At 41.8% G+C, this 1,125,861-nt stretch overlaps 5 protein-coding genes and 4 long non-coding RNA genes across 20 annotated transcripts; 3 read left to right on the top strand and 6 right to left on the bottom strand.

Moving 5' to 3' along the window:
• Positions 1-47,649: 47,649 nt before the first annotated feature.
• LOC102940507 (cyclin-dependent kinase inhibitor 1) lies at positions 47,650-64,790 on the bottom strand. The gene is made up of 3 exons (XM_007056951.4): positions 64,420-64,790; positions 58,164-58,606; positions 47,650-52,938 (listed from the first exon to the last, which is right to left on the bottom strand). Coding segments are annotated over exons 1-3 (513 nt in total). The 5' UTR covers positions 64,422-64,790; the 3' UTR covers positions 47,650-52,870.
• Positions 61,748-79,822, top strand: LOC114018776. The gene is made up of 5 exons (XR_003564016.3): positions 61,748-61,842; positions 62,442-63,135; positions 69,277-69,386; positions 75,136-75,220; positions 75,626-79,822. It is a non-coding gene; the product is annotated as an uncharacterized LOC114018776 (long non-coding RNA).
• A 61,289-nt stretch (positions 79,823-141,111) lies between these two features.
• Positions 141,112-157,202, bottom strand: LOC122463391. The gene is made up of 3 exons (XR_006286727.1): positions 156,791-157,202; positions 142,066-155,985; positions 141,112-141,240 (listed from the first exon to the last, which is right to left on the bottom strand). It is a non-coding gene; the product is annotated as an uncharacterized LOC122463391 (long non-coding RNA).
• A 96,338-nt stretch (positions 157,203-253,540) lies between these two features.
• On the bottom strand, positions 253,541-995,977 carry LOC102940290 (potassium voltage-gated channel subfamily KQT member 1-like). Its single transcript, XM_043532723.1, has 17 exons — positions 995,476-995,977; positions 950,488-950,578; positions 921,753-921,879; positions 909,056-909,134; positions 907,005-907,101; positions 901,764-901,904; positions 894,833-894,943; positions 890,398-890,493; positions 889,397-889,525; positions 886,184-886,346; positions 838,434-838,548; positions 720,592-720,642; positions 541,160-541,235; positions 537,380-537,474; positions 536,297-536,337; positions 526,977-527,038; positions 253,541-254,911 (listed from the first exon to the last, which is right to left on the bottom strand). Exons 1-17 carry the CDS (start codon positions 995,877-995,879, stop codon positions 254,756-254,758), a joined length of 2,034 nt encoding a protein of 677 aa, XP_043388658.1. The 5' UTR covers positions 995,880-995,977; the 3' UTR covers positions 253,541-254,755.
• Positions 464,089-482,545, bottom strand: LOC122463386. The gene is made up of 3 exons (XR_006286716.1): positions 482,311-482,545; positions 465,176-465,185; positions 464,089-464,099 (listed from the first exon to the last, which is right to left on the bottom strand). It is a non-coding gene; the product is annotated as an uncharacterized LOC122463386 (long non-coding RNA).
• On the bottom strand, positions 962,766-982,523 carry LOC122463384. Its single transcript, XR_006286693.1, has 3 exons — positions 982,377-982,523; positions 980,887-981,072; positions 962,766-962,776 (listed from the first exon to the last, which is right to left on the bottom strand). It is a non-coding gene; the product is annotated as an uncharacterized LOC122463384 (long non-coding RNA).
• A 20,879-nt stretch (positions 995,978-1,016,856) lies between the features above and the next one.
• On the top strand, positions 1,016,857-1,072,359 carry MRPS35 (mitochondrial ribosomal protein S35). 2 transcript variants are annotated; one of them, XM_007056929.4, is made up of 8 exons: positions 1,016,857-1,017,213; positions 1,019,746-1,019,798; positions 1,023,806-1,023,973; positions 1,024,509-1,024,569; positions 1,026,757-1,026,896; positions 1,042,212-1,042,321; positions 1,054,423-1,054,492; positions 1,071,772-1,072,359. In XM_007056929.4, exons 1-8 carry the CDS (start codon positions 1,017,060-1,017,062, stop codon positions 1,072,039-1,072,041), a joined length of 1,026 nt encoding a protein of 341 aa, XP_007056991.4. In that variant the 5' UTR covers positions 1,016,857-1,017,059; the 3' UTR covers positions 1,072,042-1,072,359. The 2 variants fall into 2 exon arrangements, with proteins under 2 accessions (XP_007056991.4, XP_043388591.1); XM_043532656.1 differs by lacking the exon at positions 1,016,857-1,017,213 and adding an exon at positions 1,017,611-1,018,538.
• A 10,299-nt stretch (positions 1,072,360-1,082,658) lies between these two features.
• MANSC4 (MANSC domain containing 4) lies at positions 1,082,659-1,105,870 on the bottom strand. 7 transcript variants are annotated; one of them, XM_037914031.2, is made up of 6 exons: positions 1,105,671-1,105,870; positions 1,104,979-1,105,093; positions 1,095,675-1,095,730; positions 1,092,576-1,093,244; positions 1,086,888-1,087,022; positions 1,082,659-1,086,552 (listed from the first exon to the last, which is right to left on the bottom strand). In XM_037914031.2, the coding sequence occupies exons 4-6, from the start codon at positions 1,092,802-1,092,804 to the stop codon at positions 1,085,873-1,085,875; spliced, it is 1,044 nt and encodes a 347-aa protein (XP_037769959.1). In that variant the 5' UTR covers positions 1,092,805-1,093,244; positions 1,095,675-1,095,730; positions 1,104,979-1,105,093; positions 1,105,671-1,105,870; the 3' UTR covers positions 1,082,659-1,085,872. The 7 variants fall into 7 exon arrangements, with proteins under 7 accessions (XP_037769959.1, XP_037769962.1, XP_027675130.1 ...); XM_037914034.2 differs by having other exon boundaries at positions 1,105,732-1,105,870; XM_027819329.3 differs by having other exon boundaries at positions 1,092,576-1,093,172; positions 1,105,732-1,105,861.
• A 138-nt stretch (positions 1,105,871-1,106,008) lies between these two features.
• Positions 1,106,009-1,125,648, top strand: KLHL42 (kelch like family member 42). Of its 5 annotated transcripts, XM_043532290.1 has the most exons (5): positions 1,106,009-1,106,889; positions 1,118,404-1,118,597; positions 1,120,378-1,120,626; positions 1,123,202-1,123,262; positions 1,123,588-1,125,648. In XM_043532290.1, the coding sequence occupies exons 1-4, from the start codon at positions 1,106,009-1,106,011 to the stop codon at positions 1,123,222-1,123,224; spliced, it is 1,347 nt and encodes a 448-aa protein (XP_043388225.1). In that variant the 3' UTR covers positions 1,123,225-1,123,262; positions 1,123,588-1,125,648. The 5 variants fall into 5 exon arrangements, 4 of the variants coding, with proteins under 4 accessions (XP_043388225.1, XP_043388158.1, XP_043388193.1 ...); XR_005227603.2 differs by having other exon boundaries at positions 1,120,378-1,123,262; XM_043532223.1 differs by lacking the exon at positions 1,123,202-1,123,262.
• The last annotated feature ends 213 nt before the right edge of the window (positions 1,125,649-1,125,861 follow it).

The following is a 1,125,861-nucleotide window of genomic DNA, read 5'->3' as shown; positions in this document are numbered from 1 at the left end:
AGAAGCCGCTGACAAGCCCGGCTCTCCCGGGATGGAGCAATCCGGCCCCCGCCCCCTCGTCCATGCGCCCGGATTTTCATTGCGCGAGGCGCTTGCCCTGCCCGCCCCAGCACCGCCAGGCCGAGGGCAGGGCGGGACGGAAACCTGCCCTGGCCCCTGCTGGGGCTAAGGAGCCGCGCTGACGTGCCGGGTGCTATGGTCCGGCTGGGACTGTTGAAGAGGATGGTTTTCTTCAGTGATGGTCACCATGGGATCCTGGCAGTCGAAAGGACAAAGACACAGGGCGGGGGGGAAGGATGTTCAATTAGGTTCCTCCCAGCACAGTTTCCCCAGCTGAGCCTTTTCTTGCCTTATTGTTACTTACAGCCCTAGTAAAAGATGGGAGAAATCGTGATGCAGCCCACAGCCTGGTCCCCGCACTGTAGGATACCTTTCCTTTCCTGTCCTAGGGGTAGCTGCGCCCACCCCTTTGCCTTCTGCCCACTCCCTAGAAAGACAAAGGCATGATGCCCCCTATCCTAAGTCCTCGTGTGGGAATGGCCACAAAGAGTTGCCATAAGCAGTTGTGTCAAGTGTGCGACCTGTAACTTCAAGGAATGAAAACATAGTTTTGGACCGGCTTGGAACTTTTCCTCCCTAAAGGAAAGTGCAGTGTGGGGATCTTTGTTCCTTTTAACATTGGCTAATGGTCTGATTGTCATAATTAGCCATAGGGTTGTCCCAGTGGTACAAAATACCTTTAAATAGCTACAAGTCAGTGACCTGGCTCTGCCCATTCAGCCTCACTCCTTCATTTATTATTACTCATCAGTCTTTTTACTTGGTGTTTGTACAGAGCCTAGCACATTGGGATCCTGGTCCTTGACTGGAGCTCCTTAGCACTAAATAATCATCAATTGGCTCAGTTGTCATTTCCTGTTGCTCTGCTAATACTACATAGCTGTAAATTCTGTTTGGAAGTTTCCTTCACCCAAGTTAGAGGTTCCTACAGCCCTTCCTCATGTGGTGTAATTCCTGTAGTCCCAGCGTAAAGGTATATGTACCACTTTAGTCCCACTTAAAATACCAAAAATAGGATTTAAGCGGTGTGTTGGCCATATGCTGAATTTCACTCATGAATAGTCCCAATTACTTCTTTTGAATAAAGACTAACAGCATCAATTAGGGTCCTAGGATTCAGTCTCTTCTCATTCCCAATAGACTAAGTGTTTTGACTACTCAACACCTCCAGTCCTTGGACCTGATCAATCCATCTAACTTGCCTCTTCAGCATTGCCTGTATTAATGAATGCAATCGTTTGTGGTTTAAATTGTGAGTGATTTGTAGAAATAATATAATTTGTTGGAGTCTGTGGCTGTTTCCTTCCACCATCCTTTTTAGATAATTGGCTAATGGAATATTTTCAAGAATAAAGGCCTTATAACCAATGTGGGTAGAGTAGTCACAAAACAGTGGTCTAGTACATGTCTGAAATCTTCTAATGCCTACAGGCAAATACAGCAAGGGTGTGCATGCTGCCCAGTATGCCTTGTTGATGGTTCTACAAATTATTCCCTGCTAGCTGAACTAAACATTTTCACTCTCTACTTTAAGCAGACTACCATAGTAAATATAAAGAAAAAGACACACAAACCTTCATACTTTGTTTGTGAATCATTACAAAAAAGTCTTCATTACTAACTTTCCCAGTGTTGCATTTTGAGGGGTGTCTATTTCAGGGCCTTAATAATCAATTGTTCCCCAACATTAGATTGTAAACGCTTTGGGGCAGCTCTTGCCGTTATATGTGTTGCTCCAAGAACTACCACAATAAATAAATATATACATACAGACTAATTTTCTTACGCTGCCCTCATTTCTGATACCGTATCTTATACTTTAACTAATCACTTAAGGATCAGTTCATCCAGTGGTAGTCCTAACTTCATTGATTTCAATGGAGTTGGAGCAGTTTCAAACTGGGATAGGGCAGGGGTAAATCAAGCCCTGAATATTTTCATTCTCCCTATTTTTTTGTGAAGCAACCCAGTTATAACTTAATTATTTAAATGAAATATTTTGGAAAAAGTGCATTTGCTTTTTGTCACTAATAGAATGAAAGGTTTTTTTATTACTGTAAATAATTTTCTCTCTTCTGTTACTCTACATGGAATAAACAAAGGAGGAGTCCTTGTGGCACCTTAGAGACTAACAAATTTATTTGGGCATAAGCTTTCGTGGGCTAGAACCCACTTCATCAGATGTATGAAGTAAAAGATACAGGAGCAGGTATAAATACATGAAAGGATGTGGGTTGCTTTACCAAGTGTTAGGTCAGTCTAACAAGATAAATCAATTAACAGCAGGATACCAAGGGAGGAGAAATAACTTCTGAAGTGGTAAGAGAGTGGCCCATTACAGACAGTAACCCACATCCTTTCATGTATTTATACCTGCTCCTGTATCTTTTACTTAATACATCTGATGAAGTGGGTTCTACCCCACGAAAGCTTATGCCCAAATAAATTTGTTAGTCTCTAAGGTGCCACAAGGACGCCTCATTTTTTTTGCTCATACAGACTAACATGGGTACCACTGAAACCTGTCTACATGGAATGTGGCTTCTGAATATAATGTAGTAGCTTGGAGAATCAATTCAGAAGTGTTTTCTTTTGGTTTTACTAAATAAGTGGGACTTTAATATAAAATTTTAATTGTTGACATTTTTTAATTTAAACAACCCCAAACTGCTGCATTGTCTATTGTTTAATTATCTACATGTGACTTGTAATTGTTTTTTATGTTGAACAGAAATATAATCATTAAGTGTAATGACATCCCTGGGGTATGTTCACAATACAAAATTCCCACACAATGTAACTCAGTTTGTTGCAATTAGCAGTTTTTCCCCCAAGAGAATTCCACAGCTAGAACTCCTTGCAAGCTGAGAGCACTTCTCATTAGCTTGTCTGTGCATGCAAGCTAGTACAAACTATACATGGCTCTGCCAAGTACTGCTAGTTCTTCCGTTGATCACCAACATATTCCTAATTATATCCTTTGCACTTTTTGTCTGATGATTGCAAAGCACTTTACAACCAGTAATTCTCAGGTACCCCGCCTAGGTGTTTGTGTTATTGGTGTGTCTTTTCCTCTTTACATAATAATAATAGGTAGAAACCACACAGGAATGGTAGCATCCCAAATAGATAGCATCATCTTCCTCACCACTTCCCTATTCAGGGTCAGTGACTGTCAAAGTCTTCTTCCAAAACTCATGATTGTATGACTGGTTGTCATGCAAATTGGTCTCTCTACAGTCTGCTGGCATCAAGTTCATGTGCCAAATCTCTGGCCTCCCCCATGGTCTTCTTCCATCCACAATCATTGGAAGAGCCTTCTTACCAATATAACTCTTGGGTCTTTGCTGGAGATGTCCATACTAACACGGCCTAGCCTCCCCCAACTTGTCTTCAATTGGTGTAACCTACATTAGACCCACCGTAACCTCATTTTGTTTCCTGTCACTAGCTAACTGGTAAATAACGATTTACTAAATATACACAAGCATGCTAGGCCAAACTGCATACAGACTGCTGCTCTGACTGGTTTCAGGCATCTTCTGTAACTCAGAACACAGTGAGAATCCTAGAGGGTTAACAAATATTTAAAGGGGTACTATTTTATTCCTACACAGTACAGTTAATATCTGTATTATTTACTCAGATGAGACAAAGATGAAGGAATCCAGTTCTGATCCCATTGAAGTCAATGGCAAAACTTCCATTGACTTCAAAGGTGCAAGATCAGCTGCTAAAGTGGGCAGTGACTTCAGTGGAGATACATGCTGTAAATCTAGAGTATCACATCAATAGCAATGCAGCTGGCTGATCAGGCACAAGATACAAAGGCAGAGTCAACCACTTGCTTACTTGGTCACGCTCACATCTGTCTCCATTAAGTGTCTAGACTCTCAAAGCCAGTCACTGCACAGCTGCTGCCCTGAGAAATGTGGACATAATGGAAAGAATTTAACCTGTGAGTTTAAGTCAGCATTTAAATTTAGTTGTGGTCCAATGACTCCAGTCGGATGAACACAAGTAGGTTTGACAATGGCTAATGAACACTCAGGCATGAACACTACAGACTCCTGCCCTGTGTGCAATGAATTGCAACTAGCTCAAGTCATGTCAGACTTTGCTACAAATTATTCTCTTGCAATCAGCCAGAACCAGTATAAATTAGTGTGTGAATGAAAGGGTCTTTTGGTCTGGCTACTGGGGAATATGTTTATGGAGGACATCAGTGGCTGATATTAAAAGAGACCTTTATTCACACAGCCAATTTGTGGGTGCAAATAGAGGTAGGTGTAATTTTGCACTTGTGAGTGCGTTCGGGTAGTTAGGTGTACGTGACATCAGTGACACCTGCAATAATTTGTGCCTTCAAAAATATGTCTGTATGTATTTGCTCTTTCAAAATCACAGGCACAAACTGGGAGGACACTTTTCAAAAAGAGCCCCAATGTATCCTTGCACAGTTTATAGAACAGGAATGTCGATGGTAGCTTGACCATGTGCCAGCTTCATTCCAGAATATTTTTCCTCTACAAACATAATTTGGGGACCTATTTTACTGCTGTTTTTCCTCTTCAGTTTTATTCCATTATTTTCTGGTGATTGTCAGAGAATGAGAATGATAAAAAGATAATAATTTTCTGCACCTGTCTTGTCAAGCTTGTTTTCCATAGTGGAGGGTAAGGGAAAGGTAGCAGAAGGAATGTCATTGTACGCTCATTTTGGTGGACTATTGTATCAGAGCATGGCAACTGCCATAATGGATCACCCCACTGGTCCATCAGCTCAGGAATCCAGCCTGTGGCAATGGCTAATGCTTTAGAAGAAGGCAACAGTCCTACCCTTTTATAACACACCTACAGAACTGTATACTTTAGAGGTGGAGATTCCCTTCCTGACCCCCTGTATTTATAGGTTTATGCCCTTTATAAAATCCAGCTACACTATTTTAACTCTGTTAATAGTGGAAGATGGCTGAGGCCAAAAGCCTCATTGATATTTCCAATGAGCCTGAAACATTAAATGTTTTTATTATTCTGACACCATCCACCCTCAGACAAGACCTTCTCATATCCTTGAACCAGTTTGTCCCAAATGACTTTGGCTATTCCATTTCAGAAGTTGCACAGTTTGTTCCTGGAGCTACGTCTGCTGTTTAGTATTTTATAACTCTCTCTACAGGGGAAAGAAATTCTTGCTCAGACTGGATCTGTTTTGATTTGTGCATTTGTCTGACTAGGGCTTGAAGTCAACATCATGTTCATTTTTTTGGCACCTGTCACAATCTCAGGATTATAAAATCCTTCACCCTGCCAATGAGTTCAGTGACAAACCAGACAAATGGCACCTGACTGTAGACAAAAAAAAATAAAAAGATGTTCACAAAATACTAGTGGGTTTATTTTAGCTAGGGTGAGGTGAGGAAATAAATCACATGATTAAATATTATATGTTGTTTGGCAGCTAGCATCTCACATGGCACATAGCGCCTCCTAAGTGTGGGGACCATTATGATAAAGGTACTTTTAATGGCCTATAACTGACTTGTCACTCAGTATGCACTGTGTGCATCTGTAAGGCCATACAGTGGGACTAGGATTTGGCCCTTACTGCACATGTGACATCATGGTTCAGGGGTTAGAGAACGGGACTGAGAATGTGCAGTCCTCAGTCTCTTCCTAGCTCTGCCTCTGACTTGATGTGTTACTTTGGACAAGCCATTTAGCCTCTCTGGGCCAAATTCTGATCTCTTACACCAGTGTAAATCCAGACTAACTTCACTGACATCAGCCAGATCTATCACTAGTTTAACTCCACAGAGTTGTAAGCTACACAAGAGATGAATTTGGCCAACATGCTTCAAAAATAGGTCCAACATGTAAATTACTCCTTACTCTACGTCAGCACTGAATTTCACTCTGCCTACATGTGATGGGGTGGACAGGTCATTTGACGCACCTTGGAGAGGCTCCCACAGGCCTATCAGACCCCACTCAAGTAGTACCTTGGGAAGAGACCACACCAAAGTTTTTTTTTTTGGTGGTGAAATCCCAGCTGGGGTTTCATAGTCCCAACTGGGAGTGCCCTGTGAGTCGAGCCAAGCAGGTACTGTAGGCCTTGAGTACACTGTAAAGTGTTGCAGACGTAGCTACGTCAGTCAGGAATGTGAAGACCCTCCCCTTCCCCCAGGCAACATAGCTATGCCACAAAACCCCCAGGGAAGGCACAGCTCTGTCAACATAACAATGTTAACATAGCTACCCTTGTTCTTGGAGGTTGTGTTACTATGCCAGCACAAAAACTCCTTACAGCTATACTGGACAGGGTCTGGTCTACTCTAATAAGGGAGAGAGAAGCCAGGATAATGAGCTCTGGAGACAGAACCTCCAAAGCAAACAACACTGATAAAATGGTTGTTAGTTGGCATGAAGAGAATATGGCCCGAGAAGACTTATTATTTTGCATTCTTTTGTCTGAACAAAAACCCTGTAAATCAGAAACCTCAGAGAAGGTCCTTGGTTTGCTTAACCTGGACTCTGTGGATCGTCTTTCCACCTGCTCATATCCCAGCCCTGGCACTGATTGTAACACAAAATTCAGCAGGCCTCAGAGCCAATGGACTCTATTCTTATGCATTTTTAATGCATGAAACCTGGACAAGGGACTTGAGCCTTTGGAGATTGCATTTGGGACAAGCTGTCCTGCTGTGTTTTTGGCAATCATCTTGGCCTTATTTTTTAAAAGAATAGAGAATGACTTTCAAAGGGAGGGAAAGTTGACGATAAAGGTTAATGCAGAATGAAGCGTCAGTCCAATATCTGCTTTATAGAAAAACAGATTTCCCTGATAATATAGGGCCCAGTACTGTAGTCCTTATTAAGGCATGCCTTCTATTGGCTTCCCTCAGAGTTATGATGGAGTACAGACTGCAAGACTGGAGCCAAACAAAGAGAGGAAGGACTCCTTTTGATGCTTGTACATCCTCCATTAGCAAAAGAAAAGTGTTACAAAGAGTGCCACTGCAAGCATTAGAGCGGTGAATAATCCAGGACAAAGTAAAAGGTTGAGGAATTTCTTTTAAAAACCTGACACAAGTGCCTGAGTTTGAGCATGGAATATTTTTTAAAAGAATAAGTGGGAGACAGGCTTTGTTCCTCCTATTAGAAAAGCAAAGGTGTCACCTGGCTGCTCTTTTTCTTCTGACTCACAGAAGGTTGGCTACTGAAGTTAGTCCTGATTTTATAAATAACTAATGGGTTAGAGAATGAAAGCTGAATCTTGGTGCATGTAAATACACCCCCCCCACCCCCATGATGCCAGCCTTCTAGAATATAGTGCAACCTTAGAAGTTGTTGCATTGATTAAAGACTGACCTTTAGGGAAGGTGCTGGGTTTACCATTGGGATTTTATAATGTTTCTTTGGGAAATATATCCACAGCATAAACTAAAAATTTTATTGATACTCTTGGGGCCTGGTTCTCCACAGTATTAATCATGTTTTATGCAAGTGTAGCTCCATTGGGCTGCACTGTCACAGAACCAGAGCAACAGTTGTAAATCCACCCCATGAAGCTTAATTCTCTCCCAAAGAGAATGAGTCAGGTCCTCAGCTAGCATAAATTGGCATTGCTCCCCTGAAATCAATGGAGCTACCCCAGTTTACATTAGCTGAGTTAACATGAGGCTAACTCAACAGTACTTTCAAAGTCTTTAGACAAATGATCTTATTACAGACAAATTTCTCTTGTCAGTGCTGATATACCGACAATTGCAACATGACACATCATTGTAATGAACAAATCAGTGTGCCTAGACTGGCAAGTAGAGGTCATCTTTGCACACATGGACAGATACTGTAAGGAGAGTAGCCCACCTCTTGGACTCCAGTGAGAGGCCCAGCATTATTTAATTGGTTCTTTGAATACTGCCAAGGCATTTGACTGGCTAGAATGGCACGGCTTGGTTCATCCCATCAAGGGAATACTTTCATTACAAGTTTGTTTAACCTCCTCCCCACCATCTGTACAATTATTTCTACAGCAATAAAGTAGTCTGTGATCTCAAATACTTTCTCATGTAAAAGAAGCCCAATTAGAAAAATAACATTTTAGCCATCTCACACTTCATCCTGTAACAGCCACAAAAGCAGAGTGCTCTAGCAGTGTCCTAATGAGCAATAATACTTAGATTTTACATAGCATTTTCACAGGGCTTCCACTTCCTGGGCAGTCCGTCATGGCCAGAGTTCCCTTTTCAGCAGCCTCGCTCTGGTCTTCTTCTTCCGAGCTCCTTACAGGCTCCCCACAGCCTTTTTTATCAGTCCAACCCCCCACTTGGGGGTGCTTTAATTCCTGCAAGCCGGGCTGGCCCTAGACCAAATGGTGCCTCGGAGAGGAGCATCTTTGGCACCCCTCTCCATTTGTTAAACTTTTGAATACCTTATTTTTATTGCATTTGTAGCCCTTTCACGACTTTGATGCATGATTTGCATGCATGATTTATCCCTGTCATACAAGACGATAAATTTGCAGGCTAGGGTTTGTAAATCTGTATTTATTCATGCCATATATAAGCAAATAAAAACTAGTTTCTTCTAAGCATATAAAAATGTTTTAATTTTAAGAATAACTGAAATGTACCAACGTCAAGAAATTGAACTGTGCACCAGCATTGGGTGGACCAGTATTAAACAGTGTTACCATAGGTGACAGCCTTAGAGTGTTCACCCTCAACCTTTACTTCAAAAGATCACTTTTCTCACCTTTGCCCTCTGGAACTGAAACGTAGTCTCAGAAAGATCCAAAGGTCCAGAACATTCTAGGAGGCTAGTGAAAATTAATCCACATACAGAATACCTGAAACATTTTACTTCAAACATTCTACTTTTCCTTTTGTTGCTAACACCAAAAACAGCACCCTGAGCCCGGTGCCCCCCAAGCCCGGCACCCAGGCAGTCGCTTGCCCCTAAATCCAGCCCTGCCTGCAAGCAGTTCCAAAGAGTCCCACCAATAAAGTCCATCACTGCAGTCCAAAGGTTCATACTTATCTCTGGCTCTTCTGCCATCCACAGAGCTCTTCCTCTGCCATAGCCTGCTCGTCACAGGATTGCTTCTCATATCTGTCTCTCTCTGGGGTTTAGCTGTCTGGTTTTAGCTTCTTTCTCCTGCCAGTGACTCCTCCATTCTGCAGGAGAAGGAAGTCTATGTATTGTCTTCCTCCAGAGAGCTCCTGATTGGCTGGAAGAGAGGGGAGCCCTACCCCGTCCAACGCTACAAGGCTCCTGATTCCCTGGCATTTAAAGGAACAGTTTCCTGGGGTTTTATCCACATCCAATTCCTAATTCCCTAGACAACTTCCTCTTTTGGTACCAGGCCATTTTATGGGCCTTTGTTGATTCCAGCTCTCTGGGATGGGGTCTTCTGGCCCCCTCTATTCTTAAAGGGCCAGTATACCCCATTACAACATCTTTCATCCATAGCGCATTAAGCATTTTACTAAGGAGAAGTAGTATTATTACTCCCATTTTACCGGTGGGAAAACTGAGGTGCAAAGAAATGAAATTATTTGCCCCAGGTCATATGCAGATCAGTGACAGAGTTAGGAATAGAACCTAAATCTCCACACTCCTGGTCCAGTGCCTTATCAATTGGACTATGCAAATGAAACGATTAAATAGGCCATTATAATTATTTTATAATCTTAGGTATTAAGCACAGACAATTAGAGCTAACTTGGGATCTCCCTACAGGTTCATAAATCCATTGAAAGGAAATCTGAATAGGGAAGAAGCAATCAATTTATTCTTGCTTGTGGATTGTTTAAATGTAACCCTTTAAATATCCAACCCTTTTCAGAGATTCATAGGGCAAAATCTAGGCCTCATTGAAGTCAATGGCAAATTTGACTTCAATGGGACCTGGATTTCACCCATAGACTTTAAGTCTAGATGGGACCATTGTCTGGCATTAACATAATACAGGCCAGAGAATTTCATTTTTAATGCTGCCATTTTGGAAGATATATTAACTTGACTGTCATGTGATGGTGTTTGTTCAATAAATCCTGTGCCAGTTTTAGACATCCTGCAAACTCAGATTGTCACGGAGTTGATGTGCCCTTTTTTGTGCCTTTACACTTCCTCGGTACCTATCCAAACTTTGTTCCTCTTAGCTGATAGTATTGCAGGAAAATCAGATTCCATCTGTTTCCTCCAGAAGACGCAATCAAATGACCTAAGCAGGGGAAAGTGCACCTGATACATGCCATTTACATGCTTTCTTGGAACCTGACCCCATTAAAGTCATTGGCAAAGCTTCCATTGATGTGACAGGATCAAGCCCTTAATAATTTGCTAAGGAATCTCAGGCTTGAGTGAGTTATGCAAAGGAAACATAGTCACACTTTATCTTAAGGTTATATTTATAAATAACTTATATAGGGCGAATACTAAATGGCTATTCGATTGCTATAGATTGTTATAGAATCCAAAGGGTCAATAGGTTGCTTACCACTATCATGACACCTTTGACTGATGTGCTTATAATACATGCTTCTCTTGTCTGTAACATCTATTAATCATTTATTAATGCTTTATAAACTATAAATGTAACTTTAAGATACAGCCTTAACTAGGAAACCAAGTAGCTTTTGTGAGCCTCAGCGCCCTTGTATTCATACCCTATACGATACTGCAGTGGTTCTCAAACTTTTGTCCTGGTGACCCCTTTCACACAGCAAGACGATGAGTGCGACCCCTCCTTATAAAGTAAAACCACATTTTTTTATATTTAACACTATTATAAATGCTGGAGGCAAAGCGTGGTTTGGGGGTGGAGGCTGACAGCTCGCAACCCCCCACATAATAACCTCATGACCCCCTGAAGGGTCATGACCCCCAGTAGGAGAACCCCTACTCTACTGCAATGATATTTGTACAAAATATGCCTTGTGAGGTACCATTTGAAAGCTAATAACATGCTGGTTATTAATATTATTATAAAATGCATGTATTAACCGAATATCTGAAGCTATGAATTCCCTCTCTTGCTAGAACTTGTTTAAGACCAGACAGCCTAGCCTAGCCTAAGTAATAAACAGGTCTGTCCTAGAGGAAGGAATGTGGGTTGACCTCAATTTACATATTAACAGTAAACAAATCCATTAAGTTAAACAGACGGGGGTTATCCTGTTCCTGAACTCGAGAGACAGAGAATTAACATGGCTCCTGTACCTTAGAGACACAGGAGACTGAATCCCCAGGAGGCCTTCCTAACTTGTAAAACAAAGGCAATCCCTTTGGGGAATATAAGGAACAGAGAGAAACTCCAGTTTTATCCTTCATCTTAGGAAACAAAGAAACCAAGTGATTTGATCGCTGTGATGAGTCCAGGCCAGGATGGCCAGTTAAAGCTCGAAAGGAGACTGGTGGTGAGAGAAACAGTCTTGAACAAAGACTGTATCTTTCTAGATTGTTTTAGACTTTAAGATTCTTGTTTTCACTTTTATTTACTTGTGACCCTCTCTACCTTTATCTCTTTTACTTGGTATCACTTAAATCATACTTTTTTGTTAATAAACTTATTTTACTTTTACTGTTAAACTAATTCAGTGCTGTGTTAAAAGGGAAGGGTGCATTTGCCCAAGTTAAATTAATAAGCCGTGATGTAGACTCTTTAACAGAGCAGTGAAGTTAATATATTTGGTGAATGCACAGTGGTAGGTGCTGTGCATTGCAGAGAAACATTTTTGAGAAATCCAGGGCTGGAGTTCACTGATTGTCACCTGCCAGGTGAGGTTGGGGTGGGAAGAGCCTTGAGGAGTTTTCTGGTGAGGCAGTCTGACTGGTGTGGCAGGGAGCTGACATACAGCCTAAACGCTAACAAAACTCAATCTTGCTGAAGCAGAGAGGTAACACAGTGGCTCACTGTTCTGAATCTCCTCAACAGTGCAGTACAACTTCCTAATGAGAAATCTGCATGGCCAATTTGAAAACCCAAGTCACTGTTGCCCTCTATCAAGCATGATCTTTCAATTGGTGGATGGCATGTCCTCTTCAGTGGTTAGCAAAAAATATTTAGAGTGAGCAATGAGATGGATAAGAGCTTTTAGGATTAGTATGTAGCCCACTTTTATAAGGTTAAATGTAGGGCAGTTGATTAATTGCAGTTAACCCACGCAATTAACCCCAAAAAATTAATCGCGATTAATCATGGTTTTAATCACACTGTTAAACTATAGACTACCAATTGAAATTTATTAAATATTTTGGATGTTTTTCTACATTTTCATATATATTGTATTTTGTGTTGTAATTGAAATCAAAGTGTATATTATTTTTGATTACAAATATTTGCACTGTAAAAATGATAAAAAAAATAGTATTTTTCAATTCACTTCATACAAGTACTGTAGTGCAATCTCTTTGTCACGAAAGTGCAACTTACAAATGTGGATTTTTTTTTTTGTTACTGAACTGCACTCAAAAACGAAATGTAAAACTTCAGAGCCTACAAGTCCACTCAGTCTTAGTTCTTGTTCAGCCAATTGCTCAGACAAACAAGTTTGTATACATTTACAGGAGATAATGCTGCCCTCTTCTTATTTACACTATCACCAGAAAGTGAGAATAGGCATTTGCACTTTTGTAGCTGGTATTTACATGACAGATATGCCAAACATTCATATGCCCTTTCATGCTTCTGGCACAATTCCAGAGGACATGCTTCCATGCTGATCACGCTCATTAAAAAAAAAAATGTTAATTAAATTTGTGACTGAACTCCTTGGGGGAGAATTGTATGTCCTCTGCTCTGTTTTACCCACATTCTGCCATATATTTTATGTTATGGCAGTGTTGGGTGATGACCCAGCACATGTTGTTAATTTTAAGAACGCTTTCAACTGCAGATTTCACAAAACACAAAGAAGGTACCAATGTGAAATTTCTAAAAATAGCTACAGCACTCGACCCAAGGTTTAAGAATCTGAAGTGCCTTCCAAAATCTGAGAGGGAAGAAGTGTGGAGCATGCTTTCAGATGTCTAAAAGAGCAACACTCCGATGAGGAAACTATAGAACCTGAACCACCAAAAAAAGAAAATTAACCTTCTACTAGTGGCATCTGACTCAGATAATGAATATGAACATGTGTCAGTCCGCACTGCTTTGGACTGTTATCAAGCAGAACCCATCATCAGCATGGGTCCCCTGGAATGGTGGTTGAAGCATGAAGGGACATATGAATCTTTAGCGCATCTGGCACATAAATATCTTGCAACACCAGCTACAACAGTGCCATGACAACAACTGTTCTCACTTTCAGGCGGGCAGCATTATCTCCTGCAAATGTAAACAAACTTGTTTGTCTGAGCAATTGGCTGAACAAGAAGTAAGATTGAGTGGACTTGCAGGCTCTAAAATTTTACATTGTTTTATTTTTGAATGCAGTTTTTTGGTACATAATTCTACATTTGTAAGTTCAACTTTCATGATGAAGAGATTGCACTACAGTACTTGTATGAGATGAATTGAAAAATACTATTTCTTTTGTTTTTTTTACAGTGCAAATATTTCTAATAAAAATAAATATAAAGTGAGCACTGTACAGTTTGTATTCTGTGTTGTAATTGAAATCAATATATTTGAAAATGTAGAAAACATCCAAAAATATTTCAGTAAATGGTATTCTATTATTGTTTAATTGTGCGATTAATCGTGATTCATTTTTTTAATCACTTGACAACCCTAGTTAAATGTTTTTTCTAACTTGGCTTTTTCTGTGTGTGAAATCTTTAAGCTCAGTTGTGACCATTCCACTCAGGAATGGGACTGAGAAAGCTGAAGATGACTGAGAATGGAGAATTTCCATTTATCTACTGGGAAATTAAAATTGAGATTATTGGTGAAGTACTGTGAAAAGCCTTTAGTGTGATGCTCCTCTCCCTCATACCAGTGTAAATCAAGAGCAGCTCCTTTCAAGTCACTGGGGTGGCACTGCTGTAAGTGAGACTGGAATTTAGGTAATCATATTTTGCATACCTAAACTTTGCCCTGCAGTTACTATAGTCTTCTTCACTTCCTGTCCTAAACTCTTGGTTGGTGTTGTTGTAAGCTATTTAACAGCTGTTGCATCCATCACAAAGAGGTCTGCATTTCAGAGATAGAGGAATTGATTCTTGTATATAGATTGTAAAGCATTTGGTGATCCTTTGGGATGAAAGGACCTATAGGGCCTGAGGCTCACCTGGTGTAAATTGGCATAGCTCCTATAACTTCAATGGAATTATGTTCATTTACACTAGCTGAAGACTCAGCCATCTAGAATCTTCATTATAAATCAACAACAGCCATGGTTGAGGCTTCCCAATATGTAGGTCGACGTTACTTTCTAAAGACTCTTCTTTCCTAGCATATGAAATATGTTCATCATGTGCACATTTGCTGCCAAATACTGCTTGCTTTACTTGTTTGAGTAACCCATGATTGGACTACTCAGGTGAGGAATTCAGTCAAGACTTGTCCCTTAATGGAGAATGCTGATGCCTCCTGAGGTTCAATGGGATGATATCCTTAATCTCATTTACTGTGAAGTAGAACTGGCTGACATTTTTTCAGCGAATAGTAAATTTGCCAAAAGATACATTTTTCAGGGCACCAAAACTAGTCACAAACTCTCTTTGGGTCTGGCAAATAGTTTTGGCGAAGGGAAAAAGAAAAACTTCTGGAAGAAAATTTGGAAATATCAAAACGTTTGTTTCGACATTTCATTTTGAAACTGGCATTTCAAATTGACATTCATAACATTTTGCTCCACCTGACCAAAATGTTTTCAGTTTTTCATTTTGGTGAGAAACCGAAAATATACAGTTTTGTTTAAAATTAAACATTTTTTTTTAAATTTGGCCACTGAACCAAACAATCAGGTATTTTCCCAGCTCTAGTTTGAAGGATTACAAAGCTAATTTCAAGACATAGGCTGCTGAAACATACAGATTGTGGCCATGACCAAAACAATTACTTTAAACCATTGTGTCTCACACTCCCTTTTCCCACTAAGCAACAATGAAGTGGTGCAGGCGAAGCATGCTGGGCCCATAATCTAGAGGTCAGTGAATCAAAACCATCATTTGCTCTCTGTGGCATCCGTTTTTCCACATCAGACTAGATGATCGTAACAGTCCCTTCTAGTCTTAAAATCTATGAGACCAATATAGTTATCAAGTGCTTGTGACAAAATGTAAATACATTTTCAGGGATAAGTCCTCTGTGTTCCCATGAAAGAGTCACATTTCATTCCTCAAATCCACTCTTGGATTCCTCTGGTCATTAGGAACTTTAAGTGCTATGGATGTTCAGAACCTAGGAACACCTGATACTATTCTGCAGGGGTTCCTATGGCTGATATAGTTGCAGCTTTGCTAGGCCCATCTGCTCCCATTGGGGGTTTTAACAAAGTGTGTGTATGCACGTGTGTGTGTGTACGTGCACGTGTGTATGGTAAACTGGAGGGGAATAAACCAATCAGTTCTCATCTAGGCCTTTCATCGCTACCACAGATAGAGCCTTTGTATTCAGTAAAATTGTGTGCGAGATAAATGTATTTCGTAAAACGAATGGTAGTCATAGCAGCATTAGTGTTGTTATTTATTGGTAATGGTCTGTGCGCTTCTAAGGGAGATGTGGTCCCATCCCCAAGTATTTTAATTTAGAGTGCTACACCAGGAATTAATTTGGCCCAAGGACTCTAAACTAGGCAAATGATACACCAGATGACAGACCAGTCCCAGTGAGATGTGCTGATTTTCTCAGGGACTCTCCACCATGATGTCTTACACTCTTTCACAAAGACAAAAATCTATGAAAATCCATGACATTATCCCCTCAGATTGTTTTTCAAATGTACTCCTTTTAAAACCATGCTCTTCCAGTGTTCAAGGAACATACACAAGTAGTATAAAAGCTACAATAGCATTATGAACCAATGTTTTCCAAAAAGAAATGAGAATTAAATAAACTCTCTAAATCCCACCACATCCCCTCCCCTCCCCCCAAATTCTTCAAACATCTCCACCCAGCCAGCAATCCCTCCCCAGTCAGAAAAATAAGCCACTGACAGATGCGACTTGAAGGTCAATGGATTCATGCTCTCATGGAGTAAGGTGGGAAGGAAATGCCACAGACCAGACCCATTCACTGAGAATATTCTGCCTTCAACCTCCCTTCACACACACACACCTCGTTGTGATCAAATCAGAGCTATGTTAACCTGAGCACCTCAGATGAACTCAACTCGCATAGTATCACCTGGAGGAAAGAGATGATTTCTGAAGATCCAATCCATTTCAGGCTTTATTGGTTTAAATTACCTGGAAATGAATTGAAAGATACCTAACATGGCGGTGCAATTAAAAAGCATACTCAGCCTTGTCCATTAAATAGCTGGATTGACATGTACATTTCAGTGATGTGTGGGGATAGCTGGGTTAGTGGCCTTTTTGAGAAAAAAAAAATCTAGTTTATCCTCCAGCAAATCTATTCCCTACACACGGTGCCTTCATTCACATGTACGTATGCTCCGCATGCATGCTTGTGTGCACACACAGGCATGTGCACATTATGGCTGAATGCCTCCCTGTGTGCACAAAATCTGTGAGTTTAATAAGAAAAGCAATGGTGCCCTCCCGTGGCCTTGTGTTATATTAGTGTAATAATCAAGGTAATCACTGTAATTTTGAAAATATTACGCTCATCTGTTTTTGTGTGAGGGGGGAGAGGAGGGCCCGAAGACAGTGAGATGTGTATGATTTGTACATAGCATGTCCACAGCCTTTGTGAATTGACATGACGGACTGCAAAGCTTTCAGGTTCTGTTTTAATCCTGAGTGCTTACTTGGGATGCGTCCGTGACAGGATGTAGACAGTACTGGCTTCTCCAGAGGCCTTGCTTGCTTCTCATTATCAACGCCATTTCACACAAGAACAGCCATTCCTTGTATTAAAAATTCCCAGGCCATTTCTGATGACAAGTATCTGCTGTGCCTTGGAGCCAAGGATGTCTTATAGTTTTTAGGTTTCAGAGTAGCAGCCGTGTTAGTCTGTATTCGCAAAAAGAAAAGGAGTACTTGTGGCACCTTAGAGACTAACAAATTTATCTGAGCATAAGCTTCCAATGAAGTGAGCTGTTGCTCACGAAAGCTTATGCTCAAATAAATTTGTTAGTCTCTAAGGTGCCTCAAGTACTCCTGTTCTTTTTATAGTTTTTAATTGCTATAAGTGAACCTTACGAATGAGAGAGGACTGCTACAGAAGGAATGTTCAAGGCAAAACGGATGCTTCATGCAGTTTAAATGAACAGGGAGGAAAACTGACAAGCTGTGGTGATGATAATTAGTTAAACAATTCATGAAACTCTGCAGTAACCCCAGTGAAGTCAGTGGAGTGACTTTGGATTTATACCAGTATATTGGAGAGCAGAACCCAGCCCTATGATTGAATGAAAGAATATAGTGGACCACAACATAGCGGACCAGGAACAGCTTGACCAAATTAGACATGAATCACACACTCTTTGTACAGACTGAATATGATGGGGGAATCTGTGGTACCACTAAAACAAAACCAACCTTCCTCTTCTTTTGTAGTGGGACCTTTTTGGTCAGACTCCTAAAAGTGTCTTTTTAAACATTTTAAAATATGTTTTATGGGATTTGTTTGCTTTCAAACAGATTAATGATGATATGTTATGGGCTAGGGCTCTGATTCTCCTTTCATTTACGCCATTGTAAGCCTACTAACTTCAGTGCAGTTTCTCCTGATTTACACTGATGTAAATGAGAGGAGAATCCTAAGAACTGCGTCTGGAATTATTGCACTTGAGCTACATGTGAATCCATATTCATGAACATCTCAGCAAACATAAGTGCAGCGCAATGTACAAAGGAATTCTCACTGGATAAAAAGTGTCCCTTTCTTTCTCTAGGAAGGGGAGATGGTTGCTGCTGAGAAGCTGTTCTCACAGACACACATACCTGCTGGGGATGTTTGAAGAAGTTAAGCCTTCCTATGCTAACATAAGGTGGTGATAGTAGGCCATGATGTTTTAAAATCCTTTTCTTATGTTATGTTTCTTATGTTTGTTCCTACTGTTAGGAGTTGTTGGGTTATAAGAAGGCTGTCTGGTCACTCTCGTCACAAACTCCCAAAGCAAAGAACTGCTAATGCTGAACCCCGTCAGAATATGGGGGGTAACCAAGGTTGATACATTGTCCTGTAGCCAAGGCCCAGTTTAAGAGTAGGAAAATTGCATGATTCCACCCCAGGAGAAGTAAAGGCATATGGCCTGACCCAAGAGAAGGAGCACTCAGAGAGCTCTGTTACTGTAACATCCTTGATAAGACCTTCTAGACCGGATATACAGTATTAATATTCTTGAGGGTACACAACTGAGAATTTTTTTGTCTCTGGTGTTATTAGCTTGAGAAAAGCTGTGCCAGTTGTTAGGACACAAGACTGGGACTTCAGAGAACTAGCTTCAATCCCCTGCTCTGCCACTGATGCCCTCTATGACCTTGGGAAAGTCACTAAGGGTACGTCTATGATGCAATAAAAGACTCGCGGCCTGGCCTTGGCTGGCCTGGTTCAGCTGATTTGGGCTCACGGGGCGCAGGTTGTGTGGCTGAACATTGAGGTGTAGGTGTTTGGGCTTGGATTGGAGTCCAGGCTGTGAAACCTAGCAGGGAGGGAGGATCTCAGAGTCTGGGATCCATTCTGAGCCCAAACATCTGCCCTGCAATTTGTAGACCCACAGTCTGAGCCCTGAGAGCCTGAGTCAATTGGCCCAGGCTCTGACACTCAGAGCGGCGAGTTTTTTATTGCTTTGTGGACGTACCTTCTGTCTCCCTGTGCCTCAGCTTTCTGTCTTTAAAATGGGGCATCGTCCCTACCTCACAGGTAGGTGGGGAGGGTAAATGATTGTGAGGTGCTCAGACAGCATGGTGTGGGGAGCCAGACAAGCACCTTAGACAGAGAGATACCAGCACCCAGGTCCAATGGGTTTACTTGTTTACAACTTCTGTGTTTTCAGGAAGATTGGGGTTTTCAAAATCTCCTGGTGTTGGGAGCAGAGTGAGGCCAGTGAAGTCAATGGGAGTGCTACCAGTAACTACACTGTGAGCAGAGTTAGAGCAGTGAGCACTTTTGAAAATCCTACCCTAAATGATTAGCATGCCTCTAAATGTGTGCAATCTGGCTCAGCTGGCTTGAGCTGTTCTGAACGTAAGCTATTACCCCAAGTCTTCCAATTCCAATGCTTCAGAGCGCAGTGGTCAGTGGGGCATGTTCTATCCCCTGTTAAGGCCCTTTCATGCTGCTCTGAAGGCAAGAGTCCCTGGAGAAACCATCTGCTAGAGAGGTGGTGTGAAGATCAACTGGGAGGCTGGTGTGGGGCAGGAGGGAGCGTGGCTGAAATGCAGCCCATGTAGGCAACTGTAGTGAAGCTGCTAGAAATAAGAGCAGCCTCTGAGACTGCTCTAAATTGTGCTGGAGACTGTGTCCTGAAGCAGCCCAGGATCTGCAAGGCACAAAGGGAGCTTAAAGTCACCTTCTCTCCTCTTTCCTACACCTTGCTCTGTGTGGTACCTCCTGATATTTGCTTGCCCAGTATCTTCTGATTCCAGCCTTCATACTCCAGTGCTGAGTCCACACACTGAGCCTTCAGACTTGCTGGCCCCTTCCTTTCCCTTACCCACACTCCCTTGATCCCTTCTTCCCTTGCTGTCTTATGTACATCTCCATTTTAGTCACTAGGTGTCAGCAGTGCTCAAACCAATAATACAAATACATGAATATGTGCCTGTCTGTCAGCTGTCCTCCTCAGCAGAGACAATACAACTGAAATCCAAAAGAAATTTCTGGCAAACAAAATAGTGGAGGATGCAGGTCAAGTACTATAATGTGACAGAGAGAGGTGGTGTTTGGGAGTTTTTCCTCAGCGAGTTAGAGTAACCCTGCTAACGCTGACTGTGCACTGTGCAAAGCTGAAATTTCTGGAGGGAATTTTATGACTGGCCATTCTAAATATCAACTATGGAAAAGCTTTTTTTGAGCAGGGATTGCTGACACTCTGGAAAAAAGACCTGAGTCCTGTCTACACTACAGGCTTCACTTGTGGAGCTCTAATGATATTGGAGCAAGGATCCTAATTTTCCTAGTACTGTACAAGTCCTCAGTGTAGTGTGGAGAAACGAGTTCTGGCAATACCTTGGGATGTGACCTTGGGCATCTCACTTCATCTCTGTTTCAGTTTGCCCATCTGTAAAATGAGGATAATAATACTTATCCATCCACTCCACGGTTGTAGAATAGGTTACTTATTTCATTCCTGTACTGTGCTTGGAACAAATGAAGCGCAACAGAAATGGGATGTATGAGACAGGCACATTTGTTCAGCATCTGTGCTCCTACTCTCTTTGATTTGAACTACAAAAATTATAACTATCTGAAAAATATGCCTGCTTATTAGGACAGCTGATAAGAATGGCTGGGGAGACAATGACACTTCTTATAAACAGGCTGTGAAACATTTGTAACTCCCCTGGTGATTGCCTGTTTGGATCAAGACAAAGTAATTGTACCAAGTTTCATGTTTTACAGAGTGTGCATTTGTAACTAAATTGACTTACACTGCTGCTGTGTTCCACCCCAGAGGCAGCTGCATTTGACAGGTTGAATAACATGATTCTGGTAAGCACAGTATCTAGTTTTTGAAGTCTTATGGAGTGCTTCAGAATGAATACAGTATTGAGAATAAGGATAGATTGGGAGTCCTGAATCTGGGTTCAGTTCCTGCCACAGACTTTCTGTGTGACCGTGGTCACTTTAGTTTCTCTGTCCCAGATCCTCAGAAGTATTTAGGCACCTATCTTCCATTCATTTCAATGGACATTAAGAGCCTAAATAGCTTTGAGGATTTGGGATACTGTGCCTCCATTCCCAACCTGTAAAATGCAGATAGTAGCACATCCCTGTGTCAGGGAGGTGTTGTGAGGATAAATACACCAAAGATTGTGAGACTGATATTTGGATTCTAGGCGAATAGGGGCAATATAAGTACCTAGGGAGACTATTGCTATTTATTGTAGGTTTCCAATGCTTGCTATTTAGAAGAGAGGGAGTATGTTAGAGAGAGAGAGAGGCTGGGGGTATGCAATAAAAAACCCGTGGCTGCCCCAAGTCAGCGGACGCAGGCTTGCTGGGATTAGCCTGAAGAGCGATCAAAGTGCAATGTAGATGTTAGGGCTGGAGTACAGGATCTGAGAGCCTGGACTCCAGCCCGAGCCGGAATGTCTACTACGGGGCAGAGATGCAGCCTACGGGGATGGAAGGGGATTTTCTGTCAGTGTGGGAACTCTGCCTCCCTGCACCACAGGAGCTAGGTTGACAGAAGCACCTAGCTGTGTCTACTTCAGGGGTTAGGTTGGCATAGCTACCGCACTCAGCGGGGTAGATTTTTCACATCCCTGAGTGACATAGCTGTGTCGACCTAAATTTAAGTGTAGACCAGGACTCAGTCAGCCCTGGCTGGGGGTGGGGCGGGTAGGGGTAGGGGTTGTGGGGGAGGTAAAAAGGGCGCTTGCCTTCTACACTTCTGACTAATGCAGCGTTGATGGATGTCAGCGGGAACCATATCCAGTTTCCTTCTGAGAGACTGTTAGTACAACACTGGCCTTTCAAGGTGCTTGGGAGCAGGAAATGGATGATCCCAGAAGGCCCTCTTAAAATAACAGGAAACCCTTACCCAGTTGAACAGCCTTTAAGAAAAAATCATACTACGGTATTCTGTGTACATGGTTCAAGCTACCACAGAAGCACCATTCTATTGCAGGGACACTATTACAATCTACTGTGGTTTGGCGTGTTACCGTAGAGCAGGCATGTGATTGATCCACCTTAAAAAAAGTGAGGCACCAACAATTTGACCTCAGGAAAGGAAGGAAGGATACCACATACCAATGTAAGTCTCAACTCTACAATCACATATCGGAGTAACTTTATGCACATAATTAGTCCGGCTGAGGTCATGAGAAAATCAAATACACCACACCATTTTTACAGAGGCAAAGCTTTTTACTTGATTGGTAGCCCAGGTACTCTTCATTAAAATCCTGCTTTATTAATAACAGCAAAAGCTCAAACAGCACAAAGTTGTATTACCATATTAAGTTGATCAAACAAGTGTTGTGTTTTTTAATCTTTCTGTGACACGAGTGGCAAAAGGCCAAATCCTGCTGTCAGTGACATTAGATCTGTAGTTAAGAGAGAGAGGGCCAAAATCTCTTCTAGGTTGCATGATTGCAGCTCTCATTGATTTCAATGAGGCTTTCACACATATGACTAAAAGAAAAGGAGTACTTGTGGCACCTTAGAGACTAACCAATTTATTTGAGCATAAGCTTTTGTGAGCTACAGCTCACTTCATCGGATGCATACTGTGGAAAATACAGAAGATGTTCTTATACATACAAACCATGAAAAAATGGGTGTTTACCACTACAAAAGGTTTTCTCTCCCCCCACCCCACTCTCCTGCTGGTAATAGCTTATCCAAAGTGATCACTCTCCTTACAATGTGTATGATAATCAAGTTGGGCCATTTCCAGCACAAATCCAGGTTTTCTCCCCCCCCCCGCCTCCACACACACAAACCCACTCTCCTGTTGGTAATAGCTTATCTAAAGTGATCACTCTTCTTACAATTTATTTGAGCATTAGCTTTCTTGAGCTACAGCTCACTTCAGTATGCATCCGATGAAGTGAGCTGTAGCTCACGAAAGCTTATGCTCAAATAAATTGGTTAGTCTCTAAGGTGCCACAAGTACTCCTTTTCTCCTTACACTCTTGTGTGTGAAAAAGGGGGGGGGGAGAAAACCTGGATTTGTGCTGGAAATGGCCCATCTTGATTATCATACACATTGTAAGGAGAGTGATCACTTTAGATAAGCTATTACCAACAGGAGAGTGGGGTGGGGGGAGAGAAAACATTTTGTAGTGGTAAACACCCATTTTTTTCATGGTTTGTATGTATAAGAACATCTTCTGTATTTTCCACAGTATGCATCCGATGAAGTGAGCTGTAGCTCACGAAAGCTTATGCTCAAATAAATTGGTTAGTCTCTAAGGTGCCACAAGTACTCCTTTTCTTTTTGTGAATACAGACTAACACAGCTGTTACTCTGAAACACATATGACTGAGAGCTGAGTTTGGCCTGCTGTCTGATTTTGAGCAGGTTTTCACCCATCAGAAACGATTCTCTTTTTTCTTTTATGTTTAATTTATGGCAATAGAGTAGAGCCTTAGGTGCATTGCTTAATGCTCTCTTCATATCTCACGGTTATGGTGTCAGTAAATTAATCACTGACACTTTTCACCTTGATTTATTTCTTTAAAACATTTTGGTGCCAAATTGCACTGCAGATGCATCATGTAATTTTCATTTAGCGGCAGGGATGGGTGGAGAAAGATACAGAGCAGTGTGATGTATCATAAAAAGCAATGTCTGTTAGTTTACAAGCATAGCTAAAGTATGTCCAGAATGTATGTGTATGTGTATTAACTCTTGTTAGAAAGCTCTTAGATGCCTATGAAACATAGAATCCTAGAAATATAGGGCTGGTCATCTGGTCCAGTTCCCTGCACTGAGGCAGGACCAATGAAACCTAAGCTATCCCTGACAGGTGTTTAACCTGTCCTTAAAAACCGCCAATGATGGGGATTCCACAACTTCCCTTGGAAGCCTATTCCAGAGCTTAAAAGTTTTTCCTAATATCTAACCTAAATCTCTCTTGCTACAGATTAAGCCCATTACTTCTTGTCCTCTCTTCAGTGGGCAAGTAGAACAATTTATCACAATCCTCTTTGTAACCAACCTTAACATATTTGAAGACTGTTATCCTGTCCCCCCACCCTACTCCCTCGTCTTCTTTTTTCAAGGGCTGATCTACACTACCGCGCAGGGTCGATCTAAGATACGCAACTTCAGCTACGTGAATAGCATAGCTGAAGTCGAGGTACTTGGATCTACTTACCACAGTATCTGCACTGTGGTAAGTTGACAGCTGACGCTCTCCCGTCAACTCCTCTTGCTCTTCTCATTCTGGTGGAGTACCAAAGTCGATGGGAGAGCACTCTACTATCTAGTATCTATACTAGACACGATAAATCGATCCCCGCTGGATCGATCGCTGCCCACCAATCCGGCAGGTAGTGTAGACAAGCCCCAAGACTAAACATGTCCAGTCTTTGTAACCTTTCCTCAAAGGTTGGGTTTTCTATATCTTGTATCATTTTTGTTGCTCTCCTCTGGACTCTCTTTAATTTGTCCACACCCTTATTAAAATGTGGCAGCCAGATCTGGACACTGTACACCAGCTGAGGCCTCACCTGTGCCTGGTAGAGCAGGACAATTACCTCCAATGCCTTACCTACAACTCTACTGTTAATACTCCCCAATATGATGTTAGATTTTTTTCCAACTGCATCACATTGTTAACTCATATTCAATTTGTGATCCACTATAACCCCCACATACTTTTCAGCAGTAATCCCGCTTAGCTAGTTATTCCCCATTTTGTAGTTGTGCATTTGATTTTTCCTTCCTAAGTGTAATACTTTGCGCTTGTCTCTACTGGATTTCATCTTGTTGATGTCAGACCAATTCTTCAATTTATCAAGGCCTTTTTGAATTCTAATCCTGTCCTCCAAAGTACTTGCAACCCTTCCCAGTTTGGTGTCATCTGCAAATTTTATAAGCATACTCTCCACTCGATTATCCAAGTCATTAATGAAAATATTGCATAGTACTGGACCCAGGGCAGACCCCTGTGGGACCCCATGAGATACATCCTTCCAGTTTGACAATGAACCATTCATAAGTACTATTCAACCAGTTGGGCACTCACCTTATAATAATTTAATTTAGACCAGATTTCCCTAGTTTGCCTATGGGAATGTCACATGTGATTGTATCAAAAGCCTTACTAAAAGCTGAATATATCATGTCTACAGCTTCCTCTCATACACTAGGCCAGGGTTCTCAATTGCCTCATCTAGTTCCTTAAGTACCCTACGATGAATTTTATCAGACTCTACTATATATAATATGTCTAACTTATCTAACTATTCTTTAACTTGTTCTTTCCCTATTTGGCTTGTGTTCTTTCCCCTGTGTTGTTAATGGTAAGTGTGTTAAGTATCTGGTCAGCATTAACCTTTTTACTGAAGACTGGTCCTATTTTCCAAAAGACTCAATCAACCTTATTGTGGTTTCTCACCTCAAATAGAAATTAAACACAGAAAGAATACAGAATAATTTCTAACTCTTTGGTCTTTTAATGGATATTATAGGAGGAAAGGCCAGATGTGCTGAGGGCTAAAGCAAGTAGGACTATGTGAAAGGAAGGAGAGTCAGATGAAAGAAAAAGAGGGAAGATGAATTGGGAATGAACTAAGTAAGAGGAAGATAGGATTGTGTAATAGGAATGGAAGGATGTCATAGAAAAGAGAGGGAGGGAGGACTTCTGATGCAGGGATAGATAAAGAAAAATCTGTGGTGTGAGTAGGGCATGATCAGGGTGGACCTATGAAGGAAAGGGCTATGGAGATGGAAGGGCTATGGAAATGGAAGGACTATGGAGATGGAAGGATTCTGAACCATGTGATGGAGGGGGATGGAAATAGGTAGGACCTATGAAGGGGGGGATGGAAAAGGAATGCACTATGTGATAGGGATGGAAGAATGTCACATTGTGTGGCAGAGATATAGGTAAGAAGGATACCCACAGGAGGGAGGAAGAGTAATGCTCTGAGATGGGGTATGTGTGATGTGGATTTGAAGCACAAAAGGACTGTGATATAGAGATGGAGAATCATACACTGGTGAGATGGTGAGAGATGAACTTTGTGGTAGGGAGACAGAGGAAAACCGTGCTATGGGGTGGGGTTCATTCAGTGTTGACTCAAGAAGAGTGGACTTGTAAAGGGAGCATGAGGGAAATAAAAGGGCATGGAGATATGTCTAGACTGCACAAGGGGAAGGAGGAAGGCAAGACCTCCTGTTGGGGGTTGGAAGGAAGTAGTACTTGTAATTATGAGAAGAGGGCTGTGTTTTGGATGGGGCAATGTGGCAGGGATAGAGAGGGAAGACCTGAGAGGGAGGAGGAGTGGAGGAGAGACTGCTGTGGGCATGAAGGACTGTAAGGCAGGCTCTGAAGGAGGCATGGCAGCAGGGGATAGAGAACAAGATCTCTCAGTTCACAACAAAATGTACTGGATATTTCTTAAATATTATTTCTCTTTAAAATGTACGAATGACAGGGCCTGTCAGAAATGCAATGTCCACTTCAGGCTGAATGTCTCTTGTGCCAGCTTTCCACCGAGAGGCCATTTTTTGCAGTTGAGCTAAAAGCCCTGAAAAGGAGATTTCAAATGCTGACAGACCCTTTAAGTTCAGCCTTGGTAGTGGCACTTCTGTAATTAGCCCCAAAGTGAATGTTTTTGACATTGCTAATGAGTCCTTTGGTCCAGATACTGAGGATGACTCAGCCAGGCTTATGTGGTGGAAGAGACTTAATTATTTTTAATATGCATTTAAATGTGTCCATATACACACACCTTTCTTTGGAAAGCTTTCCACTGAGCTTTACAGTTGTCATATTCTGTGCTTTTAACCTCACCTTCTCCCTACAGTAGACCACTATGGGAGTGGGGCTCTGTTGTGGATCTCTTCATAGCCTCATTTGTATATGTGCCCATACAGTTCAAGGTAGAGTAATGACTTGTGAGGGGGAAGGATTTACTGGATTGATGTTTGCTGGGTCCTGTTTAAAACAGTGACATGGCAGACACAGCAGAGGGCACCTTGGTTTCAGGCAAGGAGGTGAGCAAGGGAGCAGCCTTTATTGCACCTCATAAATAAAGGATGTCTTTCCATCTCCTCTGACTGACTGTGCTTCTTTCTCTGACTTTCAATGTTTAGCCAATATGTCACTGCTGCTGTCTGGTGTGTTTATGTGATACACCTCCCACTCCCCATGTGGTTTGTGGAGCCCATATTGCCTCACCACATGATCCCCTGCTCCTATCTTTAACTCTCCCATCACATCCGTGGACACTTGTCATTCTTCCAGCCAACAGAGGGGTTGGAGGAGGATTCTATACTTACCCAGTCAATATTATCTAAACTAGCTACATATTCATAGCTCTTCACTGTTGTACTTCTTCTTAACTGGCCAGAAAGCCCACTGTTGGGTATTATCTTCTCCTCCAAAGACTGGGTGTGTTATGCAAGTATGCATCCAATGAAGTGAGCTGTAGCTCACGAAAGCTCATGCTCAAATAAATTGGTTAGTCTCTAAGGTGCCACAAGTACTCCTTTTCTTTTTGCGAATACAGACTAACACGGCTGTTACTCTGAAACCTGGGTGTGTTGTGGCATACTGCCAGCCTGGGAAGTAAAAGATTGGGTTTTCTTGTATGGCAGTGGAATCAAACTGGGTCTTTTGTGTGGCACTGGAAAACACTACCAATATACTGGTCCTGTCTATAGATATCCATTAACCTATTGTTACAGGTATCACAAGTCATTTTTTTGCATCACCAATTTTCCTGACCCAAGGAGAATATTTGCTCTCATGTGAGCATTCTCATAGATATCATAATGGTGCCTACACGTGGATGAGCTATGTGAGCAAAGAAATCAATATTTGCAAGAGCAGGTTGGAAATTTTCTATTGACCTTTTTTTTTTTTTTTTAGGAAATTGGGTTTTTCACTAAATTTTTGCTGAAACATGAGAAAATAACTCCCCACACACAACTATTTTCATTTCAATACCATGTTCTGTTCATTGCTGTTCATTTTAGAGAGAAGTGTTTCCACTTTCAAGAAGGAGGAGCCATGCTTTGGTACCCCAATGTGTATGTGGATATGTCTTCACACACAGAGTTAGCTCTTACTTGGGTGTTGCCTCTAGCCCCCTCCTGTCCACACACAAAAACCTCTAATCCAAGTTTGGTGGTGCTTTAAATTTGGACTAGTTGGCCTTGCAGGGGCTACAGGCTAAAACCCAAGTGAGGCTTCCACTTGGGCTGGTAACCCACCCACTTTGCAGTGAGGATGCAGGCTAAACCACTCATGTGCTGATAGTCCTCCAATGGCTTCCCACAATTCCCCCCAGGCACCCAGAAAGACAAACAATTTCTCCCACAATTCATTGGGAAAGAATCCTAGAGCAGTTCAGCTTGCAGCAGTGCTAAGAACGCTGGGGTGAGCCCCAAGAAGTCATCATGGCACATACAAGGGAGCACTGCACCAGTGAGGACGCAGTAACTCAGGGGTAGTTTTGCAGTGTGGCTGCTCATACTTGGGCTAGGCTAACTCGGGGGTTCAGACCTAGGTGCTGATCATCTGGGCTAATTTTGCAGTGAAGATACATCTTTTGCCCCCTCTAGAAGGGGACTACCCATCAGTAGTAGTATCTCTGGGCAAAAAAATCCTTCTTTATTGTGCATCCCAGTAGATAAAGTGAAGGGCAGAGGGATTTTGAACAGTGCTTCTCCCCCGTCCCCACCACACTTGACAATGTGTTAAGCTGCATTATAGAGTCAGAGGTTTTAAGGTCAGCATGGACCATTATGATCATCTAGTTTGGCTTCCCTGTATCAAGCCTGATTGCGTACATGCTCAGACAGAGCTCCCATGTGTGCCACAGATGTATGAAACACTGTTAGAGCCCTAGTTGGCAGCATGCAGTATCTGTTTAAAAGTACCACATGCAAGACGTCTTGGTTTACTTTTCCTAGTAACAGTGCTAAATCATTTTAATGAAAGTATATGATCAAATTAATTCATGCACTTTTTTGCATTTAATTAAGGCATAATATAAAACATACTCAAATGAACAAAGCTGCTGTGGAGTTGGGATTGTCACACCCTCTCCCCTGCTCCCCATGGGGAAACTGAGCTCAAGTCACTCTAGGGCAAGCCCCTCTGGCTAACTGAAGGAGCATTATAAATGAACTAAGAGGAAAGATGTATCCGGTGGAAAGGTGGGAAAGTTTTGGATTGGAACCTAATGGATAACCCCCCCCGACCAAATCCCTTCACCACCACCAATAATCATCATTCTCATCATCATCAATGTGTAGAGGATTGCAATAAAGTGGCTAAATGTGTAAGTGCCCCACGCCTTCTACTGGTTGGAATCAGAACAGTCGAGCTGTGTGTCATCGACCACCATACTGGTAACAGAGAGTCTCCTTAATTTCTACAGCTAGGAAGAGACCTGTGCTTTTGGAGCTGGATGATGGCCATGGTGTTCATCATAGCAATAACCGTGAAGTCTAGAAGCTAGTTTCTTCAAATAGCTGAATTGTTGATGGGTTCATTTATCATGTAGGGTGTAACCACTCGCTGGCTGGGAGCATTTTTTTTTTTACAGCTTCCAAAAACAGTAGCTGCAAACAATGGTTATTGCTGTTATGTGAGAAACAAACAAATATTTACAGGATGAAAAATGGGTTTTGGAGGTTTGTGTTTTTATTCTAAGCTTGACAGTTCTTGCTGATCACGCTGCAAACAATGCAATGCAAATATCTGCAAACCACTGAATTGAACTAGCAACAAACCAAACCTAAAAAAATCAAAAACCCTATGAAAGAACTCCTAACCTTTCACTGCTGTTTTGCAGAGCAGCCATACGAAATGTTTTCAATACAATGGGTGAGAGGATTTAAGTTGCATGGGCTTGCTTGGTGATGGAAGAGGGAAGCCTTCAGGTTGGCAGAGTCTGAAAATCATTACTAGAGCTGGGTAAATAATTCACAACAAATAACTTGATGGATGAATTTAGTCCCTTTTTCTGTTTGCAAATGATCTGTGATCAGATCCTGATGTTCTTAAATGTTTTGTTTGAAATCATTCTCCCAGGAATGTCTGAATAATCCTGGTTTTATAAATTGTCTGTGAACAGCTTATTAGGAATAATCAATATTCAAAATGTGAGCTGTTTTGATTGGACAAATAGCTGAATAATTTCTCTTCCATGATTGGGTGAGTGTAACTCTTAGGCTTCTTGAGAATACTCACAATTACCAGTTGTATATTTGCCTTCTGAGAATACTCTGTGAAATGAATACTAGCTTCTTTGGCAAACATTCCTAAGAGTACATTTAACTTGTTTACTAGAACATTCATGGAGAGTGAACCCCACAAAGGTGGAAAACACACCTGAAGCAAATTTGTTTCAAAAGTGTTTCCAGAGAAGCATTTAGTGTATCATTTTTATGGATAAACTGACAACTTCAGTTGTCATGGCTATCATTCTGGAACTTATAGTAAGAAGTAAGTTCCCTATGGGCTGTAATAGAATTCTCAGGTGATGTTTTAATTTTTGTTCAATCAATTACATTTTATTGCCTATATTTGTTATAGCTAATGTTCTCAGTTACTGTAAAAGCTAAAGGCTGAAAGCTCTAGTCAAAGTCATGTCTACTGTAGGCTTCACTATACACTCAGCACAAATTTGGTCAGCTTCTTTTAATCCTGACCTGCAACACTCTGCTCGTTGAGTTCTAAGTATCTCTGCTAAACACAAATTATCAACTGTGCCCAGTTATGTGGTATGGTTTCTTTGCTTGTTAAAACTTTTCCAAAAGTGAATTTAGTGCCTGTAAATGGTGCCAGGTAAACAGTAGTAGAGAGTGAAGTGCACTGTTTCCCCACAGAACTGGTAGGGCATGAGAAATGACAGACCAGTCTTCTCCCTGGTGTACCTCAGCCCAGCTCTTGAGAATTCTAGGGGAGTGTTATGAAGCAGTGACTGGGAGGTGAGATGCTTTATATCCTATCCCTTTATCACCCTGAGCCATTCATTCTCCAGCAACTGTTGGGTGATTTTGCGATGTGGATGTGTCTAATTGGGACTAAATGGCATGACAGATTAACTAGAAATACTGAATATTGGAGATTGCTTACAAAATCAATTTTTTAACCAAAGTATTCATTGAAATTTTGATGGGGGAAAGAAGAACTATTTTGCAAAAAGCCCATTTTTACTGTTTATAGAGCTGTTTGAAGTTTTTGTGAAATTCAATATTTTTAATAACATTTTTAATTGAAATTTCAAATGTTGACAAAAATTGGGGAAAATTTGTTTAGCAACAATTTTATGAATTCCCTACTCCCATTATTTTTAAACCAGCTCTTATCAAAGCCCTTGCATATGTACATATCTATCTGTAGCAGGGCAATCACCCCGCTCCGGTTAGGAAGGGGTTAAAAGCAGCCAGGGGAGACTGATTGGGTAGTCAGCCACAGGTGTGGTTGCACCCAATTAGGGCACAGCTGGCCCTGATAAAAGGGCAGGCTGAGGGTGTGAGAAGGGACTCTTGCTGAGGAGTAGAGATGACTAGGTTGCCTGGGAGAGCAAACAGGGTACCTCAGGCTAGAGCTGGGGAGCTCTGGCCAGGTGAGTCCCCAGGCTGAGGCCTTGCTAAAGACCAGGGGAAGAGCTGGGGCTAGAAAGGCAGTAGGTCCTTTGCTGAGGATGAGTGGCCACTTCAGATGGCAGTTTGCCCCTGAGGGAAGGGGCTAGATGAGGACTAGCAGTGGGCCAATGAGATAGGCTTTGGGGATTGGTGTTCCCTGGGGTGGGGAGACCAAGAGTGTGGGGTACTGCTGTGGGCAGCACGCCAAGATCAGGGGCACTGGGGACTGGGAGCCACACAGGGCTGGCAGTACATTCGTGGTGACCAGGCAGCAGTTCCTGATAGGAAGATCCTGGCCAGTAGGAGGTGCTCTGAGGCTGGATTAGCTAATTCATGGACTCACCAGCAAGAGGTGCTGTGGTGGTGAGTGCCCGCTGTGCTACACTATCCATTGATATAGATAGCTATAGATGATGTACTTTCAAAATACTAGACTTATCTGTGGTCACCCCACATCCATGTAGGCTGCCATTCTATTTTGCCATTCTCAGAACTGCTAACTCCTTAGGGCAGTATTTGCTGAAAAGGATTTTCAGTGTCCGCTTCCTGAATACCATTCACAGAGATGCCCCAGTGGTTTCAAATTGTGGGTCAGGACCCCAAAATTGGGTTGTGACCCATTTTAATGGGGTTGCTAGGGCTGGTGTTAGACTTGTTGGGCCCCGGGGCCAAAGCCTGAGGCCTTCAGCCATGGGTGGTAGGGCTCAAGTTACAGGCCCCCTGCCTGGGGCTGAAGTGCGTTGGCTTTGGTCCCCTGCCAGCCCGCTGGAGGTGGGGCTCAGGCTTTGGCTTCAGCTCCCGCCCCCGCCCCTCGGGGTGGTGGAGCTCAGGTGGGTTCAGGCTTTGGTCCCCCCTCTTGGGGTTGTGTGGTAATTTTGTTGTCAGAAGGAGGTCATGGTGCAATGAAATTTGAGAACCCCTGTCCTAGAACAGCCAGCCAACATGACAACACCTCCTGAGTTGAAGAAGGTTCAGGGTAGACAAAACACTTCCCATATTTGTGGGAACCACTGATAACCTTTGTGTTCTGAAGATCCTTTTTTGGGCCTAATTGGTTCCCCCCCACGCCTTCTCTAATGCTTTTCTGGCACACAGTGTACTTCAATCTCTCTGAAACAAGGATGCATGGGTTTTTTGTATTATGCAGCCTTCTAGAAAAAAATTGGCAGCCTTAGAACTGAACAGTCTGGCGATGCTGATCATCACATGATGGAGTACAGCAATGCATAACAGAAGTGGGTCATTTTCATGGCATAAAACACCATATATTTTAGATCTGTGTCATGGAAGCACTAGACAAATCAGTGATCAAAGGTTCACATTATGGTAGCATCAAGAGGACCCAAATGAGAATGGGTCCCTATCGTGCTAGACATAGTCTGAATGCACAATAAGAGTGTCAGGATTACATTGTGTCATGGATGCCACAGGAGTAATGGATTCCATGTTATCTTTGTTTTAATAAGTGGCTTTTCAGATTCTGTAAAATTTTTTGGGTGCGTGGTTGTGATGTTGAACCAACTTCACTCGAGTGCTGCCAAGTTAGATTGGGAAGCTAATAGGAAGCAAGAGGTTAGAAATAACATCTTAGGGACACAAAGGTAAAAACCAGTGGATCTTCACTGAGAATTAGTTCCTCTAGGAGTGATGACCTCTATACCTCCCAAAAGGCAAAAGCAAGGGAACGACTAGTCTAATAGCTAAAGTGGTGGATTCTAGTTCTGAATCTTCCCCATGTGTATTTTGTGACCTTTGACACATCTATTTCCCCTCCTACCCTTTTCTGGTTTTGTCTGTTTAGATTATAGGCAGGTATTGTACCATAGCACAATGGGGGCCTGATCTCCTTTGGATCCTAAAGGTGTTACCATAATATAAATGACAAATAAAAAAACTTTTAAAAAAGCTCACTTCAGCTAATGCTGTGCAAAGATTTGTCCACTCTGTCCTCAGCGCAAGGGCACTTAACAGATAGAAACTTTACATAACCTTAATTTTCTTATTTAATGTGGGGAACAAAAAAGCGCTGGCCCTGTTTTTTCTCACTCGCCTAAAAATTTCTCCAATATGTCACAAGAAAACAGCCCTACCCATAGTTTATTAGGAAAATAGGAAGTACCATCCTAGAACAAAACAAAGGTCTTTCTAGTGTGGTAGTCTACAGTGGATGCTTCAGAGAAAGACAGGGACCTTGCAAATTCATTGAGCCAATACAATATTATGGTCTCTGGGAATGGAGTTGGGGAGTGAACATTTCCTGGCTTTAGATGGTGCTCATCTTATACCCTAAACCATAAGTATTGACACCCATTGTAATGTTGATTTTGTGTCCCTTCTCTTACACTGTTACAATAGCCTTAACTACCAGTGTTATGGCTCTAGCTATCAGGAAGCAGGATGCAAATGCTGCCAATCAACTCTAGTAATTAATCCATGAGGTCCAGGGAGAGACAGAGGAGGACTTCTTCTCCCACCCATTGTCCCTGTATTCTTTTTATCCATTTTCTTCTTTCCCCTGACCTTCCTGTCTTTTTCTCCTCCCCTTCTTTCTCCTCTGACTCTTTAATTCTAACTTCTGTCTCCTTACTGTAATGAAATAAGAAGGGTTAAAGGGGCAGGATTCCAGCATGCAGAAGGCAAACTATTGAACTGAGAATTGGGTTATGAAACTCCTTCCCATGTACATTGTGACAGGGGGATATTGAAATTAGAGCTGGTCAGAATATTACAATATTTTTCTTTTCTTTTTTTAAGTGGGAATTTTCAACTTTTCTTTGAAAAACCAAAAACTGTACATTTTTGTGGGTTGGCAATGGAAAATTGTTGGCCAATAATGCAACCCTCCCTCCACCCAAAACAAAAAAACCCAGCCAAAACCAAATAACATTGAATTTTGTCTGGAATTTTTCAATTTTCCTATGAAATAGTTGATGTATGTAGAAAGCAAATGGTTTCCAGAAAAAAAATTGTTTAATTGATGACCCAATCTTCCACTGGGAAAGAAATTCAGGGGAAAATTTCCCACACGCTTTACCTGCAATGCCACCTCTTTTTCATAAAACATATTGCAAAACTGAAAGAAATCTGGGAATGGGCTGATAGAAGTCTAACAGTTGGGGATGAAGTATCCATTCTCATTGTTTTTCCTTCACATTTTTGGGCTGCATTTGGTAGAAGGTGTTTAATATGCTAGCATAGACTAGATTTTACTATGTTTATGCTGTGTAGAAACACAAAGTTGTAGTTTGCCCAGAATAAATCATGTGGTCACTTCATTTTACAATGAACTAATAACTGATGATTGAAGTTTGTGTATACAGCTCCTGTATAATCTGGCCTCTCTGGGGGGGAAAAAACTTTTAATAGGAATTGTTCACAGCCAGTTAGTCTGAATGACCATCTGTCATTGTTGCCTCTATATGATGTGTCTGTAGAGGATAATGGATGGTCTGGACTGATATATACGAAAAAATACCATTTAAAGGGTGCTGGTGACATCACAGACCACAAGAATGGAGCTCAAGTAGTTTAATGTCACCAGAATGCTCCATCTCTCCTGGAGAGGAAATTAATTCCATATCATTTACTTAGAGCCCTTATTTTTTTTTTAAGGTAATAAAATGATTCAAGGCCAATTTAAAGTTTCAAAGCATTTAAAGTAAATAAACACTTCCGTGCAACAGGGATATTGGGGTTGGGGACAGGGAACATTTGAAAGTAGTGAAATAGGCACTGAGTGGGGTCCCTGGGCAATGGAGTACAGAGGTGGGTGGAAATTTGGGGCAGTTTATTTGTAAAAAAGTAACTATTAAAACTTGCACTGCACATTTTGCTTTTATGTTGTCTCTGCCTTTGTCTGTTTTGCCTCATTAGATTGCAAGCTTTTCTGGGTAGACCCATCTTTTAAACTGTGTACCTACAGTGTCTAGAACAATGGAGTTCCCCGAATAGGGCCCCAGGGCCCTATCACAATATAAATAAATGGACAGCGACAAATTTCTCAAGAAGCTTAAAAACACTTAGGGCCTCATTTCCCCCAGATTTGTCAAATGGCACTTCACTGATTTGAATGGAGTTGCACTAGTGTGTGAATCAGATCCTATAGTTTTAGGTCAGCAGTGTGTTTCAATAACAAACTGGTCATTCCATAAAATGTATCCCAAGTTAGTCATGCATTTCACTAGCTTTAATTCACACTCAAATGCGACTTGCTGGTCCTTAAACTAGGAGCAAAGTCCTCTCTGCCTGTTCAAGCTGTTAGGACTGGAGAAATACAGAAGCACTTCTCTGTTCCCTCCCCACCCATCTTAAGCATCACTTCCATGCTGCAACAATTCCTTTGCCTGTGATGGGATTATGAAGAATACAGAACATTACCCAGTATTTTAAGGCATTCAGACACCTCTGTTTCAAACAAGGAAAATTATACCAGTCTCCTTCTTTTTAGCAACATATGTGCAGAAAGGATGAGCTAGTTGGTTAGCATCAGTGTCCCTAAAGACTAAATTATTAGATCCAGTTTGTCATGGTGTCATTGATTAGGTCAGCAGGAAGGTTAAATTTCCCTTCTTGGGAATGAAATAGAACTGGTTTTCTGGCTTGAAATTCATGCAGGATCTAGTATTGTCCATGCATAAAAGTGTATAATGCAACTGGCAGTGGAATCCTATATCTGGATCCTTTTTCATTGGTGAAGGGCATCTGGTCACAATGGGTCATTCCACTAAGAAAATCAGCCATGCTGCAAGATCTGTTTATAACATGGTAGTGCCCAACGCAATTAAAACATTTCATTCATGCAGTGTAGACAAGACCCAACTATGTTCTGGGCAACATGTTCCCCAAATCTTCTCCAGCCTTCTAATTTGCAGTTTTGTAGCATGATCTGGGAAGATAATTAAACACAAAAAGAAAAGGAGTACTTGTGGCACCTTAGAAACTAACCAATTTATTTGAGCATAAGCTTTCATGAGCTACAGCTCACTTCATCGGATGCATTCAGTGGAAAATACAGTGAGGAGATTTACATACACACAAACATGAAAAAATGGGTGTTCTCATACACACTGTAAGGAGAGTGAATTAAACGCAGTTTGGCCTCATCAACAATGCAAGGACAAGATATGTTTTAAGCTCATCCTACCTGTGCAGTACCTGAGTTCTGCAATATAGTAGATTTTCATAGTGTAGGTTTGATCTAACACTGTATCACAGTATGGGATTGCATTGTTGTTGAGTATGACACTGTTTTGGGAATGCAGGTTGACTAGCTGGAGAAGACAGCCAGATCTATGTCAGTGAAAGGGCCCATGTGGTTTGTGTTGGTATGTATATGAGAAGAATTGAAGGAGAGAGAAATGGATCACCAAATGGTATATAGAAGTCTAGGGTCCAAAATTCTCTTCATAGTAGCTAGGGGGATAGAAGTTCAACAAAGTAGATGGATATGATGTGTCTTGCCCTGAAAGAGCTCTGTTTCTCCATTCGAATTGTGACCTCACACATATTGACAGTTGCATCTAGTGTTGTAGAATGAATTTTGCTACCCTCCCCAACAAAATGAAGATCTAAGCTGATGCCTGAAAGAGGAAAAGTAAGGAGTTCACTCAGGAGGAAAAAATGCCTTGGTCCCAACTGGGAGAGCCCCAAAGTAGAAATTCTCTGTCTAGGCCGGGGTGGGCAAACTTTTTGGCCTGAGGGCCACATCAGGTTTCGGAATTGTATGGAGGGCCGGTTAAGGGAGGCTGTGCCTCCCCAAACAGCCAGGTGTGGCCCAGCCCCTGCCCCCACCCCCTATCCCCCTCCTACTTCTTGTCCCTGATGGGACCCCACCCCCAGGACTCCTGCCCCATCCAACCCCCCTGTTCCCTGTTGAGGGGGGGGCCCCCATCCACCTGCCCTGTCCCCTGACCACCCCTGGAACCCCCACCCCTGACTGCCACCCACTGCCCCATCCAACCCCTCCTCTCATTCTTGACTGCCCCCCCAGGACCCCTGCCCCATCCAACCACCCTTTCTCCCTGTCCCCTGACTGCCCCCAGAACCCCTGATGGCCCCCCACGCCCCATCCAACCCCCCTCTCCTTCCTGACTGTCACGCCAGGACTCCTGCCCCCATTCAACCCCCCCTGTTCCCGCCCTCTGACTGCCCCAACCCCTATCCACAATCCTGACCACCACCCTGAACTCCCCTGTCCTCTATTCAACCCCTCCTGCCCCCTTACCATGCAGCCTGGCCATACAGGCTGCGCCCCCCCCCGGGCTGGAGCCAGCCATGCCACTGCACAGCACAGCACACCAGGTCAGGCCGGGCTCTGCAGCTGCACTGCCCCTGGTGCTCGCAGCCCCACCCCCCAGAGCATTGCGCCCACGGTGCAGTGAGCTGAGGCTGCGGGGGAGGGGGGAACAGCAGGGGAGGGGCCAGGGGCTCGCCTCCTGGGCCAGGAGCTCAGGGGCCAGGCAGAAGGGTCCCATGGGCCGAAGTTTACCCACCTTTGGTCTGGGCTGGTGTGAGAGAGCTATTGGTACATGGTGCGAGTGAAGGGTTGAATAAAAAAGGGAGGATACACCTTTTATGTGTGCCCCAACCCTCACCAAAATAGAAGCAGGGTAAATTTCTGATTAAATCTGTGCGCCTGGAGTTTTGTGACAGGCAGGGCCAGGAGGGGGACAAAGGTGCAACACTTAGCATTCAACTGTGGAAACCTATTTAAATCCTAGCTTAGCTAAGAAGCTGAAATGATCTTGGTGAGTCTCCTCTCTCTCTGCTGAATACACGTCCACCTCTTAAAACCACAGCTTACTCCGGCAGGACTGCCAATCTTTATCAAATTAAAACAGTGGTGCTCTGAGTCAGCACTGGGGTTTATTGGCTCAGCTGCATGGAGGAAACGTAGACCGTGCCAGCGTTATCAGTAGAGCTGGTTGAATAAACCCCACTGAATAATGAATCTGAAGCATTCCCCATCTTTTTTCTGTTTACAAGTTCTTTGTGATTTTTCTCAAATGTATTTGCTACCTAAAATTTTTCTGAATAGTTATGTTGTAAGTATTTGACACTTGAGGTATTCTGAACAGAAACATAAATCTTATCTTTCTCTGCCTGGAATCAGATTTTCCATGCTAACGTTCATGATTACAAATCTCAAGTGTGCTTTCCTTGAACACTCTACAATATTCATTTAAAAGTGGCTCTTCTGCCAGTAAGTTTGTTTGCTGGCATATTCATGGAAAGTGAACACAGCAGGGATGTGAGCTCACTAAAATCAAATTCATTAATATCGTAAAAAGACGCCATGAATATTCATTGGAAGTTTTAATTTACAATTTGTCTCTCTCAGCCTGTAACTTGTCTGAGCACTAAGTTAACTTGCAACAGAAACCTCATCCATGTGTTGTGTACTGATGAGGCTTTTTTGTGTGGTGTGAAGAGGTGCCACCCTTCTATGAGTTCACTGTCATCAGCACCTTTACTAATATTTTGCACTTTAATAGCCCTTGTCAATCTGGGGTCTCAAGGAATGCATTATTACTGTTGTTTATTTGTATTACTGTAATGCCTACAGGCCCAGCCCTCCATCATACAAATACACAATAAGAGACAGTTCTTGCCCTGAAGGATTTCCAGTCTAATAGAAAAGGCAAGGAGTGGGAGAAAGAAACGATTAATTATGACCCTAATCCTGCAAACAGGATGCACACACACTCCAGTCCCCAAAGAGGTGGTGTTTGGATCTACTTAAGGCCAGGGTTTGGGGTTCAGTTTTGAGGCTGAATCTGCAGTAATGTTTGGTGTTAGGTTCGTCTTTGATAACACGAAAGTCTCACTTGCTGTTCTCATGAGATTTTTGTCTCAAAAATGGCAAATATTCATCTTGAATGGAGGGGGTCATATGGCATTAGCAGTTCTCCAGAGATATCAGACCTACCTCACCTAGAATAAAAAAAAAACCAAAAACTGAAGGAGGGGACTGATGATAAATCTCCCATCAATGCCAAAAAATACAGAAGGTGTTCCTTTTGGGTCTCTAGGGACTGCCATAAAGCCAGAGGCTAGGAGCTATTTTACACAAATGATGCCATCATGCTGCTGACCTATGAGAGGAAAGGACTTGGTCTCTTGGACAGTATTAGGTCATAGATGGCATTTCTGGCCACGCCTTCTATCTGGGATCCCAGAAGTAGAGAGGAGTCTAGTGAGACCCTGAGACTTTGAACAACTTTACCAGTAGGCTCTCCTTCAGCTGTGGGAGTTCTAGGCCAGGGTTGTGTGCATTGGGGCAAACTGGATCTAGAGTCTAGGGTGAGGCCCAAAGGTGCAACTACTGTGGGGGAGGAACATTCTTCTCCCCCAACCCAAAATTTAAGCTGGGGGGAAGGGGCCTTCAACAACTTCTAGCCTTTGGTGAAGAGGAGGGTAGGGTAGGGGAGGCCACTTGCAGCTCCCAAAGGGCTCCTCTGTGCAGTACCATGCTTCTTCCTCCCCGGTAGGGCTGCCTAGCCGCTGGCGAGTCGAGATGAGAGCTCCATTCACCATGTGACAGGCAGAAGCAGTGCCAGACTTAAGTCAGCACAGGGAGACGGAAGAGTCCAGCTCCCCGCCCGCTGGTTGCACATGGGGATGGGGAAACAAGAGTCCCCCTTTTTGTTGGCTTGGAGAGCATGGAGGAAGGTAGTATTGGGAGAGGGACTAACACCCCCTATTGGGAAAGCCTGAGATAGAGGGCTTGAGAAGGGGACAGAAGATAGTGGGGGGTGGGGAGGGACACAGCTTGTAGATGCACGCAGACAAACATGTTCTAGTTTGGTGTATATGTAGGACATGGTGCTACTGGGGGGCTTTTGGGAAAGCACTGAGCTTATCAGTGGACAGCCAGTTCCTTGCCCTCTCCAAGGCCTCCAACATTTGTATAGTAAAGTGATTAGGACAGGGTTAATAGGTTACCCAGAGGATTACCACATAGAGCCATGTTCTACTCCCGCCCCCCTCTTTACTTCCTTTTTAGTTAGTGGGGGCTTTTTGCTCCACTGTTGTGATGCGGTTAAATAGGGGAGCATGTTCCCAGCCTGCAGCCCTGTCCATAGACATATTTTTGTTACCCTTTACAGTGGTCCCTTTATAAAAATTTGAGCAAAGAAAAACAACCTACTTGGTCCCCATCAATTTTTTGGGGTGGTAGCAGTTCTGGTTTGTACAGCAGACTGGGAGTTCTGTGGCAGCTGCAGGTAAATTGGAAAATAGAATTTTTAAAGGAATTAAACATGAAAGTGCATAATAAAATTTGTCTTCTGAGCCTGATTCTCATTTACACCAAGGTGCCTGTACACCACTCTGGTCACATAAAGGATGTAGTGGATATACATTATACTTATAGCCACTTTCAGGCCCTTTTGCACAGCTAAATATGTATAAAGCAGCCATGGTATAAGTAAACACCAAGCTCCCAGTGTTATGTATTTTGATACTAAATTTATTTTACATTGCTCCACCCCTTTTTCATTTTGAATGTGCTGCCGCCTATTTAAATCCTGGGGTGGTGGGTGAAGCCCCTTAGAATGAAAAAAGGTGACACGATCATTTGTCTCCAAGACTTACAGGCCCTGAGAGGCTGTAGGTTGGACTGACAACTCTAGGCCAACAAGCCACTGTAGTTTGACATTACACAGCTGCATTGTAGAAGCTGGGGGAAGCTGAATGTTTTGGCAGCTTGGGGCATAGGAGAGGGTTAGGCACTTTGGAATAGGCAGATTAGATGAATGTTTCTGCTTTCACTCTCTTCGCTTTGGTGATTGTCATGGATAGGGGGCTAGCTGTACCCTGTCCCTTTTCTGGTCTCTGAATCATCCTCCTCAGGTATCAGGCCTCAGCTGTTATTTCTCCTGCGGTGGAATCCCAGAATTCTTCCGCTGTTAGACCAGGAACTTGCAGCTCTTTCCATCGCGAGTCTGAGACTAGTGTTGAACAGAGCACCCAGACAGCCTTCCTAAACCAAAGTAGTGTTTAATCTTAACCATAGGGATAAAGCATAACATAAGAGAAAAGGGATTTTTATACAACAGCAAAAAGCCTACGTATAGGTCTCTTACCTCGAGGCTTATTACCCCCTTCTGGTTGCCTAGGCATGCATAATTCCTTCAGATTTCCCAGTGCCTGTGCCAGTCTGAATAGCTCCCCCACAACTAAAACCCCTCTGGAGAGACAGAGTCCTCTTAACTGCGTTTGAGCTTCTGTTTCCTAGCCTTGGCCCTGTGTGGCAAAACAAGTTTTGTAACTTGGCAGGAGCCAGCCGGTAGAATATTCACAGCTCATAACTTGGGCATTGTTTCATAACAACCTCGAAGTGTTTATTGGAGGGGGGTTGGGGTCTATTCTGGAGCCATTGTGCCCTTACTACTTCCTTTTTTTCATACAACCTGCTATTAAGCTGAGCTGTCCCACTAACCTGGTCAACACACAGTACTCGTAAATTATTACCGAGCAGCTCCCTGTCTGTCCCCACCATTGCACTAGTTCTCCTGTCACCACAGTCTCCTAGCATAGGCTGGCCCTGAAATTCTAATGTTAAAGACAACAGAGAACCTCAGCTCTTTTGTTTGACAAAATCCTTTCAGGCCTCCTTTATACCTCCTAAGAAGCAAGGAAGGGGAAAGCCCAATGGTTTTCTCCTCTGTTTGCAATTCACCTTTAATTGCAAACCTAATGAGTACTACAATCCACAACTTCAATGAGAAATAAAATTAACTTAAAAAAAACTTTCTTTCGGAGCATAGATAAAGACAGAAGAGGGGTTGGGCTGGATTGGGTGATGAGCCTAAGGACTATTTCCTTTATCTTTCCTGAACATCATGCAGAGATCTTATCTGAAAGCCAGACTGCCTTCTTTTACTGTATTTCTGATATTCTGCCCATCATAATTTGTATTTCTGAACACCGGACAGAACTGTTTCCTGTCTCCAATGGAAAAAGACGGGGGGAGGAGGGGAAGCTTTTAAATTGAAGCAAAATTTCCTTTTAAGGCTTACTACAGGAAAACAAAAGCTATTTCCATTATGGCCACAGTTCAGGCGTCCCTTTAAAAATGATTACATAGGGGAAGTGCTAACGAGCCATGTGCAGGGGTTACATTCTCTTTTCCATTCAAGTGTCAGTTTTGTTAGCTTGCAATCGGAGGCAAATCAGTGATCCATGACTGAGCACATCAGAAAGGTATGATGTAATGTCCCCTGCACTAAATCCACCCTTCACATGGCTGCAAAGCCCAATAGCATCAAGTTAATCATTGACATGAAAGAGTCGGTTTCAGCATCGACACTGGGAGGGGGTGGGGAGAAGAGAAACTTATATCCAATAACCTGAAGTGGTGGAAACTTTTTCTTTGTGTTGTGTAGCTACTCATTCCTGATGTGACACTTGGGGTCATTGGGAAAGGCATGGAGGAATTCTATGCCAGTTTCATGTTTGAAGGGGATGTTTTATGGCTCCTCACCACCACTATTCTAATCTCTATTACATATCTACAGACAAAACAGCTACTTGGCATTGTGTGGCGGATGTCTGCAACTTTTGCCAAGATGCTGAAAAGAGGCCAAGAACTTGGGTGGAGCCAGGAGCCAGAAGGTCATCTGGGGTTACTGCTATTCGTTAGAGACAAATAATGTCATGAATATACTAAGCCCCTTTCCGTGCATGGATTTTTTTTCAATTCATTTAATAGGCATGTTTTTTTCAGTGGGCTGATGCGGGGTGTGTGTGTGTGTGTGTGTATGTATATATATATATATATATATATATATATATATGCAAAACAAATCACTCCACTCATTTGCACCTAGCATGAAACTCTTAAGTCAATTGTGTTGAAGAAACAAAAGTAAAGTCCTCATTGCAAAGGTTTGATTTCTGAGAACAAGAATTTGGTTCTTGGTAGTTTGTTTTCTTTTAGGTACTGATCAAGTATTCACCTGCATGAAACTACCAGTAGATTTCATTATTGTTCCCTTAAGGGAGAAGTTAAAAAATATGAAAGTGAACTGAAGTAAATAGAACCACTGAAGAATTCCATCTGGAACAACAAACTTATAGCTGGATCCTATGACTTTTACACGCAGGTAGTCCTTACTCATACGAGTAAAGGTGATGGAATCAGTGGGACTGTTCATATGAGTAATGAGTGGTTGCATGACTCAAGTAAAGGTTACAGGACTGGGTGGCTAAGATGCAGAAGCTACCCAATGCCACTATATCTTTTTAAAAATATTTCATTTGGGGATTGTAACATTATTGAATGGGCAGGATAACACAGGATAGATTTAGTCACATTTTTAGACATCTAAAAGCCCAGGCTAATATTACGGATTCAATAATTTTAAAAACCCCCAATAAAATGTATTTTATATATAATCAGTTTATTTTCTGAGCCGTCTAGGCCATAGCCCCCTCCTTTCCCATGTAAAAATGTTTCATCAAATTATATGGAGATATCTAATAATTTGGTATCGCAGGAAATCCACTGCATTCTTTGCTTACAGTGGTGGTAAAGAAGTGTCAAGGAGCGTGGCCTACTGAACATGTGGAGCCCAAGGATCTATGGGACGATCTCCCCTGCATTAGCAGCATGGCTCAGTCATGTGTCAGGTTGCCCCTAGTTCCCCCACCGTGGCTGTAGACACGGGCCCCCTCCAGTAGTATTCAGAAGCTCGTCTACTCTAGCAAACTTTGCAGCCGCAGTCTGGAGCAGCAAGAGTGGAAGCTGTGCTGTTGGTGGCTGCCTGGTGGTAGGGGAAGCCAACCTGGTAGCAACCTTCCCTGGCTATTTGACCCTGAGCCCAACATTTTGTGATTAATACATTTTTGGCGCTGTTGTGTGAAGTGTCCTGAAAAGACTAGAGGAAAATTATCTGTAATAAAAGCAATCGCACTGGAAAGATTTGTGGCAAGGTAAAAGGGGTAATCCTGATTTGCGGCAGACGAGTTAAAAATCTCCTGCAGTCTATCACGTTAGCCCTCCTGTGTAACAGCACAATTTTGCCTCTTCATTGTTTAGCATGGCTAAAAGAAAAGAGAAAGAGACAGGACAAATTGTACAACCACAAGTATTCAAACAATGCTCTTAATCTAAGTGAAGAAATGTGCTCTGTTGGCTTGGTAAAAGATTTATAGCCCTTTAAAGTACAACATTGCCATATCCCAGCAAAAGATGTGCTCGTGGAGGAAAGAGCTGGACACAACTAGCATGTGGCTTAATTCGGGTTGCCAACTTTCTAATAGCAGAAAAGCAAATACTGTTGCCCTGCCCCTGCTCTGCCCATTCTCCAAGGCTCCACCCTTGCTCACTTCATCCCCCCTCCCTCTCTCCCTCTCCCCCACCCTCGCTCACTAGCTCATTTTCACCAGGTTGGGACAGGGGGTTGGGGTGCAGGAGGGGTGGGGCCAAGGATGGGGCGCAGGAGGAGGCTCCAGGCTGGGGCCAAGGGGTTTGGAGTGTGGGAAGGGGCTCAGGGCTGAGGCAGGGGGTTGGTGTGTGGGAGGGGGTGTGGGCTCTGCGAGGGAGTTTGGGTGTGGGAGGGGACTCCAGGCTGGGACAGGGGGTTGGGGTGCAGTGTGTGGGCTCCGGGAGAGAGTTTGGGTGCAGGAGGGGGCTCAGGGCTGGGGCAGGGGGTTGGGGTGCAGTCTCCAGGTGATGCTTACCTTGGGTGGCTCCCCAGAAGCAGTGACATGTCCCTCTAACTCCTAGGCAGAGGCACATCGAGGCACCTCTGTGTGCTGTCCCCCACCCGCAGGCGCTGCCCCCGCAGCTCCCATTGGCTGCGGTTCCTGGCCAATAGGAGCTGTGGAGCCAGTGCTCGGGGCGGGGGCAGCGCACAGAGCCCCTGTGCCTAGGAGCCAAACATGCCAGTAGCTTCCTGGGAGCCACGCAGAGCCAGGTAGGGAGCCTGCCTGCGCTGCCAACCAGACTTTTAATTGCCTGGTCAGTGCTGCTGACTGGAGCCACCAGGTGTTCCGGTCGAAAACCAGACACCTAGGCTTAATGTAGCTGTGTTGTAGTGTTTATTAATATCCACTGCAATTGGTTTATAGAAACATCTGCTCAGGCGCAAGAGAATCCCAAAGTATATGTTATCGTTCATTCGTTTGTGAAATCTTTACGTAGTGACTGTCATGGTATCTGGCACACATTTTAAAATGATTTTCCTGCATATTTTTAAAAGGCCATTGTGATTATTTTGAGAGGGCAGGGGAAGCACACAGAACTGGGTTTTTGCAGATCATAGATACAGATGTACATGTTATGAACATTAAAATGGCAGGTACCCATTTTCCTGAATAGTGCCCTTAGTTGGGACACTGTAGCTAACATAAGGGAAACCATTTTCCTACATTCTTTAATCCTCAAAGTACTACAAAGATGGCCTAGATCCTCAAAGGTATTTAGGTGCCTAACTTCCAATGATTTCAATAGGAGTTAGGTAGCAAAATACCTTTGAGGATCTGGGCCTATTCCTCCTTAGTAGGGCATCAGAGTCAAGGAAAATAATTTTTCACTCCTTTACCCACTTCTAGCCCTTCTTTCCCCCTTCCTCAAAAACAAGACCCTTCCATCTCTCCTAGCCCCCTGCCGAAAGATTGTCTATTATGCTGGGTTCCAGTAGTGCCAGTGTCAAAAATGGCCACTTTTCAACAAGTTGGATAAAGTTCATGTATACTAATTTGACCATTTGGGATTCATCTGGATGAGAGGCTCCATCTAAATCCCAAAGTACCTTGGTGTGTCTACACTGCAAAAAAAGACTAGTGGTAGTGAGTCTTGGAGACCAGGTCCAACAGGGACAATGAGCTATGGGACAAAAACTAGCAGTATAGACAATGGGGCTCAGGGTGGATCCTGGGGCCTGAAACCCACATTTTCAGAGTCAGTTGACCTGGGCTCTGAGACTCACTGCTGCAGGTCTTTTTTTGCAGTGACGACGTCTCCTTAGAAACATGACTCGATTTAATAACAACACTTTTAAACCTCTAAAAATTACCAAAAAGTTATTCTGTATAAAATAATGTAGTGATTTGAGGGTCTGGTATTCCTGGATTTTCCAGGACTAGAAGCAAGTACTATGTATCCCAGCAGGAACTTGGAAGTTTTCTTTTTCCAGTGATATAGGTCACTCCTTTCTAACCCTGAAGTTACCTCAATCTACCATTGATCCAGGACTACATACTATCGTCGGCTTCAGGCCAACGTTATTTTGGGGGAGAACTGTCAGGTTTGTGCAGGGTGGGGAGATGAAGAAAGATATATTTACCTAGCAGGTGTACATGTGTGCATGTCTTCTTTTTTTCACATTGGCAGCTGTTTGAAACTGCTCGGAGGAGATGTTTTAATGGGCAGAGTGCAGGTGCCTGCCATCAAAGGTAATATACTTGGCTCTGCTATTTACCCACACTACTTTGTGAGAGGAAGAATGGCTTAGGCCACGATTTTCAAAAGCAGAGGCCTAAAGTTAGGCTCCTAAACCATATTTAGGTACCTGCCTGATTTTCAAAAGTGCTGCCTGCCCAGTAGCTCCCACTGACCTATAGGCGATATAATAATAATTAATAAGCATGTGTGTGCATGTCATATAACATGTGAACCACTTCATTTGTTACTGAAGTGCAGCCACTTCTGGGGTGAAACATGGCAGATGCTTAATATGTCACGACAGCTCTCCGCAGCAGTTTATGGCAGGAAGTGAAAAATGTCATAGCCAAATGAAACCGCAGAGGGGATTTAGTCAGGTGCGATATAAGTACCAGTGTTGGAATATGTGCAGGACCAGGGGTCTTTCCACATTTTCCCTCTTCAGTGGGAAAATATGGAAAGACCCGCTAGAGAAACAAAGTCCATTTTCCTGGATTCTAGATTAGCCGAGTTTAAATTAACCCAAATGCCATGCCGATATTTTGTTTGTGTCAGTCAATGCATTGTGAAAGCAGAATGGTATCGGGGGGGGGAGTGGATGGAATCCAAATCAGAGTCGTGAAGATACAAAAATAGTGTGTGAAAAAAGGACAACTCAGTCTTGTTTGCTGTAAAAAAACACAAGTAATGAACCAGTTTTTATTTATGATATTGCAAATATCCACAGTCGACAACCAAAAACTTCACACATCAACACTTACACTGAAATTCACTGAACCTACAGTATTACAACATTCCAAGCTAAGCAAAATTAATACCTGAAAGAAAGTACCTTGTATAACATAAACCCTCTGAATTTCAGAATGAACTTTGTTGACCCATTAGATTTGCTATTTGAATGGAGAAAATCCACTTTTCTCACAGCAGTTCACAAGCTTTGGAATAAATAAGTCCCTCCACCCACCCATTTATAAAGATCCAAAAGCTAATGGTAGAGTATAGGTGTCTACTGTAACTCATCCATAGGTTCTCCAGAAAAACAATACTGACCTCCAGAAGGGTCCATACGATTAGTTTGCAGAGAAGTTGTAGTAAAAAGCTCTATTTGTACTATCCTGAAAATAACGGAAAGCATCTAGTGTCTCTTTTCCTGGCTATCTTGCTGAAGTGGCCCCATTTCCTCAATCGCTGCCAAAGGACTTGAATGAAATGATCTATACCTGAGAGAGGGAGCTCAGAGGGATTAGCTGTCTATTTATTAACAGGTGGAGGTTAAACCAGTTAAATATTATGGATTCCTGATGCAGTTCCCCCTCTGCTGTGTAATCAGAAGTACATTTAAGATAGCTCGAAACAGTGCTGCTACCACTTCTTTAATGCCCAATTTATGTCAGTTCCAGAACACAGCACCTTGCTTCTCCTTATGAAAAAGTGCTACTTGGGGATTTGATTGTTGGCCTGTGTCATACACCCAGGCAGCCAATCAAAGTCAATGATCAGCAAATATGCCTCAAACAGCTTCATTACTGTATTATATTCACTCAGAGCACTGTATACTTAAATGGAACTAAACATATACTAAAGCTACAGTACACTGATTAACTTCAAGTGGGTCTGCCTCCTTTTCCATACATTTAAAGACTGGGAATATTTTGGGCCCATTTAATTTTATTCTTTGCCACCTATTAGGTGTTACTACTGAAATGTCTCGATAAAGAAAATTCTAAATTGTGTTTGACCGGAAAATGCAATTTACAGGATAAAAGAAAAAAAAAAAAAGATGTTTACTCCATGTTTTCTTGTTTAAAATACTTCTCCATCAGAATGTTAACTACTGAATAAAAGAAGATTTCTAATGGTCTGTTCTCTATCCCATACACGACAAACCTCAGCAACCAATCAGAGGCCTGTTGTCATTCTCAGCAGTAGGGCTAATAGCTGTAGGGCTGCTATTGCAGTACCCACACTGTAAAATTTGTGTATGGAGAGAGGAGGCAGTTTATGTATGCAGTTGGTTAACTGCTTGTCATCAACATTTGATCTGTAGTAACACAAAGCACTAGTGCAAAATACCTCTGGCCAGATCCTCAGCTGGTGTAAATTGGGACAGCTCCATCGCAGTTCAGTGACCTACAAGAATTCACACTAGCTGAGCATCTGGTCCTATATTACTTAGTATCAGGACATCCTAACTGCGCACACCATGGAGTGGAGCAGTAAGAAAAGAAAAGTTTTTCTTTCTGTACACTGTACCCTCATTTACAATATTTTGTATTTAAGAAACTTTAAAAATATATAGATATCAAGCCACAAAATATCACTGCATCTTGCCAGCCAATTTTTTTAATTATCTATAGCATTCTGAGCTAATATTCACAATCATAACTGGCAGAGATGTTAGAAATTTGGATGGGCTAAATTCTAACCTGCAGTCTCACACCTTGACAAGCTCAATCCCTGACAAGCTATCATCATTGTCCTCTGTAAAAAGAGGTGTCCCTTTTCCCCTATAAGAAAACAAGGCAACATCATGGTAACCTTGTGCATGACAGATGGATAGGCTTTTTTTGTGTGCAGCTCCTGTCATACTGACCAGAAAATAAGGCTGCTTAGCACATCACTACAAAACAAGAAGGTACACAGTGTCGTCGGTCTGATTTTAAAAACACACAAACACACAGAAAACATACGGTTGTGCAATTTTTTTCAAATCAGAGAAAATCACACACTTAAAAAAATAGATTTGTCTTAGTCATCACCAAAAGTAAGAAAACATACTATTTCCCAGCATGCCATCGCTATTGTAACAGGAGCACACAAACACACAGACTGAGTTCACTCACAATATTCTCCATGTGGAGTCTCATCCTGGTTCCATTGTGCAAAACTCCCATTGATTTCAGTAGGAGCAGGATTGGGCCCTTTGTTTCCAAATCAAAGATTAAAAAGAGAAAAAATTTCTCCTGACTCTCTCACTTGCCTGGAGTTGAAAATATAGACCCTGCAACCAGGGGAGCTGGAACAATTTGTATAATAGGGGTGCTGAGAGCCATTGAACCAAACTGTAAACCCTTATCTGCTGGAAACCACTTCAAGCCAGGGTGCAGCAACATCCCCTGTACTCCTAGTTCCAGCACCTATGCCTGCAACATGCTGAGCTCCCGTAGCTCAGCACATAAAGGAACAGGCTTGATTCACTGCCTTTTCTCATTAAAAATGGATATATTTTGATAGCCTTAATGAACTGTTTACATCTAAACATCACTGCTCCTATGGAAAAATAATTATCATGTCTTGGTGTTGCATGTAATATCTGTGTGAACATGTATAAGCTAAAAGAAAAGGAGTACTTGTAGCACCTTAGAGACTAACAAATTTATTTGAGATTAAGCTTTCGTGAGCTACAGCTCACTTCATCGGATGCTCACGAAAGCTTATGCTCAAATAAATTTGTTAGTCTCTAAGGTGCCACAAGTACTCCTTCTCTTTTTGTGAATACAGACTAACACGGCTGCTACTCTGAAACATGTATAAGCTGCATCCCATGTGTACAGCAAACACAAATATGTACATACCCAGAGAAAATCTACTGTACAAGACTTTGTAGATGTAGATTTTAGGCAAAAAGCAGTTCTCAATCATTGTGTAATTTCTAAACTGCTCAAATCACAGCGGTCTTTCCAAACTCGTTTGTGAAACACAGCAGCTTACTCAAGTCCATATGCACAAGAATAATTTAGCATGTATATTTTGTAGGTTTCTCTTTACATTTTACACACTGGGTGCCAAGAGCCATAAAACCCAATTATCCAAATTGGTGGGTGGAGTGGAGAAGGGAAATAGAAAGGAAGTGTGTATGGTATAAAAATGCCTAGAAATAATAATCCATGCAATGCCAAGAGAGATGGATGAGCTAGTGTTATTAAACCTTTTCTCTTCTTGTAGGAAATTCCTAAATAGTGATGGAAACACCGTATGTGGGCTTAACAAATAATAAAAATAAATTTTTTTAAAAAAATTGGCTAGATTCACAAAAAGATTTAGGTCCCTAACTGCCACTTTAGGTGCCTAAATCCCAGAATCAGGCCACAATAGGATTCACAAATCCCACCTCAGCCCCAGCTGTCACCAAATCCTGTAGGTGCCTAAACTCACTCAGCACCTAAATTTTAGCAGTAAATATTCCCTAGGCACCTCTGGCTCTTCCTCTGAGCATGAACACTGCAGCCCCATGCCAGGTGTCTGGATACTTAACCCCAAAGTGCTGCATGAACTGAGGAAAGACAGGAGTTCCTCTGCCTAACTTTCCTGCAGGGCCACAATCTGGTAAGCATCCTCAGAGCTTGCCTACTGGACTGGACCCCTATACATGAGCATACACAAAATGGCTGGAGATGGGCAAAGAGGAGGCCTCCCTCCAATGTTTTAGCCCAGTGGTTAGGGTGCTTATACCTGGGATGTGGGAGACCCCAGTTCTAGTCCAACCTCCACTTATGGGAGGGGTTTTGAACTGGGACCTACCACCTCTGAGTGCCCAAACCAGTGGGCTCAAAATTATGTGGGTGGTCTTCCCCCTGACCCCCCAAACATCTTGCTAAAGCAGTGTAGATAACCCCAAGAGAGGGTTTGAACCTGAGAATCGCAAGCCAAACAAGGTACCTCCCTGCAGCCCAGACTTCAACACCCATTTCACTGCGTGGGGCGGGGCTTAGCATCCCTCCCCCCTATAATTTTGGCATCTCCCAATGGCTAGCATGTGCGAGGAGCTGCCTAGCCTGCCAGCTTTTGTGAATCCAGTTCTGAGGCACCTACCTCCCTCTATTCACTGTACAGGGAGCCTAGGCACCGGACTCAAGACTTTTTGAATCCTCGGGAGTTTCTAGGAACCTAAAAGTTAGGCATGATGATGCTGAGCATCACCATGCCTAAGTTTCTTTGTGAATCTAGCCCAATGTCTCCACAGTAACCTGCATTACAAAACACTGTGCCCAACAGGGCAAATATTGCTCTCATTTTCACACATGCACTGGCCTCAATGGAACTGCACAGGTGAAAATGAAGGCTATATTTGTCCCAGCAGATATCGGGAATGATTTTAACATAAGGTGCCTGATTTCACGGGTGCAAATTTGCAGACATCCATTTACAACAGTCACATGTTTAACACCCTGATTTTTGAACAGACTCAAGTAGACAGACACAGGGCCAAATGCTCTGCCGAAGTAAATAGGCAAAACTCTGCTGAAGTAACTACAGCAATGTCCATTTACAGCCGCAGAGAATTTGCCACATAAATACCACTATTTATGTGCACAAATAGTAATGGGTAGTCACAATTTTGCACCTGAAAAATCATAGTCTGGGTTGGGAACTTTTTAAATAAATCAGATCTGTAGAGTTTAGCAGGTGAAGCTTATTGATTGGATAAGCCATCACTCTTAGAAATAGGGAACAACCTGTACATTAAAGATGTAAAAAATACAAAATCAGAAACATAATATGGTCCTGATCATATTCTGACTTGTTCAAATGCAGCAGTATATTTGTACAGCTGTTTAACCTTATGTTCACTGCTTTCTCGTATGCAGTATTCTTTGAAACGCACATGATTAAGTTGCTGCTATTAGCCAATTCCTGAAACATTTCCAAACTTGCTTACCAACACTTTTAAGGCTAGTGATCCTTAGCAAAGGGGCTTCCAGTTTAACCTCATTCTAATGCGAGTTTTGTTGTGTTTATAAGACTTTCCATCATTCCTTTCATGAATATATCAATCCATGTGATGCCCTTAAGCATTTGTAGCTTGCACACACAATTTCTGAATGTCAGATAAACCTGCCAGCTCTTTATAACATCTCTGGTGCAGATCAATCCTGTGTTTCATTTCAGAAAGCCAAATTCTTTGCAGCAGCTTGACTGTTAGTTTTGACTTGCTTCTTAGCTGAGTAGTAATCTGTAGAATAGCAAACAAACAGAATTAGAAACTGCTGACGTGGTGAATGATGTTTTAAAGAAATGTCAGGTAGGCTTCTCTAAGGCCCACGAGGGAACAAAACTAATACCTTTAGTATGTTCCATATAAAGCTGTGTAATACCAAACAAACAAAGGAAATGTGCTGGCTTTTATTCAGCATAGATCAAACGATTCTGGACTCTCTTATATAAGCTGAGCAATGTGACATTTTACTCTCTGACTTTTAGATCCAGTACAATAGTGTTTTCTGGTCAGAAATAGTTATTTTTCAATGCTCTTTTACCACCTTAAAAAAGATCTGCAGTTTAGTATAACATCAGAAGAATTATAATTATGCTGAACCTTACTCATAACGTTCTACTTATTACATCAAATAAGAACTCTAGGAACACTGGATGTAACCTTGCAATAACACTGAATTATTACTCTCTGAGTACAGAATGAATAAGGGCTGTAATTATGGGGAAAATACTCTGTATTCTTCATCCATAGCAAAGTGATTTAATTCCTGCTTCAAGTGCAAAACTCAATCTAACAACAGAACCATGACCTGCTTTCCATAATTTGTGGAAACACTAAGCAGTGATTTTTTTTCTAGCACAGAAACAAATACATTTTTCATGTAGTTAACAGGACAAATTTAGCTGAAATTAAATCAGAAGTGTACCCACATTTACAGGCACAGATCTACATCCTCAGCTGGTGTAAACTGGCTCCATTGGCTTTAACAGAGCTATTCCAATTTAAACGAGCTGAGGATTTGGTCCTCATGATGTTTTAACTTCACTTTCCCACATAACCAAAATGGCAATGTATATAGCAAATATTCATGGTGTCCTAGCAGTTTACGGCTTGTATTCATTTCTACAGAGAATACTACTGGCAGAGGATACTCCCTGGAATTCTACAGGTTTTCACAGCCAAGTTCTGCAAAGAAAATCCTGCATCCAATTTCATTAACTTCTGTTGGTTGATTTATGATGAGGATAATATGTATAGTGGTGACCCAAATTAATACCACATATTGTTGGGAGTCTGAGCAGCTAATTTATCAGGAAAAAAGGCCTGCAAATGTCACAAGAACTTCTTGGTGGGGAGGAAGAGGAGAGGAGTAACAATAATAAGTGGGATGTCTGAGCTCTCACAAAGTATAATCCTCACAACTGTTAATTCTTCTATACTCTGTCCTCTACACTCTCATGGTGACGACACCGGGGCTTAGGTCGGCTTAATTACATCTTTCAGGGGAGTGAATTTTCACACCACTGAGTGATGTAGCTAGCTCAACCTAACTTTGTAGTGTAAACCAGTCACTTTTGAAAATTTTACCCAGTATCTTGAAACCACTAGTCCAGAAGATGGACCTAACCTCACTCCCTGTGCAGAAACAGCTGAGTCAACAGAAAAGTTTTTCCATCGACCTACCTACTGCCACTCAAGGGAGGTGGCTTACCCCTTTCCATCACTGTAGAAAGCATAACTGTAGTGCTGTGGTTGTGCTGCCGTAGCACCCGTAGTGTAGACATGCCCAAAGTCAAGTCCACAGTGCTCTGAGCTGAGAATAAAAGGATGAGACCTGGCATGTGAAAGTGAGAGGCTGGTGCTTCATGGAAAATGTCTTTCGATCCCTTGGCTCTTTCTCTAGCTCTGGCCACTGATGCATCTTGAAATCCGGCTTACAAAAAAGACAGTTCACTTCTGTTCCTGGAAAAGGCCAGAATAAAGCCTAGCTGTACTGTAAATCTGCAGCTGTGAAGCACTCTCATGGAATCAGAACAGAGGCTGGAACTGATGGTATGCATGTGTCAAATGAGCTGGGAATATGGCAAAACTCCTGCATTTTTACTGGTTAATTAACTCTGCCTGCCCAAGGAGTCAGATAAAGTAAGAAAGCTTCAGTTCCTCCCACTTTTGTGGCTCCAGTGTCCCCAGAACCCATGTTGGTTTTTAAGACATTGATATTTATTTAACCAGACCACTACTGTCTTTTACAGTGTAAATTAAATGCACCATTGCAGGACCTTAATGCAAAGCATTACTGAGTTCTGCTTGACTAAATGAGATAGCAGATACCTGTGTTCAGAACCAGTCTAAAGTTTAGCCCACACTCTCCACACTTTCTGGGATGACAGAGGTTGGGCGTGAGGCACAGAGTGGGTTCGGCCTCTGAGGGTAGGCATCACTCTGGATGACTAATCCAGCTGTCACATGGATTAGTCACGTCTTGTTCCAGAGGGAGCAGAGTACAGATCTTCTGAGTTGATGGGAGATTTTGATGTTCTGTTTTTGAGGTGGTGATAGGGAGGATAAATGGGTGCATGTGAGAGAGACAGAGAAATGGAATGAGCTCAAAGCCCCACCAAAATAGGCAGAACATACATGATTGCTCTGATAGATCAGTTTCATTGCATCCAGAATTCTTGGGGGACCAATTTCTACCAACAAGTTTTCACTTGTAAAAACAAATATGGGAAAGTGTTAAGCTGTGCAACTTGGTGTTTTGGTTTCCACATCCCCTGTGGAAATGTTTGTTTACCAGGGCAAACAGAATGGAAGAAAATATCCCTTGGAAATATTTGCATAATTTGCTCCTACACTGCTAGACAGAGATTTACAACTGAATAGTGATACCCTCCAACTGTCACAACACTGAAGCCTGAATAAAGCTCCTGTACTTCTACAGTTATATTATAGAGTTAATTAGTTAATGCCTGCAAAGTGCTTTGGAGATGAAAAGTGCATTCATTAAGTATTACTGCCCTGTGCTCTACTGTAAGATTGTCCTCTCATCACTAAGCTCTAGTTCATTCTTGAACCTGTCTAATGACGGTTTCAGAGTAGCAGCCGTGTTAGTCTGTATCCGTAAAAAGAAAAGGAGTACTTGTGGCACCTTAGAGACTAAAATTTATTAGAGCATAAGCTTTCGTGAGCTACAGCTCACTTCATCAGATGCGATTCATAGATTCCAAGGCCAAAAGGGACCACTGTAATCACCTAGTCTGACCATGGAACTTCCCCAAAATAATTCATAGAGCATATTTTTTTTAGAAAAAACTTCCAATCTTGATTTTAAAATTGCAAATGATGGAAAATCCACCACGGCCCTTGGTAAGTAGTTCCAATGGTTAACTAAGCTCACTGTCAAAAATTTACACCTTATTTCCAATCCGAATTTGTCTAGCTTCAACTTCCAGCCATTGGATCATGTTAGACCTGTCTGTGCAAGATTGAAGATCCCATTATCACAATTTATTCCCCAAGAAGGTACTTACAGACTGTAATCAAATCACCCCTTGACCTTCTCTTTGTTAAACTAAATAGGTTTTGTTCCTCGAGTCTATCACTACAAGACATGTTTTCTAATACTTTAATCAACCTTGTGGCTGTTCTCTGAACCCTCTTCAATTTATCAACATCCTTTTTGAATTGTGGACACAACTGGACACAGTATTCCAGCAATGGTCACACCAGTGCCAAACAGAGAGGTAAAACAACCTCTCTATTCCTACTCGAAATTCCCCTGTTTATGGATCCAAGCATCACATTAGCCCTGGTGTCACAGTCAGCTGAATATCTACCATGACCCCTAAATCTTTTTCAGAGTCGCTGTTTCCCAGGATACAGTTCCCCACCCTGTAAATATGGCCTATGTTCTTTGTTTCTAGACATATACATTTACATTTGACTGTATTAAAACACATATTGTTTGCTTGCACCCAGCTTATGACATAGCCTCTCCTGGCAAATTAGTCTATTGTCTGATCTGCATCACTATTCAAAAGAAGTTTCCTAATGTCTTAGTTTAATTATCCTTTTTGACAATTTAAGGCTGGTACTTCTCATTAGACCCCCCCAATATAGGCTAGAAAGAATCCTGTTGTTCAGGAGTCCAGGACAACCCAAATCCCTGTGTGGATAAATGAAATACAATCAGGATTGTGGCTGGGTGCTGAGTACTTTTGAAAATGTTGCCCTGGCGTCGATGCCAAAGGGTATGTCTATAGTGCAGCTGGGAGCTGTGATTCTCAATGCAGGCAGAGAAATTTGTGCTAGATCTGCTCAAGCTAACGTGCTGAAAATAGTAGTGTCGACATTGTGGCACGGCTGGTGGCTTGGGTTAGCTGCCCAAGCTCAGACATAGAGAGTTGGGTGGTCCTGGACTTGGGTGAGTAACCCAAGCCACTGCCTATGCAAAAATGTCCATATTACTATTTAGCAGTCTAGCTCGAACCCAGAGTAAATGGGATCTGAGCTCCTTTGAAAATCTGTCTCTAGTTATGGGTGCTGAGCACTTCAAAAGCTGGCCCTTTCTGCCTTCCTGCCAAGTTTAAGACTGGTCTGCTCTTACACTTCTTGGATGCATTCACTCAGTATTCTATCCAAGCTGAAGTTAGCATGAAAATTGGCAACCTTCTCTGGTTCCTGTTCTTCCTCCCCTCGCTCTGCTTGGCCCACTGTGTCTCCGACAACACTTTGGGAAGAGTACACATGGCTAACTACGCAGATCTATGACAAGAATTGGTGAAAGTCATACTGTCTTGCTGGACAACCCAGCTTGAGATCCAGGCTGCCCTTGGACAAGTCATCTTAACTATTCTTCATCACCCCCTTCCCTTTAGTTGCCTAGTCTCTCCCACCTACACTAAGGCCACATCTGCTGTGCCATTCTAGCACTGTAATGTAGATGCTTCCTTCACAGATAGAAGAGGGGTTTTCCATCATTGTAGTTAATCCACCTTTCTGAGAGATGGTAGCTTGGTTGATGGAATGATTGACCTGACCATGTTTACACCGGGGCTTAGCTCGACCTAACTATGGTGCTCAGGACGCAAAAATTTTCACAGCCCTGAACACTGTAGCTAGGTCAATCTAATTTTTTAATGTAGACCAGGCCTAAGTTTGACAGAGCAATCATACCCTTCTTTGGCCACCTTTTCAGACATTCTGAGCATTCACAAATCCCATGGACACCCGTGGGAGCTGCAGGTGCACAGCCCTTGTGAAAATCAGCCTAATTGTCTCTTATGTAAACTGCACGTGATAAGCTCCCTTAACCTGTCTGCATCAGGCATGTCATCTGATTTAGTTGAAGTGTTGCTTGTTTAAGACCAGGCTAGTTACAGGCCTCTCAGGATTAAATTCCTGTGAAGCTCTCAGAGCTAGTTCTGACCCACTGAGCAGCATAAAGTACAAGTCTCACACACCTGTCAAGGATGTCTGTCTTCGTTTCTTCCCTGCTTGGCTCTTCTTGCCCGACATTTTCTTGGCAACTTTGGGGTTCTCAGTCAGTGTCACCGTGGCAAAGTGGTGAGCCTTGACCTCCTTGACTATACCCTGGTTCAAGGGCTTTAAAGGCTTGCGAGCCTCACCCACCACACAACTGTGGTAAAAGGCCGGGACATCGTGGCTCTGTAATTCTTCCCACTGCAGGAGCCCCTCAGCTGGCATGTCCCGTAAGAAGTCAAAGTTCCACTTCTGCTGGGCTCCCTCCATGCTGCTGCGCAGCATGTGCTGGAAGTCCTGCTGCAGCTGTTCATGGTCCACGGGGCCAAAGAGGTTCCTTCGTACACGGTTTGCCTTCACTGACCTCCACTCCATTTGCTCTCCAATCCGCCGCTCTCCAACGAGCGTACAGAGCAACGATTCCCTGCCAGAGACAGAAAGATCATCAGACACCTTTTGTGGGGTCACTTCAACAGGCATCACATGGTGTATGGGGGACGTAGCAAGTGTTAGGGTATTTCTGATCCTCTTACAGGAACTGTTGGGAAACTGGGAAAACTTCTGCCAATCTCCCATCTTCATGGAAAACTCTCATTGACTTCAGTGGATTGTGTTGACTGGAGCCTCAGCCAATGTTGTGTTTGCTGTGGAGGGGATGGAGGGATTCTCCCTCTCTTTTTTGGGGGGTGCTTCATGTAGAGCTAGTGAGGGGGTTGGCTTGTTCATCATGGAAAGGAATTTGGTTCTTCAAGGGCTGCCTATGTGATGTGCTGGGGGGGCGGTTGGGGACAGAGCAAAACTGAGGGGAGATGTTGGTAGAGGTTCATAGATTTTAAGGCCAGAAGGGAGCATTATGGTCATCTACTCTGACCTCTTGCATAACACAGGCCATAGAACCTCACCCAGTAATTCCTGTATCAAATCCATAACTTCTGGTTGAGCCTAGAGCATACCTTTTAGAAAGATATCCAATTTCTTTCTCTACATGGATCCGCTCACCATTGTTCTCCCAACCCCAGAATGTGGAGATGGAGGCAGAGACAGCACAGAGGCTAATGTGGGCTTAGGGATGCATTAGCGACCAGCCAAGGCGTGGATCTAGCTGCCGCCGCTCTGAAGTCGGGAGGATATACAGAGCAGGACACTGAGAGAGGGTCAGTGATTTGTCCAAAGCCGGGCACACAATCAGTGCAGAGCCAGAGGACATAATAGTTCCAGACTCCCACCTTCTTTGTCCACTACTAGCCCATGGCGCTTCTGTATGTGAAAATATCTAGTATATAAACAAGATATTATTGTCTCTAAAAATAATGGTTTTCATTTATTTTTTCTTTGGTGAGCCATCACTGAGCCCTCAGTGCCTGTAAAGGAGAAGTAAATACAGCAACAAAAATAAACCTCTGGGTGATGTCCGAAATCTCAGAAGGCAACTCCATTTTTCCTATATTAATGTATCATCTGGCTCTTAGTTGTCAGGATACTCAGCAGTGCTGGTTGTCACTATAGCTAATAACAGTCACACTGCTGCTTTGTCCCTTTTCTGTCTGGTGCCAAACTTCCAACCGTTTAAACTAAGTTTACTCAAAGGTGATCCATCAACATTAGGAAAGGACAGGTAGTGAGTGCACTACAGGAAATAATCTTTTGCATTAGAAACTTTTCTCATATGAACTGTAAGTTGGCTTTTTGCTATACTTCGCAAGGACAAAATATGGTATTTCTCAAACATTTTTGACCTTTGGTAATAGCATTTTTGAATCTCTTAAATAACATTAATTAGAGAAGAATCTGTCTCGCCCATGTCTATGATCAGAGGAACTCAGGAGTAGCTATACCACATGGGAGTAGCAGTCTAGTCAGCCCAGTATCCTATCTCTGAGGTGTAATTTCAGGTTGGGTAGATGTACGTCTGCTAGCTTTGATGGAGCTGGCATGCAAAAAATAACAGTGCAGCCATGGTGGTATGGGCGACAAGAGGGGCTAGCTGCCTGAATGCATACTTAGGGTCTCAGACTAGATTGTAATTGGAGCGGCTGCGGTGTAGACATCCCTTGGGAGTGCCATAGCATGAGCTTCAGGAGCCTGTGCCTGCAGACCCAGGCTCTGAGATTTGCTGCTGCGGGCTGTGTAGACTTACCCAGAGCAGCCGACACCAGCTGCTTCAGAAGATGCGAGCACCTTGAAGTGGGTAATTCTAGAATAACCTTTCCCTACAGAAAGTTTCTTCCTATTGCCTTCATTCATACCTTGAATCATGAGGGTTCATACCTTTGCCAAACTTGCGGCATATTTGATTGCTGTAGATGTTTTCATTGTTCATATAAATATCTAGCGTGGAATCCTGGCCCTACTGAAGTCAATGGGAACTTTATCATTGACTTGAATAGAACTAGGATTTCACCCCTAACCTTTCTTTAGAAACCTGCTAAGCCTTCGATGTCAGAGGTCCACTGTGGCAATGAGTTCCACATGTTAATTCTGCGTGTAAAACTCTGTGTTACAAACCTGCAAAAACAAAATAATCTGAAATACTTTCTACATATAACGTATTTAGAACCTTGATCTTTGTGGTCAGTATGGTTCAGTCTCTCCTGACCACTGATTTTTGTGAGTTGTAGTAACAACTGGAGGGCCTGTCCTCTCATCACTGGAAATTTTTCAATCAAGAGTGGATGTCTGTTTAAAAGATATGTTCAAATTCAGACAGGAATTAATTCAGGGAGGTCCAATTGCCAATGCCCATGTTATACTGAACATCGGACTAGATGATCACAGCGGTCCCTTCTGGCTTAAAGATCTATGAATCAACCCTCATTCATGCATTGTCTTTACTCACACAAGTAGCTCCATTGATGTGAACCTGAATAAGTAAGCGTTGAAGAACAGGCCTCTGCATTAGTGGTGGCCATTTCTAATTTCCCTCTGGTTATATGTCAGCTAGAATGGGTCAAAAATTAATTCATATTTCCATAAACATTTTTATTTTTGCCTCAAAAATTTGATGGAACATTTTGTCAAAATTTTGAATTTCAAAAAAGTTCAACCAGCTCTTATCAATGGTCAAAACACTTAAATGAATTCTTTTGGGGAAAAAAGTTTGGATGGAATATTAAATTCTCATCCTTACGGAGAACTGTTCCCTCAGTATAATAATGGTGTGTGTGTGTGGTCATTTAAAATTCTAGTTGGAAAGTCCTATTTTTTCAGATACGCAATATGCCTATTAGGTAGTGTGTCTACTGCACAGAACACTGGATTGGACGTCAGAAGTCCTGGTTCTATTTGTGACGTTGCTCCATGCCTCAGTTTTCCCATCTGTAAAATGGGATAAATATACTAACCTCCTTTGTAAAGGGCTTTGACAACTGCTGGTGAAAAGTGCTCTATAAGAGCTAAGTATCATTATTATTACAGCAGGTGGTTGCATCTTTTTACCTTTTCCAGAGACATACAAAGGCATAACCACCTTCACTGATTTCAGATTACTCTGACCTCTTCTCCTTTCTCCCCAGTTTTTGCCTAGTACCTGCCACCTTATCTGCCTCCTCAGCAAAGGCATGTGCACCACAGTCCGTCCTTGGATGGCTCACCCCTTGCACAGATTCAGGACAGCAGGGAGGGGGCTGGGTGTGAGTTATTTTCCATACCCACAGACACTAGGTAAGAAAACGGCTGATTTCTCCAAGAACAACTGAACAGATCTCCCACAGCCACCCGTGCTGGGGAACAAACAAGTCACGTATTCCGGGCAAGCGTTTTCAGTTGCATTCGTTCTGCTGTTCACATGGTTCCCATCAACAGGGGCATCAGGTTCCCACAGCACCCCTTGAGCTGCGGGGACCCTTTACTTCTGTGTCAAAGGAATGAGAGACAGTCCCCTTTCCTTGCCTACTCTTTCTCAGGGAGGAGCACTTGACATGACTCTGCCTTGTTGCAGAATGTAGGGGATTTCTAGGGGAAATGTAACCTACATCCTTGCTACTAGTCAGTCCCCTTAGAAGGAAGAGAATCACAGGGATGGATCTGGATTTTTGTAGCACCCCTTCCAGCTCACCTGCCCAACCAGGGGAAAGTCTGTAGCTAGAGGGAACCAAATGTAACATCCTGTTGGACTTTTGGCTCCTTGCACATAGACAAGTACAAATATGCACCTGATTGCACACACATATATGCTATATTTGCTCTGGGAAGTCAAAAAGGCAATTAACTTTCCTGCCTTTGTTAAGCTAACAAGCCATATCTTTCACTCCCACCTACAGACTTTACATGGGGCGGTTAAGGAGAAGACAAATGATAAGGACAAAATAAACGATAAAGGAGTCTGGTCAGCAGCAACTTTGCAAAGACTTCCCCCTACGAGTCAGCACTGGAGAACAGGAGCGCACTGGGTGTACTGGTATTTCGCCAGAGCCTTCGATACACTTGCGAAAAGTTAAGCAACTGCGCGTCGGAGTGAAAAATAAAACCAATTCCCCATCCCCACCAAATGCTATCGGGGACGATGCAATGGGATTGTAATTAGTTACTCTCGCTACCACTGCCACGGTTACATTTCGTCAAAGAACAACAACAACGCAGCAAAACAAACAAACAATTAACCCCCAAACAAATAAAACACCCATTAAATTATAAGTACAAGGGGAACAGTAAACCCCGAGGTTGCTCCCCCCCCCCCCACTAAAAAGCAAACCAACCGTTCCCGCTTTGCTACATGCCCGCTCGCAATGCCCCGCACACCTGACTGGCAGCCCTGTGGCGGGCTTTTCAAACAGGATGGGAGCTGGGTCGAAACGCGCCACTTTTGCCCGGGAGGCTGCAGTGGGGGGAGGATATTCCCAGGACATCAAGCCTAGAGCATCATCGGGTGCGCCTGATTTGTAAACAAATCGCAAATGTGCTTTGATTCTTTCCGTTAGACTTCAGTTACCCCACGCGGACTGGACACATTAAGAGGTAAGGCATGTTTACACGGGAAAGAAACTCATAGTAGCAAAGGGGGCTGGGGGGGGGGGGGGGAGACCTGTCAGCATGGGCGGTGGCAGGAGGGAATAATAATCAATTCATTAGTGGGACAGCTCCTGGTCTCAGTTACTCCAGGCTCATCCCGTGGGGGAATTCCGCTCGAGTCAGAGGCGAGCCTCCGGAGTGACACCTCACAGGAGCGATCAGCAGGTGGCCCCGTACTGAGTCTGGCTGCAGAGCAATCCAGCCAGTCTCGCCCGGGGCAGCGCTGTAACAGACTTGTCCGGACCACTGCAGGGCTCACAAAGCGGGGTGGAAGGGTCAGACCCCGGAGAGGACTGCCTGCTGAGGGAGGAGGGTTGGTAGGGGGAGGGATAGCTCAGTGGTTTGAGCAGTGGCCTGCTAAATCTAGGGTTGTGAGTTCAATCCTTGATGGGGCAAAAATTGGTGATCGGTCCTGCTTTGAGCAGGGGGTTGGGCTAGATGACCTCCTGAGGTCCTTCCAACCCTGATAGTCTATGATTCTAAAAAAGAAAAGGAGGACTTGTGGCAGCTTCATCGGATGAAGTGAGCTGTAGCTCACGAAAGCTCATGCTCAAATAAATTTGTTAGTCTCCAAGGTGCCACAAGTCCTCCTGTTCTTTTTGCGAATACAGACTAACACGGCTGTTATTCTGAAATCTATGATTCTAATATCACAGGATTCAGGTGTGTTTGCGTTTTCCTTAAGGGACAAAAACTGAAAAGGGGGTCGGATTTTTCCCCCGGGGGAAGATTCAAATTTTCCACCTGAGGCCAGATTTGAGCGCCCATTTCCCTCCGCCTCCTCCTCCACCCAGACCCTATGGTTGCCTTAGACTGCACTCGGTAACTGCCCGCCCATCCCTCCAGAGTCACAGCCACCAGCACCCCGGAAAGGCTTGACACAGCGTAAGGCGGTGGGGTGGGGAGAGAGAGCCAGGTCGGTCATGAACAGAAACCAGATGCCCCGAGTGTCATTACACGAGCGAACCTGGGGTCTGTGTGTGCGTCCCCGAGTTTAGTTAAGCGGGGTCTTTTCCCCAGCCCCGGGATGCCGCCGCCTTGTGGGAAGTGGAATTTGGAGGCAGGCTGAGACTGAAATAATCACAGGATGCCGTCAGTGCTGTGTGGGGAACCATTTGCAGCAGAAGTTACTATGCTAGCCAACAAGCGAGCCCTGGGGCTATAAGCCTGGTCACAGCCGTTCTCTGGTTATTAGCGCCTAGAAACCTTTTGCGTTAGTCAGTCACTTACATTTAGGGCCTCTCGCTGCTTGGGGCTTTTGCCTCTTTCACCAGGGATTGCTTGCTTTCCCTGCACGGACCTGGGGCGCAGCTGCCCAGATGTGGAGACTGGTGGCACTTGTCACTTCCACACTGCCCAGAAGAGTCTTGCTGACATCCAGATGTTTGGTTTCCCCTCGCGCCCCACCTCTCAAAAGGCTCCCCGGCAGCCGCGAATGGCTGAGAGGGGCTTTATCCTGCCGCGGTGTGCTGATGGCTGCAGAATGGACAGATGCCGTCGTGGCCCGCCGCTCTCTTCTTCATAGTGTTTCCTCCCTCCACCTCCCCCCGCCCTTGCCTGCCTCATGTGCAGTGTGTAAAGCTGTTGCTCCTCGGCTGATTAACTTTCACATTCCGGGCTGCTTTCCAGTCGCTCGCTGCACTGGCACGTGGCTCTGCAACGTGACTGCTCCCCCCCCTTCCCCCCCAGCCCAGAGCTGGTCGTTGCCAAATAGGCCAAACCTAAACCAAACACTTGCAGTCAGTGACACCGCTGCGGAGGGAAAAGAGGAGGAGGAGGCGGAACATCAGCCCAGGAGGTGGAGAAAAAATTAATCCCAGAGGGTGACTCAGGAGGGGACAGTTTTTCGCTGGGACGTTCTTGATGCCAATTACCTTTAGCGAAAGGGAACACCATCAAGTTGAAATCGAGTCAATTAAAAACCAATACGTTGTTACAGCCACTAACCCTGCCGCTCACCCTGTTTGCTTAGGTGGAAGAAGGGCGGGGGATGGAGGGGGAGGCGGCGCATCACAATCACATTTTCCTGGTTTTTTAAAATGGTTTTTTTCCTCCCTGATTGCTTGTGAAAGATTCATGCAAACAACAGAGTCTGCAGAGGAGCAAGAGAAAGCTTCAAAGAGCTTTCAAATTCACAGAGAAACCCTAACAAAGATACATTCTTTTTTCTCTCTAAATTTTCAGGTATAATAATCTTAGGAATTATTTGTCACAACAGGAGGTAAAGAATTTCAGATAAAAATGTGATTTTTTAAAAACAGTTGCCATTCTCATTTTCAAAGGGATAATCCTAGTGTTTTTCCACTGAGATTTTCCCATATTTTCATGTTTCCCCATTTTAAAAAAAAATCTGTCTACCCCAATTCATTTAAATACATATAACTCTATTTAATATTAACAACACCGTGGCCCTACTGGATTGTCCAAAGTGTGCAAGGTGCTTTACTGACAAATATGAAAATAATATCCATGCCCCAAAGAGCTATTTTGCCCTCTAAATGTCCATTTTGGTGCCTGTGTTTATTGATGGCAGTTTTGGTGCCTAAGTTTTAGAGTCTATGTTTGTTGATGGCACTTATCAAGGAGAGATTGGAAAACCTGCATTTATTTAAAAAAAAAAAAAGGAGAAAAATCTGGGTTTGGGAAAACTGATAATGAATAGATCTTTGATCATCACAACAAAATGTAACTATATATTTATATATAATCATAATCAGCAATATAGTACCCTGTGTTTTAATAACAGCACTCAGATAGAACTATTTCTCTTCAAAGTGCTTTACAAATATTGACCTCCCAATGTCCCTGAGAAGTAGGAAGGTAGGTAAATATTATCCTCATTTTACAGATCAGTCTATTTATTGGGGTCAAAGTGTTAAGTGGCTTGCCTCACATCAACAAGGAACTTGGTGTTAACCGAAGAATTACAGCTCTGGAGTTCCTGGCACTCACTGGTCAGACAAAAATCTGCTACTTTTTGTTTTTTACTTCTCATGAATGTTAAGCTTGGTGTTCAAGAGCTGGGAAAGTGGGAAGAATCTCAGAGCACCAGAAGCTTCCTTCTGTTTATTTTCAGGCAAGCAGGCAAAAGGGACATAGGAGGTCCCATGCAAGTATCCTCCTTATTAGTGGATAAAAGAGGTTTTGAATGGAGAGAGAAAGAAGAATGAAATGATATGCGACACAAAGGCCACCCCTGTAAATCGCTGCTGTAGATTTGGTGTAATCATAAATGGCCTTGTTCTTGCCAAAGCTCTAAAAGTTTTTGCCATACTTTTCTAACCCCCTAAGGATTCACACACTGGAATGGATAGCAAAACAATAGTTTAAATGTCCCACTTCAAACCCATCTGGGGAAAGCCTGATAAAACATTTTGCATTGAAAAGTAAACCTGGAGTGACTCAGGGTTGGATTGTTCCCTCTTGCAGTAAAACCCATGGGAAGGAATGGAGGCAGAGGAAAAGTCAGTGATATTCTCCCACATTGTTCTTTAGTAGATGGGAGTTACCCTATTGTAGAACAGGCTATGGGATTGTCCCACCATCTTAGAATCATAGCACATCAGAGTTGGAAGGGACCTCAGGAGCTCAGCTAGTCCAACCCCCTGCTCAAAGCAGGACCAATCCCCAATTTTTTGGCCCAGATCCCCTCAAGGATTGAACTCACAGCCCTGGGTTTAGCAGGCCAATGTGCAAACCACTGAGCTATCCCTCCCCCTTCTATCCCTCTTCATAGAATCCAGGCTGGAGCATTTTTCTGAGAATCTTCAAAGGGTTGCAGGTGGTATGACGTGTGTCTCTTGCCCCCCTCAGTCTCTGATTCTTATTTCCACCTGGATCCTAGCTCTGTGGAGCATCCCATGGAGGTCCTAGGAAGGGGTAGAGATGATGACATGGAGGAAAAGTGGCTGACTGCAAAGGAGGGTTCAGACTAGATCTGGGACCCCACCACACACAGATCTTGGGTGTATGATCTGGCTCTCAGTTTTTACCCAATTTCACTTTCAGGTTCTCATATACCAGCACAATGTTGCAATGTCTGAGGTGCAAACATTGCAAAGGAGTGAATGCTTTATGTTGTAATTGCAATTGAGAAAATCATGGAAACATGATATTAGGTTTTGAGAAAGCTTGTGGGTTTTTGTTTGTTTGTTTTTGTTTTGCTTCTTGTATATTTTTTTGAAAAGAAAAAACTAAAAGTTGGACTAAATTTGAACTGAGATTGTCCTCTTGACAAGTCACAAACTATAAAGTCATATATTTAATGAGCAGAGTTTGTTTGTATTGCCATCTAGGTACAGTAATTATCCATTGAAATAACAATGTCCTTTATGTAAGATCTTTGTTTGCTTTGCAAGAATTTGAACTGTTCGGAAACTTGGAATGCCTGTTCTAACTTATTGGGTTTTTATGGAAGCTCAAATTAGCAATTTAGTTTCCCACATAATTGCATGTCATCATGTGCCTTGTCTTAGACACGCAGTAAGTGCCAAACATTATGAGTCATATTGTATCTATTTCAAATCATCATCTTATGCTTAACAAAATTACAAAGGTAATTCACATTTAAATACCAAGGAATTCTCAAAGTTCCGCTTTGGTTTCACAACTTTCTTGTTCCCCAGTTGTGCATTGTCTAGGTTCAGTTTGCCATCTCTTCTGAATTTTTTGGGGACTGTCATAATTTTGAGGGGTCTATCCCTCACCCTGCAATACTAAAGCCCTATCTACATACAGATTTTTTACTGTATAACTATGTTGATTAGGGGTGTGATTTTTTTTTAACCTATACCATATGGAAGAAAGGCGAAATTGATAGTAATGAATATAAATCAGAAGTTAGGAAATATAGAACATTGATAAAGGAAGCAAAAGGACTCAAGGAGAAATCTATGGCCAGCAGAGTTAAGGACAAATAAGAAGACATTCTTTAAGTACATTAGAAACAAAAAGAATCCTGGCAATTGTATTGGTCCATTACTGGATGGAAATGGTAGATTTATCCATAGAAAGGCAGAAGTGTTCAATAAATATTTCTATTCTATACTTGGGGAAAACAGATGATGCAGTCATATCATACAGTAACACTCTTTCCATTCCACTAATATCTCTGGAGGAGGTTAAACAGCTGCTACTAAAATTAGATCTTTTAAAATCAGCAGGTCAAAGTACCTTACACACAAAAATTTAAAAGAGCTGGCTGAGGTGCTTGCTGGATTGTCAGTGTTGATTTCCAGTAAGTCTTGGAGCACTCGGAAGTTCCAGAAACCTGGAAGAAAGCTAATGTTGTGCCAATATTTAAAAAGGGTAAATAAGATGACCTGGGAAATTATAGGCCTGTCAGTCTGTCATCAATCTCAGGCAAGATAATGGAGCAGCTGGTATGGGACTTGATTAATAAAGAATTAATAGAGGGTAATATAATTAATACCAATCAACGTGACTTTATGAAAAACAGATTCTGTCAGACTAACTTGATGAGATTACAAATTTGAGACTAATTTTTTATGAGATTACAAGTTTGGCTGATAAAGGTAATAGTGTTGATGTAATATACTTAGACTTCTGTAAGGCCTTTGACTTGGTACCACATGATATTTTGAATTAAAAAAACCTAAAAAGATATAAAATTAACATGCCACATATTAAATGGATTAAAAGCTGTCTACATGATAGGTCTTAACATGTAACTGTAAAGGGGGAATCATCATGAATGGGTGTGTTTCTAGTGGGGTTCTGCAGGCATCAATCCTTGGCCTTATGCAAAACAATATCAGTCACATGGTGCTATGTTCTTTGGTCATTCAGACCAGCACTTAAAGGTAGCATATTCATTTCAGGATATGGTAGAGTTCTAGCACAGAAAAAAATCTGGTATGGATGCCTGCAGCCTTAAGTCTAGTAGAACATTGCCAGAATATTTTTCTCACCTGTGGTTATACAGAGTAAGTTTTAATCTCAGCTTCATATTTTGCCATGCACCTAAACAAGACTGCAGTTATTGTTCTGGACTTCTCTCTGTTTTATATTACACAGGAAAGCTTGGAAAGGAATAGCTGTGCTTTTGTAAAATTTTGTTTTTCACAGAAGTGAATCCTTAGGGCGGCTTCACTGGTTCCTCTTTCTGAGAAGCAAGACTTCTTCTAGGGGAGAACAGGGCTCAATCTGATCCCTGTTGATCACAGCAGTAATTGAAGGTAAGGCCTCCTAGGTGCCAGGTCAAAGGATCAGAATCTTTTCCTTTTGAGGTACTAAAATACATACCACTGCAACCATACAGAATGGTGGCATGTTGCCAGCGTGGCCAGAATGCAGTGTACTATGGGTATTCTCTGCTTCCCAGGGCCCACGAGGGGTAGTGAGAGGTGTGGAATGGGACCCAGAACGTATGTAAATTAGAAAACCCTAGAAGCAGCCTCTAATTTACACCAGAGGTTAGGCAGACCTCTGCATATGGGGAGCACAAGGGTGGTTCAAGGCTTGTTTACATGGGGAAAATTGACCTTCATAGCTACTGTGGAATAACTATTCTGCTACTGCTATTCCAGAATAGCTCCCTATGTGGACTCTATTCTGAAATAAAAGGGACTTTATTCTGGAACAATTACTCCGCTTTGGAAGCAAAGTAATTATTCCAGAATAAAATCACTTTTATTATGGACTAGAGTGTCCACCTGGGGGAGTTATTTCAGAATAGCTAAATTACACCAGAATAGGTATAGAGGAATAGTTATTCCAGAATAGCTATGATGGTCAATTTTCCCCATGTAGACAAGATCCTAAAGTCACTTTTCCCTCCTCTTCTCTGGCCTGCTCCAAGCACAAGGATGGCATATTTAATTAGAATCCAGTCCCTTTCATGAGCAAGGGCATAACTAGTGCTTGCTAGAGGGAAACTAGAACTCTGCCATCTCACAAGGAGGCACTGGGAAACCCAGTCAACAGCTAAAAGTGGTCATATGTCCCAATTTCACTAGGACAGTCCCAATTTTTTTATTTAACCAATCAGAACATTTGGAGGGTTGTTTTTTTTTAATAACTTTACAATGTTGGTTTAAGATGATTTGCTGCACCATCTCGTATTTAAACTGTGTTTTCTAGGGACACACTGTCCCGTGTCCAAGAACTATGAACAGCGTTTGGAGCAAAGAGAAAAGTCAAATGATCATAGAGACTACCTAAGCTGCCCATTGGCTCAAACTGAATGTTAGTGACACTTGGTCAGTGTTTCATAATAAACTTCTTCAGAACGGGGGAAAGCGGAAAGATGCCGATCTCACTATTGAGAAGCTAGTTAGTGGTAGGGACAGCAGGATGCCATTTGGGAAAAGAAGGGTACTTTGTCTTTTCTATGATTATTTCATGTTGCTAAAATTGTCACCAGAAAAGTATTCTGCTTTTTTTACTTTTTAAAATATGGCCACCTATGCTGGACCCAGTATCTTTCCAGTTATTTTATTAGCCATCTGGGGCAAAGAGCCACCTTATTTAGGTAACCTTGGCACATCCCAAACCTTTACCCAAAGGTTAGACTGTAATTGCCTCTCTTTAAGGCCAACGTGCACCCCATGGAGCAGTTAGTTATAGGAGCACTAAAGAGCATATTAAAACACTAACCATAATGTTTTTTGGCAGCCTTTCAACGGCTTTTATTTTCCAGCTAAACAATACTTAAGATCCTGTATGCTGCAAGTCAGCCCAGAGTTAATTGTTTAAACCTGTTTTAAAACCCTTTAGGATAGGGGGATACAGTGCAAACACTGCCAACCCCCTGCGGGTTGATGACTCAGCGAGAGAAAGATGTATTGGGTGAAAAGTCACATATAAAAACAGGGCTTGAGACGTAGCCATTGTATCGTCCTTCTCTTTGGGCTCTGGGATCCTCCTGGGTTTGAAGTAACAGAACCAAGACTGTGCTATGGTCTGCCACTGGTGAGCTGTCCTCATCTGCAGAAAACCACTGCAAATAATTTTATTCTGTAAGTGCTATGATTCTCCCCGAGTGTGGAATGGGCCTCAGGTGGACCATTGGACCTGACCACCCCACCTTGGGGAACTTTATTCATTGTTATTATTATTTAGCTCTTATATGGTATTTTATTTATTAATTGTTGTGTCTAAGGTCCCCACTGGGCACTGTACTTATTAAACAGATAGTTCCTGCACCAAAGATTAGTATAGGAGCTTAACCCAAATTTGGCAGTTAAGATCAAGCTCTGAAGGTCAAGGTCAATCTCTTTGACAGACAGTTCTATGAAGAACTGGGGTTTGTCATTGTGCTACCCGACTAAGAGCCAATGTGTTGTTAATATATAGATCTGATATCTCTTGGCTATGTTGTTTCTAATCAAAAAGCTGTTTTCTGTGGGTGTGGGGAGCAAATACACATTCACAATGTAATATCAATGTGAGAGAAACCTCACAATTTACAGTTTGACAAAAGCCTGTGTCCATGATGTGAAAGGATATTGATGCTGGGGTAGGAGGGAATACTTTAGAGAAAAAAAATGGCCTAACATTTTATGCAGGTCAGAGATAACGAGAGGCACGAGTCATCCAAAAGTCTAATCAAATGGGTTTCCACCATGTTAGTCTAAATGAGGACATAAGACCAATGCAGTCTTAACCTATTAGGGCAGGCTATAAGAAGGGAGGAACTCTGGTGACACACACAAACCACTGGAACATGTGACACCTGTCTGAGAAACTGCCCCTTTGAACAGTGGACCAGACAATAGAGTTTTCCTGCTAAGTCACTGGCAATATTTTGCTATTCTGTAACTTAAACTTAGGAGCTGGTGTGATGGGATGTCCACCCCATACAAGGCTTGAAGGGGTAAATGAGGCCAATTAACCTTACGCTGCACCTGAAAGAAACCCAGGGAGAAACCTAGGTCCTAATTGCAGATGAAGTCCAGCTGGGCAGAGGAGCGGGGAAGAATCTATAAAGAGAGAAAGTTGTCATGCTCAGGGAGGAGACCTGCAGCTGCATTCCCTGAAACAAGGGGGGAGAGCAGGAAGGAGTCCAGCAAAGGAGCAGTAAAGGCTGGGAGAGTAAAAGCCCAGAGCTGCTGGGTTGAGGGTCCCTGGGCTGGAACCTGGTGTAGAGGGCAGGCCTGGGTTCCCCTACCAGCTACAGACCATGCAGTTGAGAGTGGAACACCTAGGACAGTTTGCCTCAAAGGACTTGTGATACCGTGGAGGCTGGCTAACCGCAGGAAGGAGCATCAAACCAGGTGGAAGAGCTAATTCCCCAGATGAGCCACAAGAAGGTACCACTGAGTGGTGTGTAGAGCAGATGCCATGACACCTGCCAAGACATAGTCTCTCTAGTATACAGCTAGATGTATGTATTCTTACTGTAGATTATTTGCTTAGTGGGTCCAGCAGAAGTCCAATTGTGCCAGGCACTGTACAGACAGAGTCCCCGCCCTGAAGAGTTCACAATCTAGATAGGCAAGGCAGAGGAAAGGTGGGAGAAAGGAACTAGTATTGCCTCAGTTTCTCAGATAGGGAACTGAGAGGCACAGAGGTTCAACAATGTGGCCAACTTCACCCATGGTGTTGATGGCAGAGCCGGGCAATGAGCCCAACTCTCCTGAGTCCCAGTTCAGTGCCTGAACTACAAGGAGCATTGCCAGCAGATCGAGGGAAGTGATCGTTCCCCTCTATTCAGCACTGGTGGGGCCTTACCTGGAGTATTGCATCCAGTTTTGGGCCCCCCACTTCAGAAAGGATGTGGACAAATTTGAGAGAGCCCAGTGGAGGGCAACAAAAATGATCAGGGGGCTGGGGCACATGACTTACGAGGAGAGGTTGAGGCAACTGGGCTTGTTTAGTCTGCAGAAGAGAAGAGTGAGGGGGAATTTGATAGCAGCTTTCAACTACCTGAAAGGGGGGTTCCAAAGAGGATGGAGCTCGGCTGTTCTCAGTGGTGGCAGATGACAGAACAAGGAGCAATGGTCTCAAGTTGCAGTGGGGGAGGTCTAGGTTGGATATTACGAAAAACTATTTCACTAGGAGGGTGGTGAAGCACTCGAATGGGTTACCTAGGGAGGTGTTGGAATCTCCATCCTTAGAGGTTTTTAAGGCCTGGCTTGACAAAGCCCTGGCTGGGATGATTTAGCTGGGGATTGATCCTGCTTTGAGCAGGAGGTTGGACTAGATGACATCCTGAGGTCTCTTCCAACCCTAATCTTCTATGGGTCTGTGACTCTTTCCAGTTCTCTTTTATTTTGTGATTTTTTTCTTTCCACTTGTGTAATAATTTGCCAATCAAATCTGCTCCTGTTTAAGGCGATTTGGCTGCTGTCTCAGATGTTATAATTGGGACTGTCATTGACCGTCACCAAAGAGATAAAAGTTAATTAGTTGGTGGTAGTAAAGGCTTTTGAAATTGCTAAATGGGGGGTTGTTAATTATAATTATTGAACTAAAATATGACCTTGGAAGTGGCAGAGTCAGGGTGACTCATAACTCAGGTATGGGGGAGGTTGTGATCTCCCTCCCTAAGGGATTTGCCCTAGTCATTTAAGATGGGTTACAGCTTGAGTGTTCCCTTAACTCAACCAGTGTCCAGACACAAAACCCCATCACTCTTGTTGTTGTGGTAAGTGCACAAGTTAGCAAGTCTGGGGGCACGAGGCAGGCCTCAAGCAGGCTTCCCTCAGAGTTGCTTATTTAACCTGTCTCTAGCACTGTGGCACAACAGTCTAGGGCTGAGTCCTTCAATGCCTTCCCACAATCCTCTGGGACCTCCCTGACCCATGTCTTTTTCTTGCCATCTGTCTATTCCTTGTGTACTGACCAGAAGTCACTACCACCGCAAATAGGCCTGCACAGTGATTTGTACCCCCAGCTGTCCATGGCTCTCAGTAGCAGCAACTGTACTCATCTCTGGTCCAGAGCTCCAATGTTCAAGAATGCACACTGCCAAGTCACTGTCTCAGTCTGCTGTCGGCCATCCAGAGGCCAGTACAGGAGGATTCACCTGCCATTAGAAACTGCAGCCACTGTCTCCACTTCTCCAGCTTTGCATGCAGCTCACACACTCTACTTGAGAAGTGTCAAGTGGTGGCCACTGCCAAAATACCCACCACAGCCTTTTGTGCCCTGCTTTGTCTTCCTCTCCCCAAAATGAGTTGCACTAATGCCAACATCAGGTACAAGTCATTGCTCTGAGTAGGCTCCATGCCTCACTGCCAGTTGCAACATAGACTGCAGGCAGAAACCAGGAGTGTGACTACCTGGAGCAGGTTTAATTGTGTGACTTGCCTGCTTTGCACCATTTCCACCCACAAGCCCCCAAAGGGACAAACAAGTTCTCCTGCAGTACCCATTGAGAGCTGTCATACAGTGATGCAGCTGTCCCTATGCACCATGGGATGTGCCACCAGAAGTCTTGGCACCACCCATGACTGAGTAGGCCACCATGTGGATACAGGTCATTACAGAAAACCCCTCCCACTACTTGACTCTTCCCCTAAGGGAGTGTGACCACCCTACTGAGTAAGTTATCCCAGGGTAGTAATGTGAGGTTGAAACATTTTAGTGCATTCTATAGTGTGGAACAGCCTAACAGTGACTGAGAGATGCTAGTAAGCACTATTTGGGGTACAGGGAGAATTAAACAATTTGAAAGGTACTAGGAAGAGTTACAGGCCCCAAATGGAACAACATACTCACACGCCACTGGATTCTGGTAACATTTAAAACATAGTCTATAACATATTTGAACTTTTTGGATTGGGTCTCCCTTGCATTTTAATTGATCTATAGTTTAAGGCGGTGATTCATTTTTAAAATATATTTTTTCAGTGGTTGTATGGTGTCTTCTGAGCCACTTGGAAAAAGATGGGGGTCACCTAATGAGCAAACATAGTTTTATTTTGCATGGTGGAGCTCTGAGAAAGTCCTTATTTTTACTTTGATTTTTTTTTTTCACAGTGAAGGCCCAGAGTGTTGTGAGAGATTGCCAGAATAGTAAGGACAAAGGTCATCATCACCTTCAGATAACTGAAACAACTCTATGGTAAGCATCAGACCTCATAAACCTAAGTCTGAAGATAATAAATATGGGTTGGCTTAAGTGTTTAGTGTTGGCCTAATTTTGCTCCCATTTAAGTCAACTGTAAAACTCCCATTGACTTCAATAGGAGCAGAACCGGGCAACTTTGTGTGGTGTGGAAAATCCCACCCTAACTCTTAACAAAAACCCTCTTCTGGACATGTTGCTCACACTCAGGTCCTGCCAGGCCTGTTTGCAGTTGACAAGCAGCATCTGCAGTCAGACTTGCGAAACTAAACTTATAAGGCATGTAAGCCCTCATGCTTCAAGGCAGAATCTGATCACCAGCAGGTGACAGTAAGAAACTTTCCCTGTTGTGTAATGCACAATTAGGTGCCTTATGGGTGTTTTATGCCTTCCTTTCCACAGCATCTGGCATTGGTCACTGTTGGAGACAGGATACTGGACTAGATGAAATATTGGTCTGTTCCAGTGTTGCAATTCCTATGTTCCTGTCTCCCTGGTGGGCTAGCATCCTGTGATATCCTTCCAGCTGGTAATATGCCCAGGACAAAGTTTTAGCACCATCAACCTCCTGAGCTGCCTGCGACCTCAACACAGTATTACCAAAATTAAGCTGTTTGAATGCAACAAGTGTTTGGGAATGTGCTGTGTGCCTCTGTGAGGGTGCCAGAGTGTACGAGAAATGGGGAGGGGATTTTTCAGAACTTTGCAAGTGACACATGGAAGATCCCACCCCCATGGTTCTCAGGGAAACACAAATGAACATTGAAACCGTGTAGGACATGTTTACATTGACCATCCACATTTATGTTAACTTCAGAAAAACTCTAGGGATTCGGTTCCTTTGGTGCAAATGCAGCTATTGTTATCCCTTAACCCACCACCCAGTACACTTAGTGCAAGAGAAAGCTAGAGGCAGAAGCTAAACACAATAGGAATCAGAGTAAAACTTGTCTCTGGAGTTGTTTGATTTCATTTTTAATCGGATGGCTTCAATTTCTCAGGTTAGTTTCAGAGACTGCCCTTGTTCTATCTGCTCACACCAGACGCACAAAGAGTTTCAGGCCATTCATTCATGGTGCAGGTTCCTTTCAGTCTGCAGCAAGAATGTTTACTCCTAGTTCCGGTTAGTTGCCAATCAGAGCATTAGCCAATTGCTAGCTATGTCCTTATAGGGAGGTTATGTGTTTTGTGGGCTAAAATGAGCATATAAATTCAGTCAGGCAAGTCAGCAAACTCCTGATCTTATTTACACCTGACAGAATTTGAAAATGTTCTGGTATGACAAATTAAGTCTTGGGGCTCTGTTCCTTACCCCAAAGAGCTGTGTGTTTGTGGAGGAGTGGGAAGGGGGAAAGCAGAGTTTCTTGAATATTTAGCATTTGTTAAGCACAAGCATGTTAGTGTGGTGGGTGTGTTAATAAGAAAAATGACGATGGCAGTTTTATTAGTGCATATATGCCCTGAAAATAGCTTATAGATTGTTCTTTCACTGGCTTCTTTGAGAGTCTCTCCTGATTTATGAGGGTAGGATAAAATGTGTATCATTTGGCTATGAGATGACTGTGTGGGGGGCTGTGATAACAGTTTAAAATATTTCAAGGGTGTAAGCACTGAGATGAAGGGGAATTGTTTAGTGAAGCACAAGGGTGAATAACAAAGAGACAAAGGAGGAGATATAGGAAAAGAAAATGTAGCCTATCAGGAAAAATGTCACATTGGTAGACCTATTAGGCTGTTGACTGGTCCCCTAAGGGAAATAATGGGAGTGAGATATTTAAAAATAGATGGGGCAAAGAACTAAAAAATGTGCAATCAGAAACAATCCTGCACAATCAGAAACAATCAGCTGTAGTCTGTATTTCTTTTCTTCCCTTTCTAACCTCTGTGATTTTCTTCCCCCAATTATTTCTCTTCTCTAATCCCTGATATTTGTAGGAATTGCCATACTTGATCAGACATACGGTCTATCTAGCCCAGTATCTCTCTCCCCCTTTGCCCTGTCTGTCTTCTCCTTGTTCTCTGTCCTCCCTCTAGCCTTTTCTCTCCCTGCTGTTCCATGGTTATCTACACTTTCCCATTTCCTTGGTTCACTCTTCCCCTCCAATTCTTTTGGCCTTTACCAGTTTCCTGTTGTGTAGCATTGTTGGGTTCCTGTGTGATAGCACCATTAACAGTAGTACTTTGCTTTAGGATGTGTGGGTGAAAAATGCTCTTTGCAAAAGAGGGTAAGTGTCATTATCCCTATTTTGAAACATGGGGAAACTGAGGCACAGAGCAGCAAAGGGATTTGCTCAAAATCACACAAGGAGGTCAATGGCAGAGCGGGGGATGGAATTACTCAGGTCACCTGAGTCCCAGGCCAGTGCCTCCTCCACTGGACTATGCTGCTTGTACTACTGTGACCCATTTGAGTTGCACCTTAGTCCTGAAGCACAAGGGCAGAGTGAGGAGGGCGTTATCATGAGAGAACTCCCCATGTATTGGGCAGAGCAAGGGAAGGGTGTTGTCCTGTTTCAGGCCATTTAAAGTTAGTAGTTAGGGACTTGGGGAAATGACAGGTGGGGGGAACCTAGAGAGCTTTCCTCCCATACCCCTCTTAATAAATACATATGTTATTGCTACCATTTCTTTTAACAAATAAACAAGGCAGCTGTAGCCTTATTTACCAAGTAAGGAAATCTGTATAAAACATTCCCCAGATTTGAAGTAATCGTGTTTTTCAAGAGAATATATTAAAAAAAAAATTGGCACATAGTGTCTTCTCCTAAGTCCAGGAAGGCACACACATTTATTTCCCAGTAGCAGCACACTGCGTACTGACTGTAACTAGGTGAGAATACTAAACAGACCCAGTTTCCCCACTGGCTTCTAAAAAACAGGGATAAATTCCTCTGCAGAGAGAAGACAGATGGGGTGGGCATTGCTAAAAACCTGGCTTCCCTGTATCAGAAAACTATGCAAATCCAAAGGCTCAGAGCACGGACGATTGTTAATGAATTATTAGTATTATTGAGATGTTGTCATTCTTTGCCAGTAGTACAGAGGGCTGGCAGAAATCGTATCCATATTGGGAGGTACAGTATTTCTACGAAGGTAGCAACCTATCCTTCCTCTGATGAATAATGCACATTTTCTCCTGCCAGGTGGGGGAGTCAGGACATTGTTGGTGGTGGTAGGGAGACAGAGGAATGAGCTGAGAGTGGTGGATGGTGATTGAGAGCTAGCCTATTGCGCAGGGGTAATTCATAAAGAGAGTTACACATTCTGTGCAAGGTCAGAATAGACTGTGTTGTCTACAGAGAAATCAAAAGCTTCCATTCGGGGTTTGGAAATCAAATCATTGCAAGGAAGCATCTAACAACAATGAAGAATTGCAGCGGTTCTCATTTTATTTCACTAACAGTACATCTGGATGGCACCTTGCATGGCACAGGGTGCCAATGAGCCTTATAGACAGATGGGGCTTGATTAGCCATGTTTGTGTCCCCAGATCCAGTGGCCATTCGATCCAAGGCCTGTCTCCTTGCCCAAATTAGAACAGCTGGAGATTGCTGTAACTTGTGCAATCAATGGCAGCTAGGGATCAGAGGAGTACAGGGATGCCCTGACCATGACCCCTTTCCCCAGCTATGACCTCTGAGCCACAGGAAGGACAGTAGATAGGACCTATCATGGTGGCTCCATATCCAATATGGTTTCCCCTACCCTCCTAAGCTGGGAGTAGAGAGTGGAATCTGGCCCACAAAGTTTCACACCGACTTTGTAGTGGTGTGACCAAGTTACACACAAGGTGCAGGGCAACGGAGAATCAAGCCCAGCGCACAGAGTGAAACGTGTCTTTGATGATTCAGAGGAATAGCAAAAATTGGCTGCCCAGTGGAACTGGATCTTTAATTAAAAGGATGAATGAAAGGCTTTAAAGTGGATGGGCTGCTTTAAAATGATTGGTGTGTCCCTATAATAGTTGCCCCTTATTGCAGGTTTCATGTATATTATAGGCTGGGTTGGTAGCACCACCTATTATTAAAGTTGCCTGACACTTCCTATTATAAGAGCCTGTTTTCAGTTGCTTATAACTTTGCCTGCATACCACCATTTGGGCTGATTTTTTTCTGTGCCATGTGTCTGCCTCAGATTGAATTACTCTGGAAAATTTCAGCTGAAATGATTGTCATTTCCAACAATGAAGCTGGGAAAAATACATAGTTGTGTCCCTGTTAAAAAATTCCTGGTGACATTTTTCTTTGAAAAGCTCTAATGCCCTCATGCTTTGGATCCAGGACTTGAAATTTGGTAGGGAAGTGGCATTCTTTCAGGGAGGTGCCTTTTGCCATCACTATGAAAACCTGCCCAAATTTGGCCAAGTTATAAGCCTTTGGAAAATTGCAGTTCACACGTGCTCAGTAGAGACTTGCTACTGCCTAGCAGCAAAAATCATCAAAGGTTCCAACCACACTGGGCATGCTCCAGCCCAGGACAGGCAGAACTTTCCCTGTGATTGTAGCCCTGGGCTTCTGCAGGCCATGCTAGGTCCAGGCCCCTGAACTGAGAGTGGGGAGCCTGTCTCTCCTGTGCTCTCAATAAGCTCCCTGCTGCATAGGCGCCGACTCTGTGGGTGCTCCGGGGCTGGAGCACCCTCGGGGAAAAATTAGTGGGTGCTCTGCACCCACTGGCAGCCAAGCTCCCCACCCCGTCCCCCGCCTCACCACCTCCTCCTCCTCCTTTGCCTCCTCCCAGCATGCTGAGTCTCCGCTCCTCCCTCCCTCCCAGTGCTTGCCTCCGCCAAACAGCTCTAGCAAGCTCTGGGAGGGAGGGGGGAGGAGCGGGAACATGGCACGCTCAGGGGAAGAGGGAGGGAAGAGACAGGGCCGGGACGGGGATTTGGGGAACGAGTTGGAATAGGGGCAGGGAGGGGGCGGAATTGGGGCGGGGACTTTGGGGAAGGGGTTGGAATGGGGGCGGGAGGGGGCAGGGCAGAGGTGGAGTTCGGGCGAGGCCGGGGGCAGAGGGGGGTCGAGCACCCACCGGGGCCAGGAGAAGTTGGTGCCTATGCCCTGATGGGCTCAGCCAGTCTGGAGGAGAAGGGAGCTGTCTGATTCAATTGCAAAGGGAACAATAGCTGGACCCACTGGGGACAGGGGAGAGTAGATTGGGATGAGGAGCCTGGGAATTAGAGGGGAGCAGAAACTGAGACTGGAGGTAAGGTCAGCCTTAAATACGTTTGTGACAAAGTGCTGAGAGATGGAACCTGAGCCAGCACTCTGGTCACTATTAGCACCAGTTAGGTTCACCTGGAGAAGGCCTAATTGGTCAAGGGTGGGCTTGATTACTAGGCCAGACTGGGGTTAGGAAATGAATGAGCTCATTAGCCTATTAACAGGCGAGTGGTTTAAAAAGAGCATGGGAAGGAAGTGCTTGTGGAGAGCGTGTGCAAAGGAGTGATCATACGTGTGTGTGTGTGTGTGAGAGAGAGCAAGAGAAGGCTAGGAGAGGTGACAAGGGGAGTTCTCCGAACACAGACATCCCCACACAACACCCCCCTCCTACACACACACACACACACACACAAACACACACAGAGGAGGGGCTGGAAAGCTAGACGACAGTGCAAAGGTATGGATGCATTGATATGTATTGGTGGAGGGACTGAGGCACTGTAAATAAAGTATGTGCTGGTGTTTATAAGCAAGAAGGTCTCAGAGTGGTCTGCGTTTGTGGAAGAGGCAGGCGTATGGTAGCCATGCCCCGTCACAACATTTGTCTCAAAAGAAATGACCCCTACTCTCTGTAAATCATCTCTGTTTTCTGAGGTCTTCATTTCAGAAGTCTTACACAGCGGTTGTTCTGTAGGGTGAGTCTAGGGGCTTGTCTACATTAGGGATTTTTGCATTGGAGCAATGGAAGTTTGCAATTTGCAATGCAGCACCATTATTGCACCCCTCTCCCCCAGACCCAGTGTAGATGTGCTGCGCTAGTGCAAGCCCCACTTAACACCAGTGTAGCACGGCTATGGTGGAGGTCTGCCGCAGTGTAACTAGATTAGCGTGGATACTGGGGCAGCCATGTATTTGTATCCACTGTAATGTAGAGAAGGCCTAGGGCTTTGTATGACCAATAGAAAAGCAATTTCCAAAGCCTAGGGCCTTCCTGAGAGCATTCTGCCTCCAGGCCTCTGCAAATCTTCTTCTTAGCATATATGCAACGTGCCTCAGGTGCCATGTGACCAGGATTCATCACCAAATCTGATCTGCTGGTTGGATCATTAGCTTCCCCGGTCTGGGCCAGGTACGGATGAGGAGCATGACATGGACTCTGATCCCTGCCCCTCTCTGCCAATCAAATCTATGGACTGCTGTCAAAAGAACTCCAGCTGATTCCAGCTGTCACTATGTATGTTAAAAGACACCAACAGGGAACATGTGCAGACATATGTTTGCAATTGCAATGCAATGCAATTGCAATGATTGTACATACAAATGGATGTTTGCAAAGGCTTGTTTTACTCATGTGCCCAATTGTTTAAACTGTAGCCTTTCCAGTCAATGGGACATACTGGGAGGGAGACTGACTGAGCAGTGATAGTGCCAGATAAATTATTTAAGGGGCTTTCCCTGATGTTTACTAACTAAACACTCTTTATTATCATAAGTGTGAACCAAATATTCCTTTGATCGTTCTGGAAATTGTATTGTGATTTCTTCCCTTAACTGGTTTTTTACAGACTTGTGTGTGTTAGTCCTGAGATGATATTTTGTAATGTAAAGCAAACGCTGAAGGTTATCTGCAGCTCCCAGAATTCATACAGATTAAAGGGGGAGGGGAAGATGCAAGATACATTTTTTTCACAAGTTCAGATTCTAATGTTGGAGGCTTCTTTCCAGTCAAAACAAGGCTATGTTAGGGTTACTTATCTCAGGGATCTTAAACACAGCGTGCTTCAATAGCCTACGGGTGAGAGACCTCACCCACTCTGTGCTGTACTTAACTCAGGGCTGGATCTGCTGACATTCTTGGAGACTGTTGTACCATTCCTATCCTTCACAGCATCAAAACACTGGCACCTTGGCCACTTGCTCCCTCCCTGCCTATAAACCAGCCTTTGTGTAGGCATTTTCAGTTACTGTTATGCCTCAATTTTGTACAATGTGACGACTTCATCATGTGGCGTTGCTGTTTTCTTAATTCTTCCTGTTGGTGCCCTGGAAACGTTTTCTTAGTCACCTGGGGAAACCCCTCTGTATTCACATTCTCGTGGTGAATTTTCTGGGATGAATTTTCAGAAGTGGGCTCTGATTTCACGCTTGGAGTATTGCAGAGATAAGCAACTGGTCCTGGAAGCCCTGATGTTCCAAGGGTCTCATTTGGGCTTCTGATTTTGTGTCTGCACATAATTTCATAAGAATGGCCATACTGGGTCAGATCAAAGGTCCATCTAGCCTAGTATCCTGTCTTTCAACAGTGGCAAATGCCAGGTGCCCCAGAGGGAATGAACAGAACAGGTAATCATGAAGTGATCCATCCCCGTTGCACATTCCCAGCTTATTCCAAGCAGACTGTGTATGTAACGCTTCAAAATGCAGATTCCATCCTTTGCAAATACAGGATTGTTTATGATCTCAGTCAGTATAAACATACAGCACACACCTGTAACACAGTCCATGTGTTACAGGTAAGGCTTACTTTGTTGTAACACTTTTATTTGGTTCCAACATGAAAAAATCCTTTACTACCTAGGGACCAAGACTTCTGGTGTCACCAGTTTGATTTTTAGAACATAAACTTATTGTGTAATGACTGAGATATGCCTATACTTCAAATTAACAATTTAAATATGACAGGATCTCTTATGTAATTAATCCTGGTATATATATCGTTGGACCTAAATTCATTGGCACTTAATATTGTAGTAACTGTTACTCTGGACACACAGAGGGATTATCCAAATTGGGTGGGTTCCTATACTAGAAACTTGAGGTCCCAAGCTGATCATATGTGAATATCCCCCATTCTTTTCTGATCCTGGTAGGTCAATGACTATTAGTGTTTGCCTGTCCCCATACTGGTATTGATTCCTTTGACCCCGCTCCAGGTGACATCTCAGCACTTCCATCAGAATCAGCAGCATTGTGGGAGTCATTTGTAATAGTGAGACAATAAGCCACAGCTTCTGGGTTTAGTGAGCTGGTTATTATAAGTTGGTTGCTCTTCAGATGTTGTTCCCCAGTGTTAACAGGCACAGTTTTTATTCTGACCTTGAAGATTAAGGAACTGAATCTGTATGTCACCATCTGAACTGTCAGAACAATTCTGTTCCTGGAAAAACTGGGAGTGATGCTGACAGACCAAGTTCCAGATCTGGCCAAGGCATAGGCATCAGCTGGGAACTGATAAACTCACAGCTGGAAGCCAGGTGAATTGACCTGTGCATTAGCAGAGATCAAAATGATTATTAAATGCATAAGACTATACAGTAGAATCTCAATTATGAACACCAGAGTTACAAACTGACCAGTCAACCACAAACCTCATTTGGAACGAGAAGTACACAATCAGGCAGCAGCAGAGACAAAAACAAAGCAAAAGAAGTACAGTACAGAACTGTGTTAAACATAAATTACTAAAAAAAAGTTTTAATTTTTTTTAACAAGGTAAGGAAACTTTCTGTGCTTGTTTCATTTAAATTAAGGTGGTTAAAAGTAGCATTTTTCTTCTGCACAGTGAAGTTTCAAAGCTGTATTAAGTCAATGTTCAGTTGTAAATGTTTGAAAGAACAACCATAATGTTTTGTTCAGAGTTACAAACATTTCAGAGTTACGAACAACTCCATTCCTGAGGCATATGTAACACTGAGGTTCTACTGTATCTGGTGTTTAAACTTCATGAAAACGAATGGGACGCTGCATGTATTGTTTTCACTTATCTGTGTCCTGTTAGAATGTAATAGCAAACATTTACGTTGTATAACCCCCCTGTAACTAAATAACACATCAAACAAGAAAGAAACCTTGTGTAATGCAAGTGAAGAACTTTAACAGGAAAATGCTAATTCTTGTGCCTTTTAAAGGAAGTGGTCGTTGTATGTGGTGATAGCAGATCAAAGACTCTACCTGCATTCCTCTCTCTGTTATCAAAGAAAGAGCCCATGTGGGTAGCTGAGCAGTCAGCTTGTTTTCTGTGAGAAGAAGCTATAAATATGGACGCAAGGAAAAGTTCATTATCTCTGGACTGTCTGGATTCTAGGAGGGCGGAATAACTGAACGAGAAGAGGGAGATCCCCAGAGTTATTCTGGGTAGCCCTAAAAGACTTTTGGAAACTGGCAGATGACTACATCTCTGCTATCTTTTGAAATTATAGACTGTGACTCACCTGCACATATATTTGTACTTGCTTTAACCTCTCAATATCTCTCATTCATTTTTCTTAGCTAATAAACCTTTAGTTAGTTCACCACAGAATTGGCTAACAACATTGTCTTTGCTGTGAGCTGCAGGATGCAAATTGATCTGTGTGAGTGACTGGTCTTGTGGGACTGGGAGCAATCTGAATATTTAGTGATTTTTTTGGTGACCATTTATCACATAGTGACCATTTATCACATAGTCCAGCTTGCCTGAGTGGCAAGATAGCCAGGAGTGTCTAAGGGGACTGTTTGTGACTCCATTATAAGACTATTGTAGTACTTTGGCAGTTCATATTTGGTACTAGGTTAGTGAAATCTAATTATAGAACATACCACCAGTTTGGGGTGCTTTGGACAGTCTGCCCTGAGGTGGGCACTCTTCCCTGCTGATGTATTGGAACCACTTTGGATGCTGGATGATCTCTTATCTTTTTGGTAACAATGTGGATTTGCTTTTCTGAGTAGGCTTTTCATTTTGCAGGTTCCCCATGCTCTGATAAATTTGGGACAAGTACCTGATCTCCTGGGGAGAGAGTGGCACTGTAATCTGTGTAACCCTTCTTCTGGGGAGCTGACTTTCTGGAGTTTTCATTGACTAAATTAAAAGCTTCTCTTACTCAGGCTTTCCACTTCTGCACATAATTACTATAGTCCCCCACTAATTCCTGATTCCCTGTTAAACCAAATACGAGGTCAATTGGCAAGCGAAGGGCTCTCCTATTCGAAAGGTAAAATGGAGAAGATGCTGTTGTTTCATTACATTATAAGTATACATGAGCTTGTTTAAGAACTCTTTCCAATTAGATTTCTGATCTTCAGGGAGAGTTCTCAACATTCCTAGTAATGTTCTATTACATCGTTCAACTTGGGTTTGTTCTTGACCCTGCAATCTGATTTTCAAATTTGCCATGTTGGTCATGATGAATTTGTTTAAGGAATCTGAACTTTAAAACAAAATAACTTAAATTTGTCAGCTGTGGTTTCCCCAGATTTTTTCCTTGTCAGATAAGCTTGTGCAAACCTGCTAAACTGGTCCATAACAACCAGAATATAGTCTTACCCCCACTGCTTTTCTCAAGATGAAGAAAATCAGTTGAGACTAGTTCAAAAGGCTCTGTGGTACTGATAGGATGTAATGAGGCTTTGATATGTTGACTTGGTCTTCTCCATTTCAGGCATTGACAGATCTGAGTTACAGAGCACTCAAAATCCTCCTTTATATTGGCCAATAGAAACAGTTTCTAGTAAGGTGAAGAACTTGATCAGCACCTAGGTGATCCAAGATTTTATGTAACTCAGCACAGACCAGTCTGTGATACCTTTCAGATACTAGCAACTGATTGCGAGTAGTGTTTTTGCAACCATCCTTATCAAGCTACAGTGTTCCCCTCACACCATTAAACAGAAACCTGGTTTGGCCTGCAGCTTTTCCTTACTGGTGGCGTGGATCTGCTAGCTTTTGCTTCGAGAATTGCTTTCCTTCGTGGGTCAGCTTCCTGTGCTTGACATAGTTCTTCCTGAGAGATGGGTATGACAGGATCCCCCCGAGGTGCAGCCGGGGACTGGGATGCAGCCTGGGACTGTGCCCCCTGAACTCTCCCCAGCCTGGGCTCTCTCTCACAATGCCTTGCTAGTGACCAGCAGCAAACCCCTCCAGGCGTGGTGATCACTCAGCACAACTGCATGTGGAGCCCGACACCCAGCTAGATTGCATGAATGCTCCCAGAGCCACTCATAAATCACACAGAAAGGCACCAGCCAAATCCCCCCAGCTCCCAGCACAGTACCCCAGGAATATACCATCTTGCACTGCTCAAGATGGGCAGTGCAAATGTATTAATTGGTTCACCACTCTATCAATGGAAAGTGGACATACACCAGCCTTTGCAAACCTGAGCGGATTTGCCCCACACTTCATACAAACTCACTGGTAAAGATAAACAATTAAACAAATTTATTGGCTATAAAAGGTAGATTTTAAGTGATATTAAGGGATAGGCAAAAAGTCAGAGTGGTTACCAAAAGAAAAGAAAATATAAGCATCCAGTCTAAACTCTCAACCCTATTAGACTGGGCAGCAACTAGATTAAGCAGTTTTTCTCACCCCACTGGATATTGCAGTCCTTAATACACAGGTTTGTTCCTTAAACCTGGGCCAGCCTCCTGTGTTGGCGTCTTGTCTTCTTCTCAGTGTCTTGGTCGCTTGCAGCATAGGTGAGGGCAGGAGAAGGGCCCAGTATGTGTCCACTCTGTCTGTTTTATACCCTCAGTCCATGTGCTTGGGGAGCACAACTCCAGGCATGTCTGGGGGCATTGCTCAGTCTCTCCAAGCAAGGTTGAGCAATTCCCCTGGTGTGGCCTCATGCAGGTGAGTCATTGCATTGTAGCTCCCTTGCTGGGCAATGGTTGTTGATGGGCTAATTGACACCCTGCCCGGGCGTTGGTTACTTTCCTTGCTTTTGCCTCTGGGGAGCTAATGTCTGGCTGATTCCCCAATTTACAGCATGTTTTAGTGACCTCCATACAGCACAATTCTCATAACTTCATATGCATTAATGATACACATATATGGTTAGAGAACTGACTTTCAGCAGATTATGACCTTTCCCCTGATACCTTACAAGGCATGCTTTATATGTAAGATCACGACTACATGAAAATGAGGGTTACAGTACACTCCTCCAAGGCACAGAATGTCACAATGGGTCTAGATGCTGAAGATACACTTGTTAGCTCATCTCCTCCCAATACAGCAGCATCCGTAGTGACGTGGTTATCCAGGATATGAGCCCCTCCTCTTGATCCAGTACTGATTTTAATACAGTATTTACAGCATCCATAGACGTTTCCTCCGTACACCATTCCATGAATTTACTCATATCAAGTGACATACAGGACAAAATATCAGCATCAACATTAGATTTTCCAGTTGGTATTGGATATTAAAATTAAAGTTGGCAATTCAGCTCCCCACTGCAGTCCAGGGGCATTCGCTCTGGCTGATGCAAGTATGGATCATGATCTGTATAAACAGTGAAGGATATCACGTAATATAAATAATACTGAAATAGCTCTGTAATTGCCCATTTCATAGCCAGAAACTCCAGTTTCCCAGAATGAAAATTATGTTTTTTTCTGCAGGAGAAAGGGTCCTAGAACTGTAGCCCATCACAAGTAACTTGACCTTCTGTCACTGATACAACCCAGCTCCCAATCCATCAGAAGTTGCATGTGTATGTAAAAGGAATGTCAGGGAGAAATCTGGATAGGTTATTACTAGGGGTTGCACTGGAATATCAAGCATCTTTTCTAATATTTTCTGATGTTCCTTGGTTCAGATGATTGGCTGGCTAGGAGGCACTTGACCCATCCCATTCTTTCTCTGCTTTCTGCAAGGCCCCTTCTCCTCATAGGTGCCTTATTGTTGCGAGGTAGAAAAGACAACAGTATACAAAGGCCTTGCTGCTTTTGAGAAGTCCTTATTGTATTGGCGATAATCATTTAGCAAGCCCAATACTTTCAGCAACTCGCTCACATTGCAGAGCTTTTTCTCTTTCTATGCCTGTACTGCAAGGGTGTCAGCTGGATCCATTTTATAACCTTCAGCTGTTATAATCATACCCAGATATCAGACCTTGCTTTTAAATAAATCACATTTTTCAGCCTTTCAGTTTGATGCTATATTTTTGTAATTGCTGAAGGACTTCCCTAACATGCTTAGTGTTTTCCTCAAAAGTTCTTCTATAACCAGGGTATTCTCCAAATACAGGATACAACTCTTATCTCTCAGACCCTCAAACCATTCTTCCATACACCTCTGGAAGGTGGTAGGAGCATTCATAAGCCCAAGTGGAATACAAATCCATTCATACAAACCCCATGTGTAATAAAGGTGGCGAGGAGTCAACTCTCAATGTTCATGAACCCTGGATGGTAGGCCTTGCCTTGGTCTAGAACCAAGAAGCATGACTTCACAGCAAAGCCATCTAACACATCCTGTATATGGGAAAGGGGTTGATAATCTGGCACCATCTTTTGATTCAACACTCGATAGTCAATTTGGAGCCTTCTTCTGCATGCAGACAACAAGTGAAGTGAAGGGAGAGCTGGACCTAGTGACCAATCTATGGTTGAGTAGGCTTGCCAATACCTCTTCACCTCCTGGTAGAGGGGGCAGGTTGGGCATCATGGAGCTCTATGTACATTTCTAAACTTTCAACCTGGCCTTTGTTCTGAGCATCCTTTGCAAAAACCCCTGACTTCTTTTGTAGCATGTGTTGGATGGCCTCCTGCTGCTCCTTACTAAGGGGAAGAAGGTTAACTGGTGGTATTCATCTGAAGGTGTTACAAGGGAGTGAATTCCCAGCCGGATGTTTTGACCTGGTATCATTACCACTAGGAAAAGTGTCACATTCAACTCTCTTCACTTTGACGCTGTCCTGGTTCAGGGCTAGGCCTAGTACTGGCAATGGAATTACTGCCCGGATCATTTTGAGACATCCCAATGCTGTGTGCTGGCAGAGTGTAATATCATGTTGGATTGAATTGCTGATGGGAATGCTAACCCCTGTGGAATTCTGACTGGGGTCTCCCTAACCTATAACTCTTCCAGCCACTGACCCTGAACTCCTGGCTCAAAAATGGCCGGTACTCCAGCAGAAAGCCAATTTATATGTGTTCAACACTTCAAGTGTGTCATGTCCCCTTTTTCAGTTGTGACTCCACATTTGCCTTCTTGTACCATACCAAGGTCTCCACACTTTGAGGCCTTTAGAAAGTGTACCAACACATTCATTTTTTGCCTGTTGAACATGGGGAAAGGCAGCTGACAAATGACTATGCAGGGCACGGGTTACCATGACTTCCGATCATTCCTGCCAATACTGTTTAACAACCTCTTCAGTAACATTATATCCAATAATAGGACTCTCCATCTCAGGAGTTGTGACCAGCATGGGGACTGTTAGTACTTTCCTGCCATTTAGCAGCTGAAGCTGTATTTCAACCCACACATCATATGGAATGGGGGTGCCATTAGCAGTTGTGAGCCTCAGGCTTTCATCTCTCTCAAGCAACACCATGAGTTCCCTTAATGGTACATTAGGAAGGTTCTCCTTCACTGGCAAGGCACTATGTGTGGTACCATGTCCCACAAAATTGTTACTTAATTCCTTTCAAAGCACACCAAACCATACATTTTCCCCCACTATGTTAATTAGCTTATCATACTGCTTTGGTGTCAATGAACAATTACCTACTATTCCTTCAATATTACAATTATACTCATGGTCACAAGTACATCTATACAAGAGTTTAACATTTCTAGTTCTGTTAGCCCCATGGGTTTCTCAATTTCTTGTTTATTGTTGGCAACTGTCTGTCTTTGGGACTTCTGGAGTTGGTTGGTCATTCGAGGTCTCTTTGGAGTGACTGGGTGTAATTTCCCTTCCTGTCCACTCTTAGAGGCCTCCTCTTGAAACAACATCCAGTCTGGTAGTGCTCTTCACTTCCACGCCAAAACCAAGTGTTGCAAGTGTCACAGCTCAAGGCATTGCACCTGTATTTCCCCTCCAAGGTCCAGCAAGGGCACCCACTCTAGACTCAAGGCTCCTCAGCTATCACCCCTCTTGGGTGGAGACCTGCATCTCTCTCCCTCCTTCCTGACTTGGGTATGTCCAGGCTGCACGATTCCCTGCCTATACTGTGATATCCCCAGCAAAAAGCAAACTTCATTCAATAAGGTTTTCCAGGATTTTGCAGGAAATTGTATTATTGCAATATGTATCGTATTTCTTTTGTCCTGCTTCTGGTAATTGGGTCACAGCTTTACCTCTAAGGAGCTCTCTGTGGGATGGATGGGAGAGGTCTCCTTCTATCATGATGGGGGACCCTCAGAACCTCTTTGATAGCAGCGATCTCTATTTTTAGTTCTTTAATTGCCACTAAACTTGTCTGCTGATCTCCAGTCTCATCCAGCAGGTTGGTTCCAAGTAAGGATATTTTTTCTTATGCTTCCTCATCAATCTCTGGCTCGCCAACAACAGAGGCCTATTACACAACATTAAGTTCTTCAGCTTTTCTTCATGCCCCTCTTGCTGCTTTGTGCTGTTTTTCTCTTTCCCCAGCCATTTACAATGGTCAGTCTCTCCAATAAAGCCTCCTCTGTAACTGAACTATCTTGGAGAGAGGGCAACATCACAGACCGAATGTCATCACTCTGTAGCCCAGTGGAGACCGAATGGAGGAACATATCTTGCATCAAGAGTGGATCAGGACAACAATATATTTGAACCAGAGAAGTCTGGGGAATTGATAAACAGGCTTTTCCCCAGACAAAGGAAAAGCCGACGCCTCCAGCCAGCTGCAATCACAGACAATTGGCAATCAGAGTCAAGTTGCCATTCTTTGGCATATTGGAGGCTGCAGGGACAGCTCAAAAATTTGCATTGTAGAAAGCACCTGCAGGGAAGAAACCAGCACGGAATCTTCTCCACCAGACTCCATGGTGCCTTTGTTCACAGCAGGGGCAATAAACTTTAAGAAAGGTACATTTCAAAAGTTCACTGGACTATAAAAGAACCCCAAATTCTTTCACCTAAGAAGACTTGTAGCACTTTGTGGGAGATCCTGACCAAGGGGGTGGGCCGCCATCTTGCTGAAAGGTGTGGTAAAAATCTTGCCTTGAACCAAGACTATACTTTTGTTAAGTCTTAGTCACTAGAAAACATTATTCACTTTTATTTGCTTGCAACCATTTATCCCTTACACGTGAACTCACTTAAAACCTCTCTGTTGTTAATAAACGTATTTTACTTCTATTCTAAATCAACTCACTGCTGTGTTTGATTTGAAGTGATTATTAACTCCAGTTAAAGCAACCAGCTGCTGTGATTTTGTCTCTTTAAAGGAGCAACAGACCTTAGTATGCTTCTGAATGTTCCAGGAGAGGGCTGGACATTTCAGGGCAGATGGTTTTTGGGAAATTTGGGACTGGGGTGTTTCTTGGGGTCACATGGCTAGAAGTAACCAAGACTGATGAAGACTGTGGTGTCACAAGCAGGCTGCTGGAGTTAGAATTGCTGAACCAGGGGTGCTTGCGCACAAATTCTCAGTGCTTGCTTGTATGCTGCCGGTGAACATCAAGACAGAGAACTACAGCAGCAGGGCATTTTAAGGCACTCAGGGTTACAGGACAAGTGGTGATGCAGCCTCTCACTGCTCTGAACTGCACCCCAGAACGTGACAGTGTTATTAAAGAGCCACTGACACTTTTCATGAGTCTAAAGGCTTGGGCTGGGGTCTTTGGCCAAATATTCCTTTCCTTCCAATGTTGTGCAGCAATCAGTGCTGTTCTCACCCCCAAAGCTGGTTGCATTCCAGTGGTGCTTGTACATGGGACCAGATTTAACTAAGGGCATTAGGCACCAAATGTTAATTACATTTCAGTGGAATTTGTCTGCCTTGTACACTTATGCATCTTTGATAATCTCAGCCACAGTGCAGTTTGAGATTTTTAAGGATCAAAGGTACTACTTACATCTGATATATTATCATGTTATTATTTGTACTGTGACCCCCTTTTCTGCACATTTGTGAAGTTACATCTGGGATTCCTCCTTCAGAATCTTATGTGGCAGTTGTGAGTGTACTCAAAGGAGGGGTCTATTTCCCACAGCATTTCCAAGGAGCTCCATGAGATTCAACACAATGGTTTACGGGGGCAGAAGTCTGGGGTTAGGAAGTAAGAACAGTTTCACAATCCCCTTCTTTTGGCAACTGCCACTGACCCCCTCCTACCACTTGGGAGTCACAACTCACAGGTTGAGATCTGTGCCCCAAGCGAAATAAAATGAAAAATAAAAATCCTGCTTTTTCAGCTGCAGCTGGGTGTCTTGTTGCCCTTTCATTAATTATAAATTGCAGTCCAGCCCCTTTTATAATCCCCATGCCTGACTGGCTGAGATCCCATTGGACTTCTTGCTGGCATCAGAAATACCACACTCAGGGCTGCCAAGTTTCCTGAATAGACAGTAAGTGGCGGGAGATTCATCTTTCCTGGGCAGGGCACCTTGAAAACATCTGCCTCAAGAAGGTGTGGGGTGGCGGGGGAGAGGGAAGACTGTTTATCACTTCTAGGGATGGGGCATGATGTGTGAGGGTAGGGGAGAAAGAGAGACCCTGGTACTCCTTTCTGTACCCCACTACCGCATGCTAGGCACTAGCTTCAAGGAACACTCGCTGGGGAACTCCCTGTTAAACACTGGTGATGGGGCAGGGATCTGTGCAGTTTGCGTGGGAAATGAATGACGGATGGTCATGTCTCAGCAAGGAAACCTGGCAGGCTGGTGCGGTATAAGGACACAGTGCAAGGATGAGTCCCAGCCCTCAATGTTTTCTCTCTACAGGGCTGCACTGCAAATAGAAAGCACCGTCCCTATGGCGCTGCGCTTGAGAGGTGAGGAATTTGTTTTTGCTACTGTGAGGTGCATTCTGGAGGCTGGACCCCCCCCCCCCCATTTTACGGCAATAAGTCCTGCACAATGAGACATGATCTGTAGTCAGGGTATTTTTATATAAGATGGACAAAATTTTCAAACGTGGATGCCATCAATTAGGCTTCTAAGTCCACATTTAGGCACCTAAGCAAAAAACCTGCTGATTTTTAAAAAGGCAGACAGTGCCAGTGAGATGTACTGGTAGAGAACAAGGAGGAGGAGAAGGCATGACCAGAAGAACTGGGGAGCAGCAGGTTCGGATTGGCAAGCAATCAGTAGGGATGTGTGTGAGCCCAGATTGGGAACAGAAGGGATGTTACAGGTAGGGAATGCTGTACCTGGGGAGTTACAGCACCCCGTGAGAGGCTCAAGCTTACAAAAGTAACAGTAGGGTCACGTCAGGTCTGAAGGGTGTTGGCAGAGTGGTGGTGCAGGGAAGTAGCCTGTAACTCCCATCTGCACTACGCCTGTGTCCAGTTAGGGCTGGTGGTCCTTTGCTTTTATGAGCAACACATTCATTCAGAAGTTAGCTAAGAAAAGCACTCCAGTGTGGTGTTATGCGGGAGGAGTGAGGGAACAGAGAGGAGCAGTGATTTCAGACAAAAAAACGAGAAGGAAGAAAATAGGGGTAGGTCTACGCTGCAGCTAGGTGTGATTCCCAGCTCAGGCAGGCAGATTTGCACTAACACAGCTCGCGCGAGAGCTCCAGACAAAGCAGTGTAGACACTGAGGCATGGGTGGTGGCTCGCGGTAGCCACATGAGTGCAAGCACCCCAGATCCAAGCTTGGAGGGCTAGACTGAGCTGCTGCCTGTGCCACAATGTTCACATTGCTATTTTTAGCTCGCTATCTTGATGTGAACTAGCATGAGTCTGTCTACCTGCGCTGGGAATCACACCTGGCCCTTGCAGAGTAGACATACCCCAAAGGCTTGATTTTTAAAGACGGATCCACAAAACGTCACATACAGATTTGCACGTACCCAGCATCTGCACATAAATACCCAGTGGGCACAAATTAAATAACTGGGGACACAGCTAGTCAGTTAAGAACCTATGTGATTTTTTTGCACGCACAAACAGCTGATTTGCACACATACATCAGATATTTCCATACAGACCAGGACACACATAATTTATTGCATGTCACTCATTTTGAAAAATCTGACCCTACATTCTCTCAGACATTTAATATTCCTTCTATGTCTCTATAAAAAGTACACTGGTAAATGTGCGGTGCAGACACTGTGAGGAATAAAGCAGGTCAAAAAAGGCTGAGTATGTGTCATAAATGTAAAGGGAAGGGTAAACCCCTTTAAAATCCCTCCTGGCCAGAGGAAAAATCCTCTCACCTGTAAAGGGTTAAGAAGCTAAAGGTAACCTCGCTGGCACCTGACCAAAATGACCAATGAGGAGACAAGATACTTTCAAAAGCTGGGAGGAGGGAGAGAAACAAAGGGTCTGTGTCTGTTGGTATGCTGCTTTTGCTGGGGATAGACCAGGAATGGAGTCTTAGCCCTGGTCTACACTAGGACTTTAGGTCGAATTTAGCAGCATTAAATCGATGTAAACCTGCACCCGTCCACACGATGAAGCCCTTTATTTCGACTTAAAGGGCTCTTAAAATCAATTTCCTTACTCCACCCCTGACAAGTGGATTAGCGCTTAAATCGGCCTTGCCGGCTCGAATTTGGGGTACTGTGGACACAATTCGACAGTATTGGCCTCCGGGAGCTATCCCAGAGTGCTCCATTTTGACCGCTCTGGACAGCACTCTCAACTCAGATGCACGATTGTTTGCCATTGCTCTGACGCAGCGAGGGGTGACTGAGGACACGGCTTACAGGGTTGGCTTCAGGGAGCTAAAATCAACAAAGGGGGTGGCTTTACATCAAGGAGTATTTCAGGCAGGACTTCACGGAGGGTTCCAATAAGAAATGGTGCACCTAAGTTATTGTTCTTATTGGAACAAGGAGGTTAGCCTGGCCTCTGATTGATACATGGCTAGATTTACCTCGCTGCACCTTCTCTGTGAGTGACTGCAGTGTGACCTAGAGGAATGAGTCCCCTAGACAGGGGAGGGGGGGAAGCAAATGAGTACAAAACAAATCTGGTCTATTTCTTGTTTTGATCCACTCCATCTATCTTTTACATCTTTGGCTGGCAGCAGATGGTGTAGAAGGACTGCATGCCATCCACATCTCATGGCTGCTCGGCAGAAGATGGTACAGTACGACTGCTAGCCATTGTCATCTCTTGCCTGCCCGGCAGAAAGATGGTACAGTACAACTGCTAGCAATCCGTATTGCCTGCCTGCTCACCATAAGACGGTTCAATAGGACTGACTGCAGGACTAAAGAGAATGACCTGGTCAAGTCACTCCAAATTTAGTCCCTGCGCCCATGTCTGCCCAGGCGCTCCCAGCCGACGTGGCCAGGAGCACCTCGGACATGACGAGGACGGCTACCAGTCGTATTGTACCGTCTGCTGCCAGAAGGCAATGGGTTGCTGCTACTGTGTAGCAATGCCGTACCGCGTCTGTCAGCACCCAGGAGACATACGGTGACGGTTACCTGAGCGGGCTCCATGCTTGCCGTGGTATGGCGTCTGCACAGGTAACTCAGGAAAAAAGGCGCGAAACAATTGTCTGCCCTTGCTTTCACGGAGGGAGGGAGGGAAGGGGGGCCTGACGATATGTACCCAGAACCACCTGCGACAATGTTTTAGCCCCATCAGGCATTGGGATCTCAACACAGAATTCCAATGGGCAGCGGAGACTGCGGGAACTGTGGGATAGCTATCCACAGTGCAACGCTCCGGAAGTCGACTCTAGCCTCGGTACTGTTGAAGCACTCCGCCGAGTTAATGCACTTAATGCACTTAGAGCATTTTCTGTGGGGAGACACACACTGGAATATATAAAACCGATTTCTAAAAAACCGACTTCTATAAATTCGACCTTATTCCGTAGTGTAGACATACCCTTAGAACTTTAATAAGTAATCTAGCTAGGTATGTGTTAGATTATGATTTCTTTAAATGGCTGAGAAAAGCATTGTGCTGAATAGAATGACTATTTCTGTCTGTGTGTCTTTTTTGTAACTTAAGGTTTTGCCTAGAGGGATTCTCTATGTTTTGAATCTAATTACCCTGTAAGGTATCTACCATCCTGATTTTACAGGGGTGATTCCTTTACTTCTATTTCTATTAAAAGTCTTCTTGTAAGAAAACTGAATGCTTTTTCATTGTTCTCAGATCCAAGGGTTTGGGTCTGTGGTCACCTATGCAAATTGGTGAGGATTTTTACCAAACCTTTCCCAGGAAGTGGGGTGCAAGGGTTGGGAGGATTCTGGGGAAAGACGTGTCCAAACTGCGTTTCCCAGTAAACCCAGGTAGAGTTTGGTGGTGGCAGTGGATATTCCAAGGATAAAATTAATTTGTACCTTCGGGAAGTTTTAACCTAAGGTGGTAAAAGTAAGCTTAGGAGGTTTTCATGCAGGTCCCCACATCTGTACCCTAGAGTTCAGAGTAGGGGAGGAACCTTGAAGTATGTAAATAATTTTAGTTGCTTTAAAAAAAAATCATTTTCCAGTTTTTCCATGTAAAACAACCTGCCCTCATGAAAAAATATTTGTTTTGTTTTTTGTTCTTTTCCCCAGTCCTTTTCCTTCCTCTCACATTTTCAATGAAAAAAGGAACAAAAAAACAGGCAGGAGGGGAGGATCATAGAATCATAGAAATGTAGAGCAGGAAGGGACCTCAGGAAGTCATTACATCTAGCCCCATGTATTGAGGCAAGACCAAGTAAACCAGGAGTCTCAAACTCAAATGACCATGAGGCCCACATGAGGACTAGTGCATTGGCCCAAGGGCCGCATCACTGACACCCCGCCCTCGCTGGCCCCGGCCCACCGCCAATCCACCCCTTTATTTGAGGTCCTTCCCTGCCCCCATTCCAACCCCTTCCCCAAAGTCCCCACCCCAACTCTGCCCCCTCACTGCCCCTAGGGGGTGCAGGAGGAGTGCAGGGTGTGGTGGGGGCTCAGGGCAGGGAGTTGAGGTGTGGGGTACAGGAGCGGTGAGGCGTGCAGTAAGGGGTCAGGGTGCAGGGTGCAGCAGGGGGCTCAGGGCAGGAGGGGTTTGGGGTGCGGGCTCTGGCCCGGCGCCGCTTACCTAGAGCGGCTCCGGGGTGGCAGCGGCGCGCACCGGGGCCAGGGCAGGCTCTCTGCCGCTGTGCTCTGCTCTGCTCAGCTCCAGGAAGCAGCCGGAACCAGGTCCCTGCGGGGGAGAGAGAGCTCCGCATTGCTCTTGCTTCCAGATACCTCCCCCGAAGCACCCACTGGCCGCGGTTACCCCTTCCTGGCCAATGGAAGCTGCGGGGGGCGGTGCCTGGAAGTGAGAGCAACGCAGAGTCCTCTGCCCCCCCACCCGGGGCCTCAAGGACATGGTTCTGCACGCCACGGGGGGAGGCAATCCCGCAGCTGCATTCGGCCTGCGGCCTGTAGTTTGCCCACCCCTGGCCTGGAGGTAGGAAAAGGGGCGGGGGGGTCACACTGGAGGGGAAGGGTGCACAAAAGAACCCCGTGGGCCGCGTGTTTGAGACCCCTGACCTAGACCATCCCTGACAGTTCTTTGGCCAACCTGTTCTTAAAAACCTCCAATAATGGGGATTCCACAACCTCCCTTGGTAACCTGTTCCAGCGCTTAACTACCTTTATAGTTAGAAAGTTTCTCCTAATATCTAACCTAGATCTCTCTTGCTGTAGATTAAGCCAATTACTTCTTGTGCTACCATCAGTGGACATGGAGAACAACTGATCCCTATCCTCTTGATAACAGCCATTAACATATTTTGACAATTATCTGGTCCCTTGTCACTCTTCTTTTCTCAAGATTAAACCTGTACTCATAGGTCAGGTTTAACTTTTTTAATGAGTACAGGTGTCCTCCATGTCCACTGATGGTAGCACAAGAAGATTTTAAGTGGTTAAACAGATAGCAAACAGAACAAAGCAGATTACTAAGCAAATAAAACAAACCACACAAACTAAGCTTGATTCATTAAAGAAATAGGTTACAAAATGTAATTTCTCACCCTAAATGTTGAATCAGGCAGGATGCGGAGTGTCTGTAATTCAGAGTTCCAGCTATTTCTTCTTGCACACTGGATCCCTGTCTCAGTCTGGACTCTCCCCTTTACTGTTTTCCCTTCAGGTTAGTTCCGTTGTCCCTTCAGGTTCTTTCAGCAGTCCTTCTTCTTGGGTAGACAATGGAGGAGAATCCTCTTTGCCTTCCTCCCCACCCTTAAATAAGATTTACATAAGGCGGAAATCCTTTGTTTCCCAAACTTGACCCCCCTTCTCTTTTAATGGAAAGTTACAAGAAGTCCAAGATAATGTTTAGTATCAGGTGACAAGACCACCTGACCTAGTGGTGTCAAAATTATGTCCCAGGACGCCTCCCAGAAGGGAGATAGATTAGTATCTTCAGTCTTGTTGTTCCCTTCCTAATAGCCCATCAAATCTGATGGCCTGTCATCTGGTAGGTGTCTTCCAAATACACACCCAATTGTAATTGTTACATAGTCCATATTCCTAACTTTAGATACAGAAATGATACGTGCACACAAATTAGATAATCACATTCAGTAAATCATAACCTTTCTAACTATATCTTACATGAGCCATCTTGCATAAAGTATATCTCAGTTATGTCATATCCATATCATAAGCATATGTTCATAAAGATTATGGAATGGAATGTTACAGGCTCCATCCTGCAGGATGCTAAACAGAATTGTCTTCCACTGAAGGCAGTGGAATCTGAGGGAACTTAGCTCCTAGAAGGACCAGGCCTATTGTTTTGTGAAAATTCTAAAGCCTGAGTCACTGGTGCACTGCTCTAGTGTAACTCCATTGAAATCAATTCCACTCTGTTGAAATCAGTGGAGTTACACCGGCATACATCTGGAATAATGCAGGGGGAATTGCAGCCTAGGGTGTATAAAGTGATGGAAAGTCATTTTGTACGCTGGTTCTAACATTGTCCGGTAAAGATATATTATACTAAACTAAACATCGTGTATTAACTGTGGTAAAATGTTTGTGCTCTGAGGATATGAAAAAAGACGATATTTCAAAGTTTAAAAACAAACATAACTTTTTATAAACAGTCTTTTCTGTCTAGAATCATATTTATCATATTTAAATAATAGATCTGGGTGCAGGTTTTTTTTTCAAAAATAGTAAATTTGCTGGAAAATCCATTTTTTGGGTCACCAAACTATTTGGGAATTTAGATCAAACTTGGAAAATAGTTTTTATCCAAAACAAATAGGATTTTTTTTTTAAAAGTTGAAATGGTTCATTTCAGCCTTTCATTTGGAAATGGTGTTTTGTTTTGAAGATTACTTTTACTGTTTTTAAAAACTAAAAGTGGGGGGAACACACCAGAAAAGCAGTGATTACTGGTAAAAAAAGAAGTAGGTAAACTAAACTCCATACTTCCCAAGTGAGAAGTGGGTAAACTCAGTTTATCTGTGTTTAACCTGGACTACACTACTGCCAAAAATGATCCAAAATGAAACATAAAAAAAATTGTTTTGGGTCAAACAAAACATTTCATTCAAACCAAAATGTTTTTTTTTCTTTTTCGTTTGTTTTAGTTTTGGTGAGGATACAGCCTAGATATTGAGGAAGAATGAGAGGCAAGAATCCAAGATGGCTCCCAGGTTGTGAGCCTAGGTGACAGGGAAGAATGTAGTGCTGTCAGCTGAAATGGAGAACGATCTGCGAGATGTCATTGTAGAGGGGAACAGCTAAAACCATGAGTGCTTAATCTCACCCAGGGCTAAGGTGTGGAGGAAAGAGGGCCCAAGGGTGGAGAACTGGTATGTTGCGTATGGAAGCCTACACTGCTACTGCCCATCCTGTACTTGGTCTGTGAATAAACAGAGACGATCACACTGCCCAGCTGTCAAGTGTCCCCTCCGGTTTACCTTGTTTTGACCCTATGGCCTGCACACCGTTTCTGTTTATTCACTTTTTGTCCCCCTCTATCAACTGATAACTGGGTTCTGGGACTCCTTCCTCCCTCTCCTGGGCCTTCCATATCTTTGGTGAACTACACACACCAATACCAGTCACCAAATAAGCCAGTGGTTCTCAAACTTTTGTACTGGTGACCCCTTTCACATAGCAAGCCTCTAAGTGCGACCCCCCCTAATAAATTAAAAACACTTTTTTATATATTTAAAACCATTATAAATTCTGGAGGCAAAGCAGGGTTTGGGCTGGAGGCTAACAGCTCGTGACCCCCCCATGTAATAACCTCGCGACCCCCAGAGGGGTCCTGACCCCCAGTTTGAGAACCCTTGAAATAAGCTAACACCTTGTTGCTGGAGGGGAGGCCATGCTGCCCTTTAGTGGGCGCTGTGTCCTTACAGAAATTACTTGTACTTCATTAAAAATATATCCCAATTTGAAACCAAATTTGCAGGCAAACTGTTTTGGTTTTTAAGCAGAAACAGCTGGGGGCGGGGGGAGGGAAAAAAAAACAGGAGAAGCTGCATAATCTGCTTCTCTTTCAGGCAACTGCTTGGAGATCTTTCCCAGGGGGCAGGGTTCCTGCTTCTCATACATCTCTATTGGCCTTCTTTCCCGGGCTTTTTATTTTTCAAAATGGAAATGTAGGTCAGTGAAATAATGTAGGTCACACCATGTTAGAAAATGTAGGTCAGACAAGCCATACCAAAAAAAAAAAAGACATTTTATGACTGATACCAGCAGGAAAAAATCATGCTGGGAATTGGGCTTTCGACTGGGATATCCTGTCCCAATCCAGCCATCCCTACTGGGATCTTCAAAAGTTTGCAGCCAAGAATAACAGAGGATCAGAGAAGGGGAAGGGAGAAGGGAAGGCAGGAGAAATGACCAGCTCATATGACCCTCCATTAGAGACTTATATAACGAGCTGGTACGAGCTCATTTTTTCATACGTTTTAATCCCTCCTCCTCTTATGATGCTGAGCCAGGAGTTTTCTGGAGAATCTGAGTCACACGGATTGCAGCCGGAAAGAAAGGATTGATAGCAGCTCAGCAGGCACAACCAGCCATGTCTGGGTAGCTGGGAGGGGAGCAGCCAAGCCACCAGTTTTCAACAACAAATCATTTGTCTTCGAAGGAATGGGGAGAGACATGCCAAAAATGTCAAAGTGGGAACATGGTGCTTGTCATTATGTCAGCCTTACTGCTTCTGCTACTAGGTAAGGGATTACCCCTGTGCTTGTTTGAGAGCACGGGGGTCTCTTACAAGGTTTGGTTTTTCCCTCTTGCTTTGGATGCCCAGCTTGGTTTGTTCTGCTATGAAGAAGTTGAAGGGGAGGGAGCTTTACATGTGAAACAAAATATGTTCTTCTCTTTAAACAGTTTTATTTTGAAGGGTGGTGTAGGGAAGTGGGGAGCAGAGCTTGCTGACCACAAAACCAGACACACTCTTCTCTCCATCCCGAGGACACTCATAGTGACAGGAGTAGTGCTGTGCTTCCTTGGATTCCTTCCCCCCTCCTCGCCCGCTCCAACATCTGAGCAGGGGAAGCCAGACAGACACTTTTGTTCTGGCTTGGCCTCGGTGCCTTTCTTAACAACATGGGCTAGGTTCCATTTGGCCTGGAGAATATTAAAGTCATTTGGTGTATAAAAACTCACCCCTTTCCGGTTCAGTTTTATGTCTATCCACTGATACCTTATTAACCCTACTTGTAACACATCCTTAGCACACTTCAGGGCAACTGGATCTGTATTCCCCCTCGAAGGCCCGCACTCTAGGCTCCTGGCTCCTCAGCCGTCACCTCTCTTGGGTAGAGGCCTGTGTCTCTCTCGCTCCCCTGACCAGGGTTTTTCCAGGCTGCACTATTCCCTGCCTATACTGTGATATTCTCGGCCAGCCAGACTGTCTAAACAGATCAATGTCTGTGCTTTGCTTACTCTTTGAAGGCTGTAATTGCCAGCAGTCACAAGTTACCACATAGCTCCTTCTAAGCAAGCACATTTATTCTTAAAGTGGAAGCATTACAGAGAAAACATATTCAAAAACAACAAAAGTTCCTATATGTATGTTAAAAGCTTATGAGAGGGCACCCACCTGTCCTATGGACCTCAGTAGGCAAAAGGCCTTCCAACTCTTCCCAGAAAGAATTGGGGCTCCTCTTGGACACAAGGTCCTCATCCTTTGCTGGCTCCGAAAGAAGGCCCTGAGTCAGACTATTTATCCAAAGATACTTTCTTCATCTGTTGGACTATGGAGAATGCAGTCTGAACCTGTATATGTGAGTCTTCCCCGGTGGGGGTAGCTCTCTGAAGGTGTTACAACCTGAGTGAATTTGCCTAATCATCCCCTCACCCACACTGTTCTTAGTTCCTGGAGGGTTGTGGTCTGTCTCCCCCATGGAATTACATGCAATTCCTGGCCCACAATGATACATAAATTTAAAACAGTAAGAGCTCCCAAAATATTACAGGAAATTGCCATATCTGTCGCAACCCTGATTAAGGACAAGTAATGGTGTCTCCATCTCTCTGTTAGAGCAAACAAAACCATCCCTTGAATCTGGAGTCCTGTTTCTTCTGTTTCCCAGTCCTTGGGCCTATTCTTCCATTAGGTGTTCCCAGACGGGTGCAAGGCAGAGGATACGTAAGTCCTATTCACATCAATAGGAGTCACTTGTATATCTCCACCACATGGGTTGTGGGAAGAACAGCTCCTCATGTGTTAATCAGAGAACTTTTCCCCTGAGTCCTCATTGTGTGTCTGATAAGCAAACTAATGTGCACATCTTGATTCCTTCTGCACCGATATTACTCATGAAACTGCTCAAGGAACCTGATCATTGTTGCCTTGCACTGTGCTGGAAAATGGCAATTACAGTAACACAGAGACCTTCCTAAAGCCCTGTCTCTCAAGTGAGTGTTACTTGCAGCTCATGTGTCGGCGATGGAGATGGTGTTTTTGTTACTTTGCAGTGTTTAGTTTATTTTCACCCATATAGAGGGGAACATGCCCAGTTCAGACAGACTCAGGGAGGCACTGGAAGTCTGCAGCTCCACTTGGGGTTGTAGTTTGTTCATTTGTTGTCTACCCTGAGGGAATTTTAATCCACATGAGAGTGAGAGTGTGACAGTGACTGGAACCAGACATGACTCATGGAGCGTACAATGTGCATGCTTTCCTCCATCCCTCAGTTTGGCTAATGCACCCCAGACCTGCCCTGCAGCAACCTCCCGCTTGGCTCTACTTAGGAGCCTTAGTTCCATTTTCAAAAGTGGCTCAAGCATTAATACCTTTAAAGATCTGGATCGAAGTGTCTAATTAACTTTTGGAAATGGAAATTAGGAGCCTAAGTCACAGCTTTTGAAAATTTTACCCGTAGTCTTTGTTATGGGTTTGTAGAAAAGGAGTCATAGCTCAAGATAAAATGGGCCTGATTCACTTCTTTTTGTTTTCCCTGGTTTAAGTCAGGAGTAAGTGACCAGAAGATGATGGAATTACACTAGGGCAAAACTGAGGTAACAGAGTTAAGAATCAGGCCTGGTGTATTTGCTTAATGTATCCTCAAGAAAAAAAGATAATAAAAGAGCATAAATATCATGGAAGGAATATATGCAGACCCAGAGAACTTCTGGGAGAACTTCTGGGAACTAACGGCATTGCTGAAAAGGAAAAAAGGAAGAAGTATTATCTGAACCTATTAAAAAAAAGTTCTAAGAATTAAGCCACAACCTCCAAGCTCATTTTCACTAGCCCTCTTCATTAAGATTCATCTGCCAGAAGTAGTAACCCTAATGTTGAGTATTAAATTATATTACTGCATAGAGTTTTGAATATTCTGCTTGTCCAACAGCGAATCAGCTCTCAGGCCTGGATCCTGCAAACATTCACACACGCTTAACTTTGCATATGCGAGTAGTCCCAAAGCTTGACTTTACATGTGTGAATAGTCCCATTAAAGTTAATGTGTATTAAGTTAATAACATATGTTTTAAGTGTTGGCAAGACTGGGGCCTATATACTTATTATAAGTGACGGTATTCTGCAGAGGAATCATATTCAGATCAGTATGGTAATATTTTACATCCATTTTGCATTCACTGTATGCAAGTATAAATGCAGTGCACAGCAGTGGAGAATCAGCTTCTCCTCACACATCATTTTCCCACCATGGACTTCAGTGTCCCTCCTGATTTATGCTAGTGTAAGTGAGAGGAGAATCTGTTCCCTAGTCTAGGGACTGGACTGGAAATAACTAATGAAAACAGGCTCTCTCATACTCCCTAGTTCCAGTCAGCCTGGAAATACCACAAGTACAGCCTTTCTTATAGTATTCTGCCATCTCTAAATCAAATTTCCAGCTCATCAGTTGGTGTACATTGGTGTAAACTCATTGAGGGGAGTTTGAAGCAAAACTATGCTAATTTACATCAATTGATGACCTGGCCTAGCAATTCTTAAAATGTGAACTATTTCACATTTCCAAAAAGCTTCAGGTTTGGTCTGAGTTTTGAGCAAAGCTTTGGGTCAACTCTTATTTTATCCAGCTGGGTCACCTGTTCCTAATTCTTGCTCAGAAATCAGTGTTGGAAAAAAGCCTCAGTGCCATGGATTAAACCAAGAGACCACACCTGGAAACAATCAATTTTAAATACCTTGTTGCCTAAATCCTAAGAAAGCAGATTTTTAAAGCTCTTTAGGCATCTAAAGATGTAGATAGGTGCCTACTGGGAGCTCCTAGGACCCAGAGCCGCAAATATATTTAGGTGCCTAAACCCCATGGGATCTAGGGGCTTAAATATCTTTGTGGGATTTCAGTGGGAGTTAGGTACCTAGATGCTTCTGAAAGTCCCAGTAGGCACCTATCTGCATCTTTAGATGCCCATGCAGCTTTAAAAATCTGGCCCTGAATCCCTTACAATGGACCCAGTATAAGTTACATTGACCCTGAAAGGCAGAGAGTTCTACTTGTTTGGAGAGGTCCATGGGAAGGGAAAAAAATCAGTAAAGAGAATTCATGCCTTTAGAGCTTGGTTTGCAGCTTCATGGGCTGCAGCTTTCAGATCCCAGGGTCAGCAGGGAAGTCAGAGTATAATAATTGGCTATCCCACAGTGGGTTTGACTCTTTGCCCTGCTCCCTGGCAGCATGACACAGGAGTCATGCGATCATTGCCTTCCCTGTCATCCTTCACTCTCCCCTCCCTTCTGAGTGGTAAAAGATTCATACTGCCGCGGCTTGAAAACCCCCACTGAGTTTGGAGGGGAGCATGCTGCTTAGTGTGACTGCCCCTTCCCTCTGTCCCCTTTCAGGTCCAACATGGATCCCAAATCTGCAAAGATCCAGCAACGCTGTACTCATGTGAAAGGAGATCTGTGAACTTCTGGGGAGAAGGGTACCCTGGCATAGAACACATGCACTCCCTGCGTCTTCCTCTTTCCTCCCCTGCTCACTTCGCAATGGAAGCTGGTTCATGTGAGGATAATACCAGCACTGTATCAGATGTGCTAGAGCAGTGGCTGTCCGGCTTCGACAAATGTCCCAACAATTAAAGTAAAAAGCCACAACAATAGGCCATATTCTAGCATTGCTCCATGCACAGCTCAGCCACTGACCTCACTGGGATTCTGATGCATACAGCAAGCATACAATATTGCTCCAAATGCTTTTGTAGGTCTAAATGGCAATTTAAAATTAATCCCAGTGGATTCTCTTAGCCCAGGAGACAAACAGATAATTCCACTTCAAGATTCTCTTTTGCAAGGTTTCTCATGGTCCAAGCCGCCAATGAAACAAGAAATAAAACACCTACTAAATATCTCCCACACTCACCTTCAAATCACTCAAGACAGGCCTTTTAAAGAATGGCTTCTTAGACAGCAACAGACACAAGAACAAAGAGTGAGGCATAGCTGTGTCGATCCCAGGGAATTAGAGAGACAAGGTGGGTGGGGTAATATCTTTTATTGGACCGACTTCTGTTGCTGAGAGCGAGACAACCTCTGTGTAAGTTCAAAAGCTTGTCTCTTTCTCATCAACAGAATTTGGTCCAATAAAATATATTACCTCACCCACCTTGTCATAAGAACATAGAATCAAACTCAGTTGATACCAGTTCTTAGCCGAGACTGTTTTTTTCTCCCCTAATTAATAAGCAAACGTGTCCAGAGAAAGAAACACAGATGACTGCAATATAGTGTTCTATAATGCAGATGAAAATGACCTCGGGGAGTTTGTATAACTTCAGCTTGTGTTTATACCTGGGGAGGTGGGCTAAAGCAATGAGCTCAGGCAGGCAAGCTGTACATTAACTGTATTAACAAGTTTGACATTTTCCCCTTATAAAGTGTTGTGAGTAAATTAAAGCTATTGGCAGTTTGGTTTGGGATTTGGGTTGAGCTTTGTTTATTGGTTACACGGTATCTAATATTTTCCAAATTGTTATCTACCTTTTTTTTTTTACAGTCACTGTACACAGCTGGGTGCATACTGTATATTGAAAAAAGAAAAGGAGTCCTAGTGGCACCTTAGAGACTAACCAATTTATTTGAGCATAAGCTTTTGTGAGCTACAGCTCACTTCATCGGACCTGTAGCTGTAGCTCACAGAAGCTTATGCTCAAATAAATTGGTTAGTCTCTAAGGTGCCACAAGTACTCCTTTTCTTTTTGCAAATACAGACTAGCATGGCTGCTACTCTGAAAACTGCATATTGAATTGTTTACAGGGCACGACTCAAGAAAACAACGCAGGGAACAATCCTACACTGGCCTCTGGGGATGTACTGGATGACTAAGCATCTCTTTATCCATAATTTCTAAGGGACCAGACCTTACTTGAGGTAAAATTCCCATGGAAGCCAATGTGAGTTTCACCCCAATAAGCCCTGCAGAGCTGGGACCTTCGATTCTATGTAAATATACATATCAAAGAGCTTCCTGAATAAGCAGTAGGAGCGGGAGGTGTTCAATGGGAGTTGGGCAATTTTTTCTTTGAGGAAGATAATATCTAAGTGCTCTAATTATAGCTCCAGTTCAGAATCCAAGGAAAATCCCCACCATTACTCTCCAGTAGTTGCTGCTGCAGATTCTCAGGGCCTGACCCTGTGATCTGTGCATTAATTTATATTTTCTACAAACCGGTCAAACTTCAAACCTGTCTAGTCATAAAAAATAAAGTTCCCCTCTACCCACCCCCATTCTCTTCTCTGTCTCTTGAATTGAGAAAATCTTTGGAGTAGAAATTACAGCTCAGACTGAAGCTAGTTATTTCAGTGAAGACACCAAAGGTCTTAGGGAACCTAAACTTCACAGGAGTAGCAGTGGTTTCTTTCATTCATTTAAAATATAGAAGGGGATAAAGTCTTGAGGATTCCCCTCCTGCACCCCAACTTTCTTGGGTGTATAGACTTGCAGACGACAAATATAGTAGCCAGCTCCCATCCACTTTCCCCAATCTACTCCCCTCCCTCATTCCTGCCCTTACTCTCTGCTCACTTCAAGGAACCTACATGGGGTCACACCACGGCTAATGGCCAAGATTTTCACAAGTGACTAATCATTTTGGGTGCTCAACCTGTGAGGTACCTTAAAGGGGCCTGATTTTCAGAGACCGTTGAACACCCACCCTCTGAAAATCAGACCCCTTTAAAGTGTCTTAAGTCAGACAATCAAAAAGTTGAGGAAACCCAAAACATTAAGGGCTAGATCCACAAAGGGGTTTAGGCCTAACTGCCACTTTAGGCAACTGAAGTCCAAAATTCAGAACCTGACAAACCTCTGCTCAGCTGCCACCTAATTCTGTAGGCATTGAGCTACTTGGTGCCTAGCTCACACTTAAGCCCTGGTGGGATTTTCAAACTAGGCCTTCTCCCACATGCCTCACTTGCTGGGACAGGCCAGTAGGTGAGCTCTGAGCAAGCCCAACCTTCCAAAAGACAGTAGCACTGCCCCCCTTGTAGTCTATAGCCCAGTGATTAGGGCACTTACCTAGGAGAAGAGAGACCTGGGTTCAAATCCCTGCTTTGACTCTGTGCTCTCCCCTCTCAGTACTCCAACCACGAGACTTGTGAGATGGCAACATCCCCCCACCTCTGTTTATGATGAGAAAGGGCTGACCAGGCCTAGGTGCCTTACTCCCTTGAAGGAAAGGCCTCACCTGTGAATCTTAAGTGGAGATAGTTAGGCACCTACCTCCAGGGGCGGCTCTACCAATTTTGCCACCCCAAGCAGTTGCCGCCAAATTGCCGCCGCACCCGGAAGAGCGGCAGAGCTGCCGCCGAATTGCCACCACGGGACACGGACTGCCGCACCATTCTGAATGCCTCCCCAAGCACCTGCTTGCAAAGCTGGTGCCTGGAGCTGGCCCTGCCTACCTGCCAGTGAGGGTTGGTGCTTAAACCCTGCCCCTCTCCTCAGGATGCCCTACTGGCTAGTTTAGGTGGCTCCCTGCTTGTCATGCTGGCTTCTGTGAATCCCATTCATAAGTGCTTAACTCTCCCCATATGTTGGGTAGGGAGCCTGGGCACCTAACTCAGGGCTGTGAGTTCCACTGTGGTGCAAGGCACCAAAAGTTAGGCATTGCAATGCTCAGCTTATGTCCCCTTTCTGTACCTAGCCTAAATTTGCTTCTGAAACTCTCAGTCCTCCTCCCTGCCCCTCCAACCCTTGTACGTGAGTTAGAATATAAGCTCTTTAGGACAGGGACATTGCCTTCACAGATGGCCTGTGAAATGTAGAGTGATCTACAAATAATTAATCAAAGCAGATTCTGCTGCTGTCCCATAATTACATGGGACAGAATCTTAATTATCCGGATTCTTTTCTGCTTCTTAGCGCTAGTGTAACTGATATAAGCCATGCTATCCATTTAAAAAGCCATGTTAGCCATATACAGAGATGATATTGCTTAGACAAGCCGCATTCAAAATGTGTTAGCCATTTAAATGACCTGGTTAAACAAAACTTAAGTAGCGATACCTTGGTCTCCTTGTATGGTTCATAAACCTGTAGTGGGGAGCTCTGAACTAGCTGAATCAGTTCTCTCCCCCAGAGCAAAGTTCCTATGTGTGGGATTTACAAAACCTACCAAAAGACCAAGTTATGGCCCGAGGCTGAATTAACTCCTGAGTGGATTCCCTGTGTGGTTGGGTGTTGGGGGCAGGTGATGATGCACGGGCTCTCTAGTCGTCCCCTTTCACACCCATAGATCTCTGGTCCCATGGAAGTTCCTCTATAAAATCAGAGGGAAAGGAGTACAGTGTGCTGTAAAGGTTGCTAGTCTCTCTTGCTATGTGGACAAGGCAATTCTATGCGTACGGTGTGCCCTCCATGCACAAACCCACGGTGCACAATCTCTTACTGTAGTCCTGGTGTTTTCTTTTTCTACCAGCTGTGGGCTTCAAGTCTCTGTCATGACTCTCAGTAGGCAAAATTATCTGTACTTCCAAAGCACCCATCCCTGTAATATCTGGGTGCCAGATGGCCATGCCAGTCAAGGAATATGATCCAGGAGTTACCTTGCTTATGTTTGAATATTTTATTATTCATCAGCAGCTCACTTCAGGCTGATTGCTATCCACCTCCTCAGACAGAGTAATCCAAGAGTTCAGCCTGACATTGTCTGCCGTCTGCCAAACAAGGTTATCCTGCAAACAGTCCTACACTTTTCACCCTCAGTGATCAATAACCTATTCACTGCTCTCATAGGACAGGTTACCACATCAGGGTTTTGGACCATCAATTACATCTGTATCTACACTAGATTTAAAGATTGCAGGAACATGTGTAATATACAAACACTTGGGCAGATCCAATATTCAATACATATGTGGATAATGGTATTATTGTGTCAGGGAGAGTTTACATTGGAAATTCAGAGTAGCTCCAGGTGGTTTGGAATCAAACAAATAAAAGTCCATTTACTCAGTGAGCTAACTAAAACATTTTGCAATTCAAATACTTGCTGATCATCAGTTCTTTTAGACGAGCAGCCGTCTACCGCAGGCCATGTGGCATAATTAAGTAAGAATACTCTGTGTGCAGTCCAAATTCCCTAGGATTCTTCCCTTGAAGTACGGCTGGTAGGCAAGCTGGCCTTCATGGCAAAGAGCCCACCTAGAAAGTAGTTACTGCTCCCAAACAATCAGTAAAATTTGGACATGAGAAGCATGTTATGTCTTTGTTGGGACTGGGAGAGAAATGAGTTGATACAGATACAGGATATTGTATCCTAGTCTAATTTGTTTATAAACATACCTGCTCCTGACTGGTAAAAGCAAAGTGTAGTTTGTAACACAGAGATGTATGGGGAGCACACCTGAATTCCAGAGAGGCAGCTCTTTGTTCAGGCTTTTTTCTCTGCTTCTCTCTTAAACATACTGTTCCAATTGTCCTCTGGTTATGAAATCTAAAGATACAGTTCCACTATTGCCTGTCCTTGGCTGCTCTCCAATAGAAAAAGAAACCCACCTGAGTATAGTGATCAATGACCCTCCCTCTTAATACAACCACTCAAGCATTGGTTGTTAATGGCCCTTCAAGTCGAAAGGCCTGTATTGTCCTCACCAGTTAAATGAATTCATTACTGAGTTGGATATGTTTGCAGTGTCTGTCAACTGGTTCTGCAGAGAGAGAAGCTCCAAAATAACTAATTTCAATTGATTTATTATATTGAGACCTTTTAGCAATGTGCTAAGGAGCTTTATACAAATAAACCAGGACAATACTGTGCATCTTCTAAATGCTTCCTCTGTGTAGCCTGTAGGTGGCTCCCAAACTGAGTTGTCAGCAAGGTCAACCTAGTACACAAGCGTGCTGTTTTCAGTGCAGTTGCAAAGCTGTGCATAACTGTACTCGGGGGTTGTATGGCAGCACACAGGGAGATAGATGCACCATTGTCTCACAAGTGAAGGCACCTAAACCTTCACCATTCTGATCCTGGCCTAGTACGTATGGGTGAGTAAACAATGAATGACTGAATTCCAATATTGTGCTGTGGGATGACATCCCAACCCAAACATCCTCGCCTAGGGCAGGGTCTGACTAGGCGCTGCCCCATGTGGAAACAAGACCCGAGCAGTCCTGGACCAAAGAACTTGTCAGACACAGCTCCAATCTTGTGCCCCTGACAACTTGAGCCAGGGATGTCATTGCACTACTGACACTAAAGGGAATAGCAGCAGAAGCTTTTAGCCCCAACCCTGCAAGGTGCAAATTCTGAGACAAGTGTTCTCTGTTAAGGAGGGTTATTTTTACATTGACGCATACATCTGCCAACACACAAACCATTATGCTACACTTTGTCCCAAAAACCACTTATATGGTTTGGGTTAGAAACCTAAAACCTGAATCAAATACATACCATAACTACAGAGCCAGAAGGAGGTGCTGAATTAACCTGTTCATACAAATTAAGGCCATGTCTACACAGCAGACTTGCCATGATTACAGCCTTCACTATCCAGCTCCTGATATAGTTGTACTAACACAAAAGTAAGCTCTGCCAGTACAAAGAATAGCTTTGTCTGTCTACATGAGGGTTTTGCTCCAGTACAGCTATACCTGTGGCTGGCCACCGGTGGATGAAAACAGGACAAATCTGCAGTGTAAGGATGGTCCAGCAATAAGGACACTAGCCTAGGGGAGAGCTAGGGTCAAGTCCCCACTCTGCCACAGATTTCCTGTGTGATCTTAGGTAAATCACTTAGCTTCTCTCTGCCTCAGTTTCCCATCAGTAAACAGGGAGAACAGGATTTCCCTACTTCACAGGGATAGTGTGAGGATAAATAAAGCACTTTACAAACATTACTTAATGTATCCTTGTATTATCTCTGTGAGCTAGGTATTCATCCCATTTTACAGATGAGGCAACAGAGGCACAGACGATGACTTTGCAAGAAAGTCTGTGGTAGACCCCAGAATAGAACCCAGGTGTTCTGACTCCAAGATCTGTCTCTTAACCACAAGACCATTCTTCTTTGGAAGTTTAAAAATCTTTGGTTAACTTTTTGTTTGCTTGCTTTTCTTGTGTGGGGGTAGGAGGGTAGGGTCAGAGGTTTTGCTATGTAACCTTGCACCTTTAGGGCATGTCTTCACTGCAGTTAGCTTGGTCTTCAGCGTGGGTGTTGCCCCTCAGCCCCCTTCCTTCTAATCACAAAACCCTCTCATTTGAGTGCGGCAGTGCTTTCAGTTCAGGCTAGCTGGCCTTTTCTGGGGTATGGGCTAAACCCCAAGTGCTGCTTTCACTCGGGCTGGTAAACCATTTTCTTTGAAGTGTGGATGTAGGCTAAATCGTTTAAGTGCTGACAGTCCTCCAGTGCCTTCCCACAATCCCTCCTGTGGGCCCACAAGGACAAACTAGTTCTCCCACAATGCACTGGGGGTGGATTCATAGACCAGCTAAGCTTACTGCAGCATTAAGAACCATGGGCTGTACCCCCAGAAGTCCTAGTGACACACACGTGTGTATGCAGCGCTAGTAAGTCAGGTAGGGCTTTGCAGTGTGACTGCTCAGATCCGGGCTCGGCTATAAGTATTCAGACCTGGGAGCTTGTCACCCAGGCTGACTTGGCAGTGACGACATACCCTTACTTCAAAACCAGCCCAGCCTGGTAGTGAGCAAAAAGTTTCACTCTCTGACAGTTAGCTGGTGGCCTGTTAAAATGAGTTTATTTGCCTCAGTCTGGTCTGCACTGAGCTGGTGTCATTGCCACAAAAAAAATCACAATAATAGTCTCCCTTGCAGGCTGGCTCAGTGCAGGACCCACAGACTATGGGCATGGGGGCTGAATTATAATTTCATCTCTAGAGGTGGCCCCACCAGAACAGGATTTCCACATAATGTTGAGAGGGGTAGTGTGCTCTTCTACTGCCTATCCTGAACCCTCTCGGTGCTATAGACGGAATTTCAAGCTCCAGGATCATCAGGCTGGCATCTTTCTCCAGTGCTACATTCACATACAATTTTGCTAGAAGGAGAAGAAAAAAAACCCCCCAACTCTTTTTTTACATTTTCTCACATTTCTGATGAACTTTCTCTCTTTTGACTACTCCTGGAGGTTAGAATTCTCTCAGCTCCATGCCTTGTGTCACTGGCCAGGCGTGACTATTTAATACACAGTGTCTGACGAAGGCAGGATGGGGGCAGTCACAGGGGAATACGGGAAAAAATAGAGTGTGTTTGTGAATGAGGAATGTTCTCAAAGGTTTCAGAATTTGCCAAAAATAGACGCACATTCCTGAGGAAAATGTGCAGTGAATGTAAGAGTGGCGTGATACTTCTGCTACTGTTTAGGGGAAGTTGGGGAGAGAGGTGGAAAATGTACTGGAAAATATCTTCATTCAGTTCTCTCACTCGCTCGCTCTCTTGGCTTAAACACGAGAACAATTATTGACTTTCATCCCACAGTGCAAGCACATTGCTGCCAACATCTGTGTTCAAAGAACCCTTTGCACTTCACCATTAACTGAGGGCTTCACCTTCGCAATACTTAATGCAAAAGCTCATCTGTCCCATTACTGATTCTCTGGGGATTCAAAAATACAGAATGTTTAGGACCCTGTAGCTTTTCGCTCTGTCTTTTGGTGTTGTTTCTTTGTTCAGTTTTTCATTTGGGATTGCCGTGTCATGTACTGTGTCCCCACGGTATACACACCCCCCTCCCCGCCCCCAAAGTGCTGTGTATTTGTCCCACCCTGTATAATCTGAAGGGGGAGGGGAGATTCTAACCTGTCCCAACCTCTTAGGATGAGCAAATGTGTCTTATTATCATATTCTTCATAGTTTCTTACTTCCTATCCCCCAAAGTTCAGAGTGACACCTAGTGTCGGTGACCTTGAGTAACAACAGAAAAACACACTCTTACATTGTTCTAGCTGTTAAAGCCAAGTATTGCCAGACAAGGTTATTTTTGCAGCAATGTGCATGGTTCCATTTTTTCGGAGGTGGTTAGAATAACCCCTCTAGGGTTTTTTCCCTTCTCTTCTCTCGCACTCCATGGGCAGCTGCTTTAAATAATAAAACACTGGTATGTTATGACCTAGAAATTTGTTACCAGGACTGGACATATCCCCCGGGTGGAGAAATTTATCAACATAGCTTTATAAAGGGAGACTTTATTCTGTAGTTCATAATGGCACATTATTACACATAAAAGATCTACATTCCTTAGCTCCTTAGGGACCCAGTCCCACTCCCACTGAAGTCAATGAAAGTCTTTCCATTGATTTGAAGGGGGGATCAGTGCTTAATTGCATATGATTTACCTCTCCCTTTAGTCACATTCTGAGTAGTATATTTACCTGAATTTTACCAGGAGCAAAGTCTGTCTGCGTTGTTTGTTAGAGTTACTGCGAAGTAACTATGTTTGTGTTCAGCTCTCTCTTCATAGTTTCTTGTTTTGCTGCATTATTTCTGATCCCTTGTTTACACAGAGCTTTTAAATAAAAGCAAAGCTAAGCTGAAGACTGTAGCCATATACTTTTTGGCATGTTCAAAATCCTGCTTTTAACTAATTGCTCCTAACACCTTGCTGGGTCGCAGCAAACCAGATGTTCTTCAACAAATAGGTCTCGCCACCTCCTTCATGAAGTGCATGTCTTGCCTAAGGATGCAAAAACAGCTTTGTGCTGAGACGAAGTTCAGGATCTATCAAACCAGTGTACTGCCCATATTGCTGTACAGATCAGAAACCTGGGCTCTCTTACAGGTAGACTTGGAATGGCTAGAGCCATTCCCTATGCCCCGTCAGTGCCAAATCCTGAGCATAAAGTGGTATGCCTTTGTGCAAAATGTAGCACTCTTGCAAAGGTCTGGCCTTCCTTCAGTCACTCACTCTATTCGAAAGTGGTCTTGCATGCTCTATGGCCAAAATCATCCCAGCACCCTGTGCTCTCAAACTCTCCATCACCGTATGAAAGGGTGAGGGCCTTGAGCCTACCTGGCACCGCCTGCAATGCTGCCCCAAAGATTTGTGGATTCACAGGATTGAGCCAGATCTAGGAATTTCACTACATGATGTCTGTTGTGATGCCATCAACTGCGGTCACTCTGGCTGGTGCAACGGTCCGTAGTAGGCTATGCATGTTTGATGACAATGTTTGGTTACCAGGCTGCCCAAAACTGCTCCTTTCTCAGGGCTCGGGTTCACAGACTATGTCCAGCCCAATTGCTATTTATAGTTCACTCAGTGTCCTTAAGATAGGGGCAGGTTCCCAGGCTGATTGATGTTTAATCGTCCCGAAAAAATGTAGGGAAGAGATGTCTCCCTGCTGAAAGCACCATTCCACTGACTCAGCAAGAGGGTGAAGATCCCCACTCTATTTGTCTTGCAAACAGGCAGGAAATGGAGTCTGCCAGTTACGTGGATGGTGATGGCTGGATGGATACATGGATGGTGTCCCCTCATCCAGTTGGACAATCTACTGAACAGCCGTGATCCTAGTATTATACCTAGACAAAATTTCTGAGTTAACGCATTGTTGTCGCTTTCTTCTGAAGGACTGGTCGCTGCTGGAGACCAGGTATAGATTAGATGGATCGATTGTGTGCTGTAGTAGGATAATGCTTGTTCCCACGAAAGTTACCTTGACACTGTCTCTGAAGTTTTTAGAACAGAGGGTGGAATACTAGTCCTATTAAAGTCAATGGGAGTTTACCCACTGACTTCAGTGTGGCCAGGAAGTCACCCTGAGTTTCAGATTTAGCGTTCATTTCCCAAGCTTAATAGTTTCCCACGCAGAGTAACTTAAAGGATCGTGGGGGATGGGGGTGGGGGAGAATGTTTTAATTTATTACAGTTATGGGTTCTGTTAGTTTTGATCAGATTCACTTTGAAATGCTACAGGAAAAACATCTTATAATATCTGGGCTTTCTTCCGTGAATCAAACTTTAACATTCACTTAAAAATGACCTATACCAAGTCATTCAAATGTATGTGCACTACAAAATGAACTAGGCATTTGCCCTATACATAAATATGGTATGCCCCAATGACACAAATTACAAACAAATCTTAAATATCTTTTTTGGCACCCCTGGCATTTAGAGTCGGTGTAAAACTGTTAGCTTTGTCCCATGTCTAAGTACACTTCCTATTTCTCGAAATAAGCCTAGATGTCTAATTAAGATTTTTTTTTTAAAGTGGTCAATGGTGATAATTTAGCATGCTTAATTAGCCCTGAAAATGTCAGTACATTTTTTGCAAGTGTGCATGTGTGAGACACACAGAGAGAAGCCTGAAGCATTAAAATCTAGTGCATGCATTATACACTTGGCCCAAGGAGGCAACATTAAGTGCAATTTGCACCTTAGTATAATCTTTTAATAAGAATAGTTTAAACTAATAGATGACCTAAATATGTACTCATGCAGAGATGTCAGGCACAGTTAAGTCACTAGGGCAAGGGTTAAAATGACTTCAAAGTGCTAGCATTTGTTTCTTAGAGGATGGGTCAGGCAGGAACAGAAAACTCCATAAACCTCCAATTGACTTTAAAATTAAAAACATATGCTGAAGCCAGAAGCAATTTGGTTGGCTTTGTTCTCACCAGTAGGTGTCACTACAGTCAACACTGGTATGTCACAAGGGGCTTGTGAGAGACAAGGACTTTACATTAAAGAAACAAAAGTAAATCCAACTTTCACAAGCCTGATGTGCCTGCTAGACTGATATATTGCCTTTGCCAGCCCTCATCATTCAGTTTAAGATGGGTACAGTATAAACTCTTGTGTCACTTGAGCAGGACCATATTAGACAGTGAACTGAAGAGTTCAGTGCATGTGTTGAAGATGAAAACCCAGCATGCAAGTATGTCTGTTCATTTAGCTGCATTTTAGGCTCTCTTTCTCATTGAACCAGATCCCGTTCTCAGTTATAGCTGTGTAAATCCAACATACACAAACTTCATTAATTTCAGTGGAGTTACTTCAGATCTACACCAGTTTGTCTATGATTGCCATCTGGCCCATTTTATTCTGTATTTGAAAAAAAGAAATTGACAACCACACAAAAAACATTTTCTAGAGAATTTCTTCTTCAAGGGGTAAATTAATGACGTCTTTCATCCTGGAAGGTTTTTTCCAGTATTAAAGCTATTGTTACCATCATAGCCATCATCATCATGGTATTTTCCAAGTGGTCACCTTTCCGGGGATGTCTATATTGCAATCAGAGGTGTGATTGTAGCTCCTGCAGCTTTCATTTAGCTAGTGCAGCTAAAAATAGCAGTGAAGCCACAGTAGGCCAGGCTACAGTGCAAGCTGTACAAACCTGCCGGCATCCTGGTACATTCTTGCATTCCTAGTGCTGGGGTCCGTGCTGCTGCAATGCCCCTGCTAGTTTTAGCCAGAGTAAAGCTAGCCTGGGTAAGACTATGTGAGCTGCCTGCACTCACACTGCTGACTGCATACCCTTCCTCTGTACTGCCATTCATTATCCAGCTGGAAAGCAGGGTAATTGCTGGGCTTTGTAGTGATCCACCTGACCTTCATTTCTCCTGTTTGCTTCTTGAATCGCTCTATAGTTTTAGCTCAGGATTCTAAGCAGAAGTCTAAAAGTAGGGATGGGAAAGGCCTACTGGGTCAGTTGGTCCATCCCAAGGGAGGGTTGTTCTTTACCATATATTCTATGTTTCAGAGCAGCAGCCGTGTTAGTCTGTATCTGCAAAAAGAACAGGAGGACTTGTGGCACCTTAGAGACTAACAAATTTATTAGAGCATAAGCTTTCGTGGGCTACAGCCCACTTCATCGGATGCATAGAATGGAACATAGAGTAAGAAGATCTATCTATCTATCTATCTATCTATATGGATATATATATATCTTCTTACTCTATGTTCCATTCTATGTATCCGATGAAGTGGGCTGTATGTATATACATACAGAGAAGGTGGAAGTTGCCATACAAACTGTGAGAGGCTAATTAGTTAAGATGAGCTATTATCAGCAGGAGAAAAAAACTTTTGTAGTGATAATCAAGATGGCCCATTTAGACAGTTGACAAGAAGGTGTGAGGATACTTAACGTGGGGAAATAGATTCAATATGTGTAATGACCCAGCCACTCCTATTCTGTGGCCAAGATTTTCAAAAATCAATGGGAGCTGCTGCGTGCTCAGAACGTTTGAAAATCAGACAGGTGCTCGGTTATGGATTTAGAAGCCTAACTTGAGGCAGGCATTTTTGAAGATCTTGACCAAATAGTCTGGTTTTAAATGACCTAAAGTGATGGAGCTTCGATCACTTCCCTCTGGAAGCTATTCAAGACTCTCATTGACTTTAAAGGACTTTGGATCAGGCCTTCAGTGATCACTCCTATGAGTTCTCATGGAAAGTCCTTATGAACTCCAGGCCTTTTGCACAGGAGGCTGTTTTGTTTGGTAATAACAATACCCATCTGTTACCAGCTTTCCATCAGTAGATTTCCAAGTGCTTAACAAAGATGGTCAGAATCATTATCCCTATGTTACAGACTGAGACACAGCGTGAGAAAGTGACTTGCCCAAGGACACCCAGTGGGCCAGTAGCAGAGCTAGGAATAGAAACCATGTCTCCTGAGGCCTAGTCCAGGGCTCTGTCCACTAAGCCACACTGCTTTAGCAATGAAAATTAAATCAAAGGAGCCTTGCTACTTATCTGGTCTTTGCATTTAGGCTGGTTCTGGGCATACCATGGCTACATTTGTTTAGTCTGGATGACACAGTGGGTCTAAAGAATTATCCTAACTTTCTCCAAGCCATCATGTCTTCTGTCAGTTTGCTCAGTGGTCAGAGAGCTTAATCTGACAGCATCACCTTTTTATTTAGCTCTAGTACAAGGCTGCATGTGTGGTGAACCAGATGACACGTTTTATTGGCACCCCATGGGAATTGCTGTTATCACAAACACGTAACAGATGGCTGAGAAACTCATGAAAATAAGGTGGACTATTCGAGTTTTCCACCATGGCCTAATTTGCATGTAAGATGTTCCAGGAAATATGCTCCTCGGTTCAGTGGAATCTCCCAGTTTCTGAATGGTGATAACCATGCAAATTGCATCCAGCAGATGGTGTGATCTCATTTCTGGGCACAATAAAAGGATTTGGAGGGAAATAAAAAGCTACCTAACAAACAAGTCCTGTTATTTCCCTTTAGGTAGTATTTGTTGGTGAACTTTGGATCAAGTGGCTGTGTATGGAGTTCTCCCCTGTGCATTGCTGTGAGCTCTCCCCACCCCTTCCACTGGAGAGCTGCTGACCGGCCAGGACCTCTCTCTCTCTCTCCCTCTCCCCCCCACCACTGGAGAAACCAGGACAGGCTGGGACATCTCCCTCCCCTGGAGAGATGCTGACCAGCCAGCCCTCTCCCCCACTTCCCTGTCTATGGACTCGGGACTCCCTCCACCCCCTTACTGCACTCCCGGAAGTGAATCAAGTCAGGGCCCAACCAGTGTTTCTGGGACTGAGCTGGACTTGGCCAGCAGTAGGATCAGCCTGGCACTGCATGCTGCCAGAGTGTTGGGGAAGAGAGGTGTCCAGGCTCCCAGAGCAGGACAAAGCTGCCCCATCCTGGGGATGCTGTACTTGCAGGCTGGCCCTGGCTTTGCCCGTGGCCTCCTGAAGAAAGAGATACAGGCAACGAAGAATGCCGCAGATTCCATCTTTTCTAGGCTGCTGTAGCCACTGCTCATGCTGCTGCTCCAGGTCGTTGGTGCCAGTCACAACTGGGTTTGGGGTGCTGAATTTACTGCCCAGGCCACAAGGTGCCGTGACTCTACAGTGCTCTAACTGCTCTGTGTGGACCCTGCTGGCTCACTCTGCAGGCTTGGGCTGTGAATTCAGTGCAACAAACCCCCTCAAAATTGCCACCCCTTGCCTCATATCAGATCTTCACTGTGCAGTCTGTGCATGTGCCATCAGGGCAGTGGCAAAGCATGCCTGAGGTACACGACAGATTTGCTGTGTTTGCGATTTGTATTTAGTGACACACATTGTATAGATGTATAGATATCTGTGTGTGCTTTGACATACTTCAACCAGGAAGATGGGGAGAAGAGAATTCAGCACTCCCCCTAACCTCAAGAAAATGTACAGAGAAGGCCAGGAGGAGGGGGAACAGGCTGGGGTGTGACTCCGGGTGGTAGGAAAAGTAAGTTTGTACTCAGTAATGGGAAATGAAGCGACAGTTGGTAAGTGAGCCATGTCAACGTCCTGACCTACAGACACAGCTAAATGCTGAGACTTATATTAAGAGGTGACCTAAATGGTGTTGAAAGTGACATACTGTGGTGTGGGCCAAATTTCGCCCTGTCTTCTGCTTGTGCAACCCCATTTGCTGCAAGACACTGTTTGGCCCTAAGGTTGTGTGAGACGGAATAACTTACATGTAGAGATTCATTCTGGCAAAGGTGCAGAGCCTAGCACAAGGATGTAATATTGTTTGTTATCTGTAATGTGGTAGCTCCTGGGAGCCACAGTGATGGACCAGGACCCCATTGCGCTAGGTGCTGCAGAAACACAGAACAAAAAGATGGTCCCTGCTCCCGATCATGGAACGATGGTTAGAACAACTAGGGAAAAGTCAGGGCACAGGACTATGCTAGCCACACTCCATCCTATACTCGATAGCCCCACTTGCCTTCAACATGCCCTGGAGATGTCCACTGCCAGGTGGGTGCTTGCAGGGTCACGGGGTGTATACCTAGTTCTCAAAAGTCCCTCACTTCCAGTGACATCACCCATTTTAGTCCCACAACTACCAGCGTTGTTTACAGATTTGGTGCCCTACTCTGTTATTGCTGACAACTATTCAATTATTGAGGGTCCCTTCCAGTTCATGTCTTATATTCCTGAAACCTCATGCTTCAGGGCTTCAGCTGGTCACCTGTAAGTGGAGTTTTTTGTCTCCTTCCTCTGAAGCATCAGGGATGGCCACAGCTGGAGATGGGACACTGGACAGGGTAGCCTAGTGCTCAGTGGTGGTACAGAGAATTCACTCTCTTAGGTACTTGAATGCCTGGCTTTTGCTCACATGCTCATGGTCTAACCAATCATCTATGGGGTCAGGAAAGAATTTTCCCCCAGGTCAGATTGACAGTGACCCTGGGGGTTTTTCACTTTCCACCTGAGATGTGGGATAATTTGGGTATATCTCACTTGACATTGGTGACCAGTGGCCAGTGCCTGGTGCCCCAGAGGAAATGAACAGAACAGGTAATCATCATGTGATCCATCCCTTGTCACCCATTCACAGATTTTGGCAAACAGAGGCTAGGGGCACCATCCCTGCCCATCCTGGCTAATAGCCATTGATGGACCTATCCTCCATGAGTTCGTTTTTTTTTTTAACCCTGTTATAGTTTTGGCCTTCACAACATCCTCTGGCAAGGAGTTCCACAGGTTGACTGTGCATTGTGTGCCATAGACAGAGAATAAGGGGGGTGGGGTTGGCTTTCTGTGCCAGGAGGCAAGCAACAGGAAGGTATAAAAGGGAGTAGGATAAAGAAGCAAGGGCAGTTTTATCTAATGTTCTGTCAGTTGCTTTCCCCTGCATCTTGGCAAGGGTTTAGACTAAATGTCCCTTGCGGTCCCTTTAACCGTATGGTTCTATGATGAGTGTAACAACCACTATTTACAGCACCTCTGTATCCCTCACTGAAGGTTCACACGAAAATGACCTCAGTGTCCCTGTCTTCCCTGCCAACCCCCAACGCCGAGCACTCCCCGCTCATCAGCACTGCTCAGATTCAGCAGGCTACTCACACACCTGCCTAACTTTAAGCATGTGAATGTCCTATTGAAGCCAGTGGAACAACGATAACAAAACGTTCCGGCGAGTGAAGTGTGGCGATTTTCTCAGATCCCAGACAGTCAGAGGGTGAATGGGACATTATGTATCATTATATAGTTATGTATCTGAAATTTGTCCAGCACACCAAGTCTAACATCACTGCTCTTCCAAAAAACGTCATGGTATCTTTAGGGCCCATTCTGGCAAGGTACTGAACACCTACAGCAAGATACTCAGTCCCCTTTCCTTCCATTGCGATTTAAGGGCCCCCACAACTCGTCAGTATATGGGAATGATGGATGCCAAGCACCTGTCGAAGTCAAGGCCCAAGCTGATAGAAGTTTAAGTCAGTAGGAATTGAGGGGACGCAGAACCTGGCAAGACTGAGCCCTCAATAGCTACAAGTGGTCGGGGCCTCTATTTTACCGCTCATCCAAAAGGAGGCATCTCCAACAGCAGAGTGCCTGCTGACACCATACTGGGGCACTAGTTCAACACGGAGAGAGGAATGTTCCTGTCCGAAGCAGACCCCAACACCATACTACCTGGAACACTCTGTTTTCCTTTAAGATCTCCCAAAGCAGGCTCTGATTCAAGAAAGCACGTCAGTCCATTCCTATTCAGGATAGCACTTAAACACATACGTTGGACTCAAACACTTGTTTCAAGTTATTGACTTCAGTGGGAAGCTGAGCATGAGTGTAAGTGCAATCCAGAATAGGGATGCTTTCCTGAATCAAGGCCTAAATAGTGACCACGATCCAAGATTGTAGTGCTGCAATTTCACTTCAAATCACAGGGAGAAATTGACTTGCCTTCCTTCCTTTTCCAATGGAGAAATTAAACTGCAATTTTTTAAAAAGTGATCAAATATATGTCAATATATGAACCTCTGAGCTCATTCCAACACACTATCCCCTGGTGCTCAGTCATTTCATAATAGCCTTGACTCCCATTGGGGTGGTGTGAGACTTCTGGAGCAGGAAGCAAGAAGATAAATTAAAATCCAGGGTCAAGTTCAGAATAAGTGTAAATGGGTGTGACTCCTTCAAAGTCAATAGAGCTATGCCTGATTACATCAGGTCTGAATTTGTCCCCCTCCCACCCGCAGCTTACAGAACAACAGGTGCACCAGTCAGCTAAGGCTGAGAACATGGGTGCGGTGTTCTGACCTGTCATTCCTCCCCTTACCACTTCATTTTATCAAAACAAAAACAAGCCTCAAGGAACTTAAACCTGCTGTTTTTGTTCTGTTAATAAATACCAATTGCAGACTTGTTTTTCTTGATCGCTTTCTGGGGAGGGGAAGAAAATATTAGGAGCACAAAGGTGTGAGGTCTGACTAGTTTACACTTATGAAGACCGAGGGGGCTGGAGTTGATACAAAGGGTTAAGCTGACCTCTTCTGAAAAGCACCAACCTCCGTGGAGAAAGGGAACGTGACAATGAGAGAACAAGAGCTTTAAAAAAATAGCTGTAAAGAAAGCTTTGTGCAAGAGCATTTCATGTGCAGAATGATGCGCACAAGTGGACTAAATGACCAAGAGTGGCATTGAAGCAGAACATTAAAAGCTAGGGACTAAAAAAAATGAAGAGGAAAGAGGTTGCTAAAGAAAAAAAGGATGAGAGGTGAAAGAGGGAGTGAGCAGGACACAGTAACAAAGTGGATGAAGTGGAAGGGCTGAATGGCATTGGCGGCTGTCTCCTGTTCCTGCTCTCTCTTGTTTATCAAACACCTTTGGAGTTCCTGCCTAAGGGCCACATCCTGCCTTTGAATGGATGCACCGGGCTCCCTCATGCACATCCGAGGACAAAGGAGAGCAAGAGCATGTGGAGAGGAGGTAGGGACCATGGAAGGAGGAAAGCACTTCCCCCAGGAGATCAGTAAAGCCCCTCTGTCCCAGCATTGTGGCTTGGAGGGCACAAGGGAAGGAAACAGGAGCTATGGAGCAGCTGCTGTCTTTAATGTATTCCCCTCAAGACCTACCACATATCTAGATGGGACCAAAGGGCGCATTAGTTCCCATTCGGTGTCTTCATCCTCCTTTGGGAGGGTGTTACTGTTTGGGCACAAGCCAATGACTTCATGGCTCTTAAGGGCATGTCTACACTACAACTGGAAGCAAGCCTCCAGCCTGGGTAGACAGACTTTGCTAGCAGGCATGGGCGGAGCATAAATGCCCCTTCCTGGCTAGCTCCCCGGCCCCACCCCTTCCTCCTGAGGCCCTATCCTTATCCTGCCCCTTCTACCCCCCTCACCTGCCAGAGCCCTGAGCCCACCTCCCATGGCCGGAGGAGCCCCTGCCAAACCACCCTGACTCCTGGCCGCCTTCTGGCCCTGAGCGCTGGCCCCTGAGTGCCGTCCCAACAGCCGCCGGCCAGCCCCTGAGTGCCAGCCCAACCCCCAGGCCGCTGGCCAGCCCCCAAATGCTGTCCCGATCCCTGGGCCAGCAGCTGGCCGGCCCGACCCCTGGACCGCCGGCCCAACCCCTGGAGAAGGCTGGACAGCACAGAGAAGCACTCCCTCCAAGAGGTTAGTACTTCTCCTCATACGTGCCCAAGAATGATTCAGTTTGGATGGCTGTTCTCGTGCATGCTCTTTACCTATCAGGGTGCATTCACGGGAAATTCATGGGCTATTTATTCCCCTCCTATGGGTTTAGCCATGGGAAGGTATACCGTGGCCCACAATAAATATAAAGCTGAATACTTACAATTCACAAACTGATACAAGGAAGCAGGCAAATGTTTCTGGCACTGTCTGCATTGGCCAAGGAAACTGCAGTATAAGATTCTTCCTAGAAAGGTTACAACCACTAAGGCCTGTCTATCCCTGAGATTTGGAACTGTGTACCACCACATCTGCTGCTAACTCAAGCCTGGTTTATGCTTCAAAAATGGTGGCTTCCCAAGGTTTACCTGCAAGCATAGGCAAAGAATTGCCATGTTCAGCATTGTTCCTGTAACCACAGCTGAAACCGGTTCTGGCCCCGCTCCCCCCATGCACCTCTCACAGAAAAAGCACTGAACCTTCTCCTTGTCTACACTTGCAGCTAAAACCCCGTTCAGAGGATCTTGTTGCTGACACCTGTTATCAGCAGTGGACAGTTTTTTTTAGTGCAGAGAAGCCCACAATACCCTGGAGCTTGGCCGCCATAGACAGGGCCTTAAATTAGACTAGTTCTGTTCAGATGTATTTAGCAGTATTTAATTAGCAAGGCCCTGAAGTAAAAGTCAGTATATTGCCTGGATCACTGGAGTCACAGAAATGTTTGGGCTGGAAGAAAAACTCAGGAGGTATCAAGTCCAGTCTCCATACTGAGGCAGGACCAAGTAAACCTTGACCATCCCTGACACGTGTTTATCCAAAACCTTCCAATGACAGGGATTCTACAGTCTCCCTTGCTATCCTGTTCCAGTATTTAACTATCCTTATAGTTAGAAAGATTTTCCTAATATCTAACCTAGATCTTTCTTGGTGCAGATTAACCTGATTACTACTTGTCCTACCTTCAGTGGACATGGAGAACAATTGATCACTGTCCTCTTTATTACAGCCCTCAACACATTTGAAGACTTATCAGGTCCCCCGTCTGTCTTCTTTTCTCAAGACTAAACATTTCCATTTAAAAAAAAGCAACTTTTCTCGAAGGTCAGGTTTTCTAAACCTTACATCATTTTTCTTGCTCTCCTCTGTTTGTCCACATCTTCACTAAAGTGTTTCACCCAAATACTCACACGCTACTCCAGCTCCCGCCTCATCAGTGCTGTGTAGAGAAGAACAATTACCTCTTGTGTCTTAAATACAACACTCCTGTTAATACACCCCAGAAGTATATTAGCCTTTTTCACAACTGCATCATATTTTTGGCTCATGTTCAACTTCTGATCCACTATAACTCCCAGATCCTTTCCTGCAGTTATACTGCCTAGCTAGTTATTCCCCATTTTGTAGTTGTGCATTTGATTTTTCCTTCCTAATTGTAGAACTTTGCACTTGTTTTTATTGAACTTCTTCTTGTTGATTTCAGATCAATTCTCAAATCTGTCAAGGTCCTTTTGAATTCTAATCCTGTCCTCCAAAGTGCTTGCAGTCCCTCCCAGCTTAGTGTCATCTGAAAATTTTATAAGCATACTCTCCACTCTATTATCAAAGTCATTAATGAAAATATTGATGAGCCCTGGACCCTGGACAGACATCTGCAGAACGCTACTAGTTATGTCCTCCCAGTTTGATAGCAAACAATTGAATTTGGTCTTTCAATCAGTTGTGCACCTACCTCATAGTAATTTTATCTAGATCATATTTCCCTAGTTTGTTTATGAGACTGTCATGTGGGACTGTTTCTAAAGCCTTACTAAAATCAAGGTATATCATGTGTACAGCTTCCTCCCATCAAATAAGCCAGTGACCCTGTCAAAGAAGGAAATTAGGTTGGTTTGGCATGATTTGTTGTTGATAAATCCCTGTTGGCTATTACTTATAACCCTATTATCCTCTAGGTGCTTATAAATTGATTGCTTAATAATTTGTTCCAGTATCTTTCCAGGATCCAAATTAGGCCAACTGGTTTATAATTCCACGCGTCCTCTTTCTTCCTTTTGTTAAAGATAGGCACTAGGTTTGCCCTTCTCCAGTCCTCTGGGATCTCACCTGACCTCCAGGAATTCTCAAAGATTATTGTCAACGGTTCTGTGATTGCTTCAGCTAGTTCCTTGAGTACTGTATGGTGAATTTCATCAGGCCCTGCTGACTTGAATACATCTAACTTATCTAAATATTACTTAATCTGTATCAGAGACCTGAGTGTTTTGGAGTATTTCTGCACTGCTGTAGTAAACTGTCCTAGCCCCATATGTTTAACTTGTAAAAGCCCAGGAGGGGAATCAGGGATTCTTAGACATTTTCATGGCACAGGCTGCATCTTAATAGAGAGATTTCCCAGTGGCACCTCCTCACCCATTGGCAATTGCAAGACATCCCTGTGGCAGCTACAATGATTGCTGATATGGAAAAGGGACATGAGGAAAGTATTTTATTTTTAGCCTCTTTTCTTGTGCTTCAGCAGCTAGGAACAAAGAGGAGCCAGCACCATGTGACCAGCCAGCCCTCCACAGACCAGTTGAGGACCTCCAAGGTTTATCGCTCATTATAGATGCAAACCTACCTCTGTCTCACACATACCTGGTGTCATCCTGCTATTGATTGTTGCACGCCAGACGTCTTGACAAGTGCCAACTGAGAGTAGTCTATGCAGCATTCTTTCCCAAAGAATGAGGGAGACTGACAGGAAAAGACTATGCAGGAAAAAGCAGCAGCTGCTGGAACAGGAACAAGAACAAACGCCTGTCCTTCTACAGCCCCTTGTATTAAAAATCCCTAAGCCCTAAACATGAAGTAGAAAAACATGTACCTAGGTACTTGGCTTTAGCAGTTCTTTTCTGCTTTTCTTCTGTAGTGCCTCTCTTGCTCCAACACTTTTTCGTCCAGTCCCATACCCACTTTTGTTCCTGTCGCCATGGAACCATCTATTCTGCACCATAGTACAAACATGCCCCTAGCCCCATTTTTAAACACTGGTGAAGCCCAACACCAATTGCCTGCTTGGCCTGAAGCATGATTATACCTTTTTGGTAAACAGGTTTCAGATGGCAATGGTCTCAAGACTGGGTTTCTAACGTGGGATTTACACATTTTTGCCTGGGTCATCACTGAGCGGGCAAGGCAGCTTAAAGCCATGTGAGATTGAACCAATTTTTAAAAACAGGTGTAGCTGAAACTTAAATTTTCATGTTGAATAGGTCTTTGTTGTGGCTTATTCCTTCTTTCTCCCATTCATTCTCCTATTTCCTCTTTGGTTTCTGTCCTTTTCCTCTTTCTCTCATTCTTGTTCTCTTTATTCCTTTATTTTTCTTTCATTCCTTCTCGGTGCTTTTTCAATATTCTGCCTCTCTCTCTTATCTCTGTGTCTAGTTACCACTTCCTGTTCTGCACCAAATTCAGCTGAATACATGGGGTAAAATTCTGGTGTGAATAGGTGTAACGTCATTGAAGTTAATGGGGTTGTGCCCATTTATACTAGAGCCAAATTTGGCTCTTGGGCCTGGAGATTAAGGCCTTGTCTGTCTACAAAAATTGCACCAGCATAATGTTCCTTATATCAGTGGGAAATGCCATGTATCCACACACATGCTGTCTCTCATTGGTGGCTCTCTGGATTTGAATTGATAGAGGTTACTTTAGTTCACAAGTGACGCAACTTTTCTCAGATGGTGTTAAATCAGTTTAGTGGAAGTGTGAATGCATCCCACTTCTGATTTAAGTGTACAAGTTGTCCGTCCACTGCTGTCCCACACTGCACAGTCACTGCAAAATTGAGTCCTTGAGCAACTCCAGAAAGACCCACTGCCTCCGGGATGCCACCATCTCTCTTCGGCTGTGTCTTCACTGCAGAGGTAATTCTGGTTATCTACAAACTATGGCCCACGGGCAGATCCGGCTTGTGTCCAGCCCATGGGATTGCCACCCCCGTGGTGCCGTGGGCCCCGCGCTACTCCTGGAAGTGGCCGGCACCACGTCCCTGTGGCCCCGGGGAGTGGAGTGGGGGCAGAGGGCTCCACATGCTGCCCTCGCCTGTGGGTACCTCCCGCCGCAGCTCCCATCTGACAGGAACGGGGAACCGTGGCCAATGGGAGCTTTGGGGGAGGCACCCACAGGTGAGGGCAGCGCTCTGCTCTCTCCCAGGGGCTGCAGAGACGTGGTGCCAACCTTCTGGGAGCAACACAGGGCCAGGGCAGGCAGGCAGGGAGCGGCACCGGGCCGGAGCCTGCACCCCGCACCCCTCCTGCACCCCGCACCCCAACCCCCTGCCATACCCCGCACCCCTCCTGCACCCCAACCCCTGCCCTGAGCCCCCTCCCACACCCCACACTCCTCCTGCACCCCAAACCCCTGCCCTGAACCCCCTGCCACACCCCTCCTGCTCCCCTGCCCTGAGCCCCTTCCACACTCCGCACCCCCTCCTACACCCCAACCCCCTTCCTTGAGCCCCCTCGTACATCCTGCTCCCCTCCTCTTCCCCAACCCCTTGCCCTGAGCCCCTTCCTGCACACCGCACCCCCTCCCACACCCTGCACCCTAACCCCCTGCCCCAGCCCTACATTCATGGCCCTGCATGCAATTTCCCCACCCCGATGTGGCCCTCGGGCCAAAAAGTTTGCCCACCCATGATCTACACTCAAGTTATCTCTTCTTACGTTATCCTAGCATGAGTGAGAGTGGCCACACAGCACAAATAACTCTTGAGCTCCAGAGGTGGGATTAGCAGCACACAATGGTTGTGTCAGTAGCTGAGGAGTTGGGGTAATTCTAGCTGTCTATCCCCGGATGGGCCAGTCAGCTCAAGTTAAAAGCACCACCACACCAGGGTTAGGGTTTTGTGTGTGGACAGGACTTGAATTAGGCGCAACACTTCGGTTATAACTTGAGTTAACTCTGCCGTGAAGCCAAGCAATAGGAGCTCCTTTTCAATCTCTGCAAGGGACAGGTGTGCAGTGTTCCTCTGAGCCTTCTCCATGCCAACAGCAAAGTTTGGAAGTTGCCCTGGCAACAGATGAATATTGGGATAGAGCAGGCGGGATCAATGGAGTCTGACCCTTCCACCCACAATTCCTCTGGCCTCCAGGAAGTATCCCGCACTCTGACAGGAAAGTTGCCCAACGTGCTGTGGGCCTGGTGGAAGTACAAAGCGCCCTGGGATACCTACCCACATTGCAATGCACTACACCGATTCCACACCATGCTGTGCAGGTATGTGGCTTCAAACGCACTGTGGCGTGTGCCAATGCCAAGCACAATGTGAACACGTGCAGTCGGTGCATTTAGTTACATCAGTTTAACTACATCAGTGTCACTTATCCTCATGCAATTTGTGTGTACAGACAAGGGGATAACATTTTCAAAAGTGCCTAAGTGACTTAGGAACCCAAGTCTTGTTTTCAATAGCAATTTAGGCACTTATGAGCCTACAGTATACTATCTTTCAGTGTGACTTAAGCACCTAAGTCTCTTTGGAAAAGGGGAATTAGTCTGGTATGTTATTTAGGCCCAGCTCCACAAAATTATTTACCACTTAACTCCCATAGATCTGGGCCTGAGGCACTTCTGAAAATTTTACCCAAGGCCAAGGCCTTAGACTTGGAAAAGCTGTTTAGTTCTTGCTCCTTTCCATGATCCCACCAGTAAGGATCATCTTTTTGTTCTGTAGCTGTACAGCGCCAAGCACAATGGGGCCCTGGGCTGTGACCAGGGCTCCCAAGTGCTATGATAATATAAATAATAAATAAGGCTAAGATTTAGTCACGGGTATTTTGGGTAAAAGTCATGGACAGTTTATGGACAATAAATAAAAATTCACAGCCCGTAACCTGTCCATGACTTTTACCAAAAATACCCCTGATTAAATCTCAACTTCTGCTCTGCGGGGGCCCCATGCTCTCCCCCAGCAGCTGCTCCAGGGGGACCACTCTCTGGAAGGCCTCTGGGTGCAGCTGGGGCCACTGCTCCTGCCACCCCGGGACCACTACTGCTTGGATGGTCCCCAGGGCACCCCCAGGACTGCTGCTCAGGAGCTCCCTGAAACCAGCCACACTGGCCGCTGCTCGGGCAGTCCCCGGAACCAGCTGGTCCTGGGACTGCTCTTGCAGCAGCTGGTGTGGCTGACCCCAGGGCAGCCCCCCATCACTCAGGCACTCCCCGGGGCTGCCCCGAGGACCCCTGCTTGGGCAGTCTGTGGGATCAGCCGCATCGGCCACTGCTCAGGAGGCCCCGGACATCTGGTCCCAGGAACTTCCCGAGCAACTGCCCTGGGTTGCTCCAGCAGTGGCCAGTGCCGCTGGCTGTGGGGCCAACTGCTCGAGCGGCCCTGGAGTCAGTCGCACAAGCCACTGTGGAAGTCATGGAAGTCACAGAATCCGTGACTTCTGCAATCTCCAGGAAAGAATCAAATCCTTAATAAATAACAATATTACTGGCACCTGACAGGAGGACGGGGATCAGAAAAATTTTACTCCAGCATGTAGGCTATATTTTAACAAGGCTCCAGGCCAAATTTGTTCTGTGGGCTGTAAATTGGCCAACGCTACTGTAAATGATTGACATCAGAAAGGCTGAATCATGAATGTGAAGTGATAGAGAACCGAATAAACATAAGCAAAGCAGCCAACTATACCCACAATAGTTACATTTAGTGCATCGACCCCAGCAACAGCCGTCCCACCTCTGCCCTACCTGCAGCAAATCCTGTCTGTTTAAAAAAACAAAGCCTTTACAGCCAGGAACTGACTCACAAGCTATAAAATCCACTTGCTTTGGTTATGAAACAACAATTGTCATATAACCATCAAATTAAATGAGCCCATACATACAAATATAATTATTCTTAACATATCAAAAATAAAAATGAGTTTATTATAGCACAGTTATTAAAGTAAAGAGCACCTGCAGCAGCTATGATGATTATTCAAAAGGCTCCTCTGCAAAATGCTTGGGGCAACTGCACTGACAGAAGTATTGTTCATTATGGACTGTGCTTTGCTTGAAAATTATATTAAAATGGGTATTACATTCCAGGGTGCAATCTAGATCAGTGAGGGGCTGTGTCCCCACCTGCCTGCAACCTGGACTTTGCTGCTGTAGTTCCCAACCTGGGTTGCTCACAAACAGCCTGTCAGCATGCAGGCTACACCCAGAGTGTCTGTGAATAACCACAGCCCTGGTCCAACTCGGACCCAACAGCCTGTCAGCAAATGCCAGCCACACAGAAGCAGTGGTTACCATATGCAGGGAGACCCAACATGCTCCCAGTCCTGGATTTCCCCCCAAAACGCGTGTGTTCTGCACCGTCCAGCCCCCTCCTGGACAGTCCAGATATATTAGGTCCATCACTCCTCTAAGGGGATCAATATACAATAGTTTGCCAGCCACACAGTTCACAACACTGGATTAGTTTTGATTAAAGAATAAAACAAGTTTATTTAACTACAGAGAGAGAGGTTTTAAGTGAGTTCAAGAATCAGGTATTAGAGTCAGAAACAATTATAAGAGAAAGAACGATAAAACACTTTCTACTACTAGACTTAACAAACTAGACTTGGTTCAAGGTGAAGTCCCTTACCATGTTTCCAGTAACATTGCTGACCAAACTCTTAGGCCAGGGTCTGCTCCCAAAGTCCAACGGCTGTTTCTTTGGTTTCTTAGGTGAAAAAGAGAGAGATAAATAGGGAGAAACAACTTAGAGTGTTTTGCCCCTCACTTTTATAGTTCAGTTACCCTTTGAGATGCATTTTCCCGACAGTTACCCCTAGTTAAAATTCAAACAGTAAAGAAGGCAGCATGGTGCCTGGTGGCGAAAGAGGATGCACGCTGCTTCTTCTCACCTGTTTGCAGGAAGGAGATTCTCCTTGTCTCCTCCCTCTTCCTCCTCTTGCTGTCTGAGGACCCTGTTTACAAATTACATGGAAACTGAGGTAGGCACACATTCCTTTGTTTAGGACCTACTTGAGGACCCGCCCAACAGGGGCTATGTGCCGCCAATATCATTCAGGGGGAATTCATAGCTTTATATATGATGTTGCTACACACATTTTACCATATTACTGACCAGCAAGTTATTAGTTTTCAAATGATACCTTACAAGGCATATTTTGTACAAAGATTATTACAATGATATATAGGGTGTGAATACAGGGGTGCATTCAATCACAATATGATTCAGACATGGTACCACCATAAAACGGTTTTTAACATGGTGGGGTGGCCAGTTTGAAAGGACCCTCACAGTGTTCCAGGCTCTGGTCAAGGACTATGTAATCTTTAGCATGAATCTGAAAGTGGTTTAGCACCATCCACAGCAGCTGACCAAACAGGTTCAAAGCCAGATTATTATTATTAGATTAGGGCCCCCATTGTGCTAGGCACAATACAAGCAGAGACTAAGAAACAGCTCTGCCCTTGAGAGTTTACAGTCTCAATAGACAAGAGAGACAAACTGTGGGAGAGGAAACAGAGCCAGAGAGGTGAAGTGGTAAAAAAAAAAAAAAAAAAAGGGATACGAATCTGTGGTGTGGAAGCCAAATCCCCCCAAAAGAGCTGTTTCCAAGGGTGCAGTGGAAACATCTGTGACTGGCAGCTCAGTGCAGGATTGGTGCCCAAGCACTTGTCTACCCATGGAGTTTTTCAGGAACAGCAATTAAGGTTGTGTCTATACTATAGACTTCTGCTGCCAGGGCTGTGTCAGTCAGGGTGTGAAGAAGTGTGATCCCTGACCATGGAACTGTGTCAGCAGACGCCCCTAGCATAGCTGCCGTTACATCAGCAAAACTGCGCTCTTCCAGTGTAGCTTGTTTCATTCTGGGTTGGTGGAATAAGCTATACCAGTAAAAAGCCCAACTTTGCCAGTATAAACCGCAGTCACACTAGGAGCATGTGACATGAGTGCTTCTGGGTTCACAGCCAACTACTGTTAGGCTCCCAGTTGAGAGCCTCACACACAAGGTCTTTATTTAGTTGTCACCCCCCTTCAGGCAGGACACCACCTGCAGCAGTCTTACCCAGCAGCAACAAGCAAGGCATTGGCAGCAAATCACAACAGTAGTGCCACATCAGGCCTACCTTCCCCCAGGGAGACTGTGGCAGGCAGCAGCCTCTCAAGCAGTTCCTGGCTCCAGGCAAACTTCTCTTACACAATGCAAGTGAAAGTCTATTCTACCTCCCAGTCTCCCATCAACTGAGTGAGTTGGGCTCCCTCCTTTTGACCCCTCCCTCCAAGGCTGACACCTATGGCAGGTGTAGCGAGGAGGGGCAAACAAAGCCCACAGCAGCCCATTAACCCTTTCCTGGCCAGCGTGGGGTTTGCATATCCCACCACAGAGCGCTTCGCCGGAATAGCGTAGGGTGGTAAAGCACTCCTAGTGTAGGAATTCCTGAAAAATTCCAAGTGTAGACAAGCCCTAAGCCTGCCTTTCTCCCTGTGCCATACTGACAGTTGTAGTCAGTGAAGGTGCAGGAGCTGGAACTCCATTGTTACAAGAGAGGGGGGTAGCCAGCAGCATGTTCCCCATTAGGGGTCCCCCCCACTTTGGAACTCACTGCTCCCCTTGCTCCAAAACAAGCCCAAATTTACTGACCTTTGGAAGAGCACTTTGCCAGGTCTGTTTCTTCTCCCTGGCTTTTAGGGAGCAGGGGAATTTGTCAGGTTGGATGGCTTGTGTGAGCACTGACTTTTGGATCTTAAACTTCGTTTATATGTTTGCTGCTACTCGTTTTTTGTAATTATCTGGGAGTAATTAAAAGTATCTGCTGATTTAATTGAATTATTCTGTATTTTCAAAGGATTGTCAAGGGCACCCCAGGCCAATAGTTTCAAAAGCAACTGACGATTTGTGTGCCTCAGTTCTAGGGTGCCCTACTTAGGACACTTTTAATGGCATTGATTTTGTGAGGTGTCTTAATTGTGGTACTCAAAATCACGAGTCACTTTTTTTTTTAAATGTAGCACTAGAGCCTTGGGACATGAGATCTTTCTTAGCAGTTTGCTATAAATGTATACAAATAATGCAGAGGTTATAGCCTATAACATGCTTACCAGAAATTGTCAACACAAACTTTGGTGCGTGTGTTTGTGACAGAAAGAATGCATAAGTGGGAGGATGTATGTGTTTTGGGGGATGGAGGAAGGGAAAGAAATGTTACTTCAAGTGAGGGTTTTGTTGTTGTTGTTTTAAAAATAAGGTACAAAATGTTACTGCTGGAACAGTGTTGCTCTGTGCTCTGGCCCCTTTCCAAGACAAGATTTAAGTACTTACTGAGGAAAGGAAAACCATCGCATTTGACTTTCTACAGTATACGCTGTATCATTTGTTATAAACTATACAGGAAAAGAATCAAATGACTTAATAATTAAATACCAGCTCTGTAAAGCTGTGCAGAAATAACTAGGCTCCAGGGCCTAAGCTACAACTCTCCATTATAAAAGTATAGGTACAAAAGAAATACGGTTGATTTGAAATATTTTCAAGTTCTGCCAGTGATTAAATTGGGTCTTAACATCATCCCTTTTCCCCAGCAACACAGAGGAAGAGAAGAAAGCTGTTGAAGATGTTGTAGCTATCCTACTGAAGGAAAAAATGCACACATACTCTGGTGGTGGAAAAATATAAATAAATAAATAAAAAATCCAAGAAAAAAACCAAAACCAATTAGCATAAACTAAACTGATATAGGGCACTTTAAAGTCTATTTAGGTGCACACACAAGGAAGTTGTACCGATCAAACTAAATCGGTTTCCAAACGGATTCAGTGAAATCAATTCAATTTTCACATATAGAGAAGAGGTAAAAAAAAAATTTAAACCACCTAAGGCCCAGATCCTCAAAGGCATTTAGGTGCCTAATCCCCACTGACATCCCATGGGGAGTTACATGGCAATATAATTGCAGCTTTTGGCCTAAGTGATTTAGGAGCCTATGTTCCATCTTAAATAAATTACTTAGGCACCCTAGAGCCTAAATCCCATTGACTTTTAAATTGAATTTTGAAAATAGAATTTAGGCTCCAAAGTCAGTTAGGCTCTCTTGAAAATTTTAGCCAAGTCTTTCTACACAGCACATATTCAATTTGTCATGTTAGGACCCAGTTCTGCAAACACCAATGGATGTAGAATTTACTATGATCTACCCACTGTAGTAAACACCATGTCCAGAGTAAATGTTTGCAAGTTTGGGCCTTACTATGTCTTTCTAAAAAAAAGATACTCTAACTCAAAGTTATGGGCCCGATGCTGGGATTATTGGGTGAAATTCTCTGGTCTGCACTATGCAGGAGGTCAGACTAAATTCGCAGAATGGTTCCTTTGGTTTTAAAATATATGAATCTATCACAAACTTTAATGGAACTATTCACAATCGTAAATACTACATCCAGAAGTCAGTGTTTGTGGGATTGGGCCTTTAATTTACAGTAACTCCTCACTTAAAGTCATCCCGGTTAACATTGTTTCGTTGTTACGTTGCTGATCAATTAGGGAACATGCTCCTTTAAAGTTGTGCAATGCTCCCTTATAATGTCGTTTGGCAGCCGCCTGCTTTGTCCACTGCTTGCAGGAAGAGCAGCCCCTTGCAGCTAGCTGTGGGGGCTTGGAACCAGGGTGGACCGGCAGTCCCCCTATCAGCTCCCTGCTCCCCTAAGTTCCCTATGCAGCAGCCATCCAGCAGGCTACCAATTGCCCGCAGTTCAGCTGTCCCTCCCCCCACTGCCATGTGCTGCTCCTCTCCTCTGCCTTAGAGCTGTTCCCGGGGGCCTCCTGCTTGCTGTGCAGGGGAGGGGGGAAGAAGGAGGCTAATGTCAGGGTGTCCCCCTTCCCTCCTACTCCTGTCCCCCGCTTACCCCTTCTCCATATAAAGCAGGGTGGGGACAGGACAGGGCTCAGCACGAGAGAGCTTGCTGGCCGCAGCTGCTTTCTCAACTTCCTGATCTTTTTAAAGGCAATGTACTTAAGAGTGGGGTCAGCGTACTAAAAGAGGCAGTGCGCATCTCTCTCTCTCTCCCACACACAGGGTGTGTCTCTCTGTCTATGTCTGCCATGCTGTCTCCCCTCCCTCCATTCGTGCTGCCTTGTAGAGTGTGAGGCTACATTAACAACGTGTTAACCCTTGAGGGCTCAGCCGAATGCTAGTTCATCATTTAGCAGTAAGACATTCCCTGGGAAATATCCCACCCTCTAAGAGTATGGCTACACTACGAAATTAGGTCGAATTTATAGAAGTCGTTTTTTTAGAAATCGTTTTTATATAGTCGATTGTGTGTGTCCCCACACAAAATGCTCTAAGTGCATTAAGTGCAGTAACTCGGCGGAGTGTTTCCACAGTACCGAGGCTAGCGTCGACTTCCAGAGTGTTTCACTGTGGGTGGCTATCCCACAGTTCCGCTGCCCATTGGAATTCTGGGTTGAGATCCCAATGCCTGATGGGGCAAAAAACATTGTCGCGGGTGGTTCTAGGTACATGTCATCAGGCCCTCCCTCCCTCCCTCTGTTAAAGCAATGGCAGACAATCGTTTCGCGCCTTTTTTCCTGAGTTACCTGTGCAGACGCCATACCACGGCCAGCATGGAGCCCGTTCAGCTCACTGTCACCGTATGTCTCCTGGGTGCTGGCAGACGCGGTACTGCATTGCTACACAGCAGCAGCAACCCATTGCCTTGTGGCAGCAGACAGTATAATAGGCCTGAAAACCATCCTCATCATGTCCGAGGTGCTCCTGGCTGCCTCGGTAAGGTCGGTCAGGAGCACCTGGGCAGATATGGGTGCAGTGACTAAATTAGGAGTGATTCGACCAGGTCATTCTCTTTAGTCCTGCAGGCAGTCCTATTGTACCATCTTATGGTGAGCAGCCATGAGATGTGGATGGCATGCAGTCCTTCTGCACCGTCTGCTGCCAGCCAAAGATGTAAAAGATAGATGGAGTGGATCAAAACAAGAAATAGACCAGATTTATTTTGTATTCATTTGCTTCCCCCCTCCCTCCCTCCCTCCCTCTGTGAAGTCCTGCCTGAAATACGAGAGGGAGAGATAGCTTAGTGGGTTGAGCATTGGCCTGCTAAACCCAGGGTTTTGAGTTCAATCCTTGAGGGGGCCATTCTGTGTGACAGTTGTTTTTGTTTCTCCTTGATGTAAAGCCACTCCCTTTGTTGATTTTAATTCCCTGTAAGCCAACCCTGTAAGCCAGGTCGTCAGTCGCCCCTCCCTCCGTCAGAGCAACGGCAGACAATCGTTCCGCACCTTTCTTCTGTGCAGACGCCATACCACGGCAAGCATGGAGCCCGCTCAGATCACTTTGGCAATTAGGAGCACATTAAACACCACATGCATTATCCAGCAGTATATGCAGCACCAGAACCTGGCAAAGCGAAACCGGGTGAGTAGGCGATGTCAGCGCGGTGACGAGAGTGATGAGGACATGGACACAGACTTCTCTCAAAGCATGGGCCCTGGCAATGCGGGCATCATGGTGCTAATGGGGCAGGTTCATGCCGTGGAACGCTGATTCTGGGCCCGGAAAACAAGCACAGACTGGAGGGACCGCATAGTGTTGCAGGTCTGGGACGATTCCCAGTGGCTGCGAAACTTTTGCATGCGTAACGGCACTTTCATGGAACTTTGTGACTTGCTTTTCCCTGCCCTGAAGGGCATGAATACCAAGATAAGAGCAGCCCTCACAGTTGAGAAGCGAGTGGCAATAGCCCTGTGGAAGCTTGCAACGCCAGACAGCTACCAGTCAGTTGGGAATCAATTTGGAGTGGGCAAATCTACTGTGGGGGCTGCTGTGATGCAAGTAGCCAACGCAATCAAAGATCTGCTGATATCAAGGGTAGTGATCCTGGGAAATGTGCAGGTCATAGTGGATGGCTTTGCTGCAATGGGATTCCCTAACTGCGGTGGGGCGATAGATGGAACCCATATCCCTATCTTGGCACCGGAGCACCAAGCTGGCGAGTACATAAACCGCAAGGGGTACTTTTCAGTGGTGCTGCAAGCACTAGTGGATCACAACGGACGTTTCACCAACATCAATGTGGGATGGCCGGGAAAGGTACATGACGCTCGCATCTTCAGGAACTCTGGTCTGTTTCAAAAGCTGCAGGAAGGGACTTTATTCCCAGACCAGAAAATAACCATTGGGGATGTTGAAATGCCTATAGTTATCCTTGGGGTCCCAGCCTATCCCTTAATGCCATGGCTCATGAAGCCATACACAGGCAGCCTGGACAGTGGTCAGGAGCTGTTCAACTACAGGCTGAGCAAGTGCAGAATGGTGGTAGAATGTGCATTTGGACGTTTAAAAGTGCGCTGGCGCAGTTTACTGACTCGGTTAGACCTCAGCGAAACCAATATTCCCACTGTTATTACTGCTTGCTGTGTGCTCCACAATATCTGTGAGAGTAAGGGGGAGACGTTTATGGTGGGGTGGGAGGTTGAGGCAAATCACCTGGCCGCTGGTTATGCGCAGGCAGACACCAGGGCGGTTAGAAGAGCACAGGAGGGTGCGGTGCGCATCAGAGAAGCTTTGAAAACCAGTTTCATGACTGGCCAGGCTACGGTGTGAAAGTTCTGTTTGTTTCTCCTTGATGAAACCCCCCGCCCCTTGGTTCACTCTACTTCCCTGTAGAATCATAGAATATCAAGGTTGGAAGGGACCTCAGGAGGTCATCTAGTCCAACCCTTGCTCAAAGCAGGACCAATCCCCCAATCTTTGCCTCAGATCCCTAAATGGCCCCCTCAAGGATTGAACTCACAACCCTGGGTTTAGCAGGCCAATGCTCAAACCACTGAGCTATCCCTCCCCCCAAGCTAACCACCCTCCCCTCCTCCCTTCAATCACCGCTTGCAGAGGCAATAAAGTCATTGTTACTTCACATTCATGCATTCTTTATTAATTCATCACACAAATAGGGGGATAACTGCCAAGGTCACAAGGGAGGGGTGGTGGAGGAGGGAAGCACTGGGAGGGGTGGTAGAGGAGAGAAGGACAAGGCCACACAGCACTTTAAAAGTTTAAAACTTTAAAACTTATTGAATGCCAGCCTTCTGTTGCTTGGGCAATTCTCTGGGGTGGAGTGGCTGGGTCGCCGGAAGCCCCCCCACCGCGTTCTTGGGCGTCTGGATGAGGAGGCTATGGAACTTGGGGAAGAGGGCGGTTGGTTACACAGGTGCTGTAGAGGCGGTCTGTGCTCCAGCTGCCTTTCCTGCAGCTAAACCATACGCTGTAGCATATTAGTTTGATCCTCCAGCAGCCTCAGCATTGAATCCTGCCTCCTCTCATCACGCTGCCACCACCTTTCAGCTTCAGCCCGCCACTTACTCTCCTCAGCCCACCACCTCTCCTCCTGGTCATTTTGTGCTTTCCTGCACTCTGACATTGTCTGCCTCCACGCGTTCGTCTGTGCTCTGTCAGTGTGGGAGGACAGCATGAACTCAGAGAACATTTCATCACGAGTGCATTTTTTTCACCTTCTAATCTTCACTAGCCTCTGGGAAGGAGAAGATCCTGTGATCCTTGAAACACATGCAGCTGGTGGAGAAAAAAAAAAGAGGCAGTGGTATTTAAAAAGACACATTTTCTAGAACAATGGGTACACTCTTTCACGGTAAACCTTGCTGTTAACATTACATACATAGCACATGTGCTTTCGTTCCAAGGTTGCATTTTGCCTCCCCCCAACACGTGGCTAGCCCTTTCCCCTTCCCCCCTCCCCGTAGCTAACAGCGGGGAACATTTCTGTTCAGCCACAGGCAAACAGCCCAGCAGGAACGGGCTCCTCTGAATGTCCCCTTAAGAAAAGCACCCTATTTCAACCAGGTGACCATGAATGATATCACTCTCCTGAGGATAACACAGAGAGATAAAGAATGGATGTTGTTTGAATGCCAGCAAACATACACTGCAATGCTTTGTTCTACAATGATTCCTGAGTACGTGCTACTGGCCTGGTGTGGTAAAGTGTCCTACCATGGTGGACGAAATAAGGCTTCCCTCCCCAGAAACCTTTTGCAAAGGCTTTGGGAGTACATCCAGGAGAGCCGCAAATGCAAGGGCAAATTAATCATTAAACATGCTTGCTTTTAAACCATGTATACTATTTTCAAAGGTACACTCACAAGAAGTCCTTTCTCCGCCTGGCGGGTCCGGGAGGCAGCCTTGGGTGGGTTTGGGGGGTACTGGCTCCAAGTCCAGGGTGAGAAACCGTTCCTGGCAGTCGGGAAAACTGGTTTCTCCGCTTGCTTGCTGTGAGCTATCTACAACTTCATCATCATCATCTTCCTTGTCCCCAAAACCTGATTCCGTGTTGCCTCCATCTCCATTGAAGGAGTCAAACAACACGGCTGGGGTAGTGGTGGCTGAACCCCCTAAAATGGCATGCAGTTCATCATAGAAGTGGCATGTTTGGGGCTCTGACCCGGAGCGGCCGTTTGCCTCTCTGGTTTTCTGGTAGGCTTGCCTCAGCTCCTTAAGTTTCACGCGGCACTGCTTCGGGTCCCTGTTATGGCCTCTGTCCTTCATGCCCTGGGAGATTTTGACAAATGTTTTGGCATTTCGAAAACTGGAACAGAGTTCTGATAGCACGGATTCCTCTCGCCATACAGCGATCAGATCCCGTACCTCCCATTCAATGCATGCTGGAGCTCTTTTGCGATTCTGGGACTCCATCATGGTCACTTCTGCTGATGAGCTCTGCACTCTCCTGCAGCTTGCCGTGCTGGTCAAACAGGAAATTGAAATTCAAAAGTTCACGGGCCTTTTCCTGTCTACCTGGCCAGTGCATCTGAGTTGAGAGTGCTGTCCAGAGTGGTCACAATGGAGCACTCTGGGATAGCTCCCGGAGGCCAATACCGTCTAATTGTGTCCATGGCACCCCAAATTCGACCCAGCAAGGCCGATTTCAGTGATAATCCCCTTCTCAGGGGTGGAGTAAGGAAATCGATTTTAAGAGCCCTTTAAGTCGAAAAAAAGGGCTTTGTCGTATGGACGGGTGCAGGTTTAAATCGATTTAATGCTGCTAAATTCTACCTCAACTCGTAGTGTAGACCAGGGCTAACTTCACCACCTCAACCAAGCTTCACAATCGTTGTTGTGTACAGTATTAAATTGTTTGTTTAAAACTTATACTGTGTGTGTATATATATATAATATTCTTTGTCTGGTGAAAAAAATTTCCCTGGAACGTAACCCCCACTCCCCCATTTACATTAATTCTTATGGGGAAATTGGATTCGCTTAACATCGTTTTGCTTAAAGTTGCATTTTTCAGGAACATAACTACAACGTTAAGCGAGGAATTACTGTATTTACATTGGCAAATCTATCTTTAAGATTTTTTTTCCTGATACAGAACCCTGGAATAATTAATCTGAGGAAAACATGCAGGATTTATAAAGAACAGTTAAAATTCAGACTACCCATCAAACAAATGCTTAGGGGGGCATATGTATATATATGCTCACAAACCCCAAACAGAGGGTCCCAACGGAGTTGGATTCCAAATGTGTTCACACGTGACGCAGTATTAATAGCCTTCATCTACCTTGTCTCTCCAATATCCTGGGACCAACAAAGCTACAACAGCACGGTGAGCATTGATAATGTCAGTCAGGGAAGTGGTGTAGCTATGGCAACAAAAGACCTCCTTCTGTCGGAATACACTGCATCTATAGCTAAACCAGCATAGAATTAGTAGTCTAGCAAGGCCTTAGTAAAATTCAAGTGATCTGTCTCTATATTTTTACAGTAGCACAGGTAATAGACCTTGGTGACATTTTTCAAATTAAATGTTTTTTTCACTAAAAAAAAGATGCATATTCAGGTCAACTGAAACATTTTGTAACAAATGCACCAAATTATTTGAGACATGAAAAAAAGTTCTGAAAAAGCAGAAATGTTTCATTTTTGACATTTTTTAAATGAAACATTTTGATTTTTTTAAATTCAAAACGACTTTAGAATTTTAGAAATATACTTCCACTTTATTTTCCAAAAGGTTATAAAAAACTACAAACAAAAATAAATGTTTCATTTTGGGTTGAACAAAAAATTTTGTTTGACCAAACAAATGTTCTGACTTTTTTTTTTTTTTTTTTGGTTTGCTGAAAAATTTAAAAAGAAATATTTTGGATCAATCCCAAATTTTTTTTTAGGCTTGGCCACCAAACCAAAAAATAAGTTGTTTGCACAGCTGTAATAGCTAACATCCATTAGTTATCCCTCAGTGAAATATGACTTTTTATCAATGAAGACATAACCTTAGGCTCATTCCCTACCACTGTGTTGATGTTTAGGACCACATTTTCAAAGCTATTTTCAAAGCACCTAACTCCTGATGGGAATCTAAACACCTTTGAGGATATGGACCTCAGGGTATATCTACACTTAAAATGCTACAAAAGTGCAGCTGCAGTGCTGCATCTGCATCAGTGTTGCACTTCAGTGTAGGCGGGGGTTTTCCCACTGGTGTAGGTAATCCACCTCCCCAGGAGGAGGTAGCTAGGTGGACAAAAGAATTCTTCTGTCAGCGTAACGCTGCTGACACTGGGAGTTAGGTCGGTACAGCTATATCTCTCAGGAGTATTGCTTTTTCACACCCCCTGAAAGAAGTAGCTATGCCAATGTACGTTCCCAGTGCAGACCAGCCCTTAGTCCCAACAAGCCTATCTTGGCTTGTGGCAAAGCTGACAAGCTTCTTTTAGCTATTTTTTGCTTCACTGGGGATAAAGAGGTCAACTAAAACTGAGGAGGAGGGGGCCCTCAGGAAATTTATGAGTGAAAGCTGCTGCTTAGTTACTCCTAAAGCCCACAGGGGGTGAATCTGAAAGCACCCTCCGCCCCAACAGCCTAATAAGGCTCAAAGAGGGGATGCCACGACCCATACTCTAGGCCTCCACAGGCCTCCTAAGGCCCATGATGGAGAGTTTGGGGACAGGTTAACCTAAGGTTTGCAGGAGGTGCATTCTGGGGGAAGGGCCAAGGACAAGACTCATTATGGATTGCAGGTTGAACTTGTCATAGGGCTGAAGAGCTTACATGGGCTCAGGGAAAGGGGAATCATGGTGCATGGGGGAGGGACTCCCAGGGAAGTAGCCATGCAATGCAACAGCAACTTTTCTGTTCCCATAGCTCTTGCCCTCCCGTGCTGGCCAGCGAACAGCAGGCCAAGGGGGAAGGGAGATTCAGCCCCCAACTTTCCTGCCAACCACATTTCCCCCGTTGCTATATATCTTAGGAAGGGACCCTCAATCCTGCAGACCTCATGGCTTAATTTTCAAAACTGCTGAGCACCTATAGCTCCCATTGATTTCAACAGGAATTGTGTGTGTTCAGTATCTTTGAAAATCAGGCCTAAAGAAGTAAGACATTCTTAGTTTTCATGGTAACTGATAAATAAACTCTTTGCTATGGACGAGTAACATTGTTGCCAACTATTGTGATTTTAACACGAGTCTTGTGATATTTGGTATTTTTGTGAAAGCCCAAGCTCCTGGACTCACTTGATCACAGGAGAATCTCAGCTTACATTAATAAAAAGTAAGTTTCTGTCCCTCCTGGTTACAGAGAGAAGATGGAAAACATGACCCCTAAAGGCTCAAAACAGCTCAGAAGCTAAATCAAAACACCCCAATTTTTTATTTAAAACAAACAAACAAACAAAAAAATCCCTCATGATTTTTAAGCAATATTGGGCTAAAGTAGTCTGAGTTTCTCAGGGCATCACATGTGGGAAGAGTTAAGGTGGTCCGGCCACCTAACTGAATTTCCATGCTTTCAGAGGTTTGAGTTTCTTTTGAGTTTAACCTTCACTCTGGATTTCCAAGGTTTCCAACAGTTTGTTTATTGATTTCCTTTTGTTTTGTGTCTACCTTTCAAGAACGTTTGTACACATAAACTACTGATACAGTCTAGCAACCCTAACTTTGGCTGAAAATGACATTTAAAATTGTTTTCAAACCAATAATCAATATGATGACAAATTTTTTTAATTGAGGTTTTCAGGTAAACAGCTTTGAACAGAAGCTTCAGTTTACATGGATACAACTAGGACAGAGGAAGTAAGAACACTCTAAAAACAATCAAAAAGCTGTACACACACACACAACTTTCTGCCCCCACTGAGAGCCCTCAGGTAAAATTTTGGGATGTAAATAAGCAGGAAAAAAAAAATCTTTTCAGCACTTTTTTAAACCATCAGGAAGAGAACACAAATCCAGTTGTTTTTCTTTTGCAGATTACCTTTAATAGAGACACCTTCTTATTAAAAACAAGCAAACAAAAGGACATTTTCTGCCCAACCCAGAGTTCCTGGAAGCATTATACTTGGTTCCAATGGGAAGCAGCTGGTTATGCAGAAACTCTCTTCCCTTCTTTTAAAATACCTTTCATACGGGTCATAGGGGTCTGCTTCTTTTAGATTTCCTCTAACTTCCCAGAAACTTGCAGTGAAATAAAAAAATTTACCATGTGGGGATATCATGTTATAATATGTTAGTGCACTAATGATGTCGTATCATGAAGCTGTGCAATTCTGTAACATGGTTTAGTATTATTAACACAGGCAAGATATAATAAGTTTGAGGCACTGCTCTACATTAATTATTAATATTATTACGCTAGTACCTAGGGTCCCATTGTGCTAGGTACTGCACAAACACAGTTCCCCAAACAGCTAAACAGTCAAGTTAGACAAAATATGGGAGGGGACTTGGGCAACAAGAGTTGAAAGCACCTGCTCAAGGTGACACAGCAAAGCCAGGAATACAATGCAGTCTAGTCCAGTGTCCTATTCATTGCATTTAGCACAGAGACATGACACAGTAATTTTTGATGTCTGAGATGGGCTGTAATTTTAAATCAAAGTTCTTTAGAAAATAAAATCATCTCCTAAAAAGAGTTTAGGAAGCAGCCAAACCAATTCACTTATTTATATAAGGAAAATGTTTCTAGCCCTCTTGATCCTCAAGCAATTATTACCCCTAAAGAAAAAACTTTGGGGCAGGTCCTTGGTGGGTGTAATAGCTATTGGAACTAAGACAATTACACCAGCTGAACTGTCCCTGTCTTTTTGGGCAGGGTAGTAATGTGTGTGCCTTTTGGACAGATTCAGTAATAACGATCACATATATGAAGTACTGATTTTATGAAAAAGCCTAATACATAAAGATGTAGCATTTACTGAAAGAAAACAAAACACAAAACTGACATTAAAAAACTCCCCACCAAACCCTTCCAGCAATGTCCAGTTACTGATTTAGAGGTTAGTGCTGTGTTCTGGAAAAAATCCAGGCACCATATGATTTCATGCACTAAAAACTTTAAACATTTCAGAGAAACATAACATATGACATAGGGTGTTTTTATTTAATGAATGGCTTTAAAAAATGGAGCCAGTGTCCCTTTCACAGATGTACATCTTGGGCCAAAAGCATTGCTTTAGAATGTGTCATCACTTGGGAACCTAAAGAATTGTGCTTGAGAAAACATTGCTAGAAAATAATATCCCCTTCCCAGAAAGGTTCACTTCAGGCTTTGTAGAAAAACAGAACAACTCATTTCCACTGGATATAATTTATCTATTGAGAAACTTACTTAAAGGCACCAGGTTGCTGGGCACATAGTTAGAAAACTGTTTACCCTCATAGTAATAATAATAATGAATCATTATTATTAGCACTTAGCTCTTATATAGCACTTTACATCCTCCAGCCATTTTACAATCATGAAGTAGTTAGTTCTCACAATACTGCTGTGCGATAGTAAAATATTATTAGCTCCTTCAGGGGATGTGTGTGGAGATGCACTGGAATTTCTGGAAGCACATTGCACTTGACTTAGTGCTTGTCTTCACTGCTAAAAACCCCGTGTTTTTACCTCAGAGTAACTAAATTGCATGAGCTGTTCTGACGCACAAACACAGGGAAGACCAGGCACTTCAGTTTTACCGAGAGGTAAACTCACCAAGGTAAACATCTTATATCCCCAGCTGGGATTGACTTTGGTGAGTTTACTTCACTGTAGAATGAAAGTGTTTGGTCTTCACTGTGTTTTTACTTTAGGATAGCTCATGTGCATTAGTTTTTCCATAGAAAAATACCTGTTCATCAAAACAAACATTTCATGGGAGACGGCTCCTTTTGACAAATTTCTTGACTAAAACTAAAATTTGGGGAAAAAAGTTTTAAAATTGTTGAGACATGCCATTTTGACATTTTTAAATGAAAATTTCGGTTTTCTGGTTGAAAACACCCTTTTCCCTCCAAAATTGAAGCTAATTATAGTACATTTTTAAATGGTCATTACTAAAACAAAACCTTTCAAAATTATCAAAATGAAATGTGTCAACTGACTTGAACCAAACACTTTTTGGTTCAGGATGGTTTTCAAAATTTTGACTTTTCATCCCAACATGGGACGGGAAAAATTTCCAAAACTTTGAAAATGTTTGTGGGATGGGAAAAACATTTCCTGCCCAGCTCTAACTGGGACTTTAACATGTTAGTTAAAAGTGTTAGAAATACACCATTTTAATGAACATATGAGTCGCGCCTTTTCCCCCTCAACCACTGATGCGATGGAAGAGAAGGTTTCTTGCATTCTCTGGCTGACCTTGCTCATCGATGGGACTAGCCCTAATGGACATATATAACGGCTCCTTTAATAAACCTAGATATGGCAGGCCAATTCAACCCACCATTCAGCATATATGCACTCTCTGTGGCCCCAATCCTGCATACAATTAAGTATATGAGTAGCTTTATGCACGGTGAATAGTCCCATTGAACTCAGGTGCAGTATTGGGGCCTGTGTCTGGAATTATATTTACCCCCTAACCATAAATTCCTTTGGCAAGGAAATGCATGCAAATGGCTTTTTAATGGGTTTTGAATTATAATGAGCTCTCACAGCCTTGGATAGGTCAAAACCAAGCTTAGTCAAACCATTGGAATAGATCACCCCCTTACCATTTTCTTCATCCTGACTGCAACAGTGTCCAGTAGAGTGGCTGTTTGATTATTCCCGCCTGACCCACACTTCCTAGATGAATTTAAAAACACAAAACAAAACAAAACACCAACCAAAAGATATTAAGTGGCTAGCTTAAGTATGCTTTGTCATTTTTGCAAGTGCCCTCTTAAATGTTAGGGGGATGGGGCAAAATGAAGATGGGAAGCTTGCATAACCAGATCCCAGAGTAAGAATACAATTGAGGGGCTCGGCTAACGTTGCAGCCCGAGTAAGAGCTGAGAAGCAAAGTACAAGGTGGGAGATACATGAAAATCATAGCACTGCTCTGATCAGACCTCTAGATAAACTGTTCTCATTCCTTTCCTTTCTGTTTTTCTTCTCAAAGTTTTTCTTCATTTAATCCTCTCTTCCAGCTTTTGACTCATTTCTTCTACAACTGAAACACACACACACACACACACACACACACACTCAATCTTCAGGCGAAGTACTGGAAAATAATGGCTCAACAGCTCAGTTATGATCATTTCCAGCACGAGGCATAACTGAACGTCGAACGGGATTAAAAAGTACATCATGTCTCCTTCAAACTATTTATCTGAAAACCTCGCTGTTTTGCCTGTCGTGCCCTCTTTCTGCGGGAGGATGGCGCTCTGATATTTGAAGATCTTTTCTTCAGGGCTCTATAGTAGTTTTTCACGCTTTGCTGCTACTACAGCAGACGCCTGCCTCTCTCACTATTTGCTGCAGCAATCAGGGGGTGCCTGACTGTAAACAAAACACTTTAGATCATAGCAAGGTCGCTCCAGACACGGCCTTTCTACTTACAGCCTAAACTATTTAAGGTGGAATGGTTGTGGTTTATTTCTTCTAAGGGGAGAAAAATAAGAAAAAAACCCCTCTCCTGTTGTGAATTAGCTAATGAGCCTGACTCCAGCAGCAAACACTGGTCATAAAATGCTAAGCAGGATGTAAGCTAAGAATTGAGTTGCTCCTTGAAGAAAGACCATGATAACTACAGGTCATTTGCAGATTTTCTCCAAAGAATTGCTGAACGCTCCAAATCATGTTTATCCCATACCTCTTGGAATGTCTTCTCATGTGAAAACGATTGCATTGCTGAGGCTACAGTCTTGAGTCTGCCCTGCTTTTGCACATCGCACAGTCCTTTATACCAGTACAAAGCAGGTGTAAAATACTTCCAATCAGAAGGGTGGCATTTTATCCCTACTTTGCACCGATATAAATGACTGCAGCATTACAGCCTCCTATGTTGCAAGGGCAACACAGTCTTTTAGGATGGTTTACTTCTAGGGTCTCTCGTAAACGCCCAAGCTCCCACCTGCTTTCTTGGCAGTCCATTGGGTCTCTGGCTGAGAGAGGTGTGTGGCTCATTTAGGCCTTCTCTGTACTAGAAAAGTGAACCAGTTTAGCTAAATAGTTAATCTGATGCAAGCCCCTGATGTAGTCAAACTAGTGCTCTTTTCTAGCATAGACCAGGTTCTAGATCTGATGCTGTTTGGATGCTGAGTTCCTAGCTGGACATATACATGAATGGTTATCAGTTGTAACTTATCCAGGAAAGCGCCTGGAGTCATAAGAATGTCAGCTTTACTTATTTTAATTTTTAAAAGTAAGTTTTTAGACGTGTGGTAGCAGAGAGAAGTTGGAAAATGAAAACTAAGGGCTAAAACCAAACCAAAACCAAACCAGAAGGCAAATAAAAAGGTACACAATTTTATTATTTCATTGAAATCTCATAATTTTTAACATAATCTCATGGTGTATGTTTTTTGTTTGTGTTTTATTATCTTTTGGGTTTTTTTGGCCTGATTTATGATTTGTTGAATGATTGGGGCTGGCAATATTAAGACCCATCAAGCATAATGGTCCAAGCATTAGATAGAAAACTAAGGCCAATACAATCCAAAATTATGCCCACTTAACTGATGTCAGCATACAGCCACCATAGTTATTAAATCACTTGTGTGTATGTGTGCACACTTGGCTCCTTGTGTCAGCAGTGCATGTCTTCATCAGGAGTACCTGTATGAATTGTAGTGTTAGTGTTGGCACTGTGGGACAGCTCCTGAAGGCCAGTAACAGTCAATGCAAGTGCTGCATTGATCTAATTACGTCAACTGACTCTACAGTGCTTGGAGAGGTGGTGTTATTTAGGCCATGTCTACACTAGCACTTATGTTAGCAAACTTTTCTTGCTCAGGGGGTGGAAAAAAACCACCCCCGAGTGACATACATTTTGCCATAATAAGCACGTGTGTGCACAGCACTATGTCGGTGGGAGATGCTCTCCCGCCAACATAGCTACTGCTGCTCGTTGGGCAGGTTTTATTATGGCAACAGGAGAGCTCTCTCATTGCCATAACATGGCCACATGAGCGATCTTACAGCAGCACAGGTGTATTGGTACAGCTGTGCCACTGTAATTTCGTAAGGGTAGACATGGCCTAAGTCAGTGTAGAGAGGTACTTTTGTGGGCAGGAGCCAAATTTAAGAGAAGATACTTCCACAGCTAGGTCAATGCAAGGCAGCTTACGTCGACCTAACTGTGTAGTGTAGACCAGGCCTAAAATTAAGAACTCCCTGCTCCGAAACTAATTTCTTCTAAGGCCTTGGGTAAGTCACACGAACCTCTCTCTGCCCAGGAAATCGGAATGATCATTGAGACTGAATGGGGCAAAAGAGGAAAACAGGGTTTTCCATCTTTAGTTTTCCTCTTCCTTCCTCCAGCCTTACTCCTGGTGTTGTGAAATGACTATTATTTTTATTACATCATTGCCTTAAGGAATGTTCACTGTGAAAGCTTAAGCAGCCCATTAAAAACTTTGGCCCCAGAGAGAGAGAGAGAGAGAGAAAGTAAAACAAACCCAGTTGCTTCAAGGTCAGTTGAATCCTCTCTCTCTCCTCCAGTTAAACTCTGGGGGTTCTCTGCTTAAAATAGTTTGTCCAAAGCAGCAAATCTGGTGGTGCATAGGCACATAGAAACAAAATCGAATTACAGTGAAACGATATCATGTTGTGCAGGATAGAGGGGAACACAAGCCCCGAAGACTGGGATCTTTCTGTTCCCATTACAAAGGCGAAGGAGTACGTAAACCCTTCAGCCAGGGCTGGTGGCAGCGTCCCCGGGGGCGCTCTTAACCTCGGAGGATCCGATGTGGTCTGGAGCCCTAGCAGAACCCTCCACCCCTGACCACGGGACCTCCCCTTCACAGGCAGGAGACGGCACGGGCTGTGACCGGGGCCGGGCAGGGAGCAGACGGTGTTAAAGGTACGCAGTACCAGTGCTTGGCTGCTCCGAGCCTGCTGGAGCTGAGTGAGGAGGTGGGCGGGATTGCCGGAGCAGCGAGCCCGTCAGCCCCAACACACTGCAGAACTAGGCTCGCTCACGCACGGCGATCTCAGCCTCCGCCAAGGATGCGGGAGCCCCCGCTTCGGCTACTTCTTTTAGCAGGAGGTGTCCCTGCTGGCTCCCGCCTTACTTACACCTCCCTAGCTCGCTCCTTCGCTGGCGGGCCCGGGGGTGCCGTTGTACCGAGGGGTCCCGCTTCCCTCTCCCGGCCCCGCGTGTGTGCCAGCCTCGAGATCCCCGCCCAGCCCCAGCGCCTCGCCGTGAACTCCTGACCTTCCCGTCTCCAGGGCGAAACCCTTGGCGCGGGGGGCTGCGAAGCGCCGGCTGCAAGGACGAAGTCAGGCTGTAACCAGCCGCCCCCCCCGCGCCTCGCTGCCGGCCCCGCGGCCACGCCGCTCCGCGCCGAGCCTCCGCCGGCCCCGCTTGCGGCAGGGCAGCTGGGAGCTTTGCAGGGCCGCCGGCAGCAACGGACGAACGGCAAAAAGCGGTTTGCCTCCATCTCCTCCCCCACCCCCCTTTTCACAAACGAGTCCGGTGAAAGCGGACTGAGCCCGAGAGGTGGCAACTGAGGCCGGGCCACCTTTAGAGCGGGCTGCTTGGGAGAGGTGAGGCGCACAGATGGGGCGGCGCCCTGCGCATTAACCAATGGATCGCCTCCGCTGTTTAAATAGACTTGTAATGTCAATCATTTTCTTCTTCGTCAGCCTCCCTTCAATCGCCATATTGGGCAACTGAGAAAAGGGCTCGTCTTTTCTTGTTTTTTCCGTCGTCTTTTTTTTTTTTTTTTTTTTTTTTTTTTTTTTTTTTACTACACGGCAGCTTTGACATCGGCAAGGTTTGCGAGCGCAGTTTGGATCGGGGGAGCCGCAGGCTTCGCATCAGCCTGGAAGTGGGCTTGCAAAAGGGGGCTTGGCTTTTCCCCCATCCTCCGCTCTCCCCAGCGTCCGCTGGATCTGCCCCGGGCTTTCTGGTGAATATCAGGGGTTCTCTCCCCCCGGCCCGTGTCTTATGCAAGTGTTTGTTGTCGTCTCTTCTCGTGGAGCGGAGATCGAGTTTAAAAAGAAGAAGAAGAGGCGAGGAAGGACATATTTTCACGTAGCGAAAGAGACAAACACCCACCGCCGCCAGAAGAAAGAGGGTGGGGGGAAATGTCAAACGTTCGTATTTCGAATGGGAGCCCGACCCTGGAGCGGATGGAAGCCCGGCAGTCGGAGTATCCCAAGCCTTCCGCTTGCAGGAACCTCTTTGGGCCCGTGAATCACGAAGAGTTAAACAGGGACTTAAAGAAGCACCACAAGGACATGGAAGAGGCATGTCAAAGGAAGTGGAATTTTGATTTCGAGAATCACAAGCCCCTGGCTGGCAGGTTCGAGTGGCAAGCGGTGGAGAAAGGGAGCTCGCCCGACTTCTACTTCAGACCTCCGAGGCCCCCCAAAGTGGTTTGCAAAGCTGCCACCCATGAGAGTTTGGATGTAAATGGAAACTGCCCAACAACGGTGATTGTAGTCGGTTCTCAGGGAATCTCAGAGGACACTCACTTTGTAGATCAAAAAACTGATGTATCTGAAAATCAAACGGACTTAGCAGACCAGTGCACTGGGCAAAGAAAACGACCAGCCACGGATGGTAACGTACTCTTAGAAAACAAAAGCTTTTTACTTTCTGTGCTGTATCCTTGTCAGTGTTAGTTAGCGCTGTATACCTCCTTCGCATATACATCGCGCTCATGTCCTGCATACGGTAAACTGTTCGACTGGTTTACTGGCAGACAGCGTTTCAAGATTTACCCCTCCTCTTAGCTTAAAAACCCAGGACGGTCTGTACTCTCGGGAATCTTAAGTTAAATTGGCTTCTGGAGTCCATGGATCATTTGCAGTCAAATGCCCTTAAACTAACACCTCCTTCCTCTCCCCCCCGACCGTAGTAATCGCTATGTGAATTCTGCATCCTTTTGACTTGATTAAATAGGTACAAGTTTCATAACACATGTGAAGCAAAGTGTAGAAGGATATTTTGGACAAAACAAGAAACTTGTATCTTTATTTATGCAAAGAAACAACTCTTCTCCCCATCTCTTTCATGCAATCGATAGTTGACCCTGAGGGTCATAAATATTCAGGGTCCTCCAGTCCCCCGTTCCCCCATGCAGAGCAAACATCTGGCAGCAAATGTAGAAAATATCAAGTTTTCACTTTTCTTTTTGTTTCTTTCAATGTACCCCTCCTAGATTCTTCTCCTCAACCTAAAAGAGCCAACACAACAGAAGAAGAGGTTTCAGAAGAATCCCCCAGTGCCAGTTCAGTGGAGCAAACACCCAAGAAATCCAGCCCAAGAAGACGTCAAACGTAAACTGTTTAGGTGGGTTCCCATTACAACGGTGGGGTGTTTTTTTTCAAACCAGTGTAACTGAGTAAAGCATTGAAGGACTATGGAAAGGTCCACTCTGAGGCCATTCCAGTATCTAGGATAGTAGTTTCTCTGAAAAACTTTGTGGGACTTGGTCTTTTTTTTTTTAATACGCCTGAAAAACAGAATTTCAAAAGGGCTTTAAAATAGAAGTCTACAGATTAAATACATCTTGTTACTATGCTTTAGGAAGACTATGCTACACTTTGGGGGGTAGGGGAGAGGGAGTGTAAATGAGCGAGTTTTTATTATGTGCCATTAATAAACAATACCTTCGCTCTGGTTTAAGATTTGGGTCACTTAAGTAAGGAGGATCCTCTTACCAATTGTATCGGTCCCATGCTGGTAGAACGAATGAGTTTCAAATACGTTCTTTCTAAACTGTATTGAACTTTCAGATGAGTATTAATGGCTTTGCCTATTGTCTTTGCACATACCAGCAAACTTTAATCGTGAGACATATAAGTAAATAAGGACTGTAAATCAAGAAGCTGAGCATTTTCTTTGTATCAGAACTGTTCTTTTTTGTTATATTTATTTATTTTTCTACGATCACACACATCGGGATTTACAGTCAGCACACTGCGTTAAGGAGAGGGTTTTTTTCAATGTAAGGGCCTGGGGGGTCGTACATTTACCGATGGTTTCAAAGTAGTAGGGGTTAAAGGAAAGAGCTTCCAAACATGATTTGCGATTGTGCAGAAGAGATTAAGCTGCAAAGCAGAAATTAAAACAAATTACCTCTGCTGCGGTAAACAATCCAGGAACACGTCAGCATGCATGTGTATGCAAATTGTACTACTACTGTCTGTTTATTTGGGTGTTTGAAGGGGAAACTAATGGTGTCGGCAGACAAAAAAGAAAAGGAGTGGAGTAGAGGAGGGTTCCCTGGGCTGTTTATTTTTGTTATTGCAACCCAAAATACGTTTGAGTTTAGAAAGATAGAAGATCAGTTGCAAACGAATATTGCATTAATCTTAAATATGTGGCTCTGGGTCAGCCATCAGACTTGTTGCAAAACTGCTTAATAACACAGCATTTATACTACTTTTAAAAAGTGAAATATGGGGCGCTCTGGAAACATGTTCACTTGGTCTCAACTCTGTGTGGGCCTGCTGGATTTAAAAAAGTTATGTGTGGATCAGCAGCCCTCCATAAGGGTGGGGTGGGGGTGAGTTTCCCTTGTTTTTAAAGGAATATGGCCCTCTTCTGCTCATATACTACTGATTACTGGTCAAAAGTTTTGTTGGCACCACACCCAATTTTAAATCGCTCCATCCCCAACAATTAGGGCAAAGAATGCCAGTGATTGATTTAGTTTTTAAATAGTGCCTTCTGTGTCATGATCTCTCCTAGAGCAAAGCAATCACATTTCTTTTGGCACTTCTAATACCTTCCCTTTTTATTTTCATTACAGATTTAAGAATATGCATTTCCTTGTTCATCGGATGCCTTGGTGGTTGATGAAGGGAGGAAGATGTAAAGTTATATATATATATAAAAATTAAAATACATATCGTTGATTCTCCATGGGATGGAGATCCTGTACAAGCACTGAAAAAAAAAACAAAAAAATAAACAATAACACTAAAATTTTAGGCACTCTTAAAAAACCTGCCTCTAAAAGCATTGGATGTAGCATTGTGCAATTAGGTTTTTCCTTATTTGCTTCATTGTACTACCTGTGTATATAGTTTTTACCTTATGTAGCACATAAACCTTTTTTGGGGGGGAGAGGGAGGGGATGGCAAAGGGTGACCAATTGAAACTTGCATTCACAATCTAGCAAGCAGGGAAATTTATGAAGAGAGGCAGTGTAGAGGTTTTCTTAAAAAAAAATATTTAAAGATGTATTGTCTCTTTAAGTGGGGTCTACAATGCCTTTTTTTTTCTTTCTTTTTTTTTAAATACACCATAATGCTAACACTGGCTACAGCAGACTGTTACAGGCTGCTTGTGAATTTCTACTTATTACATTAAGCTTAAGAGGTGGGAGCTCTGTTTCCGTTATGTAGTAGCAAAAGGATTTTTATGTCCTGCAACTTCTTAAATCTCTTAGGATAAACCTAAAGAATTTTAGAGTAGTTCCATTGACTCTAACTATTACCCATAACATTGGCTGGATATTTTCAAATGCATCTGGAGAGTTCATATTCCAAAACAGAATATTGTTGATTGCTGATCTCTTTTCCCTGATGTTCATGAGTGAATGAAAAGGGACACTACATCTTTAAACAGTATTTCTACACTGCCTGTGTATCTGTATGTAAAAATAAAAACATAAAAGTTTGAAGTGTACCTGTGTACATAACTCTGTAAAGACACTGAGAAATTATACTAACTTATTTATGTTAAAAGATTTTTTTAATCTAGAAGAAGCTATTTTTTCCCCATAAAGCCAAAGTGGCATGTTTTGTGCATTTGTAAATGCTCTATTTGGTAGACTTGTAGGGTTTTTTTGTTTGTTTCTGTTTTTTTTTTCTTTTTCTGTTAATTAATATGGCTGTGCTGAAAGGATTGCAGACTGAGCCAAGTTTAATATTTTTTTGTAATGCGTGAGAAAAAATTGCCAATTGTTTCACATCAAGCAATCAATAAAGAAAACTGCCATATATATGAAATGAGTTCTCTGCTGTGTGTTTCAATTTCATTCTTTACCTGGCCCAAGAGGAAGTAGATTACTTCAAGTAGTACAGCAGGTTTCCCTCTGTGTGTCTAAAGTACAGGGAAAAGTAAGGAATAAAGATACAGCATTATAAATATATACATTCCTCAGGCCCTGTGTCATAATTTACTGTTACTTCTACCAGTAATAGGCATTATCTCAGATTAACCGGGAGCAAAGGCCCTCAACCTCTTGATTCAATGGGGGAACTTAGCTTCTTGAGTCACACCATTTTGTTTAAAAACTATACTTTTGAAATCTTAATCCAAATAACATCTGGTCATAACATACTCAAATACTGGACCATAGCTTGCCATTAGATGGCACAGGATTTGGCCAACTGTATGTCAGACCTAAGCTGTTGTTAAGGCCCAAATCCTTAACGGTATTTAGGGTCCTAACTTCCACTGAAATCAATAGAGGTTAGGAGCCTAAATACCTTTGAGGATCTGGGCCTTAAATCCCTCAACAATCTATGCCTGGAATCTCAGCTTTATTCCCCTCCCCGCATTTTAAAGAATTTTCAAGTTCTGATAGGACTGTGTCTGAAAAAACACTTAAATTAACAGCATCTTACCAAATATGTCCATTTCCCTTGTCCACACAAAATAAGTGAATCAACAAAATCACAGGATTCTGCACATATAAAAACCCCCCAATAATTACACTGACTGTAGTAAGTACACAATTGGGTTTGCTTTTAGTATGTTTGTGCTTCTAAATTATCTCCATGTTTGTAGAGCAAACACATCGGTTTTTGTTCCATACAGAGAGTTAACCTTAGGAAATATTCTATGATCTATGGCTATGGCCCTGATCTTGCACACACTTATAAAAGTGCTCAACATTACTCACCTGAGTAGTCCCACTGAAACCACTGGGCCTACTTTCCTGCCTAAAGTTGAGCATGTGCATAATGGCAGGGGTTGTTGGTGGCATCAGGGTCTCAAGTAGGAATGCCACCTGTCCAGAGCACCCTCACTATGTCACACTATTAAGGCTATTCTCTCTGTTCTAATATAGAATGATGCGCAGTATAGGGTGAATTAGGACCTAAACAGAAGTGGTTTCAGATAGGGATAATGTTTTTCATCTGATTTTAAGCTGCTTCATTACAAAATCCTATGGAGAGCCAGTTTCCTGTGGAAAGGAACACAAACCTATGCCAACAGGTAAGGCTGCTATCTCTTATTAATCTTTTTGACACAAAACCAAAGGGGTTGCATCACCACAGGAAAAGAGCATTAAACAAAACAACTTGCATGCGAATCATCTACTGTAAAGAGGAAGGTAAACTGAGGTTTTTATGAGTAGATCTAAGCCCATTTAAAACTAAAGGTAATTAGAAATATTTCATTAGTTGTTCTTTCACAATTGCTCTTTCAAACTTTTACATTGCCAGGGATGGAATCAGCACTGGTTAGCAAAACCTCCCATCTCTTCAGGGGGTTGTTTTTTGGGGGCTTTCCCAGATACCTTGAGCAAGTCTGTGCCTCAGTTCCTCCTTACTTTCCTCTCAGCGCTGCGGGGGATGCACTATGTAGGCATTGCCAGCTCCTTACAGGGCAAGCCCTATAGCACTGTAAAGTTGTATTGTTCACACTATATTTGCCACAGCTGCATGCCTGGGCCTGTTCACGTTGATCAGCTGTTGACAGCGTTGGCACAACCACTTTTTCCGAACATCTAGCTGACCAGACATCCGTGCCCCCTGAAAATATGTGCAACAAAAAAGCCTCAAATCTCAGCGAGTGAAATTTCTAGCCGGGCAGACGCACCTACTGAAAGAGTCTAATTCACTTGCTGAAATCCCCTATTAAGCAAGGTCCTGTTATTTATTTCCACCCTGCCTGGGTTTTCCCTCTCTTGCTGCCTTAGCTTCGCTTAAAATACACTCGAGGAGCACAGGGTGTGCACTAGCCCTGTAATTAAAGGCAGGAGAGGAAAACCGAACCGTTTCTCCCCAAGGACAGCAACTCGGACCAGCCTGAGAGAAACCCCGACTTCTGAATCCCCGAGGCACGCGCTCCCCGGCTCTGCATGTACTTGATGCAAGGCAGATGCCACCCGAGGACTGCGACTGTCCCAGGTCTGGGGACAGGGAGTGGCCAGTGTTTGTTTCTCCCGTGCTTTTCCTCGTCTGACGGCTAGGGATCGGTTTCAAATCCCCCCTCCCCGCAAGCCTGTGGATGGCATCCAGCCGCCTGGATGGCCTAACCTGCTTTCGCCTCCAAAATCTTAGGGTTTCAAAAGGTCTCTGCACGCGGGGTTGATAAGAAAAGCCCTAAGGTGAAGCGCACCGAGAGGGCGTTTGCCAGGAACAAAAGTGGCCATGGATGGGAAATAAACAGGCAGCGGCTCCTCCCTGCCTCAGCCTGACCCAAGGGACAGCGCGAGCGAAACCTCGGCCCGCCTAAAAAGAGCTTGAAACGAGTGGGAAGGGAGGGAAGCAGGGGTGGGTGAGGCTCACGTGGGGATCCGTGTGGGGGTAAATAGGGTGGGATCCGTAGCCCGGGTACCCCGACCCAGTCGAGTAATTGTCCGGTTCTGAGCAAGGCGAGGGGAGCGGGGTGCAGCGGGACGAAGGATTACTTTGCGGGATGGGCGTGCAGGATTTTTTTATTTTTTTACTATAGCAATACGGAGCGGCAGGCGATGTTTAGAGCTGTGCGTTGCAGGAGGGGCCCTCGACAAGGAATCCTGAGCGAGCGATCATTTTCACCTGGGGCCCGTCAGCACACCCTAGCTTCAAAAATCAAAGAAGAAAAAGAGCCCCCAAATCTTGGAGTGGAGACCGGTCTCCCAGACCTCTCGAAAAAGAAACCCACCGTCTTCCAGAAAACAACCCAGCACCGATCTGCAGTGCTTCGGGCCGTCCCCGGGTTAGCGGCACCCTCTCTCCTTGCTCACATGTTCCCCCCCCCCCAGGGGGTGTGGGTAGGGGGAACGAATAAAACACACTCAAAAGTGATCTCACAATTCATCTCCCCCTCTCAGTAACCTTCCTCCCTTTGGAAAAACAAAGCAAAACAAAAAACCCCTTCCCTCCATGCACCGGCAGGGAAATGCAAATCACAAGCACACAGAGAAAAGACGAAGGCAGGATTGCATCATTGTAATATGTCCCCCCTCACCCCCCTCCTGCCCCCCAGCTTGAAAAGTGTTGTTGCAACAATCATGGCGTTGTTTCAAGTTGCCCCCCTCACTCCTCCACTCCCCCCCCCCCTAAAATCAGCGGGTTGATGTGGGGAGGCGACTCAAGGGAGGCACCTTTGGAAAGTTGTGTGTGTGTTTTTCTTTTGAAATCCAGATCGCGCTGCAGTTGCGCTAGGAGGGAACGCTTGGCGGCAGGGGGAGGGAGAGGTGGCTCATTCTCTCTCGCTCGCTTTTTTCCCCCTGCTGGCCGTGCTTGTTGTTGTAAACTGGATTGGCGTCGGCTGAGCCCAATGAGCCTGTGCTGGGGGAAACAGCCCATCGGCGGAGCGGCCATTGGGGAGATTTAAGGTGGACCTGTGGGATCAGCCGGGCTGCAGCCGCGAGCGGCTCCAGAGCCCGCCCGAGGGACGGTGGCTTTGCACCAGCTAGAGCGGGGCTCATTTACATACACTCCCTGATTGGCCTGCCGGGGCAGTTCGAATTCTTCTGCTGCTTGCTTGTTAGCTCGGCGGCGTTTTCCCCTTTAGCTGGCTGGAGGCAACCTTGCCTCGCTGTCTTTCCCGGGATGCCATGATGACCAGCAGCTCCCTGCTCTAACCCTTGTGGGGTAGTGGGAGGGAGCAGCCATGCTGTCACTTATACACACATACACAAACACACACACACACACAGAGTGTTTGTGCGTGTGTGCGTGTGCGTGTTGTAAAGCGGCTGGCTTGGTTTGAATCTCAATCTCAAACTCCGGAGATCACTCCCCATTCAGCCTGATGCAATATCACCCTCCCCTTCCCCCACTCCCATTTCCACTGCTGCGGCAGAGTGAGGACGAGGGGGTGCTAAACAAACAGCCAAGAATTCGGCGAATGCGATGTTGCACAATGTGTCAGGGAAGCAGTTTAGCAACCTCTGGCAAAATCAATATACATAGGACAGGAGGGAGTCTTATGGCGATAACATTTCACCAGCAGGGTCCTTCTGAGGATGGCTGGGAGCCTTCCCCCCCCGCCCCCGGTCCTCCTTGTGGGGAGGGGGGGATAAGCACGACTTCTCTACACTGATCAATTAAATGAAGGGGTAGTTTTAAAAAAATGAACGAGTGAGATTTTACAATGTCACATTGGAACGCAGAGCAAAACCCCTAACTAGGAGGCAAAGATTTGTCTCCCTCTGGTTTTGTTTAAATTGCCTTAAAATTAATCGAGAGAAGGGAGTCTCCAGAGGAGGGAGAGGGGGTGGCGGGAAGAAGCAGTTTTCTCTGTAGCAAAGTTTCTTTGTGTGTGTGTGTACTTTTCTGCCTTCAGGATTTCTTTTTTAATCTTGGCAAAACCTGTTTTAGAGGGAAGAAGCATGGTCTAGTGGTTTAAGCACAGGACTAGAAGCCAGGACATCTGGGTTCTTCAATTTCACATTTACTGTTTAACCTTGGACAAGTCACTTCAACACTCTGTGCCTCAGTTTCTGGAAAATGGCTAAAATACCCTCCCTCAGAAAGGCACTGTGAAGTTTACATTGTTTGTAAAATGCTTTCAGATCCTTGAATAGAGACTGCAAAGTCTTGCATACTGAAGGATCACACAGGATGGATACCACAAGAACCAGTCAAGCAAATCCACAAAGGTTCACTTTGCAGGTCCCTATTTGCATCTTTACTAATTTTAAATTCCCCCTTTATTTCCTTTACTTCATGTCAGGAAGTTGTTTTCCCCTCTCTGTATGAGAGTATACCCACTTCTGTAATGCACTCCAACTCTGCTCTACCTCTTGCAGCAGTGTTTTGCCATATTCTGAAGGATGCTATGTAAAAATGAAACATGTCTTATCCCAGAGTTTGGGGTAAAGGTTCTGCAGGGGGAAGGAAGATTTTATTATCTAAATCAGTTTCCTCACCCCAGCCAGAAAAGTAGGCATATGACGGGTTCCTTAACCAGAATTGACTTTAGGATGACCAGGTGTCCGGTATTTAACTGGAACACCCACTCGAAAAGGGACCCTGGTGGCACCAGTCAGCACCGCCAACTGAGCTGTTAAAAGTCCGGTCAGTAGTGTTGCGGGGCTAAGGCAGGCTAGTCCCTACCTGCCTGGCACTGTGCTGCGCCCTCCGGAAGTGGCCAGCAGGTCCGACTCCTAGGTGAGGAGGGGGGCCATGGGGCTCCATGTGCTGCCCCCGCCCTGAGCACCAGTTCCGCAATCCCTTTGGCCAGGGGCGCAGCACGGGGACGGGCAGGGAGCCTGCCTTAGCCTCGCTGTGCTGCTGACTGAGAGCTGCCCAAGGTAAGCCTGCGCCCCACCCCCCTTTCCCAGCCCTGTGAAACTTGGAGATCCCTCCTGCACCCCAACCCCCTGCCTCAACCCACAGCCCCCTCCTGCACCCCAGAGCCCGCACTCCCAGCCCAGAGCCCTCACACCCCCCACCCCGCACCCCAACCTCTGCCCCAGCCCAGTAAAAGTGAGTGAGGGTTGGGGAGAGCGAGCTATCGAGAGAGGGGGAATGTAGTGATCTGGGGGCTCGGGGAAGGGGCAGGGCTAGGGTGTTCGATTTTGTGCGATTAGAATGTTGGCAACCCTAATTGACTTGTACATCAATCTGATAATTTCACTAGATCATATTTGCACAAATTTGACTGGGAGGAAAAAGTGCGTCTTATCAACACACATACTGGCAGCCATTTAACCATGGACTTGTTCACCACATTTCTCCCACTGCCATATCTGCCTCCTTGGTTTTCTCCCCATTGCCCAGCTTGCATCCTGCCCCCCATCATTCAGTTTAAAATTTTCCTTATTTTTTGCCTAACTGATTTAAGTCTCTTCAACCCCAGATTATTTTAAAATCTAAAACAGAAATAAATGAAAGTGGAATAAACGTGAAAAAATGTTGCTACTTTATTCTGCTCTGGTGGGAGGGAGGGAATATACTCTCCACTAAAATTACTAAGCTAATTTATATAAACACCTCTGAATAAAGAAGTACACACTCTTCAGATTGCTGTTCCAGTACGATTTCCTCTGCCTCTATCTGAAAGAAAAAATAAAGTTGGGTTACCACTATAAAAGTTACTAAAGGAAACACTAAAAGTTACTAAAGTTACACAAAGAAATAAATTACAGGTAAAAAATACATCTGTTTATATACTATGAAGAGCTATCTCACCCAGTCCTCCCTCATTACCATCTAACTGTTCCTTGGCTACAGCTGCACATAAGTAGAGAGATGTCTGGATATCCCTGCCTCTCACAGTGAGACCCAGCACTCTCATCCTTAAAATTCTGGCCTCCTGGGGAGACAAAAGGAAGAGGGAAAATTAATTGTCCAGCAAAGATGACATTAAAATTGCGAACAAGTGAAAAGTAAGCAGATGAGAACTAGCGAGAGGTTTCCTAAATCACATTAGTCCAGATCTGACATTTAGGCACTAACTCCCAATGATTTCAGTGGGAGTCAGGTGCTTAATTTCTTTGAGGATCTGGATTGTAGAGTCTTCCAGGGTAGATAAGAAGCCTATTATTTATTACAGTAGTGCCTAAAGGCTCCAAACAGTGACTGTACATACATAAAAGAGTTTATAGTCTAAGTGTATAAAGAGAGGCAACATGTGGATACAACAGACTGTGGGGAGCGTAAGCTGACAATGAGACAAAAGACCTGGACAAAATATCTGTCAGGGTTTCTTCACCATACTCATAGACTCATAGAGTCATAGATTCATAGATATTAAGGTCAGAAGGGACCACTATGATCATCTAGTCTGACCTCCTGCACAATGCAGGCCACAAAATCTCACCCACCCACTCCTGCAATAAACCCCTCACCTGTGTCTGAGCTATTGAAGTCCTCAAATCATGGTTTAAAGATTATAAGGTGCAGAGAATCCTCCAGCAAGTGACCCATGCCCCATGCTAGAGCTAAAGGCGAAAACCCCCCAAGGCCTCTTCCAACCTACCCTGGAGGAAAATTCCTTCCCAACCCCAAATATGGCAATCAGCTAAACCCTGAGCATGTGGGCAAGATTCACCAGCCAGATACCCAGGAAAGAATTCTCTGTAGTAACTCAGATCCCAACCCATCTAACATCCCATCACAGGCCATTGGGCCTATTTACCATGAATAGTTAAAGATCAATTAATTGCCAAAATCATGTTATCCCATCATACCGTCTCCTCCATAAACTTGTTGAGTTTAATCTTGAAGCCAGATAGGTCTTTTGCTCCCACTGCTTCCCTTGGAAGGCTGTTCCAGAACTTCACTCCTCTGATGGTTAGAAACCTTCGTCTAATTTCAAGTCTAAACTTCCTGATGGCCAGTTTATATCCATTTGTTCTTGTGTCCACATTGGTACTGAGCTTAAATAATTCCTCTCCCTCTCCAGTATTTATCTCTCTGATATATTTATAGAGAGCAATCATATCTCCCCTCAGCCTTCTTTTGATTAGGCTAAACAAGCCAAGCTCCTCGAGTCTCCTTTCATAAGACAGGTTTTCCATTTCTCGGATCATCCTAGTAGCCCTTCTCTGTACCTGTTACAGTTTGAATTCATCCTTCTTAAACATGGGAGACCAGAACTGCACACAGTATTCCAGGTGAGGTCTCACCAGTGCCTTGTATGATGGTACTAACACCTCCTTATCTCTACTGGAAATACCTCCCCTGATGCATCCCAAGACTGCATTAGCTTTTTTCAAGGCCATATCACACTGGCAGCTCATAGTCATCCTGTGATCAACCAATACTCCAAGGTCCTTCTCCTCCTCCATTACTTCTAATTGATGCATCCCCAGCTTATAACTAAAATTCTTGTTATTAATCCCTAAACGCATGACCTTACACTTCTCACTATTAAATTTCATCCTATTACTATTACTCCAGTTTACAAGGTCATCCAGATCCTCCTGTATGATATCCCGGTCCTTCTCTAAATTGGCAATACCTCCCAGCCTTGTATCATCCACAAATTTTATTAGCACACTCCCACTTTTTGCGCTGAGGTCAGTAATAAAAAGATTAAATAAGATTAATAAATACATCATGAAGCAAAAGACTAGGCCACCAAGCCAGGCTCTCAGGCCCTGATCCTCAGTGGTATTTAGACACCCAATTCCCATTTAAATCAATGGGAGTTAGGCACCTAAATACCTTTGAGGATCTTGGCCTTTTCTCCTTTGCAGGATACCTTTAACTCTTTTAGTCCTGGTCTATACACAAGGGTTGCACTAGTACAAATTTCCTTTTGGCGGAAGTAGGTTTTCACACACATCTTTCTCCAGTTGATGCATCTTTTAGTTAAGTCAATACAACTGTAACCTCCTTTTTTTAAGGGTGCAGCTGTTGACTGGTGGCGTTAAAATGCTGCTACATCAATGTGGATGACTACTTACATCAGTGTAGGTGCATTGGTGCAAGAAGTCCTCTCACTGCTGCACCACAACCTGGAGAATTGACCTGTCTGGTAACCTTTCTAACCTCTACTGCCCAGGGCTCAGGCTGACCAGAAGTTCCCCTTGGCTTTAAAAGGCCTTGCTAAATCACCCAGGCTACATAAGCAAACTATAAGAGCATTTTGCTTCTTACCAAACAGATATACTACCTTGCACATCTGCTTGGACCTAAAAAGGAGATCATGGACTCTGCTGGATTCTGGGATGAGGAAACTCATGTTGGAATATGAAAGTCTACAGCACCTCTCAGAGTAGAAGGTCTTTGGGTCTGATCCAATGCCCATTGAAGTCAATGGAAAAATTCCTATTGGATCAAGCATTGCATGTTGACATTGGATCAGGTTCAGCGACCGGCTTCAGTCTACAGCAGGGTTCCATGGTGAGTGTGTTGTCACCTGGAGCATGAGTTGCAGATCGATAATGATTGTGTAATCTCAGATGTGGAGATTACCAGTTATGTGTTACATTGATCATGTGCTGAATGTCCCTCCTCTCCTAGTTACCTGAGGCATTTAGCACCTAACTGTTGGATTTTTTTGAAAACATATTTACTGATCACCTTTAATGTACATTTAATGTTGATGGGAAATGCTGATTGACTCTCCTTTTTATTTGAAGTCCTCTGTCCACAGGGTAGATGCCGCACGGGCAGTGCCAGTACAGGCTTCCATATGCTGCCCTCCCAATATGCTGGCAGTAGTAGACTAGTAGGCGAGGAGAGTTACCTTCATACCCTTCCGACCTGGGCCTCTCTTCTGAGACTGCCAGCAAGGGTTCCAGCTGCTTTGAGTTTGCATATTTTTTTGTGATGTAGACCCCATTAAGAGATGGATCAAGACCAACAATTCATTTCACGTAGGCCAACAGAATAGCCATTAAGTTGTAAAGGCTTTCAGGCACTGCTGATTATCCAGATTTAAACCAGTGACTTATACAGGAAAGGCTCCATATCACATTACCAATCCCCTGAACTACCCTTGCATGGACTAAAGAGTTCTTCAAGCAAATCGACCATATCCCTGCTGGGAGCAGTTTCAGCAATACCCCTTATTCTCCTTTTTCACTGGCGGGAGACACACGCATTGTTTTGGGGTCTGGGTTGGCCTTTTCTGCTGGATGAAAAGCCTGGGGTTAGTGTTGTAACATTTTTATCCAGTAGTTTGCACTTTGTGGACTAAAGTGCTGAACAGTTCCCAGCAGAGCTGACAGGCTCACTCACTTATTTATTTTATTCTGTTTTGGGAATGCTTTCAAAAGGGAAAACTTTTTATATTTTATTTTTTATTAGTGGATTAGTAGAAGAGAGACCTCTACTGGCTAAACTAGTGGAGCTGCTATAATTTTATTCTCTTGCACACTTCTGCCTTGTGACTCTGGTTTTAGACATAGGCTTTCTTTCCATTCAGCTACTTTCTGAATTCACTGCTGGTCCACACAAGTAACCTGAGGAAATGTAAGAAGCTACGTCTGACATTTTGTTTGAATGTTAAGGGAATATCTAGATCTATGGCATCTGCTAGCTACCAGATTAGTAACAATGCTTAGTGTAGTGGGAATAATTAGCTTTTTTAAACAGGATTTTTTCTAGGAGATGAGTTGAGGGGGACTTGAGCACTGAAGCATGGGAGAGAATTGGAGGCTTATCAGTGATGGGAGGATAAGGCAGCAATTGTTTTCAGCTGCCTTTTATTCTCTTCTGTTCTTTTTCCCACTGTCCAGCTGTTACCCACTATCATTCTACATGCAGGAAGGTTTAACCAACTAGCCTTCTTGGTTTGGTGAGGTTTAGTTCCCTCTCTCTGCTATTACACAAGAATTACGATGGCAGACCGTTTCCATCTCTCTCAGCAATCACCGCGGTAGGTGATCAACTGTTTATATTTGTATGTTAGAAAAATGCTAAATATAAAGTGTGCTAGTAAAAATGTCCCTATTTACACATATGTAAAGGAAAAATAGCTTTGGTGTTTATAAAAGGGTGGAACTGGGTGACTCACAGGATTGTCACTGGAGTGTGGGGCCTTTAATCCCTAGGTTGCCTGTCCAGGTTGAAAGCTGTTGCCATCTGTGTTGTTCTTTGCACTAAAACAAATAAAGCCTGTGTTTAGCAATTTATTTTTAATTCCAACATTACATAACACAGCAATCAAATCCTGTTGTAAGCTGCAGCTTGCAGGTCACTCTCTGACCCAGCAGTCCAGGGCTCCATCTTCCAATGTATGGTGTGACTCCTCTGACCTTTGCAGCCTCACTCACCCCATGTCCTTGCACAACAGCTGCACCTACACCATCTGACAGCTGTTTAGTGGCCTGTGAGAAATGAGTTGGTGGCCTCTGTCAGCTCTGAAGACTTGACTGGACCAGAATCAGACGATCCTACTGCCACTTGGAATCTGAAATCTCTGACTCTAACATTTGCAAATAGTTTGGCCAAAACAGACATGAAACAGGCATCTCCTGATCTAAATTGCTTTTACTTCCTCTTTCTTTGCAGGAGGATTATCCTGGCATGGGTCTAAGTATGTGGAAAAACCCTGGATTCTGACTTCCTCCATTCCTGCACTTGGTACAGAAAATGACTGGTGCAAAAGTGGCTTTGAGCAGCACACTTGGGCCTTTCCCTCCAGCTGCTGGCATACCCGTATATAATGGTGGTGGTGGTGGTGTGAGTGTTTCCTAAAACTATTCTGGCAGCTCTCAAATGAGTAGAGAACCTCTTTACAACAGAGGTTTCCCTCAGAGGCTATTTCTGCCTTGCTTTTTTTGCTGCCAGAGTGACATATAGGAGCATTAGGGCAAGAGAGACTCAGGCCCAAGATCTCTAGGGGAAAAAATTAAAAATATCTGCTAATGATTTTATTTTTGATGGAACAGCTAGTTGAAGGTTGGATCTACATTTTCTGCCCCATAAAGACTAAAAAAAAAAAAAGTTATCTAAGATAGTGCTTCATTAGTTTTGCCTGCATAATTAACTGCAGAAGACATGTAGAGTATTCCTAGATCTTATGGCTACCTACGGCATGACCTGGCTTACAGGCCTACTTTAGAAACTGGCATTGGTCCTGTTGCAATGGGTTACCATGGCTGTGGAGCTGCTGCTGAGAGGCTGCCAGTTCCAAGTTTCGCTTGGACGAAAAACAAGCTTCTGGAGTTCCCAATACAAAGGTCTCTATCTTAGGGCTCATTCTAGGACTGACACTTTTCAACCTCTACACAAATGACCTTCCCTGCACTAATGCCAGGTGTTTAATCTATGCAGATGACATCTGTCGGGCAGTATAGGACCAGGATTTTAGTCACCTAGAAGGAGTCACGAATGAAGATATGAGAGAGATGACTCACCAGTGTAAAAGATGGAGACTTTAACCAAGTGGAAAAAAGTCACTTTCCAGCTATTTCCATCCAAACCACACAAAGGCCAACAGATACACCGTCCTTAATGGACACAGGCTGGACCATGACCCAAAACCTGTGTGTTCAGGTGTGACATTGGACCGCACAATGACATTCAAGGAACACCTTACCAAGACCTCACCAAAAATAAAGATTAGAGATCACCTGATCAGTAAACTGGTTCAACCTAGGAAGCCAGGTGCTTAATTTGTGCCAGAGCTTGCTGGGCCCGAGCCTGGCACCTTTAGGCTTGGCAGTTCATAGTCCCAGCATCTCTGGGCTTGCAGCATGAGTTATGAATCTAAAAAAATTGCTTGAGCCCCGGCACTTCTTTACAAATTGCAAATTAAGCTCTGTGGGGAGCCTATGTGCGGACACCAAGAAGCTCTGGGTTTGCCTTTTACTACCACAGGATTGCTCTTCATTAGTCCTGTGGGAGAGGAGTTGAGCCACGTTGGACAGTCAGCTGAATGAAACTGTGTGCACAACAACTGGTACCATGAGACCAACCAACTAGGCCTGGCTGCTGGTCCTGTCCAGCGTTACCCCTTCTGACATCAGGTGACAGGTTGCCTTGCAGAATCTGTTACCTGTTTAAAAGATGTGCCTAATCCACTGATCTACCACGGTAGCTCAAGACACCCTGTTTGGATAGTTCCTTTAAAGAACCTTGACGTTACCTCCAGATGGTATACGTGGCAAGACAAAGCTTCACATGTAGCCAATGACTATCTCATGGCAGATCTAACAGACCAGCCCCCTATTTTTACCTTCCTTGCCATCTGTGGGCAAAGCGCACTTGCTTCAGATGTATAATGATCAGATGTGCTGCAACAGTGGGGCCTTTGTGACTCACCCCTTTGCCACTGTAGTCAATTAGAAGAGGTAGATCATAGACTTGCAGACTGCATCCATCAGCAAGGGCTTCCTGGTTCCCTCGTGCGCTTGCACAATGCCCTTCCCTCAGCTATTGAACGGTTAAGACATTTAGACTAACACCCTTGACTGGAATGTCTATGTAAATGCAATCACAATAAAAAAAAAACCAAGCTAAAATATATTTTAGCCAACAGTAAAAAAAGGATCACTGTTAACAGATTGATTGGAGCCAGGACTAATACTGGAATGGCTGACGCTGATAGGAAAGCTCAAGTTAGCATTTTGCATCATGCTAAGATTTAGATTTATAAAACAGACATTGCATTGGGATGATTGGATGTTCACATTTCAACATGACCCCATGCTGCCTGATCCTTTCTGGTCTCTGCTTGTCCCTTCCCAGAGCCTATTAGCTGTGCTGCCTTCCCAACGACGTACACTACTTACTGATCAGCTGAGATGAGAGAACAGAGACAAGAGATTCTCAAGCCTGCAGCAGCAGCTGCTTTAGGCTTCAGCAGGAGAAAGAGCTTCACAGCCCTAGCAACGTGTGGATTCTTGAGCTTGTCAGTGCCCAGTCTCGGATGCGAGGACTTGCTTTGGTTCGGTCATTATCTAGGCTGTGTCAGGAAGATCTTTGGTTAAGCTGTAGTTCAGAGAGGGAGAAGAGACAGCGCTTCTACATTCCTATCACTTTCACGCTGGCCAGGCCTTAGCAGGAGTAGAATACAATATTCAGGCCTTCCTGGTTCTAGTAGGAGGAGGAACTTGAAAGGCTTGCTCAGTTCAGGTTGCAAAAAGAGGAAAAATTTAGGCCTAGCTAAAGAAAACCAAGACAGCAAAAGAGAAATGCCTCCGTCATCTGTCACATTCATTCTAACTGCAATTCAAAATTGTTCTCCTAGTTTGCACACCTCCCCATGTACTCTATCCATTCTACCCCTCTGCCATCATTTACTGCCCTGCCTAATCATTCTGCTACACTTCATTTCTGCACCTCTGCCCTATGCAGGCTGCTTTTTCACAGATACAGCCCCATTTAAGTAAGACATGTCTACGCTTTGCGCTGGGGATGGGATTCTTACCTCAAGGAGACATACTAGTGCTAGATCTAATTGAATTAGTGTGCTAAAAATAGTGTAGCCATGGTGGTGCAAGAGGTGAGCAGGGTCTTGCTGGCCTGAGTACATGCCTAGTATCTCACATGGGTATGTATTCGGGGCAGCTAGCCCTCCCACTGCTTGCACGGCTGCAGCTAAACTCTATTTTCAGAGCACTAGCTCAGTCAGCGCTGTGTATCTCCTCAAGGTGGGACTCACACCTCTAGCCTGAAATGTAGACATAGCCATAGAAATCTCCCTCACTCTGTGCCACAGCTTCACGTTTTATTAGTTCTCACTTTAAAGTGTAGCTCTGCTCTAAGAAGTGACTGTAAAACTGACACAGTGCCTAACTGATCTGCTCACTGTGAGTTTTCAGAGTTTTATCTGTTGACTTTAGTGATTAAAATAAGTTTCCCTGGAAGTTCTGGGAAGTCAATTCAGCCAAGAGAGAGTGGAGCTGGGTTTCATTCCTTCTTTGGCATCATCAGCAGAACTGTTTACTAAACCCCAAACAGTTACACCTATGCAAACCCATTGATGGCATTGAGTTTACACAGCTGTCACAGAGGACATAATTGAAAGACAAAAGGTTGCACAGTTGTCACTGGAGGTATAATTTGGCCTGCAGAGTCTCTCTATTACTGGTGATGGGTAGGAAAGAACCCAGCTTGTGTTTCAGACCTCAGTGTGTGTTTGCTGGTCTGGAATTAGGAGAATTGAGTCAAATAAGTTCAAAGTCTTGGCTCATATCTTCAAGGCACTCAGTGGCTTGGGCCCAGCATCTCTAAAAGCTTTCCTAAAACATGATGAAGACCATGGTCAACAGCTCTGCTCTTAAGGCCCAGTGGACAAAGGTGCTGGAACTATGAGTGCTGGGGGTGTGGCAGCACCCCCTGGCTCGAAGTGGTTTCCATCCCTTACAGGGTTTACAGTTTGGGTCAATGGTTCTCAGCACCCCCACTATCCAAATTGTTCCAGCACCCCTGGCCAGTGGAATGTTCTACAATAAGGGTAAATCTCCTCTGTGCAGTAGACAAAGCTTTCTTGGGGGCAGGTTTGAGAATGTGGAATGAACTCCCACATGAGTTTTCATAAACCTTAGCACCTTCTGCTCCAAGTGCAAGGTCCACATCTTCCACCTGGCTTTCTCTAATATAAACGCATACAGTGTGTAAAGTAAAAGAAAACCCAAAACAAAACTCTCCCAAAACAAAAACACTCAACAGTTCTCCCCTGGGGGAGAGGATGAGAGAGAACAAACCACATGTGGCAAATATTAGTCTCATCGCTTAATGCACTACTGGAAGACACTCAGATTCTACAGTGATAAAGGCAGTATAAGAACCTTTATAGAATAAAAAATAAGTACACATTTTTCCAGTGAATGAGACACATTTGATATGGAAATCATTGAGAGGCAATAAACACGGAGCACAAAAATGTCATTCTCTTTATAGAGTCACTTTTCAGAGTATAACTGTATTTTCCCAGTAGCTTACGATTCTGGTGACCATATCTTCAAAATTGAAAAACAGGACACGTTTAAGATCATTTTGGGCCACACCAATAGGCGTACAAAAGACAAAAGTACTCTTTTTTTTAAAGTGCGTGCTGGTGTCTTTACTGCCAGCTTGTGACTCAACAGCCACACATATATTTTTCAGAGCAGAGCATTTTTTTCCCAATTACTTAGTGTCCTGAATGTGCATAGCATGAAGCACTGAGCAAGTGTCATTAATAGTCTCATGAGTAAAAGAACACTCTACACTCATTTGATTTTTCTCTTGACTCCATGGAGTGCTCATCACACTGAATCCCCATTCCATTGTCATTCCTCATTCTTTGTTCCTTTGTACCACAGAGCACATTTTATTTGGTGTAGCAATATACCTTGAACAAACTCATTGTTTTGTTTAATTACATGGAAAACTGGGATATTTCAGATGTCTCAAAAGAAGTTCCTGGGACACTGGCCAAGGCTTCCCAAGTTCAACAGAGATGTACACTCTCTTTGCTTATGATTGATTCTTTGAAGAGTTCTGTGATGTTGTCCAGGAAGACATTATGTAAAATATAAAATGCATTTGTTTCCTTTGGCTCCAGTAAGGGCCTGACCCAACTCACATTTAAGTCAATGGTACCTGAAGCAGTCTCAGACTCCATATGGGTTTAAGGATCTGCTTTAGCACATTTATTTGCAAGATTGGGCCCTAAATCAGTGATGAAATAAAACCAGCCTTTTTAATTCACCACATGGCAAGGTAAGAGGGTACAAAGGAGAGGATGGGGCCAAATGGGTTCAAAGCACTTGTTTAAATGCAAATATTTGTTGACAGAGAATCAAAGCAGACAAGGGAAGCTATGAAAACCACATGAAATGTACACAGATATTTTTGTGTTTCTTTTTTAAAGTCTGCTAAATGTAAATTTTTGTGAAATGTGACAAACCTTCTTTTGCCCATGTAAAGAACACACAGGATGGTGGAGTTCTTTCCAAATTGTCAGAAAGTCTCAATGTCAAGAATTCTGGCTGAAGATAAATTATCTGTTTTATTGTTGCATGTGACCTTTAAGCAATTGATTTATGGTAAGCCAGGGTGGCAACCTTAAAAGACCAGAAGAAACTAAGGACACCTGGATTATGTTTGAAAGTCTGAACATAATTTTCCGCTTCTTTAGGGCAGTCACAAAGAATTACAAGATTTCTTGGGCCAGACTCTGGGCAAAGAAGGCGATTTTCACTTTTTAACTTGCAATGACCAGAGGTTTAGGTTTGTCCATAATTCTTATTCAACATGGGAGATGCTCCCTACTGACAGGTGGCCATCAGTTTTCTCTGTGGGAACAGAGCAGAGACAGGCTATACTCCAGCTTCAATATACACTTACATGGCTAAGAAATGATGTACAGGCTTTTTTAAAGAAGGGGCATGCCTGCTTTGAAAAGACCTACAAAGCTAGCACCCCAAATTTCAAACCTCCGGGAATGGAGCCAAGGCACTTCCAAAGTCAGCAAGTCTGGCTGGAAGACCTAGTGGCTTCTACAGGAGTCAAAAGGTGCATGCTGTAGGCCTGGCTTGCCATGAGCCACTGATTCACCACCTGACCTTTGTTGCAATTTGTTGCCACTTTGAAAAGGAGCTGTCGCATTTGAACTGAACTTTCCTGTGTAAATGAACATCGCCGGGTAGGGCAGGATTTTGGCTGCAAATGGGCAGCACAGAATTCTGGAGAGGGGAGCTTTCTGCTGGCGTGAAGATGGCAGATTCAGCTCCTGTGCCAGCTTCTCCTCAGCAAATGAAGGGGGCAGATGGCGTAAGGAAGAGGAACAGCAGAACTAAACTAGACTGATTTCCTACTGGTGTAGGCTCTCTTTGGAATCCTAGGCCTGTGCATGGCGGCTTTCACTTACACAATGCCAGGATCAAGGAGATGTATCTCACTAACTCTTTGTGGCACTCCCTTGTGGTGAGAGGAGTTCAGATGCAGAAGAGCATCTAACCCAGGAAGCCCATCTCCAGATAAAGTGGGATGGTGGGTTATAAATGTTTTATCAATATAGTTTTAGAATGGGCATATTAGCTATGAGTGAGTCCTCCCAGACAAGTGGTGAGTAAGACTCTGAAAACACACAGAGTTGTGTGTGTGTAACTTTACTTGTGTGAGGTAGGCCTGGAGCCATAAAGGGACCTAGACATTGTGACACTGTGTGTTTCAATGCCTACCTTTCTAAGTGCCTAGAAAATCACAGGAAAACACGGGGATCCACAAATCCTGAGTTAGGTACCCTCGTCTCCCTATAACATGAATGGGGAGAGATAGGAGTGTGATTCACAAAGCCAGCATGCTGGTCAGCGAGCTGCCTAAGCTAGCCAATGGAAGATGGCAAGGAGAGGAGTGTGGCCTATGCCTAAGCACCACCCCTCTCACAGAGCGGCATTTAAGTTTGGGCTTCAGGGAGGTGCCTATCTCTGCTCACAATCCATGAACCAGAGGGAAGATAGGTGCTGTTTGCATGTGGAGCATGCTCTGGTGGGCATGCTCGGAGGCTACCTAGGTCTACACAAAACAGCTAGGGGGAGGACTTCCCTCAGAACTTTAGCCCAACGGTTCTCAAACTTTTTGTATTGGTGACACACAGGAAGCCTCTGAGTGCGACTCTGAGTGCGACTCCCCCTTCAATTAAAAAAACTGTTTTAATATTTAACACTATTTTAAATCTAAATTTATAACCCTATTGTTTAAAATGAATTTACCTTTTCTCACCACTTTTAAAATAAGATTAAAACATTTTTATCTAATTATAATGATAAGCAGAAAAGTTATTTTAAAAAAAGATTTACCGTTTAATGATGTGGGGGTGCAATTTTCTTTGTCAATATCACTTTTCACAGCAGACTTAGGGCCCAGTTACCACCCTTACTTCTGTGCTGCTGCTGGCGGCGGCGCTGCCTTCAGAACTGGGCAGCTGGAGAGTGGTGGCTGCTGGCCAGGCATTCAGTTCTGAATGCAGCACCACCACCATCATCATCAGCAGCAGCAGCAGCAGCCCGGAATTGTAAAGTAAGAAGCAATGCCATGCCATGCATGTAATGTTTGCCCTTTGTGATAGGAGGGGTGTTACAGGGTCTTAAGGCAAATTTTGAGGTGGCTATAGCCCCTGCAGGCACCCCCATAGTGCCACTCCTACCTGTGTGTCTGACTGTTAAATTATAAATTACTTTTTTATTTGCTGATCTCAGTGTTCTGATTGGTCTGCAGTTTAACGCAGCTCTTCAACTGCTGAACAATCAAGTCCTTGAATGTTGTCTCAGTTCCACCTTTCTAGTCTCAAGACAACAAACCTGCACACACGATACTACAATCCTCCGAGTCCAATTTCCTTAAAGTGGTGATAATACAAATATATAGTTTGTTTAGGAATAACAATCGCTGCATTATACGTTTACAATACTTTTTGAAGTAAATACACTATATTGTGACAGAAAGGTGTGTATAATTTTCTAAAACACTAGATTTAAACTATACATTTTATGGCAGTTGCTCTCTGTTTTATGTATGTACTCGCAACCCACATGTTATACCACCCCAGGTGGTCACAACCCCCAGTTTGAAAACCCCTGCTTTAGCCCAGTGGTTAGGGTGCTCACCTAGGATGTGGGAGACCTCCTGTTCCAGTTGCCTCTCTGTCTGATGAGGAGAAGGGATCTGAAAAGAAGCTTATCACCTCTCTTCTGCATGTTCTAACCATTGGGCTATGGGATATTCTGATGTGGGGCCCCTTTAATCTAGCCTGTTGAAGTTGTTCCACTTCAATTAAATAATTGAATAACTAAATATTAATTGGGCTAGAAAAAGAGTAAGAATGTCTCTGTAGCCCAGTGTTTAGAGCACTCACCTGAGAGATGGCAGCTCCCTCTTCTTCTCTGCTCCTGCTCAAGCAGAAGTGGGACTTGAACCAGGGGCTTCCCACATCTTGGGAGCGTACCCTAACCACTGGGCTAAAAGTTACAAGGGATGTTCTCTGCCTCGCTTTTTTTTTTTTTTTTTGTAGATCTCGGCAGCCGAAGAGCATGCTTACCAGATCAGGCCCTGCACATGATTTAGGCAGCGGAATGCCTATCTTCCCCCATTTGTGAATCACTCTGAGGATTGGAGCTTAGGCAGGAGACAGGTGTTTGGGTGCCTAGAGGGAGGCTGCAGTGCACATGCTCAGAGACTGAAACGTAGGCGCTGAGGGAACTTTTGCAGCAAAAGCTTAGGCGCTCAGGGAATTTAGGCACTTACAGGGTATGGTAGCAGCCAAGCGGGAGTTTTGTGGATCACAGTGCTGCCTAAAAATGGGATGTAGGCATTTAAGTCTGGGGATTAGGCATGTAAGTACTTTTGTGGATCTGGGCCTAAGTGCATGGAGCCTGTATCTTTATATCATGCTACTCCACCACGAAGTCAGGCTACACCACCATGCTTGTTTGTATTCTGTATAGGACACATTTTACAAGAAAATTATTTTTGAAATGTTTGAGAGAGTTAAAAAAATTATGGGGACTATTTTTTGTAGTTGGCTGTCTGTGCAACTTTGATTTGGCCTCCTTGATCATATGATTATGACCTGGTCTTTAATTACATGATTACATACTATTTTTTCCAGAGGCCCCCTGCCTCATTCAATATTTCTTTTTATCCTCTTCATTCAAATCCATCTTAGAGACTCTGCACTGAATACAAAATTATTAGTTTCCTCGTGGGCTTTTCTGTGGTGCTTTTACCATAGTACCTGAGTGCTTCACAAACATTAGTGAATGTGTCGTCACTAACATCCTGAGATTAGCTGGTATTATCCCCTTTTTACAGCTGGGTAGCTGAGGTACAGAGAGAATAAGAGCAACATTTTCAAGTGTCAACTAATTTTGGATGCCCAACTTGAGACACACTCATTTTCCAGAGTACTTAGCATTTTTTCATAGCACATTAAAGGACAATTCCAACTGACTTCAGTTGCAGCTATGAGTGCTCAGCACCTCTGCAAATCAGTCCCCATTGTATCAAGTCAGGCACTCAGAAAATGAGGAACACAAAATTAGTGACAAGAGAAAAGATTGGTTTAAGCGACTTGCTTAAGTATCATGTAGGAACTCTGTGGCAGCGGTAGGGGTAGAATCCATTTCTCCGGGGCAGAATTCAACTGTCTTAACAATGAGACCAACCTTTCTCTTCCTGCACTTGTTTACTCCAGAGAACTCTGTCCATCCTGTGCACTGAAGGAGGCAGGAATCATGTGGAAAGAAGAGTATGTGATCATGTTATTAAAGATTGTATTATAATGCATATGGACAAGTGGGCAAATTAAGGTTGCATAGGCAGCCTTAAATCTAACATTGCCTAACTTTGGAGAGCGTGACCTTGCAACCTTAATAATCTTCTTCTAATGTAGGAAATTATACACACAAACTATTTTTTTAACCACAGACTGAAAAAAAAAAACCATCAGAAATTCAACCATCTGGAGCCATATTGACCCCCATCTCGGGTCATTAGCAGAGTTCAGATCTTTAGGTCCACAGCACCGGCCTCTACCACTTAAGCTAGTAGAGTAACAGATAGCAGTAATAGGCTGTTATCCTCTGTGTGGACCAGCCACTAGAAAGGATGAAACACATACTTTGCCAGCGGGTTCCATAGCTTTTCTGACAACAGAGGAATTTTGAGACTCAGGACTCCTGGTCCAATTTTAGGTTCCGGAGGGGAATGTGCTCTAGTGTTTATAAACCATACTGCCCTGTCCCCTCCCAACTTTGTACCTAAACACCCTTTCAGCCCCCTCCTCTCTCTTCCTTTCCACCCACCACCAGCTCCCGTTACCCAACCTCTCTGTTCCTCACCTTCTGGCTCATGAAACTACATTCCCTTCTTCCCTTATGTATCCTTGTCAGACAGTTTCCTCCTTTTCCTCCATGCTGCCTGGGCACAAGCAGTGGGACCGTTTCACGCACAGGAGAGACAGTCTCTCTGCTCTCCGTTCCTGCACCTGACACCACAGTCCTGCAGTAGCCAGAGGTAACAACTATAGAGAAAGTCCCTGCAGTCCTGTGATGGGATGGCACGTCCACAGGCTGTATATAGAATATCTATCTTTCTGTTTATCTGTATATAGAAGCTGTGAGGGGATAGAGCATGCCAGTTGTGACGAGTCTTTACTGAGTCTTTTTCAGAGGCTTAAAACTGGGCCATATTTGTGCGAATTTTTACAGGGACAGCAACAGGCACATCTCGAAAGCAGGGAGATCACTTCCTCATCCAAATTCAAGTCCCTGCTCCAAAACATGAAGGCACTAGAAAGAGTTTTTCAGTGAAATGGTTGTAGCAATTTTTAAAATAGGGGCAAAATAACATATTTTCTCCTAATCTTGTTCTTGGAAATAGCTGAACCATTTTAGATGAAACTTAAAACATCAACTGGAGGCAGACACTCAGCGTAGAAACATTTCAGCCCGAATAGTCTAAATTTGGTAAAGTTATAAGCAACTGAAAACAAAGTTTGATGGTGGGAGGTGTCAGCAACCTTAAGTACAGGCATTGCTACCAGATCTACCTATAATTTCGGTGAATAGATATGAGTGTGGGTATGTGAAACTGCTACTTGTTTTCTTTACCTTCATGCTTCCTCTATATTTTCTTCCAATGGCTCGCTGACCGAGAGAAAACCTACCACTTGGGCAGTGCCTCAGCCACTGTGTCATTCTTTCACTTGCAGGAAACATTATAGAACATAATTACACCTGGTGCAAACGGGTTCAATTCCACTGAAGTCAACTGTACTTCAATTACTTACACCCATGGTCCGAATTTGGGCCTACAAATCTGGGAAGTGCCTGACCCTCAGAGAGAGAGAGAGAGAGAGAGAGAGAGAGTGGGAGGAGGGCTCATGGAGGAGCTGCAGAGACAGCTAGGCTTGGGGAATAATCAGAATCCATTTCATATAGGCAAGCAGCCCACTGTGGTTGAGTTTTGTATAGATTCCCCAGGTGAACAAGTGTATATTAATGAAGTCAGAACCAGTATCAGGCATGGAGAGGGAGTCTCATTCATTAACTAGCATTGGAACAGTCAAAGCATAGGTACATTCTAAACTTTGATTTGTGATTTGACAAGAACACCCAAAAGTTGTCCCTCTAACAGGGACAGTTTGCACAAGGGCCTCACCTGGGTGCCTTAAATGGAGTTGGTCAAAATTTTTCCATCCAAATTATTTTTGACAGAAAATTATATTTTTGACTAAGTTAAATTATTTGAAAACTTGTCTACTGTCTGCAGAAAATTTCAATATTTTCACTGAAAAACAGAATGCCTGGGATTCTCCATGACAACACCGAGAGGGGAGAAAGTGGTGCATGCGGGAGATGTTCTCCGGCCACCGAGTCTGGACCAGAGATAAAAATGAGAGCAAAATATTTTGGTTTACGATATTTCATCAAAAATTTTCTGTAGAAAATTTAGACAAATATATAAAAAAAAATGCTTTGTCTTGAAATTTTCCACAGGTTCCCCAAGCCCCATTTTCCAACCATCTCTAGGCATGAAAATGGGCTGATTGCAGCCCCATGCATCATAGAGTAGAACCAGAGGTCCCAGCATGCAATTTTCTATATTGAGCCAAGCAGCATGATAGCACTGCATAATGGAATTTTTATTTTCCACAGGCAGTAACTCTGTACTAAAGATGAAGTGTCTTAGGTCTTGTGCTACTGAGGTGTCACTGCTGCTGAATGCTTTCTACTAGCTTTGTCTCCACACAATGCCAATTTTTTTCATGAGCTCTAGGGGATAATTTTCAAGTGCTCTGTACATGTTACAGTAGGGACATCTTCCCTCTTCTCTATCATTTGTTGCAGGACATCTCCCTGTAGGAGTTGGGGCACATTTTCTTATCTATAATTTTTGCAAATTAAAGTTTAAAAAATAAGCATCCGGGCATGGGGATGTGGCATATTTTGCCCTAAGTCTCAGCAGGCCCACTGTAGTCCTATTATTAAAAACCAGGCCTAGGCCAAGGACTGTCATGAGGAGCCACAACTGCTTACAGCCTCAAATGTTACCGTATGTTCTCATCTCGCTGAGCAGAGGTGGAAAGGTGTAGTTGTGCAACCCAGTTGCAAATAGCTACAGCTTGGTAATCAGTCTCTGATGCATGCTATGACTTGTCTCCTTATATTTACTGATCTGATACCTGTCTGTTTCAGGTGCTGCTGATGAAACAATTTATTTCAGGTGGTTTTGGGTTTTTAAATGAATGCTTTTAACAGGTTTTTACAGCTGCAGCCTTTTCCTGAGTTTTATTCTTTTGCCTTCCACAAAAGGTCCTTAATTTCTCCACAGGAACTCGCTTTGGCGTGGAGAAGGCAATGTTGTGAGTTTCATTGCCTGTCACTACTAAGGCTAGATTTTTTTTTCCTGTCGAAGGGGTGATGTGTTTCAAAAATCATTTTCTGTCTATCTTAGGTATTTATACGGCCCACGTTACTGTAGTATTCGAGCAGCTCACAACATTGCTGTGAGGCAGGGTAGCATCTCTATTTTACAGATAGGAAAATGAGGCACAAAGATTAGGGGTATATCTTCACTGCACAGTAACCTAGATGATTGGCTAGCCTGTGTGCAAGCATCCCCATGGCACAGCCCTACCCGCACTATTGTGTCCTCACTGTTTCTGCCCTCATCCATGTGGCAGGGGTCATGGCCCATGGGTTAGCGCTGAGACGCTGTAGGATTCTTTCCCAGTCAATTTGTATCAATTGTGGGAGAACGTGCCTGTGCTTTGGAGCGAACTGTAGGAAAGGCACTGGAGGACTATCAGCACTTTAGTGATTCTGGCCTGTGTCATCTCTAGAGGGGCGGGTTCCAGTCCAAATTCAAAAGAAGCCCAGGTTCTAACCTGTACCCCCAGTCATGTAAAATAACTCAGGCTTAAAGCATGTTCAAATTCACGGTAGAGGTTTTTGTGTGTGAAAGGTATGGGGTTGGGCTAAAACCTGCTCAGGAGCCTGGGTTAACTGTGCAGTGAAGACATGACCTGTCCAAACAAGGTCTCAAAGGAATTCTGTGGCAGAGCAGAGAATTTAATTTTGGTATCCAGAGTCCCAGGCTACGGCCCTAACCACCATCCTTTCTTGACAATCATCCTTTACTGTAAACATGAATTATCCTTTACTCGTTTCTGTAAATAGGAATGATCACACTGGAATAGACGAATAATCCATGTAGGCTGGTATCATGTATCTGACAGTGGCCTATGTTAGGTGCGCCAGACAAAGCCTCATCATAGACTTTCTTGTGTAATATTGTATCATGGAGAAAATTACTTCCTGATCCCATACGGTAATCTGCCACTATCTTTTACATTACATTTTCTTATCTATATAATTTTTGCAAATTAAAGTTTAAAAGATTAATTTCCTAGAGTGGGGAAGGGGCATATGAGAAATGACAGGCTTTGTCATTTTATCTGAACAAGTGTAAATGCAAATTCTATTCTCATTCATATAAATATTGACTACTTTTGGAGACTATGTTATTTACCTTAATAGTATCCAGCAGCAGTGAGTTCCGGAGGTTAATTTTTGTTAAAGTATTTCTTTGGACCTGTTTTAAATTCGTGACACTGTAAGTTTCATTGAATGCCCTCTTGCTTATGATGGAAGAGGGTAAATAGAAGCACTCAACTAATATGTATTTTGTATAAATTCTGTTGTTGTGTCTCCTCTTGCTCTTTCCTTTTCCAAATTAATTAACTCTGGTCTTTTATAACTCTTTGTATGAAAACTGTTCTTTGCTTCTATTATGTCACATAACTTTCTTTTTCCCCTACGGACCTTTTTTATTTCAGTTATGTCTCATTTGAGATAAGATGATCCAGATGGAATGTTGTGGCCAGAGAAGGAGATATTGTACCATCCTTTAATGAACGACATACTATGATTTTTTCCCCCATATGATTATCTATCCCCTCTTCATTACAGTCTAACATCTTATTCAGTTTCCTCCTATTGTTTATAATTACATTTTTTTAAAAATCCTATGTTAAAACAACTTTATTAAGCTTGCAAAGTCAAGCACTCAGAAGTTAGAAAATGCCAGAATTAGAGTTACCTGTGCAACCTTAATTTGGCCCCCTTGTGTGTATGCATTACGATACAGTCTTTAATTACATGATTACATACTAGTTTTTCCACAGGATCACCACCTCATTCAGTGCACAGGCTGCTGGCGCTCACTTAAGGAGCGTCTATTCAATATATTGTTTTCTCCTCATTGTTCATTGTGTGGCCTCAGGCCTTATTTTCTGCACACTATTCAAAACCTGCTCTGAAGACAGAATTATTAAGTTTCTCATGGGCTTTTCTATGGTGCTCATCACTGTAGTATCCGAGTGCTTCATAAACACTAATCAATTTGTCTTCACAACACCCCTGTGAGGGGAGGAGGCGATATTGTCCCTATTTTACAGATGGGCAACTGAAGCACAGAGAGATGAAGGTCAAACATGTTTTCTAATTTTGGGTGCCCAATTTGAGGTGCCTAGGGCACTTATGCTGCCCTGCATCGCACAAGAATTTGAGTCGTGATGCTTCTTCCTCCAAGCTGACTAGTCATGGTAAGGGAAGCACTGAGAGCACAGGAGAGATAGTTTTCCTGCTCGCAGTTCCTGTGCCTGGTGTGTCAGCAGCCCACATCACCCAGAAGGAGCAATTGCTGGGAAAGTCCTACTCAGGCCCTGCCACCCTGGGATGAAGCATACTCCCTTGCTTTGTGGGGATGGCACATATACTGTCCAGTTGTCCCATAGGAGCTGTGTGAAGATATAGCATGCTCAGCACACCTGGAATCTTCAGAGAGTTTACCTGCCAAACTCTACAAGTCTCTACGGAGCATGTGCAAACTGAGATTTTTCAGATGCCTATAACTTGGCAAGATTTGGGCAGATTTTTATGGGGATGACAAAGAGACAGGATCCTGATAACTGGATGACATCCCTGCCAAATTTGAAATCCTTGCTCCACGTAGGAATATGTGGCCATCCCTCACTATTAATCTTGGAGGGAGGCCACACCCCGTCGCTGTCCCATTCCTAGAAAGGCAATCTGAAAAGGGGAAAGATTAACTGTCTCTGCAGTCCGGGCCCTCTGAACTGGGCTGAACAGTGATCAGTCTCTGGGGCTCAAGCCCTCAGGCAGGGTAGAGCAGTAAGCAGTCTAGGACCATAGGTCCTCAGGCAGGGCGGGGGACCAAACAGGCTAGGGGCCTAGGCCCTCAGGCAGGGCAGAGCAACAAATGGTCGGGTGTCCTGGCTCTGGCAGACAGCCAACAAACGCAAGCCTCTTGGCCTACAGCAAGAAGGCCGCCACCCCGGGGTGGGGGTTGACAGTAAGGGGTAGGAGGACCAGGACCCACCCTACTCCACCGGGTCCCAGCCCAGGGCCCTAACAGTGGCGGGTCGTTCTACCACTGAGTCAGCGGGGAATCCAGCTGCAACACGCTGACCTGGATTCAGGGAGCAATGCAGCTGGACAATAGTCTGCTGTCTCTGGGCTACTTCCTTCCCTTCCCTCAGGATCTCAGGTTCCTGGATCTCAGGGTCATCCTCTGTTTCCTCAGGGTTCACCACCAGTGGCAGTCCCAGCAGCTCCTCAGTGTCTGGCGAGTCCTTGGCACAGCAGGGGTCCTCTTTGGATTCCTGCTCCAGCAGCAGGTGGGGAGCGTCTGTCTCCCTCGGCGGCTCCAGCCCAACTGTGCTGCAGGGCCTGCTTTTTGTACTTGTCCAGCCGGCGCATCCGGCGTGGTGGGCATGGCCTTCCTGGCTATGCCCATCACAGGGTGGGGTGGTGGTTCCTCCCTGCCAATCTCAGAGGGAGGCCACACCTACTCACTACACTCCAAAGCATGGAACTGCTAGAGATTGACAATGAAACAACTGTAAAAAAAATGTTACCATGGGAAAAAACAAATGCATTTTTTTGGAAATGGTAAAAAACATTTTTGTTGAAATTTAATCTTTTTTTCTAAATTCAGCCAGAGGCAGACAATTTGCATGGAAAATTTCAGCCAAATGATCTAAGTTTGGCAAAGTTATGAGCAATTGAAAACAGGGTCTTATAATGGAAAGTATAAGGCAACTTTAACTACAGATGTTGCTATCTGTGTTGCCTGTAATAACCTTTCGGAAAGTGGAAACTGAACCCTAATCAGTAATTTCCTATGCAGTGGTTTGTTATAATAGTTTTTTCATGAGTATCGGTCAGCTCATACTGCTTTGCTATTGTAAGGTTTTTCACAAGTGCTGGACTAATTACAGAAACAAAGCAGTTTTCATGACCACTTAAATTTGTTTCGACTAAAGAGAGTGAACATAACATTTTTGAATAAAGCATATAAATGCTGTTTTCCATGTACTAATTGAAATCTCTCTGCAGACTCTTGCCGTGATTGGGAGGTACAACCTAGATGGAGCTACTATAAGGTGGGTGCATAACTGTTTGGAAAACTGTTCCCAGAGAGTAGTCATCAATGGTTCACTGTCAAGCTGGAAGAGCATAGCAAGTGAGGGTCCCGCAGGGATCAGTTCTGGGTCCAGTTCCATTCAATATCTTCAGCAATGATTTAGATAATGGTATAGAGAGTACACTTACAAAGTTTGTGGACAATATTAAGTTCAGAGGGATTGCAAGCGCTTTGGAGGATAGGCTAAAAATTCAAAATGATCTGGACAAATTGGAGAAATCGTGTGAAGTAAATAGGATGAAATTCAATAAGGACAAGGCAAAGTACTTCACTGAGGAAGGAATAATCAGTTGCACACATACAAAGTAGGAAATGACTGCCTAGGAAGGAGTACTGCAGAAAGGGATCTGGGGGTCATAGTGGATCACAAGCTAAACATGAGTCAACACTGTTTTAAAAAAAGCAAACATCATTCTAGGATGTATTAGCAGGAGTGTTGTAAGCAACACACAAGAAGTAATTCTTCCCCTGTACTCCACACTGATTAGGCCTCAACTGGAGTATTGTGTCCAGTTCTGGGTGCTACATTTCAGGAAAGATGTCTACAAATTGGAGAAAGTCCAGAGAAGAGCAACAAAACAAATGAAAGGTCTAGAAAACATGACCTATGAGGAAAGGCTGAAAAAACTGGGTTTGTTTAGTCTGGAGAAGAGAAGACTGAGGGGGAAGATGATAATTTTCAAGTATTTAAAAGGTTGTTACAAGAAGGAGGGAGAAAAATTGTTCTCCTTAACCTTTGAGGATATGACAAGAAGCAATGGGCTTAAATTGCAGCAATGGAGGTTTAGGTTGGACATTAGGAAAAGCTTCCTAACTGTCAGGGTGGTTAAGCACTGGAATAAATTGCCTAGGGAGATTGTGGAATATCCATCATTGAAGATTTTTAAGAGCAGGTTAGACAAACACCTGTCAGGGATGGTCTAACTTAGTCCTGCCTTGAGTGCAGGGGTCTGGACTAGAAGACCTCTCGAGGTTCCTTCCTATCCTACAAGTCTATGATTCTATGACTGCGCAACTCTTTTTATTTTTAGACATTCATTTTGAGAATAAAAGGCCCATTTAATTTGAAAACATTTTAGCAAGTTTTCCTGCTTTCACAAGTCTGACCCAGGTACCATGGGAACTAAATGAAAGTCATTCATATATGATTGATGTTCAGTGGTCTATAGGAAGTAGTTTCATATCTGTTCCTAGTGCATAGATATCACAAAACCCACCACTACACCCACGTCAACAGTTGCTCAGCAGAAAGACTGAGTGATCATAAAAATTGTACTATGACTGTAATTTTTGCAATGCAGTACAAATTCTTTGTCTACACTAAGGGTTTGCTTTGGTGCAGCTATATGAATAGCTGATTATTAATTGCCGAAATCCGGGAAAATTCCTACTAGAGACAAGGCCTTCCATGGTTTTCCTTTTAGCATGCTAAGATTTCCTAATCATTGTCTCAAACAAGCTTTGTGAAGCCTGCTGAGAAAGAGGATGATATTTGAACCTCTGCAGGCACTACAGGCTTAACGTTAGCAGGAACATAATGTTACAAATGACACCCCTCAAATGATACCCCTCTCAGTTGTTTCACTCAGGTTAACAATGGGAGAAAGCTGTGGAAGGGAAAGAAATGACAGAGCTGAATCTTAAAGTAAACTAAAGTGTTTTATTGGATAGGTTGTTACAGCTAACAATCCATTGTTGTTTGTTTGTTGAAAAGCCTTGTTAACTGTGCTCGCTTTGAACAGCACAAGCCATTGGGTCAGTCATTGGGGAGTGTGAGTCATGTTCCTCCTGACTATAAAAATCATGGTTTCATGGACTTTGTATCGTGCTCACTGTTGAGTCACATTACATAGGGTTTCTGGCCCTTGTCTATGACTTTGGAAGGAGGTAGCATGACACAGGCAAGGAAGCAGGTTCCTTTCTCTGGTGGCTTTTTTCCTCTTTAAAGATTACAAGCTACCTCTGAAGTGGAGTTTGCTTTTGAAGTGTCCATCCTCTGTTCTAAAGGTAAGATTTGTTTGAATCCCAAGAATCCAACATACTGGAATTCTATGGTAGTACTGTAGAAAAATGGGTCTATATTTGTGTGTCTTGCTTACATATAAGTATCTTGCCTAGGTTTACACTGCGTAATGGAAGGCATTTTTCGTATTGGGGGACGTAGATGGCTAAAAGCATTAAAACAGTGCTTTTCAGCTCTATGTTATCAGTTCAAATCTGACCTAGGCTGGTAGTGACCAAAGCTGAGCGAAAAATGTGTTTAAATACGATCATGCATTAACCTCTGTACTATTTACTTTTTGACCTACTTTCTGCTACTGGGAAGGAATAACCGATTTAAAATGAAAGGAATAAAATAAAAAGGCTGTGGTACTGCAATAAAAAATGGAATGCTTCAGTGTTTTAAAATAATATTTTATTAGATTAATAGAATTAATACTTATATTAAAGTTATGGCGAATGTTTTGGCACAGAAGCATCTTCCTCAGAGCCAAGAAATTCTATTGCCTTAAGGAGGAAAAACCTCATTTATACAGAAGGTTTCCAGGGCATGAATAGGAAATGAGCTACCATAAAGCCATTATTACCAACTGATATCAGTCACTTATCTCATACAAATAATCTCTCTCAACACAGCAATGACAAAATAAGAAACAAATTAGAAGATATGGAGTTTTTATCAGACCATGTAGAGCTTGTGAATAAAAGTTTCATCATCTGTTTCATCAAGGTTGATGGATAATCCGTGCGAAGGGGAAAATACTACTTGAGGAGTTATAACTGAGGGACAAAATTAACCAAAGGGGAAGAGGCGCTAAACAGTGAAAAAAGATTGTTGCTCACATACCTATGCGGTGTTTCTTTTTATGCACCAGCACCAGCAAATGGAAGGGGTTCCCAAGTCACAGAAGATAGCAGACAACAACATGCCTAAATTAAACAATGACTTTGAAGGAAGAGTTGATGTTGCTCTTGGGGAAGAGGGAGGAATTCTCTTTAAGAAATACAAACTGCACAGTCTTCACCTTCACTAGTTAAATGTACCCTTGGCAGGGCCAACTTGTTCCTTTTATATCAACAAATATATTAATCTTTTCCTCAACTCAAATTACCATCTTTGTTGGATCCAGCTGGAGACCAATAGCCAAATTCTCTACTAATGGAACTTCATCCTCTTCAGCATTGCTGTGTCAGCAGAGGGTTTGGTCTGTTGTTTTAAATAAAAAATTCCAGATAGCCGCTCATTTGTTCATCTTCTCCATGAACCTGAAAGTATGTTCTGTAACCATACATTATAGTACATTATCAGAATTATTTTAATTTAGAAAGTATCTAGCAACACGTGAGACAATATCAGATATACGTTCTGTAATTCATCGGCTAATTATAAATTTACGGTCAGTAATTCATCATTTCGAAGGCCTAGGGCCACTCTCAGATATGACAATCCTCAAGGACATTAAAGCATATAATTTACATAATCAGGATCACATATAAATCTCGCACAAATGAGGATTTCTCTACCAATTAAGGATGATTAAAGTAAGTAGCTTTAATCATATTGTTCCAATCATCACTACACGATTGACAGGGGAAACTCCTAGTCATCGGATTAGGGAAAATAGTTAGGTTTTTATATCATCAATAGAATGAGAATGTAACAGAAGTTCATAAATTCTTATTTCTCTTACAAGAAGTTTCTAGCAGTTACTTAAAAGTACTTGGCTATACTTTTAGTTTAACCTTAATAAACTCAATAATTGTAATAATCTGTTAGAAAAATGGAACTATATAGTTTCCATGACTGGGGCTCCTAAGTGCTATATTAATACTGTACAAACAATAAATAATAAATAATAATAATAATTAATAAAAGATATTACAGCATTCTTAATTTAGTCTTAATTTGTAATAAATTCACTCTAAATCCAGCACACTTTTCTCTAATAACCATCTTCTCATAACCCCTGTGTATAAACCCTTCACCACCTACCTCCTCCATCTTTGCTATGTATTCTGTCTGATTAGAATATGCATCAGGATTGAGGCTAGAATGATTATCTGTATGAAATAATAAGTGAGTGACATCAGTTGGCGCAGTAGCTTGTTTCCTGCTCACACCCTGAAGTTTTGTATGAATGAGGGATTTCCTTCTTAAGGTAATGGATGTTTTGGGCTGTGAGGAAAATTCTTTTGTATAGTATTTTTTCTATTGATCTAAAAATAATATTTACAATGGGCCAGATTGTGCAACCAAGCACTTACTCACATGAATAGTCCCATTGAAGTTAGTGGGAACACTTGAGTAAGTGATGAGCAATCTAGCCCTGTGTGTTTTAAAGCAATATTTGATGTACTCTTCATGTACAGGCGTTCCACTGCCTTCTTTTTTATACTCTGGGGATTTAGGCTAAGCAGCAATTGGTTGTTTGGAGATGTTTGTCTGTCACCCATCTTTGTGCTATATTTTTCTACACATATTTTTTATTTTGTATTAGGTATATTTCACTTTTAGGAGTAACTGAGACAGCAATACTTTCATTACTCTTTAATTGGCATGCATCTCTCTCTCTATATAGACCACAATAAATAATGTATTATTATGACAGCCTGTATCCCCATGCTCACTCTTTTTACAAAACTATAATGGATTCTGTATAAAGTATACCTTGTGAGGTATCATTTGAAAACTCATAATTTGCTGATCATTATTGTCCTAGTAAAATATGTGTGGCAACATTGTATGCAAAGTTATAAGATTTTATTGTATAACATTAATGAGAGACAGTCCAAGTTTAGAAAAGCAGGCACAAACCAACTAGTTCCTTGAAGACAAAAGGCAAACTGTTACCTCAGCCAGGTGTCAACAAAATCAAATGGACTATCACCTAGTTAAGTGGGCATTCTTTGGCAGGAAAAAGGGTGTGTGAGCAAGAAATTTACATCTTATCATAGAAGCAGCTGGAAGATCCCATCTCCACAAACTTTCTGTCTCCTGAACCCCCGCTGGAGATGATTCTCAAAGAAGAGGAAAAGGATAAAAATGAGGACCAGAGTCCCCAAATGACCTCTCCCTTCATCTGTACTTACGGTATCACAACACCTGAAGGACAAGGAAATTAACACTGAACTGGGGGAGAGATCCTGGGTGAAAGGTATCCAGCCAGTAAGACTGCTAGACCATGTGGTGAGAGAGACTTTTTGCTCTGAATTCACTTAGTTTGTTAAGTTAGATATTAGTTTATGTTCTACCTTTTATTTCTTTATGTCCAATTCTGATTTGTATGCCTCATTACTTGTAATCACTTCAAAGCTATCTTTCTGTAGTTAATAAACTTGTTTTATTGTTTTATCTAAACCAGTGTGCTTGGATTGAAGTGTTTGGGAAACTTCATTTGTGATAACAAGATTTGTGCATATCATTTCTATTAATGAAATAACGGTGGTTACATGAGCTTGTGTTGTCCAGGAGAGGGCTGGGCAGTACAAGACACACCTTTCTGGAGGAAAGTCTGGGACTGGGAGTCTGCTGGTGTTACCCTGCAATGTAATGCATGAGTGACTGGCTATAGTACTCATATAATATAGCTGGGAGTGATTTATATGCTGGACGCTGTGTGTGAACAGACCAGGAGAGGTTGCTTTCACAGCAAAGCAGTGTAAGAGGCACCCCAGGTTGGTGAACTGAGGGAACACAGCTGTCCATCAGTCCAGATTGTACCTTGGGGAATGTCACAATTCTATTTATAATTATTTATATTATATTAAATAAGAGAAGTTAAAATAACATGAAGGTGGCAAAATCAAACAACCTTAGTTCTGGAATTCCATAATTTTTGAGTGCTTGACATTGCAAACTTAATGTTCTTTTAATGTTTTTTAGGGAAAATATCCTAATTAAAATAAACAAACAATAAAGTAACAGATATCAGCAGTAGGCTATTATCCTCTGGGTGGATGACCAGTCACTAGAAGATGAGGTATGCACATTTTGTCAGTGGGTTTCATAGCTAATTGCCCATCACACATGAATGTTCAGACTGAGGACTCCTGGGTTCAGTTCCAGGTTCCAGAGGGGAGTGTGCTCGAATGCTTATAGATCATTCTGCCTTTGTGCCCCTCTGCTCCTCTCCTGCTGCCCATCTCTCCTGCTATTCCGACCAACACCCTGGCTCCAGTCTTCCCCTGCTCTCCAGCTCCTACAATCTCCTCTCTTCCCGCCCCTTGCCATTTCTCATCCTGCTGCATTCAAACCAGGTGGCTTCCTCCTTGTCTGCCTCACTGCCTGCTCAGTGCAACCAGAATCTTCAGAGAATTTAGCTCCCATCGTCTAGCAAGTCTCTACTGAGCATATGCAAACTGAGATTTTTTGGAAGCCAGATTTGAGCAAAGTTCACATGGACATCAAAAGGCACATCCCAGACATGAGTCCTGTCAGCCAAATTTTAAGTCCCTGCTCCAAAGCATGGAGGTGCTAGAGTTTCTCAACAAAATGGATGTAAGAATTTTTTAACATGGGAAAAGCATATTTTTTCCCTTTTCTCCTTCTGAGAAATAGCTGAATTGCTTTTACTTAAACTTAAAAAGAAAGAAAGAAACAAACACACACACACAAAAACCCATGAAGAAGAAAAGAAAAAGTCTCAGGCAGATACCGGCATGGAAAACTTCAGCCCAAATGGTTAAAATTTGGCAAAGTTATAAGCACAGGAAACATGGTCTTACAATTTTAAGTTTCTGGTGACCTTAACTATAGGTGTTGCTACCAGCTCCACCTATTTTACGTGTACATGTGTATATATATGCGTGCAAGGGGCATAATTTACAATCAATATATTGTGACAGGGTTGGGCCAGATGGCTACAGGAGAGTAATAGAAGGCAGATATATCAGCCCCAGGTTAAATAAGTCCCTTTTCCCTGGGTAAGGTAACAGGGAAGGTTCTAGAACAATCAGGAACTTTCTGGAAACAATTAAGGCAGACAGGCTGATTAGAACACCTGCAGCCAATCAAGAAGCTGCTAGAATCAATTAAGGCAGGCTAATCAGGGCACCTGGGTTTAAAAAGGAGCTCACTTCAGGTTTGTGGTGCGTGTGAAGAGCTGGGAGCAAGAGGCACTAGGAGCTGAGGGTGAGAAGGTGTACTACTGGAGGACTGAGAAGTACAAGCATTATCAGACACCAGGAGGAACGTCCTATGATGAGGATAAAGGAGGTGTTGGAAGGAGGCCATGGGGAAGTAGCCCAGGGAGTTGTAGCTGTCGCATAGCTGTTCCAGGAGGCACTCTAGACAGCTGCATTCCACAGGGCCCTGGGTTGGAACCCGGAGTAGAGGGTGGGCCTGGGTTCCACCCAAACCTCCCAACTCCTGATCAGACACAGGAGGAGTTGACCTGGACTGTGGGTTCATGAAAACGGCCAAACTGAGGGCTGCCGTGAATCTCCAAGGAGAGCAAATCCACCAATAAGTGCAAGACCCACCAAGGTAGAGGAGGAACTTTGTCACAATATGTATTTTAAAAGTGTGTATATAAATTGCACGTTACGTACTGATACTTACGTATAAACCTAATATGCAATTCTCCACACCTGTAGTGTGCAAAATCAAGCTCTTTTTCTGACCTCAGATCAATTATATAAATCCCCTTGGACAGTTTTGACATGCGCTCCCTTAATATTCTCTTTTTCCTTTTCCTTATAGTATCTTCCAATATTTTTTGTAAATTGCTGCCACTGGAGAAAATCAAATACAGCTGAGCACATTTGTCTCTGTTTTTCATTTTGTTTAGCTACAGAAGGTAAAATGAAAAGCCTTGGAAGGACTTTCTATAACACAACTGAGGAAGCAGCTGTTTACCATGAAAATAGTCCATACATTTTAGTTTCCTGAGCTGGGAAATAGCTCCCGTTGCCACTGGTATATTTCTTTGTACTTTACGCCTCACCTGGGACATGACTTGTACTGACAGACTATGGCACACAAGGAGAGGGGTGGGGGTGGGGGTGGGAGGTAGAATCATGTGGCTGCGACTCACTGACATCTAACCTAAGACATTAGTAGTGTGCCTTCTGTCCATTAGCTGCTGCAAACCCTATGCAAATATATTCACACAGTATCATCATGTCCCTGAAATGAAAAGAGCTATGAACCGCCCAGAGACCCAAATGCTGTAGGTTACTTGATCTGTAAAGCACATGAAGCCAGTGACTATGACACTGCGATGGGAAGAGTTTTGCCATTTATAAAAGAGGAGCTAAACCAGTGATTCATTATCTTCACAGGCGCATAAATTGGCTCAGACCACTTTTTAAAAATGTACACGTTCAAATCAATGGACCTGTATTCAGCAAATGCTCCAAAGATAACCTAATCCACAGCCAGTGCATGAATTGAACAAGCACTTCCATCAAGGGACCGAGACAGCGAGATTCTGCAGGAGCTCCTGCATTCAGAAGACAGTCATTCTGAGAAATCAGTGTTGCAAACATTTCCTTCTCTTTGCACAAGCAGAAACATAACAACACAGGAAGAGTTACTCAGGTTTCCTAATTTATGTTCGCTGGCTTCCTCATCTGGGCATCGGAGCTGGCAGGCTCCCACGCTCCCCTCTGCCCTCTGTCCCTTAGCTCAGTGCCATGAGTGGGCTGTGGCTTTACGTACATAATGCCGTGTTAAACCAAATCATCACCCATCAATGTACAGTATAGTGAAGGATGTGGATTTTTGTCAGCTGATGGCCAGAGGAGTGTGCATCTTCGAATGCTGTTGCCCATAAGTAATAGAAAATCAGACATCTCTCTCTCTCTCTCTCAGTTACTTGTATGTGTCTCATTACTGTAGTATCTGGCACCTCACTAATATTGATGTATTTATCCTCACAACCCCCCCTGTGAGCTAGGGCAGAATGCTCGTTTTACAGATGGGGAAGTGAGGTCTGGAGAAATTGAGTGACTTGCCCAGGATCACGTAGGACATATGTAGTAGAGCAGGGATTTTCAGCTCAGTCTCCTGAACCCCAGGCTCATGTCCTAATGACTGGTCCATCCTATCTCATGACCTAGGAGTGACATCCCTCTCCAATGCTCCTGTTTGGGCATGACAGAACAGCAGACCTAACCGCCCACACTGATTCCCCTGTTCACAGATAAAGGCTTGCTGTAAACTAGTTGAATGCACCCAACAGTGTGGTATCTGTGCAACAGAGATGAAGAATTAAACCCTTGCTGAATCATGGCCATCGACCCCTAGGCTGGTTACCCCTCACCATGCCATGTGCACCCAGGCTATTACTTTATTAAAGCCAACCTATTTTTCTTGCTGCATGGTTTGAAGGGCCCTTTGAATGATGAGCAACAAGGGGACAGGAGGAGGAGAGCCGCACATTAACAACCCCGTGGATGAAAAACCTCCGAAACATCTGCTCTCTGTTTCTTCTGAGCAGGCTGTAGAGCAGTGTTGTGGTCCATTCTGACCCATCCTGTTTCAACCAGTATGGGTAAGGACTCAGGTGCACTGGCACAGGGGTTTCTAACAGCAGAAGGGCAGTGGGTGCAGTTCAGGACTGAGGTGCCGTGATAGGGCTGTTGGAGACAAGCTAGAACCAAACTGCTGGCACTATTCCTGGCTCAAGCCAGCACGCTCAGTCCCTCACTTTCAGGATAATTAAATGTACTATCAGCCTTGGGGTAATGCCTAGGTGCCCCGGCCCTCTTGCACTAGATGTCACAAAGGACAACCCTGCAGCTATTGTACAGCTGCACAGTGCTGCTGATTTAGGATGTGCCTCCATTACAAACAGGAGGTGTGGCTGCAGGACGTGCAGACGTACCCGAGCTAGCTGTGATCTAACAAGCTCAGATAGCAATAGCAGTTAAATGGCAGCAGCATGGGTGGCAGCACAGGATGTACCAACCCACCTGGGACCTGGGTATGCACTCAAATGGCTAGCCTGAGCTGCCGCGCTATCACTGCCGTGGTGATCTGAGCTAGGTAGCTCAAAGCTGCCTTGGGTATGTCTACACATGCTGCAGTCACACCTCCGACCGCAGTGTAGACATACCCTTAAGTGGAGTGATACCCATTTACACCAGCTCATGACCTGGCCATAGGTGCTGGAACTAGGGGTGCTGCAGCACCCTGTGACTTGAAGTGGGTTCCATTATATACAGGGTTTACAGTTTGGTTCAATGGCCCACATCACCCCCACTATACTAATTGTTCCAGCCCCCCTGGCCCTGGCCCATTAAAGCATCGTTTCTCTCTCTCGTGTTCACTGGCAATATCTTTTTAATGACCGCTCACATGAGCTAGAAAGAGATACATTATAAGGTCTGTAAACACCTGTTAGTACCACAGTAAACACGATACTCTATTTCAGCTTCCTAGTCACCGCTTTCTTAGTCTGAAATAATTCTCTTAAAAGTGAAGTTTCACTATGAATGTACATTTACCGAGATGACGCTTGTACATTTTGTTCAACTGTTCCTAGCATGTGGGTAGCTCAGCACACTTCAAAGCCATCCTTTCCCTTGGTATAATAAACTAGGGTAATTTAGCTTCTTTGCCCAGAAGACCTCCCAGCTGCAACTGCCTTTAATGAGACTGAGGAGGTAGGAAATGAGTAGCTGCATGGGGCAGTAACAGGCCCAAAGGAAGCCTCACTCTGGGATCCTGTACCTGAGGCGTGGGCATTAGGAGTGGGGTGGCTAGCGGTGTCAGGAGAGGCATGGCTATTTGGGAAGTAACACATTAGCAGGACCAGAAGAGTGTCTGGAGGGGGGAGAGTGTTTGGGGAACACATAAGTGGCATGAATTCTAACTTTACAATCTACTTTGAATGGGGGGATGGATGGGCTGGGAGGGGTGCAGAGCTGCACTGTGCAGAGAACAGACTGTGATTCCGAGTCACGCTTCCTCCTTTGCTCTCCCCTAACTCTGAGGGTGTGTAGATGGAAGGGGAATAAACTACTTCACCCCTTTGCAAGAGACGTTTACTCTGCCCCTCTCCTCATGGGGGTAGCCAGCTACTCTGGTGAGTGGGGAGCTGTGGAGCCCTGGTAGGGTGACCAGATGTCCCGATTTTATAGGGACAGTCCCGATATTTGGGGCTTTTTCTTATATAGGCTTCTATTACCCCCCTTGTCCCGATTTTTCACAGTTGGTATCTGGCCAGCCAAAGCTCTGGCTCCTCCCACTCCTTGCTCCTTTGCCCCCTAGCTCACAGGACAGGAGTAGCTGTTTTCCCTGCCATGGCCCAACTCACTCTCTGAACTGTCCTGAGTTAGTGGAGTACTGAAGAGGCTTTACTTGTCTGTGTGGCCATGTAAGGAGGGGTAGTGACATTCCAGCCCTGCGAGCCTATTGCTGGAGTATGGATCACAAGAGGGAAGGTTGTACAGGAAAGTGGTTGGTCAAGAAAAGCCCTGTGCTTTAGGAGTCTCTCCCAGAGCATGGGAAGAAGAGGAGGGCGGGTTTGTTCCCAGTGTAGATGGCTATCTCCTATCACTAATGCAGCCAGGAGGGGCTGCTAGCATGTAGGACCTTTCTTCTGGGCTGGTGTCATGGCAGGATGTTTTCACTGCAATGCAAGTATTTGCAGACTGTTTGCGTCAGATTCAGATTCACCCAGCTTTGTGGCTAGAACTGAAACCAGGACATCTTTACTTTTGCTCCTGGCTATGAACGCTCGTTCTCTTTCTCCCAAGCACATGCCCTTAGTCCTGAGGCATGGTTAGGCATTACCACCTGAATAATCAGATTCAAGAGAATTCTTGTATATTTCTCATGTTATGTGTACTACTGTTATGACAGGCACTCATGAGGTGCTGCTCCCCGCAGCATCTGAATCCACTTTATGAGGTTTAAATTTCACAACAGATAGATCTCAAAAAAGGCACCAACACAACACTCTGTGACCCTCCTTGCCACTCCTGCTCAAGATCATGAGGTGCTTTTCATGCATTACATTTAAGTGTGATCTAAAGCTGAAAACATAGGACCTAATCAACATACCTGATGCGGTCAGACCCCATAGTATCATACCTTTGAAGCGTGGGAGAGACATTGTGCTATGCCCTGAAAACAATTAATGTTCCTTTAAAAGTATTCAGCCTTCGGGGAAATATGTTCTCCTAGCTCCATAAATGCCAGTGGTTATACTACCACCAAGTAGTTGTGGCTCCATTTTTGATGCATCTGGGGGACAATGACATCTGGGATCAATCCTTGGTTGCACGGGAGCAGAGCAAAGTCGGGAGTAAAGGTGACACCTTTCTGTTTCCTGAAGTCCTGGGGCAGGTCAGAAACTGAGCCAACCCCCAGTGCAAGTGGGAGCCGCAAACTGCTTGTGATAGGCCCCCATGGGCCAGTAGGATGGCCAGAGCTCAGTGCAAAGTTTGGGTTACGAGATGGGGGGAGTCATCGCTCTTAATCTGGTGCATTTATTTGCTTTTAAGGATTTGGATGGGTGGGTAGGTTGTGCCCTGGATTAAATTTAAGCAGCTTTGAAAGAGGCTTTTGCTTGTTGGGATTAATTAATACTAGAAATAAGATGAAAACAGCTACCACACAAGGAATTTTTTTTAAAAAAAAATACAAAGCACCAAATTCTAACTTCCTGGACATTGTCATATATATCAGTCCAAATGGTGTTGAAAATAGTGACAGCTGCTTCTGGGAAATGTGACATGCAGTTTTGAACAGGAAATTTACTGCCTTGGTTGACTGGAGTTTCTTTTTTATTACCTGCTTGCAGAGTTAGGGCATAAACATTGAAGTCATCCTGATGTTACCTCTGTGTGAATTTGTGGGGTCTTTGTTCAGATAATGGACAATATGGCCTCCAGGTGGTGCTGAACAGCCCCATAACTCAGAAGCCTGAGCGATGAGCTGATTAAATATTACGGGGTTTAAAATAATTTGAAAAAAAAATCTATTTCCTTTGCTCTTCCTGCCTACCAGCTGTAGATCCCACCCCAACCTCATTTTGAAATACGATTAAGTATGTTTAGAATTATAATACTCCCCTGTGTCTCCCCCTCCAGCCACCAATTTTACAGATGCTGGTCCCAACCCCCATCTCTCTCCTCTTTTCCCAGTGCTTCCCGATGACAGCCCTCTTTGGAACCAATTTGAAATCCAGAACAGGATGAGACCAGTTTTCAGGGATACTCTGATCCCAGATTCTACAGGGATCAACCATCTCTCTGTGTGACAAAGCTTTGAACCAATCCAGTGCAAAAGAAGCAACGCATGAAGTGTGGCAATCTACTAATAGTATAATAATGTCTTGGATTTTTATAGTGTCTTTCACCCTGAAGTTTCTCAATTTGCTTTACCCACGCTCATGTAAGATGAATCACTTTATCTGCCATTTAAATGCAGCTCTCGCTGGTGTAAAATATAGCAGCGATTTAACATTGCACTGCTACACTACAGAACAGTGTGGCAAAGATGAATAATGTCTGTATTCAGCTGAACCTGCAAGGGGGAATTTAGGTAGGCAGAATGTAATTACCCATATTGGAATCTGGCCAGAATGCTGGAGGCTAACACCTGTACTCTTGCAAAATATGCCATGGGATAATAATAAGCAGCAAATGAAGGGAGAGCCCATGTTCTTCATAATAAAGCAGCGAGCTAGGCATTGTGCGAGATCTGCAGCATTAGGCTGAATATTCCAAACCCTCTAATTTTGAATGGGGGCGGGTCATGCTTCATATGTGATAATAATACAAACCAATTTTCTAGCCCACCAGAAAGAGGCAGTGGACAATTCTATTGTGTCAGAGTTGAGGAGTGGGTGTGGAAGTCGTTAATTTAGAATGAAACAACTTTGGTTGTCTGGGTTTTGGTTTCAGATATAATTAGAGACAGGCGAAAACTGGAACCGTAGTTCTGTACCAGTTTAAATGTCATGGGGGTGGGGGGTGGGGGAGGGTAGGAAGTGACTCTGTGGTTCTGAATTCACCCCTAAGGTTTTGGTTCCAGGTCAAAGCCAAATCTATAAGGGCCCCAGTTTTGATTTTGGATTGGAGGTAGCTGAGAGCTCATGAGATTTTGTTGCAAAGTGGTGGAACTCTTGTGAGAACGGCTGACCTCATGACTATCCTGGGGTGAAATCACATGAGAGCAGCTTGTGGGATTTCACTGTTGTTTTATCCAACCCCTAGCTCTAAACCATAGCCTAGCTCTGAATAGTGCATTCTTGCGTTTATGTTATATGCATTTAATGTTAATTTTTAAACCTTTTATGGAATAGATTGTAAACTGCTTTAGGCAAATACCTTCTCTTTGGTCTGTGTTTGTATTAATACCTAACACAATTGGGACCTGGTCCACTTATCGCCTTATAAATAATAAATCATAAGAAATTAACTTATCCGAAATTCAGGCCCAGTTGGGCATCGTTCTGATTTTGGGATCAGCTGTGCCTTGCAGTCTTCCCTCCTGAAGTGGGAGCATGAAGCCATGTTGTTGAATCTCTCCACGAGTAAAACCAGTAAGAAAAAAATCCCATGCTTGTGGGTTTAAAAGCAAAAGTGTTTTGAGTTGACCTCAGATGTGTTGTGAGAATGAATGGCTGACAGTTTTTACAGATCAGGAAGTGTTACATTGTAAGGGAGGATATGGGGATGATATGAAAAACAGCAACATTTCTTGGCAAAGGCAACAAATTTTTCATGCCACGCAAATTGATGAAAATTCAGGGGGCTGTCCAGAGAGAATTTTGCAGTCATTTTCACTGCAAGGAACTGTGTTTGTCCAAATAAAGAAATCTATCAGTCTTCACTTGCAAATACCCTCAAAGGAAATATTGGTAGTTTCTCCCAGCACTAGAGACACTGGCTAAGTCTACCAGAGGGAACTGTAGAATGTGGATCATTGGAAATTTGCAAACTGGTCTGAATAAAATAAGAAATCCCTATGAACCTTCACCCCAAATATCAAACAAAGGGCTACATTTAGCCCTACCCTTTATCCCACTGCCAGAGAGGTGCGAAGACACTAACTATGAGCAGCTGGGGAGTCCCTTGGCATGGAGACATATTGGGCCCTAGGCAGCTCTTACAAGCTGGTGTAAATTACAGTTGTCCTAAAGACTGCTCTAATTTTCACTGACGGCCAAACCAACTCCTGGGAGGGTGTGTGTGTGGGGGGGTTTCCAGTGCAAAGATGGCTTAAAATCACCCTTTGCTCTTAACCCAGATGCCCTATAGCATAACTCTCGGGTGCACCCAAATATGGGAGTTACTTAGTTTTCATACTTTTTGAGCAATCCTATATCCTTACATGGTGTCTTTTATGTTGAAACACCCAACACGTGACACAAACGATTACTGTTTAATGATATACAAACTGACCATCCACCACAGAAATGCAGCCACCTCTGGAGGAAAAGGGGAAGGGAAGCAGGTGCCATTTTGCACTCATTGACCTAGAAAGCTCTCAGCAGTGGCAGCTGGGACTGTCAAAATTTCTAGGAAGTAGCTTTCAGTTTCCTGGATTGCCTGTTCTCGGCTACTTATGGTACATCTCAGAAACGCTCTCTGTTATATGTAAATCTGTAGTAATACATCCTAGATTCCTGTAAGGCAATATCCCCCATTCGATTAATAGAAACCTCGGGTTCCTCTTTTTTGCTTCCTCTATTGACCACAACGCACGTCATGAGTAAAGTCCTGTCTGCGATGGCTGCTGTCAGCTTGGGTGCATATGGTGTGCAGCATGTGTATGCAGCAAACCACTTCATAGATTTTTTTTTTCCAGTGGAAACTATTAAAAGCTGAAAGTCTTTTCTAATAAAATTCACACAGCTGCTGCAGATGAAGTTGCAGCACCACAGTAGGTCTCTCCAGAGTGGGACAGCCTATGCTCAGTGTGTCAGAATCAGTCAAAGACTTACCAAGACAAGAAGCCACGGCAAATAACTTTAGCTTGAGCCTCTGACTGTTTGCCTGTAAACAAACTGGCATTTAAGGTTGTTCTCTGGTACTAAAATGCCTTAATTTCCCCTTCTATTTCCTCGACTTCATCTCAGCGCCCTAGAGATGCAGGGAGCATAGAGACTGAAGCCAGCTTATCTTGACCCTTTCCTGCCTCCCCGCCCCAGACAGCTGCCCTTCTGCAGATTGGAGTCAGATGCCACTGCTTCCCTTAAGGTGGGAAAATACAGTTCATAGGAGGCTTAGGTTTGGCCTATGAAGGTTTGGCCATTTTTTCCTGGGGACCATAGACTGTCAGGTGCGTGTACAGCAATATGATAATGCTGTGTCACAATGACAATGCTGACATCTTGATGTGATTCTGCTGCTGTGGAGCCTGATAATGCAAAACAGGAGCCCCTCCCCCCTTTATGTCATTTAAAATGTAACTATTAAAAACATAAACTGATAAATCTTCCTGCAAAGTGGCCTACAGGACATGGGATGGGTCCATCCAAACAGGGAATTTTCCAGGACACTTGGGAGGAGTGGTTCACCACGCTCATGTGAATATACCTTATATTGTAAAGGGCCCAATTGTGTTACCCCACTGGCTGAACATTCTCTGACTCCTAGGGCTGCAAACCATCCTGAAATATATTGTTGAAGACAGGACCATGTCCATTTCCAAAGCGGGCCTACACTGCTGGGATTTCCTTTCCTCTCAATATAGGCCAGAGTTTATTTGTAGCTCCTTGGAGGGAAAGTCTTTTTGAACCTTTACTTTTTGGTGTGAATTTAGCATCAGCACAACCTTCCCCACTCTACTACACCAACGTGCGTAAGCCAATATACATGAAGGCCGCCCACAAGGATCAAAACTCTAGGTCCTGTCAGTTCTTGGTTCCTCTGTTGAGCATGTCAATTTATGCCTAGTAGCAGCTTTGTTTACACTGCCACTTGCCCTGCTTTCAAAGGTCTGAGGCAGGGTCCTCCATGGAGGAGTCAATGAGGAAAAGCTGGTTGTAGGATTAACATATATTAGCAGGTCAAGGTAAACCCTAGGCTTGCCCTAGTCTTTACCTCAACCTGCTGACACATGTGAAAGCTACAAGCTGCCTTGTGTTCACTAGCGTTTTTACCTGGTGTTGGCTAACTCAAATTAAGACCACACCCTTTTTCCTAGGGAAGATGCAGCCTTTGAGTAGACTAAAATCACCAGTCCACTGAGTCATGCAAAACCATTTCAGAACTCAGCCCTTTTTGTTCCTACTTTAGTAGTAGTGCATGTGGGTTGTGTGTGTCATGTCGTTTAATTTATTGTATTTTTAGGGGAGTTTTCATTCCCACCCCTGGGATTTGTGGTACTTGAGGATGGTTGTTTCGTAATGCATAGTGTGTAGAGGCTCTCAGCTGGGGTACAAGTCACCTAAAACAATGATTATGTTAAAATGTATTTTTAACTTTTGTGTATGACACCTCTTTTTAGAGCACAAAATGACTAATGACACATACTGTTGTCATTATGATGGGGACAGGCAGTATTTAAAGCATGTTTCTCATCCTGGATATTCCTCTTAAACAATAGTAATAATCTGGAAAAAATTAAAAACGAATAAAACCCCTCAGTGATGCATCATGAATATTTAAAAGCTGATCACTCCCAGTGTCACTCTGATGGTTAGAAACTGCTGCCTCAACGAGACCCTATTACAAGTGCTACGGCTACTGCTTCTGAATCCCTGAAACAGAGCGTGGCTTGGGGAGCTGGTGGGTCAGATCTTATAGTCCCTATCCACAGAAGGATTCAGGCCCCAATCCTGTAAATGACCACATGCTGCAAAAAAGGCCGACTGATGCCCCACTTGTTGGATTGGGGCCTTATTCAGTATCTGGCCTTTAGGTTTGTTTTGTTTATTTGGGGGAAGGGGACCTTAGTGAAAGAAAGTCGTCATTGACGTCAAAGGGGTTACTTGCTGGAGTGAGGGCTACTTGTGCACGTAAGGATTACAGGAACAGGTCCAAGTTGTGAAATGCACTGCATGTACCAAAGCTGGCCCAGACTTGTCTTTCCGTCATGTTCCAGGCCTGGCATTAAAAATTCACGTTTAACTTAGGTGCAGTTATTTATTTCATCACAAGGGAAAAGGAGGGCACAAGGGTTTCTCCCCATGAATTTATCTGGGGGGGATGTCAGATGATCCCAACAATGCAAGACAGAACCAGCAGGCAAGAAAGTTAGAATGAGGTGAAGATGGGGGCAGGAGTGGTGTGTATGTGTGGGAGTTGGGGGAGGGGGACTAGCTCAGAGGGAAGGGAATGCTTGGGGCAAAAATGGGATGGTTGCCAAAGTTTAGGTCCTTCCCTTATAATAAAAGGTTACAGGATTCTAGAGTTACTGGCCACAACTTTGCAGTCTGCAATGTGTTTATTCTTTGATTTATGAAATGTGCCCTATTACACAGGTCTTCAATATACATATTCACAGGGTAAAGGCTTTGCCATGAGCCCTGGGTGCAGGGGCAGTGTCTTGTTGTCCCGCACCAAAAGCAGCCCAGGAAGCAGCTTGTGACTCAGAGGCTACATCTACACTTGGAATGTGATTCCCAGCTCGTGTAAGTCACATCTTTAGGTTATATTTAAAAATTCTAATCAGGCTAACCAAGCAAATCTGGATTTACTATCCAGTGCACTTCCATTCATAGAAATGGGCATACTGAACAAGACACAGGGTCCATCTAGTCCAGTGTCCTGTTTCCAGTAGGGACCAGCACAAGATGCCTCAGAGGAAGGTACAGTTTTGGCCCTCTGATGTGTTATTTGAAAGGTTCACATTAGCACGTTACTCTGCTTGGAGAATACCTTAATCTATTTGATTTTCCCAGGCTTGGGTTATTTTCTGCATCCAGTGGGATTCTCTCTGGTTTTTAATCCATGGTTTTTAATCCATACTGGCTAAATCTGACAGTCCTCACACAACTTTTACTCAGATAAAACTCTGGGTGACTTTAACCAAGTTTTTCCTGAGCACGTATGGATTTTTTTCAAGGCCTCATTGGAAGTTCCGTTGTTTCCAGTGTCAATGTATCAAGAAGGTTCCCATCCTATCAAAATACAATTAGCAATCAGCACTTTCCCAGAAGCTGGAAGACTGCAGCGAAAGTTCATCAAAAGAAGAAGATGATCTCTTCTTTAATAGGGGAGTGCACCCCACAGAGACTACAGGTCCCAGCATTACTCTGGTACTTCTTGATCGGAGCAGCCTTCTGTTCATGTCGAGTGGCAGCACTGAACGCTGAGATCTGTAATATCTCCAAGTGCACCTCTCTCCAGTGGTGCATGTAGAGTCAAGCTCCATTAAAGTCAATGGGGGTTTGCCATTGACTTCAAAGGGAGCAGGATCAAGTCCATAAAGAAGGTCTAGACCCACTTAGCTCACGAACCACCTCTGCCACAGAGGGTTAAAACACTCTTTCTGGTTGGTTTATAAAATGACACTGTTGCTCCTTGCAGCTCTACAAAATGCTGCCTAAACTTCCCTGGGACATGACTTCTTTTGACACAAGCCTTTTCCAAAACACAAGCAAAGCAACTGCCTTTTGACTTCTCCAAATCATGGGAGTGAGTCATGCTGATGGAGGAGCTCAAGGTCAGAGTGGAGGTAGAGCCCCACTCAATCTCAAAGGGAGCGCTAAACACCGGCGCTCCTTTTCCCTGGGAAGAGGCCTTGAGTGAAGAGGGCCCCCCTGCAGATGAGCCAGAAAACCCCCCCGCATTAAATAACATTCAGTATAACTACTTAAAAATCTGCTATCCGTACGTATTAAGTTTCCTCTGTTTATGTTAAATGCGGGGTCTGTCTTTTCATTTAAGGTGTGTACAGTGCCTAGCTCAATGGGGCCTCAATTCCTGATTGGAGCCTCTAGGCACTACTGGGATACAAATAATACAGGAAGACTAGATAGCTCAAGAGATGCAGAGAGATACTAATGGAAATACAGAGCCTTTCACTTTAAGGGTTCTAGGGCAAATCCAGCCCAGCTGGGCAGTGATCAACATTTATTTATACCTGATGGTGTAACATTTATTTACACCTGTGTGAAATGACTTGATTGTTTCACACCCCATTTCCTAGTGGTCAGTTTTCCACATCACAGAAACCACCACCATGGCTAGCAATATTGGCATACTTCCAGCAGCCTCATCAACAGCTGAGGACTGGGTGGGCATGGACAACAAACCATACTCCCCTGCCTAGAGAAGGTAACTGTAGATCAGATTGAAGCATGCCGGTGGGGCGATTTCACAGAAGCCTCTCCTTGTTCAGAAGATAAAGTTCCCTACTCATGTAGGAACAGAGGCAGACCATATACCCTTCATATCTGCAATGGTCTGATGACAACTCTGCCATCTCTATGTCGTGTAAGAGGACTTCAGGCCCTGGCAATGTCAAGCCAGGACCTTCAATGCATGGAACTTATTAAAAAAAACTAAACACACAATCCCTACCTCAGCAAAGTTGGCTATTTAAACACCGGGGTAGTAAACCTGGAGAGGTGCAGAGCATCTGCAAATACTACTGAAGGCAATGGAAAGTTGCAAGTACTCAGCACTTCTCAGGCTCAGGCCTTGAAGGACTTTGTTTGCTTTGTGGGAGAGCAGCCTGGTGAAAGAAATTAAAAAAACACGAAGAAGAAAATAATAAAGAAGAATGAAGTGGAGGGGAAAACAACCAACCACCAATGACTAAATAAGCTAAAAACAGCAAAAGGCCCCAGAAAATTGACTTTGCAAAAAAGGAGAAAAAGCAAAGGCAGCAAGAGAATCTCCTTCTTCTACTTTCACAGCTATGTCCCCTTCTCAACAGCAGCAGTGACCCCTGCCTTAGTCACTCAGGCCCACATCTTCCAAGATATTTAGGCTTCTAACTTCCGTTGATTTCAATAAAGCTGTGGTGGTAGAGGGCAATGTAATACCTTAGGAAGAGAGAGAGGCGGTAATGTGTCTATATTTTACAATTTTGACAGGACCAAAGCAGAGCCAGCTCCCACACAATCTATCTCAGGATTTACTTAAGACCCAGGCCATATCAGACCAGGACACTCTGCAGGGAGTTTCAGTGCCCTAGAGATTTCCATCCCAACTGGCTCTATTCAATAAAGCTGCTTGTTATTTATTTGCTGTGACTGAGTCACAGTGTCAGCTTCTGTGAACTGGGTGACAAATGCTTGGTATAAGGTTGGGGGGCGGGGGCACAAGATGGGGCCAGCTGGGTGCCTAAAGGCTGCTCTGATCTCTGCTGCCTGCTAGTATGGCCCCTCAGTCAGGAATCAGCCAGAGGCAGGGGTGACCCAACCTGTCCCCCCTTTCCCTGGCTAGAGCCCCTGCAGTGGAAGCTGGGACACAGAGTGGGGCATTATTTGTAAATATCCCGAATGTAGACAAAACTATGGAGAGCTAGCATAAAAGGAAAGCAAACCCTGGGTACTTCACCAGAGGCAGGGAGAAAGTGTCTACTTGTGCAAATGAGAAAGTGAAAGAGACTGCAGGCACCATACCCAGTGTGACGGGGCAAGGCCAGATGGCTACAGAAAAGTAGTGGGAGATAGATATATTAGCTCCAGGCTAAACAAATCCCTAGTACCAGGATAAGTGAAATGGGCAGCTGCTCCAGGTCAGTTAAGACACCTGGGGCCAATTAAGAACTTTCCAGAAGGCAGGGAGAAGGCTAGGTTGATTGGGACACCTGAAGCCAATCAGGGGCTGGCTGAAACTAATTAAAAGCCTTCCAGTCAGTCAGGTGGGTGTGGATGTCAGGAGTTGTGGGAGGAAGTTGTGCTGTTGGAGAGACTGAGGAGTACATACCATATCAGGCACAAGGAAGGAGGCCCTGAGGTAAGGGTGAAGTGGAGCTTGAGGAAGTGAGGGCTGCTGTGGGGGAAGTACCCCAGGGAATTGTACATGTTATGTTTCTAAAAGTTCAGCTACCATAGCTGATATTATTAGGTCCCTGGGCTGGAGCCCGGAGTAGAGGGTGGGCGCGGGTTCCCGCACCCCCCCTTTGCCCCCTGATTAATCACTGAGACTGGGAGACAACAGAGACTGTGCAAGGAAGGATAACTTCTCCTCACCTCCCTCGCTGGCTTATGATGAAAATGGCTCAGTAGACTGTGACCCTTGTCTCTAGAGAGAGAAGGGTTACGTGGAGGGTCACAGTGAGCCTCTGAGGCTAGCAAAATCTGCCAGGAAACATGGGACCCACGGAGGCAAGGACAGAGCTTTGTCACACCAGTCATGGAGAAAACATCCACTCACACCAACAGGGATTTTTCTTGCATGTCAGGGGTTTCCCCTCCCCCTCTGAAAAGCAGCAGCAGCTGGGAAGGGTGAGATTCTCCATTTCTTGGTCCCAAGTAAGATGTTAGTAGTAAAGGCTCATCAAGTGAGACAGTGATAATATAATCATGGGTAAGGAGGCTCAGAGGGAAGCAAAGTTTTTAGGGCTGTGAAGTGATTAAAAATTAATTGTGATTAATCGTGCGATTAATTGCACTGTTAAACAATAATAGAATACCATTTATTTAAATATTTTTGGATGTTTTCTACATTTTCAGATATATTGATTTCAATTACAACGCAGAATATAAAGTGTACAATGCTCACTTTATATTTATTTTTGATTAATATTTGCATTGTAAAAAACAAAAGAAATAGTATTTTTCAATTCACCTAATACAAGTACTGTAGTGCAATCTCTTTATCATGGAAGGCGAACTTACAAATGTAGAATCAGGTACAAAAAAACCCTGCATTCAAAAATAAAACAATGTAAAACTTTAGACCCTGCAAGTCCACTCAGTCCTACTTTTTGTTCGGCCAATCGCTCAGACAAACAAGTTTGTTTACATTTATAGGAGACAATGCTGTCTGCTTCTTATTTACAACGTCACCTGAAAGTGAGAACAGGCGTTCGCATGGCACTGTTGTAGACTGCATTGCAAGATATTTACATGCCAGATGCACAACAGATTCATATGTCCCTTCATGCTTCAACCACCATTCCAGAGGACATGCGTCCATGCTGATGACGGGTTCTGTCCAATAACAATCCAAAGCAGTGCAGACCAACGCATGCTCATTTTCATCACCTGAGTCAGATGTCACCAAAAGGTTGATTTTCTTTTTTGGTGGTTCGGGTTCTGTAGTTTCCACATTGGAGTGTTGCTTTTTTAAGACGTCTGAAAGCATGCTCCATGCCTCGTCCTTCTCAGATTTGGGAAGGCACTTCAGATTCTTAAACCTTGGGTCGAGTGCTGTAGCTATCTTTAGAAATCTCACATTGGTACCTTCTTTGCGTTTTGTCAAATCTGCAGCAAAAGTGTTCTTAAAATGAACAACATGTGCTGAGTCATCACCAGAGACTGCTATAACATGAAATACACGGCAGAATGAGGGTAAAACAGAGCTGGAGACATACTATTCTCCCCCAAGGAGTTCTGTCAAAATTTAATTAACACCTTATTTTTTTAACGAGCATCAAATCAGCATGGAAACATGTCCTCTGGAATGGTGGCCAAAGCATGAAGGGACATATGAATGTTTAGCATATCTGGCACGTAAATACCTTGGTAATGCTGGCTACAAAAGTTCCATGTGATCGCCTGTTCTCACTTTATGGTGACATTGTAAATAAGAAGTGGGCAACATTATCTCCCATAAATAAGACAAACAAATGTGTTTGACTGAGTGGACTTGTAGGCGCTAAAGTTTTACAATGTTTTATTTTTGAGTACAGTTATGTAACCAAAAAAAAAAATCTATATTTGTAAGTTGCACTTTCATGATAAAGAGATTGCACTACAGTACTTGTATGAGGTGAATTGAAAAATACTATTTATTTTGTTTATCTTTTTTACAGTGTAAATATTTGTAATACAAATAATATAAAGTGAGCACTGTACACTTTGTCTTCTGTGTTATAATTGAAATAAATATATTTGAAAATGCAGAAAAACATCCAAAATAAATTTCAATTGGTATTCTATTGTTTAACAGTGTGATTAAAACTGCGATTAATCACGATTAATTTTTTAAATCGCGATTAATTTTTTTGAGTTAATCGTGTGAGTTAACTGCAATTAATTGACTGCCCTAAAAGTTTTTAAAAAACTAACCAGGAAAGGCACAGAGCGAAACTGGGATTTTCCTCCAAACTCTCACTTTAGCTTTGAGTGAGCACATTTATTTCACATAATGTACCTTACAGTATTGCAGAAAAAATATGCCCATCTGTGTTTTGTTCACAACACACAAACACACACACACACAGAGAAAAAATTTAGATAAAAACATAAATATTATTGCTGGAGGGTTGCAATGGAACACTACTTTATTTTGTAAAATTCACAACGATAACACACAAGAGCCCAAACACAGAGAGAGACAGAGCAGGCTACTCCCTAAAACAGAGGGGTACAACTGACTGCACCTCACTCTAGGCTGACTGCAGATTGACTACTGCTGGGCCCCGATCGCCTGCATGCAGACCAGGACAAACCTCTGAGAATTTAAAATGACAGCTTACAATTTCAATACATTTTCAAGACACCACATTCTGTAAACTGGCAGAGCTGCCAACCCTGCCCACTAATCGCAATTGCCAACTTTCATGTGGTAAATAAGCACTCCGACTTTCACAATAAGCCCAAAATCAAGCTAATCCTGTTTCAAAACAAGGCCAAAACAAGCCAATCCCTAAGAACTCCAACACTCTATGTGACTAGATCCCCCCGGCATGCAGTCTGGGACTGCGGTGTGCCCACTGTACACCCCTGACTCTCTCCCCCGCCTTGCCCCTTCTTGCCGGGATCCGATCAAAAAAAAGAAGCTACAAGCCAAACAAGCAATAAGCAACAAGCCAAAAACTAGCCAACAAGCAGTTCACAAAGCAATTAAGCAAAAAAACAAGCCCAATTTCTGTGTTTTTTTCACGGGTTCGGCATGTCTGCCACTAATCCTCAACAAGTGCTCTGATCTCTCCATCCACCTGCTGAGCACACAGCAGCACCCCAATACAACTTCCACCTGCCAGGATTTCTGCTACCCTGAGGAGTATCTTGACCCGCTTTCCAACTGCTCATCATTTCTGCTACTCCTCCTGCCCAGCTATCCTCCACTCTGCTGTAAAATCCTTCCTTGACACCTGAACTGATCCTCCACTCGAATTATTTGTAGTACGGTAGGACCCAAATGCTGCAATCTGAACCTGGGGCCTGACTGCGCTGGGTGCTTTACAGACTCTGAGTGAGAGACCTCTCCTGCCCCAAGAGCTCGCAGTCTCCCACTCCCACACAAATGATTCTAGCCGCCAGCTGCCAAGGCCTCTCTCCAATGACCACATCCCATCCCATTCCCCATCAGTTAGTGTTCTGGGGATTTGAACAGGAAAAGGGGGGCCCATTGTGAAATCTGAGTCAGACCATCAGCAGTAAGTGCTATTACTGCTCCAGCTGCTACCCTTCGCTGCCCCAATCCTTCGTCTTTTATTCCTTCTTCCTGGCATGAGTTTAGGTGGGCATACACAGTACAGTATTCTATGACTTACGAGGTTTAATTTCCTGTGTGCAACATTTCTCATGGCTTACAGGCAGGTGCTTTTTTCCCCTTCTCCTTTCATCAGGCGTTTCTTCAACACACTACTTCTGGAATGCTTCCTTGTATCTAACTACTTCTGGAAATTTAGCAATCATGGGCCCCATTCTGACCTCACACCGGTTTTATACTGATACAACTTTCTTGTCTTCAGTGGAGTTAATTGTGATTTACCCCCGGGTGACTGAGAGCAGAATCAGATGCATATCTGCTGTGTTTTCCATGCACAGTTTTTACTGTGCAGAACAATTTCTCCTTGTCTACACTTGCAGTTAAACCATATTCAACACCAGCACATTGTAGAGAAGGTTTCTAAGGTGCAATAAACAGAAAACATAGCTACATACCTCACAACAATGTGTTTCACAGCCTATCTGCTTTGGGAGGGTATGGACAGACCTCGGCAGGGGCAACAAAGTGGTCAGTGAATCCTCCCAAACTGCTAGCCCTGCTTCACTATATAATTAACTATAACATGTGCGCCTCTCTCTCTCTCTCTCTCACACAAACACACACACCCACACCCCCTCCCTATCTCTCTGGTACAGTTGTACTCCCCTAGCACCCTGAGGGAAGGCAGGGGGAGAGAGAGAACCAAGACTGTATTTTTGGACCCATAGTTTCTGTGCCTTGATAGAGGCCTAAGTGAGAGAAAACTGGCACAAATCGGAAGAGGAAGTTAAGGGTAAAAATATCTATTTTTCTTTTTCACAATCTGTTTTCACTTCCATGCTTCATTTCTTCCATGTTTTCTTTTTCTTTTAATTGGTTTTGACAGTAGATTCCCCCAAGAGACTAAGCCTTGAGATTCCAGAGGGGTCAGTAGCAAGAAGCTGTGTGTAATGTAACGAGTCATGGGGTTACTTTTACCAAAGGGGCAATGAGTGAGCAGATGTAGTTCAGGGATTGAAATCGTCCTCCTCACCCACCAGAATTCTTCCATTCTGGAGCCCAGCAGATCCTCCATTTCCATTTTATTCCCACCCTACAAACTCCCCAGGACCTTTCTGTAGAGACTGTTCTCTAGGCTAAGGAAGAGGCAATCAAGTGGCTCAGTGCAGCACTCTGCAGGTTCACAAGGTTTAGCGGGTCTAGCAGATGGAGATTATACTGAAAATAAGGGGTGTTTTTTAGTTATCTTTTGTTTATTTACTAGTAGGAGCCACGCAGGATCCCTTCTCATGCTTCCCTTTACTTCCCTCAAAGGCCATGTGATGCAGTGACCCTCCTAGTGGGCCAAGGCAGTTCAGATAACGCTCTGTACTGGACTCCCTCCACACTGCTCCAGTTGCCTGGAGGCTGTCATTTGACTAGGGGCTATAGAGTACAACATGAAAACAGCATGAGGCTTTCATCACAAGACTGATGTTGCAGCACTGATACTTCCATGCAGAGAGGAAAGGACCCTAAAGTCCACAGCTAGCTACAGAAGGAACTGTGTTGGTTGGGTTCCTGCAGGCCTCTTTTCAAATACTGGGGCCTGTGAGGAGGCACTTGCATGGCCCCATGGATACTGCTTTCTAGAAGGTTCCTGAAGCTCAGTGCTCCCAGAACAGAACTACCATAGGGATGAATATGCAGTGCAGTACTCTGGAAGAAGAACTAAATAACAGACATATCTGTAAAAACAACGAGGATTACTTGTGGCACCTTAGAGACTAACAAATTTATTCGGGCATAAGCTTTCATGGGCTAAAACCCACTTCATCAGATGCATGGAGTGGAAAATACAGTAGGCAGGTATATATACACAGTACATGAAAAGATGGGAGTTGCCTTACCAAGTGGGGGGTCTGTGCTAACGAGCCAATTCAATTAAAGTGGAAGTGGTCTATTTTCAACAGTAGAATACCAAGGGAGGAAAAATCACTTTTGAAGTGGTAATGAGGCCAATGTAATCAGGGTGGCCCATTTCAAACAGTTGACAAGAAGGTGTGAGTAACAGTAGGGGAAAATTAGTATGGGGAAATTAGTTTTTGTAGTGACCCATCCACTCCCGGTTTTCATTCAGGCCTAATTTGATGGTGTCCAGTTTGCAAATTAATTCCAGTTCTGCAGTTTCTCTTTGGAGTCTGTTTTTGAAATTTTTTTGTTGAAGAATGGCCACTTTTAAGTCTGTTATTGAGTGTCCAGGGAGATTGAAGTGCTCTCCTACTGGTTTTTGAATGTTATAATTCTTGATGTCTGATTTGTGTCCATTTATTCTTTTACATAGAGATCGTCCGGTCTGGCCACAATATGCAGGGGCCACTGTGGTTGGAAAATATCTTTGTTTTTCACCCAGCCTTGCCTTCACTGAACTCTGTTCTGCCCTTCTTCATCTGCGGTGCTGCCTGGTGCCTCTCAGAACCCCCACGCCCACTGATTTGCAAGCTCTGTGCTCTGCCTCTCATTCTCCACTCTTCCTATGCTGCCTCTGGCTGCTGCTTTTCTGCCACGCCCTCAGCCAAGCCCTCTTTGAATTACAGTTTGCCATGTGGCTGCACATTTCTGGGTCAGTTTTGTGAGATGTATACACATGCTGTGAACGTAAAGAGGATTTGGCTAAAACACATGGAATGGCAAAAGCACTGGAGTCAGTAAGGGAAAAGCGTACCCAACTCCAGTGCTGACAAATACGTGCACGGATCATGTAATTTGTGACTTGTGAGTTTCACAAAACGGAATAGAGCAGTTTTGCACCTCGCTGGGTGCTCACTGGCTGAGACATCTTTGCTGAAGGGTGACCGGAGCTGGGACACTAGTTGCATGAGAATTGAACGGCAGTGTCTGCAAACCTGTTTCCACTCAGCCATCAGCTGCACTTTAGCATTCAGTAGCTCCACGAAGGCTAGGAGTTTAAAAAATGGAAGCCTAAAGTTAGACTCCTAAATCCATATACAGGGACCTAAATAACTGCCCTGGTTTTCAAAAATGCTGAGCTCCCATTGGCTTCACCTTATTTGCATGCAGAACCAATTGAAGCCTGTGGGCTGGAGTCATTGACTTCAAAGGAGCTGCACTGGCTAGCACCAGCTGAGGATGTGACCCTTCTCTCTTCAGACACCCATTCTCTGTTCACCCCGTGCTGCACTTTCATCTGGCCTATTTGTGAGACTGGCCCACAGGGTGCCAGGAGCTTGAAACTGGCTACTGCCTATTGCAGTGGACCATGCCCAGCCTAGGGCTTACCATTTTTTGGTGTCACTGTGTAGTTTCCATGCACATTTGCACCGGAGAGCGCTCTACGAGGAGCCTGGAGACTGAAATACAATCTCTGACTTACATGTGGTCATTTCACATGAAGGGTTGGGGCGCACTGGCCGAGCATTGTAGGTCTGCCTTGCTCCTGCCGGGGTTACACCTATTCTGTGGCAAAGGGAGAATTTCTGGTGTTGTGCTTCAAATGCCTTTCACCAGCTCAAAACTCAAGGAAAAAAGCAAATAATCGAGGACGCGGTTGCTTCGACACAGAGTGTTTTTAAAACTGCCTTCAACTGGCTTTAATATAAAATGAAATAAAATGTCTACATATCACTTCAAGAATAACCCTGTTGTCAGCAGAATGGAGCTGAGAGGAGCAAAGCAGCGTCCGTGTGTGGTGTAACAAACTGCCTACAGGCTATAAAGGTAATAGTTTGCACCGCTTATCTTATATGAATTGCAAATATGCAAATGCCAGCAAACGGCAGCCATCTAAGAGAGTCTAATAGGTTTGAAGTGTCTCAGAACAAAGCGACTTTTATGATTTATGCACTTGCCAGACAACCATCAAATTCTTTGCTGAAACTGGAGCTTCACTGGTAGCGCCATAGGGGCTGGCCAGCTAGCAAAGAATTCTTGGCATCAGAACAGCTGTCCCAGAGTGGTACAGAAGGCCCTGCCAATGTGAGGCGGAGCCATCAATAGAATGTCTATCAGTGCAGGGAACAAATGGGACCCTGGTTTTGGCTTCCTCCATCTAACTAACCCCAGTGTATGTGATGCACTGATAACACCCCAATCGACAACTGTAATAATATTTACGTGGAAGGTGTGGTGGCCATGAAATGACCCTGCTGCTTTACACTGAGCTGTCAATAATTCACTGCAGAGAGCCAAACGGCTAGAGCAAAATGAGGAAGGATTCAAATGATTACGTTATGGGAAAGTCTGATAACCTGGGACAAATGCTGTTGTCCCTGGTGCAATTACAAAGGAAAAAAGGAACTAGAGTGGAACATTGACTTGCCCATCTATAACATGAAGGCAATCTGGTTTACTACAGGCAAAATCTAAATATAGAGGCTTTCAGGTGTCTGCAGCCACTGGTTGGTAGGGAAAACTGAGACACAGAGAGATTAGGTGATTTGCCTGGGATGCATTATGCTGTAGGGCATTAAGCATAGTTCTGGGAGTCAGGAGAAAACTATGGCACTACTCACGTATGTAACAGTTTCCAGGATCAGACCTTTAGATTTGTTCTGCCACTGACTTGTTGCGTGTCCTTAGAAAACTCACATTACCTTTCTGAGCCTCAGTTTCCCCATCTGTAACATGAAGACTGTGGTATTTAGCCACTTGATAGCTAAGCAATATTAATAATACGCTAGGTAAGTATAAGGCATTGATAAGAGCAGTCATAGGCAGAGGCAGGTTTAGAACTCAGGAGTTGCTAATTCCTAGCCCTGTACTTAATTCCCACGAAAATGTGATTTCCTCCCACTTTATCGGAGCTCATGAGTGTGAATTTTTGCTTGAACAATGGCTTTTTGCCTGACTCACTGCAAAAGAGATCCAGACTCCTGAAATTTTTGCTTTTTTTGTCGTTGCCAATTTCACCCAACTATGCAGAAGTTCTGTGAAATGTCACCAGTGCACGATTTAGTGAAACCAAGTCATATTTCAGCATTTTGCAGGGGATGGGGCAGGGATAATAAATTAAAACACCCTGCCAGACGCTCAAAGATTTCTTGCTAGTACTAACCTCAATTTTCATTGCTGCTTTTTTGTCAGTAGGCACCTGCTTGTTTCTTCTGGTCTCCTAAGCCTGAGCACTAGAGATTAATTTTCACATTTCTTTGTGTGTGTGTTGTCCACTTGAACTCTTCAGACTCAAGTCTGTGTGGCCATTAAAAGAGGACACTGTGGACAGCAAGCAGGGAGGCAAGCACACAGATTCCAGCAGAGACACTAGCACATGAAATACCCTCCAGGACAGAAAGATATAGCTATCGTCAGGGGAAAGCCTCGGGGCAATAGTACGCAGACGTCACTGAGGACACACATCCATGCATATTAGAAGGGGACCTCTGGAGTACAACCACACAGCAAGAAACAGTGAAACTCTTTTATTCTAGCTAATGAAAAGCATGAAACAAAGCCTGTGCAGTTGTGGAAAGGGTTTGTTCCTGGAAAATATTTCAATGAACCCCAAGTGATTTGCTTTCCACTTTTAACTTCCTTGAATTCTCCAAGTGTTAGTGGCCAACTCCTGTTCCTAAGGCAGCCGTTGCTGTAGCTGAGAGGAGAATTTGGCCCTTTATATTAGGGCCTGATCCTGAAAATGCACACGTAACTTGACTCATGACTAGTCCCATTGATGTTTGCCTGTGTGTGTTTGCAGGATTAGACCCTTTGTAAAATCTTTGGGGTGGGAAATGTGTGTTACCTGATGAAGTTGATTCTCAGTCACCTTCTGCTTCCTTTGTGCCTCCCTTGCGGACATGGAGCTGGGGGAGCCAATTCCTACACCTCCGTCCTTGCTGCACACAGTGGGGGCTGGAAAGAAAGAGGGGCTGTAGCAGAAAGCACTCTGGTGATTCCCTGCTGGCAGATCATCCCTTGGGACCCTTGCCAGCTGGTGCATGTTAGAGCAGTACCAAGCTGCTCCAACCTGTGCTAGGGCATGGCAGAGTATCAGGGTGCTGTAACCAGCTCCCTGATAGCATCTGCATCTGTGCTGAACCCATGAATGCATTGCTTTATTTGCAAAGCAGCTTGTAAGTTTACAGGGTTATATGAATGACTAATAACAATCTGGCCACTGGCCTCAGGGAGGTTGGATCGGATGACTAATACCTCTCTTCCATCCCTAACGTCTACGATGCCCATATAAATCTATGAGCCATTTAAATTGTTTAAATGATTTTTTATGGAGGAGTGAGATGTCAAAAATACTATCTGGGGAACTTAAGGAAAAACTTGAGGATATCAGGCTATTGTGTTGCATGCCTCCTGATCTCTGTTATTTGACAGACACAGTTTTTCTCATAAAGAAAATGTCCAGGGCCTGCGCCAAAACCTACTGAAGTCAATGAGCTTTGGAGCAGGCTCCTAATGCATTGGTTTCCCAGTTACAGGCAGGGAGAGGTAGAACAATCCATCGTATTCAAGAGGAACTCATTCTGCCCCAGTGGGAGTGCTGGGGTTTGCCCTGCTCACCCTGTTTGTTCATACACTGCCCTCTCGTCCTCTCCCTGGCTTTTCAACGTTGCTTGCTAAACACACACTGGCCATCTCTTCCATTTAAACAGAATCCAGCAGTATTTGAATGCCAGGGAAAATAAATCAAAATGTTGCTCTCAAGCCACAAAGGGTCCAATTCTTTCATGGAGATGATATGAAACCTATTGAATTGCAGGAGATGGTTATCAGCTCGTACTTGGGGAGCAAAAGGCTGGGAGTGAGTGGAGCAGAAATCATTGCTCAGGAAGCTTTTGCTTATGAAAGTCACCCGTCTCATTTCATCTTCATAAAACTAGGTTGATCAGGGAGCGAAGGGACAAAAAAATTGGTCTAAAATTCTCAGCACTTTCTAACTAACAATGCTAAATCTCCTCCTACTCCGCCCCACAGCCTGTTTGCCAGTGGTCAGTAACGCTTCACAGTGCTGCTTCAGTGCGACTTGGAAACGCTCGGAGTCAATGGCAGGAGGGGGGGAGGCAGAGGACAGAGTGGAAAGGAGCAGCCTGCTGCTTTTCAGGAAGAGCAGTGAAGAGAGTAACAGCAGAGGAGCTAGGGGAGGGGCAGGATTTTATTTATTGGGGGGTCCCAAACTAATTAGCCGGTTGGTTGGTTTTATTTGGGAGATGAGAAGTGTGTGTGTGTGTGTGTGTGTGTCTGTGTGTTGGGAGAAGGAGTGGGGGCCAATAATTAATTCTGGGGACAGAGGAGGCATCTAATTGCCAGCTTAAGCCCAACTACTTATTTTAGGTATCAGCTGCTCCTGCCTGATGTCAAACAAGAGCCATGTTACAGGCATAACTGGGGAGCATGTGTACTTAATGCCTATTATTCTGGTGTGTCTTTTGGGGATGGCTCAGACTATAAAAAAGATCTAATTGTAACAAAAAGGCTATAGTGCTGGGTATTGGAAGAGCTGAAAGGAAGCATGACTTGCTGGTTTGAGATGGCTTCCTTACCAACTAATGGAGGGTTGGCGGGGGAGGGGGGGCACGGGGGAGTTACTTTTTCTCCATGTAAAGCACCTGCACCTTGAATATTCAGTAACAAAATACTTTGCCTTCTAGAGATTCAAGTTTTATGTATGGCATTTGAATTGCCAGCCAAAAATAGCATTCATTAGGTAGCTCAGTAGTACACCCTGATTACAAAGGGTTCATAGATCTGCTGAAGAGAAGTAGATAAGAAACAGCTAATCCCAGCTGCAGTGCCCATGATATGGCTCCTAATCTTGTGAACCTGGCAGCGGGCTCTGCAGGTCTCCCCCCAGTTTGCTCGTTACTTAAAAAAAAGAGAGAGAATTTCCAAATTAAATTACTTGCAAAAGATATTCCTTTTATAAAAAGTTCCTTTCATAATAAACATAGTCATGAGACTTTAACTGTAGCTAGTACCTTCATGGAAGCAATTCTGATACCCTTGTGGCAGCGGATGGGGTAAGGGAAAGGAAGGTTCATGCTCCCACAGGTGGCCTTAGCAACACTCCTGGAACTGGAGGACATTTTTCAAATCCAGAAGCAACTATGGAGGAAAAGAAATACCCTTATAAAGATTGCAATGAGGAGGAAGAGTCCAAGAGCAAGAGATGCTGGCTTCGCTCAATTCCAAGTGCTCACTATCAGAGAAGAATGCATGCAGGGTCCAAAAATACAGCAGTCCTTAATTCACAGCATGTCTCCAATAAGAGTGGAGCGGTCTAGGAAAGTCAGGGATGGAGGACGAGGTCTTCTAGCCCCAGAACTATGAAATACTGATGGTGGAACACAAAAGTTTCACAGATTCAGTCAAATGAGCCACCAAAAGTTTGAATAATTGTCCAAGGATAGATTTTGCAAGTCCTACATGAGTAGTACCTTGGGCCCCAACCAGGTGTGCACTACAACATTTTGCTGATGTAAGTTATGTCAGCATACAGCCACTGCAGTGAGTATACCATTTGTATGTGTGAATACTTGGCTCCCTGGGTCGGCAGTATGCGTATTCACCAGGAGAGCTTGCGCTGATGCACAGTGCAGTGCACCGTGGGTAGGTGAGCAACCCACCACCATTCAGCACACTGTCTTTTGGGTAGTTTTGGCAATGCATGGTGGTGCAGAGATGAATTGCTCAGGGGTGACTGGGAGCCAGGGGTCAACTTCCCATAATGCAATGTTCCCCATCCCATAATATCATCTCTAGCCCATATTTTTCATGCCTATTTTCAATTTCCCACAAACCCACATGGGACTTGTTGCTGTCTGCTATCTCTGACAGAAGCATGTAGACAGACGCATGCACAGTTCTACACTATTGTTATGAGCATTTCAAGCACAGGACACATGATCCTCTGGTATTTGTTGAGCCACAAAAAAACCCATGATGATTTCTTGGAGGACAGATTGCTGTGGGATATAGCATGAACCTATTCATGGTTGTTGGTGGTGTTGACGGAGCAGCTGCAGACAGTGGAGCACTGCTTCTGGGCCCAGAAAACATGCACTGACTGGTGGGATTGTGTTATAATGCAGGTTTGGGGTGGGGAGCAGTGGCTGCAAAACTTCTGGATGCACAAGGCCACACCGCTGGATCTGTGTGCCGAGCTGGTCCCAGCCATCCAATACAGGAACACCAAACAGAGCAGCACTGGCAGAGAAAAAGCAAGTGTTGATCACACTGGAAACTGGCAAAACCGGATTGCTACCGGTCAGTGGGATGTCATTTTGAAGTGGGAAAATCCACTGTGGCGGCCACAGTCATGCAACCATGCAGGGTCATTAAATGTCTCTTGCTACACAGAATGGTGACTCTGGGCAATGCACAAGACATAGTGGATGGCTTTGCAGCTGTGGGGTTCCCGAACTGCGGTGGAGCAATAGACAGCAAGCACATCCTGATTTTGTCCCTAGAACACCTCGCCACACAATACATCTACAGAAAGGGTTACTTTTCCATGGTTATGCGAAATCTGGTGGTTCACCAGGGACACTTCACTGATATCAGTTTTGGCTGGTCAGGGAAGGTGCATGACACTCGCATCTTTAAGAACACAAGACTGTTTAGAAAGCTACAAGCAGGGAATATCTTTCCTGAACAGCGGCTTACCATTGGTGATGTTGAAATGCCAATTGTGATCCTGGCTCATGAAGCCGTACACCAGCCACCTCGACAGCATTCAGGAAAGTTTCAGCTACACGCTCAGCAGGTGCAGAATGACAGTTGAATGTGTGTTTGGTAGATTGAAAAGGTGCTGGTGTTGTTTACTCACCAGATTGGATTTCAGAGCAAAAAATATCCCAACGGCTATAGCTGTCTGTTGTGTCCTGCATAATATTTGCGAGCAAAGGAGGAAAACTTGCCACAGGGGTAGGGAGGGAGGTGGAGTGGCTGTCTACCGGGTTTGAACAGCCCGATACAAGGGCCATCAGACGAGCTCAATGAGGAACTGTGTGATGCTTGCTGTAAATCTGTGCATATATCACTGCCAGTGCAGCTAATAATGTTGTGGTGCTTGCTGTATTTTTGTGACAACTACACTGTTTGGCACTGAGCCAATGGGTTGAGCATGTACAAGATTACTATTTTCACTGCCAGCAGGCACTGTACACCAGGTGTTGTAAACTAATAAAGATGAAATCACTTTCAAAATAAAAGAGTTTTATTCAGTCATGAAAACAGCTCCAAGCAAAAAATATGAAGAACTTAATAGTAAATACATTTTTAACTTCAAAAAATAATTAGGCACCCTAATAAATAAACAAGGGAGAGGAGCATTGATGTCCATTGTAGCTACACATACATCAACCATGGCTCTCACAAGTCAGTGTATGTGAAGCTGTCATTGTCCAGGCTTTCCCCTGGTGTGGAGTGGTAGGGATAGGCATGCTGGCCCTGAGGCCATGTGGAATGCTAGGGTGGGTGGGGTGTAGGGAGGTGCTATGTTGCAGTCCTCCACTGACTTCAATGGGAGTGTGCCCCAGATTCTTGAACCTGGAGGTCCACAAGACTCGTTTGCTGATGAAGAAGCTCCATTATGTCCTGGTGCGTCTCCCTCTCCAGTTCTTGTGCCTTTCTCCTGTTAGCTCTTTCCTTCTCCATACAGTCTGCAGTATTCACTTGCAGGCCCTCTGTTCAAGGTCTGATGCAGCACTGGCTTGCAGGACCTTGCAGAACATGTCCTCCTGAGGCCTCTTTTTTCTCCTTCTTATTTGGGTCAGTTCCACTGCTGTGGATGGGGGACCCCTGAAGTCTGCAATGGTCCCAGCTATAGATAAAACACCCAGAGGTGTTTACAGAAAGCAAAACTTAAGATTTAGAAATTCTCCCCTTCCCTTGTTCTCCTAAAGTGTTAAACAAGACATGCTTATTGGCTGTTCTGCTTTGGAGTGCTTGCTCATGGCTCCACTAACAGCACCAGCCATGGTATTACCTACCAGTGGTCTGGGAAACGAAGAGGGAATTGCTTGGTTGCATGAGACTATGATTATAGATAACTGGCACTGAATACTAGCAATATTTGCCACAGGTGATGGTGGTATTAGCTGATATCTCACTCCTGAGGGTAACAAAGTCAGAGAGAGCCCAGCTGCTGCTGGTGTCCTGAAGTTGCCTGAGCCCGTATGCCACTAGTCTTTTTAAGGCAATGGTGTCTGCCAAAGTTATCACTGAATGCCGTGGGAAAGTGATGTACTGTGGAGGAAGAAAAAAAGCTGTCATCCCTAGAAGCCTCTGGGAGTCGATTGCAGAGTATCTCCATGGAAGTTTCCTTGAAATCTCTCAGGATGCTTCAAGGGACATCCCTATGTACACAAAAAACTGCTTGCAGAGCCCCCTCTGCCTAATGCTTGAGTGGAATGGAAAGCAGACAGGAACTCTACCTTGCTTTGTCGTACCACTACCTCTTTGAGTACGAGTAAATTAATGAAAATTCAGTAGCTGTGTCCTGATAAGTTGGGGGCACCATCGCTGTCATGGGAAATTTATTTACACACTCTCCCTAGTCTCCTTCCCCTGCCTGGGGCTCACCGGTGCTTAACTGCAGGGACTGGCTGGACTAGAGTGGAGTCAAAAACAGGTCCTGGCTGATGGCACAGCTAGACACCTCACCCCACCCCACTGTCTGTCTCCCATACTCCTTCTCCTTGTCCTCATCCACCTCTTCCTCCTCACTACTCATGGCAGGGACCTGTGACTTGGGCTCCTTGGAGGTATCCATGGTAGTGTGGGGGGTTGTGATGGGGTCTCTGCCAAACACGGCATGCAGTTCTTTGTAAAAGTGGTAGGTCTGCGGCTCAGCTCCTGATCAATTGTTGGGCTCCCTGGCCTTCTGGTACGCCTGCCACAGCTCCTTAGCTTTCATGTGGCGCTGCTGCTGGTCCGTTGTACCCCTTCTCCCGCATCTCCCAAGCAATTGGCTTGTAGATGTCAACGTTTCTATGGCAGGTTCATAGTTGTGCCTGCATAGCCTCTTCTCCCCACGGACCCAGAGCTCCGATATCTCCTGTCTACTCCAGGCAGGAGCACGTCTGGCATATGTAGCTGGTGTGGTCAGCGGGGCAGTTGCATACGACAACGGAGAGCTGCTGGGTGTGCTTGCTCAGCTGGACAACCAAGAAAAGGCATTTCAAAAATTCTCAGGGGTTTTAAAGGCAGGGGGCGGGGCTTCTGATGTGACGCCTGGGCAGCGGTGTTAACAATTGTGACCAGAGCGTCAGGATCAGGCATTGTGGGACAGCAGCTGGAGGACTGTTAGAGTTGACATTGGTAACACAATGTCTACACTTGTGGTGCATTGACCTATGTACATCGACCACAGCTCAACGCTGCTGGAGCAGCTGGTGTTACTATGTCAGCATAACATGGCACTTACATCGGTGGGAGAAAACTTTAAGGGGAGACCCATTGTGACAACAGCTGAAGATTCAGGAACATCTGAAGATTTATCAGTGGTCATCCACTCTTCCTTCCCCCCTCTTTCTCTAGTTCTTTGCTTTGAGTTATTTGCTTAAGATTTGTTTTCCCTCTGCCTTTACAAGTTTGCCATGCACAGCAAAACCTGCTATTTGTTCCCTGTGGTATCTGGCAGCCAAACAAAGGAATACAAAGAAGAAAAGGATCATCATTGTTTTCTTCCTGATGATTTAATACACAAGCACTCCTTTTTATTGCTACTGCTGTTGCTGTGTTTAAGCATCTCCCTCTCTCTGACATGCCAAGAGCTACTCCAGTGGAGAGAAAACAAGATCCACATGAACAGTGATCTCAACAATTATTGCTAGGTTCCATCTATATCTATCGAGACCCCCTTCACAGTTTATTTTGGTACAGACACTGGCATTGTGGCACTCATCACGGGCCACAATGATTTTGTGCTGAGCCTCCTGAATCTGTAATATACCACCTTAGTTTGAGTTAAATGCATTGGAGCCTCTATGTTCAAGGTGCTTTTTGTCTTTTATGATGGGTAATATAAATCAAAATTGTGTTGCATTTTGTGATGTCTCATTTATTCATCTTGTTCAAACTTAAGCTGACAAGGCCGGGACAGCATTGTGTTTTCTGTACAGCACCAATCCCATTTTTGGTGGTAGATAGATAAGAACAATGAATTTCACTTAAATCAAACAATTTAATCTCTCTGAAGCTCAGTTTTCCCAGCTGTAAACCATAAATGTCATGATGTGAAATTAATTGGTTATCAAGTCCAGTTCCAAGTGGGCATACACCCATATCACAAACAAAACAACCAAGTGGCCAAGTCGAGGGGCCATTATGGAAAAAGGCATGGATGACTCTGGTTCAGAAGGAATTGGAAATAAACCCCAAATTTCTTTGTTTTCTGTAAAAACAGTGATGAAGTTTAAAGGGACCTTCCTTTCTTCAGGAGATGGCGAAATAAGACTGAAAAAAGATTCATAGTGATTTATTTTACATGGCGGGGAAAAAATTCTTAGTAGACCCCCTCCTCTTGAAAAAATGAGGCTTAAAAGAGCAGAAAATAAGGAGCTTAGTTACAATTTATGCAGCACTTCAGGAAAGAGTCCCATGTGATTAGCAATTGGTTTGGGAGCATGGCTAATATTTGGTTCAGAAGCTTAGTAACATCTTTGGCCTATAGTTTGAGCTGCATGCTTTCTGGTTTCATCCACCAGAATAGCCTCTCTCATGATATTTTGGTTTTTTTCTTCCATTACCAGTCTAGAACAGGAAGCGCACAGGACACAAAATGTGAAAACAAACAAGCAAACAGAGTTAGATGAACTCTGCGAACCTCTACACAGGCTTGCGGGGGAGGGCGGGGGGTAGGAGTTTTTGGCAGAGCACAGGGTGTGTGAATGGCCTCAGCTCCTTCTCTGAATCTCTGAAGCTGCACGCCTTGAATTATTTACCCCTCTTGCTTGTGTGAGTAAAACGGAGAGTCCCTTGCCTTCATACTACCGCACAGCAAGATGAATGAGAATAACACGCAGAATGAAAGAAAAGCCAGGAAGGGGAATATAAACAGCTGACTCATTACTGCAAAAGAGGTTGGGGTGGGAAGGAAGGTGGGGGGGTTGTTGTATAATTTCAAGAGAAACCACAGATGTGGAGGTGGAAATTTACAAAGGCAGCCATCCCTCTCCATCTGCACTGGGAGGGATAAAGCGGCTCCCAGAGAGCAAACTGAGGGTACCAGTCAGTCCTCAGCCAGGGACAGTGGCAGCATTCAGCGGGCTCCAGCTGCCAAGAAATATGTGGAAATTACAAGTTGTAAGTCAGCTAAATAAACAAGAAGGAAAATGGCTGAGTCAGAGAAAGTGGAGTATTCAGGTTCCAATGTATTATTAATTGAAAAACTGCTTAGCACAGTTGGAAATTCTTTGGGCAGGGGTAAAAAAAAGTATGAATAAGAAAGAACCTTTTAAAGTACTAATTAGTACTGGTGTGGTGATGATATCTGGGTCTATTTTTGCCAATACTATCCTACCTACTTGTTATGCTGTGTGTTTAGCTTGTTTGTATTGCTGCTGTGATTTTCAGTTTGGTGTGCAGGCATTTCTTTTCTAACCATGTACACAAATCAACATGAGAAACTGCAGATTTACCAGCAACAAGTGCAGGTTAATGCAGAAATTAGGGGCTTGATGTTCCAACAGTCCTTGGTTAGCTCACCAAGGAATTATCCCCTGGGCAACAGTTTATGCAGGTCCAATTTCTGAAAGCAGTAGCTGCCAATTCTTTCCCAGATTCCTTCAGCAGCAAAAATAATACAGCAGCACGGAAGGTGAAACTAAATTTAAGAACAAAGGTTATTTCAAAAAACAAATTAAATCACAAGACAGTGTATTCTGAAGATAATACAATATAGAGATGGAAAAGATCCTGTTAAGATCATCCAGGTCATCTTCCTGCCAGTTCAGAGTACATAGAGGACAGGTGAGATATTAAACTGAGAGTACACTTGATCTTAGACAAACAGCTACAGTCATTACACCTGTGACTTAAGTACTAAAAGCCATTGTGGATTAAGCATGGCAGGGCAGAGTAAATTTGTATTAGTATGCAAAGAAGAATGCCATCTCCTGGATTTTTGTGTAGAATTGTTTTTTTTTGCCAGAGGGTTCAGAAACAATTTCCAAATGTTCATGTCTTGGACAACAATTGCCTACTTGAACATATATATTTTTTCACATTATTATAAGTCCCACATGCATGCAATGGATACCTTTTACCTCCATTTGGAGGCAATAACACAGCTGTCTGCAACCAACATAGACGTTATCAAGACACACCCTATTGTAAGGTAAATTCCACTTATTTTTGTATGCTGAGCGGACATATCTCAGATCGGGATGTCTGCCTTTTATATTTTTCTTAATCTCAATTTTCTGAGTTTTCACCGCATCCATCAAACCCCACTCTCCAGGTACAAATGTACTTTGGGTTTTTATTCAAATGACTGGGACAGATTTTCACAAGGGTATGCACAAAATTGCATGCGTGCCTTTGTGTGCTCCAAAATTGTGTGCAACTCCAATGCATACAAAGCAAACCCTGATTTGCCCATCCCAAAACCATCTTTGAGCAGGGCTTGTGTGCACACAAGCTGAGCACTTGCAGAAGTGCACGTGCCGTTTAGTGCACACCATTTTGGAAATTTGGCACAAAATTTGTCTTTATTTGTTGCCCTCGTAACTTTTTCTGTAGTTGCATTACCCATGAGCTGCTAACTCTTCTAGTCTGCTCATTTTTAGCATGGGTCTCCTAGGATTTTTTTAATCTGTTTGATGAGGTGATAAATGTAGCTCTATCAGATCCATTGTTCACCCTTTAATACTTTTGAAAACCTCAAGTAGCTCACCACAAACTGTGCTCTTTTCCAAGAAGAATAAGTACAACCTCACTATAGAATTTCCTCATAACTTGAATTTTATTTTTAGAACTGCTGTCTTCTTTGTTGCTCAACGTTACACCCTCTGACACCGGCCAAAATGTCTTTCTCACATCAGGGTGACCATTACTGAGCACAATAATCCAGATTGGGTCTAACGAGTGCCCTACACTGTAACAATATCATCTCTTTTTGCTTTGTTTTGTTTCCTTCTGCTTAGGTGCTAGGACTCCATTAGGCTTGTCATATAAATCTTTACAAAGATCAGGTAACAATAGTACACACAGCAAACTGACACACAGTGACAAGGAGCCCCTATATTTGGATCTCATACAGAAATATACCACTTTTTAAGAATATTGGAAAAGCAAGCACACAGGAAGTAGTCATACATTATAACAGCAAAAACAACCTTTCAAGCCACCAGTTCATTGAACAATCCATCCTCTTACAGATGCGGTGCTGTGGAGATCTCGCTGTTTGCTTTCCTTTTGAGGTGCAGCTGCAATAGCAAGGCATACATGATTTTAATAAGACACAATAATCTGTCAACTCTAAGGACTATGGAGTGAACCCATAAAAGATAACTGGCACAATGATAAACACACTGAGATATAAAAATCCATTATTCTCTTACAAGTTAAATAAAGATGCAATTGGACATGTCATGCTATGCGGCTAACAGCAACATTATCATAAATAATCACCCAAAATACGTTATGTAGTAGCTGCTTGAAGACAAAGGAGATGAAAATGTGTGTTTAAACGTGCCAAACGTCTTTAGAATACTTACGACACATGTTGATTGCTATTCTGTATTCAAGGTTATTTAAAGTACGTCAATACACGGAGCACTAACTGTAAAGCCCTGCAGAGTGGGAGCTCAGAGATGAGCCAATGGCTTCGATATAAGAAGTGTACAGCTGGAACTGCCAAATGAATCCCTTGGAAGGTTCTTGAGAAACCAGATACCTGATTCTGAACCACTGAAGTCAATGGGGATGTTGCCATTAACTTCAGTTGGCACAGGACTGGGACCGAAGTGAAAGGAGATGTCTGGCTACTAATATAACTGTTTGGTAAACTTGCCTGGCATTATAAGTTCCTAACAACACCTCCAAACTAGAGCTTTGTGAATACATTGCAAAAACTTCCACAAATATTTGCTGGAATAAAAACTGAATTAGCTTCAAACTGTGTTTGTGACTCATACCTGACTTTTTAGTGTACTATTCACTAATATTTATTCATTCTGACTTTCAACTGCCTGTTCTTCACTTTAGGCACTTTAAAGTGAATGAATTGGCTGGCAGGAATGTTCATGGAAACAAGTGAATTTTAAGTAAATAACAGAGAATAGTCATGATAAATGAAATATGACTTTGTAAATATCAGTATCTGCATTGGAAACCTGATTCTAAGAGTGACACTTATCCAATCAGGGAACAGAAGTGATATCCTGTGACCCGGCTGTCCAATCAAAACTATCCAACACTGCATGAATTTTGACTGTCAAACATTCTGAACAAACTGCTCACAAACAATCCAGGGACTGGGAATCAGTCCCAAAAATTATTCAGAGAATGACTTCAAATAATTGATACACTGGAAAAAATCATAACTTTTTTTGTGAACTGTTAGCTAACTGTAACAGAGGCTAAATTAAATGAATAAATTATTCACTCAGCTCTCCCCAAAACTAAGACATTTGTGATCGTTTTCATTTTTGCCTTATGAATATTTTACTATAGCTTCTGCTACCATTTGAAATCAATGGCAAAACTCCCATTGTCATCAGTAGTGGAGGACTACACCAATAATGAGGGCTATTTCTATGAGCATTGTATTGCCCTAACAGTCCCTCAGCTTCTCCCGACCTGTACTGATCTCTTTGAGGCCTGGTCTTTATTTAATAAATTGCTTTATTCCAGAATAATTGCTCTATTCACAAAGTGGAGTGAATTAAAAGTGAACTTGGTTCCATAATACAGTGTCTACATGGAAAGCTATTCCAGAATAGTTAAAGCAGAATAGTTTATTTTGCAGTACCTATGCTGGTCAATTTTCCTGTATAGGCAAGCCCAGAAAGATGACCAAAAGTCCTTCTTCCACACCTCCAGTAGGAAAAATGAGAAGAATTACTGGATTTTTTTTTTTTACAATTTTTTAGTACAATGAAAAAAATCCTGCTGTCATAATCATCATTAAAACACAGAAAAGTTGTCAGTTTCCCCATAAAGCTGCAATAAAATTTGCATGAGGGCCTAATCTGTGCCTGTTTCTCCAGTCTTCCTTCTACCCCCATCTCAGTGCTAGCACATCTGACAGCAGCAATGGGTTATATATATGGGAATCACAAAGTCTTGGTATCTGCTCTGATTGATGGTACTTGTGCGCTAATTTATTTTTACTGCATGACATCTATGGTACATAAACTTAGGCCACTTTTAAAAAAACAACAGCTGCCTGAGGTTAGTCTTCCAAGTCCATATTTAGGCATCAAACTCCAAGGCTTGATTTTCAAAAGTGCTTTGGCTGGAATTTTCAAAGGACGCTAAGGCCTGGTCTACACTGCGGGGGGCGGGTGGGATCGGTCTAAGATATGCAACTTCAGCTACAAGAATTGCGTAGCTGAAGTCGACGTATCTTAGATTGACTTAGAATCACTTCGCGTCCTCACGGCGCAGGATCGATGGCCGCCGCTCCCCCGTCAACTCCGCTTCCGCCTCTCGCCATGGTGGAGTTCCGGAGTTGATGGCAGAGCGATCGGGGATCGATTTATCGCATCTACACTAGACACGATAAATCGATCCCCGATAGATTGATCACTACCCACTGATCCGGTGGGTAGTGTAGACGTGGCCTAAGTGATCTAGATGGCCAACTCCCAAGCCCCTTTAAAAATCCCACAGCCTTTATCTTCAAGAGGAGCTGTTGGGTGCTTGGAGGACTTCTGAATGAAGCTACTTATTAGGTCCCTCAGTGTGGATGTAGGGGTACAATTTTCCAAAGCATCTAAGGGCTAGATTCACAAAAGGACTTGACCATTACAATGTTGCCTCCTTTCTCCTCTCCCCCCCCCACCCCGAGCCATTTTGTGTGGAGGTAGGTGTGCTCAAATCATGCCTACAGGATTGGGTCCTGCAGTCATGATAGGTAGGGCAACTTCTAGTTTTAGAATCCCACTGGAGCTCAGGTGTCCAGGTGCTTGCCTGAGGTAGCAGTCCACATACCCAGTGGCAGAAAAACTTAGGCATGTAGGGGGCTTTTACAGCAAAAATTTAGGCACTTAGGGAATGTAGGTACCTCCAGGGTAAGGCGAGCCCAAATGTCGACACAGCAATTTTTAGCCCTGTAGACCAAACCCCGTAAGCCTGAGTCAGCTGACCTGGGCCTGCCATTGCTGTGTTGAGGGTCTTTTATTCCAGGGTAGATGTACCCTTCGGCGCTTTTGAAAATGTTGCCCGTAGGAGCTGAATTTTAGGTACTCACTTTTGAAAATCTTGGCCCAACAAACAATATAAAAAAATTAAATAAACCACAGAATAAAGATTAGCAGTATACTGTGTGTGTGAATCTTGCCACAATGATTTATATAGCTATACATTATCTTGCATTGTTCATTGGTTTTCTCACAACGTGCCCACCACATATCTCAGTTCAGATACAGAACTCAGACAACTGGCCAGTCACCTAGCACATTTAAACCATATCTAGCTTGCCCCTTTTACAGAGAAAAATCCTGTACAAATTAAAACAATAGTTTCTTGGCCTGCCTGTCCAAGACACATAATAAATTAATTACAAAAATACCTTGCTCAATTCCTAGTACACGAAATGTTCACAGCAGATATCCCAATACTGGAGCAGATGCACTGAGATATAAATAGTGTCTAATAACAGAGATCCTATAACACACATGAATAGTAATTAAAGTCACTATTGTAGAGGAACCTGACCCTAACCTTTCATTATAACCAGCCATTTCTTTTTTCCTTGCATGTTTTTAAGAGTTATGAGGCCCTGGAGATTCAAAGGAAATTTCACACAAACCCAGACCTTTTTTTTTTAACTGGTCTGTGGTTTTCAGACAGCTAGTGAGTAATAAACAAACATTCTAGCATGGCAATGATTAGTAGAATACGAGAGGTCATTCTATGTAGATCATGTAAAAACAATAGGCAATGACTAACATCACCAGAGCTATGAAACTGAGTAAGAAAATATAAGCCACTGACCCACAAGGCCAGTTTCAGAGACTAAACTGCAGTTCCTCCTATAGGTCTGGAGATTGGATGGTTACAGAGCCTCACTTCTTAATAAACAAAATGAAAGCTTTAGGACTTGCAGTGCCAGGAAAAAAACGCCAACACAAACACATCACTTTGTGTCACATCAGCAGATTGAGATGATATTAAAACTATGGAGGCGAAAGCATGAGCTAGACGAGTCTCAAAACGCCGTCCATTCACATGTGTTAAATAATAATGATGCTTATTTTTATAGAGAGCTTTTCATCGTTAGATCTCAAAGCACTTCAGAATCTTTAATGTATGTAATGCACAATGCCCTAGTGAGGCAGGGCAGTGCTGTTATTCCCACTTTACAGATGGGGAACCAAGGCACAACAAGGCTAAGCGACTTGCCCAAGGAAGCCCAGGGCTGAGCAGGGAATTGAGCGTAGCTACTGGACCATCCTCTTCCCTAGGGCCAATTCTGCAGTCTCAACTCAGGAAAAATGCCTTTCTCCATGTCCTGACTCTGCCAAAAGTCAACATTGTTATTTATGTAGCAGTAGCACGTTGGGGCCCCGACTGAGATTGGAACTCCATTGCACTTGATGCTTACAAACACATAGAGTCAGCCTTCCCCAAAGAGCTTACAGTCTGTATAACCAAGACAAAGGATGGGAGATAGGAATTCACAGTATCCCTGGTTTATGGGTAGAGAGCTGAGGTACAGAGATTAAGGTGGAATTTTTAAAGCCATCTAGGGCATTTGGATGCTTATTTCCTATTAATTTGAGTGGGAATTTAGGTTGCTTTGAAAACGCTCATTTATCCGAGATCACACAGGAGGGCTGTGACAATGCTGGGAACTGGGCTTAGAGCTCATACATGCCAGATCAGTGCTCGAAACACAAGACCATGCTTTGGCTTTCAGTCAGGACTACAGGATCAGGACCAATGGGCCACTGCTGTTTTAAATGGACGTATATGAATTGTATATATTATGAGTACTGCCAGTTCTGGGGGAGGAAGCCAAGAACCCACAGAGTATTTACACCTGTGAGGCCCTTTTCTCTTTTGTGCGCACAGTTGCTGCTAGACCCTTGTGAAACTTTTGTTATGAAATCCAAACCCACATGAAGCACAGCTGGACTGGGGTTTCATTACAAATTCATAACCCAGTCCAGAGTTCTCTTTTAAGAAAACTCTTTTAAGCAAAACTTGGCAGCTTCACTTTGAGCTTAGGCTAAGCAACATTCAGGGGCAGTGACATGATATGCTGACCCTTGCAAGCTGCAACCACCGGCTTTTGCACAGCTCTCTTAACAACACTACAAACTTTGCTGAATTATCTGGAAAACTGGAAATGACTCAGACTAATTCAAGGTCCAGAAAACATGCCTTATAGCGAGAGACTTAAGACAGTCCATCTATTTGTTTTTTTCCAAGATAAGGTTAAGAGGTGCTTTAATGCAAGTACATACCTGGGGAAGAGATTTCTAATAATAACTGGCTTTTTAATCTAGCAGCAAAAGGCATAATGCGATCTAATGTTTGAAGCCGGGGCTAGATAAATTCAGACTAGAAACAAGGCACAAGTTTTTAACAATGAGGGTAATTAACCATTGGACGAACTTACCTAGGGATGTGGTGGATGCTCTATCACTTGAAGGCTTTGACTCAAGACCGGATGCCTGGCTAAAAGGTGTACTATCTGTCAAACAGAAGTTGTGGGCTTGGTGCAGAAATTATTGGGTGAGGTGCTAGGGCCTGGGTTATGCAGGAGGTCAGACTATGTGATCATAACAATCCCTTTTAGCCTTAATAACTATGAGGCTCTGACAATCCAGTAGAAAACTTTTTTTTTTAACAAGGTGTTTTATAAAATTCTTACAGTATCCTTGTTTAGGTTGCATGTCACCCCAAAGGATTCCTGAATGTGATAGCTCTCAATGACGATCACATTTATTAATCAGTCCTTCCAGGCTCTCTATACAATCAACATACTAGTTATTTCATATCCCTAATTATAGTGACATTTAACACCTCAGACTCTGCTAATTTAGGACCAAGTCCTGAGAGACACCGAGTAACTGCAACTCTCATTGAAGTCAACAGGGTCAGCTTTTAAAGAGAGTTCTGGGTCACATTTTCAAGCACTCAGCCCCCACTGCTGGGGATCATTTTTCAAGCAAGCTCAGCTTCTATTTACACCCTAAAATAAAGGTTAGATTTTCAAAAATGCTCAGCACGTAACAACTCCCACTGTGTTATCTAAGGCCAGAGTTTCCGAGATCAACATCCAATGGTGGAGATCTTTTGAAAATCTGGCTACTTAGCTGGTCGCTCATTAAGAGGGAACTGAGCTTCTTACAAGACACTCTGCTGTATGCACGTTTCTTCCTGGAGGAGAGAATGGGAGAAGATATTAGTCACTGAGGGTGACAGGGCAAGGAAGAAGAGAAGAGAGGTTAGTCCTATAGGAAAAGGGGAAGAGTTAATGGAGATTACACCAAATATGAGCCCCAGGAGGATACAGGATGGGTTAAAAAGGATTACAAGGGAGAATGGGAATGGAAAGAACTTGCAGCCAGAGGGAACAGGGGATAGACTGGAGAATAGCACCGTCACTAGGAAAAGGCAGGTCTATGTGATTGGGGACTCTTTACTGAGAAGAATAGATAGGCCTGTAACCAGAGCTGATCCAGAAAATAGGAGGGTGTGCTGTCTTCCGGGTGCTAAGATACGGGATGTAGACCTGAGGTTGAAAAGGATTCTAAAGGGAGCGGGAAAGAATCCCCTAATTATCCTTCATGTGGGAACAAATGATACGGCTAGATTCTCGCTGGAAAGTATTAAGGGAGACTATGCTAGGCTGGGGAGGACGCTTAAGGAAATTGAGGCTCAGGTGATCTTTAGTGGGATTCTGCCTGTTCCTAGAGAAGGGCAACAAAGGTGTGACAAGATTATGACTATCAATAGATGGCTTAGGCAGTGGTGCTATAAGGAGGGCTTTGGGATGTATGGCCATTGGGAGGCATTCATGGATAGAGGACAGTTCTCTCGGGATGGACTTCATCTGAGTAGGGAAGGAAATAGACTTCTAGGATGGAGGCTGGCACAACTGATTAAGAGAGCTTTAAACTAGGAATTTGGGGGAGATGGTTGGGAGATGTCCAGGTAATCTCCACGCCAGAATTCAGCATAGAGTGGAAAGAAAATGAAGTAAGAGTGGATACAGCTGTAGGTAGGAGGAAGGGCAGTGTAGATACAAGTCTAATAGGTTATACTGGTAGTAAAATAACCGTGCCTAATAGGGTACAGAATGTGAGTGAGGCTAAACAGCAAAAATTAAGATGTTTGTACACTAATGCAAGGAGCCTAGGTAACAAAATGGAGGAACTAGAGTTACTGGTGCAGGAAGTGAAACCAGATATCATAGGTATAACAGAGACCTGGTGGAATAGTAGTCATGACTGGGCTACAGGTATTGAAGGGTATGTGCTGTTTAGGAAAGACCGAAATAAAGGTAAAGGTGGTGGAGTAGCACTGTATATCAATGATAAGATAGAATGTAAAGAAATAAGAAGCGATGAAATGGGTATGACTGAGTCTGTCTGGGCAAAAATTAAATTGGGGAAGAAAACTATTAGAGCCTCCCCTGGGATAGTGCTTGGGGTGTGCTATAGACCGCCGGGATCTAATTTGGATATGGATAGAGCCCTTTTTAATGTTTTTAATAAAGTAAATACTAATGGAAACTGTGTGATCATGGGAGACTTTAACTTCCCAGATATAGACTGGAGGACGAGTGCTAGTAATAATAATAGGGCTCAGATTTTCCTAGATGCGATAGCTGATGGATTCCTTCAGCAAGTAGTTGCTGAACCGACTAGAGGGGATGCCATTTTAGATTTGGTCTTGGTGAGTAATGAGGACCTCATAGAGGAAATGGTTGTAGGGGATAATCTTGGCTCAAGTGATCATGAGCTAATTCAGTTCAAACTGAATGGAAGGATTAACAAAAATAAATCTGCGACTAGGGTTTTTGATTTCAAAAGGGCTGACTTTCAAAAATTAAGGAAATTAGTTAGGGAAGTGGATTGGACTGAAGAATTTATGGGTTTAAAGGTAGAGCAGGCCTGGGATTATTTTAAATTAAAGCTGCAGAAGCTATCGGAAGCCTGCATCCCAAGAAAGGGGAAAAAATTCATAGGTAGGAGTTGTAGACCAAGCTGGATGAGCAAGCATCTTAGAGAGGTAATTAAGAAAAAGCAGAAAGCATATAGGGAGTGGAAGAAGGGAGGGATCAGTAAGGCAAGCTACCTTATTGAGGTCAGAATATGTAGGGATAAAGTGAGACAGGCTAAAAGTCAAGTAGAGTTGGACCTTGCAAAGGGAATTAAAACCAATAGTAAAAGGTTCTATAGTCATATAAATAGGAAGAAAACAAAGAAAGAGGAAGTGGGACCGCTAAAAACTGAGGATGGAGTGGAGGTCAAGGATAATCTAGGCATGGCCCAATATCTAAACAAATACTTTGCCTCAGTCTTTAATAAGACTAAAGAGGATCTTAGGGATAATGGTAGCATGATAAATGGGAATGAGGATATGGAGGTAGATATTACCATATCTGAGGTAGAAGCAAAACTCAATCAGCTTAATGGGACTAAATCGGGGGGCCCAGATAATCTTCATCCAAGAATATTAAAGGAATTGGCACAAGAAATTGCAAGCCCATTAGCAAGAATTTTTAATGAATCTGTAAACTCAGGGGTTGTACCGTATGATTGGAGAATTGCTAACATAGTTCCTATTTTTAAGAAAGGGAAAAAAAGTGATCCAAGTAATTATAGGCCTGTTAGTTTGACATCTGTAGTATGCAAGGTCTTGGAAAAAATTTTGAAGGAGAAGGTAGTTAAGAACATTGAAGTCAATGGTAAATGGGACAAAATACAACATGGTTTTACAAAAGGTAGATCGTGCCAAACCAACCTGATCTCCTTCTTTGAGAAAGTAACAGATTTTTTAGATAAAGGAAACGCAGTGGATCTAATTTACTTAGATTTTAGTAAGGCGTTTGATACGGTGCCACATGGGGAATTATTAGTTAAATTGGATAAGATGGGCATCAATAGGAAAATTGAAAGGTGGATAGGGAATTGGTTAAAGGGGAGACTACAACGGGTCCTACTGAAAGGTGAACTGTCAAGTTGGAGGGAGGTTACCAGTGGAGTTCCTCAGGGATCGGTTTTGGGACCAATCTTATTTAATCTTTTTATTACTGACCTGGGCACAAAAAGTGGGAGTGTGCTAATAAAGTTTGCAGATGATACAAAGCTGGGAGGTATTGCTAATTTAGAGAAGGATAGGGATACCCTACAGGAGGATCTGGATGACCTTGTAAACTGGAGTAATAGGAATAGGATGAAATTTAATAGTGAGAAGTGTAAGGTCATGCATTTAGGGATTAATAACAAGAATTTTAGTTATAAGCTAGGGACGCATCAACTAGAAGTAACGGAGGAGGAAAAGGACCTTGGAGTATTGGTTGATCATAGGATGACTATGAGCTGCCAATGTGATATGGCTGTGAAAAAAGCTAATGTCGTCTTGGGATGCATCAGGAGAGGTATTTCCAGTAGGGATAAGGAGGTCTTAGTACCGTTATATAAGGCACTGGTGAGACCTCACCTGGAGTACTGTGTGCAGTTCTGGTCTCCCATGTTTAAGAAGGATGAATTCAAACTGGAACAGGTACAGAGAAGGGCTACTAGGATGATCCGAGGAATGGAAAACTTGTCTTATGAAAGGAGACTCAGGGAGCTTGGCTTGTTTAGCCTAACTAAAAGAAGGTTGAGGGGAGATATGATTGCTCTCTATAAATATATCAGAGGGATAAATACCAGAGAGGGAGAGGAATTATTTAAACTCAGTACCAATGTGGACACAAGAACAAATGGATATAAACTGGCCACTAGGAAATTTAGATTAGAAATTAGACGAAGGTTTCTAACCATCAGAGGAGTGAAGTTTTGGAATAGCCTTCCGAGGGAAGTAGTGGGGGCAAAAGATCTATCTTGCTTTAAGATTAAACTCGATAAGTTTATGGAGGAGATGGTATGATGGGATAACATGGCTTTGGTAATTAAATATTCATGGTAAATAGGCCCAATGGCCTGTGATGGGTTTTAGATGGGGTAAGATCCAAGTTACCCGGGAAAGAATTTTCTGTAGTATCTGGCTGATGAATCTTGCCCATATGCTCAGGGTTTAGCTGATCGCCATATTTGGGGTCGGGAAGGAATTTTCCTCCAGGGCAGATTGGAAGGCCCTGGAGGTTTTTCGCCTTCCTCTGTAGCATGGGGCACGGATCACTTGCTGGAGGATTCTCTCTGCTCCTTGAGGTCTTTAAACTACAATTTGAGGACTTCAATAGCACAGATATAGGTGTGAGGTTTTTTTGTGGGAGTGGTGGGTGAAATTCTGTGGCCTGCGTTGTGCAGGAGGTCAGACTAGATGATCATAATGGTCCCTTCTGACCTAAATATCTATGAATCTATGAATCTATGATGTTTGATGCATTGCTGATAGGCACTTACATACTATGGTGTTGAGCATGGTACAAGAACCTATATAGACAGGCTTGGCAGAATTCAGTTTATTTAAATATAACTTTGATAGATAATACTGATGTTTATTTTTAAACATGTTTTCTGTTTTTAGTGATTTAACTTTGCACGGTTATGCAAACTGATATTTTTAGTTTTATCAATTTAAATTTTCACAGTTGCAGGAAATTATGGGATGACCGGGAGGGCAGACAACAGAGTAGGTCAGGCAATAAGTAAGGACAGTAGATGCTGAGATTCAAGACATTAAAGCTTTATAATTAGTAAAACACAAAGTGTCAAAATCACATGTCAAAATACACACAATGAATATCCTTAAATCAAACTCCAATAAGTTCTCAAGTAGCATTTTTCTTCCTTTGCCTAGCTGTACATTTCGATTATTGTCAACGGAAGTATTTTTTCATTAGTTTGTGTGTTGTATGATAAAATCGACATTTCCCAATAAAAACCTAACCCGCCATGCTTATATATTGAGTAGAATTTGAAAAATCTGGCCCCATTTGTGAGTTCTGTGCCCTTGAAAACCTAGCCCTGAGACTTGCAGCTGACCAGTACCTTTCAGAAGTTGGCCCTTAAAACAAATTTCCTTGCAATACAATGGATTCTATTCAGATGGTTCTTATTTGAGTTTCTACACATGCAGCACCAAATCTTTTGAAACTGACCTTATTAGTATTATTGTAGTGCCTAGGAGTCCTAAATAATGGACCAGGTGCCTTGGCAACACAAAATTAATCCACTGGATATGAATAAGTGATGGACAAGGCTAGATTTAATAATGACAGCACTGATATGGGCCAAGACAACAATGGTTTGAAAAATATTAGCACGGATTTTGGTAGAGCCAAATAGCCCAGTGAATTTAATTGACACAGTCTGCTGGTTACATCTGGCAGCAGACAGTGCTCCACCCCTACTCCCAATGCACCCACCATAGTAATGAAAACCCGATATGCTGACTTGGCAACGAGTGTTGAGGAATCACCCCCAAAGGTGGAGGAGAAGAATCCATGTACCCCTCAAGACGGGGAGGTTCATAGCCACCACTCCCAGGAGGAAGTGTAGGGTAGTGGTGGTTGGTGACTCTCTTACGAGGGGGACGGAGGCACCCATCTGTCAGCCTAACATGGCATTCTGGGAGGTATGCTACCTGCCAAGGGTCTGTATCTGAGATGTTATGGAGGGATTGTCAAAGATCATCCAACCCTCTGACTACTACCCCAGGTTACTTGTCCAGGTAGGCACTAATGATACTGCAAAATATGACCCTGAGCAGATCAGAAGTGACTACAGGGCTCTTGGAGTAAGGGTGAAGGAGTTGGGTGAAGGATAGGTGCCTCCTGGAGGTGAATGCCTGGCTGCGAGGACGGTGTTACCAGGAAAGCTTCAGCTTTCTTGACCATGGGACACTGTTCTGAGAAGAAGGACTGCTAAGCAGAGATGGGGTCCACCTATCGAGGAAGGGGAAGAGAATATTTGGATAAAGACTGGCTAACCGAGTGAGGAGGGCTTTAAGCTAAGTTCGATGAGGGCAGGTGACAAAATCCCACAGGTAAATCAAAAACATGGAGACCTGGGAGAAGGGTCAGAATCTGCGGGGAGCATGGGCTATTATAGCAGGGATAAGGGAGAGACAAGAGAGAACATAGGAGGGAAATCAAATCAGTATCTTAGATGTCTGTATAATAATGTGAGAAGTATGGGAATAAGCAGAAAGAACCAGAAATGCTAGTTAATAGACACAGCTATGACATAGTTGGTGTCACAGAGACTTGGTGGGATAATACACACAACTGGAATATTGGTATAGAAGGATACAGCTTGCTCAGGAAGGACAGGCAGGGAAAAAGGGAGATGTTGCCTTATATATTAAAAATGTATACTCATGTTCTGAGGTTGAGCTGGAAATAGGAGACAGACTTTTTGAAAGTTTCTGGGCAAGGATAGAAGGGGTAAAAAACAAGGGTGATGTTATGGTAGGGGTCCACTGCAGACCACCTAACCAGGAAGAATAGGTGGATGAGACTTTTTTTAAACAACTAACAAAATCATCCAAAGCACTTGGTGGTGATGGGGGACTTCAACTACCCAGTCATCTGTTGGGAAAACAACACAACAGGGCACGGATTATCCAACAAGTTCTTGGAATGTATTGGAGACAGTTTTTTATTTCAGAAGGTGGAGAAAGCTACTAACAAAACTAGGCTGTTTTAGATTTGATTAGGGAGGAACTGGTTGAGAATGTGAAAGTGAAAAGCAGGTTGGTTGAAAGTGATCATGAAATGATAGAGTTCACGATTCTAAGGAATGGCAGGAGGGAAAACAGCAAAATAAAGACAATGGATTTCAAGAAGGCAGACTTTAGCAAATTTAGGGAGTCGGTGGGTAAAATTCCATGTGAAGCAAGTTCAAGGGAAAAAGAGTTCAAGAGAGTTGGCAGTTTTTCAAAGAGACATTTTTAAGGGCACAAGAGCAAACTATCCCACTGCCTAGGAAAGATAGGAAGTATGGCAAGAGACCACCCTGGCTTAACCAGGAGATCTTCAATGAATGAAACTCAAAAAAGAGTCCTACAGATAGTGGAAACTAGGTCAAATTACAAGGGATGAATATAAACAAATAACACAAGTATGTAAGGACAAAATTAGAAAGGTCAAGGCACAAAACGAGGTTAAACTAGCTAGAGACAAAGGGTAACAAGAAAACATTCTACAAATATATTAGAAGCAAGAAGACGACCAAGGACAGGGTAAACCTGTTACTCAATGCAGAGGGATGGGGAGGAACAATAACAGAAAGTGTGGAAATGGTAGAAGTACTAAATGACTTTTCTGTTTCAGTTTTCATCAAAAAGGTTAGTAGCGATTGGCCATCTAACATAGTGAATGCCAGTGAAAATGAGGTAGGATCAAAGGCTAAAATAGGGAAAGAACAAGTTAAAAATTACTTAGACAAGTTAAATGTCTTCAAGTCACCAAGGTCTGATGAAATACATCCCAGCATACTCAAGGAGCTGGCTGTGGAGATATCTCAGCCATTAGTGATTATCATTGAAAAGCCATGGAAGATGGGCAAGATACCACAGGACTGGATAAGGGCAAATATAGTGCCAATCTATAAAAAGGGAAATAAAGACAACTTGGGGAATTATAGACTAGTCATCTTAACTTCGCTACTGGAAAGATAATTGAGCAAATAATTAAGCAATCAATTTGCAAACCCCTAGAAGATAATAAGGTGATGAGTAACAGTCAGCATGGATTTGTCAGGAACAAATAATGTCAAACCAAACTAGTAGTTTTCCTTGACAGGGTAAAAAAACCTTCTGGGTAGGGAGGAAGCAGTAGATGTGGTATAGCTTGACTTTAGTAAGGCTTTTGATACTGTCTTGCATGACCTTCTCATAAATAAGATAGGGAAATACAACCTAGATGGAGCTACTGTAAGATGGGTGTATAATTGATTGGAAAACCGTTCCCAGAGAGTAATCATCAGTGGTTCACAGTCATGCTGGAAGGGCATATCGAGTGGGGTCGTGCTGGGTCTGGTTCTGTTCAATATTTTCATCAATGATTTAGAATGATAATGGCATAGAGGCACACCTATAAAGTTTGTGGATGATACTAAGTTGGGAGGGGTTGCAAGTGCTTTGGAGGATAGGATTAAAATTCAAAATGATCTGGACAAACTGGAGAAATGGGCTGAAGTAAATAGGATGAAATTCAATAAGGACAAATGCAAAGTACTCCACTTCGGATGGAACAATCAGTTTCACACATACAAAATGGGAAATGACTGCCTAGGAAAGAGTACTGCGGAAGAGGGTCTGGGGGGTCACAGTGGATCACAAGCTCAACATGAGTGAACAGTATTGCAAAAAAAGGGAACATCATTCTGGGATGTATTAGCAGGAGTGTTGTAAGAAGACACGAGAAATAAGTCTTCCTCGCAACTCTGCACTGCTTAGGCTTCAACTGGCTTACTGTGTCCAGTTCTGGGCGCCACATTTCAGGAAAGATGTGGCCAAATTAGAAAAAGTCCAGCAAAGAGCAACAAAAATGATTAAAGGTCTAGAAAACATGACATATGCGGGAAGATTGAAAAAACTGGGTTTGTTTAGTCTGGAGAAGAGAAGACTGAGGGGGGACAGGATAACAGTTTTCAAGTACATAAAAGGTTGTTATGAGGAGGAGGGATAATTTTTTTCCCCGTTAACCTCTGAGGATAGGAGAAGAAGCAATGAGCTTAAACTGCAGCAAGGAGGTTTAGGTTGGACATTAGGAAAAACTTCCTAACTGTCAGGTTGGTTAAGCACTGGAATAAATTGCTTAGGAAGGTTGTGGAATCTCCAGCATTGGAGGTTTTTAAGAGCAGGTTAGACAAACACCTGTCAGGGATGGTCTAGATAATACTTAGCCCTGCCATGAGTGCAGGGGACTGGACTAGATGATTTCCAGACCTACGATTCTATAACTATCATCCTCTGACTTTCATTAGCCAGCCTTAGTGACATGTACTAAGGACCTGATCCAGCTGCCACTGATGTCAATGGAAAAACTCCCACTGATTTTAATGGGAGTTGGATCAGAAACCAAATGTATGTAAAGAAAAAGAGCTGAGATGTGTTTTTCGTGCTTCTGTTAAATGGATTCCCTGAAAGATACTGAGAAGCAACAAGTTAGCAGAGGGCAAAAAGCTGTCACACAGGGAGAAACAACCTTGCAAGCACCTAATGAATATTGAGGGACACAAGGGTTTGCTGTGTGCTGTCAGCTGCTGCGCTCCTCTGTTTATTGACTAGTCCCCACCTGTTCACATGCCTCTTTGCAAGTGTGAGGTTTCAGTGAACATTGTCCTGAGGGATGTGTGAGGTAGGGGTAGGGGTAGAGGTGGGGGGCTCCGTGAGGGCTAGCCGACACATCCAGGATGAAATGTCCAGGTGCCAGGAGCAGAAACAAAACAAGACACACGCACACACAAAAATCAATAAAAAGTGTAATGCAGTTTTATTTAATTAAATCCCACTCTTGACTTCACTGGCCAGCTCCATCCTGTGGTGACCTCTGACCTCCTTCATTTTGTTGACTGGCACAGCTGTTAGTAAATCACCTGCTGGAGAGGCTCTCTAGAGCTTTAAAGGTCAGCTGTCAGCAACTGCTGGAGAAAGATAAAGAAGAAAAACAGAACCTAAAGTTTGAAAAAAGGCAGTTTGAGCTCTGTGCATCCAACCTTCTGGTTCGGCCAACTGTTTACCTTTCCAAGCACCTGGCTTTTTTAGTCTCAAGGTTTGAGCCATCACATTCCTCCTCAGCCTTGGTATTATTATTTTTTAAAATCTTCCAATGACTTTCATAGATTCTTCTTTCCTACATCATAACCATTAGCATTGTTTTAATGACACAGGATGGGCCAGATCTCATCCCTGAGGTCCACATGGAGAGTCATGAAGAATGGAGGCTTGATTGTAACCAGTTCTCTATTCCCTTCCCCCAAGACCTTGCACAGGGATCTACATGCAGCTCTGAGCTGGGCAGGAGATGGAGTTCATGTGTGATCGATGGGGAGGAACACACCTTGACCCCTAGTCCAGGCTTAAAATGTAATACAACTTCAGACTGCATTCGCAACTCCACTGAGCTGCAGGAGCCAACACAACTAGAGGGGAGATCCTGTTAGCATGGCTCCAATGGATCCACACTGCCCTGAAGCAGCGATGAGGCTGGGTGTCCAGAGCTGCTGCAGATATTTTTGGGTCTCCCCCTCCTCGGTCCCCAGGTGTAGAGACATCTTTTTACCCCATGGGACAGACCGCCTCGAGAGAGGTGAATGAGGTAGTTTCTGGGAGGGATTCCTCACTGAGATTTTCTCACAAGTCCCCTTGCTTGTGGCTTTTCATACCAGAGGGGATAATTTGGTTCTATAGCCACCTGTCCATCCAATCTACCTAACACTTTAGCTTTAGAGCTGTGCAAAATATTCATATGAAATCCAGGTTTTCAATGCCCACCTGAAACTTGGGCCAGGGTAAGCGTTTTTGGGGAACCTTGGCATATTTGGCGCAATTTATGGGTTTAGGAGTGTCAAACTTGGCTGACTTGCCAGATTTTGTTATGAAGCTGGGCAAGATGTGCAGGTTCTCATTTTCCTTTGAGTCCACTCAAACATTAAACTCAAATGGAAGCTCATAGGTGTGTGAACCCATCTGAAGTAAAGAGAGAATGTTTGCCCAAAGCTATGCAAACCTCAACTACAGAGCTACTCCCTTTATCCCCTCTCACCCTCATCTCTCTGTCTATTTTACGGCACATATAGTTTCCATAAAATTAATAAAACCATGGGACACTCTAGTATTTACTTATAACTTGTCATCGTAAAATTCTGGGTCCCAGTCAGAGCTGTTGTAAGCAACCATTGAAGTCAGTGACGTTGATTCCACTTAAAACCAGATCTGACTTTGACCCAGAATGGCTGTTTACCAAAGGAAGGTAAAAGAACAAGCCAAATTCATCCCTCATGTAATTCCGCTGAAGCCATTAGAATTACACCGGAGATGAATTTAGCCCAGGTACCTAGTGTCTTGGATGGGGTTGTACTTGGAGTGGCTGGTTCTTCCCACCGTTCCTGCTGCCACAGCTATGTGTCTATTTTTAGTGTGCTCACTCAATCAGAGCTAGCATGGATATGTCTTTCCCCACTGGAAATTACATGTCCAACTCAAAGTGTAGACATGTGACCATGGTTCCTTCAACAAACTAACCTCTGAACCCACCAATGAAAATTTAATTGTGCACCAAGGACCAGTGGGCTGTTTATCTGAGTAGATTTCCACTCTGCCAGTGATTCTCCTTAAATGCTCTTCTTGGATACAGATGTGGGATTACTGACTGGGACAGGCTTTACAGTCCATGGGCCAGCTCTTGGTGCCTGATACAGCCCCTTTTTAATTCTCTGAAAGGAGCTGTAAAGCTGGCCTAACTGGGCAGTTGTTGAGGATTAAGTCAGTGTGGGGAAATACCTTGGTAATGCAGCCCCCAGTAGAGAGGGCCTGCCAGGACAGTGGCTAGGAGTTTAGCTAGAAGGCAGAGTTGGAGTGGCTTATGCAATAGATCCTTGAGAGCTGCTATCAGCTGGTGTAATTTAGAGCAGCTCTGAGGCTGCTCTAAGTTGTGGGTGGGCCAAATGACCCTCAACAGTCCCTGTCCCTCCAGGTTTGGGAGCGTACAAAAGTGACATGCAGTTCGCAGCTTGGCTAGACCTAAGAATTAGGGGAAAATTATCTGTGTCACAGGAGCTATAACTAGCCCTCCTTGACCATCCAGACCAGATCCCAAACAAAGCAAGAAAGTGAAAATAGTATTTACTGTACCTGCCATCATTGGCCAAGGAATGAACAGTACTGCTGCCTGTAATTCATACCAGTGTTTGATAGACTCATGTTTCACTCAGCAATATTTTGTTGTGTAGAGTTTCAAAGAAATTCTCTCCCTCCCCTCCCCATTCACAATATGAAATAGATTGAAAATACAAAATAGAACCAGGCAGGGAAATAAAGAGGCAGGACCTATGTTTCACTTAAAAATAATAAGTGATGGGCAGATTTTTAAAAAATAATTTTCTCCGAAGTTAAGGAAATGGTTTAGACAAATGTCTAGCATACTTCACTTTAAAAGAAACATGATTGTTTTGTTAAACAAAAAGAAATCCTTGTGAGTCTGTCTGAAGAGGCTATATACAGCATTTACATTAACCACAGAGTTCAAAATCCTCTTTTCTTTAACGCTTACATCGAGTCACTCCCTTCCCAGCAAGCCTTATTCTTCCCAAGAGATCAAATAACATCAAGACGACGAGTTAACATTCAGTTCACAAGCCTCACAGGTCAAATCCAAACCCTGAGATACGCTGGTGTAGAGCCATAATCTAAGCAGGGACATTGTACTTTTGCAGAGTCACCCGGGAGCCACTGTAAACTGTAATAAGGACTAATGAGTATTTTGGCAAAAAAGCTAATTTCAGAGAAGGTGTTCTTTGCAATTTTGCTCTTTTATGTCTGTTTAATGTCTGACAGAGAGCAAGAGAACACCCCCAGCACCAATAACACAAACACAGCCCAGAGCTTGATTATCTCAGGAGGTTGGAAAAGCTTGCTCTGTTCAGTGGGAAACAGGGAACAGTGAAGTACGGCAAATCATCAAGAGCAGGATGCTGCAAGCAGATCACATCTCCTGGGACAGCATCTAATGTGGTCCATTGGTACGCTTCTTTTCATTTACTCAGTGGTTTAAGCTGGGATTTTCAAAGGAGACGACAGCTTTGTCAATGGGAGCTGGGTGCTAACTCCCTTTGGCTTTATCTTGACTAGGGAAAGTAGTCGAGTTGAGGCTGGGCTTCATTAACATTTGCTAGCTAATCCTGGCCTCCTTAGTGTAGACGCAGGGTAACACATGGTGGGTTGAATTAGCTGGTTAAGTTTTGCCTAAGCTAGAAAATGTGATTTAATGATTTACATATCACAGCTTTCCACAAAACTTAGCTGCAGTCTTTTACTCGAATCTGAAAAGCACAATTCCCTTCCAGCAGATGGGATGCTATCCCCCAAATATAAAATATGCTTTTAGATATTATCATTTAGGAAGTCTACGAACTACTGGTTAGAAGCATGCAGATGACTCCTGTCCTGATATTCTAGTGGTAGGGTTCTGGTTTGCTGTGCAAAATACATGGGTGTGATTTTTATATGTCCTGCCTCCTACTCGCTATACCAGTTGGGAGTGGCAATTATTACCAAAGCAGAGCACTCAGCCCTGGGGGTAAGAGGAAGTAGTTAGGAAGAGCAGAAAGCACCATGATTAAAAAATAAATAAATAAAAATAGGAATGGTGTTGTCTGATACTGAAAGGAATACTGTTCATTCTTCCTTAGCAAGAAGGCTGGAGGCTGTGACTCATGAAATGAAAGAGTCAAAGTTGGGGAAGACAGGAACTCCATACAGGATGCAGAGCATCCTCTGGTGAAAAATGAAGAGTGTAGGTGGGTGGAAAATCTACAGCGGTAGCCAAATCAAATGGTTTATCTAAAGAACACCCACCGTGGATGGCAATTCTTTCTCCAGTATGAATTAGCTCACTTGCTATTCCTTTGTACTTGTCAAGAGATGGATAGAGTGTTTTGACTAGACAGAAGATCTCTGACCTATGATCCATGCCATTTATTCCAGAGGGCATAGTAGCATCCTCTTTAAGAATAAGAAGCTGTGATAATGAGAATGGGAAGAACTGACCTTTCACCCAAGATGTAGTTTTATCATATGCGGAACTTTAATTCCATGCAGCTCACTGAAAATATAGGAGTTAAAGATGTTTGTTTACATTCCCAGATAGAATTGGCTTATGAAAATATGACTGTGTATTATGGAAATAGGAACGCAATCCCCCAAGGCTTCTGAACATCTTGCATCATCATAACCTGACAACAGATTGAAAGGTGCCCTAAATTCCCACCTTTCCTCCCTTTGTCCTGCAGGTTGCCATACATGAATGAAAGGAAAGTAGAAAAATCTTCTTTTGATTGGTGTAGACTTTTGTAATGCAGGAGGACAGCACGAAGCTTCATGTTGCAATTTGAGAGGGGAAGATCCTTGTTACCTTTTTGGAAAGAAACACATAATGTTGTTTGATTTCTTGTATTCTGATATTCTTTTGACACAGTGGTTTAACAATTTCATTACATCCATTCCTGGTGTATTCTCTGATACTGTGGTCTCAAGGGATCTTAGCTGGTTAGTTCTCATGCTGCCAGCTGGACACTGTAGAGGACACTGAATGTGCTATGCCATTTCCATGATGGAAGATTTGTCTTGAGTCAAATCTGGCATGTTATAGGTTGGAATGCCTGTGATGGCCTGTTATCTCTTGATGTCATCCAACCCTTGTGTTTTAGGTTTTCTGAGGGATCTTTTCCATCCTGCTTGCACTGGGTCAAAGTCACAGATGATTTCCACAGGGAAGTAGGCAGGCATTCAGAGCAGATGACTATACCACCTTAGAGAGCACTGGGCAATGGTTCAGGAGAGTGGGACCTCTTTAGTCATGAAAATGGACTCATCGTTTGACTTGAATTCATACCATTGGATGTTTTCACTCATTTGGATATGTTTCATCTCAATGATGTCCAACTTCTTTTCTATCTTGGCTGTGAGAGGCCGTATTTCAGTCCCATAGGTCAGAACACTGACCACCAAAGTATTATGTATCCTCAGCTTCATTGGTCTACTTATCAGGGTGTTCTTAATTGCAAAGTCTAATCCTTTGTTCACGACTGACAAGACAAGATGAGGCCATATTAGGCCTGGGTACAGAGTGCAAGGAGTTTAAGTGAATCACATTTACCACTGGTGTATAATTCCTCTGAAGTCAGACGAGTTACAAAGGGGATGAACTTAGCCAAATGCATCCTTTTGGCTACAATAGGCTTTGTAATGTGAGTGCTGAACTCCCTGTGTGGAGCTGTTAATATGAACAACATGAGATCAGTGCTTAAGGGTTGCAATTTCCCTGTTCCCCGGATGGCTGGATGAAGAACACTTTCCTATGAATGTGTTGACAGGAAGAATCCTGGCCAGGCAGAATTCCTCCTAGGAACCACAGCCATGCCTTCATCCACTTCACCTTAAAGACATATTATTGGTGTCATTAGAGAACTTGAAGATTTGGTCAAGACCTCATGATCTTTCAGTTCGGGTATCAAACAACTCATCAAGAGTTAACAACAGCTGTTAGGGGAGACTCTTGGCTTCCCCATGATCACTCTATGTTGTCTTGTTCCTTGGAGGCTCCACAGATTAGTATTGATCTCAGGCAGCTTAAACAGTCAGAACCGAAAGAAGATGGCTGGTGAGCCATACAGAGTCTTACCTTCTTCTGCGCAAGCATTCATGCAGGTGCACACAAGTAGTAAGTGATGTTACTTGTTCTGTCATAGACATTGAAAAGAACCATCCAGCTCTTTTGGGTAATGTGTAGGCTGATCAATTCAGGCTGCCTTTTCCTGTTAGCTGTATCTTCAGTGGTTCACCTAACACACATGCGACATTCCTCACTGATAGGCTAGATCAGCTTGTGGCTGGTTTGTGACAGCAAGAGTTCTCCAGAGACTTCTGAGTTTCCTGAGGCTCATCACCCATACTTCTTATGCTTTTTTTCATTTTAGTTTGTTTAAAATGATGTAGCTGTGATGCCATAAATGACGGGTTTGATGATATCTTGCTCAGTGAAAGGAATGGGGACTGACCATCCTAAAGCGGGGAGGGTTGGTTCAGACCTCAGGGAAGCATATCTTGATGCTAGAATGTTTGATGATGTTCCAGGTTGCTCAGTGAATAGATGAGACCACTTGGCAAGATCATTTCCTAGACACAAGGTAGAATCAATATGGTGATGATATGCCACCACATAACTTTTCCCCATGGTCTCTGCATGTTCATTCTCTGCTTTGAGGAGTTCTCGGGTAATATTGCCAACTAGAAGCACTGAAGCTGCATTTTTCCTCAATTCTCAGCTCAATTTTTCTGCTGGATAGAGGCTGTCCTCCTCCAGGTCTCCAGCTGGGTAATCACTGCCTTTCCACATGAATTGTGAAAGTGTTTTTTTGCAAAAAGAATAGTAGTACTTGTGGCACCTTAGAGACTAGCAAATTTATTTGAGCATAAGCTTTCGTGAGCTACAGCTCACTTCATTGGATGCATTCAGTGGAAAATACAGTGGGGAGATTTATATACACAGAGAACATGAAACAATGGGTGTTACCATACACACTGTAACGAGAGTGATCAGGTAAGGTGAGCTATTACCAGCAGGAGAGCGGGGGGAAAAAACCTTTTGTAGTGATAATCAAGGTGGGCCATTTCCAGCAGTTGACAAGAACGTCTGAGGAACAGTGGGGGGGCAGGGGAATAAACATGGGGAAATAGTTTTACTTTGGGTAATGACCCATCCACTCCCAGTCTTTATTCAAGCCTAAATTAATTGTATCCAGTTTGCAAATTAATTCCAATTCAGCAGTCTCTCGTTGGAGTCTGTTTTTGAAGTTTTTTTGTTGAAGAATTGCCACTTTTAGGTCTGTAATCGAGTGACCAAAGAGATTGAAGTGTTCTCCGACTGGTTTTTGAATGTTATAATTCTTGACATCTGATTTGTGTCCATTTATTCTTTTACATAGAGAGAGTGATGGGTCGTCCTTCAGGATAGGTTGTAGGTCCTTGATGATGCGTTGGAGAGGTTTTAGTTGGGGGCTAAAGGTGATGGCTAGTGGTGTTCTGTTATTTTCTTTGTTGGGCCTGTCCTGTAGTAGGTAACTTCTGGGTACTCTTCTGGCTCTGTCAATCTGTTTCTTCACTTCAGCAAGTGGGTAATGTAGTTGTAAGAACGCTTGATTGAGATCTTGTAGGTATTTGTCTCTGTCTGAGGGGTGGGAGCAAATGCGGTTGTATCGTAGAGCTTGGCTGTAGACAATGGATCACGTGGTGTGGTCTGGATGAAAGCTGGAGGCATGTAGGTAGGCATAGTGGTCAGTAGGTTTCCGGTATAAGGTGGTGTTTATGTGACCATCACTTATTAGCACCATAGTGTCCAGGAAGTGGATCTCTTGTGTGGACTGGTCCAGGCTGAGGTTGATGGTGGGATGGGTGCAAATTGCATAGGCTATGCTACCTGCCCTGGTGTCCTCAAGACTCAGTCAGTTCAGTACATTCTGCAGCAGTCCAAATGGCAGGATTTCTCTGTCACTTGTAGCTTGTTCAGAAAGCAAGAATAAGCACATTTGCTCACTAGTTTGAACATTCTTGAGCACATTATACCCACCCTGCATCCTCCAGAGGGGCTGCTGCCAAAGTGGTGGGATGAGTGATGGCTGGTTTTTAACTCCCTTAGTGGCGAAGATGCTGGCTACATTTAAGACTTCCTCTTTGAGACTTGTCGTGATGAGAGGTGTCTGGGGCCATACCTCCTCCTCCTTTTAGGTATCCTACCACTGCACCTTATATTAGTAAGTGATTGTGCTTTTGCGGTGCTGGGTTTAGGTTGTGGAACATATTACACCTTGAAAACAATAGCAAAAGATTTTGCTTTTAAAAAAAGACACACACACACACACATCTTTAATGACAATACAATAAATCTCATTACTATGATATACTGGAACATCATTAAGGAGTTGGATAAGAGTGGAGAGTACGCTTATAAAAATTGCATACGACACCAGGCTGGGAGGGGTTTCAAGCACTTCGGAGGACAGGATTAGAATTCAAAAGGACCGTGATCAGTTGGAGAATTGGTCTGTAATCAACACGATGCAATTAAATAAAGAGCAAAGTACTACACGTAGGAAGGAAAAATCAAATGCACAAATACAAAATGGGAATAACTGGCTAGGTACTAGTACTGCTGAACAGGAGCTGGGACTTATAGTGGATCACAAGTTGAATATGAGTCAACAGTGTGATTCAGTTGCAAAAAAGACTCATCATTCTGGGGTGTACTAACAGGACTGTCATATGTAAGACACAGGAGATAACTGTTCCACTTTTTTGGGTGTCACACTTTAAGAAAGATGTAGACAAGTTGGAGAGTCCAGAGGAGAGCCACAATATGATCGAAGTTTTAGACAATCTGCCCTGTGACGAAAGGTTAAAATAATTGATATGTTTAGTCTTGAGAAAAGTGGTGAACCTGATAACAGTCTTCACATATGAGAAGGGCTGTCACCAAGAGGACAGTGATCAGTTGTTCTCCATGCCAACTAAAGGAAGGACAAGAAGTAATGAGTTTAATCTGCAGTGAGGGAGATTTAGGATAGCTAAAAGGGTAGTTAAGTACTGGAATCGGTTACCAAAAGAGGTGGGGGAATACCCATCATTGGAGGTTTTTAAGAACAGGTTGGACAAACACCTGTCAGAGGAAGTTTAGGTATACTGGGTCCTACATCTGTGCTGGGGAATGGGCTAGATGACCTCCCAAGGTCCCTCCCAGCCCTACATTTCTATAATTCTGTGTTTTCAATTTCTTTTCATCCAATGTTTTTTCAAATCATCACTCTTGGCCTCACATCAATGACTCTTTTCTTTCTCCCTCCCTCCTTTTTTACCCCCTGCATATTGGACCAATCACATTTATTTTAAGTTTCATAGGGTAAAAATGTTATTATAATGAGTATATTTCAGTAAAGAGCTTTATTGTGTTGTGCTTTGCCCTGACCCCCTTTTCAGGTGTCACAATAAGTAAAAGAGGGTTGTTATTAATTACTAGTAATGGAAATGATAAGGGATGCCAATGACAAACATTTGGTATTTCCCAGGAAGGAAATTTCATCTTGCCCACCTTTAGATTTGCTGGAGTGGTTGGGTTCCAAAGCAAAATCCATGAGTCCCTCTAGCGATGTCTGCTCTCTTTTCCTTTCCTTTCTGACTACTGGGGACAATGGAGCGTGAAGGAGACAGTCTCCTTGTTGGTGGCACAATGGAGCACATTGGAAAGTAGATGCCAGGTCCAAGAGAATTAGGTAGAAAGCACTAACGGGTATCACTGATACATCTCTGAAATTCACAATTCTGCCTGATAGCCAGCGGCAGCTCAGCATTCCTCTGACAGTGATTAATTACCATTTTCCCATGTTGCATGCTGTATTTGGTAATGCTCAGTAATTCTCCACAGTAATCAGCCAAAACAGAATGGGGGCTCATCAGCTGATCTAATTAAAAGCACATTTCTTCTCTCATTGCCTCTCGCATGTCATTAGCGCTGTGTGTTAGAAGTGCCTCCAGTCTGCAGACTGGAATCAGCCTGAGAGTGCTCTTTCCAAGCCTGAATTCCCAGACACACAAATCTGGAAAAGAGTTTCAAAGGGATAAGTGATTAGTGGCCGATTTGACTGCATTAAAATGGTCATTTGTTTATTGATGGCCTAACTTTGCAAGGTGCAGAATGCCTCCTGGGAAGTGCTGAGCATCCTCAATGCCCGTGGACATCAGTGGGAGTGGAAGGCGCTTAGCACCTCATAGGATCAAACCCTAACTCTGCAGATCTCTGACCTCAGCAACCCCCATTCATTCAGACCTTTGATTATGCCAATGAACTTCATGTTCCCAGCTACATGTTGATACCCAAGGCTGTACTTTACCTCCGTAGCAATTTACATAGTCAAAGTACTGTACGTTCATTTGATCCTCCACACCTCCTGAGGCACCTAAATGGATTTGTAACATCAACACTCCATACTGTGAGCCACGTAAGCATGATTGTAAGTGCTTCAGGGCAGGCACTGTATCTTCTGTCTGTTCTGTCAAGAGTCCACCACACTTTGGGGGCCTGCCAAACCAATAATAAACAAAGCGAATCCCTTTTTTACAGACAAATCACAGAGGGGAAGGCCTAGATCCTCATTGAAAACAATTGTTGTTCAGTGCCTCAATTCCTGTGAAGACCTGGGCCTAAACAACTAGCTCAAGATCACAGAGTGAATCAGTAGCAGAGTGAGTGGGATGCTTTGGGGTTCAGCCCAGATCAGTAAGGCGTGTCGCCGCCTGCCCTGTAACCCTGATGCCTCTGTGCTGTGGAGCAGCGTGCTCATGGCACCGTAGTCTCACCCCAGCTGGGTCATTCCTTACAGGGTGACACCAACCGCGTGTCCAGCCCCAAGTTTCCCCTGTAGTGTCCAGTCCCTCCCACTGAAACACTCCCAAAGCCTTATGTGTTTGCTGCTCCTTTAAAGAGGCAGTCAACAGCCCCAGCTTATTAGCATGACTGAGGATTTCACTGTTCAGTCTGAAAGACCACACTGGGATGGCTATGTAATAAAACAAGTGCACGTTTATTAACAAAGAACAGCTATTGAAGTGATACCAAGAAAGGTACCAAGGAGTTGGGATAGAAATGGTTTCAAACAAACAAAAGTAAGACTAAAACCTAACTTAACAACCAAGTGTCTTTTGTTCAAAGTCATTTTCTCACCACAGTTGTTTTTCCAGCATGACTGGCCAGTTCTTAGTCAGAATCCAACACAGAGCTCAAAGCGCTTTGTTTCTTTGGGTCTGCCTGCATTGCAATAAAACATCTTTGGCTGGCCCAGACTGGCTGACTCAGGCTCGTGGGGCTCAGTTCTGCAGTGCAGATATTCAAGCTCAGGCTGGAGCCCGGACGCCAGGATCCCGTGAGAGGGGAGGGTCCCAAACTGGAGTGGTGGAAGTGCCCTAAAGGTAGGGGGCCACAGGCAGCTGAACCATGGCCCCGCCCCCTGTGCTGCATCATTTCCACCCCCAGAGTTCTCACCCGCATACTGCCCCTTCTCCACACGGCCCCACCCTCATGCCACCCCTTCTCCATAAGCCCCTGCCCTCACGCCACCCCTTGCCCCGATGCACCACTCCAGCACCACCTCTCCTCCCCAAGACCCCGCCCCGTGTTTGCTCCTCTTCGCCCTTCCCCTGTCGCTCACACTTATGGCCAGTAAAAAGTGGAAGGGCGTAGCCTTTCCACTTTTAAAAGTGATGGGGCCATGGCCCTCTGGCCCCCCCTGTTCCGGTGCTCCTGGTTCCAGAGCCTGGGCTCCAGCCAGAACATTTAAAATGCAATTTTATAGCCCCACAGAACCAAGCCCCATGAACCTGCGTCAGCTGACGCGGGTCAGCCATGGGTTTTGTATTGCAGTATAGACATACCCTTTGACTTTTCAGGTGAAGGATGCCAAAATGGCGCGTGCTCTCTCTCTCTGCTTATATCTTCCAAATGTCCATGACTTTGTTTCAGGAGGCAGGAAGGTTTCCCGGAGCTGCAGCTCCCATCCCCTGTTAAGTGACCATCCCCCACACTTGCTTGCCTGATGGCTTTGTCTACCTGGCATGTAAATGTAATTTCATTGTCTCTCCTTGCTCAATTTACACTGGAGACACATTCAAGCAGGTGGAACCACATTCCTTTGCCTGCCTGCCAAACACACTTGAAGAACATATTTCCAGCACACATTCATAAGTTTTCATATACCACCTCTACGTATACCACACAATAATGTTGACCAGCTTGTTGCCAGTTTGCATATGATACCTTACATGTCATCCTTTAGATACAGATGATGACAAAAGTAAGTTGGGGTACACTGAGCCGGTCAGGCCAGCTGATACTCACTGCTACATACTGGGAAGCCCCTGGCCCTCTGGACGCTCTTACGGTCACAGCCAGGATTAGAGCTCAGGAGTTCCTAGGGTAGTCCATCCTACCCCTCACTGCAAGCTGTTACAGGGTTCAAAGACCTCGGTTTGATTTTAGTTTCTTCTGAATTAGGTTGACAGTACTTACCACGAAACATCAAGGCAAATATAAAAAAGGCCTGAGTAAATAACAATATACCTTTTTATTTACCGTTATTACTTACATATTCAGCAATATTATTGCTTGGCTGATGTGCAAGAGAAGATACATTTTCTTACACAGGTAATTGTACGCATCATTAGCATTTCACAGAAACAATACTTCAGCCAGCATATGTACTCAATTTACAATCAAATTACATGAAAACACAGCATTTTTATATACAGCACTTTATTTAGATAAAGACTAGCTTTCATCTACAGTGTGTGTGCATTTGTTTTTTCAAAACATTGTCATTCAACATCACGCCGGCAGCACTGCGGCTGTACAGGGTTAGTTCAGTCATTCAAACTGGGCTTTGCATGTTTTTACGCATCTCGTTATTATACCAGTTTCATTTATTAAAAATAAGGCAACTGGAGTCAATAATCCTCACTGACTGAAAGTAAAACAGTGAGAACATTCTGGATAACAGTCATCAGTGCAGCTGATAGCTATTAAAATGTTCTTGTGCTGTTACCCGAAGCAGATTTTATCTCTCATTTCTGTCTGTTCCAACGTGCATCTCGTCACATTGGCAAACGCTTTGCTTTAATTAGCTGAGGTCTTGCTTCAGTCTTTCGCATGTCAACCAGCCTCTGTACACTTTCATATTTTTAATCAGTAGCCTGTTGTCTTTACTTTGTCATTCAAACTAGCAGATAAATCTGCCCCTTTCATGATCTTCGCTGCTTGGTTGAAGTCTTTACTTCAAAACATGCTGTTTAATTTTCCTGTTCACTGATTTCCATTTGTTTCCTGTTCAAATGCTGGCCCCCTCCCCTGCTCGAGCATGCTGCATGCATTAAGCTAGTGCGAACAGAAGAGTGAGTGCCAAAAAGGCAATCCTCTTTCGTTTCACCTACGAATGAGAGTTGTCCTACCCTGTTATGGGATTCTCACTTTAACAGTGTGCTCTGTGTGTGTGTATATATGGGTACAGTCCGCCTAAATACTACCACACTATCAGCATCCCACAAGCTGACATGGATTCTCCCATAATTGCTAAGATATTGGGTGCAAAAGTTTGTGGGTTTGTACACATCGGGGCGTGATGAGCTTTTTTGCTTTTTTTAATTTAACAGACTGCCGCAGAATATTTAACTTCAGCCAATGACGAATGCAGAAGTTCCAGACATCAATAATAAAAGTAACCATACTTGAAAGAAGGAGAAGGTGACCGGGTGGTATCCTGCTGCTTTTACATTTTCCGGTTCATAGGAGGGGAATCCAAGGATGACCGAAAACGTCTACCAGTTGGGGTGGCTGGGGTTGATGTCTGCGCTTGTGGCTGAGCGCCAAATTGAGTTTGGAGACTGCTCAGGATGTCATCAAGCTTTTGGTCCATCTGCGTGACCTGTTAGGAAATCACAAAGTGGATGGTCTATCAGATGGTCACACACCCTCTGCCTGTTCACTCTTGTGCTTACCTACACGTATTTTAAAAGAGAATGGCAGTGCTGCTGCAAAGGGGCAGCCTGATAATATTGGAAATAGAACTATTTTGTACAGGACTGGCATCTTCACAAACCCATGTAAACCAAATACAAAAACAAGAGGCTTCTACAACTCCCCAAACCACTGTGTTGTGCACAGTTCTGTGCTTAGGCTAATGTGAAGATCAAACCGTATGCTATAATAAAGTCACTGGCAAAGCCACAGAAATAGCAGATTAGTGGTCCTAGAAAGCAGGCCCAGCAAAGGCTAGCTGAGTCATCTCCTCTGACCCTCTGCATTTTGCAGGGATGATCACTACAGCATTCCCAGAAGTGTCTTATCTAACCTATCTTAGATCATCTGTAGTGAGGGTGCCTCCTTTGAAGATCTGCTTTGATAATGTATTGCACTGCTCAGATTATCTTAATTCCTCCCTCTTCCCCCAAGTCTATTTTACACTTCTGCCTTCCTCAGATTTAGGCCATTACTCCATATATAACTATCTTGGGACACTGAATGATCCCCTTCCTGCACTTATGATAGACAACTCTGTGATATGTATTATGATTGGAGATTTAGCTAGTACAATGTGCATTTATGTACATCATTCGAAGGTTGGCCTATAAAGAATATCGGAGCTCTAGTTTGCTGGTAAATTATGGATCTATGGTATAAAGACTAACTTTCTATTAGAAGCTTGATTTTGATTGCTCCTTTCACTTCATTAAATCACTGGCTTTCCAGCCGAAATTTCTCATGCTTGTTCTCTAGACAGAGAAGAACTTCTTACGTTTTCTGTTGACGGCTGGGTTCTATCCAACAAGATGCCTTGGAGATGCAAGTTTGAAAAACGAGAGGGTTATTTTGCTTTTGGAAAAGTCTTCTCGTATGTATGAAATATCATTTCAAACATGATTTGGGCCAAGATTTTCAAAAATGAGTCGTGGTTTTGGGTGCCCAACTGAAGGCTCCTTGAAGGAGCCTGGTTTTCAGAGGGTGGACACGCACTTTCTGAAAATCAGGCCCCTTCAAGGTGCGTCAAGCTGGACACTAAAGAAAACGGAGGCACCCCAAAATCACTAATCATGTTGAAAAATCTTGGCTTCGGCCCAGAAACCCCACATTGGCATTATTCAGTTGTTGCTGAGGGATTGATCCACACTACAAAATGTTGCCACCTTCAGCATCTAGTGAGCTAATCATGATTAAACCTGCAGGATTCCATCACGATTATCCGACACTATGCTGAACATGAATTGTTCTGGGCTCCTGTGACTGCAAGTCCTGGTCAGTATCATGTCAGCTGCCTCTATTGTTCACAACAGGGCTCCAATGCAGCACAGCTTTGTAGTGCAGGCGAGCCCAAGGAGAACTAGTATTTTAAGGAATGTTGGATGGTTCATTTTGGAGTTATCTGATGTGAAACTCTGAACCTTTGAAAACTCTGATCCGTCCCCACTGGGTCTAATGATGGTTGAACCTTTAAAGTGATACTGGACCTAAACAAATCTTTCATTTAAAGAGATATATCTAGCCTTTTTTGTTTTTTTAAAAAGGATAGCTTAGGAAATTTACAATAGCTGCCAGAATTGAACGTCTATCAGGTTGAGAGTTCTTTAAAAAACAACAGCAGCACATTATTCACTCTCCTACCCCGACTCGCTCTCATTATACACACCCACTGGCCACCAGAATTGTCTATGTAAGTTACATCACCATGGCTGCCAGTATCTTTACATATAGACAACCTGCCACTTGGCGGGAAAGGCAGTGGTGGAGATCTGCCCCTCCCAACAGAGAGACAGACACACATACCGTGTCCCCGCTGAAATGCCTGCCCTTTAATTCAGCGATTCTCTCAACAGGGCAACCAGGAGAAACTGGCCATGCTCCTGCCAGTCCCTAAGCACTGGTGCTTCCTGTCCAACCATGGGGGAGATAGAATGGGACTGAACCTCTCTTTTAGCAGCAGAATCTGCACTCCTTCCTTCACCATTCTAAATCCCTGGAGGGGCAATTAGGTAGGAGCAGAATTTCATTTCCACACATCTCCCTGCCTGAAGGCATGAACAGGGTGGTATCTCCCACTACAACAGCATCATTTCTACCACAGTAGGGGTCAAAAGGGGAAAAACAAAAATCACAAGGCTCCAGGACAATTTGCTATTAATTTATTTCCTGTATATGTTACAGAAACAGCACTGTCCACCTCTACCATTCCACTGCTACCCAGAAAAACCTTATTACTTAATCAACACTCTGCATACCAACTAGGGACCCACTGTATCTGAGATCTCCATTCCTACACACATCCCTAAATGGATCTGAAGGCGACACCCTTCAGAAACAGGTCTGCTGTGCGCCTGTATCCCAGCCACTCTGCATAAATTGACGAGTGAAGTAAGAGTACCATCATTAGCAAAAGACACTGAGGCATATGGGTGGAATGCATTTCCTCTTCTTGTGTAATCAAATCTTACAAAAGCTTCTAAAATTACTGTAATACTTATAATAGACCCATCTCCCCATAAAGTGGGTTGGACTGAGGGTTGAAGGTCAGAGTTAAGGTGATTGCGGAACCTTAACTCCACATGGCTTAGCTTTCAAACTTTTATTTTTCAGCAACTATTATGTTCTAGTAATGCTAGCTTAAAATAACTGATTTACAACCTTATTGAAATTAACGCCAACAGTTGCCATAGACCATTAATATCTGGCTATATAGCATTGTCACAACAACCAGGGACACGGGTATGGCATGAACCTTTTGCTTTGGATTCTAAACTGCTAAAGACAGTCTGGGGTTGGAATTGGTTTGCGTGGAGGTGAGTTTTCAGAGACTCATGTTTCAGTGGTTAGAGGGTTTCAACACCATGCTAATGATCTTAGAGGTTACTCAAGGACATAACCCTTACCCCTGAGTCTGTTATGAAAAAAAAGCAGGGGGAGGGGTGGTATTTGGTGGTAGTGTCTCTAGTTTTTATTAAAATCTCTAAAAGAAAATCCACCCAATTCCCTTGTGGTTGGCTGACAGGCCTTTATTGGAAGCCAATAAAACCTTGGTTCCATCTTATCTCAGATTTTTATCTGAAAGTTATAGAATACTATGAATACAATGGGGAAGATTTCCCCCCTGTCTGAGCACCACTTGGGGCAGGAAGGGGAGTGGGATGTTACATTGCTTATTACAGCTCCCTGATTCTCTGGGCCAGCCTGTGCTGGTCCTGGCCTAAGGTGAGTGAGAGCAGCCTCAGAGTTGCTCTAACTTATACTAGCAACATGTCCTTAAAGGACCAAACAGTAACTGAAGATGGTTATAAGGGAGTTCCATCCTCCTCCTGGTCCAACATGCCCCCTATATGATCTGCGGTACTCTGACCATTAACTTGTCTTATAACTCAGAAATCAGCCTGAAAGGGGTTAATGCTGTTACAGCAGCTCTCTCTCGAATTTAGTCAATGGTAGAAACAGACCTGTTCTCATTTCTTAACCCTTTGGAGCAATACATCAATGAAATGACATGGGGGTGAATTTAGTCCAAGCTGTCTGACGCTCTGAACATTTCTTATGGTTGGAGTAAGAGAATCCTGCCTTTCCTCTCCTCTTTGCCCTCTTTTTCCTCCTCTTCTTTCCTGCCTTCTGCACTCCCATCTTCATCATAGCTGTTACTGAGTGGTGGGACTGTGGGTCAGAGGTGAACGGATGACAGGGTCTGACAATTGAGTCAAGTCACTCATTGAACAGCTCATTGTTGAGGTATTATGATGTCACAGTGGTGGGTGTGTACGGATACATCTACATTGTAGCCGGGGGATGAAAATAGCAGTGTGTGTAGACGTACCAGCATTAGCTATACTCTGGCTTCCTCCTAAAAATAGAAGAGAGGATGGTGTGGGCTTCACGCGTCTCAAACTGGGGGCCGTGACTCCTCAGGGGGTCACAAAGTTATTACATGGGGGTTGTGAGCTGTTAGCCTCCACCTCCCAAACCCCGCTTTGCCTCCAGCATTTATAATGGTAGTTAAATATAAAAAAATGTGTTTTTAATTTATAAGGGGGTCACACTCAGAGGCTTGCTGTGTGAAAGAGGTCACCAATACAAAAGTCTGAGAACCACTGGCCTACACGAAACTATAAACCACAACCCCAGCTGGAGTGTAGATGTACCCCGTGTGTGTAGAGTGTTGCATACACAGACAGAGAAAAACGTATGGAGACAGAAAATCGGCATGTTCTGTTAAGCACGTATTCGGCTGGAAATCTGGAAAACACTCGAGCTGTAAGGGTTAAGCAGCCTGGAATTAATTTAGAAACCACAGCCTTGATTTTCTTGCTCCCCAGTTCTTGAAAAGCCTGTTTGGCTGACGCCAGTCGTGACTCAACAGAATCTTTCTTAAGCAGAAATAATGTACAGAGCAGAAATTAAACCAGAGTTACTACACACGAAGAAGATGGGGGTATAAGAGCTTTAAGCAGGAAAATACGACCAGATGGATAAAAGACATTTTAAGGACTTCTGTAGTGAGATTTTGTCAATTTTGCTCTAAAGTATATGCTTGGATCTTAAATCTATTATGCCAACATGTTTTATAATCATTCAAAAATACCGTGCTTCTCAATGTACCAATTCAGTGAAAGCATGTAACTGATAATAGTTTTGTTACAGGATTTATGTATTTTCTCCAGTAGGAAGAAGCACCAAAGTTTTTGTTTAAAAGGAAAAAAAAAATCCACCATATAAAAAGAATTGCATGGCACTTTACCAACAGAGATAACATTTTGCATTTCCATAGCGTCTTCTATACAAGGGCCTGAAAAAGCTTCCCAGTCATTAATAAACTGAGCCTCACAACATTCCTGTGCATGTTAGATACACGCTGTATTTTAATGCCCATTTTACAGATGAGGAACTCAGGCACAGAGAGATTAAGTGACTTGGCCAAACTCAGAGAGGAAATCTGTAGCAGAACTGTCCTGATTCTCAATCCTGTGCTTTAAGCACAAGTCCTCCAGTCCCCTGCTTTATGGCCCCAGTTCAGCTACATACATAAGCATGTACCAGCTAAGCATGGGCATAATCCCACTGAAGTCAATGGAACCACTCATTTAAAGAAAGATGCATGCTTCAATACTTTGCTGGATTGGGGCTGAGAAACTATTTTAAATTGATACAAAATGTTAGGCTAGCCAACCTCGCTTAATAGATGCAAAATGAGATGTTTGGCAACTCAGGGCCTGTCTGAGGTATGTGGCGTTACTCTCAGGAGTCAAGGCTGCCACATGAGTAAAACTTTCAGAATCAGGCCCTAATTTTCCCTAGACACTCAGGCATAATGTAGCTAACCCTGCTAAGTCTCCTAACAACTGCCACTTTCCCTCAGCCTAGCTGCAAACAGGACAAGTTGTCAGTTTGGAATAACATATCCAGGCAAATGCAAGGGCAAAGGGTTAAATTTGGAACACATTTCTCAGCTGAGTAAAGTGAGAAGCCAGCAGGCCTAACCACAGAATTTTCAGAGACGTGATATGCTCCTCGTAGGCTCCTTGGAGACAGGTGAGTTTGGCAGCTGTCCACTGGCAAATGGCAACAAAACTTCTGCTCCTCCACATTACAAAAGAGCTCCAGAGACAATCTACAAACTTTAATGCTTTAAAATACCCTCAACTACCCTTTAGAAAGGAGACTGGAAATGCAGTTTGAAAGATGAAGTTGCTATTGGGGCTTTAGGGTGAGTTGTTGAGATTTATATTTGTGTTAGCATTCCTTCTGAGAAGGAACTATGATTCTATAATGGCATGTGGTAGAGTTAAAAAAAGAGTCTTGAAACCAGCTCCAATGAGTCATAGCAGGGAGCAAAGGGGAATCGGGTCATGTTAGCCACTGGGCCTCAGCAAGTCAGAGCTCTTAACCTTGAACATAGTGTTTGCATTCTGTATCTGACTGTTTGTCATCTGCGGTTGCTTATAAGTCTGCCTTTGTGAAAACCAGGGCCTTTGGCCCCTTTTTAAATACTTCATTTTAGCCCAGTGAGTTCACACTGATTATCTGTAAAGGATTTCTGCAGTGTGAAAATGGGGACCCTAAGAATGACAGCAATGTGGAAGACTGAATTGTGCTGTCAAATTTACCACAGGCTGGATAGATTCCTAATCATTATGAGTGAGCTTAATTTTTTCTCCGTCTGTCTGCCTCTCCTCACACACACACAAAAAGCAAACTATACAATAAACAAAAGAGGGAAAAAGTGAATTGAAGTAGCCACATAATCTTCAGAAAGTTCACTCAATTTAAAACAAAAATGTTCCCCTTCATGGGTGTGTCTGTCTTTTAAATATTATTTCTGGAGGCTTGGAAGGCAGAAATCAAATATGTGAACAACTCACTGACTTGCACTGCTTCCAGATGAGGAGTATAAGGGGAAGATATGCTGCTGGAACACTAAATTGTGAACCCACAAACATGCTTATGTTCTGCTAAGTGGATGTTGGCCTGTATTACATTTTTTAAAAAAAGTTTTCACCTTCTGAAAGTTCCTTTTTCCTTGGGCATATAGCAATCCAGACTTCCACAATCCCAGCGAAGCTGATCAAAATAGCTGAGCTGAAAAGCAGAGTCTTTATGAAAATATCCAGAATGTTAGTGCTATAGTGCAGAACACAACACTGGTATGGGGGATAGAAGACAGGATTTTTAAAAGACCTTATTCCAAAACTTCACAATGTGCTTGGTTTACAGCTTAGCCGGATTCTCTTTGATCTCCTGTTTGCCTAATAATTAGAAATGGGCAAACTAGTAGTTGCATCAATGGATTTGATCACTCTAACCCTGTTTTCTTTGCTTGTGAATTACCAGACTCATTTTTACCTATTTATTTGCTATCAGTAGAAGACTTTATGCAAACATCTGTCAGTTTAGTGGTGCTGCTGAAACTCTTCATTTTAACTGTGGCCTTGTCTACACTGGCAAGTTTCTGAGCAGTAAAGCAGCTTTCTGCGCTGTAACTCCCGTACACACACACACACGCTCGCACTCACACACACTCCCGTACAAACTGTACACACTGCCAAGCCACTTCCTGCACAGAAACAGCGCAGTTGCAGCGCTGTAAAAAACCCACCTCGACGAGAGGCGTACAGCTTTCTGCGCCGGGGGTTCAGCACTGTGGTGCCAGTGTAGACACCGTGGCTGATTACAGCGTTGCGATTGGCCACCGGGAGGTGTCCCACAGTGCCTGTTCTCCCTCTCTAGTCATCAGTTTGAACTCTACTGCCCTGCCCTCAGGTGACCAACCGTCAGCCCCACCCCGTACATTCCTTGGGAATTTTGAAAGTCCCCTTCCTGTTTGCTCACTGATGCGTGCAGTGGTCTCAGCACATCTCTCCAGGTGGCCTTGCCTGCTCCACGCACCAGCGATCCCCAGCTTGGAGCAATGCCGAGCTGCTGGACCTCATCAGCATTTGGGGAGAGGAGGCTGTCCAGTCCCAGCTGCGCTCCAGCCATAGGAATCATGATACCTACAGACAGATTTCACAATGCATGACAGAAAGGGGCCATGACCAGGACACACTGCAGTGCAGGGCCAAAGTGAAGGAGCTGCAGAACACCTACCACAAGGCACGGGAGGCAAACCACAGCTCCGGTGCTGCCGGTTCTACAAAGAGCGGGACATGATACTCGGCAGCGACCCCACCTCCAGTGCGAAGGCCACTGTGGATACTTCGTTGGCTCGCGTGCCAGTCGAGAGTGGACCGAGCCAGGAGGAGGAAATCTTGGAGAAGGATGTGGAGGGGGAGGGGGACCCAGAGGCAGAGGGCGACTCAGAGGTCAGAGATGCATGCAGCCAGGAGCTCTTTTCTACCCCGGAGGAGGCTAGCCAGTCACAGTGGTCAGAGCTTGGTGAAGCGCAAACAGGAGAGGAGGCCCCTGATAAGTGTCTTTGATTTTGGGAATCACTGAAGCTAGTTGTTGGTGGCAGGAGGGTTGCAGAAAGCAGGCTTGTGTCTGTAGGATGTGCGTACCCCCACATGCCTAGTCTGAGCAGCAGAAACAGGTGTTCACTGACTCCCTCACTTCCCGGGAATCTGCCTCAGAGTTCTCCAGGAAACTCTCATGGAGATACTGGGCAATCCACTGCCGCAGGTTCTTTGGCAGAGCTGCTGTGTTTCATGCCCCATTAAGGGTAACTTTCCCATGCCACTGTGCTGTCACTGGTGGTGGGGACAACTGCTGCACACAGGTGAGCTGCATAAGGGCCAGGGCAGAAGCCGCAGTCTTGGAGAAGACCCTCCCTTGATTCCCTGCTCATCCTCAGCAGCGAAATATCTTCCATAATGAACACAGCCTGTGGAAAACATGGGGACAGTAATGGTTATAAGCCCCTGCCCCCACAGTGCTGGCTCTCCCCAAGAGTCACATGCCAAGTGTACAGTAGGGTACACTGATTTCCCCTGCCCCTGCAGATACTCACCATTTTGGGGGTCTTGTGGCTCATGTGTGCCTGCCTGGGGTCGGCCAGTTAGTTACAGGTGTTTGTGAATAGTGGCAGTGTTTTAAATCACTGAATCAGTGGTCTGTGTGTTGCAAACAATACTGCTTCTGTAAAATGTCGCATTTTGGCTTCACAGATATGACCTTGGGAGCTCAGCCTCCCTCTTTATTATCGCCGGCTGAACGGCTGTGCAGAATTAGAAAGTGGCCACAGAAAACTAAGGAGGACTTTCTGCATGATGTTATGATGCACTCTGCCACCGAGAAACAGGAATTGAAGGAGTGGCAGGACAGCGAGAAGAGGGACCGAAAGGAGAAGGCGGCACACCAGAACGAAGCCACAGCGTGGCTCTTAAACATTATGAAGTGCCAAGCAGACATGCTCCAGGTGCTACTAGCACCGCAAACCTAGCAATTCGGTGCCCTCCCTCCCCTGCAGCTGCTGTCACAAAACTCTTTCCCATGAGCCCCCCAGACACCGCCAACACACTCTTATCAACCTCCTGGGTCCAGTCTGTACCCGCAACATTCCACTCCTGCCCTGTCACAGTCTAGCCCTGCAGATTCCCAGTACCCACTGCACTCAACACCCATCCCTCTGCAGTTTCGCTCTGCTGAAGAACAGTACCCGCTGCACTGTACTCCAAAGGACAAGGTTGCATATAATACCTGGACATACACAAACCTTTAACCATCCCAGGACCCCACCTCCTCCTGGGACCCTACCTTCCCCCATCCCCCACAGTGCTGATGTGTTTTTTTGTTTGTCTCTCTCCTCCGGTTGTTGTTTTTTAATAAAAGAATTGTTTTGGTTTGAAAGCAATCTTTATTCCATTAATTGAAAGCAAACAGAGCCCTTTTAAGCAACAGGCAATTTTCTTAAACCTTCACAGTGCATCGTCTGCACCAATCACAATCACCTCCTAGCATTACAAGCACTGCACTCCTGAGCACAGCAACAAATATTAGTGGCTTTCAGCTTCAAATTGCTGCCTCAAGGCATCCCTGATCCTTATGGCCCCGTGCTGGGCCCCTCTAATAGTCCTGGTCTCTGGCTGTTCAAATTCAGCGTCCAGGCGCTGAGCCTCTGTGGTCCAGCCCTGAGTGAAGCTTTCACCCTTTCCTTCACAAATATTATGGAGTGTACAGCACGCGGCTATAAGCATAAGAATATTGTCATCGGCCAGCTCCAGCCTCCCATTTAGGCAGCACCAGTGGGCCTTTAAACGGCCAAAAACACACTCAACAGCCATTCTGCACTTGCTCAGCTTGTTGTTGAACCGCTCCTTGCTGCTATCAAGGTGCCCCGTGCATGGCTTCATAAACCATGGAATTAAGGGTTAGGCGGGGTCTCCCAGGATTACAGTGGGCATTTTGACTTCCCCTATGGTGATCTTCTGGTTCAGGAAGAAAGTCCCTGCTTGCAGCTTCTTGAACAGGCCAATGTTCTGAAAGATGTGTGTGTCATGCACCTTTCCGGACCAGCCTGTGTTAATGTCCATGAAACACCCACAGTGATCAACAAGCGCCTGGAGAACCATAGAAAAATACCCCTTTCAATTAAGGTACTCAGTGGCTATGCGGTCTGGTGCCAGAATTAGAATATGCATGCCATCTATCACCCCTCTGCAGTTAGGGAAGCCCATTTGTGCAAAGCCATCCACAATGTCACGCATGTTGCCCAGAGTCACAGTCTTTTGGAGCAGGATGCGATTAATGGCCCTGCACACTTCCATCAACACGACTCCAGTGGTTGACTTTCCCACTCTGAACTGGTTAGCGACCGATGGGTAGCAGTCTGGAGTAGCCAGCTTCCACAGTGCGATCGCCATGCGCTTCTCCGACGACAGGGCAGCTCTCATCCGCGTGTCCTTGTGCCGCAGGGCTGGGGCGAGCTCCTCACACAGTCCCATGAATGTGGCTTTCCTCATCCCAAAGTTCTGCAGCCACTGTCCTCATCCCAGACGTGCATCATGACGTGATCCCACCACTCAGTGCTTGTTTTCCAAACCCAAAAGCAGCGTGCCACTGTGGTCAGCACCTCAGTGAATGCCACAAGCAATCTCGTGTCGTAGCTACTACGTGTGGTGAGATCAATGTCACACTCCTCTTGCTTTGTAGTTAAAGGAATAACTCCACTGCCTCTCATGACATGTTAGTGAGAGCGAGCGGCATACTGGTCAATGGTGCGGGATCCATTCCTGAAGACCAAAGTGGCAGAGTGCGCAGTACACAAACCGTTGAAAGATGCTGCCAAACGTGGACGGAACCACAGGGTTTGCTGGGATGAGAAGCAATGCATCACGGGGCATTGGGACAGGACCCAGGATGCCCCTTGACCCCCTCTGTCTTCCCACAACTCTTAGCAGCAGAAGGGGAAGAGGTGCTCTGTGGGATAGCTGCCCAGAGTCCACCGCTCTGAACACCACTGCAAGTGCCGCAAGTGTGAACATGCTATTGCGCAGGCAGCTGACTGTGTGACCACGTGACAGCGGTTTCCCTTCAGTGCTGTCTGGATAGCAATGTAACTTCCGGCAGTGTAACTCTGCCAGTGTAGACATACCCTGTGTCTCAGTAGTCACCACTCATTATTTGTGGAAGATGACTGGTCACCTAAGGCCTTTTCTATATGGGAAAATTTGTATCTATTTTAACTAAATTAGTTAATAAACTAAACTAATTTAGTTCAGTTGGTGAAACTCCCTTGTACGGACACTTGATTTAGCTCAAGACAATTCTTTAATGATTTAGTTCAGGGGTGGCCAACCTGTGGCTCCAGATCCACATGCGGCTCTTCAGAAGTTAATATACGGCTCCTTGTACAGGCATCAACTCCGGGGCTGGAGCTACAGGCGCCAACTTTCCAATGTGCCGCGGGGGCTCACTGCTCAACCTCTGGCTCTGCCACAGGCCCTGCCCCCTCTCCACCCCTTCTCATCCGCTCCCCTGAGCCTGCCGTGCCCTCACTCCTCCCCCCACTCCCCCAGAGCCTCCTGCACGCCACAAAACAGCTGATCGGGAGGTGCAGCGAGGGAGAGGGAAGGCGCTGATCGGTGGGCCTGCCGGGGGGTGGGAGGCGCTGGGAGCAGGGGGGAGCTGATGGGGGGCAGCTGATGTATTACTGTGGCTCTTTGGCAATGTACATTGGTAAATTCTGGCTCCTTGTCAGACTCAGGTTGGCCACCCCTGATTTAGTTGAACTGGTACAATTTTCTCAAGTAGACAAGCTCTAAGTCACATGGTACTGTTTCTTGTGTTAAATAGTTCAGTGGTTTGATAAGGTACAGCAAAGCCTATATTTAGATTTATGGGCTCTTCTATGTCTACAACTACATCCGATTATTCAAACACAATTTTGCCTATTGGATAGTTTGAAACCTTGTTAATTTTTTAAGAGTTAAAAAAATGGTGTGCTCGTAGTGCTGCCCAAAGATTGACAGCTAGGAAGACTAAAGTCCTTTATCCATAAAATGGATTAAGTGCAGGCAACCTCCCTGCAACTTTCCTCTCCTTACCTATCCAATTAGTCTCAACCATGAACTAGAAGACCCACCCCGGGATGAAATATTATGGCCCATTTAAATCTTGTACTTTTTGCTTAAACTGTCAACAGGTGTGAATTATGGTGAGCGCTTTTATTATATTGATACCTGTCTACTAGCAACTGGATCACCACTTAAGAGAGGCCACCAGCGGCTTATTTTTCTAGGACCTGGTCCTGCAGGGTGCTGAGCACCCTGGGTCCAAACCAGTCAAGCAGGCGCTAGCTCAAAGCAGATGAATAGTTGCGCTGACTTCAAGTTACGCATATGATTAAATGTTTTGCTGGACTGGGATCAGGATACTAAAAACCTGGAAGGATTGTACTTTCAGAAGAAGCTTTCTCTGTTTCCTAAAATATACATACCATACACGCACACACTTTTATTTATATACACCATTATTTTATATTCCAATTTAGTGGTAGAATCTCTTATATGCTCTTTTACATTCCTGGCATTGTAGTTGGAATCAAGCCTGATGTCCTTCATGATATGGGTTTGGTGGTATTACTGGTAGATAAATGGCTGCTTCTGTTTTAATACAACATAGTTTTACAAAAGCTAGATCATGCCAGACTAATGTGATCTCTTTCTTTGAGAAGATAACCAATTTTTTTAATAGCTGAAATGGAGAAGATGGGGATTAATATGAGAATTGAAAGGTGGATAAGGAGCTGGTTAAAGGGGAGACTACAATGGCTCATACTGAAAGGTGAATTGACAGGCTGGAGGGAGGCTTCTAGTGGAGTTCCTCGGGGACTGGTCTTGGGACCAATCTAATTTAACATTTTCATTCATAACCTTGGCACAAAAAGTGGGAGTGTGGGAGGTATTGCCAATATGGAGGAGGACCTCCATACATACATATATACAATATCATAGAGAAGATCCAGAGGACCTTGAAAACTGGAGTAACAGAAATGGGATGAAACTGAATAGTGCAAAGTCATGCACTGAGGGACTAACAACAAGAATTTTCACTATAAGCTGTGGGCTTTTCAGTTGAAAGCGACAGAGGAGAAGAAAGTCCTGAGTGTATTGATTGCCACAAGATGACTACAAGCTGCCAAGGTGTTGCGGCCATGAAAAAAACTAACACAATCCTAGGATGCATCAGGTAGGTATTTCCAGTCGAGAGAAGGAAGTGTAATTGCCATCATACAAGGCATTGGTGAGACCTCATTTGGAATAATGTGTGCAGTTCTGGTCTCCTATGTTTAAGAAAGATGAATTCAAACTGGAACAGAGAAGGGCTACTAGGATGCTCAGAGGAATGGAGAACCAACCTTACAAGAGAACACTCAAGGAGTTTGGCTTGTTTAATGTAACCAAACGAAGGCTGAGGGGAGATATGATTGGTCTCTATAAATAAATCACAGGGACAAACACCAGGGAGGAAGAGGAGTTATTTAAGTTGAGCGCGAATGCTGGCACAAGAACAAATGGCTATAACTATCCATTACCAAGATTAGGCTTGAAATGAAATGAAGGTTTCTACTCATCAGAGAAGTGAAGTTCTGGAACAGCCTTCCAAGGGGAGCAGTGAGGGCAAAAAACCTGACTTGTTTTAAGATTGAGCTTAATAAATTTATGGAGACGATGGTATGATGAGATCACTTACAATGGCATATAGCCCATCTGTGATTGCTAATAGCAAGTATCTCCAACTTTCCCTCTCCTGGTATTGACACCTCCTCATCAATTATTGTGAGTGGACTACATCCACCCTGATTGAATTGGCCCTGTAAGCACTGGTTCTCCACTTGTAAGGTAACTCCTTTCTCTTCATGTGTCAGTATAATAATGCCTACATCTGTAATTTTCACTCAATGCATCTGAAGAAGTGGGGTTTTTTACCCATGACAGCTTATGCCCAAATAAATCTGTTAGTCTTTAAGGTGCCACCAGACTCCTCATTGTTTTTATTATAGAGAGTTCTTTCTCAGGTGTCTGGCTGCTGGTAGTGCAGGGTCCATCTGATCGCCATATTTGGGGTCAGGAAGGAATTTTGCCCCAGGTCAGATTGGCAGAGACCCTGGGGTTTTTCACCTTCCCCAGCAGCATGGGGTTTGGGTCACTTGAGTAAATAGTGGGTTCCCTGTAAATCATGAGTTGAGGACTTCAGTAATTCAGCCACAAGTTATGGGTCTATTACAGGAGTGGGTGGGTCAGGTTCTGTGGCCTGTGATGTGCAAGAGGTCAGACTAGATGATCACAGTGGTCCCTTCTGGCCTTATAGTCTATAAGTCTAAAAATACTTTGTTTAACTTGACCCCATTATCAGGAGGTTTTTGCAAATGGATATGGACTGACTTAGAATTTGAGACTTAATCACTGCGCACCACAGACACCAGCTTCCTCCTTTCCCTGGGGGTGCTCAACCCCTGCTCTGTCCCAGGTCCCGCCCCCACTCTACCCCTTCCCCCAAGGCCCCACCCATGCCCCGCCTCTTCCTGCCCAGTTCCTCCCCCTCCCCCTCCCCCCAGCGCCTCCTGCATGCCACGGAACTGCTGATTGTGGTGGGTGGGAGGCACTGGGAGGGAAGGGTAGGTGTTGATCGGTGGGGCTGCTGGCGGGTGGGAGGCATTGGAGGAGGGGGAGGAGCTGGCTGCTGGTGGGTGCTAAGCACCCACTAATTTTTTTCTGTGGGTACACCCACAAAGTCAGCACCTATGCTACTCATCCCTTGCAGAAGATGAGGCTGCCAGATTGGGTAATTGAGGTGTCTAGCGAAACACCCATATTAATGCCACCTTCATAGAGATTTCACGGTGTGAATATTTTGACAGATCTGCAAAACAGGGAACTACAACTCCCATCAGCCCCCTGCCCACTGTGCATCCCCTTCCTCCTGGGACTACATTTCTGTGATGCTCTGTACCTCGGGGGAACACCCAACACCCCCATGTTAATCTTTATAAAATGATTGTATCGTATCCAATGTAAAGTTTGTCATGTCGGGTGTCTTCAGAAGGCTCATGATGCACTGAGCATGGTTGTTATAGTGATGTTATAGTAAGGTTATAGGTTATAATTTCATGTACATAGTTATGAGGCTGAAAATGTATCCTCATGGCTTAAAGTAAGCCCAGGCAAAACCTCTCCAAGAACAGAGAGGCAGTTCACACCTCGTCAGGGCACGTATGGGACAAACTCAGCCCAGCCTCAGAGGAACAAAGGACGCTGCCTAGGCAGCAACAAAAGAATCTGTTGGACTTTGAGTGAGTCACCCCCCTTCCTTTGGCCAGTTTGGGACTGGGATGAAGTAATGCTCACCTGACTCTGAAGTGGGGAGCAAAGCCAAGAGGGAAGAAAGGACATGATAAAAGGGAGAGACATTTGCCATCCTCTCTCTCTTCCACCTACACCTACAGACACCACACCAAGCGACTGAAGCGCTAATCAAAAAAAAAAAAAAAAAAGGCCTGGCTGAAGAGCAACCAGCCAGCCTGTGGTGAGAAGCATCTAAGTTTGTAAGGGCACTGAAAGTGTTATGATTAGTTTAGAATGCATTTTGCTTTTATTTCATTTGACCAAATCTGAGTTGTTGTGCTTTGACTTATAATCACTTAAAATCTATCTTTATAGTTAATAAATTTGTTTGTTTATTCTACCTGAAGCAGGGCGTTTCGTTTGAAGCGTGTCAGAGACTCCCCTTGGGATAACAAGCCTGGTACATATCAATTTCTTTGTTAAATTGACGAACTCATATAAGCTTGCAGCATCCAGCAGGCATAACTGGACACTGCAAGGCGGAGGTTCCTAGGGTTGTGTCTGGGACTGGAGGTATTGATTAGTGTCATTTGGTTGCACATTTGGTTGGAGCAGCTTACTTGCCAGAGGCTGTGCATAAACAGCCCAGGAGTGGGGGTTCTCACAGCAGAGCAGGGTAAGGCTGGCCCCCAGAGTCAAGGATTGGAGTGACCTAGCAGATCACCAGTCTGGATAACACCAGAGGGGAACGTCAGTTTCCCATCAGCCCACTCCCTATTGCACTTCCCCTGGCCATTTAAGAGGAAAGCTACTGACCGGAAAGTGGCAGGACTCCACTTTGGGGTGGAAGCCGCATGGTGGCAGGGAGCTGCAGAGAAGCCCCAGGACCTGTATGCCGAGTTGCATGTGGAAAAGGTTGTGGGTGCCAGACATCACAGCTGGGAGCAGCAGTGGCTGGGCAGGGAACCAGGGCAATAGCAGCCCCAAAGAGAGATGCTAACTGAGCCTGGCTTGGAAATGCACGGATGCTTATTAGCTTGAATAGAGACTGGACTGGAGAAGGCATAAGCCTGAAGAGCCCAGACTCTCGATTGGACTACTCCAGGGACCCAAACAGGAGCCGCTATTGCTCACTTTGAACTGTAACTGTTTAAGCCTCTGTACCTAGGGCTTTGCAACCTTTTCTTCTAGCCCTCGTAAAAACCTTCCCTTAGCCATGTGTCTGAGTGGTTATTGGGCTACAAGGCCTAGCTGCCAAAGCACCTACAGTACTGCCCTCTGAGAAATGGAACACCAGGCATGCTAATGGCACCCTATATGTTTGGGGTACAGAGTAACTCCAATAATTACACAAATACACAGATAATCAGTTGCCAACTCTGCAAGCCATTAATATGCATCAGCACAATTCGTGATCCTACTCCCTTAAGAGTAAAATATGGAGGATCAGTTCCTGTTCTCAGTGAAGACAATGGGAGTTTTATCACTGATTTCAATGATCAGGTTCTAAAAAAGAAAAAAAGAAAAACAGAACTAATTTCAGTGAAATCTGTTGTTCTGAAAGATACTGTCCCCAGAAACATTAAAAATAAATATATAATCCATCTGAAAATCTTGTTTGACTTAGTCCCCCTACCTCTTACCAGATATCTCTTGTTTATTTTCATTTCATTAAACTTATCTATATAATTCCTCCATTTTCCAGTCCTCCCTTCCTTTATCCCAAACATACCCACCCATTCTTAGGTCAGGTGTTATGGCCTTTAGTGGCCTAGAATATATTAACCTTTATTTTAAGTATAGTTTCATTTGTTTTGGCTTCCAGCTCCCTTTCCTGTTTAAATGAAAACACAAATGTCTATTCCTCTGCAGTTTGTTCCTGGGGTGTTTCCTGTTGCTACTCTTTCAGTGAGCTCTATAGTCTTAAATTTCCTACACCACAGTCATAACGGTTAACCTTCATGCTAAGAAGTCTGCTTGCAGTTGCAGCTTCTGATGTGATACACGGTCCACACTTCATCACTAGGCTGCTCTCAAGACTCACAGCTGTCTGATTATTTCTAAGTTAGGCTTGGTCGACACACAGATTTTGTATCAGCACAACTATATTGGTTGAGGGTGGGATTTTTTTTTTTAAACCAGAACAGTTCTAGTGGGATGATCCCTAGTGTGGATTCAGTTGTACCGATGTAAAAGTGCCTTCTACCAGTAGAACTTATTCCCCTTCCTGTATGGGAACAGCTATCCTGGCACCTTTCTAACTGCGTCCACACTAGGGGGGTTGTGCAGCTTTAACCATACTGGAAAAATTTAAAGTGACACAACTTTTTGTGTGTAAACAAGGTATTATAGAGGATCCCCTGAAATTGCTTTTTTTCCCCACCCCACCCCCACAACAGGTACGTCGGCAATTGTTTAACAATTTCTCTACTGATGGAAATATGGGTTGGGTTTTTTTGCTGTAAGGTTTTTCATTCTTTTCCCTCTCAGGTCCTGCTCAGATTCTCCTTGTAATCTTGCCATCCGTATTTGCGACATCACAATGTAACCACGCCCTGGATGATGCACGTCCATTTCTTAGCCAGTCACACGGTTGTGGCTACAAGTTCTGATGCAAAACCAGGGTGAAAAAAATCAAAGCTGGCCCAGACTAAAGGGCACATATGCAGTTTTTATGAGTCACACCTTTATTTCACAACATATGCTTCATTATAAGATGCCAATTTTTTTTCAGCCCCAAACAACATTAGACAGCGAGATGCACTGGAAAAAATACTAAGTACTTTTAATTGTGCCAAGGAAGAACTGACTAAGGAGGTTAGACAGACTCTCCAGTTAGCTGGATGTGATGTCTTGTTATTTGTTTGCAGTGTAAGTAGCATGGTATCACACCCTCCATTATCTGAATTTTTTTGCTTTTACTTCCTCATCTTAAAGCTGTGTTAAATCTCTACTACCATAAAATATATCTATCCACTTATTGGTCTGGCTAGACATTTTTAGTGGCTGTGAGAATGTTATTTATGGCACACTCAGTGCTTTCATTAATTTTGCATAGCGCTTATGTACCATGGAAAAAAATGCCTTACAAACATGACAAGTGGACAGATAGGCAGCACCTATTGGTCCACTCATGCTGATCAGTGCAAGCTCTGTGGTAAATAATTGGTTCATTATCCAGGATCTTATTGCCAGCAAGTTGCTTGACCTGTCCTACAGGACTGGCACGGTAGGACTGGGGTTAGCTCAGCTCATCCCTTCCGGATACTCAGTTTGCTACAGATCTTGCATCAGGGAGGATAATTCTAGAGGGGGAGAAACCACTCTATATCCTTCTCAACTCAAATGCAGCAAAAGCTCACCCAGCGTTAAGTCATTTGACTGTCTCTGGTGAAACGGAGTCCAGTGATAAGACTAACTTGCCCATCCAAGTAAACAATAAACCTCTAGGCACCAAAGGTTTCCAAGAGCAGTTGTTAGGTGGTGTGTCTAATAAGGCAATGACATTTTCAGGACTCATTATTATTATTGCAACTCATATCTAACAATAAGCTCTACCATTCCTTCACACACAGACAGAAACAGAAAAAACCCCACTGCAAATAATCAGTCTGTTTTTGCTATAGGGATAGCAGGAGAGTCTGTTATTTATAACACCACTACAGCAATGCTCAGACATTCTAGTTGGGGGCGGGGCTAGATAAACAGAGCTGTAAGTACTACAGAGGAAAGATGGTCCAGTGATGGGGGCTAGGTTTGGACTCTGGAAACCCAGGTTCTATTTACAACTGTGGTATAAACTTTCCCTCTAACATTCTGCAAGCCACTTAGGCTGAGATCCACACAGGTATTTAGGCTTGCAAGTTCCACTGATCTGGGCCTTAGTCTCTCTGTACTTCAGTTCTTCATCTGGAAAATGGGAATAACAGTATTTCCCTACTTTGCAGGGCAGTTGCTAGGATAAATACATTAAAGAATGCAAGGTGCTCAGATACTCTTGTAATGGGGGAGCCATAGAAATTCCTAAGATAGTCTAATACATATTAATAGATAGTCTAATGAATTTCAGTTGACTGCTAATAAATCAATTTTAATAGCTAATTATGAATTATTATTTTTATGAGGAAAACTACGGAGAGGAGTGCTGTCATTCCCCTCTTTCCACTTGTATCAATTTTTGTCTTGCTTTCCTTTAATTCCGCAGCTACTTTTCACCCAAACACTGATTGTACTTATGCTCAGGGATGCTGGAACAATTTGTATAGTGGGGGTGCTGAGAGCCATTGGACAAAACTGTAATCCCTGTATATAATGGAAACCACTTCAAGCCAGGGGGTGCACCAGCACCCCCGCACCCATAGTTCCAGCACCTATGCTTATGCTCTGGGACAGCTGGGAAGACAAGCCTCGAGTCTCCCAGTTCACCCATTTGCCAGATGGATATAACAACACTTATGCTAGTCTCAAAAGAGTATTACGAGGCTTCATTAAAAATTGCAAGGCAATTTGAGATCCCTGGATAACAGAAGTGCAATATGTTGTTGTTATTAATAAAAATATTTTTATTTTTTTCCCCAACACTCAGGTATTTTAATTGCTTGGATTACAAAACATCATTGTTTGCTTATTAAAACAGAAGTAAAATATCACTTACACCACCCTAGGGTAGGGCTGCCTTGAATCATTATTTAGAGAGTCAGACTTGCCTTGCTGCACCTGTTTGTTTTGCCAAAGCCTCACTTATCATGAAAATGACTTTTTTCTATTCCAGCAGAAGGCTCATTTATACCAGGCCTGCAGCCAACGTATTTTAAAGCAAGTTTGGAAAGATCCAAAAGGTACTGGGTGGGATTCCAGTCTGTATGATTTTATTTTGTAAACACCATTATCCTCAGCCGTTACATAACATTAAATATGTCCATATATCAATGCAAAGTAAGGGCTCGATCCTACAAGGCCTTATGCCTTCCAGGTCCAATCCAGCAAAACATTTAAGGCCATGCTTAATATTAAGCACCTCCGGAGTCCCACTGACATCAAGTACATTGCTGGATTGGGGCCAAAGGGCTCAGCACCTTGCAGCAGTGAGCCCTGAACGGGTTGTTATGCTCACACAGCTGCTTGGTAAATGTTTGAAAAAGGCATGAGAGATACTTCCACCAAAGACTTGATCATTCATTGCGTGGAGGTTAAGAATACATTAAAATGTAGAAATTTGGGGTTTAATACATCTGGGGGTCAGCAGGGAGAGAACTGGACATGTATTTTCCCCCATCAAGCTGAAAAATTGCATGTATAGCATATTATATATTTATATGCGTGTGTGTGTGTGCGCATAGATATATTACACACACACACACACACGCACTCTATTAAAGTACCTTATGCAAAATGCAAGTTTAAAGTAGGAGATACAGTAGGGTAGATTTTTCCAAATCCAGAATCTAAATTGTGGACAGTTTACTTTCTGTTCTGGCTTGGAAATAGATGAGAATTTCCAAAATCAGCATGGCTAGAACCCCAGGGGAGAGGCTAATAAAGCATCAATTTAAATACAAAAAGGGAGGAGTCCTGTTTGAACTCTGCTGAGCCAGATGGATTACCTGCAAAAGCTGGCATTGATAGGGTGGCACTATGAAGATGTGTGTTGCAGAGGCACTGCCCTGTACCTGTCAAACAATGGGAAACAGGGTGGAGGATGCAGGGCTGTAATTGCCAGATAGCTTTCCTTCTGGTGAGACACTTGTCAAGCCAACAAAAGCCTGGCTGAGCTTTTTGTTGCATACCATTGCACTGTTAAATAAAAAAGTTTGCTATAGTTACTATCCTTCTCGCAGTTCTCTAGAATTACATATCCTGGTGCTTGTGAGGGAGTAAGTCTGGGGTGCAGTATAATACAGATCTTGCTTTGAGAGTAGGTAATATTTTGTGTCACTTTCTTTTTTGTTCTTCCATATTATTTTATTGCAGAGAAAACGTACAGCAATAAGAAAACAGTGCAAGTACTAACATGAACGTCAAGGTGCAAAGCTATGGGAATGACCTGCTGAGAGTTCACAGTGCTATCCTTTGGGGAGCTGCTGCAAGTTCCGTTAAAGCCTTGGTTTATCAGCCTTTCTGAGGTTCTGAGGCAGAGCTCAGATCCACAGAGGTCTTCCCTCGATGTTTCTGCAGTAAGGGGAAAATACTGTAGTTCAGGCCCAGGTGTTTCCCCAATTGAAAATTCATTAATAAAATAACGTGCTTCTCTAAGCTTTTTCATGTAGAATCCCTCAGATTTAACTGCTTACTTAGCCTCCCTCCCATGACCTTTGAACCGGGATGCTATCTTAAAGTAATCTAGAAGACGCAATGTATGTTCAAAGATGTATTCACAAAAAGTAACATTTGGGCTATTTATTGTGAAAGAAAATGTCCACCTGTTTACAGTAGGAATCATCTATTATATTAAGCTTTTTATATGTTTGTCAGAATGAAAAAAAAAATCTTTGTATCTTTTATCTAAGAAATACATTTTACAAAAATGATGGGCAACATTTTTAATGTTCTGTATTTCAAATCCCAGAAGCATCTCATAGGCTTGTGTGTCTGCACCAAGTATTAAATGCATAATGAAAATATTACAAAAATAACAATGCCTATGAATTCATGTCCTGGAAGTTTGACCTATAGTTTAGCTTTACTCAACATTGTGCTCACTTCCTCCAGGCATTCAAACAAGGGATGTCACACAGCCTGATAATCTGTGTGAAAGAGTCCTCTGAGACGTTTGCTCACAACAGCAACATTTCAGAAAGGAGGAAACCATTCCTGCTGAGAAGGCAGCTTGGGGTATTTCCATTTTCATGCGATCACACGCGTCGCGCTCATCAGCAAATAGGAATACCGCTCCTGTGTCGTCTAACTTCTGTACATGGAAGCAGGCTCTGACTGCAACACAACCACTTTGTCTCTGCTTTGCGGGGGCTGCGGGGATTCCACTACCAGGTTTGCAGCTCCTGCATGCTGCACAGCAAAGCTCTGTGCGGCCCTCCATTGGCCCCGGAAGATGATGGGTGTGAGACAGGGGCAGGGCCAAGGGATCCATGTGTACACGGACGGGCATGTGGTTTTGTAGCTGTAAGGGCTACTGCAGCCCTGAGGATCCATGGAACAGATCCACGGCCACTCTGCGGCATGGAGAAGAGGCTTCTATCTCCTACTGCGAGTGAGCTATATATAGGGACGAGCATAAAGCAGAGATGGACTGTCTCCAAGAGACAGATTGTGCTCCCATGCTTAGGCCTTGTCTACATTAAGAAAAAACACTAGACTCCCCTCTTAGATTTGCCCTGACCAGCTAACATGTTAAAATTACACCTGCCTTGTTTACACTAGGATTTTAATGTATGTTAGTTTATACATGTTATTTAACACATGTTCAAAACACACCTTTTCCCCTAGAGTGGCCATGGTCTTGCATGTCTACGCAGTGTGGGAGTGAGGAAGGCACAAGAAGCCTGCCTCATGTGCACAGCCCTTATGATGGCCCAACACAATGGCAAATCCTGTGCTTGGGAAATGCAGGGACTGCCAGCTCCATACTCCCCAGAAGTACATTAGCAAGGGGTACGGTAGCAAGCAAGGAGATTTTCTGCCTCCTTGAAGCACAATGGTCCCCATTGCTTCCCATGGGGTGGGCAGATCTTCAGCCTGACAAGTGCAGGGCCATCCTTAGTTGTTTGTGTTACGGTAGTTACAATTACTAGAGGCCCCAGCTGCGATGGAGGCACTGTACCAGCACAGTGACATGCAGCCTCAAAGAATTTACATTCTAAATAGACAGGACAGACACAGGTTGGGGGAAAGGAAGGAGTATTATCCCCATTTTACTGAGGTATTGATTACTGATTTGATCTTGCAAGGTGATGAGCAACCTGGCCCAGATTCAGCAAAGTACTTACACGCGTGCACACACCCATACGGGGTTCTGCCTGATTGGTTGATTTAGCATTTTAAAAACGTCTCTCTAGGAATAAAGGTCAGACTTTCAGAACTCAGATTGGCAGGCACAGCTTATTCTGACATAACAAGAAAGAGTTCAGTAACAATGGTTACAACAGAATGATCCACAGGCAATTAAGGCAGCCACATGAACACACGTCCTAAGTGCAGTGCCATATACCAAGGACTACCTCCTACTATGCTTAAACAACTGGATAGTCCTTAGCAGGCTTGGGCAAGTGAGGCAATGAATTACTCAGGTGAAGTCAGTTCTACTTCTATGAGTGAAGCAAGCTGGATTTGATCTCAACATTAAGAGTATCCTAATTACTCCCTTCTGACTGAATAATTGGGCACTCTAGATAAATGAAGTGATTTAAATATAATTTTAAAATGAACGTAGCACTGAGTGCACAGCTGAGGAAGATGAAGCCCTCTCATTAGCCACTTTGTAATGAAACTCCAAATCTGGCTCAAATTTCATCTGTCCTGCCCCCCTTCCATCAAATTTGCAGAGGTTAAAGAATTTATCAGCAAACCTAGGCTTGAGTGAGTCTTGGTACATTTATAATTTCCAGTGGGAGCCATTTAAAAAGGCAGTGGTTTTGCATGGTTTCAACGCCAAACCAGACAACACTTAGTAGTTTGGGATGAGTTTTGCATATAAATCCAAAACACAGTGCAGACTCAGAGGGGAGGAACCCATGCAAACCAAAACTGCTGAGTTTTGCACAGCTCTAATTGTAATCCCTCCACAATTCTGTTATGATTTATTATTGTTTGTATTGCGGTAGCAGTGAAGGGCTCCAATCGGCATTGGGGCTTCCCTAGCACAATGAAGACAGGATCCCTGGCCAGAAGAGCTTACAATCTAAACAGACAAGACAAATAAACAATGGAGGAAAGGAATACAACATACAGGCAAAGTTCTTAGGTTGTTGGCTGGCAAGACAACTGTCATTAGTTTCACAGACACCTCCTCTTGTCTATTTAGATTGTTCACTCTTTGGGGCAGGGATCACATTTTCCTAAATGTAGACTGAGGTGGGGTGAGAGGCATGGGAGGCTAGCCACACAGCCCCACCCCTACCCCTCCATCCACCGGAACCCCAAGCCGCCCCTCCTCCCGCCCCATGGTTGGAGGAGCCACCAGCCAGTACTAGTGCCAGGTCATCCACCAGCCCCAGCTGGCTGCTGGCTTCTGGCCAGAGCTGAGCTCCCACCTGCTTGGCGGAGCGTGGGCAGAGCCAGGGCTTGGCTTAGGGGAGGCTTAGCCTCCCCAGCCTATTATACCCGCTGCCCATGGTGAGAGGAAGAGTTCATGGAAGCAGGGAAGGGACAGGGGACACTGAGCAGGGTGGAGAGAAGGGGAGATAGGGCGGGGACAACCTGGAGTGGAACTCTGAAGGCAGGAGAGCAAGGTGGGCAGTGGAGAGTCACTACGACAGCAAGGCAGGAGCAAAGTCCAGAGATCAAACTGAACCTCCACCTGGTTGCCCCCTCCCACAATCTCTACATCATCATCTTCTAGGAAAAGACTTTCTTGCGATACATCCAATACTTCCTGGCTTGGGTCAAGTCAGAAATCCAGTAGCATGAGAGAGGCTGACCTTGGACCAAGTGACTTAACCTCCCTGTGCTACAGCTTCCCTTTATGTTGCGCAGGGATAAAAATACATCCTCTACATGACTTAATTCATGGAAGATGGAAAGTGCTTTGAGATGCTCATGTGAAAAGGGAGTGCAAAGGCCTGTGATTAGTAACCTCCTCTTATATTATTTCCACTGCCAAGTTGAGGCCTGAAGCCAAAAATTGTAGAGGTGCACATAGTTACAAAAAAGTAGGCCATGATATTTTAAAAAAAATCCAGTCCTAAAGTTACGCTTCTAAATTCAGAGTTAGGCATGTAAGTAAGGGCCTGATTTAAAATCGGACCATTTATTTCTACGTTTAAATATGGATTTCGGAGTGTAGCGGTGAGCTCCTCTTTTGAAAAATGTGGCCACTAGTTAACTGAAACATTTCAGATCTCAAAAGAGGTCTGCAGTCTTTGTTTTATCATGTCCTGTGTACAGTGCCACTGTGATTTGGGTGAAAGTTTGTGTCAGTCATTTTAGATCACCCTTCTGCAGCTGTTAAACTAAACAATCCTCCTGGGTATTACTCAGAATGTGAAGATATGTATCTTGAAACCAAAATCCATTTCCTCACTGTATCTTTTCCTGCACTGTGGAAACATATGAGTTTGTTGTTGTAGGGTTCAGCGTTGCCAACTTTCATGATTTTAATCGCCAGTCTTGTGATATTTATTTCTCTTTAAGCCCGAGCTCCTGGAGTAAAGTGATTACACGACAATCTCAGCTTTCACTTCAGTTTCTAGCCCTCCTGGCTGCAGAGGAAATCTTGAAATTAGGACCAGAAGGTCCCCTAAAGGCTCAAAATTCAGAAGGCAAACAAAAAAGAACCCCAACTTTATTATTTTTTTAAAATCTCATGGTTTTAAGCCTATCTAATAATTTTGGGGGGCCTAACTTGTGATTTTTGATGTTTGGGATTGGCAGTACTGAGGGTTAGTCATGCTTGTGACTGCATGCTGATTTGTTATGGTAGAACCGCTCATGAGTACTGGGCTGTTGCCACTTTTTTCTTTTAAAGCAACCCTACCAAGGCATTTGTTTATGAAAATAATCCTACATAAGGAATTACATTGACTGGACAAATAGAGACACTGGGTCAATTTCTAGTCCTCCCAGATCCGACAGACTCTTGTTGGCTTTCACAAAAGAAGTAAAACAGAGCTATTAAAACGTTGTAGCTGCCAACTATCCAGTAAGCGTATAGCATAATATAAAGCAAATGTAAATATAATATGATGAAACATATATTTTTTTTAAAAGCAGTTAGCTGGGCCTTATATACAATAGGAAGTTTCATTCCTACAGGTAGTTAAAATATATTAAATCCCAACATGACACAGCTTAAAATAGATATTTTCAATAAGAAACTAACTGATGCATCTGCCTTTAACGTGGGAAAAGCTCATTTTGCCTGTTGATTTATTATGGTTGCACTTTTCAACACTCCGTTTCCTATTTCCCCATGCCCACAAGCCCCCACGGGGAAGAAAAAAATATGCAGTGAATGTACTTAATTATTACCAGTGTAACTAAAGGGCCACTAAGGAAAGGAGCAGAGCAGGAAAAGCGATGTGAGGAGCATAACAAAAAATAACCCAGAGGAGAAACTGGGGAATTTGCACAAATGGGGGAGAGACTATAAAAAGGTGGTAGGTTAAAACTATAAGAGTCTGCTGCCGAACCTTGGGGCACTCCGCTTGATACCGGCTGCCAACTAGACATGAAGCCATTGATCACTACCTGTTGAGCCCGATGATCTAGCCAGATTTCTATCTACCTTATAGTCCATTCATCCTGTCCGTACTTCTTTAACTTGCTGACAAGAATACTGTGGGAGACTTATCAAAAGCTTTGCTAAAGTCAAGGAACAACACGTCCACTGCTTTCCCCTCATCCACAGAGCCAGTTATCTCATCATAGAAGGCAATTAGATTAGTCAGGCATGACTTGCCCTTGGTGAATCCATGCTGACTGTTCCTGATCACTTTCCTCTCCCCTAAGTGCTTCAGAATTGATTCTTTGAGGACCTGCTCCAGGATTTTTCCACGGACTGAGGTGAGGCTGACTGGCCTGCAGTTCCCTGGATCCTCCTCCTTCCCTTTTTTAAAGATGGGCACTACATTAGTCTTTTTCCAGTCATCTGGGACCTCCCCCGATCGCCATGAGTTTTCAAAGATAATGGCCAATGGCTCTGCAATCACATCCGCCAATTCCTTTAGCACTCTCGGATGCAGCGCATCCGGCCCCAGGGACTTGTGCTCGTCCAGCTTTTCTAAATAGTCCCGAACCACTTCTTTCTTCACAGAGGGCTGGTCACCTCTTCCCCATGCTTTGCTGCCCAGTACAGTAGTCTGGGAGCTGACCTTGTTCATGAAGACAGAGGCAAAAAAAGCAATGAGTACATTAGCTTTTTCCACATCCTCTGTCACTAGGTTGCCTCCCTCATTCAGTAAGGGGCCCACACTTTCCTTGACTTTCTTCTTGTTGCTAAAATACCTGAAGAAACCCTTCTTGTTACTCTTAACATCTCTTGCTAGCTGCAAATCCAAGTGTGATTTGGCCTTCCTGATTTCACTCCTGCATGCCTGAGCAATATTTTTATACTCCTCCCTGATCATTTGTCCAATCTTCCACTTCTTGTGAGCTTCTCTTTTGTGTTGAAGATCAACAAGGATTTCACTGTTAAGCCAAGCTGGTCACCTGCCATATTTACTATTCTTTCTACACATCAGGATAGGTGGGGTCCCCTAAATAAAAGTGGGCACAGATACCTCATTGATACCCATATTACTGAGAGGGGAATACAGCCCCTCCTTGTCCAAATAGATTAATACCAGATCTCCTGAGCACCCAGGCACCAGGAACCATGCCAGCAAATCTCATATTGGTGTTCATGAACCTCCCTCTGTAGTTGACCAAGGCCTGCAGTGTCCCTTCCAGTTGGCATATCCATTGGTACCTTTTGGGTGCCACTGACAGTCCTGATAACACATTTCAGGAACCTCATTCTCTCAAAGCCAGCAATTATTCAGGGACATTAGCCATCTTCACCCCCTCTAGGCAAACCACAGAAATAGTTCCCTCACAATCCTCTATCACCACCACACCAACAGTTGACTTACCACCACCACATTGGTCAGCCATTGACCTGTAGCCGTCTGGGGTAGCCAACTTCCAAATGGCAATAATGACCCACTTCTGGACTTGTAGGGGCTTTCTAATCTGCATGTCCTGGTGCTGAAGGGTGGTGGGCAAGTCCCTCAAAACATCCATGAAGGTGTCCTTCCTCAGGCAGAAGTTCTGGAGCTACTGCTCGTCATCCCAAGTCTGCATGACAATGCGATCATACCACCACTCTGTGGTCCTGCTCCAGAACTGCTGGTGGGCAGAGTGAGATTCCACAGCCTCAGCTGTCTCCACTCTGCAATCATCTGCACAGAGCCTGCGTGATCTTACTAGGGCCTGACGCTGCTTTCTAAGGGCAACAAGCCACTGCCAAAATGCTATCCACCAAGTCTCATACCTGGCATTCACCTCCTGTTGCCAAAATGAGAGTTGCATTAAATATCAAAAGCCGGACCCTGGTCATGGTCCTGAGCCAGATCAAAGCCTTGCTACCAACGGGAAAGGAAGCTCTGGACAGAAGTGTGGGGACTGCTGAGCTGGAAGTGCTTTAGGTTACTAAGCTGGCAGGCTAAGAACATGTCTGCACAGGGGCCTGGGAAGGACAGACAAGTTCTCCCACAATACACTGCAAAACAATGTTTAGAGTGGTTCATTTTAGTGCATCACTAAGAACCATGGGATATGCCTCCAGAAATCCTAGTGCTTAACCAGGGTTAGTGAAGAACCAATGTAGATGTGGCTATATGGGTATGACCTAAGTGTCGCTTAACATCACACCTGGGCTTGGCTAACCCAGATTCCCAGACCAAGCGCCCAAACACAAGTAAATTCTGCAATACAGACCTACTCTAAGTGACTTAGGCACTTTTGAACATTTCACTCTGTCTATCCTGTTATGTTTGTTCACTGCCATTGTGTTCTTTCCTTGATTTTCAAAGAAAACTGGTCTTTTATGATCAAACAATGTTCCTATATTCCTCTTGACAGTCCTGACTCTAATGCCTAAGCTGTGCTCTACTCATTTGCTAAGCAAAGCTGCCTGTAAGTCATAGGGTCAATTTGTTTTCCTCACCAGTGGCAAGGGTTGGGTTTGTCAGGTTAAGTTCAGTAGCCGTTGAGAAGTCTTGGCATCATATGGCTTCTGCCGTCTTGCAAGGCAGACGTAACCATGGACTAATCAAAACATAATGAAAAAACAACAACTTCCTTTTGCAAATTCATCATGGTATTCATGCATTTGCATTTCTGGCCCTTAAAAGTAAAAGGAACTCGTGCCAGATGTGAGCAGCCATTTAAAGATGTTGGCAGTTAAGGCTCCCATCATCTGAAATTGATTCCACTCATTCACAGACATATGGAAAATAAAGTTGTGATGGTAACTCCTTTGGTACGGAAAGCAATGTGGGGCAGAATCTGGGAGATTTCTTTTCTTTTGCAGGTGCTTTCGACTAATGAAATATGAGGTTGCTGGATGGATTTGGGGTGAATTGCCCTCTGGTTCACTTGCAGCTTATTCGAATTATTCCAGCAAACTTGATCTCATTAATAATGTTGATGATTCATCTAATGGTTTTAGAGAACATCTGTTTTCCTTTCAAGTAGTTAGATTGTCAGATCTAAAGATGGGATTTGATGTCTGTTGCAATCAGACGACTTGCTTTCAATTCCTGTTCATTTTTGTTTTGAATGGATATTGTGGACTTCATGAAAAATTTTCTAGTGGGAAAATACTCTGAAGTCATGACTCAGATTCTTTTAAACGTCTACAATAAAAAACAAGTCACTTCCCTGAAACAATCATTCATGGGATAATTCTTTAACCATTTGCTACTAACAATGGCCATTGTGAATCAACTGACTGGCCTCACAGTGGCGACAGGAGAAAAGGGCAGTGTTTTCTGGCAGATCCTGCAAGCTCCTTCAATGCAGGAAGTAATAGATTATAAAGTAATTTTATTTTAGTCCCGACGGGGCAGATTCCAAAAGTTAAAGCACCAGACCTATTTTTCTCGAAGCCCTCCAAAGAAAGTTCTTGAGATCCCAACACAATATCAAAGAGGTCAGCTAGAAAAGAAAAACTGTCTGTTCCTGGCAACACATCAAAACATTTCCCACAAGTTTATAGTTGTCTGTGTTCAACGGATCATCAAAGAAAAGAGCATGGGAGAGGTTTTTTTTTCTTCTTAGTGGCAAGAGGTGTTATTAACTCTGAGAACATTGGTATTTTCCAGCGTGCCAGCCAACATTAATGTTTAGGACACATAAGGCACTCATTTCATAAAGTGAAATTATGGACCATTTAATTTGCTAATCTGTGTACAAACAGGTATTTGCGGGTGCAAAACATTCAATTGCATGAACAGCACAGGCGGTTGATTGGGCATAGAGAAGCACCTATTCTGCACACACCTTGCATAGTTTGCACACAAAAATGGCTGCGGGTGTGCCCCAATGTGCATATGTTGTGTGCAAAACCCAGGTACCTGTTTTTAATAATTCATTTCTCTATCCAGTATATTACCCTCATCATAGGTGTATCTGAGTCCCTCAAAATCACCAATGGATTTCATTTTCACAATAACCCTGTAGGTAGAGAGAAATATTATCCCTGTTTTACAGACGGGGAATTGAGGGAGAGCGATTGAGTGACTTACCTAACGTCACACAATTAGTTTGTGGCTGAGCTGAGAACTGAACCTTGATCTCATCATTACAGTAAAAGCTGTATTACCTGGCACTTTACCAACCGGAAAGCTCTAGAAACCAGTAATTTCTGATATCTCCCAGTACAAATCTTAAATAGGGTTGCCAGGTGACCAGTTTTCGAACAGTGCCCCCAGTCGAAAAGGGACCCTCGTGGCTGGGCCTTGATATGGGGCTGGCAGGCTCCCTACCTGGCTCCACGTGGCTCCCCGGAAGCAGCAACATGTCCCTGCTGCTCCTAGGCAGAGGAATGATCCTGGGGGCTCCGTGTGCTGCCCTTACCCCATCCCAAGTGCTGGCTCCGCAGCTCCCATTGGCCAGGAACTGAGGTCAGTGGGAGCTGCGGGGGCAACACCTACGGGGAGAGGCAGCTTGAAGAGCTGCCTGGCCGCGTCTCTGCCTAGGAGCAGCAGCGACATGTTGCTGCTTCTGGGGAGCCACCTGAGGAGAGCGCTGCCTGGATCTGGCACCCCAAAACCCCTCCGGCGCCCCAACCCCCTGCCCTGAGTCCCCTCCTGTACCCAAACTCCCTCCCTCCATTGGTAAGTATAACTCTTAGTTAACCGGAATTTTTGACTTACCAGCACCCCACATTTCCCCAACATACCAGATAACAAAGCTTTTACTGTATTATTATTAATTTGTACTATGGTAGTGCCTAAGACCAGGACTCCATTGTGCTAGGTGCTGTACAAACACAGAACAAAAAGACAGGCCCTGCCACAGACAGCTTGCTGAGTACCAATGCTCCTTCCATGAGATCATCCTCCCTACCCTCTATAGGTATGTCTACACAGCAAGAGGCAGCCCACGGCAGCAAGTCTCAGAGCCCAGGTCGACAGATTGGGCTTGCGGGGCCCAGGCTACTGTACTAAAAATGTCTGTGTAGACACTGCCGCTTGGGCTGGAGTGTCGGCTTTGAACCCCACCCCGGGCTTCAGAGCCTGAGCTCCAGCCTGAGGCACAATGTCTACACAGCTATTTTTAGTGCAATCGCCCTAGCCCTGTGAGCCCATAGGTCTAATAAGGGCTGCTCAGTATGTGCATGTACCTGCAGTGTCTCTGCATGGTGGCAGTATCCACAGCTTTAACAATGACTAGGGCCAGGTCTGCACTAGACAAGGTTTATTGGGATAACTATATCAGCCAACCCTCCTAGTGCAGATGTAGCTTTTGCCTGTATAGCTTATACCAGCTTGCCAAGTGTAATAAGCTACAGTGGCAAAAACCCCCCAAAACCAACACACAAAAAAAAACAACATCCACATTGGTGTAACTGCATCAACACTAGGGTTTTTGGCAGTATAGAAATGTTGCTAAAAATCACCCTGCTAACACCCACTGCCGTACTGGCCTATACAAAGAAGTGTCAAGAAGCAGTAGCTGTAATCAGGACAAAGTAGAGAAGTAAAAATGTTATATGTTGTTACCACCCTTCTCCCTGTTGGTGGGCCAATGACAAAGAACAGATTGACAAGAAGTACCCACCCGACAGCTGCATAGGAGTTTCTAGAAGGAAACCTCTTTTGCTCCCAGTTCTGGCTGGGGAATCAGCAGGTGGTGACAAATGTAACATCTCTACAAACCCTACAAGTGGCTGCACAGCTCCTGCACCCAGAAATGTGTGACACACTCATACATGAGGCTGGGCTAAGAGCGCAGAGTATGTGGAGCACATTGAAATACACTAGCACAGAAGAATAAACCACTGAAGATAAGAAACCAAAAGGAAGGTGCTCCTTCTGCTGAAATTGAAACCTCTGTAGTGTGAAGGCAAACTGCACCTGGTTGTGATACCTTAGAGATAGCTAAAGAGTGTGGCTGTGAAGCCACTAGCCAGGTCTGGGGCAATGCAGAAAAGCACCATGCCAGCAAGGATCCTAGCCTAGAGGCCTTGTCCCTGAGGCAAGCACTATGCTCTGGGAGCAAAACCATAGCCACATGCTTGGGGTATGTCCTCCCTGCAGAATTAGCCTGGACTCTCCCCTGGGTGTGCTCCTAACCCTCTCTCCTCTCCTCTCCAAACCCACTCACACAATTAACTGGTGGTGCTTTCAGTCTGGGCTACCTGGCCTGGCTGAGGGTGTGGGTTAGATCCACTTTCACTCAGGCTGGTAACCTATCAACTTTTCAGTGAGGATGCAGGCTAAACCACTCGAGAGCTGATAGTCCTCCAGAGCCTTCCATAATTCCCCTGTGCGCCAGAAAGACAGCCATATTCTCCCACAATTCACTGGGAAAAATCATAGAGCAGCTCAGCTCAGAACTGCTCTCTGGGATGTGCCCTCTGAAGTCCTAGTGACACACATTGGGGAGAGCAGCAGCACCAGTGAGGACACAGTAACTTGGGTCTGGCTTTGAAGTGCGGCTGCTCACACCTGGGCTTGGCTAATCCAGGCTCTCAGACCCGGGTGCCCATCACCTGGGCTAGCTCTGTTAAGCTATTTGAAAGGGTACATGCCATTTGAAAGGGTACAGCATGCACTCCCCCACACCATTGACACTAGTCCTTGTCCTTCCAGAATTAAAAAAAGGGACTAGACTGCATTCCAGGTATCTGCACTGATGTTGCTATGCAAGAACAAACCCCCAGTATAGGCGCATGGCACTGGGGTAAAGCAAAGATTGCACCAGAGGTAATTATCCCAGTTTGATAGTGCCTGGCCCTTGGACAGGAATACAAGAGGAAAGGGCTCTTTATGCCTTCTCCTTGCCTTGTACTTCTACATGTGGCCAGATGCAATCTGTCCCCAATACTGATTAAATAAAACAAGGATCAATGCCCTGTTTTGCCAACCCCAAGGATTCCAAAATCATGAATCAGGCCTCAAAAATCATGAGATAACTTTAAAAGATGACATTTAAGGCTTCTTTTATTCATCTTCTGGTCTGAGCCTTTAGGCACTTGGATCACATTGTTAAGCTTTTCTTAACAACCACGAGGGCTGAAAAAAAAAAAAAAAAAGAAAAAGTAAGCTGAGATTCTCACCTCATCACCTGGCTCCGGGAGCACAGGCATATGACTCCTCTGGTACAATGGAAGGCTCCACAATAACGGTAACGCTTATCTGTACAGGAGGCAGAACTTCCTCTGGGGAGGAGAGGGGCGGTCTGAGACTATGGAACAAACACCCCCTCAAGAACTGAGGGCCATCATGAACCTCACCACTTTCTGCTCCAAGTGCAAAGTGCATTTTTGACCTTCCCTACTCTAATATAAATACATGGCAACAGGTATATTTATATAACAACAAAACACGCTGTCAAAACAAAACGCTCCAGTGCACGTGCTTCTCTCTCTGGGGAGAGGATGAGAGAACAAACAATATGTGACAGATATTGGTCAAGTTGCTTAACACACTGCTGGAAGATACTCAGAACTAAAGTAATGAGCATGGTTCCACGGCCAATATAGGACGGAACCTAGAATAGAACAGAATAAAGCTGGGGCTTTAAGAAAAACAGCAAATATCATGAAACTCATGATAAAAATTGTGAGACTGGGCAACACTGAATATCTTCACTGAATTTTCAAATTTACGTTTTAGAACTGATGCCGTAGCCCCTGCATTATCTCCCCACGTGCAAGTCATTCTTTTGTCTCTCACAATCTGATTGCTGCTGTTTTACTGCAGCAGGAGAAAGTCCAGGCTGCTGAGACAGGAGGCACGGTTTGGTAGGAGATCTGCATGGAGTATGGGGTCAAAATAGGTGGAAGTGTGCCAGCAGACACAATGTGCTGCAAAGTTGGAATGCACTGACTAAGTAGTGTTCCAAAATTCTGAAAGTGGGAGAATAGCCCATCTTGAAGCATCTGCCCATGAAGAAGTATGACAAAGGGGTATGATTTGCTGAAATGCTGGCATGCTCCATACGAAATTCAGTACACCATGATCCTTGCTGTCAGTCGGACACTGCATAGAGCTTTGTGCACAGCCTGCAGCATACTCCCACCTCAGGGATGGAATACGTAAGGCACGTGGGTACTAAAAATATAGAAGCTCCAGACCCATTTTAGCTTTAATCCACCACTGAATGTGATGTGTCAAATAATCCCCAGTAGTAAAACTCCTCTGAAATCAGAGTTACAACATCAGGGATGAATGTATCCCAATGGCTTTCTGTAGAACTGCCTCCTATGTAATTTATTATGTTCATCAGAGGGGATTATGGCTTCAGGTGGGGAATATGCAGCTGGGGTAGCTGAACTATGCAAATACTAAGGATCTGCTTTCGTGTAAATGTCTCTTGTATAATAAAAACTATGAAGGAAGGGGAAAAATTCTCTAAAAGTGTAGAACATATGAAACTAACGGATTTCTCAATATAATGGGGTTGCAAAGCTTTCTGTAAGACAGAGATGAACAGGGATGGGGCTGAAGTATAGTCCAACACGCTCAGACCACAGGGTAGTGGCAATGCTGATCTGAACTCTTCATTTTGAATCCAGCTGCTCTGTAATGTTTGCCTAAGAATTGTTCACTTCGGCTATGTGTATAATATCAGCACTACAGAGGCACTGCTACACCGCTGTAGTGTAGATACATACCTGCTACAGCAACAAAAGGGTTTTTTTTCCCATCGCTGTAGTTAATCCACCTCCCTGAGTGGCAATAATTAGGTCAACGGAAGAATTTTGCCATCGATTTGGCATTGTCTACACCAAGGTGAGGCCGGCTTAACTACAGTGCTCAGAGGTGTGAATTTTTTCCACCCCCTGTGCAACATAGTTAGTTTGATCTAAATTTAAGTGTAGACCAGGTCTAGGGGTCTGATCTAAAGTCCACTGAAGTCTTTCAGGCTACAGTTGCTCAGCACCACTGGCACTTAAAGAAAATAATCACCTTATTTTTTGGTTCTGCTGTTGGTTTCTTTTCTTACATACCGAATTCCAGATACTATGCAATGACCAGTTCACTTGTCAATTTATGTTTTTAGATCTTTATGTACAAGAAAGCAAATGATTTTACTGAAAACCACATACAGATTTACCAAAAATAGTGGTGTAAACCCAAATATTCTTCTGAAAAACATAATTCAAAAATTTTCATAAAAAATTTCCAAGAGAATGTTAAAAACATTTCCATGAAAAACAATTGCCATTTTTGAACAGCTATACTACATAGACAAATAAAGAATAAATGACAGGCAGTTAGGCAATAAATCACACCACAACATTGCAAGGTGTGCATTTATCCTCTCTGACACTTCCCAAGGGTTAGAAAAGATTTGGACTTTTTTTCACCTGCCTCACAATGCCTCAGAACTGTGTGGTATGGGCATCCAGTGTAACTGTACTCCCTGACCTTGCTCCCATTGAAGTGAATGCCAAACCTTGCACTGACTCCAGTTGCAGCAGGATCAGTGGCAGCAGGATCAGGACATTTGCCTTGTGTTTCTGCTGATGCTTTTAATGCTTGTGGCATGTATATCATTTGTTCCTTTTCACGGTTTAACAAGTCAATCAATTAATGAATACTTCTGTTCACCATTCAAGCCACTTTCTGTTTGCATGACAAAATTTTGATGACAACTTAGGCCATGACTACACTTTCACTGATGGTGGCAACACTTATGTCGCTCTGGGGTGTGAAAAAAAAAAACACACTCCTGAGCGACATAAGTTTCGCCGGCATAAGTGGTAGTTTCCACAACCCTATGTCGGTGGGAGAGCTTCTCTCACTGACAGAGCTATGGTTGCTCGTTGAGCTGGTTTAATTATATCAACAGGAGAGCCCTCTCCCATCGGCATAGAGAGGCTACACGAGCGATCTTGCAGCTGTAAGCTTGCTGATGTATACAGGGTCTTAATCCCTTCCCCTGCCTTACATTCCCCATAACATGGATAATGTTTAGAGTTCAATTCATGCTCCATCAGGTGAATATGACTAAGGTCACTTCAGCCTCTGATGCCATGAGAGAAAAAAATAAAAAAAAACATTTATTGGGGCAGGGCAGAGCATTCAGCATTTCATTCACTCTCTGTTTAGCTTCCCTGCTTGATGGAGTGTCATGTTCAGGTACAGTGGCCTGTTACAGCTGCAAAGAAATCACTGAAGCTTCTGCTTGTCTTAAAGAAAACTTCCATGTGGAATGAGTTAATGACACACCACCCTCACTCTAATCCACAGAGATGTTTTCTCCTTGCTTACGAATGTTCTGTGGTGGCATGTTTATATATACAATGTATAAACTATTTTACTATGGAACAATTGAAAAAAATTTTCAGTGACAGCACAGAAAGTGATGCAAAAGTTGCTAGAGCATAAATGCATGCTGGACAGGAATCTCTTTCAGATGCTCTTTTTCTTCAGCCTTGTTTAAAAAGGGTTCGAAGGCTGGTTTAGGTCTGAAAACCAGCTCTCCAGACACCAAACAAAACGGCAGCCTGGCCTAAAACTGGCACAAAGACAGATGCATATTTTGCTCACTTCTCGGTGCCAATCTGCTGTAGCATTGTGTCAGTCCAAGTTGGCTGTCTGAAAACCAAGTTTAGTGGCCTGAAAATATCCTAGCCCTACTTTTGTTTCAGGTGGTAAACAGCTCGGTCAATGTGTTTCTTGAACACTGAAAAAATTAAAAACAAAAAAACACACTTGGGAGTCATTGTACCCATCCTCCCACTTTACAAACTAGCAATGTTTCAGTATTATCCCTGAAGACACTCAAGGTGAAAAAACTGGCCAAACTTTTTTCTTATTCAGGCCACAATAAGTCAGATCCTGTCAAGCACTGAGCAGTCCTGAAAGGCTGAGCCCTGTAGGTTAAGCCAAAAATGAATGAATCCTGGAACAAATGTTTGTGGAGCGTCTGCATTTAGTCTAGCATTTACAACTCTGTTAAGTTAACTGGCAATCAGTTAACTTAAGATAAAACAGGACCACAAACTTTAGTCTACAAAAACCGCACTGGGTGCTGAAGGAACTTAGCAGGATTGGGTCCACTAGTTTTTAACCAGAGCTCACTGGTTTTTAACCAGAGCTCACAAAGGCTGTTTTTTTTGTAGTTTTTTAAAGGTTTTTTTCAGGATAGTGCATATCAAAGGAAGAAAAGCAAGCAGTATTAGCAAGAGTTTATCACGATTTACCATTTATGTAAACTAAATTCCCTCTCTGCTATTGAAATAAAAATAAAGGGCCCACAATACCCTTTCTGCAGACAAATAATTAGGAGTGCAGGATCAGGCCTCCCAAATGGAAAAAACAAACTAAATACACATAGACTCCAAATGAAGCCCAAGCCAATCAATATAAAAATACCACAAAAATACCAACGATGGAACACTGTTTCTCAAATAATTAAATCCAAGCGAGGACTCATCTCTCCCAGTTTTCTACCAGTCTTCAAAGGAAATTGAACTATGAAAAACTGAAATCTGTTCTCCCCCGACCAGCTTTCTAGGCGAAGCAAAAGAACTCTGCGTTCTGCAGGGTACAGAGAAACCCCACCGATTTACAGTAATTAACAAGTTCGCAAGCTGTTTTCTTCCCTTTCCAACTGACTGCACTGCTCTGAAATGGACTGGATGCTTACAGACATCTAATGAATGAAAACAAGTACAGACTTTGAGATGAAACACATATTTAAGTCCTAAGGCACAGATAAAAATGTGTAACAAGAAAAGGAGGACTTGTGGCACCTTAGAGACTAACCAATTTATTTGAGCATATGCTCAAATAAATTGGTTAGTCTCTAAGGTGCCACAAGTCCTCCTTTTCTTTTTGCGAATACAGACTAACATGGCTGCTACTCTGAAACCTATAAAAATATATATATGTGTGTTTGTGTGTGTGTGTGTGCAGATCCCTCTGTGTTAACAAGAAGCTGCCCCCGCCGCGCACCTTCCTAGGGAAAAGCTACATATTAGCAATACAAGCAATACTCCATGAAGCTGTATATTAATAATAATGCTTAGCACTTTACATCTTTGAAGTACTGTACAATATTAACTAACTGGATTAAAACAACTCGTGATGTAATGGGAGGTGACAGTTATGGAGGAAGAGGGGAAAATGCTTGTGCAGGAGACAAGACTTGGGTTGAAATATTTGCCGCATCAAGAGTCTTATCTAATAAAAAGAGAAAGCCAGTTGTACAGTTGAATTCAACTGAGATCCTTTGTTTCCTGGTTTTGTTCCAAGTTCATATGTTCTATATTGTCATGGATTTTTCCTCCCTTCGCTCTCTGTATTTTCTCTTAAATCATGTAGGAGAAAGTAGATAGTCACCCCCTACTGCCCCCCTCTAGCTGTGTTTTTATGAGACTGTCTCTTCTCCCCTCCACACCATAAGGAAGGAAAGCCACGCGGTCATTATAGATCAGGGCAATTTCTGTATACCTGGCAGTTGTGGTAGTGGTTGTTTTATATACAAGAGAGCCCTGAAGGGAACTGGTTTCAGAGTAGCAGCCGTGTTAGTCTGTATTCACAAAAAGAAAAGGAGTACTAGTGGCACCTTAGGGACTGTACACACTACTCTGAAGAGTATCAAGATGGGTTCTGGCTGCGTTTATCTCCCCTGCTCGTTTCTTTCCGGCTGCTTTCCAGAATCTCAGGTTACACATCCTAGGACCCCCCCTGCAGACCCCAGCACTGCAGCTTGAGGGGGGGGGAAGGGAAAAGTGTGGGGGGAAATAAGAAGGGGAAGTTTAATTTAACTGGCTCTGGTGGCCTCTTCCTATGCACAGCTGAGGGGGCCTGTCGGTCCCCCCATTTATCACAGCCCAAACTGGAGCAGGCAGGGTTAATCCTCCGCACTGCAGGAGTGAGAACTCTCTCTCCCCGCCCCCATCTTGTTCTGCGCTTCTCCCCTCCCCCAACAAGCAAAGAAAACCCTCCCGGGGAATGACTTTTCCGAGCTTGGAGCACGCTTGCAAGAGGCAAGGGGATTTATAGGCTAGGGTGATCGGGCGCGTACTTTACACATGGTTTTCTTTTGTTAATTCGCATGTTTATGAGCGAAACGGCACATGCCCTTGCGATTGTTCCAACGATGACTTGGGCAAACAATATGATTGATTAGGCTTGTGTATCCAAGCAGAGCAACAATACTGAAGGTTTGCAGAAAGAAAAGGAGGACTTGTGGCACCTTAGAGACTAACCAATTTATTTGAGCACAAGCTTTCGTGAGCTGCAGCTCACTTCATCGGATGCATACTAAAGGTTAGCCTCCGGACAGGCATTTTGCAGGCTGGGAGATGCATGGTCTAGATTTACAGCTGGTAACAGGAAACATATAACCACTGCACATATAAGAGGGAAATCAGAAAATGCGTAATTGTGGGATGAAACAACTGAAGCTTTTATCTCCCAGGACCGATGATTCATGATGTATTACGCTGCAAGCAGAAACTCACGTGCATTTCGTGCTTTTTCTGCTTTCCAGTAAAGAGAGCAGCAGGGGCGGGGGAGGAGCAGTGGGGGAAGAAAAGAGAAATGGAAGTAATTTTGCTCGCACAATATTGCAAGGGGAATTGGAACAATTTAATAAATGTGCGCTGAGACTATTTCAAAGTCACTAAAAAAAAAACCTTTCCATTCCCACTTTCTGGGCTGGCAGGAGCTCCAGAGAGGAGTAAGCAGCCGGATCAGGCTTGGGTGAAGAGTGCTTTGTGTCACTCACCAGCAGCTCCTACAATTGATTAAGGAGGAGCCCTGATGGATTCCAAAAGGAGCAGGGTTTAGGCGTCTTCAGGCAAGGGGGTGGTGGCTGGGTCATGCCTTGCTGAGATGTGTAGAGAGAAGGAAATTGTAGTAAGGCAGAACCCTTCGGGGCTTTAGAGATGGAGGCCAAGGAGCCCTTGCCCCAAACAGAGAGAGAACCGTCAAAAATGAAAACAAAGTTATAGCAGTCTGCTGTCCTCTGCATGTGACACTAAGCACCCCTCTATTCACAACCCAGACATTATTGGCATAATCTTGCTACAAAATGTGTCTTGTGAGGTGCTTTTGAAAATTCATAACTCACTGAGCATTAGTGTTCTTGCATGATGTACCTAGCTGATGTATATTACAAGTTCTCAATATATGCTGGAATTATGATTAAAGTGTGTTTAAACCAGGCATGCCAGAAGGAAACAGGTCTGCCCAGGTCATGAATACAAATGAAGCAGGGTTGACCAGAGAATATGGGATTGGATTGCAATTCACATATGCGGTAAACAGAACCATCGAAACTCACTGAGTGGTTGGGGGTCAGCATGTCTGGACCAGATGAAGAAAGCTATCAAGCAACCAAGTGGGGAAAGACCCAGCAGGAGAGAGAAGCTTGCTCTGGGTTTTACTTTTCAAAAGCATCCATTTCAAAGGTTTACTCGCTGGTTTATAAAGGGACAGGGGGACCTCAAGTGATAAGCAATTGAATCAACTGATTGCATATAATATGACTATATTATAAAAGTAAATAGAGCAAGGTCTTTTTCTGAAAGCTGATGACACACTGGTGATTGATATCATTGTAAAATATATGTCTTAACACAGTAGGAGGAATTATGAATACTCATTGATATGTTATAAAGTGTGTGGCCGAACAAAGGAACAATTCCTGCCCAGACAGGAGGTGCTGGGGATAGCTAGTTACTCATTGGACTTTGGAAGATATAAGCAAGGACAGAAGCCACTAGATGGACACAAAGGACCAGAACTCTTGCAAGCTCATAAAGAGGAGTCCTTCAACCAAGGTGGGGTTGAAGGCTCTGGAATGGAATGGGTGAGAAATAGGTGAGAAACCTGCAGAGGCAATGATCTTTTTCCTAAAACAACAAGGGAAGCCAGCACTTTGTACTTTTGTGGAAGGTCCTGACTGAGGGAAAGTCAGCCATGGTTGGAAAGAAGAATGACTGGTGAGAAACGATCCTGAACAAAGCCTGGTTCTTGCTAGATTACGTTTTAGACTTTTAGAAGTGTATTTTGTTTTGTTTTACTTGTAACTCTATCTTCATTCCTTATATCTGAACTCACTTAATCCTATGTATGTTTTGTTAATACATTTATTTAATTTTTACCAAAAATAAATTTGATGTTGTGTACAAAAAGATGGATATATTTATCTTATTAAGTTAATAAGCTGGGTTGTGTTTTTGTGCTTTATGAGGAACAAAAAAATCTTACTATGTCTCTGAGCTGTCCTAGAGAGGGCTGAACACAGTTCTGTGGTAATTCAGGACTCGTACTGCATTGGGGTCACCCTGCAAGTAGTAACCAAGGCTAATGGGAGCCCGAGTGGGGCTGTCGACAGGCTGCTGGGGTCTGAGTTGCTGGACCAGGGCTGTCTAGGGTGTGACCTTCATGCTGGTAGGCTGGTTGCGAGTGACCCAGCTTGGGAGCTACAGCAGCAAAGCACTGTGAGGCACACAAGGTTACAGGGCAAGTGGTGACACAGCCCCTCAGTGCTCTGGATTTGCACCCCCAATCCATGACACCCTGTGGCCATGCAGGAATCTAACTCTCACTTAAATTAACAGGCATGTGTCAAGGGGACTTTCTAATCTACAGGGAGGTCTGTTGTGAAGCTCAGAGGTATCATTTCTCAGGGATTCCTGTAAATGTTGCTTTTGGTTTTCTTTGCCCTCGAGTTTCACTTTGAGGTTCCAACTCAAAACCTCAGAGGGTGAGTCAGTCACATTCCTCAAGGGGAGGAGCTCACACCACAAGTGGCATCTTTGCTGGCAGACTCAGCAGAGAGGGGAGACAGTGAGTGGGCATGGAGAGCCAACACCTAACGGTTGTCTTTTGAGGTCAAATTTGAAAGACACTGGTGGGACGACACCAGTATTGCCAACCTCAAGCATTCAAAAAAAATCGTGAGTTAGGGCCCTAAAACCATGAGATTGTCTTAAAGAATCATGAGTTTTTTTACAACAATAAGAATACATGCTGGGTTCTTTTTATTTGCCTTCTGGTTTCTGAGCCTGTAGGATGCACTTGGTCACATTTTCAGATTTTTCTCTGCAATCATGGAGGCTAAAAACATACTTGTTACTTAAAATGAAAGCTGATATTCTTATGTAATCACTTCCCTCCAGGAGCTGGTGCTTTAAAAAAATCCCCACCAACACTGCCTGGAGATTCTTCCATTAGCCCTGAGAGTCCTGTGCGTAAAGGAAGGAGTGCATCCTCTAAGGCTATCTTTTACCAGCCTGGCTTTCGAAAGCTGTGTGTTCCATCTTGATGTATTTATGTCCTGTTTGTATGGTCATTTCAGTTGTATATGGTTTATTTCACCTGCCCCAAGCTGTGAGCAGTTAAATGCCCTATGAACTGTGGAGCTACAGAAGAATTCTGAAAATACCAGGGACAGACTGTGTAACCAATGAAAAAAGATCTCATTGCTGATTGGAACTCAGCAACTGCTAGTCAGGGATCTTATGACAAGAAAGACTCGATTTGCTGAGCACATTTTAAAGGATTCAGAAGGAAAGGCATGTTTATGGGCACTGGCAAGAAAGTTGATGGCAGAAGCACACGAGGCAGAAAAGATCTTGGATGGACAATATGGTACCCTGCGTAGATTCGAAAAGACTATTCGTCAACAGAGATTAACAGAGGATCATACAGAATAAGCTACCGTGGTTGTAAACCTCTGCCAGATTCCACCCCAAAAGCAGCTGCAATTCAATGATGGGTGAATTGATTCTCCTACTGTTTCTAGTACTGATCCTGCAGACCAAACTTATGCCAATTTCTCATTAAAGACAATGGGAATTTAGCCTTATTTAGGGCTGTAGGATGCACCCACAGTTTGTAAAACATTTTAAGAACCATTGAGATGAAGGTGCTTTATGAATGCATCATTTTATTATGGTTTTTGTTTTGTCTTAGATTTGTGTGATTATCTATTGGGATCACACATAGCTGTCCAACTGTCACTCTCACTTGCACCATATATTGATGCATATTGTTTCCTGTTTAGTAATAATGGCCTAATTTTCAAAATTAGCCACACAACTGTACTTAATTTACATGCACAATTACAGTAATAAAGTGTACCCATTATATATCTGCACATGCAAATCAGTGATGGTTTGCATTTTCAATCAACAGTAATTTTGCATGCCAGCTAGGTGTACAATTGGTTGCCACTCATTTTAAACATCAGGCCCCAATTACTATTGTAGACTTTAGAGTCTTGCATTTTTCTGAGTTACTTATGTGACTTTTTTTTTTAACATGTGTCTGATGGAGTTTTTCATAGTGTCTTTTTCAGAGAAAAAAATCTGATTAAAAAGTACATTAATTTATATTTTAAAAGCAAGTACTAAACCAGCTAGACACGTCTGAGGATTGCAACACACACAGTATGTAGGATCACACTTTGTTGTGAGACCCTTCATGTCCTTTGGCACAACAGAGGAAGATAAAGAAACAGTGGCAGCCGTTTTACTCTGACTCTTGATTGTATAAGTTAGACCATCAACGTTATTAAGAACAGGTGTTCTTACAGCGGTGGCAAACAGTAATTTCACAGTTGCTGTGTGAGATTTACTGCACGATCTTGCAAGGTCTCATGGGAAAACCATTTAATTTCATTGAGCTGTTACAGTTTATCTTGTCCCTCTTGTTACACAATACCAATGAGAAGCTGGGTTTTCTCTGGTTTAATAATACTAAAAAAATAAACCCAACGGAAATTAAACCACAAACAACTATATCCAAAAAACAAAGGGTCTGGCTGAAACCCAGGAAAGCAAGGAAATTTAAAGATAAAGGAAACTGTCCTTATTTCACCCTCTGGTGCCTGAGGATTGCTGGGATTTCCCAACGGTGCATGTTGCTAAATGCCAAACAGCATTTGGGTGTGGCCAGCCCCTCGGAAAGGGCAGAGTCCTTACAGCAAACAATCTAGACTTTCTCTCCTGCCCTTTAATGGTAATGTCATGTGGCAGACTGGAATCACAGACCTTTCGAAATTTAGAAACCCTCACAGCCATGTGTGCAGGGGCGGAGTAGGACTAAGAAGGGCCTGGACTAACCAACAAGGCAAGGACCCTTCTTGCAGTATCTCCAATGAGGAGGAAAAGACTCTCAAATGCTGTGTTTTCCTTGAACTCATGAATTTATGCTCAGTTCCCCGGCCTGTTATCTGGAAGAGGAAGACAAGCAATGACTACCTGACTCAGTACTGAGAGGTGCAGATCCACAGAACGAGCTGCTGTTCACACGCTCCGGGTGGCAGAGACTTGGAGCCTTGCTCTATGGTCCCAAATTCAGAGGTCCTTGGGCCCTGATTCTTGTGTGCTATGGATTCGGTCAAACTGCCACTGCGCACTACCACATTAAAAAACAAGTCAAGTAAACTTCTCTTACTTTTGTGGGCTGAAATGGAGGCGCTTAAAGCTCTGTGCCACTGTAATATACATAGTAGCTGTCCAATAGTACAGTTTAATTTAAAGATGATTTGGAGCTTACACATTTCTTTACAGTAAAAGTTACTAAATTAAAAAGGGCCAATTTTTAAATATAGACACCTAAATTGTGCTCACATGTGCAAAGATGCAAATTGCATGTGCAAGATTGATATTTTGCAGGTGCAACTTATATGGTTATGTTTGCAAATTTGGTCTGTAAGGTATGTACAGAAAAAATCAAATGCCTAACTATAAGGGAACTAGATGGCCCATGTGTTTGGAAATGGGATCTGAATCCTTTCACCTCTAGATTACTGATTCTAATTCAGCTCAGGCTGACTGTGATTGAAAGTTATCTGATTGCAGATCAGTTTCTCATGTGGAAAGCTCACTGGTGCCCACATGACAAAAGCCTACACAACTGGTACTGACAACCGCTTCTTGATTGTTTTTTTATTTTTCAGAATTACCACAAAAACAAAAAGAACTGTTTTGTTGCCCAGATCTAAAATGGAATTACATCTGTTTACACCAAGATTGAATTTGGTTCTTGGTGCAAAGAATGGACAAGAGAGCCAGCTAGTAAGTGTTTAAGAAGGGACAAACTCCAAAATAAAGAAACCAACTTTGCATACTCGGTTGTTAAGCAAATACTTTTCCTGATAAAAGTATTTGCTAGTTTCATTATGACAGCTCTTGGCTGCACGGTCTTTGCTCCCAATCCAGGTTAAATGACAATGCTCCACCTGGTAATATCTTGGTGGAGCAGGTTTGCCCACACAAACATTTTGTTTTTTACCATCATAGTTTTGCCATCAGCTTCCCAAAGTATATTGAAAAAGCTGGTCTCTGTCAGCCGTCCCTTCCTTACCAGTTCAAAATGTTTATCACAGAGTGATATTTGATTATCCATCTCTTTAATACTTTGGACACTGGAGGATTTCCTGTTCCCTCCTTCTGATTCTGTGCTGCCTCACAAAGGTTTGGCCTTGGCGTATACAGTCACTGAGAAGGGAAATGAAAAAAGTAGGCAGTGGCACTGAAATTGCAGATGTGCCAAACTACTGAGAAATAACGTACTACGCACCTTCCACAACTTCTGCATTCCTGATGACCATTCTTGCAGGTGCATACCTTAGCACAGAATATAATAAACACATCTGGTTGGGATGTTCACTCTCCTAACTGAAGTCCCATTAAGTAAATAAGCCCCACATTCATTCTAAAAGTCTGGTAAATTCAATGTTTGTTGATTCTATTGCATCGTATCAGCATCTTCTACAATACACAGATTAAAAAAAATGTGATTAAGGAACAGAATTACAAGATTATTAAAAAAATCCCACATTTTAAAAGCAGAAATCATGTCCAAATGGTCAGACATGCTATGTGCCAAAAATATTTTACTGTTTTTTAATATGTGATACACTGTGCCTCTGTTGGATGCCTGTACCCCACACTTGCATGGAGATGGACTCACTGATCTAATAAGTCTTTTTTCCCTCTTCTAGCGGCTGTGATTCAAATCGCTTTCTTTAATGAAACATTGACGACCTCTTTCCTGGCCTGATGTCCCAGGGATATAAACCTGAGTCTGCCTCAGATTCTCCTAAATCAAGTGTTGTTCCCTTATTCAGGAAGGGGATTTAAGCAGAGGGAAAATATATCAGAAAAAAACAAACAAAAAGGGCTGGGATCACCATAATCACTGCGTTCTTATTTTCGGTTTTCTAAAATTTTCCATTACCAAGGTCTGTAGGTCCCCGTTATCTCTGCCACACACACACACACAGTTAAGAGGTACAGTATATGTGCTGTGCTGCTGGCTATGGTGGCATTACTGGGAGTAAAAAGCCATATGACCACACCCCACCTTCCGCACAGGAGGTGTCTGTGTTACTGAGTATTTACTCAGTAACTTAGTTTTCAATATAATGATATTTCCTCTTCCGCCCCCTCGCTCACCACTTCCTCTCCGCAGTAGCCAGTGATATCTCATCTCCCCGTCAGTAGCTGCTTTGGTGCCCGGAGGGGAACACGAATCATTTCTGGATCTTTTTGTACCTGAGGCCATGACTACACTAGAGAATTTTGCCATCACCGCCTCCTACTATGCTTGTAACATAACACGTGTCCACAACCAGAATTGTCACTAATGGTTCACACCACCACGGGGATGGGACTTTATCTGGTTAACCATCATGTCACAGCTGTACTGTTGCAATGGCAGAGTAGACTGTAAGTCCTGGTGCAATTAGCCCTTCCACTGGAATCCCACTATGCTCCAGCCCACCCTTCAGTCTCTGCTTTGACAGCTCGAGGCCCCGGTTCTATCACCAAAGTGCAAACACATGCAAATGGATACTATGGATATTGTAGGCCAGGGAACTGACTTCCAGGTGTGTGAAAATTTGAGGTTTTTGAAAGTTTTTCATCCCAAATGAAGATGAACCTCCAAAATTCACCATTTTTCATGCACCTAGAACTCTGCAGCATTTCATTTCTGAAACACTCTGGCAGTGGAACTGTTCAGTGGTTCTGAAACGAAATACAGACCTCAGGCTCCCAGCTCCTCATGACTCCAGTAGTGGCTCCCTAGTAACTCACCAGGCAAGGAGACAGAGTAGCCCTGGCTCCCAAGGTCCCTGCCAGGTGGGCTGCCGAGGAGGCAGGGAAGGGAGCAGACAGGCAGGAAACCTGCCTGGCATCTGTTGGAAATTCTGTCCAAAATTCATCCCTTGGAACTTTTCGATTTTGATGAATTGGCATTTTCTGATGGAAAATTTCCAAATAGCTTGATGGCTCACACCAAATTTATTTGGCTGATAAACCATTAAGAGGTCACAAAACCTCCCTATTGCCATTAGTTTAGAGGGGAGCTGAGTAAGAGGAGACATGATATATGTATCTAAAATAATTGAATCCTCCTGTAATATAAAAATCAGTGGACACTCAATGAAAATAAAAGTCAACCCATTTGAAACTGATAAAACACTGTATTATACAACATGTAATTAATCTCTCACACTCACTGCCACAATATATCATCATCGAGATAAAAGCTTAGAAGGGTTCATAGGAAGATTAGAGGTTTATGTGACTAGCTTCATCTGTAGTTATAATTCTTAAAATAGACCTTTTATCAGGGGTGTCAACTCATTCTTTAAGATATAAACCGACTACTGATTATTTGGGGTTAAAAGGAAACTTCACACATAGGCATCTTATTGCATAAGTGTCTATAATAAAATAATGATAACACCATCTCTTATATAGTGGGTTTCCATCTTCCTCTGAAGTATCCAGTATTGATGGCTGTCACAGACAGATTAGATGGGCCACCATTCTGATGTGGTATGGAGTGATTCCTATGTTCCACTCTGCCCACAGGGACTATATCCCCATGCCCCCCAAATGGAGAGATAAACACACAAATGCCAGTTATTAAAATAAAAAGCAATGGTGACTTGTTATGGCCTTGATGACCCCATGCCCATTTCTGTACCAGGAGGGTGTATGATGCTGCTACTAGCACTAGGTTAACTTGATCATTTGAAACCCCAGCATCCAAACTTTCCTGCTTCATCTAAGGAACCTGTCTCCCCCCTGCTTACTCCTTCTCCACCGAGTCCCAATATACGCTGATCATCTGAACAAATTTAGCGCCACCAAAGCTCTGGCAGCAATTAGGGTCTTCCTGCCTGTTTTCACTATTTAGGTCATAACGCAGGACAATTGTATAAGGTAAATTTTAGCTGGGTGAGCACACAGACCATGCTGTTAAAAAATGGGCTTCTCCTCCAAATATCCATCCTTAAGCGTTTCCAGCATGTTGGTGCCACTATCTGCTAGAATGTTTGCATTGTGAGCTCTCTCTAATAAAGCCTCCTTCCAAACCTAATCTATGTATGCGAGCCGGCATGTGGCCTTTCCTGAAGATGACTCAGCAGGCGCACATATGGCTGTGTGTATTCCCTCCCTACACAAACAAGCTTCAGATACTTGCTAGCTACCCAGACAGCCAGCAGGCATCTCAGACGTATTGCCTTAGGAGAGAAGGATAAAAGGCTGAGGCCTTCACAGTTGTTTTACTCTGTCATTAATAAAAATGTCAGCGTACCACAACTCCATAATAAATTCTGTGCTTGAGCCAGTGCTCCAGCTCTCTCCCCCTGTGGCTCTAAATCACCAGCATTATTTCTGCCCTCCTTCACACTTAGATGGTGGCTGTCTGCTTGGACCAGAATTAGACAAGCACAGGTGGCAGCACCTGCTGCCAAGTTTGCCAGTCCGTGTTAATTCTGCGAATGCTTCCCAGTCTTTCCAGAGTCTGTTCTGTGAGAGAAAAGGAAGCGACCGGCAGGACAATGGGCTCCTTGTTATGGTTCAACAGTATCTCTGGACTTTCTCTCCGTAGCATTCAGCAGCACATTGGTGCGGGCCGTGTGTTGTGCCACTGGGTAAAGGTGAAAAGAGAGGTTCCAGGTCTTTGGGGTGGTTCTTTTAGAAGCATATTGCAAATAGTGCGGCCTTCTCTCTGTCACCAGATCCACACATCAGATGGGGACAGGAACTTCCATGGCTTTTGCTACCACCACTAGTCACCAGAGGCCGACGGTGTGTCAGGGGCAGCTCTTCTCTGTTTTCCTTTTAGCATTTGTTTCCCCTTTTAGAGGATGAAACCACGTATTTCTGTTTCAACATCTCCCCTAGAGTGACCAGATGTCCCGATTTTATAGGGACCGTCCTGATATTTGGGGCTTTTTCTCATATAGGCTCCTACTACCCCACAGCCCCTGTCCTGATTTTTCACACTTGCTGTCTGGTCACCCTAATCTCCCCTCGATGAAGAGTCTGGAAACTAGAGCAATGAGAACCAGGAGGAGCCACCCCTCTCGCTGCTACTGAAGCCCAGAGGCTGTGCTGGAAGCTGTTGTGATCCCTTTTGCCCCAACATGGGATTTTGGCCAGTGGATTCACATACTCAGAGACTCACAGGCCATGTCACACCCTTCCCTTCACCCATCCCAACCTTATTACATGTTACTCCGGAAAGAATCACCACGGAGCACTGCTCAGCAGTGCACATGGTGGGCTGAGTTCCTTTGTGGTCCCTGCAGAGTGTGCAGCTCTGATGTGTTTAGCTTCTTCTGCACCTGTCAGTGGAGGGTTTGCAGATTGAGATTTGCTTCTTGAGTGGTGTGAAACATTTATAATAGTTTAGTGTCCCCAGGGCTGTAACACTTTGCTCTAATGCTGGTTTGGTGGCTGGGTGTGGTTGGGGACCTGTGATACACAGGAAGTCAGATTAGGGGCTGTCCATAAATTACATAATGCATTAGGGGATTGGTGGGTCCTTAATTCTGAGTGTGTGTGTTTCAGTATTATAAAGTGTTACAAGGGCATGGGGAGGGGGGTCTTCAAAATCACCACAAATGTGATACGTAATTTATGGGCAGTCCCTTAGATGATCAGGTGGTCCCTTCTGCCTTTAAATTTCATAGCAAGGAGACACATATTCCATGCAAAACTTAGCTAGCTCCAGGTTCCATTACAAAGTTCATATACATTGCAAAAATCCCATAGAGACTGGGAGTGAAACTAGAGGCAGAGTGACATGGCTAAGGTCACACAGAAGGTTAGTGGGAGCATTGGCATTAGAACCCAAGTACCCTGACTCCTAGTTCCAGTGTCCTAGACCCCACTGCAGCAGATGCACCACAGCCTCTGTGCTGAATGATTTGGCAAGATGAGCCCTCCCGTTTTCATTTTCAATGCTACTTCTTCGTTCTTTTAACATAAAGCTCAACTGCCTCAGGCAAATTCTACTGAGTGCTTTCTTGCTGGCGTGGTTTGATAGGAGGTGTGCTTTGTGTACGGGCAGTTTGGTTTTTAACACCAAATGAAAAGTGATTTTTTTAAAAAAATGTAATTTTTAAAAACTAAAATCAAATGTTTGAAGGGCTTGAGTGGTTTGTGTGGGAGAAGTTGATTTAATCAGTGCAACCAGGTGTAACTGATGTTCAAGGGAGTTGGAGGTATTCAGCACCTCTCAGGGTCTGTCCCAAACTGCTAGCCATGCCAGAGAGCAAGGATGTCTCAGAAAGATCACATCGCCCTCGGAGCAGCTTTGGAGGCACAGGGAACTACCTAGTTATACCTACTCTATGTACTTGTATTGTGCCCATCACCAGAGTGCCTTGACTGAATCCTCCAGGGCTAGTCTCCTCTTTCTTGCTGGGATGGGTCATCTCAACATCCAGGTCAGGCAGAGTACAGGTGAAGCACAGACGACAAGTGCTGCAGAGTCTGATCTAATTCCTATTGATGGTTTTTGTTTTTAACTTTTTATGAAGGCAAAGTTACAATAAAATGTTAACGTACTATATGATATATTCAGGATCAGGTTAATAATCAAGGAACGTGGATAAAGATTCTGGCTTCCTGACTGGGAAGTCCTCCTCTTCTATATACACTGGACAGAGTAACCAAATTTCTAAATACCTATCTGGTTTTCAGCACTTCACTTGTGTCAGTACTTGATGTGAAAGCTTTTCCATTACAAGAACAGCCCATATTTTACTGGACCACAATTCCAGAGACAAAGTTACATTTTCCCCACAATGTGCAATACAGAGTCTAGCTGCTAACAATCAAATGGAATTAATTTGTCACTCTGTTTAAAATGCTGGAGCATTAAGAAAGCAAGGGATCTCTAGAAAGCTGGCATTTTGTCATATGATGAATCTCTTTAATAATTACCTCCCCAAGCCACTAATTCCTATACAGAACCTGATGGCCTTAATCTATCCAGTTTTGAAACATTAAGCTTTGCCTTAATTTTTTCAAAATTCTAGCAACTCTCTTACCTTATCCACCAAGTGAGAAGATGCCATCATCATCAAGTTATACGAAGCAGGGAGTACTGAAGACGACTTTTGCTTTTAGTCCAAGGTAAGCAATGGTTTGAAGTTTTTGAAAGGGACTGTCTATTCATTTACAAACTCCCAAGGGTTTTTTAAATGCTGAATATTAAGAACTCACTATGACTCAAAGAATTTGTCAGCATGAATAATCTGGCATCATTCTTCAAAGAGTCTTCTACCTTAGATGCTTTAATTTGAACCACTTTAATTTCAATTAAACCAGTTGAGGCCAATTTAAATTTAAATAAAAATACATCTTATTGCTTTTAGAGGAGTATGTATCATTTGCAATAAAACTTGCAACTGCTGTGTCTCCCATAAGAACCCATTCCTAAACAGGACTTTTTTTGATTTAGTGGCACATTTATTTATGTGATTCTAGTGATGTCTTCTTCTTGTGGAACTATTTTACAGTCCCCCACCATTCGATGAAAACACCTCCTGCAGCTGAAGTTAAATAGCTAAAGTTCCTCTAACATTAAGAGCCTCCAGATTTATTTGCTAATCTGAATGTCACATGGGGGAAAGATGAGGGAGGAGATTTTCTTGCATTTGGGAGTGTTCACTTGCCCCCTTCCCTGGATTTGTAGGCACTCCTAAAGCATCTTGGCTCGATACGGTTTCTTTCTAGCTTACAAAGATACTATTATACAGAGCAAAATTGTTTTGATTAAATGGCAGCAAGTTAAAAAAAAATCCTGGTGGAGCAGACTCCTGGACCTACTGCTCCTCCCTAAAGAAACAGTGAACAAACTCAGTGCTGACCTACAGCCTCCAGCTCACTAGTCAGTAGATCAGGGGTAGGCAACCTATGGCATGTGTGCCAAAGGCGGCACGCAAGCGGATTTTCAGTGGCACTCACACTGCCCGGGTCCTGGCCACCAGTCCGGGGGGCTCTGCATTTTAATTTAATTTTAAATGAAGCTTCTTAAACATTTTTAAAACCTTATTTACTTTATATACAACAATAATTTAGTTCTATATTATAGACTTACAGAAAGAGACCTTCTAAAAACGTTAAAATGTATTACTGGCACGCGAAACCTTAAATTAGAGTGAATAAATGAAGACTCGGCACACCACTTCTGAAAGGTTGCCGACCCCAGCGGTAGATCTTTATCCCAAGGTGGAGGACAACCTTCCCCCTTTTGAAGCCACCTGTCCTACGTGGAAATGCATTAGTTCATTTGTATGCACAGTAATATGAAATGCTCACCATACTAGTCTCTCCCCCACAAGGCCTTTATTCTCCCATCCTCCACTTCCCTGCAAATTATTCAGCTCTAATGCTGGACAATACACAAGATCATGGAAAGTGAGACATTACTTTTAGTACCTGGCTGATCATTCACCTATTGAGTTACTTCTGCTCATGAATAAGTGCAAGGTGCTGCCTACACAATAGGCATATAAAAGGATGTTACTAAGTGGAAGGACAAGTAATCTCAGTCAATGAGGCCAGAGGAATTAAAAATGGATTTATGCTAAAGAGTAGAATATGTATATTGAATAGAGGAACAAATATTTACTGACTTTAGAGTGCTGTCAACCTTAATGCTGCAATGACACGTTAAACATTATCCTTTCTTTAATACAGAAAAGCACATACACACACCAGAACAGATCTGAACCCACCAAAAACCCCGTGCAGTTCAAATCACAAAACGTCTGGAAAAGTAAAAGTTGAGCTTCCAATGGCAATGTTAACTTGGTAACCTGACCCGTCCTGTATTTTTAATGAGAAACAAAAATTAAAATGGCAGTTAACAAGAAACACAGGCATAAAAATACTACATGCATTCAACCAAGTCAAGCTAACACTGCTTTTGGAACTTTTACATTTCTTGATTTCTTGTGATTTTAATTCTGCAGTGTTAAAACTGGTTTAACAAAAATGTTTGCACTCAATCTCTACGTTTTTTTTTTATCAGTTCCTTTTGAAAGTGCATAATATGACACCTATGGGTTTGCTGCTATTACTCATGTGAGTATAGTAGTCCCATTCATGTTAGTGGGGCTATTCCTGTTAATGAGGACAGGAGCAGGCCCCAAGTGTTACAGTCTAGAGAGTTAAGATACATAGAACACTGTGCGCCGATCAAAGAATGCATACCTGACAGCATGCATTACTGTGTATGCGGAACTCTCAAGATACTCTTTAGAACTGTCAATGCCCTGTACACAACATTCAAATTTCATAACTTTGATAAGTACAACCGGTTGTTTTCAGGCTTTGTCCTGATGTACTCTTCAGCGAACATTATTTACATGAAAATTTTCAAGTTCAGTCCTTTTTCTATTATCTACTGAAAAAAAAGTAGGGCCATTTTTAATTTTTTTTTCCTCACTGAGAAACGGTTTTGGTTTTGTGTGTTTTGAAAATGTACACACTGGCATACAGCTCAGATAGGGTTGAAGGGATTTGATCAAATTGACCTGTATCCAAAATCTCCTTTGGGTGAACACTAAGCAAGGGAAGTTCAATCTGAAATGGTTTTTTTAAAGTTGTGATCATAGGAAAACAGGACATAATAGATAACATTTTGTGTATTGAACTATCCAGTTGCTATCTAATGTTTTATACCTAGTCATAGTTTTCCATTTTTATAGATATATAGATCTGCATGCACACAAAAATAGTGTGTATATTAGTGTGTGTGTGTACATATATATATATATACACACACACACACACAGACAGAGAAACAAATATAAACATTTTGAATAAAATTTTCCTAAGTACTTGAGTCCCACTGAAAGTCAGTGGGAAGGTATATGGACTTAGGCTCCTAAATCACGTAAGCCCTTTAAAAATGTGTGCCCTTTGTCCATTATATTAACGTATTGACTCCTGGGATCAAAAAGTATCAGCTCTCCAACAGTGTACAGCAACACTAAATGTCACATTTGTATCATCGTACCCTACAGCCCCAGTCATGGACAACACTGTGCTAGGAACTGTACAAATAACAGTTCAAGGCAGGAAGGAAAGAGTACCATAACCAAATGAAAGGGGTATATATATCACCTTGATGTCTCAAGCCAGCTGTACAGGAAAACTGCAGTTTAACTAATGTAAAAGCTCTGGTGACTGCTTCTGGATGCTCACATGTTGTGTCTAGCTACTGCGCTTGGGGGAAGTAAGAGGCTAGTAATTAACATCAAATTAGTCCAGAGCCCGTTGAGATTCTACTTTCATTCACTCTGATCAAGCATCATGTTGTAAAGCAAACAAAAATGAAGAACGTTGCTATTTTTAGGAATGTTTCTCATCATTTTAATATATTAAACAAACAAGCCAAGCCTGATTTTAATTATTTTTTTTTAAACTCATGGAAAATCTGCACTTATGGCACTGCATAATATCACTGTCAAAAGCCCCAACTCTTTTAATGGCTGCATGTGAATTAAAAAAAAAATCTTTAGCTTAGTGACCACAGCAAATCATATTTTTACAGCTGTCAAGGTTCTCATTTAAGATATAAACCAGAATCCAAAAGGGATTTTGTCTTTGTGTTGCATGAAGATAGTCTACTTATAATAGCACTGACATTTTTTATGCTGGGGGCAGGGCAAGAAAGAATAGCTGAATGGGAGAAGAGGAAGGCCAGGGCTTGACAGCAATTTTGTGCTGGCCAGCAATGTATTAATATATCCAAAGACAATAACTTGGAGATTCAGGTTTCACATCACAAGTTACTGTTCTGTTTATATTTTGAGTGCAAGCAGTTAAAGTCAAAAGGCCAGATTCTCTGTCAAAATCTGCTTCCTTTGCTGTACACTCAGGTGGTACAAAGGAGCTGGAAATGGGCTTCAAATGGCCAGCAGAGAATTCCCCTGCTGTAGAGGAATTCCCTGCTGGCATAGATGGATCTGGATCCTGCACCAGTTGTACATCCCCCTTCACAGTGTAAGGGGCATGTCAGATGAGGGAGCACATGTGGTGTAGTGGTACAATCATCTACTGGCATAAGGTCTGTTAAGGACCCTATCCCAGAAGTGTACCTTAAAACAGCCTAGTGACTGCACCATATACCTCTGGGATCAGGGCCAACCAGAGCTCAGGCACAAAACAGAATTGGCTCTATACTGAAATTCCACCAAACTAGTTATAATTTCAGGTTTCAGAGTAGCAGCCGTGTTAGTCTGTATCCGCAAAAAGAACAGGAGGACTTGTGGCACCTTAGAGACTAACAAATTTATTTGAGCATAAGCTTTTGTGAGCTACAGGGAAAACTTATAACTAAATTTACTGCAAACAATGTTCTGCTGCTTTTAATGTACTTTGAAACCAAGCACTGAATACACTGTTCAAAGTGCTTTGATTTTTAAGTGAATTTAGTGCTGGTGAAAGGTTCCAGTGTGGTAACACCAGAAATGGACACCTCTTGCACAGATTCTGCAAACACTTATGCTTGTGAGTAATTTTATGCATATGGGTGGGCCCACCAAGTTCAGTGGCTGTACTCATGTGTGCAAACATTTGCAGGATCAGAGCTTTAGTGCACAAAACAAGAAGAGTACTGTCTTACATCCCCACCAACAGTGTCTTGAACTCTGCCCTGATGAGTTGTTCTTTTAATTGCAAGAACCAGAGTTTGTATTTAACAATTACATTTGTTTTGCACAAGCACTGCCTATCACAGAAACCAGAGCCTGCTGTAGAATACTGCCTGGTCTGTCCCTTGCATTCCAGCACTCTGCCTTCCAAAATGGAGAATGGCTTTTGGTCTCTGAAACCACATCCACATCCGTACGCAGCTATGATACAGCTGCTTCATACACCAAAGGAGCATCTTTCTGCTATGACTAACAAAGCTGCCAGTTGTGATGTCTGCCATACAAGCATCACAGATGGTCATTATATTTCCTGAACAGATGTACAATTTACCTGGCAAAAAAAAATGCACCTGAAATTTAAAAAAAAAAAAAAAAAAAAAAAAAGTTTTGCACTGACTAAAAGGGCTTTTTGACTAGGCTAATGCACAGAAAATAAAACTGAGTCCAACTGGTTCTGATTACAGATGGGCCCAAACCCTGAGCACCTCCAAGTTTTTGGACAGTTCAGATCCACCTCTGAATTTAGGGCTTTGGGCCCATTTCTTGTTCTGACCACCTTAGATCCTCAAATGGATGGTTTTATTTAGAAGAGGAGCTAAAAAGCCTAAACAGACTTTTAAGACCCTAATACCTCTAATATTAGCCAATGCAATAAATGTATGGGCAGCAATAGGCACCCAGTGAATAATCTGGTCTCCTTTTTAGGGCTTGTCTTCACTGCAAAGTTAATTCAAGTTGTATCTTGAGTGCTGCCCCTAATCCAAGTCACACAGAATCCCTTGATCTGAGTCCAGTGGTGTTTTTAACTCAACTTGGCTGGTCATCAGGAGGTATAGGCTAAAGCTCAAGTAAGCACAAGTCATCAGCTGCTCACCCACCCACTTTGCAGGCTAATGCCAGTCAAGCATTGCTAGTCATCCAATGCCTTCCCACAGTTCCCCCCACGTGCCCAGAAATCACAGTCAAGTTCTCCCACAATTCATTGGGAAAGAAGACATCAAGCAGCTCAGTGTACTGCAGTGCTAAGAACCACGGGAAGTGCCCCAAGAACTGTCAGGGCCACGCGCAAGTGACTACTGCACCCCAGTGGCTACAACAACTGGAGTTAGCCTAGCCCTAGTGAGAGTGGCCCCACTCCAATATAACACTCAAGTGTAGATAGCTCTAGTTAACTCTGCAGCTGCACTAGATGGTAGCTCTGCAGGATGTGAATTCAGTCCTTCCATCACCCTGTGAAAAATAGCACATCACGTATCTTAAGTTACTTGTTCTGGGAAAGGCACGTACACATACAAAAGCAAAAAACTATAAAAACCTTTTTGCTGCACAAAGATTTAATGAATACACTACTTTTTAAAGTGTGGATTTATTCATTTAAAGTACATTCATGCTCTGGTCATAGAATATGAGGGTTGGAAGGAACCTCAGGAGGTCATCTAGTCCAACCCCCTGCTCAAAGCAGGGCCAATCCCCAATTTTTGCCCCAGATCCCTAAATGGCCCCCTCAAGGATTGAACTCACAACCCTGGGTTGAGCAGGCCAAAGCTCCAACCACTGAGCTATCTCTCCCCCCTCCTTTGTTTCCATTTTATGACTTTTTTTTTTTTTTAAGTTGGCTGTTGACTTCAGGATTTGTTTTAAACTTTTTTTTTTTATGAACAGCTGGGGCATATTAAGCATGTTTTTTTCACAGTAGTGTTTTATACCAATACTTGATAATGACACACCTGTAAACACTCTGTATAACGAGCACCGTCAGGCCCTCATGGAATGCGTCTGCCACAGTCTGCATGGCAGAAATGCTGGCTAATTCCACTCCCAGCGCTTAATCCAAAACTTTCTTCCACACGTCTTTCCCCTTCTTAATTTCTCATGACACAATGTTGAAAGTTATTACTTAACTGCGTAAAGAAAACCATCTGCCAGTTATTTACCTGCTCACATGTGGACCAAGTACCCAAACATCCCTACCACAAGCCCAGGCAAATGCACAGCTTTGGAAAAAGCAGAAAATTGGGTGCAGTCATTTGACTCTGCTGCTCCACCAGGTGAGTCTGTAAAATCCCTTGCCTGCCAATGAACAACCAGGGCTCCAAATACCATTTCTGACAATCTAGGCCTGTCTGAATAGACATAAAACCTCCTGTGAGAGCATATGGCAAATGACATTTTAAGAATTGCACAATGTATATTTAAATGTTCACATGGCCAAATATTAGCATGCAGACAGTCTTCATGCTAGACTATTAACCCTGTTTCTGATGTCATATATCACACAAGTTCACATCAGAGTCCAAATTCAGGGGTGCCATTTAGGGAAGGTGGGGGCAGGACTGGTCTCCACGTGGGTGGAGATTGGTGGTGAATGGGGGGGGTGTTACCCCCACCAAACTGGACCTGTTGCAGAGGCAACACATGGGGGTAGAAACCCAGATTTCTGCTTTCCATTTGGCTCTGCTCCCTCCCCAAGCCCTGCACACAGCACCTAGCTACCCCTCCCTGCACCCTGAGCTACCCCCGTGCCTGCACACAGCCCCTAGCCACCCCTCCCTGCACCCTGAGCTACCCCCGTGCCTGCACACAGCCCCTAGCCACCCCCTCCCTGCACCCTGAGCTTACCCCCGTGCCTGCACACAGCCCCTAGCCACCCCCTCCCTGCACCCTGAGCTTACCCCCCTGCCTGCACACAGCCCCTAGCTACCCCCTCCCTGCACACAGCCCCTAGCCACCCCCTCCCTGCACCCTGAGCTTACCCCCCTCCCTGCACCCTGAGCTTACCCCCCTCCCTGCACACAGCCCCTAGCCACCCCCTGCCTGCACACAGCCCCTAGCCACCCCCTGCCTGCATCCTGAGCTACCCCCCTCCCTGCACACAGCCCCTATCCACCCCCTCCCTGCATCCTGAGCTACCCCCCTCCCTGCACACAGCCCCTAGCCACCCCCTCCCTGCACCCTGAGCTTACCCCCCTGCCTGCACACAGCGCCTAGCCACCCCCCTCCCTGCACACAGCCCCTAGCCACCCCCTGCCTGCACACAGCCCCTACCCCCCTGCCTGCACACAGCCCCTAGCCACCCCCTGCCTGCATCCTGAGCTACCCCCCTCCCTGCACACAGCCCCTATCCACCCCCTCCCTGCATCCTGAGCTACCCCCCTCCCTGCACACAGCCCCTAGCCACCCCCTCCCTGCACCCTGAGCTTACCCCCCTGCCTGCACACAGCGCCTAGCCACCCCCCTGCCTGCACACAGCGCCTAGCCACCCCCCTCCCTGCACACAGCGCCTAGCTACGCCGCCTCCACCTTGAGCAGTTTTCAAACTTTTTGAGATGAGCCCCCTCTTTGAGTTATAATTTTTGGTTGTGTTTCCCCTCCCCCTCCCACCCCACCCTCCAATCCAGACAGACTCGGTGGCCTGCTGAGGTGATGCTCCATCTCCAGGCCCTGCTGTGCGGAGCTTGCCTGAGCCCCACTGGGCCCTGCCCCTGCCCCCCCCCCCCCCCCAATATAGAAGTCAAATTATGCCTATGAAAAGAACTAGAGTTTTCAGGTTCCTTAAGTAGCCCCTGGAATAACAGTAAAATTCCCCTCCCCCACCCACAATCTGAAATGGCACCCCTGCCCAAATTACCATCCAAAAACGCCGCTGTCATAAGGCCACATATGTTGCAAAGTTTATTATACCCCTAGTTTTCCTTCCAGGAAGGATAGCATCTTCAAAAATGCTCAGTGTTGGCCTAACTCTGCTCCTGTTGAGGTCACTGCACGTTTACTATTGACTTCAATGGGAACAGAGCTAAACCAACATCGAGGGCTTTGAAAATCCCACCCAAATTTTCCAAAATAGCATTCATCTGAGGATGGAAAAATGGTAAGGAAAAGGTGACCACAGAAGTGTAGGACAGGAAGGGACTTTGAGAGGTCATTTAGTCCAGTCCCCGGCACTCCAGGCAGGACTACGTAATACAGACCATTCCTGAGAGGTGTGTCTCGTCCAGGTTTTATTACTAGTGATTACAACTTGATGATAATATGAAAAGCAGCCACATAAATCTGAGACAAATTCTATACGCAGGGTAGTGCAATCCCACAGTCAACCTGGAGGCAGAATTTTGCCAACATTCTTTAAACCACCTTTATCAATTTTTAACGAATAATACGAATGCTACATATCCAACTCTGAAACGGTCTTTGAAAAATCTGATCCAGACTTCTGTCTGCCTCACCATTAATTTTTGTATATTTGGGGCATGAAGACCTTTGTAAAAGGAGAGGCAGGCATCTCTTCAGAGATGCTCTGTACAGAGTTGTGTGGCTGGCTCTATAATGGAACTTTGACTCCAAGCTCTCTGAACCTGGTGAATTTCATGGGGCCATTCTTTGTGGGTCTTCTAAAATATCTTACTCCCAAGGAGCGTGTGCTTTCTATTAGCATCACCACTGTCATATGCTCTGATGGGATTAACACTTGCTACTATTGGCTAATTCCAGACATACATTGCTTCAATTTCCTTCCCAGTATGAGGCTTGAAAACATTATATATGTATTCCTTCTTATTCTAACCAAATTGGCCAACTGATAGTGATTTTAAAACAATAGCTCTCTCTCACGACATGTGGCAGTGATAGCCTTAGCCTTCCAAAGGTAACGTGCTCAAGATTTTGTAGAAAATAACTAAAAAAGTATCAGAAGAAATAGATTGCAATAGATTAACGCTCAGTGAATGCCGACTGCTAACAGTCAAATTGCCTGCAGGCGTAAGTAAAACTGTGCTTAATTGCTCACATTTTCTTTGTGAGGATGCTCTCTCTCTTTAGGAATAAAAAGAGGAAAACAAAATGGATGAGATTTTCAAAAGCACTCAGTATTGCCTTAACTTGGGAGCCAAGTGACTTCAGATCCACCTCTAATATGAGCCAGTAGTCCATTTATATTTTCCCTCTTATAGTATCACAGGGCACTTTTTACCTGCAAAGAATAACAACTTGCTAGAACAGAGGGCAACTGTCAAGAGCACACATGCTGCAAATGCCATCAAATGCAACTCAGTCATTTCAAAGACATTTTTACAATATCATCTCTGCAGCTTGCTTAGACATTTGTTAAAAGCAAATGGCATCTGGGGAGCCTGGAAACCCAGAGCAGCCATTAGGTATGTCTAAAATATGCATCATCTGTTTAGTGCCATATCCCCTTACCACACTGCCTCTTCTCGGAGGCCAGTCCCTTGAGATTTACAAGAAGACAGATCAGAGAGAAATAGGAGATCCATCTGCAACCTGCTGATTAGCAAGTCATCAACAGATTAATCTGTACAAAGGGATCAGGGCATGAGGCTCAGACTGGCTAAGTACATATATGGTAATGAAAGCACAAGTGACACAAACATGAGAAAAGCCAGATGATGTGACTTCTGGGGAAAGCACCTTTAAAAAAAACGGGTGGGCGGGATCATGGAGTGATTCACTCCAGAAGATTTGGCACTGATCTGAAATCAATGGGCTCAGCCTAATCACAGTTTCCTTTCTCTCTGGGCACGAATCTCTGCAAGCCAGAGGAGCTGGTGGGCGTATGGTATTTGAAGCGGTCTTATTTTCTCTGAGCTAAAAATACTTTGAAAACGTTGGTTTTATTTTCCATTCCTAACAGCTGAGCCTTGGTCCTGAGGGAATGTATGTTATCCCACTGTGAAAATATCTAAACAGGTGGAAAAGGACAAGGGAGGGGGAAGAGGGCTAGACAGACATTAAACAATTCCTGTTTCCTTTGTAAAAAAAAAAAGCAAAGCAAAGCAAAAGCAAAACACAAACAAACAAAACCACACAAAACAAAGCTATGGCTCTGCAGGTTTTAAAACTAAATGGAAAAAAATCCAAATCTCCTTGTTTGAACTGAACAATTCTGTATCATTTTTGGAAGCAAGAGAGAAAAGTAGAGGTGAAAGTATTATAGGAGGATATTTTGGGCAAACTCTACTGCTGTTCCAGTCCTGGGCCCCTGCACAATTCTGCCAGTGCACTTTATTCTTTACCTGTCACTTTTCTGTTATGCCAGTTTTAAGTCCCTATCCAGCCCTAGCAATGCATCCACCTCAGTCCTTAACTCTACATCCTCCCTTGTTCCAGTTCTAGGCTTTTATAAAGCTTTGCCAAGCATCTCAGTCCTGACCAGTCCCTCTTGTTTGACTGCTCCTGTGCCTCTCCAGACACAGACTGTCCATCCTGCTGAATTCTGCCACATGTTATGTTGTTTTGCAATATGGCCAACTTTCCATTTATAATCAGGATTTTGACAAGTGAAGCTTTTTTACTTGAAACCCAGGGTGGGTTTGAACCAAGCTCCCCAAGCGAAAGGCTAATGCAGTAACTCTATTCTGCTGCTGATCCCCAGCTTATTTTTTGGTAATGGCTTTTTACAGGGAAAAAAATTCCAAAAGATTTATTCTGTACAAAGTGAAGTCAATAAAGTAATTCAAAGTTTCACTCAAACTCTCATAGAGATGATTAGCTCAGAAACTTTAATCCAAAGCGATTTTCAAAACTGAGGAATTTCCTAAGCACCACCTGAGATTTTTCTATTGCTTACAAGGTTTTTGAAGATTGCAAATCCTGCTAAAAGACTTCTTCAAATTAAATCTGAAAAATGTAGAGGCAAGTCCAAATCGGATAAGCAGCCCAATGAATTCAAACACTTCAGGGATCAATAACCTGTGTGTGAGCTTCTCACTGAGGGGATGCAAGTTAGGGAACAATCATGAAAAACAGAACAACAAAAAAAGGAAGTCTGGGAACAAGACTGAAAGAATGCAGCTTCCACATCAGCAACTTACAGACTCAAACTTTAGGGCCAGAAGGGACCATCATAATCATCTAGTCTGACTTCCTACACATTACAGGCTACAGAACCTCACCCACCCACTCCAGCAGTGGGCCCACAACTTCTGCATTACTGAAGGCCTCAAATGTGGATTTAAAGACTTTAAAGAGAATCCATCATTTACTCTAGTTCAAACCAGCAAGTGACCCATGTCCCATGCTGCAGAGGAAGATGAAAACCCCCAGAGTCTCTGTCAATCTGTCCTGGGGAAAAATTCCTTCCTGACCCCAAATATGGTGATCAGTAAGTTAGACCCTGAACATGTGGACAAGACCTACCAGCCAGATACCTTGAAAAGAATTCTCTGCAGCAACATAGAGCCCTCCCTAACTAGTGTCCCATCTCCAACAACTGGAGATATTTGTTGCTAGCAGATGTGGATGGCATTGTAGGTAACTTCATCATACCATCCTCTCCATAAACTTATTAAGCTCAGTCTGGAAACAAATTAGGTTTTTTACCACCAGTGCTCCCCTTGGAAGATTATTCCAGAACTTCAGTCCTCTGATAGTTAGAAACCTTTGTCTAATTTCAAGCCTAAACTTATTGATGGCCAGTTTATATCCATTTGTTCTTGTGCCAACATTGGCACTTAACTGAAATAACTCCTGTTCCTCCATGGTGTTTATCCCACTGATGTATTTATAGCGAGCAATCGTATCTTCCCTCAGCCTTTGTTTGGTTAGGCTAAACAAGCCAAGTTTCCTAAGTCTCTTCTCATAAAACAGATTCTCCATTTCTCTGATTGTCCTGGTACCCTTCTCTGCACCTGTTCTAGTTTGAATTCATCTTTCTTAAACATGAGAGACTAGAATTGCACACAGTATTCCAGATGTAGTCTCACCAGTGCCTTATATAATGGCAATAACACTTCCCTAGCTCTCCTGGAAATACTTTGCCTATTGCATCCTAGGGTTACACTCGTCTTTTTCATGGCTGCATCCCATTGGTGGCGCATAGTCATTCTGTGGTCGACCAACACACCCAGGTCTTTCTCCTCCTCTGTCACTTCCAACTGGTAAGTCCGCACTTTATAATAAAAACTCTAGTTGTTAGTCCCTAAATGCATCGTCTTGTACTTTGCACTATAAAATTTCATCCCATTTCTATTACTCCAGTTTTCATAGTCGTACAAATCTTTTTGCATGATATTCTGATCCTCCTCTGTATTGGCAATACCTCCCAATTTGGTCTCAATTCTCTGTTGCTCCTGTCCTGCACTTGGCACTAGAACAGGGTAGAGGAGAGAACCACAAAGGTGGCTTGAAGGCTGGGCTAACTTACTCTCAAGTAGCAATAGCCAATTACTGGTGTCCACCTGACATGAATACCTGGAGTGCAGCAGTGTAGGAGGAGGAGCCAGTGTAGACCCATTCTGGCAGCTCTCTGGCCAAGGTGCCCCCTTGTATCCAGGTATTCCTGTGGGGCTATTTCTGCTCTCCTTAAACAAAGAGTGAATCGGCCCCAAATGCTGTGTGAGCAAAAAGAATATTCAGCTTTACTGTCTACAGTAAGTTGAGGGACTTGTATGGCTCATTCAGATTCCATTATGCAACAGTTTAAGTCAAACATCCACTGAAATGGATTCAGAGTAAGGCTGAATAAAATAATCCCAGAATAATGAATCTGCTATCACCAACTATAGAGGTGCTCCAGACTTAGAGTATGTCTACACTATACTGATGTATGACTATATATATTGATATAGCTGTACTGGCATAGCCCCCTCGTGTAGACGCAGCCTATACTGACAGAAGGCGTTTTTCTGTATGTGTAGGATGTAACATAACCTCTTATGTTAGCGACATCAATGGATCCCTCCATTGGCACAGCTGCATTTACACCGTGGGTTTCATTGGCATAGCTCTGTCAGTTAAAGGTGTGGTTTTTTCAGTGTACGCCATGCCTGGTAACTTTTCAGTGTAGACCAACCCTTATTCTGTCACAGCTAAATTTTGAACCAATTGCAACACAGGGTAAGGATTCCTATGGGTAGACACAGGCAATGAAGGCCTAGGGGAGGCCAGTGAATAAGAAGTCAGAGTCAATGAAATGTAAAATGGCCAAATCATGAATCACAGTGCCCATTCATTCGAACCATTTATTTTAACGTAGACTGTTAAGGTTGCAAAACCTGTGGTTCAGTTTTGACGAAAAGGCTAAAACTGAGGAAGTATGATTCAGAGCCTGTTGGAAGAACACAATCTAATGCTGACATAGCTTGCAAGGCAAGGGTACAAAAAAGCAATTATGAGGGTGCGTCTTCATGAAAATGGACCCTAATTTATCATTAGCTTGAGTTTTCAGTGCCACTCAGGGCATTATACTGTGGCCCAGGAACTTCTTTGTGCCCACTGGCAGTAGGTGCACGGGGGCCTGGGATTTTACAGGAATCCCCCGGGGTCAGATATATGCACAATAATTCACCAAAGGGTGGCATGTAAGGTCTCTACTGAGAGCCAGTAGCCCACTGGTCATCATAATCACTGGGAAATATATGTACAGATAGTATTTAAGAAGTTATGTAGTAGAAATTGTAGTAGAAATCATGTTCTTAAAGCCTTGAAGTTGAAGGTAGCTCACCAGGAGATGACGTGCCTCAGACAGGTTCTGTTCAGGCAGAGGGTAGAAGGTGCTTATCTCTATGTCTGGACAATGAGTGCCTCACAACATAAGTGTATTTGAATACTGAGCCACCATCTAATCAAGACTGTGAAATCGACAAGGGATTTGTCTGGCATATCAGAAGAATGCAAGGAGACACATGGCATGCTTCACCTCTGGGACAAAGTGACAGCATGGCTTGTCTCAGGATCAAGGGATCACAGGCTGCCTGGATGAAAAGTGCTGGTGAGCAATACCTGATTAGAGATGAGAATATCTTGTTAATTAAGTCTAGACTCTAGAATGCATGTTAGAATTTTATTTTATACGTTACCATTTGTTTCTAACATTTCTACTTGCTCTCCCTTGAATTTTTATACTTTGTTAAATAAACTTTTTCTTGATATCACTACAAATGTATCTACGTGCTGTGTGTTAAGCAGAGCAGTGATATGGAGTGGAACTGGTAAGCCCGAGTGTACAGTTCCTAGGGGAGCAACTCCGTGAATACTGGGAATGTCCTGCGGAATAGGGGCTGGACATTACAGGCAGGTGCAGAGAGGGGCTGAGGGTTGGAGTGTGCCTGTCACTAACATGTAGAGAGACAGAGAAGCTTGTGTTGGTTGAGAGGGGAGGGCTTGTGTTGCCTGTGGTCAGTGGAGTTGTGTAGTTGACCCCCAGCAGGCACAGACAAGGCCTCCTCACACTAAGGGTAGGTGATAGGGAGGTGCCTCACAACCAGTGTTGAGCTGGAGCCGATTCGCACCGGTTCACGCAAACCGGTTGTTAAATTTTGAAGCAGTTTTAGAACCAGTTGTTAACCCGCTTCACTTGCGGGGGGCGCTGAGGCTTTGATGGGCTCCGGCCGGGAAGTGATGTAATTCCTCCTCTGGCCACCGGGGGGCGCTGCACTGTGGGAGCCATGTGGGCTGCCGCCTGGCCCTGGGCACGAGCCCCGTTGCTGCTGCTGCTCCCCTGGCCCTGGGGCTCCCGCTGCTGCCTGGTGGGTCCCCGGCTGCTCTGCTGGGCCTGGGCTGCATCCTGCTGCTCTCCCCGTGAGTACCCACCACCCTGCCCGCAGCCAGCCCCCGTCTCCAGCCACCCACGCACCCCCTGCCCGCAGCCAGCCTGTGCCGCACGCCCTGCCCTGCCTCCAGCCACCCCCGCACCCTCTGCCCGCAGCCAGCCCCTGCCGCACCCCCTGCCCTGCCTCAGCCACCCCCGCACCCTCTGCCCGCAGTCAGCCCCTGCCGCACCCCCTGCCCTGCCCGCAGCCAGCCCGTCTCCAGCCACCCCCGCACCCCCTGCCTGCAGCCAGCCCCTGCTGCACCCCCAGCACCCCCTGCCCGCACCAGCCCGTCTCCAGCCACCCCTGCAGCCCCTGCCCGCAGCCAGCCCCTGCCGCACGCACCCCCTGCCCTGCCCGCAGCTAGCCCGTCTCCAGCCCCCCCTGCCCTGCCCGCACCAGCCCCTACTGCACCCCCTGCCCTGCCCGCAGCCAGCCTGTCTCCAGCCACCCCCACACCCTCTGCCCGCAGCAGCCAGCCCCGCACCCCCTGCCTGGAGCCAGCCCCGTCTCCAGCCACCCCCGCACCCCCTGCCCGCAGCAGCCAGCCCCGCACCCCCTGCCTGGAGCCAGCCCCGTCTCCAGCCACCTCCACACCCCCTGCCCGCAGCCAGCCCCTGTCTCCACCCACCCCCGCACCCCGTGCCCTGCCCACAGCCAGCCCCTGCCTCACCCCCTGCCCTGCCCACAGCCAGTCCCTGCTGCACGCACCCCCTGTCCTGCCTGCAGCCAGCCCTTGCCTCACCCCCTGCCCTGTATCCAGCCAACCCCTGCCGCACGTACCCCCTGCCCTGCCCGCAGCCAGCCCCTGCAGCATGCACCCCCTGCCCTGCCTGCAGCCAGCCCTGGACCCCCCTGCCCTGCCTGCAGCCAGCCCCTACCTCCAGTTATCCCCTGCCCTGTCTCCAGCCAGCCCCGCACCCTCCTGTCTCCAGCCAGCCCTGCCCCACGCCCCTGTCTGCAGCTGGCCCCACATCCACTGGTGCCCTGCAGTTCCCAGCGCAGTAACCCTGCACACCTGCTTCAATGAGGGGGGCAGGAAGCAGCTGGGACCCACACATGTGCACACCCTAGGGTGACCAGACAGCAAGTGTGAAAAATCAGGACAGGGGGTGGGGGGTAATAGGAGCCTATATAAGAAAAAGACCCCAAAATCAGGACTGTCCCTATAAAATTGGGACATCTGGTCACCCTAGCCCACCCCCAGGGAGTGGCGGGGACCGACACATGTGAAACGGAGCTCATTTCTAGTTCAGGCCCATCTTTTTTAAAAAAAAAACTTTAGGCAGGGTTAACATACATCCGTATTTTCCTGGACAGGTCAGGCTTTTTGGTTCTTAAATTGCCGTCCAGAAAATACGGACGTATGGTAACCCTGTTGGTACAAAAAATACATACTGGGGCACATCCCTTAAATCAGAACTTTTTATAGGGAACCGGTTGTTAAGATTTTGGCAGCTCATCACTGCTCACAACCCTAGGTATCCCTGGGGAATGTCACACATACTTAAGCCATCTGTTTGTTAAAGCTTTCAGACAGAGCTGAGAATAAGGCCTGGCCTACACTAGACAATTAGGTCGTTATAACTACATTGCTTAAGGGTGTGAAAAATCTACACCCCGAGCAATGCAGCTAAACTGGCTCAACCCTTGTGTAACTGAATTGAAATGAATGGATTTACACCAATAATCTGAAGATTATACTTTTGTAAAAAAAAACAAAAAATATAGCAAAATATATTTACCAGTAAACTATGAAGCACAGCATACAACATTATATAACTGTTACCTCTTTTTTTACTCAAATGGTTAGCCAAAATGTAGAGTCTAGCAGGTCCTGTTGGTTAGGAGAAGAAACCAATGATGGCATCATTACATTACAAATAATGTACAAAATTCTGTTTCTCTGAGAACAGCAGGAACAAAACAGCAAGAGATAATTTCTTTGCTTACAGTTCCAAGCCACTTTCCAGCCAGCACTTAGCCAAAAAGCTCTCTAGGCTTTTGTAGGGCCAAGTTCCAGCTGCATTTTTGGCTTTCTGCTGCTTCTTTCTCAGCTACCCTGTTATTTCTGCTGCTTCGCTCATACAGACATCATACATGTCCTCCAAACAATACCCAAACCCCTCCATATGTGCCTTGCATGGGCTTTTGTTTTGGGCAGTGAAGTTCTTGTGTATTGGGTGGAGGCTGCTATTGTTTCAGCTGTCTGGTTCCATAAAGGGACTTAATTGTTTCTTATATTTATAAATAAAGGCAGCTGTTACACCCACTAGTTTTAATTAAGTTTAGCCCAACCCATAACATTATATTACATGACAGAGCAAATCAACAAACCACATTTTGGGTTACAGTGTTCTTACTATATTTATCATGCTTGACTGCTTAGGGCCTCCGTCGACTTGAGTGGGTTTTTGATCAAATCCTTATTAATTCATCTTCAAATCATATTGCAAATTAGGGAGGTTGAAGTGACTAATCCCATAGTAAAATATTACAGTTTACACTGTACACAAAAGACCCTGCATTGAACCCTGAGGCACCTTATATACTCTGTCACTGTTCAGGCGTCATCTTTTGTCTACCATTATCAAATATCTGAAACGATGCTTTTTTCTGTACTGCAAGTAGGAAGAAAAACTGTGGCATCTCTGACAATATGCGGTAGCTATTGGCAAACTAAGATTTTTAATGTAATAGTAACTATCTATCTCAGTCAAGGACTAAATTCTGACTGAAAACACCTAAAAGGAAATTGAGAAAGATAGACGAAGGGATTATTAAATCATTCAGTAACATTCCACTGTTACTCATATCAAAGGTGCTGTTAATATCTAATATGTAGGAAAGTTCCCTTTACCTAAGCTAGTTAAGACAGCATTGTTATTCACTGTGGATGGGTTCGGAGAGCATGAAGTCATGGAAAACTGTCTGAATTTCTCCAGCAAAAGGCATTAGTAAAGAGGATTCTGTGAGGAGTCTCACCACAAAACAGCTTAGTCAACATAAAAATGGGCTGAAGATGTGTGTGTTCAGATCTGAATCCAGATCAGGTTTAAACACAGAAGGTACATTAGGACAGTCATTCTGGTGAGGCTTTGATGGTGAAGATTTTGTTCCCCCAAATGGTGGAAATCTCACACAATCAGTTGTTCTCACCATATTTGCCCCATCTTGAACTGAAATCTCATATATCTCTGCATATGTGGTCAAGTATTGCTCTCCCGTTGGTTCATTACCATGCAATAAAGCAGAAACCTTCTAAACTCACAGTCTCAGCTTGAATGCAGATTCTCACTGGCCACCTTGGGTAAACCACTAAGACTTCACATGCCAGCCACTGGCAACCTGTCTGAAAAGACACACACAGAAGAACAACATGTGCCAACAGCTGGATTCCATGCCAGGACCTGGATTTGAAAGCTAGCTCAAAAGCCTGCACCAGGGTAAATGGTGGGTGGCATCATTCACAATAGGCCTAAAGAACTACCAAACCACAACTGTTATTTTACAGTGCTAAAATCACTTAAATCTTCAAGGAGTAACACAAATAACAGGGCTGAGAGCCTAATCCTTGATTGAAATCCAGACACTGACTGTATTATAGTTTCAGTCCAGACATGTGTCAGACATAAGAAACAAGGACAAAATAAAATAGGAGCCATCAATGTGAGCCTGCAAAACTGTGACTTAACCCTTTCCTAACCCAACCAACTTCTGCTGAAATGAACATATCTTGGGAGGGAGGTTTTTTGAAACTAGCATTCATATTATTGGAGTGTGAGCCAATAGGGAAAATGGAGTTGCCAAATTTATCACTGGCCAGAAGATTTGTATAGGGCCCCAGAGACATTAGTATAGAGAGGTTAGAAACAGGTCAGTAGCAGAGCTTTTAACTTTCTCTGTTTTTTAGAGCCAAATAATCAATCTCACCAAACTTAGTTTTAGGTAAATCTGAAAATTTATAATGATTGATACGAGAAATGCTGCCTGATAAGAGACGTTATAGGAGCTATTATTTCTGCTACCGAAATTAATTCCCAGAGGGGTTGCTTTGAATTAGGCTGGCTTCTCTAGCTGTGCTACATTTTTGCAATGAAACCCAATTTACAGAAACTCACTTACCTAGCTGTTTCAGACTTACATTGTAACAGGATTTCAAAGACAGCTGTGATACAACATGGCCAGAAGGCAGCAGGAGAGTGATATATGAGAAATATGTAAGTCCCAGGATGAGGAGAAGCCTTATTCCCTGTAGAGGGAAAAAAGGTTTCTATAGATTAATTAAAAGCACCTGAAGCCAGTTAGAGCACCTGAAGCCAGTCACCTGGTCAAACCCAGCTGCTTCAATCAGCCAGGGGAAGGAGCTGGAGCAGAGTGCTGTTTGAAGGAGTTGAAGTAGAGGAGAGTTTGGAGACGTGCCTTGGCTGGCTAGAAGACCAAGACCCTAGGTAAAGAGACACCTGGCTTGTGCAGAGAGAGGGTAGGAAGCCCCACAAGCTGAAAAGCAGGAGAGGGAAGTAGCCCAGGGAAAGGAAGCACTAGTTCAAGTGATTTACCACTATTCCTAGGGCCCCTGGGCTGGGACCCTGAGTAGCGGGCGGGCCAGGGTCCCTCCCTCTCCACTACCCTTCTGTGGGTTACTAGTGGGACAGTAGATACCCTAGTTCAGGGGCAGGAAACTGCACCCTGAATCCCCTGACAAGAAGAGGAAGCGCGGGACCCATCATAATTGTGCCAGCAATTTGCCACATGTGGTGTCAGAGTGGGATTTCCGTGTTGGGGACTTAAACCAGGGTTAGCCAAAACCATCCCGTCCCCAAGATGGATGATGTGGTCAAGGCTCTAATACAAGCCACTGCGGCCCAGCAGGAGGCTACCTGAATCCAAGCAACCGCCCAACAGGAGGCAACTCGGGTGCAGTAGGAGATTAATCGGCTGTTGATGAATCAGGCTGCCCAGGACCGAGCTCTGCTACAGGAGCTGGCAAACCAGATGAAGGCCCTTATGGAGCGGAACCACAATTGTGACGGAACCCGGAGTATACGGGCCAGCCACTGCCTACAGAAAATGACACGGGAGGATGATGTGGAGGCATACCTCCTGGCATTTGAGGCCTGTGGGAGGCCTGGTCCCGAGATCAGGGGTCTGGTATCCTCGCCCCGTTCCTGTGTGGAGAGGCCCAGAAAGTCTACTACTATATGGCTGCAGAGATTGCGGAGGATTACCCCCCAGCTGAAGGCAGAGATCCTGGCCAGATCCGGAGTAATAACAGCGTTGTGAGCCCAGAGGTTTCATGAATGGCAGTATATGGAGGACAAGACACCCGGATCGCAATTGTTTGACCTGATCCACCTGACCCAGAAATGGCTGCACTCTGAGGCCCTCAGCTCTGAGAAAATGATGGAGCTCCTGATACTGGACCAGTATATGAGGGGGCTACCACCAGGCCTTTGGGCCTGGGTTGGCCAAAATGACCCACTACCTACGATGAGTTGGTCTCCCTCGTGGAAAGACAGCTGGCAGCCCGTGAACCGTTCCAGACCCCAGGGGGTGAGACATGGCAAACCAGGAAGCCAGCCCCAAACCCAAAGCCCCGGATTGTCGAGAACTACAGAAGAACCATAACTGGGAGGAAAGACACTGAGGAATGGCCCAAGGCCAAGAAGGGACCTGGGGGTTTGGGAAGAGAGGGCTGGTGGGGCTGACCAAATAGGCCCAGTCAGAGGGCTGCAACCGGGATAAGGGGTTGGTGTTACGAGTGTGGGGAATTGGGGCATACAACAGCCCTATGCCCCAACAGGGAAGAGCCTATGCAGTGCAATCTGGGAGATCCTGGGGAACAATGTGGCCTAATCGGCCTGCTAGGGGTCGCAATGACCTCACATAGGTATACAAGGTCAGCCAAAACCACTGGGGTAACATGCTTTCATGACACCACAAATTTCTACCCCACAGTCCCAGTATGGATTGAGATCCAGGGACACACTACCAGGGTAACTGCAGTGGTGGTCCTTAGGCTTCCCTACCCGGTTTTAATTGGTAGGGACTTCCCCGGGTTTGAGAACTTAATCCCCACAGTAGAGCCAGGGGAGGGTAGCAAGCCCTGGGCTGAGATGGAGGCACCTACAGATAGCCTCACCCCAATTTTTGCCAAATTTGCCCCAGAGCTATTTTCATCCCCCAGCAAACCCCAAAAGTCTATGCTGGAAAAGAGGGCAGATAAAAGGCTAGGGACCAGGATTCTATCAGAGAACCAGAAAGCCTCCCTTGTTGGTAAGCAAACCCGTTCAGGAGGCCAGGAGACAATTCAGGCCAGTGAGGACTCAGAGGTGGTTCCTATCCCAAGTAGGGGCCACCCAAGGGACGGAGAAGAAATAGGTCCCGTGGCGTTAGGTCAGATTGGTACTGCACATGAAAATTTCGGGCAGGACCAAGCTAATGACCTGCTATATGCAAATGTGAGGGAGGAGGTAGTGGAAGTAAATGGCGTACCTGTGGAAGGAAAGACCAAAGGCCCAAGGCCATATTATGTGATCAAACATGATCTGTTGTACCAAATAGTGAAAATACAAGGGGAAGAAGTAGAGCAGCTCTTAGTCCCAGAGAAACACACAAGGGCAGTACTAGAGTTAGCTCACAGTCATTTATTTGGGGGACATCTAGGAGTAGAAAAGACACTTGATAGAGTCCTAAGAAGATTTTATTGGCCAGGAATATGCACGGAGGTCCAACGCTATTGAACCTCCTGCCCGGAATGCCAGTTGCATAGCCCCAATCTCACTTGCGGGCCCTATTAATACCTTTGCCTATTATTGAAGTCCCTTTTGAAAGGATAGTCATGGATCTAGTGGGCCCGCTGGAAATATCAGCATGGGGCCACCGAAACATATTAGTAATCCTTGACTACATCACACGGTATCCAGAAGCCATTCCTCTAAGAAACCCCACATCCAAGGCAATAGCAAAAGAACTACTTCAGGTTTTTGCCAGAGTGGGCATCCCTAAGGAGATCCTGACTGACCAAGAAACCCCTTTCATGTTGAAATTAATGAAGGACTTATGTACCCTGCTCCGCATCCATGCCATATGGACCTCAGTCTACCATCCTCAAACAGACGGCCTGGTTGAGCGGTTTAACCGCACCCTTAAAGGTATGATCCGGAAGGTGATAGCACAGGATGGAAAAGACTTGAATACCCTTCTACCACACCTAATGTTTGCAATACGGGTCCCCCAGGCATCCACCGGTTTCTCTCCCTTTGAGCTACTATACAGATGCCACCCACGCGGAATATTAGATATCGCCAAGGAGGACTGGGAAGAATGTCACTGAGCATGTGACACAGATGAGAGAGCGAATAGCTCGAGTAACCCCTATAGTATGAGAACATTTGGAAAAAAGCACAAGAGACCCAGCGGACATATTACAACCGCCGGATGAAAGTACGGAAATTTCAGCTGGGAGAATGGGTGATGGTGCTAGTGCCGACAACGGAAAGCAAACTCCTGGCCAGCTGGCATGGGCCGTATGAGATAGTGGAAGCCATTGGGGAAGGGGACTATAAGTTCAGACAACCAGACTGCTGAAGACCAGAGCAGATCTACCACGTAAACTTACTGAAGCCCTGGTGTGTCCGAGAGACGTGCCTGGTCATTTGGAGAGCTCTACCTCAGACGGACGACCCACAGGGGCAGGTGAGGATATCCCCCGAGTTAGCCCCAGAACAACGAACAGAGGTCATTGCTATGATCCAACGAAACCAGGATGTGTTCTGTACACAGCTGGGCTGTACGACACTGGTCCAACATCATATCATCACCAGGCCCAGAATAAGGGTGAGGATAAGACCGTACCGGATAACGGAAGCTAAAAGAGAGGAAATTAGGACAGAAGTGAAGAAGATGTTGGATCTTGGGTTTATTGAAGAATCCCACAACCAGTGGTCCAGTCCTATCATCCTAGTACCCAAGCCTGATGGCACCCTGAAGTTTTGCAACAACTTTCGGAAATTGAATGAAGTATCCCAATTCGATGCCTATCCTATACCATGTTTCAGAGTAGCAGCTGTGTTAGTCTGTATTCACAAAAAGAAAAGGAGTACTAGTGGCACCTTAGAGACTAACCAATTTATTTGAGCATAAGCTTTCGTGAGCTACAGCTCATACTATGTGTCGATGAGCTAGTTGATCAGTTAGGCAAGGCCCGATACCTAACCACTCTGGACCTGACCAAAGGATATTGGCAAATTCCCCTGGTGAAGAACGCCAAGGAGAAGACTGCTTTCTCTACACCAGATGGCCTGCTCCAATACACTGTCCTCCCTTTCGGACTCCATGGGGCCCCTGCAACATTCCAACGACTTATGGATAAATTGATACGACCCCATGTCAGGTATGCCACCGCCTATTTAGATGATATAGTCATCCATAGCCCTGACTGGGAAATGCACCTAGGGAAAGTAGAAGCGGTATTAGATGCCCTGCGGAAGGCCAGCCTAACTGCCAACCCTCCCAAGTGTGTGATAGGACTAGCTGAGGCTAGATATCTTGGGTATGTAGTAGGGAGAGGCTTGGTAAAACCCCAAAGAAACAAAGTGGAGGCAATACAAGACTGGCCTCGGCCAGTCTGAAAAAAGCAGATCAGAGCATTTCTCAGGTTAGTAGGGTACTATCAGAGATTCATCCCTCATTTCGCCACAGGAGCAGGGCCATTGACGGACCTGATAAAGGCTCGAGGCCCCAAGATAGTAAAGTGGTCAGATGCAGCAGAAGGAGCATTCGCAGGTTTAAGGACAGCCCTTTGCTGTCATCCAGTACTCATAGCCCCAGACTTCAAGAAAGAATTCGTCCTACAAACAGATGCCTCTGAGGTAGGGCTAGAAGCCGTCCTTTTGCAGATCGTAGGGGAGGAGGAACACCTGATTCTGTACGTCAGCCGGAAGCTCCTCCCCAGGGAACAAAAGTACGCAGTTGTTGAAAAGGAATGTCTGGCGATAAAATGGGCCATGGAAACTCTCTGCTATTACCTACTGGGACGGCGATTTACCCTGGTGACAGACCACGCCCCGCTCCAGTGGATGCACAGAAACAAGGAGAAGAACATGAGTGACTAGATGGTTCCTATCTCTGCAACCCTTTCACTTCCGAGTACAGCATAGGGCCAGAAGCCAACATGGCAACACAGATGGCTTGTCACGAAAGCATTGTCTCTCGTCCCAAGTAGCCCAACCCTGTGGTGTTGAGCAGGGGGGAAGGATATGTGATACAGCATGGCCAGAAGGCAGCAGGAGAGTGATACAGGAGAGATATGTAAGTCCCAGGATGAGGAGAAGCCTTATTCCCTGTAGAGGGAAAAAGGGTTTCTAGAGATTAATTAAAAGCACTTGAAGCCAATTAGAGCACCTGAAGCCAGTCACCTGATCAAACCCACCTGCTTCAATCAGCCAGGGGAAGGAGCTGGAGCAGAGTGCAGTTTGGAGGAGTTGAAGTAGAGGAGAGTTTGGAGACATGACTTGGCTGGCTAGAAGACCAAGACCCTAGGTAAAGAGACACCTGGCTTGTGCAGAGAGAGGGCAGGAAGCCCCACAAGCTGAAAAGCAGGAGAGGGAAGTAGCCCAGGGAAAGGAAGCACTAGTTCAAGTGATTTACCACTATCCCTAGGGCCCCTGGGCTGGGACCCTGAGTAGAGGGCGGGCCAGGGTCCCTCCCTCTCCACTACCCTTCTGTGGGTTACTAGTGGGACAGTAGATACCCTAGTTCAGGGGCAGGAAACTGCACCCTGAACCCTCTGACAAGAAGAGGAAGCGTGGGACCCATCATAATCATACCAACAATTTGCCACACAGCAAAAAGAAACAGCTTTGACACAATGTTCCTCTGAAACTGAGGCCTTGTCAACATGAATGTTGTAAGTCTATCTAAGTTACGCTAGTCTCATTAAGGTGGAGTACTGACACTGACAGGCGCGCACTCTTGCATTAACTTAGTGCGTCTTCACCAGACCCACTAAATCGATGCCGCTGCATATATGGCAGCGGAGCGAATTTAGCACAGTAGTGAAGACAAGTCCTGACACATTTAGTTTCCGGATTTTTGTGATGAAAGTGACAAAATCTCTGGTTTCATAAGGAAGTGGACAGACCCCTGGAGCTTCTTAACCAGATTAACAAAAGGTGTTGATTTCATCCTGACTGCAAAAAGCCTCTTAACCAAATCCACCAGACTGTGGTGAATGGGTCTCACCAAAACTAATGCAAACTCAAACTGATGGATTTAAGACAGCTTTACTGGAAACCCAGAACTGCTAAGATAACTGACATGTAAGTGGGGCTTTATCTCTGGCCAGATCCTTAGCGGGTGGAAATCTGTATAGTTCCACTGATGTCAATGCAGTTACATCGATCTACCACCAGCTGAGGATGTGGCCCTAAATGTAGGTCAGTGCTGACAGCAGTAAAATGAGGAGAACAGCTTTGTTTTGTTTAGTTTGATTCAGAAACATGCAGGTTCCATTCAGAATGTCCTTGTAGAATACAGATTGCTGCCTGTTTCACTCAAACAGCCATATATAAAATAACATAGTATTCTACAACAATGGAGCAGCCATTTCGTGAAAAAGCAAAGGTTTGTTCTTTTTCCCAGTGTATGGGGGATGTTGGCACCTTACTGACACTAAGTGGGTTTTTTGGTTGGCCCTCTCCCAATACCAGGAGAAAGGAGAAGGCTGAAGAGAAGGTCTGCAGGGCCAATGGGGAGAGGCCACTTCTCCAAGTCAGCCAGATTGGCCTGTCTGCCACATCAATCAGTGCCTATCCTCTGTGTGAGCTGGGGCTGCCAGGCCCAGGGGAGAGAAGGTAGAGGCAGGGAGAGTGCAGCAGCCCAGAGCTGGAGCAGCGGAGACCAACCATGACCAACCATGGAACCAAGCTACAGTGGAGAGGCACAGGACCAGTGCCACAATAGTGGAAGGCCTGCCGTGCCACAAGTAAACTGCAGCCAAGAGAGGGGAGTGGCTGGGGAGAATGAGGTGGGGATCCTGGGCAGAGAGGGCCCAGTAGAGGGAGAAGCCAGACAAGAGGGCCTTGAAGGTTGGACGTGGAGGGGGGGGTCATGACCCTGACAGGAGGGCCAACACTGGGGAGAAGAGTCCTTCCTGCCACCCACAACCTGAGGGCTTGTAGCCACTGCCAGATGTCTTACCTGTGATATCATCATGATGCATCCAGGTCCTGGGAAGAAGGCCTGGATGTGTAAGGGATAGGTTGTACATTTTCTTGAGTTCCAGAGATTACTGTGTACAGCGTCCCTGTGCCCAGAGTGCAGGATTCCTTCATCCTTTAACATTTTCCCCTTATTTGTTTATAGTTGCTGTTTAGTATATTGCATGTGGTTTAAACCCAATGTAGTGATCACTGGGACAGGGGAGTGGCCAGTGAGGAGAGAGTACCCAGAGTGGGGACACCCTATCTCCTGTGTTGAGTGACTCACAACGGGATTGGCGGCAAGCCCCTTGGGCCCAACTTTATTGGGGTTACGAGGACTCCACCACCGAGGAAAGAGAAAGAGGAGTCTTTGTGGTCAGGCAGGCATCTGGATAAAGGGAGTTGGGCCAGGGACTCAGATCCTTTTGCTAGTTGATTCCACCGGAGTAGAGTAGAATCCAGGAAACTTCCCCATGATAGTGGGATCATTCCCCCACTTACACCAAATTAGACAAAGTAACAAAACTAAAACAGAAATGACAGTTTCCCTATCTGGGTGCAGATACAGCAGATGCTCCCTATAAAGCTAAGCTTTACATTTGTGATGCTCTTGCAATGAAGGCTATGATGACAAGAAGTGCCTTTTGGCATTTTTATGGGACTTTTTGCCAAACCTCAAAACTCTTGTGTGTGCCGAGCCAAACAGACTAATCGCCTCTTCCCCTCATGGGAATTATTCCACATCATATTAAGATTCCAACACTAACAATTTTCTTGTGACTCACCATTGTCTCTCTCTTTACAGGGTGAGATTTAATAAACAGTCAAACAAACCATTAAGAGAGAATGCAAGTGAAATATAGTACTATGTTCCCTTAACAGCTTTAATACTAGTGGTTTATTGGTTAGGTCACAGGCCAATGTGTTAAAACTACAGGCCACAGCAGACATACCCAATGCCTTGTACTAGTGCATATTCCTCCTACTCCTCCTCCCAGTAAGGCAGACCATCACCTTAAATGCTGCTCCTGAATGCAGGTGGTGTGCTCGTAGGTGTGGATGTAAGTTGCTGATGCCACTGGGACTCAGGGACTACTAATATTTTCTTTCTAATAATTGATCTAGGACCTGTACTTTGTAACCTATGCTAACACAGGCTGGCTCTTTGTCTCCCTCTTTAGTTGCTAGGCCACATACTGAGGTTTATGAGCTGCTACTGTCTCTGATTTAACATACTTTGTCTTTTAGGCTAACCAGTAAAGGCTCACACTGTTAGATCCAGTCCTGGGTTCAACTACAAAACCCTGTTCAGTGGTGTCATTACACTTAGAAAAAATTTCTGGTTATGAAGCATTTAGAAAGATCTGCCAATGTGTTTCTCTGCTCTGGCAAGTCACAGTACACTGGACCTTAAAATGTGGGCATCACCTAATTTAACCGATGTTTTCACTATTGTATCTGTTATTGTAGTGCCCTCTCTGCAAAGTCTGGGGGGCCATTTGAAGCCATGCTGTTGCAGATACACGTAAGTCCTAGTTCCATCTTAAAGAGAAGCTACAACTACTCACCTACCTCACGGGAGCATTATGAGGATTAGTTGAAGTCTGTACAGTGCTTTGAACACAACTTTAGTGGGTCCTTGCCTACAACCCAAAGCATAGCTCAGCAGAGAGGTGTAATGTATAGTTTGGATGTCCTTCCTCTCAATACAAGGGGTACCAATCTCCTTGGGGACAGGCTGGCTAGAGTAATCAGGAGGGAGTTAAACTAATAGCAAAAGGAGAGGGAAAAAAGAGGGAAGATATGAGCACTCAGGTAGCATAAAACTGAGAAGTTGAGAACAAAATTAATAAAAAAATCACAGGACAAGAAGAGAAGAAATTCTTGAATTGCCTACAAAATAATGCTAGGAGCATGAGTAACAGGCAAGAGGAATCGGAACTGCTCATTTATTAGAATAAATTTGATATAGTTGGTATTACTGAAACCCAATGGGTGACCAGATGTCCTGATTTTATAGGGACAGTCCCAATTTTGGGGGCTTTTTCTTATGTAGGCACCTATTTACCCCCCCCCCCCACCTGTCCTGATTTTTCACACTTGTTATCTGGTTGTGCTTTGTACGATTGGCATGTTGAAATCAATGGTGATAACCAGTGATGAGCTGCCAAAATCTTAACAACCGGTTCCCTATAAAAAGTTCTGATTTAAGGGATGTGCCAAGAGGTTGAGGGAGCAGGGGTGTAGTGGCAGGGAAGAGATTGCACAGAGGCAAAAGGGGCTTGTTGCAGGGGGTGCAGTGGCAGGGAGGGAGTGGCACAAGGGAGAAGTGGGCAGGAGGGGGTTGTTGCAAGGGGCTGGCAGGCGGGGGGGTGTATGTGCCCGGGGTTGTTGCAGGGGGGCGAAGGTGGCAGGGAGGGGTTTGCACGAGGAGTGGGCAGGAGGGAGATGGCAGGCGGGGGGGGGAGGTCCCGAGGTTGATGCAGGGGTGAAGGTGACCGTGGCTGGCTTCGGGGGGGGTGGGGGGGGTTTGCCGGGTGGAGGTTGCCCAGAGGCAAAAGAGGCAGGACAGGGTCGGTTGTTGGGGCAGGGGGTGCACAGGGGGTGCTGGTCGGTGGGTGTTGGAGGGGGTGGCACTGGCTGGGGGAGGGGTGCCTGGGTTGCTCCCATATACACAATTTCCCAGGCCAGGGACTGGACCTGCCCACCCCCCAGCGCTTCGCGGGCCTGTGCGGCTCCCCGCAGCCTGGCTAGGTACCTCGAAGGCGGAGTAGACACCCAGCTTCTCCGCCCGAAGAGCAGAGCGAGCTGCGCCTTCTTCCCCCTGCTACAGGCCTAGCCGGGCTCCCCCTGGGGCTCTCAGCAGCGGCGCAGGCAGCCACCCCCCCACACCCAAGCTGGGCTCCCTGCCACCCCTGGGGTTCTCAGCGGCAGCTGCCGGTGAGAGCCCCGGGGGCGGCGGGGAGCCCGGCTCGGCCCATGGCACAGGGAAGAAGGCGCAGGTGCTAGCACTAGACCCTCCCCTTCCCCACTCCGCCGCCGACTGCTCCTCTGGGGGGAGAGACTTGCTGCGCCGCGGTCGGCCCCTCTGGAGAAAGGAGGCAGGGAGCAGCGGCAGCCTTGTGCTCCGCTGTTTAAAAATTTTTCGGGAGGCACCACTTTTTGGCATCCCCAACCACTTGGCCCCCTAGGCAGCCGCCTAGTCTGCCTATTGCTTGCACTGGCCCTGCCCGACAGACCCCCCCCCTAGAACTCCCATGCCTACCCAACCCCCCCTCCCCCCACTCCCCGTCCCCTGACTGCCCCCCCAGAACCTCCAACCGCTCCCTGCCCCTCATCCAACCCCTCCTCCCAGCCCTGGCCCGGCCCCCTTACCATGCCACTCAGGGCAGCGTGTATGGATGCCGCACGGCCCGCTGGAGCTCGCAGCCCCACCCCCTTACCATGCTGCTCAAAGCGGCAGGAGCTGCAGAGCTGCTCAGGAGCGGTCCAGAGCGCTGGTGCCAGCGGCACGGCATGCTGAGGCTCTGCGAGAGGAGGGAGGGGCTGGGGTAGCCTCCCCGGCCGGGAGCTCAGAAAGCCGTAACAATTTTTAACCACCGGTTCTAAAACTGGTTCAAAATTTAACAACCGGTTCACACGAACCGGCTCCAGCTCACCACGGGTGATAACCTATTTAGGCAGGAACGAGTGGGCAGAAGGGGAGGGGGAATACCACTCTGTGTCCTAACTGGCATTACCTGTTTCTGAGTCACTGTTAACTTGGGGGAAAAATAATCTTGAATGCTTATCGATCAATCTCCTAACAGATAAAGCACAAGATTGGCTACTAGTTGGTGTCTGCTACAGACCAACAAATCATACCAGCGAATGGGATAACTGCCTCCTTACACACTTATCTATAATGTGTAGGGAAAACAAGAAAACTGAGTGATCATGGGGGATTTCAATTTGACTGACATATGCTGGAGGTCTCATGCTGCTAGTACTAAAACATCCTTGGAATTTCTGAACATTATAGATGACAATTTCCTAAACTGTTTCAGCGAACAAGGGGGAATTCTATATTAGACTTTGTCCTAACAGAAAAAGAACTGATCACAGAATTAAAAGTTCATAGTAGCTTAGGTACAAGCAGGATAAAGTCCAGACTAGTAATATATACTTGGTGCTTTAATAGGACTAATTTCACAGAGCAGAAAACAATTATGAGCTAAAACAGCTGTCAGGAAGAATTTAATTAGAAATATGTGATTGATTATTGGGAATAATTTAAAAACACCTTACTAGATGTCCAAAAAGAAAGAAACCCACAATTAAGGAAGAAGGCTGTGCTGGTTAAAAAACCAACCTGTGAAAAATGAAGGAAGGTAACTGTGAAAAATGAGAAAATAATATACAACAAATGGAAGAAAGGGGAAGTTGGTAATAATGTATATAAATCAGAAGTTAGGAATTGTAGAAAATTGATAAGGGAAGCCAAGTGAGACAAGGCAACATCTATGGACAGCAGAGTTAAGGACAATAAGAAGGAACTTTTAAAATATATTAGAAACAAAAAGAATCATTACAATGGTATTAGTCTATTATGATATGGAATGGCAGGATTATAAATAATAATGAAGAGAAGGCAGAAGTGTTCAGTAAATATTTTTCTGTATTTGGAGAAAAACAGATGATATCATCTCATCATATTGTTAGGATAACATTCTTTCCATTCCATTAATATCTCTGGAGAATGTTAAACAAAAGTTATTAAAGTCAGGCATTTTAAAATCAGCATGTCCAGATAACTTGCATCCTAGATCTGGACCATTAATGTTGATTTTGAATAAAGTCTCAGAGCACTTGAGACATTCCAGAAGACTGGAAGAAAGTTAATGTTGTGCTGATTTTTAAAAAGGTTAAATGGGATGACCCAGGTAATTATAGGCCTGTCAGCTTAACATCGATCCCAGGCATGATAATGGAGTGACTGATATGGGACTTGATTAATAAAGAACTAAAGAAGGGTAATGTAATTAATACAAATTAACATATATTTATGGAAGGTAGATCCTATCCACTAACTTGATATCTTTTTTTATGATGAGATCACAAATTTGTTTGATAAAGGTAATAGTGTTGACATAATATATTTAGACTTCCATAAGGCTTTTGACTTGGTACCACATGACATTTTCATGAAAAAACTGGAATGATATAAAATTAACATAGCACACGTTAAATGGATTAAAAGCTGGCTAACTGATAGGTCTCACAGTGTAACTAAATGGGGAAATATCATCAAGTGGATCTGTTTCCAGTGGGGTCCTGGAGGGACTGGTTGTTGGCCCTCCGCTAATTAACATTTTTATCAATGACTTGGAAGAAAACTGAAAATCATTACTGATAAAGTTTGTAGATTACACAAAAATCGGGGTAATGGTAAATAATGAAGAGGACTGGTCACTGATTCAGTGTGATCTAGATCACTTGTTAAACTGGGTGGAAGCAAACAAGATGCATTTTAATACAGCTTACAGTGAATGTATACATCTCTAAACAAGCATGTAGGCCATACTTACAGGATGGCAGACTCTATCCTGCAAGGCAGTGACTCTGAGACAAGATTTGGGGGGTCATAGTGGATAATCAGCTGAACACGAGCTCCCAGTGTGATGCTAAGGCCAAAAGAGCTACTGCGATCCTGGGATGCATAAACAGGGGCATCTTGAGGATGGGGAGAGAGGTTATTTTACCTTTGGCACTGCTGCAACCACTGCTGGAACACCAGTTCTGGTGCCCACGATTCAAGAAGGATGTTGATAAACTGAAGAGGGTTCAGAAAAGAGGCAAGAGAATGATTAAAGGATAAGAAATATGTCTTATAGTGATAGACTCAAGGAGCTCAATCCATGTAGCTTAACAAAGAGAAGGTGAAGGGGTGATTTGATAGTAGATAAGTACCTATATGGGGAATAAATATTTATAACAGTCTCTTCAATCTAGCAGAGAAAGGTATAACATAATCCAATGTCTAGAAGTTGAAACTAGACAAATTCAGACTAGAAACAAGGAATAAATTTTTAACGGTGAGAATAATTAACTATTGGAACAATTTACCAACTTTTGTGGTAGATTCTCCATCCCTGACAATATTTATATTAAGACTGGCTGTTTTTCTAAAAGATATGATGTAGCCTTTACTATACAGCAGGTCAGACTAGATGATCACAATGGTCCCTTCTGGCCTTAGAATCTATGAATGGTGGACTTTGTATTCTCTCTGTCCTCGGCCAACAGCGTCCCAGGCCCTATGGAGAAGGGCTGCTATAAGTTCTGCCATCTACCAAGGGCCCCAAAGGGCAGATAGTACAGCTGGAGATCAGCAGATAGGTGGCCATGTCTCCTCCCCTGACTATGCCCCCTTTGAAATCAGGGAGAAAGATGGGCAGCGGGGCCTCTAGACCGGCTGTACTCCACCAGAAGGTCACACTATACTGGAGTGATCCTCCCATGACTAGTTAGTGATTTGAGGACCAAAATCTGCTGGTGGCAGGCTGCAGAGGCTGCACCACACTCTAGACACAAAACACTATATAAATAGTGAGAATTATTATTATTACTAGAGTTAGTTGGAAGATGATTCCCCACCGTCCTTGTGAAAAATTTCAGAATTTTCAGAAGAAAAAAAAAATTTAAAATATTGTGATTCTGAAATGGTGCTGCCAGGCAGTTGTAGTTCAGGTTCCTCATGCCCTCATTCTTCTCCATAGGTTGGCCTCCCTGGTCTCACTACATCTCACAGGACACACCACGATCTCATGTCTTGGTGAGGGGAGGCAGTGCATCATGGGAGATGAAGTCCAGCGGAGGAGCCCAGCCCATAATGGAGAATGGGTGCATAAGGCATAACTACAACTACCATGAAGCATTGTGGCAGTATTTCAGAACCAAAATCTTTCCGTTTTTGGTCATTCAGTTTCTTGATGAAAAATCAAATTTCCCATGGAAAGCACACACTCTTCATGAAAAATAGAGTAGCTGAAAGCCCAATTTTTCGTGAAAAACCAGTTTTTGTGGAAAATTTTCTCCCAGGTCTAATTACTACCCAATGAAGTTTAGAAACTGCTTTTTTAAAAACAAGTTTTTTATTCTCCACTTAATTTCATTTTGACTCAAGGAAAACAGTGGAGTTACACAGTTGGGAAGGTGAAATAATACAGCGGCAAATTAGACCAATGTGTTCATATAATGCATACATCAGTGGTTCCTTGAGTAACAGAATGATTATGTTGCGAGACCCCCCAGTTATTCCCAGCCTGTCAAGGCAATGACTTCTAAGAATACACAGTGCCTGTCCGGATGGATGGAATAACTTTCCTCTGTTACAGCATCACAAGGAGTTTAATGGGTGTCAGTTGCAAAGACATTAAAAGCTGCTTCACTGTGTAAAAAAAAATAATAAAAATAAAATTGCACCTCTGAGTTATGGTAAAAAAGCATTTACAGTCTGTATCCAGGTAAAAAAGTGACATGAATGACACTAAACATATGAGCTGTTTTAAAAGATTAATGCATCATTGGCTGATTATCCATCAATGCTTCATCACACTGAATTTATGATGGGCATTAGAACTGGAGAAAAAAAAGATGTCATGTTTACATGAAACACTGGAGGACACTCCCTCCACCCTTTGATTCCGTCAGAAAGCTGGAAGGAGGTTCGTAAGCACACGAGAGAGTGTTTCACACAATGCCAGCCTTTATTCTCCTTGAATTACTCATACTGAGCAGCATGAAGCAAAAAATAACATGGGAGGTTATTTTGCTCTTAAGAAATAGCGCAGCAAAACACTGGTGCAAACTAGAATGCTAGCCAATGCAGCGGTTGGTTCTTTATTTTTCTTGAGTTTCTGGGATCTCTTTTGGAAACTGTACAGAACGTACTTTATGCTTAAGTTGTTACTTTCTTACGTATGCAGGAAAGGCCAAATTCCCATCCCCCCCACTCTCTCCCCGCTGCTGCTGTCCCACTACAACAAGGTTTTTCAGGATATAAGGCAGTTTAGGTAGAAAGCATAGGCTAAAAAGCAGCTGGCCCTTACCAGGGAACTGGTAATCTGGGCCCTTAGGAGTGTAGAGAATCAGAGTGGGGTAGCTAGCTCTCTGAGCACTGCAGTAGAGACCCAGACAACATGGCTGAGTCCATGAAGTGATCTACTCTGTGTAGACTTCCTTAGTAGACTTAGCTGCTCACCCAGTACCTAGACTGATATATACCTTTCCTGAGATCACCATCTTCCCCCCAAATCAGGTGCAACCCACTGAGTAATCCACAAAACCACCCTTCCCTTAGCTATCGTCACTCCCATTACCATCAGATGGGGGTGTGGTCAGTGCCTCTCTCACGCTTCAGGTGGGCGCAGTTGTATGTTGCAGCACCCAGCTGGTGAGGACACCATCTCTGCTAGCCTCAGAGCTATGCTTTGGAAAGCAGAGGCTAAAAAAGAATGCTCTTTTGCCCCTCCCTCTCATCACTGTGATCTTTCCCATTCCATTTTTTTAAAACTTCTCATCTGTACCACAGTTGTTTGTCTAGTGTTCCTTTAACTACCGCATATTTATACCCACCAGTAGAACACTTCAGATGTTCTCCAAAGGCAGCCCCTCTAGCACTTGACCTGGGAACAAGAGCCAAACGTGGACCAGAAACTAACAATTTAGCCGTGTCCTCAGCCCATTTAACATTCAGGTGCCTAAATATGCTAAGGCCACCACTACCACCCCTGAAGAAGAACTGAGGAAGAACTCGGTGTGGCTGGAAAGCTTGTCTCTCTCACCAACAGAAGTTGGTCCAATAAAAGATATTACCTCACCCACTTTGTCTCTCTAATATCCTGGGACCGACACGGCAACTGGCCACATGTGATAGAAGTGGAGTAGTTCTGGAATAATTTATGAATACTGTATGTTCACCTAGTTATTGGAATATTTGATGTATGAATATGTTGGTTTAGCTTAGAGGAGGGTTGTCAGGAAGGTGCTGATGGCCTCCAACCCTCACTGAAGTCAGTAAGAGTTGAATGCACTCACCACATCACAGTAGTGCTCAGCATCTTGCCTTTAGTCACAACTCCCATGAGGTGAACTGTGCTTATTTTATATCTCCCCTCTTTTAAAAACATTTCAAACAGAGTTTTCTAGGTGAGGACTGACAGACTTGTCTTTTGACCCATCTATACTTCTTTCTCACCTGGTCCCTGAATCATGTTTTTTCTCCATCAGGTTCCCACCCACAAAAAAGGAAAAAGTCTTAAAATCCTAACCAGCAAACTGGTAGCAACACAAATGGGAATGCAGGAGCCTGAGCTCACTGGGCTTGTAACATGAGTATGGTCATGACACTGCACCAGTACCAAATTCACCAAGCAAGGGATTGACCTCAGCAAGAGGCACAAGCCCCTTTGGACTCACCAGAATGAGAAGAAAAATACTGGGATATGTATTTACATTGCCCCCTTGCTCAGATCTACAGACCAAGAATCCAGGCGGGTTTGTTTTGTCTGATAACCCAGCCATTAGCTAAGATTTTTAAATAATTGTCTCCCTCACTTTGGAGGCTGATATAAATTTTTTAAAACTCATTCCCTAACATAGACAAAACTGCATCCTTTTTTAAAGAGGGCAGTGGCAACTTTTACGACCGATTGCATTATCCGTCTGAGCTTCCTAAAAGTCCATGTTGAGTCTGACATAACACAATAGAGTGGAATAGCTCCAAAGGAGTTTGTTTAGTCCAGTTTATAGTTATTACCTCGTAAACAGGATGCACCTTTAAGTTATAATTTAAATATGATAAATGGGCCAAACCCCAAAGAGTTTTATTATCCCAGGATACAGTTATTACTGAGTTAACAGGAAACACCTGCAAGTTATTGTTTATAATTAGAGCTGGTCAAAAATGGGAAAGTGATTTTGTGAAAATTTTTGAAATGTTGAAGTTGTTTCCATTTTCAATATTCAAAATGGAACAACTGTTGGCAACATTTTCTGTCTTTTTATATCAATATTGTTTGAGGGTTTTTGTTTTGAGAAATCCTTGATTTCTCAGTGAAAGCCATATTTGATTATTATTTATTATTATAATTATTATTAAAATTAAATATTTGATAACATTTTAAAAAACAATGTCCATAAGAATTAGAATAGTGATTAAAAGTGTTGTGGAAAAACTAATGAGAAAATATGGAAAATGTTGATACTTTGACAATTTTTTTGTGTACAATTTTATTTTCTGTGACAGACCATGTTTCAATTTAAAAAAAAGAAAAAAAAATCAACCAGCTCTATTATACTGAAATGTCGAGGGGCAGGGATCAGCATTCACGTCACACTCCCCATCAGTACCTGGTCTGGGACGGGGAAGCTAATGATCCAACCAGTGGACCAAATTTGGTGATAAATCCTGGTCACCTGTGGCACGTTGCGTAGACGCTAAGAAGAAGACTGAAACATCTTTTCCGTTCTCCTCCTAGGCTCCATAAATCTCTCCAATCTGATTGACTGCTGTATATTTCTGTTGACTTCAGGCCCCCATTCATATTCTTACATGTCTTCCTCAACTTCTTACCCATGCCACATCCTTTGATCATTCCCACTCCTGATATTATATATTACTTAATTAGAATAGGAATTACTCCTACTGGTAGGAGAGAAGACTAAATCTTTGTCAGGAGGAAGGGGTACCAAAGATACATTAAAAATATACCAAGGAGCTAGATGGTTTGACAGCCTGGGGGAAGAGGGCTTAGAAATTGGTCAGACATGAAGTTGAGGGTAGTAGCCAATCAGGACAGAGGGTTTTTAGAATAGCCAAGATGAGTGCAGAGGTGAAAGGTCAGAGAGCACACTTCAGTATATAAGAATGATTTTGAGGGTGCTTTCCTATTAACTCAGTAATAACTGCATCCGGCACTAAAATTTCTTGGTTTTTAGTCTGAATTTATTTGGCCTAGAATAGGGTTACCACCTTGTAAATAGGAAGTACCCTCAAATTATCATTTCAATATAATTACGCACATCAGACATGTTTTTAAAACTGTTTGAATACTAATTTACACTTCTGGCTATAATTTCTCTGGATGGAAAAAATCTTATAGTCTATAACAAGTCATTCTCCCTTTTAAAAAAATGATCTAAGCATGTATTCACATAATCCACCTGTGGAAATACCTCAAAATGCTGCTATGGTGTAATATTTCAGCTCTTTTATTTATTTATTTTTAAACTTTAAACAAAAAATAAAAACCCCAGCAAACCCCACAAAAATGCTGTTTTAAACTAACATCAGCATTCTGATTTAAACTCTTAGCACAAAAATCTCCTCTCGTTTACACCTGTGTAACCTCACTGACCCTAGACAATGCAGGAGGACATGATATGCATTCACACAGTATTCTAACTAAATTTTGCCATAGTTTTGTACAGTCTCACTGTCATAGGCTTATGTCAGGTGTACTGACACAGGATATATATTTAAAGGGATACCATCAGTTAGTTTAGTCTAAGAATTTAGGTCTTGAAATAAACAGAATAGAAATATTTTTCAGTTTTTTTAAATAACGTAAAAACTTTATTTTAAGGGTACTTTTATAAATAGTTAATAAAGGGTTAATACATAATTAATAGTTGTTTTAATAAATGGCTAATCAAATAAATTGTTAGATTGTCCAACAGATTGCTTACAACCATCAATAACACTTTCTACTGCTATGCTTATAACTAGAGCTGGTTGAAAAAATTTGAATTTAGAAATTTTTCGATGGAAAAGAGGTACACTTCTTTGTGAACATTTATAACATCTATACTGCATACTACTCACATCTGCAGTGTACTTATTCCACTGAAAGTCAATAGGACATAGGCGCCTAAGAGCCTACATCACTTTTGAAAATGAGACATGAGCTCCTAAGCCATTAAGGGGCTTTTGAAAATTTCACTCAACATATTTATAGACTAACTGTCACCATAATATAAATTGCAACAAAATTAATTTAAAACAGTTTTTGGTTGGATTTAAACATTCCTCCTGCCTCCCAGTCTGCAATCTTAAAATAAGAACATTGTGTGAATACATAACAGCCAGAAAGCAAAACTGACTAGACACTGGAGTTAAACAAAAATAAAATAGACAAATCTATTCCTATCACACAATATTGTCCCTGTAAATTCAAATTCTACCTGGAAATAATTGCACCAGGGTGAAACTTATCGTTTCCTCTTGTATTACATTTATCGACATTTTGGTTTCACTACAACTAAACGGTGAAGTGAGGGAAATTACATGATCACATGCTGCTTCTTTTTCCTCTGCTACTATCAGACTTTCCCATTGTGTGTGGATAAGTAGGAAAGGACATGACTGAGTAATCAAAATGAGTCATTTTCTATCTTTAGTGAAATAACCCTCTGTTCAGAATTTCCCTCTGCCAAGAAACAGGCAGCAATTGCAAGTAGGTAATTGCATTGCTAACACACGCCAAGGTTAAGATTAAGAACCAATATGGGTACATGCAGTGTATTAACAAATTCTCCAAGCATTGACTCTACAGAATAAGATTCAGCATTTTCATCCAAGATAATATGCTCTAATTAACCTAAGCAGGGTACTTTACTTTAAATACAGGGCTTGAATAGAACTTTAGGAATGGGATAATGGAGGCTTATTAGGCTAATAAAGAACCATGTGTTCCAAGGCTGGCTCAAAAACATGATTAGACTTCCCTTAAAAGGGGCCATACTATTTCAGATTTTATCAGTTCTCAAAGGGTTATCGAAATAACAAAATAGACATGGCAACTGATCAGCGACATAATTTGACTGGACAATAAAATGAAAATGCTCTAAATAATGTCAAGAATTTTGGAGATCAATACCATTAAAAAATATCCTCAGCGACTGGATTTCTCTGCACAGTGATTGGGCAGAAAAAAAAATCTAATTACAGCATGGAGTCAACCTGATAAACACAAAATACAGAAAAATGGTTGAGAAATGTGGTTTTACTAAGATTACTTGTTTATATAATGTCCTGGGAAGATTTCTCTGAACATCTCCGGCTAGGACCTTGAAATCACCCAAGTTGAGTTCATGCCTGTAAACCCTATTCTAAATGTGACACAAGACCCAGGACATGCTGGAACAGGGCTTTGATAGTTCAGGTTAGCATTGTGTAGATGTCCGGGCAGAGGGGATGTTCTCAATAAAGTGCTGATCCTGCAATGAGGTCTGCGCAGGCCTATCCTTGAACCCGTATGGTCGAGCCCTATTGACATCAGTGGGGCACTATAAGAACACAAGGGTCCGCCCACACAGAGCTCATTGAAGGATCCAGGGCTAAGTCAATAGAACTATCTGCGCAAATTAGCAGGAGAAAGGCCTTATAGGCTCAAACTCTTATACCAGTGATAGTCAGACCATCAGCGGTTCAGGAGCCAAATTAGTGATCAACATTATCCCAAAGAGCCAGAGCAGTGTGAGTGACAGGGGAAATATTTAATATATATAATTATTCTCACAGCAAATAAGTTGATAACTTAGAGCAAATTGATAACTTAATTGGTTAATGACATAGTAAAAGCATCCTGATTGGTTAATATTAAATCAGTGTTTTAATATCATGTGCTGCAAAGGCCATAGGAGAAACATTAAAGAGCCATTTGCAGGTTGAGAGCCACAGTCTGAGGATCACTGCCTTAAACTGATAGTAGTTTACCGTCTCACCTCTATTAGTAGTTAAGACCTTGAAACAACAACATTACCAATAATGCGTTGTATATCAAATCTCATTCTATTGCCTAAATTCCATATTGGTCTGCCACCCTGATTAGATGGTAGAAAGGTTACAGTGGTAGAATCCACAGTATTCACCTATTTGTTTTTCAAGTAGACAGTTCTTTTTACACACACCTGAAATTAACTATATCAATAATCTGTGTTATTACTTAATTCCCTGCTTCTTATCAATTCAAATTGTCTTACCCTATTATATTGCAATGAAGAGATGAGCCAAATACCTCTGAGGCCTGATCATTAGGCAAAAATCCCACTGAAGTTGAAAGGAGTTTTAGACTGGAGGATGGTATCTTGTGTGATTAACAATCTTTTGTGATACATTATTAATTATTATTATTATTGAAAAATGTTATCAAATTACAGCACTATGCTTAATAATATGGTGATTTAAAAGCACAATGCATTTGCTACCCTAATCATTTTTAGTGAAAATAAACTTTAAAAAGAAAAACAACGTGAGATTTGGGACGTATCAAAAACAGTCTCAAGGCAAAATTCAGTTCACCATACTCATGCAAGTGATCCAGTTCATTCAAATGGGAGTCTTCATAAGAATGAAGCTAGCAGAATTTGGTCCTTTCTTTGTAGATCTTCTCAAAAGGATGCAAAAATCCTCCCGTTTCTGTCTACAAAATCTTTTCCCAGCTTTTTTTTCTTCCATTTTCCCCCATTTCTTGTAACTTGCTATCCCAGCTGCAATTAAAATCTAGTTCACTCACATCCACTACATGAAACAGTGGAACTCCCGTTGAGCACCTTCAGTCATCATTGGCTTCAACACCATGCAAGATTAAGCCCTTCGATAGGAGACTGCATTGGTAACAATGTATATTGTTGTTTCATAGCCCGCTCATCTGTTCAATGCTGATGCTTCTGTGCCCCAGGGGATTGACCCAAAGTTTGTTTAAGCCAATGGAAGGACTCCCTTGGGCTTTGGATGGGCCCCAATTGCACTGTAGGATTCTAGAGCAATTCTAAGCTTCTCGGGTAATACATGTGCATTAATGATATACAGAACAGACATACATGTTACCTAGAGCAGTTGATGACAATTTGTCTGTATGCTCCGTTTTTTCCACCATTGGACATTAGTTTGAACAAAGCTGCCCTAGTCAGCTTCAGGTGGAAAAACACCACAGGCTAGAATCCTTATGCCAGTATACATATCCGGGGAGGGAATATAATCCCTAAAGAATATATGCAACCATTTTCTTGTCACAGGAATTATGCAAATTATTTTCAACTCAATAAAAAAAAATCCCTTATTATGTGGTGCCATCTTGCTTTACATAAAGTCTTTCAGAAGAAAGAAAGTATTAAATGACAGAATCCACATTTGTGGTATATTTACCAAAATACATCAAAAGGTGAGGAGATAAACAAATAAAACTTACTTTCACATTCTTCAAGATGCCTGGTTTTTGGGTTAATTTATATTTTTGGGAGGAAAATTTAATTGACGAAAGTTTAAAGGGTTAGTTTCGATGAATGTATTTTTAGCGCCAGTTTTGACTGAAAGTGAGTACCAGCTTGCTTTTAGCGTTTTTCACAGCACTGTAATAACCACCTTCAGAAAATGACAAAAAAACAGAGTTAAAGCTGATCTCTCCCTTCTTAGTTTTAGGTGACAAATTAAGTCTCTATTAGTGAGATAAATAAAGTGGTGGGGTGGCTCCCTTTTACGGACACCCAGCCAGACAGTTAGCTGAAAAATCCCTCTTGGTGTGTTCTCTGCCTTCATTACCTGTAAAGGGTTAATAAGCCCACAGGTAAAAGAAAAGGAGTGGGCACCTGACCAAAAGAGTCAATGGGAGGGCTAGAACTTTTTAAGATGGGGAAAAATCTTCCCTTTGTCTGTGTTGTTGTTGTTCTCTGGAGAAGGAGAGACGGAGCAGCAATGCTATAAGCAGAAATGCTGTGTAAGGCTTGAACCAGGTATAAACATTCATCTTCCATACCTAGAAGAAATTATTAGACAGGGCATGTTTAAATAGATGCGATTAGGTTTTTTTTTTTATTTTGGCTTGTGAACTCCTCTGTGCTAACCCCAGATGCTTTTGTTTTGCTTGTAACCGTTAAGCTGAACCTCAAGAGAGCTATCTTGATGCTTAATTTTTGTAATTGTTTCTTTTAAGATCTAGCAAAAAGCCTAAGTTCCAAATGTTTTTCCTTTCTTTTTGTTTTTAATAAATGTTACCTTTTTAAAGAACAGGCTTGGATTTTTGTGTCCCTAAGAGGTTTGTGCACATGTTGTTTAATTAGCTGGTGGCAACAGCTAATTTCCTTTGTTTTTTTTCTCAACTCTTCCCCGGAGGGGGGTGAAAGGGCTTGAGGGTACCCCGCAGGGAGGAATTCCCAAGTGCTCCTTCCTGGGTTCAAGGGATATTTTTTGCATTTGGGTGGTGGCAGCGCTTACCAAGCCAAGGTCAGAGAAAAGCTTGGGAGTGTAATACAAGCCTGGAGTGGCAAGTATTAATTTTTAAAATCCGTGCGGGCTCCCACCTTCTGCACTTGAGGTGCCAGAGTGGGGATTCAGCCTTGACAATCAGTAAAGTCACAGGTATTCATACTGGCAGCAAACCTCCTGCGGGCAGAGAATGAATAGTAAAATTCCTTTCCCTGTTTTACAATTGTGAATGAACATACCTACAAGGTTCCGATGTCCACCTGCAAGGTTACAAGCACCCCCACACCTCCTCACACTTTGCAAGAGGTGCTCAACACCTTGAAGGATTAGGCCCTCCCCATGCTCAGAAAAGTAAAAAGACAATGGTACTGGCCAGTCAGGCATGGCATGGCAAGCCCAAGGCATCTCACTCCTGATCTACAGGACAACTACTTCAGCTTTGACTGATGTGTACTAGCCCTGATCTACAGCTATATACTGCATCCACTGCTACAACTGCCCTGCACCAAATTCAGCTCTACTGAAATTTAGCAACCTCAGTCACCCCTGGAGTCTCCTCTGGACAGAGTATGACAGTTATGGTAAGTTTGTTGCTCATTTTATGATGTGCACAAAGACACAGATGAGATGAAGAAACTCATCTTCTGTGAGCTCAGCAAAATGTAGTTCCCCGGAACTCCAACCATCCAGTTCAAGCTTCTTGTCTTCACCCTTCGAGGCCCTGTATAAAACTATGCCCGTCCTTGCTTATCTGTCTTTGTATCCTTTTGCCCTGCTCCCCGCCCCCTTCTCTGGCAACATGCCGCTATTTCTGAAACCTATATCACACTGCCCATACACATGACAGAGCAATTGCCAGCTGGCATGAAAGGTCACCACCTGCTCCACATTCAAATCCCTCCTGAAGAAACATTTCTACCATGACACTTACAAGAAGCTAATCAGCTGATTAAAGCAAGGTTGCGGGTACCTGGCAATAATTTATTTATCTTGCCTCAGAATAATGTTATTAAAACATTAGCTTGCCACAGTGTTAATGGTTATCACCTTGAGCACTTCCCTCATATGTTGTGGCCCTGACCTCTACCCCTTTGGCTGTTTGCTTGTCTTATAGATAAGAAGCTCTTCAGGACAGAGACCTAGCCCCCTTATGTAATTTCATCTCTCTGAGTGGTAACTCCATTGTACGGAGGAAGATCAGTGAACTATCCCAATGTACCCCAAGAAGCATGCCACTCTCCTCCCATCATCTCCACACATACACATTCTGTGCTCTTGATTCTGCACCACTGAAGTCTATGGGAGTTTTACCATTGACTTACATGGGATTAGGCCGCAAAAAAGTTCCTGACATAAAAGACAATATAGTATTGTTCTACCAACTTCATAGCATAAAACCAACGTTCATAGCATAAAAGCAACAGGACTGGATATGAATCGTGGCAGTTTCAGCTCAGAGAGTCCGATCTTAGTAGGTGTAAGGAGAAATGTACTCAAACTTAATCAAGACTTTTCAAGAGGCAAGATTTTACCCTTTTCCTGTCTGTAATTCTTCATCCTGACTCTTTTCAGCCTCAGCCAAGTCAAACATCCCTAAGATCCGAGACGGCTGCATTCAGCAAAGTCACACACAGCAACTTTTTAAGGATGCAACAAGCTTTCTTGCCCTCTCTGTTGTGTGTCTACATTTGGGGCCCCTTTTGTTTTTGAAATGTTTCAGCTCTACACATCTGGAATTCCGCAGTTCCCCGGAGGGAAAGGAATACATTTACAGCAAGTATAAGAATAAATATTTACGAGAATTCATCTGTAACAACAGAACAGGAAAACTATTTCAAAAAACAACAACAACAAACAACAACTGTAAAACACTGGCCAAGAAAAAGAGGTGAATAATCCCAATGGGTTGGAGTGATCTATTTTTATGCTAGAAATAACAAACAGATTTAAAATGGACTTTACTTATTATTACTTGTTGCTTGTATTACAGTAGCATCTAGGGATCACATTTAGGAACTGAGGCCCCATAGAAACTGCTTGACACTGTGTTTAAAATTGAAATATCTAGCTTTTAATAATTTAATTTCAACACCGTTCACAAAATAACCTCATTATGGGCCCAGTGTAGCTCCCATTAAAGTTAATGGAAAGGCTCCCATTGGATTTAGTAGGAGTTGGATCAAGCCCCACAAAAACCATTTCTAGTTCTCAGGATTGTGGGAAATAAGCTAATATATGTGAAACCTAAAGGCTCAAAAATCAGAAGGCAAATAAGGAACCCCTATATATATATATATTTAAATCTCCTGATTTTTAATCCAGTGTCAGGATTTTTGAACGTTTGGGGTTGGGTATTAATTCAGTAAAAGGAGAGTTAGAATTAAAGTAATTGGAACAGTATTCCTCCCTGTCATGGGACCAGGTCATAGGAGGTCAGACCTCACGGTCAGAGCAGGAGTCAGACCTAGTGGATGGAGTCTGAATACCAGAGTCCAAGTGCAAAGCAGAGTCAGACCTGGGGATTGAAGCCAAAGGTCGGAATCAAAGTCAAAGTCTGAATGTGAGAGCCAAGAATCGAGATGGAGTCCGAACAAGGACCAAGGCCGAAGGTCAGAACTGTAGTCAGAGTCCGAATGCCAGAGTCCGGGGTCAAGAGAAAAAACAACGAGGAGTCCTTGTGGCACCTTAGAGACTAACAAATTTATTTGGGCATAAGCTTTTGTGGGCTAAAACCCACTTCATCAGATGCATGGACTGAAAAAAAGTAGGCAGGTATAAATATAGAGCACACGAAAAGATGGGAGTTGCCTTACCAAGTCAGGGGTCAGTGCTAACGAGGCCAATTCAATTAGGGTAGATGTGGCCCATTCCCAACAGTTGAAAAGAAGGGGTGAATATCAGAGGGAAAATTATTTTTTGTAGTGACCCAGCCACTTCCAATCTTTATTCAGGCCTAATTTGATGGTGTCAAGTTTGCAAATTAATTCCAGTTCTGCAGTTTCTCATTGAAGTCTGTTTCTGAAGTTTTTTTGGTGAAGAATGGCCACTTTTAAGTCTGTTATTGAATGTCCAGGGAGATTGAAATGCTCTCCTACTGGTTTTTGACTGTTACAATTCTTGATGTCTGATTTGTGTTCATTTATTCTTTTATCCTTGATGATGCAAAGAAAGTAACAGAAGGCCACTAGCCATCACCTACAGCCCCCAACTAAAACCTCTCCAGCACATCATCAAGGATCTACAACCTATCCTGAAGGAAGATACCTCACTCTCACAGACCTTGGGAGACAGGCCAGTCCTTGCTTACAGCAGCCCCCCAACCTGAAGCAAATGCTCATCAGCAACTACACATGACACAACAGACACACTAACCCAGGAACCAAACCCTGCAACAAACCCTGTTGCCAACTCTGTCCACATATCTATTCAAGAGACACCATCATAGGACCTAACCGTATCAGCTACACCATCAGGGGCTCGTTCACCTGCACATCTACCAATGTGATATATGCCATCATGTGCCAGCAATGCCCCTCTGCCATGTACATTGGCCAAACCGGACAGTCTCTACGCAAAAGAATAAATGGACTCAAATCAGACATCAAGAATTGTAACATTCAAAAACCAGTAGGAGAGCACTTCAATCTCCCTGGACACTCAATAACAGACTTAAAAGTGGTCATTCTTCAACAAAAAAACTTCAAAAACAGACTTCAATGAGAAACTGCAGAACTGGAATTAATTTGCAAACTGGACACCATCAAATTAGGCCTGAATAAAGACTGATAGAGACTAACACGGCTATCCCTCTGAAAGGGGTCGAGAGAGTTGGAGCCAGGAATCAGAGCCAAGGGTCAGAACTGGATTACCTGGAGTCAGAGAAGAAACAAGCAGGGCTGGTTCCAAGGCAGGAGCGAAGCTGGGGCAGGACTGGAACAAGGCTGGGTGCAGGTCAGACTCTAGGCTGGAGCAGTGGAGAAGCAAAGCAGGCGCAGGCTTGGAGCGAGGCACGCACAGGGAGGCAGAGAATCCACAGGTGTGTGTGTTGAGCAGGCAGCAAGTTACTGCTGCTGCTGGGTTTAACGAATGGCCTGTTAGCTTCCTCAGGCAGAACCTTGTTCGGTCCACCAGGCAGCCTAATTCACTTGTTAGGCTGGCAGGAGATTGAACAGTTGCAGCTGTAGGACCTTACTCCTGACACTCCCCCACCCCAAAATATTTGATTCACAGTCTCAGCCATGTTTTCATTCAACTCTTTAAACTCTAATCTAAACCTTTGACTGGAAATCTGTTAATATATTTTATGAATATATATGATTTTATTTCCAAATGGGGTGTGTGTGTGTTCTGGAAATAAAATAATTCCTCTTATAAACAAAAGATAAAAAGACAAAAGAAAAACCAACCCAACGTTACATCAATGGTTTGAGAGTAGTGGATGGATGTCGTCAGAAATTTGTTCAAGGATTTGATAAACTTTGGAGATTAATGTGCAAAAGCAAAGCATAGAAACCTGACACCATCCTATCTGATGGTGGCCTAAGAACATAGGGTACACTGAGAATAAATCAAAGCTTATTTACCCCAGTGAAGATAATATCTTTTTCTTACCATATTGACATATTAATTTCTGCCATTCTCCTTTCCTCTCCACTTCCCAATGTTATCCACATCTCAATGAGTTTATCTGTCCTCAGTGGCTAAGATGATATATAATACTTTCTCTGTTTTAACTAGTTTTAATTACATATTTTAATTGAGCATACAGCTGATCTGATGAAGGACACGGCCATATTGCAAACTGGTGAATAGTAGATCACTGTGGCTTGGTATTTGTGGTATTCACTTGCAGCACAAGCAAACCACCCAAATTACATTTACATGGACAAACTCGTCCACCTTAATTTTTTGTAACAACATATTTTAGGCTTCCATAAAAGAAAAAAAGAAACAAGAACAATGGAAACAAATCCTAGTAGTTCCTGGTCTGAAGCCAGTACACAAAATTTACTGATAAGATCGTTACCTAATAAGACTCAAAATTGATATTCTTGGTATTATATAAATAATTTAGGGGTAAATTTTGCCCTCCATGATATCTATACTATGGAAACAAAGTCAGTAGGAATAGACAAGTGTAATTAAGGACAAAATTTGGCACTTGGAATTTAAAGATATTGCTGGTCTTTTTAAAAAATAATGGACCAGATTCTGTCCTCAGACACAGACATGTAACACCCACTGACTTCTATGAGAGTTGCATGAGTGCATCTGCACACAGAAATTAGCCAAATGTTAACAGCAGAGAATGTTGTCCCAGAATTTTATGGGTATGGAATTCTGTTTCAGTGCAGATTGCCAGAAACATGGAGCCAAAGAGACAAATTCCTAGGATAATATTCTATTCCATTGACACAGGGTTTTTTTTTTTTAAATTAAATGGTTTAACATTAATTAAAGTGTGCTCAAGAGGGGTAACTCTACAGAAGTCAGAGTAATACCTGTGTAAAAGTGAGATCAAAATCAGGTTCTTAATGCTGAGGCAAAGCCAAGATATTTGCTTTCAAACAGAAGCCAATAATACTATGATAATGTTCTTTGACAATTGCTGGTATTCTCTGTTACACTAAATGAGTGATGGGCATTTCATCATTTGAGTTGGCAGATCCTGGTGTACTGTCTGCTGCTTCACTGTGCCATCATCAACTCTGCTGCGTTGAAAGCAGAAACCAGATTTTCCATCTGGGGTGTACTGAAAGCTGAGTGAATGTAAAAGCCATCATATTTCTGAATATCAGAAATATAAAAGAGCCAAACAGACAAAATACTGAGAGAACATCTGCGGTAATGTGAACACGACAATGGTGAACAGTGAGCTCTGGTTAACGCAGATAAAAAATAAAATAAATATAGTTTAGAATTCAACTATTCCAGGACCAAGTTCTCAAGTCTTCTCAAAAATAGCTCAGCTAGAACTAGTTTTAGGCTCATCGTTAATAATGGTAGTGGCTTAAAATAAAAGATGATTGGAAATAAATTAGAGGAAGGGTCATCATTGTTGTTATTATTTTAAACAACTGCATTCCTGGAGTTCTCAGGATTTTAACTATGTAAGACCTGAAAACCATAAAGTTATCTAATTTATATAAAGCTTAAATCATCCTCAAATTATTTTTCTTAGGAGATGAAGCAGTAGCCAAAACAATCATTCTAAGGCATTGTAAATCATTTGTACTTTGCAGACTGGTACATGAGTGAAATGGTAAACAACAACATACTGCCTTGAAGGAACGCTTGCGGATTTCAAGGAGAGACATGCTCATGCAGGATATGAGTAACTCCCATTGACTATGCGTGGCTTCCCATTGACGTTACTGGTATCCTGTGGTTGGAGAAAAGGGCCCATATTTTTAGATCTCCGTGTGATAGATATGATGTGGAATAGACACCACAGTTGTATATTTTTAGCGGTCCCTTTTACTGCATAGCATTCCCCATGTTCAGACGTGTCACAATGATGAAGGTTAACTTTTCAAGGTTGTCCCCTGCGGCTGACAGCGGGCACCTCCCTTACCTCCTATGTCATTCTCTAGATGGTTGCAACCCTATGGTCTGGTTTTGGGCTATGGTGCACATCCCCCTATCTGTGCCTTTTAGTGAATCCACCCCCTTTCAGGGGCTATAAAGCAGTCCAAACAAAAGGAAAACACTTCCCCAACCCCCTTCCTTGTGTAAGGGGGAGGGAAGCAGTCTCTCACGCCCCACAGGCAGTCTCAGTTCCCATTCCTCAGTGTGAGTAAAGGTGAGGGCTTAATCCTGGGGGATTTCAACCATCTTCTTCCTCAGAGAGCTTGGCAGGTAGAGTTTGTTAGCTGCGGGTCAGTTAGTGCCCCAGGGCCCGAGTCTGGAAGCTCTGAGCCATGGCTGTGCTTGCTTCTGAGTGGCATCCCAACTGCACTGAGTTCCTCCCTTTTAAGGGCCTGCCTTCCAGCCTGACAAACCTCACAAATGTGGCAGGTTGGGGCTGATTGCGATACTTGCCTGGCTGGCATGGGGGGGTCATCTGCCCCACCATACATACTCAATGGTTAATCTGTGAACTTTACAATTTACACATTCCCTCCCAATATTTTGTCTTCTTTTTCCCTGCACTGTAACCAAAATAAAAACAGGAAGAACCCCTACCTACCCATCCATTTTTGGGCACAAACGTTTGTAATTTTTGTCCAGAAACAGAAAGAGTCTCACCCCAGAGTTCCTGTGTCCTGCCAGCTGTAGTCCTACTTCAGTCTTCCTCCCATCCTTCCTCTCCTACCTCCCACATGCCCCTAAGCAGCGCTGGGACTTCCAGGCTGCCTGATGAGCAGCTGTCCCTTTGATCCTACCAGTCACAGAGGAAGCGGTGCTGACTCATAAGTCTCCTTTTTTCAATTACAGGAGCTCCCTAAGTACAGGGAGGTTCCCAACCAGCAGAGGGTAACAGATGTATCAGCTCTGCGCCCCACACCAAGGAAGAGCCCAAATGCCACATGAGGTAGAGTCTGAGTGAGTTCAAGGTTGGATGCAAATATTTCATACATCTTCAGGGAAGGCTATTACCTTGCTGATGCACATGCTTAATTCTCAGCACTGCTAATGCACACTATGTGTATTGTGGGTTAAAAGAAGAGCTATACATCTATAGTACTAAAATAAACACCTCCTCACCCTATGAAATCCAAATGCCTGAAAATAGTGTGAAAGAGTATTCATGATTTGAAAGGAGCTGGCAGCTTTTTCTGGTAACATCATTTGAGTCTTCCTATCACTTGCACTGGTAGAATGGTAATCATCATTACGTCTGTGTGTAGGATGCATAACATTATACATAAGTTTTGTGCATTGTGGTACTCTGTCTCTAGTAATTTTACTGCCTAAATTCCATGCTGATTATAGTTATTTCTGTTTATTATATAGACTATAGGATTTATTCAGTGTCCTGATCCATGCACCTAACTCTTAACTGAATATACCTCAATGAAGAACTAAAAACAATACACAGGGTTAATTTCTAGGTTCATTATGATTTATTTTTATATTAGAGTTTCATGGTCAGCTTCCCTGTGGTAAGTTTCCCTTAATCTCCCAGTAGATACCTGGCTAGGCTTGTTATATCACAACAATGAAGCTATGGTTTCTTCCTCAGTTTACTTTTTTTAGGCTGCCTTTCTTTCCCGCAGTGAACTCTAGGCTTGCGTTCTCTACAGAGCATGCACACGAGCCATAAAAAAATCCATATAACATTACACAAGGCTTCAGGGTTTAGAAAGATACTGTTTTTCCCTGCACTGCCACACACACAATCCTTGCTGACAGCTGTTTGAAATATATTGTATTGTTTTTACCTACAGTGACTACAGTCCTATGAGAATCATACAGAAAAATAACCGATATTATTTTAAACATTGAAAACATAACTCTAACTGATTTTCTAGCGTGCTATAGTCTGTCAGAAAGAAATATGAGTTTCCTACAGATGTATTCATCTCTCTCTCTCTCTCTCTCTCTCTCTCTCTCTGTATATAACTGAGCTTGCAAAATGCATTGTGTTCAATGAAATTAAAGATGAAGACAACCATGGAGCATATTTTAAAAATATCTACAGCTGTCCTTTGGCCGCCATTTTTCTGTTCTGGTTTTTAGAGCATGCCCATCATCATGGTGTATCTGAGCATCTCCCAGTAGTGCATGAAGTCACATTACTATCATCTGTCACCAGTGGTTCTTTCCCTCTTTCTTCCTTACCCGAGGAGGAAGACTGCACGTGGACTTTTTAAAAAAAAATGTGTGTTGTGCTGTGCATTTATGCCAGTGCAGGCAAGGTTGAAGGCAAGGCCTTGCACTCTATGTATTTTGTAAGGAGTATTAGCGTCTTATGGGATGAAAGGAAAATATTATTTTTGACCTTGTTTCCATGTGAGCAACATCCATTGTGAATAAAGGGTATGTCCATACTGGAGCTGGAAGATGTAATTTCCTGCCCACGCAGACATACCCATGCTAGCTTTGATCAAGCTACCATGCTACTGATAGCAACATGAGTGATGGGAGGGACTAGCCACCGGAGTATGTAACTAGTGTCTTGGACAGGATCACACTCGGGGTGGCTAGCCCCTCCCACTGTTTGCTCCACGGCAGCTACACTTTGAGCTTGCATGCTAAAAACAAATCAGAGCTAGTGCAGATATGTCGCTTCAAGCTGAAAATTACACTTTCCCCCTCCAGCATAGACTTTCCCAAAGAGGTCGCTGATTAAATCTCATGACGAGGCTCCTGGAGAGACAAGAAGCCACCTAGTTCTATTGTGACACATTGATGGTGCTCTGGGTACTTCGGTGGCCACCTAGATTCTCTTAAATTTTAGGGTTTCAAATGCTATAAAATACAATACGAATGACCTGTTGGCTTTGAATTCATGGAGGATAGGTATATCAATGGCTACTAGCCAAGATGGGCAGGGATGCAACCTCATGCTCTGGGTTGCAGTGGAACCTCTGACTGCCAGAAGCTGACTGGACAACAGGGGATGAATCACTTGAAAAATTGTCCTGTTCTGTTCACTCCCTCTGAAGCATTTGGCATCAGCCACTGTTGGAAGACAGGATACTGGGCTAGACAATATGGCCATTTTTATGTCATTAAACTGTAGTTATTTGGCTGGCAGGGCCAGAGGTGAGCAGCAATCCATCAAATATCTTGACTAAATCAGGGGCTGCTTTTGGGTGCATAGGAAAGCCAAATAATTGAGCCATGATAGTGTCCATGAAGTTATTGCCTTGCCCAGATTTTCCCTTGCTGTAGGAACTCCACCTCCCCAAACAACAGTAGCATTCTTCCATTGACCTAGCTGTACCTCCATCAGGGGTTAGATCGGCATAAATATGGCACTCAAAGGTATGATTTTTTCACGCACTTGTGGCTATGTCAACCTAACTTTTAATTGTAGATCAGGCCTAGAAATGAACACAGGCACTAGGGTTGCCAACTTTCGAATTGCAGAAAACTGAACACCCTTGCTGCGCCCCTTCCATGCCCCTTCTCTGAGGCCCCACCCCCCCACTCATTCTGTCTCCCCTCTGTCTGTTGCTCGTTCTCCCCCACCCTCACTCATTCACTCATTTTCAGCAGGCTGGGGCAGGGGGTTGAGGTGCGGGAGGGGGTGACGGCTCTGGTTGGGGCCATAAATGAGAGGATCAGGGTGTTGGAGGGGGCTCTGGGCTGGGGCAGGCAGTTGGGGTGCAGGAAGGGGTTCAGGGTGTGGGCTCCACGCAGTGCTTATCTCAGGCGGCTCCCGGGAAGTGGATGACGCGTCCCTCTGGCTCCTAGGTGGAGGCACAGCCACAGGGGCTCTGTGTGCTGCCCCCGCTGGCAGGTGCCACCAATAGGAGCTGCGGAGCCAGCACTCCAGGAGGGGCAGCGTGTGGAGCCCCTGTGGCTGTGCCTCCACCTAGGAGCCGGAGGGACATGCCGGCCACTTCCTGGGAACTGCACAAAGCTGGGCAGAGAGCCTGCCTTAACCCCGCTGCGGTAACAACCGGACTTTTAATGGTCTGGTCAACAGTGCTGACCAGAGCTGCCAGGGTCCCTTTTTGACTGGGTGTTCCGCTCAAAAACTGGACACCTGGCAACCCTAATAGGCACAGGAGACAATTCTGTCATTGTGTGAAATTCAGAACTTAAGTGGTCTGTTCTGAATCTCTCTCTTTTCTCTGCTTTGATAGATGGTAATTTCCACAAAAAGAAGAAGAAAAAAAGAGTTCTGCACCAGCCAGGCATGGAAATGGAAATGTCTCTCTGTTCCTTCCAAATGCAGTCTCCAGGACAGTCTCCCTTCATGCTGCTCTTTTAGGCAGCGATACGTTGGAAAGCAGTTCACAGCTTCAACTGTTTTTTCTGAGCACAGGACAGATTCCTGGTCTCAGCTGTGTAAATGTTTTAACTGAGATTCATGCTTGGCTATTCAGGTCATTGGTTTCCCTTCCGGCCCACACAGGCCAAAAAGCATCTATATAAGCATGAAGTGTCCAAAACTAATACAGCATTTTTCACTCAAATACACCCATCACACGTGGCTCACTCAAAGTACGGGGTACAATGCCAGGCAGTAAATTCATATATTTGCCTGATATGAACTTGCCGTGATTTATAAAAGAGATGCAATATCCCTGTTGTGTGGCTTAATGTATCCGATTTGGCAGGAGCCTTTTCCAAACAAGGAGCCCAGGGAAATCAAACTTGCAATTATGTCTTAGGAAAAACACAACCTAACACACCATGTGAAAGGTATTTTTATTCTTATTGTTGTGTAATTGGTAATAAGAAAATTATTTTGAAATTTCACAACTGGATTCGGAATTGATTTTTTAAAAAATTAAATAATTTGTTGACCTCTAACTGCAATCAAACAGAATTTAAAAAAATCTCATTTTGGTCTTATCAAGGTACATTTTTAAAACTATATGGAGGGTTTCAGCCATACGATTTCCACCTGAAAGAGCCCACAAGCTGAGAGGTTGATCGCTCTCTCTGATGTCACAGCTGGCATTTCGCTACCTTTCTTTCACTTGCACCTTTTTTTTCTTGAAACCTCCTCTCCTGTTCGAGAGCTTCTGTGGCTGGTGGCAGATACAGCATGACCAGCGGCACTGAAAGCCTCCTCACACCGCCCCATCAATGTGCCTCACTTCTGAGTTAGCATCTCCGTGCCTAGTCATCTCTCTGCAGTCCACTAGTTAGTGCCATTTGCAACAGAGGCTTTTAGTGATGCTAACCTCACTAGGAACTAGACTGAAACAACTGAACTCATTTCACGTAGGACAACAAAGAGCCATCAAATGGCAACAGTTTTCATTCACTACAGAGCTAGGTCAGATTTGAACTGGCAACTAAGGCCTTGTCTACACTACAAAATTAGGTCGAATTTATAGAAGTCGGTTTTGTAGAAAGCGTTTTTGTACAGTTGATTGTGTGTGTCCCCACACAAATGCTCTAAGTGCATGTAGTCAGCGGAGTGTGTCCACAGTACCAAGGCAACCGTCAACTTCCGGAGTGTTGCACTGTGGGTAGCTATCCCGCAGTCTCCGCCGCCCATTTGAATTCTGGGTAGAAATCCCAATGCCTGATGGGGCTAAAATATTGTCGCGGGTGGTTCTGGGTACATATCGTCAGGCCCCCCTTCCCTTCCTTCCTCCGTGAAAGCAAGGGCAGACAATTGTTTTGCGCCTTTTTTCTTGAGTTACCTGTGCAGACGCCATACCACGGCAAGCATGGAGCCCGCTCAGCTAACCATCACCGTATGTCTCCTGGGTGCTGGCAGACGCAGTACTGCATTGCTACACAGCAGCAGTTAATTGCCTTTTGGCAGCAGACAGTGCAGTATGACTGGTAGCTGTCGTCGATGTAGTCCAGGGTGCTCTTTTAACTGACCTCAATGAGGTCAGGGGCGCCTGGGCAAACATGGGAGTGATTCAGCTAGGTCATTTCCCTTTTAAGTTTCATCTCATGGCGATTCAGTCCTACCGGCAGTGCACTGTCTTTTAATCAGCAGCCAGGAGAAGACGATGGCCAGCAGTCATACTGCACCATCTTCTGCCGAGCACCCAGGAGATGATGATGGCTAGCGGTCGTACTCCACAGTCTGCTGCCAGCAAGATGTATAAAGATAGATGAAGTGGATCAAAACAAGAAATAGACCAGATTTGTTTTGTATTCATTTTCTCCTCCCTCCCTCCGTGAAATCAACGGCCTGCTAAACCCAGTTTTGAGTTCTATCCTTGAGGGGGCCATTCTGTTTCTCGCAAAGCCACCCCCTTTGTTGATTTTAATTCCCTGTAAGCCAACCCTGTAAGCCATGTTGTCAGTTGCCTCTCCCTCCGTCAGAGCAACGGCAAACAACCGTTAATGGGGCAGGCTCATGACATGGAACGCCGATTCTGGGCCCGGGAAACAAGCACAGAGTGGTGGGACTGCATAGTGTTGCAGGTCTGGGATGATTCCCAGTGGCTGCAAACCTTTCGCATGCATAAGGGCACTTCCATGGAACTTTGTGACTTGCTTTCCCCTGCCCTGAAACGCAAGAATACCAAGATGAGAGCAGCCCTCACAGTTCACAGGCGAGTGGCAATAGCCTTGTGGAAGCTTGCAATGCCAGACAGCTACCGGTCAGTCGGTAATCAATTTGGAGTGGGCAAATCTACTGTGGGGGTTGCTGTGATGCAAGTAGCCAACGCAATCACTGAGCTGCTGCTATCAAGGGTAGTGACTCTGGGAAATGTGCAGGTCATACTAGATGGCTTTGCTGTAATGGGATTCCCTAACTGTGGTGGGGCGATAGGCGGAACTCATATCCCTATCTTGGGACCGGACCACCAGGGCAGGCAGTACATAAACCGCAAGGGGTACTTTTCAATAGTGCTGCAAGCACTGGTGGATCACAAGGGACGTTTCACCAACGTCAACGTGGGATGGCTGGGAAAGGTTCATGACGCTCGTGTCTTCAGGAACTCTGGTCCGTTTAAACTGCTGCAGGAAGGGACCTACTCCCCAGACCAGAAAATAACTGTTGGGGATGTTGAAATGCCGATAGTTATCCTTGGGGACCCAGCCTACCCCTTAATGCCATGGCTCATGAAGCCGTACACAGGCACCCTGGACAGTAGCCAGGAGCTGTTCAACTATAGGCTGAGCAAGTGCAGAATGGTGGTAGAGTGTGCATTTAGACGTTTAAAGGGTCACTGGCGCAGTTTACTGACTCGCTCAGACCTCAGTGAAACCAAGATTCCCATTGTTATTGCTGCTTGCTTTGTGTGCTCCACAATCTCGGCGAGATAAAGGAGATGTTTATGGCAGGGTGGGAGGTTGAGCCAAATCGTCTGGACGCTGATTACGCGCAGCCAGACACCAGGGTGGTTAGAAGAGCACAGCAGGGCGCGCTGCACATCAGAGAAGCTTTGAAAACCAGTTTCATGACTGGCCAGGCTACGGTGTGACATTTCTGTTTGTTTCAACTTGATGAAAACCCGCCCCCTTGGTTCACTGTACTTCCCTGTAAGCCAACTGCCCTCCCCCCTTCGATCACCGATTGCAGAGGCAATAAAGTCATTGTTGTTTCAAAATCATGCATTCTTTATTAATTCATCACACAAATGGGGGATAACTGCCAAGGTAGCCTGGGAGGGTGGGGGAGGAGGGAAGGACAAGGCCACACTGCACTTCAAAACTTATTAAATGCCAGCCTTCTGTTGCATGGGCAGTCCTCTGGGGTGGAGTGGTTGGGTGCCCGGAGGGGGGGGCCCCCCGTGTTCTTGGGCATCTGGGTGAGGAGACTATGGAACTTGGGGGGAGGGCGGGTGGTTACATAGGGGTGCAGCAGCAGTCTGTTCTCCTGCTGTCTTTCCTGCAGCTCAACGGAGCATATCAGTTTGATCCTCCAGTAGCCTCAGCATTGCATCCTGCTTCCTCTCATCACGCTGCCGCCACCTCTCCTCTTGCTCCAGCTTCCTGTCCTCACGTTCATTTTGTGCTTTCCTGGACTCTGAGATTGCTTGCCTCCACGCATTTTGCTGAGCTCTTTCAGTGCGGGAGGACTGCATGAGCTCAGAGAACATTTCATTGCGAATGCGTTTTTTTCGCCTTCTTATCTGTGCTAGCCTCTGGGATGGAGATGATGGGGGAGTGTTGAAACATTTGCAGCTGCGGGAGAAAAAAAAGGGAGAGTATTATGTAAAAAGACACATTTTAGAGAACAATAGGTAGACTCTTTCACGGTGAACCAAGCTGTTAACTTTACATAGCACATGTGGTTTCGGTACAAGGTCACATTTTGCCTCTTATATTGAGGGCCTGCCGGTTTGATGTGAGAGATCATAACATGTGGGAATGGTTTCAAACAGCAGCACCCTCATTTCCCATACGAAGCACCAGTTGGGTTGGCCATTTAAAAGGAGGGGCTGCAGTTTTCGGGTTAACCTGCAGCACAAACCCAACTAAGTTCCACTCACCCAATTCTCTGGGATGATCGCTTCACCCCTCGCCCCACCGCGTGGCTAACAGCGGGGATGATTTCTTTTCAGCCAGAGGCAAACAGCCCAGCAGGAACGGCCACCTCTGAATGTCCCCTTAATAAAATTCCCCTATTTCAACCAGGTGACCATGAATGATATCACTCTCCTGAGGATAACACAGAGAGATAAAGAATGGATGTTGCTTGAATTCCAGCAAACACCGGGACCATACGGCTGCCATGCTTTGTTATGCAATGATTCCAGACTACGTGCTACTGCCCTGGCGTGGTAAAGTGTCCTACCATTGAGGACAGAATAAGGCTGCCCTTCCCAGAAACCATTTGCAAAGGCTTTGGGAGTATCTCCAGGAGAGCTTCATGGAGATGTCCCTGGAGGATTTCCGCTCCATCCCCAGACACTTTAACAGACTTTTCCAGTAGCTGTACTGGCTGCGAATGCATCCCAAGTCTTCAGGGTAAATTAATCATTAAACACACTTGCTTTTAAACCGTGTATTATATTTACAAAGGTACACTCACCAGAGATGCCTTCTCCGCCTTCATGGTCCGGGACCCTGCCTTGGGAGGGTTGGGAGGGTATTGGCTCCAGGGTGATAAACAGTTCCTGGCTGTCGGGGAGAACAGTTTCATCCTCCCCTTCATCATCATCTTCCTCGTCCCCCAAATCCTCATGCCTGTTGCATGAGACTCCCCCTTGCAGGAGTCCACGAACAGGGGTGGGGTAGTGGTAGGGGCACCCCCTAGAATTGCATGCAGGTCATCATAGAAGCGGCATGTCTGTGGGTCTGAACCAGAGCGGCCATTTGCCTCTTTGGTTTTTTGGTAGGCTTGTCTGAGCTCCTTAATTTTCATGCGGTACCGCTGCAGGTCCCTGTTGTAGCCTCTGTCCATCATGCCCTTGGAGTTTTTTTTCAAATATTTTGGCATTTCATCTTTTGGAACGGAGTTCTGATAGCACGGATTCATCTCCCCATACAGCGATCAGATCTAGTACCTTCCGTTTGGTCCATACTGGAGCTCTTTTGCAATTCTGGGACTGCATGGTCACCTGTGCTGATCAGCGTGCCATGCTGGCCAAACAGGAAATGAAATTCAAAAGTTCCCTGGCGGGGCTTTTCCTGTCTACCTGGCCAGTGCATCTGAGTTGAAAGTGCTGTTTAGAGTGGTCACAATGGAGCACTCTGGGATAATTCCCTGAGGCCAATGCCGTCGAATTGTGTTCACACTACCCCAAATTTGACCCAGCAATGTCGATTTCAGTGCTAAACCCCTCATCGGGGAGGAGTACAGAAATCGATTTTAAGAGCCCTTTAAGTCGACAAAACAGGCTTGGTCGTGTGGATGGTGCAGGGTTAAATCGATCTAACGCTGCTAAATTTGACCTAAACTCATAGTGTAGACCAGGGCTAAGATACAACCGCATTTGCTCCAATCCCTCAGAGAGAGACAAACACCTACAAGATCTTTATCAAGCGTTCTTAAAACTACAATATCCACCTGAGGAAGTGAGGAAACAGATTGACAGAGCGAGATGGGTACCCAGAAGTCACCTACTACAGGACTGGCTCAACAAGGCAAATAACAGGACAACAGTGGCCATCACGTACAGCCCCCAGCTAAAAACTCTCCAGCACATCATCAACAATCTACAACCTATCCTGGAAAATGATCCCTCACTCTTACAGACCTTGGAAGGCAGGCCAGTCCTCGCTTACAGACAGCCCCCCAACCTGAAGCAAATACTCACCAGCAACTACACACCACACCACAGAAACACTAACCCAGGAACCAATCCCTGTGACAAACCCCGTTGCCTACTCTGTCCCCATATCTACTCTAGAGACACCATCAGAGGACCCAACCACATCAGCCACACCATCAGAGGCTTATTCGCCTGCACATCTACTAATGTGATATATGCCATCATGTGCCAGCAATGGCTCTCTGCCATGTACATTGGCCAAACCGGACAGTCTCTATGTAAAATAATAAATGGACACAAATCAGACATCAGGAATGGTAACATACAAAAGCCAGTAGGAGAACACTTCAATCTCCCGGGACATTCAATAACAGATTTAAAAGAGAAACTGCAGAGCTACAATTCATTTGCAAACTTAACACCATTAATTTGGGCTTGAATAAGGACTGGAAGTGGCTGGCTCACTACAAAAGCAATTTTCCCTCTCTTGGTATTGACATCTCCTCAACAATTGGGAGTGGACCACATCCACTCTGACTGAATTGGCCTTGTCAACACTGGTTCTCCAATTGTAAGGTAACTCCCTTTTCTTCATGTGCCAGTATATTTATGCCTGTATCTGTAATTTTCACTCTATGCATCTGAAGAAGTGCATTTTTTACCCACAAAAGCTTATGCCCAAATAAATCTGTTAGTCTTTAAGGTGCCACCGGACTCCTCATTGTTTTTGTAGATACAGACTAACATGGCTACACCTCATAAACTTAATAGTAATAAATCATCAGGACCAGCTGGCATTCACCCAAGAGTTCTGAAGGAACTCAAATGTGAAATTGCAGAACTACTAACTGTAGTTTGTAACCTATCATTTAAATCAGCTTTTGTACCAAATGACTGGAGGATAGCTAATATGACGCCAATTTTTAAAAAGGGCTCCAGAGATGATCCCGGCAATTATAGGCTGGTAAGCTTGACTTCAGTACTGAGCAAACTGGTTGAAACTATAGTAAAGAAAAAAATTGTCAGACACATAGATGAACATAATTTGTTGGGGAAAAGTCCACCATGATTTTTCTAAAGGGAAATCATGCCTCACCAATCTATTAGAATTCTTTGAGGGGGTCAACAACCATGTGGACAAGGGGGATCCAGTGGATATAGTGTACTTAGATTTTCAGATAGCCTTTGACAAGGTCCCTCACCAAAAGCTCTTAAGCAAAGTAAGCTCTCACGGGAGAAGAGGGAAGGTCCTCTCATGGACTGGTAACTGGTTAAAAGATAGGAAACAAAGGGTAGGAATAAATGGTTAGTTTTCAGAATGGAGAGAGGTAAATAGTGGTGTCCCCCAGGGGTCTGTACTGGGACCAGTACTATTCAACATATTCACAAATAACCTGGGAAAAGGGGTAAACAGCGAGGCGGCAAAATTTGCAGATGATACAAAACTACTTAAGATAGTTAAGTCCCAAGCAGACTGCAAAGAGCTACAAAAGGATCTCACAAAACTGGGTGACTGGGCAACAAAATGGCAGATGAAATTCAATGTTGATAAATGCAAAGTAATGTACATTGGAAAACATAATCCCAACTATACATATAAAATGATGGGGTCTAAATTAGTTGTTCCCACTCAAGAAAGAGATCTTGGAGTCATTGTGGATAGTTCTCTGAAAACATCCACTCAGAATGGTGGGAATCATTAAGAAAGGGATAGCTAATAAGACAGAAAATATCATATTGCCTCTATATAAATCCATGGTATGCCCACATCTGAATACGTACAGATGTGGTCGTCCTATCTCAAAAGATATATTGGAATTGGAAAAGGTTCAGAAAAGGGCAACAAAAATGATTAGGGGCATGGAATGGCTGCCATATGAGGAGAGATTAATAGGACTGGGACTTTTCAGCTTGGAAAAGAGATGACTAAGGGGGATATGATAGAAGTCTATAAAATCATGACTGGTGTGGAGAAAGTGAATAAGGAAGTGTTATTTACTCCTGCTCATAACACAAGAACTAGGGGTCACCAAATGAAATTAATAGGCAGCAGGTTTAAAACAAACAAAAGAAAGTATTTTTTCACACAGTGTGCAGTCAACCTGTGGAACTCCTTGCCAGAGGATGTTGTGAAGGCCAAGACTTAACAGCATTCAAAAAGAACTAGATAAATTCATGGAGGATAGGTCCATCAATGGCTATTAGCCAGGATGGGCAGGGATGGTATCCTTAGCCTCTGTTTGCCAGAAGCTGGGAATGGGCGACAGAGGATGGAACACTTTATGATTACCTGTTCTGTTAATTCCCTCTGGGGCATCTGGCATTGGCCATTGTCAGAAGACAGGATACTGGGCTAGATGCATCTTTGGTCTGATGCAGTATGGCTGTTCTTATGGCTTGTCATCAATCATTCTTTGGACCTGCTTCTTTCCTTTTCTTGTACCTTCCTCTTTCCTCATCCTTTGACATTAATTGGTAAGCATCCTTTGTTGTTGTTGGTGGTGGGGTGGTTTTCGTTGAGGATCACTGGATTTTTCTTGATTCACTCTGACATGAATTTAAACTGTATTGTTCTTTTTTTAATATTTATGGGCTTTGCAATAGGTCTCCTATTCGTGCCTCATCAATTCATGTGATGCTGTCTTATAACAATGAATTTCACATAGTAGATCAAACTATTATCAGTTTTTATTTTTATCAGGGTAGCACCTAATGGCCCTAGCTGAAATCAGGAATGGTTTATGCTACAGAAAACTCTTCAGCGCAGGGTGAGTTAACAACTTAATTAGACAAGGCAGATGAAGGGTGGGAGAAAGACAATATTATCACCATCTTTTTACAGATGGTGAAGTGACACTCAAAGAGTTTAAGTGGAAGATCACAAAGGAAGTCTGTGGCAGAGGCAGAAACTGAGCCCAAATCTCTTCAGTACCTGTCCAGTGCCTTAACCATATGAACCATTCTTCCTTTCAGTGATTCATCAAGTTTGGTATACCCTTCTCCAGCACTGATAATTCAGAGCAGAAAGAATCCCTCCAGTCTCAACAATGTACCTAAGCCAACGTGATCATGCTGTATATCGGGAAGGTATTCAGAACCCTCTCTGACAACCGTGCTTATCATTTTACACCTTTGAAGCACAAGACTTGACTACCTTCATCTGACACACCTATAACAAATATTTGACGGCCGAAGAAAAAGGGAAGTGGCAGAAAAATCTCTTCAAATGACTGTATAACATCCTGAATAAGGCTCCACACCAGGAGCAGGGCAGTGTCTCACTAAGGCTTCAGTCTCACCTGTATTTTAAAAAATAATCAAGAGATGAAATCTAGTCACTTAATGAACCACACAAGCTAAATGGCCCTCAGCCTTCAAGGGGTTTAATCTTAACTTGATGTACATAAATCCTCATGCAACAAAGCAGCTATAAAAGTTCATGGCTTACCTCTTATCCCAGGGTAAAGTGCAAGATCCACTTAATTTGAAGGATGGCAGACAGGTAGAACATATAGCAGAACATGTTCAAAGGTAGGCCAACCAACAACTTTTGTAGGGTGCACCAAGGGGATAGAACAACCACCCTACATCGTGCCAAAGGATATCATCTAGGCCATGGGTTGCATTTAAGTAAAATGTTCTTGTTCAGTGAACAGAAGTAAAGATATGACTGAGGTGAGGGAAGGAGGAAAGCACGGTCTGGAAAGTAATGCAGTCAATCAGCAAATAACCACAGAGAGCTCAAGAGACAGCTCCAAAAGTTGCCAACACAAATGCCTATGAAGCGTGCCAGGGATCTAAGTGCAGAACCAGAACAATACATTACACACACTGGCGTCGGATGATGGAGGCAGTCAACTAGAAAGTGAAAGGAAGAATGGTATGACAAAAGGCAAAAGAAAACACATCCCACCACCTTCATTAAAATGTGCTTAGAGTTTAGGCAAAATATTGTCTTGAAAAACTCTGCCACAGAAATACAGCTAGTGATAGACTTGAGAAAGAAAACAGATTGGCTTTCTCTCTGCTGAACTCGTTCCTTTCATATTACTCATTAGATAGAAACTAGTCTATTTTGTTCATGTTTTGATAGAGATTATTCTCAATCACCTTGATTATAGATAAAGAAGTTTGTTCTCCTATCTATACATCCGTCCTCTATTTATATAATGCAGTGGAGGGAGTGAGGAAGGGAGTGAGAGAGAGAGAGAAAAAACTTCTTTATCCATAATACAGTTGTTTAAGAATAACGTCTGAATCCTTGATCCTGTAAAGACTAACAGATGTGCTTAACTTTCTCTCTGTGTGTAGAACCAATGACTTCAGTGGGACTACTCATGTGAATAAAGTTAAACACATTCATAACTCTTTGCAGGATCAGGGCCTGATGTTTATGGCAGTTATCCTATCACAATTAATATTATTTTGCAATATCATGGATTAGTTATGGCCAGTTACCAGTTATTTTTTGGCAAAAACAAAGACAAGAGTGGTCACAGGATCTTCACTATGCTCCCCAGCATGGCCTTTCTGAAGCCACGTGATCAGCAAAGACAGACAGCCTGCTGAGAAACATGTGCCATTTCGGGAGTGCAGTTATGAGACGTCAGGCAGCTTCAGATTGGTCAGGTCCATGGAGGATACAACAAATTCATGTTCCTACCACAGAATGCAGTGCAGAAATGTTGCCTTGCCTTTACACTGGCGTGTCCATCAGGAAGCTAATTTCTAAAGTAGTGTTTCTTAACTTTTTTTTTTGATCTGCGCCCCACAGAATGGCAGAAAAATCATCTTTCAACCCACAGTCTTTTGGAGCCATAAAGGTATATGGGCTTTGGGTCATGAGATGATGTTTAGCCATTTGGGGGCTGGAGGCCTGGTGCTGCTGGATGAACAGCTTTCATGGAAGGAGGAGCTGATGCTGTTAGGTGGGTTCATTTGTGGATGGTTAGCCCTCCCCTCTCTTAGCCCTATTCACCTGGCACTTAGTCCCTGAGTCAGTTCTGCTCCAAGAAGCTGTGATGCAAGACAGAAGAGTCACTTACTTCTAGACCATAGTAGGAGAACACACAGAACATTCAGAATCCAGAAGAGCCTGAAGTATATATTCTTGGCCTCTCTTTGTGTCTCTTTGGACAGTGCAGACAAAACTGATGCCCAGACTCAAGCTATTGATAACTAGTAACTACCAAAATATTGATTCTCTGAATTTGTGAGCCCAGCATGGTAGACTGTTCATAGGTATTATACAATGTGTCAGAAGATAAATTTCTTAACAAATTGCCTTATGGCAATCTTTCTGTGATTCCATTCAAAAAATATGTGAGTGAAGATTTGTAATGTGGCTGCGTGTGATGTTTTTATGTAGTTAAAATACTATTGTTTCTATGAGAGATTTAGTCTCATTTGTTTCACTAACTCCCCGCTCCTTATGTGCCTGATGATTACTTCTGTTATCTGTCAGCATTCATTTAAGAAGGTAGTAAAAAAACCCAAAGGATGGTAAGACAGTCTTTCAGAGAAATGTACTTTATTAATAGAACACTGCTGGGCTTGCTTTATAAAAAAACATGTTTAATGATAATAAGATGAAAAAAACACTTGACTTTTTTCCCCCAGTACATGCTGGAAAAAAGCTTGACTCAGCTGAATACCCTTATTGCTTTAAATAGCATTACAGAATGTTGTAATAACTCATTTTAATGTCAGTAAGACAATAAGCTAGTCTGCCCAAATGAGACAAGGTGTTTTTCCCAGTAACTTTGTAGTAAGTCTGTTCCTCAAATTTCAGCAACTGATCTAATTTTCAGGGAGGAAACAATGGCTGGATCCACAGCTCACTGAAGTCAAACAAAAGACTTGCACTCACCAAAATGGGCATTGGACCAGGTCTCAGTAGGGAAAGCAAAGGTGGCGGAAGTTTTACCATGTGGGATCTAAGCCCCTCCGTCTTCTGCAGAGGACCCTATATGCTTGTTGATAACTGAAAATGTCTGTATTTTCATATGGTGTTTTTTGAATATCTGTAAGGTTGTTTTGAAGGCTATTTTTGAAGATTATTTATTTACTATTAAGAAAACAATTAAAGGGGAATTTGTTTCACCATTAAAGTAAAAAAAAATCCAATACACAGTGGGGATTTTTAAGTTATTATTTTCTTGGTGATTAATTCACTAAAGTTAGTGTCATACAGTAAAAACTTGTATGTAACCCTCATATATCAATTCTAGGGCCCCAGTCCTGCAAACACTTATGCAGGTGAGTAGTCTGGAACCCCCATTGACTGGTCTGGAACTATTCACGTACATTAAGTTATTCACATGCATAAGTGTTTTCAGGATTGAGCTCTGGGGTGTATGAATTCAGAGATGATGGATTTTCCTAATATATTTAGTCGCTGATTCAAAGCCCATTGAAGTCCAATTGACGTCAATCAGCTTTGAATGAGGATCTTAAAAAGCAGAACTGAGATATGTGGTGTTCTGTTTTGATGGTCACTCATGGAACCCCATAAAGCAGTAAAGGCTGCAAAGGCTTTCTTAAGGGAATTACAGTCTCTCTCTTTTTCCTCCATAAAGATCAGGACTTCATCTTCTCAGATAGACACATGTTCATATCTACTAACCTAGGGTGCTTTCCTTTTTTCAAAGTGAGCAGTTTTTTAATGCCAAACCCACGCTAAGGAAAACCATAATAACTTCAGGATGGCACAGAAAGATTATACCAACAGAATACACACCCTGTCAAACTGAATGGGAGAAACTGCTAAGAATTACCATTGTTCATTGGGTGTAAAATAATTCTGACCTAAAATCATGAAGAATTAAGGAGCAGCACAAAAACCGTAGTGTAGTCCGGCATGAAAATGTTATTAGTTAAATTCAAAACCCCTAGATATTAAATCACTTTACTTGCCAAAACTTTTTATTTTAATTGATTGTCATGGAGATTTGTTGAACATATACCTGGTTACGCTGGCGCCCGGCTCACACCTGAAGTGTAGATGGCAGTAAAAGGGTTGGTTTTTTTTTTGCTTGTACATGTGTGAGTGAATTTAATTTTCATGAAAGTGACAGACTAATAGCAACAGCAATGGCTTAAGCCTGGATGTGGTGGCAGGCGATATGCAACCTTCTCATACACAGCTCTGCCAATCCTTCTCTATCCTGACCTCCAGCGCCCCGTGCGACATTAACGGTAGGCCTGCTAGTGAGGAGGCTTTGTGCTGGATGATCACAAATGGGAACAGACTTTCCAACCCTGTTTCATTTCCGCTCTGCATATGAACCAAGGTTTCCTGAGTTGAATGAGTGATTCGGCTCCTTGGCCATAGATGACGATCTGGCTCCAACATGACTAAATCTAAAAACTGAACGGAAATTCTGAATGCTAACAATGCTAGAATAAAATATAAGAACAAATAGCCTGCATGTGTGCGCGTGCATGTGACTATATACCGATACCAAATCCAAACACACACCTCAGTAGTTCATTCTGGCTGATGTTTATACCTGGCTCTTGAAGTTTCCTTTGAAGAACAAATATTTTGCCCCTGGAACACACCTGACTGCACAAAATGACAAATATTTTACAAGAATATTTCCTGAGGCAGGAGACCATTGGGAATCAATATAAGGACTCCTCCCTCCACTATCACCCAGGTAATTAGATAGTAGGCCAGTAGAGATCGCTGAGGACACTTGCTAGTCTGAACCATAAACTCTGTGGGGCAGAGACCATTTCTTCCTACATTTTTACATAACATCTAGTGCCTATCTTGAATGGGGCTGTTGAGTCTACCACAATGCAAATAAAACTAATAAAAATGGCCATAGTTCTAGGTTAACACCCATTTCCCCTGTCAGTGCTTTCTTTCTTTAACCCTCTAGGCCTTTTCACTTGTCCAGGACTCAATACTTTTATTACAGCCTTCCAATTTCATTTATTGAGGAGATGTGAAAAGTACAGAGTCTGTGGAAATTACCTAGAAACGGTTACACTGGAGAATCTGAATTTGGCCAGTGACCCTGTGACAACTAACACACACATCACATCAGTTGTGCAAAGCTTTCCTGGTGTAGCATGAAGAACCTACTGACTGGATGGAAAATTCAAAGCCTGAGCTAGTATCTGTTCTTTGCCCCTGTCCCGGGAAGAGGAAAATGTAGCTTTCCCCAACAAAGGCAAAGAGGACAACAGAATGGATGATTCAAGGCTGGGAATGGATGATTCAAATTCTCCCAAGCTGGTGAGACATAAATGTTACTAGTCACGGTTTTAGTACTATATTTCTATAGCTCAATGAAAGGTAGTTTCTCTCCTCACAGCACAGTTCAGCTGCTTGAGAGTGAGCAAGCCTACTCATAGGAGTAGGAGGAATCCAGAAAGCTTCACAGTCAAATATTGGCAAGTGGAAATTACAGTACAGCAAGGCAATCCTAGGGTACCAGGAGGAAAAGACTAGGAAGTATGGACATAGTTTGGGGAGGAGTGGGGGCATTGCCCCCCTCCCCCAAATTGTAAGCCTGGGGCAGGCACAGAATTGGCTCCCCCACACGTGGCCCCATTGGTCTGACTGGAGCTGCCCCCCCAAATACAGAAGTCAAACTACACCTATGCTGGGAAGGAATGGATTAAGGTAATTCTGGGTTATGGTACCTACTGAGGCCCAGCCGCCATTAAAAGATATAATAATGGGTTATCTTGGGGCTATGACTAGATAGCAATTAAAATCTAGCTACGGTCAAAATATCACTTTGACAAGGCCAACCAAGTTCCAGGAGCCTTAAAATTCCTAGTCAATGAATAGGTAATTGATTGAGGGATTGGAGCAATTGTGACTCTGAGGCACCTTATATGGTGCTGACAGATTAAAATAAAAATATTTCGTATGTAGGTAGCGCATTATAGGTATTCATTCATTCTAAGGACAGAAGCTGGCCTTTTATCACCATTACTTATGTTGAATAGTACTTTATTCTGTGAATAGCCCCATTTTTTTCAGTTGGGAGCAAGGTTCTACTCACCTTGAGCAAGTGTGGCAGAATCTAGCCCTAAAATTGTGCCCTCTTCAGGGGAGAGAGCTGTGTCTTCTAAGCACAGCTAGCACTTAACAAAAAAACAGCCACCCTCGCATGACTCCTCTTGAGTGTTTTCCTGTTTTACAGATGGGGAAACTGAAGTGGAAGGCTTACATGAATTTCCAAAGACCACAGCAGAAAGTCAGTGTCACAGCCAAGATTAAAATTTAGAAGTTCCTAGCTCCTGGTCCTGTTCTATAGACCATGGAGAGTTACACTGGAAAGTATGGGTCTGCTTCTTCTCTGACTTACATCAGTTTTATATTGGTGTAAGTCCATTTACTTCAAGGGAGCTATTCCTGATTTAACCCCAGTGTCAGAGAGAAAAGAATCAGGACTCAAAGTATGAACATCAAGAACAAACAACTCTCCCATTTATTTGAGCATAAGCTTTCGTGAGCTACAGCTCACTTCATCGGATGTAGCTCACGAAAGCTTATGCTCAAATAAATTGGTTAGTCTCTAAGGTGCCACAAGTACTCCTTTTCTTTTTGCGAATACAGACTAACACGGCTGCTACTCTGAAATCTCCCATTTAGTTTCAACAAAGGGCTCCCAAGCCCCTAACAATTGTCCACTTGGCTTGTTACAAGTCCCTTCTCCTTTAGCTTGCACAATGCTGCAGAAAGTTCATCATATTAGAAGGCTACAGGGGTGATGGTAACCAGGCTCTGAGAATCCTCTGAGACCTTGCAGCAAAACATCCTCACTAGGGACTGCCTATAACCACTTGGATCCTTATAAAATGCAAAATTATCAAACCATTTCAGGGTAACTTCATGAGTCTTTGCCAAAGACAAGTATGATTTAGTGAGGAAGCTGAAGGGAACGTATATTTAAGCTTTATGCAAAGCTATGAACAAGAACATTAAAGCCACCCTAACAAATTTTTGTTTTTAAGAAGAGAGTAACCTAAGGCTAGACTGAAAAGCAGACCAGCTTCAGAAAATGGGCTAGATGCTGAATCTCAAGAAGAGTTTAATCCAACCCTGATCAACTGCCAAATCCCTGTATTGCTCATCTGTGTCTGAAGCTTTTGATGTATGCATAAACAAAGCTGCCATGTAAAGAGAATTGGTGGGTGCAGATGTTGGCACATCAGCCAGGATATTAAATAATGATGACGCACATAAGCAGCAAAGGAACCGTTTCTCTATAGTGACTTCACTCAACAGCTAGAGAAGGAAACCTGGAAAAGAGGAACTTTATGACTTCAAACTGTCCAGAAACAATCGTACCCCACTTCCTCCTCTCCATGCCCTTCATTGCCCCCGCCCTACCCCCAGACACCATAACAATATTTGGAAACCAACCGTGAAACCTAAACAAGAACTGGCTTTTTTTTCTGTTTTTTTGCCAAGAAGGATCCTTCAGATTTGGACACCTGGTTGAAAACCATACCCAGAAAAAAAGGAAAAATAACCCCCAACGCAGGCAGCAAACACCATAGAAATAATACTTTGTCTCTAGCTATAATTAACTCTGAGTCCCAGAACAAATAAAAATACCTCACTATTATCCAGCCAGTCCAACAACCCAAATACAACACCCCGAGTCTGATTTCCAGCCTGTTATTTCTATCACTTCTCAAAATGTTAAATCTCTTTTGCCTTGATATTAATATTTTTAAACAAAAAATTGAGAAAAAAACCTTCACGTGACTGCAAGCTTTAATGCGTCCTACAGGCCACCCAGTAGGAGTAGAATGGAGGATGCAAAACTTCTGCCAAAGGCTCCGAGAATGGATAAAGCATTACTCTGTGTCTGTGTGTGTGTTTTTAGAAGATGTCAGATAGCATTATTTAAAAATTTAGGACCGGACTCCCCCTCCCCTTCTTTTCAGCCTGAACGCCAAACCTTAATACACAACCAAAAGACTGCAGTGGACAGATTGCAGCTGTAAAGTTCTAATTCCTAAAGTTCTCTTAATTTGCTTAGATTGTAAACTCTTTGGGGCAGGGACTATCTTTCTTTTCTGCGTTTGGACAATGGGATCCTGCTCCACGACTGGAAGTCTGATGCACTACGACAATACAAATAAACAGATACATAAATAATGTAACTGGGAAGGAAGGGAGAAATAGTCAGCTTAGTCTTTTTGAGATTATATCAGAAAGCCATGATGACTATCTTTGTTGTTTATATATACTACTCCTTTATGGATGATAAAACAACAATTGAATCTGCATAACAAGACTATGCTTTCTGCTTTATATTGCATCCTGTAGTACCCTCAGACATCTTGCTTACAACAAAAAGGTTCTAAACACCAGTATTTAATCATGAGTAAATCCAGTGAAGTCAGTGGTGTTACACCCATTTAAAAACTAATATGAGAGAAGAATCAGATGCAAGAAACAGAAATGGGCTTAAATCAAAACCCAGGATCTGAATACTGGAAGTTTGGAGTGGGAAGGCTCAAAACCAAAATCTGGATGTCAATTTTACAAACAGCTCCTATTTTGATGATGGGCCAAACACATCTGAACTTTGGGGTAGTCAAAATCCAGATCCAGATATGATTGCTGTGGCTTGAGCATCTCTCTGAAGTGGGTTGAAAGGAGATACAACTGTAAGTTGATAGAGTCAATCTGTGACCTTACTTCCCATCATTTAAGTGAATTAGTTTTTATGTCCATTAATTCTCCTCCATCTTGATTCCCAGTTTCACTCAGCACATTTGCAGCTGGCTTCTTCCCAAGACCCTTCCTCTTGGCCTATTGCACTTGCAATTTCAAGGCTAGCCAGCAGGGAATGCTGCTATAAGGAAACACCATTTCTCTCACTGTGAGAATGAATATGCTACATATACAGAAATACTCTTCCCTAGTTAGGAAAGCATTGAAAAATCCATGCTTGACCTGCAGGGCCATCCTTAGGCATACGCAGAATATGCAGCTGCATAGGGCACCATGAAATTTGGGACACCAAATTCCCCCAAATTTCATGGTGCCCTAGGCAGCTGCGTGCTGCATATGTGGCAGCACCAGCCCCGGTGAGCAGCCCTATCCTCCAGCCCGGCCCCCCCGCGGGCTGCGCCCACTGCAAGGGGCGCTTAGGGCGGGGGGTGTTGGGGAAAGGCCCCCCCACCACGCACTCACCGGCGGCGGGAAGCGGAGCGCCTCGGCTGGGAGCTGGCGGAGTGGAGTGGGCTGGGGCCTGGCTGCTCCGCTTCCCGCCGCTGCTGGTGAGTGCAGGGTGGGGATCCCTTCCCCCAAGGCCCCTCGCCCGAGCGACACGTCTGGGGCTGGGGCGAGGGAAGCGGAGCGGGCTGCTCCTGGACCCCTGCTAATCCCCCAGGACACTCGGGGCCTGTGGGGTCCCCAAAAGTGGCCCCTCACAGCTCCTTCCTCCCAGTCCCTGCGGCGAGGAGGCCTGGGGCTGCGTAGGGCACCCAAATGGCTAGGGACAGCCCTGTTGACCTGGGACTTACTGGTATTTGGCACAGCAGTGTCCCGCAGGAACAGCAAAACTGGCTATCGTGTGCTGATTTTAACCAGTGCAAAGCATACCTATTTTATTCCACTTGGGCTTTGGCAAGGTTACTAACAGCCTTAGAGGAAGGCTTCCTAGTTTTCAATGTCCGTCATATGTCAGCTCAGGAGGCCAAGAGTGCTAAGGCTGTCCCAGGGTTTGATGATACATCGGCCATTTATTTACTGAAGTTTACTGAAGTTTACTGAAGTTTCGAGCATCTGTTCCCATATACACATGGGATGTGTTCAAAAGGTCTCTTAGAATGACAAGTCCCACCACCCTTGTCATGCAAGAGCAAGGGTATTTTTGTTTCATTCTTAATTTCCCCTATCAGGCCCAGCGAGGAGAACAAAGAGATGTACTTTCAAACAGTGGCAGATTTAGAGTTAGTGGGGCCCTGTGCGCAGCTTCGTTTTTGGCCCCCACCACTCAGGACCCAGCCAAGAAAAAGAACATTCTCTCTTATCTCCACCCCCCCCCGGTGCATTTTTCATTCTTTTTTTCTTCATCCTCCTCTTATATTATAAGTAATAGGAAGTAAATGAAAATAAAGTGAGGTACCTTGATTGTTTTTGTAGTCAAACTTTTTTTTCACAGACCACTTGAAAATTGCTGAGGGTCTTGGTGGACCACTTAATGATCTTTCCAAATGTTGTTTGTACCGTTAGCCATGCCCCCCCTCACCTTGAAGTGGGTGTTCAGCCCACGCGGGTCTCTGCCTGCTTCTCCGGGCCAGCCAGCAGAGGGCACCAGAGCCCGCAGGGCTCCGGGTGCGGGGTGGCAGCTGGGACCCCTGGTGCCCTGGAGGCAGTGCATGAGCAGAGCCACCATGGGGCTGGAGAAGGAGACACCAACATCTTCCTGGCCCGAGGACAGCTTCGGGCGCCCTGGCAGCCCTGCGCTGGCTGGCCTGGAGAAGCAGAGATCCACGTGGGCTGAACACCCACTTGTCCTGAAGGTGAGGGGGCAGGCACGGCTCCAGCAACTGCCGCCTGAGCGCCCTGCTGCCTCCACAGGCTGATCTCTGCTCGCTTCCCCAGCCACTGGGTCTTTACAAAGCAGGCGGTTGCGATCCCCCTTAGCCACCGTGGCCGGGCTGCAGCCCCCGTGGCCGGGTTGGACACCTCCCTGTCTCCCCAGGAACCCAGGCGGTTCTGTGCTCCTAACAATATGTTTTAACATAAGTGGCGTGGGGCAGCAGCCGGGATCCCGGGCGTGGGGTGGCAGCGGAGCCTGCAGGAGCCCCGCATAAAAAATGGGGGTGCTGCAGCACCCCCCGCACCCGTAGTTCCCATTCCTATGTTTTGGGGGCCCCGTCATTGGGGACCCCGTGCTATGGCACTGTATGTTTTGGGGTAAATCCGCTCCTGCTTTCAAATCTTTGCTGTTCTCAAGAGAGGAGGCCTTTTTTGGCAGCCGTCCTTACTTTTTCAATAAACATAAGGTTTTTCTTGGGTTTAATTTATAGCCCTGAAAGTTAGTAGCTTTTCCATTCTGCAGTTAATGATGCTGAAAGCTGGAAGTTAATGGTAACATAAAACAATTAGGGCCCTATTTCTAAAACTTTTATGCATTCTTTATCCTTCATAAAACTGGGAATTCGCTCTTCCTTCTCTAAGGCTACCAAGGTCCAAGTGTCATTTTCACGGGTGTGTTTTTAACTTTACACTCAAAAACCGCAAAACCCATAGGGAAAAGCGCAAGTTCCTCCACACTTACTGTGCACCTCAGGGGTACGCAGTGGGAAATATCTGCCAGAAATGAAGCTTTGGAGGCTTGTCATGCATTTGGGTTGCAGTCCCAAAGCTGTTTAGAAAGAAAGGAGCAGGGCCGCTCACTATGGGTAACCACAACAGCAGCAAAAAGGGGAAGAGGTTATCTGACTCACACTCTCAGATCATAAATCTGATGAGCATGAGAGGGATCCTTGTTCTGTCATAGCCAGAGCTGGGCAGGGAAGAGTTTTCTAATCCTGAGCAAATGTTCAAGATTTCAATTTTTTTCTTGTTCTGTATCATGACAAACCCAAGATCTTTCAACGTATTTTTGTGAAAAAACAAGAGAGAGCAACCCCCCCCCCCCCAATTTAATAGTTTGGTGGTTAGGAGACTAACTCGGGAGGTGGGAAACCAAGATGCAAGTCCCTACTCTGCCTGATTCAGACCAGGGACTTGAATATGGTTCTTCCACATCTGCCCTAACCACTGCCCTACTGGCTATTTTGTGGTAGATTTCTCATGTTGGAGATATTCCACTTTGCATAACTAATTTAATATCAATTGGGTCAGAGAGACACTGACTCTATAGCTGATACGTGACTTCCAGACTTGATTGTTACAATTCATTTTCTCTAGGAATGAAGCCACAGGCCCCAGAGAAGATCCTGGAATGTGGAAGACCCACATTCAAATCCCTGACTCTGAATCCATACAACAGAGACTTGAATCTGGATCTCTCACATCTCAGGTGGATGCCCCTATTGGTGATGAGGGGCTGGAATTCTCCCTGTCTCTTCAACCAGAAATTCTATCTAGGACCCAAGAAACTTTGCCCAATAAAAGTGGTGTTGAAAGCAGTACATTCCTGCAAAAAGTTTTGGTTTGGAAAAATTGATATTTTCCAATGAAAAACCATTTAATTGGAAAATTCCCAACCGAATCTAGTAATACCCATTCAAGGACCCTTCACAAACACTGACAAAGGGATCACTGATCAGACTGACCACATTAAGGGCTACTTTTGACCGTTAAGTCACAGACCCCGTTGGTAGGGTGTTGAGTGGGATGTGAACCCTGGGAGCATCCCATCTGTCTCAGCCAGAATTACTCTGTGAGTGTGAGGGGAGAATGCACACCACAGCAGCTGTGTGCACTCCACCCAGAATCTGCTTAGATCTGCTGGGAGGTAAAGAAGTGGGGGGCAGGAAGAAATTTCCCTCACATAGCGCAACATTACATTGCGTATTTTGCAAGGTGCATTTTTGGCCTTTGCCTGAAGCATCAAATACTGACTATTAAAGATGGGAAGATACTATTTCAAATGTATCCTTGCTAAGTGACACACCAGAAGAAAATACCCTCCATTGACACCCATGATCTGCTAATATATTGGATCCCTTTCAGTTAAGCTTTAGGCCAGGGAATGAAATAGAGACAGCAGAGATTGCTGTGGTGGATGACGTCCTCATAGAGATGGGAAATACATCCATGCTCATCCTGCTGGACGTCTCTGTGGCATTCAATACTGTTGATCGCCAGTTATTCCCGATCTGTCTCCACGAACTGCCACGATGTTACTCCATGTCAAAATAGCAACGGCAGCAAAAAGCACCTAGTTCCATCTGCAACTAACTAGAAGGCTATGTGCACCTTACTAGTGGACTCAGACTTGGCTACAGTAATCCACACATTTGCCACCTACAGGCTTGATTGTTACAACTCATTTTATCTAGGGCTGAAGCCAATTGCCCTGAAGAAGGTTCAGTAGCTCATCTGCCTAGCAACACGAGTCACCACGAACACATCATCTTAGGGATCCTCTCTCTGCTCTGGCTCTCCACTGAATACTGAGTCCTGTTCAAGGCCCCACTTCTGCTTTGCAGGGTCCTCCATGCAACTGGCCCTGCCTGAGTGATTGTCTCTCTCCCAGCAGCCACGACCTCCCAAAATGGCTATGTTCCACAAGCACCAAAAAATTGTCACCCCAATAAGAGAAGAGTCAGAGTGCAGGAGTCAGAACTTTCACAAGAGCTGAAACTACATGATGGAACTCACGCCTGCAAGAGTGACGAATGGAGAAGGAACCTTCATCAGCTTCAGAAAATGCAAAATGCACTTCTTTGAGAGTTGACTTTTCTTCAGTAAGTGACACATGCACACACAAGCAGAAAAAATTTAAAAAAAACTCCAGTCAAACTATTTCTCAGTTTGAGGAATTATTTTGACTGCTAATGGAAAATACAAAAAAAAGCAGCATTGTTTTAAGGGACTGTTTTTTTCTGGAAATTTGTGCTGGAGTCTGAGGCTGAAATATTACTTTTATGAGCATGAACCAGAATTTTTAAAAAATGATCCTTCAGGGATATTTTTGGCTTCCAAGTCAGCATTTAGTGACTTTTAACAGTGCTATGATGAACAATGTGGTCCAAGAAAGATTATGAGCCACAGTCATATACAGCAGATGGCTTTCATGGTTAGCTCTTCCAGGTAATCTACCAGCCAGATTTAAAAGGGGTTAGGGTTAATGAATTAGGATAACCCGTCAGCTAGAAAAGTTTCATTACTACCACATGCTGGACTGGTGCAGTTCTTCTATATCATGTAATGTTTAAATGTTATTTGGCATCTAATCTGATGAAGGCAAAAAAGTACAGGAAAATGCATAAAATATATCACCTGGCACTAAATATATTTCCCAAACTTTCTCTTACAGTATTATTTTGAGCACATAGTTGCATTATCAATTGTATTTATAAGCTTTTTTGGTCAAAAATAAACTATATTTCTACTAGTTATAGCCCTTTTCGTGATTTTATGATTTTTTTTTCCAGATTGGATGCCCGATAACGTTTAAACATTGCATGATATAGAAAACTCCACCACTTCCAACATCTGCTTTCACCCTGGAGATGACCACTACATTCACGTGGAAGCAATGAAAATGTTCTAGCTGATGGATTAGTGCCCTTAGTGCCCAAAATGCATCTAGGCTGGTAGAGTAGGAGTAGGTGCAGCTTCTTCTCAAGCTTCAGAAATGAAGGCATCTCATTTACAAAGGTGTGTGACAGCAAAGCCACCACATTTACCAGGATGCAAGGCTGCTCATCTGCTGTTTCACAAATCCACTGAGCAACAATGCACTAATTTCACATCTCTGCTGTGAGAGTCGTTATGTTACATGCCTACTTGCTATAGCGGAAACTTTGCAGCTGCCTGTTTAGAATCCACAGCAGACACTTCAATGTATTCAAAAGCACAAATTTTACCTGACAGTTGAGTGCTGTTGGCCAGGAGTGGCTGTCTCTCAATGGGAAATACCTGAAAAGTTTAGTATTTTTATGCCAGGTGATCAGCCTACAGTGTGATCTGCACACATCCATCAAGGACCATGGCCCAGTGCTGTGTGCTCAGTTTCCAACAGTGAGTCTCTCCCTAAAACTTTTTTCTCCTTCCTTCTTTTCTCTGTTTACTTTCTATGAATTGTCTGAAGTGTTTCCAGTCTGAGTTTGCCCAGCTTCACTTCTGATTTGACTTTCCATTTCCCCCCACGTTTGAACCTCACTGCACCCTAAGGAGTGAATGCAGGCAGGCTACATCTGTGGCTCTCCTCAGAGAACAACTTGGGGGCTGAAGCAAAAAGACAGATTGCGCCGCTTAAAAAAATAAATTGAACGTACCCAAAGAAAAGCTTATAGGATAGAACAGGGAACCTAGTGGGTGTTAAAGGACAGCTAAGACTTGGATACCTGGGGAGGAGGGTGGGCATTTGAATCAAACAAAATATATACATCTATAATGGAAGCCACATGGTTAGGATAAAGAACTGAGAGCAAGCTGCTCCTGACAAGAAAGATGGGGCTGCAGGTAAGGCACTGCACTGGACCTCAGGAGACCTGTGTTCAGACCACAAGCACCTGGCTTTTTACTTTGCCATGGGGTGCTCAACCCTGGCTCAGCCCCAGGCCCTGCCCCCACTCCACTCCTTCCTCCAAGCTCCCACCCCCGTCCTGCCTCTTCCTGCCTCGCTTCAGGCCCTGCCCCCCCTCCACCACTTCCACCAAGGCCCTATTCCTGCCCTGCCTCTTCCTGCCCCCGCTCCACCTCTTCCCACCCAGTTCCACCCCCTCCCTCAAGCGCACCCCATCCCCACTCCTCCCCTTCCTCCAGTGCCTCTTGCATGCTGCAGAACAGCTGATCGCAGCAGGTGGGAGGCACTGGGAGGGAGGAGTTGATTAGCTGGGCCACTGGCAGACAGAAGGAACGGGGAGGGGGGAGGGGGAGGGAGAGCTGCCTGCCAGTGGGTGCTAAGCACCCATAAATTTTTTTTCCGTGGGTGCTCCAACCCTGGAACACCCACAGAGTCAGAGCCTATGGTTCAGACTCTGGCTCTGCCACTGATTTTGTGTGACCTTGGACAAGTCCCTTAGGGTCAGATTTTCCAAGGTATTTAGGTGTATAAAGATAGGTATCTAGTGGGATTTCTTAAAAGCACCTAAGAAGGTTGGGCACCTAATTCCCATTGAAATCAAATCCCTGTTGGTGCCTATCTGCAGGGCCAGCCCGAGACCCAGTGGTGCCCCAGGAGAGGAGCATCTTTGGTGCCCCCTATATCCATTTGTTAAATGGTTGGCTGACAACATTTTACGAGGTTTGAGGAAAAAGTCTGGAAGAGTCCATGAGATTCTACAAAGGTCCAGAACATTCTAGGAGGTTGGTGAAAAATGAATCCACATACAGAATACCTGAAACATTTTACTTTCCCTTTTGTCGTGAACAACAAAAACAGCAGCCCAAGCCCAGTGCTCCCCAAGGCTGGCACCCCAGATAGTCACCTGGGTTGCCTGCCCCTAAATCTGGCTCTGCCTATCTGTGCCTTTAGGTGCCTACATACCTTGAAAGTCTGGTCGATAATCTCTCTGTGCCTCAGTTCCCCATCTGTCATAAATCCCTCCTGGCCAGAGGAAAAACCCTTTCACCTGTAAAGGGTTAAGAAGCTAAGACAACCTCGCTGGCACCTGACCACAATGATCAATGAGAAGACAAGATACTTTCAAAGCTGGAGGGGGAGGGGGAACAAAGGGTTCTCCCTGTCTGTGTGATGCTTTTGCCAGGATCAGAGCAGGAATGCAGGTCAGAACTCTGTAAAAAGTCTGTAAGCAATCTAGTCAGATATGCGTTAGATTCTGTTTTGTTTAAATGGCTGATAAAATAAGTTGTGCTGAATGGAATGTATATTCCTGTTTTTGTATCTTTTTGTAACTTAAGGTTTTGCCTAGAGGGATTCTCTATGTTTTGAATCTGATTACCCTGTAAGGTATTTACCATCCTGATTTTACAGAGGTGATTCTTTTACTTTTTCTTTCATTAAAATTCTTCTTTTAATAACCTGATTGCTTTTTAATTGTTCTTAAGATCCAAGGGTTTGGGTCTGTGTTCACCTATGCAAATTGGTGAGGATTTTTATCAAGCCTTCCCCAGGAAAGGGGGTGTAGTGCTTGGGGGGATATTTTTGGGGGGAGATGTTTCCAAGTGGGCACTTCCCCTGTTCTTTGTGTAACACTTTGGTGGTGGCAGTGTTTAACCTAAGCTGCTAAGAATAAGCTTAGGGGGTCTTTCATGCAGGTCCCCACATCTGTACCCTCGAGTTCAGAGTGGGGAAGGAACCTTGACAGCATCTGTATGATGGAAATAATAGCACTGCCCTATCTCATGGGAGGTGTTGTGAGGGTAAATACATTATAGTTTGTGTGGTGCTCAGACACTGCAACAATGAGTATAAATTCCTAGATGGATAAATCAAAGACGAACCTTTAATCTGCTATATGGCTTCATGCAAGGCACTTGTCTATCTTGGGCCTTTGTCAACACAACTGTTTTTTGGCGTGGTTGGGAGGGGTTGGCACATTCAGGAAATAGTTAATCAGTAGCTTTCAGTAGTGGCCAGGTAGCTGCCTTCTGCTCTTGGGTTATGTTAAGCTATTGAAAGCGTTGTGATGATGTAATGCTTCTCTCTGCACTTTGTTGTCTGCCTCTGTTATTCAATATCCTACCGGGGAGTTGTGTGGCTGGAGATCCTAAACTAGCCAGTGAACTCTAGATCTCATACTCATGATGTTGAATACAGCTATCAATAAAGAGCAGTTATTGTTCTAATCTGCTTCTTGGCTGTTAATTAGTATTACTTGATATACAGCAAATTGTCAGCATAGCATTTTAAATACGGAGGATACAACAGACGGAACAGTACACGGTACAATGCATACTCTATCTTATAATGGACCTTAAACCAGAGATGGGTCAGAACCAAAAAAATGGACCTGAACTTCCATGAAATTTGGGTACGACAATATCCAAATGTGAATTTTGAGGCTCAGGCAGATCTCTGCTCTAAATTTTTCCCACCATCCCCTTTCTTAATTGCTGCATTCTTGTGTTACACCATGACTATAATTAATTAGCCTGCAAGAATACTTGCATTTTTCTTTTTCTACCCTCCATCTGTACACAATATTTTCTACTTTCTGTCAGTATGACAGTAACTATTCCTAACATTATAACAACACATTGCACTTACATGGCACTTTTCATCCCCATATTTTTAAAATAGAGGACATAATTACTTCCATTTTACAGATAAGAAAACTGAGGCACTAAAATTAGAACCATGGCAGTCCAGGCAGTGGGATGGATTAGCTGCCCCAAATAAGATCCTGTCCAAGACCCTAGGTGCATACATACTCAGAACAGTTAGCCCATTCCACACTTGCACCACCATGGCTACAATTCTATTTTTAGTATGCTAGTTTGATCAGAGCTGGTGCCAGAAATTACCACTATCTCCAGTATACAGTATATCTACCCTGAGGCCCCTTTACACTGCCTGGGAGTGTGAAGGGGCCTTAACGTGAGTGTAAACATTACATTTATGCTCACTTTAAGGACCTTTGACATACAGATTGATGTAAAAGGGCCTTGGTGTCAATAAGAATCGGGCGCTAGAGTTTAAGGACATAATGAAGTTGCATGTAATTAACATACCAAACCTCTGAATCTGAATTACTCTACTTTTGGCAGAATGATAACAGTTCACAAACTTGCCTCATGCAAAAGTCTCTGGAGGAATCAGTTCTACTGTTCTGTGACTTGTCTTCATTTGCTAATTGCAAGTTAAATTCTCTCAGTGACTTCTTGTCACATGGTAAAAACTGAAGTGCTGAAAATTCTTAGTAAATGTATTTTCTGGGACTGGGTGACTTATTTTTACACAGTGAGATGTTTTATGAAGACTTGCTTTAACTTTGAAAATCATCTTCCTAGGGAAATGTGTCTTTCAGGCATGCCAAACATTTGCCTTGAGTATGAAACTTTTTGTGCAAACAAATACTGTTTTTCTGCCTATCCAAGACCCTTATTTATTTTCATTACATCTAGTCTTGAAATTACTGTGATAGTTTTTTATCAAATGTCTCTTGCTTTTCATTTGAGTTTTGATTTGCTGATTATTCATTGGGTATATTACAGAAGCCTCTAGAGTCCCCAGCCGAGACAGGGCTCAGTAGTGTTATGAGCTGTATAGACAACGTAAGAGAAAGTCCCTGCCCAGTCTCCTATAATCACTCAGGCCAATTGCTGCACCTGCTTAAAGCCTCACTGGAATCTACCACAGGTCACTGGTTCAAACCTGGCCTACAGTGGTAGTTATTGAAAGTTGGTGCCATTTTATGATGGGTTCTCAGATATGAAAATGCTTAGCATGGTATAAAAAGCCTGGATGGATAGACTGTCACGTGTCCCAATTGACGTGAGGTCAACCAAGTGTATCCACATCACATAAAACCAATATGAAAATTGCCACTAATTGGTATTCTTATTGGCAATCTGGCTCTAGGATCTCTTGAGACTCCTCCCCTCCCCCGGCCCAGAAATCTCTTGGTTCCCGTGAGATGGGTAGAAGATGTGTGTCGTGAACCCAGCCCTCTGGCCCCGCTGCCCTCCCGACACAGGAGTTGAATACTACAGAGGCAGCTCTCACACAGGCATCCTAGGAAGGAGTACTGCGGAAAGGGATCTGGGCGTCATAATGCACCACAAGCAAAACATGAGTCAACAGTGTAACGCTGTTGCTAAAAAAGCAAACATCATTCGGGGATGTATTAGCAGGAGTGTTGTAAGGAAGACACGAGAAGTAATTCTTCCGCTCTACTCCATTCTGATTAGGCCTCAACTGGAGTATTGTGTCTGGTCATGGGTGCCACATTTCAGGAAAGATGTGGACAAATTGGAGAAAGTTCAGAGAAGAGGGACAAAAATGACTAAAGGTCAAGAAAACGTGACCTACGAGGGAAGATTGAAAAAATTGGGTTTGTTCAGTCTGGAGAAGAGAAGACCGAGAGGGGACATGATAACAGTTTTCAAGTACATAAAAGGTTGTTATAAGGAGGAGGGAGAAAAACTGTCCTTCTTAACCTATGAGGATAGGACAAGAAGCAAGAGGCTTAAATTGCAGCAAGGGCGGTTTAAGTTGGACATTAGGAAAAACCTCCTAACTGTCAGAGTAGTTAAGCACTGGAATAAATTGCCTAGGGAGGTTGTAGAATCTCCATCATTGGGGATTTTTAAGAGCAGGTTGGACAAACACCTGTCAGGGATGGTCTAGATAATACTTAGTCCTGACTTGAGTGCAGGGGACTGGACTAGATGACCTCTCAAGGTCCCCTGCAGTTCTATGATTCTATGATCCTTTTTCTGCACAAGAGTGGGAGATCCATGTGCTGGGAGAGTTGTGGGGGAGCAACTCACCCTTATAATAGTTACGTCTTCCATAGCACTTTTTATCTTCAATATGCTTTACAAACATTAACTACTCCATAGAACCTTCTTACTGTTCACCTAAGGAACTTCTAATCTTCCTTTGATGGCTAAAACAAAATTAGGTTATAAATGAAAAGATGAAATTTATTATATAACATCTAAAGGAGGACAATTCTCTCTTCCCCATATACACCAAGCATGTGTACACACAGGGGTGCTAGGGAGTTTGAGGAAAGAGCTGATTTATGCAGTACCCTTGTGAATAGTCACAGCGAAGAGGTCATTGGGTGAGTAGTGATGTTGTACCAGCTCTGTGAATAAACAGGGGAGCCTAATCTTCAGGTCTATCAACTTCTTATAAGTCATAAATTCTCAGCAAAACACTTCTATACCATCCTATAATATAGAGAACACAATAAAGAAAAGTTTTTCTACCTTAACAGAGAAGCGGCCCATACTTTGTTACACATTGCAAAGGAGTTCAAGTCCAAAAAGAATGCACAGCCAAGTTTTTTCGTTTAAATCCCTCTTCATTCTAAAGCATCAAATGCATAGGTACAGTCAAATAAAAAACCACTGCCCTCTTTGCAAAAGAGAGGTGCAAGCCCCAGGGCGATTCGTGCATCAGCTTGTCACAGTGGGTTTGCAAGTGTGTGCCTCCCTGTTTGCGCATGGATTTGGTAAGAAACATGTACTTTCCATGGAAGCTTCTATACTGCAGGCAAGAAACATAACTCCAAGATAAGAAGTCCTACACTGAGAGAAAACATCCATCAGTACACCACAGGAACTTCTGTGTTTTTATAAAACATATATTCAGTGGAGAAAAAAACTATAGAGCAATAAATCATTGTAATGACCTCACCTTCTATGGTACAGTGTTTAACTTTTTTCCTAATTCCATTAACATTGCTATTTTTATAGAAGAAAAGCCTGGCAGAATTAATTTTGTTTTAATTAGAGGGATGAAGCAATGGATTTGTAGGGCTTACAGGTCCCTCAAGCTGTGTTGCGAGGATTCATAAAACTAGTTTGAGTTTACAAAAGTTTCTTCTTACAATTTACACTGTTTTTTAAAGAGGAAAGAATTAAAAACAGGCTTTTTAGCTAAAGGGAGGCTTGTGCTAAGTATTTGGGACAAAAGAGGAACGTTGGGAGTTATATAAACAACAATAAATTGTTAAACTAGGCCATAGCAATTCTGCGTTCAGGATATGTTTGCTCTTTCCCACAAATTTCTCCAAGGTCCCTGGTGCTCAGTGCAGAACTGTGTTCGAAATCTGGAAGCTCACTACCCTTCTTCCATTGGGTTTGCTAATGAGAAACTGAGAATGAGGCCAACTGTCTGCTACACCATGCAAAGTGGAAAAAAATAATCCCAACCATACATACAAAATGATGGAATCTTAATTTGCTGTTACCACTCTAGAAAGTGATCTTAGAGTCACAGTGGATAGTTCTCTGAAAACATCTGTTCAATGTGCAGCAGCAGTCAAAAAATCTAACAATGTTAGGAACCATTAGGAATGGGACAGATAATGAGACAGAAACTATCATAATGCCACTATATAAATCTATTGTATGCCCACATCTTGAATATTGTATGCAGTTCTGATTGCCCCATTTCAAAAAACGGTGTGTTAGAACTGGTAGTAGTACAGAGGAGGACACCAAAAATGATTAGGGATATGGAACAGTTTCCTTAGGAAGATAGATTAAAAAGGCTAGGACTGTTCATCTTTGGGAAAAAAAAGACTAAGTGAAGACATGATAGAGGTCTATAAAATCATGATTGGTGTGGAGAAAATCAATAAGGAAGTATTATTTATTCCTTCACGTAGAACACAAGAACTAGGGGTCACCCAATGAAATCAATAGGCAGCAGCTTTAAAACAAACATAAGGAAGTACTTCCTCACACAACACAGTCAGCCTTTGGAACTCATTGCTAAGGCTGTGAGTCTGTCACGGAGGTCATGGAAGTCACCCCTCTCCCCCGAGCACCAGTGGGCACCCCGGAGCCCCCCTCCGCCGGCACCAGAGGGTGCCCCAGAGACCCCCCCTCCAGACCAGCAGCTGTGCCCCCGGAGCCCCCCAAACGCCAAAGATTTAGTCAGGGGTATTTATAGTACAAGTCATGGACAGGTCACAGGCCGTGAATTTTTGTTTACTGTCCATGACTTTTACTAAAAATGCCCATGACTAAATCTTAGCCTTACTCATTGCCAAGGGATGTTGTGAAGGCAAAAGTATAACTGAGTTCAAAAAGGAAGTAGGTAAGTTCATGGAGGATAGGTCCATCAATGGCTATTAGCCAAGATGGTCAGGAACACAACCCCATGCTCTTTGTGTCCCTAAACCTCTGATTGCTAGAATTTGGGACTAGATGAAGAGGTTGAACACTTGATAAAGTGTCCTGTTCTGGTCATTCCCTCTGAAGCATCTGGCACTGGCCACCGGGCTAGACAGACCATTGGTCTGACCTAGTATGGTTCTTACCATTATTTTCTTGAAAGTGATTTTTTTATAATTTGTGAACCGAGATTTCAGCTTCAGAAAGATAGAGATAGACAAGATTTTGTTTCGTTGTTTAAGATCTACAGTCTGGGTAAAAATGATGGACACTCTTTGATTCTCAGCAAAGGTCCCCAAAAGGGCTATAAAGTAATTTTATTAGAGATCAGCTCTTGGCCATTTAGATTCACATTTGTAAATATGTCATTAAGCAGTCAGGGGCTTGCAGTGAGTGTTGTGTGTGGAAATATTAAGTGTAACAATGGCACCCAGGCTAGTAAAGCAATCACCTACCCAAACGAGATGTGCCGAGAAACACCAAGAGTTTCCGGGCTGCAGAATCAGGAGAACAGCGTGTCTTGTTCAAGCACTGCTCATCAGTTGCATGTTCGGAGAAAAGAATCTGCTGAAGAGGATTTATGGCAGAACCACTCTCCCTCCTTCTTCTCTGTACACCATCTGCAACTGATATGCTTCTATTACCACCCCCACATTCCTATCTCAGAAACAACAGACAGATTTGGCTGCAGCTGACTAGCTAGCTGATACAAAATCAAACACCTGTGTACCACATATGCACAGCTGCAGCGTGCCATGGCTGAGCTATCTTTTACAAGCCATATATTCTCCAGTTGCTTTACGTAGGGTGTGTCAGTGAGTGAGTGCATGTCAGAATGTGCAGAAAGATGGGGAAACCAGGCAGAGAATAATTTTCTGAAACAGTTTTTCTTTTTATTGCTCTGCTTTTAATCATTGACCCCAAAGGCCCCACTGCAGGGAGTTATTGAGGGGGACATATCTCAGTGTTGTTCAATGCGTATATATGAAGCCAACTGCGGAATTGATTCAATGCAATAATCTGAGGTATCGGCTGTCTATGGATGATACCATACCACACATGCTGCATTTGATCCTGATTCTATCTCTGTGTTATCTCCTTGATTCATAAAGATCGAGAATTGGATGCAAGACAGCTAGTTAAGGTTCCACCCATGTAAAGGGGTACTGTATTATTGGACAGACCTGGAAAATACATAGAGAATTGTATTTGCTCTCTAGCAGCATTGTTTAATTGTCTGTATTGTACCTTGGTGCAAAATGCTATAAGCTATTATTATGAATGAGAGGGTTTGACTTAGACGTTTAGACAAGGTATGCACTTTGGGGAGTCACTTTTGACCATGAGCAATCTATCTAGTCCATCCTTCCTACCCCTGGGAACATAGATGTCAGCAGGAGGCAGAAGTAGCATTCTGCATATCAGAAAACCTGAGAAGCTGTGATCCCTTCTTGTGGACACAGGCCTGCCCATAGCGATCTGCAACTTTGTGACCACTGGGTTGGGTGACTTTAATGAAATTACATGGTTTAATAGAACCACTCAGATTTCAGCCACTGCAGAACATGGGAGCACATGAGTTCAAATGGTGAGAATCACTGACACTCACACTCTGCAAACTTGAGTGGCTGCATGTCAGTGCTATAATTTTAGCAAAGTCCTAAATAATAGGGACCAATTCACCAGAGGAACCATCTGCTTCTCTGTGTCCCATATGGCACCTGAAATCAGTGGGAATGGTCCAGCTGCCTGTTCTGAGACAGAACACAGAGTGGGCAGTAGGCAGTGCCTTTTCCAGGGACGGCATTTACTTCTGGGAAAAAAATTACCTGGTTTAGCAGAATATGTTGGAGGATTCCAAAATATATAACGTATTTAGTGTTCCATTTATACGCTGCCTAATGCGGGTTAATTGGTTATAAAGGACATCCAAGAAATGTATCTCATCCATTTTATATATCATACCTTGTTGACCAATAACAGCTTATAAGTGTATAGAATATGCACATTTTTTGTATGAAAAATATGGTACAATTAAAGTTGAAAGTCTTATCTGGTACTTCGTGCTATGATGCTACAAGAGATTTGAAACTACTGGAAAAACTCACTTTTTGCCTCTGTGGGCTTGGCTACTGAAAAGAGACCCTGATTACTTACCTCACTCATTACTCACAAAAGATGTGGTTTGTGCCTGCAGCCATCACCAGAGAAAGACGCACCCTGGCCGCTAAAAGGAAAGTGTGAAAACCTGTGCTTCTGGAATAAAACTTTAAAGCTAAAAATAAAACATCAGCTCTTTTCAGTGTCTGGCTGAATATTCTCCCTGTTATTCTTATTATTCTAATGATTCTCCCTGTTATTTATACCACTGAGCCAAGGTTTCCAGGCACATGAGAAGGTTATTTGGAAAGCTGAAGTGAGAGGTACACTTGGACCTGGTTCCTATTTATGCTCACTTAATAAGGCCTCTTTACCCTGCTAATATAGCGTAAAGGGGCTTTCATGTAATTTAGCCCTGGACAGCATCGCTTATTATAAACTTTCAAAGATGAATACGTCACTTACTAACTATGAGTCACTATTTGAATTTCATCAACTCTTTGACGTAAACATTGATTAAGAGATCAAGATGACTTTTCCTTAAAATTAAGCAATGTTGATTGTAATCGGAAATACACACTTTTTAGTCAGGTATACTTCCTTCCTTCATTCTTTCATATCAAAATCTACTACATTTTATTCTACCTTTAGAATATCCAATTATTGTTATTAATAAAATTTATAAAATTAGATTGGCGGATACTCCGTCATACAATAACTGACAATATCAAGATGACAAATTTCAACAACCTACACATGCATATTCGCACATGATAAACATATACACTCAAATACTGAACATACATACACAATTGACACAAGTATTAGCGAAATGATGCAGCAGCAATTGCCAGAGTCTTAAATCTGAAACAACTCAACAAAAATAGTTAGCCTCAGTCGACAACCTCTGAAAACTAGTAAACGTAGCATGATAAACAGCTCGTCCGAACGGTACTGGCTGCGCCCAATGAGAAAATGACATCATTGCCACTTTGTACCGTAGTAAAGCAGTACGCTTGTGCCCGCAATGCAGAGCTGACGTAGGCTATAGCTGTAACGTACGAGAGAACGACAAGTTAAAATGCAAGTTCAACGACGTTTCTCTTTTCTTTATTCATTCGTTTTCCAGCAATAGTGTAAAAAAAAATTTGGGGGCACCGCTTTTTGGTGCCCCCAAATCTTGGCACCCTAGGTGGCCGCCTAGTTCGCCTAGGCCCTGCTCCAGGGGAAGGGAGGAGGGGGGGTGCAAGGTGGAAATTTTGTCTAGGGCGCAAAATATCCTCGTACCAGCCCTGGCCCGCACTGTGGGAGGTGGGGGGGGGATCGATCTAAGTTACGCAACTTCAGCTACATGAAAAACATAGCTGAAGTCGACGTACTTAGATCGACTTACCGTGGTGTCTCCACCGCGGTGAGTCGACTGCTGCCGCTCCCACGTGGACTCTGCCTGCGCCTCTCATGGCGCTGGAGTACAGGAGTCGACGGGAGAGCGCTCGGGGGGTCGATTTATCACGTCTAGACTAGACGCGATAAATAGATCCCTGCTAGATCAATTGCTGCCCAATCCGGGGTTAGTGAAGACATACCCTGAGAATCAGACCCTTCCTTTAAATCCTGTAGAGCCTTATGTGATTTTACTTTTTTTTTTAAAATATAAACTTTCATATTGAAGTTTTGGGGTGCTCCAGAGAGCAATTTAATTTCTGGTGTAAATTCACTGAAATCAGTGGGAATTAAACCAAAGATGAATTTGGACCATTCCGTTTTCAAACTAGTTTAAATATTTCGATAGTATAAAAAAGAACACTGAAAGAGCAAATGATGTCATAACATGAATTAGAATATTTAAAGAAGATTCTTTTCAAAATTTATATGCAGGAATGTTATAGATTCTACCAAGTTTCATGGATTTACACCTAATGATTCTCAATGACGGCATGTGGCACATTGGAGTTTGTGAGTTGCAGTCTGCATCCTCATTTTTACTAGTTAATCCCCTTTCTCTCAGTTAAAGATAACATTAACATAAGCATTTTCTGCATAAAGGCAAGATATTTTCCCCTTAATAGTTACAGGACTTTAAAACAAGTCTTTAAATTGATTTTTCAAGTAAACACTAATTCATCAAACGTAAACCAAACAAATATTCATGGTCCAAACAAATGCAAACACAACTCAACTTAACATGTTGCAACAGTCATACAAATGTGTCTAAAGCTAGAATAAGGGCCTGTTTCTGCTCCCATTTAAATCAGTAGGTGTTTTGCCATTGACTTCAATGGGTAGAGGTCTAGGGGCATATTTAACAGTTATATTAATGAAGAAATGTAACAAATTATGTTAATACTTAATATCAATAAGGAAAATAGACACTTCAAACTGATCATTTCTGAGGATTTAAAATATTCCTTTCAAAACTGTTGAGTTCAAGGATGTTCCAGTGCAGAGGTTTTGCTAGCATCTGCAGCTAAGCTTATAGTGGACTAGGAAATACTAGAAAATGAAACAATCCATCACTGAGCATGCCTCTACAGTTTATTTACCTTGAGCTAATTAAGAGCCAATTAACCTTTCTAAAGGTTAGTCTGGACACTCCCCTGCCATTTGAAGTTCACCCTAGAGATCAGCCTAGAGTAAACTACAAACTTTCGTAGCCTGAATCCAGTGTCTGGGGAGTGTCCAAATTAGCCTTTATAAAGGTATTAAGTACCTGTAGTTAGGAAACAAAAGCCCAGAGACAGGGATGGAACAGATGGCCTAGAACATTTTCCACCTGTAAGGCCTGATCTATACACAGCATTTGTACCGTACCACTTTATCAATATTAGTTTAGAAACCGGTATAGCTAAACCAGTGACATCCCCTGGTGCGGACACAGTTATACTGGTACGAAGGTGTTTTACACCAGTATAGCTTATTCCCCTACTTCCAGTATAAGCAGCTTTATATTAGTATAGCTGCACAATGTCATCAATTTAACTTTATCTGTTTCCAGACAGATCTAGTTAAAGCAATACAAAAACTGCGTTTAGACAAGCCCTTACTTCAGTGGTAAAGTAAATGGTAAAAACAGTTATATTCAGGGTTCAACTCAATTTATCTAAAATGTTTGAAGGATATCAAGAACATTTAGTTAAATGGGGTTCTGATAATGGGCTAGGGGAGGGAAATTACCAGGGAAATGATTTGGTGAGAGCAGACTCAGGATAAGAGGACTTTAAAATAAATGGAGTCATATAAGGAAAAGACGCAATCTCTCTTCCACTCCCATTCCTAGCCCCCTTTGTACATTAAAACAAAAAAATTGCAAATTTGATCCTGAAATCCTCCATCTACCTACAAGCCTCCCACAGCTGGTTTCAATCTGACAGTACACCAGAACTTTTCTTTCCTATTTCCAAATCAAAAGGGAAAAATACTTGAAACAAATTTATAACATGACGATGTCTGTTCATAATTAAAATCATTTCTTGCAGTTGAAGCTATTTTTTACTCGAATACTGCACTGACATTTTATTTTAAGACTTAATTATAGGTGAAAAGGAAGAGCATACATTTAAACAGGGCACTGCTTCTTTTCTGTTCTATTTTCATAAATGCCCCCCTTCTGTCCCCCTACTGTTTAGCTTTTGCCAATGTACATTCTCTTAATATGAGAGTCTCTCTTAATGAAAACTCGTGCAGGTTTTCTAAATTATTATTTTCATAGGGATATACAAACACAGATCCAGGAAACATGACTGCACATATGAAAGCATTTTTTTAAAAGGCTCTCTGGAGGAGATGGCTTATATTTGTAGATATTCATAGGCTGAGTCAAACTCACACCATATTCTTCATTCACATGTTTTGCTCTGTAGGATGGTATAATTTCACGTGAGGTTTTTGTTTTAAATTGTGTGTCAAAATGTAGTGTTAAGGAAATATTTCATGCATCTATTATCTTTACTCAAGTCCATTAAAGTCAATAGGAGTCTTTCTATGAACTTCAATGGACTTTGGATCAAGCCCTTTGTACTCATCGTTCAAGAGAAAATGGCAAGACATTCTTATTGTCTTATACATTAAGAAATCCACTGGCATGCTGGATGATTTTTAATAAGCTTGCATAGATTTGGCAGGCATTTAAGGGGCTTATCGATCTGGGGCTGTCTCTCCCAGCTGGAGAAGAAACGCTGGCTGGCTCTGATCACTAAAAGTCAAGCGTAGCTGTGGCAGTGAGAGTGGCTTGCCACCCTGGCCCTAACATGTGCTTACTGTCGCAGATGGGTATGTACTCAGGTAGTCAGCTCCTCCCGCTGCTTGCGCCACTGTGGCTACAATCTGGTTTTAATGCACACTAGCTCAATGAGAGGTAACACGAGTATGTTTCCCGGAGCTGGGAATCACTCCGCCAGCTTGAAGTGTAGACACATTGTATATTTAATGGGCTAGAGCAAGTGCAGGTATGTCTCCACGGGCTGGAAATTACAGCCCCCCAGCTGGAAGTGAAGACAATGCTCTTAGTTTACCTGTTCTGTGCATGTTCTAAGGCACTGTAAATTGTGGGAAGTGTTTATTTGTTTCAGAAGTATCAGAATGCTCATTGTACCATTGTGACAGCTGAACTTATAAACCCTATAAAGCATTGCTGATGTGCCAAGGGTTGATGGACTGAAAAAGCCTTTGCTTCAGTTTGACTTTTTATTCCTACCAATCCCCATTCACATTTCAGCAAAATTAAATACCCTTCTGTTTAGGTGCCAGCATCTGATGGGAGCAGTAAAAGAAGTTAATTGAAAGCTATTGGCTGTAATACCAAGTCAAGATAAAAAAAAACGGTCATGGTTTCCTAAACGTTCTGTAGCCGTGATATATGGTAATTTAAGACTATAAAACACAGAAACCTTGCAGTCTATTCTTAGGGGTTTCCATTAGAGCTACTCTTTTTTCCATTAAAGTTACTCCTTTGACTTTTAGAGCAATCTGTCTGAATCATGGTTCTACATGAAGTGTTTCCCATCCCCGCAAAACTTGCTGATCTTACGTCTCTATTTCTTTTACAGCAGTTAGTGTGGGGGCAAATACTGACTGTGGCGTGACACTCCATATTCTTTATGGAAATATGCTTATCCTATGGATATGGCATAACTGAGATATATTTTATGCAAGATGGGTCTTGTAAGGTATCATTGGAAAAGTTATAAGTTACTCACTGTGATTATCCAATTTGTATGCATGTATCATTTCTGTATCTAAATGTAACAATTTCAACTGTGTGTATATTCGGGAGACACCCACCAGACAACAGGCCTCATCAGCCTTGATGGGCCATTAGGAAGAAACAACAAGACTGTGAAGATACTAACCTCTCTCCTTCCTGAGAAGCATCCTGGGACGTAGCTGTGACACTACTAAGTCAGGTGGTCCTGTCACCTGGTATTAAACACTATGCTGGAACTTCTAGTAATTTTCCACTATCAGGAGGGAGAGGTCAAGTTTGGGAAACAAAAGATTCCCGCCTTATGTAAATCGTATTTAAGGCTGGGGAGTAAGGCAAACAGGACTCTCCCTCCATTGCCTACCCAAGAACAAAGACTGCTGAAAATACCTGAAGAGACAAAGGAACTAACCTGAGGGGAAAGGCAAGGGTGAGTCCAGACTGAGGCAGGGGTTCAGTCTGTAAGAAGAGATAACTGGAAGCTACTGAAACTCTGCAACTTGCCTAAAGAACATTTAGGGTGAGAAATTACTTCTTGAAATCAGTCTCTTTAAGATCTTAAGCTTAGTATGCGTGTTTTGTTTTATTTGCTTAGTAAGCTGCTTTGTTCTGTTTGCTGTCCCTTACATTCACTTAAAATCTGCCCTTTATAGTTAATAAACTTGTTTTTGTTTATTATTAAACCCAGTTTGTGCAATTTCTAACTGGAGGCAAGAAGCTGTGCATATCTCTCTTCACATTGAGGTAGAGGGATAATTCTTATGAGCTTGCGTTGTGCAGATATTTCTATACAGCCCAAGACGTACAATATACCTTTGGATCTACGCTCCAAGGGAGGTGGGTACCTAAGTTCTGGGACTTGTCCCTTAAGCTGAGTCTTCCCAGAGCTGATCTCAGTGTCTGTGTCTTTCTGCGGCTCGGTGTGGCCCTGCCTGTGTGTGTGCTAGAGGAGGCCTAAGAGCCTGGCTCATCAAGACAGGGTAAAGGGAGCCCAGGCTGGCGGAATAGGCGGGCTCAGTGGTATCCCAATACATCAGATGGCACCTTAAAGGAGGGCAACCCATCACACTGACCACCCTTACAGTGAATAATACCTAACTCCACTGAAATCAATGGGACTACTTGTGGAGTAAGGGACTGCTCCAGTTGAGTAAGGAGACAGAATCAGGTCCTTAAGAACTAAGACCCCAATTCTGCAGTTGGCAGACTGCAGACAGACTGCTGCACCCTTGTGAAGCCCCACTGAACTTGATTGTGTACTGTCAAGTTCGGGATTGGGATCTGAGGTCCCAATTCTGCAAACACTTCAGTCAATGAGACTAAGTACAGAAGTAAGCACGAAGCCCAGTAGTAAGTGTTTGTAGGGTCAGGTCCTAAGGAAGCAACTGTACAAGAAACAATTTTACACCAGGAGAGAATTGCCTTGTTTGGGAGGTGGAGGGGGCAGAGTCTAGTTTGGTGGGTTTTGTGGGGGATGATGGAGAAGATTGGCATGAGTGGGAAAAGCTGGTGGAATCTACGTCCTTACCCTAAGCTGTAAATGTACTTGCACATCTGTGAGTATAGCAGCAGGTGACTCCTTGAAAGTCGCCTGCCTTCCCACCCTCCTGGTATGGCCCTGACTGAGAGCAGCGCACAGGTGCAGAGGTGCAGGTGTATGCCAAGCTTCTCTGCCCTGCTCTTGGGGCACTCAGCTCAGCCTTGGATGCCCTCCTACCCCCAGCAGCACATGGCCTCTGGTGGGAGGGAGAATGAGGAATGTGACTGAAGCTCCAAGGAAGAATGGCAGAGTCAGCAAAGAAAAGAATAAAAGAGGAAAAAATACACAAGAAGAAAAAAAAAACATACAGAGAAGAAATGAGAGAGAAAATGAGCAGAAAAGAGGAGTAATGATGGCTACTGTGTTAAAACATAGTGCAAAGGGATACGAGGTATGTGGAGGGGTGCCCATCTGCCAATCCATTCCAAGGCGTGGGAATGGGGACCAAAACTGAACCAAAACTGAACTGAGCTGTTGAGTTTTCCTTTTAAAGTGACAGTAACATGCTAAAAGTGTCTTTCAATAAAATAATTAGTTGTGTTGCTAACACAACAGGTTATCAAAACCAGAGAATTTAAAAATCAAATGTACTTTTAATGATTTGTGCTATTTCTTTTCTAGTTGCACTTCACTCAACAGAGACACTGAAAGTAGGTTGGTCATTTTCACTTCCTGCTTAAAATCAGATTTGCGTTCTGCTTCTACTGCGCTAGCAGAATGCAGATTTGTTTAGATTTTCAACGTAGGAATTGCCACCAGTTGCTCCAGAGGAAAGTGCAAAAAACCCTACAGATGTGGGATGAGCTGTTCCCCATCCTATTAATTTTCTAAGCAGCTTACTATGGTGTATCATCAGATGTTTGTGCGTGCGGTGTTGCTTGTCACTTCCTTAGGCCTGGTCTACACTACATGGTTAGGTCAATGTAAGATGCTTTACGTCGACCTAGATGTGGAAGTGTCTTCATTTAAATTTGGCTCCCATCAACGTAAGCGCCTGTCTGTGCCGATTTAGTAACACCACCTCCCTGACTGGCGTAGTAGAGTCATGGTCAATGTAATTAGGTCGATGCAGTGTCAGTAGAGACACTGCAATGCTTACATCAACTGTTACAGGCTTTCAGAAGCTGTCCCACAATGCCCCACTCTAACAATACAATTGATGCAAGCACGCCTGGTGAGGACGTGCACCACCAACACAAGGAACCGAGCGTGCACACAGACAAGCGATTTAATAACTGCGGTGGCTGTATGCTGACGTAAGTTAGGTCGACTTAATTATGTAGTGTAGACATGGCCTTACAGAGGCAAAATACCTATGCATGTCTAGGTTACACAAGTAATATGTATTCTCTTTTTCCTTCCAGACCATAGTTATTAGGCCAAAAAGGAGAGCAGCTATGTAGAAAATACCATATCACCTGGCTGGTGCTGACATATTAATTCCTGCTCTGACTATGGTTTCACTCAAAATTGCCATGCAATTCTGTGTCCTACAAGGTAAAGGGGTTATGAATACAGTGCAGGAAGAGGACTCTTGAAAATCTCCAGAAAGGGCCACTGCAAGATCTTAAGGCTTGGGGAGAATGTAGGGTTGGTTAGAATAGCTTTCATCAGCTTGTCCTCCCACATGAAAAGAACTGCTGAAAGATCTATAGTCACAAATGAATCCCACAGCACACACAGATGTGGCTCATGTTCCAGGAAGCAGGGCATGCTTGAGGGGTGGGACAATGAGAGAGTTTTCCAAGCCTACAATAGATACAGGTGTCCCCATTTTATTATTATTTGTGTTCCAATAGCTCCTAGGAATATGAACCAGGATCCCATTATGCTATGTGCTGTATAAACACAGAACAAAAACAGAGATATAATTTGCTATAACGAAGTCTTAAAGCACTTAGCACCAGGTTTCAATGAAAAATTAATACAAATTAGATGCCTACATGCTTTTGAAAATCCCAATAGGTGCCTAACTGCATCTTTAGACACTTAAAAATCAGGTCTTTAGATACTACCATGATGGGCACTATAGAAATGCATCTGTTGTAATAGTAAATTATTGAAGATCAGTCAAATTCTTCTAATTCACTAAAGAAACTCAACACAGACAAAGACACATTGTATAATGCTGCATAAAGAATGAACAGGCACTGCAGGAAATGTAATGCAATATGGGCATTCGATTTACAAACAAACAGTTTATGTCTTAATTCATCTTAACTGCTTTCAAAGGCCTTGTCCAAATGATGAATAACACTTCCTAAAGTGCTCTGCTACCCAGGGCCAGATTATGACATTCTGAGGCCCTAAACTATGTCAAGTGTAAAAGGCCCCATACCATAAAAAAATGAATTTATTATTTTCACAGAAAAGACATTGACTATATAAATACGAAAGCTTTATATTTGTATATATATATAAAGGCAAAGTTGTAAAAATAGAATAATCTAACTAAAACACGTGTTACAATATACCTGTTTGCATTATAAAATAGTTTCAAATAAGCATTTTCATCTATGATTTCTTAATTAGTAGATATGAAAACTTTATATCTACAGCAACACAAAAGCAGTTACAGTTACATAGACCAGCTTACTTAATGGAAGCAGTACAACCTGCAGTATGTCTGTTTGCACATCACATAAATTTTAACACTGAAATTTAAAACATTTTCTTTCGTGATTTTTGGAGACGAAAGTTATTGATGATGTCCTCAACTGATAAGCTATGGAGTTTGTCACTTTTGATGCACAGAATGGTTAGGGCAGATGGGTTTTCTTGCAGCATTATTGTCTGCAGTTCATTCTTGATATATTTCAGTTGCGAAAATGACCTTTCTCATGAGCAGTTTGTTACCAGTAGACTCAAAAAAAGCTCCAAGATCGCTTTAAAAAAACAGTAAACATTTTATATTATAAATATTGAGATTTATATATCTATACAACAAAAAATAATATTTTACTAATATATATATGCCGAAAACCTGTGTTATTTTACCAAGATCTTTCTGTGAAAGTTAGTGCTATTTTGTCTTTGTTCTCACAGGAAAAGACATATAATTTTTTTTTACACCATCAATAAGGAAAACTATCCTTCTTTTCATATGATTAATTTTGTTAGGGAAATAGAAAGTTTACCCAGACTATATATAAAATATATTTACAAATATTTATTCGGATTTAATTTTTGCTATGAAACAAGGAATAGTTGGGATTTTTCTTCTGCCATACTATAAAATTACAATGTATTATGGATATGATATGTGATTTATAAGTCTATATAAGAATTTTTTCATAGAATACTACCTAGAATAAAATATTATCTTGCGCGCTCCAAACCTGCCAAGCAGAAAATCCCAGTCTTTTTTTTAGGCAGACATCTCTCGTTTGCTTCTCCATCCTCTGTCCCCCCAGGGCCATGAATTAATCTCGAGTAAACACCTTGGACACACAGAGTGACAACAAGCTATATGCGTGAAAGAGAAAGAAAGAATTTACCAGAGAAAAGACTGGTAATCTCTAGACAGGCACTGAGAAAGTGAGAAAAACTAGCCTATATTCAAGCAAATATAATGAATATTAGAGGCTTTAATAGCCTATAAATCATATATGCACATAGTTTGAAATAACTCGCTCACCAAGTACTCAAAATATTTTGATATATATGTATATCTTCCTTCACTTCTCTCAAAACCCTCTATTTATCCTTTTGTCAGCACTCTCTGATATTTACTGTGAAGGTTCCCGAAACTGACGGAGGGAAGCCAACACAAATATATCCTCCTCAAGATCCACTTGACCCAAGTCCATAAGACGATCACCTGCAAACTCAGTCATGTGATGCATGGATAGTGCATGAAGCAGAAAGCGGCATGTGCACTAAAATACACAACTGTACGTATGTACAGATCAAAAGAAGAAAGACCACCACTAACACTTAAGAAAACGAAGAAAAACAGGAGCGAAGGCACTGTACAACCGAGCGTGCTGGACTGCAAACAAAAGATGGTGGCCTTCCGGCTATTACCAGCCACTCCTAGGACAAGTCCCATACGAGTGTGAGCTTGGCCGGATTGCTTTATGACACTGCCGTCTCTGACCTCCCATTTTTCCCGATTTTATCGGCAGTGAGATTATTTATTTATTTAAATAAGTTATGAAGGCACAGTCAGAATTTTACCAGTAGCAGCTGGCCAACAAAATGCTGCCTTAGGAGATGGATAGCAGAATTACTCATAGAAATACTAATTTTACAAGTGCAAGTATCATGTTTTTCTCAGCCCTGGTCTCCCGCCTGTCAATAATGAACAATTAGTGAAGGGTAAGGGTAGGGTAAGGGTATTTGTGTAGCCAGATGTATATTTTTGTGCATATTTGAACAAAAAATGTCTATATTTAGAGAGAATCTTCTTTTTCCCATATCTCCTTTATTTATCAACTGATTTTGATAAAATTTGAAATGGAGTCAGTTTTTTCTTTTTTAGAGGCCCCTTATATTGTGAGGCCCTAAACTGTAGCTTAGTTAGCTTATTATTATTAAGCAGCAGTGCTTAATTCGGCACTGCTGCTACCCATGTCCCTCACTGACCCACACACAGGTGGGCTCACTTCTGAAGCTCTGCCTGCAATACTTTTGGAAGGTGGTCCTAGATATGAAATCCCCTTGTGATTTTCAATGACAGAGTTGTTCCCAGTGGGAAAAATAATACAGTGCTGATTTGTTCTTAAAGAATCCGCCGCCGCCTCCATTTTCACTTCATTCCAAATCTACCAATAATTCATTAATAATAGTAATGGCCAACTTTTTCAAGCTGGGACATCCAAAACCATATTTAGGCATCTAAATAAGACATGTTGAGCTCCCAGCTCACATGGATTTCTGCAAGAGCCAGAAGTGCTCAGCTGAAAATCAGGCTCCTTATTTAGATGCCTAACTTCAGACACCCAGGGCTAGGTTTCCAAAGGGTGCCAGCAATGACAATTGTGGTCAGATTTTCAAAAGCACTCAGCTCCCATTTAGGAATGTAGATTTAAAAAACAACAGCAACAAAAAACATTCAGCACCCAGCAATTCCCATTTGTTCTGTGTGGCAGCTGCTGCGTGCTAAGAACTTGTGAAGACCTGGCCATTTCACTGAGGGCTAGTCAACACTTGCAATGTTAAAGCGCAGCCAGGGCTCCCAGCACTGGTGCACTGTCTACACAGGCGCTTTACAGCACTGAAACTTGCTGCACTCGGGGGAAGGGGGTGTTTTTTCACACCCCTGTGCGAGAAAGTTGCAGCACTATAAAGTGCCAGTGTAGACAAGCCCTTAGTTGCCTAAATGGAAGATGAGCTCTTTGGAAAAAAGTGGCCACTTATTTTGGCACCTAAATTGGAACTACTGGATGCTGAGCTCTCTGGGAAATCTGGCCCTCCAGCTTGAAAATTTTGACTAACAATAATAATCATACAGTACTTGGCACTTTCATAGTGCCACTTCTCCAAGAATTTCAAAATACGTCACAAGCATCAATTAATTAAACATTGTAACCCCCAGGTGAGAGCAACTGCATGAAATCCTGGCTCCGCTGACGTCAATAGCAAAACTCCCAGTGAATTCAACTGGATCAAGAGTCCACCCATGATATTTATTTTACAGATGAGTAAAATGAGGCACAAAGTGTTTAAGTGACTTGTCCAAGGGCACACAAAAAGTCAGTGGCCGTGTTGTGGCTCCTAGGGCCCGATTCTGATTTCAGTAATAGGGTAACTCAGGAGAAACTCCTTTCACAACATTGGAGTTACATCGATGTATAACTGGGGACATAAGATCATTGCCCCTTCTCTTGATCTAAGCACTAGACTTGCTTTCTCCAGCCCAAGGCAAAGCAAGAATATGGTGTAATAACTGCTTCAAACTCTAAACATTACATTGACTTATACATAATTAACACCAGCAGGAACTGGTCCCCCTCCTATCCACACAAAGATACACATCTTTTCCTTCCTAAAGCAAAGCAAACAATATGGAGCCAAACAGCTTCGAACAACAATCATCATTAACATTAATGAGGAACTGGCAATAACAATTAGCATGAGGCAAGAACTGGTTTATATGGTAAAACTGTGAAATCTTCAAAGAGACAAATGTAAAAATTAGTGCCAAGATTTTCAAAAGTAGGTGCCTCGTTAGGCCCCTAAATCCACATTTAGGGCACTTGTCTGATTTTCAAAAGGGGCGAGCACCTAAACAGCTCCCATTCTCTCCAGTGGTGCTGTTGAGTAACTGGTCAGATGCGATCTGCACTAGTGGAAGCTTCAGCATGGTTTTTCAAGGCTACCCCACAGGTAATGCAGTGAATTAGTGCATTGTCAAAACTGCAGGATAGAGGGGCATAGCTAGAAAGTGTAGTAAGGGCTCCAAACCTGCAGACGGACATAGACAAGGGGGGAAATGATGGATACTACATAGTTAAATTTAAAAAATTGTGATTTTTTTCAAACTTTCTCATGGCACATCAGTGATTTCCCCCAAAATATAATGGATAAAAGCCACAGCCTTAACACTGATTATATAAAAAATATGGGCAAATAGTCATATACTGTACGGTTTGATCCTATGTTAATTTACCTAACCACATGGCATGTATGACTGAAAAAATTCTCATAAATGAAATATTAGTTTGTAGGGCTGATGTTATCTCATGCTTTGCTATTCTTCATAAATGGAGATTGTTGTACCACGCCAACAAGCTCTGACAAGATGAAACGTGTCCATAATAGATACTTGGCTTGGGAAAATTCTGTTTTTTAAATTAAAAGCTACTTATTGTGACAGCATTAGACACTGAATTTTTGAAGCAGTGCAGGCTAGATTTTCAAGACCACTCAGCACCAACTTAAGCACCAAAATAAATGCTGAGCACTTTTGAAAACCTGACCGTAAGTGTAATAACGTGAACTGTTGCAGAATGGGCACTTTCGAAAATCTGGCCCTTGTTCAGGTGCCCAAAATGGGAGCTGAGCTCATCTGAAAATCTGGCCTCAATTGTGGGTTCTGAGCCCGTGGAAATCTGGTTGGCCCTGAGCAATTTTAGAAATCTAGCCCTCGGTGTGATCATTTACATGTTATTACCCAGAATGCCCTTCCAGCTGAGAGAGACATTTCATAGAGATGGTGGGATATAGAGTTCTGAGAACAAACAAAAAACATATGACCTGTCTGTGGGTGCACTGCAATTCTTTTCTGCTTCCTAACTGTAGCTTTCTAATGTTAGACAGCCCTGAAATGTATATGCTAACACTCAGTAAATTCCACCACGCTTTCATTGACCCATGCCATTTCTTTACCTTAAGTCATTTATTGTAATACTCAACTGAGACTTGTACCTATCAGCTGCAATCCAAGCTGGCAAAAGCTTCAGGTGCTACAGTATATTGTGACATGAGGGGTTGTCTCTCCAGTGATGTAGCTTAGAGCAGTGTTTTTTGATACCACAGAGAGAACTTTGTTTGAGAGAGCTCTAACAGTCACACCAATAGATGTAGGCATGGCGGTATAAGCCTGAGACTGAGGACTACTGTATAAACAATAGTAACAGTCATGCTATATGTTGCGTATAACACCTGGTACTCTAACAGGCCTATTTCCATTTTGTACATGCAAACCAAGCACGCTGTTGTAATCTGAGAAGAAACATCTGGCTTACTTGCTGCTTCTTTTTTTTTTAAATATGAAAAAACCTTGAAATGGCTACGGAAATGTCTAATAATTAGCTGCCTTTTAAAAATTAGCAGAGTATCACTTGGTTATGATTAAACTCATTTCAGACCTGTTCCTCAGGAAATGCCAGTATTAAATTCCAAGCAATTCTTAAGGCAAACCCACTTAGCATACAATAATAGAAAAATACATTCGTTCCAGGTGCTGACTCGGCAGAACCTGACATTCGAGTCTGTTTATCCTTTCCACCGTCTCCCTAACCCCTTTGGATTTTGTTATTCTTTAAGCCTCCAGTGTTGTCCTGTCTCTTTCCCTTGCGAGGGATGGTTGGGGAAGGGAGGAGCACTAATGAAAGGAGCATGGAGGAGAGCCACAAGACTAATCCAAATATGGCCTTTGTTTTTTTTCTATTATGCAGCTGGCCCCATGTATCATAAAACAGGTTCTTCCATTACCACCGCCCCATTCAATGGGAATGCACAGGCTCAGACATAATTTGTACACTTTTTATTACATTTATTCACTTTTTGTTAAGAACTAACATTGTGTAAGGAGTTGTACAAAATGCAAAGGAAGATGGAGTCTTTGGCACAAAGATCTTACAGTCTAAATAGACAGGCAAAGTGCGTGTGCGCACGCACACACACACACACACACACACACAGATGCTACTGTAAATTGGCCAACATTTTCAAAAGTGATTCAGTCTTTTGGGTGCCCAACCTAAAAGGAGACTATTTTTTCCAGAATGTGGGTACTTGGAACTTTTTGAAAATCATGCACATTTGAAGAGTCTGAAGCAGAGCATCCCAAAAATGATGCATTCAAAATCACTGGTCACTTATGAAAAACTTGGCCCTAGAGCATCTTTCTTACTTTTAAAATTTTATTTTGAATTTCCATAATAGGTGTTAACAGCACTTTACTGACATAGGTTAACGCTACGGACATGACAGAAGAAAAAGGTTTGGAGTAGAGGTGTTTTTTTTAAAGAAAAAGGACAAAAACATTCAATGACATTTTCTGGCTATAAATATTAACTGTTTTTTGACCGATTCTGGTTTTGAGAAGGACTTTGAAGGAAGGGAGACAGGCATTTGGGACTAGAGCTGGTTGAATAACTGATTTTTTGGTTTGCTGGCAGTTCCAAAATAACAAAACAAAAAAACAATCAAAACAATTCGGTTCAACCCGAACTGATACTAAAAATTGTGAAAAATTTCAGTGAATTGAAAAAAATTCAACAACCTGTTTTGGGTCAAATGAATGGACCAAAAGTGGATTTTTAAAGGCAGCAGTGTCAGAGGCCTCCCTTATAACTCAGTAGTTAGAGCACTAACTTGGGAGGTGGGAAACCCAAGTCCAATTCCCCACTCTGCCTGATGTGGAGAAGGGATTTAAACTGAGGTATTCCACACTGCAGGAAATCACCCTACCCGTCATGCAATGAGATATTCTAGAGCATGACTCTCCGAATCTTTCCCGTTGAAGCAGTTCCATTTTGTTTAAATAATTAAATAGTCACTGGAAAAGGAACTTGGGTCTTCAACATCCTAGCTATGTGACTACAAATTACCATTATGGATGACAATGGGCCAAAGAAAGAGAGTGAGAATAGCCTGGTAGTTAGGGTACTGAATCTCCCCACATACAATCTCCCTTTCAATTCAAGGGTTTATAATTGTATCAGATTAGAACACCTGCTTTTGATTCATGGTAGATTTTTATTAATAATAAATTTCACACAACTTAAGTCAAATTAGCAAATGTAATTGTATCTTGAAAAAATACTGCACTGCTATCTTGTTAGTTTCATTTAATTTACCTGAATTATGGGCCAAATCCTGCTTACTTCACACATGCAAAAAATTCTTTTTGGTTTCAGTCAGAGTTTTGTGTTGAGCGGTGGTGGCGGCGGGGCAGAATCTGTCTGAAACTGGACAGCAACAATACAAAGCATTTATAGTGCTTTAAACCTTCAAAGTGATGTCCAAATATTTCATACTCACTTTCCAACATTAGAAATTTTGGTCTTGTCTATCCTGGAAAACTTTATGGTAACTGGAAACTACTGAAATTATCACAAGTGAAGGAAAGGGGGAGGGATTTTTAGTCAGACTGGCACTCTTTATTTTTTCACATCTTTTAAATTCCAGCGCCAAATGAACATCTGGGAGAAGAGATGTCTTGGGTAAAGACTCAGCACATCTGTCATTTCAGTTAAGAGAACTCTGAGCTCACATCTCTGACACAGGCTAGTCAGTCCTCCAACAAAACCAAGACTCTTCAGAATTGACATCCCAGATATTTCTAAGGTTGCAAAAATATAGAAGGAGAAATAATACATAAAAGAAAACAAACAAGAAGTCCCAAACCTTTCAATCTTTTTTTCTGTGTAATAACATAAAGAAGGGCACATGGATAATTTTAAAGGAATCTTTTGCAGATTATCTATAAGTGTTTCACGTTGTGAAAAAATCTTTGAGACCACTGAGCTTGGTGATTTATTGACGCTTTTCTCCAGAGAGTTCTCCCCCTAATCCTTTTCTTAGGCTATGTCTTCACTAGAAAAGCAGCTGCAGCACAGCTGCGGCGTACACCACTACAGCAGCATGAGGGGTACTCCGGTCACTGTAATTAATCCACCACCATAAGGGGCAGTAGTGAGGTCAATGGAAGAATTCTTTCATTGACATAATGCCGTCTACACCATGGTTAGGTCAGCTTTTATTGCAGTGTAGATGTACCCTAGGAGACCAAGTACAAAATACCTTCTTCACATCTGGCAGAGGGGGAACTGGAGCTGGGTCTCCCACATCTCAGGTGAGTGCTCTAGCCACTGGGTTAAAAGACCACCGCCTGAATTTTTCATACCCCTGAGCAACATAGCAGGGTTGGCCTAACTTTTTAGTGTAGACCTGGCCACAGCTTACACACAGAGATGTAGTTACCATAATAATACGAATGTGCATTAACAGATCCTTTGTCTGGGAGCCATGTCAAATGCACCTATTACTTCTCAAGGTGGACAACAGCAAGATTTTCAAACCTGGGTGCCTAACTTAGGCTCCTCAATTCATATTTAGCTCCCTAAATAAACAGCTTGATTTTCAAAGCTGAGCAACCAGCAGCTCCCATTGACTTCAGAAACTCAGGCCCTGTTTATTTAAATGCCTGAATAGGAAATTGGAAGGCTAACTTCAGGTACCTAGTTCTGAAAATCTTGGTGGCCAGTGAACCACATTCACTAACATGCGAGACACAATGTAATAAAAATCCCAAATAAATTTAAAAAAAAATACCAGAGTTATGTTCCCACCTGCCATCACCAGAAAATTAATACCTGGCCCATGATATACATTTGACTTCGCTTATATTTTGGCCTATTCTTTCTGAATTAATTTAGCTACTTAAGCCTAGTTCTTGCCTATCTAGAAGCCATGTGAATGGAAAATAACTGATCTGTGATGCTATTTTGCCCATCCCTGATTACCTCATCAAGATGCTCCACACCCAAAATGCATTGAGACAGGAAGCACAAATTCATGACCACATAGGGTATAGAGGGTGCCCCAATAAAGCCACAATGCTAGCAAGGACTCTAAATTTAAGCTTGCCATAAAAGCTTTGAAAATGATGACACACACAGATGGAGAAACTATGGGGAATGAAACACCTTAATTTTCAAAAACCACAATGATCCACCCAGCACTTTTAGAGCTTTGAGCTCTGAGGCATGAATTAACCACAGGCAATGTTTTTAACCTACCAAACACAAGCATTCATTCTTTCATATTTGGCAACTGCCTAAAATGGGATGTGTCTCTCTCAAAAAAACAAACTGGACCCTGGATGTTTCTATTTCTGTTTTAAAAAAAATATTCACAGTCAACTGAGTCATACACCTGCTTTAAATGTAAGTCCAAGATTCTCAGAAGTGGTTTCAATGCCTCCATTTTGGGGTACACAACCTGGGACACCTTAACAGGGGCCTGATTTTCAGAAAGTCCTGAGCACCAACCCTTTGAAAATCAGTCTCTTTTAACAAGTCTCTGTTTGGGCATCCAAAATTACTATTGTGCATCAACAATCTTGGCCTAGGTCAGCAATTTTCAAAATTCTAGCATGTTGGTCAAGTTCCACAGAAAGGTGCTGACATTGTCTCGAACTGCAATCATAATTAAATTACATTACTATGTCATTCATTATTATTTGCATGTTAATTAGTCAATTGTTGTTAATTAAGCGTTCTTAAAGCATGCCTTTTGTTTTAGTAATTCAGCTTGGAGGATACAGAATGCAGTATTAAATAGTTTCTGAACTGTAATGTTACACAAATAGCCAAAACCAATGCCAGTGGAAAATTGTTAAATACATCAAATTTAGATCTTTCTTGCATTGCTGAAGCTTTGACTAGTATTTCTTCTGCAGGTCTTATGTTAACTGCACATGTGTTGGTGAACTTCATGTTTTTAGTTAAAGTGAAGCATAAAGGTTTGTTGAAAATAAAATACTAAGCCTGTTCCTGCTCTCACTGAAATCAGTTTAATCCTTGCCTTTATTAGTATCAGCATTGCATTCTTTGTTTACATTCTTCTCAAAAAGGGGAAGCAGTATATGGAAATTAATACTGGAGAGACGGAAATCAAAACAAATGCGAATAAAGTTCTTTGCATGGCCAAAATATAATTTTCAATCACTTATAAGTTATTTGTACTGCATATTATGGCTGGATGTATACACCCACCACCCACTAAAAATCACAGGGAGGGTGTGAAAATTGAGGCTTGAAAGAGAATGTTTTATTTTTTAGCAACATGGGGTCCCTCCATCTGTCATTTGGACAGTGTAACCAAGAACTCCGCATTTCCAATCCATTCCAATCTGAAGATGGTAACAATTGGTTCAAACTGTGTTAAAATAGAAAGCTAAAATCCTTTCTACCTCTCTGTTCATCCCATGAATGACCCTTTAGGTTTGGTCTGGGAGAATGGAGCTGAGGGCTTGTCTACACTTACAGTGGTACTGCTGTAGCACCTATTGAAGATGCTACCTACGCTGAGAGGGGAGTTTCTCCCATCAGCGTAGGTATTCCACCTCCCTAAGAGGTGGTAGCTAATCAATGGGAGAAGCCCTCCAGTCAACCTCGCGCTGTCTACACTGGGGGCTAGATCAGTATAACGATGTTGGTCAGGTATGAGCGACATAGTTGTACCGACATAAGTTCCTCATGTAGACCAGGCCTGACCCATTTCGAGACATTTCTGTTGCCCCCGGTAGCATTTTAGAGGGGAGGCAAAAGCATCTGGTGGTAAATGATATTGAATACCACAGAGACGACGAGCAGGATGAACATGCCTATATCGGTTAGAGGCAGGTGGAACTGGATGCTTTTTGCTACCATGGCTGTTTGGCCATATAGTAACATTGAGGCATTTCTGTTCAATCGTGCATCATCATGGAGACAGGTCAGGAATATCTGGTGATCAACAGCATCAAATTCTGCAGAGAGGTCCAGAGGGATGAGTGTGGATGTACTTCCCTTGTCTATGGACGGGGGAGGTCATCCACTAGAGCAATCTCTGCTGCTTCAGCACCATGCCCTGTCCTGAAGCCTGACAGAGAATCTAAGACACTGGCAGGTGGCGGTGGGGAGGCAGTCTAGATATAGGAAGAGATTTCTCGTCCAGAGAAGTTCTATGGAGACTGACTTTCATTACCTTTTTAAACAAAAGGGAGATATACAAATATACATACAAACCCATACAAATGTTCTCAGTGGAATCTTATACACAAGTTTTCTTTTTCTAAAAACATCTTTTATTATTCACCTTTAATTATGGGAAGTTCTCATTTCTATGACCTCAGTAAAAACGACTATTCCAGGAGCAAAGCACTGGCTCCTCTATAGTGGTAATGGATGGGTGAACCTTATATGTTATCCTCACAATGCACTGTTCTTTCCATGTGCAGTTTGTGAGGGCGGGAGCCCCAGTGTAGTTATTAAGAGGCTTGTCTGCAGACGTAAGGGCAATAATCTGACTGGAGCCAGTCAGTCCGTGACCTTAAGTGCACCATTTAAAAACCAAACCTTGCCCTCATTCTTACTCCACCCTCTGCAAAACAAATCACACCACTCTAGTTTCATAACTATTTTAGGCTATACTACACATTTTTGTAAGAATGCTGTCATCAGCTGTGCAGATACTATTGCCCAGGATGGAATTAGATACTGTATGGCAGCTTTAAGAGAGATAAAATCTCTCTTCTGGGTTTTCTTTTAGTCTTACCTTGAGTCACCTCTCATTCCTTTTTAAACTACCACATTCATAGTTTGATGGCACCTCTGAATGATTTTGCACAAAACATCTGATGTATGTGCAGTCAACTCAAACAATTAGCTCTTTTACGTCATGTCTTTTTTTGCAATTATACACAAGTTTACTATCGTACTGTATGTATTGGAATATGTAACATGCAGATACACCATAAAGAGAGAGATGTTAAAAAAAGCAAGCAAACAAGCAAAATACCCCAACACTGATAATTGTTTTCTTTAAAAAGATTCCAAACTACTTTCTCCTATCCCTGATTGTGTTAAAAAATATCATCTTGGAATAGATTAGACAAGATATATCCAGAATCCAACAGATAGGGGGTTTAAAGAGAAAGAGTGAGAGACAGAAAAATACCACAGAAAAGACAGCTAGAAAGATACAAAGAGAAAGAAAAACTCTGCCCAAAATTTGGCATATATGGTTTGAGAATTTTCACTGTTAGATTTTATGTCATGTTTTGGCTTGGGGTGGGGGCAGGGGAAGGAAGGGAGGGAGTTAATTCTGGGCAGTACAGAGAGGCCATAAACCAGCTTAACTGGCCATATAATGTTTCTTTCAAAGTGGAGAAAACCTAGATGAGGCACAGCCAGCATCAACCCGGCCCAGGAGATGCAACTGGACACAAGGGGGAATAAAATGGAGCACTGTCTCTCTCTGTCTATTCCTGGCTGATGGAACAGACCCTTGGGGTTCTTGGCAGCGGGACGCAAATTCAGACACCACATGTACCCATCAGAAGCCTAGGGCTGAAGAGGAGAGTTGAGTGCATCATTGATTTTTTTGGTTTTGTGGCTGAAACAAAAAACCAGAAAAAAAAAAAGTTGTTTCTTTTCAAACCAAAACTGATTTTTTTTAGGGACGGTTTCTGCCAAAACAAAAAATTGAATAAAAATGTCATTTGTGTTGAGCAAAACATTAGAAAATGTCAATTTGAAATTGAAATGCCAAAACTCTTGTTTTGAAAATGTCAAAGAGTTGGGGTTTTTTTTACCCAAAACTATTCACCAAATTTGACCTGAATTCACAAATAGTTTTGTTGTCCCCAAAAGTACATTTTTCAGTGAATTTGGTATTTTCCAAAAATTTTTTTCCCAGCTCTACTAAGGAGTCACAAAAATGACTCAAAGCCACCTTTGCTGCTTCCACTCCCTCTGGATGCTGTGCCAAGCAGAGCTCAGCCAGACCAGAAAATCAGGGCCATTACATCACAGTACATTGCACAACAAATGTGAGAAGTGACATATGAAACTAAAGCAGTTTCCACCTTTGTTGTTTTTGGATTGAATACAAGTGATTGAAATGCTGCCCTCCGAAGGTATATCCCTACCCTGTGCCAGCTGACTCAGGCTCGTGGGGCTCAGGCTGTGGGGCTATTTAATTGCAGAGTAGACTTCTAGGTTCAAGCTGCAGCCTGACTCTGGGACCCTCCCAGGCTGCAGGACCCTAGAGCCTGGGCACCAGCCCAAGCCTGGAAGTCTACACAGCAATTAAACAGCCTGCAGCCCGAGCTCAGCGAGCCTGAGTCACTTGGCACGGGCCAGCCGCAGGCATCTAATTGCAGTGTAGATATACCCAGAGAGAAGATACCTATGTGCCTCTCCTGCTGCCATTGGCAGGCATGGTATGTGAGTATCTCAGAGCTGAATTTGGCCCAAGAAATTTATGCACATTTTCTCTGTTTATACATCTGTTGATCAGACATATGGGGCAGCCCAAGCAACTGTGGAACAAGGAAACTGGATGCAAAACTTCCGTGTGTTTGGCACTGCAGGACAGGAAACAGATTCTTTCATCTGTCACTCTCTAGATTTAAAATGGGTATTTTTGTTTATAAATTTAAAAATATTTTAAAAGAATTTTCTTAATCTGGAATATTGAAAACCTACTCTAAATACAATTTCTTTTACAGGCCCAATCTTGTAGTCTTACACAGGCAGACTTCTACTAACGTCAACTAACTTGCCTGAGTAAGAACCAAAGCACTGGCCCTGTATCCGGAATCTGCAAATAGAAACTTACTATTTTATTCAGCAACCAGCCTTCAGTTTATCTCAATGGAATTCCCACATGCTTCTCCCAGGTGCTGCTATTGTGAATCCATGCAAGTTCTATTAACTTTTAAAGTGCCAATTAATGTAATCCTAAAAAGCCATTTGTTTTCATCTCTCTGCCATCAGGGAAAAAAGCAGCACTCCTCCTTTCAGCAGCTCATTAAATCTTATGAAAATATGTGCCTGCAAAATAGGTAAATTAACCCCAGAAATCCATTTTGACAGTGTCTACCCCTGCCAGATTCGCTCTCATTTTCCCATGAAAATAGTAAGCCACTGAAATAGAGAGTGTAGTCAGGAAAAACCCTCACAATTGACTTCATTAGTTTGTATAAAAGGAGCCCGATTCTCATTTCACTTACACCAGTGTCACTCCATGGACTTTATTGGACTTACTCCTGATTTACACTGATATAAAAGTGAGAGCAGAATAAGGCCCAAGATCTGCCTGACATTCAGGCAATATGTTTCTGTTTGGTCTGCATAAAATGTGACAAACGTTTCCCATGATCCCACTCTTTCTTATATCTCTATATATAAATACTAGAAAGGTTCATCATAAAAACAACTTGTGCTTCTCAACTGTACAAAAATTGAGTAAGAACAGAAGAAACATTGGCCTCCAAAGCAGCAGTTCTGATCAAAGTTCATTAAAATTCAGATAGAATAGATGAATAGAATAGATGGAATCTCCATCCTTAGAAGTTTTTAAGGCCCGGCTTGACAAAGCCCTGGCTGAGATGATTTAGTTGGTGTTGGTCCTGCTTTGAGCAGGGGGTTGGACTAGATGACCTCCTGAGGTCTCTTCCAACCCTAATCTTCCATGATTCTATGACTGCCATATTCCTTCCTGTGTGATGTTTGCAGCCTGTATCTTCTACTATGAGTGCACACATATACACATGCACAAAGAGGGTAAGTTATATCTGTAAGGAAATGGGGATGTGTGGGCATTGTTAATATGATAAACAAAAAGAAAATAAAAGAAATTGCAATGTGACTTTTCTTAAAAAGTCCCCATCCCCATCCTTTGTTCAGACTTAAAGCAGAGCTAGTTTTGAGGTAGCCGACCTCATTTTATCGTTACAGGTACTAATGTCAAGGCTTTTCAAAGCAACCACAACCTACCTTCCTACAAGATCTCTGCCACAATCAACAGAACCTTTTGCTTTATTTATTTCCATTTGTGAATACCCTTCATAACCAGTTATTTGTTTTAATGGCTTTTCCCCTCCTTCTCCTCCCCACTTCCCTCATCCTCATTTTCTTAAGATAAATTTTATTGCTGCAGATTGTTGATGTTACAAATGGCATCTCCTTTAACAACAACAAAATAGGTGTCAGAAACTTTAGTCAGTTGAGCTATTGGATAGGAGTTTGAAGCCAGCTCAGATCAGTTATGATCAAAATTATGCTACTGCTATCTGATGCTTGTTCAGTGTTGTGTGTAAAATGGATTGGTGGCCTCCATCCAGGAACCATTCCAATTCGTTGAGGACAGCTGTCCACATCATGGAAGCCGCCATCCACACTGGACCTGTTACAATGCCAACCTGTCCAATTTTATTCCTTTCACTCCGTGTGTGCATGCATTTAAACTGAATTTTCTCCATTAATCTATAATACCACTAATCAGCAAATGCCATTAATGCCCAGACAGTTTCTCATTGTGAACCTTTGCACTTGCATGGTAAAGAAACTCTGCCTAGGAAGGTGTTACCCCATAAAAAAAAATTCTAGTGAAGGATACATTTTTCAGAGAACACGTGTCTTAGGAGCCCAATTTCTCTTGGCTTTCAGTGGGACTTAGGAGACTAAGTCACTGAGGTGCATCTAAAAATGTTACCCAGAACCAATAGTCAATATGGAGTTGAAAACAGAAAGAAAAAGAAATAGTAAATTGCATATATTATAAAAAAATGAGATAAAATAAAAAGCATCCATAAAGCATACATGTCACCCTATGGGAAGGTTCAGAGAGCAGTCAGAGGGAACAATTTATCCGTTCTGAGAGCTGTACAGTCCCATTACTGCTTTTTCCTCAGTTCCCCCAAATATATCTAGGGTTATAGCCCAAATCACACCATCTTTTCTTAAGCAGTTCATATTTCAAGCTGTTCTATCTGCTGGGTTTAATTCATAAAGCTCTTTCCTTGTGGCTGCTGCTCAAGGGCGTAGCATGGTGAGTAGAAACTAGAGAAAGCGGCTCGGGCTTACCATGCTGGTTAAACCTCAAGTTTAACTGCATCTGGTTGCTGAGACGCACTCAGCTTTTTTACTTGTAAATAGATATTGGCTGCTCAAACAGAAGTTGCAGGGAAGTTCCAGCAGCCCAATGACAATTTCATTTGATGAGAGACAGGAGCTAGCTGCAAAGGAGATTAGCAAGTTACCACCGTTGAGAATTCACTGACCAGCTCTTTCTGGGTGAAGATTACAAAGCTTTACTGACAGTCCCAGTAACTTAAACAAACTTAACCATCCAGTTGTAGCTTTCCCAAAGCCTTCTGGAGCCAATTTACAACCAGATTCTTTTAGCTGTAACAAGCTGCGGGGAGGGATAAAAACTCATTTAGGACTGATTTCAGCCAGGAAAACTAAGCTTAGGAGCAGCTATGTAATATATCAAATAGGATCTCCACTCAGTTCTAATTAGGCTGAAAGAAAAAAAAAAGTAGTCGACAAACTTGTTTTATTTAAATACAGTGAGATACTACTGCTCTTGTTAGTGAGCCTCCTGTAATTTTTGCTTTCAGAATGTATACGTTAAGTTTATGCATTTGGGTGATGTGCTTGGTACTTCAAATGTTTTATGAATCCAATCTCAGCTAGTGATTTCTACTTCGTAAGTACAGTATTTGCACATGAATGCTGATATATATTGGTAATGTGATCCAAGGTGAAGTGTCCTGTTTCTGCCATAAACATAGTTCTTTTTTCTCCTAAAATGGCAGAATTGCAACTCCAGACTAAATGGTTAATTTTGATACACTTTTCCCAAGCGAAAATCTGAATTTTTTTCATGTCCAAATTACTTTTTAAAATTTATTTGAATGGACATTTTATTTTTGTAAAAAAATCAAATCAAGGCAAGGTGTTTCATAAACTTCCACTTCTTTCCGTTTGTCTGTTTATTCACCTATCATGTTTTGTCCAAATCTTAGCTTGGATAAAACACGCTGCAAGGGCTGTTGTGTTAATTGCTAGTACATTGCTAGTACAGTGTGTCATGGAGTGCACAATTGAAATAACCGGTAGGAAACAAAATGGCACAAAAGGTATTAACAGTAAAGATAACCAGTTTATAAAAAGTGAGATAAAATAAAAGGTATCCATAAGGTTACTTAAAACTTGCCGGGTGTAAACTCACAAGAGAGGCAAGAGAAGACAGAAAACCAGTACATATTATTCACAAGGGGAAAAAATCTGTTGTTCAAAAAGGTAAGTACTTAAATATCATCTCTTCCCTCCAAACAATGAGGAAAAGATTAGTTTAAATAAAATTACTAATAATTTGCCAGTTACTATTGAACTACAATAGCTAGAAAGTAAACATAAAAGAAAAAATCTAGAAAGCAAGGAAATATTAATTTATAGCCCACATCATCAATACTGTGATCTTGGTTTCAGAAATGGCACAAAAGATTGCCTGCACAAATCTGATTGCACAATTGGGCCCCCAGAATGATGTTACAGTCAGAAAAGTGGGTATGTGACAGAAACCCTTGTGTTTCTTTTGATGGTATGAGAGGGGGCCATATTAATTCTAAACTCCTGGATTTCAGCACCTGTTAAGCCCCTCCAATTGTAAACATAAACTTCAGAATGTGTTCACCCCCTCCCCCCCGTTTTTTTTAACACTGTTGTGCTGATAAATGAGATGGGGCATTTCAGCCCTCATCTTACCCCAATCTTTCCCTACCCTGTAATTAAATAAATTAATAATTTTAAACAGGTACATTTCTGAGACAACATCTGAAGAAAAGAAATCCCCATGACCAGATTGACATTTATATAATAAATTACCAACCCTTGCAGAATTCTGGTCTGGGCTTGTCTGGGGATAGCTAGCAGGCAGAAGGGCCAGTCTGTCCAAAAGTTAATGTACAGCACTAGACAATTTACATTACAATGTGAACGGCCTTTTCTAAGGAATGTATATTCTTTTTCCTCTCTGAGGGTGAGGGAGAAGGGGCTAAACCAGATTTCTTGATGACCTTGATAGAGTCCTGGAAATTCACCAGGATTTTGGGTTTGTGGATTTTTTTTTTTTTAATCTTTCTCTTCTCGGTGCTTTGTGCCAGGGTTACCATCCTACAGGCTAAGGAGACCTTTCTTCTGGCTCTCTTCAGAGCCCAGCAGCACTTCCATTAATCAACAGAAGAGATGTGAGGCAAACTTTCTCCACCCCTCACTGACTCAGCATACTTCTTCCTGCCAGTCTTTGTCTGACTAGTAGCAGGGATGAGCCAGCTAGGTCTGCCTCATGTCACTGTCATGTACAAATGTTGTAATAAATCAGACAATACAAATTGAAATTCATGAATCAGAGAATCACAGAAGATTAGGGTTGGAAGAGACCTCAGGAGGTCATCTCGTCCAACCCCCTGCTCAAAGGAGGACCAACCCCAACTAAATTATCCCAGCCAGGGCTTTGTCAAGTCGGGCCTTAAAAACCTCAAAGGATGGAGATTCCAACACCTCCCTAGATAATCCATTCCAGTGCTTCACTACCCTCCTAGTGAAATAGTGTTCCCTAATATCCAATCGAGACATCCCCCACTGCAACTTGAGACCACTGCTCCTTGTTCTGTAATCTACCACCTTGAGAACAGCCTAGTTCCATCCTCTTTGGAACCCCCTTTCAGGTAGTTGATTGGTTGCCATAATCATCAAAGGAAGACATTTCTCTCAGTCATTTCTTCTTGCCTGGAAAAACACATACAATAATCCTCTCCTATAATTCAATTGCACTAAAGCACTTAAGCATTTAATAGGAAAGCACTGAAAGACCCTTTTCATCCTTGGCCCACCTAAAACAAATAGCAAAGGATATAATAGTTACCATGACCTAGGTGACAGACAGGTAAGTATTTAAATATCATCTTGTTACAAACCATGAAACCACACTAAATGTTGGCAGTATTTTTGCTCAATACACATCTTTGGTTCACTGAAAAGATTGGCTTGATTTATGGTTTCACACCAGATCAGGAAACACTCAGTTCCTCTTAAATTTGAGGGGAAAAAAGATAAACTTCATTGGTTTTGACCAGAGCCTGTCAACATTTTTCCAGTGGAATAGTTTTCCCTTAGTTTCCAATAGTTGGTGGAATTAGATAGACTGCATCTAAATTTTTTATGGAAAACAGGCAGCTGCCTGCCTGATTTCTGGCTGGTAGGCAGGATGAGTTTCCATCCTCCCCAGCTGCTCCTGGGCAGCTTGCTGGCTGGCTCTGTGCCTGGAATTTTTTGAAAATTTCCATTCTGCTTCTCCGAAAATAGGATTTTTTGAAAATTTCCATGCCATTTCTAACTTTTTGTTCTGATTTGGAACACACACACATACACACGCACACAGACCGAGAAAAACAAAATTGTCCATCGAACAGAAATTAGTGTTGCAGCTCAGCTCTAGTTTTGAGGTCAACCAAAGTTCCAAAACTAAAAGTGAAACTCAGGGTGTTGGAACCCCATACAGATCAAAGCAGAAGCAAAGGAACACTCAGATCTGTTCCAGTTCCACCTAACTCTGATTATCGAGGGAATGTGTGGATTTTTTGTTGGACACGAGTATTAAGGACACTACCCTAATCTTTAAGGATCAGAACTTAAATCAGGTTAAAAATGTTAAATAAATACTTTAAAAACTCTGGACCAAATTTATCCCTGTAGCTCCATTGAAGTCAATAGAGTCAAGACCCAAGACTATATTTACCAAAACCCATATCTTACACAGTTCCAGGCTTTGAATTTTGAATGAGAGACTTAAATGAAATGAATAACTGGAGCTTGTCTCTGAATTCCCAGCACTGTGCGACATAGAACTGCAGCTTGCTCCAACACTGAATAGGCTGAGGAAACCGATGACATAATTTCACCATCAATGTGGGAGTTCATGAACCTTGACAGAAATAAAATATTTTCTTTGGGTGCCAATTTTGTTGACTGGGTTTCATTATTGGGGCAGTATCTCAGTTTCAAACTGGAGATACAGTTAAAAGTTGGAAGGTTCCCAATAGCTACCTCTGTTCAGTGGAGCTATAAGCTTCCAGTTATATGAACACATCTTGATTGTCACCAGGAGGATCCCAACCCATGGCAAACTTGTCTCACCACAGATGCCAAGACTGAGTGGGCCATTGGAAACTGCACTACCCTCTCACCCACGGAGGCAGTCTCTGCTGAAGAGGATTTAGAGACATTGATACTATAGTATAATCGGAAACTTGTATTTGCTTTCCTGAATTATACCAAAGGATTTCAAATGTTAGGGTTTGTATCATGTCATAAAATTTCCCACATACACAGTGAACGTGTGAGTATAAACATATAAACAGAGCTCTGCAAATAACTGATTTTTTTGGTTCGGTGGCCAAACCGAAAAAAAAAGAAAAAGTTGTTTCAAGTCAACCAGAAATATTTTGGCAAACCGAAAAAGTGAAAAAAGTTTGTATAGGATTGAAATAAAATGTTTTGCTTAGTTTTTATGTTGAAGGAAATGTTTCATTTGACCGTAAGCAAACATATTTTTTTTTAAAATGTCATTTTGTTTTTGAGGTTATTTTACCTTTTAAAAAAATTAAATGAACTAAATTTCAAAATGAAAAGTCATTTCAAATTGAAATGTTTCATTTAGAAAATGTCAAAACAAAGTATGTTTTTCCTCCCTCCCACCCCTGAAACAATTCAGCAAATTTGACACAAATTCACAAAGTGTTTTGGCCAACTTGCCTCTGCATTTTTTGGTGACAAAAATTTTGCCCAGCTGTCTATATAAAGAAGTGCATCAGACATTTGAAACCTGAAGACAAGCTTTCACACATACACACTTTTTTCAGGTTCTAAATGTCACACTTTGTTGCTGGTTTCTATCACACCCATATCTTGGTCTCAGAATATACTGCAAAAACAAAATGAAAATGCATTTAAAAATAAAAGTCCTTCAGATATTGTGTTTTTAAAATTATTATCTTACTGTCACCTTCTGGATCAACTCCCCTCCATATGAATTGCAAAAATAAAAAGTTAGTAAAGGCTCTCTCATGTGACTGAGTTAATTTAAAACTTGCTGACATTCAGTGTTTAATATCCAGAAATAGTCCTATACAAAGCAGACCAGCAGAGAAATTGTCTACAATTGATCTTCAGGCCTTTGAAAGCATCATCAAATGTCACTTCTTACAAGAAGCACAGTAACTACAGTGAGATAAGCAATATTTTCCATTAGCTGCAGATAACTGTTGCACCCTCATGTCTCTTATAAACTCCTTCTGCAGTGAAATAAATAAATAATATCACTCCTGGAATACTTCATTTTTAATAATAAGGTTTCACTGCTGAGTAAAGCTTTTTTCTTTTCATTTCTTTCTTTCTTTCTCCCCTCTCCCCACCCCCAACGAAAGGATAAAACATCACAGCTTTGATTAGTTCCTTTGCCAGCAAGCGAGCCTGACTCTTTAATGTAGCTGCTCTGCTCCTTAGCTTTGTTTTCATTATTATTTGCATTCTGCTGCAGATGACTAAGAGATAGTCAAAAGATCAAAGGTTTCCTTTGATGGTTTATATCAAGGATCCCTGCTGTATTAAAAAGGATCTCAGGTCAGGACATTCTTGTTCACATGCAGATCTGAACAAGGGGCTGAACGCAGTGATCAAACTGGATGAAGGCTGAACACATCCATCAAAGGGCTGACCACACTGAACCAAACAGAAGAGGAGGTTCTACTTCCATAGCCATGACATTAACTAGCGACAGATGTCTCACTGTGGCTTCTTCTTTGATGTGCCAGGACTAGGAAGAACGAGAGAACCTGGAAATGTTACACATTCTGAATTACTCTAGAACTTTAAAATATATATCTATATATGGGAAAAGCAACTTCTAAAATTAAAGGATTTTATTGTTTTCATGGGATCACAGCATAGGCAAGTCTTGTGTTACCAAACCACACATCTGTGTTCATAAATAATATATAGTACTTACCATGTGCATTGCACCTTGAAAACATTTACAACCATCAATAAACTAATCAGCACAGCATCGCTATGAAATAAAGCACCGTCAGTCGCAGCTTGGAAGCAGGGAAACTGTCACAGAGTGAAGGAGTACTTGTGGCACCTTAGAGACTAACCAATTTATTTGAGTATAAGCTTTTGTGAGCTACAGCTCACTTCATCGGATGCATACTGTGGAAACTGCAGAAGACATTATATACACAGAGACCATGAAACAATACCTCCTCCCATCCCACTCTCCTGCTGGTAATAGCTTATCTAAAGTGATCACTCTCCTTACAATGTGTATGATATGTGGGATGGGAGGAGGTATTGTTTCATGGTCTCTGTGTATATAATGTCTTCTGCAGTTTCCACAGTATGCATCCGATGAAGTGAGCTGTAGCTCACGAAAGCTTATGCTCAAATAAATTGGTTAGTCTCTAAGGTGCCACAAGTACTCCTTTTCTTTTTGCGAATACAGACTAACACGGCTGTTACTCTGAAACCTGTCACAGAGTGCAAGGCCTAGTCTATGCTAGGAAAGTTTGCCAGCATAGCTATACTTTTAGTTTACACATAGGCTAGGTCTACACTTAAACTTTTGCTGGCATATGGTTAGAAGTACGATTTTTCATCGCATTTTTGTACCAGCAAAAGCCCCAGTGTAGATGGCAGCTTACAGCAGCAAGAGAGTGCTTTTGCTGGTATAGCCTATATCAGTTTCCTCTGAGCAAAATAAATTATACCGGCAAAAGGACTCTTATGCTGGTATAACTGCATCTACATAGGGCTTTTTGCTGTCATTAAAATGCAATAAATAAATAAATAAATAAATAAATCACACCCCTCACTGACTTTAATGTACCTGCATAAGTTTTAAGTGGATTCCTGGTCTAAGTATAATTTGTTAAACGTATAGATCACTCACAACTCCCATTACCTTCCTCACCTCAAAGAATCAGGCTCTCAGTAACTTGCTCAAGGCCAGCGTCAGAGCCAGGATTAGAACTCAAGCCTGGATTTCCTGAACACAAGCCTGGATTCCCGGCCCCTGGGCCTGTGCTCAAACTACACTATTGTCTCTTAGGTCATCCTACATAGAACATTAGCTACACCACATGCTGTCTGCCTTTTGTCCATGTTGCAGCTGGCATTCAACTAGAAACAATATCTCTGAAATGGTTCGTTTGATTGTTATGTTCTGTTCTCACACTAAAACTCAGTTATGGTGGTTATATTTTTTTTTCAGATTCATGCACTGAGCAGGCCAGTAACTGGAAGAAAGGACAGGCACTATGATTAAAATAAAGAGGAAGTTCAAAGAAATTGTTGAGGAAACAGCTTTACATGAATAACAAACGGAGGTGTATTTTTTATATGTTTTCCATGAACTCTGAGTTATCAGCATGCTATAGAAGAGAATCTGAGCCTACCAAACCAGATAGCCTTGGAACCCCAGATATTATGCATCATTACCTACATTCACCTGTGAAATCATACCCTGGTTCTTCAACTTGGGCCTGATCTAAAGCCCACTGAAGTAAATGCTGCTTTTCCACTGACTTCAAAGGAACTTGGATCAGCCACATAGTTACTTGATTCAATTCCAGAAGCTCTGAAAGGCCTCCACTTAAAGTGTTGGCTCTTTTCCTTCCCCTACCTAATTTTAAACCCATCTCCATCACATAGCCCACCTAACATTGTTTTGTAATATCACCATCTGGAATACATCATTGCTCTTTGGGCCTAACCTATCCTGAAACAGCATCAAGTGGCTAGCTCTAGCGACAAAATTATCCTCCCCTCCCGCTCCCCCAGCTTTCCCTGTTAATTCCATTGATCGGCAATGGAACAAAGCAGAACAAATGCTGTTCTGCTACACATGCAGTTTTGCAAATAGAAACACCCAAACTGATCATTTTTCAGTGTGGCTAAGAAGCTGGATTTTGAAAACCTTATTTAAAACAGAAAGCACTTTTTAAACAGTCACAGTGAGGATAAAGGGGTTACTTGTGTTATTAAGAGCTCACCAATATGGATAAAGGCTGCTCAATCTAGCTTTGGACATTTGCTATTTTTAAAGAATCTCTGAAGGATAGTTTTCTGTGTACATGTTAATCACTTACTCATCTAAAATGTAAGCAAATACTCAATACGTGAGTTGATTTGAAGTCTTTAATGTGAATTGTCTTTATTTCCCAACAACATATCATGCAATGTGATGAGGTTGCGTATTATGAGCCGCACTCTTTGTTACATAACCGTCTACTGAGATGCATTTTCATTGATCTGAGGTGTAAGTACTACTCTGGCAAAATAAAATAGCTCTCTAACAATTTGAGGGCAAAACACTCTTGTTTATGCACCAGGCTATAACCCATATATTCAACAACTTGAAATAACTTGCAAATAGACTAGTATGTCTATCATTCTGTTTGCTGTCTAATCACTTCCAGTTTGACTTTTCATACAGTCGGAGCTCTAACCAGCTGATAAACACCACAAGGTCTACTGAATCTTGTTTCCCACCGAGACTGCATCTTTATCTCTAGGAAAGATTGATGAAATACAGTGTAAGTAAAACTTTACTAGCAAGGGCCTCTGTGCTTTGCTACACCAAGACCAATGTACTGTGGTCGCTTTGTATCTGCCTCATGGAGTTTGCATGAGTGACAGGCTGATAAATGGTCTTTTTAGCACTGAAACTTAAACAAGGAGTGGATTGACCGAAATCACAACCTGGTCTGGCTCAAAATGACATATCGAGACTATTTCTCAGTGATCAGTTTCCTGATGGCTGAATTAACTGCAGTTTTATCTTGCTCTGTATTAGCTGTTTTACCTCACTTTCACCAAGTTGCTTTCTTATCACCGTAAACACTGCTGAGTTACTGTAAATTGCCAAAGGGGCAGAACTTTGCTATCCAGCACACAGGTACAAAAATTGGATTTTCTACTTCAGTTGTCCATTGTATTTGAAACCATCCCAAGAGAAACAGATTTGTAAAACCGCATTTTATCTTGATCTGTGGAAAATGTTATACTTAATAATGAATTATTCTTTTCATATGATTTGTCATGAATTTCAGTGACACAAGGCCACAGGGCAAGTACATGTAAAAACCCCTCTGTTTAGGCTGGTTTTATGTGGTTCCTTCAGCTGCCAGGATATAAACCCAAAAGAATTTATGGGAGACCCTTACCCACCATTAATTTTGGAGTTGCCAAGGTCACAGAATCTGGGGACAAGCCTTTGAGATTTTGACATTGATAGGAGGGAGGGATGGAGTGGAAGCCTATTAACTGTGCTCCTTCCATCTTCTTAGCCATTCTCCTAGGGTGAGAAGCTCCTTTAATGAAAGATTGGAGCAGGCCAGTAAATACTGGGGAGGGAGGTGTGACATTATCTAAATAGAGTCTAATCATGCAAATCATTGTTGCTACCACTGTTATATAATTGCAAAGAATCTTATACAAAGTGTAGTGCATAGCCAGAAAGGGTTAAGCAGCTTACAGGCTAATTGAGTCAGATTCAACCTTTAGAAACATATTGGTAGATAATGTTTGTGTTTTTGTGTGTTTACATATATATTTTAGAGGTTAACGATGTAATCAAACAGTCTCTGTCTATGCTGTATTCTGTGAATTCAGAGACCAAAAGGACATCTTAACATTTAAATAAACTATAAATATAGTAATATCACTGTATTCATCTCTCTTTGAAATATATAGCAAAACACCTGTGAATGGTGAAAAAACAAGCAATTGCTTTATGTTAATCCGTGTAGCTAATTACCAGAGATGCTTAGGACATAGGTCTACTTCAGAGTCTCCATGATTGCCTGTTGTTTGCCTAAGGACTCCGACCAATCAAGAAAAGGCCTGGAACTGTATAAAAACCCCTTGGGTCCTGATCCTTTTTATCTCAGATCGACTTGATGCTTCATGCAGGGGAAGCTTAAGTCATAAGGCTGAGATCTCCAGTCCTAACTGGATCCCCTGAATATGGACATTGGACTATAAACTATGGACTTATTCTGAAAGAAATCTTTGCAACCAGGAAGCTCACCCTCTCTACTATGAATCTGATCTCAGAACTGTATTCATGTCTCTATAAATACTGAACTTTTAACAAATACTCTCTCTCTTTTCTTTATTAATAAATTTTAGTAGAGTTAATAAGAATTGGCTGTAAGCGTATAGTTGGGTAAGATCTGGAATATTCATTAATCTGGGAGGTAATGTGTCCAATCCTTTGGGATTGGTAGAACTTTCTTATATGATGATGAGGATTTTCAGAAATCCTCATCATATTTGACTTGGGTATCTGGGTGGAGGCCTGAGACTGGTTGCTTTAAGGGAACTGTGTTGTTGGCTTCTGGGTGATCAGTAAGGTATTATAGAAGCTGTTTTGTGCTGGTTTGGTCAATCTGAGTATTGAAATATCCACCAGCTCTGGGGATTGTCTGCCCTATTCTTTGCAGTTCACCCTAACTGAATGACCTCAGCATGGCTCCCCTGGGATTCCGGTCACAGGGTGTCTGTCTTAAAGCATCATCAAGGACTCTCAATTTTACAGGTGAAGTCTTTTTCTACCATGGACAAATGTTCATATCTTCTGTTCCAAGGAAGATTCCAGAGGCTTAGCTAAGACTTCATCAAACCTCTTCAAAGGATTTTGTGGTCAGTAAGAGCCTAATCAAAAGCCTTCTGGATTTAAGATTAGGATGAGGTGCACAGGGTCATCCTCACTGCCAGTTAGGAACTGCAAGGATAGTTCTGATTTTCATAAAGCTTATGATAGTCAGCCCTCATTAGGACTTTATTTTTATTTAGACAACACTGATGCCTTTCTGTTGGGATACAAAATGTCAGTGGCCACGGCACTGCTGAAGCTTCTTGAAACTATTCTTCCATATAGGTACATAGGATTCACAATTGTAAGGAATGCAAATCCTTTTTTATCCACTGCTTGTCTGAATAATCACAGAATTCAAGACCTGGATCCATCTTGCACTCACACTATTCCATATGTAGATGAGTGAAAGTTGTTTAAGATACATATTGTGACCTGTTTCAATTATGTATTCCAGAACATATCAATAATCCTCCTAGACTACTCTTTTTAAAGTTCTGAATTCTTGAGAACCCTTTCTTAAGATCCACAAAATTAGCTTTAAGACACTTCTATTCCTGGTGTATAAAACTTGCTTTCCCAACTTCAAATTATTCTACCCTGGTTTCAGTTAGGAGGCCTACTAGTTGTAACCTGACAGGCCAAACATGGGGTAGGAAGACAGTTATATGTACATGGGAAAAGATCAGCTTCCTGTTGTGAAATATGCCACTGAGATATGGCAAAAATAGCTAGCAAAGTACAGTACAAGTCTGGTAAATTTGGCTTATAAACTACTTACAAGTCATCCTGAAGTTAGTAAAAATAGCAAAGCAGTTACACAATGAGACGTCAAGGTCAGCAAAGGATTTATATACTAATTCTTTATATTCTAGAACCATGCTATCTAGATTGGCAGATTCCTAAATCTTATGTTTTGCAGTATTGGCAAATCTGCCATATGGTACTTACATTTTATGAGGATCGAAAAAGTAATCGTCACCACAAACTCTGAAACCTTCACTGGGGTATGCATGGGACAGAATGTACAACACACACTATTTCATATTTATCAGTCATCACTGGGACCACAAGGAAGAGGATATTGTGAACTGAGCCTGCCTGCACTGCAGATCTCAATTTGGATTAGGACATTGGAAAAAGGCAAGGTCTGTTTCAACAGGTTTCCAAGGTTTCAACAAACAAAAGCTTAAGAATAATATACACAATTCTTCAAAGGGCTTATTAACTCCAGAGATAGTAGGCCTATGAGACTACGGATGTTCCACAGATTGCATTTATTGCAAAACCTCAAGAATGGACCCTTCTTGCATATCCTCTAGCAGTGCCCAGCTCTGATAAATGAGAATTGTAAGTGGGGTTGGGGGCAGGGGAAGATTGGTGGTACTTCAGAGGTTAGCAAAGCTGTGCTCTCACTAGATACCAAATGTGTATTGGGCAGAATATTTTGGTTCAGTCCTGGGTATTTCCTTGCTCTGCAATTAGCAAAAAGCTGCAACACTGTTTCAAAAATCAGTTAAAGAAACCACATATCAACACTGGATAAATATGATGTCGTTGCAATGGAAAACACTTAATATAATTTCCACAACAAAGTTTCATATCTGTAGATTTCATCTTTTCTCATGTAGGTTTTGAACCAGATATCAAGAGGGCCTAGACTGGTCTCTATTTATTACTTCTGATTTTGGCAAGGACACACACTTCACTCAACTTCTTGGAGTTATTGTATCATCTTAAAAAAAAATAAAGGAGGACTTGTGGCACCTTAGAGACTAACAAATTTATTTGAGCATAAGCTTTCGTGAGCTACAGCTCACTTCATCGGATGCATTCAGTGGAAAATACAGTGGGGAGATTTTATATACACTGAGAACATGAAACAATGGGTGTTACCATACACACTGTAACGAGAGTGATCAGGAAAGGTGAGCTATTACCAGCGGGAGAGCAGCGGCGGGGGGCGGGGGGGGGGAGCGAGGGCGACCTTTTGTAGTGATCATCAAGGTGGGCCATTTCCAGCAGTTTACAAGGACAGTAGGAGGGAAATAAACAAGGGGAAATAGTTTTACTTTGTGTAATGACACATCCACTCCCAGTCTTTATTCAGTCTCTGTGTAAAGGAATAAATGGACACAAATCAGACTTCAAGAATTATAACATTCAAAAACCAGTCGGAGAACACTTCAACCTCCTTGGTCACTCGATTACAGACCTAAAAGTGGCAATTCTTCAACAAAAAAACTTCAAAAACAGACTCCAATGAGAGATTGCTGAATTGGAACTAATTTGCAAACTGGATACAATTAACTTAGGCTTGAATAAAGACTAATGCTCTAATAAATTTGTTAGTCTCTAAAGTGCCACAAGTACTCCTTTTCTTTTTACGGATACAAACTAACACGGCTGCTACTCTGAAATGTATCATCTTTATTTTCCCTTTGGTTTTAATTTTCCAATTCTAGCTTTTTGGGTAATATGGTGCGAGAACCACACTTCAATTGTGGTGCAGAAGGCAGCCCCTACTATGTGAAATGTTATTTCTACTGGTGTTGTTCTTATGAACAGTTCAATCAACAATCTCTGAAATACAGCTCTCTCTTTCATAGGACATAGTAACCCTTCTTCTCTAGCAGCACTATAAAACATTTTTCTAAGGTATGGAACTGAAAAATAACTTCAAATTTAAACTACAGGGGGATTATTATTATTTTTAAAAGCACAAACTAATCACTCGAGTAAGAATTTGGCCAGAATTCTACAGATAACAATCTTATCCTTGAACAAAGTTCCATAAAATATTTAGGACCTATTGATTTCAATGGAAGTTAGATCAGGCCCTGAATGATCCTAAGTAGTCAGGTGTAATTTTACATCTAATCTGAAATTACTGACACGCCACATGCCCCACACATGGAGTAATGCATAACTGAATGGCAGGGGGAAAAAAGAGATAACTGCCGTTTAAAGGAAGTGTTTCATTCTTGGCCTGCGGTGACGTCAACATGCAAAACACAAATTAAACAGATGAATGCCATCCCTACACAGATTGGAGGTGTTGGCTACAGTGACCCAAGAACCTCTTACTGCCAACAGCCTAGAGAGGAGGAACAGTAATCTCCTGAATCTGGTAGGTGCATTCTAGTCCACCAAAGAATTTCATATAGGTTTTAAATGAAAGCCGGTGTCACAGTGATCATCAATATCATTACAAAACACATTGACAGATGTTGCACATTGAGTTGTGTATTTCGATTGAAAATATGTTCTTAAAGTCTGTATCAAGGTACCGGTCACCAGCAAAGATGAAAAACAGGTTTTCTGTCAGACAAGAGACAATTGTTCATCTATCTGTTTACATGCAAACTGAGTATTGTCTTGTTCACAATGGATCTCCTATCACCAGTCTGAACTGAATGCAACTGAATAATTGTAACAACTTCAGAAAGAAACTAACAGGAAGATAAAAACAGCAGGGGAAGAGAACCTTATCTTGAGGTGCATCTCAAAGGTTTGTTGGACACCTGCGCATCCCTCACCTAGGAAATAAATGGACAGCAAATATGTTTTATGAAAGTGGGCTCTCAACTAGGATTGGTTAAAAACACAAGAGAGAACTTTGGGTGATATAAGCTTCTCTAGACAAGAAAGCAACTTAGTAGTTAAAGTTTAGTCTCTAGAAAGCGTGTTATCATTTTGTTTTATATGTAACCATTTGTTTCCAATATCTTTACTCACTATTACATGATTCGCTATTCTTTGATCATAAACTTATTCTTGTTTTCATTATAAATATATCTAAGTACCATAAAGTTAAGCAAAGTGATGGTTCTGAATTGACTCTTACAAGCTGGTGTGTAATGTTTCATAGAGAACAGCGGGTCTGGTAATTCTGGGAACATTCAGCGGATAAGCGACTGGACATTGCAGGGAATGCCCCAAGTATGCGGGGGTTGGTGTGTGCCTGTCCCTTATCTGCACAGAGAGAGCGAGGCCTGTCGGGGCCTGGAAGGCCATGCTTGTGCTACCAGAGGCTGGTGGTTTCAAGGAGCTAATCCACAGCAGGCACAGACAAGACTGTTTCACGCTAAGGGCAGGGGGTGGTGAGGTGCCTCAGAACCCTGGATTAAAACTTCTAATTAACATAACTGCACGGGGCGGTTACTGAAGAGGCAGATATCTGATAGTGCATGATAAGCTAGGGGGAAAACAACCAAAGAACATTGAATGCTGGGTGACTCACTGCTGCTTTGAGTGTGGCGGCCCCAAAATAAGGAGTCTTCTCTAATGTAAGGTCACTCAAGTGTTTGCAGTACATGCAAACAGACTCTCTAAAACTTGACAGACTCTCTAAAACTTGCCATTCCCTTCAAAAACTTGTTGAGATTAAGGAGGAAGGAGGGGAAGGGAATCATACAGGAGCAGCACTGAAAGTTATACATTTGGTAGAATGGGAGTTTCAAGTATCAGAACTGTCCATTCTCACATTCATGCACCTGCTTGGGGCTTCCACCCTAAAGCTACCTAGCCTGTGAAGACTTACCTCTCTTTCATATAAGGAAGCTGGACCCTGCAGATCTCTTTGGTGTATGAATATTAAATGTGAATAATTTTCAGTGGGTCGAAACTTACTATATTTATGTTGCTCTCACATAATTAGTACTTGTCCATCCAAAAACAAAACTTGTCCATCTCACAAACCCATCTCTATTATATCATTCTTTTAAGCAGATTTTTTTTCCATACTGCGAAGAGTACTGCTAGACTGTCTTTTTACTATAAAAGTAATGTGGCCATTTCCATGAAAGTGTCTAATAGCTGGTTTTCTGTGCTAAAGCATCTAAAATTGGAAGCACAACCCAGCCCAAACCTTAAGTATATAAGAAGGCCTGCTGAGAAGCATGCGAATTTGACATAAACCTGAAATAATTAAATGGAATCTGTTGGAGCTATCTGGATACTCTGAACACAGTGAAACCTATATTAAACATGACTACCTCCTCTAGACAACCTTCTGTCTGCGGCAAAAGCTTTAAAATATCCCCTAGGTTTCTGGTACAATTTTATTTGACCCATTGTTAAACTACCTCTGCTAGGCAACAAGCTTTTGCTGATGCCTGGGTTGGTCTTGTAAGACAAGTTTCATTTGTATTTGTATATACATCTCCCAAAGGATTTATTTGGCTGACAGTGTGGAAAATAACATAAGTGTAAGGGTCAACTTTTGCCTTCAGTTATGTATATGCAGTTCTTATTGACTGCAATGGATGTTGCATGCATACACCCGAGGACAAAATTTGTTCTTATGCTTCTCATCTACATGGGAGCTAGTTCTTCTTCTTTTATGTCACAAAACACAATATTCTCCAAGTCAGCTGGGATGGGGGAAGAAGAAATTTTGCAGATGTGAATTGTAGAATGATATACCAATATCCCTCCTCCTCCTCCTAATAAATTCATTCACTTAGCACTTCCCAAGAGATAGGCATAGTGCCTTCAAAATCCCTTTAATTTAAATTCCTGCTGCACCTACTTCTTCTCTCAATGAAAACCCACCAATATTTAAAGCAGACCAAGACAGGATGATGAGCTAATCAATTCTGGTAACTGCCTTCAAACACCTCATTGTTTTGTGGTGACGCAACACGGGGTCCGCTTTCAGGAAGGAAATGGGAAACAAGAAGTGCATCTGAAAAGAGTCTGTGTTCTTAAGCAGCAGCCCATTAGCATGCCATATATAAATATGTGTGCATGCGTGCGCACGTGTGTATGTGTGCTGAGCTAAATAGGGGCACGTTCCTGGGCTCTCCACCCTTGCTGGAGAACTAACACTGATGTCAACACAAATAAAAATGAGGAAATCAAGGGGTTCTTCCATAACACATTTTAAAATATTCTAGGCAATTCCCTGCATTTTTAAAGATTTAAACATTCTTCAAAAAAGATTGTATGCGAAATGTATGTATTATTATTCTGCCTCTTTCTCCCAGGGAAGAGGGAGCTAACAGGGGTTTTGGATCACTTTCTCTTCCTAAGTCATTCAAAGGCAAGGGAGGGGGAGCCCTCTCTCTGTTTTTAGCAGGGGAGGGGGAGCAGTATTCCCCAATGCTCTCCCTCTACCTTGAACTGAGCACTTTCTTTTCTCCTTGCAGCTGAAGTATACAGTCATTCACAAAGAGGAAAAAAATGAAATGAGACACACAAAAAACACCTCATCTGGATCATATGGAATTGGGCCAGTCCAGTCAGGTTTAAAACATTGTGAATTTGAGGGCTGTGAAGGTGGCAATTTACTAATGACTACAAGTTCTTAAAAGGTGTGCAAAACTATCTAACAACAACTTTGGATGCTTAGTGGTTTATCTTTTATTTATAGATAGCGTGACTTTGTTTTCCAGCCTTGTCCCAGAGCTCAGACTAGAAGACAGTAGGCTTTGAGCTTGAGAAAAAGAAGACATTTTTCTTTGTGTGTTTCTGTCATAAAGAGTCAGACATTATGGGATCAAAGGACTAAAATACTGAAAATTATTTAACCCAACCCTTCCTGCATGCCTCAGGCTACTCTCTGTTTTAACTCTCATCTGAAGGTCAAGAAACTTTTGTTCATCTGACATAAATGGCATATATATGTTGGATGATGTCCTGTAAAATGACACTATAAAGACATCTGAACAGCTTCAAAAGGATAACTTGCTGTATGAACAGAATTAGAAATACCTCCAAAATAAAAGTTGTACTGCTCCTAAAATCCCCAAACAAAACAGATCGCCACATGCCCAACTAGGCTTCTCTATGTTAAATGGGTAAGATGGTCAAGAACACTAACTATGCAGTTATCAAAATGCATTAAAAGAACGTTATGAGGAAAATAATAGCTGCCCTCCCTTTTTCACGTAAAAGGATTCTGCACAGAGTAGTACTTAAGAAAAATGATCAGATCATGACTTTATAACCCTGGTTTGAACTCAGTGACTAGTCATGTCAAATTAGGAAGCATTAATTCAAAATATAGGGAAGTATCAAAGTACTCTATTTGGTCTCAGCTGTACAAAAATCTGTATTTCCTTTTCTTTAACCTGTTCTCTTATTTTTTCCTTTCCTTTGGTACCGAGGTCACTGGCCATTCTGGTGGGCTGGCCTGCTTATGGTTACTGACTTTCCATACGCATAGGCAAGGAAAACTAAGCAGTTTATCAATGCTAAACTGATACTGATAGTAACTGAACCAAAAAGGAAAGACATTACTCATTATTCCCCCCTTCTCCTCCCCTGCCAGGGGTTTTCTGTGCCTCTCCATTCCTCCCTTCTCCAGCTCTCTGTGTGGGCTTCATCCCCCCCCTCAACCCATAGGGGGGTCCCCTACTCACCCCCATGCCAAGGTTCTGTGTGCGCCCCTATTCTCCCCACCATTATCATTTCTTTTCTCTCTGTCTGGGAGATAAATCAGTGGGGTGTCAACATTTTAAACTAAGATGGGGGTGTTATGCTGGAATGTGTTAATGGTTGCCATCCACCAATTCTTTGATCTCTAGACAATTACAGAGCTGGTTGATGTTGCTGGGTCTGCTAACCAGATGTAAAGGGGTCTGTGTTTCACTCATTTCTCCCTTCTAGTTTTCCAAATTTAACCCAAATCAATGAGATTCTGCTTACTGGTGTCTAGAACATTCCCTGAAATTTTGGAATTGATCGAATACAGTGTTCAAAAGTTATCACATTACAGATGAAGAAACAGAGTGCTGTCAAACTGAGTAAGGCCTTGCAAGCTAGGCCAGTAATGCAGCCATGAACGGACTTAGTTGTTATATGCAGTATAATTGCATCTTATTAACACTATGAAAACATATATGGTGTCACACACATATTCATCTATATTTTCTGGTATTTTATGACTACATAGTTATAGATGACATGTCATATTTTTAAATTGCTTTATAGCTGGCTATTGTTTTGAATTAAAAAGGTTACAAAGACATGGCACGAAATTCAGACCTGGTGCTAGTAAGTGGAATGCCACTGAAGCCAACAGAATTCTATCCACTTACACCACAAATGAATTGGTCTCATAGGCTCAGTCTTTTACTTGTCATTTGGAAATCACTGTTAAAAGTTCTGAAACTCCAGTTCAATATCTTTACCAATGGTTAATTCATTTACCAACCTAGCACAGTTTCATATGTCCACATGCTGGTCAGAATGAAATGTTTACAGAGATAACTATCTATCTTGATATTACGGATTGTAGCCACACTCGCAGTATAAAACTTGTGTTGTGCAAATAACTGATTTTTCAGTTCACTGGCAGTTTTGAAAAATTAAAAAAAATTACTTTGGGTCTCAATGAAAATTAAATTTTTGGTTAACTGAAAAAGTCAGAAAAATTTCATTTCTGACTGAATGCAACATTTCATTCAATCAGAAAAGGAAATGTTTTATTTGGGGCATTTTTAACGTTTGTAATAAAAGCAAAGGAAAAACATGTGGGGACAAAATCAGAAAGTCTAAGGCACAAAATGAGTTACACCTAGCAAGGGACATAAAACACAGTAAGGAGAGGCTCTATAAAATATCAGAAGCAAGACAAAGGAAAGTGTAGGTCCACTACTTAGAGGGGAAAGAGAGCTAAGAATGGATGACATCAAGAAGGCTGAGGTGTTTAATGCCTGTTTTGCTTCAGTATTGACTCAAAGGGTTAATTGTGACCAGATGCTCAACACAATTAATATTAACAACAAGTGGGATGGAACACAAGTCAGAACAGGGAAAGAACAGGTTAAAAACTATGTAGATAAGTTAGATGCATTCAAGTTGGCAGGGGCTGATGAAATTCCCCCTAGGGTACTTGAGGAACTAGTTGATACAATCCCAGAACCACTATTTTTTAGAATTTATGGAGGATGGTGAGGGGAGACTTGATAATAGTCTTCAAATATAATAAGGGTGTTAGAAAGAGGATGATGATCAATTGCTCTCCATGTCCACTGACAGTAGGACAAATAGTAATTGACTTAATCTGCAGCAAGGGAGATTTAGGTTAGATATTAGGAAAAACATTCTAATTATAAAAATAGTTAAGTACTTGAATAGGCTACAAAGGAAGGTTGTGAAATCCCCATCTTTGAGATTTGAAAGAACAGATTATCCAAACACCTGTCAGGGAAGATTTAGTCCTGCCTCAGCAAGGGAGGATGGATTAGCTGACCTCCAGAGGTCCCTTCTAGCCCTACATTTCTATGATTCTTTGACAATGGAGGAGTAGGTGTCCCTCTCCCTTACCACAGAATTATAGAACTGGAAGGGACCTTGAAAGGTCATCTAGTAAAGTCCCCTGCACTTGTGACAGGACTAAGTATTATCTAGACCTTTCCTGACAGGTGTTTGTCTAACCTGCTCTTAAAAATCTCCAATGATGGAGATTCCACAACCAACCCTAGGCAATTTATTCCAGTCCTTAAACACCCTAACAGTTAGGAAGTTTTTCCTAATGTCCAACCTAAACCACCCTTGCTGCAATTTAAGCCCATTGCTTCTTCTCCTATTCTCAGAGGTTAAGAAAAACAATTTTTCTTTCTCCTCCTTTTAACAACCTTTTATATACTTGAAACTGTTATGTCCCCTCTCAGTCTTCTCTTTTCCAGACTAAACAAACCCAATTTTTTCAATCTTCCCTTATAGGTCATGTTTTCTAGACCTTTAATCATTTTTGTTGCTCTTCTCTGGACTTTCTCCAATTTGTCCACATTGTGGAAGCAGAAAAAGAGAAAAAGGAGGATCTGGGGATAGATGTCTTAGTCAATTTAAGAACAGTGTGAAAGGAAACCCTAACCCTAACCATTACCCTAATAACGTGAGAGTTGTAAGAGATGCTGTTTTCACCTTGCTTTTAGTTTTTAAAGATGGAATGCTGACTTAAACAGAAACCTTGAGATAAGGTAGCATCTGGAGGGAATTTGCATAAACAAAGGATAACTGTTAACCATTGATGTAGGTATTGGGAAAGTATAAATACTTGTCTTACACTGCTTGTAGGGGGAAGATGTGCCTAACTTCGGGGACCCTCTGTCTGACTGCAGTCTTCCCTTGCAATTGCTTGTAATAAACTGTCTCTGACTTGTTGCTAACAAACGCAGAGTGAGGACTTGTTTTCTTCCACAACATCTTTCCTGAAATGTGGCTCCCAGAACTGGACCCAATATTCCAGTTGAGCTCTAATCAGCATGGAGTAAAGCGGAAGCATTACTTATCGTGTCTTGCTTACAACACTCCTGATAATACATCCCAGAATGATGTTAGTTTTTTCTGAAACAGTGTTACACTGTTGACTCATATTTAGCTTGTGGTCCACTATGACACCCCAGATACCTTTCCGCAGTAATCCTTCCTAGGCGGTCATTTCCCATTTTGTATGTGTGCAACTGATTGCTCCTTCCTAAATGGTGTGCTTTGTATTTGTCCTTATTGAATTTCATCCTATTTACTTCAGACCATTTCTCCAGTTTGTCCAGATCATTTTAAATTTTAATCCTATCCTCCAAAGCCCTTCAACCCTCCCAACTTAACATTGTCTGCAAACTTAATAGGTGTACCCTCTATGCTATTATTTAAATAATTGATGAAGATATTGAATAGAGCCAGACCCAGAACTGATCCCTGCAGGACCCCACTCATTATGCCCTTTCTGCATGACTGTGAACCACTGATGATTATGCTCGGGAATGGTTTCCAACCAGTTTACACCCATTTTATAGTAGCTCCATCTAGGTTGCATTTCTCTAGTTTGTTTATGAGAAAGTCATGTGAGACAGTATCAAAAGCTTTATTAAAGTCAAGATATACCACGTCTACCACTTCCCCTCTATCCACAAGGCTTGTTACCCTGTCAAAGAAAACTATCAGGTTGGTTTGACATGATTTGTTCTTGACAAATCTGTGCTGACTGTTACTTATCACCTTATTATCTTCTAGATGTTTGCAAATTGATTGCTTAATTATTTGCTCCATTATCTTTCCGGGTACAGAAGTTAAGATGAGTAGTCTATAATTCCCCAGGTTGTCATTATTTCCCTTTTTATAGATGGGCACTATATTTGCCCTTTTCCAGTCTTCTGGAATCTCTTCTGTCTTCCATGACTTTTGAAAGATAATCGGTAATGGCTCAGATATCTCCTCAGTCAGCTTCTTGAGTATTCTAGGATCCATTTCATCAGGCCTTGATGACTTGAAGATATCTAACTTATCTAAGTAATTTTTAACTTGTTCTTTTCCTATTTTAGCCTCTGATCCTACCTCATTTTCACTGACATTCACTATGTTAGATGTCCAATCACCACCAACCTTCTTGGTGAAACCCCAAACAAAGAAGTCATTAAGCACCTTTGCCATTTCCACATTTTCTGTTATTATTCCCCACCACCCCTCATTGAGTAACAGGCCTACCCTGTCCTTGGTCTTCCTCTTGCTTCTAATGTATTTGTAGAATGATTTCTTGTTACCTTTTATGTCTCTAGCTAGTTTGATCTCATTTTGTGCCTTGGCCTTTCTAATTTTGTCCCTACATACTTGTGTTATTTGTTTATATTCATCCCTTGTAATTTGACCTAGTTTCCATGTTTTGTAGGACTCTTTTTTGATTTTTAGATCATTGAAGATCTCCTGGGTAAGCTAGGGTGGTCTCTTGCCATACTTCCTATCTTTCCTAGGCAGTGGGATAGTTTGCTCTTGTGCCCTTAATAATGTCTGTTTGAAAAACTGCCAACTGTCTTCAGTTGTTTTTCCCCTTAGACTTGTTTCCCATGGGATCTTACCTACCAACTCCCTGAGTTTGCTAAAGTCTGCCTTCTTGAAATCCATTATCTTTATTGTGCTGTTCTCCCTCCTACCATTCCTTAGAATTATTAACTCTACCATTTCATGATCACTTTCACCCAAGCTGCCTTCCACTTTCAAATTCGCAACCAGTTGCTCCCTATTTGTCAAAATCAAATCTAGAACACCATCTCCCTAGTAGCTTTCTCCACCTTCTGATATAAAAAAAATGTCTCCAATACATTCCAAGAACTTGTTGGATAATCTGTGCCTTGCTGTTATTTTCCCAACAGATGTCTGAGTAGTCGAAGTCCCCCATTGCCACCAAGTCCTGTGCTTTGGATGATTTTGTTAGTTGTTTTAAAAAAAACTCCTCCACCTCTTCTTCCTGGTTAAGTGTAGTAGACCCCTACCATGGCATCATCCTTGGTTTTTTACCCCTTTTATCTTTACCCAGAGACTTTCAACAAGTCTCTCTCCTATTTCCATCTCAACCTCAGTCCAAGTGTATACATTTTTAATATATAAGGCAACACCTCCTCCCTTTTTCCCCCTGCCTGTCCTTCCTGAGCAAGCTGTACCCGTCTATACCAATATTCCTGGCATGTGTATTATCCCAGCAAGTCTCTGTGATGCCAACTATGTCATAGTTGTGTTTATTTACTAGCATTTCAAGTTCTTCCTGCTTGTTCCCCAAACTTCTCATATTAGTATACAGACATCTAAGATACTGATTTGATTTCCTCCCCCAGAGTTCTGTCTTGTCTCTCCTTTATCCCTGCTATAACAGCCCATGCTCCCCCCAAATTCTGACCCTTCCCCCAGGTCCCCATTTTTTGACTTACCTGTGGGCTTTGGTCACCTGACCCCTTCGAACCTAGTTTAAAGCCCTCCTCACGAGGGTAGCCAGTCTGTATCCAAATATGCTCTTCTTCTTCCTTGATATGTGAACCTCATCTCTGCTTAGGAGTCCTTCTTCCTGGAACAGCACTGACCACGGGGTCAAGGAAGCCAAAGCCCTCCTGGCGACACCGTCTTCGCAGCCAGGCATCTGTCTCTGCCTGGGCCCATACCCTTGACCGGAAGGATTGAAGAGAACACCACCTGCGCTCCCAACTCCTTCACCCTTACTGTCAGAGCCCTATAGTCACTTCTGATCTGCTGAGGGTCATACCTCGCAGTATCATTAGTGCCCACATGGATGAGTAGCATAGGGTACTAGTCAGAGGGCCGGATGATCCCCGACAATCCCTCCGTAACGTCTCATATACGGGGCCCTGGCAGGCAGCATACTTCCTGGGATGCCATGTCAGGGCAACAGATGCGTGCCTCCGTCCCCCTCAGAAGAGGGTCACCAACTACCACTACCTTACATTTCATCCTGGGAGTGGTGGCTGCGATCCTCCCGGCTTTGGGGGTACATGACTTCTCCTCCTTCACCTTTGGGGGTAATTCCTCATTGCTCATTGCCAGGGCAGCACATCGGTTTTCCATCACCATGGTGGGTGGGTTGGGAGTAGGGGTGGAGCACTTCCTGCTGCCAGAAGTAACCAGCAGCCAGTGTCCTCCCTGTGACAGAGTCATACCCTACTCCCCCAGAGGGTGTGACAGCAATCCTCTGTAGCTGGATAGCCTCCTCAGCCTTGGAAGTCTCCATATGAATACTCTCAAGTAATTCCTCATGGGAACAGATGCTCTTCAGCCTAGCCACCTCCTCCTGTAGCTCTCTCACCTGTTTCCTGAGAGATTCCACCAGCAGGCACCTTTCACACTGGATGGGCCCCCCAGCCTGGCTTTCTGTGAGTGGGAAATGCAGGCCACAGTCTCTGCAAGTCCACCCCAGGATCTGGGTGGAGGTATCCACGGTTAGGTTGTCTGTCTGGATACAGGCGCAAGTGGAGGAGACAGGAGCAGCATTGGCACTGGCGATGCGGCCCTTCCCAACCATAGCGATTATATTATGACTCCCTCTTACAAACTCCTTTTCAAACTCCCCTGTTTGCGGTCCCCTGTTCACTAGCCTATTATATTCAATTATGTATCTAATATATTATATTACATATATATAATATATTATATTCAATAGCCTACTAGTTGTGGCATTCATGTGGGAGACCCAAGTTCAAATATCTGCTCTGGAGACTTAAACCCAGGTGTCTGACTTGAGTTCCCTAACCACCAAGCTACAGGACATTTAACTTTCTTCAACTGAAGCTGTTCTACACTGTATACATTATTAAATATTTATTGGAGCAAGTAGGGACTGGAACCCAGGTGTGTCTCCCCCTTCTGGTGAGTTCTCTAACTACCAGGATATTGCAGGGTAGGTCACCCTCACTCTCAATCTCTCCTGTTGAAGCTAGTCCACTTTGTATAAAATACTTATAGTCACTGGGCCAGCGAGAGTGAGAATGACTCTACTGCTCAGTGGTTAGGGCACTTAGCTAGGAGTGGGTAGACCAAGATTCCAGTCCCTGCTCCAGTGACTATATTGTTATGAGCTGGGTTAAGCCTTGTTAGGGATTGGGTTAAAACCCTGGTGAGGTTGATAGATGTGAACTCACCCTTCAGTTGACATAACTGTAAACATAAGCCCCGCCTAAGACAAAAGGTGTGAGAGAACCTGCCCTGGAGCTTTTGGGCTAAGTATTGTTTTGGGTAGGTGTGTCTGAGAGACACACTGTACACACAGATACTGAGTGCCCAGACAAGAACTGAGAGAGAGGCAGAGGAAAAGAGGCAAGAAAAGCCAAGCAGGAGCCAATATGCACAGTGTGACCTTGGAAAAAGCTAAAAAGCGTGCTTTGGGGTCTGATGTTGGCTAAATGGGCTTGGTGGGCTGGTAAGCTAAGCAACTGCTCCTTTTTGTTCTTGGTTCCTTCTGTGTTTACAGACACAAGACTTTGTACATTCCTTCTAAAGAAACAAGGTTGCGTCAAATAAATACTTGGCTACCACTAATTTCTACTCCCAACTGGAACACCCAGAGAGCCCCGAACATTGTCAAGCTTCTCAAGCCAAAAATATAATCGCTTGTATAATTATGTATACAAACTGAAACAGCATCTACAGGAGAGATTGAGAAACCTCCACATTCAGAATATCTCATAGCCTGGTGATTAGCATGTTCACCTGGCAAAAGGGAGCCCTGAGTTCAACAAATTGCTTCCACATTTAATTTTTTTTTCATTTAAGACCAAAATAATTTGCCAAAATCAATACTAATTTGCAAAATGTTTCTGTCATCCCGAATCTGCATCTTTCACGGAAAAAAAAATGGGTCAGAAATTTTCATCCACCTTTCTGTAAAACCTGTTCAGATCTGGCCAGTAGCCTGGTCTGTATACTTTTTGGAGCTGCTACAAAGCAAATCTTGATTCAGGAATGAAACTACGTCCTTGTTCTCTGGGCAGGCATTTTATTGAGGTAATATGCTTGTTTAGTCCCAGAATGAGGGAGGGGCTGTCCATTGCACAAGCATCTTTGGTCAGTCAACTGTAGGAGCAGCAATGGTATCTACCTTGGGAATCAGAGTAACAGCCGTGTTAGTCTGTATTCGCAAAAAGAACAGGAGTACTTGTGGCACCTTAGAGACTAACCAATTTATTTGAGCATAAGCTTTCATGAGCTTTCATGAAAGCTTATGCTCAAATAAATTGGTTAGTCTCTAAGGTGCCACAAGTACTCCTTTTCTTTTTACCTTGGGAATGAGTCCCTCACCTGCCCTCCAGGCAGGAAGTGGTATAATGTGATCACAGCCATCTGGAGAGAATTGCACACGTACAAAATGGTGTTTGTTAGAGCGCTGACTGAGTTGGCTTCAGTTGAATGACATGTTGATCTAGAACCCCTACTTAGAGAGCAGAGGGTAAGACCATGACTTACCATAAAAACACACACACTCTCCACTGTACTCTGCACACTAAAGTTCTCTGGAGCAAATTTTTAGGAATAGAGGCCCTGGTTCAGTGGGGTATTTAAGCTTGTGACCAGCTTTAAGCACGAGAGAAAGAAGTTAATATGCTTAAATAATGTGCTAGTCACATGCTTAAATAACTTGCTGAGTTCAGGCCATAGTTACTACTACCTGTCAGAAGCCAAAATCTTTTGTTTTTAAAGTGACACGAGACCTGACTTTTAATATAAAAGAAAAACTGATCCACCTTTCCGAACAACGTACGCCATAAAATTGGCAAGTATAACACCCTCTCTCCCTGCCCCATCACTTCCTCTCCCAAAAAAAAAAAAAAAAAAAGAAAAGGGGGGGGGGGAACATGGATGAGGGGAGGGAGAAAGGAATATAAGGTATAATGTTACCTTGCATTAGGACATTGTAAAATTATCTAGTGGGGAATCAAGGGCAAATACAGTAAGTCTGAACACTCATACAAGGATGCCTAAAGTCAAAATTTGGTCCCCACATTAACTCTTATTAGGGAATAGGCTTTTTGTATTCAACCTGCACCATACCTCTGCATACTATCATCATCCCTTCATTCCTATTGCATTTTGCTATAGCAAGTTGCATTTCACTATTACGTGTTATGTTTATAACAAGTAGTTCCACTCTAAAAGTAAACTCCCACCTCCACCCTTCTTTTCAGCTTTTCTTTTATTATTACTACCACCAGCGGAAATTGAAAATCATTCCGTAACTGAGAAATTACCGGAGTCATCTGTTTGAGCAGTGGTGTATTTCTCTTGAAGATATTTTACTTTCATGCTTCTGATTTTTACTGTGGAATTTATTGCGCAGCCGGCACCATACGGTACACTTAATGCATTTGATCTGCTCAGAGTGAAGTCACATCCTACAAGCAGCAGAAGGCAGTGCAATTTCAATGACTGAGACTTACCATTTGAGCTGGAGAGGTAGAGACTTACTGGCTGATCCAAGAGCAGGTCTTACACACAATCTCTCCTCCCTCCCCCCACCCTGTTTGTACTTTTCAATGCTTTTCTTGGCATAGCTGAACATTCCAACACACTGACAGCTGAGCAGCACCTCACTAATGTATTACCTGATTACATTAAGTACTTTCACATGTGGCATTCTGCACATCTAGTGTTCAGCCTGTGACAGTAACAAATAGGGTATTAATTAACAACACAGTGATTAAAGACTTGGAATCCCGACATCTGTAATAAATGTTCCGACGATAGCATCCTGGGTCAGGAATCTGTAAATCAGGGTGATTGCAAAATGAGCTCTGCTCTTTCTCACCTCATTTCCCATTCTTCGATTTCTAATAAGGTTAACAAGGCAGTGCTGAAGTATTTGAATCTAAATCTTACTTTTCTAAGGAGCTACTGAATTGCGATCAGACAATTCATATTGTGTTTTTCAGCAGTAAAAGGCATTCGATTAAGATGCTTGCCTATTGTGTATTGTATGAAAGTCACGGTACATAAGAAGCAATCCTAGCCATTATCATAGAATCAGAGAACTGGAAGGGACCTCGAGAGGTCATCTAGTCCAGTCCCCTGCACTTGTGGCAGGACTAATTATCTAGACCAGTCCTGACAGGTGTTTGTCTAAGCTGCTCTTAAAAATCTCCAATGATGGAGATTCCACAACTCCCTAAGCAATTTATTTCCGTGCTGAACCACCCTGACAGTTAGGAAGTTTTTCCTAATGTCCAACCTAAACCTCCCTTGCTGCAATTTAAACCCATTGCTTCTTCTCCTATCTTCAGAGGTTAAGAAAAACAATTTTTCTTCCTCCTCCTTGTAACAATCTTTTACATACTTGAAAACTGTTATCATGTCCCCTCTCAGTCTTCTCTTTTCCAGACTAAACAAACCCAATTTTTTCAATCTTCCCATGTTTTTTAAAGTGACATGAGAAAGTCGAATCTTTAATCATTTTTGTTGCTCTTCTCTGAACTCTCTCCAATTTGTCCACATCCTTCCTGAAATGTGGCACCCAGAACTGGACACAATACTCCCAGTTTATGCCTAATCAGAGTAGAGTAGAGCGGAAGAATTACTTCTCATGTCTTGCTTAATACATCCCAGAAGATGTTCACTTTTTTTGCAACAGAGTTACACTGTTGATTCATATTTAGCTTGTGGTCCACTATGACACCCCAGATCTTTTTCCACAGTACTCCTTCCTAGGCAGTCATTTCCCATTTTGTATGTGTGCAACTGATTGTGCCTTTCTAAATGGAGTATTTTGCATATGTCCTTACTGAATTTCATCCTATTTACTTCAGACCATTTCTCCAGTTTGTCCAGAGCATTTTAAATTTTAATCCTATCCTCCAAAGCACTTGCAACCCCTCCCAGCTTCATATTGTCTGCAAACTTTATGAGTTTACTCTCTTTGCCATTATCTAAATCATTGATGAAGATATTGAACAGAACCGGACCCAGAACTGATCCCCGCGGGACCCACTCATTATGCCCTTCCAGCATGACTGTGTTTGTGATTATGTTTAAAATGTTTTTATTTCATTCTTCAACATCAAATTTGATTATCCAATAAATTTCAATGCACTTTCTCTAACCTAGAGATTTGTTTCTCTGTTATTTAATTACTGCTTTTTTGTCCCCCATTAAAAAGCTGTGACGGGTCAAATGGAAGCTCCCTTTCCGTAGAGCTTCGGTTCAAAGATGAAGTTGATTGAAACATAGTATATAACTAAACTATTGGCATTCAATCAAAATCTGACAAATTAGTTATGACTTGTCTAATCCAGGTTCAACTATAAAACACAATTTACCAGATATGTTCACATAACAAAGGATATTAGATTTCTTACTGAATTCCGTCCATCTGACATTCTCATAATACACAAACATATATGGATTTCATTTTTTCATTTCCTAAGTGATAGAATATTTCAATTTATTAATGAACACACAAATCCTGGTAAATCCTGAAAGCCAATAGGGTTTTATTTTTCTTTCAAATTATATTTTTGCTGATTTTTCTAGTTTTCTTCATGTTACATACATTTTCTGTGCACAGGATTTACAATAGCAGGCACACAATGAAAATGGTATATTGTCTCAAAGAAAATAGTGAAAATAGGCAAAACAGCAAGAAATGTCAAAAGATATTTTTAAAATCAAAGTTATTACCATCCTAGTGTTTCTCAAAGTTCCCAGGAGAAAGGGCTAAAATGCTATAAAGGTAAAACTTGGCAGCCTTTAGTGACACTTAGTAGGGATGTATTTCTGAAAAAAACAAAAACAAACCCAAAACAAAACAATTTTCCAGTTCTTTTGCCATGGGAAGTTTGCCTGTGCATTGGAATTGTATCCCTGTAGAAACAGAAGTACCTTTCGAAGCCAAAACTTAAGCTAGACTGGATATGCGCCTGGTGGGAGTACTTTCAAATTTGTGTCCTATGCATGAGGGAGCAATGAAACTCGATCTGTGACATTAATGGGATTGGATGAGGAGGTTTAATCCTATGGAACAGGCAGAGACTGTATTCGCCCACTCTTAAATCTGCACTGTTCTTGTTAAGGTCTTGAACTTCATCTTGTTACAGTAAAGTCCGCTAACCAGAGGCATCTTGTTTCTCTCAGTACATATTGTGTAACACTAAATACATATTAATTTCCCTGTCAAACTGAATCAGAGCCAAGCAAAACACAACTAGCAAGAAAAGCTCTATTTTCCAAATTTCTGATTGTATTTTTTTCTGTTACTAATTTTCAAAGGAAAAAGAATCACAGGGTCAATTTATTTTTCAGTAGTACGCACGGCTGAGTACAGTTTTCCCTCCTCAGCCTTGTGTCTGAGCTTAACACCCCTTATATGCGAGAACAGAAGGGCTCTGTGCAAAAAATACACACACATCTGATTACACACCGTACTTCAACAAACTTGCTACTAAATAAAGACAAATTAGCTTGCATTAAGAAAAGGAGTACTTGTGGCACCTTAGAGACTAACAAATTTATTAGAGCATGAGCTTTCGTGAGCTACAGCTCACTTCATCAGATATACTCTAATAAATTTGTTAGTCTCTAAGGTGCCACCAGTACTCCTTTTCTTTTTACGGATACAGACTAACATGGCTGCTACTCTGAAACTTAGCTTGCATTGTCTCACTTGTTTTTGTCCAGCGCACTCTGCCTATGGGCTCTTTTTATGTCCCTCTGTCTCTTTTCCCTCAGGCTGTCAGTGTTAGTGTTGCCTTCAATTTGCTTCTCCCCCACGCTTTTACCTCTAAATCTCTCCCTTCTGTCCTTTTGCACCATCCAGCTATCCATTCTCCAACCTCCTTGTTCACACCAGCCCTAACAGTTCATGTCCTCCTGGGTCAGCTCAGCTCTGCCCATGCCTTTCCCACAGCTCTCATCATGGAAACTACTCCCCACCACCATTCTTAAATGTTATGTTCTCTCTTTCCCTCTGGATCTCTGTCTTGCTTCCTGAAACCCCTCCTATTGCTCTATTCTCTTTCCTTTGGGCTTCCCACATCTCCTTCTTGACCTCTTTCTCACGGAGACTTTTCTATTCTTCTCCCACCTCCAAAATTACATCCCCATTTCCACCCTGCATCATTTCATCCTTGTCTCCAGAGAGGAACATTTTCCCTCTCCAACCTACCTTTAGAGTGGCTCATCTTTTGCAGGATGTCCTCTGTCTGTTCCATGTCGATGAGATTTTATCGCTCGTGTGTGTGTGTGTGTGTGTGTGTAAGGAGATAGGGAGCCCCAGTAGTTTTCTCACTGTTGTCAACTCATTATATTTGGCATTTTACTTAAAGCCCCAGCTCCTGGAGGCACATGGCTGGATAAGAATCTTAGCTTTCTTTCTTTTTTTTTAAAATAGTAAGGTTTTAGCCCTCATGATTATGGAGAAAAGTTTGAAAATGTGACCCAGGTGAACCCTAATGGCTCAAAAGCCAGAAGGCAAATAAAAAGAACCCAAATTTATTATTTTAAAAAAAAACCCTCAGTTTTTCCACAGCCTGAGTCACGACTTTTGCATTTTGGGGATTGGCAATATTGTTCTCTCCTTTGCCCTGTTCCACGCAGAGAGACCATCATATTGTTTCAGAAGGGCTAGTGAGCAGACAGAGGCATTCTCCTCTGCTGCCTGAAGTACAAAGTGACAGGTGACCATGGGAGGATGGGGGGAAGGGGGAGAAATGTGGCAGCCTGCAGGGGAGAGCCATACTTCCACAGTCTGCAGTTACAGAATAGCACACTAGAGGTTGCTTCTGCTGGTGGGAGTGATGTCCCGACAGGACCCTTCAGACTTACAGCCTCCCCCACCCAGCACTGTGGTGGGAAGGAATTATGCCCTCTGATCAATGCAAAGCCATTTTCACTTACAAAAAAATTCACTTCAAAAAGTCTCATATATTAGCACATTCCCCTCTGCCCCCCTCAGCCATGAGCCTATTTCATGATAAAAAGGATATAAGGAAAAAACATATGCAGTGTTGATCTGAAAATGAGCTCTACGTAAGCGCGAAAGCTTGTCTCTCTCACCAACAGAAGCTGGTCCAATAAAACATATCACCTCACCCACCTTGGCTCTCTAATAAGGAATAAATGATTTTCCAATAGTTTTGGGGTCCAAGCATCTTAGCAGTACAGTAAACTCATAGTCATTGCACTGGGAGCCTCTCTGCTTCCTGCAATGGCCACAGAGCTCTTTCCTCCTTCTCCCTGAACTCCGCAATGCAAACTTCCCCATACATAGAGTATAAGGCATCATAGCTGGCAATCCAAGGCAGTCCTTCCAATCTGAGAGGCCATTGCAACCACAGGTTTGGGATCCTCTCTGAATCAGCTCAGGAAAATGGCCCAATCTCCATCTCAGGCTAGTGGGAATGCCACATTTTGGGGAAAGAAACAGTTTTTATGGCTGGTGTGTGTGCACGCGCACGCATGAACACAAACATGTTAATGGTGTTTGTTTGAAACTGATCAGAAATGTGGAATATTGAAAGTAGTCCCAGGTGAGACAGATTAGCAGATGAGTTGAGAAGAGTCGGTACATGAAAAATGCACTTGATAGAGCATGGGTATCACCAGCATACATGTGGTATCTATCTTCTTATAATTATGGAATTAAGGGGAGATTAAGCTCATCTTTGGGCTCATGAAAGGTGTCAGACTAACAGCTCTAGAAATTGAAATCCTTTATCACAAACATGTAAAGCACATGCCCTGCCAGTGGGTCTCAACCCTGATCTGAAGGGACTACCTATAAGGTTTTGCCTACACCAGAGAGTGAAAAACAGATTTTATGACTAGTCAGTGCATGGTCCCTTCTATGACAGGGATGCCAGTTAATAAAAGCAGTACAGTAATTTCTGTCATTGTGGACACCTGTCCGCTACCAGCTAGATGGAAGTCACCCAACCTTCTTCACGTACACCACCCAAGAGCTGCTAGATGGCCACTTTTGGTCTTCAAGATGGATTCAAAGCCAGCAGCAATCTTGGATTAAGATACTCTACACATTACTAATCAGTTAGGACTTTATGGCCTAGATTTTTAAGAGCAGGAGCCTAAAGATGAGCTCCTGAATCCATAATCAACCACTTCCCTGATTTTCAGAAGTACTGAGCATCCAACGGTGTCCTCTTCATAGTTACTGCTTTGACTTTCTTCTTATTCACAATTCCTCAAGTCCTAACCCTTTCAGAAACATGGACCTTGTCTACACAAGGGAACAGATCTATTTTAGTAATTGGTTTAGCTAAATTTGTACTGAATGTGGATTAGCTGTAAATGTATAAGTGGCTGTGAACAGTAGTTCAGCTAATTGTGGTTATAATTCCTGTTTGGAATAGGGTTTAATTGTGGTCAGCCGAAACAGTGTTGATTGTAATTTGCCCTTGACTATCCTTTTGGCTAACCCTTATAGGCAAGACCCTGGCCTCACCCACAACAGACTGATTTGTTATCTAGGAAAAAAATCATTGAATTAATTCACATCAGCGCTCCTACCTCCCGCTCCATGCAGAGAGTATAGGCAAAGGAGTGGCTCCCATGAAAATGTTCCAGAGCTTTTAATATTTTCACAAACAAATACTTACCATTCCCTACTCAAAAAGCTAGTGATAACAGAAGCCTGCAATTATCTGTGCATGAGTATAAACCACACATAAATGAGAGTGGAAGGATTCTCCCTTGACTTCTCCCCAATCTGGAGTTTATGTTTCTGATCTTTTATTCCTCTGTTTCTGGGAGGGAAGGTGTGTGAACCTGAAGAGTTCCGAACAAGATTATGTATATGTTAAGAGGGGTGGGGTGCGAGTGTCTGAAGAGTGGGAACATTCTGATTCTCTAGCGATCAGAAATCTTTTCAATGGGAGGATGAAAGCTTGGATACATCGATGTGTTATAGTCTATTGGGCTATTTGGCAAGGTTCCTTTGTGTATGGAAATTACGAAGTATTTCCAAAATGCATCTAAAAGTTTCATCTGTTAGGAGCAAAGACACTTCTCTTTGTGCTGTTTAAATCAACTGCTATGCTAATATGTTTTGTTTATTGTTAAGATACAATGGCCAATGTTTACGGCATAGGTGCTGGAACTAGCGGTGCCGGGGGTGCTGCTGCGCCCCCTGGCTTGAAGTGGTTTCCATTATATACAGGGTTTACAGCTTAGTTCAATGGCTCTCAGCACCCCAACTATAAAAATTGTTCCAGCACCCCTGGTTTATGGTGTTTATTGTTGTATAAGAAAACCCCAATACCAGATTATTATGCAGTTACAGTGTACAAGGAAGGTGATAGCAAGAGATGAAGGATTAAATGGCAGTGGGGAAGTGGCTGCACCCTCTAACTGTTCATTTCCAGATGGCTGCACTTTTTTTTAAAGTGTACCAGTTTGTCTGGAGTGTATAACATTGAGTTTTAGGTGTTTAGCTGGACCCACCTGAAACAGACTTTCAACTAAGTCATGTTTAATAAAGATTTTTTGTTTGAATATATATTACTGTATGTTCTTTATCCATATTCAAAATATCTATTACATAGATATTGTGACTGTGAAAAATAAAGAAAGTCTTAAGGGGGATAAAAGGATGCTGCCTTTGCAGTAGTATATAATTCATCTATAACCATGTGGGATTTCTCTGTTGTTACTTAGCTGTACATCACAATGGATCAGAAATTCACAGCCACAGCCAAGATAGAACTAGGATCTTTGCGCTCCAAAAGAACAGGCTACTCGCTACCGCTTGAACTAAAGAAGACTCTTTGTTGTCATGCAAAAGTTCTGAGTGATCACAGCGTGCAGCACAGTAACAACCGTATAGTCCTAGGTGACCATGAATTTGTTACAATATACAATCCCTCAGAATTTTGAGGTGGATCAGCAAGGTTATTTTATTTAGGCCACTAAACAAAAATGACACTTGGGGAGAAACTTTGGGCCAGCAGAAGCCCCCCTCTACTACAGGAGAACTGGTGCTCAGCTGCTTAGTTGCCACGATTTTTTTTTTTTGAAGGATAAGTATCCAGATAAACCTAAGGTTTGGTAGGCCTTCATCTACATGAGGCTCTCAGCAGCAACAAGGGCTTGAAACAGTCTTTGGGTGAAATTCTGGCCCCACTGAAGCCACTGGCAAACAGGGCCAGGATTTCACCCTCGGTTTAGTAAAAGCTGATATTTGCAAGGACATTTAGGGGGTCCCAAAACTCAGGAAGATCACGAAATCTGACTCTGTATATCTGTAGAGGGAAATAATAGGGTCTAGATTTATCTACTGTCCTGAACATGAGGGACATTTAGAAAACCCTGCCAACTTCAACTCCGTGGAGCCAGTGGGCATGCAAATTTAGAGGAGGAAAAAGGCCCCACAAATGTGATACCCAAAGCCATGTGTTTAAGATGTTTTACAACTTGTGACAAATCCAACTAAATAATTATCTCTGAAGTCAGGCTGCACCATATTAATAAATGTATAATAGTAATATCTTTAATTAAACATCTTTATTCTGTAGTAGAACTCAAGGAAGGAAAAAAAGAGAAATTACGTCTGGCCTTCCAGAGGAGAGGTAATTAATGCTCGAAAGGTTAACAAGCAAAAGATAAACAGAATGACCTAATTGGGAACTAGTATGAGGATCTAAACTACAATACAGTCCCTAGCAGAGTGAACAACAATGAGATAACTATGAAGAAGTTTTGAGAACTTCTTGAGAAGCACGATCATTTGGAATACAGACAAAGTAATGCACATTGAACAAACATTCTCACTATATAACTACAAAAAGATTGTTGCCAGGTATGGTGATTTGTTTTAAGAGTTTTCAGTTTCTTCATACCAGATGAATCCCTTCAAAGACAGATATGTATAATGTTGATAGTATGATCTTACCCACTACACTGAATATTCTTCCGCTCCAGTTCTGTAAACAGAGTTATAAAAATGGCACATTCAAATGTAGTGGTTCATCTGAAGCAGCTGGCAGCCATGCACTTACATACATACTAGCCCAGAGCATAGCTCATCTATCAATAACTTGCAGCCTTTTCAAATATAAAACTATTTTCATTTTAGTGCACACTATTATTTTAAACCTGAAACCCTATTTGCTAGTATTAGTCTTCTCAGTAAGTAGTGGTGATATTTCGTTGACTACATTTAAAGAAGGGCATATGTAAAGTGGTAATCACACTAGCTCAGTAATCAAACAACATTAACTCACCCAAGCAGTAGTTTTGGGCAATACTGTTTCCCTACCTCGATAATGCATTTATTCCTGGTGAAAAGTGTTCTGCTGACAGACCCAGAGACCAACACATTTACATAAGCACAGAGCAGATATAGAACAGATACAGGCAATATTCTTCCACACTCTAATCTGTAGGCATCACCTCCAGAGGTGATATTAGTCTCCATGGTTTGGCCCAATGGTCACTGAAGTCAATGGCAAAGGTCCCATTGATTTCAATGAATGCTGGATCAGTCCTCATGTCACTCAATCTTTGGTCCCTTCTGGTGAGACTGCAAACAAAAATATCAGTTGTGATACTGTTTTTGTTACAATATGTGGACACTTGTCCAATATGAACTGGAACTGAGCTGAGACTACTAAGACTAGGTCTACACTACATCTTACATCGGCATAACTTATGTTGCTCCGGCATGAATAAATCACCCCCTGAGTGATATAAAGCCATGTCTACACTACCACTTTTGTTGGTATAACTTATGTCAATCAGGACTGTGGAAAAAACACCCCCCTGAGCAACATAAGTTATACAAACACAAGCACCAGTGTGGACAGTGTTATGCTGATGTGGAGAGCTTCTCCCACCAACATTGCTACCACCGCTTTTGGAGGTGATTTTATTATGCCAACAGGAGAGCTCTCTACCATTGACATAGAACGGCAATGCGAGCGATCTTACAGTGGCACAGCTGCGTCGGCACAACTGTGCCACTGTAAGATCTCTAGTGTAGACATGGCCTAAGTTACACCGACATAAGTGCCAGTGTGGACAGAACTATGTCGGCGGGAGAGCTTCTCCACCAACATAGCTGCTGCTGCTGCTCAAGGGGGCTGGAGTAGTCAAGCCGACAGGACAGCTCTCTCCAGGTGGCTTAGACAGCAGCAGAGCTGCATCAGTGCAGCTACACTGCTGTACATCTCTACTGTAGCTGCGCCCAGTCATTTCACAAGGGCTACCCAGGGCAGTATCTTTTTACTGCTCTAATCTGAAAATAAAGACTACAGATTCTTAAAGATTTGCCCATTCTATTTTCAAATAGTCCAAATAATGCCCTGATGCCTTCCTCAACCTCCGTTTTCTTATTACAAAACCCATCTTTATGGAGATCATTAAGTTCTTGACTTAGACATGACAAGCCCAAATATTACATAGTCATGTAACATTAAAATTGGCTCCATGGTGAATGCTAGAAATTGCTAATATAAAAATCCAAGCCAAGTAATAAAAAGTTATTTCATCTGAGTAACACAAAACTAAGTTTAAAACATGGAAAAGGGAGAGCATTCTCTTTCCTTTATGAAACTGTCCTACAGCTGCACTGTCAAGACAAATAAAGGAAACATATTTCATTCCCTATGCACCTACTCCAATAGGCATTTTTTTTCTGCCATGAGCAGATACAGAAATTAGTCCTTAATACCACACCAGCAGTCAGTTCCAGTCATGTTGCCCTCCGGGAGACATTTTTGGTGAATAATGCTTCCTCAAAAAGATTTTACTTTATTTCTTCACTCGTCTGTTTAAAAACAAAACCAAAACACCCTCTGAAGTAGAGCTGGTCAGGAAATTATTTTTCCTATGAAAATTTTTGACAAAAATAGTATTTTTTGTTTTTCTTCTATTTTTTTCAGATTTTCTTAAAAAAAAAACAAACCTTAATATTTTAAAGCAACCTAGCCACTAAATGTTTCAATTTTTGGTCACCAAAAATGGGGAAAAGATGTTTTTCATAATATCCTGAAATGTTTCAACAATTTTTTTTTGTGAAAAGTACCATTTTGTCCAAAATAGGCATTTTCCATTAAAAAAAAATTTACACAAAAATTTCAACCAGCTCTACCCTAAAGCTTGTTTTAAATATTCCTCCACATAAACTTTAAATAAAAATGAATAGATGTTTTGTGGGGTGGGAAAGCATCAATATTTTAGAGAATGCATCTTCGTGATATGATCACTACTAAGGCTGTGTGGTGTATTTGCAATTAATGGACAGTCTCAGGTCTGCTCTACACTTAAAACTTAGATGGATATAGCTATGTTGGTTTGGGGTGTCAAAAATCCACATCCCTGAGCATTGTAGCTATGCTGACCTAACCCCAGTGTAGGCTGACTGAAGAATGATTTCATTGACCTAGCTACTGTCGCTTGGGGATTGGAGTTCCTACAGAGATGGAAAAACCCCTTCTGTCACTGCAGGCTTTACCTCCACTATGGAGTTACAGTATATACAATAGCTATGCTGCTGTAGTGCCCATAGTGGAGGCAAAGCTTCCATGGCTTAACATGTTTCATTGGGGCTAGAACCAAGGTATCATTAAATGGGAAGCACCTAGCTGTAGTGGACCATGAGAAATTCATAAATTTGCCAAAATTTCACAAATTTGTCTGTATCAAGGGCAAGCCTAAAGTTGGAGTAAAGCAGCTTCTTGGGGAAGGATGTCTCAGGCCACCTCAGACTGTATCTACACTATGGAGACTAGACTGCCATAGCTATGCCATTGTAACCCTGTAGTATAGATACAGACTACAGTGATGGAAGTGGTGTTTTCATCAGTGTAGAAACACCACCATCCTGAGCACCAGTAGCTATGTTGATGGAAGCATTCTTCCACTGACATAGCTCCATCTACACTGGGGATGAGGTTGGAATAGTTATGGGAGTCACGAGTGTGTTTTTTTCACAACCCAAACCGACGTAGCTACATTGTCCTCACTTTTAAGTGTAGACCAAGCCTCAGCCTCACAAGAGAGGTCCTCACATAAGAGCAGAAAGAACAATGTCTTGTGGTTAAGGCTATGGAGATCTCTACCAGACTTCGTGTTGGACAAATCACTTTCCTGTGCATCAGTTTACCATTTGAAAAATGGTGATAACAGCTCTTTTCCCTACATCACAGGATGCTTTTAAGGATAAATATATTAAAGTTGATGAGATGCTATGGAGACGAGGACATAACAAGACACTATAAAATAATAAATAGAAGCTCTTACGAGAGCTAGCTTTAGTATGAAGAAAACGATGCTATTTTCCCTACCATAGAATTTTAATATGCCATAGTACAGGCCTGACCCTTGCCACTCCTGTTGGAGGTCTCACAAAACTGAGCCAATGTTTCTCAGGGCAGGTCTTCACTACCCGCTGGATTGGCGGGTAGTGATCGATCCCTGAACACGCTCCCCGTCGACTCCGGAAGTCCAGCTCGTGAGAAGTGGAAGCGCAGTTGACGGGGGAGCGTCAGCAGTCAACTCGCCGCCGTCCTCACAGCCAGGTAAGTCGACCTAAGATACGCCAACTTCAGCTACGTTATTTGCGTAGCTGAAGTTGTGTATCTTAGGTCGACCCCCGCCCCCAGTGTAGACCAGGGCTCAGACTTGGCCTCTCGCAACTCCAATCCTGGCCCTCTCCTCTAGTAGGAATTGTTGATAATGCATATTTTGTCAAAACGTGTGGCAGTTTACTGTCCACTAGAGACCAGGGCAGGCAAGAGTGAAAGGCGGGAGGTGAAGATCTTGGAACTGTATTAGTGTGCACACGAACACTGGGAGAAGGGAAAAGGGGCCTTCAGAGACTCTCAGCTTTTCAGAGTAACTCCTGGAAAGATTTTCAGGACTTGGAACCTTTTCTGATTAAAAACAGTTCCTTCCTTAATCTTCTGTCAAATTTGAAGAGTATAATGACAGATTTTAAAGAACACACTCTCAAAAGATCGGAAATTCTCAGAGTGGCTGTGACACAGTGCTGGGCAAAGGGTTGCTGATTTAGCCCTCTATCATGCCAGCTCCCATTTATGGGAATAAATTAGAGCTGGCTGGAAATAACCTGGCCCTAATTGGGGAAGCATAGACAGCTGTCACCTAATTAGCCTGGGGCTGTATAAAAGCCTCAGGGGAAGGAAGCCAAGGGGGAGAGCAGAAAGAAAGGGAAACGGCAAGGAGTGGAAGTAAGGAGGTAGCTCTTCCCTCCCTCCTGCCTGCAGACAGTGAAGGGCCAACTGTACATGGTGAAATGGTGGTGGGAATAAGCCCGTGAAAAAACTGCACTAGTGGTCGCTAACCCCAGGGTCTCAGAGTGACTTTGTGGACTTAGCAGAGGCACCCCTGCCATGCCCTGCTACAATTAGGGGCTTGTCCAGGATCCCATGCCAGAGCAAATGTTTGGTAGTCCGGGGACGGAGGAGACCCTCAAATGGCTGGTCAAGCAGCAGGAGGAGTTGGAGAAGGCAGAGAATCCAGAGGTTTCTGAGGGGAGGGATAGCTCAGTGGTTTGAGCATTGGCCTGCTAAACCCAGGGTTGTGACTTCAATCCTTGAGGGGGCCATTTAGGGATCTGGGGCAAAAATTGGGGATTGGTCCTGCTTCAAGCAGGGGATTGGACTAGACGACCTCCTGAGGTCCCTTCCAATCCTAACCTTCTATGATTCTATGATCTTCTAGGTTATACAGAACCATCAACATGCTCTCCCTGGGGGTAGAGAGACAGATGTGGAGGGGAGAGCAGAGAATCCAGATGTTGAATGGAAGAGCCATCAGGCTGCCGTTGAGGTGGGCAGCAATACAGATATGGAAGAAGAGAAGGCAAAGAATCCAGACCAGAGCCTGTTCCTATGCGGCATTCTCCTCCCCATCCACAACCATGTGGAAAGCAATGAAGAAGGTGGCAAGACCCCTGACACCCCCTGACCCTTCCTGTGCCTTTGCTACAGCAGCGAGAGAACCTCTGGCCTGCCGGAGAACAGAGTCACTGCGAGGGATCCTGAGCAGTCTGGGGCCACTGGGGTGGCTGGGAGGGACCCGGAGCCTGCACTGGACATTTGCTGCTTGGCCAGGCAGCCCAGCCACACAGGCATTACCTCGGCCAAGGGACGAGGACCTGCCAGCCCCCAAGAGGGACCAGCTGTCAGGGGCTGCATAATGGTTGCCCTGTAGAAGTGGGCAGCAATACAGATGTGGATGAGACAGTACAACATCCAGATGTTGTGCAGAAAAACCATGGACCTGCTCTCCTGGAGGACAGCGATACAGGTGTGGAGGCGGCTGTGGAGAAACAGAAAACCCCTAGACAACAGAGTCTGAGAAAGGAGAGTGAAGTTAGAAGTTATGGGTGAGACATCTACCCCAGGGTCCTCCACCAGAGAGCAAGGCCTGGAGGAGGCCCTTATTAGCAGAGCCCCAGAGGAAGAGACCCAGGTCCTGGTGGACAAACTTTGGGGATAGGAAGCCCTGAGTGTCCAGGAGAGGGCTGGAACCAACCCCGAACCCCTGACAGAAAGGAAGGGGGGGAAACAGGGGAACACACAGGGGGCTGTGAATTGCGGTGCAGCTGTGGGGTCATCGACCCCCACACAATTTCGTTTCTGTGGGTGAGGGATGAAGGAATTACACATGGAAACCCTGGGACTGCCAAGAAAGAGGGGAAAAGATTCCCCGGGGAGCCCCCTCTGGTAAAGGAAGGAGTGGACGCAGAGGGGTGAACCTGGTGGTTGGAGAAGGTGGGGAGGTGTGTGACAGGGTCCTGGGCAAAGGGTTGCTGATTCAGCCCTCTCTCACGCCAGCTCCCATTTAGGGGTATAAATTAGAGCTGGCTGGAGATAACCTGACCCTAGTTGGGGAAGCAGAGACAGCTGTCACCTAATTAGCCTGAGGCTGCATAAAAGCCCAAGGGGAAGGAAGCCAAGTGGGGAGGTGAAAGAAAGGGAAAAGGCAGGGAGTGGAAGCAGGAAGGTAGCTCTTCCCTCCCTCCCTCCTTCCCACCTGCAGATGGTGAAGGGCCAACTGTACATGGTGAAACGGTGGTGGGAACAAGCCTGTGACTAAACTGCACCAGTGGTTGCTGCCCCAGGGTCTCAGAGTGACTTTGTGAACCTAGCAGAGGCAGGAGTCAGGGGGGCCCTGCTGCGCTGTGCTACAGTGGCATATGAGCAGAATAAAGGCAGGAGCATAAAAATTCTTAGGGGAGAGTCTTACAGACACTTTGGAATTGCGTGCATGCTTTGTTGCAGTTTCTCAAACATTAATCTAAAAATGCATCACCTTTTAATCTATTTGCCATTAAAGAGAGAGCATGAAAAAGGTCAATTAACTTCACTATCCCAGAATTCATGTACTGTGCTATAAATGGAGATTTTTTTTGCTCGTGAAATATATGGGTGAAATATATGGGCCTTAGATTGTTTTATGTGTATATACATAACACAAAAACAAATCTATTTAGTTGCAGCCTCAACACAAGGTCTTCGCAAAGGTTAGTGCCTATGCTGTACATATGACTTTGATTTATAGTTATATTTTTCACAGCATGACACCCATTGTTGGTGAACTGAGATTGTGATAAAATCACGGAGGTGTAAAGTTTCACTGGCTGGATGGTAAAGAGCTGAGTGAGAGAGAGTGTAATGTGAGTTGAGAGCTGCACTCCAAATGAATGAACTTGTATTGTGGATCTGGTTACAGCAGGCACACTGCCTTAATCCATCAACAGCAAGTTCACTTACAAACCAGCCTTTGTTTTTAATCCACAAGCCTTCGGGGATTCACTATAATCAAATGACCAATCAGAAGAACCCGTCAGAGGAAAAAAATTGCTGCAATAAAGTTTACTCTCAATCACACGCTATTCCTTTAAAAAAAAAAAGTAATGCAGATAACACTATAATGTGCTGTATTAATCTTCCAGGCATTAAAAACTCCATGGCTTGAAAGTTAAGGGACACAACTGCAGATCTCTTTACTTTCTTCTGGTGGCCCTGTCAATTCTATTCAGAAGGCTTTGATTTCATATCACTTGTGCTCACGGCATGGACTCAGATTAGTGATGGAAGACAGTGACAGGGATTAGTACACTGAGTTGTTTTTGCTTTTGGACAAATAAAAGGAACCACCTGGATTTTGCAATCAAAATAGGTCAAGCTGAAATAACATATGTACTTAGGCAAATGTGATATCTAGAACGAGTGTGTATGTGTATGTATATATACACATACATACACATACACTTGTAAACATCTTAAAAATAAGGCACATTTATTGACTATCAGTAAAGGTTACTTTGCTTTGTTAGAAGAATGGACCAGGCATCCATCACTCACAACCACCAACAGTCTATGCTAAGATGACTCTTACATCCCTAAAGAAGGGACTCAGGAAATGTTGCAGTATCTGTCCGAGTACAATCTTCAGTTTTCTCCCTGAATCCTTAATTCTGGGCTATTTGATCCACCCTCTGGAGCCCACTGTCCCTTTCTTGTACCACAAAAAAAGGGGACAGAAGAAGCTGTGAAAGGAAAACTGCCAGAAATGTGGAGCACAACTTATCTGCTGCCATAGGGATGAACTACATTTCAACTGGCCTATGCACAGCCAGTGGAAGAAGGTGACAACTAGTGTGCATTGTGACCATAAAAAGGAGTGACAGATTGTGATGAAGGTGCTATAAAACCAGAAGCACTGACAGCTCACGGCAGGAATTAAAACAGCTGCTGAGGTATCCCTGGTAAACAGCCTGCTTTTGGGTCATCCAATGTACCATACATATCACAGTAACTGTCATCTCTCTCAAACACAGTGCCTATACTATCATAAATCAAGATGAATGTGTCTTCCCCCTTAGGCAGAAGCTGTGATGAGGTTTTGTATTGAAAGACAAGCAAAGGAGAGGGAGTACTGGACGAGTGTTAGGGGAGGGGAATAGAAAGAGACTATTATGTAACCTAGACAGCCTATTAAAGGCATACTCAAGCAAGAAGATGCCAGTAGATGGCTATGAAGTAACGAACAATCCACCAAGCAAGTCTGACTAACATTCTTGTGAACCACTGTCCAGCCTCTAAATTCCACTTTCAGGGGAAGTTCATTAAGAAAGTGGTGATGGGTTGATTCCAACAGCATGTAATATCCTCAAAATCTTTGGGCTCCCTGTCAGCCATGCTTTAGACTTGGGGACAGCACAGGAATAGCACTGATTACAGTGGCTGACAGTCTACTGTGGGGAATGGATACAGGCCAGATCATTTGTTACTCAAGATAGTGTGATGGTATTTCAGGATACCCAGGACTTGTAAGAGACCTTGTCACTCTCTGCCACCAGCACAAGGGATTCTTGCTTGTGCTTAGTTGGGTGTCAGCTCCCTGATACCACCAGCCTGTGAACCACTTAAGCACCCATCTCAGGGCTCTGCCAGCCCTTACCTTACCTTGCAGGTTAACAATAGGTGCACCCCAAATCCTTTTGAAGTGTTCCCCTGAGATATCCAGCCTAACATTGACTACTTTCAGAAATACCGGGTCTGCTGTCCCCAAAGGAACAGTGTGCAAGAGATTCAGCTCAGGACCGGCACTTGTTTCATATCACAGCACTGAGATAGATTTATAGTGAAAACAAGAATAAGTTTATCATCAAAGATTCAAGTGATAGTGAGTAAGGATATGGGAAACAAATGGTTGGATATAATACAAAATCACAACACGCTTTCTAGAGACTAAACTTAACTACCAGGTTAACCTTCTGCCCAATGAAGTTTATCTCACCCAAAGCCTTTTGCAGCTTTTCAGCCAATGTTGGCTGAGATCCTGTTTTCATGAATGTAATTGCACAATTTACCGTTTTAGATGCAGGACGAAGGAGTGTCTTCTTCGTCTTTTACATACACATCCAAAATTAATTGTCTATACTCAGAGACAGGATAACCATCCATGGCTTGTTTTTCTGGTGTATTGCTTCCCTGTTGATTTAACGCCTCTTCTTTAACATTGGACTTTATATGCAAATGGATATCCAATTGTGTTAGATTACCAGGCTTAATTTACATCCCAACACACAGATCTACATTCCTTACCTCCTATCTGAGGAAAACCTGTTTTTCAGGCTTTGAAATTATATTTGCAGTATATATACATAACTCCTCACACAGCATGCGTGCATACATTCCACAATTATACTAATGGCCAGCGTGATCCTGGCTTTCATTTAAGACATCACATGACATTCTTTGGTGAACCATAATGTACATATTCCAATCAGGATAGACTTGACACCCTCTTGCCAGTTGGCATTGAGGGATTCTGGGTTATAGCTAGATCTCAGCATAATCATACCAGAATGGCAAGGAGTCTATGCATTCCACTCATTCCTTTTATAGCATTCTAGAGGGCAATGTTCGGAGAGACAGCATGACCTACCAGATAAAGCACTGGACAGGGATTCAGCATATCTGCGTTCTATTTTCGGCTCCGCCACTGACCTGCTCGGTGATCTTACAAGTCACCTCAACTGCCCATGCTTCACTTTCCCCTTCTGTAACACGGAGAGAGTGATACTGACCTCCTTTGTAAAGGACTTTGAGATACATGGATCCCCCTTTACCAACCTCCTTTCTATGGTCCCTCTCCCTTCCTTTGTTTTTCCATTAAGTTAATCATCTCCCAACAAATCCCACCCAAATATTTTTTTTAACAGTAACTGACCAGCCTCTTCTCCTCCTTTCCCTGAGGATAAAACCCGTGGAACTAAAATAACAATTGCAAACTATTTTTTGTATGTTATATCCCTTCCCCACCCATTGTCTGTCTTGTCTGTTCAGAAGGTAAGCTCTCTGGGGCAGGGACTCTCTATTATCCACTGTTTATACAGTGCCCGAACACAGTGGGACCCTGTTCCCAGTTAGCCTTAGGCCAGGGGTGGGCAAACTTTTTGGTCCTAGGGCCACACCGGGTACAGAAATTGTATGGAGGGCCGGGTAGGGAAGGCTGGGGGAGGCTATGTCTCCCCAAACAGCGAGGCTTGGCCTGGACCCCACCCCCATCCAGCACCCCAGAATCCCCACCCTCATCCAACCCCCCCGACTACCCTCCGGGACTCCCGCATCCTATCCAAACACCCCTGCTCTCTGCCCCTGACCATCCTCCCAGGACGTCCATCCCCTATCCAATCTCCCTTGCTCCCCACCCCCTGACCACCCTCCATCCACCTCTCCCTGCTCTCCGAGCCCCATGTTAACTGTGGGGTAGGGGAAAGGGGGGCTCAGTCCTTTCCCTGTGTGTTTCCCCTGCTCGTTTGGCTGCTTTCTCTGGCAGTCGGGCAGGGCTCGCTCCCTGTCTGGGCTTGGCTGCTGGGGACAGGGGCCAAGCATGCTGGAGGCTGAGGGGGGCCCTGGCTTGTTCTGCCCCTGTCTCCGGCAGCAGGACCCAAGCCCCTTGACCACCCTACTACTCCTCACCTCCCCTCCCAACTCCCCCTGCTCCGCGCCCCCTGACTGCACCGCCCTGGAGCACCAGGTCTGGCGGTGCTATAGCCATGCTGCCCAGCCAGAGCTGCAGCCATAGGAGAAGAAGGGGAGGGGCCAGGGGCTAGCCTCTGCCCCGCTCACCGCACTGCCGAGGAATTGGGCTGGCTCCTCCACAAGCCTGTCCTGACCCTGCTCTCTGGCAGGAGCATGGGGGCCAGAGGGAAGGGTCCTGTGGGCCAGATGCGGCCCGCGGGCCGTAGTTTGCTCCCTTCTGCCTTAGGCACTACCATAATGCAAATAAGAATAAGAAGAACACAGATTTTCTGATTTCCAATCTCTTGCGCTAAGCAACAGTCCATGGAGCTTCCCTCCAGAACCTGTCCCTCCCCATTTTGAGATCACCCTCAAAGCGCTCCTCACTCACAGCTAGAGAGAAAGAAAGGGAGATGAGATCATCTGCAAACCGGCGTCTTCCACATGCTAGTGCACTGTGCTATCAGTCACTATCAGATCCCTTCACCCACTCTGAAATGTACATTCAGTGAACTCTGAATTATGTGGGGGTTAGAGATTAGCTATATTCTTCCGATAACACAAAATAAGTATATCCCCCTTTAAAATCAAAGTACTTAATGCATAATCACTTTTCTGGGAATTCACTGAAATGAATTAATCTTTTAGAGTGTTCAGATCACAGATGTAGATGTGCAATGTAAGAACCTAGACTAAATATTGTAGATACACAGGTAGTCACACAGTGTTGCCAACTCTCATGGTTTTTGAAGTTTTTCTTAAAATCCCAGCTGCTGGGATCAGATTATTACATGTGAATATCATCTTTCATAGGGGGGGGGAGTGGGGAGGGGGAGTTTCTAAGCTTCGTGGTTACAGGGAAAAGCTTTAACAGGCAAACCCTAAATGCTCCAGCACCAGAAGGCAAATAAAAATAACTGAAAATGTAATCTCATGGAGATTTTAAAATCATCTCATTATTTTGTGTGGCCTGAGTCATGATTTTGGAATACTTGGGGCTGGCAATACAGGGACAGAGATGGTAGACAATTTCAGTACTATCATGAGTGTGTTGCAACTGATCTGTCATGTACTCAATATCTTGAAAAAGAAGGGGGAAGAATACACTGTGGAAAATGAATGTAATGGTAATGGTGGGGGAGATCATATATTTTATTGGACCAACTTTTGCTGCGGAACAGACAAGCTTTTAAGCTTGTAATGGTGATAGTTCACAAAAAATATATATATATTCAAATGCTTTAGACCCCAATCCAGTCTCACCCTGCAGGAGAATAGTACAAACTGATCCAGTAACTTGAAAGACATGCTCAATGTATTACAGGAAGCAGAGAGAGTTACCTTACAGTTTCAAATGTGTTACTAAGTTCCATTTACAGGTTTCTTTGATATTGGCTGAATTTATTTCTTATTTTATTATGTTCTTTGGTTATACCACACTGCATTATTTTGTACATGTTCATTCATCATCTGAACACCGATAAACTATATCATTCCAATACACATTCCATGTACTTATGGTCAAATATCACTGAGGCTAATAAAGAGATAGTGATTACATATACCTCTGCTTGTTTATGTCCAGGGAGTGAGAATCAATCTGATTCAGAACAGGTATGTTAAACGTGGAAAGATGTTATCAGATAATGCTGTTTTGTGATTAGTGCATTATTATTGCACAAATAAAGGACCACTAAAAAAATCTTTCAAGGGTCTGCTCAGTAATGCTTGCTCATACAAAACTGTGCGTATGGCTGGGCCCTAAAATGCTTGTATTATTCTTGTCTATATGTGGGGGACTCCCAGGAATGTTAATGGGATTTGTGCAGAATATTAAGGGTAAAAGTGCCCTTCAGTGTATTTTGCATAAGAATATTGGATTTATGGAAGATTACTTTGATGCTATTGACTCCTAACTACTGCCTTCCAATGAAGTGATCTTGCTCTACAGCCTCATTGCTAAAAGCTAGCACTGAGCTTTTGTAACCTACCAGAGGAATGATGGAGACTTAAAAGCAAAAAGTCTGAGTTAAAACCTATGGATCACATTCATTTCTGTCACCTGGCCACTTGCCATCACTTCGGTGTCACAAAAAGGGGTCAAGAAAGCTGGTGGATCTCTCTAACCACGGACTCCACAAGTGTGGATATCTCCATGGCTGGCTCCTATTCTATATCCTCTGCAACCGCCATTGTAGGAGGCATATCAGGGCCAGGCCAGGCCAGAGTGCTACTGAGCTCCAGCTATTCTTAGCTGGCATAAAGGTTCCTGGGGGCCCCAATGTGGGTCTAAACTACACCAGGGCTGGGGCCAGCAGTACATAGGCCCCAGCATCAGAAATCCTCCTTTTCTCTCAGTGGCTTCCTCTAAGAACCTGGCCTTACGTTTTATTATAATTTCAAGAGTTCAGTTTTCAACTGGCAGAAAGGTGGGGGAGGGGAGGAAAAATAACCCCTTGTAGAGGATCTTTGAAAAATTAGCTGGTGTCATTCACCGTCTGAAGTGAAGCCACATGGGACTGATAAAGTGGTGCTAATGTATGCTCATTTTTATTGCTACGAGTTAGTACTGCTACGAGTACAGGTAAGTATTCCGGTAGTGAACACAGCACATTCTCTTTAGAATGAATGTAGATAGTTGTGGCTACCATGCTGTACATTCCTATGCCTGTTCTGAACTTGCTTTGAATCAACATAAGGATGATAATTATTATGGGGTTGGTTTATGCCAGACCTTTCGCAATCTGCAGACACTTAGAGAATTATATACTCTATTTTGCCACCATTCTGCAGCGGAAGACAGCAGCTATCATAATGGCAGTACACAGCTATGCAACAATTTAGGGCAGTGGTTCTCAACCTATTTACCATTGGGGGCTGCATATGTGGCCCACAATGTATTATGTGGGCCGCATCCAATATACCTCTATGGCCCTGAGGATGTCACATGGGCTGCAGCTCTGTGCTGATTGGGCCCACAGGCCGCAGGTTGAGAACCACTGATCTAGGGGCATGATGTGAAAAAGAATTCCTTATCCACTAAAAGCAAAGGGGGAATTTAGGAAGGGAGAATGTAATCACCCATACTGGAATGTGGCTCAAGCACAGGAGCAAACACGCTTATTCCTGCACAATGTGCTATAGGGTATTACATAATCACAACTGATAAGATTCTGTATTTACAGCTCATCTGAAAGGCAGCACACCCAACATTACAGTAACCCCATAACAGGGCACTGGTTTGTATGGACATACAGGGAATAGTGCCACCTACCTAATCCAATATTTTTAGCACCTAGGTTCTCTCCTACAGATGATAACCCAACCAAACCTGCTTAGATAAAGATCTAATCACATCACAGCAAGCTGTACTATGGCCTTCATCATATTTAAGACCTCCTACCTTTCCCTGATTTCTTTAATACCTAACAGATTGTTGCAAAAGTTGGATACAACCTGCACCATGTGAAACCTGCCCTCCCCCCTCCCCCCTTATTAAAATGTTATGATTACTGGAGATGGAACACCCTGAACTTCAGGAAAGTTTGGATCCTGATCCTGTTTATGTCAATGACAAAACACACACTGAATTCAGCAGGAGCAGGATTAAATCCTCTGTGACTTTCTTTTCACAATAAACTATTTAGATTTGTTTCACCAGCCTTGAAGTATGAATTGTGAATTCTTCAATAAATGAATTGGATTAGGCAGCTGAACGGTAACTTCTTAAAGCGCCTCTTGTATCTTCTACCAAAAAGCTATTCTGTAATTTTTTACATCAGTACTCAGAACCGCCAACCTTAAGTATTCAAAGAATCATAAGTCAGGCCCCCAAAATCATGGAATTTAAAACATATATAACAAATGTTAGGTTCTTTTTAATTTACTTTCTGGTTTTTGAACCTTTAGAGTATACTCAGGTTATGTTTTCAAGCTTTTCACAAGAACCATGAGGGTGAAAACCCTTTTTTTTTTTTTTTTTAAATCAAATCTGAAATTCTCACATATTCACATGACTTCAGAAGCTGGAGCTTTAAGACAAACAAAAAATATCCCAAGACTTGTGATAAAGTCACAAGGGCTGGCAACACAGCATACACAGTGAACAAAACCTATCTACAAGCTGTTTACAACATCGTCGCTTTAGAAGAGGGCACTTTCCTTCCTTTGCAAGTGGCAGAAATGCATAACTGTCAGTATTCCTTACTTCCTGTCCTAAGATATTGAGTAGTGTTGGTATGCAGCAGGGTTAAACAGCTGTGCAGTTTCACTCTGGAGGTAGCCGTTTGTCAGCAATGAGTGACGTGATCCTTATGGTATCCCTTAACTACCTCAGAGGCTTAATTAGTTAATGTCTGCAAAACATCTTGCGATGGCTGGATTAAGGGTGCTATACAAGTACACAACAGTAATCTTATTAAATCATATGCTGTATACCAGATTCACCAGTAGGATTATTAATAGCAATAACAATAACCATAAATAGGAATTATAAAAATAACAATTCAAAAGTCATCTGAAGTGTCTTTTGTAGGCACCTCTGGATAAAATATTTGCTGACCCATCAGTAATTTTATTACTGTGAAGGCAGTGCTGTGTGTCATATCAAGTTACGTTTGAGTTCTTCTAACATCCAGCTGTTATTTTACTGTTATTGTTGGCTATTGCTTAGGTACTGGAGATACTGCAGGTGTTCTGTGCCCTTAAGGTTCAACATGCAAAGGGCAATGCTGGGATAAGAGCGGGACTGGGCTGTGTGTACGTGTGAGGGAGTGAGAGCAGATGTTCAATCAGTAACAGTAAAGACAGAGAGAGCAAACAGTCTCCCTTTTGGTCCACTTGAGGACTATGAGGGTCCTGGTTCCAGTCTCAGCTGTCATAACATGTAGAATACCCATAGACAGAGTACTCGCCAGATAGGGGTCTCTGTTCATTGGTTAAATCTTTAATTATTTTTGGCACTTAATATGATCACAAAAGTACTAATTCTTAGCATATAGAAGGAGCTTTTTGATTTGCAAAACACAATAGCTGGGTCAGGTCAGTAAATAAGAACACCCTCCATTTCCAAATAGGGAAACTGAGGCACTAAGAAGTTAAACAACTTGTCCATGGCCATGTAGTAAGTCAGGGTAAGAGCCCTGGTTAGGACTCAGGAGTTCCTGGACCTCAGGTGTGTGCAGATAATCAGTTAGAGCAGGTTGTATAGTATGTACCAAATTAAAATTTGGTGAATTTTGTCTTTTTTCTGGTTTCATAAAGCCACTGAAAGTTAAACTCTTTGGGGCGCCCGCTCTCTCTCTCTCTCTCTCTCTTTAAGAAAATATTTGACAAATATCATGAATGAGCAAAGGGCTGCCTTTGGATTATTTACAATATTGTAAACTGGTGTTCAGGCTGGGAAATTGATCACCGAAGTCACGAGTGAGTTGAACAAACATATTCAGTGTTGTGTATTTGTATTTGAGATTAAATATACCTTTTTGACAGTAAACAAATGAATTCCGCCAAACCATTCAAGCCAGGTGTGAAGCCACATAAGTCTGTTAATACTAAAAGTCACAAATATGAGCACAAATCAAACTGAAGCAGTAGAATTCATGAAATATTTTCATTTTTCCTAATTAGCTCAAATTAGTCCATCCCTTTCATCAAATCTTGACTATCAGTACTTTGCTTGACAAAGTTATTTTTTGAAATGAATTACTGCTGATCTCTATGTTTCAAACTTTCCCCCTACAACGGTGATTTTTTATCTGAAACGTCATATCTTTAGAAGGGATATTTTAATGCCAACATTAAAAAAAAAACCAAGAAGCAAACACACAGTGTTTGTCCCTGGTGTAACTCAGCTGACCCCAGTTGAGTAGCACCAGAAATACTTTTGGCTCTGTATCTGTACTGAGAGTGAGGCCCTTTTTTTGTTTTTTTGTTTCAGACCTAATTTTTCAGATTTTAAATAAATTAACAACACAAGCACTCAGTAAGCGTGTGGGTGCATGTACTCAAGTGTTCAGATACTTCAGCTTTTCGGTAGGGACTTGAATAAATAGTGATGTCAGAAATAGCCCAGTGGCAAACACAAATAAAGGCAAAAAAGTCTGGCATTTGCATTTGTTTTTACATTTTAACTGCATTTTTATAAATTCTCCAGGGAGCCATTACAGCATGAGAGCTGGTCTTTTCACAGTACGTCTCACTATCCAGGAACTGAAATACCAAGAGATCTCATATTCTGGTCTCAAATAATATGAGACCAGATCTCATATTATTTGAGCCCTACAAATGGCTCCCATAAGGCTTTAAAAAAAGACAGAGAAAATACCTAAATCCAAATTCTAGTTCTTTTTGCACCTTTTGGAGTATGAAAATTTGTCAGAACACAGCAGGATCTAGTTTGAAAAAAAGAGACGATTTTAATAGTATTGGGGAATATTGTTCTGTGATTGCTGGGAATAATTTTTATTCCTTTAAATTTCTCTATACTTGGAGAGTTGGATGACTAGGATGGTTGGCAGTGGGCTAAGAAGCCCTTCACCTTGGTGCAAGTTGGATTTATCAGTGTGGATTCCTACACCCGGGTTAGGCTAATCTGGGTTCCTAGACCTGATGCCTGGGTTAACTCTGTCGTGAAAACATGCCTTCTGATACCACTTCCAATCCAATCCAGGTCAGTAGTGACCAAAAGTTGTTACCTTCTGACGGTACTTTGGTGGCCTATGTGAAATGAGTTTGCTGGTCTCCCACCATTTGGTTGTGGCTCCACTGGAGTCAAACCTCTCATTCTAATTCTTTATATTACTATAAGTCCTAACTAGTTGTGAGTGAAATTCTTCACTTGAATAGCTTATTTGCTGGAAAGTGCATTTTTGCTCGACATGAAACTATTCATGAAATCATGTTGAATAGTTTTGACTAAACCGAAAAAGTCAAAACGTTTCAACGTTCTGGCATTTTGACAAAAGCAAAGGAGAGGATTCGCAAAACAGCAGGATAGGGAAGAAGTGGTGGTGGCTGTAAATTATTCACACTATCTATCTGGCCCAATGACTATTCATTGTCATTCATAGTGGCAGTTCATAGTCATTCATGATAACAATGGACAGTCATTTGGCCAAGGAAAGAGAGCGAGAAAGACTTTACAACCTGGTGGTTAGGGCACTGGGGGGGAGAGGACACCCAGTTTAAAGTCCTTGCTCTGATTACTATTTAATTAGTTATAAAAAGTGGAACAGTTCCAAGAGGGGAGGTTGAGCAAAACCCACACCAGACTATCCCATAGTCTAGTGGTTGGGGCACTCTCCTGCAATGTGGGAGACCCATCTCTTCCCCTTAGCAGGCACAGGAGGAACTGAATCTGGGTTTCCCTCCCACAGCCCCACTGAGTACTCAAATGATGGGGCTAAACTTTATAAGGGAGGCAACTCCTGCTCTTCCTGCCATTTTTTGATCCTTTGCATTGCTTTTGTCAAAATGCCTGAAAGTCAAAACATAGTATGTTGGGTTGGAATGAAACGTTCTGTTTCTACTTGATTTTTTTTTTTTTGACTTCAATTCACCAAAAAATTTCAGAAAAATGTCATCTTTGCTTCAACCCAAAATGAAACTTTTTATTTTTTCAAAATTGCCAGGGAACCAAAACCCCCATTATTTGCCCATCCCTTGTCTTAATTCGAGATGGAGGGAGGAAAAAAAGGAATCCTTCTCCTTTTCTCCGAGGTAGGGGGGAGGCTGGGAGACAAGTGTGTGAGCATTCTGCCTCAGCAGACCTCTGGGAAAGCTACTGTCAATTTCAACAGATGAAACTGAAATTGCCAATCACCTTCCAGGCAGGCAGCCAAGGAGCCTTCCTTTTGATTTTCCAAATGGAAAACTGAATTTTTTCAGCAAAACTTTTTTTTTTTTAAAAGAACATTTTTCCTCAGAAAATCATTCCAACCAACTCTAGCCCTAACTGAGATCCAGTCCCCACTGTGCTAGGAACTGTACATTGTAACAGACAGTCCCTGCCCTGAAGAGTTTTCAAATTAAACAGACAAAGCAGACAAAGTGTATAAAGGAAAACAGAGGCACAGAGATGAAGTGGCTTGTCGAAGATCAGTGGCTGAAACCCAAATTTCCTGCATCTCCATCCACTGGCCCACACTGCCTCTTTGATTGCAATGGTACAGGATCAGGTTCTCATTGCAGTTCCTAGTGGGCAGCTGTCACCATCACTGCTGGTACTAAATGGCATCCTTCTTGGTTGTCTCACCCCCAAAGCTAAGTACTGTGTTGTCCTTTCACCTATGACTAGCCATAGAGGAGAAAGGGTGAGGAAGTTTACATTCTGACACTGCTCAAGCCAAATAAAGACTCATTCTCCAGGGCTGTCAGTCCGCTACCTTTTGCCAGTACTAAACTTCACATGGTGAAAACAGAGATTAAAAATAAAATAAAATAAATTCTTCTATTAGTCTGAGTAAGAGATTTCAGGTGTAGGGGTTTGTGTCATATATAACAAGCTACTTGACTACAGGCTGGATTTAACAATGGCTTTTTCTTATATCCAAAAAATCCCAAGCTGTGTGCACTGTAGCCGTACAGCCTGCCTCGCTACTGGTCTGCTATAACAATGTTTTAAAGCTATTTCACCTGAGTGCTTGCTGATTAGCCTGCTGAGTTTTTTAACCAACCCATTGAATTCACTTCCGTTCTGTGTCCCCAGTGATCATTCACCTATAGAAATGCATAGACAAACAAGGCCACAGGTGCAGAAAATTGGGTCCTTCCTGCTGCTTATTACAATGTTGACCTTGGGGATTTGTCAGGGGAAAAGAAAGAAAAGAAAGAAAGAAAGAAAGAAAGAAAACATGCTATGCAATAGAATTTTACTAAAATCCTGCCTTCCTTTTCTTGTTAGGCTTAAAAGAAAAAAAGCTTCATGCCTGCCAACAAACACAGACAGTGAATTATGTTTTTGTTTGTTTTTGTTTGTTTCAGTTCCCTTCTGCATCCTGGAGGGGGTTTCGGACCGATTTCTGTCCCGTATATATTTCTCCCCCACCCCACCCTCCTGCATTTTGGTTTCTGGTTACTTTTTTCAGCAAAAGAATGTGCTCTGCCTTGTGGTCATTGAGCCTGCAGTCTTGCTGGTTTCAGCCCCACGTGCATAGGAAGACATGACCACCTGCTCGCCATATCAGCAAAGTGTGTTACATTTAAAACCAAATCTGGAGATTTCTCATCTTGAAACCCATGGCTCTGACCCAAAACAAAACTGCCCCGTTAGCCACAATGCTCTGTGTAACTCTCCTGTCTAAGAACAGCCCCAGCTCCCTCCAGACTGCAGTGGTGGTATTCAAAAGAGGCAGCACAGTGCCTTCCAGAAGAGTTCAAAGCTTTGTTGACATCATGAAGTGGGGCACCTCTTGAAGATTTCATCATTTCTGTCCTAGCCCCCTTACTACAGATTTTATAATTCACTCTGCTTATCAGGGAGCTATAGGGCAATGCTATATTTAACGGTGCTATTTTATACTTCATTGTAATTTTTATTATTATTTGCATCACAGTAGCAATCAGAGAACTCTAGACACTGTTCTAGGCACTGTTCATGCACGTAATAAGAGACAGTCCCTGTCACAAAGAGCTTACAATCCAAATGGACAAAAGACACCCTGGATGGATGAAAAGATGCATTATTCTCAATTTACAAGTAAGGAATGGAGGAACAGGAAGTCTGTGGCACAGCCAGGAACTGATCTCAGATCTCCTAAATCCCAGCCCTTTGTCTGAATTATAAGACCATCCTTCCTAATTGTAACATGATTTCTTTTTTGACTTCTATAAATATAAAGTCCTGAGGATGAAGGACCTGTCACTGGCTCATATCTCATGTACGGGGCCAGTGCAAGGATATGTTGCGCCCTAGGTGAAACTTCCACCTTGCGGCGCCCCCCCCGCTGACAACCTCCGAAAACTAGTAAACTTAGCATTATAAACAGCCTGTCAGAACGGGTAACGGCAGTTGTAATGTTTCTTTTTTACCTTTAAGGTGTTTCAATTGTTTGCCACTGCCTCTGATGGTGTCCCATTCAAAATCTTACTATTGTGCAAAGCTAACCAATTGAGCCTTGCATTGCATCACCAGCCAGGTTAAGCAGGGTGACAAATCCCCTTTGCCCCAAAGGGCCATTATCCCCTGGTGACTAATTTCTACTCCAAGTCTGTAAAGCAGACTTTTAAGGTAAATACATTATTCCTTCAATATTACCCATGCACACATCTCACAAAGATTCTCACTCTTGACAAGTTACCAGCCTTGTGTAGATCCTTTCCACGTTCCTCTTTGTGGGTAAGTGCCCTGTAAGACATGTGTGGGGTGCAGTGAGTTTGTCAGGCCTGCGGTGACAGCTGTTTGTAAAGATCAGGGGGTCCTTTGCCAAGGGGTGCTGGTGTCACAGTGAGCTTGGGGTGGCTGACAGTATGGGGCAGGGCACTGAGGCTGGTGGGGCAGGTAACACTCACTGGGCTGGGGGGTAGGCGGTGCTGGGATGGGGCAGGGGCAGGTACCTGTCAGTCTCCAGCGCTTGGGCCACATCAGGGCCAGCAGCCTCTTCACCTTGGAGTGGCCCCCAGGCAAGCGGGGGAGACTCCGAGGTGAAGAGGCTGCTGGCCCGAGCGCTGGAGACTGACAGGTACCTGCCCCTAAGCAATACTGTAAAAAACCCTGCCCCTAAGCAATACTGTAAAAAAACAAACAAACAAAAAAAAAACTTTGGGGCACCGCTTTTTGGCGCCCCCAAATCTTGGCGCCCTAGGCAGCCGCACAGTTCGCCTAGCAGTTAGACCGGCCCTGCTCATGTTCAGAAGAGCGGTCATCTGCAACCCTCCCAATAAAAACATCTCTGCAACATACCTGAGTTCCAACCTGCAATTCCAGTCCTGGCTCCACATGAGGCCCTAACAAGGCATTTCAGTCTCGATCTGAAATAAACACCCTGTGCCACTCCAGTCCTTTATTTCTCTTCAGCAGAGAGAAAATCTGTGTCAAGGTTTCACAGTGGTTTTTAGGATGTGACCCAACATCTACTGGGTGAGACTACTTTTTAAAATATATGACCTGAATTAGGCTGCTGCTCTATCTATTTCCTTGTCTTCCACCTTAGGAAGACGCTACTGAATAACTTTTATGGCTATTATTATTATTAGCTATTGTCCATGTTAGAGATCACCCTTTGAGAAACTGAAGAGTACTTGTTCTCTGTCTTCCCGGGTGCATTCATTCTTTACAGGAACTTTACTATATTTTGAACGGTGCAGATATGGACTATTTTAAAGTTAATAGGAACTCCAATCTCTATAACATCACGTATCAGAACATACCCAAAGCTGCCAGTGAAGCTAAAAGGATTTACAGGTGCTCATATCACTTTAGGATTAGGACTCAGAAGGCCCTGCATTAAAACCTCTGGGCACCAGCATCTTGAACTGAGGCTGGCACAGCCCTGGGAATAATGCTTTCTTCTCTTAGCTAACTGTTATTGAGAGTGAAAGCAAAACATTTGTTTCTGTGTCACCCAAAGATGATCATTGTAAGATGTCCTAAATGGAAAGTGGCCATTTCAGTATAAAGGACATAGGCCCTGATTCAGAAAAACACTTATACACCCACTTAACCTTAAACCAATGGAACTTAAGCTAAAATTTAGCTGAATTTGGGCAGTAAATGTGTGATTCAAAACTATGACCAAAGAAAGTAAGGGAAATATTTCAATCCCTAATACTATTAAGTATAAACATACAAGTCATCAATGAACATTCAGTGTGTGTGTTCCTTGGGAGAGCCTTGGGTGAGCGCCGCAAGAACCTGGGCTTTAACATGTTTACCGTTTTAATTAAATGGCTTTACCACGAGAGACACAAGTGGAGCGGTATGACTGGCTGCCAGTCATGTCATACTCTAGCTGTATCAATTAATAAATGCCATGGGGATGGGCCTTCATTTTCTATTATTTCTATTTCATAGTAAACAATAATGGGGCAGATGTAGTCACTTGACCTTTGGACTTACGTTGCACAATAGCGCCCAAGGCCTGCAATAAAGTAATTCCTGAGAAATGTACAGCTGGGCCTTATGGCTTCAGTAGTTTCGACTAAAAACTCTGAGTAGTAAACACTCTTAATGTAATATTAACCAAGGATAGCGAATACAGTGATGGATGCTTACCAAACAACAGTTCCCTCAGGGTAATGTAAAGGCAATGCCACCTACCTGAAGGACACTTATGTTGAACTGACCTGAAAACTAATGTGTTTAAATTCACAGGTGCCAAGAAATTACAGTCTGCTGTTATACTTCCTGTGGACACTATTTTCAAGGTGCTGTGTCCAATCATGATAAATGATTGACCACTTGCCTGGGACATGTTTTCACTTCTTACAGGAGTGAAAACAGAAAAAAAAAACCCAACAACCCAATATCACAGAACAAAGCATCTGAATTATGGAGACAAATGATTCCTTTTAAATGATTCACTAATGAACGTATTCTCTTAAGCCTTCTGTTCATGAGGAAAAAAGGTGTGTTGCTAACACATTAGCTAACATATTTAAATAGCAGGAAAGACAATCCAAGTTATGAAGTTGTAGGGCTCCCCTTACCACAGGGGAGGGCAAACTGGCCCATCAGGACTTTCAATCCAGCCCGCGGGATTGTCAGCCCCATAGCACAGTGGGGCTAAGGCAGGCTCCCTGCCTGCCCTGGCCCCGCGCCGCTTCTGGAAGTGGCTGGCACCATGTCCCTGCAGCCCCTGGGGGAGAGGGGGGGCAGAGGGCTCCGTGTGCTGCCCTAGCCTGCAGGCACCGCCCCACGCAGCTCCCATTGGCCGGGAATGGGGAACCGCAGCCAATGGGAGCTTCAGGGGTGGTACCCGCAGGTGAGGGCAGTGCACGACGGAGCCCCCTGCCCCACCCCACCCCCAGAAGCCACTGCCAGACATGCTGGCCTCTTCCAGGAGCGGCATGGGGCCAGGACAGGCAGGGAGCCTGCCTTAGCCCCAATGGGCACCGCTGCCACCCCAGAGCCACTCAAGGTAAGCAGCGCCGGGCCGGAGCCCGTACCCCGAACCCCTCCTGCACCCCAACCCCCTGCCTTGAGCCCCCTGCCGCACCCTGCACCCCTCCTACACCCAAACCCCCGCCCTGAGACCCCTAAGCTCCTGCCTTGAGCCCCCTACCATACCCTTCCTGCACCCCAACGCTCTGCCCCAAGCCCGCTGCTGCACCCCAACCCCCTGCCCTGAGCCCCCTCCTGCACTCTGCACCCCCTGCCCTGAGTCCCCTGCTGCACCCTGCTGTATAGAGCTAGGTAGGGAGCCTGCCAGCCCTGCCAACACCCCTCCCACTCCCATCAGCAGTGGGGGTCCCGGACCACGTGCCACACCCACACCCAACTGCGGGAGCCCCGGGATGTGCACTGCCTCCCGTGTCCTCCCACCACCAGCAGGGGTCCTGGGCCACCCCTTCACCAGAGCACCCATGATATTCCCCGGACGGCCCCCCCAGAGCACCCAAGATTTAGTCCGGGGTATATAGTACAAGTCATGGACAGGTCAGGGACCGTGAATTTTTGTTTACTGCCCATGACCTGTCCATGACTTTTGCTAAAAATACCAGCAACTAAAACGTAGCCTTACATATCAGCTGCTCCATTATCTTGCTTGATATCAATGTCAGGCCGGTAGGCTTATAATTACCCAGATCTTCCCGTTTGCACTTTTAAAAAGTCAGCACAACATTAGCCTTCTTCCAGTCTTTTGGAAATTTCCCAGTGCTCCAAAGTCTTATGGAAAAGCAACATTAATGCTTCAGCAAGCTCCTCAGCCAGCTCTTCTAAAACCCTTGAATGCAAGTGTTACACAGGGCCAGAAAGGGTTAAACATCCTGCAGGATGAATGACTCAAATTCAACCCTTAAAAGCATATGGGGAGATAATGTTTGTGTTTTTGTGTATTTATATATACAATATACATATGTGTAGTGGTCAACAACGTAATCAACAGTCCCTGTCTATGCTGTATTCTGATCATTCAGAGATCAAAAGAACATCCTAGCATTTAAATTAATTGTAAACATGGGATATCTCTGTATTCATCTCTCTTTGAAATATATAGCAAATCATCTGTGAACAGTGGAAGAACAGGCAATTGTTTTATGTTAATTCATGTAGCTAAGTACCAGTGATAGACTGCCTAATGGATAAATTGCCTTATGTTAATCTGTGTGAATAATTAATGACAATGCTTAGGAAGTGAGGGCCTATGTTCCCCAAGGGACTCTGATTTGTCAACGAAGGCCAGAATTGTAAGTTTGGGTCCCAATCCTTCTTATCTCAAGCTTATTTTATTTTATCTTAAGCTTCATCTGGGAAAGGTTGAGTTGCCAGATTGAGATCCCAGTTATGCTGGTACTCCCTGAAGGTGATATTGGACATTGGACTATAACCTATGGACTAAATTCTAAAAGAACTCTTTGCAACTACAAAGCTCACCATCTCTGCTATGTATCAGAACCTTAAGAATTGAACTCATGTCTGCATGTATATTGATCTTTTAACCATACTCTCTCTTTTCTTTTTTAATAAATTTTAGTTCAGTTTATAAGAATTTGGCTGTGAGCCTGTATTCGGGTAAGATCTGGAATATTCAATAACCTGGGAGGCAATGTGTCCGATCCTTTGAGATTGGTAGAACTTTTTTTTTTATATGATGAAATAAGACTTTCAGAAATTTTCATCATATTTGACTTGGGTACCTGGATGGAGGCCTGAGGCTTGGTTACTTCAAGGGAACTGTGGTGTTGGCTTCTGGGCAACCAGTGAGATAATAAAAAAGCTGTTTTATGCTGGTTTGTTATATCTAAATATTGAAAATATCCACCAGCTTTGGGGATTATCTGTCCCATTCTTTGCAATTCACTCTGATTGAGTGACCTCAGCTGGCCCCTCTGGGACCCCGGTCACAGCAAGTTATCTGGAACCGCTGATTTAAAAATGTCTAACTTCAGTAGCTTCTGTTTAACATCCTCTATAGATACTAGTGGAATGGAAAGAGTGTTATCACCATATGAAGAGAGTATATCATCTGTTTTTCCCCAAATACAGAACAGAAATATTTATTGTGCAATTCTGCCCTTTCTGCATTATCGTAGATAATTCTACCATTTTCATCTAGCAATGGACCAAAAGCTCCTTATTGTTCTTAGCTCTGCTAGCCATAGAATTCTCCTTGTGCCCCTTCTCTTCCCTTCTAAATTTTCTACAATTCTTAACTTCTGATTTATATTGAAATATACATTGATTAGAACTACAGTATCCACAGAGAGGGATTATAGCTAGAAAAAGAGCACCCTTAATTTATTATATGGTCCAATCTGTTCATTATATGGTTAAAAGCCACGTCTGAACCCTCCCCACTCCATGGGTTACACAGCACACTGTATTTAATTGGCCATTAGAATTTTTCTCTTTTCTTTTTTCTGCTCCCCCCCGTCTCTCTGTTTTTTAATTCTATCCTTGTTCTTCTCCACTTTTCACCCTCTTAATTGTGTTTTTTCTCTCTGCCCCTTCTTCCCAGAATGTAAACTTAAACACGAGTCAAACCTTTAAATCCATGGTGTTTAAAGTGAGTTCAGAATTAAGCAAAACAAGTTCATATATCCCAACTAAGAAGTCCCATCCCCCTTCTATTAAATGAACAGAAATGTCTATTTAAGCGGTTTGTTTCTCTATCAATCTGTGAAAAGTTAATGCAATCTTGTGCCATTTTTGTCATGGAATCAGCTTTATAAAAATACCATATGGTCCACTAAGGCCTGCCCTTATAACCCCAATAAATACAAATCACCCTAGAATGCATCATTCTAACCTCAAATATGCAGCTAGTGCTGTAATCTCAAAAATCCTTCAAAAACAAAACAAACTAGTTCCTTTTTAAACTGATGGCTTGGTGCTCTTGACTTCAGCTATTTGTTCTATATTTCAACAACACTAAATAAATATGCTGGAATTGCTTATCGGCTCTGACTCATCCCCTTGCCATCCTCGATCCCAGACTTTTTGAGTTAGTGACTGTCTCAGAAAGATGAATTGAATTCACTCACTTGGTTCCTTTCATTTCAGGATTGTCTTCAGTGTATCTCTGGGGAGTCTCTTTTATTTTCTAAGCTGCCTAAATCTGGCTAATCTTTTCTGATAATTCACGTTCCAGCTCTCTATTAGAGTTCTTTTAGATACTCTCTGTTCTATCTTTTCTTGCTCTGAAACATTATCCTTCTAATGACACACAGTATTATATATATATAATATCTTTCTTATGTCTAATTCCAGAATAACCTCCTATAATTTCTATTTCATGTGTATATACCTATAGACAAGACTCAAATGGTATACATTATGCAAGGAGAATTATCCTTTCATTCCCCAGTAACGTATAGAAATTCTTCCAATTATTTCATCTTTCATTGTTCCTGAATTTCTTTTCCCTAACATTTAGGTAACAAAAATCTTCTCTCTTTCTTTGTGATTTACATTAGTATCCACTAATAAGGTCTGAGTAATAACCATATCATGCAGGAAAGGGGAATCTATGAGAGTTGTAGATAGCTCCAGAAGTTGGTTCAGACATATTGTATCATTTCATTGCTGACCAATTGTGTCCCACTGAACTTCAATTAGCTGTTGTAGGTGGGTGGACTCTTGAATAGAGCTGCATGACTAGCCAATTTTTCAGTTTAATATTGTTCACTTTTCGGGATAGGTTTCAGAGTAGCAGCCGTGTTAGTCTGTATTCGCAAAAACAAAAGGAGTACTTGTGGCACTTTAGAGACTAACCAATTTATTTGAGTATAAGCTTTCGTGAGCTACAGCATCCGATGAAGTGAACTGTAGCTCACGAAAGCTTATGCTCAAATAAATTGGTTAGTCCCTAAGGTGCCACAAGTACTCCTTTTCTTTCTTCGGGATAGGTGATTCAGTACAGTAAAGCTTAATTCTGGATGTCATATTAAACTCTGGTTAGAGACATGCTTCTCTTTCAGACACCTGAACATAGCCATTATATGAACAACATACACCCATATCTCAATGTCTGTACTTTGACTCATTAACCTTCTACCCACAATCGGGGAGATCGCAGATTATGTATTGCTTACGCCACCCGTTCTTAAACCGAATTTCACACCCCTTGATAATCGGTACCTTATTCCCTGATAACCAGAAACTTCTATGCTTAAACTCTGTACCGTTTTCTTTTTACTTCAACGTCACCTTAATAAAATCATTATAGGCCAACGTTTTCAAAAATGATTCGTGAGTTTTGGTGCCACAGTTTTTGCATTCTTCACTTGGCATGCCTTTAAAGAAGTTTAACTTTCAGAAAGCATGGAGCACCCACTCTCTGAATAAAAGGTCCTTTTTAAGATGACAATTTGGGCATCCAAAAATTGAGGCACCCAAAATCAATAGTAATAAAATCTTACCTTAATACCTAACTAGCCCTGCGGGAGGAAGCAAAGAGGAGCGAGAGAAGAAAGAGAACGACTCTTTATTCAGCAGTTGCAGGTGGATGAACTCAGTCTTCTAGTAGGCCTGTTCTGTTTTTAACTCTATGATCAGGGTGGACTGGTTGCATTGCAAGCCAGAATACTATGCCACAAGCCAAGCCTCCCAATCATAGATTCCTTCCTTCTTTCACATCTTCTGCCAATCTCCCCCCCGCCCAATGCAAATCTCACAGTAGATTCTTCGCCTGTCAGGTAAATGTTACAGCTAGGCAAATATCTACCAAAAACCTGTCAAAATGTTACATGAATTTGCTCTGGTCCTGTTTGTGCCTCTTTTGTACTCACTTCCAAGGAACATTTTATGGGCACAACTTTTCACAGAAAACCAATGAATTTCAGTATTTGTGCTGGAAGTACTTACATGTCATACTCTCAGGGAACAGAAACAATACCATGTTACTTATATGACAATTCCCAACCAACAAAAACTCAAAACACTGCTCAAATTTAGAGTATTCAGGATTTTAGGATCACAGAACAAACAGTTCTAAGAAATGTTTGTAGAGTAAATCTGAATAGTGAATATATATATCTATGGAAACCACAATTTTCTCACAGATAGTGAGTCAGTAAAGAAAGATCCAGAACCCCACTACAATAGCAGAAAAACACAGTATCCAGCCTCCTGAGGGTTCTCACTCTGTGTGGGAGTCCACAAGTATGGTAGACCCACTGTAGCAGTTCCTGTGCCACACCTCCTCGGATCTTTGGCATGTCCAGGAGAAAGAAAATAGATGTATAATAGAGCAGGCCCCAAAGCCTCTGGATTGATGGGGGAAGAACTGGGAAGGTTGCTTAATACCAGTTTTGCCATGACTCCTGAAGCTGCCCTGAGCACAACTCTGATTCCATGATGTAGCTCAGACTCCTGGTCTGAATCATCACGAGGGCCACATGAGGACTAGTACATTGGCCTGAGGGCCGCGTCACTGAAACCTTTTCATACAACGATACAAAAGTATAGTAAAAAATGAAGAGTAATAGAGTATGCTATTAAAAGTCCATGTATTAACTTTTTTAAAACTATAATGCGAAGAGGGGTTTTAATAAAATATAAACACCTGTAACTATCCCTTATGTATTCAGTAACACTGATGATGATCTACAGTAGCATTAGGAAAGAAGATCAATCAACCAACCCATCAATCAAATCTTATTTTCATCCTAAAATAATACACTGTCTCTATCCAGTGCCTCTTTGCATCTTCACAGGAAAGTGTAAAGACAGCTTTACTATACAGATGAAATAGATTGTCAGAGTTACAATTTCACCATAATTCATCAAGAGAACCTGGGATAGAGGGAGCACAAATAGCAATGGGTTAAATACAGTAAGTGGATGACAGAGATAATCTATAATCTCTCTCTCTCTCTCTCTATATATATATCTATCTACTCAGGAACTGGAAAGAAGTTGTTCCTCATGCCATCCCTATGCCTCTAGGGTCAAGCTCTAATGCCTTTTACAGGTGGCACCTTGAAACATATGCAGGAATGCTATTAAAAACAAACAACCTTTTTGTGACCTGAGTGCAAACTTCTCTGATTATTGAGAATTTGAGATAAAGATGATTATGTTCCAGGAAATGTCTTGGCCAGCCACTTAAAAACAGCAGCCTCTCTGCAGCCACTCCATCCATGGGTCCAAGTATAACAGCTGAGTGTAAACAAACCCTGGGCATAAAAAAAAAGGGAACAAAAGAAACTGATCTGTACAGTGGCCAGAACAGCAACGTGCTGGCTAAGGATGACAGTTCTGTGAGCACTTAGAGGATTATATTATCCCCTTGAGGTATAGACACAACTCCCCTTAGAACTAGTTAATAATGTATGCTTAAGTTTGTGACCTAGTAGAAATATACTTTAAATACACTGCATGCACATACACAAATATATCTCATCATAAGAAATAGAAGGGAAGGAAGCAAGCACTTTACATTTTACTAATTAAATCTTGATAGCAAAGTGGAGACTATCTAACACTGAGAGCTCCAGATAACACTTTTGAACAGGTGTGATATGAATGTATGTCGACTTTTTAATTTGTCACATGTAATTTGTGTATTCACCATTCTTCCTAACAACACCCACACACACGCTGTGAAACATGACAAATTATAAAGCATGCTGTGGATTCTTCTCAATGTTTATAAAGCTGTACTCTAGTTTTTAGGCAGAAATTGGAAGGATGCCTCTTTTACTTGCAAAGTTTGAGTAAGAATACACCTTGGTGAAAAACTGCCATAAGTCTTCTTCAAAGATCAGTTGAAATGCAAAGTCATAATATGAAACTTTGTCTGATACATTTCTCACTTTACTTTTCCATCTGTCAGTATTCCCTTTATTTATTTACTTACAATATTTTAAACATGTATTGTCAGCACTTTAGGAGAGAAACTAAATCTTCTTCTATTTCCATAAAGCACTGCATGCATATGACAACATATAAATTACTGACACACATGTTGGCAGAAAATGGGTTACAAAATAATAATAAATAAGTTAATAATACGTATTATTGCTATTATTATTAATAATAATAGCAGCAGCAGTCAATGACAGGACAGAAATAGCCATGAATTGTTATTGTATATCTTCTGCAAAGTCCATCAAAAGAATGAATTCAACTGACAATCTGGAAAAAAAAAAGATTATCATGGGAATATCACTGTGTTGGATTTCATTCTGACTAGTGAATGGCATTTGTCAACTCTGTATGACTTTATAAATACTAGACTTGGGCCAGTTCTGCAATATATTTTCTATAGATATTAATTAGAAATTTTAATGAATTCATTTTGGTTATGCTCATGCTCCTTTTCATGTTTTCTTTCTGCAATCTCCATGCAGTTCATTGTGCTGCTACGAACTTCAACACTGAATGCACAAATATTTTTGGAAACTGAATTTTACAGTTGGGTGCGCAAATATCTGGAGCTGGAAGTGCTTGCACACTCATCCAATCTAGGGACAGATACAATACCATTTAACCTACCTGACCAAGCATAACTAATCAATACAGCTCAGATACCTAGCACTTAAGAGAGAATTGTTCACAGTGAATCCACAGATTTTAAAGCATTCATCAAGTAATAAATGCATCTCAGGAAATCGCAAACTGCTGAGGGCTATTCTGTGACCACAAATAAAAGCTAAAATCACTGGATAATTTTTTTGCTCTGAATCATTGGTTCATCTGTACTAAATGATGACTGATAATTCTTTGCTGGTGATTAAAAGGATTTGATCCCTTCTGAGAAAGATCTTTATATTGCACATTTCCAACAGAAATTTAGAAGCGCTGACCCAGCAAGCCCTCCATATGTGTAACAGCCCTTGGAATCCATGGGAACCATGTGTGTGGACAGTTTGAGGGTTTGGGTCTTTAGAGGGCAGCTTACGGCATTCATGTTATTACATCTCAGCCACCAGCATGCAGTATGAGTGTTAAAGAGCTGTCATCCTGAGACACTTGGGTTAAAACATCTTCAACATTTATACATTCTTGGTTGCCCTTAAAGGAGACAGACACTTAACAACCCATTTATATTTCCTGTGTGCTTCCTCATTTCTCTCACTATTGTTAATGAACAGATATTTTTATGATTTATTCATTAGCTGTATTGAGGGAGCACCGGGGAGCCCAGGCATGGACATGTAGCGTTGCTCAGGAGCTATAGGCTGTGCTAGATGCTGGACCAACTGAGAACAAAATATAACCCCTGCCACACACAGCTCACAGTCTAAGAAAGATATTAATGCTTGTCTTTCTCATCCTACTTGATCCCACAGCAAAGTCAAGGCTGAATTTTATGACATCACAATGGTTTACAGATCAACAGACAGTGAAGTTGTAAAACAGGATTATGACTTCATTGCAGGATCAAGCAGAAGGGGTAAGGTTCCTATGGGGGGAAAAGATCTAGACCAGTGCTAAGCTTTTGTTACAAAATCCCAAACCTCACTGAAGCTTTGCTATAAACCCAGAATTTGGTCCAGGCTCTTCCAAAGCTAGGTCGGTGAACATGGCTCGAGTTTCCGGTAAACACCCTCTCCTGCTACTCGCTGCATGGAGGGGTTTTTTTTAGAGCTGGCTTAAGGACGTAGGGATCTGCAGCTGCACAACCTATGTGTCGTGTTTGAAACAACTGCTATCTTTAACAAAGAAAAACCCTCCTGTGATTGCACTCTTTCTGCCTAGCCAGACCATATACTGTAACTATTTGTTTGCTTTTTTTTTTTTATAAAACAACTCCCTTTTCTGCTTCTCGCACCATGCAATAAATGCCACCACTAATGAGATAATATCAGTGTGTTTGAGAGCAGACTGACCCTGCTGTTTTCAAGCAGTTTCAACTTCTCGACAGTCAGGAGCCTGCCTAATGTTCTGTGGCTGCCTCTGGTCAATGACATGGTACAAACTGCCTTATCTCCCTGTGGGAGGGAGGTCATTGCCAAAACCACGGCTACTTGACTGGGGAGGAAGGCAGTCTATAATGATACAAGCAAACAGCCTGAGCCAAGTAAAGGGCTTACAACAAATAGCCCTAAATAACTCCAATCTGAAAGCATTTCAATTTTCTCTGCATGTCAACAGTCGGCACTGTCTCTGCTCTAAGTATGATTCAGGAGACTTTGTTAAACATTTTGCACTAAAAAGCCATCATTTGGGATTTTTGACGGGGGCACGTTCTCAAATATGCGCCTTCACTTTTTACACAGCCCTTTTAATTGAGCCCTGGCAATGGAGAGCGCTGTTAAAAAAAAAATCAGTTGTATGTTATGGTTAAATTGTTTTATTTTTATTTCCAATGTCATCCTTTCCTCCAGAACACTCGTGGGAACATGCTGTGTTGTTTTACCATCTCCCCATGTCATGTCCTTCATAACTGTGCTGGCTGGATGAGTGGGAGCACCTTGGCACACCCTATTCGTGTGGCTCCTCCCAGATGGGAAGAAAAATCTGTCTCAGTAGGTAACGCTGAGAGGAAGTTTCTGCCTTGGAGAGAAAGTGAAACTGTTTTCAGGGAACTGCCTCTGGTCCCCCTTCCAGTAATAAGTAGATGATCTGCTATTTACTGAGCTCATGCCTGTATCATCATTCTACAGACTCTGCCCGGCTGTGTTAACCCACTAATATGTAGACTGTGAGGTCCCTTAAAATAGTTAGTCAGACAGACTGAAATAAAAATTCTGCTCTCAGTTACACCAGGAAGATCCCTCTGTAAAACTGAGCAGCAATGGGTCCAGGCCCAGTATAACATCAAAGAAAAATAAAGAGATTCCAATGTGGGCCTACTAACCTCGACTATGTTCCTGCAGCAACCTATGCTAGTTAAGGAAGAATCTCAATTCATTCCCTTGAAGGTCTATCATTGTTGTGGAGAGGGTGCTAAGCTTGGGCAGGGTGTAGCCTCCATACACTTTGTTATATTTTTACCTCATTCTCTGCCAAGCATGAGTTGTTGTTTTGGTGAGCGATGCTGGATCTGTTCCTGAATCTGATCATTTAGGTGTAGATTCAGAAACGGCTCTACGCTGCTGCAACAGTGCGGAAATCCAGTACAAGCCCTGAAAAATTAAGTGTGGGGTGTGGGACTTGTGTGGTATGAGCGAAGATTTTATTGAGTCTCTCTCTTACTCTGCAGCCAAAAAGCAGTCATCAAAGGAAGAGAAAAACACACAAAACTGGAATAGTAAAATTCATGCTTGTCAGGGAAACAGCTAAACCACACATCAACACAATCTGTGGGAGGAAGTGAGGCCCTATGGCCCCAAGAAGTATTTCTCCTCCCTGAGTCATCCCCTGTTAGAGATAGGTTAGTAGTTCACCTGTGTGCCACATAGCTAGCTGGCTCACTGCATGATGCCCTTCCAATTGTGTGGCTCAGATCCCAAGGATTCTGCCATAGGGCCTGATCTAAAAGCCACTTAAGCTGGTGGGAGTTTTATCATTGATATCAATGAACTTTGGATCGGGTCCTTAATCCTTTCCTGGAGACACAAATATCTCCAATAAACAATTGGAGTACAGCAAATTAAAAGTGAAATAAACTCCTTTTTGTTCAAAATGTTTTCTTTTTCATGTGTCCCCCAGTGTGGAAATCTTACTATAAGAGAGATTGTTTGATTTTTAAAAAATCTATCATTTATTTTTAAAGGTCTGTTTTTCACATCTTTGTACTGGGAACAGCCTTCTTCTCTGCTTAAATTAAGTCCAAAATGCCAACCAATTTAAAGAAAATATTCTATTTTCCAGAACCCTGTTGCTTACAAAAATAAGTTCTTTTGCTTCACAGCTTCCCTATGTGATAGAGTTGGACAGGCAAAAAGCAGTCTTTCTGATCTGACAGTGTACAATAATGCCAGCTGATGAAATGATCTTTAGCTATCAGAAAAATCACACTCTAGTCAGAAATGTTTTCCCTTGTTTAGAAAACTAGAGCAAACCATTCTGATAAAAGCTCTTAAATCTTGTTTATGTTCCACAAAATGATAAGTTTATTTCAAATTGAAAGTTGAGTTTATCACAAACACAAAGAATTTAAAAAAATCATACAAGCAGAATCCTCACTCAAAACTGAATTAAAAACAGTCTAGTCTGAAATAAAGGTATATATTAGCCCTTTATAGCATTCTTCTTTTAAAAAGAGAGAGACAGAACAAACTATGCATTTAATATGTGCTTAAGCAACTGTAACAGCATAGTAAGAGCTTGTATTTTTTCTGGCACACTCCTGTGTCATAATCCCATTGCATACTTTCAAATGTATTTATAAATTGCTCAGCTTCTATCAACAAACTCATTCAAGGCTGTGTTATTTAAAAGGTGAATGCAAAATTCACAGAGCTCACAATGTCCACTCTGACTGATATGTCTGTTACCAAGCAGCACTAAATCATCCCTTTCCAACTGAAAATAAAATGAGGACTAAAGGATACCAAAAAAGGAAGACAGTGCCCATATTTAGCTCCAGCAAGCTGAGCTGATGCCAAATAATATACTTCAAAACTCATTTCCATTAAAAAGAAACTTACCAAAAAAAAAAAAAAGCATTTACCTTGCCTGACTTTGCATGGGTAAACATTCCTGCATAAAACGTGAGATGCTGTGTTTAGAAATGTATCCTGAGCAGGAAATGAACTGGGTTTCAGGGAAAACAAAACCATCCTGGGCCAAATTCGGCCATCAGTGAGATGGCTGAAGTGAGTGGGAGCTGCACCCACCTCACTAAGGGCAAAACTGGACCCCATATCTTGCTCCTCCCTCACCCCCCAGTGTGGACGTAAATCCTGCTTTATAAATTGCAGAGATATACGAGGGATTCTAAAACCATGTGAAACCATGCAGATTATTTTAAAAGGAATAACATTATTGAAAAAAATGTTATACAAGCAGTGGTAAACCTCAGTGGTCTGGGTCTCAGACAACAGAAAATCCCTTTGACAAGTAGTAAACATACTAAAAATAGGAACTGTTTCTTTTTTTAAACTCAGCTTAAAATAATTGCCTTTGCTCTTCTATCCTGATTTGCAGCTCCATTTTTAGGTGTTCAGCAACCTTCCACTGTATATTAACATGACCAGGGTTTAATTCTGCAACCCATCTTGGGGTTTAACCCCCATTTACTGTCAAGAGAGCAACATCATTATCAACTGAAGGAAGCTCCCCAGGGCAAAATTCTGGCCTCAGATGTATGCATGCAACTTTCAATTTAATTTAACATCTAATATCTAAGGGAAGAATTAGACCTTTACGCTAGCTAAAAAAAATGCTAGCCTCAGTCTGTGTGCATGTTAATATATACTTTTAAAATCCTCACTGCAGTGGGATATATATTAGTATGTTTAATAAAATGCCCTATATGTTTCAGAGGTTTGGCATAAGTTCTTCTAATTTTCCTTTCACTTTGAAGTGTTCCCCCCTCCCCCTTCTGTAATTCTGACAAGAGTTTCCTTTTCATTTTGACTTAACAGGCATTCCACCACAACAAGGGATTCTGTGATCCTAATCTTCTAATTTAGTTACTGTGTATCTGTAAAGTAGACTTGTATTTCATTGCTGTATCGCCAATACTGCTACAGCTCTAGTTTGTTATTTCATATCTAAAATCTGATTGTGTTCTTTAGTTTTCAGTTCATTAAAGTTCACGTTAGCTTTTCTACTGAAACAAAAGGAACGTTTCCGTGGTCATAAAAGTAGTAACTGGGGGTGGGAGGGGTAGGGGAACAGCCTTTGAACATTTGGCACAGTAGTTTGTATTTTAATATTCTCCTTGTGCATGAATTTAAAATAAAAATATATTGTTTATAGGAGCCTTCAGCTAAGAAAGTAAACAAAGGTTCTTTTAAATATAGCCCCACAAGTAATTATAATGCAGAGTAGGAAAGAAGGATGGGAACACTAACATTATGCTGTGCAATGTGTAATCAAACATTTTGAGTAAACAACAGAATTACCATAAAAGCCAAGTTCAGTGCCTTATAGGTCACTGGGTGTCAGGGGCTATCACTCAGAGATTCCCTGCACAGTGAAAATGCACTGAAAATAATTTTGACTTCAACTCTTTCCATGTTGCGTCAGTAAAACTTGAAACCTAGAGTGGCCCTTTTATCTGAACATTTCTCTCAGCTACAGAAAAGCTGCAGACACCAGCGTAGGAACAAGCCAGTTCCATTTGAGGGCAAAACGTTATTGTCAATGCAGCTTGGTCTTCAACTATGGAAGATGTGTTTTCCTGCCTCTGTACTTCATTCAAATTTAATTTCCATGTTGTGCCAGCAGAAAAGAGCTTTTTGTTAACCAAAACAGACCAGGCAGCAAGTGATAAAAATGCAAAGGGAGAGGGAAAATAAAAATGACTACAATGGGTTTTATAAAATAAATAATAATAATAAAAATGCGTAGTAACTTCCACCCGAGGCTCTCAAAAATGCTTATAAATTAATGAATTCTCTATTAATTAACCACATCTCACAACACTCTCTAAGGCAGATAATACTATTTCCATTTTACAGACAACTGTAAACAGAGGCCTCTAGTGGTTATGTGACTTGCCCCAAGTCAAAGTCAGGAAGAACCTCAGAGGTGAAAATCCTAACCCCTATTGAATCCATGCCAAAACGTACAATGCAAGCAGGATTTTGCCCCAAGATCCTGACTCCGAGTATATTACTCTTACCACTTACTACACTGCTTTTTTTTTTTAACTGCCATAGTTCCTGTTTATTTAATGTAGTTGATGCATAGACAGCAGTGGGTCTAATAACTGTGGAGCCATCAGGGGTATTGTCTTTAGCTATAACTGAACTGCAGCACTCCTGCATGGCTGAAATTATGTTTTGTTGTAGATTTTGTTTTAGTCCCCAGTATAGTATTTGTTCACAATACCGTATAGCTTTTGCCATCTCTAAAGCACTCTGCAGATACTAATTTATTCTCCCCATGTGAGGTAGTTAAGTATTATTAGATTCATTTCTTCAGTCACAGGGAGGTATGAAATATACAAACTACTGCTGCCACCAAATGGTTCCAAATTAAGAGGACAGCTTTAAGTTCTGGCCAGTCTCCATAAAAGTCCTGCTTGCAATGGTTACCTGGGAGACATGGCAAATCAGCTCCACACCTCTTAAAAGTGCCCCGCCATTTGGTAGACTGTGCCAAATGGCTCCATCCCAGCCCCTCACCCAGTGTAATAGTGGTTCCATTCAGCTTGAATCATTATGCCACTTGCTCCTGCAGGACTTTCCCCCTCCAGAAGCCCAAAGCCCGGGCCAGCAGAAGCCAATGCTGAATCCAGCCCATTATCCTTTTTGTGCAGATGGGGAAGTTGAGGAATAGATGTTAAGTGACTTGTCCAAGGCCAGAGTGGTAAGCAAGCATCAGAAGTAGTTGTAGAACTCATGAGTTTTAGCTGCCAGTTCTGTGGTCTAACTACTAAAGCATGGCTCTTTCTCATATAGTCTCCTTTCTCAGAAGGGTCCAGCCTGCAAAACTGGATTCAGTACCTTTGCTAGAGCAAGTTACTACACCAAGAGTACTTCTAACTTTCTCCTCATCTAACAGTTACCGAAGCACAAACATATAATAATGTGCAATGCTATAATTAACCATAAATCTCTGCTTTGAACCAAAAGAGCTCTGACATAGTATACTGTGTAACTGAAAGGCTGGAACAAGAGCACAACTATCACCGAATCCACCTTTGAATAAGTTTCTGTCTGTATGATGTGCTTGCTTTTTTGGTCTAACCCACAAGTTTGCATTTGTATGGTTAGCTACGGAGCATATATTATTTACCAACACCACCATTAAAACGCCAGGATCTGGCAATGCTCCAACTGAGAACTGAACGGTAGACACTGTATGTTTAATTTAAGAAACAGTACAGCTAAGCCTTAAAATACTGATCCTTGAATGCTATACATTTAAATCATTCAGTTAAAAGAGTTATTTCCAAAGCCTTTTCTTTTCTATTCACAAAATTATTTGGGGCTCATGAGGAATCAGGAGCCGAATGATACCCAACAAAGGGCCTTATTCTGCAAAGTGCTGAGCACCCTCTATTCCCAGTCCTATATCAATCCAGGTACTTTTACAGCCCGCATTCACTGCAGTGTCTGAGCAACCTCTGAGTATTTCAAAGTAGAGATAACAATAGTATCTCTGGTTTTAGAGTGGTAGCCGTGTTAGTCTGTATCAGCAAAAAGAACGAGGAGTACTTGTGGCACCTTAGAGATGAACAAATTTATTTGAGCATAAGCTTTCATGGGCTAAAGCCCACTTCATCAGATGCATGCAGTGGAAAATACAGTAGGAAGATATATACATACAGAGAACATGAAAAAATGGGTGTTGCCATACCAACTCTAATGAGACTCATCAACTAAGGTGGGCTATTATCAGCAGGAGAAAAAAGACTTTTGTAGTGATAATCAGGCTGGCCCATTTCAAACAATTGACAAGAAGGTGTGAGTAACAGTAGGGGGAAAATTAGCATGGGGAAATAGTTTTTAGTTTGTGTAATGACTCATCCACTCCCAGTCTTTATTCAAGCCTAATTTAATGGTGTCCAGTTTGCAAATTAATTCCAGTTCTGCAGTTTCTTGTTGGAGTCTGTTTTTGAAGTTTTTTTGTTGAAGAATTGCCACTTTTAGGTCTGTAATCGAGTGTCCAGGGAGGTTGAAGTGTTCTCCAACTGGTTTTTGAATGTTATAATTCTTGACATCTGATTTGTGTCCATTTATTCTTTTGCATAGAGACTGTCCGGTTTGGCCAATATACATGGCAGAGGGGCATTGCTGGCACATGATGGCATATATCACATTGGTAGATGTGCAGGTGAACGAGCCTCTGATAGTGTGGCTGATGTGATTAGTCCTTTGATGGTGTCCCCTGAATAGATATGTCGACACAGTTGGCAACGGGCTTTGTTGAAAGGATAGGTTACTGGGTTAGTTTTTTTGTTGTGTGGTTGCTGGTGAGTATTTACTTCAGGTTGGGGGGCTGTCTGTAAGCGAGGACTGGCCTGTCTCCCAAGATCTGTGAGAGTGATGGGTCATCCTTCAGGATAGGTTGTAGACCCTTGATGATGCGCTGGAGAGGTTTTAGTTGGGGGCTGAAGGTGACGGCTAGTGGCGTTCTGTTACTTTCTTTGTTGGGCCTGTCCTGTAGGTGTTTGTCTCTGTTTGAGGGGTTGGAGCAAATGCGGTTGTATGTTAGAGCTTGGCTGTAGACAATGGATCGTGTGGTGTGGTCTGGATGAAAGCCGGAGGCATGTAGGTAAGTATAGTGGTCAGTAGGTTTCTGGTATAGGGTGGTGTTTATGTGACCATTGCTTATTAGCAGTGTAGTGTCCAGGAAGTGGATCTCCTGTGTGGACTGGTCCAGGCTGAGGTTGATGGTGGGATTGAAATTGTTGAAATCATGGTAGAATTCCTCCAGGGCTTCTTTTCCATGGGTCCAGATGATGAAGATGTCATCAATGTAGCGCAAGTAGAGTAGGGGCATTAGGGGACGAGTGCTGAGGAAGCGTTGTTCTAAGTCAGCCATAAAAATGTTGGCATACTGTGGGGCCATGAGGGTACCCATAGCAGTGCCGCTGACTTGAGGGTATATATTGTCCCCAAATGTGAAATAGTTGTGGGTGAGGACAAAGTCACAAAGTTCAGCCACCAGGTTTGCCGTGACATTATTGGGGATACTGTTCCTGACGGCTTGTAGTACATCTTTGTGTGGAATGTTGGTGTAGAGGGCTTCTACATCCATAGTGGCCAGGGATGGTGTTTTCTGGAAGATCACCAATGGATTGTAGTTTCCTCACTCTCCCTGGTTTTTGTTTGCTTGTTTGTTTTTGTCTTCCAACAGCTTGTAGGGAAAATGTTGAAGTTTATAGGGGGTTGCTTTGTTTATGTTCCAGTGTGTGTCAGGGAGAACTTACCGACTGGAAGCTAAGTTGAAGAAATGGGTATTACATTTCGGATTTTAGGTGGTGACATCAGTGGCCATTCTTGTCTCTTGTGCGGGTTAATTCTGTAGTCTAGCTCCATCTCCTGTGAAGGTTTGGCTCCTGCACTCAGGGACCTCTCCCAGCTGGTCAGCAACTTCATTGTTTCTGTGGAACATTGTTGTCAGGGAGGTAATGGTTGCAGAAGAAGAGGTGATCTCTTGGATAGTTAGGGCCAATCTCATGAAGAGCTCTGAATATCAGGAAGAAACCTTGAATTGGATTCTGTTTCATGTCAATCTGCATTGCCAGAAGCCCGGCTTAATCCAGGCCTGTTACCCCAGGGAGGGGGAAGGAGGCACTTGCCGGTACAGGTGGGCCGGGGCTGGCTCTGACCTCCCCCAGCCCCGCCCCTTCTGCCCGAGGCCCCACCCCTTCCGGGGGCAGAGCTGGCCCCAGCCCAGCCCCGTACTGGGAAGTCCCTAGACTTACTTTCACCCCGATCCTAGGACTGTATTAGCCCTTTCACGGCCATATCGCATTGGTAACTCATAGTCATCCTGTGATCAACCAATTCACTCAGATCTTTCTCTTCTTCTGTTGCTTTCAACTGACAAGTCCCCAGCTTATAATAAAAATTCTTGTCATCAGTCCCTAAGTGCATGACCTTGCACTTTGCACTATTAAATTTCATCCCATTTCTATAACTCCAGTTTTCAAAGTCATACAGCTCTTCTTGTATAATATTCTGGTCCTCTTCTATATTGGTAATACCTCCCAACTTTGTGTCATCTACAAATTTTATTAATAAACTCCCACTTTTTGTTTCAAGGTCATTAATAAAAATGTTAAATAACTCTGGTCCCTGAGGAACTCCACTAGTAGCCTCCCTCCAGCCTGGCAGTTCACCTTTCAGTATGACCCATTGTAGTCTTCCCTTTAGCCAGTTCCTTATCCACCTTTCAATTCTCATATTAATCCCCATCTTCTCCAATGTAACTAATAATTTTTCCATGTGGAACTGTATCAAATGCCTTACTGAAACCCAGGTAGATTAAATCTACTGTATTTCCTTTGACAAAAAAAATTAGTTATCTTCTCAAAGAAGGACATCAGGTTGGTCTGGCATGAGCTACCTTTTGTAAAACCATGTTGTATTTTAGCTCAATTGCAGCTTACTTCTATGTCCTTAACTATTTTCGCTTTCAAAATTTGTCTTTTGAATTATGAAAAATACTAAGGGCTGTTTTGATTATACTGATTTGTTTCTATTTTACTGAATTACTTAAACTGCTGAGCTACATTCTAAGTCCTCTGCAGCCCCTTTTCTCTTCATCAAATTTTTAAAACTCATGGTTCCATGGGTCAGATTCTGCTCTTAGTTACATGGTGTAAATGGTAGGTACATTGACTTTAAGTGTGATTATTCAGAGTTGAGCCAGTTGGAGGGCAGAATTTAGTGGTATAGTTTCACAGATTTTTTTTTTTTTTTTAAAGAAATACAGGAATTGCCATTCTGAATCACAGCTAGCGGTTCATGTAATGTAGTATCCTGTCTCTGACAGAGGCCAATAGAAGATGCTTCAGAGAAAGATGAAATTCACCTGTACTGAATTATTTTAAGGCATAAGCTGCCCAGAGGAGATGTTTCTTCCTAACTTCATCATTTAGTGATTGGCTTATGTCCTGAAGCATCCCTCTTATTGTCAGGAAAATCCTAACTAATGTAACTGTGGATGTTCTGATTACCTATATTATTGTCTAAGCCTACTAAGCCAGTGGTGGGCAACCTGCGGCCCATCAGGATAATCTGCAGGCGGGCCGCAAGACAGTTTGTTTACATTGACCGTCCACAAGCATGGTCACCCGCAGCTCCCAGTCATCACAGTTTGCCGTTCCCGGCCAATGAGAGCGGCCCACCACTGTACTAAGCTTTCATATTCAGTGATCTGTAGTCACAATGAGTTCCAGTTTGTTCTGTGTGCACGTAAAAAAAAAAAAAAGGATTTATCTTTGTCACTTTTATATTTGTTGCATTTCACTGAATATCCCATTGGTCTTCATAATTAGTAAACAGAAACACCCAATTAACTGTTTTTTAAAAGCTAGTTAAATCATGCTCTTGAAAACGGTATACATTTCCCATAATATATATAATCTAATCCTGCTCCTATTGCAGTTATCAGGCCCATGGAACATGTTTAGTTTGTCCTAAACCAATAAATCAGAGCATTCAGAGCTATAGCAATAAATTATTTGGCTATACATATATAAATCTCGATAAAGTATTTAAGGTCTCCCCCGGTTCCAAAATTTCTCACAGCCGAATAAATGTTAATGAAAAATAAATCAATAACTATAGTATAAAATAAATCAGAAGTAGCCACAAAAAAACATATACACTGTCTGCCTTATTTATATCCATCTATATTTATACATGCACAGAGTATATATTTAGCAGAATTGTGTCTTTTCACAAGAAAGTGCTGACAGTCATCTCAAGATGGCCTATTAAAAGAGCAGAGAGAGAAAAAGACCGCACTGTTTTGATGAAATAGGTGAACACACGGTATCTAAATTGCTTTACCTATGCTGCCCCTCACATTGAATACTGACGTTATATATATTTATAGGCTGTGGGTTTAGTATTACGAAAAATGTTTTTTTATCTATGTGAAGCAGAGCTGTTTTTTGGTCCACTTACACCAATCATAAATATCAATATTTTTAAAAAAATTGATGTGGGAGCATTTCCTTCACCCAGTTCCCATCAGAATGCAACGAGTCACAGAAGACTGTCTGATTTTGTTTTAAAAAATAATATGTGGGTTGTTTAGGGCTGCTGGAGAGAGGAGTGCATTCTCCTTTCAATTCTTGTATATAACTTCCATTAACATAAGTTCCAATTTGCTTCAGTTGTACTCCTTGTCTACACTGGGAAAAATCCATCAATATTTTTTGCACTAGTACAGCTCCAGTGGTTGTAGCAATGACGGAACAGGACTATTTCACGTAGGCCACCACCTACCACTTTGGGCCACCATTTGGGCCCTGATTAAGGAAAGCATTGCTATTTATGACGGCACTTAAGTTTGAGGCTTAAGCACATGCTTAACCGCTGTTCTGTGCAGTAGTGTGGCTATTGGTTACTCCGAGTAAGTAAGAGCTTGATCACTAATTGACCGGATTTGTACCCATGAGGTGACCGAGAGATGAAAGACTCCAAATTCAATTGACCCAGCTGGGAGTTAAGCTCAGAAGCGTCAATTAAAGATACACTTGAACTGAAGTCTCAAATCTGAAGCCCTTTAAAATTTGTTCTGCAGAAGCAGAAATTTGTGTGTTTGGGTTAAAATTTCCACATCCAAATCTATCCCTAGTGTCTTGGGTGAGGAATAGATCCTAACCAGACCTGCTGTCTGGATATGGTTTAGGTGTGGCAAAAATTTAGTGAGAAAACTGACCACATGAGACTTACTCCGGTTTGGCCTGAAACATTATAACAGCAACTCATGAGAATTCACTTTCATCATCCTTGATCAGAGCCTTCACTCTGGTCTGGCCCTGAATCAGACTAGCCTAAAACTAATCAGATCCAGGCTCAGACACCTCCTCCTTGGATGTAAATTGGATGTAAATTGTTCTATATTATTGTTTTACTGAAACATTTTTTTTAAATAACAGCAGTGTTTTATATCTGTAGGGAGTACTATAAAATGTTTGAAAACATGTAGTTTATTAGGCTGGAAATACTGACCACACACACCGTTTTACATCTCCTTGTAAAGAGATTTAATGTTTTTCAGTTGTAGCACTGGAATAGAAAGAGTTACATGAATGTATAAGAAAAGGCTAAACATTTATTTTGGAAAGATGCCTCATTACCCACTACTGTTTTAGGTTTGCAAAGTCTGTTTTCAGAGGCCATCGAAAAGGGCAAAAATTTGCGCTGGATTGAATGAATACTTGTGAAAATCTGGGGTTACGCAAAAAGGAAAAGAGGACTTGTGGCACCTTAGAGACTAACAAATTTATTTGAGCATAAACTTTCGTGAGCTACAGCTCACTTCATCGGATGCATTCAGTGGAAAATACAGTGGGGAGATTTATATAACAGAGAACATGAAACAATGGGTGTTACCATACACATTGTAACCAGAGTGTTCAGGTAAGGTTATTACCAGCAGGACAGTGGGGGGCGGGGGGGACACCTTTTGTAGCGATAATCAAGGTGGGCCATTTCCAGTAGTGGCAAAGAACATCTGAGGAACAGTGGGGGGGGGGCGAGGGGGATAAACATGGGGAAATAGTTTTACTTTGTGTAATGACACATCCACTCCCAGTCTTTATTCAAGCCTAAGTTAATTGTATCCAGTTTGCAAATTAATTCCAATTCAACAGTCTCTCCTTGGAGTCTGTTTTTGAAGTTTTTTTGTTGAAGAATTGCCACTTTTAGGTCTGTAATCAAATGACCAAAGAGATTGAAGTGTTCTCCGACTGGTTTTTGAATGTTATAATTCCTGATGTCTGATTTGTGTCCATTTATTCTTTTACGCAGAGACTGTCCAGTTTGGCCAATGTACATGGCAGAGGGGCATTGCTGGCACATGATGGCATATATCACATTGGTAGCTGTGCAGGTGAACGAGCCTCTGATAGTGTGGCTGATGTGATTAGGCCCTATGATGGGGTTATGCAGATTTTCACACCATGATCAAAGGTAAAACTGGTAGTTTTGACAGCTTTAGTGAGCAACATGTAGGCTGCTTTTCACAAAGAGATTTGTGAGTGAGTTTAAAATCTCATAGAACGTTCCCTTAGTTTATAAAGAAAAGAATCCATATTAGATGACTCCACTGATATTAAAACACACCAGGCCTCATGCTGCTCACTGCACGTCACTGAAAGTAGAAATAAGATAGAAATCAGCAGCTGCAAGGCACCCTTCCTTCCTGCAAGTCCCTCTTTGCTAAACATAGGAACAGAAATCTGCAGAATTTGGGGACAAAAGAGTCAGGGAACAGCTGTTCTGTAGAGCAAACCTGCTAGACAACATGGCAGATACCTGGATGGAAGCTATTGTTTCTCTTTACAGCATGCCATTATGCTCCATGTCTTCACCCTCCTTAGAGAGGGAAATAGGATGCATGTGCCACAGGAGGAGTGCTGTCAGGGTTCATTCCCCACTCTGAACTCTGGGGTACAGATGTGGGGATACGCATGAAAGACCCCCTAAGCTTATTTTTACCAGCTTAGGTTAAAAACTTTCCCAAGACCCCACAAATTCTGCCTTGTCTTTGATCAGTATGCTGCTACCACCAAGTGATTTAGACAAAGAACCAGGGAAAGGACCACTTGGAGTCCTATTCCCCCAAAATATTCCCCCAAATCCTGCACCCCTTTTCCTGGGGAAGGCTTGAGAATAATATCCTCACCAATTGGTACAGGTGAACACAGACCCAAACCCTTGGATCTTAAGAACAATGAAAAATCAATCAGGTTCTTAAGAGGAGAATTTTATTTAAAGAAAAGGTAAAAGAATCAGAATAAAAAGAAAGGGTAATCAGATTCAAAACACACAGGATTCCCCTCTAGGCAAAACTTTAAAGTTACAAAAAACCGGGATAAACCTCCCTCTAGCAAAGGGAAAATTCAGAAGTTGAAAACAAAAAGTAATCTAAAGCGCCTTGCTTTATTTACTTACTCTTTTTGTAATATCAGAGACTTGTACAGGATGGTTTATAGGAGAAGGAGTTTTTGATCTGATGCTTCTCTGCTTTCCCCAGAGAACACACCAACAAAGCCTTCCCCGCCCCCAACCCAAGATTTGAAAGTATCTTCTTTCCCCATTGGTCCTTTTGGTCAGGTGCCAACTAGGTTATTGAGCTTCTTAACCCCTTACAGATAAGGAGGAATTCTAGGCTACCCTTAGCTGTATGGTTATGACAAGTGCCAATAGCATTATGGTACCTTAGGAATCATTCAAGAATAAGGGAGGAAGAATAGGGCCCTTAGTGAGCTGTATTGCTGGACGTGACGGAATGCACCACTGTATTCACACTCTACACGCTCTTGTTATAATCTTTGTGCAAGGCACGCCCTGTGAGGTGTCATTTGAAAACTCATAACTTGGTGATCAGTAATATCAGGGTAAAGTATATGTAGCAACATTATGTGTAAAGTTATGAACATAAGCTGAAATCATGACTAAAGTGTGTTTCCCAGGTAAATGTGGGGAGTGGCTAAACCAGTTTCTCAAAGACAAACAGCAAAGTGATGCCCCAGCCAGATGTCAACAAAACAGACGTGCCATCACCTACTAAATGGACATTCTTTGGCGAGAAAGGGGGGCAGGGAGAAAGAGACCTGCATCTTAGCAAAGGAACAGCATGAGGTCACCTTCTTTCCCCACCCCCGTATCTTCATTCTCAGCTGGAAATGTTTTTCAAAAAGGGACTGAAACTATAGAAAGGCGGGCAAACATCCCAAGACACCCCTTTTTCTCTCCTTCTCCATCTCACTCTTTGCACCTGAGAAGACAAAAAAGGCAGCCGTTGGACTCTGGGTGAGGGATTCTGACCTGAAAGTTTGCTCAGTAATGCTGTTGGAAGCATGTGGTGAGAAACTCTGCCTTAAATATAATATAGTTGGTTAAGCTAGGCACTAGAAAGCGTTTTTATCTTTATTTTCTTGTAACCATTTCTGACTTTTTTATCTCATTGCTTGTACTCACTGACAATCTCTCTCTTTGTAGTTAACGAATTTGTTTTATTGTTTCGTCTAATCCAGAGTGTTTAAGTTAAAGTATCTAGGTAACTTCATTTAGGGTGGTAATTTGTGAATATATTATTCCCTTAAAGGAATAACAAATTTAATATATTTGAAATGTCCAGAAGAGGCCTGGATGTATATTTCTGGAGGAAAATCTGGGACTGGGAGGTTATTTGGGTCACCCTGCAGAAGTAACCAAGGCTGGTGAGAGCCAGAGTGTAACCCAAGTGTGACTGGCTGGCTGCAGTTACACACAGACATTCAGGGTGTGACTTGCATGCCAGAAGGATATTTGTGAGAGGGCCGCGTGGCAGCTACTTCAGCAAGCCATTGTAAGGCAATCCAAGGTTGCAGTGCAGGGGTGACACAACCCCTCACTGGTCTGGATTGCACCGTGGTATGTCACACTGGAAAGTCCAGGGAGCAGCACAGAGGGACTGGTTCTCTGTATAGATCCTGAGATTCATGAAAAGAAAAGGAGTACTTGTGGCACCTTAGAGACTAACCAATTTATTTGAGCATAAGCTTTCGTGAGCAACCGACAAAGTGAGCTGTAGTTCACGAAAGCTTATGCTCAAATAAATGTGTTAGTCTCTAAGGTGCCACAACTACTCCTTTTCTTTTTGCAAATACAGACTAACACGGCTGCTACTCTGAAACCTGAGATCCATGAGAGTCAGATCACTGGGATTCATGCTGTATGAAGCCTACATCCATATATAGCAGCAAAATCCTCCCCGAGGGTTGAATGAAGCACAAAACAAACTGTTGACCTAATAAAGCTAATTGAAACCATTGAAGTTTTGGAGACATTTTCCCCATGTCTGTGGATTTTTCCATGACTGTGAAGAATATAGCCCATACATAGCTCTCCATTGATGATTTCAACCAGGACAGGTACCTATTTTCATCGGATATTATTCCAGATAAATTTTACTTCCATAGCACAGGCAAATACAGATCATGAAGACTGTGTTCTTTGCAAGATACTCATGCAAATCTATCGGAAATTAAATTGGTTTCTTTCATGTTAGTGAACCTTCCTTTATTGTCTTTTAATTCACACTTACTTGTACCCAGACAAAACAATGAAACTTCCTCCTTCTCAGAGGATGTCATCTCTGCTTGTTAGAAATCAAGATTAGGGTGGTAAAGGGCCCAAAAGGCAGATACCACAATTTAAGCCTGGGTTGTGGAACCCTACCCACAAGCCCGTATGTCTACACCACAGTTAAACAGCCCTATCACCCAAGCCCTGCAAGCCTGAGTCAGCTGATATGGCTAGCCGCAGGTGTTTAACTGCAGTGTAGACATACTGTACGTGACTCTCCAGCCTCATTCCAGGAATCCCTCCTATGTCCCATACAAAGAGTGTGTATGTACGGGGGAGGAGGGCTCTCAGGTCTGATGTAGGTATTTCTGGGGGTGGAGGCTGGGCCTTCCTGGCCTCTCCTGTCCCTGAGCCAGGAGTCTCTGAGCAGCTTCAACTGCTTCCCCTACAGTAGGGATATGTCTGCCTACAAGCACTACAGCAGCACCGCTGTAGCACTGTAATGTAGCCACTTACTTCAGCAACAGAAGGGGCTTGTCCATCGCGACAGTAAATCCACCTCTCGGAGAGGCCGTACGTAGGTCGACGGAAGAATGGGCCTTGTTGCTGATTCCATACAAAGAAAGTTGAATGCTGACACCTTTATTGAACTGACCAGGCAAAAAATTGTACAAGAAATCATTGTTTCATGTCCAGAGCATGATGCTGGCAGTTACATACTCCCTGCAGTACTTTACTGGGTTTTTTTCCCCCCTTTCTTTTCAAGTGACATGAACTTTGTGTCTTTTTATTTAGAAATCTTCTTAGGAGTCTCCAATTTTTCAAAAGATGCTAAAAAATCATCACTCTTTTCTTAAAAAAAAAAAAAAAAGATTGTGCTTATTCCCTAACCCATGACCACCCCCCCCAAATCCCAAACAAAAATAGGAAATTAGTAAAATCTAACCCGCCCTCCCCTATCAAAATCTCCTACCCCAAGCAGAGATTTGATCCCCTCAAAACAGAGACGTGCTTGAGACTTCATGAAGTCTGCTAGGGACTACAATATTGCTATTGTTTTTAAGTGGAACATGCTCAGATACCACAGTGATGGGTGCCACTAAAACCCTAAGATAGATAGAAGACAGGCACCTTAACACATTCTTTAATCAATCTTCCTCCCACCCCCCACTCCCATTTAAGTCTCATCATGCCCATTAAAACTTTTGATTTTTCTTAGATTTTATGACAATTTCCCTAATTTTTTTCCTTTGCAGAAGACATTCATTTAAGACCCAAGACAGGCAAAGAAAAATTTCATTCAAGAGGACACAGCAACATTCTTGCAAGCTTACATAAACCTGTTTACTTGAGGCAGACGAAGCACTCCAGAGAGAAGTATTTGTCCTGGCAAGAATATTTATAAATGAGCGATTAAATATTATGACGTACCAGCAGCATTGCAGTTTGCCTGTTGTTTTCCTTCCTGGATTCTGCTGCGATGAGCAAGTACACTTGGGGCAGGGGAGGGGATGAATTATCTGCAGGGCCAAATGAGGGGCGGCGGTGGTGGGGGGGTCGGTCGGTACATTTTATTTCACTTTGGTACGAAATAAATATGGATGTAATGAATAAATAAACCCTTCAGCTCCAAAATAAAATAAAATAAAAATGAAAAAAATGTCCCCCACCAGTTGAGTCTCTGCTGCTTACATGGGAGAGGCTTAAACAGTGGTGGCTGAAAAAGGGTCTTGAGGTCTTCAGCCACAGGCCCTGAAGGTTGCAAAGCTACCAGTGAGAAAACACAGATCACTATTGAACAGGCAAACATAAACCACTCTTCAGTTTTCTTTTTCTGACTGATGTACCAAAGCAGCAGCAGCAGCAACAAAAACCCAGCAATTAGATGCTGCAAACAGAATTGCTATTTCTAGAGCAACAAACTTCAGCAACTTCTTTTAAGAAGTAAAACACACACACACACACACACCCCACAGCTTATTTAAATGTCAATAAGGCATTTACTATATTTGAATGTTTCCTGCAAACTACACAGACTTAAAACTGATTTGCTGTAACCTATAAAACTGCTCTAAAAGCTGTAACTCTGTGGGGGGCTGGTATTTTCCCCCATCACAAGGCTACATACCAATACAGGAAAGAAATCAACTTCATTCAAAAATCTGATGCCACATCTTCACATTTTTAATATGATTACTACTAATGAGCTCATGTTCCATGGGAGTTTTGCCTGAGTATGGACTGAATCAAAAGTAAGGACTTCAGAATTAGGTCCCTGGAATATTTTTAGTCCAACCGTCAGCTGAAATTGCTGTTTATAAATGAATTTGATACAAACACAGCTCAAGACCACAACTTTCTACAACTTCAACTCTGTACAAGTAGAACACGGAAATCATCTTAAAATAGCTTTAAAAACCCCAAAGTTTAAAAATATAAGGAAGTAAACTGTTTTACAGACATAAATATCTCTCAAAGACATGGTAGGAGACACCACCCCTCGATAAATCTATAGATGCCTTGGGGGACATGTACTTAACACATTAATTTATTTGAAATTACAAAGTTTTTACAAGCTCATTCAAAATCCTGTGCTTCATTTGATTATCCCTAAATGTAGTGGTCTACTTGTATATTGCACTACACTATAATCTGTCTCATGTAATTTGTGTTACTTTGTGTGTGTGTGTGTGTATGTTCCAGCAGCAACACTATTGTTATGACAAACAGGGCACTTTCATTCTAAACTTCTATTTTCAGGTATCTACAAATTCTATAATAATCATCAAAGTTTTGGATGAAATTCTTTGTTTTCAGTTCAAGGTGGGTTTTTTTTTCAGGGGGGAAGAGGTGGTAAAATTCTATTAATCCATTTTTGAGATATCAAAGCATAAAAGAAAGTGAAAGAAAGTTCATAAAAGAGTGAAAGAAAGTTCTTCTCATGCTTTTAATTTTTTTTAAAAGGGCTCTTGGACAAGTTAGAAATATTTTTTATAACATTTTAAATTTTGTATTTATAAAGTCCTCAGTGAGGCATGCGTGCTCTGCTATGTTTGAAAAGAGCTGGACACGAAATAAGTTACACAATATCTAGAGAGTACGCACAAAAATACACACACAGAGGTCTGTTTCTCTACTTTTTTACACCAGTTTTACTTTGGTCTAACTGCACTGAAATTAATCGAGTTACAATAGCATAAAACTGGTATTAATGGAGTGGAGTGGAGTACCAGAGTGAGATTATAAGCTCCACTCTGTGAAATAAACACACGAGTCTGATACTCCACTCCATTAATACCAGTACTCCTCTCCCACTGAGATCAGGGTCCCATTGTGCCAGGCACTGATACACACTGGAGTGGGCAGTGTCTCTTACTAAGAGTTGACAATCTCACTAGACAAGACAGATAAAGGGTGAGAGAGAGTCACAGAGAGTGGAAGTGACTTACCCAAGGTCACACAGTGGCTGATCTGGGAACAGAACCCAGGTTTCCTGAGTCTCAAAGCAACGCTCCATCTGGACATGCTCCATTGAGCACTGAAGCCACTGGACACACATAAAATGGTACCGGCCACCCCTCCCATGGTACACTCTCAGACCAATCAACTGCAATCTTCCAGGCTTGCCTATGTGGAGCCAATATGGAGACGCTTTCTGAAGTACAAAGGGATATGCAGATACCTCTGCACAGCTACTCAGCCAGTGGTCCTCCAGAGAGTTGTTATCTAGGCTTAAGTGGTACAAGGACCCTAACGCTGAACTTTTCCACCATAGGTAGATTTCACTCATAGGGTCTACATAGCATTTCCATGTACAATCTCCCTCCCACCATCACTCCGCCTCCCCACCCCAAAGAGGGGGGGAAAGACCCCCCCCCAAGAAAATTAAATACAAAACAACTTCAGTGCAAATGGATGGCTGAGCTTTACCACACAAAAAAGGGGAAAGTATCAGTGACACTTTCTACATTGCACATAAAGGGCTAGACTCTTGCAGCTCTTAAATGGGATCAGAACGAGTATGCTGTGTGGGGGAAGGCTTTCCCTTTCCTTCCCCCCATTTTGGGAAGTGAGAACACTGGTTCTTGGACTCCCTTGAGGTGTAAGTTGAGGTGAAAGTTAACACACACTGTGGCAGTATTGCCAACCCCAAGCATTCAAAAATCATTAGTCAAGCCCCCTCAAATTAGAGATTCTTTTTATTTGCCTTCAGCCTTAAAATTATAGTACCACAGGGTTAGAAGGGACCACAAGGGTGATCTAGTCTAACCCCCTGCCAAGATGCAGGAACTGTTGTGCCTAACTAGGGGCAGCGGATTCTTCCTAAAAGTGGAGGGGCCACATCCCTTCCCCTCCTCTTCCCCTGAGGCCCTACCCTGGAAGTTGGAGCCAGGCCAGAGATCCCAGGCAGCTCTGGGGAGCTTCAGACCCTCCACCTGCCTGGGGCAGGGGACCAATAGCAGCCCGCGGCTCGTGTTCCCACCTCCTGGGTCCTCTGCCCAGGGCAAGTGGAGGGTCCGCGGTTCCCCATGTGGCTCTTACCCTGACCCGGCTCCAGCTTCTGGTTGGGGCCTCAGGGGCCGACGAGCTGCAGCCAGGCCATGGTAAGAGTCACCTGGGCAGCTGTGGGCATCTGCCCTGGGCAGGGGGCCAGGGACATGGGCCGGGGGGACTGCTCTCGAGCCCCTCCATTCCAGGCAGGTGGAAGGTCCGTGACTTCCCACAGCTGCCTGGGCAGTCCGGGTTGCTCTTACCTGGGCCAGGCACCAGCTGGGCCCGTGACAAAAAGTGGAAGGGCCATGGCCCCTGCCCCTGTTCCAGTACCCCTGGTCTAAACCATCCAAGATGGATGGCTACCCAGCCTCTTTTTGAAAACCTCCAGTGAAGAAGCTTCCATAACCTCCTGAGACAGCCTTCTGAGACTCTAGGCTACACTCGCTTCACATTTTCAGTTTTCAAACTTTTCTCTGCCTCGGGGCCAGAAACTAACTTTTTTTTAAAAATGAAAGCTAAGATTTTTTCTGGAGCTGGGGCCTGAAGAAAGGCACCAATTCCGTGAACTGTTTGACAAAATGGCAAAAGTTTGCAGTAGTTCCAGCGGGAGCATACATTGCAATATGGGGCATGTCCACAGACACAACCCACTTCCATACCCACTGCCACCTGGAAGCTGGCTTTGGGAAAAGCACACAGGGCAGTCATCATTACTCCTGAGCTCACTTTCCCAAAGCCTTGGAAGCATTCTGTCTGACTGCACAGGCAGATTGCCTCAGGCCTCTGTCACTCAAGTGCTGCTCCTCTGCACCCATCATGCACCACCTAGCTCACAGCGTGTATGATGGAAGAGAAAAGATCACTGTGCACAGAAGCTGTTCTACAGGGGAGCTGAGACACCTTTGCTGTTGGTAACTTCACTTTAGATTTTCTTGTTTGTGATGTTCTGATAGTTGTGTTGGTAGCAGGATATAAAAGGTGGGTGAGAGAATATCTGGTAATGGACCAACTTCTATTGGTGACAGATACAAGCTTTCAAGCTCCACACAGCTCTTTGTCAGGTCTGACTTTATATTTTCAATATATAAAATCTCAAATATATATCAAGAATCCAGATTTTTTTAAAATGTATTATCATTTATGGTCTAATGTCTTCCTGTGAGACTGTGCTGTATATCTCTCATAGGTGGCTTCACAGACTTTCTAAAATTAAAAATGAACAAATAATCATAAATGTAGTCAGATGTATCAAAAGGTGTAATACAAGATATATTTTGTTAGTCGCTGGATCCAACTTAGTCCACTCTGCTTGCTTATTCTAGTTAAATGCACATGTCAACATATAAAAAGTTATTTCAGACTGTAGCATTTCATTTCCTGAGCCAAGCCAAATGAACACAGAAATAGCAACAGTGCACAAGCCAAGGAAAATGAACTTTTTCCCCTCCTACTGTGACATTTTTGGAGGCAGCCAATTATACATTCACAAATAAATAAATAAATAAATAAATAAAAATCATGAATGAGTAGTGACATTTTTGGAGCTATAACTTAAAGTGAACTTTCCCTTTTAATACAAAATTAGTATAACCGTGACATTTTTAACAGCTTTTCATGGTTCAGCATTCTTGTAAGTGGACTCATTATAAGTGAATTTATATGCTGTATAAAAGGCCTACAACAATCTTTTCTCACTAGTAAAATTGCAACTCTTAAGTACGTTAGATATATAGAACTTTGTACATACATAAACAGAATATGGTCTTTTTTGGGCTCTGTAGATTACACTGGAGGCATATTAAGGGAGTAATGAATCCACCAAATTTGTTGGAGTATTTTACAGAGTCTCGATTTTCCTGTCCCATGTTATTTTGTACATTTCCTGCTCTGACATAAATGACCTCATTACAGAGAAATTCTAATAAGTATATCCAGTTTTCGTTTCTCAAAATATGAAGTTTGCTGGCTTTACTTCTGTTTTGTGACATTCGTGTGTATTTATGGCTTTATGGAAAAAAGAAGAAGAAAAACCCTCTCCACACAAGGGAGTTTTCTGCTGAATGACATAATCAGAACTCCAGTCGGTCTGAGCTATGGTCAGGCTACAAAACCACCTAGTAAAATTAAGTAAACATAGGGACTATATATTGGGATAGAAAATTACCTTCTAAATACAAGAAGTTTATTTTTGCCATCCAAGCCAGGGAAGGAAATCAGACAGCAGTATTTGGAATACTATAGTCTGTATATGCTATGACTGTATTAGATTAGCAGTGATTCCTGTCACCTTACAGTACGTCTCCCACCAGCTGCTAGATATTGCTGCATGTAAGGGGAACACAGGATTGTTACTGCAATCCAAACTCAGATAAAACTTCAGTGGGATGCCAGGAACGATCCCACATTCTATATACCTTGTGCGTCATCCTGTTACAGGGCTTGGAATAAATGCTGCTCTCAACATCTAAACAATTATTGTTACTGATATTTTACAGTATATAACTATGTCAAAATCAGCATGTGTTTACATGAGAGTGCTCGGGGTCCCAGAGGGTGCTTAACAACAAATAATAAATAATAAGAACAACAACTACTACTACTTGGCATTTCTATAGTGTCTTCTATCTCAGGATCTGAGCACTTTATAGACATTAATGAATATACTCTCACAATACCCTGTGTGGTAGGTATAATCTCCAAATTACATGTGAGTAAAGAGGAACAGACACATAGAAAGCAGACAATAGAATCCAGAACCACATGAAAAAATATACACATGCCTAATTCATGTACACAATTACTAAAAATGCATGTGCAAATCAGTAATTAGAGAGACAAGGCAGGAGAAGTAATTACAGAGACAAGGTAGGTGAAGTAATATCCTATATTGGACCAACTTCTGTTGGAGAGAGACAAGCTTTCAAGCTTACACAGAAGAGCTCTGTGCAATACTGCTTACAAATCAAGTAATGTCATGCACAAATGGACTGTTAGTCATGCATTTTTAAATACAGATATCCAATTTGCACATGTAACCAAGGTAATTATGATCACAAATTAGGTATGCAATTGAGTATACCTTTTGGATAGAGTCCTGGACTTCTGCCCATTCAAAATTAGGGCATTAGTGACTTGCCCAAATTCATACAGAAGGTGAGTGACCGTGCTGGCAACAGAATCAAGGTCTTCTGTATTCCATTTCTGGGCATTAACCAAAACACTATCCTACTTGTACATTATTACAATTTTAAAAGCAATCAAAAGCAACAGAAAATAAATATTTTTTTCTGTTTAATTTGAAATGCTGAGGCAGACTGGGGACTGCAAAAAGAACAAGGAAGTTAGTCCTACACTCATGCTGCCTACTTAATTCAATAGGCCTTCCTTTTCAAAGACTTTAGTTTTAGTCTTGGACAGACAAAACTGGCTGCCATCTGTGGTACTTACGGTGACAAGTTTTGTACAGCATCTATAGGCTGCAGCCACTAGGTACCTTGACATTAGTAATACAATGAACATTAATATGCAGCTTTATGCTAAGGGATTTTAAAACAAGGTTGAGTAAGAATATGGGCTGCTGCTTCATTCTACATTGAATATAATCAGGGTGGCCTATGAGCAAGGGATTACACTAGCCCAACCTTGAAAAGAAAAGTATTTAAATGTACATCTTTTTAGTTAAGCAAAAAGTACTAGCCTGAAAATACTCTGGTGATGATAAAATGTGTTTCAGTTTAAAAAAATACGACTCCATTCACTAATCTAAAGACATTATAATGCCCGAGCTTTTTACTGGAGAGTTTTTATACATATACTCATATACTACATATGCAGTATCACCAATCAAAAGTCAGGCCCCAAAATATCATGAGATTTGCTTAAAAAAATCAAGAGTGTTTTTTTAACAGTATCATTCTGGGTTCATTTTATTTACCTTCTGGTTTTTGAGCCTTTAGTGGTCAAGTTTTCTTACTTGTCTGCACAACCAGAAGGATTAGAAACTTACTCTTCATTTAAAACAAACAAAACAAAAAGAAAGAAAGAGTCCCAAGAATTTACTTGATTCCAGGAGCTGGGGCTTTAAGGAAACAGTCAAATGTTGCAAGACTTGTGATAAAATCATGAGAGTTGGCAACACTTTTATGACAGGTTTCAGAGTTGCAGCCGTGTTAGTCTGTATCCGTAAAAAGAAAAGGAGTACTTGTGGCACCTTAGAGACTAACAAATTTATTAGAGGATAAGCTCTCGTGAGCTATAGCTCATCTCACGAAAGCTTATCCTCTAATAAATATGTCAGTCTCTAAGGTGCCACAAGTACTCCTTTTCTTTCAACACTTTTATATGTGCAGTCATTCTTTGTGTGAAATGTTCAGCACCTCAAATCAATAGTTCATTACAGGGGCAACTACAGAAGAGATGTAGACAAGAACGTAGTCACCCCACACTGGATGTTGCCAGGGCCAACAGCCCTTCTCTTGAAAAAGGGGACATGGGATCTTTAATTACCATCCCTGTTGAAGAACTGTGTTCTTTCTCTCTTCAGAAAGATGACACCTCACCCATCAGACCATCTGCTATCTCTGTGCTGGAGGAGCTACAAGAAAAATTATCTCCGCCTTCAAGACTTCTCTATGGTATAGAATTATAATATACCTCTGCAATTTATTCTGTTATTTATATGACAACATACAGGAGAGACATAGAAAAAGATCAGGTCCACGCCCATATCATTTGTATTTCAGAGTAGGAGGACAGAAATTTTGCTTGATCCTTATCAAAGACCAGAGCATTGTTATTCCAACTTCTATATATTTACACGCCCCTCCACCCTCACACCATCTCACTAATCAGGCTGTGAGCTACAGCTTACTGGTATAGAAGAGGACATGGCATGACTTGCTATAGACCCCATCAATGTCACTTATTAAGTAGCCCAGAAGCATGACCAATCTATAGAAATGATATAGTGCTCTCCCCCTGCCCCAACACTGGAGATGTATGAAACAGACATTACAAATGCTAAACTACTATACTTTTATTGCAAACACAAAAATGAGCCCAATTTTGTAGAATGTTTTTTGGCAAGATACACAATTTTTTTTTCAATCAAAACCAGGCCAATGACCGAGTTAAAATGGAAGAAAGCGGGCCCAGTTTTTGAACAGAGATAGCTATGACAATAAACAGAAGTGAACATTTATGAATGAAGGAAAATGTAGGGCATATGAAACTGCACAACTCACAGTGACAACATTTTTCACATCAAATTCCACAGCACAAAAATTGTGGGTTTCTCCTCACAGTTCTACTACCAGCACTGACAACCCCATCTGCTAAAAATCACGTCAGAGACAAAAAAAAAAAAAATCATTAGATTTGTTTTTAAAAATAACGAGACTAAAAAAAATAATACATTTGGGGTTCTTTTTATTTGCTTGCTGTTTTTTGAGACTTTAGGGTTCAAGCATTTTTCCTGTAAGGAGGGATGGAAACCTACTATTTTATGGATTCTCATACAATTACATGTCCCCAGGAGCCAGATCTTTAAGAAAAACACAGACTCTTGTGAGATTTGTGAAAAAGTTCTGAGAATTGACACACCATACTTTCTACCCCTAAAGAGATGAGCAGATTATCAGCCAGATTCTGACCCAGGGAGGCACTGGGAATGAGAGATCTGACCAGATATTTAACCTTATCTTAAAAAGAGGTAGTAGAGAGCACTGCCCCTGAACCAGCCCATATTTTTCATGGGATCTTTTAGGAAACCTACTTTTTTTGCTTTATGCACTCACAGACAAAGGTTTTACAATGCTATCCTCTTCACTTCCAGAGAAACCAGACCATTTTAATGTCATTTCCAATGTCTTATTTTTGTCAATGCATTGTCACAAGAGAAAATGGTACAGGACTTGCAGCATTCGCAATTGTAGGTTTTGGAAATGCCAGAACTCTAACCACTGGTTTGTTCCATAGGGTGTATTTTAATGATGGGCTACAGGTCTGTTAAGCAAACAAAAGGATGCCAGTTCAGTACTTCGTACTGTATCTTAAACACTAACCCATCCAGTCAGCACATTTTTAGAGGGGATTACTTCATCTACATGATACAAGGCCATTGTTTGTGAAGTATGCTAGACCCACAGGACAAACAGCAGGACACGGCAGTTTCCTATTGAACCGTCAGAGTACAGTTACCATTTTGTGACAAGGCAGCATGTTAAAACTTTACAAATTCAAATCCAGCTGCAGAGACTCTGCTCCTCAGGCCTTGGCTACACTTGTGCATTAAAGTGCAATAAAGCCACCAAGAGCGCTTTACCTTACTACCCCTCCACACTGGCAAAGCACGTAGAGCGCTCTGACTCCACGGCTGGAGCACTCCTGGTACTCCACCTCCCCGAGAGGAATAACATTTGTTGCGCTCTCACTGGAGCGCAACGGCACCAGTGTGGACACCTAATGCGCTCTGACTGGCCTCCGGAAGTGTCCCACAATGCCTGTTCTCGTCACTGTGGTCATCACTTTTGAACTCTGCTGCCCTGTCCTCAGGTGACCAACCGTTAGACCCGCCCTTTAAATCCCCTGGGAATTTTGAAAATCCCCTTCCTGTTTGCTCAGCCAGGGGTGGAGTGCTCCCAGCGCATCTTTCCACGTGACCATGCCTCCACGTGCCAGGTGATCCCCAGTATGGAGCAATGGTGAGGTGCTGGACCTCATCAGTGTTTGGGGGGAGGAAGCTGTGCAGTCCCAGCTGTGTTCCAACCGCAGGAATTATGATACCTTCAGGCACATATCAAGGGCCATGATGGAAAGGGGCCATGACCGGGACGCCGTGCAGTGCAGGGTTAAAGTAAAGGAGCTGCGGAATGCCTACCACAAAGCCCGCGAGGCAAACAGCTGCTCCGTTGCTGGCCCCGCGACCTGCCGTTTCTACAAAGAGCTGGATGCAATACTTGGGGGCGACCCCACCTCCACTCCAACGACCACCATGGACACTTCCGAGCCCAGCACAGCAACGGGGGAGGAGGAGGAGAAAAACGCGAGCGAGGGTGCTGAGGCGGGGGGAGACACCACGGAATCCCTAGATGCATGCAGCCAGGAGCTCTTCTCGAGCCAGGAGGAAGGCAGCCAGTCATGGCATCTGGTGCTTGGGGAAGGACAAACACCAGAGGAGGTTCCCGGTAAGCGGCTTTTTTTTTCAGGAAGGAAGTTCTTTGGTGCGAGCTCTTTGGGCGAGGAGGGTTAGGGCTGCATGCACACCTAGATGCAGAATAGCGCATTGATGTGGTCTACCACTTCACGGTAATCGGCATCAGTGATCTCTTCAAAAGTCTCAGACAGAACGTGGGCAATGCGCCTGCGCAGGTTTATTGGGAGAGCCAACGTGGTTCTTGTGCCAGTCAGGCTAACGTGTCCCTGCCACTGTGCCACGAGGGGCGGGGAGTCCATTGCTGCACACAGGCAAGCTGTGTATGGGCCAGAGCGGAAGCCACAATGTAGTAGAAGACCCTCTCTTGCTTCCCTGGTCACCCTCAGCAGCGAGATATCTTCCAGGACGATTTCCGGTGGAGAATGTTGTGACAGTGTTCAGTGTAGGTTTCCCCTGCAGCTGTTGGCTCTCCCCAAGGCACAGAAACCCAGTGGATAGTACATCCAGGAAACAATTAGTCCCCCTGGACCCTGTGCTTACTCACCATTTCTGGGGCTCCCATGCGTTATGTGCGCTCACTTTGGGACAGGCAAAGTATGATTTTGTATGGACTGTGATTGCCCTCCTTAAGTGCGGGGGAATCATTGCTCTGTCTGGTGTGTACAATGCTGCCTCTGTTAAGCGTTGCATTTTGCCTGTGTAGGTGCAACCTTGAGATCTCAGCCGCCAGTGTTATCACCGGCCGACAGACTGAGAGCACTCAGGAAGAGGTCCCGTAAAAGCAAAGAAGACACGCTGCAGGAAGTGATGCAGCAGTCTGTGGAAGAGAATCAAAAGGCACAGAAGTGGAGGGAGAGTGAAAGGAGGATCCGCCAGAAGAATGAAGAAGCGCTGGCACAAAAGGGCGGTGCTCCGGCAGCAAAGGACGGATTGGCTGATTAGCATAATGGAGCGCCAAGCGGACTCTCTCCAGGCGCTCGTCACCATGCAGGCGAAGCACTACCGCTCTCTCCCCCCCGCAGCCCTTGTCCCAAAACTCTTTCCCTTGTGCCCCCATGTCCCGTCCAACACACTTTCCCCATCATCCGGGTTCTTACCGCCCCCAGCTGCCTCCTACACCCCTAGCTTCACCATCCACCCACGAAAACTACGACCCTTATGCACTGCACTCAACATGCTTTATAGCCATCCTGAAGTGCAGCACTCAATGCACAGCACTCCAGACGGGATTCCAGAGTATGAAATCAGGACATACTCAAGTCTGTGAGTGAACTGGTCCCCACCCCACCCATTTGCCATTGTGGTATTGCTGTGTTACTTTGTTTTTGTTTCAGTAAATGAATTTTCTCTCTTTGAAAACATACTTTATTAGTGCATAAAGCAAAATATACTTTAGCCCAGGAAACCAACGAGCACTTCAATTCAGTGTACCAAACACAGCCACTGCACTTAATTCCCATGCAGAGCAACAGACATTACTAGTGGCTTTCAGCCTCAAATTGCTCCCTCAAGGCATCCCTAATCCTTGCAGCCCCGCGCTGGGCCCCTCTAATAGCCCTGCTCTCTGGCTGTGCAAATTCAGCCTCCAGGTGTTGAACCTCTGAGGCCCATGCCTGAGTGAAGCTTTCACCCTTCCCTTCACAAATATTATGGAGGGTACAGCACGCGGATATAACCGCGGGGATGCTGGCTTTGGCCAAGTCCAGCTTCCCTTAAAGAGAGTCCAGCGGCGCTTCAAATGGCCAAAAGCACACTCCAGTCATGCGGCACCGGCTCAGCCTGTAGTTGAACCACTCCTGGCTGCTGTCCAGGCTCCATGTGTAGGGTTTCATGAGCCACAGCATTAAAGGGTAAGCGAGGTCTCCAAGGATCACAATGGGCATTTCGACTTCCCCTCCGGTGATCCTCTGGTCTGGGAAAAAAGGTCCCGGCTTGCAGCTTCCTGAACAGGCCTGTATTCCGAAAGATGCGTGAGTGATGAACCTTTCCGAGCCAGCCTGTGTTAATGTCAATGAAACGCCCACGGTGATCCACAAGCGCCTGGAGAACCATGGACAAATACCCCTTTCTGTTAATATACTCGGACGCTAGGTGGTCTGGTGCCAGAATAGGAATGTGTGTCCTATCTATCGCCCCTCCACAGTTAGGGAAACCCATTTGTGCAAAGCCAGCCACAATGTCATGCACGTTACCCGGAGTCACGGTTCTTCTGAGCAGGATGCGATTAATGGCCCTGCAAACTTGCATCAACACGATTCCAACGTTTGACTTTCCCATTCCAAACTGGTTAGTGACCGATCGGTAGCTGTCTGGAGTTGCCAGCTTCCAGATGTGTCTATCCTCAGCACCCTTGTCCGGGTGAGAAGTGTTATTATCCCTGTTTTACACATGGGGATCTGAGGCACAGATAGACTATGTGACTTATGACTAGGAAGGCTGTGGCAAAGCAAGGAATTTGAATCCAGGTTTCTCAAGTCTGAGGTCAGTGGCCTAACCATTGGGCCAGCCTTCCTCACTTTCAGTCCTTACAACAGCATCATTATTCCATGTAAGTGCAATTTAATGTGTGGTAAGATATTAACTGAGAATGACAAAAACCAGCTGAGTATGGGTTAAATCACTATGTGCAGGATAATACTTACTGAATATGATTTATTAGGTATTGTGGTATTGCCAAGGGGTCCAATCAAGGATCAGGGCCCTATTGTACTAGGCGCTAGACAACAAATGAAAAGATGCATAATGTATCCTATGCTACCTCATCCCTTAGTCCTCAGGCTGCTGAATGTTTAACAGACATGTTGAATAACACAGGGAAGACTAGTACCTCCCAGCCCACAGTACCTTAAAAATGACTTCTAACAGAAAAAAAAACCACCATGATTATGTTATTTGCCAGTAGAAACAAAATTATATTATTGAGAATATACTGTAATGATTTACTCTCTTTCTGTGTCACCATTTTTTCCCACTTGCGTGACTCAAAATAATGTGTCTCAAACAGTATTACAGTGGAGAATACTGGGGACTGTGTTTGTAGGCTTCTTCACAACATTTTACCTTTTTGCCTCCCTCACCCCAGATGCCATAACATGAACATATAAGAACATGAGTTCTTAAACTAGGTGACCATTTCCCACCCAAGGTACCATATACACTTTGGAGTGGACCATCACAGAACTCCTGTTCAAAACTCTTTTTATAAGGTTAAGTAATTTTCTAACATGTACTGCAAAGAACCATATTTCCTGTACTGTTTGTTACAATGTATCTATGCAGTTATAATTAATAATAATAAAATCCATTACAGACATTCAGGGACTAATTCCAAAAACATACACCCTAAAATGTACTTGCAAAAAAGCATGAATTCAACCGCAAGTACAAATAACTATTAGTTTGATTAAAATGTGGATTTTGCAATTATATTTCTTGCAGATGGTGCAACGAGAGGCCAATGCTTTAAAAATCTGGCCTTCAAATAAATAAGCAAGCACTGTCATTTTAATTACTGATCCTGAAAGTGCTCTGTGCAGAGAGGCCACATAATTTTGAAAGGAGTTCTATGGGTGGAGCTAGAGCTGTGCAGGAACCAGACTTTTTTGTTCAGGAAAGAGTTCTGTGATTTCAAAATGTCTTCTATTCCACAACAAGGGGTGGAATCAAAATTTCCTGCAAACCAAAATAAATAAAATAAATAAACAAACAAATAAATTCATTTTGGTTCAATCAAAACATTTCTCCTGGACAAAATCAAACCATTTCATTCTGATGTCAGCTTTCAAAAAGGGTTTCAAGATGGAAAATTGAAACGTATATTCAATTTTTGTTTCAGAATGATTTGTTTCATTTGTGACATGTTTCCGCTAATCATTTAACTTTTGATGAACTGGCACTTTCTTATGGAAAAACATTCTTTTGGAACAATTTCAACCAGTTTTAGGAGGAGCACTTGCAGGATGCAAGCCTAAATAATTACAAATTACTTAAAATTAATATTTTTGGAAATAATTTTATGAGTTAAATTACTTAATAATAATACATAATAATTAGAGACGGTGAAGAATTTTGGGGATTTTTTTTTTAAAATGCCAGTTTATCAAAATTGAAACTGCTCGTGGGACGGGATTAGTTTCAACAAATTTCCAATTTTAAATAAATTTTGAAAGTAAGTTTCAAAATTGTCAAAAGGGAACACTTTAAACATTTTCTGAACCAAAAAAGTGCCATTTTTTAGGCTGAAACAACTTTTCCTTTTGAAATAAGTAAATTTATAGTAAAAATGAAAAAAAAAAATTGAAATCTAAATGAGACATTAAAAAATTATTTAAACAAAATATTTCAGTTGACCTCCTCTGAATTTTCTTGTCTCTTGGGAGATTTTTGTTTTGCAAAAATGTTCAAGATCTTGACTTTTTCCCTGATTGGAGATGGGAATTTTTTTTGAAACCTCAAAAATTCTCATGGGATGGGAAAATGATTTTCCGCCCGGCTCTAGTAACAATAATAGTATTAAATAAGTAGCAGCAATGGTGGTGTAGAGCTGCACTGCCCCATTGGAAACCCTGTGTCTCAAGGTATGTCTGCACTGGACCTGGAGGTGCAATTTCCCAGTCAAGTAGATACACCTGCGCTAGCCTTGATTGAGCTAGTGTGCTAAAAATAGAGTCAGAGCTTATGGCTGGAAGAGACCACCAGATCATCTAGTCTGACCTCCTGTATATCACAGGCCACCAACACCACCCAGCACCCGCTCACTAAACCTATGGCAGCATAGCTGTAGTGGCATAGGTGGTAGGAGGGACTAGTCAACCTGATTGCATGCCTTGGGTTTCAGATGGAAGCACTGGGGTAGCCAGCCAACCCCTCCCACTGCTTCTGCTGCCATGTCTACATAGCTATTTTATCCATGCTATCAGCAAAGTACACCTCTCCAGTTCACAGAGTAGACTTGCCCTCTGCTTCTTGGAGCTCTCCAGTTGTGATGGGGGAGAGCATTCTGCTACAGCTGGAAGCAGTGCAGCATGCCCCCCCCGAGAACTAAGTCAGCAGAACTGTCAGACAACAGTAGGGAGCTAGTGTCAGAATTGTGGTTCCAACTACTCCTAATGCACCTTGTACTTGTACATAGGGTTGAAATTCTGGCTGGCTCGTATGTGGGCTTCATAAGGGCAGAGTAGGGTCCTTAGTCCATGTTAGGGCTAGTTACAATCTGACCCTTAGCATTTGATTAAAAGTACTTGATTGCTATCACAATCAATTACTACAGACAGTGTGTAGAATGCTGAACGATTATCACTACCACCAGTAGCTTTCATCAGTAATTTTATGTTAGCTGTAAGAAATTTGGGCTTTATTTGGGTGTACAGTTGAGCACATTCAGCATAACTGGTAACATACATAGAAGACCATGGCTGGAATGGCAGAGAGTGCTACAAACCAGGATTGGGACAGAGACAGAGTTGTTGGGGAGGTGGGGGTTCGCTAAGCCTGCATTGTATTTTGCATGATTATATATTTAAAATATCACTTTCAGAAGCATCAAATTTGCTCAACAACTATACTGAAATATGAAGAAATCAAACTTTGTAAAATTTTCCAAGGTTAGGCTGTAGGACAGTAGGCTCTCCAATAGGTTAATCAGTTCAGACCCTTTGATATGGATTAGAATTAGATATCCTAAAAAAACATTGCACAGGAAAGATTCCATTCCCCCAGGGCTCCATTATTTATAAACAGATCTAAAACCATTTAATTATTTCTATCTTTCACAATGTTTATTGTAATTTTGTGCAATTTTGTCAATGACAGTTAATATGGAACATATCTTCTTCAGGTATCTCTCACTGATTTCCACTAAATGAAAGGTACATTTATCTTACTTAGTAAGCACAGCGTTTTCAGCTATCAGTTTGATGACGTAAGCAAGTGCATACTGTGTAAGTCCCCATTTTATGCCGCAGGACATCATGAATAAGATTAATAGGTTTTTTGAAGAAAAAAAGGTTCCACTGAAACAGTTTCAGCCAAGATAGCAGAAAAGCAATTAAATTATACTGTCTGTCTAATCACAGCAATCTTTGAGACTGCTGTAAATGGGATCAAACTAATTATGCCTGGACCTTAATCAACAGACAATACAGCCACAGGGGAACAGACACAATGATTTGCATGCTCATTTATAGGACTCCTAAATTATTTAACATTTGATTTATAGTGCTCTAATGTTGTTCTGATAAACATTCACAATGTCAAACCCTTCCCTTCACCCTCCTTTAAAAAAAAAAAGGGGGGCCTGATCCAAATCCGAAGGACAGACTTCCACTGACTTCACTATGCTTTGGATTAGACCCATGATTCTCAAAACTAGCAGTGAAGATTCCATTCCTGTCCAATTTTCATGATAGAACTCAAAAAGAGCTCATGTGCTTCCCTGTTGATGTTTATTTTGGGGGAAATCTTCATGGAGGTGCATATTACTGTGATGTAGAAAGGATACCTCACACTGATCCATAAACAAGGCTCAATAACAGGAACCTCAAGGGAAGGATTTAAGTTTGATTAGTTCAACTGTACACTCTAAAATATTATGTATGTATATTCCTTCCTTTTGCTTGAAAATACTTATCAGAGTAAACTCTTACCTTTGTCCCTACTTTCAAACATTTGTTGTCAGGGTCTGAAATGTTTTACACGCAGCTTGACATTGTTCTCTCTCTAAACTTGTTTATTGGCTAATCTGGGCCAAATTTTTGTTTGTTACCCTATTATAAATATGAAATATGTCCTCTGAAGTCAATACAAAGTTATCTTGGATTTACACTAGTTTAATAAAGTGATATTTATTCCCATAAATCTTTTGAGGGTATAAAAACAGCAAAACCTCCTTAATCAAAAAGTTTCAAACTAACAAAATTCTCTTAAAGGAACTATAGTTAGACTTCATGTCCTACATGGTGTTCAGCAATCTCAGAAATCAAATGCATTAAAACACTCAGGTGTTTTAATCCTATGCACAGAATTAATTTTGTCGTGGGTTATATTTTTGCCATGGCCTACTATAGGGGATGGGCAAACAAAGTTTATCAGTGAATGTTTCTGAAATGTTTTTGAGCTATCAGAAATAAGGTTAGGGTGCCACAATGATCTCTGCACTAAGTCAATTAGAAAAGCTGGACATTTAAATATTGCTGAGGATCCAGTTTATCAAATAAGCATGAGTTAGAGCTCAGGTTAAAGTTCTGTCCTTAACCTGTCCCGTGGGGTTTAAGTACTACAGCAGTGGAAAACCAATTCACACATACCACCAGGATGCCTGCAATACTTTTGTAGAGTGGAGTGAAAACAGAATTCTGTTCAGCCTTAATACGGAACGTTTGGAGTATCATTCTGTTTTTGCTTATATCCTATGCAAACCCAATTAATTGAGTGGGGTTCGATAGGGAATGAGGGCAGAACTGGGAACCTTGTCTTCTTTACATTTACATCAGTGTAAATCCAGAATAACTCCACTGAAGTAAACAAGAGCAAAATTTGGCTGATTTCTGTTGATTTCTTTTTCAAATTAGGTACTAGTTTAAAACAATAGTCAAATTACTTCATGCTATGAGGACAGTCAATGGATCTACTCTGGATTTACCTTGGTGTAAATAAAAGTAGAATTTGGCCCACTTTAGTGGTATTCTCTTAATACACAGTCACAAAATCTCTCACACTGTCTCCTTGGACCAAATCTGGCATATGCTGAGACTATGTATAGACAATATTACTCATTCTCCATTCGAGATCTAACAGCACAATGTGGGTATGTTTAACTGCATTAATTGTGGACACACACACATCATCATCAGCCTGACTGTTTAAGTTATTTTGGTTTCTTTGAAACACCAAAACCAAACAACACATATTACAAATCCGTTGTCTAAAAAGTTTCATCACAAAATGTGAATCAATGTTTAAGCAACAAGGGTGGAAAAAAACAAAACAAAACAAACAAAAACAACCAGCCAAACCACAACCCCAAAAACAACAAACAAAAAACCCCACCCCGACTTAACTCCACAATTGTCCTTCCCCTCCAAAATCTTAACTTGACAAACTTATTTGGTGGGTTTATTTTTAATATATTCTTGAACCCTCATAAACAGATTTTTTAATTGACTCATTGTACACTAATTTTCAGCCTCAATTTTTTTTAAACAGCTGAATTATGCCCTTCCTCCCCACCCCACAAATTAAGGGTTTATAATGGAAATGCTGACAGACCTTTAACTATGGTGGTGCTTGCAGACGCCACCATGATAAACAATGTGATGATGACTATTTAATGACTCTTGATGTAATTACAGCAGGAGTCAGATTCACTGAACATCAATCTCGCTATTGTTATCCAAAAGAAGGATGCCCAGAAACCACTCTTCTCAGAGCCCATCGTTTTACTCCCAAGTTTAGAATTATTGTTTAAATTGGTAAAGAGAGAGTTTACCATCACAATCCAACCCCCTCATTTGTTTATTTTGGACCATGCTTTTGTTCTGGCTCACATTACTCAGATGAATAAAGCTCAGATGGGTTCAGCTTTACTGCCCTGCTTTCTCGGAGCATTTCTGCATTTTTTAAATGCTACCAAATGGTTGTTTTTGGCTCCTACCATTGTCACATGTTGTCTGTAAGCATGGAAATAGTTATGGTAATATGGATGTAAATCACAACTGTAAATACCACATAAAGAAGACTGCCATATAATTATAAAAATACCTAATCGATTTCTTTTTCAAAGACAACACAGCTGTCCCTTTTAACCTTCCATTTGCAGATTCTTTTCTCTCCTGTTTTTATTTATAGGTTGCTGGGCAGTTTGACACAGTATATCAAGATTTTTGCTTCTAATTTTTTGGGGGAAAAGATATAGTACTCATTTCATCATAAAGAGGCATTAGTTTACAATTTTAAAGAGAATCTAATGCCAACTCTAGAACATCATCTTGGAAATGATCTCCCTTCTAATGCATTTCAAAAGAATCTGTCAATGGTTACATGCTGCAATTTAAAATTAAACCCTGCCATTGAACTAAAGGAAGGGTCGGCCAAATGGCACATATCATTGGGAAAGCAGCCCCATTCTCGTTCTTGTTCACATCTCTGTGTTATGAAAAAGTACCACAACAGGTTATTATGCTGACCACAACAAAATAAACCTTTTATAACCTACTCTGAGAAGAGCAGGTTGAAAAGTGTTCTGGGTAAACTTATACTACACAATATGCCATGTTAATGAAGGAGTAAAGCCTTACATAGCACTAATGTTGCCAGAAGGGTTTTTACATATTGGCTGGAAACTGCCACCATGTGTTTTATCCCTCTCCCACCAGGCTTTGAGTGTTTAAAACTAAGTTATGCAAGTGTACGTTAACTCTCCTTCACTGTAAACTCGCTATTCCATCCTGCACAAACCTGTTCTTATCACACGTTTATTACTGTAAGATTATTTCAGAAGCACTGACAGTGATTAAACCTGAGGTTACAATGTTGTTCACGTTAAAGAAAAAGAACCCTTTTTTTTTTTGGCTCTTTGGAAGCTTCTTGCACTGCTGTTACTTATTCACCTTTTGGGGGGGCCTTTGTTCTAAATTATGTCCTGTACTTGGCAGGTTGAGAAGCTTAAACCAAAATGGTACGAAACCTTTAAACAAAAGAGACTGAAGTCCATCCTCAGCATCAAAAAATACCTCGTTTCTCTCTGAAACATTGGAAACAGACAATTACTACGGCTCTATGTAGAACAACGTACACCCCTCTGAATGGATGAATTATGTGCAATCCCCTTTTGCACATAAAGGTAAAAGCAATCTACTAGAAAATGCTGGTGGGAAAGACCAGTCTGGAGCAGAAACACGTTAACTGCTCACTGAGACAAAATTTTAATTGGATAAAAAATAAAAATCCATAGCTGCATTTTTATCAGTCTAAACCAATTAGCCTTTGTCCAAAAGTGTGCCGTTTTATCAGATGTGTCACTGGATTGGGAGGCTGCCATGTCTGCCACGGGTGACTGCATGTTAAAACAATTTCTCTAGGGGGATGGGGTTTATCCCAAAGGTTTCCAAGTTCCAAGGGGCAGGTCATTTTTCATGACCAGCTGGAGCCTCATGTCAGACATGCCCCCACTCCGTTTATTCTGCTTAGAGACTGAAGACTGCTTTGCCCTTCCTGACTCCCAATTGTTTCAAATGTGGGTACACAGTACTTACCATAGGGAAAACCATTTAAAACAAGAATTGGTGTGATATGGGAAAACGGTTGAGGGGAAGTAGTTTGACAGCAGGATGTGGTAGTTTCTATTGTCCCATTAAAACAGGGATATCTGGGAAGCCTAACTTTGTTCCTACTATGTAAACATACATATTTTAGCCTTGTGTGCAAAAAAGATGCAAACATACTCACTCATTTAAAAAAAAAGCAAACAAGAAAGGTTTGTCTTTTTTTGCATACCATAGTTACCTTCTTGATATAGGACTGATGGTCATGAACAATGAATGAAAGTTAAGTTGTACCGAAAAAGCAAACAATTTAGCTTTCATTGTGGGGCAGACCTCACTGCTTGCCTTTATTTTGTATTTGTAGTTTGTTCTGACCACATAAAGGAAGCTGGAAACACTGCATGCATTTTGCAGGTTCACCTAATAAATTATCTTCATACGTTTTTATTCCCTTCATTGTTCTGGAGAAAATAAATATAGAGATAGAAATCAGCAGTTCCAATACAACACGTGGAAAGTTAAAATGCTATGCTAGAATCAATCAATCAATCTATCAGAAAAGCAGTTAGGCCTTGCCAAAACCCCAGTTGAAACTGAGCTCGCAACAACAATATTTAAATCATATTTATATATGATCAATGTTAATATGGCTTTATCATGGATTTTTGAGCTAGTTTAGATGCTGTTCCAAGAACCCTGCAAAATAGGTTCCAAAATAAACCCATGCAATAGATGGGCAATACATGCTTATAGTGGACATTTAAAATGATAATGTAAATCCCTCATTATTTTACCGCCTTGAAACTTTTATGTTGATGCAAAGTGGATGAAAATAAAAGCCTTTGGGAAACTGCTAGAATTTGCTTGCATATGTTTAAGCTACAAGAACAAGATCTGTAAAGCTGATTATTCAATATAGCAAGTTATTGACTGGGAGAACTTCTCACGGTATTCCATCTGTTACACCATTCTACCTCTACCAGCCAGCTACCGCTGAGAATCTCAAATTAAAATGTCTGAAGCCATTACCAATAAAGCCTTGAGGCTGGACTAGCGGCAGAAGCAGTAATGATACACTGATTTCTCTCCTTCATAACATGGAGGAGTCTGAAGCCTACATATTACTAATTTAGTAAAACAATAGCTCTTTCAATTTTTGGAATTATTTCTCACACAAATTGATGGAAGCATTGTCACAGATATCCTTCATATACTATATTTCCAGACCTACTATATATTGTTTCTTTTGACCCTGAAGTAGACTATCATTGGGACACAACCCACTCGGGTCCAAGAAACTAAAAGTCTAGGTAAATCAGTTATCCAAGATCACAGCATTGCATATTTTCATGTTATGATAAAGTTCCTTCAACATTAGGTGGCTGGTGGAATTTCACCTTTGTATCATTTCGACATAATTTTTGTAAGGTGCACTGTGGTTTCTTAAGAAGAGCCAAAGCTTTCCCCCCCTCCCCCTTCACATAATTAAAAAAAGAAACAACTAAATGAACAACTTGATGGAGATATCCTTGATCACAGACAGGCTTTGTCTCAAATGCTAAAACAAGCTGTAGTGGAGAATGTCTGCTATGATAAAACTGAGATATCAACTGTTGCTATTTACAAATAGTGCTGATAATGGCCTCTCTAGTATCTTTAATATACTAATTCTGGTATGACAGACACCTTGTCACTATGCAGTATTTGTCTACCAGACTTATGCGACCTACCTTTAACATGGAAGTATTACTACTTGAAATCGAGAATCAAGTTTTCCCGGCAGTTAAATGGTTAAAAGTGCTAACAACATAAGCATGTAACTTCATCAAATCCCTTACAAAAATTAGGATATTTTTCTTGATTATGGTGCCCCATAGTTCTAAAGTAAATCATGCAAAGATATTATCTTGCAGTCCTGTAGATCAGATATCATTAGCCAGGGGAAAAAAAAAAAAGCTTTCATACACTTACCTTATCCTCTAACCGGATCAGTCTGGCTCCTACAGTATAGTATCCTTTGTCTACCCCTTTTTCTAAAAGAAAAAAATTGTGACAGTCATCAGACAAAGAATAAGCTGAAACTAAGAAGTATATTTAATTGGATTTAAAGCAAAATAGAAGCTAATAAAAAGTTAGGGTGATATTGATGACATGAGTGCAACAAGTCATTTTTATTTCATAGACTGTATGAGTGAAAGAGGGATTGGGTACACATGTAATATGTGTGTGTACATATATCTATATGTACCACTTACACAATGTGTGTATATTAACTATACAGTCATGCATACTTTTATATAAGAACGCATACTATGTTTTCACATTTATAAATGTGACAGGCAGTACTGTCTAGTGGACAAGACACTCACCTGGGCTCTATTCCCAGCTGACCCACTTGTATGACACTGGGCAAGTCATTATATCTCTCTTTGTCCCCATTTCTCTTCCTACCCTTTTTCCGTCTGGCCTGTGTAGGCCCTGATCTTGAATTGAAGGATTGGTACCTAAAAGTGGAAACTGTTCAAAGCAGGGTCTTTCTCTTATGTTTGTATAGTGTCTAACACAGTGGGGCCACAATTCTTGTTTGGGACCTCTAAGCACTACAGTAACAAATCAGAAATAATAATTGTATTATGAGCTGCAAAAAATATTCATAATGGGTAAAAATTTCAAAAGCAGCTAACATGGATCGGCTAGGTATACAGTGGCCACTGGCGCATCCCCAGAATACAAGATATCCATGCCCCTGCCTGTGTGAGCTCGTCTCCACCCGCTTCACTTCACATGAAGGCGTCTCCCCTGTCTCTATTCCCATCCACACCCCCACCACTGCCCCCGCCCTCCTGCATCCAGTCGATTCCTCTTCCCTCTCCTTTTCAGCGGCCAAAGGCACGTCAGTGCTAAATCGATACTGGACAGGGACAGTACTCCATGAACTAGGACTGTCTGGCTTAAAACCAGACAAATGTCTTCCCTAGCTAGGTATACTTGGTTTTACTTCAGCTCAGTGAGCTGGACTAGATGGTCTCTTGTGGTCCTTTCCAGCCCTAAAATTCCATACTTCAATGAGGTGACTTAGGACCTTAAGTCTGACATTTTCACCCAATGAACTAAAATGCTTGCTTTCAAATTTATGATTTTTTTTTTCACAAAACAAAAGCAAAATTTTGCAAATTTCTGATGGAAAACATGCACACAAACAGTTTGCTATTAGAAACGTGACCTTTGCACACTCATGTTTACATTCCCTTTTCACATGTTGAGCTGGATTGGTTGCTTGAGGTTTGGCCCAGGAGCCACAATCTATTTGGTTGTAATTGCCTGACTGGCTGCACCAAACGGTTACCCAGAAGCTATGTAGCCCCTTTTTTCTTAGTGTGGGTGGCCACAGCAGGGAGCAGCTCTTGTGCATTGTTCTACTATTGTGTGTTTGGGAGGAGGGATACTTATTGGCCGCCCCTCTCCCCCCGAAGACACGCTGAGATTTTAGGAGGGCAGTGGCCCTGCCTGGCAGCCTTCTAGAGATATTGGAAAGGAGAGAAGTTTTATCAAAGAAACTGGGGAGGCAGCTAGCAGGTCACCAGTCTTTCCACACAAGTAGACAACACAAATACGGTTGGAGGCATTTTGTGGGCAGAGTGGCCTGGCTGGATCCAGAGATGTGTGCTATTTGGACAATTAATTAGTTTAAGAACTCATAAACCTCTGAAACTTGAATTCAAGGTTCCTGGTTTGGTTCATCTCCACCAAAAGTGAAATAATTTGCGGATTTGTTAGGTACACAGGAGCATATACATTAAATTGCAAGTATGTAGAATCCTAACATCCCCTAACATGTGTATTAGGACAAATACGCATGTTTTCTAAATCTGTGCTTCTCAGATCATTGGGTTGTGGTTGAATAGAAGTGGGGAGATCAGAGCTCTCTATCCCAAATCTTAACTTCCTACCCATTTCAAGTAGGCAAGACCCTATTTACATTTTAAACATCTTTACATAGTAAATACTTTTTGGTAGAACTGCACATGACCATCTTCAAAGGCACAAGTCAACAGACTATAGGAAACTTTACACAGTTTTCAGATGAGATGAAATCCAGAGGCAGAGATGCTATGTGCATTTCTAACATTCAGTAGGGAACTCTAGGTTCACAACTTAATCAATAGGTTATACGTAGGACTTGTAAAATGTTTTCCCTCAAAACCTGTTTTTGTATGGAAGAGTCTTTTGCTGAAACAGAAAGTTTATGTCAACACCATATTTTGGGTTTTAATTGAAAAAGTGCAATTTTTGGCAGACAAAATACTGACATTTTTGTGGGTTTTGAGCCCATATTTCCCAGTTTTCACTTGCTGAACCCCCCACAACAATCATTTTTGAAGAAAATCTGAAGAAAACGTTTGATCAAAATTAATTTAAAAAATTGTTGAAAATTTTCCTGGGAAAAATAATTTCCTAACCAGCTCTAATTACACAATTCATATATGTACAAGCTATCTAAACAAAAACTAAACAACTTAATAATATTTCTCATTTTAACTACTCCAGTACCCTATATAGGAGAGAAAACAAGAAAACAGGAATTGCTTAGACAAACGGTTGGAAAGGAGTGCAGCTATTTTGTGGCATGTGGCATTCCTCTCAAGTGAAGTGAAAGACATGTCATGCAATGCTCAGTCAGCTGTGGCATGGCTTTCACTTTTCTGACATGCATGCTCTGTATCTCACAGAAGGCTGTAATCTTTCCTCCTTCTGGTTAGCCTCCATTTAGTTAGGTATTTCAGCTGTAATTTATAAGTATTGCCCTCTAATAAACGCTGCAGTCTTTTCATAAAAGTAAACTGGGTGTGTAGTCAATCTGGAAAGCCTTGTGGCAGAAGGATGGGCACTAGCTCGAATAACACTGTTCTAATGTATTTAATTTCTATCTTGTTTTTATAGTATTCCTCTACAGTCTTTTCAAAATATAGTATTTCATCCCCCCATTCCTTCTTCTGCATACTAGATTATTTGCCTTTGTAAAGAGTAGGAAAAGGTTGGACAGACAACTGTAAATCGGAAACTTCCTAACTTTTGTGTTTTTTTACTTTGTAACTTAAGTAACATTCTTTTAATTTAGGGTTGGTTGCTGGGTGTGCGTGTGTGGGTTTTTTTTTTGTTTGTTTGTTTTTTTGTAATATATTGGCTAACCCAGATATTAACACTTTACAAACACACAAAAAAGGGAGAGGATGTTGAGATCATTATGAAGAAGGGAGTATAATTAAATATAATGGGATGAAATTACATAAGGAAAATTTAAGCTAAATATCAGGAAAGACTTCCTGATGCTAGTCAATATCAGACAGTGGAGTAATCTTCCTAAGAACATGACAGATGCCTATCACTTATTCTATTTAAATTTAGACTAGGTAAAATAATTGTAGATGTAAAATAGGAAGCACCTTTACTATCAGATTGATAGAGAATATCTTTTGAGTCATCCAGTTCATCTCTAGACTTTATCATTATTATATAAATTGCTGCTCCTTGATGTGTTCTTCCTCGAGGGTTGCCAGGCATCTGGCTTTTGACTGGAATGCCCAGTCAAAAAGGGACCCTGGCGACTCCAGTCAGCACCGCTGACTGGGCCATTAAAAGTCTGGTTGGTGGCACAGCAGGGCTAAGGCTCCCTGCCTGCCCTGGCTCCATGTGGCTCCTGGAAGCAGCAGCATGACTGGCTCCTAGGTGCAGGGGCATGCCCCAAATGCTGGCTCCGCAGCTCCCATTGGCAGGGAACCTTGGCCAATGGGAGCTGCAAGGGCAGCACCTGCAGGCGGCGTGTAGAGACCCTTGGCTGCCCGCCCCTAAGCCTAGAATCCGGACATACTGACCACTTCCAGGAGCCACTTGTAACCAGGGTAGGCAGGGAGGCTACGCTGCTGACTGGGAGCCACCTGAGGTAAGTGCCGCCTGGCCGAAGCCTGCATCCCGAACCTCCTCCCACAACCTAGCCTCCTGCCCCAGATGAGAACCCCCTCCCACACTCCTAAATCTCTCCCAGAGCCCACACCCCAACCCTCTGTCCAAGCCCAGAGCCTCCTCCTGCACCCCAAACACCTCACCCCCAGCCCCACCCCAGAGCCTACACCCCAGCCGGAGCCCTCACCCCCTACCCAAGCTCTAAGCCCCCTCCCACACTCTGAACCCTTCAGCCCCAGTCTGGAGCCTGCTTCTGCACCCCAAACCCCTCATCTCCAGCCCCACCCCAGAGCCCGCACCTCCAGCTAAAGCACCCCCTCCTGCACCCCAAACCCTCTCACACCCCAGCCCCCTATACTCCCTACCCCAGTCCAAAGCCCACTCCTGCACCCTGAACCCCTCATTTCTGGCCCCACCACAGAGCCTGTACCCCCAGCCAGAGCCCTCACCCCCCTCCCGCACCCCAACCCCCTGCCCTAGCCCAGTGAAAGTGAGTGAGGTTGGGGGAGAGTGAGTGACGGAGGAAGGGGGGATGGAGTGAGCGGGGGACGGGGCCTCAGAGAAGGGGCAGGGCAGGAGTAGGACCTGGGAAGGGGGCAGGGCAGGGCAAGCGTGTTCGGTTTTGTGCGATTAGAAAGTTGGCAACCCTAAATTCATCCCCCCCCACACATACAATACTTGTTTAAAAAACAATGTAAGCTAACATTTCCAGAAGTGTTTGCTAACTTGGGGTATCACCTGTTTTTCGTGCACAATTTGAGACACCTTGTTCTTTATTTTCAGAGGTGCAGACCAGTCACAACTCCTACTGATGAAAACCAGGAACAAGAAATCTCAAGTTGGTCACCCAAAAATGGAACAGATAAAATCATTGAAACACTTATGAAACATTTTCTGCAAGGGAATAGTGAATGTCACATCTAAAATGAGGAAGAGAAAAAGAACAAGTGAAATGGGAGAAGATTACTTTTTTTAGTTTACTATTTACTAAAGTACTATGCCATATCACATCAGAACATAATGTACAAGAACGTTAAAATATGTTTGTTTCTTTTATTAGTGAGAAAAAATACTTACGGGTAGTAACTCAGTACGTGACTTCCTCCAAACTGCCTGAAAATGATTTGAGCTGGAAGTGATCTGCTGCATTTTCACAGGATAAGCAATTGGCCTCAATTTTTAACCCCACAAACTATTGCTTTATAAATTATGAAGTTGTTAGAGATTTTTTCAAATCTATTTTGAAGTATTTTTCTAAAGGTAGAAAAGGGAGAATTTGAGCTGTGTGACCTGTGGAGTAGCCCAGACTGCAAAAGGTACCTCAAAATCTCGGGAAAATATATCAAGCCCAGCACACTACTGTGGGTCACTAGGAGCAAAATGGACTAATAGAAGACACCACACTGTTCTGTCTTCTTTAAAGCAATTAAAAGTCCATGCAGGTAGACTGCTGTACCCATAAAAAATTATTCTTTTACATCTGGGATCTCTAAAATAATAGATAAGAAAATTATCTAGGGCTTAGTGATTAGATCATTTTGGTCATAATTTAAATAATCTTGACCCCTTCTTCAACTGAGATGCAGAACAGAAGTACACTGGATTTTGTTACATAGCTATGTTGTATTTCTGCACCTTCTCCAGAATGTGCGGGTGCCAGTATTTGGCCACGAAGTCATAACAATGTTTATAAAATAACTATGGGAGTAATTTAATATGAAATACTGTAAGTATCCTTAGTAATTATTTAAAGGTGGTGAAATTTGACCGTGTGTGGAGGCCAAGCTAAGTGGTGAATAGGCTCCCATCTAGCTTTGGAAATGGGACTTACGTGGTGCAAGGGAACTAATTTCACCCAGAAGTGAAAAACAGATTCAGAGGCAAGAAGGAGAACAGCCTGCATCTATATAAAATGATGTCTGCTTAGAGGGCATTTTTTCTCTGCTGGCAGATTTCTTTTTGATCCCACCTTCCTCATCTTTATCAGGGATGGGGTAAAACAGTACTTAAAGAAATATTGACTCCCATATCCCACATATTAACCCATTTTAAAAGCCAAATTGATCTGAACACATTTATTAAGCTTCTGAAAGATTCTTCTTCCCCACTTCCAGTTACTGACTGGAAACAGAATGACACAGAATAAGAAACTCCTGCTAAGTCCACCCAAAAGCAGGAAGAAGTGCTAAAAATTTCACAAGAAAGCCTGTTTCTGGTGAGATTTCCAGTCGTGTTGCACATACATAAGCGGTTCTGATAAGGCACCAACCTTTGGATATTCATTTGAATCCGAACACTGAATCTTTTGTGGCATTATTCTTCCCCTGTGCTCCTGAATGGCCATGGGGATTCTCTGAAGTTGCATTCAAAACCACTGAACTTCATTAGGTGCAGAAGGTGGCTTGTTACTATTTTACATTTTACTATTTGTACCATCTCATAGGTGTTTGTTTTGTTTAGTAAATATTATTGAATCTCCAATTTCACTTTGAAAATGGGACTTAGGCACTTTTCAAAATTTGACCATTAATTATCCAGGTGACTAAGCATTATCTTTGACAAAGTATATTCTTTGGCTTTTTAAAATTTCCAGTCTTTAAGGAATTTTGAGTGAAAACAGCCAATAATTACTTCTAATTAACACAAACTATTGCTATTATGTATCTGTAATATCTTGTCCATGTTTATGTCATTCACTTGTGAAAGCTGATCTAAAACTAGATCTATAGTAAGTATCACACTATGTGTAGTGTTGTCAGTATTGACAACAGAGATTCAAAAGATGTCTGATCTGAAGCTCACTGAGGTCAGTCGAAACATTTCCATTGACTTCAATGGGCTTTAGATCAGACCTTAAGATTCTTTGAATAAAGCTGGCAATAAACCACAAAGAAGTCATTGGGAAGGCAACATTCTTTTTGTATTTTTCTTTTCAATACCTTGATTTTCCCTGCATTTTTATTTCTCTTTTCTTTGCCAGCTATGAATGCAAAAATTCAACAGACTCCATATTGCTGACGAGAGAGATTCTCAGCAATGTCTTTGCTTGAGAAGAATGCACTGTTTAAAAATTCCTTTTTAATGCAAGACTGGCCAGCCATGCCTACGAAAATTCAGGGATCTCAGGTATCCAGAGGGGATGGGAAAGTGCGAGTGTCTGTCACTGTCAGAAAGGGGTGAAGCTACAACCATTTAGCTGAATTCACCTGAACGTTGTTGAATAAAATAGGGTTGAAATCAAAACCACTCCTGGTTTTAGTTTTGCAAACTAAAACAGCACCCAAAATGAGGTGGGTGAAATCTGGAACTATTTATCTGGACCTACCCATCATTCTTGAACTTAGGGAGGGGGTCAGATAAAAGAAGATATAGATCAGGTCATTTCTGCTCTTTGTCTTGCAAACCCATAACTGAGACACTTAGGTTTTGCAACCTTAAGAACCATCTCCAGTTTCCCTCCTTTCCAGTCGATATTTATGATGCTGTCAGTTCCCCTGCGGGTGCTGCCATATCTGCCTGCAAGTGGCATAACTTTGTAGAGCTGGCAGGCTATGGCGAGTGGCATCATTCTTGGCAGCATCACCTTTGAAAGATGGTACTTCTGGAAAAGTTGTCGCAGAGCAGCTGTTCAGCACTAAGGCTGTTCCAAGAACCGATTAGCAGAGGAAGTTGTTTAAGTGATGGGCCTGCAATGTTCTTGTCTGGAACAGCAAGCATCACTTCCATAAAATGTCGCCAGGAGCCCTGGTGATCCTAAGTCCGCTCTCAAATAAAGCTGTGCATCATAATCAGGTCTGAAGATGGACTAACAAGAATTTTTCTTTCTATTACTGAATATTTGTGTAAACTAAGAAGTTCTCCAAAGACAAATAAAATATGAATGCAAAATGAAGGGCAAGATTTTTCATGACAAAAAATTGTAGCAGACCCTAGTTTGAACTGGAATTCCCTCACCGCTCCTCACCCTCCAGGATGGGGTTTTCAGACCATGTCACTAGTGTAGGGACTCACTGCCAAACCTGAGGGCTCCTGGTAGTCCAGTGATACCTTATAGACCCCACTCTTCCCCTGAAAAATCTTTGCTTCTAATGTAGTATCGGCGTGTGAGCTGCCTTGAATGGAGCTGATTACAGCTCCCAGACAGCCACTGGGGCAGGTTTGGCCCCAAACGGCTTTATTTCAACACTTGTTTAAATCGCTAAAGCTATTTGAGATCATCCAAATAGGCAAAATAGGTTGAAGGAGCTAGGATTTATGGACTAAACTTTAGTAGCCTTGTCTGTGGGATCTGACGCTTAATGAAGCATGGATGGAGAGTACCCAGCTTCACAAATTCTTTGGAATGTTACCTCACAGTTATGCTCTTTACATTCAAATCTCTCTCTTGCTCTCTGCCTTAGATACAAAAAGCTGTCTCATAAAACATATTTCAGTCACCTCCAATGCTATGTTCAAGTAATAGCAGATTAGAGCTATAATTTGTAATATTAAACCCAAAGTAAAAAAACGAAACAAAAAAAAAACCAACCCCAAAACCCTGAAGTCTCACAACATTTTTGAAAACTCACTTGCACAATGCACTTTAAAAAAAATAACTCAGGGTGCAAACACACCTAAATGTGTGCAAGCTAGCCAATTTTTTCTCTACAGCTAAACCACAATTTAGCTATGAGGAAGAAGAGCATACCGTATATTCCACTTTGCTGCAGGTCCCCTGCAGTGGTCAGACTTTAAAAGTTTCTTCCATTTTGCAAGATACTACTGTTTCTTGTGTTATTTTTCATTTTAATACAGGGTATATGGGTAAAAATTTTCAAAAACACCTATGCGATTTAGGAGCTTAAATCACATTTTCAATAGTAACTCAGACATTCAGAATCCTAAATCCCATTGACTTTCAGTGAGACTGATGCTTCTAAGTGCCTGAAGTCACTTTGCAAAAATAGGACTTAGGTGCTTTTGAAAATGTTGATCCTAAATCCAAACCCATAGAATCTTTCAAAAAGGAAGAGACCTTTTTAAGTGTAAACGACGTATATCCAAGCCCAGCCAAAATGGTTTAGAAAGCAGTTTGATATGGCAAATCTTATAGTAAGAGAAGTTTTCAGGCCTCTTTGTCCTGGTACACATTTTTAACAGCTGTACTCAATTTCTGTTTAATCCCAGCAGCCCTACATGAATGCCAGGTAGCAATCCTTCTGCAGCTGTACTGGGCCTATTAACTGCGTCCAGCAATTGACTGTATGATTGGTCTACATTAGTCTACCAACAGTTATTTCCACTGAATGATGGAGCCACTCATGTTATAAAAATATATATAGTCATCATACCTGGAAGAAAAAGGCCAGGCTTCCCTAAGGAATGATCCAATCTGAAAAGAAAACAGACAATCATTTTAGTTTGCTAGCAGCAGAATTATCAAACAACTTATTGTTTTCTGCTTGGAATAGTACACATGCATATTTTACATGCAAAAGAACAGTAGTTTTAAATCAACAGCAAGGCAAGTGAAAATGCTGGTCTTGCATGACTGGATTTACATACAGTCAGCAGTCTCGCCCTTTATACATTGCTATTTGTTGGAATAAAGCTGCATTGATACTGTGGTTTTCCAGAACACTGATATTTTACTTATTTCTTCTGTTTTCGTTTTATAGCTAAAGCAATTTAGACCTGTATTGCACAAAATCCAGTAACTATGAATATCCAGATAAGATGGCTTCTTAATAATATTCATAACTGTTCCCTGAATCACACAGAGACAGGGTGTTGGTTTTTTTAAATCATTTTATTTTGAAAAAAGTAGACCCTATCCTGCTCAATAGGAATTTTGCCACAGGCCTCAGTGGGTGAAAGATCTGGTACTGGTGTCCTCAGTAACTCATCAATGCGCTAAAAAGAAAAAAACCAAACCTATGTTGAAAGCCAGAAGTACATTTTTAAGGCAAAATTTCACATGATTGATTCAATAGTTGAGAAAGTATGTGACAGAAAAGTAAGCAAGCAAGAGGAGTAATTGTGGGAGAGGAAAGGGGAAGAAGAGGAGATTCAGATAGACAGGCAAGCACAGGTGAAATAATGATTTCTCCCAACCATGGAGAGTCATAGAGAGGAGATAGAAAGGGAAGTCACTATTGGAAGAGTTTTTCTTTTGTGAGACCTGATCAGAAATGCTCACAACCTGCAATAAATTTCACACTATTGACCTCAATTTCTTTTCTTCCCTTTTGATTTTTTGGGGAGGATGTTGACTGTGTACAAAAAAAGGGTTAAAAACTGACTAAGTCAAACCTTGCAGATATCATGATCCCAGCTTGCAATTTTTGACAATTACTGTTCATTAAGTACACGTCTCTTCTAAAGCCAGCCGGCACCAGAGAAATCAAATATTTGATTAGACAGACAGGGCATACCTTCTTTGAAGTTCTTTTATGCGAACCATCATATTAAGGTGTCCTTGAGAGTATTGTTCAATTACATCGCGTACATCATATGGTTTTCGAGCTTGCTGTGAAAGGAGTAATATGAGAGACTGTGTTATACCCCTTGTTTTACATCACTCATTTATATCAGTTGGACCATCAGTTTTCATCCTCTAGAGCTTTTTTTTGTTTTGCAAAGTTCTCTGTAGTTACTGAAAAATACGTTATTCTTGGAAATTACAGAAGTGCATATTCAGCACAGGAACATGGCTGAGCGATACCCATTACTGTCAATAAGAGTCACACCTTTACACTGTCACATGTTGACAAAGATACTGGAGCGTCGTAGTCCATTTAAAGCACAGAACGCCATGGTATGTAATTTAATGAAGGTTACATGTGTGACTTTCCTCAGCTTATTACAGAACCATATAGACGTCATTCTATCATTATTCCCAACAGTAAAGAGAAGCCCAATTCATAAAGCTTGGATCCAGATTCAAACTCTTCCAAACTTTGGGGATGATTAGTGACAGGGTTTTGGTCTAGATCATTGGTACGACAGGAGCTTCCTCAAAGCTTGACTGTATTTAGATTTGGAGTTGGTTTGGGCCCATATCTACCCACACTTCTAGATGCAAAAAGGAACAACTAAGATTAAAAATAGAAGTGAAGCTACAAAGGCAAAAAGGCTAAAACTACGGGGTTTCTCTGACTTTTCCTTTTTCTAAGCCTGAGTCCAGCTGCTGCTGCTAACTGCCAGTTGCTGGATATGGCTCGTGAGACAGAATTTAAAAATAAGCTTGGGTAATTTGCATAAAAGGATGCGATTATAAAAGGTGCAATATGGACAAATTAGGGGAGGAAAAAGCTGATCTGCTTTTGAAAATAGAAGCATTTTTGGAGTCATCAGCCCAGTGGGAAATATGGGGCAAGATGTCTGCCTTTTGGCTTTGGATCAAGAACAAAAAGGTACACGGCAAATCTAGTAATTGAAAATAACTGAAAACAGCTCATTAGTCATCTTGTTGTCTGTTTCCACTCTGCCACAGCTTCAGCCAGAGCCATTAGCATGCACCATTGCACACATGCACAGAACACCTACAGTATGTGTTGGAGTCATGCTTGGAAGGCAGCCATATCGAAATTTCAAATAAAAAGCATGCAACTGGAGTGGAAACAAAGCCTGTAAAATGAAGAAGCAAAAACTCTTAATGACAAAATATGCTTCTCGTGCTCTTCAGTCAGTAGTTACCTGTAGCATTGCTTTCAACAGTGCTTAGAGTTTTGTTGTTATAGGTAGGGGTATATGTGTGTGTGTGTGTTTAAAGCTTTCAATTTATTGCCATACCACCCCCTCTCCCCCCCGGCTTTCTCAGCTACATTTGTAGTAGACGCTGACACATCACTATTTCTGGCCAGAAAAGCAGGCTATTGTCTTCCCCCAGAGAAACAGTGCCAATATCACTCTTTGGATTGACTGGCAGGGGTGCTTTGAGTGCATTTTGGCTAACTCTCTCTCTCTTCTTTTGGACACTCTCTATTTACAGATGATGCACGGCCCAGAGCCTAAATGTACTAAGTTTTTTATTTTTAAATATGTGTTACCATGTGCATAATTAATTCTCCTCATTCCCAATAAAATTTCACTTCCCCTCCCTAAAACTCTCTTTATTCCTGCTACCAAATCATCAGCACTAAAGCCTTGTGTTGTAAAGTACTCTATATTGAATGCTGCCTGAGCCCAGTCTAAAGTTTGGAAAGAATCAAGATTAAAAAAAAATCCCTCTCCTTCTATTCTTTTTCTTCCATTTTTCCAATAGCCCTCCTTAGACCTGAACATCTTATGCCCTTGCCAATTTCTGGAACAGCGTCCACAGACGTGCCTCAACTAAACACAATCCCTTCTCAAGTTCTGACTGAAAAATACTACAATATACCGTACAACTAGGGGAAGGGTATAATGGAGACCCCCAGGAAAATTTGGCAAATTTGGCAAAACTCCCTGAGCCCAAGTAATCAGGGCCAGCCTTACGGATGGGCGATGTGGTCAGGGTGGTGCTGTGCCCAAGAGGCAAGGAGTAGGGCAGGCCTGGGGTGCAAGGCTGCAGAAGGGAGTTCAGGGCAATGTGGGGAGGTAGTGTAGCCCGGGAGTGATGGGGTGGATGGATGGGGAGGCAGTGGGGCCAGGGCTGATGGGGGATGGGTGGAAGGCCGGGGGAGGCAGCGTGGCCCAGGGGCAATGCGGGGTAGGTAGGGAGGCGGCAGGGGAGCCAAAATACAAGTTTACCCAGGGCACCATTTTCCCTAAGGCTGGCCCTGCAAGTAATTCTCAGACTCCCCAATACTGGGCTCCTTTCCTCCTCAATTTATCCTTGGTCCAGACCATTTGGACTCAACATTCTAAATCCATCTCAAATTCAGTGTCTTTTGAGTAAAGACATTCAAGCACTTCTGAAACTCAAGTCATCTGTATCTGAATTCCCCAAATCTATCTCCAACTCTGGTCTACCTTAGCCTATGTTTTGTATCCATAAGTCATCTGAATTTTGATTTCCCAAACTCATCTAATACACAAAGACTTCTAGGCTAGGATATCTTTAAAAAAAGTTACAAACTCAGGTCCTTTGGTTCTGAACATGGCAATCTCATCTCACACTTCTGACCCTTGTGATTACATTTGATCTTAGCTCAAAAAGCCGAGAAGCTTAGGGCTTAAGTCAAACCTGCTTGAAACCTAGTCTCTCCATACTCCATATTCTCTCTTTTTTATTTTTTATATCACCTCAAAAATCATATGAAAACTATTAATTAATGGACTGTGTGGGAAACTTGTAGCCAGATTTTTAGAAGTAATTATCCTCCACATATTTTATTGAACTTCGTGGGTGCTGGAAGTACTCAGCGCCTTTGAAAATCAGGTCACTAGTTACTACAAGAAGAATATCATAATTAAATTAATACTAAAAGTGCTATTGTAATGGGAAATTAGGGAATTAGACCTTAGGCAGGTGAATGAAAAAGAGTTCCCAAAGCGACAAGTGATTTTGGGTGCTTCAAATTTTGGATGAATAACTTGAGAGTCCTTAAAGAAAGTGAATGTTCAGAGAGTGGACGCTCAGTACTTTCTGAAAATCAGGCCCCTTTAAGATGTCTTAAGTTGGGCATTCAAAACCATTAGTCATTTTGGAAAATCTTGATCGTGATTTTGAAAGCAACATTGTATTATATACTACTAAAACAATTAAATCTATTTTGTTGCACTCAAACTATTCTCTAGTCTTTTTTCAGACGTTTACTAGATGATCATCACATAAAATACATATACAACTGCATTGTAGCAGGACCCTCTATGTAGTCTTTTCTGTTTGTTAAACAATACTCATGAGTATATTGATAGTTTTATAAGGAAAAGTTTTATAAGGATAGTTTCAAAAGGAAAAACCTGATAATTTTTAAACTACTCTAGAAAGTACAGGTGCAACAAAAAAAAGATGAGTGAAAAAGAATGATGGGGCTGATTCTAGAAATGCTGAATGCTTGAGTGTTCTGGAGCACTACACTGATGTTAACTAGGAGTTCTGTACACATTGTGAAATTTGCCCCTATGTAGAAGGCAAGCATGAGGCCTAGTGTTTAAGTACATAGGCCTTTTCCCAGCCTTGTGCTCAAGGGCCAGTTGCACCCACTGAGCATTTTCAACGTCCAACCCACTGCTCCCCCCCTTGCTTATCTTTCTCATTTGTCCCTCTTGTTAATATTGCTACTTACCTGAAATTTTCTTCTGGCTACAAAATATTGCATTCTCCTTATGACTTTGACAGCTATTCGGTGTGCTTCAGTTAACCTGCCGAATAAAACACACAAAAAGAAAAAAAAAAGAAAGAAAAATAACAGAAGATGACTGTAAGCAATGAACTACAACATGTCCTAATACTTTTCTACAATGCAAATTTATAACACAATATATTTAGCACATATGCCTCTTTTGTTCCATTGCCTTGCCTTCTTCTATAGTTCTGGCTCTAAGTAAAATAAATTGATAAGAGAGACAGTAGAAGCAGGTGTACAAAGATAAAATGTGTGGGGGATTAGACAGGATTACTGTCATTGCATATAACTGGCATCAGTTCGAAGAATGTGAAATGTTTTTAGAACCATGACCACATTCCTTATTTTGCTTTTATTGAATGGTTGCCCATGAGCTCCAGAGCATGGAAATTAAGTCCTTTGAAAAGTGCTTTGATTCTTCGGAGGAGGGGGGAAGGGGGAGAGAATAACAAACCACAAGATTTGAAACAAGCCTAACACAACACACATACATATATTACATACTATGTGTGTGTGTACCTGTATGAACAGACACACAGACACCCCCCCACACTCATATATAACAGTTACACACATATATCAATATCATATCGCACACAATATATTTAGCAAATATCATCCTCCCAATCATTCAAAATTGGTGAGATGAGCAAAGTTATATTTATCCTCCCAAGCTGGCGACACTGCTCAGAGGGCAATACTCTATGTTGACATCATCATTGACATCTGATGACAGCCTTGAAAAGGCCAGCCAGCATGGTGACTGGATCCGCCAAGTATCCTGAAAGCAGAGCCAACTGCCTCTCCCCTACCGTCACTCACTGGGGAAAGGAGCCGGCAGGCGGCCCTGGTTTCTCCTGCTCTGAGGTGCCCCTTTCAGAGTGAAGGCCTTAAAGACGTAATGATTTCAGTGCATTAAAAACGAAATAGTGCCCATACCAAAGCAGCACTTTAAAATTGTTCTTTGATTAAATCATTCCTGTTGATTTGGCAATCTACCACAATCTGAGGAATATATTTTTTTAAACCTCATGGAAATATTTTACTGTTATTTCTATCTAAGCAAGTCACTATTTGCAGTTTAAAAATATATATTTATACACAGAGTGTCTGTATGAAATGTGTGTATATACACAATATAACCCCCTCCCCAGCAAATTGTATAGACATAAACACACAGAGAGAGCATTGCAGAGTCAAAAAATTAAGCAAGTGAGCTGGATTCCAAAACTTCTTGTGTGTCATCAACAGAATTGTTATGTTCCAACCATTACACTTCCAATCATTAAACAAGTGCCACTGACAGCTTACTAGTAGTTTGGCCTATAGGACCTTTATTATGACAAAAGGAAAGCACCGAGCTCGGCTCACAGAGCTCCACCTAAGATTGTATGGCTTGTGATTAAGAGGGAAATGTCTTTTTGTCTGTAAACTAAGTACATTTGATACAGAAATCGTCGACAGTTACTAAACACAATGCAATTTTAAAAAGAGTAGAACCCCAGAACCCTAAACATTACCTACAGGTAATGAGAGCCTGAAACAAACATCTAGATCTGGATATCCTGATATCTGTATGCACCTATAGGCAGGGCCGTCCCTAGCCATTTGGGTGCCCTACGCAGCTCCCCCCCCCATGGGGGGGCTGTGTGGGGCCCCAGGCCTCCGGGGAGGGGGGAGACTGGTCCCAAGCCTCTGCGGGGGGGGGGGGGGGGCGGGAGGGCAGGGGGGAAACCTCCCCCCCCGGCCCCAGCCCGCTCCGCTCCCCTGGCTCCCAGCCTTGGGGGGCTGGGGGGAACTGCCCCCCAGCACTTGCTGGTGGCGCAGCTGAGAGCCTGGGGAGAGGAGCAGGCTGGGGCCAGGTTGCTCCACTTACCACATGGTGAGTGCAGGCCTGACCCCTGCAGAAGTCCTCAGTGGAGTGGGGGCGGGGCTGGAGCAGCACGCAGCTGCGCAGGGCACCAGGAAATGTGGTGCCCCAAATTTCCTGGTACCCTATGCAGCTGCGTACTTTGCATATGGGTAGGGACAGCCCTGTCTAGAGGGTTCATTTAGTGCAATACAAGGAAATGGGTTCTGCAAGGCAAAACCAGCTCCAAACAGATACAGCCAATAGAAAATAGACATGGGTGAAGTCCTTTAAGTCCAATCCTCCCCTGTCGGCAAAGATCTGTTCCCTACAATACATTCTCTAGTGCACTGTCAAGTTTTAAATGTCTCAGGTGATCAAGTTGCCCTTTGGAGGCTATTACACAATTTAACAGGCCCCACTACTAGAAAAGGGTATTTATTTATGAAATAAAGTAAGAGAAACACCAGATTATAATACAAAGACATTCAGCGTGGGATTTTCAAAAGGACTCAGTATTGACCAGACTCTGCTCCTAATGGTAAAACTCCTACGGACTTCACTGGGAGCATGATGGGGCTGAGTGCTTTTGAAAATCCCATCCATATCTGGAAAGCAAATTATTGTTCATATTTAATGATCCCTAGCTGTGAAACAGAAGCACAAACCTATGAAATTCTATTTTAGTGGGAAAAAAACTACAGCATGAAGAGGTGCACATCCAGAGCTGAGATATGTATGTTATCTGAATTACCCCAATAAATCCATAGACACATACTGTCTCCTGAAGATACACATTTAACTGCTACACCCTAGTGGTGAGTGATATTCTGTTCTTAAAAATCATGTTACCCTTGAATGCTGGGTAACCACACTCAACATTGATTTTGAATAGAAAAACATCAATTGTGGGGTTAGATGATGCAGATGGATCTAAATTGCAGTGCAAGTCATATACCTCACAGTTTTGTAAGGAAACAGGCCCAATGGTGCCAGAACCAGAGGGAGGGGAGCAGGGGAGCATGCCCTCCCCCACTTTTTAACATGGACATAGTTTGGGGGACAGGAGGTGGTGTTGCCCCCCAAACTGCAAGCCTTGTGCAAGTGCGGAGTAGCACCAGTAGGGGCTGCACCCTTGCCCACTGGCCCCCAAATTATGCCCAAGTTAAAAAGTGGGGAGCCATGGTCCCATGGCCTTCCCAGTTCCGGCACCAGTGGCCCCCCTCTTCTACAAAGGTTCCTGTGCCCTTGAACAGGCCTGTCTACAAAGTTATGAATTCCCAAGCTTTGATCACTTTGAGTCACAGCCTAAAATGCTTTTTGCAGTTAGGACTAAGTTGTGGCACTGCAAAGGGGATGATGCAGAGCCTGGCATACAGGTCTTCTTAACTGTTTCTTCTCTGTCCCCCAGTGGTGCACCTGAACTGCTTCTTGTACTGTCCCCACCCTGCACTTGCATATGCACACACCTGCACATGCATACACACACAGGCAAAGGACAATCTGGTCTTTCACTTAATATTTTGATATGTAAATTACTTGGCCTTAATATAGCCTTCTGCACAAATCTGTAACGACAGACTCATTTCTGTAAACATTATGCGTGTGTAAAGTACCTTTCACCCAAGGATCTCAGAGGCACTCTACAATACAAAACATTAATTAACCTCTTAACCCCTTTCTCTAAGCATTGTTATTATTATCCCTATTTAGATTGAGACACAGAGTTTATGTCTGTTATCCAAATGTACTGTGAGTCAGTGGCAGATCTAAGAACAGAACGCCGGAGTCCTGATTCCCAGTCCTCCGCTTTAAGCTCTAATTCAGGAAAGCATTTAAGCAGGTGCTCGAGTCCCATTGACTTGTTAAGCACATGCTTAAATATTCTCCTGAATAAGGATGCTTTCCTGTAACAAGGCTTTAAATGATCATATGACACACCTTTCATAATCGAGATTTACTTTTAATTAAATTCCTTTATATTTCTTTGTGTTATTTATTCTTGTAATTGTAGCCTTTTTCAGTCAAGGTTTTTTATTTAATATTGTGAATAGTTCTGAAAAAAGCAGCTGTGGGTTACTGTCTAAGAAGAGAACTTTACGATTTTTTAAAAAGGAATTTTATGTCAGGGATCACTGATGAAACTGGGTCCCAAATGTGTCACGTGTAGTCAATTCATACACTAAAAATAATTATTTGGGGCAATCAAAACTAGATCTGTATTGATTTTTTTCAGTATTCGTTTTCAATTGTTCTATAAAAAACACTCAGACCAGAGTAAATACCTTTATGTATATATTCCTATATATATATATATATATATGGTATGAATAGGTATAGGAATGTATACCTAAAGGTATGAAGGAATGTATACCTAAAGGTATGAATATATATATATATATTCATACCTTTAGGTATACATTCCTATACCTATTCATATATCCTGGGTGAACCCCATAGTGATAATGCTTCAGGGATGACAAGGAAGCCGTGATCACGCCCAGAAACTCATTCATCCAGCTTCTTAACATTAAATGTAAAAAAGAAACACTCAATAGCCCCATCATTAATGCAAACTTAAGCATCAACAGCAAAATGAATATTTACACATTGTACATCCTGTAAACTTTATAGTATGCAATTTATGATAAAAATCTGAGCCAGTTGAAGAGCTTCATGGTTGTCACTGTGCTGGACACCTTAGAAACTCAGAGGGGCCAAGTGACAGCAGGGAAAAAATCAATCCAAGTCACAGGACATGAGCACTTGAGCTAAATAAGAATAAAAATCTGTGTTAACTCTCAGCATTATAGTGCCTATGAAACTGTTGAGAAGTTCTGATTCTATCCAGCAGAGGGCAATGACATACATGCAGAAGCTACTGAGCATACTGTGAAGTTGTTTTGTAATTTGCTCAGACATTTTTATGTGCAAAACCAAGCAAAAGCAACAGTCCTCATTAAGTACCATGTCCAGGCTGAGTCAAGTTTTGAAGTCGTTATTTTTGCAAGAGTCCCATTCAAAAGAGTGTGGTTAGCATTTTATCATCAGGCAAAAGTGTATTTTTTCACTCTCTCAAACTCAGAAACAGCTGAAGGATTTTGTTGAAGCCTTCCCCAAAACATTTGCATTTTGGCATAGAACAACAAAGGAAAATTTCAGTCCAAGTGGTGACAGTACTGGAAAGTTATGAGCACATAAAAACAAGAGCCAATAATGGAAACTTTTTTCATCTTTTAACTATAATGGGTACTACCTCTGCTGCAGTAATATAGACTTGGATCTATAAATAGACCCTGACATCATCTTAAGGTATGTCCTTGAGACAGGCCCAAAGCCTCGGGCTAATTTGCACAATAGTGAGCGTCCCTTACCTCTTTGCAAATTGGCTCCTTCACAAGCCAACCAGTTTGAAGGACAGTCATACCTATTGTGCGGGGGTGGCGAGGGGGGGACTCTCATAGATCCAAGAGCCTCTCTCCCCCTAGGCCTTGCCTGTGGAGCTGCTGGCACACAGTGCCCGGGTTGGGGAAAGAGAGAAGGGGGATGGGGGCGAAACAGGTCTTTACTTTATGAGCAAACCGTTCTGCAAAACGTTGATGTTGAGTGGCTGTGCCCTCTTGCCAACAACTAATCTGGTGGATAAGGGGCAAAGGGCCCCCTCTTTACTGGCTGACATAGTTTTCCCCTCCTTAGGATTTGAATACATCTGTGTGGCTACAGAGCCTGGCTGGACCACACAGCTGTTGGAGGCACCATGGCCCCATGTTTGGGTCCTTAACATGTGGCACGGAGCGTATTATGAAAAGTTGCTACTTTTAAGTTAGAAAACTTGGACACATTAAAAAATTTTAAATAAAGAAAAGAAGTAGCCCAAGTCAAAGAAGCTGAACATTTATAATGGGGAAAGAGGTAGATAATCCAATCCAAAACTCCTCTGGAAACTATTCATGAACTTTTTTTTTTTTTTTTTTTAAATACCACTCGGTTAAAAATATAGCTTAGCCAGCTCAAGCTTCCTTCTTTCACAGTTTACATCCAGTCTGATAACTTTCAGCCTGATGTGCATTGAAACAGCCAAGTAATATTTTTAGGTGGAAAAGAGGGTTTATAGTAGGCCTGGGAAGGACCCTAAACGAGAGAAGTACGAGAGAAGTATTCCTTTCTAACGCGGAAGCACAACAGGAGTCTCAAAAGCACCACTGGCCATTGATTTCCCTGTGTATGCACCTTTCAATCCGGAAGGTTTTTATCCTTAGCAGTCACTTAAAATGTAGAAATAAAGGAAGGGTTTTATCCAGGATGTCCTGTTTTTATGGCTGCAGATAGCGAAATAGACATTCCACAGTGATTTTCCTGCAGTTTATTCAGGTGTCGTGAATTAAAGGAGCTATTTAGTGTAACCTACTACTTTGATCAAGTACTGTGGCAAATAAAGGCCACTTCATCTAGGTTAATTACAGCTCTCTGACCCAATTTGCAAAACTAGTTTGAGGATACACACTTACAGTACCATATTTACTCAGATTACTGCAGAGATTAATTCATTTCTTACATCTGGCTGCCTAACAGCAAATATGAAAAAAAAATCATGCTAGCTCTGTCTTTATACTGGGTCTTTGAATAACGCCATAATTCCTGCTTGTAGCGACATATATCTTTTCTGGGGTGTTTCACCTGACTTCATTTTTTAAAATCAGCACAAACATAGACTAGGTCAGGGATTGCAACTGAAAAATAAAGGAGTATTTTGAACTGCTCATTCCTATATTTGCCTTTTTGTTCTCCCACCATGTTTTACCAAAAGTATCTACTTTCACTTGCTGTAGGTGTGAAAGGGCTTTGAATCTCAATCATTGCTGTAATTTCCCCTCACATATACAATTGCCAAATACAGATGAATATTTTAGCAGCTAAAACAGAAGGGAGGCCTTGGACGAGAGTAATGTCAAAAGTATGATCAGAAACAAAACAAAGCAAAAGGAAAACTTCAGACTCATAGGGCTCAACTCTGCCTTCAGCTGTGAGAAGCATGGGGCTCTTGTTAACTTCAGAGTGAAGATCTTCCATTAAGCTTCAGTTGACTCCCATTAACTGAGCCTAGAATTTAGCACAGCTAAACCAATGCCCCATACAGACATGAAATTTATAACAGGAGTTCCCACTCTTTGGATAATACTCACAATATTTGAATTAAAAATAATGTAAATAATGTGGGATGATGCAAACTATAGCCTCAAAGTTGCAAGTTTGGCAACTTTGCAAACTTGCTGTAGAGGCACTGCGGGGTCCAATCACATGGAGTCACTTTCAGGATCAGGATCTTTAACAGGCAGCTGGGGGTGGGCAGCAATATCATTACAAGCTTAGGAATAGAAAAGAAGAAAACTGTTTCTTTATTGGTGGGGAGAGATGTTTAAATAACTGGAAAAATAAAAATGTCAAAAAAAGAAAATGGGTCTCATCCTAAAAATAAATAATAAAAAAAAAATGTTGGTTTCAGGTCGGCTGAGCCAGACATTTCACGCTTTGTTTACAGCTCAGACAGAACACAAGGTCTGTGTTGATCCTGGATCTTTTTATCTACTAAGATCAGAGAAAGCCAAAACTAGAACCTTACAGGTGAACCCCTTCAAATGTCAGTCTGTGGTTCTGGTCCCAGAGCTCATTCAACGCTAGAAGTAGCCTATCTTTCAATGTGACTGCAACTTCTTGAAAAAAAAAAGTCAGTCTTGTAGCATTTCATTTAAACCTCATGAAAACATCATGACCACCTGATTAGAGGGCCTATAAAGGCAGCAAAGGAGCCAGCCAGTGGAACAGGAGCCAGCAAACAGAGCTGAAATCAGGAGCATTCGAGTGGAAGTTTATAAGGGGAGCTTGGGAGAGGAAGTGTGTGGTGTTCTACTTCTGTTTTGGTGTTTGGTTGGTTGGTTGGTTTTTGTTTTTTTTCTTTTCCTTGACAGGAGCTTAGGCAGGAAGGCTATGACAGACACAGAGACAGCAGTGGTAGTGACCCAGTGAATGGAAGAGACAATGAAGATGACCAGATGTGAAAGCTGTGGGATGTACATGATCCTGGAGCAGGTACCCAAAAAGAGCTTTGTTTGTATGGACTGCCTCCTGATAGAGCTGATGGAAGAGAAGATCCAAGGTTTGGAGATGCAGGTGGAAACTATCATTGTGTTTTGAAAGGGATTTAAGCAGATGATGGAGGGAAAACAAGAGGAGGCGGAAGGAAAAACTCAAGACTCTCAGATGCAAGCTGGACTGGGGACTGTGAGGGGAGACTGCCAGGTGAGGAAAGTGGCCAGTGGAAGCATGTGACTATGAGAACCAAGCAGATGAAAAGACCGGCTAGCAAAGGAGAAATAGAGTTCAGGTTTTCTGAGTTGGAAAATGAAGAAGGGGCACAGCAGGCAGTAACAGAAGATGGGAGGGCAAAGGAGAAGAGAAAAGTAGCTAGTCCCCTAAGAAGAGGGGAAGAGTCAATGTAGATACCCACAGTGCAGAGGCCCAGGAGGATACAGGTTGACTCACAGAAGATTGCAAGGGAGAACAAAAGACAAGACAGAAAGAACAGGCCAGAGAATTGCACGAACACCAGGAACAGGCCAGTCTCAGTGACTGGTGACTCCCTACTGAGAACAGACTTGCCTGTCACCAGAGCTGATCAGGAGAACAGAAGGGTGTGCTGTCTGCCAGGAGCTAAGACACAGGATGTGGACCTGAGGCTGAAGAGGATCCTAATGGGAGCAGAAAAAAATCCATTGATTGTTCTTCACATGAGAAAAAATGATACTGCCAAATTCTTCCTAGAATACATCAAGGGAGACTATGCCAGGTTAGGGAGGTTGCTTAAAGAAATTGAGGCTCAGGTGATCGTCAGTGGGATTCTACCCTTCCCTAGAGAAGGAGAATGAAGGTGAGACAAGATCATGATGATCAACAGATGGCTCGGGCAGTGGTGCTATAAGGAGAGCTTTGGGATGTTCAACCACAGGGACAGAGGACTGTTCTCATGGGATGGACTCAACCCGAGTAGGAGGGAAATAGACTTCTGGGATGGAGGTTGGCAGAACTGACTAAAAGAGCTTTAAACTAGGAATTTGGGGAAGACAATTGGGAGATGCTCATGTAATCTCCGTGCCTGATTCTAATATTGACTGTGAGGAAAATCAAATAAGAGAGATAGCAATGGAGAAAAAAAGTACAAGGGGTAGAGAATGGACATTAAGAGGAAAGATAATGCCAGTACCAAAGAAGCTAACAGTCAGGTAGGCGATAATGGCAGTAGAGTGACTATACCCAATCAGGTGAGGAATCTTGGCAAAGCCAAGCAAAAACAACTAATATCTCTATGTCAATGCAAGGAGACTGAGTAACAAACTGGAGGAACTAGAACTACTGGTGAAGGAAGTTAAACTAGGTATTACCGAGATAACATAAACATGGTGGATAAAAGTCATGACTGGAGTACAGGTATTGAAAGGTATGTGCTGTACAGGAAAGAGAGAAATAAAGGAAATGTGTGGAGTAGCATTGTATATTAATGATGAGGTAGACTATGAAGAAATTAAAATTGATGGAACAGATAATATAGACTGAGTAAAACCATTTTGGGGGAAGAAAGTTACTGGAGGGTCCCCTGGGATAGTGTTTGGGGTATGATACAGACCCCCAGGACCTGTTGTGGATATGGATAGAGACCTTTTTAATGAAATAAATACTCCTGGGAATTGTGTGATTATGGGAGACTTTAACTTCCCAGATGTAGATTGGAGGACAAGTGCTAGCAATAATAGTAGGGCCCAGATTTTCCTACATGTAATAGCTGACAGATTTATCCACCAAATAGTCTCAACCAACAAAAGGTGACGCCATTTTAGATTTGGTATTGGAGACTAGTGAGCACTGATTGTTAGGAGACATCCTGGATTCTAGTGATCATGAGCTAATTCAGTTTAAACTAAATGGAGGGATAAACAAAAACAGATCTGCAACTAGGGTCCCTGATTTCAAAAGGGAAATCTTTAAAAAAAATTAAAGGGATGGAGTTGGGGAGGTGGACTGGACTGAAGACCTCAAGGATGTTAATGCGGAGGAGGCTTGGAATTATTTTAAATCAAAATTGCAGAACCTATTTGAAGCCTGCATCCAAGCAAAGGGGAAAAAAATCATAGGGAAGGGATGTAGACCAAGCTGGATGACCAGGCATCTCAAACAGGTGATTAAGAGAAAGCAGAAAGCCTACAAGGAATGGAAGATGAGACAGATCTGCAAGAAAAGCTAGCTCTTGGAGGTCAGAAAGTGTATCGATAAAGTAAAAACTGCCAAAAGCCAAGCAGAGCTGGACTTTGCAAAGGGAATGAAAACCAATAGTAAAAGGTTCTATAGCCATATAAATAAATAAATACATAAAAAAAACATGGAAAGAAGAAGTGGGACCGCTAAGAAGCACTGAGGATGGGGTAGAGATTAGGGATAATCTAGGCATGGCCCAACACCTAAACAAATATTTTACCTCAGTTTTTAATAAGGCTAATGAGGATCTTAGGACAGCGGCAGGCTGACTTATGGGAATGAAGATATGAAAGTAGAAATTACCACATCCGAGGTGGAAGTCAAATTCAAACAGTTTAATGGGACTAAATTGGGACTCCTGGATAATCTTGATCCAAGAATATTAAAGGACCTGGCACATGAAAGTGCAAGCTCAATAGCAAGGATTTGTAATGAATCTGTAAACTCAGGAGTGGACTGGAGAATTGCTAATATAGTACTTGTTTTTAAGAGAAGAAAAAAAGTGATCCAGGAAACTACAGGCCTCTTAGTTTGACCTCACTTGTATGAAAGGTCTTGGAAGAACTTTCGAAAGAAAAAGTAGTTAAGGACGTAGAGGTAAATGGTAATTGGAATAAAATACAACATGGTTTTACAAAAGGTAGATCGCGCCAGACCAACTTGATCTCCTCCTTTGAGAAGATAACTGATTTTTTAGACAAAGGAAATGCAGTAGATCTAATCTACCTGGATTTCAGTAAGGCATTTGATACAGTTCCACATGGGAAATTATTAGTTAAATTGGAAAAGATGGGGATTAATATGAGAACTGAAAGATGGATAAGGAACTGATTAATGGGGAGACTACAAAGGATCGCACTGAACAGTGAACTGTCAGGCTGGAGGGAGGTTACTAGTGGAGTTCCTCTGGGACTGGTCTTGGGACCAGTATTATTTAAAATTTTTATTAATGACCTTGACATAAAAAGTGGGAGTGTGTTTAATAAAATCTGCAGATGACACAAAGTTTGCAGGTATTGCCAATACGGAGGGAGGACTGGAATACCTTAGAAGAAGATCTGGATGACCTTGAAAACTGGAGTAATAGAAATGGCATGAAATTCAATAGTTCAAAATGTAAGTTCATGCACTTAGATACTAACAAGAATTCTTGCTATAAATTGGGGATTTATCAGTTGGAAGCAACAGAAGAAGAGAAAGACCTGGGTGTATTGGTTGATCACAGAATGAGTATGAGCTGCCAATGTGATTCAGCTGTTAAAAAAGCGAATGCGGTCGTTGGAAGCATCAGGCAAGGTATTTCCAGTATAGACAGGGAAGTATTTGTACCATTGTACAATACAGTGGTGAGACCTCGTTTGGATATTGCATGCAATTCTGGTCTCCCATGTTTAAGAAAGATGAATTCAAACTGGAACAGGTGCAGAGATGGGTTACTAGGATGAGCCACAGAATAGAAAACCTACCTTATAAGAGGAGACTCAAAGAGCTTGGCTTGTTTAGCTTAACCAAATGAAAGATGAAGGGAGATATGATTGCTGTCCATAAATACATCACAGGGATAAATAGCAGGGAGGGGGAAGAATTATTTAAGTTAAGCACCAATGTTAACACAAGCACAAATGAATTTAACCTGGCCATCAATATGTTTAGACTTGAAATTAGATGAAGGTTTCTAACCATCAGAAGAGTGAAGTCCTGGAACAACCTTCCAAGGGGAATATTGGCAGTAAAAACCCTAACTGGCTTCAAGACTGAGCTTGATAAGTTTATGGAGGGAATGGTATGAAGAGACTGCCTACAATAGTAGGTAGCCAATTTGTGACTGCTAGTAGCAAATATCTTCAAAGGCCGCTAACAGAATGCCAGCTGGGGAGGGCTCTGAGTTACTACAGAGAATTCTTTCCCATGTGTCTGGCTGGTGGGTGTCACCCACATGCTCAGGGTCTAACTGATCACCATACCTGTGGTCAGGAAGGAATCCCCTCCCCAACCCCGAGTCAGATTAATGGAGACCTTGTGGGGTTTTCACCTTCCTCTACAGCATAGGGCACAGGTCTTTTGCAGGTTTAAACTAATGTAAATGGTGGGTTCTCTGTAACTTAAATCATGATGTGAGAACTTCAGTAACTCAGTCAGAGGTTATGGGTCTATTACAGGTGTGGGTGGGTCAGGTTCTGTGGCCTGTAACATGCAAGAGGTCAGACTAAATGATAATGATGGTCTCTTCTGGCCTTAAAGTCTATGAGCAGAAACCTCAAGAGGACAGCTTGAAAATTCTGGTGCAGTCCAAATGAAATGCAATCCCTAGTCATGACTCAGACACCAACATAGCTGATCCCTAGTCTAAACCAATTCTGATGAGAATACCTCTTCTTCAGGTCATGCATAAATCAAAATGTGATGAAATATCATGGCAATCTCTCAGAATGTAGTGCTGGATGCAACCTGTACGCTTTCCTACCCAGTGCTTCACCTATATGTGCTGACAGTCTTGATTTAGGCAGGATTGTCCCAGGTTTTTTTCCCAACGGCATCCTGAGATACAGTCCCAGCCAAAGTCTCAAGAAGTGTGGCAGCTACGGTGCTTGTTGAAGGCTTCACTGATGGCCCTCCATTACTAGGGTCCTCTATGTAGAGACTGGTGGCTAGCTGGGGGTTGTTACTCCCACCCAATGCCCCAGATGTTACTTTGTTGTGAGTTCTTTCCAGTGAATACATGGAATATAATGGATGACGCTCAGCTCATTAGAGCTACCTACCTCCTCTCTACACAGAGCAGCACCTGGGTGAGCGATGGAGAGTGAGAAAGGAAGCAGATTCCCTGCCCCAGTAGTTCCAGGAACATGGACAGAGAACAAACCGGGGACAGAGGCAGGGAATTAATTGTGAAGAGAAAATCTTTTGGAGGAGGAAGGATGGAGACAATCATTTATGGGGGAAATTGGGCAGATAGTCCATTGGCAGAGGGAAACAATGATAGGGGACAGAAAGTGAGGGAGATGACCCTGAAGTTGCCCATGAGCACAGTGGAAGGGGCAGCAAACTACGGAGCCTCTCCCAAGAAAATAACTGAAGGCAGATGGAGTTTATTGGTTGAGGAGGATTGTGTGGGGAAGATGGCATCTGAACTTTTGGATGTTTATGTGAGCCCCAAATCTTTAAAAAGAACAGGAGTACTTGTGGCACCTTAGAGACTAACACATTTTTTTGAGCATAAGCTACTGATTTAAGTCATTAGTTTATTAGTATTTCAGCAATATCACAAAAGTGTGTTTATTGGGGAAGGAGAAGGGATGTTCAGATTTGGTCCCCTAGTAATTAAGAAGCATATGTAAAGAGGTAATCTAAATTCACCACCAAACATGCATACAATTCACCTGCAGCTGGGCATCAACCAGCCACAGAACAACAATTTATCTGAGGAATTGTCCCTGGAAACAAAAATAAAAGTTGGCTATTTTGGCTGTGTCTTGTCCCGTGGTTTTGTTTTCTTTCATTCTGTTTCTTTCATCCCTTCCTATACTATCAGAGCAAACAAGATGATTTCATAGGGGTATCTTTTCCCTGGGAAACTAGAATTAAAGTGAGATTTTTTTTCCCCCTCTGAAGTGAGCAAACTGCTTCTGGACACTGCTGAGAGAGGAATGACTGCTACCATAACTGGCTGAATTACAGAAGTCACATAAATTATTCTAAATCTGACCACTAGTTGGGTTAGTGGAATCCTCTGACGTCATTGGCTTCAATAATTTCCCCTAACCTTATCCTCTGAATTCATTTGATGCTCACTTCCTTGAATCTCTGGCAGCCAAACAGATTCTAATCAATATTCACAAATTTTTGCCCCATCAGCTAAGACTGACATTGATCCTATCTGGGCAAATTTATTATTCGATTCACTTATCCTTGGGATTTTGTCCCAAATATTTAAACAACTTGTTATAACTTATACAAAATGAAATAAATACATTATTGGTTAGTAAAAGGTGCCAGAGACACAGTCCTTGAGACCAATGTGCTCTATTTTTCCAGACTCCAGGTGCAATAAATGTATCATCATACCCATCAATCTGCTGACCTGACAGAATCACTCCTAGTAATAGAAAGATTGTTCCATATCCAGGCTTATTCAGTTCTTGACCTTTCTGGTGAGACTAGCAGGAAGGATGACAAGCAATTGTGCCTCTTACAATAGAAGATAAGATGTTGACAACTATCCACTGGGAATTGGATTGAGGCCACCTTCTTCATTTTGCTCTGGTTTATTCCTTTTTTAAAAAAACAACAACCTGTTATTGAGTTCCTATTGTGTGTCCAGTAAGAGTTCATTTCCCTCTTCTCTGTATTCAACATTTATGGGAACAATGCTGAGTTCTTAATATACATCAGTGATTGAGCATTATATTGACACTTCACTGATTTCTGTCATGAAAATATAATGCCTGGCAAAGACAGAGTCTCTGAAACACCAGTTTGTTTGGGTTCATTAATTTTAATTCCTACCTCGCCTGCACAGAAACTGGATCACAGTCAAGTCAGGGAACAGTTCTAAGAATTGAAACTTTAATGGCTTTCAAGCAGCTCAGGGCTTTATATTTCTTTTAAAAAATAAATAATTGCTCTGCATTATATACCATTAGGGACTTAAACTGCAGGTACTGAGGAAAAAGTTTTGTATGATGTGTTTAAAAATGCAAAATACTATCTATAAATTATATATATCAAGTATAAAATACAGCTATCTAAGGCTTAGGTGGTCCCCATTATTATAGAATCAGAGCAGCTCAGAAACAATAATGGATTTACAGTAGAACACCAGAGTTATAGACTGACTGGTCAACCACACACCTCATATGTAACCGCAAGTACACGATCAGGAATCAGCAAAGGCAAAAAAAGAAAAAGCAAATACAGTAGAGTACTGTGTTAAACGTAAACTACCACAATAATAAAGGGAAAGCACCATTTTTCTTCTGCACAGTAAAGTTTCAAAGCTGTATTAAGTCAATGTTCCATTGCAAACTTTTGAAAGAACAATAACAATGTTTTATTCAGAGTTACAAACAACTCCATTACCGAGGTGTTCGTAACTCTGAGGTTCTACTGTATTCTCATAGCATGAATGTGAGGTAGGAAAGTATTATCCCCATCATCTTAATGAGAAACTGAGTCAGAGAGAGCAACTGACAATAGCACATTGGGTACCGAGTTCTTTCAGAAATCTAGCCCTAAGTGTCACAATGGGAGTTGCTACCTGTAGAGCACTTTGAAAATCTGGCCCTCATTTAGGTGCTTACATGGAAGCATCTAAATAAGCGCTGACAGAAAAAGTCTCTTGCCCCCTTTGGCTTCCTTTTAAAAAAAGTAACATCCACCCCTCTTTGGGATCTAGAAGGAAATTTGTTCGACTCAATATGTAAACATTGGGATTCATTTCCACATTTTCAATCCTTTCAGAAATTAGGATGTGTAAATAGAACCATTGCCTGGATTTTGTTTAACCCGATTAAGGCCATGATTCAGCAAAACACTTAACTTTAAGACATGCTTAGGTATTCTGCTGAATCAGAGCCATTGTAGTCTATTATGAGCTGTGGTTTATACTCAGTAAAGGTAAGATCCTGCAACTGGATCTGAATGGGCACAGGTATCCACCCAGGTGGTTATCTTAGATATCAGCTGAGTAGTTACTATAACTGGTTTAGTAGTTAGAGCAGAGGATACAGATGCGGGACACCTGGGTTCTATCTCAGTTTGGCCTGTGACTCGCTGTGTGATCCTGGGCATGTCCCTTACCCTCTCTGTGCTTTAGTTGATACATTTGTAAAATAGGTACAAAACATACCTGCCTCAGAAGAGTCATGAGGCTTAATTCATTAATATTTCTAAAGCACTTTGACATCCCAGATGAAGAGCTTTAAACTGGTGAAATGGCTCAACAGGAAAAAAAAAACCCCACTGATCACCAATCCCTCAAGGATTAATGGTATATCAAAAAAGTAAGATAAATCAGCAGCCAGAAAATAAACAGAAAAACATCCCAACTCCCAATAAAATGATGGGGTCTAAATTAGCTGTTACCACTCAAGAAAGAGATCTTGGAGTCATTGTGGATAGTTCTCTGAAAACATCCGTTCCATGTGCAGCGGCAGTCAAAAAAGCGAACAGAATGTTGGAAATCATTAAGAAAGGGATAGCTAATAAGACAGAAAATATCATATTGCCTCGATATAAATCCACGGTACGCCTACATCTTGAATACTGCATGCACATGTGGTCACCCCATTGCAAAAAAAGGTATACTGGAATTGGAAAAGGTTCAGAAAAGGGCAACAAAAATGATTATGGGTATGGAACGGCTGCCATATGAGGAGAGATTAATAAGACTGGGCCTTTTCACCTTGGAAAAGAGACGACTAAGGGGGGATATGATAGAGGTCTGTACAATCATGACTGGTGTGGTGAAAGTAAATAAGGAAGTGTTATTTACTCCTTCTCATAACACAAGAACTAGGGGTCATCAAATGAAATTCATAGGCAGCAGATTTAAAACAAAAGGAAGTATTTTTACACACAACGCACAGTCAACCCGTGGAACTTCTTGCCAGAGGATGTTGTGAAGGCCAAGACTATAAAAGGGTTAAAAAAAGAACTAGATAAGTTCAAGGAGGATAGGTCCATCAATGGCTATTAGCCAGGATGGGCAGGGATGGAGCCCCTAGACTCTGTTTGCTGGGAATGGGTGACAGGGAATGGATCACCTGATGATTATCTGTTCTGTTCATTCCCTCTGGGGCATCTGGCATGTGCCGCTGTTGGAAGACAGGATACTGAGCTAGATGGACCTTTGGTCTGACCCAGTATGGCCTTTCTTATGTTCAGTTTTTCGGATGAAACCCCACTCTCATGATCCTTGGGTGTGGAGGCTAACCTTTCTGCAGGCTGACAGCCCTTCTCCTGAGCACCTGGGTCAAGGGAGAGAAAATCTGATCTGAATTAAATCCTTATTCATCAGGTACCTGGCAGTGTCACAGACACTGTAGAGCTGCAAAAAAAAAAAATAATAATAATAATGTTGTGCTTGTCTACTCTGAAAGCCTGCTTCAATATTGCTTTCTGATTATTTTGATTAACTTGAACACTACCCTTCTAAAGTCTTGTGCTTTCCAGCAACACTGGTGTTCCTCTCAGTGGTCTGCAATCTCATCTTCCTATACATGGTGCAGCTGCACTGACATAATCCTGCATTCCCTACTAAAACCTTTGAAGTCACTCTCTAATGTAAGATTAGTGTCATTTTTAAACATTTGCTGATTGATTCATGTATTCAATACCATGATTCATTCGAGTACCAAAAACTGAGAAATACTACTTTGCAAACAGATATAAAATATTTAAACAAGTGAATGTATGTTTTCCCCCTAAATGTTGGTGCCCTTTTAAACATGTTGCAGACTATACTGATCATATACATAACAATGGGCTATCACAGAAACCTGGGAGTAAGATGGAGACACTATCAACTTCAAGGTTTCTACACCATGTTTGGCATAAGAGCCTGCACAAAATTCTCAGACAGCAGCCACTCTCTTATTTTACTAATACCAAATATATAGAATATTTGTCACTGTCATTCTGTGGTTTCCAAACTGTTCATTATTGCAGCTCCTTTACAGATATTTGAAAATTTAGTGGCTCCCCACAACCAAATACCACTTTTTTTTTATCAACTCAGGACATAAGATGCAAGAGAGACACTGTAGTTCAGATGGTTTTGCAATTTTATTCAGCTACATACAGTTTGTTTAATTAGGGCTTGTCCTCACTACTGCGCTAAATCCGTGCCATTGTGATTGATGCAGCGGCGTCGATTTAGCAGGTCTGGTGAAGATGTGATAAATCAATGGGAGAGCGTAACTAATCCACCTCAACGAGAGGCGGACGCTATGTCACCAGGAGAGTGTCTCGTGCCAACATAGCGTGATGCAGACAATGTAAATTACATTGCTCAGGGTGGTGGGTTTTTACACCCTTGAGCGACGTAATTTACATCGATCTAAGTGGTAGTGTAGACAAGGCCTTATATAATCCAGTTCTAATCCCTGTAATCCATATTTTAAAAACTAATTTGAAAATATGGATTTTTTGGAATGTTTGGACACAAACTAAAATTCCAGTGAGAAGAATGGGTCTATTAAATACAAGTTTTTCAACCATTGTGCCTACTTTGACAAATCTTACATAACACAGAAGCTGAGCCATGTTGGCTAATACTGGTGGATACATCAAGCTGCAGTGCAAAATACCGACTCTTCGTAATTTGTTCTATCAACTGGTCTTGGACACAAGACACAAAAAATCCAAACATTACAGAACTATCATCAAATTGTCTACTTTTCTTCCTTTTCTGTTTAGCTTTATTAAAATAATCATCCTCTTCAGCCAAACGTTTGTTACATGTAGGTTTAGCAATAGGTCAAAATAAGCACATTATAAAGACAAGATGCATTTCTCTCCCCCTTTTCCCCTTCCCCTATCAACCAATGCTGGTGCTGCTGCCGCTGCCAGGGGTGGCACTGGGAGTCTCTCTTTGCCCTATCCTCCACCAGGGGGCTTTCAGCAGAGAGATTTCCTGCTCAGTGCTTCCCACAGCAGGGAGGTCTCTCTGGTGAAGGCTCCCTACAGGAGCACAGGGCACAGAGGGGCTCCTAGTGCCAGCAGCTGCAGCATCATAAAACACAGACCCACAATTAAGATGCAGGTGATTTTTAAGCCTAATTTAATAATCTGTTAATTAGGAAAAATGGGCATATTGATTAAATTTCCCGCCAAACACTCCTGGCTCCCCCACGAACTTTCCATGGTTCCCAAAAGGAGCCATTGTTCACAGTATGGAAAGAACAGCTATAATTTATCATTAAAAAAAAATCCTTTCATCAAATTTTGCATAGAAAGCAACTAGGTTGGTCTGACCTCACTTGGGCCATTTCCTATTTGGGAGTTTTGCCCAAATTAGGTCTGCAGGATTTAACCTGTTATTGCAATTTTGGGAATTTTCCATTTGCTCATTGAGGAAAAACAAATTATTCTCAAACTGTGCATTTTTCTTTTGTCTTTGGTGAATGATAAAATCGACTTCAATTATATTGGTTTTGTCTTGCACACCATTAGCACTGGCATGGGATGAGTAGAAGAAAAGGAATCATGTACCTGTAACTCATTTTTCTAAAATTACACTATAAGGTGGGAAAAGATTTTTATTACAGCCGATTTAAAATTAGAATTTCTATCCCACAGGGTTTGTGATATTTCTGCATTTGTTTTCAATCTCAATTTGCGGTGGGGGGAAATCAAAAATTTAACATTCAACTGCCCAATGCCCTCAATCATCCCTGTGGATTGGGATTCCTGGCCAGACTAATTCTCCCATGATGCATCACAGCCACGTGATTCCCATGTTGCATCATGGGAGATGTAATCTGGCCAAAGAGCACAGCTCATTTCAGTAATGTTGGAGGCCACTTTTGAAAGCCTTGGTACAAAGGTATATTTAAATATTGGGGCACCATTTTATGCTGACATATTTTTACAGTCTGTTATCTGACAATGGAGTTCTTGTAACTTCCATTCTCAGTCTTTCTAATAAAAAAATTATGAAGGGTGGCACACTTGGAAACAGAAGTTCTCTGTTTATCCACAGAATGCGCATAGACCAGTGATGGGCAACCTGCGGACCATCAGGGTAATCCACTGGCAGGCAGCCAAACCATTTGTTTACATTTGCACGGCCACCCGAAGCTCCCAGTGGCTGCAGTTTGCCATTCCCGGCCAAAGGGAGCTGCGGGAAAAGGTGGCTACTCTCGCACCACTTCCCGCAGCTCCCATTGTCTGGGAACGGTGAACTGAGGCCACTGGGTGCTGCAGGCGGTCGTGCAAATGTAAAAAAACAGTCTGGCGGCCTGCCAGCAGATTACCCTGACAGGCCACATGTAGCCCGTGAGCTGCAGTTTGCCCACCACTGGTATAGACCATTCCCAATAATACCTCAAGTCCTCACAACAGTGACATGGTTTGGGATTGCATTACAAACGCAAAACTCTGACCATGTTCATAAACCCGTAAGCCTGGGCCCAGTTTCCAACAAGTCTGAGCTGATGCATCTTCTTGCTTAGAAATTATGCAAAATCTGAGGTTTGGCATAGTCTTGATGCAAAACCACTTGAAATGCAGCAATTTCAAATGAGTTTACTTTGGAAATTTGGGTGTGCTCAAACCTGAAACTCAAAGTAAAGCTTGGGGCAGAAGATGTAAACTAAGGTAGAAATAACAGAAAACATTAACATAACACCCTGTTAATCAAAGTTAATTAGCTTCATTTGAACAAGCAGCCAACAAAATGGGAAATAGATAGTATCTTCTGAGCAATACCTACATGGCCTGGATTTAAGACACTGACAGAACTGAAAATTTCTCTCTTCCATTACCAGCCCTCTCAACCATGAAGGCCCATATTTAAAAACTGTAAGACCCTTACATCCTAAACTGATGTTATCCTAGCTTTAATATTTCTCTGTTTCTATCAGTCACAACATAAAGAATTTCTCAAGCTTCATAGAGCAACTATAAAGGAGGTCAAGAACATTTTCCTCAGTGCCCAACCATCTTTGAAGATGGGATCAGCAGAACTGATACAAGTGATTAACAATCTGATTAATCCAGCCTGTCTTTGTGTGGAAATGGAGTTGATAACATCATTGATTTGATCCAGATTAGTTTTCTTCATGGGAACAGATCCAGGACAGCAGCTGACAAATGCAAAGTTTTCTCTGGTTCAAATTCAACCAGTCTTGGTCAACGAGGTTTAGAGGTGCAAGGAGAACTTTGTGCTGTGTATTGACCTATATTCCCTACAGCTAGTGAAATCTAAACAAGGAGGTGTTGGTTCATTATCAGGGGAGATGGTCATACAATCATAGAAGATTAGGGTTGGAAGAGACCTCAGGAGGTCATCTAGTCCAACCCCCTGCTCAAAGCAGGACCAATCCCATCTAAATCATCCCAGCCAGGGCATTGTCAAGCTGGGCCTTAAAAACCTCTAAGGATGGAGATTCCAACACCTCCCTAGGCAACCCTTTGAGTGCTTCACCACCCTCCTGGTGAAACAGTTTTTCCTAATATCCAACCTAGTCCTCCCACACTGCAACTTGAGACCATTGCTCCTTGTTCTGTAATCTGCACCACTGAGAAAAGCCTAGCTTCATCTTCTTTGGAACCCCCCTTCAGGTAGTTGAAGGCTGCTATCAAATCCCCCCTCACTCTTCTCTTCTGCAAACTAAATAAGCCCAGTTGCCTCAGCCTCTCCTCATAAGTCATGTGCCCCATCCCCCTAATCATTTTAATTGCCCTCCGCTGGACTCTCTCCAATTTTTCCACATCTTTCTTGTAGAGTGGGGCCCAAAACTGGACACAATACTCCAGATGTGGCCTCACCAGTGTCAAATAGAGGGGAATAATCACTTCCCTCGATCTGCTGGCAATGCTCCTACTAATGCAGCCCAATATGCCATTAGCATTCTTGGCAACAAGGGCACACAGTTGACTCATATCCAGTGTCTCATCCACTGTAATCCCCAGGTTCTTTTCTGCAGAACTGCCGCTTAGCCAGTCAGTTCCCAGCCTGTAGCAGTGCATGGGATTCTTCTCTTCTAAGTGCAGGACTCTGCACTTGTCCTTGTTGAACCTCATCAGATTTCTTTTAGCCCAATCCTCCAAGTTGTCTCGATCATTCTGGACGCTATCCCTACCCACCTTCCTCTCCTCCAAGTGCTTCAAAATGGATTCCTTGAGGACATGCTCCATGATTTTTCCAGGGACAGAGGTGAGACTGAGTGGTCTGTTTCCCCAGATTCTCCTTCTTCCCTTTTTAAAAGATGGGCTCTATATTTGCCTTTTTCCAATTGTCCAGGACCTCCCCCAATCGCCACGAGTTTTCACAGATAATGGCCAATGGCTCTGCAATCACATCAGCCAATTCCTTCAGCACCCTCAAATGCATTAGATCCTGACCCATGGACTTGTGCATATCCAGCTTTTTTAAATAGTCCTGAACCTGTTCTTTCATCACTGAGGGATGCTCACCTCCTCCCCATACTGTGCTGCCCAGTGCAGCAGTCTGGGAGCTGACCTTGTCTGTCAAGACCAAGGCAAAAAAAGCATTGAGTACTTTAGCTTTTTTCACATCATCTGTCACTAGGTTGCCTCCCCCATTCAGTAAGGGGCCCACACTTTCCCTGACCTTCTTCTTGTTGCTAACATATCTGTAGAAACCCTTCTTGTTACCCTTCACATCCCTTGCTAGCTGCAACTCCAATTGTGCTTTGGCTTTCCTGATTACACCCCTGCATGCCCTAGCAATATTTTTATACTCCTCCCTAATTATCTGTTCAAGTTTCCACTTCTTGTAAGCTTCCTTTTTGTGTTTAAGTTCTCCAAAGATTTCTCTGTTAAGCCAAGCTGGTCGCCTGCCATATTTGCTATTCTTTCTGCACATCAGGATGGTTTGTTCCTGCGCCCTCAGTAAGGCTTCTGTAAAATAGAGCCAGCTCTCCCAGACTTCTTTCCCCCTCATATTAGCCTCCTAGGGGATCCTGCCCATCAGTTCCCTGAGGGAGTCAAAGTCTGCTTCTCTGAAGTCCAGGGTCCGTATTCTGCTGCTCAACTTTCTTCCTTTTGTCAGGATCCTAAATTTGACCATCTCATGGTCACTGCTGCCCAGATTTCCACCCACTTCTACTTCCCCTACCAATTCTTCCCTGTTTGTGAGCAGCCGGTCAAGAGAAGCATAGCCCCTAGTTGGTTCCTCCAGCACTTGCACCAGGAAGTTTTCCCCAATACTCTCCAAAAACTTCCTGTATTGTCTGTGCACTGCTGTATTGCTCTCCCAGCAGATGTCAGGGTGACTGAAGTCCCCCTTGAGAATCAGGGCCTGCGATCTGGAAACTTCTGTTAGTTGTCTGAAGAAAGCCTCATCTACCTCAGCCTCCTGGTCTTGTGGTCTCTGTAGCAGATGCCCACCACAACATCACCCTTGTTGCTCTCACCTCTAAATTTAACCCAAAGACTCTACAGGCTTTTCTCCAGTTTCATACTGGAGCTCTGAGCAATCATATTGCTCTCTTATATACAGTGCAACTCCTCCATCTTTTCTCCCCCACCTGTCCTTCCTGAACAGTTTATACCCGTCCAAGAGAGTGCTCTAGTCATGTGAGTTACCCCACCAAGTCTCTGTTATTCCAGTCACATCGTAGTTCCTTGACTGTGCCAGGACTTCCAATTCTTCCTGCTTGTTTCCCAGGCATCTTGCATTTGTGTATAAGCACCTAAGATAACTAGCTGATTGCCCTACTTTCTCAGTATGAATCGGGAGTGAGTTGCCAGTATCTCTCAAACAAGAAACTGTTTAGTTTGACCCACAGTAAAGTACACTGACCCCATCCTTAATTCTCACAATTGTCCATATGCACTCCAGTACATACAAAGTACTGTAGTTAATAACATTCACACACTCTTCAAAGACCTTCCCAACTTCTATATACTAGGAAGTGAGCTAAGAACAGAGTGGGGAACTAACTTCAAATATACAATTTAGGGGCTACATTCTGGAAATGTGCAAAGTGGTCTTTCAAAGCAGGTGCTCATATATACTTTTAAGGCAGCATTAGCGTGTGACCATTTTATGGCTGGCACTACCCTCCTATACCTTTCTCCTGCAAGATCATTCTTGGCAGAAGCAATAATAATCTGCATAGTATGTGTGTATGTATAGGGGCTACTGACACCAATGGGAAATGGAAATTTTTAACACTGAGGATAATTAAACATTGGAACAGATTGCTCAAGAAATGTGATAAATCCTCCATCATTTGCGGCATTAAAATCAGGATTGGATGCCTCTTTGAAAGATAGATTCAGTTTAACCCTAAGTTGCTGGGCTACATGCAGGAATCACTGTGTGGAATTTCATGGCCTGCGTTATATAAGAGGCAAGCGATCAGACTAGATCCCGTAACAGTCCCTTCTGGCCTTAAAAATCTATCAAACCACAAAGGGTATATCTAAACTGGAGTTGGGAAATAGAATTTCCCGCCCAAGGAGACATACGTGCACTACTTCTGATTAAGCGAGAATGCTAACAATAGAAGTGTAAATGTGGCAACGTAAGAGGTGATAGGGGCTAGCCTCGAGTAGCGCCTCATGTCTTGGATGAGATCGTACTTCAGGCAGCAAGTACCTCCCACCACTTGTGCCAGTGCTGCTACTTTTCTGTTTTTATTGTGCTAGAGCGATCACAGGAGTATTGTCTCCCTGAGCTGGACACTGCACCCAAAGAGTATGCAAAGAAACATAAGGGGAACATACCTGACTTATAGGCCCTACTCTGGAACATCACTCCAAGGCACCTACTATGAAAGGCTTCAGGAAAAAATGCAGAGAATAGGATGTCGAGTTCTGTCCTGTACTGTTCGGGCCAGATTTTGGCCCTAGATTGCACGTTTAATGTGATTATGATATAGTGCAACATTAAGGGACTAGATTAAAACTCCTGTTGCATTGTTGAGATATTGAGAATGAAGAGTGCAAGTTTTTTTTAAAAAGAGCGTCGTGTTGTTTTTAAAACACCTTAGGACACAGCTCAGTTTGGAACTGAAGTCAGTTGTCTGAGTCAAATTGTCAAAGCATTAAAAATCAAATCTGAAGCCACATTCTCCCACCCACATCCCGAAAGTTGGCTTTTGAATGTTAATGCTTATAAAGCTTTCCTGTAGCACTACTTTCAGGAACAAACATTTTCTGAATGAGACATGAGAGAGACTTGTACAACCTAAGACCTAGTTATAATTAATGAAGGCCCCAGTCCTGAAAACACATACGTGTGTAACTTTAGGCCCATGAGTAGTCTCACTGAATTCATGTGGGGCTACTCATGTGTAAAGTTATGCATGCCAATAAGAGCTTGCCTACACTACAGATGCTTTGTCAGCTAGGAAGAGTGATTTTTTTCACACTCAGCCGACATCATTATGTTAGCAAAACTTTGTAGTGTAGACTAAGCCATAGTATTTACAGGATGTGGTCTCAAACTTGTAATTAAATGATGTATCAGGGAAAGTCCTTCAATCACTCATCTTCAGTATGGATTGAGAAATGACTGAAGATAGGACCAATATTGTCAACATGATGCATAAAGTTACTCTGTCGTGTCTTAGCTTTTTTCCATGGGCCTGATCTTGTAGTAGCCCTTACTCAGGCAAATCTTCCATTTAGAATGAGTAATGATGGCAAAACAGGGCCCTCATGTGACAACAAGCAGCTATCATTAACCAACAAAATTAACAGTATCAAACTGACTTTACTAGGTTCCAGTTAATAGTCACAACTAATTGGTCTGTACTGTATAACATTCTAGTTATGAGAACGCTGGAAAGATTGAAGCTATATTATACATACATGGTTGTATACATGTTTTTGTTTCTGTTTATCAACACCACAAAACAAAATTTCCCTTTGCTAAGATTCATTAGCTCAATTTTGAGTGAAAGATATTTTCGACAAGACATTGTAAAAACATCACCGTGGCCATTTTAAACTATAGTTACTATATATATGTGTGTGTAAATATACAAATCTATATATGAGGGTTTCATGTATCTATGAATCAAGATTAATTGGATTTTCTGACTAGGATACAAATTAACCACTTTTAGTAAACAACCGTATATAAATTCTGTATATACTGTATGTTAATTGTGGGTATCAGTACAGAAAAATACAAACCTGCTTTATACAGCCCAAATTATTTCAACAGCCGTTTAGCTACAGTTTGAATACCATGAAAAAGACTAATTTAAGGTCAAGAGTAATTTAGTTTTGACTGACTTGGCAATCCTTTGTTCTCCAGGTCATGTAAGTGTTGAGTAAATTATAAACCTGTAATTCTATCCTGAGGTTAAGGGACTTCAGGATTTATTTGATATATTGGTCTCCTGGAAAGTTCTTCCAAGGCTAATACTCTCTAAACTGTGTTTATGAGTTGACTGCATTAATAACTAATAGAGTTATATGGTATTAGCAACTGTGAGGTTAACCCTTTCAAAGAACAACATACTGAAGAACCGTATTTTTCACTGAAAGAAAAGTATCTTGCCAAAAGAAAAATACTTTACATTTCTACAGGCAGCCAAGTTTCTAGAGACTAAGCTAAATAAAAATAACATGAATGAACAAACATCCAGAGAGTTGATTTCAGGAATAAAATCAGAACTGAACAAGAAAAATCTCAAAAAGACTGGGGTCATTTCAACAAACACGTTATTTTGATTCTGAAAAGAATAAAAGCATGATCTGACAAAGTGCCTCATCCTGAAAATATGTAGGTTATTTATTGCATTTTGATTCACACCAGGAGATGTTTGCCCTGGACAATGCATTTCTTGGGTATTACTTGGACTGTCACAGAATTCATACAAAAATGCTAACTTTGCTGTATGCTTTATGTTTACTCCTCCATGGCTGAAAATTCAGCAGCTGGTTCAATTACTGAATGATCAATAAACACTCTGAGGTTGACAAAATGTCAGTATCAGAATCAAACAAGAACAGCTTTTACTGCCATGTACTAAAGAGTTTGATCTACACACAGAGTGGGACCCAAGCTGCAAAATAATACCATACTATCTTGGTAAATAACTGACATAGGAGTAGGTCCAAAGTTAATGGGAGTCTTTCCACTGACTTCAGTGGGCTTTCAATCAGGTCCATAATAATTTTTTTAAAAATAAAAAAGGCCAAAACTAAGACAGGCTCCTATGAGCTCGAGCCCATTGCTATAAAAGGCAACAGAGTGAGATGGATTTGCAGAAGAGATGGTATGCCAAGCTGCAGACTCTACTGCGTAATGCACAGAAAACCAAATAAATGCAATCATTTTTGATATGCTATAACCTCCATCTGCAGGCCATTTGTTAACTGTCTCCATGGTTGTATACATGTTTTTGTTTCTGTTTATCAACACCACAAAACAAAATTTCCTTTTGCTAAGATTCATTAGCTCAATTTTGAGTGAAAGATATTTTCGACAAGACATTGTAAAAACATCACCCTGGCCATTTTAAACTATAGTTACTATACAGCGAATGTACATGGCATTGTATATTTTCTATAAAAACACTACATTTTTAACTTCCCTGGGACCATGTATATAAATATTTGTACATGAAATTATGAGATAGGCTTTGAAATTTATGCCATACATTTCTGTTAATGTTTTAAAAATATTTTCCCAAGCAAATAAAATTGCAGTAAAATATTTTACTACAGATCAGTCAAAGGTTCTTACAACTTTATCTTCCTAAAAATAATATTCAAGCTATAAAACAGAGTTTCATTTCAGATTTATAAAAGGTAAATTTACCCAGCTTGATTTGATTAATACCAAGTAGCTGAACATTTTTTAAACACTGAGGTTTAAGGTGAAATAAAGTCAAGATGTAGGCATTTTTCTTTTCTTACATGTAAGATTTAGCTTTGTTTTGGAGTAACTTACACTGTTAGGGGTAAATTGTTTAAGCAGTACATGGGGAGTTATGTGCGCTGATCCTATTGGCATTAGCAATAATGAGACCAGGGTGTGTTGCCTCACACACAAAGCTTTGAATATACAAATTGTTAATAAATTTGACTCCTCGTGAAACAGTCTGAAAATTAATACTTCAGTAAGAAGCGACGTGTGGGCCAAGATATATTTTCAAATGTGCTCCTTTGGGTATCCCACCCCTTTAATCACCATAAGCATTACTCAACCAGCTCAACAGCCATCTGGCTACTCCCTATGACTTACCACCCACAGTGGAATCCTCCTGGGCGGCTAATTTAAGAGCACTATTCAGCGCTACCATTCCTAGTCACACAAAAGTCCCTTTGACATCAGTAGTTTTGCCTACGTAAGGAAAGCGTATGAAGTACTGAATAGCCCCCAGTCACATACACAATATAAAGGGGTTTTCCTAGACAGTGAGCCTGGGGCAAACCTTCATGAAAGATTGGTTTTTCTCCCTTTGCACTTTTCTATGTCCCCACTACGTCTTGTGATTGAATGCATCTGAATCACACCTTTCTCCTACCCAGCTCATAGCCAGCAGTAACTCACACCCAACTTACCCAGTCACAACCGCTCAATGTATCCTACACCTGACTTCACATCCTTTCATTCCCCCTCCACAAAGCCCAGCCCCAATTCACACTAAGGTATGCTCCCCACTCTACTTGTCCTATACATGACTCCCACTTCCCATGCTCCACACCTGCTTACAGCTGTTTCACATCACCCAATGTGCCCCCACACAAAATGCACACGAAGGGAAGAAAGTGAGCCAGAGAGCATCCACTCTTCATGGCATATCTCACTCTTTGCAGCTCTGCTTTTAGCAAAACTGGTCACAATTGTCATCTGTGCCTGTACCCCCCGCCTCGCCCTTGGAAGGTGCAAGGTGCAGAGGCCAACAGGAGACCCAATGCTGAGACAATGCTCTATTTTCAGTTGCTTCTAACTTTTCCATACTTTAACCATTTGCACTGAAATTATCCATACTGAGTATCTGCCTCATGCTGGACTTTTTGAAAAATTTCAGCCGGACTGGTTCAATCATTGCCAAGAATGAGCTGACCTTTTCTTAGAGAAGATTTAGTACCCCCATGTTTTGGAGCAGGGACTTGCAATATGGCCAGGGAGTGGCCCTTGTGATCGGGTGTGCCTTGTGCCATCCCAGTGAACACCCACCCAAACTGGGTGTAGGGTTGCCAGCTTTCTACTTGCACAAAACCAAACAACCTTGCCCTACCCCCGCCCTCCCCTGCCCCTCCTCTGAGGCCACGCCTCTGCTCTGCCCCTTCTCCAAGGCCCTGTCCCCCGTTCACTCCATCCCCCCTCCTTCTGTTGCTCGCTCTCCCCACCCTCACTCACTTGATCATTATCACCAGGCTAGCTCAGGACGTGGGGTGTGGGAGTGGGTGAGGACTCCAGCTGGGGGTGTGGACTCCAGGGTGGGGCCAGAAATGAGTTCAGGGTGCGGGAGGGGACTCCGGGCTGAGGCAATGGGTTTGGATATGGGAGGGGGTAAGGGCTCTGGCTGGGGGTGTGGTCTCTGGGATAGGGCCAGTGATGAGTGGTTTGGCGTGCAGGAGGGGGATCTGGGATGGGGGGGAGCCAAGGGGTTTGGAGTATGGGAGGGGGCTCCAGGCTGAGGCAGGGTGTTGGGGTCTGGGGGGCAGGTTAAGGGTGCCGGCTGGGTGTGCGGCTGGGGATGAGGGATTTGGGATGCAGGAGGGGGCTCCAGGCTGAGGGGTTCGGAGTACGGGAGGGGGCTCCCATCTGGGGAAGGTATGTGGGGGGTGAGGGCTCCGGCTGGGACCGGGACCGAGGGGTTTGGGGTGCAGGAGGGGGCTCTGGTCTGGGACCGAAGGGTTTGGGGTGCAGGAGGGGGATCAGGGGTGCAGGCTCCAGGCAGTGCTTACCTCAAGCAGCTCCCGGAAGCACCGGCATGTCTGCTCTCCAGCTCCTACGTGGAGGCACGGCCAGGCGGCTCTGCACGCTGACTGGAGCTGCCAGGGTCCCTTTTTGACCAGGCATTCCAGGCAAAAACCAGACATCTGGCAATCCTAAATGGGTGGGGTTATGGAACTTTGAAAGAATGTGGTTTGCACATGCCCAGTAAAGACTTGCTAGAATGTAACAGATAAAGACTCCAAACTCACTGAACATGCTCCAGCCCCTCACAGCTCCTATGTATGATCAGACTGTGCTTGCGCCATGCCCAATAGGGTGACTGAGCGTGCTCTAGCAGAGGGCTGCAAGGGTGACATTGGACTCTCCCTGTAATTACTATTCCCAGCTGCTCCAGGATAGAACCAGAACTGAAAGCAGGGAGCCTGCCTCTTCTGTGCTCTCAGTGATATCCTCCCCACACACTGCTGGCACCCAGGCAGCTTGGAGGAGGAAGCTGCCAGACTGCAATGCAGAGGGGACAAAAGCCAGATCAGGGAGAGGGAAAGAAGAAGACTGGGACGAGGAGTCTGGTGATACTGGGATTGGAAGAGACAGGGACTGGGAGCCATGGGGAGGGAAGTGACTATGGTTAGACAAGGAGAGTGAGACTAGGAGTCAGCAGGGATGAGGGGAGGCTGGGATTTGTTGGGCAAGAAGATTCGGACTGGGGTCTGGGGAAAGTGTGAAGACTGGGACTGGGAGCCAGTGAGAGAAATGGAGTGGAATTGGGAGTCAGTCAGTGGAAGGCTAAACACTGAGATTGGACGAGGAGCTGGAGGGAGGGGGGAATCTGCAATGGGGAACCAGTAGGGGGAGCAAAGGGGGAAGAGTTGGGGAGACAGATCTGACAAGGAGCCGGTGTGCCAGGGGAGAAATTGACTGGCTGGGCAAAGAATCTGGGACAAGGAGCCAGGGTGGTGGAGATTAGGACAAAGTGTCGGGAAGGGAGTGGGGCAGGGGTGGGGAGACGGATTGGATGAAGAGCCTGGGGAGGCAGACTGAGGCTGGGAGCTGGCAAGGGAAATGGAAGGAGGGGAGACTGGGAGTCAATGCAGGTGAAAAATGGGGGTGGGAGGGAGTGGAGACAGATCAGCTGAGGAGCCAGGAGGGGAAAACTAGGACTAGTTGCACAAAGAGGCTAGGACTTGGATGAGAAGCCTTGGGGTAGAGACTTGGACTGCGCAGCTGATGAGAAAGTGATGGGGGTGAGGAAGAGACGTGGCAGAAGGGGTCAATCTTGGGAGTAGACAGGCAGAAGGGCTTCTAGAGCACACTCCCCCTCCAAAGCCTGGAATGAAACCCAATATTCCAGAATCTCACCATTCCTCTGCGGTCAGCAAATATCTGTAAAACCCATGGGGCAAAGTGTGTGTCTCATCATTCTCCAGTACTGGTCCACGTAACCAAATAATAATATTAATAACAACTGCAGTGCAGGCAAACAGGCCAGGCATAGTTTTTTCAGAAAAGAAGGCAAATCAGACCAAGTTAATGGATATTGTCATACCAGCAGCCAGACACATTAAAAAAAACCCCAAAAACCAAAAAAAGAAATTGGCAAAGGATGAAGAACTCTGCCACAAAGTGGAACAATTATGGAAAACTAGAACAAAGATGATCCCAATGATTACTGGAGCACTTGGAGTGATCTCCAAGGCTATGAATGAGCAGCTCAAGAACACGTTAGGAGTGGAAGACATCATCCATCAATAGGGTTGCCAATGGATGTCCCAATTTTTTTTTCATCCTCTGTACAACAAGATCAGGAGTTGCTGAGTGCTGCAAAAAGCAGCAAGAAATACCCCAGGCAAACGTAAGTGACGGCTACTTATTAATTATTATTAATGCTAAGGATGATAATGGTAATAAAATAAATACATAAAATAAAATAATAATAATAATAATAATAATAAATATTGGGACGAGGGGTGAGATGGAGGTGCTAAGACAATCTACTATTGCTATTACTCTGTCAGCTCAAGTTGCAGATGTCTGTGTGGTGGATCTAAAGGTTCTAACCCTGCTGATGACTGATGGGAGTGTCAATGTGATGCCACTTCATGGAATTTCTGTTTTTTCAATTTGCTTTTTTTATATATTTAGGAAATTCTGCGCAAGAACGCTAAGTGAAAAGAACATTACTGGAGTTGCAAAGTCAAGCACTGAGAGTCAGGAAATGTCAGCATGAAGATTGTGTCTGCAACCTTAATTTGGCCATATTGTGAGTCTGCATTATGCTTGAGTCTTTAATTACATAATCACATTTCTATTTTTTTCCAAAGGAACTCAGGCTCGTTTGATGCACAGGATGAACCATCCCAACCTTGATTCATCATGAAGGAATCCGTTGTCTGTAGGACCCCTGCCTCATTTGTTGTAAAAGTTGGAAGGTGTGTAGTGAATGAGACAGGGGATCGATTACAGAAAGAAAAAGGAGGGTCTCATGGTGATGGCAGCTGAATGCTGCCCTGGAGAATTGGATTGTACCCCTTCCTCTGCCACAGAGTTTCTGTGTGATGCTGGGCAAGTCACATAAACCTATATTTTCATTGGCTGTCACTAACTGTGTTCCTTCATTTTCTGGGTGCCTGACTTTAGACTCTTGGTTTGCTGTGCAAACGTGCTGAGCACTCACAGCTGCAGCTAAAGTGAATAGAAGCTGTGCTTTGAACATAGAAAGTATTTTGAAATGCTAAGCACTTGGAAAAATCAGGGCCACACATCTCAAATTGGGCACCCAAATCAGTGGAAATTTTTGACCTTAATGTCTGTCATCTCCCCTTCTGTAAAATGGGAACAACTCCTCCTCCCTCATAGGAGTGTTCTGAAGATAAATTAATGTCTGTGACACACTCAGATACTATGCTGATGAGCATCCTAAGGAAATTTCCAATTCTGTCTTCAGAGCAGAGTTTGAACAGTGTGCAAGAAATAAGGCCTAGGCCACACATTGAACAATGAGGAAAAAATAAAATACTGAATAGGTGCCCATTTAGCAAGCAATATCCATCTTATGCACTGAATGAGGCAGGGCAGCCTGTGGAAAAAGTAACATGTTTCAATTGTATTGAATTCAATTCATTTCAGATTGTTTCAATGTATACACACAAAGAGGACAAATTAAAGCTTGCAAAGGCATTTCTTATCTTAAGAGTGCTTGATTTTGCAACCTTAATAATGTTCTTTCTTTTAATGTATTTTTGGGGGAGGGGAGGGTAAAGGAGTAGTGCAAATACTTAGGTAAAATTGACTGTCCATCTAAGGACAAAACTCTGTTCTCTGACGTGATGCCACTGAGTACGCAGCCTGAAATCACATTAACTATTTTGCTACTATACCTTATTGCAAGCTCATATCTAATTTGCTTTCACATCGAATTTGCCCACTCCTATATCAATGTGGTCTTTGCCAGCATTACTGCTTTCCAAGTACTTCCATCATGGAGAGTTAGATGCATCTTCCTTTGGAGCTCATTTATTATGCTCTTCCCTAGACTGACCCATCTGAGATCACTAATGAAATGACACATAGGCTCACCCATTGGGAAACACACTCACAACCCTCACTGTCCTAGGGATAAAGGATTATGTAATAATATGTATTTTTCAAAGCAATCGATACTTGTGGTTTTTAAACCACCTCATTTTCTTTTTAGAGGGGATGGGAAGGGAATGAGCTTCATTCACGTTCAGATTTCAAGCTAAAATATGTTTAAGCACTATCTACTGAACCATATTCAGTATCGAACCAACTGGTGCAATAGCAGCTCCACAAACTATAATTATTCGTTGCTACAAAATCCTTTTCATGAATTAACCTCTCATTCCCAATCCACGTCCAGGAGGCCACAACCATTATAGCTTTCATGTAAAGAAAATATAGGTCAGTAATATAGCATCACAGTAGGGAAGCTATAGTTACTTCATTGACTTAGAATCTGGGTCACTGCACATAATTATACAACCATCAAAATAATTCTAACCCAATGGCCAAAGAGACTAACTATTCTTACAATCCACAAAAAAGACTGGGGGGAAGGGGAAGAAATTAACTCCCTGGGGAAGAGCAAATGCAGATGGGAAACTGAAATGCCTAAAGATGGACGAGTTTAGAATCCTATGTATTAGGTCTAAACCATTGATATGCTCAGCACCTTCAATTTTTACATAAGTCATTGGATGCTGAGGATGCTGGGTAAGGCCAAATTACATTTAGAGCTACATATATTTTAATGTGGTGAACTTACATTCATGAGGGAAAGTTCATATATTATAAATGCAATCTATGTGCTTATTTGAATCTCAAACTGACGAACTGACGATTCAGTCAAACACTGGTATAGTGTTCTGGTGACCTTACTCTTCTGGTCCTATTTGGCACGAAGGAACAAACCCAAACCAAACCCACTCAGCCAAGGAGGCAAAATAAAAATAAAGCAATTACAAAAGAAGCCACGCAGAATTGCAGTTAGGGTACTTGTCCCACTTAATGAAAAGAAAAGAAAAGAAAAAGAAAAAAGAAAATTCAATAAAACAGGCCATCCATTAATGCAACATTATGGTAGAGATTTTAAACCCAAAATATTTGGATAATTCAATATTGGTGTTCCCAGAACAACTGCATTTTAGGCATATTGCACATAGATGACTCACAGCTTCCAGGATCAGATCCCAATAGTAAGTGGAGAGGGGTCTGCATCCTAGTTTGGAATCCAGATCTAAATTTAAACTATCTTAAACAGTAGGGGCCAGATCCAGAGTTCTAGTTCAAGACTGGAGTAAGACATAAAAGCTAACAGTGTCATGAAAAATGCAAAGAGTTATAGTTGCTGTAGAAACCCTACCCCTGAATCTCCTGACTTTTGTGCATTTGGCTTCTTGATAATAATGTTTCACTAAAGTAGTGTTTGCATTGAATATATTTTCTTTTCTCTCTCTCTTTTTTTTTTTTTTGGAGACATTTGCATGAAAACGGAATCTTTGTCTCTGAAGATTCCATCTGCTCCTGCTGCCCATTCCCCACCTGAAGCCATAATCCTCTGTTTGTGACAGCACAAATAGCTATTGTGGATACGATTAAGGGCTTCAGGTGGGGAACGGACACTGGGGTAAGATGAACTCTTTAGAAACAAAGATCCTGTTTTCATACAAAATTCCTTAGTAATATAGAATGAAGGAAAAAAACAGCAAATATGTGACAGAGGCAGAAGTGATTCTAAATAGCATGCTTTTCAAAGATCTCCATGAGGATATCAGCTGTTTATAAATGAGACTGCCTGGCCAATAACATCCCATGAATCAACTAGCAGGGGTGACTGCTATTATTAGGTGATGTTTCCAACATCCACTATGTCTATGTCAGTCTTATTGAGTTAATACATTGATATAGCACCTGTTGCAAGCCCATTCAAGAAAAAAGACACAAAATATTTTTCAAAACCCTAAAGAACAAAAACAAAAAACCAAAACCAACAACAGGCAAATGCAGTATAGATACCAGAAGAAAGAAGTGCAGTAGCTCCTTTAAACTACCAGAGAGTTAAGGATACAATTAAGAAGGATCACAACACTGCAGAGAACCTAAATTACTTATTTGCATCAGTCTGCACCACAGGGGAGGAGATATCTACTCATTGCAGGTAATAAGGATGCGGCCCTGTCAAAGATAGACGTGTTAGAAGATTTGGTGTTGAAAGCAATAGATAATGTGAACTGTACCAGGCTCGGCCAAATGTTCATAAGGAACTTAAGAATGAAATGGCTGAGCTGCTAACAGAAATACAGAACCTCTCAATATCAGCTAATGCACCAGAGGACTGGAGGGTAACAAATGTTGTTCCTAGCATTAAAAAGGTGCTAGAAGTGGGAGGTGCAGAGCAGTGAGCGTTACTACACTAATGGGTAAATTAGCTGAAAAAACATTAAATATAGAACAACCTAGATGCATATGATATGAAAGGAACAAACCAGCATGACCTCAGTAGAGAAAATCAATTCCTCACCAACCTATTAGGATTCCTTTGGGGGGAGGGTCAACCAAATAGTTGATAAGGGAGAATTTTATCAGACGCACACACACTTTTTAACAGCTCTTGATAAAGTCCCTCCCAAAGAGTTACAGTAGTCATGGGAAGAGAGACAAAGTTTTGTCAAGAATTAGAAGATGGCTGAGGGAGAAGACAAAGGCTAGGAAGAAATGGACCATTTTCAGCACACAAAGTGGCTAACTGATAACTCCAGTGATACCTGCTAGGGATGATATTATTTAGTACATTCATTAATGGTCTGGACGAGCAAAGTGAACAGTGAGATAGAAGAATTTCTGGGTGACCTAAAATAATTGAGGCTAGTCAAATCTGGAGAGGATTATAAGGCACTTCAGAAGGACATAAAGTCAGGTAATATACAGCAACATGCATGGCTCTAGTTAGTGCTGTAAGTCACAGGCTTTCCGGTGCATTACAATTAGAGGATTCCTCAAAAATAAGATTATTAAAGGTAAAGAGAAAAAATAATCTACCAACAGCTTTCTAAGCGATCAAAAATAATGAATAGTCATGTCTAAACTCTCAGTTAATGCAAGGATTTAAGGAAAAAGAGAATGCAGCAGCACAGCTGTAATACTGACTGGAAATCGTGTGACTGATATTGTTAGCATAAAACTATTATTAGTATAAAAACATGGTAACAAAAGCAAAACCTCCATGTGGATGAAGCCTGGAATTTTCCATCTGATTCGCAGTCTAATCACTCCTTTTACCATTTGTAAACATAAATATACAAGAGCAGGAACTGGCTTTATTGCAAGCCACCAGCAATCTAGTGAAAGATTTGAGTTAAACTCAACATTAAGGATTACAAATTAAACATTTAAGGCAGGAACATTCATGAGGGCCACAACAGTGCTGCAGTTAGCAAATAAAGCACTGAACTGGGACTCAGAAGACCTGGTTCTATTCCCAGTTTAGCCGCTGGCCTGCTGGGTGACATCAGGCAAATAACTTTGCTGCCCAGTGCTTCTGCTTCCCATCTGATCCTTTGTCTTGTCTTTGTAGACAGTAAACTCATGGGGCAAGGACTGTCTCATACTATATGTTTGTAGAGTGCTTAGCACAATGGGTCCATGATCTTGGTTGAGATCTCTAGGTACTATGGTATTGCAAATATTAATATATCCAGATTAGGCAAATACCACCAGGATTAGTTTTATTCATCAAGACCTTTGATGGGCAGTTTATATTCATTAGAGCAGCTAATTTTAATGCATATTTAAAATACTAATACACAAGCAACATGGATGAGACTATACAAGTTTTTCATACTTGCCAACCTCTGAATCCTTTAACCAGTGACAACTTGCCTTTTAACTCCATGAAATCAGACTAGACTACAAGAGATTTTTGTAGGGGCAGAACAGGAAAAGAAAAGGTAAATATGTTTCTGCAAAACAAGGATGGTAGGCATGTATGTGTAACAGCACCCACATCCCCTGCATGAGTCATCAGTGGAGTTTGAACGCTGGACCTTCACAGACATAGAACAGACCTCTACCACTTGAGTTATAGAAATAACTCTATTTGTTGGCTATTAGTGGACCGACCACTACAGGAGGATGCAGCGCACACTGCTAGGGGGTTTCTTCTTGACAGTGATGACCTGGGGCACGAGGGTGATGGGAGAATGTGCTGACTGCTCCTATAAAGAAGTGATTTTCCTTAGACTATTAGATGTGTGGCGCTGTCCTCCCAGCCAAAGAAAGAGGACTTCATTGACAATCATAAAATAAAAAGAGGCTATAAATTATTGGGATTCCCAAAGTGAAAGATAGAGGTCACTTCTGGGCTCATTATGAGAGTCAATAGCTGGCTGATTAAAGCAGATTTGTGTCAGAAAGAAGAGATATGTAATGGATTCATAGATTTTAAGGCGAGAAAGAACAATTAGATCATCAAGTCTGATCTCTACATTACAAATCATAGAATTTCATCGTTACACCGGCCCATAACTTGTGTTTGACTAAATCATACCTTCTAGTAAGGCATCCAGCTTTGCTTTCCAAGAACTGTAGTAATATTTGCTGCTATACTATCATGTGCTGGCAATATTGTAAGGAGGGGTTCCCATTTAAACCTGGAATGAAATCCTGACCTGTTGAAATCAATGGGAGTTTTGCCATTCACTTCAGTAGGGACAGAATTTTATCACTTGCCTTTAGCCTGTCTCAGGAGTACATGTGATTGCAAAGAGAGGAGAGGAGGTGGGGGGCCTAGAGAATCTATTCATTTGTTTTTTCCATTTAAAGAAAAAGTGCTCTCTGGAGGAGGCAATATTTTGCAAGCAAACAAATTAAGTGCTTTGTTGGAAATATTTACACTTTCTTCCTAAAAATGTATGTAGTATACTGATGGCATAGCACACTGTCTGACACATGTTATTTGAAATGAGAGGTAGGGGAGAATTACCTTGTCTGGGGTTTCTTCCCTAGGGAACATTTTCAAAATACCTGATACTTGGGACAACGTGGTCCATTTCAAAGGCAAATATTTGCTCTTCAGAATTAACTTTTGGTAGAGGAGCGAAGTCCAGCACAGGCAGAAAAATCATACCAATCTTGCTTTCAAAATGGTTGTGGAATTTAACTCGGTTTTTAGGTGACAAATGTGAGGAACTGTCCCACACTGAGGGGGTCAATAGAGGAGGTTTTGGAACAAATTGATAAATTAAACAGTAATAAGTCACCAGGATAAGATGATATTCATCCAAGAGTTCTGAAGGAACTCAAATATGAAATTGCGGATCTGCTAACTGTGGTATATAATCCATTGCTTAAATCAGTCTCTGTACCAGATAACTGAAGGATAGCTAACGTAATGCCAATTTTCAATAAAGGCACCAGAGGTAATCCTGGCAATTACAGGCTGGTAAGCCTAACTTCAGTACCAGGCAAATTGGTGGAAACTATAGTAAAGAACAGAATTATCAGATACATATATTAACATGATTTGCAGGAGAAGAGTCAACACAGCTTTGTAAAGGGAAATCATGCCTCACCAATCTATTAGAATTCTTTGAGGAGGTAAACAAACTCGTGAACAAGGGTGATCCAGTGGATATAGTGTACTTGGACTTTCAGAAAGCCTCACCCAAGGCTCTTAAGCAAATTAAGCAGTCATGGATCAGAAGGAAGGTTCTCTTATGGATCAGTAATTGGTTAAGAGACAGAAAAGAAAGGGTAGGAATGGTCAGTTTTCACAGTGGAGAGTGGTAATTAGCGGGAGTCCCCTAGGTATCTCTACTGGGATCAGGGCTGGTCAGCATATTCATAAATGATCTGGAAAAGGTGTAAACAGTGAGGTGACAAAGTTTGCAGATGAGACACAATTAATCAAGATAGTTAAGTCCAAAAGCAGACTGAGAAAAGTCACAAAGGGATCTTGCAAAACTGGGTGACTGGGCAACAAAATAGCAGATGAAATTCAATGTTGATAAATGCAAAGTAATGCACTCTGGAAACCATAATCCTAATTATACATACAAAAAGATGGGGTCTAAATTAGCTGTTACCTCTCAAGGAAGAGATCTCAGAGTCATTGTGGATAGTTCTCTGAAAACATCAGCTCAACGTGAAGTGCCAATCAAAAAAGCTAACAGAATGTCAGGAACTGCTAAGAAAGGGATATATAACAAAACAGAAAATATAAGGCCACTACATAAAGCCATGGTATGCCCTGTGTGCAGTTCTGGTTGCCCCATCTCAAAAAAGATTTATTAGAATTGGAAAAGATACAGAAAAGGGCAACAAAAATTATTAGGGATATGGAACAACTTACATATGAGGAGAGATTAAAGAGACAAACAGTTCAGGTTGGAAAAGAGATGACTAAGTTGGGGGGAGAGGAGATATGACAGAGGTTTATAAAATCATGAATGATGTGGAGACAGTGAATAAGGAAGTGTTATTTACCCCGTCACATAAAAAGAAACAGGAGTCAGCTATTAATGGCTGCCCAGGAGCCTTTCCAGCAGCCAAGGATTGCTGGAGGGCAAGCGCATTCTGATCAAGTCCCCTTTTCCCCTGGAATACCCCTACAGTGGATGCCAGATTAAGGGTAGCACAAAGATGGATGTATGCTACCTAATAATGCCCTTCTCCTAGAGAAACTTGACCCACTGGATTTTTGCCTGCTTTGTGCCAGAGATTGGTGCAAAGCATATTTTACAGAGCCAGGATCTGGTCCAAAGACTATAGAAAGACAGAGACAGAATTTGTTTTATTAACCACAACATTATTTTCCCTTTCTAAAAGGTTTATGGCACTTTGCAGTTATGTTAAAAATTACATATTAATATTTTTTAGACAATAGAAAGGAATGTGAGTAGACGCATGGGATGTAACATATCTCTGGTTTCTAAGACTATTAGGTTCTTTATCTATTTACAGAGTTCTGCAAAACTTCAGATTAAAATAACTACAATGCAGAGGAAGTCTAGTTTGGAATTCCTTAGAGACTTCTACAACTACATAGGAAGTTTACGTCCTTTCCTACGTTGAAGTCTAAAATCTTTGGGGGGAAAAATGAAAAAAAAAAAAGAATTTGTTTGCTTTGTATTTTATTTCCCTATACCTAGTTATTTGTTTTATGCTGCTATTTTGTCTGTATTTATACAAGCCAGCACCACAGGCCTACATTCAATGCATGTTTTACCACTGAACGATCCCTTAATATAAATATTTTTTTCCATAGGCTTGATCTATTATTAATTTCTGCTATTTAGGTCTGATTTTTTTTAGATCAGATTTGAAAACAATCAAGAATAGCACACAACAAAATATAGTAGATGAATATAGACCTCTTGTTTTCTGTTGAATAACACTGAATACCTGCTTGACACTGACAGTTCAAGATGCAAAGTTAAAGTCAGTCTCTGCTCCAAGAATTTGCAATCTAAGGCCCCGATCCTGCGTTGAGTACCATATGGACAGTCCCCTGCGTCTCTGGATACAGTGGAATCCACCCACACTAGGATAGCCAGCTTTCTAATCCCTCAAAACAGAACACCCTAGCCACACCCCTTCCCCAAAGCCCTGCCCCCAGCTCACTACATTCCCCGTCCCTTGGTGGCTCACTCTCCCCCACCTTCACTCACTTTCACTGTGGGCAGGGGTGCAGGAGGGGGTGAGGGCTCTAACTGGGGGTTCAGGCTCCAGGGTGGGGCCAAAAATGAGGGATTCAGAGTGCAGGAGGGGGCTCTGGGCTGGGGCAGGGAGTTGGAGTGCGGGAGGAGGTGAGGGCTCCAGCTGGGGGGGGTGTGTGCTCTGGTGTGGGGCTAGGGATGAGGCATTCAGGGTGTGGGAGGGAGCTGCGGGTTGAGGCGGGGGTTGGCTGCAGGGAGGGTGAGGGCTCTGTCTGGGGGTGCGGGCTCTAGGGTGGGGCTGGGGATGAGTGGTTTGGGGTGCAGGAAGGGACTCCCAACTGGTGGGTGGGGCAGAGGGGTTCAGGGTGTGGGAGGGGACTCTGGGCTGGGGCAGGAGGTTCAGGGGCAGGGGGGTGAAGGCTCTGTCTGGGGGGGCAGGCTCTGGCGAGGGGCCAGGTATGAAGGGTTTGGGATGCAGAAGGGGGCTCCCGGTTTGAGCGGACTCAGGGATGGAGCAGGGGGTTGGGGCAGCTCTCAGTCAGTGGTGCAGCGGGGGGGCTAAGGCAGGCTTCCTGCCTGTCCTGACACTGTGGACCACGCTGTGTCCCGGAAGTGGCCAGCAACAAGTCCATCTCCTAGGCAGAGGTGCAGCAGGTGGCTCTGCGCGCTGCTCTCACCTGCAGGCTCCGCACCCCACAGCTCCCATTGGCCGTGGTTCCCAGCCAATGGGAGTGTAGAGCCGGTGCTTGGGAGTCCCAAGCTCTCCCTCGGCCCCCCCCCCCCCCCGCCTAGTAGCTGGACCTGCTGCTGGCTGCTTCCACGGTGCAGTGCAGAGCCAAGACAGCTAGCCTGCCTTACCTTCACAGCACCGCTGACTGGGTGTTCTGGTCGAAAACTAGATGCCTGCTCACCCTAACCCACACAGATCTGATTACAAGACCGAGGCCTAAAAGGCAGTCATAGAAAAGTCAGCATTGCATTGGGATGCTAAGAGGTGGGAATTAACTTACCGGTACTTTTGATTTTGTTATTGTTATAATTATTGTTACAGACTAACAACTTGTTGGCATCCTGGATGCTCATCCACTAGAGCAGAATGCACCACAATAATTTGATTCATCCAATAAACCAGAGGTTTTCAACCTCTCTCTTTCTGAGGCCCCCACAACATGCTATAAAAAACTCACATCCCACTTGTGCCATAGTAACAGGTTTTCTGCATATAAAAGCCAGCCATTAAGGAGTAGCAAGCAGGGCAATTGCCTGGGGCCCCATGCCACAGGGGCCCCCACGAAGCTACATTGCTCAGGCTTCAGCTCCAGCCCCGTGTGATGGGGATCAGGGACCTGGGCTTCAGCCCCATGCAGCGGGGCTTTGGCTTTCTGCCCTGGGCCCCAGCAAGTCTAATGCTGGCCCTGCTTGGAGGCTCCCCTGAAACCTGCTCGAGGCCTCCTAGAGGCCTCGGACCCCTGGTAGAGAACTACTGCAATAAACTATAGTTATTCAACAGAGCGGAATATAATACATTTGAAAAGAAATGGGAATATCTAAATAATATTTTGTATATTTTAAACTAGTAAATATAGGCCCAAGCCACACAATTTGAATCCAGATGTAGATCTGAACTTTACCCATTTTGGATCTAAGGCGTTGGCTTTTGCATTACACAGCTACAAAGTTTGTATCTAGAACTGACTTTCACCAAAGTGTGTGGATGTTCAGGTTTGTGGTTCTGATCCAGGCACATCTCTAAACTTTACATAAGCTAAACTCCTCAGAATTTCCTATGCTAGCCTCAATGCGTGCATATTTTGATGCATTTAAAAATGCGCTTATACTTCACACTCATCAGGTACAAAATTTAAGCTACAACATCACTTCTATCTTATCTGGACTGAAAAGAGGTCAGCTATACTTGCTCTCATCCATTCATGCTACCCAAACACTGAGCCAGTTCACCAAGACCAACTGGATGAAGTGAAATGGACAATGGCCTGGTTATTAACTGTCAAAACTCTCATTAAAGCCAAACACAGGACCTAGACTAGGGCCAGTTGTGTTTCTTGAACCAGTAACGGATGCTAATATATGACCATAATTTTGATACTAAACACTTAGAACTGCCCATATAAAAATGTGGTTATTATCAATCTTGAAAAAGGCTTTTGCCAGGAAAAAACAACCACCATTGTCTGTCCTCATTAATTCCAACACAGTAAAAACAGAACCTAGATGCAGCACGATTTTTTGGGGGGGATGGGAGGGGTAAGAAAGGTGGAACTGGAATAGTTTAATGGTGTGAAGCTGATATTCTTTTAGCAGGTGGAGTAAGACTTTTCAAAGTAAAGCTGACTACCTCATTCAACACCATTCAGATCAGAAAAAGGAAGAAATCAAGAAACCCCTCAGTTTCTGCTAACGTTACACCAGGGGCTCAAACATGCGGCCTGTGGAGTTATTTCCTGCGGCCTGCCATAGGCGCCGACTCCACCGGCAGCCAAGCTCCTCTCCCCCCACCCCCCGAGCATGCCGCGTCCTCGCTCCTCCGGGGCCTCATGGACTAGACGAGCAGTCTGAGGTATGAAGTTCAGCATGTATGATTCTTTGCTATGAGTAGTTGTGAAGAATGTTTGTTAAAAGTGGCAATGTATTTTCTATGAATGGTTACTTTTAGAAGTTTCTGCCATTACAGCTTTGTTGATAGACTGTTAGTGTAGATCAGGGGTGGGCAAACGTTTTGGCCTGAGGGCCACATCGGGGATGCAAAACTGTATGGAGGGCCAGGTAGGGAAGGCTGTGACTCCCCAAAGAGCCTGGCCCCTGCCCCCATCCGCCCCCTCCCATTTCCCGCCCCCCTCAGAACCCCCAACCCATCCAACCCCCGCTGCTCCTTGTCCCCTGACCGCCCTGTCCCGAGACCCCACACCCTATCCAACCCCCCCTGCTTCCTGTCCCCTGAGTGCCCTGACCCCATCCACCCTCCCGCCTCCTGACAGCCCCCCGGGACTCCCACGCCTATCCACCCCCCAGTTCCCTGTCCCCTGACCGCTCCCCCTCCGAACTTCCGCCCCATCCAACGGCTCCCTGTCCCCAGAACCCTCTGCCCCTTATCCAACTCCCCCCCTTCCCGCCCTCTTACATGCTGCTCAGAGCAGCAGGAGCTTGCAGCCTCGTCGCCTGGCCTGGCAGGAGCAGCGGGCCAGAGTGCTGGCAGTGAGGTGAGCTGAGGCTGTGGGGGAGGAGGGACAGCAGGGGAGGGGCCAAGGGCCTAGCCTCCCCAGCCGGGAGCTCAAGGGCCGGGCAGGATGGTCCTGCGGGCCGGATGTGGCCCACAGGCTGTAGTTTGCCCACCTCTGGTGTAGATTATCATCAGTGTTACTGACCACATAAGGAATAGTTACAGGTGTTTATATTTTATTAAAACCCCTCTTCGCATTACACTTTTTAAAAAGTTAATACATTGACTTTTAATAGCATACCATATTATTCTTCATTTTTTTCATTTTTGACGATACTTTTGTATCGTTGTCTGAAAAGGTGCCAGTGATGCAGCCCTCGGGCCAATGTACTAGTCCTCATGTGGCCCTAGTGGTGATTTGAGTTTGAGATCCCTGTGTTACACAAAAGCCATTGCTACCAAAGCCTCGCATATCTCAAATGGCCTGAAAGCTGTTCTGGAATTAGACTGAAAGATACTGAATTTACCATTGCATATGCTGTGTTCTGCAGCATTTTTCAATATGTATGTGAGAGAAGCATGTTTTAATTAAAGACAGAAGCACCAACGCCGTACATGTTCTCTCAGCACTGACACATGTTGACTTCTACTATAGAATGCCCTCTATGACACTGTAGAGACACTTGACTTCCTATTGAGGAAGTGCAGCTTTCTTTCTTAACAATGGGCCAACTGGTTTTCATAATGGAGATAAATGCTCCCTGCTGTGAATTGTAATAGAAAAACATGTCAAACAACCAACAATAAAAAGTAGCAGCACAGCCAAAAGACTGGTTTTTCCTGTTTTTGTGTGTAGCATAGTGGAAATGAAGCTCGTGAACTGTACTTGGATCCTTATAAGTCAAAATATCACTTCTTTCAAATGAGACAAAGCAAGAATGCACTCCCCACTTATTTCTGGACCCTTTGTTTCCCTCTGAAATGCAGATATGGAAATGTGACCTTTTGTTAATATTGATTTGCTAGTAGTTACTGTGGGAACTCTGAATGTGAAAGGCAGATGTTCTATTTGTAAAATGATATTGTTAGGATGTTGTCAGCTTTTTAAAGCTATTATTGTTATTGTGAGTACTAGGACACCTAGCTGCACAAACTAGCATTTGAGAAGCCATTTGTTTCCTTAATCCACTGATGATACTCCGAGTGCTTTCTACAGTTTGTACAATCTCTTTCCTTTACCGTGGGCTCTTTGTTCCCACCTTATCCTGATCCCACCCACACAGTCTCTTCACTTAAGCCTCAATCCACCTGTCCTGCCTGTTCCCCTCATTCCACTTCACCCATCCTATCCCCCTCATTTCCCACTCTTCTTTCTATGGCCCCTCTCCCCTCCTTTATCTTTCCTTTTAGTTAATCCTCACTATCCCTCTCCCTCCAAGAACTAATAAAATAATAAATAATAAATAATAATAATAATAATAATCCTGGATCTAACATGTTTACAAACCATCACTCTGTTCACTCTACTTATAGGGGGTTATAGCCCTTCCTCGTGTGTCTTGTCTATTTAGATTGTAAGCTCTTTGTGGTAAGTACTGTCTATCATTCTGTGTTTGACCAGTGCTGGTACGATAGAACTCTGTTCTCAGTTGACTACAAGTGCTACTGTAATACGAATTAATTATCGCAGTACAAGTAAATATTACAGCCATATGAGGAAAAATTACTCAGGCTCATTTCTGAAACCCACATTCTATTTTGCCACCTTTGCACCCCTTGCATTAGCTTTTCACAAACCTCGGTGTCCTTTTACATGTAGAGATTGCCAATGCCTCTTTTAGAGAGGGCAGACTGCCTATTGCTAGTTACGAAGCAATAGCGTGGCCTTGCTCAAGAAGTGTTTCTGGACACTGTCAATCTTGCTAATTATTGACCAGTATCACATCTTCTGTTTCTGGGAAAGATTACTAACACAGCTGTTTTGAGACAACTCTCATGATATCTAGATGCCTTTTATCTTCTTGACCCATGTCAATCTGGGTACAGACCAGGCTATGGCACAGAGACTGTACCAACTGTATTGTCCGATGATCTCCACCTGATGACAGATAGTGACCAAGATGGTATTATTAGATCTATCAGCTGGGTTTTATACAGCTGATCCTGAGGAGCTGATGACTCAACTGCCGGCATGGAACAGGCTGCTCTTCAGTTGCTTCATTCTTTTCTCTGAGAGATTTTAATGGGGAATGGTGGGCAACTGCTCCTGAAGAGCTCTCACCTGTGAGGTGCCATTCTGTGACGCTTCCTGTTCAACATGCAGATGGGTCTGTGGGGGGGACATGGCGGTCAATGTTTTCCATATGCTAACAACCAACTGCCTGTCTTTATCAGATCTGATTCAGATGATGAAGTTCAGTGCCAAAGCCCAGTGTCTACTCAAGGCTGAGGTTTGGATGAGAGTGAGATGACTGAGCCTCAGCCCAGGTAAGATTGAGGCGATAATGGGTGGATTGGGTGGAAGAAGACTGAGGAGATGGCAGAGGTAATATCAGTACCTTTGATTGATACAGTATGGCACCCAATAGTTAATAGTGTTAACTTGGGAGCGATTTTAGACCCCCAGCTGCTCTTTGGCAATATATTATCTCATTGACCTAGTCAGTTTTTTACTACAGTTTAGTCTGCATCTGGCTAGAAGGTTGCAACCTTTCCTTGAGGATGCAGACCTTGCCACTGCTGTCTGTGCTTTTGTCACCTCAAGAGTAGACTATTGCAATGCACTCTAAATGGGATTACTCCTTAAAACCATTCAGAGACTGGCTTACTGAGTGGAGCTACTTGTAGGTGTATCCTAAATGATGCCTGTGTTTTTGGAGCCCAGTTGCCTAATGACTCATGCATGCAGTTTAATTGGTAATCATAGCACCCTTTCTCAGCTGTGGATTTGTTACAACTGGCACATGATTGTTTGATTTTAAACTCATGCGTCACTCCAGATATGTGATAAGAAGATTTGCCTAAACTTGGGGGAGTAATTTATTGATTAGATTTTGAATTTACTATGGTCTTTCTCTGTATACAATGTCAGCGCTACCCAAGTGTGTGCCACAACTATAAGCCCTAAGTCTGTTACAGCTAAAGAAGATTCCTCTCTTGCCAAAATTACAGGGGCCTGTGCTTTGGGAACAGAAGGCTGTGGGCCCTGTGTTTACAACTGACACCCCGGACACTGTTAGATAAGAAACAAATATAGCTAATAGATCAGAGAATTTTCAATGTTTGTTACCATAGTAAGAACGATTACAATAACCCATGCTGTAAGTGCAACGGGAGAGGTCAAGAAAGTAGCAAGGGAGAAGAGTCAGAGTGAGAGGTCTAGAATGTGTGGTTATCAAGAAGGCTGCTTCAGCCCTATTCTGGTTACTGTTAATAAGACTATACTTCGGAACCCAGCTAAAGTCTCTCAAGTATAAATGCATTAAGGTACATTAGCTACTATGCCTAAAAAGCATCTTACAGTAGTGACATTATCAGATATATGGGACAAAGACCAGATTTGCAAAGCTGCCAAAGAAAAGCAAACAATTAATTACAAGAACAGCCTGCCCATGTGTTGATCTTCCCAGACCTGGTCTGATAATTGAAAACCAAAGAAAGAAATTAAATGTTAAGTACTCTGTAATCGAGAAATATGTTGAAATCTCACTTCTATTTGCTGCAAAGTAAAGTCATCTACCATATGCTTTGGGACTAGGTACCCACAAACAATTTACTTCAAAACATAAAATTGGCCAAGGTCATCTGAGACATGAGAGATGATCTCTGATAGAGAGTGAGAGTTGGATACCTGAATGGATATACAAACAAAGGAAGGGAAATTCATAGTTTTTTCCTAATTCAGCACTTGACAAATACTGGACCAAGAATCTAATAATTAATGCTAGTGCAGTTTTAAGATTTGGGGATTATTAGATCAAATTACTACGCACTTAATATTAATGATTGATCCATCTGTGTTCACAAGAATAATTTTATACCTCGATGTGGTAGTGTTAACTACCTGTCTGTTAATATGTCTGATGTCTGACCTTCAGGAAGGAAGAGGAACTGGGTAATTTCATACTTAGAACTTCACTTCATATCACCGTGGCAGAATTAATGGTTACATAGTTTGATTTCTAAAAATGAGCATAATTAATAGGTTTGTCTTCTCTTGTATTGAGCTGATAGTAAAATTACTGGACTCACTAAATACATGGGGGAGAAGGGAACTTCTTTTCCATTAGTGAATTAGCAATATGGGCCCCAATTCAGTAAAGTACACAGGCCTGTGCTCAGCATGCTTTGTTGAATCAGGGCCCAAAATTGTGGTTACAAGACACATATTAGCTGAAGACAAACTGTCAGCTAACTATAGGCCTAAAACTAAGTTAAATGTTATGAAGACTAAACTTTGGAACTCAGCTAAAGATTTTTTTTAATTAAGTGAACAAAATATTTTCAAGCATAAATAATCTCCTGCGAAGGAATGGAAACAAACAGAGAAAACCCCAAACAAATAAAAAAAAAGAAAACAGCTTCACTGTGCTACTGCTTGAGAGAGTGAAAGAGAAACTCAGGGGGAAGAAAAGCTAAACTGGCCAGGTCTCAGCAGTGAGAATCAAGCTAAAGTAAATAAAGAGTAAAAACTGTTTAAAGTAATTTAGAATTTTATAATAATTCCATATTCCAGAAATCTAATTCAATAATCTATTTTGAGAACTAATGCCTTTCATAAATTAGAGGCAGGGCTGATATCGTCACCTGTTATTAATATTGTGCAATACTTTGCATTATACCTTTTTCAGTTGCTTATAACTTTGTCAAACTGAACATCTGGGGTGAAATTTTCCACGCTGGGTGCCTGCCTCAGATTGAATGTTTTTGGAATTTTTTTTTGGACAAAACTAGGGCTGTCAAGCGATTAAAAAATTAATCGCAATTAATCACACTATTAATCGCACTGTTAATCAATAATAGAATACCATTTATTGAAATAATTTTGGATATTTTCTACATTTTCAAATATATTGAGTTCAATTACAACACAGAATACAAAGTGCACAGTGTTCACTTTACATTATTTTTTTATTACAAATATTTGCACTGTAAAAAACAAAAGAATGGTATTTTTCAATTCACTTAATACAAGTACTGCAGTGCAATCTCTTTATCATGAAAGTAGAATTTACAAATGTAGAATTACGTCAAAAAAAAACTGCACTCAAATATAAAACATTTCAAAACATTAGAGTCTACAAGTCCACTCAGTCCTACTTCTTGTTCAGCCAATCGCTCAAACAAGTTACATTTGCAGGAGATAATGCTGTCCACTTCTTGTTTACAATGCCTCCTGAAAGTAAGAACAGGCATTTGTATGGCACTGTTGTAGCCGGCGTCACAAGATATTTATGTGCCAGATGCACTAAAGATTCATATGTCCCTTCATGCTTCAACTACCATTCCAGAGTACATGCGTCCATGCTAATGATGGGTTCTGCTCGATAATGATCCAAGGCAGTGGGGACCAATGTACATTCATTTACATTATCTGAGTCAGATGCCATTAGAAGAAGGTTGATTTTCTTTTTTGGTGGTTCAGGTTCCGTAGTTTCCGCATCGGAGTGTTGCTCTTTTAACTCTTCTAAAAGCTTGCTCCACACCTCGTCCCTCTCAGATTTGGGAAGTCACTTCAGATTCTTAAACCTTGGGTCAAATGCTGTAGCTATCTTTAGAAATCTCACATTGGTACCTTCTTTGTGTTTTGTCAGATTTGCAGTGAAAGCGTTCTTAAAATGAACCTCACATGCTGGGTCATCATCCGAGACTGCTATAACATGAAATATATGGCAGAATGTGGGTAAAACAGAGCAGGAGACATACAATTCTCCTCCAAGGAGTTCAGTCACAAATTTAATGAACGCATTTTTTTTTTAACGAGCATCATCTGCATGGAAGTATGTCCTCTGGAATGGTGGTCGAAGCATGAAGCAGCATACGAATGTTTAGCATATCTGGAACGTAAATACCTTACAATTCCGGCCACAAAAGTGTCATGCAAATGCCTGTTCCCACTTTCAGGTGACATTGTAAATAATAAGTGGGCAGCACTATCTCCTGTAAATGTAAACAAACTTGTTTGTCTTAGCGATCGGCTGAACAAGTAGGACTGAGTGAACTTGTAGGCGCTAAAGTTTTTATATTGTTTTGTTTTGAGTGCAGTTATGTAACAAACAAAAAAACCCTACATTTGTAAGTTGCACTTTCATGACAAAGAGATTGCACTACAGTACTTGTATAAGGTGAATTGAAAAATACCATTTCATTTGTTTATCATTTTTACAGTGCAAATATTTGTAATAAAAATTATAATATAAAGTGAGCACTGCACACTTTGTATTGTGTTGTAATTGAAATCAATGTATTTGAAAATGTAGAAAAACATCCACAAATATTTAATAAATTTCAATTGGTATTCTATTGTTTAACAGTGTGATGAATCATGATTATTTTAATCGCGATTAATTTTTTTGAGTTAATTGCATGAGTTAACTGTGATTAATCGACAGCCCTAGACAAAACAGCTGAAGAACAAAGTCAGGGGAAAATACATTGTTTTGCTCATGTTAAAAAATTCAGATGATCTTTCCTTTGAAAAGCTCCCGCACCTCCATGCTTTCGAGGAGGAACTTGAAATCGGGCAAGGAGTTGGTCTTTGCATCAGGGCTGTACCTTTTGTCATCCCTGTGAAAATCCTCCCAATTTTGGAGATCACAATTTCCACATGCTCAGTAAAGACTTGCTAGAGCTTTGAAGTTAAATTCTTTGAAGATTACATCTGCACTGGGAATGCTCCAGCCTGGGGATGAGCAGGACTTTCCCTGCACAGCTCCGAGACGCTGCTAGCCATGCGGGGCCAGGCACTGAAGCTGTCTTTCATGTGCACTAAATGATGCCTCTGCTGGACTCAGGTAATACAGAGGAAAAACCTGCCTGAATGCGAGGAGACAAGAGGCAGACTGGTAAGGGTGATGAGTAGATTGGGTCAAGGAGCCAGGGGAGGGTGAGATGACAATGGGACTGGAGGCTAGCGGTGAGTGGAAATGAGAGTTGGGGGGACAGGGTGGGGACTGGAAACCAGTGGTGGGGGGAGGTACTGAGACAGATCTGATGAAGAGCCAGGGTACAAGAGGAGGATTGGGACTGGCTGGGCCAAGAGATTGGGACAAGGAGCCTGAGGAGGACACAGATTCAATGAGGGTTACAGAGAGGAAGATTGGGACTGGGAGCCAGTGGGCTGGGGGAGGAATGTGACTGGGATGTTGGAAGGAGATGGAAAAAGTGGATAAACAGCCAGGAGGCAAGGAGAATGGAACAGGGATGAGAAGCCTGAGGAATACAAAGTAGGATTAGCTAGATGAAGAGAATGGGACTGGGATGAGGAGCTGAAGGTGGGGAAGAGACAAGCCTGGGATAGGTTAAAATGTATGGGGCAGACAGGGTCAAGCTTTGTGGGAATGGGCAGAAGAGTCTGTTCTCACTGGAAGGCATCCTCTCCAGAGCCTGGAATGGAAACCAGGATTCCTGAGTCTCACCATTCCTCTGCTATCAGAAATACCCATGAAACCTACTGCCAGACTGTGTGCCTCGTTCCTCCTCTAGTACTGATCCACATGGAGGCTGACAACCTACAAGTGCTATCAGTTACTCCATTAGCTTAAGTAGCAGAAGTCTGTGAGGTAGATCTAAAGTTTCCAATTCTACAGATGACGCATGTTGCTATCAATATGATGCCAAACGATGAAATTTCTGTTTTTTAAGTTTTTTTTTTTTAAACACCTAGGAAATTTCTAATAAAGAGACCTATGTTAAAAGAACATTCTTAAGGTTGCCAAGTCAAATGCTCAAAAGTTAGGAAATGCCAGAATTAAGGCTGCCTGTGCAACCTTCGTTTGCCCCCCCACCCCACTTTTGCATATGCATTATGATGCAGCTTTAATTACGTGATCATATACTATGTTTTTCCCCACAGGAAACCTTAATTCTAGCATTTCATACTTTTGAGCATTTGACCTTGCAATCTTAATTCTATTCTGTTAACATAGTATGTTTGGTGTAATACATATATACACATACATAAGCAGTATGTGATACACATACTGATCATTAGATGTATTCCTTACTTATGCCAGTCACATGGGAAAGGATATGTTATATATGCAGAGGTGAAAGTAAGCCGGTACGCCCCGGTACAGTGTACCGGCAACATACTGGGGCAGCCCGTCTTGACAACATACTGGGGCAGCCCGTCTTCCCCAGGGGGCAATTTAAAGGGCCTGGGGCTCCCAGCAGTGGCTGGAGCCCCAGGCCCTTTAAATTGCCTCCAGAGCCCCGCTGCTGGAGCCCTGGGGTAGCAGCTGCAGGGCTCCAGCAGCTATTTAAAGGGCCTGGGGCTCCCCTGCTTCTACCGCCTGGGCCCTTTAAATAGCCACTGGAGCCCTGCCGCCGCTACTCCAGGGCTCCGGCGGCTATTTAAAGGACCGAGGCGGTAGAAGCAGGGGAGCCGCGGGCCCTTTAAATAGCCCCTGGACCCCTGGGGTAGCGGGGGCTCCAGGGGCTATTTAAAGGGCTGGGGCTCCAGCTGCCTCTGCCGCCCCGGTCCTTTAAATAGCCGCTGGAGCCCCGCCGCTTCCCCAGGGCTCCGGCGGCTATTTAAAGGGCCAGGGTGGTAGAAGAGGGGAGTCCCGGGCCCTTTAAATAGCCCCCAGAGCCCCGGGCTGCTGCTGCTACCCTGGTGGGGGGGCACTTACCTTACAGGGTGGGCTGGGGCTGGCTCTGACCCCCTCAACCCCGCCTCTTCCGCCCAGGCCCAGCCCCTTCCGAGGGCCAGAGCTGGTCCCAGAGTACCGGTAAGTCACTCGACTTACTTTCACCCCTGTATATATGAATAGACCTTATGTTGAAAGCAAACATTTAGGAGAATTATAATGCACATTGACATGGAGTGTATCACTGCATGAGCACAAAGTGTAATCGGTTCTTCTGCTTATTATTAGCTTGTTGAAAAATGATCTTAAAATAAGTTTTAAAAATAAATAAGTTAAATGGGAAACAGCACCAAAAGCCTGAGGTTTGTTGAGGTTACTCAGTGATAAAAACTTTAGCAGTGGTAAATGTTTTGATTAATATGTTAGATGATTTTTTTCTTCCTGAACCCCTAAGTCTGAAACAGTTTATTGGATTTTTACAGAGCACAAGTAAAAAGAAAAAGGAGAAAAAGAGACCCCCGAGACCAATATACCATATGTAACAGCAGATAACAGGTTAAGGCCCAGTCCAGCAAACACCCACATTCCTAACTTTAAGCATGTGAGTCATGCCATTGGGTTCAGTGGCTTGAATTACAATACAGACTCAGTTCTGATATGTATATGGTCGTAATACGTTTTAGATCAAAAATCCATTAAAAGGACTCCATATATTCATGAATGTTTTCAATCTATTACTCCTTAAAGCATATCCTTTCCAAATTGGATGTCATACATATGGAATGCATCTAATGATCAATATTTAGTTGTGAAGCATCCTTCCAATACGACTGTTGTAGGTGGTTTATTAAAAAGCATGTGTGATATATGTAGGCAGAGATATTAAATTTTGGCAAAATGTTAGTAATGTCAGCAAAAATATTTTAATAAATGAAACTATGTACAGTATGTGGGCCTCTTGGTGCTGCCCATCAACTTAAAAAATAATTATTAACCTGATAGAGCCTGGGATCTATACAAGTCTTGACAACAATGCACTGAACACTCTCTGCATTCGGGATTTATCCATCTCTGCAGAACCACAGAGAGAATGTTTACAGTAGATAGGGCAGTGACACACAGTTGCCATGTCTTTGTTTTAATGTGTATGAACTATCTACACTACATACTATTTCCTGTTATCTGTATATTTACATTCTACTGTTTTCAACTTAGGACTGCAATGTAAGTGCAGAATCTATCAGTATCAATGCAAAATGGACCATGCTGTGATCCAGCTCCACTTGTAGTCATGTGGGCACTGATTCAACAAAGCACTTAGCATGTGAGTTACTTCCTCCCTACTCAGCAAAGCACTTAGGCATGTAATTAAGCATTTTTCTGAACAGAGATGAAACTACTCACATGCTTAAAGTTAAGTATGTACTTAAGTGGGGGGGGGGGGACATATTCTCTGCTTACACACTGAGGGGACCAGAAGAAGGTCAAGTATGTGGTTAACTAATTTGTTGTGGCTACAAAAATATAAAATCTTAAAGAAATTAAAATAATTTTTCCAATGCCTTTTGTGGCAAGGTGTAATACAGCCAGCATATTGTATCTTTAAAAGCTTGAGCACTGCCCTGATAAAGAATGACCCAATGAGGTGTGAATTCTTCAGGATTAGCACGATAAATCAATGTGGGACAGCAGGCACAAAGAGTTGATGGAAAACGTGTACATAACTATAATGTGGCTCCTGGAGTGTTAACTTGCAATGAAAAACACTGTTATCTTTGTCTATTAATTAATATTTTAAATCATTTATAGTCATCTTACTAAATATTTTAAAAGTTTAGTACAATTATTTAAATAAATCCTTTGCTAAAACAAATACTGAAAAATGGTGTCTCCATTTTATATAATTTTTATGTTTAATTGCCCATTTTCATTAAAAATTATATTATAAAGTTATGTATAATCATTTGTTCCATTTTCTTAAATCTTAGATTGCTCCACTCTTAGACCTCATGCTCCCCAATACAGGTCATTCCCATGGGGGGGTGGGGGTTAGAAATTTTGTGGTTTTCAATTTATAGAATTTCCCTGGAGTCCTTCTATTATGAGCCAGGTTTTGCCCTCCTAGGCGATTGCCCAGGGGTTCAGATCCCTAAACTCACAGAACTCTGGAGACCTGCTAGAGGTAAGGGCCAGGCATACAGAGGCCCTGATTCTCAGTTAATCCACAAACATTTACACCTCTCCTGTTCTCTACAGGTAGACCAGATAAATACTAAAGATGGTCCTGGGGAATATCCCAAGCACAGAAAGTCTTCCAAGTTCTACACTGATCCCCCACATTCCTGTACTTAAAATGGGGAATATTGCTAGACTGTCGAACATGTCTAGAAGTGGAAGGAACTTTTAAAATCCCCCCAACTGTACCAACCAAATGAACTGTTTGGCTTCTTTAGCTGATATTTTAATTATTTCTATTAACATAGCACCTTAGATGCCCTAGTCATGGACCAGGACCCCATTGTGCTAGGTGCAATACAAGCCCTGAACAAAAACATAGTCTCTGCTCCAGAGCTTACAAGCTATAAAAAAAGAGGGAACAGATGGAGACAGACAGACAAACAGATGGGGGGATAGATTAAAACAATATTGATCAGTAGGCGAGCCAATGGTTTCAGCAGGAGAAATCATGAAGATGCTTGTTTGAGGGTGACGGAGGCTGGCATCGTGGGCCGATCAGAGTCGGAGTCAGCTTTTTGATACTGAATGAGAGATGATGGGTAGGGCTGGGATAGGTCTTGAAGATGAATGCAAGCAGCTTATGTTTGATGCCATAGAGAAGTGGGATCCCTTGGAGGGATGCAAAGAGAGGGGTAAAATGGTCAAAATGAAGGGCTAGGAAAATGATCTTTGTAGCAGCATTATGAGTGGCTATGAGTGGAGCAAGACTGCATTTGTCAAGGCAAGATAGAGAGAGGAGGTTATTGCAGTAATCAAGATGTCAGATGATGAGATCCTGAACATGAGTTTCAGCTGTGTGGCTGGATAGGAAGCTGCATCTCAGAGGTTGTCCACACACCAATTTAGTGAGCGGTGGACTGGTGAGTAAACATACAGCTCACTCTATCTTGCTGAACGCTAACTGGCTGTTCGGTCAAAGTGCCCTACAGAATGCACTACAGAACTTTTAGTGCACAGTAGCCAGGTTCACATGGCGACTTAATGTGTGGCAGGCTAGAGTGCTGTAGATTTATACCTCAGCTTGTCGTGCACTAACTGGCTTTGTGGAAAAGTCCTTAGAGCTATTATACAGAAAGAATCAGCGGGATTTAGGCATAGCCTGGATTGTGAGGACCTAGAGAGAGGCCCCAAGTCGAAAATGACACCCAGGTTATGGGCCTGAGTGATAGGTAGGTTGACTGTGGTGTCCAAAGCGATTGAGAAAGGAGGTAGGGAGGGAGGGGAGCTTCCATTAATCTAGTATTTTACAGAATCTATTCATGGTAGCAACATGCTAAGGATTATCATTGCTAAGAAAGAGCAACTGAATATTTTCCATGAAATCTGGTTGACAAGTATCAAGATTTAAAGACTGCTAAAAGAAAAGAAACTATCAGGATAAAGATGAATACAATGTAGAAGAAACACTGCTGGAAATGTCTTCCTTGCACTAGCAAACTATTAAATGAGCACAGGGTGAATGATATGCAATGAATAATTTATTTATTGAATATAGGTGTTTTATTTCTATATGTAAATAATTTCCAAGCACCAACATTTCTAATATGTTCATTGCTCAAAATAATTTGATGAATATATTTCAGCCTATAGATTGAAGGAACCCATAGTCTGAAGTAAATCACACACACACACACACGAAATACAGGAAGGATGGTCTTATGGATAAAGTCTCTTGACTGGAAAGGGAGACCGGTTCAATTACTCTCTCTTCCATAGATTACTTTTGTGACCTTGGGCAAATCACTTAATATCTCTGTACCATGCCTGCTGATCCATCAAAATAAAACCATGGTACTTTGTCCCACTCTTTTGTTTGTCTATTTAGATTTGCTCTTTGGGATGCAGACCGTGTCCTCCTATGTTTCTACTGTGCCTAGAACAATGTAGCTGATCTCAGTTCTGGTCCCCAGCTGCTACAATACTACAAAAATAATAAAAGAATTATACTAGATTACTTGTCAGAACAAACATTTTGTGATCATTGCTTCAAGAATTGGCTATTCACAAGTTTATATAGGGTTGGCCATATAGGTCATGGTATGCTTACAGCCCAATTGGATGAGCATACCTCTCTGGAATTAGGTTTCCTGTACAATTAAATCCTATCAATTTCCAATTCCCTTTCCTCAAATAGTTCACAATATTCACTTGACTTCAACAACTTGGTTCAACAAACATTCCTGCAGATAAACAGGTTTGCTAAAATACTAGCAAAAAACTAACACAAATGCTACAATGACAAAATCAATGTGAATTTTAAAAATTTAAAGATTCCCAAATAATTTGTTTTGGGGGGGGCGGTAGTATTCACACAGTTCTAGATCAGAATGTACAACTTCTTAAATTCCTCTTTTATGAACTCTTTCTTTCTGCCCTGCAGCATCTTTTTGCTGGTACTTCAATGGTGAGCTCAGACAAATATTCATAAGCTCCTCATTGGAATTCCTGGCAAAAATCTGTGTACAGGAACCATTGAACTTTGTGCTTTCTCTTACATGTATTACTGGAAAGTATAATTAAACCATTTTAACACTCATGGGTCATCTCATAAATACTGTATGTGCATTATTGTAAGAATTAGCAGAGTTTAGTAGGTTACCCAAGACTTCAGTCTCTTTATTAGCTATTGCTTCAAGCCCCAAGGGAAGCTAAGTTCAGAGTGCTTCTTCTGTTGTGTGTTTGTGGAGTCTAGTCGCCATGGAGTTTAAGGGTAACCCCAACCCTCCAAAAAGCTTCCAAAAAGTAGGGTTACACTTGCTTTTCAAACCAATAGTCCCATGACAGCATAAAAGCTAAAAATGACAGAATTTGTGGTATCACCTCTCTCCCATATTGCAAACAACTTTACCAGATCGTAGGTTTAGGCTTTTTGAAAAATAATGTTTTCCCATATTTGAGAGTAAAGTTATTGCTCATTAAAGTGCAGGACTAAAATCATGGGCAGAAGCAAGGCAGTCTCTTCTGTGCCAACACCAGTGATCTCCATCCCCGCCCCTGCAAAATCTTGGGCCTCCACACAGCTCTGCCAAAACAGCTCAGTCCTGACCTGTGACAGCCTTTGCAGTTCCACTCCTGGGGCTCCCAAACAGTTCTGCCAATATCTTATTTCTGACCTACAGTGCTCCCTACTAGTTCATTCCTTGGGCTTTCTCACTGCTTTGTCAGTGCATCACTCTGTTGCCTTACAGCATTGCCTATTATCATTACAGTCCTGGGCCCCTACATAGCTCTGTAAATGAACCTAAGTCCTGACCTGCAAAAACTCTTGGTATTAGTTTTAGGGCCTCTTTTGAGCAGAGGCTGCCAATCACTCCAAATTATTGCATGTTGGGATTATGAGAAGCTTTTTAAGGAAGAATTTAAAGAATACAATTTAACATGTTATGAAAACAAAGGCTTTTTTCTGGTTCACTGCTGCAGTGGCACTGAAATGACACTTTTCTACCGACTGGAACACAGTGCACAGACTAAATTAAAAGAAAAAAGAAAATTTATCACAATGAATCCACAAACATTGTGACGGGGAAAGGAGAAACAGAGAGTTCTTTTAGTAAAGAATTTCATCTCTATCCTCATTTCAAGGCCTGTGCACCTCGGCCCTGCCTAGATCTTGTCCCTAATTGTGTTCTCTATTCCCCCTCCTATATCCCACTATGTCAATTCTTTATGCTTTGCTGCTCATCCAGGCCCCAATCCCACAAACACCCATACCCATGCATACCTTTATAATGTGAGTACTCCCACTGAGTTCTAGGGGACTGCTTCACATGTGTAAAGTTTCTCATGATTAGAGACGAGTGAAATTTTTCAGCTTATAGATATATTTATATATTTGGCAAAAAAATGCAGATTTGGGTTGACTGAAACATTTCATGAATTCAGGTTTGTTTCCATGAATTGTTTCAGTCAAAACAAAAAAAGAAAACTTCCAGAAATGTCTCAACTAACTGTTTTGACAATTCCAAAACAAACCATTTCCATTTTTGAGGTGAGATAAACCTTTTATTTATAGATTTAGGAGCCATTCACAAAATCTAGGAGGAGCTGGTGCCATACCCCTATAACTCAATGGTTAGAGCACTCATCTGGGAGGTGGCAGACTCAGGTTTGAATCCCTGGTGTGCAGCAGGGACTTGAATCCAAGTCCCCCAGATATACCAAAGGAATGCTCTAAGCACTGTGCTATAGGCTATTCTGGGATAGGTTTTTCTCAAACTCTCCCAATGAAGCTATTCCACTTTGCATAAATAATTAACTACTAATTGGAGCAGGGACTGAAATCCAGATCTCCCCCCTCTCTTAAGTGAGTGCCCTAAGCACTGGGCTAGAGTCTCTCTCTCTCTCTCTCACGACTGTTCAAGTATTTTATACTAACATTTTGTCAACCTGAAATGAAATTCTCCAATTTTTTTAACTCACTGAAAATTTTTAAAAAAACAGTGGTTTGGGTTAAGATTGAATCAAACAATTTTTTCATTTTTCTGACCTTCCAGTGAACCCAAAATATCAGTTATTTGCCCAGCTTTATTCATGAGTGGAAGTACTTGCAGGTATCAAGATCTTACACCGTAAATTCTTCTGAATAGGAATCTGTAATTTTTGCCTGTAAAGCACCATGCACAATATAAATAATAAGTATTATATACATAATAAAGTAACAACTAAAGAAAATTGCATTCTTGTGCGAGATGGCAAACGTTAAATCAATACATTTACATTTATTTCCTTGAGATCCCTGTTGTGACTCCATAGTTAAGTTTGTAACAAAGTTCTGTTAGAAGGCTTATGTAGATACCTATCCTCTACTCTTAATTTTTTAGCAGAAAGATGTATCAGCCTGAATTTTTTTTATTAACTTGTATAGCAGATTTTTTGTGTGTGTGATGACTTTTCAGAAACTCAGGATCAGAATTGTTTATATGGCAAAGATTTTTTTTAAAAGAGACATTGGTTTTCTCTCTCTCTCTCTCTCTCACACACACATTTTAATGATTTTTTTGGCCACATATACACAAACACTGCTTTTTCGTGACAGTCTGAAATCCATAATTATGGGCATCCATGCACAATTCTGAAAGCTGTTATTTACTTTCTCTTTATTTCAGAATAGTAAATGTTTACATTTTCCAGAACTATGCCAAGATTGTATGTTGAGGTTACTATATTTGTTGATCAATCTACTGCTCATCAAACAGATGTGTTATCTAAATATTTTGATGACAAAACTTCTGACCTACAAAGCTTTAGAGGACAAAATTTTGATCTCTAAAATTTCCAATGACAGAGAACTTGCAAGGTGTCTCAGGTATATAAGAGTTTCCACAAGGTCAAAGAGATACACAGTGTCCAAAGGTGTTACAGCTGAATTTTCCACAAGACTTTGCCTTGAAACCAGACAAGTGCTACCTTCATCTCTGGTTCCTTTTGAGTCAGATTTATTTGAACTTGAAACTTTGGGTTCCCATGTGAATCAAAACTGAAGCAATGGCCATTATATGTGGGTCACTAATACTGCTCCATATCCAAACTCTGCTCGACAGTGGCTCGGAGTCTCCACAGGTGCCCCATATCATCTCCCACTCTTCCCAATCTGAGCAAAACTGCAACAATTCTACTGCATCTCGGAACTCCCCACACCAGAGGGCAAGGTAAAGGATTTACCCCAAAGATTGTTTAAATGATCCATTTTAGTGTGGTTTCTAAGTAACATTAACATGACGGCTAGTGGCAGTACACATTGTCCCCAAATGTGAAAGAGTTATGGGTGAGGACCAAGTCACAAAGTTCAGCCACCAGGTTTGCTGTGACATTATCGGGGACAATGTATACCTTCAAATCAGCGGCACTGCTATGGGTACTGGCATGGCCCCACAGTATGCCAACATTTTTATGGCTGACTTAGAACAACGCTTCCTCAGCTCTCGTCCCCTAATGCCCCTACTCTACTCGCGCTACACTGATGACATCTTCATCATCTGGACCCATGGAAAAGAAGCCCTTGAGGAATTCCACCATGATTTCAACAATTTCCATCCCACCATCAACCTCAGCCTGGACCAGTCCACACAAGAGATCCACTTCCTGGACACTACAGTGCTAATAAGTGATGGTCACATAAACGCCACCCTATACCGGAAACCTACTGACCGCTATACTTACCTACATGCCTCCAGCTTTCATCCAGACCACACCACATGATCCATTGTCTACAGCCAAGCTCTACGATACAACCTCATTTGCTCCCACCCCTCAGACAGAGACAAATACCTACAAGATCTCTATCAAGTGTTCTTACAACTACAGTACCCACCTGCTGAAGTGAAGAAACAGATTGACAGAGCCAGAAGAGTACCCAGAAATTATCTACTACAGGACAGGCCCAACAAAGAAAATAACAGAACGCCACTAGCCGTCACCTTCAGCCCTCAACTAAAACCTCTCCAGCGCATCATCAAGGATCTACAACCTATCCTGAAGGACGACCCCTCACTCTCACAGATCTTGGGAGACAGGCCAGTCCTTGCTTACAGACAGCCCCCAAACCTGAAACAAATACTCACCAGCAACCACACACCAAACCACTGTCATAAATATAAAGAGAAGGGTAAACACCTTCAAAATCCCTCCTGGTCAGAGGAAAAACCCTTTCACCTGTAAAGGGTTAAGAAGCTAGGATAACCTCGCTGGCACCTGACCACAATGACCAATGAGGAGACAAGATACTTTCAAAGCTGGACTGGGGGGAGAAACAAAGGGTCTGGGTCTGTCTGCGTGATGCTTTTGCTGGGGACAGAACAGGAATGGAGTCTTAGAATCTTAGTAAGTAATCTAGCTAGATATGCGTTAGATTCTGTTTGTTTAAATGGCTGAGAAAATAAGCTGTGCTGAATGGAATGGATATTCCTGTCTTTGTGTCTTTTTGTAACTTAAGGTTTTGCCTAGAGGGATTCTCTATGTTTTGAATTTAATTACCCTGTAAGATATTTACCATCCTGATTTTACAGAGGTGATTCTTTTTTACTTTTTCTTCTATTAAAATTCTTCTTTTAAGAAACTGAATGCTTTTTTTCATTGTTCTTAAGATCCAAGGGTTTGGGTCTGTGGTCACCTATGCAAACTGGTGAGGATTTTTATCAAACCTTCCCCAGGAAGGGGGGTGCAAGGTTTTGGTGAGGATTTTGGGGGGAAAGACATTTCCAAACAGGCTCTTTCCTAATAAAATAAAACCGGTTAGATGTTTGGTGGTGGCAGCGAAAGTCCAAGGGCAAAAGGTAAAATAGTTTGTACCTTGGGGAAGTTTTAACCTAAGCTGGTAAAAGTAAGCTTAGGAGGTTTTCATGCAGGTCCCCACATCTATACCCTAGAGTTCAGAGTGGGGAAGGAACCTTGACAACCACTAACCCAGGAACCTATTCTTGCAACAAAGCCCGTTGCCAACTGTGTCCACATATCTATTCAGGGACACCATCATAGGGCCTAATCACATCAGCCACACTATCAGAGGTTCGTTCACCTGCACATCTACAAATGTGATATATGCCATCATGTGCAAGCAATGCCACTCTGCCATGTACATTGGCCAAACCGGACAGTCTCTACGTAACACAATAAATGGACACAAATCAGATTTCAAGAATTATAACATTCAAAAACCAATCGGAGAACGCTTCAATCTCTCTGGTCACTTGATTACAGACCTAAAAGTGGCAATACTTCAACAAAAAACCTTCAAAAACAGACTCTAACGAGAGACTGCTGAATTGGAATTAATTTGCAAACTGGACACCATTAAATTAGGCTTGAATAAAGACTGGGAGTGGATGTCATTACACAAAGTAAAACTACTACCCCATGTTTATTTCCCCCTTCCCCCCCCCCCCACTGTTCCTCACACGTTCTTGTCAACTGCTGGAAATGGCCCACCTTGATTATCACTACAAAAGGTTTTTTCTCTCTCCTGCTGGTAATAACTCACCTTACCTGATCACTCTCGTTACAGTGCGTATGGTAACACCCATTGTTTCATGTTCTCTGTGTATATAAAATCCCCCGACTGTATTTTCCACTGCATGCATCCGATGAAGTGAGCTGTAGTTCACGAAAGCTTATGCTCTAATAAATTTGTTAGTCTCTAAGGTGCCACAAGTACTCCTTTTCTTTTTGCGGATACAGACTAACACGGCTGCTGCTCTGAAACCTGTCATTTGCGGGAAAATGTTTCAATTAAAAGTAATAGAATGCTTTGCTGAATAAGCCTTAAAAAAACAAATATAGAGCCTGAAACACCAGAAACACTGAGATGCACCATAAAAAATGCAGTTGATAAAGCATGGTTACATTTACATCGACTTTATTCGGCTACTAAGTCTTAAATACTGGCAATGGCAAGAAAACAAAACTGATTTCAGACTGGATGGGAAGAGGTTTTAAAATATTTACTGTATACAATCTGAAACACAATCTTTCAAAAACAGGGGTTAGATTATGGCTTTGACAGCCAGAGGCATGACTGAGGGTTGGGGAGGAGAAAGTGGGGTAAGAGGGGAGAGCAGGAACCAAGCTGCAGCAGCAGAGCCCAGAAGGAATTCTGGCTGATTCAGCTAGAATTTCTCCCGGTGCTTCTGCGAATGCTTTAGCCCTATTGACCTGCCAATGGGTGCTGTGCTTACACTCCCTCTTCCTATTCGGTGTCCGGCCAGCCCTGCCCCATTTGATCAGCCTGCTAGCACACTAGTAGGGAGCAGTGCCTGGGATTGCGCCAAGGCCCAGTGCAGGAATGCAAGAAAGGGAGGCTTCTCGTCCTTTCTCTCCACATTTGCATTCTCCCACAAGGTCAGACCCTAATCTTTGTAAACCCAAGAGAGTGAGTCAAATTTATTCCTGGTATAACTCCACTGGCTTTCATAAGGGTTCTGTTCAGTTTTTTAAAAAATATCTCTTTTGGAACCACACCAATCCTCGCCTCTTCCATTATGTTCTTATAAACATTACACCGGAAATAGCTGAATTACTGTCCCCTTATGGCCTGCAGAAGCTGAATTCATTACAAAGGTGCTGCCTGCATCGACTATTTATGGGTCAATATTGGGATCAGGATGGAGCATTGCATGGCGGAAGCTGTAGTCTCTGCAGGCTGCACTTCCATGTTATTAATTATAAGGGTTGATATGTAGTTGCCCATAATTTATGCAAATTTGATGCAGCTCTCAAGATCTTGGCCAGCTGCCCAAGCAGGCCTTTAATGGAGCAAAATTTGGGCATCTCACGTGGGACTTCTGTTTTACAACAAAACAAACAGAAATATAACAACTATTATCCTTGAGAGCTGTGTTTGGCACCCTTGTATCTCAAAGCAGCAATGGTCATGTATCTAGCTCATCTGTGTGAGTACAAAGCTAACTTTTTAAGAAATGATCAGAACCTCTTCATTCCCTGGTGTGGGAAAACAGTAAAACACTAAACTGTATTAAGTGTTCCCCTGAAGAATAAATACAACCCAATATACATCCATCATAAAATTAAGTTACCAAGGGCTTAAATCTGTGTTGCATTAACTTCCAATTCACCACAGTGAGAAAGTAAGTAAAAGAACCAGGAGGCTGGTTCTTAAACAGGCTAATGCTGTCTTATTTTCCTCACAAGAATTCAGAATAGTAGTAGAGTAAACCTTATAGAGAACCACCAACATTAAAGGAGGGTGGTGGTGGGGGGAAATCAGTCATGCTGGGGATTGTGTGAATAAAATGAGGTATTGAATTTCTGTTTTTCACAATGAAACACTCCAGGACAAATGAGGTGCTGAAGCAGGATTTATAATTCATTGAGTAATAGGATTTTGTACTGTTTAGCAGGATTAGGCATGTTAAAGAAAGACCTATTTATTTCAGTCCGACAATGGATGAAAAATGTGCATAGTGCTCTTTGTTGTTATTTTAAGCAATTTACAGGATTACTTGGTAGTAGAGGCCCTGTGCTCCCCCTATCTGTAATGTGTCACAGTAATGGCGATATTTGTATAATTGCAGTTTTCTCCGTACAGCTTCATAATCCCAGCACATGACCTAGCAAAGACCCAAGGCTTGCAAGGGGGTGATGAGGGAGAAGAACAGAAACCAATTAAAACACTCCCTTATTAGGGGCCTGACCTTGGTGACCTCAACCCTCCAGTCTTTGGGACAGCATACTATGTGGCTTACTGTTTTGTTTCAGTGGTTTTATGCTGAAGTGCTGACTGTGCTTTCTGCAACGACGTTGGCAATTGACATGGCAATAGGATTGAAACCCCTCTTGCGAAGTGGCAAAGAAAGGTTTTCACCACCTAAGAACTCACGCCGAGACTCCTGATTATAGATATTACTTTTTTTCTTCTTCTTTTTAAAATACTGCTCGACTTTCTTGCCTTTCACTCACGCAAACTGCCTCGGGGTTTCATCCTGAAACTGGCTGTCATGTAGCTATTTATTTTTATTGGCAAACACAAAAATAAAACTATCAGCATATAGAAGCTGAGATCTCAGACCAAGAAGTACCCACTGAAGAAAAGCTCCCTCCCTAGCATAACATTCAGACAAATGTTTCTCTCAGATGCATTCATGGGGCTGCAGCTCGTTTTAATGGGTGATATGAATGTGCATCGCAGAGCACAATTAGTCTTTGGGGAATTTTAAATGCAGTTTTGTTGAACTGATGTAAGTTTTCATTCTCAGCAATGTTGTTAATCATCAGCAGGGTTTTTTCTTCTCCCCCCCCCCCCCCCATGCATACAGGTTTATTTTAAATAAACTTCTTCACTCTACCTAAATCAAAAGGCCAAATTATGCCACTAGTATACTCAAGCAATTCCTATTGAAGTCTATAGGAGCTATATAATGTATAACCAACAGCAAAATTTGACCCACAGAACATGTCAGAAGCTGGGGATGGATCACTTGATGATTACCTGTTCTATGCATTCCCTCTGAAGCACCTGGCATTGGCCACTGTCCGAAGACAGGACTGCGCTAGATGGACCTTTGGTCTGACCCAGTATGGCTGTCCTCATGTTCTTATGCCAGAGTGGTGTAACCACTTCTCCTCTCAGATCCCCAGTACTCAATTATGAGCATTCTCATCATGGTTGTGGATACCACCTTTGGACAGTTTGTAAGGTGACAGCTTTTGACAGAAAAATAGATGCCTGATCTTCCATTATTTGTTTATATGACTTTGAAAAATATTTTTAAAACATGTAATGCAGGAGCTGCACAAACCTCGGGTCAGCTTTCTACACATTTCTATTGTAGAGCCAACACAAGCTCCTTTGCAGGAGGAGGAAAATTATGCTGTAAAATAAAATGACAATCTACCTCCTGAAGGGTTTTGCACCTCAGAGAATTAAGGAGAGAAAATGTAGGAAAGGAGGACGAAAAATGGTAGAAGAAAGCCGAAGTGGAAGAACATTAAAAATCAATCTTTAAACTGAATCTTTTATCTAGTGGTTTCAAGTTAACACATCTTCCTACTGTACCTGGCCAGTAAGATTTACTTTTTGCAGAATAAGATAGCAGCTGAGGAGTACAAAAGCTAATCTCTCTCTTTCTTCCCGGTGCAATTTTGGGAGCAAGTAGTACTATAGTGAATGAGAGAATGTAATTTTAGTTGTATGTATATATAGAAATGATTCTTGCAAGTGTGGGATTATACACATGTTCCTCATAGGGACAACTGAATTACCTCCAGGCTGACAGCTTACTGAGCTAAAGGCAATAACAAAAAAAAAAATCTGTGGCTTTTATAACGTTCACAGTCTGAATACAGATATTAAATAGCTGACCATGCAAATCATTGTATGGCAGAATTAAACAAACAATAATCCCTTGGAAATTGGTCAGTAATACAGTCTGAGCCAGAACAGAGGGGGTCAGTAATTAACAAAATGGTCATTAGCCGCAAATTAATACTTGAATTTGTGTGTATTGCTGTTAATCTACAAAACATGAGGTTACCCAGCAATAAGTAATAAACACAGGAAAAGGTCAGAAAAATATAACTACCTGGTGATTCGTACCCAATCCAAAAGGTAAGACACGTGCCTTTATGCCACTACTAGGATGACCCTCACAATACTTCACACTTAGAGCATCTTCTACCCAGAGATTCAAGACTTTTTTCAAATATTATGCCTCAGAGAATCCCTATAGTTTCCAAAACATTCAAAAAAGATTTTTGCATCATACACATACCAGAGAGATGTATCCAAATATCAGAAACCAACTTAGGCCCTGATCCTGCGAACACTTATGCACTTGAGTAATTTTATGCATGCGAGCAGTCCCACTGAGTTTAAGGGGACTGCTCAGTGTTGCCAACTCTTGTGATTTTATTGCGAGTCTCATGATATTTAATGTTTTTTTTAAAGCCTCAGGGCTCCTGGAGTCATGCGATACAGCTTTCATTAACAAAAGTCTTGCCCTCATGGCTGCAGAGAAAGCCTTGAAAATCTGAACCTTAAAGGCTCAAAAAACAAACAGCAAATGAAAAGAACTCAACATTTCCTATTTTTAATGATTATGACGGGTTGTGGGTATTTTTGCCAATCTCATGATTTTTTGGGGAGGGGAGCAGGGCAGGGAGGAAGTGGAGTGCTGGCTCACGATTTTGGAATGTTGGGACTTGGCAATAATGGGCATCCAAATCTGAGCTTTTTGACCAGAGTGTCCATAAACCACCGGACAGCATATAACATCTGTAGGTAGATTGTAAGAAACATGACCTAAGGGTCTGTTTACTTACAGGAGATATGCTTTACCCTCTTAATACTTCTTGTACCTTTACTTCCAACTCTATGCAATAGGCACCATTTTACATCTAAGTTCCCCATTTCCCTGTTGCTGTTCTGAAGGTAGTTATTTATTTTATGTAACAAATGTTAATACAATTATCTCTGTTTGCTGCAAGAGAAAAGCAGAGCTTGACAATAATTTCCACTGGCATAGAAAATACTCTAACTATAATACCAACTACATATGTTATGTTACCTTTTCTACAGCTGGAACTGTATGTGAAACCCATGCTGAAAAGTGGCCCCACTAAGTCAATTCTCAGTACAAATAATTGGCTACTGCGAAGGGGATCAAACTTTGGTCAAGTACGGTTTTTTAAACCATTTCGACCCCACCTACACTGCTTGCCCTCTGTGCTCAAAACCAGATGGAGGAACGATGTTGGACATGTATTTTAACCCAGTTTTCAGACATTGCACCATTAGTAATGTACATGCATTCTATCACATGAAATATGCTGCAAAGCTGTTAGTAAGTGTATTATAAGGAGAGCATAATGGATTTTCACACAACAGATTACCACAGAGGGCTTTGTAAAATAGCTCTTAGTGCAAAAATGCATACTGCTAGCCCGACCCTGTTAATGATCCTCCCACAGGTTCACCTGCAGAAACCTTGTTATGACTTTTACTTCCTCTAGATAGACAACTTTAACTGTCTTCTTGGCACTCTACTAGAACCCTGACTGATACCAGTGTGGCTGATCTAAGAACCTCTCTAAACCATCCAATCGGTGGTAGCAATGGGCGGCATGTACAAAGGGAAGAGATTTAATCAGTGCTAGCTTATGACCCGCACTTACTGGGAAGTTCTCATACAATGGGAATAATTGCAGTCCCCAATTTCTGTCACGAATAGGGTTCAATGTGTTACCCACACTTATCGGTTTAGGACAGACACATGTTGAGCCAGTCTGTGTAACGTGCGTGCAGTCCCGGACATGTATGTTCCTAGTGTTTGAAATCTATTTATTCATGATTCTTTTATCTTCCATGTTTAATTATAGTAATCAGAGTTCGCTTTAAAATACTGTTTGTTTCTTTACCTGAACATCATATTAAAACAATTTGTATAATTGTTATTTTTAAAAGTAGGAAACTTCAGAGTGAACATCCCTGAACCTTGGTCCCTGATTTTTATGCACATAGTATTGCCAAACTAAAGCATCCAATACTCATGATTCAGGCCCCACAAAATCATGATGCTGGCTTAAAAATCATGAGATTTTTATAAAAGAGTAAATTTGGGGTTCTTTTTGAGCTTCCTGGTTTTTGAATCATTAGGGTTCACTGGGGTGACATTTTCCAGTTACGTTCTGCAACCATGGGGGCTCAGAACATACTTTTTAAAGAAAAAAACGGAAAGCTGAGATTCTCACCTAAATCATTAGTTTTCAGGAGCAAGGCTTTAAATAAAACGTCAGATATTGCATGACTCATGAGTAAGCTCTGAATAAACTGCAATAAAGGCTTGTGTGGTGGAGCCTCCTGCATTATAATGCCACCATATCCAATACCAAACAAGAGACAAAATATGGCTTTAGTCCTGAGAGCTGAATCTTCACCTTCAAATGGGGATCGTACTATTACAATTTTACACCAAACTGCTTTTCAAAAATTAAGGAAACTAGGGATTTTATAAACAATGTATTTACTTTTAGAAGTTATATAGCCTGAGCCTTCAAACTTTAATTACACGAGTAGTCCCAATTAGCTTTAACAGACTAGTAATGTGAATAATGTTTGTGAGACTAGTCCTATAATCAATAACTCATTTAGAGGGGAAGATAGATGTTTTCTAGCTTTATCACTCAGTGTGAGTTGCAAAGATTTTTCTGACATCTTGCTACTTTAGAGAGACATAAAGTGGGTGAGGTAATCTCTTTTACTGGACCAACTTCTGTTGGTTAGAGAGTGTCACAGTGCCTTTCCCAGACCTGAAGAAGAGCTCTGTGTAGCTTGAAAGCTTAGCACTTCCACTAATAAGTTGGTCCAATAAAAGAGAATACTTCATGCATCTTGTCTCTCTTATATCCTGGGACCAGCCTGGCTACAACAACAATCCTGCCACTTTGACATTTCTAAGTATTTCTTGAAGCAAATAAACCTAGAACAATTTTTTTATGCTAACCCAGTCAAGAAGAAGGGGTGGGAAACAGCTGAAGGATGAATGCAAATATTTCATTTAGTTCTTGTACTGAGGCAAAGTGGCCTCCCCCGAACTGTAGAGTGAGGGACTGCTACACCCGCCTTGTGGGTGAAGCTAAATCCACCTTGCCCCCCGCCCCCACCAGAAATCTTGGGGCAGGACAGGCAGTATAGAAGGAGAGCTCTGGAGCTCAGCTGGGGCTGCACCACGGGAGGGAGCAGATGTCTCTTCCAGGGAGCTGAGACCTCTACAGGATTCCGGACTAGTCCCTGAGCAGAGCTGTGCCCTGCTGTCAGAGGAGACAGAAGACCCCGAGGAGCGAATGAAGTGGCTGTAACAGAGCCCCTGCTCAACGGAGCACCAATGACTGGGTAGGAAGTAGCTCAGAGGAACCAAACCATGACCCTGGTGGGCTGCTGGGAAGCGAGACAGCCTGGTTCGCTGACAACAGTGACAGGACCACCTAGGTCCCTGGTCTGGGACCTGGTGAAGTAGGATGGGCCCGGGTCTCCCTACTCCCTTCCCCTATCCCCCACTGCCATCCCATACCTGGGGTGGCTGCAAACTCATTCTAGGTCAAGAGACCTGCATCAAAGGCTGTTTGTGCTCTGCCTGCCCAGAGGGCCACAGATCCCCTATAGCAGTGGTTCTCAAACTTTTTTTTTGCAGACCACTTGAAAATTGCTGAGGGTCTCAATGGACCACTTAATGATCTTTCCAAATGTTGCTTGTACTGGTAGTTAACTATTGTAAAGCGCTTTGGATAAAAGTGCTATATATAGAAAACAATAATAATTAATGGTTTTTTGTTCTACAAATAAAAGCACACAACTCATATTTGAATATCAGTGTCTTACCTTTCTAATGCAATGGATGTGCCCTCTCTCCCATGCTGTGGCAGCTCCCGAGTTGGGGCTGGGAAGGAGGGGGGTCTCTCCCTGGCAGCTGCAACCCTGAAGCTGGGGAAAGTCACCTCTTTCTCTGACCGCCGCAGCCCTGCACTCCTCAATTTCTCCCCCCCTTCTCACCCCACTGCCCCCTCCCACCTACCTCCTATTCCCCCCAAGGCCACCACTTCACCTTACATAGGCGTCTTCTCCAGAGTCCAGGAGAAGACTCCTATGTAAGGTGTCTTCTCCAGGGTCCACCTGCGTGGCTCCACTAATTAGGTGGGTGGCCCTTCATTCTCTCACGTGTGGCCACCCACCGTGCATGTTAGAGGGAACTATCTGCGAACCACCTGAATGGAGCTTGCGGACCACAGTTTGAGAACCTCTTCGCTATAGACTGTTAATCACTCTGCCCCAGCCAGGAGGCAGTGGGCTAAAGACTGTTTGTGCTCTGCTCTGTCCAGAGAGCCAGAACTTCCCCCATAGACTATTGATTACAGGCTGCCTGTAGTGAGGCGGAGTGGTCTCCTCACCACTCAGGAGAAAGGGACTGCTACAGTTCTGATTAGATAATGTAACATTCATTTTTATTGGAGCCACTCATCTCCAAGGATCAGCTCTGATAGGTACAAGTTGAAATACTTGTTCAAAATATTTGCTGAAAACAGCGTTTCGATTCCACAAACTCAAAACACTTGCCTATACAGTCAAAATGAATTCATTTCAAGCTAATCTCCACTGCAGAGAGACACTGGTTAAAAGTGCTGACACAAAACAGTCCTTTTTAATTCTAGGATGGAAAAATGAAGAAAAATCTTAGGGGGAAAAAAGCATGGAGCTTAGGTAAGAAAAACACAAAGTACAATTTAAACATAAAAGCATTAGTAAATAGTTGAGATTGAATAGCTGTTTTCTTTCTAATTGTATAAAATGTTGAGCTTTCTACCATGATTTTAAGTAACTAAAAGCATAACTTTTTATGGCTGTGACAGCAGGCCATCAAAATAATTAATCCCACAGCTAACAAAAGCAATTAAACCAATCACAAAACCATGATAAAAGTGGCATGATCAAGTGAGCTGATGATGTTGCAACAAAGGACCCAATTCTGAGATGTTCTGAGCACCTTCTCCCTCCCTTGGAGAACGGCTCAGCACTCACAGGATTAGGCTCTATACGCACGGCACCCTGGAAGAATAGGCATCTCAGTGATGGCAATAACTGAATTATAAATCAGTTCCACATCTGTAAAATGGCGATAATATTTGTTTTCTCCTACCATTTGTCAGACTTGTCCATTCTGATTGTAAACTCTTAGGGAAAGGACCGTCTCTTACTATGTGTCTGTAACCAAGCCTAGTACAGTGGGGCCCTGATCTCCTGGAACACAAATAAATAAATAACCAAACATCATTTCCATTAAAAACACTCAATTTTGTTCATTTGCCGCTGAAACTACCATACAATTTATTTACAACTAAACTTGAAAAAAGCCCACGTTCAAAGGAAAAACAATTCAAAAAAAGGCAAGCTTGTCCCCATTACAGTGTCCTATTTCCCATGCAACCTTTCTCTTGTATTTATTATGGACAAATTAGGTGTATATCCTTTTCTATTGCATACCTGCTTATTGATAATTTGAAATTTTAGATTAAAATAACTGTGCCACTGTTATGCCTGAAGGTGCAAGTGCTATCTTCATTGGGCAAAAGTAGCAGTGCAAGGGAAGGGATTAACTCTCAAAGAGGCGAGATTCACTATGCGATTAGGGCTCCACAGAAGCCTCACAGGAAGAGGTATTGAATCATAATATATTCTGGCCAGACTGTATCCACTTCTTTCTCTAGCTCATCCACATTTTGGGCTTTCTGAATGTGAGTTCAGCTGCTGCATCCCCACTTCAAGCAGACCTACGCAGAGATTTTCAAGTGACTTTTAAGTTTGGGTGCCCAACGTGGGACAACTGAACGAGGTCTGATTTTCAGGGGGCAGGCACTTCCAACTTTCTGAAAATTGGGGCTCTTTAAGATATCAAATTAGGTACCCAACTTAACTGGTCAGTTCAAAAAATCTTGATCATATCACTGTGGTGTTAGCTCCCGGTTGTGCTATCCAGAGAATGAATCTGATTCCTTGCTTATATTAACTGCTCTGTGGTTTTGCAGCAATTTTCACTAAAGCAAGATTTTCCTTTTTCAAATGAGCTCTTGCGTCATAAAATATTTATCAGTTCAGTAAATTGTACCACATTAATTGTACTTCTTTTTCCCTCCAGAGCTGATATGGCTACATAATATGTTATTCACTGATGTACAGAAATTTCTGTCACATGTGACTGAAAATAAATAGGATAAAGTTGTTGTTATTATGGTATTTTTAATGTATATTATGGCATCATCCATAGAGTACAAGGTATCACATAGAATCATAGAAATGTAGGACTGGAAGGAAACTTGAGAGGTCAGCTAGTTCAGTCCTCTGCACTGAGACAGGACCTAGTAAACCTACACCATCCTTGACAGGTGTTCATCCAATCTGTTCTTAAAAACTTCAGTTGATGGGGATTCCAAAACCTCCCTTGGAAGCCTATATCAGAACTTAATTACTTCAATATTTGGAAAGTTTTTCCGGATACTGACACTCTTCCTTGCTGCAGACTAGGCTGATTACTTCTTGACCTACCTTCAGTAGAGATGGAGAACAACTTATCATCATCCTCTTTATAACAGCCTTTAATATATTTTACTCCTGCTGGAATTCTGCGCCACTGCGCAATGCAGAATTTTGCAGAAATTAATTGTGCGCACAGAATTTCCTTTCCCCCGCTGAAATAGGCTGCAGTGCTGCTGGCTGCCACTAGAGACCACTGGATCCGGCAGAGCCCAGCTCACACATAGAAGAAACTGTCAGGAGAAGGGGAGGGAGCTAGAGGGTTCCCAGCAGCTGCAGTTCCCCGCATGCCCTGAGGGAAGGAGATGGCAGCATGCAGGATACTCCATGCAAGCCTGGAACCAAGCATCGGGCTGTTTCTCCCTCTGGATCCCTGGGCTCTGAGGAGGAGGGGGTGGGAGTCTGGGCTGGGGGTGCCACGGATGGGCTCTAGGGGGATGAGGGGGTGGGTGTCTGGGCTCTAAGGGGGAGGAGGTATGGGTATCTGGGCAAGTGGAAGCCCTGCGGCTGGGCTCTGGGGGCAGGAGGAGCAGGTATCTGGGCAAGGGGGAGTGTCGCAGTTGGGATCTTGGGGGGTAGGGGGGTATCCGGGCGGGGGGGTGCACCGCAGCTGTGCTCGGGGGGGGGGGGAGGGTATCTGAGCCAGGGCGGCCGCAGCTGTGCTCTGGGGGGGGGGATAGGGTTTGGGTGTATTGGCTGGGGGGGGCACTGTGGTTGGGCTCTGGGGTGAGGGGTTGTGGGTGTCTGGCCCCACGGCTGGCCTCTGGGGGGGGTGGTAAGGGGGCAGAGAAACAGGACCTGGAGTTGTCATAGGGTTGGGTTTTTTTAACTCTCTACTCCTGGGGAAATTTCTGTGCGTGTCTGTATTGTTACAGACATTCTTGCTGACAAGTATTTTGAAATAAATTAGCAAAGTAACGGAAATTCGGGTGATTATGTAGTGTTTCTGACAAATAAAATGTGCTGAATTTTGCAGAATTTTAAAATATTGTGAACATAATTTTAATTTTTTTGGCACAGAATGCCCCCAGGAGTAATATTTGAAGACTGTTATCAGGTCCGTCCTCTGTCTTTTCTCAAGAACAAACATGCCCAGTTATTCTTAACTTTTCATCTTTTTCATTGCTCCCCTCTGGACTCTCTCCAATTTGTATCTTTCTTAAAGTGTGGCACCCAGAACTTGACCCAGTTCTCCAGATGAGGCTTCACCAGTGTTGACTAGAGAAGAACAATTACCTCCTGTGTCGTACATACAACACTCCTGTTAATACATCCCAGAATATTAACCTTTTCTGCAACAGCATCACATTTGGGGTTCATATTCAATATGTGATCCACTATAACCTCCAGATCTTTTTATGTAATATTATTGCCTAGTCTGTTATTCTTTATTATGTATTTGTGCATTTGATTTTTCATTCCTGAATGTAGTCCGTTGCACTTGTCTTTACTGAATTTTCTCTTGTTGATTTCAGACCAATTCTCCAATTTGTTGAAGTTGTTTTAAATTCTAATCCTGTTCTCCAAAGTGTTCGCAAACCCTTCAAGCTTGGTTTCTTCTGCAAAATTTATAAGCACACTCTCCATTCCATTATCCGAGTCATTAATGAAAACATTGTATAGTAACAGACCCAAGACAGACCCCTGTGGGACCTCACTCGATACTTCACATCCCAGTTTGACAGAGAACCATTGATAACTACTCTTTGAGCATGATTGTTGGAATAGTTTTGCACCCTCCTTATAGTAATTTCATCTAGACCACATTTCCCTAGTTTGCTTATGAGAATGTCACATGGGACTGTGTCAAAAGCCTTACTAAAACCAATCATGTCTCCAGTCTACCCCTCCCAGTCATTAAGCCAGTAACCCTGCCAAAGACAGAAATTACGTTGGTTTGGCGTGATTTGTTCTTCACAAATCCATGTATGCTGTTATTTATTACCCTAGTATTCTCAAGAGCTTACAAATTGATTGTTAAATAATTTGTACTATTATCTTTCCGGGTATTGAAGGTAGGTGGACTGGTCTGTAGTTCCCCAGGTCCTCTTTGTTCCTCTTGTTAAAGATAGGCACTAGGTTTGCCCTTTTCCAGTCCTCTGGGACCTCATTCATCCTCCATCAGTTCTTGAAATATCTAATCAACATTCCAAGATTGCTTCAGCTTGTTCCTTAAGTACCCTTGGGTGAATTTCAGCAGGTTCTACCCATTTGAACACATCTAGCTTATCTAAATCTTCTTTAACCCATTCTTTCCCTAGTTTGCCTTGTGTTCCTTTCCCTTTGATGCTAATATTATTATATATATACCAGAAAACACAGTCACTCCTTCAAGCAGTACACAGGGCTAACATAAAAACAACCTACTTGAATACAATTGAAATGTTCAAAGTTCCTGTTTCAACCCCCACAAACTATTGATATTGCTTTTTTCTCTATGACAGAACCTATTTGTTGTGACAGAACTGTTGGATGACAAACACCACGATTAATTATAGGAAGACAGAAAGATGTTGCCATGGTATTTTTGCAGATGTAATCTCTGCTGGGCTTAGGAGGATATAAAAATTCATATAAAAATAAAAATATTAAAAAAGAGGGTCTAATTAATAAATATTTTCTTTCTTGTTTAATAATTTTGACTGGATTTTTTGAGAGGATGAAAGAAGTTGTATGCTTTATGGCTGCTACTTATTTCTATTTGAGGGAAGGTATTACTTAAACTTGGTCTATGCTTAAAAGTTTTACCGATATAACTAGGTTGATTGGGACTGTGATTTTATTTAATTTTTTTTACTGAAAGTTATACTACTGCAAACCCTGCTATGGACACATTTAAATCAGTATAAAGGTGCATTTTCCAGTGTAGTTATTTTCTTTCTCTACCAGCATAAAGCATCTTTATACCGTTAACTGTATCACATTCTGTGTTGGTTGGGTGTGTGAGAGAGATACCTAACTATAGCAGTGTAGACAATCCCTTAGTGTCAAAATGCAAAGGCTTGGGTGTTTTATTTTCTTATTTCATATGAAATTGCCTACCGGGTTTTGCTTTTGCTCAATCTACAGAGCCCTCTGGCTGTGCAAATTTGCAAGTCTTCTGCATGAAACACATTTCCACTAATATTTAAAGTAGCAGACAGATGTTATATAGCAGCACAAGACAAGCTACCATGAATTGGGACCATTGTTTCCTCAGATTTCAAGGTATTGAATAAAATAATCACAAGATTGACAGAATGAATTCACAAATAGCCTTTTAATGGCCACTTTTTTGTGCAACTTTTTAATAAGCACTTTTTGGGGGGGGGCAGAGAATATCTTCAGAGATGGTACATTGTGGAGGGTACCAATCCGCCCTCCTGACAGTGGGCTGCTTTTCACTTTAGACATGAAGTGCTAATGTTATAGTCCTAAAATCAGTGTATAGAGCTATGAATGTTAACATAGCCCTGGCTTCAACTTCCTAGCTATCAATTTTCCAATTTGCAGCCACAGCAAAATTCTTTTCAAGTGAAAGCTACTAGCAGAACAAACTTAGGATGTGAAATACTTGGTTTTATTTCTTCACAGGCAACTCTGGAGCATTTTACTGAACTCGTGGTCCAATAATTTTTTTAATGTAACATTTATTACAGAAGAAAATTAGGGTATTTTTTCTATGTTGTTCACACACAGTTACTAGCCAAGAGAGTACTTGCTTTCCTAAAATGCAGTAACTGATCATTCCCTGAATACCTGTTACTGACTTTATTTTTCCATGTGAAAATACAGCAGTTTATTATTTATACAATCAGAGGCAAATCCTTCTTCTGCCATGATTGTGGCATTAGACAGTCCCAAACACAGTAGAACAGGTGTGGTTGTGGTGGACTGAGGGAGACAGGGAGCAGTTAGGAGCCAGATTTCAGAAGCCTGAATAAGTGAGGAAAATTCCTTATACAGCACAGAGCCCTGGCTCCATGGAGGTACATGGTATGCTCCTTTTTTTTTTTTGGTGGTGGTGGTGTGGGGGAGTTATGGTGATAAGGGACCAGCGGATCTGCTGCTGTTCAGTTACACCAGCTATTGCCTGCAGGATGTGGCCTTTAATGAAGTATGAATGTCTACAGAGGCATCAATTCTACACCTGTACTGGTGCCTTAGTTGGTTCTGCAGTACTAAAAACTTTTCAGCATTCTGCAATGCACTTTAAATAGCACAGTTCTCTGCATAATCTTGTCTCAGTCTGTGAGCTTAGGTGCTGACAGGCTTAACAAGTTACAGTTTGCCCAGCTTGCTGATGCTGCAGGGAACTGCTTTCACACACTTAGCTGTGCTATTCGGGAGATATGGTAACATTTAGTGTTACTCTGTGTGAATGTATGAAAATAATTTGTCCTCATCTAGTACCATTTAAAGCACTGAAGTGACATTGTCTGCAAATTTCCTTGCAGTCTCTTGGGTTTAAATCATTCCCACACCGTCACGTATATTTACAAAATAAAGCCAGATGACCTATCCCCTCCATACCTGTGTGCATATATAAAAGATGTTTTTTCTGACAAATGATAAAATAAAGGGAAGTATACCATTTCACCCCCCAATAAAATTACCCATGGCTGGAGAAAATTAATTTTTGAATTAAGACGGTCTGCATTCACAAAAATTTATCCTTCCTTATCTGGCTACATTTCCCCCCCCCCCAAGAAAGGTTAGTAATTATCTTCTGAGTCGTCTTGCAGTTGTCAATAGAGCATCTGAGTGCAAAGCTGTTTCTGCAGTGTTTATAACTGGCTGTTTGTGACACAATGTAGCATAGCCAGGAAGCTGACTAAGCGATGGAAAAAATCAGAATGCTCTAGCACAGCTGTGGGGGCTGATATTATAGCGTAATTACAGACGTCATATGGCCTGATAAAATCTTTGGAATAAAGGACCTCCTAATGAGCATGATAAAATTTAAAGCAAATGTCAAAGTAAATAGTCTGAATGTTGCATAACTATAACAATACTCTGGCCTAACCAAACCCCAACCAAAGTGCATAGATTTCACAAACCATAGGAGTCTGTACTTCCTTACCACCCAAGTTGCATCATCGTAACAGCAGCCATAAAGCAGATCTGTAAATAACGGTTTGTGACAGAGCTACAATGAATATTTCATGTGTCTCTGGGAGTTCGAATTTAGCACTAGTAAAAGGTACTGGATTGACAGCCCTGGAGAGTGGAGTTTCTTCCATCTACCTGAAGAGGCCACATTTAGAAGGTAAAAGGATAAATCAGTCTTCGTGCACATTCAATCCTTCGCCTCTCTGTTGAGATTCCTGTGTGGTGGAAGGTTTGGCTATAGGGAAACACTTGAAAATGAAGACCAGGACTGTGACCAAAATATTGATTCATTTAAGCTATTAAACAAGTATAAGGTGGTAACACAGGCTACATCTGAACCAGAGGACTTAGAGGTGAAAGGCTCTATAACTCATTAACAACATCTTGGCCATCCAGTCCCCTTCCATTGTTTTTATCCCAGAAGCCCTCTGATACACTCCGAATCATATATTTAAAAATGTGTCAAATTAACTATTAAATTAAATTATTTTGGAAGCAAGACAAATAGAAAATTATCTATCATCAATAAACTTGTGTTGGGAACTGCAGCAGCACTACTCCTATAATAGTAATGCTCCTCATCTGGAAACAGAGCCAGTGATTTTTGTAAACTCCAACAGCCTAGGAAAGTCTATTTCTGAAATCAGGGCTCCTGTCTGGCAGGGCATGCTCTCTTACCCAACTGCAAAGTCAGAATATAGTTCCTTAGTTCCAGCCAATGGCATGGTGGTCTAGTGCTATTCACTCGCTTGGCTATAATAAAAAGTATGTAGAAATACCAGATCACTCAATAACGGCTAGTGGTTTTATCTTGCATTCTTCATGCTTCTTTGTTTTTACATTTATAACTGCATCATATAAAGGAGAAAAACAGATTGAAGTTTTACCCTTCTTCAACCTACGCGTTTCCTACATTTGATCTTAGTCCACTGGAGCACACCATAAGGGCAGGTTTAAAATAAGTGATTGAGAGAAAGATTATAATGGTTCTGTGTGTATGATCTAGCCATCAGGAAGTGCTCCATAATCAATCTTTTGTGGTATTTGCATGTGGTTTTTGAGATATTTAATGGGATGATCATTTCCTCTCCCAAAGGCCATGAAAGGAATGGGGATCAGTGAATCTGATGGAGTTTAAGGTTTTTTTAAACCCTTTAAACTATTTTTGGGGATTGAAAAACTACTAATAGATTAGGAAGCCATTTCCCACTGTAATTTTAGCACACATTCCCCTGCCCCAGGGGTGAAATAATGAAAAAAATGTTTTGCCAGGTACAGAGAAGGCTATGGTATATACTGTATAATAGACAGACTCACCCTGCCCCCCTTCACAGATCGGAAGGTACAAGTGATTGCTTTGTGTGTAATATCTATACTGTATTTATTTTTATATTGCAAACTTTTTATATTGCAAGGTGAAAGAGGGGAGGATAGTAAGGAATAAGGAATCATAGAACAACAAGAATGGAAGAGCTACAGTACAATTTGTGAGATATCTAAAAGGCATTAGGGAAACTGGGAAGTGTCCTTGTCGTACGTTCAACATGTCATTGTATAAATCCAATGACGCTTAGGAAATACCATAATTTTACATTCATATGCCACTTGCCATTTTGATAGAACCCCAAGTGCTTTGTAGATGACATGTAGTACATAAAAATCACTTTCCCCACAACCAAAATGCCTACACCTCTGGAGTGGAACATGGATTAAAGAGAATAGGCAAGAAGAACTGTAGTGGCATTTCATAGAGCATTTAGGTAGGCAGAATGTAACTATTCAAATGGGAATTTGGTTAGGACACTCAGACACGATTCCTCCAATTTGTGAGGCATGGCATAGACTCTGTAATTACTAAATGGGGTCAAGAACTCTGTTTACATCTTATCCAATAGATGCCCCTCAAGCAGGGCCCTCAGCACTATACTGGGATATTGGTTAACTACTGACTTAGAGGAAAGCGTACTACTTACTACATCCCAATACAGCTTCCTGAAGCACTTTTTTCCTTCTGAACCAAATATGACCAGGAGCAACCTTGTTTAACATTATAAAAAATAATTAAATTACAGCCTGCTGAGCTGGGACACTAGCTGGGGAGGGCTCTGAGTCGCTGAAGAGAATTCTTTCCCAGGTGTCTGGCTGCTGGGTCTTGCCAGCAGGCTCAGGATCTAACTGATCACCATATTTGGATTCAAAGAGGAATTTTCCCCCAGGTCAGATTGGCAGAGACCATGGAAATTTTTTGCCTTCCTCTGCAGCATGGGGCACGGGTCACTTGCTGGTTTAAACTAGAGTAAATGGTGGATTCTCTGTAACTTGAAGTCTTCAAATCATGATTTGAGGACTTTAGTAACTCAGCCAGAGGATACTGGTCTATTACAGGAGCGGGTGGATGAGGTTCTGTGGCCTGCAATGGGCAGGAAGTTAGACTAGATGATCACAATGATCCCTTCTGTCCTTAAAATCTATGAGTCTATGGCTGGATTCTGAATGCTTTTGTTACAATTTCCAAGCCATTCTGATTAGAGGTAATGGGGAAACAATTTCTCTATTTATAAAGGAATGTACCAAAAATGAAGAAGGTGAAGACAACGATGGTAACCAATAACAAACCTAAACATAATTCTGTCTTTGTATTCCACAGTGTTATGCCTGAATTGATGACATGCAAAGCAATCTTAGTGATGTCTTTTGGGGTTAATTTGTAATATATTATATGTAGTTAGTGGCTGTCTTACTTAACCTAATTTTACTCAAGAGTTCTAAAGGAACTAAAATATAAAATTGCAGAACTACTAACTGTGGTATGTAATCTATCGCTTAAATCAACCTCTGTACCAGATGACTGGAGGGTAGCTAATGTAATGCCAGTTTATTAAACAGACTCCAGAGGCAATTCCAGGCCTGTTAGCCTAACTCCAGTAACAGGCAAATTGCGTGATACTATATTATGAAGAACAGAATTATCAGCTACGTAAATAAACACGATATGTTGGGGAACAGACAACACAGTTTTTGTAAAGGGAAATAATTCCCCACCAATCTATTATAATACTTTGAGGGGGAAAACAAGCATATAGACAAGGGTGATCCAGTTGACATAGCGTATTTCAACTTTCAGAAAGCCTATGACAAAGTTCCACAGCAAAGCTCTTAAGCAGTGGTCTCCAACCTTTTTACGCACACGATCACTTTTTGAAATTAGGATCAACCCAGTATCTACCCTGCCCCTTCCCCAAGGCCCTGCCCTGCTCACTCCATTCCCCAACTCTCCATCACTCACTCTCCCCTCCTCACTCACTTTCACCAGGCTAGGGCAGGGGTTTGGGGTGTGGGAGGGGGTGCAGGCTCTGGGCTGGGGCCTGGGGTTGAGGTGCAGGAGTGAGGGGTGCAAGCTCTGGGCATTTGGGTGCAGGGGTCATATGGTCACATTGCACCTAATCTCATAGAATCCATTGGACATTTCATGAGTTTTACTTTTTATTAGTGTCATTTATGGTTTATAGATCCAAAATCCTTCAGGGATTGTCACAAATTAGTGTAACATTCTACACTGTGGGGTGTGCATTGGGTGAACCTGGAGCAGGTGATTTTGGTGCAGGAGTGAGGGGTGCAAGCTCTCGGAGGGTGTTTGGTCCAGGAGGGGGCTCCAGGCTGGGGCAGGGGATTGGGGTGCAGGAGGGGGCTCTGGGCTGGGGCAGAGGGTTGGGGTGCAGGCTCTGGGTGGGGGTTGGGGTGCAGGAGGGAGTGCAGGGTGCAGGCTCCGGCCGGGAGGTGCTTACCACAGGCGGCTCCTGGTCGGTGGCACAGCAGGGCTCAGACAGGCTGCCTGCCTGCCCTGGCACCACATCACTCCCAAAAATGGCTGGCTGCTGGCATGTCTCTGCAGCACCTGGAGGTAGGCAGGCAGTGGGTCTCCGTGTGCTGCCCGCACTCACGGAGCTGCCTCATCCGCCACCAGGGGCTGCAGAGACATGCCAGCAGCCAGCCACTTACATAAGTGGCATAGGGGCCAAGGAAGGCAGGCAGCCTACATGAGCCCCGCTGCGCCACCAGCTTTTAGCTGCTGGAGATTGCAATCAACTGGCAGAGGCTCCAGGATCACCCAGTTGATCGCAATCAACCGGTTGGTGACCAATGCTCTTAAGCAAACTAAGCAGTCATAGGATAAGAGGGAAGGTCCTCTCAGTAACTGGTTAAAAGACAGGAAACAAAGGGTAGGAATAAGTGGTCAGTTTTCACAGTGGAGAAAGATAAATAGCAGGGTCCCGAAAGATCTATACTGGGGTCTAGTGCCATTCAACATATTCATAAATCATCCTGAACCAGGAAAGATTTGGAGTCATAGAATCATAGGAGTGGAAGGGACACCAAAAAGGTCATCTAGTCCAGTCCCCTGCACTCATGGCAGGACTAAGTATTATCTAGACCATCCCTGGTGGGTGTTTGTCTAACCTGCTCTTAAAAATCCCCAATGATGGAGATTCCACAAGCTCCCTAGGCAATTTGTTCCAGTGCTTAACCACCCTGACAGTTAGGAAGTTTTTCCGAGCGTCCAACTTAAATCTCCCTTGCTGCAATTTAAGCCCACTGCTCCTTGTCCTATTCTCAGAGGTTAAGAACAACAATTTTTCTCCCTCCTCCTTGTAACAACCTTTTATGTACTTGAAAACTGTTATGTCCCCTCTCAGTCTTCTCTTCTCCAGACTGAACAAACCCAATTTTTTCAATCTTCTCTCATAGGTCATATTTTCAAGACTTTTAATAATTTTTGTTGCTCTTCTTTGGACTTTCTCTAATTTGTCCACATCTTTCCTGAAACGTGGCACCCAGAACTGGACACTGTAATCCAGTTGAGGCCTAAACAGTGCAAAGTGGAGTGGAATAATTACTTTTTTTGTCTTGCTTAAAACACTCCTGCTAATACATCCCAGAATGATGTTTGCTTTTTTTGCAACACAGTTACACTGTTGACTCATATTTAGTTTTTGGTCCACTTCCAAGGCAGTCATTTCCCATTTTGTATGTGTGCAGCTGATTGTTCCTTCCTAAATGGATACTTTGCATTTGTCCTTATTGAATTTCATCCTATTTACTTCAGACCGTTTTTCCAGTTTGTCCAGATCATTTTGAATTTTAATCCTATCCTCCAAAGCACTTGCAACTCTTCCTAACTTAGTATTGTCCGCAAACTTCATAGGTGTAATCTCTATGCCATTATCTAAATCACTGATGAAGATATTGAACTGAAGCCGACCCAGAACTGATCCCTGCGGGACCCCGCTCATTACGCCCTTCCAGCATGACAGTCAACCACTGATGATTACTCTCTGGGAATGTTTTTCAAACCAGTTATGTACTCACCTTATAGTAGCGCCATCTAGGTTGCATTTTCTTAGTTTGTTTATGAGGTCATGCAAGACAGTATCAAAAGCTTTACTAAAGTCAAGAGATACCACATCTACTGCTTCCCCCTACCCACAAGGCTTGTTACTCTGTCAAAGAAAGCTATCAGGTTGGTTTGATATGATTTGTTTTTGATGAATCCATGCTGACTGTTACTTACCACCTTGTCATCTTCTAAATGTTTGCAAACTGATTGCTTTATTATTTGCTCCATTATCTTTCTGGGTACAGAAGTTAAGCTGACTGGTCTCTAGTTCCCTGGGTTGTCCTTATTTCCCTTTTTATAGATTGGCACTATATTTGTCCTTTTCCCATCTTCTGGAATCTTTCTCATCTTCCATGACTTTTCAAAGAAAATCACTAATGGCTCAGATATCTCCTCAGTCAGCTCCTTGAGCATTCTAGGATGCATTTCATCAGGCCCTGGTGACTTGAAGACATCTAACTTATCTAAGTAATTTTTAACCTGTTCTTTCCCTATTTTAGCCTCTTCTGATCCTACCTCATTTTCACTGGCATTCACTATGTTAGACATCTAATCACCACCAACCTTCTTGGTGAAAACTGACACAAAGAAGTCATTAAGCACCTCTGCCATGTCCACATTTTCTGTTATTGTTTTTCCCCCCCTCATTGAATAATGGGCCTACCCTGTGCTTGGTCTTCCTCTTGCTTCTAATGTATTTTTAGAATGTTTTCTTGTTACCCTTTATGTCTCTGGCTAGTTTGATCTCATTTTGTGTCTTGGCCTTTCTAATTGTGTCCCTACATCCCCTCATCATGGATAGCTCTCTGAAAACATCATCTCAAAGTGCAGTGGCAGTTAAAAAAGCTAACAATGTTAACCATCATTAGAAAAGGGATAGATAATACAAAAAACATTGTATGCCCATACCTTGAATACAGCATGCAGTTCTGATCATCCCATCTCAAAAAACATATTAGAATTGGAAAAGGCACAGAGAAAGGCAACAAAAATAACTACGAGTATGGAACAGCTTCCAGATGAGGAGAGATTCAAAATACTGGGACAGTTCAGTTTAGAAAAGGACGACTAAGGGGAGATTTGATAGAGGTCTATAAAATCATGAACGGTGCGGAGAAAAAGTATTATTTACCCCTCCACGTAACACATAAACCAGGGGTCACCCAATGAAATTAATAGGCGGCAGGTTTAAAACAAACAAAAGGAAGTACTACTTCTCACAATGCCCAGTTGAACCTGTGGAACCCTTTGCCATGGGATGTTGTAAAGTATAACTGGGTTCAAAAAAGAATTAGATAAGATCATGGGAGGATAGCTCCATCAATCACTATTAGCCAAGATGATCAGGGATGCAACCACATGCTCTGGTTACCCCTCAACCTCCAATTGCCAGAAGCCAGGACTGGACAACAGGGGATGGATCACTTGATAATTGCCTTGTTCATTCCCTCTGAAGTATCTGGCACTGGCCACTGTCAGAAGACGAATGGTTTGACCCAGTTTGGCCATTATTATGTTGTGATGTTCTTACTTGTTTATGGGTCGCTAACTTTGGCACTGACCTTTCCGAGTTCCCAACCATAGATCTTCCCTTGACAGTTCCTTTTAATCTGGCTGCTGTGGTCTCAGATTAGTCCTAAACTTGCAGGTCAAGACCTCACTTGGGTTTACACAATGCATTGGTTTGTTAAATGAAAGTCTGTCCTGATTCCCACTGCATGCTTTACACAAGTGCTGAAGAAAAAAAAAAAACAAAAAAACCCCCAGCCCTAGCAAAAATACACTGATATCAGAAACCCTTCCAATCAAGGGGCATGCTTCGTGGCCCAATTTATTCCTGATCATATCATCTTAAAACAAACAAGCAAACCATGTCCACAGGCATTCAGAGAGGTCATAAACAGAATCCAAGCTCTCCCATGCTCCATCCACTACAGGCATAGAAATAAAAAATGGGCAGCAGAAAGTCCAGTTGTTTTATCAGCTTTCTAAAAGAAGAATTGGCTAAAGAAGCTGAGCCATCTCCACAGCCCAATGTAACATTGTATGGTTAATTCCCTTGGGCCTTGGCAATGCATTTTCATCAAATGATACACAATTGCTTTCATAACAGATTCTTCTTATTAATCATTTACTAGTATGATGGATGGTCATTTGGCTGTTCTATCCCTACTAATTTATTTTTTTAAAAATATTTTAAGAGAAGCACCAGTGGTGTTTATAAACTACCTTTAATTACGTTTAATAACTTGATAAACCTCTATGTCAACGTGGGAAGTTTAATCAACTATTGAGCTTTGAAGACAAGGATATTAAATAATCATAGCAAAATGATAAGAACTCCTCTTCCACCCCATGAAATTAGAACAGCACTAACAAAATCTGAAAGGATTATTTTACTTAATGAAAATACTCATGGTAAGCCGTTAGCAGTTTTCATCACATAATATTGCATCGTTCAATAAAAGAATGGGATGCTTAGAAATGCTGAGTTGAAATGGAACAACACCCTGCCCAAAGGTAGGAGCCTTCCTAGACCAGAGGAGAACAAATGATCGGAGAGCTTCCTCTTGCAGCAGATGCTATGCCCCCTTCACTCCCGCTCAGGTTCTCACAAGGGCCAGTTAGCAGGGCTAAAGAGAAGGGCCGATCGGGAGACTGCTCTCGGTAGGACTGCCTGCCCAGTGAGGGCCCTGAATGGATTCCATGGGAATCTATACAGGCTACAGGAACCCCTGCATGCAGGAGATAAGTTGCTTACTTCGGTCTATGGCTCATCGAGAGAGGATTGTGGCATTACAGAGAAAAGCAGCAACAGCGAAGGCAGACACTGCTGTCTGAGCCAACTACCAAAAGGAAAAGCAACAGTGTTCACTTAGCAAAAATAGTAAAGGAACACTTTTACCATAAATGCCAGTCCATTTAGCATTAAACTGTTTAATTATGTCCCCAGAACAACTATATTCTGTAATATATATGAACATGCTTTCACAAATGTTGTAGAACGCAATTTAAACATTTTTATAATGATGATTTATAACAAGACACAGCTGCTTCCTTTGTGAAACCAAATGATGGGTTTAATTCACCTCTGTATTCCTCTATCTGTGTGCTGGTGTAACTCAACTAGTGTCAGTGGAGTCTCCTTAGCGTCGAACTAGAGTAATGCAATGCTGAATCAGGCCTCATAATTACAGTTTATGCAAAGGATAGTCTTTTTCTTTATGTGCGGGGATTTATACAACCCTCTGCATCAAGATAAGAATATACTTCTAGGGCACCAAATTTCACATGGTGAAGAACTATACTAAAGTAGGTGGCAAACTCTCTGTGATTGAAGGCAGACCTACAAGAATCAATTTATACACCACTGAAACGCAGCTACCCGTGTCTTAGAATGCAGCAACCTCTGGAGTGAAGCAAGGCAGCTATTTAACAGCACTCAGCAACATTGCAAAAGTATTTAGGGCAGGAAGTGAATCCCTTAGCCAATTAAGGGTGCACTGGAGGCTAAGGTAAATCTGTAATGTAATCACTCAGGCTACAGTTTGGCTAGGACAGTGGGATTAACACCTCTAACTCCTGCAAAAATGTCATAGGATTTATAATGAGCAGAAGTGGTCAGGGCCTTGGTTTTATCTGTTAGCCAAAAGATGAGTTAAGGGTAGAGTATTGAATGAGTGAAAGTTTACTTTAACTGTCCTCCAGAAGTCCAATAAACAAGGAGTTGCAATAGTTAATCCTAGATGCTATCAAAGAAATTTCAGTTCAGTTCAATCCTTTTAATTTCCGACCTTTGGAATTCAGCCAAATAGTTGTGACTTAATAGGATCTGCAAGTTAAAATTAAAATCCTGCATGCTTGTCCGTTTTAGTTCTTATCCCTCACTTCCTCTTACAGAAAAACACTCCATTATTACGGCTGTGCCCAGGGCCTGTCTTTTGTCTCTGGTCTCCTTTAACTTGTGGCAACCCCTTATTTAAAAAAAAACAAACGACTGTAGAATCCCACATCAATAATCAAACCAGTAAGGTTCACAATATCGATGCAGCAGTGTTTGGGGCAATTACTTTAAAATAATGTGGTATGTTTTATTAGGGCTCCAATGGGCTTTGGATGAGGAAAAATAGAAGAAACTAAGAGGTACACGAAGGCTCAGCTGCCATAGCATGACGTCAGAGGTACATGGAGCCTCATATACTGTATGACTATAGTTCTGAATATCATGCAGAGACAAATCAAGAAGCATTTCAGAGTAGCATGTGGCTCAGAGATACAAGTTAGTCACTCTATGGCATAAGAATTTGTCACTCCCAACTCAAAACAACAATGCTACGAGATCCTGACACCTGTTCCATTAAAAGATTTGAATAATAAACAACTGCTGAGTTTTTATTTTATTTTCTCAACAGAAAGGGAAAAGCACAGGTTACCACTTACAAAAAATGAGGACTGATCTGAAAGGCATTTGTGGTCTTAATTTCAAGCACATGTCAACAATTAATTCTTGTCTTCATTTTAGCATTGACATTCCTTTCCTCTTTCTCCTCTATCTTTTATCTTCATCTTTTCTTATCCCCACATTTATGTACAGACATGACTTAGAGTGTTTTAAATACCAGATAGCGCTACACATTTAGTCAATTTCTGGGGCTTTTTTTGTGTAATAAATATATGCTGTATTTTATGCTTCAAGCACAGCCTTAGTAGAGATCTCTAAATTTGGAAACCAATAAAATAAATATTTATTTTTAAAAATGTGTCCAATTGCCCTCAAAAGAGTCTAGAACCAAAGTATTTTCAAGGCTTCTAGACCAAACAACAAAGACTACAGTTGTCAACATCTGAGAATTGCTAAGGGTAGCATCTCCAGAAAGTTTCTGTTGTGACAAGGGATAGTCATTAAGCATTTATCTAATAAAATAAGCAACATTTATTATTCACTACTAATTGTGTTTAGGAAATTTTTTAGCAAATCTGATGCATGTTCTTCTTTTAAACTTTACGTCTCTCTGTCAATAACAGAATGATAAGGAAAAATAAGTTTCCATCCTTTATTACTTTTCTGCCTTCCAGGAGTGCTCCTACTGTGCACTGCACAAGACATTTCACAAGACATTTATCTCCAAGAGAAAGGAACAGAAAGAAATTCAGGCAGAGTGATTAAACCTGATGTCTCCTTTCTGCAGACACGTGCACAGGCTTAATCAATCTGACGCCAGCAGTCTCCACTTTCACATTGCCTGCTGGCTTCATGCCTGACAGATTCCACCTACTGTACATCTTTGTAGGCAGAATAAAGATGTGAGATAAAGAAAGTGAAGTGAGCCAGCAGAGCAGACTGCAATAAATTGCATGCCACCAGTACAAGCTGCATGGGGTCCTGATCCCTGGGACTATTGCTGTCTCAGCTACCCTGCTGTGCAAATAGAGTGTTTATGAAGAGTAGATGCTTATTCTTGGAAGCTAAATTTGCAAAAAGTTAGGCTTACTATGAATTTTCCAATCTGTGAATGTAATGCTTTCAACATTAAAGAGACTTACTGTTTACATGCTAGGTCATCCATCTACACATAATATATTAGTCAAATATAAAACATACCATGGTAATATAGGCTCTTATGACAATTTACCACTTGATTTTAGACACACTGACATAAGAGGAATTTTTTTTAAAAAACCACACACATATTAGACTGACGGCACACTGAAGTAATGGCTGGCTGTTCACAAAAGTAATGGCTGTTCCAGCCTAGACTTTTCCCTAGAGGAGAAAAAACAAACAAGAAAAATAGTTTGCATAATAATTGGCACTGGGGGCTTACGATCTCTGAATAGAATGGAAGACTGATTAAATGTTACAAACAACAATGCCTGCTGGTCACCGTTGCTTAAGGTTTTTCCCTAAGTAAAAATATCCCTTGTGGCTGTAAATGCAAGGGCAGTAGTCAGCCCATTTTAAGACAGGATTAAAAGCAGACTTGCAAGGTCACTCACAAAGAAATCCATGAAATATTCCTCATGTCTTTCTCCTGATCACTCTCACCTCAGCCTTTTGACGGCCAAATGTGGGACAAGGTATGGAATCAAGACTAAAAATGCCCGGAAAATTAATAGTGCAGGAAGCTGCAAGTGATGTGGAGTAAATATTTTAGCATAAACAACAGCATCTAGCATTTTAGCTTAATGATCATGCATTTCTTGTATAAACAATTTACAACAATAATAGTGAGAGAATTCCAGACTTGTATCTAAAATAAGGAACATTCCTCCTAATCAGAGACCATCCTTCCTAATAAGCAGCAGTTGAGAGGTATGTTCCCATTAATTTCAACAAGTCTCCTTGTGATCACCACATTTCCAGTCTGCTGGGAAACAAAAATATAAGTATTCACAGATCACCTGCCAAGCTATTATGGGTCAAGCAACAGTTCCAACTGTACATACTCCCTACTGGAGAAAGCCCTGATTCACTAACATTCCATGAAAAAGCCTTATAAAATCTGATACAATAAATGTTCCTTTCACATAGAAATATAATAAATTGTAAAAAAAAATTTGAATGGCTGGAAATTGCCCTTTCAGTTCGTGGGAGGAAACTGTCAAGTGAAGGAGATCTATTCTTAGTGATAAAACATATGGGGAGTCCTTAATTCACAAAAAAGCAAGACAAAGAAAAGGCTCCTGAGAATTATAGACCTTTACAAACTATCTTGGTATAAAAGAGATCATTCACTTAAACGCAGGAGAAGAAAGCAGAGAACAACAGGGTGCCTTGACCCCACCGTTTAAATAGTGGTCATATGGAAAGAGCCAGATGGACATCTTATCTTAACAAAAGGTTCATGTGAATCCTCTCTGTAAAGATTTCACAAAAATTTTAAAAGGACAACGTCAATGCTGGTACTGTGGATCTGAAAACTAGACATCACGTCATCCACACCCTTCTGCTCTGTGCTAGTGAGTAGGCAGCATATAAGATTTTTGTAAATATCGGTATTCTTCCTGTACCCAGAAGAGAGAGAGCATAAACATCATAGGGTGAGTACAGCATGCAGATGTCCTTCCACTATCGAAGATAATCCAGCATCCTAAATTTGTGGCTGAAACAATAGAGCATTAGGCACTCAACCTATATGGCAATTCCCCACCACCACCATTTTTTTCAATGGGATGATACATTTTTCAGGATTTGGAGGAACGTATTTTTACAGTTCATTTATTTATTTTTAAGGCAGATTCAAGTCTAAGTAATCAATATGGAGAGTCCTTTTATGGGGAAAAACTGAGTGGCCAGAGTAAAGCAGGAGACAGAGCATTTCATCTTCATTCTTCATCTAGCAATATTTTAAAAACCAAAGGGCACTAAATGTAAAAGGTCTGAAGTAGACTACAATATGCCATAATGGTCTAAACACAAGGCACAGAGATAGAAGACGACAAAAGCCTTCCACAACTCTCTTGAAGAATCACTTTTACACTGAAGCAAACCTGAAGCAAGAAAATGGAAGATTGCTCTATTATCTCTATTCCTCCGCTATTATTTCAGGTATGTCTGTTAGAGCAATTTACCAGCTTCTCTTTCTCGATTATGCCATTTAGTAATAATCCTGTACTTGAGACATCCGAACCTGTGACTGGAAAAATCAGCATAATGTCACCAATTCAGCTTTACAGTTGGCATTGCTGGATCAGGTGGAAAAACACAACTGGCTGGGAAAGAGTAGCCCTGATTAGCCAAGGTGCAAGCCAAATTATGAAAAACAAGAGAAAGGATCTCTAATTAAAGGGTGATATCCTCACCCTCCTGATAGAGCTCAAGGGACCTGGTTGTGTATAAGGATAAGAGGGAAAGAATAATTTCCTTTCCAGCCTGGAATCAAATCAGAGCAGAACACCTATGCAGCCAGTCCACCGCTGCTAGCTCAGTCCACATGCCTTAGGAGTGAGTAACTATTACCCACTATGTTCCCCATCAGAGATTTGTGTATAAGGACTCACTAGTTAGGCTCTTGCCTCCCCTCTTAGCCCTCTCAAGTTCCTGTGGAATGAGTCACAGCCAGGGTCGGGAACTGTGGTGTCCCTGGACTGGCCACTTCCAGCCCCTGCACAGCTTAATCATGATAGTTTCCCTGAGTTTTGGACCTCTGTAGTCCCTCAGCAGTGAGCAGGATTTAAGTCTGGCATGTCTGAAAGCTTTTCCCAGTCTGAAAGTCCTTCTATTAAAAAAAAAAAAAATGAACAAAAGAGAGAAAGCCCTGAGCAGTAGAAACAACTACCTAAGTAAAACACAGGCTCATGGCTGAGGCATGTGATTTAATTGGGGATGTATTTAGGCCAACAGGAAATGCCACTGATAAGCTAAGGGCTAAATGGACAACGTCATCTGAGGGATTTCAAATTCTTTAATGGGTCCGTAAGGCAAAAGTCCACTAATAGTCTGTGTTGTACACAGAATTAATTACGGATTTGTAGATTTGAAGGAAAGGTTAGGCAGTTATCTATAATAAACCTAAATTGGAGAGGGACAACTTGAGGTCAAAGAAGTGATTAGTCTATCACACAGGATTTCTAGCAAATCAAAAAAGCCAGATGATATTTCCTTTATCATCTACTCTGAACAGCTGAGAAGTAAAATCAAGCAGTACAATTTACCTAATCTTTTCTGCATAGGAAACACATGTTGCAGAGATAACCACTCTATTACAATGTCACTGTGAGGCACAAGCTGAACATTTAGCTGAAAAACAAAGCAGGTTTCAAGAACCAGGGAATTTTTCAGAAAATTATCTTACCCTGAGCTGGAGGCTGTCACTCTTATACACCGAATGTAAAAGAACTATTGCTTTTGGGTCAGACATTTCTTCAGGTGGGTGAAGACCAAAACCAATTCTTTTCACCCATGAAAGCAGCAAATATGCTCTCTGAGAAGGTAACAAGATCAAGTCGATATTTGATTCCATGAATCATGAGATATGTACCAGGACATGAAATTGATGAAGACTTTCTAGTGGAAGAATGGTTTAATGCCAATTTCCCTGCCTTATGTCATCATAAATGTGACATCTCTGCCAATGAACAAATTACTTGCCCTCAAGCACTGTAACTTTATTTGTTAGGAGTATATTAAATTGAATTAAAAACCTCATCCACCCTTATGTTTCCAAGAAATTGCTTGATGGCACTTCCAAGGAAACATTTTGATCAGCTGACTTACGTTTCATGAGAGGCCTACACACAACACATATCATGCCAAAGCATCAAGAAAAACTGATTTAACTTAAGTTCTTGCCCCAGAAGAAAAAAGCAAGTTCAACCTTCCTGGCCTCAAATGTTTGATAATCTTCACATTCTGAAACATTATTCACTTAGAGAAGCCCACTGATGTATTTGCTTGCATTTAAAATCTATGACATTAACATTAACTACTCAGAATACAAAATAATACAGATTTGTAATCACACTACTTTCATTCCATCACTGACCTCCAAGAGGCTATCACAGTTACTGAACCTTTTCATACCTGTCATTTCACCGTATTCTTTTACGGTAAGGCAAGTAATCCTTTCTAAAAGTGGATATAGTTTACTGATTCCCAGTTTTTAACCAATTATATTAACATATTGTGATCTTTATTCACAGTTGAAACATCCCCAGTCTATAAATTTTAGGATCTAATGGAAAACATATACAAAGTATTGGTTGAGATGTTTTCATGTAGCCTCGCAAAACTAAAACATTACTCCTTTAGTTCACTTCCACAATTCCAGCACATACACATTGAACTTATGCATCCTACCAGGGCTCCAGTACAGTAGAGTAAGCAAAACTTTCTGTCAACAATTAGGCCTACAATCCAAGAGACCATTTCTCTCCCTGTGGCATACTGCCACAGCTACAGTGAATGGAGGTATTGGAGCTGAACCCCCTTTGTTATTAGAGAGAGGGGGTGGCTACCAGGGCATTCTCCATGAGGGTTCTGAGCATTTAGAATTAACACCCCTGGTCCCTAAAAACCTGAATTTGCTAAACCTTCAAGACATGCTAAATAGTAGTGATTTCCGTCTTTGGCTGTGACGGTGTTGGATGGGGTTGTTTAGCAGTGGTGCAGGGAGGTTAACCACAAAAACTTAATTATATTTATGCAGCCATTTGGTTATTTGATTTGATCTGATTTGTTTATTGATGTGTGTATGTTTAACAGGTGCAACCAGAGTGTTCAATGGAGCACCTGTTATTGTCCAATAGTAACAATCCACATACAAAAATACCATAATTATTTGATAAGTTCTAAATGACTGGCATTATTTCAGTGTTTCCAACTCACATGCTTTTATCATGTCCTGTGATATTCTGAGCTTTTCTTGAAGCTCCAGTTGCTGGAAGCCTATGATTAGGTGAGAATATCAGCTTCCATTAAAAAAAAAGTTTCCAGCCTTTTAACCTACATTTTGCCTCAGTAAAAATTATTCTAGAGTCCTCCTGCAGTTCTGTGAAATGCTATCGCGGCTTGAAGTTCAAATAATCTGCACTCCAGCAAAAACAGATCATAGAGAGTGACACCTGGAGCAAAACTACTTACTGGGCAACACACTGAATTAGAAATAATCTACCAAAAATATATTGGTCTAGGATATAGTGTAACTGAAAGAGTGAAACTTAGCAATGGTGTACTTAAGACATGGGCTGAAACTTCTGAAGTTACAGGAAATACTAGAGCTAAATCTTGAAGTCTTTACCCATCCTCAGACTATTTCCTTTACACACATCAAAACCCACATAGAGGCCTGGAAACTCACTGAGGTTCTGCCTCTCAGAGTTTCCACCAGATGGTTCCATTTGAGTAGTTTGCCCCACCCCGAACAAGCAAGGGTTCAAACCACTAAACCTGCGGAACTGAGTGATTACTGGAGCCCAAAGCTGTGCCTCTGTACTCCCTGCCACCTTCCTGCAGCTCTTGAGCACAGTATCTGAATGCCTGCTGGTTGGGGCAGGATCAAAAGTACAGGTGGGCACAGAGTACCAAAAATGTCTTGCCCACTGATTTCTGGGCAGTGAAAGGAAGATGATGAACATAGCACACCTGCCCCCATCAGAGATCCTTGTTACAGGGTGGCTGGTTCTTTAAAGGGAAATGGGCCTAGCCTCATCTCTGAGGAATCAGCTACCTCCCAGCCAAGACTAATCAGCTAGGGATCAGGCAATTATAAAGGCCGGTGGCTCAGTTTGGGTAGAGAGCTGCCAGGCTCAGGGAAGCTCCTAGGCCAAGAGCTACAGGAAGCAGGTTGTCCCTGGAGCAGGGAACGACTCTCAGGCAAGCAGCCTGGAGAGTGGAAAACTGAAAGGAATATATAGGTCCCTGCAGAAGACCCAGGGTTTGGGGGAAGGGATGATAGATGGGCTGCACAAGTTTTATGAGGAAGAAGTTTAGCTGAGCCCTGAGAATAGGGCCTGCACCAGCAAGTGGTGTCACTCCTTCCTGCGTTGAGGCAGCAGGCCAGAGGGGTACAAACTTCACCTCTGCAAGGTCTGAGGACAGGAAGATATAACTCTGTGCATGGGAGATCCAAGGTGAGAGTGGGGCCTGTGTTTTAATTTAGTCCATGCTCAAGCAAAAATACCATTGAAATGAAAGGGATTTTTGCCTTAATGACTGACTAAAAGCAGCTCAGAATTGGGGTCCTAGTTAATATTTAGAGCTGTTTAAATTTTCTAGGCCATGTGTAGCAATGATTTATTAGTGGAAGCAGGCTTCTCTTTCTGCTTTACTGTACCTGTTTCCAGATAAACCACACTAAGCAGCAGCACAACCTGCCCCACCAGCGTGACTGAACTCGCACCTTAGTGTCCATCACTATGAAGAAGAGAGCAGTGCACTCTCCACGACTCATTTTGGTCCTTTGCCTCTCTACTGCATGTACCCACTAGGGCACCAATTATTGCCAGCAGACATAGGATGTTTCGGTTAGAAATTCTAGATTTTGCTTTTCAGTAGAGGCCACAGAGTATAAAATCTCCCTTTGTGAATGTTTGTCGCTCTTTAGAGTGTCCAATGCCAAAACCTACTTCTCTGAGGCAGGCACTGTTACCCTCCTCAGTGTTTAACGGAAGCTGTTATCTCACTCTCCATTGTGACTGAGGCTAAAATCCACCTTTAAATGCAGGTGACTGAGTCAGTACATCAAGGCAGCCAAATGCACTGAAGCACATATATGCAATTAGATTATAAAAAAAACTGCACTTTTTTTTGCAGACAGAATATTAGGCAAACACCCGAGGTTATCACCACTGCTGCCTAGAATGAGCTCTTCTTTTTTGATTATATATTAAGCATCCAAATTTATGTTCATGGTTTTATTAGCGCACAAGACAATAGAAAATCAGTCCTATGTATATAAAAACAGATAAGGGGTGGGGGGAAAGGAGGAAAACATACATACAAAGTGCTTGGGGTGAGTCTCCTTAGATCTACAAGCTCTGTAATTTCCCCCTCTCCTCTCCCCATGCTTTAGTGCCCTGACTTTAAAAAGATAAAGGTTGTGTGGTGGGAAGTGGCCTCTCATATGGCTTCACATACTCATTAATACTAATGAAAATTGAGCATCCAAATCTCTTAGGTGGCTTTGAAAATCTCAGTCTTATCACATACTATTAAATTATCAATTTCCAGAGTGTACCTTGTAATATAGTATCTAAGATACCTATATGGCCCCTATTACAACAGTATCTGAGCATGTGACAATCTTTAACGTATTTATCCTAACTCTCCTGTGATGTAGGGAAGTATCTCCATTTTACAATTGGAGCAGAGAGAGACTAAAGGCAAGTTAGTGCACAGCAAGCTGGGGTGTAAATCTACAGTGCATTATCCTGCCGTGTAGTAACTGGCTGTGTGGACCCTGCTACTGCGCTCTAAAAGTTCCCTAGTACGCACTGACCTATGTAGGTCAAAGTGCACTAAGGAACTTTTGGTATATGGCGGCAGGATCCACGCAGCCAGTTAGTGCACTATAGAATTACACCCCAGCTTGCCATGCACTAACCAGGCCCCAAACAAGCCCTAAGTGACATGCCCCATGTCTGGTCTCTCAGGTCCCAGCTAACCACCAGACCAAGCTTCCTCTCTTTCATACTATTCACATGCTAGTGCATACAAACATGTGTGTGTTTGTTTCAGAGATGGTTTTCCCTCTAAGGCATTTCTTTTGTTTTGCTGTATGGGTATCCATTTATAGACAGACAGAATTTTCACCTGAATCCCATATTAAATGCTTATTATATTTTCTACTAAGGTTGATACAAATCAGCATATAAACCTATCAACCAAGACTGCTCTCATGTATAAAACATAAGTCAGAGCAGTGCCCAGCATTTCTCATGGAATCTGTACTAGCTGCAGTAGTAAAATACATATATGTACTAGTTTATTTGTTTGGATAGTCAGTTAAGTTCCTGTAAGGATGAATGACAGAAAGTAAATATATGTCTTAACCTTTAATCTTCTTGAAGAATTAAGGTCAAGCTGCAGATAATGCTGTTGTATTTTGGACCATGACACTTCCCTTTTGGATGAAAGTGGTGCAACAATGAGTTGTAATGCAAAGGAATGTAAAATGTTTGAAAACATATCTGCATAGGTTATTGAAATTATACCAGAGGTTATTAAAATCATACACTGGTTAGTTCTTCCTGGGTTCAACGGATACCGGGGATCATCACCAAGATTGTACTGCCTCTGATTGGCTGTTCATCAGTAGAGTTATATCACAGAACCAGTACTGCTCAGGCACTCAAGATAAGTGAACAGTTTCCTTGAACCCTTTTTACACCCTCTTAGTGCACCCGAATCACCATGTTTGGCACAATTTCACTATATCGCTCTTTTAATGTGAAAGCATTAAAGCAGCATGGAAACTTGTTTGTAACCTCAGCATTTAGGCCAAGATTTTCAAAAGTGACTAGAAAAGGAGTACTAGTGGCACCTTAGAGACTAACCAATTTATTTGAGCATAAGCTTTCGTGAGCAAAGGTTTCTCCTCCCCCCGCTCTCCTGCTGGTATTAGCTCATCTTAAGTGATCACTCTCCTTACAGTGTGCATGATAACACCCATTGTTTCCTGTTCTCTGTGTATATAAATCTCCCCACTGTATTTTGCACTGAATGCATTGGATGCAGTGAGCTGTAGCTCACGAAAGCTTATGCTCAAATAAATTGGTTAGTCTCTAAGGTGCCACAAGTCCTCCTTTTCTTTTTGCGAATACAGACTAACACGGCTGCTACTCTGAAACCTGTCAAAAGTGACTAATCATTTTAAGAGCCCAACTTGAGACACTTCAAAGGGGTCTGATTTTCAGAGTGTACTGAGCAAGCTGCCCCTTTAAAGTGTCTCAGGTTGGTACCCCAAAATCTTGGGTCACATTTTTCACAGTGCCAAAATGGGTGACACCAAGAGGAGGCTGTGAAATATCAATTTTAACTAAAACTATTATTTGCAAATACAATTTTACATATAAGAAAGCTGCTTCTCACTGCTTCCTCCCAGAACACTGCACAAAGCACAAGAGCAATTTTGTGGCCGATCCAAAGTCAGGAAGTATTAGACATTTTACAGGAAAACACTCGTCAGATTTCCAGAGAGATTTGGTTAAATTTACCACATTTTTGGAATTCTCTTCATGCTGAACCACTGGACTTTTTGAGATTTGCCTGGTGTTAGGGGCTATAAGATTAACATAAATATGTACAATAAGGAAATGAGCACATCTCACCTGAAAGATAGCATCTTCAACAACACAGCACACCTTAACGCCACACTGTAGCATTGATTCAAGTTCTGATTTGGAGGGAAAAAGTGCCACCTACTGAACAATCAGCACCATTTCTTGAAGCAGTTTGTGTTTTCCTTGGACGTCTCTTATCTGAATACTGATCAGGCCCAGGCCTGTTTAGCTTGTGAGATCTAATGAGACCACAACCCATGACAGTGAGGGTATAATAAGTGAGCTTGCTTTTTGTGTGTGCATGTGGGGTGGTTTGCACTCCTATAATTTACAAATGGCTATATAAAAATAATATATTCCCAAGATGAGTAAGCATGACAGCTCTTAGCCCAAAGCAAATGATTATAGAAAATTTATGTAATATTAAAAACTGGGGGTTTGTAATAGACACACTAATGAACCCTTAGCAATAGCAAATGATAGTGACTATACTGCTTTGGTAAACCAGGAATCCTAAAAATGCATTTAAAAAGAATGGAATCAAAAATTATGGGATGAGCTTACAAAAATGATTCACCTCATCACTACTTTATCCAATTCTCCCATTTAACACAGGAAAAATTCAGAGCAGAGCCAGTGAGTCAAATCTCTGACCTCATTTAAATCTTGAGGCTAACCTCGTAATTATGGAATTTCCTCATGCCCTTTTTGATTTATGACTTACGATATTATGACTTTTTTTAAGCTGTCCTTTCAAAACATGTACTTGGATTAACTGTCACACACAAACAACTCTTCTTATTTAGAAAACGTCCTTGTTATTACAGCCATGCAGAGTATGTCTTTCAAGAATATATTTTAATTAAAAAGAAAATTATCCATACTCCATAAGCCAATCCAATATAAGAAAGACGACATTTATCTGATCTGAAACACTCCCATCCCCTGACACTACAGTTTATGGAAAGAAGCAAGTTGGATGTGCATTTGCATTCTTTATGTTTAATAGAGGTGATGCTGGTAGCATCTCCTACTATTAACGCTGCCTGACTCTTCCCATTATAAAACCCTATTTTTAACGGCTTATAACTTTGCCAAACTTCAACCATTTGACCTGAAATTTCCCATGCCAGGTGTCTGCCTCAGGTGGATTTTTTGGTTTTGTTTCGTGATTATTTTTTGCTCAGGAATGGGGGGAAATTTTTAACTAAAATGCTTCCACCATTTCTAAGGTGGTAGGGGAAAATAAATTGTTTTGTCTGCATTTAAAAAAAAAATCTTGTAACTGTTTTGTTGTGAAGTTTAGCACCTCCATGGTTTAAAACAGGGACTTGAAGTTTGGCAGGAGAGTTGTCATAGTGCAGACATTCTCAAACTGTGGTCCGCGGACCACCAGTGGTCCGCAAGCTCCATTCAGGTAGTCTACGGATAGTTCCCTGTAAGGTGCGCACCTGGGCGGCCACACACGAGAGAATGAAGGGCCACCAACCTAATTAGTGGAGCCGTGCAGGCATGGATCCACTAATTAGGTGCCTGGACCCTGGAGATGACACACATGTAAGGTGAGGTGGTGGCCTTCGGGGGGAATAGGCAGTAGGGGGCAGTGGGGTGAGAAGAGGGGATGGGGGGAATTGGGAAGTGCAAGACTGCAGCGGCCAAAGAGGTGACTTTCCCCAGCTCCAGGGCTGCGGCTGCTGGTGAGAGACAGACCTCCTTCCCAGCCTCAGCTCTGTGGCTGCTGTGGGGGGGGAGAGACCCCGATCCTTCTCAGCCCTAGCTCAGGGGCTGCCGAGGCGGGGGACAGAGGGCACATCCATTGCATTAGAAAGGTAAGACTACTGATATTAAAATAGGAGTTGTGTGCTTTTATTTGTAGGACCAAAAAACTTTAATTATCATAAAGTTTTTTTTATATAGCGCTTTTATCCAAAGCGCTTTACAATAGTTAGCTGACGGTACAAACAACATTTGGAAAGCTCATTAAGTGGTCCACTGAGACCCTCAGCATTTTTCAAGTGGTCCATGGAGAAAAAAAGTTTGAGAGCCACTGCCCTAATGCCAGGGAGGTGCCTTTTGCCATCCCAAAGAAATCTGTCCAAATTTGGCCAAGTAATAAGCTTCTGAAAAAATCTCAGTTTGCACATAGTTAGTAGAGAACTTGTAAGAGTTTGGCAGCTAAATTCTGTGAAGATTCCATATGCACTGCGGATGCTATATCCCTATACTGCTCGTACATGACAGCTGAACAGCACATGCACCATCTCCACAGAACAGCTGAGCTTGCTTTCTTCTAGGGGTACAGGAGCCGAGCGCAACCATCCTTGCAATTACACCTCCCGGCTATCAGCTACTGTGACTCTGGCCAGCAGAAATGAGAGTAGGGAGATTGTTTCACATGTACTCTCAGTGTTTACGCTTCTGGTGCCCAGGCACTGTGAAAGAGAAGGAGGAACCTGCCTGACCAGAATACATAGGGATAAGACACAAGAGGGGAGGAAAGAGATACAGGGTGAGGAAGGAAGATGGGAATAGGAGCTGGGAAGCAGGGGACTGGGCAGGAGCAGAATGGGGCAGAAGATAGGGGAGTAGGAACAATGGGGAAGGAAGAGAGGCAGGATCCAGAAATGGCTGAGGGGGGGGGGGGAGAAACATGGACAGGAAGTCAGGAATAGGGTCAGGAGCTGGGGCTGGGAATCTGGGCAGAAGGGTCTGTAAGCAGTAAATCACATTCCCATACAACACTTGGAATTGAACCCATTATTCCTAAAGCTCAACATTCCTTTGTTATCTACCAATAGCTGTGAAACTCATTGGCAAAGAATGTTTCTAAATCCCCTTGGCAAGTTAACACAGAAGATAACAGACTTCTGCTGCTACTAGTTACTCTGTTCATTGAACTGGTCCAGTATTCTGTTGTGGATCTAAAGATCCCAGCCCTGCAGACAACCCATATGTCTGGGCAGAGTCAATATGGTTCCACATAGCATTTTTCTTTTTTCAGTTTGTTTTAAAAGACTTTGGAAATTACATCCTAAAAACTATGTTAAAAGAAAGCTAAAGTCGCAAAGTCATGCATTCAAAAGTTAAGAAATATCAGACTTAAGGTCACCGGTGCGACCTTAATTTAGCTGTCTTGTGTGTATACATTGATATAATCTTTAATTATAAAATCACATTGTATTTTCTATAAGATCATTACCACATTCAGACTTTGCAACATTCTTTTAATATACTTTTATAATGGAATTGTATGTATGTGGGGGGGGGGGGGAGAGAGAGACTCTTCCCTCTGAGTAACTAGTGAATCAATGCTGTAGCATCACATCAAGGTGCACTTTGATTAATGTAAAATCAAACATTACAATTTAAGATATAATATTTACATAGTACCAGTCATCCTGAAAAAAACCAAATTTATATTTTTAAAGAAGTTGACATGCAAGCTACAGAATATACAAGGTCTAAAAATACCACATTCAGTAGAAGCTAGAAAGTGACTTTCAGCAAATCAAAATGTAACTAACCCCAATTATAACCTAGCTAGGTTACTGGGACTAAGGTGGATTATCTTAGTTTTGGAGAAATCAGCAGAGGGGTCAAAATGATGCTGATAATGCAAACCTAGCTTTATCCTTAGCTATAGAAACACTAACATCTCTCTGGAATATAGATAATAAAATACTAGGCCAGCTCTAACAAATTTGGATTTTTTCCCTTGTGTTTTGCACTTGGACAAAGCCTGAAAAATTCTCCATATATTTAAAGGTATTGTTATTGTATTCTTCTTCTTTTCTTCCCAAATCAGTACAGGGACTGTAAGTATGTAATCAAACAAAGATTACACTATTCATTATATAGTTCCAGATAAACAGATTTGGAGTTAAAGGGTTACTGTGCTTTATCAGTGTAATTATTATTTTTAAAATGGTATGTTGAAACTTTTAAGATCAATTCCAGCCAATATGCAGGAGCACGATAGAGCTTTTTGTAATTAGGTCAGCGTTAAATACAGGACTTATTGGTTTCCACGTTTGATGGAAAAATCTCACATGCACAGAGTTTTGTTGACAACTCAAACCTGGTTGTTTATTTATTACTAAATATTATTATTCAGAAGATATCCTTATATAGTCATGGTCAAAGTATTGCTTCCTATAGACAGTCAAACAGCCTTTTCACTGTTCAGCTGCACATGATCCAAACCCAAATTACTGCCAGCAGCTGAATTTATGTGAATGGTTCTGCCAATACATTTCACTGACCTTATCTGGGCCATTAGGAGCGAGTTCATATTACTGTTAATCTCCGAGCCATAGTGTGGAGAAATGTTATGTATTTAAGAGGCTTAAAAGTTTAATAGCTCAAACCCTCACAATTCAGTATTTTGTTAATTGCCACACACAATTTTAGTGTGTTTAACAGTCCTGTACTTTTAAAGAGAAATTAAGTCAGTTCAATTGCAAATACAGTTTTCCATAGCATGACCACAATTCAATCCTTTTCTTATGTTTTGTCTCTTCAAACAGTCCCATCGAATTTAATTTTTCATGAAATGCAAGTTTCCCAGGATAATGTAATAAACAGATCATTCACATTCAGTAAAGTAGAAATAAACTCTCTCTATGCAGAGGTATCCGATTATATTTAATGCCATAGATGGCCCTTTCTAGGCATGGCTTTTTCATAGATCATCTCTGGCTGACCTATTCGTTTTTTCTAACATGTCTTTATAAACCTGTGAAACGTTTTTGGATCATTTTTTCCCATGAGGAATAGGATAATCTAGAGCTGCACTGATGGAAGTTAATTAAAAACACAAATGTTACAGGATGTCCTCACGTGGGCGTCTCCTGCTGAAATCAAATGGAATTACATCAACCTAATAGCAACAGTAGTGCGCACTGGGCTAGATCTTCTGGATCAAATTAGCTGTGCTTGACACCGTCCCAGAGGGTGGACGGTGTGCGCACATGAGGGGAAATCGACAGATGCCAGAAGTACGGAATCTTCAAGTAGTAAAAAGTGGCAGTGGTGCCGTTTGGCGGTTGTGCCGGCAGTCTGGAGACTCTACGGCCTCCTCCGAAACCCCAGTGCACTGTACTCTGTGGAGATATGCTCTGTGGTGCCCATGAACACCTCCCCTTCCACATGGGCTCCATAAATCCTGACCTATCACGTGCAGCAGAACCACAGTTCCCATAGTTGTGTGTCCAAATCTCAGTCAGTGTTGAAAATCTCGAAGTTCAATCTCCACTATTTTCAAGGCCGTGATGGGCGTTCTCACCCAGCTTGGTCCTGAAGAGACCGCAACAAACACTAGTAGTGCTCCATGTCTAACTCTGTTCATGTAATTACTGAGATAATCAACGCATATGTATGTATACAATGTGATGTTCACTGATATTCACATGTATGTCATGAAAACAAGATACTGCAACTCACAAGATTATCCTGAAAAAAGAAAAGGAGTACTTGAGGCACCTTACGCTCAAATAAATTTGTTAGTCTCTAAGGTGCTACAAGTACTCCTTTTCTTTTTGCAAATACAGACTAACATGGCTGCTACTCTGAAACCTGACAAGATTATCCTGGTGTGTCTATTGTAAATAAATTCCTATACAAGCATGGATTAGACTGAAAGCTTGTCCCACTGTACTTATATTGCCTCAAAAAGGCTATTTTTTAAAAATTAGCTCTGTGAAGTCAGACTGGTTAACTGGTAAGTCTGGGGAAATATGATTTTCTTTTATACAGATGTACACGATTTTCATTTTTGCTGGTTTTTAAAACACAGCAGTTTCCATAGTGAATGAAGATTAAGTTATTTATTACAGGCATTAGCCAGCCATAACAATACATATGCTGAACAATACAGCTTTTGCATGAGAAAGGAACCCACACTACACCAATCTGAATGTAAAACAATCCACTGCAGTCACAGTAAGGAGCATTTGTCCTTTATTATAGCTGACCTTCAATCCTTATTAATGTTTATTCATTTTTAGGAGATATAAATTGTCAATAATAGAAGCCCTTAGTGGTCATGCTTAGTGAACCTCATATTGTATACATACATATGCGCTGATAATCTCAGCACACGTATTTCTATCATTCCATTCCATGAACTGTTTTGTATATTTAATAAAGAGAGGTCACAAGTGCAGTTTAAAACAGAACCCTGAGGTCATGTGGCCTGGAACAAATGCAAATATTGCAACAGGCAACACATCCTAAGTGAGGAGAACTAGAAAAAATAACAACTTCCACATTGCTCTAATCAGAATATTTCTCTCCTAACAGCTGGAACTTTTCACTTACGTGTTATTGTAATAGGTTGGATCGGTTTAAATGGCCATATACCATTACAAGCCAAGAACAGAAAGCTCCAGTGTAGGTGCGCTGGCGATGTGATTAGTGGAATTGGATGGTATCAGGCAGGTATCTGGACAAATTAGGCATTTCAGTCTCTTTAGCTAGTTCTGTGCTAGATTTGTTTCATTTGTTTTATTTAAAAGTAAAAAATGAACAGTACCTATGAAAAACTGAAATAGTTTTTCTCGTTAACAGCATCATAACCAAAAACGTCAGAGGTTAATGATTACAACAGAGAAGGCTATCCACAGAGATGTTTTGTAATGAAGTCTATCATAGAACAGATAACAAGAACATTATTCTCTCTATTTTATCCAAAAAATGCAAACTTTTCATAGCATTAAGCCACCATCTTTGCCCCATTGCAACAGCAATCCTGCCAGGAATTTTGCCCTTTGAGCACCAATATTTTTCAGGGGAATCCTAAACCATGCATACACTGAACTGAAGCAGGATTAAAGAAAGGTTACTTAACCACAGTAACTGTGGTTCTTTGAGACGGTGTCATCAATATGGACCCTGCTGTAGTTACATACGTGCCTCATGCACATGAGATTGTAGCCATTTGAACAGCAGTATCTGTTGGGGTCACACATGGTCTCTGTGCTTCCTTGTGCTCCCATGTAAAGGCCAAAGTGGTCAAGCAACCACTACCGTCCCTCAGTTGCCTAGCAATTCAAAGGTTATGATGTGGAGGACTCTGAAAGCAAGGTGAACAGTATTTCATGGGATCCATGCTGACTGCACCAACTCAAAGAACTGCAGTTATTGTAGGTTAAGTAACTGTTGTTGGAGTTGTGTCAGTGTGGGTCCTGCTGTAGGTGATCATTAATCAGAATCCCCGCTGGAGAGTGGGAATGAGGAGTTTCAGTTGAATTAGTCAAATGGTGACTGCCCTCCCAAACCTGCATCAGATCTAGGCAATATGTCAAGGACAAAGTTTGACAAAGGTCAACAGGTTGTTCCACATGGCTGGAAACTTGTAGTGCCTCGACACATGCTGAACTTCTGTGCTTAAATAAAGGATTTCAATACATTGGGCTTCAATTTGGTACTTTTCACCAATACTAAGTTCACACAAACATTTGAAAAAACGTAGGCCCATGCTACTATTCAACTCCCATCCTCATTATGGTGTGTATAGTTGATTACACATGAGGAACTTGCAGAAATACAGTCAGAGCTCTGACATCTGGAGATCAAACACTTCTGTAACGCTCCCTTCTTGGGACCAGAGGTGTTCAGGTCACTCCTGAATCTGCAGACACATCTTTATGTGTGGGTAATGAATCTGCTCCCTGGGTGTGTACTTCTTTAAGGAAGAGGTATGAAAGTATACTACCACGCTTCCTCGTTACTGTACTGAATGTTGCCTTCTGAAATTCTAGAAAGTACTAAAAGCCAGTAGTCTGCTGCAGAAATATGCACGTAGGAACCCTCCCTTACATTCACAACTTATAAAGCCTGCAGAGCCACTTTCCACAGCCTTCACACATTATAGTGTTGGCAAGAGCCCTTCTCCCAGCTCCAAGAGTAGAAAGAAAAATACATGACTAGATATTTCATTATGCAGCTCCAACAAAATACAATAGTTTCACACTGCCATTTCCCACTAAAACAAGAAAAGGCACTAGCCTTTAAAATTTTTGCCAAATTTTACCACTTGACTTTCAGCTGTAGCGTAGTCAAAAAGGTTGCATGATTATTTATTAAAAACAAGGGAAATTATTTTTCCCTCTCCTCATGCTCAGACGTGGCTGAACCATTTTTCTTTTTCAAAAATTTTATCATCAGTTAAAGACTAGCATAGAAAATTTCACCCTGAAAGCTTAAGTTTAAGAAAGTTATGTCTGAGTGAAAACAAGGGATTGAAAGGGAAACCATTATACATCCTGGACTACAGTGAGTCATGAACCCCACTCTAAGATAATGCTTAACACTTGTATAGGAGTTCTACATCTTCAAAGCACTGGAGTTTTTAAGATTTAGCTTCCTCTGATGTATAATCTGACATTACTAATATAGTATGCTTATTCTATATATCCTATAGATCCTACTGCAAATTTAGGATCATGTGATATTGCTATACAACACTTATAAATAGGCTTGGAAGCATTTGATTTTTAATTGGTAAATGTCAGTAAATGTTGATTTCACCGCGCGCGCGTACACACAAACTGATGAAAAAACTGAACAATTGAAATTTACAGCGAGGCAAAGAAAAATGTTGCTTGAGAAGTTGTTAGAGATTAAGGATATTAACTTTGTATATTTTGATATGTGATGTTGACCATTTGTGTTTTAATGGTTATAAAGCTTTAATTTTTGAATCTCAATGTCTGCTGTCATTAAATAATTAGTTTGACTCCCTTCACGATTTTTCGCAACTTTGTAAATTAAAATAGATAAAAAAATGCTTAAAAATAAACATTGATATTATCCATCCAAATTATAAAAAATAAAAATTGAATTCTAACAAGCTGATTTATAAAGATCCTTTAGCTTCAAAGTGTCCATACCATTCTCTTTTATTCAGATTGTAGGATGAAGTTGTAAGAGATTTTGTGTGGCATCTGACTACTTGTACAGTAGTACATTTACTACTATACTGTAATAACAGAAATGCTCTCAGTCAACGTAGCCCATTTTCGAGGTTTATACAGTTCTCATTTGCATATGTAAAGTCTCAGATATTTGCAAGAGTAGCACTATAAAACAAAATTTGTATTCTCAGGTGAAAAACTTCATACAGATACAGCAGAAGGGGTAAATGCACATCAATTTATTTAAATTACTAGGATTTTTTTCTTACCTAAAAATATTGAAAGCCAGTAAATATGGAGATAAGGGTCCCTTGTATTAAAAAAAGTAGTCACATTTAATCAATGGATAGTATGAGGAGCGAGTATCGTTTAGTGGCTGGAGTTTGGAATTATAATTGGAACCCGTAGGTTCTAAGCTCAACTCTGCAACTGACTTTGTGACATTCAGTAAATCATTTAACATCACCATGCGTCAGTTTGCCCATCATTAAATTAGGTACAACCCTCCCCTCTGTCACCTAGGTGTTATGAAGCCTAATGTTTATAAATCTCTGAGATCCTTGGTTGAAAAGCACTACCAAAAAAAAAAAAGAAAAAGATATCATTCCACTTTATACAACTCACTAAAGTAACTGGTAAGTTTGTTATAGTTCTGTGATTTCGCAGAGAAGAACCTTCTCTGAAGAAACTCTACAATGTGTTCCCAAACAATGGTATTGAAGAAGTGTCTCAACACATACAAATGCAGTTTAGGAGGGCTGCTCCAACCTTCCCATGGGAAAATTTGAAATCATGAAAAAAAATGTTTGCATTGGCTGTGCTAAATTGCAGTTTAAATTGTTTTAACCAAGTGCAATTTAGAATTCACATTATTATTACTATTTTTGTTAAAATATGTGGGTTCAACACACTAAAACTGGAATTAGTCCTAAGGGGTTGTAGTTAATGGCTTCAGAGCAACATTATTTGTTCATAGAAGGCTAGCTGGAGCATTTACTTTACTTTAAATGCTAGCAGCAGCTAAATGCTTAAACAAACAACTTCTCTAAGTAATTGAGTGTTCAATCACTTTTACTTCTGGGTAATATTGTCATGTTCCTCTTTAGTAATTCTGATTGTCTTCTCAGATTCTGCTGACACTGGACTCAGTCTATCCTTTTCAAGTAATAAAGTATTTACTTGTAACTCTTAGCTTTATTGTCAGCCTAATCTTTGGCTATGGATTTGATTGTTAGCAGCTGGTATAATTAATATTAATACATTGTTTTAATTCTATACAACATACTGCCAGTAAGACCACCTATCCACATTCTACTACTGGAAGAAACTGAAAGGATTACGGACAGGCTAACCACATTTTTCAGAAAGTTGTGACTGTCTACTACTTCTCTTTCTCATAGTATTTTATAAGTGTAATCAGTGTTCCCACAATTTGCAGGAAGTGTTGTCTAGTGGTTAGCACACAGGACTACAAATTAAGAGCCTTCAGGCCTATTCCTGACTTCGCCACTGCCGCTCACCGTGTGGCAAGTCAAACAGCTTGGATCAGGCTTCCCTTCCATAAAATGTGAGTTTTATTATGACACTTTCTGATCCCCAGATGAAATGTACAATATGAACCCAGATTATTAGGAGTATGTGAAATTTAATTTTAAAAGAGTCAGCATTCTAGGCCTTAAATGGCTCATATCGAGCTTAGAAAATACATTCATGAGGGGAAATTTACTACACAAAACAAAGTAAATCAAGGTTGGAAAAAAAGGATTCTACAGGTGTGGTGGCAGGAACAGCTGCCAGCATTTTAACCACCATGTTGCTGATATGGTGGTTTAAATGATGGCAGGCACTGGTGCCCTGTTTACACTAGGCTTTCACCTTTGCTCCCCCTGGTGGGAAATCTTAAGAAAAGGCTAGTGTAGACAAGGCCATATTGAGTTTGAGTATAAACAGCTGAGCCTCTGGCACTTTCCTGGCCAACAGGAATGGAGTACTTCCACTGCTGCTGAAATACAAGGAAAGTTTCTAAAAACACATGCCCTATTGTTTAAAAATAAAGGAAGACATATCAATTTGTTCCTTCTTTCACACTCCCCATCGGCACACTACCAATAAATCCATGTGCTCAATCTGCAGGGCTGTACGTCAGTAACTCATGGTCAACGAATAGTTAACCCCCCCCCCACCACACCTAAGCATGACTCATCAATCTGTGGGGCTTTCATATGCTCTTTATATCATCATACCAGAAGGTGCACTCTGTGTTATTCCCAGCTAGGACATTTTTGTATCTGTGCTGGAAGAAAAAGGTCACAACAGATAATCCAAAAGACTATTTCATGAAGGATAATATTTGGACAATATTATAGGCCATAGATCATGCAACTCCTCTGCTGCCTAGCCCATCAAAACATGTTTAAAGTTACCCAGAGGTCAGGTTCCAAAATAAATCAGGTGGTGTTTTCAGCATTTTGATTTAAAGCAATCCTGTAACTGTGCCATGTCAGCTTACACAACTAGACTTGAGTCCCGCATGTTGCCACTGCTACTTTGAAGAAGAAAACTCTGATCCAAAGGTTGACAGAGTGAACTAAAAGATTAAAGGTCAATGAGACAAGAAGGAAGCGTGAGCAGTTAATCTGATAGTCAAACTAGTCCTGTCTGTGCAGCTTCTACTTCAGTGTAAAGTATATGTCATGAATTCAGAGCTGCGTCTCTCCCCCGACTGATGCCGCTGAGGCTACTCTACTCTTTTTAGCATACTAGTTTGAGAAAGGTAGCGTGGGTATGCCTAATAGAGCTGGAAATTACACTACCAGCTCCAATATAGACATTTTCTTAGATTATGTGAAATTCATCTCTGTGAAAGAAGCACTCAAATGTTTGATGTGAAGTTTTTGTTTTTCAAAATGGATGATAAAATTCATTTAATAAAATGCTGAACCAAGAACCTTGGATAAAACTTTATTTTCTACAAAGGAACATTGTCCAAGTTGCAAGGTTAACATTTGGAATTGTGCCTTTTCTCTTGCATCTTGTTACAAATTTCATGCTACAATTCATATTTTTGTACAACAAATAACTCCTTTTACTAAATAAAAAAAATCAAAAAGTGAAGTCTGCATCTTATAACTCATGTGAGCCACACTACAAATTAAGGTCAAAGAGTGGAAGGAAAACAATCTCTGGTAAAGAAATAAACATTTTCAACTACCCAAAGGACAAGGAGAAATAAAATTACTTTAAAAATGTATTTTAAAGTACCATGACAGTATTCTTTTTAACCAGTTTGGCTAGTGGAAAAACTAAGATAAAGTTAGTTGAAAATAGTGGTTTATTTTTTTCATGTTTTTAGTTGAAACAGTTGAAATTCTTCCCTGGAGTAACCTCAGCTAAGTCAGTGGAGTTATACCAGGGACAAATTTGGTACAGTAAGTTTTTGGCAAGTGAATCTTTCAAAAACCTTCATATGAGAACAGTGGCCTACTAAATTCTAAATCATGGTATTTATAGAATTCTTCACCAACCCCTCCAATCCCCCTAAGGAGCTGTGCACACAGCTAAAATACAATACAGTTTAACACATCCTAAAAATGTAAAGCTAACAGACTAGCATTATCATAAAGGGTAGTGAATAAGGTAGGGAATTACTCCTCTTTTCAAAGGTATTGCAGCTGGCTCATGAGAATTTTCAAACATTTTTCAAAGGAAAGAGATGAGCCACGGCAGCTGTCCAGGAAGAATAAATTACACATCTCAAGAAGTCACAAGAGAAAAAGCTTTAACACCTGTCATTTCAAGTTGTGATTATGTGAACCCCTTAAAGTGAATGGCATCTTCAAAGCTCCTGGAAAGCATTTTCAGTTTATTTAAAGGTTATTTTTAAACCAAACCACCAGTTTTTTTAAGGTTGCCAACATAAAGAAGGCCGGGCAGGGGTAATTAGATCTCAGCTGCTCAGTCCAGTGAGGTAGGCATGCTGCTGCATTTGGAGGTCATTGCAGAGAGGCAGCGGAGCCGCCCTGGAGGCACAGCTAAGCAAGTGGAGCCTTGTGGTCACCAGGCCATAGATATTGCCATTGTGAGGTCATCTCAGGATACACAAGGGTGAAGCCTGTGCAAATTGCACAGCTGAAAGAAGGATTTTTGCAGCACTCTGACACACGGTTTTCCATAGTAAGGGTGGAGTCAAAAATAACACGTTTCTTAACTTAGCTCATTGCTTCTCAGCATCGCCCTTCAAAAAGTGGGGAAAAACAGAGAGAGAGAACCTCCTCAGAACAGTGGCCCAGACCCTCCAGCCATATATTTCTCTTCCTTTCGTTAAAAACAGGGCAGCTCTGACCCATTCAGCCATCAATGTAACACTAACTTCTAATTAAACAAGGAGCCAGGAAATGGGCTTAACACTGTATCCTCTTTGCCTGTCTATTTCACAGTCACTGTAGATTTTAGTTTATAATTAGCAGGAAGTGTTTCAGTGTTATGACTAAGTCAGAAAAAACAGGGATTTACCTAAAGTAACACTGGCAAAGGCACTATTAATCCAGTGCATAGTTGTTTAATGAGGTAATGACTCTGCCCCATCGCTATGTTTTTTTATTTGCCCTGGGACTGACATCTGACCTCAGCAATCATGAGAGGGGAAAACAAAAGTCCACGACAACATGGCTAACAACATACAAAACCCAACCGTTTTTCCTGGTCTTTTATTGACAAAGGTTATGCTGCAGCCGACTTCCACTACAGTAGTTACAATAACAAGCTAAACATAACCTAGACGCAGCCTGAATGGATGTTATGACAGAGTAATGGCACTGAATAATGACTTTAACAGTTCATCAAAATTATACTTTCTGGCAGCAGTAATTCATCTGCCCAGTTCCAGGGTAATGTTATGATTTTGTATTGTTGGCTATTCACAAATTGCCTATCATTACCGTGTGAACAAAAGCAATAGTATTTTCAGCGTCATGGGTAAGCACTCTGGCCACTGATAGCCTTTTGTATAAAACTAATAATTGATGTGCTGAAACTTTCTCAAAGCCATTTATTATATTTCACTGCACAGGGCCAACAGATAATCAGAGGCGAATTTTGGCAAAACCCACACAGGTCTGCTGGGGGACCAAGTACGAATGTAATTTTTATCACAAAATATAAACAAACCCCCAGTTCTTCTTGTAACCATGTTCAGTAAAAGGAGCACACAGAGGATTGTTCATACGACTCTTCTATTGCTCTAGTATAACTCATCAGAAAGAAAGGCTACAGAGCTTCTAGTTTGCAAAAGTCTGTATCCTAAATTTGCTTTGGCATCCGAATTTCAGTATTAAGTGAGTGAAGTAAAAGTGCCTTGATAAGGAACTGGCCAATAGAGTGCACCAACCTGAAAGCTTAAAGATGAGAGGAACATGAGGCAGGGCTTTTACCTCTGCAATATGATTATAATAAAAAACAGATGTTTGTTTTGTCTTTCTTACTGGTAAGGGTTAATAAGGTTATTTTAGACACCAGAACCACAACATTTTCTATCTCAATATGAATCAGTCTCTGTAGTAATCAAAGTGGTGAAGAGGTTCCTACAGATTAATGTTTTGTTGCTATATTGTCTAGCTATCCATTGTCATGTCCTCCTTTGTGAAAATGACTCCTTTGATGTGGCCAGGTGCACCTTACTGTTGTTCAGTGTGACAGCTTATCAGTTTCTGTTTTCTGCCCACATTGGGGCTTACCAAATTTGTTCTCTTAGATATCATGTCAAATTCTGACATTTCGACATTTTTTTTATCCAAACTTGGTGTGGGAAGTTGACATTTCAAAAACAATTTGTTGAATGGAAATTTCAAAAAATTTCAATTTGGAAATGTTGAAACAATTTTGTTTTAATATTTTCAATTGGAACAAAACATTTTAACATTCACAAAATTGAAATGTTCTCTTTCAGTTTACGGAACTGACCCAAAACGCTTCCTTTTCAGTTACTTCAACATTTTCAGAGGGAAAGTCTCATTTTGTTACGGGAGATGTAGTCTTCTGGGGACCCAAATTACAGCTCTCATAAAACAACATACTGATACGGAAATACAGTTTAATATTTTATTGAATGGATTTGAAATGAAATGTTTCAAGTTAGATGTACAAGGAAAAGTATTCTAATTTGAGTCCACCCAACAACAATATTTTATTTTTATTCTCCATTAGGAAAATCAAAAAATTTAGGCAAAAATCAAGATTTTCATTAAAAAAAAATTCAATTTTGCGTAAACTGCATTTCTCTTCAGAAAAACATTCTGATAGAAAATTCCTGACCAGTTCAACTAAATAGGCTTTCCTGGGTCACTAAAAAAGAACAGTGAATCAAGCAATAGTTCATGTGGATGGAATGCATGTGGTTGATAATCAGCTGAACATGAGCTCCCATTGCTGCGGCTAAATGGTCTAATGTGATCCTTGGTTGCATAAACAGGGGAATCTTGAGAAAGAGTAGAGAAGTTAATTTACCTCAGTATTTGGCATTGGTGCTACCACTGCTGGAATACTGTGTCCAGTTCTGGTGTTCACAATTCAAGAAGGATGTTGATAAATTGGAGAGGGTTCAGAAAACAACCACAAGAATGATTAAAGGATTAGAAAACATGCCTTACAGCGATAGACTCAAGGAGCTCAATTTACTTAGTTTAATAAAAACAAGGTTAAGGGGTGATGTGATCACAGTTTATTAGTACCAACATGGAGAACAAATATTTGATAATGGGCTCTTCAACCTAGTAGACAAAGGTATAACGTGATCCAGCATCTGAAAGTTGAAGCTAGACAAATCCAGACTGAAAATTAAGTGTAATTTTTTTTTAAACAGGGTAATGAATTACTGGAACATTTTAGCAAAAGGTCATGATGGATTTTACCATCACTGGCAATTTTACAATCAATATTGGATGTTTTTCTAAAACACATGCTCTAGGTATTATTTTGGGGAAGTTCTATGGCCTGTGTTATACAGGAGGTCAAGCTAGATGATCACAGTGGTCCCTTCTGGCCTTCGAATCTAAGAGTCTGTGTCAGGAACCGAAATATGTGATCCCAATCTATTCTCAGGCTACAGTTTTGTTTTGTTAATAGATGGACTAGGGATCAGGGAATGATTACAAAATCCTTTAACTTCTGGATATGATAATATAAAGTAAGTAGTAAGTCATCAAAGCACCAGCCACCATGTGGGTGTCCCTAATCTCTCAATTATTTTAAACATCTTTGAAGATTTCCCCCCTAATTTCTTTTTTTGATGAGCCAATACTTTTTTCCACTGGTCACAGTCAACAACTGGCCCAAGACAGTGATTCATTGTATCAGCCCACGCTCAGAAGGAGTTACGTTTTCATCAGAATATCCATGCAGAATCTACAATTTTTCATTCTCCTTCATTGAAGTGTTAGTCTTTTCTGACTGGGTAGATCACAAGCCCCTTAACAGGAATAGTCCAATATCACAGACAGACTGGCCTGTCTATTCAGAAACATCCCTAAAAAGTAAATCTGTGTCAACTAGTATTAGCCTTTGCTGATTAAGAGTGTTGAGAGGTTCTGGCCTTGTCCAGGTTGAATGACCAGCCCAGGGAGTGGATGTCCCATTTCATTACTGAACTGTTGATCCTCATTTAATAGTCAGTCAAAAACATGGAGACCTGGGAGAAGGGTCAGAATCTGTGGGGAACATGGGCTGTTATAGCAGGGATAAGGGAGAGACGAGAGAACATAGGAGGGAAATCAAATCAGTATCTTAGATGTCTTTATATTAGTGCGAGAAGTGTGGGGAATAAGCAGAAAGAACCAGAAATGATAGTTAATAAACACAATTATGCCAGTCACAGAGATTTGGTGGGATAATACACATCTGGAATATTGGTATAGAATGGTATAGCTTCCTCAGGAAGGACAGACAGGGAGAAAAAGGGAGGCGCTGTTGCCTTATATATTCAAAATGTATACACCTGGACTGAGATTGAGATGAAAATAGGAGACAGACTTGTTGAAAGTCTCTGGGTAAAGATAAAAGGGGTAAAAAACAAGGGTGATGTCATGGTAGGGATCTACTACAGACCACCTAACCAGGAACAAAAGATGGATGAGGGTCTTTATAAACAACTAACAAAATCATCCAAAGCACAGAAGTTGGTGATGATGGGGGACTCCACCTACCCAGACATCTGTTGGGAAAATAATACAGCAGGGCACAGATTATCCAGCAAGTTCTTGGAATGTATTGGAGACAAGTTTTTATTTCAGAAGGGGGGAAAAGCTACTAGGGGAGAGGCTGTTCTAGATTTGATTTTGATGAATACGGAGGAACTGGTTGAGAATTTGGAAGTGGAAGGCAGCTTGGGTGAAACTGATCATGGAATGATAGAGTTCATAATTCTAAGGAATGGTAGGAGGGAGAACAGCACAATAAAGATAATGGATTTCAAGAAGGCAGACTTTAGCAGACTCAGGGAGTTGGTAGGTAAGATCCCACGGGAAACAAATGTAAGGGGGAAAACAGTTCAAGAGAGTTGGCAGTTTTTCAGAGACATTATTAAGAGCACAAGAACAAACGATCCTACTGTGTAAGAAAGATAGGAAGTTTAGAAAGAGACCACCAGGAGATCTTCAATTATCTGGAAAAAAGGTCCTACAAAGTGTGGAAACTGGGGTCAAATTACAAAGGATGAATGTAAACAAACACCACAAGTATGTAGAGATAAAATTGGAAAGGCCAAGGCACAGAACGAGATTAAACTAGTCAGAGACATAAAGGGTAACAAGAAAACATTCTATAAATAGAATGAGAAAGACCAAGAGTGGGGTAGGCCTGGTACAGAATGAAGGGGACAAACAATAACAGAAAATGTGGAAATGGCAGAAGTGTTAAATGACGTTTTTGTTTCAGTTTTCACCAAAATGTTTAGTAGCGATTGGACACCTAACAATGAATGCCAGTGAAAATGAGGTAGGATCAGAGGCTAAAATACGGAAAGAACAAGTTAAAAATTACTTAGACAAGTTAGATGTCTTCAAGTCACCAGGGCCTGTTGAAATGCATCCTAGAGTACTCAAGGAGCTGACTGAACCATTAGCGATTATCTTCAAAAAGTCATGGCAGACAGGAGAGGTTCTAGGGGACTTGAAAAGAACAAATATAGTGTCCATCTATAAAAAGGGGAATAAGGATAACCTGGGGAACTACGGAGCAGTCAGCTTAAAATTCAGTATACAGAAAGATATTGGAGCAAATAATTAAGCAATCAATTTGTAATCACCTAGAAGATAATAAAATGATAAGTAACCGTCAGCACGGGTTTGTCAAGAACACATCATGTCTAACCAACCTAATAGCTTTCTTTGACAGGGCAGCAAGACTTGTGGATGGGGGAAAGTGGTAAATGTGGTATATTTTGACTTTAATAAGACTTTTCATACTGTTTCCATGACCTTCTCATAAACAAACCAGGGAAAGACAACCTAGATGGAGCTACTATAAGGTGGGTGCATAACTGGTTGGAAAACTATTTCCAGAGAGTATTTATCAGTGGTTCATAGTGAAGCTGGAAGGGCATATCGAGTGGGGTTCGATAGGGATCACTTCTGGTCTGTTCAATATCTGCATCACTGATTTAGATAATGGCACAGAGAGTACACACAAAGTTTGCAGACGATACCAGGCTGGGAGAGGTTGCGAGTACTCTGGAGGATAGTATTAAAATTCAAAGTGATCTGGACAAAACTGGAGAAATGGTGTGAAGTAAATAGGATGAAATTCAATAAGGACAAATGCAAAGTACTCCACTTAGGAAGGAACCATCAACTGCACACATACAAAATGGGAAATGACTGCCTAGGAAGGAATACTGCAGAAAAGGATCTGGGAGTCATAGTGAATCACAAGCTAAATATGAGTGAACTGTGTAACACTGTTGCAAAAAAAGCAAATGTCATTCTGGGATGTATTAACAGGAGTGTTGTAAGGCAGACATGAGAAGTAATTCTTCTGCTCTACTTCCTGCTGATTAGGCCTCAACTGAAGTATTGTGTATAGTTCAAAGCGCCACATTTCAGAAAAGTTTTGGATGAATTGGAGAGCATCCAGAAAAGAGCAACAAAAATGATTAAAGGTCTAGAAAACAATACCTATGAGGGAAGATTGAAGCAATTGGGTTTGTCTAGTCTGGAGAAGAGAAGATTTAGGGGGGACGTGATAAGAGTTTTCAAGTACATAAAAGGTAGGAGGGAGAAAAATTGTTCTCTTTAACCTCTGAGGATAGGACAAGAAGCAATGCACTTGAATTTCAGCATGGGAGGTTTATGCTGGACATTAGGAAAAACTTCAGGCTAGGGTGGTTAAGCACTGGAATAAATTGCCAAGGGAAGTTGTGGAATCTCCATCATTGAAGATTTTTAAGAGCAGGTTAGACAAACACCTGTCAGGGATGGTCTAGATAATACTTGGTCCTACCTTGAGTGCAGGGGACTGGACTAGAAGACCTGTAGAGGTCCCTTGCAGTCCTATGATTCTGTGTTTGGGGCCCTATAGATAACATGTGTATAAGGCTACACGTCCGACAATGTAATGGCAGATTTTTCTAAAATGCATCAGAATTTCAACTTCCTAATTTGCCAAGGTAACCTTCAAAATGTGAACAAATGTATAAGTCAATTCAGTGTTCTGTGCCTGCAGACAACATAAAACAGAGAACAACTGCGAAACATGAACTCCACTCATTCATCTCCTGATGTATTGAGTCTGAAGTCCAAAGACCATTTCAAGTAGAAGTATTAACTATTTCACTGCTGATCATTTTAGCAAAAGCATTATGGCTAATGGACTTGCCTATCTCTAATTCTAGTTTGCAGACATTAGGGTGGAATTTAATAGGGCAGGTGGCTGATGAGGTATAGAACAGTGAATTCAAACCTCACTCCCCCCAAATTTAAAGTCATTTTTACAAGGGCAAAAAAAAGACATGCATCCACTCCCCAGTAACAAGATTTGCAAATGCCTCAGAGATAACAGAACCCCAGACTGCCTCTTATACCTTCTAGGGCACTAAAAAGCCTAGTTCTCTCTCCCAGATGTAAAACCCTCCAACTTTATCTAGACACCTTCTACCACATAGCTGACTGTTTTCAGACACAAAAATCTTCAGCAAATTGAATAATTGAACATTTGGGGTGGGAAACATAAATCAAATGGCATTAAATGTCAAAATAAATAAGTAGCACAAGGGTTACTGGTTGGTTTTGATTTCACTCTGGTGACAGTGCCACAAAAATTGAGGATCCCTTCCACAAATTCAGGGCTATTGCATCAGAGAGTTCACAGTGCTTTGTGTATATACAGCACCACCAGTGAGCCACTATGCTAATAAAAAAAGTAATCCACGTTGGAAGAGCTTGTATTTTAAAAAACAAAAAGCCAACACCCTCACTACCAAAAAACCCCTCAGAACTTGTGGAACTATTATTTTGCCATTGAGAAGTAATTCTGATATTCGAAAGCATAACTCTGCCATTCTCCAAGGCACAGTAAAATCTTTAATCCTCTCACACCCCCACTCCCACATCTGAGTTTCAGGCTACATCGCAAATTAATTGTAAACTTCCTTCTAAGCTTTTTCTTAAATACATGTAACTAGGCTTTCTATCCAGCTTGCTTCACCCCAGGGGGAGATGTCCTAAGCCAATACATTTATGCAAACATATTATGGTTGAGTAGCCAGTTTTCTCAATGATCTAAATTGGCAGTAGTAATTGTGATTTTTGGAAATTTAAATAAAAATCTACATTTTAGTAGGCCAAAGAAAGCTGGATATAGGATGTGTTTACTTGTCAGAGAGCCGATCATTTAAATAAAAACAACACCTGACACTGGTAGGGTTTGCAAACAAGCCCAGTTTATGGGGGAACTTCATCATGAACGAGACGACACACATTTCAATGGCGAACACATAAGGTTAGCTTTGGTTCTCAGGCTGCATAGCATAGAGCTTGAATAGATTTCAAAGCCTTTCAGATACTCATTTGAGTGCATCTGGCCTTCTGTGTTCCATTTCAGAACAAATAACAGAATTTTTCTTAATTCTCCAAAAGGGGAAAACCAAACCAAACCAAAACACTGTTTTGAAATGACAGATACGTTTTGTTTCAAAGACTGCAAATGAAATTGAGCCTGGGAGTCCAAGCGCTAAAGCTTCCAGCTGAGGCTTCTAGGCTCTGACTCCCCATCAGCCCTGACAGGCAGCAGGGATCCTAGAAACCCTGGGATCCATGGCTGAACCAGGAGCCAGAAATCTGAAAGTCTTTGCTAGTGCTAGCTCTTCCAGGGCTGTCGGGTTCCCAGTGCCACAGCAGGGAGCCTGGAAGAACAGAGAGCCCAAATCAAGCCAGGGTTCTCCAGGCTTCCAGATTCCCTGCCATAGAGCCTAGAGCTGGATCTCCTAGGCTCTCTGCCATGGAGCTGACTCAACACTAGCCAGGATGCTCCGAGTCCAAGTTCCTACTGAGCCAGAAGCCAAGCGAGGTCTCTCAGAGCTGTCAGGTTCTTCGCTCTGTGGCCAGGAATCTGAAAGCTGTGGAGTTCCTGATCCTCAGACTGTCCACATAGCCTGGGTGTCCCAGAGACATGGACACTGGAAGCCGTGGTGTCCCCAACTCTGAGGCAGTCTGCATGGAGGGGGTGCCTTGGAGCTAAAGACCACAGAAACACCGAGGTCCTTGAGTTCAAGGCAGTCCACATGGCAGAGCTGCTCTGGAGCTGTAGACCCTGGGAGCCCAAGCTCCCCCACAGCCTACCAGGAGAAGTGGCAGGAAGCCAGGTAAGGTTTCAAACCCTTCACTGGAAGTTTGTCAAAACTGATATATTTCCATGAAACACTTTTGATTTTGATGAACTTGCATCTTCTGATGAAAAACTGTTTCATCAGAAAAGCTCTGATTAGCTCTACTCATAACAATACTAACATATGTACATGCAGAAATAAACCAGTCACAGTATGTTGGAGGTTGGGCAAAGAGAAAGAGAGAAAACTATACTCAAGATGTTAATAAGCAAGAGTGATTCTGTGTGCCCAACTTGGGACACTTTAAAGGGGCCTGATTTTCAAAGGTTAGGTACTCAGCACCTTCTGAAAAATCATGCCCCAAGTTGAGGCAGCCAAAAATCGCTAGTCACTTTTGAAACCCTTGGCTTGTATCTTTGTATGTACATTGCAAAAGGTTACGAGGCACTATGCTGATGGGCACTCTATGAGTAGGTCAGACAGATAGAACTATACGTGTGCCAGCTATGCCTGGTAGTCACTACATGACAACAGAATAGGAAAGGGAAAGATCTTCTTGGCATTTCTCTTTTGAGAACTTGTGGACACAGTATGGCTGCCCCAGTAAACAGGTTAAGAAAGTGTTACCACAGAAATAAACTATGGCCTGTGCCTTCCAGAGGGTTCCACAACAGAGGATTGAAGTGACTCATGGTCATAGTGCTGCAGTGGTAAGAGGGAGTGATAATACCCCAGCAACCCATGCCCCATTTGTGGGCCCTGAAGTCTTGGCAGGGGTGTTATCTCTGCTCTCGGCAGCAGTAACTTAGTTCTTTTGTCCTGAGAGAGTGAAGCACAATAATCAGAAAATCTAGTCACTCTTTCAGACCCTTCTTCTGATCCTGCCTCCCTCAGCTGCATGAAGCAAAAGCATCAACAGTCAGAGTCTTCAAATCCCTTTTATTCAATGGAATTCACCTTCAAGGGCATGTAACACTTACAGGCTCCAGGACTGTAGTGGCCAGAACAGGGAGGTAGACAGCTGTGGAGTACAGAAATGCTACTGCGTAAATACCTCTCTCCAAGTGTACTTCCCCCATCCATACCTCAGCAAACTGTGAAATTAGGATCTTATCTCTTCCCCTTGTGCCAAATAGACAAAAGGGAACATATGGTTCTCTGTCTGTATCCCGTTCCATTTGAACTGCTGTCCAACACACTGCATAGAATAGACTGTAAAGTGCCCAAAATAGGACTTCTTGTATCTTCTGTGTTTGTAAAAGTGCCGTGTCCAGTTACAGTGCTGTTGTTGAGCCTGATGCAGCAGCATTCAAGTCAGTGGAAATTTCACTGGAGCTATGATTATTTAAAATTACTTTAAAAAAACTACAAAGTCAAGCACTCAGATTAGAAAATGCCAGAATTAAGATTGTGCCACTTTGACCATATGCATTATGATACAGTTTCAAACAGGGGGATTGTGGAAAAAATAGTATGTGATCATATATTTAAGGACTATATCATAATGCATATGTGCAAGGGGGCTGAATTAAGGTTGCACAGGGACCCTTAATTCAGGCATTTCCTAATTTAAGTGCTGGACTTTGCAATCTTAACATTCTTTTAATGTAGTTTTTTATACGCAATGAGTGTATTTCATATATGTATATATATTACTTGCATGTGTGTGCATCCACATATTAATATAATTGATCAAATACACTAACAATGTGGTTAACAGGGTGGGTGTGGTACAGCTGTCCAGTTATATACTCCCAATAACAGACTTAATGAAGAGAAGAGCTGTTTGGCACAACTACAAGGGAAATCTAGACATGCTGGTCAAGTGGATTGATATCTGAAAAGCTCTTAGGGAGCAGGGAGCATATTTTTGTTCTATGTTTGTACAGCTCCTCGCACAGTGGGGCTCAAATCCATGAATGGGGCACATAGGCACTACTGTAATAAAGATAATAAATAACAACAAAATTGCAGATAGCTTTTGAGTGTCATGTATTAGGCAAAATACAATAAATAGATATAATTTTTTCACTTAAAATAGAATTCTGGGCACTTTGTTGAAAATGAAATGCACAGCACCTCTAAGGATATAAATATGTAAAAAAAAATTATCTTAGATCCCATAGGAGCTATGATGACAAGCTGGGATTTGTGGGTGAACAGAGCCCAGAATGCATTTCATCACCACATATAAAATCAAGTTAAGACTGTGCTCATTTTAATCTTTGCAAACATGCTTCCTCATCTTAGAAACTTTTCAAGAAGAAACAATTAGTTCATAACTTGTGTCAGGAAATACACTTCTGCAAATCATCTCTAATGTGTGGAACTTAGTAAAGATGATCGAATTAAAAACCCTGGGAAAATTAAGAAAATGATTATGTGGCATGTTGGGAGCATGGCTAGAGTATTAAAATAGGCTTTACACTCGAATTCTTAGCTCTAAAGTATTGTTTAGTTGTCACACAGCTCACAGTCCATATGTCTAGGAGTACGATTCTCAAGGATTTGGACAAAGGGACATGACACAGACTGCAGATGCGAAAGATGTCAAGTCTTTGGGACAGGGCTGTGTTGTTTCAACAAGCATCAAAAGAGACTTCTGTTCAGCAATAGTAGCTGCAACCCTGCCATTAGTTAATACCTGGAACTGAACCGCCCTCTGACTATTATACAAAACTTGTATAACAAAGGGTCAATCACCATTTTAAAAAAGTCATAATGAAGTGTTAGATAATGGTTATATATCCAGCTGAATCTGACTGGACTACACAATTTGAATTTGAGGTTAAATAAAAACTACAAGTATACATCATGGCAAAATGAGTAGTTATGAGTTAGGAGTATTGTCAGAGGGTTCACTACCAAGTAGAGGCAAGAGCACTTGATTCAACAATCACACATCTGAAATGTATTATTGGATTTGTAAATTTGTCATTGTTAAATTAACAAAAGAGTTCATCAGAAGAAAAACATATTTCATTTTGTACAGATAGTGTAGGAAGGGAGTATGTATCACTATAATTTCCAGGTTAGATAGATGTTCACACACTTGTTTTACTCATGTTAGCACACTAAAAATAGAGTTTCAGAGTAACAGCCGTGTTAGTCTGTATTCGTAAAAAGAAAAGGAGTACTTGTGGCACCTTAGAGACTAACCAATTTATTTGAGCATGAGCTTTCGTGAGCTACAGCTCACTTCATCGGATGCATAGCATATCGTGGAAACTGCAGAAGACATTATATACACACAGAGACCATGAAACAAAACTTCCTCCCACCTCATGGTCTCTGTGTGTATATAATGTCTTCTGCAGTTTCCACGATATGCTATGCATCCGATGAAGTGAGCTGTAGCTCACGAAAGCTCATGCTCAAATAAACTGGTTAGTCTCTAAGGTGCCACAAGTACTCCTTTTCTTTTTAAAAATAGAGTAGCCACAGCAGCAGGGTGGGCTACCCACTGGAGTAAATATCAAGGGTCCCAGATGGGACTGTATGCAGGGTGGCTAGCTCATCCTGCCACTCACAGCACCACAGCTACACTTCTGGTTTTAGTGCACTAGATGGATCCAAGTTATCACGGTACATCTACCCAACCTGGAAATTACACCTCTAGCTCCAGTCAAAACACATTCTTAGTGGCTGGAAAAGGGGAAGAGAGTGTCAGGGCTCCTGGGTTTTATTCTTGGTTCTAGCATTGACTTGCTACATGACATTGACCAGATAACTTCTCTGCCTCACGTTAACCACCTATCAAATGGGCAAAGTTCCACCGGGGGGAAGGGGGGCAGGCAGGGTCTTATTCATGATTCAAAGCCTCAAGTGGAAGGTCCTACCCCATGTTGTATTAAAATGCAAACGTCAACTTAACAATTACATTTCAATTTCCTTTCTCAAAAAAATCTGGTTAATTTCTACTTAATATTGAAAAACACAGTCCTGTAAACTACAAAATTTAGCCTTTCACTTCAGCAAAATAAGTAACTTGAAAAATTTCTGTTTACAAAATGGAACCTTAATTTCTAGAAAGACAAAATGTTATGCTTTCCTCATTCTGCACCAGCCATCTCTAAAAGATTTAGTGAGGAGTCTTTACTCAAACTGGTGAGCAGTTATTTACACAAGAAGCCCCACTGAAGTCAGAGATGCTATTCATGGGAGTAATTGCTCAGCAATGTGAATAATGAATTTACGAGTTCCTTAGCAGAATGGGTTGACCTACCTTGAACACCCCCCCCCTTTTCCTCTAACCTGCAACCTGTCATTCTTCTATAACTTCTTTCTGAAGTACCAACCTGAAGCAAATACTCACCAGCAACCACACACCACACAACAAAAACACTAACCCAGGAACCTATCCTTGCAACAAAGCCCATTGCCAACTGTGTCCACATATCTATTCAGGGGACACCATCATAGGGCTTAATCACATCAGCCACACTATCAGAGGCTCGTTCACCTGCACATCTACCAATGTGATATATGCCATCATGTGCCAGCAATGCCCCTCTGCCATATACATTGGCCAAACCGGACAGTCTCTACGTAAAAGAATAAATGGACACAAACCGGATAGTCTCTACGTAAAAGAATAAATGGACACAAATCAGACTTCAAGAATTATAACATTCAAAAACCAGTCGGAGAATACTTCAATCTCTCTAGTCACTCAATTACAGACCTAAAAGTCGCAATTCTTCAACAAAAAACCTTCAAAAACAGACTCCAATGGGAGACTGCTGAATTGGAATTAATTTGCAAACTGGACACCATTAAATTAAGCTTGAATAAAGACTAGGAGTAGATGTGTCATTACACAAAGTAAAACTATTTCCCCATGTTTATTTCCCCTTCACCCCCACTGTTCCTCACACATTCTTATCAACTGCTGGAAATGGCCCACATTGATTATCACTACAAAAGGGTTTCTTTTCTCTCCTGCTGGTAATAGCTCACCTTACCTGATCACTCATGTTACAGTGTGTATGTATGGTAACACCCATTGTTTCATGTTCTCTGTGTATATAAAATCTCCACACTGTATTTTCCACTGCATGCATCCGATGAAGTGAGCTGTAACTCACAAAAGCTTATGCGCAAATAAATTTGTTAGTCTCTAAGGTGCCACAAGTACTCCTTAACATTTTTCAAGTTAGTCACCAAAAATGACATTGAAAAAAAAAGTATTGGAAAGCCCCACGCTTAGAGCCCCAAATCTTCAAACTCCTAAACAACATGAAGGATTTTTAAGAAAGCCACTGAAGAAAGGAGTTATGTCCAAATGCTGGAGGCCCTTAACTTGCTATTCCCTTTTGTTTTGGTTGTGTTCTGCCTGGGTAGTTTTTTGTTGTTTTAAATTGAGTTTTGTTAGAATTTTCAGTTTAGCTTGTGATCCATGGACTGAAATCCATCTCAGATACAGAGGAATCTATTTTGCATATATAACTTTTCTTTTGATTTCGACTGTTAGTGAATTCATTTGTTTCTGTATGCAATGCAGTTTTGTCCACTGACAACATTTGGTCATTACTATGACGTGTGTGTACTGACTTCATATATTAAAATAAACTGGATTTCTTTAGCCATTTTTTTCTGAAAAATAAAATAGCTGTAAAGTCTTATTAAAATGTGGGATTTTGGGAGGTGGTTGATTGTTTTCAAAACAATTTTTAATAAAGTTGGTTTTCATCAAGTGATATATAAAAAAATCTAAAGTTGTTTGTTTTGGTGCCCCGAGAACCCAAAAACTTCCCTAAGCCACCTTTCCTCAGATTCAAAACAAATAAATAAAATTTATTTTTGTTACTCAAATATCTTCGAATGAATGTTCTGTCATAGAAGCTTATATCCCCTTAAGTTAAGGTTTGCAATGGAAGAGCAGGCACATCAATAATTACCATAATACTATATCATTAATTGGTAATATTGCTTCTAGGAGGCATAAGTGAAGAAAGACTTTCATGTTGTATATCAAATAAAACCACAACTAATTAAACAACAGTTTTTTGGCTTTGATCCCAGGTTCCCCCTCAATACACACCCTTTATATTGTGTTCAGTACAACTCTGTTTGAAACATTTTGGCAACATTAAAAAACATTTGGGTAAACAGGGGCTGGAATAATTAGTAAGCAATTCACGCCAGCAGACATAACTGAGATTTGAATAAGACAGAATTTTGGTTTAACAGGGGTATTAGCTAAACGGGATTGCACAATACTAGATGTTGATTTGAACATCTGTTTGTACTACCGTTGCTGTTTATTCCTGACTAAACATGTGGATCCTGAAATGTTGATCTTTATTCTTCAGTGGTTAACATTAAATCCCCCATCAGTAAAATTGGTAAGTAAACATAGTGAAAACAAAATAATGCACACATATGCAAATATCACAGTCTATAGTCTGTTTACAAGTATTTGCTACTGCAAATTCAAGCACGAGTTACAAAAAAACAACTATAAAACAAACACATTGAATCAATAAAGGGAGTTAAGAATGGTTTTAATCACTGGTGCGAACATTAATAACTCTTTTCACCTTGTTTGTGAGTTCATTATTCACAGTAGTATTAAAAAGATAACAATTCCTCCCAGACCAGCACTTCCACCCCTCTGTCTGTTATGCTTTGAATTTAAATTTTGTCTCTTTGTAAATAAGAGTAAAAAATATGAGGCTAGATATTGTTACTATAAAGTTTCTTAAAGATGACCTTAAAAGGATTTTTAATGGTGTGTGCCTTTTTCTTGGCTTGTTTATGACATATAAAGTTTGGTGTTATGTTAAATGATGTTTGTTATGTTACCTTGACATTATCAGAAATGTTATGCCTACTTTTCCCTGGTTTTTGTAGTGGACTTCTTGAGGATCTCAGTGGTGTGCATTATGAACTCTCACACCTTAAATTAAGGAGGGTGAGGTTTCTCAATCTTTCAACAAGATTTCCTCTCTCTTGAGAGCTGGCATGAAATTAGAAGTAAAAAACAAAAATCAGAGTTTTAAGATGTCTGACTAAAAATCCCTTTGCTTCTGAAGCTCTCAGTTTACAATATTTTGATATGTCCATATCATTTGTCCACACAGATTTCCAGGGTAGACAAGACCCTATGTAAACACAAGTAAAATGAATCAAAAATCTTTTTTTTATTAAATCCTATATCATAAGTAACAAAAAAGAGCACAAGATCCTTTTTTTTTTTCCTTTATGGGTCAAACTCAAAACAGCTACCTAATGCTATTATGAGATGCATACATATTTTATCTATAGCAGTGTTTCTCAAATTGTGGTCCCATGGGCCACTTCCAGGTGGTCAGCATAGCTATTTCAGCCTCTATATTAGAACATCTTTCAGTCTCCAAGAAATGAAGCTCACTGCTACATGAAGCCCAACAGAGACTCTTTCAGGATGTACAGATGTATGTAAAATTATAGGACAAGTTTTTTAGAAGTGGATGCCTTAAATCAGACTCTTTAGTTCATATTTAGGCACCAATATAAGCGACCTGATTTCAGATGTCCTGAGCATCCAGGAATTTAGAAGCACTCTTTTAAGGCACCTTTATCACTAGAGGATTTTCTATTTTATTTCATCAACTAAATAAAAAACAAGCCTTTCTCTGCACCATTCATAGCTGGCTTTATATATTTAAAAAGAGGTAAAATTTAAAAGGAGGTACTTTTGACAATGCACATTCAGACTGTGGAACTCACTGCTACAAGATATCACTGCAGACTAGAGCTTAGCTAGATTCAAAAGAGGTTCAAACACTTAGATGAATAGCTAATATATGCAGAGTGACAATTGCAACTATTGGGCATTAGAAGGAAGTTTCCCCTAAGTGTTGATTATCCCATAACTGTCAGGGTATCTTCCTCAGAAATAACTGGAGACTGGACTACATGGACCACTGGTCTGATCCGGTATGGCTATACCTGAGTTACCATTTGCCAGGAGTTTTTAGTGTAAATTCAACCATGATGAAATTTAGAAGTACCACCAAATCAGAGGGGTTGCATAGAGAGGAAGACAACCAAAGTGACCTGAACAGATTAGAGCAGCAGGTGCTGTTGGGAACAAGAGAAGATTGAGTTCTAAAAAATGGAAAGCTCAGGGAGAGGAAATCACAGATAAAACACATGGGGAAGGATTATAACCAAACAGCAGCACCTACACCATTAAAGTGGACATATTTTCATCTTTTAGATTTAGTACTGTCCTGATATTTCTTCATATAACTGAGTACTATTGTTGCCACAGGGATAGTATTGAATGAGGAGGTGGGGAGGCAGCCATCTCTTCCTTAAGAACGGGTCTGCAGTATGACAAGTTTGAGAAACACGATCATGTACTCTCAGAGAGATAATGTTTCACCAGCCCAGACAAAAGGGTCTGTTTCTTTGTTCACCTGTTGTTGTGTAGCTCTTTTCAAGACCAGAATTGCATATTGCGCACACATGTCAGGAAGAGGTGGCGTGTCTACCAGATGTTTAGGGTCCATCTTAGTAATCAGAACCCATGCAGGCTTGAACAATAGGTGAAGAACCCCCAGCCCCACAATGACACAAGCTTCCCTGAAAGTCGACAGATCAGTTCAAAGGTGCTGAAAGTGATTCATCACTTCGTAACAATAAAGTAGAAGCCACATGAGATGAATATGTAGCTTGCCCTTTTCTTTATTTTTCCACAGGTAAAGAATAAAAGGGGCATCAATTAATTATTAATTACACAGAACTTTTTTCATGCAAGATGGTAATATATTGTGCTTTGCTTACAATAGCTAATTTGTTTCTAAGCAAGGCTCCTGCAATATTTGAGTAATTTTCTCCATGTTATATACAAAGATTTGATAGATTAATTGTCCAGATGTTTCCTTGGGTTTTGTTCTCTCTTTCTCACATAATAAAAATCTTTCAGCACATTCCCCCCACTCCCCACAATAAACCCACAGTCAATCTGTTATACTTTGCTGGAGACATAAAACAGTACTACATGTGTGTTATAATCATTCTAAAAGTAAATCTAACATTTTTCTTTTACAAATAACGTGAAAGATTGAATTTTTATTTGTTGATATGTTGCCCTTTGCCCTAGAACACTGGTTCAGTTCACTAATGCCTTCACCTTCACTTCCAGATTGACTGCAATTTCAAAATCCCAAATCAGATTGTAAAATCAGCATATCAAATCTTTTAGTTTCTTACACTGCAGAAACACAATAAAAGAACAACAATAGTTACTAATAAAAGCAGGTGGTTAATAATTATCTAATGCTTATTAAAGGTAACCCCCCCCCCCCTTAAAATTACTTTAGAACGTATTTAGCTCTGGATGTCATTTCAGTAAAATGTATATACTTCGAACATTTTTGTTCGGTACATATCACAAGTACAATTTGTTCTGTCAGCTGAGCAATCCTGAAAACAGCAGTTAAAATACAAACAGCAACAAAGTCCACTTCCTAAATCACTGCAACAACATTTCATCCCTGAAATACAGAACTGATAAGGAATTTCTTAGCAAGGCTTATGGAAAAAACAGCAGATTTTAAACTTTTAGGGCATTTTTAATGGATGGGACATTTGAACTGAAAATCATTTTTGTTCTGGAAGACAGCACTCAAAAGAAGGGAGAGTATGCAATAAAGTGAAACAATATGACAGTAAGACCCTGGTCCTTCAAGCAGATCTGTGGGCAGACTCTTGCTCCAGTGAGGAGCTCCACTGATCTCAACAAGGCTCTGCATGGTCAGATCAGATGGAGCCATTTGCAAAATCAGGGCCTAGGCATTCAGTGGATTTCTCTCTGTGCCTTAGATAAGTTTACTAAGTACTTTACTTCAAACAGGTTATATATAGAACTGAGTAAAAACTGCTTAGGGGTTAGTCACATAGTTTCTCAACTTTCATTGGAATTCAAGGTCTCCTTTTGAAGAACTGGGCCACTAGTGCAGGTCAGCCTGTTACAGAACTTTGACATTTTGCCTAGTCAAACAGCCCTCACCAAGGGTGTGATGCAAAGCCCACTGAAGTTAATAGGAAGACTCTCTCTGACTTCAATGGACTCTGGATCAGGCCCTAAGCTAATAGCAGCCAGCTGTAGCCTTCATCTCTTCTCCAGCAGGAAGCCCTCCCTAAATCTTCCTGACTCCCAGCTCAGCTCCGGGTCAGGGGATTTAGTCAGTGGAAGGGAGAGATGGAATTCTTTAAGGAAGATATGGCTTGGTGGCATTTTTTTCTGTAGGAGAGTTGTGGAAACAAAAATAGAATTACCCAGTGAAGAGTTCTGGGGGGATGGGCAGGGTATTGTTGGAATTATATGGTATTATTTTTGTGGTGGAGAAAGTGACTCAATGCTTATGCTAAAGAGCAAGGACAACAGACACATTTAGACATTTTGCTTGCTTTAGCATTTCCTTAGGATAGTTTTGTACATCTCTATTTAAGATGCTAAATACAATAGCACAATCAACCCCCTCTTAGCCTGTGTACGTTTTAGTGCACAGCTTTCACTTAAGCTGTGCCAGGATAACTCTGATGATGTCAGTCCTTTCTGACTCAATGCCCCTCCTCCATTAGACCACCAATACTCAACTTTCTTCTACAACCAAACAAAGGGGAACAACAATTGTCAAGAATACATACAGTATTTCCCCAAACACAACAATCTGATTCAATCTCATAGCACATATATAGTATTTATTTTAAGATCTAACAAGGAATGGTATGCAGAAAAAGGATGATTTGTTTAAATATTCTGTGTAACTGGTATGGAAAGTTTAACACATGCTACCAAAATATAGTTAGTGTTTATAAAGTGCAAAAAATTAACTAACTATCATTATTTTTACTCCTTTTTGTAATAAAGACTAAAAGGTTATCCATGTTGGCTCATGTTAGCTTATCTCCTTCCAGGACTGTATGCTTCATTCCAATTCTGCTTAAACTACTTAAAGAATGGAGCACTCTCTGTCTACAGCCTAAATCAATTATAATCCAACTCTGCTTTGCAGATTCTTAGAATACACAGTAGGCAATGTGTCTTAGTCCTTGATTAATATACTTTTTTTCTTAAAATGCCTCTTTTCCTTGATAACGTTCAGCCCCAAAAATTGGGTTTCAGTTCCTGCTTTCAAAGGGAGGGTGGGTGAAATTCTGGCCCAACTGAAGTAAACAAACAAAACTCTCATTGACTTCAGTGGAGACAGGATTTCAGCCAGCATCCTCACTGAATGTATAATTTGAACCTCTATTTTTCCTTCAGAGTTATTTGACAGCCATGGTGGTTGCTCCATGCAGTATACCACAGGATGTTTCTTCCCTTCTGTTAGTTGTCATTTCTCAATTAGCCTTCCAATAGTCCAGTGCTCCTTATAATTTAATAGCAAATAGATTATCCCTCTCTCATTTTATGAAAGAGAGAGAGAGAGAAGACACATCTCATTCCCTCCTAGCCAGCATGGAGCCAAATCCTCACTGCGTAGGATTTAGAAGTGAAGAAGGGGTGCAGAAAGTGAGACACAAAAAGAAAAATAGAAGTAGAGATGAATCTGAGCCATGAAGTTCAAATCACAAATTTCTGGGTTACTTTGATCTTCGGTCTCATTCACCCCACTCCCCTTCTGAGAAGAGGAGTAACTCCTATGAATTCACCCTGACTTTGTGTTTTGAACAGCACATTGCGTCATGTCATTTCAAGACAATGCCACAATGTAAACTTTGCAACACAATATCGGATCATCACATTGTGATTAACGTGTGGTTCTCTGTGTGTTTATTCAACAAAGAAGCCTCACAGCTCCTCAAGGCTGAGTATCGCTGCACACACACACACAAATGCTGCTGAACAGTTTAAAGTGAATAACATAATTGTACCATTTGAAAGAATATCATTAATGTGCCCTTTCTTATAATTTTAAGTGAGTCACTATCCTGAACAGCTTGCGCTGAAGTCAAATAATCTTCTTTCCTTTCTTCATTCACAAAGGTAAGAAGGAAAAAAAAAAGTGTCTTTTTGATAAAGGGGCTCAGAATGACAAACGTCACCTTTCTGGTAATGGCCCTACACTTTCTAGAATTTCGATGCTGGTGTGAAATTCCTTTCTGTGTATAACGACATGATCCTGCTCAGTCTCTCTTTACTACTAGGGCATACAACTAATTCTATTTAAAATGCTTAAAATTACCAAGACAGCAGCTGAAAGCTGGATGCTATGGTCTATGTAACCAAACCCTAATTTGGTGGCTGTGAAGGGATGCTGTGACATTAGCCTTTTAATAAAGCTTAATAAACATGTAGCAGCTCTATTTTAAATGGTGGGTGCCATATGCAGGACTGGGTGGAGACTTTCGATAAGGCAGCTTACCATATGGTGTCCCAGTGAATGTGGCACTGATAGATATAACCTGCTGAAACCTCAATGAACTTATTACTCTGCTGCTGGAGTTTTAAATTACACATTTTGCCCCATTCACTTGCTCTAGATGTTAACTCTAATCACCCACCTCTTCTTACAGCTATCATGTTTTCAAGCTGTTTGTATCTCCAGGCAGGTATCTGTTTTCTCCTGTTGAACCGTTTGATAGTCTTTGATACATCATTGCACTAGCATTTGGCATCCGTGTGTGGTACTTAGCAGTACAGAAAGGCAATTTCTCTTATGTTCAGATTTACGTTTAAAAGAACCTAATCAAGATTCTAGGCCACATCCGACAGTCCTCACTCAGACTCAGCTCCCATTAGAGGCTATATGAATTTTGCCTGAGTGCGTAAAAACAATTGGACCAGACGCTAATAGTTAAAGGGCCCAAGTCATCCCTGCATTACTCCTTCTTCCCCACTGTATAACTCCATTAATTTCAGAGACGTTCCACCCACATAAAACTGGAGTAACACACTGATGAATGAGGCGAAATACCACTAAAAAATAGACCACTTCAATAAAGTACATGCTTGCAGATCAGAAAGCTTGTTCATATTTAATGTGCATTTATAACTAAATTAAAATAATTACATTTAATACTGTCCAAGGATATTTTCTCTCTTGGTGTATCTCCTCCCATTCCTTCCCCTTCTAATCTAGTATTCTTTATGAAATTTACAACAAAGACAGATAAATTAAAAGTTATTTTGATAAATGTACCTCCTCCAAATAAATCTCTCTCTCACTAATAGGTTTGTTAAACCATCATCAAAAGACTCTCTATAGACCAACGGGCAGTGGGAAATCAACCAAGATTAAAGCCTTATCTAAATCATATGAAAAATGTAAACCATGAACAAGTGAAAATGATCAGGTATTTCATTCCATGTCTTAATAAAATTGATAATAAAAATAACAGCAACATAAAATTGTTGCTTTTCCCATTGTCTGTCCCTCCCAGAGCTTAGTTGCGTCATGTACAGTCTAAGGACTGATCTCGCAAATACTTAAGCATGTGATTAACTTTCCTTGCATGAGACAGTCCATAGAAGTAAATGAAACTACTCACAAGAGTAAATATATGCATGAGCTTAAGTGTCTAAGATCGGGTCCATAGTGAGCTTTTTATAGCACCAACATTGTGCTATTGATGTGGACTGTGAGGTGGCTAGCATACTTTTGGGTGCTGCAAAATAATAATTTGGACACATGCTGGAACAGGGATTGGCAACCTTTGGCCTGCGGCCCATCAGAGAAATCTGCTGGCGGGCCGGGATGGTATGTTTACCTGCAGCGTCCGCAGGTTCGGCTGATCACAGCTCCCACTGGCCACGGTTCACCGTTTCAGGCCAATGGGGGCTGTGAGAAGCACTGGCCAGCACATCCCTCGGCCCGCGCCACTTCCCGCAGCCCCCATTGGCCTGGAATGGTGAACTGCAGTCAGTGGGAGCTGCAATCAAAAAAGCAGAAGTGCCATCGAAGTCTAATAGGCTGAAATGGCTCCTCCTTTCTTAGCAAGACAACCACAGAGAAGAATGGGAATAAGCTGAGTGAGTGGGGGCAAGCTAAATTGCACAGCACCTGGAAACAGGTTTCTGAGACAACTGGGAGTAATAACTCCTGAGCAACAGTCCCAAAACAAAAGGATTTTGTTGCATGTGTTTGGGGTGGACTTAAGATACACAACACAAAGCCAGCGGCAGAAATGCTGAAAGCAACTAAAGCTTTGTTTACAGTATGGATCCCACTCGTTGAAACAGTGGTAGCAATGGTGGGAATTTCCCCCCCTCCTGTAGACATAGCCACAGACACACACTAGAAATGAAGACAGGGCATGGATGGGAAACAGACAGAGAAGCTGCTGCTGGGGGAAAAAAGTGCTGAGACAAAAGCTGTTTCAGCTGGAGCTCTGAAAGCAGAATTGTCTCTGTGAAGCTCGGCTGCTGTCTTTGTTCAGGGAGAGCAGGACTGGTGTATATTGTACCACATTCCAGGTAACAACTGCATGATCCGTACTGGCTGGACGGTGCAGTAAAGGCACCACACTGATTCCTCCACACAGATGTGTAAAAGGAATAACGACAAACGTACTGCACATGCAGCCACAGATAGTTACCTTACTTCATCCTCTGTTGGGAGCACATTAGACAGCAGGGCTGCCCGTCCTATGCCAAGGGCGCTATATGGCAATGCTTATGGATGAAGTAAAATGATATTGAAAGTCTTGGTGGCTGTGGATTGCACGCACAGCATGTCATCACTACAAAACTATGCACTTTGTCTGAGTAGCTAGAAATTGGTGAGAAAAAAACAATACGAGCTCACTGAGAACAAATTAGCCATGACGAGGGTTTTGCTCTGTGTAAAAAACACTAAACAGACTAGTCCATTTATTAATTTTTTTGCCATGCTCTCCTCTGTGTTATTCATAAGCTCTTTTTAGCCCTCCTTATGGACTTCGCCCTACTGCAAGGCTAAAGTTAAAGGAGCCTTTCCTGCTTGCTGTGACCAAGAATATACTGCTTTTATTTAACGATCCCTGGCAACGTGGCTGGTGCTGGACAAAACAAAAACAATGGAAGAAGGGGTCTTTGCCCTAAAGAACTTGCAACCCAAGACCCAATTATAGGAATTATACTCACATGCACAAAGTTAGGCACATGCATAATTGTTTGCAGGACTGATGCCTAAATTTAACAAAGTTTAGACACATGACACCAGAGGTTAGCGGTCTATTTCAGTAGTGGGTGAGGTTTTGTGGCCTGCAGTGTGCAGGAAGTCAGACTAAACGATCACAATGGTTTTGGCCTTAAAGTCTATTAGTCTATGAGATGGAGGAGAAGACGAAGGGGTATTCCCAAATGGTCTCATATACTGTTTTTATGTGATACATCAGAATGGGCTCTAACATTGTTTTTGCCTTCCCTAGTCATTTCTTTGCAAAATATAAAGCCACCCACAGTTGAGGTGTTGATCCATCCCTATGGCCAACAGCTTACATTACTACCTACCCTGGAAAATCAGCTACCTTCCTTGCCTACAACACAAGATAGCCACTGATTTCCTCTCCCCCACCCTTCTGCCCCCAAGATACATCACAAAAATGTGCCATATATCAAAAGAAAATATTTATCTGACTGACTGAACACCAGAAATTTGTCATGAAAACCACTATTTGTCATTACTCCTTTTTTAGACTCATTGGCCCAAGTTGTTAAAGCTTGTTACAACCCTTTGCACCACTCAGTTGGCATAAAAGTGGCTGATATCCAGTCACAAATGCAGAGAGAATTCCCATGACATAGGGGAACTTCCTACTAGTGCATCGATACTACTGTTTGACCCTCCACTTCTGTCCTCCTAGGCATGTGTGAAGGAAGAGAAGGGGTTGCAGTGGTGTGGCGATCCTCCACTGTCATAGCCAGCAGCAGAACGGAGAGCTTCCTGGCAGCAGTTTTTAGTGGTGTTAGGGCCTGGGTTGGTATTGGCCCCAAGAATAAGGGAGCAGTATGTGGAGCCATGATTTCCCAACCAATCCACTTCTGTACCAAGCCGAGTTCTGGCACAGGACAGAATCTACCCTTTTGTTCAGGGAAATTTGAACAAACCACATGGTTAATGTTGAGATGTGTGTATTTGTATTTCAGACCCCCATGCCTGTATTGATATTAACTGTGATGGTGCATTCTAACGTAGCAGAATGCCTCCTGTTACAAGCGTGCTCACAATACAAGCTCAGCTACCCGCACTAGTTTTCTTCTAGCTAGCTTGAATATTGGACTGCAGTGACACCAGTGTAACAAGCCCACCCAGAACCTCTGGTCATCACTTGTGGGTTTAGCCCATGCTGAAACACGTGCTACCATGGCTTCACTGCTCCAGTGCCCAAGCTAGCTCGATTAAAGAGAGCTCAGGTATTGTACATGAGCTGCAATCACACCCCAGGTGTTGTGTCGGTATATCCTAAATGGGTGAGAGAACATTTCTCATCAAATACTGAGAGAGCAGCAAGGCTATCTAGCCAGTGAAATGTGACGAGACAGCCACAAAAAGAGGTGCTGAAAATTAAAGAATAAAAATTCTTCTTCGACAGAATGATAATTCAGGGATGTATAAGATGAATACTACTTACATAAGAGACAACCGCTGTAAATAGAAAGAAATAAAACATACACTTCTGGTAAGAGCCAGCCAGGCAGAGGCAACAAACGCTGCAGGCTACACGCCCTGGGAAAAGCCATCATCCCCTGCAAAAAGACACTTTTAGTCGTTGCTTTTTAATAGGAAGAGGGTGCTTTATAAATTCTTCGTTTCAGATACAAATTACAAGTTTACAATATTATTCTGAAGGCTCATCACTGCTTGAGTCTTTATGCAAAGAGCTTAGAAAATCCTCACATTCAGCTGTAGCTGATGAATTTCCCTTGCCTTACTCACAAAATGAAGTGAATGGGACTGCTCACTGGATCAGTTCCTCAGGGTATGTCTACACTGCAAAATAAAGCCCGCGGCACCAAGTCTCAGAGGCTGGGTCAGCTGACTTGGGCTCACGGGATGAGGGCTAAAAACAGCAGCCTAGACATTTCTGCTTGGGCTAGAGCCTGGGCTCTGAAACCTGCTGAGGGGGAGGGTCTTGGAGCCCAGGCTCCAGTCCCAGAGGGAACAGCTACACTGCTATTTTTAGCTCTATAGCCCAAGCCTCACGGGCCCGACTCAATTGACCCGGGCTCTGAGACTCAGTGTCAGGGTTTCACTTCGCAGCATAGACATACCCCTAGTTAACTTACCTACAGTCTTTCCATTGGTTTCAGTGAATTGGATCCAGCCCTGATTCCAGTTTCTACTTTTCAGTACAAACTGTTTCTAATTATTGTCTTTAATAAGGCTCTTTTTTTTGGCTTTGGTATCTAAAATATTGTTTTCATATTGATCATTGTTTGCATTTCTCTCTTAGGGTGGATGAAATATACTCCAAGTTCAGTATTGTAGTACAGAGCTCACCATGAAAGCAAGAAACAAATTGAAAAGAAAACCCTGAATCTGACATGCTCATCACCCATTGCTCTGATCACTTTGCTTGGGATAGGTCTGCACTGCATCAGAGGTGAGGCTGCAGCACACGGAGAGACACCTGCGCTAGCTTTGATCTAGTGAGAGCAGTGACACTGCTGCATCACAGCTTAGTTCTCAAGTACACACCCAGGGTCCTGGGCAGGCTTGTACAGCCCATGCTGCCTTGGCTCCGCTGCTATTGTTATTAGCAAACTTGGGTGTGACTACACGTGCTGCAGAACTGAGCCCCATGGATGTGACTGTAATACATACATTTCCATCACCACCCCACACAAAAGCCAGAAAACCATTTTTAAAAATGTTAGTTATAAAGGTAAATCGGTGCAAACATACATGATATGCATTAAATGACACTTTGAAAAAAATCATACAAGACTATCTTAATCGTCTAAAGAAATGGAGAAGGGACAGATGGTTAAAACACGGTGGAACTACACTAGGAAAGAACTGTGTATCAGTAATAAAATTAATAATAATAAAGATGTCCAAAAAGTGACTTAATATCTATAACGTTAAAATATACTCAGTGATTCCATTTCCAACTACATCAGCTAGTTGGCCAAAACAAACTCCTATCTCATGTGCCCATCAAGCCAGCTAATTGTCAGGTGAACATTAATCTGTTACTAATTCATATTTGAGACAAAGGAGAATAAAGTTAGGAATTAGAAGAAAATATAGGTTGTAACTTTGTCTGCTCCTAAAGAGACACATTATGCTTAACTTCTCCAGACAAGGACAACGGAAAAAGCAAACCAAGCTCCACCCACCTTGAGTCTTAAACTGACTTAGAGGAAGGCAAGATCGAAGGGGTATTTGAAATGTTAGTCTTAGGGAAAGGAAACTCCGGAAATACCTCCAAAGCTGTCCAGAGGAATGTCAGAAGAGTTAGGGGACCACAGCTATTGTGTGGAGGATGGAGACTATGACACTTCCCCCTTACAAGAGATGCAACTAATCAAACATTGCTTTTTTGAAATGCAGATGTAATTTGGTCTGCCAACCTGGTATAATAATAGATGCTGCCCCACCTATAACATCAAAAAGGGAACAAGGAGAAAGGATGATAGAGGACAGTGGAGGCTGGAGGCCATGTTTTTGGCATGCTGCCTGTCAAAAGTATAGACCCAGTAGAAAAGCATAAAAAAAATTTCATGAAGAATTTAAAATGGACATTTTTTTTCTTATTTCTTTTTTGCAAATTTTCACTAAATGCACAAAAGATTTTTTTTTAAACTTTCAGTTTTCACTTTTCTCCCTTTTTCCCATTGAGTACAATGAAATGAATGAAATCCAGCTTGAGTTTTCTTCTCTCATTTTTCCTTTTTTCCATTCTAACATTTCAAAGCTTCCTCAACTAATGAGTCCTCTCACATGAAGTGTGTTACCGCAGGGCTATGTTCCTCCATATGCCCAGGAAATATCTAATGACCATGGATAAGAATCATATTTAAGGGCCAAAGGTGATACAAATGAAAACAAAAATATAGTGTTAACCAGCTTAAAAAGTAGCCAGAAGCTAGGAGTGGATGACAGGGGATCGATCACTCGATGATTGCCTGTTCTGTTCATTCCTTCTGAAGCCCCTGGCATAGGCCACTGTTGGAAGACAGGATACTGGGCTAGATGGACTATTGGTCTGACCCAGTATGGCTGTTCTTATATTCTTAAGTACCAATTCAGTTTAGATTTATGTGAATGGATGAGTAGAAAACAGTGGTTAGTCCTGGGGAGTCCTTTTTGAAACTTCAAAGAAGTAATCTCAGTCAAGAGCTTTATCTCCAAGATTCATACTTAAGTTCACACAAATCAACAGTCACTTTCCAAACAAATCTACAGAGCCACAGTGAAAGAGTCCTGAACACCACCCTACTTCTGATTATCCTTCAGAAATATTAGGAAGAAAGGATGATTTTGTGGTTAGGAACAGGACTGGGAGTAAATTGACCTGGGCTATATTTCCACCTCCACAACCAACTTCATGTCTGACCTTCAGCAAGTCACCTAACCTGTATATGCCTCACCTTCCCCATCTGTAATACCACTTAACTGTGATACCTCACGGGGTACAATGAGTCTTCATTAATGGTGTATTCAAAGTGCTCTAAGATCTCTGGATAGAACATGCTACTGAAATGCAAAGTATTATTATGATGGCATGGATTCATTCTGCTTTGGAAATGTAATCTAATACCTGACACTAACTGTATTATATCACTGTAATAAGTTCAAAGCTAATATATTTTGATCCCAAACACAGTATAAAGTGTCCAACATAAAATCAGTTTTATATATATGATTTAAACAAGTGGTTGTTTTTCTTTTAGATATATAGTGATGATATTCAAAAGTAATTTACTAACATTAGTGGTATGCAAGATACCACACTATCTCCTTATAAGCAGGATAGGTAGCATTAAAGATTCTGTGATTTGGTAACCAAGGGAAAATGCAAATTTTTAATGGAAACCATTCATTGCAAGTTCTAAGTTTTCCAGAAATAGGTGGTGACAAAGTTTCTAAATGTAGTCACATTATACATCTAAGTTTTAAGCACTACTGTGTCTCTGTGTTAAAGAGGGAATGGGCATTTTGCTACATTTCAATACTTGATCATCTACGGACTCCACCGTGGGAAGAAAGAAAAAGTCATAATGCCTGTAGCAAGTATGAGCCAAGTCCCAAAACACCTATGGAATCAGACTGAGCTGAAAGAAATAGTTTTCAATGTGTAATTAGTGATTGTCATAAATATAAAGGGAAGGGTAACCACCTTTCTGTATACAGAACTATAAAATACCTCCTGGCCAGAGGAAAAAACCCTTTCACCTGTAAAGGGTTAAGAAGCTAAGATAACCTCGCTGGCACCTGACCAAAATGACCAATGAGGAGACAAGATACTTTCAAAGCTGGGGATGGGGGGGACAAAGGCTCTGTCTGTCTGTGTGATGCTTTTGCTGGGAACAGATCAGGAATGCTCTTCAGAACTCCTGTAAAAAGTTAGTAAGCAATCTAGCTAGAAATGCGTTATATTTTCTTTTGTTTAATGGCTGGTAAAATAGGTTGTGCTGAATGGAATGTATATTCCTGATTTTGTGTCTTTTTGTAACTTAAGATTTTGCCTAGAGGGATTCTCTATGTTTTGAATCTGATTACTCTAAGGTATTTACCATCCTGATTTTACAGAGGTGATTCTTTCACTTTTTTTTAAATTAAAATTCTTCTTTTAAGAACCTGATTGCTTTTTCCATTGTTCTTAAGATCCAAGGGTTTGGGTCTGTGTTCACCTATGCAAATTGGTGAGGATTTTTATCAAGCCTTCCCTAGGAAAGGGGGTGTAGGGTTTGGGGGGATTTTTGGGGGGGAAGACGTCTCCAAGTAGCTCTTTCCCTGTTCTTTAACATGCTTGGTGGTGGCAGCATAGGGTTCAAGGACAAGGCAAAGTTTGTACCTTGAGGAAGTTTTTAACCTAAGCTGGTAAGAATAAGCTTAGGGGGTCTTTCATGCAGGTCCCCACATCTGTACCCTAGAGTTCAGAGTGGGGAAAGAACCTTGACATTAATCTTCAAGGAAAACAAGCTGATGACATTTCAAAGTCTGATCTTTCACATTACCATGCCTCCTCTGCACTTCACTCAAGTTCACTTCTATCACTTCCATTGAACATTTATGGAAAGAAACTAAGCAAAGATAATAACATTGATAAAACTATGTAGTGAGCTGTAATGTACAGCTCACTACAGTGTACAGTACAGTATACTCAGTAGTGAGCGGAGTATACATCCTATATAATATAGCTAAGCACAATCACGTCGAGCTAATTCACTTGTGTTTACTTAACTATGAATGATACAATTGGAAATCTTTCCAGGTAAAGAAAACTATACAGAATTTTAAAAAGTGCACATTTTAAGTGAGAATATGCTTCCTTTGCTGCATTTTCCCAAATTCCTTTTGACAGTCACTGAAAAATTCAATAATAAATGAGAATAGGGTAACTGTGATTTCCTGTCATATTGGAATTTAATATTTGTTCCACTTATGGGTATCTTTTTTCCCCTTTTCTTTTCCAAGCAAAACAAACTTATTTACATTAGCAGTAAGAAAAGCAAAACAATTTTAATTTAGAACTTCTAATATTTTCTCTTTCTGTGATGAAATATGAGCCTAAAGGCAGCTCCCAGCTGCTGCGGCTTCCTTTGAATACCATGCTGAAACTCATCTCCTGGTAGCAGAAGCTCCGTCTAAAAACTATGCTGGAAATCAGCACCTGTTCATTTTTCACATTACCAGCTATATCATCTCCATGCTGCTCTTCTGTAGAAATTTACTTTTTCTTCTAACTCAGGTCAACCTCTATTTCTACACTACAATTTGAGACTGAGCTTGTAAATTACATCAACAAAACAAGACTAGACTGAGCAGAGGCTAAAATAGAAGCTATTTTTGGCTACATGAGAAAAAGTTGTAGTATGTTTATTGGGTGCCCATTCATAGCCTGTCAAGACTCATGAGATTTATTTCTAATCACTTGGTTGCTAGGCATCTCTCGTCATGTGAAGGGGCTTTCATTTTTGTTTGTCACTGAAAGGGTCAGTGACAATTCATGAACAAGTCACAGGAAAGGGAAAAAATGCATGTAGAGACAAAGTATTCTTCCAAGCTGATGCAAGAGAATAATTGCTCTTTAGTTTTTATTTTATTTACATATAAATGCTTTCGGTGAAGCTGTCAGATAAGGCAAAGAATGTCCCATCCTTCACCTTGGACATTCAAAATGCAGTGCTACTAGTTGCCAAAGTTAAAGATAAGGAGCTCCCTTCTCTCAGGTACTATGAAATGTTCTCTTCATGCATTTTTGAGGTAGACTGAAACCCTAACCTGTTATGAACCCATTTTGAATTCTGTTGACTCCCAAAGGTCTGGTGACTTCATAACTACTTCTACAGAAGCAAGCCACTTCATGTTCTTTCCTAAGAGTTGTCCCTAACTAAAAAACAAACAAACTTACAGCCTGTATCAGAAGTGGCTTCTTGAAGCCTTCAAAATAAAATTGTTTTAAATGAAATTACAGTAATGGAGGTCTTTCTTTCTCTATTTAACATGAGATATGAACTACAGGATCAGAGTAACATTAAATGTGATAATGTATAACTTTACTTTGCTATAGGAGCCATGATAGCACACACTGGTCATTTCCAAAGATGGGTATTACCATGCAAAGAATGTCTAATTAAAAATAATAGTGAACTGTAGTTAGCTGTAGATGTGCCAATTTACCTTATTTATATTCTCATGGCAAAAGAATGCTACTGAGGTGTTGGGGGATTGTTTCCCGTTACCTCTCTGTGCCTCAATTACCCCATTTGTAAAAAGGGATACAAATAGATTCTTATTACACATGGAAATTTTCAGATGAAAGAAGTTCTACAATTCCAAAGAATTCTTTATACATATGTAACTGTTTCCCATACTTTGTCATGTATTTTGAGTTTTCCACAGCTACTCTGTAAACTTAGCAAAGCTAAAGAGTCCACCTTTTTTGAGGTTCTCTGTTAACTTCCCATCAATCTCTCTAGGTCCACAAGTAAAGAGAGGCCTTTTATCATGACTTTTCCCTTACTCTCTAAAGAAATCACTTCCAGAAAAAAAATCTTACCCACAAGGTCAAAATAAAATATAATGGGAAACAAGACTGCTCAATGGAACAGACTTTCATTAATGATGGCATTTTTTCCCTATAACTCTTACCCTCCCCTTCTGCTCTGGTTTCCATTAACTCAATATCAAACAGTGATTAGCAGGCAACAGCTTTATTTACACAACAGTGCTTATGATAAAACCTCAGTCTTTTAAGGAGTCCTGTGGGAACTCTAGATCCAAGAACAACATATTTCTCTCCCTGAGAAATACTAGGCTTTGAATTGGTTGTTTGCCCTATTCAATAATGTGAGAATTAGGGGATCACTTGAAGAAACTAATGACGGATAAAATTAGAAAAAAGAGAAGAAAATAAAACTGTTCACCAAAGTATATAGCCAAATCTGTAAAATCCAAAGAATGCCAGACACTCATTATGGAAAAGATCTATGAAGTTATACCATCTCATTTTTGGCCAATGCAGGATGGTTCCCTACAGCATATTTCTTGTGTTTTGTATAGTCTAGTTTTAAATGTTAAAAAAATAGTGGAAGCTCCACATTCTTCTCTGAGAGACTGTTCCACAGTCTAAACGGAAGTTACTCCAAATATTCACCGTACATCTTCCTTCCACATTGAATCCCATTTCTCTTAATAGTATTGTATTACCTTAAATAATTGCTTTGTATCCTTGGTGCTTGCACACTTCAAACATATGTAGATCTATGTCTTTTAATCTTTCCTCATAATACTCTTAATGCATACCGCCAATCTCCTGATCTTTTCTGTTGCTCTTTTCTGAACTGGTCAATATACTTCCACTAATGTGGTGTCAGAAATGGATATAATATTCCATGTGAAGTTGCTCTAGAGAAGGATTATTAAACCACTGCTTTGTGACAAGCTGCCTCTGCATAGGCAGCTTGCATTGATCTTTTATACTGCCATATTGCATCACACACAGATGTCTAAATTTGGTATCTATCACTTCAAAGCATTACTACTACCCCATGTTCTTCCCTCTTATTAATATCTGTATTTGGATTATTTTACCTCAGCTGACTAGCTTGCAGTTCACTGCTGCAGGAAGCACTTCAATAAAAAACTATGGCAAATAGGAATGTTTTGAATTAAACACACTAAAATAAGATCCCATCTACACTATGAATACAGACAGGATTTTCTAACCAGCTTATGACGCTTATCTGACCCACTTACAGAAAACACAGTTTAGCTGTAACCACAAAGTATCTTTTTTCACAATACAATGACAAATCAATCATGTTGTGTGCCTTCATCTACCACACCACCTACTTTGAGGTGCCCTATCACACAGACAGCTGTGAGGAAGGAGTTCCTACCACAGCAGTCACATAGGATCCCTTAATCATGCCTGTCTACACAGAAAAGTAGCACCTAGTAACTGGAAGACACCATGTACCATTGTTGGCCACTGCAAAGATGACATGATTATTACCTACTGTGGTTACTAAGGTCTTACCTACCCCATGTGGACACTTATTTTCAGTTTAGCTTACATGGCTTTGGAAAGGGTTGAAGCTAAACTGAAAAACTCACCCTTATAAAGGAATAAGAGGGGGGAGAGAGGGTAGATCAGTATAACTACACCAGTATAACTTGTAAAACTTTCCCATGCAGACAGGACCTAACAGTATTAACCAGTTGTCAACAAAACCTCTTCTAAAGCCAATTATTTTAACTGGCCACAAACCTGGTTACAAGTTATAGTACAGATTGGGCCTAGGATATATAAGCCAATCACTTTAAGCTGCTGAAAACTCCATGAGGTTTGACTCATGAGGTTTCCAACTGATGGCTTAGAAAGGTGTGGCTTTTCACCACAGATCGCAGTAAACAGATCCATTCGAGACCAGAGCAATCTGTGAAGAATGACTGTGCTGCTACACTTTTACTGCCTCACAACCTTTCAGGTTAAAATGTGTGCAACTACCCTCGCCCCTCCTCAAAGAACACATAGAAAAGGAATAAAAAATGTTTATTACATCAACAATATTTATAGTTATACATACTTATTTCCTAGAAAAGGGATGGGGGAAAAGGGAAATTATCCCACTTGGAAAACGCCAGAAAGCAGTTATCCCTTCCGTGCCGGATCACTACAGAGCAACTGTGGGAAGGGATGTCCATGTGGTCAGTGATAGCAGGGAGCAGGCCAAGGAGACATTACTTTTCCTTTGTACAGTCCTGCGCCGGACCTGGTACCTTCAACTGACAGAAAAGTAGGGAAGTTTTTGTCCCTAGGAAAAGCTGCTAGGGGAATATGATCAAAGCAGCAGCAGGAACTTTTGACCACATATTCATAACTAAAAGGGACAATAGCCTGAAATTAATTTCTTCTGTCAGTAACAGAAATGTTACATTTGCCTTCATATTACATACCATTCAAAGACTAAAGAAATGACTTTAAAGATACAGTTATGAGGTCACTTAAAATATGCCATAAGATAACAGAGGCACATAATTAGAAAAGACTAAACCTGTAATTTTAGATGCCAATGTTCGTTCTGTCTCCTTTAAATTAAGTTTTAGACCTTAAAATAACTTTCCAGAGTGAGTTACATAGTCTGAATTTACGATTACCATGAGTTAAAGATACTTAAATATCTTGTTACACGCCTGGGTCAAAATGGAAGCTTCCCCTCTGTCTTATTTTCTTTTAAAATGCCAGCCACGTTCCACCCTATGTAGAGCTAATGTTCAAAACATATTGGTTTCATACTTTGTTTACTGTAATATCTCTAAAAGTGTGGTGTATGGATTTGCAAACCATATTGGATCTGTATAACACCCTAATGCTAGATGGCTTGTTACAAGGTTTTAAAGATCTCAGTGACATTAACATGCATCATTATAAACCAGACACAGCTCTTTTTCCTAAACAAATGGTAGTTTTATTCCTGAGGGAAAAGAGAACTACCATCTGGGTCAGACTTGAGTTCCTCTGACTCAAAGCCTCAAAGTGATTGGTGAGCAGGCATTAAATTGGCAACCTCAGTCTCAGACAGCTCCAACAGTAAGAGCTCAGAGAATAAAAATGTATGCCCTGAAACAGTGCCAGGTCAGGCTAGGTCTAAGCTGGCATGGCAACAGCATGAGAAGTTTTGCAATGTCTAAAGGTGCTTTACTTAATAATACAAAAAACCCACCCTGTCCATTTACCGCATTGTGAAATAATTTTATATGAACAATGAGTAATGTCCTGGGTGTGTAATGTGTGTAAGAAACGTAATTCTTCCTCCTATGGACTGTAGATATCAAAGTAGCATTCTAGGTTTCAGAGTTTATAAAGTGACAAAAATAAAACAGTAGCAGCAGACAAAGCAGTCCTGATATTCTGGTGTGTGCATCAAATTATACTATTACAAATTCCTCACTGGCCTAATGTCTTTAATATATTTATGCCTTGGTTATATCAGCCTTTTTTTTTTAGTACTTTCTGCCTTGCTAATGCAATTGTTTAAGAAATCCTGGTAACAAGTACTTCATTTTCTCAATGACTTCACTTTCAAAAGCAAAGAATAAATGTTTAACTCTTGGAGCATAGCTCTCTTTCATGGGGCACAGAAATTAAATTAACAAAGATAACTTGTATAAATACTTTTATCTGTTATGAAAAAGTGTCTGGACCAAACTTTTGCTCTATTTCCATGTCTCAGGTTTGGCTCCAGCAGATTGTGGTTTGCGTACTTGGATTCGGAATAGTTTTACTGAACTTTTCTTTGTCAGTGCCCACTGTACACTCTTTTCTTTGGTCAGTTTGGGTACTTTGACCAACAAAACTTCCTTGTCTCCTTACCAATGAGACAGCTGTCAATTAGAGGTTTGAGACATTTAAGACTCTGCTTGACTGCCTGAGATCCCAGAAAAATAAAAGATGCAGATAGAGGCCAATAAACCATAGGAAGAAAGAAAACTTCTGTATTGTACTGGCAGTGCAATAGCATCACTAAAACTTAAGACTCTGGCAGCATTTATCTTATAATTGAATATCCAAAGACCATAACATTCACATTTGACTGAAATTTGGCATGAAATGCTGCCATTTGACTGATTCACATTTGATTCTCAAGTTAGTTTCTCACTTTACGCCAATGATGGGTCACAGCACTCCCAGCTCATAACAATTCAGGAGCTTTGTGCCACTCCTGTAGCATACTCTGGTAGCCAGTTAAACTAGAGATTTTGGGAAAGGAGTTCTGAAGTAAGTCTTGTGTTTTTGCAAGGCATAATGCCATGGTATTCTACAAGTTCTTCCTCTGGTTGAGAAATTAACCCACTAGTGTATGAGACTCATAGATGTCAATTTGTATTTGTCCTCCTCTGAGGATCTCCAGTTATATTTTACAAAGGTCCTGCTCCATACCAGTGAATTGCTGACTGCCGAAGATGCACCTCCCCCTCTGATGGATGGGGCACCACGCTGCTTTACTCTCATGGAATATAATCCTGGCCTTTATTCTACAACAGAGGATGTCTGCAGTAGACTTTCAGTGTATATCATGACCCCGGGATGTGGGCTCCAGAATCTTATAAATTCATCTGTGATGATGGTCTGGGGAGCCTGTATGTATTAACTTATGAATTCTGTTTGATATAGGGGGCTCTTTATGTACATCTATGTCAGACTGAAGACTCCATTTTGGATGTGGTGGGTTTTTTTTATCTTCTCTGTTCTCTTTCCTCCACATTGGAAGGGAATCCCAAAGGCTGGTGGCAAAGGGATAACTATAGGAACTCACTGATTTAAACATTTCATGTTAGTGAAATGGAATCACTCTAAACAATAGGCTGGCTCCTATCCAGGAAAACTGGTTTATCAGAAGAGAGTTGTCAATCCTAAGAATTGTACTCTCACTACAGAATAGTTATGCTAAGGAGGGGAGCTGAGTTGGGAATCCAGTTCTTTCCAATTTCTCTCAGAACGGGCTGAGGTTTGGAAAGCAGAAAATTACCACGCAGACAAAGACACAAAGATGTTGACGCTAGCCTTTAAAAAAAAATTACAGAGGCTGGGTGGGTCTGGGGAAGACTCATGGACACACAAAGGCAGTTTTTGCGGAGAGGGGAAAGGGACAGAACAGCCAAGGTCCGAGAAGGAAAGCTGAAGAGTGGAGGCTCTGTGATTCAGAACACAAGCCACGCACAGGAACAGGAGGATTCTTGAGAGCCCCAAAGGATTCTGACCCCATCCCAAAGAATGCCCTGGAGTAGTGGGGAAATTGAGGCAAGGAAATGCATGTTGGGTTTATTATTTTTGTATAGATGTGTGTATTTCTCATGTGATTTAGAAAAGAGCAATGGTGCGTTCAAGTCCTGTGTAAAATCTATATATGTTATGTGTTACACTATCACATGGCCCCAGAAAGTGTGAAACTGTAATCCAGAAGACACAGTAGTACCAGATTAAATAATGTTAGGCCCTGTATAATATGGCAACTCCAGGCTCCCCCACCAACCCAGGCCCTGGGGTGGGGAACGCCCTAAGAGTGGTCAGGTTATGTGGTCCTATTCCCAGGGTGAAAGGCCTCGGCAAATGGGGGTTTGGAGAATGAACCTGCCCTGCACTCATCCCATAGTGAATCCTGAACCCCGGCGCTGACTGGTTTTTGCCACATCATACAGGTGGGGCCCTCCCCCTGTGATGCAATTCCCTACCCCTTTCCTGGCCCTGGGTTGGTTTAATGTATGTGTGCGCGCGCGCGCACATGCGCTGTCCTCCTGTCCCCATCCCCCCCCAAAGTGGGGGACCTGTGCAAGTATGCTGAGCTCACACCAGTTAATCCAGACTTGAGGCTCACACCTTCAGTGGGATTCTGGGAAAGGATGAGTATAAACTATGGAGGAGTCTGAGGGCTCTGCACTGCTTCTAGGGGCTAGGCAGGTGATTACATGGTCCAAACTCTGAGGCCGGGGAGCTAGAGAGAGGATATCTGAGAGTATGCTTCGGGACCCTAAGACAGGGACAGTGTCAAGGGCCTGTTCAGGCTCCCGAGGCTTAAAACACTTTGGAATCCAGCATCTGGATCCTTTCACAGCAATCTGGTGAATGGCCAAGACCAGACCTGTGACATCATCACAAAATACAGCAAATAGAGTTCCATGCTAACCAAGGATTGTTCTCTTGCCAGGAAGAATTTATGTCTTTTCAGATTTTTCTTCATCAAGGGTTCAGTTAGTTTTTAGGATAGTCTGTTCAGACAACTTTGTGGAACAACACAAAGTTAAGAAACAGACATACCAATTTAGTGGCCAAATACTCAAAGTTATAGGGCCAAATTCTAACTTGGTGTATGCAGATACAACACAATTGATTTCCGTGATTTCTCTTTATACCAGGTCTGAAGGTTGACCCACTGAGTACAGACCAGATATGCTCAAAGTGCGTAGCCTGTCCATTATTAAAGAGCATGCTGTTCTTGAAGAGATCTCATATTGGTTCCACTGTTTCTGATTTTGGAGGTCTTCACATCAGAGTGATTCTAACATTTGAAGTAAAAGTGCCTACTGGTATCATTTTTAGAAGTCTTTGATAGTTAGGATTTATCCTAAGTTGTAAAGCATTGACTAACTTGCAGAAAATGACTGACAGATATTTTTTTTTCTTTCCCCTGTGGAATTGCTAGAGAACAGCTTGGTTATGGCAGGCTGGGAACCTCTGATAATGTCTGAAGAGGGGAAAGCTTTGAAGCAGCCTTCAAGGTCTCTCTCTTTCAGTTTATAATCCAGTGACAGAGAACTCCTTACATCTATCAGCACTGTGTGGTGTTTGGTCATCATTCCTCAAGATGTAGCAGGTATTTGGAGCCAAGGGACTGTACCTTTCTTCATCTTTAGGGCTAGGTTTGGGTGGGGACTTCACTACCATTGATTCTGAGATACCGCTTTCTACTTTTGTTTTGTTTTGTTTAAGCTATCTTAATGAAACATTAAACAGGAAAGTCAGTTGGACAAGCAGAAGAAGTCTATGAGCTTGATGCGAGTTGTATCACCGCAGGGCTGGATTACCCAATAGGCAGACTAAGCATGTGCTTAGGGCACCAGCAAAGCAGGGGGCACCAAAAAAAGATTTTTTTGAAAAAAACTGATATTTGATATTTCAAAAAAAGCATCGAAGTAGTCATCATGAGAAAAATCAGAACTTTGTTAGACTTCTTTACGCTCCACTACACACTCTTCCCCCGTTTTTCTGTTCTCTTTTTATTACTTATCCCCACCTAAACCACGGGGGTATCCTACTAGCGTAGATCGAAATAAGGTGAGGAAATCAGATCCTGTCATGTATTGCAATAAATTTATGTTTTATTATTGATACAGTCTTCTGAGTTATATGTACTTGATTCGTTTTTTTCTTTCATATACATATACACACACACACACACACACACAATAGTGTATGTTGTGTAATTTGTTGTTTTTTTTTAAGTTCGGATAACTAAGATAAGGGGCAGGATGAAATGTAACCAACTGAGTGAAGCACAGAAATGTAAACTGGCGGAACAAAAACAAAAAACTAGTGAAATTTTCCAAAATCTTCCAAAGCTGACGTCATTTTTCAAAGCGAATCCATCAGAAGCAATATCTTCTCTCAGTAGCACAGACATCGTTCCAAAACCTGTAGCTGTTTCAGAGACTGACCCTTCTTCTATTGGTGAAACAAACACCATTCCAGAACATGTGGATGTGTCAGAGACTGTAACTGATCATCCTACTCCTGGTGGTAAAACAGACATTGTTCTAGAAGGTGTGGATGTGTCAGAGACTGAACCTGCTCATGCTGTAAATAATAGGAGAAAAGATCCTGGTATGTGGGTTGATTTCAGTACTGATGATGTAGCTTACTGGATAGATCGCGGACCAAATGACTGTCAACACCACACTGGGCCATTTGAGAAATCATGTCGGACTTTTACCGATGGCAAACAAAGAAGATATTGTCCACAAAAAATATTTTTTGGCATGAAAGCGAATGGTGAGAAATACACTCGAGAATGGCTACTGTATTCACCATCAACAGGGTCTGTGTACTGTTTTGTTTGCAAACTTTTTGCATATAAACCTTCAACATCCCGGTTTGCTGCAGATGGATTTAGTGACTGGCGGAATACTGTTTTAATTGAACAACATGAAAATAGCACTACTCACAGAGATTCAATGTTGACATATTTAAATCGAAGACAGGGCTTTGGATTGACACAAAAATTGGAACAAAAAAATTAAAGGGGAGCATGAATACTGGCAACATGTCTTGCAGTGTGTTATAGCTGTTATTCAAACATGAGCTGAATGTGGTCTGCCTTTCTGGGGATCAAATGACACATATGGATCATTGCAGAATGGAAATTTCTTGGGACTGTTGTAGCTTGTGGCTCAGTCTGACCCATTTTTAGCAGGCCATATTTCAAAATATGGGAATGCTGGCAAAAGTAACCCATAATACTCATCCAAGACAATATGTGATGAAGTCATTGGTCTAATGAGTGACAAAGTTCATTCAGCTATTGTGGATGAAATAAGTACTGCTGGGTACTTCAGTTTATCTGTTGACTCTACACTTGATCTTTCACATATTGATCAATTGAGTATTGTACTAAGATATGTGTCTCCCACAGATGGAAAACCAGTTGAACGATTTATAACATTCCTCAATTGGAAAAGCCACACTGGTGAAGAAATGGCAAACCAAGTACTGCATTATCTGTGCCAAGTTTGCAAAACAGATTTCTCAAAGTGCAGAGGTCAATCTTATAACAAAGCTGCCAGCATGTCAGGGCATTATCAAGGAATGCAGAAGAAGCTTTTAGAACACAACAAATATGCCATATTCATACCATGTGCTGCACACTCTCTCAGTCTTGTTGGCCGCAGTGCTGTTGATTGTTGTCCGGTGGCAGTAAGTTTTTTCTCAACAGTCCCGTCACTTTATACATTTTTCTCTGCCTCAACACACCGATGGGCAGTTCTTAAAACATATTTGGGCAATGATCGTGTGTTGGAATCTCTTTCTAATACTCGCTGGGGGGGCACATGCAGTGGCAACAAGTGCAATTCTGGAGTCCTACTCAAAGATTGTGGATGCATTAGAAAGTATAGCTGAAGACCAATCACAAAAGGGAGAAACTATATGAGAGGCAAAAAACATTGCTAACAAGATGCAAGGACTAGAGTCTGTATTCATGTTGACCATGTGGAATGAAATTTTACAACACTTTTACCACACAAGTCAAGCTCTCCAAGAAAAAGAATTGGATTTGAAAACATGCGCAGACCTCTGTCAATCATTAGCAGACCACTTACACACTTTGAGGAATGATTTCGAAAGATTTGAAGACATATCAAAAGATATCTTGCCTGATACTAAGTACAAAGAAGCCCAGTCCCTCAAGAGAATCAGGAAAAAACAAGCAAATGATAGCAGTGCAACAGAAACAGCATTGAATCCTAGAGACAAATTTCGTGTATCTACTTACTACACTATAATTGATAACTTGAACCTCATATGAAGAGGGAGGTGAAGTGTACAAAGTATCATCAAGTAGATTTTCTTTTCTAAACAATATGGACTTATCTGACGAACAATATTCACAAGATTCCCAAAAGCTAGTTGACTCATACCCTGCCGACTTGAACATGAATCTCTGTGGAGAAGTATGGCAGTTCCACTGTTATATGAGCGCAAAGTTTAATGAAACAGGAAAAATGAAATTCAGTCACACTGATCTTCATGACACAATATTGAAAGATGGAATACAATGTGTATTTCCAAACGTAGTGATCGCACTACATATTTTTCTAACATTGATGATTACTAACTGCTCTGCAGAAGGCTCTTTTTCTCAGCTGAAAAAAATAAAACCCTCAGAGAGCAACAATGTGTCAGGACAGACTTGATTCACTTTCCCTATTGTGTATGGAAGCGGACATGCTTCATCAAGTCAGCTTCGATGAACTCATCCAGAATTTTGCAATCTAGAAAGAAGCTATTTTAATTTCAGCATACATGTAAGTTTTGTGTCATTTCGAAAAACAAAATTTTATTTCACGGTATAGTATTGTTTTTATTTTGAATTTCATATTGGGGGGGGGCACCATAATCTTTTCAGTGCTTAGGGCCTCTAATGGTCTTAATCTGGCCCTGCATCACCCTCTACAGTTTGAAGCACCCTGGCACTACTATACAGATCAACATTCTTGCACATTTTGCCAAAGATAACATTCTTACCCTGAGATGAGATTCGGGAAAATAACCCACTTGTTTTCTGAGTTCCAAGCAATCTAGCGTTCTCAGAAGAGGTCCCAGGCTTTCTGACACCTTTCACTAGACTGTGAATGATACACAATTCTGTTTCCTCAGCTTGAAGCCTCTCTATGATATTTCTTTTTTGGACATTAAAACAATACTAATACCTCTTCTACTCAGCATGAATCCAAGCAATTCAAATTCAGAGTGCCCACTATGCTGACCTCTGGTTCTCTCTCACGATGATCCAGCATTAGATCATGAAACAAGACGGTGGGCAATAGTCTGAGCAAATAGTCTGTGGGCAATAGTCTGCGTGCACCCAGCATATGCAGTGAAGCGGATGCCTGACTCCTCACCATAGTGGCCCTGAGCACAAATGCCTGCTCATTAGCCAGCTGTACAATGAGAGAGATTGCAGAAATAGAAGAGGTCAGGACCACCTCCAGCATGTGGTAGGGAATCTCAGTGTTGATCTGTGGCCTGGGCTATTAGGGTAAAAATCTGGCGGCCTGGGAAGGTACAACAGCATCAAGTTGGATTTCAGCCTTTATTGGACTTGTGGAAGTATTGAGAAGAAAGGAGGGTGTCAAAGAAGTGTATGGCTGTATGTGGGCCTATTGTAATCCAGAACTGGAGGATGCTGCCTGGGAGGCAGACAGATCTGGTCATCCTGAGGCAGTGTTTGCTGCAGTGGCATCCCCACAGCCTTCCGTGAGTTACTGTGTCAGGTCAGCGGGCGAAAGTGATTGGCATTAAATGAAGACAAGTCCCCAAGACAGTCTTTTCCCATCCCTTTCAGAAAGTCTGATAGGTGGGTTTTGCTTTCAGGAACAACTTTCAGTAGACTTCTTCTAAAGAGAGAAAGGATCCTGCTTGCAGATGTAATCAACCAGTATTGAGTGAAAAGTTATCCATGACTGGATGACAAGATCATTTTACAGTAGGGTGGAATTCTTGACAGTAGGAACATTTCCAACGCATTATCAAGGATCTACAACCTATCCTGAAGGACAACCCATCACTCCCACAAATCTTGGGAGACAGGCCAGTCCTTGCCTACAGACAGCCCTCCAACCTGAAGCAAATACTCACCAACAACCACACACCACACAACAGAACCACTAACCCAGGAACCTATCCTTGCAACAAAGCCCAGTGCCAACTGTGCCCACATATCTATTCAGGGGACACCATCATAGGGCCTAATCACATCAGCCACACTATCAGAGGCTCATTCACCTGCACATCTACCAATGTGATATATGCCATCATGTGCCAGCAATGCCCTTCTGCCATGTACATTGGGCAAACTGGACAGTCTCTACGTAAAAGAATAACTGGACACAAATCAGATGTCAAGAATTATAACATTCATAAACCAGTAGGAGAACACTTCAATCTCTCTGGTCACTGGATTTCTGATCTCAAAGTCACTATCCTTCAACAAAAAAACTTCGAAAACAGACTCCAACAAGAGACTGCTGAATTGGAATTAATTTGCAAATTGGATACAATTAACTTAGGCTAGAAGAGAGACTGGGTGTGGTTGAGTCATTATACTAAGTAAATAGTAAAACTATTTCACCTTGTTTATTCCTCGCCCTCCCCCTTCCCCACTGTTCCTCAGACGTTCTTGTTAACTCCTGGAAATGTGCTGGAAATGGCCCACCTTGATTATCATTTCAAAAGGTTCTCTCCCCCCACCCCACTCTCCTGCTGGTAATAGCTCATCTTAAGTGATCACTCTCCTTACAATGGGTATTTTTTCATGGTCTGTGTGTATATAAATCTCCTCACTGTATTTTCCACTTTATGCATCCAATGAAGTGAGCTGTAGCTCACGAAAGCTTATGCTCAAATAAATTGGTTAGTCTCTAAGGTGCCACAAGTACTCCTTTTCTTTTAGCTTTCACCACACATCAGTAATAGAAAACTAATGTGGTATTCCCAAATGCATAAACTAAGCTTTATTCAAAATACAGAATAAAAATGTACACACCCCATTAAACCTTATTCAGCTCCCATTGCTATAGCCCTTCCTTGCTTTCAAATACAAGACACAATTTCTTAGATGGTGATATAAAGTTTGGAGGCTTTTTTTCAGACAAACATCTAAATAGCTAGGTGCTTCCCTGGACCTATCCAAAACTCTACAGTCTGGAAACTTCGTAGTAACAGATTCTCTTGTAAAATACCTGGTGCTTCCTTTACAGGCCATAACAGAAATGCCTCCAGAACAGACTTTCTTGGGGTAGTTTGGCACGACCACTGGCAGTGGGAAGAGGGATGTGCTAACAAATTAAAGGAAGGTAAATTAAACCATCCAAGCTGTTTTTAAACCTATTAAAAGTTTTGGTTCAGGCCCCGCTCAAGTTTTAGGAAAAAGGTTAGGGATGAGAAAACTAATTTTTAAACAAGCATGCCCCATCAATAAAAAAAAAAAAAAACCATAAAACTCTGCGTGTAGCACCTGTAGGCTCATCAAGGGATGAATACGTTATAAGTGAGTGTGTCTTCAAACAGAGCATATCACTGTGTGTTGCAATATTAAGGGACTTTGCAACGGGCTAATGGTGAGGTTTCAAACAACCTTCAATTTCCTTCCTTTCATGGGTTTAAACCTTGACATTTGGAGTTCGGTAACATTAATGGTTTGACTAGCGTTTTACAAATGGTTAAGACCACTTATTGGTAAAAACATGCTTTTGATCACTGTACCATAACTGTGTTAGCAAATATTGGGTTCAAACATCTTTTGATGTGGAATATGATTTAATTGGATTTTTAAAAAAACCCAAAAGCTTTAGTTTGGGGTCAAGGAACAAAGATTTCCTTTCATAAAGCATACAGAAAAATAATCTTGTCACTGAAGTCTTGGTGCAGGTTTTATATTGCCAGTATCTATAATACACAATGTCATCACACTACAGATAAAATGTTCATGATTGTATCTGTAGGATCTGGGTAATTGCCTATTACTATTATTTTTGCTTCATGTTAAAGTTTAGGCCCCTGCCCAGAAAGGCCCAAACATAACTCAGACACACATATTGAGAGACATTAAGTTGAACTAAACACTAACAGCTACATATGCAATAGCTTACAGAGAAGGTTATATTACTTAAGAACTCGTGTTTTGGAAGAGGAAAAACATTAACATAAGTTTAAATCCAACATTAAAAAGTTTGAAAACTTCAGATAACTCAAAGTTAATTTTTCTGCACAGGGAAAGTTTGAGGTAATGCCACAAAGTAACTGACTGATGCAGAAAGTTAGAAGAATAAGGGACATATAATGGGATTTTGTATATAAAACACACACCTTTGCTGGTCACGTGATCAAATTCAGTGCTGGCAGGCTAAAGGAAAATAAGTTTAGATTACAGGAGACCAAAGACATTTTCTACCATGCTGTAAGTCAGTGGCTCTCAACCTTTCCAGACTACTGTACCCCTTTCAGAAGTCTGATTTGTCTTGTGTATCCCTAAGTTTCACCTCACTTAAAAGCTACTTGCTTGCAAAAATCAGACATAAGATACAAAAAAGTGTCACAGCACACTATTGATGAAAAAAGCTTACTTTCTGATTTTTACCATATAATTATAAAATAAATCAATTGGAATATAAATATTGTACTTACATGTCAGTGTATAATATATAGAGCAGTACAAACAAGTCATTGTCTGTGTGAAATTTTAGTTTGTACTGACTATGCTAGTGTTTTTTATGTAGCCTGTTGTAAAAGAAGGCAAATATCTAGATGAATTGATGTACCCCCCCCAGAAGACCTCTGCATACCCCCAGCAGTACACGTACCTCCGGTTGAGAACTACTGCTGTAAATAATACTTAAGCCTTGAACTCACCTAATTCTGCCTTCCATAGTAGATCATAAGATGGGCTTATTTCCTCTGAGATTCTATTTAGTGATTTTTTTCTCTATTTCCATTATGTGACAGTAACAATCTACTTTTATTTTTAAACAACTGTATTTGGGTACTGTTAGTTAGTTGGAGTCACTTATTAGCTGGCACTTCGGAGACCAACTGACTGAACTTGGGAAAGAGTAAAAAGTGACTGATCTGAGCACAAGATCACAGGCAAAGGAGTTTGTGAACCACCTTCCCACACGCTATCTCAAGGTGGCAGGACTAAGAATATTACATTTACTTGGAGGGCCAAATAATTTGAAGTGTGTGAAGTCTGACTACAATCTTACACGCACGGCAGATATTTCACTTTATACATCACCAATAAATAAGTTTACTGTATAGTAAATATTTAAAAGAATCCATATTTAAGTCAGTAAAATAAGAAGGATTTATAAAATGTAATACAAATAGAAATGTTTTCATGACAGAAAAAACTATCTTCAATGGCGACAGATGTTGTATTTAATCATCACTTGCTGCACTGGAACCAAAACACAATGCTTTTGGGCTACTGCATGAGTACCAGAAAGGTGAAACTAACAATGAAGTGAAACTGACTGGGATACTTTCATTTTCTAAGCAGTGTGAATTGCCAACAGTGAAACAAAAGAGATTTTCAAAAGTGACTAGTGATTTTGGGTTCCTAATTTAAAGGGTCCAGATTATCAGAAAACAGGCGGGCTCTGCACTTTCTGAGATCATGCACCTTTAAGGTGTCCCAAAGCTGGACATCCAAAAACACTAGTTATTTTTGAAAATCTTGGTCATTAAATTTTTGGAACAAATAAGGTATTAGTAGCCCAGGCATGGAAATGACATTACTATATTACTGTTCTACATATAAAATTATCTAATCAACCTCTTCCTTTTAAAAGTCAGAAAGGAAGGCTAAGTATATACACTATACTGGACTATAACAACACACCATCCAAACCTGACCGTTTCCACTTTGAAGAGAATGTAGCTCTTCTGAAAGGAATAATAGCATGAAACTAAAGCTCCCAAATGAACAGATACCAAGAGAAATATTGGATCACTGGGATAACACAGGTAGATTATAACTTTTCCTTCTGTATACCATGAAAACCAATAATAGAAAACAGAAGCATCTTGCAAGGTAACCTGATAGGATTGTTTAATTCAAACCTAAAAATGTGTCATCAGCGGTCAGCAATGGCAGGAGACTGCTATAACAGAAATAACTAGAAAAGTCTTTTATTTCACTGGATGTAGTATGCAGAGCTAGTATTAGCGTGAGTGAGAAAACAGAAGGATAAAGGAGCCCAGCACCAACCCAATAGCGTGAGGAATTGAGATATAGACTGTGTGTTTTCTTCCTCAGAAAGGGGGAAGAAATGACTTCCTTCTATAAAGAAAAGAGTAATGCATATAGGAATGCAAAATGTGCAGGTAGTGAAGTGTATTCCCACACACTTCAAGATACTTAGAGTCTGACCTTGAACTGTTCAAGTTTGCCCCTGCTTTGCCATAAGTGGCAGACAATCTGCTGGCACGAACATTTACATTGTGGTAGTTTTTCTGTGTTTATTTCAGGAAGAAACAATACTGTGCAAACAAGTTCACCGCTGCAGAAAATTGGTCTACAGCTCTTCAGCCATTCTATGGGTAGCCAGCAATTTGTCATGTAGTGTGTATTACTCAGTGTATTACACTGAGTGAGTGGTGTAATGAAGTCTGACAACATGACAAACCCAAAAGATTAGCAGCTGGTTGAAGATTTAAATCAATACACACCTATTTGTGAAAAGCAAAGCTGCTGTTGGCTTGTACTGGAGTTTTTTCAGCTGCAATGAACATAAAAGCAAGTTTGGGTGTTATTTAAAAACAGGTCAGGTTTGCAGTGGTCTGATTGTTATAAAATCTGCATATCAAAACTACTGAATTTCAATAAATATCTGTCACTGAATATTTGCAATCCAACCAGATAACAGACATCTCATTAAAACATCGCTGCTATATTTTACTTTTTAATTTGATTAAGTATGTCAAATCTCTTTCTTCACCCACTCTGTTGCATGACATTGTATACCAATGTGACATAATGCAATTTGGCAAAGAGGAGTCAACAGGTAACCAGGGATAATATGTCCCCTCTAAGGCAGCATATGAAAAAAAAAAGAAAACACAGTGTAGAAATAGTAGCAGCATGATACAGAGGTGTTATTCAACTTTCATTTATACCGACTTCATACCACCGGACTTCACTGGACTTACTTCTGATATACAATGGTGAAAGAGAGAACAGAATCAGGCCCTTAATGTATAGCAAACTACTATGGATTCTCAGTAGATTCCTTTTACTCTGAGTAAAGTCTGTTTTTTAAGGAGTATAAGAGGAAATCTTGGACAATGGAGCAAAGGCTGAGTTAAAGTCTGTGCTAGGAACTGAAACACAATGGGGCTGAAATAAAGGAATCCTGATCCCCTATATGTGCTTCAAGGGCTCCTTATATTTGTGAATTGCCTATGCAGGCTGCAGCCTACTACTCCCTACTATGGATTTGGCTGTTATGGATTTCCTCATGCACATGACTTCAACTTGCCCCATCCTCTGTGCACTGTGAAGATCTGCCATGGATAACTACACTCAACAGAATGCAGGGTACGTGGAGTCCCACTGGGTGGGTTCTCTGAGGACTGGATCACAAGCTTTTAGCGATAATGCATCCTCAAGTATTAAGCCTTTAAGACGAGTTCTGGGTGAACTTCAGATTCAGTTAAGCACCAGTATGTTGGGTGCTAATCTGTACTGTCCCTTTATTCATCTTCTAAACCATTACAAAGGTCCAATGACCTCCCTGCTTATTGAGCCTCTGCTAATCTCCCTCTCCCATTAGGCCCTATCACTGTTAGTTCTTTTGCCCCCACTTACAAATGGAAGTTCAGAAGCACTGACAGATTTCCTGTGGGGCCAGATCCCTACTGTGCTGCATCTACAGTTTCCTGTTAATTATGCTTCAGAATGTACTGTGCATCTGACAGGACATTCCAGAGCAGAAATTCACACATGCTTTGGGGTGCAGCTAACAGGAATCTCAGAGTTCAACATGAAGAACACTAGGGCACAGCAAAGAGATCAATGCAGATTAGACACAAGAAGGGGCAGGGTGACCCTGTCTGACACCCTATAAAAGTTTGACTTCAGATTGGCCAACGGGGTAGCTGAAGAACATTCAAGCTGGTTTATATTTAGCCTGAACTGTTTCACCCACCCTGATGTGGCTTTGAAACTGAAGCATTTGCCCTTTTCTGACCAGATTCTCCTCAAGTTATTTGGTAGCAATTTAAAAATTAAGCTTCAAGAGAAAGAAGCAGTGTCAGAGTGGCCCACCCAGAAATGCAGATATTGCTGGGTGGTCTCTCCCTACCATTCAGGCACTGCTGTATTATGTTAATAGAACACTGGTGTGCTACTGTGTGTGTGCGTGTCAACATAGGACTCCCACTATCCAGAATACAAATACACTGCAGTCCAGCACTAGAGAGAATTGTATGTACAATACACCCAAGAAAGCTGCAAGTATCTGAAACTAAATTTTGCTTTTGCACCTTCACGAAAAAAAAGTTTTATCAATACCAGAAAGCAAAAAAAACCAGAAACTGATACGAATAATTTTTAAACACATGACAGGTGAGTACCTGTTGTAAGGTAAACTGTGTTGAAAGGGGCAAGAATGAAGGTCTCCTTAGCAGTAAATACATATTGTTTAAAGAGCTCCAAAAATAGTATTTGCCTGACTTCCTCTTTTAAGTCAAGTAATAACATAAATGCATATTATTTAGTTTGACATCATTGAGGGGTATACTATGGCTGGACCTGTGCTGGTGTGGTGATAAGAGAGGGGTGAAAGCTCCTTGCACTTTTAAACCTCTACATAGAGCCAGCCACAATGCCTGTTGTGTGGCACTATTTTTAGCTAGTGCCTGCCAGTAGTCTCATGCAAGAGGGTGAGGTTATGCTCCTTCAGCTGATGTGTAGGGTGCAGACAGGAGTCACATTGCACCCTTTTCGATGCTGTGGCACAGCTACTACTCCCCCAGAGTGGCTGGAAGAATTCTGTCTCAAATAGCCCACTGCACCCATCAATAAATAGGTGTGCCTCACTGCTATAATCTGGAGCTTTATATTGGAGTCATTCCATTGTTACAATTTCCAGGGAAACTACAATTCTAACAAAGTCCAATCAAGGCATTTGCTGTTTTGGTGTAACTTGTCACTCTTGCTTTTCAAAAGTTGTATTGCAGGCCTGAAAGCAAGGACAGGTTTCATTCTGTTGTAACCATTTAGCTTTGATATTGCTAAGCAATGGTGACGTTATTATTGGCAAAAATTTCCAAACCTGGCTTCCCAGAATTAAGATCCTAATCCTACTTATAAGACTGAAAAAAAAAAAAAGAGGCCTGATTTTCACAGATCTGCCACAAAAGACTTTACAATCTCATCTCAGCATGATGGGATGGAATGGGGGAAAATAAAAGAGTATGGAATGGTAAGCAAGGGTTGGACAAGACTCTAATCAATGATACTGTGGTCATTCAGCAAAAGCTTTGTACAGCTTGGAGAAGCTAAGGATATATTTACTTTATTATTAAGTAAAACAGGAAATTTATAATCGTAGTACTAATTTTAGCAGTTAATGTGGGTCACAAATATACACTCAGAAGAAAAAGTGTTTTCTTAAAGAAATCTACACCAAAGCAAGAGACCCTGCTGCCTACAAAAGAATGAGAGGTCTTTAAGGGTATGTCTACAGTACAATTAAACCCCCATGGCTGGCCCACGTCAGCTGACTCAGGCTCAAAGGACTACACAACTGCAGATGCTTAGGCTCCAGCTGGAGCAGAGGCTATGGAACCCCATGAGGTGGAAGAGCCCGAGCCTGGTCTCCAGCCTGAGCCTGAACACCTACACCACCATGTTACAGTCCTGTCGCTCAGGCCCTGTGGGTCCGAGTCAGCTGACACAGGCCAGCAGGCGGTGTTTAATTGCAGTGTAGTCATACCCTGAGAAGCCCTCGCAAGCAAAGAACGCAAACTAGAGCCAAGCAAAATTTATTTTAGATGACTAGTTTATTCACTGAGAAGTGCAGTTTCAGGTCATCCGAAACTATTTATGAATTTGGGTCAAAATAGGCAAATAATTCTGGCTATATATATATATATATATATACACACACACACACACACATACATACACACACACACACACACTTTTTCTGAAGTTGAAATGCTTCATTTTGACATTGCTGATACAAAGTGTTTGGAAATGACATTTTGTTTTGAAATATATCTAGATTTGTCCATTTATTTATTTTATTTATTAAAAAGGGTAAAACTCACCTAAAAACAAAACAAATATTTTGTTTTATTTGACCTGAAATGACTTTTTTGGGTTTGGTAATATCTTTTATTGGACCAACTTCAGCTCTGTCTAAGGCCAAAAGCTTGTTTCTCTCATTAACAAGAGCTGGTCCAATAAAAGATGTTACCTCACCCACCTTCTCACTCTAATATCCTGGAATCAACATGGCTGCAACTACACTTTATATAGTTTTTGTTTGGTTTGCCAGGTCAGCGACAAACACAAAAAATTTCACTTCAGGTCAACCCAACATGATTTCCCCCCCCGCCCCCGTTCAGCCACAGAACCAAAAAACGCAATTATTTGCTCAGCTCTAGGAAAAACCTAGAAGGCTAAAAAAGAAAAGGATCTAAACCATTAACTGTTGTGGCAGACAAAGAAAGCCTATGCCAATGTGAGAATCTAAGTTTTGTGCAATGCTTTACTTTTTTGAGCAGGATCAGAACCTTTTCAGATGAATAACTTACAAGGTTAAAAGTATTCACTTCTCTGAGAAGGCAAGATGTATTACTCTATAATTAACTGCCATTGTAGGGACATGGTTTTTGCACAGTCAATGAGAACAAAATATTCACTACCCTATGAACATGGTCACTTTCTTCATTATATAAAAGACGCATGAATGTTTAAGGGAAACACTCTGTTCACCAGTGGCATGTGACCATGCTTGGAGCATAAAAGGTATCATCAAAACTGCCACATTTCGTGACCAAACCTGAACCCTAACAGCCAACTCAGTTTCTAAACACAGAAGCCAGTGTATTTCCAAATGTAGCATGGAGAATCCCTAGACAGAGTGTCTTCAAGTGGGATTTGACCACAAAACCTCAGTGCTCAAGTTTTTTTCGTTTTTTTTTCTTTACTGCCTGTCCCAGAGTCATTACATTTCATCACTGGAGCTGACATGTGTGTACAACTGGCCACAAATTCCTTTTATTTGGTGAAAATGAAAATGTCCTCTCCACATCGAGGGAGGGGCAGACTGGGAAATGAACTTACATTGGTCAGGCTTCTGACCAGGGCAAGATGGTACAGTTGTGGGGTGCAAGGCTGGGGAGCAGGGGGTAATTGGCTGGAGCCTCTCTATTGTTGGTTCATGAGTGGCTGGGAGAAGCATTCATGTAACTCAGCTAGGTGTGTCCCTGCCTGTGGATGTCTGTGTAAGTGCAATACCTGCCAGAGGTTTGTAGCTTGCCAACAGCATCACAGCGTAACAGGGATACCCCAGGTTGATGGGAAAAGGGCTCAGCAGTCCCACAGTCCAGGTTGCACCGCAGCAACCCCATCACAGTTAAGAATTTAAGTAAAAAGAAAAGGAGTACTTGTGGCACCTTAGAGACTAACCAATTTATTTGAGCATAAGCTTTCGTGAGCTACAGCTCACTTCATTGGATGCATCCGATGAAGTGAGCTGTAGTTCATGAAAGCTTATGCTCAAATAAATTGGTTAGTCTCTAAGGTGCCACAAGTACTCCTTTTCTTTTTGCGGATACAGACTAACACGGCTGCTACTCTGAAACTAGGAATTTAAGTGTGATCACAAAATTTTCCTATAACTCCAGTTTTATGATTCAGCATTTCCTGAAATATCAGAAATAAATGTAGGTCCAAATTAGATGCATTTCTCAGAATAAGTTCACTTAAAAGTCAGGACATGATCACATGACCAGGAAGAATTTTACATCACAATATGTCCTATTCTAAAAAGTACATATTATATGGAAATAAAAAAGAAATGACATTGAGAGCATAAAGGTCACATATTTAAGCACTCAAAAGATAGAAAATGCCAGTGTTAGGGTTTTATGTGTCATTTCAAATTTACCACTTTGCATGTAATAATTATGGCACAGTTTTTAGTTACATGATGTCATACTAGTTCTCAAATCATGTACTTCAGCATACAATTTTTTTATACAACTTTGATATACATTTGTAGCACTTTTAATTTTGAAAGGGCAACAGAAGAGCACAAACATCTGTTTGCTTCTCCAGCTATAGCCCACTCTTATTCCCACTTGGCATGCAAGTTACGCTCACGTACTGATGTTTGACTTAAATCACATCATCTCTGAATTTAGCTGCGAGCTCCAATACAGAGCTGATCCAAGTCACAGTTGGAAATCTGACAAATTTAGCTTCCTTTTTTGTACCTGGAACGTAGAAACCTAGAACATAGGACTGGAAGTGACCTCCGGGGTCATCAAGTCCACTCCTCTGCTACTGCGAGCTGACCACAATTTCCTTAAATTTATTCATTCGAAATTATTCAATAGAAGAAAATCTATGGTTTTTAATGGTAGCTTTGTCGTGCGTTCACTTTTTGGCTGACATTTTCCAGCTTCTTCCGTAATCAAAAGGAAATGTTTTCTGAAAGTTTGGGAAAACATGGTTCAGTCATTTTTCAAAAAGAGTAAAAAAAAATACCCTCTTCCCATTTAAAAAAAAATCTTGCAATTTATTTTCTTAAACCATGTATAACCTAACCACCAGAAGTTTGAAATTTGTAATTCATTATGGAAATTGCCCTAAGAAGCAGTACACAGCCTTGATCTACAGGGAAAAAGTTTTTATTTGCATGCTCTATTCTTAGGCTTGGAAGGATTCGATTTTTATGTTGATTCCACCATATACACACAAAGCAGCAAACAAATATTTCCATTGATAATAACTGAAATTTATAGATAGGCAAAATAAGAAAAATGCTGCCTGAGAACTTAGAGTTTCATTTAAGGATTTTTATTTTGTATATTCTGACATGTAATGTTGACAGTTATAAAGTTTAACTTTTTGAATCTCAACGTCTACTGTCATTAAATAATTATTGTCTGACCCCATAATTTCCCACAAAGTGTGAACAGTTAAATTGATAAAAACTGAAGAAAAAAAATGCTTTAAAACATACATTGATATCTGTCAACAGCATTTAAAATAAAAATTGAATTCTGTCAAGCATCAGATTTCCAAAAGCCAGCAGACCTGTGAAACAGAAAGATTGAAGCTCCTTCTTTGGAGTCTCACTTTTTCCCTTCCTTGAACAAGAAAAAAAGTCAAAAAGAGAAAATTGAGATTATTTATTGTATTAGTTATACACTCAAACCTTGGGAAATGCCAAAGTTAAGATTGAACTCTCAACCTTAACTCTATCCCATTTTGCATATGCATTATGATACGGTCTTTAATTACATGCGCACATAACATTCCTCCAATACACTGTATCAGCTTACTTTTCTACAAGCTTAGCTACACATCTTATAATACTGTGTACTAACTTGTATACGCCAGACGTTTATAAGAAAAATATAGAATATGTTGTACCTAGACAACATAAGAGTAATAGTGAAAATACCTGTCTGAGAGGGAAAACCATGTACAGCCATACACAGTGGGACTATGGGCAAAATTGTTTCTAGTGCAGCTCACTAGTAACACAGTAGCACACCCATCTACATTGTTAATATGCAACTAATACCTGCTAAAGGTGCTTATGGTCTGAATTTGTGTAATAACTATGAAAATATAGCTATGAGCAATATAAAATTGCCTTATGTTTATGACTTTGGTACCATATTTGCATATGACAGATTACTGTGCATGAAATATCCATTTAGTATTATTTTTCCCCACTCACCCTAATTACATGTGTAAATGCACTGATTTCCTCATTTCTTTCAGTTTAAAGTGGATTTGCTGCAATTAGGAGAGAATCTAAATTACAGATTCATGCCAGAGAGGAGAATGGAAATACCAGGAGAGTAAAGAGAAAAAGCAAACGAGTGTTGCATGCCTGATGGCATTACACTGATACACCAGATGAAGGAACAGGAAATGATGCATCTTACTCAGTTATTTCAAACAAAGTAATACAGTGGCATTTAAGTACAGCAGACCTCATTTAAAACAAAACCTTACATCCAAATTCCGGTTGCACGGAAATTTCCTCTACATAATTATACAATTTGTGAGAATTGTTTCTTATAGTTACCATTGGCTGATGGCAATCCATCATTGCAAGTAAACATATCTTCTACCACAGCATATTTATTTTATGAATTGCAAAGTATTCAAAAACATTCAGCCAGATTGCTAACTCTCTCCACAGACATACAGCATCACATACCATAACTACATCAGTTTTCACTGAAATTTAAGATTATTAAATCTGTTTAAATATTAGGCATCCCTGATCTTGGTGTCTTACTCAAAGAGATTCAGTTCACAAGTGAATGAAAGACAGACAGTGCACTGGATTTTAAGCAGTAGATGACAGCTACATTAACTCAACACTGGGTAAAGGAAGTACACATCCACCCAACTCACATATCAGGCATTTAATTGGGTCCACAAGGCTCCCACCATATAATCAATAACCTGGATTAGATCCCTCTGGTTATGCCCCAGGACTCAGCTAATTTCTGAATCATCTAACGTTCCCCGCACTAAGGAGAAGGGGGAGAGTGTCCTAATGTTCTGTTCTCCAACTGTGCCACCACAACGAAGATGAAAAAAGCCAACAGATCTCCAGCAATTAAATCCAATGGAAAACAATTCCTTCCTGATCCCAAAAAGCAAGCAATTACTCAGCCTTACTGGATCCTGGAAACACAGCTCATGCTCTACAACTACAGAGAGGGACAGCAGGGCAGCTGAAGAGGTAAGAGACTAGCAGCATGGGAAAAAGTTTAAATTGTTGGGGTGGGAGCATGAGAGCCAAATCAGCTATTGCTCAGTGCTCCTGGCCAACCAATAGGATGCAGTGAAGCTACAGACATGGAGGAGCCTTGCTCCAGCACATGCTTGCACTTTCTTTTTTGGTTCAACCAACAACCTGTTAAGGCACAGGGCAGGTGTTTTAAAGCATGAACTGTATAAATTAAACCAATTAATAGGTGAACCAGTTATATTTGGCTGCCGGTAAATTGCATCTTTTTATTTTAAAGTAAAATTCTGGGTTGATTCCATGGTCTCTCTCGTCAAAAACATCACCCTCTCATCCCTATTTCTAATATCAGATATTAGGAATGGCAATATACAAAAACCTGTAGGATACTTCAACATCCCTGGACACACAATAGCAGATTTAAAGGTAGCCATCCTGCAGCAAAAAAACTTCAGGACCAGACTTCAGAGAGAAACTCCTGAGCTTCAGTTCATTTGCAAATTTGACATGGTCAGCTCAGGATTAAACAAAGACTGTGAATGGCTAGCCAACTACAAAAGCAGTTTCTCCTCCCTTGGGCTCAACTGCTAGAAGAGGGCCTCATCCTCCCTGATTGAACTAACCTCGTTATTCCTAGCCTGATTCTTGCTTGCATATTTATACCTGCCTCTGGAAATTTCCACTACATGCATCCGACGAAGTGGGTATTCACCCACGAAAGCTTATGCTCCAATATGTCTGTTAGTCTATAAGGTGCCACAGGACTCTCTGCCGCTTTTACAGATCCAGACTAACATGGCTACCCCTCTGATATTCTTCCCTCTTGAACAACTTCGCCTTCCCCCCCCGCAAAACCCTCTGCATCCCAGCATGCCCCCACCTCATTTCATAACTACTTCCTCAGTCCTGCTCCCATGCTGCCACATGCCCCTGAAAAAAATCTGGGAATTACTGGGGCCTCCCTCCACCACAAATTCATCTTTTGCTTCAGGTTTGGCTTCTTCCTTGCCAAACAGTTTTGCTTTACATCTGAGAATGAATCCTCTTGCTACAACCACATTGCCTCTTCTCTACTTCTGACTCCTTCCTTAAAGCCTAATCCCCTGCTTCTTCTCCTCTGTCCTGGATCACCCTGATTTATTTAAAGAAAAAAAATCTATACCTTCCACTCTCTCCTTTCTCATCTCCCGCCCACTTACTTTCCTCGTTCTTTCCAGGCACTGATGTCAAAGTTTTCCTCCTCCTCTCACTTGCCAATTGCTCAGCCTCTGGGCAAAGCCAGGACAGAACTGCCAGAGGCAGAGAACCAATGCAAAGGCCCTGGCCTCTACAGTTCCCTTAAGACCCATTTAGATGTCTGGGGAGAATCCACTCATTTTGGATAATGAATTCCTTGTTTGTTCTACATAAGAGGAAACCTCGCACCCAAGAGAACAATGCCCAGGGAGTTTTGCAGATTTCTGTATCTCCTACGTCAGTTATTCCTATGTAGGGACTATCTGTACCAACGTTAGGCCACAAGTAAAAGAATTTATGAGTCAGGAGAACAAAGCTATGACGGTCAACTCATGTTTTGGAAGGATTATCTATCTTTACTCAAAGGGTGGGCCTGTGACTGTACAATGACAGAGGTCGGAATAGAAATCCAGTGGCAGACCTGTGAGAAAGACTTGCATGCCTTCTGGCTTGCAGTATGTTTGACCCAAGACCCTAATACTGGACCTTTGCTTTCCTGAGCACGCTTACATTTTTTAATTATTGGGGGAAGGAAGAGAGGAAGGACTGAAAAAGAAGCCACGACAAAAATATTACTATAACTACTGTGAGAGTGTGCTCTGTCCTTAGCAATCAAAGGAGAAACTGGAGGGAGAGGGTCCGTGGGAAATGTAGTCTGTACTTACCAGCTGGAAGAGAGAAGGATTCAGCCAATACAGCACTGCCAGATGCTAAATGGCCACCTTAAGGTCACAGCTACTTGGCTGCACCAAATTTTAAAAGGCTGACCCCAAAAAGATATGCTGAGAAAAAAGATTTTATAAGAGGGCAGCCTGGTATCATGAAGAATTAGTGGGGACCAGCAAGTCTGGTGTTAGTGGCCTATAATACACAGGAGGTTAGACTAGATGATCTGATGGTCCCTTCTGGCCTTAAATTCATGACTCTAAATCACCAAGGAAGGTGTCCCTAGGGAAAAGTGTGCTTTAATGCCCTGCCTAACCCCATGGCATTTTAAACAGATTTGATCAGGTCACAAATATTTATGAGAAGTGAGGCAAATGAATAATTACAGAAAGCGTCACATGCTGCTTGTGGGATTACCACTATGAACAGAACATAATCTAATTTCACTCCTACTGTTTTCTAATACACCCATAAATCCTGATCAGTGCCCTGTGAATGACCTGACATGCTTCGGCATTCATGTGTTCTCGAGCTGGCATGACTCACACACTTCTGACTCTTTCTGCATTAGTTTTAGCATGCACTTCACTTTGAAAATACATTTACCAACTGAAGCCAGTCTTTTGAATAGTTTGCTCTCCATATTTACAGTTTCTCATGTTTTTCCTAAAAAAACCCAAATGTTTAATGATTGAATATAAGTATTAGTTACCATTTCACAAAACGCGTACCACTGCAAACTCAAGTATGGAAAAGATTAAGGAAGTACTTAAAACTTACATATTGAGAACGTTCAGCAAATCCAGAGATTGAGAGAGTATTTTCTGATTTGTATTTATGATCCAGGAAAACAGGGCAGCTGTTTTTAACTAATCACACAATATTTACTTTAACATAAAAAGCATGTAAATAATATAAAATAATTTACACATAATAAACTAGGGTGAGGCTGTGGTATTTACTGGAATGTACAAGCTGCATCTATCTGAACCATGTTCCTAAATGTTGTATAAAATACAGTTTAAAACAACAACAAAAATATAGGGTGCACAAAGACCGTGAAATCCATCTGCCTAAGTTTTAAGAAGTGACCAGTGCTGTTTGGTGCTCAGTTGGGGACTCCCGATTTGCTTAATGGGCTGAACATCTGCCCTCTCAAAATCAGGTTCTTTTAAGGTGTCTCCAGTTCAGCCCCCAAAATCACTAGTCATTTTTGAAAATTTAGGACCCAGATTTTAAATGAATTAATTTTTAAAAAGATTAATTAATTAATTACAAAAGACGACCTCCTTGCTATCTTTTACTAACCTCAAATGCTACTAACCCAACCTGACCATCTATCCAGCCCATCCATTAATTGTACTACTGCACCCTAAAAAAAGCCTGGGAAAATGGACAAGTCTCTAGGGACTTGTCGACACAAACATTTAGCTTGTGGCAAGCTGGGGAGTGTATCTACCTTACACTAGCCTGCTGTGCACTAACTGTGCATGTGGACCCTGCTGATGTACACTAACAGCTTCTTAAGACACTTTGAACTACCCCATTTTGAAATGGGAGTAGATAAAGGCATACTAACCAACTGCGTCACCAACTCTGAAGGTCTCAGAATCTACCTCTGGCAGAACGAGGGAGGGTGGAAGTAAGTTAAATTAATACAAACAGGTGGGCTTAAAAGGTCGATGAACCTACAGCTAAACCTGATTTGACTTTTGAATTTGTAGCAAAAATGAAGCCCGCTGAATTTCAGTTTGCCCTGAGATTATTTTGCCATTGCAGATAAAACCCATTCAGGTCTTCTCAGTGCATCTGAAACACATCACCATTATAACTTGGCATGAAAGAAAGGTGGACTGCAGCAGAAACATCTAAAGAATCAAGAACTTCAGACCTGTAGAAAAATATGTGCATGCTAGAAGAGTGTGAAAGCTGGAAAGCTTGTCTCTCCCACCAACAGAAGTTGCTCCAATAAATATTACCTCACCCACCTTGTCTTTCTAATATCCTTGGCCCGACACAGCTACAATACTGCATAGAAGGACAATATGGGATTAATAAAATAAATTAAAACAAGAGTGCTAACAGACCCTGTATTTCTGCAGTTCTCAGAATCTCTGTTAGGTGAAAAAAAGTTGTAAAAACATATATTGAGCTGGGTCTATTTGTATGACATCAGGAAAGCTGATGACAATGGCTGTGTTTTCATTAGATGTAGCAGTTGCAGAAGTAAATTCTTAAAGCAGCTGCATGGCCTGCGTGGTAATGCTGTTACAAGGTTCCTTCACTGCATTAGACTAAAGTGAAGGTGACCTGAAACTCAGATGTGCAAGGCGCCTTGCTATTACCCTCCCAAGTTAAAAAACTAGATCTGCTTTAGCAAATTGCTCAGTTTGTAAAATTCCAGTACCTTCCTTGTGTAATTATTTATTTGTATTGAAAGTAGTACTTAAGAGTCCCAGACATGGACCACTGTGCTATGCACTGTACAAATAAGACCAGAAAGATGATTATCACTGCTAATCAAGGCCCTGATCCTGAGATCACTCTCTAACAAATGGGTGTCTGCAAAAGTGGATGGTTATCCTACTTGAAGATCAGGACCCAAGGATTTTCACTGGTACCTTGGGCACACGAGAATATGGAGATGTTGGCAGAAAGCAAAACAAGAAAGAAGTGGCTGCCTTTAAACCAAAGCTTTAGTGACAAGAGAGATACAGTACCTGTGTTAATATGCTTCAAACAGTCTAACAGAGGACAGTCTTCAAAAAATTACTGCTTCACAATGTTAACATATCTCAAGAGGTTACTAGCTAATGAATTATTTTAAGAGTTGTAGCTGCTGTTGAATTTAACACCCCTTCCTGCCAAAACAAAAGCAAATCTTTTCCCTCCTGCTTTCCTATGCATTCCCCTTCACACTGTTTCTGAATTAAAGACATAATGATTTATTCTGGAGGTTGACATGCATGGTTGATGTTTGCCCTCCTTCCTGACCATACAAACTGCACCTTGGGTGAACCGTGGCCAGCAAGAAATCAAAGCAACTGCAAAAGGAGATTGGCCAAAGGCCTGATCCTACCATTGACTTAAATGGAAGTTCAGGGCACTCAATAAAAACAACTTTTAACAAATATAATCCTCCTGTGCTATATTGGCAGAATTCAGTTAAGAATGTAGCAGCTGATATCAACAAGGGAGCCCTATTCTGAGATAGTGCAATTTGAGCTAGGGCAAAGGACCTCTACTAGGTCTACTTACATGGCCTCTGTTACCACAGTGTCTGAGCGGTTCACCTTTTAATGTATGTTTCAGAGTAGCAGCCGTGTTAGTCTGTATTCGCAAAAAGAAAAGGAGTACTTGTGGCACCTTAGAGGCTAACAAATTTATTTGAGCATAAACTTTCCATGAAGTGAGCTGTAGCTCACGAAAGCTTATGCTCTAATAAATTTGTTAGTCTCTAAGGTGCCACAAGTACTCCTTTACTTTTCACTTTTAATGTAGTTATCCTCTCAAAACTCCTGTAAGGTAGGAAAGTGCTATTATCCCCCCCGCTCTTCCTTTTACACAGAGACACTAAGTGACTTGCCAAAAGTCACTCATGAAGTCTGTGGCAGAGCAGGGAGTTGCATCTGGGTCTCTAGAGTTCCAGACTAGGTCCCCAACCATCCTTCCTTTCCCACTGTAGCTGCAGAACTGTTCTGACAAAGCCCACATACTTCGTGGCAGTACTAAACACCACTTCATACTGTTTGAATAGGCTTGGGGGCTAAAGGTGGATGGTTATGTTTACACCTTAATTTTCCCGGGGGGGGGCGGGGAGATGGGAAAAGGAGAATTCACAGAAACATACCAATCACTATTTTTCAAACCACCAGTTCCATCCTCATACCTCCACCCCTGCAAACAAGTTAGGAATAGAACAAGTTGACCACATAGGGTATGAAATTGCCATCAATGAAGATATTCAACACTGAGAATTGTGTAAGAATCACCATGAAACATATTCTGCTCTCAGATGTGTCTGTGCAGGTCCCACTTAGTTCAATGGGAGCTGCGTATATATATCCAGAGACAGAATGAATATGTAGGAATGTCTTGACAGTTCTTTTGCTCTCTGTGTACCACTGCCTTGTTACAGTCCTGACTTTGCTATATTTTAAGTTTAAAAATTATTTAAAAAATAAAATCTATTCTAATTTTGATTTCATTCTTCATTTCCCCTTGTATCTGAGTCTACTTAAAAGTATGCAACTTAAAGTTCTAGGCTTTAGTGATTCATCTCTCAAAGCTTAAAAAAAGGAATGTGTTTAAACTGACCAAAACATCCAATATTAATGTTCCTTCACTCTGCATATATGGAAATCTCTTCATATTACAAGAGCTTCCTTTCATTATAGACCAGATGAAAATGTAGGGAGGAGAAAATGGAAACTCATAGGGAGAAATAAGTGACCATTGCAGAGATTTGGAAAATTAATCATTTCAAGCTGTTTACCTAACTAAGAACACCCCATCTTGGAGTAAAGTTCTTAGAAGTGAGGCATCTGCTACAAACTAAAGTTTTTGCTGCATTTCAAAGAGGAAAAATTAGAAACTGATTAGTAAGTGGAGCCTTCTCCTTCCCACATTTACAGGTTTGAAGATGGGTCACATTTCAAACGTACATTCCCATGTATCATCCAGAGACGACCACCCAAAGTCAGTGCAGTTTAAACAAACTTTAAACAGTAGTCTTTTGCACTTACTCCCTGAGCTGAGCTCTTTAGCTCTCACATACAAGTGGTGATCAGGATATAAACAGCCACATGACCAGCTTCTTTAAAAAAAAAATCCCTATGATCTTGAGATGCATTTTTTTTTCTTGATGATTTGGAACAAAGACTAGAGTTTCCCTCCTTTCCATGAAAAACAAATCATCATCATAAGCCCTCCCACAATGACACAAGTCAAAGGCATCAACTTTAACTCATCTCGACAGGTGGTATAACTTTGATATTGTTAAGTAGCATGGCTTTAAAAAGCTCAGCAAGAGACACAGGAATTAAATCTTAACTCTTAAAATGAAAAAGTAAATGTAAGTGTTTTCCATGGGACTTTGCTCTGTAAGAAATATATATGTATCATAAACAGGCAACTAGCAACAGTTGAATTCTGAAAAGCATAATTAAGGTAGAAACGTTCATCTTATGATTTTATCTTTCAGCTCAGATCCTTTAGTCAGATTAGCATATTTAAAGCATTCCCAAAACTGTGCATATTCAATAAAAGAAAGGAAGATTACCTTTTACATTTTTGGCTGGTATGGGCCCACTAGGAGAAGTTAGACCACAAAAGGACTAGACAGAGATTTGTTGACATATTCAGGCAAATACCATTCTCCTTTACTCTTTGTTTTAGTTCTCCCACTTGTACCCAGCAAGAGCACTTTCAAATAGGTTGGGCACCTATGTGAGTTGAAAAAATTCTCTCCCAGCACACAGTGTGGATTATTTGGTGGCAACCACTGAAATGGAAACTAAGAGGGCTGCATGGTGTGCTCTAGCCTCAGTTTTGCCATAAGATGGGAATGGGCAACAGGGGATGGATCACTTGGGGATTACTGGTTTCTGTTCATTGCCTCTGAAGCACCGGACATTGTCCACGGTCAGAAGACAGGATACTGGGCTAGATGGACCATTGGTCTGACCCAGTGTGGCCGTTCTTATGTTCTTGTGCATAATTTGGTCCTATTGAAAAAACTGCTCCATCATCTACTATATTTATGCTGCCTTTACTCAACAGCTTCCAAGTTCCTCCCATGTTTTTCTTAGTTGCCTTTTACTTTCAACTATTATTTGTAAATAAGGAAGCAAAGGTGTGTCCTGTTTACTACATTAGAGCAAATGCCAGTGGATGACATTTGTAAAGATTTCTATTCTGGGGAGCTTGAAGTGGAAGGTATGAAGTCAGACTTTTGAGGACACTTCGCTTTGGTTGTTTAGTCATACACATCATGAGCGCTGGCTATCCATGCTCCTCAGACCTACAGCCCCCACATAGGAATGACCATGAAGCTCGGCAGTACCAACCAAAGGAACAAGTGATTCACTGAGCTGAGTCACTGGCACAAGATTACTCCAATATCATCTACTGTGTGCTCTCTGTTCCCAACAGACAACTGTTCACTACCCTCATTCCCTCAGAGCTATGGCCTGAAACAGTTCAATATTTGCCACAGTTGATATAGTCGAGCTAGCAAAAATCAGGGATCTTCTTTTGAGAGAGACAAAACCATAGAAATAAGAAACAAAAAAGGGAGCTATCGTCACATCTGGCCAATTCCCCTGAAAATGAAGCATCACTCATATTACAAATATATGTCCTCATGTATTGTCCTGCAATTACATGAAAGCTACAGAGTTGTGGTAGAGAAAGGTTCATGTGGGCTTTTTTTTACTGTTGTGGCTTCACATGGATTCTCATTCTGAGTTCTGCTCTGAGTTTCAAGTTATAAGGAACACAATAACAATGTGAAACTCACCTAAAATGCAATGTTCCACATGGGGTCAACAAGTAGTATAATATCTTGAAACTTAGTTCACTCAAAGGGCCACACTCTACACATCATCTTACATCAAAATGGTATGATTCCGCCCCCCGGCACACACACTCTCCTGAGTCACATAAAATAAAATGTATGGTACAATAACTAAGCAATATATCATCAAATTAATGTTATCCCACGTCACCTTGATATCCACCTCTTTCACAACCATCTAATTTATGCCTGCTATGCAGTACTGATATTGACAGTTGTAGGCTTTATATCATTTCTCGAGGAGATATTGGATTATTGCTGAACTACTAAATATATATGGCCAAGAGCTAGCATGGCACAGCATGCTGCAAATCACCTCTCAACTGCAGCTGAAACTTCCTAAACTCATAATATATATCACATGGGAATACTTCTTAGAACATACAAGCCAGAGAATAATATTGGTCACTAATGTTCATTTTACAGAGTAGTGAACTTTGTTAAATGCGGAGGTGGGAAGAGACTTGAGAGGGCTGTTTTTAAAATAATCATATTTGTGCAAACTATAATTTGGATAATCTATAAATACTCTCTGAACAGAAGAGCCTGTAATCATCCCTCTCTCCTCATCTAATATCGCTACACATTAATGAGACTGGGGATCTCTGATTTTACACAGTTGACATCATTTCATATATTAAAATGACTATTGTCCATAATCTTTTTCCATTTGGGAAAATCCCAGGATATACAAAGATGGTTCCCTGAATCCAATTAATATTTCAGTATGAGACTGCTAAAAAAAAATCCCGCAATTTATAGATATGTTAACCAAAATTAAGAGAAATGCAGTTATTTACTTTCTATATTATATTTGAAGGGATGGATGAAATACTTTAAAAAAATCATAATATATATACACACTTACTGGAGCTCTGTTGTATTCCCTTATCCTTTATATCTGAAACTCTCTATTATAATACTTATAGAAAAAATAACTTTGTTAACATTCTGTTTATCTTTAATATAAAACAGTAATGAAAATTGATTATAGTCCCTGTTTCAAATCACTCCTAATAATATCTAGTGCTGATCATCCATGTATTTCAAAGTACTTTACAAAGGAGGTCAGTATCATCATCCTTATATTACAGATAAGGAGACTGATGCACAGAGGGAAAATGATTTGCCCCAGGTCTCTGGCAGAGCCAAGAACAGACACCGGGATTCCTGTGCCCCAGTCCACTAGACCACACTGCTTCCTTAATGTTTGAGCTAAAGGGAGGGCTTTCAACTATGGTACAATTGGTACCTGTTGGTTTGCTTTTATAAGGGACATGAAATTTTACTTTTTTTTTCAACACTGGGAGATTGACACAACCACGACATTTCAATTGTCTTTTAATATAGAGGTCCTCGTTTGTCAAGTTTGATCCACCATGAAATCCTCCTTTTAAACTCAGAGAAGTACCACCTTCTCCTCCATTCCATGTATCAGCAATCATATTATCAAACACACATGCTCAATAGGGAGAGCACTAAATTATTGGTGGCAAGGAAATGCAAGAAGAAGAAGAAGAAGAAGAACATATGAGCATATTTACATTTTACCGTTTGGTCTTTACATATATAAGAATTAAGAAAAATATATTAAGCGAAAGTCATAGAAAGAGCATTCAAGCCGAGCAATGCTAAGTAAAGATCAGCCATTGTAAATATTTCACTAAAATTAAATATGAAAAAAGTCAATTTTAGAGTCATACATTCATACATTATAGTAACACATGGATGGATAGACTCTCTAGTGGGTCTCCTGGTCTATCACCATACAACATAACTGGGCAATACTGATTTCATTATCCATAAACCACCCTTGCTTAGTAAGTGTATTGTGCTGCTTTCCACCTCCAGTTTTTAGGACCCCACAACCTCTCTGGGTAGCTTGTTCTACTGCTCAACTATTCTTAGTTTTTCCTCAATGCTTACCCTAATATTTTCCTTCTGTTGAACAAAACCAAAACCAAGAGAGCCTATTTTAGTTTCTATCCCATATGTATTTGCTAATTCAGTTAATGAGATTCTACAATATAATTTCTATCTTGGGGGGGGGTGGGGGGGATATTGAATTTACAGCCTATTATGTCACCGTAAATCATGGAATTAAACTGATTATTGCACATTACTCAAAAAGATGAAGAAAATAACATTTTTGTTCACTGTGTCAAAACACATAGATTAGGGTTTAGATGGACCAACCTGAAAATTGTTTAGTGCAAACATCAGTAGAATTAATAATTCAGGGTAAAAAAAAAAAATCCTTATCAATGTCTGCCTATTTCCTGTGTTCACCAAAATGTTTTTTCACTCAATTCCTGCAAAGAGTCCAAATGTAGGATCCAAGTCCAATATTGTTAATTCTCCAACCGGTTTTGGTAGGCCTATTCAATAAAACTATCAGTGACACCTCTCTGAAAAGTTACTAAGGGCATACTTCTTAAACCCGCTTGTCTTTCAAAGAGAACATATATACCCACTTTATGCTTGTCTTCTCAACTCCCTCTTGTAGACAGACTTGAAGAAATGTTCCAATTATTTGTCAGCTTACTCAATATAATGATCCTTCTGTGTCATGGTAACAGTCCTGTATTTATTGGACAAGCTGCCACTATGCCTGCAGGAGAAATGCCCTTTGACCTTTGGGGATAGAGGGCAGATCTGTGGGTCTCAGGCTTAGTGTAGGAATTTGAAACCCCTTCTGCAGCTGGTTTACTACAGAACTGAATGCACTTGCAAAAATCTTCCCTTGAGCCCAGTGCTTTAGTTTTAGTTTAGGTTTTGCTCCTTTCACTTCTTTTAAGTCAGTTTTAAAACTGTAGTTCATAAAAGCATCCTCCCCCCGGCTAGATTACACCACAGTCAATATTGAACTACAATCTCCTATGTTAATGATAGCTCTAACAGAATCAGGTCAATCATTTTCTTACCTTGCACTCATTGTTTTATTCTCTGATTTGCTATCACTCCTGATCGAAATGCTATAAAGAGTAGGAAAAAGAATGAGCTGAGAATTAATAAAACCATCACAGCTTTGACTTCTTAGAAAAGGACAAAGTTAAAGGTATTTTTCAACATTCTAAAAAATCATTTTTACTCCGTATTTCAATTAACCCCTTTTGAAAAACTTATCAGAATTATATGGAGTTGGCAAATGGATGGATACAAGACAAGGAATAGTAGGTCAAATTTTGGGGCTCACAAATGTGATAATTGTTCCTTTAAATTGAGAGTACTGTAGTTTTGTAAGGATGGTTTAAGCCTACTGAAAATACAGTCCAAGTCTACTGCTGATCCTTAAAGTAAACAACATTTTCTACATTTTCTTGTTTATCCCAAATCACTTATACTCTGTCAAAGAAGCTTTCATATAATTGTGACCTCAGGGCTACAGTGTATGACTGACATTTTATCTATGCCCTGAATGGGGCAAGTTAACTATAAATGAAACATAATGGCTTCAAAGTACTGCAGAAAGTACAATGCTAGAATTGTTTAACCACTTATCTGTCAATGCTTTAACCTTTCATTAAGGCTACTGTAGATATGTGGGTGATCTACTAATACTTTATCTTTCTAACAGACATTTTCCTCTGTCAAATTGTCAAAAATATAATAATGATGCATATTTGGCAGCTTATTCATCGGTGCTAAACTTAAGCTTGATAATAAAGGTCATGAACTACTTTTGCTGAGAGAAACTGAAACCTGAAATTGAGCTCTTAAAATACTAGTTAAATTCAAAGTGAAAGAGATAAAGAGAAAAAGTGAGAGAGATAAAGGGGGCGGGGAGACATGTTTAATATCAGATACATGTAATTGTAGTTGATGTTAATGGGCTTTAACGTTTTTCCAAAACTCTAAAGAAAACTTTGTTTTCAGGAAGGGTGAGTATATTCTTCTTCTTATGAACCAGTTGAAGAATCCAATCAATGACATGGTATAGCCAGGCGTGTAAAAACACATCTAATTGTGTTACCCTAATAAAACTAAAATAGAAATATATTGGATTTTTGAAAGAAATGCCAGTTTCTCTCTCTCTCGCTCACACATACACACACACACACACACGATCCTTCAAAATATTGCACACTTTAATGTGAAAATTCATTTTCATGGAACAAACATTTGAATGTCAAAGTATTGGCACAAAAATTACTAATTACTCTTCTGTTTTATATAATGCATGTTATAGGCATACATCTTGAAGGGTAGATTTTAAAGAAACTGTACATACATTTTCAGTAACTACTTTCATTAGCTATGAAAGTACAGACCCCCCAAAAAGTTAGGAAATCTAAAATCTATAAAGAATATCAAGAAAAAATTAGACTAAAGTAAGGAACAACAGAGTAAAAAAGTGAAGAGACATAAGCATGAAAGAATATACATTTTATGAATACACAACAGGAATGGAATTACACTCCCTCTTCCCCTCCGCTCTCTCAAACTGCTTCACTAAAATCTTATTTTCAAGCAAAACCTTATGATGTTTCATACATGTTGTGTGTGAAATTAAAAGAAAATTCAAGAACTAAAAACACAGGTTTCTATTTCATTGTTCACATTTTACACAGCCCTAGTAGTAAGAATAGCCAAATTATCATGACACTGAGGTCACAGCTCAAACCTGAAACTTCATTCCAAATCTAAAGGAAATTAACATTTGAATGATGTACTATCTTTAACTCCTATGAGCGTAGAAGTAGTTTAAGTCCTGCTAGTTAGACAAAATACCCATTTTGTATACATATGGTAATACCTTGTGACATCAAACTTTTTGCCAATCTAGGGAAATTATCTTTCAAATAACATATGCCATGACCCTCAATACCTAAGTAGTCTAGGAGTTCTTATCTTGCCATTCATATAACCATATGTTCAGAATGTTCCAAATTATAAATATGGCACCGATCAAACTAAAGCTTAATTACTGTATTCCTTATCTGGGTAAAAGCAAAAGTACTGGCTGCTATACCTCATTTTGCTTAATAAAGCAAAGAGCAAGTAAAACTAACAGTGATATGGTACCTGAGATACCCTGAGAGAGGTAATCTGAAAGTCTTTTGGAAGCCTCAAACTCCAAGTTTTCTGCAGCTTAGCACAAAACGGACGGGGCAGTCTCTGTTCCTGAGCAGAGAGGGGGTCTGGCATAGCCTGCCAGCTTCCAGCCATGTTATTGTAAAGAGACACCTACCATTTTGCACCCCCCGGACTAGAAGAAATTTCCTGGATATCATATCTGATAGTAAAAACAGGCATTTAAAATGTTGATCATTTTATCGTGGACGTTCATGTCGAGCTGACTACGCTCACGTAATGACAAGAATGTGAAAACCCCCAAATAAATTCCATTGTAGTTTTGAAAATATCTCATACGCTTTACAGCAGTAAGGCAAAGATTTTCAAAGCAGACTAGTTATTTTTGTGGACTCAATCTGAGTGACCTTAAAGGTGGCTAATTTTTACAGTGTAGGTACTCAGCACTCTCTCAAAAAACATGCCTCCTTAAAAGATCACCTCATAATTCAGACACCCAAAATCACTACTCACTTGCGAAGATCTTGGCCTGATACACAGGCAAAGAAAGTCAACACTATTGTATTTTTAAAATTTGCTTTACTTGGTTATTGTGAAATAGTGTAAGTTGAACTCCTCCCTTCCTCCCATACAACATGTCAACACAACGCAAGAGAAGAGCTAACTGTCGGTCTAAGCACAAAAGAAAATTAATGGAAACTTCCAGCTAATGTACTTTACGAAGTATGGCCAATTGCTTTTAAGCATTTGTATAGACATAATTTAAACGTGATGTCAATCTTTCTAGTTCTTCATACCCAATCTTACTTGTTAAAACGTGATTTCAAAATGTAGTTATAGCCTGTTTAAGAGTCACATATGTATATGTAAAGCACACAAAAGTGTTTTATTATTGATCATTAGCCCCAGATCTGCCCCATCTTTCTATATTGCACATAATTCATTATAAACCTGTGATGTAGCTCCACTACAAGAAGAGAACTTGGCTCATTCATTGTAACTGTTAGCACAGCAAGTGAAAACAAGGCCAACTTAGTTTGCCTGCACATAATGCAAACACGAGTGAAAAGCACAGTTGATTAAGATGCCTGGTTAAAAATATCTTCCTCAGGGCCTCTCTCCTTTACCTTTACATTAACTGAAATTAAAACTAATGAACTGTTCATTAAAATGAAGTAAAGAAAGTTAACCATGTTGACATAACATGTTACTTGATGGAGCCATCACTTTTATGGAAAGGAGTTTTTAAAAAGGAAGGCTTGTTTGAAACAAAACAAAAACACATCCCCTCACCTCCACCTCCAAAAACAAAAGGGGAAGAAAAAAAACAACCAAACTTTGGTGGTTTGCTCATCCCCTACACAAAGCATTTACTTACTATGAGCTTTCTACAGTCTTTTTGTCTCCTATTTTAAATTGGAAACGCTTCGTGCTGACACTATGCGTAAAGACAGATGATGTAAATTATATCTGCCTCTTGTTTTACTCGAAAGCAAGGAGGAGATAAACAGTCACACAAAATTACAAAACTCCTGCAAGTTTACAAAAAACAGACCCCAAGTGATTTGCAACATTAATACTTTCCAGATTTAAAAAATTAATTAAATAAAACTACTTATTAAATTTGTCTCTCACACACATACATGGAAAAATATATATTTCAGCCTTGCAAAATCAGTAAGAACATTTACCAGTTCACCCACAAAACTACATTAACATGATCACCAGCTCATACAGCCTCCCCACCTCTACCTCTCATATGACAGAGAAGTACATTTTTTATCCTTACATGCACATGCTTGTCTATGGACAGAGTCACACAAACACCACTACACACCAACACACATGCATGCACAAAACCCTCAATACAACCTTTCCTTCCCTTTACACAACCTCTCACACACGCTCCCATTCATAAATCCCATACCTCAGCGCACATGCACATACACTCTCTCGCTCACATATTCATATAAATCATTTTCATATAGATGAGGCAAACACACAGCCCCACAATTAACCCTCAACTCAGTAACGAACACCAGCTAACTGCCATTCAACCCCACCCACTCAGTCTGTCTCAGTAAGGTACCATTCACCAATTCTCTTTTCTTCTTCAAGCCACCAAATTCATCTATTCACTTCCCCACTGATGATTATAAAGTCCTTCTGGCACTAGCATTGTTGGAGGTCCATTATAAACCATGGTGAGGTGTAGCGAGATGTTCGCTACCCATTCTACTACTTTGTATGCAGCATTGTTGTAGACGGGTCAGTCCCAGGATATCAGAGACACAAGGTGAGTAAGGTATCTTTTATTGGATTAACTTCTGTTTCTGAGAGAGACAAGCTTTCGAGCTTACACAGAGCTCTTCATCAGGTCTGGGAAAGGTACTCCTAGTATCATAGCTAAATACAAGGTATTATTTAGCAGAAGTAGTCCCTGCAGTCAACTACATACATGAAATCCACAGCTCATCACACCTACCTTCACAGATCCATCAACCATCCCAAACACGCCAAGTAATCTGTTATCTCTAGCCAGGCATTCAGATACCACAGAATATGCATCAAGGAGAAAGTCTGTATGCTAAACAATCTGTTCAACCTTGTATTTAGCTGTGACACTCTGAGAACCTTTCCCAGACCTGAAGAAGAGCTCTGTGTTGGCTCGAAAGCTTGTCTCTCACCAACAGAACTTTGTCCAACAACAGATATTATCTTACCTACCTTGTCATTCTACCATTTTCTTTATTTTATATAAGTTACAGATTCACATTGCAAGCTCATAATTGCTACACCTGGAAACAAGAGTGACACTTATAAAGACGCCCTTGCCCTGGGCCAATATGCTTGAGTGGTCCAGAATAATTTCTGAAGTATGAAAACACCAATACACATTTAAAGACACAAATAGATTGAGGAATCTACATATGAGGAAGAGGAAAAGGAAAAGGTGCGACGGTGCTGCCCGTGGGAGCCAGCTGAGATCACTCATATAGGGTGAACTGCAAACAGAACGGGGCCGACAAACCCCAAACGCTCGTGGATATTCCAATACTTATTGTTACCAAGCCAGCACAAAACAGCTTCTGTATTATCTCACTGGTTACTCAGAATTCCAATTAATGCAGTTCCCTTAAAGTATCCAGCCTCAGGCCTCCATCCAGACACACGTCAAACATATGATGATAAATTCTGAAAATCTTTTTTCATCATATAAAAAGAAAAGGTTCTCCTAATCCCAAATGACCAATCCCCAGACCCAGATCAAATGATATCTTAGATCTTACCCAAGATACACGCTTATAGTCAATTCTTATTAACTAAACTAAAATTTGTTAAAAAAGAAAAAAGAGAGCGTTGGTTAAAAGATCAATATACATACAGACATGAATTCAATTCTTGAGGGTCAGATATATAGCAGAGATGAGCTTGTATTTGCCAAAAGTCCTTTTAGAAATAGTCCATAGGTTATAGTTCAATGTCCATATTCAAGGTGACTCCAGTCAATGACTGGGGATCTCAATTCTTATGGCTTAAGGTTTCCCCCTCTTGAAACCCAAAGCAGATCTGAGATGAAGAAGGATTGTGTCCCAAGGTTTTTATACATTTCCAGTAGCCTTTGGGCCTGAGAAAACAATAGGCTTAACTTTCCTTCTCCCAGACATCCTGGCAATTAGCACAAGGTAATTTATCCATTAAACAGTTCAGATACAGGTTACCACAACCTTCAAAGAGACATATAGACAATAATACTATTTCACTCAAGTGTCTTCCTAAATGTTAATATTCCTTTTTTGATCTTTGAATCAAAGCTATAGCAATAGACAAGACTTATTTGCTTACATCACAAGACCTGAGCAAACACCTATCCTTCTATCTCTAACAATGCAGGCTTGCATTTCAGAGCTCTATTCATTAACATATCTTCCTAGCAAGTCTTTAAAGTTCGGCCATGGGTCAGGTCAGTCTGTGAGTTAATTAACTCTTTCTGGCCCTGTCACCTTTCAATGAGATATTATATTACACTCATAACTTCACAAAAGGAAAATGAAAAGATTTAAAATATGGAAGAGTAACAGTGGCTAGAATGATCATTCACTGGGGATAAATAAAGGACCATTTAATGCCCTCTCTTTCCTTAAGTGGAGAATCTGGGGACCCAGTGCACTGTAGCCCCAAGGTAAAAAAGGAGAACTTCCACCTTCTGTGTGTGTGTGTGTATGTATATATCTTCTTACTATATGTTCTATTCTATGCATCTGATGAAGTGGGCTGTAGCCCACGAAAGCTTATGCTCTAATAAATTTGTTAGTCTCCAAGGTGCCACAAGTACTCCTGTTCTTTTTGTGGATACAGACTAACACGGCTGCTACTCTGAAACCTATGTGGCCATAATGCTCCTGCAATAACAGCAGGCTACCATGGCAGAAGTCAGGGGTGTTTGCTTCATTGGAGGTTACTTTCACCCAGCTGTGATAATAGGGAATAATTTTCCATCATAAACTAAATTACACTAAAAATCTGCTTTGGGAAAACCCATAAAACTATGATATCTTTTCTGAGGATATACAAGCTTCATCTTTAAAATACACTGAGAGCATTATTGAGTGTATACACACACACACCCCTCTCTCTAATACACTATATAGTGTAATAGACATATAATACAAGCTTCATCTTTAAAATATATACATAATACAATAATTCAGTCATATAAGTCTCTCTAATATACTATTTATAGCATAAAATTAGTATATTAGAGAGAATAATATATGTAAGCTTGGCAGAGTTTGATTATTATATTTATCATTTTGATGGATAATATCAATGTTATTTTTAAGCATTTTTAAAATTATTTAAATTTTCAAAGTTACGGGACATTATGGGGGTCACACAATTATTTAATGACAGTACATGTTGAGATTCAATAAGTTATAGTTTTATAACAAAACACAAATTGTCAATAGCACGTCAAAATATAGAAAGTAAATATCCTAAATCAAGCTCTAATAAGTTGTCAAATCATTTTTCGTACCTTGCCCACCTTTAAATGTAAATTATCATCAATGGAAATTATATTTTGGTTGGTTTGTGCATGCGTGTGCAGTGAAATCAATGCTTAACAACATCTACCAACAGAAATCTAATCCTTCCAAGCCTAAATATATGATAGCATCACACACACACACACCACTGTTAAACTCCTACGTCTCAGTTCTCAAAAACTGTCAGAGGGAAAGCAAGTCTTCAGTCCAGCTCAGTTCATTGCTATGAATCAAAAATGTTGTCGGAGTCCTCAGGTGCTATCGCTGCCAAAAGGCTTTTAGACACCATAGTGATTAATGTGGCATAAATATTGATTACATTATTAGAGACGGAGAAAATGAACTAGGACGACAACTTCTGCAACAATGATCTTCAGATTGTAGGCAACTACCTAACAAAAGAGCAATTTGACCAATTGGGGACAGGCCAATGTTAGTGTAGTGTACTGCAGATATATGGTATTGAAGAGAACAGGGATGAGGGAATTTGAAAACAGGAGTGTCTATTTTAAAATTTACTAATTTGTTTACATGGAGTGAAGAGGAGATTATGGTGGTATAAATTCCAGCAGGTTGCAAGCTACTCTAACAGTGCAAATAAGCTTTTCATAGAATCATAGGTCTAGAGAGGTCATCTAGTCCAGTCCCCTGCACTCATGGCAGGACTAAGTATTACGCAGACCATCTCTGACAGGTGTTTGTCCAACCTGCTCTTAAAAATCCCCAATGATGGAGATTCCACAGCATCCCTAGGCAATTTATTCTAGTGCTTCACCACCCTGACAGTTAGGAAGTTTTTCCTAATGTCCAACCTAAACCTCTCTTGCTGCAGTTTAAGTCCATTACTTCTTGTCCTAGCCTCAGAGGTTAAGGAGAACAATTTTTCTCCCTCCTCCTGTAACAACTTTTTATGTACTTGAAAACTGTTATGTCCCCATTCAGTCTTCGCTTTTCCAGACTAAACAAACACTCCCCTCCCCCCCCCAAATCTTCCTTCATTGGTCACGTTTTCTAGACCTTTAATCATTTCTGTTGCTCTTCTCTGGACTTTCTCCCATTTGTCCACATCTTTCCTGAAATGTGGCATCCAGAACTATACTCCAGTTGAGGCCTAATCAGCACAGAGTAGAGCAGAAGAATTGCTTCTTGTGTGTTGCTTACAACACTCCTGCTAATACATCCCCGAATGATGTTTCCTTTTTTTGCAACAGCGTTACACTGTTGACTCATATTTAGCTTGTGGTCCACTATGACCCTCAGATCCCTTTCTGCAGTACTCCTTCCTAAGCATCATTTCCCATTTTGTATGTGTGCAACTGATTGTTCCTTCCTAAGTGGAGTACTTTGCATTTGTCCTTATTGAATTTCATCCTATTTATTTCAGACCATTTCTCCAGTTTGTCCAGATCATTTTGAATTTTAATCCTATCCTCCAAAGCACTTACTACCTTTTCCATCTTGATATCATCCTCAAACTTTGTACATGTACTCTCTCTATGCCATTATCTAAATCATTGATGAATATACTGAAAAGATATTTATGCCACCTTGTCACATCATCCCTGATCTGTGCTGTGTCGAGCCTGGGCCACAGTTGAGACCTTGCCCCCAGTGTTTCGTAGCAATGCAACACATATCTAATACCCTTTCTTAGCCTATCAGTGGAATGACAGGCCTTTTCTGGGTTTAGTAAACCCTTAAAAAGAAATATAATATGCTGGCTAGACAGCAGTACTGCAGAAAAGAGTCTGGGGATCCTTATGGGGGATCTGGGGATTATAATGGATCACAAATTGAATGCGAGTTAATAGTGTGATGGTGTTGCAAAAAAGGCAAACCTCATTCTGGTGTGTATTAACAAGAGCGGTGTATATAAGACATGGGAGGTAATTGTTTTGCTCTACTCAGTACTGGTGAGGCCTCAGCTTGAGTACGGTCTCCAGTTTTGGGCGCTACACTTTAAAATAGATGCAAACAAATTAGAGCGAGTCCAGAGGAGAGCAACAAAAATGATAAAAGGTTTAGAAAATATGACTTATAAGTAAATAGTGAAAGAGTTGGGCATGTTTCATCTAGAAAAGAGGGGGGGACAGGAGGATAATAGTAAATATGTAAATGGTTGATATAAAGGGGACAGTGTTCAACTGTTCTCCATACCCACAGACGGCATGGCAAAAAGTAATCAGCTTAGTTTGCGGTAAAGGAGATTTACATTGCATAGTAGGACAAACTTTCTAACTATATGGATAGTTAAGCACTGGAACAGGTTCCCTGGAGAGGTTGTGGCAGTTCTTAAAAAAGAGGGACACATGCCTGACATGGAAGGCCTAGCTGTACTTAATCCTGTCTCAGCGCAGGGGGATGGACTAGACCTGGAGGTCCCTTCCAGCCCTGTATTTCTAGGATTCTGTGCTTCAAGAACAGTTTCTAAATAAAGATAAAGAAATGAACTCGTAGACAAGTATTCTGGATTTGCCCAAAGGTCTCATTCCACCTCCTAAGTACCATTCATTCTTTTAGGGGCATTCTTTTAGGGGCTCAAAATTTCTGAAGGATGAGGCTAAAAGTCCCCTTTGGCATTTAGAACATGAAACTAAACTTGGGCTAAAAAGTCTGTCCTTAGGCTTTAACTTTTTCTGATACAGATTCACAATGGACCCTCATGTGATGGGTGAAGTTATAGTACAGTATACTCTTCTACAAAAATCACAATTTGTCACTGGTATGAGCTGCTCAGAAGAGGCCTAGTACTCCAGTAAAAGGAAAGATACAGAAGGGACTGAGAAGCTGTGGCACCACTCCATGGGATAACATGCGCAGTGAGCATCCAAACACAGATGCCCTTTTTTCCCCCTAAGAATTTATATGCTTAATACTTGTTGATGAGTTACCTCATAACTGCAAAAAGAAAAGGAGTACTTGTGGCACCTTAGAGACTAACAAATTTATTTGAGCATAAGCTTTCGTGAGCTACAGCTCACTTCATCGGATGCATTCGTGGTTACAGACATGGCACTCATGCATAATAGCTAGATTCCTGTGATAATACTTGTCGGAAACTGCAGCTAAGTTGGATGCCAGTAAACTTTAACCTCACTGGAATTATGCTGTAATTACAAAAGGACTGTAAAAAACAAAAGAAAATATAGACAATTATAATTACACACCACTCCCATTTTCCCTTTCATGCCTTTCCTTATCAAAGCAGTGTAACTTAGGGGTTATGACAGGGCCATGGAGCATTAGGTTAGGGCTGGGTATGAGGAGAAATATTGTACGTTCATTTTTTATCCTTAATTAATATAATCTAATAGCACACAAGCACTCCACAAGCACTATAAGCAAACAGAAACTGTTTGGGAAAAAATCTAATACAAGTCCAAGGAACAGCTACATGTATATAAGAGTGTGTAAAGTTTCAGAAACCAGGGGCACCAAGCATGGAATCAGGCTACAAAAATATTTGACGCGTCTGCTGAACTGAGACCAAAATGTGTGTTGTTCATGAAGTTGGTACGGCTCTTGTAATTCCACACAAAACACACCTTTCAAACTTCAAATATCAAAAAACAGTTGCCCTAGTCTAGCTCTTTGTTCACAAGTTAATAATATCAGCTTGGAATATCAAGATGGACCTACCAGCTGAGTTTTGTATATTTATCATACAAACAGGCAAGGATAGAAAGAAAAAAAACCCTCATCATCATAATCCTGTCTTTATTGAAACAGCCAGTCACAGCATGTCATTATTCCCAGTCCCATGGCACTCGTTTCCAACAAAAGGACCATGAAATTACAGAAAAAAAGTATATAGCTCTTTGGGGCTAGGTAGCTGAGAGGATAAACCTTCAAGCCTGTCATCTGTAAAGACTTCTGTTTTAATCTGTTTCAGGTCACAAGTGATATGAGCTTGGTGGTTTCAATCAAATGTTCATATCAATAAGCCACCGTGCAATTCAGTACCACAGGCAGAGTTCAAGGATTGAAACACGAAGTATTAGCAGCACGAGAAGCAAGGACCAAAGTGCACTGGTAGAACTATATGGCGAAGCTCACACAGTATCTGTTTACCCTCACAATGGATTTGCTTCTTATCTCAACTACAAACGTGTTTGCAAAGAAATGGATTTTTGAGAGACCTGAACACTATGCTAGGCATTAGCCAGCTCCATCATTTTTTCATTATTATCAATAAAATTAACCAAATGGGCCCCTGAACACACACACAAAAACCCCTCTACTATTTATGCTGCAGTAGCACCAAGAGGCTGCAGTCAGGATCAGGACCCCATTGTGCTAGAGCTGCTCCAGTGCACAATATAACATGGTCCCTACCCATATGAACTTACACTGTAAATTACTATTTATTACAGATAGATCTTAAATCCACAGTATAATATTTACAGTGCTGTATTCTTGCTACTTTCCCTATAATATTCACATAACTACCAATATCACACAAAGAACACACACATTTTTTATGAGGGTATATTATAACTAACCCTCTTCTATGTATCTTGTTCCCAGTTACAATGAGGCCTATAAAATGTGATATACTGTTAACTCTCCAAAGAACTATTCACAAAGCTTGCCTCTTGTAGGCAGCGTACTAAAGTGAGTGCATCTTGTAATGGTAACAGGATACAAGAGACAAAAACTATGATCATCACCTCAACATTGTCAACACATGTTCAAAAATCATGTCAGGCCCACAAAAAAAATAATAATGAGATGTTTAAACGCAAGTTCTTTTTATTTGCCTTCCGTTTTTTGAGCCTTTGGGGGAGGAGGGGTCATGTTTTCAAGCCTTTCTTCACAAGCACAAGGACTAGAAACTTACTTAAAAACACCCAGAAACTATGATTCTTACATACTTCCAGGAACTGGGGCCTTTAGAAAAAACAGCAAATATTGCAAGGCTTGTGATAAAATTGTGAGTGTTGGAAACACATCTAACCCATCCCTTTAAGAATGCAGGATTTTTCCCAGAAGTATTTTTTTCTAGCACTTTGTTCACTTTGCTTTTAATGTCATGTACCAAACATGAGCCCGGTGATGGAAGGTGCTGAGTGCCCTTAACATCCACCGATCTAAAGTTGAGAGTGCACAGCATGACACTGGAAGCACTCACATTTCAAAGGGCTGGGTCCTACATTCATTCTTCGCTACATGAATTTATGATGTCATATGTCACAGCATGCTAGTTCTCAATTTAGGCATCAGTCCTGCAATGATCTATGCACAAGACCCCTGCATCCATGCAAAGCCCCACAGACTTTAGTGGTGATCCGTGCGAGCATCGGGGGTCCATCCACAAAGCTCTCATTGCAGGATCAGGTTCTTAAAGAGCAACCTTGCGGCAACGTGAGGGGCACATCCATGATCTTTAAATTTCAAAGGCTTCCTCCAAATTTTGAGCCTTTAGAGTTGGAGTTAATTTCATCAATGACATTTTACCTGTTTGTCATCATCTAAGGAAAACTAGACATGGAAGTGGAAACATCGTTGAACTTTTTATTTTATTTTTTACACCAACTTTTAAAAAGGTGGGGAGCGGTTGCCAAAAGATTCCTTTTTATATTCCACAAAATTCTGTCCAAATTATATTGCCTTTGATACATTATTCATTTCACACAAATACAATGAAACAGGAACAGAAGCCCACCAATTTTTAGCCATGTCCTGACTTTGAAATAAAAGGAAAACCGATGCAATAAAGCTACTTCAAACACCCATGATAAATTTACACTGGCAAAGACTCAGCTGTATTATGATGACAGCACTCCCCCAGTGAATAAGTGCACAGTGCATTGTCCCTTCTAGAGCTCAACTTCAAAGACCTTGAAAATCTCCTTTGAGTTCGAACCCTCAACATCAAAGCCTTGGAGTTCATTTATAGTTTCAGGATCAGATGAAGGCAGCCAGTGAAACAGCCATGATTTAAAGGATAATCACTTCAGAACAATAAGTCTATGAACATTTTCCATGGCATTACACTTAAAATTAGGTTTGGAAAAGTAATGCCTCACACGCTTCTTTTTGGTTTCAGGAAAAGACAGGTGAAATAAATCTTTAAAACTGCTTGGTCTTCTCACCGCTGTCCCCTCTATCTTGCAAGTTTGGTTGTGAGTAATCCCCCGCCACACACACACACACACAAAAGTTCTGCCTAAAATATTGATAGCTTAAACATACTTCGCTTATTTATCCATTTGACAAGATAAATGCAATCTGGTTTGCCTGTTTTCTCTGCAAATGAACTAGATTTGGCACTTCAGAAACTAACAGACTGACCCTGCATTCTGATACATAGGCAAGAAAGATCACTGTGTGATTTGTAAAATTGGGGCTGTGCTCTGACATATGCATTACCAAAGGGCAAAAAAGAAGCCCAGCATTATTCAAATGTATGATCATCATACAGTGAACACACAATACATTTGGGGGCATGGCTTGGTTTAACTATGATGAGCAGTTGAGACTGAGGTCTGTAACAGGCTAGAATTCAGTGGGACATCCTGAATCACATGGTCTGCTTAGAGTGAATGATATCAGGGGCACCAGGTGTTCACAATGAGAACGGCCGATTTATTACTTAGCAAATCCAACAGAGATCTGATGCTCTGCATAACATTTACTGGGCAGATTTATATATGCTTATGAGATGTGTTTCATGTAGTCTTCAATTGCTATAGCTTTCAGGGAAGGCCCCAATATGATAGAAAATTGGGGGGGGGTAAATCCACCCCCGTCACCCATTGCCCAACGGTACAGGGACAGGGAGCAAAGGGTAGATAATGGGAGAGGGGTGTGGGGAGCGGGGAGCTGGCAGTAAGGGTACTGGAAAAAGCTTTGTCTCCAGTTAAGCTCAAAGTGTTACGGGTACTCTTTTGGGATTACCCTAAAAAGACAGACAGGGCACATTTATGGTAAAGGTTTACATCAGGAGTTAGTATTCTATACAGGGCTAAGAGATCACGTAATGTCCACAGAAGGGTTGAGACATACTGTAAAGAAAAAGATTGCACAGGAAGTAAATGCTAACAGAGTTGCAGGATCATTCAACCATTACCTATAAAGAACCCCTGGGTTTTTCCACTGGGTTTAGTTCTACGAAGGCACCTGGAGAGTATTACTCGATCCACCACCTTTCATACCCATGGAGTAGTTCAGTTAATGATGCAATAGGCTCTGAATTATGTTCAGTGCATTATTCTTCCTTCCATGAGGCTGTGTGCATGGTCAAGACCTGTGACCTGGAGGTGCTGTTAGCAAAATGCAACATCCAGTCTGCTTTTCCATTACTGACAGTGTATTGAAATATTTTGGTTTTCTGTCTTGAGGGTCAGTTTTATTTTGTTAAGTCACTTCTGATGGAATTGTCCATCTCCTGTTCAGAATCTAAAAAATTCAGTACACTGCTGGAATGGGCAGTGGTACAGGAGTCTGGTTTATACCATGTGGCACGTTATTTGGATGATGGCTTGTTTGCAGACAGGGCAGATTCTGAGAAGTGTTCCAGCCTACTAGCCACATTCCAGGCACTGGTTGGTAGGTTGAGGGTACCTGTGACTGATGAAAAAACAGAGGGGGCCCTCTATGAAGCTGACCTATTTGGAGATTTAGTTAGATATGTGGGCTGATATATCTAGACTCTCCCAGATATATTAGAATTCGAAAAGGAACAGAGAAGGACAACAAAAATGATTAAGGGTATAGAACAGCTTCCATATGAGGAGATGTTAAAAAAAAGAGTGGGGTTTTTCAGCTTGGAAAAAGAGATGACTAAGGGAGATATGACAGAGGTCTATAAAATCATGAATGGAGTGGAGAAAGTGAATAAGGAAGTGTCATTTACTCCTCTACATAACACAAGAATCAGGGGTCACCCAATGAAATTAATAGACAGCAGGTTTAAAACAACCAAAAGGAAGTACTTCGTCATACAACGCACAGTCACCCTGTGGAACTCATTGCCAGGGGATGTTGTGAAGGCCCAAAGTACAGCTGGGTTCAAAAAAATAATTAGATAAGTTCATGGAGGATAGGACCATCAATGGCTATTAGCCAAGATGGTCAGGAATGCAACCCCCTGCTCTGGAGGTCCCTAGCTTCTGAGTGCCAGAACCTGGAAGTGGACAACAGGGGATGGATCACTTGATAATTACCCTGTTCTGTCAATTTCCTCTGTGGCATCTGGCCTGGGTGACCGTCAGAAGACAGGATACTGGGCTAGATGGACCATTGGTCTGACCCAGTATGGCCGTTCTTATGTTCTAGAAAAGGCTGGGGGAACTTCTGGGAGTGATTATGAAGACTAGAGTAGCTAACGAGGTTACACTGCAGTATTATTGGGCATCTTAACTTTGCATGCTGAGTGACGATCCCAGGGCAGGCATTTTGCACCCGACTTTCAACTGCTACCATAGAAATAGCATAGCCAAACCATTTTATAAGGGTTAATAAAGAGATGAAGGATTTAGGGGGGTTGGAACAGTTTCTGAATCAATGTAATACAATGTCCTTTTGGAGGGAGGAATAGGTGATAGAGGCAGATTTAGAGGTTCATTCAGGGGCATTCAGGTTTTAGACCGTTTTACCAAGGCAGGTTGTATGCTCAGAAATGGCCCTCGGATGGGATACAAAAAGAGATAGCAAAGGATATAACATTCTGGGAATTTTTTTCCCATTTTGGTAGCAGTAACTACTTGGATAACTGATTTTGCAAACAAAAGCACACGTTTGGAGTCATCGTCTTCATGTAGCTGATGTAAATGTAGAGCAACTACTATAATTTTACATTTAGATGGCTAGCCCAGATAATTACGTCTGGAGTAGCAGAGCGTATTACTGTGAGGCCTCCTTCTTATTTGTGAATCGGGCACTGAGCTGTTGCATGTTCCATAGTCTGTTCTGGGTGACCACAGTCGCACACTGGAGAATCTTTAATTTTCCATTTGTGCAGCAAGTATCTGCATCTGCCATGGTTTGTGTGGATACGGTTTAGAGTTGCCCAAGAACTTTGTGGGCGATCAAAGCCAGGGATCTTCTGCCTTGGATCTTTTACAAGGTGTTTATCTGTGAACTCCATTTGGCTTTCCAAGCTTCATCAGGATTGAAGTTGCATTTTTGGAGTGACAACATGGTAGTGGTACTTGTTATCAATTGCCAGTCCTCCAAATCACCCAGGCTTATGAGGCTGGTAAGGGCATTTGTACTGCAATGTTTAAATCTTACGATATGTTTCGCTGCCAAGCATGTGCCCAGGATTAATATTGGCAAATATGACGCATTGTCTTGATTTCAGATGGACAAATGTTAGAAGCTGGCACTGGGGGCCAATGAGGAATGGTAGCACTCTGGAACTTTGGCATATGTTGTCTCATGCATAGTATGGAGATCAGTAGCACCACAAATGTTTAGGGCCTATGACAGGTGTTTTAACAATTGTGTACAATTTCAGAGGAGGGAGGGCAGATTGGATACTACAATACATGGTGTCTCTGGGAATTCATGGGCTGGCATCACCTATGATTTCCGGTCCTCTATTGGACTTTATGTTTGCCAGTAGGATGAGGGGTTATCCAAATCCTTATAGCAGGGTCTTAGTCTGGAAGTTTTTAATGGGGTTGTTTCGGGACCTGGGCCCTAGAGAGGATCCATGTTGTCCCATCAGTGCTAAAATGCTTAAAGGGACTTTGCACCAAATCTCTAAGGGAGCTGAGGAAGGAAGTTTGCGGCACCTACATTTGGAAGAGCAGAAAGACAACCCCCATCTTTTTATAGCTCCCCGCTTTAACTTCATATGAGGGGAGGGCAGCACGATAGCTGGAACCTAACTAGGGTTAGGTAGAAATGACTAAAGAAAGGATGATGACCTGCACCATACAATTTGTTGCCATATACTCCCAGATATTGTAAGTGAATAAAGTTGTGGCCTAATCAACAAAATCCATGGTCTTCTGTCTTCCTTCTGGTGCAGCCAGACAGTGGTTCTATTTACACTGGGCAAAGCCACATCACGAAATTACCATACACAACATACCCACTATATTTGACTTTTTATAGATAGGGTTTTTGTTTTTTGACTGGATAGCTTACTGCTCTGGGGTAAAGTTCTCTCTAAGGATGAACTGTAGTAATTGATAAAATAGTCTAGAGAAATTCATCTACAGGGTTTTCTATGTGCCTATGAATGCAGTATCTGAGCATGTCACTTGTGTTAATGACTTTATCCTCTCAATGTCTCTGAAAGGTGTAGGAAAGTATTATCATCCGCATTTTACTCATGGAGAACTAAGTACATAGCAAACAAGTACTTTAAATGAGGCATAGGACCCTGGATTTGGGGGATCTGGGTTCTAACAACAAGACCATCTTTCCTCTCCGGTGAAATACAGTCTGTGGCTGCCTACAAACGTGTGCCTAACAGACCAGAGCTGCCTCTCTGTTTGCCTTGCAGTGTATAAATAACATTTACAACTCCAGAAAGAATGCAAATAATACAAGGGTGATTTTACCTAGTTCCAGATATACCTATTTCACTTGATGTGTGTTTTGCCTCTTGCAGATCTCTTTCTTTTATAAAATGCATTGAAAATTGTTCAAATGGGGCTTGACTTGCAATATTAAGAACGTCCTTTAAAAATCTTGTAGTGGGACTTTGCTTTGTTATTTAACATGGTTATGGTAATGCCTGGAGGCCTATCAAATCGGGCCTCATTTGATTCTAACTGTACATAGGGTTAACAAAAAAATCAATATAGTAGAATTTGTAAAGAGATTTCTTTGATGACTTTAAGAGTTTTCTTTTTGAAAAGAAAAAAAACAGAGGTGGAACTGGGCTGATTCTGAAGGTTTTCTGATGGGGAACATTTGTTAGAAGGGAACACTTCCACCTACCACTCAGAGTATGTAGGAATAGAATGTCAATGAGCAGCCAAGAATGGGCATGAGTATAATAGGTTATTATATCTTACCAGTGACTTAAATTAGTACATTCTTATTGCTTTTCATTTTTAATAAAAACCATTGAGAAACCGCAAGGGCTCTCTCAACCTTTCATCTGCTCCCCACTACCAATGTATCTTGCTTCTCTATTTTCTCTGTCTATATTATCCTTTTCCGACCACACTTTTCATTCCCAATAGAGCTTTTATAATATAGAAAACAATCATTTAATATTGCTGCCATCCAATCTTCACTAGCCAATCATTGCTGGAGACTTCTAAACTAAACACATATCCGAGGAGTATTTTACTGAATAAAATTTCTAGATTATGAAATGTATCATACTATGCAACAATGAACGACTATTGGATGCACTTGCACTTTTTTCCGCTTTAATTGTAATTAAGAACTAAAATACGAAAAAGGAAGTAAATGTTTAGCTGAGAGAAATTAGAGTGACATGTATCATACATGTTCCAAAAACTAGGTGCAATAAAAGATGATTCCTCTATAGAAAGGAGCACCCCATCTTAACTAGAAAAAAATAAAAAATGGACTGACTAATATTTCTGATTTCTTTGATGTTATAGGAAGCCACTTTTAAAGGAAACTTTGGGGAGTAAATTTCCTTTCCTTGTTTTTTCCACAGATAAATATGGCATGCTAGAGAAGAATCTGGAGTGTGAGATAGTATGCACAGTGCATGTCTACACGAATGGGTGTAAGAAGATAAGAACAGCCATACTGGGTCAGACCAAAGGTCCATCTAGCCCAGTATCCTGTCTTCTGACAGTGGTCAATGCCAGGTGCTTCAGAGGGATTGAACAGAACACGTAATCATCAAATGATCCTTCCCATTGCCCATTTCCTGCTTCTAACAAACACTCCCCTCTCAATAGAGTCCCACACACATTGAGTTAGGTTAGGATTTTTAAAAGCACTCAGAACACTTACTTCGATGGGAGTATAGCAAAGCCAATGATGTGTGCCTTTGAAAATCTCATCCTAACTCAGATGTTTAAATCTAGGTTCTGTTAACACCTGAACTCAGATGTCTGGGTAGGGTGTAGCTCCCTAGAGGAAGGCAAGTAGTACATCTTAGGTATTTATGGAGCAACAAGAAAAGGAGTACTAGTGGCACCTTAGAAACTAACCAATTTATTTGAGCATAAGCTTTCGTGAGCTACATCTCACTTCATCGGATGCATTCAGTGGAAAATACAGTGAGGAGATTTATATACACACAGAGGAGCAGTGGGGGTGGGGGAAATAATACAAGGGTGATAGTTGATAATCTCTCAACAGAAAGAGCTAAATTCACTAAATAAATTGTTTGCTGCACCTGGCAACAATCCTATGCATTGCAAGGGTGTACTTGCCCCAAATATCCTATTTCCTTCTCTGTGGCATAGTGAAGCGTGCATTGGTTGGCTGCTGCCCACTCTCCCTTCCCGCCCCCCAAAATAGCTGCATTTTAGTAGTGCTGTGATCCTTTGGGGGTAAAAGTCACTATATAAAAATAATAAAATGAGGTACGCTGTGCCAATGGATGAGATAAACATGAAATCAATTATATTTTATTAGGAGAAATAAGTAAGCCATTGTAACTTCATATTGATCATGGACAATATCAGCTTTAAAATAATTGAGCCAACATATATACACATATCAAAATGTTGCATTACAATAAAGCAGCATCTTGAAGCATGATATTTTCCATTCAATCTTTGTTAATTTATTTCAAAAAGGAGTCCAACAACAATCCAAAACCAAGATAAAAAATGTATGGAGTACGTTTTTCACATAAAGTCACTACGTGCTCTTAAAAAGGACCCTGGGCCATTAAATTTGACTTTATTCAGAGTAAAAACTGGTACAATGCTTACTTATGAAAGGGCCATTATTGTTCCAAATGTCAAGGGAAGGAAATAATAGGGCTACAGCTTTTGTACTCACTATAATGCAGGAGTAACTTTTAACTCTGGTAATCATATTGTGGCAGTTGTCCAAAAGATTACTAAAAACTGTGTATGTTTTGTCAGTATTACATACAAAACAGCATTTTTAAACAAGTGATAAAACACAGCTCTTCTGGGAGAAAGAAGAAGAATGAATATTTTTTCTGCTTGTAGAAATCAATGTAAAATCAACTGCTCTGGGGAACGTATGAAGAGTTCCCCTACCTTTCCCTTCTCCTGGATTTGGGGAGCTGAACTTCCCCAGACCTCTGTCGCCACCTCCTCCTGAGTCTTGAATGGATGGTGAAAAATGGACTCATCAGATAGGAGACTTTGAAGTGAAAACATCAGGAGGAGCCAATAGTTCAAGTCTTCCTGCCAGTAGATGGAACACAAGCAGCTGAATTACCCAAGCTGGGAGTCCTTTATCTACCACTTTTCTTCCACAGGAAGATCTGACCTCTGCTGGTTTCACCCCCAGCGCAGATGGGAAAAGCATGCCTCCTCCAGGTCTACTTCCCCTACAACAGAAAACTAAAACTGCCACCAGCTTCCCCACTGCTAGACAGAATCCAGGGGAAACAGAAAGACTATGAATTCTCTCTGCACTCCTGACATACCACAGTGGTATGTATGTATGTGTAATGGAGAGGATGATTAGGAACAAGGGTTTTTTCCCCCCTACACCATTTCAGTCTGTGCACGCATGTGCCTAACTGGGAACAAACTCCTTTCAGATGTATTTATGCTCTTTGTCATCTCCTTCCCTGTGTTGTGTCCCATCAGACAAGGTTATACAATGTCAGAGACTTATTTAGGGGGCAGTCAAAAAATGCCAAATTTACAGTTGTCCATGCAACCTTAATTTAGTCCCCTTATGCATCCAACCTGTGCACTGAACAAAGCAGGAGACTTGTGGGGGGGGGGGGGGAGGGAGGGAAAAGAGCATATGATCTTGTAAATAAAGTCTACATCATAGCTAGAGCTGATCAGGAAGTGGAGTTCTGTTCTGTGGGCAATTCCAACATTTTGAAAACAACATTTGTTCCAAATTGTAATGAAAAGCCGAAGTTTTGAAGTGTCCTGCAAAATGAAAGTTTTGAACAATTTCGATATGGGACTATTGAAAAGACGAGTGTTCAATAGTTTTGCTTCAATAATATCAAAATTTTATTTGAATAGTGTCAAAGTTTTATTTTTGCATTGTTTCCATTAATTTCATTTTAACTTTATTAACATATTTAATATATGTTATAACAAACATTATATACATGTATATATGAAAATATTTTAATATAAAAATCAAAATGTAGTGAACTGAAATGGTAGTCAAAACCAAACATTTTTATCTTACCAAGATGAAATATTTTGACACTATCAAAATGAAACAGGAAACCTGAAGTTACTGATTTTAACTTTTTCCTGTTTATCACAATCAATATGTTCTAGGGCAACCAAGTTGCAAGTGTGAAAAATTGAGACACTTTTTTGGGGGGTGAGAAATATAGTTGCCTATAGAAGACAAAGCCCCTAATATCAGAACACCTGGTCACCATAATATGTTCCCATGAAACCGCATTTTTTCAACAAAAAACTGTTAAATTCAAAAAGTGCTTTGACCAGCTGTAGTCATAATGTATACTGTATACACAAGGAGACTGACTTAAATTTGCACAGATCATTTTAAATCTGGCACATCCTAACTTTCAACTTTGCAACCACAATAATATTATTTTAATGTAGTTTTTCATATGCAACTGATATTTATTTGGATGGCATCAGCATTGTGCTATCCACTTTAAGGGGAAGTTAACCATGACCCTTGCCCAGTACAGGCTGTCAGAAGGGAACAAAGCAGGAATATTAAGTATCAGAAAGAACAGACCTCTATCACTGGACATAAAGGAAAATTTCTTCACCTGTGAGATAAGTAGCAGACAGCACAGTTCCTGGGATCAGCGACTAGAGAGTCATGACGACATGCTCAGGCTATTTTATTACATTTGCACACTGCTCAGATAATGTAAAAATGCAGGGGACAAAATGAGGAAGGACAAAACATTATAGCTGAAGTATGCAGTTGGCAATCCCTCAGAGTTCAAGGATGATGGTCTTCCATAAAATGATAGCCAGTTATTGCTAGTGGATCTGCAGGTGGCTAATGAGACCAATCCAGGATCCACAGATCTTGTCACAGTTGGGCAGACATTTCCTGGTGGAAGGGAAGGATCTAGATTGTTGAGTCAGGCTGCAATGTGTTCTGTCCTCCTTTCCCATTTCTCTATTTGCTGTTGTCTTCATTGGATCTCAAAATACTGGGATCCTTGCCACGAGATCCTTTTCCGTTTCGGTCGGTCAAGGGCTTGAGTTTCCCATGAGTTTATGTCAATATTGCATTTTTTCATGTTGGCTTTGAAGGTATCTTTGAAAAAAAACTTCCCCACCCCATATCTATTGGCCATGGCTCAATTGTGAGAACATGTCCTGTTTCAGGAGTTGACTGTCTAGAATTTGAAGAACATGACCAGCCCAACAGAGGAGTTGGTGGTTGATCCTAGCTTCAATGCTGAAGGTTTCGGACAGAGTCAGGAGTGCAAATTGGCAGCTGCAACCATGACTGAGCAGCTCTTTTTAGGACTCACTCTGCTCATCCTGCATGGGGAGGGAGTTAGAAAAGGTGCCCTAAACATAGTCTGTCTGACCTCGCACCCTGACTAAATAATTGCATCATCTCACTGTGGTCAAAATTGAACAATGAAATTTGGAACCTGGAACATCTGAACCTCGATGGATAACCTGAAAAGTAAACCGTCAAAGCCAAGAATAGTGATCATGGCCAGAGAACTCAAGAGACATGACATTGACATTGCTGCACTGCGTGAGGCCCGATGTGCAGGAGAAGGACAGCTCAAGGAATAAGGTGATGACTTGTTTCGGGAAAGGAGAAGGCGACAATGGAGTGATGAATCCATGATGTTGGTTTCACCATCAAAAATGAAATCACCAACCAACTCTCAGAATTACCAGTTAGCATTAGTGAACGACTCATTACCCTCTGCCTTACACTTGCCAAGACCCAGCATGCAACACTTATCAATACATATGGTCCAACCCTGATGCCAATCATGAAACCAAAGAAAGATTCTACACCAACCTTGACCAAATTCTCTCCGCCATCCCTAACGAAAAGAAACTTATCCTCCTTGGTGATTGTAACACAAAAGAGTTGGATGTGACTCAGAGCTTTGGAATGGCATGATTGGAAAGGGAGGAGTGGGCAAGACCAATTCCAATGGCATTCTACTCCTGACCAAAGGCACGGAACACGACCTACTTATCATGAACACCATGTTCCACCAAAAGAACAAGTACAAGACATTGTGGGAACACCCGCAATCTAATCTTTGGCATATGATCGACTATGCCGTTGTCCGTGATTGTGAAGACATTTACATCTCCAAAGATATGACTGCTGCAGACAATTGTTAGATGGACCATTGCCTCATCACTTTCCTCAAACATCACCAAAATGACAAATGCAGAAGAAATCAACCAGACAGAAGATCAGCATCAAGAGTCTCCAGGACCCAACAAAACGCAACCTTTTCTGACAGTGCATCACTGAGAAACTGATGATCAAAGCCCTGAAGATCCCTGGAAAGCACTCAAATCAGCAGTCCATGCTGCGTATGAGTGAACACTGAGCTTCTCAACCAAGAAGAACCAAGACTGATTTTATAGAATGATCAGGAAATCCAATACCTGATTGATGGTAAGTGCATGCCTTCTGTGCTTGGCAGAACGACATCAATTCCAAGCAGAAACAATATATCCACCATCAACTCAAAGCTGAGGTTCAAAGGAAAACCCGCAAAATGAAGAACAAGTGGTAGGAGAATGAAGAGAAGGAGATCCAACAACTCACCCGACACCCATAACAAACAGATTCTTCAACACCATTAAAGACCTCTATGGCCTCAGCACCCAAGGACTAACCCCCCTGAGATCCAGGGGAAGGAACCAATCTCTTCAGGGACAATGTATCAATCAATGCATGATGGAAAGAATACTTTGAAAACCTCCTGAATCATGACTACAGCATTGATGAAAGCATCTTCAACTTAGTCCATCATCATATTAAGACATCTGGATCTTATGGAATCCCAGCCAAAATCTCCACAGAAAGTGGAGAAGAACTGGCTCAAGATCTTCACACCCTAATCTTCAAGATTTAGAATTCAGAAGAAATCCCAGATGATTTTAGGGATGGCATGATTGTGACCATCTTCAAAAAAGGAGACAAACTGGATTGTGGAAACTATTGAGGAATCACCCGGTTGTCCACATCTGGAAAGATTCTTGCCAGAATTTTCCTCAACCGGCTTCTCCACCTTGCAGAGGAAATCCTCCCAGAATCATAAAGTGGATTCAGACCATCTTAAGATACTGCCACGATGATCTCTGCCCGCCAACTTCAGCAAAAGTGTCAAACAATATTGACCTCTATACATGGACTTCATCACCTCACAAAAGCATTTGACTCCATCTATTGTAAGGCTCGGTGGAGAATTCTCCTTAAATTTGGATCCCTGCCAAAATCTGTTGCAATCCTCCGACTCCTCCACAATGACATGTCTGTGATGGTCATCAGCAATGGATCTGTGTAGTGAGGCTGAGTGGCCTCCCTCCAAGCGGGAGACCGAGGGACCATTACACTCCCCTTGGAGGGTAGAGCCTAGATTGCTCCACCCTCCTCACCAGAAGTACTGTGGCATGGCCTGAAGTATAAAAGGCAGGCCCTGCAGCACAGCGGGGGCAGAGCCTGCGGAGGAGGGGGACGCACCGCCTGTTCTGCAGCATCCCAGAGCGGAACCTAAGATTGGCTGTTTCCGATCCCCAGATGCCGACGAGGACTGGCCCGGAGTGCCTGCCGCTGTGTACCCCGAGGAGCCGGAAGAGGCCTGGAGGCTACAGGTACCAAACCCCGGGGAGGCAGGAAGTGGCCCAGGGGCAGCCACGGAGCAGCCAGCTGCAGAGCCAGGTGTGGCTCAGAGGGTGTGTTGCAGCTGGATCCCCGCCAACGCAGGGACAGCCGATCCTACCCCTGCCAGAGCCCTGGGCTGGCCTGCAGTGGAGTAGGGTGGGCCCGGGTCCAATTCCCTACACTGACCGGGGAAGCTCCAGCTCTGAAGAAGGACCCTCCCTTACCAACTCCTTTATAGACAGTTGCTTTGCTGGCTGCCTGAGCCAAAGCCTGAGCCAGCCTCAAGACTGTTTGCTTGCTGGCATCCTGAGCCTCCTCAAGTCCAGGCCCCAGCTCACCTGTAGACTGTAGCTTTGCTGGCTGCCTGAGCTCTGCCCAGGCTAAAGTCAGCCCTGCGGCTGTTTCGTTGCTGGCTGCCTGAACCTCCTCAAGTCCAGGCCCCCAGCTCAGGTACAGACTCTGTTTAAGGGCTGGCAGCTTGAGCTGCCCAAACCCAAGATGAAGCCCCATTGCGGGCTCTTGATTGTCCTGCAGACTCTGGTCCTAGCCAGACAGGACCGGGCTGAGTGGTCTCCCTCCGAGCAGGAGAGCAAGGGACCATTACAATCTGAAATGGACCCCTTCCTGGGGAAGACAGGAGTCAAGTAAGGCGGGGTCATCACTCTAATCCTTTTCTCCATCTTCCTTGCTGTCATCCTCTTTCTCATCACTGACAAGCTCCCATACAGACTTTACATCCAATACAAAATGGACGGTAAGTTCTTCAACCTCAATATTCTCCAATCCAAGACAGACTATCACTAAATCAGCCATTTAATTCCAATATGCGGATGACTGTGCCTTGTGCTTCCACTCGGAAGAAGACCTTCAAAAAATAGTTGACATTTTCTTTGAGGTCTAACCAAGTAGGACTCACACTGAACACCAAGAAAACTAAAGTACTCAACCAACAGGCTCTGAAACACCCGAATCCTGCTCCTGTAATTCAGATAAATAAAGAGACCCCGGAGAATGTCAAGCATTTACTTTACCTTGGCAGCCATCTGTCACAGAAAGCTGATAGGGACGGGGAAATTCAACACCACCTCCAATGCACGAGTGCAATTTTGAGATGTTTGAGAAAACGTGTCTTCGAAGATCGTGACATCAAGAATCAAATCAAGCTTCTCATGTACCAGGCCATTGTTATCTTTGCCCTCTTGTATGGTGCTGAAACCTGGGTCACATACAGTAGAAACCTCAAAGTTCTTCAATGATACCACCAATGGTGCTTCCATAAGATCTTCTGAATCAAGTGGGATGACTGTTCCCATAAAGTTCCCTTATAATAACCCCTGCATGATTAATCCTACTGCTAATCATAATGTATACTGTATTATAAAATTATTCTTCATATAGTTCAACTGTTTAACATCAGACATGGAGGAGAGTAATACCTTATCTTAGTTCTTACACATGCACTTTGGAGAGCAACATCACCACCTTCCCAATGAAACATATATTAAACTGCTGAGTTAAATTCTCCCTAGTGCTTTTGAAAATGTTCAAATAAATATACAAAATCATATATTTATCAGGTCCAGAGTACTGCCACATTCCACTCTTGCCTCTCAGATCTTATCCTTCAGAGCTACGCAGGGCAATGAAAATCAGCTCAACTCACACACGTACTCTCAGGGTTAAAAGAATGTTGAGAGATCTTTGCATAGAAAAAGTATAAGAAAAACCAATGTGCATGCACACAAAGTACTTTCATTAAATCCTTATAAAGCAATCAAAACAGATTTTCTTCTGGCTGTGTAACTTCGGATTATACCCCTTCCAAAATTCCAAGTTTCTACCATTTCCTGTGAAGTGATAGAGATATTAAACAAAAGAGTTGCAACATATGACACATTTTAAAAATATATATAATGACAAAAGCATATCTCCCCATTATGTGTTTGGTTTTGGTTTAGGTTTATAAACTCAATTGAACTGGCTTCACTTAAACTTTAAAAAAAACACATTATTTTCCATCAGAATATATGTGGAAAATTTCTGCCAAAAAAGAAAATTGGCAAAGTTATAAGCATTTGAAAAAAAAAAAAAGTGTTTTAGAATAAAATTTTGGCAGCCTTTACTCTAGATGTTGCTACATGCTCCACCTATAATTACACACATGCACGTATGAGCACATTGGACTAGATTTTCAAACATGCTCAGCACCCACAATTAGGGCCAGATTTTCCATAAAGAGTTCAGCTTCCACTCAGCAGCACTTAGTGAAAACAATAGCTTGCAAACAATGCAAGATGCTGTATCCTGAGCATTTCTGAAAAACTGGCCTAAATAAATATACGAGAGACAAATGAGGAGGAGACAGCTTGAGATCCAGATCAGGTTTGGTTTTGAGCCTGAAATAGAAAGTAGTTTGGATTCACAGGTGATGTCCAAGTATTAACTGCTCATGAAACTTTTAGATGTGTCTGAACTAGCTATTAGGAGTAGATATTGGCAGGAAACTGATTTTCCATTTCACAGGAAATTTCACAAGTTTGATTTTTTTTCCTACTCTGAAATGGAACAAAATTTCAAAGTTTCCTGCAAAGCAATTTCCCAAGTAGTAACAATAATAATAAATAATAATAATCTGGTATTGACATTTTAAAAAATATATTTTTAATAACAAATTCTGAATGCAGTCATTTCAAAATGAAAATCAAAATGTCCCATTACAAAAATGTTAAAATGGAGTATTTTAGCATTATTGAAACACTGTGTCAAGTTTTTCTGAAATGAAGTTTCCACAAAATGTTTAACTTTTGGTGAATGAACATTTTCAGATGGAAACATCCATTGCAACATTTAAAATCAACTCTAATTATGATTTTTCTAGTTGCTGTAGAGTTGGATTTGGAAATAGGGATTCAAATCCAATATTGCAATAACCCACAATATTCAAATTAGAAGGAGTTCTGGTGTTGGTATATCTATATTCACAAACACACATATGTGATTTGAAATAATTACAGAAAAAATTATGAAATTTTAAATCTTGTATACATAAGATAATGTGGTATTAAGAAATTTACATATTCATGGTTTGCATGCCTAAAATCAGACTCAAAATATAATTACCATTTCTCAAATTCCAGAAGCCATATCTTTGCATATGTAGCCGGTAAGGAAAAGCACAGTAAAGCAATATTGTTCGTGTGATGTTTTGGGTTTATGTAACGTTAGGAAAAAAGAAGGATTTTCACTTAATGCAATATTTTCATTTGATAAAAACAGGATAGCTTTTAACACGATGATACAGAGTACAGAAGTGGTAGCCAATACATTATATTTTCTTTGGTATCTGAGCGCCCTCTGTGTTTCTTGCATGGCAAATTAGTTTTAACATATGCTTTAAAAATGACAAAAGCCCTTCTTTTCTCCCCCTCAATTTTTTGTATCAATTTTTCTGTCTCTGTCTTTTGCTGAGACAGAATGGAATGTATGGAATTAATCCATCTAGTTCCCAGGTAGCAAACCAACAAGGTAATTACAGTCACCATTTAAATAATCTAAACTCTCAGTAGCCTTCTGAGTGTTTGCCTCTTTACTTAGCACTTCTCCAGAAAGTAAAGTTCTGTAGCCTGAACTGATGCTAACTCAAGACAGTATTATATTGTAATGATCCTGACAGCTTCGTGCTCATACATACACTGAGTAATCAGAAGAGCTAGCCCTGGATTTCTTAAGAGGACAGGACAGCATATTAGTTTCTACTTGCAGTTCAACACACACCAACAAAGGCTTCCTCAGAGAGATAAATCAGCATGTTTTCTGTCAACCTGGTCCTGCCCCACTTTTGGGGTTCTGTCATAAAGCTGAGCGAGTAACTGATTTTTCAGTGCACTATTGGTAGTTCCAAGACATTGGGAAAATATATTTTTTTTTAAATGCAGCAAACTGAAAGACATTTTTAAAGGGGTAGATTTACTAAATGGCTGGAGGAGGAGTTGGTGGTGTCCTTGTAACTTTTAGCCCGTTGGTTAGGGAACTCACCTGGGATGGGGGAGACCTGTGTTACATGCCTGCCTCTGTCTACACACGGATTTGTATTTGGGTCTCCCACCTCACAGGAGAGTGCCCTAACTGCTGGGCTATGAGGTATTCAGGAGCAGGTTTTTCTCAATCTCGTTTCACCCAGGAGAGGGCAAGACCCAAGTTCAAATCTCTCCTCCATATCCTGCAGAGGGAGGAATTGAACATAGGTCTCCCAAATCCCACACAAGTGCCCTAACCACTGAGCTAAGCAGTACAGGGAGGCCACCACTGGTGCCTAAGTCCCTTTGTGAATCTAGCCTAAAAACGTTTGTTGGAAACTGGCAAGTTTGTGTCCAATTTGTGAACAGCTTTGGGTTGACTGAAACTGCATTTTGTGGTGAATAAGCTATTCGTCCAAAAAATATTTCTCCCAGCTCTACTCCAGCAACCAGCTCTAGGCTTCCTCAGGTGCAGCAAAATGTTATCACTTGTTTGCCCCCAAACCATCTCTGGGTGCAACCTAAACCTAGGTCATGCCAGTGATCAACTATCAACAAGTGTTTGGCATTTTTAATAGAATAATTATTCCAAGGTTTTCTATGATTCATCCAGCTCCCGAGATGGCAGAATAATATTTATAATCAAAATTATTTACTAACAGTTTCATTAATCTATGAGTAATCAGTGCAAGAGGGTTTTCTCTACTATTTAAGCAGCTGTATTCCAGAATTTATCTTCAAGAGGCAATACACTAGCATTTTTGCAGCCGTGGCTATGTAAGCCCTGACAGCTAGGTTACGGGAACTTTCAACAGGTGAAGCAGCACAATAGGTCAACCCCAATAGCCTTGGCCATTCTTAAAGAGGTCTTAGTCAGTCATAAAGGACCACTGACCTAAGAGGCTAATCTGCTTTTAAGCACAGAGGTCTCCCCTGAGAGACTATTTAAGCTTAGTAGTTCCCACAGCTAGAGGGTCAGGTAATGTAAAAATGAGGTTAGGGTCACAGAGCAACAAGTTTTCTGGAGGAGCCATCCATGGCACACCATGAAAGGTGGATTAAAATGGGTAACTAGGGGGATTTTGATCGGTCTGAGCAGGAGTAATTTTAAAGAAAATTTAAAAAGTATAAAGAAAAGGAGTACTTGTGGCACCTTAGAGACTAACCAGTTTATTTGAGCATGAGCTTTCGTGAGCTACAGCTCACTTCATCGGATGCATATGCATCCGATGAAGTGAGCTGTAGCTCACGAAAGCTCATGCTCAAATAAACTGGTTAGTCTCTAAGGTGCCACAAGTACTCCTTTTCTTTTTACGAATACAGACTAACACGGCTGTTACTCTGAAACCTTTAAAAAGTATGTGACCTTCACAATTCAGAAATTCTGATCCACCTACACTTCAGGAATGTTCAAGGATCTGAAGTTTAGTTCCGATCAATATTTATGTTTTGTCCAATTTTTAATACAATTAAAACAATTTCAGCATCCCATGAAAACTCTCATTTTCGAAAAATTCGCATTCTGCATCAATACAAAACTGAGACCTTTTGATCGGGTGTGTACCATAACCACTGGGTTACTGGGGTGGAATCTCTCTCAATTCAACCCTGGAGCAGAGAAACCTTCCTAACAAAAGTTTCAATGAACCTGCCCCTTGACAAAACAATTTAGGATTTGACAAACTGGCATTTTCTGATGAAAAACTGTTTCATCAAAAGATTCCTGACCACTTCTACACTATCATAATACAGATAAACAATAAGTTCTGCAACTGTTCTTAAGAGCTACTCAAAGACTTTAACACACAAAAGTTTTCCACATAAATGCTAGCAATGTAAAATATGAGAGAGCGCCAGGGATGTTTCCAATAACAATCCAGTCCCTTAGCCAATATGCTTCAAAAATGACTTGCAGACTAGTACCAACCATGTGTTCAACAATACAATCTGTACCAGTAAACAAGAAACCCAAAGGTTGTAGGAATTGGGTAAATAAATTGCTGAGAAAGCCAACAATTAAATCTGGTTTGTCTGTTCCAGCAAGGCAAAGACCTGACATCTGCACTATTCATATTGAAAAAGGCAGCCCCTGTTTTATCTTGGAGGGCGTTATGTTGCCATACAACGAATGGGCAATAAACAGCAAGGCTTAGCAATTTTACTATTGCAATATGTTATGGTGGGAGCTAACAAATAGGTAATAAGATAGGTTTCCCGTTGTAGTTTTTAGGGTACTGTTACACACCACTCATAGCAATGGTGACCCAAGAAACACATTTGCACTTTTTATTGTCGTGCTTACACGGAGATTTATGTAGGGTTTTTACAAACTTAAAATGACTGCAATAATTTATGACCACAAGATGTTGCTTATAGAACAATTTTCAAACTTCTAGGTACACACTGCCAAAAGCTATAAAATCTGGTTCTGAAACCTTGAAATAAAAAGAGTAAGAGGCTATTCAGTTTATGTGTAAAGCCACATCTGTGTACAGCATACAGTAGAGTACTTTGATGCATCAACGATTCCAAGATGAGCAACCTGTACAAAAAAATACTTTCCAAATTTCCACGCCTCATGCTTCAGACTACATTATTTGAGGTCTGTTCCAGAGCTATAAACTTACTGTTTTAATTTACCCAAGAACATTGCTCTTAAAAAACCCATTCTTTATTGGACACCCACATTCAAACTCAGAAATCAGAGAGCAGACTTGCCCTGACTGTCAGTAAGTATTCTGACCCAGAAGCCTTTCCATATTCAAGATTACCAACACGGTTTTCATCGTAAACCTGATTATGCCCCACAGCCAAAATCCACAAACATCTGAATATCATCCTCAAAACTGGTATTTTAGGTCTGGGACCAAGGTAGAATATTTCTACCAAATCTGAAGTGAAGCAGATCGGATAAGTGGGTTTCAGATGACAAGCCCCTTAAAATACAGATGTTCACCAGGTCCAAAAGATCTAGCTTTTTTGCTACAGAGCAACAAAAAACAGAAATAGTGTTATAAAAACTTAGTTTGGTGGACTCATCTTGTCAAGTTCTAATGCACAGGAGCAGAGATTAGTTTATTCAGCTCTAATTTTAAAAGTTTGCTAAGATTTTAACTCGAAACATCAGAATGGCAGACAAATCAGGGCCACAGAATTAAGCTTTCATTAAAAGAGATGCAAGTCATCTTGCCCCTTTCCCAAAAGTTTAAATTTGCTAGGGAGACATGTCAATGGAAGACGTACTTTCTCTCTCTCTCTCTGTCTCTCTCACACACATGCGCACACACAATTTAACCAGACCAACTATTTATAAATTATGACATTTAACAAAGGAGACAGTCACTACAATAAGAATTTTTTCAAAAAAAACAAACAAAAAAAAAACCATTGTGGTAAGCAGGGTGGGAACAGCAAGTTTATCAGGACACACAGGTGAATGAAGGCAGACACAGGATGGAGATAAGTGGCAGGCTGCAACTTTATTAACTTAACACTGGGGGAGGGTGCTTTCACCCTGACATCCCTGACTCTTACACACCAGGCATTCAAGGTGGTCCAGTGAGGAGGTTTATAGGCCTCCCACCATATTACCCATTACTTGGATCTACTTGGGGTAGATCTTCCTTGGCCTACTTCTAGAATCTGTTCACTCTTCTGAATCCTCTCATTCTCACCCATGAAAAGGGAAGGAATGTACCAAAGAGGAGAGCTCAGGCGTCCCCTTCTCCCACAGATAAGGTCTCTCCTGTCTGGGAGCTGGCCCGTTGGCATGGACCACAAGCTGTGATGAGCTAAATGGTCCTACACATTACTCCTACTTCTACTGACTGAACTGTCCCTCCTAGATACTGTAAGGAAGGCCCAAAATCCATTAGTCCTCTCCCAATCTGCTATCAATGGGAAAAAATACCTTCCGTTAATGAGGAGGAAGTGAGGGGCCAATCAGCTCTCGCCTCCTATCTTCCTCTATGTGGCCAGAGGGAGGCAGAGACCCTCTGGAGAAGGCGGAAGCACAGTCCCTCTATTCCCAGTCATGTGTTTTGCCCCTTCCTCTGGATCTGTCCTCCACACTGACACCTGATTAAGTCTCTCAGCCTGCGTGACAGGTGAGTGGTGAAAGAGGGCAGCAAAGTGCAGCATTCCACCTCTCATCCAAAACTTAATAGAGCCCATTTGCAATTGGTGAGACTCAAATATCCCCCACAATAGAAGTTTCAGTAGGCTCAGTGGAAAATTCGACAAATTACCCTCACACACCAGAAGCCCTATTAGTTTCAGCTGATCCCAATGAAGCTAAAGAGTTGTCGGAGCCATGATGGATTCAGCATATGACCAGTGGTCTGACCATAGCAGCCTGCTAACCACGAGTTCAAATGGAAACAGGGTAACCACGTGGATACCCTCTTCCCCCTATTGTGTCAGAAACTCAGACATTCCCAATGGGGAGAGGTATAAACCCTCACAGAAAAGGGAACTACTACTTTTCTTTTTTTCCCCCAACTGCCCCATCCTCTGGTTTTCCCTTTCTCTTTTTAGTTGCCTAGTTATAGATTAATACTTATCACAGCCATGACCCAGAGAGCCTAAATGAAAGTGTCATTTACCTCTGGTCTTGCCACAGAATGAGCTGGACACTTCCCTTCTAATACCGCAGGGAGTAAACAAAAATACATCCAAAAGGAAGGCACTCCTCTGGATTCCTAATCAAAACTTTGTTTTTGGTTTTATACATTTACAGGAACCAGCCATTAATTATTTTGCTATTTTATTATGGTGCAGAAGAGAATGGTCACTTTTCACAAGGCATTTCAGTAGTTTTCAATACTTTAATCACACCACCTCTAATTCTTGAATTAACACATCATTCAGCTTCCTAATCCCACCATAAAGAAGTCATCATTGTCCTCTCCAGAGCTTTACAGTTTCAGCATAAGATTGTAGCATCCACAGTTGTTTATAGTACTTGATTATTGCCTCTCAAACAAACTACTCTATGGGAATAGTTAACAAGATGAGATTTTTTTCAAAATCAAAGGTGTTTTAAAATGCCTTTTTTATAGATCAGATGTCTCAAATTTTTACAAAATATTTTAAATGACATCAGAAAATTTATCAGGAAGCAAAGGCCACCACTGAGCTGGTAAAAATCAAGATTTTTCCAAAAATGACTTGGAGATTAATGCAAAAGGGGAAGATAAGAGGAAAATCTGACTGCTGCCTACAGCTTCCCAATATCATTTCATACAAGAAAAATCACAAATTCTCCTAAGTTGAAATTTGGGTGCATCTATTTATTGCAATTAATTTGTGTCTAGTTGTTTATATTGTGTGGAGGGGCCAAATACTTATAGAAAAATGCACTGAATAGAAAGCAGCAGTAGCAAACGTGAAATGCAGCTGAGAGTTACTATACATAATGATTCTTCTAATGGTTAATTATATTCCTAATTGGATTTAATCATGTTAAGAGATCCAATGTTTTAATATGTTAAAATACTGAATAACTGAAAACAACTTTACTTCACAGCAGCTGGGTATGTTAAGGAGTCTTTTTGTATCTTTCAGGAGAGCAAATGCACAGAATGGATTTGAAATGGTGTCCTTGCTGAACCAAAAGGAAAATATTGGTGCGAGAGCACTGTGGCTTTGTTTGAAAACCTTCAGAAGCAACTGAAACATTATATAACATTTTACATCCCACAGATGAGAACTTTGAAATAATCATACTCTACTTAAGATTGCAAGCGGTAACTAGAATACTGGCTTTGGTTAACTCAGCCAAATTTACCCTTGCAGACAAAATTTATTAGCACAATATTACTTACTATATTGAAATGTGAATGAAATTGACAGAAGTTCAGAAGTTCCTCCCCTCAACCAGAGAGAAAAGATTTTATCTATAAGTCAAAACCTTAAATTTTGCCAAGCACTTGTTTGCTTACCTCTACTTGATCCTTAGAACTTGTTTTTTCAGCTTTACTGACATTGGTCATATTGATCAGTGTGTCTTCTCCCACTCCTCCCCCACACAAAAAACAAGCACAACGCATGGTTACTATTCTGTAACCATGCAGGATGCATTGCTTAATATGTGAGAGTACAGCATATAACACAGGAATACAAAAATTTAAAAGTCAGACCGGACACACAATTTTTAATTATAATGTGAATGTCATTATCATAGAATCATAGCAATGTAGGGCTGGAAGGGACCTCAAAAAGTCATCAAGTCCAGCCCCCTGTGCTGTGGCAGGACCACGGTAAACTAGGCCAATCCTGACAGGTGTTTGTCCAACTTGTTTTTAAACGCTTCCAGTGATGGGGATTCCACAACCTCCCTAGGAAGCCTATTGCAGAGCTTAACTTCCCTTATACTTTGTAAGTTTTCCCTAATATCTAACCTAAATCTCCCTTGCGGCAGAATAAGCCCATTTACTTCTTGTCCTACTTTCAGTGGACATGGAGAACAATTGATCCTTATACACAGCCCTTAACATACTGGAAGACTTATCAGGTCGCTCCTCAGTCTTCTTTACTCAAGACTAAACATTCCCAGTTTTTACAACCTTTCCTCATAGGTCAGGATGCTAAACCTTTTATCATTTTTGTTGCTCTCCTTTGGACTCTCTCCAATTTGTCCACATTTTTCCTAAAGTGTGTCACCCAGAATTGGACACAGCACTCCAGCTGAGGCCTTACCAGTCAGTACTGCCTAGAACTGGACAATTATCTCCCATGTCTTACATAAAACACTCCTGTTAATACACACCAGAATGATATTACCCTTTTTCACAACCGCATCACATTGTTGACTCTCAATCAATTTGGGATCCACTATAACGCCCAGATCCTTTTCAGCAGTACGCTACCATCTAGCCACTTATTTCCCATTTTGTAGTTGGGCATTTGATTTTTCCTCCTTTAGGTGAAGTATTTTGCACTTGTCTTTATTGATTTCATCCTATTGTATTCAGACCAATTCTCCAATTTGTCAAGGTCATTTTGAATTTTAAACCTGTCCTCCAAAGTGCTTGCAACCCCTCTCAGCTTGGTGTCATATGCAAATTTTATCAGCACATTCTGTACCCCATTATCCAAGTCATTAATTCAAATATTGAATAGTACTGGATCCAGAACTGACACCTGCAGGACCCTACTAGATACATCTTCGCAATATGACAGCAAACCATTGATAATTACTCTTTCAGTATGGTCTTTCAACCAGTTGTGCACCCACCTCACAATAATTTCATCTAGATCACATTTCCCTAGTTTGCTTATGAGAATGTCATATGGGACTGTGCCAAAAGCCTTATTAAAATCAAGATATATCATGTTTACTGATCCCCTCCATTCACTAGGTCACTAATCCTTTCAATGAAAGAAATGAAGTAGGTTTGGCATGATTTGTCCATATTAATTGTGTTAATCTTCAACCGTTTTAGTGAAAATTGAAGCAAAATAGGCATGAAGCACCTCAGGTTTCTTGATGTCATCTGTTATTAGTTCTCCTTCCCTGCTAAGTAGAGGACCTACATTTTCCTTTGTCTTTCTTTTGCTCCTAATGTATTTAAAGAATTAATGGACTCATAAGACACCTTCTATTACTTATAACTGCTGAGGAAGTAGTCCCAAATTTCCCTTACCAACATTAGCCCTCAAAATTAGGGCTATCAATTAAATCGCTGTTAACTCACACAATTAACGCAAAAAATTAATCACAATTTAAAAAGGTAACCGCGATTAATCGCCGTTTTAATCTCACTGTTAAACAACAGAATACCAATAGAAATGTATTAAACATTTTGGATGTTTTTCTACATTTTCAAATATGTTGATTTCAATTACAACACAGAATACAAAGTGTACAGTGCTCACTTTATATAATTTGTTATTACAAATATATGCACTGTAAAAATGATTAAATAGTATTTTTCAATTCACCTCATACAACTTCCGTAGGGCAATCTCTCTATCGTGAAAGTGCAACTTACAAATGTAGATTTTTTTTTGTTACATAACTGCACGCAAAAACAAAACAATGTCAAACTTTAGAGCCTACAAGTCCACTCAGTCCTACTTCTTGTTCTGCCAATCGATAAGACAAACAAATTTGTTTATAATTTGTGGGGGATAATGCTGCCTGCTTCTTATTTACAGTGTCACCTGAAAGTGAGAACAGGCATTCGCATGGCACTTTTGTAGCTGGCATGGCAAGGTATTTAAGTGCCAGATATGCTAAACATTCATATGGCCCTTCATGCATCAGCTATCATTCCAGAGGACATGCATCCATGCTGATGGTGCTCATTAAAAAAATATTATTTTAATTAAATTTGTGACTGAACGCCTTGGGGGAGAATTGTATGTCTCCTGCTGTTTTACCCACATTCTGCCATATATTTCATGTTATAGCAGTCTCAGATGCTGACCCAGCACATGTTGTTCATTTTAAGAACACTTTCACTACAGATTTGACAAAACACAAAGAAGGTACTAATGTGAGATTTCTAAAGATAGCTAGAGCACTCGACCCAAGGTTTAAGAATCTGAAGTGCCTTCCAAAATCTGAGAGGGACGAGGTGTGGAGCATGCTTTCAGAAGTCTTAAAAGAGCAACACTCCGATGTGGAAACTTCAGAACCCAAACCACCAAAAAAGAAAAATCAACCTTCTGCTGGAGGAATCTGACTCAGATGATGAAAATGAACATGCGTCCGTCCGCACTGCTTTGGATCATTATCGAACAGAACCCATCATCAGCATGGATGCATGTCCTCAGAAATAGTGGTTGAAGATGAAGTGACATATCAATCTTTAGCACATCTGGCATGTAAATATCTTGCAATGCCAGCTACAACAGTGCCATGCGAACGTCTGTTCTCACTTTCAGGTGACATTGTAAACAAGACGCAGGCAGCATTATCTCCTGCAAATGTAAAACTTGCTTGTCTGAGTGACTGGCTGAACAAGAAGTAGGACTGAGTGGACTTGTAGGCTCTAAAGTTTTACATTGTTTTATTTTTGAATGCAGGTTTTGGGTTTTTTTGTTTGTTTTTTTTTTTTTTTACATAACTCTACATTTGTAAGTTCTACTTTCATGAGAAAGAAAGTAATGCTCTATAGTACTTGTATGAGGTGAATTGAAAAATACTATTTCTTTTGTTTTTTTACAGTGCAAATACTTGTAATCACAAATATAAACTGAGCACTGTACACTTTGTATTCTGTGTTGTAACTGAAATCAATATATTTGAAAATGTAGAAAATGTCCAAAATATTTAAAATAAAAAGTATTCTATTATTAACAGCATGATTATTTTTTTTAATTATGCGATTAATCATGATTAAGTTTTTTAATCACTTGACAGCCCTACTCAAAATCATAATTGGCCCCCAGGCTTATTAATGCTTTGGCTGGCACTTAGATTAGGTATAAAATATAATGCCATATTTTTCAAAAGAGCTTTGCCAGATTTTTTTCAAGTATTTCAGTGCCTAAAGAGGTAGATAGGCACCTGGTGAGATTTTCAGAAGTACCCAGGAACCTAAATCCGATTGGGAGTTAGTGAAATCAGTGGGAGTTAGGCATCTACACACTTCTGAAAAATCCCATAAAGCACCTATCTGCCTCTTTAGGTTCCAAAATACTTTAAAAAATCTGGTGCTAATCTTTATACCTGCCCTGTGAGGAAAGTAAGTGCTATCATCCCTACTTTTGAGCTGTGTAAAACAAAGCAAAAAAGGGCCAAATGAAAAAATCCCTCCTTCAAACAGTACCTAGAGGGGGAAACTTAACACAGAGGACATACAAAGAGAAGCCCAGGATAGACAGGGAGGCAGAGTCTTGTTTGTGCCCTAAGCAATGTTTGACAGCAGAGGCAGGATACAGATAAAGCACAGAAGGGGATGTAACTTGCTCAAGATCACACTTTATTGAGAACAGAATCCAGAGTACATGGTATCGGGCCCCTTCTCTAGGGGTTAGACCACATGGCATGAACATTTCAAATGCAAGCCTTAAACCACATTTATAAAGCCACCAGTTCCCATCTGACAAACAAAAGGGATCACCCAGTCCCACTAAACAACACATAAATGTCCTGATCCTGCATCTGTATGAGTGTACATTGACCTCTGCGCACCCATGGAGATCTCCACTGATTTTCATGGGGCTCTGTATAGACACAGAGGTTTACCCACAAGCATGCAGGTGCAGGATTAGGGTCCAAGACTGGAAGCCTTGGGTTGACTGTAAAACAGCTCTCACTGAGTCAATGACTTCTCTCCCCCCCGCATCTCCCCATGTGCAGCTGCCCACTAGTCACCTCTCTCTTTGGCTGTTTGCAACTAAGCAAGCAAAAAATCCTTTTCCCACTCCTACCTGATCTGCTAAACTCAATTTTAACAAATATCAGGAAAACGTTTCTAAAAATGTTAAATATGAAGGTGAAGATGTACAAAGGCACTAGTGCAAAGATCATATTTAACACACAATATTCTACTATCTCATCCTTTGCTTTAATACCAGTGAGATTTCACTCAAGCTCCTGCTTGTGAAGTAATATGAGGTGCTGCTCTCAGTTTATTAGCCAAGGCGAATAAATATGCAAATGATTTATTAGCAGTGTCAAAACGTTTCAATCAGGTTTCATGTTATAACAGAATCAATGACCTCTTCTACTGCATGAAATTTATACAGAAATTCTCTACAGCTGCTGCATTACTAGTAGTTCCCCAAGGGCTGCATCCTGCAAGGTATTTTGTTCTCCTTTGAGGTGCTGAATATCTTCAGCACCCACTGAAGTCGGTGACAATTGAAGATGCTTCCCACATCATAGGAATGCTCAGGAACTTAGAGGCCCAAGTGTACAGCAAGTTAGCCTCTACTCCTGCCATGAAGCAAAAAAACAGCAGACCCTCAGCACAGTATTAAGAAATGTTAAATTGCAAATAGAGGTAGAGGGTCATATGTGGGGGAGGGGGATCTTTACACTGTGCCAGTTAATTGATTTGGAATCTCAACTATAAATATGCCCGGTGCAGTCTGCTTTTAAGATAAGTTTAAGATAACCAGTCTTTACAAAAGACAGAGGGAACGCCTGAGGAATGGGTTGCTGGGCTGTAGCTGAGCAGCAGGGGGAGGGCCGAGTATAATCAGATTGTTTAAATCTAGGCAAACAGCTCATAACTTTGAAATTCACAAGATCTCATGGTTTTCCCGACTAGTGCAGAGGTCCTGAATGCTCAAAGAAAATTGCTTAACGGAGAAATGTGTCGTAATGTATGCAGCACATGAGAGTGCTCACAGAGGGAAGGGCACTTTTTACTATCACTCACTTACAGTAAATCAGAATCCTGTTTTCTTGAAGGATCCATGGGATGCTTTGACGGGATGGCTGTGAAAATGTCACACACACACACACACACCCTACCTTTCCTACGTTCTATTAACCAAAAAGTATCCAACTACAGGATAAAGATATAAAAGAAGTTAAAATAAAAATGTCTGTAATCAAACAGCCTCCAGGTTCTGCTCCAGTGTAGCCCATTTCTTCTTGCCCTTCGGTTCTTCCTCCCTGAAAAAAGGGCTGTTATTGTACTCTGCACAGGTGCATAGAACGGCTCCCAAAGAGAGCTTCCAATGAACACAAGGGCATAAACAAACTCAAGTGTGGTCTTCTCTGCGAGAAAATAATTCAGCCAATGTGAAACTCCCTCCCTGTAATAAATTAGCTCCTAAAACGTATTCAAAAGGTAACCTTTGACCCCCGTTTGTATTATTCTCATGACCACCAGTGGGAGATGAGTTTAAGTTGCTCAGTTCTTCTCACAAATCAGTGATGTCTCTTTAGCAGAAAGGAGGCAGGAGAGGGGAGAGAGAAAGAAGTGGGGGGGGTGGAAAAATCAAATTTGCTTCTCCATTGAAACACAGGCTTAGTAAGTAAACCAAGGAGGCCCAAGCCTCCCCCGGCAGGCGTCCAATTTTACAACACATTTGTAAGTGTGCTGCTGTCTAAATATACTCAATGCACAGAGAAATTCCACACCATGGCTACAACAAACGGGCCAGCACTCTGCAGCCAGCTGCTGCAGGATTTTTCAGAGTTAGGTCTGCAAACTAAGACCATGGAAAGCAAATGAAAAGGTCACAACTGGCAGCTTGTTCTGGCTGTCTCACATATATGAGACTCGTCTTCTGATTGAAAGCATATGAAGAAGGTTAGGGTGCTAAAAATAGAATAATTTGTTAAGTGGTACATTCCACCTACCCCTGGTTGGCATATGTTATGTTCATTCATACTCAAGACACTTCTCACCCATCTGTTCTGATTTTTTCACTGAGTGGATACTAATTCTTCTAATAAGAATATGATTTTATATATTATATAATTTGTTAATAAAGTCACACATTAATCTGCCTCTGGTATCTCAGTCAGTTTCATAGAAAACATTTTCTTCTAATACCCAATGATTGCTTCAAAAATTGTTGTAAGTAAAGCTCTTTGGAAAGTATTTCAGTAATCTGTAGCTGGCTAGCATTAGATTTATTTTATTAGGCTCTGCATCATGCTGGACCACTAAAAGAACCTACTGTTATTTTTATTTGGAAAACAAAACTGTCCTGTAGTTTCAGTACCTCCTAACTGCCTGGCTACTACTCAGTCACTTCTGTATTTTGCCCTGCTAAGATTAAGGAAGATAAAAATTCAGGGTTTCCAGAATAGCCAATTATTTGGAATATGTTAATGGGGGGGGGGGGAGTGTGTCTCAGGAAAATATTCATCCAAAGCACACTGCCAAAAACTTTTAATTAACTTAAAATAAAGCTAAGCACTTTCATCCAGGCATTTATACTGCATTATATAGAGTGCTTGGCAAATCATCACTACTTATGCCAGCTCCTCACTGACAGTTTTAAAAATCCTTTTAAGCCCACGTTGAAACTCTTGGAGAAGTCATTCTACAATTGTTCTACAAAAATGCATGTTGCTCCTTCATCTCCCCCCAAAATTCCCTACTACGAAGGCATTTAGTGTACAATTTTTTTTAAGAAAGAAATATATAGTTAATTAAAACCTGTTTCAGGAAAAAAATACTAGAATAAAAAGGACAAGAAGAGCTATCAAAACATAGTGCATAAGAAATTAACTTTCATGATGTTCTTTTTCAGCTTGTATATTTCATGAGAAAACATCTCTATACAGAAAAAAAGTATTCAATCCGTTTCAGAGTGGTAGCCATGTTAGCCTGTACCAGCAAAAATGAGGAGTCCTTGTGGCACCTTAGAGCCTAACAAATTTATTTGGCCATAAGCTTTCGTGGGCTAGAACCCACTTGATCAGATGCATGGAATGAAAAATATAGCAGGCAGGTATAAATAGTTGTATATTTATACCTGCCTGCTGTATTTTTCACTCCATGCATCTGATCAAGTGGGTTCTAGCCCACGAAAGCTTATGGCCAAATAAATTTGTTAGGCTCTAAGGTGCCACACGGACTCCTCGTTGTTTTTATCCAATCTGTAGACTTCATCTATGAGTTAGGCAACACCTGACCTGAGGCTACCATTAAGGGAGATTTACATAAGATTTCACCAAAAAAATCTGAATTCCGGATGGCTAATATTTTTTTCTTATTTTATGTTCCACAATTCTTTCCAATTTTCCAGGATATCACAGCAGTTTTCTTGATCACTCATCTGTGGAACTTTTTGAATTTTTGTGATTAAATATAACTTTTACCGTGCAATATGCATGCTCCTTATAAGGAATATGACCGCCTTCTCCACCTCGGAGTCAAAAATCTTTTTTTTTTTTTTTTTTAATTTTTTACCAAGGCAAAGTTACAACAAAAAGTTAATATGCCACAGCATGTGTTACTTATTAAGTATCAAGTTAATATGCAAAGAACCTATATTACACCTGGACCAGCTGTTACAAGAAATGCATTTCTCCTGACATAAAAATTTACTACTAGTTGCTAGTGATGTTCATGTCTATCTCTATTCCTTCTCTTTTGTAAATGAGTAATATCTACACTGTTTAGTGATGTAAATAGAAATTGTTGACTCAAAGAGATGACTCATCCCAGCTTCTCCAAGAAAACAAAGGAACATTCACATTATTGCCTCTCCACTGGCCACCACCGGGGGAGCGTTTGGGAAGTACTGACTGTCAGGCAACTTTAATACAAATCACAACATGGAATAAGTTTGGAGTCTCAGCATATGCCACATCCCTAGTGCCCATTTTAATTTTCACATATTGGGTTTGCATTGCAGAATAATGTACATGCAACTAGAAAGGTTTCAACTGTCTCAAATATAAATCTAGTATAAACTGAAAGCTATTGCTTTGTGATGATTGTCTAGTGAGCTAAGTGAAGTAAGTATGGTGGTCTCACTCCAACTCCTTGGGGAACACCAGAAAAAGCACCACCAAAACTGGGCCTAACTAGCACTTTGCTTGCAGACAAAATAAGAACTGAAGTATAAAGAAATTCTTACTACTCAGTTACTAAGGCTGGGATTTTGTCACAGAGGTTGCGCAGTGGCTGCTGCAGCTGACCAGGGGAGTACCCGAGCAGCGGTCCTGGGGCCTCGGAGCAGTGGGTGGCTGGGGGCATTCAGACCCCGTGGCCAGTGCAGGGGCGAGCCCCGGTGCCCTCCAGAGCAGCGGTGTCCTGTGGCCTCCCAGAGCAGCATGCCCCAGGGCCCCAGGAACTGCTAAGTTTTAGTCAGGAATATTTATATAGTAAAAGTCATGGACAGATCCCAGGCCCTGAATTTTTGTTTATTGCCCATGACCAGTCCATGACTTTTACTAAAAATACCCGTGACTAAATATTAGCCTTATCAATTACCCCTGATCATGGAGGAGGCAAGTTGCTAGGCCCTTTTCCTCAGAGGTGCAATCACGCAACTTCACCCACAAGTCACAGACAGCATGACTCATTGGCTCAAATCCAAGTAATGAAGAGTAGAAGAATTGATGGACTCAGCCATGCTAGAACATTACCTAGACCGTCTGCCTTGGAGGGGGCAGGCTTTGAGGTATTCCTACTACTCATCTATGTCTGCAGACGCTTTGCAGTAGATTTAAGATTTTCTGGAGCGGAGCTGCCTGAGGCTGTGGGTGCTCTACAGAACAGAGAGTCCATCATGGGAAAAAGTGAAGGGGCATGGTGATGCAAGGTGAAGGGGGAAGTAGTCAAAAGGACAAGAATTCTCACCCAGACCAGAAAAGGTATACCCATCAGCCTCTCAGGTTGTCTGTTTTTTCTCTGAGCAGTTGAGGCACATGGAGAGGTCTATGGGTAGGCCCATGCTGTGTGTGCAATCAGAGAGGGGCAATGGTGACAGGTCTGGTAGACTTGAGGTGGCAGGATTCTTCTGTTATCAGATGCTGGAACCCTGCCAAGAACAGTCAATGGTTTCATGCTGACTCTACCACAAGTTGCTGCTCACTAACTTTACCCTAGATTTAAAAGAGGTGGGAGCAACTGTCTAGACTGCAAGTCCCAAGGGAGGAACTCAAAGAAGCAGCCAAAGCTGGGGAGAAGCTTAGATCTGGAATTTGTTATGTTGTGCTAGTTTCTTTGTAAATAAAGCCACGCTCCTGCCCAAAAAGTAGTGAGTTTTGACCCTATATAGTGTGTGAGAGGTGGGGACTGTGCTTGGAGCAGGGTGAGAAAGTCACCTACTCATACTTACTTTAAGTGTAATACCCACCACATGAGCAACAGCCAACCAATGCAGGGCTACATACTAGTCAAATTTTGCTCTTCGCTATGCTAGTGCCATTCCTGAGCAAATCCACTGAAATCAGTGAAATTATTTCATTTTTTATACCAGGATAACAAAGCAGAATTTGATCCAATATATTCTACATGACTATTCACCTTTGAATGCTTTGGAAAGTCATCTAAGAAGTTTTTTACCGAAAGCAACTTCCCACATGCCAGCGGAAACACCATTCAAAGACAGAGAGAGCACTGGCCACTTTGTCCCCTAAGTGCTGGATAACCATTATATTCCACAAAATTCGTTGTCTTTGTCTTAAGAGTCAGGATGATCCCGGGGAGCTCACACTGCATGGTGAACTCCAGTGTGCTGATGCCTTGCCGTTTCCCCATGTTTAGCTCAAATGCAAACAGGTAAACTGGTGTTAACCTCATATGCAAATGAACAGCCCATTGTTTCCATCTCATCTTGATCAATTTACATTAGAAACATAGCCAAAGAGGCAAACAAATCAAGTTTGTCCTAGACAAAAATGTTGATCAACTCTGCCCTCAGAACATATTTTAGGAACATGTTTCCAGCAAATATATACAACTCTTTACACACCCACTATCCATACATCATACAATGATATTAATGACTGGTGTGTCACCATCTTTCATTTCATACTTCATATACCACGCATACAAATAAATACTATGATAGCAATGTATTATATGTAGTGAGTATGTCAGGCCTAACATGAGATACAGTCCAGTGTGCTGTGCTGTACATTGTACAGATGCCTTTGGGGGGTTCACAGTGTCATGCTTATATTCTTGAGTTTATAGATTTTGAGATTCACCATGTCTCCTTCTCGTAAGACTTCCGTTATGTAACATCAGAGAAAAATATTTTTTCTTTTTGCCTTATTTCCTGATGCCAGGACGTAATATTTTCTGGACAGATTTTGTGTATAGGAAGAGAGTAGGGGCAGTTATCAGAGTCACTTCTCAGTTCCCTCTTGTCTATTATTGCATGCCGCCCCTAAGTATGGATTTGAAAAGAAGCAGCACAGACCATGCGAATCCGAATTGTTCCTTGGGCTGCACTTCACAAGCTGTGCTTCAACAAGGGAGTCTGCAAGGTGCAAATTATTTGCTCCGCTTCTAGCTATTCACCAGACTCCTGAAAACACTGTTCTAAAGGCTCGGAGCATCTGGAAAGGCATGGCAGACAGGCATTCAGGGATGGGATTTAGTGGTAGAAGGCATGCTTCATGCATTCTATAATCTATCCATCCTGAATCAGGTGCAGTGTCCTATCTCAGGCAGATTCCTCTTCCTTGCGGGTAAAAAACTTCTTAGACAAGGATTGTAGCTTGCTGAGTTAAGTTTTAGTCATCAGAAAGCATTATCATACTTTTGTTTTATTTGTAACCATTCTGTTTCTGTTATCTCTGCTTAGTATCACTTAAATCTGTTCTTTATTAATAAACTTATACTTTTTTGATTATCAATTTGTCTTAGTGCTGTTATATTAAAGTGAGATGTGAGTCCTCAGCTGAGCCAACATGCTGGTGTGTACACTGTCTCTTTGGAGACAGCAGACTTGGTCATTTCTGAAAGCGGCTAGTAGTGACAAGGGCTGGATACTGGAGAGCTTGAACAATACTAAACTTCAAAGTGAAACGCAGTCAAACTCAAGACTGTTCCCAGAAATTTTACCCACTTTTCAACCTGCTTTATTTGTATTACTGGAATGCCCCAAAGCCCCAAGCAGGTTCAGGTTCCCCACTGTGCAAGGTTCTGCACAAAGAGTAGGTCTACACTATAGCTGTGAGCATGCTTCCCAGCTCAGGCAGACAGCTCACACAAGCTCTGCTCAAGCCAGTGCACTAAAAATAGCTACATAGCCTGGGCTAGCACAGGTAGTGACTTTGGCTAGCTGCCTGAGTACATAAATGGGCTGATTTTTGCTCAGTTTGCTAACCCAAGCTACTGCCCAGGCTATCTTTGGCCACATTGTTATTGCTAGGGTGCTAGCCTGAGCAGGGCTAGTGTGTTTCTGTTCCTGAGATGGGAAGTACACTCACAGCTGCAGTGTAGATGTGGCCACAGTCCCTATCCTAAAACATGGTTAGTGCTGTACTGAACAAAAAGGAAGAAATAGTCTCAATAGTCTACAATGTAAAGAATCAAGCACCACAATTCAGATACAACATCTACAGAAAATCACTTTTTTATTCAGTATATGCATGGGTATAGACCTTGCAGTGATACAAAAAGGCTCACAATTCCTTCCAAATATTTTGATGAACTGGATCAGAGTTTTAACCAAAATACAAAATCCGTTCAAGTTTTGCATGATTTAGGAATTTTTTGCAAAAATATTGTACATTTGTGTCATGGAGGCACAATACAAAGACCGCGGATTTCAAAAAAGGCAAATTAGATAGTACAATGGGTGCTTTGTAATTCCATTAGGATCCAGAGGGTCTTGTTTTAATCTTTTTTGACAAATAGGGTAGTTCTAAAAATGTTTAACCCTGTAGTTGACAATGCAGAATAATTGGGGGAAATTAACATTTGATTAAGTCTAAACTGGCCAGCAGACATATCAAAGGGAATTACAACGGGCTTTGTTCACACGCGGGGAAATTTCAATCACGTTTTAAAATCAGTCTGCTAACCATATTTAAAAGCTTGTTTGATTCATAGTGTATACCCAGTTTTAAATGTTTTGGGTAACATGGCTGGTTTTTACTTCATTGGTATATTTGAAATTCATTCAGTAAAAGTGAGTGAGTCTGCCTTACACTGGGTCTCTACACCATGCTCTGTTAGTTTTGAAACTAGTTCAAAAATGTCCTGAGGAAGACAGGCCCATGATATCAAGTTCCATGATGTTGGTTTTGACCAATAGATAAGTTCCCTTTATAATTTGGCTCCTGGATGCCTTAGGGGTCACCCTATCTCTTCTTTATCATGGTAAGAGCCTCAAAACAGAAACGTCATGAGGCTGGCAGCAGGGCATCCTGTAAAATTGCTTTCTGCACCTGACCTGCCTCCCAACTTTTGTTGATCTTCTGGATATGCTGTAGCTCATTTGCTTATACAAGTTTTTAACCAGTAGACGGCTTGGAGAAGGTTCTTTTTGGATTCTTTGTCAGTTCTTTAATTGACTTTTTTTTATTTCAAAGAGAATTAACAAATCAAACCAAAGTTCTGTTGCTTAGCCTGTCATCAGCACATTTTAACAATCCAAAAAGAAAACAAAGCTCATATACGAGTTTTGTAAACTATATGTTGGCGTCTAGATTTCTATCCTAGTTAAAAATGTAAATGGAGAAATAGCTTTGGTTGTTTTAAAACTGTTGTAAACACAAAGGCTAAAGACAGTGTTTTCATTAGCGTAACCATAAAAGAAATTCAAGCACAGACTAGCCTTTTGCATTGAATTACTGAATACATACACTACAATGGAAGGCTAATCTGGTGATTAAGCCACTGGATTTGGACTCGGGAGACCTGGATTCACTTCCTAGCTCTGCCACAGACGTCCTTTGTGGCCTTGGGCAAGTGTCTTAATCCCTGTGTTTCAGTTTCTTATCTGTAAAATGGGAATAATACTTCCTCTCTCCCACCTTTTAGCAACCATGTCTATTTAGGAGGTAAAAATTTTGAGGTAGGAGTGATCTCTTACTAAGTTTATAGGACCTAGAACAAACGAGCACCAATCTTGGTTAGTTCCTCTAGGCACTACTGTGATGAAACCGCTAACATGAGTTAATAGTTGTGTAATAGTGTCCGACTAAATAAATTGTTTCCTACAAGTCCAAAATACCAGCTTCATTCCTTAGAGATTTCCTTCATCACATATTCTTTCCTTGAAGGCCAACTGATGTTGAATCATCATTACACAAAATTTAACCTGGCTTTTATAAAAAAAATATAAGCACTGTGCTATTGGTTTCTTGCAGTAATTAACTGTAGCAATTCTTTTCTGCTTTGCAACATCAATGAAGCTGTGCAGTGATTGACCATAAGTAGAATTTAGAACCCAATATACAAGAAAACAATTGTGCTGTAACAATTTGAACTGGAAAGGAGACAAACTTATTTTCTACCCTTGGGTGATTGTACTGACTATATCCTTTAGCAGTCCTTAACCCCAAAGGTCTTTGTTACAATTAAGTGTATGGGCTGTTCTGTTTTTCATAACTTCATCAGATTTTTATGCACACTTTTTCCACTGCAGAGGTGTTCTTTTTAAAAGTGTTTGTAGGCAATTGATAGGCAATCGGCTCCAGGGAGTGGGGGTTCCCTACTGTGGTAAGCTGTTTTGATATTGTTTTATAAGCACAGTTTTAAAGTTGTTCTCCCAGATGCATTGTCTTATTAATCAGCTTTATGGGGCTCAAGGTTACCATTCAACATCAATTATGCATTGTACAGTTCACAGCTGGTGGTGAAGTTTAAGTGGCAAGTAATATTTAATGTTCAAAGACACTTTGATAATGTGTATTCTTCATAAAGCTTTAGATCAGAAAGTAAACAACATTCACTAATAAGCAGAGCTAGTAGCTTATTTTGGAAGTAATGCTTATAGCTATCTTTGAAACACCTACAGATTTCAGTTGGCACAAAGTTAACTAACCCTGGAAAAAAAAGCAGGTTGCGGATACTGCTATAAAAACTGTATAACACAAAGTGAGACAGCACAATGGAAACAGTGATCCAGAGCTTTTTAAAGTGCCATGTTTAACGATTTACTAAGTCAAAGTGTCTGAGAAATAGCTAGGCCTGAATGAAAATCCAATACAGAGAAATAGGGTATACATTTTTTTACTTTTATAGTGGTACTTTAGCATGTTTTTAATCTGCAAAGTGTCATTTTAAAACTTTGGGGGCGGGGAGGGGGAATGGAAGAGTGAGCCAAGCCTTGTCACATTTTGACAGTGGCAGGAATGAGGTCATCAGAAAAAACAGCCCTTAAAAAAAAAGGCTTATTTAGACTTTGGCAAACTGGCCAGGGCAAGCTGCTACAACAGATTTTGCCTGCTCTCTCTTCTGCTGTACTTATTCCTTAACTTATTAAGAATTCAAGAACAGTTGAGGCTTTGAAACAGAGAGGAACCAGAGCCAGAAAGTTCTATTCTAAGTCTCATTATACTGCGGTCCTTCCATACAGATTCTAACAAACATAGCACTTCTCTTGTCTGTGTACAATATACTTGCTTAACTGAACTTTTTTTTTAAAATGATCGTGCCATATTAAAAACCTTCTGTTTTCTCTTCTGATGTCTTGTTTTGTGGTTTAAATACAAAATACTTGCTGCCTCCACTCAATCACACTTCTGCAATTACTCCTATGTCTCCTGATAGTACTTCAGCAATTATTTTTATCTTCAGCTGGAATGTTTTTCTTTCTTTTGCATGTTAATTTTTTGTTTTGTTTAGAGGAAATATGTTAAGCTGATTTCAAAAATATGCTTTACAAAGTGCAGGTCATGCCAGATGTTATTTAATACAGAGGCATAGCTTCAGCATGAAAGTATCTACTAAATTTGATCCTCTGATGAGTCGCTTGTCAATAACTGCTGAGTTGACATTTAATAAATGGACACAGTTCAACACAAATAGTGAGACTGGTATCTTAATGCTGGCACAAATGTTTGTGTACATTTTAAAAGCAAGAAGTATCTTGGTTAAGATTTAAAAACAATGTCATACTCAAAAAGCTTGTAAAACACTTTTTTTAAAAAAGAATCTCATTCAATTATCTGGTACTTTTCCCCCCCTGTCCCTTCAATACTAAGTGCCAAAAATAGCTCCAAGAAAAATGAAGGTTTTTTTTACTACAATCCTTATGCCTGACTCATTCTGTGATTGTGTTATTTTTTAACTACAAAACCAAAAATTCTCATTGCCAGATAAACAGGCAATAAAATAAATCACATTTAAGTTAGTTTTCTAAAAAGCAAAACAATTTTTCATCTTTACTTCTGCTTTCTTGGCTACAGAAGCAAAAAAGACAAATTTCTATTTGAGAAAAATTATGAAAATGCCCTTTTCTCTAGGAGCAGAATTTCATTGTTTTTATTTCAAAAAGCCTCATTCATTCATTCATTCACTGAAATGGCTAGTTTTTTTATGGCCACTTTTAAAGCATACACCTTTTTTGTCTGGCTTTTCATTATTAACTGTTTATTTTTTTTAGGTCAAGTGTATTCCTTCATTCAATAGGGGAGGCATTTTAGAATCTTATCAACTAGTTGCCTGTTCACAAGGAAAATTGAAGAGCTGCTGTAGCTTACTCTAATCACATTTTTGAGAGTGAGAAAGATTATTTTTCAATAATCCTATCTAATAAAAGGTATCTGAATGATGTGCTGGTGGACAGCAAGTCAAAAATATCAGATAAATAATTCATAGCTTTTCTTTTTCCCATTTAAAAAGATACCATGTCACCACGATACATTTTTAAAGTCCTGTTATCCTGTTCTGAGGAGCGATCTGTATTTAAAACTAGATGATGACGACTATTGGCTCTAACTGCAATTGGCATACTACATCTATGAAGCAAGGATCTAGAGGAATGATCTGTGGCATGGACATCAGGAGGAGAGAGGTCTAGCTCCGATTCTGCTACAGACTCTCTTAATGGACTTCGGCAAATCAGCTACGACCGCATTCTGCCACCTTTACTCACACTGAGTCGTCCATTACTCCCCAAGTAGTTCCTGATCTTTAACCTCTCTGCCTCAGTTTCTCCATCAGTAAACTGAAATTTAAGAAGGAAGCACCAAAATGTAGCCCGCTCCTATTAAAAACCTCTAAGCATATAGTCATCTACAAAAGAGCCCTTCACTTGCAACAATATTGAAAAAATTCTATTCTATTTATCCATCCATCCTACAAAGCACTCCAAACAAAGATTAACAGATAAGATTATATAAAAAATGTGTAGAGTAGGATAATAATTAAGATTAACATGTGGAGTATGCCATAACTAATGTGTGACCTAACCCCTCTAATGTGTTTCTTGAATTCTCCCTCGATTTCTGCAAACATAAAAGGCACTGTGTGTCTGACTTCAAAGAAGAACTGTTTGAGTCCTTGTTGCTCAGCATGGTGGTCCTGGCTCAAGTGGCTGGGTCTTTTTGTTTTACACTTTGTTTTACAGTGTGTGTGTGTGTGTGTGTGTGTGTGTGTGTGTGTGTGTGTGTGTGTGTGTGTGTGTGTGTGTGAATGAGAGAGAGAGCGCGAGCGAGCGTGCGCGCGCCGACTTACTATACAAACACTGCGGTCTCAACTTCCCTCTCTCTACTCATCCCTACTAGAAAATAGATGGCCTTATATAGATTGTTGTTCTGCAATTGCGAGGAGGAAGTAGAAGGGATCCTATTAAAAACAAATAAAAACTTATTTTTAATTACACTTGCAAATAGCTATTACATATTAATTTAACAACAATACCAGTACACTTCAGTACATGGCGTTTTGGGTTATTCCTCTTGGTACACAATCCCTAGACAATTTTTTTCTGCTAGTTTTTCATTTTCACTGAAAAATGCATATTTTGGGGCACCGAAATTACTCATGAATACTCGTGAATAGTTTAATCTGAAAACAAACTGAAAAAAATCTAGAAAAAGTCCAAATGATTTGTTTCAACCATGTCGCAACAAAATGTTTCAATATTTTGTTTCAAAATGATGTTTCGTGCAGAAATTTAGCTACAGTTTAGAGAACCAAAAAAGGATAAAAAACCACACAAAAGCAAAATGAAAAACCGAAAAAAATAATTCCAGATTGAATAAAATTAAAAGTTTGATTTCTTTTGGGGGGTTTTTTTGGACAAAATAAGCTGAAAAAATTTAGTTTCAGTTTGAACCAAGCCACACTTCACCTCCTTCTCCCTCTCCACCACTCCGCAGATATTTCCTCTTGGTCCCAGAACCAACAGAAAAAAAATATTCCTTCAGCTTGAACAAGGGCCACACTTCAGCAATATACTTAACCGTATGCTTGATTTCAAACACATGGGTAGACCCATTAAAGTTATTTGGACTACCCACTCACTTCAAGTTCAACACATGCTTAAGTATCTTGCTGAATTGTGGCCACTGAGAATAGTGATGATTCCAAACCAAGATCCATGATCCAACACTCCAAAATTTTGGAGAAATTCAGATCCAGGTCTACTCGTGTATCCGAGTATATCTCTAATGAAGAGGTAATGTATATAACAGGAACAGCGATATTTCCAGGCTGCACAGTTCCCTGTCTTCACAGTGTTATTCCCAGCACAGACAGGTTGGTTGTCCAAGGACACCGACTTGTTTTCTCTTCAGAGATGGTGAACAGGTGTAATTGTTTCAGTTATAAGGTAACACGCAGCATTTCTAATACTTAAGGTAAAAAGCACTACAGAGAAAACATTAAAACAAAAAAAGAAACTACACACTTACTAATAAGCACACCACAATCAACCCAACCCTAACATTTCAGGCCTTCAAACCGCGACTCAAAGGGGACTCCTTGTGGTTCACAAGTTCATCACAGATTCAGCTCAGAACAAGCACACAGTATTATGAGGCCTCAGCAGGCCCAGTCCTTCCAACCCTTCCCAAAGAATTGGGTCCCTTTGTGGACCACATATCCTGTCCATTTGCTGGATCTTGAAGAAGGCCATGAGCCACTTTAAAACCAGGCTATTTATCTAAAAACTCTTTCTTTGTCTGTGGGCCCCTGGAGAATCCAGTTTGAACCAGTATATGCACACCTTTCCGGCGGGTGGCTTTTCTGGAGATGTCACAACCTGAGTGAATTTGCCTAATCACCTTCTGGCTGCTCTACTATTTACCCTACCCAGAGAAATACATACAATTCCACAACAATATATACACAACTGCATTTGTAATACAATGGATCCCAGAGGTATTAAACTAATTCAGTAAGGTTTAACGTAATTCAGTAATGTTAATTCAGGATGTGGCAGGATATTGTCAGTCTGTCACAGGCTCTATTTCTATCACTACTATTGCCTCAAACAAACGGCACTGGGAAATTATTTTGACTCTGCGATTCAGTTTATCAGTTTCTAAAATGCTAGAGGGATTGTGAGGCTGAATTATGTTGTTTGTAAAAGATTTTGAAATCTTTGCATGAAAGCTGCTGTATGAGCATGAAGATTTTTGTTGTTACATCAGCACTGGTGTTATATCAGTAAGGCTGATAGCGGAATTAAATTACTTCCTTTCTTCTGTATATTTTATAATATGCAAGTGACAAGTCAAAAGGACGATCACATTTTGTTATTCTAGCAGGTCTCTTTCCCAGTTTTACAGCAGAAACCGTAACTCTAGACAAGATGTAAAAAGGAATGAGCCCCATTTTTTTACATCCGTAGGACTATACATAGTTATTGACACAAGCAGGGGTATTTTCTGACGGCACTACACTAACAATTTGCTGCCACCAACCATTTTATTTCTTACTTATCATAATTTCAATTAGAAATGAGACACCGTGCAAAATCTTGATACCAGGAGCAAAGGGAGAGAAAAAAGGCTTTGTACACAGGTGATAGAAAAAGTAGAATCTTATCCTTCCCCAGCCCACCAGAAAGGTCTGAGTTTCTGTCACAAGCTGCAACTATTGCTATTATTGAATACCGTGAAGTGTTTCAGAAATGGTCTGCAGCTCATACAGAGATTGAGCCAGCCATTGTAAATCAGTGTAGGTCTGCAGAAGTCATTGGAGCCATGCTAATTTACATCAGCTGGGGATCTGGCTCAGATTTGGGACCAGGGGATCCTTGCTGGGCAATACGTGGGGAATAATAAGAATTCTCTCCACTGCAGTAAATACTATGTGAAATTTCATAGCTTGTGTTGATACTGGAGGTCAGACTAGATGATCATAAAAGTCCCTTCTGGCCTTAAAATCTACGACGATAGCATTGCCAACTCCAAACGTTCAAAAATCATGATTTAAAACAATACATTTGGAATTTTTTTTTCCCCTTCTGGATTTTGTACCTTTAGGATTCATGTTTTTCAGCATTTCTCCATCCCACGGGGGTAGAACTTCTTTTTTTTTTTAAATGAAAGCTGAGATTCTGTACTATTCACATGAATCCAGGAACTAGGTCTTTAAGAAAAGCAATAAATATGATGAGACTTGCAATCATGAGCAACATTATGAGGACATAGAAAGCAGCTACAATCTCCCATTTACCAGGGGAACATTAGTGGACAGCACAGCTCAAAATCTAGGCTGGTGTCAGCAATTTACACTTTCAGGGAATCTGGCCTAGTATTTGTAAATAAAGCTGAATTTGTAGTAATTTTAAAACAAGCCCCATGAAAGAAAACTTCCATTTTTAACTCTACATTACCTGTTTACTTTTTACAGTCAGATATAAAGGGCAAAACCTCTCAAAACTGATTATTTTTAAAGCTTTTCAACTGTTTGTTTTCCCTAACTCCAGCTGTTTGGAATCTCTTGTGCAGTTAAACTAGTGGAAAATATAACTTGGCAAAATATGTAGATGTGGTTATAAGTTGTTTACTTTTGTATTTGATTTTACTGAAAGCACTAGTGAATAGAACCAGAGGAGTGTCAGCCACAGAATACTTGGGCTTCCATCGGCTCAGAAGCCGGTGAAGAAACTCACCGAGCACAGTATCTCCCTCCCACAAGAGTGCCATGAGAGGCAGAAGAGCTGACTGGGGAAAAGAAAATGCTCTTCAGGAGCTGGTATGACCATATCTGTTAAGAATGTTAGTTGGAAGACGTAGGACAAATGGGGACCCAGATAATATGTAGATCACATTGTATGAGTCTTGATACTTTTATTCCTGGCAGCTTCAGGCTGATTTACAAGCTACAGAAAAAGATTGAAACCTACTTCTAAAAATGAGAAAGGACTGAAACTCCCTTTATGATTTGTTTCACTGCCAACTTTGCTATTCCCTCCAAACAGAAAAGTCCAAGAAAGGAAAAAACAAAGACTGTAATATACCTAAAAACTGGGCACAGAGTGAGCCAATGTGACCTAGGGGATAGAGCATCAGTCTGTAACTCAGGAAACTACAGTTCTATTCCCCGCTCTGCTGGTGACCTTGGACATGTCACTTCGCCTCTCTGTGCCTTAGTTTTCCCATCTGTAAAATGCAGGTAATGATACTGACCTCCTTTGGAAAGGGCTTTGACATCTACTGACAAAAAGCACTAGAAGAGCTGGTATTATTATAGGTCCAAACTTTATCCAGGGTAAGAGAGGTTAACAGTTTAGAGAAGTAATATTATTGTAATACTTCACACTTACATAGCACTTCTCATATGAGCTTGTCACTCAATTTACAAGCATTGGTTCCCACAACAACCCTGTGAGGGAGGGTAGATTGCATGGTTTTATTATACCCTCTCTTAGTTAGGAAAACTGAAAAGGGGGAGGTTAAGCAACATTCCCCAGATGACCAGGTGAATCAGGAACAGAACTCAGGAACTGGCTTCCAGTTTTGTGCTTTAACCACTTGAGACATCTTCCCAAACGGAAAATTCGCTTCCTTTTTTTCCCTTGGATATAGCATGTGTTGGGATCAGATGGGCAAAATAAGCATATGGGAATTTTATAACCAGATCTCCACATCAGTTTTACTACTACGCTTGCTAGGTATAGGTGTGGCAGTTTCATAAAGGGGTCATTTCCAACACTGCTTCCCATGTTGGCTTCCTTGTTCTGTCAAGTTTTAATGTGATTTCCATATTTCATATTGTACAATATAGAAGGAAGTGGAAAAAATAGATTTAGATGGGTGAAAAAGGTGTCATTTAAAATATCATACTAAACTAAAAGGCTCTGGGACTTAAAAATTGCCATGAGCAGGATTTCTCTTTAAAACAATTTCAGATACATTCTTTAAATAAAAACATATTCAGCTGGAAATATTTGACTGATTTCAGAGCTGGATAAAATTAAATGGGCTCCATCCTGCCCTCAGATTTCCTATCAGATACATCTTCAAGCTGTTGAGGCTGAGAACAATTTGCAGTAGCTGCTTTTATAAGATCTATTGGCACAATATCTGCACGCTCATTTGAGGACAGGAATGATCCCCTGCATCAAGTATCAACCCTATGTACACATTTTAGGTGAGGAGGTGTTACCTAAATATCACTATCAGGGCTCACAGAAGGCCTTGCTCTTTTATGAAACATTTAAATTATAACAGCATGCACCATCATTCTGGTACATTTTAGAACACAGAGAAATAGGTTCACATACCCAATCAGCTAAAAAATAATAAAAAAGAAATGGCACCTTGAATGCTACCAGTGGCCTTTTATTGGCCTAAAAAAATTAATACAAATGTCTCCATCATCACAGAGCAAAAGACAATCAGTCTGAGGATGAACTTTCTCTCAGGTGAAGAAAAAAATGTCATATTGAGCCCTATATCTTAGCCACATGTGTTCATAAGATTTGCCAGTGGTTCTAGAAACATTGACTGAGATTTAGCTACAAAACTCTAATTTTGATCGGAGTTGTGTGGTTAAATCCTATAATCATCTTTGAAAACCTCAGACATAATGGTGTTTGTTTTCACAGACATACAGTGGTACATACTTAGCACTTATGTAGCTGCAAATAGAGTGGTCTATGCACTGTTATTTGTATTACCACAGCACCTGGGAGCTCCAGTCATGGACCAGGTCCACATGGGACATCCTGGCCCTGTCATCCTCAATGGCCCACCTCCTATCCTCTCTTTCTCCGGTCCAAGGGATGCAGAAAGATCCACCACCTCCACCGTGTGCTTCTTTCCTGGTTGTAATCTCTATCCCTCACTGCCCTGGGAGGAATTTTGTAAAATAATTTGAAAGCATGTAAACCCCACACCCTGTACACCAATAACAGCACTAACAGGTGGCATCACAGGTTTTGCTGCTTAATCTGACCCATCATAAATCAGCAAGAATCAGGCAGGCAGGCAGCAGCTGCTCCAGTGCTAGGCCCACAGCTGACTTTGGCGCATATGTGGACTACCATGATTATGTAAACGGGGGAATAGTCCCGCTATTGTGGGGAACTTTCCTGGTTTCTGCACTACCCCAGTGAAGTGGGCTATCAAAGGATCTGAGTCCTCACTCCCACTTCCTTTGCTTAGTGGCCTCCCTGCCCTTGAGGACTCCCCTTCCACTCTCCTGTCTGGCAGAGTCCTCATAACCCCAAGAAGGCTGGGCCCAGGATTGCTGGGGGGCTCGACCCCCAACCCTGCTGTGGTTCACCTAGGACAGGAGCTAAGGTGTCCCCACTCCGGGGTACTCTCTCTGCACTGGGCACTTCTCTGACCCATTGACCATTACATACAATTTAAAGCAAATGCAAGTTTTTTAATCAACAATTAATTTTAAGAATAAGGAAAAATGGGAAAGGTTAAAGGAAACATCAACCCGCTCTGTGGCAGGGAACATCACAAACAGTGTCTCTGGAATGTCAGGGCAGTTCACAGTCTGTTCCTTGTAAGTCCCAGGCCTTCTTCTCAGGCCCTGGCTGTGCTGCAGGGATGCTGTGGGTTGGACACTTGCTCTGGCGGTGGCCACATGCTCTCAGGCTTTAAGTGGTAGGACCCTTCTTCTCAGCGTTGTCCCCGCCCTGTTGGGGTTACGATCCAAGCCTGGCCTGCAGAGCCTCTTGGCTGAGGTGTCTCCCTGTGCTTGGCCCGCTGCCCAGGGTCCCCCTCGCTCTCCGCAGCTGCTCACCGCACCCAGCGCCGCACTGCTCCAGCCCCAGCTCCACCACTCTGTCTCAGCACTGCTGCTCTGCCTCCAGCTCCCCGGGCTGTTTCTTTGGCCCCTCTGGCTCTGGTTGCTGCAGCTCTGCTCCCAGGACAGGGTCTGCTCTCTCTGGGCTGTGCCTCTGGCTTTGGGACTGCAGCTCTGCTCCCAGGACAGGGTCTCCTCTCTCTGGATCTGGCACAGCTCTGCTCCGCAGCTCAGCTTGGGTCCCTGCTTTCTCCTTAGCTCGGCCCCACTCTGTCTGACCCAGGCAATTCCAGCTCACATGGAGGATGGGACCTCCCTGGCCCCCTGACTAGCCTGCCCGCCCTGTCATTCAGGCTGACCTGGAGCATTGGCCTCTCCCCATTGTTCCTGGGGGCTGTCAGTCTCAGGGTCCTGATTCCCCATCGACCCTTCCCCCTTTTTTAGTACTGGGAGCTAGCAACTAAAACACCCCCACTGAATGTTAGTAAGGGGGCAACAATCCCCTTACATTTACTGTCTATGATAATAGTCATTTCCAATATATACAGAGTCTTTCAAGAGGCTTAATCACCCAAGCTGGACCAACCCTACTGCTTACCACCTGGAACATTCCCTGTTGCTCTCAAATTTCTATAGACAGAAGAAACTATTCTGCACAAACACCTTTGTGCACTTCTGTCAAACAGGGTGATTAAAAATCATGACATACGTTCTGTGGCTATCAAGTAGAGAGATACCCTTAAAACAGGAACGTGGAATCTCAGAGAATTTTGAGATGGTACCAGACTATCTCAAGAGAACTTATTGTTAGCCAGACCAAAAAAAAAGCATCTAAAGATGAATATGTATTTTGGAAAGCTTATCCCCATTTTGATAGGTGAAATGGAGACTCCCCTGAGGAATGGGTCCTTAAGAGGGGAAGGACACACTTCAGTGGGAGCATGTGTGGGAGACTGGCTCTCTTTTGAAACACAATCTATGAGACATTACGGAGCAAACTATGGATTCCAAGAGTAATTCATAGTTGCCTGATAGCCACTAATAATAGTACTTTCCTCGTTTTTAGAACTAATATAAAATAGATTCACCACATCTTTCTAAGAGTCTGAACAATGCAGTACAACATTCAATATTTTTTTGAGGAAATTTTATCTTTTACAGTTAATGAATGGCTGTGAAATGCGTTGAAATTCCTAGACAGAAAGTGCTATGTGAGTGATATTACTCTTATTACTACATTCTACTTGCTATTAAAAACCTAATTTAAGGAAACCATGGGAAGCTAATACAGAAGGTTTGACACTGATGCTTTTATTATATATATTACCTTGCTTTCTGATCCATGGCAGGTACAGTAAAACCGGCGAGAGTGATGGACATTTACTAAGTATGTGTTAGGAGATAGAATGTACCTCCTGCTCAAAATAGGTGCCATAGAGCAGCCGTCTCCAAACTTTTTGGCTCGTGCACCCCCAGGGTGAAGACCAGAAGACCAGCCGCAGGCGCGCCACCGATGGAAGAAGACTGGAAGACTCACCGCAGGCGGGCTGCCGGAGGGGAACACCAGCTGTGGACGTGCAGAGCTGCCGCCGAAGGAAAAAAAACAGCGGAGTGCTGTCCAGCGGCGCTCCTGCTGCCACGCACCCCCTGGGATCATCTCGTGCATCCCAGCTTGGAGACCACTGCCATAGAGAGATCATTGGCTATGAAGAGCAAAATGACAACGATAACGGGTGTCAACAAATTTATGGTAAGGGGGTTAGGGCTAAAACCTAGGTAAGAACCCAGGTTAACTGCAGTGAACAATACCTATGCAAAGTGTTGGAATAAAGCCATGTACCATCACTTAAGCCCTCCAGAGTACAGGAATTATTTAAATGGTATAAGGGGTTTATTACTGATCCTCTATATTGCAGTGATTTTTTCTTCCTATGAAAAATTACATGGGCTTTGTAAACAAAAATAAGGTGGAATCAAGTTTTTTCTGCTTGCTAGGCATGTTGATACTGTCATTTTACCATGGCTCCCAAGAAAAACAGATGAAAACGGAATAGATGTGTCATTTAAGAGTTTGCACTTATTTTTTTTAAAGTGGCTCTATTTGTACAGACTTTTATCCTCCAAATTAAGTTAGTTTATTCATTTTCAAACTGTAATATTATAACCCGTCTAATTACTAAAGGAAGTGAAAATCCACCACAATAAACACATTCAATCTGCTAATTTTACTTGCATTTTCTGAAGTGACAAAAAGCAGCTTCTTTTTAAAGCTTTCTTGAAAAAACAGTAATTTCCTGTGTTTATTTTGTCCTCTCTTCTTATTTCAGAAAAGCCTTCCTGATTTGTGGCAGCAGACGTGATCTTCTGCAAGATAGAAAGATTTTGCCAAGCAAATGAGCTTTTAGCTCGTCTGCTTCTCTCTGGAGAAATAAAGTGCCTCTTGACTTTTGCTGCCTTCATACATTTTCAGACAAGCATTACCTTTAAGAAAACTGGCTTTTGGGAGCCTCATTTACGTGTGTGGAATAAGAAAAATCTGAGCATCTAAATGTCTAACAATATGTTTATAACGCTAGAGAATCACTGGTGATTTAGTTTATTTATTACTGAAAGAACAGTTGGACCCATTTTGCTCAGCTGAGCATCATGGAAGCTCATATGGTGAAAAGTATTTGCTATGTATGCAAGAACTGTGACAACTGTGGTGATTTTTTTAAATGTTTTTAAATTACAACAGGCACGGAGTCCACAACCTTATGTGATTATCTTACTGAAAAGGGATTTCATGGACTGCAGGAGATTCAGCTGCAATAAACTATTAAACAGCTGTAAAGGTTTGACTTCCAAAAGAAATATGCATATTTAAAACAAACTGCCTAATTATTTTCATGGGGCTCCATACAAGAGCAGCAGCCCAACAGAAAACAAGTAGCAGCAGGATTGGAGCCTAATTTAAAATGAGATGCAACAAGTGATAATACAATAATGGGAAGGAAGAGTGGAGGGAAACTGAGGCTAGCAGTACTAAAAATTCCCCATTACATAAGTTGACGATGTAAATAACTTGGTAACACATGGTGTTTACGCAATTTCTTTCTTTTCTAAGGCTGGCCTTAGAAGTAGATCCAGTGTACTATATATGAAAATGTCAAAGCTCTACAACGGGAAAGCTGGTCCCACAGTACTTCAGAAATGAATGAGTCTCTGTGTGAGAGATCACAGATAGCTGGTACAGACTAAAACGTAGTTTTACTATCATGTGCACATCATGGGAAATCTGAAAATCTTTGCATATAGTTACAGCTGTCTTCCACATCGAGAACATCTGTGAAGTACGCTTTGTACTGTATTTGTTCCCCGTCATCTGCAAAGGGTGTAACAAGATTTGCAACAAAGCTTCAATGGAAAATTGCTCTTTTTCATAACAAAGTTAATACAAATACGACCTAGGCAAACTGCACACAGAACATTATTTGAATAAGACAGAATGTTTTTCATATTCAGACTATTACAAAACACTTTTTAAAATGTGTTATGATAACTGTACTGTGAAGACTATGTAAACAAATAAATAGCAATTACATGAACAACAAACTTCCATGTACAGCACTGGACATGATTTGGACCCATTTTCTCAAGAAACTGTTGCCCAAGGAACTGAGGTTATCCCCAATTCACCAAAAAGTGCCATGGGGTCTTTAACATACTCCTGCAAAGAGAGAGGACAGATAGGGCCTCAATTTAAAACTGTTTTCACATAATGGCCTTTTTTAGGCTGCAGCATTCCTCCATAGTACTGAATTAGTATCACAGCCCTAGGTATCAGTCCAAGCCTCACCAAGCATCTTATAATAGGTCTAATTAAATACAGTATGACACAAAAGGCATTTATGATCTAAATCACATTAACACTTTCTGTATATTCAGTAGATATCGTATAATGTTCTCTCATATCTTCACGAAGTGCCAAAGAAAGTTATACTCATCCTCCAAATATCATTAGTGATGCTGCACTATTTCCAACCATCTAAAAAATAAGATCCCTATTATTGACTAACTAGGAAAATTACATATCAGATAACAGATTAAAAGCCAGACGGAACAAAACAAATTCACAGGAACAAAATCATGTATTTTCAATTACAATGGTAGTCCATCTTCTGCATAACTGTGTTGTTGCTCTGTCAGTCATTTCTTCATCAGCCATGCCTGTGTTTGCTTATTTCAGCACCACCCATCCTATATTGAAAGAGTATTACTAGAATACACACAGAGAGCATATAAAATCTATAGATGAATGGTATGTGCTATTTTAGACTTATACCATGGCCAGTATGCAAACACATTTTTCTCGAGGCAGACCTGTGATTGTTTCTTCTTCTCACTTACTTGTGACTAAATGTAAAAGGTTCCTTATGAGAATCCACAAGTTTCCAATAGCATATTTTTTCCCAAAAATTCACAGGAAATTAAACTTATGAGAGAGAACCTCAAGACCATCTAAATGGAAAAGGCTAGACAGGTCCATAAAATACCCATCCCTTGCCTATTTACCAGGAGTGAGAAATTAAAAAGGGGTGCTCTTTTAACACAACTTTCATGTGAAGTTTTACTCCACCACCAAAGCCAAGAGTCCCCGCCCCCCAGCACCACCACCACACGCTTCTTGTTTATAAAGGCACAATCAACTCCCGGTGTCATCTACAGTAGGGAAAACAAGCTGTTCACTTATCTTGGAGATCAACAAACAAATCCACACACACACTGCACATACCACACACAGACTCATGTAATGTGTGTGCAGGCGAACACCCATTAAAACAGGTTATAGAGTTTAGAAAGCACAATAACATGAGTAGTTCACATAGAATAACAGGTATCAAAAATATCATTAAATACAGATTAGCATGAAAGTCGTCCTGCTCTTAACCACCACAACAGGGAGGTGGAGGAGGAGGGAGAAGAGGGAGGAAAATCCTCACTTGATGCTCAGCTCTTTCCTTTCTTTCAACCTTCACTGTTTCTGTGATCATTTACCAACTATATTACAATGCATGGTTTACTGAAGACTATTGTTTGGCTTTCCCTACTTTTTGAATTTCTCAGATAAGTTACTGGCTATATTCACTGACAGTCCATTCCTGTACAAAAGCCAAAGAGATCTTGCCTAAAAAAATACCTGTGGCTTTAGCGGTTCTACAAATCTGAACTGCCTTTTGCTTCACACAAGGTGCTCAAAGCCTCTCTGTACTGGGCCCAGACATTTTTCCCCCCTCTGACTTAGAGTTCTTAAACTGCAGCAACCTCTCAAGACACTCAGCAGGGGTTCCTGATCACATGGGGTAGGCTCATTCAAACAGGGCATCAGAACCAATTCCACATTACTACTAACAACCTACAAACCCAGATTAATAAACAAAAATTAAATTCATCTGCTAAAAAAAGTGTCACAATCACTCAGATAACAGAAAAAAATGTAATGGCCCACTTTATCAAAACATGACTGAGAAAATTTCATGGCAATACTATATTTTCACACACATAGTGAAGTCAGAGCTAAGCAAATTTAATCAAATACAGTCTTGCTATGAAAATTTCACAAAGCTCTAGAAATCACCAAGTATTATAAAGTTTCCCTCCAAACCCATAAATCTGACTAGGCTCACTTGAAACACATGACAGCTTGGAACAAGAAATTTTCAACCACAGGAAAACTGGACTATGTAAAGAATATCTTGCACACTCTTCAATAAAAATTATGGTAATCTGAAATCAATAACATTATTACTTTCTTAGTTGAGTGCAGAACCGTGGTTGCACCCGTGGGCTGTGGGGAAAGGGAGAGGTACATCAAAAACAAAACAGCACCATGCATTTATGTCTAATAATCCCTGGTTAAAGCCTCAATTTTTTTTTAGTTTCATAATGTATATCTGCATCTTTATTAGAGCTGTATATCTCTATGATACTGGAAAATGGGATTTATTGAATTAGTGATTACCAGCCTAATAAACTGTCTGCACTAAAATATGCAGTGTTGTTGTAATCGTGTCAATCCCATGATGATATAGTGGTAACATCTGCTACTGGACCAACTTTTGTTAGTGAGAGAGCGAAGACCTGAAGAAGAGCTCTGTGTAAGCTTGAAAGCTCTTCTGTCTCTCACCAACAGAAGTTGGCCCAATAAAAGATATTACCTCATTAAAACAGTCAAAAGTTTCTAGTAAATACTAGTACAAATTTTAACTTATTTTTATTGTCAATGTAAAGGAAATTATTTTCTACAGTGGCATTAGGAAATGGGGGTAAAAATGGGATTCAGTCAAGAAAATGCTTCTGATAATGTACGTATGGTGTTTTAGCTAGGGTAATGCACACTTATGCTAACGTGGAAGGAACTAAGACTGAAATATGAAAGTTTTTGAACTCAATCTAAAAATAAGTTTCTTTTTTGTGAAACACTTTTCTGTTTTTCTTTGTTCTGGATTTTATCAGTATCTTGTGGTGGTGAATCATGTCTCTGCCTCAGCTAATTCCATTTATCTATCCAGGGAGAAAACAAAAGTTAAAAATAACTTATTTGGGGTTTCTGCTGGTTTTGCATGAGAAGTGACTGAATACATTCATTCCAAACCTGTGTGTCAATGTTTTGGTTTATCTTTGTCATGGTTTGATGCAAGTACCACCACGTTAGCAAAAAAAGAAAAAAAACTTTGCTGTGCAGAATGAAGAACTTGCCCATACAATTTCAAGTAGGCTACAATTTCACATCATCTGTAGCAAATGAAATGTTCTTAAAGTACAAAACATGTCAGCACTACTGAGTATTTTATTTGCAACTGGGTATTCTTTTTTTAAAAATGCCGTGCCATTTCATGTAATAAAGTACGATTAAAGACACAGGTTCTATCAAAACACATCAGTTGCACTTAAAAGTTTTCTTCCATTTTGAAAGATTCTACCCATTTCAGAAATATTCCCTAAACTTCAAATAGGGAATAACACTGGAACCAACAATCTCTACGTGGATGAAGCTTTGACTGGATGAGTCTGGAAATCTTGTGGGAACCTTGGTCTTCTAAGATCTCTGGTAATTCTCTCTTTCATTTAGACATTCCTGGCCAGTTCAATGTGAAAACAGCCTTACCAGAAGTGTTTTGATGCTTGTGCCTTGAACTGCAAAGTTCAGATGGGGGGGGGGAGTGGTCTGTGTTTGTGGGTGGCAGGAAATTTGGTTTACATTCAGTTTGAGCTTGGGGTGAAAGTTCAGTATGTTATCTTATTTCACCCATGCATAATTATAATAATAATGTTAATTGCCAGGGCACTTGACTGTGTACACAGCACAAAAGGCACAGAGATGGTCTTCCCCCTTGAAGAGCTTAGTACCCACAATCGGTCAGATTTTCAGAAACACTCAGCATGCTGGGTGCTGAGCACTTAAAAATATGGCCCTTATTTAGGTGCTTAAATAGGAGCCGAACTCTTACAAATCTAGCCCACTGTCTGCACCCCAGGGAGCTTACAATCTAAATGGATAACACAGCACACAGTGGGGACCTTAGGCTGTATTCTTGTACCGTGTTTAAAAAAGAAATTTCAAGGGAGATGCTGACAGTATCTTTTGACGACTTAGGTTAGTTTCCCTGATAGTTCAAGTAACTGATTGTTGAAGTTCATATTCTGATACCCTTGCTCATGTTAAGAAGCACCTTACTTCACAGGAGTAAGGGTACCAAAATCTGACCCTGAATGTATTAGGTGACTGATTTCTCCCTCAGACTCTACACTCTTCCCCATTCATATTAGTTAGTTGCAATACTCTTCTCACACATGACAGCCAGTGGCGAACTTGTGTAAAAGGTAAAACAAATGTCAACAGTGGGTTGTCCATATACCAAAGGGGAAAGATAGTAAACAACTTTTCTGAATACAAATAAATATTTTTAACAAATTTGGACCAGGAACCAGATAGTTACCAGAAAAGTAAATAGCTTTCCATTTACATTGCTTATGTTTTGAATGCTTAGGAAGATAAGGAAATATCACCATACACACTGACTTGCAGAAAGCATATAGAGAAGTCCTGCTGAGAATAGTCTATGTTAAACTTTCTCCCATTTCCAACAAGTTCCAAGGGCTCCTCATTGACCTGCATCTATCTTCTGGGATCGAGGCTTGCAACACCTCTGCTCTATCCTGCTGTCATTGGTGGTAGTTACTTGATAGCCTAATTCCCCATCTGCTGTGTCACACTGTAGATTGAAACATGACCAATCATATCATTAATATTGCCCCTGTTAGACAGTTGCAACAAATCTTGTACAAAGTATGCCATGTAAGGTGTCAATGGAAAAGTTATGATTTGCTAAATTGGATACAAAGATGATACATATGTACAAACAGAATAATCTTAAATTATAAATATTGACTATGTACCAGTATTTCAAAGGTGTTTGCTCCTGGAGTAGCACCCACAAGGTAATTTACATCCAGTCTGGCCTGCACATTGTGAATGTACTATTCAAGTGGATGGCCCTTTAAAGAACACTTAGCTCACACAATAGACCACAGAAGAAGCCCGACACCACCCGAAGGACCTTCCTGTGGACATTTAAGCCAGAATATGGCTGCTTCTATGACTCATCATAGCATGCAAGGGCATGTGACTTGCTCACGTGACCCTGGACACAATCTTGTGCCTGTAATTTTCCACAAATTAAGACAGAGCAGTCCCTCCACATGGGAGAAGGTATAAAAAACCCTGGAAGCATCTCCATTTTGCCTCTTTCCTGCTCTGATGTCTGAACTATGGACTTACTCTAAAAGGAGCATTACAACCAATGTACAGAGTACTTTCCAATCTTTTGGAAGTTAGAGACTTTACAAGCCAGTCGTCGGTAACATCACTGCTTCCAAACCTGATACAAGAATTTTGCAATGAGTGTATGTATTTTATTTCCTTAACCATTTTAACCGTCTTCTCTTTCTTTTCTCTTATAAACATACATTTAGATACTAAAGGACTGGCAACAGTGTGATTATTGGGTTATAAGATCTGAGTTACATATTGACCTAGCTATGTAGCTGATCTCTTGGGATTAGAACCCCCCTTTGTTTGATTACATTGGTTTTAAATATTAAATCCAGTGTCTGGGTGGTGAAACAAGGGCTGGGATGCCTAAGGAGTCTGCAGTTTGGACTTCTTGTTAAACAATGTGGTGAGACAGAAGTTTACTTTTGTTACTGGTTTGGTATATCTTGTGGAACCACCACCAGTTTGGAGTGGGTCTCCCTCATTTCTAAGCAGTTTGTTCTGAATCTGGTATTCTCAGCTGTGACCCACTGAAGCACGGTGACATGCTGTCTTTTGGGAAGCCAGCAAAGATGCTAATTTCCCTCTTACCCTCAATACTGAGGCCCAGGACAAAACATCTTTTGGAGGATAGGCAACCTGATGGCCTCACATTCAGTAGCAGCATCCTGCCTAGGAGAGGTTCGTCACACGGACAAGTTGAGGTAATGTACGCTGGATTCCTTGCTGCCCTCACCACAAATCATAGATAGTGACACAAGGACAGCCAGCTGCCTACCAAAGTGTTTGAGAGGAGGAGGAGCAAAGAATGAAAACGGTCAGGCACTAGCCTATCCCCAGAAGATGACTATAAGTAAGTAATATGCCTCTTGGGCGATGATGGACAAGACAAGGAGATTTTTGAGGACAGTGGTGGTACTGAAATTTACCCATTCCATTATGAAACCAGCAACTTTTGCCAGATTTGCTTGGTTTTTCTTTGTTTTTAAGAGTCAGATATCCCCAAAAAAACTCAGAAGTGGAAATAAAGTGCTAAGGAGCCTGGCAAATCAACCTGCAAGCTTGGGTTGAAGAAAACAACATGATCCAAAAAACTGGGGGGGGGGGGGGGTGGGGGGGGGGCAGAAGGGAAGGGGGAGTTCTGCAGTCTTTAAATTATGTCTTGATGGCTCCGCTGTATTAAGCATATCAGAGACAACATGAAGTATGAAAGGATTTTTGAAAACAACAATATTCAAAGACAAGGAAAAGCTACTTTGTAAGTCCCTTGGCATAGTCACCCATGATATCACCACATTCCATGCCTCTTACACTGAGCGTGCTGGAAGTATTAAGGTTCATGAACTCCAGCCTCTCACTAGCCACTCCTTGTACAGATATTATAACTGGGGCCACAATGTTCTTTTAAAAAGTGTTCCAAACTTAACCCTGAAAGACTACGTATTTTTCTCTTTGAGAATGAGTTGCTTACTCTTACAGGAGTTTCCAAAATGCTATTATTGCTTTGTTTGGTATTGCATATTATAATATACTAGCTAGTATACTTCAACATGAATGTAATGGAGAAGCAGTGACTACAATTTTAATTGTTAGTTGCAATAATTATTGTGATAATTTAGCTGCAAGTCATGTATTTCAAAATCAGGACAGAATAGTGGAAGAAGAGGAGGAACAAACTGTAAAACTGTGGAGACTGAAAAATAGTAGCTAAACACTCAAGAGGCATGTGATTTTGTTTCAGTACTCCCTGTAGGTATTTATAGTAATAAACATGACTATGTAAAGATGGCATCTTTCTGTTCCCTTTTGAGATTTTTGGAGCCGTTTCTACTTATTTTAGTTACAAAAATAAGATTTTAGTACTGTTTACTCCTTTACCGCTAGTTAGCCTGTACAATTAGATGAAATTTAACAGCATGTTATTCTGCCTCATTTATCACCTACAGATTTGTCAGTCAAATTCCCATTGAAAAATTCTTATTTTGTTACCGATGAGCAAATCAGCAAGCATTTATTTTGACTTTCAGATCACAGAGTGAGTGGGCAGGGCTGATACCCACAGTCTGCCAACATTTTTATGGCTGACTTAGAACATTGCTTCCTCAGCTCTCATCCCCTAATGCCCCTACTCTACTTGCGCTACATTGATGACATCTTCATCATCTGGACCCATGGAAAAGAAGCCCTTGAGGAATTCCACCATGATTTCAACAATTTCCATCCCACCATCAACCTCAGCCTGGACCAGTCCATACAAGAGATCCACTTCCTGGACACTACAGTGCTAATAAACGATGGTCACATAACCACCACCCTATACCGGAAACCTACTGACCGCTATGCTTAGCTACATGCCTCCAGTTTTCATCCAGACCACACCACACGATCCACTGTCTACAGCCAAGCTCTACGATACAACCGCATTTGCTCCCACCCCTCAGACAAACACCTACAAGATCTCTATCAAGTGTTCTGACAACTACAATACCCACCTGCTGAAGTGAAGAAACAGATTGACAGAGCCAGAAGAGTACCCAGAAGTTACCTAAGACAGGACAGGCCCAACAAAGAAAATTACAGAACGCCACTAGCCATCACCCTCAGCCCCCAAATAAAACCTCTCCAACGCATCATCAGGGATCTACAACCTATCCTGAAGGACGACCCACCACTAGCCATCACCCTCAGCCCCCAAATAAAACCTCTCCAACGCATCATCAGGGATCTACAACCTATCCTGAAGGACGACCCACCACTCTCACAGATCTTGGGAGACAGGCCAGTCCTTGCTTACAGACAGCCCCCCAACCTGAAACAAATACTCACCAGCAACCACACACCACACAACAGAACCACTAACCCAGGAACCTATCCTTGCAACAAAGCCCATTGCCAACTGTGTCCACATATCTATTTAGGGGACACCATCATGGGCCTAATCTCATCAGCCACACTATCAGAGGCTCATTCACCTGCACATCTACCAATGTGATATATGCCATCATGTGCCAGCAATGCCCCTCTGCCATGTACATTGGGCAAACTGGACAGTCTCTACGTAAAAGAATAAATGGACACAAAATCAGACGTCAAGAATTATAACATTTAAAAACCAGTCGGAGAACACTTCAATCTCTTTGGTCATTCGATTACAGACCTAGAAGTGGCAATTCTTCAACAAAAAAACTTCAAAAACAGACTCCAACGAGAGACTGCTCAATTGGAATTAATTTGCAAACTGGATACAATTAATTTAGGCTTGAATAAAGACCGGGAGTGGATGTGTCATTACACAAAGTAAAACTATTTCCCCATGTTTATTTCCCCCTCTCCCCCAAATTGTTCCTCACACGTTCTTGTCAACTGCTGGAAATGGCCCACCTTGATCATCACTACAAAAGGTGTTCATCCCCCTGTCCTCCCCCCACACCCCACCCCCGCTCTCCTGCTGGTAATAGCTCACCTTCCCTGATCACTCTCGTTACAGTGTGTATGGTAACACCCATTGTTTCATGTTCTCTGTGTATATAAATCTCCCCACTGTATTTTCCACTGAATGCATCTGATGAAGTGAGCTGTAGCTCACGAAAGCTTATGCTCAAATAAATTTGTTAGTCTCTAAGCTGCCACAAGTACTCCTTTTCTTTTTGCAGATATAGACTAACATGGCTGCTACTCTGAAACCTGTCAGGGGAAAAGGAAATCTTAAATTGAGTACATCTGATCTGCAAGCCTTTGAAAGGCAAAACACAGAATGCTATTTTCATTCACTTTTCTGCATGTAACCAGACTTTAGCTTAATATTATTGAAAATCTTTGGGAAGCTAAGGGCTTCTACAAAAAGGTTGTCTGGTGTATTCAATCAATTCACAACATAGAATCTGGAACACGATGACAACCTATACTGCAAAATACATCACTCAACCTATGAAGTAGAACTCCGAGACCTCAAAAACTAACATCCTTCTTAATTTTCAAAGTGCATTGTGATGTGACAATTTTTCGACAACTCACATGCACATATGCATGAAAATTATAATTAGAAGTAGAAAGAAGAAAGATTGACCCAAATTGCTGACATGAGTCCAGGTCAATAGCTTTCTGTGTATCAAAGGAAAGAAATGCACAAGTGCATATTGCAATTAGTAAAGATTTATAGTTTTCCCGTTGTCATGGAATTCACAGCAGATATGAAATTATGTTTGCCGTGAAAAATGTGAGATTCAAACTTTGCCAATTCAAACTTTGCCAATCCCACACGCCAGAGAGGTGTGGGTGTGATCAGGGAATCCATCTTGCCAGAGGTATGGAGGGAGTGCAGGAGGGCAAGACAGAGTGGGGCCTTGGCTGGAGCCAGCTGGCCTGCTCTTGGGCTCTCTGGCTGAGCCTGCAGCAAGGGGAGAATGAAAGAAGAGTTTTAGAAAAAGATGACCTGACCCTCAAACAGATGGTGAAAGACTAATTGCCCATCAGGGGTCTTGAATTCAAAACAGTGCAGACCTCCTTAAAGTGAATGGTTTTGTGTGACACAAGAACCTCTTAATGTCAACTGACAAGAGGGTGCAGAAGGACACAGGTATCTCCTGATTCTGGTTTGTATATTCTAGTTCATCAAAGAATGACATATGAGGTCTCAGATGAAAGCTAGTGTCACACTGGTCATCAATATAATTGTGTACTGCATGAACAAGTACTATGTAAAGAGTTATGTATCTGTACCAGAAAATTATGTTCTTTTGCATGCAAGTTAAAAGCAAGTCATCAAAAGGTGACATGCATTAGTCTGGTTTCTCCAGACAGGAGGTAAGAGTCATGTATCTCTCTGTCCGGATGTAAATTAAGCATCATAATCTAACACAATGGATATACATTCACATATGAAGTCAAATGTTAGCAAAGATGTGAAACCAAAGGGAAAAGAGCATACAAGCAACACAACAACAAAAAACCATCAAGCCACTGGTGGTTATCCTGTCTATGAGTAAAGACAATGAACATTACGGGTAATTTCTAGAAGGCAGAGACAACATCCTGTCACCCTATGCCTTGGAAGTAAACAGATGGCATGTTTGCATTCATGGAAGGAGGGCCTGAATCAGCCTTGGTTGAAAACACTGAAGAGAACTTTGGGTTAGATAAGCTTCTTTACACAGGAGATTAATCAGTTAGATAAGTGTAGTCTCTTGAAAGCATATTATGAACGTTTTATATGTAGCCATTCATTTCCAATATCCTTACTCACTATCTCCTGAATCTCTAATCTTTGAGGATAAACTCATTCTTGTTTTCATTATAAATGTATCTCAATGTTGTAACGGTTAAGTAAAGAGATAGTCCTGAGTTGATTCTAACGAGCTGGTGTGTACTGTTCCTTTGGGAATTGCAGGCCTGGTAATTCTGTTAATGTTCAGTGGATAAAGGGCTAGACACTGCAGGGAATGCCTTGAGTATTCAGGGATTGGTGTGTGCCCATCACTACCTGTACAGAGATAGCAAGGCCTGCGGAAGCCTGGAAGACAGTGCTTGTGTTGCCAGAAGCTGTTGGTTTCAGGGAGCTGTTCCATGGCCGGCAAGACAAGACTCCTTCACTCTAAGGGCAGGTGGTAGTTTGGGACCTCATAACCCTGGGTACTCCTGAGGAGCGTCATAGTATGTTCAAGTGGTCGCCTGTGGACCCAACAGCAGGAGCATATGGATACGAAGAAGGTACTTGTGCCTAGGGCCACATGGCAAGCTGAAATAGCCAGTAGAGGAGTATGGACCTAACTGAGTTTTCATAGGTTCAGAACATGGTGATGGAATAAGACCTTGCAGAAAGCAGTAGAGGGAGAAATTGGAAGGACTCTGTGTAGAGCCCTGGAGATAAGCAGAGCCAGTTCTTGGGTCAGGCTGAAGTACTTGATGTTTAGGCTTGATGTTCAAATCCCAATATCCCCTTCATATTCCCAGTCTCTCCCCATGCCTACACCTGGTCCCAATATCTTTGCCCATTAAGTCCTATTTTCCCCTCTCCCAGCTCATCATCTGATCTGTATCTCCCCCCGCCCCCCAGTCAGTCCCAGTTTTCTGCCAGTGACTCCTCATCCAATCACAGTCTCTCCAGCCCTTTCCCAGCTCCTTGTCCCATCCTTCCCCTTTCCTCCCGCCTACCATGATGCGTTGAGTAATCTGTTTATGTACAAATTATGACGTCCAGATTGATTTTATGAAATTGCAATATCCTTATCCTTTATGGCTTCTTTAGTGTGTTCTGACTCATGCTTCTTGTGCTGAGCAAACAGAAGAGTGGCAATAACATATCTATCCAGGAACAGGTTGATCTTTAAAGACTATCAGCACCTGATTAGATTTGACCTGGAGAAAACAAAAGAGTAAATGAATCATAGAAAAAGGCAATTTTCTTCCATCATTTTGCAGGGAACTGAGGTTTGAAGGAGTGGAATTTCCCCAAGAAGCAGAACAAAGATCAGGTGTGAATGCTTTGTACCTCTCTCAAGCATTCATCCAATGATTTCAAAAGCCCCTTACCAATATCAGTTAAAATTTTAGTCACAAAAATGCAAGTTTGGTACTAATTATCCACATTCATTTTACATATCGTGTAACTGAGACACAGTAATACAGCCAGAAAGAAATGTTTGAGGGGTACCAAACTCTGCTTTTTCTTAACTTACTTTTGAATATGCACTTTTAACTTTCCTGTATTCTTCATTTATCTGTTAGAATTCCTCTATGATTACATTAATAAAATACTCTGGCTGTTATAAGCAAATAAATCTGGCTCAGGATAGTGTAGCTCAATGTATTACTTTGTCTCTTCTTATTTGAGCTCTTTTCCCTCCCTGAATATAAAAAAATTGTTTCTCTTAAAGCACATACTGTACTGAAAGTAGTGGACACTAAGATGTATCAAAAAATTTCAATGCTTGCGGTGTTACAACATCAGTTGTAGTCAACAGCCTCCTTTCATGTGCATTATGCTTAAATAAAGTATTTTCAGAGTTATGCAATGGAAAATATAACCAGTTTGGACTTCAAGTATTTTACTGATCTCATCAGTAGTGTCCACTAATCAGTGCATTTTTAACTACACCAGCACAAATTAAGAGTGACTCCAGTGAATTCATTAGAGTTGCACCCACATGTAAAATAAGATGTCAGTGAGTTTATCTGAAAATTTGAAGTTAAAAGAGGAAACTGCTGTAGTTACTGAAAATCTTGCAAGTCTATATGGAAAAGTCTGAGCCTCCATTATATACACAGAGGAATTAAATCAAACCAATGTAGGATTTTTTTTCTCTCTTCTTCCCTCATGTGACAACTGAGACTATTCCTTGTACCGTAAACCTCCAACCCAGCAATCAGTTCTGTATGAGTGGATCTTGTGCACATGTGGAGCCCACTGGCTGCAGGAGGACTGCAGAATGGTACACACAGAACTCTAATTGCAGGATCAGGGCTTAAGTTTGTACTATAGGCAAGTCCATCATTAGGCAGAATCAACAGGTGCCATGGCAATGGCTTTGCCCCCTACCTTTTGGGAGGCCCCTCACTTTGGGAACTCACACTGCTAATACACAGCCATGACCAGATGACTGACTCCAACATCCCACCCATGGATTTCTGCGATGTCTACAGACATTTCTTTAGCTAGAACAGCTGGCTCCACTTTCAATTTTCACACCGGAGGGAGGCTTTGCGGGTGGTAGAAGTGGGGAGAGAGAGAATGTTCTTTACAAGTACAAGTAGCAGGCTGGAGAAGGCTCAGAAGAGAAAAGAAGTCTGAAGAGGGCATGTATTACTTTGCACAGTGGGGGGTGGGCAAAACCTATGGCCCATTTCAAAAACAAGGTGCACTGAAAGAACTACTGTCGCGGAGTTGCAGGTTCCACAAAAGTAGACCCAGATCACAGAATTACCTGGTGAGGACTCACACATCTGGTTATTTTGGAGTAAGCATTACTTCTGCTTTCATTCTTCTTAGATGAGTTAAATAAGCAATTTGAGTGAGTTCACAAGTCAACCATTACAATACTTGGGGGATTGGGATTATTTCCCCATCCAGTGTGTATTACCATACATTTATCCATGAGCCATCATGCTACCTAATCCCTTTATTTGCTGAGACTGGCTGGAAGTTTTTCAAAACCACTTTAGGTGTTATTAATCTAAACTAATTTTAGAAAAATATGCAAATCAGTCATCAAAGCAGTTGATCAATAACTGCTGTACTTAGCTCATTTTATTCCCTCTCGGACATCTGTGCCATTTTAAGTTTAAAGAGAAGGTAGCAACATTATGACAGCCCTAGACCACATACTAACCCACATTTTGCGTTAATGGCCATCACTGTTGATTGGAAAATTCAAAAGAAAGAAAGAAAAAAGTAACAATGTATCTATTCTGGAGGACATGGAAGATTCTCACCCCCATCCCCATCCCATCCAAACCTAGTTAAAATGAAGAAACATTAACCTGAGTACAAACAGAGAGAGAAACCATTACTTAAACGATAGTAAAGAAGCACCTAGTTACACCTTCTTTAACTATTAACTACGAATGCAGTTGTGACAGTTTTAATCCACAGAACTCAAACCATCATGCAGACATGAGAGGTAAGTATTCCTAACCCCATTTTATAGAAGGGTAAATTGAGGCAGGCAGAGAGAGTGAAACAGTGAATTTTCCAAGCAGGACTGGGAGCCAAGACAAAAATCTAGGCTAGTGGTACTTCATATGCAGTACTCATTAGTGAATCTCTAATGCTCGTCTCGAGAGGTTTTTTTTTTTTTTTTAATAAATCAGCATTTTTTAAAGCTGCAAAATACTGGATCTGGTCATGTAATGGGAGGTGTGTATAAAGACTGCAGGATTGGACACATTAAAATACAGAAGAAAAACTAACACCTATAGCAGAGTTGTTATAGCTGAACATACAATCTCACTGTTAGCTTTACTTTGTTTTTTGTTTTTTATAAATTGTACAATCACAGCTTTTTTTTGTGGTAACTTATGAAACTAAACTTTCTGTGTAACTACGATATCGAATGCCTACGTGGCATTTAGGCTGGTCCAGAATAAGAAAGAAGAGGAAGTAAAAACAAAAACAGACTTCACACTCTAGTCAAGTGGCCATATGTTCCTCTAGTTCGCAGAATTCAGATCTCATTTTTACTGGCAAACCAGTAACCAACTTGTTCCCTTCTTACCATCATTTGCTTGGACTTTTGCCAACATTTTAAAACATTTTCTTCCCAAAAGAAAACATCACTAGCGTCATTTACTACGAACTCCTGAAAATGCTTATAATGCAATATTACAGGCAGACGTTCAGCAGTTTTGCCTTTTGAAAACATCATTGCCTCCAGATTTAAACATTAAAAGCTTTTTCATGCCAGAGGGATACTGTGTTCAATAAGTGCTGCTGACTGAGAAAGAAAGATATAAACAAGGATCTTTCTTGACATGAGGTTCATTTCTTCCTGCTGGTGTCACAAACTAAACTAATGATAAACCACTGGATCCCTTCCAGCGGATCAGAATTCATCCCAACTATGCTAATCTGGCATTGTTTTTGCCAACAATGCACTCCCCAGAACCTAAAAACCAGTGAGATTTTGGCTAGCCAGAAGGAGAAAAAGGGGTTCTCATTCCTTTAAGATTCCCTCCCCTTCCCCCCCCCACTGCCTCTGAGTTTTGACAGAAGGGCAACAACCACAACACCACCACCAAAAGGTGAACCAAAGAGTGAAAGAGGCTGGCTGATGGAGGTGAGGAAATGGAATGTGGACGGGGGGGTGGGAGGTTATTTACACCCACCCTCCCTCCACCCGTAACATTCTCACCACAGAAAAACACCACCCCATCCAGGGGATCAGAATAGAACCAGGTTTCATGATCTGCTGTGGGCGTTGTGCTGTCTGTTTTTTGGGGAGTGGGGGATCGGGAAGGAGTTTTTCCCTTTACAGCCAGATTGGCCAGGGCATGGTGAGGTTTTTTCCCCCCACCTTCCCCACTGTAGGTCAGGGATCCAGTGGGGCAGGTAATGTGTTAAGTTAAGATGTTGCAAGTTAGCAATGTGACAGATGTCCAGGGCAGATACTTGTTCTAGAGGGCATCTGGTTCCCAGATAAACTGGAGCTGCAACTGGACGTTGAGGAAGGCATCCTTTACAGCTGTGGTTCCCAATCTTTTCACTAAGGTGACCTACCAACTGCATTTCGTCTTTTACCCGCTATTACACATAATGCACCATCCACCCCAGCACTGCACATCTAATCCCAACCCAATGTGGAAGGGAGGGGGTTAGAAGAGCAAGCCCACCTTGCATTCACCTCACAGCAGTAGCTCATGTCCCACAGGGGTGGGCTCAGCTCCCCACTGCAGGCATTGCAACTTGGCGCAAGGTCACAGTGCCACTAAGGTTTGGCTTGGCTGTCCCTGTCATGATGGATGGACAGCTAGACCAAATTGGAGTGAGTGGCTCAGGGCTCTGTTACCCCATGTGCCAAGTCACAATGCCAGAGGTGGATTAAGGTTTCCCAGGGCCCTGGGTCACAGCAAGAGAGAGGCCCCTCCCCACCCTTTCCACCTGTGATCCCACCCCTGTTCCGCCCCTTCTGCCTGTGGTCCTGCCCACAGCCCTAACCCTTTCTGCCTCTTCTCCCAGGACCTTGACCTTGTTCCATTCAGGGTTCCCCTCATTCCACCCTCCCCACAACCTGTTTGTTCCTTCCTGCCCACCCCCCATTGCGGCCCCAAGACTGGAGAAGCTCTGTCCCATGCCACAGCCCCAGGGCCATAGTAGGGAGTGAGAACTCCTCCAGTCCCAGGGACACAGAGGTGGTTCAGGTGCTGGAGCTTCCCGCACCATCCCCCAAGCTTCTGCAGGGGACCAGGGTCAGGATGCCGAGGCTACTCCTGCCCTGCCCACCCGGCGCTTCTGCCAGAGAGTGGCGTCAGGCTTCGGGGCTTCCCCTATTGTCCCATGGCTTCTGCGGAGATGGGGTTGGGAGCTTCTGCCGGCGAGGCTGCTGGGGGGGGGGCCTTCCCCCATCCCACGGCTTCTGCCAGGGATGGGGTGGGGAGCATGGGGGCTTCCCCTTCCCCACCCTCTGGGCAGCAGAAGCTGGGGGTCCCCCAGTTGGCCAGGGTCCCAGGCATGGGCCCCGTAGGCCTATTGGCTAATCCGTCACCGCACAATGCCCAGAGTGGGGAATGGGGCTCAGCACCTGACTGGGAGAAGCATGTTTGCCTAAGCTAGAGCCCAGTGATGGGTTAATCCAGCCCTGGACATAGCAACCTATCTAGAAGCTTCCTTGCAGCCACTGGTGGGTAAAGAGCCCCATTTGGGAAACACTGCCCCTACGGAAGAGACGACTGGGGATTCTAATGTCTCATATAGCAAATGGGTGATGGGGAACCATCACTGGGCTGTGACCAGGTTGGGAATAGGGAAGGCTAACAGCTACCCTCCTAAAAAAGTGGAAATGATTAAGGGAAGAACGACCATCACTGCACAATGTATTGTTGGGTATTCCCAGATGAGTTAATAAAGTAGCATTATTAAACCATAACCCTTGTATCTTGTCATTCTGCCTGCATCCCCAGGACAATGGACTTGCAAACAATGTTTATAAAGTGAAGTATCTAAAATTAAAAATAAAACACCAAGTATTCAGTGATGATTAGCAACATGGCAATTTTACCAATTCTTGGCTGTTTAAGAACCTCCGCTTCATGGGTCTCATGCTAGATGACAAATGTGTGATATTTGAAGAGCATTAGACAGACTGACAAAGATTAAAAAAATAAAGCGTAATTAGGATTCATGGTGTGGGCGGGAGGGGGTCATAACAATCTACAAGTATTTTAAGGAGATGAAGGTAAGTTATTTGAGAATGGTATACAGGGTACAACTTGGAGTAACGGATGACAATAAGAAAAGGAAGATTTAAGCTGAATATCAGGATATCGTCCAGATGGTGAAACCTGTCTCACCCTAGGACAACAGTAGAAGCAACATCACCAGGTATATTTAGCTATACTGACCAAAACACTAGAAATGTACAGATGGTGTTATACTTTCTCAGGAAGGCCAGAACTTGTTATTCCCTGCCCTTGCCTTAGCAATTATTTGATCTTTAAATATTCATGGTAAATAGGACCAATGGCCTGTGATGGGATGTTAGATGGGGTGGGGTCTGAGTTACTACAGAGAATTCTTTCCTGGGTATCTGGCTGGTGAATCTTGCCCATATGCTCAGGGTTTATCCGATCGCCATATTTGGGGTCGGGAAGGAATTTTCCTCCAGGGCAGATTGGAAGAGGCCCTGGGGGGTTTTCGCCTTCCTCTGTAGCATGGCGCATGGGTCACTTGCTGTAGGATTCTCTGCACCTTGAAGTCTTTAAACCATGATCTGAGGACTTCAATAGGTCAGACATAGGTGAGAGGTTTATCGCAGGAGTGGGTGGGTGAGATCTGTGGCCTGCACTGTGCAGGAGGTCAGACTAAATGATCATAATGGTCCCTTCTGACCTTAATAGCTATGAATCTAAGAGAGGATTTTGCTGGTGCTAACCTGGATCACAATTTCCTGACACCCCAATCTGTTAGCCATTAGCAAATCTCTCTTTCACAGAGGCAAGGGTGTAACAAGATGACCCATAGTTCTGGCTTCCCCGAGAAAGTGTCGCAGTGGTGTAGTTTGCAGAATATACACACTGTTTGCTGGCTGGCTGATCTTCACCACTTCAAGCACTGATAAATTAGAGTCTACAAGGTTCAGAGTGACAAATCTGGAAACAAAGGAAAGGTTATGTTTGTTACTTGCAGTTTGTTTATTTCTGGTAAAGAAAACAGAATAAAAGAATATAAAGATGAGTAAGCAGCAAAAGAGGCAGGATGAGCAAAGAAACACATGCTGAACTCAGCATGGAGCAGTTAGCTGTGTGCACAGTGAAATTTGCCAGCTGCTAATCGGAACAAATTGGAGCTATTGGCCCCACTGCACTCATATGTCATGAGGCAAGACGGGGCACCTGCTCCACACGGGGGTCTAGAAGGGGCCCCCTTTTCTCCTACAAGGCATGCAGGAGACCAAGCAGACAGTTCCCCAGACAATCCAGCAGAGATGGTGAGAGGCGCCTGTAGTTGGAAAGGCTGCTTGTGGAGGAGAGACACATGGAACTGGAGGCCAGGTGCCAGAGCAAGGAAGCAGAACTGGACCAACAGAAGCTTGCTGACCAGGACAAACGCAGGCAGCTCAAACAGAAGAGGGTTCAATTCATGCCCACGAGACCTGGATGGAAGGACATAAGGATGTGCCTGATCAGGAGCCAGCAAGCAATCAGATGTGGATATAATGAATCCCACTGCTCTGCCTATAGGTTGAGTCATTATGGACACAAGTGGCCATTCTGAGTGGGAATGTGGAAAGTTTTTCTTGATCTGTTATTTTCCATATTAATGTAACAGGGTTGAGCCCAAGGGCTTAAGCACCAGCCCACCATAACCTTACTCAGTGGTCAAGAGGGGAAACTGCATCAGTGTGTCTGTGGTACAGACAAAAGCTGTTGTGGTCCAGGATCTGCTAGGAGTGAGGAGTCACTGGTACAGCTAGGTAACAGCTGTGGGCCACTACTTTACAGAGAACAGAAAAGATTGCTGGAACTGGCAAGACTCAGATATAGCTAGGAGATGCTCAAAGCCAGAACTCCACTGAGAGCAAAGAAACTAAGGCTCAGCTAGAAGGTGCTGTGGCCCACAATTTGCGAGGAGCAGTGAGTTACGATAAAGCTAGGAAATAGCTATAGGCCAGTATTCGGCTGGAGCAGGGAAAAACTGCTAGGTGCAATGAGACACTGGCACAGCTAAGAACCACTGTGGGCCAGAACTCTGCTGGTAGCAGGGAAGACTGTGTAGTTAAAAGATCTGTTTTCATGCCTTCGGGCATGACAGAACTCTTTATTGGTCAGGGTGACTCAGATGGGCATGAAGCAACCACTGGGGAAGTATGGATGTTAAGAAAAGGGACAAGTAGCCCTAGGGATTCCACTCTGAACTAGCCATAATAATTACATTACATACATAAAACTGAAAATCACAGGCATGGATGGGTTCGGGGGGATTTGAACGGATACCTGCAGAGTAGCCAGTGACTAAATCTACTGTGTCAATGTTGGGAGGAAGGTGTGACACAGAGGCCCATTGGTGGTTCACTATTCTGTGTCAGCGACTCCTATCAGGCCTGACAAACTCACTACATCTAACCCATTGTTGTCATAGTATTTATCTATAAAGAGTGTTTATAAGGTATCAAATGAAAGCCAGTAACACATTGGTCATTAATATCACTGTGAAGTATATGTGAACACTATATAAGGAATTATGGATACTTACTGATATTATGCTTTAAAGTCTGTAACTAAACAAAGGGAGAAACAGGTTATCATCCAGGCAGGAGGAAAGGTAGTTATCTCCCTGCCTCTAATGTAAATTAAGCACTGTGAAATCAACACAAACAAAGCCCCATTTACACCCAAGTCAACTGGAAAAGCCAGGTTGACTGGGGGACTTGAAATGAACATGGGAATACAAAGGAGTCTGAATCCCAGGGGTTTATCCTGACTCTAAGCAAAAACAATCAGTTCTGAGGAAATATAAGGTGAAGCAAAAAGATATTTGGGTTATCCATTTCACTAACAAACACTCCTGGTGGATGGAAGTGAATCATGAAAAATCTGGATCCTGATTTGACTGAAATCAGCACACTCTGCAAAAGGGTAAGGGTGAGAAAACTGTGTTAGTCAAAGGATTGTAGCTTGCTAAAACTTTGGTAAGTCTCTTAGAAGTAGGTTATATTTTTGTTCTATTTATAACCAATTCTGTTTATACTATCTTTACTTAGTATCACTTTTATATCTTTATTAATAAACTTCTCTTTGTTTTATCATAAGTAGATCTTGGTACTCTAATGTTAAAGAATGTGTGAATTCTTGGCTGAATCAAATAAGCTGGTGTGTACATTGCGGTAGCAGCGGCCGGAGTCCAGGCCCTTTGAATTGCCCCTGAGCTCCGGGGCTCCCAGCCGTCTCTGCAGCTGGTAGCTCCGGGGGTGATTTAAAGGGCCCAGGGCTCCGGCCGCTACTACCGCAGCCAGAGCCCCAGGGCCTTTAAATCTTGATTTAAAGGACCCAGGTATTTAAAGGCCAAGCCAGTTGAGGCCACGCCCCCTGCTCAGGACTCTGGCGTACCAGTAAGTCCTTTAAGTTACTTTCATCCCTCGGTAACAGGGAATAGTCAACCTGATCAGCACCAGCAAAGCTCTCTCTTGTTGAAGCAAGGGGGGGGTAACAACGTGACCAATAGTGCTAGGCTTCCAGAGAAAGTGCCACAGATGGGAATAATCCTGCAGCAGCAGCGGAGAAACTAGATGACCTAAACAGTTGCTTTCCATCTTTAGTTTTGACTTCACATATGGTGTGGGTTGCATTTCCACAGCAGGGGCCTGCTCACACAGTTACTCAGTAGTAGTAGTTAAAGATAATGCATGTGCAGGGGCAAGCAGGTGAGTCTTGGAAAGTGTCTGCATGGTAATTGGAATCAATCAACTAAATGGGTTATGATTCATCCCTCTAATTATTCCAGGGCAAATCTATGTGTAGATATTCTGAAAAGTGGGAATTAAAACCCATTTATTTATTTTGGTTCCATATACTGCAGAGACAAGCCCTTGCATTGCACCCTGAAAGAAGGCAGACTCAGGAACATCCTGACCTCTTCTGGCAAGGATTCCATAGCACTATCCCACCTCCCCAGATTTTCACATTTGTCTCACTCAGCTTCATCATCTCTACTGATTGCAGCTGTTTTTGGGGGGGAGGGAGGGCATGCAGGAGGGGGGTCTGAGAAGCAAGAAGTCTGAGAGATAGCTGAGCCTCAATTCAATCAGAACTTTAAAGATCAGAACCAAGACCATTACAACACAGAAACCGCTTTTAGAAGCGTCACCCTTGCTAGCAGGGCCGGCTCCAGCGTTTTTGCCACCCCAAGCGGCAAAAAAACAAAAAAAAACAAAAAACCTTGCCGCTGAACACGGAGGTGGAGTGATGATGCGGCCGCTGAATTGCCACCGGCGACCGAAGAGTCACGTCCCCGCCACCGAATTGCTGCTGAGCACAAAAAGCATTGTGATTGCCGCCCCTGAGCCCGACCTCCTGCCGCCCCTTTACATTTGCCGCTCCAGGCACCTGCTTGGTTCGTTGGTGCCTGGAGCCGGCCTTGCTTGCTACTGTCTCAAAAAAGAGCCTATGGTTTGAAAGGGTATGGAGAATGAAGTACCTCCTCACCCCATGATATCGTTCCCACTGGATAGGTTGAAGCACATAGGCAGGGCACCATGGAAAAGCTATGACTCACCATTTTCTGGAATATTTCTGCATTGTGGATAGAGGATGTAAGTCACTTGAACTAACAAACACCTTTCAGTGGCACTATATTTGCTAAAAATAAAAATAAATCCTAAAGTTCACAGGAGGGAGTACAATTGTTGTCATAAAATAAATTTATCTTTCCCAAGTAGTCAGAATAAGAAAAGCCACATCAGAGAGTATCGAAGAGCAAGTGAGGGAAATGCTGATGTCTTGAATAGCAAACTCTATAATGAGCTCATGCTTCTTCTATTTGTAAATGAGATAAGAGCCTCTGTGAATGAGCAACAGCCAAGGATAAGATTAAATAAACTTGAGGCATTTTGATACATACCCTTATGTAGGGTGGATCTGCGACCAATTCATCTGCTTGAGTTGATACAAAGCTTAGAAATATATGCCATCAAAGCTCACACAAATATGATCCAATAAGAAGAGCATTTCCCTTTGAGGACTCCTGCCTTCAGTGTACTTTCTTAAGCCTCTGAGAGTCTTTTTTTATTGTACATGTATTACTACTCCTGAACTAAAGGCTGCATGAATGAGAAAGGGAGTGGTTTTTTTTGAGGTTTAGTTCCATGAGTTCTGGCTCTCAAAATGTAGCAAAATCTTTAATACTGGACTGCGCAAAAGTAAATTTCTACTGAGACCCCCATTCAGAACAATTGAGCATTCACAAATCTGTCAAATAATTTCCACTAAAGTACCAGGGGGAAAAACATTTATATTTAACCATAGGGATATTTATTGTTCATGTTAAATAAACCAACTAGTAAAATCTGTTAAACCATAGCTAGCTGTTTATCTACTGGAAGTGAAGAAAGCTGCTCTCATGAGCAGGCACTTAAACTTTATTTTATCCTAGACCACCCACAGTGTGCTTACTCATCACACATAGGCTTGTTGTAAAACAAGCAGTGGGATGATTCTAACTTAATTTTAAGGTTTGAATACTATGCAGAGTACAGTAGAATTAATTTTAGATTCAAACTAAATATGCAAAAGAGTTCAAGCTATCTTACAGCTTTGACTACAGGGCAACAAACAATAGAGAAACTCCAAAGGGATAACGTAAAACTGCAGAGAAATAAGACTTCAGTGAGAAAGAAAAATCACATTCATATAAAAATGAGAGGCTAAGGATGAATGTTAGCTTTTGTGCTAAATGAGTGAATTTCAAGTGGAATGATGCTGTCATCAGTGTTCTCCCTGCTGTATACCTAAGTGACCCGTAGGGATGATGCTTAAAGGAGGGTACCATTTAGGAATCACCATACTCATAATGAATCATAGATGTGTAGGACTGGAAGAGACCTCAAGAGGTCATCTAGTCCAGTCACCTGCACTCAAGAGAGGACTATGTAATAGCTAGACCATTCCTGACAGATGTTTGTCTAACCTGCTCTTGAAAAATCTCCAGTGATGGAGATTCACAACCTCCATAGGGAAGTTGTTCCAGTGTTTAACAATCCTAACAGTTAGGAAGTTTTTCCTAATGTCCAACCTAAATCTCCCTTGCTGCAATTTAAGCCCATTGCTTCTTGACCTATCCTCAAAGGTTAAAGAGAAAACAAATTTCTCCCTCCTCCTTGTAACAAACTATTATATTCTTGAAAACTGTTCTGTCCCCCTTCAGTCTTCTCTTCTGCAGACTAAACAAACCCAGTTTTTTCTCTCTTCCCTCATAGGTCATGTTTTCTAGACCTTTAATCATTTTTGTTGCTCTTCGCTGGACTTTCTCCAGTTGGTCCACATCTTTCCAGAAATGTGGCACCCAGAACTGGATACAATACTCCAGCTGAGGCTTTATCAGCGCAGAGCAGAGCAGGAGAATTACTTCTCATGTCTTGCTTACAACACTCCTGCTAATACATCCCAGAATGAGAATTGCTTTTTTTTTTTTGGGGGGGGGGGGGGGGGGGCAACAGTGTTAACACTATTGACTCATATTTATTTGCAATCCACTATAAGGATAAAGGACAAAAGAATCTGTTTCCTACTAGGTTATCAGAGTCGTCTATCAGCTACAGTGTATTCTCTCTCAGAAAGCTTCAGCATCCTACTGGATGCATTAGACTCATAGATCTCACATCCTCAAAGAGACCCAAAGGAGGACCTTGAGCTCAAACTGCACAAGGTAATACACAGTCACTTGGCTGCTGACAATATGTCTATGTTTTCCATGAGCGATAATTATGTACATTTACTTCATCCCCCACTTCCACCTTTTCTCTTAGAGCACCCATTTTTACATCACTAGTCAATTAGGCCAGCTAGCTTGACAGCCAAGTGTACTACATGCATGTATGTATTCCACTCCAAACTAGACATCATAATTCTATCCTATACACAACACTGAAAAGCATAGGCCCAGATAAATCAGTGTTGGGTGGTCTCCGAAGTGAAATCTTCATTTTCTGGTTTCCTTATGGAGAAATGTGTCAAAAGTAGAAAATATCGTGAGTTCCCACTGTCCAATCACGAGTGACATGAACTTGATTCCACAACTGTGTTAGCAAATTCACTGCCTCTCAAGGCCTAGAAAGGAAGAGCAAAACTAATATGGGAGGTTTGCACATTGCACAACTAAAATATAAGACCTCTCCCCTCGTGCTACTAGCCCTTGCTTTTATGAGCACTAAATACATGGGTAAAAATTTAAAAACAAAACAAAAAAAAATCAAAAATCAAAGCAAGCACAGGAACATATGAAAATCTCTAGTGAAAGTGTCCATTAAAGCAAGTAAAAATCATTAAATTAGTGATCTAACATTTGCCTTGGTAAAAGGACAAGTTACAGACCTCATTGAAAAGGATTCTGCAGTAAAACTGCTGAAGTAACTAACCATTATAAAAGTGGCGTTATTAGCTCTGTGTGTTGAGCTGGCTAACATCAGTTTTAGCCAATAATATTTTAATACTAATGGGCACCGTATACATTGTAGACAGCTGATTAAATATAAAACACCATCAAGATGATCTATTCTTGATATTCTTGGGGTGTAAGCACGCCTACTAATGTAAGCCAGAGGAGATAACTATCAGTAACTTATAAAAAATGCCATTATATAGCATGCTGCAAAGTAAAACAGTCATGCGAAATGAGAGGCACAGAACTCAATATAGCGTGCAATGACTATAAGCTTCAGTGCCCACATACTAAGCGTTTTGTACTGTAATGGTCTGATACATTCATTCTGACCCAGAGACCAGAGATAAATTGTCTTAGCAATACAAACAAACAGCTAAGCAATTAGGGCAAGGTTTTTGGAGAATATACTGATAACATCTAAATGTTGTTTGGGGTGTGTGGAGGGTGTGTGTGGGAAACATCCCAGGAGATAGCAGTTTTAATTTAAAATAAAGGAAAATGTGTAATCACTGTTCCAAGTGGCAATGTAATAAAAAAAGAAAGGAACAGAAGAGCAAAAGGGCACTGTGTGGCCTATTTTTCTATCTAACCTGAATAGTAACTTTTAGTGTCCCCAGACTCAACACAGCAAATTTTGTCTATAAAAAACAACCTAACATTTTAAATTGCACAGTTGTATAACTGTAGGAACCAAGAAATCTAAGAGGAACGAAGAGGAAAAATCACTAATCCATTACTTTGATTTCCTCAACAAAATGATTTAATAAAATAAGATTTGAGGACTGAGCTTAAAACAGCCAAAACCATGTTTGAAGCCAGCACACTTACCTGTCAGCTCCTTTTACCTATCAAAACTGTCTGTGGATTTAAATAAACTAGATGTGAACTAGAACATTAGTTTACAATTTGTTAGCACCAGAAATAGAAGAGTTACCTGGTATTTTATTTAAACTAAAAAAAAAATTCTGAGATAATTCTTTAGTTGTTGGATTAAAATATGTACATACCTATCAGAAACATTTTTAGGTATGAAACATAAACACAATGAGGTACGAGGGGTAAAATAGCAATATAGGTTGGTCCAATATTAGTTACTCTTGGCAGGTAACCCAACAAATAAATTAGCCACAAGAGGTAAGGAAGAAGTGTTCAGTATCTCAGACCAACACACATTCCTTTTAATTATGGGGCACATACATACTTGCCTTTGAACTACTCACCCATGCGTTTTGTGTTTCTTGGGGTGAAAATGCTGGCTTGTTGAAACAACCCAAAATATACATGGTATACAATTCATAGTGCCCAAGGAGATTAATGTATCTCACACCAATTATGGAACCTTTTTCCTACCTTTTCCCCCCCCAGGAAATTCCACCGAAGATAAATTTAAAAACTAAGATTTAGTCAAACAAAAATATTTTTAGAGCTCAGAAAAGGATGTATAACCTTAACCCTGCCTCATGTGACTATAGAGATTACAATAATTCAGTCACATACTATCTGAACCACAGCACAATGGACTACATCCTATACTACTATGTGCTATTTGTGCATGTCAGACAGTTCAGAAGAGTCACTTGTATGAAACGAACAGTTATTTGTACTTATATAACATTAGAAAGGCTCCAGTAGCAACTCTACTGCTGAGGTTGTGTTGAGATTTACAGTTCTAGAAGTACTAATTTCTTTTTAATCAAATGTACTTTTTTGAAAAGACAGATTTGGTTATTTAAGAGCTGGGTGGGAAAGATCTCCCATCCCACAAAACTTTTGAAAATTGAAAAAAAAAATATCCCTTTCTGCCTCAGAACAAAACAGAGACTTACTGAAATGTTTCGTGGAAGGGTCAAATATACATTTCTGAGAGACACTCTGCCCTGAATAGCCAACTGTCTGGTGGGTGGTCAGGACCTTCCCCTGTGATGTGGGTACTCAGGTTCAAGTCCCTTCTCTGAATCAGACAAAACAGGAATAAACCTGGATCTCCCACATCTCAGATGAGGGCCACCACCACCAGGCTATTGTGAGGTGGGTCTCCCTTTATCCCTCTGACCAGAAGTTCTATTCTGGACTTGAGAAACCTTCCTGCCAGAGATTTAGCTGAAACATTCATTCCCACAAAAAGTTTCAATGAGTCATAATTTTCCAAAGAAACAGTTTTGTTGAAAAATTCCTGAGCAGTTCCACTTATTTATACATCTTTGGTTAAGTGAATTTTCTAGCTAAATTTTCAGGAGAACACACACACACACTTACTTCTGCAGAGGAGTTGTTTAAAAAATTCAGCAGCTTTCACCTTTTGGTTCAAATGATATAATAATAGAATAGTGTTCAGATTATGGATTTTAGTTTATGCATAGTAAACTTGCTGGAAAGCCTTTTTACATAAATTGTTTTTATTTTTTTTAAAAAAAAATGTTTTTCATAACATTTTAATTCATTGTAAGATGCAGATGAAGATCATGTTATTTATAAATCATTTCAGTTATTCAACAACTTGCCCCATTTGTGACAAACTTATCACACTTTTCCATCCTTTCCTATTATCCATCCTATGTAAACCCCTCAGCCTTCCCACTCAGTCAACCTTCTGCTCCAAGACCCAATACTTATTCATACCCTCCACCTGCCCCCAATCCCAGCTCGTCCGCCTCTTCCTCCAGACCCTAAGTGAAATAGCTAGCACTGTTATGTAAGAACATGGGTGTGGCTGCAGAAACAGAAGCTCATCCTTCATTCTGGACCATAGGGAGCTGCAGGCACCACACATCTCTGGCTGCTGTTGTTTTATACTTGTATAAGGCTTAAATACAAATAATCTAAGTGTTAAATATATGCTTTTCTACCTTAAAAAAACAACACACACCCTCCAAATATGATCTTGCTGCCCTCACCTTCACCCCTGCAACTTGATCCACCAACAGACGGATTCTCTCCCCAACTCTTCAACTTATCTGCCCACATCTTTCCCCTCGTTTGTCTGGGTAGGGAGAAGGGGAGGAAGCTTTGCTGCAATGCAGTTGCTCTATAGAATTCAAGTCTCTAAGCTACACACTCCATTAGCAAAGGCTCAGTCAAAGAACAATGGGACGGCCTGTCCTGCTTTCTGAGGATCTCTCTGCCTGGCACAAGAAGCAGCCCTCTTTGTCTCCATTGGGACAGCAGTAGGCAACAAGCAGGATGCTCTTGAGCAACTGCAGCAGAGGAAAGAGTGTTCTCCCTTCTCGCACCGAGTGTGCTGCAGAGGACACACTTTCCCCATAGCTACAGGCCTGGACGCACAGCACTTCTTTCTAGCACTGGAAAGTCCTGAGATATTGGACTTGAAAACCACTAATATTATTTAAGGGAGGTTTTAGAAATTTCTCGTATCACTATAGTATCTAAGTGCTCCCCAGTAAATTAAATCCATAGTGAAGACCTAGTGGACTTTATAGAGTTTCCTGTTCATATCCCTTCCTGATTATAGGAGCATCTGATTAGGGACTAATTTTTTTAAAAAAAAATCATGCCAATTATTCAGGCTTTGCAAACATAAGGATTAGATTGAGCAAATAATTGATTTTTCTATTGGGTAGCCAAACCGGAAAAAATCTGAAAAAAATTCAATTCAGGTTAACCGAAAAGGTTTTGGTTTTTCTTGCTGGAGCCATCAAAACAAAACAAAAAAAACCCCACACATTTTGGGTTGAACTGAACATTTCATTCAACGCAAAACAGGTGTTTTTTTGTTTTTTGGTCTAGGGTGATTACACTTTTTCAAAATGAAACATTTTGAATTTTCTTATAAAAATGGCTTTTTAAAGAAATTTAGCTAAAACTATTTTTTTAAAAGTGTTAAAACATTTATAGTTTTGGTGGGAAAAAAGAAAACTCATTGCTAAATTTTACCCAAATTCACATATAATGTTTAGCTTAAACTATTTGTCTGAAAAATTTCACTCAGCTCTAGTAAGGATATCCTAAATTCTCAAAATCTGATTCCAAACCTTTTCAGTATTGTGGTTACTTCATGGATATTTTAAAACTTGGTGGCTGCCCACAACCAAACATAGTTTTTGTTCACTGTTGGTTTTTTTACTGACTCAAAACACTTGATTTAAGAGAGACACTAAAGGTTGGATGACTTTTCAATTTTATTAATCTACATACGGTTTAATTATATGACCTGATCTCGTCTTGATTTTAAAAACTATCATTTGAAAATCTGGATTTTGTGGCATGTTTGGGCAGGCTAAGATTTTTTGAGAAGAATGGGCCTGCTTCTAACTGAATAGTTGCACAGTATTTGATTGCATCTCCTATAGTTCAGGATGTAAATTGTTTCTCAAATTTAAATGATTTTTATGTTTAGTTTTCACAAAAATCAGTGCTGAAAACCCAGACACAGAGATAACTGGAAGTGAATGGAAGCAGCACTTTCAAAGCTTCATCACTGTTATTTGTACTCTCCTTTAACAGAAATCCAGAACTCCTGGTTTGTTAGATTTGAAACGTGATCACCTGCTGAAGAACAAGTTGACAATTCTAAGAGATTTTCCTGAGCCAACATACTTAAGCTTAGAATGGAGTCAACTGTTACCAAGAACGGGTTTCAAATCCAATCAATATATGGTGATTTATGTTCAGCTGCATGAAAATATTAATCAAAATGGGAATACAATCCAGACAAATGAATCAATATTTTGTTTTTATAGTGTTTTGATCACTTTCACTCTGATCTTTTAAAAATTCCAGTAACACTGGAACACATCTCTGTAACTCCCTTTTCAATATGGCATCTCTGACAACAAAGCTTATTCATGAATCTCCCTATTTTCTCTTTCACATCTAGAAGATTTGTATTCCTATCATAAAGTGCTAGGTTCAGTGCTTTCAGCTTGCAAAATATGTTCCCCACGTAAGTTAATGTAGTCAGAAAGTTCACATTACACGTGTAGTCTGCAAGCTCTGTTTTCCCAAGGAGAAACATTTTGATATCATGCAATTCAAAGATGTGTCGTAACACTTTTCCACATGACAACCACCTGACTTCTCTGCGATACAGACGCTGCGTGTGGTCACAATCTCTCTCTCCATGCAGCATACCAAACAACATGCGTTCACTGCCTGGGATTTTATACCATTAACCTTCACAGAGTACACATGTATTGAAGATCTTAAATATTTCCTCACTGGTGATATGGGTTGGATTTCTTTGCAAAATAAAAGTGCTTTCTCTGCCTCGGCTCCCTTCCCCAATCTGCTAGTGCTTCTGCTGCTAAGGTCAGCCATGAAGGGGCTCGTTTTGCACTCTGCTCCAGCAGGGGGCTTTCAGCTGGGAGACTTCCTGCTGAATGCATCCCGCTATGGAGTCTCTCAGCTGAAGGTGCCATGCAATAAGGGAGGACAAGAGAGACTCCCAGTGCTGGCAGCTGAGCTGCAATATCCTAAGACACAGACCCACAGATTAGACAGGCGATTTTTAAGCCTACTTTAGTAGTCTCTTAATTAGGGAGAAAACAAAAATGGGCATGTTGATTAAATTCTTTTCCTCAAACATCCATTGCTTCCCTGTGAAACTTGTGTGGCTCCCCAAGGAAGCCATGGCTCACAGTTTGGGAAGCACTACTCTAAACCATTTCTAAAGTGTTTTCTCGGTCAAATGTAGCATATGGTGGAAAGTGGTATAAAGGTTTTATCAGCACTGGTTTGGAATGACATGCATAACTCATTTGCCCAAACAAGCCTTTCTACCCACTACCATGTATTTTCTCTCTCAAATATATATATATACCTGTCTCTAATATTTTATATACACAGAGATAATTTTATGTAACATACGTATATCTGTAAGCAGTGTCAGGATGAGCTCCACCCTGACATCTGGTGGTGAGGTGTGGCAAGTTGTGGAAAAAAACTTCAGGGGCCGATCTCATTTGCATAGGCACACCCACCCCACCTAGACTGAGGCCATAGCTGCCCTAATGGTCACTTTGGCTGCTGTGGGATCCCAGTGTCTCTGTTATTTGGGCAGGAAGAATAAATTGTTATTACCCTGATTATAGAAACTGTGCTTGGAACTGTACTTGGCCTTTTGTTATGATGGAGGGACTCACCATCAACTAAGTAGCACTCGCTAGGCAAGGGTCATGGGTTCCAAAACTGTGTGAATAGAGAGAGACTTGAGATAGGTATTAGTACCTGGTGGTGTGGGCCCCTTTGTGAGGGCCTGAAGCACCAATTGCACCTCTGTCTCTCTCCACTGTGGAACGTCAGAGCTAATTTTGGGTCTATTAAGAGTCTTGCTACAGGTACTGTGCTGCATTCACTTTGGCCTTATGGTGCACCAGCACTAAGGCTCCCACTACTATGAGCTGGGATCACTGAGCCCTGTGTCAAGTAGTGGGGAGCCGGAAGATCTAGGGTGCGGTTCGTGGCTAGGCTGGCAGAGTGTTCGTGAGACGGCGAGGTGAGCTGTGCAGAGCGGAGCCGGTCGTGGTGGAGCGGAGCCGTTCGTGAGACGGCAAGCTGTGCGGAGTGGAGCCGTCCGTGAGACGGCGAGCTGTGCTAAGCGGAGCCGGTCGTGGTGGAGCAGAGACGTTCGTGAGACAGCGTAGCAGAGCAGAGCCCTGTGGGGCAGTCAGCTTCAGGACACGTAAGGTGCCCCTTACCCCTTCCCCCCCCCCACAGGCACATTTTAGCTAGACTGGGGAGTAACACTATGCAGATGAACTTTTGAACTCTGGGGCTGGACTTTTTGGACTTTGGGTGATTTGTGGATTGCTGGACTCAAGAGATGTTTGGGTGCTGGGACTCAAGAACCCGAGGGAAAGGGGCATGCCCCAATTTGCTTGGGGTGGGTTTTTTTGCTCATGGGTTGTGTTATGAATCCTGTTGGTGGTGTTTCCCCAACATAATGCCACATTGTTTCTCTCTGTTATTAAAAGGCTTTTTGCTACACTCAGACTATGTGCTTGCGAGAGGGGAAGTATTGCCTCTTGGAGGCGCCCAGCGGGGGTGGTATATATTTGTCCCAGGTCACTGGGTGGGGGCTCGAGCCGGTTTGCATTGTGTTATTGGAATGGATCCCCTAGATATTGAACCCGGCCCTTGTTGCTGCCAACTCTGATGGGCAGAAGGGTTACATATCTACTACTAGAGTATATATTCTCTCACACAAAAAATTGTTAAAGAACTAAAGTTGATCCCTGACACAAAATCAAAAGAAAAAACATACACTTAAGTCATATATACTGCCAACACACACACACACACACACAATGAAGAACAGTCGAATTTATCCATATGCAATACACAACAGCTGTCACGTTCTCCACCACTCTCACTGACATACATCTAGCGGTAATTATGACTGTGATGCATATTACACTTATTGCTGGTTTTTGGCCTCTCATCTGTGGGACATTGGAAATCTGTGTCTTGCTTTCATTCAGACTTCACAAAGAGAAGTACATGCCAGAATAATGTTTGAGATGTAGCCACAACATGATTGGTAGATTTGTTTCATTGTGTAAAGATAGATTGAAATAGATGAGAGGATTGTAATGTAATTTCCAATGTTATTCTGTGTGCTTCAATATTAGTTGTAATTGTAGTGAAGGATGTGTGCGTATTGGTGAGTGTGATGGAGCAGGGTGGAGACTGCTGTGCATGAGTACACATGAATGTCCTGCTATAACTGAAATTCTCAGTACAACCTGAATTATGGAGTCCCTATTAATGCTTCTATAATCTGTATACACACACCATTGCAAGTCTACAAACACAAACTATTTAGATTATTGCCCAATGCCCATATATCGTAGAACCTTCGCATAAAACAATGTAAGACAGCAGGAACAGGTCTCTCTTCCATCATCCGGCTGTTTGTTCAGATAATACATTTTGGTGTTGGGTGGGAGTTTGCGGGGAAAGGAGGAGGGGAAGCAAAGTCAAAGAAATGAATATTATATTTTGTTCTGAAAGTGGTAAGGTTATTAGTTACTTATTTCTTGCAAAAACGAGTCCCACAATCTAGAATTCTAGAGGATGATTAGAAAAACAAATAAAAAAAGATTCTATTCTAACAAATATTATATTCTTATAATAATTGCTATAGGGCTTTTCCATTAGGAATGGTTTATTTGCCACATACAGGTTTATAGCATATTTACAAAGCTATATGTTGACAAAAAGCAAGCTGTTAGTCTACAATATGTTGCCTAGTGGACAAAGTTGGGTCTTTGAGAAAATATCTTAAATATACTTGATCAGTTTAACATTTAGGTAATTCAGGTGCTTCAATTAAGTTTGTTGAAAATAAATGACAAATCACATTTCCAAAACGGAAACATTGTTTAGTTTTTGTCATCCATTATGATACAGTGCCCTCTACTGTCCAAATAACATCACTCTTCTCTGAATTTAAATTTCTTGTTGAAATATAAACTACACAAAATTAAAAATGGAACAGAAGTATGCCAGGTTCTTTGAAAAAACTTACTATATTAACGCCAATATTTTATATAATATTTTTACCAAACTTTGGTACTTTTAAAGAAAGTACCTCTCCTTCCTTGTTCATATGATTTGGATATAATTTCATATATTGTAAAACTGAGTTTAAAGACACATACTGGCCAAAAACAATTCAAGGTCCCCCCAATAATTCTAAAACTGAATAAACTAGGAAAAAATGTATGAATAAGTCCCACATTCACAGATTTGGAAGTCCAGCTGAACTGCACTTCAGTGGTAAGAAATTAAGATGCAAGGAAACCATTAAATTTAAAATTAAGAGGGGCATTTCTGACTTAGTTACATTTCTCTAATTGTCATTGGAAATGAGTCAGCTATTTCCCAAAGATACCCACTCTTCAGATACTTGCACTTTAGATGCATGCTGCATATTTTCTACCTCTAACATATGAAAAAAATTACCAATCCATTCCATGCTATGTCAGAAATATAAAAATAGATTTTCTTCAGAACAGCCACAGATACGTGTATTTTTAAGAAGTCTGAGCTTTTAAGAAATTGAAGTTGAAATAAAATCTGAAAGAGCTTGAATTATTGTTTTTATTAAGGAAGTCTATTGTACTGTTGGCTATGGGTGATAACAGAGAAGTGTTTTGGGGGCAAGGTTAAGATGAAACATAACTTTAAAATAAATCCAGATTTCATAATTATAGGAAGCATATGCCTGTGACAAACTAACTTTTTTCAATTTACAAACACCAAACACCCATCCAAATTGCTTTTTTACAACAACTAAAACCAGGATTGAATATAGTGTACAGAACTAGCCATGCTAGCCTGACTGCAAAACTTCCTATAGTCCTCCATATTAGGTTCACACAAGAATGAGGATGACAGGGCAACAGTTAGGCTGCTGGTGCGCTGAGACCACAGCTTATCATGCTGACCAATCCTGTCTCATTGTGCTCCCCCATATATCTGTATCCACCTGTTCTCTTTTCTTGTCCTTAAATTGTAAACTCTTTGGCACTCTTTGTCTTTTTGTTCCGAGTTTGTACAGCATTCAGCACAATAGGGTTTTAGTCCATGACTGGGGCTCCTAGGAGCTCTGATAATAAAGTATAATAAAAATATATATACCAGTGTAGCACAATGGATTTGTACACCAGTAACAGAGCCAAAAAGCAGAGTTCAATCCCGTTAAGGCATGATTTTTCCCCCCTTTTCTCCTCCCCTTAGATATTTGTGGGTTACCTATTTTGGCTTTTTCATTTTTTGTTTAAAAAATGACAAACAAATGTAATAAAAGTAGGCAAACTGTAATATATTAAAGAGGTATGTCTGCCCCCCCCTTGCAACTAAGAATTCACCCAGCTGCTGCTGTTCCTCTACTTGCCAACCTACAGTATCAGCCCCTTTTGCATGATAAGCACCGTCCTTACTACCCACCCATTGGTGGCATTGCTCCCCTACCTTTTCTCTCTCCTTTCTCCTCTAACAGTATTTGTCCACAACCATCAGTGGTGTCCTCACTGCCAAAAAAACACACTTGAGAGATGGAATGACAAACATTGAAAATTTGCACTAAATGCCCAATTTTTGAAGGTGCTGAGCCCTTGCAGTTAAAGTCAGAACCTCTGAAAATTAAGCCCAAAAGCATCATGTAGGCCATTCCAATGTTCAGCCATGACAAAAGCCATCTTGGTTTTCACTTTGTTGCTGCCTACAAGCACATGAGTCCTAACACTTTTACATGGATTCAGGTTATACCATAATATAGATTATCTGATTTACACAAGATATGATTGTGATGTTACACCCCATATTTTTCACAGAAATATGGTTATGATATGAATATGGCATAACTAAGATATACTTTATGCAAGATGGCTCATGTAAGATATCATTGGAAAGGTTATGATTTACTGAATGTGATTATCCACTCTGTATGCGTGTATCATTTCTGTATCTAAAGTTAGAAATATTGACTATGTAACAAATACAACTCTGTGTGTACTTGGGGAAAACGCCCACCGGACAGCAGACAAACCTCCTGAATGCCCATTTAAGATAGACAATGGGACTTTGAAGATGCTGATCTCCCACCTTCCTGAGGTGCTTCCTGGGCTGCTGCATTGACCCTACAAGGTCAGATGATAATGTCACCTGATGAAAAATACCCCTTTGGACGCTGCTGCTACTTTGATGGGGATCAAACAAAGGATTCCCACCCTAGGTAATCCTTTTTCAGGGCTGGGGAGGGATTTTATATATCAAAGAAGGACTGCTGAAAGAACCTGAAGGGACAAAGGAACTAACCTGAAGGGAAAGGCAAGGTGAGTCCAGACTGAGACAGGGATCCAGTTTGTAAGAAGAAATAAAATCTGAGTTACAGAAACTCTGCAGCTTACCTAAAATAACATTTAGGGTGAGAAATTCCTTCTTGAAACCAGCCTCTAAGATCTTAAGCTTAGTATGCGGGTTTGTTTTATTTGCTCAGTAATCTGCTTTGTTCTGTTTGCTATCCCTTGTAATGACTTAAAATCTGCCTTTTATAGTTAATAAATTTGTTTTGTTTATTATTAAACCCAGCTTCTGAAATTTCTAACTGGGGGGCAAGAAGCTGTGCATATCTCTTCACATTGAGGGAGAGGGCTAATTTTTATGAGCTTGCGCTGTGCCGATCTTTCTATACAGCGTAAAATAGTATTATTTTGGGTTTATTCCCCAGAAGGGGTGTGCACGTGAGTGCTGGGTGAATCCTCTCATACAGAGCTGACTTCAGTCTGTGTCTGCAGCTGGGTGTGACCCTACCTCTGTGTGTGTGTGCGCGCGCGCGCGTGCTGCAAGAAGCCAGAGAGCCTAATTCAGCAAAACGGGGAGAGGGCATCCAGGCTGATGGAGCAGAGGGGCTCAGTGAAACCCCAGTACATCAGGTGACATCCCAGAAGGGGGGTCCAACCCATCACAGTGATCATTTCATTGACATATCCAGCATATCATTTACCAATCTGTCTATTATTTACCAAAACTAAAAATACATAAACTGAATTGCGGGGGGGCGGGGGGGAAGAGGCGTTTGTACAGATATACTAAAAATATAGAAAAGATTTGCAATGTACTCATGTTGTCTCAGAGCTATGTACTCTGACTGGGATTTTCAAACTGGGCTAACAGACATGTATGACAAACTCATTTATGCCCCGTAAATATCCCATCCTGAATCTAAAGATTGAGAGGACAGTAGGAATTTAAACTGTTCTTCTGGTTTGTTCACTTTTAACCTAAAATGGACACTCAAGTTAAAGTCATTTTATCTTTCAGTATGTTCAGAACACTAAAATACAACCTCATTTTCACTGTTTATACTATTAACTTTAGGAAATTCTCTCTCAGCCAACAATGAATGGATAAAATAGTCAGCTTTGGATTGATCAGCTTCAGACTAGCTCACTTCAGACTAGTCCATTTCATTTTTGGTTTACAGTTAGTTTCCAACTAACTTTGCTCTCAGGCTTTTATGCTCAAGGCTGCAAAGAGTGTGTCACAAACACTACAGGGAAATTATTTGTTAAAAATATGTTTCAAGTGAAATTAAAAACAATAACTTTGTTCAATCTTGTTCTAACAAAATTTTGTACATCAAAGATGACCTGAAAATGTCTCCCTTTTACTATAGCAGTGCAAGCTACTACCTATAATTGGGGGTGCATTCTACGTGTTGAGTTAGCTCTTATTTCTCCATAATAGGTGTGTGTTAGGCCTTAGTTTTCCATCATCTCTGCAGTCTCTTTTGGTTTGGTAGTTCAGCATGGTTTTAGCACTATGTCCGTCTGCACAAAGCAAAAGTTTTCCCATTCCAGGATAAACAGAAGTGCAAACAAAAATGTCCTTGGCCCTCCTCGGGCCTCTGCCACCTGTTCGTATAGGGACTCAGTGGTCCTCCTCTTTTTTGTATCCGATTTCGCGCCTCTTGACACAGAGCTGATACCAGCAGACTGCCCCAGATTAAACAGTTCAGTCATCTTTCACCAGGGTCCACTTGGCCCTCCTGCAATTAATGAAGCATGGGGGGGGGGAAGGGGGCAGAGAGTTTGTCTTAGGAAGGGCTTCTGGCTTTATTATAGGATTCTGTCCTACTCTGCTACTAGGTTGTCCCTGGATTTCCCCTTCAGTTACTTTTCACCCTTCTTTGGGGATACTTTTATATTCTGACTGAAGGTCTCCTCAAACTCTCTTAATGGAGATCCCCATTCCAGATTTTACCTTGTCCAAATCTCTCAATTGTGAGCAAAAGGCAGGTCTTATATTCCTGCCACTTTTCCCAGAAGACCCTGTTATTGCCTACCATCGTTGTCATCAGCAATCCCTCAACTTCAAGGATTATCTCTTTCACCGGTTTTATTTTTCATGGGTCCTTTAGTGACTGAGAAATCAGATTCTTGAGCAGCAGGCTTGTTGGTAGACGTTGCAGGTGGTGTTGGAAGATGGGGTTGGGCTGCGATTGTTGCATGACAGTTGTCTTTCCTTTCTTTTCTGCAACCAGAGCAAGGCGATTTTCCTCAAAAGTGGACGTTCCTTCTCTGAGAAGTCTTCACCAATTATCCCTGGGCTGCTGTCTCCCAGTGTGTGGTGTTGATGCCACATCTCTTGACGTTTATCTTGAAGGTGTCTTTAAAGCATTTCTTTTGGCCTCCCCATTTCCTTTCTCCTTTGGTGAGTTGGGCATACAGCAGTTGTTTTTGTAAGCATAGATCAGACATGCGCATACAGGGCCTGCTCCACCTCAGCTGGTGCTGGATAATCAGGGCCTCAACACTGAAGATGTCAGCCTCTGTGAGGGCACTGACATTAGTACGATGTCCCTCCCACTCTATGTTCAGGATCTTCTGAAGAAAGTGCTGGTGCTGGCATTCCAGGTTTTTCAGGTATTTTTTGTAGGTCTCCCAAGTCTGACAGCCATAGAGGAGAGTTGGGACCACCACTGCTTTATAAACTAAAAAGTGTAGTATGTGTTCTGATGATGTGATTGTTGAACACCCAGCAAGACAGTCTGCCAAAGGCAAGGCTGACGCAGCGAATTCTATGCTGAATCTCGACATCTACGTCTGCCCTCAGAGAGATGGTTACCAAGATAGGCAAAAGTATTCTACATATTCCAGTTCTTCTTTGTCAACGTAGAACTTCCTTGTTGGGTCTGATGATTGACCGAGTAGTGGCTGGTGGAGAAATTTGTTTTGCTGATGGTCAGAGTTAGCCCTAGGCTTTTGTAAGCTTCAGAGAAGCAATAAAGAGATGTTTGAAGATCCTCCTTCGAGTGTACAACTACAACACAATCTGTGTACTGGAGTTTGGTTATTATTGCCATTACTACTTTAGTTCTGGCACAGAGAAGAGAAAGGTTGAAGAGGTTGCTGTCAATCTAATATTGGATGCCAATGCCCTGTGGTAGATGGTCTTGGGTTAATGTTTTCATAGCTGCTAAGAATTTGGAGAAAAGGGCGGGTGCCAGTACACAACTTGTTTTACACCAGTTCAGATGACAAAGGGCTTAGAGGTAGAGCCACTGCACAGGATGGAGGCAGTCATCTGGTCATGGAGGAGTCTTACAATGGTGATAAATTTGCTTGGGCAGCCAAACTTAGACATGGATTTTCCACAGAGCCCCACGGTTGACAGAGTCAAAGGCTTTTGCCAGATCGATAAAGGCCATATACAGCTCCTGGTGGTGTTCTTCACATTTTTCCTGGATCTGCCTGGCTGCGAATATCATGTCGGTGGTGCCTCGTGGTGGTCTGAAGCTGCACTGGGACTCTGGAAGTACTTCCTCTGCAAGAGGGAGCAGATGAGTCAATAAGATTCTAGCAAGAATCTGGTCAGTGATGGAGAGGAGAGCAATGCCTCGATAGTTGCCACAGTTGGTTCTGTCTCCCTTTTTGAAAATGGTGGTGACATTAGCATTATGTAAGTCAACATGGATTTCTTTGGTGCACCAGATTTTGAGGAGCAGCAAGTGAAGCTTGTCAGTGTTTCTCCCCCCGCTTTCAGTACTTTAGCTGGTATGCCATCAGGACCTGGAGCTTTGTTGTTCATTTTTTAATTGCTTTGCAGACCTCCTGCCGTGTTGGTGGGTTGGCAAGAGTTTCCCAGATTGGGTGCTGAGGGATGGCGTAGATGATGTTGTCAGTCACAGTCAATGCTCTATTTAGAAGCTTTTAGTAGTGTTCCTTCCAGAGCTCTTTGATGGATCTTTAAGAAGGATACTACCATCTTCGGAACTTAGCAGCGTGAAGCCACATGAGCTTGGTCCATACAGGATCTTTGTCTCTCACAAAAAAAGCTCTGCATATCATGTCTGTCAGCGAATGTTTGGATTTCTTTTGCTTTGTCCTCCTACCATTTGTTTTTGATTTCTCAGATCCTCCTTTGAACTTCTGCTTTGAGGTGATGGAAAGAGCTCTGCTTCTGACTGGATACTAGTTGGTTTTGCCAGTTGCAGAAAGCTTTTCTCTTCTAATCCAAAAGGGCTGTAATCTCAGTGTTGTTGTCAACCCAGTCCTGATGGCAGCAGGTAGCAAGGCCAACGGATCCCTCACATCTGTTTTCACATCTGGTCTGTTTTAGGGCTTCCCACTCTTCTTCAACCCTTGTGTTGTCATTTCTAGGTGTGCATATGGACAGCTTTTCACTGAGGATTCTTTGGCAGTTCTCTTGGTGCACTGAGGATTGAAGTCTGGATGTTGTATTGCCATCTGTGTGATTTGGATTGCTTTCTATGTTTTGGTTCAATCCTGAGCGACGTGACTGACCACAACAGACGGTGATCAGACCAGCAATCATTGGTTCCTGTCTTGACATGGATTATTTGGATATCACTTAGATCCTGTGTTCTTACAATGACATAGTCTAGGAAGTGCCACTGTTTTGAATGCGGGTGTTGCCAAGTTGTTTTGTACTTGTTGCTTTGTCTGAAGAGTTTGTTTGTGGTCACAAGGTCATGCTCTGCACATTTGCTGAGTAGAAGGATGCTACTGAAATTGGTCTTGCCCACTCCTTCCTTCCCAATGGATCCCAATTAGAAGCTCGGCCAATTCTTCCGTTAAAATCCCTTAAAAGGATTACTTTATCTGTTTTTTTGAATGGATGATAAAATTTTATCCCGGTCAGTGTAAAAGGATACTTTCTGTTCTTCAATGTCAAGAGCTGATACATATGCACTGATGACAGTGGCAAATGACTTATTGGCCAATTGGATGTGGAGGGTCATAAGGCGCTTGTTGATGCCGATGGGGAGCTCAGTCAGGCGGTTGACTAGAAAGTTTTTGATTGCAAAGCCAACACCGTGTATTCGCCTGTCTCCTGCTGGTTTTCTTTTCCAGAAGAAAGTGTAACCGCTGCTCTCTTCTCTCAAGTGACCTTCATCTGCACACAGAGCAGCAATGTTGATGTTGTACTTCGAGAGTTCTCGGGCAACAATTGCTGTTCTGTGTTTGGGTCTTTCACTTTTTGATTAGTCTAGTAGGGTAAGGATATTCCAAGTTGCAAGAAACATTTTTGTTTTTTGACTGCATTGGGAGTGATCCCTCTGGACATGGTTATCCAGTCAGGTATGGTGGGATAGCCTATATTTGGGGCACCTTCTCTAGCCCCTTCCCCGAATCGGGTGAGCAGAGGTGTTCCTAAAAAGGCCTGCTCAGTCATGACCGCTGCTGCCGAAAGTGCCCCCCCCATCCTAGTCCAGGGGCACATGACGACCATCTTGCGGTCACCGCCTGCATGTGGGTCTGTGACCAGGGACTCCTGGTGATCACTTCACCTATCCCCCGTCACCACTCACCAATCACCGCAGGACTTTTATGGATAGGGCTGGGGGAAAGTTCTTCCTGTGAAAGAAGCCTGCGCGTGAGTACCATCACAGAATCATAGAAATGTAGGGCAGGAAGGAACCTTGAGAGGTCATCAAGTTCAGCCTCCTGCGCTGAGGCAGGACCAAGTAAACCTTGACCACCCTTACAGGTGTGTCTAACTTGTTCTTATAAACCTCCAATGATGGAGATTCCACAGCTTCCCTTGGAAGTCCATTCCAGAGCTTAACTACCCTTATACAGTAGATTTCACTTAATAGCAATCCTAGTATTAGCAACTTATGATTAATGGCAACATATTACAGGAACCAGTCCAGAGACGACCTGTGCCTGCCGACAGTGCGGGGACAGAGTGAGGGCAGCCAGCTTCAGTTGTGTTACTGAGCATGCTCAGTATAAACCAAGCAGCAAAAACAGAAGGGTACATGACCTGCCCCCCCCTTGTCATCTCTGAACCAATCCCATCCCATTAATGTCAACATTAATGGGATTCAGATATTTGCAAGGTCATGCCTCTTATTAGCAACTTTTTTGGACGAACCACAGGCATCTTTGTGAGGCTGCAGCTAGAGAAGGAATTGCTAGACAGTGGTTCTTAAACTTTTGTACTGGTGACCCCTTTCACATAGCAAGCCTCTGAGTGCAACCCCTCCCCTTATAAATTAAGAACACTTTTTAATACATTTAACACCATTATAAATGTTGGAGGCAAAGTGGGGTTTAGGGTGCAGGCTGACAGCTCACGACCCCCCATGTAATAACCTCACGACCCCCTGAGGGGTGCTGACCGGCAGTTTGAGAATCCCTGTGCAAGGACAGGCCTTCCTTGGCTGCAGCCCTGCAAACCTGCCTGTGACCGGTGCTTAGCCCATCACAGTTCTTCTTTCTGGGACTGCAGCCCGGCAAACCTGCCTACGTGCAGGGACCACACAGGAAATAAGTGGCTGCAGTTTGGGAGGGCAGACTGAGGGCAGGGCAGAGGCAAGGAGAGGGGCTTCTGCCCAGATGTCAGAACTGCACAGCACCCTCTCCCTACACTCTCCAGACTGCGCCCCACTGGAACACTGCATGCAAGGAAGGAAGCACTGGGATGTGCTGAGCTCCAGCCCCTAGAGAGCATCAGGGAGAGGTATGCTGGGGTGCAGCCCCACAGGCTCCTGTACCTCCACTCCCTGTAGAAAGCCCCGACATCTGGGCTGCATCCCCTCTCCCTGCTGCTGCCCTCCCCATGGGCAGGTTTGCAGGGCTGCGGCCAGGGAAGGCACCTCCCAGCACTTCGTTCCCTGGCTACTGCCTCACAAACCTTCCTTCCACTTATAAGCAACTGCTGGATAATAGCAACTTTTTGCTGACAGCCGAGGGGTTGCTAATAAGAGGAATCTACTGTATTTTGAAAGCTTTTCCTAATATCTAACCTAAATCTCTCTTGCTGCAGATTAAACCCGTTACTACTTGTTCGACCTTTAATTAACATGGAGAACAACTGATCACTGTCCTCTTTACAGCAGACTTTAATGTATTTGAAGACTTATCGGGTTCCCCTCAGTCTTTTCTCAAGACTAAACATGCCCATTTTTTTAAAACCTTTCCTCAAGAGGTCAGGTTTTCTAAACCTTTTATCATTTTTGTTGCTGTCCTCTGGTCTCTTTCTAATTTATCCACATCTTTCCTAAAGTGTGGCACCCAAAACTAGACACAGAACTCCAGCTCAGGACTCACAAGCAGCAAGTGCAGTGGGACAATTGCATCCTGTGTTTTACATACTACTCTCCTGTTAATACACCCCAGAATATTAGCCTTTGTTGCAACTGCATCACACTGTTGACACACATTCAGTGTGTGATCCACTAGAAACCTCAGATCCTTCTCAGTAGTTCTACCACCTAGCTGTCACTCCTCATTTTGTAGTTGTGTATTTGATTTTTCCTTCCTAAATGTAGTACTTTGCACTTGTCTTTATTGAATTTCCTCTTGTTGATTTCAGAACAATTGTAAGGTCATTTTGAATTATAATACTGTCCTCCACAGTGCTTGCAACCCTCCCAGCTTTGTGTCAACCACACATTTTATAAGTAATTAATGAAAATATTGATTAGTACCAGACCCAGAACTGACCTCCTGAGGAACCCCTCTAGATACACCCACCAGTTTGACAGTGAACCTTTAGTAACTAATTGATGGTTTGATAATTTGTTCCAGTATCTTTCCAAGTACCAAAGTTAGGCTCACTGGTCTATAGTTCCTTGGGTTCCCTGGGATCCCCTTTTTAAAGATAGGTGCTATGTTTGCCCTTCTCCAGTCTTCTGGGACCTCACCAGTCCTCCATCAGTTCTTGATAGTAATTGCTAATGGTTCCAAGATTGCTTCAGCTAGTTCCTTAGGTAACCTAGTATGAATTTCACCAGGCCCTACCAACTTGAATACATCTAACTTATCTAAATATTCTTTAACCTGTTCTTCCTCTAATTTGGCTGGTGCTCCTTTCCCATTGTTGTTAATATTAAGTGTGTTGAGTATCTGGTTATCATTAATCTTTTTAGTGAAAACGGAAGCAAAATAGGCATTAATCACCTCAGCCCTCTTGATGTCATCAGTTATTAGCTTTCCTTCCATGGAAAGCAGAGGACCTACACTTACGTTCATAAGTCTCTTGTTCCTAATGTATTTAAAGAACCTCTTTTTATTGCCTTTTATGTCTCTTGCTAAACATAACTCATTTTCTGCCTTAGCCTTTCTGATTTTGTCCCCATATGCTCGTGCTATTCTTTTGTACTCCTCCCTGTCAATTCATCCATGTTTCCACTTTTTGTAGGATAACCTTTTGATTTTCAGGTCATGAAAGAGCTTCTGATGAAGCCATCTTTGCCTTTAACTATTCTTCCTATCTTTCCTTCACGTTGGAATAGTTTGCACACGGACCTTCCTGGGAAAGGTGATTCCCAGAATGCCGAGTTTAAAGGGGCTGAGGCAAAGGAACAGGAGTGCTGGGTCACAGCGACCCTGTTACAAGGATTAAGAATGTTGATTTGTGAGTGGTGTGGGTGCAACAGTCACATAGCAAAACGGAGTCGTTCTGAACACGATTTCACAAATCAGACCACTTTTTCATACGGTAAGAGCTACTTCTGATGCTAGGTATGAACTGAATGCAAATAACGCTTTTTTTGTTTTGTTTTTTTGCAATGTGGTTGCTTTCATATTCCGATCTTAGTTTATGCTTCTAACTTTAAGGCCTCAGACTGAATTAAAGAAGCATATTTACATTTGTTTGAAGCATTGTTCCTAATATGATATGGTCAGCTAGCATAAATGCAGCCAAGCCACATAAAAAACTTAGAACCATATTTGAAAATTGTGTGTAGAACTTGTTTTAGCTGGATCTGTGTTTACACACACTGTTCCTTAACTTGATTTGATCCCCACTGTGGATAGGGCCCTTTGAAAGAAGAGCAACTGTTAGTCTTGGTCTGAACCCATGAAAATTAATTAAGATCCCATTTTCCAATGGGGGAACAGGCATACTATCACTTCACTGGCAGTCCATTCCACTAAAGAGTTATTACTACAGCTGTTCAGCTAAATGCAGTTACCACTGATGTTCATTGTATGCGGCTCTCACCTTCTAAAGAATTCCTCCCAAGAGAACCAAAGCGATGATTGCTAAACCACAGAATTACGCTGCTTTACGTTAAGAAAGACCAACTGACATTTACCTTTACATGACCTTATTGAGCTACAACATGCATACTCAACCACAGTTGCCTAACAATGCTGACTTACAGTATACCTCATTATTACTTTAAAAGATTAAAAATTATACAGCAAATTTTTAAACTTGCACAGGACAATTCTGAAAAACAACAAAGGGACATACATTTTTAGAGCTGGTGTTGTAGATATTTTCACAAAGACATGATATTCTGTGATCAGTTTGGTGTAATCTTTCGGTACAAACCATGGGCCAAACTCTGCATTTGCTTACTAGAGGTTAACTCTGGCACATGTCAAAGAGTGTTGGCTTGACCATACAGTCTTGTCATTGCAGTAGGGTTGGAGACACTGAAAGCATCTTTTGCTTAGAATTTTCAACTATAAAGCTAGCTGGGGGTGAACAGTCTGCTTTGCCAAAATCCTGCACCCAGATCCGTGTGCACTGCTCCTCTAACTTTGATGGAACTTTGCACAGTGGTCCCGTACACCCATGCAGAGTTCCACTGAAATCACTGTCTCTGCGTGTGCAGATCCAGTTGCATGACCGCTGTGTAAGAACACTGGTATCCAAAATGCATAGCACAGAAAGGCCACTTAAAAAAGAAGTGCCAAATCTTCTTCCACACCTGGGAACCTCAATCCCCCAAAATTGTAGATCTCCTCATTCCTCCCTCTTCAGGGGCTCAGTGACACACTGTAGGTCCAATAAGCAAGGGTCTCTTTGCATGAGGTGCCTCCATCTATCCATCAGGGGCATAAACTAATAACCGCTAAGACCTCTAGGATATTACAGTTTATGATGACATGGAATCAGGGACCAACAGATAAGGATAAACATTTTTCTCCTGAAAGAATAGGGATACATCAAAAGAAGGGGGAAAGAGCAGACAAAGGAATCAAGGATGTCAAATAAAAGAGGACCCAACCAACCACACAAGAAGAAACACTAACAGCCTACAAACTAAGTCAGTACAATGAACAGCCCCCTTGCCCCAAGTATCCCCTGCAGGCTTTATTAGGTAGTGGATTTGGAGCTTGCTGCAAAGGGCCAATCTTCCATTCAGGTGCAATGAGTTGGCCACAAGCCTTTACTGTCCCATCTCCAGGTGTAGGGGTGGTCTACTGTGCTCAGTAGACAGCTAATGCTCTCAAGTCAAGACACAAAATGGAGTCTTCAGTACTCTGCGGCCAAGGGACATATATGCATGCCATCTCTGATCGAGCTAGTCTGCTAAAAATAGCCATGTAGCCATAGTGGCATGGGCAGTGTGATAGGCTAGATACCCAAGTACCTAGGCTCCCAGATGGCATTGTATATGAAGCGACTAGCTCCTCCTACCCAACCAATCTGCCACGGATAAGCTAGCGCATGTACGTCTAACTCAGGCTGTAAAGTACACCTCTAGCTCTAGTGAAGACATAACTCAATGAACCCTCTTCATCTCAGGGTGTTGTAACATGATAAAGAAATAAAACTCTATGCATTATCTTGAGGTACCAATAAGATTGAGGTCTGATGAAGAAGTTCCCCTAAAAACTGTTTCTGTACATTTTCAGAATAAGGAAATCAATTGATTTCAAGAAAGTAACTACATTTCTATAACTGGCTATGGAACAAGTGCCTATTTCACAAAGAGACTAGAGTGAAAATAAAGTTTTGAATACTATAAATAAGAACTGAAAGATCTAAAGTTTCATTCAGCGAACACAAAATCTACAGTATTGTGTAATTTGATATGGATAATCCTCTACATAACAAACAAGGCAATATACAGTAGTAACATGTAATTCTCAAAAACTAAGTGTACATGATAGGTTGTCCATAAATGCATCCTGCACCTCCTTTACAACAGCTCTTTATAGGTTTCCAACAGATGAAAACGTGTACTCTATGTACTAACTAATGGAGTCACACTTTGTTTACTCCACACTGGCTTCCCTAAATGCCTGGCTGTCTGAAAAATGGGATGACTACACAGTGTTACAAGTCATTGCATTTGACAGGCCAATCTCAATACTTACTGTTCTTTAAAATACACACTCTAAATGCTAGAGCTTAGTAACTGGCTCAGGTTAACCACGTCTGACAATATTTGACTTCTAACTAAAAAACAACCTCATTCCTATTTATGGAAGCTATTATAACTTTAATAGGTGAGAACCTCAGCTGGTTAGTGTAGCTCCACTTCTGTCAGCTATGGTGATTAACATCAGCTGAGGACCGAGAGCGGATATACAAAGAAAATTTCAGTCAGCCACATAATACATTTTCTTTTTTTAATATGCTGCCTCTGTTCCCTGTATGTTTGAAGCAGTGCACTTGGCTGCATTTTATCTGGACCATGGGCAATTGTGGTGTCGTGGCAGGCACCTTGGCAGCTGCATTTGCACTCTGAAAGTGATTAACCTACGGCCGTGTTGCAAGCTTGCTCCACATTTTCATTTTAAATGTATTTTTCCTTCACACTATTTTTTCCAGTATAAAAGCAGGCATTCTCTTAGCATTCTGCCAGCATGCAGTGCCAACATCACACAATCCACTCTCACCAATATTGGAAATGGCATTCAAAAGGTCATCTTAAAGCAGCAACCTGGACAGAGCTGCAAGCCACTGTGCTGGCTTTCCTAATGATATTAATGACACATATTCTGGAATAGGCACATCCTATTTGCCCCCCAGCACCTTCATACTTGAAGAGTATCCTGATCACAGCACAACCAGAAGTAAGGTGACCAGGATGCCAAGATCCCATACAATCTGCCCCACTTGCAGATCATAAAACTGTTCTGTGATAGCACACTGAACCTCAACAGGCATTGGATTGGAATGGAGATTAAGTGGCATGGTCAACAGATGCACGACAACACACACACAACCACAAAGCATGCAGGGATTACTGGAATTATTGAACACAGCTCTCCTATCACTCCACAGCCCAGGAGGGAGGATTTCTGACCCCAATGGACCTAGTTGACCATCCCCTGTGCATACGCAGTTACTACCCAACCTGTACACAGACAAAAGGATTTGCTCCTACATGACTCCCAGATTTCAGAAGTGAGCTTTTTTCAGATTTTTTTTTTAAAAACAGCTACTGATCTGAAGTATCAAGTTTAATGGATGCATCAACAGCTAAGTGTCAAAAAAGATAAGTTAAAGGCTTTGAAATAAAGAATTACTAGGAGCATGATCCTGCAGCCCTGTTGAAATCAATGAGAGTTTTGTCACATAAGGCCTTCTCTATATAGTTTTATTACCAGGATGTCATCCTAAATCTGCAGGGATTATAGCTGTCATGAGAAACCCTTGGGTTGTTGTTTTTATTTAATTTAAGAGTTAGGAAGCTTCATTACATTTAGATATTAGGCTGAATTCTACTCTCGGTTTTATCTTCGTAAAACCCATCGACTTTGTTGTGTTACTGAGATCAGAATTTGTCCCATTAGTGGTAAAATGCATCTCTCTCTTAAATGGGCAATAAAGTGGAACTATTCACATTGCGTAGTCCATCTCATAAAAAATAAAGCTATATTTTAATACCAGGTGACCTTCTGTAAGGAAGATTTATGTTGTATTGGCATAGAATGCGAGTTAATGTTTACACTAAATATTTTATTTAAAACAAGCAGAACTCGGAGTGAAAATGTAGCTTTCAAGAAGAACAAAACAAAAGAAATGATGCAGCTCCATCACAAATTTCAAGACACAGTAGTGTAGGGTATGTATGTATATAATACATATACAAAATGAAGGGGTTTCAAGAAGGGTCATGCCAAGAGATAGGTATATCACATACGAACACTTACCTGCTTACACTTCTGCTAAAAGATAGAACAAATAATGCGTGTTAAGGATATCCATTATTTGGGTATGTTGGTCAGAACAGGAGCTACATAGTTAGGGTTTGCACAAATGCAGAATACTTAAATTTGCAATCTGCATAAGGACGTGCTACAGTTGTCAGACAAGCTGAACACATTAATGTGTATTTGCTATAATGGTATATTAAGTAGAATTGTGTTTACCTAAAAGTGAAATTAACACTTATGATGAAAACTCGTGTTCTTGACACTGAAGATGAAACACACTACTCAGAACAATGATATAGCATTGTTTTTAACAGAAAACTTTAAAATGTTGCATTTCTATTCCCTACTTGTGTTGAGCATGTTCCCTGTACATTCCCATTTATTACAGATGTACTGTAGCAAAACATATTGACAGAATCTGATTCAATTTAACATGCATAAACCTAACATTTTTTTAAATGAAATACCATACTGCGCCCTCAGTCCAGACATGCATTTGACATTGAGAAGCATGCATGGATTGATAACAGCATTACTAGAACTGAACAAATAACGGATATCAATGATCATGTTTGAACACAGTTGCTGCTAATGATTCTCGTACAATTTCCCTGACCAGTATGAATAGGAATTTATTTCACCTGAGTTAAAATTATAGAACTGTGCTACAGACTACTAGGGAATCTCATAGCCTGAAGCAGTGCTTTTCAACCTTTTTCCATATTGGGACACTGCCCCCCCCCCCGCCAGGAATCCTTTCCCATCTAGCAGGGATCTAACTGGGTCCCTCCTCTTATTTGGTTATCAAGAAAAAGAACGGCTGTCATAAACCCCTGACACCTGTTCATGACCCCAGTGGTCTTTAGCATGTTTTGGTTTCCCAGAAAAAGAAAATTTACATTAATGAATGGTTGTGGTTGTCATGGTTTCAACCATATTAATGAGAAAAACCTTATAGAAAGTTGGAACATGATTATGATTTCATTTAGCCATCATGATCTCTACTGTAAAGATATACTAATGGTTATGACATGTAAATGCATGTTTCGGTACTTTTTAAAATGTTTTGTTCACCCAGCAAGTCACACTTTTCAGTAAGGATATTATCTACCTGAATGATTCCTTTAGCTGCATCTCTGGCTTCTCCAGTAAATGTGAGTCAAGTTTTACTTGCCCCATTCATGCATATAAGTCCACTTAAAGCCAGTGGGACAATCACATGGGTAGAGCCAACAGGATGAGGCCCCTATGTATGTTGATAAATTTACTAGTTTAAAGTAAACACGTTTTACTTTGAAAAACACACCTTGTTAGCTTACATAAACAATTATTTTGCAGATCTAACAGTATTTTGGCTAAATACCAAATATTCTATAGTGCATGCATGAATTTCAAAGTCCAAGCTTCATGTAAACACAGAAGAGCTTTTTCTTGACCTGGAGCTTTTCTTGACCTGCTGCTCACAAACAGGGAAGAATTAGTGGGGGAAGCAAAAGTGGACGGGAATCTGGGAGGCAGTGACCGTGAGTTGGTTGAGTTCAGGATCCTGACGCAGGGAAGAAAGGTAAACAGCAGGATACGGACCCTGGACTTCAGGAAAGCAGACTTTGACTCCCTCAGGGAGCGGATGGGTAGGATCCCTTGGGGGACTAACATGAAGGGGAAAGGAGTCCAGGAGAGCTGGCTGTATTTCAAGGAATCCCTGTTGAGGTTACAGGGACAAACCATCCCGATGAGTCGAAAGAATAGTAAATATGGCAGGCGACCAGCTTGGCTTAACGGTGAAATCCTAGCGGATCTTAAACATAAAAAAGAAGCTTACAAGAAGTGGAAGGTTGGACATATGACCAGGGAAGAGTATAAAAATATTGCTCGGGCATGTAGGAATGAAATCAGGAGGGCCAAATCGCACCTGGAGCTGCAGCTAGCAAGAGATGTCAAGAGTAACAAGAAGGGTTTCTTCAGGTATGTTGGCAACAAGAAGAAAGCCAAGGGAAGTGTGGGCGCCTTACTGAATGAGGGAGGCAACCTAGTGACAGAGGATGTGGAAAAAGCTAATGTGCTCAATGCTTTTTTTGCCTCTGTCTTCACTAACAAGGACAGGTCCCAGACTGCTGCGCTGGGCATCACAACATGGGGAGTAGATGGCCAGCCCTCTGTGGAGAAAGAGGTGGTTAGGGACTATTTAGAAAAGCTGGACGTGCACAAGTCTATGGGGCCGGACGAGTTGCACCCGAGAGTGCTAAAGGAATTGGCAGATGTGATTGCAGAGCCATTGGCCATTATCTTTGAAAACTCGTGGCAAACGGGGGAAGTCCCAGATGACTGGAAAAAGGCTAATGTAGTGCCAATCTTTAAAAAAGGGAAGGAGGAGGATCCAGGGAACTACAGGCCAGTCAGCCTCACCTCAGTCCCCGGAAAAATCATGGAGCAGGTCCTCAAGGAATCAATCCTGAAGCACTTACATGAGAGGAAAGTGATCAGGAACAGTCAGCATGGATTCACCAAGGGTAGGTCATGCCTGACTAATCTAATCGCCTTCTATGATGAGATTACTGATTCTGTGGATGAAGGGAAAGCAGTGGATGTATTGTTTCTTGACTTTAGCAAAGCTTTTGACACGGTCTCCCACAGTATTCTTGTCAGCAAGTTAAAGAAGTATGGGCTGGATGAATGCACTATAAGGTGGGTAGAAAGTTGGCTAGATTGTCGGGCTCAACGGGTAGTGATCAATGGCTCCATGTCTAGTTGGCAGCCGGTGTCAAGTGGAGTGCCCCAGGGGTCGGTCCTGGGGCCGGTTTTGTTTAATATCCTCCAGATCATTTATGAAGATGGTGTGGATTGCACTCTCAGCAAATTTGCGGATGATACTAAACTGGGAGGAGTGGTAGATACGCTGGAGGGCAGGGATAGGATACAGAGGGACCTAGACAAATTGGAGGATTGGGCCAAAAGAAATCTGATGAGGTTCAATAAGGATAAGTGCAGGGTCCTGCACTTAGGACGGAAGAACCCAATGCACAGCTACAGACTAGGGACCGAATGGCTAGGCAGCAGTTCTGCGGAAAAGGACCTAGGGGTTACAGCGGACGAGAAGCTGGATATGAGTCAGCAGTGTGCCCTTGTTGCCAAGAAGGCCAATGGCATTTTGGGATGTATAAGTAGGGGCATTGCCAGCAGATCGAGGGACGTGATCGTTCCCCTCTATTCGACATTGGTGAGGCCTCATCTGGAGTACTGTGTCCAGTTTTGGGCCCCACACTACAAGAAGGACGTGGATAAATTGGAGAGAGTCCAGTGAAGGGCAACAAAAATGATTAGGGGTCTGGAACACATGACTTATGAGGAGAGGCTGAGGGAACTGGGATTGTTTAGTCTGCGGAAGAGAAGAATGAGGGGGGATTTGATAGCTGCTTTCAACTACCTGAGAGGTGGTTCCAGAGAGGATGGTTCTAGACTATTCTCAGTGGTAGAAGAGGACAGGACAAGGAGTAATGGTCTCAAGTTGCAGTGGGGGAGGTTTAGGTTGGATATTAGGAAAAACTTTTTCATTAAGAGGGTGGTGAAACACTGGAATGCGTTACCTAGGGAGGTGGTAGAATCTCCTTCCTTGGAAGTTTTTAAGGTCAGGCTTGACAAAGCCTTGGCTGGGATGATTTGATTGGGGATTGGTCCTGCTTTGAGCAGGGGGTTGGACTAGATGACCTCCTGAGGTCCCTTCCAACCCTGATATTCTATGATTCTATGATAAGAGCCCCTTGATTAAATTTGTATTTAGATGCTTTAGAGTAGCTTCATTCAGGTACAGTATAGCCTCACAGTACGCACCAGTCATTGTACAAATCCATCTAAATTCATGAACCAGCATGGTTGTTAAAATGGCCTATTATGTTAGTACAAGTGTTGCATTTGCTAAACAACCTTCCTTGTTGATTTTTAAAAGTTAATATCACTAAAATCTTTCTAAACCAAACACAACCATCCTAAAGTTGCTATTCAAGCACTAATGATTATCATGCTGCTCTTGTATCAGCAGTAGTTTCACCATAGTTAAAGTTGTTAAAATTGAACTCTAACATAGGTTACAGATCAAATCTTATTGAACCAGCAGAAACTAAAAACACAAAATGGAAACTGAGCAATTTTGATTTCCATGGTTGTTTGCTTGCAAAGGGAGACAATCCAGTGGGGGAAAAAAATCACCAAAGCAATTCATTTTTCATCAATCTAAAGCCCTCTGGAACCTGTTCTTTGGCATATGGTTGCTTTTCTTGTGCTGTTTCATAGAATATCAGTTGCACATTGGGAGTGATTGTCTTCAAAGACTTTTATAACTTTTTAGTCACAAAAGGCAAACCCATTCAATTTTAATCTGATGACAAATCTGCTGCAGGGTGAATGCCATTCACTTACAGTGGGCAATGCGGGGAGATTTTTACCAGATACCTCTAAGCTTAGAAAAATTCCCTGAACTGGGAAAGAGGGGACCAGGAGTTCAAATCTCACCTCTTAACTGTAAGTTACCATGCAATTCACTATCTTTATTATTGACTAACTCCTCAAAACTTTTGTTTGCTATGGAGCTCCATATGGCTATTTTAAAAAAAACTCACTTAAATAACGAGTGCCTCTTTAAAAATTTAGAACACCCCCCGTTAAACTGTAAGGGCTTCATTAAATGTGTGCTAAATTCAAGAGTTAGCTGCTACAGCTGGGAGTACACAAATAAGGAAGGCAGGTAACAGCAGCACATGGCAGCATTTTTACAGCCAAGTATCAGGGGGGCAGCCGGGTGAGTCTGCATCCACAAAAACAACGAGGCGTTCGGTGGCACCTTAAAGACTCACAGGTTTATTTGAGCATAAGCTTTCATGGGTAAAAAACAGCTTTTACTGTGATGATGTTATTCATGATCTTTTATCTGTGGGATGGAAAGAACTAATTTACCAAAAGTTTTTGGATATCTTTACCCCATCTGATTTATAACAGATACATAATGGATTTATCTTATTGCCAATTTTTAGCTAACCAATGCTGGTTTTCATGTAAATATTTGTAAAAAATGTGAAAACATTCAATCCTAGCGTTTTTTTTTAAACCTGTGTACAACATAAAAAGCTAAAAGGTTCTCCCTCCCCCCCCAAAAACACACATTTACCAGTAAGTTAATTTCAAGGCCATCTTCTCCAGCAGCTGCCTCGCATGCTCATAGATCCAACTCTACACTCCTACAATTAGCAATCTGAAAACAATATGCTCAACTCATACTGAAGATTTAGAGGTGGTTGCTGGGAAAGGATTCCTCCTCTTGAAGGGGCGAAATCAAACTGTCGTGTCACACCAAGTGTTTTAGAAAGAGGCAAATTCCAGTCTTGCAATGAGAGTCCTTTAACAGCTCTGCCTCACCCTGAAAAATATTTCCAACTGGAATTCCATCTTTTCTGTGAACTGATGTGCTGTGTACATCTTTTATAGTATATATCTGCTATGGAATGCAATGGAGCAACAATACTGCAAATCTTATTCGTTCATTGTAGCATTCTTTCATCAGCACTTCGCCATTCTTTAGAATTTTACTAGGCAATACATTACATTAGACTGACAAATATGTACAGCATTGTGCTGGGAATAACATTGTTCTGCACCCAATAGCAGCTAGAATGTAATCTCACTGTATCTAACTCACAAAACAGGGCTTTTAGCCCTCCCCTCCCCCCCCCGTTACTTGGAAGAAGATAACTCAAATGCAAGAGTCACTTGCACATGGAGTACCAGAGTTTAACAAATTACAACTTCACTGCAAAAAATGTAAATGTAAACTTATTTTCCAGCCATCAACTTGTCATACTCCAAAGGCTCAGTCATGGAACTTCCTCACTAAGCCACTTTCATACTTTCCTTTCCAAATGTGAAGACAGGCTAGTTTTCACATTTGACATTAAAAACCACCACCACTTTTCAGTTTAACAACACATTCACATATTAAGAAGCAAGATTTATTCTTCATGGATTTCTCGGATGAAAAACCAATACATCCTTATCCCTGAGAGGGATATACAAGTAAAAGCACTACACACAGCCAGAAGAGATTTTAGATTCCTTCTGCTCTGTCTACACTAGACAAAAAGTAATTAAAAAAAAAAAAAGACATTGTGTAGAATGCCTCGAGATTGCACCTCTTGTAACGTACCTTTTGGCCACACACCACTGCTATCACGGGAGTTTTTAATCACAAGTATTGGTTGCAGCACCTAGGATGAGGCATTTTGCTGAGGTCTGGCTAAATAAGTATAGATTACATTAGTCGCACTTCAGCTTTACACAAAGCCACAAGCCTCACAGCTTCACTGGTTCAGTCAGTGCCAGCTACAATCGCCAATGTGCTTCCCCAGGTTTGAAAGTTATCCCCAAAGTCACCACATTCAGCAAGAGACTTGAACATGATAGGACGGATGTTTCGGAGTCCCTGAATGCGCTGCTGCAGAGTTGCCAATGTGCGGTGTGGTTCTATCAAATGGTATTTATGTATGCACTTGTGATACCAAAAGGTAAGCGATAGGATAAGCAATTTCAGGAAATCAGAATCCCTGCAATGGACACTGAGTGTAGACGTGCTCCTCAGGTCCTACCCAGTGACAGTTAGAACTGCATTAAATTATTCTACCCTCTAATTCTGGAAAGCGCTGTTTCCCTGTTAAGTATATCCACATAATTCCTTTATGAACATAGCTGTTTAATGAAGTGAGCTGTAGCTCATGAAAGCTTATGCTCAAATAAATTTATTAGTCTCTAAGGTGCCACAAGTACTCCTTTTCTTATAGCTGTTTAAGTGTCTACACTACCTTTGGGGTAACATCCCACAAGTGCATTTCCTCTTGGAGGCAAACATTTCACTTCAATTGTCCTTTCAACATAGTTTCCTTCCTTTCAGGTCATGTCCACACACAAAAGTGTTTCATTATGACCTACAATGGACATTCAATGCATTCAGGGGATTTTGGAGATCAGACCCATTCAGAAACCTGCCTGAATTTATGAAGCGGCCCTTGAGAATCAGTCTCAGGAAACATTTTTACTGGACTCAAAAGATGAAGTCACAAACCAAAAACATCAGATCTCCTAACTATGGCTTAAAGAACAGTTTTTTCTGTCCCAATACATTATACTGAGTAACAGCTCTTAGCTTTAAGCTAACTGCAAGTGTGTTAAAAAAAAAAACATGCAAAGAACTTCTATTCAGTATATAGCATTTCCCCCCACCATTAGCTGATGTTTATATTATCCAGTAAAAGCCATTATTCCACTTACTGTGCCACATCAGATACAACAGGCAGTGGTGACTCCTCTGATGTGAGGTCTATGTCATCGGTGAAGCTGTTGTCCTGTGACATTTCATTGCTGTTCCCTTCTAAGCGCCTTCTCACTAGACAAATAATTTAGAAAGAGCACAGTGCATTAGGGAGGCAGCATCTACAAATTCTTTCCCCTCACCCATGAATTTCCATAGTAAATCTTTTTTTTCTAAAAAAGAGTCCCATTGTAAGATACTACATTTTTAGAGCAGGCGCAATGAATTGATTATTACACACATGCCACATGCAAAAATACAAATGTACACATATGATATGGTACATACCAAGTGAGAACACACACACAGGGACCCTCTTACAGTTAAGCGTTTTTTTCTTGAACACCACTTTCGCTCTAAGTGGAAGTTCACGACATGAAAAATTGCAATTTGGACACTGCAATGAATGAAAACAATTGGGGACTTTGATTTATTTTGCAATAAATAGTATTGCACTGCATCCAGGTTCTCTATAAGCCAAGTACTGGGTCCAGGTGGCTCCCAAGTGCCAGGCTTCACAGTCACTGAATATTAGAGAAATCTTGAAGAGGAAATCATCACTCAGTGGCAAACGTACGCTGCTTACACAGCGTGTTGGATGCTGTGGAGACCATGAGCATGCACTGTTCTTCCCTGAGGTATGGCTGGGGAGTGGCGACAGGTTGCCAGAAAAAATGACAGCCAGCCAAAGAAATCTTAAAAGTCCTTGATCCCCTGTGCTCCCAGCTGACAGCTCACAAAGGGAACATGGAACTAAGAAACAGAACAAAGGCATTGGGCCAAATACTAAATCTTCTCACCAGGATTAAGGTGTCAAATATAAAGGGAAGGGGTTAAGAAGCTCTGATACAGTACTATAAAATCCTCTTACCTGTAAAGGGTTAAGAAGCTCAAGCAACCTGGCTCGCACCTGACCCAAATGACCAGTCAGGGGACAACATACTTTCAGATCTGGAGGGAGGGGAAAACGCTTGTGTCTGTCTGTGTGATACCTTTGCCAGGAACAGATCAAGGATGCAAGCCCTCCAACTCCTGTAAAGTTAGTAAGTAATCTAGCTAGAAAACGCGTTAGGTTTTCTTTGTTTTGGCTTGTGAAATTCACTGTGCTGGAGGAAATGTGTATTCCTGTTTTTGTGTCTTTTTGTAACTTGAGGTTTTGCCTAGAGGGATTCCGATTCAAAACATAGAGATTACCCTGTAAAGTATTTACCATCCTGATTTTACAGAGGTGATTTTTACCTTTTCTTTAAAGAAAATTCTTCTTTTAAGAACCTGATTGATTTTTCCTTGTTCTTAAGATCCAAGGGTTTGGGTTTGTGTTCACCTGTACCAATTGGTAACGATATTATTCTCAAGCCTTCCCCAGGAAAGGGGGTGTAGGGCTTGGGGGAATAGGACTCCAAGTGGTCCTTTCGATGTTCTTTGTCTAAATCACTTGGTGGTAGCAGCATACTGTTCAAGGACAAGGCAGAATTTGTGCCTTGGGAAAGTTTTTAACCTAAGCTGGTAAAAATAAGCTTAGGGGTTCTTTCATGTGGGTCCCCACATCCGTACCCTAGAGTTCAGAGTGGGGAGGGAACCCTGACAGGAGGGAAGAAAGACTATCCACAAAAAATGAATATTGCATTTGGGGATATGGGAGAGAGAAACCAATTCAGAATTTGTCTCTCCCCTCCACCTCCTATAATCACTTCTTATGGTCCCTCACTCAACCCCATATTAAATCAATGGTGCTAGAGTAGCAGGATGCAAGACAGGTTGCCGAGAAGGATAGAGACTCATTTGCACCGTGTAACTATCAATTTCTTGCTATACTTTTAATTTTAGCACTCAAATAGTTGAGACTGGCTAAAAGACATGTCCCATGTTATACGTTAAACAAAGACCTTTTCTGTGGTGGGTGGGAAGAACTATGTAGAGGCTGTATAGCACATAGGCTGCCCAAGCTCGTTAACTGATATCCCTGAGAGCATTTTTTTTCAACATGGTGTCTATCAATAGGTTTATTCCCAGCCTGAATTTATGAACATAAGTATTATGGTGAAAGACTGTCTTGTTTCGTGACCCCACATATTCATGCCTTCAGGGAGGAAGAAGAAGAGGATATAGGAAATGTACTCAGTGCTAATGAAGATTAAGAATTCTGGGCTAATATTTCCATTCCCACTGATGGGGGTGGGGCGGGGGGGGGGAAATGTGTAACAAACATTGTGCCAGTTTCATGGGGTAGAAAGCACATCACTATGTTGCCCACTTGTGGGCGAAGTCTGAGGCAGCCTGAAAGTAGTAGAGGGTAGAGCCTGACAACTTTGCAGAGCCTGAAAATCTGTAAGACATTTTGGAACAAAATGCAAATACCCCATAGATCTTGCTATATCCCTAAAGAAACAACAGCCAACTCTGAGCTTTCCAAGCACACCTGTTGCCCTTGTAGCACGAAGTGGCTCATGAATCCAGTGTCATGCTGGGGGAACCACTGGCAGCATTTTTCTTCAGGCAGTAGGAAATGGATATTTATTATAAGGCATGATCTCAGAACACAGTTGTTCTAACATGTCCTACCTGATTGATAACCCCATAAATATGTCAATACATTACCACCATAAGCAGAGCTTTTCAGAAGCTACATTGCAAGTACGTTGCAGAGCCACTATTACCCCTTTTCATGTACTCTTAGCCATACTTGTGTTTAGCTCCCTCCAGGTTGTCCAAAGAAGGATACATACTTCTCTAGCTTTCTGAATAACCAGCTCTCTGCTCCTTCCAGATTTTTAATACATGCGGAGACATTGGCTTCCTAGACTTAACATATACACAAATTTTCAAGACAATAGCTGTGTATGGAAAAGTTTAATTATTTCAGGCAATTTACTATGGGCCCATTTGTACAATCCTTACTCAAGTCTAACTCCTGCTGACTTCAGTCCTCTAAATATAGCGCTATAAGCACTGTTTCTCTGAGATGACCTTTTTGTAGACTCATGGTATTGTATTTTTTCATGTTTTTCATTCCAGTCAAGAATAGTTAGAATTTTTCTATGATCTTTTGATAATCCATTTTCCTGCCTTCTTCTTGTACTTACCTTTTGAGTTTAATCTGCAACTGAAAACTGTTTGGAAGGAGAATGGTTTGGATTGATAGCACTATAATTTTGTTTAGGTGAAAAAAACTGATCATTTCGCTGCTTTCTTCAAGGCCAGGCGAATATTAAGCATGTCATTTGAAGCAATAGGAAAAAAGGGAAAGTATATAAATAAGTTTATGATGACAAGAAATTAACTCTCTTTCAGTTAAACTAAAACTCTGCTGATTCACCAGCTTCAATCATGAAAACTTGAGGTTTAATTTGGTTAAATTATGAGTACATTATAACCTGATGCTGGTGAAATTAAAATATCCACATTTGTTTTCATGCACTTTTTGGATAGTTCTTTTGGATCTGTATTATAGCAGTACCCGGTTCCTCCAAAATATCTTGATGCATGAAAATGTCTCTCACTAATACAGCAACACAAAAGAGAGATTGGGATAACTGGCAGCTCTCCTGTTATTTTTAAATTTCTGAACAAAAAATATCCACGTAAGTCCACATAATTCATTACGGATGAAGGTTGCCACAAGTTGACTTGTGAACCCTTGTGCTCGGTTTTGGCCTGCTGATTACACTTTAGACACACCTGCTATAAAAAGACATGGAATTCCGACATTTTATCATGTACTGCATCAAGAAGCGTTAACACCACTTCAGATATTACAGCCTTCCTCAATCCAGGCAACAGTTTTTTTTGTTTTTTTTTTTAATTTAACATAGAATCTGTTAATAGCCAGAGCTTCCATAGTTATTTTCAAAGTTGGTCTGTCTGTCAGGTCTTGATATTCTTTTGGCCTTACCCAATCTAGTGCATGCATTGGTAAAGACATATGGAAATTGATTCTAGTGGTATGATAGAGCAACATTTTATGCCACTATTTTCAAATGACACATGACTTATTAACTTGGTGGTTAAAAATCTTCTCTCTTTACATATATCTGTATTCACAGTTACCAGAAGTATTTAATGTTGTGATGGATTTGGAGCTGCTCTGTAGTAATTTATTAATACTGTATGTTGGCCTGGTTACTAGAATAAAGAAAAGGAGTACTTGTGGCACCTTAGAGCATTGGATGCATTCGATGAACTGAGCTGTAGTTCACGAAAGCTTATGCTGTAATAAATGTGTTAGTCTCTAAGGTGCCACAAGTACTCCTTTTCTTTATGCGAATATAGACTAACACGGCTGCTACTCTGAAGCCTGTCGTTACTAGTATAGTCTCTTATATGAATATATTGGTTTAACTCGGGAGAGGTCTTTCTGGACAACAGGCAGGAAAAAGAAGAATCGCTCCACAAAGCTTACTACCAGCAAACATTTAGCTCCCAAGGAGCAATGCAAGACCTTCGAAGATTCTGTCTTTGCTTCTCCAGTCAACCTACAAAGCTAGGTTTGATGAGGAAAGGCCAAAGCCCAAGAACAGCGGAGATGGCTAGGCCACCATCATGCAGTATTCTCACTGATAGCACTCTAGCTATATTAGACATGCATGTAGACTGTTTTAAAATCCTTTTTCTCTAATGCTTTGTTCCTACTGCTATATAAAACTTTTGTTTTAAGTAAGCTGTTCAGTCACTACATACCACTACTCCCAAAGGGAAGAAATGCAGGTGTCCATACTCAGTCAGACTCACTGGATAAGCTTGGTGGATACGCAGACTACTACAGCCCATGTCCATGGCCTAAGAGTGGGAGAACTGCAAATTTCCTTGCTGGGATAGATAAATGTCTGAAGCATGGCACCGGAGGGTGTGCACTCAGACACACCTCAAAGGAGATGGAGGTGCAGCTAACCCTGTAATGTTGATGCTTCTAGAAAACTTGGCACAAACCACCGAGAGCAGATCTAAATAGAAAGGACTAACTTGGAAAACATTGCCATGAAGAAACAGTTCGATTCAACCAAGAACCACCATATGCATACTACCAAAGAAAAAGAAGTGACTGTCCATAAGAAAACAAAGTGAAACACTAATTCATCACCACTTATGAATGTAATTGGTTTAAAGTGAGCAGAAATGAGAAAAGCAGGTCCTCTTAGAAAATTAAAGTTGTCAGAGTCTCAGGTTCATCCTATGAAACCAGTTGGTTGACCTATCTTCAAGCTGAACACTAATGCATTTCACATCAATGCTGAGGAATGGAAAATCCATAGTACACATGCTAAGGACTGAAAATGAAAATGAAGGCCTGGACAATAGAGTTCTAAAATGACATAACTGAACATTGCTAGCAGGACAGAAAACTGGAAAATAATTTGACTTACATCTGACTCAGACCTGCATTTAACCAGAGCTACTTTAAACTATATTTTTAGGGAAAAACAAAGATTTCTGGAAATAGAATTTCTGTGCCCTTCTAGCATTACTGCTGGGGCTGCTCCAAAGGAGCTCTATAGAATGTGACCTGCCAGTTTTGCACTTGTTCTGACGAGCCACGTTTCTATAAGCAAAGATTCCATTCATTGATCACGGTCTTAAGAAAAAGCAACTGACGGATGCTGCAATGTATGAAATATCTTAAGGAATCACACAAGTATTTAGGAGTAGCCATTTTCAGACCCCACAGAAGCAGCATCACCTGTGGCCACAGACAGAGGGTGTGGTATGGCCTTGATACAAGGAAGGGTTTCTCCTCGCAAAAAGCTATTAGGATTTGAAATAGTCTATCAAAGGGAGGGTAAGTCATGGCCTAAGCGTATTCAAGGGAAGAACTGTTCTGTTAGCACCCCACAACACACTCTTGGGTATCCTTACTGATTTAGGAGATGGCTGGATATACAGGTAGTAACTGTGGCCAGAAAGATTTTCTTCTTTCTGCATAGAGTAAGAAGTGTCCAACCTTTTCTTTTCAGTGCAGACTTTTCTATGGTTATTCACAACCTTCTCAGCTCAAAATTAAACTCACTTTGCATACTATCTGTTAGGACCACTTGGAAGCTGAAAGTTAGTGCAGAATACTGGTGCCTGCTTATTAAACTGTGCTTTGATGCAGGGAGCACATTGCACTCTGCTCTGTAATCTGCACTGCTTCTAATAAGTTTTTTTTTCCGGTTGAGTTCAAGGTGTTCATCTTCATGTATAAAACAGTAGGCATCTGGGGCATATCTATGTGACAGATTGCCTTCTCCCTGTATGCTAGATTTGCAGTCAGCCAAGGCACTCAAGCTGTAGCTCCCTCAGGTTAAAAGAAAAGTTCTTGCCCAGGGAGTATAATACAGTAGCCTGCCCTCTGCCTTCTGAATCTCTCTAGGGTGCCACAACTTATATAGCAAATAGATGTATCATATCACCATATGATATTTTAATATCAATTTCATTTCTGAGCAATAGCTGTTCACCCCATAAGGGAAAAGTGCAAATCTTTTCCAAGCTCAATTTATTCCACTTCCTATACCCACCAGATGCCAAGGGGGATGCCAGGACAATTTCTCCAGATGCTGGGAGGGCCTAGTGTTGTATCCAAGAACAGCTCTCTCAAAACCAAGAATCAGTGTGAATTTGGTTCAAGCCTCTTACTGGGAGAAACTAGATCCTCTGTTCTGAGTGGGTCACTGGGAAGCAGTACTATGAGGCTCATAGTATTTAGCAGTTATATTATATGGTTCCTTAATGCTCTCAGACAAACTGCAGTCTTCTATATCAGAAACATTCAATTCATGCAGAGTCAGGCAGTGCAGGTTAGTGTTCTGTACAATATTAAGCCACAGCTAGGCAAATCAGTTTTTTATCCTTGTACCCTAACATTTCCCCTGTGGGTTTGGGGACAGAATAGGCCCACTGCTCTTCCTGCATGTCGTAAGAGGCAACGAAAAGGGGGCTGCCTGGAGAGGAATGGGCTCCACCAGGTTATAAATTTGTCCAAGACAGATGATGAGCAAGTCAACCATGTCCATACCGGATTGGTTGCAGCCCGGGTTAGTAATGACCGCGCCATCTGTCTCCCACCAGGATGGATGCAACAAGTGTGCTACTGGTGTAACCCCAACAAAGAGGATCGGTGGAAGAGATAACATCACCATAGCCACATGGAATGTAAGGACATTGAGACAAATAGGGAGGTTGAAAGAACTCATGTATGAAATGGAACAATACACCTGGCACTGGGTCACATGAAGATCTTCTGACGACCAAGAAGGCGGCATTTGACAGAGTATGGCATGAAGCTCTCTGAGCAACCATGAAGAATTACAACGTTGGTCGTAAGCTTATTCTTACCATTAAACAACTGTATACCAAGGCCAGCAGCGTAGGTCTCGTCAGTGGCACAATAGGAGAGTGGATTCACACCACTCTTGGAGTCCAGCAAGGCTGCCTTCTTTTGCCCACACTGTTCAACATCAACTTGGAGTGTGTAATGACTGATGCCCTAGAAGATCACTAATGCACAGTGAGCATTGGGGGGCGAACAATCTCAAATCTTCGGTTTGCTGATGACATTGACAGCCTGGCAAGCAGCGAAAATGAACTTGCCAACCTTGTGAAATGATTGGATGAAACCTCCACAAAATACAGCATGGAAATCAGTGCAGAGAAAAATCAAGCTAATGACAAACAAATGTGATGGGATCAGCTCACATATCACTGTCTGGACAAGAGCTGGAGACAGTGAAACAGTTCAATTATTTGGGGGCAATCACTGATGAAGGATCAAAGGCAGAAATTCTGGCAAGAACTGCACCAACAGCAGCAGCAGCGGCAAAGCTAAAGCCAATTTGGAGGAATTAGAATATCTCCCTGGAATCCAGACTGAAACTGCTGCACACATTGGTCATCTCCATTTTTCTGTACGTGTGCGAGACACAGATCCTTACAGCAGAACTTGAACGGAAAATACAGGTAGTAGAGATGAGATGCCCAGGATTTTACAGAAGTATCTCCTACTTCGACCATGTCACTAATGAAGAGGTCCACAACATCACCACCCAGTGCACTGGGTCATATGAAGATCTCCTGACGAACATGAAGTGCAAGCTGAAGTGGTACGGCCATGTAATAAGATCATCTGGCCTATCCAAGATCATCCTCCAAGGGACAGTACGGGGAAGAGAAGAAGAGGTAGACAGAAGAAGAGATGGATCGACAACATAAAAGAATGGACAGGAATGGACTTCGCATAGACTCAATCGCTGACAATCGTGAGGGTGGAGACAATTGGTTGATTACTCATCAACAACCAATGCGGTTATGGGAGTGATGATGATGAACCCTAACATTAAAAGCAATTTTACACTGTTGTCACTCTAAGTCCTAAGTGACCCCTTTCTCTGAAATATTAGCCCTCTAATCCTTAAATTTTTCCATTCTATACAATCAAAACTTTCAGTAATAAATTCAAACTTCACATCACCTGCATTAAAAATTTATCATAAAGATCGTTGTCATAGTTATGAACAGTTATCTTTTTGCCCAGAAATGCTCTTTTCAGAAATGATTAATTTGCTATATTGCAAGATGACTATTTTTTATTGTGTGGACCTCCAAAATTCGCTTCAAAGTAAGTGTTCGCTCAAAGCAAAGTCAGAATAGAAAGATAAAATATTTTCTGTGTCAAGAAGTCGTGAGCTTCTAAGCAACTAAATAGTTCATCAGAATCACTCATGATAATGCTTCAATTTTGAAGAAATATAAAATATTAAAATACCTTCAACATGTGATAGTGATGCTACCCAGGAATAAAATCTGAAGTTGTAAACTCCAGCTACCAAATATAGATAGCTCATAACAGTTGTAACTCAAGCCTGAGGAATTGTATCCTCTATTTCATTTTACTTTAACCAGTTTTGCTCCTCAAGAGTGGTCTTACAGGCACAAACTATTGTATGTGGGGGGTTTTGTTTTGTTTTTGGGGGGGGTTGTTTTATTTTGATTTGTTTGTTTTTGAGTTCCATTCCAAATGCTATCAAAAGTATAAAGGAAGCATGGCAGAAGTAGCAGCTTAGTTTAAGAGTTCAAGGTATTCCTCTGAGCACGACCTTAGGAAGAATAATGATTTGAAAACATACAATATCCAGTGCAACAAGCATACTATGAGAAATGTCAATGTATAGTCTGAACTGTGGGCCTTAATTACTGCTGCTACATTTTATGAAACTTTATTTTAAAAAAAGGGGTGCGGTGAGAAAGAAATCAACTTTTTTCTGTACATCTTTTCCCATCACTTCTGATCACTAAACAATGAGTGTGTATTATATATGTTGGACAAGCCTCTCTCAGGTCCCATGCTTTTATATATCAAAGTCAGTCACCCATTGCTTAAGAATCCAGGTGCATTTACACCACATAAATTAATCTACTAATCATACTTCAAACATTAAACTTCCACATTTCTAGGCTGGAAAAAAGACATATCCCAAATTTACAACTAACCCAATAAAAAGTATGAATACAAAGACACATCTCCACTCAACAGCCAGAGTCCATTCTTAAATGCATCATCCCTCCCCAAAAAAACCCTCTCTCTGGAAAAGGTTAACAGAGAGGGGATTTTTTCATAGACTTTAAATCCAGGAGGGCCCTCTTTGATCATCTAGTCTATCCTCCTGTGTAGCACAGATCATACAAGTCCCAAAAATTATTCCTAGAATATATTTTAGAAAAACATTCACTCTTGATTTAAAAATGGTCAGTGATGGAGAATCCACCATGACCTTTGGTAATTTGTTCCACATGGGTCCATGACCCTGGGTAACTGGACCATTCCCTTTCAGAGACAACAGGGAAGAAAATTTCACAATCCTCCCCTATCGTTGGGCAGAGATCTTCCATTATGATGCCCCAATCGAGTGTCTATGACATCACACAGTTTGCTATGCTGAAGACAATCTGATGTCTCCCACACTGGATTGGGGCACCACTGAACAAATCAGGCAGGAATAAGAGACTGATGATAAAGAGGAAAACTTCTATTTACGCACAAAGAGAAATGAGGGCAGGAAGAAAGGAAGGGAAAAGGAGAAAGAAAATATCTGCTAATTAGGTTTAGGTAGAATTATGTATTCTTTGGTATTAAATATTTGGTTTAGATTCAGTTAATATATAAATGCAGCTCCAGCCAAAATATTCACAATGGCCAATATATATCCAGTCCTGCTCACTGGCTGCTACTTTTTTCTACTTGCTCTGCCAGCTCCCAAGAAAATCAGATTCACCAAAAACCAGAGGCAAGCTGAAAGGTAATTTGAACCATTATCAGATAGATTATTAAACTTGTTAAAGTCTGCTCTCGTTTTGTAATGGCTGCTTAAGTTTTGTAAAAGACCATCTGTACCAAGTATACCCAAGACATGGACACCAAAGAACTTGAGTGCAGGTGGACATTTGGAGAAATGAACAAGGGAAACAGAGGCACATGAATGGCAATGGGGTACAAATCTGAGCCAGCTTAATTACACACAAAACATGTCCTGTCACATCAATAATCAGTCCCTCAAGACATATATGATGGTGTGTGTAGACACTGTTCCTTGTACCTGGTGATGCGGGACAGCTTGCAGCACAGATGGATAAAGATGACCAGGAAAGCTGTCGACCTGCATGCAAAAAACAGGGCCAGAAAAGACCAGACAGGAAGCAGAGAATAAGCTAAACTAATGCTCAGCCAAAGCACAAAGAAGATTAACATTCAGAGAGCAGTAGTGAGGATAAGGTATCTTTCTCTCTCTCTCTCTATTAGGGGTTAAGCTGAAAACAGGTATTTTATTACAGAACACTATAAAAAAGGGACTTTGAAGACCAACAGTAAATTCCAATCCACTCCTTCAATGCTGCTTTTGTTTTCATGTCACTCTTACCTACTTGATTTTTGCTTATTTTCCCCCTATGGGAAAAGGGCTTTATATTACTGCTAGAAAAAATATTGCACATAAAAAATTGTTCTGAAACAAAATAACCTGTGAAAGAAAAGTAACAAGATACCATTTTATAATATGTGATGTATTTTTACCAGCATGAATACTTAGCAAGAACTGACCCAATATAAACAGCAGGTTTTTGAGCCAAAGCATGACTGGCTTTCTGATACATACACAGTTGTAATGGCAACAAAATGCAGTTTCTTTACATTTGTCCTGGAAATATTATGGCTTTATATTCTAAAATAGTAGCATCTTTACCTTTTACTGGACTCGGTCAAGGTTAGTATGGTAGATCATAACATTAGCTTACTGTGACAACTGTCCCATTTCATAAGCCTTAATGTAAGGATTCTAACCCCTTTTTCAGACTGTTTCCTCACATTATTTAAACGTATTAAGATTGAGAACAAACTTCCATGGTTTATAACCTACTACACATATATAGTGATAGGAGATAAAATGAGTTTACCAATTTGTTTACAGCGAGTAAGATTTTCAAAAGCACCTAAAACTGACGTAGGAGCCTAATTCCAATTTTCAAACATGACTTAGGCTCCTTAGGCCCACAGACTTTCAGTGAGATTTAGAATAAGTCACTTGGACATTATTGAACATGTTACCCAATATGTACATTTTGGTTTTATTATTATTGTTATATAGTGTGGCTGGAATTTACAGTTTAAAAGTACATGTATCTGGGATCCTAGAAGAGCTTCTATACAGGAGAAAACTGTCAAGGCAGCTTGTGTGTAAGGTCCAACACCAACCCCCACAGCACCCACCTAATTTAAGGGTATCTCAGTATAGTATGAAGGTAGTATAAATTGTGGTAAACTATACTAAAGCGAAAGCCCTTGTTTGCGACCAAATACTAATGTTATAAGCTGCCTACTAATATTTAGCTCAAAAGTTAGTCTGTCTAAAAACTTTTTATACTATTGCACCTACTGCTCAATGTAGCTAGTATCTATAAAATAGGACTATAAAAAATTTCCAAGTGTGGGGCTGGGCCCGGCCAGCACATAGAATCATAGGATTGGAAGGAACCTTGAGAGGTCATCTAGTCCAGTCCCCTGTACTCAAGGCAGGGGTAAGTATTATCTAGACCAGTGGTTCTTAACCTTTACTGCAGCCTGCACCCCTTTGGTTCTCAAAATATATTCTCGTACCCCTTATCAAAAATCGTTGAAGTAGGTCAGTTCTTTAAACCTAGATATATCATAACTATAGAATGAAAGAGAATTATATATTTTAATTTCACAGTAAAATTAATAAACTTTTAAAAGTGTGTAACTTTTCATGTATCGGTTCATTGACTCTTCTGCTGCTGTTTTTGTTCAATGATGTTCGAGAAACGAGTAACCTTTTTTTGAAATAGTCAAACGCACGTCATCACTTGCATTTAGGCGGTTTCTGGCCTTTGTTTTGATGCGTAAGAGTGATAAAAATCCTACCTCACACAAGTATGTAGTCGCAAATGGCATGAGGATCTCCAGTGCTGTCTTCACCAGTTGTGGAAACGGTGCTAGTTGAGCACACCACAAATTCTCAAGCTTCATTGTCTCAAACTCCATTCGGATTTGGCCATTGGCTCATAATTCAATGAGATCATCTTTCATCAAATCACTATCGTTGATAGAATCCAGGTTAAAAAGAAATGGATCCAGTATCCATTTCTTTGCCACATCAAGATCTCCAGTGGAAAAATATCCTTGGAAAGAGTCATTCAACTGTTGCAAATCCTTTGTCACTTCAGTTGCAATGGTCATTCCTTCATTTTCTGAAACAACTGTTTCTTCAAGAAAAGTAGTTGTACTTACGTGCCTGTGCTTAATTTGTGTTTTCGATGCTTTACAGTCTAAAAAATCTGGCATGTCTCGCACCTCCAGAGGGAGCGTGCACCCCAGGTTAAGAACCACTGATCTAGACCATCCCTGACAGGTGTTTGTCTAACCTGCTCTTAAAAATCTCCAAATGATGGAGATTCCACAACCTCCCTGGCAATTTATTCCGGTACTTAACCACCCTGAAAGTTAGGTTTCAGAGTAGCAGCCATGTTAGTCTGTATCCGCAAAAAGAAGAGGAGTACTTATGGCACCTTAGAGACTAACAAATTTATTTGAGCTAATGTCCAAGCTAAACCTCCCTTGCTGCAATTTAACCCCATTTGCTTCTTGTACTATCCTCAGAGGTTAAAACAAAATCTCCCTCCTCCTTGTAACAACCTTTTACATACTTGAAAACTGTTATGTCCCCCCCTCAGTCTTCTCTTTCCAGACTAAAGAAACCCAATTTTTTCAATCTTCTCTCATAGATCATGTTTTCTAGACCTTTCATCATTTTTGTCGCTCTTCTCTGGACGCTCTCCAATTTGTCCACATCCTTCCTGGAATGTGGCGCACCCAGAACTGGACACAATACTCCAGTTGAAGCCTAATCAGCGTAGGGCAGAGGGGAAGAATTACTTCTCGTGTCTTGCTTACAACACTCCTGCTAATACATCCCAGAATGATGTTCTTTTTTTACAACAGCATTGCACGGTTGACTCATATTTAGCATGTGATCCACTATGACACCACAGATCCCTTTCTGCAGTACTCCTTCCTTGGCAGACATTTCCCATTTTGTATGTGTGCAACTGATTGTTCCTTCCTAAATGGAGTACTTTGCATTTGTCCTTACTGAATTTCATCGTATTTACTTTCAGACCATTTCTCCAGTTTGTCCAGATCATTTTGAATTTTAATTCTATCTTCCAAAGCACTTGCAACCCCTCCCAGCTTGGTATTGTCCGCAAAACTTTGTAAGTGTACTCCCTATGCCATTATCTAAATCACTGATGAAGATATTGAACAGAACCGGACCCAAAACAGAACCCTGCGGGACCCCACTCAATATGCCCTTCCAGCATGACTGTGAACCACGGATATGTACTCTCTGGGAATGGTTTTCCAATCAGTTTTGCACCCACCTTTTAGTAGCTCCATCTAGGTTGCATTTCCCTAGTTTATGAGAAGGTCATGCGAGACAGTATCAAAAGCTTTACTAAAGTCAAGACATACCAGGTCTACCGCTTCCCCCCTACCCACGAGGCTTGTTACCCTGTCAAAGAAAGCTATCAGGTTGGTTTGACATGATTTGTTCTTGACAAACCCATGCTGACTGTTACTTATCTTCTAGATGTTTGCAAATTGATTGCTTAATTATTTGCTCCATTATCTTTCCAGGTACAGAAGTTAAGCTGACTGGTCTGCAATTCCCCGGGTTGTCCTTATTTCCCTTTTTATAGATTGGCACTACATTTGTCCTTTTCCAGTCCTCTGGAATCTCTCCTGTCTTCCATGACTTTTCAAAGATAATCGCTAATGGCTCAGATATCTTCTAAGTCAGCCCCCTTCAGTACACTAGGATGCATTTCATCAGGTCCTGGTGACTTGAAGACATCTAACTTGTTTAAGTAATTTTTAACTTGTTCTTTCCCTATTTTAGCCTCTTCTGAGCCTACCTCATTTTCACTGGTATTCACTATGTTAGACGTTCAACCACCACCAACAACCTTCTTGGTAAAAACCGAAACAAAGAAGTCATTAAGCACCTCTGCCATGTCCACATTTTCTGTTAGTGTTTCCCCCCCTCGCATTGAGTAACGGGTCTACCCTGTCCTTGATCTTTCTCTTGCTTCTAACGTATCTGGAGAATGTTTTCTTGTTACCCTTTATGTCTCTAGCTAGTTTGATGTCATTTTGTGCCTTGACCTTTCTAATTTTGTCCTTACATACTTCTGCTACATGCATGACTACATCTCAGTCATTGCCTACTGGTTCTGCTACAGCACTCAACTGGTTACATAAAACTCTAGTACCCAATAACCAGGCAATTTTAGAAAAGTATTTGTTAATGAATTAAATGGGACAATCCTGATCATCTCCTCAAGTGAAATTCCCATTAATTCAATGGAAATTTTGCCTGAGTAAGGTCTGTAAGACTGGGCCCTAAAACACAACTCTCTCTTTAGTTCATCAAGTCACATATTCTCCATCTGCTGGAAGATAGAAAAGAGGCAGCAGTTCTCAAGCTAGGAAGTCCACTCACTAAGTAGTGATGTCACAAAGTTTTGCTTTATTTCCTGTCTCCATCTTGTGGTAGGAGATTATATTAATCCACTGCTTTGACTAGTGTTTTGGACATAGTCTTTGGAGCGATTAAAACAATTTCAGAAGATATGTAGCTGGGCATAGATGCTAATTTATTTAAAATCAGGAATGAAATTATTCCAAGTCTTCTCTTTTTGGAGAACACAGAAAGTGCCATATGAAAATCAGACCAATGGCCTACCTAGCCCAGGGGTTCTCAGATGTGCTTCTAATGAGAATATCTTAATAGAAAGATGGTCTCATGAATCTACTTATACCATGAGATTGTCTCTCTTCCTGTTTATAATGTGACCCACCTGCTGTTCCATTGGCACCTAAAGCACCACACTGTGGCAACTTACTTACAAGGTAAAGCAATTAGGAAAGCCTTTAACGTACTACTTTTAAAATATTTTAGCAGCTGGAAGGAGAGCAAGCACAAGTGACAAGCCGGCTCTTTTCAGTCCACCAGCAAGTGCTGCATGGATTGTTAATTGTTTACAGACCACAGATTGAGAACCAGTGATCTAAGCTAACAACATATAACCAAAAATGGCTAGTACAAGGTGTCAGGGAAAGTGCAAGAAGTTACATAATAGACAATTATGGAATAACTTGCCTGTAAGAGAAGTTTTAATTACAGCTGTTGGGCTTGTGTCCTAAAACTATAAGGGTTTATATCCCTAATAAATGTTCTTCTGCCGTGGTTTTGGGTATTTTCATTATCCATCTAATCCTTTTTGAAGCACTCTGAGCTCTAATCCTCAATTATACATTGTGACCTTGAGTTCCACAGGTTAAGTATGTGGTGTAAAAAGCCGTTTCTTCTTTACTTCTCAATTTCCCTGGCAACCAACGGGGCTGATTACAGTGGGCTGGAGGGAGGAATGTCCACTTCCCCCCCACCCCACCAAATGTTTTTGCACTTACTCAAAGTTCCACGGTCTTGGAAGGCCATGCATGGCCACTTTTAACCAGAGGTCCCGTACTAAATCAATACAGAGGCTGCCAAAGTCGTCTGGCTGTATAGTCAGAATGCCACTTATATGTGGCTTGACTGTCCCTCCATACAGACAGAAGGGCAGCCAGGCCTAATGATGTTGCAGCTTGGCACATGGGAAGTCAGAGCACAGGAGAGCTGCCGAGAACTCAATTTCTGGCAGCAGTGGCTCATGCGCTCTGTGGGTAAGAGAGAGGGTAGACTCAGTAGAGCTAAGCAAGATCTGACTTCCCAGAGGAAGGGAGAAGCAGGGACTGGAACAGGCAGGGTGCCTGCCAGGAGGGGCAGGGATTGCAGCTTCCCTCACCCCGCTGCCCAAATATCTGAATTGGCACCACTGTTTGCAACACCTTGTTCTAGTATTACAAGCTCAATATTAATCTCAAGTAGGCAGTGGCGTATTCACTCTAAGCATAATATTAGACATATACAAAGAGTATGCTTTTAAAAAAAGAAATTCATGGTACTTTGTACCACATTCTGCTGTGAACATTTTAGGGATGGCCTACATCCACACCAGCGGACATGTAAATTCTGTTGCACACCAGTTGTACAGTAACTAGCCTTTGTGGACCCTGCTGGAAAACATTAAAAGTTCCCTACTGCATGCTAATGTAGTCCCATTTCAAACAGCACTACTTTAATGGACACTAGGGAAGTTTTACTGTGCACCAGCAAGGTGCACATGGGCCAGTTAGTGTGCAACATGCTAGTGCACATTAGAATTTACACCTGAGCCTGTATGGACTAAGGCGCCATCTAGACATGCCCTTAGATAAACTTCAACAGGATATAACATCTGGTATCACAGGTAGCCAATTTAAATCAAACACTTAAAAAGCATGTTACACAGGAAATTAGACACTACTATTCACTTTAGTCTTTCTATCATCTTTTGTCCATATAAATGTACAGACAAAGTTACACGCTGACTTGCATACCACAGAATCATAATTCCTCACATATGTGGTGGGATGGCATGGCGTTTAAATAAGCACACAGAATGTAACTCCAAATCATTAAGGCATGCTGCATCTGAACACTGGCAGAGAGCAAATAATAAAATACACCCTTGAATTAGTATGAAGATGCTTTGAACCTACCTGATTGCCTGAACATCCTCGTAAGACCTAGTGGGCAAGAAGGGTGCAATGTATATATAAAGGCATTTTCTGTAGAATCATGAAATTTAAGATTACTGTGAAAAAGGTGTTCAAATACAAAATCAGCCTCAGATTTTTACAACACAAGCACAGACAAAATTATAATCCATATGAAATGATTTATGTTCTCTTTCTAGTTCCCAGTGAACATTAAATGCCCATATCACTGGAACTGCATTTGAATTGGAAGTGGCTGACAGGCAAGCTTGTTTGTAGAATCAGAAGAGAGGTCAAGGACTGATTGGACATGGAGACTTAAGTATCTGCTCTCACGCAGATAAGATCCTCCAGAAGAGGATGGAGGAACATAAATGAAGCATGCACTGCTGGTGCTCTAGCTCTATCTACACAGAAAGCAGACTTAAATTTCCAATGCTATCAATGCTGTACCTTTCAAAAAGATTTTCCATGTAATTTTTGCCTGCCCATATTAACCTTCTGATTTAAAAAAAAAGTTGCGTGACAATAACGCATATTGATTATACAATGGCATGACAACTGCAAAGACAAGAGCATGGACTACAGCAACAAGCTAATTCTATTCCAATAGCCTTACCTTCTAGATTTCTGATTATGCTATGTCCAGTCCCAATTTATCCCTTCTCACCCCAAAGGCCAGCAATGCATGGATGCAGCAGTGTGTTGAAGGACATCAAAGGACTGGTTTACAATATTAAAAACTACACACGTCTGGCAAAAGGTGTCAGCTACGTATAGTTTAACTGCATGCATAGGCCAGGTTAAGTGGTGTTCATCCGGGCCAATGTCAGAGAGGTATGTTTAGGACTTGCTCCCATGAGGCATGTTTTTCTGAAATTGTGCTAAACATGGCCTGTTGTAGTTGTGATGGAATTGGAGCTGTTCTGTAATAATTTATTAATACTATATGTTGGCCTGGTTATTGGAATTTCTATTGTATGGGTTAAATCAACAGGGCTGTAAGGAAAAACAAACAAGAAAGGAAAACACTAACTCAAGGTAAACCTCCCCTCAGCATACACTTGAGGGTTATTATGAGACAGTGGCTCTGAGGACTCTGGCTTTGCCTCCTGATGATCCTACCAGACTTGTTTAGTCCAGAAGTACCCAGAGTCTGGGAACACAGAAGAGGAAAAGAATTATGGCAGATTCAAAAGGGTGTGTGTGACATTCAATACCTTGGGAGAGCGTCCCGGAACCCCCATATTTCTCATTTTTATATAATCATGGTCTTACATATAAAGCATGCCTTGTACGGTATCAGGGGAAAGGTTATAATCTGCTGAAAGTCATTTCTCCATACATACATATCATTAATGCATATGAAGTTATGAGAATTGTGTTGTATGGTTGTCACTAAAACATGCTGTAAACTGGGGAATCAGCCAGATATTAGTTCCCCAGAGGCAACAGCAAGGAAAGTAACCAACGTCCAGGGGTATCAATCAACCCATCAACAACCATTGCCCAGCAAGGGAGCTACAATGCAATGACTCATCTGCATGAGGCCACACCAGGGGAATTGCTCAACCTTGCCTGGAGACTGATCAATGCCCCCAGACATGCCTGGACTTATGTTTTCCAAGCACATGGACTGAGGGTATAAAACAGACACAGCGGCCACATGCGGGAACCTTCTCCTGCCTCCACCTACACTGCAAGCAACTAAGACACTGAGAAGACAAGACTCCTATAGAGGAGATTGGCCCAGGTTTAAGGAACAAATGTGTGTATTAAGGACTGCATTACCCAGTGGTGTGAGAAACTGCTTAATCTAGATGTTGCCCAATCTAATAGGGTTGAGAGTTTAGACTGCCTGCTTATATTTTATTTCTTTTGGTAACCGACTTTTTGCGTATCCCTTAATATCACTTAAAATCTAACTTTTCAGTCAATAAATTTGGTTTACTGTTTATCTTTACCAGTGAGTTTGTATGAAGTGTGTGGCAAATCTGCTCAGGTTTTGCAAAGGCTGGTGTATGTCCACTTTCCATTGCTGAAGTGGTGAACCAATTAATAAATCTGCACTGCCCAGCTTGAGCAGTGCAAGACGGTATATTCCTGAGGTACAGTGCTGGGAGGATTTGGCTCTGGTGCCTCTCTCTGTATGATTCAGGGAGCATTCATGCAATCTAGCTGGCTGTGGGGCTCCACATGCTGTTGTCCTGAGCTATCACAGCTCCTGGAGGGGTTTGCTGCTTCTCACAATGCTTTGCTAGTGACACACAGCCCAGGCTGGAGAGTTAAAGGGGCACGGTGGTCTCACAGTCCCAGCTTGCAACCCGGGGATCCCATCACAGTGCGTCTCTCTCAAAAGAGGGGGAAGTTGTTTGGGGGAACCAGACTAAGACACAGGTACCTGCTGTGCTGTCTGAAGAAGTTAGGTTTGCCTAGGTTACCATCAGGGGATGGTAAGACGTGTATAGACTTCATGTTGTTTTAGAATCTTTTCTCTTATGCATTGTTCCTATAAATAAATAATTGCTTATGATTTTAAGAAGGCTCTTTTGTGATTGTATATCACTGGCCACAGACTCCTCAAACAGGGAAAAAAAACAGGTTCAGACATGCTGGGCAAGCATGGTGGATACACAGGGTATGCCTACACTGCAATTAAATACCCACAGCTGGCCCATGTCAGCTGACTCAGGCTCACAGGGCTCAGGCTGCAGGGTTGTAAAATTGCAGTGTAGGCATTCAAGCTCAGGCTGGAGTCTGAGCTCTGGGACCCTGAAAATGAAGGAGAATCCGAGAGCCTGGGTCCCAGCCCTGGCCTGAAAGTCTACCCCATAATTTTACAGTCCCACAGCCTGAGCTGAAGTCAGCTGACATGGGCCACACATGGGTGTTTAATTGCAGTGTATACCTGCAGGATAACATAGCCCAGGGCCCGGTCTCAGCGTGGGAGAACTGCATGATTCCATCATGGGATAGGTAAAGGCACAAGGCCTAATACCTGCAGGGGTACACTCAGAGGGCTGAAATGGAGCTAGCCCTGTAATAGTGACATATTGGTGGTAATAATGGGATCGTGACAGAGGGGAAGTTGCAATAAATGACAACAGCAATAAAACAAAAGGAATTACTTATACTTAGAGCTTCCAATTTTCAGTTTTAACCAACACACACCACTGATACAAAAGAAAGACAGAAAGATGTTTATCCAACAGAACACCAGAATGAAGACACCAGCACTGGTTACCTGAACCAAGGGTTTGTCTACACAGAGCAGCTGCACATTAACAGGTCAGTTTAAGATCCTGCTGGTGCGCAGTAAATGTTCTCTAGTGCTTTTTAACTTAGTGCTGTTTCAAACAGCACTACATTAAAGAGCACTTGGGAACATTACAAAGAGATTACTCATTACAGCATATACAAAGATAGCCCCTGGAATACCTGATTTTTGGACAGCTACATAAAAAACCCTCAAAAAGTGTTAAAAATAAACCCTGCAACATGAAATAAGCAGCTCTGAGAAACAGAAGCAGTAAAAACAAATCATGAGATTAAAAAGATGCATCTCCGATCTTTAGGGAACCTAGGCAGGCCGAACATCTTCAGACTCCTCAGCAGCATCTGAAGCCCTGTTGATGTAACCCAATATAGTTATACAGTAATCATCTCAATAATCAGGTCAATGTGCAGTATTCACAGAGCAGCTCCAATTCCATCACGGTAGTCTATGATTGCATTTCAACCTTGTGCAGCTAGAACTGCACAGAATCCATTGCTGACGCTTCTGGTCATCAATAAGTTCATTTTCTGGAACAGATCTTTTTCCAGCCCTGAGCAGCTCAAGAGGAATTTGAACAGGACTTCTCCAGAAGCAGAAAACCCAACATGACTACTGCATGCACACTGTGTTCAAAGTAACCATTTTGTCAGTATTCTATAGCACAGAACCGTTTTCATTCATTTCAACTTCAACAGGTATCCCTCTGCTCATTTAAATGCCACTCAACAATCATTTAGCAATTTGAACTATTCTTTTCACTCACTTTGTATCACATTATTCAAGGACATTTTGAATCCATTTGGAAATGCATTTTCAGGGTTGGAGTTACCATCTACAGCTTCTGAATACATTCAGAGGATCAGCTGTCCAAATTCAAAACACCGATTTTAATATAGCTGACTTTTTTAGGCTAGCAAAGAACGTGCATTCATTGTGTTAAATCAGCATTTCTGAAAAGATGATGTACAGTGAGCACATTCAGGGAAAATACAAGCTTATATTAGCTTTGAAACTGATCACTGATTTTTTGAAAAACAGGAGAAGAACTTGACCCGCAAATGAAACAATTAATAGTCAGTGAAAAGTCACTCAGCAGTTTCCTGGTTCTGCAGAGAGCTTCTTAACACATACAAACTCTTAAAGTTACACACGAGAACATATCATGTAATAAAAATATATAGAGTTACTTCACATTATGAGATTCAGAACTGCCATTATAGTAAAAATGTTTATTTTGAAAGGAAGGACAGTTACTGTATCCGTTAAAGAAAATAAACCCCAAAATGTTTTCATTTTTCACTACTGTTATTATTCAAAGCATACAAATTGCCATGACATTAAAACAGGAAACATCATCTGAATTTTTGTTCATGTTGTGACTCAGAAGAACACAAAACCAATTATGTTGCATTACAGTGCAGTGTATCAATTATTTGCGGGTCTAATGCAATCTTTTGCATCACACATCACACTCTTGTAGAACAATTTAGCACTCACTAGCAGTTAATTATGAATTCAGGGAAAGAGCATTTTTACTATTAAGTCACAAATCTGCTTATCCTCTAGTGATTGGAAAGAGACTGGAAATTAAAATAAATCTCATTAGCCAACAGAATAGTTATAGTATTTGTTTCAAAACTGAAGCAAGTCAAGACAAAAATTTTCTTATGAACGGATTGAATTAAACCAAACTATTCTTACCTACAAGTCCCAATGATCCCTATAGTTATTATCTATTGAATTCAAGGGGGGGGGGGAGAAAAGAAAGAATTTTCATGGGAAAGTACTCTTTTTCAAATTACATATATGACTTAATACTTAGCCATTAAAAGTTTAATTTGGAGATATTTTAAATGGCATAGCAATTTACCTTCAAGTCTAAAATAATAGTTATGCACATTACTGCAAGGTAAAAAAAAAAGAGATAGTTTAATTAGTCCATTTTGAACTTTCAACACATTGTCCTCTGAGCTTCAAATGATGCAGATATTCAGCTTAATTACAGAGTCTGGAACCTAGCAGATTCTTATAATATTCAAGAATTTTTTTTTTCTATAAATGCATTAGCTTTTTAGAAGCATCATCAAACAATCACTTCTCTGGAAGTTGAAGACACTGGGTCTTCAGCCTTGTACTTTACCATGTACTGGGGACATGAATACCCAGTGTAACACCACACACATTTACACGTTACAGCATATGAAGCATTCCATTTTGACCAGCATGGAAATTTTAAAGCTTATACTGATATATTTTCTAGAGTCATTATGGCAGAAACAAACCTGTAACCGAGCTTTTCATTTAGGTTATTTTTTCTGTTACACGAAAAAATTGAGTTTGATCCTAATTCTTTGAGAAGGAAAAGATTAGGTTTTTATGACAACACACCTGGTGTGTGAAAGCCTCCCAAAATTATGAAGCATGTACTTAGAGTTATTTCTCCCTTAATACGCTCCTCAGTCAGCAGAGACTGGACTTTTTTCTTTTTTTCCTTTTTTTTTATTGTGGCATTACTGTGGGAAAGCTCAAATGAAGTGAGTTTTGGATTTTGTTCTTTAGGTGCTGAGTTTTGTGGTCACCTTGATCTCTTCCTGGCACAAGCTCCTGATTTTTGGGCCAGTTGCTGAGTCAAGCACTCTTTTACACACACAAACGCACACACACACACCCCCACCCCTTGCCCTTAAGGCTGATAGGACCATTGCTCCAGTGAAATGTAGCCATTGTGAGAGGCCACTTTCACCCAGAGTGAAGAGGTCCCTAATGTAACTTGGATCTCCCCGTGAAGGGATTTGCAGATGATCATGGAAGCCCTACAAACAGGGCAGAGCACTGGAATGATGTGGTGTGAACAGCTGATGTTGCCAAACAGATGGGCCAGGGTGTTCTGAATCAACTACAGGTCTTTGAGGTTGGCGGTTTCATACCTAGGTTCAGAAAATTACAATAATCAAGTCTTGACTCTTCCTGCTAGCTGCAGATGGAAAGGGTATTTTTCACTGCCGTGAAGGAGTAAGAAATTAAGGTGAATACTGAGTCTGCCAACTGACTTTATCTGAGAGCAGCTGTCCTCAGTAAAAGGTGTTACTATAAAGCTGGGGAGGTCTGAAGTGCTCCCTTCTCCCCACCAGAAGGAGCAAAATGTATCCTACTTTTCATCCAGTTGCTGATCTACACAAAGCCATCGGACACGTGGGATATGGTGCTGTCTCTCTCATGTGACAATGATCTGAGCTGCAGGTTATCATTTTGTCATGGGCATTTTGGTTTTCGCTGTTTCAGAGTCTCCCCTAGTGTTTTCAATGAGAAATTGAAGCAAATGTGGGAGAACATAGATCCCCATGGCATTGTTTAGGTTTTCAGCCAAGAACTAGAAATAAAAGCAATTTTCTGACCAGCTCTAACAATTACAGATTTTAGTTCCACTAGTGCAATCTTTTTCATATCATGAGCTGAAGCTTGACTGGTAGGGCCCTAACCAATTCAGGGTCCATTTTGGTCAATTTCACGGTCATAGGAGTTTTAAAATAGTAAATTTCATGATTTCAGCTATTTAAATCTGAAATTTCACACGGTTGTAATTGTAACGGGCCTGACCCAAAAAGGAGCTGTGGGGTGGTCACAACGTTAATGTGTGCGTTGGGGGGGTGGGTTGCAGTACTGCTACTCTTACTTCTGCACTGCTGCGAGTGGCAGCCCTGCCTTCAGAGCCGGGTAGTTGGAGAGCTGTGGCTGCTGGCAGGGAGCCCAGCTTTGAAGGCAGAGCCGCCGCCAGCAGCAGCGCAGAAGTAAGGATGGCTTGGTATGGTATTGCCACCCTGACTTCTGCGCTGCTGCCTGCAGAGCTGGGCCCTCAGTCAGCAGCTGCCACCCTCTGGCCGCGTGGCTCTGAAGGCAGAAGTGCAGAAGAAAGGATGGCATGGTATGGTGCTGCCACCCTTACTTCTGTGCTGTTGCTGGTGGGGTGCTGCCTTCAGAGCTGGGCGTCCAGACAACAACCACTGCTCTCTGGCAGCCCAGCTCTGAAGGCAGCAGTGCAGAAGTAAGGCTGTCAATACCACAATCATCCCCACCCCTAAAATAACCCTGCGACCCCCCTGCAACTCCTTTTTGGGTCAGAACCCCCAATTTGAGAAACTCTGGTATCCCCTGTGAAATCGGTATAGTATAGGGTAAAATCAATGGTCCATGACACATTTTTCACTGACTGGGAAAGCTCCAGGATACTGGATGTACTTAGGTGAAACGGGAGACACTGCTCTTTGAGAATTAGCTTGCTCAGGAATGTTTTAGAAACACCCAATGAACTAATTTCCACTGGCTGGACTATGGTATGATTTAGGGATAGGTGATACTTAGAGGTGGTTGGGGAAAAAAGGGTTTTCCCCATGAAAAATCTCAAATGAAAAATCATTAGTTAAAATATTTGTCAAAAAATTTCAGTTCCCTCCTAGAAAATTTTGAATGGATTAAAACAAAACACCAAAATAAATTGACATTTTAAACAAACTAAACAAAAAATTGCCAGAGTTGAAATTTTCCTATGAAAAATTTCAAATTTTGACAAAACCATATTTTCAGCAAGAAAACTTTCTGCATGAAAAAAGTTAGCCAGCTCTAATAGTACATTTTCTTTTCCAGAGGAGGAGTTGACAGTCTCATTTAACAGGAGTCTCCTCGGATGCTGGACTCTTATTAGCCCTGAAGAAATGCATGAGAATCACAGGTGGCAGACTGGTTTTCCCATAGCGCTTCTAATGCTTCCTGTTGAGAGAATGGCTGAAATTCTGAGAAGAGAAGTATCATATTATTGGGCCTACATCCAATGTATGGATCCAAAAGACCATCTCAGATTTGGGTGGTATTCTAGTAGAAGATGGCAGATAATTCTTCACAAAGGGAGGTGCTGGTTTCTGGAGTGGAATGGAAAGTTTTTGTGTTAAGACAATTTATGGTCAATAGCACTCGGTCAGTGAAGTTTGATTCATTGGCTGCTATGGGAAAGGAGAGGTGGGATTTCTTTGCCTCTTCCATCGCTAGATCAAAGGCTCACAAGAATTTCAACTCTTCTGTGATTGCACATATTTTTTGCAAGTAACATTTGTTTCTTTCTTTCTGCTCTCAGCCTTCAGGAGTGGTAATGAGTCTAGAACGCAGCGAGGTGGTAGATCGGTTGTGTTCCTTGTAATCCCTTCATCCATACCCAATCTGAAAATCAGATCCAGTGTGTTTGTAGGTCCAGAGATTACCAGTCAGACACAGTAAATGTGCAGATGAGGTTTGGGTTATTGTATCAAAGGCACTGTCAACATGGATGTAGGAATCTTCTGGTACATCAGCTCTTGAGAATTTCACAACCACATCAGAGAGCAAGTCATTTAGTTCTCTTAGAAAACCTTGGGGTTTTGTTTTGTTTTCCGAATACTGTAGATAAGCATGACATACATGTAGTACTCATATGTGAATATGCAGGCTAGCTACATTTTCCTCACAGCATTTTGTCCCAAGGTGGCATTTCTTGCATTTCAGACTAGACTGGAACAGGATGGCTAATCTCTCTCCCTCCTTGTCTTATACAGATCTAAATGCAATGAGTACCCCCTGTGTGCCTACATCACCATCCAGACAGAAATTTTGATACAGACCAAGTTAGGGAACATTTGTGAACAAAAGCCTTCCTAATCAGGGGGCTTTGCATTCAACAGCAGTGGCGGCTTGAGACCCTCATGTTATTGATTTCATCTGTCAAGCTTGTTTTGAAATTGGTGTTGACCACCAATATTTTAGGAACAGACTTTAGGCAGTTTGGGAATGATGGAAGATATAAGCCTGTGGCCTGACCTTTTGCTGTTCCCTATGTCAGGACAGGCTCTTCTTCCACGACAGGGTGGGGGGGGGCACTTCCTGGGCTAAGATTTCAAAGCTTTGAGACCCAGAAAGTCTAGCTGTTTTCTGAATTCCTGGCTACAGGAAAGAGGCCCTACTCTGCTTCCTGTTTGCAGGACAGACAGTGTTGCTCTTTCTGTTGTGTGCTTCTCATTGGTGGAAAGAGATTAATAATACTTTTTGGAATTGAAGCAATTGTATGGTTATTTGCTTGTGCTGGTAGCTCTTCTCTTTTTCTGTTGCTGATGGAAGGAAGGAAGGAAGGAAGAAGGAAAATGAAACTGAAAAGACTGATGAGCAGACTCTTAAATATGCCTGCTTATTATCCGTTCCCTGTTTGGAACGTATCCTTTCTTTTCCTGAGGCGTAAGCTCTAGTTTGGCTGGCTGAAGTCACATATGAAATGCATGTATAGATCTAGTTGCCCAACTCACGGTACTGCATGATTGACGGTCTCTTTTTAGGAAAGGATGAAACTGAAATAATGCAAGGTTTTGAGAGATCCATGAGCAAAGCTGTGGGGGAGAAACTTGCAAAGCACCTATTTCCTCTAGACCCAGGTCTAACTAGTGCTCTCAGTATGCTATTCTGAGGGATAAAACATTCCAATAGAAAACCTTCACAACTGGAATCTTAGCTAATTCTTTACAATAAAAATAAAGAAAGCCACCATTCAGTCATTGTTACTTATTATAGGCTATACACACTCCGAAACGTACTTGTGCTGCCTTTATTCTAAAGTGTTAAACTAGTTAACAATGTAGAAACAAATTCAATAGTTTTATGTAACACTGACTATTATTGCAACAGGTCTATTAACTATTTAATTTAAAGCTACTGACGTCAAAAACAATATTTTCCATTGCAATATATGCACTTCACATGCCTATGTTCCAAATTTCCTTTGGAGATAAATACACAAACAATCAAAATGCAATAAACATCTGAAACAATTTAAAAAGTTGAAAACGTTGGTGTGCACCTCAGTGAAAGAAAAATACCAATACTATATCTCAAACTGAACCTTTAAATCTAACCCTCTCCTACCTGAACAGAATTACTTTGCTCACTAATGGAGCTGATGGGAAGACACAGCCCTGGTCTACACGGGGGGGGGGGGGGGGGGGGGGGGGGGGGGGGGGGGGAGCTGAAGTCGGCATATCTTAGGTCGACTTACCCAGCCGTGAGGACAGCGGCGAGTTGACTGCTGCCGCTCCCCCATCAACTCCGCTTCTGTCTCTCGCGAGCTGGAGTTCTGGAGTTGACGGGGAGCGCGTTCGGGGATCCATTTATCGCGTCTAGATGAGACGCGATAAATTGATCCCCGATAGACCGATCGCTATACTGGCCGATCCGGTGGGTAGTGAAGACCTGCCCCCAGACTTCAGTTTTTTTTTAAAAGCCTACTGCTCTCTTCCTTAAACATGCTTATTGAAGTATATAATTAGGTTCCTTCATTTTCGGTTTTTATTTAATTTTTCCCAGGAATTTATCAGTGTTTATTACAACAAAAAAAGGTGAAAATCAGTGCAAAAAAAATTCATTTTTCTGGGTAAATATCAGGGTTTATTTTGGTGGATGGAAAGACGGGGGATAAAAGTATTCAGTATATTAATGCTTTGATGAACAGAATTCAATGTCGTTTGCGGAAAACAGAATTCAAAACAATGCTACCTCTGAGTTTAAGAAAACAAAACATCTCTAATCCCCAAATAAGACTTTTCATTTAACTAAGTAATTTACTGTTTTAGACTTAGAACTAGTAGCCTATAAATATTTACATTTAATAATTGGGCCACACCACTTGCAGCACATACACTCAATATCATCCTTTTCTCTTTCTTTTTTTTCAACTTTTGAATGCTTCCTTGTGCTCAGATGTATTCTGATACATATTTTCCTTTTCTTGACATTTTAGTGTGTCAAATCCTTAAACCATTATCTGCTAACAGCTTGAAATGTGTACATGGTGGATGTGAGATTCATCAGTATGTTCAGATGTCCATGCACTTCAGAGCTTGTGTGCGTGCCTACCTGTTTTCTTATTGTGTGTATCTTCTAGATTAATAATAGCCTTACTTCAACAGGCATCTTTGCATACACACTAATGTGTTATCATAATCCATTTATCTCATGCAATGTATTGTATTTTCCTAATAAAACAAGTTATTTTTATATTTTTGAATGACACAAAAGTAGGGTGAAAAATCAGAAAAAACCCAATACTTTCTGTAAAAGCTGGGATTTTCTCGGTAAAAAACAGTTTAAACTGAAGGGGCTTATTTCTGCCTTATTGGAAATATTGTACAACCTTCTGAATCTCTTAAGATTCAATTTCTCCACAAAGAACGGGAAATGTTCTATTTAGAGGTGAGCAAACTATTTCTAAGCAAGATCTCCCCCACCTTCTGCCTTTGAAACATTATGAAAATTACACCCAACCTGACCCTTTCCGCTAAACAGCAATAGGAACTGGAAGACGACTTGGGTTCCAGGCACTCTAATTCCAGCTCACTCAGCACATGCCAGTTTAGGATAGAGTTAGGTCAGCATGACCTGAAATAGAACTTATTTGAGGTAGTGCAACCAGGTCTGTGACCATGATTTCCTCACTGAAAAGAGAAAGGAAAAAGCCACTAGCAACAAATGCCGGCACTCTGCTGTTCATTGTTTTTGAAAACTGGAATCAAGCTCCGAGAAGTCAGCATGATATAATATATGAAAGAACACAACCTGATCCAAAGGGTTAGAACTGAGTCATAGCTGATGCATCAATGACGCAGAATCAGAACCAGGTTGGCTGCACTTCAGTGATCCTGGTGTTAGTATTAGAATTGGGTCATAGATGATCTGCCCATAATTACTCTTCTCAGGCCTGCAAACCATTCCCCTCCTTTTACAAAAAGTTTAGAAAGTCCATGGTAATTGCCCATAAAACTTTCTTATTTTTAAGACCACATACTAGAGACCATAGCAAGAACCAAGAAAGCGTGGAACCCAGACAGCTTTATTACCTATGCTAGAAGATGAATAAGATTGATTTCACAGATAATATAGAGAAGATAAAGACACAGATATTGCCTATACTTTTAAGCTCTAGGTTCTACCAGAATCTAATTCATTCCTGTGAAGTGTGGGGCACTTTCATGTATGCTTAGTGGAGTTATAAATAGAAGATATTATATGTTAACTTTCAGTTCCAATGGTCCCAGAGTGCTTCAACAAATCATATACATGCAGCCACCTCTGGGCTGGTTCCATCTCTGTGGAACCCAGACAGCTTTATTACCTATGCTAGAAGATGAAGATTGATTTCACAGATAATACAGAGACGATAAAGACACAGATATTGACCACCAGCACATAGCATGATGCACAAGACTAGTGCAGCAAATCCATACCCCTTCAAAATATAACAGTATAATTACCCAAGCAGAGCACATAGGACCCCAGTTTTCATGTTCTGCTTGAAGAGATACACACACACACACACACACACACAGTACACAGCACCACATTCAATTAATCTATCCTGAAAAGAACCCCTGAAGGGTTAAGTTGACCCTGCTTGGAACCTGAATACATAGTCTGAGGAAATACAGCTACCCAAGGCATGACGTTTAGGCTACTAAGCCATCCTCTGGTAAAAACCAAACTGCAATCTAATAAAAAATACAGTTTACAAAATCAAGACCAATTAGTGCCCTTTCAAGCATCCTAGGACTGGAAGGTACCTCAAGAGGTCATCTAGTTCAGTCCCCGGCACTCATGGCAGGACTTTGTATTATCTAGACCATTCCTGGCAGGTGTTTGTCTAACCTGCTCTTAAAAATCTGCAATGATGGAGATTCCGCAACCTCCCTAGGCAATTTATTTCAGTGCTAAACAACCCTGACAGTTAGGAAGTTTGTTAGTCTGGAGGTGTTTAACATCTTTATTAATGACATGAATATAGAAAGAGAGAGAGCCAACTGATCAAAATTTGCAGATGACACAAAGCTGGCGTGGGGGTGGGGAGGTTGTCAACACTTTCGAGATTAGAGCTAAAATTCAGAGGGATCTTGATAAATTGGAGAACTGGGCTATAGACAACAAAATGAAATTCAACAAAGATAAATGTAAGGCACTACACTTAGGGAAGAAAAACCAAATGCACAAATACTGAATGGGGGGAAAACTGGCTTGGCAGCAGCACTGCTGAGAAGGATCTGGGAGTTGAGGGATCACAGCCTTAACATGAGTCAGCAATCTGATGCTGTTGCAAAAAAAGCAAATGCAATTTTAGGTTGCATTAACAGAGGCACAGCATGGAAGTCACAGGTGGTGACAGTACAGCTCTACTCGGTGCTGGTTAGACCTCAGCTGGAGTGTCCAGTTTTGGTCACCAATGTATAGAAAGGACTTGGAGAAACTGGAAAGGAACCAGAGGCAAGCAACAAAGATGATCAAAGGGATGGAATGTAAACCATATGAGCAAAATCTGAAAGAACTGGGTATGTTTAGTTTGGAAAAGAGGAGATTAAGGGGAGACATGATAGTGGTCTGGAAACACTTGAAAGTCTACAAATATTGTCCAGAGATTACTTTTGGCCTACATTTTACATTTTTCTTACTGTATCACACAGTTGCTCTCTTGCCACAGAGGGCAGGACAAGAGGCAATGGGTTCAAACTACAGCACAGCAGATTAAGATTAAATCTCAGGGAAAGCTTCCTAACTGTAAGAACAGTAGGACAATGGAACAGACTGCCTAGGGAAGTTGTGCAGGCTCCTTCACTGGAGATTTTCAAAAGGAGGCTGGATAGCCATCTGTCTTGGATGGTTTAGACCCAACAAATCTTGCATCTTGGCAGGAGATTAGACTTGGTGGTCCCCTTCTAACCCTATGATTCTATGACCAGTTCCACAATGGCACTTTGGCAGTGTGATGCTGAGCTTCACAAGGCCTAACTTTTCGGTGCCTAGAAAAACCACAGGAACAACACTGCAATCCACAAAGCCTGAGTTAGGCACCTCAGCTCCCCTACACAATGAATGGGGAGAGATAGGCACCTTGGAATGCGAGTCATACAGCCAGCACACTGGGGGAGGAGCCACCTAAAGTAGCCAATGGGAGATGGCGAAGAGAGGGGTGTTTGAGAAGCTCCACCCCTCTGAGTTTGACACCGAAATCCAGGCTTCAGGGAGACACCCAGCTCTGTTTGCAACCCATGAACCTGGGGGAGATGGGTGCTCCTGCACCTAACTTGTGTGTGGATCCAGATGGGGTAGGCATGCTCAGAGGCTACCTAACTCTGTACAAAACAGCTGGAGAGTGGGGAGGGAGCCCCTGATTTATAACCATTAGCCCAGTAGATAGGGTACCCATCCAGAATGTGGAAGACTGGTTCAAGTCCTGCTCTGCTTGATGAGAAAGAATTTCCTGCTTTCAAGTGAGTACCCTTGCCATGGGACGAACAACCATTTTCACTCTCTCTTTAGCCCAATCACTATTTAATTATTCAGTTACTTAATTAAAGTGAAATAATTAAAATGGAGCAATTGAGGGAAGCCCACATCAGAATATCCTTTAGCCCAACAGTTAGGGCATTCACCTGAGAGGGGCAGATCCCTATTCAAATCCCTTCTCCTCATCAGGCAGAGGGAGACAACCCAGGCAGGTACCTTAACCATGGGGCTAGAAGTCATAAGGAAAGTCTTCCTTCATCTCCACCAGTTGCTTTGTGTAGAGGTAAGCCACCTCTGAGCACACAACCCTGTTTGGGCCCCAGACTCTTGTTAAGTGGGCAAACACCTATCTTCCCTCCGTTTGTGCATTTCTCAGGGGCTTAGACATCCAGGCACCTACAGCAAGGCATCCCTGTACATGCCCTGAAGCAGACATTTAGGCATCTAGGGAACTTTTACTGCAAACACTTCATTGCCAACAGGGTTAGGCAGCAGATGAGCAGGGCTTTTGTGGATCATAAAGGAGCCTAAAAACAGGATTTAAGCACTTAAATCTAAGACTCAGGCATCTAAGTACCTCTATGGTTCCACACCTGAGTGCCTTAAAGGTAAAATCCAAGATTTTGAATTTGACTCAATAGTCTAGTGAGAGCCTGTGTAACTAGCAGAGGGAATATTTGATAGGTCCACAGTAGCAAGTGTTGGTGAGGCGATGCACTACACATGTTGTCAGGTTTAGTTAGTGAGTCACTATAAATGTTCAAAAACAAATACTAAGAAGGGCTTGTCATTACATTGTTTGTTCAAGTTGTCACTCAAGTTTTGCTCCTACCCCAACTCCTTTCCACATACAGAAGTCTGCAGCTCAAAAGTAAGCAGTGCTTCAAGCTCAAGTTAGCTAGCCTGGAGGTGGAAAGAGGGGATTGAAGCTCAAGTGCTGCTGTTACTAGAGCTACTAATGCAGCGGGGATGCAGCAGCTCAAGTGAAACAACTCAAACTGCTAATGAAGTCATTCTGCATAGCTCTAGAGTTTTTCTGCAACCTGGTCACTCTTGAGTGGGGTAACTCAAGTGTATTAACTCGAGCAAACTGTTGCAGTGAAGACATGCCTTAGAAGAGCAAGTTTTCTCCACCAATATCCATGCACTTCGCTGTTTGCAAAACCCTCGTAGAAGCTCAGAACATATTCCCCCCCCCGCACTTATTTCTTTTGCATTTCAGCAGAAAAATATTAATCCCCCCAATCCCCATCGCTTTTAAAAGAGCAGAAGTCCATATGGGTGCCTGTTTATTTCTTTATGATGCAGCATCTTAGACATTAGCAGGAATATGAAGGATCTCTAGAAATGAATCAGGCCTGGTCTAGTTGAATTAGGTACATCACTCCAAGGTGTGAAAAATCCACACCCCTGATCAATGAAGTTATGCTGACTTCCTCCCTGTGTAGATGCATCCAAGCTGATGGAAGAATGCTCCCACTGACCTAGCTCCCATTGCTCAGACAGGTGTTGTTCCTACACTGATGGATAGGCTGCACCAACGCCATGGGGTTATACCAACATAACTACACCGTAGCTACAGTGATATAGTCCCTGTACTGCACACATGGCCTCAGTCCATATGCCTTGCTCAAGAAAACTTATTGATTTCAGTGAAGAGTTCTGGAATAAAGCATTCTAGATAGGACCCTTGGTTAATTGTTTGCTGCACAATAGCAGAGGGAATTCACACACTGGAGCAAATTCAGTCTAGAGAGTTTTATTGAATTTACTGGGAGCCTTATGCAAGTATTGAAGAGAATTTAGCCTACCTACCTTTGGTGTGTTACCTAAAGTGTATTACACCAAAAATGGGTGGCATAAATTCTCGTTGCTAATACTTGCATAAGGCTCTCAGTGCGTTACACCAAAACTGATAGATGTTTTTGTTCCTTTCTTGTTTCATTTCATTTTTCATCAGTCAAAAAAAGATTGTTTTTTTTAAAAACAGATAATTTCAACTGGAGGAAATTCTTTACCATGTAATAGAAAGTTCTTCACCATATAAGAATTCTAAGGGAGATAAAGTGGAAGCTGGCAAACAACGCATTCTAACAAAGAGGCCTTATCAGATATACTGTGGTTTTTTTTTTTGTTTGTTTGTTTTTTAGAGAAGTAAGACTATCCTAAACATGGTAGCATATCGTTTTGTCAAAGATAAGCTATATAAAGATAAGCCTATACATGTAAAGATATCTTTCTAAATTCTCTCTCATACCAGTCACTTTTTTGCCATACCAACTTGTGCATAAATAGAAAGGAAGACATGATTTCTCTGAAGTCAGCTGGTATTTTGGTCCAAGGGCTAAACAGTAGAGCATGAGGCAAGAATCATGGAGCCAGCACCATCCATGTGCTTAATATGAAGCACATGTTCAGCGTCAGTTTTCTGGGACCCAAGGTTCTCAAGTCAACTCTCATCTTGGTCTCACACACACACAAACACACCAATATACTAGTAAAAACGTTTGTCCTTTTATGAGAGCCTCATCTTCTTAAGCTATAGAGTTATTAGGTAACAAATTGGCTCATGAATATAATTTATCTACATATTGCAGGATTTCAACAACTATCTGAGATACATACTTTTGGCAGCAAAAGAAAAAGTGTCCTGATTCTGGAACTTGCATTCCTTTCCAATTCTGTGTTTTTAATTAACATTTCTTTTGCATGGCAAAGCATTGATGGCTTCAGTTTTTAACATTAAATGGGATACTCCTTTTTAAACCTTGCAAAACCAAGCTTGCTAAAACAGTACCAATACTGCAATACCATAATGAACTTCTAAACCATAATTCTACAGTAGTCTACACAATTGTGTTATTTACTGTATACATGTCATTTATCAATTTGGTGATAAAGGCTGGAAGAGGGGCATAGTCGTAGTAAAAGAATACACTGGCCTTCCATTTCTGAGGATCTGGATTCGTGTCCTAAGGTCCCAAGTACAGCTAGTTGAAACATTTTTGACTGAATGAAAATTCAAAGCTAAAAATGTTCTGCAGAGATGTATCGGTTTTATCAAACTTTTTCTCTGAAAGATTTAAAGAAAGACACACTCACAAACTAGCCTGGGATCCGAAAGTCGCAGGTTCAAGTCCCAACTCTACCTGATTCTGTGTGGCATAGGATGAAAACACTCTGCTTTGAGTCAGGCAGACATCTTGAAGCAATGAAAAATGAAAACATTTCAAAAATTTTAGAAGTGGCAGTGCAATGGAATCATCATCGCCTAGGCAGCTCTAGTCAGAAACAAGAGAGTGTATTTGGCAGTCACAGCTTCTCTCTTTCTACCCCTCCCCACACAAACACTTTTGCACATCACAGGACTGGCCACAGAATTCAACTAACTGGCATTTTCTGCTGAAGGTGACCAGATCTGAAATGGTCAAGATATTGAAGAACTAAAATGCACTGGTGGAAAAGTAAAAATATGTCTGCATAGTACCTGACTGCAAAATGAATAGCTCAAGCAAATGTCAATAGTGTCTGACTACGTGCACGATAGTAAACGACAAATTTAGAAACAAAAAAGTAAGCAGCCCTATGAATATAGCATCTGGCATCTTTTAAACTCAGCCCTCATTGAATCTGAAGATCTTTAAACCAAGATTTCTGGCCGCTTTCTCTGAGTAACTTCTAGGATATATTCATATTTACCCTGTTCCCATCTATTTCCCATTAGTGACAGCTGTGCAGACCTTCACTAACTTGAGCATTTGCTTGGTTAAGTTAATATTAGCCACATGCTTTTTCTCACTTTTCATTCAACTTATCAGCACTGGCATCTTTATGAATCCGCTTCATTTAAAATGTTTGCTTCTTTATATGTATTGCAGATTGTAATCCCTTCACCCCATAGGGTGAAGGCAGCCCTCACTCTATGCCAATTCAAATAGTCTCTAAGAACAACCTATACACTACCAGATAATGGAAGCCATCATCAGTGTCAAAATTACATTATGTACAGTATGTATTGATATTAGCAATATTTATATAGGAGGGCTTTTGAAGTTCGGTTTTTTTCACCCAAAAATGTCTCATGTCATTTTGATTTATACACAAGGGAAAATTACTATGCACGAAATCCCAAAAAGCAAATTAAAAAAGCATAACAATGGATAGAAAGCTCATTTTTATCCCAGTGCCGATTTATCATTCTGAGGTTCTTGTGACTTTGATAAATTTTACAATAATGAGTTGTGTACATGACCTCTAATAACCAACAGCTTGTAATACGTTCCATCTGCTAGAGAAGTCCCAAGAGGCACTAGCCTTCTACGTCCAAAACTGTTTCTAATTTTTTTCTTCCAATTGAAGAAAAAAGTTAAGAAACAGCTATTCAGTTCAGCTCAGCTCTAGAAAGCTTATACCTGACTGGATAGTTGATATTTGAAAATGAAACTTTGCAAATGCATAGAAAAGGATGTCCGTCTCATTAAAATGATCCTTTTATTCTCCTGCTTGGCTTACTTCTTCATATCGATCATTTGTTCTAGTTATCTCAAGTGTCTCATCTAAGCCCTATAGGTATACTAGCAGATGTCCAGGCAAAAGCTCCCTCTTCCCTCGCCACTCTGACACCCACTCTGGGTGGGGTTGGTGGCCTGTGATATACAGAAGGTCAGACGAGGTAATCCAGTGGTCCTTTCTGGCCCTAAACTATGATGCTATGATACTAGACCTCTTTGCAGCAGAAGATATAGACCACAGCAATGGTGGCAGAGAAAGATAAAACCTGATTTCTGGGCTGTAAAGCAAAGTCAGAGTTTCTGTCCTAACAACCTGAAATGAGGAGGAAGCTGGGCTCAGTACTGAAAAAGAAAATTGTGTAGTGATCCTGAGAAGAGTAAATCAGTGCTTAAGAGCTCTTGATTAAGAGCACTAGAAATGCAGAGCAAGAAAATACAACAAAGAGTACCTTTTAGGTCTTTTCACAAAGTCATATTCTGAAGACTTGCTCTTGGTGGTTCATCACTTGGTAAATCCATGCTGCCTCTACTAAGGTGGAGATATATATATATTTTTTTCCCATTGACATGAATTTTTCTTTAACCTTTCCAGATATGATCTGTACGGACTGGGTTTGCTGCCACTGTAGCAGCAGATCCATGTTTGTACGGGATAAATTTAATGTCTTCAGAATGACTCCAAAAACAATTGCTCACCAAGAATCTGGAAGCACTCAAGGAGTTTGGGCAAACACCACAGTTGTTTGTCCCTCGTGGTTAGTAAAGAAAAAGCAGAGAAATATTAGGTCCACTGTATCCTGAGATTGCCAGCACTCTTTGGGAAGGTAGGATACTGGCAACCCTCATTCATGTCTCTGCCTTGTGCTAAATGAACTCAGCAATTAATGCCCTAAGCTTCCCTTTTGGGGGAGAAAGTAATTGAGAAGGAGCTGTCCTATCATGAGGGGTTCCTGTCTGGAGGCCTCAGATTTCCCCGATCCTTCCATTTGACTTTAAACCTGGATGGACACAAAAAATGGCATTTGTCTCACTGGTGAAGATCTCATACTAATGGGTAATTGTCAGGTGTCCAGACCTTTTTTTAATACATTAATAAAAATCAGCAACGTTTAAAGACACTGGTCACAAGCATAAAGGCTCATCTCCTCTCCTCGTAAGCGTTCATGTCAGAGCGAAGCGTGGGGAGGAATTGCTTGTTTGTAGAGGATGGCCATTTTTGCCCACCTGTGGAATTATATATATTTATGTCTATTAAGCCTGAGCTCTCTGGAAGGGAACAGTCTATAAATCCAAGAATATAAACATTATAGGCAACAACTAATATCCCAAAACGCAGCTGAGCCCTGGTCTACACTAGGAGTTTAGGTCGAATTGAGCAGCGTTAAATCGATGTAAACCTGCACCTGTCCACACGATGAAGCGCTTTTTTTCAACTTAAAGGGCTCTTAAAAACGATTTCCTTAATCCACCTCTGACAAGTGGATTAGCACTTAAATCGGCCTTGCCGGGTCGAATTTGGGGTACTGTGGACGCAATTAGATGGTATTGACCTCCGGGAGCTATCCCAGAGTGCTCTATTGTGACCGCTCTGGACAGCGCTCTCAACTTAGATGCACGGGCAAGGTAGACAGGAAAAGGCCCGCGAACTTTTGAATTTCAATTTCCTGTTTGCATGGTCATCTGCAGCTTGCCACGCTAGCCAGAGCTCCTCGGCAGACGTGACCATGCAGAGCTCATCAGCAGAAGTGACCATGATGGAGTCCCAGAATCGCAAAAGAGTTCCAGCATGGACCGAACGGGAGGTACGGGATCTGACTGCTGTATGGGGAGATGAATCCATGCTATCAGAACTCCATTCCAGTTTTTGAAATGCCAAAACATTTGTCAAAATCTCCCAGGGCATGAAGGACAGAGGCCATAACAGGGACCCGAAGCAATGCCACGTGAAACTTAAGGAGCTGAGGCAAGCCTACCAGAAAACCAGAGAGGCAAACGGCCGCTCCAAGTCAGAGCCCCAAACATGCCGCTTCTATGATGAGCTGCATGCCATTTTAGGGGGTTCAGCCACCACGACCCCAGCCATGTTGTTTGACTCCTTCAATGGAGATGGAGGCAACACAGAAGCAGGTTGTGGGGACAAGGAAGATGATGATGATGAAGTTGTAGATAGCTCACAGCAAGCAAGGGAAAACCGGTTTTCCCAACAGCCAGGAACTGTTTCTCACCCTGGACCTGGAGGCAGTCCCCACCAGACCCACCCAAGGCTGCCTCCCTGACCCGCGAGGCAGAGAAGGGACCTCTGCTGAGTGTACCTTTTAAAATACTACACATGGTTTAAAAGCAAGCATGTTTAATGATTAATTTGCCCTGGCATTCGCGGCTCTCCTGGATGTACTCCCAAAGCCTTTGCAAAAGGTTTCTGGGGAGAGCAGCCTTATTCCGCCCACCATGGCAGGACACTTTACCACACCAGGCCAGTAGCACGTACTCGGGAATCATTGTAGAACAAAGCATTGCAGTGTATGTTTGCTGGCATTCAAACAACATCCGTTCTTTATCTCTCTGTGTTATCCTCAGGAGAGTGATATCATTCATGGTCACCTGGTTGAAATAGGGTGCTTTTCTTAAGGGGACATGCAGAGGTGCACATTCCTGCTGGCCTGTTTGCCTGTGGCTGAACAGAAATGTTCCCTGCTGTTAGCTGGGGGGGGAGGGGGGGCTAGCCACGTGGTGGAGGGAGGCAAAATGCAACCTTGGAACGAAGGCACATGTGCTGTGTATGTAATGTTAACAGCAAGGTTTACCGTGAAAGAGTGTACCCATTGTTCTAGAAAAATGTGTCCTTTTAAATACCACTGCCTCTTTTTTTCCTCCACCAGCTGCATGTATTTCAATGATCACAGGATCTTCTCCTTCCCAGAGGCTAGTGAAGATTAGAAGGCGAAAAGAAAAACTCATGATGAAATGTTCTCTGAGCTCATGGTGTCCTCCCACACTGACATAGCACAGACGACTGCGTGGAGACAGACAATGTCAGAGTGCAGGAAAGCACAATATGACCGGGAGGAGAGGTGGCGGGCTGAAGAGAGGGCTGAAGCTCAAAATGTGGCGGCAGCGTGATGAGAGGAGGCAGGATTCAATGCTGAGGCTGCTGGAGGATCAAACCAATATGCTCCAGCGTATGGCTGAGCTGCAGGAAAGGCAGCAGGAGCACAGACCGCCACTACAGCCCCTGTGTAACCAACCGCCCTCCTCCCCAAGTTCCATAGCCTCCTCACCCAGACGCCCAAGAACGCGGTGGGGGGGCCTCCGGCCACCCGGCCACTCCACCCCAGAGGATTGCCCAAGCAACAGAAGGCTGGCATTCAATAAGTTTTAAAGTTTTAAAGTGCTGTGTGGCCTTGTCCTTCCCTCCTCCACCACCCCTCCTGGTGCTTCTCTCCTCCACCACCCCTCCCGGGTTACCTTGGTAGTTAGCCCCCTATTTGTCTGATGAATGAATAAAGAATGCATGAATGTGAAGCAACAATGACTTTATTGCCTCTGCAAGTGGTGATCAAAGGGAGGAGAGGAGGGTGGTTAGCTTACAGGGAAGCAGAGTGAACCAAGGGGCGGTGGGTTTCATCATGGAGAAACAGAACTTTCACACCGTAGCCTGGCCAGTCATGAAACTAGTTTTCAAAGCTTCTCTGATGCGCACCGTGCCCTCCTGTGCTCTAACTGCCCTGGTGTCTGGCTGCGCATACCCAGCAGCCAGGCAATTTGTCTCAATCTCCCCTTTACTCTCACAGATATTATGGAGCACACAGCAAGCAGTAATAACAGTGGGAATATTGGTTTCGCTGAGGTCTAACCGAGTCAGTAAACTGCGCCAGCGCGCTTTTAAACATCCAAATGCACATTCTACCACCATTCTGCACTTGCTCAGCCTGTAGTTGAACAGCTCCTGACTACTGTCCAGGCTGCCTGTGTATGGCTTCATAAGCCATGGCATTAAGGGGTAGGCTGGGTCCCCAAGGATAACTATAGGCATTTCAACGTCCCCAGCGGTTATTTTCTGATCTGGGAATAAAGTCCCTTCTTGCAGCTTTTGAAACAGACCAGAGTTCCTGAAGATGCGAGCATCATGTACCTTTCCCGGCCGTCCCACGTTGATGTTGGTGAAACGTCCCTTGTGATCCCCCAGTGCTTGCAGCACTATTGAAAAGTACCCCTTGCGGTTTATGTACTCGCCGGCTTGGTGCTCCGGTGCCAAGATAGGGATATGGGTTCCGTCTATGGCCCCACCACAGTTAGGGAATCCCATTGCAGCAAAGCCATCCACTATGACCTGCACATTTCCCAGGGTCACTACCCTTGATATCAGCAGATCTTTGATTGCGTTGGCTACTTGCATCACAGCAGTCCCCACAGTAGATTTGCCCACTCCAAATTGATTCCTGACTGACCGGTAGCTGTCTGGCATTGCAAGCTTCCACAGGGCTATCGCCACTCGCTTCTCAACTGTGAGGGCTGCTCTCATCTTGGTATTCTTGCGCCTCAGCACAGGGGAAAGCAAGTCAAAGTTCCATAAAAGTGCCCTTACGCATGCCAAAGTTTCGCAACTACTGGGAATCGTCCCAGACCTGCAACACTATGCGGTCCCACCAGTCTGTGCTTGTTTCCCGAGCCCGGAAATCGGCGTTCCACCGCATGAACCTGGCCCATTAGCACCATGATGCCCACATTGCCAGGGCCCCTGCTTTGAGAGAAGTCTGTGTCCATGTCCTCATCACTCACGTTACCATGCTGATGTCGCCTACTCGCCCGGTATCACTTTGCCAGGTTCCAGTGCTGCATATACTGCTGGATAATGCGCGTGGTGTTTAATGTGCTCCTAATTGCCAAAGTGATCTGAGCGGGCTCCATACTTGCCGTGGTATGGCATCTGCACAGAAAAAAGGCGCGGAACGATTGTCTGCCGTTGCCCTGACGGAGGGAGGGGCGACTGACGACATGGCTTACAGGGAATTAAAATCAACAAAGGGGGTGGCTTTGCGAGAAACAGAATGGCCCCCTCAAGGATAGAACTCAAAACTGGGTTTGGCAGGCCATTGATTTCACAGGGGGAAGGAGTAGAAAATGAATACAAAACAAATCTGGTCTATTTCTTGTTTTGAGCCACTTCATCTATCTTTACACATCTTGCTAGCAGCAGACTGTGCAGTACGACCGCTAGCCGTCGTCATCTCCTGGGTGCTCGGCAGAAGATGGTGCAGTATGATTAGCCATCATCTTCTGCTGGCTGGAGGTTAAAAGACAGTGCACTGCCGGTAGGACTGAATTGCCACGAGACGAAACTTAAAAGGGAAATGACCTGGCTGAGTCACTCCCACGTTTGCCCAGGCGCCCGATTAAAAGAGCACCCAGGACTATGTCGATGACGGCTACCAGTCATACTGCACTGTCTGCTGCCAAAAGGCAATTAACTGCTGCTGTGTAGCAATGCAGTACCATGTCTGCCAGCACCCAAGAGACATACGGTGACGGTTTGCTGAGCGGGCTCCATGCTTGCCGTGGTATGGCGTCTGCACAGGTAACTCAAGAAAAAAGGTGCAAAACAATTGTCTGCCCCTGCTTTCACGGAGGGAGGGAGGGAGGGAACAGGGGCCTGATGATATGTACCCAGAACCACCCGCAACACTGTTTTAGCCCCATCAGGCACTGGGATTTCTACCCAGAATTCAGATGAGCGACGGAGACTGCAGGAACTGTGGGATAGCCACCCACGGTGCAACGCTCCAGAAGTCGATGGTTGCCTCGGTACTGTGGACACACTCCGCTGACTACATGCACTTAGAGCACTTGTGTGGGGACACACAATCAACTGTATAAAACCGCTTTCTACAAAACCGACTTCTATAAATTTGACCTAATTTCATAGTGTAGACGCAAATGTGGCCCACACAATGTATTCACATACTGTACTCTAGGTGTTGGGCAGTGTAGGGAGCCAGGGGGGCTCCCCTCCGAACCAGAGGGTAAAGAGCCACCCTTTCAGCCTGAGTGGGCGGGGCCAGGCCAAGCTTCCGCTAATCCCCAGAAGGGGAAGGGTGGGACAGGAAGTACAAAGGGCGGGGCCCTCTGCCCAGTGAGGAGAGCACCAGGGAGGGAGACAGACACAGGCTGCTCCCTCGCGATCCTGCTGCTGACCCAGTCGAAGCCCTGGGCAAGGAGGAGCCTGACCGGGAGGAAGGCCTGTGGCAACCAGGGCTGCCAGCCGCTGAATACCCAGAGGACCTGGAGGGGCCTGACTGCAGCCCGGGCCAGCGTGAGTCCGATACTGAGGGGGAGCGGGGGTGGCCCGCAGCGGAATACTCGGATGAGATGGAGGGACCGGAGCTGCCCGCAGCGGAATACCTGGAGGAGATGGAGGGACCGGAGCGACCCGCCTGAGAGAGACCGGGTAGGAAGTAGCCCAGGGGCCGAACTACACCGTGGGGTGGGTGTGTTTGGTGAGCGGGCGCGGACGGCCCCGCTGACCCAGCGGCGGGACTTTCGCCTCCCGCCACTGTCAGGGCCCTGGGCTGGAACGCAGTGGAGTTGGGTGGGCCTGCGTTCCCCTACCCCGGCACTCCCCTGCCTGAGGGGCGCGCTACTGACTCCGGCCAGCACACCTTCCCCGCTAATTCCCCAACGCCCGGAAGGTGTGGCTGAGGCCTGGCACGGAGACCATAGCTCTCCATCGCCCCTAGGGGCTCGGAGGACTGACCGACACCTGTCACAGGCAGGGAATAAAAATTCAAGGTTTTAAAAGCATATGAAGCATAATCTCGCTAGGAACATTTAAAAGCTGATGAAAGGCTAATAATGATGAATGAGGAATAAAGGGAGATATTACAGTGAAATAAAGGAAACAAACATCCCACTGGAAAATTGAGAGGCCATTAAATCTAGGGTAATTCTCCTAGGATTAAGATTGCTTCTCCATCTTCATCAATCATCATCATAAGTCATGTACTGCACATTCTTCAACCAAGGTAAAGAAACAGTTTATATTACACCTGCCAAAACAGTGCAATTAAAAATACTTATTTCACAACACCACATTTTGTGCAGCATATTTCACTTGAGATCATTACAAACTGACTCCGCAAGTCAGTATTTATGAAAGGAACATTTCTTTAACATTGTTTTACACATATGAATAGTCCAAAAATTACTCATCTACCATATTTTTACAGATACTTTTTTTCTGAAGCATCACAGTTCATAAGTTCTCATTTCTCCCCTTGCTACTCACAAGCACCTGCTGTGACACTATGTTCACATCTGAATTAAACAGCTGGCAGGCACTTTTTAAAAAAAAACCTAGAGATATGATGTTGCAAGGACAGATCAGTAGAGATGATGCAGCCTGACACCACCTAAGTTTGTCATAGTCTCTGTAAAACCCTCAGCTTCCACACACCTATGGCCAAGCCACTCCAGTCTATGGAGCACTGAAAGGGCAGACAGTATCATCTCTGTCATTTACCATTCCTTTATCCCTTCCTAAACTCCTCCAATACTCTTCCATTTTTGTTTCAGGGCGGAAGGGAGGGGAGGGGGGAATTCCCCCCTTTTGAAGCACCAGGCTGCAAGCCTTTAACTGCTCACAAGGGATCTTTGAGGAAAATCAGGTTAAAACTGTTAAGAAGGTCAAGCATATTTAGCCAATTAATCAATCTAGTTGGCTCAACATATTCTTGGAAGCTTTGTTACAGAAGGAATAAATCAGAAGAGGAAACACTGTGTAACTTAGCACTGCACTTTGGCTAAAGGAGATAAAGAAGACAAAAATACAGTTGGCCCTAGAATAGCATGCATTCTAGCATCTACAGCAAGGGTTGGCAACCTTCGACATGCAGTCCATCACGGTAATCTGCTGGCGGGCCATGAGACAGTTTTACGTTGACTGTCCACAGCCATGGCCACCCACAGTTTGCTGTTTCCAGCCAATGGGAGCTGCGGAAAGCAGTGTGGGCCACAGGGATGTGCTGGCCGCCGCTTACCACAGCTCCCTTAGGCCAGGAACGGTGAACCGCAGCCACTGGAAGCTGCGGGGGGACATGCCTAGGAATGGTCAATATAAACAAAATGCCACGAGGCCTGCCAGCGGATTACCCTGCTGAGCCGCGCACTGAAGGTTGCTGACCACTGCTCTACAAATTGGAAAAAACAACAACTTAATTCTCTCTTCACCCATCTGAAGGGATAAAAAAAACATCTGATTTTCCTTTGTTACCAGCTGGTAGGGGCAGAAAGCACTACAAATATAAAGTTAGCCTTTTTAACATAATATTTCCAGCTAGACATAGCACTTTGAACACAGAAACAGCTATAGCAGGTCAGACCAATGGGCCATTTAGCTCCGTATCCTGTCTTCTGAGAGCAGCCAATGCCAGATGATTTAGAGGGAATGAACACAACAGGGCAATTAGTAAGTGATCTATCTTCCAGTCCCAGATTCTGGCAGTCGGAGTTTTAGGGATACTCAGAGCATGGGTGGTGTCCCTGACCAACTTGGTTAATAGCCACTGATGGACCTATCCTCCATGAACTTATCTAATTCTTTTTTTTTTAAGTTATACTTTTGACTTTGACAACATTCCCTGGCGATGAGTTCCACAGGTTAACTGTGCATTGTGTCAGGAAGTGCTTCCTTATATTTAACACTTGCTGCCTATTAATTTCATTGTGTGACTCCTGGTTCTTGTGTTATGTGAAGGGGTAAATAACACTTCACTATTCACTTTCTCCACACCATTCATGATTTTATAGACTTCTACCAATCCACCCCTTAGTCATCTCTTTTCCAAGCTAAACAGACAAATGTATGAAAACTGTTCCATATCCCTTAATCATTTGTATTGCCCTTTCCTGTACTTTTTCCAATTCTAATATATTTTTTAAGATGGGGTGACCAGACCTGTATGCAGTATTCAAGATGTGGGTGTACCATTACATTTTTTGTTTTATTATCCATCCCTTTCCTGATGCTTGCTAACATTCTCTTAGCTTTTTTGATTGCTGCTACACATTGAGCAGATCTTTTCAGAGAACTATCCACAGTAACTCCAAGATCTTTCTTGAGTGGTAACATCTAATTTAGACCCCATCATTTTCTATGTATAGTTTGGAATATGTTTTCCAATTTGCATTACCTTGCATTTATCAACATTGAATTTCATCTGCCATTTTGTTACCCAGTCACCAAGTTTTGAGAGATCCCTTCATAACTTGGCAGTCAATTTTGGACTTAACTTATTTTGTGTCATCTGCAAACTTTGTCACCTCACAGTTTACCTCCTTTTCCAGATTTATGAATATGAATAGCACAATCCCAGTACAGATTCTTAGGGGAGCCCACAATTTACCTCTCCATTGTGAAAACTGACCAGTTTGCTTGTTCAAACTGTGAACACTTAAGGAATATTCTTTAAATGAACAACTGAACAGGCAGGGGAATGGACAAGGACTTTAATGTTCTTTTCTTTCTCTAACTTCTATGATGCTAAGGAACAAATAAAACTTAATTACCAATCACACTTTTCTCTTTTGCCTGTCACTGTCTGACTATTACTGCAATAGCTATATATCTAAGATGAAGCAAAATCTTCAAGTGAGAATGCATGCAAGCCAAGTTTTATAGCCATTAAGAACAAATGAGAATGTCATGAGTAAATTATAAAAATACTCTAAGTTACAACGTAATACAAGAATGTAGTAGAGAGGTTAATCAAAGTATGAATAATTTATGTTGCTTTACATTAGGATTCAATTCAAAACAATAAGAAAAATCAAAATATACATGAATGAAACCTTTAACCAATACATTAGTTTTAATCTGCATTTGGATGCACCCCATGGATATAAATAGCAACTAATTTTAAATGTAATTGCTTAATTAGTATATTTTTTAGAAGTAGCCAAAGATAGAGATTTGAGTGGTGTTCATTTACAGCAACCTCTAAGTAGCTGCCTCTCACTCTAGGTATACTGTATAAATAGCCCATCAAGAGGGCCCTCAGAGAGAGAAACCAGAATGTCATGTGCTTACACTTTTCTTAACTGATTTATTTTTGCTACTCAACAGCCTCTGTTGTTGGTTAGCGGATTATACAACCTAGCATAGCACTTGACCTTCATTCCTGTGGTCTATGAAGTCAAAACTATTCAAAAAAGTCACCACCTTATTACACTGTGTTCAGCAGCAGCAGGTACACAGCATGTACTCTGAGAACAAATACATTTAAAAAGCAAACTATCGCACCACAAAAATCAGAGAAAAAAGCTGTCAAATCCTGTGACAGCCTAAATGCCATATTAGAAAATCCATTTAGTACAGAGATGCTAGGCAAGTTTATTGGAGACTTCTTGAATCCCATGTCAAACGGCAGAAGGCATGACGTTCTTCAAAGCTACCTGAAACAAATACTTTATTTACTGTACTTGGCCAGATCATTTCTGGATCCTTCATTTAGTCTAGCAGGTATTTGCAGGCTTCCAAAAGGGCAAGATAGGAGCATGTGGAAACCATCCTCCAGTGAAATCTGCTTCCTCGGCTAGAGGCTTCGCTGGTCCAGGATTTGTACAGAGAGGGGGTTTTACCCAAAAGACAACGGGAGATAGTTTACAGATAGAAAAATTGGTTTTAAGAGGAGCTCTGAAATTTATTATACCAATACTATTTTATATGCACATTTATGTAGTGTCTTCCATCATTAAAAGTCTCAAAGCACTGTACAAACACAAGAATCTCTTTACTTAAGACTGAAATCCAGCCATTTCCAGAGTGAAATGCAGCTACTGTTTACAACACAGAACTTTAATGCAGGAAGTGAAGAAAAATACTGTTTCCAATTGAAACTATCATATCCACCTAGGTATAAAATATGTATATGCCACCCCATCATTGTCATATCTGCATGTCACGCTAGCATACAAGATAAGAAAAACAAGTCTCACTTTCTCCCTTCCCAGTTGGTAGGAACTTGATTAAATTGACAGGTTATATGTGTGTGTTGATAACATACTGAGGGAAAGCTAGGCTCATGGGATGAACTTTGCATTTAGTTCTCACTGTGGGGTGAGGTCTGTGCCAGAAATTTTAAAAGGCAGAACTAAACTGGCATTTTGGATTTTATGTACAGTATATTGAACAAACACACAATTCCTTTGATAGTCACAATATATGTTAATTTATCTCCAATTTTACTATGTGGTGCCCACATTTTTGTCATTTAAATGGTCCTTGTTTTCAGATAACTTGCTTCATTAACTATTTTAAAATTGCATACACAAAGATTGTATCCTTTTGCCAGTTCTTTTAACAGTGTCTGCTTAAAACATTTGCAGCCCTAAACATAAATAGAAGTAAATTACCTCCAGGTTCATCAAGGTAAAAAGCCACATCTTTTTTGTCTTCTCTTTCATCAATGTGATCATAAGTAATTTGTGGAATGGGTAAGGCAGTCTGTCCAGGATTTATTATTGGTGTCGAGCCATTATCACGCCCAGGTTTTCCTTTTCTTTTGTATCTTCTACACTGAAGCAATGGAAATGGGATAATAGCAAAGATATTAACTGCATGCAGAGAAAAGTGCAACACGCTTGAGATTTATTATATAGTAAATTTGAATTTGATACTACAACTTAAGTTAATTAAGAAGTAAGGGTGAAATTTAGAGCCATGGCCAAGGTCAAATTCAAAGCCATGGCCAAAACCCTTGGCCAAGGTTTTCAAAACTGACACATTCTGGATGCCCAACTTTAAAACACCTTAGAGACCAAACTTCTAGTGAGCAGGCAGTCAATACTCTCTGAAAAGAAGGTCTCTCTAATTTTTCTCAAATTGGATGCCCAAAACTTGAGTATAAAACTGAGGCCCCAAAATTATGTGTTGTGACTATTTAACAATTGCACAGGCATCAAGGCCTTTTAGAAAGATAGAACAGAGGGCTCAGAGTAGAAAAACACAAGATCTAATGGCTAGATTTCTTCAATAGTCTGAGAAAATTCAGAATTGCTGTAGCTTCTCTCCAGAGTGTACTGGTGCAGCTAGAGATTTCCCGATTTTCCCTGTCTGTGAGTAAGTAAATGAATTAAAAATTACATTAATATCAAACCTTGATTCTATATGATGTGCCAGGAACAGTACTAAAATGGGGAACTTGATGGAATCTAATATTATAATTCAAAATGTGTGTAAAAGGGAAGTCAACTATTAGAGAAAGATTTGGGCAAAATATTGTAAACTTTAACAGGATTTACCTCATGGGCAATTCTGTTCGGAAAGAAAGGGGTTGTGTTCCTGTTGATTTCTTTTCATTTAAGTGATAAAGCGAAGTAGCAAGGCTAATGTTTGCAATTAAGCATGCTTATTCTATCAAGTTAGTGAAATACATCTGTGCTAAAAGAGGCCGTAAATAAAAGGAAGTGAAACCAAACTGTGTTTATAAGAACACTTGACCACAGAGTGCAATAATCAGAAATATAACTGATTAATAAAGCACAGATTCAGCTCAGTCATATGTACAGAGGTCCTGCCAATTTTGTTAAAACAAGGAGAACAGAAATGGAAAATTTACACAGATGTTTTAGTTTGAGAACAACGGTCACTGAAGTGACTTTGCGCTGTATAATGTACTCGTTTAAACAACAAAGACTATGGAGGTACTTTTTATAAATTATGTGACCTCTAAATTGGATGTTTCAGTAGCTAGCAGCGTATTTTTGATAGAGAAATTACAATTTGAGCAAGCATAACTGCAAAACTGGCTAAGAGATATGCCATAGAGAGGCTCCCGGAAAGCTATCCATGGAGATAAGTTGCTGACCAGAGCAAAACAGCTGGAGTTCAATGAAGGTCCTAAAATGATTGTACCAGCAGCTATGGCCTAACTTGTCTTTACACGAGCTGGTGTGACAAGCTGAATTGCAAGAAGAAATTGGAAAATTCCAGGCCCAACTGCAAGATCTCAAAAGCAGATGTCTCGTTCCCTGACTGGACTAATTTAGGTTGGACATTTCAATTCTTCGGTAAAAGTTTGGGTCACTATTTGGTTGGTCCATGCCAGCATCTCCAAGAAGAGGCACTAAATTGAACCACCCAGCAGCAATAGGATAAAACAGCCTGTCTCCTTCAGTACTTTGCTTCCCGAAAGCCAAAGGACCCCTGAAGGGAGAAGATGGACATCATGGGCTGGAAACCTGGGAGTCCTGGTGATATCAAGTGCCTGTATTGGCTAGGCACCCCAACAGTCTCTTCTATTTTCCAGCAGTTTCGGTTGCTAGGGCTCTGGGAAAAGACTATAGTTATTTGTCCTCCTGTCCACCTTTGTTCGCAGTGTCAGCTCCTGATGTGACCAGAACTAAGCTGGTGGCTGGGAAAAGATCTGGTGATAAACAACACACACACTTTAGCCTGGCTGACAACCTAAATCAGCCAGTTGACCACTTCCTGAAACAGTGTACCTAATTAGAAAGGAAGTGTACATGCTTGTGTATGTGCTTTAAAGATTTTCATGAAGTGACAGTGTGTGTCTGAGAAGAGCTAGCTCTTCTCATCAGGGTCAAATTCACCCCCTGCCAAGGGCCTGCATAAAGCCAATACACCACTTTAACCCTCAGAATAAGGGCCAGGGTAGGTTTAAGTGGTACAGAGACATCTTTGCTGGCCCTCTTCACAAGTGCGAGTTTCACCCATTAATGAACAAGGGCAGAATATGCAATTATGGGATTAAGTTATTGCAGGGGAAATCCAGGTATAATAGTGCACTAGGAAAAATGAGAAAAATAGAGGCAGTGTGATCCAGAGGGAAAGGCACTGGCCTGGGAGTCAAAGGACTTGAGTTATTTTTCTTAGCCTTGTCACTAGCTTGTTGTAGGAGATTACACAGGCACAGAGCAATGCCATGCCTTGTGCTACCCCTCCCCACCTCTGTCTGGATTGTCTGTTCAGATTGTATGCTCGTCAGGGCAGGACCTGTCTCTTACTATGCATTTGCACAGCACCTCTCTCTGCTACTGTAATGAAAATAATACACATTTGGAAACAACAGAGACGTGCACGGAAATTCGGCCTTATTTCAGCCAAACTAGGATATTTGCCTAATTTGCTTTTCAAAGGTCTTCTATAGAGATAAGCACTTTAAACCAATTAAATTAGATATTACAAGCAAATTAAGAGCACAGGCCCTACTGCTCTACTGCTTTTCCCTTTTCCAGTCATATATAGCTGTTCAGTTGAGTATAAAATGGATATAAAATGCTACCAGCTGATATAAGATAGCAATGAATGCCTAGTTGAACAGTTATAAATGTCTACATAAGGTAATGGAGAATCAGGCCCATAGAAATCAATGGATACATTCAAAACAGAGACATATCCGTCCATCAAGTTTGCTTTAAAAGGACAATTAAGTTGATCTTGACACAATGTAGGAAATAGATTCCATATCCCTTTACAGGTCTCTTCCAACCCAAATGTTTCTACAAATTCACTGCAACCTCTATACCTCTTTTACTTATATTCTGGTTGTTAACCCAACTAAATTAAAACCAAGAAGAAAATAAGTACAGCAAGTTCCTTTTAACCTGTTTTCTCAGACTAGGGCTAGATGGCGCTGGTGTTTTTTTTGTGTTTTGAGCAGGCGAAGTAACATAGATCTTCCATGTTGCTGTAGAACTGTATGATTTCTCTGCTGCATAGCACCGCCATAGAGTCTGTAAAGTAAAAACCAAACAATTATTTCTGTGAACAAATGGGCACTGTGTTCTGAAGGAAAGGTAACTACAACCCTGCCAAAAATAAACCTAGAGTGTGTTCTTTTATTTATACAAATGTGCTGCAAAGGGTTTTCACTGAACCACTATGTGCTGTACAGTATAGCTACATGTCAAATAAAACGCAGTCGCTCCCACGAGTAACTGTGCTAAGAGGTAACCATCACCAAAAGTCATATGTTCACTTCAGCATGTGGTGTTTTTAAACATGCTGCTCTTAGTAGTATCAGTGGGAGTTGTGGCCTAATCCACTACACATGCAGATGAAAATCTGCCCCATAAGAAGAAATACTCTTAGAACATTAAGAAATGCTCCAGCTTTACTTTTTTATGCATTGTGCCACATTTTAGTTCTCAGTTGACAGTCTCTTTTGTTCTCAGTTGACAGTCTCTTTACACTATATTAAATGTAATATTGGAGCATTTTCCAAAGATGGGTGTATGTATCCATCCATACATACCCAATTATTTAAGATATACGCAGTACTTATGGGAATACTACAAGGTAGATAATAATTACATGAAAATTACAAATAAATGACAAAGTTGCTTCTTTAGTTCAACAAGAGTCTGCACCTGACCAGTGTCTTTCACTTGAGAATCTCAAAGCCCTTTAAAACATTAGACTTCACAACAAGCCTGTGGGATAGGTAATTATCCTCATGTCACAGATCAGTAAACTGAGGCAAAATGATTTTGGGTTTAAAAGCCAATCAGCAGCAGAGATGGAGTAGAACCTAGAAGTCTAACTCCTAGTCCTGTGACCACTAAACTATACTCCATCTACTCTGTTTTAGGATTCAAGCATTTACCTGAATTAGAGAAGCTGCCGCTGGGATTTGCCTGTTGAAATGCTTCTGACGTTGCTTCTGTTGTACCTTCAAGGCAAAACCAGAACCCAGAATCCCCTAAAAGTAAACCAAATACTGGTAAGTCTCTGGTAAAACTTTTTAAAACAAAAATTTAAAGCATGAAATAAAAACCATTTTCTTCTTGGCAACTCCTCCTTTAATATTAATGAGAGAATTTCACCTAAGCTCAGTTATAGTCATGGAGTATCTTAACTCTTAACATTTCCGTAATGACAAAATTTATTTATCCAGTGATGAAATACAGTGTATTGGAGGTATTCTGGGCACCACATGACTTCACTAACTCTTTTACACAAATCAGGAAATATTCTGTCCCTAAAAAGACTTATAACCACCATACATTCACAGCTAGAATTTATGGGGAACATTATTCAATATACAGTAGCTGTAGCCACTTTCACTACATTCTAAAAGCAACTGGCACATGATAGTGAGAGAAACAACTGAACTCCAGATGTATTTTACACTTACTATTTCCTTCCCCCACAAACAAACAACTCTTTTCACCTGTCACCTGTGGAAGAACTCAAGGAAACATACACGTTGCGCTCTATAAAAGAGAATTTCTTTTAAAATTAAGGCAATAAATTATTACAGAGCTATAGCTGTATCCAGTTTCAATTTCTCAGAGGTTACATTAGTTTTTAGTAATGTGGACTCATACCCTCTGAGTTCTGCTCTGAACAAACCTGCAATTAAAATCAGTCAGAATAGTCAAGTATCACCTGGTTTTGACAAAACTGTAGCCCAGTTTTGTTCAAAATATTAACAAACCTTTAGTAAATACAATGGCTGAGTTGAGTTTCCATCTAGACAAGTTTCAGAGCAGCAGCTGTGTTAGTCTGTATTCGCAAAAAGAAAAGGAGTACTTGTGGCACCTTAGAGACTAACCAGTTTATTTGAGCATAAGCTTTCGTGAGCTACAGCTCACTTCATCGGATGCATACTGTGGAACACCATGTGTCTTCAGGCTTCAGACTGAAAGCTACACACCGTTCTTGTTGCCTGACATTCCTTCTACCTGTTGCTATATTATGTGTAATGCTAAGTCATTCTAAGGATTTTATTTTCAAAACTTCAGCAAAAGTCTTATAGCTTAGTTAGTTTGTCCTTACATTCCCTCATATTCAATTTGGGGAGCCAAAAAAAAGCCCAGCAATGGTGCTTTGCAGCAGACCTGACTGAGATTCCCAGGTTGCCTCCTCACAATCTCAGTTTTTTAAATCACAAAAGACATGAAGATAAGGAGATCTGGGCTCTATTCCCAGTTTTGCCACTGGCCTGCCGGTTGACCTTGGGAAAGTCAGTTCACCTACCTGTACATTAGTGTTCCCAATGGTAACATGAGGATAATAAATCTTATCTCCTTTATAAAGGGCTTTGAGATCTATGGATGAAAAGGGCTACAGAAAAGCAAGGTGTTATATATTTAATTCCCAATATCTAAGGTATGTAAATGGCCACCATCACCATATTATCTGAGCTAGAGTTGAGTTTTGGTTGGATATATTCCTGGCGGTTCCAGCACAAGACATAATCTTTAATTGAAAGATTAATCTTTAATTCCTGGAGACTTCAGGACAATCCTAGAGAGTTGGCAACCTTAATCTGAGTGCCTGACAATTTTTAATGTATTTATCCTCATGACACTCCCATGAGGTAGAAAGTATTACCCCATTTTACAGAAGGGAAACTGAGGCACAAAAAAGTGACTTGCCCAAGGTCACACAGGAAGTCTATGGCAGAGCAGGGAACTGAATCTAGGTTTCCCAAGTCCCAGGCTACACCCCTCCTCCTCCCAACAACTGGATTTGCAACAATTGGATTCGCAAGAAAGGGGAAAAAATTCATAGGCAGGAGTTGTAGACCAAGCTGGATGAGCAAGCATCTCAGAGAGGTGATTAAGAAAAAGCAGAAAGCATACAGGGAGTGGAAGAAGGGAGGGATCAGCAAGGAAAGTTACCTTATTGAGGTCAGAACATGTAGGGATAAAGTGAGACAGGCTAAAAGTCAAGGAGAGTTGGACCTTGCAAAGGGAATTAAAACCATTAATAAAAGGTTCTATAGTCATATAAATAAGAAGAAAACAAAGAAAGAAGAAGTGGGACCACTGAACACTGAAGATGGAGTGGAGGTCAACGATAATCTGGGCATGGCCCAATATCTAAACAAATACTTTGCCTCAGTCTTTAATAAGACTAAGGAGGATCTTAGGGATAATGGTAGCATGACAAATGAGAATGAGGATATGGAGGTAGACATTACCATATTTGAGGTAGAAGCGAAATTCAAACAGCTTAATGGGACTAAATCAGGGGGCCCAGATAATCTTCATCCAAGAATATTAAAGGAATTGGCACATGAAATAGCAAGCCCGTTAGCAAGAATTTTTAATGAATCTGTAAACTCAGGGGTTGTACCGTATGATTGGAGAATTGCTAACATAGTTCCTGTTTTTAAGAAAGGGAAAAAAGTGATCCAGGTAATTATAGGCCTGGTAGTTTGACATCTGTAGTATGCAAGGTCTTGGAAAAAATTTTGAAGGAGAAGGTAGTTAAGGACATTGAGGTCAATGGTAAATGGGACAAAATACAACATGGTTTTACAAAAGGTAGATCGTGCCAAACCAACCTGATCTCCTTCTTTGAGAAGGTAACAGATTTTTTAGACAAAGGAAACGCAGTGGATCTAATTTACCTAGATTTTAGGAAGGCGTTTGATACCGTGCCACATGGGGAATTATTAGTTAAATTGGATAAGATGGGGACCAATAGGAAAATTGAAAGGTGGATAAGGAATTGGTTAAAGGGGAGACTACAACGGGTCCTACTGAAAAGTGAACTGTCAGGCTGGAGGGAGGTTACCAGTGGAGTTCCTCAAGGATCGGTTTTGGGACCAATCTTATTTAATCTTTTTATTACTGACCTTGGCACAAAAAGAGGGAGTGTGCTAATAAAGTTTGCGGATGAAACAAAGCTGGGAGGTATTGCCAATTTAGAGAAGGACAGGGATATCCTACAGGAGGATCTGGATGACCTTGTAAACTGGAGTAATAGGATGAAATTTAATAGTGAGAAGTGAAAGGTCATGCATTTAGGGATGAATAACAAGAATTTTAGTTATGAGCTAGGGACACATCACTTAGAAGTAATGGAGGAGGAAAAGGACCTTGGAGAATTGGTTGATCACAGGATGACTATGAGCTGCCAATGTGATATGGCCGTGAAAAATGCTAATGCGGTCTTGGGATGCATCAGGAGAGGTATTTCCAATAGGGATAAGGAGGTTCTACAAGGCACTGGTTATACAAGGCACTGGTGAGACCTCACTTGGAATACTGTGTGCAGTTCTGGTCTCCCATGTTTAAGAAGGATGAATTCAAACTGGAACAGGTACAGAGAAGGGCTACTAGGATGATCTGAGGAATGGAAAACCTGTCTTATGAAAGGAGACTCAAGGAGCTTGGCTTGTTTAGCCTAACTAAAAGAAGGTTGAGGGGAGATATGATTGCTCTCTATAAATATATCAGAGGGATAAATACCAGAGAGGGAGAGGAATTATTTAAGCTCAGTACCAATGTGGACACAAGAACAAAATGGATATAAACTGGCCACCAAGAAATTTAGACTAGAAATTAGATGAAGGTTTCTAACCATCAGAGGAGTGAAGTTTTGGAATAGCCTTCCAAGGGAAGCAGTGGGGGCAAAAGATCTATCTGGCTTTAAGATTAAACTCGATAAGTTTATGGAGGAGATGGTATGATGGGATAACATGGTTTTGGTAATTAAATATTCATGGTAAAACAGGCCCAATGGCCTGTGATGGGATATTAGATGGGGTGGGATCCGAGTTACCCAGAAAAGAATTTTCTGTATTATCTGGCTGATGAATCTTGCCCATATGCTCAGGGTTTAGCTGATCGCTATATTTGGGGTCGGGAAGGAATTTTCCTTCAGGGCAGATTGGAAGAGGCCCTGGAGGTTTTTCGCCTTCCTCTGTAGCATGGGGCACAGGTCACAGGTCACTTGCTGGAGGATTCTCTGCTCCCTGAAGTCTTTAAACTACAAATTTGAGGACTTCAATAGCACGGATATAGGTGTGAGGTTTTTTGCAGGAGTGGTGGGTGAAATTCTGTGGCCTGCATTGTGCAGGAGGTCAGACTAGATGATCATAATGGTCCCTTCTGACCTAAATATCTATGAAACATTCTTCCTTTCGTGAGGAATATTACAAGTTAAAAGGTGTAATAAACTATGTGGTATATTCTGAGAATTTTTTTTAAAAAACACCACATTTTCTTAACAATGGCATCAATTAACAAGTATTAGTATTATTTACACATAGGATTAAATAACTGCTTTGAATTCCCACTCACCGCTGGAAGAGCAAAAAAAGATATAGCAAATACTGAGAAACAGGAAGCTATTGTCTTCCCAATCCACGTCTGTGGTACTTTGTCTCCATAACCAATTGTTGTGACCGTTACCTGCACCATAAACAAAGAAAATATTCACTGCAAAGTTGTAAAGTTATTCCAGAAAGCAATGTGAAAGCATCACAACACATGACAATCCATTTGGCATAAACACGATAGGCCCGTGCCTAAAGCCCCAGCTCCTGAAATCATTTGCTTATGTTAGAATCTTGATCTCAATAGCCTGGAGAGAGGTGAGTAACCCCATTCATCTCTTTGGGGCACTGCACTGGGGGGCTCCATCAACACCACCCCAGCAGAGGACTCGTAGCAGGAAGAGAGGAGTACAATGGTTCCAGTGCACCCATCTGAATAGATACACCAGCAGACAGAATGTAAGTACAAGGGGACCCCATCCTGTTGCATCTGCCTGACTGGGAGAAGAGGCCCTGGCCACCACTACTCAAAGTGGGATGCTGGGCCACAAAGGGCAGGGCACTCATATCGAGGCATGTTTAACACACCATATGTCAAGGATGGGTTTTGGACAGGTGGCCTAGTGTCTAAAGCCAGTCAGACACTAGAAAGTGGAGTTGTGGGTTGATCCAGGGTTGGGAACCAGGGGCCAGAGTCAGGACTCAGTGCTTGGACGTAAAAGCCAGGGATTGGGAACTGGAATTCAGAAGCAGGAAACAAAGCCAAGTCGAGAACTGGGTATCCGAGTCAGGAGGTAAAGCTAAGGTCAGGAATAGCGCGAAAAAGCACAATCTGTAACAGCAGCTAGCTAGGATTCTGCCTAGCTGTAGACACAAACTTCCTCCCCAGGCTAAAATAGTATGTCTGGACCCATCAGGAATGTCTTGTCAATTTGGCCCTCCCTGGGCAGTACACCCATGTGTGGGCCCCTGAGACTCATGTTCTGGTAAGTGTTTCCACTGTCAGAGGTGTTAGGTGGTGGTGTGGAGATAGTCACTTCCCAGGGAATCTGCAGACCCAGGTTCTATACGTGCTGAATCTTTCATCATTTTGCCGTAATTGGCCCTGCCCACTGCCCTGTTTCAACATTGCAAAGATGGTTTCCTTCTTCTCAAAATTAAAAACTCTAGCTATTGACAGAGTATTTTTCATTCTGTCCAATACAAATAATTTTAACAGCTACGTCTATAAAGACTTATTAGGTTTCAGGACATAGTCATTCCCCACTCCTTATATTTTGCCATCAATAAAACCAGAAATATGACCAAAACAGGTTGATGAATTCACTTTCACCTAACCATTCAGAATGAGAACAAAGGAGGCTATGGGAATTAGGCTTGACCAAAGGATGCCAATTCTATTTTGTGACAACTTTCAAGATTTCCGAATTTGTTTGTTTCTCCTTGGACAAAATCTTTCAAAAAAAATTTCTGAAAAGGAGAGAGTGAGGCTGTTTAGTCTCATGGTTAGCATGTTGGCCTAGTAAATGGAAGAATGAGGCTCCACTCCCTCCTCTGCTCCAAATCAGAGCAGAATTTTTCATCCCATATCACACCAAAACAGGCAGAGCAGGGGCTTGAACCCGACTCTCCCACTGAGTTATAGAGTCAGTCTTTGCTCTCTGTGCTCACCCCGACCCAAAAATCTTCCTACCCGAAGTTTCATGGGAACAAACATCTCCGCAAAAACCTTTTGGCTTCAACAAAATAGCATATTTCACTAAAATTTCATTTTAGCAAATGTTTTTTGAACGGCTCTAGTGAGAATACTGCCATTTAGGGCACAGTCGCTGCTATTTCCAATTGTTGCACCCAGTTAGATACTATAAAGAATAATAATAAATAATAATGCCTATTTCTTATAAAGTGCTGTTCATCAGAATCTCAAAGCACTTCACAGTCATTAATCTATAGTTTTTAAAGGTTTTCCTGAAGAGCCTATAAACAGTTGGAGAGAATATGCTTCCTTTAGAGCAATCTCTCAGGGAAGCACTGTAATAAGCTAGGAAGGAGGATTTAAAAAACAACAGAGGGCTGAAAATACTACTGAACAAAGACTTTCAAGCCCTGAAAACTAGACTCACATTTACTTTATAGACTCTTGGCACCTCATTCTGAACAAAATGCCAGTTGTTTAGCAAACTCAATATTTTAGTATCTTTATTTCCCTGCAACTTTAAATTGTATGCTCACCTCAGCAAGGACCACATCTTCCCATGAGTCTGTACAGCCCCTAGCATAACAGGACCCTAATAATGATTAGGGCTATTGCTTACTACCCCAAAACAAAGAAATAATAATGATAATCACCAACACCACATGTTAAGTTTCAAAACAATCAGGGGAGTGGAGGAAATCAAAGCAATGATTCCTTAATGACCATTCAGCTGCTCAGTGCACCCAGATAATCCTTTAATGTCTTGCTTTTTCTTCTCCCCTTCATTTTCCTATGAAAGGCTCCTTGTTCTTCTGAGTTCTCAAGCACTCAGGAATTAAAAACCAACTGCAGTAATGCTGAACTACTCTAACATTACTGTGGGAGAGCATAAAAAGCCATAACCACAGAAAAAAGAGAGAGAGGCTTTTCCATCCCTGCAGCAGACATTTGGCGGACAGATTCCTGCAGGTGTCTGGACACGTCTCAGGAAGTTTCTCCATTGCCACTTTAAGAGGATTCTTTCTTGCTAATCTAATTAATACTTGTAAGTATGCAGAATGGATTATAGATAATGTAAATTCTCCAGCTTTCTTAATCCTGTCCAGAATTATTTTGAATGTATTTCTAGTAGATACTAGTGAACCGCTCAGCATATATTTAATAATTAGCTATTGAAAAAATAAGCCTGTTGCCTAAACCAGATTCACTACATCACATGTCCACTCATATCTTCTGCATATGCTCTAGCTAACCTGGCCTCTGATCCTACAAACACATGCACATGCATAGCTTCAAGGAGGAGGAGTAGTTTCACTGACAGCAACAGGAGTATTCACATGCTTAAAGCTTTTTCAAGATCAGGGCTTTAGGACCAAACTTTAAAAATAAAGGGACGTTGCTCTGGCTGGGACATGGCTACTTGATATTGGAGATTTGGTGAAATAGCTCAAAAATTGGTATTATAGGCAGAGTAACCTGATGTAGGCAATCAGCTATTTGACTCAAATTCTACAAGACATAAATTAGCCCTGTTCTCATCAAAAGACACTAAGGTAGGGTCTCAAGAGATGGGAATGGAAATGAGATGTCAACAACTCCTGCCCCGAAAGAGGACTCAAAAATAACTTAAAAACAGGCAGGATTAATAATTTTTCCAGACTGATAATCCCTTAGGAAATGTCTTTCCATATATTTTAACAAGGTAATAGTGCTGAAAATGGTTCACATAAGACGCTACAAGCCTTTGATGGAACTCTACAATTAAATCTGCCATGCCTGTCAAAAGTAGATTAAACAGCCTTGCATTCACAGCTAGAGCGAGTGAACCTGGTTAAAATTTGGTTCCAAATTCCTTTTATTTTTGTTTTATTTTCCTTTTTCCTCATGTTTAAACCCTTTAGGACCTTTGTATCAAATTCAGCAAGCTTGCACTTTCTACGGTAGTCAAAATATCACACATAATAGACTCTGTGGTTTTAGCAGATACACAAAAAACTGTCAAAAGCTGCTACCAAGATTTTTTTTTTTTTTTTAAACTGGATTAGTTTTGAAAAGCAAAAGTGAAATCAAATTTCACTCCCTAATAACTCCACATCTGTGTTTTTGTGTTACAGGAGGTTTTAAAAGAAAAAGAAACTAAGTGATTCACTTTGCTCTGTGTCACTGGTCCCAGCTGTGAACTGCACCTGCACCGTGACTCACTAACACTGCCGAGGCCTACACGTCCGGAAAGCTTAAACAATTTAAACAGTATTCTTCCTTCATGTGCCTCACAGAGATAAAGACAAAGCTGATTTTATCTACCCATTACACAACTTAAGTAGAATTTCACAGAAAAATCCCTGAGCACTTGGTGCAATACATAAACACTTTAAAAAATAGGTTGAATTCTAAACGTACCTATCTTAAACAATGGAAAGCATTTAAAACAAGCACCAAAATAGCCTACATTTTAAACTTACTCATTTCTCTTGAAAATTCTCCCAGTTTTCTTTTAACTTATAATCAAGAATATTTGCAAAATATGCTCATATGAAGAGAGCTTAACTATTTTAAGCCCGGATTCTGCAGCCTTTACTCTGTCAGGGCTGCAGCATCTAGCCCTTAGACTCCAAAATAGTTTCTCATCTTAGAAAATTGGATTTAATTCTTTAAGCATGTTCCTGCCAGCAGCTAAAAGAAAGGGATGTTTGTGCGTTTACTACACACGGAAAGTGTTTATATACCACAGTGACGGGAAACCTTATTAAACCATAGCTAAATACTACAAAATTCACAAGAACACAGATCAGCATCCTTTAACAATTACGTTGAACAATGATCCCAATTTATATATGACAGACAGAGCCACTAGCCTCTTTGGACCTTGACTACACTGGGGGAATTTACAAGCTTCCCACGAGATCAGTTGAACTGATGCAAGCTCTGGTGGGAGCCCAAATGTTGTTGAGACTCCCAGAGCTAGTCCCTCTTCTAATACCATTTTGATTAGATTTACTTATCATATTTAGCCGAAACGGTGGTAAAAACTAGCTGAGCAGCCATGTCCCGACTGTTTTGAAAACCAGTTCAACTGAACTGGTAGTAGAACAAGTAGGAATTGGTTGCTGTTAAAGTTTCCTCAGCATAGACATGACTTTTTGTGATGTCAGTCTAAAAAGGCACAGACTTGTTTGGCCTTTACTGTTTTGGTTTTTAGTCTATATTTTTTCAGCAATCTGTTCTTGTGGAAAGTTTCTTAAGCTCCATTGACTAAAGGTTGTTTTATGCCCAGATGCACAAAGCTTTAAGTTCCTTATAAGCTTTTTATCATATATGTCTATAGAGGGGTTTAACAAACTTTTGATTTTGTGGGCCATTGGGTTTTCCCCCTGCCAGACTATTTAGTTCTGTCTGGTCATTTCAGGGTGGGGTTCGTTTGGTCAGGGTTTTTCATTTTTTGGATGAATTTATTGGATGTTGTGTACCCTACAAATTTGTTGATACATGATAACCAAATCATTGGAATTAAAGATTTACAAAATTTTTGAACTGAGCCATTAAAAATGGGTAAACCAAATTTTTATAAAAAATAATTTTAGTAGAAGTTTATATATCAGCCTTCTAACACAAATATTATAAATGTTTATGTATTGGGACTTTCAAAGCCCCTTTTTTTTCCATCCCACAAACTCTTACCAGTCTTTATTTAATGGATTATTTAGATTCAGGTAAAATATTACTTTGTTACTTAAGGAAGTTTTCCATTTTTTCTTTACAAAGACTTGAACTGCTTATCTCTTTGTTCTTGGATTAAACCAGATAAATTTTCCTCTCTCTCACACACACGTATGTCAAAGCCAGCAGAAGGTTGTGTAAGTGCAAAACCCACCCACATAAGCAAGAGAGAACCTTCTATAGCATACCTTAGCACTCCCCCTTCACTTGCAGTAGTCTTACAGACATGCTGTACACCTCTGCTATGAACTCCCGTGCACGTATGAAGAAACAGTATGAAATACACAACATTCCCTTATTAGCACTACAACAAATACAGCAAATGTAACATCTGTTAGATATATGCACTGTAAGCTTGTCAATGGGAAGTATGAGGTAGGAATTAAGGTTTTGCTTTACAGCACAGTTTGGGAAGAGGGGAGAATAGGCAGTTAAGGGATGTGTAAAGGCTGAATGGGCAAGTTGTGAATATTTGGGAGCTAGTGGCTCTAAGTCTGCCCCCAATATCATCATAAATATCCTCAGAGTAGGTCATTCCCCACCCTATCACCAGACCTGATTTGTCAGCCTCCTCTGGTTTGCCACACTGACACTCCAAGATCATGAGCCACATGAGATTTACCAGTGGGGAAAGCTGCCTCAGGAGCACAGGTGGCATATCAGACTCAGACTGCTGGCGAGCAGAGGAAAGACATTTCCCAGAGATGTGTCACGAATGTGATGAACGTGGATAGAGGAGCATAACCCTACCACCTCACCAATAAATGTTCTCTCTTCACTCCCCCACATAACCACATACTCCCTTCTCCATCCAGCTGGACATTCACACCCCTATACAACTCCCATAACTGCCCATTACCCCCAGCCCCAAACCTTCTCTAGTTCACCATGACTCCTTACTGAGCCCTGCTGGTGAATCTGGGAAGCACTATCAGACATCCAAAACTGCTGATGGATCTGGAGGGCTCTGTCAACTACTTTCAATGGAACTATTTAATGTTATCACAACTTCCCATATTCCATGTTTTAGAATATGCAGTTTGCGTTGTAGTACACATAACTGACATCCACATGCATGCTTTGGGGGCTGTCACTACAGTGCATAGCTAGAGGTATCTAAATAATGGAACACCTTGGCCTAAATTTCTAAGAGGGAACATTCTTACAGTAATGTTTCTTTTTAGAAAAATCACTGGAAATTAAATTGGGCTCAAAAGAGGATGTACAATTTCAAGATTTTTTTCTCACTCTTTAAAATAAGGATTTAATTCCTACTTTAAGTACAAAACGCAATGCAAACTTTACCACGGAGTCACTACTTTGCCTTTATAATATACTTCATTACTGACATATTTTAGTTCTATTGCATCTACTTTAAAAAAAAAAGGTTAAATTTCCCTTCTAGATTACCATTTACAAATAGGTCTGATTTTGCAAATCAATAAATCCTTACTCAGGAAAAAAAATCCCTATTAATGTCAATGGTCTATCTTGCATGAGAGTGGACAAAGACTAGGCACACACTTTGCTACAGATGACTTACCACACCCCACCACAGGGCATCAGCATAGCTGGAGAAACCTGTTCTTCCATCTTCATCCACTGCATCCTTCTCAGCAAGATAGACAAAATAGGATGAGAAGATCAGTCCCAAGAATCCAATGTACAGAGTAGTTATGAGTTCCTATCACAAAAGAAAGGAAACAGTACGTAAGGCTTAAGTTATGTACTTTCCAGTTTGAAACCAATAACTTTGTTTAGTTTCACATACTAGCATATTTTGCTGAAAGGCACTATCATGGCAATGCTGTGCAATGGCAAGGTTGGAAAGACACTATCAGCAAGTTTAGAAGGCAAAATGTACTTCCATAAAAAAAAAAAAAAAAAGAGGAATCCATGAATAGCTTTGTATTTGCTTCAAGACTAAGTCATTCAAGGCCAATGGTCCCTGACAGTAGATTTGGACAGGTAAAAATAGACATATGACTTTGCAATGTCATTGGCCAACTTTGGTGATAGGCCAAATATTAATGTCTTTTAAAACTGAAGGTAAATCCTACTAGTCACTCTTAGAGTATGTGATTTATTTACAGAAAATTAATCTCTTCTTCGCATCCCCCAGCATATTAACAGACATGGGGAGCACATTATTGCCTTCCATCTCAAACTTTTTTTTAGTCAACATTTTAAAAGGGATCTGAGACTTTATCCACATTTACTTTGTGTTGCCTGAGAGACTGGGGGTTAATTCCTGCTTTGTCTTTTGTAATACTTTTTATTTAAGCTTTGCCACCTGCAGGAAGACTGAATAGTAAAATTTACTACATACCTCATCTGTATCTTTCCCCAATTCTTTGTGTTCTTTAGTCACTATTCTGAATTCCAGACAATTCTTCTCCTTTATTTTGTGTCCCAAATATTGCAAAAGCGGTTTTTAAAAATAAAAAACACCCGTCTGACAAAGAACCCCTTTATTTAAAATAGATGTTTCTCTCCCACCATTCTTCTGTCATGTCTTACACTAGCATCTGAAGCTAAATGTCAGGGAGGAGAGTTCCTGGAAGATCTGGGTTTTATTACCTTAAACTAATTTCTTTCCATTCCCTTTGTTTTTTCATTACAGCATCTCTCTGGTGGAAATGGTGAAGCCTTGGAATGCTCCCTGAGACAACTGCTACTTGTAGCATCAGGAGTCAAGACTCTAAAAACCCTGCCCACTGAAACTTCACTGGGATAATCCAGATTCAGTGCACCTAATTAACCTTTGCACAAAACAAAGCATTCTCCCTTCTCAATAAATGTTCAGGTAATCCATTAGTCCCGACTGTTCCCTTTCTAGTCTCAGTTTTTAGTAGCTCCAGTTTCACCTGTAAGTCTTTCTCAGCTCTAGTTGCCTGATGCATTGGTTGAGCAAGGAAGTCAGAGCTGAATCTTCACTAATTCATTGTGGTCAACCTCTCCTCCACCAACTCTGCTGCCTCTTTTTGTACAGCAGTTAATACACTTGGTATGTCTGATCTTACTGCTTTGAACTCTGTTAAGAGTTCCTTTTACATTTGCAGCTCACATTGTTTTCTCTTGGTTTTGGCAGCTTTCTGTGCTATCTTGTCCAAGTCCTTCCCCTCTTTCTGCAGTGATCATCCATTCATTACGCTAAGATATTGTTTAGTTTGTAGGCATGGGTTACTGTAGTATAGACAAACTAGGCACCTTTCCAGGGCAGCAGATTTGGCCCAGCTGCCCCTCTATCATGATGGAGGGGTGTCCTGGCCAAATGTGAGTGGCTCTGTGACCCCATGCACCAGGTTGCAATTCCAGTCACTCAAATTTGACAGATGGACAGCTGGTCAAATCTGCCATCCTAGGCTTATAAGGAGAGGGGGTGGCACCCTAAGTTTTGCCTAGGGCAGCAGATAGTCTTGAGCAGCCTCTATTTGTGGGTGTCCATTTAACACTTGGAAAGCCTGAATTCTGTAGGCTGTAAAGGGCAAGAAAGCCAATGGAGGTGGATGTTCTAGTCACCAACTGAGCATGAAGTTCCTATGCTTCCATCCCCCGGAGATGACATCACTTCCCACTGAATGAAGGTACCATATTAGTGTCACAAAAGCTGTCTGTCTTGCTTCAAACAAGAGCCCAACTACAAAACATCCAAGCTATTGGTAGATGTCACAAGTAATTGGAACACAGAATCTACTACTTTCTCACTGATTTTGCCTTGGAATGGAGGCCAGACAATAGTTGAAGAGATTTTCTATGTGAAGTATTGGCTTTAAAATGAGGCAGACCAATATGAGTTTTAGTGGAGTTGGGCAGGATCTCATGAGATTCCCACCACTGTGGCTGAAATGTCACCAGAACTACCGAGGATATTTCAGCATCAGCATCTCTAAATCGTAGCCCAATTCATCAAAGCCTGAACCCTTGTCAAAACTCAGTCTGGATGAAAACACCACTTCCTCAGATCATCTCTAATGGCCACTCTGAATACGTACATACATGTTTACAAACAAATATTGCAATAGCAAGTGTATATATATAAATATTAAAAATGTTCCAGCAGCCTTATACTAAGGAGATGTGTAGACAGGATATAAAAATTTCAACAAAAAGTTAGAGCACATAAAGAAATAGGAGTTGATAGCTTGCACTAATATAGGATCTAACATCTGAAGTTGCTTGAAGGTTTTGCAGAAAATCGAGGTTCAGACTATTATCTCTATTTTATAGCTGAATTAACAGACAGAAATTAAATAACTTGCTCAAAACAAGGAAGTCAGTAGAAGGGCCAGATACACAACTCAAGAGTCCAGGTCTTGCAGTCCTTGCACTTACCACACAGCCAAGCTTACTCTCATGCTTTTGAGAAGGACAGCTAACAGACCAAGATGCTATTCATCAGGTGAAACACCAATAGAGTGACAAAAAATAATTTCTTTTCCCTTTCCTCCCCCACAGAAGTCTAACACGCTATGCTTTGCAGTTATGACTGAAACAAGGTTAGTGGGGGGTGGTGTGCAAAGAAAGCCAAAATCACACTTGCATATAGGGTAACATGCCAGATCAGTATTGAGGGGCTTAAGTCAGTAAGTTCTTTTAAACCTGGACACATTTTTAATTATGACAAATCTCAAATAATAGTACTACTCAGAACTCTTAGAAAAACCATCAATTGACCTTCTATTAGAAGCATTATGGCAGCTCACAAAGCAAGATGAGGGATAAGTGAACCTCTGAGATTAGAGACTCAAACTGGAGCTGGATAAGTTAACTCAATAGTTTTTCAGTGAGCTGCATGATTTTTTCCAAGTTTTTCCATCACCATATGTGATATTGACTCATGTTCTGTTGCCTTTGGCAAAAGACACTAGTATAAGCTCAACCTTCTGAAAATAGCTGAGTGCCCTGGCCAAATTGGGTTTCAGTGAGCTAATACAGCTATATGTAAAACTCAAACACACATGGAAAGCATTGGTTCAATCTTTAGTAAGCTTTTCTGGGCACAGACAGATCCAAGCGAATCTATTTTCAGTGGGACCCAAATAATTTCCTTTTGTGTACTTTTCAGGGATTTAGGATCCTATTTTGTATTGAAAAAAGTGTCCAATTCAGCAACAAGAACAAATGAAAGTCTGCTTTGTATGCTGGCTGCAAAGAAAAAGAAGCTGAGGTCCTTTTTTCTTTAAAACTCAAATTTCTATTGCAGACTGGAGAGGAATAAAAGTTATGTTTTCCCTTCTGTTCACTGCAGTTTCAGCTACAATTATCCAATGTCAATAAAGAATATTTTTGATTTTGAACTGCTCGTGTGTCAGTGGGTGATCTCCTGGGTCAAGCATCACAGATATGAAGACTGTTTATAGATCACCATAATCACTTCTCTGGAGTAATATAACTTTAAATTCATTTGGTTCATGGGCTTATCTTCTCCAAGGTATTTTTTATTTGCCCCCAGAAAACCCCCACAGTAAGCCTTATGAATACTAAGAAAATACTTTAGGAGTCTAGTCCAGTATTATATGGATAGCCATGCACTGTAGAGATAAACAATGAAGCTTACACTGACATGGGCCATTAAAATTCCTCCTGTCATTTAGGAATGAAGTGGATTTGTGTTGAGGGATTTTTGCTGTTTGTTTGGGGATTTTTTTTTTTAAACAGGAATTCAGTGTTTTTCAATGGAGTTCAGCCTGGATCTGAAGTTACCTGTGGTGCAGCAGAAATGTTAATAGCACAAGAATAACTATACTATAGATTCAGTGTTCTGCTTTAAGCAGTTCCCAGTCATCTGTAACATAACCTAACAATGATCTGCTGGAGCAAATGCAGGTGGCAGCTGTGATGGAAGTTTATAGTTGTTTACACTAATTGGAGAACAGATTTATATGAAGGAGTGTGAAGGAAGGACTGTCATAGGAGGAGAAATAACTGGCTATAAAGATGAAGAAATCTATAGTGTGGAACAAGCCACTATAATATGACTGGATGAGTAAGAGAGGATGACAATAATATGTTGATATGGTTAACTTCAAGCACCCGTTTTCACCAAAAACGATTCGAAAGTGACCCTTTAAAAAGGGCCCTTCAATCATTCGTTTGCCAAAGTATGTGTAAGAAAGACTATACGAAAAGTGATTTAAGCTTAAGTACTTTTGAACAGGAGAGGTAATGGTAAAATGTACAAGCTTTAACAAAAACAGACTGCTATTTATAGAAATATTTACCTCTATTTCACAGCCTATATTCTTAGATAAAATAGTGTTTCCTGCATGTTAACACACTATATTTAATATTTTTATTTATAGCACAGATTAGAAACCCCAATATTTAAGTAGCTAAATAAAAAGGAATGGTTAAAATGGCTGATGTGTTTACTTAAAATTTTTCAACTGGTTTGTTTTTTTGCCAAAATAACCTGGGTTAGAAGACATTTCCTGCAAATACAGCTGGCAGCATTTTCATATGCGAGACAAACCATGGAACTATGTTAAATAAATTCTGCCTGAATAGTTCCATCAAACTTCACAGAGAACCATTATTCACAACTATAATGCTAATTTCCAGAAAATACCACTGCTGGTGCCTACTAGCCCCCAGATTGAAAGAAATATTCAGCCTAATTGTGTTCCTGTTTTAAAAATAAAAAGAAACATGATTGTCTTTGAAAGTGATTCATTCTATCTTGCAACAATAATTGTTCATTTTAAAGCAGATCATGGTTTGAAGTCCAAGAGATGAATAAGCTTCATGGACAACGTGTTAGGAATTTTAAAATATCCAGTACCTGACGATGTATGAAAACAACTGATCCTAAGAGTCTCCAAGTGCCACCCTGCCGATCTACATGAAGCATGCGAAGTATCTGGAGAAACCGGATTCCTCTGAAAGAAAAATGTGAAATGAAAATCAAAAACTTAAATATCGATACAAAACTATTTTTTTAATCTGCATACAACCTTCAGGGTACATTTATATACTATAATTTAAAAAAACAGAACCCCCCCCCCCCCCCCCCCCCCACCCCCCCATGTTCCTGATCATCCTTCAGGATGCTGAGCAACTTCTGTTCCCAGAGATGTGCCTGTGAATTAAGGCTATTCGGTACCTTGTGTGTGTGGACCCATAATTTCAATACTGTAGACTACTCTGTATTTAAGCGTATAGTGTATCATTATACCAAATAGTTAAATAAATTGGACACATATTTGTTCATACTCATAAGCACATTACATTTTTACTTATTTGTGACTCTCAAATGTTTGCTTTCTGAGACCATTCAGTACAAAAACTTTACTAGCATGAACACTGGCAAAAAGTAAACTTTTAACTCTGATATTTTCCAAAAGCAAAACGTGAATTGAACATTCAACTGTAAAAGTCACAATTCTCATTTTGATTGGTGATTTATGTAACTAAAAACAATCAGTGAGTAGAGAAAATGCTATGCAACTTAAGTAACCAACCAGAACATGAATTTTAGACTCTTGCGACGTCGGCTACAACAGTGCCATACCAACACCTGTTCTCACTTTCAGGTGATATTGTAAATAAGAAGCAGGCAGCAGCATCTTCCCTAAATGTAAACAAATTTGTCTTAGCGATTGGCTGAACAAGAAGTAGGACTGAGTGGACTTGTAGCCTCTAAAGTTTTAGATGGTTTTGTTTTTGAGTGCAGTTATGTAACAAAAAAAATCTACATTTGTGAGTTACACTTTCACAATAAAGAGATTGCACTACAATACTTGTATGAGGTGAATTGAAAAATACTATCTTTTTAGCATTTTTACAGTCCAAATCTTTGTAATCAAAAATAATAATATAAAGTGAGCACGGTATGCTGTATTCTGTGTTGTAATAGAAATCAATATATTTGAAAAGGTAGAAAAATATTTAATCATTTTTAATTGGTATTCCATTGTTTAGCAGTGAGATTTATCGCAAATAATTTTTTAAATTCCAATTAATTTTTTTTTAGTTAATTGCGTGAGTTAACGGTGATTAATTGGCAGCCCTAAATTAAACAAATCTTAACATACACATTCACCTGTGGGAACAGAAAGTACATATTTGTTCTGGACATTTATGTCTTCATAATCTTGTCAGTTCTTATATGTCAAAAGTCAGTGCCCCGTAAATATCTTAGACATATACTAAAAGGGAGTTGTATATATGTGGGCCCAGTCCTGCAAAGTGCTGACTTCCTCACTTCCCAATGACTCAAGTGGGAGGGAGGGCACTTAACATATTATAGGAGGTGCAGCACCCCTTTGCTGGATTAAGCACAGTGGGAATGCACCTCCACCACTCCTTATCGCTCCTTTCCAGTGTTTACTCAGTTTACCATCCAAAACAACATTGTGCTACTTGGGGCAAGCTGAACAAACACTGCATAAATCAAATGTGTCTGGTTCCTGCATGGTATGTGTTACCTGTGCCAGATAAAATGCAATTGTGCTTTGATGGATTTAAGTGAAGTAATTACACATTCTCCAAAAAAGTACCAAGTGAATTAAGTGGTGTCTGGATTACTTCTTAAATAAACCAACGTGCTATAATATTCTATTTTCCCTTCAGAAAGAGTGTTGGATGTTTTGTATGGGACATAATGTTTCTTTAGTTGTGTCCTCTCTGCTTCCACACTCACACCCATGCAGTATGCGTTGCCTCGATGCTGCCTTTCCCAATCAGTGACCGAGGCACAATGGTACACTGAGTTCTTCATAGTCCATTTACCTTGACATTTTGATAATCATCTTTGGCAATAACAATTTATGGGTTTATAGATGCATGCTCTTGTATTTATTTAGTTACGTTACAGTCACTAGAAGAACGTACCTTATGGCAGATGTGGCGAACACCTGCCCATTTGATCCTACACTCAGAACAATAATTGAGGCTATCACAACAATAAGATCTGTTAAAAAACACATTGAACATTAGACTTATGCACTTAAACAGTCGTTGAACACCAGATGAAAAAAAGCAAACAAAAACCAAAATGACTTTAGTAGAGTTTTGTTGGAACAGTGAGTTAACATAGCGGAGTTTCACATCTGGAAAACCAAGATTAAAATCTGGTTTTGGCCAAATGAAAGCATGTTTGGTAATCACATCAAAACTCCCTATTATTTCCACTTCAGAAAATGAGCACCCCCATCCCACTCCCCATACACATGCTAAAAGAACGTTAAGGTTGGAAACTCAAGCACTCAAAGTTTAGGAAATGCCAAAATTCAGGTTGCCCAGGATACTTTAATTTGACTCCACTGTGCAGTATGCATTATGATGCAGTCTTTAATTACATGATTACATTCTATTTTTTCCTCAGGACTCCTACCTCACTCAGTGCACAGGAGGGATGGTATTTAATGTATTTTGTTTCCTCATCATCATTCAATGTGTGACCCATGCCTTATTCACTGCACACTATTAAACCTTGTTCTAAGGCGCAATTATTATTTCCTCCTCATGGTCCTCACCATTACAGTTTTAGAATGTTTCACAATTATTAAATTTATTTCCACAACACCCCGTGAGAGGAAAGGGTGTTATCCCCATTTTAAAGATAGGGAACTAAGGCACAAAGAGATTAAGGTCAAAAGTATCCACCTATTTGGGTGCCCAATTTGGCACACCTAGGACCTGATGTTTCATTAGCATTATACCACACTTAATATGTTCAAAGAATAGCTCTCCCATTGACTTCAGTCACACTTTGAGTCCTCAGCACTTCTGCACATAAGACCCAGTAGTCTCAAAGCAGGCACCCAGAAACTGAGAAATGCTCAATTAATGAACACACACGAAAAAGTCTGCTTCAAGTGCCTTATCCAGCATCACATAGGATGTATGTGGCACAGTCAAAAATATACATTCATAGATATTAATGTCAGAAGGGACCATTATGATCATCTAGTCTGGCCTCCTGCACAACGCAGGCCACAGAATCTCACCCACCCACTCCTGCGAAAAACCTCTCACCTATGTCTGAGCTATTGAAGTCCGCAAATTATGGTTTAAAGACTTCAAGGTGCAGAGAATCCTCCAGCAAGTGAGCTGTGCCCCATGCTACAGAGGAAGGCGAAAAAGCTTCAGGGCCTCTTCCAATCCTTCCCACCCCAAATATGGCGATCAGCTAAACCCTGAGCATATGGGCAAGATTCACCAGCCAGATACCCAGGAAAGAATTCTCTGTAGTAACTCAGATCCAACCCCATCTAACATCCTATCACAGGCCATTGGGCCTATTTACCATGAATATTTAAAGATCAATTACCAAAAATCATGTTATCCCATCATACCATCTCCTCCATAAACTTAGAGTTTAATCTTAAAGCCAGATAGGTATTTTGCCCCCATTGCTTCCCTTGGAAGGCTATTCCAAAACTTCACTCCTCTGATGGTTAGAAACCTTCGTCTAATTTCAAGTCTATAATTCAATTCTCCATGGTAGCATTCAACTGCCTTTACTATGGCAGACCCCTGCCTCATTCACTACACATCTTCCAAACTTTTGCAACAAATAAGGCAAGGGTCCTACAGTCAGTCTCCTTCACTACACAGCCCTGCTTCATCCCTACAGCAAGTCCCTTGTGCACTTCCTGTCCTTTTGGGGAGGACGCTTGTTGTCAACCTGTCCGGTCTATGCTCTGGCACCACTTCAGCACATTGAGAGCACCCTACAGGAACCCTAGACAGCCTCCAGAAGAAGTTTCTGGAGTTTTTCTGGCCAGTCTGCACTGGGTCTCTGTGGCTGTCCTGAGCCTCCTCTTATGGGAGGGCAGACCAGGCCTGCTCTGCATCCACAGGCAGGTCCACAGCTCCTGCATTCAGGCCCTTCAGTGACAGTGCAGGTAGTCATACATGAAGCATTTTGGTGCACATCTTCCTCCATCATCTCCAATATGCCAGGCAGCTCTTATCTCCTGAGACATCTCTGAGCTACCAGTCTTTTACTGGGACCTACTCAGGACCTGGCAGCATCTAGTGTCAGTGACCAGGTCCATAGCAGCCACTGTGGAGAAGACCCTCCTTGCAGAACCCCTCCTACACAACCCCATCTCCATGTGCAGGTGAGGGAGTCCCCCTTGATTCATGGAAGTTGGTCCTGGCTTGTACCACCAGACTCTAAAATGTCCGGGATTAGGATCAGAGGGATTATAGCACTCAGCCAGTGCATGGAGCTGCCCACCCTGCTCTTACCCTGTTGTGTGCTCCAGGAGGCGAGGGCAGCCTTGTCTCCTCCTTCTCTCATTTTCCTCAAGTGGATCCTGAGGAAGAGTGATCCCTGTTCACTGCTGACCCTCTGGAATTTAACCCCCGCTGCCCCATGAGCGTCCTTGGCCACACCCAACATGCCACAAGAACCGTTTGCAAAACATCCATGCCTCATGAACATCTCTATGCTCATCCCCCTCAACATCCATTTCTTCACCCTCATACTACCACCGGGGAACAAGTGGCAGGACCTCCTGCAACCTGCAGAGGGCAGGAGCTCTGGTGGGCCAGTGTGTACTTCACCTTGCCCAAGGCCCACCAGGGATATTAACTCGCAACTCCTCCATGCAGCTGTGAGCATAGCTGTGTGCTGGCATGGTTCATGGAGCCTCCTGGCACTTGTCCATTCTGTAATGAAAGAGACATACTTACCCAGAGAGCACCAGGTTGCAGTACCCTCTGGGTAAGTATGTGTCTTGTACACTCCATCCACAGCCCCAAAGTCACAAGATCTCCTCATCAACCTCCTCCTGGCATGGCCAAGATGGTCATCCATCTGTCCAGGTGGAGAAAGTTGGAAGGGGAGGTGCCCTCTTCCATTCTCTACTGGTATCTGATATCCAGGCAGATTTCCTCTAGGTGGCACCCCTGAATCCTCTGACTCCTTTGTGGAGCAGTGGGCACTGACTGGGGTTTTCTGCTTAGCATCCCCTCTGGATCCCGTGTTGGACCGATATCCTCACTCCCATCCCTTTTTTCACATTTGTTACCCAAAGTACTCTGTTTTCTGGACTTTGTAGTCCCTCCCTGTGGCTGAGACCATAGGTCTTTAGTTTTGGGTCCACCTCTTCCCAGAACTCAAATAGGCCTATGAACTGATTAAGGCAGAGGTGCTGTGGGAAAAAAAAAACCAGGATGCAATCATCTAATTAAAGACTATCACAATGCATATCCACAAGGGGGACAAATTAAGGTTGCACAACCAACCCTTATTCTGGCATTTCCCAGCTTTTGAGCATTTGACTTTGGAACCTTAGAGCTCTTTGAAAATGGGGTGTGTGTGAGAGAAGTTGCTTAGGTTTTTAAAAAAGCAAACTGAACATACAAATTCCATCCAGTAGCATCATATTGATACCCATATGGGACATCAGTAGGACTAAAACCTTTAGCTCCACCACACAGACGTCTGCAACTTGAGCTAGCAAGGAAAATGATAGCAGTAGTAAGTAGTCATCCTTTATGGGGACTGACATAAAGGAGCTCTGGTATGAAACTGCAGAAAAACCTGAGAGTCTCTGGATTAAGTTTAGAAGTGTGAGCAACAAGGGTGATGTCGTGCTGGGAGCCTGGAAAGTGTGGGCCCCTTACTGAATGAGGGAGGCAACCTAGTGACAGAGGATGTGGAAAAAGCTAATGTACTCATGCTTTTTTTGAGCAATGTCTTCACAAACAAGGTCCGCTCCCAGACTACTGCACTGGGCGGAGGTGACCAGCCCTCTGTGGAGAAAGAAGTGATTCGGGACCATTTAAAAAAGCTGGACAGGCACAAGTCCATGGGGCTGGATGCACTGCATCCAAGAGTGCTAAAGAAGTTGGCGGATGTGATTGCAGAGCCATTGGTCATTATCTTTGAAAACTCATGGCCATCGGGGGAGGTCCCAGATGACTGGAAAAAGGCTAATGTAGTGCCCATCTTTAAAAAAAGAGAAGGAGGAGGATCTGGGGAACTACAGGCCAGTCAGCCTCACCTCAGTCCCTGGAAAAATCATGGAGAAGGTCCTCAAAGAATCAATTCTGAAGCACTTAGAGCAGAGGAAAGTGATCAGAAACAGTCAGCATGGATTCACCAAGGGCAAATCATGCCTGACTAATCTAATTGCCTTCTATGATGAGATAACTGGCTCTGTGGATGAGGGGAAAGCAGTGGATGTGTTATTCCTTGACTTTAGCAAAGCTTTTGATACGGTCTCCCACAGTATTCTTACCAGCAAGTTAAAGAAGTATGGGCTGGAGGAATGGACTATAAGGTGAACAGAAAGCTGGCTAGATGGTCAGGCTCAATGGGTAGCGATCATTGGCTCCATGTCTAGTTGGCAGCCGGTATCAAGTGGAGTGCCCCAAGGGTCGGTGCTCGGGCCGGTTTTGTTCAATATCTTCATAAATCATCTGGAGGATGGCGTGGACTGCACCCTCAGCTAGTTTGTAGAGGACACGAAACTGGGAGGAGTGGTAGATGCTCTGGACAGTAGGGATAGGATATAGAAGGACTTAGACAAATTAGAGAATTGGGCCAAAAGAAATCTGATGAGGTTCAACAAGGACAAGTGCAGAGTCCTGCACTTAGGAGGGAAGAATCCCATGCACTGCTACAGACTAGGGACCGAATGGCTAGGCAGCAGTTCTGCAGAAAAGGACCTAGGGGTTACAGTGGACAAGAAGCTGGATGAGTCAACAGTGTGCCCTTGTTGCCAAGAAGGCTAACGGCATTTTGGGATGTATTAGTAGGGGCATTGCCAGCAGATCAAGGGATGTGATTGTTCCCCTCTATTCAACCTTGGTGAGGCCTCATCTGGAGTATTGTGTCCAGTTTTGGGTCCCACACTGCAAGAAGGATGTGGAAAATTTGGAAAGCGTCCAGCGGAGGGCAACAAAAATGATTAGGGGACTAGAACGCATGATTTATGAGGAGAGGCTGAGGGAACTGGGTTGTTTAGTCTGCAGAAGAAACTAATGAGGGGGGATTTGATAGCTGCTTTCAACTACCTGAAAGGGGGTTCCAAAGAGGATGGCTCTAGACTGTTCTCAGTGGTAGCAAATGACAGAACAAGGAGTAATGGTCTCAAGTTGCCATGGGCGAGGTTTAGGTTGGATATTAGGAAACACTTTCACTAGGAGGGTGGTGAAGCACTGGAATGAGTTACCTAGGGAGGTGGTGGAATCTCCTTCCTTTGAGGTTTTTAAGGTCAGGCTAGACAAAGCCCTGGCTGGGATGATTTAGTTGGGGATTGGTCCTGCTTTGAGCATGGGGTTGGACTAGATGACCTCCTGAGGTCCCTTCCAACCCTGATATTCTAGGATTCTATGACACAGGAGAGAGATGAGACACTTTGCCAGTGGGTTTCACAGATAGTTGCTGACACTAGAGGAATGTTGAGACTCAGGAATCTTGGCACTGATGGAGGTTCAGCTTGGCACTGATGAGGCTCTGGAGAGGAGTGTGTCTAGTGGGTACAGACCTTTTTATCCATTCCCCACAATCGTGACTCCTCCTTCCCCATCTCCAGCAACTTGTCCCTGGCTCAATCCTTTCTCTTCTTCAGCCATGGTTCCTCATCCCAGTCTCACAGTCTTCTTTCCCACCTCTCATCCTGGATGTTCAGAGATCTCTCCCCTCTTCCCACTTGTTTTCCTGACCCACCAATTCCCTGTCAGTCCCAATCTGCCAGTCCCAGTCTGTGAGTGAGCTCCTGCCGGGGGGAACACAGAACATGCCCCCCCGTAAAGGGGTCAAAGTTAAATGTCTGTGCATGCCCCTGTATGAGGCACAAACTCAGCAAAATGGCAGTAAATAGCCTACTATGTTGAACAAATGGGGCAAATAAGTGACATATGTTCTGAATGTACAATTTCACATTTTAGAGGTTTTTTGGTCTCATTCTCTGGAACAGACATAACATCTTGCCTGTTTCTTAGGCTCTGGACCAGTACCTAGCACACTAAGCACTGTTTCCCTAGAAGCCTGAGACAGGCTGCAGTGTTGCTTTCGTGCACCAGTGGTTTCTTCATTTCTATGACCAGGTCCCTGAAAAACATCTCTCTTACTTAAGGATTTATTAAGCCAGGGATTTATTAAGCCAGGTACAATTCAACTACATCCAAATATATGCATTCAGACATACGTCCAAAATGTTCACAAAAACTACCATCAGCCAGTGTTTGCCTATCCATTTTGTGATGGATAAGGATACCATCACACGTGTCCTTTTGTTTTGTTATAAAAATTAATTATAACCGTTTTGCTTCAGCCCCAGAGGCAGAAGCATCTGAGTGCATAGATGACAACAGTAATACTGCTTTCCCCTTTTTGGGTACATAAGTCACAAGGGTCATTTTCCTGGAAACCAAACAAAACTGGAGTGGACAGGTTTTGCCAGTTGGGAAGGAACTGAACAGGAATTTCAGGCTTGTTCCTTCTCATTGTGCCAGCCAAAGTTAGTTTTTTGGGGCAGCAAGTCCAACACTGGTGAAAAAATTGTCCCTTGTTGCCTCTAAAACTTGTGCCAATTTGTTAACTATGTTTCTTGCTGCTGCTGCATTTGCCTCTCTGCCAGCATATAGGTCAGCATTTAAAATATACGAAGCTGTGAAGTCACAGCATAGCCAGAATTTACTGCCAGACCTGGCTGATTTTGAAAGCATATAATGCCTGAAAGGACAGCAACCATGGTAAGCCACCAGCTGTTTGTCCATGGACAAAAATCAGCTTGCTAGGCAAGTATTTCTTATTTATACACATAGGCAGAGCACATGGTAATAGGCAGAGCACATAGTAATACCTACCGCCAGATTGCTTAAGTACTTCCATTATTAACTCAACAATTTGATTTCTAATTTTCCCAATATCTTTACATTTGGTCTACAACTTTCAATATCCGGTGATTGTGAGCAAAAACAATTCACCCATTTTTCAAGTACAAAAAGCAAAAAAAAAATTCCCTTTTAACAAAACCTTTGAATTGTTTTTAGCAGCTCTAGTAGTTTATGGTATGAAGTTTATGGTCTGGAGATAGCTCTTAGGCTGGATATATGCTTTTTAGTGGTCCAGTGAAAATCTGTCTGTAAGGACTCAAAATAAACAGCCTGTATGCACATACTTTGAGTTCTGACTTACAATAATGTGGTTTTTCTCTAACATTCACTCAGTGTTTTATTGGCACAACACTGGTAGGCTTATATAACTTGACTGGAATTTCACATTCAATGTACAGGTGCTCCTTCAGAGCCCTGTCTCATTCCATAACAAACTTTGAAGGTGCATATGAATATATTCCACACAGGCCCATTGCTAAAGGCAGACAATATGGGATAATAATGCACACACAACACCCTTGAACATAACCTGCCTAATATTTATTTCAAAGCATAAGCTCCCAATCCCCTGGTGAATGAACATTAATTACAAAAATTCATCTGTAGTGACATTTCTGTAATGCAGCAAAAAGGATAGCATGTGACCTTGCAATCCCTCATGTTATCTTCACCTGTGCCCACTATTTACCTTTTACAAAAAGCCTAAGTATAAACATTCAGGGTGGAATTTTCAAAAGTGTTGACCCAACACTGCTCCTGCTGAAGCCAATGATAAACCTATATTGGGTTCCAACTGGAGCCAAGGCTCTGGGAACCCTCTGGCCTTGCGGGGTCCCAGACCCCAGGCTCCAGCCTGAGCCTGACCCTGAACATCTACAAAGCAAATGTATAGCCCCACAGCCAAGTCTAGCAATAGGACTAGTACACAGAGTTTCTTCTACAACGTAACAGTAACAACTGTACTTCCAAATGTATTTCCCCAATGAGCCTTAATTCCCACAAGAATAAAATAGTATTTACACCTCTTTTGTCCATAACCTCCCACATTCTCTATACTTAAACATTCTGAGATGTCCTAACAAAGAAGTTGCAATCCTGTGCTCACGATTTACACTTAGCATTTAAAGTGCACTGTATGCTCTAATACTATACAAACACTAATTGCTACTGTAGTACGTAATGTGACATCATACTGAATACAGATCAAGTTGAAAACATTCTAACAGGATTTATGTAGCTTATCCTGCATTCAAATGAATATTCTGTCAGATAATTACTTATGGAAGCTACTTAAATATAATCCTGGGAAAGCAATGGAGAGCAAAGGTTGCTGCATAGATTGTTTCAAGTTCTGGCTCATGATATGTTCTATGAGACAAGGTCAGTTATAGAATTGGCTGTATAATTATTTTTGCAAAAAAAATTAAAGTTTTCAAAACAATTTCACAGAACATTTTGGCATTTTATTAAAAACCAAAAAAACATACACAACTTCCTTACAAGGCCAAATTTACCAGGCCACTTTAACTGTGTCTGCATCAGAGTCATTATGTCCGCAAACAATGAAGTGCCATGCACTGAATCAGTTCCCACATCCCTCAAGAGATGGCACATACAATCGCCCATATATAAACACAGCTATTAGGGCTGTCGACTAATCACAGTTAAACTCACACGATTAACTCAAAAAAATTAACTGCGATTAAAAAAAACCAATCACAATTGCAGTTTTAATTGCACTGTTAAACAATAGAATACCAATTGAAATTTAAGCTATTTTGGATGTTTTTCTACATTTTCAAATATATTGCTGTAAATTACAACACAGAATACAAAGTGAACAGTGCTCACTTTAATTTTTATTACAAATATTTGCACTGTAAAAATAGAAATAGTATTTTTCAATTCACCTCATATATGCACCATAATGCAATCTCTTTATTGTATAAGTACAATTTACAAACGTAGATTTTTTTTTGTTCAAAAACAAAAACCCGTAACTCAAAACCAAAACAATGTAAAAAACTTTAGAGCCTACAAGTCCACTCAGTCCTAATTCTTATTCAGCCAACTGATAAGACAAACAAGTTTGTTTACATTTACGGGAGATAAATGCTGCCCGCTTCTTATTTACAATGTCACCTGAAAGTGAGAACAAGCGTTCACTGGCACTTTTGTAGCTGGCATTGCAAGGTATTTAAGTGCCAGATATGCTAAACATTTGAATGCCCCTTCATGCTTCAGCTACCATTCCAGAGGACGTTTCCATGCTGATGACACGTGTTAAAAAGATAATGTGTTAATTAAATTTTGACTGAACTCCTTGGGGGAGAATTGTATGTCCCCTGCTCTGTTTTACCTGAATTCTGCCATACATCTCATATTATAGCAGTCTCGGATGAAGACCCAGCCCATGTTTGTTTTAAGAACACTTTCACTGCAGATTTGACAAAACGCAAAGAAGGTACCGATGTGAGATTTCTAAAGAGAGCTACAGCACTCGACCCAAGGTTTAAGAATCTGAAGTGCCTTCCAAAATCTGAGAGGGACGAGGCGTGGAGCATGCTTTCAGAAGTCTTAAAAGATCAACACTCCGATAGAGAAACTACAGAACTCCAACCATCAGAAAAGAAAATCAACCTTCTGCTGGTGGCATCTGACTCCAATGATGAAAGTGAACATGCGTCAGTTTGTACTGCTTTGGATCATTATCAAGCAGAAACCATCGTCAGCGTGGATGCATGTCTTCGGAATGGTGGTTGAAGATGAAGGGACATATCAATCTTTATGTAAGGGGACTGTTGCCCCTTACTAACATTCAGTGGGGGGTGTTTTGGTTGGCTAGCTCCCACTACTAAAAGGGGAAGGGTCTATGGGAAATCAGGATCCTGAGACTGATAGTCCCCAGGAACAATGGGGAGAGGCCAATGCTCCAGGTCAGCCTGAATGACAGGGCGGGCAGGCTAATCAGGGAGTCAGGAGGCCAGGGAGCTCCCGTCCTCCATGTGAGCTGGATTTGCCTGGGTCAGACAGAGTGGGGCTGAGCTAAGGAGGAAGCAGGGGCCCAAGCTGAGCTGGGGAGCAGAGCTGTGCCAGATCCAGAGGGACCAGAAAAGCATCCCAGAGAGAGCAGACCCTGTCCTGGGAGCAGAGCTGCAGCAACCAGAGCCAGAGGGGCCAAAGAAGCAGCCCGGGGAGCTGGAGGCAGAGCAGCAGCAGCGCTGAGACAGAGTGGTGGAGCTGGAGCTGGAGCTGTCTGCAGCTGGGTGCGGTGAGCAGCTGGGGAGAGCGAGGGGGACTCTGGGCAGTGGGCCCAGCACAGGGAGACACCTCAGCCAAGAGGCTCTGCAGGCCAGGCTTGGATCGTAGCCCCGACAGGGCGGAGGCAACACTGGAAAGAAGGGTCCTACCACTTAGAGCCTGAGAGCATGTGGCCACCGCCAGAGCAAGTGTCCAACCCACAGCATCCCTGCAGCACAGCCAGGGCCTGAGAAAGAGGCCTGGGACTTACAAGGAACAGGCTGTGAACTGCCCTGACATTCCAGAGACACTGTTTGTGATGTTTCCTGCCACAGAGTAGGTTGATGTGTTTCCTTTAGCCTTTCCCATTTTTCCTTATTCTTTTTAAAATTGTGATTAAATAACTTGCATTTGCTTTAAATTGTATGTAATGGTCAGTGGGTCAGAGAAGTGCCCAGGGCAGAGAGAGTACTCCGGAGTGGGGACACCCTCGCCCCTGTCCTAGGTGACCACAGCAGGGTTGGCGGTCGAGCCCCCCAGCAATCCTGGGCCCAGCCTTGTTGGCGTTACGAGGACTCCGCCAGACAGGATAGTGGAAGGGGAGTCCTCAAGGGCAGGGAGGCCACTGGATAAAGGAAGTGGGAGCGAGGACTCATCCTTTCACTAGCCCACTTCACCGGGGCAGTACAGAAGCCAGGAAAGTTCCCCACAATAGCAGGACTATTCCCCCGTTTACATTTAGCGCATCTGAAACGTAAATATCTTGCAACACCAGCTACAACACTGCCATGCAAACATCTGTTCTCACTTTCAGGTGACACTGTAAAACAAGAAGCAGACAGCATTATCTCCTGAAAAATAAACTAACTTGTTTGTCTTAGTGACGGGCTGAACAAGATGTAGGAGTGAGCAGACTTGCAGGCTCTAAAGTTTTAGATTGTTTTATTTTTGAATGCAGTTTTTTTTGTACATAATTCTACATTTATAAGTTCAACTATCACGAGAAAGAAATTGCACTAGAGTACTTGCATGAGCTGAATTGAAAAACACGATTTCTTTTGGGTTTTTTACAGTGCAAATACTTGTAACCAAAAATACAAAGTGAGCATTGTACATTTTATTCTGTGTTGTAATTGAAATCCATCTATTTGAAATTGTAGAAAATATCCAAAAATATTTAAATAAATGGCATTCTATTACTGTTTAAGAGTGCAATTAATCATGTGATTATCATGATTAATTTTTTTAAAATCACTTGAAAGCCCTAACAGCTATATATTTTGTGCATTTGTGCTTCTGTTTGTTTTTCATGAAACGAAATCCCCCAGGATTTGAAAGTTGTACATTATTTCCCCCTGTTGTTAATTATGCATATTAAGCTCCTCAGCAGACTACTTGGTTTGCTGAGTTTTCACCTGAAATCTCATGCAAATCATAGGTGGTGAGTGAGGGAATCAGCTGTGGACTCTGCAGATGGGGTTAAACTCACACACTGCTCCCCAGCTACCTGTACCCCGGCAGAAGCATGACCACAAAACCCAGTGAGCAGAAACTAGGTTTCAATTCCCCCACATAAAAATAACCTATGAAAGGGAACACAGACCCCTTAATGATTAAAAAGTGTACTGTATACGGTATTAAAACATTTTACACACATTCATATCATTGTAGCACCTAAAATGGTCAAGGTGTGTACAAAAACCACAGGAAGATATAGCCTTTCCCAAAGGGTTTATAAATTAAAGAAAAACACACTCCAGACAAAACAGAATGTTCATGGTAATGTTACGTACAAATCCAGTTACTTTTTTCCATCGCCCCTTTTCCCCAACACCCCTCTCACTCTCCTCCAACTAGCTCTCTATTCCCCTCTTCCTCTCCATCCAGCAGCTCCTTTGTATCCTCCCTTCCACTGTGCCCACCCTACAGTACATATTCAAGCACAATTTGAGAACCTGGAGCTGGCGAAAGAATGGAAAACTCAGCTAGTGAGAAGGGTGACCAAGTTATTGAAAGTACCTGAAAGTACAGCCACCCTCCCCAGGGCCAATGTTTCACATAGCCTCAGCCACCCCCTGTTATCACCAGTAGGTGATGCCGCTTTCCATCTTCCCTACCCTTCAGAGATTCAGATTTTCCTTCTTCAGCTAGGGTTCCCTGTAGGCAAGGGCCTAATACATATCATTATTTCATGAATAAGCAGTAATAATACTGCATATAGTTGTACCACGGTAGTGCCTGGAGACCCCATTGTACTAGGCACATTTCTAATACATAATAAGACTAAACTTTTCAAGGCAAGGACAATTTAAATAGCTAAGACAGACACAGGGAAGCACAGACAGCTTGCCCAAGGTCACACACAGGTCAGTGCTAAGAATCAAGGATACAACTCAGGTCTCCAGTATGTTCTTTGGTAATAACTTTATATTTGCAGTTTAAACAGGATATGAACAGAACTGTCTAAAAACAATATGAATCTTACCAATAATTGATATAGGCTTTCTGGCAAAACGTAGTCTTCCCTTAAAGCCAACATATTTACTTCTGCAACCAGCAGACCATAGCCGCACCAAATATTCAGCACCAAAAAACACCACCAGAACAATTTCCTGTTGGAATTAAAAGGAAAAAAGAAGATGTGATTAACGTTAAAAATTAACCCACAATTTGCATTTTCCTTTTGTCTCCTGTGACTTGTCAAGCCACCTCCTGAAAACCAAAAAGCCAATAGTAACAAGATTGTGTTTTATTTATTTTTCAGAGGGCAAATTTTAAAAAATGGAGTATACTGCCAGCAAACTATTTGTGGAGTAAGGTACTAGTGAGCATAAATAAGTTGTTTAAATAGAAAACTCAGAGCTAAGGTTTCAGAGTAGCAGCCGTGTTAGTCTGTATCCGCAAAAAGAAAAGGAGTACTTGTGACACCTTAGAGACAAACAAATTTGAGCATAAGCTTTCTTTTTTCAGAGCTAAGCATTATTCTCCTAATCCCTCTAGGCAATACCATAGCAGTGTCCTCTGAGGGAAGTCACAGTAAGTTTCTTCCTCTGTTTAGTTACTGCTCCTAAAAGTTGAAAATAGAGGGATGAAAAATGGAACACTGACACAGTAGAGTAGTGTTTTGGGGGTTTTGTTTGTTTGTTTTTTAACAATTTTGCATATATTTACCATGCCTCCCTCACTTCCTGGCTTTGGCTAGAATGAAAAGCAACAGGAGCAAACAAGAAATCTTTCTGCTGTTCTCATGTTATTTCTATCCTAACAAACAAGGATTAGTAGAAATCTGACAAAATGTGCAGTTCAATTTGCTGACAAAGAAGGCTGGGAGATACCCTTCAAAATTATGATGCTGACCTGTTTTATTCAAGACAACGTTCTCCAAAATATTATGAAATTTTCTCCTGGACTTCCATAGAGAATCTATTACTCCTTTTAAGTTTGGTACTCTTGGTTTTAATCACAGATCAATAAAAGCAAAGAATCGCCAGTTCTTTAAGGAATGTGATTCTGAAATTTAGGGACCTTGAAAAATTCTGCTTATGAGTCAAGTTTTTTTTTTTTAAATAAACTTCATGTTCTCACACACACAGCATTCTACATGCATACAAAAATGCAGAATCAGAGTTTACAAACTTGAAGCCTCTTCTAGAATCATAAATTGTCCAATTCTCTCATCAACTCACTTGCATCTAATTACACATTCACTGAAATGAATGTGATCTGTTTTGTTAATAGATTCACGGATTCCAAGGTTAGAAGGAACTATAGTGATCATCTAGTCCAGGGGTCTCCAAACTATGGCCTGCGGGCCGGATCCGTCCTGGGGCTTCCATTTGTCTGGCCCTCCAACCAACAGGGGAAAAGCGAACAGCTGAGTAGGCACGCTGAGCAGGCAGGGGGAGGGGCTGCCGGCAGCAGCTCACGTGGGTGGGGGGGGTGTAGCTCAGCTGAGCTGTGAGGAGGGGTGAGTGCCCCTGGGAGCCAGTCTCTCCAAAAGGGGAGCCAACTTAAGGGAGAGTTGGTGCTGCAGCCGAGCAGGCACAGACCCCTGCCTTAGAGTAAAAATACAAGTCAGATGCTTAATTACATCTCCAATAAATGCAGTAAAGAAGATGGAAATTAACAATTTCATGATGGTTAAATTTTAAATACAGCACTAATAGAACCAAACAGTCCCAACAAACAATGGGAACCTGGAGCTTCTCTTACCAAAAGTACAGCCAAAACTTTCAATCCTTTATCATTTTCTTCAGCAGAGCAGGCACGCCTAGCAGACAGAGGGAGAAGGGAGCAGGCGCAGGGCAGAGCAGACCCAAAAAGGGGAACCAACTTACAGTACCTGCATTGATTAACTTTTATACCTGATTTAGAATTTAATGGAACACTGACACAGTTGAGTAGTGTTTTTTTTTTAAACAATTTTGCATATATTTAATTTCTTTCACAGTTGCTTAGGTCCACAAAGCCCTTTCAAAAATTTAATATGTCCCTTGTCTCAAAGTTTGGAGACCCCTGATCTAGTCTGACATCCTGTATAACACAAGCCATAGAACTTCCCCAAAATAATTCCGAGGGCATATCTTTTAGAAAAACAGCCAATCTTGATTTAAAAATCATTAGTGATGGAGAATCCACCATGACCTTTGGTAAATTGTTCCAGTGATTAGTTACTCACTTTAAAATTCATGCCATATTTCTAGTCTGGATTTGTGTAGCTTCAACCTGCATTCATTGAATCATGTTACATCTGTCTTTGCTAGATTGAAGAGTATCAAATATTTGTTCCCCACATACACACTCAGAGATTAATCAAGTCAACCTATTAATATATTAATCAACCTATAATCTTTTTTGATAAACTAAATAGATCCATGGAACTCAGTCTATCACTATGAAGCATGTTTTCTAATCCTTCAATTATTGTCATGGTTCTTCACTGAACTCTCCCCAATTTATCATCATCTTTCTTGGATTATGGATACAGTATTCCCCCAATGGTCACACCAGACCAAATAAGTAAAACAAAACTCTACTCCTACTCAGGGTTCCCCCGTTGATTCATCCAAGGACTGCGCCATTCCTTTTGGCCACAGTGTTTCACTGGCAGCCCATGTTCAGCTGATTTTACACCACAACCCCCAAATCTTTTTCAGAGTCACAGCTTCCCAGAACAGTATGGTCTACATTCTTTGTTCCTAGATGTATATATTTACATTTAGCTATATTAAAAACATATATTGTTTGCTTCTACCAGTTTACCAAGGCATCTACACCACTTTGTATTTGTTACCTGTTCTCTTCATTATGTACCACTCCCCCAATTTGTGTGTCATTTACAAACTTTGTGATGATTTTATGTTTTCTTCCAAGTATTTAATAAAAGAAAATGTTAACTAGTGTAGGATCAAGAACCCATCCCTGTGGGACCCCACTAGAACCAGGAAATTTCCCAATTCCTCAACTACATGTTGAGACCTATCAGTTAGCCAGCTTTTAACCCATTGGCTGTGTGCCATGTTAATTTTATAACTTTTTAGGTTTTTTTCATCAAAATATCATGGAGTACCAACTCAAGTTTTGCATTGGATGTGTTACTTTTACATTACATGTCAGCTAGCATCACATACTAGAATGCCCACTATTACTAAATAGTAAAGACCAATAGGATAACCACTGTGTTAAAGCACGTGAATCTTGGCAACCTTCCTTCAAGTGAAGAGGGCTGAATACAGATTCTTGCAGAGCCTACCAATGCTATCCCTACCACCAGCCAAACGTGTTCTCTTGAGTATAATGGGAATGCATCCTACTTCTCTAACCCCACAGGCTGAGCTAGTGGGGTAGTAGGAGCAGACTCAACTGGGAGAGCATTTGGGAACTGCCGCATTCCCCATCTTCACACCTGGAATGGGATTTATCTCTCTGAACAATGCCTATTCATCCTTAGAATTCCTCATAATCAAAGTATTTTAGAGGATGAAAGGTGAGTAAAAGAGGGATTATGCAAGCCTACTAATTATGATTGAGTTGTTAACTTTGGAATCAGACCCCCAGGATAAGGATTGTCACAGCAACTCATAACAAGAAAAGATGTGCCATATAATTGCAACATAAAAGTATGTCTCTTCCCTCCCAGCCCCCATGAAAATGTAGGCTTTCCTGACTCAGACTTAAAGGATATCATTACCAGTGGAAGAATTATTGACAAGAACAGTGAGGTAGAATTGCCGTGTCCAGTTACGCTAAGTATTTGCTAGCATAGAAAACACTATGCACAAGAGAAATGCTGAGGAAACAAAGGACTTATAGTTGTGAGATTTTTCCCCTAATGGGAAAAATGGGCAATATCACCATGCAGGCCTTTTACTGGGAAACAGAGCGCATATCTAACAAAGCAAAAACTCCTAAGGACAGATCCCTCAAAACTGATCAATTAATCTCTGTCCTCTCCTTTATCTTACTACTTCATTGTTTGTATGCAATTGATTTGCTAATTCAAACACAACGGGGTTCTCAAATTTGCTAGAAGAGAGAATGGAAGTTTGACAGCTCTTTACTCACTTTCAAGAACTGATAGAATCATCAGAATTTGCATTAGCCTTGTACGGTCTGCTTTATTACTGCTCTCTGCTGAAGTCAGTATCAACACTTACAATTAATTAGAATGTCCTTTGTCTTGAGAAAGTGTCTAGGACATACTATAATTTTGGTTTCCAAAACAAAATGAGACAGACTTGTAGTTATTGTATCTGAAAGATACAGTTCTCAGTTCTTAAGTAATTCTAACCTATTGTGTCAAGTACACCCAGAAAAAAAAATCAAGATACATTAAAAACATTCAAGCTTTAGCACTATGAAACTGTATACAACATATTTAAAAGATTGTGAACATGCTGATATGAGGATAGACTGAAAAGGAAAGACAAGGCAAATAGCTTCCAACAGTTTACAGTCCAAAACTCAAATTAGAAACTTTTGGAGGAAGGTCACCAACTTTTATGATATACTAGTTTTGGCTGTCCTGCTAGATCTATGACCAAATAAGACTCCTTGCAGCAGTAAGTAAGATGATCATGTAAATGAAGGTACGTAAATGAAATTTATAGCTCAGAATTCACAATACCTCCCAATATGGTTAAAGATACACCAGAGAAGCAGCTGAAGGGAATGAATGCAGCTGAAGCGATTAAAGTGCACACATGAAAAAGGCAAGTATTTTCTCAGCTGCAGCTGTGTTTTAGGAGGAGAGTATACACAATGCTCTCTTCACTCTTTTTACTGGCATATTTAGGTGCTCGAGTAAAAGGAGGAAGCAGGATGGCTAAATGAATAGCGTGCTCATGAAGATTCAATCAAGGAATGTCAGCTCAAAACAATGAAGCCTCAGAAGCAAGCACAGTGGTTTAATAGTCCCAATGTTTGCACACGTGCGCTTATGTCCGAAATTTAATCTGATAACCTGTCTTCAAGGTTTTCTCGTCCTTAGAGTTGAAAATGTCAGGTTAACAACCTGCTTCATTTAAATGAATGCTCAAAGGCAATGAAAGTCAACCAGCACTGAGCATGTACACTTCTCATCCTAAATCTCACTGTTATAAACTATAGAGATTAAATCTGAAACTGGCTGGCTGAAAATTTGCATCACGTGGAAGAAAGAGCCATGCAGATTTTCTGTACCTCCTATATAATCAGCTCATTTTGCTTTGAACAACATTTGTTTTACATATGATTGATATGCTTAATAGAAAAGATGGTCATAGTCTACATTTAACAAATCCATTACAAAGAAACAGCACTGACTAAATATTTTAGAGCACTTGTGACATATCCAGAATTTGCCGATGTGACACCAGGAGTACTTGTCTGGTCCTCTAGTTTATCAACACATTCTATTTACTACAGAAGATGGAATTTTAATCATCTGGCTAATGAGGGAAGTGACAACTCTATACTCTGCTCCACTATCCAGATACGTTGCCATTGAAGTCTGGAATTCATCTGTCAGGGTGTTGCATAGAAAGTTTTAGCTCCTTAAACACACTTAGGTGGATGGGACACTGTCTAGAGTACAGCTGAATACATTCTGACCTACTGTGAATATAGCAGTACTTAAAACACAACAAGGACTGTAAGATGCCCTGAAGAGCAACCTTAAAATCCAACTTGCAAGAAACCACGAATTTGGTCAAGATAGTATTGCCAGGAGACAGAAGTCCTTTATTCATAGACCCAGGCAGCAATGCAAAATTCCTCAAGTTAACCCACCTACATGCCTCAGTCCTGACCGGGGGGGGGGGGGGGGGGGCACCTCTAGCTGGAAGGGAAGAAAAAAAAAAAAGAGTATAGTCTTGCTTTTCAATGGCATCTATCCAAAGTGAATACCACCTTCTGAATTATAATCAATCATATAATCTTTCTTAATCTCTCAGTTTGGGAGGCTCAGAGCAGTGTGGGTTTCAGTTTTTTCTGCTTCCCCCCACCCCCATTCCCAACTAAATAAAAAAAAATCCCCTGGGCCAAATCTTGAGGTCTTAAAGCAAGCAAACTCCCTCTGATCTGAATGGGAGTTGACTAGGGTAGGAATCTGAGAAAGAATGGCATGATTTGGTCCTTTGTTAATAACTCCCCAGTAACATTTTCTATTTCACATGACAGGTTTCAGAGTAGCAGCCATGTTAGTCCGTATTCGCAAAAAGAAAAGGAGTACTTGTGGCACCTTAGAGACTAACCAATTTATTTGAGCATAAGCTTTCGTGAGCTACAGCTCAGCTCACGAAAGCTTATGCTCAAATAAATTGGTTAGTCTCTAAGGTGCCACAAGTACTCCTCTTCTTATTTCACAATGGTTGTTTTCTGTTTGAGTGAATTGTAGAACACATTGCAATTAGCCTACATAACAAATTCTGTTCTGTACTAAATCCATGTGTTTGATGACCATTCCATATATGTAAAGGCAGTGGCTGTTAAACAACCAACATAGGGCAAGACTTGAGTAGGTGGACTGGATCCACCAAAGCTGAGAGGAACTTGCTATATCATATTTTCCTAAGTTGTAGGATGCATTAAAAAAAAAAAATCTATTTTAAGGTCTATTTTCTAATACTCTCCTAAAAGGCCCACATAAAATGCAGCCATACAGATCCAAGAACAAGCTGTCTGGTGATGTTTTCTGCCTACACCACAAAAGTTGTAGTGAAAGTTAAAAATAAGTTTAGAAGATAATAGAAGCACTTTGTATTTTATTTAGATTTATCCTGCATAAAGAGTGCAAACATACCTTGTATGCCAATAGGGTCTCTTCTCCAGCATAAGAGAAATTACTTGTTTTTCTGTGGACAAGTTCATCTGTCCATTTCTAAAAGGCATGGACACCTAATTAACACCTTACGCAAGTGAAATACCTTTCATAAAGTAGCACTCCAGGTTATGGAAGCTATCCTATGTGTCTTACTCTGGCAAAACTGTCACTGTTCCCTCAGTAAGGGCTGCAGGATGAGGCCCCATGAATTCAGTGTGCTAGACAACCCACTTCTCTCTATTGCATGCACCATGCCCTGGGGTCAGATAAATGTAGCAAGGCATTGATTTGCAGAAACATTGATGAAAAGAGAATATTAAACACACCAACTTCTGCTTTTTGGAATTTATTCCTGGAAAAAGCTACATTAAGAAAATTCAGATTGCACCATTAAGCAAACAGAACTCAGGAAGCAACAAACGAAAGGTTGCACTTGACCTCACTAGCACAGATTCATGACGACAGTCTTGAATGACACGGTTATATAGCTGAAGTCATGCAAGTGGGTGAGGGTCGCTGGAAAAAAAGGGAGACGAGGCCGAGATAAATATACACAGAGTAGCGCTCGGTACTGGAGAATGCTGCATCACATGTATCTAACTGGAGAAAAGCTGTATGAAATCAATGATTTAAAGAAAAATATCATAAAATATAAAATCTGTCATGTGGAACTACTGCACCAGACATCATGGTACCACACGCCTCAAACTGTCCACAGCAGGGAGCCCACCTCTGCAAACCTTAGAAAGATGTTGCCTTTGAAGCTCTGAAGCCTCAAGTTATATACTGGCTGTAGCAAAATTTAGACAAACTCTTTGAATAAAATGTCTATCATATAAACTTAGACATGACACAAGGAAAGAATAGCAACAAACAGTGAAAATGGGGTGGAGGGGGTCATGGAAAAGATGGTTTAGAGCTTTGAAAATAAAATTAAGACTGTTCCGTTTCTTATGCACCCTTCCTCATTATTTCACTTATATACCGTTCTAGATTTTGGTTGCCGCTATGAGACTAAGTTTACTATTTTGAACTATTCTTTATGGTTGTAGCATTGGGTGGCAATGGATAGGGATAAAGGAGGTGAGAGGAGAAGCTGAAGCACAACAGATGAAGAGGGAATGATAAAGCTTGGAGAGACGGGAATGGTTAAAAAGGCTGATGGAAGAAGTTAGAAGTAAGTCAGCAAACTAAGATGGCATGGTGAAAGGCAGTCAAAATTTGACAGGACTGACAACCATGAATGAAGAAGATCAAAAGGTGGAATGATCAATTACATGTTTAAAACATAATCAAACAAAACAAGACTGTTGTGTATAGTAAGAAAAAAAGTCAAAACAATGAGTTACTGTCTATACAACTAAAATTATATAGGCATCTAGTATCCAAGTGACAAGAGAACACAATGCCAGGAAGGCTGAGCCAAGTGAACATCATGAGACTACATATTTATCCATTCAGATACTGTGGTGATGAGCACCATTAAGTATCTGAGTGACTCAAAATCTCTAATGTATTTATTCTCACAGTACCCAGTGAGGTAGTGAAGTACTATTATCCCCAATTTACAAATGGTAAACAGGCACAGAGAGGCTAAATGACTTGCCAAGGATAACAGTCTGTGGCAGAGCAGAAAATTGAACCCAGGTCTCCCACAGCCCAAAGTAGCATCCTAGCCATGGGATGATCCTTCCTCTCTAGATGCAGGAGAGCGTGGTGTGATGCTGCTGCTGCTCTTCAGTGAACAGCCTCCAGGGGAGCACAGGACTCCTAAAGACTGCCTCCACTAGGCAAAATTGACAGCAGTGATGGGCATTATCTGTGTAGTATCTGGACATCTTCCACATAAAATGGATTTCATGGACACTCTGGCTTGTGAGTTTTTACCTCCCAAAAGCAACAGAGCCAGAGTGTCCATGAAATCCACATTGCTATAGCTAATCAAGTTTATGTGGATGATGCTCAGACACTACAGGGATGAGCAGGAGTACAAGACTAAGACAGACAAAAATGGTTAAATACTTAAAAAAACAACTTTACTAAAAATAGACGTTAAACTTTAGGTTGACAACAAACAGTAAATTTAAGTTTGAAAAGAGTTATTACAGAGTAATATAGCGGTAAAATATGAACATCTCTTGACCATGAATAGAGGGGTCCGCCCACTCCAAAGTGCCCAATAAAAGTTGTTTACAAACATTTGGAAGTTAGGTCATAGGGCCCAGCTTAGAATGTGAATATAGCAATGATTTAAGTCCAGCTGCCCATTTCAAACTAGTATGTATGTTACCAGTGAAGACCAAATTGTATTTCCTATCCCCATTTTAATTCAAACCACTATAGCATTAAACAGATGGCATATTACTAAAATTCTTTTTTTTTTAATTGAACAAATACACTTGTGGATGCAAATATTATTTATCTATCTCCTCTGAGCCAACAATTTTTATTTACTCAAAGAGTTCAATATCAAGGTGTTAAAATACCATTCACCTCAAGCTAATATATGAATTGACACATTTGCTTGTGTCAGAATACTGTATTTGTATTCAAAAAAGAATTTATTCACCTAAAACTATTCTTTGAAACAATATATAAATACTTGTTAAACAGCACGATTTTTGTATTTGCCCCTCTCCAGCAACACAAAAGGAAACTAGATATTCCTTAATTACATCGGGGGGGGGGGGGGGGTTAAAACGATGATCTATGTGCATTGTAAATAACAATGGTGACCTCTTCTGGTAGAAATATATATGAAAATAGACCTTTGGTTTCCAGCAGCCAAAGCTTTCAGTAGATTAACACTCAGAGTGATTGTTTGGAAATTAAACTGGGTCCATTTAACAGCTTATATTTGTATAATATCACATCCATAAGGATCTCAATGCAATTTACATATTTACAGTTTACACAAACTATTAGAATACACAGATCTCTACACTCCCCTCTTTTCTCTGCCCTTCAGATGAAATACGGAGGTAGTTTATTACATAATAAACCTACACAGAGGAAATGAATGCAGATGAAAATGAAGGGGGTTGGACGGATGGTATTATGCTTCCCACATTTGAAAAGAATAAAATGTGTATTTCCATTGTAGAGCACTTATTTCCAATTAAGGAAAAACAACAAAAACAGGTCCTGATCCTGCAAGCTACTCTGCATAGGCTGAGTCCACACCCACACAGAGTCCCACTGAAGTCAGAGGAGCTCTGCAGTCTGTTCACACAGAGCAGGATTAGGCCATAACATCTCCATGACAGAGACAGATCTCAAGAGCACAGAATGACTCACTAATGTTCTGTATCTGAAATAAAACACAAGGTAACAGACACCACATCGCTACCTCTGAAGAAAATAGGAGTCTCCTACAAATGACAGTGCCGTTAAGGCAGAATCACAACTTCTTGGAGTTACAGGATTAGATACACCCCCAAAAAAACCTCACCTACTCTATCGCCCCCTACATTTTGTGACATGAGATTATTAAAACCATGGGATAACAAGGAAATATATTTTTTCATAAGGAAAATGAAGTTTGCGCATGAGTCAAATTCTCAGTTTAAAAAAAAATTGTTGGCCAAGCCCCCTCTCATGGACACTTCTGATGGCGTAAAGTAACTCTCCAGCAATTTTAGTTCTTTGCAAGAGAACTGCCCATCAGCTACCAAGTCCCTAAAATAGGAGTAACTTCTACCTCCATGCACTTCTGCAAAGTCTGCTCTGAAATGGAATAATTTCCTTCCTTACTCCCACTACTGCCATTCTTTCCTCCAAATCTCCTTTACCACCCAATACCACCACCCCACAACCCAACATTTCCAGCATGGCCAGCTACAAGAAATCATCAGTGAGACTTTTCAGTTTTCAAAGCTCTTTCCCAGCATGGATAATTTAGGTAGTTGTAGGCTTAATTTTATTCTACATAAATGAATTAAAATTTTGGGAGTTTTTTTTAAAATATGAAAAAGTTTGTAATTGAGATAACAGACAAATGAGGCTAAAAAAGTGGACACAGGCACATTCCACACAAGCCATGGTATATAAAATATTTTCATTTTCTGGGTGCAATAATTGTTTAGGAAGTGCCGGAATATTTTCTCTGTGACTTTTAATTAACACCACTAAATATAAAAGCAAACAGCAGTCACTGTGTTACCATGATCACACTATCAAGATCATTTCAACATAGCTTTGTGGAGCAATGACTACCCTAGAACGCTGAGACCTATTTTGCTTTTGAACTACCAGCTTGTCGATATTTATGGCTGAAAGAAAGCTTTAACTTGATCATACTGTAGGAACCATGAATCGTCACGCAAGTTCAGTGCCTTATGGGAAGAGGAAATGGATAAAGAGGGAAAAGGGCTTAAATTACTAGAGTAAATCAGATTTTTAAAAGAATCACAGAATTTAGAAAAGAGGTACCTATTACAAGTGATTGTAGATATTAAAAGCAAAATGAAACAGCTCAGTAAGCAACATTTCAGTAGGGGAAGAAACTATCGTCAAACTTTCACAATGAAATCAAATTAAACAGTAGAAAAGTTTAGCAGAATTTTTTTTTAATCTTGACAGGAGAAACTGGATGGAACTTTGCAAAACATTGGATAATGAAAACTTAGAGCTGACCCATGGTAGAAATCAAGTGCAATGGCAGACAGAGTATACAAAATTGGATATACATTTTTAAAAACAGCAAATGTAGTGAGACTTCCTAATTATTTCCCTAAGGAAGGTTTACTACCAGAGTAAAAACCATGATCATTCTTTTTGAAGAGGAAATTATCTGTATTTTTAATTATCTATCACCAAGCCAGATATAGAAGAAAAGCATGAAGACATTATTGGAGCACTAAAATGGGAAATTTGAAATACATGGAGTTTCCATGTTAAAAACAAATTATGAACTCTAAAAAACAAACTTTAGAATAAAAACTTCATAGAAAGCATGTTCATGCTGGAAGTAACTAGGATTATACTAGAATTAGGTGGGCAATAAGGAAAAAGGACAACAAATTGCACTAACACATAGCTGTAATGCTCTATGATTGAAGATGACCCTTTATATCATTGATATTCACTGTTATACAATTGCAACAAATCTTGCATAAAGTTTTTCCATGTAAGGTGTCAATGGAAAAGTTACAATTTATCAAGTCTGATTAACCTGGTTAAATCCATGCATCATCTTTGTATCTAAAGTTATGAATACTGGCTTTGATTTGTACCTCAAACATGTATTGTGTGTCTGGGGTGACACTCCCCAGATAGATTTACATCAGGGCTACACAGCTATGTGTTGATGGCCCATTAAGGACACAACTCTTCAACGGCCCATTGTCAGACACTCATCCCATCCAGACAGCTCTTCTGGAGGATGAACTTCCCCAAAACTTGAGGTCTGAGGTGTTGGGTTCAGACCCATCTCTAATTATAAATACTTGTAGGGGCTGAGGACATGCAGGGCAAAGTACAGCCAATGGAAATAAAGGGATGATGTTCTGTGACATGTTACCATACTGCACCAAATTTGGGATCTTGCACTTTTTACATTGCCCTATGTGTCATCATGTTGTGGTGCACTGTAACTGTCATAATGAAGACAGAAGTTGATTTATCATGCAAAATATCATCAACTCAGGGGTACAGCAAATGCAAGACAAATCATCCAGAAATAGGAACTACTGTGCTTATTTCTAGGGAAGACCTGTTCTTCTCCCATCTTCCCAACTCACCCTGACTATCCATTCTCTTATATGTTCCTATATATCCTATATTCCAGAGTGGGATTTTCAAAAGCATTCACCTGTTGGCTCATCTCTGCTGTTAGTGACATCTATGGTAAAACTCCTATTGACCTCAACAGGAACATTATTGGACGAAAGTAGGGTGCTTTTGAAAGTCAGCAAGTGTTTTATTTTTATACTTTCAGGTCTATAGACTTAAGTATAATAGAACATTTGGAATCCTTGGCACAGAAATATCTCAAGTGAAAAGTATTCATTAAAAAAAGTGACTCGACCCTGAAAAGTCAAAGTAAAAATGACACCTTCTTAACATATCTGACCCCTATGAATATAAGAACGTCCATATTGGGTTCATCTAGCCCAGTAACTGCTCTTCTGACACAGTGGCCAATGTCAGGTGCCCCAGAACAGGTAATCAAGTGATCCATCCCCTGTCCCCCATTCCCAGCTTCAGGCAAACAGAAGCTAGGGACACCATCCCAGCCCATCCTGGCTAAGAGCTACTGATGGACCTATCCTCTATGAATTTATCTAGTTCTTTTTTTAACCCTGTTATAGTCTTGGTCTTCACAACATCCTCTGGCAAAAGAGTTCCACAGGTTGACTGTGCATTGTGTGAAGAAATTTCCTTTTGTTTGTTTTAAACCTGCTGCCTATTGATTTCATTTGGTGAGCCCTCTTTCTTCTATTATGAGCAGGAGTAAACACTACCTTATTTTCTCCACACCAGTCATGATTTTATAGGCCTCAATCATACCCCCCCCCCCCACTTAGTCATCTCTTCTCCAAGCTGAAGAGTCCAAATCTTAATCTCTCCTCATACGGAAGTTGTTCCATACCCCTAATCATTTTTGCTGCCCTTTTCTGAACCTTTTCCAAGTCCAATACCTCTTTTTTGAGATGGGGTGACCACATCTGCATGTGTTATTCAAGATGCGGGCGTACCATGGATCTATATATAGGCAATATGACATTTTCTGTCTTATTATCTATCCCATTCCTAATGATTCCCAACATTCTGTTCACTTTTTTGACTGCCGCTGCAGATTGAGTGGATGTTCCAGAGGACTATCCACAATGACTCCAAGATCTCTCTCGAGCAGTAACAGCTAATTTAGACCCCATCATTTTATATGTATAGTTGGGATTATGTTTTCCAATGTGCATTACTTTATTTATCAACATTGAATGTCACCTGCCATTTTGTTGCACAGTCACCCAGTTTTGTGAGAACCTTTTGTAGCTCTTTGCAGTCTGTTTGGACTTAACTATCTTGAGTAGTTTTGTATCATCTGCAAATGTTGCCACCTCGCTGTTTAACCCTTTTTCCAGATCATTTATGAATATGTTGAATTGTACTGGTCTCAGTGCAGACCCCTGAGGGACACCCCTATTTACCTCTCTCCATTCTGAAAACTGACCATTTATTCCTACCCTTTGTTTCCTATCTTTTAACCAGTTGCCAGTCCATGAGAGGACCTTCCCTCTTATCCCATGACAGTTTACTTTACTTAAGAGCCTTTGGTGAGGGACCTTGTCAAAGGCTTTCTGAAAATCTAGAGTACACTATATCCACTGAATCCCCCTTGTCCACATGCTTGTTGACCCCCTCAAAAAATTCTAGTAGATTCGTGAGGTATTATTTCCCTTTACAAAAACCGTGTTGACTCTTCCCCAAATTATGTGCAACTATGTCTGACAATTCTGTTTTTAAGTATAGTTTCAACCAGTTTGCCTGGTACTGAAGTCAGATTTACTGGTCTGTAATTGCCGGGATCACCTCTGGAGCCCTTTTTAAAAATTGACGTCACATTAGCTATCCTTCAGTCATCTGGTAGAGAAACTGATTTAAAAGGATAGGTTATAAACTACAGTTAGTAGCTCTGCAATTTCACATTTGAATTCTCTCAGAACTCTTGGGTGAATACCCTCTGGTCTGGTGACTTACTGTTTAGTTTATCAATTTGTTCCAAAACCTCCTCTACCGAGACCTCAATCTGGGACAGTTCCTCAGATCTGGCACCTAAAAAGAATGGCTCAGGTTTGGGAATCTCCCTCACATACTCAGCAGTGAAGACCGATGCTAAGAATTCATTTAGTTTCTCTGCAATGGCCTTATCCTTGAGTGCTCCTTCAGCATCTCTATTGTCCAGTGGCTGCACTGGTTGTTTAGCAGGCTTCCTGCTTCTGAAGTACTTAACATTTTTTTTGCTATTACTTTGAGTCTTTGGCTAGGTGTTCAAATTATTTTTTGGCCTTCCTAATTATATTTTTACACTTCATTTGCCAGAGTTTATGCTCCTTTCTATTTTGCTCATTCGGATTAGACTTCCACTTTTTAAAGGATGCCTTTTTGCCTCTCACTGCTTTTTACTTTCTTGTTCAGCTACAGTGGCACTTTTTGGGATTATTTTACTATGTTTTTAAATTTGGGATATACATTTAAGTTGAGCCTCTATTATGATGTCTTTAAAAAGTTTCCATGCAGCTTGCAGAGATTTCACTTTTGGCACTGTACCTTTTAATTTCTGTTTGACTAACTTCCTCATTTTTGTGTAGTTCCTTTTTCTGAAATGAAATGCTACAGTGTTGGGCTGCTGTGGTGTTTTTAACAACCGCAGGGATGTTAAATTTAATTATATTATGGTCACTATTACCAAGCGCTCCAGCTATATTCACCTCTTGGACCAGATCCTGTGCTCCACTTAGGACTAAAACTACTTCTCCTATTATGGGTTCCAGGACTAGCTGTTCCAAGAAGCAGTCATTTAAGATGTCAAGAAACTTTCTCTGCATCCCGTCCTGAGGTGACATGTATCCAGTCAATATGGGGATAGTTGAAATCCCCCATTATTATTATTGAGTTTTTTATTTTTATAGCTTCTCTAATCTCCCTGAGTATTTTGCAGTCACTATCACCATCCTGGTCAGGTGATCAGCAATATAACCCTATTGCTATATGCTTACGATTCAAGCTTGGAATTACTATCTATCGAGATTCTATTGTATAATTTGGTTCATTTCAGATTTACACTTTATCTGATTAAATGCTTTCTTTCACATCTACAGCCACTCCCACACCACCACGACCTGTTCTGTCCTTCCAATATATTTTGTACCCTGGTATTACTTACTGTATCCCATTGAATATCCTTATTCCACCAAGTTTGTGATGCTTATTATATCAACATCCTCATTTAATATGAGGCACTCTAGTTCACCCATCTTATTATTTAGACTTCTAGCATTTGTATATAAGCACTTCAAAAACTGGTCACTTTTTATCTGTCTGCCATTACGTGATGTAATTGAATGAGACTTCTTTTCACTTGACAGTTTCATCAGATCCTACCTGTACTTTATCTTCATCCTCTCCCCCATACTAGGGCATAGAGAATCTCCAATAGCTCCTTCCCTAACAGATGTCTCTGTCCAAACCACGTGCTCCTCTGCACTTGTTGGCTTTCCCCCAACCCTTAGTTTAAAAACTGCTCTATGACCTTTTTAATGTTAAGTGCCAGCAATCTGGTTCCATTTTGGTTTAGGTGGAGCCCATCTTCCTGTACGGGGTCCTTCTTTCCCAAAAGTTTCCCCAGTTCCTAATAAATCTAAACCCCTCCTCCCTACACCATCGTCTCATCCATGCATTGAGACCCTGCAGTTCTCCCTGTCTAACGGGCCCTGTGCGTGGAACTCTGAGCATTTCAGAGAATGCTACAGGAGGTCCTGGACTTCCGTCTCTTACCTAGAAGCCTAAATACCCTGTGGGCATAAGTCACCTGGTGAATCAGAGAAATTTAGAGATAAATATGGAACTGTACTATTTCAGTTTTACAGGTGCTTCTGTACAAAGCTCACTGAAGCCAGACATATTGTGACTAGTCTCCTTGATAGACAAAGGTGAATGAATCATTGTGTCTCGTTGGCTGTTAGGGATTGGCCAATGAGATCAGATAAGTGCAAACCCCTTCTTTCCCACTTCCCCCACCCACCCCTCAAAAAAATCATTCATCCACAACATAAAACTAAGCTAAACCAAACCATTATACAAAGTTGAAAAAAATTAGCTGTTTCTCTCACCTATTTTACATTTCTGTAGACCAGTGCTCTTCCAGATTTTTGATAGGGCCACTATTGAAGGTATCCAAGCCACCCAAAATTGGGTTTCATGTACCACACCTGACCCAAAACAAGCATTAAATAGAAATCACACCAAAAGCACTGCTCCCGTGAGTTTTCCAGACTGATTTTGTAGGCTCAAGAGGTCCAGAGAATTTGGATAAACAACTGGACTTTTGCATGCTTATCTAAAAAAACCTGATCCTCTAACACTTTTTGAAGTCTACTCATGAATTCTACATACCTTTTCTGTTCACCGTAAACTTGTTCTGATGTCACTGCCTTTGTGTTCTGGCTTGCTAAATAGCCAGAATAGGGCAAAGAATCAACAGCTAGGTCCTACAATTTATCTTGCATAGCATGACCACAAACTAAATTACCTCATCAAGCAGAGGAGCTGGCAACAAGCTTATAACAGCTAAGTGACATAAATATGCATCATATTGGTTGTTTGGAAAAGAGCTCCTTTTAAAAGAGAGGGCACATCTCCCTCAGCTGGCAGCAAACGGAAGCTCAAGACAAGCAATCTCACCAGTCCCAAAACCACAGAAGTGAAGTTAATACATTGTTAATCAGATGGAAAATTATGGCACGTGCCTGTCTTTTCCTGACTACCAGAAAGCAGAAATCCAAGCCCAAGCAAACACCACAAGTAGAGCTATTACTACATTCTGTGAACCGTGCTTGTGTGATTAAATGATTTACAACTCAGCGACAGTTTTTTCTGATATATCCCTGTCATCTTTTAGGATATAACTTTACATTCAACTTTGAAGACTTGCTTTAGGAGCAATTTGACACAAGTGTCCTAAGCACAGGAACATTATTTCCCTCCAGAATTAGGTTAAAATTGTTTCAGCTGCTTTTACTTGAAGCCTCCGACAATTTTGGTAAAAAGAAAAGGAGTACTTGTGGCACCTTAGAGTCTAACAAATTTATCTGAGCATAAAAGCTTTCATGAGCTACAGCTCACTTCATCGGATGCATGCACTGGAAAATACAGTTGGGGGATTTTACATACACGGAACATGAAACAATGGGTGTTACCATACACACTAATGAGAGAGTGATCAGGTAAGGTGAGCTATTACCAGCAGGAGAGAGAAAAATTTTAGCGATAATCAAGGTGGGCCATTTCCAGCAGTTGACACGAATGTGTGAGGAACAGTAGGGGGGGAAAATAGTTTTATTTTGTGTAATGACACATCCAATCCCAGTCTTTATTCAAGCTTAAGTTAATGGTGTCCACTTTGCAAATTAATTCCAATTCAGCGGTCTCTCGGAGTCTGTTTTTGAAGCTTTTTTGTTGAAGAATTGCCAGACATCAAGAATTATAACATTTAAAAACCAGTCGGAGAACACTTCAATCTCTCTGGTTACTCAATTACAGACCTAAAAGTCGCAATTCAACAAAAAAAAAAAAAAAAAAAAACCTTCAAAAACCAGACTCCCATGAGAGACTGCTGAATTGGAATTAATTTGCCAAGCAGACACCATTAACTTAGGCTTCAATAAAGACTGGGAGTGGATGTGTCATTACACAAAGTAAAACTATTTTCCCCCCCTACTGTTCCTCACACATTCGTGTCAACTGCTGGAAATGGCCCACCTTGATTATCATGACAAAAAAGTTTCTCTTCTCCTGCTGGTAACAGCTGATCTTACCTGATCACTCTCTCATTAGTGTGTACGGTAACACCCATTGTTTCATGTTGTCTGTGTATATAAAATCTTCCCACTGTATTTTCCACTACATGCATCTGATGAAGTGAGCTGTAGCTCACAAAAGCTCATGCTCAAATAAATTGGTTAGTCTCTAAGGTGCCAAAAGTACTCCTTTTCTTCTTTTTGCATATACAGACTAACATGGCTGCTACTCTGAAACCTGACAATTTTAGTGCCTCTCAGATGCCTCTTTAGCCCCCTCTTCACAAAAACTTTCCTTTTAAAAGTTGTAGTAGTTTTGTATTCTCCCCTTGACACATGCACATAAATTGCCTTAATGCCAATTGATTTCACACATCAAGAGATAGAATGCTGAGTTTTATAGCCAAATGGATTTTTACTTTTCTTTTTATAAGCTTCGAAAAGTCACGGATAAAGATTAAAAACCATTAATGCATACGCAGTAAGTGCTATGCATAATGGGCCAAGTTTGTCCCTGGTAAAATTCCATTAAGAAGAATGATGTTGAATTTCGGCCATCATCTTAACCCCTCAAAAAAATGCCACATTCAGGTCTGAATGTGTGTTGTATAGAATTCCCATTGTCAGGTGTCACCAACTTGGAAATGGTAAGTTACAACTTTGAAATTGATTACAACTTAATCAGGGCTATTTCAGTAAAACTAAATGCAGATCTTGAACAGGAAGACACCAAAAGTATGCTCTATCATCATTTAGCTCACTCTCAATGTAGAACACAACACAACCTTCCACAAGTTAGTTAAATGAATCTTCTCCAGTGTTAGCTACAGTATGCAGTCTCATCGTTCGAAAGACAGCAGATTCAGGAAGAGAAACAAGCTGTAATGCAGGGGTACATGTCACTGCAGTCTTATCATGCATTTGTGACACAGGATTTTATGAGTGCTTCAGTTTGAGTCTCCATCCCTGGCCACCAATACAGATCCCATAGTTGTTTGATTCTGACAATTCCTTGGTGAGTATTATGTGCCAGGTGCATGAATTTTGACTAATTCTTTTGGCACAAGTAGCCGGTGTGTACCTCGCAGCACACAGCCATTAAGCAAAGGAAGTTCATCCCAAACTCTAAAATAAGGCAGCAAAACTGGGTCAAGGCTTTTAGGTTTACCGGGCTCTCTCTTTATCAGAAATTCCCGTAGTTTTTGTTGAATTGGACACTCTGAACAAGCAGCTTGAAATTGTTCTCTTTTAACTGCAGTAAGAGTGCTTGTAATAGGCATCCTCTACATCCTCATCCTCCGGTGGACCATCTGGTGAAAGGGAAGGCAGGCGAGAAAAGCAATCAGCTACCACATTTTTTGGTTTCCAGGCTTATATTCCAGTTCATAATTGAAAGAGTAGTCTTGCAGACCATCTAGCAATACGATATCCTGCTCTTCCCAGTCCTTTCATGGTGAGCATCACCATCAAAGGGCTGTGGTCAGTGAGCAACTTGAACGTGCGGCCCCACAGGTAAGTTCTCCATTTTTCAGTAGCCCAGACACAAGCAAGAGCTTCTTTTTCAGCTGCAGAATATTTTCTCGCAGCATTACTTAGTATCCTTGAAGCAAATGCAACAGTCCTCTGTGTTGTCCTCATGAAGTTGTGTGAGGACAGCCCCAAGTCCATAATCAGAAGCATCAGTAGTTACAATTGTGGGCAATGCAGGATTGAATAGTGCAAGTACTGGACTATGTACAATCAAGTCTTTCACCATTTCAAAACAAGCTTGTGCATCCGTTGTCCACACTAAGGTTGAACTTCTCTGTAGTTATTCTCGTAACAGTTCAATGACAAACATAATTGGGAATGAATTTTGCATACCAGGAGGTAAGACCCAAGAAGGAACGTAAGGTTTGCAAATCTGTTGGCATTTGAAATTGCCAGGATATGATCTGGATCAGGTTTTAGTCCAGCCTGTGAAAATTGTATGCCCCAGAAAGGAGAGTTCCATTTGTCTAAATTTGCATTTGGACCGATTCCGCTTGAGGCCTGCTTTGCTGGTGCAGTTTAGTACAGATTGCAGGTTATTGTCACGCTCCTCAGAAGTATTTCCAAACATGATATCATCATCCAGATAGCACTGAACTCCATGGTCATTCTTCAGACTCAATGACATAGAATATCAGGATTGGAAGGGACCTCAGGAGGTCATCTAGTCCAACCCCATGCTCAAAGCAGGACCAATCCCCAACTAAATCATCCCAGCCAGGGCTTTGTCAAGCCTGACCTTAAAAACCTCAAAGGAAGAAGATTCCACCACCTCCCTAGGTAACACATTCCAGTGTTTCACTACCCTCCTAGTGAAAAAGTTTTTCCTAATATCCAACCTAAACCTCCCCCACTGCAACTTGAGACCATTACTCCTCGTTCTGTCATCCGCTACCACTGAGAACAGTCTAGATCCATCCTCTTTGGAACCCCCATTCAGGTAGTTGAAAGCTATCAAATCCCCCCTCATTCTTCTCTTCCACAGACTAAACAATCCCAGTTCCCTCAGCTTCTCCTCATACATCATGTGTTCCAGTCCCCTAATCATTTTTGTTGCCCTCCGCTGGACGCTTTCCAAATTTTCCACATCCGTCTTGCAGTGTGGAGCCCCAAACTGGACACAATACTCCAGATGAGGCCTCACCAAGGTTGAATAGAGGGGAACAATCACATCCCTTGATCTGCTGGCAATGCCCCTACTAATACATCCCAAAATGCCGTTAGCCTTCTTGGCAACAAGGGCACACTGTTGACTCATATCCAGCTTCTTGTCCACTGTAACCCCTAGGTCCTTTTCTGCAGAACTGCTGCCTAGCCATTCGGTCCCTAGTCTGTAGCAGTGCATGGGATTCTTCCCTCCTAAGTGCAGGACTCTGCACTTGTCCTTGTTGAACCTCATCAGATTTCTTTTGGCCCAATCCTCTAATTTGTCTAGGGCCCTCTGTATCCTATCCCTACCCTCCAGCCTACCTACCTCTCCTCCCAGTTTAGTGTCATCTGAGGGTGTAATCCACACCATCCTCCAGATTATTAAGGAAGATCTTGAACAAAACCAGCCCCAGGACTGACCCTTGGGGCACTCCGCTTGATACTGGCTGCCAACTGGACATGGAGCCATTGATCACTACCCATTGAGCCCAACCATCTTGCCAGCTTTCTATCCACCTTTAGTCCATTAATCCAGCCCATACTTCTTTAACTTGCTGGCAAGAATACTGTGGGAGACCATGTCAAAACCTTTGCTAAAGTCAAGGAACAACATGTCCACTGCTTTCCCCTCATCCACAGAGCCAGTTTTCGTCATAGAAGGCAATTAGATTAGTCAGGCATGATTTGCCCTTGGTGAATCCATGCTGACTGTTCCTGATCACTTTCCTCTGCTCTAAGTGCTTCAGAACTGATTCCTTGAGGACCTGCTCCAGGATTTTTCCAGGGAATAAGGTGAGGCTGACTGGCCTGTAGTTCCCAGGATTCTCCTCTTTTTTAAAGATGGGCACTACATTAGCATTTTTCCAGTCATCCGGGACCTCCCCCGATTGCCATGAGTTTTCAAAGATAATGACCAATGGCTCTACAATCACATCCGCCAACTTCTTTAGCACTCTTGGATGCAGCACATCCGGCCCCATGGACTTGTGCCCGTCCAGCTTTTCTAAATAGTCCCAAATCACTTCTTTCTCCACAGAGGACTGGTCACCTCCACCCAGTGCAGTAGTCTGGGAGCGGACCTTGTTTGTGAAGACAGAGGCAAAAAAAGCATTGAGTACATTAGCTTTTTCCACATCCTCTGTCACTAGGTTGCCTCCCTCATTCAGTAAGGGGCCCACACTTTCCTTGATTTTCTTCTTGTTGCTAACATACCTGAAGAAACCCTTCTTGTTACTCTTAACATCTCTTGCTAGCTGCAACTCCATGTGTGATTTGGCCTTCCTGATTTCACTCCTGCATGCCTGAGCAATATTTATACTCTTCCCTGGTCATTTGTCCAATCTTCCACTTCTTCTAAGCTGCTTTTTTGTGTTTAACAGTGAAATCCTTGCTGATCTTAGGCCAAGCTGGTCGCCTGCCATATTTACATATTCTGTCTACACATCGGGATGGTTTGTCCCTGTAACCTCAATAAGGATTCTTTTAAAATACAGCCAGCTCTCCTTGACTCCTTTCCCCTCATGTTTTTCTCCCAGGGGATCCTGCCCATCAGTTCCCTGAGGTTGTCAAAGTCTGCTTTTCTGAAGTCCAGGGTCCATATTCTGCTGCTCTCCTTTCTTCCTTGTGTCAGGATCCTGAACTCGACCATCTCATGGTCACTGCCTCCCAGGTTCCCATCCACTTTTGCTTCCCCACTAATTCTTCCCAGGTTGTGAGCAGCAGGTCAAGAAGAGGTCTGCCCCTAGTTGGTTCCTCCAGCACTTGCACCAGGATATTGTCCCCTACACTTTCCAAAAAGTTCTTGGATTGTCTGTGCACTGCTGTATTGCTCTCCCAGCAGATATCAGGGGGATTGAAGTCTCCCATGAGAACCAGGGCCTGTGATCTAGTAACTTCCATTAGTTACTGGAAGAAAGCCTCGTCCACCTCATCCCCCTGATCCGGTGGTCTGCAGCAGACTCCCACCACGACATCACCCTTGTTGCTCACACTTCTAAACTTAATCCAAAGACTCAGGTTTTTCTACCGTTTCATACCGGAGCTCTGAGCAGTCATACTGCTCCCTTACATACAGTGCAACTCCCCCACCTTTTCTGCCCTGCCTGTCCTTCCTGAACAGTTTATATCCATCCATGACAGTACTCCAGTCATGTGAATTATCCCACCAAGTCTCTGTTATTCCAATCACATCATAATTCCTTGACTGTGCCAGGACTTCCAATTCTTCCTGCTTGTTTCCCAGGCTTCTTGCATTTGTGTATAGGCACTTGAGATAACTTGCTGTTTGTCCTGCTTTCTTAGTATGAGACAGGAGCCCTCCCCTTTCACGTTCTCCTGCTCATGCTTCCTGCCAGTATCCCATGTCCCCACTTACCTCAGGGCTTTGGTCTCCTTCCCCTGGTGAACCTAGTTTAAAGTCCTCCTCACAAGATTAGCCAGTCTGCTTCCAAAGATGCTCTTCCCTCTCTTTGCTAGGTGGAGCCCATCTCTGCCTCGTACTCCTCCTTCTTGGAGCACCATCCCATGATCAAAGAATCCAAAGCCTTCTCCAACACCACCTGTGTAGCCGTTCGTTGACTTCCATAATTCGACGGTCTCTACCCAGGCCTTTTCCTTCTACGGAAGGCTCTTGGGACGGATGTGAGACAGTATGGAACATGTTTCAAATGAAGTAGTCCCTCATGTGTAATAAGCGCTGCGAGGTCTCTGCTGTCTTCATGCAACATAACCTGGTGGTATGCGCTCTGCAAATCCAAAGCAGAAAACATCTTTGCTCCACGGAGTTCTGCAAATACTTTTTATGTGAAGAAGAGAATGGCTGTCCATCACAATAGCTTTATTTCACTCCCTTAAGTCCACACAAAGGCAAATGCCTCCACCCTTCTTCATCATCATTACTATAGTGAAACCCATTCTGAGGAGTCACTCTCTTCAATAATGTCCTTTTGAACACGTCTTCTAAGTTCCTCTGAAACAGCTTCCCTGACTGAAAATGGTAAGCGCCGTAACTTCTGTCGTACAGCCATCACATTATTCCGCATTTTAACTTTATGCGGAAACCCATAAGCACAGCCAAGTTTCTCTTCAACATGGTGTTGGGTCCCAGCTGAAACTCCTGTGTCTACCGCAAGAGTGCTTTGCTGAGGAAGATCAATTTGTCCATTAACTACCCTGAGATTGAAAGCAGCCAATAAATCTCTGCCAAGGATAGGAGTGCCTTTGTGGACAATGAAGAACTCTGCAGTTACACAGCAATCACCAAAAGTAACTATTGCTGGCAGGCAGCCATGTACCGGAATATGGTTTTTCAAATAGCACACCAAGCGAAGTTTGGGTTCAGAAAGAGGCACATCTTTAAAGTAATACAAATAGATGGAATCAGCTAGTATAGATACTGCTGAGCCAGTGTCCAACATTAGCTGAATAGAGTGTTGTTTGCCTGAGGGTATGGCGGAAACGTTTACAGTGCACTTTATCTGTTCTGGAATATGTGCAGTAGTGATTTTGTCCACGCTCAGCACAGTACCATCTGCTATTGTAACTGCATGCACCTGTTGATTGAACTGGCTGTTGTGACATACTTTAGCAAAATGCCCAATTTTTGTGCAATCATTGCACTGAGCTACTTTTGCTGGACATCCTGTGTAGCTTGCAAGGTGTGGTGGGGATCCACAGTGAAAACATGCTTTTACTGTATTTTGAATTTGCTGATTCGGTGGTTTTTCATTAGTTTTCCTCTTGTAATAGTTTGTCTGCAGTGATAGCGAGCTTTTCTGCAGAGGAGTCACAGCCTGGACTGTGCCTCCTGTATCCATGCTCATTATTTTGGCTTCAGCTGTAGTTGACTCAATCTGAGTAGCAATGGTTATTGCTTTTTCTAGTGTAAGTTGTGGTTCTAGAAGTAAGCGTTCTCTTACACAAAGCATGGTTGTTTTCTCAATGAGCTGGTCTCTAATCATCTCATCCGCCATATTCCCAAAGTCACTAATTACAATCAGACTCCTCAACGAAGCAATACAATGCATTATAGTCTCCCCTGTTTTCTGCTCACGCTGGCGAAATCTGTAGCGATTAGCTACTACATTCACTTTTGGCACAAAAAAATTCTTTAATGAAGTGCAGTCTCATATTTATCATCTGCAAGGGGAAAAGTGTAAAATATACGCTGCCCTTCTGCTCAAAGGTAGTGGATTAGCAGAGCACGCTTTCTTACTCCAGAAATCTTTGTAGCACTGATTTCAAGCAGGTAAGTCTCAAACATATAGAGTTAGGTAGTAAAAGCAACTGGAGGCTCACCTGGGCTTTGCAGAAAGGGTTCAGCGACAGAAGATCCATCCTCGTCACCAAAGTGTTGGAGCAACCAGGCAAGGTACTCACGAACTTCAATAGGACTGTATTTTTAAAGTGGAAACCTCTTCACCAAGCTGCTGCTGCATCCTCAGTAGCTCTCACTCAGTCTCCTCAACTGCCACCCCCCCTTCGTGTTTCCTGTCCTTTCAGACTCCCAACACCCAGTGCTCCCAGTTCTAATAATTACAAGCAGCATCTAAACACTACAAGCGCCGCCCGCCCCCTCCCAAGCGTTCCTCAGACGTTCTTGTCAACTGCTGGAAATGGCCCACCTTGATTATCACGACAAAAAAGTTTTTTTTTTCCTCTCCTGCTGGTAATAGCTCACCTTACCTGATCACTCTCTCGTTAGTGTATATGGTAACACCCATTGTTTCATGTTCTCTTTGTATATAAATCTCCCCACTGTATTTTCCACTGAATGCATCCGATGAAGTGAGCTGTAGCTCACAAAAGCTTATGCTCAAATAAATTTTTTAGTCTCTAAGGTGCCACAAGTACTCCTTTTCTATTTTGCACAAGTAGCCATATAAATAGCCAATACCACAACTAACCTCTGTCAGCTGAATTAAGCAGGGAAGCTAAGGATTCCGCGACATGGAAGTGACACTACTCATGTCGCAGAGAAATGGACCTTTCAGCTCAGGGTTGCAACACATTGACAGACTGGCATAGATACTGTCTTAGTACTGTCAATGCCCATGCTGTATCCATTTGGTTGGGAAAAAAACAAAAAAGCAAAGGACTTGAAGTCACTTGGAAGGTTAACCTGGCAGTTTTTCCACAAGCACTAGATTCACTAAATTACATATACACAAATACACACACACACGTAACCAGTATAAGAAGAGAGGCCAACACTCACTATCTCTCAGTATCACTATGTCAGGTTCTGACTCAATATAATTTACCATTACAGTACTTATTTATAAGGGTTTTAGAGGCTTGCACATGACCAACAAAATTGCACTTTGTTTGACTCTAAGCAAAGCCAAGCAACATTTGCTACAGCATTAGACAAATGCTTAAAAATAACACTGGGAACCTAATGATGGTTTTAGTCAACCACATGTGAAGGCTGCATGCACTAATGAAGTTTAAGCTCCAGTGAAGTAAATGGGAACCTAGCTTTGATTCTCAAGCCAGCTGTAAAGCAAAAATCCATCACATTAGGAAATCACAATTTAAAAAAAAAAAAATCAAAATAGCTGTTGTGATATTACACACTGAGCACAGCAGATCTAGGTTGGATATTAAGAAAAACTATTTCACTGGGAAGATGGTGAAGCACTGGAATGGATTACCTAGGAAGGTGGTGGAATCTCCATTCTTAGAGGTGTTTAAGGCCCTGCTTGACAAAGCCCTGGCTGGGATAATTTAGTTGGGGTTGGTCCTGCTTTGAGCAGGGGGTTGGACTAGAACTCCTGAGGTCTCTTCCCACCCTCTTCTTCTATGATTTTATGATCTAAGTTGCTGTAAATTTAGACCAGTGATTTTCAACCTTTTTTCATTTGTGGACCACTAAACATTTTCAAATGGAGGTATGGACTGGGCACTGTATGTTTTGGTGTTCCATAACCTCTCATCTGAATATCAGTCATTCAAAGCTAGCCTAGGACTGGTGGTAACTGAACACTATTACCGTCTGAGGGTCGTTCAGTGGTCATTGTGAAATGAGTTAGTGACCTCAGTCCAATTCCAAATGGACAGCTTTTCCTCACCACAGCAAGATCTAATCGTCACCCTCTACTGGCAGGGACAACAGTGAGACCAAGGACTATAGATAAGCAATGCATATAACAATGTCCTTTTGCAAAATACTAAGTATGCTGCTTAATAAGTTCCCCAAGGAAAGCCTGAGACATTAGTAGATTAGTAACAGTCATAAGTCCTGACAGGCACAAAATTTATTTGGCCTAAAATCTGAAAAGGACAGCAGCGACACATGGGAGAAGTATGGAATAGGCTTGTAATATTCAGTTAAAGTTCTGCCACTAAACTATGAGAGGCATTGGCGTGATTGCTCTGTCTCTGGTAGAGTTTCATGCTCAACCTAGATACTGCTTGTCAAGGTTCCTCCCCCACTCTCAACTCTAGGGTACAGATGTGGGGACCTGCATGAAAACCTCTTAAGCTTACTTTTACCAGCTTAGGTTAAAACTTCCCCAAGGTACAAATTAATTTTATCCTTTGTCCCTGGATCTCCACTGCCACCATCAAACTCTAACTGGGTTTACTGGGAAATGTAGTTTGGACACGTCTTTCCCCCCAAAATCCTCCCAACCCTTGCACCCCACTTCCTGGGAAGTGTTTGGTAAAAATCCTCACCAATTTGCATAGGTGACCACAGACCCAAACCCTTGGATCTGAGAACAATGAAAAAGCATTCAGTTTTCTTACAAGAAGACTTTTAATAGAAGTAAAGGAATCCCCTCTGTAAAATCAGGATAGTAGATACCTTACAGGGTAATTAGATTCAAACAGAGAATCCCTCTAGGCAAAACCTTAAGTTACAAAAAAGACACACAGACAGGAATAGTCATTCTATTCAGCACAGTTCTTTTCTCAGCCATTTAAAGAAATCAATCTAACGCATACCTAGCTAGATTACTAAAAGTTCTAAGACTCCATTCCTGTTCTATCCCCAGCAAAAGCAGCATACTGACAGACACAGACCCTTTCTCTCTCTCTCCCCCTCCTCCCAGCTTTTTAAAGTATCTTGTCTCCTCATTGGTCATTTTGGTCAGGTGCCAGCGAGGTTACCTTTAGCTTCTTAACCCTTTACAGGTGAGAGGATTTTTCCTCTGGCCAGGAGGGATTTTAAAGGGGTTTACCCTTCCCTTTATATTTATGACACTGCTAAATCACTGTGCCAGAGAATACTTATTACTGAGACTCAAATATTTCTGAAGATCATAACCATTTAGCAATTTGCACTTTCAGGTGCAAAAAAGTAGCATTTTCCTGGAGGTAGGACACCCCATTAAACACTGCATACCTTGATAAATTTTTTTAGCTCAAAAGTTATGGGCTTAAAATAGGAATGTCTAGGTGAAAATTTGTGTTTTGGTTATGCAAGTCAGACTAGATGATTGTCATCTTTTTTTCTGGACTTAAATAAAAAAAATGAATACTGCTACACTATGAATACTCAGATTCTGTAGATTTATAGAATTTCTAAGTAACTTTATTTCATCCTTAAATTCTATATTACTTTTCCATAATATGCAGCAGCTAGTATTTTAAATTCCCTTGTCTTGCTAATGGTCTGCCAATAGATATTTCTATTTCCTTTCCTTGTTTTTCAACTTACAAAAAGAACAGATTTGTCACCAAAACAATTATATTTTACAAAAAAGGAGTATACTTACCATCCAGAAAAGGGTGCCTGTGGCAAATTCTGAATAATGTTCTATAGTGGAGAGTACACTGAAAATTAAACAAATCAGCACCAGTAGAAATCTGTAACAAAAAACGGAAGTGTTTAATGACATGTCAAAGAGATGCTACACCGCAAATACCGATTTATCTAATGTTAGTCATCCAAAAAATGCTTCTGTTTCATGTAATTTAATCATCCTTTTCTTCTGCTTCAGCTGAATTCAGTGTTCTGGAAATCCAGAAGTGCCACTTAAGTCCAAGGGAGTTTCAGATTTAAAAACAAGAGTGAACTTTCATTACTTGTGGCTATTAAAAAAAAAGCTGATACTGTCTTCAGTTAAATACCTAAAATTCACATCATCGTCAACTCCTTCCAAAACAGGCTTTACACACAGTTACAATGGTTTTAAGTGAAATAGTCACTATTACCTTTACTCTGCAATGGGAATCTTTCAAATTGGCAGGTTAATTCTAATGGGGTCAGGGACACTACTAGAGTTAAGGGTTAAATTAATGAGTTTTCAGAGTAGCAGCCGTGTTAGTCTGTATCCACAAAAAGAAAAGGAGGACTTGTGGCACCCTAGAGACTAACAAATTTATCTGAGCTTAAGATTGTGTAGCTCATGAAAGCTTATGCTCAAATAAATTTGTTAGTCTCTAAGGTGCCACAAGTACTCCTTTTCTTTTTTTTGGTTAAATTAATGTCACTGTAAGTAATTACTGAAGTAATCAAATTAACCACTACAAAATACATACAAACCAGCAGAGATGATGTGATATTTCTATAGCCATTGTTCTAGCACAAGAAGAAAATGTCTCTAGAAAGTATATGCATGATTCTAAAAACTTGTTAGAGAACCATAAAATATAAAATGGGGAAAAATTAAGAATGTGGTGCACTTAAATGCTTAAGAATCAATGAAATACACGTTACTTCAATAAATGCAGTATCTTATCACCCATCTCTGCACAAATGGTAACATGCAGAACAGTTGATAGAAGTGCAACTTAATGTTTCACAGAGAACTCATGTCTATACCACAGGATGAATTCTTACTGCACTTCTCACCACCCCTCCATGCCTCTCAGGAAACGTAGGGCTGAACTGTACATCTAGTCCTACATACATCAGAGAAGCCAAGAGGTTCTGCTTCTTTCATTTGGGTGGCCCAGAAACATTCATCCACACTTACTGACTCCTTCAGCCGTCAAATCCTTTCCTTCTATGACAAGGGTCCTGATCCAAACTCTCACCACAGCTACCAAAGCCATCCACAAAACCTTAACCCCACATATAACTAGCTGTCAAACTCTCCCCCCATCCCTCAATCTCTGTGGGTTATGGAACAAATTAGTTCAAAGAGCTTACGAGCTCCATCATGAACTTGGCACAACTAGCCCAATAACTCCCGAGCAAAAAAAAGCTGGCAAGCTCTGTTGGCTGCACTGTTTAAAATTCACAAAAAAATCAGCAAAAGATAGAAAGGTTCTAACAACATTAACTCATCTGAGTTGTAACCGTGTGTTATACTCCTGATTTTCTTGTCAAAATGAGTACCTAAGTTAGATATTGTTTATGTCATTAAATATATGATAAATATAAAGAGGAACACAGCAGAATTATTGCTGCTCTAGGACCTTTAATTTTTGCATTTCCTACATTTTAGTGATCTTGACTGCAGTCTTGTTTTTTATACTAAGCCTTTTTTGCATTCATTTGTTCACAAGTGCATAATCAAGTTTCCTGGACTGTGACAGGCTAAATATGTTTTGCTTTATAACAGTACATTCTCCTTCCTTTTAATAGTTTTTAGAAGGCATCTCAAGCCAAGAACTACTCACTGCTGGGCTTATTTTTTCCCCTACCATAGCGAAGTTCACACTATGGCTCAAGCTGCTCAGCAGGTGGTGCTGCTAACAGTTGTGCCCAGCATCTTATAATTTGGGAGAAGATTACAGGAAGAATATAGTATTAACCAGAATCTGTAAAGTGAAAATCATCATTTAACTGAGATATAGGAGCTTACAGCCTTAAGAACCCCAACAGCCTCAAATCTGTTTCCTGTATGGTCTAATTACTAATGTGCCTGTGTTAACCATATTAATTCTTGGTCATATGCTACAGTGACCTTCAAAACCGGTTGCAAATGTCCCTTTTAACGACATTGTGTGGTTTTAAACAAAATAAAATAAACTGGGAGGGACTTTAGGATTGCCTATTCTCCAGTATTGACTCAGAATTTCAGAGGGGAGGGAAACAGAGCTGTGATTTGTGTTCCAGCAGGAAAGATTGATATTTTAGTACAGTTGGTTCTCTCATCCACAGCATTCCAATTAAATTGCCACCAGGTCAAGTCCTCGTGTGAATTGTGTCCTGACATTTCTTACTGTGAAGAAGAAACTACTGCTCTGCAAGTTCCTTAGAAGTTTTAAACTCCATAAATATCTGTTGTCACAGAGGGGGTTTTGGCTAAGTTCAACTGTTGATACTTTCAAGTTGATCAGCTGTGCTCCTACTAAGCTCACCAACTGTCACAGCAATATAAATTACTAAAATGCTTTTCAGTCGACACAGGATGAATTGCCCCCTGCATGCCTCCCCAAAATATGAATACAGATCTTAAGAGATTGAATGATTGACAAAACATACCAATGAAGCAAGCATTTAGGCCCAAATTAGTTGCTCACTTAACCCAGTAGAATCCTATTCTCCTAGGATGTACATCAGTGTAGAATTTGGCCCTTAAATTTAATCGTTTTCCAAAAAAGTTGTTCTTAATGTTTTACACTTCAAAGGAGGCTCACTTAAAAATATACTAGATAAAATTTACTATAGTTAGTACATCGACTACCCAATATTTATGCTTCCTAACAAACAGACTTCTGTCACCCTGTGCTAGACTTTTCTCAGGAGTTCAGAACATCATGTTGTACTTTCACTACTCTTTGGGCTCCTAATGCTGAATGGATCACAATATCCTTTTTCAACTCTGAAGCCCCTCAACCAACAGAACCTTCCAAAAACCAGCAAAATCAAAAGTTTGAGTGAGGAGAGGTGTGCGCTCTCTCTTTTCTGCATCAGAGGTTTTTGAAAAGAAAACTGTAGTTGCTGTAATGGATCAGAGAAGAGTTGCATCTAATTCAGTATTCACTTCCCCTACAGTGGCCAGTATCAGATGTTTACAGGAAGGCACAAGAAACCCAATAACGGAATAAACCAGAATCTAGACTTCAAATGTAAAATTGCCTTTTTTGTGCTTAAAAATGAACCACGTGTAGAATCAATGTGGAATTTCAGAATAAATTTGCAAACGTGATACTGTACAAGTAACCTACCGTGGAGAAAAAATTTTCATATGGTACATCAAATAAGTTCACCTAAATAAGTAGTTTAATTCAGGCAGAATTTAATTCATTGACCAGCATTTCCAAGTATCATGATAGGATTTAGGTTTCTATTTCCACATACTGGTCCAAGAAACTCTTATGCATATGCTCAGCTTCACATCCATGAGTAATCCATTTGAAGTCTATGAGACTACTCACATGCATACAATTATGTCTGAATGCAAGTCTGTGCAGGATCAAGGCTTCAGTGACCAGTTTTCACTTTCTCCAACATATATTCAGTAGTTTACTTTATAAAATCTTAATGTATCTCAAGAAATAAGTCTAGAAGTAGCTGTATACTTTAGAAGCATCAACTCTGTCTTGATATACTCCTCTTATTCTATCATGCAGCAGCATCCAAACCGGATATAAATAATGCATTAAATTTGTTGGTCAGACTCAGAAAAGATCTTAAATTCTATATGGGTGTTTAGAAAACCAATTAGTGTTGATTTTATCATCATCATCTCCTCCTCACTATCATCCTGTGAATTCTACGGGGTAAACTTCCTAACACTGCCTTTGGGCTCCACAAAGCCCTCAACCACACGTCTTTATTTTTGGGACCAAGAATATAGAGGACACTCATTAAAAACAATAAAACCAAGAAATGTTTAGCCCTCTTCCTCTTGCAAAGACGGGCTTGAAAATACAAATCAATATAAACTAGTTGCTAGCTGTAAAAGCTGGTCACAGATTTTTCCTAAAGATCAGAGATGGCCTTTGTGGACCATGAAAACCATAGTTCAAAAAAGAACTACATATATTCATGGAGGATAGGTCCATCAATGGCTATTAGCAGGGATGGTGTCCCTAGCCTCTGTTTGCCAGAAGCTGGGAACAGGCAGTGGGATGGATCACTTGATGATTACCTGTTCTGTTCATTCCCTCTGGGGCACCTGGCATTGGTCACCGTCAGGAGACAGGATACTAGGCTAGATGGATCTTGGGTCTGACCCAGTATGGCCGTTCTTATGTTTTTATGGCCAATGATTCCAAGGTTTTTAAGAGGACCCCAAATTAGTCTGTGTCACACAGGCTGGTGCTAGCACTAGATTCATTACAAGCTCCCTCTCAGCTGGCTGTTAGCTGAGCCTAATTCTCTGCCATACAGTCAACTTGACAGATGTAAAACTCATCCACCACACATAGAAGTGCAATGATTACTTATTTAATGTTGGCAAAGAACTATACATATTCTGAAATAACCAGAATGCACACAGCCTAGCACCCATCTATGACAACTGAAGAGTAGACTGGGCCTGTATTATTTAAGATTTTATATACCAATAGTGAGAGTAAGACATTCACTTACTGCATAACCATAAACAAGTGCAATCTAGGGAGAGCTAACATCCACTCACTTAGAAGCAAAGGTTCTTGATCACTCATGCTGCTTTGTTCCACAGTTGCTACCATCTAGGAGTAGTTTTTAAAGGCAGTACTAAATGAGACAGAGTTGGTGCTGTCCCCAGGTTGCAGATTCGTGGTTCTTCCTTGCCCAGTCAGCATCCTGAAGGGAATGTTACATATCTGAAATGTGCGGATATTGAAACACACTTTTGGTCCATACTGAAACTTGCTCTTCCACATTCACCTCATGGTCAAAAAGTATCCTCCAAAGTTGTGAATGCTGTCCAACTGCCTGAGAAATTACCCACAAACAGACCCTATAAAACAGGCAAGATTTTCTTGTGTGATGGGGAAAAGCCTAGAAGAAGTTCCTTCTCATGCATTAATACCAAAATTTGAGGCACGCAACAAGACAATGCAGTCACCATGCTCAGATTCCTCATCACAAGTGTAAAGGGATAGTTCAAACCATGCCATTACCAATTCTCCAATTATTTCATGTGCATATTGAAAAGTGCCAAAAAGTGATCCTTAATGAATTCTGAACAGGAATATTCTTGGGTGCAGGCATAGGTCCTCAACAGCCATTGAAAATTAGACCCCCAAAATAATGAATGAATCCTAAAAAAAAAAAAAAAAATCAGTCCATCCACTTGGTTGGATCATTAATATCCTCTAATCAGCTGTCATAAGCAGCTAATTGAGTAAGGACACTATCAAGTAAGGACAGTTTGCCCGCTGACAACAGGTAGCTTAATGCTTGGTGTGGGCCTAAAAACGGATCTGAAGACAGAGATACTTTTATTTAGATTATCCTGGAGAACTCAGCCACCATCATCCACAGGTAGAGATTTGAGAGGGTGATAATTAGATTGACCCCCCCCCCCCCAACAGTGAGTGAGTTTCTGAGCAATAGTCAGACCCTGGCGTATTTCAGCTGTGCGGGCATTGTGTGCGCTGTAATAAGTGCCACTTATGATACATAGATGCTTTTCACATAGCTTCTGCCCACAGGCTTGGACCTAAGCCCATCCTAACACTGCTTGAACAACCAAAGGTTTAGACCCTGTCAATCCCCCCAAAGAGAGTTTAAGCATTCTGGCCTTCTTGCTCTAAAACTGTCAGTATAATGCAAGGGAATGTGATCTTGATAAAGCAGTTGGAGTCTCCATCCCCTAATTTTTAACTAGAAGAGTAATTCTAGAGTGGAGTTTGGATGAACAAAGCTTTCCACCACTCAACATCTTCACTGAGAGAATATCACCACTGCCACAGTGAAAGCTGTTTGTTTTTTGTCTCCATGAGTTTCAATATAAAATATATATTAATCTTCTCTTACAAATTCAGACAGTCATCATTTCATCTGAGGGACAGCATTTCCTTTGTCACAAACTATGGCTCACATCACTCCCTTCCAGGGATATGCCCCCAGAAGGTGAGGAAGTATGATGAGATTCATCACATGGCATTTCCTATTAATACTAACCTCAAAGGATGTGATTTAGGACTCATGCAGGTGGTGAAACTTTAAATCCCCTGGAACCACACTTGCACATCCTAAACCCTGGGGATGTACAGGGTCTCTCTCTCTCATATATGCCAGAAACACACCACCCAAGGAATCCTTGTTGCCATTGGGCATCTCCCAAAAATCTATGCCTGCACACCTACAAAAACGGAGAAGTTAATGCTGGGCAGAGGACCATTAATAGAGGTACTCAGAAAACGCAATTTCCCTCCCATTGGAAAGTCCAGCAATTCAAAATTTGTTTTTGGCCTGAACTGGGATGAAGAGTCAAAAAATTATGTGGAAAGCAAATGTCAAAACAAAAAACACCCCCCCCCCCCACACACACACAATTCTGAAACACTAAAAATGACTTCATTGGAACATTTCATTTTTGACAGAATGTTTCATGACAATGTCAAAATAAAGTAAAATATATATATTAAATCTAATACATATATTAATACTAGATTAAAATTGTAATACAAAATACATCAAAACCGAGAAAGTCAAAACAGCCATTTTGATTTAGATGGGAAAATTTCTAAAAACAAATCTAAAAGTTTGTTGAAATTGACCCATTCCTGCAAAACAAGTTCCAACAAAAAAGAATTTAACCAGCTCTAAAAATCACAGAAATGTAAGGCTGGAAGGGATTGCAAAAGGTCATTAGGACCAAGGACACCTAGACCATCCCGGACATGCATTTGTTCTCATCTGATAAAGGCTATTACAGATGCCAAAACTGAAACAGAGAAGTAACTTATTCAAGGTCATTCAGCAAAGTAATGTCAAAGCCAGAAATTGAACCCAGATCTTCTATATCCACTAGGCCACACTGCCAGCCCTAAATTACTGAGCATATTACTGCTCAGTAATCCACTAACAGTTGTGGGGTACATACCATGTAAAGCAGTGGTTCTCAAACTATTGTACTGGTGACCCCTTTCACATAGCAAGCCTCTGAGTGCAATCCCCCTTTTAAATTAAAAACACTTGTTTAAATATTTAACACCATAAATGCTGGAGGCAGAGGGGGGGTTGGGGTGCAGGCTGACAGCCCTCCCCCCCCCCCCATGAAATAACCTCGCAACCCCTTCAGGGGTCCTGATCCCCAGATTGAGAACCCCTGATGTAGAGCAACAACTAATTGGCTCCACCACTCCCCTGTCCCAACAGCCACCTGAAACCAGGGCTCTTTAGTCTTGTGAGCTTCATGCAGTGAGGCTTCCACACACTTCTGGGGAAGTAATCAGTATGATGCAGCCGCAATGCCTGGGACATTCATCTGTCAGTGAGGACAGATTATTGAAAAAAGAAACAGAAGCAATGCAACTGTAGAAAGGGGAGCTTGAATTTAAGCCTGTCAACATTTATTTAGAATGAACACAAGCAACACCCCCACCCCTAAAACCTAAGCAAACAGGAAGAGCTCTCTGAGCTAACTCCCTTTTCTCCAATTCTTCACTGCACATGCTCAGAAACAAGTTCTGAAGAGTTCCCTTGGCATCCATAAAAGGACAGATTCATCACGCACCCATGAAATTTGGGACCTTTCCTATCCTTTGCTACACCTTCTTGCTTTATTCTGTGATGCAGAACAGAACTTGTTACTTTGGGCAAGAATGTTTCAGTAAAATTGCAATGCTTATTAAGATATACACAGAAATGTTTCCCGAGGCTGAAAGTACTAAAACAGTAACAGCTATTTCACTTTCAAAATTGAGGTTTTCATTTATTTTTAAATATTTATCCATATTGATCCATGCTATTAAAATCAATCATCTCAGTTTCTCGTTAATACGGATTACAGGAGTTCCCAATCACTGGCTGGTGATTGAGCAGCACACCATAGGTAGTAGGTATTTCTACTCCTTTTTGATCTAGAGGCAGGAAGAAAAGGTATCCACTACTGGTTATATAACAGCTCCACATAGCATCTGGTGCTGTGCTGTCTCACTTAAAGGGATAATCCGATGAATATAGATAAGTGCCAAACATTTTGTTGAAAAAAATATGCTTTATTTGTGCATTTCAGGGGGTCTCCCCAGGTTTAATTTGGGGATGCATATAATCTTGATTCACAAAGGTAACAGAAATCTATATGAGATGAATGAAAACATTGGCGAAATAATGAATACCAGTACATTATAATCATGCTTGTCCTCACTGTAAAGCAACAGAACATTAATTGCAAGCTTATCAGCTTAAGATTTGATTACTTGACCTCCATTCATACAGCTACAGTACAAAGTTGGAACAATACCATACACTCTAAAAAATATGCTGGTGAAAGTCACTGTCTTCTTTCTATATAGGCCCCTATAATTTTTCACCTTTTTCCTTCCCTCTCACTTTATCTGACCTCAGAGGTCAAACTGTAACTGGTTATTGAAAGACAAATCACTCCCATTCAGGCAAATAGCATGGAGGATGGATTTTTTTTTCCTCCAGATAATCGGGAGTTTGTATAATTGAGAGGGCATTGAATAAGCAGCCAGGGAAACAGAAGAAAGAGACTATCACTTACTGTATTTTATAAAAAGAATGTAGGTTTATTTTAAAGTAGGCAAACACGAACAAATCAAGGTACTAGAGAATGCTAGCTCGCACAAAGCACACCAAATACAGAATCATAGGTAGTCACAGTGATCAGCTAAAATACTGAGAAGAACTCGGTTATAGCAGCCTGTTTTTTAGGACTCTTTAAATTTTCCCACTGCCTGCATGCATCACTTTCGGAGGAGCAAGATGCACAGGTAGTCAGTCTCTTAACTCTCCTCCAGAGTAAACACTTCATAAATGCAGCAACTGCTTCAGGGGCTGTCAGTACATGGTCCAAAGGCCCTGCTACCTTTGACTCATCCTCCTCAGCTGCATCCATGAGATCTGTGTTTTTCTGGGCAATGTTAACCTTTGTTGCCTTCATCCAACAGCTAACCATAACCCTCATCTTGAGACTCACAGTCCACCCATCAGAGACCACATTTTCCATACCTCCAAGTACAGCTAAAGAGAAAAACCATACGTAGTATTCTCAAATCATATAAAGATGTGACCATTCCATGGTTGCTATGCATAAAATAAATGCTATGAGAAACCTTAATTGCATTTTGAGCTGAAGTGATCATTGTATCACCTCAGATGGCAATTGCTTCTAACTTCTGCATTTTCCATCAAAGTCATATGTGGGGGAAAGCGTTTACTATACAACTCCCAGATAGAATACCTTCTAACTTGGATGTACATTTCTTTTTTCCACTGCTTATTACATAACCAGGGATGAAGAAAGCAAAAAGGGTTCTTTCTCTGATTAAAATGATGTCAAATACAGAGCAAAAGGTATATTCTGCTTAAGCAGAACACTGCTATCTGTACTACAAAGAATCTCCAGGGCTTTTGCCAAACCAAAGTGGTAGAATTTTGCTCTGGTTGTGCTTTTCATTGTATACAACCCTCAGGAGCAGTCTGTATCAGTGTCTTATTGGCTAGATTCGCTGATGTTGGAGATGGTAAGGAAGGACAGAAGGTTTGCTTTTAGCACATACGGATCACGAGACTGCATTATTCCTCGGACATTCCATGAGCAACTTTTTTAAAAAAAATAAGGGAGAATCAAAACATACACATCTCAAGCAGGTTGTAGAAATTGTTCCATTTGTTTTAATGAAGAACTCGTTTCAATGATTGAGGGACCTTATACCATGAACCTCACAGGTTGAGCCCTCACAGTGATGGTCATTGAGTGTGTGGTAGTGCTTCCCATGGGAACCCTCAAGATATAGAATATAGCCTTTGAATTACTTGTCTTTGGGGCTCTTTGCAGCCTTCTTGTGAATTTAGAAGAGACCACACTGTGAAGAGCTGACTGAAGGGGAATATCAGGAGCAAAACACTTCCCAGTCCAACTCTTCTTCCTTCAGTTTTTAGAACATTTAATGCAATATATTTTGAAAGAAAGATATAAACATTTTTGGGCATATTAAAAGCACTGCTTATAAAGAGGAGCTTTAACTACTTATTTTTGCAGCTTTGTTTATATTAAACTAAGTTCTTAAAGTCTTGGATCCAAAAGATCCATTGACGTCAGAAAATCCCTTTGGAATATTAATGCCAGAATAGATTTTAGTGTTCCCATATGAAATACACATTTCTTCAAGCATTTGTTGGTACATTTTAAGACTAGTATTGCTCATATTCCCTCACAACTTCCAACAATTTAGATAAAACAGATGGTCTTAAAATTGTCACTTGAAGTCTAACGTTCTCCTTCAGCAGGTTAAGTTTTCAGCCTGCCAGCTCTCCAAGTAAGAAATCACTAACAAAATGACTGCATCTCTGGACCCAAAAAATGACTGCTCTGTAGATCTTAGGAGGTAAAGTGACACAATCCAGATTGTTGTACATATTATTTTCCTCAAGTTTCAACTTTTACTTTGCAGTTCTCAGTCAGCCTTGATAAGCTCTTCCGATATCACAGGCAATAGGATAAATGGTACCTTTCAGATGGTGGAGGAAAATATTTATTGGAATTCTTCCATTCCAACTCCTATTCCACTTTGAGCACTAAAAGTTTAATTTCATGGGGGGGGGGGTTCTTTTATTTTGTTTTACTAAACTATCATAGGTCATGAAATGGCCTGAGTGAGTCCTGTGATCCTGAATCTGAACATCTGCCTGTCTCTTTAATGTATGGCGACTTCCTAGATTGGTTTATGATGAGGTTCTCCTCTTTGCTAGGCTGGGTTTTCTGTGGTAATGCAATCTTAGGACATAAAAACAAATAATTAACACTATGCTGCATTTACAGGGCCTTTATCCAATGATCTCAAAGCAGTATGCAAACAAATTAAACTCACAACCTATTTGTGAGGGAGGTATGAATTACCCACATTTTACAAAAGAAAACAGATAGATATTAAAGAGGAAATCCTGCCTTATTTTGCCTGAGGGCTAGAGAGAAAAAGGAAATGTGTAAGAAGCCTCTGCTCTCCCTCTACTTCTCAGCACACACCTGAGCAGAACAAAAAAAGGCATGGATGTGGCACACCTCTCAGTGTCACTGGGGCATTGCTACTGTACCTGCCAGAGGCACTGCACAGCTCCCAGGGGACATAGCCAGTCATCCAGACCTGTTGGCAGCCAGCAATGGGTAAGAACATGCTTCTCATTCTTCAAGCAGCATTCTGTTTTCAGAGCCCCTCTGTCATATTCAGCAGCCATAATCTTTCCAAGGCTTCCACTTTACCAGTGCCACTTCACTCCCCAGCTGCTTCATATAAGCAGAATCAAGATTTGACTTTAGATGACCTCGCCAAAGTCACACAATAAGTCAGCAGTAGAGCTGGAAACAGAACCCAAGAGTCTTGCAAACAAATGGCTGAAATCCTTAAAGAGACAGCTACCAAATGGGAGAGCTCTCAAGGTAGGTTAGCCTTATGTCTTAAACACCTGATAGTTAGGTTTTCAAAGTTAAGCTAAAAGGCTGATCTCCCATAACATACAAATTAATATCTCAATGTTTTGCTAACGAAGTCTCTTCACAACATGCTAATACCTTTCATTTTGAAACTGAACTTATTTGTTAACTTCAGTTTTTATTCCACAGGTCTGATATTTTGATAGCTTGAGTTGAATTGTCTTTTAAAGAAATCCCTGAACCATTGCAGTACATATTAAACTAGTATGTTCTTTAAAAGATCAATCCTATTTAACATCTGAAAAAAATTAAAACAGGTTCATATCTAATCTCTCATCATTAAGTCAGTCAAAAAACATATTAGGCCTAACAAAGGAATGTCAAAGGACAATTCCATTATGGCTGAATGACCTTAGCACCTCACATTTGTTGGCATTACCAACTACTGTTACCACTAAAAAGAATTAAATTTGTGCACTGAGCATCAAGAATACACACTAAAACACATTTTTTGCCACCTTTGCATTTTTCACAATGACAGGCATCAGTAGAGTGAAATTAACAGGAGTTATTTTTACTCTTCTATGCAGGTCCATAGAACCATAGAAATCTTAGATGTCTATATACTAATGCAAAAAGTATGGGGAACAAACAGGAAGAACTAGAAACATTGGTGAATTACAATTAGCATCACAGACTTGGTGGGATAATTCACATGACTGGAATACTGGCATAGAAGGGTACAGCTTGCTCAGGAAGGAGAGGTGGGGAAAAAAGGGAGATGATGTTGCCTTGTATACCAAAGATATACACCCTTGCACTGAGGTAGAGATAGAAGTGAGAGGCTGAACTATTCAATGTCTCTCGGTAAATTAAAAGAGCCATAAAACATGGGTGATGTCATGGTAGGAGTTACTAAAGACCACCTAACCTGGAAGAAGAGGTGTGAGGTTTTTTTTTGTTTTTTTTTTAAACTTATCATCCAAAGTACAGGACTTGGTGGCAGTGGGGGACTGCAACTACCCAGGTATCTATTGGGAAAATACAGCAGGGCATAGATTATCCAACAAGTTCTTGGAATGTACTGGAGAAAATATTACAGAAGATGGGAAAGTGACTAGAGGAGAGGCCTAGATTTGCTTCTAATATGGAAGTACTGCTTGAGAATTTGAAGGTGGAAGGCATCTTGGATGAAAGTAATCAGATAAAGTTCATGATTCAAAGACCTGAAACTTAAGAAGAGTCACACAAAAAGTGGAAACTAGGTCAAGTTACAAAGGATGATTATAAAAAACAAGCATGTAGAAACAAAATCAGAAAGGCCAAGGCACAAAATTAGATTAAACTAGCTACGGACATAAAAGATAACCAGAAGACATTTTACAAAATACATTGAGAAGCAAGCAATTCCTCAATGAAGAAGAAAAGGCAATAACAGAAAATGCAGCAATGGCTGAAACATTAAATGCCATTTTTGTTTCAGTTTTCACTCCCCCCCCAAAAAAGTTAGCAGTGATCAGATTACAAACAAGGTGAACGTCAGTTTGAGTGGGGGAGGGTTTGAGGCTAAAATAGGAAAAGAACAAGTTAAGAATTACTTAGACAAGTTAAGTATCTTCAGGTCAGCAGAGCCTGACAAAATACATCCTAGAATTCTTAAGGAACCAGCTGACAGGATCCGAGATATTAACGAGAACCTTTGAGAACTCATGGAGGATGGGAGATAGCCCAGAAGACTAGAAAAGGGCAAATTAATACTGTGGCATTACACCCCATATTCTTCATAGTAATATTATTATGATATGAGTATGGCATAATTATGATGTATTTCAAGCAAGGTAAGGCATGTGAGGTATCATTGGGAAGGTTATGATTTACTGAATATGATTATCATATTTGTATGCATGTATCATTTTTGTACCTGAAATTAGGAATATTGCCTATGCATCTATCAAAATGTGTTTACACCTGGGGAACACTCACTAGACAGAATGCAATCAGTCTAGATTGCTGGCTGGAAAGGGCCATTAGGAAGAACAACAGGTCTTAGAAAATAGTAATCTTTTTCCAGGAAGTGCTTCCTGGGGGCACTGCAAACAGACTGAGTTATGGCTTCCAGGTCATGTGATCAAGTCACCTGATACTGGACACCATAATAATATTAGTATTTTTCCACTGGCCGGGGGTGGGAATCACAGTGGAAGACAAATGCCACCTGCCATATGGAAAATCTATTTAAGGCAGGGGAGGGACAGAATCTGTGGTTTGTTCTTTACTGCATCCCTGCCCAAGATGACTGCTGTAAACATTTAAGAAACAGACTGAACAAGGGGAGAAGGACTGAGCCCAGGCTGGAAGGTTGTCTAGCCTCTGAATGAAATATTTAAGCAGCAGGCAAGTGCAGCTGGCCTTCAAGAATCTCTGCAATCTGCCTAAAACAACATTTAGGGTGAGAAACTACTACCTGTAACCAGTTTCTTTAGTATTTTAAGCTCAGATTGCATTTTTGTTTTATTTGCTGGGTAATCTGCTTTGATCTGTCTGCTTTCCCTTATAATCTCTTAAAATCTATCTTTTGTAGTTGAACTTGTTTTTGTTTTGTCTAAAACACAGAGTGTGGAATTCATAACTGGGGAGCAAAAAGCTGTTGCATCTCTCTCTCCACATTGAGAGAGAAGGTGAATTTCATGATCTTACACTGTACAATTCTCTGAGCAGTGCAAGATGGTCTACCCTCTAGAGAGGGATGTGCACTCGAGTACTGGGCAATTCCTTAGCTGAGTCTTCCCATTCAGAGCTGATCTCAGCATGTATGTGTAAAGCTGCAGCTGGAGTATGTCCCTACCTCTGTGTGTACTGATAAAGTGCAGTCTGAAGCCTGAGGGAGGGCTTGGCTGGCTTACCTCAGCAATACAGTGTGAAGGGAGCCCAGGCAGGCTCAGTGGTACACCAGTTCCAAGTGGTACTCCAGGGGGAACCCATCACAAGTACCTATCTACAAAAAAGGCAATAGGAACAACCCAGGGAATTATAGACCATTCAGCTTAACTTCAGTATCCAGAAAGATAATGGAGCAAATAATCAAACTATTTGTAAGCACCTAGAAGCTAATAAGCTCATAAGTAATGGTCAGCATGGATTTGTCAAGAACAGATCATGTCAAATGAATCTAACATGCTTCTTTGACAGGAGAACAAGCCTTGTGGATAGGGTAGCAGTAGATGTGACCTATCTTGACTTTAGAAAGGCTTTTGTTACTGTCTCACATGACCGACTTATGAGCAAACTAGAGGAAATATATAGCCTAGGTAAACCTACTGTATGCTGGGGCACAAATAGTTGGGAATGCCTATTCAAAGAGTGATCATCAATGGTACAGTGTCAAGCTGGACGGAGTCCTGCTGGGATCTCTTTTGGATCTGGTTCTAGTCAATATCTTCATAAATGATTTGGATAGTGGTGTAGAGTGTGCACTTATAAAGTTTGCAGATGCTACCAAGCTGGGCAAGGTTACAAGCACTTGGGAGGACAGGATTAAAATTCAAAATGATTGTGACAAATGGGAGAAATGGTCTGAAGTAAATACGATGAAATTCAATTAAATGCAAAGTACTACACTTGAGAAGGAAAAATCAGCTGCACAAATACAAAATGGGAAATGACTGCTTAGGAAGGAGTACCTCAATAAAGGATCTGGGGGTTATATATAATATTATATATAATAGCAAATTCATGGTGGTAGAACGTTTTAATATAAGCCCTTTTTTCCAGCACTCAAGTCTTTGAGGCAAGACTGCTTCAGATTTTGGTGAGAATTCAGTTTGAGGATTAGTCAAATGAGGCTTAAAGAGGTTACACTGTACTTTTAACAAGGGATTGACGATAAAAAGGTATCCTTTAAAAGGACACAAAACAACAAGTATGTTATTTAGAACTACAGAGTTATCCTCAAATTTTGTAAGCCAATGTACCTCTATAGTTTTATGAGAAGGTTAGGGAAAGTTTTGAGTTGATACAAGTAGGTTGTTTCAACGTCCTAAAGTGGACTATCATCTGAGCAGAAAGAATCGGTGATTAGATAATTGTGCAAACAAACTAAGGTCAAGCCATAAAGTCAGAAGAAGCCAGTTTTAATCCGATGACCACATCTGATTTATCAAAAATTGGAAGCAGATTGAATAAACCCTAGCATGAACCAAGCTCAGTGTTGTATCCTTGTAGACAGCAGTTTCAGGAAGAAATCACTTGAGACACAGAGCTGTAAACCTTAAAAGCAGCCGTTTATTGCCACACATTGAACTAACCAAAACCAGCCAGTTTTGGCTGGGCTATCCCCTAATAATCTAACTCAGTTGCCATAGCAACAAGGTTCCATTACCACAACAATCAAATACACAACACTCCGACCCTTCTCTTTCACATGGCTTCAGAGCCTAAGACAGTGCTCAGCATCAGTTAATATTTACACAGCCCAGCAAACAAAGAATTTCAAAAGAAAATACCACTATGAATCTTAATTTATTTCTTGCAGGAGTTGCAAGGGAGGCAAATACTAAATGAAGAAATTGTTTCAGTTAAAAAGATACAGATAAATGAAGGGGCAAGATCCAACCATCTCAGGGACTGTAATAAAATGGTTAAAGAAAAGAGGAAGAATTCAAATACAAAGCACAATTTTTGCACAAACTGCAGGTGTACCCGAGCCCCAGAGAGGTACTTTGAAATATCTCTTTGGCTATCCCTCAATGCAAGGGTGATGTCTGCCAAGGGGGGTCATTGGTGAGTTTTTAAGTGGCTGAGGAGCCCAATTCTTGCCCTGTAGATTTTCCCACAGAAATGACAGGTGTAATCTTAGAGGAGACAGTTGTTGGGTGGAATGTTGTGCCCTTTCTTTCCTCTTTTGTCACTTCTGTCTCATGAGCACATCTGGGTTGGGTTGATGCCTCCATTAAGATGTTCTTTCAGTATGTCTTTGAAATGCTTCTGCTGCCCTCCGCGAGCCGTTCTTCCCTGACTTAACTGAGAGAAAAGTACTTGCTTCGGGAGGTTTGTCAGGTATACGTACACAGTGGTCAGCCCAGCAGAGTTGGCGTTTCATGACCTGCGTTTCTATACTGCTGATGTTGGCTGCAGAGAGAATGCTGATGTTAGTGCGTCAGTCTTCCCAGCTGATCCTGAGAATCCTCCTGTGGCAGCGCTGTTGGAACCACTCCACCCACTTGAGATGACATCTGTAGGCTACCCAGGTCTCACACCGACAAAGGGTGGGGATGACAACTACCTTGTAAACCAAGATCTTGGTACCTAACACTGAAGGCTCGTTTGAGTAGTCTTCCAAAGGATGTGCTGGCACAGCAGATCCTGTATTAAATTTGTGTCAATGCTGGCTGTTTGGGAGAGGTGGCTGCCAAGGTACAGAAAATTGTCCACATTTTCCAGGGGTTCTCCACTGATGGTGATTTGTGGAGTACAAAGAGTAGTTTGTGCAGATGAAGGCTGGTAGAGTACCTTGGTTTTCCCAATGTTGGAGAGACCCAGGCTGTGATAGGCATCTGCAAAAAGATTTAGGGTGCTTTGCAGGTCAGGCTCTGTGTATGCAAGAATGACACAGTCATCTGAATATTGAAGGTCAGTGATGCCAATTCTCATCTTAGATTTTGTTTGGACACACTGAAGATTGAGGAGTTGGCCATCCATATGATACTCAATCCCGATTCCATCAGGAAGGCAGTCGCGAATGAGAATCAGGATCACGGCAAGATAAATGGAGAAGAGTGTTGAGCAATGACACAGCCCTGCTTGACACCAATGCGAATAGTGAATGGTTCGGTCTCTGAGCTGTTGCACAAAATGGTGGCAGCCATCCCATCATGGAGTCTGATGATGGAAATTAATTTCTGTGGACAGCCAAACCTACACAGCACCTTCCATAGGGCATCATGATTGATAGAGTCAAAGGCCTTGATTAGATCAATAAATGCCATGAACAGTTCCTGGTGTTGCTCTCTGCACTTCTGGATCTGCCATGCCACGAAGATCCTGAGGCACAACTGACAGGAAGGCCTGAAGCCATACTGTGGTTCGGAAAGGAGTTCCTTGGCAAGGGGGATGAGGTGGTTTAGTAGGATCCGGGCAAGAATCTTCCCTGAGATGGAGAGTAGAGCTAGCCTCTGTAGTTCCTGCACAAAGATTTGTCCCCTTTCTTTAATATTGTAACAATGTTGGTATTCTTAAATCAGGTGGAGTTTCTTTGCAGGTCCAGATTTTGTCGAGGAGTTGGCAAAGTTTGTGCTGGAGCATTGTTCCATCAGCTTTAAAAACCTCCATGGGGAAGCCATCTGGGCCTGTTGCCTTGTGATTTTTTTGTCTGGGTGATGGTCCTCATAAGATGGGGGATCAGCAAGGTGTTCCATTGCTGAGTGTTGTGGAATAAACTCGGTGGTGTCTTCAGAGACCGTGGATTCGCGATGTAGTAGGCTCTCAAAGTGTTCCCTCCAGCGTTGTTTAATGGCTGCATTGTACTTGAGGAGGGTGGAGCCATCCTGAGAACGTAAGGGTGTTGGGCCTTTGGAGCTTGGCCCAAATATAGTTTTTGTTGCTTGAAAGAAGCTTCTCATGTCATCCTGGTCTACAAAACCCTGGACCTCAGAGGCCTTCTCTTGCCACCACTTATTTTTGATGTCATGTAGCCTCCTTTGGACTTTGGCTTTAAGCAGGTGATAGGCCTCATGTTTTCATTTATAAGAGGAATCATTTCGCCAATTACAAAATGCAGTTCTTTTCTGTTGAATTAATGCTAGGATTTCTCATTGTTTTTGTCAAACCAGTCGGTGCCATTGAGTGGAATATCCTATGGTTTCAGCACATGCATTGAGAATGGTGTTTTTAATTGATCCCAGTGCTCTTGAATGTCAATGATGTTGTCAAGCAGGTTAGAAACTGTCTCAGACAGATGTTGCTGGAATATCTTGCAGCTGGCTTGGTCTTGAAATGTTTTGACATTGTACCGCTTTCGCTTAGTCTTTGGGTGTTTGCGGTGTGGTGGAGCAAGCTGCAAGTACATGACTGATCTTACTAATCAATGGTCTGTCCAACAGTGATCAGTACCTCTTATAGCTCATGTTATATGCATGTTGGTATAGTCTCAGGCTCTGACTATAACATAGTCAAGGAGGTGCAAGTGTTTGGACAGAGGATGTTTCCATGTGGTCTTAAATTTGTTACTCTGCCTGAAGATGGTATTTGTGATGAGCAGGTCATGCGCTACACATTTGCTGAGCAGGAGAATACCATTGGGGTTTACATTTCCCACCCCTTATTTGCCTATTGTGCCTCTCCAGAGTTGAGAGTCCTGTCCGACTCTCGCATTGAAATCTCCCAAGAGGATGAGTTTGTCTGCCTTAGGTTCTGCAACTCCTATACTCACAAAAGCAGTACCTTACTTTAAGCCCACTGGTTTTAAATGGTGTTAGTCAAGTAGTACAGTACTATTCCATCTGAGTAAGAGTGGCATAATCTGCCTACACTACACTAGCCAAGAAGTGACCATTCTATGCATCCAATGAAGTGAGCTGTAGCGCACGAAAGCTTATGCTCTAATAAATTTGTTAGTCTCTAAGGTGTCACAAGTACTCCTGTTCTTTTTTTGATAGCTATACTGTGCTCACTTGTTGAAGAGACAGCCAACAGAGGGTACCAAAAGAATTTTGTTTCCCCTAAAGCTATGCAGATGTAATTAGTGATGGTGATATGCACTTAATAAAACAGAGCAGAACCATTTTGGCTTATGCTTCACAAGGAACAAAGGATAGAACTAAAATAAGTCAGTGATTGTGGAATGAAAAAAGACAAACTAATAAAAAGTTTGAAGGACTGTGCACAATTAAATTCTTAGTGTTCAACACTGAGATACTGAAGGTGTATACACAAAACTTTAGCCCTTCCGCCAACACAATAGGAATATAAAAATAAATTTGCCAGTATTTTAATCTAATTAGCACCATTTTATCTTTAAAAATATGGAATTCATTATTATTTGTATTAACATAGCACTCAGAAGCCCCAGCTGATATTGGGGCCCACTGTGCTAGGCACATGGTAAAAGACAGCCTCTGTCCTAGAGAACTCACAATTTCTATTAACAAGTCAGATAAATGGTAGGAGGGGAAAGAGGCAACTAACAAGTGATTTACCCAACATCTCACTGCAGGTCCGTATTAAGGCAGAACAGAACCCAGCTCTCCTGAGTCCTGGCCAGTGCCTTATCCACTAGGCCACTCTGCAGGTATCTGTTTCACTGAGTCTGTTGCTATCAAATGAAACATGGACCTGATAATCACATAGCTATACTCATGAGTATAGCTACATTGGCTTCTATCAGTGTCTCCACCATTTTAGACTCCCTCCATCTCCCTTTGTGATCTTTCATGAATAAACCAGAAACTTGCAGTTTTTACATTTTCTTTAACTAAAAATATTAGCTACTTTAACATACTCAAACTATGTTATAAGAAAAAAATTATAAACAAGTGATATATTTATAAATGTAATTTTAGTATATTAAGATGAATATAATCATGGTAAATATATATATTCTATATCAACTACATCATTTTTTATTTTCATAATATATCCCATATATTTTAAATTTAAATTCCCTCCTTAGCCTCTGTCTCCATCCACACCCACCAAGCATGAGACTAAGTCCCCACTACTAAGAGCCAGAATAACCTTCATTGCACCCTTCACCCCTTATGGGCTGACAGTTTCACACAGCTGCTGAGGAGGAAGAGAGCAGTTGGGAACCAGCAGCACAGCAAAGACAGCTCATATCAGAAGGCCAAACCTGAAGAGATCGCCAGAAACACACAGAAAAGACACGGGTTGGGACTTGCTTGACCCCCCCCCCCGCCCCTTTCCCAGTCGCGAGTAACCTTCTCTCTTCCATCGAAGAGCATCCTCCACCGATCACAGAAAAGCTGAGAAAATTAGCCAGTTGCATGGAATTAGAGCCTTTAAGAGGATATTTACAGACTCTGGAGGGTAAAAAACAAAAATTGCCTGAGAGCAATCCTTTAGTGCACGATCCTGCCGGGGCTGAGGCCCCCCCATCCTCAAGGGTACTTATATGCTTAAGTCCCAGTTTTAGATTCCATTGTGATCCACAAAATTCCTACTTGGCTGCTACTTAACCCTATAAATACCTAAACACACTCAGCACCTAAATTTTCAAGATAAAAGTTCCCTAGGTACCTAAAGTTTGTCTTCAGGGAGATGCATTGCTGCTTTATTCTAGGTGTCCAGATCTCAATCTCAGCCCCAGTGCAATTTATAAACCAGGGAGAGAGAAAGACAAAGGAACACCCATCTCACCTGTGGGGTCTGATCCAGTGGACAGCCTCTGAGCACACCTACCAAATTGGGTCCCATTCAAGATCTAGCAGGAGGTGGAGGTGCCACCACGCCCACCTTATAACTTTTAACTCCATGGTTAGAGCACTCACCCAGGATATTATCATGGAAATAAAGAGGGAGGGACCTTGAGAGGACCTTGCACTAAGGCAGAACCAAGTATACCATCTCTGACGGGTGTTTCACCTGTTCTTAAAAACTTCCAATGACTGGGATTCCACAACCTCTCTTGGAAGACTAGTCCAGTGCTTAACTATCCTTATAGTGAGAAAGTTTTGCCTAACATCTAACTTAAGTCTCCCTTGCTGCAGATTAAGTCAATAACTACTTGGCCTGCTGTCAGTGGACATGGAGAACAACTGATCATCCTCTTCTTTTTAAAGAGACCTCAATATATTTGAGGAGTTATCAGGTCCCCCCCACCTCCCTCCAAGTCTTCTTTTCTCAAGAAAACCCATGCCCAGATTTTTATTAACCTATCCTCATAGGTCTTTTTTCTAAATCATTTTGGTTGCTCTCCTCCAGACTCTCTCCAATTTGTTGACATCTTTCTTAAAGTGCGGTACCCAGAATTGGACAGAGTACTCCAGCTAAGCCCTCAGTGCTGAGTAAAGCAGGACAATTACCTTCTGCACATTACATATGACACTCAAGTTAATATACCCCAGAATTTTTTTTTTTTTTGCAACTGCATCATGTTTGACTCATTCAATTTGTGATCCACTATAACCCCCAGATCCTTTTCAGCAGTACTTCCACTCAGGCAGTTATTCCCCATTTTGTAGTTGTGCATTTGATTGTTCCTTCCTAATGGTAGTACTTTGCACTTGTCTTTTTTGACTTTCATCTTGTTAAATTCAGATCCATTCTTCAATTTATCAAGGTTGTTTTGAATTCTAATCCTAATCCTGTCCTCCAAAGTGCTTTCAGCTCCTCCCAACTTAAGGTCATCTTCAAATTTGATAAGCATACCACTCCATTATCCGTATCATTAATGACTATAATGACTAGTACCTGACTCAGGACAGACCCTTACTTAATACATCTCCCCAAGTTGACAATGAACCTTTGATAACTACTGTTTGTGTAGGGTCTTTCAACCACTTGTCCACTCACCTTAGTAATTTCAACTAGACCACATTTCACTAGTTTATGAGAATGTCATGTGGGAAATGTCATCAAAGGCCTTATTTAAAAAAATAACTATCCCATCTACAGTTTCCTCTTCATGCACTAGGCCAGTAACCCTGTCAAAGATGGCAATTAGTTTGATTTGGCATGATTTGTTCTTGACAAATCCATGTTGACTATTTCTATTATCCTCTAGGTGCCTACAAATTGTTTGTTTAATGATTTGTTCCAGTATCTTTCCAGGTATTGAAGTTAGGCTGACTGGACTATAATTCCCACATGCTCTTTGTTCCCCTTTTTAAAGATAGATACTATGTTTGCCCTTCTCAAGTTGACTGGGACCTCATCCATTTTCCATGAGTTCTCAAAGATAATCACTAACAGTTCCAAGTTTGCTTAGCTAGTTCCTTAAGTACCCAAGGATGAATTTCATCAGTCTGTCAACTTGACTACATCTAATTTATCTAGATATTCTTTAACCAATTCTTTCCCTATTGTGGCTTGCATTCCTTCCCCTTTGTTGTTAATATTAAATTGTATTAAGTATCTGGTCACAATTTAGCTTTTTAGGGAAGACTGATGCAAAATAGGCATTAAATAATTTAGGCTTCTTGATGTCATTCATTATTAGCTCTCCTTCCCCACTAAACAAAGAACCTACACTTTCCTTAATTCTTCTCTTGCTCCTAATGTATTTAAAGAATTTCTTCTTGTCTTTATGGCCCTTGCTAAGTGTAATTCATTTTGTGCCTCAGCCTGTCTGATTTTTTCCCCTATATGCTTCTGCTATGCTTTTGGACTCATTTAGCAATTTGCCTATGCTTCCACTTTTTTGTAGGATTCCTTTTTGATTTTTAGGTCATTAAAGAGCTCCTGATGGAGCCATAGTGACTCTTAATGTTCTTCCCATCTTTCCTTCACCTCAAGATAGTTGGCCGTTGCGCCTTTAATACGGTCTCTGTTCAACTGCCAGCTCTCCTGAATTCCTTTTTCCCTTAGATTTTCTTCCCCTGGGACTTCACCTACCAGTTCTGTGTTTGTTATCATCTGCTCTTTTGAAATCCATTGTCCTGATTCCGTTGTTCTCACTTCTTCCTTTCCTTAGCATCATGAAATTTCACCCAAATTGCCTTACACCTTCAGATTCATAACCAATTCCTCCCTGCTGGTTGGAATCAAGTCTCAAATGGCTGTCCCCCTGATTACTTGCTCCACCTTCTGAAACAAAAAATTTTCTCCAGTACATTCCAACAACTTATTAGGCATTTTGTTTTTTGCTGTATTGCTTATCCAACAGGGATGTGGGAAACCCAGGTTCAATTCCCCCCTCTTCCTAGGGGAGAGGGGCAGAATTACCATTTGTTAACCTAAGAGTACGTGGCCAGATTCTAACTTGACCAATTATTTCCTTGAATTGAAATCCCTCCCTGTAATTTTGAGACAAGGTATTCTTCACTCTCTAGCCTACAATACATTGCACTGTTAAATACTTCAGCCTTCAGGTAGCTACATCTAAGCAGTGTTCTGTTTAATGTGTACTCCCATGAGAGGTAGGAGACCCCCGATTAAATTCTTCCTCCTCATCAAGAAAAAGAGTGAATTAAACTGGGATATCCTACATCCTGGGTGAGTTCCTTAGCCACATTCCTCCCCATCCCCCTGTTTAGTTCAGTTAGGCAGGTGCCGAAGCTATTCTGGCAATAAAGTGTGTCCCCTCCAAGAGAAGTTTTGTGGCTCTGGATTGCAAACAGAGATATGCCCCTCCATGTAGCCCAGACTTAGGCATCAAACTCTGTGAGAGCTGCCAGGTTTAGAGTACACCTCTCTCGTTGGCACCTCCCAGTGGCTAGCTTCAGAGGCTTCCCACCTAGCATTCTATTTTTTGTGGATCTCATTGTTCGGCACCTATTTCTCCCCATGCTTTGTATAGGTAGCCTAGGTGTCTAACCCAGGGTTTGTGAATTTCAGTTATTTTCAAGGCACCTAAAAAAGTGAGGCTTGATATACTTACAGTGCTGCAGCAGCATAGCTGCACCGGTGGACCTGCGCTGCTGTAGTTCTTAGTGAAGAACTTACCTTCAGCATAGGTACTCCACCACCCCGAGAGGCAGTAGCTATGTCGACAGCTGAAACCCTTCTATGAGCATAGTGCTGTCTACATAGGGGGTTAGGTCGGTATAACTATGTTGCTCAGGGAGGTGGAAAAATCACACCCTGAGTGAGAGTTATACTGACATATGTTGGACTAAGTGTAGTGTAGACAAATCCTTAGGTGTTACAACGTCGTAGTCCCTTTGTTGAACTGGGGCTGAGTCTTTTAATAGTACTTAAGTGTCACCAACAGCTGGCTAGACACAACAGCAGGTAACAAATTAGCAGAATCTTTCCATGAGGTAGCTGAACTAACTGTTCTTATGGGCCTACTTCCTGCATATTATAGCAATACTGTATATTTGAATACAACTAAATTAAGTTTCCTGATTCCATTGAAATAGTCACCTCCATAAAACAGCTTCAAGAAACTTTGAATCTGTTGTCTTAAAAGTTCAGTCACTGAGAACTGAAGTTGTGCCTGCTGAATGCTCCTCTGCTATTTTAGAGTGATCTGTATTACACACTTTATATGATTTATCTTACTTCAGTTCAATATTTGCTGTAGATCTAGGACTACCACAAAAAGGACACATGTATTGCAAGATTACCCCAATGAACAATTCTTTTAAAAAAAATATTACAACAATCAAGGATCTTCATGATCCAAAAGTAGCAAAACTAATCACATAAGCCTAAAAGAAACTTCTCCCATGCTCAGCCTGTACTAAAATGTATCTTCAGCTAAAAGTCAAGCATATCATACAACTGCAGTTTATTCTAGTTCCCGCATTACTGAACAACCATTATATATATATATATAAACTGCATTGACACATACTGATAAAACAAACTTTAAAAATGTAACAAAGCATTGAACGTCTAAAATAATAAAAGCCATTTGGCAGCTTCACGTAAGCTTGCAAAAACACTGTTTCTTTAGCTACTGTTGAATTAAGACAGATAACTAAAATAGGTAACCGCTTCAGAAGTAGTGCTTTTTTCGGGTGATGCAATACCCAGTGAAATTACCACAGCAGATCTGCCTCTTGATCTGAATTAGAGGGCATATTACCAGAAAATCATCTCAACTGATGAAGATAATTTTGCTTCCCGATTTATTAGTGAGAGACAGCTGAAATCCCATCCTTTGACCTAATTTTACCTTCTGCTGAATGACTTCTCATGTGATTACTCATTCAAAATGAGAATATTTTGCAGTGTGAGCCATTAGCTAGACAAACCTGTCACAAATCAAGTCCAGCTTTTAGATTCTTAGGGAATCAGCCCTGAAGATCTGATTAAAGAAAGCAGCTGGGGTCTCTGGTTAAACTTCAATTCACTGATTAAAATCAAAGATGAACAGAGTTTAAAAAAGAAAGGAAAGAAAAATGTCATTTACTGACAATGCAAAACACTTTTTTGTATCCTTAAGATGCATCTCTCTTGGACTCCTGCTACACAATTAAAGTGTTCTCTCCAGCATGAGATTTCACTCAGGAATAAAATATGTTGCTTATTACAGTATTCTAATATTCAGCTAATTATGTGTTACAACAAGGGGCAGGAGAGAATCTTTCAACTGGGGACAGGGTAACTCCAGTGTCATTTTCCCATCTCTTTGCACCAGAACTCAGGCAAAGGGCCTATGGAGAAGGGCTGCTGGGGAGACGAACCATGGGAAAAGGCAGTTCTAAAGACTAGATTAGTCCCCATGCTGAAATTATCTTTTGTTGTTACTCTTTAAGCTTCTGTTGGCTTGTTTACACTATAAAGATTCTTGCCTGTCAAACAGACATCTCCTGTTGCTGTGTTTTGTACCTGAGGAGTCATCCCACCAGCTTCCATGTGTACATATGGCCACAAAAGGTCAATATTTCCTACAGTGGTAACTAATTTTGGGTGCCTCCTTTTTCAGGTGCACAACATGACACCCTGAACCCAATTTTCAGAAGGTGCTGAGCACCTGCAGCTCCAATTAGTTTCAGCTACATTTGTAGGTGCTCATCACCTCTGAAAATTAAAGTCCCTAGACATCAAGTACTGCTAACATCAAGTGTTCAAGGCCTCCAAAATCATGTTATCAGGGCTTAAAAAAAATGAAGGTTCAAAAATAATATACTTCAAATTATTTGCCTTCTGGTTTTCAAGCTTTTCTCTGCAACCATGAAGCTTTTTCTATTATTAAATAAAAGCAGAACTGCAGTCATATTACTATATGCATAACATTAACAGATAGTGTTCATGTTACAGGACATGCAACAAAATAACATTAGCAGGACTCAGGCTTTAGGTCACCTTTGAGAAGTTCAACTTTAAAGAAACAGTTTAATTACTGCAAAACCCAAAAATATTTAGTTTTATTTGCATCTTACATATCTAGCAATATGTCTGTGGTTTATGCTAACCAATGAACCCTCTGAATTTTGGGGTACAAACAAGTTTTGGGCACTCAGCAGCGCCTATGGGGAATGAATGCCCTGTGGTTAGCAAAAATGCCTTATGAACACATGTATAGCTGAATTTTCAGTACTACACTGACAGAATGCACCCCTTTATTCATATTCTGCACACTATTGTAATAATCTTTGTACAAAATGTGCCTTGTAAAGTAGCATTTGATAACTAATAAATCACTGGTGAACAACATGGTGAAATGTGTGTAGTAACATTACATGTAAAATTGTGAACATAGGCTGAAATCATGACTGAGGTGTGTTTACTAGACAAGTCTGGGGACTGGGTAAACCTGTTCCTCAAAAATAAAGGACAGGATGGTACCTCTAGCCAGGTGTCATCAAAGCTGATGAGAAATCACCTAGCAAGTGGCAATTCTTTGGTGGGGGCAGGAACAAACAGATCTGCAACTTAGCAAACGACTGCATGAAACTTCTTTCACAATAAGACTCCCTGACTCCAATCTCACAGCAGGAACAAACTTTATCTAGGAGTTACCCTCAGGAAAATGCATTTCAAAGGGTGACTGAACTATAAAAGTGAGGGAGAAAACAGCCCAAGTTCTCTCTCCCTATTTACCTCTCTCCTTTTCACCTAAGATGACAAAACAAATAACAGTTGGACTTTGGGAGAAGATCCTGCCCTGAAAGTTGGTCAGCAACGTTACTGGGAACCTGTGGTAAGAATTTCACCTTGAACCACATCCAGGACTAAGAGTGCATTGGGGTCAGCCTGCAAGTAGTACCAAGGCTGATGGGAGCCAGACTGTGGCTGGCGTTTGTTAACAGGCTGCTGGGATCTGAATTGTTGGACAGGGCTGTGACTCTACACAGACACTCAGGGTGTGACTGCATGCTCTTTGTGAGTGGCCCAGAGTGGGAGCTATAGCAGCAAAGCATTGTGAGGCACCCCAAGTTGCACAGCAGGGGTGACAACCCCTCACTGGTCTGCACTGCACCCCAGAATGTCACATCCACCTAAAACTTTAGCATGATTCACTACCCATTTGTGGCTATACTCCAAGTCCAACCTCCTATCTTAGTTTAAGGATCAGGTTTTCTCCACAGATCTGTCACTAAAGGTGTTAGTTTATTCAACAAGTAGTGCCAGATACAGGGCCTCCAAGTAAGTGGATGAAGAGGAGTTAAACCAAAAATTATAAAAAGTTTTAAATGGGAGAGAAGAGCATTATCCCCTTGGCCCTTAACACATGCCCTGTGGCACTTTCCATCTCTTCAGCAGTGGTCTGTTTCTCTTGATCCTTGCCACATATATTCTCCTTTACTGAAAAAATGTTTAAGCCACAACATTGTGTGTGTGACCCCATCAGAGCTGAGATGCTAATCAGGTGAAATCAATATTTGTCCTGAATTCTCAGAAGCTGCAGGAACTCTTAGGGATTCAGCAGGTAGAATCCACCAGACAGAACATCAGCTTGGTGTTACAGAGCACTGTGATGCTACATACCTCCTTTCAGTACCCTGGCTCAAGCTCCTGAACCTTTGCTTTAGAAGACATTTTACCCCTTATCTTCTACACTACTGAACTCCCAAGACTGAGATCATTATTTGCTCTCCCATTCCTTAACCTTAAAGTTCCTCCTTCCCCATCATAACCTTCACTTTCCTGAAAGCTGCATCAGCAGCTCTTCCTTGATATGGAAACATATATGAAAAACAAATAGTTTGTCCCTCCCCTGACACATCCCTCCTCTTTCAATTTACCTGGGGTAGACATCTCTCCAGTAGCTACATAAAGAACTTCGTTGCTTGACTTTTAATTTGTGTTTCATTATGGAATCACAGACAGCAAAGATGCTGCAGGTGGAAGGTAGAAATTCCATTCCTCCTGCTCTTTCAGACCCTGATTATGTGACCCTTTAATGTTTACTGCTGTTGTAGCTACTTTTGTCCCAAGATATTAGAGACAACATGGGTGAGCTAATGTTTGTTCTGACCAACTTCTGTTGTTGAAAGAGACAAGCTTTAGAGCTTGCACAGAACTCTTCTTCAGGTTAGGACCTCACCCACCTTGTCCCTTTACATTTAGTTATTTCTCTGCGCTAAGTACTTCTGTGTGCATAAGTGATTTTAATATAGGCAATAGATGAAAGCTCTCCTTTTTTCTTTTCTATTTTTTCCCCCATACACTGCAGCTTTCCGATTTAGGGAAAACTTGAAAGTTAAGTCAGTCATTTTTTTTCTTTTCCATGTGCCATCTAGGTAACTGAACAGTGCAGGGGGTGGCTGATCAATTAAAGTTAAAAATAAAGACTAGTGTCTCCTACTAGACTGGTCTCCACTAGAATGTTACCTCATGTCAGAACACGGCCTTGAGGTGTTATGTTAGCTAACAGCATTAAATACAACTATCCAGGACAATCATGTCAAATGGCTATGAGTAAACCCTATTGGAAGCTAGGTTCACTATCACCAGCTGGCATAATGCTAAACATAGAGAACAAAATCAGATTCAATGTGTTTCATCCTCATTTGAAAAAAAAAAAAAAAACAAATTTTCTAATAAAGAATACAATGAAGATAGAAGCTATTAGAAGAAAAAATAGTTAGTTATTCCTTCCTTCAAGTTTTATATAACTAACATGCTATTTGTAGTAAGGACTGTCTCTTCGTCTACTGTAGTGAAAGTGCTAGACTATCTTGTCAGAAACAAGGAAAAAAAAAACATATTTACAAATCAGAAAACAAAGACAGTCCACAACAGATAGATCCAAAATGGGCAGTTTAGGACTGCAGCTGTTTAGGTTTGGCTAAATGTAATGGGTCAGCCCTAAAAAGGCATGCTAGGAAAAGTTCCTATAAAAAAAGGCAAGTCCTGCAATAGAGAAAATTTAATGAAAACACCAAAGAAAAGCACCCATCCCACATGATTTCCAGGCTAAGAGCTACTACCATATTAGTAGTAGTATCACAATAGCATAAATAATCCAGACCAATGAACTAAATCTGTTCTCAATGTCTTGCCAATAAATAATTTATAGTGTGTTTAGGCACTCCAAGTGTGATTGATTCAAAAGAAGTCACACATGGTAATTTTCAGTCCCCAAGAAAGAACCAAGTTGCTGGGGGCTCCTCTGTTACATAAAAGATAATCTAACAATAACTTTAGAAAACTAAAGCTCTATCTTCAATGTGAAACTATAACCCATATTTATTTTTGATTTTGGGCTTTTTGCTTCCCTTTGCTCTAGTGACATAAATGTAACGAGTTACTCCAGTATACTGGAGTAGAAGTCTAATATCTTAGCTGCTTTTCAGTAACTAAGGCAAAAAGAGAGGACACGGAGGGTAATGTGTCCAACTATGTATGTGCAATTATAGCTGACCAAGAATTAGTTTGTTTTTGGTGTTGGACAGCCTAGTTGCCCAATGGAGACTTCCATAGCATGCAGTGTAGCCACTGATTAGGAGAGCGAATGGGTTTTCCCAGCAGAAAGGGGATTTTTTTTAAGTGGCTAATTTAGGGGCCTCTTTGGCCTAGGCATATCCTTCTTACATGTTATATAAAGCAAGTAATCATCACTCCTATGGGCTGGAGTTCTCACTTTCTTTAAATATGATTACTGTGGTTTACATTTGGGAATCATGTGTTCCAGTAAAACATTCTTACCTTTCAGCAGCTTTTATCCAAAAAACACTCTTGTTCCTATGGCCTTTAGACAGCTAACAGAGTTGCTAGCTTAACCAAGTAGGTGACATTAACAGAAGGCTGGCTGAATGCTTCAGGGACCACTCTGTGTCACAGTGTCACAAATTTTCTTGGTTTTATAAAGCCCCAGATCTTGGATACAACTAACTGTGAGAATGAGAGCTGGTCAGAAGTTTGACAAAACATTTTTCCATCAGAAAATGCTTATTTGTCAAAAATGAAGTGTTCTGGAGGAATGTGTTTATTGTCACAAAAACTTTTGACCAAAACCATACATGTTCCTGACAGAAGCCTGGCTGATTTTCTGACTGCCTCCTCAGCTGCCTGACTAGTGGGACATTTCTGGTCCCACCACTCTGTGGAAAAATTCACACATCCAACATGTTTTTCCAAATTGTAAAATTTTCCACTGGAAGGAAATTCTAGTTCCCACACAGCTCTAGTGAGAATTTCTGCTTTTACCTTTTTCTAAAGCACCTAGCCCTCATGGTTGCATAGAGCAGCCAGAAACTGTGACTGCTTTTGAAGTGTTGGAATTTGGCAATAGTACGTTCTCCCACCTCACTAAATCCTACTCCACAAGCTGTCCCTCTCCTACATCTACAGCTTGATTCAAGCAGAGAACTGTTCTGCAAGCAGTATACCTTTAGCTAGCTAAAATGCATTGCTATCTTCTTTAGGAAGCCACTGATCCAGTCTGGGCCAGCAACTCCACTCTTCTTCACCTCCCAAACACCGGAAATATATAATTTCTAACAATAGGAGAGAATGGGTGAAAAGGAAGCATAAGTCTCAAGTGACAGGGAAGATAAAGAGTGTGGCGAGAGTGGCCAAAGGAAGAAAAAAATATGAAGAGTGGTAAAGCAAGTTAGAAGGGGGAGACAAAAAGCAGCATAAAGTAGTAAACCAAGGAGAGGGGAATGTAGATATTTTTATAGGGGACTTCCCCTCTGCCCCTAATTGAAATGTATTACTGTAATAGGGAGGCCACCTCTGAGCACCCCCTTGTATGTAGGGTGACACTACAGCACTGTGCCTCAGTTTCCCCTCCTGTAGTCTAATAACTTCACTTCAAGCTCCTTTTTCTCAGTAACACCCCTCGTTAGGGCTGGTTTATTGTTAACAACATTGTGCAAACAGGCCAAAATATATGTCCCAACACAAAGTCCATGCATCAACCCATTAGAAGTAGTCATGAAAATCCTAAGATATTTCATTTCTCAACACCCCACATACAAGCAACTATGACCAGTCTCTGTCAGTCCTCTTCTGACCCTGGATAGCCACCTCAGCAAGAACTGCCCCCAGCCTCTGCTGGGAGCACCCCAACTCCCCCAGGCCCTCTCACTGTTTCCATGAGTCCAGGTCTCCAGCCCTGAAAATGTCAGCTCCTCCCCTACCCTTAGCTGCACCTCAGAGCCAGCAGGTATGTCCCTCTACTGCTCCCTGACCTTCAGCCCTGGTTCTCCAAGTTGGACATGCCAGCCAGCAAACCTCTCTTGCTACTCTTCTGACTTCAGCCTTCCCTCAGGAACCACATACAGTCTGCCAGATCTAGTAACCTTCACCTACTGAGAAACTCAGGCTGCTCTGACTCAGCAAATCTTTCCTCCCTGTAGGTCCCAGGTTCCCTCTTTTAAGCCTAATTGGGAGGCAGCAGATAAGACACAGGGGTACTGCCCCTGCTCCTTCTTAAAGGGCTAGTGTCACCTTAAGACATTTTTTCTCTAAAAAGAGGGCAGGCTAGTAGGGAAGGAGTGGGTAAAACCCTCTTATGCACACAGCCTTAATCTCACCAAAACTGTGCCCTGCGCTGCCCCAGCAACAGGTGTCTTAGATTTCACTCTGAAAATCTAGCCACTCTAGATCTACATGAATCTTTTCCTTTACATCTTGGTTGTCAGAATAGGTAAGTTTTAGAGCCAATGAGTTATTTAAAAGATTAAGCAATCTTTCACTGAGACTGAATGGTTCACTTTTCAAATTGTATTTTGAGCTATTTAATTACAATTATACTGTTCCATTAAACTTTGTACTAACATTCAAGGGCAAACTGCTTAGGTTAATACATGCATAATTATCTTTAGCAGGGTAATAAACAACCACCTAGCAAAGGGATGACAGCCCACTAACTCTTATAAATATGCATCCAGTACGTATAAACTCCTACACTTCTGTTGCCATGTGGTTTAGTCTAGCTTACTGAAACCAAGTTAAACATTTCAACAGTTTCAAATGTATTTCCAGTGCTACTTCAAATTTGCTCAAGTACGTAGCACTATTTGACATTCTGCAAATAAACTTCTAACCATTGCTACTTTGAGAAGATGAGCTAAATGCCTGCCACGGCTAATTTTGAATACTTCCTGTCTAGCTAAACACCATCAGGAACACTACTCAGGAACTGATCTATCCAATCTATTTGTCTCTGGTCAAGTAAATTGCTGACTCAGTTTCCCCATCTGTAAAATGGGGAGGGGGGCTTATTTCATATGTGTGATGTGAGGAATAACTAACACTTGTAATGCACCTTGTATTAAAAAGCAGTTTATAAATATTAAAAAGCACTCTTATTGTGGCAACTTCAACCTATATCTGTATAACTGGTCATGGATGAGTTTTGAGTGAAGGAGACCAGTGGTCCTTCACAATAACTTTGAGTTGCAAGCAGAAAAACATAAAATGTCTTGCCCTTTCAGACACTTTTTATGAAACTGGCACAAATCCGAATTATTTTTCAAGCTTTTACATTCCATATTAATATTTAGCTCTTCACAGCTTCAAAGTTCTTTACAAGTTAACATAATTCCCTTTTGAAGGGTCTTAAGTTTTTAATATAGACTATGCCCTTCCCCCTCCCCCCCCCGCCCCATTCTGTTTGCACCAATCCAGCACTGACAGACTGTGTTCACACATGCTCTAGGTTTGACAGCAATACTTAGTGGGGATCCACTTAACTTCTTAGAGAATCTGTTTTTCTACACCTTGTTTTCCCTGTGGGTAAAACTCTCTAACTCAGTTCTGTAACCTTAGTAATTCTTTTGAGTACCTAACATTTGGTATCCTCCACTAATTTTTGTGCCTTCTTGCATGTTGTTTTCTTTTATTCCCATTGTGTCTTGTTAGATGGCATATGTGCACTTGGATGTGTTTTCCTCTTTATCTCTTTTCCACTGCAATCAAAACACCATCCTCTTTCTACACTAAGTACAGCACACCAACTCCTTCTATTGCATGCCTGGTAATTCCTCTAAATGTCCATGCAGCTTTCACTTGTGTGGCAAACATGACTTAAAGGATCAGTTTTCAGGATTTTAATATCTTTATCATTGTGCTCACATGTGGAGAGCTGCTCTGTAAACTGAAAGAAAGAGCAAGCCTGCTCCACACAGCTTTATTCTGCTAAGTGACTCCTTCAGCAAATACCACAGCCTTCACCATGTGTTGTACCCTTCATTTTGAGTCTCCAAGGATAGGATTTGTGAAGGGACTTAGCCACTGCAAGACTGAGCATGATGGCGCCTAACTTTTAGGAGCCTAGAAAAATCATAGGAACAACATTATGATCCACAAAGCAGAGTTAGGAACCCATGCTCCTTATACAAGGAATGGGGGAGAAGCGGGCACTTAAGAATGTGATCCACAAAAGGTAACAGGCTGGGGGGAAGCCATCGAAGCTAGTCAATGGGAGATGCCGACCAGAGGGATGTGATGCCCTCCCCTCTTGCAGAGTTGGTCTGGTCTGCAGGGAAGCACTATTGCTGCTAGTGATCCCTTAACAAGAACCAGTGGCCTGAAATCAAGTAGTTTAGGTGCCTAAGGGGTTTCTTGCAGGAATGAGTTTAGCACCTGCATTGCTCCCCACAAAATGGGCAGGGGCAGGGGGGTGAGAAAGACTCTGTAGCCTAATGGTTAGGGCACCCACCTTGTAAGTGGGAGACCCAGGGTCCCCTTGTTCCATTCAGTCTTCCATTATTTATCCACCGTTTCACCATGAGAGACTGAGGGAGCCCCGATCTGAGAATATCCCATAGGTCAGTGGTTAGAGCACACTCCTGAGTGGTGGGAGACCGCTGTTCAACCCCTCTCTGATGGGGCAGGGCAGGGTGGGGGAATGAACCTAGGTCTTCTACATCCCAGGTGAGTGCTCTAAACACTGGGTGGCAGCACCATTTCTGCCACCACCTCCTCTTCCAGATGGATTTTGAATAGGAGCCTCTTCTATAAGCATGCTCAGAGGCCGCCTACTGCATCAGGCCCAGCATGCAGCAAGGGCAGGTGAGCACCTATCTTCCCCTAGTTCGTGAATTGCTCTAGATCAGAGGTCCCCAAACTGTGGGACACACACCCCAAGGGGGACATGGAGGAACCTCCAGAAGAGGCGTGGCAAAAAGTTTGGGGACTGCTGCTCTAGATTTTAGGTGGGAGGTGGGCATCTGGATGCCTGGAGGGAGGCAGCAGTGTGCATGCCTCAGGATCTAAAACTTGTACCCAGAGAACTTTTACAGAGAAAAGTTAGGTGACAAATGAGTTTAGGCGGCAGCCAAGCAGAAATATCATGAATCACAATGGTGCCATGCACAAGAACTTAGACACCAACCTTTGGAGTTTAGGCACCTAAATTGCTTCGTGGATTGCACCTTTAGGGGCTCAGTCATACAATGTGTTACCCATCTCACAGAATCAAGCGTTTAAAGCTCAATCCTGGAAGATGTGGCATGCCCTCCATTCCCAATGTGGGCACTGCACAAATCACAGAATTGGGCCCTAAATCCCTTAAATTTGCAGCAAGAGCAGATTAGTGTGTAAAGTTCTAAGGAAGACCAAATGGCCAATGACTTTCAAAAATGTTTTCTTCTGTAGTCTTTTTTTGGCAACAGGGACTGAAATGCCACAGTAACTCAAATACTGCGGTGCAGTACTTGTTTTTAATGGTATCTACTTTACAGTCTTTCCCATGAAACTAAAAATCATGTTTTTAAAAATGTGCAGTAAATGGCATACAAAAAAATTCCACCACAATCATCAATAATGCTAGCAAAACAAATTATGTGTCCCCATGGATTTAAAGAAGAATACAACCTTAAGACTTGTGAGAATCACAAAGAGAAGTGTATTTTGTGTTAAAGCATATGCATCCAGTAGCAACCTCCTCCCAATCCGTGACAATCATCCAATCAAACATGCCACCTTAAACAGTTAAGGAACGTCCCCTTTAAGAAATAAATGAAACTTTATTTAGCTTTTTTCCTAATCTTTTATAACTTTCCATAATAGATTTCACTTCTTTCTTGTATTGTTCTCACATACCAGAAATAGAGCAGTACGCTTACACTTTGCTCAACCCCCTAGCATCTAAAGTCTGCTATACCACGGGGGAAAACCTATCAACAGACAGGTCTGCAACTGGTGTGTACGCCAAATATAACTAGTATATTTCTAATTCAGAACACTTAGCAGCCCAACTTCTGTGTAAAAATTCTAAACAGTGTTTCTTACCAGTACAAGCAATTACATAGAGAAAGTTTAATTCAGTAATACCTTAGCAAGACTATTGCCACATTCAAATGTGAATTTTGATTTTGAAGTCATGAGACTCACACATGCAGTCATATGCGCCTTATGGCTTTGAACTTTAGGTGTTATTTATGTTGTGCATATTGTAATCACATCATTTGGGGACTCTTATTAAGGGGAAATATCTGTCTGCACTCTAGAGATACTTGTTCCAAGGATCCAAAAGGGAATTAGAGGGCGCCCTAGAGATAAAGAATTACAAATAATGGGCTCCAAGTTCCATTTACTGATAACAGTAAGAGAAACACTGTGCTAATTTACTTGCTGAATGCTTTTAGCAGTGATTTTCAACTTGTGGTCTGTTGACCTCTGGGGGTCTACAAACTATGTCTAAGATTTTCAAAGGGGTCTGCACTTCCAGTTGAAAATTTTGAGGGGTCTGCAAATGAAAAAAAATGTTGAAAACCACCGCTTTTAGTATCACTAAATGAGAGTTGTTACATTAGAGGTAGTCTACAGAAAGTCCACAAGTTCAAGCCTTCTATAATTTTCCACGTACGAACTATTTACTGCTAATGATTAGGGGTCGACCAAATTTGCGGCTGTGAAAATCATGTCACGGACCATGAAAACTGGTCTCCCCTGTGAAATATGGTCTCCCCTGTGAAATCTGAAGGCAGAGCAGCAGCTGCTGGCTGGGCACCCGGCTCTGAAGGCAGCGCCACAGCCAGCAGCAGCACAAAAGTAAGAGTGCCAGTACCACATCACCCTTCCTTCTCCCCTGCTGCTGGCGGCGGCGCTGCCTTCAGATCTGGGTGCCCAGCCAGCAGGCACGCTCACCTCTCACCCTGCACCAGACAGTGCCGCAGCCAGCAGCAGCAGAAAAGTAAGGGTGACAATAGCACAACATCCTAACAGGCCTGCGACCCCCTTTTGGGTCAGGGCCCCCAGTTTGAGAAACACTACGGAGAAATCACACATTTCATGGGTTGGCACGGAATAAATAGCAAGTTTTGCATCCATGAAATTTGTTATTTATGCTGTGACCAACCTGCAAAAAGTGTTATTTCTCCGCAATTTAAGTAGACCCCGCTAATGAGCTCTGAAACATGACAATACTTAGCTAAGTATTTTTAAAATGTAAACTATAGCAGCAGCCCTTAATTTTTCAATTGCCTTAGTCATTAACATTACCACAGTATTTCCTACACTAAATTTAGGGAATACAATAACATGAGAAAAAGTAAGGATGAATAGTTAAATACTCAGATCAGGAAATGACAATATTTAGGGTGCCTTAGCAACCGTAACTCTGTTTCATATTTATATACATTATGATACAGCCTTCAACTACTGGATCACATTATTTTCACAGAGTTTTTACGAAGAACTTAGCTTTACATCCATATCTTTTTTCCTGATACACTTTCATTCTTGTGTACTTATTTTCAGTGTTATAATGATTCAGTATCTTTACTGACACACTTTTTAATCTTTTCTCTAAGGCATGTATTTTAATAACTTAGCCTCAGATCCTCAAAGGCATTTAGGTGCCTAACTCCTATAGAAATCAATGGGAACTAGCCATGTACTATGCAATTTCTTCTAAAGCAGGAGCTCAGCATTTATTGGATATAGTCTGAAAGAGGCAGTTGACTAAGCTAACTTAGTGGCAGTCTAGGGCCTAAAATGCCATGCTACATGCCAACAAATGTTCACTATTACTCTTTGTAGTTATACTTGCACCATTTTACACCACATGCAACTGATTATTCCATACTTCTCAAATGACTATAAGGGTTTGTCTGACATACGTGGAATATTACTTCAGATGCTACACAGCTTGGTTGCGTCGAAGGTTGTGGAAAACCCTAACCCAAACAGAGTTTCTAATACCCTGAAAAGAGAGAACAGCTGGAGATTCCATTAAGTCCAATTGGGGGTCTTGCTACGGCTGATCAATTTTACAACTCAGATTCAAAATTAGATAGAAAAAAGCCGATGATAAATTAGATGAGAAACAATATGTGATCATATAAAGTGAAGTACTGAAGTATAATGAAGATATGCCAGGGGTCAGTTAAATTTGTGCATACAGTCTTGGTCAGTTGCTGACTTGACTGCTTCACCATGGGATCTTAAAGTTCTCTTAATATAGGCTTTTAAAAATATATATAGTCTGAGCTGGGGAGGGGGTTGAAAGGAAAAAAAACCTTCCATAATGTGATCATGTATGGCTTGATAATCCTAGAATGTCCCACCCCTACACCACATAAGGTCTGCAGTACAAAATCCCACTGCTGTGCTCCTTAGAAGCTGTGTAGCTCTTACCTGACAAGATACTTAAGGAATGAGAAGGCTGCTGTTCGTTTGGTTTTTGAATACACCTAGGTGAAGTAATCTGGGATGTTTGCTCTAAGAATAAGATTTTTCTTATTTAAAACCTATACAGTATTTTTCACTCAAGGACCTCAAAGCCCTTTTTGATTACTACTTAGACCTCAGCATACCCCTGTGAAGAAGGTATTGCAATCATCATGCTGTAGTTTAACCATTTGTATAAAGTAACCTTTAACATTCACAAAACAAGAAAATAGCATAGGTGGGAAAAGAACCCAGGAGTCTGTCAGCCAGTCCTCTGCTCTAAACACGAGGCCAAGCTGGGGTGTGAATCTAGCTTGTACTAACCTGGTGGTGGACCAGGTGTCCATGGGGACCCTGCTGATGCCTGTTAACCATTTGTTTGTGTGCTTTGATCTAGTCCCCTTTCAAATAGGACTAGATCAAAGTTCATTAATGAACACTTAATGCATGTCAGCAGGGTTCACATGGTCAGCTGGTTTATGGCAAGCTAGTGCAGGATAGATTCACACCTCAGCTTGCCATCAACATAGACAAGAATTTCATCTCCCTTTTCAAACAGTCCTTGTTTTCTCTGCTGAGTGCCAACGTGGGTTTCAACCTGTGCTAACTGTACCAGTGATTATAATGTGAACATCTGTTCACTGAGAACTCGACTGAGGCCAAAAACTTCTTTCTTATCTCCTGCAACAGACATGAAGTCGTCTTCCCTACTGACTTGGCCCAGACTCAAACCAGTTGCCTATAGGGGAAAGGTTCACTTAGTCATGATAAATCCCTGAGCCATCCTGATGTCCCTTCCCCCACACCTCCATCTAAATTATTTTCAGCGACTAATCCGACTGAACTAAATACTAGCTCATCCATCTTGGACAGTAACAGTGTCTGTGATAAGTTAATAGTACCATCAACTTCACATTTTTACATTGCTCCATAATACAAATAAATACAAATGTAAAAGGTTTCTGATGCAAATATAAACCTTGACTTAGAAGTCAAAAGGGGCCAGATTCTCTCACCTATGTAAAAAAGGAACACTTCCCATGGAAATCTGCACATTACCCCACAGCAAGTTGTTGGGAAAGCGGTATTTACCTCCATGTAGGAAAGGCTACAGGGCCCTTGCTAAGCTCTCCTCCCTCCAGGGAGCCATGGGAGGCCAGAGTTGTTAACATCGGTCCTGTGCCCCTCACATCAGCTCCAGCATGTGGCAGCTCTACCTGGGCGTCTTGTAGCATGGTTAATGAGCTGTACTGAGCATATATACAACATTTGATGGGGAAAGAGGGAGAAACAGTAGGCATCCCCACAGCTCTCCCTTAGTCTGCCTGCTCCCTTTATGTGGACACAGAATAATGCAGAGAGACCTCTGCAGAATGCAGTGGTGGGAAGGACATGGCACCTTGAAAGTACCTGAGTTTTTCTTCCATGCAAAAGTGTGTAGATCCACACATGGATCTTTATGTGCAGATCAGAAGAGTTGTGATCTGCCCATAGAAACAAGTTTAACTCTAAGTGAAGGATCTCTCCAATTTTCAAAAAGCACTGTCAGATACACAGACCACTGTGCATCACACTTATCTTCAGTCTTGTACTCAACTTCTAACTTCTGTGTCTGAAACTAATGGGCCAAGCTCTGCTCTGATTTACACTAGTGTAAATTCCATGCAGCTCCACTGACTTTAAATAACTTTCATTCTTTAACTGAGTGGAGTTACACCTGATTGACACTAGTGTGAGGGCAGAACTTGGTCATATGTATATATGATTACAAAGTAGTGGTTCTCTTGGTTTAACTTTCCTTTAAGCTGGAGATGATCACTTTTCCACCATCAAAGTCTCTTATCTTCAAGAGAGTATCTGTGATACACTAATTGCTAAGTGTAAATTGTGAAATTATTAGAATATTTTAAAAAAATTAATATTTGCACTTCTATCTTGATGGCTGGCAATGTCCATTTTACTTTGAAAATCTCTGGTTCAAGGGTAACAGACTACAGCAATTCCCAACCTGCTATAATACTGGCTTAATAGCAGAAGGAGATCATCGCGTGAATAAGAAACATTTTAGTATCGAATATGCAAGTTCTCTTTTCAATAGCAAACAGTACTAAAGCAGAATACGTACAGGTTTCCTTTTGGTCAACTCTTATCTTAAGTTTCAATGACAGAAATGTTTTAATGAGACAACACAAGTGAATAAAGATAATAGGGCTTGACCCTTAACTCTATGTTAGGTTTCTGTACTGTTGTTGCTATAAATGTCCTTGCTTTCCAACAGGGTGGCCACCATTAAGTAGTAGCTAAGAAATTCCAGTGGCAGTTAATAAAAATAATTTTATATCTTACTTGTTGTTCGGTGCTGCTCAGCTCACTGTATCTGACGCAGAATGTCCTCTCTATCACTTGCAGTCAGAAAAGAACAGAATCCTTATCTCCTTGCCAGGATATGAACAACCAGCTAAATCAAAGTCGTTTCCTTTTCTAGGGTGCACATATAACAAAAACCACTTCCCCGCCATCAGCCACAACTTTCTTGTGTCTTCATATTTGCCATCTGGGACTTCATTATAGTGAACCTCAGCTGCATCTATTTTCTGACCACTTACCCCTTCCCAGTCTGCTTCTCTGCCCCTGAGATCTGGCATGAAAACTGGACTGTGCATTTGAATCCTAATGAAATGTCTCTCACCAAACTCTTGGGAGGTCCCCGAAGATCTGGACACATAGCGTACCCTGTCACATAGTCTAGAACATTGGTCAGATAAAATGTATTTACTATGCTTTGTGTTCATTGTTATCTGATCCCTAAACTGGGGTGGAATCATTTTGTCATTGAGGAAAATTGGCTGCCCATATCTCTTTCCAGCCAAAGGGCATGCCTATGCTAAATGAGATATTTAAGAAACCTAACAGTATTTTAGATTATAATCCAGCCACTTGTTATTCAAAATGCAAACTAACAAAATGTTTCACCAAGATACAAAACATATAAGATGTCCCAATCATAGTTAAAGGATTTAGCTATCTGGATTTGCATAGTAACTTCAATTAAATATAATCTTCTTTCATCCTTTTTTACGCTCATAGTAGAAAGTAATTGGAGGGATAAAAAGCAAAACTTTGGTGCATAAAGCGAGAAACACAATACCTATATCTTATTAAAGTGAATTTGTCTGCCATGCTACAATACCCCAGGGTCAAAATTACACATCACACAACTACTTCAGAAACAAAATCTGAGGGTTATACAGTGCTATCTTGGCATGTGAGTGGGATTTAAGCAAATGCATACAATAGTTTAGAACTAAATTCAAGCAAGGCATTCCTGTGTCTGGACTAAAGACCATATGGTCAGCAGCTGGACTCTAAGATATATTGATACCCAATTCTTTAAGGAGCTTCAGTAGGAGCAGAAAAATGGTTGGCACAAAAGAGAATCAAGACACCATATACTGTGCACCACTGCTATCTCTGCTGCCCTCTATTCTCCTTCTGCCCACAAATTTAATCTTTCATTCTGTTCATGAGAGTGCTTTCAGGGTTCACTTCTCCAAACTTGTGGTCACCCTGCCTTGCCTTTTTTCACAGTATGTGCACTTTTCATAGCTGAACTGGAAGTACCTGTCTTTTTTTATCTGACTCCAGTCCCATTTGGATATTAGTTCCCCACAGGTTTGTAAATGACTAATGTTGTCACTGTAGTATGTGAAGAATCTGAGGAGAGTTAATGAAAGCTGTGCATCCAATTCCCCACATTCTACACAGAAAGATTTAGTCATAAAACTTCAGTTACATACAAGAAAGAAGGGCATTAAGATCCTAATGATCCATGTAACACGTGGATCACTTACAAATTAATGTCTGTAATGCATAAATGAAATGGGCAACATTTTTAAAGTGTCTTTTTAAGACACCAGCTTAGTTTAATAATAAAATTAATAATTACATTTCATCTTTTGATACTCAGTTTTTATTCATGTCATTATGTCCTTTACTCATATTTACTATTGTATGGGATATCTACAGTTTGTAAAAATCCTTGTACTGTAAATGTATATACTATATGATCATTAGGGAGCTAAAGCACTTAGGTGGACACTTGGATGCAACTAATGTCTAAAGAATCGTTTACAAGTTTTCTTTTAATCAAAATAAGCACTTCTTAGTGAAAAGTTTTTAACAGTGGGGTGGATGGAGGAATTAAGTGGTTTTTAGTTTTACTAAAATCATTATGCCACTAAAAAATAATAATAATAATTTTCTATTAACTCCAGTGGTGTCCCCCAACTGTGGTCGAGTTTTTTAAAAAATCACTGCCACAAGCACAAATTAAAGGTCAACCTTAGTTTGCTCTCATCATCAGTATTTCATATCTCAAACGCATTTTAGTGAGAAATAAATCCCAGTCTCAAATAGGCTTAAACCATGACCATTCACATATTTAAATCTACACAAATGAAATCTGTTTAAGCCTTAGGCATGATTATATACTATAAGTATAGTCCTTGAAAGAGGCCCTATCCGTTTACTTGGCAAAATTTCATGAATCAAAACATCATTTGATAAAACCCAAGATAATCTTGAGGCAGAATGGAAATAAATAGTAATAAGACTATCTACTTTATGACTAACAGAGGCATCATGGTTTACCCTCATTTTAAAACATTGCTGTATCTTTCTAAGTCTTTTTTCCAAAAAGTAGGCATTTGACACTGACTTGCTCACTTGAAATGTGTGATGGTTTTCTAGGGATAAGGAATGCATGATCAGGCCCTAAGAAAGCACCAGAGACAAACACAAGAGCTATATTCTCCACTTTTCTTCATAACAAAGACTCTTTTTTTTTGGCTCAACCTTAATCTCATTCCAGTCAATGGTGAAACTCCCACTTGATTCAATGGGGGCACGATCAGGCCCTTTACCGTAGCAAAAAGCAAATAATAATTACTGTTAAGGTATGTCCCATGGCAGCCCATGGCAGAGATCTTCCCAGCCTGGGTCGACAGATTAGGACTCGCCAGAGCCGGCTTTAGGGAAAATGGCGTCCTGGGTGAACTTGTATTTTGGCTCCCCTGGCCCGCTGGGTGCCACCCATTTCCCTTGGCCCCATGGGTTCCCAGGCTCCTCACCCCTCTCCTGCGCCCCTAACCCCTGCACTCTGCCCACTTTGCCTAAACCCCTGCACTCCCCTCCTGCGCCTGCTAATCCCTGCACTCCCCTTCTGCGTCCACATGGGGAAACTGACCTGGATACACGGAGCAGCTGGCATTGCTGCTCGCTCCTCCCCCCCCCCCATGCTGTCCCTCTGCGTGCCCCTAGGGGGCTGTGAGTGGAGGAGCGACGTCAAGGCTCCCAGCATCCAGGTCACTTTCCCCACCTGGGCTGTGACCTGGATGCACGGAGCGTTTGGCTTTGCTTCTCACTTCTCCACTTACACCCCCCAGGGGGCAGAGAGGAACACTGGGGAGGCAAGCAGTACCTGTGCGTCATCACTGCCTCCCCCCCCCCCACACACACACACTGCTCTCCCCTCCATCGGGAGGAAGCGGGGAGCAATCTAGGTATGCCCCCACGCGGCACTCCCCTGCCAGCCAAGAGCAGTTTCCGACACTACACTGGCAGCGTGCATTCTGCGCTGCTGCACAGCGCCCCCCTTGACCATGGCACCCTGGGCGGTTGCCTGAATGGCCCACTCCTAAGGCCGGCCTTGGGGCTCGCAGGACTTGCGCTACCACACTAAAAATAGCCTTGTGGACAGCATTTCTAAATTTCAGCTCGGGCTGGAGCTTGGGCTCTGAAGCCCACCCCTCTCCCTAGGCTTCAAAGCCCAAGCTCCAGCCTAAACTGCAATGTCCACACAGCTATTTTTAGCACGGTAGCATGAGCCCCACAAGCATGAGTCTGTTAATCTGGGCAGGGGGGGCCTCACTGCTGCCCTTAAGCAGCATGTAAAGTGATAACTGAACTGTACTGTCCTGGTGGATGCTATAAGCAGCTCAAAGAAAATATTAACAGCTGTATTAATTTGCTACTACACGGATAAATCAAAGCCTTCATTTCCCCTCACTGTGTACTGCACAAGTGGTAAAATGACTAACTTGCTGCAAAGCTCCTATTGAATACTGATAACTCCAAGTTGTGTAAATTAACCCAAACTGAAATTAGAAGTGTAGCATTCAGGTGTTTGTACAACAAGTTGACTTCAAAAATGGCTTGAAGTCAGTTTTGCAACTGCAGGATCATCAATGCGCATCTACTGTCATAAGATGTATCTGACCAGAACTAAGTCTTATACATCTCCTTGTCTACTGGAACAATGTAAATAAATTAAGACAGAGATAAAAAAAAGTGTGGTAATAGTACTGGACCTTTTTTGTCTTGGATATAGCAAGGATGAAGCACAGTAGTTGAAAGAGAAGCCACTAGTAAAAATAGAAACACTGAAGGACTCTAGTGAACCACACTAGAAAAGTTAACATGTATAAGGCCTGATCCTTTTTGGAACAAGTAATTCCATCCATTTCAGTGGGATTACTCATCTGAGCAAAGACTGTCCATGTGAGTAAGGATGCCAGACTGATTCATAGTACTCTGTTTTCCGGTAGACCATGAGTGCACATTTTCATATAGCTCTTACATCAGAAATTATGTGAAAGTATAGGTACTTACACAGTAAAATGGTAAATAAAACACTTCCATCCACTAGGCCTCTCCAGGAAGTTGTAGACATCTCCCTGCATGCTAGTTTTGGTTAAATAAGGACCATAGAAACACTTCGTAGTGTAGGTCCTACGGATTTCACTTCCTGTCATAGGCTGGTTGCTGAGCTGGTATGCTGAATCCTTTGTGTCTTCCTCAGAGTTAGGGGGAATTCCTGATCCATTATTCACCATGGTATCTGAAGCTAGTGCCACTGAAGAATATTGCTTATTGTTTAGGTTCCCTGTGACTTCCAACAATCCTGAAGACTTCCTATGACCATGCAGACTACCTAACTGGGTGCTGGAGCTTTGACACTGACCACAGAGGTTATACATAGAGTGCCCACCAGTTTCACCATTACCACAGGACATTCTGTAATGAAGCACAGGTATTGCTAACCCTGATCAATATTTAAAATCATAAAAGAAGGTATTGTATATCCTTTCTGTCCTGGGTGTTCTCCAATAACTGATAAGATGTCTTTCTGCCGTTATCCTGGAACTCCTCTGTGACACAACAGTGTGAGCCACCAGCCTGTCACCTGTTGTCACTCAGAGGCTCTGAAATTAAATCAGAAGAACATATTAGACAATGGAGACACAAAAAGTAACTAGACGGTAAGATTTTTGGAGGGGGTGGAAAACTTAGATTCAATGTAATGACAATTAAACAAAAACAGGCTTAAAGGTTACTAAAATAGCACAACACAAGTAACAGAAGCACCTTACCTTCCTCTTAGGTGATTCTATCAAATCATTTTAAATTCAGTGAATACAGAAGTCTCCTTTCCTGCAGATAGAACTGCTACAGCTGCAAATTTATCAATGCTTCTGTTTTCTGAGTGTCTATACATTGACTATAAGCTCGCTGTGGGCTAAAGCATAGTATACATAGGTTTAAAATATGGAGCTTCATTATTATGTTGCATTCTGAAAGACTTGGCTAGGATGTCTACATTGTAGAACAATTTTAAGATTGAGAATGAGCTATTTCAGACATAAGAGGCCTGATCCTGCAATTGTAACTCCTGATGTGCTCAGTTCGAGTTTTGCTCAAGCAGCAACAACAACAACAACAAAGCAGGACTGGAACTTTATTATGCTCCTTTAACTCACAATTTTGGTAGATCTGTGTTGTTGCAGTGTGTTAAATGAAAGCTATAGGGCCTGATTCTGTTTTACAACAACTTTATATTGATGGTAATTACACTGACCTAAGTGAAGTCCTGTTGGTGGAACAGTGTGGAAAATTTGGCCAATAAAGCTCAGCATGTACTTCATAAGACAGACTTGAATAGCTATAGTCTAATACCTACTAACACATGTCTACATTTATTTTTATATCAGAGTATAACAGTTTTGCAGGTGTTAGAAGTCTATTTTCTGAAGAGACATTTTTAAAATTGCCTCAATTCTTACACATGTCCATAAAAATATAAATATAACATTCCAAATTTTGCTTGCCCTCACAAAAGCAAGGCAATACGGGAATTACTGCTAAAATGATGGCTAGAACTCAAGTCAGGATGCCTATTATTTGCAGTTGATTTGCTCCTCTGTCAGAGGGGCCTCAAACATACCATATGATCTGCTATTACCTCAGCATAACGGAATAATTGAAAATGGAATTTCAGCCTTAATCGCCTGGTTTTTGTCAAATTAAATTTATTTGTTCTGTTGCTTAAGATCTCAGCGCATGAGTGAATAAATTGTCATTTTAATACTTCTAAGCAGAGCCTCTCTTCCAAGATATTTCATGAAATGTTTACATGGGTAGTGGACTTGTTACCAAGTCAACTATTTTTTTCCTTAATGCATTTTGCAATGAGAAAAATATCCTTGTTAATCACGGATAAATACTTCTAATCTCAATTTTCTCTAGCCATTTCCCTCCATGCTAAAAAGCTATCGGGAACAATTGCAAATTTAAAGCAAGAAGCCTTTCAGCCCACCCAATTCACAAGAGGAACCGAGGTTAAACAAATATCAGAACTATTCTCACTCATTCCAATTCATTTTACAGGGCTTAAGGGTAACCAGACAAGGGCTACGAACAAAGGTCTGTTAACCAGCATTTGCAACCAAAGCTACATAAAAAACTAGCGTGCTTAATCCAAAAAAAGGAGATTCCACACACAGACAGAAATAAAATGAAGAAAAACCTGAAACCATCTGGCAAGCAGCACATACTCTCTCCTATTGTACGTCCCTTTTCTCCTCTTCTCTGCTCCTCAGCTACATATGGCAGATTTCATAGGTACAGAGAGAACTGTTGTCTGACTCTGCCCCCTAGCTTATCAAGCCCCACCCTCACCCATCCAGGGTAACCTCCCTTATATCTCCCTTGTCTGTTTTTCCTTGGAAGTAGGTGTGAGGCAAAAAAGGAATTAGGGACTCCCAGTTCTGATGGTCTTATCATGTCAGAGAGGAGCATTTGTGCTTCTCTGCTATTATGTCACTAGCAGCAGACATAAGCAATAGTTTAGATGTTCAGTTCTCCCCCCGCCCCCTTGACACAACCACCCATCTTTTCCTACCTGTGTATAACTAATTAAAAGGATTAATAATGACATTTCCTTCACAACCTTTTGAATTTAATTATGCACTGGTACAAGCTGGCTCTATGCCTTTGCAGCAGTCTCTTATATTCAAGAGCCTAAGCAGGCTGCCTATCTTTTCTCACTGAAGATTTGGTGAAGCCAGTAGCAGAGGATCATTATGTGTGCCTTATCTATACCATGTCAGGATGGATTTATCTTTTTCTTCATTGCCTTTTCTGAACTGACACTAATTTTTCTTATTCCAATGGAATGAAGAGAGCACCCAAAAGGTAGACCCCTAGCATTATGTTTCTCAGCTTGTTGCTGAGCCTTGTGATCATGCCAGAAAAGTTGTTAATTCTGATTTTTTTATTGTTTCATTTCTTTGAAACAAAATAGTTTCCTGTGGGGAATGCCAGGAATTTGACCCAGAGTTTTCACCCAGTATGTGCAAGATCACTTACCTAAGGGTTTCAGAGTAGCAGCCGTGTTAGTCTGTATCCGTAAAAAGAAAAGGAGTACTTGTGGCACCTTAGAGATGAACAAATTTGTTAGAGCATAAGCTTTCATGAGTAGCTCACTAAAGCTTATGCTCTAATAAATTTGTTAGTCTCTAAGGTGCCACAAGTACTCCTTTTCTTTTTACCTAAGGGTGAATCAAAGAAACTAGAGTGGGAAAGGCCCATTACATCCACTCTCCTGGCAATGCAGGACTGTTGCCATTTTCCTTTGTTTTGTACTCCAGTTCTAAATGTTCCTAACAAGGAGGCTTGCATCGTTTCCCTTGGAAGAATATTCCAGTCAAACACTTTCAGGAAGTTCTTAGTTTCTTAATTTTATCTGACTGCTCCTAGTTGCACCTGTATGTACAACCGCAAAGAATTTTTCTTGTTCTTAGGTGTGTACCGTTCCAAATATTTGTAGATGTATCATGTTAATTAGCCCTTAGCTATCTATAAACTAATCTATACACATTTACCTCTTTCCACAAGTCAATCCCTCCAGAACACTGAATTTTTGTTGCTCTCTTTCATTTGCTTCTTTCTGGTTATATAGTGTCCAGGTAGTGCTGAATGTGAACCATAGAGAAGGATTGTCACCTGCCTGCTCTTACATACATGCTCTTCCAGAAAGGTGGCCCAGTTTCAATGAAAAGTTTGAGAGTTTGTCAGAAAACCTGGCTCATGTCTTGGGTCTCTTACAAAAGTTTTGCACCACACTGGCTTTCACTCACCCTTTGCACCTTATGCTCCCTTTTGCCTCTATTAACATCCTCTATGATTTCTTCCTCATCCTTTCATATGGCAGTTTTCCAACTGCAACAATTATTATTGGTTGCACTCATCTCCAAACCCTCTCAAAAGTACTTGTATTTCTATTCCCACTTGAAAATTGTCCAGCAAAGTTATTCAAGAATAACATGTATCCACGGCTATGGAAATAATTACCTTTGAATACCTCTGAGCATTTCAAAGCATTTTATAGACAAACTACATAACATTCCTGCGAGAAAATATCCTCACCATTCTATAGAAGAAGAAATCAAGGCACCAAATAATGACAGATCTCACAGTGAATATGTAGCAGCAATAGAACCCAGATTGTCCTGGACTGGGAGAAGAAGGATTGTCCCGTGGCGAGACTGCTACCTTGGTCTGTTGGGAAATATGGGCTCAATTCCAGTTCCACTAGTCAAGTTACTTATCTCCGTGCCTAAGATCCCCATCTGTGAAATAGGGTTGGGAATTATCTTTCTCAAAGGGGTGTTGTATAGTTTCATGGTCTATAAAACGCTTTGAAACCCAGACAGTATGCAGTACCTAACAATGCTTCCCTACCTCACAGGGGTGTTGAGAGGATAAATATGTTAGATTATGAGCAGAGATAGGGTCTACCTATTGAGGAAGGGGAAGAGCATCTTTGGATACAGACTGGCTAACCTAGTGAGGAGGGCTTTAAACTAAGTTCAATGGGGGCAGGAGACTAAAGTCCACAGGCAAGTAAAAAACATAGAGATGTGGGGAAAGGGTTGGACTCTTGGGGGAGCATGGGCTATTATAGCAGGGATCAGCAAGGGAGACAAGAAAGAACATAGAGGGGAAATCAAATTAGTATCTTAGATGTCTGTATACTAATGCAAGAAGTATGGAGAACTAGAAATGCTAGTTAATAAACATAACTATGACATAGCTGGAGTCACAGAGACTTGTTGAGATAATGCACATGACTGGAATATTGGTACAGAAAGGTACAGCTTGCTCAGGAAGGACAGGCAGGGGAAAAAAGGGAGGAGGTGTTGCCTTGTATATTAAAAATGTATACACGTGGGCTGAGGTTGAGATGGAAATAGGAGACAGACTTGTTGAAAGTCTCTGGGTAAGGGATAAATGGGGTAAAAAACAGGGATGATGCCATGGTAGGGGTCTACAACAGACCACCTAACCAGGAAAAAGCGGTGGATGAGGCTTTTTTTAAACAACAAAATCATCCAAAGCACAGGACTTGGTGGCAATGGGGGACTCCAACTACCCATACATCCGTTGGGAAAATAACAGCAGGACACAGATTATCCAACAGGTTCTTGCAGTGTATTGGAGAAATTTTTTTATTTCAGAAGGTGGAGAGAGCTACTAGGAGAGAGGCTGGTTTAGATTTGATTTTGACAAATAGGGAGGAACTGATTGAGAATTTAAAAGTGGAGGTCAGCTTGGATGAAAGTGATCATGAAATGATAGAGTTCATGATTCTAAGGAATGGTGGGAGGGAAAACAGCCCAGTAAATATAATGGATTTCAAGAAAACAGACTTTAGCAAACTCAGGGAGTTGGTAGGTCAGATCCCATGGGAAGCAAGGCTAAGGGGAAAAACGGTTCAAGAGAGTTGTCAGTTTTTACAGGAGACATTATTAAGGGCACAAAAGCAAACTATCCCACTCGTGTAGGAAAGACAGGAAGTATGGCAAGAGACCACGCTATCTTAACCAGAAGATATTCAATTATCTAAAACTCAAAAAAGAACCCTACAAAAAGTGCAAACTAGGTCAAATTACAAAGGATGAATATAAACTAATAACACAAGCATGTAGGGATAAAATTAGAAAGACCAAGGCACAAAATGAGATTAAACTAGCTAGAGACAAAAAGGGTAACAAGAAAACATTCTATAAATACGTTAGAAGCAAGAGGAAGACCATGGACAGGGTAAGCCCATTACTCAATGGTGGTGGGGGGGAACAATAACAGAAAATGTGGAAATGGCAGAAGTGCTAAATGACGGTTTTGTTTCAGTTTTCACCAAAAAGTTTAATAGTGATTGGACAGCTAACAGAGCAAACACTGGTGAAAATGAGGTAGGATCTGAGGCTAAAATAGGGAAAGAGCAAGTTAAAAATTACTTAGACAAGTTAGATGTCTTCAAGTCTCCAGGGCCTGATGAAATTCACCCGACAATACTCAGATTTGTTACTGAGGAGATATCTGAGCCATTAGCGATTATATTCAAAAAGTCATGGCAGATGGGAGAGATTCCAGAGGACTGGAAAAGGAAAATATAAGTGCCCATCTATAAAAATAACAGACTAGTCAGCTTAATTTCAGCACCTGGAAAGATAACCAAGTAAATAATTAAGCAATCAGTTTGTAAACACCCAGACGATAATAAGGTGATAAGTAACAGCATGGCTTTGTCAAGAACAAATTGTGTCAAACCAACCTAATAGCTTTCTTTGACAGGATAAACAAAGCTTCTGGGTAGGGGGGAAGCAGTAGATGTGGTATATCTTGACTTTAATAAGGCTTTTGATACTGTCTTGCATGACCTTCTCATAAACCCTAGGAAATACAACCTAGATGGAGCTACTATAAGGTGGGCACATAACTGGTTGGAAAACCATTCCCAGAGAGTAGTTATCAGGGGTTCATAGTCAAGCTGGAAGGATATATCAAATGGGGGTCTTGCAGGGATCAGTCGTAGGTCCAGTTGTGTTCAATATCTTCATAAATGACTTAGATAATCGCATTGAGAGTACACTTATAAAGTTTGTGGATGATACCAAGCTGGGAGGGATTACAAGTGCTTTGGAGGATAAGATTAATTTTCAAAATGATCTGGACAAACTGGAGAAATGGTCTGAAGAAAATAGGATGAAATTCATTACGGACAAATGCAAAGTACTCTACTTAGGAAGGAACAATCATTTGAACACATAAAAAATGGGAAATGCCTGTCTAGGAAGGAGTACTGCAGAAAGGAATCTGGAGGTCACAGTGGACGACAAGCTAAATATGAGCCAACAGTGTAATACTGTTGCAAAAAAAGCAAACATCGTTCTGGGATGTATTAGCAGGAGTATTGTAAGCCAGACATGAGAAGTAATTCTTCCACAGTACTCCACGCTGATATAGCCTCAACTGGAATACTGTGTCCAGTTCTGGGTGCCACATTTCAGAAAAGATGTGGACAAATTGGAGAAAGTCCAGAGGAGAGCAACAAAAATGATTACAGGTCTAGAAAACATGACCTATGAGGAAAGATTGAAAAAACTGGGTTTGTTTATTCTGGAGAAGAGAAGACTGAGAGGGGACATGATAACAGTTTTCAAGTACATAAAGGTTGTTACAAGCAGGAGGGAGAAAAAATGTTCTTGTTAACTTCTGAGGACAGGACAAGAAGAAATGGGCTTAAATTGCAGCAAGGGCAGTTTAGGTTGGACATTAGGGAAAACTTCCTTTCAGGATGGTTAAAAACTGGAATAAATTGACTAAGGAGGTTATGGAATCTCCATCATTAGAGGCTTTTAAGAGCAGGTTAGACAGTCAGAGATGGTCTAGATCAGTGGTGGGCAACCTGCAGCCCGCAGGCCGCAAGCGGCCCATCAGGGTCATATGATTGCAGGCTGCGAGACATTTTGCTGACGTTGACTGTCCGCAGGCACGGCCCCCCGCAGCACCCAGTGGCCACAGTTACCATTCCCAGGCAATGGGAGCTGCGGGAAGTGGCGGGCTGCAGGGACGTGCAAGGAATTTGACTAGTATAAGGACTGTAGGATCTAACCGTAGAAAGCTAAACAGCACTGGAGTCAGTACTATTTTCTTCATTTTCTAGAGGTTATTTTAGATAGCCTGAGTAAAGGGAGGGAATTCCAATTCCCTCTTTCAGAATCAGGATAGATTAACCACTTATGACTCTATTCCTGCATCAGGATCTACCAATATGGATCAGTGCTACCTGGTCCTGATGCAGAATCTGGGCCTAAATACTTATTATTCCTGAACCCAGGAACATGATAGCTAGGAACTAGAAGAAAACTCAGCTTTTTTAGTCTCCATGATTATAGACAGCATGCAGAAACAGACTACCTGTCTCCTTTGAGGCTTGTAACAGAGTATGATGGCTCTTAAAGCCCAGAAGGGGCCAGAAGACCCCACTTCAGGAACACTAGAACAGGGGCGGGCAAATTTTTTGGCCTGAGGGCCACATCTGGTTTCAAAATTGTATGGAGGGCTGGTTAGGGAAGGCTGTGACTCCCCAAACAGCCAGGCATGGCCCGGCCCCCGCTGCCAATCTGACCCCCTCCCGTTTCTCACCCCCTGACGGCCCCCCTGTGACTCCTGCCCCATCCAACCCCCCATTCCATGCCCCCTGACGGCCCCCCCGGGACCCCTGCCCCATCCACCCCTCCCTGTCCCCTGACCGCCCCCAGATCCTTCACCCCTGACTGCCCCCACCACCCCATCCAACCCCTCCTCTCCTTCCTGACTGCCCCCCTGGGACTCCTGCCCCATCCACCCCCATCCCACTGCTCCCTGTCCCCTGACCGCCCCCGGAACCCCCGCCTCTGACTGCCCCCTGCTGCCCCATCCAACCCCCCCTCTCCTTCCTAACTGCCCCCCCCCGGGACCCCTGACCCATCCAACCACCCCTCCTCCCTGACCATCCCTGGGACCCCTGCCCCTGACTGCCCCCCCCACCCTATCCGACCTTCCCCCTTCCTGACAGCCCCCCGGGACCCCTGTCCCCATTCAACCCCCCTATTCCCTGTCGTCTCACCGCTCCGATCCCTATCCACACCCCTGCCCCCTGAGCACCACCCCAAACTCCCCTGCCCTCTATCCATCCCCCCCCCGACTCCCTGCCCCCTTACCACGCTACCTGGAGCACCGGCGGCTGGTGGCGCTACAGCCGCACCGCCCAGAGCACCAGGACAGGCCGCTGTGCCACCCGGCTGGAGCCAGCCTCGCCGCTGCACAGGACAGAGCACTGGGTCAGGCCGCAGCTCTGCAGCTGTGCTGCCTGGCAAAAGCTCGCAGCCCCGACGCCCAGAGCATTGCGCTGATCGCGCAGTGAGCTGAGGCTGTGGGGGAGGGGGAACAGCAGGAGAGGGGCTGGGGGCTAGCCTCCCGGGCCAGGAGCTCAGGGGTCGGCCAGGAGGGTCCCACAGGCCGGATGTGGCCCACGGGCTGTAGTTTGCCCACCTCTGCACTAGAATCAACAAAAATACAGGCAATGGCCAAAGCCGGAAGACAGGAAGTGGTCCTGGGGAATTAGTAGTTGGATGGGAAAAAAGAGATATTCCTTTAAGGGCCCAGGATTAGGAGCCTTGTAGTATAGGGTGGGCAGAGGTCCTCTCTCTCCCAACCACCTGGGACCAGCCCATTGAAGAAGGGCAGTAAATATGCTGCCTTCTCCCTCATAACAGGCAAGATGCCGGCAGGAGAAGGAAGCCAGAGCCAGAAGGTTGAGATCCAGCTAGGAAGGGCTAGAAGAGTTGACTTTGTGAAGAGCAGATCAGGACAGAGGAAGAGCTCAGCGTGTGGTAGATGAGCCAGAGATTAATATAAACTTTTGTGTTGCTGTAATAGGCTGTATTTTAGAACTTTGAGGATTATTTTGAACTGTTTCAGTTATTTAAAAAACTCCAGGCAGGGGATGGTGTTAGCCTCAAGAAAGACTGGGGAGCTCATAAGGGTCCCCTGAAGAGGAGAAACAGAGACAGAGGGGAAATAGACACTGTGGGGCCACTTCTGGCCATGAGGAGGTGCTCAGGAGGCAGCTGCCCTGACACAAGGATCAATTTAATGAACACAGTGTATTCCAAGGGGAACATTCCCAAAGCATGGTACAGAGTTCTAGCTGTAAGGCTCTCACTGATTTAAACAGCAGATAAAACCTTAGACAACTCAAGGGGGCGGGGGAGAAATATATCCCTTCAAGTTTTAACTTGCCTACTAATTCTTGCCTTGTGTTGCGTTCCCTTGTACTTTCTGATTTGTTCTCATGATTGGGGGGCAGTAACCAGGATAAGACAAACATTTGTGATGGGTCACATCCTCAACAAAACCTGCAGCTCCAGGCCCATAATGGTCCCAAGAACTGTGTCTGCTGTTTCTGTCTGTTGCACCATTTCACTTAGTGTTTCATTATTTGTCTAATATAGTTCTTCTACTATTTCCCATAATATCAATGATGGCTTGCTAGGAAAAAACCTAAATTAGGTGTATGCACTTCTTGCTTCTTTATGATGTAAAAAGACATTTTGAAAAGTCTTATAAAAATCTGTTAAATTAGAAATGAGGGTCTTCTCTCGGCAGGAATAATATGGTGATGTCAGAAGAGTCAATAAAGTGAAAGCTGAATAATTAAAGGGAAGGTATTTTTAGTCACTGTTGAAACCTTTGCTTTATTGTTTACACCTATTAAATTTCAGTGATTACATATTTTGGAGAAAGGAAGCTTAAACACAGATTAAACACTCTCATTAATACAAGTAATAAATTACAATAATAATTAATTTCAGTTACTATAATCTTAGAGCTTATAGGAAACATCCTTAAGTCCTCACAGTTTCTCTCGCAAAATCAGGAAAGATCTAACTTGACATTCCTGACTTTTCTAAAGTAAAGAACATGCAGGGAAAAAATGAACCTTTCAGGCCTGTCTTAAAGGGCACAAGCTCAAATTCTTAAAAATCCTTCGTTAGTCACATTTAAGGGGGGATATACACTGTTTCTGCTTCATGATTAAATACACTTATGCCAGTTTTCCAATAAGTACAGATATTTTCCGTTTCCTCCACAATACTTTTACCAAGTTCTTCAAGATCCGGCCATATGTTGGTCTGACTTGACTATCTTGTATACTCAAGTCACACATGTGGTTTAACTTGACTTGTGTATTTCAGGGTGAAATTCACCTTTCTGCAGAGGACTTACACAAGACCTATGCACTACCCCCAATTTGTGGTCTTTTTTAGATTCCAAGGCCAGAAGGGACCATTGTGGTCATCTAATCTGACCTCCAATATAACACAGGCCACAGAATTTTCCCCAGATAATTTCTAGAACATAGAACTGGTGTGTGTCTGTCTTGTGTTAGCCCCATGTACTGGGTGGATTGCATCCAAAGAAAGCAAATCTGAATAAGATGCTGGCAATTCTTATGAGTTTTTTTCTAGAGTAAAACTACACTTCAGATAAATTATTTGCTGTCAGGTGAATGCTATATTAAGGTCCTTGTGAGTGATCTGTGGTATAACTATATATGCTCCTCTGTCCACTCTTAAGTAGTGTCATTCTATACACAATAGTTGTATTGTGATGACAATATTTTAATTGTCATTTCAACAGGCAGTTGACTTTTTGAGGAAGTGACTTGTTATATTAAAGTTATATGAAATTAAGAAAATTTCATAATGACAGTACATTTTTTCTAACTTTGTACTTACATGCTAATAATGGGCATTTTGCTGTTCAGAGCCCAGCACAGTGAAGCCCTGACCTTGACTGGTACTTTAGGAACTACTGTAACACTAAGAATAATTACAGTACCATATGCTGAAGTTTCTCATTGCACTCTTAAAGCCAAATCCTGCTTGCCTTACATCAATCCAACTGGACCCAAATGTCCCTTAATTAAAAGCTTGTGATTTGGCCCTTAATTTTTATTTTTAAATACTCTTTGACTGTTTAATAGAATTCTTAAAGTAATTATAGTATGCTAGTTCATAAAAATCCGTAATCATTTTAATATCCATATAAGAGAAATTATGAAGAAATTGTATGTATTAACAAAGAAATTATTCACATACAGTGTGGGGAAAAGTCTCTGTTGATATCACTGTGTTATAGAATGGGAAGGCAAGAATTACTGCTTGAAATATTGGATCTATTCTAATTGATGAAGAGGTATCAGATGGCAGCAGTAGAGAGCTTTCAAATAATAAGGGACAATTTAAATTCTTGCACAGTGAACCTCAACTGTAATTTGATTCCTTACTCCAATTATATTAAGTGTTCTATCATTGTTTTATTGCATTTGTTTAAATCATTAGTGATGCACTGGAAGAGAAGTATACTGTTGTTGATACATGGTGGTAACAAAATATCATTATTAAAACTGGACACATTACAAGTATATTTGAAGTAATTGATCAAAATATAATTACTGCTTCGGCACATTTTTTTATGAGAATTACGGGTCTGTAACTGAGGAGAGACTTTGACATTTGCTGAGATGTGAGTCATGATAAAAGTAAAGGCAATAAGAATTTCTGCTTTTGATTTAAGGTTCCCATAAGGCTCGTTTCTGTATTCAATTCCCACATGCAGTGCAACAAAGTGAAAATAGCTCTTTTTAAAGATACTGCAGTGTAACTTAATATTTTAATCAGCACAGCTAATTATAAAAAGGGTAAACTACTTTTTAAATAACTTAACTCCTGCAACACCAGAGGCTATATTCCATGCTTGCACCACTTGTACTACTCAGAGTCTGAAGCTGTAGTTTCCTCCAGAGTGACTAGTCAAAATACCTCAATTCTAACCCTAAAGGGGCCAATTGCAGGGATAGGATGCCTTAGTCTTAATGAACAATCCATTTCTGGCCTCTCTGTTTAGACTAACAAAGCAAGTTCTGATGATGCTTTTTGTTATATAGACTGTATCCACAGGGGTAGGCAATCTATGGCACGCATGCCAAAGGCGGCACACGAGCTGATTTTCAGTGGCACTCATACTGCCTGGGTCCTGGCCACTGGTCCGGGGGGGAGGGTGGGGAGGGCTCTGCATTTTAATTTAATTTTAAATGAAGCTTCTTAAACATTTTAAAAACCTTATTTACTTTACATACACCAATAGTTTAGTTATATATTATAGATTTTATAGAAAGAGACCTTCTAAAAACATTAAAATGTATTGCTGGCACGCAAAACCTTAAATTAGAGTGCATAAATGAAGACTCAGCACACCACTTCTGAAATGTTGCCGACCCCTGCACAAGGAGGTGGATTCAAATCTGAGCGTTCAGTTCATCTGGATGGGAGCCAAGGGGGACTGTGTTTGACTTCTGGTTAACCAGTATGGTGTTGCAGAAGCTCTTTTGTTACTGGCTTGATAAATCTAATTATAGTGTAAACCATCCATTTTGGGCAATTGTCTGCCCTGATTCTTGCAGTCTGCCCTGAGCGTGGCATTCTCAGTGTGGTCCATCCCAGGCACCCAGTATTTTGATTTATTTTACCAAAAAAATGTGCATGATTTACGGTCATTTTAAAAGATAATGTACACTATAGGCCCTGCCATTCAACATGAATCTTCTCAACACGACATATAAAGTAACCCACACCAAACTCATGAAACAGGAACTGCAACATAACATTTAACACCTGCAGTTAGGAACTTGTTACATTACTGGCAGTGCAAACAATCAACAACAAAGAACCCCTTCTTGTGTTACTCTACCGAGGAAAGGAGAAATAACATTGACAGTGACCTCTAACTAGGATTACTTCCATCAGTTATTGAATATATAGCAGGATTTGAGAATTTTTGATGACACTGAATAAAGCTATCTTAAGTTAGTAACAAGCTGGTGAAGTTGACATCTTGTAAAGGCCAACTTGATTGACTTCTTAATATTTGTAAATTACAATGAATATATATTAAGTATTATAAGTGTCGATAATTAACCTATGATTCAAACTTTTGCCCTCTAATGGCCCCCTTGTTTTTCTCTTTATGTGGACAAACGGGTTGGAAAGAAATTTGGTTGTAGTTAATGTAAGTTGTTATCAATTATTGTATCTAATTCTTATGATTATATTCCAGACAAAAACTTCATTAAAATGGAATTAAGGTTGAGAGTATATATCAGTAATTTAGGGTAAACTACTTTACAGGGACATTGTAATTATACTAAAACCAAGTGTATTCAATCCAGAAAATTCACAGTTAAGGCTAAACTTAAAATAAATTCAAACATGACAGGGCATGGAAATGTACTTCTAGTGACCACCTGTGAGAGCAAGGGGCAAAAAGGGAAAGAATCTAATGTGTCTTTAAAAATCAATTTAATCTGAATTACAAAGAATAATGGGGGAGGGAGGAAATGACCATTCATCCTAAATAAATAAAAAACAAAAATCTTCAGATGTAGCTTCTGCACAAGACTTCCCTTCCATGAGTGTTAACTACAGGGGAAATCTGAAGAATATGTGGCTGGGCAGAGTTAAGGTTGTTTGGGTGTATTAACTGTCCATCTGCTTTGTTTTGGGATAGTCACAGCATCCCTGTAATGTATTTAACCTTAAATTACTGATATGCAGTCTCAAACTTAAAATGTAATTTTTTTTCTGATGATGTAAAGAAAGTACTAGCCATGAAGTCTAGATTTTGGAATTTGTTTATTATTAACCTTGGAGGTGGGGGGTGAAACAGAAGTGGAAGCCTTAATGTAGAGAGGAATCTACTTTCATGGAAGATTAGAAGAAATGCTATGAAAATGACAAATGCAACTGATGTTCATATGTAAGTATCACAAACTGAATCTAAGCATTAAAAATGTAGAGCAGAAGAAAACAAAGATATTAAAGATAAAAGGAAAATACTTACCAGTCTCCATTTGTTGCTCACTGCTTCTGTAACAAGCAAAGAGATTTCTGCCCAGGGTTACTCTGAGACCTGCAGAATGAATGGGTTTTCAAACAATGAGAAATAGAGCTGGCTGAAATATGATGAAGATTTTCAGTAGGAAAAAATGGACACTTTTTGGGACTCTTTGATAGAAACATGTTGAAAAACACCCAGCCATCCTCCTCTTTGTTGTCCCATGTGGCTCTGATCAATTTAGGGTGAAACTTTAGTTCTGTTTTGAACACCTACCTGGTGCACAGGCCTTCTAACAGATGTGAATTTCATCCTTAGCCTACAATTTTCTGATTAGCAGTAAATAATATATTCAGGGTTATTTTTTTGTTTTGGTACCTTTTGATTTCTTTAGGGACAGCACAACTCTTTCTACTTATTAGAGTTATGATGACCCAACTCTCCGAGGTGTTTCACATAATTAATAATCTATTCTCCATTACAATTTCCAGACTTCTTGCATCTAATCATGTGCACATCCTTCTTGGGTTCCAGTGTTGGGAGTTTTAAGAGAAAGCTGGGGTTTACTACCAGTTTATGTCTTACATTTCTAAAGTTCATGCTTTAGGGTTTCAGCCAGCCACTGGCAGCGGTCAGGAAGGGATCTTTCCCCACAAAGAATTCTGGGAGTGTTTTTTATCTCCTTCTAAAGCTCAGGGATGGCCACGGCTGGAGATGGGACACAGGGAGGGGTGGGTGAGGACTCTGAGGTGTTCCGAGTATTCTCTCTCTCAGGCGTTTGGCTGGCTGGTTCTTGCTTACATGCTCCGGGTCTAACTGATCATCATATGTGGGTTCAGGAAGGAATTTCCCCCCAAATCACATTAGCAGTGACGTTGGGGGGAAGGGTTCACCTTACTCTGCAGCGTTTGTGAGTGTGGGTCATTTGCCAGGATCATCTGAGAAATCTCACTTATCATTTCCTTGCCACTATGGGGGCCTCGAGGACTGGTGCACTTTGATCCCTCCGAGTCCCTGCCTGTGGCACATAACAGTCTAGTCTCCTCTGGAACGTAACACTTTGGTCTCATTTTGGTTGTTGTGTCTAGTTGAGGTCGAATTAAATCGATTTAACCCTGCACCCATCCACACGACGAAGCCCTTTTTTTCGACTTAAAGAGCTCTTAAAATCGATTTCCTTACTCCACCCCCGACAAGGGGATTAGCGCTGAAATCAGCCTTGCTGGGTCGAATTTGGGGTACTGTGGACACAATTAGACAGTATTGGCCTCCGGGAGCTATCCCAGAGTGCTCCATTGTGACCGCTCTGGACAGCACTCTCAACTCAGATGCACTGGCCAGGTAGACAGGAAAAGGCCCGCGAACTTTTGAATTTCAATTTCCTGTTTGGCCAGCATGGTAAGCTGCAGGTGACCATGCAGAGCTCATCAGCAGAGGTGATCATGCAGAGCACAACAGCAGAGGTGACCATGATGGAGTCCCAGAATCGCAAAAGAGCTCCAGCATGGACCGAACGGGAGGTACGGGATCTGATTGCTGTATGCGGAGAGGAATCTGTGCTATCAGAACTTCGTTCCAGTTTTCGAAATGCCAAAACATTTGTCAAAATCTCCCAGGGCATGAAGGACAGAGGCCATAACAGGGACCCGAAGCAGTGCCGCGTGAAACTTAAGGAGCTGAGGCAAGCCTACCAGAAAACCAGAGAGGCAAACGGCCGCTCCAAGTCAGAACCCCAAACATGCCGCTTCTATGATGAGCTGCATGCCATTTTAGGGTGTTCAGCCACCACTACCCCAGCCGTGTTGTTTGACTCCTTCAATGGAGATGGAGGCAACACGGAATCAGGTTTTGGGGACGAGGAAGATGATGATGAAGAGGTTGTATATAGCTCACAGCAAGCAAGCGGAGAAACCAGTTTTCCCGACGTCCAGGAACTGTTTCTCACCCTGGACCTGGAGCCAGTACCCCCCGAACCCACCCAAGGCTGCCTCCCGGACCCATCAGGTGGAGAAGCGACCTCTGGTGAGTGTACCTTTTAAAATACTATACATGGTTTAAAAGCAAGCATGTTTAATGATTAATTTGCCCTGGCATTCGCGGCTCTCCTGGATGTACTCCCAAAGCCTTTGCAAAAGGTTTCTGGGGAGGGCAGCCTTATTCCGTCCACCATGGTAGGACACTTTACCACTCCAGGCCAGTAGCACGTACTCGGGAATCATTGTAGAACAAAGCATTGCAGTGTATGTTTACTGGCATTCAAACAACATCCGTTCTTTATCTCTCTGTGTTGTCCTCAGGAGAGTGATATCATTCATGGTCACCTGGTTGAAATAGGGTGCTTTTCTTAAGGGGACATTCAGAGGTACCCGTTCCTGCTGGGTTGTTTGCCTGTGGGCTGAACAGAAATGTTCCCCGCTGTTAGCCACGTGGTGGGGGGAGGCAAAATGTGACCTTGGAACAAAAGCACATGTGCTCTGTATGTAATGTTAACAGCAAGGTTTACCGTGAAAGAGTGTACCCATTGTTCTATAAAATGTGTCTTTTTAAATACCACTGTCCTTTTTTTTTCTCCACCAGCTGCATGTGTTTCAAGGATCACAGGATCTTCTCCTTCCCAGAGGCTAGCGAAGATTAGAAGGCGAAAAAAACGCACTTGCGATTAATTCATGCTGTCCTCCCACACTGACAGAGCACAGACGAATGCATGGAGGCAGACAATGTCAGAGTGCAGGAAAGCACAAAATGACCGGGAGGAGAGGTAGCGGGCTGAAGAGAGTAAGTGGCAGGCTGAAGAGAGGGCTGAAGCTGAAAGGTGGTGGCAGCGTGATGAGAGGAGGCAGGAATCAGTGCTGAGGCCGCTGGAGGATCAAACTAATACGCTCCAGCGTATGGTTGAGCAGCAGGAAAGGCAGCTGGAGCACAGACCGCCGCTACAGCCCCTGCGTAACCAACCGCCCTCCCCCCAAGTTCCATAGCCTCCTCACCCAGATGCCCAAGAACGCAGTGGGGGGGGGGCCCCCTCCGGCCACCCAGCCACTCCACCCCAGAGGATTGCCCAAGCAACAGAAGGCCGGCATTGAATAAGTTTTAAAGTTTTAAACTTTTAAAGTGCTGTGTGGCCTTGTCCTTCCCTCCTCCACCACCCCTCCTGGTGCTTCTCTCCTCCACCACCCCTCCTGGGCTACCTTGGTAGTTATCCCCCTATTTGTCTGATGAATTAATAAAGAATGAATGAATGTGAAGCAACAATGACTTTCTTGCCTCTGCAAGCGGTGATCGAAGGGAGGAGGGGAGGGTGGTTAGCTTACAGGGAAGTAGATTGAACCAAGGGGTGGGGGGTTTCATCAAGGAGAAACAAACAGAACTTTCACACCGTAGCCTGGCCAATCATGAAACTGGTTTTCAAAGCTTCTCTGATGCGCACCGTGCCCTCCTGTGCTCTTCTAACCACCCTGGTGTCTGGCTGCGCATAACCAGCAGCCAGGAGATTTGCCTCAACCTCCCACCCTGCCATAAATATCTCCCCCTTACTCTCACAGATATTGTGGCGCGCACAGCAAGCAGTAATAACAGTGGGAATATTGGTTTCACTGAGGTCTAACCGAGTCAGTAAACTGCACCAGCGCACTTTTAAACGTCCAAATGCACATTCTACCACCATTCTGCACTTGCTTAGCCTGTAGCTGAACAGCTCCTGACTACTGTCCAGGCTGCCTGTGTAGGGCTTCATAAGCCATGGCATTGAGGGGTAGGCTGGGTCCCCAAGGATAACTATAGGCATTTCAACATCCCCAACGGTTATTTTCTGGTCTGGGAATAAAGTCCCTTCTTGCAGCTTTTGAAACACACCAGAGTTCCTGAAGATGCGAGCGTCATGTACTTTTCCCGGCCATCCCACGTTGATGTTGGTGAAACGTCCCTTGTGATCCACCAGTGCTTGCAGCACTATTGAAAAGTACCCCTTGCGGTTTATGTACTCGCCGGCTTGGTGCTCCGGTGCCAAGATAGGGATATGGGTTCCGTCTATGGCCCCACCACAGTTAGGGAATCCCATTGCAGCAAAGCCATCCACTATGACCTGCACATTTCCCAGGATCACTACCCTTGATATCAGCAGATCTTTGATTGCGTTGGCTACTTGCATCACAGCAGCCCCCACAGTAGATTTGCCCACTCCAAATTGATTCCCGGCTGACCGGTAGCTGTCTGGCATTGCAAGCTTCCACAGGGCTATTGCCACTTGCTTCTCAACTGTGAGGGCTGCTCTCATCTTGGTATTCTTGCACCTCAGGGCAGGGGAAAGCAAGTCACAAATTTCCATGAAAGTGCCTTTACGCATGTGAAAGTTTCCAGCCACTGGGAATCGTCCCAGACCTGCAACACTATGCGGTCCCACCAGCCTGTGCTTGTTTCCCGAGCCCAGAATCGGTGTTCCACCACATGACCCTGCCCCATTAGCACCATGATGCCCACATTGCCAGGGCCCATGCTTTGAGAGAAGTCTGTGTCCATGTCCTCATCACTCTCGTCACCGCGCTGACGTCGCCTACTCGCCCGGTTTCGCTTTACCAGGTTCTGGTGCTGCATATACTGCTGGATAATGCGTGTGATGTTTAATGTGCTCCTAATTGCCAAAGTGATCTGAGCGGGCTCCATGCTTGCCGTGGTGTGGCGTCTGCACAGAAAAAAGACACGGAACGATTGTCTGCCATTGCTCTGATGGAGGGAGGGGCGACTGACATCATGGCTTACAGGGTTGGCTTACAGGGAATTAAAATCAACAAGGGGGGTGGTTTTGCAAGAAACAGAATGGCCCCCTCAAGGACAGAACTCAAAACCTCAAGGACAGAACTCAAAACTGGTTTTAGCAGGCTGTTGATTTCACGGAGGGCGGGAGGAGAAAATGAATACAAAATAAATCTGGTCTATTTCTTGTTTTGATCCACTTCATCTATCTTTATACATCTTGCTGGCAGCAGACTGTGCAGTATGACCGCTAGCCATCATCATCTCCTGGGTGCTCGGCAGAAGACGATGCAGTATGACTGCTGGCCATCGTTTTCTGCTGGCTGCAGATTAAAAGGGAAATGACTTGGCTGAATCACTCCCATGTTTGCCCAGGCGCCCCGACCTCATCGAGGTCGGTTAAAAGAGCACCCAGGACTACGTCGACAACGGCCACCAGTCATACTGCACTGTCTGTTGCCAAAAGGCAATAAACTGTTGCTGTGTAGCAATGCAGTACTGCGTCTGCCAGCACCCAGGAGACATACGGTGATGGTTAGCTGAGCGGGCTCCATGCTTGCCATGGTATGGCGTCTGCACAGGTAACTCAAGAAAAAAGGCGCAAAACGATTGTCTGCCCTTGCTTTCACGGAGGGAGGGAGGGAAGGGGGGCCTGATGATATGTACCCAGAACCACCCGCGACAATGTTTTAGCCCCATCAGGCACTGGAATTTCTACCCAGAATTCAAATGGGTGGTGGAGACTGCGGGAACTGTGGGACAGCCACCCACAGTGCAACGCTCCGGAAGTCGATGGTTGCCTCGGTACTGTGGACACACTGCGCCAACTACATGCACTTAGAGCATTTGTACACACAATCGACTGTATAAAACTGCTTTCTACAAAACCGACTTCTATAAATTCGACCTAATTTCGTAGTGTAGACCTACCCTATGATGACCCGTGTCACAAAGGCTTTCATTAGTGACCTTTTTACATGATATTTTTTTGGCAAACTAATATGTAGATCCTGGAGCAGGGGATCCCTGTAACCCTTATGCACACCTGTGCCCCATGGTTTCTATGAAGTCTTTTGCTCAGAGAGTCTTTAATATGACACTAGCTTCAGGAACTGAGCTACTAAACCAATAATTTCAGTAACCACCTGTGCCTTGAGATTAGTTTAGTGAGCTAGAAATAGTAGCTAGTGCTGTCACAGAGCTCATGCCTTGACATCAGAACCAGAGACCTCAGAAAACTGTGCCTTCAAATGAGCTCAGTTAGGGTAGTTGTGGTGAACCAATGACTTCACAGTGCCTGTTCCTTGATATCTGCAATACTGCTAACTCTCATAGTCATTGGTGTTCTCAAGCTCCAGATTTCTGAGTTATGAAAATATGTGAGAACACCGCCCCCCCCCGACAAGTATATAGTTTTTATAATTGTGGAGAAAAGCTTGAACACATGACCCAACATAAGACCCAGAAACCAAAAGGCAAGCAAAGAATGTGAAATTTACTTTTAAAAAATCTCATGATTTTAAAGCCAATCGCATGTATTGCATATGTGGGACTATCTGTAAGAGTATAGATGAACACAAATGTAATTAGAGCCATAGCATGTAGGCAGCTGACAGCCAAGCCTTACATTCCTTGTGCACCTAGTGACGTACCTAGTTCAAGACCCCCAAAAACATGAGTTTTTAAAGTAATACATTTGGGGTGCTTTTTATTTGTCATCTGGATTGTGAACCTCTTTAAGTACTCTTGGGCTATGTTTTCAAGCTTTCTCACAGAACTGTGACATCTAAAGAGTTACTTCAACACCCCTCCCCCACCAAAAAAGCATATGTTCTCCCACAATCACATGAATCCAGGAGTTGGGGTTTTAAGAAAAACAAATATCGCAAGAGTCGTGATCAGAGCATGAAGACTGGCAACAGTGGGGTGCAGCTACATGTCTTTAATGGTGTGTGGAAAGAGCAACAGCTTGCCACTTACTGAGCACCACTTTGCTCCTCTTCCTCCCTTTCTTTTCATCCTCCTTTTAAAATAACCCTTTGCTGCCAGTTACCATTTGTTTGGTTTCTGCTCTACAGGGGTTATTATTAAATATTCATCGTTGCTGCTGGGAATTCATCAGTCCTCCCTCCCTCTCAAAACACCCGCATGCATTTTCCCTCGCATGAGGCAGCCGCAGCCTTTACCGGACGGCTCTGCAACCTCCCCGGCCGCTCAAGAAAGAGCAGCGCGAGCTCCGCCTGCCACACGGGCGGGCGCCTGCGAGAAGCCCCGCCCCCTCCCCGGACTGAGCGCCCGCGGGGCACCTCACGCTTCGCCTAATCGATTTGGCCTACAGCGGCTCCCGTCGGCCGTCTGAAGTGCGCGTGTGCGAGCCGCAAAGTAGCATGGCGGCCGCCAGGGGCTGCCGGTCCTTGTGCGCCCGCCCGATGCTGCCCCGGCTTTGCGTGGGGCTGGCCGCCGGGCCCGGCTCGCTGCTCAGGGCAGCGGCTTATTCCACCGCCCTGGGGGTGGGGAGCGCGGGGCCCAGGCAGAGAGAAGGTGAGACCCGCCCCCAGCCCGGGCAGGGCGCGCGGGGCGGGGCCGCTGAACCCCCAGCGGTTCCATTGTCGGGCTTCTGATTGTGGTGTCTGCGGATATTCCCCGTGATTCTCTGCTGGGGTGTTTGTTTTGTTCTTTGAAAAGGAAAAATAAATGCAAAAAGAGGCATAAATACTATAAACTACAATAAAGCTAATTGTGTGCGTAGGCTACTTTCATGCATTTGACTTTCTTTTAGGTTTCAGAGTAGCAGCCGTGTTAGTCTGGATTCGCAAAAAGAAAAGGAGTACTTGTGGCACCTTAGAGACTAACCCATTTATTTGAGCATGAGCTTTCGTGAGCTACAGCTCACTTCATCAGATGCATCCGATGCTCAAATAAATTGGTTAGTCTCTAAGGTGCCACAAGCACTCCTTTTCTTTTTTCTTTTAGGTGTAGTTTGACCTCTGAATTCCCTGGGTCCATAATACTTGTTTTGGGGGGGTAATCATCCCTCTAATGCTGCTGTACAAGTAAACCTGTACATGTTCTCAGCGTGAACGCCATCCTAACGTAGCTTTCTATCCATAAATAGGATTGGCAAGTTGTTCACAATATATTTCTACGTGGTTGAGACAAATCAACCTCAGTTTTTCAACATTTGCTGTTGATGTTACCTGGCAGGTGCTCAAATACTATACCAATAAAAAACCTTAAGAAGATCTTTTTGCAATTTGTCCAAAGCTATTGAAGTAGATTTTGTTATAGTCGTCATATCTTCTACCTTTATCATTGGTCTGATGTTGACGACTTTAGTTGTGAGCGTGCCATATATTTTGTCACTATTGCTGCATAAATTGTCGTCAAGATATATCGGTTAATAAGATCAGACTTCCTACTCATGAATCAAACTTTTTATGTCTTCTGTGTATGTAAATATCTGTTATTGGGAGAGCAGGGTCTTAGTGGGCAGGATAGAAGACTAGTTTACCAGATACATATTACAAGGATTGAGGATTGATGCAGGTCACAAGATCTAATTCAGTCTTGCCATGAGCGGATAGAAATTTATTGACTTCACTGGAACTGGTGATACAGCAGAGCTGAATTTGTCCTAACATCTTTAGAGTGCTTAAAGACCTGCTAAATTACTAGTAGTGTATGATTTTATTTGTTATATTGATTTTTGCTCATAAAAATTGTATTCTTGAAATATGAGTTTAGGAACATGAGGTTGGTATTCCTTTTTGCCATTTTTTAAATTTAAATGTTCAGACAAGACTCTGAAAATGTACCAATATGAACTATGGTTGGGCTGGGGAGGAAGTTAGCAAGTGAGGTCCAAGGTCAGTTCCCTGTTGAGAAGTCATTCTCTAGGTCAGTGGTTCTTAAGCTTTACTGCAGCCTGCACCCATTTGGTTCTCAAAATATGTTCTCATACCCTTATCAAAAATCAAAATATGTTCTTGCAAAAATTGTTGAAGTAGGTCAGTTCTTTAAATCTAGATATATTTTTTGTTTGTATATTACAGTAATCATCAAAAAATGTGTAATGTTAATAAATACATAGGTTTGATTAAACAAAGTAGTTGTACTTACGTGCCTGTGCTTAATTTGTGTTTTCGATGATTTACCTTCTAAAAAAATCTGGCATGTCTCACACCCCAGGTTAAGAACCAATGCTCTAGATGGTAGGTGTCTGGTAAGCTTGAAACTCCTTCCTCATTCTGGCAGCTCAAAGTGAAAACTCCACTATCCTTCCCCACTTTCCTTGCCAGTCCCCATTACTGTGTTGTGGGAGAGGGTGTATTTGTGTAAAACTGATATTCTTTAGATTGTGGTACTCAGTGTTGTTGTAGCTATGGTAATCTCAGGATGTTAGATATGCGAGGTGCGTGAAGTAATATCTCTTACTAGAGCAGCTGCTGTTCATGAGAGAGATGAGCTTACACCAGACCTGAGGAAGAGACCTGTGTAAGCTCGTCTCTCACTAGCAGAAGCTGGTCAAGTGAAAGATATTACCTCACCCATCTTGTCTCTCTAATTCTTCAGAGTTTCACAATTGCCAACCCAGAGATGAAACTCAAGTGTCTTGTTCATTTTACTATATTGCTCATAGCTTTCCTCAACAGCAAAAGCACTAGAGCTGTGCTCAGACTCTGGAAGACAGCACTGTATTAATTTATATTTGAAAGGTTATCTCTGCAAATGCATGGGCTCTGCATAAAGGCTAGAAATTTAACTCTTTTAAAGGAGAGCTTCAATTCCGCAGAAACTGATGGCCTTTTCCACAGATAGCTTCCTTCCCACTGCTGGCAAGTGATGTGTGTGTGTGATTTTTTTTTTTTTTTAAATAGTCCTGATCTGAAAGCCAGTTCTCGTCACTGTTTTTTATCTAACTATAACAATTTATTCTGCAGGTTGAATTTACCATTTAGTTTTACTGTTGTCTTGAGATGCCATGGAATGATGAGGCAAAGTTAAAATTGTTGAATGTGCAAGTTTTTAGCAATGCTGCTTAAGTCTTACTGAAGATACTGTTTTATCTTGTAGTTGCAGCATCAAGAAGAAGCAGGACATCACAAATTGCAAAAAATAGAAGAGTGGTAAGAAATAAAAATGTTTGCAACTACCTTATCTGCAAGACTTTGAAGAGTTTTTACTGTGTATTTTAGTAATTTGTCCTTTAACCCTCCCTGTCCCAAGAAGCTTACAATCCAACCATAAGACAACAGATGGATCCAGACAGTTATGGGGATACAAAGAAATGATGAGATGCTATTGGTCAGCATGATAGGCAGCGGTTTCAGCACACCAGCAACCTACCTGTTGTCAAGGTTTTTGTAAGCATCGTGGCAAAGAGTTTTAAGGAGGGATTTGATGGAGAAAAATGAAATGGCTTTGCGTATGTTAGGGCAGGGTGGCTTGATTTAAATCAGTGACTTCAATTACCAGCTTTAATCACCATTTTAATCAGCAAACAGGAAACTGGGATTTAAACTGTTGTTTTTTTAGTCTTGTTTTGCATCTGTACTTTTTAGTTCTTTTCCTAAAGAAAGATGGATTCTCATTGGTTGGTAATCGTTAAAACATGTTGACTTGGAACGAAATATAGCCTTGAAACTAAATTTGGTGGTTTTTTTGTTAATCAGGAGGATATGCCATATCAATACACACTTATTTAAGTAGTCATATAGCTTACATTTATTCAGAATTTTAATTTTTACTCACTAGATGAATGGTTTACTTATGATTTGTGTTGAGCTTTTTTTGAAAAATCAACCAAAATTGCAGAAAACAGCATTTTAAAATTGTTTTTAGTTAAATAAAACTACCTGAAATATGCAGGATACATAAGAAAAGTTTATCAAAACATGATTTTTGCATTTAAAACTAACTGATTTATTAAACAACATGTGAATTGAATGATTGTTTCTGGTCACCATTTTCCTTCAGAATTTTAGAACTAGAGAACCTCACCCATACACACTTAGTTTTTATGCATAGATTGGAAGAGGAAGACAAGTTTTCCGACATTTTGAACGCCCAGTTGGTTTCTTAACTTTGAATGAACTAGTAATTGAACAGAACTAGTTGAATAAACTAAAAGGAATAAAATATTTTCTTTGCATCTGCAAAAGTGGCTACTTTTGTCAAAAACTGGTGTAACATTTCAGCTAACTCTTGGTTACAGTTTAGTCCATGATCTCCACCAGTGCAGTGGTTTAACTTTCTTTAAGGCTTGGGCAGAAAACATACACTGCCTCATAATAAACTTAGGCCTTAAAATAGGTTGTTATAATTTCAAATGTAATTTTAAATAAGCTGATTTAAAAAAATAAACCTGTATTTAATTTTAAAAATCTGATTTATTTATTTACATATCTCACACACACACACATTTTTATCCATCCTGGCTTATGGAGAGTTCCTCCCAAGCATGAAAGGCAGCATGAGAGAAAAATTATAGGTGCTTGCTTTGATAATTTAACAAGTGGGCAATGGAGGCTGGCATCATGGACCGTTGTAAGGTAAGAGTTGATCTTTAGACACTGAGGGCAGGTCTGCGCTTTGGGGGAAAGTCTGTCTAAGCTACACAAGTTCAGTTACGTTACTAGGGTAACTCAAGTCAACATAGCTTACATCTACTTACTGTGGGGTCCACACTATGTTATGTTGACAGGAAAGCGATCTGCACAGTTTTCTGCATTTGCAATACTTGATTTCAGGATAATTACATCAACTATTATGGTTTTGACACTAAACTACTGATGCATGCTCTCAACATTCACTCTGTCTGAGTGGGCTTTTTTGTCTGGGAATCTCCTGTGTTTTTTTTAAATACATGGTCACTCAACAGGAAATCCAAAGGGAATGCATTATTTCTGATTGTATTTATTTATTTATTTATTTATATATTCACTTGTAAGATTTTATGTACACACACACACACACACTTTTAAGGGCAGATTCAGTGCTACACAAAAGCAGCCAGAGCGCAGCAGCCAGTTAAACTGAGTCTACAGCTGCTTTGTAATAGCAGAGCAGTGCAAAGTGGTCACACACTGGTGAATCTGGCTCTTAATTTGCAATTGACTTATTGGTTTAAAGGGTGTTGTTAGTAAGATATGTGGTATGTGCAGTGGTGGTATAGAGCTCAGTCTGAGGCCCAGTGTGGCTGTGCTTTAAAAGTTCCCTATCTTGGCTTTCTCGTCAGTGCTCTCTGTGCGCAGTGGAGATGAAGCATCAGTGGCATGGGGGCCTTTCAAGCAATGAAATCCAAGCTACATTGCAGCCATTGAACCTTTAAAGAACAGTGACAGTTGTGCCAAGTAATCTACCAGTGAGAATGTTTGACACTTGTCCAGTCTCCCTCATTCCACTGAATCATTGCACCCAACAGTTTTCATTCTACAACGCTATCTGTAGATTCCTGTGGTGCTGGCATAGGTTATCTCTGTCACATTGACCCTGCTTGTGTTTCATGATCCAGTTTTTAATTACTTTTAAAAATCCCTAAACTAACAGATAATTCATTCTTTGCTTAAAGAGTAAGGCCATTAAGATCAGGGAGAATACACTGTATTTTTCATACAAAACAAAGAAACTCAGCCTTAACTGTGGAATCGTGACCAGTGCCTCAATAATCCATTCAGAATACTGCTGCAAAGATCATTTTCTTGATTTACCAGATCACCCCCTTTGTGTCCTTTGCTTGCTTCCATTCTGTACTGCATCAAACGTAATTTTTTTGGTCTTCACTTTTAAGGCTTTTCATGGGCTTTTTTCCTGCTCTACCTATCACTTCTTACGCTGTTGAGATGTAGAGTTCCGTATCTGCTCTGCCAATGATGCCAGCTTACATCATCCACTTCTGCTTAAATTTTTGAAACAAGTACCTTCATGCTTTCTTCCAAGCTCCTCTTCATGCATGAAAAGAGCTCCCTGTAAACATTTGCAAAGCCACTTCATTGTTGGCCTTCAAATCTTCTAAAACTCTTCTCTGTCATGAGGTTGAGACAGCTGTGACCTCTGGGTTTTATGGTGGTCAGTATTCTCATTGTTATCCCATGCTTCTCATTCTGTTTGTATCCACATGTTTAATCTTTCCAGTAAAATAGTAAGCTCTTTGAGGCAGGGATGGTCTCTTCGTTGTTTGTACAGTACCTGACACAATGGGGTCCTGATTCATGATTGGGATTCCTAAGATACTACTGCAGTACAAATAATACCTAATGAATGTTAAACCAAGCCACCTTGGGCATATTAAGAGCTAAAAAAGGTATATTCGGGGTTTTTTTTGTTTTTTTAAATCAAGTGAACTTCAGTTAAATTTTCAAAATACCATAATTTTTAACTCCTGTTTTGTTTGTTTTATTGAAATTTAGCACTCTGAAAAATCCCACTTGGTGCCTATTTGCACCTTTAGGCATCTAAATACCTTTCATAATCTGTCCCTAAGAGCTCACATTAAACATTACTTGGTCATCTCTATGAACTTATAACAAAACCATGGAAGACCAGACTTTCCTGATACTTCTAGAATACCGGGGGTGGGGGACCCTTTCTTTATGCATCATAAAGAAACCACAAAGGGCAGAAGTCTCTCTCTCTCTCTCTCTCTTTCTCAAATTCCTTTGCATGTCCCCTTTGAACTTTTCCCAGAATGAAATAAGAAATGTGATATAGAATAGTGGTCTAAAATTTGGGTTTGCCTCATTGTCACTTTTTACATTTGCAGATTTGAGACATGCGTGCGCACACGCACATACGGTACCTCAGGATAAAGAGAGAGACTTTCTTGGTGTAAACATAGTTTTTTCTAGAGCATAGTGAATGTAGTTGTTTGGTTAAAGTAAGATATTTATATGGTAGAATAAATGTTCTACAATTGAAAAGGAATTTATTAAACACTTAATACAAAAGTATCTTTTCTTAAAACTCAGTAATGAGCTTAGCAAAAGGCATTCCTTGAAGTTATTGGCCTTAAGAAGATCCACTATCGCCAGCCAATCAATTATTCCGGACAACACCGTTCACTTTGACTGTTAAGGGTTTATCTCTCAAAATAACTGACCCCCACCAATGTTGTGTCACTTCTAATTTTTTTTAGCCTGGAGCTCCTAGAACTGAAAAGATGGCTGTTGATCAGGACTGGAGCAATGTTTATCCAACTGCAGCAGCATTTAATCCTTCTTCAGTGCCTCTTCCCATCCGAATGGGCTATCCTGTGAAGAGAGGAGTACCTCCACCGAAAGGAGGCAATTTGGAGCTTATAAAGGTAGGGTGCATCACTATAGTCTTTATATAACTTAGTTTTATTTCAACTCTCAAAGACCAATGATTTGCAGTATGGCTTGATCAAAATATTTTCTCCAGATAGCACTTCATATTTGATATATTTATCACACAATATATTTAACATAATACAACTGTGCACCCAACTAGCGAATGAAGATGAAGAGAATCAGTTCAGCTTTACTATCAGTTTACTGTGATCCCTTAAACTGTCATGCATACAGAGTCTGATCTTGGTGACTTGCTCTCATAACTTGTTAATGAGACTTGTGCTGGGTCAGAGGTGAGAGGAGACACTTACTTATTTAATCCTCTCATTTGAATCTCGTATCACACACTTGGTCTAAAGAGAATAAGTTGTGAAAGTAGTAACAGAAGTAGAATAAGTAGTCAGCCTTTGTTCATTGAGCAAGTTATTGTCTGCTCAAGAGAGTGCCTTCAATTTTAAGTTCACACAGCAGTTTATTTGTTTATAAGCAAACTAGGTTACTGAAAAATAATCAAATATTTTATTTCAGATCCCTAACTTTTTGCATCTGACTCCCCCAGCAATTAAGAAACACTGTGCAGCTCTTAAAGGTGAGATTTTGCCTTTTCTTTAAAACAGTTTCCTTGGAATTCTTAAGACACTTTAATAAGTAATTTAATTACACCTGTGTGGTAGGATAAGAAGACCCACATACAAAGCTTGCTACTTGTCAGACTTCTTTCTCAGTATTGTCCAGTACCATTTTTCTTTTGTCCCATTGATTGATGTGGAATCATATTTCACATAACCCTATATATTCATGTTTCCTCAACTCTGAGGGAGTTATGTTTTTTCCCCCAGAAGAGGCCACTGGGAGGCTTAATGTGTGACTCTGGGTTGTGATGTATTCAATGTGCTGGAGAGATTGCATTGCTCTTCTGTTAGGCTTAGCTAGTATAGGGAAATGGAAAACCTGATGTCTTGATGAGTATGGGGCTTGGATATGACTCAGTCCAGAGAAAATGATGGCCTGGTTTATGCACAGTGTTTTGTACCGGTAAAACTGTTGGTTAGGACTGCATTTTTTAAAAACTGATATAGGTTTTATGGTACAACCCCCAATCTGAATGTAGTTATATCAGTATAAAGGTGCTTCTACCCCATTCAGAAGAGGAAGCTATACTGCTATACATTTATACTTGTGTAACTGTATCCACCCTGGGGTTGTACTTCTTTAACTGCAGCATTTTAGCTATACCAGTATATTGCCTGAGGAAAGCAGCTGGAAGAGTTGAGAAAGATCGTATAAATTCTCCAGCTGAGTTTGTGCAGCAGATACAATCTAGTTGTATTAGATATTTGATTGCTCTTGGATGCCCAGGTAGTGACTGAGGCCAAGTGTGTTTTTTTATCTGTATCTTTTGAGAAGTGCAACCTATCTTCTTCCAGTGAAGATCTTGTCATAGTTATCCATGCCAATGTCCTCTCAAAAGTAATTACTGTAATGTAAAAAGAAAAGGAGTACTTGTGGCACCTTAGAGACTAACCAGTTTATTTGAGCATGAGCTTTCGTGAGCTACAGCTCACTTCATCGGATGCATAGCATATCGTGGAAACTGCAGAAGACATTATATACACACAGAGACCATGAAACAAAACTTCCTCCCACCCCACTCTCCTGCTGGTAACAGCTTATCTAAAGTGATCATCAAGTAGAGCCATTTCCAGCACAAATCCAGGTTTTCTCACCCTTCTCTCCCCCCCCCCCCCCACACACAAACTCACTCTCCTGCTGGTAATAGCCCATCCCTCTTTGAAACCTCTCTTTATAATGCGCATGATAATCAAGGTGGGTCATTTCCAGCACTAATCCAGGTTTTCTCACCCCCCCCCCCCCACACACACCCCCCTCCAAAAACCACACACACAAACTCACTCTGTGTTCTGCTTGGTTCTACAACTTGAAATGGTTTGGAAATTAAAGCTAATGAACAACATAGCAGTCCCCTTCTTAGGTGGAGTTTCATGCCAGGGCACGTTCTACTGGTGGTGTAGAATCTCTACTGTGTGCCAGTAAGTTTCCAGGTGGAATTCAAAATGTTGTTTTTAATGTATAGATCCCTAAATAGCCCCTCCATATAGAAGAGAGGGATCTACTGGCAGCATGTTCTCTGTGAGGAATTCTGTACTTTGAAATCAGGGGTCTTCTATTTTGAAATTTTGTTTTTCACCGTCTGCCCAGACGCAGATGATCTGTTAACTAGAGCTGGTCAGGAATTTTTTAGAAAAATGTCCATGTGCCAAAACCAATCTCAAAACAGGATCAAGTTTGACAAATCTTCCCCCCCCCCCCCCCCCACCCCCCAAAAAAGGGAGAAAAAAATTGCTTTTTTTGGTTTTCAAATGTTTTCAGAATTTTGACTTTTTTTTTCCTTCCTGATTTGAGATGGGAGGGGCAAAGACTTCTGAAATATAAGATATATAAATATGATAAAATTTTCACATATTTGTGAGATGGAAAAATAGTTTCCTACCCAGCTCTGCTGTTAGCCTTCAGAGTATGCTGCAAAGCCCATCTTTTCTTCTGGATATCTGGAAAGGGTTCTTCCAGCGTGAAGCTGATGAGCTAATTTCAAAAGTGAAGAAATATTGTGGTGGTGCTTGTAAACCAATAACAGCTTTGTGTTTTCATTATGTAAGGGAATATGGCTTCCCTATAAATATACGAAAAAAATCTTTAAAACTATAAATACTTGTAAGCAACAATTTTTTAAAAACTTAACTTTTTTATCCCTCAGATTTCTGCACTGAGTGGCCAACTGTATTGGACAGTGATGAGAAATGTGAGCAGCATTTTCCTATTGAAATTGAGACAGTAGATTATGTTTCAGCAGGGCCATCTGTTCGTAATCCCAAAGCAAGAGTGGTGACTTTAAGAGTAAGTATTATATTTTAGTAAACAAAAAAAGGCATTTTTCAAGCTCTTTCAAGAAATGTAGCAATTGAGACTCAAATGAAAGACAGTAGATTACTTTAAATATAGAGCAACATGTGGAAACTCATTCATATTAGTATGACCTGTATCAGATATAAGTGAGGAGCAGTTTAAAGTAAAGCCAAAGTGGCATGCTTTCTGTCCATTCAAACTTTCTGTAAGGCAGAGACAGATACAGTTACCAGCCACATGAATTTATTTTAGAAACAGAAATGCCATCAAGCATGATAAAGCCAAAGTCTTAGATTCCTTAACCCAAGGAATAACTTAATTAAGTAATCTCTGACCAATGGCTGTCATTTTGTGGGCCTGATCTCTTCTAGGACCCATTATTGCTTTTGCATTTTTTTCATTTGTTTGCTATAACTGTAAGACTTTTATTATAATGAGAAACTTTATTATAATGAGTTAACTTGTGTTGTGGCCACAGGGATCTGTTTAACAGCTTTCTAATTAAACTCTCATGCTTTCTAATCTAATGTCATCAGGTTAATGTGCGCTGACTCGTGATGCTCATTATTAATTTGCTAGAATGTGATAGTAACAAAAGCTTGGATTGGAACTGTTCCCAAAAACAGAAATGTAGTCCTGGGAGTGTAGTCATTTCAGGTATTTTATTCTTTGTCTTCAAGGTGACTTACAAAGGGGAAAGGAGTTATAGTAAAACAGCAGGCCTGTGATGAAATAATTTTAATTCTGCTTGATATTTACCCCAGAAATGGCAGAATATAAAATCATACATGGCTTTGGTGGAGGACTCCTTGGAGGACTAGAGCATTTGGGTGATAGCTTACTCAGCTAGAACAGAAAGGGCAAAGTGAGTCATTATCAGAGAGCTTTAATTCACCTGTCTGTTGGGTGTTTGATATCCAGCAGTTCACAGAAACAAAACTCTTACTTTTTATGATTTAAGCCATGGAAAGCAGGTATCCTGTCCTAGGGATGTGAAAACAGTGTAATACTGCTTGGGGCCAAGGTGGCAGAAATAGTGTTACTTTTTCCTCTTCTATTTTATTTTGGGTAAAAGTAGTGTTTAAAAAACTATTCCATTATCTCAGTGGTCCTAATATAGTTATGACTTTGTTAATATTCCAGGACCTATAACTACATTAAAATGGAATTAAGGTTGTGAATAATGGGGTGGGGCTGGGATTAAAAATATTCCAGAGGTGTTGTAATTATCATCCCAAAAATCAAGTATTACAAACTAAGGTAACTGAATTAACACTAAGGTAACTAAGATAACACTTTTTTCGATCTTTTTCGTATGTAAGGTAGAGATGCACAGTTAAGGCATGCATATAACCTTAGCACTACCTTGTAGTGACATCCTGTAATAATCATATGATTAAGGCATTTCAGTGTTTGTTGTCCCAGATCAGATTAAATTGATTTTTAAAGATGTATTAGACTTTTTTGTATTTTCCCCCTTGTGTTGCCAGTGCAAGGGAGAGTTAAGTTTTTATTGGATGCCTTAAGTATGCATTTCTTACACTAACATCTTTGGATTTCTGAAGTATAACGGTTAACTTTCAATTTCCTGGGTTTGTAATGGTTTTGGGGTAATTAAAACATTGTTGTTTATTTTTCCTGCCTTAAGTTACTGAAATCTACTTGTAAACTTAACTGCATTTTAACTTAATTTTATGTACTGGAGTCTTTATAATTGAAAGTGTCATACCTGAACACTAAACAAGAAACACAGGGAACACTACTTTGTGATGTAGTATTGACATTAAATAATTTTTAAAACTTTAGTTTGAGGGCAGATTGCAATACACCAAAGCTGTGCAAAGGAGACAGCTGAGGGTACTGGTGAATTTGGCTCTTAATTTGCGTTAAGTTGACCTACTTGTGTAGAGGGCTGAGTTAATCAGATAGGTGGTATGTGAGGCAGTGGGGGAGAGTGGAACAGGAAGAACCCAATCCCGTGTCTTCTTGCTTTAAGGGTTGCCCTGCCTATCTGGCAGTGCTATCTCAGCATGCAGTGGAGCTCAGTAGCACTGATGCCCAAGCTAGTACGTGGAAATAGAAACTTTTAAAGAGCAGCGACAGGTGGGCTAAGTAATCGACCAGTGAGAACTCTTGACACGTGTCCAGTCCCCCTCATATGACCACTCTTTACAACGAGTAGAATTATTGTATGCAAATTAGCAATACAGGAACAGTGGTGACGGGTGGTTACAACCCTATCTGTGGCCTATTATAGTAACAAAAATATTAGATACAATTATTAACAACCTTGGTTGTAGCTATGGGCAAGATAAGATTTCAGATAAGTTTAACCATATGGATGTCTTATTCCTCTAAGATCATTTTGGACAAAGAAAAGACAGAGAGGGATGCTAAATATCTTGAATTACCCTATTTTTAAACTATAAACTAACAGACTTGATAATTCTGTAATCAAAGTATAGGTGCTGTAATGTTGGGAAGGATACACTGTTTTTCATACATAACAAGGAGGTTGTGGAAAATGGAACTCAATCTTAACTATGGAGAGTTGAGACCAGTGCCTCTAGTATAAATTAACTTCCCTCAGGGTGGCAGGTCTTTGATATGCATGGGAAGGGGTATATTTGGTTTTGAAATCTTAAAGGCTTGTCTGTACTTTTTGGGTTTGGGGTTGAGGAGATTGGGATGGGGAAAGTGGTACTAAGGGCATTAGACCCTGGCTACCTCAACCAGGGTATCTCCATTTCCTGTGGTCGGGGTGATGCGGATTGGCTTGAATTCTCTCTGAATGAGAGATGTGTGGGCTTTAATGGGTGTAAGGAAGTACCTGTAGAAGTGTTGTCCCGTTCTTCGGTCTTCTTCCTCCCTGTGTGTGGGATTACATTGTTTGTTAGATGGCTTTTGCAGCTTGCCCTGCAGACTGGTACTTGGGCATCTGGCTCTGGTGACTGCTTACTTTGGAGTGCTGCTACATAGTGGCTGAGAAATTTGAGTGTAGCTCTTGGGTGAAAGAGAGGTGGAGGCCTGGGAGTGGTTGTAAGGATGAGGGGGATCTCTTGATCCCTGTGGTGATGAACAGGAAATGAGGCAAGAAAAAGCTTGTTTTTTGTTGTTGTTTTTTACAGAAACTTAAATTGAGATGTTGTATCTGACTACCATTAGTTGTGCCTTGAGAGGCTAGAGTGTTAGTCATAGACATAGAGTCATAGACTTTAAGGTCAGAAGGGACCATTATAATCGTCTAGTCTGACTTCCTGCACAACACAGGCCACAGAATCTCACCCACCCACTCCTGTAACAAACCCCTGACCTACTTCTGAGCTATTGAAATCATTAAATTGTGGTTTAAAGACTTCAGGGTGCAGAGAATCCTCCAGCAAGTGACCTGTGCCCCACACTGCAGAGGAAGGCAGAAAATGCCCAGGGCCTCTACCAATCTGCCCTGGAGGAAAATTGCCGTATTTGAGGTCAGGAAGGAATCAGCTAAACCTGAGCATGTGGGTAAGACTCACCAGCCAGACACCCAGGAAAGAATTCTCTGTAGTAACTCAGATCCCACCGCATCTAACATCCCATCACAGGCCATTGGGCATATTTACCGCTAATAGTCAAAGATCAATTAATTGCCAATATTAGGCTATCCCATCATACCATCCCCTCCATAAACCTATCAAGCTTAGTCTTGAAGCCAGGTATGTCTCTTGCCCCCACTGCTCCCCTTGGAAGGCTATTCCAGAACTTCACTCTTCTAATGGTTAGAAACCTTTGTCTAATTTCAAGACTAAACTTCCTGATGGCCAGTTTATATCCATTTGTTCTTGTGTCCACATTGGTACTGAGCTTAAATAATTCCTCTCCTTCCCTGGTATTTATCCCTCTGATATATGTATAGAGAGCAATCATATCTCCCCTCAGCCTTCTTTTGGTTAGGCTAAACAAGCCAAGATCTTTGAGTCTCCTTTCATAAGACAGGTTTTCCATTCCTTGGATCATCCTAGTAGCCCTTCTCTGTACCTGTTCCAGTTTGAATTCATCCTTCTCAAACATGGGAGACCAGAACTGCACACAGTATTCCAGATGAGGTCTCACCAGTGCCTTGTATAATGGTACTAACACCTCCTTATCTCTACCAGAAATGCCTCGCCTGATGGATCCCAAGACCACATTAGCTTTTTTCGCAGCCATATCACATTGGCGGCTCATAGTCATCCTGTGATCAACCAATACTCCGAGGTCCTTCTCCTCCTCTATTACTTCCAACTGATGAGTCCCCAGATTATAACAAAAATTCTTGTTATTCATCCCTAAATGCATGACCTTACACTTCTCACTATTAAATTTCATCCTATTACTATTGCTCCAGTTTAAAGGTCATCTAGATCTTCCTGTATGATATCCCAGTACTCCTCTGTATTTGCAATACCTCCCAGCTTTGTGTCATCGTCAAACTTTCTTAGCGCGCACCCACTTTTTGTGCCAAGGTCAGTAATATAAAAAGATCAATCCCTGAGGCACTCCACGAGTAACCTCCCTCCAGCCTGACAGTTCACCTTTCAGTATGACCCGTTGTAGTCTCCCTTTTAACCTGTTCCTTATCCACCTTTCAGTTTTCATATTTATCCCCATCTTTTCCAATTTAACTAATTTCCCATGTGGAACCGTATCAAATGACTTACTGAAACTGAGGTAAATTAGATCTACTGCGTTTTCTTTGTCTAAAAAAAATCTGTTATCTTCTCAAAGAAGGAGATCAGGTTGGTTTGGCACTATCTATCTTTTGTAAAACCATGTTATATTTTGTCCCAATTACCATTGACTCAATGTCCTTAACTACTTTCTCCTTCAAAAATTTTTCCAAGACCTTGCATACTGCAGATGTCAAACTAACAGGCCTGTAGTTACCTGGATCCCTTTTTTTTCCTTTCTTAAAAATAGGAACTATGTTAGCAATTCTCCAATCATACGATACAACCCCTGAGTTTACAGATTCATTAAAAATTCTTGCTAATGGGCTTGCAATTTCATGTGCTCGTTCCTCTAATATTCTCGGATGAAGATTATCTGGGCTCTCCGATTTAGTCCCATTAAGATGTTCGAGTTTGGCTTCTACCTCGGATGTGGTAATATCTACGTCCATATCCTCATTCCCATTTGTCATCCTGCCATTATCCGTAAGTTCCTCATTAAAGGAGTGCTGCAAAGGAGGCAAAGTATTTTGTTTAGATATTGGGACATGCCTAGATTATCCTTAACCCCCCCTCCATCCACAGTGTTTAGCGGTCCCACTTCTTCTTTCTTTGTTTTCTTCTTATTTATATGGCTATAGAACCTTTTATTATTGGTTTTAATTCCCTTTGCAAGGTCCAACTCTACATGGCTTTTGGCCTTTCTCACTTTATTCCTACATGTTCTGACCTCAATAAGGTAGTTTTCCTTGCTGATCCCTCCCATTTTCCACTCCTTGTAGGCTTTGTGCTTTTTCTTAATCACCTCTCTGAGATGCTTGCTCATCCAGCTTGGATTACAACTCCTGCCTATGAATTTTTTCCCCTTTCTTGGGATGCAGGCTTCTGTTAGTTTCTGCAACTTTGACTTGAAGTAATTCCAGGCCTCCTCTGCCTTTAGATCCACAAGTTCTTCAGTCCAATCCACTTCCCTAACTAATTTCCTTAATTTTTTTAAGTTAGCCCTTTTGAAATCAAAAACCCTAGTCACAGATCTATTTTTGTTTATTCTTCCATTTAGTTTGAACGGAATTAGCTCATGATCGCTTGAACCAAGTTTGTCCCCTACAGCCATTTCTTCTATGAGGTCTTCACTGCTCACCAAAACCAAATCTAAAGTGGCATCCCCTCTTGTTGGCTCAGCAACTACTTGGTGAAGGAATCCATCAGCTATCGCATCCAGGAAAATCTGAGCCCTATTATTATTACTAGCACTCATCCTCCAGTCTATATCTGGGAAGTTAAAGTCTCCCATGATCACACAATTCCCATTAGTATTTACTTCATTAAAACATTAAAGAGGTCTCTATCCATATCCAAATCGGATCCCGGCAGTCTATAGCACACCCCAAGCACTATCCCAGGGGAAGCTCTAGTAGCTTTCTTCCCCAATGTGATTTTTGCCCACCATTCCATCACGTCTTATTTCTTTATAGTCTGCCTCCTCATTGATATATAGTGCTACTCCACCATCTTTGCCTTTATTTCTCTTTCCTAAACAGCACATACCCTTCAATACCTGTACTCCAGTCATGAATACTAATCCACCATGTTTCTGTTATCCCTATAATATGTGGTTTCACTTTCTGCACCAGAAACTCTAGTTCCTCCATTTTGTTACCTAGACGCCTCGCATTTGTGTACAAATATCTTAATTTTTGCTGTTTGGCTTTGCTCACATTCTTTGCCTGATTAGGCACAGACATTCTACCTCCAGTATCGCCTATTAAACTGGTATCCACACTGCCCTTCCTCCTTATGTCCATTCTCCTACGCATGGCTGTATCTTTTCTTACTATGTTTTCCTCCCTCTCAATGTTAAAATCCAGCATGGAGATTACCTGGACATCTCCCAACCATCTCCCCCAAATTCCTAGTTTAAAGTTCTCTTAATCAGTTGTGCCAGCCACCATCCTAGAAGTCTGTTTCCCTTCCTACTCAGGTGAAGTACGTCCCGAGAGAACAGTCCTCTGTTCATGAATGCCTCCTAGTGGCCATACATCCCAAAGCCCTTCTTATAGCACCACTGCCTGAGCCATCTGTTGATCATCATAATCTTGTCACACCTTTGTTGCCCTTCTCTAGGAACAGGCAGAATCCCACTGAAGATCACCTGAGCCTCAATGTCCTTAAGCGTCTTCCCCAGCCTGGCATAGTCTCCCTTGATATGTTCCAGCGAGAATCTAGCTGTATCATTTGTTCCCACATGAAGGACAATCAGTGGTTTCTTTCCCGCTCCCATTAGGATCCTCTTCAGCCTCAGATCCACATCCCGTATCTTAGCACCCGGCAGACAGCACACCCTTCTGTTCTCTGGATCAGCTCTGGTTACTGGCCTGTCTGTTCTTCTCAGTAAGAAGTCCCCAGTCATGTAGACCTGCCTTTTCCTGGTGATGGTGCAATTCTCTGGTCTATCCTCTGTTCCCTCTGGCTGTAAGTCCTATCAATTCCTATTCTCCCTTGCAATCCTCTGCAACCCATCCTGTATCCTTCTGGGGCTCATATTTCCCTCTTGGTATAGAACTAGCTGCTCTTCTCGTCTTTCTTGCCCTCCCACCTTCAGTGACCAGCTGCTGTGCCCCTTCTTCATTTTCCAACTCTGCAAACCTGTTCCTGAGATCTGTTTATCCTTCACAAGCCCCTCTCTTCCTTTGCCTGGTTCTCTTAGTCACATGCTTCCCCTGTCCACTTTCCTCACCCAGCAGTCTCCCCTCAGAGTTCTTTGGTCCTGCTTCCATCTGCAAGTCTGAGCTTTTCCCTTCAGCCTCCTCATGTCTTTACTTCATCATCTGCTCGAACCCCCTTCTAAACTCAATCAGAGTTTCCACCTGCATCTCCAATCCTCAGATCTTTTCTTCCATCAGCTCTATCAGGTGGTACTTTATGCAGACAAAACTCTTTTCAGGTTCCCCCTCCAGGATCATGTACGTGCCGCAGCTTCTACATCCTGTCATCTTCATTGTGTCTTCCACTGCTTGGGTCACTACCACTGCTGCCTCTGTATCTGTCATCACCTAAGTCCTGTTAGTCCAGGAAACACAAACCAAACCAAAACAAACCCCCAGCGAGCACCACAACAATGCCAGAACACCACACGCTCCCTTCACTAGCCTGTCTGTTCCTCTGCCTGGTTCTCCTAGTCTTCCCCCCGAAACTCCCACTCAAATTCCCCTGTTTACAGCTCTGTTTGCTGGCTCCCGTTCCGCTGCAGCTATCTGTTGTAGGAGTTTGAGTGTCAAAATAGTTCGATAGACTTTAATGGGCTTTGAATCAGGTCTGTAACAATCAATGCAAGAGCATAAAGACAGCAGGGCTCAATATTTCAGGTTAGAAGCTAATCGCCATGTGAAAATTGCTCACCACAGTTCAGGAGATCCAGATGCCCATGTGCAGCTTAAAACTGTAGTGGTTTCATAGGAAATATAAATGAATGCAGGTCGTAAATTAGCAGTACTCAGGCCGATGTAACACTGCACTTCTAATAACCCCATTTGCCAATAGTGATGTGGCAGTGCTAGCCTCTGCTGCTTGTAGAAATGGGGCTTCAGCAGAAGCAGTCTCCCTTTACAGCTGGGAGGAACAGTCTTCTTGACAGTGGTGGGAAGAAGGCTGGGGACTGTCTTATCTTCATGCATTTGTCTAGCCCACATGGTGGGTGCCTGGTATCAAGAAACTATGACCCCACCCAACCCACACCTACAGCCCAGCAAACGTTCCCGATGCACCCTGTGCAAGACCAAGGGTCAGCTGCAGACCTGCCCCCCAGCCTGCCTGTGTGTGTGTGTGGGGGGGGGGGGGGGCTCTCATTGCTTTTGTATCAGTAAAAGAAGGGTATTAAAAAAATAAACAAAAAACAACACTTCTTTGGGACAGGCAGGGGTGTGGTAGTAGCTGTCATTCCTACAGGAATAGTTAGATGCTCACTGTTCCTGCTGTGGATCCAGGCTTCTCCATAAGTCTGTCAAAACTCTGTGTGTGTGTGTGGTGGGGGGCGGGGGGGGGGGGTCCTTCTCTTTTTTTCGCTTTTCTTTTAGTTGACCAGTGGCTAGCTGGCAACGTGAAACTTCAGACCCTGAGAAAACTGTGCATTATTTAGTACCCTGATTTTATTCTTAAAATCTTATCCTCAGTGTTCGTGTTAGTATCTTTGCGGGGGGGTGGGAGGGGATTGCTTTTATTCTTACATTTTAAACAAGATAATTATGAAATTGAAACACTCTAGTCCAAAATTTTAAAAATCAGTTGGGTTTTTTCTGTTTTTTTTTTTTTTTAGAATAGGTTTATTAGGCATTTTGCTACACTTCAGATTTTCGGAAATGTAAATGTCCTTAAATCCCAGTTCTTTCCGGTGATTATTTCTTGTTGACATCGGAATCCAAATACTTAATAATGATGTAGATCTGGTAGATTGCTGTCAGTGACCATCTGTTATAAAGCATAGAGTTTCTGGGGTTGTGCAGCATAATGCAGAAAATGGCTTTTGATGAACTCTCTCTATTTTTGTGTAATGAACTTAGTGCTATTGAAAAGCACTGTATTGTCATTTTTCAGCCTGATCTTAAGAATCGCCTTTGTGGCTGAGATATTAGCCCTTTGTCTGGGCCCCCCGACAGTGGGCTCTGTCATAGTGGCTTTTGTATGATAAGGACAGGTCCCGTTAAAAGCTTCAGAAGACCACCGACTTGTCTAATTCTTTAGAAGAGCCATCAGAATATGCTAACTTTGAATAATGTTACCTCTGAGGTATCTAGTTCCCTGAGCTATCCAGTTCGTTGGGGAGTTTTTTGTTTGTTTTTCCCTCCCTCACCTGCCCATTAGATACAAGTTGCTACATTTGTGAGTTGGAACTGAATTTGACTTGTCAGTAACCAACAATTTTCTAAAATTTTCTTTACCAGTAACTTTTGTTACTGGAGCATTGCTCAGAAGAAAAATAAGCTTCAGAGGAGAAAGAAAATGTAACCATCTGTTATCACAAGTCAGTGGTCTGGTGCTACATATAGTAGCCACGTCCTAATACAGGATGGTTTTTTAGCTAATAGGAGTATTGTGAATGATTTAGAGGTAGGTGTATGTGTTCACATACCTACACACGCATGTGACTCCCCCTGAAACACACACTGTCCTATCTAACTGAAATGTGTGTCCTCTGATATTAGCATGTGATATAGTGTTTATAGAGCAGCATGTGGATATTCGTTATTAGTATTCAACCAAAAAAAGGGATTACAAATGAAACAGCTAGCCATATGGCCTTCCAGGCACTTATGATCATACCCCAGACCCCATTAATGAATTCTGTCTTTAGTGTTCTCTGATTAATCCTGTGACAACATAATCTGCCTGGTGTGTGTGTGTGTGTGTGTGTGTGTGTGTGTTTTGGGGTGGGGGGGGTGCGGGGAGGAGATTTTAAGGTGGAAAGCAGATGGCATTAGGTCAAACAGTGACTGAGATTCTGTCAGTGAGTTTGCATGTATTTGCTGCAACAGTCTCCATTGTGCTATGGAATAAGGAAACCTCTGTTGCTGATGTGCAAATTTAGATTTGTTTTATAAAACAAAAGTGTAGAAATTGTGTTGCTTTTAAGGAAAATAATTGCGTAGAGGCTCTTTAAGATCTTAATTTGTCCCCCCAATTTTTTCATTCCCTCCCTCTCCAATGCACTTGCTTGGGTCTAATCTCAAGTAGGAATCTCATCTGCTGTTAGCCTAACCTGGTGTTATAGGACTGAAAATATAATCCGCTGTCATTTTACATCATTCACTATTAATGATACTATGGGTTATAAACATTAACTATCATAAAACAGTGTGGAGCATTGTAGTTGATAGTTGTAAACAGTGAAATTATTATCCTGCTTGAACTAGCTAACTGCATAAATGTCTGTCATAGTAACGCAGCCCTGAACGCACAGAAATAAAAATGAAATCTTTTTAAATTCCTGTAACGTAAACTGAGCAGACCATTAAATATTGCTCATGAAACACAGTAATATGAGAATGCTGTAAAGGTGTGTGTTGTCATGAGTTTGGGATAACTACACTATGCACATGCGAGTATAACAGATAATGATACCGCACAACTAATGTAGTATGAAAAGTACTGCTATGTTGCAATGGAAGTGTTTTGCATTGTTGGTAAATAAGAGCTAATGCCTGAGATCTGGGTTGATGGTTTTCACAATATACCGGGAGGTTCTGTTAAAGCAAGCTTAGATAGTCATGATTTTACAGTGCCTATGTATGCTAACATGTTGTTGTTGAGTGTTTGCCACACAGTCGCTGAAATCCTGCAGAGCTCATAGCATAATCTGTTCATATAGCTTTCGGCAGCACTGACCCATTCTTAAAAGAAGTATTTGACAAAGAATGTTTTTTTCAAAATTTTAGCCACAAAATACCTAATTGAAGACGGTTATTCAAAAATATGTGTTAAAACTGATAGTAGAAATGTCCTCTCTCAGCTGTTTTAAATAGTGGCTTATGGAAGGGTTTTTATTGTTGAAGCTTTAATGAAAGTTAAACTACTTAAAACTTTGGCTTCTAAGATCTCATTCAGTGTGCTCTTTGTAGACCCTAAGGATCCAGCAGAAAATCTTATGAGAGCAAAGGTATTTACTCATTACCTTTTTCTAATGTGCTCTGTGATGGTATGGCATTCCCCCGGAAGAGGTTCCATTTTAAATGGTGTTGGATATACGAGACCCACTCTTGCACACACTGATGTGTGTCTTGCATGGAGCTAGACCTCTCAAGTGTACTGGATCTTGTGCGACATTCTGAGTTTAGGGTGAAATCAGGCTGCCTGTTCAACAGGAGGAAATTCTCATTCCCTCTCTCTTCTCTTCCCCCCTCCTCTACCCCCCCCCCCCCCCCCCCGGCCTGTACCTATATAGGGTAATGTGGACTGAACTGTAAGCAACAGACAGAATTCACATCTTACATCTGCTGACTGCTTTTTATATTTCCATACACTTACACAGCCCTTATTATTAAAACCTCATATCCTGATACTAAAAGGTAGTCAAGATCCCCTTCTTACAAATAACTGTACAGAGAGTGCATAAGGAAATTGCAGGCAGTACGGAGATTAGAGCTCTCTTCCACTCAAATTGCCTTTCAGACTGAATGTGCTGGATATGTGCTTTGGTTATCCTATCTCCAGTCACTGCACCACACTCCTCTCCTAAAGCAAGGTTGAGAACTCAATATTTCTGATCTCCAAAATTCTACTGCTTGCCTACTAAGTAGTTGTGTAACCCACAGACTGTGTGTGATGAGTCCCCATCTAGTGGCTAGGCCCCACTACAAACCTTTAACAGATGCTGACCTCTATGTGATGTGAAGGTCCAGGTTTCAAATTCATGTGTAGGGAATTTACAGTTGCATGTTACAATGTGTTTTTTTGTTTTCTTTCAAGAAACTGGTTAATATAATTAATAGACAGAACCTTGTTTAAAACAGAACTTACAGTTTAAAATAAAATCTGTAAATTGTGGTGTGACATGCAACAAAATACAGGTAATCCACATTTAGGTCATTTGTCAAACATTTTGATTGTGATGTCACATGCTAGCAGACGTCCATTCTCTCTGTAAGCCCGTCTCCTCTACACATTGCTAAAATTCTATAAATCGTTCTTACATAGTGTGGACCTAGAGGAAAACAATCTTCCTCAATAGCATTGCCATATTGTCTTAAATCATAAGACCTTCAGAACAGGTAACGTAGCTTTTGTATATTTATTTGTAAAATGTTATGTGAAGTTAGTGCTGTGACATTTTTAGTGCTACTTCCCAATTTTTTTCCCTCTTGTTGGTTAAAGACATATATTCCAAGTTCTGTGCCTCAGCCATTTTTGGGTCATTAATTTAATCCTACTCATTATTAATCTAATACATTTTTCCTGAAGTTTGTTAAAGCTTCCTAATTCTTTTAGCCCTTTAGCTACCATTGACTCAGGGCTAGTCTACACTAGAATTGCTACAGTGACGCAGCTGTAGTGCTGTTAGGGCAGACGCTCTATGCTGACGGGAGAGAGCTCTCCTGTCGGCATAATTACTCCACCTCCCCAAGCGGTGGGAGAGCTTCTTCTGCCGACATAGCACTGTCCACACTGGCGCTTAGGTCTGTGTAATTTATGTTGCTCAGGGGGGTGGCTTTTTCACACCCCCGGAGCAACTTGAGTTATACCAAAGTAAGCGTGAGTGTGTACAAGCCCTCAGTCTGGGGGTTTTATCTGCCATTTGTTGACAAACCCCTCCCTTCCCTACCTTCCTTTGACTGGTGGGGGTGTTAACAGGCCACTTCGCCTTGAATGGTCTCTTGAAAATGTGTCAACTACTGATACTAAACAATCTGTTCCATCTTGTATTTATCTGTGACACTGAGGCTATGTCTACAATTACAGTGATACAGCTGCACCGATGCTGCTGTGCCATTGTCGCGCTTCTGATGAAGATGCTTTAAGCCGATACAAGAGGGCTTTCCTCTCGGCTTAATAACTCCTGCCTCTGCAAGAGGTGGTAGCTATGTCGGCGGGAGAAGCTCTCCCACCGACATAGTGCTGTCCACACCAGCGCTTAGGTTGGTATAACTTTGTTGCTTTGGGGTGTGGATTATTCACACCTCCGAGCGACGTAAGTTATACAGAAGTAATTTGTAGTGTAGCTATAGCCTCTGTAAGTTTCCCAGACCTGAAAAAGAGCTCTGTGTAAGCTTGAAAGCTTCTGTCTCTCACAAACAGAAGTCGGTCCAATAAAAGATATTACCTCATCTCCCTTGTCTCTCTAATATCCTGGGACCAATATGACTACACCAGCACTGCATCTTCTTTGATTGTCAGAGCACATACTGGTACTCTTAGTGCACAGAAGCAGGGTCCACGTGGCCAGTTAATGCACAGCAGGCTAGAGCACCGTAGATTTATACTCCAGCTTGCTGCACACAGTCACCTCATGGACAAGCCCAAATTCTCATCTTTGAGCAGTCCCTCAAAGAGCTACAGTGGCTACTGCTTGTTCCTTGCAGTCTTCCTTTTCAGAGGAATTAGTCTATTGATGGTTAGCAGTAATGCCTTTTAGAATTTCTCAACTGTCTTTCACACTGATGGATTCTAATATGTCCTCCCATTGCTCCTCAACAAAAATTTGTCATCGTGAAATCTCATATCCTTGTACAGGTGCATTCCGTGAATCCATTATTTGCTAAAGTGAATTCAAGTATGTCATAGCCATGGGGTGGGCAAACTTTTTGGCCCGAGGGCCACATCGGGGTTTCCAAACTGTATGGAGGGCTGGGTAAGGAAGCTGTGCCTCCCCAAACAGCCTGGCCTGCCCCCTATCTGCCTCCTCCCATTTCCTGCCCCCTGACTGCCTCCCTCAGAACCCCTGACCCATCCTATCCCCCCCTGCTCCTTGTCCCCTGACTGCCCCCTCCCGGGACCCCCGCCCCTAACTGTCCCCTGTTCCCCATCCCCTGACACACACCCCTCCCTGAACCTCCTCCCCATCCAATCTCTCCCACCTCCCTCTGTCCCCCTAACCGCCCTCTGGGACTCCACCCCCATCCAACCCCCCCTGCTCCCTGTCCCCTCACTGCCCCAACCCCTATCCAAAGCGCCCCCCGGGACTCTCACGCCTATCCAACGGCCCCTGTTCCCCATCCCCTCAGTGCCCCTCCTCCCAATCCAACCTCCTCACCCCCTTACCATGCTGCTCAGAGCAGCAGGAGCTCGCAGCCCTGCCGCCTGGCCGGAGCCAGCCACACTGCCTGCACTGCACAGCAGGAACGGAGGGCCAGAGCACTGGCGGCATGGCGCGCTGAGGCTGCGGGGGAGGAGGGACAGTGGGGGAGGGTCCAGGGGCTAGCCTCCCCGGCCAGGGGCTGGGCGGGACAGTCCCGTGGGCCAGAGTTTGCTCACCTCTGTCATAGCTACTAGTACCAGTTTATCATTCTTACTTAGATTCTGTACATAATCGTAGATTCGGGTTGATTTCCTCTTAGCTGGATTCTTTTGCTTATGCATTGTAAAGTTATTTTTTCTGCATCTAAGGGCTATAGGCTTGATGCAGGAACTATGGGGGGGAACTCTGTGGCCTGTGTTACGCAGCCTATATGGTCAGTACGATCTCTTCTAGCCATAATAGCTATGAATATTTTTGATGCATGCTTGTATTTGTCAGTTGGGTAATGAAAATCCCCCAACAAGTGTTGTGGTATTTTGGAGTACCTCCGTTTTAGTGTCGTCCTGTTTTTTAGACATTTAAGACAAGCATCTTTGAAATATCTGAGTAGTAGTCCTAGTGATCTGCAAAAGATACATGTTTGTTTATTTTCTCTGCATCTGGATAAAAGGAGAGACAGACAAATTCACTCCAAAACTTTGTTCTCAAATGGTCCCTTGTCTATATTTTAAATATTTTTGACAAGTAATGCTTTTGAAGACAACTCTATGAATGCACATATCTCAATTCATGACTTTTAATTCCTCAGTAAAAGATACCGTCTAGCTAATTCTAAAAACATTGTGTGGATTGGATCTGCAAAAGAACTAACGATGTTTTCTCTTGTACTTCAAGGTTAAGCTTTCCAAATTGAACTTGGATGACCATGCAAAGAAGAAGCTCATTAAACTTGTAGGAGAGCGGTACTGCAAGGACACAGATATGCTTACCATTACAACAGACAGGTATGGTAACACAAGAAAAATGTCTGTAGCATTGGCCTTATTGAAAAGTAGTGAAGGCCTGTTGCATTAATATATCAATTTGTCTTATTAAACTCATGTCCCTTTCCGAACTAAAATCAACTGATTAAATACAATTACAAGTATTCAGTTCGCAACTATATGTTTGTAAAGGCAAATCTTATACGTATCTAAAGTATCGCCAGGTGCTGAAGAAATGCATATTTGTAAATCATTATTTTAAAATCGTTTAAAAATGTGTGACAATTGGATTATATGAATTTTACCAACACTAGAAAGAGCATCAAGCAGAAAACTAAAAGGGCTTTGTTCCAATCCAAACATTTCTTCAAAACTCTCATCTATTTCTAGGTCACTAATCATTGCAGTTATTTACAGTTACATTTCAGCAGGTTGCCTTGGAGGAGCCTGTTTTCTGTCTCTTGCTGTGGCATTTAAGAGGATAATCCAGATATGAAGTTGTTTATAAACCAAAATATCCTACAAATTCAGAATTTAATTCAGTAGTGGGGTAAAATCTGTTGATTGTATACATGTTAGTGTTTGTAAAGCATTACCAATATAAAAGCACTAACTAGGTAATCTTCAGAACACTTATGCACATCAGCAGTATTATCCTCATTTTACAGCTGGGGAAATTAAGGCACCGAGTGTTGCTCAGGGTTTCATAGCAAGTTACTAGAGCCAAGTTCAGAGCTTCGGAGTTCTGGCTTTCAGTCCCATGTTCAGTCCACTTCATCATGTAACCTTTTAAAAAAAAAAAAAAAGAAAGTGTGTGTGTGTGTGTATGTATGTATGTATATTAAGTTAGTGTATATCTTTCAGTGGAAAACTACATAACTGAGGTCAAAATAAACATAAGGTGCAACTTTTTGGTCATAGGCCTTTGCATTCCAAGTTGTTCACAAGAGATTATCTGTTACAACTGGCATTTATTTAATACAATTTTGTAAACTTCTTTACTGACTTCATAGGTTTATTTGAGATTAGTAGCAAAATGTTAACTTAAGGTCCCTTCTGCCGATCTGCAATGGCTTCTGTAATGGAAATTAACAATCTCAAACTGCACTTTGAAAGAATAAGACTATAACCTTGATATCTTTGGTAATGTTAATTTTTAACCTCTTAATAAAACAGATTCTAATGTCCAAAACTTTGAAGGAAAGCTGTTGCTCCATCTACAAGGCTTTCTACATTGGCCTAAGGTACACTATTCAAACTGCTGTTTGTAAAGTGCTGTGAGGTACCTTGAGCATGAAATGTACTAGAGCAAGTTACACTCAGTTCATTTAAGGGCTTTTCCTCTGTGGAAGGAGTATGGGCAAAACGTCTTGGGGCTCTTTTTCCCCCCTCTCCTTTTTGTGACTGTTGGTTCCATCATGATCCTTATCTATTTAGATGGATGCTGAAAGTGGTTCTGTTGAGAGCAATCTCGCCTACTTTCTACGGTTAGACAACTTGGTTAATGGTAAAGGGTTGTGTTTGAGTGAAATTGAAAAGGCAAAGTAAAGACTCGTCTTGGAAGGAATTTTGCCTTTGAGTTCATGCAGCAGTTCTTTGAGTGATTGTAGACATGTATTCCACTCAGGTGTGCACATGCCCCTCGCACCAAAGCCAGAGAACTTTGCTTAGCAGTGCCTGTAGGAGTGGTACTCATGTCTTCTCACCCCTTAGCCTATTTAAGGTCCTCTCCCCTTCCTAGACTATTCAATGGCTGTGCCGCCCTGACCCCTTCAGCTCAGGCTTTCTGGTATTTTATTGTATATAGTTAATAGTTGGTCAATAGTGTTTAGCAATACCCCTAGGTTTAGTTTGTAGTAGTTATTTAGGATAGATAGTTACCCTGGGTAATGCCTTTATTGGGGTGTAAACATTCTTTCGTGTGAGGTGGATATTCCCAATAGCGACCCCTCACGTGTGTTGTTGGTTGTGCCTGGGAGAAGAGCATGTTATAGAAAGGTGCTCCATCTGCAAAGAGTTTCAAAAGGAAATGCAGGTGGAGCAGTCCATGAGGCCCACTTTGGCACTGGGGATGTCCACAGATCATCCAGCTCCATGCTCTTCTTTGGAGCCAACACGAGATGCTTCTCTGGGTTAGAGGTCCGGTGCTTCCCTTCGTCCTCTGAGAAAGAGGTCCCATTCCAGAGGTCAGAGATTTTTCTTTATCTTCCAAGAGGGGGAATGACCAGCACTATGATTCCTCCCGTATGTCGGATGGAGCTGGGTTGCCTAACTGCTTGCTGGTACTGTGCCAAGATCAGTTGGACACCGTACAGTTGAGTTCAGCACCAGCTATCTCTGTGCCATTGGCCTTGCAGACAGCATGAGATCTACTCTCCCTCTCTGTTTCTGATTCCCCAATAATTCAGGAGCATTCAGCTGCCATGGCAGCTGCTGCTTCTGCTGTCCTCTTGGCACCATCTGTTTGCAGAGTTATCTTGTTCGTCAGCATCATGTACCACACTGCTGAACACTCAGAGTTTAGAGTTGCGCTCAACATCCTTTTTGTTGCTGTGGGGGGTCTCTTCGGCATCGATGTCATTGCTGCAAACCTCTTCTTGGGATTGGTACTGGCCTCTGGGACTACCGTTTGCTCCAGTGCATAGTGGAAGCGTGATGCCTCTTTCGGTGCTCATTCATCATCGGTACTGATGCCATCTCTGTATTGGTTTTCGGACGAGGCTGGTTATTTGCTTGCCCTATCGGAGGCGGCTCCTCCACTACCACCGGCCAACTTCCAGGGCTTGTTCAGTTTGAGTTTAGGGATGTTTTCCTCTTCATCCTTTCCTTCAAAGCACCACTCTAGGAAGTTCTCAAGATCTTCCTCAATCACCATCAGTATTGAGATCAGCACCATTCCCGCATAAGGGATGGAGCCTCTGGCCTAGTACATACTAGCCACCCTGACCCTTATTCCCAGTGGCCCACTTGGAATTCATGGGATGTTCCTTGGTGTACAAGATCCTGTTCTTCAAAGTAATCCAGGGGAAGGCTGCCGATTCTGGCTAAAATTTCTCTTTCTGAACCATCTCTATTACAGGCACAATCTGAGGTCGTTCCTCCTGAGCTGGTTCAGCCTGATGCTCTCATGCAGGAGTCTCCAGTGACCCCACCCCCTTCTACTTCCGGCTCGCCTGATGACCCTATGATACTGGACTGTTCTTCCCTGGTGCCTGAGGATTTTAAGTTATACTAGGGCCTCCTGAGGCACATGGCTTCCATCTTGGGCATTCAAGCTGAGTTTGTGCAGGAGAATACACATACCGTTGCTGGATATTCTCCAGTTGTTAGCTCCAGGTCAGGGAGCTTTCCTGATAAATGAAGCTCCCTTGGAGCCTGCCAAGTCCTTGTGGAATATCCCAGCTTCATTACCGCCTACAGCAAAGCTCTCTGGAATCAGTGTTGTGTTCCTTTGCAGGGCTTCTAGTGCTTCTGTTCCCATCCAGTTCAGTCTCTCATTCTAACAGCATTAACGACAGAGCGTGACAGAGGAGATGTAAGTCCACCATCAGGGACAAAGAATCTAAGAAGATGGACTTGATGGGGAGAAAAATGTACACATCTTCATGATTACAACTGCACATTGCAAATCAGCAGGCGTTGTTATCTAAATATGATTTCATCAGTTGTGTCGCTATGTTCAAACTCACAGATAAGTTGCCAGAAGTGCCCACTTAAGAGTTTACGGCTTTCATTGCAGAAGGTCATCTGGTGGGCAAAGCTTTGCTGCAGTCAGCCCTGGATGTGTCATACGCTTCTTCCAGAGCTATGGGATCAGCTGTGACTGAGAAGGGCCTCATGGTTGCAAATTCCAGAAGATCTCCTGATGTTCAGTAGAGCACAGTAGACTTAGCTTTTGATGATTGGCTTTTGTTTCAGTAGAAAACTGATGAGACTTTACATTCTTTTCGGGACTTTGGGGCTAATTTGTTTGTTGGGGGTTTCTACCTGTGATGAAGTAAGGAATTTTCTTAATGGTATGCATGAATACTGTGTGTCTCAATTTCCCTGTGTTCTGCATGTTTAATGAGGTGGTGGGAGAGGGTGTGTGTTTGTTACAGAGGCGGTGTGACCTCGCTTAGCAGTCAGAGCCCCAGGTATTGGAAATTGGGTACCCTAGCAATTGGTGACCAGAAGGCCCACCCCATCTTGGAAGTCAACCAGTTCTGACCAGTGGGGGAACAAAAGACAAGAGAGAGGGCCCAGGTGGCCTCTTTACCTGGGACCGAAGCCAAAGGACGGAGGAGGGGCTATTGGGGAAGGTGATATACGATGATGGGCTGGAAGGAGGGGCAGCTAGACTGGGGACTGAGGGAGCAGCCTGAGCCCATCGGGACTGGGGCAGACGCAGATAGACTGTGGACCCGAGGGCCTTGAGAACTTCCTATGCTGGGTTCGGACATTCAGTAAACCTTTCTGTTTTAAGCTGGCGGAGAGTCACTGCAGTCTAGAGATCAGGGTTCCATTGCTGCTTCTGGGTGTGGCGAGTGAACTCCCTGGGGGAGCCCATGGTGAGAGACAGGTGTGCAGATGGCTCAGAGGTACAGTTCCAGGAGGTGGCAGGGCCAGAGGGCATAGCCCTAGAGAGAAAGAGAGCAACCTTCATGGAAAGCTGTCGCACTGAAGAGGGTTACTCTGAGGGACCGTATGGAGCTGAGAGAGCACAGGGCCTGTGAGTCCTTGACAATACTCCAGCCACAAGGAGGCGGCATTATAGAGGTCAGCAGTAACAGCATCAATATCACTCACAGCTATTTTTCTGTCAGTGGTTCTTCCCTGTTATGCGGCAGGACTTATCTAGTAGAGGACATGGATTGTGGAGGAGAAATAGGCCCTCTGGGTCTAATTTTAGCTAGCTAGCTGGTCATCCTTCAGTGAGCGAGCAGCCATTTTGACTTTCAGATCCAGGGTAGCATTCCTGTTGTGACTTCCATGTCTCTATCTGCTCAGATTGGGGACAGGTTGTCTTCCTTTATCCATGCGTGGGATACAGTAATAGACAAATAGGTCCTAAGCACCATTCAGTCTCTGTGCATCTCTCTTCCCTACCCCTTCCTGCTTCAGAACCCCTCTCACAAGCCACTGCTCTTTCAGCAGGTCCACACTCTGCGTGCTTCGGAGCTATAGAAGAGGTCCCTCTGCAGCACTGGGGAAAGGAATTCTATTCCTGGTATTTCCTGGTCCCCAAATTCAAAGGAGGGATGAGACCTATTCTCAATCTCCACTCTCAACAAATATATCAAATATGGGAGACTCCATATGGTCACTCTAAGCAGCTATTCTTCTGTGTTAAATCACAACTGGCTTGCTGGCCTGGATCTTCAGGACACTTACTTTCACCTGGTGACTTTTTTCCACAAGCCGCCAGAGGTTTGAGATTTGTTGTGGCAGGTCAACATGATCACTACACAGTGCTACCCTTTGGCCTGTCCTCACTTCCTTGCATTTTTACCAATGCATGGTAGTAGTGACAACATACTTCAGAAAAAGAGGAATTCATGTCTTCCCATACTTGAACAATTGCATAGTGAGGGGCAAGTCTGGTCACTTGTCCAGTTCACATTATGCCTTTCTCAATAGTCTGGGTCTTGAACAAGATTAATACCACCTCAGAAAATCAAGCTCATTGGGGCCCTCTTTGATTCTACAAACGCAAGGGCATTTTTGCCAAATGAGTGATTCCAGGCAATTAGTCACCTGTCTGTGTCTCTGTTCTCACCCTTCTGTTCCAATCTGAGTGTTTCTGAAGCTGTTAGATCAACTTCAGCCATGCTTGAAAATGACGAAGGTACAATCTTGCATTCTGGTCCAAATAAGGGTTTGGCCATATGACCTATCACCCAAATTGTCAAGCATTGGACTGTCAAGTTCGAGTGCCTCCAGAAGGTCTGGATTCCTTCCAGTGGTGATTAGTTCAGAGCAGTGTATGCCAGGGTGTTGCCTTCGCTCGCCCCCTCTGTCCCAGGCAGGATCATAATTACCAATGCTTCCATAACAGGTTGGAGGACACATCTGGGGGAATTGGAGGTTCAAGGTTTGAAGATGGAGCAGGAAGCATCTCTTCATATCAGCATCCTGGTGCTTTGAGTCATTTACAATGCCTGCAAGGTATTTTGAGTGCAGCTCAACACTGTAGCAGTTCATGTACCCACCACCACCACAACCTATTATGTGAAGAAGCAAAGGGGAGCTCGCTCCAGTCAACTTCATCACCTCTTGACAAAGCTTTGGCAGCTCTGCACCAAAGATAACATCACTCCTGCAGTTGCTTATTTACCAGGGGTCCGGAATTACTTGGCCGATTGTCGTGGCAGGAATTTCTCCTAGAATCATGAGTGGTCTCTGAAAAACAGCATGCTAAGGTCCATCTTTTGTTTGTTTGCATCTGTTTGCAATGAAGGACAACAAGCAGTGCGGGTCCTGAGTAGGTCTCAGTCCATGTTTCCTGAGCAATTCATTTAATCTGAATAGTGGATCAATCCTGATGTATGCTTTCCCCCAATCCAAGTCATTCCTGAGATGAAGATGGATCATATCATATTGAGTCTCATCACACCAGCTTGGCCAAGATTGCATTTCTCAGTGATGTTTCTTTATTCATGTTTGCAAGATTGCTACTTGGTCTTCCATACCTACTTCTACCAAACATTATGATATCACGATCATGTCCAAATCAGAATTGAATTTTGGGAAGGCATTTTTGCAGTTGCTCTTTAAAGTAGACTCCAAGCCCCATCTCCTCCTGATACTGCTTTTGAGTCACCTGGGTGGAATGCATGTCTGCAAAGCACTCGAAGAAAAGATGGTTATTTACCTGTCCTGTCACATTATTCTTCAAGATGTGGATGCAGATGTTTATTTCACAACCAACCCTACATCCCCTCTCCATTAAAGTCTCAATTATTGATGTTTGGTATGAAGGAGAACTGAGAGGTCAGGGTTGTGTTGCTCTTAAATAGCTTGGGGAGGGCCTAAAAGGCCAGTGGTTATGAGCACTACCTGTATGGGTACTGCTACGCAGTGTTTTCTGACTTTGGTGCACTGGGCCGTGTGCACACCTGAATGGAATACGTGTCTGCACCCACATCTTGAAGAGCAGTTACAGTACAGATAAGTAACTGTCTTTTTCGCTGATTAAGAATGATGCAACTTGTTCAGTATTCAGTTATAACATACATAGCTTTTCAATGTGTCAACACCTTACTAGCTTTGATGCTGACACTAAGCTCTCTAATCATGGTTACCAGTTATGAATTTTAGATACTAGCCTTTGGGAAATTTGCATCAGAATTGTAAATAATGATTCATCTCGTTTCACCTGCAGAAGTAATTTATTTTTCCAATAATCTGGCAGTTTCGAGTTCAAAATTCATTAAATATCCTTTCCAAATGGCTTGTGGTGTTCAGAAGAGCTTCAGACAAATTTCATGGCCTCAGCAAAGTACATAGCACAAGTATTTACTTTTGCTTGAGGAATAAAAAAGCTTTTAATATTTCTTGAGCCTTTCTGCTGTAATTAAACTGAATTTCAAAGCTGTTCTTTGTCAGTCTCGAGTTAATTGAAAGTAAAAGTACAACTTAGCTGTGTTCAGAAATATGAAGCAAATTATGATAAATTTAGAATTAATCATGGACACCTGCATTTTGTGTATTTCGTTTGGAACACTAGTTAGATACACTACTTCAGTTACAGGTTTATGTATATATCCCAGACTTTGTCCAAAAGTTTTGAGGGTTGTCATCCAAATATGCATATGTGGTGACAACACTGATTCCTAACTTTATTTCCCATTTTATCCTCAGTACTGTTGTTAGTACATTCTTTGGCTCATGCTTTTTAGGTTATTTTGTGTAACTATTATGTCCTTTAAGTTTTAGTGGTTGTAATTTATTAGTTGATTGAAGCATTTCTATTAAGGTTATTTGTTTTTATGAAAACATCTTCCACCAGGGGGCTGTAAAGAACCTCCAAGTGCAGGAAGGTACTGGAAAACAATACTTTTTGCTGATTATGTTCTAGAGGTGGGAGAGAAATCTGTGACGTTCGTATATCACAAGACTTACATTTGTTTAATATTATTTTTAAAAATTTTAGTTTGCTTTCCTGATGCTTAGTTTTTCCTTCAGTGCAGTTCTCTTTGTGCTCAATCTTATTTTTAAGAAATAACTAAGAGTCAAACTGTTACCTCAAAAATTCCCAGTTAAAAATCCTGTGAAGCAAGATTTTATATGTTCTCAAAGCTGCTCAGGTGGTGGTAGAGGCAGGCTGCATTTGGTGACAGAGTGGTTTGGCCCAGCTCCCATTTGGAGGCTGGATATTTTTTAATTACACTAAACTAAAAGCAAGCCCTGGGCACAGATAGAGAAATTGAAGGCTTCTGCAGCTATTATGAAAGTAATAGTGTAAAAATGGTTTATGTTCTTTGAAGAAATATTCACTCTTTAAATAGTGAGAAATTAGATTCAGTGTTGCGGAGTAGGGGCAATGGTTGGCAAGTGTTTAACACCAATTTAAGCTAGTTTAAACAGTAGATTGTATACTTTACCTTTGTGACCGTTGCTAACATGCTGTGATCTTGACGTCTTTCATGCCGTGGTTGTCCACGTATCTGGTTCTGTAAGTCAAAAGGACTTGTCCCTATGTTGAGCATCACCAATAATAGGTTTCTGCAGGACAGATGAGTCAATTACACCTGTGTAACCCCATGGCTTTTAATGAATTTGCACAGGTCTTGCTGCTTTAACTTGTTGAGCTGTTTTGTTAATGCAGAAGGCATAGAAACCAACACCCTCAATCTTAATTCTGTCTGCTCCACAAGGTTAGTGGAAATTAAAAGCAGCAACAATTAACAGACATGTCTCCAGATGCACAAAAAGAACAGATTGTGTTCTACAACCATCCTCACAGAAGAAATCCTGCCCTGGTTTAAAAACATCTGACCCGATTTGCAGGTACTTTACGCCCAGGCTAACTTAATCAGTTGTGGGTAAAGGTTAGAGCCCATGCTCCAGTTTAGCTCAGGTCGTCACCTATCCGTTCTGAAGTGAGGATACAGGCAGTCAATCGCATGCTGATAGTCCTCGGTGTCTGTCCCACAATTCCCCCAAAGAACAGACAAGTTCTTCTGCAGTTGACAGGGAAAATATCCTAGGTTGTCTTAGCACACAGAATCATGGGATATGCCCCCAGACACACATGGATGAGTGCAGAAACAGAAAACACAGTAATGCAAGTAGGACTTTTGTTGCGGGGATCCTTACACCCAGGCAAGGCTAGCAGGTGCCCAGATCCAGTTGCCAATCACCTGCATTAACTGTGAAGACGTACTCCACACTTAGTCTCTGACAAAGCCTTATCTTTCTTACCTAAAAAGAACAGGTTGACCACAATATCCTTTGTAATGAAGAAATTTTAGTTTCTCTGCAATCCCTTTGTCATCAGTTAGCCCCCTTGCTCCCTGGTATCCCCATGATTCTCTTGTAGGCATCCTGTTTCTAATACTTGCAAAACTTCTTGCCTCTTCTTTTTCCTTTAGTTATTTTTTTCCAAAATTCCCTCTTGCCTATCTTACATTTTTTCCTGCCATAGCTGGTTCCTTTTTATTGGCTTCACTTTAGCTGGATTTCAATTTTTGAAGGATACCTGTTTGGCTCAAATACTCTCGTCCTTTGCCATGTAATCGTAGTGTGATTTGGGGTTTTTTTTCTTTCCTGCTTTTTTTAGGGGAGTTAAGGGGGCATGCCACCTATACATACCTTCTGTGATTCTTATAGGGAATGCTTAAGTAATTCCCTTGCTTAGTGAAAAGATTTTAACTTCCTCACTTTTTTAATTTAAGGTCTTTTGAGGTAGCCTTCTATTTTATTTTAAATCTACTCCCACTGTTATTTAGTGGTCAACTATAATTACTTACTGACGCAGCTCCTGTGTTTTACTTAGGACTAAATCTGGCATAGCTACTCCTCTTGTGTGCTGTAGAAGAGCTTTTCCAAAAAAGCAGTCCTTTTAAGACATTGAGAAATAGCTTCTCTAAACCCTGTCTTGATATGACACTGGTACATTTTCTGTAAGTGAAGGAGTACTTGTGGCACCTTAGAGACTAACCAATTTATTTGAGCATAAGCTTTCGTGAGCTACAGCTCACTTCATCGGATGCATACTGTGGAAAATACAGAAGACGTTTTTATACACACAAACCATGAAAAAATGGGTGATTATCACTACAAAAGGTTTTCTCTCCCCCCACCCCACTCTCCTGCTGGTAATAGCTTATGTGAAGTGATCACTCTCCTTACAATGTTTATGATAATCAAGGTGGACCATTTCCAGCACAAATCCAGGTTTTCACCCCCCCCCCCCCAAAAAAAAAAACAAAAAACCTCACTCTTCTGTTGGTAATAGCTTATCTAAAGTGATCACTCTCCTTACAATGTGTATGATAATCAAGGTGGGCCATTTCCAGCACAAATCCAGGGTTTAACAAGAACGTCGGGGGGGTAGGAAAAAACAAGGGGAAATAATCACCCATTTTTTCATGGTTTGTGTGTATAAAAACGTCTTCTGTATTTTCCACAGTATGCATCCGATGAAGTGAGCTGTAGCTCACGAAAGCTTATGCTCAAATAAATTGGTTAGTCTCTAAGGTGCCACAAGTACTCCTTTTCTTTTTGCAAATACAGACTAACACAGCTGTTACTCTGAAACCTGTCATTTCTGTAAGTGGGTACTTGAATCAAGCATTATTACTAGTTTATTAAATTGTAGTTTTCTCTAGGATCTCTCTCAACATTGCACATGCAATATCTTTCCCGATCCAGAGGCTGGTGGTATAAACTTATTAGTACGTTTACATTTTTAGGCTTGGGAATTAAGATTTGTATGGATACCACTTGTATTTCCCTTTTCATTCAAACTTTTATAGAGGTTGGTGGTAACTTCTAAGTGAAGTTGGGTCCAACACTGGGAAAACAGAGTAGGAGGGGTACTACGTCCCCTGCTGACACCACCTCCTGCCTTATGGAGGGAGGTGGGAAAGAGTCACTGGCTGCTGCACTGCCTACTTTGCTGGACTGTGGGACTACCTGAGAGCTTGGAGCAGAAGAGGTGCTGTACTGGCCCTAGCCCAGGAGATCACTTAAGACAGAATGACTCTCCTTCCTGCACCCTATTGTAACTCAGTAGAGAAGGGAGAAACTGATGATGAGCACCCCACCTTTCAGCCTGGAAAGAAGCCCACAGATACGTTGGGGGAGTTAGTGTGAATGAGAGAGAGAGTTGGAGGCACAGTGTGTTTAACACCAGCTTCATCAATTAAAGGATTGTGACAGCTAGTCCTATTGTCCTTATGTTATTTCTGGAAGTAATTCAGTCTCCCTCTGGACCTCCAGATCAGCACCTCTGGTTTCAAGATACATTACTTGGGTTCTGAGATCCACAACCTGTTTGTTCCTGTTGCATACCTAAAGCACTTGGCCATGAGGCAAAAGAAGTGCACACTATAGTCTGTACAGTATCCTTCCCTTTCTGGCTACTTACACTTAGGGCATCTTTCTCTAACTTTGGTATTAGGTTGACCTAAGTTTTCTTACATTAGAAGCTAATGTTTTATTTAAAGTTTTATTAGTTTTTCTTCATTTGCTAACTGAACAATATACTTTTCTCCGTACCAGAGTCTCATGCTGTCTACACTTACCTGTGCTCGCTGAAAGCAGAATTTCCTTGAAGACTGGCTCTGGCCAAGAGTGCAGAGACTTGAATGGTTGCTGAATATGTGCCCCATCGGTTCTAGTTTATTGTCATAATTTTCTCCCAATGGCCAGGTGCAGATCAGTCACTGAAGGAAATATTTCCTTGACATCACACTAAAAGCCTAAAAATCTGTTTAAATCAAATTTTATTCAGAAATGTACAATGAACAATTAACTAGGAACTGAAGTGATACAAAACCTTCCCAGAGTCTGGGGACACAGATTAAACAAACAAAAAAAAATCTCAGCTACTTATTCTTAATTTCCAAAAACAGAATAGCGACTATTTCAAAATAGTTTTCTAAATTTGTTTTTGTTTGGTTTTTAAATTTCAGGTGTCCATTAAGGAGACAGAATTATGACTATGGAATCTACCTCCTCACAGTTTTGTACCATGAATCGTGGGTAAGCAATTGAATGTAACTAGCAAAATAAACAGTTCTTTTAATTCAGAAAAGATAACACTTTACCTAGGAACACATTTAGTTAAAAATCCTGACTTGTGTGGTGGGTGGAATCAGTCTGCGGCTTCAGCATGCTTGGAAGATTTACAAAAAGCATAACAACCCTATTCTGTCCAACGTGAACCACAGAAAGCACTTCTAATACCTTTCCAGGATGCCACTATTTTATTGGTTACTTGAATTCATATGCCCACAATAAATATCCCCTCACAAGAGGTTTTAGAAATAAATTCCTTTCTTCTGACAGGAATTAAGAATAATTTTGATTGCATTTATCCCGATCCAGTATTAAAAAGCTGAACGGAAATGAAGCAGCTTTTTAAAAGATTTCAACTGGCTATTAAATGCACACAATTGAAAATTAGATACGAAATCAGTGTAAAACGTTTGTTTTTTTAAAATGTGGTTTTATAATATCGGATTATCTCAACCCAAAGCAAAATATAGAGAAGCAGGAAACAAAATTTTTTTTGGACAGACTTGGGTTTAAAAAAAAAAGTTAATTGGTTAAATACTCAAGTGATAAAATCAAATTTGTTTCTAAGCAATGAATAAAGTTATTTTAAAGGTATCCCAGATTATTTGAATCTTACACTTGTCTTAAAATATGCTTTTCCTTTTGGAAAATATTTTATATTCAAAACACATTATTTAGATATGTACAACTTAATTAAGAACAGGTATGTATGTGCCTAGTGAGTTTCACAAAAGTAGTGACCTTGTGGTGAGTGAAATATTCTCCCATGGTGGATAGAGGGAGAATAATTTTGCATTTATTGCAGTTCGGTCTTTCTTTTTCTTTCTTTCTTTTTTTTTGGTTGGCCCTACCCACCTCCCAATTGCTGAAGCTGTCAACAGGAGAATCAGTTGTGGTGTGTTATCAAGAACACTTGTACTTTAGGAATGAGAATGAAAAACTGTTTCATATAGGCCATCAAGTGGACATAAGACAACTTTTCAATCCATACTCTTTTCTCTATCAAAATTTATCCCTCAACTGGCCTGTTAATTTTCAGTATATCTACTTCTCCCATGACTTCTAGTCTTTCCTATTGATTACAAATATTAAAATGCATTTTCAAAAGAATATTACATTATATAGAATGATAAAAGCAACATAACATACTTGCAATAAAAAGGAATGTTGAAATCCCATACTTACATTTTGGATAGCTTCTATTTGTTGCAAGGAAGTAACTGATAAATATGACCTTATTTGGCTGCCACTGCATTTGGCATTTGTACAGCATGCATGTTTTCACACTGTATGTGAGCAGGTATGTGTACAATCATAGTATTTTTTCCGAGTATGTAAAATGTAGCAGACTGGTAGTTCTCAAAATACTGATTTTAAAAAAATAGTACAGTCGGTTAACATTAACCATCTCACTAATTATATTAGGATGAAAATAAGTTAGGTACTTCCTTCCCAGTCTCTCTCAATCATCTTAGTTGTGCCTTAGTTGTGTCACTGCATTTGTTACCCATCCTTTATATACTCCTTTTTGAACCTAGCAGTATTTAGTCAGAGTGGAGTTAAATTGGATTGTATTTTCAGTCTTACCTTTGTATGAGAAGACCTTCAGCTTCCCTTCATAATACTGTTTTTTAGTTGACTTTCCTGTCAGTGGTTGTGATCTTTTCCAGTAGCATTTAAGTCCCCATAATCAACATTCTTTAAGAAGTCTAATATTTCTGCCTTCAGTCATTTTAGTTACTCCCTTAAATACGTAATAACTCATTTAGTGAGGAATTTCATTTGATCAGAGACTAGCTTGAAGGATGCGTATGTTGTAATTATAGACAACATGCTATTAAATTTGACTTATGAATTTATATTTTAAAGAATAAGTTTTATGGATAAGCTTTTACTTTTCAGTGGTACGTTACCAACATAGGTATTTTCTTTTTAACAGTAACACAAATCTCGAACTTGGATGACAGATCAGTTTCCAGTAGCAGAACAGTGACAACAGAGACTAAACACTGTTCCTTTTTTATTAATTCCAGGCAAACAACACATCTGTCCTTTGCTCTAGCATTACTTAGTGATAGAAGTCAGGGCCATATGATATTGACATGTGAGTGCTTGCTGTGTATTGAATACGCACAAGTCTCTTGCCCTTTTATTACCTTTCAACTTCCATGTTAATATTTGATGAACTCGTCAATCAGTTGTAATTGTCTTTGATTTCCGTGAAAAATTGATGGTCTGCTGTGACATATTTGATTTTTTCCATGATCAGTGGTAATCCCTTTTAATAGACCTGCTGAAAGATAGTTTTGATGCATTTTGTTAACCATAAGCAAACAGGCTGTAATCTATTTTAATCTGTGTGAACTTTAAATATTGATGGGGATTAGTCCTCCCTATAGACAGTAACATTAGACAAAAGTAATCTCCAGATTTGGTCATCTTGCCAACAGCGTGGTGCCACCTTGCATGAATGTGCTTGGTAGAATGCAATAAGAAAATGAGGCCAGTAGTTCCTTTCCATGTTGACTGTTACTGCTTTTGTTGCAGTTTTTGATGTGAGTCCTAAAGACCCAGTACTTGCTGTTTTAGTTACTGTAGATCGAGGTGGGCAAACTTTTTGGCCCGAGGGCCACATTGGGGAATAGAAACTGTATGGCAGGCCATGAATGCTCACAAAATTGGGGCAGGGGTGCAGGTTCCAGCTGGGGGTGCGGGCTCTAGAGTGGGGCTGGGAATGAGGAGTTTGGGTGCAGGAGGGTGCTCCGGGCTGGGATCGAGAGGTTTGGAGAGCGGGAGGGGAATCAGGGCTGGGGCAAGGGGTTGGGGTGTGGGGAGAAGCTCAGGAGTGCAGGCTCCGAGCGGCGCTTACCTCAAGTGACTCCCGGAAGTAGTGGCAGGTCCCCTCTCCAGCTCCTGTGTGGTCAGGTGGCCCCATCCTCAGGCACCACCACTTCAGCTCTTATTGGAGCGCCGGAGGGGGCCATTGGAGCACGTAGGAGCTGGTGCGGTGCCATGCTGTGGCTTCCAGGAGCCGCATGGTGTGGCCTCTGACCTTGCGCCCCGGCCAGAGCTGAGGAAGCCCCAGACCCCACTTCCCAATGGGAGCTTGTAGGCTGGCTTAAAACCGCTCATGGGCCGTAGTTTGCTCACCGCTGTTGTAGATCCTCTCTAATTTGTATTAATGACTGGAAGAATTGTTGTGAACTACTGAATCTTGCAAGTTAACAAGTATTGGAACAAACAGAATATGAAAACCAAGGGCTGTATGTAGGTCAGGAAGTGTAGTTATCTTTTAAGTGTCACTTGGCTTTAATTGTTTGATGTGCCACAGCATATGTACTAGTATTAGGAGGTAACCTGTCAAAATAATTACATGTTAGGATATACCATAGGCCTCATATTACTAATTAAACCTTTTCTGAGAGGTGGTAGGTGCCAATTTCTATGTGGATTGTCCAGTGCTTGGTAAATTGCATGCTATTGAGCTGTATAAAGTGATGCTGCAGTAGTAAAGTGCTAATATAACTTTGTTCCTAAGTAACACACACATAGTTAATTCTGGGTTGGTTGGTTTTTAAAAAAAAATCCCCTGTGGATCACTCTTTGCAGAAAACTCACTTACTTACTTTTTTTTCCCAAAGATTGCCTTCCAGGTCCAAGTTTGGTCTTGAGGCGTATTTCTTTTCTAACTGAGGTTTCAATCCAAGGACCAGGTCCTCTAGTAGTGGAACTCTGATTTTATAGATATAGATATTGCAGTAGCACTTGAAGGGTCCAATCAGAATTGGGTCTCCATTGTGATGGATACTGTAAAAATAGCCAGTGACAGTCGCTGCCCTGATCTGTTCACAATCTATATGTGCAACAAGTCAGTGACAAACTAAAAGGGAAGGAAAGGAGAGGGCAGGAGTAACCAATAAAGTATCAGTTGCATAGATAAGGTATTGCTTAATATGAAGTTTCTTTGCGTGTCTGTGTTTACTGGGTTAATTTTTATCTAATTATAAACAAATATCAGCTATCCCTGATTGACACCGAACCAGTCAATCACTGGAGGTAGGAATGTTTGTGTGGATTAATTCAGTGAGCGTGTTCTGTGTATAACAGGCAGCATTGAAGACATGGAGAAAATTGTGGGAGCAGCTGATAAATACTCAGATGAGACTAGAATTAGTGGAGTGGAGTGGGGTTGATATATTGAGATGAACAGACAGGAAGGGTCAGAATTGGGAAGCGCTTGAAGAGCAAGCAAAAGAAGACTCCACTTGATGCAGTGAAGCCAGTGGAGAAATTCAGAGTGTGTTATTGTTGTGGTCAAAATAATGTGGAAGGACAATGATCTTAGTAGCTACTTTTTTGAATGGACAGTAGATAGGCAATGTGAATGAGGGGGACCAGAAAGGAAAAGGTTGCACTACTCCAGATGAGAAATAAAGCAATAGGTAGTCTTTAACACTGGAGAGTGTGCAAAGGTCAGATTTTGGAAATGCTATGGAGGAAGAAACTGTGATTGGATGTGTGGCGCGAGGAAGAAGTCTGACTACCACCTAGATTATGAGCATGAATGAATCACAACAATCATCTTGTCGTTTCAACAGTGACTGAGAAGGGGGTGAAGATGAGACCTTGAGAGGAAAGATCAGGAACTCATATTCTGCCCTGTTAAGTTTTTGTCAGTGAGGTATATCTAGAAAGAGGGGCTGGAGAGATGGGCTGAGATGAGGCATTAGAAACATGGAGATCAGTCAGGAGTGGGAGAAGTAGATTTGAGAGTCACTGGTGTAAAGGTGGGTAGTTGGAGCCATGTGAGCAGGTGAAGTAACCCAAAGAAGGTTTAGAAACACTTCTCACAGGTTTTATGGTTTTACTTGAAGCCACTGTGTCGGCATAGTTGAAAGTGACTTCCCACCTGCTGATCCCAGAAACAGTTTGATCCTGCAAACTCCTATGGACGCTGAGGACACTCAGCACTTTTTCCAGGATTGGGCCCCAAGTTTATCCAAGTGTATGTTTCCCTGGGAGAATCTGTAAGTATGGGGCAAAGTGTGAAGTTTAAGTTTCCACAACCATTTTGAAGGGAGAATTAGGATGATTTCCCTGTGTCTGGCATTCATTCCCACACAGTATAATGCTAACCCATCCTTGGCATATGAAGACTTCTTAATCGGAGGGGCTCCGGTTCTCTTTGGAATGTACCTGATTGCCCCAAATATTAGATATTGGTTGGGGGCTGGGTGAAACCCCTGGAGAAAGATATGCCTGGATTCCCTAAAGTCTTTGGGTACATTTTTCAAAAGCACAATTTTCAAAAGAGAATTATGTACTTAGGACCCTGTCTCGTTGAAAGTCTATGGGATTTAAGCTCCTAAATCCCGTAGGTACTTTTGCAAATTATATCCTATGGAAAAATGTCATCCCCGTCCCTTTTCAAATTACTGAAGTTGAACACTTCTTACTCTCCTATATTTGATAGATTTCTCTTTATTAAAGTGTAAGAATTTCCATCATATTTCATTTATGTTCATTTGCCAGCTGTGTTGTTTCCTTCCTTCCTGGGTTACATTTCTTTTAATTCCATTTGTTTAAATGGGAAAACAAAGTAATAAATCCTCTAATCCTTCATCCATCCTCTAATCGCAGGTTAAGTGAAACATTTTCTGTGGGAACCTGTTTAAAATATTGGCAGCACATCAGTGGGCTGATAATAAATGTGATTAATTTGTAAGGCAGTATGGTGCTGGGGGCAGAACTGGGGGGTGGGAGGGAAATAGCCGCACAAGGAAGGGAAGAGCAAACTTCACTAGATCATGTGACTGTGCAATCGTATATTTTTTTTAAATTAAGGTGCAGTTAATTGATATTTGTAGCCTTACTTAATATGATTATACCCAGTAAAGTGACTGTCTGTCAGAGGATTTTTGAAAGACAAGGTAGGTGAAGTAATCCTTTATTTGACCAATTAGTGATGGTGAGAGATGCAAGCTTTTGAACCACATAGAACTCTTCTTCAGGTCACTAGACTTGGGACCAATACAGCTACAACTACACTGCATACAACATAGAGGAGTTTGACATCCACTGTGTCAAACTTTCTCAATTCACAAGTCAAACTGCCAGCCCTGCCATCTTGAAACCAAGTTGGATTTTTTTTCCTCATGCAGCTTCACCAGTAATTGTCTACAAGATATATTATGTCCCTGGTCAGACCTGTCTAAATTGTAGGATGGCTAATGGGGTTGCGTAGCTCCAATGCAGAACTTAATTTGTCTACAGCCTCTTTAGTGCTAGTGAAGATGCATAAGAAGGCAGGTGCCCATATTAACTTTTAGAGTCCAGGTTGTTTGCAATCCTGACAATTTTTTTTTTATTCAATTTGATATGGAGACATTGAGAGAACATTGGAGTCTCACAGTGAGTTTTTTGTTTTCCTTTTTTCTATACAATCCCTCTTCAGATTAATACTATGCTTTTCTCAGAGGCCTAGATGTTAGCCAGGAAACTGAAAGCTAAGTGTGCATTTAAAAAATAAAACATGATGAAGTTTGAAAATGCACACGATCCCCCAAACAGCCTTGACTGGCTCTGCAGTGCTGCTCACAGAACAAACAAAAACCAGGATACAGTACTCCCAAACAGTGAACTTCTTCATTGCATCAATGACCTTGGAAAATCTCAGGTCATCTTAATTGGTTAGCTTTGATATCATTGTTATGCTGATGGTCATACATTGTGGTGAGATTTAAAGATAGATGCGCTACGCTTTAGCTTTCCATAGCAAACTTTCTGCCATATAAGCCTGTGCACAGGAGTTTGAGGAAGGCAGCCTTTCATGTTTTGTCACCAAAAGTGATGACATTTTGGAGACTATTTCCAACATACAAACTTTAAAACATAGATTACAGTATTTTGAAAATACAGAGTAATGCTTAACATTTTATAGTTTGCAGCTTTTTCATCTTAATCAGTAATTGAGTTAATACTTGTACATTATTAATTTTTACACACCATGTAGTAGCTGTCTGAACAGCCAGTTTGCTGTTCATATGCACTGAAATTTTTTAACCAATGCCTGAATGACCTTATGCTTTGTTCTCCTGTAATCCCTATTTGATGCTGTAATGTTTGGGTTGGTGGGGAGAAAGTTTACTAAAGTCTTGGTCTGTTCCCAGTCTGGATGGTCTAGACTCTGTTCCTTGTGTTTTGTGTCTTGGCTTTGCAGATTGTTCCCAGGAAAGGGCCTGTGGTGGACATGGCCTACGTGGCCAAACAAAAAGGGCAGCACTGAGAGAACTTTAATGAAGTGTCTCTCTGTCTTACTGTTGATAGCGGTGCACAAAGCAGTAATTATAATAGGCATGTAGTGATCCTTATATTAATTTTGGATGAATGCAAGTATAATAGCACTAAGAAAAAAAATTTATTAGTGCGTCAAAAGAATGATGGTTTGCTGCCATCAAGTGGTTAAAGGAGGCATAAACTGATCTTTCTCATTTACGTAGGAATAATCATTGAGATTTAAAGTTACGTTGTGGATTGGAAACAGGAAACAAAGTAGAAATAAAAAAATCCATTTTCAAGATGGAACATGGTTAATAAGTAATGTTGTAATGATCTCTGCTTAATATTAATGATCCGGAAAAGAGGAAGAACAGTTAACTGGAAAAATTAGTTGACTCTTTTGTTGGTCCTAGGATAGTAGAGAGACAAGGTGGGTGAGATGATATTTTATTGGGCTGACTGCTGTTGATGAGAGAGACAAGCTTTTGAGTTACACAGAGGACTTTGTCAGGTCTGGAAAAGGTCCTAAATGTCACAGCTAAAGATTGAATAAATAGGTTGGCATAAGCAGTTAGCACATACTCTAAGGAATCATTCAAGGTGAAGTTTCAGAGTAGCAGCCGTGTTAGTCTGTATTCGCAAAAGGAAAAGGAGTACTTGTGGCACCTTAGAGACTAACAGATTTATTTGAGCATAAGCTTTCGTGAGCTACAGCTCACTTCATCGGATGCCGATGAAGTGAGCTGTAGCTCACGAAAGCTTATGCTCAAATAAATTTGTTAGTCTCTAAGGCGCCACAAGTACTCCTTTTCTTTATTCAAGGTGAAGTGGCCTATTAACACCCCTGTAGTCATAGGACAAAAGGGGGGGGGGGGGGTAAGTGGGTTACAGATTATTGTAATAAGGGATAAATCCAGTGTCTTTATTAAGACCATGATTTTTAATGTAACACAGTTATGAATTTGAGCTTCCAGGCTCATCTTTTGAAAGTGTTGTCCAGGTTTCCTTTGAGGATGAGGACTGATAGATCAGATATGAAGTGATTGCTTTGTGAAAATTGTTCAGCCACTGGTGATGTGATGTTCGTCTTTTATCCTTTTCCTGTGTGAGTTCATTCTAATCTAGAGCATAGTGATTGTCTAGTTTCACCCACGTAGTTTAGTGCCCCCAATAAAAGTGTGTCTCTCTCACCAACAGAGGTTGGTCCAATAAAAGATATTACCTCACACACCTTGTCTCTTAAAATATTGTGCTCATTTCTGAGCTCCTCCCTGCCTCTTCTATGTAGCAGAAATAAAAAAAGTCAGTAAAAGGCAACAAAAAAGATTGGAAGCATAGAATCCTAGAAATATAGGACTGTCCAGTCTCCTGCACTGAGGCAGGACTACATTTTATCTAGACCATCCCTGACAGGTGTTTGGCTAACCTTTTCTTAAAAACCTCCAGTGCTGGAGATTCCACCATTTCCCTAAGTAATTTAAGTGCTTAACTACCCTTACAGTTTCGACATACGAAAAACTTCCTGTGTTCCCTCTAAGCTGTGCAGAGTGTGTGTATGAGAGAGAGACAGACTGTGTGTGTGTGTGTGTGCGCGCGCGCGTGCATCGGCAAAGCTAAAAACACTTTTAAATTTATATATGTTCATGTTAGGAGATTGGATTGATTTATCTAAATTGGTTCTTAAAGCAGTCTAGTTGAATTGGTCTAAATCTGTGTGTAATTCAATCCCAAATTAAACTTTTAAGTGGAAATTATTGGAGACCAAGTGAATACCAGTTGCTGGAGCTTTTCCTTGCAATACCTTGATTGCAGCAGTAGTTGAAAGGTTTAGGAGTTAAACCTGCATGTGTGCAATGTTTTTTCTTTTTTCCTGAACAATGTGTATTGTGCACCTACTCCTTACTTTCTTGGGACTTTGTAAGAATACAATAGAAAATTGCTTATGTAATCAGTGCTTTATAATCAGTCCACTAAAGGATTCCTCCCTGTACTACTCAAACACATTGATATATAGTAATTTATACTTTCTAAGGTATTACTTTTACAAAATATGCTACAGTACATTTACTGGTGCACTGTATACATTACAACTAAAATATTTAATTTTAACTGCTGAATGGCTTATGATTAAAGCTAAGCTTTTGTCATGGTTATTTTTAGTAAAAGTCATGGACAGGTCACAAATAATAAACAAAAATTCACGAAAGCTGTGACCTGTCTGACTTTTGCTGCAGCAGCTCCATGGTTTCAAGCAACATAGGGGTCTCTTGCTTATGTTTAGTAAACTTTACGCCTCAGAGTCCAGAGACCAAGTTTCTCCTTGTCAGGGATATTTTTATTCCCTTCACCCCAGATTCCAAGGCGATGGGATGAGTTCATGTGCAGATTTCCCTTTTCCTTGATGGAGTTAGGAATGCCATCACCAAAGTCTCTGTGCTTTGATGCTACACAATGCCTTATTTGCTTCAGTGAGCCATCCTGTGTGCAGGATGAGCACTTTACCCTAATTAAAGCTTCTTTTTCTCTTTGGTGAGTTACACAGTTACAGAGTTCAGAGTAACAGCCGTGTTAGTCTGTATTCGCAAAAAGAAAAGGAGTACTTGTGGCACCACAGAGACTAACAAATTTATTTGAGCATAAGCTTTTGGGAGCTACAGCTCACTTCATCAGATGCATTAGTATGCATTAGGATTCATTAGTATGCATCTGATGAAGTGAGCTGTAGCTCACGAAAGCTTATGTTCAAATAAATTGGTTAGTCTCTAAGGTGCCACAAGTACTCCCTTTCTTTTTACAATTACAGAGGTTGACAGTGCAAACACTCAATATAATTTTATACCATTGGATACATATATTAGAAGTAGGATTAAAACATGCACATCCTACAAGCATTCCATAAAGTCTAAACACTAAGCACATTCTTATAACCCTAACGTATGTTTTAACTATACTAACCCACAGATAAGCCAGACCGGTTTCCAACTCTGCATTTGTCAGTGTTCAGAGAGGCCTTGGGCCTTGGCATGAGCTGGTACCTGGTCTGCCAGCATCACACAATGGAGTTCTATTTAGTAGTTGCCCTGGAGGGGGTTGTGGGGGGGGGGAAGGGATTTGAAATAACCTAAGCAAGCCTACATACAACAGATCACTTGAATGGGTGTCTTTGTGGGTCTGTGCTGTGAAACTATGCAGGCTAGGGTTCAAGCACTTATCTCAAAGGCTGTACTAGGAGAAAAGGCGTGTTCTTATCTTGCGTTCACAAACTTGTGGTAAAATCCTAGTGAAGACAAGGTAGTTTATAGTTTTCATACAGATTAGCAGGTGGAGTTAAACTAGCTGACATGTTAATTTGTTTGAAAATTGCACACTGCCTTGTCTTAACACAAGGTAAAATATTAGTGAACTCAAGGACACATCTCTTACTAGTGAACACACAGCTTCTTTTGGGGTGAATCCCTGTACATGCCAAACCATGCATTGTTTCCATGTGTTCCAGTGGAATACCGTGTCGGCATGTCTCGTCTAAAAGTGAACTTCAAGCAAAAATAGAAACTAAGTTAAAGGTGGTCTAAAATATTTTAAATTTAAATATATATATATATATATATATATATATATATATATATATATATATATATATATATATATATATATATATATGCTCCATTTACTGCTTTACCATTCCTTTAGAAATATCTTCAGTGTCAAATCTTATCTTTTCTGGATTTGCTGGAGAATTTTGGGGAGGGAAAGGGTCTCAAATATATGGTGCAGGGTCTCACGTTAGATGAAAGACTGGGGAGGTTGATCTTCAAAGACATCCTTTCTCCCAAGTGTTTATCAGGTATAGGTATTGAGCAAAAACCCCAAAATTTTAAAGCCTCCTTAAAATATTCCTTTTAGCTTTCAGTTTTTTGTAATGTCATTATCTCACCCGTTCTCTAGTCTCCATAAGATTTGCTTTCTGAAAACCTTTGTTTGGACTTAAACCTTTCAGATGCCCTTTCCACAACCTAAAGATGCAAAAAAATGCAGGTACTTCTATCCCACGATCGATATTATCTCCATTGTACAGATGGCCAAATTGAGGGATAGAGGTAATAGTGTTGCTTAGTAAGTCAGTAGCAGCGCTGGGCATGGAACCCAGGAGATGTCGCTAGTTATAAGATCATCCTTCCTGCTTTACAACCTGCCTTGTTCTTCTGAGACAAAGATACTAGTTTTTTCTTCATCCTTGTCTCTTTGCTACCACCTGGCTCATTCTTTTTCCGCTTTTAATTTGCCCTCTTCCTGCAATGATCCCGTCTCCCATCTCCACGCTTCTGCTGTTGAATTTCTTTATAACTCCTGTGGTGCTCTCTCACGTACCATGACAACACATTTTCCCACCCCCAGGAAGTAAACAGTTGAGGACCAGGACACAACAATCCTAGCCACCTATTTGTTCCCACTGTTCTTCAGAGAGGCACAAAGTGAGTGATGGGTGGAAGCCTCTTGTTCAGAATCTCTTGAGTGATCTCTAGCACCTGGGAGGAGAGGGAGCTGAAGGGGAAACTTCACTCATTGTTTGTATCTCTGATTCCATGTAGTGACATTTCAGTTGACATGGGTAAAAGTGACACTGGGGCAAATGTGCTTCAGATGTGACATTTGACAAGTATGCTTTGATTTTAAAACTTAAAGCAAGATTTTTGTGCTATAAATATCTTTTGCTTTGACGCTCACCTTCAAGGCTAGATAGAGTAAGTTCCCTAGAGCAGCATTTCCAGTTAACGTAGTGAATTCTATCAGACAGAGATGTTTTAAAGTATATTTTTGCCTATTAAGTGTTTTTACATGTAAACTTATCTTTCAAGTTGCTAGCTAAGAACTTGTAGGTGCAGTTTAAGGATATAGTACATGCATGGTGATGGGTATGTAAATAGTTTTGACAGTTTTTTGAGGTGCTCAACTGAGTTAGTATGTTCCAAATCGTTGCTCTTTATTTCTACTTGTAAATTTGTGAGGCAGGTCCATGAAGTAGCTAAAATGTATTCTATTTCAACATAGTAGAAAGAAACAGGTTTACTCATTCCAGGGCATCTTCAGATTAAACTTCCATTTTCAGGTTTGTAAAAAAAAATTACTAAAAATACTTGCATTTTTGTTGAACAGCATTAAATCTCTGATTAATGTGTTAACTATTCAGGCTGTTGACAGGAAAATTGACTAACGTGAGTTCCTAAGTATTTCTAATTGCCTTTAATTTTTCTGTGTGCCATTTACAATGGCTTTTAAAATATTTTAGCTATTTAACTTTTCTAAAAAGACACATCAGAAGATTTGGCAACCTTAATCCTGGGTATGACTGCAGCAGCCAACTTGCTAAACTGGAAGAAAAGCCAAGAAAAATCTGATTTAAATGTCTTGAGTGATTAAAAATCACTCATTTTTGTAGGTTTATAGCGTCATTTTATAATGAGGCTTTTTAATACTGTCTTGTATCCAGTTTTTAATATTAAGGCTTTGTCAGCAATTCAGTCATAAGCCCCTATTTTGGGAGGTTCACAATTGATATAAAAGATTTGCACAGTAACACATCTTCATTCTCATTATGGCATTTAAAAAAATAGTCTCATCATCTGTTCTCGTGGAGTGCAAAAATTCCCCAAATCTCATTTGTAGTCTCTATTTCAGACATTTTCTGAACTTATATTAAAAGAAAAATGTTCTATAGCTTTCATTGGAAGTGTTTACTGGAGAACCAGTTGCACTATACAGTGAATGCACCTTTGGGTGGGTCTGGCTAATGCTTCTTGGCAACTATACGTGTTTGAAAGAGCACCGATTTCAGTCCATCTTCTCGGGGAAGCATATATTTAAGGTTTTTAACCTGATACAGCAGTGATTCCAGAAAAATGGTAAACACACACAGTTTAAATATTCCAACTGTCACAACTTTATTCGAAGTTCAAGCTCTCACTGCATCCTTCACTCAAATATTTAATTTTGCAGGAGAAGAAATGTGCAGCTACCATTCTGAGTTAAGACTTCATATTGAGGTACTTGGGTTTTGCATCACTGTCTCATTGGCACACTTTATAACCCTTTAAACTGAGCCATCAATGTTTTGTTGTAGCATTCCTATTAGTGAGTTCACGTATGGGTTTGATTACCCTCATGTGTTATCAGGTGGAAGTGTAATTCCAGATTCATTTTTTTTTTACTCATGCAGTAAATCTTCTGGTTGAAAGGGTCTTTAAGTTTACTTAATACAATCAGCCTGCAAAAATCTAGTTTCTGTTCAGTTTGCTGTTTGATTTACTTCTGGATCTGTGTATGCTAGGATAACATTTCATTTTGAAGGATGGCCACCAACATTTCAGCAAACAATTCTGGCTTCTTTGAACAGAGCAGAGGAACATACTTTGAAATCACACCCATACCCCATCCCTAGAAGAAGTCAGTTTTATTTTAAGAATTACTTTGACACTCCAACCTGTTTGCAAAGCTTACAAATTAGTAATACTTTACAATTTCATTGGTCTAATTTAAAATCCCTTTGCATTGCACTCTTCAAGAGAGATGAAAAGCTGTGTTAATCTGTTTATCAACATTCATCTTTGAAATCCCATCAGTTAATGTGCACAGAGAAGGATTTTCCTGAAGAGATAAATGTAATGACCATAATTAGTTTTTATTACCTCTGCTGGAACTTAAAGGTGTTCAAAGGCCTCACAATGATCTTTTGTTGAACCTAGGACATGACTGGCAAATAACAAGAGTTTGGTCCAGGACTGACCAGGTGCAACACTCATTCCTTTACTTTTGAGAAACCCTATCCCTGTGAGAGGTTATTGTTTTTGTTTTGTTTTTTTTTAATTCTTTCTGAACTGGACAAACTGCTTTGGAGAGCCAGTGTGCAATGATAAGTAACTGGTCTGAAAAGCAGGGTGATAACTTCGCTAACTTTTAAGACTGTATAAGTGTTAACGTTTTATTAATAAAGTTTATTTTTTAAAAGTGTAAGTGTTAATATTGGCTGAAAAATCTCATGATGCACACAGAGAATGCTTTATTGTAACCATTTGTTTACTGGTGCTCTGCAGGTGCAGATTACAGTACTAATTTTTCCATCTTTAATGGCTGAATAAGGTTTTTATTTCTGCTTTGCATTGTGCCCAGGTTCTTTAAATGTCAGTCACATGAGACTTTTCGTGATGTTAATCTGTGTTTCTGATTTAACAACATTTGGACTTGTGGATTTTAAAAGAAAGAGCTTCCATTGACCCTTATTCTGGGTGCAACACTTAAAGCATTTGTAAATGTGGGTATTCAGGCTCAAGCACAAAGGCATAACTTGGATCCATATGTTTGAAACGTAAAAAAGTTTGGCTTTCATAATACTAGCCATTATTAAGAATTATGTTTTGTATAGAACATAATTGTTGGCTAGGTAACAGACTTAAAAAAATCTTTTGCCAGATTTATTTGAGTTTTACATTTGTTTGTTGCTACTGCAACTTAATCATGGCTAGCAAAGCTGGAGGATTAGCGAAAAGTTGCCTGTTAAGGGATTTCATTAAGGACATATGATGTAAAGGTTTTAGTAGAGTGCTTGTTTTAACTTACTTCCACAGAAATATCTTTCTTCAGAAGTGATTTCCTCAGCATTAAATGCCACAAAAACATAACATTAAAAACGAAAGGTTCAAAATGGTTCCATTGCTTTTCTCAGTTGTGGTCTCATTATATGTTGTGATAAATGTTTAGCAAAATGAAAATAACGTAAGTTGTGATGTTCACCTATTTAAAACAATGTGATGGTGTGACCTAAATGAAGTTTACATTATAGTAATTACATACACAAGAATGCCAGTTTACATGGCACACCATTTGACTCATCTCTTGCGCAGTCAGTGAAGCAAAATGAGGGGCTATGGTATAAGAAAACCTTCTGGACACGCTGTCTATTTGCCAGGAGTACACCTACTCCCAAATGTTTACAGACGGTGCAGAAAACAAGAAACTTGAAATGAGACAGGATCACAGCACTGACTAAATAGAATTTAGCTGTCATTTCATGGATAAAGGTCCTCTAAGGAGCAATTTCTGAGCTGCAGAAAGCGGAGGTAACTTGGTAGGCAGTGCTCTTTCCCCAAGTCATAAATAAATCAGTTCCTTAGCACTGAGGAGAGCTGTCTTCTGTATAAGTACACACCAACAACCAATTTCATTTAATTTCTTATCTGATTAGATCAGAGCTCAGGGTGTATTGCTACAAAGATATTAGCTAGCAATTGCCAAAGCTTGAATCTCTGGGGTAATATTGTCGAAGTCCTACCCAATTGTTCTGGACCAGTGATTCTCATATGTAGTTCTCTGTGTATGTGGGCCACATCCACACACAATCATATATATATATAATATGCTGGCAACAAGTGACCTGCGTTAAAAACCACTGTTTTGGACCTATTGGCTTCCTTCATAAGAAAGCAGGTTTTCCAATCACTAAACTTGAATGTTTTCCCCCCACCTAGCTGGGCTCCCCTTCAGGCTGCTTCATGTGAAGATCCTTGGTTTGTCTTCTGGCTCTCCCCAAGGCCGATTCTTTTTGTCTCTTTGTGGACAACACAGAATGAAAGAGCAAAAAATGCCCCCATTGTAGAACCATATGGATTCCTTCAGCACACTCACCTTGTGCCTTCTCAGGACAGGTGACAGGATCTCTCTCCGCAGAGAGAGGCTACAGCCATGGAAATGCCTCAACACACAGTCTCTTCTTCTGGGCTTTGGTTGGTGGGAGTCTCAATCTTCCAGCTCATCTGCTTCTCTGAGTGCATAGGAGGTGAGACAAATCAGGAAAGTACTGAAGGTAACTTCCATGGCTGTAGCTCTGAAGGTCAATGCCAATCCAACAGCATTGGAAAGTCTTCAGGCCCCTCCTGCCTTTACATTTTGGATCCATTTATCCACTCCTAATCTTTCAACCCAGTGGTGGAAGAACCTAAGCATCCTGTCTGTGTGACTCAAAAGCCAAACCTCAGTGAAATATGATTTCATTTTTTACCAGTATGAATGGTCATTCAACTCAAGGAATTTGATCGTAAAAGGAAAAGATTAAATATAGTGTATCAGGAGTTTAGAGTGACAACCTGCATGTCACTACTACTTCTTTCAAAACACAATCTAAAACCATGTGGTCGTTATATGGATGGGCGCTGTGTTGTTTTCTGATGATTAACCAAGTTCTTTAGTCTAAATACATAAGAGAATTGAATTGTGATCCTTTGCGCGACGATGTGTCCTGAAGGTGTTGAGGTAGAGTCCAATTTGATGTGGAATGAGAAAAAAAATCTGGTGACTTGACTTAGTCTGACTACACAAATTGGAGCCACCAGAAGTAAGCCCTATTGATCCAGATAATCTAATGGCTGGTGTACCAACTTCCAATATAATGAAGGGAAAACTTCCTTTCATTTCACAAACTTTGGGTCAGATTCCAATGTTGGCAATAATGGTGTAAATACAGAGCTACTCCAGTGTTGACAGTGGAATTTGGACCATTATTTTAAAATAACATTTTGGAGGATTTGGGCTTTTTTTCCCCTCTCGGAGTTTGAACTGTAATCAGTAACTTTACATAACTGAAAAACTAATTATTGCTTCTGCCAGCTCTTTTTCTCTCCAGATTACTGTAATTTTACCAAATGATACAGATTTGAAATAGATTTCCAGGCTTATATTTATAATAGCATTTGAACTTTAATCGCAGAGTTAAATTCACCCTGCGCAGAGGTCAAACACAAAGCCTGTTCACCTCTTAAATTTCACTTAAGCTCTGTTGAGGGTCTTTTGCATAGACGCTACACTGGGGTGAACTTCATCCAAGACAAAAATCTTAAACAATTTTTTGTGGGAGAGGGGTGATTGTTACTTCAGTATTCAGTACTGACATTTTTAAGGTGATGTCTGTTTTCTTTCAGAAAACTGAAATGTGGGAAAACGAGAAGACTGAAGCAGACATGGAAGAGTATATCTGGGAAAATAGCCCCTCTCAGAAGAATGCTTTGGACACACTTCTTCGAATAAGAGCTGCAGAGAAAATCACTGAAGTAACTAGGGAAGAGCTGCTTGGCTCTGAGATGGTTGAGAATTACAAAACCTCTGTAGTTGTACTTAAAAATCAAGAGACAGAAAACAACATTTTGCAGTACAAGGAATCTGTGATGAAACTACTGAATTTACAAGCATGACCGTGAAAATTGACATTCCATGCACATCTCTGATCTTGTCAATATACAAAGATAATGTATGCTCGTAGTACTTTGTAGGAAATTGTGAATGCAGTTATCCATGACTTTCTGGACCTTCAGCAAAACAAGTCTTGGAATATTAATAAAATTTTAAGATTTCAAAAACCTTGAATGGAATTTAGAGTGAATAGAGATTCAAAAAGGGTCAGCAACAAACTTCATATGTTTCCATACAATTGAATTTTCTTGTCAATGACAAAATCACTGTCTGCCAGTATCATTCCTTACCTCTATAAATAAAATTTGTATCAAGTCTTTTCTGGGAAGCCTTCTGAGTATTTATGGGCTTAAGCATTCTGTTCCACTGTTCTAGCCTGGGATTTAGGAGGCCCTGATTTAATTCCTTGCTGTACCACAGACTTCTGTGTATCCTGGGTAAATCACATAGGGTAAGATTTTTCAAAAGCACTTATTTGACTTAGGAGGCAAAGTTCCACTGAATTTCAATGAGACTTAGGATCCTGTGTGCCTAAGTCATTTCTGAGAATGGGGCACACAGGGTATGTCTACACAGCAAAGAAAAACCCATGGCTGGCAGGGCCTGGGCTCCAGCCTGAGCCCAGAAGTCTATACAGCCATGAAAGAGCCCTCCAAACCCCAGCCATGGGTGTCTAGTTGCTGTGTAGACATACCCTTAGTATGCATTTGAAAATTTTACTCTTAGTCTCTCTCTGCCTTCATTTTTCCAGAGGAAGGTAACATTACCTCCAACCTTGGCGGGCAGTTGGGAGGATAACTGCATTGGAGATTGTGAGGCATGTAATGAGGGTCACATAAGTACCTTAGATAGACGTGTATATCTCTGAAAGAAGGGGAACAGGATAAAGTTAAGACCCCAGAATAGAAAATGGATGGAGTAGTGGACCATCTAGAAGGAAGGGAAAGGTTAAATAGTAGCTGAAAGGATGCAAAATAAAAGTATACACATACATCTGCACAATAAATATGTGGAATAAGTAAGAATTGTATGTCTTATTACAGGAACAAAAACAGTTTGGGTGACAGATGATGGGAACTTAAATTAATTATTTTAAAAGGATATGACCTGCTCTTAATACAGAAAGGGTGTTAAATTGTGTCTCAAGAGTAAATACATGACTAATGGTGCAGAAAATTCATCTAGGTTCCAACTTGTCACCATGAGTGAAGGAAGGAATTATATAGATGGTTGTTACCTTTTGGTAATTTGCTCTTTGAGCAGAACTGGTCTGAAAACCTGAAAGTAGTTGGTAATTTTAGCACTCAGCAATTATCAAAAATAGTTCTGAATGCTAAAAAATGTGAAAAGAGAACTTCTTTTTAAAAGAAAAAGAAGTGAGCTTCAAAAACTGAGGAGGTTAAGATCCTATGACAGTAAAAATACAACTACTAGTACCAGCAAAATTAGGCATTCATGTTACAAAAATATTTCCCTTTCACTTGGGTGGCTTTTTGTCAGAATTAAAGATTCTACAAAAGGTTAAATAAGCTTAACATTAGTCACAATGTTCTGCTCCCTAGCCACAGCTGGTTAAGAAGAAAAGATGCAACATAAGAGCATAGGCACCAGAACTGGGGGAATGGAGGGAAGTGACTCTTGTGCATCTGTTTAGGACTCTGTTGGAGCCATTCTGCATGGTTTATGGGTACTCCAGCTTCTGTCATCTACATGTAGCCTTTGAGATTGGAATGTATATTCCCTTTGTAAAAGGAGTGGCATTGTCAAATGGGTTCTGTCTAGTAAACACAGTTTTTCATCCAGGAATAACTACCTCTGTGCACATAAAATAGTAATATAGCTTTGGTAACTGGTACAGTTAACATTGAAAATGTTTGCTTAATAAACTCTCATATTCAGACTGTCAGAACTTTGCAATCCTTTACCTTTTTGGCATTAAACATTCCCTCCTTTCAGCTCTACACCAAGGTGAATTTTATTTGAAAGTGTCAAGGGGGAAAAATGGTTCAGCTGTTTTTGAATGTTTGGTTTTGAGTGGGAATAAAAGTGTAAGTGTGTGTGTGTATGTGTTTATATACATAAATATACTGTTACTTTTTTTGAAAAGCTATGGAGCAGAAATCACTGGAGAATTGAAAGCTGCAATTTGACTTGGAAAATGCTATGAATTCTAGATTAGTGCCTAGCCTTACGCCAGAGGAAATTTCTTTTCAATATGTACAGGAGGGATTTTTAGATCTAGGAACTGATGCCCACCTAATTTAGCTGCAGAATGGAGGGGCTAGTCTGCAGAATCACTGTAGACTGACTTGATTAACTTTCTACATATTTTGAGATGCTTAGAATCTGATAAGGTTCTTATTCTTGCTTCTGTTGCTTTTTCCCATCAAAATGTCCTTGTGCACACACAAATGGGCGACAGGAGGTCTTGAGTTCTATTCCTCTGTACAAATGAATGCAATTAATCTCTTACCCCCCATAAACTTTACTAATTATGATCTGCACAAAACATGTCCAGATGAAACTGCTGAAATTTGAAAGTAACAACTTTGACATGGAAATAGTCTTCACAGATGCAATGGAGTGCATAGGAAATTCATTTTCATTTGACTACATTAATATTTTAAAATCTGAAGTAGTTTTTGTATCATTAACTCCACACCTAACAGGGAGTATGCTACAAAATGTATAGGAAATGCAAAATCCATGAATCTTGAGTCTATGTGAAGTACCTATATCTAGCTTGGATTCACTTATCAAATGTTTCTCGTAACCCAGAGCAGGGTGAAAATTGATCCTCCTCAAGCGAGGGCATCTAGATTTGGGTGTCCTTAATCAGAGATAATTGTTTTCTATGGCAGCTAAATGGTTCTAGTTACAACAGTTGGGCTTTTGACTTTAACTTTTTTGCAAGTTAGAGCTCCAAGGCGCTGATGATCAAACCTTGCTTTTTTCTCCTTTTTTTAAAAAAGAAAACAGGAAATTTACATGTAAAAGTATTAATGCACCATTAAGCTCTTACATCAAAAAAATACCAAATCCAAAGTTGCATATGCAACTTTAACTACTACTACTTGCGATTATGCATTACAGTACAGAACTTTTGTGACCCAGTGAGTGAGGCATTAGATTAGGTCCCGGGAGGCATGGGTTATATCTCTGGCTCTGTCACTGACTTGCTGTTTAGTGTTGGGCAAGTCTCTCTACCTTTCTCTGTCTCCCCTCTCATTCTGTCTTCTCTAATTTAGCTTATAAGATTTTGAGAGGGAGGAGCAGTCCATTACTATGTGTTCATACCGTATGTAGCGTGATGGATCCCTGACCTCAGCTGGTGCTCCTAGGTGGCTGCTGTAATATGATTAAGTTGTCTAATGTATAACATGCACTTTCATAACCTTAAATCAGTCTTAAGCATCTACTACTATATATTATTTTTGTAGGCCTCAGTCCATGAAAGACAGGGCCCTGTACTTAAACAACATCTTGCTCATGGAGTATAACAGTAGTAATAAATGTGCAGGTCCATAGAGTGGCTTACTGCATCCCTGTCAGTGGTGCTTTATTAATGTATCCTACTGCAAATGCACTATTACTCTGAACCTTACATACCTACATTTTTATGCTAGAATTAAACTGTTTCCATGTTACTTATGACTAGATACATCGGTCACATAACATAAGAATGGCCCTACTGGGTCAGACCAAAGGTCCATCTAGCCCAGTAACCTGTCTTCTGACAGTGGCCAATGCCAGGTGCCCCAGAGGGAATGAACAGAACAGGTAATCATCAAGTGATCCATCCCCTGTCGCCCATTCCCAGCTTCTGGCAAACAGGCTTGGGACACCATCCCTGCCCATCCTAGCTAATAGCCATTGAGGGACCTATCCTCCATGAATGTATCTATTTCTTTTTTTAACCCTGTTATAGTCTTGGTCTTCACAACATCCTCTGGCAAGGAGTTCCACAGGTTGACTGTGCATTGTGTGAGAAAATACTTCCTTTTGTTTTAAACCTGCTGCCTATTAATTTCATTTGGTGGCCCCTAGTTCTTGTGTTATGAGAGAGTAAAAAACGCTTGTTTACTTTCTCCACACCAGTCATGATATTATAGACCTCTATCATATCCCCCCTTAGTCATCTCTTTTGCAAGCTGAAAAGTCCCAGTCTTATTAATCTCTCCTCATACAGCAGCCATTCCATCCCTTAATCATTTTTGTTGCCCTTTTCTGAACCTTTTCCAAGTCCAATATATCTTTTTTGAGATAGGACAAACACATCTGCACGCAGTATTCAAGATGTGAGCGTACAATGGGTTTATATAAAGGCAATAAGCTATTTTCTGTCTTATTATCTATTCCTTTCTTAATGCTTCCCAACATTCTGTTTGCTTTTTTGACTGCACATTGAGTGGATGTTTTCAGAGAACTATCCACAATGACTCCAAGATGTTTCTTGAGTGGTGGTAACTAATTTAGACCATAATTTTATATGTACAGGTGGGATTATGTTTTCCAAATGTACATTACTTTGCATTTATCAACATTGAATTTCATCTGCCATTTTGTTGCCCAATCACCCAGTTTTGTGAGATCATTTTGTAGCTCTTCGCAGCCTGCCTGGGACTTAACTATCTTGAGTAGTTTTGTATCATCTGCAAATTTTGCCACCTCACTGTTTACTACTTTTTCCAGATCATTTATGAATATGTTGAATAGGACTGGGCCTACTACAGACCCCTGGGGGACACCACCATTTACCTCTCTCCATTCTGAAAACTGACCATTTATTCTTACCCTTTGTTTCCTATCTTTTAACCAGTTAATCCATGAGAGAACCTTCCCTTTTATCCCATGACAGCTTACTTTGCTTAAGAGCCTTTGGTGAGGGACCTTGTCAAAGGCTTTTTGAAAATCTAAATACACTATATCACTGGATCCCCCTTGTCCACATGCTTGTTGACCCCCTCAAAGAATTCTAGTAGATTGGTGAGGCACAATTTCCCTTTACAAAAACCATGTTGACAATTCCCCAACAAATTATGTTCATCTATGTGTCTGACAGTTTTGTTCTTTACTATAGTTTCAACCAGTTTGCCAGGTACTGAAGTCAGGCTTACCAGCCTGTAATTGCCAAGGTCTTCTCTGGAGCTGTTTTTAAAAATTGACGTCACATTAGCTATCCTCCAGTCATTTAGTACAGAAGCTGATTTAAATGGTAGGTTACGGACAACAGTTAGTAGTCCTGCAATTTCACATTTGAGTTCCTTCAGAACTCTTGGGTGAATACCATCTGGTCCTGGTGACTTATTACTGTTTAGTTTATCAAATTGTTCCAAAACCACCTCTACTGAGACCTCAGTCTGGGACAGTTCCTCAGATTTGTCACCTAAAAAGAATGGCTCAGGTTTGAGAATTTCCCTCATATCCTCAACCGTGAAGACCAATGCAAAGAATTCATTTAGTTTCTCCGCAGTGGGCTTATCATCCTTGAGTGCTCCTTTAGCATCTCGATCGTTCAGTGGCCCCAGTGGTTATTTAGTAGGTTTCCTGCTTATGTACTTAAAAAAAAGAAAAAATTGCTATTACTTTTTGAGTCTTTGGCTAGCTGTTCTTCAAATTCTTTTTTGGCCTCCTCAATCATATTTTTACACTTCATTTGCCAGAGTTTATGCTCCTTTCTATTTTCCTCTTTAGGATATAACTTCCACCTTTTAAAGGATGCCTTTTTGCCTCTCACTGCTTTTTACTTTATTATTTAGCCACGGTGGCTCTTTTTTGGTTCTCTTATTAGTTTTTTAATTTGGGATATACATTTAAGTTGAGCCTCTATTATGTTGTCTCTTAAAAGTTTCCATACAGCTTGCAAAGATTTCACTTTTGGTGCTGTACCTTTTAATTTCTGTTTAACGAATCTCCTCATTTTTGTGTAGTTCCCCTTTCTGAAATTAAATGCTACAGTGTTGGGTCACTGTGGTGTTTTCCCCACCACAGGGATGTTAAATTTAATTATATTATGGTCCCTATTACCAAGCGGTCCAGCTATATTCACCTGGTAACTGTTTCTTGATTTAAATGTTAATATTCTAAATTTCAATCTCGTATGTAGGGTGGGGGTAGGAATAATATCCGAACTTTAATAAGGCATGAAAAGTACTCCTGGCGTCCTGCAGGCAGGCAAACAGGCATTGACTATCTTCACCAACAATGGGCCTGTTATCTCAGCGCTGGCCTTTATCAGCCAACAGTAATATAGGGCTAGTGTGCAGGTCATGGTCCAAAGCACTCCTAACACTTCCACTTCAGCTTGTCATGAGCTGAAACTTGAGCAAAAAAAGCCCACTGTATTTGTCCCTTTGAGACATTGTGGCTGTGGGACAGGACAGATGGTTGATTCCAAATCCATGCAGTGTTCACAAAGAAACTGTAAATTCCTTGCAGTGAGAGAAACTCAGCTCTGTATCCAGTAGAGGCAACTCAGATTAGCCAAGCTATCCATCTGTTGGAACAGTTCCTCTGTATAATTTTGCCAGTGCTTTGGTGGAAGCTAAGCTTATCTGTATCTCCCACAGAGCTGCTTTAAAAAATGTCTAGATGTTGCAATCAGACGCTGATAAGAACTTTGTGCATCAATGTACTAGCTATTTCCTTGTTTCATTTATTGCAACACACTGTGATCATTTTTGGTGAAGCTAAGGGACAGCTCAGTTCAGAGCTATTGTATTAAGAGTCATGGACTAAAGATTTTTATATTATAGCAGACCATTGACTGTGGTATTTCCTCATAATCATCAGTAGCCTATACAGTATCACCGCTCTTCTTATACAGACTATTAAATTAAGTCTCATGCCCTGACTGGATTAGTACATCTTAACTTCAGACCACATGAGGTGATGATGTGATCTTCAGCAAGGGGAGGAACATCTCTATACATGAGATCCAGAGTGTGGCCAGCTATACACATACAGCCAGGAAGCACCGATGGTAGCCCTATGGGTGTCACAGTAACAAAGAACTCTGGAGTTAATCTAGGAGAATAGCTGTCTGACTCCCACTCCCCCTCTTGCCATATCTCTGAGCATGATGTTGCAAAGTTGGCCATTCAGAACACAACTTCCTCAGCTAGGTTCCCAAATAGGAACCTGAGAAACTTTTGTTGTTCCTTCATGTGCCTGCCATTCTTTTTGATAATCCCCCACCCTGTGTAATTAACAAACACTAAACAAATCCTCCCCACAAGTATGAAAGTAGTCCCAAAAACATTTTCCTTTTTTAGTAGTCTTACATTCTATATATTCCTTTCCCCTACACAAAACTTCTCCTGTGTCTGCCACTTAGGCCTGAAAGACCCTACTGAAATATGAATCCTGAGGCAACTCCAAGATCTTCACTCCCAAAATAATACTTTCTTCCTACTTCTAGAAATTAATCCATAACATATATAGTGCTTTTTGACTGTATGTAATACATCACTTTGCAAGGAGGTTAAGTATCACTATCACCAGTTTAGAAATGAGTAAACTATTGCACAGAGAGGTTTTTGAGATCACACAGCTGATCAGGGGCCAGATATAAATATCTGTCTGCAAAGGGGTGGGGAAACAAACTAATCATCCTTTAAAATATATAATACAGTGGCAGCAATATAAAAATGCATGCCTCAGGGCAGAGGTTCAGACTACTAACTACACAATTCTGTAAATTATATCTTAACAGAGAGAGGCTCTTGTATAGATATATTCTTATTCATACATCATCCCTGTTGCAATTACAGCAACTGCTTACTTTTTCAGTATCACTTTTCTATGTGTTTGATTTTTATTTATTCTCCTAGTGGAGTTACTCCACACAACAACAACGTTACAGTGGTTCCAGTCACTGATGGCAGCTCTTCTAAGTAGCAAGAGCTACTAGTGGAAGCAACTATGTTGGCTCCTCTTCCTTGATTGCAGCAGCTTTCATAGGCTATTTGCAATGAAGAGAGTACCATAAAGCCGCTGAAAGTCAGCACCATCTGGCCTCCCAGTTCTGCAAACTACCAGCAAGTGTTCTGCGGATCTCTGTATGAGAATCACTGCCTTACTGAGAAGAGACCTTAGTATCTACAAAGTCATTAAACATATCCTGACAATTAAAAATTAGTGTAAAATATACAAGAATGAAAGCATTACAGTATGCTAAAATGTGGCTGTTTTACATTAAAATGTGTGATGTATTTGAGATGCAATTCAAACTGTATTATGATGCATCTGATGGGCAGATTTAAGTGTCCATGTTCAATTTAACTTTTGACACTTCCTGTCTTTTGCATGCTTAACCATGCAATATTAATGTTGCATTAACTATTTATTTCATTGAATAGGAGAAGGGCTTGCTCAGTGTAGCTGTAACTCAGGAAGGTTCTTAAGAATGTGCCTAATTTTAAGAGGCTACACATGTGCTTAAATTTAGCCAAGTGGTTAAGTACCTTGCTGAACTAGAGCCTATCTCTGCAAATAAATATGCATTCTATTCAGTATTGTTAACTATTATATATGGAGCATTCTGATGCAAACCGAAAGTAAATTAGGATATCACGTTGTTCACAACTTTATGGCATTTGTATAAATCTTATGCTGGTTACTTCTTATTACAAATTTTTACATATATAAATCTAATCTCTCATAATGCATGGAAATTGCAGAAATATTCTGCAATCCTTTTTCTATAAAACCTGGGGAAGAATGACAATGACTTATGGTCATGCAAAAGGCTCCCAAAGTACTTTACAAACTGAATATAGGGATTGTTAATGCTAAAATGCGTCTGCTTCTGTGGTTAAACATGACAACTGTTTAACAGTCCTCAGCAAAACTATAACCTAAGAAATCAGTAATAGTTTAGCCAATTGAAACTACAGTGGAATTTTAAAGGTAGGCAGAAGATGACATTACCAAGTACAATTGGGCCAAGATAGCAGAATGAATGTTCTATATCTGCAAAAAGAGATGAGATTTCTAACTCTCATTCAAAAGATGCCACCTTCTGCAATCTAGTTCCCCAAACCCTGCCCTCAATTACCATGCTGGGGCACTGGGAGAAACTGACTTGTAGAGAAGAGTGTCACCTATTGGGTAACCTGCCTACTTCTGGTCAAGCCAGTTCTTTCTTAGGTGGAGAGATCACAGCATGAGATGGTATGGCGGCCATTCTTGTAAGAAAAGGGACAGGGACTAATTTCAGGGGGAATGTATATTCATACATCTGTGCTGCAAAATCCTGTAAAATAAAGTCTGTGCTATTTGGAACGTCCACTTTCTCAAGTAACACAACACCTACTTTCTGGCTGAGGACTACAGAGGCTAGACTATGAACACAAACAGAGCTTTAAGAAAGAAAGGCTGCATTCAGCCTGAAGAAAGGCATCCCAAAGGTGCAGATCTAGTTTTCTTAGAAGTATTTATCCGGGTTTAGGTTTAGGCTACCTTAAAACTTAATCCCACAAAAGTACAATGTTCTTTAAGGTACAATATTCTTTAAGGTACAATTCTTGCTGAGCCACCTTTTGGCAGCAAAAGGTGCATTTTGCTGTTGTCTAATCATATGGTCAGGATAAACTACGAGGAAAAAGTTGGATAAACTATTTCTGTATTATTACACTGAATCGAATGTTTATTCACATGGTAATGGGTGGCCAAGGAGAAAGCTCACAATGGCTATTTTTTTCCCCGTTACTGATATTCCCTTTTCATCTTGCACACAAAAGAAGGCTTTTAATGCTGCTTTTGAGTGATTAAAATTAGGAGTTTTTCCCTTATTTAAGTTTGTTTTTTTCTATAAACAGACATCAGAATCTGGCTTACTAATGTATTTAGTAAAGAGCTCAGAGGATGAAAAGTCCTAGTTAATGGTTCTGGTGGTTAAAAAAACAAAACAAAACAAACCACAACTGTTTATCATTTGTGGGGATGTGGCTGACCATTTCATTCATTTAATGTATGTAGTTATAGTTATGCGTAATGTTGTAATGTAATAGCATATGAAGTCAGAGCATCTAAAATGTAGCCCATCAGAGGAATCACCATAACTTGCCAGAAACCTAATTTAAAAAAAAAATGAAACTGATTACCTGCGCCTTCATCTTTAATTCAAAAGTACAACGTGCAGAACCAGGATCTGTTGTTCCATTTTGATCTTAGAGATAGCTGGAGGAGGGACAGGGAGGGTGCAATTACTGATGTCATCTTGTTCAAGGTAGGCATGGATGTCGATGTTTTAACTCCTTTGGAGAGCTTACCAATTTATCAGTAAAACCAGAACAAGCCTCAAAACTTAATTCTAAAAATATAAATAGGTTAGGGTTAGCTGAGGGGGCGGAGGGAGGGGAGAGAAAAAGATGAAATTTTTGTTGCATTATTTCAGCTGATTTAATCTCTCCTCCCTCCAAAATAGTACTTCTAGATATCTTTAACCTAATGTTAATCAGTTTTGTAGTATTTGTGCACATAGACTTATATACATAATCATAGGTCTTTACAGGCTTGTTAGAATTTAGGAAACTAGAATATAATAGTAATTAATATTCAGCTTTCACACTGACCTCTTCTGCTGTAATGACATAGGCACTTGGCATTGAACGCTCATCAGCTCATTAATTAAACTTTAGTCAGTGTATCTTATCACAAGTATACAAGTATAGTGGACAGAAACTTTACTTTAAGAACATGATTTTAATACAATAACACAAATTGAACCAATGTGTCTTTTTACACCTCTTTGTTCAAGAGAACAGGTCAAGTTACTTCTGACAGAAAGTAAAGAAATTGATGAACTCTGAAACATCAACCAGTTTAAAAGATGAACAGTCCAGGTTACTGGTGAAAATGTATTTGCCTAAGTTCATTAACCAAACTTCTTGTGTAAGGTAAGGTGGCAGCTTACTACCCTGCTGATCTAGTAACTTGGTTTGAAAAATACACTGGGCATTGAAGGGCCATTCTAATGAATAGAGCAGTGGCTTTAAACCTGCGGTCTGTGGACCCCTGGGGATCTGCAAACTACGTATAAGATTCCAAAGGGGTCTGCACCTCCATTTGAAATATTTTAGGGGTCCGCAAATAAAAAGAGGTTGAAAACCACAGGAATAGAGTATACAGTGCAGAACAGGAAGTGTTATTTTTATTTATTATTTATAATTTATATCATGGAAGTTTCTAAAGGCCTACAATTTCAGAGCCCCATTGTGGTATATGCTATCCAAACATATAGTAACTGTCCCTTCCTCAAAGAGCTCACAGTCCAAAAGATCTGACATAAACAGTGTAGATGATATGGAATAACACAAATAATCTTACCCAATCATGAGCAGTAATCACAATTTGCCACCTACCTAGCCATTATAAGATTGTATTTCTCAGCATTCATACAGAGCATGAGAGTTTGAGGACAGACTTGAAGGAGGGGAAAGACTTGAAGGAGGCAGCCTGGGAGAAAGCACAAGGGTGCTTGTGAAAGAAGTGGGCAGAGAATTGAGGCTGGCCTCACTGACAGAGTGAAGCAGGGGGTAATAGCTTGGGGAGGGATGGGGAGGGGCTAAATTGTGAAAGGCTTTGCAGATTGTGATGCATGGCTAGAAAGGGTTAAATAAATAAATCCTGCAAAATAAATAACCCTCAAAAGACATGTGGGGAGATAATGTTTGTGTTTCTGTGTACTTACATATGTATGAGTAGTGTTGACAATATAATCAACAGTCCCTGTCTATGTTCTATTCTTATAATTCAGAGATCAAAAGAACATCCTAGTATTTAAATGAATTGTAAACATGGGATATCTCAGTTTTCATCTCTCTTTGAAATGTATAGCAAATAATCTGTGAATGGTGGAGGAACAAGCAAATTGCCTTATGTTAATTCTATAGCTAAGTACCAGTGATGGACCTCCCTTCAAGTCATCCTAATTACCTTTTGTTCCTGGAGGAACTCCCAAATTGTCAAAGAGGACATGAAATCGTATAAAAGATGCTTGGGTCCTGATTCGGTCATCTTAGGTCTGCTTAAGCTTCATCGGGGGAAGTTTGAATCGCAAGACTGAGGTCCCAGTTATGCTGGTACACCCTGAATATGAAATTTGGGCATTGGACTATAACCTATATCTGAAAAAACTCTTTGCAACTACAAAGCTCACCATCGCTGCTATGAATCTGAACCTCAATTAATTGAACTCTATGTCTGTATGTATATTGATCTTTTAACCATACTCTCTTTCTCTTTTGTTTTTTAATAAATTTTAGTTTAGTTAATAAGAATTGGCTGTAGCATGCATTTGGGTAAGATCTGAAACATCATTAACCTGGAAGGCAATGTGTCCGATCCTTTGGGATTGGTAGAACCTTTTCTTTTATATGATGAAATAAGATTTTCAGAAATCATCATATTTGACTTAGGTACCTAGATGGAGGCCTGAGGCTGGATCATTTTAAGGGAACTGTGTTGTTTGGACTTCTGAGTAACCAGTGAGGTAATAAAGAAGCTATTTTATGCTGGCTTGGTAAATCTAAGTATTGGAATGTCCACCAGCTTTTTGGGGATTGTCTGCCCCATTCTTTGGGGTTCACCCTAGTTTAGTGACGACAGCTGGCCCCCACTGGGACCCCGGTCACACAGATAAGGACAAGAAATGTGTGTCTGAGGTGGTGCAAGAGGGCAGTGTTTCATGGAGAATGACAAATGTCTGGCTAAAATACCTCATGCTCATTTTGCCAGGGGAAAGGCAAAAGATCCAGTCTCTGGGATTTACTCTGAGAACAGAAGTAGAGGCCCTTTTAATGGAAACAGTAGCCCAGACACGATTAAGAGTTAAATGAGTGTTTTGCTATAGTGTCAAGAGACTCAGTCAATTATCTTGTGGAGGAGTGGGGACTTTGGGGTGTTTGACATTTGTAGGATATGGAGAGCTTTACCAAGTCGGAGGGCTATTGGCTTGGGAGGAGGTGAAAGACAGCGTTGCATCTAGGATAGGAAGGGGACCAGAGAGCATGGTGCTAGAAATGCCTAAAAGGGAATTGGCAATTGAGAATGCTGCAACAGGCAAAGGAAAATATAGGCTAAATATTAAAGTATATTTCCTAATAATAAGGCCTAAAAGACTGTGGAAGTCCCATCACCAGAATAATTTTAAAACAAAGAACTGAAGGAATTACAGTAGCAACAATCCTGTCCTGGATGGTTAAATAGATAACTGTTTTCAAACTCTAATTTCCACTGTTTTAAACTTACGGCTGTTGTTCAGGATATTAATGATCTAACAGTAACTAGGTCTGATTCTCTATGACCTTGCACCTTTTCTTTCCATAAAGACTTAGGCAAAGTAAGTGTAAAATGCTGCTTTTCTGATATGGTTGCATTTTACATTTGCTTTACACATGTTCTATAAAGTACGGCAGGGCAAAGAATACACACAGAGGAAGTGGAGAATCAAGCCCATTGTCTCTACAGAGAAGTTAGGAAAGGATTCTAGCAATAAATAAATTACTCTGGATCAAATTATAAACAAAGGTATGCACAAATACCTCCGAGTTCAGTGGAAGTTGTGGGCAAGTACATGTGACTAGAATTTGGCCCTATATCTCTTTGGATCAGTGGATAGTAAAAAGAGAATCATAACAGGATGTTTAGTCGACAGTGTTCTCAAAAGCTGCTGAGACATCTGCCAAAAAGTAGTTCAAAATCTCCAAAGGGAAACCCCCAAGAAATAAACTGAGAGTGGTATTTCACTAAATACGGCTGCTGCCTCTTTCTCCACCAGCATGAGTGATGCAGGTTATTTAGTTCCTTATTACCTTTTCGTATCTGCTATTACAAACTATCCTTTACAAGAGTATATTTTATGCACTGCCTGGACCCTGCCTCTCCTCTCCGCACTGGCTTATAGTGACCTCTCCTCTTTCTGCAGCGCCCAGCTGCCAGAAGAACAGTACAACAGCAAAGGAAGATGAAAGAAGAGCAAAGCACCACAGGGACAAACCAGGAACCTATATCCACTGCCACCCAAGCAGGTTGTTGACCCTCGTTATCCGAAGTGTAGTTCCTGCCACTGTACCCTTTGGTTTCATTGAAGTGCTGCTGACTGATGTTTAAGCGAGCAGGACTGGGCAAATGGGATATCATCTTAGTGGATACAGACATCATTTTGTCTGAATTAGATGTCAGACCTGTACTTTCTGAAGTCAAATCCGTCTCCTGAGCAAAATGGTCATCCAATGGTAGAGACCTTGCCCATGAACGTGTGGTTGGTTTGGTTTTTGGGACCAAGCCACTTGAATTGTGGCTGTGACTATCATTTGCTACAAAGCCCTGGCTAGTGGTAGAAGATGGAGACTGGAGTAGAAGAGACCTCAATGTGACATTATTGTGTTGGCATTTTTCTGAATCAGCAGTCCTGGAGTTGTTTTGCCTTTCCCATTTGTTAAAAGAGGAACGGGTATTTGGATCCTTATAAGACAATTTTTCAAAAACAAGAAGATCCGGATCAATCCCTGTTAAAGAAGGAAAAAAACAACACATTGAATACACATCTGAAAGTGTAAAGAATAGCATACTAGTGAATTTTCCGTTAATCTTTCAAATGTTGAATGAAAGAGAGGAAATAAAATATATACATACATGGAAGTAAATGAAATTTACAAGTTAGTTTATAACTGTTGTAGACAAAGAAAAAAGTCCCCAAGACACTTTTACCATGTGTACCTGTGCTTCAAATGAAGTAAGGTGATGTTTACCCCTCATCTTAACATAATGACTGAACCGACATGATACTCAATTACCCCATCACTGGCCTGCTTCAGCCTGTGTGTGCATAATACATTGTTACCTGTTGTGATGTTGTACAAAACGACATTGGTTCCAGCCCTCAATATGCAGCTTTCCAAGGCTGGACAATAAATGTGCAGGCAATTAATGTTCTCATGGATAGCTTCAAAGTAGAAAACTGCCAGGTTACAGGAAACTATAATGAGAAAAGAATAAAACAGAGTTTGTGTGGGCATGATGACCCAGGCACATAGCCTTTCATATCTATTGCTTAACATTAAAAGAATTATAATAATGGACAGTTACATAGCGCACTTAAATCATAACATTTTACCAACTTTCATTAAGCCTCACAGCACCCTGTGTGGTAAGTACTGTAAGTATTTTTAATTCTCATTTTACAATTGGGCAAGCGGGCAGAGAAAAAGCTGAGTTATTTCCATTGCAGAATAGGTATGCCACAGTCCAGTGGTATTACAGGCTTCTCCACACAGCTCCTTTCATTGTGTCTCAACCTTGTTCTGGACTGTCCAACTCTACTGATGAGATGGTTCTGGACCTCTAAAGCTGCCAGCAAGGGTGACTTTGAGATGGTAGCTGTTGTGACATGGATGACTGTCCATTAGGAACTGGTCTGAAACCACCTACTCATTTCACACAGGTTATTAAAAAGCTGTCAGATAGCAAGTGCTCCTGGTAACTACTGAGGTGGACTGCATTCGAGCACAAGGCCTACTTCATTAACAATCCCCTAAACCAGCCATCATCTTCTGGTTTGTTGACAGTGCAATACTGTACCTTTTGGGGGTGGGGTGGGGGACACAATAAGTGGGTACCTGTTAAGTCTATACAACTCCAGGTTTGATATACTATCATCTGGGTTTCAGATCTATCAGCCAAAAAACAGAAGTCCGTGGATAAAAATAAAAAAAGTATCTAGATGTCTTAGCAGCACAAGTCCCATTGCCTTGAGACTTAGGCTTCTAAGAACCAAAAGTACCAAAGCCACTTGTGAAAATGAAACTTAGGCTTCTAAGTCATTTAGGCACGTCTGAAAATTTTGTCCCTTGTACTTTTCTAATACTAATCCTAAAATACTTTCCATTAAATTAAAGTCAGGTGCAGTTCAGAACACTGGCAGGATTTCCTGTGAGACTATCTTATAGTGTGTTCAAAAGCAAAACATCTTGTCCAAAGCTAATTCTCCTTCACTGCATTGATTTACTCTTTTTTGGTACCATCAGTAAGATTACTGTTAGCTTTTGTTATCATCATAGTTTCTTTATCTCATCTCCTCTTCCCCTGCCACAAACTAAACTAAACTGAGATAAACAGGGCCACTTGCATACAGGGCTCAGGATTGGTGCCAGAGTCTATAGCAAAGAAGCTATGACTGAAATGAAAAATTAAAAGGGGTATCTTCTGGTACTAATTCTCGCTGTTAGCAGAGCATATGGGAAAATGCTGACCATATTTTTGAATTTGAATTGGACCATTTGTTTTTGTAGCGTGCTTTCGAGATTAGATGCGCATGGTATGTGTCAGCATAGCTCTGCTTAGAACACATATGCATCAACAGAGCTGAGCACTAGCTACAGAAACATTTCTGGAATGATTCTGTAGTTTTTGATGTAAACGAATCTGATTTTAATTGCAGTGTATGTATATCCTTTACAGAAATAACAAAAATCTTTAATGTTATACTGAATCCATACAGAATAATTCAGAAACAAACAGCATGTAATAAATGTATTACATTATTGTGATGTTTATTTCAACAATCAGCCCTATGCTTTGTCCAACAGGGAACTAGCTTTTGGAATAATTTTGTTAATACCATTTCCATGGATAATCATGGAAAAATCACAACTCTTCTTCCTCCCCCCCCCGGTATTTACACTCTGACAAAGCATTTTCAGTTATCTACAGTGAAAAAAGAGGAAGATATTTGTTGTTGAAATATACCAAAACCAGCCTTTTAATCTTTTCTCTGCTTATTTTATAATTTTTTTTCATTTAGTAGCCTGCATACTACATCAGAGTAACACAATCAAAATACTACTTGGAAATAGGCTTGTCAATATAGACAAGCAAAATTAGTGCAATAAAAGAGATGATATTTTTTTAAAAATAACTATTTCTGAGTTTCAGGATATGCACTTGATTTGTCTATGATGAATATGAAAACACCAGCTTTCTGAATGAAGTAATTACAATTCTATTACAAATAACATGTTACAGCGGAAATAGACCAGACTTTGGGTTTTAAACGAAAACTTTCTTTGCCCAGTTGGAACCAACACAGAAAAATCAATAAATAACAGAGGAGTATCTTAAAAATGCTAATGAAAATTCTGCCAAAGGGAGGTATGATCATGTTTCAAAAACAGAATATAATTAGCGAGTTTTCCTTGTCTGAGGTCATTCTTCATATTCTATATCTAATTCTAGTCAACTGTCATCAGCCTCCAATGAGTTGTTAGACTGATAAAAGCTTGTGGTTAGCATACATGTGTTCTTTAATAAAAGACAGGTGCAAGGAAGTATAAACACTGTCATTATGAAAATAACAGAAAACATTCTGTGTGAAGGCTTCATAGAAAATTCAGACTCCGTTTTGTCCCAGTCTTTAAATAAGACTCAAACACGTACCAGACTTGGTGCATAAATACTACAGTGTTACATAGCCATCTTCAGTCACTCTATAAATATTTTCATCGATTCCCTGAGTGCTCTACGCATCATTATGGGTCATGTACAGAAAACAGTTTTCTCCATGTGTAAAAGAACTTAAGATTCAGTGACCACTGGGTGGGAGGGATAGCTCAGTGGTTTGAGCCTTAGCCTGCTAAACCCATTGTTGTGAGTTCAATCCTTGAGAGGGCCATTTAGGGATCTGGGGCAAAAATTGGAGATTGGCCAGGGGGTTGGACTAGATGATGTCCTGAGGACCCTTCCAACCCTGATAGTCTATGAGACCACTTGTAAGACTGGCTATACAGAAAAATGCTCTCAGCACCAATAAGCCTTTCCATTTGCTCTTTTGGTTTTAATAAATAATGGTAAGCAAACAGCATGAAAATGGCTTTTCAAATATTTGTTGTAGAGTAATGACTAATACAATATTTGATCACTAGCGGACATTAGTAATCCACATCACAGGAGTTAATGTACAATATACAGTTTATGCTCAATAGAAGTTCAAGACTAAAAGATCCGGTGTATAGAGGTAAAGTGAATTGCCAGGGATATTCTGGGAAGCTGGAACAATGCATGTTTGCAAAATATATTTGCAGTTGCATGGTCTCTTTCATCCAGGGATCCTAAAGTGCTTTACAAATGCTAATAATCTAGGAATACAAACTTTGTACAGAGTCATTGTTTGAAAACTAGAAGCTTTATATTTTTGTTCTTGTTGATAATTTTACCTTAGATACAACTGTACTCCTCAGTTTTCACTAATTACAGTAGCAATCTGTATCCTTACCCTTAGAGGTAGGTGTACATTATTAATGTATAGAGCACTAATATGGCCTGTGATGATAGCATATCTTGTTTCTTTTAGCACTATTATGCATCAAATACTCTGCAGTTTTCCTGGTTAAAGTATGTCTTATGTAAGAACCCAAAATACCTGCAAACAGGAATGCTAAATTTTATTTCAAAGCAAGGACCCAGTCCCAAAAATCTTACTTTCATACTTCTTTTGTATGGAAGATTTTCAGGAGCCAATGCAGACGTCTGTTTTTATCTCAAAATTTTCTTTTAAAAGTGCCATTGTTTTTACTGATTACTCAGCATGTGCAATTTTCACTAAATTCTTTCATTAAAGGTCACAAAAAGAAGTCTCAGTTCATTTGAAAAGGAATAAAATATTCGAGTCTAGATACCCTTTAAAATGTCTGTTTGTTTTATGCTTAAGGTAAGTGAAGCTGGTTTGAATGGGCTTGCTAATTAATTTTCCCCAATCATAATTCTTGGTAAGGATGGGGATTCTTTGGTAGGAAAAAAAATGAGTATTGCAAGAGCATGTTATAGTAATGTTTTGGTTACCTTAGAGAGTTAGCAGGCAACTTTAAGTTAGGTTGTTCTAATTATTTTAACTTTTCACCTTGTAATTTTAATAACTTGTTAAACCTACTGTTTTTGAGTGTCCTGGAAACAAAAGCAAGTGCGTACAGCATGGGTAACGAGGGAGTAAATTTCCCTGGCAAAAGCGGCACAGTGTCCATAAAACACTGTTTTGAATGGACCAACGGTGTTTTTGTATCTCTGTTTCCATTCAGTCCTTGCCTGTTTGACGAGACTGCCAATTGTAATGGTTGTTTGGAATGGTAGTTTTGGTGGTAGAGCTGTCTACTGGGAACTAGAGAGTGTTTTTAAATTTTATTTTAGTTAATTGAAATGCCATCAATAGATAACAAACTCTTATTTATAACAGAACCATATCTGAACCTCTGACTTTGTGTTGTAATGTTCCATATGCCATTACCAATCTTCTTCAGAAATCTAGTCCAAATTTTGTATCTTTTAGTGGAAATTTCTTAGGCAAGACATACAAAATGCAAGCAAAGCATATAGAATGTTTTTTTTTCCACCTGGGATAAATTTTTCCTACATTTATATCAAACTATTTAGTCATTGTATTGTAAGCAAATTAACTCCTCCCAAAATGTCCCTTGTTGATATCTAAACCCTCCCAATTCATGATGCAGGCACTTAATTTTCCTCACAGGTGCCTATCCCCAATAGGTCATCCAAAATATCCTCAAAACTTAAACAAGAAGGCTTTGCTTTTACTATTGCTATGCAAATTTTCCAGTATCCGATTTGATCCTGTTCAAGGCTAATATCGTAACAAAGCATCCTGCCCTATTAATACCAATGCAGAAACCTAACAGAATCTTTAGCTTTCTGCAATTGTACAGAGAAGCAGTACAGTCATCATGTGGTTTGAGGCTAAGAATCAGGAGCTCCTGAGTTCTAATTCCACCTCTAATATTGTATTTTTATATATCTTTGGCAAGTCAAATAACAGCTCTGAGTCTGTTTCATAATTTGTGAAATGTGAGCACCAGGAGCCCTAGTCATGGATCAGGTCCCCATTGTTCTAGGTGCTCTACAAACACAGAACAAAAAGATGGTCCCTACCCCAAGGAGTTTGTCAACTTACCACAGGTGAAGGCCTGATTCTGCCATCCTACTTAGGTTTAGTAGTAACTTACTTTGAGTGTAGTCCTATTGAAATCATTAGTACGACTTAGGGAGTAATGGTCTTGTCAGCCTGATTGCTGGTGACAATCACTCCCAGGGATGTTGTGAGTCTCCTTTACTTAAACCGTAGTGTTGTTGGCACGTTGTTCCCAAGAAACCAGTGTTGTAGTGGAAATCTAGAGTTCCTCCATTTCATTAACCTTTAAATAAATACATATCATTCCTCCATTGTTCAGGAGAGACAGACCCTACTCTTAGTCCTATCTAAGAATGTCAGCATTCTAGTTTGCGCCTCCAAAGAGTTCAAGTAGCCAAGTTCACTTCTATAAGGATAAAGGTGGGAGATAGGAGTGGAATAGTTTAGATGTGTCCTTGCTTTCCAGCCCCAAAATACAGCCAAATTTTTGCATTCTTACTGTTTGGAATAATAAGTGATGTATAAACAGCCTAAAATTAACTTCCTTCATGTGTGGTAATACATATTTTTAATATAGACTGTATAGGATATACACAGAAGCAGATAATAAACACTTACCATTCTTCAGAAGGCAGCAAGTCCGGCTGCACTGCTGGGCTGTGACTTCTGCATAAATCTTCAGCACCTGGGCACCCCTCTTCTGAGATTCCTCCAGATCAATCAGAAGACCCGGGAAGCGTCGGATCCAGCAGTTTTTGTAAAAAGTAGTGGGTGAGCAAAGAGAATCTGACTTCCACACCAAACCCAGAACAAACAGCACTTCTGCTACTGCCACCAACAGAAACATCTCCTCAATGTGATCGGCTTAGTAAGCGCCTGTTCTCCAGCCCGAAGCACTGGGGACTAGCCAACATTTTGAGAGAGAATCTCTTGAGAAGTGGCAACACTGCCAGGAGAAGGAACTAGTTTCTTTTAAGCTGTTCCCATGATCCTGCTTGACTGAGCCATTTTCTGACTTACATGTTGTAGGGTTGGGGTTTTTTTCTTCTTCTTCTTTTCTCTCAAGATGAGTCCCTGGGAGACTGTTGAAATTCTTAATGTCTCTTTCATGAATTTCTATTCTTCTGCACCCCAGATACACACTGCCTTTAATCATTCAAAAAGCTGGACCACGTGATCCTGAGTCAGCCTTGCTTGTCCTGTTAAACCAAACTACTGCAGACAGTTTTAATGTGTGAGTAAATACAGAATAATGGTGATCCTAGCAGAATCACTCCAGTTCTTTCTCTGGAAAAAGCAAATATTTCAGTCATTTGAGAGCAGAGAGGTCTCCCATCTCGTTCAGGTTCATTATTACACATAACACAGAAGAAAGGGATTGGTTTAGTCTCCTGATACTTTTTGAATGAATTGGTGGCCACACATATATTTCCTTTCCTTATTAGCTACAGTTTAAGTATTTAAATTATTTCTGCTGCATAGCAACCAAATATGGGAAGTTGATTCTACTTCCCACTCCCTTCACTTCTTCAAAAAGCATTTTATTTTATTTGTTTAGATCCAATAACAATTGGCAATGACTCAAGGAGGGTGCATCCTGCACGTATCATCAGATGGACTGAATAGTTAATTGGTCTTTTCCATCTCAAAGTTCCACAAGACTAAGAATTCAGTTTGTATGGATTTTTCTGCTTATGTTTGATCTTGTAGAAGGTCTGACATTATACGTGCTCACATTGTAACAGGGAGCAGCTGGAGTCAGTACAGTTCTTCACATACCTGCCCTGCAAACACTAACCCCTGCTTTTTGAACACCTGCTCTGCTCCATGATTTCCTCCTTTGTGTATGTGTGCGCGCGACAGCCCTGTTAAAAAGCTTAAAGATGTTACAGTACACCAGTTAGTTTATAATCAGTGGACAATATGTGCAGATTTGAAGGATGTCAGTAGAAAAGCAATCATTTGCTATTAATATGTATTTTATAAGAGGATGTGATTTTTCAGCAAAGATAGCATCAAGAAAATTCCTCTGGTTACACCTAAAAACATCAAGGTTATATGCACATAATTGAATTTTTCTTGTGAACTACATATTGTTGTTGCCTTTAGGTATTCTTTGCAACATCAGGCCTTGATCCTGCAAGTAGGTCAGTGCAGGTGCAGCCTTATGTCTGTAGAGAGCTCCTTTGAAGTTAATGGGGCTCAGCACAGGTCTGCTCACATGAATCCAATGGCGGGACAGGAGCCATAATTACTGAATACCTTTATTGGCTACAGTCACAAGGATTCCAAACAGATACCTGTGTGTGGTCAATTTTTTGTATATCCTAACCTAATCATTTACCTAACCCCATAACACTCAGTGTTGGGAATATATACCCCTGAAATAACTCTTGCATTAATTTTCCACTTTTAGCCAGAGGTCTCGATTTTGGACAATCCCAGAAGTAGAGAATGTCACAGCATTTTCTCCAGCATTTTATTTTGAATTTTGAGCCCGTTTTATTTTATAGGACTGGCATGTACAATTATTGAGGTCTTCTTTTTTCCCCACTGTTGTTTTCTCCATGAAGGGAAACTTACTATATTCTGAACCATTTGAGGAAGGATGCAGCAAGTGGGATGAACTGGGTTCAAAACAAATTATTCATATTCTTTCCTCATTACAATCAATAGTACCTTACTCTCAATTGAAATAATTCGTGTTATTTGTAGAATAAGGTACTTCTCCACATCAGGAAGGGAGTCAGAATTAGGCCCATCACATTTATAGGAATAGTAAACATACTTGCAGAAACCCGTTATACTACTTCAACTCCGCTGTACTTTCTTCTCTTATACATTTGCTGTGCTGCACAGCAGTTGATGTACAATCAACAATTTTTTACACTTTTCATAAAAGGAATTAGTAGCTAAGGCCCCAATCCTATAACTCCTTCCATGTGGTTGGAGCCCAATAACCAATCAGAGCCTCTTTGACTTCACTGTGGCTCTGTACATTACAAGTTCAGGGCTGGGACCTAAACATGTCTGGAGGTTGAAGTGTCACTTAGACCTGGTAATGACTAATTTTCATGCATCACATTTTCGATAAGGTGACAAATGCTAAAGTACTGTCACTTTTGTTAAGCTTGTAACTAAATGCTATACAGAGGACAGGTCCAAAGCAGACTACTTATGAGAATAGTAAGTGTTTGCCGGATCGGACCCCATGTGTGTAACAAGTAGCTTTCTGCATATAAATATTCAATTTCAATGTACACTTTCAATTCCTTTCCAGCCTGGTAAAGTATAGGTGTTGCCACAGGTTTTTTCCCATCTCATTACCTCTCTATAATTTTTCTGCTCTTCTGCAGTGTGCTCCATTCAGGCTACAGTAATAGCATCCATTTTCCTTTGCATTAATTTTAACTCCTCTCTCCTCCCCCACTCTAGATAAATATCTGTAGCAAGAATAACTGCAAGGAATCCTCACTTTTTTTTTTCCTTTAAAGAAATGTAAATGGATTTTACCATCCAAGGTATCTGAAGCTACTCTGGACAATTCCCAACAAATCAAACACTTTACTTGCCTATTAAATAATTGCAGCTTTGTTGCCACTTTTTGCATCATTTAATGATGACTCTGCTATGGGGAGATGCATGAATAGATTTTTAAATGATAAATGAATATAGATATCCCCAAAATCTCACAAGAAGCAAACATCAGTTTCTTACCTGCAGAAAGTCTGGTTGTTCCATGTGCTCCAAGGGGAGGGATGTAGAGCTGTTTTCTGTGAGCAAAGAGAGCCTGGTCAGTGTCCAATCAGATCCTCCTGTTTTCAATAGTATTTCATAGATCTTTCTTCTAAGATTTACTCTTAGGAAACAAATTGGCAATTGTTTATTTTCTTTGAGATTACAGTCATCTATGATCCTGCTGTGCAGAGAGATTTGTAAACATAGCAACAACAAAGGGGGAGAATGTTCTTTGTAGCAATACCTGTTATAAATGGAAATCGGGACCTGAAGTTTTCTACCTGCATGCAGGGATAATGGCACAACCCAAGAGCTCCCTAGAGAAGATGGTGCTCATGCATTAACTCTTTTTATGCCAAACCCAAGCAAAAAAGGAAAATAAACTTCTTTGCTACTATTAGAGTTCCACATGCTGATGTAGCTGTTTGTCTGTTTGAATCTAAAGTGTGATGTTCTGGCATCAGTTATACATAAGTATTGGACAGGGGATTGAAATGTGTGAAATAAGAATGCATTTGCAAATGAGAATAAAAAAGTAAATGCCTCCATCCCACATTCAGGTCTGTGGGGATAGACCCCTATAGACATCTGGAGCCCTGGGGAAGACAATGGCCCAGCGGTCTGCTTGCAGAATCTGTGTTAAAAGTTTTTGCATATCTCATTGCTCTGGAATGTGTTTGTCTTTGCTTCTCCTTAGTGCAACAGTGACATTAATTTGTTGCCAGGTCTTCTGTAAGTTTATGGAACTGAAATATATACTATCATTGAAGTGAGTTAACTATGTCCTTAAGTTGTAAAGCTCAGAACTAAACTTCCTCAAAGTTTGGAGGGAGAACTAGTCAAAAACTGGCATTTCAATTTCACAGCAAAATCTACCTTTGCTGATTTTTTGGTGGGTTTGAGTTTTTTGTTTGTTTTGTTGTTGTTGTGAATTGCAATAAAAAGCTAACATTTCAAGCTAACTGTGAAACAAAAGTTCTGAAATAATTTAAATTCAGGACAGTTGAATCATTTTGTCTCAATAATTCTTAATTGTATCATTGACAATGTTGAAATGTATTTTTTTAATAATGTTTAAATGCTTTGTTTTATATTTAATATATTATAAAAGTCAAAACAAAATTAATCAAAACCAGAAGATCGAAACAAAACATTCTACCTTATATAAATGAACCATTTAGACTTTTTCCCCTCATTAAAAATGTCATTGAAATCAACACATTTCTGTGAAACATTTTGATCTTGATGAAACTGCATCTATCGCTGGAAAACTGTTCAGTTTAAAAATTTTTGACCTAGCTTTCTGTGAAGGTTTGGATTCGGCCCAGCACAGAGAGACTATTCAGTCACAAACCCAGGAACTGGATTCAAACTTCCTCAAGGTTTGGGGTGATCAGACTCCAGTGTTTCGGTTCAGACTCATCTCAGCTAAATAGTAGAGTTAGGTGAAATGCTGAAGTTTCTGTTTATGGAGTTTCCTGTGAACCTTTCCTTCAACACTGTTCCAAGGGTGGGAGGGAGAAGGGGAGGTTTGCACACCCTGAGAGTCTCTCTGACTTTGAGATTCAAATGAACCCTGACAAACTTGAAGTCAAAGCCCATTGAGTCTTAACTGGTTTTGTGTTAAAAGGATGCATAACCAGCTTCACATGTGAAACCATAAATCTGCCTAGATTCACTTTAAACTGGGCCTAAATTCATTGCAGAGGGGCACAAACTTTAGCAAATTCACTAATTAATGCACTGGAGTTTGTATCAGAACCTAGAACTTTCATTACAAAACCTGCAACCACATTCCTCAGAAAGTTGCACACAGTTCAGATAGTTTATTGAATGTCCCCCTTCTCCAGGTATCATGTGTTGAAACACAACTTGCCCTGTCTGCACTAAGACTTTAAAATATGTTAACCATCCTGTTTTTAAACCACACCATTTATCCTAGTCTAGACAGACCTAGAGACCAAGCAAGGGAATTCCAGCCCAGCCTGGGACGTATCTGTTACTGCCACTAAACAAAAGTGCCTACTAACAGGTGATTCCCTCAGCAGGAGCAGCCAGAGACAGTGCTCTACCTGCCTGATCCCAATTCAGAATTTGTTAGGAAACAGTTTTCACCTGAATCAGTTACAAACTGGAGTCTTTTGCCTAATATGCTCAACAGATTGAGAGTCAAGGCCGTGATTCAAGCACACATGCTTCCTTTCTACTCTCTAGTGACTGAACGTTCTCATGATCCATGGAGAATACCTACCAAGACAAGAACAGTTTGCATGTTTTTGCCTTCAGAAACAGCCACCTGAGAACAGTAATAAGTACAAATAAAGAATGAAGGAAAGACAGGTCAAGTGCTTGGTAACAAATAAGAAAGTCAATGTGTTTGTCTTCCCTGTCGCATTCTTTTCAAACGTGTGCTATAAAACAATTTTCATTGCAGGCCAAAGAACATATTAAATGGCCTATCAAAAGGCAGATAAAATAAGCTGAAAATAATGGGAATGAAATTTAACCAACTGCTTAAAAATGTGTTTTTTGAATAACAATGTTGAGAGAACTCTGTAAGAAGCGCTTTGTTTGGCTGGGAATTTGAGGAGGGGATTATCCTTGTTTAGCAGCCCATCCTTCAAGAACCATAAAGCCTGCAGTTGAAATAAAATCTACTCCAATTAGCTTCTCTCAGAAAAGACATGGCCTTTTGCAATTCTGATCTTCTTAAGGCTGAAATACTGAAGTGTGCATCCTATGTTCCAGATATGCCTGTTTTGTATCATATGACAAGCAAAATGCTAAGCAGGGGCAGCATTTGACTCACCATTTCCAACAGACCTTAAATCACTGGGTCTAATTCCTCCCTAGGAATTACTGGCAGTAGATTATACTAGGGAAGAATGTAACTCTAACTTTTTATGGTGGAGACAGTGTGAAAATCGTATGTATTTAACATTTTCTCTCACGTGGTAGTGCTCACATCTTAGATTATAAACATCAAAAGAACTTTTAAAATCTAATTTACTTTTCCCCATGTGTGTTGCTTGTTTACTCTTTACACTGCCTTTACCTTAGACAGTGATATTAGACTGGTGAGAGTTACGTTCTGTTTATAACAACTCACTTTCTGGTTCGCACGTACTAGCACAGTGCTGTTGTGTTCAGATTGCCAAAATCCAAGGTTTATTTAAATAAATAAAAAAATATATCAATGTTCCCCTGTGGTTAGGGCACTGGATTGATACCCAGGAGATGTGGGGTCATTTCCCTGCTCTGCCACAGATTCAATGCATGACCTTGGGCAAGTCGCCTGGTCTCTTTTATGCCTCAGCTCCTCATCTGCAAAATGTAAATAATTATACTTTTCCCTCACACCCTTTGTATGTCTTGTCTGTTTAGATTTTAAGCCCTCTAGATCATCTCTTACTATGTGCTTGTCCAGCATCTAGCACAGTAGAGCCTTGATCTCATGTGAGTCCTCAAGCTGCCACTTGTATTCCCCTTCGTCAGTGGGTGTGGTGCGTCCCCCTCTCTGCTCATTCCAAAGAGGATGTGTGAGTTTGTTACAGCCCCCAGCTACAGAGACCGACTCTTCAACTCATGCTGTAGAGGCTTGTGTTCTCAGCTCTGGAGAGCCCTGGTTCAGTGCCTGCTGTTAGCCAAGATGATAGCTGACCTGGCCCATTAGTGAGGACTTTTCTGGGATTCAAAGCAGCATGGGCCTCAGAGGCTTGGGACAAACTTCCTCTGCCTTTGGGCTCCCAGATGAAGTATGTAACCCACTCATCACAGTATATGTTACATGCCCCCTCTGTACCCAGTCCACAGAGGATGTCAATATGTTACCGTTCTCAGCTATATAGTCTGCCTCTTTAGCTTAAGCTGTAGAGAGTAATGTTTTTAGCTCTGGAGGTCCCTGATTCAGTCCTTAGCATGTTGGCCAAGGCAGCAGCTGTCACATGGCTATATACTACTATTAAAATACAGTTGTGATGCAGATTTCCCTTGGGAAAGGGTCCCCTGTTCTTTGCAAACAATTCTTACCTCAGACCTGACAAACTCGCTACACCAAGCACGTGTCATACAGGATATTTAGCCATAAATAGTAACGTGTAAGGTATCTACAGAAAGCTTGTAACTTGTCAAGATTCATAATCATTGTGAGATGTATGTAATATTTAAGAAAACAATTATTTATAGTGAAAGCATACTTTAAGGACATGGAGTAAAAATTAGTCACCAGAGGATCATGTCTCTCTGTGATGGCCCATTTGGGCAGGGGGGCATTGTCACTCCACCCTTTTTAGCTGGTGATGCAGTGCAAGGCTTAATTGTTTAGCCTTGCACAGTACTAAACCAGGGAAGACTCCCTCATGCTGAGGCAGTCAGTAACAAGGTGACTCTCAGTACTGGGTACCCCAAGAACTGTCACACCAATGAGCCCCCATTTCCTTGGGCATGATTTCTCTGAAGTGCTAAGTACCTGCAGCTCCCATTGACTTCAAGAGGAGTTTGGGAGGGTTAGCAATTAGCTAGCACTGTTGCAAGGTCCTCCACATTGTAATTTGCCATGTTCTCAAATGGTTTAGGCTAATGTTTTGTTGCCATTGTGTATGGGGCATGACTACTGAATTACTCGAGAGAGCCTTGAAGAAATAGAAAAAAGCTTCCCCTCACCAGCAGAACTGACACAATTGGTTTACCCAATATGGCTTTGAAAACTTACTCTTGTAAACCTGTTAAGTACACAGAACATTTCCCTATGGAGACAGAGTTGGCATGGGAAAGGAAAGGAAAGGAAAGGAGGTGGGAGAAACATTAGCAATTTTAGAACCCCATGTAAGCAAAATCAAAGTGAAAGCACATGTTGGAGATTCCCTCCCATTCCACCTGGTAAAGTGCATTCTGGTGCAACAGAACACAAAACAATCAAAATGCAAATGTTACTATGAATATTTTTGTTTAAACTTTATGTTCGGATCTTGAGCATTTGCTATAGGTGATTTAAATCTGTCAGTCTGTTGGAGTATTAGAAGAGGGAAAGAGGAGAGGATTTTGCTGAGCTCACAATGTATTTTCTATTCCAAGCAAAATCTTGTGACTTTTATTCTAAACGTGTGATTTTAGTCTGTCTATTCTTGCAGCTAGATCCTACTGACTTGTAGCACTGAGCAAGGACAATGGCTGATATTATAAGATGGAGACAAACAAGCACCTCTGCTACTATGTTCTACTGAAACCCTGGGGTAATTTACACCATTGGATTGTTTGTCAGTGGGTTTTTTTAAGGCAATAACAAATCAAACAAGAACCATCCTTCCTTAAGATGGGAACTGTGGGGCATTCAGTGCTCAAGAGATTTTAAATAGGCTTTGGGGTTGTTTTGCTTTGTCAGGTCCCCTGAAGTCACAGATCACCAGTTCCTGTTCTCTGGTAAGTCTCGCCCTGCACTTTGCTGGCGATATCACAGCCACCATGGTATATGGCTGGAGCAAAGACCCATTTTGCAGATAACCTGACAATAGGTAAATGCTACTAATGAGACATTCACACATACGTGGGCAGCACCAACAGCCAAGATGGTGGAACAAGTCAGGATATCCAGAACAGAATAAATAAAGCCAGGAACACCTGCAGGAGCTTAATTACAATCTGGAAATAATCAAAATGCAACAGCAAAACCAAACTCAGGATCTATCAGATCTGCGTACTTCCAACACTATTTTATAGTGCAAAATGCTGGGGAATGACAAAGTATGACATGTCCAAACTGTCTTCATTCCATACAACCTGCCTCAGAAAAATTCTCCATATCTTTTGGCCCAGAACAATATCAAACCAAGACCTATTCACACAGTGCAGCCAAGAAGATATGAGCACCATCATTACCAGGAGGCGCTGGAGATGGATTGGCCCTGTGCTTCAGATGGAAACTGATTCTATCACCACAATAGCAATAAGATGGACACCTGAAGGCAAGTGAAAACAAAGTCACCCGCAAACAACATGGTGCAGAACTATGGAGGCTGAGCTGAAAAACCTGGGGCACAGCTAGGGAACCATTGAAAGAAACAGACAGGTGAGGAGGAGCTTTGTCGCTGCCCTAAACACCAGATGTGTAATGGGTACTGACTGATTTACTAATGAGACATGTGGGGAGGAAAAATAGGGGCATGCCTTTAATTCTATTGCAATACATTGGTCTAGGAAAGTTTTTGGAAGGGACAAAGTGGGAAAAGAGTAAATATGTAGCTAATAAATGGCTGTCCATTCTAAATACAGATATGCCTCCTGCACATCCAGCAGGGTTACTACCTCTAAATATTTCTGTGTTCATCCCAAATTTCATGGGGCAATCCAGCACCCTGCAATCCGGTCTTGGGAAATATCAACATGCCCCGAAGTATCTTTTGAAGCCTGTGAAATTGTGACATACGGGTTATAATCTAGATTAATGAGTAGCTGTGTCACTCCTGCCCTCTAACTTGGGGTGCACTTTACACTGCTTTGCTGCTGTAGCCTCCAGCCTTGGACTGCTCACAAACAGCCTCCAACATGTAAGTCATTCCCAGCTGTGTCTGTGTGTGTGCTGCAGCCAGCCACACATTGCCTCTTATCAGCCTTATTTATACAGCAGAGTGCCCCAACACACTCCCAGCCTTAGATTTCCCGCCCAGAAATGTATATACTGTACTGACCAGCCTGCTCCAGGACAATACATGCTTATATAGAGTCCATCATTAAATTAATAGAAATGATATGCACTTATCTTATTACCCCAAATGGAGTTTCCCAAACAAACACACTGGATTAGTTAAAACAATTCAAACTACAAAGAGAGAGATTTTAAGTAAGTACAAGTAATGAGGCATGAAAGACAGAAATGGTTACAAGAAGAAGAAAGATAAAAGACAAGTAATGCCTAAGTTAACAAATTAGGTTAAATTCAAAGTAAAGTTTTTCTCATCACATGCTCTCAACAGTCTTACTGGCCAAGCTTTTGAGGCCAGGACCCTTTCCCCCATTCAGTGGTTACTTCATTGTTCTTTCTGGTGCAGGGAATCAGTAGGCAGAGAGCAAGGAAAAGGGATGTTATGGGGTGTCTCCCATTCCTTTTTATAGTCCTCTTCTCCCCTTTATGATGCACTTCCAACAGAGAGCATGGCATTGTCTATGTGGTCAGGAACTCCATGCTGTTTCTTTGCTAAAATGTAGATTTCTCTCTCTCTGTCTCTCTCTCACACCCACCCACCCCTTAATAGCCCACTGGCCTTGTTTATACCTGGCTGAGATGTCAGCTTGCCCTTTGTCTCTGAAGAACTGGTTTGGCCACTCCCCAGACTTGGAACATGTGTTAGTAACACCATAGAGTGGAATCTTATAACTTTGCATACAGTGTTCCCACACGTATCTTACCAGGACAATAATGACCAGCAAATTATCAATTTTCAAATGATACCTCACAAGGCATACCTTGTACAAAGATTATTACCATAGTGAACAAGGGTACAGTCTGCCACAGAGATATTACATTTTGGTGTAACAGTATTGTATTACAATGCTATGATGTACTGTGCTGATTCCCATTCCCATCTTCAGAGTGCAGTGATGAGGACAGACTACACAAGCCGATGGGTCTTTTTCATCTTCAGTTTATGTCACTCTGTACCCTTGACATGTGGTTGTACTTGAATTAAACTCACTTCATGTCTGTTGCTGCAAATATTCATGTGCTGCATGCCTGTGACTAATCACATTGAAATCAATGACATTACTCGCATGCATAAAATTAAGCATGTGCATAAGTATTTGTACGATCTACTTCTAAGTGGTAAACTCTTATTGCCACGTAGCATAGTTTTTCAATACTTTTTGTTATTTCTATCCCAAGGAGTACAACCACCAAGGAAACAAAACAAACTATCATCTGTAAGATGGTGATCTTCCAGAAAGTAATGTTTCCGATTATTATTTACATTACAGTATTGCTAGGGCACCACCAAATTCATGGCTATAAAAAACATGTCACGGACCGTGAAATCTGGTCTTTTGTGTGCTTTTACCCTATACCATACAGATTTCACAGAGGAGACCAGCGTTTCTCAAACTGGGGGTCCTGACCGCAAAGGGAGTTGCAGAAGGGGGGTCCACCAGGTTATTTTAGGAAGGTCGTGGTATTGCCACCCTCACTTCTGTGCTGCCTTCAGAGCTGGGAGGCCAGAGAGCACGGGCTGTTGGCCAGGAGCCCAGCTCTGAAGGCAGCGCCTGGCCAGTAGTAGCGCAGTTCTCCAGCTGCCCATCTCTGAAGGCAATGTCACTGCCAGCAGCTGAACACAAGTAACGGTAGCAGTACAGCGACTCCCCCCCGTCTCCTTTTTGGGTCAGGACCCTTACAATTACAACACCATGAAATTTCAGATTTAAATAGCTGAAATAAAGAAATTTACAATTTTTAAAATCCTATGACCGTGAAATTGACCAAAACGGACTACAAATTTGGTAGGGCCCTAAGTAGTGCCTGTGCATTCCTGTGACATACCAGGGTATAATCGAAACCGGTGGGGCGGCGGGGGGGAAGGCGGTGTCACTCCTGCCCTGTAACCTGGGTTGCCTTGCTGTTGTAACCTCCAACCTGGACTACTCACAACTAGCCACCAGCACGCTGGCCGCTCCTAGATGTGTTTGTGTAACTGCAGTCACACCCTGGCTTTCACCAGCCTTGGTTATACTGCACAGTGACCCCAACACACACTCAGTCCCAGACTATCCCCCAGAAATAGTATGTTCAGCCCTCCCCCAGACAGTCCAGACATATTAAGTTTGTTATTTCTTTAAGGGAATAATTTACACCAGTTTATTATGATAAATGAAATTACCCAGACATTTTAATTTAAACACACTGGATTAGATGAAAACAATAAACAATTTTATTAACTACAAAGAGCTTTTAAGTGAGTACAAGCAATTAGTTATAAAAGTCAGTAATAAAGATGAAATGCTTTCTAGTGCCTAGCTTAACAAACTATATTAGATTCAAGCAAAAATTCTCACCACATGCTTCCAGCAAGATTACTCACCAAACTTTTCAGGTCAGGACCCCTTTCACCCCAAATCCAATGACTGTTTTCCTTTGTATTCTTAAGTGTGATGCCAGAGAGAGAGAGAGAGAGAGAGAGGGTGGGGTGTTTGCCCCATCCTTAAACAATTTCAGTCCCCCTCTTGAAAAAACATTTCCAGCTAGGAACTACAAGAAAAAGAGTCTGTGAAGAAGGATGTTCCCTTTTACCTGTTCTCTTACCTGTTTGAGCTTCTTTTGTTTTCTCTTTCTGCTTAATGACTCTGTTTCCCACTTGAATGCAAATTAAGGCAAGCACACATTCCTTTGTTTGGGACAGACTTTTGCCTGGGCAGCGCTGTGTGGTTTGGAAACTGTGTTGTTAATATCATACATCAGCAAATTAGGAGTGTTCAAATGATACCTTACAAGGCACACCTTGTACAAAGATTATTATAATTGTGTATAAGGGGTAAGGGTGGATGCTGTCACAGCCTCAACAAAGATCAGGGGCCCACTGTCCTAGGCCCCATACAAACAACACGGCTAAGAGACAGTCCCTGCCCCAAAGAGCTTACAATCAATATAGCCAAGACAGCCACAGAGCGGGGGAAATGGACTCCTATCCCCAGGATGAAACAGGAAGGCTGGGGCACTGCTATGAATTACACCCAGCCGGCCCAAGTTGCAGTATGGTGCCTTAACTACAAGTCCACCCTTCCTCTTCCATCAGCTCAGTTAACCAGCGGCTTTGGATAGGCGCCATATCGCGTCAGAGCAGCCAGGTCCCCTTTTTACAGGGAGGAAGAGCAGAGGCTGTTGGACCAGAAACTCCCTCATTTTAAATGCCTCTTAAGGCGGGGTTAAAAGCCTCTCAGACCCATTCTGTGCTGCGGAGCTCCTTACACCCGGGAGGGGCACTGCTCAGGGCTGACCTTGGCCCCCTGCGGCCCGGGCTGGAGAAGCGGGGGGCGGGGGCCAGCCAGGCGCACAAACCGGAGAGCGTTTTAAATCTCTGATCCCCCCCGGCCGGGAGGCTGCGGCCGCCGGTGCCTAGAGACGCGGGCTCCGGCCTGAGGCACAGCCCGGCCCGCGCGCTCCGATGTTGCCTTTTTAGGCCTGCGCGCTGCAGGCTGGGGCCCGGGCCGGGGCCGCCGCCAGAGGAACCAGCCCCGACGCTGGCTGCGTCCCCCGCCCCTGCCGCGGCTGCGTCTCCCGGCGTGCGCTCCCCTCCCAACCCGGCAGCGGGCAAGGAAGGAGCCGGAGCGGGGCCATGTCCCGCGCGGAGCCGGCTGGGGCTGGGGCTGGGGCTGGGGCGGGCGGGGAGGAGGAGGGGGAGGAGGTGGTGCGGATCCGGCTGGGGGACAGGTGCTACCCGGTCTGCAAGAGGAAGCTGATCGAGCAGAGCGACTATTTCCGCGCCCTGTTCCGCTCCGGCATGCGGGAGGCAGGGCAGGGGCAGGAGGAGCAGCAGCTGCGCGGGGGGCTCAGCGCCCTGGGGCTGGAGCTGGTGCTGGACTTCATCAACACCTCGTGCCTGGCCCGGCTGGAGCAGGACGAGGGCGGCGAGCAGGAGCCCCCTCTGCTGGAGGAGCTGATCGAGGCCGCCTCCTACCTGCAGGTCACCCCGCTGCTGCGCCTGCTCCTCTCCCAGGTGAGGCTGGGCAACTGCCTGGAGCTGCACCGCCTGGCCCAGGTCTATGGCCTCCAGGACCTGCAGGACGCCTGCCTGGACTTCATGGCTGCCCATTACCATCAGGTGCTGCGGAGACCTGAGGCCCGCCCCCACCTGCTCCTGCCCAGCGCCCTCCGGCAGCAGCTGATGGAGAGGCGGATGAAGGGCACCGCCGCCCTCCTGGCTATCGGAGACTTCGTGGGTGCCTCCTCTCTGGGCCTGGCCCCGCGCCGCCACCTGCAAGAGCAAGCCCCTTGGTCCATGCTGAGGTACGATGAGGTGGCCCAGAGGTGGCTGCCCTTGGCCAACAACCTGCCCCTGGATCTCGTGAACGTCCGAGGCTATGGGTCGGCGATGCTGGACAACTACCTGTTTGTCATCGGGGGCTATAGGATCACCAGTCAAGAGATATCGGCTGCCCACTGTTATAACCCCTGCATAAATGAATGGAGTCAGATGGCTTCAATGAACCAAAAGAGGTAAACCCCCACATGGTGCATTACCAAGATATATCCTATTGAGTGTGGGTCTCATCAACACCTACACAAGGTGCAGGGCCTGATTCACCACTGCCCTGCTCCTTGTGGAGTCAACTCCATCAGTGTTAAGCAGTGCTTGACTCTTCCCTTCTCTTCCTTTTTGCTGGTGTTAATGACAGTACCCAAGGAGCAGAGGGATGATGAATCAGGCCTCTAGGGTCCAGTAAGCTTTGGAGTCTCCAAATATCTGTCTTTGTTTAAAACAGAAATTCTTGGTAAAATAATGAAGGTAAAAGTCTTCTCCCAGTCTCTGCATGGCGCCTTTTGGCTCAGTAATCTGGACTTCTTACACACATAGAAATCCCATTGGCATCAATGGCATGCATGTATGGAGTGCAGAACGTCAGAGTCCAGATCCACCAAACAGAGTGTGATTTGTATCGTGGTAGTTAAACGTTGTGCTAGGCACTGTATGCGCATGCTATAAAACCAGTCCCTGCCTCAGAGAGCTTATCATTTAGTATACCTGAGGAAAATTTGTTTTCCCTGAAATTGATTCCTTCCATCATCAACCCCCTCTTCCTGCTTCTTATATTGTTTTTAAAAGCTGATGAAGTAGCTTTTGTAGTATAATTGTATTATAATTGTCAGTGGAAGTGGCCCATGTAACTCAAAAAGAACAGGAATACTTGTGGCACCTTAGAGACTAACAAAATTATTTATTTGAGCATAAGCTTTCGTGGGCTACAGCCCACTTCATTGGATGCACAGAATGGAACATATAGTAAGAAGATACAGATATAGATACATATGCATACAGAGAACATGAAAAGGTGAAGTAAGCGGCTAATTAATTAAGATGAGCTATTATCAGCAGGAGAAAAAAACTTTTGTAGTGATAATCAAGGTGGCCCATTTAGACAGTTGACAAGAAGATGTGAGGATACTTAACGTGGGGAAATAGATTCAATATGTGTAATGACCCAGCCACTCCCAGTCTCTGTTCAAACCCAAGTTAATGGTATCTAATTTGCATATTAATTCAAGCTCAGCAGTTTCTCATTGGAGTCCGTTTTTGAAGCTTTTCTATTGCAAAATTGCCGCCTTTAAATCTGTTACTAAGTGGCCAGAGAGGTTGAAGAGTTCTCCTACCTGTTTTTTAAATGTTATGATTCCTGATGTCAGATTTGTGTCCATTTATTCTTTTGCATAGAGACTGTCCGGTTTGGCCAATGTACATGGCAGAGGGGCATTGCTGGCACATGATAGCATATATCACATTGGTAGATGTGCAGGTGAACGAGCCCCTGATGGCGTGGCTAATGTGATTAGGTCCTATGATGGTGTCACTTGAATAAATATGTGGACAGAGTTGGCATCGGACTTTGTTGCAAGGATAGGTTCCTGGGTTAGAGTTTTTGGTGTGTGGTTGCTGGAGAGTATTTGCTTCAGGTTGGGGGGCTGTCGGTAAGCGAGGACTGGTCTGTCTCCCAAGATCTGAGAGAGTGAGGGATCATTTTTCAGTATAGGTTGTAGATCTTTGATGATGCGCTGGAGAGGTTTTAGTTGGGGGCTGAAGGTGACAGCTAGTGGCGTTCTGTTATTTTCTTTGTTGGGCCTGTCCTGTAGTAGGTGACTTCAGGGTACTCTTCTAGCTCTGTCAATCTGTTTTTTCACTTCAGCAGGTGGGTATTGTAGTTTTAAGAATTTAGCCTCTTACTCCACCTTTTCATATTCTCTGTATGTATATATATGTGTGTGTGCATATATACGCACACACATACATAAATCTTACTATATGTTCCATTCTATGCATCTGATGAAGTGGGCTGTAAAATAAATTTGTTAGTCTCTAAGGTGCCACAAGTATTCCTGTTCTTTTTGCAGATACAGACTAACACGCTTCTACTCTGAAACCATGTAACTCAATATTTTTTGGGATTAGTTTTTTATTGATTTTTTCATAAAGTAATTGATAATGACAATTAGAAAAAAGATAAACGTTTTACAGCTTGTATATGTTTCCAGCTGGTGTATGCTTCAAAGCATTATCAATAGAATTATGCAATTACACTATTTTACAAGTTGTTAAAGCTGCAAGACTAGACAAAACTAAGGGAAAGTTTGGATTTTCTTTTTTAAATTCTTATTATAAAACTGAATATATTTATTGAATACATACATTCTCAACATTCGTCTTTTTAAAAAACAAAACAGTTACAGCAAAAAGAGCTGAACTCTTAAAATTTGGCATGTAAATAGTACTCATTGAGTTTTTGAAAACTAGAAGATTTTAATAGGCCCTGATTCTGCATTGTCATCTTTGCAGGTAGACTTCTGTGAATGTGCAGAACACTTGACTTCAGTGGAATTCTGCATAGGCATAAGGGTCAACCCATGCAGTGTCTCATTGAAGTCAATACCTGAGCATGGATCCTACATTGATCAAATTGCAGGACTGGAGCCTTTAGTTGTAAGATGAGCGTGACAGGAGTGATTTACTACATCCTATGCTTCTGCTGCACAACAAGTGTGTGCTTTTCAAAACAAGATCTTTTAGTGTTTTTTCACCTGCACCTTCCCACTCCTGACCAGCTCTCCTCCCCTGCCACCCTTTTTTAATTCATTGTATCGGAAATGATTTAATGTATTTATTATCCTTAAATTGCTATATACATCTACGGTGCTGTAGAAATAATGCATGGTAACTTGAACACAGATTTTTTGAGCTATGTGCCCCTGACTGAAAAGGGTCATCTTAGAAGTTTGAAATCATCCACAAGTGCTGATACCTCTCCCCTGACTAGAGATAGTCTGTGGGAGTTGAAGGCATTTAGTATCTTGCTGGATATAACATTCATGCTTATGTAGATCCAGGGGTGCGGGGACAATTTTTATAGTGGGGGTGCTGATCATGGAAACCATGTATATGATGTTTGTTATTACTACATCAGGCCGGGGGGGCGGCAGCACCCCTAATTCCAGCATCACTGCATGGATCAGGCCCTGCAGGCATCCCTTTTTCTCTTTCCTCTACCTCTTTGAGTGGGGAACTAATCCCAAGACTAACCCCTTATCCTCGTGACCTAGAGAGAAGTTGCTCCCTAGTCTTCTAAGTATTTACAAGAAGCAAATTTGCTTCTGAGAAACATGCATTGGTGCTGTATATTCTTTCTTTTTTCTTTTTCTTTCTTTTTCGTCTTTAAAACGTCTAAGTGCAGAAATATTAAGCCTGTGCAAATTAAAATGTTTAAAAAGTCAGGAAATGCAAAATTAAAGGTTCGTGCAGTAGCAGCAAGTTGGACATGTTGCATATATGTAGTGTATTTTTCTCTTCCCATTTTCCTTGTTTGTTGTATAAGATAATACACGTAAACCTGACAATCTGATTATCTAAATTTTGGGTTATCCCAAATTAGTTTGTGAAATTGATATTATGATAAAGTTTCAGATGTCCCTGAGTCATGTGCATAGTCAGAGTTTACTTGTAATTTACTCTTGTTTAATGTATATCACAAACTATAAAGGATGTGCAACATGCCTAAGTCAATATTGCTATAGGGACTCTAAAGCATGCATTTCTTGAGATTTTAAAAGAAATGGTGATATCTTAATATTGTGTTAACATCATTTTTCTTTTTTTCACTCCATGAGAGAAATGACACTGGATAAAAATGTAGGCCAAGATTTTTTTTAAAAAGGTTGCTTAAAGTTAGGGTCCTAAACCCATCTTTAGGCTCCTAAATAAGTGGCCTTGCTTTCAAAAGTGCCCAGCACTCTGTGCCCTGATCTACACTGAGGGGAGATCGATCTAAGTTATGCAACTTCAGCTACATGAATAACGTAGCTGAAGTTGACGTACTTAGACCTACTCACTGCAGTGTCTTCACTACTGTAAGTTAACTGCTGCCGCTCCCCATCGACTCTGCCTGCGCCTCTCGTGGCAGTGGAGTACAGGAGTCGACGGGAGAGTGCTCGGGGGTCGATTTATCGTGTCTAGACTAGACGCAATAAATCAACCCCCACTGGATCAATCGCCGCCTGCCGATCCGGCAGGTAGTGTAGACGTGCCCTGTGACTTCAGGCCACTTATTTAGGTGCCTAAGAATGGATTTAGGCACCTAACTTTAGGCACCTTTAAAAACAAAAAAAATCTTAGCTCTGTTCTCTTATCAGGTTCTGCAGAAGCAATCCTACTCTAATCTGAATGCATTGATTGATTGGCCTTTGGCACCATAAAATATAAGCAAACACATGGACATCTTATATCAATGAAACAAACAAGTATTACAACATAAAAGGACCAACAATGAATCCACTCTCCCGCCTCAAAAGCTCCCATCCTAGTTATGAATCAAGCAGGCAAGCTTTTGAAAGCCTGACTCTTCTCTCTTTGTAGCTTGCTTGCTTGACTTTTTTATGGGATTTATTGCCAGAGAATTTTAGCATTTTATAAGCATTAATGAATGAAGCATCAGAGACATTATCCTTACAATAACCCTGTGAGGAGTAATGGGGAGTATTATTATCCTTATTTTACAAATGTGGAACTGGAGTACGTAGATTTAAGTGACTTGATCAAAATCACAAAAGAAATCTGTGGCAGAAGCAGGAATAAATCCCAGCTCTCCAAGGTCTAATCAAGTTCTTAAACAAAAGACCATTCTTCCTATTCCAGAGGGCCCTGTCTCATTCGCTATGCACCATCCAACTTCTGCATTGAAATCTGGCAGGGGCACTGCTGAAAATAGTGTGTTTGCCATGCAAACTAAGACCACATCATAGGACTCTCAACATGTGGACCCTTCCCTGACGATGTCTTGCTGCTAGCTGTGGAGAGTTTCACCCCAGGAACTGATGACAAGAGTAATCCTGCAGATCATAATCCCTGCAGTCGTCTCTATTCTCTTGATATCCTGGAGTCTCATCAACCTGAGACAATTCTACAGAAGTGCTTCTGCCTCTTGGGTATATAGTGGCAGCCAGTGAACATGCAACACTGTGACCAAACAGTCATGGAGAGCGGGGAATTGTTGCCAAGGGGACTCTTTGAAATGTCTGTTTTTACACAACATGCCCTGCGGTCTTTAATGCCTGCATAGAGTAGAGCGGGCTTGTGGTATTAAAGTCTCATGTACTTTACAACATCCCCTATACACTTGTCTTTTTAATCACATGTCTGAAGATGTGTGCCATGCGTCAGAATGGAATAGCAGTTGAACGGTCCCACCTCTAAATGGAGGACGGTATAACAAAGGTGCAGACACTGCCTCAGCCAAATCAGTCCTAGAACTTCATGACATTTTTGCTACACAGAGAGATGCTGCAGTAAGAGTATGGTTCATTTGTACATTATATTTTAGTGTGTTACTCCTGGGGGAATTCTGTGCAAAAAAATTAAAAATTGAGCACCAAAAAGTTAAATTCTGTGCACAATATTTTAAAATTCTGCATATTTTATTTGTCAAAATAACACAATATAATCACTCTGGTTTCAGTTTTTTCAGTAATTTATTTAAACTACACTACAATGGGTGGAGAATGGGAGTGGGGAGCATTGGAGGAAATCCCCAAACCCCCTTGCTTAATAGTAATGTAGGTAGGGATGACCCTTTATTTCTAGTTATTAGTCAACAAATATATGCAGCCATATGCTCAGTGTTACATCATAGGCAAGAGAAAGTGAGGGCTGGGGAATCAAACTCACAATTTATAATGGCTGCTGACCATCTCCAGAAATGTCAGTAGCAAACAGTTCATGAATACGTTTTGATAGGAAATTTTTTCAGTCCAAAAATTTAGACCAGTTCTAATCACAAAAGCACCATAAACATTTATAAGCCCAAACTGTCCCTTATACCCCTCTGGCAATGTGAAGGAGCCTTAAAACTTTTACACCTGGTTTATATTCCTGAGGAATTCACAAAGACAATGGGAAAAATTCACTAAGCAGGCAGGCTGCTACATTCTGCTGTGCCTGAGGGGACAGAGCCTGCTCCACGCCTATCTCCTCAGAAACACCCTGAAGCCCTGCCCCATCATGCCAAGCATGCTGCAGTAGCGAGCAAAAGGGATAGAATGTCTCTCTTTCTCTTTCTTTCGCATGACTGCCCAGCCCGCCCTCCCAGTGGTGATTTATGTCTCTACGAGCTGCTGGGGAGGGGCGCATGACCGCTCTTACAGCTTCCCTGAGCTTTCCTGTCAGAAGTCATTTTTCTGCAGGGAAGCAAAGAAATCTGCAGGGGACATGAATTCTGTATATGTGCAGTGATGCAGAATCCCCCCAGGGGTAGTGTGTGGAGTCTTGGTCAAATAAACAGGCCATTTGCTCAGCATGCTTCCAAGGAAGGGCAGTCACATGTTCCTCTGTTGACAGGAGCTTGGATCAATTGGTACTATAATACTTCATGGATCAATGTTGCATATGCTGAGGCAGGGTTCCTGAATCCATTGAAGTTGGTGGTTTGACTCTGATTGACTTTTTGATGTGCCCTGCATTTGGTCCCAAGTGAACTGAAATACTTCATGGCCAAAAGAAGTGAGTTGAGGAGTAAGTTAATTCATTGTGCTGAGTGGCTACTAATAAAAGGATTGCCCTGCCCTTAAAAATGTCCTGGATTTTATAATGAGGTCCTAAAGATTATTTTAATTCCAGTCCAGTTTATAGCTGCGATCTAGCCAGCTACTTAAGTGTCTCATCACCATAGTATCAAAGTGCCTCACAATCAGTAATAGGTGTTGAGAAGATAAAAATCCGTGTGTGGTAGAGCAGTGTTATCCCCATTTTACAGATGAGAACTGATGCACAGGGCAGATTAAGTGGCTTGCTAAGTGTCATGCAGGAAGTTTGTGGCTGAGTTTAACCCAGTCTCTTGAATGCCAGTCTAGTGCGGGGCCCTGTCCACTAGATCATACTTACTACCTCTGTAGTTACATTGTTCAACAAGCACTGTTGTACTGAAACATCACCTCTATAGAACTGGCTTGAGTGTTATGAGCGAGGATCCTAGAAATCCATTTGCCACAGAAAAACACGGAATTTGCATTTTTTCAGACAATTTTTAGTTTTTACATTTTGTGAAACAATAAAAACATACATGAATTAAATTTTACTGAAAGTATCAGTGTCACTTATTCAGTGTGAACAACCTCCTCCTCTTGTGGTTGGTTTTTGAATGTGTTTTAAATTTCCAGTGGAACCCCGTTTATCCAATCTAATTGGGACCGGGGCCGGATTGGATAATCAAAAGATCAGATGATCAGGAGAACTGTCAAAGAGCTTTCTATCCCTTATTTTAAGATGGGGGAGGAGCTGACTGCCCAAGCTCTGTTCCTGTCAGACCCAGGCAGCTAGTGGCTCGGTTAATACTGAGAGCCAGACACCGGAGGCTCGGATAACTGAGGTTCTCCTGTGTATCAATAAAACATTGTGTTCAACTGATAACTATATATATGGTGGCTAGGGAAACTAAAATTCATCGTTTCTTTCTAATCACATAAAAAAGTGGATGGGGGGGTATCAGAGAATTTTGGCTTTTTTATGACAGAAAACTAGGATCCCTGGTTATGAGGAAGTAACTTCTCACGGTAAGTCATGCTCTTGGGGCCCAGTGGAGTTAGAGAGAAAAAGCACTACCTCTGAGAGAGAGAGGGAGATAACAAGAAACTTTAGGGATTATGTAGTGATAAACAGAGTCCTTGTCCCTTTTGTTTTACTTAGTGACACTGCCAAATGAAATTTACTAAATATTGTGCCCTTAGAATCCCTGCCTTCTGAGCCATCCTGGACTGTATTTGTAATTGTTATTTTGCTCCAAAATGAGTGATGTGTTGTGTTTTTTTCCTGGTAGATAATATCCCAGGGTTGGAAGGCCCTTGTAAACAACAGCCTGGGAGCATGCAGATGCTGTACCTGAGCTGCTGCCACCTGCAGGGCTTCCACAGGGAGACGAGAGCTGCTCCTGGTGAAATCAGAGAGGATTAGGAGACGTTCAGGCTGCCTCCTGAAGAGATCTCCTCTTCCCCTCTTCCATCCCCTCACTCCCAGTTCCTGTGTGTCGGGAATTACTGCAAACACTTCCACTTTAAAAGCCTTTAGGCCAGATTCATCCCAGGCATATCTCTTGCTGTGCCAAGGCTCCAATGGAGGATGCAATACATGAGAAAGATCCAAAATGAAAGGTAGAAACAAACTACAGTGTACTTTCAGTCATGCGAATGTCACGGGGGACGTGGATTTTGTTTGGATAATCAAGAGGCTAGGAGCTATTCAGTAACAGGGTTGCCTCCCCTTCAGCTGCGGGCTTGTCCTACTCTTCCTCACAGTCCTGGCTGGGGGTTTCCTGTGCTGCGGGAGGGCCGGTGACACCTGATTCCTGCAGGCGCAAGGTGCAGGGTGGAGCAGAGACCTTCACCAGGATTCTGCTCTGTCCCACTTGGACCACAACCTTCCTTGTTCCTGCAGAGATTGGGTGTCACTGGCAGGGCAGGAAGCCCTCTGCAGCTCCACTATCATGGACCTGCTCAATCGCTCCCATCACAGCAAGACCACAGAGGGCCATTCAGCATCAGGGTGGCCTTCCCCACAGCTGAGGGCTCGTCCTCCTCGCAGTCCTGTCTGGGGGGGGGGTCTCTGCTCTATTACCCAAACCTCTGTATTAGCCAAATCCTTTCCTTGTCCCCCAGCATGAGAGACATGGGGGGCAAGGAAGGGATTGGACAAGAGGATTTAGGGCATAAATGGAGATATACTGTACTCATGCAGGAAACCTAAAATGCGGTGGGATTTATTCCTGTAGCGTAAATGCCTCTTCCTGTAATCACACTTTCATGAGTCTCTATCGCTGATGTAAATAGTTTTCAGCTATAAAAATAAGGAGGCAACAAATTTGTGTGGAACCTTGGGATTAAAATGAGTGACATCCAAATGAGGGGCATTTGAAAGGTATGATTCCTGGTGTAACTCCTTTGAAGTCAGTGGAGTTACATCAGGAATGGATTTGACCCAATACTGAACTCAGTGGTTCCCAAACTGTGGTCCATGGAACACTGGCTAGTGGTTATGGGAAGGTGGTTTGTTGTATGGTGCTTGCTTTCCTTGTTTCTAGCTGCTGAAGCACATTTAAAAAAAGATTAAAAGGGCATTAAATACTTTCCTAACGTTAGTTTTCCATAAAAGCAATTGCTGTAATTGGCGCACAAAGGCAAGTGGTTGTTCAAGGCAATCTCTCTATTAAGTTAGGGTCCAAGCGTTGACAAAGTATGGTCAGTGCCTGTGAGTAAAATAAATATTTTAGTTAGTGCTGTAGGTAGATTTCCCGTAATTGAGGGATATGCTCTGAACACCATGTTAACCAATGCTGAAATCAGATATGTAACCTGAACACTTTAACATGAATATATGACGGGAACCCCTTCTAGGCTAATAGGAGTTGAAGGTTGTGCCATATGTCATTCACAAAGTAACCTTCCCTAGATTTGCAACAAGGCCTCCAGTTATACAGATGCCATCAGACAAATGTGATATTAATGATCTCCCTACAACTAAAGCAGCAAGGGGCCACATTTTCTTGTGATTAGGGCAGCTAAGTCTGACTAAGAAGACATGAGTTCTATTCCATTATGACCCCGTGACCTTGGATTATTCATTTGTCTTCTCTATATCTTAGCTTTCTTCATCTGAAAAATGGTGTTAATGCCCAACTTTGCAAAGTGCCTTGTGGCCGTCAGGTGAAAGACATTGTATATGCCCAAGTTAATTAATTTTATAAGACCAGAGCTCTGCTCCTGCCCCTCTATAACACACAGACAAACACACTGTAGACTTGCTAACATTTTAGTAATTTTAAAGGATATGCTTAATTTCTAAAATGTACTTATAGTCAACCTACAGTTCCTCAGATATGGAACTCCAGTAGTGCATATGTGTGTCTATTCCTTTTCTTCCTGCTATAGCTTTTAAAATAGGTACTCCTCTTTGAAACTCGAATGTTTTTGCAAGTAATTGTTCTCATTTCATACCCATTATTGCCACTTAAGTCCAGATTCTTTAAGCTGGAAAACATAATGACTGTAGACTCGAGACATGCAGAGTGACTTAATAGTAAACGACAGCACAAACAGAATCAAAAGCAAATAATTCTTTCAGAGAAGCATTTTAGTTTCCAGAGCCGTCTCAGGATTACAAGAACAAAATGATCCTACCTAGAAGGAGACTTCCCTCCTCCCCCCTTTCACTTCCCCAAATATATTTAATACAAAAAATTGCAGGGCAGTCTGCTGCCAGACAGCATTCATTTTGTTCAGACAAAACCATGCATATCTACTTAGGCAGTATTCTTACAGACTTGTATTAACCTCATGCTCGCACTGAGTGGAACTCGCCTTTCGGTGCACAGGACAGCACATAGCTAATGCACCACTAAAGCCTTTACGGGCTTGAATGGGATTTTGCATTGGCCTTATGCTGGTCCAGTGCACAGAGATAAATTTCACCCATTGAATTTATTAGGAGAATTGCCTGAGTAAAATTTGCTGGATCTGGCTCAGAACAAGTTGTGCTGAAGGAGCAATTTTATTATCCATTGATCCCATTCTGGATCTCTTTCCCATCTTGCTCCTTTGCTTTGGTTTTTATGTGTCTTCCTATCTCCCCTTTTTTCTGGTCTTTGGAATTTTTCTCCATGCTTTTTTTTTAGAGGCACAAGTTGCAAAGTGATACCGCAATCACTGGAAAGTTTCCCTTTGCAGCCTGTGAAATATACAGGACACAGTGGATTAAATTGGGAGGGGAAAACATAGAACTTTGAAACTGTTACCCCAAAAACAGATTATTGGTATATTGAGCTCAGCATCCTGTGTTAATGTGTGGTTTCAGAAGAAGGTGTGAAAATATCTAGCCCTTGACTGATGGGAAGAATACCAAAATGTGTTACTTTCAGGGTGATTGTGGTGGTGAAAGTAAAGAGAGAAATATAGAGAGGAGATATTCATCTTCGTCTTCTGCAGGGTGTCATTCACCCTGTAGTAAAATAAATACCTATTGAGACACTATCACAGACCAGGGACAGTGCTCAATTTCAGGTATTAATCTGCTTTTGCATGAAACTCCAGGAACTCTGACTGGAAATAAGGGGTGTGTGCGTGTGCTTCATAACAGACTACGCACACATAAAACACAACACAGCTAGAACAGATTACTCTGCTGAATAGCTACATTTAAACTGTATTGATTTGAAATCTAAGTATAAAATGTTAAAAAAGCTCATCATTATTATTTTTTCCTATGTGTCCTCACTGTGCTCAACCGTCTACAAACATAAAGGACACAGTTCCTCTCCCAATGAGCTTACAATCTATTTTGGACACAGACAAAACAGTTTACACTACAATATACTGGCTGATGGTATAAGTGATGATGATATCTTGGAACCTTCATAAAAATAATGTCCTTTCCTTTCTTTGTTTTTTCTTTCTCATGCTAGCTATTTCATTACTCCAATCTGTGTCTTCTAGGTCCAATTTTAAGCTTTTGGCTGTAAATGGGAAGCTCTATGCCATTGGTGGTCAGTCCCTTTCCAATGTGGAGTGTTACAGCCCAGAACACGACTGGTGGAATTTTGTGGCATCTATGCCAAACCCTCTTGCAGAATTCTCAGCTTGTGAATGCAAGGGCAAAATTTATGTTGTTGGGGGATATACTACAAGAGGTAAGACACATTTCTTTTAAACCCTATTGTTTTTAAAGACCACAACCAATTTGTTCAAGACCAAAATTTAATCTGCCTTTAAAGATGAAGTGGAAAGCTCTAAAAATAAATACTGAAAATAACCTAAGAGTAAACACTTGGATAGAAAATAATTGACAGCCAAAAATTACAAACCAGGGTGCCTGTAGTTAAAGTGGCCTGACTTCTAAGGAATTACATATGCTCGGCACCTCTGCAAATCCTAAAACACTTCAAGACATGCAAATCAGTCTTCTCCTTTTTAGGGGTTTAGTGGTTGCAGATGAAACAAAGGTCTCAGCAGCTAAAACCTTTTGTTTTCTTTTAAAATAGCTTCCTTATTGTAATGTATTCTCTTAGCGATCTAAGATCGCAAACAAGCTTTTTCATTTAAAAAATAAAATAAAAGCACTTCAGTTCACCTTTTAACTGTTACAAGCTGGTGTTTCTATTGCTCTGACAAGAAAATAAACAGAAATAGCCATCATTTTTATGTGATACAGTTAAATAGAAACCTGCTTTCTTCCATCACTGCTCTAGCCTCCCATTGCGGTGCAGTGTTCCTGTACCTTGTAATGACAAAAGCAGAGCTGTGTGCATTCCTGCTGACGTGATCAGTGACTGTGGTGCATGGATGGGGAAGAAATAAAAAGGAAACACTGGTTGCATCTACTCTATTAGAACTGTTAGTCTGTATCAGGAAAAACAGAGAGTCAAGTCAACAGTTGACAAGAAGGGAGGAAAAATCACTTTTGTAGTGCTAATGAGTTCAGTGTAATCAAGGTGGCCCATTTCAAACAGTTGACAAGAAGGTGTGAGTATCAGCAGGGGGAAAATTATTTTTTGTAGTGACCCATCCACTCCCGATCTTTATGCAGGCCTAATTAGACGATATCCAGTTTGCAAATTAATTCCAGTTCTGCAGTTTCTCGTTGGAGTCTGGTTTTGATAGCCCGCTTCCACCTTAATTCAATTGGCTTATTAGCACTGACCCCCCACTTGGTAAGGCAACTCCCATCTTTTCATATGCTGTGTATTTATACCTCTCTACTGTATTTTCCACTCCATGCATCTGATGAAGTGGGTTTTAGCCCACAAAAGCTTATGCCCAAATAAATTTGTTAGTCTCTAAGGTGCCACAAGGACTCCCTTGTTGTCGTTTCTATTAGAACTGTGCAGGAAAACAAATATACTTAGCTCTTCTCTATTTGTCCACATTATAGTTTTCCACAGCACCATTCACTGTAATGTCTCGGTGCTTTACAAGTAAATTAAACTGCATGGTAAGGTCTAGGGGACTTCATGGAGTTTTCTGCTTTCCCTCCCTTCCCCCCAGTTTCAGGCTGCATTGGCTGAGATCTGAGAATATCTTCTGCAGGGGGAAGTGGAGCAATTTTCAAGTATCAGTCAGTGATCAAAGATTAAAAAGAAACACACAAGCTAACACGTAGGAATTATTCAACTAAGCCCCCAGCTCCCTTCATACCACTTGGATCATGTAATCAGTGTGCCAAAGTGTTTTAAATCTTACCCTCTGCAAAAGAAAAAAGTGACCAGAGACTCCAGTCTGAAAAAGGAAAAGATTGTCAATCTACCACTTCCTTGTAAATAAGAGAACACATGACAAGCAGGGTTGGAAGACACACTGATTATTTAGAACCAGTGTGAACAACAGATAATATTACAGATTGTCTGATTGACATACGATAGTCCTCTACTGATGTGTTTGGGTTTTTGCATAAACATCTCTCCTTTTTTTCAGACAGGAATATGAACATTTTGCAGTACTGTCCCATCTCTGACTGCTGGACCAACTTTGAGCTGTGTGATGTCCACATTCGCAAACAGCAGATGCTCTCTGTCGAGGAAACCATCTACCTGGTAGGGGGTTGTATTCATGAACTGGGACCTAACCAAAAATCCAGCCAAAGTGAGGACATGTTAACAGTGCAGTCTTACAACATTGCTACCAGAGAATGGCTCTACCTCAAGGAGAACACATCCAAATCAGGTCTCAACTTGACTTGTACTCTCCATAATGATGGGATCTATATAATGAGCAGAGATATTACGCCATCTACAAGCTTGGAACACCGGATTTTTCTTAAGTATAATATTTTTTCAGACAGTTGGGAGTCACTTAGACGCTTTCCGGCCTTTGGACAAAACATGTTGGTCTGCTCTGTATATTTGCCCAATGTGATAGAAGTGTAATTACACCATTTTCCCCCCTTTCACTTCATGAGTCCTTTTTGGAAGAAATAAATTATTTTCATTTCCGAATGGGACATGGTCACATAGCCGATGCATAAAATATTGGTTCTGTTTTAAAAAAAGAAAAAAGATTACAAAACTCAATATTAATAGAGAGATTTTCAGGATTTTTGAAAATTTCAACTACTTTTTGTTGTTGTCTTCAGTTTAAATGATGCCAAGCAGTGTGTGCAATCCAGATACAACAGCACTGTGTTGGTACCTGCTATAGGTATCATAAAGTGAAATTGATCAGTCTGGTTTTACAGCCCCATTTTAATGAAATTCAAAAGATAAAAAAAGCAGGATACATGGTAAAAAGGAAAATAGCCTTTCAAAATTATTTCTGTTTTAATAAACTAAGAGAAGTATCAAAGATAAGGAATTATTTTTAAATGTGGGTTTTGGTCTGGCAATATCCTGCTAGATACACAAAGTATGAGATGATTTGTACCTTAATATTTTTATCTTTTCTGCAGTATTGGTGTGTGGGAGATTTTCAAAAGGCATAAATGGCCTTTGGGGATTTGAAATCTCTCTATGGTTTCTTATGAAACACCCACGTAGTCACTGGGCACATTTGCACAAAGATTTAAAAGAGCTCTTCTGGGTATTGGATGTTCTTTTAATGTAAGTTGGTGACAGGCATTGAACTACTCCCTACATTTAAAAAAAAAGCACAGATCAGGGGGCACTAAACTCAAAATGGGGAACATCTGCTTAGCTGGAGAAGTGATTTTGAAATTTATTTTTGATTTGTTCAGTTAGCTTCTCCAAATACTCAGCCATTAAGATTAAATTGTAGAAACAAGGGAACGAATTGGGGGGTCAGGTTACGTGGCAGTAGAATGCACATGAGCCCCAGAAGGCTAAGCAGGCTGGCTCCATCCTGGGGTTGGTCAGCCCCATGTACAAAAGGAGTGCAGGGCAGCTCAGAGGTGTGGTGAGGAGAGGTGAACTCATGTAAATGAACTGTCACCTGAGCAGCTCTATGTGAATCCTGGTCCTTTACCTTCCCACCAGGTGGTGTTATATGGGTTACTCTAGCCTGTGGTCTATGGTAATCCCTTTTCTGCCCCATAAAGAAGGGGCAAGCAGACATGAGACCTGGACCTCTGACTTTTCATAGGTGTTAATTTGGGGGATTTGGGAAGAGTCACTTTTGGGGAAGAGGGTTCCCTTTCTCTCCTCACAGCCCCTCTCAAATTGCGTGGGAGGATTTTTAGTCCAATTGGATCCTCTTCTCTCACTAGTTGACAAGTTCTGAGGGGCCTGTTCAGTCTGTCTGCTTGGGTGGTGTTCACAACTCCTCCCCAGGCAAAGGGGAGAGATTGGACAATCATGAAAGTCTTACACATGACAGGCTCTTGCCTTAGGGGAGACCTAGCTTCCTTTAGGGATCCTACTAGGCATCTGCAGAGCCCAGGCCAGAGCTTTCTCACACACCACAGATCCTGCTAGTTCCAGAACTGGGCCACTTATCCTTGTGTGTTCAATGACAGGGGAAGATGGAGAATTTAAGCTTATCCCTTGTAGTGGTTCAGTCAACAGAGAAGCCTCTTTTTTGGTGGAGAGAATATGTGCCTACAGGTTTTATGCCCACAAAAGATGAACTGCCGGCACAAGTTTGACTACAGCAATCAGGAGGTGTACGCAATCAGGGTAGTGCCCGCAGTCCAACTGGATGCACAAACACATGAGTGGCCATGGTTTTGAAAATGTGACACACAAAGAGCAGCTGCCTCTGTTACACCAGCACAAGCAGGCTAAGCAATCCCATCTACTCCAGGGTAGAAATAAGGTGACTGGAATGGAATCGTTGAATAAAATCCCGGTTTTATATTTTCAAACCACGTAGTTTGTGTCTGAGGGTAGACATGAGCAGGAGGCCGTTACTCCACAACAGCTTGCCCTTACACACATTATTTGATGATTTGTTTGCCTTCAGTTCTCTGCAGTACTAGATTTTTTTCCCCCCCCTAGCATCTCCCAAAGGCACCCCTGATCACCATCAGAACAATACGTTGGAGATCTCTTCACAGCGGAGTCAGTCAGTCTGCATTCTGTGGCTCAGTGACTTATGTGCTGAATTGTTTGTGAAGAGCTATCGCTTCCAGATTCACCCCCTGCCCAGAGTAATATCTCTGAATGACAACTTTCAAATCTGGTGTCCATTAATCCAATGATTTCCAACCCAAGCTAGGGTTTTAAGAGCTTTGTTTTGTTTCTTGGGAGTGACTGTTCCTTTCACGGTGGCCTCCTACTATATTGGGTTAATATACAGTCAACTTTATTATTCTTTTATACCAAATGAAGAAAATCTCTCTCTGCAGGGCCTACTTTCAGTGCTCTGTGATCAGATGACTATTTTCAAGGTCTGGTGAGCCAACAGCGGTGAGTTAGATGGGAATGGTAGCTGAGACAGTAGATGACTGATGGATTTTGGGGAGTATTCGGACATTGGCATCTCTACTACAAATACATCTGAATTGGCACAGGCTTTAACGCAGTGGTGGGCAACCTGGGATCCGCGGACCACATGTGGTGATCTGATTGCGGGCCGCGAGGCATTTTGCTGACGTTGACCATCCGCAGGCACCGCCCCCGCAACTCCCAGTTCTCGTCAGATCAAATGGCTGGGCAGTGCTGTGATAATGCCATGTGGGACCATATTGAACGGGGCTGAAATAACCATTGCACAAACCATTTTTTCTTTCAGGGAGGAACTCGTGGTGTGTGGCCCTCCACACCTCAGAGAAGAAATCCTAATGACTGTCCCATTCCAGTCTCCTTTTCTTTCCATTGCTTTAATTTTCCACATACGGTATCATTTAGCAGCTACTGCCCTTCTAGGCAAGGCAGACTGGCAGAGGGGCTCTTTTCATAGCTCATCAACAAACTGCTTCTTAGTCAGTCAATGGAAATGTTGTTGAGGGATGCAAGACGTTCTGTTACCTCCCTTGGTGGGTAAAACAGTCTTAATTTAAGGGACAATTAAACTTCCATTGAATGGCAGCTATATAAATATACTAAAATGAGAGGCCGTGTGGTCTACTTAATTGAGCACAGGACGGGGAATTCATGAGTCTTAATCCCAGCTCTGCCCCTCACTTACTGTGTGGCCTTGGACAGGTTACTTAGCTCTTTTGTGTCTGTTTTCCCCAATTGCAGACTATGGATAGTAATATCTAACCCACCGGGGTGTTGAAGTTTAATTGATTAAACACTTTGAATATGTAAAGAACTACATACGTGCTTTTATTATTTATTTCATTATTGAAACTGTCTTGTGGGAGGTGTTAGGACAGAAGGCAGCTAGGAATCCCACCTTGCTCTAGATTAGTTATCTTCAGAAGTGTTTACAGTCTCTGTATCTCTTAACAGAATTGTCTTTCCATTTGTCAACTTTTCTTTTATTTACAGAGTGGTTCTTTTTCTTTTCTTCACATAATCAGCTCTAGCTTATCTCAGTTCCCCTGCCCCACCTGCCTTTCATGCTTTAGCCATCCATCCTCAGTATCTCTTCTTGCCCTTCATGTCTAGGTTATTCAGGGTTCTGTACCCAGGCATCAAGCTTTCCTATTCCCTCATGGGCACTGTCCTTGCTTCATGGGCCAGTTCTACTAGATAGTAAAAACTGGAAAGAGTAAAAACTGACGATACAACAGAAGACAGTGTAAAGATCACTGAGACGAAGGCAAAGAAAGATAATCACACCTATAGTTTCTGCCTTTCAAGGTATGGTCTGTGGTTTCAATGTGAAATAAGATTTGGATGATATTTAAGCTTGTGTTCCACATAATCTCCCTGGCCAATTTCCATAGCTTTCCCTCCCTGCCTTGCCAGTTGATCTTCCATGTCTGTATTTTCTCTTCTTTGAAGTTTTTGCCTTGCTACATCCATTGTCCCGCCTGTTTTGCTAAAATTACATTATACCAATTTATCAGCCTTTACAACTTGACCATCTGCCATTCACACTGTGCTGTTCTTACCAATAACCAGGATGAAACAGTGGAGCAATATGTAGCCCTACCGGGGCATTTTTATTTCTCTAACTTTGGACTCTTAGCAGAGGAGAGGGCTGCATAGCAGCAAATGTTGCTTTTATCAAATCCTCATTTTAGTGAGAAATGACACAACAGTTATTCAGATGCTGTGAGAAAATTGATCCTTGTCAGGGGCACAAAAGAGAACGGAAGACATAGCATGTAATAACACTCAGCACTCTACATGTTCAGATGCTTCACAAACAGTGATGAATCCTCCCTACCTTCCCTGGTAGGCAGATACATGAAGTAGGTGGTGGTATGATCTGGGGCAGCTCTTTAAGGATAAAGATTGGTGTGGTGAGTTCATAAGGTTACTGCCTTCAGAAAGGAATTCTTGATAGCTGCTTGAGTGTCTGTCCTAGATTTTATTGATTTTGCACTTACAAGGATGACCAAAGGGTGGCTCCCAACACCCACAGTAAGTTTTAGAAACAAAACACAAACCTTAAGGTAGGGAGAGTTTAAACATTTCCCCCTGATATTCTAATTAATGTTGACATTCTGTACATATTGTATGTTTTCTCTCTGATACGCTCGGTGCCTGTTTCAGTGCAAATTATGTCTCTTATCCAAAAGGGGGAGAAGATGTTGGAAAAGGAGTGTGGCCTTTGTGAGACTGTTCTTTCACCACCTTTAAAATTGGTATCTTAATGCATCATGGTACGTGTGTTTTGTTTTTTTCCTGATGGTGTTGACATTACCAATAAACAAGTACTGTATTAAGGATGCCATAAGAATTTCAGCATTTTTTAATATGCTTTGTTTTTTTACTGTAGCTAGAACTGTTACACACACAGAATTTCTTAAATGTGAACTCTGCCTATCAAAAAAGCTCAACTCAACTGAAACTATTCCGTTTGTTGCTTGCAGAATAGGCCCTGTGGCCTTTTGGAAGGTCCAGTTCTGCAGGATGCTGAGTGCCCTCAAGTCCCATGCTCTCCAGT

This window comes from Chelonia mydas, chromosome 1 (genome assembly GCF_015237465.2).
Source record: "Chelonia mydas isolate rCheMyd1 chromosome 1, rCheMyd1.pri.v2, whole genome shotgun sequence".
NCBI classification, from domain to species: domain Eukaryota; kingdom Metazoa; phylum Chordata; order Testudines; family Cheloniidae; genus Chelonia; species Chelonia mydas.
This window is presented reverse-complemented; position numbering and strand designations above follow the sequence as displayed.

Excerpts from the sequence above, each read along its gene's own strand:
- KLHL42 (XM_037914005.2), top strand. The coding sequence starts at position 1,106,009 with ATGTCCCGCGCGGAGCCGGCTGGGGCTGGGGCTGGGGCTGGGGCGGGC. Across the intron at positions 1,106,890-1,118,403 it reads GCTTCAATGAACCAAAAGAG|GTCCAATTTTAAGCTTTTGG; the intron begins GTAAACCCCCAC and ends TGTGTCTTCTAG. Across the intron at positions 1,118,598-1,120,377 it reads TGGGGGATATACTACAAGAG|ACAGGAATATGAACATTTTG; the intron begins GTAAGACACATT and ends CCTTTTTTTCAG.
- LOC102940507 (XM_007056951.4), bottom strand. Across the intron at positions 52,939-58,163 it reads AAGACAGACATCCTTGACAG|ATTACTACTCAGCTAAGAAG; the intron begins GTGTGTGAGACT and ends GCTATTCTACAG.
- LOC102940290 (XM_043532723.1), bottom strand. The coding sequence starts at position 995,879 with ATGTCCTGTGGTAATGGTGAAACTGGTGGGCACTCTATGTATAACCTC. Across the intron at positions 921,880-950,487 it reads CAGGCACCCTTTTCTGGATG|GAAATTGTTCTGGTGGTGTT; the intron begins GTAAGTATACTC and ends TAATTCCAACAG. Across the intron at positions 536,338-537,379 it reads ATAAAAGAACTTCAAAGAAG|ATTGGATCATTCCTTAGGGA; the intron begins GTATGCCCTGTC and ends TTTTCTTTTCAG.
- MRPS35 (XM_007056929.4), top strand. The coding sequence starts at position 1,017,060 with ATGGCGGCCGCCAGGGGCTGCCGGTCCTTGTGCGCCCGCCCGATGCTG. Across the intron at positions 1,019,799-1,023,805 it reads TTGCAAAAAATAGAAGAGTG|CCTGGAGCTCCTAGAACTGA; the intron begins GTAAGAAATAAA and ends AATTTTTTTTAG. Across the intron at positions 1,023,974-1,024,508 it reads GCAATTTGGAGCTTATAAAG|ATCCCTAACTTTTTGCATCT; the intron begins GTAGGGTGCATC and ends ATTTTATTTCAG.
- MANSC4 (XM_037914031.2), bottom strand. The coding sequence starts at position 1,092,804 with ATGTTTCTGTTGGTGGCAGTAGCAGAAGTGCTGTTTGTTCTGGGTTTG. Across the intron at positions 1,087,023-1,092,575 it reads TTGCTGCCTTCTGAAGAATG|TTTCCTGTAACCTGGCAGTT; the intron begins GTAAGTGTTTAT and ends TTCTCATTATAG. Across the intron at positions 1,086,553-1,086,887 it reads TTTGTACAACATCACAACAG|GGATTGATCCGGATCTTCTT; the intron begins GTAACAATGTAT and ends CTTCTTTAACAG.